The sequence below is a fragment of the Pipistrellus kuhlii genome, unplaced genomic scaffold, assembly GCF_014108245.1.
Source record: "Pipistrellus kuhlii isolate mPipKuh1 unplaced genomic scaffold, mPipKuh1.p scaffold_m20_p_1, whole genome shotgun sequence".
Lineage (NCBI taxonomy): Eukaryota > Metazoa > Chordata > Mammalia > Chiroptera > Vespertilionidae > Pipistrellus > Pipistrellus kuhlii.
The window spans coordinates 129,450,151-130,555,553 of NW_023425404.1; the positions used below are offsets into that span (position 1 = coordinate 129,450,151).

The window sequence follows — 1,105,403 nt, forward strand, 5'->3', positions numbered from 1 at the left end:
GGTGGGGCTAGGTCTCAGGGAATTAACCATGTGGAGCAAACAGCTAATGCTGATCCTTAGCCCTGCCTTAAGAGGCCCCCAGGTCTCAGTGTCCCTCAGTAATCACTGCAAGCACCTCTGAGAGAAAGCTGCCATCAAGTTCCACCCAATGCCAGATAGGCCAATTTCTCCCCATATGAGTCTGGGCCCCCAGAGTCTGGCCTGGAACTGGAGTTCAGAGCAACCGGGAGCTTGTGCTTCCTTCTTGACTGAAAAAGACAACCATGTCCCCAGTTGCCAGCCCTTTCCATGCTTGCGCCTCCGTACCTCTGCACTTTACTTCCTCACCTCCTCTGAGTCTCAGTGTGCTTTTCTCTTTCCTTCTAGTAGTAGAATTTTCACTCAGCCAGCCTTCCTGTGGTTCTGGATGATGTCTGTTTTGTCTTTTAGTTGTAGTTTTTAAGTGGTGTTTTAGTTGTAGTTTTTAAGAGGCAGCAATTTCAGATGTTTACCTATGTCGCCATCTTGGTTTCTTCTCCACATTTTAGTCATTTTCATTAATTAATCCTTATTGACATAAGTACAGGATATCCCCCCAAAATGTATACACATTTAACAGCTGATAGTTCAGTTTTGAAAATGAAATGTATTTTAATAAGCACTGACTTTATAATTATTCAAAGTGTGTGTATTCATTTTTGGGAGGACACCCTATATTATGCACTAATTTTTCCAACCTGGCTGCAATTTAGCATTTCAATTGAAAATTTCAGATTTGTATTTTTAATTTCAGAATTGTTATCTACTTTTGGACTATACTTGTCTCTAGAAATGGCCATAGTTTTAGAGACTGTCTTGCTAGTATATAAACTTGCTAGATGTAGAAAAAAACTCATCTGATCTTCTGAACTTGACTATTAGGATCAATCAGTTGGAGTTCTAGCTCTGAACCCTCCTTGTATCACCTCAGGATGTTAACTAGGAGTTGGTTCAATCAGTGATGGATGACAGTGTCATCTCAGGAAATTCTCCCAAAATTCTCTCTAACCTCAAATAGTTTTTCCAACAAATTTTTTTTGCCACCACCTTCTACTTGATATTATGTTCCCATCATTAGACACCACTCTTCTGGACCAGAAAAAAATGTAGAAGAAGCTTATGATGTGAACTAGAAGGATAGTGAGACTAATTTACCTTTTCTCATTAGCCAAGGATTTTCTTTCTTTTTATATTACTTGGTTTTCTTTTGACATGCACAATAAAACTGACACTAAGGAATCTCAGACAAGTAAATGTTAACGTTTGAGTATAGAAAATCAGCAGAGTAAGCATAGTGATGGGCCATAGTGAGCTGGCAGTGTGAGTAGCCTGAAAAGTTGGAGAAAAGAGGTCTGAGTAGGATTTTTCTCATGAATTATCCCATTTTCCTTATTTGATCCTCACCATCATTCAGTGAGTTAGCTAAGGAATAGAAGATATCTTTAACAAAAGGTTAAAGATTATAAAACAAACAGAATAAAACTAAGGTCCAGATAGAGTTAAGTAGCTTACCAAGACAAGATGGCTCATAAGCCAGGCCACAAACAGGAAACTGTAAATATTCCCTATAATTATTGTGTGGCTAAGGGTAGACCACTTTGCTATATGTGGTTCATTTCCTTTTCCTTCTCATCGAATAAAAGAGTGAGAAATACAAAGTGAAAGGTTCTAAAATTTCCTTAAAAAACAACTTTGTGCAAAATATTAGTAACCCAGCTCTCTAGTCCTTTGGTTTAAGTCAAGACTCAACTAAGACTTGTTTTCTTTCTCTGACTTACCCTAGGCAAAGGCAAGGAGAGTGGCAGGAGGAGAACTGGGAGCAGTGATATTGAGGAAAAGACTTGGAGGTCTGGAGAATGCTCACATACACTCAAGAACTTAGATTCTACTGATGGGATGATCAACCATTTCAGTTTGCCTGGGTCTGTAGGGCTTCCCAGAATGTGAAAATATTAGTGCTGAAACTAGGTTTGTCTTGAGCAAACCAGGATGATTTGCTCACCCCACTCCTGTTCTCCTTTTTAACACATTATTTTTCAGTTTTCCCTCCATCTTTAGAAAATATCCATTTTTTGTCAAGAACTACAGCCTTGCATTTAGGGGCTATTGCATGAAAAACATTTATCTTTAAGTAATAGTCTCATGCTCAAAAAGGTGATATGCTCATAGTATGAGAAAGTGTCAGGAACAGAATATGTCCTAAGAAATAGCAGATCCCACTCCAGCTTATGAATTCACTGAGAGAAATGACCATGGAACTGCAGGCATTGTTTAAATTGTTTTCTTTTTTAAGTTTTTTATTTATTTTTTATTATTGATTTCAGAGAGGAAGGGAGAGGGAGAGAGAGGTAGAAACATCAATGATGAAAGAGAATCATTGATTGGCTGCCTCTTGCACGCCCCCACTAGGGATCAAGCCTTGTGACCTTGATTAGAATTGAACCTGGGGCCCTTCAATCCGCAGGCCGACCCTCTATCCATTGAGCCAAACCAGCTAGGGCAAATAGTTATCTTTTCACTACTTCCATCTTTGCTCCACAGACATGTATATTTAAATTCACACCAATGAAATCCCTCCACTGGATGAGGCATCAAGAAGTAGAAGACTGATCGAGCACTTAAAGACCTCAGAGAATGTGGAGAGTGGCTTGGAGGTGAGCAGTTGTAGGAACAAGTGTGCCACAGTACAAGATAGGATACTTCCAATCACAGTTTGGGCTGAGGTTCCAAAGGCTGAGACTAAAACAGCACATGTCCAGTCACCACTTGTGCCTGGGGAGGAGCTGGGTCTTCCCGTCAGGACATGTTGCATGATGGAGGTCAAAGAGGCTAGGGGAGAAGATTCCTTTGGGGTGGTTTGGTATGTCCTTCCACAAGAGAAGGGAGAGAAGTGGGTAGAAGTAGGGTGGAGAACAGAAGCCGACCTCCACATTCCCTCCCACACTCTCCAACACGCAAAGCCATCCAGGTCTCCAGGGTTTCAAGCTGGGATAGAGAAAAAAAAATCTATGTTAAATAAAATGGGGAACTTTGATGATTTCTTGCTACTGGATTCTTAAATAACTAAAATGTAACATTTGAGGACAGAGAATAATTGAGTTGCCAAAAAAATTCTGGAAAAATTATAGGACCGGTTCATTATTTCATCCAAGGATTATTTAGAAACAATTCTTAGGCCCTGGCCAGTGTATCTCAGTTGGTTGAGTGTCATCCCAAGTGAAAGGTTGCTAGTCAGGGCACATGCCCAGGTTTCAGGTTTGATCCCCAGCCTGAGTGTGTGTAGGAGGCAACTAATTGATGCTTCTCACATTGATGTCTCCCTTTCTCTAAAAAAATTAATAAAAACATATGTTAACAAAACAGAAATGGCCGAAACCCGTTTGGCTCAGTGGTAGAGCATCGGTCTGCAGACTGAAGAGTCGCAGGTTCGATTCCGGTCAAGGGCATGTACATTGGTTGCGGGCACATCCCCGGTGGGGGATGTGCAAGAGGCAGCTTGTCGATGTTTCTCTCTCATCGACATTTCTAGCTCTCTACCTCTCTCCCTTCCTCTCTGTAAAAAATCAATAAAATATATTAAAAAAAAAGAGAGAAATGATTCTTATGTTGGGTTTAAGGGGGGAGTGTGCGTGTGTGTGTGTGTGTGTGCGTGTGTGTGAGTGCCTTTGTATGATATTGTGTGAGAGAGACCCTATTTAACCATAGCTGGCATTTACATAGTGCTAGTTCTGTTACTTGGTATAGGTAATCATGACTTATAAAATAGGTACTATTATTACACTCATTTTACAGATAGGGAAATTGAGACCCAGAGAAGTTGAGTGATTTGCTAAGGTCACACACCCAATAAGAGAGAAGCTGGGGTTTAAACCCAGGGTATAGCTCATGTGTTTATACTCCTAATCACACTGTGTTTTGCTTTTACCTGAGAAAATGGTAACAAAAGATGCTGTGAGACTGTTAGGAGAAGGATTTCTAAATGAGCTATGAGAGCAATGGCCTCAAAGGAGCAGATATGTAATAGAAATATGCCAAGTGCCAGCACTTTTGACCTCCAATTGGAACTGGATGCAGGGTTATTCTGGAACTGCTGTAGGCTTTCACCCCCAGAGGACTCTCAGGAGACCAGCGATGGTGGGCTGCCACTTCTGACCAACAGAAGAGACATTTATATTTTATTGACATTTATATTTTCAGATAATATTTTGGGATAAAGCAACAGCATTATGTTATTGTGATATCTGAATAATTCACTGAACAATGAATAGCATGATTTTGGTTCATTTCTTGCATTTATTTTATGAGCTTCTAGTTTTTCATTTTTTTCATATGTTTATCCTCAATTCTTTAACATGAAACATCAAATTTTTATATATAAATTTAACTTTTCAAATGTTCAACTATATCAGAATATTATCTTTTTATACTATAAAGTTTAAGCTTACCCTTGGAGAGGCAATTAATCAACACCAGCTGCTGTACTCAGTTTAGGAGTTTTATTCCATTAAATGATTAGAACAAGTCCATGCATAATGGATAGTTTTACTACCTTAGACTAATTACTTTATATTTCTAATTTTTGAAAATAGAATAAAAATTAAAATTTAGACTCAAAAGAGATTTTATTCATTCTCTTTTTTTGGTTTGTTTGTTAATCTTCACTAGAGAATATTTTTCCATTGATTTTTAGGGAGAGTGGAAGAGAGAGGGAAGGACAGAGAGAAACATCAATGTGAGAGAAACATTTTGATTGGCTGCCTACTAAACAAGCCCTGACCATGGTCTGAACCAGGGCTCAGCCTGCAACCAAGGTACATGCCCTTGTCAGGAATTAGACCTAGGACCCTTTGGTTTGCAGGCCAACGCTCTATCTAGATTTGAGCCAAAATGGCAAGGGCCATTCATTTTTTAAAACAGACGTTTTGGCCGATTTTTTCCAACCATTTTTAACTGTTTTTGATCCACCAAATGGCAATTTTATGTGATTCAAATGACTGCTGTATGCCTGGCACTCCACTAGGCCCTGCCATAATAGTCTTACCCACCCATCAGTTTGCAAATCAGAAATGGAAACAAAGCTGGCTTTTAAAGTCCATTGATAAAACTATTATAAGAACATAAAGAATAATACATTTCTAAGAGCTAAACAAAAATGTGATTGTTAGTATATGCATTGGAGGTGTAGTTTTATTTCCTGTGGATTTATGGTTCCTATGGCACAGTTTATTTTCCTGTTCCAAATTTAAACAAGTCTTATGTCATAGGCACTCAAAAAATGAAAAAAAACAAAACCCTCCTTAAAGTGTAAACAAATAAAAACATTATGAAGTGGGAGAGTCTGAAAACACGCCTATTTATTTTCATGTTAAGGTGGAAAAACCTTTAGCCTCCTCGGTAAATTTTTATCATATTAAATGACTTCTGGCTAGCCAAGTCTTCAGGAGGATAAAAAATAGTCTGTGGGTTAAATGTACTTGCTAGAAACTACAGGACTGGAATGAAAGCAACATCTGATTTGTACTCTCAAACAAGAAAATCCAAGAGGGCAGTAATGATGGAGTCATGAGGCTTTTTCCAGGAATGATCAATAAAAGAGGGGAAGTCAAGTCCTACTTTGAGCACTGGAGTTCAATAAAGAATAAAGTATAAGAGCTGAAAAAGAAATCAGAACTACATTAGTTGGAAGCACATACTGGTAAGAGAAAGTCCAAACAGAGGCATATGAAGAGGAATGGAAAGAAACAAAACTGTTCCATTAAAAAGGTGTTTAAGGGCTTATTCTCCCTCAGCATGCGTGCATAGAAATTCCATTAGTGTTAACAGGACCTAAATGCATGACTCAAGGGGAGAATAGAGTGACTACTTGTGTATAAGTAGTTAAATGAAGTCTAAGAAGAGTCAATTAAAAACCACAAATGATAGTTTAAGAGTCTAAAAGACATTGGTATCTGCAAGAGAGGCATTTAGTTTTAATTAGTGGAATAATCCGTTTTTCTTTTGCTAAAGACAAAAGTTATGAAAACGGCAGAGGGAAAATAAGCCCAAATGTAGTTATCAAAATCATTGCTTAAACTTAAGGGATATAGTCATGCACTCCAGATGGTAAAATTGACCCCTTGTGAAAGATTTATAATTTGCATTCAAATTGTAATGTTGAGTTATATAAGGAATTCAAATCCACTGCCCATTTTTCCTAGCCTTCATAGCCAGAAAGAAGAGAGGAGAGAGAGTCAGAGAGGGAGAGGGGGAAGGAGGGAGAGAGAGGGAGGCAGAGAAGGAGAGAGAGGGAGTGAGGGAGAGAGAGAGACAGAGTGAGAGAGAGTACGAGAATTTTGGTCTTTAGTTACTTACAAAAGGGAGAATAATCAAACCAGATTTTTAAAAGAGACTAATTGTACACAACCTGGTAGACAGAAATCTTTTTATCAAGGGAGAAATTGTTTCTGGAAGAATAATTTTGAGAGTACTTTGTTTTAGTTGAAGTGAATAATAAAGTTCTTTATCCAGAAGAGACAGAAAACTAAGGGTCTATAAAAAGAGTTGGGGGTTACACATAAAGGTTTTCTTTATGAGTATTTATTACTTATGTCTTGTAAGCCATAAGTTATTTCAAACTAGCCATGTTGTAATCCTCTACTTTACTCCTCATAATTCTATGTGTATTAAATACATGTTCAAACATTTAAGTAAAAAATAATACATGAACATGAAGGTGGATTTAAAAAAACACATAATGTCTTAACTAAAGTGTTTTCTCTGAAGTGTCTCATTTATCCTCTGCTTTTGGAAAATGTTGAATTTGCACTGATAAATGCTTTAGAAGGAAATTAAATACATAACAATTTATGTGATCTCTTTTCTAGTAAAAGGAACTACATTTAGGAAAAAGAATGTGAGTGAATTCTCCTTTGGCTGAGTTTAATAAGAAGCAGATCTTAGAGGGATCTTAGAAGGACTTGATATCATATACTTGCATTAAACTATAATCCTTCACTCTATGATAGCTCCAATATTATGGCACTGAAGTCATAGTTCTTGTTGTAAAGTATTAAGTCTCTAATATTGCTATCTCCGTCCCTTCAATTTATTTCTAATCGTTTAAAAGGGTTCTTTATATTTGAAGATCTAATACAGCAATATTTTTTAAGTAGAAGGGTTATGAAACTTGCACATTCACAGGACTAGCACCAGGTGTATATACACGTCTATGACTTCATATCAGCTTCCTCCAAGTTAGGAAAAGTTAAATATGGGAAGTCTGAGAAGACTGTATTATGTGCAATGTAATTTCTTTACTTATAGTGCATATAAGGTAGTACATGACCAGAAATATGAATTTAATTTTTATTTTTTAAAATATATTTTTTATTGATTTCAGAGAGGAATGGAATGGAAGAGAGAGATAGAAACATCAATGATGAGAGAGATTCATTGATTGGTTGGCTCCTGCACAGCCCCCTCTAGGGATCAAGTCCACAACCTGGGCATGTACCCTGATTGGGAATCAAACCGTGATCTCTTGGTTCCTGGGTTGATGCTCAACTGCTGAGCTACACCCGGCTGGGCAGAATGTAGTTTGAATGTAAATATGAATGAGTACAGTGGTGTTGCTGAGACGGGGTTGCCTGGGGTGCGGGGATTAGGGTTGGAATGGGAACCTGAAAAACTGTCTCAATATAGAGGGAGAGTTTGTGAAAAGAGAATTAAAAAGGGATCTGCAATACCAAGCGTTGGGAGAATATAGAACAACTGGCACTTTCAGATACAACTGGTGGGAGTGTAAAATGTCGTGACCATTTAGAAAACTCTGTGACAATATCTATTAAAGCTGAACATTTGCAAATCATATAAAGCAGCCATCTCCCAGGTTTATATGCAGAAGGGATGTTTAGACATCCACCAAAAGCCTTAAGCAAGTATGTGTTATGCCAACAGTATCTGTAATAGCCAAAAGTTGGATCCATCTCCCAGATCCATCAGTAAAATGGATACGTAAGTTGTGCTGTATTCAATCAAAGAAATACATACAGTAACAGGAATAAATATGCACACCATATGCAACAATATGAATGGCTCTCACAAACATAGTATTGAGCAAAGAAGTCAGGGGAAGACAAGTTTGTATTGCTTGATTCCATTTATAAAAGGATATAGTGAAGCAGGGGAGTCTGAGCGATGCCGAGATTGTAATGTTCTCATGGGAAATGTCCGAGGGACCTGTGACTCTTTCTTAACCTGGGCATGGGCCCTACAGGCATGTTCATTTTATAAAAACGTGTGGACCTGTACATATATACTTTGTTCAGTTTCTACTTTTGCACGTGTGTTAACCTTCCATGAAACGTTTTGCCCCCTCCTCAGACAAATAGAGGTCCTTCGAGAGCTTGGGGACTCGAGCCATTAGGGAAGAACTTCAGGCAGAAAGGGTGATGTGGAGTTGCAAACTGGGATAAAAGCTGGGAGGGTGGTGTGGTCACTGCATCAGTCTGCAATCACTGAGGGGAATAGAATTAGAATGTGGGTAAAAACCTTAGGTCATGATGATAATATAGACTAACCATTAATAATTCAGGATCTGAGGAGAACCAAGCTGGAGTCAGAAGAGACACAAATATGGGTTTCCACTGAAGAGGACCAGAGGCAGCGGCAGGCTGGAATGTCAGAGTTCAGCAAGCATGACCATTGAGGTCTAAGAATGCATCACACAATAGCTTGGAGTAGCCTGCCAAACCCTGCATGGGTTTCAAGTTCTCTTACCCAGGAATGAGGCATTGGCAACTTTGCATGCTTTATATAGAAGGCCAGAGAACAAAACAACATGGCTTGCCCTTTTATTTATAAGTCGGTTACTCATAGAGTCATACCCTGGAGGAGTAAATTTCCCCATTTTTCAAACTATGCTCTGGCTTCTACATGTAAAACATGATGTAACCAGTACACCTGGCTTTATCTCTATTCATTTAATTCCCAGTCTCTCATCACTGCCAAGGTAGAATTAAGATTAGCAAAAACCCAAAGTAAAATGCTCACTGGTTTATGGATCCTAGGTAAAGTGAATCAGTAACAAAAACCATTAGTGAGTAGTTGCTGAATACTAGGCACTATCCTTAGCACTTGACATGTATTGTCTTACTTAATCTTCACAACTACCTTGACACTTAGAGGAAAATGCACATGGTGACGAAGGGAAGAGTTGGGGTTTGAGGCCAGGTGAGTCTGACTTCATACTGTACGCTGTTGTATCATATCAGCTCTATTTAACCATCACACATAAAAATGAATGTACCTGCTAAAACCGGTTTGGCTCAGTGGATAGAGCGTCAGCCTGCGGACTGAAGGGTCCTGGGTTCGATTCTGAACAAGGGCATGTACCTTGGTTGCGGGCACATCCCCAGTAGGGGCTGTGCAAGAGGCAGCTAATCAATGATTCTCTCTCATCGATGTGTCTAACTCTCTATTCCTCTCTGTAAAAAGTCAATAAAATATATTTTTTAAAAAAATGAATGTACCTGTAAGTCTCCCTTAGCTCAGCTCTCACCCCAAAGGGGAGGCCACCCTCACACCTGGCTAGACCTCCTTTTTTTCAACTGTAAAAGCCAGAGCATAGCCACAGGAAGAACTCAGAAAGTAATGGAGGCAGTGGGAGAGTTTTCTCATAGAGAGATTTGATGATCAGTTGGCAAAGACATCAACACAATACAGCACCTTACACACTGGAGTGGTGATCTCTGTGCGCTGGGGGCCTTCACCTGTCTCAGTTTCCCATTTATCACTCCCCAAGGCAAGCTGCAATCTCTTCTTTCACGGATAGTCTATGAAAAGTAGAGCCCGATGTTTTCATTTTTTATTTTGGGGAGAACAAGGAGTGGTGAGACTTCAAATATATGTCTTCATCTCTTGGGGACAGGATAAACATACAGAGGTCATAAATCAAATACCCACAGAAGGATATTTAAGTGACTGAATGTGTTGGTGGTGAAGCCTTGTCAACTAGATTTTTCTTTTTTATATAGAAAAGTATATATATTGGCTCAGTGGATAGAGCATCAGCCTATGGACCAAAGGGTCCCGGGTTCGATTCTGGTCAAGGGCATGTACCTTGGTTGCAGGCCCCTTCCCAGCCGGGGCCCTGGTCAGGGTTCCTGCAGGAGGCAACCAATCAATGTGATTCTCTTACATTGATGTTTCTCTCTGTCTTTCCCTCTCTCTCTTCCATTCTCTCTAAAAATCAATGGGAAAATGTCCTTGAATGAGGATTAACAAAAACAAACAAACAAACAAACTAAATAAATAAAGGTAATTAAATATTAAAAAGAAAAAGAAAAGTAGGGTTAACATGTGTGTGTGTGTGTGTGTGTGTAGGGGGTGGCCTAAAATTTGCCAGCTGATACCAAGGAGAAGAGCTGGAAGCTGCATGTATGCAGCACTCCATTAGATTGGGAAAGGGAAGCATGTAGGGTGTAAAGGATGACAGTGGAGGACTGATGGGAATGTAGTGAGCTGAAGAAATTAAGCTCTCCCTAAGGAGACGGCTTCTGCTTAGCTCCAGCTGATGGCTGCCAGTTGGCAATGCAGACAGTTGCCAGATTTTCTGAGTTTTCAGAAGATGGAAGCCCAGATTATTTAAAATGGGATATCTCCAATTTTTAAAGCACTGTATGGGCCAAGCCAAACATGTTTGTGGGCTGAATTCAATGTGTGACCTACCATTGTGAGACCTTTGATTTATAGTCCTCACAAAACATGACATTTCAGTTCCAATTTGTAATCTCAGCTTGTTACTTCCAGATTCAGTTCATTTTTTGCACTTCATCTTCCTCCTTTACTCCTTTATTATGTACACACATGTCTGAGGAGCCCTCAAGATCATGCATTCTTTTGATGGTACAATTGCATCTTTTTCAACTCTATCTTCTCCGTGGTTTTCTCTAGTGACTTAAATAGTGCAACACTCAGTAAGTTCTGGTTAGCTAAGCCTTTGTTAAATAATGCCTTTTCAAAGCTAGCCACAGGAAACTTGAAGTAATAATGGGGGCCCATTCACTGAAACACAATTGGCCAAGAAATAAATATCTGAAAGCCATTTTGGAATTTCTTCATCCAATAATAGTTGACTATAATCCAGCCTAAAATAGAACTTTTCTCCATAAATAAGTTTTTCTGCCACATTTTCTCATTTCTGCCCAGTGATGCTATCACTCTTCCACAAACTAGAAACCTGGAGGTGCTCATCTTCTTTTCTTGGTAGTTTATCTCTGGACTCACCACTACTTTCAAAATGTTTTGCCTGGCCAATGTGGTTCAGTTGGTTAAACATTGTCCCAGGCCCAGAGAGGTGGCTGGTTTGATTCTTGGTCAGAGCACATGCCCTCGATGTTTCTCTCTCATCAATGTTTCTATCTTTCTCTCCTCCCTTCCTCTCTCTAAAATGAATAAAAATATATTTAAAAAATTTAAAATGATTTCAATGTCCATGTAGATGATCATTCCAATACCCTGGTGTCTCAGTTTTTGATTTAATCTAATGATTTTCTTGGTGGGGGTAAAATGTAACTTCATTAACATAACAAAAGACACTCTAACCACCTAGGACTGTGGTCAGCAAACTGAGGCTTGCAAGCCACTTGCGGCTCTTTGGCCCCTTGAGTGTGGCTCTTCCACAAAATACCATGGCCTGGGCAAGTCTATTTTGAAGAAGTGGCATTAGAAGAAGTTTAAGTTTAAAAAAATTGGCTCTTAAAAGAAAGTTCAATCGTACTGTTGATATTTGGCTCTGTTGACTAATGAGTTTGCTGACTACTGACCTAGGATATTCCAAGGGTTTGGGAAACTTAGCCAGTAAGTAAAAACTGTGGATTAAGACAAATATCTTATAAATCACAACATTGCATAGACCAACAAACTTTAAAGAAAATTATATTGGTGACTGATGTGAGGGGGTTCAAGATGGTGGTGGAATATGTGGAAGTTACACTTACCTCCTCCCAGGACCACATCAGAAGAGCGGCTAAAGTACAGAACAATCAACCTGAATAACCATTTGGAGACTAGCTGAACAGAAGTCTTATAACTAAGGATTTACAGAGGATCTCCCATTGAGACTGGTAGGAAGGCAGAGATGTAAATGGGGCTGGCCATGCTGCAGTGGGAAGAATCCAGAGTGATATCTTAGTGAAGGAGGTTCTTCCCCTCGCTGCTCCATCCCTCCCAAGGATCCAGTGGCTTTGGCCCCAAGCCAGGCTCCTTAGCCCGGAGCACTAGAGTTGGGAAAGGAGACCACACAGGATCTGGCTGGGAAAGTCAGCAGGGATTCCACTAGCCCAGGGGAGAAGAGGGGTGGCTGTCGTGAACAGAATCTCAGCCAAGGCATTCACATGAGTTTTTTATATTTTTATATTTTTTATTTTTAAAATTTCTTTATTGGTTAGGGTATTACATATGGTCACCCTGAGTTTTGGCAGCCCCGCCTTACAGGGAAAGCTCCTGGTGGAGAGGTTTCTGGTATACTCCAGCCTGGGCCCCTGCACAGTCTTTACTGAGGAGCTCTAGCAGGCTTGAACAGTGCCAGAATGTTCAATGCGATCCCTATCAAAATGCTAATGGCATATTTCACAGCACTTGAACAAATAATACAAAAATTTAGATGGAACTGAAAAGACCCTGAATAAAGTGGGAGGTGTCACATTACCTGATATCAAACTATACTGTGAGGCTAATAGTAATAAAAACAGTATGGTACTGGCATAAAACAGACACATGGGTTAATGGAACCAAATAGAGAGCCCAGGATTAAACCCCTGTCTACATGGTAAATTAATCTAGGACAAAGGAAGCAAGAACATATAATGAGGTACAATAAATGGTGTTGGGAAAATTGGAAAATGCAAAAAACTAAAACTAGACAACCTTCTAACACCATATATTTTTATGCTAATAAACTCAAAGTGGATTAAAGATGTAAACGCAAGACCTGAAACCATAAGAAGAAAACATAATCAGTAAAATCTCAGACATTTTTTCTTAGCAATATTTCTCCTGGTATATCTTCTCAGACAAGGGAAACGAAGGAAAATAAATAAATAAATGGGACTACATCAAATCAATAAGTTTTTGCACAGCAAAGGAAACCATCAACAAAATAAAAAGACAACCTATTAAATGGAAAAATATATTTGCCAATCAAACATCCAATAAGGAGTTAATATTCTAACTTTATAAAGAATTCAAAAAACTCAACACCAGAAACACAAATAACCCAATTAAAAAATGGTAGAATAACTGATTAGACACTTCTCCAAAGAAAACATACAGATGGCCGGTAGACATATAAAAAGTTCCTCAATATCATTAATCATCAGACAAATGCAAATTAAAACCTCAATGAGATATTACCTTATACCTGTCAGGATGACTATTCTCAATAAATCAACCAACAAGTATTGGCAAGAATGTTGAGGAAAGGGAACCATAATTCACTGTTGGTTGGAATGAAGATTGGTGCAACCACAATGGAAAACAGTACAGATGTTCCTAAAAAAATTAAAAATGGAATTGCATGATGACCCAATGATTCCATTCTGGGTATATATCCAAAGAAACCAAAAACACTAATGTGAAAGAATATATGCACCTACATGTTCATTGCAGAATTATTTACAATAGTCAAGATATGGAAGCAACTTAAGTGTTCATCAACTGATGAATGTATAAAGAAGAAGTGGCCTTGACCTGTTTGACTCAGTGGATAGAGTGTTGGCCTGCAGACTCAAGGGTCCCAAGTTCAATTCCGGTCAAGGGCATGTATCTTGATTGTGGGCACAAGGTGGGGGGTGTGCGGGAGGCAGCTGATTGATGTTTCTCTTTCATTGGTGTTTCTGACTATATCTCCCTCTTTCTTCCTCTCTGTAAAAAGTCAATTATATATATATATATATATATATGAATAAGTGATGCGTATATACAATGGAATATTTACATGACTATAAGAAAGAAGTCTTCCCTTTGTGATAGCATGAATGGACCTAAAGGGAATTATGCTAAGTGAAATAAGTCAGACAGAGAAATACAAATATCATATGATTTCACTTATATGTGGAATCTAAAGAACAAAACAAAACAAGCAAACAGATAAAAACAGACTCACAGATACAGAGAACAGACTGGTGGTGCCAGATGAGAGGGAGTTGGGGGACTGAGTGAAAAAAATGAATGGATTAAGAAATATAAATTGGTAGTTTCAGAATAGTCACAGGGAATGGAGTCAACAATATTGTGATAAGTATATATGGGACCATGTAGGTATTTGAAATATTGGGTGTAACACTTCATAAAGTATATGATTATCTAACCACTATGCTATACCCTGGAAACATATACAGAATAACATGGAATGTAAACTGTAATTAAAAAACAATAACAAAAAAAGAAAATTACGTTGGCAAAAACATCATCTTGAACTAAAAGAAGAGAGACAGCACGGAAGGAGATGAGGCCTCTGAGTCATATCCATACAGGCAGGAGGCAGCCTAAGAAATCTGTGGGGCTGTGAACATGGTATGTGAACATACCTTTATTTTTTGTAAATATATTTTATTGACTTTTCACAGAGAGGAAAGGAGAAGGATAGAGAGTTAGAAACATCAATGAGAGACATCGACCAGCTGCCTCCTGCACATCCCCTACTGGGGATGTGCCCGCAACCAAGGTACATGTCCTTGACCGGAATTGAACCCGGGACCCTTCAGTCCACAGGCCGACGCTCTATCCACTGAGCCAAACCGGTTTTGGCATTAACCATTCTTGAAGAGAAGAACTTGAGGTTCTAATAAAGGAACCACTCCTGAACGGCCTCGTTCACATCTGGAACTAGTTTAGAGGATGAGATTCTTGATTTAAAGCTGATGCTGTTAGACAACGAGAACTTGGAGGTTTGGGAGAGAATGGGTATATTTTTTCTCCTTTTTGAATTGGTCTCTTAGGAAAATAAGTCATCATGTCATGAAGACATTCAAACAACCTAAGAAGTAACCCATGTGCAGAGGAACTGTCAATAACCAGCACCAAGGTGACAAGCATGTCAATACAATGAATCCTCCTGTATTCCTTAAGCCTCCTGACTGGGAGGGGGTTATTGGAACTTTTTAAAAAAATATATATTTTATTAATTTTTTACAGAGATGAAGGGAGAGGGATAGAGAGCCAAAAAGATCGATGAGAGAGACATATCGACCAGCCGCCTCCTGCACATCCCCCACTGGGGATGTGTCTGCAACTAATGTACATGCCCTTGACCGCAATCGAACCCAGGACCTTTCAGTCCGCAGACCGACGTTCTACCCACTGAGCCAAACCGGTTTTGGCGGAACTTTTAATTTATAGCTAGTTGGTCAGAAGCACAGTTAGAGTTGAGTTGAATTCTTGGATACCCTGCTGGTGTCAGAATTGTTTGTTGGTATGGTGAATCCTCTCACGCCTCTGTGGAAATTGGGGTCCAGAAACCCTTTTGAAACTCTTATAAATATTACTGGGGTTCACTCCACTGAGATAAGCCACACTTTATTTTGTGTTTCTGCTGAGACTACTGAGGGACAGCATCCTTGAGCTTCTTATACGCTCTATTGTTTGATTAAGCAGTTGTGTGGAGTATCCCTTCAGAGATCTTAAAAAGATTTTATAGTCATAACCTTAGCTTTTCTCCCCTCTTTTTCTGAGAATCTCTGGATTGGATCTAGTCCCAAAAATATTTCTTTAAAAAATATTTTTATTTGTTTCAGAGAGAAAAGGAGAGAGAGAGAGAGAGAGAGAGAGAGAGAGAGAGAGAGAGAGAGAGAGAGAGAGAGAGAGAGAGAAAGAAACATCAATGATGAGAGAATCATTGATCAGCTGCCTCCTACACGCCCCACTACTGGGGATCGAGCCCGCAACCCAGGCATATGCCCTTGACTGGAATCAAACCCTGGACACTTCAGTCTGCAGGCCAACGCTCTATCCATTGAGCCAAGCCGGCTAGGGCCCAAAGCTATTTCTTAATATTCGCATCAATTGTCATCTGGAAAGGATGGGAATTTTCATTCTCAATGATTCCTCGCTCCTTTTTGTTTATGTCATTCCTTTAACTCATCTATCTCCTTTTACACTTTACTGCACAATAAGAAAGAACCTGTTGGCACCATCAGGGCTTTGAATAGAATCTTCTTGGCTAAGTCACACAGCTCATTAAATACATTTTTCTACTTTCCAGTGTCTGCCCCTACACAGTAAGAACCTATTTTCTTATAGTTTCCAGAGACGTTTTCCTCACTTTCCTTTAAGACCTCATCTGAAGTCTCCTATAAGGCCATTTGGCATCTAACAGAGCTTTCTAGGCTCTCAGACTTTCACTGTTATTCTCTTCAAACTCCTTCCACAAAGGGTTTGCATGTGTTCAGTTTTCCAGATAGTGCCAAACAGTTTTCCAAATGCTTGTGCAAATTTACATTCCAACCAGCCGTGTGTGAGTTCCAGTTACTCCATATTTAATACATTTGCTATTGTCCCTCTCTTCCATTTTGCTGCTCTTGTAGGTGAGTAATTCTGTAATGCACATTTTATTTATTAATGGGTTGAACTCCATTTTAAAATGTTTTTTTTTTGGCTACCTTTAGTTTTCCTTTTGTCAAAGGGCTTATTCAAGCATCTGTTCACTTTTCAATTGGGTTGTGAATTTTATCAATATATAGTCTAAATATCAAGCCTTTTTCAGTCCTATAGATTTCAGTTATCTTTTCCCGTACTGTGGCTTATCTTTTCACTCATTTTAAGATGTTTGTTCTTTTTTTCATAAATGAAAGTTCTTAATTTAATATATTCCTCTTACTAAATTATTTCCTCTATGGCTAGTGCTTTATATGTCTTATTTTAAAAGCCCTGCCTTTTTAGGTTTTGAAGATATTCTCTGATATTATCTTCTCAATTCTTTATAATATTACTTTTTATCTTTTTAAATTTTTGTTTATTCTATGAAGAAGGGTTTCAATTTTCTTTTTTTCTGTGTGGATACACAATTTTCCCAGCATGATCTATTGAAAGGCCATCTTTTCCTCATGGATATTCAGTGTCATTTCTTTCCCACTTGAATGCTTATGCGTGGGTTTGTTTCTAGTCTCTTTATTCAATGCTTTGGTGTAATTTCTGTTCCTGAAGCAATCCCAAACTGTGTTGATTACTACACCTTCATAATATATTTTGGTGTCTGATAGATCCAAGTCTTCTTTGTTTTTCTTCATAAAGAGTATGTTAGCCATCTCTAAAATGAAAATTTTTTTTCATGATTTTTAAAACATACAAAACAAAAACTTGTATATAAATATTCAAGGAAGCTTTATTCATATAGCAAAAACAAAACAAACAAACAAACAAACCACAAAAACCCAAAAACAAAGCCTGAAAACAATTCAAGTGTCCACCAATAAGTGAATACATAAAGAAATTGGTATACAATGGACTATTACTCTGCAATAAAAATAAACAAAATAGTGTTAATACAACAATATGGGCGAATCTCAAAAATATTATCGATATCTTTGAGCAAAGAAAGCCAGATACATAAAAATAATGCCATAGGCTTCTATCTATATGAAATTCTAAAACAAGAAAAAATAATTTAAAATGACATAAACCCCATCAATGTTTGCTGGAGGCAGGGAAATCCTCACATCACCTACTAGCTGGAAGGTGGCCCTGACACTATTCTCTTCTTAGAAATTGAGATAGGACTGCAATCATGATTAGGACATACAGGTGTCCCACCATGTAAGAATGCACATGGTCTTGACCTTCAGTGTCTGTGGATCAGCAGAAGGATCCTTGTAAAGTGATAATAATAATAGCATCGGTAAGAGCAAAAATTTATATTGCACTTAATATCTACCAGGCATTATAACGCTTCACACATCTCATTCTATGTATTTACCATGAAAGACTTTGTGGGAAAGTATTATTATTTTTGTTTTATAGATGAAAAAAACCGAGGTGCAGAAAAGTTATCTAAGTTACACAAAGCCACACAGCTGTTAGATGGCAGAGCTGAATTATTAATATTGGCAGTCTGGCCCGGGAGTCTGTTCTTGTAACCATGATCTGAATCAAAGCTCCAACCTGCTCTGTCTACATAGCATTACAACAAAAGGTTGATTTGATAAGTTCAATGAAAAGTGGCTGTTTGTGAGAATTAGCAATATAATTGGCACCTTTTTGGGGAAATCTAAGTGGGGTTATGATCTTGTTATTTAAGATTTGAGAACAATTCAACGTCTCCCTCCAAATAAAATAAAACAACAAACAAAAGTAAAACCGACTGCAGAGAGGAAGGGGAGTTGGAGGGCTTGTATTATCCAGGTTATTGGATTCATAGAATTGCAAGCCTCTTGCTTCACCAGGCTGCTTAAATGGGACCAGGTCCTTGATCTGTCTGAAAGAGAATTTTTCATTCTGTCACTAAGAGCCAAATCCTTCTCTTCTGCTCCTAAAGATATTTTTAATTTGTTTGTGTTATATTGAAATTGGTCTGGCTGTGGGAGAACTGCATCTTTAAAGTTCATTTCACTGCCTATTTCATTCTATTTGGGAAACTTTGTCTTCTTAAAAGGTGTTTCTCTGAGAACACATTTTCATCTGAAGTTTATGAATTAGCATGCCCAAGACAGCACACAATTTATTCTACTATTTTCTTTTTCTTTTTTTTTTTTTTTTTAAAAAAAAATAGATTTTATTGATTTTGTACAGAGAGGAAGGGAGAGAGATACAGAGTTAGAAACATCGATGAGAGAGAGTCATCGATCAGCTGCCTCTTGCACACCCCCTACTGGGGATATGCCCGCAACCAAGGTACATGCTCTTGACCAGACCTTTCAGTCCCCAAGCCGACGCTCTATCCATTGAGCCAAACCGGTTTCGGCTACTATTTTCTTAATTAAAGTATTATACTTAGTGGACACAGCAGCTGGTTGTGGATGTACAAAGACAGCTACAAAGCCCCTCAGACACTTGTTTTTATTTGACACATTTGTTGGTGAAAATTGGTTACAATTGTGTTCTTAGGGAACTAGCCTCAAAAATTGATAGTACTAAAAAATATTTTCTAACCAAACTGAAATACTTTTCAGTCATGTAATTAATATCTAAAAACAGGATAATGCAATTATTCCAGTTACTTATTTTGGCCAGAGAATCTTTCTAAATACACATATGACACTAATAAGTTAAATATGTGTTAGTTTACCTCTATGCTATATATCTTCTATCAATCATCCTCTTAGAGACATATAGGGGTGAATTGTGCCTTAAAAATATTAACATTTCTACCTACTTAGAAATTAAAAAAAATTATTTTTAGAGAGAGGAAGGAGGAATATCAATTGGCTGCCTCTGCCTCCTGCATGCCCCCTTCTGGGTACTGAGCCCAAAACCCAGGTATGTGCCCTGACTAGGAATCAAACTGGCAACCTTTCAGTGCACTGGATGACACCCAGCTGAGCCACACTGGCCAGGTCAACACTTCCACACTTAAAAAGTTTTTTTTTTTTTCCTATCTTCATTTTTTGCTTTATCTTGTTTTTCTCTCAGGCACCTTCTTTCCCAGTTTAACTTCTTGCCACATCTCTCTGTCACAAATCTTCCATTATTTCCCCTTTTTTGGGCCCTTGAGATTGGTAACAGCAGTGCTAGCAGTAGTGCTGAGTCCAGGCTCAGGATCCCAGCTGGGCTAGCATTGGTTGGGAGGAGAGATGAGAGTGGCTGTACAGCTTGACTAGTTTATTGTTTTTGAGTTGCACCAATGGGAGACGTCAAAGAAATAGAATATCTTTTAATCAGTTTAATGTGTCTCTGTAGAGGGCATCTTAATTTTACATGACATGGGAGAAGGCATATCTCTCCAATTCTTCCCCAATGGGCATGCCAGTAAAATAGGAATGCGTAAACATTTGAAAGCCAGGGATTGCTAGGACAGGACCTGCTGCAGTTATGGGGCCTTGTGGCCGTTACAGTGCAGCTTACGATGCTGTCGCAGATGAAAACTGATTTCTTGTGACTCTGATTTTATTAGTTTCCCAATGCTGTTGTAACAGATAACCAAAAACTCAGTGACTTAAATGACACAAACATTTATTTACTTTTAATTTTTTCCCATTTTTTTATTGATTATGGTATCACATAATTGTCCTCATCCCCCCAATCCCATCCCAAACCCCTCCCTACGTATACCCTCACCCCCCTCTCTACCCCCACCCCATTGTCCATGGCCACTGGCCAGGCCCATATGCATGCACACAAGTCCTTTGGTTGATCTCTTCCCCTTTATCCCCACCCTCCCCTACTTTCCCTCTGAGGTTTGAGAGTCTGTTCTGTGCTTCTCTTTCTCTGAGTCTGTTTTTGTTCATCAGTCTATGTTGTTCATCATTTTCTCTAGATGTGTGAGTTCAGACACAAACTTATTAATTATAGTTCTGATGGTCAGAAATCCTAAAATCAAAGGGTTGGTAAGGCTGCATTCCTCCTGGAGGCTCTACGAGAGAATTTGTTTCTTGAGGCTGCCCATATTCTTTGGCTTCCATCTTCAAAGCCAGTATTCACATCATTCTGACCTCTGCTTCTTCATCAAATCTCTCTGAGATCTTGAGACACTTGTAAGGACCCTGCGGTAACATTGGGCCCACCTACACAATTTAAGAAAATCTCCCCATCTCAAAATCCTTCACTTAATCCCACATGCAAATCCATTTTGTCAACCAAGGTAACACATTTATAGGTTTTGGGGATTAGAATGTGGGCATCTTTGGGGGTTCCATTATTCTTCCAAACGTATACTATTCTACAACCAATTGTTTGCCTTTACCACTATTGATATCAGTCTTAGGTAAACTGAAGTCAGCTGGACTGTACCATGTTCAGTGCTATTTTTACTTTTTTGAATCCTTCTCCATATATTTTTGAATGAATAACAACTTTGATCTGATGAATCTACAGAACAACATGGGTTCTAATCCCCTGAGCCTTCTTGATCCACGCATTCTCTGTACTTGATGCAGAGAACCTACTGGTTTTTGAAATCTCTGGGTATTGTGCCCACCAAACATACAAATCAGAGTTAATCCTCTGGATAAAGATCTTGAATCCACAGAATTCCAACTCTATCACTCCACTAAGCTCTCACAGTTCTGAGAGCTAGGAAGAGTTGTTAATGTACTTGCTCATGGCCAACTCCAATCAAGCATAATATAAAAACACCGCATTATCAAATTTAATGTGTGACTTTCAGTCAGCACAGAAAAAGTCCTTTTTATGGATATTTTTTAATTTTAAAATATATTTTTATTGATTTCAGAGAGGAAGAGAGAGATAGAAACATCTCTATAATTGGCTGCCTCCTGCACTCCCCCTACTGGGGATGGAGCCTGAAATTGGGCATGTGCCCTTGACTGGAATCAAGCCTAAGACCCTTCAGTGGCAGGCAGGCATTCTATCCACTGAGCCAAACTGGCTAGGGCTCTCTGGATATTTTTAAAGGGAATTGTCTTGCCCTCAAAGTTCTTCATTCTTTTTCTTTCCGCACTTTGATTAGAGAAAGTGGTATGGAGAGTGTGAGGGCAAAGATGAACAACAAAAAAGGAGGGATGACAGACATCAGGTGGTAACTGATATACAAAGATACACAATTCCACCCTAGGAACAATAAGACATTGAAAAATCTGGGAGATTTTTCGGGAGAAGCCTAGGGTTATTACTGGGTGTTTTGGCTTGGTACAGAGTGGTGGGAAGCAGAAGAGCAGAGTCTGGAGGTAAGATGCAGGCTGCATTGGCATTGCTTATGGGATGTCAAAATAGAAGAGCTAGACAGGCAAACTGGCTATGTGGATATTGGGCTCAGGAGAGATTTGGGCTTGCATTATGGCTGGTAAATGAGAGCACAACTGAAGATAATATAGCATACAGAGTTAAAAGAGACGATGGCATAAGATAGAGAGCTGAGGAGGACAGGCAGAAAAAAAACCTGCAGAGGAGGCTAAGGAATGGTTGGAGAGGTAATTGGTAAACCAGAAAGTGTTAACATATTAAAGAATTTGTACCCATTCCTTGGGTGCGATGTTTGAAAACATGTTTAACTCACAACTCAATGTGACTTGAAAATTGTTTTCTCATCTATAAAATGGTGCCAGTGATTCCTTACTTGCATCACAGGGTTATGAGGTCCAAGTGAAAAAATGTATTTGAAAATTGTTACACCAGTGGTACATCAATGTGCGTCAAAATCATTAAGAAGACGTTCAAAGACGCAGATTACTGTGTTTCCAATTTCATAATAGCAGTAGTTTTAGGTTCAGTAGATGTGGGGTGGGGTCTCAGAATCTGAATTTTCCATACTTTCTCAAATGATGCTGATAACGCTGGTCTTGGGACCACCCTTGAGAACTACAGTGTAAAACAAGTGTAAGGAATGATGCTTTTGTTTTTATAGCAAGATTCACTGAGTTGTCCTCCATTGTCCTCCAATGTTGTTTCTGTTTCATCTCCTAATCTTTTTTTATTCTTGCATCTTCCATCAACAGCTGCTATTGAAACATCTTTGCCCTACTCCATACCTACCGTGTTTCTCCAAAAATAAGACATCCTCCAAAAATAAGACCTACTTACAGGTTTCCTTCTGAGTGAAATATAAGCATCCCCCAAAAATAAGGCCCCCCTAGGCTAAACATGAGAGATTTGGTCCACTGATTCTGAAAGAAATGGAGTCTCAAGAAATTCACCAGGAAATTCAGGAATTGGATTGTTATGATGATGTTCCAGAAGATGATGACATGATTGTCATTGAATAAATGAGTAAATTCTTGATACTGTAGGATTCAAAGTTTGTCTGGTTTGTGTTGACAACTACTGTACTACCATACTGTATACAGGTAATAAATTTCCTTTATTTTCATTTAACAATAAATGTGTACCCTATTCTTCTTCATGGAAAAATAAGACATCCCCTGAAAATAAGACTTAGCACATCTTTGGGAGCAAAAATTCATATAAGACACTGTCTTATTTTCGGGGAAACAGGGTAGAACCCAGTAATATATGTTTATGTATAAGGTCAGCTTAGTGCAGTATTTTGTTGATTATTTACATAGCTTGACTAAGGATAGGAGAATTGTAAAAAAACATATTTTATTGATTTTTTACAGAGAGGAAGGGAGAGAGCTAGAAAGTTAGAAACATCAGTGAGAGAAAGTCATGGATCAGCTGCCTCTTGTACAACCCCTACTGGGGATATGTCCGCAACCAAGGTATTATACATGCCCTTGACCGGAATCGAACCCCGGTCTTTTCAGTCCCCAAGCCGACGCTCTATCCATTGAGCCAAACAGGTTTTGGTGATAGGAGAAATTTTTGGTATTTCTTGTGGGGAGCAGGAGATAAGCAGAAACTTGTTGGACTAAGAGGTGGGCTTTATCCCCCCTTCCCCCCATTTAATTAGATACACAATGCTACTTGTTACCTACTTTCAAAAATCCCATTAGAGAACTTGTAATTTGATCCAGAGGGGGAGCAGCAGGAGAGTCAGGTAAGAGGAAAAATTGACCTCATTCTCCAGTCTTTCCTAAATCCTGAGAAATGTGCACCTCCACGCTGCCTGTTTCAATCCCACAAAACACGGGAATCAGGAAAACGCATTAGCACCCTAGTACAGACTAGGAACACAGAGCAGGGAGGCGACTCGGCTCCGTCAAGACAGAAGGAAACTGGGGGAGGGGAGAAAAAACAAAACCAGAAAAACTTCCTTAGGTGGAAATCTGCAGCCCCGGTCGTGGGAAGAGAAGGGAAGTGGGGAAGTGTGTACATCGGGCGCCAGCCAGACACTTTGCGGCTGGGCATAGGTGGGAAACAGAGGAGAGGAGGGAGAAAGGCTGCCCAGAGCGAGATGCCAAGAGCTTCTGCCGGTGCTTTTGAGGGAAGATAACGGAGAGCGAGAGCTTTCTGCTCCGCTTCTGCCCGCCTGGAGGCCGCTTCTCCAGATGTAACTGCGGTCCAGAGGGAGCGCCGCTGGGCAGGGGCAGGCTGAGCCCCGCTCCCCGCTCCCCGCTCCGCCGGGCCCACCGCAGACCCCGCTCCGGCGCGCTCCCGGGCGGGGGAGCGGCCCTCGGGACGCTGAAGTTACTCCGCGGAGGAGGAGGGGTCGTCCAGCTCCCCTCCAATCACTGCAGCCGCTCCAAAATTTGCATATATATTATGCAAATGACCTCCGGTCCTGCTCCCCCGCCCCCTGGGGGCTCCGGGGAGCGCGCGGGCCGGACGGAGGTGAATGCGTTAGGATAAGGCGGCGGCCTCGCCCGGTGGAGGCGGCCGGGCGGCGGCGGGAGGCTGAGCGGGGAGGAGGCGGGCGCGGGGGCGGGCGCGGGCGCGGGGGCGGGCCGTCGGCGCCGGGCGCGCGCGCACTCACACTCACACACACACACACACACTCACGAGCATCCCGAAGGGTATTTAAAGGCTTGCACGCGAGGGGCTGTGGAGATCCTGGGGGCAGCCGCGACTGGGGCCTCGCCACTCGCTTTTGCTCCTGGGTTTATTCCGTTCCCTTTCCTCTCTCCCCTCTGCCCCGCGGTACCCGTGGAGCGCTGCGCTCCCGCCGCCGCCGCTCTCAGCCCCCCCTATTTTTTTTGCCTGGCACCGCGTCCAGGTGGGACCCGTTAGCGGAGAAACGCCGACTGGGTAGCCATAAGGCGGACCCACCGAGACGCAACAGGTCTGCGCGGCGGGGCGAGGGGAGCGGCGGCCCCCGCGGCCGTCTCCCACGGTCCCCGGCCCCCGGTGCGCCGCGCGCAGGGACCTCCGAGGGGTCCGTCCTCAGAGGCGCGGGGTGGTCAGCAGGACTCTACGAGGTGGGCTTCTTTCTGGTCTTTGCCTTGTGGCCACCGGTCCGTAGACGGAGGGTGCCCTTCACCCCCAGTTAGGAGAGGAGGAGAAGAAGGCGGAGGGACGGTCCAGGACCGAGGAGCGCGGGGAGGGGTCCATCTCCGCGCGCCCCTCTCCCACTCCGCCAACTAGTTCTGTGCAGCCCGCCGGACGGAACTTTGGAGGAATCGTCCTTTTTTCTTCTTTTTTTTCCCCCCTTTCCTTTTACGGTTATTGGAAGTGGTCGAGGGTGGGAGGCAGCGGACCCCGCCACGATGCTGCCGAAGAAGCCTGCAGGAAAAGGAGGGCCCGGGGAGCCGGGCTCCGAGGACCCGAGCCTCGCCCGGCGGCAGCGGTGTGCCCGGACCGTGCCCCCGAGCGCGGCCCTGGCAGCCCTCCTGTCAGCGGTGGCCGTGGCGTCCTGTCTGTACCTGGGGGTGAAAACCAACGACCTCCAGGCGAGGATCGCCGCTCTCGAATCCGCCAAAGGGGACCCTTCCATCCGCCCGCTTCCCGATTGCCTGGATCAGCTCAAAGCAGTGGTGCAGGAGAAAGTGGAGCGACTTCTGGCTCAGGTGTGAAAAGCTGGGGTATTTTTGCACGTGCAACACATCTTGCACAGGCGTGATTCCGTGTATACGCCCTGCCTACCCTGACTGCCCGCATACGTGGTGTGGCTGTGTGCACATATGCTAGGCGTCCATCCGTGGTGGCATATGTTTGTACTGTATCATATGCACATCCTTCGACACCACCCTCTCCATGTGTCTCATCTTCCCTCACTCTTCTGAATATTTGCATGTTAAATCTATATGGGGCTCTAAAAGCGGGAAGGGTGAGCAGAATGGCAGGGTGGCATTTTAGCTTCTTGTAGTTTTCCAAAGTCTCCTAGGAATCTTTTCCAAATTTGTGGAGACTATTCCTTGCAGAATAACATCTGCTATGTTCTTCAGGAGGGTTAGGACCATAGGTGCTATTCATATACAAATGGTAATCACTATTGAAAGTAAAATAACCCTAAATGTGATTTAGAACCAGTTATTTCCTACATTGAATGGTCTCATATTAAATGTTTAAAAAGAAAACAATAGTAGCTTAATCTTTTTTTGGGGTAAAAGATGCAGTGCCAAGGGGTGTTTATGAATGCAGAGCCATTGGACTTGAGACTTTAAAGTAATCTACAATATGCACCCAAATCAGGGCAGCATTAGACTGGAGTTAGGAGGTTTTCTGGAACTTGTTCTTCCAACAGCGAGGCTGTTTGGCAGTAGTTGCAGCGCTACATGCTAAGCAGTTGACCTTCATGCATAAAGTATTGGCTGTTTTAAAACACGTAACTTACCTAGAACTGCAACATGTTAATGCCAGATTTTTGCATTGGCTGCATATGTATGAGCTGAGGGAGTGGGTGGTGGTAGTTGAACAATGGAGAAAGATGTTATACAAGTCCAGCAGTCTTTTAAAAAATTATTTATTATTTTTTTCAGCAGTCTTGATGTCATGTCAATAATCATTTTCTTTCTTATAGGGCTTGGGTATTACTGTTCCCTTTTGACTGAAGTCCAAGTACATATGTAAACTTTAGTTATACAGGCTATCAGATGCTGGTGAATCAAGCATATGGACAGAGACTCCCTAAAGAACCCATTTCTCTACAGTGCTACTGATGACTCTCCATCCCTCTTCTTTCCACCCCCTGCAGAAATCCTATGAACACATGGCCAAAATAAGAATCGCAAGAGAAGCACCTTCAGAATGCAACTGCCCAGCAGGTAAAATGGAACTTATTTAACAAGGTTGGCTTCATGGCAGAGCATTTTAAAACAAGAGTCCTGTGTCTGTCAAGTCTACCTGTAATAATAGTAAAGAAAGAATGCAGACCCAACTCACGTTAATAAGATCAACATGTCTCAGTCAAAAGAATGGCAAACAAAGCCCCAAATATTATTTTAAGCAGCATACCAAGGTCTGTTATGGGAGAACAAAAGAGAGAGAGATAATCACCATGGAAAATATGGCAGATGATGTTCAAATGTGAAATTCTTAGATCCACAGATTGAAAAATATTGTTCAATTTTATTCACTTTTAATACCTACTGTGAAAATGACTGCAGAACATGTTAGATTCTGAATTCCCTGGTGGAGAATGTTGGATTAGCACAGGTTTCCATTTGCTCCTTTTAACACGAGTATGTTAGTAAATGACCATAACTTCCTCTCCTGCTTTTATTTTATTTTTTTCTATCAAAAAGGGTTCTGCATTCTTTAGCAAAAGGAAATTTGTTCTTTATCTCGAGCTTCCCATTGCAAACTATTGCATTCTCAATGAACTATCAGAAAAGGCTCATATATTTTTTACCATTTTTTTTCTCTGCAGCTTTAGAGGATTATATTAATGACAGCATATTAGTAGAAAGATAGAAAAAAATACTGATGAATGAAACCTCTAGGTAATCATTAAATCTTTCTCAGTAGACCTCTGAGGCTAGGGAGTCAGTTATCTGTAGACCTATCAATTTAGAAGCCCTTGGAATATGTCTATTGGAAAACACCTAGTGGATTCAACTGATGAAAGTCATGGAAAACTGCCATCAGTCGAGATATTTATTTCAGAAAAATGTTAATGCATTTGTGGACATTTACTTTCTTTTACCACCACTTATGGAAAAGTGAGTCTCTTACATTTTCTGTAATGTCCAGGTATATGATGCTTAGATACTTATATATGGAAAGCTTATTTTCTATATTTTTTCATATTCTGAGTTTACTTTCCCTCATGATAACTTGTTTTTCCTCACCATAACACAGCTAATTCAGGAACCATATTTAGAAATTTTAAATGTCAACTCCCAGTTGTATAGCACACAAGTTTTATTATTTATGTTCTGCTACTTTGTTGATCATAATGGAGCTGTAGTTTTGGTAAATGAAGCCCTTTCAATTGAGAAGACATATACATTAGGTAACAGGGAAACGTTAATGCTTGTTTTGACATTGTAAGTTTCATTCTTGCTTGTTTTAAATTGGAAAAGACCTCAGAAGTCAGAAATTCAAAGAAAGCACTTTAGTGGAGCAGGAATTAACTCACAAAACCTCATCAGCTTGGAGGGATTATTTAAATTCTCAAAACAGTTGGTATAGGACTTCACTGGTCATACACTTAGAGCCCAACATTTTTTTTTTTTTTCTATTCAGTATTCTTGTTAGCTGAGTGACAAACAGCCAGTGTTTAATTAATAGGATTCTTAGTGAACTGGGTGAAAAGTAGAGCAGTGACAACTACAGCACTGAGTTCCATTGTGAATTTAACTGCTTTATGATGTTTGGTATAAACTAGCTGTTGAGGTCTAGTATGTAATCTAGAAGAAATACATTATATTTCGAGTTTACCTTGCGTTATCTCGAATTATCATTTTGAACCATTTTTATTCTTAACATATTGATTGACTAACAAATAGTGATTGTGCCATAATAACAAATAAATAATAAATGGTGATTTACTTGGCTGTTTTGTTGGCCCTCAGTATTGGCTGCTCTACTTTCTTGCTACCACTAGAGCTCCACATTACATCAGTTTTGAAGGTGGACATTTCAATACACAGAATCAAAACAGATTTCTTGCCAACAAATCATTTTATAGAAACTCTTTAAGTTTGTGGAATAATTAGATATTATCAAAATAGAGACATTATGTTGAAAATAGTATTCTGGGGGTAAAACTTGTGATTTTAAGGTACGGTCAGTGATTATTGTTTTAGGGAATGAATGGGCTGGCCAAGAGGAAAAGAAAGGAGATATGGCACTTCCCACCTGGTTTGGCTCTAACCCTGGTTTGCAGTGACTAAGAGTTGTCACCCAGACATCTGTTTGTAGGGCAGAGTGAGACTTGTCTGTGACCTCAGCTCGCTCAGTTCCTGTGGACAGATGCCCACCCCTTGAAGTTGACACTCTTGTTGACAGTCTCCGTCATAGAGCCAAGGACTGATAGCAAAGGCTTAATGCTGTGTTGTTTGTGTCCACTTTAATTGCTTTTGATAGGACTCAGTTCCAGTGAGGTTTGTCCATGTAGGCTACAAGGAAATCATAGAATTTATAGATGTTTTTACAATAGATATTTTTAAGCACAGGAAGGAGCATGTATGGGAGAGGGATGAGATAAAATATTATCGAGTAATTTCTAATAATAGGGGAATCACTCTCATTTAATCTTCACAACAACCTTGAGAGTTAAATATTGGTGATTTCATTTTACAGATTAGGAAACTGGACTCAGAAGGTGACTAACTTAGCATAGTAAAGGGAATGTCAGGATTCATGACCACATCTGATAGAATCAAAAGCTCAAAGTCGAGTGAGGGATAGAGAATGAGTATAGGCTTTAGAGCCAAATAGTTCTGGATTAAAATCATAGGTCTGGTCTGCTATTAAATAATGTGTGACTTTGGTCAAACTAATGAACTTTATATTCCAGTGTCCTCATCTGTAAAAAAGTACCTAATAATAATACCTTCTTCCTTGTAGAATAATAATTTAAACAGTCTGGCATATTGGAGTTTGGCTGTTCATACATAATAGCAATCACTATTCTTTTTACTGTATTACATGCTATTTAACTTTCATCTGGTCCATAGGGACACATGATAGAGGTGGGAAAATCAAGGTCCGCAGATATGTAACTTGCTAAAAGGTTTTGGACTAGAACATTATGCTTAATTAAACAAATACACCTATAGATTATTTATGCAGGTAATCAGTCAAACAATTTAGTGTTTTAGTGCTACACCAAGGTATTTATATTAGTCTACTAAACTATTCCCCCCCCCCCCCCCGCCCAAAATTACAGGAAAAACTTTTGACCTTGTAGGCAAACCAGTATTGAAGTAGATAAAACCTGGCCTTAAAAAGTATGGGAATATTTTTAAAAATGTCTTTTACAGATTTGATACTGGATGTTTACAAAAACATGTTTAACTTTCTTACTCATTTCCACACTTTAATACTTTAAAAATATTAAAATATTTTCCAGTTACGGTATTATTAAAGTATAATTTATAATAATTACCCATTTTAAATGAATAATTTAAATATTTAAAAATAATTTTATGGAGTTATGTAATCATCACCACAATCCAATTTTAGATCACCTTTGTCACTTCTGAAAATCCAATTTATTTTTCTTTTACGGTATATATTTAATTTTTATTGTTGAGATTGTTACAGATGTTCCTTCCCCCCACCCCCCCATAGCTCTCCTCCACTTGGTTCCCACCCTACCCCAGGCCCTCGCCACCCTATTATTTGTGTCCATAGGCAATGCATACATGCATATAAGACCCCATTTACTTTTTTACATGTACTCAGAAGCTCTATTTTTAAAATATTTGCATTAAAGAAACCCCAGAATAAAATTTAAGAAACCATCTACATTGGAGCTCTGTTTAGCAGAATATTTGATCCAGCAGTGGCTGAACCATGGAAATTTAGCTGGTACCTGTGGCTTGGCCTTTGTAAAACTTGACCCTCATATTTGAGAATAAATTGGTTTTTTGCTCTGGCTGTAGAATTCCATTTTGGGTTTCTGTTCTTGCAGTCCTACATGAGGTATGTAGAAACCAGGCATATGTATGGGAGGGTTTCTGTGATAAGGAACACAGGCAGCCAACCAAATGGTGTTTAGATCACCAAGGTTTCTGTGTCTTACTCACCAGTAGTGTTGCCTGCGCAGGGTATTAGGGAGAAGAGCCTCTGTGGTGTAATGCACTGAGAAGGTGATGGGCAATCAAGAATACAGAATTCTAATCCTGGCTTTGTCGTTAACATGTTATTCAATCTGGAGCAAGTATTTTTGAGAATGGCTTTTACAGACTCAGTTTTTATATCCTCTCAATCAGAGTGTTGGACTGAAATGGTTTTGAAAGGCATTTGTCAATTCTCCAAGCATAAAGAGCCTCCTGTGTGCCAAACATCATGCCAAAGACTTGGAATATGCTGCGGAATGGGCAGACTTGGAATCTGCCCTCAGGGAGCTTACATTTCAATGAGGATGACAGACATTTATTTAAAATGGACATGAATTTGCAGGTGCAACAGGTGCAACCAAGAAAAAGAACAATGTGCTTTGGAGCATGTGACCAAAATTCCTCCCATGTTGTAAATACTAAGGATTTAAAAAAAAAAAATTTTTTTTCTCTTGGGAAAAACCGAGAAATTCACACAGTAGGAGAAAATCATAACATGAGAAATCTGACTTCTGATTAGAGATAAAGCTGCAGCAATGAATAAAAAGATGATTGGCATACCCTTTCCTGACTTTTGGCTTTCCTAGAATTTATGGTCAGATGAAGGTGCACAGACACTTGGTTTATCTACACTGATACCCAACTGAAACAAAAAAAGTGACTTTAGCCTATAAAGGGTAGTGGAGGATAAAGTGATGATTTATTCTTCTACATTTCTTCTGAAACCAGTGAGATTTGGGTTGAATAAGAGTCAAAACTTTCTGCTCAGTGGGTACTGCACAGGACCTGGCCCTTCGACATTCATTAAAAATGATGAAACATAACACAGCTGGCCATCTGCTCGGAGAGTTGAGCTAGAGATAGAAAAGATATACCACATAGCTTCTGAGGTTCCTATCCACCCTCCACGCCTATGAAAATGATTATATACAAAATAAAAATAGATGTAGGCAATTAAAGTCCCTCTGATTTATTAATGCGAGGGATACATTGGGTGGCTGGTTTTGTGGCATCTTCTCAACTTGGGAGGAAATAAATGTTAACTGTAGCTTTAAGATTGTGCGCCCTTTTCCATCGTGTTACCTTGCTAACATAAATTACTCCTATAAGATTTGTATTTCCTACTAACATGGTTTTTCATTATGCTGTACATTTTCTCCTAACCAGCTGCACACTGAGTGGGAAGAGTGTATCTAGTTAGGGCATAGTAATGTGTAGATTTTCAGTCATGTGAGGTAAAGAAGTCAGAACTAGTTTCCAGAAAGAAAGCAAATTAAAATATTAAAAAATGTAATTTAAATGAGAATAGTAGGCAATCCCCTCCTCTTGTAAACCCAGACAGTTCAGTGTGACATCAGAGTGCCTCAAAGCATTCATGTTATTTTCATCCTTATACTGGTAAGCACAACAGTTTGGGTGTAACACTTGGTTGGTCCAGTAGTGACAGCTGGCAAAATGCCCTGTCACCCACAGGACCAGGGACAAATTGCCTCTTGAAGCAGTGTTCTTGTTTCCTAGCTTCTCTTCTGTTTCTCTTGTCTAAAAATTATTAAGGAAGTAAATTCTTCAGGTGTTCTTTTTCTCTTTCTTACCTTAGTAATTTCTGTTTTTCCATGAGCTGGAATTCATTTAAGAGGAGGGCATAAGTTCTGCAAAGGGGTTAATTCTTTCTAGCTCATTGGAAGAATAGTATAGGCACAAGCAGACTCTCAGGCCCATTGTGCTTCTGATTGGCTTGGAACAGCCAAATCAACTGTTGTTATTTGAAAAAAAAAAAACAACAACAGTATTTGAATGTCTAGGAATGGAGGAGGAGGGCATCCTTTTTTTTTTAATTCTTAAAAAATATATTTTATTGATTTTTTACAGAAAGGAAGAGGGAGGGATAGAGAGTTAGAAACATTGATGAGAGAGAATCATCGATCAGCTGCCTCTTGCACATCCCCTTCTGGGGATGTGCCTGCAACCAAGCTACATGCCCTTGACCGGAATCGAACCTGGGACCCTTCAGTCCGCAGGCCGACGCTCTATCCACTGAGCCAAACCGGTTTCGGCAGGAGGGCATCCTTTTATCAACAAGATTAGGTAAGTGGAGGATAGAAGGGGAAAACATGCCAGAATCAGGACTGCTTCACTGTCCAGGGGGGCATTTCCTGTTGCAGGGGAACCGCACTAGACACTCATCAAAATAACATCAATCTGTGATATCTTGTGTGGAAACCATCCAAAGCCTATTAGGAAAAAGTGTTTTTATTCCATTCTTTCACTTGATAAACATTACTTGGTTTGTTGGAAGCTGAGAATTGAAAACCATGTATGAGTCAGCCTAGATTGCAGGCTGTAGCCACTGTGGGACGGCTAAACACGGAAGCTGCCTCACCCTCCCTGGTTTGCCAACAGGGAGTAGTTCCAAGCTGTGGTTTAATGCCCCATGATACCTTTTTTTCTCCTTTCCAATTTGTGGTAGAAATGACGATGGCATACCCACATACTGAATCCTTAGACTTGCACAGCTAACTGTTTCATTGGGATGTACTCAGCAATAGCGCAATATAAAAAATATTTTAAAATTGACTTTTAAAAAGGAGGAAATGCACAAGAGTGGGAAGCAGAAGTGGAAATCACTTGGCAAATTAAAACTGAGCACTTTTCATTGGCACTATATATTCCTTCAAATGACTATTCTGTAAGTCATTTAAATAATAGGATTCCCTGAAGATATGCCATTAGATGACAGGCACTTCCCTTTGTGACCACAAGGAGGAGGAACTGAGCTGCATAGTGGGACTTACTCTGTTCTTCCAGCTCCTTACCAATTGAAGTCCTAGCTAACTTCTGTCTCTTGACTTCTCTTTACAATGGAAACGATTTGTAGAGATAACAAGTAATTTCTTCCATCTAAACTTGAAGACTAGACTGTCCTATCTACCAGATTTAAGATATTTAAAACAATGTAGTAACTTTTACATTTGTATTAGTCAAAAAGTTTAGTTATTTAGTTCACAGAAATGAACTTGAAAAAAAAAGTAGTCCCACAGCTAAATTAATGAACTAAATGTAATTAAACTTACCAGTTGAGATTTTGTGCTTATGTTTTATAACTCAGAATCAAGAATCACTTGTAGTCACTGTCATGCTTTTGACGTGATTTCATCTGGCCCCCATTTCAACCTCAGTTACCACACAATATGATAGTTGAAATATGCTCTTTATTTTTCTCATTGTGTTCTTTAGTCTGATTGCTTAGTCTGGTTTTCCAGGAATAGCCTTATTAATTCGGATATTAATAATTTAGATTTTAGGGGCTCCAAGCTTCTGTACACAAAGTATTTATTCTTATGTTTGAAATGTGGTCAGCACATACTTAAATACAATTTTCACATTTAGGCTAAGTGACGGAGTAAATTATATGAATTGTAGCCCATTCTAGTTTATGCATTATGGGAATATTGAGAGTAAGACCATGTCTAACTAGAAGTAGCTGGTCCTGACAGGGTAGAGCCTATCTTTCCTTTCTTTACCAAAGAGTTCACACGCAGGAGAGTGAAAGTAGGAGGAAAAATCACCCATACCCCCTAATCTCTTGGAATCCAATATCTTTACCATCTTACTTGGCAAGCTTGGCATTTTAGAGTTCCTCTTTTAATGTAAACCTGGACAATGGTCTGAAAGCAGGAGGAATTCTCCATTACAGCTCTTTCTCCAGCAGTTTCTTTTGTTCTGATAGTAGCCAGTGGGAGAGAAAAATATTGAAGGAGTCTCTCCTTCAATTCTATTTACAGGGAAAAAATGGTATTCTTATTTTTGATCCTTAAGACACTAGAATTAAATATGCCTGGAAAGTTGACACAATTCTTCCCCCAATATTCCTATATCTTAGGTCAATTCTAGCAGTTATAAAAGGTAAGATATTTTTATTACCCTTTTAGGAATTATGAAACTCCAATTTGTGTCTCAGGGACTCCAGAATCCAGTCAGCATTTTAAATTTTTATTTATTTTTATTTATTTATTTACTTATTTTATTAAGGTATTATATGTGTACATATGTTACCATTGGCCCTTCCCCCCCACATACTCAGTCGGCATTTTTTAGATGTACATGATATGATCATAAGATAAAACATGTTCACAAAGCACATACAAAACCCAATCTTTTGACTGGAAAGTCGTGCTAGAAAAGATTGCCAAATTCTAGGGCTTTGCCAGCAGACTTTGGAATGCTACAAAATTCTTTTTCTTCCAAATTCTAGGGCTTTGCCAGCAAACTTTTGAATGCTACAAAATTCTCCTCCTCCTCCTCCTCCTCCTCCTCCTCCTCCTCCTCCTCTTCCTCCTCCTCCTCCTTACTGAAAGAATTAGCTCAAAGTCAGAGCTGACAAAGTTTGAATGGAAACAAGCTGCAGAAACAACTGCCTTTCTGAGGATGGTTATCCACCTGGTTGGGGTCAAGTGAGTTAAGTGGGTCAAAGATCAGGTGACTCTGGTGGGCAGATCCTGATGCTGACTGCTAAGTGTTCTCATGGCTTAATTGCCTTCTGTTTCCTGAGGGAGTGCATTGGGAGTCCAGTCTACCAATCTCGTTTATGTGCTCCATGACCTGGTTTCTGGTTTATATCTGTGCATCTCTGGGGTTTAGTACAGTTCTCTAGAAGGTTCTTTATAAAAGTTCATAATGATCATAATGGGGATCTGTCAACTTGACTTGGTTGAGGACTTTTATTGTGGTTTACCTCTTTACACACACCAATGAGCTTATCCTTGTGCCTTTTTTTTTTTTTTAACATTTTCTCTGAGCACTTTGTGAGCCAAAACATATGAAAATTAATATACATCTTAGAGATCAAGTAGTTCAGGCATTTTCCAACTTTTCTTAAAGAAGCCGAACCTTTTTTTTAATCCTATGAGAAAACCCATCATATGACATCCATGCAATGTTAGCTACACACTGATTGACCTTGGAAGTCAGAAGGGTCGGAGGCCAAAACCCTATATATTCTTTCTTTCTGCTGCCTACCCCCTTCTCCCAAGATGACCCCTGAGGGAGCTCCAGAGAATCACAGGACACTGTTGGAAAATTGCTGAAAGTTCAGTCCCCAGTGTGTACATTTCAGAGAGAAAGTGTAAATCTGGGTACAATCATACTGTAACAAGTACTGCAAACAGAAATTTGAAAGATAATCTCTACCTTCCATCGAAAGGCATGTCCACTGTCATTGGCAGTGCTATTTACTGTTCGAGTAGCTAGTTGTTGACAGTAGGTCTTGCCAAGTGCAACACCTTCTTCAGTTGTCTTGTTGGACAGATAATAGAATGACCCGGCATCTGTACAAGTCATTGAGCTTTGTTGTGCAATTTATTTTCTCCTTAATGCAATGTCTCAATCTATGGACTTCCAGGAAGTCTGGAAGAGGAAAATGACTTCTTAAAAAACTACTTTGGTTACTTTGCCTCTTGAGAGAAGAAAATTATCAGTAAAGTAGCAAAGATAGGAGGGCTGACCATGTACCGGAGACTGGAAAGGTCATATATCCCAGCCAAAGCCATTGTAAGCTATAAAACAGAGGTTTAACCAAGCAAACTGTATCCCCTAAATTTACTTCCAAAACCCTCCAGACACACTGACATCTTCCTAGGAGTTTAAGCAGCGAGCCTGACTGTATGGCTTAGTACTACGATACATGTTATGCATCTGGAAGTTTTTAATAAAAGTAAAGCTCTAACGTTGAGAAATTACATCCGTAGCGGGACCAGGGCTTTTATGTTCTAGTATATAGTTTCCTTCTGTGCAAAGTTATTTAATACTTTATATTTTAGCTACTTCTGAGGATACTTTCCTGAATATTGGTTTGGTTCTCCAAGTTTTATATAAAGAATGCTATGTGTTGATGATAAAATGTATGTTATGATTTTTGGAATATTAAAAAAATAATTTATTTTTATGGCAAAAACTATCCTTGAATTGAGAGGTCTGAGGTATGCTTTGTGTTCTCTCTCTCTGTGAGCCCAAGATACATTAGACTCAGAATGTGTTTTATTCTATTATACTTTTTAAAAAAATATATTTTTTATTGATTTTGTACAGAGAGGAAGGGAGAGAGATACAGTTAGAAACATCGATGAGAGAGAGTCATCCATCAGCTGCCTCTTGCACACCTCCTACTGGGGATATGTCCGCAACCAAGGTACATGCCCTTGACTGGAATCGAACCCGGGACCCTTCAGTCCCCAAGCCGACGCTCTATCCATTGAGCCAAACCAATTTCGGCTTATTATACTTTTATCTGCCTGAGCAGAAAACCTTAGATTCCAGCATCAAGAAGAAAATCTTCAAGAAGAAATTCTAGGTAGAAAAATTTTATGATCAGTCACATTTATCCCTGATGGATATATATCATACATCATTTCCCCCACATTTTCAGTCTTTCACAAGTCTTCACTTTTGTTTAATTATAGTCACATGCCACTAGCATTTTGCATATTCACATGGCATTCACGGTTATAGGATGTGATGAGGTTATATAAAAACAGAAGATCTATCTTACTTCAGTCTGTTGATCACTCTCTACCTGGCTTACAGTTTGCCTCTGATTTGATCAATCAGTGACTTTATTACCCTTAAGTCCCCAAAACTCTATGCTTATTCAAGGCAAAAGCTATACTTATGATTAGATCCAGTAGCACAACTAAAAACACATAATGGTCAATATCAATACTTTGCCCAAATTTCAAAAAGTAACTGGATGTTTTCTCAAAAATTACGGTTAAAAGACAATTTTCAAAAAAGGTAAAATGACGACTTTTTACAGACAATAGCCTTGGCCAGCTTAGCTCAGTGGTTAGAGTGTTGGCCCGCTGACTGAGGAGTCTTGGATTCGGTTGCAGGCTCCATCCTCGGCCCTGGTCAGGGAGCATGCAGGAGGCTACCAGTCAGTTTGTCTCTCTCACATTGATGTCTGTCTCTCTTTCTCCCCTTCCACTTCCTCTCTACTCTCCAAAAAAGAAATGGAAAAAATATATCCTTGGGCAAGGATAAAAAAAAGAAGAACATTTGTTAAAAATTTTACTAAATCATTAAAGAAGTAACTGGTAAGATGTTCTATTGCGAATTTAAAGACACACATTTATAGTTGTAGAATATTGTAATCAATGTAAAAATGGAGGCAAAACTGGACTTAGCCATGGTGAGGAAGGAAGTCAATTTCACTCAGAAAGAATTTGCATGTTAATAGATACCTACAGAGTTTTAAAACAGCTCTCAAAGAATCAGAATCATATATTCCCCTATATTCATTCCTAAAGCAACCGCACAGGAAAATATTTTTTTAGATAGCAAAAATTGTTTTTTACCCTTTAGTATAGTAATGGTAATTATTCTATCTCCTTCGTTGTTCCTTGAGGTTAGTTCTGATTGGCATGACTGTGTATTATTGGCATGATTTACATACGTGGCCTTTAAAATTATACTGATAATTTGTTTAGAGACCACTTTGAGAGAATCAGCTTCCTGTGTTTAGGTATCAATGAATAGTTTCACTAATGTTAAAGAAAGACTTCTGACCTTGCCCTTGTGTTTGTGGATACTATGCCCAGGCAATTACATTATTTAACAAGGCCATGTTTGCCTGGCGTGAGCGTGTGGTTGCTTCTGGGATTTTTATGATGCTATTTTGGCAATCCTGGCTTGGACTTCAGATATCTTATCTTCTAGTTGGCTTTTCCTTGGACATTTTAATTCACTTCCCATTATATTCAACCATGCTTCAGACAGCTTGGTTTTAGTCAGTGCTTCTGAGAATTATTTGTCTATTCTTGGCCAGTTATCTCTCCCGGTGACCCCTGCCTTGTTTGCTCTCTACCTCTGCTGTTACCTATGCTCAGTGTTCACTTTACTAGCACCCTCTGCCGCCCAGGTATATGGACGCTCTTCTCTGCTCTTACCTATTTTACCCTGTTTCCCCGAAAATAAGACAGTGTCTTATATTAATTTCTGCTCCCAAAGATGTGCTACGTCTTACTTTCAGGGGATGTCTTATTTTTCCATAAAGAAGAATACAGTACACATTTATTGTTAAATGAAAATAAAGGAAATGTATTACCTGGTTTGTAGTTGTCAACACAAACCAGACAAACTGTGAATCCTACAGTATCAAGAATTTACTCATTTATTCAGCTTAACAATAACCCACAACCTTCGGACCAACTTACTCATTTATTCAATGACAATCATGTCATCATCTTCTGGAACATCATCATAACAATCCATTCCTGAATTTCCTGGTGAATTTCTTGTGACTCCATTTCTTTCAGAATCAGTGGACCAAATCTTTCATGTTTAGCCTAGGGGGGCCTTATTTTCAGGGGATGCTTATATTTCACTCAGAAGGAAACCTGTAGGTAGGTCTTATTTTCGGAGGATGTCTTATTTTCGGGGAAACACGGTAGTTGCTGTCATTTTTTGTCTGAGTGCACTTGTGTTTTGGTAGATGAATGGCTGTAGCTAGGTAATGGCCCTCCCTACATATCCTAGGAAGAATACAAGACAGATTGGGGGCTGAGGGCCGGTGAGGATACATTGAGACTATATAGTGATTGGTGATTTTTGTAGGGAAATATTTAATTCAAAGCAGCTTATATTATTATTATTATTATTTTAAATTTAAAATTTTTATTGTTTAAAGTATTAGATAAGTCTCCAGTAACTTTTCTCCATTGACCACTCCCAGGTCACCCCCATGCCCAGCATATGCCCTCACCCCCCTCCCATCTGTGTCTGTTGGTTATGCTCATATGCATGCATACATGTCCTTATGTTGATCTCTTATACCCTCACCCCCTGCCTTCCCTCATAGGTTGGACAGTCTGTTCAATGCTTCTGACTCTTGTTCTATTTTTGTTAATTATATTTCACAAATGAATAAGATTATGTGATATTTATCTTTCTCTGACTGGATTATTTTGCTTAGCTTAATGCTCTCCAGTTCCATTCATGCTGTTGCAAATGGTAAGAATTCCTCCTTTTTTTTTTTTACTGCAGTGTAATATTCCATTGTGTAGATGCACCATTGTTTTCTAATCTACTCATCTGCTGAGGGGCACTTAGGCTGTTTCCAAATCTTAGCTATTGTAAATTGTGCTGCTATGAACATAGGGGTGCACATATCCTTTCTGAGTGGTGTTTCTAGTTTCTTGGGAAATATTCTTACAAGTGGAATTACTAGGTCCAATGGAAGTTCCATTATTGAGTTTTTGAGGAAATGCCATACTGTTTTCCAAAGTGGCTGCACCAGTCTGCATTCCCACCAGCAGTGCAAGAGGGTTCTTTTTTCTCCACATCATCTGCAGCAGTTGTCCTTTGTTGATTTGTTGATGATAGCTATTCTGACAGGTGTGAGATGGTACTTCATTGTTGTTTTGATTTGCATCTCTCAGATGATTAGTGACTATGAGTATGTTTTCATGTCTCTCAGCCTTCTGTATATCTTCTTTGAAAAAGTGTCTATTTATGTCATTTGCCCATTTTTTTGATTGGATTATTTATCTTCCTTTTGTTAAGTTGTAGGAGTTCCCTATAAATTTTGGAGATTAAACACTTATAGGATATAACATTGGCAAATATGTTCTTCCATACAGTGGGCTTTCTTGTTGTTTTGTTGATGGTTTCTTTCACTGTGCAGAAGTGCTTTATTTTGATATAGTCCCATTTGTTTATTTTCTCCTTAGCAGCTGCATTGGTAAAGATATTACATATGTCTGCTATTTTTCTGCTTATGGCTTCTTCTAGAATTTTTATGGTTTCCTGTCTTGCATTTAAGTCCTTTATCCATTTTGAGTTTATTTTTGTGCATGGTGTAAGTTGGTGATCTAGTTTCATTTTTTCTGCAAGTATATATCCAATATTCCCAACACCATTTATTGAAAAGACTATCTTGACTCCACTGTATGCTCTTGCCTTCTTTGTCAAATATGCAAATTGAGCATAGTGGCTTGGTTTGATCTCTGGGTTCTCTATTTTGTTCCATTGGTCTATATGTCTGTTCTTATGCCAGTACCAGGCAGTTTTGAGAACAGTGGCTTTGTAATATAGGTTGATATCTGGTATTGTGATCCCTCCAACTATGTTCTTCTTTCTCAAGATTGTTGCAGCTATTCTGAGTCTTTTTTTTATTCCAGTTGAAGTTTTAGAGAATTTGTTATTTGAAGTATGCTGTTGGTATTTTAATGGGGCTTGCATTGAATCTATAGATTGCTTTGGATAATATGGATATTTTAATGATGTTGATTCTTCTAGTCTATGAACACAGTATATTCTTCCATTTGTTTATATCTTTTTCTATCTCTTTTTTCAGAGTCCTGTGATTTTCTGAGTACAGGTCCTTTACCTCTTTGGTTAATTTATTTCTAGGTCTCTTAGTTGTTTTGTTACAATGGTAATGGGACTGTTTTTTAGTTCATCTTTCTGTGAGTTCATGACTGGTGTATAAAAAAGCTATAGATTTCTGGGTGTTAATTTTGTATCCTGTTACACTGCCAAATTCATTTATTAGTTCTAGTAGTTATTTGATAGAGTCTTTAGGGTTTCCTATGTACAATATCATGTCATCTGTGAATAATGACAATTTTACTTCTTCTTTTCCAATTTGAATGCCTTTTATTTCTTCCTCTTGTCTGATCACTATGGCTAGCACTTCCAGTACTATGCCAAACAGGAGTGGTGAAAATGGGCATCCCTGTCTTGTTCTTGTTCTTAGGGGAAATGGTTTTAGTTTTTGCCCATTGAGTATGATGTTGGCTGTATGTTTGTCATATAAGGCATTTTTGTGTTGAAGTATGATCCATCTATTCCCACTTTGCTGAGAGATTTTATCAGGAAAGGATGTTGGATTTTATCAAATGCCTTTTCTGCATTTGTTTATGTGATGTATCTCATTTATTGATTTACCGGACATCGTAAATCCACTTGGTCATGGTGTATGATCTTTCTTATGTAATAAAGCAGCTTATGTTCTGGTGGCCTCATATTACTAGGTAGAGGATAGAATTTATTATAAATATTAAAAATTTTGGATATCAGTATCTAAAAATTATATACTGTGGGTGGTAACTGACTTCTGGCATTACCTAATCAAATCTAGCAAAGATTAAAGAGTCATGTATCGAGTAGTCTTTTTTCTTTTTTATTTAATTTATTGGGGTAGTGCTGGTTAACAAAACTGTGCAGATTTCAGGTGCACAATTCTACAACACATCACTGTATTATGTGTTCACTTATCCCAAGTCAAGTCTCTATCCATCACCACTTATCCCCTTTATACCCTCAGTCATCTCCCTACCCTCCTCCCCCAGCAATACCACAGTGTTGTCCTTGTTCATGAGGTTTTTTTTTTTCTCTCTCCTTTTTTCTTTTTTGCTCTATCCCTCCACCCCCACCCCTATGCAATCCTATACCCCCAAAAGCTGTCAGCTTGCTCTCTATCGGTCTGTCTATATTTTGCTAGTTAGTTCATTTTATTCTTTAGATTCCACACATTAGTGAAATTCTATGGTACTTATCTTTCTCTGACTGGCTTATTTTACTTAGCATAACGTTATCCAGGTCTATTCATGCTGTTGCAAAGGGTAAGATTTCCTTTTTTATGGCCAAGTAGTATTCCACTTGTGTAATGTACCACAGCTTTTTTATCCACTCATGTACTAATGGACACTTGTGTTACTTTTGAATCTTGTTTATTGTAAATAATGTTGCAATGAACATAAAGGTACATATAGTCTTTTGAATTAATATTTAGGGTACCTTCAGATAAATTTCTAGAAGTGAAATTGCTGGGTCATAAAGCAGTTTCTGTACACCATTCCCCCGACATTATAAAAATTAAATTGAATGCCTCTCTACTATGATAACTCTTCAAATATTTGAAATCAACTATTATATTTTCTATTGATGTTTTTATACTTGGAATAAGTGTCCTTAGCTTATTCTGGTTTTTCATTTTGCTTACTTCTTTAAAAAAATATTTTTATTGATTTTTAGAGAGAGGAAGGAAGAGAGATAGAGAGATTGAAACACCAATGAGAGAGGAACATAATCATCGATTGGCTGACTCCTACTGGGGATGGAGCCTGCAGCCTGAGTATGTGTTCTGACTGGGAATCAAACCCATGGCCTCTTGATTCCTGGGTTGTTTGTTGCTAAACACTTAGCCACACCACCCAGGCTGTTTACGTCTTTCTTAAAGTGTTGCACATTGATTTGAAAACAGATAGGGCTTAATAGGATATACAAGAGGGAAAGAAAAGAAATGGGGCTTAATAGGATATACAAGAGGGAAAGAGAAGAAAACTTCCCTAGTTCCAGATACTATAAAGTTAATTAATGCATCCTAAAATTACAATAAATTTCTTGTTGGTCCCATAATTCTGAGTGACTGACTTGAGTTTAGCATTAATGAAAACTGCAAAGTATTTTTTGTATGTGCTACTATTAAGTCCTGTCTTCCTTATTCTTGATTATATAGTATTGTGGCAGCTCCTCCTCCTCCTCCTTTTTCATTGTCTTAATCTCCTTCCCTTCCTCCTCCCCCTCTTCCTTCTCTTCCTCCTCTTCTCTTCCTCCCCTTCTCCCTCCGCTCTCCTTCCCCCTCCTCATCCTCCTCCTTCATTCTTTCTCTTTTCTTCTTCTTACCTTTATATTTATTTGCACTAAGATTTCATCTGTTTATATAGATTCCCAACTCCATCCTCATCAAGATTTGTTGGGATCATGATTCTTTCAATAGATTTCCAACTCCTCTTGGTTTTATATGATTTAGAAATTTGATGAAACAACCAACAGTGTTTTCTTCTGATTCTGTGATGAAAAGTCTGAGCCCAAGAGTTCAGGACAGAGCATCATGGCTTTCTAGTAGTCTTTCCCGTTTGGTTGCCATTGATCTATTTATGAACACCTTTGGAATTGCCTTTCTACCAGTGGTCCATCCACTCAGTTGTCTTTTATGTATTACAATATGCATCCAACTGTGCTCCTGCGAACATCATTTATTTTTTATGTTAAATGTTCTGAGGAAGAAAATTTAGACATACTTGGTTAAACAGATTAGTTTACTGTAGGAATTATGTATTGTGATTCTCTAAAGTGGAGGATGTATATATAATGTTTTCTAAACTTCTTTTGTCATGGAGAATTTCCCCCCTTTAGATAAAAATATATGGCTAAGAGCAAATTGTGTTGTAGATTATAATTTTTTCCCCTACCAGGACAAAAATAGAGAAATAGTTTAGAAGTTTTCTGAATTTTAACTGAGATTGTCAAAAGTTAATTAGGAAAATGGTTCCCAACTTACAGAAGTAAAACTTCGTGAGTTTGAAAGAGGGAGATGGAGAAGAAAGGGAACAAAAACAAAATATAGGGCAAGTGGGGATTCTTTAGGTAGGACATAAGTCTAAAGCCAGAAGGCAAACTTAAATAGCAGGCAAGTAATGTATGACATTTGTTAGACGAGGGAGGGTATCCTGTCATTAGATGGGACTGTAAAGCCAACAGAAAAGCATTCAAATAATTTTTTAGAGCACTCTGCCAAGTAAAGCAAACCTTTGGGTGTTATTTAGTCTGGTCTAAAGGCTGAACTCCATAATAGCAGCTACCTACTTCAACTATATACAGAGTACTCCTTTAATTTTTGGAAAACAATTGAATAACATATTTTATATAAACTTCTTTCATTTTAGTGTCATAATCATCCCTAGTTAATGCTGTTTAGTTTTCTTTGTGAACATTTCAGGGTATGCAGACTGTTCTTATGTTGATTAAGAATATTGGACATATAATTGTAACTAGAAATAATTAAATACAATAAGCATTTAGGTTATGCCAAAGCCTATTATGTAGAGTCTGAATCATTTGAGCTAATAATATGTAGCTCAAATGAATGTTCTCAAGACTTCAAAGGTGTATCTAGAACACAGCAAACTTGAAAATTTTTTCTTGTAAAAGTAGAAAAGATAGTTTCTTACAATGATTGTATACACTCATTGTAAAAGCATGCTAAATCTCTGTATGATATTCATATGGATTGCCCATAATTTAACAATTTCTCTTTTTATACCTCTACATTATTTTCATGCTTTTATAAATACCTTTGCAATGAATAATGTGACATGTAAGTCTTTGTGTGCATCGCTCACTGATAATTACCTATAAGTGGAATTGGTGACTCAAACCTTATGAAATTTGTACAGTTCATAATGCGTACAGTTAAATTGTATATCAGAAAGTGAATGAAAGTGCTGTCTCCTGGCACCCTCACTGGCACTGTAGGGAACTTTCGAAGGGGAGTGATCAAACTACAATATAATATAATAAATTAAGCCCTAGCAGGTTTGGCTCAGTGGATAGGGCATTGGCCTGCAGACTGAAGGGTCCCAGGTTTGATTCTGGACAAGGGCATATGCCCAGGTTGTGGGCTTGGTCCCCAATAGGGGTATGCAGGAGCCCAATGATTCTCTCTCATCATTGATGTTTCTATTTCTCTCCCCCACTCCCTTCCTCTCTGAAATAAAAAAAAAATATTTTAAAAATAAAATAAAATAGATTCTTCCTTACAAAAATTAACATGCAGACAAGAGGGTGTGGAGGCCTGGGGCCGGGGGCTGGGGTGGGCTATAAGAGATCAATGGGAGGAAAAGGGACATATGTAATACTTTTAGTAATAAAGATTTTTAAAAAATAACAGATAATATTTAAGATAGTTAAGTGAAATTTTCTGAGAATTCTTTCAAAAGTCTATTGATTTTTTCACCCATTACCACAAATCAATAATTTTTTTTTGGTGAGTACAGTCTTTATAGTATATGTATACACACACACACACACACACACACACACACACACACACACACATTTCCCTCCTATTTAATGTAACAACTTTAGTTCTTTTCCACTTTGGCTTCTGGTTCAGTTTTTGTGCTATAAAGGGAAAAATATTATACTTTTCTAAGTACAAGAGAGTATTTTAATTATAATAATAATTCTTGAAGCACTTTTGCTATTCTTGAAGTTTTGTCCTGAAGGCTTTGCAAAAACTGGCTTCTGTTGCTCTTATTCCTTGGGGAGCTAGATTTAAAACTCAGCCAGAAATCCATCAACATTCTACTGTATATTTTGGAGTAGTTGAAGAATTGCTTAGTATGAACTTTAGTGTTCATATAAAAACACAATTTCATTGAGAGATGAGCTGGTTTTAAAAACATACTTGAAGCAAAAATGTAATTTAACTGTGTGTTACTCATCAGTTTCCTCATTAGGGGTGGTTTTTTGCTGTCTACAGGATGGCACATTGGCATGCCTCCTAAGTTCAGCTATCAGAATTTATGATTATATTAATGGCAGTGTGTTTGACTGTAGCTTGGAAAGAATAGTCACTGTTCTAGAGGTTTTCAAGGAAGTGAAGTGTTTTCAAGGAAGAAAGTTATAGTGGGGTAACTAGCAAAAATGCGTATGTTGCTGTAAAATAAAGCTATAGTCTTTGAAAGAAAACACCCTCTGTAGTTCTTTGCTTTATTGTTGCCCTTATTAAACTATCTGGATATAACATTTAAATCAGTGTTTTTGGGACATGATCATATAAGTGGCTATTCATATTTGTACTCTTAATTTTAGGACTTTTAAAATTAGCCTGTTCTGCATAAAATATGCTTTATAAAATATTAAGTTATTTGCTTTTATCTATCATCTATCTATCTATCTATCTATCTATCTATCATCTATCATCTATCTATTTCAGAGAGGAAGGGAAAAGGGGGGAGAGAGATAGAAACATTAATCATGAGAGAGAATCATTAATAGGCTGCCTCCTGCACACCCCCTACTGGGGATTGAGCCTGCAACCTGGTCATGTGCCCTGACTGGGAATCAAACCAGTAACCTCCTGGTTCCTAGGTTGACTCTCAATCACTGAGCCACACCAGCCAGTCTTTATTTTACTTTTTAAGAAGTCATAGTTTGCTTCTGATTATGGAGGAGGTATATTTAAAAAAAAAATTATGAATGTACCTTTTCAGTGGCTAAATACTAAGTCAGCTGCATTTCTTGATCCTTGACTGTGAAAATCTTATAGCTATAATTAAGGCAGAATTTGAAATTGAATATAAACCAGTTGTAACAAATTGGAGGATCAGTTTACTTACTTAAAAAAAATCATTTGTCAAGAGAGAATTCTTTAGAGGAAATGAACATCATGTCCAAGTCACCAGATTCTTCACGAGCAGAACTGAAGTGAGAAGGTGTTCCCTGGGGACACCGTTCTCGCTTTAACTTTTCCATTAACAGAAAGCAATTTCTCACAATTAGCCAAACCTAAATCCTCAGTGCAGCATATTGTAAATTTTTATGAGAAAAGCATTTCTCATATATTTGGCAGTATATTTAGTTCTCAGAATACTCTAAGAGCTGGTAAATGGTCATTTAGCTCCACAGATATAATTTTCTTAGGGAAAACATATAAAGTATTTCCCAAGGAATTATAGAATGAAATTTAATAAAAATTAATAGACTAAGGCATCCAGCCTTTTTCTTTGATGAAATTGTCAAGTATTTCTTATTTTAATATATACCATCTCAACATATGAGAAAATGAGTCCTGGGCAGAGGGTATAATAATTGTATATCTATAAAGCTACTTAGGTGCATGCTGTCTAACTAGTAGATTACACAAGGTTTGAAATTATTGATCAGGTTCTACTATTGTGCTGTAGAGAGGTAGCCTGAATTGATGTGCTAATTCAACTCAAGTTCATTAAAATAATAGTAGATATTGCAGTTCTAGAAATGAGAAAGAATATTTCTAGGCAAGTCATGATGTGATATAATATTAAAGTGTTTTAACTGGGCTAGAAAAATTGAAATATTGGACTGTGAAATAGAACCAGATATATAGAAATGATGAATAATCTAAGTTATTAGAAAGACTCCCAAGGTATTAATATTGAATGAAAATTTCTCTGAAGTTATGTGTTAATATTTTCAACAAAGACTCTTATTTGTTGTTTGAAGTAAATGAAAACACAAGTTTTCTTGGGATACTGTTCTTATATTTAAATGCAGAAAAAGTCTAAATTAGTTTTTAGGTACTTTGAGAGAAGAATTGTTTAAAATTCAATTTCAAACCTGAAGAAATTAGTGAGATTGTCTCCACTCCCCTTGCCTCATTCCTGCCTTTCAATCAGGCAAATTACTTAAAGCAACTGCTTATAGTCTTGGGCTTTACAGAAAAGCTTCATATTTGTATGAATGTGAGGATGATGATGGACAGGGGTTTCCTGTTTGTTTGATTAAGTATATTGGTAATGGAGAGAACAGAGGTCCTAACCTCATTGGAATTCTTTAAGAAAAAATTAAAAATATATTTTAAATTGATTTCAGAAAGGAAGGGGGAGGGGGGGGAAGGGAGAGAGAGAGAGAGAGAGAGAGAGAGAGAGAGAGAGAGAGAGAGAGAGAGAGAGAGAGAGAGAGAGAGAGAGAGAGAGAGAGAGAGAGAGAGATAAAGAAAGAAACATCAATGATGAGAGAGAACATCAATGATCAGCTGCCTCCTGCATGCCCCCTACTGGGGATCAAGCCCACAACAACCTGGGCATGTGCTCTGATCAGGAATCGAACCGTGACATCCTGATTCCTAGGTCGACACTCAGCCATGGAGCCACACAGGTGTGGCTCATTGAAATCCTTGATCATCTTTTTCAGAAGCATGGATGGAGGGACACCAAAAAGGCCAAGGGGACAAAGTTAGGCAGTAGTTCTGCTGTGTGATGCACAGTTTGAACTATGCATGTAGTGTTTTAAAGGGGATATAAACAAACTAAAGAAGGTCTAGAGGACAGAAATGAGGATGGAGAGCATCTAAAATTTATCTTGTAGGAGTAACAGCAGAAGAAAATGGGAACATTTAGGTTGAAGAAGACAAGAGCTAGAAATGTGGTGTTATTAAAAGGAAAAGTGGGTGGTTGGCTCCAGGTTTGTGGTAGACCATTTCTGCTCAGCACTACAAGGAAGAACTTGGATCTAAATGTGGAAATGAAAAGAGAGCAAGTTTCTTTCATCCGCCAACCCCCACTTTCCCAACAAGATTATTTAAAAATGTCTTCCTTTTCATGTGGTGGCTCTCCATCTTTGGAAGAGTTCAAGAATTATAGGACAAATAGTTAAGTGTCTACTATATGTCAAACACTGTGGTGCGTGTACAAATCTTTATCCTCGAGAGTTTATCATTCAGTGAGAGGAGACACACATATAAGAATAATTAAATGTTACCAGTCTATGAGAGCAGTGTATATGGAGAAGAGTTGAGCTAAGAAAGACTTAATAAAAGATATTTTCTTTAACATTGAACAATGCATAGGTGTTTGCCCAGTGGAGGGAGGTGGAGAGGAAGGAAAACATTTGCATGACTTCCTGTCAAAGGCTTTGTGGAAAGGCCTTCTCCACTTTGGCATTAGGGTGGTGGGTACGTAACCCTGAGGGGCCTGTTATAATTCTACAGCTTCACCAAGTGATTGCCTTCTGAAGAAACTTTACAGAGAGAAACCTAACCTTGTACTCTGTGTGTAGTTTTGCCGTAGAAATTGTTATTTCTATTACTATTTCTTGTATAAAGGGTCAAGGAGGCAGAATTGTTAAAACTCTTTAGGAAAATGCCTGTTGGCACGTGTTTCCACTTGAAGGCAGTTTCCCTCTCCAGCCCTCTCTCCCTCAGGCTCTTCTGCACAGTCTGACTATTGTACATTTACTGTGTGGCAAGATGCTACAAAGAGGGTCACTCACATCTCTGTTTGTTTTGTGCCTCAGACACACTAACCTTTTTGTGAGGCCATGGTGGGTCACCTCAGACTAACCCCTAAGAAATCTCTGGGGAAAACTGGCCTGAGATGAACTTTCTGTGACAGACAGCCATCAGTTCAAAGCCTAGGCAGTGTCAGGGTTGAAGAGAACTATAATGGGCCAGGAGAAGAGGCTCACGGGGGCCCTTTTTCAGGGCAAAAGGACAGATGGTTTTCCCCACTTGAGATCATACACAATACACAGTAGATCCAGGAGTTGCTACTCAGCCATGCTACACATACACCTTTTTCATATGGGCACATACACTTTTTATAGAGCAGTGTGTGTGTGTGTGAGGGGGCTGGGGAGGCACGTTTATTCGATGCTACTGTTCTTTTCAGCTGTTTTGTTGGTGATGTGGGAAAACTGGACTGGAACACACAGTGTTCCGCTGAGCAGGATGGCTCTGGGCTCTTGTCCAGTGGAGACCAAGAATGAAACCATGGACGAAATGGTGGCATAGTAAAAGGTGGAAATTTATTGAGAAACAAGCACAGACACTCACGTGGAGAGGGGAACAAGTCCCACTGAGTCCCTTTCCCACCATTAGTAAAGGCTGCAGTTCTTTGTGCCTTGATATCCCCTCTGATTGGTCACTATCCCCTTTGATTGGTCACCATAGCAACTCCTGAGCTCAAACCTCACGTGAAGTGAGGTTCCCTTCTCCTTCCTTATTGTTTCCCTCTTTCTTCTGGGCTTTCTTCTTCCTTCCCTGAATGAGGGGCTTCCTTCCTTTATTCCATAAATATACACCTTTCTGCAGCTCTCAGCTCCCTTATCTTATGGAAGTGCACCCTTTGCAGCTCTGTAGCCCTGTGCTTTTTCAATGGACCCCTTAATTCCTTAAATTTCCTAAACCTGCCTATTTCACCCCTAAAAACTCCTTTAAGTGGTAAGCTATGACTGCCCTTTTGTAAAGTGACAAAAAGGGACTTAGTAAACATTGGCTTTGTAAAGAGGGCCATTGTGTATACCCATACCTTCTGTGTAAAAACTAATTTTGTATTTTAAACACAATCAAAGAGAAGTTCAATGACTAATAACTCTGAGTCTCAATTATTTATGGTAACATATAATCAGTGATTTTTACTGTGCTAACATACTGAAAAATTTAATAGAGAAAATTAATCTGTGAATTATATAATGTTGCTAGACAATTTGCATTATAACCATAGGTTCTGCACCAAGCTACTTAAGTATCCATTATACCAGTTTTACTTGCTGAATTTAGTAATTATTTTCCAGTTATATATAGAATATGATTTTCCATCTATATTTTCAAGTTTTAAGTATATAAGCTTTTTAATTAAAAAAAAAACTTTAAAAAAGTTTTGTCTCTCTGAATTATTGAATTACTATTTGTTTTAATAAAAATTAAGTGGTGAAATAATTTTTAATAATTTAAGTGAGTGCCTCTTTCTCCTAGGCTATAAGCATATTTCCCACATATTCAACAATATTAATATAAAATATTGGATGAAAGAATCTTTTTTATGTATTTATTATACTGAAGACAATAACATGCTTTCTGTTGTTGTCAACTAATTTGTGCAAGTGATTTCTCTCTCTTTAAAAAAGTATAGAAGTAAAAAGAGTAGGTATTAAGTAGGTATTAATTTATTAGAATCCTATAAAACTTCTTTTGATCTCTTTTTGTTATATCCAAAATTGGAAATTTGAGTTGAAAGTAATTTGTACACAGCAAATTAGGATGTATTTAATAATGAATAAAAAAAATAAAGTTTGAATTGAGTTTTGATTATTAAAATTTTTGTAAAAAATAATTAAAACATTTGATAGGAAAATAAAAGATGCTTTGAAAAATTTGAGATCATACAATGTATATACAAAAAAAATAAGGTAATACATGATTGCTTTTTAAAATTAGTTGGACTGACCTTAGATGCTGTGAATTTAGAGGAAAGGGGATTCATGTCTGTGTGTTAAGTAATCTGCTTTGCCACATAACAAAAAAATGCCCTTTAAAAAATTCCTTCAGTTTATTTTTACAGTTTATAACCGATCTCACATTAATTATGTCATTTGGTCTCTGTAGCAACCTGAATAATGGATATGACAGGCATTACTATCACAATCTCTCTCTCTCTCTCTCTCTCTCTCTCTCTCTCTCTATATATATATATATATATATATATATATATATATATATATATGTGTGTGTGTGTGTGTGTGTGTGTGTGTGTGTGTATATATATATATATATATATATATATATATATGGCTAATATGCAAAGTGTCCTCTCAAGAGTTCGACCAGGAGACCAGGAGTTGGATTGTTCGCTATGACATGTGCTGACTACCAGGGGGCAGTGTGACTGAAGGAAGGCCCCAGCCTGCAGCCTGCAGGCTCCAATCAGCCCTGATTGCCAGCCAGGCCTAGGGCCCCTACCTGTGTTAGAATTTTGTGCACTGGGCCTCTGGTTTGCATATAAAAAAAAACTGAGACCCTGAGGCAATGCTCCTTACCCAAGATGGAGGTGTTAGCCTTTATTTTTTTTTTAACTAGCGGCCTGATACATCTGGGATTTGGGGCGCAGACTTTTCTTTCCCTGGTTTCTTGTCCTCACGAAGTTTAAAAAATAAACTTGCAGACAAAATAGCTTCTTTAAAAAAAAAAAAAAGTGGAGATTTATTGGAAGCAGATACAAACTACATTTGAGCAGGGGGGTCCCCAAAGGGGAGCCATGGGAGGACCCCGCCAATGGGAAAAGCCTGTTCTTGCTCCCTAATGGGAAAATAAAAAAACCCTGCCTCATCCCTTTGTCTCTGGTTTACAGGCAGTCCTTGGGTTATGTCGGACTCAATGTACGTACGTCGTTTCATGGTTACATTGCCATCTCCGATTTATTTATAAAAAAAAAAATGTTCCGTTATTTTGATGTATGTACATAGGTGCTTTATGTTTTTTAAAAAAATACATTTTATTGATTTTTTTTCAGAGAAGAAGGGAGAGGGATAGAGAGTTAGAAACATCGATTAGCTGCCTCTGACATGCCCCTACTGGAGATGTGCTCGCAACCAAGGTACATGCCCTTGACCAGAATTGAACCTGGGACCCTTCAGTCCCCAGACTGATGCTTTATCCACTGAGCCAAAACAGGGCATGCTTTATGTTTTTTTTTTTTTTTAATTATTATTATTATTTTTTACCACAAGTAAAGGTCAGGAATTGTTATCTTTCTTTTACAATTTTTATTTTTATTGTTTCACTTCATTACTGCTGTGTATGTGCTCCATGTGTGTGACGTAGGTGCTTATGTAGGTGGGATCTGACTTACAGCAAAAATCGGGTTACATTGAGATGTAGGAATGGATCTCCTACATACCCTGAGGACCTACTGTATATTTACTGCAGTTCTTTGTTTGAATCTGACCTTTTCTTATTGGCCCCCTTCCTTAATTTGGAACCCCGTGTTTCCCTCATTGGTCATTCTGCTACATAGAATTCGTTTCAAAGCTTAAAGCCCACGTGGTGCCCCCCACTTCTCCTCCTTATCATGCTGGTTGGAGTCACTTTTGATTTATCTTATGGTTTTTCTCCGAGTTGTGCTGGCAGAGAAAGCCTTATCTTATAGCTCTCCCAGCCACTCAGGTCAGGGCTACTTTTGGTCTAACTTACGGTCACTTTAATTGCTCAGGCCAAAGATACCCCGGTTTGTCCTTGGTTTATGGCTGTTTTAACTGCTTAGCCAGAAATATTTCCATCTGCCTGTGACACTTCTCTATCCCCTGTACAAGTAAGATAAACATTTTGGCGTCTTTAAGTCTCCATCCATGCATTCCTCTCCCATGGATCCTCCTTATCCTTCAACCTGCCTATTTTGTCCTTAAAACTCATTTCACATGCATGTGTTAAAACTAAGGTCAGTATTTATAGGTTTTTCCCCCTCTTTTGTTGTAGAATTTACATGCAATGACATGCACGAGTCTTAAATATGTTTACAGAGTTTTGACAAGTGCACAATCATCACAAGTCTGCCTCCCTCCATGGTCAGCAGACAATCTTGCCTTCTGCTTCACTGAGAAAATAGAAGCCATTAGACAGAGCCCCTCTCTTAGCTTATAAATGTACCTGCAGTCATATCTATCTTTTTTCTCCTTTACTTCAGTGGTCATGGACAACATATCTCTATTCACATCTGAGGTCAAGCTCTGCCCGTCCTCCCCCCCCCCAAACCCCCCAAAAGACAAAAAAAAACCCACACACATATTTTTCGATTACAGTTGATATGCAGCATTATATTAGTTTCATGTGTACAAGGTGGTGGTGAGACATTTATATAACTGCAAAGTGATCACCCCAATAAGTCTAGTGCCCACCTGACACCATACATAGTTATTATATTTTATTCACTATTCCCTATGCTGTACTTTATAAACCCAGGACTATTTTTATAACTGACAGTTTATACTTCCTTTCACCTTTTCGCCCATCCCCTCACCCCCTCCCATCTGGCAGCCATCAATTTGTTATTTATATCTATGAGTTTGTTTCAGTTTTGTGTGTTTGCGTATAAAATGCAATTTTTGCATCATGCTTAAATGCCGTGTCGTTCCCACTGCTTTGAGGACCGAGCCCATTTGACACAGTGCTTAGTGTCCAGCCACAGGAAGTCTTCATCCCCTTAGACATGCTGGGCTTCTACTCTGTGTCATTGCTTCCCCTGCCAGGTCTGCTCAGAGAGGGCTTACCCGTCCTTCGAGACTCATTTAAACAGTTAGATTCACTCAAGTAGAAGGTCTATGAGGACTTGATATGTCACTCTCATAGTAATACCTCTTTGCATCTCAATTATTTATTTCTGGACCTGCCTATCTTACACAGTGCCTCCTTTGTCGTACATATACTCAATAGGTTTTTGATAGAAAACCTCTGCTTTCAAAGGACTTTATGAAGATTTAGGAAACACATGTAAGTATCAATGAATTTGCATTTGCAAAGATTATTTGTTATTTCTAAGTAATGTTCTCTCAGTTACTTCTGTTTCTACATTCTTTTTTGTTTTGTTTTGTGAATGCTCACCTGAAGATATTCTTACATTGATTTGTAGAGAGAGTGGAAGGGAGAGGGAGAGACAGGAAAACATCGATGTGAGAAAGACACATCGATTGGTTCCCTCCTGCAGGCATCCGGACCAGGACCGGGGAACCTACAGCCAAGGTACATGCCCTTGACTGGAATCGAACCCAATACCCTTTAGCTCGTGGGCTGACAATCTATCCACTGAGCCAAACTGGTGAGGGCTCTACATTCTTTAAATAATGGAATTGGATTAAATAATTTCCAGAGTGTATTCTTGCTTCAAAATTTGGCTATATAAGGGCAGTAACAATTTGGTATATTTTAATAATGTCATAAAGAAAGTGGTATTTCATTTGCACACTGTTGTACATGTCAATGAAAACCTTCACCCCTTCCTTGATTTTATTGTGATGCAACTAGAAAGAGACTCTGTGAATCTTAACTTTTAAAAAATTCACAAAAATACACTGCATGCTAAGTTGAGAGTCCCTCCCCCCTTTCCTTTTTTTTTTTTTTTTTTTTTTAAACATTTACAATGAAAACATTGATAGAATTTTGAGAGGATTTGGGGTTTCCCCACCACCATCTCTGCTAATTCTTTAAAGAAGTTTAGCATGAATGCTGTAAAAGGTATATACTTTCTCCCTAGATTCTTAACTCCATCTTACAATTTCAAGTAAAAAGTAACTCATTAGTATGAAAAATAACTATAGTGTCCAAGGTTGAAGTTTTTTATATAAAGAACTCCCTTGAAAGGTGCTGGTCAAATTTCTCTTCTGCATAGTTCATAGCATGCAACTGGTACTCAATAATGTTTAATATAATGAATTACAGAAGCTTTGAAAATTTAGGCCTCTGAAGGCCAAGTCCAAGATGGTGGATGGGATTTTTACATTACTGTGAGGACAAGGTAGACGTTGACATAGTGGGTCTCCTGGGAGTGCTTCATCACAGAAATGAAAGAGCTATATTCACCTAATTTATTTTAGCAAGGGAAAGACTATTCTCTTTAATGCCATTTATTTAAGGCCAAAGAGAAAAGAAGGCCAGAGGAAATAATATTTTCAGCTAGATAAAATAGGATTTAGTACACTATTAAATTTGGCATTTTCTCTACCAAGTTGCTTTAAGTCAACATTATTTTATTTGCCTTCACTAAATTTACATTTTTATCTTTGCTTTTCTATATTATTAGGTATTCTACATTTAAGTGTTTTTGAGTAAAAATAACAAGAAGAGAAAAATAACGTTATATTTTAAATCAATACAAAAAACAATGTTGGTTATTCTTCACTGAGGCAGCAGTGGTCTAGCCAGCAGGGAACCAACTGTTTGGCCGTGGGTAAATTCTTTAAATCTTTCCAGCCTCAGTTTCCTCATTTATAAAGCAGAAATATTAATGTCCATTGAGAATTGGAAACAAGGTATGATAGGCACCTAACATAATGCTGGCACATAGGAGGGTATTCAATAAATGGATGGAATATAATGATTGTTCTCGCTAAGTGTTGGGTAATTATGGCTTTTTAAAAAATACTCACCAGAGGATATGTTTGTATTGATTTTTAGATAGAGAGGAAAGGGGGGAGGTGGAGCAAGAGAGAGAGAGAGAGAGAGAGAGAGAGAGAGAGAGAGAGAGAGAGAGAGAGAGAGAGAGGTGTTGATTGGCTGTCTCTTGTATGTACCCAACCATGGAACAAACCCACAACTTTTTTGATGTATGGACAACGCTCCAACTAACTGCACCACCTGGCCAGGGCTTAGATAATTATGGTTTTTATTGAAAGAATTACATGCTATAGATACTTTTAGTACTGAACACAGGGCCTGACATATGGCAGTCTTGATAAATATATACTCAGTAAATGAACTCGTGTAATTTTGTACAAAAAGGACTTGATTACATATGTCATTAGTGTCATGTAGCATAAATCTGAAATAGGGATAACTGAGGGAAAGCTCAGGAGTGGAGAAGTGGCCTAAAATTTCTGAGCTGTCATGGAGCAGTGCTGGCCTGCCTCTCTCAGGGGTGGCTCCAGGAGAGGACCTTTACTAAAGGCTTTTTAAAAATTAAAAAAAAAACACATTTTATTAATTATTTATGGATAGAAAGGAAGAGGGATAGAGAGTTAGAAACATCGATGAGAGAGAAACATCCATCAGCTGCCTCCTGCACACCCACTACTGGGCATGTGCCCGCAACCAAGGAACATGCCCTTGATGGGAATTGAACCTGGGACCCTTCAGTCCACAGGCCAACACTCTATCCACTGAGCCAGACCAGTCAGGGCAAGGCTTTTCTTATTTAGAGCAGTGTTTTCCAACCTTTCTTGGGCAAAGGCACACTTGTTTCATGAAAAAAATCACGAGGCACACCACCATTAGAAAATGTTAAAAAATTTAACTCTGTGCCTATATTGACTACATATAAAGTAATTCTCTTGAATAGGAATCAAATAAACACAAAGAAAGTATTTTATAATTACTTTATTATGAAATATTAAGTAAACAAAATAGTGAAAAATTATAAAATTCTTGTCTTGTCTGCACCTACGGCACACCAGGCAACATCTCATGGCACACTAGTGTGCCGCGGAACAGCGGTTGAAAAACGCTGATTTAGAGGATGTGTGGAGGGGCAGCAACAGTGAGGTAACATGAAGGAGGGAACCCAGGGAAGCCTCCTGGTTGAGGAGGTGGTCTCCTTACAAAGGGGAGCCTTCGGATCTCAGGCTGAGCAGCATTTCCTTCATTACGAGAGTGGAAGGGAGTGGGAAAGACAGAGAAAGAGAAACATCGATGTGAGAGAGACACATCGATTAGTTGCCTCCTGCACATGCCCTACCAGGTATGTGCCCTTGGCTGGAATTGATCCCAGGACCCTTCAGTCCATGGCTGATGCTCTCTATCCACTGAGCCAAACGGGCTAGGTTGGGGCCAGCTTTTTGTTGAGTCTCGGGCATCTGGATTTGTCTTCCTGAGAAGCGGAAATAGTCTTATTTAGCAAATATCCTTTGTGGTTCATACATAGTAGTTTATCATGGTTGTTCTGTAATCTTTTTGTTTCATAATCAACAGTATTAAATTTGTGCACGTCTTTGGCATTAAACCTTTCATTTTTAGAATATTTTGGTATTTTTAAATAGGTTGCACAGGTTCATTGTATAAGAATAAAAATGACAAGTCTTTTTCCCATCTCTTCCCCAAACTAAACTGCTCATCTATTCAGAAGAAATCACAATAATGTTATTTCTTGTGTATCTCCTCAAAGGTGGTCTCTGTATGCAAGTATGTATGTTCCATATGCTTTAGAAACTTGGACAATGGTCACCACTTTCTGATCTCACAACAGCAGTAATTGACAACATAAAATTTGCCTAAGTAATTTCATTAATTATAATAGTCTCTTGAAAACAAAAGAAGACAAAGAAAAAAGGAAAATGCTCAAATAATTGCGGACATCATTTGGTCACCCAAATCTCTTAATGCACCTGCTGTTACCTGTAGTGAATATAACCGTGCTTTGCTAAAACAATGTTCTCCTGGTAATACATTGCAGATATTCACACCTTTTAAAAAATGTTCAGAAATAAGTTTTAATCAATTTGATAATTTACTTCCATCCCAATTTTTATGGTAAATTAAGTTCTATATTTTAAAGTTTTAGGCCCTCCCCTCCCTTCATTAAGCTCTCCCACAATACACAGTCTTTTTCATACTAATGAAATAATCTTGATGAATTGATGTCATAAGTAAGAAAATACAATATGAACTAAATCTAAATTTCAGATGGATTTGATTTGATTAAAGGTCTTTTAGGCTATTTATACTGTGTTATCCATCAGAAGTACAAAGCTATATTGACTAAAGAAAAAAAAGGAAGAATTATAATTTCTTGTTTGATTATTGTGTTCAAAACTTATAATGGAATTTTGTTTAGTTTGATCACAGACATTAAACATTTTTAAAAATTGGTTTATTTTCTAGTTTCTTTGATTTTTTTTTCTTTCTTAGATCTCTGGAACTTTATACATACAGTTGAATAGGAAAGAACATTGAATGTTTTGAATGTGAAAAAAAAATTTTGTTTAACCCGAGTTTGGAAAACTTTTTTCCCCCTTTTTTCAAATAACAGGTAAATATGGGATTTCCTCTGGTTTGCTGCCTTATATTTTGCCAATTATAGGAATGAAAATTTGTTACCAGTTGTACTACATAGATAGGGGCTTCTGACAATATATTTAGAAAGGTGATAAAATTGACCATTTTTAACAAACCCACAAGAAAACATCTGTAGACTTCTCCCTTCTGGTTTGAGCTGTAGCTCAGCATTTGGGTTCATTAGCTTCTCCACCGTGTGATTTAGGATGATCTCAGATTCAAGTGATGCAGTTTAATCTCATTAAGTCATAGTTCGGAATAAGCTTGGAGTACTATAGTGAGGGCTCTCAGAATACTGTCAGAAGGCTGATGGTACAAAAGTCATGGAATGGCTTTATAACTATAATTGCTCGAAAGAAACATGTAATTCAGCTGTATAGAAAAAAGGATTTGTATCCTCATTTTTAATGTTGTTTTTATCTAAGGTTGGGAATAATTTTTATCCTCTTTTCTTACAATGAATACTTTTTTTAGAAGGCAGTAATGGGTGTGAACATTATATACAGTATTAAGGAGGTCATGCTGACTGCTCAGGAGGCAAACATTTATTTATGAAAGCCAGTCCTAGATTATTAGAGCATTTCCCCATGGCCTCCATATCTTGATAAGTTTAGTGCCAGCAACATAAACAATCTATAAGGTATATTTTGAGGTCAGTGAGGCCTTTTTAAGATACTGGAAGTTATATTGCTTAAGGCATAAGCTTGATGTTGGTGTTCTTTCTTCAAACCACTCCATTGCCATGTGAGGATTTCTGAAGGTCATTCACCTTCACCTCATTATTTTTGGAGAATAATTGAACCTGTTCACTTCCTCAGTTGCACATACAAAGCATTCCAAGCAAATAAAAAAAAACCCCAAAAACGTAATATTATAGTTGATTCTCACTATACTGAGTACCAAGCATTGTTTTAAGTCTTTTTCATGTGTTATCTCAGTTAATCCTTATAATATGCTACTCACCCAATATTATACGTGGCATCAGTGAGCCTGAAAAAGGTTTAACTTTCACAGATCATGTAACTTTAAAAGTAGAGGTTAGCTCTGTCTTATTCCAGTGTTCTAGCTATTAGATATTAATTATTATACCTGTTCTTCTGAAGAGAAAACCTTATTTTTTTTTTATTTTTTTAGCAAAGGAAACGTTTGGAGTTAGTATTAGTAGGAAGGAAGGGTAGCGGGTAGAAAACTACCTGGGAGAAGAGAAGGATGAGGAAAAGCATTCCATTATTTTGAGAGGAACCCGGAGAAAGGGTTTTATTCCCTGATATGTCTTGGTTGTAGTTTCTGTTGGGTTAAACAAATATGCCAGCAAAATTTGTTATGTTATTTCTTTTAAAAAATATATTTTATTTTTACAGAGAGGAAGGGAGAGGGATAGAGAGAAACATCAATGAGAAAGAAACATCAATCAGCTGCCTCCTGCACAGTCCCCACTGGGTATGTGCCCATAACCAAGGTACATACCCTTGACCAGAATTGAACCTGGGACCCTTGAATTTGTAGGCTGACACTCTATCCACTGAGCCAAACTGGTTAGGGCTTAATTATTTTTTTTAAGGTTGAGTTTCTGACTGCTTATCCTCTTGAGATTGTTTGCCTTTAATAGCCATTAAGCAGGTAGATAATCAGGTCAAATATTCTAAAAGTAAAATTTAGGAAGGTCTGGTGGTATGTAGGGTAGGGCCACAAGAGTGGCGATTCTGGGGAAGAAGCCTGACATTGGTATTCTGAAATTGTTGTATTTTTCATTCTTTTAATCTCCACCCGAGGATATGCTTTTGTTGTTGTTTGTTTGTTAATTGATTTTTGTGGGGGCCTGATGCAGCAGGGACCAGACATGGCGGGGATCTCCTTTTTCGGTGTTCCCCATGGAAGAGAGATGAACGAACCAGTTCTAAGTGGAGGTGGCCAGGGATTGAGAAATAATAGAAATAAAGAGAGAAGACACACAGATAGATTTAAAGCCGGGAGCTGGGTGGGCTGCCATCCTGTCTGCTGGAGAGGCAGGAAGATGACAACGACGGCCCCTCCCAGCGCATTTATTTTATACCCCCAATACCAGGAAGTAACACCAACTTATTTGCATCTTTAAGTAGGCCCTAGCATGCCTGGATTTACATATCTAGTCCCGCCCCTGCCGACACCAGGGCTGATATGAAGGCCAAGTTGATTACACTTTCCACCAGCTTGGGGAAATGTGTACCCTAGACCCTAGACGCGGCTCTGCCATTCGTCTCAAACTCAGCTGGCAACAATTAAAAGAAATGCCGTGTGCCTTTCCCAGCAGCCCTCTACAGATTTTAGACAGAGGAAGAGAGAAGCATATAAACACAAACATGTCTTGCTCCTCTTTAGTACTCTTATTATATCAAGAAAATATACACAAAAATAGGCATTTAAAATTCATTTTAACGAGAAGAGTATAAGGAAAATTTTATTATTAATTGAAAAGAAATTCTAAAGAGAAAGAATAGTTGGCTTGTTTAAAGAAAGCAGTGCTGTTGATTGAAACCAATTCCTCCCTTAAGTGTTCCAAGTTACCATCCTGTTCAGGAGGTCAAGTACTGTTACATCTTGACTTGATGATCAGAAGCCAGAACTTTCTATTCTAACCAGTTTCTTTATGAAAATCATGAAGTTGAGATATAAATTAAAGTTGTGACTTCTTTCTAAAAAGAAAGAAAGCAGTGCTGTTTAAATTGTCCCTTGGCACTCAGTTCAGAGTATTTATTACAGTTCTGATCATTAGTCCAAAGTTTTAGCCCATGCTGAATACTTTGCCATGTCTCAGTTCTCCAACTTTAATAGATAGATTAATAGATTAGAGTAGAAGAGTTGAACCAATATAGCTTATGGTTTGCCCTGAAAACTTGAGGATTTTCTAATTAAATATTGGATGATCAGTGAGCTTTGCTCAACTTAATAAATCATGAATTTTTTCCATCTTAGTGACATGGTTAAAATTGGAAATGTCAAAAATGTCTGAACAAGAGCATGATTCATGGACTCAAACTTGAACTTGCTTTAAGATTTCTTTATTAAAAAAAAGACATTATAAATAAATTGAAATTATGGTGTATTAACCTATCTTTTAGCAAGACTATGTTTCTAAGTTGGAAAATATTTAGTTCTTTCAACAAAGGTGATGCTGGTCTCTCTAAAATATAATAAAATCAATTACCCGATATACTCAGTATCAGAGGCAAAAGCTACATGGTCCAAAATAACGGAAGTCAGAACTCATTAGTGTGACTGAGTGGGCTTGCTGAAGATGTTTGTGAACCTGGTGTTGCCAATAATACCACATGTTGCTGGATTTCATTTGGAATCTCCTTAGAGGCATTTGACCAGCAGGCCTGATTTCCAGGAGGGCATCTCAGACTCAAAATGGCTCAGACTGAATGTATCATTCCCCTTTCTCTACTTAATTGGCTCCTCCCTCTGCACCTCTCTCCATGAATGGTGGTCATTGTCCAAACCAGACACGTGAGAACTATTCCTTGACTCTCCCTATACTCCCTATACTTTCTCATTCACCAAATCCCATCTGGTCTCTTAAATTTCTCAGGTTCATTTGCTTTCCTCTGATTCTCCTGCTACATCTCGGGTCCTGCCACCAGTATCTTTCCTTGGGGATGGTAATGGCCTATTGACTGGTTTCCCCGACCCCGATATTGCTCTCCTCTGTCTATTTTCCACCCGGTAGCCAGAGTGCTCCTTCTGAAATAAAATCTGGTAAATCCTGACGCAAACGTAAACCTGTGAGCACAGATAACAGGGCCTCTATCTGTCTCGCCAGCTGCCTTTCTTTCCTCCCGTTTGCCCTGTAGCCATATTGTACCATTTCCTCTTCTCTGCTGTTGTGTGCTCTTTCCAACCTCTGGATCTTCACCCATGTTGTCATGGCAGACTATTCACCCTCCTCAGCCTTAAGTTTCTCTTCCAACCTGAAGCTTAACTGTTCCTGCTTTTGTGCTTCTGTCTGGATTTCATAGAACTCAGTACTTAAAATGCCAAGAGTTTCTCATGGTGTTCTGCCCATAGAGGACGTTTAGCAATTTTTTATTTAATGTGTAAATGATTGAGGTGTACTTTTTATTTTATTGTATTTTTGGTGGACCACATTGTCTCTTATGATACTATGCAAATATATTCTCAGTGTAGCATGAAAGAAGAGGATTTAGAAAATGTAATACTAAAGTGCATAGGACTCAGTGGTGGGAAATGAGGCAGGAATGCAGTGTACAATTCCAGAGGCAAAGAGGGCTTTGTTTTAAACAATGTTCATATTATCTAGCCATCAATCTCAGACCAATTTACAGTGGAACGGTAACTCTAAAGGATGGAATATGTACTTTGAAAATTGGATGACACTCTTTTATTTAAATCAGCAACTTTTAAAATAATTTAATTATTTTTTTTCCATCACCGTTTATCCAGGCTATGCCCTCTTCCATCCCATCCTCCCTCCTCTCCACCCCCCACCATCTGCCATCTGGCAGTCACTACACTTTTGTCCATGTCCATGAGTTCTCTCTCTCCTTTTTATTTTTTGCTCAGTTTCTTCACCCTCTCAACACCCCCACCCCCTGGCAGAGCATCTATTGATATGATCATGTGATTTTTAAAAGAAATATATTTTTATTGACTTCAGAGAGGAAGGGAGAGGGAGAGAGATAGAAACATCAACGATGAGAGAGAATTGTTGATTGGTTGCCTCCTACATGCCCCTACTGGGGATCAAGCTCACAACCAGGCATGTGCCCTTGTCTGGAATAGAAACCAGGGCCTTTTAGTCCACAGGCCGACGCTCTATCCACTGAGCAGAATCAGACAGGGCATGATCATGTAATATTTACCCTTTCTTTTGTTCATGTGGTGTATGACATTTATTGATTTGCAGATATTGTATTAACCTTGCATCCCTAGAATAAATCTCATGTGATCATGGTGTATGATCTTTTTAATGTATTGCTGAATCCAGTTTGCTAATATTTTGCTGAGGATTTTGGCATCTATTTTATCAGGGATATTAGCCTATAATTTTATTTCTTTTTTTAAAAATATATTGTATTGATTTTTCACAGAGAGGAAGAGAGAGGATAGAGAGTCAGAAACATCGATGAGAGAGAACCGCAACCAAGGTACATGCCCTTGACCGGAATCGAACCCGGGACCTTTCAGTCCGCAGGCCGATGCTCTATCCACTGAGCCAAACCGGTCCCGGCTATATAATTTTATTTCTGTGTAGTAACTTTGATTTTGGAATTAGGATAATGCTTGCCTCGTAAAATGGATTTGGGATTCTTTCTTCCTCTTGAATGTTTTAGAATAGTTTGAGGATAGGTGATAGTTCTTTGAATGTGTGGTAAAATTCACCTGTGAAGCCTTCTGGTTTGCTGGGAGTTTTTTTTTTTTTAAGTTATTTGATTATTTTTATATATTTTATATATTTTACAGAGAGGAAGAGAGAGGGATAGAGAGTTAGAAACATCAATGAGAGAGAATCATTGATCAGCTGCCCCCTGCACATCCCCACTGGGGATGTGCCCACAACCAAGGTACATGCCCTTGACCGGAATTGAACCTGGGACCTTTCAGTCCACAGGCTGACACTCTATCCACTGAGCTAAACCGGTTTTGGCTGTTGGAAGTTTTTTTATTATTACTTCAATTTCATTAGTTATTATGGATCTATTCACATTTTTCCTTACTCAGTTTTGAAGATTGTATGATTCTAGGAATTTCTCCATTTTGTCCATATTATTCAATTTGTTGGCATATACTTGTTTGTAATATTTTCTTACAATCTTTTGTATTTCTTTGGTATCAGTTTTTACTTCTCTTTCACTTCTGAGTTTATTTGGGTTCTCTTTTTTTCTTGATGAGTCTGGTTAAAGATTTGTCAATCTGTTTTTATTTTCAAAGAATCAGCTCTTGGTTTCGTTGATCTTTTGCATTGTTTTTTGTTTTTGTTTTTCAGACTCTATTTTGTTTATTTCTGCTCTGATCTTTATTATTTCCTTCCTTTTACTCATGTTTGGGCTTTGTTGTTCTTTTTCTAGTCCATTTAAGTGTTAAGTTAGATAATTTGAGATTTTTTTTCTTGTTTCTTGAGATAGGCCTATAATGCTATGGATTTCCTTCTTAGGGCTGTTTTTGCTGTGTCTCATATATTTTGAATTGTTGTGTTCTTATTTTTATTTTTTTCAAGGTGTCTTTAGATTTCTTCTTCTATCTTATTTTTAACAGGAGGCAATGGATTGATGTTTCTCTATCTCATTGATGTTTCTCTCTCTTCTCTCCCCCCGCCCCCCCCCAAAAAAAACACAACAACACATATTCTTGTATGAAGATTAAAAAAAAAAAAATCTATCTGTTCTAGTGTGTTATTTAAAGCCACTGAAAATACTAGTACATTTTAAATGAGGATTATTACTTTTATTTATTTCAGAGAGAAGTAAAAGGGAGAGAGAGATAGAAATATCAATGATGAGAGAGAATTGTTGATTGGCTATTTCCTGTAGGTCCCTGCTGGGGATTGAGCCCACAACCCAGGCATGTGCCCTGACCAGGAATTGAACTGTGATCTTCTGGTTCATAGGTCGATTCTCAACCACTGAGCAACACTGACTGGGCAATTTTTTTTTTTTTAATTGGGAAGCTATTTCTTAAAGAAACAAAATTTATATCTAAATACTTTGATAAATTTTTTCATTGGGAAAATTAATTTGGCTACTTTTCAATCATTCTGTTGAAATTGCTTGCATATGGATAACCACTGAACTTCACACAGGAATCTTTGGGATCTTCTTTTTTTAAGGCCCTGTGCTAGGGTATGCTGGAGTGACTCAGAAGTACCTGGGGTAAGTTCCCAATTTTTTCCTCAAGAGTCTGAGCCATGGAAATAAAACATAAGTGACTTAAGTATTTTAAGTGATTTAAATATTTGAAGTAATATGATAGTATAATTCATTATATAATTATAACTTAAAATTTTAATAACAATGAATTAATGTGTCACAAAAAATAAAGATAAAAGTGCAAATGAATTCAAAATTGGTATGCCATAACCAATTTGACTGGAAAGCTCAGAGAAGATGTCTTGAAAGGATAGTAATTAGACTGGATTTTAAAAAAATTTAAATTCTTTATTGTTGGAAGTATTACATATGTCTCATTTTTCCCGCATTGACCTCACCCTGGCTGCTCCCACCCCTAGCACATGCCCTCACCCCGCTACTGTCTGTGTCCATTGGTTATATTTATATGCATGTATACAAGTCCTTTGGTTGATCTCTTACTCTCTACCCCTCCCATCCTTCTTTGTCTTCCCTCTGAGGTTTGAAGGTCTTTTCAGCGCTTCTCTGTTTCTGGATCTATTTTTGTTCATCAGTTTATGTTGTTCATTATATTCCACAAACGAGTGAGACCATGTGATACTTATCTTTCTCTGACTGGCTTATTTCACTTAGCATAATGCTCTCCAGGTCCATCCATGCTGTTTGCAAATGGTAAGAATTCCTTCCTTTTTACAGAAGCATAAATTCCGTTGTATAGATGTACCTAGACTGGATTTTTAATTATTATATTTAAGAAGTTGATAATTTGAGAATAGGAGTTTCCTTCAGATAGAAGAAATAGCAAGAACACACACTTGAAGTTATAGTTTAGAGGCAGTAATCCAATCAGTTTTTCTTGGCATTATAGCATAGTGGCTAAAGAATAACTCTAGAGCCAGATTACATACATTCAACTGTTGGTGTTACTACTGCTGTTATTATTATTTTTCCATTGATTTTTTTTTTTCTTCAGAGAGAGTGGAAAGGATGATGGAGGGAGGAGGAAGGGAGAGAGAAACATTGATGTGAGAGGGACACATTGATTGGTTGCTTCCTGTACATACCCTCACCAGGGCTGGGGTTCAAACCTCCAACCAAGCTACGTGCCCTTGACTGGGAATTGAACCTGAGACCCTTTGGTGCATGGGATGATGCTCTAACCACTGACCAACACTGGCCAGGGCTGCTATTATTTTTATTATTGTTAGTAACATTTATGTTGGAGTATTATAGAATATTTGTTTGAAAAGATAATAAAACCAAAATTTTATAAATTTATTATTAATAACAATAAACATGATAATAATGATTGCATTTATTGAGCACTTATTGAACAGTGCAGCCACTGTTGCAAAGTGTTTTACATCTATTAATTCATTTTATTCTCAAAATAATGATGTGAGGCAAGCACTATTATTTTTCCCATTTATCACATGATAAACTGAGGCACAGATAGTCTAACTTGCCCAAGGTTAAACAAACAACTAGTAAAATAGTCATAGAGCTCATAAGTTTAGCCAGGGCCATATTGGGGAGCAGTTTATTAATTTATTATATTTTTCAATTTAATTTTTCCAGTTTTATTGAGATATAATTGACATAAATTTCAGAGGTACAGCATAATGAGAAATAGTTAAATACAAGAATGTATATGGTAATAAAAAAGACTATAAAAAGGTTGCCTGCCTGGTGTTTTTCGGTGGTTAGAAGGTCATGGTTTGATTCCTGGTCAGGGCACATGTCCAGGTTGTGGGTTTCATCCTCAGTAGCTAGTAGCCGATGAATAAGTCTCTCTCATCATTGATGTGTCTGTCTCTCTCTCCTCTCCTTTCTCTCTCTGAAATCAGTAAAAGCATATAAATTTTTTTTTTTTTTTTTTTTTTTAGAAAACCATGACCTCACAGAGGCCAGCGCCCATAGACAGGGCATATTCTTTATTTAATAAGTAATGTCAACTGTGAACTCCCTATTGGAGCTCCTCACTAAAGATCAACCTGAAAAGCAAACCATGAACACGATATAAAAATATTTTTGAAGAATACTATGACTCTATCTCCACCATCTTGACTGCGGGCAAGCAGGACCCATCTGCCCACTTAGCCTGTCTGCCTGGTTTCAATCTTAATCTCTTAAGGGGCTGTTTCTGATGGGGCTATAGTTGGGGAAGTTTCTCTATCACTTTCTGGGACAGAACTTCATTCAAGTCCCTGAGGGCTCTCAGGGACTATTCAGATTTTTTTTTTTTTTTTTTTTTTTTTTTTTTTTTGGTATTCTTTGTACTACTCAGTGTGTAGTCTGGGTGTGGCTGTGTTGGTTGTCTGGAGACTACAGGGAGGGGCTATCCTTTCAGGAGAAAATGGCTGCAGCAAGAAAGCCCACTGCATGAGAGAACATATTTGCCAATGTTATCTCTGATAAGGGTTTAATCTCCAACATTTACAGGGAACTCATACAACTTAACAAAAAGAAGATAAACAACCCAATCAAAAAAATGGGCAATGGGCCTAAATAGACACTTTTCAAAAGAGGACCTACAGAATGCCTAGAAACATGAAAAATGCTCAGAGTCACTAATCATCTGAGAGATGCAAATCAAAAGAACAATGAGGTACCATATCTCAGAATGGCTATCATCAACAAATCAACAAGGGACAAGTGCTGGCAAGGATGTGGAGAAAAAGGAACCCTCATGCACTGCTGGTAGGAATGCAGACTGGTGCAACCACTATAAAAAACAGTATGGAATTTTCTCAAAAAATTAAAAATGGAACTCCCATTTAACCCAGTTACCCCACTTCTAGGGGTAATATATCCCAAGAAACTAGAAACACTAATCAGAAAGGATATATGCACCCCTTTGTTCATAGCAGCACAATTTACAATAGCTAAGACTTGGAAACAGCCTAAGTGCCCATCAGATGAGTGGATTAAAAAAACTATGGTTCATCTATACAATGGAATACTACACTGGGGTAAAAAGGAAGGAACTCCTACTATTTGCAACAGCATAGATGGACTTGGAGAACATTATGCTAAGTGAAATAAGTCAGTCAGAGAAAGATAAATAGCACATGATCTCACTCATTTGTGGAATATAATGAACAACATAAACTGACGAACAAAAACAGATCCAGAAACAGAGAAGCATCAATCAGACCATTAAACCTCAGAGGGAAGTTGGGGGAGGGTGGGGGTAAGGGGGAGAGATCAACCAAAGGACTTGTATGCATTCATATAAGCCTAACCAATGGACACAGACAACAGGGGGGTGAGGGCAAGAGTGGGAGTGTTAGGGGGTTTAGGGGGGTAAGGACACATGTAATACTTTAATCAGTAAAGAAAAAAAGAGAGAACACTAAGAGGAGGAATATCTTTTGGTTAGGGGAAAACCATTTTGATTTCTGCACAGAAAAGTAATATGGTCAGAGATAGAGTCTTAGGGAGATGAAGCTGGAAACTATGACAGACACAGACTGGAAGCTGTGAGACCAATGGACTGCAGTTTTCAACTGTGACATTATAAGGGTCTGAGGTTGGGTGGGGGCAGGAAGAGAGGAAAGAAATGGTTGGAAAAGAAGATTCAATTGGGCTCTGTTTCTAATGGGTGAGGGAGAAGAAGGCATCAGTGATAATTTAGGGTGTTTTACTAAGGTTGCTGGTGATATTAATAGGTAGTCAGTCTGTCCTCATATTTAACCAGGGAATACTTAACATTTCAACCAACTTTCTTTTGAAAGTCTCTTTCCTCCTTTCTTTTGGTGACTATTTTTAAATGCTGGTTTTCCTCTTACCTAATTCCTCATTCGGAGTTATTTCCTGTAGTGCACAGCCTTCAAAGTCGCAGTCTGAGGCTCACTTGTTTTTCTTTTCCATGCCCACTTGGCATTGTAGCAAGTGTGTGCTGTCCATTTACCTTTAATCTGGAGGCAGGTAACCTCATGGAGGGAGAGAGCCTGGCCCGAATCCCAACTACACATTTTTAGCTGTGGAGTAGCAATGTCTTTGATCTTAGTTTGCTCGTTTATAAATGGGAATGATACCTATCTTATGGAATTATTATGAGTGCTAAGGGAGTCTAGGGGAAAGGCTCAAAACACAGTAGTCCCTTACCAAGTGTTATTGGCTCCTTTTGTTACCTTTTCTCCTATTCAAATATTTCCCCTTGGTTCAAGTTGCTCCCCTGATGGAGGCTCTTCCTACATTCAGAGGAACAGTCATGATTTTCTGTTGCCTGCCAGATGTTAAACTGTACATTAATATTTCATGGATAAATAGCACAGTGATTGTCTTTCAGTTTTCAACACGGAATGACTTAATACTCTAAAAACATCAGATGAACTACAAAGAGACGTAATGATTCTTGTTTTTATGTGAACTTACATTTCAGAAAGGGCGTGAAAATTTATCTTCAAATTGGATTCTTAAGTGCGGTCTGAAGATAAGCTGTAGGAACACGATATATGAAATATTGTATGAAATATAAAAATTTCTAGAACCTGTACATATCCAGAAATTTTATTTGTGCAGATGTTATGGATGAAATAATGATTGACTTTTATGTAGCAATTAGACTAGGAATTTCATTAGATTCAACAGATGCTATTGTGAAGAGAATGTATCTCAGCAAAATACTCACATGGAATGACAGGAAGCACCTTTTTTGTAGATAGATAAGCCATGATATGGGTAACTAGTCAGAGTGGTCAAGTTTCTCGTTAGGGATTTGGAAATGACTCGCAGAAGAGGTTTCCTTTATTCAGTTAACTTTCATGGATTTCAAAATCTGAAAGGTAACAGTCCTTGCTGGTTTGGCTTAGTTTAGTGATAGAGCATCCACTCATGGACTGAAGGGTCCCGGGTTCGATTCAAGGGCACCTACCTAGGTTGTAGGTTTGATTTCTGCCCTGGTTGAGGCTCCTGCAGGAGCCCCAATCAATATGTCTCTTTCGCATCTATGTTTCTCTCTTTGTATCTCCCCCTCCCTTCCACTCTCTCTAAAAATCAATGGAAAGATATACTCCAGTGAGGATTAACAACAACAACAACAAAAAGATTAAAAAAATCTCAAGGGTAACATACTAGAATTATAAAATATTAAAAATCACTTCAGAACACATAAGAGATTTTAGATGTGACCTAGTACAACCACTTTGTTTTAGAGAGAAAGAAACTGAGGTTTAAAGATTAAAAGAGCCGAAACCGTTTTGGCTCAGTGGATAGAGTGTCCCTTTGCGGACTGGAAGGTCCCAGGTTCGATTCTGATTAAGGGCATGTACCTTGGTTGCGGCACTTCCCCAGTAGGGGGTGTGCAAGAGGCAGCTGATCGATGATTCTCTCTCATCAGTGTTTCTAACTCTCTATCTCTCTCTCTTTCTCTCTGTAAAAAATCAATAAAATATATTAGAAAAAAAAAGATTAAAAGAGACTTGCCCAAGACTCCCCATAATGATAGTGGCAAGTCAGAGATCAAACTTAGGTCTCTTAATTTCCTCTATTCTTGCCACAAAACACCATGAGCATTTATACATAATTTCAACCAAACCCTAGCCTAGAGATGAGATTTCTGTGAAATTGTAAAAATACACATATTAAGACCCGTGACTAAAATGTCTTTAATCATTATTTCTGATGCTTTTCATATTCCATGTTTCTTTAAAATTAAATTTAAAAAAGTTTTAAGGCCATAAAAGTTCAGTTGTCTTTCACAAATCCCCGTGAAATGGGTGCTTCAGGAGTATGTGTCATGTTGGTACCCCACGCATTGACATTCCACTGGGCGGTGTGACCTCCAGTTTGAGAAGGTGCCTGAAAGGTTGCTTATGGAAAGCTAGTTCAGATTCACCCAAGGTGATTTGAAGAAAGTTACCTGCCCATACCTTTTCTGAATGGAAAAAAAAAAAAAAAAAATCTGACCACTTAAGTGTTGATCAAATTTATTTTATTTGGAAAATTTTTGGAAATACAGCAGTAGAGAGCCACTTTAAAACAATATGGTAAACTCTTTTGCTTTCCTGCCTAGGTTAAATCCATACTAACACACACACACACACACACACACACACACACACACACACAACAATGTTTGACATGTTCATATCCACTTATAGTTTCTCTATGTGGCTTCCTTCCAGAAGTGAGAGGAGATGAGATTAGCATTGATGAACAGACAATGTGAGAACTAGTGTGCTTTATTCTAAAGCCCAGCTGTGACTTTTGTCACTTGGTATCTGTAAAGATACAAAGGCAAAATGGAATAGAAACTTTGATGTGTCCAAAACTCACAGCATGTTTTGTTAGAGTGTATAATAGATGCTATAGTCATTGTATGATAAATATATATGAAAAGTATCAATATTTGGAAGTTTGTGTTTTAAGGAGGGAAATTTATTTATTGTTGTAATTTTGATTTTTCACCAGCTTCTCATTTCTACTTCCCTGGTTTAGTGGAAAACCAACAAAAGTAAAAATGTTTTAAAAACAGTGTAGTACGTAATAATGAAGGTTATTTGAATGAATAAGTGAGCAGTGATTGTCCTTTAGGAAGGGGTATAGTTGAAGGGAGGGATGGGGCTGCACATAAGATTATCTAAGTAGCTTTCCTAACTACAGATGTTCACCCTCTTTCCCATTCGGAGATTCTCCATCCTGGGGAAGAACCATGGTTTTGGAGCAATGAGTTAAAATATATTTGGAAAGCACTCAAACCATGAGGTTTGTACCAAATTCTCAACTTCAGAGGTGTCTGGGTTTATTTTAGCAATGTGCTACATTTTTGGTTTGATGATTTAAGCTTTATTTTTAAATTAAATTGTAGCATAAAATGAAGTTTCTCTTAAAATATATGAGTTTAAATTTTCTAAGGATACTATTTATTTGACATGTTCATATCCATGAGCAAAATAATTTTTCATTATGGCTAAGCTCAGAATTCTTAAAAAATTATAAGTCATATTCTTATTGTTCCAAGTCACAGACCTCTCCCAGCAAGTAAAAATTTCATTGACAAGAAAGAGGTATCCTGGCCCAGTGACTCAGTTGGAACATTGTCCTATCCACCAAAAGGTTGCAGGTTCAATTCCTGGTCAGGGCACATACCTAAGTTGTGGGTTCAATCCCCTGTAGGGGTACATATATGAGGCAATGAATAAATATTTCTCACATCAGTGTTTTTTTTCTCTCTCCTACACCCTCTTCCTCTCTCTCTAAAATTAATGAAAACATATCCTTGTTGAAAAAATTTCCCAGCTGGTGTGGCTCAGTGGTCAAGCAGTGAACTATGAACCAAGAAGTCATGGTCCAGTTCCCAGTCAGGGCACATGTCTTGGTTACAGGCTTGATCCCCAGTGGGGGGCATGCAGGAGCCAGCCAATCAAGGATTCTCTCTCATCATTGAGGTTTTTATCCCTCTCTTCCTCTCTCTGAAATCAATAAAAACATATTTAAAGAAGAAAATAATGCAATATTTAATAAATAGTAATATAAGAATAAGCTGTGTTTTGCATACTCACAACTGTAAACCTACTTTTGCCACCTCCTGCATTTATTGGTTTGGAAATCTTGTAAAAAAATTGAAAAAAATCTCTCTTCTGAGCAATGTGTCTCATTTTAAAGCACATTGATAAAAGTGTAGCAACAGGTAAGCTTTTTAAAGGAGTTTCATTCAATTGAGCTCCACTTAACCACATTTTATTTATCCTCTACTACACACAAGGCACTTGTTTGGACGCTGGAGAAGATGAGTACATAGTTTCTGTGCTCAAGGAGTTTATAAAACAAGGTTGGTAAATATGGGGAGGAGCATATATTCAGTATAGTATACACACACATTCACATGTATACATATAAACACATACATAGCACCCTGCAGAATCCATGTCTCCAAACTTCTAACCCATAATTCTTTTAAAAAAAAATTTTTTTTAAATTGATTTCAGAGAGGAAGGGAGGAGAGAGATAGAAACATCAATGATGCGAATCATTGATTATCTGCCTCCTGTGTGCCCCAACTGGGGATTGAGTTCACAACCAGGGCATGTGCCCTCACCATGACCTCCTGGTTCATAGATTGATGCTCAACCACTGAGCCACACTCTCCAGGCTATTCTTTCCACTACCAGATGCATGCCCAGCTTCTTGAAAAAGAAAGTAGGTTTTAATTTCCATCTTTCATTTACTTAGGGTAGCCTATGCTTTAAAATATCACCAAAGGTTAGCTTTCTTTCACTAAAATAGAACTTTTAAAAGAAGCATGCATGAATTAGCAAATGATATGATTTATATATAGATTATTTATGAGTAATGTTTAAAAAAGCACTTAAAGTACATATAGTAACCCAATTTCTTTATTAACAAATGTTCATAGAGGAAATTAGAAGTCTTATGATTTAATGAACATGTTAGACTCAAGTATAATTATTGTTCTAAAATACTTAAAAACAGTTCACCTAGGAAATATAAGTAGGTCATGCATATTTACTTTAATAATCCTTTTCCTTTTAAATAAACCCTTTCTTTAATAGATAAAAAGGTGAAGTTAAATCTTATCTTGATTAAATATATCAATGATAGATTCAGTGTTATTGACAATGGAATTATGATTATTACTGTACTGCATTCAACTCTTTTATTTTGTCTCTCCATCTAGATTTTAAGATTTTTTTTTTTTTTTTTTTTTTTAGAGAATAAGAAAATGTTTTCTCTCTGAGGAAATCTTTATTCCCTGAGGAATCTGAAGATGAAGGAGATATTAAGATGACATAACTTTTGACTTTAAGTTACTTCTAGTCTATTAGGAGATGGCAAATATAAATAACTAGAGGCTTAGTGCATGAAATTCATGCACTGGACAGAGGTCCCCTCAGCCATGCCTGTGCTCTCTCGCAGTCTGCCCTCTGGAGATATCCAACTGCCGCTACTGCCACCTCACTTGCCAGCTGTGAGCCAGGCTTTTGGCTGAGCAGTGCTCCTCTTGTGAGAGCACACTGACCACCAGGGGGAAGCTCCTGCATTGAGCATCTGCTCCCTGGTGGTCAGTGTGCGTCATAGTGATCAGTCGTTCCGCTGTTTGGTTGATTTGCATATTAGTCTTTTATTATATAGGATTACAGTGGGGGATGCCATGTTCCATAAAAGAGGTCTAAATAGAGTGCAGAGAGAATTTAGAGAAAAGAGAATTTTGCCTGAGAAACCCAAGGAAACCTTCCTAAAATAGCTGGCAGTTGTGCTGTGCTCTTCAAGTCGAGGCTGAATTTATACAAAAGGAAGATACTTCTGAACAGTTTATATTATAGTATATGCATGAATTAGTGAAGGTAGTTAGAAGATCTAGTTCTTACTACAGTGTCTGGTACCCAGTAGGTGTTCAGTAATTGTACTGTATGCTGAATAAGTGCATAAATGTCACAGTAAATGGAATGCCACTAGCCAACTGATTTCCTCACATGAAGTGTGTGAGAAAAGTAATTGGAAAATTTTTGCCTTGAGCAGTGCCTCTGCATTTATCAAGGGATTTAACTGCTTAGTTTCCCTGCATTCATCTTCTCATGAACATTAACTATCATGTTTTGTCCCTGAAAAATGGTGCAGCTGCTGGGTGGCTATTTTACACCCCCTTACTAATCAGCTGTTCACCAGCGAGCTGGATTGACATCTGACAGATGATCTTCTGCAATGAATTAGAGGAGGAATAGCCAGCAGTGGGGAAGTGATTGGTGCTCTGGTTTGGCATTATTGAATTGCATGGGTAGAGTGATGGATGCTTATTTTCAAGCCAGTTATGAAGATGGAGAGATGTGGTTAATTTTTGTGTGGGACAATTCTGAAATGCCATGTTCATGAAGGCAAACAAAGTGCAGAGCCTATCAATGATGCTGGAACTGGTAGTTCTCAAGCTCTACCGAATGCTTCCTATTTGATTTATCATTTGCATTTAATATCTGCTTTATTTCATAATAATAGCTGAGTGTTTGCATGCACTATCTTAAGGAAAGTGTAAATATTATTATAATCATCACTGTTTTAAAATGTTGCTTCTGAGAAGACTTAGGGAATTTGAAATACTGATTTGTGATAGTGTCTATTTTCCTGCTTAAAAATGATTTCTTGCTACTTTGGATGTCCTTATTGCTGTTAGTATTTTCATTTTGCATTTATTTAGGCTTTTATAGCAAAATAATTTTTTTTGTTATTGACTAAAATACAACCAGAGGGTCATCAGTCTAAAAAAAAGTAGCTGTTGGGAATATGGGAAGGGAAAATAGGCATATTTCCCCTGCCCATAATCATAGTTCTTAACATTGGCTTCTTCATCTTGTTCAGATTTGATGCTTACTTCGTGCTTTAGTTTTGGTAAATTATCATCTGCTGTGTTTTTAACGAGATGCCCTGTAACTACCTCTGTGCTCTAGTTCATCAGTCCCTGTAGCCAGGGTTAACATAGTAGGTGTTCTTTTAATATTTGTACAGTGATGGCATACATGGATCCAGCTCTTGAATTCTGGTCAGATCTGCTCCTTGCTGATTGTGTTCCCTGCTTGTTTGACTTCTCCCTGTCTATCCTTTGCCCATCGTTATATGTCACACAGACAGTAGGGCACCTCTGTTATTCCAGGTTGGGCCTCCATCACTGCTGGAGTGGCCTTTGGATAGATGCTTTGACCTTCAAAATAAACGTTTCCCCCCACTCCTTCATACCAGTTAATTAGTTCTTGCATACCAGTCTCAGCCCAGAGGGCCAAGCCCCTGGAGACTTTGCAGGCTTCTGTGTTTGGCAATTACAGACGGGCTCCGGCTGCTCTGTGAGAGGGTGTCCGCATTTCCAGGTTTGCCTGGGACAGCTCTGATTTTCATCTGTTGGTCTGGTTTGTTTTCATTAATAGGACCCCTTCACTTTCAAAAGTACCTCAGTTGGGATAAATAAATTATATAATATGTTCACCTAATTATAAGATATGACAGTAACTGAACTTTAAATTTTGTCTTACCTTTGTCAATTTTAGTACCATATTGAGAAACTCTGAGGGTCAATCAGATCACATAAGGCACATGTGTCAAACACAAGGCCCGTGGGCCAAATCCGTCCCGCCAGGCCTTGCAATGTGGCCCGCACTGCACTGTCATCACTGCACTCCGCTGCGTTTCCATCACAATGACAGTTTATGACTGTTCAGTAAACCATTCGGCCCATGATTTAGGCTGGATTTTAGATTTTGGCCCCTTCTCTGATTGAGTTCGACACCCCTAACATAAGGTATCTATCTAGTTCAAGTGATTTTGAGTTTTTAGCTATTTGGATACAACAGAAAAGTATCAAATGGAAAAATCATGACACAAAATGTTTTTATCAAAGCTCACACCTTTATTATGCATTATATTAGCAGAGGCTTAAGAATTCCTGGGAAGTCAATTGTAAAAGATTTGTTTCATGCCCTTCATCAAATATTCTGTAAAGCAACACAATGCCTAAGACACTTAATTTTGAGTGCCTGCATTATATATGCTTAGTTATGTAAGCTCTTTTGGGGACCATATAGCAAGTGCTGTAGTTATTGAATCACTTAAATGAGGGATGATAACAATTCTAAAAATATAGCATCTCAGAGTATTAAAAAAAAAAAAAGATAGCAAGCTCTTCATGTGCAGTGGAGCAGAAAATGTCTAGGCCCTGGTAATTATTCTCAGAGCTGCCGCCTGTGAATTAAGATGAAGTGCCTTGAATTGCAGATGCTTCAACTATGCTTTTATTCACTTTGTGAAGTCCCCTAAAATTGCTGCAAATTACTGCCATCGAACGGGAACAGTGGGATCTCGTGAGCACATTTCAGTGAAGCATAATCATAGTAAGGCCTACAAAGTGACACAGCACTTTTCCTGATAAGTTCTGTGAACTTTACAGATATTATTTTGCTTTTCCTAATATGTTGATGGGTACTAAGATATTGGAAAGGGAAAAAAGAGAACCCACAGTAAAGACACTATGCCTCTCCATTGGCATGCCTCACTTATCTTGACATAAGGAGCTAAGTGTCTACGTTTGGACTATTGATCATGATGAATAGAGAAATCTGCTTCTGTGTCTTTTCTTTTTATATCCTTCTGCCTATTCCAGGATAGGTAAAGAGGAAAATGTCTTATATAAGATCAACAAAGCTGGACTTTCTGTAGTCCAGGGCTGCTTCTTGTAAGGTCTGAGAATCCTTTATATAAGAAAGAGCCTCTATTTCCCAGACCAATTTTGACTCTGACTTCTAACGTCACTGCTACCAGTACTTTTTTACATAAGTAGTTGTGTATTAAAATGGAAGTAAGATAACCTGACTGAAAATCATAGATTTCATAGGTGGGACATGAGAGGATTTATCCCTTTACCTTCTGTTAAGTACCACAACTCCCAACTCCAGGAAGATGTGTCAGATTTGAAGACTTTTAGTCAGGATAGTTTATTCCAATAACCCTACTCTCTGAGAAATCTTATTTTATATCTAACCCAAGTTCTTCATATTGGAATTTTAAGGCTATTTCCTTTGGTTTTGTCCTCATTGCAGCTAGAGAACAGCTGGTCACTGGAATAACTGATCAAATACCTTAAGAATGTTATTAAATCATCCATCAGTCTTCCCATCACCAGGCACAATAATCTCAGTTCCTTTAATCTTTCCCCATAGATATTACTTTCCAACCCTTTAATCATCTTTGTGGCTCTTCTCCACTTTAGTAGAGTTAAATTTGAACCCTACAAATTGGGTACAGGTTTTTAAAAACTGTTCCTTTTAGAGCAAAGAGCAACGATCTGGTCCTATGGAGACTTGGCAGAGAACAGCTGCACCCAGAGGCCCCTTTCATCCCAGAAGCAGACTTAGTTCCTAGACCTGTTCCTTCCATGTTCACAGAGCAATTTCTTCCACATGTGCTGATGGCCTCACAACTCATGTGGTCAAAAAGAGATGAAGACGTAACTTTAAGTTGATACTCCTTCTAAGCTCTATTTTCTCCCCTCCTACATTGAAAATTTTTTATTTAGTTTATGAATATAGTACTAGTTGAAGGGATATTTTAAGCAGGGTAGTTAATATTGAGAAATTGAAGAAAAAATGAATTATTTTGTGTGAAGAACTCAAACTTTGGAAGTAAAAGAATTGAAAAAGCTTTAGTGAGATTAAAAAGTCAATCACTTCCATTTGTTTTCATTAAAGTGTGAATTTTTAAATGCAAATCATGTCAATGTCAAGGGACTTTTACAAAGAATGCGAGTTTTAAGAAACAGGGAAGAATCATTCAAACATAGTGTTTCAGTTCTGGTCTACTGGGATTATACCATAAGTCTTGTCCAGTTCAAACTCCATCTTATGAATAATATTGGCTAGTCTCTCAGACCATAAAACTACCATTCTTAATTTGACCTTCAACCCCACTGCCTCACCTCTTGAAAAAACTTTGACAAATTGTGTGTTAGTGTGTGCGATTATTGCAAGGAGTGAAGTGGAATGCATGTGGGTAAAAGACATTCATTATTCCAAGGTTAGAGTTTGCCTTTAAAAAATGAGGCCAGAGACTTTCAAGTAGAACATAGATTATTAGACAAATTGTTGGTGGAATTGACTTCTTATTACACAAATGACACAAAGCTGCGGAAACGTGACTGTGAAACACAGCAGCAATTGGAGTGTTGGTGGGAAAAACTGGATGATAAGCGTGCAAGCATGTGCAAAGCAAACAGTACTCTACTTTATAAAGGCCCAGGGTGCTGATGTCACAGTTAGAGAATGTGGTTGATATGAACGGTGAAGCTCATCGGCCATTAATATTCCAGACCCAGGCCTCTTGGTCTTTATATTCAGCACCCATTGCAAACTTGACACAACTTGATGCAAAGTAGACAGCAAGATTTGATATGCTGTCTTTCTGTCAACTTTTTTTTAGTGTAAGTGCAATAGAACTGTATTATACTTATAATAAAAAAGAGTTATGAACACATCAGGAATCTGTACAGATGAATTAAAGTCATGGAGGTAGTTGTCTAGGGGTGAGATTGGGGTTACTAGGTTCCACTAACTCTACTTCAGCAACAAATTCTAAATGTTTCCTGTGTTGTAAATTAGAAACTACTTGTTTTAATTAAGACCATCTGTAAGCTCACAATGACTTGGGGACTAAAGGAGTGCCAAGGTGAAAACCAGTGGTGTTTATCTGAGTCATTTATTCCTCAGGCAAATATTTTTTTTTGGAGGCAAATATTTCATAGATTGAGTTAACATATGACCTGCTTCCTGTAAAGTGGCTATCAGGTGATTTAATAATGTTGTATTCAGAAAACATCTAGAAAACAAGGCCGCTCTCCCTGGTGTATATGTAACTTAATATCATTTTTAGAAATAGATCTTGTTGATTAAAACAACATATCTGTTATTTTAGGGATTGGACAAAGAAGGTGAAAGTGAAGAAACATGGCATTCCAGAAACAACAAACCATATAGATGACATTTGGGAAAGAAAGGGGGCATTTAAGTGAGAAGACAAGAAATGTTGGCAAAGCTAAAAAGAAGTAGCTTCAAGAGCAAGAATGACTTGCTCTCATGGTTATTACAGGTTTCTAGCATGTGAGAATTGAAAGATATCTTAGAGATTGTACAAGTCAATCCTTTAAATTTATAGATTAAAAAAAATAAAAAAAAGAAAAAAGACAACAAACAATAAGACGAACAGAAAGGGTAGGGAGGGAAGGGAAGGGACGTGGAAGAAGGGGAGCGGAAGGGAAGGGAAGTGAGTGGGAGGGGAGGGGAGGAGGGGAGAGGGGAGGGGGGGGGTCGGGGAGGGGAGGGGAGGGGCAGGGGTAGGGGAGGGTGGAGGGAGGGGAGTGGAGGTGAGGGGAGGGGAGGGGAGGTGGGAAAGGAGAGGCGAGGGTGGGTAGAGGAGAGGAGATGCGAGGCAGGGTGAGGGGGAGGGGGAGGGGGAGGGGGCGGGGGGGGGAGGGGGAGGGTGAGGGGGAGGGGGAGGGGGAGGGGGAGGGGCAGGGATCGGGGGGAGGGTGGGGGGAAGGGAGGGGGAAGGGGAGGGGGAAGGGGAGAGGTGGGGGCAGGTGAGGGTGAAGGTGGAGGGTGTAGGGGAGGGGACGTGGGGGGGGGAAGGGAAGGGAGGCAGGGAAGGGAAGGGGGAAGGGAAGGGAAGGGAAGGGAAGGAAGGGGAAGGAAGGGAAGGGGAAGGAAAATGAATGCATGACAAGTACAGGTGAACTGAAAAAAAAACAAAGGGTGCCAAGTGGAAAAAGGGCACCGGACAAAAGCCCACTTGGCCAAACGTCCCCAAGGACATAATAAAACAGAAAAAGTCCAAAAACCACTTAAACTCCCACTCCCCCGCAACCCTCCGTCCACTCCCACCCCCTCCCCACTCCAACCCCTCCCACATCCGCCAACCCACCTCCCCTCCCCCCTTCCCCACTCCCCCCTCCCCCCCCTCCCCCTCCCTTCCCTTCCTTTCCCTTCCCTTCCCTTCCTTTTCCTTCTCTTTTTTTGTCTTTATAATCTTCTACTGAAATACTGGTGTGGTGAATACTAAGATGGTGAGCAGTAATTCAACAAATAAATAAGGGAGGCATTGTGTAGTGTTCTGGAAGAATTAATCTTGATTCAAATGAACAAATAAGAAATTGATTTTAGGTAAAGTAAATAAGTACTCTCAAGGGATTATTTGTACTCTGTACTGTTTCAGAAAGGACTCATAATTTAGTATGTGATAAAAACATGTATAAGTGATCACAATCCAGAGCAGTGGTCGGACTTACAGGACTGCCAAACTACCAGGCAGACAAATGTATTCCCTCATTTAATTCTTGCAGTGACCTTATAAATACTATTATTGGTCTTTTCTTTATTTTATAGTTTAGGAAACTGAAGCACAGAAAAATTAAATCACTAGCTCAAGTGACAATGTAAAGTTTTTAAAAAATATATTTTTATTGATTTTTTTACAGAGAGGAAAAGAGAGAGATAGAAACGTCGATGAGAGAGAAACATCGACTAGCTGTTTCTTGCACACCCCCTACCGGGGATGTGCCCGCAACCAAGGTACATGCCCTTGACCAGAATCGAACCTGGGACCTTTCAGTCCACAAACCGACGCTCTACCGCTGAGCCAAACTGGTTTCGGCTCAATGTAAAGTTTTGAAGTCAGGTCTATCTGTCTTCAGAATCTGTTTATACCTGAGACATCACTGTGCCTCTGACTATAGAAGGCAAAATACTAATGTACTATAAGAAAGAGATATATGGACTTATATATGGATTTCAAGGATTGGAAAAAATCATCTGGACCAATGTGGATGGCAAGGTTGGAAGTAGGTCTGCTGGAGATGGTGGCCTTGGTAATCGCTATTGACAGATGGTGGATTTTAGACAGGTATTAATGAGAAATAAGTTCTTGAAAGTTTAAAGATGCCATATTTTTCTTTTAGTGATGTTGGGATGGATTCCAGAGTAGTTGATTCAAGGCTGGCCCCTTACCCATTCCATTACCACTGTACCTCCTGTGCATTAATAGGAATAAAAATTTGTCAATCTTGGCTTTAAAAAAATCCATAGGATAACTTTCTTGTTTATTTGTACTTTTTACTGCCCCAATGAAGGTTTATACTTATCAATTTTGTATTTGAAAGATTCCATCAGGGCAAACACTAATTTCCCCCCAAAATATGTTGAGTTCTGAAAGAGAATTTTTCATAATGCCTTAGGCTTGAGATGTTTTATTCATCTCCACTGATGGATGAATTTCCCTTGCTTTCTATTTCCCTAGAAGTTCCATTTATTTGAGCAGTTACGTCTCAGCACATATCCATTAGAATTAGTATTTTGGATTTCTTTGAATAAATACACAGAAGTGGAGTTGGTTGGTCATATGTAATTCTATCTTTTATTCTTTTATTTTTTCAAAAATTGTTGTTAATCTTCACCCAAAGATATTTCTTCCATTGACTTTTTTTTTTTTTTTTTTTTTTTAGAGAGGGTGGAAGTGAGGGAAGAGAGAGACAGAGACTGAAATAGAAGAGTGGGTAGGGAAAAAGAGAGAGAGAGAGAGAGAGAGAGAGAGAGAGAGAGAGAGAGAGAGAGAGAGAGACGAACGCACGCGCGCGAGAGAGAGCGAGCTTAAAACCTTGATACTGGAGGCCAGGGACCACCTTGCAACCCAAGCATGTGCCATTGACTGGGAATGAACCCTTGACACTGGTGTGTAGGCCAATGCTCTATCACTTAGCAACACCGGCCAGGACCCATTTTTAATTTTTTAAAGAACCTTCATACTGCTTTTCCATAGTGGCTTCGCCAATTTGAAGCCCACTAACAATGCAGGAGGGTTCCCTTTTCCTCCCCTTCATGGCTATCACTTTTTGTTGATTTTACTCACCAATGGATAGCATTGACCCTCAGGCTGACTGCTATGAAGACTGGCCATGACCACAGAGGGTGCTGACTCCATGTATCAGGATTTGCTCCAGTTGGGCTCTGGTGTCTCCCAGAATACCATTTTGGTGTGTCCTTTGTGAAGCTAACTGGGTGGTGCTCTCTAGTTGTCTCAGGCCGGCCACCAGGTGTATTGATACTGGGGCCTCTTGGGACGGGCTCTAGTGGAGGATGAGGTAAGCTGCTCCCCCTGCCTGGCCCCAGGGCCACCTGGTAGAAGATACAAAGCTATCCATGGTTGGTTGGTAGGCCCGGAGGCATGTGTGAGAGGCCATATTGTGTTAAAAAAAAATCTACAAATTTTAAAATTATATTGACCCTTGTTTATATTCTGTCTCTGTTATTTCTTTGTGTTTGAGCATATCACAAATTCTCTAAGCCTCAGTTTTCTTTAATATTGTAGAAGAAGTATAATACCTCTCTTGCTATTTGGTGCGCATGTTGCTTCTGTAATGGCTTGCTGCAAAAATCATAACAAATTTATTTTAAAGTATTATAGGACAATAGATAAGGCATTTCTAGAAATTAGTTATTTGGAGGAGAATCAGTGTTAAAATGCTTTTTTTTTTTTAATTAGGATAGCTTTTTAAATATAAACACAATTTAGTAATCAACTATATTTTTTGACAGGCTTGTAGGCTGAACAGGATTTATTCATTTCCTGAAATATTGAGTGGAGGAAGTGGCCATTTATGGTTGTACCCACAAGTTTTATGAGTGCTTTTAAGAATGAATTGGATAAGTTACAGGTGTTTGGGGAATGGCTTTGGGTTTCATCAGGTTCAGGAATAATATTATCTGCCAGATTCTATTGCTTCTGATGCCTAGAAAACCAAATAATGCAAAATAGTTTGTATTTAGAGAAAATATTTATTATTTTTTTATTAAGTGTATCATGCTTTATTCAACAGATGTATTCTTGAAAAATTTTGTGTAATCAAGTTTTATAAATTAAACATTTCAAATAACATACTAGAGGTCTGGTGCATGACATTTGCGCACTGGGGTGGGGGTGGGGTCCCTCAGCCCAGCCTGCACCCTCTCACAGTCCAGGACCCCTTGGCACTGCCTCCCAGGTGGGAGAGGCTCCCACCACTGTCTCTGCACTTGCCAGCCGTGAGCCGGGCTTCTGGCTGTGTGGTACTCCCCCTGTGGGAGCACACTACCATCAGGGGACAGCTCCTGCATTGAGTGTCTGCCCCTTGGTGGTCAGTGCATGTCATAGTGATCAGTTGTTCTGCCATTCAGTCAATTTTGCAAATTAGCCTTTTATTATATAGGATTGGAACTCCTAATTTAAATGATATTACAAAAATGAAGAAATATTTGGAAAAATGAACCATTTATCTAAAGTTTTATACATAAATATATATATTAAAAACTTCAAAATTTGTACCTTGGTGATTTTTTTGAAGTTATTTTAAAATAGGATATAACTTTTTTTTTTTAATCTTCAAGCAATTTTAAGGAGAATACAAATGGAATAACTACAAAATATAGGAAATAGCCAAAACCGGCTTGGTTCAGTGGATAGAGCATCTGCTTGTGGACTGAAAGGTCCCAGGTTCGATTCCAGTCAAGGGCATGTACCTTTGTTGCAGGCACATGCCTAGTAGGGGGTAGGCAGGAGGCAGCTGGTCGATGTTTCTCTCTCATAGATGTTCTAGCTCTCTATCCCTCTCCCTTTCTGTCTGTAAAAAAAAATCAATAAAATATATTAAAAATATAGGAAATATATAAGAAACCAGTGTTACATAAAAAATAAAACAATGTATTTAGCTCTGTTCCCAGTCACTGTTGGGTACACAGTTTATTCCACAGAGGTTATCCTAGAGCTAACGCCCAATCTGTACAAAGTATTCTATACTTATTATAGAAATACCTCTGCTATACATAAATAATAAATACATCTGCGTGGATTACACCAGAACCCAAGTGCAAAATCTCTGCCACGTAAGAAGTTACATTGAGAACTAATTGCATAATCTGTGCTACTGATTGTGTTTCACTTGTACCATTTTGTTTGTTTCGTGATCTTACTGAATAAATTCTGTAATGTTTGTACTCTTTGTCATATGTTGCCACCAAAGTCTCTGTTTAGGTTAGTGGTCAGCTAATGATTGAGCATAGATTTCCTTAAAAGCTTTGAACCAATTAGTCCCCCTTTATTTTGAGGCAAGTTCCTCTTGTCATTTAAAATGGCTCCTAGGATGCCAAAACCTGTTTGGCTCAGTGGATAGAGTGTCGGCTGGTGGGCTGAAAGGTCCCGAGTTTGATTTCGGTCAAGGGCATGTACCTTGGTTGCGGGCATATCCTCAGTGAGGGGTGTGCAGGAGGCAGCTGGTGGATGTTTCTCTCTCATTGATGTTTCTAACTCTCTATCCCTCTCTCTTCCTCTCTGTAAAAACTCAATAAAATATATTTAATAAAATAAAATAAAATGGCTCCTAAAAGAAACTGGGACAACATATTAGTACCAAATTTTCATGGAGGAAGGGAGTGATAGGTGGAGGAAAAGGGGGGTGGAGGGAGAAGCATTAGCTTCTCAGAGCAAGCCAAATTGACCTAGACCCTGAAACTAATGCTAATTGCCGGCAAGGGGGAGGAAATTATCACAGTTGACTTGCTTTAAACATTTGGATGTGAAATGGATGTTGGAGAGTCGACTACACTGCTAGTAGGGTTACTTCTGGAGAATAAGTGGAAGGCACAGTATTGAAAGAGAAAAAACATCTCAGAAAGGGAAGACTGGAGACAGTGATTGGGAATTCTTGCCCAAACCTTGTCTTTAGCTCTTGTTATTTATGCAGATACATTTTGATATGAGAACAGTATTTACTTTGACCATACTATGGAAAATTTAAAGTTGTGTCTAAATGGAACTTTTTCTGTTCTGGTATACAGTAAAATTTTAATGAGATGGTTTCAACAAATTGTATGGGACACTGGGCCATTGATAAAAGGGTTGTAAGGAGTAAGTAGGTAAGACATCCGAACATAGTTAAAGCTGAGAAGTATTTTATTGAATTTCTGTCACTCAAGTTAGAGATCTTGTTAAGAGTGCTTCTTATGTTTGAAAGTAGTAGCATGATCTACAGAGCATGAAATTATTTAGTAGCTGAGAAGGGTGACGAAGTCATAACTATCAATGGTATTAAGTATGGTACATTACATTCTTTGACCCCCTGGAAGCTTATAATTATCCACTGCAGAACATTGCGATGATGGAGCTTTTTGGTCTCTGTAGAAATATCAGATGTCTCACTTATGAATCACTCCTTACAATATCTGTGAAGTAGATCACTATTTTTAATTATTATTACCTACATGACAAATGGAATCTCAAAAATATGAATCACATTATAAAATATCAGACACATAGCTTAAATTATGAGTAAAGTTTTGAGTCAGTTCTTCCATTATTACTTCAAGGCCCATTCAATGAGCTTCCTTCAGCACAGAAAATAATTCACATGCTGTTTTTTCATATTCTCTGTTTCCTGATATTTATAGGTGAAATAGTTATGGACTAGTGGAACCAGAATGAATATGGCAGTGAAGGTACTATAGAAAGAAACCCACATCTAATTAACATGTAGGAATAATGAGCAAGAGCAAGAGAATAGGGATTTAGCAGTCTCAAATAAAATTGTTAGTATACTTAATACATTTGTTAAGCAATCAATTATGAGAGTGATTATATTTTGATTAGGCAGCACATTTCTCTGTCTTGCTAAGTAAATTGGAATATTTTATAGTAGATTAACCTTAAAAAGTTGTGTTTCCTTTAAAGAAATAAAACAATCCCAGGTCCTTCAACTCATAATATTAGTTAAAGCCATATTTGGTCTGAAGGAAGAAGTCTAAACTCATTAAGTACCCAAAAGATAGTTGTTGCTAACATTTGGTCTCATTCCAACATTTTGGACTTCCGCTTTCCACTGCAGATAGCAATTATCACTTTTCAATGCGGCTTTGAAATTTTAGAACAGAATCCTTGTGAAGTGCATCAAACATTCTTGAACTGTTTTCAGGACATTCTTTTCATGGAGCCATGGAACCAGCTGCTCTTCTGCTGTAGTCAGTTAGCATTTTGTCATTGATGCTTTTAAGAATGCGTGTATAATAAAACAGAATCTGAGACATTGATCCATTGCAGCTATTTTAAGGAGGCAATTAGAGCAAAATGAGACACTGATTTATAATGTATTGTTCCTCTGGTCTAGACCAAATTACATGATTTGTCACAGAGGTTACCTATGAATTTCTCTCAGAAAAACAATTTTACAGATAATTGAGTGGATTTTTTTTTTTTTTTTTTTTTTTTTTTGTGGTAAAGGAGAATGCAGTTTTATGTTAGGGAATGACTATGGGCCTAATGTCTTGATGTTTTTCTTCATAGTTAATACCAGTGCATTGAAATGATAATACAACTATTAGGAGAATTTAGTCTGAAAGCTTTTCCTTTGAAGACAAAGTTTTATTGATTCTATATGTTCAAAAAGTGAATCAGAATTTCAGTCAAAATTATAGGAGTGTTGCGTAGCATATACGCTTTTGGTTCATTATCTAAATTCAATTTGTCATTTTAATTGACTGAAACAGTAATACTTGACTAGCTCCCTTCGTTTTCTGGGTGCCAAATTAGAAAATCAATTGGTATTCTGACTTCTGAGTATAAGTGTCAAGGATTCAGAGGGAAAATTGACAGCATGAATTATGATATGCTCTCTTGCTCATGGTGTGGCTTATTGACATAGTATTGATGTTTGTACTTATGAGTCAAAGGCACATTTCTCTTTGTCCACTTACTCTACAAATTGATTAGATATAGAACTGGGTGGCTTCTGAAATCAACAGCAATCATATTTGGAATTTTGATAATATCTGAACCTATCTAAGAAATAGAGTGATATCTTCAGAATTACTTGATATTATCATGTATCCAAATAATTAATTTCTATCTTAGATACTGTTTATACTTTATCCTTAGCTTTCACAACACAACTATTTGGTGCAAGGATTTCATTTCCTGATTTTGCACATGAGGAAAAAATGCTCAGCAAGTTTTTGACTTGACTAAGATTTCACATTTAGTGGGAGAACTGAGGTTTAAACCAGGTCTGTCTGCATTGCAAGCCATGTTTTTCTCTTCTCTTATGTTACCTCTCAGCAATAAAGACACATGTCTCTGACTAAACACTAATAAACATTTTTAGAAAATCCAATTCAATTTGGTGTTCAGGATAGACTTCTTAGTAGGTTAGAAAAGTAAAGTTAGCAGAGCCCTAGCTGATTTGGCTCAGTGGATAGAACGTGGCCTGCGGACTGACGGGTCTTGGGTTCAATTCTGATCAAGGGCACAGGCCCAGGTTGCAGGCTCGATCCCCAGGGGCAATGTGCAGGAGACAGCCAATCAGTGATTCTCTTTCATCATTGATGTTTCTATCTATCTCTCCCTCTTCCTTCTTCTCTGAAATCAATAAAAATATATTTAAAAAAAAGTAGAGTTAGCAGAGCTACATCTAAATAGACTTTTATCACATCTGACCACACACCTCATGCCATGTAAAAAGAGGCACTGTCTCCCTGCAGTTGTCTTTCCTGGATTTCTCTGTGAATTTTTGCCCTCTTTGATATACAATATCACAGACCACAAACAAGAATGTGATGTAGCTTGAGATTGGCTTAAGCTAAGCTGGTCATTGCTAACACTTTATATGTAAAAAGAGGAAGTTGAACTAAATAATAACTAGATCTTGGAAATTCTACAATAAGTAAAATTCCAAGGTACATAGTTATTTTGTTATATTACATGATACTTGTCACAAGTATTCAGTGGTTTATGAATACTGAAAAGTAATTTGTATGTAATAATAGTAGTTATGTTAAAATCTCTTACTGGCCATACATAATTTTACTCATTAACTTTTAATGTTTTGACTTTCTTAGGTTTATTTTCCAAACAGTAATAGGAAATGACAGTATATTATCAACAAAAAGCATAACACCTATACTCTGTTGAGGAAACATTTTGATTTGCTGAACTAACCACTTTTAATTTTTAATCAGCATTTTTGAGTTTGTGTTTTGGTAATAGAAATATATTTTAATGTCACCTAATCACCATTCTCCTCTGTGTGACTGAAGTAGTCTGTTTGAATGCACTTTTTCCACCTTTTTAAATTTTATTAAGTGCTTTTGAAGTGGAGCCATTGGATTGGCTTATTGACATTGGCAAATATGCTCCCCCTTTTTACAATTTTAACAGCCTGTGTGTGGCTATTTACATATCATTGGTAAAATTTATAGCATATTTTGGGCATTTAGACACTTACAATGTTAAACACACATGTAATTAGACTACATTAGAAGTTTTTTTTTGTTTTTTAAAAAAATATATTTTATTGATTTTTTACAGAGAGGAAGGGAGAGAGATAGAGAGCTAGAAACGTCAATGAGAGAGAAACATCGACCAGCTGCCTCCTGCACAACCCCCAACGGGGATGTGCCTGCAACCAATGTACATGCCCTTGACCGGAATCAAACCCGGGATCTTTCAGTCCGCAGACCGATGCTCTACCACTGAGCCAAACCAGCTTCGGCCTACATTAGAAGTTTTTGATTGAAATGCGACAACTGTTGATGGTCCTGATGCAGGAAAGATAAATAATTAAAAATGTTAAAGTAATACTATTTATGGTACAACAGTATATTTCATTGCAGTATTTTTTCACTGAGAAAGAATCTTAGAAAATGAATGCTGCTGTGTGTGTATCAAACCTAAGGTAAGGACTTTCACCTTGACAGTGAAAGTACAGTAGACCCTTATTATTCATAGATTCCATATTTGCAATCCACTTACTTGCCAATATTTATTTGTAACTCCCAGGTTAACACCAATGGCACTTTCAATTATTTGTGAACATGCACAGAGAGATGAAAAATTTGAGCTGCCCAATGCTCACATTTTCAATTCAGGTCCAATAAGGTGATGTTCAGCCTTCTTGGTTTATGTTTCTTTTAATTTACTTTGTTCCTTTATTTTTATTCCTTTTGTTGGCTGTTTCACTGTTTCATATGCCCCCAGAAATAGTGCTGAAGGGCTATCTAGTTTTCCTAAGCAGGAGAGGCGATGATGTGCCTCATAGAGAAATTATGTGCTAGACAAGTTTTGTCCATGTATTCACTGTTAATGAATCAGAATATCTATGAAGTAGGGTATCTTTGAACAGAAGCACATAAAACAAGATTATGTATTGAACACTAGATAAAAACAATGTGATCAAAGCCTCACAGGAATCTAACACTTATTTAGTGTTTGTGGTGACTTGATAGACCCTAACCACTACAAATCACAAGAATGGGCCATAGTTAGAGACACAACAAAATGCCTCCAAAATAATTAGGAAGACTTTTCAAATGTAGCTATTTAGAAATAAAAGGTTTTTTGTTTTTTGTTTTTTTTTTGTTAGGGAAGTGGAAGGACAACCTTACAACTTAAAGCTATTTTATCTTTTTACTATATGCCTCTCCTGGGATTTTTCTTAAGATATTAGTATTACTCTTGTGCAATTTATTCCTTCTTTCTCACTTTCAGATTTTATTACTTCTTTAGAACTATACTGTAAATTACTCTTTATTTTTATAAAAGTAATATTTTAGTTATGTAGTTGGGCCTTTAAAAATATATTTTGTTCAAAAATGATGCAAATAACCCTAAGATAGGCTATTCATAACAAAGATTTTAAAAAAAATTCTCTCCTACATCTTACTCAGTCACTGAACTATCAGGAATGCCAACACCAATAATTTTAGTGGACCCTGTACGTGAAAAGGTGATAGTCCTACAATCGTTAGTCTCTGGTTATGAGACAGATCTTTAGGGTGTGGTAGCAAGTTTTCACATTATATCTAGTAAAAGCCTCAGTAGAATTCACATTTGTCTGTTCCAAGGATCTGAGAAAGAAAGGAAACTCTCAGATATTTGTTTGGGGTTGATAGGAGATAATACTTGATTAATATTAAATATATTAGCTTAATATGTTATGTTGGGATTGAATGGTGCTTTTCAAAACATTTTTCTGGGCAGGTTACTGTTAAATATTTATTTTGCCAAAGACAGTTCTATTCAATTAATTAAATAACGTGTTACTAAAGCCGAGGCAGGCTTTGTAAGCAAACCCAAATATAAGTCTGTAAGTGTCTCAAGGTTGTGAAATTGAAACCTAAAGACAACCCATCCCAAACAGCCCATCTATAGCCAATCACTAACTTCCTTGCTTTGCTTCTGCCTTTTCTTTATCCAAGTCTCTCTCTGAGCTCCTGCCGTGGAGCGCCGCTAACCACTTTCAGTTTGGCTTGATTAGATTTGATTTTTTTTGCTCAAATAAACTGTTAAATTTTTTTAATATGCCTCAGCTTATCTTTTAACAGTTTTTGTGTGGGATAAAGCCCTTGTCAGACACTTATGGATGTGGTTATCGAAGTGGAGAGTCTCAGCTTTATGAGAGCTGATTGCTGTGTTCCTCAGTGTGTGGTTTCAGGGCCACCTGTGCCATAATCCGGGGATTATGAAGTTTGCAGATTCCCTAATGCAGTGTTTCCCAAACGTTTGACATATGTGTACCCCTTCTATAATTTTCGTAACACTGAGTACCCCTTGTACGTAGAATTAAGCACAGCTAAGCACGGGGCAGTGCATACCCCACCAAACTCCAGTGCAACACGTACCCCCACCAACTCTTCCCGTACCCCTGCGGGTACGCGTACCACACTTTGGGAAACACTGCCGGAGTCCCTCCAGACGAATTAAAGCAGATTTTCTGGGAGTATGACCCAGGTATTTGTGTGTGTGTGTGTGTGTGTGTGTGTGTGTGTGTGTAAACAGACTTGTCCACCCCCTCTTTGATCTCAATAGGAAAATTAAATGGTATCTTTATCAGGGTTAGGATGTTGATTCCCTTCCTATAACACTGTTAGTTCCTTAGTAAACTCAAAACACTATGGAACACAGAAACTGTGTCATAGCTACCATATTTACCTAAGTCTTATTAGTCTATTACTTAACAAATTGTCCTATATCTCATGTCAGTAAAGGTATTAATGATGAAGTATCCCATGTATATTACAATAAATATGTATAAATTGCATATCTAGGAAACACCTGTATCTCCTCATTTTGTAATATAAATCTCAGAATTTATATCCTCCTCCTCTAAATAAACACCTTACAGTTATATATTGATATTTATTTCATGGTTCTAAACACATTCTTAACTCCCATTTTGGAATTTTAAATATTTTAATATCCTCAATTTTTTTTCTTCTTCTCTTAGAAGTCTTTCCTAACTTGGTTTTGGGTGCCACCCGCTGCTAGAAGTTCCCACGAACCTATTCCCCATACTCCTAAACTTTGGTGATTTAGGGTTTTAAAGTCACTATCTAAGTCACAGAATCATCATTAATGTAGTTTTCTTAGTGAACTTGGATTAATAATAATGTCTAATATTCTTGTGTAAAAATGTACCCCACATTTTTAAGGGAAAATTTAAGAATAAAATTAAGGCCTACCTGGTTACAATTTATATATTAGAATAGCAGTATTTTTTTTTTATATGGTTCACAATGGTGCCCTGATTAATAGGCTGGTATGGATTGGAAAGATGTAAATATCTTGAACAATGTGATATTTAAATTTTTATTTCTATAGGTGACAGAAAATTAAAAATAACAGCATGAGGACATTTGGGTTGGGACTAAAGAAGCATTTCCTGATAGTGTATGGACTTAAAGAATCTTAAGAAAAGAGTGAAATTAAGATTCTTTATCACCCATCAGAACTAATTCTAGGTCTGTTTGAATTGGTGTATGTGCAGTATCAACTAAAGACAAGAGGACCAGCTCCTATGGTCCCATTTAGCTCTCTGTACAATACAAATATAGTGAAAAGAACTTATTTTTAAATTTATTAGTTCCAATCATTTTTATTTAATTAATGATTATTATAGAAGTCATTGAAACACTAAAGTGGGTTTACAGAGACTCTGTTTAGACAGGGAGTTATTTCAAACAATGCAAAACAAAAATCCAAAACAATGAAGCTTTTCCATTCAGCAATATGGATTCACTTCATCTTGAGCCCAGGACTGACAGCCTCCTTATGGAATGTGTCTGGTTTATAGCTGCAAAGACAAAATGACCTTTTAAAACTCTCTGGGGTCACTGAGGAAATAACTGACTAGTTGTGTGAAGTAAGGATTCTAATTACATATTTAACATTAATGTAAAGACAGATGGGACTTATAAGTTAACATTAAAATGTTTATGTATTAACTATTAAATTTATTAAGTACCTTAATATTAATTATTGAAAACAAATTCTTTTTTTAATTAAATTATTATCTGTGTACATATTTTAACATTGCCCCCCCTCCCATACATACCCTCCCTCCCCAGAGTTTTATGTCCATTGGTTGTACTTATATGCATGTATACAGGTCCTTCAGGTGATCTATTATCTCCCCCAGATCTCCCTACCCTACCTGCTATAATTTGACAGTCTGCTTGTTGCTTTACTGTCTCTATATCTATCTTTTGGTTCATCAGTTTATAATGTTCTTTATTATCCATAAATGAGTGAGGTCATGTGGTGTTTCTCTTTCATTGATTGTCTTATTTCACTCAACATGATGTTCTCCAATTCCATCCAGGTTGCTGCAAATGATGAGAATTCCTTCTTTTTTATGGCGGCATAGTATTCCATTGTGTAGATGTACCATAGTTTTTTGATCCAGTCATCTGCTGACAGGCATCTAGGCTCTTTCCAGATTCTAGCTATTGTAGATTGTGCTGCTATGAACATAGGGGTGCATATATCCTTTCTGATTGGTGTGAAAACAAATTCTTATAAATACTTAGTAGAGGACAAAAGCTTATGAAGATGAGCTTTTAGTTTATAAAGTTTCCTTGAAAACCAGAGTTTAAAAATATTATTGTTAAGTCAAGAGGGCAGGGTAGGTAAATGCTGTGCTCACTTACCTGCCATGATCACATCAAAATTACAATTAACTGCAGAATAACCACAGCTCAGAACCACTTGAAGTCTAGCTGAACAGAAGTCCTGTACCAAAAAACATATAGAAAAGTCATGTGGAGACTGGTAGGAGGGGTGGAGTTGCAGAATAGGCTGGTCCCACACCCAACTATGGAAGTTAAAAATCTGGAGGGATATCTCAGCTGTGGAGGTTCCCATTGAGGATCCCAGTTCCACAGGTTTCCAGTGCTGGGAAGAGAGGTCTCTGTAACTTCTGGCTGTGAAAACCAGTGGAGATTGTGGCTGAGTGAGCTGGAGTGTCCTAGACATTCATTTTAAAGGGCCACACACAGACTCAATCATTGATGGACTCACTTGCTTTAAGCAGCAGTGCTGGGGCAGCAGATTGAAAGGTGCCAGGGACGTATGGGGAGGAACTGAATTGTCTGGCTTCAAGGTGAGGGCAGGAGAGGTAGTTTTCTCACAGCTTAAAGTGCTGGCAGAAGCCATTATTCCTTTGCTGAGGCCTCCCCCTGCAGGTATACATGAGCGCTATATCTGAGTTTTCATCAACTTAGCTAATATGGCTCATCCCACCCTGGTGGTTTCCTGAGACTCTGGCTCACCCAAACCACTTCCAGTGGCTTATCCATACAAACCATCTGCCTTGGCGTAGGCTGTAGACCAAGCATGTCAAACTCAATGGCTAACACAGACCAAATAAACGAGGCATATTGCCTGTGGGCCACAAGTTTGACATGCTGTGTATTTTCTTAAAATCTTTCAAAGATTCACAAACTCCAGACAATCAGCATCTAGTATTGGCATGCCCCAAGCCTCTTGCTAAGCAGCTCCACGTTTGACACCAGCAGCAAATGGCCTCAGTTTGTAACTTACCCTCTTCCAGTCACCTCCATGTCCAGCATAAGTAGCAACTATCTGCAGATCACTTTGTAGTTTATACCAAGTGCCCAGTCAGCAGTGGATCTTGGCCTGCATCATAATCACTCCCAAGAGGTCCCAGAATCAATACACTAGGTGGCCAGCTTCAGAGGATCACCCAAACACCTCAACAAATGGCACATCAAAAGGTCTGACTCAACGGGCACCAGAGCCTCACTAAAGTGAATCCATTCTCCATAGAGGCAGCCCTAGTGCAACAGCTCCTCCACTGTAGTTACTGCCAGTCCTCATAACCAATCAGCCTGAAGATCAATTCTTCCCGTTGATGTATCAACAGCAATCAAGGCTCAAATATGACTGGAGGGCACAGACAACCCATACAAGGGACACTCCTGGAGCACTCAGGTGATTAGGGAGACTGCACCACTGGGGCTCACAGAATACCTATTACATAAGGCCACTCTACCAAGACTGGAAGACATAGCAGCTTTACTTAATACATAGAAACAACCACAAGGAGGCATCCAAAATTAGGAGAAAAAGAAATGTCCCAAATGAAAGAATAAAATTCCAGAAAAGGTACTAAACCAAATAGAGATCAGTAATCTACCATATGCAGAGTTCAATACACTGGTAATAAAGATGCTCAATGATGTCAGTGAGGACTTCAACAAAGAGATAAGAAACATAAAAACAGATAGAAAACATAAAAAGAACCAGTCAGAAATGAAGAATACAAGTGAAATGAAGAATACATTACAGGGAATCAACAGTGGGGTAGATTTGGAAGATGATGTAGCTGAAAATACCCAATCAGAACAGCAAAAATAAAACAGAATCCAAAGAAATGAGAATAGTCTAAGGGGCTTCTGGGACAATATCAAGTATGCCAACATTTGCATCATGGGGGTTACAGAAGGAGAAGAGAGTGTAAGGAATTGAAAACCTGTTTGAAAAAATAATGACAGAAAAGTTCCCCAACCTGGCAAAGGAAATAGACAATGCCCAGGAAGCACAGAGAGTTCCAAACAAGATGAACCCAAGAGGCCCACACCAAGACACATCATAATTAAAATGCTAACGGTTGCAGAAAAAGAGAATCTTAAAAGCATCAAGAAAAAGGTAGATTCCTACAAGGGAGCTCTCACAAGACTATCAGCTGGTTTCTTAACAGAAACTTTGAAGGCCAGAAGGGCTTGCCATATAATATTTAAAGGGATGAAATGCAAGGATTTACAACAAGCATGTCAAACTCATGGCAGGCGGGCCACATGCATCGTTTATTTAAATGAGGTGTATGGCCCATTGGCCCCAAGTTTGATATGCTTGATTTACAATCAAGACTATTCTACCAGAAAAGCTATCATTTAGATTCAAAGGACTGATAAAGAGTTTCCCACAGAAGAAAAAATTATAGGAGTTCATCACCACAAAACCAATATTACAAAAAAATACTTAAGATTCTTCTTTAAGAAGAAGAAAAAGGAAGATCAAAAGTATGATTAATAAAATGGCAATAACTACTTATATATTAACAATGACTCCAATGTAAATGGATTAAATGCTTCAATCAAAAGGTGTGGGGTGGCTGAATGGATAAAGAAAACAATACTTTTACATATTCTGTGGAGAAGAGACTCACTACAGATTGAAAGACACAAACAGACTGAAACTAAAGGGATGGAAAAATATATTACATAAAAATAATTAAAAAGCTAGTATAGCAATACTTAATAATCAAACAATTAAAAAGCTAGTATAGCAATACTTATACCAGACAAAACAGACTTTAAAGCAAAGGTTATAACAAGAGACAAAGAAGGATTCAGCAACTCCACTTCTAGATATTTATCCAAAGAAATCTCAAACATGAATTAAAAAAAAACATATGCAACTACAAATTCATTATAGCATTATTTAAAATAGCCAAGATATGGGAGCAACCTAAGTATTTATCAATAGATAAATGGATAAAGAAGTGGTGCATATATATGGAATATGACTTAGCCATAAAAAAGAATGAAATCTTGCCACCTGCCAGCAACATGGATAGAGGATATGATGCTAAGTGAAATAAGTAGGACAAAAGAAGACAAATGCCAGATGTTTTCACTTATATGTGGGATCTACAATACAAAATAAACAAATAAGCAGAACAGAAACAGTTGCATAGATAGAGAATATTTTGATGGCTATCAGATGGGAGGGGGTTTGAAGTTATGGGCAAAAAAGGGGAAGGGATTAAGAAGTACTGTTGGTAGTTACAAAATAGTCATGGGCATATAAAGTATAGTATAGGGAATATAGTCAATAATATTGGAATAACTATGTATGGTGTCAAATGGGTACAGATTTGTTGGGGGATCATTTAATAAATTATATAAATTTTAATCATGTACATCTGAAATGAATATAATATGTCAACTATAATTTAAAAATAAATTATTAAAAAGTAAAAATAAATAAAGCAAAAGTATATTTGTTTTAAATGTTGAGAAGTATTAGAATTGAGTTGAAAGAATAAATAATTATTTGGAACATGTTGAATTATAAAGCATGATGATAAGTATAATCACAAAATCATTATTTAATGTTTTTATTTGAAAATTTTATTAGTTTTTCTTGAAGCACTTATGTCTATTATGCTGAGTTTTGCTGTGATTTTACTTTATCTTCCCTCCTTTTAAGGGGTTATAGTAACAGCAACATTGGCTGTTGATTATGTCCTTATGAGGATATTAAAAAAAATTGGCATACAAAATTCTTAAAATTTATACACTGAAGACTGACATAGTATTAAGATATAATCATATATATACATATACATATACATATACATACATATACACATATATACATACATACATACATATATACACACACACACACACACACACACACACACACACACATAAAGAGGTAATATGCAATTAGCTGGGATCCTGTAACAGTCACAACTGTGCAGGAGGAGGCTGCACGCCCAGCCCAGGTGGGCAGGAGAGGACTTCTGTACGATGAGGCAAGCCACAGGTGACATAGGCCTACAGAGAGCAGGGAATGCCTGCCAGTCACAGCGGTGGTGAGCAGGCAGGCCCACAGAGAGCAGAGAGCAGGGCCTGCCAGCCTGGGCACACCGGCAGTCTTGCTTCTGTGTGTGAGCTGCAGAGGAAACATCTTTTCTGACTACTCATTGGTTAAATTCCTGGTATGGCACTCGACTTGCAGTGTTCTTGCTAACTTGAGTAGTAAAAACCCAAGATCTAGGGTTTTTCCACCTCACTCATGGAGGAAAAAAATGAAGGTCCATCGCTGGATGGGCTAAGAAATGTCATATCCTGCCCTAGCTGGTTTGGCTCAGTGGATAGAGCCTTGGCCTGCTGACCGCAGGGTCCAGGTTTGATTCTGGTAAAGGGCATGTAACTAGGTTGCAGGCTCCTCCCTGGCCAGGGCTCATGCAGGAGGCAACCAATCAAAGTGTCCCTCTCATATTTATGTTTCTCTCTGTCTTTCCCTCTCTCTTCCATGCTCTCTAAAAATCAATGGAAAAATATCCTCAGGTGAGGATATTGAAAAAGAAAGAAAGAAATGTCATATCCTATGAAAGAGACATCTTGAAAATGCCTAAAGAAAGTTGTAATTTTGTTCATGGTGAAGGAACTGGAGTCCATGTTGATGAAAACACATTGGTGGCTGCAGTGGCCAGCAGTGGCAGCAACAGCGGGGTGATGGGAATGATGCCTTCTCCTCATCAGCCAGGTTGCCTCCTGCAGAGGGAAGCCATCAGTAATCAGTAGGACATCTCCTGAGGGCTCCTGGATTTGAGAGGGTGCAGGTTGGGCTGAAGGACCTGCCCTCTGCCCCATGCACAAATTTCATGCACTGGGCCTCTAGTTATTGAATAATAAAGTATTTACATTTTAGATATGATCACGAGTTCTTACATTTGGTAAGTTGACCAGTGAAAGGAAGGCTAAGGCAGTTCAGTTTTAAGTAACACTGGAGCCCTTTATATAGAAAGTTTGAATTGGGTCTCCTAATTGTTAGGGGCGCTGCAATCCCCTCAATCTGATATCAAAAAATAATATTGCTTAAAATAATAGAAATATTGTTTTTTTAAATTTTTTCCTTCTAACCCAATTTTCTTGTTATAATAACTATGAATCTGTTTTTAAGTATTAAAAATGAAGCACTTATATAATGTGTTTTAAGGACAACAGAAGCTTGCTGGGTTCTGATAATTTTCTCATACTCTTACAAATATTACCTGTGATTTCATTCATTATTATATCAAACAGATTTAATGATTTGATATAATCTCTACAGGTATAGATTTTAAAAGCTGGGCTGATCCTTTCAGAACTTGTCAGAGAAGTTTGTATGAATTTTCATTTTAATTTAATGGAGATTAGACAAACTTGAAAATTTTGAAACTGCCTCAGTTTTCAGTGAAAATTAATTTAAAGAAAAGGTAATATAGGTTTTTTCCCCTTACAGAGTTTTGTCAGTTATTCATCCCAAATTATCTAGTACTTGATATACATAAGACATTGTGCTAGATTGGAAACCTTTTTGTTTCCTAAAACTTTTTGGCTCTACCTATTTCATATTCAGTTTGCACATTATTCAATCTTCATTCTATATTTCAAACATAAAATTTTCTAGAAAAATATCTACAATACATATACCAGTAACGTATTTTTCTATTTTCTATTTATTTCAGAAGAATTATAAATGCAGAAACCTCATGAACAACTTAATACTGAAAACAGTGAAGTAGCAATAATACGGGAAATAAATCATATTATGTTTGGTTACTTAAAAGGAAGAAAATTGTTTCCATGTGCCTTAAAGGAATTTGAATTTAGTTTCCAGAATTTAGATTTCAATAAAGTACTTTTGAACTTTTTCTATTATTGTAATCTTAGTGACATTATTTTAGTGAGGTTTGATCAAAACATATTCGTGTATACTTATGAAAAGATTGTACTCAATATAGATAACACTATGTATACAATATTAAAAATATTATTACAATACTTGGTATATAGTGCAATGTATTTAGTCTTCAAAGCTTCATTAAAAAAATAACAGTAGAAACCTCTGCATTCCATTGGAGGAACCACAGGTTGCCTGATGTAAAACTTTTTAGATAGTATGTATGTCTAGTGTGAGTTGCCTTTGTTCATAAAAGTCTGCTGTGGAGGGTTACTTCTGAATATCTCATCAGCTGAGATAAACCTCAAGTACCTAAAGTGAACTAGATGTCTGCTTAATCTCAAGGAATGTTCAGGTTATAAATATGGGTTCACTGGAGAGCAAAACCAGTTAATCTTTAAAATAAAATGTAACGAACCAATAAAAGAACTATAGTTCATGTGGCTGACATCATACGAAATGTCTTCCAGAAAACAGAGATTTCCTCATAGAATGACTTTGATGAAATTTTCCTTTATAGAATATACAAAGATTCAATTGATTGAGAACTTCAAACAATTGATGACTATGATATGGGTCTTGCTTTTATTAGATTAGAAGTAAGGCTATAAATTACACATGGTGCCATCTAACCTATTTTCAAATTAGAAAACAAATAATAAAATAGATTTCCCATTTCTTTTATGAATATAGATGCAAATAAAAATGATTTGTTTTCAGGAGATTATAATAGTATAGAAACAACCCTATCTAACGAAAGAGCAATAGGCAAATTAACCACCACTCTGCCACACCCACAAGCAATGCTCACCAGCCAGAAAGGAGCAAGTATGCAAATTAACCCAACCAAGATAATGGCCAGCCATGGAGCAAGCAGGAGGCTTGAGTTTCCCTGGTGATGGAGGAAGCCAAACTTTCTGGCCTGCCCTGGCATCCACTCAAAGCTACAAAGTTTCAATTATAGAAGATAAATAAATCCCATGTGTGGCCTCCACTTGGATAGCTGGGTGGCGTGGCCAGCCTGCAAACACCACAGGCCCCTTGCCCAGGCCACTCCATGCTCCAAGGGAACCCTCACCCTGATCCAGGACAACCTTTAGGGCAAACCAGCTGGCCCCCAATCGTGCACCAGGCCTCTATCCTATCTAATAAAAGAGAATTATGCAAATTGACCATCACTCCAACACACAAGATGGCTTCCCCATGTGGTCAAAGATCCTGCCCCCATGTGGACACAAGATGGTCACCACAAGATGGCCAGCAGGGGAGGGTAGTTGGGAGGATCCAGGCCTGCAAAGGAGGGCAGTTGTGGATTATCAGGCCAGCAGGGGAGGGTAGTTGGGAGAGACCAGGCCTGCATGGGAGGTAAAATATAAGGCTGTTGATAGAAATCTCTATTTTTTGAAGATATTAGGAATCCAAAATAAAGCTTTTGTTAAGCAAATACTTGTAGTGAAAATTAGATTTTTTTTTTTGCTAAGAGAATAATTTAATAAACTAAGAAAAATAATTAATTTTAAAAAAGTACAATCTACCCTGTTACTCTTAGAATTTCCTTTTTAAAACTTCTAGTAAATATTTTATTAGTTCTTTTATAACCATCTTTGGTTAAATACAAAGGTGAGTGGTTTTGGTATGCAAAGTTTGTCTTTCATATTTTCTACTTCTTTTTTTTTTTTTTTTTGAGACCCATTTCTTCCCTTAATATACCCAGTTGTATTAGTTTCTTAGGGCTGTTTTAACAAAATACGCAAACTGTTTGATAATAGGAGAAATTTATTCTCTCCCTGTTCTTGAGTCTAGAAGTAGGAAATCAAGATGTTGGCAGTACCATTTGCCCTTCACATTTCCAAGAGAAGGTCCTCCCTTTCCTCTTCCAGCTTTTGCCCCCAGGTGTTCTTGGCTGGTGGCAGTGTAAGTCCAGTCTCTGCCTTTATCTTTACATGGCTGTTTTCCCTCTCTGTATGTCTGTGTCTCTTCTTTTTATCAAGACAACACTCATATTGGACTAGGGCTCACTGTAATACAGTATAACCCCATCTTAACTTGATTATATTTCAAGTACCTCATTTCCAAATAAGGTCACATTCACAGGTACTAGTGAATAGGACTCAAACATTTGTTTTTTGGAGAAACAATTTGACCCATAACACCTACGCCTTATTTCAGTTTCTTATTTCTGCTACCTTTGGATTTTGTTGTTCTATCCATTCATTTATCCACCCATGTATCCATGCACCCACCCATCCATTCATCAAAATCTACTGTGTGCCAAGTACTGTCATAGATCCTCGGAGTACAAGGTAGAATGAAATAAAATCCCTTCTCTCATGCCTTACACTCCATTATGAGTTGATAGGCAATCAATACATTAACTATATAAAATATCTTTGGTAACAGCTGTTACAAAGATACATGAAGTATAGAAAGAGGGTAAAGAGATCAGGGGTAGGTAGGCATGACATGTGTGGGAGCTACCTTTCAGCCAGGATGGTCCGTGCCCATTCTCAGTGCTGCTCAATACACACCTCCAAACCTGTTGCTGCTTCTCAGTGATCCAATGTGCTGACTCAGTCATGTAATATATTAAAGATACCTTTCTAGAAACAATTCCTAAGTCAGAGGAGTGGTACAAACATAGATTTGATTTTAGAAGGTAGAAAAGATGGCTTTGAGGGGGATCTCCTGATGTAGTCATTTAACTATAATATTATAATATGTGCTAAGTGTATTCTATGTGTCAAGAACTTTGCTAGGTACAGGAGATGCAAAATAGTAAGCAAGAAAAAGGCAGCTTTCCTGTTTTCATGGAACTATACATAATAGGGCTTTCTCTCAAAATTTTGATATAATGCAGAAACCATTCTTGCATACCCAGTAGCTGATTGCAGACGGGGAGGAGTCCATTTGAATTTCACTTTACTTTCCTGCTGATCTCTAAACAAATGAATTACATATTATTTATTTTAGTTATTTAAAAGACATTTTCTAAATACTCAGCTTATTGACTAAAGATCATATACAAGAATTATAGGGAGCTAAGAAAATTTTTTAGTATGAGTGTTGATGAAACAATACTGTTTTCATTGGTTTAATATGTTTTGGGATTATTTTTACAGGAATATTATGGTGGGAAATATTACTGTGAGCTAGACAGTCCAGACATGAATTATGAAAGCTGGTATAAACCGCATTTTATTTGATGATTTGTTTACTGACTTTTAGAATATAGAATAAGAAGAAATCATGTACTTTCATTTAAGAAAACAAATCTTTAATTTGTAGAGGACAAATCAAAGTTTGCTGAATAGCTTACCTAAAGAATGACCCAAGTTGTTACCCTAATTTCCTGTAGACTATGTATATCTGCCAGCTATTGTTTTTCTAAGATGAATGAATCTCTGCCAAAGGATTTAAAAGCTCTTTTAGAACTATAAAATTCCTAGTGTACAGAAATAAAATTTGCTGAGCTAAAATGTTCATCAAAAGGCATCAAGCTAAGGAAAAATATCTCCAGACACAAAGGCAGATTGTACATTTAGGCTTTCTTGTATATCATGTTAAAACAAAAATTACGAAATGCATCTGTTACTAGTTTGAAAACCAGATTAAACAAGATCTTTTTCACCAATGCTATGGCAGCCATGCTAAGAACGAAGGAAGGGTAGCGTTGGCATTCACTAAGCGCTCAGTAAGGTTTCTGTTTGGCACTTTTGATAGACAAACTCTGACCAGTTCTGATGCTGTCCAGGTTTACTGATGCCAAGGACAGATGTGTGTCCTTGCTTCCCTTTTGTGGTGTGTTTTATCTCATGTTGATACTTTTTTCCTCTAGTTGGCTCTTTTCCAACATGTAACCTGTTTTACAGACTTTTTTATATTCAAGCTGAGACTGTCAAAATCTTGTTGTTAGGAAATAAAATATATACATTTTAATAATTGTAAAACTACTGTTTATAAGTTTTTCTAGTGAAGTTGATAATATAGGACTTTTCTTAGTCTTACTGGTATTATTCACAAACAGTGTACATTGATTTCATGGTCACTCTGTGATTCCTATGGACTATGTATATGAAATGTTACTTATAAAGTCAGAGAATAATACTATCTATATTCCTTTTAGAATTTTTTTTGCTCACTACAATAGAGTCTAATTTTAATGCTATTGTATGACATAGCCCAATTGATATGATGAAAATTTCAATATATTTTGCTGTTACTGTATTTAACTTTTTTTTGGCTTGTGATTAGTTTAATTAAAATGGAACATTCATGAGTTCCACAGAACAGATTTGGTCCCTGTGAGCCTGAAGTTTTATTTTATTTCATAACTACATACTGTCCCTTTAATCATAGACCAGTAATCTCACCAGTGTGTCATTGATTACAAAGAAAAAATCCAGGCAAAAAGGTGAGGATAGCTTGAATCTAATCTATCATTACCATGGGAATCAGCTTTATTTTTTATTTATTTATTTTTATTTATTTATTATTATTTTTTAAATATATTTTATTGATTTTGTACAGAGAGGAAGGGAGAGAGACAGAGAGTTAGAAACATCGATGAGAGAGAGTCATCGATCAGCTGCCTCTTGCACACCCCCTACTGGGGATATGCCCGCAACCAAGGTACATGCCCTTGACTGGAATCGAACCCGGGACCTTTCAGTCCCCAAGCCGACGCTCCATCCATTGAGCCAAACCGGTTTCGGCCAGCTTTATTTTTTAAAAAAATATATTTTTATTGATTTCAGAGAGAAAGGAAGAGGAGATAGAAACATAAGTGATGAGAGAGAATCATTGATCAGCTGCCTCCTGCATGCCCCACACTGGAGATTGATCCTGCAACCTGGGCATGTGCCCTGACTGGGAATTGAACCATGACCTCCTGGTTCATAGGTCAACACTCAACCACTGATCCATGCTTGCTGGACAGGAACCAGCTTCTGATGTGTGTCAGAAGGTCATTGTAAAGAGGATACTATTTTTCTTATATATGTGATAGAATGTCCCAGCAGAATTCTGTTGCATTACTAGTCATAAAGATGGTGGTTTCTCATGTTAGATGAAACTCATTACCTTTAATTTATTGGGGAACAAAGGCAGTATTAAAGTAAGTTTACAATTTGAACAGTTAAGGTTAGGACATTCTGGAGATATGGTTTTGTATAACAAGCCACCCCTAAATTGTAACAATAATTCAATTTGCTCACAAATCTGCAGTTTGGACTGAGCTTGTTTTTGTTCCATGTGGAGTCAGCTGGGATAACTCAGCGAGGGCTTCATGATCTATTTCTAAGGTGATTTACTCACATGGTTGCCAAGTTGGTGCTCACTGTTGGTTGGCTGGGGATTAAACTGCGCTGTTGGTCAGGGTTCTCAGTTCCTTTCCACATCGGCCTCTCCTTGGGCTGTTTGGACTTACTCAGCAGCATGGCAGCCAGATGCCAAGAGCAAGTATTCCAGAAGATAAGAACTAGCAACTGGTTTAGCTCTGTGGATAGAGCATCAGCTTGCGGACTGAAGGGTCTGGAAATCGGCTCAATATCTCTTGTGCCATATTGTATTGGTCAGTTAGTCACAGAGCCCACTCAGATCTGAAGAAAGGGGACATAGGACTCACCTCTTATTGGGAGATATGTCAAAGAGTTTGCAGCTGTCAGTAATCTACCACAAACATTTCTTGTAGTGAGTAAAGAAGGCTATCATTGTCTCAGTGAAAATACAGGCCCTTGGGTGCTTAAGTAATCTTAGATTAGAAACTGTCAGTCACACCCCAAAACAATAGAATGAAGTGAACAGATACCATAATTTGATAGAGAGCAGGTTAGAAATCCAGTATTTTTTCTGTTTCTAGGTACATACCAGCACATATCTCTGTAGTAAGCTTGAAGTCATCATCAATTCTGGGCAGAAACATGCCACCCTTTGTCAGTGGTCCAAAAAAGTTTTTGATTATGCATTTATATTATTATTTGTAAAAAGAAAATATTTCTTTTATTTATATAGAAAAGAATGTAATTCTCATACTGTATCACTTCTGCAGCCAAGGAAAGATAATTCCTTGCCTGTATGTCGGTTAAAGAACTCTTTTGAGCATGCACCATTTATGCACCAGAGGGCAGATATTTTATTTACTTTATAAAAAAACTAGAGGCCTGGTGCATGAAATTCATACATGGGTAGGGTCCATAGGTGGCTGGCGATCAGAGATGATCCATGGGTGATTGGCGGAGTGATTGGGGTCCCTGTTTGCACCTGCTTGCTGGCTTCACTCCCGCCACCACTTTGGTTGGGGTCTGCAGGCTGTGGTCAGCTCCTGCATTGAGTGTCTGTCCTCTGGTGGTCAGTGCCTGTCATAATGGTCATTCCACCATTCAGTCTATTGTATATTAGGGCTTTCTATAGGGATAGAAATTTAAAAAATAAAAGAAAAAAAATTAAGGATATATATATATATTTAAATTAAAAAATTTTTTTGTTCAAAGTATTACATATGTCTCTTTTTCTCTCCATTGACCATTACCACCCTCCAGCACATGCCCTGGCCATTACCACCCTCCAGCACATGCCCTCACCCCCCTACTGTCTGTATCCATAGGTTATGCTTGCATGCATGCATACAAGTTCTTTGGTTGATTTCTTAACATCTGCCCTCCCTTGCATTCCCTCTGAGGTTGAACAGTCTGTTTGATGCTTTGCTGTCTCTTGATCTATTTTTGTTCATCAGTTTATGTTGGTCATATTCCACAAATGAGTGAGATCATGTGCTATTTATCTTTCTCTGACTGGCTTATTTTGCTTAGCATAATGCTCTCCAGTTCCATCCATGCTGCTGCAAATGGTAAGAATTCCTTCTTTTTTATAGTGGCATAGTATTCCATTGTGTAGATGCACCACAGTTTTTTTAATCCACTCATCTGCTAATGGGCACTTAGGCTGTTTACAAATCTTAGCTATTGTAAATTGTGCTGCTATGAACATAGGGGTGCATATGTCCTTTCTGATTGGTGTTTCTGATTTCTTGGGGAAATATTTCTAGAAGTAGGATTACTGGGTTAAATGGGAGTTCCATTTATAGGTTTTTGAGGAAACTCCATACTGTTCTCACAGTGGCTGCACCAGTCTGCATTTCCACCAGCAGTGCACAAGAGTTCCTTTTTCTCTGCATCCTCACCAGCACTTGTCATTTGTTGATTTGTTGATGATAGTCATTCTGACAGGTGTGAGATGGTACCTCATTGTTGTTTTGATTTACATCTTTCAGATGATTAGTGACTTTGAGTGTGATTTCATATGTCTCTCAGCCTTCTGTATGTCCTCTTTCGAAAAGTGTCTATTTAGGTTCTTTGTTCATTTTTTTGACTGGGTTGTTTATCTTTCTTTTGTTAAGTTGTATGAGTTCCCTATAAATTTTGGAGATTAAACCCTTATCAGATATTAGAGGCCCAGTGCACAAAATTCATGCATTGGGGTTGGGGGCTCCCTCAGCCTGGCCTGAACCCTCTCACAGTCTGGGAGCCTTTGGGGGATGTCCAACTGACAGCTTAGGCCTGCCCCATAGGGAGTGGACCTAACTTGTCAGTTGGACATCCTTAGAGCTGCCCTGAAAATGGGAGAAGTTCTTACCACTGCAGCTATGCTTGCCAGCTCTGAGCCAGATTTCTGGCTGAGTGGTGCTTCCCCTGCGGGCGTGCACTAACCTCCTGGTGGTCATTGCACATCATAGCAACTGGTTGTTCTGCCATTTGGTCAATTTGCATATTAGACTTTTATTATATTGGATGATCTCTCACACACCCACCCATAATTGGGGACAGGGAGAGACATGGGAAGTAGGCTAGCCAGGAAGGGACTGCGGGAGGGCTCCAGGGTGTGTCCAGCCCGTCTCGCTCAGTCTTGATTGGCTGGGCCCCTACCAGTCGGAGCATCTGCCCCTTGATGGTCAATGCCCATCATAATGACTGATTGATTGGTTGACTGTCTGCCATGACATAGTGAGTGGTTGAGCAGCCTTAGCATATTATTAGCATATTATGCTTTAACTGGTTGAATGGATGACTGGACACTTAGCATATTAGGCTTTTATTATATAGGATGAATTTTTGGAGAATTTGTTCTAGGTCTGTGAAGTATGCCATTGGTATTTTAATGGGGATTGCACTGAATCTGTTGATTGCTTTCGGTAGTATGGACATTTTAATGATGTTGAGTCTACCAATCGGTGAACATGGTATATTCTTCCAACGTTTATAGTTTTCCAAGTACAGGCCTTTTATTTTAAGGAGTTATATTTTATCCTCATGTGCCTGGGTCTGTGCACCTCATTGTAGGGAAGTGTAGAGTACTAATTTTTCCTCCTTTTTAAATTTCTCACTTTTCCTCTCTATTCAACGGGCAGATAGTTTACAAAAATTCCTTCTCCCCATTGTGAGCATTCTGCTCTTCATTTCAGGAAGTGGAGTCTAATCACCTCTCCCACCTTTAATCTGTGCTAGTCTTGATCAATAGAATATGGCAGAGTATTGTTGTGGGACTTCTGAGGCGAGATTCTATGAAGGCTGCAGCCATCCTGAGGCCGTTTAGAATGTTGGCTCTTGAAAAACTCCCTTCTGGGACTCAGCCTCCATGCTGTGGGAAAGCCACGCCAGGTAGAGAGTCTTTGTGTAGATGCTTCAGTTCCAGCCCACCTGAACACTCAACTGATAGACAGCACTAGATGCCAGACAGGTCAGTGAGCCATCTTTATGCCGAGTCCAGTTAAGCCTTCAAGTGACTGTAGTCCAAGCCATCATTTGTTACTGCATAAGGGACTCACCCAGCTTAGCCTCCAGACCATGATAGAAAATCATGCTATTATTTTAAGTTACTAAGTTTATAGGTGGGTTGTTATGCAGCAACAGATAACCAGAAAGCCATTCTTATTCTCTAAATAGGTCTCTCAATTATTAATGCCTTTCTGTGAGTCATAACTAGAGAATTCTCATTAAAAACATTAAAATTTATGTATTACTTTATAACAACAAAACAGCCCTAGACAGATTAATCTCTTTAAGGACAATCAGGATGTAAAGGGCCTGGAATTCGAAATGAAGGTCGTTGGGCTGTGAAAGCCCATATTCTTTTTACTGTAGCATTCCTCAGGTCAGATTGCATGCCATTATAAATAATATTGGGTATTATTCAACATGGTTGCCTGGGATGTTAAACAGACCATAGCAGGTAGATGCTCCAGTTGGATTCTTGGGTTCCTCAGGGCTTGGCAAGAGGTAAAAGAGTCAGATTAGAAATATATTTGGCAGAATTAGAGGAACCCCCTCACACCCCTCTCCCCTTGAAAAGGGAGTGTCTCCAAAAACACCCATAAGCAACCTGCAAAAGAAGGAGCTTTAAAACATCTTCCAGGTTTATAGATGAGCCATACAGCCACCTTATGACAATGCTAATTAATTTTCTGCTTACCCATACCTCTTTTCCCCCCACAGTTTTGGTCACCCATCTCCAACTCAAAACACTGTCCTCAAAGGGTCAGAATTAGCAGCTTAGAAAGTAGGATAGGAAGTGACCTGGAAAGAGAGAAGTCCCGTTCATCCCCTCCTCAGGTGGTAGGCTTGGTCTAGGATAGGTGAAATAGCTGGGATATGGAGTGATGTTGGCAGCCCTGCTTATAACATGGGGCTGACTCTCTAGGTGTCAGGTTGAGCTATTTTTCAACTTAAAGAAAACATAGGCATTTTATTACTTGAGTCATCAAAGAGGTCATGATTGTCTGTGTTTCCATGCAGGGCAGAGGAAGAACTTGTCCCATTGTATAAATTCTAAAGGGATAGTGGAAGACAAAACGAAGTCATATTGCGGTTTTCCCTGTTGAATTATACTGTTTCAACTTTCTTGTCCTCCAAAGTATCTTGTGGCTAGAGTACATTATACAGTGTTTTGTAGATTGAGCAGAAATCTAAAAGAGAGAGCTATTATTTTGAACATGGTTAGACTGTGATCTCTTTTGGAATAGAGTGAATTAAAAATTTTTAAGCAAATGAAAACACCTTAGTGGAAAGTATTGAGTCACTCAGACTGCATGCCTTTTTATTAAAATTGTGAAAATTTCAGTATAAAACATAGCTATTCAATATGAAATTGAGTTTTCTAACAACCACATTAGGTTACTTGCATTTTTAAAATGATTATACTATTAGAAGCCTTTTAGCTCTTAATGTGATGTTTTCGTAAAGAGTGGCAACATCATATAATCTTTCAGGAGATATAGGTATATTAAATTGAAATGCTCTTAGTTTGTATTGCAAAGATAATAATTGTGTTTTATTTAGCAAAGATTGTTGAAAGAAAGCAAAGGAAATGGATTTTTTTATTTTATGGATTTGTAAATGAAGTATTTTTTCCCCTAAGACATTGAAATTTACTGCCACATATCTGGAAAGAAGTAAAGCTTATCAGTTAATCTTTTCTGTTTTATTTTACATTTTAATTTTGCCTTTATTTTTGTTGAGTAGAATACTCTTATCGATTTGGATGAGCTTTCTATCCCTGCATGAGTTCACTGGGTTATCCAGTCAAATATGAACATATCAGGATCCTTTTTCCCCCCCCTGGCATAATCTCTATCAGCTGTTCGGTATAATAAAAATAAAGTCTTTACCATTCACTATTGTTAAGTGATTAGCTTCACCTGCTTTTGGAAACAGAAATAGATACTAGTTTATTCTGCATGTGCATGAAGCAGTACACACCCATTGTTTTCTAGCCAATTTTTTGTTGCATAGAACTCTCTGAGGCTGTTGAATTTACTTGAAAATATTAATAAAACCTCACTTGGCTTTCACAACAGATATCTAGTGGAAGAGAATCTGCAAAAATGATTCCTCTATTTGATGTTCTCTATCATAAAAATGGAAGGTATATTGACTGAATACAAGCAACAGTGCAATAATAAAATATGTCACTCAGTTAACTACTGTTTATTTTAATGCCACGTGTTTTCTCAGGACACTGCTAAGAAAGGAGGTAGCAAGTGTGAGAAATAATCTGGCTTGTGTTTACGTGCACAAATGAGAACAGAAAAGATGGAGAGGTGCGTAGGGCACCTTGTACCCCCTGTGGGATGGTCCTGTCATGTCTGTAGCTTCCAGTGCGATATGCTGAAGGAAAGCCATGCAGACTCATGTATATGTGTGCCTCCTTCTCTTCAAAATGGAAACAAAAACATTTGAGTTATTACTTTCCTTCCTGATATGATTCTTTATATTTGTCTTCAGTAAAATTACCCATTTCTTAGAAAACAGAGTATTTGAATTTCTTTTAGTTCCCCAAGTCACTGGGCTAATTACCTTCTGAGAAAAATCTTGTTTTTAAACATGAATGAGATCTAAAAATGTGATTTTTTATTGACTAATATTTTCTTTCTTAGAAAAAAATTTTTGTCTGCAGGGGTCTGTAAGTTCTGCTGGGTAGAGATAAAGTCTGCAACTCAAGGTGTGGGACAGTACCTGCTAAAAAGAAATGCCTTAGTATATGTTTGTTGAGCGAATGTATATAGACAAAAAGAACATACTATGGTAAATTATTTCATTATTTTTGGCATAGTGGGTTGCCTGAGTTCAGAAGCATAAGAGCTGGTGGAACTCATTTCTCCAGTCAAAGCAGTTTTGACCAGACCTATACATTGCAGAAAAAATTAAAAGTTCACTTCAGAGTTGTATTTTAGCTCTTCCAGCAGTATGATTTTCATATGATTTCGTGTTTTACTGTGATTTGCTGAGGGCACACAGAATGGATGTACATATGTATCTCTTTGTATATGGTTCTTTTAAGTGGCAAGACACCCAGATTATGATCACTGGGAAAAGTGGTGATTATAGTGGGCCTGCTTTAGAACTAGCAAGACTTTGAATGATTTTGAAAGGAGTTTAAGAATGTCTTAGCAACTGGTGTCACATTGAAAAGCAATTCGCTGGGAGGTGGGTGGGTGGATGGATTTGGAGAGATTAACCAAAGAAGCTCTATGCATATATGCATAACCCATGGACATAGACAATAGTGTTATAAAGGCCTGGTAGGGGGGAAGAATGGGTGCAGTGTGTTGGGGGTCAATGGGTAAAAAGGGGGGCATCTGTAATACTTTCAACAATAAAGATAAATTTAAAAGAAAAACAACTTTTTAATAGAGCATATTCTGCTGTTATTGGTACACTGTGTAGTTAGGACTGATCTATAAAAACTGAACATGTCGATTTGGGTAAATTGTAAATTAAATATCCACTTCTATTGCTTCTAACTTTGTAAATATCCTGAATATTCTTTAGTGAGCGACAGCAACTATTGCTAGCAATCACTAACTCATTGTGAATAAAATTAGGACAAATGTCGAATTAATGGGGCAATGTTTCATGCTAATTTCAAAACAATAGTTAGCCTATTATATTGAAGATCATATTATCTAGACAGATAAGTTGCTGTTTTCTTCACTAACATTTGTTTAAGGAAAAACAATGCAATAGAAAATTAGCATTTTGAGAAATTTCAGGGAAAAGTGACCTTCAACCCCTGAGCTTTGCCCTCAGTATTTTTTTTTTTTTTTTTTTTTTTGTCAGTGATAGAAGTCTAGGGACGACCCTTCAGGAGTACAAATAGAATTATGGTGAGGGCCTCAAATGATGCCCTCCCCATTCCTCAGACCCTGATATTCTCTTACATCACTGTAACTGCTTCAGGAAGGCTGCCAAGACGTCAGAGTTTCTCCCTCTACCCCCAGAGCTAATTGATGATCTGACGGGAGATGCCTGGACTCAGCTGTATCTCATATATGCACAGTGTGGTCAGGTCCAAAGGCAGCTGGCATACGCATTGCTGATTTCTTTGTTTGAAAAAGCATGGGGCACACACAGACACTTGGTCCTTCACTGAAAAGTGAAGAAGTCTGTTAACCCCAGCAGGAGGGTAAACAAGGTTAACTAGGGTCACTGATGTGTAGGCTATCAGGTTAAGGGATGTAAATTATGGGCTGATGGATGTAAATTATGGGCTGATGGATAAAATTCTGGCTTTTTTGTTTGCAATACATTTTATTTCTAAATTCTCTGCAGAAAATTAGGTGTCTAAACAGACTTCTGTACACAGTGAAGGGACATCAACGAAAAGAACCCCTTTTGGTCGTGTTTGAGGCCAAGTTCAGCTGATTGGATGGGTCCTTGGGGGTTGCTGATGTATTGCAGCAGACAGTAGACATGAGGGAGTTGTCAGACTGCCACTGGGCCTTTCCTTTCCCCCCTTATCCCTTCCCTGGTTCTTGCCAAATCTGCTTTGCATTTGAAGTTGATTGAAATGCGTCTCACTGTTAACCTGTCAACCGAAACCCCTGTGATTTAGAGGGCTTTTTGTTCATTTCATTGGTGCAAGAAATTGAAGTGAGAAATCTGGATCCTTTTAGAGCACTGGAGATGACCAAACGGAACGGCATCTGGACTTACCCCCAATTAATGGAAAAGTGTTGTCAGGTGCAAGGATGAATTTTTTTTTAGAAAGGTGGTTCCTGCAGTGCTAGAAGTTTGCTGTGGGTAACGACCTCTCTGGAGCTGTTCAGAGCGTCCCTGGAAAACATTATAAAGAATTATACCATCTTGGATTTAGGAGCATTTATTCTTCCTAAGAGCACAAAATGCTTTCTTATATAGGTTATCTCATTTATCTTCATACCATAAGCATGAAATAGTTTGTGGCAGGTATAATTATCCCCTTTTATATATATAGAGAGAGATGGAGAGCCAAGGGAAACTAGAGAGCCACAGAATGTTTACGTTCTGTAGTGTTTTTCTTTCCAAAGAGGTGAAACTCCTCTATAGATATCTGCACCTATTTTTATTACATGAGGAAGCATTTATTATGGGTGACTTGTGTACAACAGAAGGATGTAACCATTTCATAGCATGTGATAACTTGAGGGAAAAACCCAAGTTGCTATCTATTAAATCACTTTTACTACATATTCAGTGTTGTCTTTTTTTTTTTTTTTTTTAATGAATTGAAAGGCCTTATGAATGAAAACAAATTTGTCTGAAAAATGGGTTAAACTCATCTTGTTCTTGGTTCTTGAAACTGGAAATTTAGCTTGCCTCGCAGTAGTGAAGCAGAACCAGATGTTATTTTCCAGGGCAGAAAGCAGCTTGACGTGAGCAGCTTGGTCATGGGACCTGGGATCTGAGCCAAATGCAAAGCATTGTTACCATATTACATCAGAGATGATGATGAAAAATAGTGGAAAGTGAATTGAACTCTTCAGGAAAAGGGTGTTGGGTAAATTAAATATGTTGTCAAGAGTCCCTGAATTATATTTGAGAAAAGTGTTAGATGGAACTTTATTAGATGGGATACAGGTTTTTCTAAGGCAACAGAGAAGTTAAAAATGCACTGAGCATCAAAATAGAAGTATTTATCTTCTCTCGTAAGCCTGGGCAAGTGGTCAGGGTGGTCTGCAGCTTGACAGTATCAGGAACCTAGAACCCTCTGTCTTCTATATTCAATACAAGGCTTTCATTTTATGATCTAAGATGACTGTTCTTATTTTCCCCTATTATGTTTCTTAGTCCCTTCACCACTCTCACCCATCCCCCAACAAACTCTGTCCTCTGGCAATCACCAGTTCTCTCTATGAATCTGTTTCTATTTTGTTTGTTCATTAATTTTATTCTTTAGGTTCCACATATAAGTGAAATCATAAGATATTTGTCTTTCTCTGACTTTTTTTTTCATTTAGCATAATACCCTTTAAGTTCATCCAAATGATACGATTTTATTCTTTTGTATGACTGAATAATATTCTACTGTACATATGTACCACAGCTTTTTTTTTTATCCACTCATCCATTGATGAGTACTTGGGTTGCTTTCATAGATGCTTATTGTAAATAATGCAACAGGGGGTGCATATGTCCCTTGGAACTAGTGTTTTGGGTTTCTTGGGATAAATCCCTAGAAGTGGAATCACTTAGTCATAAGGCAGATCTATTTTTTCTTTATTTTATTTTACTTGTTTTTTTTCCATCACCATGTTCTTGTCCATGAGTTATTTCTCTCTTTTTTATGCTCAATCCTTCAAATCCCCAACACTCCCCACCAGAGTTGTCAAGGCAGATCTATTTTTTAATTTTTTGAGGAAATGCCATATTGCTTTTCATATATTCTGTGCCTATAACTGTTTCCCCCACAACATGCATGTATCTTTTCCCCACCCTTTCAGGATAGCTGTTTTAATATTTGTGACTCAATCATTATCAATGATTATTTTATTATGACTGTATAGAAATGTGTCACAGTCAAGCCATGTATCGATAGTATTCTATGATTACGTTTTTCCCCTTGGAATTAAACATTGCTTTATTTCTGTTCAGTTTTTAAATGTACTTCTCACTATTCACTTCAGCATTAGACCTGTTGCCAAAGCTATCATATTCATCTCACAGTGGTAAAAACAAAAACAAAAAAAACCTTATATAATCTTCCTTTAGGATTCCTTTTTGTTTGCTTTTTGGTGGCTTCCTTCTCAGGGCTTTCAACTTCCATTCTGAACTAGTGTTTAGGCCTGAAAGCTTGTCCTGAAGCTGCCCCTTAATCCTGTACATTGCCCATGTGTCCTCTCCCTCCTCCCTGAAGCTTACAGCCTCCTCCTGGGAGGGGAGTAGTGGACTATATCACTATTAATTTCTGAGACAGGGTATATGGAAAGTGAATTTTTAAAACCTTTCATGTCTGATGTTTTATCCAGTTGCCATATTTTGTTTTTGTTTTAGTTACTAAAGAATTCTAAGTGCCCTGAGTGGTGTGGCTCAGTAGGTCAAACATCATCCTGTGCCCTGAAAGGTTGCCGGTTCGATTCCCAGTCAGGGCATGTGCCCAGGTTGTGGGTTTGATCCCCTTCGAGGTGCATGTGGCAAGCACCAATTTATCTTTCCCCCTCTCCCTTCCCCTTTCTCTAAAATCAGTAAAAATATAGTTTTAAAAAAGAATTCTAAGTTAGAAATCATTTTAGCTCATAATTTTAATGACATGGCTGCATTTGCCTTCTAGTTTCCATTATTACAGCTGAGAATTTTAATGCCTTCCTCCTTCTCTAAAATTCTTATATGTCCTGTGTTTCTATTTGTAATTTTGTGAAACTTCTTTTCATCTACAATTTTCTGAGATTTTAGTATGATATTCTTTTGTGTGGGTCTTATTTAGTCATGAAGGTAGGTGCTTAGTGAATGTAGTTTTCAATCTGTAATTTCTTTTAGTTCTGTGATTTTTTTTTTTTTGGGTGGGAGAGTTTTATTTCTTTGGTTATTCCTGCCCTTCTACTGCCATTATTCATTCTAATTTTTTCTATCTCATCTCCCTTCATTTACTAGTATATCATAAATATATATTAAGTCTTTGTAAATGTAGATATATTCTATATATAATAGGATAGATATCTATATTTACATATACATATAGATATCTATATATCTGTTTCTTTATGTATGCACACTACTTGCTTGCATGTAAAGATGGGTAGATAGATACATTTTACAGATATTTTTCTCAGTCCATGGCTTATACTTTCATTCTCTTAACAGTGTCTTTTGAAGAGCTAAAGTTTTTAATTTTAACTAAGTCCAATTTATCAATATTTTCTTTCATGGTTTGTGAAAATGTTAAAAATATAATTTTTTGCTGTTCTAGTAGTATAGCCAGGAGAAGATATGTATAATGTAACAGAGTAAGCAGGAAACAAGTTGAAGATAGTTTTGAGAATCATCTATACCTTAATCACATTTGAAGCTGTACAAGTGGATGATATTGTAAAGGGAGAGATGGAAAAGAGGTGAAAGACTTATAAGTATTCCTTGGGATGATACAATATCACACAAGTATGAGGAAGAGTGTGAAGAATCAGGGATGGTAATCAGCAAGAGATATGAAAGAAAAATGGAAAAGATGGAATGAAGAAAAGAGCCATGTATTTGATAATTAGAAGTTTATTGTTAGAATTTTTTTTTCTTTAAAGTGTATGGAGTGAATGGAAGCCAGAATTCATAAGATAAATTAGGAAATGGAGGCAGTGATCATGGACTATGCTTTCAGAAGTGTTGATAGTGCTGATAAGAGAGTAGAGAAGTAACTCAAAGGCATAGGGAAGTTAAAGGAGGTCTCTCACCAGCAGTGAGCCATTGGCTTGTCTGATTGCTGTGTGAATGGGGCCATGAGAGAGAGACACTGAAAATGCAAAATGGAAAGGGACTATTTAGATAGAATGAGGTTACCATTTAATATATTGCTGCCTCAAAATAAACCAACATTTATGTGACTGGCTACTGAATGATTTAGATGTCTTTAGAAAACTTAATACTTGAACATATAAAGGTATATATTCATTTATAATCCACAATCCTCACATCTCAGTAGCTTAAAATAAACTAAGGTATGTTTCTTGCTGACATCCCACGCATATGTTATGTAGCAGGTCAGCTGGGGTTTTGCTGTAGCTCATTCTTATTATAGGATGATGCTAATAGAGCAGCCCTCTTCCTGAGCATTGCAGAGAAAAAGATATGTTAAATTATACACTAGCTTAAAAAATATGTCTTTATAGTTGAAATGATTACAGATGCCCCCATTTTTTCTCCCATTGCCCCCCTTTACCCCACACATACCCATCCCCGTGAACCCCAAGTCTTCACATACTGCTGTCTGTACATTGGCTTTTAAAGCTCCCAACTGCAAGTGACTTTCAGCCATTTTTACCCACGTCTCATTGGCCAAATCAAGTCACTGCCTTCCCAGGGGTAGGGAAGTACAATCATAACACAGTCAAGGAGAATAAACCAGAGAATATTTGCAAACATCCCAAATGGCCGCTAAAAAGAGTATACTTACTTTTATTACTATATTGAACTACAGTTAATAACAAATCTAACATTTATGTTCATTTCTATAAAGAGTTGGGAATTAGGTTTTTCTTCAGAAAAGTAATCTTATATGAGAACTTTGCTTCAAAGGGGAAAATATGATTGAACTATATATAGCTCATTTATATTTATAGTGTCATTTTTTGGAAATGTAATTCCAACTATATACCATGGTAGTATCGATAGAAACATGAATGGAATATGGATTTTTACCAGTTATCACTTTAAAATTAAGTCAGAAATAATGAAATTTGTTAAATGAAATAACAATTTTTTTTATTTATTTTTTTAGAACTAGTTGACTAAAGGCCCTTTTCATTCTTTAACAATTCTGGATAATTCTTTTATACAGTGTTAGGTGTAATAATGCAAGAACATGGAAGATGAAACAAGGATCTGAACCTGCCACACTGATCAAATTCTCAGGCTAGCAGTTCAGCTCTCCAACAGTCACAGTTTACAACATTCCTGCCTGTGCTCCCAACAGGATACATTTTCTTTCTTCGTTCAGTTGACCATGTAGATTTGATGCAGCATGGATTCAGTCCCCAATTGCAATTTATAAATGCTGTACAGGGAAGTGTTTAGTGTTCAAAGCAAGAGCTTTGCTTTATTAACCTGGTTTCAAGTACCAGCATAATCTCAAGTATCTGACAGATTCTTCACAAATGTCTGCATTAGAAGTCTTCAGGGAAGCATCCTAGACATTCGTGGCAATATTAAAGATTTACATTATAAAGCGTTTTAGGTGTGGGCATGGCAAGCATAGTGGTTTTATGGATTTTGAACCTTTTTTTTTCATCACGGCTCAAACAGATTCATCCATAACACTTCGCTGTGTCTGTTAAAAAGTGAGGCTTTAGTGCTAGCATGGACTGTAAGCAGGTTGCTGCTGGGTGACATCTATTTCCTTGATGTGCTCCATACTCTTTCAAGAGTCTCTAGAGGATGTGGCTATAATATTTAGTGAGTTTTACCTAGTTATCAGTGAACTTCAGAGGTCAAAGGTGTCTCTCTCTCTACAGTAATAATAAAGTTCCTTTGGAACATTTTAAAAAGAGTGAAGTCAGATGTCAACAAGCCTGCCAGAATGATAAAATGTAATGAGTCTTAAACATTGATTTTTTCTCCTAATTAAGAGCATAGTATTAATAGCTACACATCAGTTTTGTGTCTGTGTGAATAAGTAGAGTTTGATGTGGTTGATAAGGTTGACTTTACTGTTCAGGGAGCTGAGAAGAGATGAGTTATTTCTGAAGAGGGCCTCCCTGGTCATGTTGTATTGGGTCAAAGAGTCTACAAATGAAGTCAGCATTGGCCAGAACCCATCTCTGAAACAGCTGGGAGATGATAAACTAGAAAAGCTTCAAAGTAAAGGCAAACAGCTGATACAAAATTACAAGAAATAATTAAGTTTAAGATATATACAATCCAAGAAAAATAAAAAGCCTTGTTGTTATCAAGGATCAGAGCTTGTTTAGAGCTTGTTTAAAACAGGTTTTTATTAATGAGATTTCAAATATTCTGGATTAAGGTATTGGCCTGGATTTTATTATTAGTAATATGAAAATAGGATATAAGTTTTGAATTTAGATATTTTCCAATTAGAGCTTTCAAATTTTAATATGAAATTTAAAAATATTGTCATGTGGCTTTCAATATTTAATATTCAAGCACATAGTTTATCTATATGTGTTTGTGGGATACACACACACACACACACATAAATTGACCATGAATAACAAGAAATAGTACTACTATCTATCTAAAAGTCTTTGAATTTTAACATTACAAGATAATTATATCAAAGATTAACCTCTATAAAATAAATCTGCCACCTATTTGTATTTATACATTGATAATCAAAATGTTTCAAAAATTAACTGATTTTCTGTGTTGCTCAGGAGAACCGTAGCTTTCTTGTTCAATTTATTACAGAGGTAGTAGATTTGATGTGTTAAGATATGTAAGATGGAGTGCATATGTTTGTTCTTTCTTTTACATGCACAGAGGATGCTTTCAAATGACTTCACTGTACCCATGAGCAGCACTAAATTTTTATAAATGATAGTCTGTATTTCTGAGGACAATGAAAAAACAACAACAACAACCTTATTCCAAAAGATTTGAAGTGAAGAATACGGTCACATTCATTGTATAGAATCCTGGTAGAGATGCAATTGAGGATTCATGACTTGTGTTTGTGTGTATAGCCATATTAGGGTAAACACATTTAACACATGTAAAATATATATATATACATATACACACACACACACACACACACACATACAGAAACTCTTACACATACACATATATGCATATATTATAATACATGGGATGTTTTTATATTTTTACATATTCCAAACTGAGAGAAATTTATTTTTTTTGTTTTTATTTTTATTTATTTACTTTAAAAAATATTTTATTGATTTTGTACAGAGAGGAAGGGAGAGAGATACAGAGTTAGAAACATCGATGAGAGAGAAACATCGACCAGCTGCCTCCTGCACACCCCCTATTGGGGATATGCCCGCAACCAAGGTACATGCCCTTGACTGGAATCAAACCCGGGACCCCTCAGTCCCCAAGCCGATTCTCTATCCATTGAGCCAAACCGGTTTCGGCTCTTTTTTGTTTTTAGATAGCTAATTTTATTTTTATTTTTTAAAAATTTATATTTGCCGAAATCGGTTTGGCTCAGTGGTAGGGCATCGGTCTGCAGACTGAAAGGTCCCAGGTTCGATTCCATGTATGTTGGTTGCAGGCACATCCCCAGTAGGGGGTGTGCAAGAGGCAGCTGGTCGATGTTTCTCTCTCATCGACATTTCTAGCTCCCTATCTCTCTCCCTTCCTCTCTATAAAAAATCAATAAAATATATTTTAAAAATTATTTTTATTGTTGAAAGTCTTATAGATGTCTCCCTGCTTCCCCCCATTGACCCTCCCACTGGTGTGGGGTGGGTGTGAGATAGATAGCTAACTTTAACTAGGCATCCATACTGTGTACATATCTTTAAATGTTACTTTTAAACTAAAGAATAAAGAAGGCTGTCTGAATGAGTTTCCTTTCAGCATTGCAATAGTGGTTTGTCAGAGGTCTCATCTCCCTGTAATGGAGGTATATTATCGTCTCTCTGGCAGATCCCATTAACCTGTGTTCACAGAGAACATCTTTGTATTAGGAATGGAGCATGATCCAAACCCATTACACTAGGAAAGATACAACAGATTATTTCATTTACTTCTGTTGCTATTTCAGAGGCAGTACAGAGGGTAACACAAGCTCTCTGTAAATATGAAATTAAAAAGAATAGCTGGAAGTCTCTATGCTAGGAGCTAAGTATACTATGCCACATTCACTTCCTTTATAGAATACAAGAAAATGAAAAACATATGGGGTGACTTGTTGAGTTGATTTTTGTTCTGTACTCTATTCTTGCTATGATTTGTTTTCAGAATAAAACATTCTAAGTGCTTCTTGGTGAATGCATGTGGGTTTGAAAACACCACAGCATGTGGGACCCCATAAAACACGAATTTCATTTATTTTCCTTGGCTTCTGTTTGTCATGATCTGCTCAGTATGACAGTCTGGGAAATAGTAAAATTTAGCAAGGTCTTAGGACTGAGTCATGAACTTCACTTTGGTCAGGATAAGAAGTCTGGGAATGAGAACTGGACTGATATTCCACTTAGTTCTTTCATTTATGCAATTTATATTATTGGGTTTTAGATTTTACTGTTGAGATTGGAACAGATAATTTTATGTCTAGGCACATCCTATTATATTTATTTTACTCCATGTATCAGTCAGTTATTGCTACAATAATGTTGTGTAACAACCAGCCATACATCTCTATGACAACAAAAAGCATTTATTAAGCTCATATATTTGGGGGTCAAATGGAGGTCAGCAGATCTAGACTGGGCTCATCTAGGGAAACTGGCTGGGGCTACTCTGCTTCACATGTCCCTCTTTCTCCTCCTGTGGACTAGGCCTTGCATATTCCTATTATCAGTGGTAGAAGTGTAAGAGAGCAAGCTCAATCACCAATTTGCACATCAATGTTTTAAATGGGTTCGGGGGGATCAATGCATAAACTGTGGACACAGACAATAGGGCACTAAAGTTCTGGGGCATGAGGGCTGGGCACAGGTTGGAGGGAGTCAATGGGAAAAAAATGGGACATATGTAATACTTTCAACAATAAAGAATTATTAAAAAACTAGAGGCCCGGTGCATGAAATTCATGCATGGGGGTGTGTGTGTCCTTCAGCCCAGCCTGGTCACCCCTAAATTCCCTCCCCTGCAGGTCTGGTCCCCCCCAACTGCTCTTCTCTGCAGGCCTGGGTCCCCTCCAACTGTTCTTTCCTGCAGGTCTGGTCTCCCCCAACTTCCCTCATCTGCCGGCCTGGTACCCCCCAAATGCCCTCCCCTGCATGCTTGATTGCCCCCAACTGCCCTCCATAGCAGGCCTGGTCCCTCCCAACTGCCCTCCCCTACTGGCCATTTTGTGCTGGCCATCTTGTGTCCACATATTTTTTTATTTTTTGACCACCTGGGGGCAGCCATCTTGTTTATTGGAGTGATGGTCAATTTGCATATTACCCTTTAATTACCGTGTTTCCCTGAAAATAAGACATCCTCTGAAAATAAGACCTACTTACAGGTTTCCTTCTGAGTGAAATATAAGGCATCCCCCCGAAAATAAGGCCCTTCTAGGCTAACCATGAGAGATTTGGTCCACTGATTCTGAAAGAAATGGAGTCACAAGAAATTTACCAGGAAATTCAGGAATTGGATTGTTATGATGATGTTCTAGAAGATGATGACATGATTGTCATTGAATAAATGAGTAAATTCTTAATACTGTAGGATTCAGTTTGTCTGGTTTGTGTTGACAACTACTGTACTACCGTACCGTATACAGGTAATAAATTTCCTTTATTTTCATTTAACAATAAATGTGTACCGTATTCTTCTTCATGGAAAAATAAGTCATCCCCTGAAAACAAGACCTAGCACATCTTTGGGAGCAAAAATTAATATAAGACACTGTCTTATTTTTGGGGAAACAGGGTAGATAGGATAAGTTACATCCACTAGTCTTCTATTGATCAAAGCATATCACATGGATAAATTCAAAGTCAAGAAGAGAAATATTCTCTTCTTTACTGGAGGAATTGCAAAGTGCAAGAATTGAACCATTAACATAATCTATCATAATGGTTATTTCTTATTTTCATTCTCTTGATGATAACAGACCATGTAGGTGGAATGGACTGATATAACCAAAGGAAGCAGTTCATCTCAATCTGTTGCTTGGTTGGATATATAAATATATATTTTTCTGATTTTATATCTTTCTCCTCCTCTTGCTTTTCTTATTGGCATAAGGGTGACATTTTCTTTATTCATCATTTTATTCCCAGAATAGTTCTTATTAATAAAAGCTCAGTATATATTATTATAATAAATTAGTGAACTTTATTTAAAGCTAAGCTTTTCCTAAAATCAATTGAGGCAACAGATTAATCGATTTTGAGTTGAGATGTAATTAACATATGACATCGTATTAGTTTTAGGTGCATACTATTATATGCTTTGATATATGTATATTTTTCAAAATAATTACCATGTAAGTTTATTTAATACCCATTATCACACAAAAATCCAAGTATTGTTTTCTTGCAATGGGAACTTTTAAGATCTACTCTCTTAGCAACTTTCAAATATACAACACAGTGTTATTAACTATGCCATCATGCTATACCTTACATCCCAGGACTTCTTTATTTTATAATTGGGAGTTTGTACTTTTTGATGACCTTCACCCATTTCACCCACTCTCTGATTCTGATTCTGGCAACTACCAACCTATTCTCTGAGTTCCTTTTATTGCTGTTTTTTTTTTGTTTGTTTTGTTTTGTTTTTTCCCCCCCAGATTCCACATAAAAACGAGATCACACAATATTTATCTTTCTCTGTCTGACTTATTTCACTTAGCATAATGCCCTCAAGTCCAACCATGCTGTCTCGAATGGCAGGATATCCTTTTTTAAGGCTGAATGTTACTGAACATGTATGCCACATTTTCTTGATCTATTCATCCCTCGGTTGCCTGTTTCCATGTCTTGCCTGATGCAAATAAAGCCGCAGTGAACATGGGGTTGCAGATATCTTTTTGAGATAGCGATTTTTGTTTCCTTTGGGTAAATACCCACAAGTAGAATTGCTGGGTCATATGGTAGTTCAATTTTTAATTTCTTGAGGAACCTTCTTACTATTTTCCATAGTGGATGTACTCTTTACATTCCCACCAACAGTGCACAAGGGTTCCCTTCACATCTTCACCAACTCTTGTTATTTCTTGTCTTTCTTATAATAGCCAATTTAATATGTGTGAGGTGATAGCTCATGGTGGTTTTGATTACATTTTCCTGATGAATAGTGATGTTGAACATTTTTTAATATGTATGTTGGCCATCTGTATGTCTTCTATGGGAAAATGTTTACTCAGATCTTATGCCCATTTTTTAATTGTATTGTTTTTTGTTGTTGTTTCTTGTTTGTTTTTTGCTATTGAGTTATATCAATTCTTCCTATATCATGGATATATGATTTGCAGATATTTTTTTCCCCCATTTGGTGAGTTGCCTTTTCATTTGTTGATGGTGTCCTTTGCTGTTCAGAAGCTTTTTAATTTGATGTAGTCCCACTTGATTATTTTTGCCTTTGGTTGCCTTGCTTTTGGTGTCAAATCCAAAACATTATTGCCAAGACTGATGTCAAGGCAATAATGTTTTCTCTCAGGAGTTTATGATTTCAGTTTGAGTTGGGTTGTTTTTTGTGTATGGTGTAAGACAGTGACTTAGTTTCTATCTTTTGCATGTGACTGTCCAGTTTTTACTAAATACAAGTTATTTAAGAGAGTATTCTTCCCTCATTGTATATTCTTGGCTTTTTTTGCTGTAAATTAATTGGCCATATAGGTTTATTTCTGGGCTTTCTATTCTGTTCCATTGATCTATGGGTTTCTTTTTATGCAAGTATCATACTGTTTTGTATTAGCTTTGTAATATAAGTGAAAGCAGGGAGTGTGATGCCGTCAGCTTTGTTTTTTTTTCTCAAGATTGTTTTGGCTATTCAGGGACATTTGTGGTTCCATGTAAATTTAGCATTGTTTTTTCTACTTTTGTGAAAAATGCCATTGGAATTTTGATAGGGATTGCATTTGAGTCTGTAGATTGGTTTGGATAGTATGGTTATTTTAACAACATTAATTCTTCCAATCCATGGGCACAGAATATTTTTATACTTATTTGTTTATTTTCAATTTCTTTCATCAGTGTTTTATAGTTTCACTGTACAGGTTTTCCACCTCCTTGGTTAAATTTATTGTTAGATATTTAATTCTTCTTGATGCAATTTTAAATGGGATTGTTTTGTTTTACAAATAAATTGATTTATAACTTTTATTGAGTGCTTACTGGTACTTTTATTCAGCACTTACAATATGTAATACACTGTGGTAAGTATTCAATATTATAACTTCTGGCCTCAAAGGGAAGAGATAAGATACATGTTCAAATATTCACTTTTTACATTTATTTTTTTATTTTTTGCCACCACAATCCGCTCTTTACAGTTTATAAAAATGTCCAGCAGGATGAGGAGTAAAATCATCTCCTCTTGCCTCCAATTTTGAGATCTTATCATTAAGGAGTCTGTTAATTTAACTAACTAGATCTAGCTAAAATACTTTAAAAGTTAGTACTTAACACAACTTTCTTGTTTGACACACATGGTCTAGTTTTAAAGAAATAAAGTGCTACCAAAGTGATCTCATCAATTAATAATATCTTTCCTCAGATATTTCCCCTTCCCTTTTCAGTGCTTTCTTCCTTTAGATTTAACAAGGCTCAAATTGATTAGATTCCTAATCCTTTGATCTCTGACTTCCTAAGGCATCCTAACTCACTTCTTCCCATTGCCAGACTTCTTGAAGGCATGATTTATATTTACAGGCTGTTTCCAATTCCTTAGCTTCTACTTCCTCTCTTACCTCTGTCTTACAGATTCTGACCCCACTTCTGTCACTACTCACTGAGGATCAAGTTCCTAATCCAAAACCTTTTTTTAAAGGTGTGTCATCCCTTACCTCTTTGTAGTGGTGGCCAACATTTACATACTATCTCTTGATGTTATTTTTTCATTCTGCATATAAATTTACTAACTACTATATCCTCGACACTTTGCAAACTTCCTGGAATAAACAGATGCATAGAACACAGTGTTTGGCATACAGAGATTTGCATATACAGTTAGTTTAATGGGCATCACAACTTTGTGGGAGTACCAACATGAAACTTACATTTTCCATTAGCTACCTCCAGTCTTCTGTTGAATTCCCTTTTCTCTTTTTAAATGATAACTTGAAAAGATAGTGTAACTTTCTGGATACATTCATTTATTGAAAATCCAGTCCAGTTTAGAACTTAAATGTCAACGTTGATTTCAATCCCATCCTCTCTCCCCTGCCTGTGGCTGACTTGACAGATCACTCCCAGGGGAGGGGGCTGCCATCTACATTTTACTCCTCATCCTTCTTCTTCTTTTTGGGGTGGTAGTGGGAGGCTATGGCCTGGACCTCACCAGCTCCCCCCTCCCTCTTCTCAGGGGTATGCACAGCTCTCATCTTCACTTCGTTGGTGTCACTGTTTTCTGACTAGTACTGACATGTTTGATGCTACCCATGTGGCAAGGGTTCACATGTTGGTTATCTTCTGGGGACAGGTATGAGTTTATCTCACCTCTCACCTTGAGATAAGGGATCCCGATAATTCAACCTCTGGCATTCTTTGCAGTTCTCACCATCACAGCTTTTTGATGTTAGATCACATGTTTTATATCCGTACTCCCATAAGATTGTGACTCCCAAATTGTGTGTGTGTGTGTTTAATGCAAATCCTTATACAGCAAGCACTGTATTCTATATATCTGTTAGCTGTGTCCCCGAAAACTTGAATAGTGTCAAGGATATAATAAGTGGTTAATAAATTTATATGCAGAATAAAGAAAAGGTACAAGGAATGAGTTCCTTCCTCCAGTAGTCTTCTGGGGTGGGAACAGCAAGATGGCTCAACTAGACTATAGCAAACTCACATTTTTCAGTGTCCACTAGACTATAGCAAACTCATTTTCTTTCCATCCCAGATAGTGAGAGGTCCAGCTACCTCCCTCACTAGCTGCCCTTCTCTGCCCAGTCATCTCACTTTAGTTCTGTTCAATCCTGTTTGGACAGGCACAGGTGAGGAAGATGGTCAAGTCAACTGCCTAAGTGGATATCTAACTAGAGAACACACACCAGTCTCCTTGTCTTTATGGCACTCCCAACCTCATCTTATGACACATTGAATGGAGGTGGGTAGGGAAGTACCCTCTTTCCTTTCAACACAAACTCTGTACTCCCTACCAGGGTAGGTGACTCAGGTCTTTCAAACCTCCTTTCCCCTTCAATTTCAGTTTCTATAAATAGGATGTGTATGTGTTAGAGGGGCCTTTTAGGGGTAGAGCAGGGCTGGCTTTATAACTTCTCAATAAGACCCCAGAGGAGATGGCTAGCTCCAGTTGTGGTGAATGGATAATGTGGTATGCTTGGTGCCTCTTGGGCCTTAACAATGAGTCTGATCAGGAGCCACAGAGATTCCCACTCAGCATCCCATCTTCAGTAACAAACAGAGGCATGGAAATGTTGCAGGTCTCTAACAGAAGTTTACCACAAATACACAAAGCACGAAGTAGAAGTAGTGATTTAGTCACTTCTATATTTCGCTGCCATCAAACCAGACCAGTCTGTGACCACTCCTTTCTCTCAGACTCTATCTCTTCATTTTTCCTATAAGACTTAGGTTCTCTTTCAAGTTTGTGTCCTCAGTTTTCTGTATTCTTCATAATCTTTCCGAACAAGCCTTCTATTCTTATAGCTTCAGTGCTCATTTTCATCATTTTCAGTGCTCATTTTCAACATTTAGCTCTTTCCTGAGCTCCTTTGCTACATCTGTATTACTTTCTTTTTCTTTTTTTAAAGGATATGTTTTTTTATTGATTCCAGAGAGAGAGAGACAGGGGTATAAGAGAGAAACATTTATCGGCTACTTCCCACATGCTTCCTGACCGGGACCATGCCCCTATTGGGATCAAACCTGCAACCTGGGCATGTGCTCTGACTGGGAAATCAGTGCAGGACTTTGGTTCATGGGAAGATTCTCCACTTAATTGAGCCACATTGGCCTGGGATGCATTACTTAATTGCCTCTGTAAGGATATCTTGTCAGAATTCAAACTGAACATTTCCAAACTGAGTTATCATTTTCACTTAAGCCAGCTTCTTCCATTTTCCTAAATTTTTACTATTTTTTATTTTCTGGCTGCCTGAACTCACATCTTGTCACCTTTCACTCTTCACCCTTTCCTCCTTCTAGTTGTTTCCCATCTTTCTAAATTATTTTTACCCCCAATTAAAAAAAATATTTTATTGATTTTCCACAGAGAAGAATGGAGAGGGATAGAGAGCAAGAAATGTTGATGAGAGAGAAACATCGACTAGCCGCCCCCTGCACACCCCCCACCAGGAATGCACCCACAACCAATTACATGCCCTTGACCGGAATTGAACCCGCAGACCGACGCTCTATCCACTGAGCCAAACCGGTTTCGGCTACCACCATTTTTTAAAAATATCTGTCTATTCCTTCCTATATTAGGTTACTAAGACTGCATAATCAAGTACCACAGATTTGATGGCTTAAACAATAGAAATTATTTTCCCCCCACAATTGTGAAGGCTACAAGTCCAAGATCAGATATTGTGAGGATGGTTTCCCTTGAGGCCTCTCTTTTTGGCTTGTAGATGGCTGCTTCCTCCATGTGTCCTCATATGGGCTTCCCTCTGTGTGTGTCTGTTTCTAGATTTTTTCCTTTTATAAGGATGCCAGTCCTATTGGATTAGGGCTCAATCTAATGACTTCATTTTAACTTAATTACCTCTTTAAAGATTCTGTTTCCAAATATAGTAACATTCTGAGGTATTGGGGCTTAGGACTTCACCATATGAATGAATTTTGGACACATGCAACGCAACCCTTAACACTGCCTTTTCCTTGGTTAACTTTAGTCAACCTATTACTTCTTGCCTTGTTGTCTGCAGTTATTCCACCCTATCTCACTCCCAGATTTCCTGACTTTATTTTTTCACCACTTTACTGCACATGATTAATCTCTCTAAGGATTTTCTTTTTTAAATCAGCAACATCTTGATCACTCTTAGCTTGGCATTTTTGGGCATCAGCCATGGGGCCACATCTGCCTTTCCAGGCTTGGCTGTCACTGCTCCTCAACATACTCCCTGTTCTAGTCTAACTAACTAATTACTGCTGTGTCCCAAGCAAATTCTGCATTTCCCTTGGCTGTCTCTATTTCTAATCCTGTCCACTCTCTTCAAGACTCTGCTGAAATGGCTGCTTACCTTATGGAGCTCTCCCTGACAATCTTGCTTGGGCTGAATTTCTCTCTGACCACTACTCTTGTTATACTTAACCTTTTATTTTTTCTTAGAGAATTCCTACTATCTCTGATTATTGGTAGTATATATATGACTCTTCTGTGGTACCAGTGTATGATTTCCTTTAGCATAGAGGTTAAATCTTGTGTTTCCCATCATGCTTTCATATAGTTGGTAGAATATAAACTCAGATGTTTTTCCTGTAATGTCTTGTTTAGAGATTCAGTAATTTGTGGTATGATTTTTAAAAGGCGGGGTATTTTTGCACGTGTAAGAGCTTCTCACAGTTCTTATTGCTGTCAACAATTAATAAATGACATAAACTATAATATTCATGTTTGAACACTTCATATTGGATCTACTAACGCTAAATGTGCAGAGACTGTTCAGCCTACAAGCATTGCTATGGTAAACAGAGGCGTCATCCTCAAAGCTGAAGGTGGTTGGACCTAGTCAGAGGCTTTCAGGAACGTGGCTGAATGAAGTGGGCCACTAAGCCCTCAATCTTTTTGAGCAGCTGCTGAGCTTTCTGTGTTTTGGGTGTCCCTTTCTTATGGGTGACTAGTAACAAACCTGTGAGGCATGCAAGGGAGTGAAAATGAGAGTTTGGGGTTCATGGCCTCAGCTGTTTGAATTTGTCACCCTGGTCAGATAGCACAAATTCTCTCCTCCCTTTTGCCTTGTCCCGATTTTCCACAAGAGTGTGTTTTCCCCAACCGGATGGGAAAATGCATCATTTATTTCATCACTGAATTTACTGTGAAACCAACTGTTTTCCTAATGTGTGGAACCAATGTAAACAAAACCAAGAAGCATGGTTTGTGGTTTATTTAAAACACGGCTTTCTGTGTGCTATTCCAGTGAGCTGCATGATGTGGGATAGTGGTCTGTGTATTAGCATACCTGCAAGGAAATGTTGAAGCAATCTGCCGTCTTCCCTTAAGAGTAACACTACCATAGCCCAGGAGGATGATATGCTTTCTACAGCAGGTATAAAATATTTCAGGACTCCTAAATTAAGGCCATTCTCAAAGTCTTATTTTTGATGACCATTTTCTTCCTTGTCTGAAACAGCGGATGAAAGATACCTCTCTGCAGCTCTAAATGTCAGGTTTGAATTGTGTACCCAATTTTATTTCTTACACCTACATGCTAATAAACTTAAAAAGAAAGAAAGAAAAAGAGATATGGATTATAAAACAGCAATGAAATTGCGAGATTTAGAATACTTAGGCTTTCCTAAATAATTGATCAATTCCTATTGTGTTTATCTATTCCATATCTTCTTCAAGAAGAAATTGAATCAACTGACCAGGTAATTTCAAGCCTGTAAAACTTACTGAAAAATTTTTGTCGCCCTAGCCAGTTTTGCTCAGTGGTTAGAACATTGGCAGGTGACTGTAGGGTCCCGGGTTTGATTCTGGTCGAGGGCATGCATGTACTTTGGTTGCAGGCTCAATCCCTGGCACTATGGGAGGCAACCAATTGATGTATCTCTTTCACATCTATGTTCCCCCCCCCCCTCTTTCTCTCTGTGTCATCCCTCCCTTCCACTCTCTCTAAAAATCAATGGAGAAAATATCCTCAGGTGAGGATTAACAACAACAAAAATTTTTGTCATACCAACTTATATCATGAAGTTTGATATCAGACATGACTTTCTTGAGACAGTGACCAACCTACTGTCCTACTCACAACTGCAGACTCTCTCTTGCTCCTGCAAAAGTTGCATTGTTTATGTTTCAGAGAAAATCAATTGATCCCCACATTGGAATTGTTTTTAGTTTATTTTTAAAAAATTATTTTTATTGAACTTATTGGGGTAATATACGTTAATAAAATTATGTAGGTTTCAGGTGTACCATTCCAAAATATATTATCTGTATATTGTATTGTGTGTTTACCACCCCAAGTCAAGTCTTCTATCATCATTTATTCCCCATTTACTGTCTTCTACCTCCCCAACCCTTGTTTCCCTCTGGTAATCTCCATATTGTTGTCTATGTCTATAAGTCTCTTTCTATTTTGTTTGTAAGTTTGTTTTGTTCATTGGATTCCACATGTAAATGAAATTGTATGGTACTTGTGTTTCACTGACTGGCTTATTTCACTTAGCATAATACTCTTCAGGTTTGTCCATGCTGTTGCAAAAGAAAGATTTCCTTTTTATTTATCTAAATTTTTTTTTTTTATCCTCACCTGAGCATATTTTTCCCCCATTGATTTTTTTTCAGAGAGAGTGGAAAGAAGGGAGGGAGGGAGGAAGGGAGGAAAGGAGAGAAGGAAAGAGAAGAAATATCGATGTGACAGACACATTGACTGTTGCCTCCTGCTCAGACCCTGACTGGGGAGCAAACCTGCAACTCAGATATGCGCCCTTGACTGGGAATCAAACTCGTTACTCTTTGGTGAGAGGGTCGATGCCCTAACCATTGATAACACTGTCCAGGGCAGACTTCCTTTTTTAAGAAAGCCAAATAGTATTTCATTTATATATGTGCCACAGTTTTTTTATTCACTCACCTACTGATGGGCATGTGAGCTGCTTCCAAATCTTAGTTATTATTCGAATTAATGTTTCAGGTTTCTTGGGACATATTCCCAGAGGTGGAATTGCTGGATCATAAGGCAGTTCCAATTTTAATTTTTTGAGATAATTCCATACTGCTTCCCACAGTGGCTGCACCAATCTGCATTCCCATCAACAGTGCATTCCCATCAACAGTGAACAAGCGTTCCCTTTTCTCCATAACCTTGCCAACACTTGTTTGGTGATTTATTGATGATAGCCTGGTGTAAGGTGATATCTCATTGTGGGTTTAATTTGTATCTCTCTATTAATTAGTGATGTTGAGCATCTTTTCATATGTCTAACTAGCCATCTGTATGTCCTCTTTGGAGAATTGTTTATTCAGGTCCCTTTCCTTTTTATTTTATTTTATTTTTTGATTAATCCTCACCTGAGGATATTTTTTTCAAAGACAGAGTGAAAGGGAGGGAGGGAGGGAGGGAGAGAGAGAGAAAGAGAGAGAGAGAGAGAGAGAGAGAGAGAGAGAGAGAGAGAGAGAGAGAGAGAGAGAAAAAAGGAGAGAGAGAGAGAGAGAGATGGGTGCCTTCCACATGTGCTCCAATCTGCAACCCAGTTATGTGTCCTTGACCAGGAATCTAACCGCAACCCTTTGGTCCTCAGGCCAATGCTCCAACTACTGAGCCAAGCTGGCCAGGGGCTCCTTTGCTCATTTTTAAATTGGATTGTTTGCTTTTATTTTGGTGTTGAGGAGTTTTATAAGTTCTTTATAAATTTTGGATATTAAATCCTTATCAGATGTATCATTGGCAAGTATGTTCTCCCTTGCAGTGGAATTGTTTAGATAATAAAAGTGTGGGTATGTACACGGTGCCCCAAAAATTATACATACAGTTTAACAGTTGATAGCTCAGTTTTGAAAATGAAACGTATTTTTCCCCCCAGTTTTTTTATAGCTTAATTTATTGAAATTTGGCTAATGTTAAATTCATTTCCCCTAGACCTAATAGTATAACTCAGATTTTTTGGTGACAACCAAATTATGCTCTTGAATACTGTCATCCTTACAAAACTCGGTATACTTTCTGTCTCTCCTTCATTTATTCTTTTCTTGTGAGTTTTATTTTTTTCCTAAATATGGTTTTAGTTATTTTATTATTTAAAAAAATATATTTTATTGATTTTAAAAATTGATTATGGTCTCACATAATTGTCCTTATTCCTCCTTCCCATCCCAAACCCCTCCCTAGATATGCGCCCCTGGCCCCCCCCCCCCCCCGCCCCCCTGCCCCTGTTGTCCATGGCCACTGGCTAGGCCCATATGTATGCACACAAGTCCTTTGGTTGATATCTTCCCCTTACCCCCATCCCCCCTTACTTTCCCCCTGAGGTTTGAGAGTCTGATCGCTGCTTCTCTTTCTCTGGGTCTGTTTATGTTGTTCATTATTTCCTCTAGATGTGTGAGATCATGTGATCCAAGAAATACCCTTGTAAGAACCTAAACTGCAACAAGCCATAATGGTTATGCTGAGAGGCAAATGAATCAGTCTGTAGTGAGTTCCTTTCGAAACGTATTTTAATAAACACTGCCTTTATAATAACTTAAAATGTGTATAAACACTTTTTGGGAGACTCTGTATGTATATATACATATTCTTTTCTTCCCTTCCTTTCTTCCTGTTTATCTTCCTCCCTCCCTTCTCTCCTTTCTTCTCTATTTGAATGCTTAGTGAATATTTCTTTTTTTTCTTTTTTTAAAAATAAATCTTTATTGTTCAGATTATTACAAGTGTTTCTCCCCCCCCCCCCCCAGCTCCCCTCCACTTGGTCCCCATCCTACCCTCTGCCCTTACCTCTCCCCAATCCTGTCCTCATCCATAGGTGTATGATTTTTGTCTAGTCTCTTCCCGTACCCCCCATTTAGACATTCCTTTTCCCTTGAGAATTGTCAATCCCCTCCCATTTTTTGCCCCTGATTCTTTTATATTCACCAGTTATTCTGTTCCTCAGATTTTTAATTCACTTGACTTTTAGATTCACTTGTTGATAGATATATATTTGTTGTTCATAATTTTTATCTTTACTTTTTTCTTCTTTTTCCTCTTTTTAAAGAACATCTTTTAGCATTTCATATAATACTGGTTTGGTGGTGAGGAACTCCTTCAGCTTTTTCTTGTCTGTGAAGCTCTTTATCTGCCCTACAATTCTGAACAATAACTTTGCTGGGTAGAGTAATCTTGGTTGTAGGTTTTTGCTATTCATCACTTTTTTCTTGCCACTCCCCTCTGGCCTGCATAGTTTCTGTTGAGAAATCAGCTGACAATCATATGGGTTCTCCCTTGTAGGTAACTAACTGTTTTTCTCTTGCTGCTTGTAAATTTCTCTCTTTGTCTTTTGCTCTTGGCATTTTAATTATGTGTATCTTGGTTTGGTCCTCTGTGGATTCCTTTTGTTTGGGGTTCTGTGCGCTTCTTGGACTTGCTAGTTTATTTCTTTCACCAGGTGGAGGAAGTTTTCAGTCATTATTTCTTCAAATAGGTTTTCAATATCTTGCTCTCTCTCTTCTTCTGGCATCGCCATAATTCTGATGTTGGTATGCTTGAAATTGTCCCAGAGGCTTCTCACACTGTCTTCAACTTTCTGGATTCTCTTCTCTTCTTGTTTCTCTAGAGGAGTGTCCTTTGTCTCTTTGTATTCCATATCTTTGACTTGATTCTTGCACTCCTCTAGTCTGCTGTTGGGTCTCTGTATAATATTTTTTATTTCAGTCAGTGTATGTTTAATTTCTAGTTGGTCCTTTTTCATATCCTCAAGGGTCTCACTCAATTTATCAGCCTTTTCTAGGAAATTCTTGAAAAACCTTATAACCATGGTTTTTAACTCTATATTCAGTCTTTTGTTCTTCTCCATTTCTTCTTCTTCTTCTTCTTTTTTTTTTAAAATATATATTTTATTGAGTTTTTACAGAGAGGAAGAGAGAGATAGAAAGCTAGAAACATTGATGAGAGAGAAACATCAATTAGCTGCCTCTTGCACACCCCCTACTGGGGATGTGCCCGCAGCCAAAGTACATGCCCTTGACCGGAATTGAACCTGGACCTTTCAGTCCGCAGGCTGACACTCTATCCACTGAGCCAAACCGGTTTCGGCTCTCCTCCATTTCTTTTGTTTGAGATCTGTTTCCTTGACTCCTCATTTTTGCTGCTTCCCTGAGTTGGTAGGGTAGCTTTGTGGGCCTGGGTGTCCTATATAGTTCAATGGGTCAGCCTCCCAGTTGCCTGATATGGATACTCTTGTTGCACCCCTTTGTGGACTGTGTGTACATCCTTGTTGTAGTTAAGTCTTGATTGTTGTTGGTGTCACTGGGAGGAATTGACTTCCAGGCCTGTGAGGACCCACTGTGTCTATGTCAGAAGAATTACTGTGCTGGAGACACGTTTGTGGGGCAGGACTTGTTCCAGTAGGGCTTTGGTGTTCACTGAGTCTGCCTCTTGAATGTGTCCCTTATGAGAGTAGTTGAAATCTGGTGTCGTCTCAACCACTAGATACACTAGTTTCTGGATCTCCAATAGGGTACAGGTCAGTTACTGTCTGAGGCTGCCCTGCAAGAGCTACCACAAGAACTACAATTTTCTCCTTTTTGCTTGGGATTTGGCTGTTTTGGAGCTGGAACTGCAGTTTATTTCTGCCACAGTATAGGCCATTTGTATGCAAAAGCAGCTGTGTGGAGCCTGGGCGGGTTTGTAGAATGTGTGGGGGGAAGAGGGGGACCTCAGGGCGGGGTGGGGCCTCAGGGTGGGGTGGGTTCTCAGGATGTCACTAGGCTGGGGCGTGGCAAACAGCGATGGCTGCCATCAGTTGTCTCTGCCTTTTCATGCTTCTAAGTCCCCGAGCTTCATCACAGTAAACAATGATTGCTGCGCGCAGCTATGCAAAAAGTCACCCTCACTTTCGGACCCAATGGCTGCTAGACCAGTTCTCGGTGTCTGGGTCCCCTACATGACCCCAGAAACTGGATTTCAAAGTGATCGGGAGCTTGTTTCCCTTCAGGTTGAAAAAAAGCTGCACACCCAGTCGCGTGTCACCAGCCCAATTCGAGTGCCTCCGTACCTAAGCTTTTCAGCTTTTCAGCGCTTGTGTTCCTTTCTCTTTCAGCCAGGTTTCCCGTGGTTCTGGGTGATAGACGTTTTGCCTTTTAGTTGTAGTTTTGAAATTGTTGTGCGAGGCCGTAGATTAGTTTACCTTTGCCTCCATCTTGGTTTCTTCGAGAATTTATCTTAAAGAAATAATCAAAGATATTATGAAACGTATAAGTACAAAGATGCTTATTGTACTTTAAAATTGGAAAATATACAAAGAAATACCAGGAACAGTTTACATAATAGAACACATACATGATGTAATATGCATTTTTAAAAAATCTTGTTTTAAAAGATAATATAATGATGTGGAAAAAATATTCATTTTAATGTTAACTGAAAAAAATGAATACAAATTGTGTATAATCTTCATTAACTAAATAATCTCCTCTGTCTATACACATATATTTCATTTATTTATCAGTATTACTAGTTAGTTCATTCTATGATGTTTTACTCATAGCCTGCTCTCCTGAATTTCTCTTCTTTTGTGGAAGGCATGCTGTCTTGCATCCTATGGAAGATTTCTTTTGATAAATAATGTCTATGTTTTCTTATTCTTCAAATTGATGATTTCCTAACTTTGTTTTGCAGTACTTTTTCCTTAAGTCACACATTTGATTTTTCCTTACTAAGCTTGAGCTCAGCCTGTGATTGATGATTGCCAGTGAGTTGCCTTTGGCTCCATTTTTGCACCACTTGGGTGTGATTTCATTCTCAAATCTTCATCTCCCTGGAAATTTGATATATCTTCTTACCCATTTTTTTATATCTAATTGGCTTTCATCTAGCATAGCTCAGCTGGGCTGATGTTTTCTTTTCTTTTCTGTGTTTTCCCCCACCTACATTTCTCTGACACTGTGAGCAGATGGAATCATGAAAGATGACAATATTGAGCACCTAGCTTTCAGAGAGCTTTCTGTGTCCATCTCACTTACAGAACTCGGTGTAACACCACTTGTTCCTAATGTTGTTGCCCAATTATTTTTAGTTCTGTCTCTCTGAAAGGAGAATTATTGAGGAGAGAACACAATAGGGCAGTATTCTAGCTAGTTTGAGAAGCAACCAGGAGAAAGGGTAGCAGGCCACTTTTATGTTTGTTATAGCCCTTGTGTTTGTAAACCAAAGAAGAAATGGGAGGAGCGTGGGCTCTATGGTCTGACGTTATAAATGAGTCTGCAGCCGGGACCAGTTTGGCTCAGTGGATAGAGAGTCGGCCTGCGGACTGAAAGGTCCTGGGTTCGATTCCGGTCAAGGGCATGTACCTTGGTTGTGGGCACATCCCCAGTGGGGGTGTGCAAGAGGCAGCTGGTCGATATTTCTCTCTCATCGACGTTTTTAACTCTCTGTCCTTCTCAATTCCTCTCTGTGTGAAATCAATAAAATAAATTTAAAAATAAATAAATGAGTCTGCAGTTATGATCTATGGATTGTGACTCCTGATTCATTTCGTTGGCTTTGTAATTATCCAGATCCTTGTCATAGGTTTCTTGTTACTTTCATTTCTTATTATGTGACTTTTCTCCTTTGGGGACGGTGTGTCCTTGGTGCTTTATGAAGTTAGGAAAGGTTGCTTCCGGGGCTTCTTAACAAAATACAACTGTCAGTAGGAAGAAGTAAAAAATATTTTTAAATTCTTAAGCAACTTTTCTTCAGTTGATATACTTTACTTGCTATAGTATGAAAGAGAAGATATCACAAGGGTTTGGCTAATTTTAGCAAAATGACCACATATCTCCATTGCAGTTGGCTTTGCCACATTATATCACTACAGTCAAATGAAGCTGTAAGTATTACACAGTAGCTTAATTTTCAAGCTATGTCATGATTTATTAGTGTGCATCAATAATGCTAACATCGCTCTTATAGTGTGGCAGGTACTGTCTTAAACATTTTGTATATATTAACTCATTGAATTCTCCATCAATAGTTCTGAGATAATTATTTTTTTCAAAGTCTTACAGATGAGGAAACTAAGGCACAGAGAAGCCAAATAACTTGCTCTACGATCTGTAGCTAGTAAGTGTCAGAGGTAGAATTTGTAATTAGGCAGTGTGGCTCCAAAATCTATTATTTCAATTGTCATGTCAGATAACCAGAAGCCAAATAACTGAAATTTTTATCCTAAAAATCATGCAATTCAGGCATTTTTGAATGTCATTAATTTAAATACAAGTAAAAAAAAAAAACCCTGGAGAAACCTTTCATTGTGAAGAAAAGATGGAATAGATTGTTAAATATTGTTAAATCTGTCTATCTTTAGAGAGATTTTTAGCAAAATGACCACTGAGAGAATATAGACACACAGAAACACCCAACTCTATACCATATTAGTATTAAAAATGGTAGGATCTTGCTATGATTATTTCTAAAGTTTCTCTTTTTCTTTAGTATTTTCAAAGTAATACAACTTCTTTGGTAAAGAGAAATAACACCAATGATTTTCTAATATCATGCCATTAAGAGTTTTCCCCTATAGCAATGATAACATTGCATTGACCCATTCTTTATTTCTTCATACCACTTTCTCAAGGCCATTGATAGTTTGAATTTTGAGGTTCATTCAATTTTGGCAAGAGCAAATATTACACTGATGTTGCATTCCTGGCTCTGGATTTTCTGAGAAACATTCTCTAATCAAATCAGCCCTGGGAGCAGATTGTTTGCATCTGGAATGCAAACATTATGTAAATGTTTCTTCTTCCCACATTTCTCTGTAGGGACTCGGAATTATCCTCAGGTAGGTAGGTCTACATACTATTGTCTCCCTGGTATAGTAGCCATGTCTCACTTGTCAGACAAGGGGATGAGCTACCCTTCTGGAGGGGACAACTTGAATGGACTGTCACTGAAGGACTGGGTGAGCCTGTTAGCATTTTCAGGAATCCCTGAATCTGCTGGCACATTCTAGGGGTGCTCTTTTGAAAAAAATGTGTTGGGATTTTTTATAGGCATCATACAGTAAAATAAAAGATGTGGTCTAGGATGCGTCACAAACAAAATTAATTTTAAAACTAAAGATCCTTTTTTTCTCAAAATTTCTACCATTTATATCAAGTGTTTCTTCAAATATTTTACTTTGAAAATCCAGAGAAGTAACAGATATTTGAGAAAAATGGAAAATGGAAAAAATACGCAAAAATCACCAGGAAGTGAATATAGATTAGAAGTTTTGTTTTCATGCTGAGAGGACAGTCACAAAGAATTGAAGTGATGGGTCTAAGGTGCCTCAGTCAGCAAGTGGGCTAGGAGAGGTTACTCCAGTGTGGTTCTCTTTTGTTTCACCAGATCACAGTTACTTGAAGATAGGAAAGATAACACAAGGTCCTGGTGAGAGAGATGTCTTATTGTTATCCTTCTCTCATGTATTAGATAGATTGTGGCAAATGCCAGGATAACTTTGCATTAATCTGTTTGGGTTGCCTTAAAAAAATACCACAGACTGGGTGGCTTATATCATAGGGTTGTTTTCTGGTGAGCAGTCTCTTCTTTGCTTACAGATGACCATCTTGTGTTCTTTTGTCTCTTTTTTAAGGACACTAATCCTATTAGATTAGGGCCTCACCCTCATGACCTCATTTAACCTTAATTATGTCTTTAGGGACCTCATCTCTAATTACAGCCACCGCAGGGGTTAGGAGTTCAATATATGAATTTTTTAAAGGACACTGAATGTTTGTGTCCTCCAAAAAGCCTAATATGCTAAGTATCTGGTCATCTAGTTGGCTGTTCAATCAAAGCATAATAAGCTAATGATATGCTAAGGCCACTCAGCCACTTGCTAAGATGTGCACTGACCACCAGGGGGCAGATAGTCAACTAGTCAACCAGTTGCTATGATGTGCACTGACCACTAGGGGGCAGATGCTCTGACCAGTAGGTTAGCTTGCTGCTGGGGTCCTGCCAATCGGGACTAAGAGAGATGGGCCAGACATGCCCAGCTGGCCAACCTCCCACATCTCTCCCTGGCTCCAGTTGTGCACTGGTGTGGTCCCTTGGCCTGGTTTACAATCTGGGACCCCTCTGGGGATGTTGGAAAACCTATTTCAGCCTGACGGTGGAATGACCAGTTCCTATAATGCGTACTGACCATCAGGGAGCGGATGCTCAGTGCAGGAGCTGCAGCCTGATGATCAGTGCACTCCCACAGAGGGAGCAATGTTCAGCCAGAAGCTGTTTTCATGGCTGGCAAGTGCAGTGGTGGTGGTGGGAGCCTCTCAGACATTCCATCAGTAGGACATCCTCCCCCCCCCCCCCCCACCTCGAGAGCTCCTGAATTGCAAGAGGGCACAGGCTGGGCTGAGGGACACCCCACCCTCCTGGGCACACATTTCGTGTACTGGACCTCTAGTATTTCATAACCCTGTAGTAACTCCTAATTATAAAAAGAATAGGGAACACTTTAGAAGCTGTTTATCTGGAAAAAAAAAAAAAAGAAAAAGAAAAAAAAGGGCAAGAGGGGTTTGTGTAAACAGAAGAAACTTAGGTTTAGAATCAGACAAATTTGAATTTGAACCAGAACTTAGTACCTTTGTGACTACTGATAAGTTATTTAATCTTTCTGAGTCTTAGTTTTCTCATTGGTAAAATAGGGATGATAATGCTTTAGGACTATTGTAAAGCAGCTAGCTCAAAGTCTTTCATATGGCTAAGTGCTCAATTTATGAAAGTAGTTATTATTAGTAGTCCATAGATTCAGGATAGCCAAGGGCTCAATTTGCCTTGTCTAAGTAAAGCTGTCACAAGCAAATATTTCCTAGTCTTTGGTTCTTTTATGATAGGAATAATCTTAGATGCAAAGCTATTATTATGAAGTGTATGAGTAAGAAGAAACAAAACTATCTATACCTTTTTTTTTAAGGCTTTAAAAATGACATTCTTTAACCTTAACAAGATTCTTGACTACTAACACCACTTTCTCTACAAACTTTGAATTTCAAAACATCAAACCAGTTTACACCAGTGAAGATTTTCCACGGACTCATCACGTTCTGGGGGCCCCAGAGGGCAGAATCAGGACCGAGAGATGAGATTTCCCAGGAAAAAGGTTTAATCTCAACTAAGGGAAGAATGGTGAAAGAGTTTGAGCCGTCTGAATAAGAAATGTTTTCTCATGAGATGGTGAGTTCCTCATCTCTGCTCCAGGACCACTGGGCAGGTGTATTGTTGTAGGGTTTCAAGAAATAAACAGGAAGCAGCTATCTGTGATCTCGGAGATATCTTCCACCTTGAAGTCCTGTGATTACAGAATGTCACTTTCAGGAAGTCTCTCCTTTTAGAAAAGGATATACAAATGGAAATTACCTCAGTGTCTGGCTTATAACTTAGAAAATAGAACTGTGATTGGCCTGTGCAGGCAGCTCTGGAACTTGAAGTTCATTCAGATTGTGCCTTAAGTCGGAAGGCTACTCACCATGACTTTGGAGCTAAATATAGTCTAGAGAGTACCATTGTGTATCCGACTGTAGGAGCCAGTGCAGCAGACTTGCTTCTTACCTTGGTGTCTAACACTTCATTAGGCTCTGGACACGATCCTTTTGTTAGATGCCAGCACAAGCATTTCATTACGGATTCAGGAAATGATGAAGAGATAAATGTTAAAAAGAATGTTTTCCAAGGAAGATATTAATGGAGTGTTAATGCATCTCACTCTCTTCCTGGAGCAGAGTCCTCCAGAGACTTTTTGGATTTATGGAAGTGAGAGTTAATTCATGCTAATAGAATCCTTAGATTCATTAAGAACAAAGTGAATATGAATATTAATTAAAATACCCGGGTTAGCGCTTCCTTGTAAGCAAAATTCCTGGAAAACTTCTATCTGGAACAAGGCCATATGCTTGCTCAGTCATGGAAACTTAGAGCCAAGAAAACTAATATATGCTTTTCCTAGCTCTGAAGGGCAAGACAATAATAACATTGTATTCTCCAAGCTGAAGAATTGTAGACAGCAGCATTTTCTTCATGAAGCAGGCTTCAAAGGAGACTTGTGAAAGAACCTTTGAAAGAGTTTCCGGAGCTCACTCATTTTTTTAAAGCTGCTGTGTATTTCAAAGGTTTTAGTAATGTGGACTTCATAAATACTTTAAGTATAAAAATCAGTGTTTTCCTTACCATTTCAACTCAGACACTAAATCACAATGCCATGCTGAATATTCTAGCTGCCTAATTAAAATCCAGTAAGGGAAGTATACATGCAGACCTGTGTGTTGTACCCTCCTTGAAAATTTTGCTTTTAGGTTTTACATTTATTTCTTAAAAAATGCTTTAGAAATAGCCTTTTTATTTGCATTAAAGTTTCAAATGTTTTCAAGATGCTCTAGAGGATCTGAAATACCTCATTATAGTTTTTGATCAATATAAAGATTAAAAAAAAACTGCTTGCTATGTTTCCAGATCATCTTTAAAATGACCTTTTTATTTGAAATCACTTGAAGTTGGGGAAAATGAAAAAGCACGGAAAAGCGAGGCTTATAAAATGCAATAAAAGTTCTTGCATCTCTCTCACTAATTACAAAATAAATGCTTGTTCTTTGCTTCTGGGGCTTGAGACGTGGTTGATGAATGGAAACCTATGAACTTAATGTTTTGTTCACCATTTGGTAGGGGCACAAACATTTCATCATCATTTCTCTCCCTCACTCTTGCCTTCCATTCTCTCTTTGTTCTTTTAAGACTGGCAGGTGGATATGGAAGCAAATGATCAAAATCCTTGATATTGTATCATCAGGAAGCTGGTGGAAACCTAGAACAACCTGGTTATGTTAATTTCTCTCACGACCTCCTTCATTGTGTTTGCAGGCCTGGAGTGGCGAGGGGCTTCTCTCTTTTTTTTCACCATATAATTTAGGTTAATGGTCCTATAAGATTAACACACTATGAATTTAATAATTGCATGCATTGAACATAAGTAGGTCAATCTTGTTTTAAATATTCCCGACACCAAATAAAAAGGTTGCAGTATAATAAGCAGTGAAGTGGGGACAAAAAGATTTTGTTAAAGCTAAGCTGGTTTTATTATTATTATTATTTTTATGTGCTGTGACCTCTACTGTTCTCAGAAAAGCAGCCTGAAGCTTGAAGGGCTAATAGGAATCATTTTCTGTATTATAATAAAAAAAATATCCTCAGCTACAAGTTTGCCATTTATCTTAGCACCTGCTGGGGCAGGCCCCAATGCTCCGAGCCAGCCTCATTCTAATGGCTGGTGGTATGTGTGACCTATTTACCTGCTCTTACACTGAGCGGACTCTAAATGTCTCTAATTCCAGTTTTTTTTAATAGGATATCTATAACAATAAAAGTGTAATATGCTAATTAGACCAGATGTCCTTCCAGATGACCTTCTGGAAGAAGCTGGGGCTGTGAGGGAAGCCCGGATCCCAGAAGCTGGCAGTGGAAGGAAGGAAGGCCTACTCTTGCACAAATTTCGTGCATCAGGCCTCTAGTCTTAAAATAAATTTTATGTAGTGCTACCTAAATGACTTGTGTTTTCAGCTATTACGTGGGCATTTTAATGTTTGATTATTCCTTAGAATTGTTGGGAAATGCCAAAAGTCTGCTCACTACAAAAATTGCCCAAACCTTTACCATGTTTATCAAATATTTTACAGACTGATTTTTAAAATGAGGACTATATTATTCAAATTCTATTATATGTAATTGTTGGGATCAATATAATCACTCTACAGTTTACCATTTCAAGTTCCTTTTATTTAGTGTTGAACAAAACTTGCCCAGACTTCCTGCTCTGTACTTTATACAAATAATTTAAATAATAATAGCCTTGAAAGTAGTACATTATATTCTGTTTGGACATTTAGCAATTGGTCTCTACTTTCAAAAAATAGCAGTATCTTTAATACAGATAATAAAATCCAATATCTTAACATAGAAATGAAAACTATGTTAATTTCACCCATATTTCATATGGGTAAATTATATTTTATTAAATTATTAAATTAAATGTCAGGGTAAAATCAAATAGTCAGCATTTGGAGTAGGAAGTTCTATGAGGGAACTCTGGTCTGTGAAGCTCTTAAAATTGGATATACAATGATATGTGTATGCGAATTTTCTGGGGAGGAAGTCCATAACTTTTGTCTGGCTCTCAAAGAGGTTCTGTTCCCCATTCCACCCCCAAATGCATACAAAATTCAAGAATCAGAGAATTAATATAAAGTAGAAGGGACTGGCAAAAGCCCGGTGAGGTGGTGAAATGATTTGAGGATTTATGTCCTCATGGCTGTGATGGCATGACCTGTGCTCAGTGAGGAAGTGCTTCCTGGAGTCAGAGCTCACTTTGGCTCAGACCTTCTGAAGATCCTTCACAGAACTGAATTGCAGAGACGGTATCCGTGCTAGGATTTGTGACATATGTTTGACTCTCCTTCTGAAAAAGGTATTTCTAGAAATGTTACGAACAGGTGTATCAAAGTATTATTTTACCTCAGTGTTTTATAAATATTTAAAAATTAGACAATCAGTATTTTATTTTATTTTGAAATTTTAAGAAACTTGCAAAAACTTTTATTTTCTAAAATTGCAATCCCTTATGACATTATTTCAAATGAATCTTTATACTTCAGAAATAGAGTAGAAGCTTATGTTATAAACTTCTTAGTGGAAACTTTCTTAATGCAAGATTGTTTTGTGTGTGTGTGTTTAATCTTTGAACCTTGAAAGCTCTATACCTATATATAATTGCCATTTGTGGCAGGCAGGTTCTAAGTACTTTCCATGTATTAATTCATATAATTATTATAAAAATCATATGCAGTAGATAATACTATTAACCCATTTTACAGACCAGAAAACTGAAGCAGAGAGGTTAAATAACTTATCTGTATTCTCTGACTTGGGATGGCGAATACACAAAGCAATATACAGGTAATGTTTTGTAGACTCGTACTCCTAAAACTTACATAATTTAATTAACCAATGTCACCACCAAAATTCAATAAAAAGAAATATTCAAAAACATTTAAATGATTGAATAAATGAATGGTTAAATTTCACTATCTTGGTTTTTCTTTATATCTAGTCATCAGAGCTGGAGTACTAAAGGCTTGAATGCTTATGCATTTGACTCCTTATCTATCTTCTAAGTCAAAATTATTTTAGAAATCAGCTTTGTATTTTGAGATTATTTTGGCAATGCTGCCAAAGGTATTATGTTATGGTCATTTGTGTGTTTAACTTGAGATCTTCAAGCAATTTATCTACATTTTAATTTTTATAAATTTCCCATTCTTTAAATAACTTCTGAGAACGAATACTAAACACTCTCACTAAAATAAATGAAGGCCTTACTCTAACAAGGCATATTTCTATTTTAACACATTTACGCATCTAACATTTATATACTAAAAGTTAACAGTATACCAAAACCGCATGGTACTTAATGCATTGCGGCATCTATTTGACAAAAGCCTTCAACTAGGTTCTGTTGAGATGAACACATAATTAAAATATGCAAATCTCTTCATAATGGACTGATTTTATAGTCATTGCTCATGGAAAAATCCCTATTGATTTCAGATGTGAAGCATTTTATCATTAGGTTTTACTTGTTGATTAAATAACAAGAACCATACACAGACCTTTCAAAATCCCTATTTAAAAATAAAGCAACATTCTGATAAACTCTTCTAGTAATTTTCCAAGTGTCCAAACTCTACAGATGACTGCATTAATGAAAATACAACTTCAGGAACATCAGCTTTGGTTTTGCAGAAGGTCTGAAATACTTAGGTTTATAACACAGAAAGTAATCATCAACAAGCCAGTGTTTGTTAAGTGCTTTCGTGACTGGTGATTTTAAATAATGAGATTCGTAAGACAAATTGAGATAAATTATTGTACATTCACATTCTTTATTTTCTTATGCAAGGTTTCTAACAGGGAGTTTGGTTTCTGAAATTCAGAGGAATCGAAGTGAGGAGCAAATGTTTAGGATCACAGATGCATATCAGAAGTCTCAGATGACCGTGGTGTCATAGGGCGGGATGGACACGCTCAGTGGAGCAGTGCAGGGCTTTGAAATCAGCCCTTAGGGCAGGTGCCCAAACAGCTGTTGTGTCAGGTGCCGTTGGGGGAAGGTAAGGACAGTGAAGACTGGCTGATGGAAGGCTGTCTGTGACTCAGGAGAGGATGTGCTGCCTTTGCCAGCTTGTAGGAATCTCAGAGGTGTGGATATAATGGTGGGACACAGGTGACAACTGTCACCTTGAAGGTCCTCCTGTCATTAGTGGCTAATGATTTGCCATGCCTTCTAAATAGGAAGTGAATCTGTGGTCTCCCGAATTCTTGTCGTTGGTGGCAGATGAAACTTGGAAAACTATTTTAAGACAACTTATCCCCTCCCCCTGTTTTAAATGAAGGTCTAATATTGCTTAAATGAGAATTTTTCTTAATTTTTACCTGCTTGAATGCTTAATATCCTACTGATTTGCTAAGGCCTGTTGTCACAGAAAAATTCTATATTTTATTATTCTTCTTGAATAGGTCAATTAGATATTTTGAAATCTATGTTTCAGATGAAGAAACTGAGGTATGGAGAGATTTGTTTGTCCTTGGCCTTACCCTAACAAACAAACACAAGGTCAAATGTAAGTAAATCCGATCATTTGGCTCCACATTTAGTTCAGTGCTCCTGCTACGACTAGGCTCTGTTGAGATGATAAGCTCTGGTTGTTGTTATTTTCCCCTTAGCTCCTTACTATTCAAGTGAAAGGATCATGTTATAAAAAACAACTTCTGGTCTCACAGTTAAAAACCCTTAGCTAACACTGTTGAGCTTCCATCCCTTAGAAGACCGATGATTGACAGTTGCCTCTTGTAAGGCATGTCTCAGATATTTGGACTTGTTAAACTTTATTTAAATCGTTGGCATGGGGATCTATACAGGAGGGAACTTAAGTGGCCAGATGGTACAAAGAAACTTATTTAAATGGATATCTGAAATATGAGAAGAAATTAAAATTAATTCCCTAGAAATTAGAAGTATCAATCTGTACCAAAGCGTACTAGAATGGATGAGAACATTTTACTATTATATTACTTCCTCTATACATATTAAAGTATTACATCTGAAATACTACTCAATTCTTATAAAGCAGCAGCCCCTGAGAGTTTAGGCCAGCCTTACCTTCACTGTTTTCCTTTTACAGGATGACCCTGTCTCTGCTCTTCCACATTATTTAGATAGTTAATTCTGAGAACAGAGTTTGTAGTTGTTGGTGTGTGCTATCGAGGCACCCAAGGAAGAAGATTTAACTGGGGCCATAATTGCACAGTGAATCCCATTATATGGCAAATCATGGTCTAAAGTTTTAAATTATTCAACAATGTTTTTGTCATGAGCTCTGGTACATCCTCATTAGCATGGAGCTGGTCGGCTGGGCTGAATCAATCACACAGGGAGAATGAGTCCTGCCAGGCTTGTCACCTCCTGTTAACTCACAAGATAAACTTGGCCTGGAACTCCTCTTGGCTGGGAAGAGGGTTGTATGGTGCAGATGGTGCCCATTCCATTTGGCCTAAAGGCTCAGCATCAAAATGGAGGAATAGGGTCTGGAAACGGGGGGCGGGGGGGGGGAGGGGAAGGGGGGTAAGTTCTAGGAGGAAACTTGTGGGAATAAAAGTTTTCCCTGCTTTGAACCTGGGATACCTCAAAGTAATTACAAGATCCTCAAAGTAATAATGCTTTTGAGTGTAGATTTTCACCAACAATCCCCATGTGCAGTGATGGGTGAGTGGTTCTGTAGACAGCTGTTCAGATTTTGTTTACACTACATTTTGTTTTTTTACCCTTAAGGCTTTCTTCCTCAGTCTCACTCCCTTTACAGATGATGAAATTGAGGCTCTGAGAGGAATGTGTTAAGGGACACAACTAGACGGCGACAGATGGTACTTCTGATCTAGGCCAATATAGACTTTTCTGTCTTCCAACTCTTGCCATCACCAATGAGAATGTTATTTTCCAACTTAGAAACTTGATTTTGTTTGTCTCCATATTTGTTTCTGCCATTAGCCCTAAGACCAGGAAATCCATGTATTGACACCCTACCTGTATATTTCCTTTGTAACAAAATCAAGGTGCCATCAAGGACACGTTCCCTCTGAACTCTAGTGGAAAATCCTTCCTTGCCTCTTCCAGCTCTTGGTAGCTCCAGATGTTTTTGGCTTGTGAGAGCATAACACCTATCTATTCCTTCATCTTTATATGACCCTCCCCTGAGTTTCTCCTCTTCTGCTGTATCTTCTCCTCTTATTATAAGGACATTTGTTATTGGATTTAGGGCCCATTTTGTTAATCCAAGATGATCTCATCTTGAGACTCTTTGTTAATTTGTTAATTTGTTAATCTGCAAATATCCTTTTTTTTTTCTAAACAGTCTTAGTCACAGGTACTGGCTTTGGGACTTGGACATACCTTTTGGGGGGCTAAAGTTTAACCCACTGTACCATTCTTAGGCTATCTTAAGTTATATAGAACCTTACTCTTTTTATAGGAACTTTCTCATTTTCACTCCACCTCCCTGCTCTCACCAATTTCGATGTATTTTATTGTTCCTTTCTAGTCTCTGGAAGAAACATGAATTATCGGCACTTCTCCTGGAGCCTCTATTCTGATAAGTTCAAATCCCTTGTCTAGATTCTATGTGAATTCCTTGAAGATAGGGACTATATATATATTATCTTTGTAGCTTCTGTGGAAGGCTCTGGTATGTATCCAATAAATGTTTGTTGAACAGATGAACAATAAATAGACCCTTTCAAACATTTGTGATCTTATACTATCCTCTATTGATGCTACATCAAACATCATCTTCAATATAGGTAATAATTCTTACTGGGAAAGACATTTGGCAGGTTGTGAAATGTAAGCTAAACATAATTTAAAATGAATTATAAAATACTAACACCATGAGCCCAGTAGGTCTACATTAGACAGCATTTGACCTGTATTTTCAGTTCTACCATGACATTTAAAAAAAATTATTTTATTGACTATGGTCTCACATAATTGTCCTTATTCCCCCTTCCATCCCAAACCCCTCCCTAGGTATGCCGCCCTCCTCCCCTCCGCCCCCCGTTGTCCATGGCCACTGGGTAGGCCCATATGTATGCACACAAGTCCTTTGGTTGATCTCTTCCCCTTACCCCCATCCTCCCTTACTTTCCCTCTGAGGTTTGAGAGTCTGATCGCTGGTTCTCTTTCTCTGGGTCTGTTTATGTTGTTCATTATTTCCTCTAGATGTGTGAGATCATGTGATCCAAGAAATACCCTTCTAAGAACCTAAACTGCAACAAGCCATAATGGTTATGCTGAGAGGCAAATGAATCAGTCTGTAGTGAGGTCCTTTCTGGGCCAATAGTTCTTTCTACCATGACATTTTGTGTGTGTGCATGTGTGTGTGTGTGTGTGTGTGTGTGTGTGTGTGTGTGTTTGTTGAATAGCTAAAAGTTCAATAGATATTGATCTATTTTATTCTCAGAAAAATTGACGCTAATTATTTGAAAAGGTTAATATCTTGGGATCAATGAATAAATAAAACCTCCTGTTTCCTAAATATGTGGGTTGGTTGACTTTATGTACCAATAAGGAATTATTTAATCTTAAAAATTATGAAGAGAAAAAAAGTTACATGCTGTTAAGATATAATCTCAGTTGTGTATTTTGTATAAAGAACTCTTACTGAAATGCTGTGTAGTGTACCAATCTTCAGGTCCAGTTAGACAAGATTCTCCTGGACTTAAATTAATATAGTAAACTATTGTAGCTAAAGTTGGTGAATAACGATTACTTCATGACTATTCATTAAGTGGTAAATTTTCAAATTAAAATATATTAGCTTCATGAAAAGCCAGATTTGGATTTGGTACAAACTATTTGCTTTGTAATGCTAGACACTTGCTATCATTTTTCATGTCTTTAACCATGAATAGGAGCCCCTGGAGCTTCCATATTCTTTTCTGGCAATAGAGCTTAACACTAAAATGTTGGTGAGTATGAATGAGAGATAAGTCCTTGGTTTTTCATCAGAACAATAAAGTTGGTGTTTTAATTGCCTCCTTTTTACCTCACTGGTGAAGGAAGGATTTCTATCCTAGGGTGATAGGGATGGCTGAACACATAACACCTGACACTGGAGAGACGAGATCGACAGCAGTTTACTAGTCACATACTCTCATAGCTGGAGGAGGAGGACACCACATGCTATGTAGGGCCACTGGGAGGTTGTGTAACAAAAAGCTGTGAGAAGCAGGCATCACAGTATCAAGAGGATGGAGTGCCCCTGTTTCCCATGGGAGGATGAAATTCTGTGGAGTGACAGGATACTGAAACCCGCTGCTCAGGGATGAGCAGAAACTGCACCCGGTCCCCTGGATAAAAAGGCTGGTTTGGAAAGGCACTTTATCTGTGGGAGTAGAGTGGGGAGGGACACCTGTAATGAGGCTACTCCTAGCCCTCCTGGTTTCCCCAGATGTCAAGGCAATACTTATAATTGAGCTTTATTTTTGCCCTGTACCACACTTGTTACTTGTGATTCACAGCTTTTAAAAAAAATATATTTTTTTTATTGATTTCAGAGAGTAAGAGAGAGGGAGAGAGAAAGAGAGAAACATCAAATGTTGAGAGTGAATCATTGATCAGCTCCTCCTACATGCCCCCTAGCGGGGATCAAGCCTGCAATCTGGGCATGTTCCCTGATCCAGAATTGAATTGTGACCTCGTGACCCAGAATTGAATTGTGACCTCCTGGTACACAGGCTGGTGCTCGACCACTGAGAAACGCCAGCCCAGTGTGATTCACAGCTTTTAATGTAATTATTTTTCTTTTTAGGTATAGAGATGTATTCATTATGCATAAACTCCAGAAACTCAGAAGGAGATAAATTTTTACTTTTAGTCTATAGACAGAATTTAGAATTTAAAGGTTATATTTTGCATGTTCTATTACTTAGCTCAGCATTTAGCTTTTCATACTTATAAAATTAGAAAATGCAGCAATACTAAAGATATAAGAATTATATCTGTCAAGAATTATATTGTTGAGTTTATGGATGATATATTTTATTGCAATTATGACATATTTTGTAACCAAACTGAGTTCTTGCTCTGTGAGAATTTCTGTAATGGAATTGGTTTTATACTGGTATTTTTTTTTTTTTTTTTGGCCATGTTAGCAACATTTGTTGTTTAGTTTTAATTAGAAGCCACACCCAAGGCCACAGCCCACTTCAAAGTGAGGAATGTAAAGATGTAAAGATACTCACAAATGCAATCACCCAATTTTGGCTCATAGATTAGTTATTGTTATTATCATTTTTACCATCTATCCATTCCTCTTCCCATGATTATGCCTAATATTCCATTTCTTAAGAAGACCTCTTTTTGTTTATTTTGTTCACTTATTTGTTGCTCTCTGCTTTTTTTTCTCCATTTTTTTTATTGATTATGGTATCACATAATTGTCCTCATCCCCCAATCCCATCCCAAACCCCTCCCTACATAAGCCCCCCCCCCCTCCCCCCGTTGTCCATGGCCACTGGCCAGGCCCATATGCATGCACACGAGTCCTTTGGTTGATCTCTTCCCCTTTACCTCCACCCTCCCCTACTTTCCCTCTGAGGTTTGAAAGTCTGTTTGGTGCTTCTCTTTCTCTGAGTCTGTTTTTGTTCATCAGTCTACATTGTTCATCATTTCCTCTAGATGTGTGAGATCATGTGATCTAAGAAATACCCTAGTAAGAACCTAAACTGAGAAAAGCCATAATGGTTATGCTGAGAGGCAAATGAATCAGTCTGCAGTGAGTTCCTTTCTGGACTAACAGTTCTTTTGAGTCCCAACTTCAATGTCAAATAGTTCCGTATGTATACATGTCAGCCATGCTATTTCAGATCTGGTTGGTGGACAAACAGTGGTGATGCAGGTCTGCCTGTCTCTGGTTTGGTCCTGGGCATCCTTCAGCAACACGCAGCTGCTGTCTGCTGGTATGGTGAAGTGTCGTCAGCATCTTCCATCTCTGAATTGTTTCTCTTCTGTCTTCATGGTTGAAGCACTTTTGTCTATTCCTCTCTGTTACAGGATTCCAGATGGTCTCGGAGTTGTTTTCTAAAAATATACAAACATATTCTCGACTAAAAGTTAATAAAGGGATATTTTCTATAAATTTGACTTGGGATCCTTTTTCATTCTCTCCCCCCATCCCCTCCAAAATGATTTTCCTCTGGCTTGTTTTGACACCATGTGTGTATTTTCATGGGTATCTTTCTATTAGCGTTTCGAATGAAGTTTAATTTTTTAAAGTACAATTTTTTTAGATGTAAATTATTCACAGAATATTTTTCCTTACATGATATTCTTCCACTGTCACCCCCTTTTTTAATTTAAATAATAGGAGACTTTTGGAAATTTTATACTGTAGTTTTGATAGCTTTTACATTTTAATTATTTGTGCTACACTATGACTGCTTTAGGTTCATAACATGTTATGCAATTTTACCATGAGACGCTCTGCCAATAAGAATTTTTGTTAACACTTTAGGAACAGCTTTTTGTACAGTACAATCAATTTTTCTAGAATATTCATTTATTTACATTAGCCACATTAATTTCCTCTGAGAAATTGGCTACTATTCAACTGTCAAACTCAACACTCTAGCAACAATCTTATTTACCATGTGTGTATTAGTGGAATTGATTATTTGCCTTCTTTTTTTTAATATATTTTTATTGATTTTGTACAGAGAGGAAGGGAGAGAGATAGTTAGAAACATCGATTAGAAAGAGTCATCAATCAGCTGCCTCTTGCACACCCCCTACTGGGGATATGCCCGCAACCAAGGTACATGCCCTTGACCAGAATCGAACCCAGGTCCCTTCAGTCCCCAAGCCAATGCTCTATCCATTGAGCCAAACCAGTTTCAGCTATTTGCCTTCTTGAGAAGGGCCTGAGCATTCCTGGTACTAGGCTGGATTTAGATATTAAAAACCCTCTTTTCCACACCATGGGTACCAGACCTCTCAAACAAGTCTTGCTGCAGTGAGAGGGCCGCTGCTGTCAGCCAAGTCTCTGTCTGTTACCTGGGTCCCAGTTTGAGCTGTGCGTGGGAAGCTGAGCAGCCAAGGGGGCAGGAGACCTCCCTCAGAATGGGAGAAGGTTCAGGCGCCTGCCACGTTGCAGGGGGTTGGGTGGTGGTAAGGGTCTGTGCCCCACCTCTGTTGACCCCCAAGTTCTCTCCTGATGGCCCCTCTGTGACTGTGCCTGTCTTGGGTTGTTCCTTCCCTGAGGAATCTTACCCGTCTCTGGCTAAACAGCCATCCTCCGGGGCCAAGCAGGGTGATGTGAGTTTTTTTTTTTTTTTTTTTTCAATTCAGGTTTGCCACTCAGTGGCTCAGAGGGAAGAAATGCTTATAGAGAAGCTCATGGAGAAGCTATCCCTTTAAATTTCTTGTTAAGAAAATGTGTGACTACATGCTCTCATATGCAGTAAAATTATATACTTATTTAATGCAATTTATCAACACACTCAAAATAATACTTCCCATGATATATTAGTTAGATAGAATGCTAACTGAAGGGCATTTAATATATTTAAAAATATCTTATATCTCACTGCATGGTTTTTACCATGTTCAATTTTAAGAGCCCCGGCAACTTCTAACAGTACCTTCTTCTTTTTTTTCTTTTTAAAAAAAATATATTTTATTGATTTTTTTACAGAGAGGAAAGGAGAGAGATAGTTAGAAACATTGATGAGAGAGAAACATTGATCAGCTGCCTCCTGCACCCCCCCAACCCCCACACTGGGGATGTGCCCACAACCAAGGTACATGTCCTTGACTGGAATCGAACCTGGGACCTTTCAGTCCGCAGGCCGACGCTCTATCCACTGAGCCAAACTGGTTTTTGCTAGCAGTACCTTCTTAAAGATCAAGCTTTTCCATATTGAAAGCTATTAGATAGAATGTTCATCCACCCTAAGATGTCTTAAATGCTTAAGTGTAACATTTACTTAATATATTCTATTTGTAGATTGCAGGCCAGTCAATCATGTTTTCCGTTTACCCACCTGGTAGTGATCTTTCCATGATGCAGATTTGATTTATTTTCCTATTCAACTTAGATACAGTGAGGGCTTGACAGGAGGAGGTATGGCTGGTGTAAAAGCCCACACAACATTGAATTACTGTTCTCAGCCTCACAAGATCCTAGGATGCTGTTTACTCAACTGAATTGCATTAAAGAACTTTTTGAATTTTGGCTTCAGAGAGAGAGTCTGGATTTTAGTGTCCTACTAGAATAAAAAAAGAGTCCAGTCATTAGCTGAGTATTTTGTGGCAAAGTGGTATAATCAAGATGGATTATAATCAAGATGGATTATGGTCCTACAGGCAGGAGGCAAGAAGGATCAGATTGTGGTCAGGACGTGGATTTACAAAAAAGGTTTAAATCAATTAAATTTATCTTCAGGCCCAACATAGTCATCACCGCCTCACGGATGCCTGTCCTGCCTCCACTCCTACCCCTTTGGGTTGTGACCCTGCCAAGTGCCTTATTCTTCCTTTATTCTACCGCATTTTATTCTACCTGTTTGCTTAAATAGGTTTCCCCTGTTAGACTATGAACTTTATGAAGGTTAAGATCATAATTGTAGTATAGTTTACTGTTTTATACTTATTCCTTAGCACAGTGCCTCGCACATAAATATTTGCTGAACAGTGGGTGAAGGGGGAAAGCAAAGGGAGGCTTAAGTACCATAGAATGCTCTCAATGAGGTCAGTAAGCTATTGTAATTGCTTCTACATAGTCTCAGGCTTCCAGAGCTGGTGGTTCAGGTGAGGGCCTTATCAGGCCTTAAAATGTCTGGGGCTATTATGCCAGATCCTAATCCCTTGATGGGGAAAGTATTTGTATTTTCATTATCTCTGCATAATTATCATTTTGTTATCTATCCTCTTAGCAACTTACAAGTATATAACAGTATTGTTAACTATAATATCATCACCATGCTGTACATTAGATCCCCAGAAATTACTCATCTTGCATAACTGAAACTTTGTACACTTTGATCACCATCACCCTATTTTCCCTTCCCTCAGCCACTGGAAACAGCAAGAGTTCTCCCTGGATGTGAGTGAATTGCATAGCCTACATTGAACTGTAATACATTCAGCTCTGTACTTGAATGAAACTTAAGAACTTGTGTAAGCTGTTTATTCTAGAATGTTTTCAGCAGGACCTGGTATGGATTTCCTATTTTAAGAACTACTCTCTTTAGTATATAAACAACATTTTATCTGTAATTTTTATCTTTCCTAATAGGGAATTGTCTGTTGTCCCTAATAAATAAAATATCAGGAAAGATATTTGGATACTGTTTAATTATTTTCTTACTTGAATTTTTCTTATGGAAAATAAAATATTAATTAATAAAATTTATAGAGTAGACCCTCAGTTCAGATTAGTTCTATGCCATATTTTTTCCCTTTGAACTAATATTTATAGCTAGTAATTCCATGTCATTGATTTTAACATTTATTTATTTGTACAATTAATGTGGAGGTTAATTCATCTATTGTATTAATTAATTATATATTTTGAATATATGAAATAACTTATTTTCAAATAATAGAATTTTAAATTTTGAATTATGTAATTCTTGTGATGGATTAGACAATCCTAATAAAAGAGAGACATGTAAATTGTCTGTATCTTTGCTACACTCACAAGCCATGCCCAACAGCCAATCAGGAGCGAGTATGCAAATTAACCCAACAAATATGGCAGTGGTAATTGAGCTGGAGCAAGCAGGAGTCTTGAGTTGCCCCTAGCAATGGAGGAAGCCAAGCTTCCCACCCGCCCTAGCCTGGCCTGGCCTACACTTAAGGCTACAAATTTCAATTATAGGAGATAAATAAATCTCAGATACCAGGGCCTCCACTTGAGTTGCCATGGGGTGTGGCCAGCCTGCAAACCATGACAGGCTCCTTGCCCAGGCTGCCTCACACCCCAAGAGAACCTCCACCCTGGTCTGGGACACCTTTCAGGACAAACTAGCCAGTCTCCACCCATGCGCCAGGCCTCTATCCTATCTAATAAAAGAGTAATATGCAGATTGACCATCACTCCAACACACAAGATGGCTGCTCCCATGTGGACACAAGATAGCCACCACAAGATGGCCAGCAGGGAAGGGCATTTGGGAGGGACCAGGCCTGCAAGGGAGGGCAGTTGTGGGCGATCAGGCAAGTAGGGGAGGGCAGTTGGAAGGGGCCAGGCTGGCAGAGGAGGAAAATTGTGGGGGAACAGACCTGTAGGGGAGAGAAGTTGGGGGGGGGGGGGCAGGCCTGCAGGCGAGGGCAGTTAGGGATGACCAGGCCAGCAGGGAAGGGCTGTTAGGGGCAATCAGGCTGGGAGGGGACTGGTTAGGGGGTGATCAGGCTGGCAGGCAGAACCGGTTAGGGGCAGTCAGGAAGGAAGGCAGGCAAGCAGTTTGGAGCCAGCAGTCCTGGATTGTGAGAGGGATCCCAGATTGGAGAGGGTGCAGGCTGGGCTGAGGGACACACACCAATGTGCACAAGTGTTGTGCAAAGGGCCTCTAGTATCAACATAATGATACTTTCCTGTTTCCCCGAAAATAAGAGAGTGTCTTATATTAATTTTTTCTCCCAAAGTTGCACTAGGTCTTATTTTCAGGGGATTTCTTATCTTTCCGTGCGCTAGGTCTTATTTTCAGAGGATGTCTTATTTTCGGGGAAACACGGTAGAAGCCTGATGCACAAAAATTTGTGCAAGAGTAGGCCTTCCTTCTCCCCCAGCTGCCAGCACCTGGGACGTGGGCTGGCTTCTCTCCGGCCCCGGCTTTGTCAGGAAGGATATCTGGAATAATGTCCAGTCTAATTAGCATATTACCCTTTTATTATTATAGATGTTGCAAAGAGACATACTAAGTAATAATAAAATATAAAATATTGATTTGTCTCTTTTATTTCTTGTCCTTTTGGAAATAAAACAAATATTTTAATGACTTTAGGTAAAATTTTACCTTAAATAAATTACTTGCAGGTATACTTCATTATATAATGATAGAAATAAATGTTTATATAGATTAATTTAGACTAATTAGTCTTAATTAAAAAAACCTAGAACTGTAATGGGTGGAATCTGATCAATTTAAACAAAATGGTTCAACTCAGTCTAAATATGCATTTTGAAAATTCATTTATTCAGCTGTCATTGAGCATTTGTAATAAGCATCAGATAGGTGATAGATAACTGTAGACAGAGATCTAGATATATACATACACCCAGGAAGATAATCAAGACATAGTCTTTGCCCCCAAAGAGTATGAAGACTACAGCAAGTGAAGAAGGGAGCATAGACCAATGTAAGTATCTAACTAGAGGTGAATAAATTACTGTGACAAGGTTGGGAAACATTCCTGGCTAAATTTCTAGAAGGCTGGGTTAGAAAGATTCCTAAGCAGAAGTGGAAGGAAAGAAAATTGTAAGCAAAGTAAACAGTATGCATTGGACAGAACTCACTAAGGAGCACATAGCAGCAAATGTGAGGTATTGCCTGTGGCTGGACACACTGAGTGAATGGAGTGGAATAGCAGCTGAGGCTGCAGAGGTAGCTCGGGAGTAAATTTGTGTAGGGACACGTATGCCAGGTTAAAGAATTAAAATATAGGGAGTGGGAATATGTGGAGGCTTTTAAACAGGGACATGACATTATTGGACTTTTAACACAGTGATTTTTAGAACTGTGTGGAAGAGGGAGAAGATGGGGAGAGTAGACCAGAGACACATGCGATGGGGCAGGTGAGAGATACCAAGAGAGAGGCCAAGCAGTAGTAGATGTGGGGACGAGGAAGGGCAAATGTGGACATTCCAGTGATTTTTTTTGTCAAGAGATTATAAGGAGATTTCCAGAAATTTAGTTAAAAATATTTGATTCTCTCTAGGGTGGTTAACATTTTGTTGTTTTATAAGCTTTGATACTTTCTTTTTTATTTTATTCTTTTAATATATTTTATTGATTTTTTTACAGAGAGGAAGAGAGAGGGATAGAGAGTTAGAAACATCGATGAGAGAGAATCATTAATCAGCTGCCTCCTGCACACCCACCACCGGGGACGTGCCCTTGACCAGAATTGAACCTGGGACCCTTCAGTCTGCAGGCTGACGCTCTATTCACTGAGCCAAACAGATTCGGCAAGCTTTGATACATTCTACGTCAAATTTTGTAGTGGTTTGAGTCACAGCTTGGTTTAGTTTTGTCTGGTTCCAGATTAAGCTTTTGGCACAGCACTAAAAGCATCCCCGGCAAGGAGCCTTGAATATGATATATAACAGGTCCTGAAAGTCATATATGTCAACAGGAACTGGAACTTCATAGGTATATTCTGAATTTAGTAAAAAGGATATACTATAAATAATATAAATTTGTGAATTGTTTATGACTGAGCCTTGCTTATGGCTATGCTTGCGTGTAAAATGCATTGGCATGATATAATTCCCTTTTCCTCATTGTAAGTCAAAGAAAGAATCATAACTTATGGAGAAGCTGTAAGGTAAAAGAAATATGGTGCATTTCCAAAGTGAACTAGCAAAAACTCCCACTCTCTTGCTGGTCCTTGCTTTTGATCTCTTATATTTATCTGGTAGTATTTCTTCAGTCCGTGATAGGGAGGCTGCTGTAGTAAATTGACTTAAAATCTTCAGGATCTCAAAGCCAGTACAGAAAGCAGGAATGTAGAGGAAGGGTTCAAAAGGATACTGCTGAACTTTCACATGTCTTGAAAACCATCAAACCAAGGGACTGTTGTAATTCATTTAACTTTTTCATCAAGACTCAGACCCTTCTTCAGAGGAAACAACGAGCCATTATGGGTGAGTTGAATTCTCATTTCTAAGTGCATCCTTCTTTCTTAGGATCCTCAGAAATGGCACCCTAAAAGCTCAACTAGTTACTGTTATGCAATCGCTCTCTGCCCAAACTTACTGCTTTAATGAATTAAAGGTATGAATGAATGGAGGCCAAGATGGACAACTTTGTCTAAATGGCTTCTCTAGTTCCAGAAATCATTAATCAGTCAACCTTCTACGCTCATCTACCTTGATAAGTTGCTATGTCACTATAGATGATCTCCTTTTGTTGTTTCTTGATACCTGTAACTTTTTTCCCCCTTTACTTTCACCTGTTCAAAGATGGTCTCTTTTACTAAACTGTCAGAAACTATATCCATCTTGTTGTTGGGTATATTCAGAGTTTAACACGGTGCCCAGCCCCAAACTAAGGTACATGAAATATGCCTAAAAAAAAAAAATTTTTTTAAAGAAAGGGAAGGTTGGGAGAGAGAAAAGAAGGGAAGCTGGCCTTCGATCACACAGAACAGGGTAAAATCTCATCACTTCAATTACAGTAGCAACATAATGCTGACACTGTTCTTAAAAGGTGAGCAAAATTATGATACATTTTAAGAATAGTGGCTGGCACAATACTGATTTATTATCTTTATTGTTGAGTATATTACAGATGTCCCCTCCCCAGCCCCCACTCCCTGTTGGTCCTCCCATTGTCCCCCTCCACCTGTTTCCACTATGGCTCACCTGTTCACCACCCTTTTGTCTGTGGTCATGGGGATGTAAGTTCTTTGGTTAATCACCCCCCCCCCCCCCGCCCCAACCCCGACCAGATATTTATTTTTCTTACATGGTCTCAAATTTTTCTCATCCTTTCAGTAAGCCACAGGCAGAAAGACTTTATTTTATAGGTAAAATTAGTGATTGAAGATATAGAGGACTTACGGGGCATAATTCAGGAAGAACTTGGCTCCCTTCTTGAAGTGTCCCTTGCCTCACTTTGCAGCCGTAGATTGCCTAGGATTTGCACACATGTTATGCGGAATGGGACTCTTGAGAGAGAAAGATGAGTTTTATAAAATTTACTTCTGGTTCAATTTCAAGGATTATTTAAACCTACTTAAGATGTTATGCAAATTCCTATGGGGTTTTTCTCCCCCTTACAGACTTTTGCCTAACTGGGCAAAGTTCTCATTTTCCTTCCATTTTATAAAATTTAGGAAGAGCATATGTGTTATTAACAAATACCTCATTGAGCATATCCATTTTCTAGAAACTTAATTTTCTAATTTGAGAGGTCCATTATTTACAAGAGATTTTTCTACCACTTATAAATAAACTTTATTTTTGCAGGTTTTCCAGTCACTAAGTAGAATAAAAGAAAATTGTCAGATACAGCAGATCCAGTAGAAATTTCTCATATCACCCAGCAATAAAAAGAAAGGAATTCAGACTTCTAACAAAGCCATTAGTCACAAGCTCTAATTTGCATATTTGACTCACATCCAGGGAGTGCATTATTTGGCATTACTTTCCAGAGACAAAGCAATGGCAACGCGCAACATTTAGAATCTTACTAAGGCTCGTGTTCTCACAGCGCCAGAAAATCTTTTTGTTGTAAACATGTTCACTGTGAAACATGAATTGACATAGCTCAGCAGAGTGCAAAGCTCAATTCACAAATATTTTGATATTTAGGCCCTGGGATAAAATAGCACCTGTTCCAATTCTGAATGCAGAACCCAAATAAACAGCGGTCACCATTAGAAGGTAGCTTAAATGTTTTTATGTATTAGCCAAAAGTAATAGGGGAGCTTTAAATTCTACACACCAGGTTTGTTGGAAAGCTGATTCAGTTGAATTCTCAACCAAAAAGAAAGCAGGAAAATGACACTTACTAGGTCGAGGATTTAAAGGGGAAGAGGAAAAGTGACAGAATAATAGTTAGGTTGGCAGAGAGGAGCTAATGAGTTGCAGCTGTATTCAAAAGAACGCTTTAAGGTTTTTTAAGCATAAGCAGTGATAGAAAGAAGGAGATTGGAATAATTGATCTAACAGACATGTCAAGTGAAATACATTTGTTGTTCAGTGGGGAATCTGGAATATGCCACTGAATACCTTAAGCTCATTTTATGAATTGTAACTAGAAATACACACGCACATACTCACAGGTAACTGGTATTGCTATGGAATGCACTGATTTGAAATTCAGGTACTCCACGTAAGGTTCTTATTAGTACATAGAAAATTTTAACTGATTTTATTCTTTGTGTAAATTTAAAAAAAAAAAGTAAAAATGGAAATCCAACCTAAAAAAATGTCCACTCTGTAAAGCAGGGGCTCCATAAATCAGACATTTTAATGTGGGAATTCCAGGTGCTTTCTGATGCTGAAGATGCCTCAGCCCAGGAAATATTACATTGAACACCTGTTTATGTATGTACAAGCCCCCTTCTGAAAACAAACCCTATGTTAGCACAGCACTTACGTTATATTTAACTTATCTTAAAAGTTTCTAATGTCATGGAAATAGCATAAACTTAATGTGTATTACAATTAGTCACTAGTTTACACCATCATGACTACTAATCTTAGTGTTGTTTTTTTTTTTTTTTTTAACAATACAGAGGGCCCACAGTTCTTGTTAAAGATCCTTAAAGTTTACATGTGTACACTAGTTGTAAGTTTCTTCCACATTTTCTTGGTTTCCTTTTTTCATGTTGATGTTTGGAAATTATTAATATATTTTATTGTTTTTTCACAGAGAGGAAGAGAGAGGGATAGAGAGGTAGAAACATTGATGAGAGAGAAACATCGATCAGCTGCCTCCTGCACACTTCCTACTGGGGATGTGCCGGCAACCAAGGTACATGCCCTCGACCAGAATCAAACTCGGGACCCCTCAGTCCGCAGGCCGACGCTCTATCCACTGAGCCAAACCGGTTTTGGCCGATGTTTGAAAATTATTAGAGATGACCCCAATAACTGATTTGGGATCTTGACTGTTGTTAGAGTTGAGAAGTGTTTTCTTCCTCAGCCTAATGCATAGGAACTTTGGGACCGCTTTACATATTCTGTTTTAAAGTTATAAAACTTGCTGGGACCTGTTTGGCTCAATGGATAGAGCCTCGGCTTGGAGACTGAAGGGTCCTGGGTTCGATTCTGGTCAAGGGCATGTACCTTGGTTGCAGGCATATCCCCAGTAGGGGGTGTGCAAGAGGCAGCTGACCGATGACTCTCTCTCATCGATGTTTCTAACTCTCTATCTCTCTCCCTTCCTCTCTGTATAAAATCAATAAAATGTATTTAAAAAAAAATAAAGTTATAAAACTTTATTGCAAAATTTTAAAATTGCGTGGTCTTGTTTATTAACTATTGAAGGTATAGCCTAAACTTAGGTTGATGTATATACTTGAATTTGTTGTTGTTGTTGTTACTCAGGGAATACACAGCCTTGTTCTATGGCAGTAGTCGGCAAATTGCGGCTCTCGAGCCACATTCGGCTCTTTGGCCCTATGAGTGTGGCTCTTCCACAGAATACCATGTGCAGGTGTGCATGTACAATGCTATTGAAACTTCGTGGCCCACGCACAGAAGTCGGTTTTTGGCCTGGGCGGGTCTATTTTGAAGAAGTGGCGTTAGAAGAAGTGGGGTTATCAGTCGGTCCGGGGATGGGAGCCGCGGTTTGCCGACCACTGTTCTATGGTGTTACATGACTGTCTTCATATCAACATACCAACACATGTTGTTTTTCCGTTGGAGGTAATGCCTTGTAGCAAACATTGGAAAGATGACTTGCTGTGTTCAGGTATGGAATCTAAACCATAGAATGAAGTGGAGCTACCCAGCCAGGCTTATTAATAAGCAAATTATTAACAAGCAGGAAGATGCTGGCGTATCAGACTAGATGTAATTGTGACTATTCAGCTAGAGACTGGGATGAACATTTCATTTAGCTAGTTATTGTCATAAGTAAAATTGTTGTGGAATGTTTAAAATATTTAATGGAACACAAATTATTCTCATATAATTTAGACCCATTCAGAGAAACTGATTTGCATAATTTTATGTAGTTCTGGTCCATTCATTAAAAGACTATTCCTAAAGACCTGTTGAATGGTAAACCAAAGAGGTGAATAATCCTGTTAAATAAATGACGAAATGAATGTTGTTAACCTAGTTTGAATTATGGATCTGAAATTGTATTGCACTAGTCTGGGTAGGCTCACTGTTTTAACCAGCAATCCCCCCAAATCCAGTCTCCTAATATAAAAAATGTGTATTTCCTGTTGCGGTCACATCCAGTGTGAGTGTGGAGGTGTGGGTGAAGGGGTTGTCTCCGCTTAAGCAGTCATTGCGGGATGAAGGATCCTTTCATTGCGTTTCTGGGCTAACATCCCATCAGGGCCTTGTCTTCCTTTTTTATCAACAATGGATAAGAAAAGAGAAAAATCACAGAGGATTTGCATAGAGGACTCCAAGTTGTCCTTCTTACCTCTGCCCACATTCCTTTGTGTGCCCAAGAAAAAAGGAAACCGTTTGCTGAATACATAGCCTTCTCTTCTACAAACATTTCCTGAGAAAACATTCTGTGTTTCATAATTTTCACAATTAAAATTGAGCCATGCCACTTGTTAATCTATATTACTTAGGTTTTATACTTGGATTAGGTAATTACTTAGCAGAAGTGTTGAAGCAATTTGCAATTCTGTGATCATCAACATAGACCAGTTTCACATGGGCTCGAAACTGAAGGGTCAGGAAATCCCTATGAATTATTTATTTTACTTCTATAATTAGAAATGACTCTGGTGTATTGCAATAGATCAGAACCAGAAACTGGCAGGATTTGATGAGCAGAGACACAGGTGGCTTCTCATAATGAGCCCGATATGAGGAATTTGGAGTAGTTCAAGAGCTGAGCTGGCTTCCAGGTGTTCTTGTTCCCGAAGTCAGACTCTGTTACCTGCCAAAGAAGTAAAGCCTCATTCATCAGAAAACACCTTTAGCCATTTATGCATTTAAGCTTTCAAAGGCTCCCGTGCAACTCTTGTAGCAGAATTTCCTGCTGAGAGGAAATGGTAGATCTTCTGCAATTAGTCTGCTTCAATTTCCCCATGGCTTCTCTTCTGTATGTTGCTAGCCCACCTCTCTTTCACCCTCAGTTCCTTCATATCCAATCTTGCATATTGTCTAGTCATTCAAAGCAAAACTCTGGAGGATTGATTGCTACATGGCTGCAGCAGAGGCCAGAAAAAAGTTTGGTGGAAAAAAAATTTGGACTGATGAACTGGCAACTTAACATCCACGCCACCAACTTAATAACATCGTACACATCTCTAATAAACCTTGCTGGATTTGCTCACAAAGACAGATACAGCCAGTGCTTGGGTTGCATTTCATTTATTAGGTAAGACAGCCTTACCTTAGCGTGGGATGCCCAGGAAACAGAGTCTGAGTGAGAAACTTACTCTGAGAGAGCACTTTATTGGGGAGCACAAACCCAGGGAAGCAGAAGTGAGCGGGGAAGAGGAGCAAGGCAGGGAGAATGGAAGCTACCATATTTTTCGGACCATAAGACGCTCCGGACCATAAGACGCACCAGTTTTTAGAGAAGGGAAATGAAGAAAAAAAGATTCTGAAACAAATAGTGTCCTAAAATATTTTATGTGCATTAAAACCCAACATCACAGTCATAAACACATGTAATCAACCCTGTAAAGTAAACAGCAGCATTTAGAACCATTTTAGAGCTGGGCAAGCACACAGAGACCACACAGAGCCGGGCAAGTAAAAAAACTTTTTTTAAAAAGTATATGTGTAGGGTATATTTGGACCATAAGACGCAGGGACTTTTTCCCCCCACTTCTGGGGGGAAAAAAGTGCGTCTTATGGTCCGAAAAATACGGTAGGTGTGAAGAAATACAGGCAGTCCACTTCCAACCAGACTACAACTTTATTACAAGCTCCCCAAGTGTTACTCAGTCCCATAGAACATCACCAGAGATGACATGAACTACTGCATGTCAGAATCGTCTCTGAGGGAAAGGAAAAGAGAAGAGTTTATGTATTAGCTCTATCCTGTTAAAATTAGTCAAAATTCCTGTGTGTCAAAGTGCACCTTCTTCCCATCCCAGAGAGGAGGTTATTAACTCCTCGGCCCTTTCAGGCTGTGTCACTTGCATCTCCAAGCAGCTGCCAAAACTCCAGCGCCCCACAAGTCTAGTCCAGTCAGTGTCTCAGATAGCGTCTCCTGCGTCGGAATGGCTGCCATAGAAGTGGTCTGGCCCCAGCTCCTCAGGAATTGCTGCTGCTGAGGCTGCTCTGGCCAGAAAGCAATGTCCAAATGGGGGTGGGGGAAGGCCACCTAAACTGAGCCCAGTAAATGTTTATTTTTTCCATCTAATTATTTTTAGCCATACCCATTCTGATTTCTTTTTTTAAAAATAAATTTTTATTGAATTTTTTACAAAGAGGAAGGGAGAGGGATAGATAGTTGGAAACATCGATGAGAGAGAAATATCGATCAGCTGCCTCCTGAACACACCCTATTGGTGATGTGCCCACAACCAAGGTACATGCCCTTGACTGGAATCGAACCCGGGGCTTTTCAGTCTGGAGACTGACACTCTATCCACTGAGCCAAACTGGTTAGGTCTCTGTATATTCTTTATTTCAGTCAGTGTATGCTTAATTTCTGACTGGTTCTTTTCCTTTTTTTTTTTTTTTTTTTTTTTTTTTTTTTTTTTTTGCATTCTCACTAAGATCTTTGAAGGTATCACTAAGTTCCTCAGAGGTTTCTAGAAGATTCTTGAGTAACCTTGTAACTGTGGTTTTTGAACTCTATATCCAGTAGCTTGCTTTCTTCCATTTCTTTCATTTGTGACATGTTTCTTTATCTCCACATTTTGGCTGCTTCCTGTGTTTGTTTCTAAGTATTGTGTAGCTGCTAAGTGTCCTTGAGTTGATATAGTGGTCTTGTATAGTAGGTGTCCTATAGAGCCTAGTGGCTTAGTCTCCTCAGTCACCTGGGGTGGACACTCTTGGTGCACTTCTTTGTGGGCTGTGTGCACAGTCTTGTTGTAATTGAGCCTTGATTGCTGTTGGTATCACTGGGAGGAATTGACCTCAGGCCAACTGGCTGTGAGGACCAGCAGTGTCTACAATGGAAGAGCTATTATGCAACAGACACCCTTATGGGAAAGAACTTGCTTCAGTTGGGGCTTTAGTGCTGACCGAGTCTTCCCTTTGAGTGTGTCGCTTATGGATGTGAAGAGTTGTAATCTGGTATGGTCTCACACTTACCATTATGTATATTGGCTGTCAGATCTCCAAGGAGGTGCAGTCAGCTACTGCCTGGGGGAACCCAGCCGGAGCTACAGAGAGATATGCAGATTTCTCCACTTTGTATTGGGTTTGGAAGTGCCCAGACAAGGCCCAGCTACAATATGAAGCAAGGCAGGCTGGTGCTGGCATAGTCCTGGGTCTTCTTTTGATAGCTTTGGGGCTCCCTGACCCAGCTGCAGCTAGTTTGACAGGTTTTAGGCTGAGAAAGGACAAGCCATTCATATGCAAAAGCCACTGTGCACAGCTTGGGTGGGTTGCAAATTGGGTAGGGCAGGGTCTCAAGGAATCTCTAGGGTTGAGCAAACAGCAGTGGTTGCCAGTTAGCCCTGCACCTGGGAGGTCCCAGCCTGGGAACAATGACTGTTATGAGCTCCTCATTCTGGAAGAAAGCCTCCCCCACATTCCTGCCCCGATGCCAGACAGTCCAGTTTCTCCTGGTATGTGTCTGGGTCCCCCCTCAAGTCTCACCTGGCACTTGAGCTCAGGGCAAGTAGGAGCTTGTATCTCCCTCCTGATTAAAAAAGTGGCTCACCTGGGTGCCAACCTGTTCTGAACCTTTGCACCTTCTACCAGTCTCATTGTGCTTTCTTCTTTACTTCTAATTGTAGTACTTCCACAAAGCCTGCTTTCCCATGATTCTGCATGATAGCTATTATGTATTTTAGTTATAATTTTGATGTGGTTGTGGGAGGCAGCAAGTACAGGCATTTACCTATGCTGCCATCTTGGTTTCCCCAGTTCAACTCATTTTAAAGTGGTTGCCTTGACTCTAGACATTCCTCATTGCAATCCAAACTCTCAGTGCACTGAAATTACATTACATTTGGGGATACCAACAGAAGTTGAGTAAACAAATAAATATGATAATTTTAGGGGGCAATAAGTGCCATGTAGGAAACAAAACAGAGGGATGTATAGTAATTGCAGGTGTCCTGAGAATCCATACTTGGCACTTAGAGACTTTTTCTAATTCTTTCCCTTTCTCTGCATTTCTTGCTAATCTCAACAAATTTCTGATTACTCCCCAATATGGTCTCTGTGCTCCAGAAGCTTAAATTATTTGTAGTCTTTTGAATTTGACAAGCTCATTTCTATTTTTGGCTTTTGCCTGCATGTTCTTCAGTAACAATGCTCTCTTTCTCTCTTCCTAATTAATTTTTCCTCCTTTAAATTCTGATTAAAAACTCACCTTTTACAGGAAGCCTTTTCTGTCATACTTTCCCCCTGTCATATCTTCAGGTTTCTGTATTTATGTCAACTGCATTATATTACACTAATTTGAACTGAATTCTGCATTAACTTAAAAATGTTCTCAGGTCTCTCTCAAAGTTCTTTATTCAACATTGTTTTCCTGGCCCCATAATGCAGAATGCAGAGTCTTGAATGAAAGTGTTGGAATGACTGGCAAGGACTACTCGGGAAATTTCAGGGTCCCAGAGAGAAAAGATTCACTAATTGTTACCTGTTGTCTGAGATTTGGAGGAAATCACTTCTTCATATTTCACACTAGTTAACACAAGATCCCTGACTAGGTCACTAAATGGTCCTGTGAACTCAGGCACTTCTCATCTATAAGATGAGAGAGTTTTGCTCAGTTTCCTCCATCTGCTCTTAGGTATTTTGGTTAGGGAGGATTAGCTGGGATCCTCTATTGATCAGCTATTCCAACCGTTTGCTATTGCAGCAGTTTGGTTCAGCCATTTGTCTCAGTTTCCTCATTCCTCTTGCCAGGGAATTGGCTAGTTTCTTACTCACCTGCCTCACTTTCAAGATGAATGGGAATAGAGTGGATCCAAGATATGGGTGGAGTAGGTGGATGTTACACTCACCTCCTTCCAGGACCAAGCTGGGATTACAACTAAAATGTATAGCAAGCAACCTGAACAACCAACTGAACACTAGCCAAACCGAAGTCTTATAACCAAGGAAGAAGCCACAGCAAGACAGGTAGGGAGGATGGAGGTGCAAAATGGGCTGGCCCTTCTCCTATGGGTGGCATCTGAGATTTCAGAGTTATATCTCATTTGGGAGTCAAGGAGGGATTCCCCTGAGAAGCATAGGGTGAAGACTAAAAAAAAAAAAAAAAAAAAGACAAAAGACATAGGGTAGCAGAATGGATAAGAAAACAAGACCCATATATATGCTGTCTGCAAGAGACACACTTTAGAATCAAAGACATGCATTGACTGAAAGTAAAGAAATGGAAAGAGATATTTCATGCAAATGGAAAGGAAAAAAATCTTGGTTAGCAATACTTATAGCAAACAAAATAGACTTTAAAACAAAAGCCATAATAAGAGACCAAGAAGGACATTACATAATGCTAAAGGGATCAATCCAACAAGAGGATATCACCTTTGTAAACATTTATGCACCCAACATAGGAGCACCTAAATATGTAAATAAAATATTGAAAGACATAAAGGGAGAGATTGACATATGTTGTTAGGGGTGATCAGGCTGGCAGGTGGAAGTGGTTAGGGGCAAACAGGAAGGCAGGCAGGTGAGCAGTTGGGAGCCAGCAGTCCTGGATTATGAGAGCTATGTCCGACTGCCTGTTTAGGTCTGATCCCACTGGAACATCCCTTGAGAGGTCCCAGATTGGAGAGGGTGCAGGCTGGGCTGAGGGACATTCTCCCCTTCCCCCCACATGAATTTCGTGCACCTAGCCTCTAGTCTTCTATAATTGAAACTTTGTAGCCTTAAGTGGAGGCCTGGGCTGGCCAGGATGTGTGGAAAGCTTTGCTTCCTCCATGCCAGGGCAACCCTAGCCTCCCGCTCTTTCCAGCTTTGTGGCTGCTGCCATTTCTTTTTGGAATTCATGTATCTTCTATTATTGAAACTTTGTAGCCTTGAGTGGAGGCTTAGGCCGGCAAGAGCAGAAGGAAAGCTTGGCTTCCTCTATTACCTGGGAAACGCAAGCCTCCCTCCTTTCTCTGTGGCTGTAGCCATCTTGGTTGGGTTTATTTGCATACATTGCTCTGATTGGCTGTTGGGCGTGGCTATTGGGCATGGCTGGTGGGTGTAGCAGAGTGATAGTTAATTTGCATATTACTCTTTTATTAGGTAGGATTACATTTTTTTTTAACTTTACAATATTTATTTCTTCTGTTCATATTTTAATAATCAATTTTATTTCCTACCTTACTTTCAATCCTTTTGTTCCAATTACGTTGCTATTTTATGGAGATTATTCTGTTTGTTTCAGATGCCCATAAACCTATTGTACTTACTTGCATTTTCTTCCCCAATATTTTAATCCTTCTGATTGATTCCATACAGAATCAGGAATATATAATTTGCAAAGAGGAGTGGAAGGAAGTAATGTTTAATGAGTATCACCATGTGCCAGGCATGAGGGGTCTTATATATTTATTTTTATTATTTTATTTTGTATTAAAATATTTTAATGTTGACATTATTGCAGGTATTTTCTCTCTACCTCCCCTTTGCCCACCTCTACCCACACCTGCCTCCCTCTTCCTTGGCCTTCACTATTGTCCATGCCCATGCATTATGCATATATGTTCTTCACCTTCTTTATGCAGTCACCCCCACACCTCTCCCTGGGGCACTGGCTCTGTCCCATGAATCCATGCTTCAGGTTCCATTTAGTTTGTCACTTTATTTTGTTCATTAGATTCTACATATGAGTGAGACCATTTGGTATTTGTCTTTCTCTGACTGGGTTATTTATTGTAGTTCCCCATACTTGCATTTTTGATCCTCTTAGTTAGTTCATGAATATTTCTTCTGTGCATGAGGATTCTACTCCTCTACTTCCAAAGAAGTAGTAGCCATCTCCAATGTTGATGACACACCAAATCCCCTGTCATCCCCACCCCAAATTCAGAACCCTGTGATGTTAGAATATTTAAGATGGGGGCCGTTTGTTGATCATTTGCTTCACAATTAATGATTTCCATAGATCTTTCTCTTTTACTCATCTATTCTATACTATGTGTCATGCTTCATCCTATCCAACTACTTATCTGTTAGCCATTGTAGTTATTTGGGAGAAAGCCTGAGAGGAGGAGCCAGTGTAGTGGAGGCATAGACCTAGCAAAGGGCAGTAGGAAGCTGCTAAGAGTGAGAGTGGGAACAGAGGAGTCTGCCAAACTTCTGTCCTCTTACAGGTCTCTGTTGACTCCTTGTATAAATTATCTTTTTATTTTCTTAAAAAATTATCACCAGAATCACCCCTATTAGCACTGGAAACATTTGATTAGATTGCAGTAAGAGCCACTTGAGTGATACATTCAACTGAAACTGTGACAGTAACTTTAGATTCAATTAAAGCCTTATGTACTAAAGTGTACTTTTTAAATGATATTCTTGCCCTTTTCTTTATTACTCCAGAATATATCCTATATTTGCTTTTATTTCATTCCTATTCATGATCTTCTGTATTTTAGAGTACAAAGGGAAATTTTAGCAGGAACTAGTAGAGAGACTTTTTACTTGATATTTAGTAACATTGGAAATCTGTTTTTATGGATTGTTCCACTTACTACAGAGTTGGGTTTTTCTTCTTTCAGCTTTATTAAGGAATAATTGACAAATAAAATTGTGATATTTAAAGTGTACATCATGGTGGACTGATATATGTATACATTGTGAAAGGATGATTTCCCTCATCTAGTTAATTAATGCAACTAACTACAGAATTGCTTTTAATCACATAAAAAAGTGAATAATACATCGATACATAATAAAACACAGTAGACTCAGGCAAGTGGCATTGGTAGGCAAAGTTTTGTTATATAGTGAAGCCAAACTTGTGTATCATAAGAATCTCCTGTGTTAACATTGGATGTTTAGAGGGAAGCCACTAGGTTATTAGGGACAGGTATGGCAGGGAAAGTTTCACCATATAGCCATTGTTTCCTTTTGATTTTGAACCAGTTAACTATATTACCTACTAAGAAAAAGAGTTAGAACATCAGAATGTAGATTATTCTCTTTAGAATTCTTAAGCTTGCTCCCTGCAAAGCTTTCCCTGAATCATTGAAGCACACCATGCACACACATCTATTAATCCACTCATTACATCTAATTCCAGTAATTGCCTGTATTTCTGTCTCCTTTATAGATAGTTATGAGAGTAGGGTGTTGACTCATTCTCCCTTTTACCGCTGGGGCCCACATTTGCTCCTAGTATATTGTAAGTACTTAAGTGGGTATTTGTTTAATGAGTTTAATCATCTTGTTTGCTTGTCTTTTATATTTTACCTTGCCTTATTATCATTGTGTTGAATATTCAACATATTCTGAATAAAAGACTATGTTATATAACAGCATGTGAAATTTTAAAAAATATTTTTATAAATTTCCAAGAGGAAGGGAGAGGGAAAGAGAAATAGAAACTTCAATGATGAGAGAGGACCATTGATTGGCTGCCTCCTGTACTGGGGATCGAGCCCACAACCCATGCATGTGCACTTGACTGGAATCGAAGCTGGGACCCTTCATTTCATAGGCTGATGCTCTGTCTACTGAGCCAAACTAGGTAGGGCTGCGTGCAAACTTTTGTGATAGTATTTCCTAGAAACTTTCAGTGGGGAGAATTGTAGGGGCATCATCGAAAAAAGGCTTTAATTTTTTTTTTAAATTAACTTTAAAAAATTGCCATTTATAGGAAGACACACAGATTGGTGAATAACAAGGATAGTTCCTTTGCCCCTCTTTCCCGCCCCCCATCCAACTTTAAAGCATTTTGATAAGCTAAAGCATCAAACTATTTTTTTTCTTAAATTTTTTTTAAAGGTTATGGCTTTCTAAAGGCTGGATACTGCAAAAAACATTTAAAAGAGGCTATAATCATTGAACAAAATGAAAGAACTAATTTTATAGGAGCCAACAAGGGGAAAGGGGTGCACCATTTAATTTATTTTTCTCTTGAGTCCAACAGGTGGTTTGTCAACATCCATGTAATTTTATATAGAGGTATTCAGAGGCTTTAGCGCTGCAGATGAAGGCATGTCAGCTATGTGCATGCCTTTGATCCGTGTGTGCTTCTGTGTCGGGCATGGCTCCCCACGCAGTGCTCAGCAGCAGTGCTGCGGGCCGTGTGCTCAGTGCCAGCAGGCTGCTCCTCCCGGACGAGAACAGGGAGCTGTACTTGTAAAAGATGTAGTTTTTAATATTCTAGATGGTAGTCTTGCTACCAATAGCCTTCAGAAGTATCACAAGACAGAATCAGTGATTTTAAAATAATTACAAAATAAAATTGCAGCTGTGGTTAAATTTGGTTGGCTTCGGCTGATTATCACTAAGACTATATATCAAAAGTGGCAAGAGTATGAAAATGCTTTTGAATTTATGGCCATCTTTCTTTAGGGAAGTTCAAACACATTGTACGTATTGTCTTCAAGGTTCCCTTGAGGAGTTATGAAATAGTACAGGCAAACCTACCGGGGAACCCCCACAGGAAGCACCAGAACTTACTTTGCCGACTGAATTATAGAACAGCTTGATTCTGCACTGTTCTCTGGAGGTCGTCTGCCAAGGATGGTTTCCTAAGTTGCATTAATTGAAAATCGTTACGGTCTTACTGGACTACGCTCTTTGGGTTTTGGTGGTTTTAACCCGGGTTTTTGAATTGAGACTTGATCTTGAAGATACGAGATTTTTAAAGATCCCAGGCATTTCTGTTGGGTCAAAGTCATTTCGTGTACTTCTGTCTCAATTTCTTCACCAACTGAGCATATGCATAACTCACAGCTCCTCTGTTCAGGTCACTTGATCCTTCCTGGGAATGTCTTTTAAGTTCTTCGGATTCAGGAACTGTGTGCAAGGCACACGACTAGCAGCTAAAAACTAGGTGCAAGGCCTTGCACTAGGTCTTGTGCACTTGTTTGCTATGATGTTTGTATATATGTGTGTGTATATATATATATATATATATATATATATATATATATATATTTTCAACTTTAAGTAATATATATATATATATATATATATATATATATATATTACTTAAAGTTGAAAATGAATGTAATACCTTAATCAATAAAGAAATTAAAATTCAAAACAAGAAAGTATTAAAATTAAAAAAAATTTTTAAATGAAAGAGGTTTTCAGGTCTTATCACAGATAGTATCCGCATGCAAAGTCACGTAAAATTAGAACAGTGGCTCTTGACTTTTTGAGTCACAAAGTCTTTGAGAATCTAGTGAAAGCTATGGTATCTACACACAGAAAAATGTACATATATATGCACAACTTTTTGCATGGAATCTTAGGAGCTTAAAAGACACGCTGCAATGCAAGAAAGAACCTTTGATCTGTGGTTCACTGGCAACCCAAAACTGGATGCAATGAGTGAATATTTGTTTTGTTTCATTCTATTCTTGTTTCTCTGTGATTTACAGTTGAAATCCTACATTACCCCCCCCCCCCCCCCATACCCTTACTCTCCTAAATCCCAAACCAGGCTCTAGTTTTTGTATCTCAACAGATCACTCTGCTTTGTAGTTGATGTAATACCAACATAGTATAGATTTGGGGCAGTTCCAAAAGGAATTGTCAGTGATGACAAATTTAGATAGGAAGCCAGGTTTAAAATCACTTGCAGATGAATACTCTTCATTGCTTGCCGTTTGACCACTATGAATTAAACATTTTTAAACTAGCTAATTTTGCTAGACTATGACATACAGCTTTCTATGGCACACCTCAGCTTTCACAAAGCACAGCAGCAGGCATTGGGGAAAAAAAAAAAAAAAAGCAGCAAGCCAGCTTTTAATATTACAGTTGTCCTCATTCTAGTTCGGGGAGGCCTACTTCAAAAACTGGGTCTCAAAGGTCCTTAGCTTTTATCTAGAACAGACAACGTACTTGAGAAAGTTCCTTTAGTTTTTTGTTTCACTTGACATTGACACACTAGGTCAGACTTGTCCCAGAGCGCCATGTCTAACCAGCTTCCTTTATGTGTTTCTAATTGGGATTCTTTCTCAGGAGGGTCAAATGGGAGCTCCTGTGACTGGAGCTCCAGCACTGGCAGTTGACAGCATCAGCTCAGTTCTGCCTCTTGAGACATGTAAGACAGCCACTTAGAGTTTGTTCCTGCAGACTTTTGACAAATGGTTCTACTCTGACTGTGCACCTCATAGACATTTTTTGTGTTTCTTCTGGATCAGTGCCAAAAGCACGGTTCTCCTCCCCTCCCCCCCTTATTTCTGCTTTGTTCCTTTTGCTTGGCCTTTTGTTTGCCACGATCCTGCTTGTTCAAAAGCATTTGCTGATGTTCTTGTTTCTGTATCATCATATCTAGCGTACTTCTATAAAGGTGTCTGGCTTAACCAACTTTCCGAATTTTCTTAACCTCTTAGGAAAATTTCTTCTGCTTGAGTGAACAAAATTGAACGTTGGATGCTTGCATGGTTCTGATGCTAAAGATAATACATCATATTTAGTATTATCACAACCAAAATTAATTGATTGGCAAAGACAGGATACTATGGGAAACTCCTTTAAAAGATTCATCAATCCACTAATTATTTATCATGTACCAAGACTTTTGAAGACATGTTTAATGGATTAATTTTAACTTTATTTCTATAGCATTTTAGTACACAGATTTTTCTAAGATTCCCTTCTGGGATAACTTTGAAAGAGAAAGACTTTATAAAGATTTTAGATTGCCTCATACATCTGAGATCAGTTACTGGAACTTAAGTACCCTACAGTGTCCTTTTAGATCCAGTTGTTTTAAAGCCTGAAAAGTAATTTATGTCTGTGAAAATAAGAGTGATAAATTGGAGACCAAAGTATGTGTTTCTTTTTTTCCCAACAGCCTGAGGGATAACAGGGGAGGTCAGACAACTTAAGTCTGTTTCTCTTTCATGGGCTCTGTAGTGTACTTGCAGAAGAAGGAGCAGGATTGTTTCAGAACAGTGGAAGCTAAAGTGCCAAGTGACTCTTATCTTTAAGTATCGCTCAGTTTGATTAGCATTATTCTCCCTTGACCAGAATTGCTTAAAAGGGGAAAACGTAACATTATGAATATACTTAACACTGTAAACATCTTCTCTGGCATGCTTTGAAATACTTTCAGTGATATTAGAGCTTACTTTTTGATCAGAAAGATCTGAGTATATGGGGAGAAATAGAGGCTAAAAGAGAGTATAACAGGATTATCCTTTTCTCCTTCTAGCTAAAGATACATTTGCCAGGCCCTTCCCCCTTGTCCATTAAAGAAAGAAGACAGGCTATGTAATTGTTAGTAAGGATTTCTCCTGATTGAAATCTCAAGAGTAGGGCAGTTAAATTAAAAGAAGAGACATTCTATATACTTTGCTTCAGTAGAGACACCTTGGGTTTTTAATGCCTCAAGGAAGGTTTTTATTATCTGCTGATGACTTCCGTTTACCATTACTTATTTACATCTACGCATTGATGATGATCCTGAATGTTTTCTTTCCCACCGTCTGCTTGTGTTATTGCTGATGAGGGGACCTCTTCAGGTTTGGGGAAGAACAACTGTCCTGTCAACGTCTCCATTCAGCCCACATGTGCCCCATGATCTTGACCCCATATAGTCCTTTATCTTCTTCAGATTCATTGTCCTCACAGTACCTTCTCTTCCTGGGCTTTGGAAAGAACTAAAGAGTGTATTTGTGCATTTGTGTGTGTGAAATAGAGGGGGTTAAGTGGAAAGGAAGAGGAAGAGGGAGAGGGAGAGAGAGGGGGAAGGAAGGGAAAGGGAGAGGGAGAGAGAGGGGGAAGGGGGAAGAAGAGAGAATTGATCAAGATCTTGAGAAACTGGATAAACCACAGCGGTTAGGGCTGTAATTAAGGCACTGAAAGTATATATATGATTTATAAAAATCTAGAGAGAGCTCTTGAGTGGTGAACGAACTCAAGAAATCATCTTTGGTAACACTGTACATAAACTGTGTAAGACAGATGGCTGTTTCTGATTCTGCTGTATTCTTAAAGATTTCTATAGGTAGAAATTCCACCATCTCTCTGGGTAGCCTTTAATTGCCACCCACACATAAAATATATTTAACCTACACTTGATTAGCTGTTATGATGATTGCCAAAATCCCTGCATATTCCTAGTTGCAAATAGATTATTTAAAACATTTTCTTTTTAAAAATATATTTCTTTATTGATTTCAGAGAGGAAGGGACATCAATGATGGGAAAGAATCATTGGTCGGCTGCCTCCTGCATGACCCCTACTGGGGATTGATCCTGAAACACAGGCATGTGCCCTTGGCTAGAATCAACTTTGGGACTCTTCAGTCTGCAGGCCAATGCTCCATCCTCCGAGCCAAGCTGGCCAGGGCTAAAACATTTTCTTACTACTGCTGTAAATTTTTACTTGTTCAGGTCTATTGGTTTCTACTTACTTTTGCACAGAGCCATGGGTTGATAGTATAGATTCAGGCAACCTTTCTCAAACACTGTGTGTGCTTCTTCTCAGCAAGATGCTGACTCCGTGTGTTTCAATTTCATCATCTGAAAAGAGGCATACATTGATCCTCCAGGGTGGTAGTAAACACTAATGTATGGTGTTTGCTACACAATAAGGGCACTTACTAAAAAGTTAACTATTGCTTGGTCATTACTTTTTTATATGTTACATGGAGCCTACAACCTTGATGAGCATATAAAAGACAGTCAGTGGAAATATATTAATTGAATAATTACTGGTGCTAAACCTAATTACATATGCATAAATTATACTGAACTAATATGGAACTCATTTTTCTAGTATTTTCAAATATTATATGTCTTTATAAAAATCACCCAAGGAGTATGCTGCTTGTGAGTACTAAGTTTTGTTAAAATTAGTGGTAAAATATGTGCTTATTCTTCGTAGGCTTAAGCATTCTATAGTAAAAAGCAGGAGAGCTATTCTGTTTCCCCGAAAATAAGAGTGTCTTATATTAATTTTTGCTCCCAAAGATGCGCTAGATCTTATTTTCAGGGGATGTCTTATTTTTCCATGCGCTAGGTCTTATTTTCGGAGGATGTCTTATTTTCGGGGAAACACGGTAGCTATCCTGTGTGAAATGTTTCCCTTTGGCATATGTAGGTACACAAGAGCTATTACTCTTGTTTTTCTTTTATATCTTTTAAAAAACCATATATAAGTATTTTCATTGTGGTGAAACATATATAACATAAAATTTACCATTTGAACATTTTAAGTCTATAGTTTTGTACCATTTACCTAGTTGTGTAATCATCATCCTGCCATCCATCTCCAGAATTTTTTCATTTTCCATAACTGATACTCTGCATGCCTTCAACAAGAACTCCCCATAACCCACTTTCCTCCTGACACCAGCATTCTACTTTCTGTCTCTAAGAATGTTACTACTATAGGTATCTCATGTAAGTGGAATCATATATGGTTTGTCCTTTTGTGACTGGCTTATTACCCCTAGCATGTCTTTAGGGTTCATCTGTGTTGTAGTATGTGTTAAAATTCCTTTCCTTTTTAAGGCTGAATAATATTCCATTGAACAGGTATACCATACTTTGCTAATTCATTCATTCATTGGACACTTAGGTTGCTTTTGGCTATTTTAAATAATGCTAGTATTTGTTTTGTTTTTTAATTGCATAATTAGGCACCATTTATATGATATGACAGTAGTATGAAAATACTGGTACTTTTACATTAAATGTTATCAGGGGAGAAAAAACTTTAAGGGAAAATGCTGAGTAATCTCAAATACTTAAAAGTTCACGGTTCCTCATTTTTTCATAGTTGCTATGGCTGAATTTTCTCCTACCAGCCATAATTAAATATATGCCAATATGTTTATATAATATAAAACCATCAGAATTCAGGTATAGTTTTAAAATTTTACTAATTAAATTTTATTTGGATACATTTTTCTTCATTGGAGTTTTATTAAAATACATATTAAAGTTGTTAATCTTCTCTTGGGTTTATTGTTGAGATCTTTTATGTCAATACACTTGAAATTAAGAGTTGTTCCTCTTTTTTTTAGTGTGAGGCAACAAACAATTTCTTTTTGTTAAAAAAGTCATCCTTTCTCTTGAAAATTATCTGTTAATGTAGAGAAATGATAAACTTGAAATTGCAGCTCTTTTAACACATAGTATATATAATCTAGGAACATCATTAGGGAAACTGGACTAGATCTAGTCAAGCATGCAATTAAGTGGAAGTTTAGCGAGTAGCCTAGAATTGTTAGGATTTTCAACACAGACAATTTATTGTAATGAATGACCTTATATAAAGCTGGCTTAGCTAGCTTTATTCACTGGCTATTAACCATTTCTTTAGTCTTGGTTTATATTGCCTGATGTAATCAGATTAGATAAAAGCTTAGTCATATATCCAGAGCATCTTTAGAAACATAAAAGATCTTATGTTAAAGAATCAATGAGAGATTACTTAGCTTTGGGGTAACTAAAAGATAAGTCAGAAAATGGCAGTTCACGTAGCCCAGTAGTGAGATTTTATTTACAGTATTTCTAGTGTTCCTAGGGATAGCCTGGAAGGCTTTGTGGGGCCAGTGGATATTAACTAAAAAAATTTTGGTGGTGTTAATAGACCTTATCTTGTTTTTTTAGGAAAATTAAGAAAAATGTTTAAAAATCAGATTATTAGAAATAAATAAATAGATAATCTCATATAAATTATTTCTTCACCAAGAAATTTTAACAAAACCATAATGCTGAAACTCTAATGGACATAAAGTACTATGATTACTTAGTAGTTAATGAACATTATAGTATTATTAGAGACCTGGTACATGAAAATTTGTGCACTTGGGGAGAGGATTCCCTCAGTCTGGCCTGTGCTCTCCCTCAGTCCGAGAGTCCTTGGGGGACATCCTTAGTGCGGTTGCAGAGGCAGGAGAGGCTCCCACCACCACCGCTGCTGAACTCGCCAGCCTTGATCCTGGCTTCTGGCTGAGCGGTGCTCCCCTGTGGGAGCGCACTGACCACCAGGGGGCAGCTCCTGTGTTGAACATCTGCCCCTTGGTTTTTTCAGTGGGCATCATAGCAACTGATCATTCTGCTGTTTGGTCGATTTGCATGTTAGCCTTTTATTATATAGGATGGGAGAGTTAATGAAGAGAATGCCAGCTAAGTCTAGTATGTTTTAGAAGAGACACTAAATGGTCAGCAACTCTAGAAGGATTTTATAGTTAGGAAGACATTATTCATTAGAGCATTTGATAATTTGTAGGTAAATTTCAGCAGGACAGAAATGATCTCTAGTAACATCTATAAATTTTTAAATTGAGGTGAGATTTACATAAGATCAAATTAACCACTTTAAAGCATATAGTTTAGTGGGATTTTATACATTCACAATATTATGAAAACTGTACCTTATTTTTTACTAAATGCTAAATAATAGTATCTATGGCATTCATATAAATTACTTTTTTGAAAAACCTTTAAAAAAGATTTCAAATTTTTCTTTTTGTAGGTCAGATATAATTAATTTTCAGTCAACCAAAATAGAAGTCAGAAAAATAGGGGTTGATGCCGAGACCGGTTTGGCTCAATGGATAGCGCGTCGGCTTGGGGACTGAAGGGTCCTGGGTTCGATTCCGGTCAAGGGCATGTACCTTGGTTGCGGGCATATCCCTAGTAGGGGGTGTGCAAGAGGCAGCTGATCGATGACTCTCTCTCATCGATGTTTCTAACTCTCTATCTCTCTCCCTTCCTCTCTGTACAAAATCAATAAAATATATTTAAAAAAAAAGAAAAATAGGGGTTGGTATCTAATAATTATTTTCCTTTGCATTTGCAGAGCAAATGTAATTAGAAATATTAAATTAATAAATGAATAGAGAACATAAGTCACTTCTTCCAAGTTTTGGTCAAAGAATATCATTTCAATAATATTTTCTTTAAGAAATATATATATTTTATTGATTTTTACAGAGAGGAAGGGAGAGAGATAGAGTTAGAAACATCAATGAGAGTTATTGATCAGCTGCCTCTTGCACGCTCCCTACTGGGGATGTGCCAGCAAGTAAGGTACATGCCCTTGACCGGAATCAAACCCAGGACCCTTCATTCTGCAGGCTGATGCTCTATCCACTGAGCCAAGCCAGTTTTGGCAAGAATATTTTCTTCCACAAGAAATGTAATGACTATTTGGTGTTTAGATAATCTTCAGATCTAATATTGATCATTTAGATGGCAGAATGGTAAAGAATATAAATGCATATGTGATATAATGTATTCCAATATTCAAATTTGTCACTAGATATTAAGTCCCAATGTCAAGTTTAATTCTCACAAAAATAATTGTTTTTCCCACTTTAACTCAAGATGCAATTTTCCTCTGACATAACTGTTGATTACATTAATAATTATTTTTGAAACATGCTGTTAAAATAAATTAGCTGCAAGAAACATTTCACTACGTCTCTATATTTCTTCTTTTTCTCCCTAGACTGAAATAGAACTTCTTTCTATGTAACATCCCTGGGGTTTATCCAAAGTATAAATTCCATTTCTTGGCAGTATAGAAATTATGACCACAGTTTTTTCTCATCTTGTAAGTTCTATAGGAGGTATTATTTGATTAACTAGTCAGGAGAGAACTGCCAAAGATCTTAGAAACTTAAGAAGACTAATAGATTCTCTTTCCATGAATCACAATGGGGCTAGACTGCTTTTAGAAAAACCATAGGAAAATAGGTCAGAATGCAGTCATTCACAGTATTGCAATGGCCTATGTGTGGTTTTACTTTCCTTATCTCAAAGTAACGGCAACCAATTTGTTTGAAGCAGCTTATATAAGTTAAATACACTGTATTTAATCAGTTGCTGTATGATTACATTACATGTTCATACACATTCATATAAAATTACTAGTATTTTCAGCAACTATTAATCCAGAAACTTTCATTATGAAAATCAGAATTGGCCTCTTAATCATTTATATGTGTCCATCTAGTCCTGTAGAACAGGCAGCTATTACATGCTTTACATCATATATATTTCTATTTATATTCATTTAGAAAGCTCTGCTTATTTAAGGAAGAAGCTGTAAAAAAAATACAGTTAGCTCTGAATCAAATATTTCACAATGATCTCAATTAGTATTCATATTGTTGTCTGATATCTGTGTTTTGTAGATTCATTTATGTTTATCAACTCCTAACTTCAGTGAAACATATAATATCCTTATGACTTTGGATCACAACTGTGTTGTTGCCAAGGTCCTGGTTTTTAGATTATAAATTCTCATAGGCAGAGATTATATTTTATTAATGTTATATCAAAATCACCTCAATGAACAGCACTGTCATGTATTTTAGTGGGCTTAATCAATCAATATTCATTGATGAACATTTAAGAATAGTGTAATTTTCCATACATTTTAATATTTAATTGCTGACGTTTAATATACATTAAGTTGTATTTAATATTGTTCAACTTTTCTGTAATGATGGCAAATGACCCAGTAGATCATTTCTGAAATGGCTTTTGATCATTATCTTTTGGCAATTCATGGATTCATTGCTGGAGTGATTTTAGTCCACAAATATTTATAGCATGCTTCCTGTATATATGCTCTTTGCTATAAAGTAGGGCTACAAACATAAACAAGTAGCTTAAAATATAGGGGTTTATGTGGAAGTTGAGACTGATGATATTCCAGAGGCAGATATGGCAACACACACACACAAAAATGTGCTGTGATAAACTGTTGTGGGAGAGCAGTCAGTTAATTACAAAAAGAGTAAGAAGCATAAGTCAAGCATGTGGAGGCATACACATTCGCAAAATGGTGAGAAGGCTGGTGCAGCTACACCCCAAAGCTGTGGGTGGAGGAGGTGCAGCAGAGGGAACTAGTTAGAGGTTAAAGCTGGAGTGTGAAGAGCCACTGAATATGATGCTAAAGAGAAGGAGCCCCCAGAAACTTGGAAAGCAGGGGCGAGCCCAGAACTTCCTGTCAGGTCTCCTTAGGTTGGAAAAGATGACCGGATTTCACTGATTTGGTGTTAATCTGTGAACATGTTTGCAACTGAGAAGCCTGCATCTAAATTCTGTGTGTCATTGGGCACTTTAAACTGAAAACCGGACGGAGATGCAAGATTGAGGAAAACACATGTGAGAAACGCAAATGTTGTCAAGGGTTATTTGATCTCTTGCCATGGCTGGTGCTAATAAAAATACTGTGATCCTCTCTGGGTCCACACAGTTCGGGGTTTTACCCAGTGTTTGTGGTTCTTGTTTCAGAATTGGTATCAGGCCTCTGCGAGGTATTGATGTCCTTCCACTATGTATACAGGTTTGGTCCAAAGACACTGTTAGGTTCCAGAGACACATTGACCCAACATTCTTAAGCCCAGGAGTTACACAAGTATAAAATTTGGAGGTCATTAATTGAAGCGAAATAAAGGGAAATGAGAAGAGGAAACGCCGTAGTCTGCCAGAGTGGAAATCCACTTCTCTGTCTTTAAGGGAAATTGCTGCAGGGGACATGGACTGCATCACCGCTGCCTCTTGACAGGTTCACCTCGGAGAGACACAAATTAAATCCTTTCAGTTGCTGTTTTGAAGCTAAAAGTGTTTGACCGGTTCAGCCTCTGAATGGTGTTTAAGGAATAAAGAGAAAAGAGCAGGAAGTTCTAATTGGCAAATTACTCCTTGTTATTTAGTTTGGCTTCCAAGTTGGAAATTCCAATAATGAGGAGCTTTGTGGGACTTGCCCTTGAGCAGAACCAGGGGGCTTTTTGTTCAATTACTATTTAATGTGGAGCCATTCAAGAAACATATTGTAACATTTAAGCCATCACTTTCTATTATACAAATATTGTCAAATAATGATTTTTAAATCTCTCTCCATGGATGCTTTTATGATTCTGAACTGTCTAAGTGAAGTGTAAATTGCAAATAAGACGTAAATGGATTTTTCTTGTGAAGTGGTATTTGTAGGGGCATTATTAGTTAATGGTGGTTCTTAAAATTTTAGAAAACACATGTTTACTTAACAGTTGTCTTACCTTCTCATGGTTATCCTAATCCTGATGAGAAGAAAAAAATCCTCAAAATATTTTTCAAGTCATTCTAAACTGAATTTATAGCAAGATGAACATTTCCTTTTGATGCTAACATTTCAGAATGTTAATGAAGAATTTATTTGAGAGTTTAAACTTCGTATGCTGTAGAAGATGTTTTTGACATTAATTTTGACTTACACATTGAATTTGGAGGGAAATGGGTTTAAATGTGCAGAAATTACCTAACAGATTAATTAATATTATTGTAATATGGAGAGTTATTTTATATTTGGAGAGGTATCAAAGTGGTTAAAAAGAGAGTTTTTTTTTTTTTTTTTTGCTTTCTATCTTGATAGTACCACTGATTGTGTCAAAGTTATAAAAGAAATGAACAAGAGAATTATAATTTTTCTCAATGAAAGGCAGTGATAAATGATTATATGTACTTTCTAAATTAAACTTCACAGGATATAGCTACATCATTTAGATAAATATAAATTAAGATTTTAGTTGAAAACTTCTGCATAGATAAGATGTTGGATTTAGAGGGGAAGAGATCTTTCCTTTTGTGATTATTGGAATGTCACATACTCATTTAACAGTTTGTTACTTGGCTAAAGGGTTTTATAACATCTATATTACTTGAGACACTTGTACAGTTGCAATGACTGTGAATTAATTACAGGTTTCCTTTTCACAGTTAAATGTCTCACATAGGAATAATTCATATAATGCTTTTGGAAATGCTAATGGCTCCTGAGATACTAATCTTGTCCTGTTTCTAAATCCTTACAAAATTCTGTCTCCCAGAATGGGCCGTGGACTTAATCTATGTTGTGAAGTGCTACACAGAGGTGTCAAGCTGGTAAATGGAATAGTTTTCTGATGAGATGTAAGTCTGCAATTCCACCCCCCCAAACTGTGTTAGCCTAAGCGATCAAAAAGAATGAAATTGCTTCTTTTCCCCCTAGTATTTTAATTTCTCAAATTGGAGTGTATTTTTGAAAGCAGTGATAACAATAAAAAGTGCTTCAGTATTGTAGCTCCTTCATTGTGATGTACGTAGCACAACACATGTACTCATTGAATCATGGGTCCAAGTTTTGAATTTATTGAAAATTATATTAAGCACTCCCATTTTTTTTTTTGAGAGTCTTCTACATTTGGGCTGTTTGTACCAAGTTGGGATTTGGAGATGATGGAGAAAAGGCAGGAGTATAGTGTGACTTGCATAACAGTTTGAATCATTCCCTATAATTTGATGAGGCATAATGTGATTAACCTTCTCTTTTATGATCTGTTTAGCCTGCCCCCCCCCCCCCCCTGCTTTTATTGTTGGTAGTCTGGGAATGGATTGGAAGGGCACCAGACTCTAGGTGAGGAAATGATTAGGAGAATTGCCAATGGCTCAGCTTGGAAATGATTAAGGTCTAAATTAAGGCAGTAAGCTACTGAGTCTGAATAGGAAGGGGAGGATTCTATGGTTTTTAAGAAATTAATCAGGTTGATTGTTGACTGATTAAGTTGAGAAGTAAGGTGGACATTTTATACAGGATAGTGTAGCAGAATTTATTTGCTTCAATGTTTATTTTCATTGGTGGTTCCGGATTATTCTTTTAAGCTCACTTACTGTCACAGTTTTACTGAATGTCTAAAATTGCAAATAGGGACATAATTAATGTTCTTCCCTGCTTAAAAATCCTGTAATTAATTCTCATTCATTTGGGTTAAGGCTAACTCCAGTTCCTTAACATGCGATATTAGCTATTTCTTGCCGTGTTAGCAAATGGGCCCACAATTTAGTGGCTGGAAGCAATGCACCTTTTCATCTCAGCGATTCTGTGGGGCTTGTGTCCAGGAGTGGGTGATACTATAGCAAGTCTCTCCAAGAGCTGCAGTCAAGGTGTCAGCCAGGACTGCTGACATTCTGGGGAGAATTTGCTTCCACACTCATGCATATGAGCTTCAAAAGACACGTGGGCCTCCCCAAAGGACTGCCTCATGCCATGGCCCTCAGCTTCTCCCAGAGAGAAGTCGGTGAGTGATCCACAAGGAACAGGGGCACCCAAGACAGAAGCCATCGTTGTTCTACAGCTAATCTTGGCGGTTATAGCCCGTTCCTTTTGCTATTTACTATTAGAAGTGAGGCAATCCAGCCCACACTGAAAGGCTGAAGGCTACAAAACTTGGGGGTATTTGTGTTTTTCTGAGAGGCTGTCTGCCACACGTGGCTTACATCACCGGGACCCCAGCTCCGCAGCTCTCCAGGTTCATGCCTTGCTAGGTTTCCATTCACGCTAGATTCCAGACAAGTCAAACTTATTTCAGTTCCTGTACTCTCTTCCCTCCAGAATGTCTTCTCTGCACTTGGTTCACTCCCTTGTGCCCTGTAGATTTCAGCTTACTAGTAAGTATCATTTCCCCAGGAAGCATTTCTTGACTATTCTTTCTCAGTTATCCAATTAGAATAAGAACTCTTGAACCTTCTTCAGTTTTAGCATTCATCAAACTTGAAGATTATTTTTTTTTTATTGTCTTTTCTACCAACTGTAAACTGTATTTCCAACACTAGGACTTCGGGCTGGCATAGTATTACCTATTAATGTTTTTTGAATGAATGACTAAATGAGTACTAAGATGCATAAGATGTCAAAGTGATCAACAAGGTCATGTTCTCATATGTTCGATGGGTGTATCAGAGAGCACCACACGTAACATCCTCTGGATACATTTTATCGAACCAAGTCTGTTGCTTTGAAAAGAAAGCCAGGTTTCTGTTTTGTTACTTTATTTTATTTTCCCCTCTCATTTTTATGACTTAATATGTAGACCTATGTTGCAGACTGAATTTGGAATTTAGAGAATAAGATTTAAAAAAAGTACATAATTTAAAAGAAGCTTCATTTGTTTGGTAGAAACCAGTTCTTGTTTTAATTTAAACTGTTCTCGCTTGATTAGAAAGTTAGTAGTGGCTTACGTTAGAAATTTAAAAAAAAAAGAATTTAGTTTGAGGATGATATATTTGCCTTCAATCTAGATGAAATCTTCGGTAAGTTTTAAAACTTTTGCATTGAAAATATAGATAAAATTGTATGTACTGGCTTTATGTGGTTATGCATTTTTATTTTATTTTAAGAAATGAGAAGAATATATTTTCAGTGAAGTAGTATAGAAAGAAATAACATATATTTTTAATTTCTTCAAAGTGTAGACTTTTTCTTTTCTTTTCTTTTTTAAAATATATTTTATTGATTTTTTACAAAGAGGAAGAGAGAGGGATAGAGAGTTAGAAACATCGATGAGAGAGAACCATTGATCAGCTGCCTCCTGCACACCCCCTACTGGGGATGTGCCTGCAACCAAGGTACATGCCCTTGACCAGAATCGAACCTGGGACCCTTCACTCCGCAGGCCGATGCTCTATCCACTGAGCCAAACCAGTTTCGGCCAAAGTGTAGTCTTTTTCATCTTAGTCATTTTCTACTCACTTCTCTCTCAGTTTGGTATAACGTGTCTCCATGTCTTCATGGAATTTCTTCTGGCAAAGCTCACTTCTATCAGCTTACTGCCAAAAGCAAGGGCTCCAGGTACTTAGCCAACTGAGGTTTTATACTGCACTTCACTCTGAGGACCACCTCTTTTCTGAAACTCCAGTTGATGGTTTCAAGATACTACTTCCTTGGTGGTGGTTCCCATCCTCTTCCTCTTCTTTCATCTCCCCCATCCCCCCACTTCTTTTTTTTTTTTTCCATTTTCTTCTCAGCTCCTATTTGCCTGCTCCCTAAGGATGTCTACAGGTCCTATTTTGACCCTCCATTTTTTCATGGTCTATAAGGGATTCTGTTTCTTGCATATTTTCTGTCATTTACGTTCACTGACTTAAAATCTCCAGTTTAGCAGCTCCGAGACTCAGACTTTTATTTCCAACTAGAGCCCCAGTTCATGAAATTTGTTCATGAGTAGGGTCTCTAGGCCTGGCCGGCAATCAGAGCCGATCTATGGCACAACTAATAGGGCAATTGGGGGCCTCCTCTGGCACCCAATGTGGCAAACCTGGCACTGCCCGCTTGCTGGCCCCACCCCCCCCACTGCCACCATCAGTCACCAGTGCGGTGATTGAGGGCCCTCTCCACCCTACTCCTCCCCCTGAACCCCATACCCCTCTTACACCCACCTTGGCTGGCCTGGAGCCTGCAGGCTGGGGGAAGCTGCTCCTGCATTGAGTGTCCGCCCCCTGGTGGTCAGTGCACATCATAGCGGCCAGTTGTTCCACCAGTCATTCTGCTGTTCGATTGATTTGTATATTAGGCTTTTATTATATAAGATTCCTTTTAGCCTTTCCACCCACATGTTCTGCAGGCACCTCCAACGCTAAACTTTCTTCTTCTCTGTACCTTCTTCCCCCTCTCATCTGACAGTTCTACCATCCATCCAGTTCGCACATTGTTTCTAGAATCCTTCTTTCCCATCACCCACTCCTTTATGTGATTATTTAATTACCAAGATCAAGTGATTTTATCTTCTAACCATGTGGTTCTGAACCTTTTCCTCCCCAAAACACCCGAGAGCTTTAACACAGTTACAGCATCATTAATATTAGGTGACAATGTCAGTCCGTCTCACTGGAGGCTGAAGTGCAGTCCTTAGAGGAAATCTTTAGAGGAAGTGGGGATAGTTTGAACAGGCCCATACGTGGTTCTAATAGACTTTAGAGATCAAGAATTGCTGTCCGAAGCATTGTGGAGATCAGACACTCACCTCCTTGAACATTTACCGTGCTAGTGCAAGCCTTTATTAATCCCCTACTTTATGACTGTAGTATAATCTTTTATATAGTTGCCAGAGTAATTATCTACTAAAAAGCCTATCATCTCCCACTTAAGAATTTTCAAAAGCTTCCCTTTATGCATAAGAAAACATAAATTAGTTCTATGATCTGGCCTCTGTCTCCATTTCCAACCTTTCATTGAATCCACAGCCATGTGGAACTTGTAATTTTTTTAGCATCCCCTTCTTTTTCTCATAGCACTTTTCTGTCTGCAGTATTCTCTTTTTATTTCTTTTCAGTAATGAACATATTTATTTATTTATTTTAACTTAAATATTTATTGTTATAAATATTACATATGTTTTCCTTGTTCCCCTATTCATCTCTTCTACCCTGTGTTCTTTACCTTTTTTTTTGGGGGGGGGGGGGGTGGCAGTGACAGTTTTTTCTCATTTAATGCTCATTTCTTTCAAGAAATATTTCCTGATCCACATCTTTCTCTCCACCATCCTCCCAAAATATATTCAATGTGTACACATAATATTTTATGAAAAATCTAAATCATTGCACTTTCCATGGTTCACCATTATTATTTGTTTTTTATTTTCTTTTCATTGACCAAGAGTTTTTTGAGGTGAGGATCATCTCTTTATCTCTAGTGTCTATATATTATCTCTACATGTTTATAAATGTTTGTTGAAGGAAAAGGTGAATTAATAGATTTAAGCAGTTTATCCATCTCTTCACTTTAAAATATTTATTGTGTACCTACTTTATGCTAACTATCATTCTGCATACAGAATTCAATAGCAATTTTTTTTAAAAGGTAATGAATTCCTGCCTCTATAGGTCTTACATCATTTTGCCAATACATGCTTATATAATAACCATTGATACTTACATGAACATTTTAGTAAGGAGAAAAGACATTCCTGATAAACAATGAACCAGTTGAGCCCTTTCTTGGCAAATGATTCAATTTCTACTAATGATTTTTAAAAATTGTACTATGGATATTTCTTCTTCAACATTTTCTCATGGGCAAGCCCTTATTAGGTAGAGTTATAAAAAAAAATAAGTCACAATGTTAAATACTAGACAGTTGTTTAAATAATAATATTAAAATGGTATCTAGTGTTTCAGTCAAAGTTTTACTTCTATTACTTGGGTCTCAGTAGCAAAATTTCCTTTAATATGTAACTATAAAAATATATTATTTCTTTAATGCTTGTACAAATTAAAATTATAAAATTAGTTTCCTTACAGATATTTTACACTAAATATTATGTTAAGAAAGAGAGGATTTATATCTTAGTTTTGAAAGTGGGAATGTAGAATAGACCCATTGATAGGTCCATGGCTTTAGTCTGATGGCAGTAGATGCTGTTCTAATTAATGTTATAAATGGGCTCTATATTAAAAGTTGTGTTTCTAAATAATAATAAATATAGTCATTTTCAGAAGGAAAAAGTCAGGTCCACAAATCAAGTATTTCACTAGGAAAAATATACACTAATATGTAAAACTAATACTCCCATTTGTGTGCCATGGTAGATCACCATGAATTAATCCTCAGTTCAGAATTCCACTACTATTCATTATGTGCTAGTGGAAAAAAATCAAAACAACATATTTCTACAAAGTAAGTTATAACCCTGGAAGGTTTAAAGGATTATATTATTAGAAGTGGTTATTAAAGCTATCCTTTTTATTTCTGTATTTCCTAAAAATGAAAAAAAATCTGTACTTTTAATTCCTTATCTTCAGAAAATAATGCATAACATCATAAAGTGCATTTCAATAAATCAAAACCTCTCTCTTAGTTATTCCCATTAGATATCTGTAAAATATATGGTCTTAAAAAACCAAAACGTATACTCTGCCAAAGATTAATCTGATTAAGCCAGGCAGCAATACAGCAGTATGTTTAAATCTTTATTTAGACCTAGAGGCCCAGTGCCCAAAATTTGTGCACTTGGGGGGTCCTTCAGCCTGGCCTGCATCCTCTTGCAGTCCGGAACCCCTCGGGGGATATCCAACTGATAGTTTAGGCCCACTCCCCCTGTGGGAGTTCACTGACCACCAGGGGAAAGCTCCTGCATTGAGCATCTGCCCCCTGGTGGTCAGTGCGCATCATAGTAACCGGTTGTTCTGCTGTTTAGTCGGTTTGCATATTAGCCTTTTATTATATAGGACGAGCATCTTGATGCACAAAATTCATGCAAGAGTAGGCCTTTGCAGCCACAGCGGCTGCCTTGATCCCTCCCTCACAGCCACTGTGGCTGCAGAGCTGGCTTCACCTGGAAGGATGTCTAGTCATATTAGGATATTATGCTTTTATTATTATAGATTGTTATAGATGGTCCTTGGTTGGTTACCTCTCACCTACCCACCCACCATGGGATGCGGGAGGTTGGCCAGCTGAGGAGGGACCACGTGAGGGCTCCAAGGCATGTTTGGCTCATCTCTCTCAGTCCTGATCAGCTGGACCCCAGCAGCAAGCTAACCTACCAGTCAGAGAATCTGTCCCCCGGTGGTCAGTGCACATCATAGCAAGTGGTTGAGTGGCCTTAGCATATTATACTTTGATTAGTTGAACGATGACTGGATAACCAGATACTTAGCATATTAGGCTTTTACTATATAGAAATAGAGGCCCAGTGAATGAAAATTCATGCACTGGAGGGTGGGCTTCTGCATCCTGGCCTTCCACCTCTCACATTCTAGGAGCCCTAAGGGGCAGGAGGTGATCTGGCAATCAGGGGAAGGTGACGTCCCATCACACCTCTGCTGCTGCCACTACTCATAGCATAAGCCTCGGCCGGCCCTGGTTACCTGAGCCTTGGGCAGCCCTGGATGGCTGGGCAGCCACCATCCGAGGCTTGCCTGTGTCTCAGGCTGGTCCTGGGAAGGTGGGCAGCTGACATCTGAGGCTTGCTTGTGCCTTGGGCCAACCCTGGGCAGCTGAGGGGCTGAAAGGTTGGGGGACCCTGTAGGCAGGTGTGCGGAGAGGCCTGATCTGCCTGAGGGCGGGCCCAGCTTTGTCATGTGCCTGCTGCTCCAGAGTGGCTGAGGGGCCTGGGCGCCATCATCCTGTGGCTTTGGGCGCTGCCATCTTTGAGTGATGGCAATCAATTAGCATATTCCCTCCTTTTTTTTTTTATATCATTCTTTTTTATATCATTCTTTTAACATCTCCAGTTTTGTTTATGAATTATAAACTAATGAAATTCATGCACATTAAAAGGGAATAATTAGAGGAAATACTTTAATATTGCTGTTTGCCCTTTCTCTATAATAGAAATGTCAGAGGTGAAAGAAAATTAGTAAAATGTATATGAAAATCTTCCTCCTGTCAGAGTCTGGGGTGCACCATGGGACCCAGAGTCAAGTTCCCACCCACCCACGTGTGCCTAGAAATTGTGCCAGACCCAGCTGGCCCCACCCCCATTGGTTGAGATCCAAACCCAGCTGGCCTAACCCCTGTCAAACCCAGCCAGGCAGGGGGCACAGCCTCAGGTCTCCTGGCCTGACACCAGGCAGGGGCGCAGTCTCCGGGCCCCTGTCAAGCCCTGGCAGGTGGGAGGGGAGCGTAGCTTCAGTTTCCATGGTGGACGCCAGGGAGGGGCTTAGTCTCAGGTCCCTGCTGATTGCTTATTAAGGCTCATTATTAGCCTCCACTGTGGGTGCAGCCTTCTTGTGTAATGAAAATCCTGCCTCCGCTGTGGGAGCAGCCATCTTTGTGATGGTGTGATGGTCAATTTGTATATTCCCTCTTTATTAGATAGGATAGTTCAGTAATGTATAATTTATAGATAAACATATTATAAATATGGGTTCAAAATTGAAGGGGTACATGTTAAAAAACGTTTGGTGACCACTGGCTACCAGGATAAAGTCCAAATATTTTAGTTATTTTTTAAGGTGCTTCTTCCTTGCCCACCTTAACCCATTGTAGCTATCACTGCTTTGCCCCATGGTTCCTCTAAATCACATGTGTCAAACACAAGGCCCACGGGCCAAATCCGTCCCGCCAGGCCTTGCAATGTGGCCCGCACCGCGCTGTCATCACTGCACTCCGCTGCGTTTCCATCACAATGACAGTTTATGACTGTTCAGTAAACCATTTGGCCCACGATTTAGGCTGGATTTTAGATTTTGGCCCCTTCTCTGATTGAGTTTGACACCCCTACTCTAAATGAAGGCCAACAACAACAGCCAAATTCTCCTTCTTAACTTGTTTGTTTGAAGCCGGCATACTCACCACTCATATCTGTGATTTTGCTCAAGCTTTTTTGTTTGTTTGTTTGTTTGCTTCTATTCTTCATCTATAAAAATATTGTTGAGGATTCAGCATAATTTCCAACTCCTGGAAATCATCCTGAATAATCACGCCATCCTACATTTTTATCTTTCTAGCCTGAATTCTTACGTTATTTTTTCCAAGTCATTTATTTTGATATCTATGTATAGACTACCTTTTATTATGTGTCCTTTTTTTTAAGTGTACACTCTCCTTTCTCAACTATATTTTAAGTATTTCGAAAGCAAGGACTTTGCATATCTTTGCGTTACCTTTTAATACCTATAGCAGTGTCCAGATCTACTGAATATTATGTAAATAGCACTAGTTGAAACAGAAGTAAGATTTACATACTTATTTTTAAAAAATACATTTATCATTCTCATCAGTATGTCATAGTCTCTCTGGTCAGAGCATTTTTATTGACTTATGTGTGTATATTCTGTAGAAAGATGGGTTTAATAAATAATGAGTTGCCAAGAAACTTTCTGTTATCTCAGAACTCCACAATTCTTTTATTCTTAAACAACTTTATCTATGTAAGAGAGGGGACAACCTAGAGTATCATAAACTTATCCAAATCTATATAATCTCCCACAACTTGTTATTTTAATATGAAATATGGTATAGTTTATTAGCAGAAATGCTGTGACATTATGTAGGTGATAAGGTAATATTTGACATCTGTCAAGGGACTGGGACAAATTTCACAAATCCATATTAGCTTGGCCCAGGCTTCATTGTAATCTCATCATGTTTTAACTCATATTTTGCTTATGTTAATCATAAATTGTCCTCTCTGAACATTTTTGGGTTATCTTTCTATAACATTTAATTATGATTTAGTTTTGAGGAAAATGGGAATTTATTTTATATGTTAGATTTGAGAACAACAATTAAGATTTGACTCAAAAGTTATAGAGTTTAAAAAAATATTTTATTGATTTTTTACAGAAAGGAAGAGAGAGGGGATAGAGAGTTAGAAGCATCGATGAGAGAGAATCATCGATCAGCTGCCTCTTGCACACCCCTTACTGGGGATGTGCCCACAACCAAGGTACATGCTCTTGACCGGAATTGAACCCGGGACCCTTCAGTCCGCAGGCTGACACTCTATCCACTGAGCCAAACCGGTTTCGGCATAGAAATTATTTGACAAAATAAAATGCAAATAAATAAAAACCATGCTTTATTTCACTTATTCTCAAACTTGGTTTTACATAGAATCACTTGAAGAGCTTTTATAAAATGCACATTCCAGTTTCCCTTAGACCAGTGTTTTTCAACCTTTTTTGGGCAAAGGCACACTTGTTTCATGAAAAAAATCACGAGGCACACCACCATTAGAAAATGTTAAAAAATTTAACTCTGTGCCTATATTGACTATATATAAAGTAATTCTCTTGAATAGGAATCAAATAAACACAAAGAAAGTATTTTATAATTACTTTATTATGAAATATTAAGTAAACAAAATAGTGAAAAATTATAAAATTCTTGTCTTGTCTGCACCTACGGCACACCAGGCAACATCTCGTGGCACACTAGTGTGCCGCGGAACAGCGGTTGAAAAACGCTGCCTTAGACTATTGAATCAGACTCTCCAGACTTGGAATCGTATTTTACAGTTTGTCCAGTTTCATACACTGTTAGAGCACAACATGCTTCTTACCAAGGCTCTCATGTTCGAAAGGTAACACTGGTCTGGGGCAGAGCAGGCAAGCCAGAAGGGACCTTGGATAGGAGCTTCTCTGATTCTCTCTTCTCCAAAGGAAACTCAGGCAATTAGCTAGCAGAAATCCCCTGAAATCACCATTTAAGAAAGGTGTTTTTTCTTCTTCTTTTTTTTTCTTTTTTTGCCCAATTTTACCATGGGCCCTGGCTTTAGTCTTGCATTCATCTACTCCAGGATGCACAGCCAGGTAGCAGCCTCATCATGATCGGCTCCCAGGACTAGCATAGCTCGAGCTAGGATGTCCCTTGACCCAGGTTAAGCACTTAACCACGCTGGTCAAGCATATTTTGGGCACAGAGAAGGCAAACACCATTTAGGCAAAGTCCCTCCCATGACTTACGGCAGAGATGCTCCTTGGAGAGGTAGGGACTCAGGGGCTAAAATAATAAAATGTAGCCTAACTTTAGAGACCAGAGGAGGCATATCAGGGAATACTTTTGTCATTTCTCATCATTTTTGACTATGATATTTAAATCTTATTTGTTTCTTTTATGAAATATTTAAAATTATTTAAACTGAACACACATAAGATATGAGTGTTGCCATTAGCTACCCTTTTGTTTACACAGGTGTCTGGAAGTTGTGTTTAAGTTTGTGATGTGTACAGGATCAATATTCTACACTGTTCCCTTCTCCAGTTCTGTTTATGGCTATCACACCACCATCACATTCAATAGTATTTCTTTACTAGTTAGATCCACATTGTGCATCACAACATAGACCATAAAGGCACAATATCGCAAATATAAGGAGCTAACATTTACTGTTCACAGAGTACTAAGTGATTTTTAGCCCACTTAGTCTTCCTGCTAGCCTCCCTAAGGTTTTGTTTTTTATTGACCTATTCTTTTTCTTTTATGTATGAGGCATCTAAGCTCAGAGAGTAATTTATCTGAGGTTACCCAACTAATAAACCATGAAGCCGTGTTTATATGCCACACCACTGAATCCAAAATCAACGAGTTTTCTGGTTTAGCATACTGTTTCAGCTAGAATTTACTTATGCTTCAATCACTGATGCCTTCTTTCAATATTGGAAAGAATAATGGACCAAATTATGACTAAGAAATAGTTGAAGTTTCACTATGCCTTATGAATGTTTAATTTGAACAGCCCATACTAAGGATTGAAGACATGGTTCTAATACTCAAATGTATCAAAGCACTTTAGAATATTTATGGCATACAGTACCAGTGCAATATTCTGCCTGATCAGGAGTAATTCTTATTCAGTATTTTGAAGCACTTATCATTTTCTTCACTTCTGTTATTGCTTTTATCTAATTCTTTAAATGAGTAAAAACCAAATGCGTTGGTAAATAAGAATGTAAAATAACGCAAAGAGAGAAAGATGCTATGAGGCAATATCCCATAGCTTTTAAAATAAAAGTTAACATGTCATTTTTGATATTTTGAATAAATGCAGTAGACATTTTCTTAGGCTGTAGTTGATAATCTGGTATGAGAATTTCTTTTGTCCTTAAAACAGATATGCTGTCCTTTGGAATATTTTAAAATTGTGCACTGGTTTGAGTTTCTGTTGTTTTAACATCATTATTCTGTTTTGTTTTTATTTTTCTAATGAACATTTATTGTTGAAACTATTACATATGTCCTTCCTCCCCCCACCCCCCCATTGCTCTCTCCCCCATCTTCCTCTCCAAGCCTTTACCACACATTGTCTGGGTTATGCATACATGCATATGAGTTTATTAGTTGATCTCTTCCCCCCCTTCACCCTCCCCTGCCTTCCCTCTGAGGTTTGACTGTCTGTTCCATGCTTCTATGTCTCTGGGTCTATTTTTGTTCATCAGTTTAAGTTGGTCATTAGATTCCACATGTGAGCGAGATCCTGTGATACTTATCTTTCTCTGACTGGCTTATTTTGCTTAGCAAAATGCTCTCCAGGTCCATCCATGCTGGTAAGAGTTCTGTTCTTTTACAGCTGCATAGTATTCCATTGTGTAGATGTACCACAGTTTTTTAATCCACTTAATCTGCTGATGGGCACTTAAGCTGTTCCCAAATCTTAGCTATGGTAAATTGTGCTGCTATGAACATAGGGTGCATGTATTCTTTCTGATTGGCATTTCTATTTCTTGGGTTATATTCCTAGGAGTGAGATCGCTGGATCAAATGGGAGTTCCATTTTCAGTTTTTTGAGGAAACTCCATACTGTCTTCCACAGTGGCTGTACCAGTCTGCATTCCCACCAGCAGTGCACAGGGTTCCTTTTTCTCCGCATCCTTACCAGCACTTGTCATTTGTTGATTTGTTGATGATAGCCATTCCGACAGGTGTGAAATGGTACCTCATTGTCGTTTTTATTTAAATTTCTCAGATAAGTAGTGACTTTGATCACTTTTTCATATGCCTTTTGGCCTTCTATGTGTCTATTTTGTAGAAGTGTCTATTGAGGTCCTTTTCCCATTTTTTTAATTGGATTGTTTATTTTCCTTTTGTTAAGTGGTATAAATTCCCTGTAGATTTTGGAGGTTTGGTCTTTAACTGTTAGTACAGGACATGGTGATATGGTAATGAAATATTTTGAAATTCTTTTCTCAAATCAGAGCAGACCAGGTTAGGGAGCTTTGTTCTACCTTCTTGTTTCCAGAGATGAATTTAAAATGTGGATCTAATCATTTGCAAATATATTCTGATTCCTTGAAATTCTTGATTTATAAGAAGTGTATAAAAAATGAGTAAATTGGTCTCTAAAGACTCAATTTTTCTTGTTTTTAGAAAGAATGTCAAGATTTACTGAGAAAGTATGTTTTTCATTTGTGTGCTTTTCCTGTTTACCACAGATTTCTGGGGAAAAGAAAATTGGATTTTTAAAACCCCTTTTCAGTTCAATTAGCCAAATAATGAAAATTTCCTCACATGCATATTTTCTTCCTAAAAAAAAGATACTACAGCACAACAAAGCACACAGGAAATAATTAAAGAGCTTGGTGAATGAGAACAAAACTTTGTGTTGGAATATGAATTAGAGTTATTATGTCTACCCTTACTGTTGTCTTCAAAGCAGGTCCTGTTAATTGGTAGAATTTTAAAGTCACAGAATATTGCTTACTTACTCTTACCAGAAAAATAGCAACGTTTGTTTTCAATTTGTTGTTGAAATCATGCTCAGTTTCTCATTCTTCCTATGTTTGTATCTACTACCAATTGCAGTTTTCACCTTAGCAGCCTTTGGGGCTTCAGAAGTGGGACTGCTGTCACATATTTCCTACCAGAGCTCTGCTCGCTTCAGTTTACTCTCTAATGGAGACAGATGACTGATTCAAAATGCTGAAAATGGGTGATGATTACAGTAATAATGATGTTACACCACTCTCCCTAACAACTGCTAGCCTTCTTAGCCAATGATCCTGGGCACAAAAACCTTAAGGTTAATAATTTCATAGAGAAATGAAGTGCATTTCATAGAGTATATTGAGCTTTATATCCCAAAAGCACTGTGTTTAAGAGGCTATGTTGAAATTGCCTATTTTAGTCACAGTTTTTGAACATTCATTTCAGGGAGCTTTAGCCTGGGCATGAAAACACCCATTAAAAGAAATGGGGTGTTCAGCACCCTGCCAGCTGTACTTAGCACAAAGTTTCTGTAATTTAAAGCTATTTTCCCTTTCGCTGTGGATAAATCTGTGTATTGTATGGACCACCTAGATTAAAAACGTCTTTGTAGTCATTAGTGATGGGATACCATTAAGGTTTGTGCCCTAAAAGATAGCGAGGTTCTATTTGTCTTCTCTCCACACAATTGTAGGAATGAAGTTTAGATTTGCACATCCCTTTGATAGCACTTAGGAAAGCAGTTTCTCAACTGTGGACATAAATCCTATTGGAAAGTAGGATCTTGTTAGGTGGAGTTTCATCTCAGACTACTTCTGCTTAATTTGTGGTGGTTGTTATTCTAGGGGGAAAACTGAGATACTTTTTGCCTTTAAAAATTCTCCTAAGTATTAAGCAAACATGATAAATAGGCTACTTTAAACTTTCAGGGCACTTACCCAAGTATCAAGTGCAGTTAAATGTATTCATCGAGAAATTCCCAGTTATATAGTAAAAGGGGAAATAAAAATAATTTTTTTGCTATATTTTTCTATCCAAAGAAGATAACAAATGATTAGACCTGAATTATGTGGCTATATAAGTTTGTGTTTTGCTTCTTAAATTAGGGTAGAAATCTCTGCAGGAATAGAACAATTCAAATTGAGATGGACCAGTTTGCATTTATTGTTCAGCATTTGGAGAAGGGAAACTTCATTACTTTTCAACTGTTAACCCACTTTAAAAAAATAAGATATGGAAATTGTTCATCTTCCACTGGCAATAAAGGGCTAGACTCTGCAAGGAAAGTAACAAGAATAAATAAATAACATGTCAATTTTTTCATCTTTGTGAACGTATGTTCTCTAGTGATATTCTCTTTAAAAACATTTTTTTTTAGAACAGAAAAATAAAATAAAAAGTTTCTGTATCATTAAGGACAGATTGTAACCACAATGGAAAATTTCACAAAATCATATATTTTAGATTTTTTTATTTTAGAGGATAATTATATAGCTAATAATGTCTAGCTTCCATTGAGTGCTTTGCCCACATAATTGCATGGTGTAATTTAACTTTACAGTTTAGAACATTAATTAAAACCTTCAATGTAAGTCAGGGTAAAATGCTGAGAAATACATGGGGTGGGGAGGGGAAGCTGAATGACTATCTTGCTATATAAAATTAAACACTGATTAAATAGAAAGCAGAGATTATAAAAAAAAAAACCATCTTGCACAAAAATGCTGATTTGTTATATTTTAAAGTCCTTGTTAGTGCCTGGTAAAGCTTGATAAAAATGACCAGAGAAAGCAGAATTTTTACTCTTGTATTTCTAGTTTTGCATTTTGTGAATTTCTTTTTCTTTGTGAATTGATCCTACTCTGAACTTTCAATGTAAAGCTGTCAGTGTGCAACCTGGGCCTGGGGAGAATGGGTTGAAGTGGCATGTCAATATTTTACATTAATTTCAGTTTGTCCCCCAGTTAGTGCAAGCTCAAGCTGTTTGCATTTGTGTGTCAGGCAGTGAGCAAAGGTAAGGAGATGCTGGAGTTTCAAGAAGAAGGAGAAGTCGTAGGGAGACAGAAATAATTCATGGTGGCTTTAAGGCCCAGGCGCATGTCCAAGAACAGCTGGCCTCATCAAATAACTTACAATAATACAATATAATAAAGAGGTAATATGCAAATTGACTTTCACACCGTCATGCAAGATGGCCACCCCCATGTGGTCAAAAATGGCCGCTACAAGATGTCTGGCAGGGGAAAATAGTTGTGGGTGATCAGGCCAGCAGGGAAGGGCAGTTAGGGGGGACCAGGCCTGTAGAGGAGGGCAGTTGGGGGGGACTAGGCCTGCAGGGGAGTGCTATTAGGGGTGACCAGACCAGCAGGGGAGGACAGTTAAGGGCAATTGGGCTGGCAGGGGAGCAGTTAGGCATCATCAGGCTGGCAGGGGAATGGTTAGGGTGTGATCAGGCTTGTAGGCAGGCAAGCAGTTGGGAGCCAGCAGTCCCAGACTGTGAGAGGGATCCCAGATTAGAAAGTGTGCAGGCTGGGCTAAGGGACACCCCATCAGTGCACAAATTTCATGCACTGGGCCTCTAGTTATAAATATATACATATATCATGGTTCTTTACACAAATGTGGAAATAATTTCATTTTTCAACACCAATATCATCAATAGAATATTTTTTTTGTATTGTGAAATATCTTATTTCTTAATCCCAAATATAAGTATCTTACTGCATACATATTTTGTAAGGGAGAAGTTCCATATACATTATTGTTTGTGTTTCCATGTACTTATTGATTTACCTAAATCTTATTTTTGTCTTAATTTAATCATAGCATCTAAATCACTTATTTATCCATTCAACAAATATTGTTAATATGAGCTAGGAACTTATTTTTAAAATATGTCTTTATTGATTTCAGAGAGGAAGGGAGAGGGAGAGAGATAGAATCCAGTGATGAGAGAGAGAGAGAGAGAGAGAGAGAGAGAGAGAGAGAGAGAGAGACAGGCAGACAGACAGACAGACATCAATGTGAGAGATACATCAATTGATTTTATTCCGCACTGGCCCTGACTGTGGCAGGATCAAACTTTGCAACCAAGGTACATGCCCTTGTCCGAGAATCAAACCAAGACCCTTTGGTCTGTGGGCTGATGTTCTAACCACTGAGCAAACCAGTTGGGGCCGCATGTAATCCTTATCTTTACTTCTCTGTAGGTAAGGCACTTATCTCACTCTCACCCCTTGTCATTTTCAAGATCATTATATTTGATTTTTTGAAGTTTGAATAATATGATATACCTCTGTATAGTTTTGATGTTGATGGTGGTGGTTTTTAATTTTAATTTTTCCATTTGGTGGCCTTGAATATTCTGCTTTTAAAAAAATTATTTATTTATTTATTTATTTTTGCTTTGCTTTTCTGGTTTGGAAATTTCTATTGTCATATTATCAGGTCAGATCATTTTTTTTTTTTTTTTTCCTGAGCAATATCCAATTTAATAACGAGCCCATCAAAGGCATTCTTTATTTCAGGTTGAATGCTTTTTGTTGTTTTTCTTGTTTTATCCCTAGCATTTATTTTTATTCATTCTTAGAATTTCTATATATATATATATATATATATATATATATATATACACATATATATATTTTTTTTATTGACTTTTTACAGAGAGGAAGGTAGAGGGATAGAGAGTTAGAAACATCGATGAGAGGGAAACATTGATCAGCTGTTTCTTGCACACTTTCTACTGGGGATGTGCCCGCAACCAAGGTACATGCCCTTGACCGGAATCGAACCTGGGACCTTTCAGTCCGCAGGCCGATGCTCTATCCACTGAGCCAAACCGGTTTTGGCTATCCATCTGTTCTTGCATTGTTGTATATCGTTTCTATTAAAGTCCTTAGCATATAAAGCATAGTTTTTAAAAATATACCTGGCCTGATAATTCTAACATTTCTCCCATTTCTGACTCTGGCCCTGATGTGCTTGTTCATTCTCTTCAATCTGTGTATTTTCCCTTTTACTATGCCTTGCAATTTTTTGTTGAATGATGTACTGGGAAAAAGGAAGTGTGATAAAAATAGGCCTGGACTAATGTAGTGGTAATGTGTGGGGCAGGGGAAGCATCCCATAGTTCTCTATTAGGTCCCAGCCTTTAGGTGAGCAAATGCCCCTGGATTTTAGAAGCACTGAGAGTTAGAGGGGGCTGGAGCTGAGTACTTCCCTTCCCCCAGGCCATGCAGGCTCTGACATAATGCCAGCAGGTTTTGCTGTGGTAACATTGTTTCTCCTGATGGCAGGCCTTGTTATAAAGAACAGACCATTCTGTATATTTAGATATGGTTCCTTTTCCCTTCCCCTGCTGTGAGCATGAGGGGATTTCTCTCCAGTGTTCACTGTGACATCCTGGAGGCAAAGCTCACAGAAGTGTGGGGCCCTACTATGACTAAGATCCCCTGTAGTTTTTAAGTCTAAGTCTTGCCCACATCAAGCCTTCAGCAGTTCATCAATTATAGCTTAGACTTTCCTACCCCTGAACTAATTCTGGTGGAGGTTTCTGCTCCAATAAATTGGGAAAATTGTGATTCTCTGTAGCTGCCTATCCATTTCTTTAATATGGCGGGGGTGGGGGTGTTGGGGGGGGAGGGAAGAAGGGGCAGCAGTTTGCCCTGTGCCCTCATTTCTCTTGAAGATTTAAAAGCGTTGTTGATTTTTCAATTTGTTGAACTTCTTACCTGTTGTTAGGACGGAGTGGTGACTTCTAAACTTCTTATATGCTGGACTGGAAACTGGAAGTTACTTATGTTTCTTGAAAGCACAGATTATGTCAAATTCATCTTTTTAACCCCTTTACGTAACAATCACAATGCCTCCTATTTAGTTGATTCTCAATAAGTACTTTCAAATGAGGGATTCTATGCATATCTACACTTCCATACATTTTTCTGTGATCCCGTTTTACTGTTGAAATTTCCCCCTTCTCCCTTTTATTTGTCTTTAAGTATGATAACCCCCACTGATGCAGGCGTGGACACTGATCGACAATTGAATTATGTACCTGGAATTTGTCTCAACTTTAATCAGGGCAACTATCCCTTATCTGTTTTATGTGTAACCTAAAGATCACCTTCTCCCAAATACCCGGTAGATAGAGGGAGTAGTTCACCAGTACTGTTGAGATGTCATCTTTGTGTCTACATATCTCATGCTCCTTTTTGCAGATCTTAGTGCTTCCAGGGCTACTTCTCCTATCCTATATAATAAAAGCCTAATATGCTAAGTGTCCCATTGGGCATTTGACTGTCAACCAGATGCTATGATACGCACTGACCACCAGGGGGCAGATGCTCCGACCAGTAGGTTAGCTTGCTGCAGGGGTGCAGCCAATGGGAACTGGGCCAGATGGGCTAGACACACCCTGAAGCCCTCCTGTGGTCCCTTCCTGGCCCCGATCATGACCAGTGGGGTCCCTTGGCCTAGTCTGTGCTCTATCTTGCAATCTGGGACCCCTCGGGGGATGTCGGAGAGTCAGTTTGATATATAAGAAGCTAGAATTCACAAATTATTGACTTTTTGATGTAATTATTCTTACTCTGGCTTCGGGTGACAGATTATGTAACAAAAGCCACAATTTTAAAAAATTGCTGAATTACCTCTCCACACAACTTTTATAATTTTAATCAACTTTTGTAGTTTTAATCAACTTTTATAGTTTTAATCAACTTTGCCAAAGGAATGGGGGTGATTAATGGAAGTTAGAACATAAAAGAAAGACTATATAAAATTGATGTGTGACTGTCCCTTTAGGTCAAATGAAGGAGCTAAGAAGTTTAAGCCCTATCTATTTCATTTTCTAGCTTTGCCGGCTGCTCTGATTCTTCACAGAACTCTTCAAAAACCTACCTCCACCCAATCCCACTCATTAGGGTTTGGTTTCCTTAGAATTAATCTTCCTTTAACACAAGACCATCTTTCAAATGAATAAGAAAGTCTTTGAAATGCATGAATTACCAGGATAGCAGTTTCCATGGTCTGCAATAATTCAGTTAGCATGGAAGAGGGAATATGATGTGAAGTGGTGAATATCTAACAGAAGGGTCTATGTGGGCTTTTCTGCTTCAGTTCTTTTAGGCCACTGTGCTAGTGTGGAGTATTGCTCTATTCCTTTGATCTTCATGATAGTCAGGTGGACAAGTATTGAATCAAACACACAGATTCATACACATGAACCCTCTCCAAATATAAATGTGATTTTTGTTGAAGAGCAGTAGATATCCATCCTATCTAATAAAAGAGTAATGTGCAAATTAAACATCACTCCGCTACACCCACAAGCCATGCCCACAAACCACGCCCACAAAGCCAATCAGAGTGAGTATGCAAATTAACCCCAACCAAGATGGCTATGGCCACAGAGAGCAGGAAGGAAGCTTGGGTTTCCCTGGCAATGGAGGAAGCCAAGCTTTCCACATACCTTAGTGGGCCCAGGCCTCCACTCAAGGGTACAAAGTTTCAATTATAGAAGACGCATAAACTTTAACAGAAATGGCTGACACCACAGAGTGAGCAGGAGGCTTGGCTCCACTCCAGCCTACAAAGTTTCACTTGTAGAAGACAAATAAACCCCAGATACTAGGGCCTCCACTTGGGTCGCCAGGGGGCATGACCAACCTGAAAACGAGCATAGGCCCCTTGCCCAGGTTGCCCCATCCCCCAAAGGAACCCCCACCCTGATCTGGACACCCTTCAGGGCAAACCAGCTGCCCCCCACCCATGCACCAGGCCTCTATCCTATCTAAAAGAATAATATGCTGATTGACCATACTCCCACACACAAGATGGCTGCCCCCATATGGTCAAAGATCCTTCCCCCATGTGGACACAAAATAGCCACCACTATATGGCCAGCAGGGAAGGGCAGTTGGGAGGGACCAGGCCTGCAAGGGAGGGCAGTTGGGGGTAACAAGGCCAGCAGAGAAGGGAAGCTGAGGGCAAACAGGCTGGTAGGGGAGCAGTTAAACATCAATCAGGCTGGCAGGAGAGTGGTTATGGGGTGATCAGGCCGGCAGGCAGAAGCGGTTAGGGGCAATGAGGAAGGCAGGCAAGCAAGCAGTTGGGAGCCAGCAGCCCTTGATTGTGAGAGGGAGTCTGACTGCTTGTTTAGGCCCTAAATGGGCAGTCAGACATCCCTTGAGAGGTCCCAGATTTGAGATTGGGCTGAGGGACACTCCCAGCCCTCATGCATGAATTTCGTGCACCAGGCCTCTAGTATTAAATAAATGTCTTTCTCTAAATATAACTGAACCTGTAGCTTTCCATGCTCACAACTCCTTATGACCAGTTTATACTCAGATGTCAATATTGCATGAGGAATGGGTTCATTAGCATGATCTATTCAAAATAATCAGCTTATGAATTAACTGCTAATTGATGGCATGTTGTTGAAATTATACCAGGTGTACAGGTTAATAATGAGGGTTTTATAATTAAAAAAAACACGATAATTTCAAGAGAAACATTAAAGTAATGTCTATTGCTAGCTATACATTTTCCCCATCTTTCAGTTAATTTGTGGATACCATCCCAATAGAATTTTTCTTGTTTTGAGACAAAACCTTCAGAGACCCAATTTTTCACTTCTTTGTATGTTTTGAAGTGCTGCTCAGAAAGAAAGTGCATGTGCCATCCATCAGAACAAGTGGTAATCTGAAGGAGCAAGGTCTGGTGAATACAGCGGGTGGGTTAATACTTTCCAGGCAAGATCTTATAATGTTTTGAAGTGTGTGATGGTGCATTATCATGAAGCAAAATTGCTTTGCCATGTCTTCTGGCCCATTCTGGTCGTTTTACGATCAAAGCGTGGCTCAAATTGACCGGGCAGTGATCAGTAGTAATGGTTTCACCTGGTTTTAGAAGCTCATAATACACCACACCTTCCTGATCCCACCAAAGGCAGAGCATTGTCTTCTTACTGCAGTTGATGTTGATAATTGACCTGAATCAATCCATGATTTTGTGCATTTGGGATTCTCAAAATAAATCCACTTTTCATCGTCAGTCATAATTTGATGCAAAAAAGACTTTCATGCTCTTAAAGCAACATTTTACTGATGACTTTTCGGTTTTCCATTTGTCTTTTGTTCAGTTGATATGGCACCCATTTTCGTTTGGTAAAATCTTTCCCATTGTTTACAAATGATTGGAAATTGTTTGCTGAGCAACGTTTAATCTTTCTGCTAGTGGTTTTTTAGTTCAACATGCATCTCCATTCAATAATGCTTGTAGTTGTTGGTCTTCAAACTTTTTCAGTTTGCCTGGACGTTCTTTGTCTTTCACATGAAAATCATCACTTTTAAAGCATTTAAATCAGCCTTCACAAGTATCTTGAGATGGAATATGTTCACCATAATCTACCTGAAGTGTAAAATAACTTTCAGCAGCACTTTTCTTTAAAATAAACTAACGAATGAAAACTTCCTACAAATGCTCTTTTTCTCCCCCCACTAAATTCGACATCTTTAAGTATAAAAATATCTATGATGTTAACAATTTCAGAAAATTTGACATGAAGTTTTGAAGCTTGCTATCAATACAAAAAATAGCATACATTTCAAATAGCACATATATCAACATATGTGTAACTCCATCTATTGAAAAAAAAAATCCAAATTATTAACTGGCATACTAATACTTTTCTGTAGCTTATGCCATCTCACATTCTGAGTTAAGGCTTCACCTACAATAATCTCTGGAAAAGGAAAGAAGAAAAATAAGATCTGTTTTCTTTCTATTCAAGCAAATCCCCTAGAAGTGGATTTGCTGTTTAAAATCTGTTGGAAAAGATGATTTATAAGAAACCTTTCTAATGCCTATAATGTTATGATTCTAAGTGATTACAAGAATATTATAGCTTATTTAGACTCTTATTTAAACATGTGAATTTGATTTTGAACTAAAATCATTTCAATGCATTTTATTTCTATTTTACAAATATTTTATTGAATGCCTGTATTCATAAATTTTAATAATATCCTGCTTCCTACTGTTCTAGCAATTAATGGTCTAGCTGTCTAATTTGACTTTAGTTTGATTTTGCCTGAACAAATACTTTATTGAAACTATTATTTACTATGCTGGCAATTTTCTTATGCCTTAAAATATATAGCCACTCTTTCAGAAGACCAAACAATTGGGTGGTCCTAATAATGTAGTACCACCATAATTTAAATTCAGAAGTGATTTTAGCATCCAGATTGCCACTTTCATTTTTCACCAGTCCTGCACATGGCTTGCATAAAGAAAAGACCCCATTCTCTAGCATTGGCACCCTCACACTTTAGTGCCTGCCAAAAATGAAATTCCCTGTGTCATATTCTTGGTGAATGTGTTTGAGTCCTATGCTTTACTGAAGTATTTTGGATTCCCAGGACACAGACTGCTTTTTTATGTCTTCATGTCTTTCACACTCTGCACCCTTAGCCCAGATGTCACATTCCCCATCTCTACCACACTCACCATCCCCTTCTACACATGCAGAACTCCTTGCCTTTTAAAACTCAGCTTAGATGCCCTATCCTGTGGAACAGCGGCTGCCGACCTTTTGGATCTCATAGACCACTGGTTGTCCGCAGACCACCGGTTGGCGACGGCTACTTTGGAAAGCCTTTTTTGATTCTACCCTCTCCATCAAGTCTGGATTGACTGTCCATCCTGCATTCATACTTGTATATTATTGTTGTCCTTGCAGTTACACAGTTTTGCAAATCTTTGTCTTAAATTGAAAGGTTATTGTAGGAACATTTTTTCAACTGAAATGGTATTAAAGCTCAGTTACCAACTCTTCCTTATTGCTCAATTTACCATGAATAACTATTTAGCTTTAAATATTTTTGGCTTTAAACATGTACATTAAACAACAACAGAGGCGAGCTTTTTCAAAGACCATATGCTATACAAATAAAGTTTCTTGGATGCTTTGAGAATTACAGCAAATTTATAATACCACTTAAACTAAAAACAGAATTATATTTGATATCACACACACACACTAAATCCATACATCTAAACCATCAAGACACAGCTTTGTGTTAAAGAAAATCACCTCATGTTATTAAAGGATCCTTTTGGAATTCCCTAAAAATGTGATATTGAAGCTCTGCACAGTGTCCAGGATACAGGGTCTGGTTTGCACATTTGTGACAAATCTCTTCCCAGGGCTGCAAAACAATTTGTTTCTGTCATCAGGGGGTTAAAGAAGCAGTTTTCTTCCTGTGCTGTTGAGAGAGCCCCCCCCACCCCAAGAGATCAGGGAAATATATCAGAAAAGGAGATTATTCATATTTGCCCCAGTACTACTAAAACAGTTGTTTGTTTTCTCTCTCTCTAGTGTAGCAGTCTTAGATTCTCCACTTACCGAAGAAATGGAAGGCCTGCTAGGTCCTGCCACACTGCTGAATCAGTTCTTTGGTTTTCCCAAATCGATTAAATTTAAAGATATTTTTATATATTGACTTGAGAGAGAGATAGATAGATAGAGACATTGATTTGTTGTTCCTCTTCATTCATACACTCATTGGTTGCTTCTTGTATGTGCTCTGTCTGGAGATGGAATCCACAACCTTTGCCTAATGGGATGATGCTCTAACTAACCGAGCTGCCTTGCCAAGGCCCATATCAATCAGATTTTAACTCAGTGGTACTGGGGTCTTTAGTTCAAAGCTCAGATGGATTTGGTGGTCCTTCTTCAAGTCTTGTGGACATTTGCCAATTTTGTAAAACTGCTACAGAGTTCAACAGACTGTTCACATTCTTGGCAAAATTCCAGCTCTAAAAGATCCAGGGTAAGAATAGAAAGAACACTACATGGAGAATAGAAAAACCTTTGTGGAGATGTGATGGACTAGTCTGTATCATATATCTACTCATTTTTTTCTGCTTTGTAATGATATGAATTTTTCAAGTTATATTAAACATAAAATTGATTTTTCTTAGAATGATTCATTTTTCTTTCCTTTCTTGAGGATACATTTTTTTTAAATGTAGAAATACTTGTGTATTCATTTTACTTTCAACATTAATATGCACTGTGAGGAGACATTCAAGGAATAAAAAAATAAAAATCACTTTTTATAGACAGCATAGAAAAATGGAAATAATGGTTTTTATAAATTATTCATTAATTAGGTAACCTTTGAAGGCATCAGGGGAGAAAATAACTCTTAAAGTTTCATGATTAAGTTCATTAATAATTACTAACAAAAATAATGTTTTTTGAGCATTTATTTAATATTTGTAAATAGGAACTGTTCTCATTGCTGTACATATATCAGTTTAATATTCACAGGAATCTTATGAGAATTAATTAGTTTATTATTTACCTTTTACAAAAAAGGAAACAAAGCACAGGGAAGTTAAGAAACTTTCCTAAGATCACATAGCATCTCAGTTAGTATGCTTTTGATGACAAATAAAATAAAATGAAGTGAAATAAAACAAGGATGTTTACTGTTTCACCTAACTAGAAGCCCAGTGCTGGAGCTACTCGAGGTTGAATAATTTCATATAATCAAAGACCCACTTTGCCCCCATCTTTTTACTTTGCATATTGTCTTGTCCTTCCAGGCCAGCTACCCTAGAGACTGTTTCCATAGTTTCAGGCATCATAGGCAGAAAACTTTGTCACTAGGCAGAAAAAAAGGTGGGGGGAGCTCTTTTCTCAGATCTCTTTCTAAAAAAGACGAATACGCCAAAACCGGTTTGGCTCAGTGGATAGAGCATTGGCTTGCAGACTGAAGGGTCCCAGGTTCGACTCTGGTCAAGGGCATGCACCTTGGTTATGGGCACATCCCCAGTGAGGGTTATGGAAGAGGCAGCTGATAGATGATTCTCTCTCATCGATGTTTCTAACTCTCTATCCCTCTCTCTTCCTCTCTGTAAAAAAATCAATAAAATATATTAAAAAAAAAATAAAAAAGAGGAATCTGTTCCAGATACTCCCTGGGCAGTCTTCTACTGATGTCATTGACCAGAAAGAACTGCATCATATGCTCAGGCCTACCTAATCACCAAAAAGAAGAAAACCACCACCAGGTCGGCTTAATCCAATTTAGAGTCACGCCCAGGAGAAGGAGAAAGGCACAGCCTCTCCAAGAAGTAGACCTTTAGAGGAAAGTGACCAAAATAGGATTTTTTAAACAAATAAAATGGGGCAGGAGAGTATGGCCGCTGGGGAGGTGACCAGCTTTGTTTGCCACATGCAGCTAATGAGTTGTGGCCTGAAATTCAAACCCGGGAAATCTGTTTCTTCTTAGCCTATGCTCTTAACCGCCTGGCTATGAAAAGTTTGATGTTAGGTTCTAACACAGTCTTCTCTAATCTTTTGTAAAATCACATATAAGTACAGTTTTCAAATGAAGAGGAATTTGTGGTAAAGAAAATTTTCACTCCATAATTCATCATATTTATTGTAGACAGATAAGCTTTCACTTGGAAAGAACATGTGTGTCTTGATGTATATTAAGAAAAACAGGCTATACTCATCATCTTTAATCCCATTTACTTCTCTTGAGAAGGAGTAAATCACTACAGAATGGGGTGGGGAGATGGAGAAGGGCCTCAGGACTCATGTAAATATCCTGAGATCTTCCATAACACCAAGTTTGTGGTCTATGTTTATTCATAAGAGAATGGGAATATAGTGAGGTAATTAATTTGTGCTATTAGGTCAATTTAGTCATTCATTTACTATTTTTTAAATTAAGTCAATAAATATTTATTTAGTATGATTAAAAGCAAAAAGATAAAGCAAAAGGAACTAGGATAAAAACAGGTGAAAAGAAATTAGAAAGCAAGAGGAAAAACAGGTAAACAGAAACCAATAGTCTTAGTCTTAAAATTAGATTATGAGATTCTCCCAAAGTATTGTAACATGAATTTCTTTAGTATTAAGGGAATATCCACGATAGAAAAATGACACTGAACAAGATTTCCCCCCATTATTATATGATTAAGCATCTACTATATTCCTGACATTATTCAGTATTGGCTTTGTTGATATAAAACAAATAATACCTATTTCTCCAAAGAGCTTATTGCCTAATGGAGAAATAAATATGTAATTTCAACAACATAAAAACTGTATAATGGAATTTATTTGAAACCTAAGAATTAATGACACTAAGGTCAGAGAAGGCTTTACAAAGGAGTGTAATGTTTGAGTTGAGACTTAAAGGATAAGAATAATTTTCCAGCAGTTGTGGCCAGTACTCAACTGGCTGAGACCAAATCTAGACTGGAAGCACTAGGCTGTCCGATGGTGTCCAGGAGAGAAGTTCCAGAGGAATATTCCAAAGTCAAGACAGAGAGGTCATGTTACTGGTTTATTTGCATGGGGCCAAGAAATATCTAAACAAACTGTGACATTGGAGGTGAAATGGTGGGTGTGGGCTGAAGAATTTGTAAAGCAAGGAATCAACCAACAATAGATAGAGGACTAAATATAAGAGGGAAGCCAGAAGGATATATGGACACTTCAAATTCAGAGCAGCTAAGGACAACTGAAGAGTGATTGCTGGATAGTCAGTCCAAGAAACATTTTCCTGGACTGCATTCTGACTTTCACACTTGTCATAAAGCTGTCAATTCCTGTTAGATGCAGAGAAGTGGAAGGGAACACATTTCACACAGAATAGATGCAAACACATAGCACAGTACATTAAGGAAACACAATTTATGACTGAATAAAGACTCCACAGGTAGGTGTGTATGTACAAGGACAGGTTAGAAAAAAATGGAATAGTGGCCAGAGAAAGATTTAGGGTCTAGGTAGGGGTGTCGAACTCAATCAGAGAAGGGGCCAAAATCTAAAATCCAGCCTAAATCGCGGCCGAATGGTTTACTGAACAGTCATAAACTGTTATTGTGATGGAAACGCAGCGGAGTGCAGTGATGACAGCGCGGTGTGGGCCACGTTGCAAGGCCTGGCGGGACGGATTTGGCCCGAGGGCCTTGTGTTTGACACATGTGGTAGTGTGTCACATGGAATTTTTAACTGATTCTATAGATGAGGAATCCTTAGAGGATAAATGTTATCAGCTCTAAATTTTAGAAAGCTCACTCTGGAACTGGTTTAGAGGTAAATTTCAGGGAGAGGGTACTGGAGTCACAGAGACTAAGGTAGGATGTTACTGATTAGTATGGGTAAGAGAAGGTGAAAGACTAAGACAGTGGAAGTAACATGGAAAGGGGAAGAGAAATATATATATTGTCTAGATTCTATAGGTGTATGAGGTGATAGAGAAGTAAGGGTCCATGGTAAAACTCCAAGTTCTTGCTAGGCAATGGTTGAAAATTGAAATTTGAGGATGAAATTTGAGGATGAAAAGGAACAGGGTAAACTGGGAGTATGGGTTTGGAGCAAGTTAGGGAGAGGAGTGAACGAATGTGAAAAACTCAGCTTTGTGCAAATTACATTTGAATATTTGGAGAATTTGCCAACGTGAAATTTGTAACATTGACTTGGACATCTTGAACGGAATGTGAATTAAAGCTACGAATTTGGAAGGCATGAATATTTAGGTTGAGTCATAGAGGAAAGTAACATCTGCAAGAAAAACAGTTAACAAAGAAGTGTGCAAGAGATGTGAACTTTGAGAAATATTAACATTCCAGGGACAGTGAGAAAATAACAGAATGAGATTATGGGAACCGAGAGTGGAGGCGTGTCATTGAGACTGCAGAACATAAGCACTACAGAGAGTAAGTGAGGTTTGCTGATGGGTAACCAATGAATATCAATCTCCGGTTGATATTCATTGATTTGGTACCTTTTTGGGAGTATCTCATTACCTCCAGTCTTGTGATTCAAGAGTGCTAGAAGGCATGGGAACTAGTTAATATAAAAGGAAACAATAAGATAAAAATTATCTTAAAAACTATCTTAATGAATGGTGGTGGGAAGGAGAAATGTAACAGAAAGGTCCAACGTTGAATGGTGCTAACAGTTTTTGGTCAATAGAAAATAAGTAGCAAATGGCTACCATAGGTTGGCAAGAATAGAGAAGGGGAACAACTCCAATCTCTCTCTCTCTCTCTCTCTCTCTCTCTCTCTCTCTCTCTCTCTCTCTCTCTCTCTCAACTTTATTATTATTATTTAAAAATGTTTCAATTACAGTTTATATTCAGTATTGCTTTGTATTACTTTCAGGTGTACAGCATAGTAATTAGATAATCATTTAGTTTACAAAGTGTTATTGCCTATATTTTAAGTACCCACCTGGCACTGCACATAGTCATTACAGTGTTATTAACTATATTCCCTGAGCTGCACTTTATATCCCTGTGCCTGCAGTGCCCTATCCTTTGTGATGGCAGGTATTGAGCATGCTCAGTAGCACACGCTCGCCACTAAATGGTAGAGTAAGGGTTTTCCTCTAATGTGTAGCTTAAAGGAAGTCATGTAGTGTGGCTGGATGGACAAGAAATACAAAAGACATGGAGATAATGCTGATCTCTGACTCTTCTGGTGATCAATAGCTGCTACTGTCTTCCACCCTGAATGATCATAAATCCATGTAAAACTTTAAAAGAAAAGCTCTTCCCAGCAATTATTTGTCCTCTGGATCTACAACACACAGTCTCTCTGTATTTTCTCATGTTATTCAGGGTGTGTCTATATCAGAAATAGTTATTTGAAATACTTAATCCTTATATGTATATATGTAAGTGTTTCTATAATTTATGCATATGTGTTTTTTGGGGGTTAGCATGTGCATAGAAATAAATATGTCCTAAACACAGTATTTCATTTCTTTTTCCATAGACAGAATGTAAGATAAAGGTTTTTATAAAAACTGGCCAACTATTGTACATAAATAGGTTTTGTAGAAAACTTAGGCTCATATATTTCGGGTTTTATTTTAAAAACAAAAGAATGGGAATAGTTAATCACATGGGACTGAAAGTTGAATGGAATTTAAGAAAAAAATGTTATACATTGTTTCCATCCTCTGCTCAGTTAAGCTGTGTATTCGTGAAACACACACAGCCAGAAAAAGAGCAAAGAGCCTAGACTTACTTTTAAGCATGTCTCTTTTAAAGAAAAGTCATTAGTAGTCTTGTTGATGGTCCTCTTCCGTGTGAAATTTGTGAGTTTCTAATATTTGTTGATATGACTATAGAGTGTCATCATTATTTCCTAAATAAGGGCTGGTTTCTCTCTGTGTTCTCCGTTTGTTTTAGGTGAAGTCCTGTGATGAAAGGGGAGGGATACCTGGCTCTCAACACTTCTGTTTTCCTCTGATCTTTTCTTCTCCCCAAAAGCAGCATTTCCATTTTTCAATTGTCAATGGTGAAAAGATTTTATCATCTCTCTGAATGGCAAATGACTAATTCTTGTTTCTCATTAGAAATAGATGAAAATTTCATAGTAACTCAAGGGAACTAGAATACATGTTGCTTCTGAACTGTTATTTTGAGGTCTAAATTTTAAAATGTCTAGTCTTCTTTTAGAATAAAATAGGGGAAGAATCTGTAAATATAGACTTTATGGAAAATAACTCTTGAAGACCTTCTGAGGTACATTTAGAAAGTTAGGAAGGCATCTCTCCTTGGGAATTTCATGGAGGCAGGGGAGAAAAGTGTTTTGGCATCTGCCAAAAGAGATAATGTGTGTGTTTTAATATCATTTACTGTGTCGATACTTTGTAGTATTATCCTTGTTAGCACTTAAATGGCCCATCTTTTATCCAGGTTGGCTCTTGAGCCCTTTGTCAGAATTCTGTTAATCTTGATAGCATCCTTGCTACCTGGTATGACAAAATGCCTGAGATCTTGTTCATTTCCTACTTATGAATCTACACATTTTCCCAAGTAATTCTGGTCTCTTTCAGTGCAAAATGGTATTCCAATACCACAGTTCTGGTTTTTTGAAGAATAGTTACTTGGAAATTTGTTTTCTAATTTAAAAGAAAGTAGATATGTAGTTCTGTATGCAAATGAAATATTGGTACTTTCTAGGCACAATCAAACAACTGTGTGTATGTGTGTGTCATCCTGAAAGATAGGTGGGAGATTAATTTTTATTTTAATGATGGAGCAATTGACTAGATTAGACATTGAGTGCTAGTATAAGGTGTCCCGGCCCGCAGGGCAACAATGGGGGTACGCAGGAACCACCCAAGAGAATGAAACAAACAAGAAACGCAAAAGAATGGAGGCAAGACAAGGTTCTGATCAAGCCTCAACTTTATTCTTTGAAATGGCTGTATATATACAGCAGAAACAAAGGGGGGCAGGGTTGCCTATGCAGAGGGGTCTTTGGCAGTGTATAATTGGTTTAGGCACTGAGTGGCAAGGTGGTAAGGTATCTGGCAACACAGGATTGGCTAACTGCCAGGGCGGCGTAACATCCCAAGGTGTAACATTCCAAGGCTGGGCTATCTAGGGGGGGAGGATCAGGAAGGGGAAGTTGCAAGGATGCTAAGTGGCAGGTTAATCTTATCTTCTGGCCAAACCCTCAGAGCACCACATAACTTCTGCTAGAAGGAACTTAATTCTGTTTTCTTAAGACTGAGTTGCTTGTCTCAACTCTGATGGCTCCCAACAATAAGGTGAGACAGAAAACAAAAGTTTCTGATAATGCTGCCAAAGTCCCACTGAATTTGTTTAGGTTAACATTTTAGTATGAGGATTTGACTGTGAAGCCAGAGTTTAAAAAGTATAACTGGGTGCTAAGAAAAAGAACGAACTTGGTATGTAAACCAATATTTAGATCCTGGTCTCTTAATTACTGTGCATAGTAAAGTATGAATTCAGTTGAAGTTCATGGAATTAGATGTCTTTGCAGCACCCTCTGGGGACAAGGGTGAGTGTTTCAGAACAGCAGTATACTTAATGGCCCCTAATTAAAGTTCTGTGTTAAGGAATCTCGAATGGTAGTGCTGTTACCAAAGCAATGAGATTAGTTTAGTACTTGCATGACTTGTAAGAATTTACTTAAACATATAGCAAAAATAGTAAGTTTAAACCCAAACATAATTATAGTTATAGTAGATGTAAATAGTCTAAGCACCTTCATTTAAAAGGCAGATGTTATCATATTGGATAAACAGCAAGACTCAACTACATATATGTTGAGAAATTAAGAAGCTGGCGTGACTATAGTGATATCTAAAGTAGATATTTAAATAAGTAAGGTTACTAGGGATACACAGGGATATTTCATAATGATAAAGGGGTCAATACATCAAACGGACATAACTATCCTAAAAGTATATGCAACTAGTAACAGAACTTCTAAATATATAAAGCAAAAATTGATAGAACTATGGCGAAAATAGAAAAATTCTACAATTTAAAGAATTCAATACTCCTTTCTCAGAAGTTGATAGAATAAGTAAGGAAATAGAAAACCTGAAAAATATATTGATATGTCTAGAGCATTCCATTCCTACAGCTGAACTTTCTCCAATGTACATTCACCAGCTAGTTTATATCCTGAGACATAAAATAAGGTTTGATAAATTTAAGAGGATTAAAACCATACAGAATAGTGTCTTTGACCATAATGGAATTAAATAAGATATAAATTTAAGAAACACTATCTTAAAATTAGATAACACACTACTAAGTCAAACAAAGGTTGAGGGGGAAAAAATCACAGAATAATCAAATACATGTTTATCTACTGTGTAAATGATTACACATTTATAATTTTACATATCAAATTTTACAAATAAATTCACATGCACTTAGAGTTGAAAGTTTCATACATGTTTGAGTTTATTTAAATGAATGGAATCAGAGTAGTTGAATGTAACTGCTTGATTTCTAAAGGGCAAACAGGATAATCATGCTGGGGCTTGATATGATGGGAAGAGCTCCTCATAAGGAATTTAATTCCCAATGGGGACACAATATTACAAAAATATAAATGCAGTGCATTTCATGTTACTCTTTGAGTTTTTTACAAAGGTAATAGCCTGGATAATGGGTAATTTATTTGTAGAAAGAAAGTCACTGAACTCTTCTTGGTTGTGAGTTTTCTCAGGGGATCAGGAAGAACATTTCAGCAGTAGCTCAATCAGTTCAGGGTGTGTGAAGGGGAAACCTAAGAGAAGTATTGAAAGGGTCTCAGCTCTGTGAAAGAGACAGCCAGATGTCAGCCTGAAGGGTTTCCATGCTGGATAGAGAATGTCATGAAAGGGATAATACACATATGGAATGAATTACCGGGAAGGCAACAGAGGAGAGCACAGATGAGTTCAAGAGACACCTAGACTTGTTTCTGGAGAAAGGGAATTGATGACTATTATGGGAAAGCAGGAGGTTTGTGTTAGCTGGTATGGGTATTTTTTTTTGCACACTTTTTACAATTTTGATTTACCATTACATTTTACATATTTTTAAATCTTTATTTTAAGGAATCTTCTCCCCAAACCGCACTGCTCTTTTACAGTTTCTTTTTAACTTTATATTCCATGAGACCACATGAACGTAGGTTTAAAGCATTAAGAAGTATTTCCTGTAGTTTATTTAGCAAACTTTGCTGCTGCTGACTGCAACTTTTATTCACTAACCTAACCTTTCTCTTATCTGTAATTATCGAGAGTTCAGCTTTACCAGTTCATTCCTTCTACAATCACAGTCATCGTTAAATCATAGTGTTTGACAAATTATGTTGACTATTTATGGTTTTCTCCAACTCTCTCCCAATCCTACTTTCAAGTAGTTTCAAATTTTTAAATTGGGGACAATTCTGTGACATAAACAATATACTCTCATTGCATTTTAAATGGGAAGTTTTGAATTGTCTCCTAGGTGTCTTATAGTCCACTTCTATCTTCATTTAAGCCCCTCTGCCCTCCACCTTCTGCCCACTTCCCCCTCCCTCCATGCCCATCAGCTCTTCCCTCTTGATTTGGCAAGATAGGGAGGAGGGAGATCTGATAATTTGGGTTACTGTGTAGGTGGCCTCTTTCATCTATTCAAAACAAAGTTGAGCCACCTGCCCCTACCACCATGGCCACAACCATCGCCCCTTGGCTGGCCCAGGGTGCGCTAACTGTCCACTGAGAGAGCTACCACATGCATGCATCCATGCCCACAGGGCTGCTCCAACACTAGGGTTTTGTTTACCAGAGCCTGGGGCAGGGGTGGGGTAGAAGGAGACACCAGACACTAGATAACCCTCAGGCAGCAGAGGGTTGCCTCTGAGGCTGGGGGCTGGGCCACAGGAAGGCTGCAATGATGGTTGACAGGTATGGAACATGGTGGGGAGGCCTTGAGGAGGCATGCTGCCCAGAGGCCCGGATGGTCCAGAGGCTGTGCCACCACCATCTTTGTTGGGTTAATCTGCATACTCACTTCTGATTGGCTGTGGGCATTACAAAGTGATGGTCAATTTACATATTTCTCTTTTATTAGTAAGATTAGCAAGTTAAATAATTTTTAAAACATATCCATTGGCCTTTTTAAAAATATATATATTTTATTTATTTTTTTACAGAGCGGAAAAGTGAGAGATAGAGAGTTAGAAATGTCGATGAGAGAGAATCATCAATCAGCTGCCTCTAGCACACCCCCTACTGGGGATGTGCCCACAACCAAGGTACATGCCCTTGACCGGAATCGAACTTGGGACCTTTTAGTCCGCAGACCGATGCTCTACCACTGAGCCAAACTGGTTTCGGCTCCATTGGCCTTTTTATTTTATTTTTTGTAAATTAGCTTTTCATGTTTTTTTTTTAAATTAAATTAGCAGTAAGTACTATTTTTAGTATTATGTATATGACGGCGAACAAGATAGATGTTTCTATAAAGAGAAGTGTGTTCTTAGAATATTTAGCTATTGAATCATGTTCCTACTTAAAGAAAGAAGCTCCTACTGATGTCAGAATCAAGTGCCATGAAACATGAGGACAAATAAGACACAGAACAATGGACCTGTGGGCTCCAACCTTTTTTTAAATTTAATTTTATTGATTTTTTACACAGAGGAAGGGAGAGGGACAGAGAGCTAGAAACATCAATGAGAGAGAAACATCAACCAGCTGCCTCCTGCACACCCCCTTCCAGGGATGTGCCCGCAACCAATGACATGCCCTTGACTAGAATCGAACCTGAGACCGACGCTTTATCCCCTGAGCTAAACTGGTTTTAGCATGTGGGCTCCACTCTTAGCGCACAGGGTTTAGTGTCTCATTATTTTATTTCCCTTATGCCCCTAAAAATATTCCAGACATTTTTAAAACCCCCATAGGTTAGGGGTATATGGTATTATACAATATGTAATACCATATACACCCTTACCATATACATATGCCACCTTTCTCTCAATTCAAACACATTTCTTTAAAAGAATGTGAATTCTTTTTTTTTTTTTTTTTTTTTTTTTTTTTTTTTTTTTATAGAAATGTGTTTGAATTGAGAGAAGGGTGACATGTAAGAAATTATCTGAAATTCAGGCAGGCAGATCTTATGGATGAGATTGGGAGTTCACAATTGAAAGGTTTGAGTTAATGTGTAGTCATCATAGTCTAATGGATTATATTTAATAAAGAAATATGCATGGCCCTGCCAGCATGGCTCAGTGGTTAAGCATCGACCTATGAACCAGGAGATTATGGTTTGATTCCTGGTCAAGGCATATGCCTGGGTTTTGGGCTCGATCCCCAGTGGGAGGCTTGCAGGAGGCAGCCAATAAATGATTCTCTCTCATAATTGGTGTTTCTATCTCTTTCTCCCTCCCCCTTTCTCTCTGAAGTCAATATATATATATATATATATATATATATATATATATATATATATATATATATTTTTTTTTTTTTTTTTAAGAGAAATATGCATGAAAGACAAAATTTGAGTCTAAATAGTGGTAGGTGTTAAAAGTGCTGTGGTAGGCCGAAACCGGTTTGGCTCAGTGGTAGAGCGTCTGTCTGCGGACTGAAAGGTCCCAGGTTCGATTCCAGTCAAGGGCATGTACCTGGGTTGCAGGCACATCCCCAGTAGGGGGTGAGCAAGAGGCGGCTGGTTGATGTTTCTCTCTCATTGACGTTTCTGACTCTCTATCCCTCTCTCTTCCTCTCTGTGAAAAATCAATAAAATATATTTAAAAAATAATAAAAAAATAAAAGTGCTGTGGTAGGATTGGAAAGAAGAGGAGTTGTAATTGTGTGTATTACAGGATTTTGATAATGTGGATAATAAATTTAAAGTTGACTGAGGACATTTTAAAACAATATTGGAAAATGAGGAAAGCTGCATACAATTCACTCTAATTAAACTTAAAATTTGATGTGTGTAGTCTTTGCCTTCATTGATGTGATTTTACAAGCTGCATCCCCCCCCCCCAAAAAAAAAAAACTGTTTCTTTATTACCTTGCATTTTTTTAATACTGTCTTAACTTCTTGATTTTTTTTGTCACTACTACTTATGGTATTACATATACATATGCCATTGATAATATAGCTCAAGTATCACTTTCACTCTCTCCTTCTTCACTGCCACATCACTACCTCCTTTGAAGTAATTTATGTTATAACCATTTACAGATACCAAGGAGACTGAGTTTTCACAGGTTGAGTAACCTATCCAAGCTCACAAAACTGGTAAGTGCAGAAGTCAGAAATGAATCAAAACAGTCTGATTTCAAAAATCATACTTTGAATCACTACTCAATATGTCCTCTACATTATTTCATTTGACTTTCTAATGTCTCAAATTTTGCAGTTCCCAGTGATAATATAAATCTCCTGTACTTGAGTAAGTTGGCAGGTCAGGGTCATTTTGTTCTTTATCTTCTTGATGAATTATATTTCTTGCTATCAGGTGAAATTATCATCTGACACTAACAGTGACGTTTAATTAATAAATTAATCTAATAAAGAATACTGATGAAGACTTTAATGATGAAAGATCAAAGTTTTATTGTGTTTTCTGAGAATCAGAAAGTTTATCGCTTGGAATGACAATTATTCATAATACCGAAGATACATTTGAATTGTACTTAAAACAAATTGCATCTATCACTTGGGGCAGGTAGCTTTATCTTCTTATCAAAAGCCTTAGGTCTGCATGGATTATGGGGCTTTTTACTTAAAGCAATTGCTGGTATCATCTGTACAAACATCTGCTTGTCCAGAGGTGTGCATTCTGGGTCCCTGGCCTCCCTGGGGTTTGGAGCAGCCCTGCTCAACCAACACATTCCTACATCAGATTACCCAGGGTCTTCCTCTGGTTCATAGAAACTGGGTGTCAGCTTACCCAGCTTGGCACTTCTGTGTCTGCTTAAAGAAAAGTAGCACACTAAAAATCATGAAAATTTTTAGGAAGTATATTGATGAAAGATTACAAAAATGCTCTCTAGAGCAACAAGAGGCCTCATGTATGTGCATTTATATAATGATAGAAATAGTTTACTGAAGCAGAAGCTTTCACAAAGTTGATATATCATCTGTCCCCAGTCAGTGCTCCCATTGCTTCAAATGATTATTTACATCTTAAAAGTGGCATTTGTTGTTTTCCTAAGATAATTCAATTTCAATGACCATGGTTCACCTGTCTGCAACTCTCCCATAATAAGGTAGGAGAAATCGCTGTTTGTGAGGAGCTCTGCAACTGAGTGTCAAGAAGGTGAACTTTAAACAATTTTGATTAGGTTAACCAGTTGGCCAGTGGAATTTTAAATCTACAGAAGTTTAAATAATAACAGCAATATGATATATAATAATAAAGCATGTCTCTTAATAATGAACTGTAGAAGAAAAGTTTTATTCTTTGCTGAGAAAATGATGATAATAGGGCAGAGTTCATTGACAGGCAACAAACTATTTGCTATGCATGAGAAAAACAAGCATTAAATGTCACCAACCCAATTGTTTTCTATTGTTGTCTAATCATTCATTCCAATTCCAAACACTTTCACTCCATTTCATTTTCCTAAACCTCTACTCAGTTCATGAATCCATCTTCAAACTGCACAAATCTTAATCTTGGTATATCCCAAGACCAAATTTCTACTTTTGGTAAATAGTTTCTATTGCTACCTTTGTGTGATTCATTCTGTGGCTGTGGGCTGCCCATAAAGAGTTACAAGAGCATCCTAACCAGTTTGGCTCAGTGGATAGAGCATCGGCCTTTGGATTCAAGGGTCTCAGGTTTGATTCTGGTCAAGGCATGTACCTTGGTTGTGGGCACATCCCCAGTAGGGGGTATGCAGGAGGCAGCTGATTGACGTTTCTCTCTCATCAATGTTTCTAACTCTCTATCCCTCTCCCCTCCTCTCTGTAAAACAAAAAAAAAATATATATATATATATTTATTTTTTTAAAAAAGAGTTACAAGGGATTATGTGACAGCTTGATTTCTTTTTATTTTCTTGACAAAAACCTCTAATAAGTAAGGAGATCGCTTTATGAAGTTCAGATGGGCCTTGATTTTACAAATACCTTGGTCTTCCACCCCATCATGATTCATGTACTGTTGCCTTATCTAAAAAGAATACTTTCAAACACTTCTCAGAAGGGCAGCTGATTTTTAGTCTAGGATGCTTTGCGTTAGGATCTTCCAAGCTTTCCCAAGAAAAGCATGAGCTGCTCATGTATTGCCTCTGTGTTATCTCGTAGTAGGAACCCTCTGTGCCCAGACACATTGGCTGCATGTGTGCAGCACAGAGTGTGCACTGAAGGAGGTGAGTCCAGGAGAACCCTCAATCTCTAACCTTTCCTGGCATTTGATATGTATTGTTATGCTCTTGTCTAATGAAGAATAATGAGGTGACTTGACTTTGTTCTCCAAAGCATGTCTGAGCACCAAATTGTCACTATTCCTAGGTTAAAAAAAATCAACCATGAGCACATTATCAGAAAATAAACATATATTGTATATTATTTACTTTATTCTAAAGAAAGCTGAGTCCTTAGAAAGTTTCTTTGATGTTCTGGTACATGTAAAATGGAATATGGTCTCCATGAATACTAGAATTATAATCCTTTGTTAGTAGTTAATATCAATATAAAGATAGTATGTCTCTTCACTATCATAAAGAATTAAGATTTGAGAAATATTGGAAATTTTAATTTATCACTGAATATTTCAGTAACTTACTTTGTTATATGGACTTGAAATTTCTAACAATAATCAAGCTGAAAAGTTTTCTTTGGGATAATGTTTTGCCATATTAATAATAAATACTGGATGGTTATATGGGAGTAGAATAAAGTGAATGGTAGTCTTTTGAAAACCTGAAGAAAATATTTAAGAAAAAAATGTGGGCTGATGTCTCAAATGCATGATTAGTATATACTTAAATTGATTTATTCTTGTCTAATCTTTAGGAAGCTTGTTTTAGCTTCTGACATTTTTGAAAAACCAGTTTTCAAATGTAATCTTTGTAATTCATCAGATGACTTAAAGAAGGCTTATTTTGACTTTTAAGGAAAGATTTGGAAACTAATCAACAATCCACATTTCCTCTGATAAAAGTCTGAAATCCTAAAGTTTTTAGACATGTGGCATGAAATGTATTGCCAAAATGGAGTATCTGAATGCTGTAAGTGATTTGATGAAGGTGATAGTTAACTATCAAACATAAGAACCTCATGTCAGATACTAGGTATGAATCAAGCTAAGTCTAAAGGAAAGTTATGACAAGTAAAAGAGTAGAAGATTCCTAAGTTAATTAACATAAAGCCACATATTACTTTTGAGGAATAATTTTTAATTCTTTTAAAATTTTTAAATAAAAAAAAAAAAGTAATCGTGATACAAAGTGAACTTGAATGTTCAGGAGGATTATGGTGATGTATTTAATCATCCTCTTCTGATGGAGTGCGGTGTCTGTGCCAAGGAAATGTAATGGAAAGGAGGAAAATTAAATTCAGGAATTTGCCTTGGGAAACTTCAGTTCTTCTGGCAGGATCTGAATGAGGACTTGTTTGACTAGTCAGCCCTAAATATTATCTCTTATCCAACATGTGCCTGTGGTTTGGGTGGATTTCCTTTGTATTTTTATGCAACTGTCAATGGAGAATGGAAGAGCTCATTGTCCCCAACTGGAAAGATACTTTGCGTACATAGAAAAGTCTTCAGAAGACAAACTTCAGCCATTATTCATTCATTCATTTATTCATTCAATCTCTTATTTATAGTTTCATTTATTCTCAATAATCAACCAACATTTATTAAAACACTTTCAGACATTAAGCTGGATTTGACTAGATATATATACTATAAAAAATAGGGCCAACCCCTGCTGGCATAGCTCAGTTGTTGAGTATTGACCTATGAACCTGAAGGTCACAGTTTGATTTCCAGTCAGGTCATATGCCTGGGTTGTGGGCTAGGTTCCCAGTAGGGGCATTCAGGAGGCAGCAGATCAATGATTCCCATTATTGATATTTCTTTCTCTCTCCCTCTCTGAAATCAATTACAAAAAAATAGAGTCTTTAAAATGATGATTTCTTTGACTTGTTTTGGGTATTTTACAACTAAAATTTCTTAAGCAGTTAATAACAGCTTTTGTAGTGAGAAATACTGAAAGAAATCAATAAGAGTTGCTATGAGTTTAGAAAAGTCTTTTGATGAAAATTTTGAAGAATCATCTAGATCAGTGGTTGGCAAACTCATTAGCCACCAGAGCCAAATACCAACAGTACAATGATTGAAATTTCTTTTGAGAGCCAAAGTTTTTAAACTTAAACTTCTCCTAATGCTACTTCTTCAAAATAGATTCACCCAGGCCATGGTATTTTGTGGAAGAGCCACACTCAAGGGGCCAAAGTGCCGAATGAGGCTCACGAGCCTCAGTTTGCTTTGCCGACCACGATCTAGACGATATTAATAATACAAAAACACGCTATTGGAAACTTTGGTTCTAATATGCTTTTCCTCAGACTATTTTACAAGATTGTCATTACTTCTGGAAATTTTTTTTAGAACACAGTCCTTAAACACAGGATTTTATTTTCAACCCTACTTTTCAGCTCTGTGTATTTTTTAAGAAAAAGGATTAAGTTAGTTGAGATGTCAAAGGGTTTTTGCTTCTAATCCACAAAAGGGTTGGAACTCTATCTTAATAGTGGGCATGGGGATGTAATTTTTAGGTGTTTTTTTTTTTTTTTTAAAGTATTATTAAAGTCATGTCTCACAGTTTCCTTTTAATTTATCATTCAAACTCTCCATGTGCTTGGAAGATCACATAAGCCTAAGATTTCTTGTTTTGTTCAGGCCCAGAGTAGGAAATTTGGCCAGTGTAACTTTCCCCAGAGTGGATAAAAAAGTGACTAATTTTACATTAATTTGTAAAGTGGTTGTCAGCGTTAACATTTTTTTCCCTTACAACATTTTACTTAACCTTCAGCCCTCTGAACCTCCTGTGAACATAAGGTATTGTCATCTCCATTCGGTAGATGAGAATCTCGGGCTCACACAGCTGGGCTGGGACTCAAGCTGGAGCTTCTCAGGCCAAGTTATGAGATCTTTTTCATTACAATGTAGGTGCCTCAAGAAATTGTGGGAGTTAATAAGAGTGCTGTGCATATAGGAGGCGCCAGAATAGTCTTATGAACATTGTTGTTTACCTATACACTTATTTACACTTTTTTTAATTGACAGCAAGAGGAACACGTTTTCGCAGCTTTGCCTTATCCATCACTTAGTACAAGTACCCTGAAATTGAAGGCAGCTTCTGAAAGAAATATAGGGTATGGGAATGAATCTTGAGTGTTGCCCCAAAGGAAATCTGTTCTTTTCTGAAAGCAATATTTATTCCACTGTGTGTGTGTGGTGTATGATGTGCTATGTGTGTGTGTGCATGCATGAGTGTATGTTTGTGTTTTAACTTTTCACGTGTGTGCCTCTGTCTCAGGTCTCACTGCGGACCAGTGGTAGTGGGCCTTGTCTATGGTCACTTTCCCTGGGTCACAAATAGCTTTCTGTATTGCATTAGAAGGCTATAAATTTTTCGTGATCCCAAGCTGAGTTTAAGCCAGTCACCTCAAGGTGAAAAGCTCAGTATCACATTACCATTTCCCTGGGCTGCTATCCATTGCCCCTGACCAACATGTCATAAATGTTTTTAAGAGTCTGCTCTGGGCTTGGTTCTAGTCTGAGTTACACAGCACGGGCTCACAGCTCAATGAATCTTATAAAACTTGCTTCTGCTATTGTGTGTTCGGGCAGAGCAGCCAGACTCTTCAAAATAAGTGGTGATATGTCCTGGCCTATTTCAGATTAAAATGGATTCCCTCCGAGTCTGGTGTTAAGGACAACAGCATTGCACAGGACTGTTTTTCACCCAAAGAGTTATTAATCAAACATATGAGCCACTATGCAGGAAAGGGAAGGAGAAATGTCCTGGAAATGCCTTGGCTGACTTTTAAAAAAGCTCTCAGGAAGTGATATATGCTCTTGAGCACTCTATATGGATTCTGTGGTAAGTGTCACGGATATGTATAAAAGCACAGGACCGACACACATACACAGTACAAAGACAATTTGTAATAACATAACCTTTAAAAAAATTGATTTCAGAGAGAAAGGGAGAGGGAGAAAGAGATAGAAACATCAATGATGAGAATTATCAATTGGCTGCCTTCTGCATGCCCCCTACTGGGGATCAAGCCCCCAACCAGTGCAGGTGTTCTGACCCAGAATTGAACCATGATCTCCTGGTTCATGGGTTGAGGCTCAGCCACTGAACAATGTAATCCAGGCTAACGTAACTTTTTAAGCAACAATATGGGACATGTCAGAAAGAAATGAGAATTAATCTGCAGATAATCGCTGTAGGGTTTTGAGGGCAGAGGGAGTACTTTGCACTGAAGAAGGCTTCATAGTGAAATGAGCTTGAGATGCATCTTACAGAGCGATGGGATTTGGAGGAACAAAAAGAAGAGAGAGGGTATTCAAGAGCAAAACAAGAGAGGGGAGAAAGTGAAAGCCTTTTGAAGGAGAGTGAAATGTGGATCATTTTGATTACGGGATTACAGGAAGGAGAATTAAAACAAGCAAAGTATAAATTAAGGCTTCAGGCCAGTTTATAGAAGTCCTTCAATGCCTGCCTGAGGATTCAACTTTATCATGAAACATTCCAAAACTATTTCTACCAATTTCCTAGTCAACTATTTCTATGATTCTGTCTTCTAGTGGGTATTTCCAAGTTTGTATTTTGTCCTTCACAGTCTGTGGGGGAAGAACAGAACCCAGAAAATTTAGATTCCATTCTTGTACATACAATATATAAGCTTTGCTAAAGAGAGGACCTTCCTCTGACTATTTCATTAAAAAAAAAAAAAAAAAAAAAAAAAAAAAAAAAAAAAAAAAAGGGGTGCGTGTCTCTTTATTCAGTCCACAATGTAAATATTAGCAACCTTGAATTAACTTTGGTGATGTGCATTAATTCTGTAAAGATGTCAATCATTATTGTTGAATCAAAAGACAGTTTGCTTTATCGTTACATCACATCATGTGAACTCACTGTAATTCTCAATGATATTAAGTCAGAGAATAAACTTTCCAGTAGAATTTAAAACTGGTATGTTCTACTTAGTATTCTGACCAAGAGTAAGTATATGAAACCTAAGGAGTAAAAAAGGTTTGTTTTTGTTTTTTTAAAAATAGCACTTAGTTATACGTATATTATTTTTAATAAGACATTTAGACATAACATAACTTCATTTCAGCATGTGCAAGCAATTTGTTTAGTTATGCTTGCTATAAGATCTACAGCTGTATATTTTGAATTTAATTTCGGGAAAGACTTTTGGGGTTTTCTAGCAGCTCTTGAATTTTTGATAAATGCAATGAAGTGATTGATGACAGATATCTTCCTCCATATTTAATTGAGATGCAGAGTCACTTGCCAAATGGAAAAAAAATATTATGTGAAGATAGAATGTAGAAGAAAAATAAAGAAAGCTCATTAACAAGGAAATAATAGAAGATGAAGACTTAGGTTTAACTTTCGTGAATAAAGTTTATCAAAGGTTTGTTATAGAAGGAATTATGTAAAATTATCAGCTCCCTATGCTTTTTATAGTTCAGATGTACTAATTTGAACTTAAACTCTATTTAGAGAAAAAATAATTTGCTTTAAAAACAACAGCTTTATTCTGAAGTAGAAACATTTAAAATTTATATATACTTTATCTGAAATAGAAATGCTTTACATTTATATAATGAATTGTAATCTCAAACATTGTACAGAATATAATGTTTCAAATTATCACTTCCATTGAATCTTTGAAAAAATTTTACCTACTCAGCAATTTCAGTTCTAAAGTATATTCAAATAAGTCACCTAGTGGATGTAATTGTCCTACATGCCTTAAGTAGATCTTTTTTCATTATAAATGATCATTCCAATAACAGTTGACGTGCAATTTACTTTTACATTTTAAACAAAAGAACAAAGTAAGTAAAATCAGTAATTTATTTCCAAGCACTTTGAATTCCCCACTTTGTAGAAAGGAAGAGAAGCTAATGTTTATAAAAAAGTGTTATCATGTACCTTTTTCACATCCTGTGAGGTAGGCATGCTAGTAAAGAAATTGAAGATCATGCCCAGCAGGTATGGCTCAGTGGTTGAGCTTTAATTCTGGGTCATGGCACCTGCCCAGGACACGGGCTCAATTCCCAGTAGGGGCATGTAGGAGGCAGCCAATAATGATTATCTCTCATAATTGATGTTTCTATCGCTCTTTCTCCCTTTCTCTCTGAAATCAATATATATAATTTGAAGATCAGAAACAAAATCGACCTGCCCCAAATGGATTAAAGGCATTTCATTCCTTTTTTTTTTTTTTTTTTTTTAGCATGACTTAGTTAACTTCTGTTGAATTTTGCTATGGAGAAGGGTGAGATCAGTCTGAAATTTTTTTCTCTCACTGAAATGATCTGATATTTCTGCCTGGATGATTAAATGATTCTTTATCTGTAACTTTTTAAGATTAGGTCTCTTATTTGATTGTTCTGTGTCAGTTTTTCCTTCGATGTAATGAAATTTTTAATTCAGATGTTTTCTTTAAGATTTCCTTCAACTACTACTTCCACATTTCCCACTGTGTTTGTCTAACCCTCTTCTTCGGTTGCCAGCCATGTACAGGCACAGCTGTCTTTTCAGTCGTCTGTGAAATCTTTTATTAATAAAGAGTTGTTAAGTTTATCAAAACCAAGTTGAATGGGACAAGGCCCCTACTCTCCAACAAAAGTTTACAGATTTATGGAGAAGGCAGACAGATAAATAAACCATTTTCGATCAGTGTAGTTCCTGAAATGATAGAAGCACTCAGTGGGTTTACTGAAAGAACAAACATCTTAAATCTATTTCTTGAATATCCTAAGAGGGGTTTTTGTTTGCTTTTTAAAAAGACCTATTGATAATCACTATTGTTTTTACAGTAGACTTGATTTTCAAATTTTCATTGCAATTTAGATAAAAGAGACCTGTTGAATGTTTTATATATTCTGAGTATTAGTATACCTATTAATCTATTATTAAAATTTTATTATAAACCAGGCATATTATTAATCACTGGAAAACTAATTAAACAGTTAATTAAAGACAAATGTCATTACCCTGAGAAACTGACAACTACTGCAAAGATTATCCCTAATGGCCGATACTTTATACAATCTTTTATTGTGGGCAGGACTTGTAACTTTTTTCAAACTATTAGGATATGGCAAAGCTGATAGGCTATTGCTCCTGTGATTATATTACATTATATGACAAAAGCACAGAGATTTCCCAGACAGAATTAAGATCTCTAATCAGTTGACTCTAAGTATATGAAAAGGCAATTTTGCTGCTTCAATCTTATCTAATCTGTGATCCTTATAAAAGAGTATCTAGAGACCAGAGATGGAAGAATTAGAGATTTTTCTCTTTCCTGCTGGTCTTGAGGAAGCCAGTCATGATAAATTCTATAAATGGAAGGAAATAAATTCTGCCAGCATTCATGTGAGCTTTGAAGAGAACCTCAGATGGGATCACATTCCTAGTGGATACCTTGATGTTCTGATTCCTAGACCCTGAGCAGAGGACCCAGTTAAGCTGAACTCTCGACCATGAAATAATAAGTAATAAGTTTTAAACTGAGAGAGAGAGAGAGAGAGAGAGAGAGAGAGAGAGAGAGAGAGAGAGAGAGAGAGACTGAGTGAAATTCTAGTCCTGGATCTGCCCCCAAGTTCTGAAGTGATATGTAACAATTTATCTATCTGGAAGTATTTACTCTTCTTTGGCATGAGGATAAGATACTTGGTCTGTCTTAATTTGTGGTATTATGGCAAAGTTAAAATGAGGTCTTTTAAAAAGAAGTCCTACCCTTAAAATATACCTTAATGCTTTCTTATCATTAGATTTATTATTGATTTTTGTTTCTAGTGGGTAAGGGAGGCTGAGTTGGCACACATTTTGTGGCCTCTGTAGATAACGAATATGAAACAGCATGCTACCTGGAACATTATGAACAATAGATCTGAGCTATTACCAAATGTACTAAAAGTAGTAGTGTTTTCATGAAATGGCAAAAATACTTTCATCTTGATCCTCCCTTCCCACCCCACCACACACACATGCACACAGAATTAGACAATGTAAAGATTCCTCATTTATGCAGATTGAAGGCTATATTTTTGGATCAATAAAATTGGAAAAATAACATTTGGTCTTGTTTAACCAATTAAGCATATAAGGTATGAGGCTGTGAAGAATTATAACACCATATATTCATTGCGAACATATTCAGGGTGAAATCTTTATTAGCTGGCTGGGAATTGTCTTCTATGTGTGGATTGAAAACAATCCAGCCCTCTTTCTACTAGACAGTTGTGAGAATTTATGGTTTCATGTGGATTTTTAAATTTGAGCTTGTTCTTGCAACTTGTATGTGGTCAGAAGCTCAGAACCACTGATTGGGACCTCGGTTTGGTTTTGCCACAGTTGGCAACAAAACTTGAAATTGTTTCCCTATGGCTTACTCTCATTGTGAAGCTATAATTATTCCAAATTCTTAGCAAATTCAGACTGTTTTTGTCATCTAATGATAGCTGAAAGGTAGATTCATGAAGCTGAGAAAATAAAAGGTGTTTTAAGTTTACTCCTGTTTACATTTAACTCTCATTTGTGACCTTCAAATTAAATTTATACCTATGCAGATTAGGGAGAAAATGAACATTGCATATCTATTACCTATTTTTGAAATTTTGAGAATGATGAAGTTACAAAATCTATAAAACAAAGTCATAGATATTACTACCAACATTGATAAACATTGTAGATTACACAAAACATCTCTGACACTTTTGCTAAATTTTATGATATGTATGTTTTTTTGAGTTAGTATCTAAGATAAAAGGTTTTCTTTTAAAAGCATATTCTCTAGTTTATAAATACTCTGCTCTTTGTCTCTGCAAAATAGTATTTTGGTGAACACTATATATAGAGATGCTTTTTAGAAATCAAACTCAACTGAGACAGCCTCCCAACCTTGTTAACTAACGTTTTCAAGTATCAAATAAGATTAATAAGATGGAAACTTACAAAGCATCTAATTCTTAAGATGAGCAGCATAAACTTTGCTCTTCCTGTGTGTCAATTATTTTAAAAATATAATTCCAAGTTTAAAATAAGTTTTTTTTTTTGTAAAAATGCATTTTCAATTAAAAAAAAAAAAAAGAAAGAAACTTAGACTCTATTCATTACCTAGAAGCTTCGGAGTATTAAATAACTCCTGTACTAACTTTCTGGATTCTAGTCAAGTGGTGTGTTGTTTTAAAAATATAATGATATGAATAGTGTATAGAACAAGGCTTAAATATCGATAATAATCAGGGAACAGTATATAGCTCAGTCCATGCAGCTACTTGACCCAATATTTAACTATTTTGGGAATTCTAATTATTCAAGGAAAAGTACAGGTTAAGACATATGATGCAGAGAGCAATAAATTTTTAAGTAAAATATATTCTAATGTATACACTTGAATAACAGAGCTTATTAAAACAAAGAAGGCAAAATAAAAGTAATATGCCCCATAGGGGTGTAGCAAGTAGCTCAATCAGTAATTTGTAAAATGACCTTAATAAACCTGAAGTGGTCAAAAAGAGCAGATGGCCTCAGAATGTGAAACAAGGATCCTGTACATTGTAGATGAGTCTATTTCCTGGTGTGCACATAATTTAGATAAAGAGTCCACTTTTATCTTTCAGGCAACAATGGTACAGGAGTCACTTCAGAGAAAGCCAATGGACTTCAAGGCATGGGTTAGCTGGTAGTGCTTCTGTGCCAGGTGCTATTTCAGCATGTGGGTTGGGCAGTTGGGAGGGAGGGCTTGGGGATAGGTGTAGTTAAATTTATGTGTTACAGATGCAAAACACCTTTATTGCTCTTTTCAATCCAAGGGCTTAAGATAATCCCATGGATCCTAAGATATTTATTATCTACAAGATTTGTGACTTCTGATGTTGACCTTAGTTATTTTGCATATGCTGTTTCCCTCAGAGACAGTTATATTTATACTAAAATAAAAACAATGTCATAGCATGAAAATAACAGAAGCAATATTGAGGACTGGGATGCAGCCATGGCTCTTGAATTACTTGAATGTTGTGTCTCCACTAGATTCTTGGAATATTTTTCCCACACTGGTGATTGATAGGCAAGTCATATTCAGCCTTAATAATATACTCTGTATAGGATTCCACACAAACTAGGTGACTGCAGGTGCCCATTACTTGGTATTTGTTAGACCCTTTTCTTGTTCCTCCCCTTTGTTCTATTAAAACATATAATACAGCACCCTGTGTCACAGGTCCTCTCAATGAACTTATTTGTTACATTTTAATTTATTTAATACTAGAGGCTCAGTGCACGATATTCGTGCATGGCGGGTGTGTGTGTGTGTGGGGGGATCCCTCAGCTCAGCCTGCACTTTCTCCAATTGGAGTCCTCTTGGGGGATGTCCCACAGACTACCTACCAGCCAGATATTTTGTAAAATTGGGATTTATGACTATTGACGTTGACCTTAATCACCTGACGTTGACTTGGATGGAGCAATGTTTGTCTGGATTCTCTATATTTGTGTTTTGATAATGCTCTAGGCATTTTTAAGAGACAAACTAGCTCCTTTAATGGAGCCCAATGCACTAAAAAAAAAAAAAAAAAAAAAAAAAAAGCGGCTCTCATAGGCTCCTGTGAGTAAGGAGGGACTCTTCCAAGAAGAGTTAATAAGAATTTTATTTAAATAGCCAGTGACAGGTAGTATTTATAGAGTCAAGAAATAAGCCTGGCCAGTGTTGCTCAGTGGTTGAGTATTGACCTATGAACTAGGAGGTCATGGTTCAATTCTGTTCAGGGCACATGCCCAGGATGCAGCTTGATTCCTAGTGTGGGTCATGAAGGCGGCAGCTGATCAATGATTCACTCTCATCATTGATGTTTCTATCCCTCACTCCCTCTCCCTTTCTCTCTGAAATCAATAAAAATATGTTAAAAAGAAAAAGAAATAATTCCAATGGTCAAACATGAAAGTGTATAATATTGATTTCTAATTTAGAAGCCTTATAATGACAGAATCAAGAGTAGCAGTTAGGAAATAGCTAGCTTGTTTGTTACACTGTCTTGTTATTCACATTCCTGAAGTTTGGATGGAAATGATAGGGGAGGGGAAAAATGCTGTCTGCCTGCATGTATGTGAGAAAAATTAAGATCTGTTTATTTAAATGTCTCATGGTTCAAATCCTGTTATAAAGATGTCATCACAAAACATATCTCAAAGCAAAGATAAGAGAGAGATTATTGGTAATAGAGTCATTTTAGGGCTGATTTTTCCCACCCTTCTTCCCACTTTATCATTATTATTAGACAAATTGGCATCTGCTTCTTCAGTTTTATGGGTGTTGAAGTCAAACAGGCAACATATGTTTTGTTTTACCAAGTAAGATTCCTTTTTTCTTTTGGTACCAGAATGTTTTTGAGTTGAACATTTAGTATCCTTGGACTGGCGTGTTAATGAAGCATTATTCATAGTGAAAGGTTTAAATTGGTTATGCTGCAACTGTTCGGTCCTTGACAAATGACTCTGATAAGTCACACCCACTTTTAAGTAAATGAAGAACAGCAGGAACTGAGTTTCTTCTAAAAAGTGTGTAGTACTGGGAGCTTCTTTGGCAAGTTACCATTTGCCCTTTTACTTTTGCCTAGAAAACTCATGTGCTTTCCAGCAGAGCTGAGAATATTTTCAGGGAAGGGTTCTCCTCAGGCTCCCTGAGTAGCTTCCACTCCCATTACTCCTTTGGCTTACTCTGTGTTTAGTGGTTTACGGTGTCTTCTCCCTTATTCTTGCAAAATATTCAGGATATGTTTTCGGGGTAAAAGGCTCTTCTCTGCTGTCATTTATTCTCTTCACAAATATTTATTGGGCATTGCTATGTGGCAGGCAGTGTTCTTGATGCTGGCAGTGTGCAGTTGAACACACTCACTTGGAGCACTCACAGAGAAGATTTAGTAAGTTGAAATGCCGAATACTCAAAGGGAGATAAGTTTGGGAAAGTGGTAGATATCTCAGAGGACCCTGAATGCTAGATTGAAGTTTTTGCATTCTATGCCTTGATGGTTATTGGCACAGTGGAAACATGACATGTCCTTAAGGAAGGTTTTTTATGTTTCAATATGGTTCGGTAATTTTATTGTATTGGAGAGGGAAAAGATGGGAAGCTAGGCATTTGCTTAGAATTTTACAGTTGTCCAGGTGAATGGAATTGAAGACATAAATTGAGGTGGGATAAGTAGGATCAGAAGAGAGAATGGATACAAGATAGATCGCAAAATAGGCAATGGAGAAAAAAAATTAGTCAGTTTATAAGATTGGAGCCTAAAAGACAGTAGTATATAGTATGGCTATCAACAGAAATGAGGTCCAAGGCATCCATCTGAGGAGAAGATAAGTTTTGTTTAAAAAAATTTGTATTTGAGAAGTTTTATAGTAATCCAGGTGGACACGCAGGACAATTAGAAAGGCAGGTTTGCATCTCATACAGGGCCCAGGCCTGGCATGTCAATGTAGGACTAGGTCAGGTAGGTAAGAGACAGAGGAGACAATGGGACAAGGACAGAGGTGTGGACAAGGCACACGGATATCAAATAGAACTGAGAAGCAGTGGCCAGAGAGGAGTGGAATGAAAAACAGGATAATGGGGAGTCACAGAAGTGACAAGGTTTGGGGACTGAAAAATAGAAACATAGGGTTTGGAAAGTTATTGGTGAAATGTTAGAGACCTCTTTTAGAATTGTAGGGCTAAAAATAAAAAATGCAGGGAAGAATAAGGCACATGTGAAAATATTCTTGTGATAGGAGAAAAACAGAGGAGCACTAAACAACATGTCCCAGAAAACAAAGCAAAGTCAGACGAAATGAAACGATTTGAACACCAAGCAGGTAGCTCTCGGATGTGAAAGCTGTTGATTTATACCAAGTGAGAGGTTGGCATTGCATTATAAGTGAGTCCTGCTGGGCCCACAGAACATGATGGAATATGGGCTTGGATATGGGGCATGAAAACCTGGCATGTGGTTCTTGGTATAGCATTGCTTGTATAATAACATACCAGAATAAATTCTCAGGGAATTCAATTTAACATAAAGAGTGGTTAGGCCCCCCTGTAGTGTTAGAGAGATTAAGTGTGTGATGTGAAAATAAACATACTTCAACCATCTGGGTCACCAGGAATTACCATATCTTGAATATTTGCAGTGGACAATGTGCTTTTTCTTACTTTATATTGCTGACTTTCTTCTTTTGGGGAAAGCAGCTGCCTTCATTATGGTTTTGGTTTTTAAATTTCAAGTTTACAAAAAATAATGTTAATATTGTGGCCTTAATTAGGGAAAGGCATACTTATAATTTATTCATTTTTAAACTGCACTTACTATGGTTTACTTTCAGCAAACATCAGTTAATGCAGTCCCTTCCAAACTCTGTACCAGGGAGTCAAAGGTGAATAAGACATGTCATTTGGTCTTAAAGAACTTTTAGTCGCATAATGAAGACAGATAAAACAAATGAAGGCAATAATCTGTTGGAGCCGCTAACATATCTGTACATGATTTCAAGGGAACTCTGAGTTCTACCTGGGGGCAAGGTCAGCAGGAAAAGCTTTCGAAAGTTGGTGACACTTAAGCTGAGTTTTGAAATGTGAGTAGATGGGTATTCTCACCTTAAAAAATCACCTACATGTAGTTTCCCCTCCTTTAATTTAAATTGTTTCTCTATTGCTGAACTTAACAGACTAGACAGTGGAGAGAAGAGAGTATATATTATAGAAGGGAAATCTATATGGATAACTGGGGAGATGACAGCTAATATTTTTTGTCCCTTTATTTTATGTCTTTCTTTGTGGATGATTATTACAGAAACCTGTCTGCTCTGCATGAAAGTATGAAAATTACTGGTGTTGCTGTATTTTAGTTGTACTAAATATATAGTTAAAGAAGAAATGAAGAAGTCTGGATGTATGGAATAATACAAATTGTTATACTTCTTTTTGGAAGCTGTTTTCCAATCTCAGACTTTCTTCTTTAGTTTTTCACAATCACATTTATAATTTTAGAAGCCAAAACTAAACAAACTAATTCATATCAGGAAATCAAATATCTGACTATTATTGAGTTAACTATAAAAAATTCTTAGACTAGATTTCTTAGCAAAATACTTGAATATTTTTCTTCAAAAGGTCCTAAAATAGATGAATGCTTCTTTGTTTAGAAGCATTATTTCATTTTCATGACAATATCAGAGTTTTAAAAATGTTTGTTTCCTTAAGAAAGTTTTATTTCAAAAATGGCTGTATTAGACTTACTTGAAATATTGCAGTTTTAGTTTTCTTCTCTTAATATATTGCATTTCTCACCCAATAATGTCCCATAAGAAATACTTTTCTTTAGGACAAAAAGACATTATCAATCCTAAAACATGGTACAATTAGTTCAGTTTGGGTTCATTACTAATGCTTACTAAATATTGTAATAGGAAGAAATGAAAACAAGTGGAATCTATTTTCTCTCAGTCTTTTACACCTAAAGCCTTTTACTCAAATGTTTATATATTTCTCTCTTTTTAAAAAAAAAAAATCTGGATCATAATAGATGATCCAGAACATATTTGATATGATGCAATAACATTATGGTGGGCAATAGATTATTAAAAGTTAAGCCATAATGATTTAGACCTTGTGCATCTTTACTATGATATATCAAAAATTTATTAATCAATTCATATGTATGAGACAGAGGAAATGCACAGTAAATTAAGATGCTATCTTGGGAAAGATATGGAACATACATGAAAGAGCATTAAATTCTCCAGCAGTGTGACTTTGGCCAAGTTACTTAAACTCAGAAACCTTTCCTCACTTGTTAATATGGATACTGCAACCCTGTTTACAACTTTTATGAGAATCAAATGAGAGAAATATATCATGCTTCCAGTACAATGAATGACATAGAGTAGGAGCTCAGGAATTTAAGGGAGTTGATCACAATAATTCAAGTGAGATGAAAACTGAACATAAAATCTTATCATGAAGATGGGAAGGAAGGTATATAATTAGGAAATATCCATAAAATTTAAAAGATAAAATCTAATAGGAGCACAGTTGTGAAAGAATAGTAATGAATAGGAGGCAGTTTGTGAGATGCCTAAAGAACACAAAACATGCAGGAATCCCATGTGATACTCGTTGGAACCCTGGTTCAGCGTCTTTTGGTAATTACATAAAAAGTATAGCTGTTATTTACTGCCCTTAAGGTAAATTTAATGAATTACATATTCTAAAGTTGGCTTTATTTATATGACAAAAATGGAAGTTTTTTTTGTTGTTTGTTTGTTTGTTTTGTTTTTTTAGAAGAACTGGTCAAATTTTTTGTAGTGGACATATTTGTATGAGGGTATCATGGACTTATGGAGACATAGAGGTGGTTTATCCCTTGCTTCCTGAATATAAACATTGCTTTCTATTTGGATTAACTCTCTTAGGTATTATATTACTGTATTTATCTTTATTACAGTTTAAAAATCTGTAGAGAAACAGTGTGTAGAGCAGTTAAGACCTAAGACTCTGGAGTCAGACTGTCTGGGTTCATCCCCCAGCTTTACTTCTTATTAAGTAGTTAAGAAGTTACCTAGCCAAAGCTGGTTTGGCTCAGTGGATAGAGCATCAGCCTGTGGACTCAAGTGTCCCAGGTTCGATTCTGGTTAAGGACATGTACTTTGGTTGCAGGCACATACCCAGTAGGGGGTGTGCAGGAGGAAGCTGGTCGATGTTTCTCTCTCATCGATGTTTCTAATTTTCTATGGAAAATCAATAAAAAATATTTTTTTAAAAATAGAAGTAACCTAATGTCTCAGTTTTCTTATCAGGAAAATGGGAATAACTATTGTACCTAGCCCATAAAGTTAAGGTGAAGGTTAAATAAATTAATATTTGTAATAAAACAGTGCTTATCACATTGGCTTTGCTACACATGTGTTGTTTGTTGTAATGTGATGGTGGTGATGATAATGATGACACAGTTTAGTAGTGATGATGCGCAAACGAAAGCGGCACAGTCCAGTGTTTTTGAATAAAGCAAGCAGTCATCTGCTCTGAGTGTGAACAGCTCTATACTGACTGGAAAGAAAGCCATTCGATTCCCTTCCTATTTCCATCAGGGAATAATTGTAATATAAGTTTGAATTTCATATCATTGTTTCCTGTTCTACATTGCTTTTATTGCTTCTTGTCATTTCAGTAGATGTGATAAAATTTTCAAAACTACTAGCTTCGACTTCTTAAAGTATAAAATATCACATGCATGCATTGGAAGTATGTGTTATAAAAATTAGTATGTCAATTCCAAAATGTAGAAGAGTCTTCTCTAAATAAATAAGAACATTTTGTCTTTTTTTTTTTTTGCAGTGAAAAGACATACACTTTTTCAACCACTGTTACATAAAACAGAATTAATCTCCTTTTATTTGTTGCACCTTTTAGGTCTCTGACCTTGAATTTCTAATGGATGTTATCATTATCTTATGATCTTAGTTGTTGTTGTTTTTTATCTTAGTTTTTTTGTTGTTGTTACTTGTCTATTTGTTTTTTTGCCTCCATTGAGTACTGGATCCCTCCTATAGATAAGGGCAATGTGCTATTTTTCTGCTTCTCATCTCCAGTGCTTAGCAAAGTACCCAGCCTGGAAAATGTCAGCATTTATTGTTGAATGAGTGGATGTATGAATCAATTCAAAAGGATTGCCCAAATAATCATAAAGTTTTCAGTTGTACTAAACACTATCCTGCTCAGTTAAAGTGGATTACTACCGAATAATGGGGAATATTCTTCCTTGGAACAATAATGGCATTCAACTGACTAGCAGGGAAACTGGACACCAAGAACAAATGACTGTGAGGCTTTGCTTTAGTTCAATCTGCATTTTGGATTATTATAAAACTGCATTTCAGAATGGTCTGTCTTATTTAATGCCCTTCTTTCACTCACCTCTGGAAAACAACAACAAAAAACAGACAAAATAACCCACAGTAACCTAGCTCATCAGTCTGTTTCCTGGAATGTCAGCAGAAATGGCGAGAGCCCTCTGACCACGAGGCTCTGTAAGCTTGCCAGTGAAAACAGGCACGTTGTTCTTCTTGCCTTTTGTATCTGGTGTGCCATGTAGTCAGCGGAAGCAAGTCAGGTTCCAAAACCTCTGTCGGCAGCTCTTCCCCCAGAGCTCAGTCCCAGGGGCCACGTGCTGCAGCTGCTGACCACACCCGGGAAGCTGTGAGGCTTGATGACAATGGCAGACGGGAAGAATCCCCCCAGGATTTCAGCACGGGGTTCTGGCTCCCAGTGACCTGTGGGGCTGAGCTGCAGTGCTGTTGCCGACTCTCGACAGTATTACCGATTCCATCACAACACAGGCCACACTGTACTCCTGCCTTGTGCATCCTCTAGTGCTTGTCCCAACGGATTGGAACATGTCACCTGGAAATGACTCTCCTCCATGATGTTAGCCCTATTTACACATGAATGGGTTTATGGTAAACGGCCTCTTTTCCCACAATCCATTGGAATCTTCATCCACTGTTTCAACAAACGTGTATGTTCAATCTGTTGCTAGAAAGCTGTGAAGAGCAGCTTTACAATAAGTACTTTAAAAAAAAAAGTACTTTATTTTTTTGAGGAAAGCTTGCTTGTCAGTTCCGATAATGCAAAAAAGTGCTTCATGTCTTTTATTCAATTAAAAAAGACGGATTTTAGAGTGCGTGGCGATATACGATAATTAAATAAAGTATTGCTAAAATTCCCCCAAACCAGCTTGATTGATTTCATTGCACTGTGACAAATGCTCTAAAGGAGCACTATAAATATCAGAGGCTACTTTGAAATAGCGCCACAATCCGCAATTTTTGTTTGAAAGGTCAAGCAAAGCAAAAGCTTCCATATCATTGTAGGGAATGAGTTATGGGGGATCTTTTTCTGATGTTTCTTTGATTTGTGCAAGGCACAGAAAAATACGTAAAAAACTAGTTTAATAGAGAAACTCAAACATTGCAAAAATCTTCTTCAAAGACAGAGAAATCAAGAGGTTCTCTGGGTAGACTCTGTAATGGTAATCTTTCAGAATCAGCCACGAAGAAAAGAATAGAAAACATCCCACTGGCATTATGCTAAGAGGAGACCTGTCCATCCTCTCTGCCTCCCAGAATTATCCCCTGTGGGTTATGGCCACAGAGTTAAACGTATAGCTATTACACTACTGGACATGTGAAAATTTCAGTCACCTAAAATGCAAGGAGTGGGTAGACGACCTTGTCAGAGTTATAAATGACTTCCTCACATTGCAGATTTTGCTTTCTCCTTCACTCTTTTCTCCTTCCCCACTTGATCTTAGTACAGCTTTCAACACCGCTGATTATGATATAGTTTGAAAATGCTTAAGGGAGTTTGCCTTTTTGTCTGTTTCCGTTTTTAAATGGTTTCATTCTTGCCCTGCAGACAGTTGACATCATGTATCAATGGCCGCCCATTGTTCTGGGGCTGAAGGGCTTGAGGCTGGTGCTCAGTGGCCTAACATGGACGGAAGGCTGCTGAAACCCTCTGGCTGCCATTGGGCCTGGCCTGCTAGACACGGTAATAGCTGTCAGTGGTAGCTTTAACTTTCCAGATGCTGCTGCCACTTTTGTTCCTTGAAGAGAGATGGTGGAAGAGGCAAGAGGTTAGAAGCTAATTTTGTTTTTACTGGAATGATAGAAGTACAGGTCTGGAAAGGAATTCTACAAGCTGATAGTTTATCCCAGGTTCCCTGGAGCAGCAGCTTGGTCTAGTGCTTAAGTATCCTATATAATAAAAGGTTAATATGCAAATTGACTGAACTGCAGGACGATCGGTCACTATGATGTGCACTAACCACCAAGGGGCAGATGCTCAATGCAGGAGCTGCCCCTTTGTGGTCAGTGTGCTCCCGTAGAAGGAGTGCTGCTCAGCCAGAAGCCCGGCTGAGTGGCAGCACTAAGGATGTCTGACTGCCAGCTTAGGCCCACTCCCTGGAAAGCTGTCAGTTGGACATCCCCCGAGGGCTCCCAGACTGTGAGAGGGTACAGGTCAGGCTGAGGGACCCCCCCTTCTCTGAGTGCACAAATTTCATTCACTGGGCCTCTAGTTGTCATATATATCAATTCCACAATCTGTCATTCTCTTCTAGACTTCTATTCTAAAAACTTCTTGTTTAAAAAAAATTTCTTGGATATAATTTTAATGCTGCCTAATTTTGTTTTCCATTTTCACTTAGCCCCTGTGTAACTGGACAATCAATGGGTCCATGTTGCCTGTTACCATTTGAGCCAATTAATCAGAGACAGGGTTGAATCATCTGTGAGCATTTATTCCAATATTGCCAGCAGTATGGGAGAGCAGCAGGTCAGCCACAAAAATCTGCTATACACCCCACCGTAATCCAGCTGCTTATATTGAGTAGAAGGACAAAGATTACATGGGGAAGTAGGCAAAAGTGTATGCCAAAGGGGCAGTTTACAGGTAATGGGATCTAGATATTTGAAAGGCCTGCAGGTATGCAAAGGCTGGGGGTCTTCAAAGGACTAGTGAACATGCAAAGGGCCGGGGATCCTCAAAGGGCTGGTGGCTCTGGTTTCTGCAAGAAGTTGTTAATATTTCCATGATAACAGGCAGCTCCTGGATGGGGAGAACAGGCCACATTTACAGGTGAGCTCCCAGGGCCCACCTGCAACTCCCAGCCAGGTTAGAATGTCTCTTCTTTAATCAGAAAAAAAAACAAATCATGGTTAACAGAGCATGATTAATATTTTTTAGAGTTATAGCTGGTCCCCAATATTCTATCTCTGCCCCATCAGGTGTTTATTTAAACTGTTCACTTAGTGTGTGGTAGTGTAGCAATGACTTTACCTGATGATTTATTTTAAATCCAGTAATAGTGACCAATGCAGGACCCTCTGCTGTACTTAATAGCATAACAAGTGTTCTTATTAGGAATGATTTGCAAAATGTTGTCACTTTTCTCAATTAGGAGTCTATAGAACACCAAGGTGAGGCATCTAATAAGCAATCAGAAATGCTAAACTGATTAGTAAATTAATTGATTATTACCTGGGGTTAATAAGAGTTGATAGTGAGGCAAGGGAGCAAGTTTTACATAGTTATAATTTTACTGCCAATTACAAAGCAGGTATTGCTTACTGGGTTTTTAAAACACCTGAAAAAGTGTATTTCCCTTCCACTTAGGGAATTCTACTAAATGCTTAGAACATAGATATATTTATTGTGAGTTTAAGTATTTAAGTTTATTTTTTATTTATTTTATTTTATTCTCCTCCCCCCCCCCCCCCCCCACTGTGATCCTTGCCCAGGAGCTCTCTCTTTTTACATTTCCATTTCCATTGTCAGGCAGGTTCCCAGGAAGCAGGTGCTTTTCTGGCATTTGTATGGGCTTTCAAGGGAACACAAGGCTGGGGCAAAAGTAGGTTCACAGGTGTGAGTGCATGAAACACAAGAGTTTATTCTTGTATTATTATTTTTCTTTTTTAGCAATTATTGCATTATTTTTAATAGAAACCTACTTTTGCCTCACCTGGTATAATATTATGTAGATTGTTGACTTAATTGAATCTGAATGAATTTTGTGGAACAAAAAACATACAAGATAAAAAGTTAAATATACCTTAAAATTCCTAATGTGTTTGTTTTACACATTGTGTTAATTATTTTTTCTTTGGGGCTATATTTTTTAATGTTAAATGGGAGTTTGAGGGAAATATAATTTTTATATCAATATAAAAGTGTGTGTTCTATAATTTTATGAGAAGATCTAATACATGAAAAATGAGGTTTTTAATATGCTTTTATCTTTTGTCTATTTTCTCACTTTATCTTTTTCAGGTCCCAAAATACCAATTCTTGTTTCCCTCTTAAACATGATTTTGTCCTAATTCTTGACTTTAGTCTCAAATTTATGGAATAACTTAAACTTTCTTTTTTGTTAGTTTATACACCTAGTTCTTAAATGCTTCCTGTTTTGAAGTACACGAAGACAATCTAGCAATTGAATATTTTCTTACAATAAAATAGAAAGTACTTCTAAATCACTTGAAAATTAAACTTTGAAGAAATTTTGAATGTTGAAATTAATAATGATATTCTGTTCTGGATACTGAAACTGCTACCATTGATACTAGCACCTCACTAAATGTTGATGTTGTCTGGATTTTGACTTGATGTTTGACTATCATCCTAAATAATAAAGAGATAATATACAAAATATAAAAATTGTCACACCCTCGCACAAGATGGCTGCCCCCATGTTTTCACAAGATGGCTGCCACAAGATGGCTGGCAAGGGAGGGCAGTTGGGGGTTACCAGGCCAGCAGAGGAGGGCATTTGGGGGTGATTGGGCCAGCAGGGGAGCAGTTACGTGTTGATCAGGCTGATAGGGGAGTGGTTGAGGGTGATCAGGCTGGCAGGCAGAAGTGGTTAGGGGAAATCAGGAAGGCAGGCAAGTGAGCAGTTGGAAGCCAGCAGTCCTTGATTGTGAGAGGGCTGTCTGACTGCCAAGTTAGGCCCCATTCCACAGACATTGGGCTTAAACCAGCAGTCAGGCATTCCCCAGAGTGCAGGCTGGGCTGAGGAACCTCAGTGCACAGATTTCATGCACTGGGCTTCTAGTATTTTCATAATAAAACTGTGAGGTGATGTTGTCATCTAGGGAATCTTTCCAGCCCTTAGAGGACCTCATATCTGTTACTGAGAAACTCACTCACCTATTTTGGTGAAATCACATTAAAAAATATATTTTCGCTTTTTTTTTAACTGTTGATAAGAAAAAATTCTTTTTAGTATTTTGTTTTAGGAAAACTACTTTGAGTAGAATTGGATGGGTCTGGGGAGTCAGCAAATTTTTAAAGTCATGTGCATAGTCCTTTCAGCCTTATTCAGAAAGCAAGTGTGTATGTGCTTTATTTACGAGGGCCTGAATTAGTAGCAATGGCATGACACCGGCTCAGTTTTCTTAAATGAAATATCTATGATTTTCTTGAACTATAAGGTTCCATTGAATGCCAAAGTGATGGCACTATTGGAGTGTAAATCATTTAATCATATTCTCATAATTAAGGAGACTAATCCACCTAATCCACAGAATTCCCTTTGGGTCTAATGTTAATTTCATTACTTAAAATAAGTCACATCATCAGGAATCTGCCTATGAATTAGATTTGGGTACAATTTAAGTAGCTTGGGAGAACACTTCAGCTTTTACACATTAGTTAACCCTGCCACCTACTTTTGCCCAGGTCTTATGTTCCCTTGAAAGCCCATTTTGTATCATTTGGCACATTTATGCTGTACGCATTGTTTCCTATGATAGTAGTAGGGACTTTTATTTCATTTTCAAAGCAAAGAAAGCTAATCTGTGTGTGTACTGAGAGAGGCCATTATGATTCTTTTTGCAACTATGGTAGTTCAAACAGTGACATACTAGTATATATTGATGGTTGACCCTGCCTAGATAATCTAAATCTTACTTTTTTGGTGCACTGAATGATTAAGGTCTGGGCAAAAGGACAGTGGTTTGTTTTTTCTTTTGATATGCTAAACTGCCACTTTTAGTTGTGCCTATTGTGTCATGGAAATGACACCAAAAAATTAGAATCCTGGGGCGAATAGCAAAATGGTAGAGGCTTGATGATATAATCTATGAGAGGATATTAAAGAACTGAGTGTTGCCATCCTTGATGGGAATGCAACAGGGGAAGATATGAGACCATCTAAAACTCTAAGTTAATGCTAGGATGAGTAGGAAAACATTGATTATCAGTGGATCACAAAAAGAGATAAAGCTGTAATATTCCAAAGTATATATTGCATTGTGGTTCAGAGCTAACCCTTAGGTATCTAGCAGTCAACTTTGAAATGTTATATTATGAAGCCATAATTCCAGGCGACACTTATTAAAGCAGATCTACTACAACTGTGTTATTCTTTTTGAACAAATGCACACCAGCTGAGAGAGCCAGCTCAAAGGGTGAAGATGAGTTTGTCCACATGGCAGTTCTGCTCCAAAGCTTTCATTGTTCTCATGACGTTCATCATGGAGGTATTCTCTAGAGTCAGTTCCAAACCTTCGGGGGGTATTAATAGATTAGCAGCAGAAATAATGTTCAGGAGTTAAAAGATGTTTAACGTGCTTGTTTATTCTGAGATAATAGGCTCAGATCTTGGTTTCTCTTCTTCTAACAACACACACACACACACACACACACACACACACACACACACGCACCTCTTCTCTGAGAGAGCCCAGATTGTGTGTAGCTGTATAGTGAACCCATCTGGATATATAGAGAATAATGCTAATCTGTCTTCAGAGAAGAGCTTCAATCTGATTATCCTGGATTGCAGGTACCAGCCCAGGACACAGTGGAGGGATGGAATTAGCCATTAAATCCTACACTGTGCTACAGGGTCCGGGCAGCTCATGTTGGTGGTTGGAATGGGGTGGTGCTGAGCAGTATAAAATTTTATGTGGGCCCCCTTTAGAGTTATGTGACTGATTCAGCACATCTGGGCAAGGAATAGCTTGGCAGCTTTAGTACTGATTGCAACATTTGTTATTGAGAAATCAGGCATCTTGGTGAGGTTGGGGATCTGCAGTGGTCATGGTGCCTGTCATTTCAGAGTAATCAGAGGTTTCAGAAAGAAGACAGAAAACTTACGGAGGGTTTTGCATGCTGAGGACGTGGGCGAGTCTATATTATAGACTTCAGGAAAGACAGAAATGGCAAAATCACTGTCAACTCTCAGGACTTGAGAGATTCTTATTGATCCTTATTGCAGGAGGAACAAAGTTCCAAAATGTTTTAGACTGGTAATAAAACTTCAGTGATAGCAACCTTGAGTAACAATCTTCAAAATAACACAATGAACTCTCATTGTGTCACTCTCAAAACTCACCCTTGCAAAAAACATCAACTGAGTTTAAAAAAGAGGAAATAAAACTAGTAAATAAAAAATGTTCACCCTAATTAGTAAAGGAAGAAATGTGTGTTAAATTGCGGTAACATCCTTCATTTATTAACTTAGAAATTTCAAAGTAATGAGATTATCCAGTCCTGGCCTAGATATGGAGACTAGAACTATCATGTATTTCTGGCCAACTTCCACAAAGGATCTTTGACTTTCTTAGCTCAGGAGTCTTATTTCTGAAAGTCCATACAGGGAAATATTTCTTATTAAGGAACAAAACCAAAAATATCCCTTTTAGTCCATTCAGGTTGCTATAACAAAATACCACAGAACGGGTAGCTTAAAATCACCAGAAGTCTATTTTTCACACTTCTGGAGACTGGAAGTCCAAAGTCATGGCACTGACATGGTCTGGTTCTGATGAAGGCCCTCTTTCAGATCTCAGCCTGCTGACTTCTCACTCACTGGGTCCTCACATGGTGGAAGGGGCAAGGGATCTCAATGGAGCCTCTTTTTAAAGGCCGCAGTCTTATTCATGAAGACTCTTCCCTCATGCCCTAGCTAGTTTGGCTCAGTGAATAGAGCATTGGGCCTGTGGACTGAAGGGTCCCAGGTGCGATTCCGGTCAAGGGCACATGCCAGGGTTGCGGGTTTGATCTCCACCCAGTAGGAGACATGCAGAAGGCAGCCAATCAGTGATTCTCATCATTGATGTTTCTGTCTCTCTCTCTCTCTCCTTCCTCTCTGAAACCAATAAAATATGTATTTTTTTAAAAAGGACTCTTCCATCATGACCTAATCACCTTCCAAAGGCCCAACTTCCTAATATGATCACTTTGCTGGTTAGGATGTTATTATATGAATTTTGGGGAGACAACAAACATTCAGATTATGGCAAACCATATGCACAAAAATGTTCATCATGATATATGTACTTAATAGAAGTCAAAATGTGTGGGAAACCAAAATGTTCAACAGATCAAGGATTATGTCATTTACTCTAAAATTAAACACCTTCTTAACTAAATATGGTTAAAGATCATGATTATTAAGACTGCTGCATTATGGAAAATGCTTATTATGTAAGGTTAAGTAAAAAAAGAGAGATTTAAAAATGTTATGCACAACCAAAGAATTTGTATGCATGTATGCATAACCCATGGACACACTCAATAGGGTGGTGAAGGCCTGGGATGGGGGTTAGGAATGGACTAGAAGAGGTCACTGGGGGGAAAAACAGGGGACATGTGTAAAACTTTCAACAATAAATATTTAAAACAATAAAAATGTTATTTCATAAAACAAGCATATCAAATACACCGGTCAAACAATCGCAGTTTTAGAGAAATGAGTGTTCACTGGGGGGAAAAACAGGGGACATGTGTAAAACTTTCAACAATAAATATTTAAAACAATAAAAATGTTATTTCATAAAACAAGCATATCAAATACACCGGTCAAACAATCGCAGTTTTAGAGAAATGAGTGTTTTAAAAATTGCTTTTCTTAATTTTCTAAATTTTCTGTTAGTTATCTTGCTTTTATTTCTTAAAATTGCATCTTTTAAAATTCATCTAAGGTAATAATGCTCCTGCCTAGTTTACAATGCATAAATAAAATGAATTTTAAAATGTTTAAAAGCTAGCAGCTTCTCCACATTCTAGGGAATCCTGGTTCTCTCTCCCCCCCACCCCCAACCACCTCAAGAAAATAGAGCCATAGATAGACATGAATATTTTATTTCCACAGAGCCCAGAAAGTGAGCTTATTTTGGTTTGTACGAAGTGCCTTGGTCTATCTTCCCTGCCCCTCTCCCTTATTCCCTCTCTCTTCTCCTTCCCTTTTACTCTGTCAAAAATGATAAATCTGTTGCATGTGCACCAAGCCCTTAGACTAATAATCCTACTTACCCATTACTAGTGTTTCTTCATTGTCTTTATTTTTTTTTTCATTCACATATAATGATCTAAATGTCATGTTGAGTTTGGGGGGCCTATAATATGTCATTAGGAAGACCTTGATAAAAGAAAAGGGCAGGTGTCCCACCTGTGAAAAAGCAATAATAGAGGGGATTAGTTTTCCAAGTCCAGCATGGGGCTTAGCCCACTGGCCAGCTTCCAAGTTACTGAAGAGATATGCACAGCTGGCCTTGAGGAGCCCCTGAGAGCAGCGGCACGTGCCCCTGTAGACTTCTGGGTATTTCGTAGAATAAGACCTAAACTCAGAAGACAGGTTTCAGTTTTAGATTATTGTGGGACCCATTGACATTCTTTTGGTGCATCACGATAAAGAATATCCAGTGTCATTTATATAATGAAGATACTATCCCATGACTTTGGTTTTATTTGAGATCTGACTCTCCACTCTGTTTCCTAAGACATACTTTAACTGAGTTGAATTCTATTGGGAAAAGTTTCACCTCTCTAATATCTTTCCATCCAACTTTTCCTCCTATTCCGTTTTGCTTCTTTCCCTCTTTAAATCATTACCATAATCTTGGCCTCAAAAAATCAGCATAAGCCAAAGACAGTCTCATGAGGGAAATATTACTTTCATGTGTGGCCTAAACAGAGCACATAAACTACTCTCTGGAAAAGAAAACAAAAATTGTTCACCAGGAGATGGAGAATATATTCTTCTATAAAGAGATTTTTCCACTGTGCTTCCCGATACCCTAAATGGTCTACAATGTTATGAATCAAAATTTAGGTTCCTATTTGGCACCAAAGCATTAAAAAAACATTGTGACTCTAACTTTAAAATGCTATAAAGATAAAAACATTTTCAGTATTTTCCCCCTTGAAAATCAAAGAGTTACACTGTATTTAGATGATGAAGCTGGTCATTAAAACAGGGGCGGTGGGTTTGGGGGGCTCAGTGGAATCTCTCAGGAATCATACACATTCAGAATGTGTAGATAATTGAGGAACACAGGTTCAAAAGTGAATTTCTATAGTGTCAGATATAAGATAGGTTTAAATTTGTTAATACTTTTATACTCATAGGATGGTTTCCTATACCTTATTACACTTCCTGGGAAGTCATAGGAGTTAGATAAAAAGCACAACTAACTCAAAAGTGTTATCTCTTAGGATTTTTAGTTCATCATTACTACCTACGTGAAAGCCAAAGAAAATTTAGAGGTCACAGGTGTCTTCAAGAAAGTCCTTCAAAGGATCACAAATGCCATATGAGAATGAGAATAATTTTATCTGTAAATGTTATGCTCTCACAGTGACATGAGGAAGTCTGATTTTTATAGCTCATTCATTCATTCATTCATTCATAGATTCACCAAACATCTATTAATATTATATCATTCTCCAAGACACTAGGTCTCAAAGATGAATCAGACTGATCCTCTGTTCTCAGATGTTTGAGAATAGGAGATGGAAGCCAACTTGTACAGGAATAATTATAATACAGCACAATAAGTGCTTTAGTGATGATGGGGACGGGGAAGATGGTATTCAAAATATTGATCAAGCAGTATGGCACAGGCTCCAACAAATCAGAATAGACACCAGCCTCGATGCTGAATAAATAGGGTTTGAGAGATCTCCTGCTGGGCCAGGGCTTCCCTCCCTCAGTGTGGAGATACAGAAGGCTTCTCCGAAGGAGCCTGGATGGTGAAGGTATTAAGAGGAGCCATACTTGCCTGGGGGATGAGGGTGGGCGCTTCAAAACTGGCAAACAACCAGTGTGGCAGTGCTGATGTGTACCAGCTGCAGACCAGTGCTGCATTTGGAGTGTCATGATTTATTTAAAAGTGAACGTTCAGATATTTCTGTCACTATTATTCTAGATTGCTATTTTAAATTTATTGAGCACATTTCTGCAGCTGTCACTAAGCTTTGCTTCAAATGATATATGTATCACCCTCAGGCAGGTGGGACATGAGAAGACTTTGATGGGACTCTGCTCAGCTAGAGGTTCTGGATTTAAATGACTGATAGCATGTGTGGGTCCACCAAAGATATTACCATTACAAAAGGGTAGCTATGTACTACCTTTAATCTGGCCATATTGCATTTCATCATTGGTTGCTGCAGTGAAATGAAAAACTTTGCCATATAGTAAGCACTTTAATCTATCGTCATAAAGGAGGCCTTGTCAATCTTGGCTCAAAAATCTAGACTTAATGACCAAACTGGAGACAAATAAAAATAGAAGTCATTTACTACTTACCTTTATATGATTTCTTCTAAATCACTATTAGATATTTTAGGTTATTTCATCCAATAGAATAGAGGTTAAGAAATAACATTGAGAACAAACTTACTCTTTAAATACACAGATATATTCATAAGCACAAAAAAGTATTTGTAAACCTGGCATTATCAATATTTTATAGCACAAAATGTGTCTAGACACTTGGAGAAGTCAGTTCTTTGCATTCTTCTGGAATGTATAACTTTATCTGGTTAGATTATAATTGACAAAGGTAAACAAAGGCTGGCTGCTGATTTGTTACAGCTTGTGATGCAATCCAATGAAAGTGCTCCTGCTTCCGAACATTTCTTCACCAGCGAGGCAGGGAGTGTGGCAAGATCAAACAACTGTGCTTCAAGGTTGTGTGTACTCGGGCAGAACAGTTAGGACTCCAGAGGAATTTGTTTGCCTGCATCATGCCCTGGGCACTTCCCCTCCTCAATCCCTGTGGAATTTCTCAGCTGCAGCCATCAGTCCTAGGGGTTAGATATGACTGAAAGTAGCAGACCGCATTGCTTTCATTCATTACCACTGCCTGGTTCCTGCCAAGGTTCTGAAAAGTCAATGAATTGCGGGCTCTGGCTGATCTTCCTACCATTGCATGTGATACAGCATCCCTCTACCTCTGGTTTCTACTTCTTTAAGGCAGGACCTCCACGCTGGGTATGAAAATATCTGACAGTGGCTGCTATCATTATATCCACCTCATGATATCTCTGCCTGTTTGACCTGAAATCACTGAATTAAACTGGCATTCTTGCATTTACTTTGGGAGACCTAGAGGGTATTGTCCAGGGCATTACTTTTGTAGGGAGAGTAGGTGTGGCCATAGTTAGGAAATGAATTATATTCATAAAAGCATATTGTTGGGAGGAGCTCTAGTACAGTCTTTTCATATTACACATAGGAGGTCTAAAATTCTTCAAAATCAATTACAACAAGGCATAGGAGTTCTCTGGCTCTCCACCCATTAATCCTGCCATTACCTTTTTTAAGGGATTATTCAAATCAATATTCCACTGGTGGAAAGCTTAATAAACTCATTGTATGAGAGTGGAAATAATTTCACAGACTTTAAAAGGGAATCAGTAGGTTTGGCCTCCGTTTTGTGATTTGTTGTTACAGATTCTGAAATATGTTCATCAAGTTATTATTCATTTCACTTCAGTTGGACTTTGTAATTATGTCTGTGAAACGGACCCTGAATGCTATAGATGTTCAAATACAAGAGCAGTGTTTCCCAAGTTTTGGACTTGCACCTTCAATTGTAAAGGTCTGTGAATCATGTCTTAAAAGAAAAAAAAAATGGAATGCCGACTGCTGAGAATTTAATTCATAGTATACCAATATTCTGATGCTGTTTCCAAGGATGACATCTGACTATTGTGTTAAAGATAGGAGGACATTTTGTTTTATTTACCCAACATGTATAAATAGTACTATCAAGTTTTTATTCTATAAACTTTGGTCACTCCTGCTAGGTTAGCTCTCTCCAAATACCACCTTCTTCATGTCATTATATTACTACTCAATCTATAGTGGTTTCCGGTTTCCTATTCGGGGATTTCCCAACTTCTCCTATCATTTGAGGACTTCCTTAATCTAACCCCACCTTACTCACCCAACCTTTTTCCAAACAGAAATTCCAGTTAAAAAAAAAAAATCTAATGCTTAGCTGCAATGCACCTAGCTAGCTGTGTTGTTCACAACTTACTCTATATCCTGTCTCACCCTCTTTTTACCCACTTTTTAAAGTCAAGTTAAAGTTTTACCTCTCTGAGAATCTTTTCCCAGTTCTCTGAGCTTTTTTGGTATATCAAAAACCATATGCAGTATACTATAACACTGTATTGCATACTGGCTAACATTGCTCTTTACTTGTTTTTGTTTTAGGGCTTTTATCTCTAAAAAGATCATAGATCACGAGATCTTTCCAGGAAGAAACCATACAGCATAAGGCATCCTTGCCTATTCTTTATATTAAAATACTTTAAAATTCAACAGCTCTTTTAAATATCTCAGCATGAAATATTCAGAGAACAATGAAGATCAATCAGGTATCTAGGGCATTTATTTTATTTATAGGAATTCCTTTTTTTTTTCTTTCTTTTCTTTACTAACTTCAAAGCTACCAGTAGAATTTGAGAATTTCTTAATAATGATTGTGTAATGAGGGAGCTTGAATATGGAAGATAATGAATGCTGCATGACCTAATTAAGTCACACATTTAAAAAAATATGATGGAATATAGGTAGTGTCAAAATGGACTAATATCCTGATTTTTCCTTTTTGCTCACACTCAAATATAGATATTGAAAATCACAATAAATGAAAATGTATTCTATTGCACATTTGTGAGAAATTTATTTTAGTTATATTATACAATTGTCATATTCAAAACACCTCCTTTTGTGTTTCAATGAGGCCAACTATGGATACATTAAAAATATGAGTCATTTTACTAAGGAGCATAAGAGATTTCATAGAATCAATTCCATTTCTGAGCATTATGGTTCCTTCTATATTTACTACAGTTTATATTTTCCTTGAAGGTTTTCACTCTAGTGTTACCTGGTATCATCATAAAATGCTATATTTTAAACTATTTTATGAAAATCTCTTATGGGAACAAGTTAAAAAAGAAAAGAGCTGAAATCCTGCTTTGAAATTACCCTCTGTGTCATAACCTAAAGTTGTAACTCTTAAACTTTCACCCCTGGTCATTAGTTTCAGGGTTCCTGCTCTACTTTATTGGGGTTTTTCATAAGTCCTTTAAGGATGATTGGCATTTGTCATTAGGCTTTCGACATATTACTTATTGGCCTCTGACACCCATCCAAACCTTAGCATGCTTTGAGGTTCCCATCTTGGTTAGAACAATGGATGCCTGACAGAGAGCCAAGTTTTTGGTGTGTGCTTTCTTTATTATTTAAGGCTCTAAGAATGTATGTCTACTGAAATAAAAGCTTTTCTATTTTTTAAAACTTTTTATTAGTTTCTGTACAATATAGGAAAGAAACTCAACCCCAGAGTTAAAATCATATGTCTCGCAGTTTCATTGCATAATGCTTGCTGGCCATGTGATGGATAGAGCAGCAGTACAGTGCCAGAGTCATTATGGAATCATATGGGGAAGCATTTTATTCATAGAAATCTGCTCATAATGGTTTTGTATTTTAGGGAATTTGCCTGTCAGTATGAATCTGAGATTTAACTGTAAGGAAACAACTGCGTACATTTTGAAGGCGGCACTGAAACTCTGTGGGGTGGTTAGGAGATTTCGAGTATCTTTTTAATGGCCATATGGGACTTGATTTTCTGCGGAAGATCGTGCATGTTAGCATTTCTGTGGGAGGCCAATCATTATCCTAACCTTCACTGTGTTTTGTCTTAGTTTAATAAGATAATTTGGCATTTTGCAGAGCACTTTCCATATACATGGGCATTTTAAATACATCATAGCATTGAACAAATTAGCTCTATATAGGCAAACAGCAGCTCCTCCTTAAACGGTGGTTTGGAGTTTAAAATGTCATTCCTATTGCTATTTAGGAAGCTAAGAATAATGATGGAAATGTGTGTTTTTACTTAAAAACTCTATTAAAATGTTTATTAACTGGTAGTAATATTGCAATACGGCAAAATCTATATCATTCATGGCTATGTTGGAAAAAAGTTTGGAGGAGAAAAATGGGCCAAATACATGGCAAGGGAGAAAGGATTGTCACTTCTATATTATATCTTCTTGAAATTAAATTTAAGTAAGAAGAGGACAAGAAGGATGAAAACTGAGGAATTAGGCAAAAGAGACTTATGTAGCAGCATGGAGACATGGGGACTAGGTTTTCCTAGTGGGAAAATCTTGAAGTACTCCCTCCCATATTTAATGAAAGCTAATCAATCTTGGGACTTGCATGATTAAAACATATTAAAATGATTACCCTAGTAAGTGTTTGCAGACGAATTTGAGAAAGAGAGAGAGTAGTAAGAATGTAGAGCTGAAGAGAAAGACCTAAATGGTCTGGGGTAGGTATTATCTCCATTTTGTAGATGGAGAAGCAGATTCTACAAGGTTCATCTGCACAGTCACACCGCCAATGTAGAAGAATCAGGTTCAAACATATATCCATATGGCTGATTTCAAAAATAGCATTCTGCTGTTCTTTTATTTTCTTAATCAGAAGAAGTATTACAGAAGTGCCATTGTTTCAGTGGTTTAAAAATAGTTGTCCATTTAACTAACATTTAATTATGTGACAGGCACTGAGAACATAATATGAACAAGACAGACACTGTTCCTCCTTTCTAAAAGGACAATATTTTTTTTTATTCTAAACTTATATGCAACAGACTTATTAAAACTGGTGTGTATGCTATAGTTAACAATACTGTGTTGTTCACTTAAAATTTTGTTAAGAGAATAAACCTCATGTTAAGTGTCCTTACCAACAATACAATTAAAAAACTGGCATGCCTGGTATAAGAGGGTATTCACTGAGCATGCACATAAATATGTACTAACCACATTCCCCTGGATTAACTACAAGTGTTTTCAGTGTGAAAAGAGAGAATTATTCATTTTCAACTTCGTAAAAATAAAAGTTTATTAACTTTTGGCCAATAATTTCTCATGATTGTTTTACATTTAAAATGAAAAGCTAAAAATAAGCCTGTAAACTAGAATTGTAAACAGAGGCCCTTCAGAAATGCTCAGGAACCTATTCTTTCTAAGTTTATTTGAAGCTCCTGTTTTCCTCAACGACAGCACTCTGTGTATGTATCAGAAAACATGGAGAACCGTAGTGTGCTCAGCAAATACTGAGTCTTTAGTTGTAGAATTTGCAGTTCAGGAGTCAGACTGTCTGGGTATAAACCCCTAACCCATCACTTTTTGGATGTGTGATGCTGAGCAAGTCCCTTAACCTCTCTCTCTGTCATCACCTCCCAAAAGTGTATTGCAATCACACAGTTAGTATAAGTAGTGAAGTGATGCATAAACAGTGCTTACCAAGTGCCAGAAGGGTGAACACTCATAAATATTAGCTGTCATCATGATCTCTTTTATTCTGTCCAAGTGCTTTTGTCCTCATGACACTCCGTGGTCATCGGGTTTGCTGGCTTCCACAGACGGCCTTATTCTAACGTCCCCACTCTGACTGCTTTCGTGCACTCATGCCTTCATGCTTTTTCATCACGTCTGGCCGTCCCTGGAGCCCTTTCCTGCTGAAGCACTCCTGCTCCTATTCTGGTGTTCATCTCAGCTTTTGTTTACTCATTCTCCATCACTAATTTCAGATTATACCACTTCTATTATGATTATTTTTCCTACTGGAGGCTAATTTAGGCAATAGACATAGTCAATAATTCATTTAACACTAGCTTAAAGAAACGTGTAAATGGTGTCTGTGCTGCTACCGTGAACAATTCATCCATCAGCAATTTGGCAAAAGCTTGCGACATTGCAAAGCCATTAATGAAAACAAATCCTATTTTCCATGAGCCCACATTATTTTTTCCATTTCCCATAAGAAAGACTGTATCAATCTTGGATAAATTAAGAATTAGTGTTATTTAATTTATTGAGTGTGTGACAAACTATATTCAACCATTATCTTGGGTTCTTTTCCTGTTACTTTAGAAATTCTATTTATTTTTAAAACATCTTTTTACCATTCTCCTTTCTGTTAGAAACATGGAATGTAGAGAATTCATTAATTTTTTTCCACAAGCTTGGGACCTAAACTTTAAAAAAAAAATTAGTATATTGCATTGAATTTATAATAACCACTCTTGTTATAGGGCATATAATCTCACAAAGAGACATATCTTTCATATTTCTCAACCCCTACTCTCTGACATCTTGCAGCCCCTCCCCTGCAAATAAGAATAAAAAAAGTTGTCATGACAAATCTCTTGTAGGATCCCGGGGTAAAACATTTTAGAACCATAATAATGAAACACTTCATGTGTGGGAGAAGTATGATAGAAATAACAACTGTGCCACATCAGATCTAGTTAAAGTAAGTGCACTGCAACACTGAGCAATGTGCAGTCTGAACAATATTCTGCTATATGTATTATCTAAATATTGAAAACGGCAACACAGACAATTCCTCATTTGCTGGCATTATTTTTGAAAACAAACTGTCTACATAAAGCCCAGAAATATTTCTTTGCACTTGGTTTAGAAATTCCTTCCTTTACTTCCCAGGATGCTCTTGTGAAAGGCTCCAGTTGTCTCATAAATATGGCCATTTCCCCCTTGTTGTAAAATATCGATTAATACTTGGGCAAACTTGAAATGCTTCATTTAAATTTAGTACAGGCTGGAACTGAACTTACATCAAGATAACTAGGAAGAAGGGTTACAAGGTAATGTTGGCCTTTTCCCATAAGGAAGAGAAATTGAAGCAGTTAAAAATAACTCTAATGAGCCCTGACTGGTTTGGCTCAGAGGATAGAGCGCCAGCTGTGGACTGAAAGGTCCCAGGTTCAATTCCAGGTTGCAGGCTCGATGCCTAGGTTGCGGGTTTGATGCCCCATAGGGCCCAGCTTAATGCTCCATAGGGGCTGTGCAGGAGGCAACCAATCAATGATTCTCTTTGATCATTGATATTTCTATCTCTCCCTCTCTCTGAAATCAATAAAATTAGATATATTAAAAAATAACTTTAATGATCAAATATTGAGAATGAGATTAATCATAATTCTGAATTTGTTCATATAAATTGTTACAATTAGAAAAATATGTAACTAGATGAAACAATATTTTATGAGAAAGGTGTATTTTATGAGAAAGATGAAAACATGCTTTGCCAGAAGGTCATGCCTTTTCTCCAGATACTCTCCTAAGGAGAAGTATATTTTGAGTTAACTAGCCCAGTTTCTTTTAAACCAGTGGTTTTCAAGCCATTTTGACTACTATCTCAAAGAGGCATTGCATTTTACATTTAAACCTGTGCACACATATATATTCACCCAGTTGGCTTAGATGGCACAATTTTTTATACTGTTACTACACTCGTTTATTAGCCACTGAAGGAAGTTTTCTTTAAATATATCTTCCATGAGTCACATTGTTTTATCCCCATTCATTGAACACAATTTCTGTACGTACTTTATTTTCACATGTTTTATTCAAAATTGTCAAAAGTTCTGGTATAAAAGCTGGAAAATAAGCATATTTATGAAAAGAATATTCATAAAATTAACTTAAAGAGTTGGCATTTTTATTTTATTTTTTAAATCCCCTCTAGAACAAAACAACTGTAATTATTAATATTAGGGAGCCAGTACATTATGGATATTTATAACCTTATTAAAGTTATGATGTGGCCTCATTAGAGCATGAAAATAAAAATTTAGCAACTTCATTTTTGTTTTTATAACTAAGACAATAATGAGTTATTTTTATAACTGACTATTCATATTTTTATTACTTTAGTGACATGCAATAATAGAATCTCTGAAACATTAGTTGGCATGTCTCTTGTGTTTTTAATTACCTGGTAAAGAGAGAAACACTTTTACAACTTCTCAATTGAACTCACTGCTTTTAAAATAACAAGTTTATCTGCTAATATTCTCTTGTGAGCATTTTAGAGCATGGCTATTGTAAAATTATACCTATTGTTTATTAAGATTAACTTTCTTTTATAAACTGACATTCTGTGGGGATTAGAAACAAAGAAATGTAAAACAAAAGCACACACATAAAAGACATTTAAAACAAATGAACCTGTGTTATGTATAGTGGAGGACATGCTGATTTAAAATATCTTGGGGCCTGGCCAGTGTGGCTCAGTGGTTGAGCATCGACCCAGGAACCAAGAAGTTGCTGGTATGATTCTTAATCAGGGCACATGCCCAGGTTGCAAACTTGATTCCCAGTAGGGTGCAGGCAGGAGGCAGCCGATCAATGTTGTTTCTCTCTCATCCATGTTTCTATCTCTCTTTTCTTCTCTCTTCCTCTCTCTCTTAAAAAAATAAAATAAAACAAAAACTTATATTTAAAATATCTTGGGAAACAAATACCTTGAATTAAAAAAAGGTTATTTATTTTAAAAATTAATATGGTCTGAAATAATGTTGGCATGCTTTAAATAGCCCATAGGCAGTATTTCCTTTAAGGTTCATTAAGTGGTAAACTGTGCCAGTTGCTAGATATACAATAATGAACAAGATAATTCCTACCCTCTAAAGCTCACAGTTTAGTGGGAGATTATTACAGGTAGTGAAAACACATCTGCCTAAGTAGCCAAGCATGAGTCAGGCTGCAGATAAAATGAAGTTTGTGCTGCTTGCGTCCAGTCTATGGAGTGTGAGTTCAAAAAGTAGAGGCAGCATGTGAAGTTATAATAAAGAGCACTGAGCTTGGACTCAGGAAGCTCACTTCTGCTGTGTGGGACTTCAGCAGGTTGTTCTCACCTAAACTTTACATTTGCAGAAATGTGAATCGTTGATTTACAAACCTGTTTTCAGCCAATGAACTTTTACTGCAAATGGTTGCGATTCCGTATGACACATTGGAGCTGCTCTGATGGTCTTGTATGAAGCACGATGTGAAAACCTCCTGAGTACGTTGCAGTACAGATAAGTTTTAGCTAATATTCTGCTTCTACCAGTTATTGGCTATACTGTGTAAGCTTTTTGCTTCTAATTGTGGAATGAAAAGCTTTGGCCTATATTGAAAGAATTTCAGGCATTTGGCCAGCAAGCAGGTGCGGGGACTTGGGGAAGGCTCTGAAATGAATCTGTGCCTACTTGTAAGGTTAATCCATAGGATCTGAAGGTAAACCTGGTTTAGTCTGCTGGAGGATGGGGAGGATGGTTCAGAGGATGATCCATGTCTCCTCTGTGCCCAGACAGGTCCCCCCCACCCCAAAGCCATCTGCAGCTGTTGGAGACCTATTCTTGGGGCTATTGGGGTGGAGGTATTGTCCTGGGTTTGCTCACATCTCTCCTCTAGGCCTCCCCACCTCAGCATGCATCTGCCCACCGGGCTTTTCCACCTGTTCTCTGCTTCTGACTCACTCTTTACCTCCCTGACCACCGCTCAGCCTCCTGATCGTTCCTCTGCCTTCAGAATTCTGGAAAGAGTATTTGCTTTTTGGAGTATATACTATGTTTGAAGTATTTTATGGTATTTTCTCTGATGTCTTTAAAGAATCTTTGTGCCTCTGGAGATGAAACTTACAAGTTTCACCTTTTTATTAGGATGTTTAAAATTGTTTAGAAGTCTTACTATTGTTATTGACAAAGATGACAGTAATAGAGCATGAATAAGCTTGCAGTGAACAATAAAAATAAAGGAAACATTCCATTTATATTTAAAACCTCTTTACTGAAATATGACTGATTTGTAAAAAAAACTGTATATATTTAATGTTCATAGCTGGATAAGTTTAGGGTATCTTTGAAACCATCACCATCACCAAAGCCATGGACATATTCATCATCTTCCAAAGTTTCCTACTTCATTATTATTATTATTATTATTATTATTGATAATCCTTAACATAAGATATACCACTTAAATAATTTTAAGTATATAGCACAGTATCATTAGCTATAGTTACTATACTGTGTGGTAGATACCCAGAATTTATCTGTCTTGTATAACTAAAACTTTGTACCCTTAGATCATCACCTTTCTCTTTTCCCCGTGCTCCTAGCTTCTGGTGTGACCATTCTTCTCTTTGCTTCTATGAGTTTGACTATTTTTGATTCCACATATAAATAAGATCATTACAGTGTTTATCTTTCTGCATTTGGCTTGTTTCACTTAACATAAAGTCCTTCAGGTCCATCCAAGTTGTTGCAAATGACCCAGAAAGGTTATGTTTAAGTTTAGCTTGAAATTACTAGTAGGAGTGAACAGATCCAAGTAATAGGAGTAGAATTGACAAGTAATTTTTCTGATAAATCAGATAAGGTTATTCCAGATATTTTCAATAACCACTCCTCCCTATGTCACCCCAACCCCCCCCCCGTCAAGACCAGAGGAAAGCCCATATATAGGCATATGTTTACTTCTAGGCACCTGTCTAACCTAAGAAGAGCTGTATCACAGGCAGGTACATCATTAGGGAAGAGTAGAGTGCTCCAGCAATATTTGTTGTGGGCTAAACGTACCAACTTGGCTTATGACACCTTGCTATGATGTGATTTAATGATCTTGATCTTTCTGCATTGGTTTTGTTTGTTTGTTTGTTTTTATACATCTTTAAAGAATTGCCATTATGGCTAATTCTTACTAATTATCTCAGGCTGACAGTTTGCATTATCTTTCAAGCAAAATCTCTTTCTGAAGCACGAATGGTACTTTTTATCATGAAATTTCCTATTATGAAGAACACTCTGGTTTTATAGTGTTCCTCTATTTTCTATAATTCTTTCTTTATTTTGTGAAATCTCTGCTTGTAAGTCTTCACTTCCTTGTTGCTGATAGCTTCTGCTTTTACTCTTCCCATTCATGTTCTTGAACCAATTTCTTTTGCAGAGTCATGTCTTTGCACTGATAGAATTCCCTGACAATTTCTGCTGCAAGGATCTGGCCAAATTCAGTAAATGAAAGTCAGGTTCCAGCTTCTATATTTGTCCTTACTGCTCATGTTTGGCTGATACTTCATCACTCAGCTTGGAATGGAAATTGCTGCTTTCTTTTACAACTATTGTTAATATAAACTTTGTTTGGGAAACAGCAATCATTTGTCTTACCTGATTTTTTAACTTCTCACTCTGATGATCTTCCAGCTGTCCATTGTCAAATTGATCCTATCCATATCATTTGTATTATTTTTACCCTTAAATTCAGAAGCATTATCAGATTGTCTCATTTGCATAGCAGACTACTTCCAAACTTCTACTTATTCTATTTTTTTTTTTTACCTTTATTCTTGATAATATTCCCCCATTGTCCCCTCCATCCATTTTCTATCTCACCCCAGGCCTTCACCACTCTATTGTTTGTGTCCATGGGTAATGCATATATGCATATAAATTCTTCAATTAATCTCTTCAGTTAAACAAGCCAAATGCAGGAAGACAAACACTGCCTCCCTTCCCTTCCCTCTGAGATTCATCAGTCTATTCCATGTTTCCAGGCCTCTGGCTCTATTTTATTCATCAGTTTATTTTGTTCATTAGTTTCCTGTTCATATATTTTGATTTTTACATTCAATTATTGATGGATATGTATTTATTGCCATTTTATTGTTCAAATTTTTTTAATCTTTTTTCTTTTTCTTTTTAAAGAAGACCCTTCAATATTTTATGTATAATAATATTGATTTGGTGGTGATGAACTCTTTTAGCTTTTTTTTGTCTGGGAAGCTCTTTATCTGACCTTCAATTATAAATAATAACTTTGCTGGGTAGAGTAATCTTAGTTATAGGTCCTTGCTTTTCATCACTTGGAATATTTCTTGCCACTCTCTTCTGGCATGCAAAGTTTCTGTTGATAAATTAGCTGACAGTTGTATGGGTGTTCTCTTATAAGTAGTAACTAACTGCTTTTCTGATGCTGCTTTTAAGATTCTCTCTTTGTCTTTTGTCCTTGACATTTTAATTATGATGTGTCTTTGTGTGGGCCTCTTGGGTTCATCTTGTTTGGGACTCTGTGCCTCCTAAACTTGTAAGTCTATTCTTTCACCAGGTGGGGGAAGTTTTCTGTCATTATTTTTTCTATAATAGGTTTTTAATTTCTGCTGCTCTCTATTCTTCAAGCACCTCGTGATGTGAATGTTGGTACACTTGAAGTTGTCCCAGAGGCTCCTCACACTATCTTCATATTTGTGGATTCATTTTTCTTTTTGCTATTCTGATTGGGTGTTTTTTGCTTTTTTATATTCTAAATTCTTAATTTGATCCTTGGCATCCTCTATTCAATTGTGGAACCCCTGTATTCTTTATTTCAGTTAGTGTATGCTTCATGTTTTGAACTCTGTATCTGGTAGCTTTCTTGCTTCCATTTTATTTAGATCTTTTTCTGGAGATTTCTCCTATTCTTTCATTTGTGACATGTTTCTTTGTCTCCACATTTTGGCTGCTTCCCTGTGTTTGCTTCCATGAATTAGGTAGATTTTCTATGTCTCCCAGACTTGGTAGAGCCACCTTGTATAGTAGGTGTCCTAGAGGGCTTAGTGGCTCAGCCTGCCCAGTCACCTGAACTGTGCATTCCAAGTGCACCCCCTTGTAAGCTGTGTGCACAGTCCTATTATAATTGAGCCTTGATTTATGTTGGTATCACTGAGAGGGAATGATCCCCAGGCCAATCTGTTGTGAGGATCAGCTGTGTCTATATCTGAAGAGCGGAGGTACCAGAAACATTCCTATGTAGCAGGACTTGCTTCAGGCGACTTTGGTGCTCACCAAGTCCTCCCCTTGAATGTGTCACTCTCGGAAGTGGTGGGCTTGTAATTTGGTGTAGTTGAAGTTGACCACCAGGGGCACTGGTTCTGGGGCCTCCATGAAGGTGCAAAGTCAGTTTCTGCCTGTCCTCTGCCCAGGGCCACCCAGCATGACCTAAAAAGCAATAGTGGGTGCAGATGGCTGCTACTTGTGTTGAGCTTGGAGGTGCTCAGGAGAGGCCAAGCTGTGAACCATGATGAGGCTGGGGTCACTTATTGAGAGAGATGAGGCACACTGATGCCAACTACTGCTTGTTTGAGAGTTTTTAGGAAAGTCCAAAGCAAGAGAGGCCAGTTGTATGGCAAAGGCTTGGATGAGCCTGCAAATAAGAAAGAGTGGGGGTTTCAGGGAATCATAGGGTGGGGTAAAAAGTCTGAAGTAGGCTGATGGAAATTCAGATATGGCGCAGCCTGTCAGTTGTGGCAGGAAGATTAAGGAGCCATCATCGTTGCCTTTTGCTGAGTGTCCTTTTCCTGGCTCATAACTGGTACCTTCTTGCTGTGTCTTCACATAGTGAAAGGGACTAAGACTCTCAATGGGGAGGGGAGGTCTCTTAGAAGGCACTAATCCTATTATGAGAGCTCCAGCCTCACGACTTAAGTATTTCCTGAAAGTCCCACCTCCTAATACCATCATCTTTGGAGGATAGAATTTTAAAAAATATATATTTGTATTGATTTCAGAGAGAGGGGGGAGAAACAGGAATGATGAGAGAGACTCATTGATCAGCTGCCTCCTTCACACCCGCTACTGGAAGCCCATAACCCTGCATGTGTCCTGACCAGAAATCAAACCATGACCTCCTGGTTCATGGGTCTATGCTCAACCACTGACTCACACCAGCCACACTGGTGGGTAAAACTTCAACATGAGAATTTTGGAGGTGCACAGAATTCTGCATTTTTCACATCAGTTCTTTGTTCAACCATATCCAAGCTAGCACTTAATTTTTTGATCTTTTAAAAATATTTTGATGACTGTGTTTTTTACATTTTCAAGATTTCTAAAAGGTTCTTTTTCAAATATTCTTGTTCTCTGCCCCCCTTGTTTATATTTAAAATTCTGTCCTTTAATGGATGTTACCTTTCATTTAGCTCTTAAAACTCAACAGACCAACCTTTGTCTGACGTTTTCTTAAAATAATTAAGGAATTCATGATCTTATTATTGAGTGATATCTTTCTTAGCATTAGATTTCTTTATACATTTTTGGAATTTGGGTTTCTATATTCCTTATGAAAAGAAAAAGTATTTTATTATTATTATTTTTTGTGTGTGTGTGCGTGTGTGTATGTGTAGTTTTCTCTGTGTCTACCTTTCTTTTCCCTGTGTTTACTTTTTCTTAATCTAAAAATGTTATGTTTGTCTTTACTTGACTTTTCACCCTTCTAGATCAGACTTATCTTAAAATGTCATGTTAAGACTCCTGTCCCAGATTTATGTTGGGGATATCATAGAATTAGACATCAAATCAGCAGAGTGGCTCACTGATTGTGTGTAAATCTGTAAACCAGGAGGTCACGGTTCGATTCCCTGTCAGGTCACATGCCCTGGTTGCGAGCTTGATCCCCAGCATGGGGCATGTAGGAGGCAGCCGATCAAGGATTCTCTCTATCTCTCTTTCCCTCTTCCTTCCTCTCTGAAATCAATTTTTTTTAATCATCTTTCCTGATTGAGAGATTATGCTTATATTCCCAAACCTTTAAGTCGGACACCTAGGTTTTATTCAGCATCTCTTCAGCATGACTCTGGCTTTTAAGAAATGAACCTGGCTTGGGTTGGAGAACTTTGAGTCATGGCCCCAATCCTACTTGAAGAACTGGAACCCAGCCGGCTCATGGTTTTATCTCTATTCTCCACTTTGCATTTCTGGTCAATTTCTTGCCTGTAGGCATGTCCATTTCTTTATGAATATAAATACTTCTAAAATGTTTTTTCTTTCTATAATTGACCATGTATATGGAGTAGAAGAAACAAATCAGAGTATAAACTCATTGTGCCATCTTTATCACATGCTATTAATGACTTTTTCATGTTTATATTTTAATCTTTTCAACTTTAAATGCCTCTTCTAGGAAGATACACAACTTATTCATCAACAGTAAGCCCTACTATGCAAATCACAGACATCATAAGTATATCATAGTTTCTAAAAATTTATTATTTTAATTGATTTTGTAATAGAAAAAAATCTGAATTTTAATTGTAGGATATTTTACATATCAGAATATGTCAATACAGGAGTGAGCAAAAGTAGGTTTACAATTGTGAGTATGTGAAACACAGTTAATAAAGCTATCATAAAAATTATAGACTGCATGTCTTTTTCCATATAAACAACTGCTTATAAACCTACTTTTGCCCACCCCTGTATATTTCTTATATGTGCATTTGAATGTGTGTATAAATGTGTATTTTCCATACCTACTAGGGTCCCACTGGGTTTATTTATTTGTTTATAGTTACTCGTGCTCTCAATCTGGCCTGAAATACCCCAAATATGATTAAAACATCTTTTTATTTCAGAATATAGAAAGAAATCTGAAATTTCTAATGGAAATTTGGGGCTCTGCTATGAAGCTGTTTCTCCTAATAGTTTCAATTGATTTTATTGCTTGATTGTTTTTAACCTCTTACAAAACCCAGATGGCTGGACTTACTCTGTGTACAGGCTTGAGAGGAAACCAACTGGCCCACCAATGTTTTTATTTCTCATGATAGTGTTTCCATGTGGAAGTCGGTAGCTCAGGATCACAGTCGGAGTCAGCTGGATGCTGAGGCCTGTGCTGCTTGTCTCTTGAACTTTGTGGAATTTGGAAGTCATCAGTCCAACTTAGCAGCTCATTCTTTAAAACCAGGAAGTTCTGTATTTTCCTTGGCCTCTTTCTTCCAGCAAATATTACAAGACCTCAATTCTCATTGTGGGCTAATTATTCTCTTCTATTTGCTGGAACCATAATTTAATGGGAGCTATTCCTACACAAGGAAATGAGGGGAGAAATTATATAATTGAGAATAATGGTTTGAAAGCCATGGATGTCTAGAATCTTGTGCTAAGTCTGTTACATACTAGCTTGGTGGTCTTCATAGGCAACTCACTGAAAAAGAAAAGTTTTTTCTCCACTTTTAAAATGGTGATATCATAAAGACTAAGTACTTATTGGATGACAATAGGAGCTAGCCCTTAGTTAATTGAGACCTATAGTTACTAACCAAACACTTTGCAATTAAAAGGGTTGTGATTTTAACTCAGCAGGTTCTCAATCAGAGAAATTCCAATATATGAAAGTCCACATGTAATAAAATAGGAATATGTGTAAGGTTATTTTTATTATTAATATATACTTTTTATTACTAATTTATATTTAACTAACTGCCAACTTAATATTTTTAAGAGAATCATAATGGAACTTCCCGAAGAGAAACCAGTTATTTATTCATACTTAGTACTTTTTATTATTTATACCAACACACTCAGAAAATAAATTTTTCTAAGAAATATGAAACTCAATAACACCAAGTTGCTTAGAAAAGTCTTTCTTTATTGATGACATCTGGGCAGGATGAACAAAAACTCCATGTCTTTAGTGTTTCTAAGCAATACTGGATGGTGAAAGAAATAGTGCAACATTTATAGGTAAATGAAGCTGAAGATCTATGTTGAAATACCAATGACAGTGCTCTTCTCTATAAATATCTGGTCTATTTCTTGGCATTCTTAAAAACAGTGATAAAATATACAGAAATTATTTATTAGCCATTTCTGAACCAAAACTTAAAGATGTATGTAATTTTTGTATTTCAGGCCCTCCAGGGAAACGAGGTAAGAGGGGCCGAAGAGGAGAATCTGGTAAGTTGCTTTTTCAGCTGCTTAGGTTCCACTTAGGTTACTGACTCTGTTCCTCCTAATTAATTATTGTAACGTGTGTGTGTGTGTGTGTGTGTGTGTGTGTGTGTGTGTGTGTTTAAGTCTCTATCATATCTAGAATATATTTTATTTTCTTATTGCCATCAAAGGAAAAGTTTGCCAAATATTATTACTAACCACTGGCACTCAATTTTGTCTTCTTTATTGCGTCAAGTCCATCCTTTCAGTGTACCCTGAGGGTTTCTTAGCTGCACACAGTGTGGCAACATCACCATGCTTCCATTTTCATAGGTGGTTGTTCCACACATACAGGTTCTCTGTGAAAACATCTGCTTTGGGACACCAGGGCACATGTCTAGGAATGCTTTATTATTATTTTGTCCAACTGGTACAATTTTGTCATGCTTTTACTCTCATTCACTTCAAAATTTGGGAATTTTTATTTCTCTTGTATAACCATAGGATTTTAGTGGTGACAGGAGTCTTAGCAATCAATCCAGCATTTTCATTTTGTATTTGAGGAAATGGAGGTCCACAGAAGTCAGGTGATTTGGCCAAGGCCATGTAGTTTTTTAGCAGAACTTGAAACACAACCAGTTGTCCTGAAGCCACTTTAGTGAGTTTTTGCTTCCAGGCCAAATCCCTGTATGCAAAATGAAACAGAAGAGTGAAATAAAAACTATTTTTTTTTAAACCAAATATCCAAGTGAGTGAGTTTACTTACTGCTTTACTTGTATATAAAGTCTAAGACTCCAAAAATGTAAATGACCATGTGAGGCCACTGGTTCTTATTTGCAAGATAAGAGGAAGGCAATTTAAATTTTGATTCTGGTGTGTGATAAGAAATATTATTCTCAATAAGTAATTTTCAGTATTAAAAACAATCATTACTAAGGGCTCAAACAGTAGAAATACTAACCTATCAAAAAAAAGCAGAGTGCAGATTTATTTTATCTTGTCTCATTTCTTCTTCTTCTTGGAAAAATAAAAAAGATGTCAAAGTAGAAAGGGTTTATGAAAATTCAAGAATTTGGGTAGTGTGGCTGCTTAATTACTTTAAGAGTATTCTCAAAAGTTGCCTTTAAACCTCACTAAGTCTAAATGATTGGTAATTTGAATAGGTATTCCCTATGAAAAGTGCAGTTTCATAATAGAGGATGCTTTGAGAAAAAAGAAATGATAAAACATTGGTGGACTCAAATAGTCACTGAATTGATCTTTGTGTCAAGAGAAATAGGATTGAGGGGAGGAAAGTGAAAACTTTGTGTGTAAGCAGAGTTTTATAGAAAATGTAAAAGTTAATTCCCAACTCTCTGGTCACTTAGAGTTGGTGTTTTAATTGAACCTATGGTGTGTGAACTGTTGAAATTTTCTTAGAATTTGCTGGTGTTTTGATGAGAAAACATAGTTTTAAAGAAACACATAAATGTCAAAGCTTATTTTTTTATGTATTGACAATACTATTGAATGAAAAATATTCTTAGAACAAATAATAAATACATTAGTAATTTAGCCATTTTAAAAAGCTCAAGAAAGTTTACATATCAGTTCTCTATAATTGGCCTATTATAAATGACAAAAAATCCTCATGATTCATATTTTATCTAAATTTTTAGGTATATAAATTAGACATACTTTCCTTAAAATATATAAATGTCTCAGTAATTCATAAACAAGCCTCCGGGAATCTGAAAATTCCTTGAAATTTTATGGTAAGTTTTGTATGCACATAGACATAAATGTAGTTTGCTGATACAGTGTCAAAGGGTTATGTTCTAAAAAAAGATTAAGAATCCCCGACTTCTTTGCCCCTTGTATTGTGCTGATGATTATGATGATGCTTTAATCTTAATATTTTGCATATTCACTAATTTGTCTCTTCCTTTTTTTCTTTCTTACTCCCTCCTCCCACCATATAGGTCTTCCTGTAAGTATCTGCTGCATTTTGGCTCTTCTACATTAATCAGGATCACGTATGTTAAAACCTGGTTAAAAACCTCAAAATATCATCTATATTTCAATTAGGAAAATGTTACTGACTGGTTAAGACTACTTAACTTTGGGAAGTTACTTTTTGAAGTGCACTGTTTTGTGATCGTGTGATATGTTGGAGTGCCATATGTGTCAGCTAGAAAGACGTTTCATCTCAATGCCATCATAAACAATGGCTCTCTTGGGACTGTTGAAATAACTTATGAAGTTCCTGATAGCAAATGCTTTCCCTGGAATTTGGACTTTTTCTGCAAGCAAATCTCCGAGCTCTTTCACACTGCTTTTTTTTCATCTGTTGAAACTTGTGTCTTGAAGTATTTGCGTTTGCCAGTCCACCAAATGTAGATGGCAACCTGATCGTGGAAACGATACCCCCTGTGGGCTTGGTCCAGGGCTCCCCCCCAGGCGTCCCTCCTTTTGAAGTCCGCTGGACTTCTGCCTGCGCGGAAAGCATGATATGGAGCCCTTGGAGAGTTGCACTTTCTTTTTTCTTTCCTTGAGTAGGTCATCGCGCCAGCATTCCAGTCTGCTTTGCACCCACAGGAACAGATTATCTTGTCAGCTTTGAGCTGGATGTGTTTTTGAGTAATATCCTGGCTATCTGCTGTCTGACCTCAGTGTTTGTACTGCGCGCTGGTCGTTTACGGTAGCGATGATCGTTGGCCTCCAGCTATTTTCTCATCCTCGATCAGCCACTCTGCTCCAGGGTTCACGGACTCCACCTTGGCAACCTATCTAACAGGCCAGCATGGTCCGGGAGAGGGGCTTAGCATCTACTCGCTTACTTTATTCGGAGGAAGCATTGGCTTCCAAATATCTTTTGCAGTCTTCCTGCCACATTCAAGGATGGAACATAAATCATGTTGGAAATGACTGTGCTTCTGTAACTGACTTTGGTTCTTGCTTAATGCTAGGCAGATGGCATGCCCCGGGCATTGGAGCTTGATTCTTTGTCTTCTTACTTAAGCCTATGTCTTTAAAACTAGAAACAAACCACTACTGCCCAGAGGAAACTGGAGATTACAGCCAGAATAGAGTGTTCAAGGTTTCTTTTTGTGGATGTAAGTATTAGGCAGGCCAAGAGGTAGTTAAAGCTTGTTTTTGCCTTAATGATGATGTTCAGGATTCTACTATTTCCTCTTTGGCCCTTCACAATTTTGGCAGACACATATTTCTTGCTTTCTTGGGGCCATCAGTCCAGGTTCTTTACAGATTTCAATTTTTCTTCCTTTTATTATATAAAAAACTGATAAATAATACATTTTAACCCTCTAGTAGATGGCAGGCCATATTCTAGGCATTACATGATTTCATTTTGTCTCACAACCACCCTTGGATGTTGCCAATCCCATTGTTTAATGAGGAAATTGAGGGTCAAAACTACACAGTTACAGAGGGTTTGCAAAACTGCAATTCAACAAGATCAGTCTAATTTGAAATGCTTCTACCCTTGCCCCCCCACCCCTCATAGCAGGTGCCCAGCCCCGCCTGGCCACTCAGTGCCTGCATGTGTGCTGCCCAGAGGCCCAGAGCGGCTGGGGGGCGTGGATGCTGCCATATTTGTTGAGTTACTTTGCATACTCAGTCCTGATTGGCTGGTGGGCATAGCGAAGTGATGATCAATTTACATGCTTCTATTTTATTAGCGTAGATGTTACTATCAGGTACTTTTTCTTGTTTTCTTTCTCATAAAGATAATATGTATTGAAACATTTTTCTAAAGGGATTTATGCAAGTGCTTTGAGCACCTAGCTTGGATATCACAAATGTAGTTGCTGAAATGATTTGCCTAACCTTTGTGTTACCTGATTCCAAAGGACATGAAATGGTACCCCTCTATTTTGGATAAAATAGACTCATGTTTCAATAAGAAGCAAAGAATATGTTTAAATTTACAAAATAACTCCAGGGTTTTCAAATGTAGCAACATTTCACTAGTTTTGACCTTTTTTAGAGTCAATGGGTAGGAAGATTTTTTTTCCTTCGGTCCACAAAGGAGCCATTCTAATATTCGCAGGTAACAGAATCAAACAAGTCCTCTACCTGTAGCCAGAAGAGTCAGGAGACCTGTTTTAGGTGTTTTTATTTTTATTTTTATTTGTATCAGTTTATCAAGCCCTGTAATTGTGCTTTATTGACAGAGATATGATGTTATAGTTGGTAGCATAAACCTCTGAGGTGAATATGACACGGTTTGTGTAGCCTGTTCTGCTCCATCCAGCTTCAACAATCGCCAACTGGATTGGAAGCCCAGAATCTTATTGACAGATGAATGAAGCGTATTTAGCCAAGGTAAACTTAACAATGCTATTTCTGCCAATGTGGTAGATGCATTAGGAAAAGAGATCCCTGTGGAACTTTACAAGAGAAACTCTGCTATCTTTACTTCATATTGAAAAAACAATATCATTTTTAAGTCCATAGTAAACATTTTCCAGGTGTACTAATAACTACAATTTATAGAAATTATTTACCACATGTCACTTTACACCCCAATTTTCATACCAGCTCAGGGATTGCATCCATTCTGCACAGGAGAAAACTGAGGGTTGGGTAAGTCAAGCAATTTGCCTATGGGCTCACATTTAGCAGGAGGAAGAACCAGAATTTGAACCCAGGCCTATTTATCTTCAAAGCTTATCTCCACCTAGATTTCAACAAGATTTTTTTAGGCACGTAAGGTTTAAGTTCTATCACTTTCTTTACAGATATATTTTTGTACCTTTTCCTACCATCTATGGTTCATTTTAAGCTTTTCTTAGTTGTCAGTAGATCTTACATCTTGTATGTGCTCTTTCATTCTGCCAGTTACTCAAGACAACGTATCGGTCATCTAATTCTCATGTAATGAAGTAAATGGTATGGAAGTGTGAGCTTTGGCTCTTCAGTCAAGAAAACAGAATATAGCCCAGCTGGTGTAGCTCAGTGATTGAGCATTGACCTATGAACTGAGAGGTCACAATTTAATTCCTGGTCAGGGCACATGGCCTGGTTTTAGGCTTGATACCCAGTAGGGGGTGTGCAGGAGGCAGCAGATCAATGCTTCTCGCTCTTCTTGATCTTTCTGTCTCTCTCCCTCTTCTTTCCTCTTTAAAATAAATAGACATGTATTTTTCAAAAAAAGAAATTATCATACACACAAAAAAGAAAACAGAATTTAAAATTATCATGGAGTTTTTCCAGCCAATTTTCCTTTAGTTGCTTCACTTATTAAAACATTTTAATTTCTATTTTGGCTCAAAAAATGTGCTTTTGAATGTGTGGCAACTATTACTTTTTCTTAATAATGGGGTATTATTATTGATGGAGTGAACAATTTTGTAGTAAGCAATTTTGCTACCAAATACCAGGATGGCTAGGTAAAGTCAGATGTAGTTACCATAACAAACCAAAGAAACTAATGAGACAAACCTGGAGAATTAACTTGTGTTTTTTTTTTTTTTTTTTTTTTTTTTTTTTAAATATGTTTTATTGATTTTGTACAGAGAGGAAGGGAGAGAGATAGAGAGTTAGAAACATTGATGAGAGAGTCATCAATCAGCTGCCTCTTGCACACCCCCTACTGGGGATGTGCCGGCAACCAAGGTACATGCCCTTGACCGGAATCGAACCCGGGACCTTTCAGTCCGCAAGCTGACGCTCTATCCATTGAGCCAAACCAGTTTCGGCTAACTTGTGTTTAAAGGCTATTTGGGGGCAGAGTTATAGCAGAATGGCCTTAGGCTGTCACAGAGGAGTAGTTCATTTTGGGACCCTGCCCACCAGTTTGTCTCCTGGAACGAAAGGTAGAAAAAGAGGATATAGTTATTACTTCTTACATAGAATAGGTTCCCCAGTGCCTTTTCATGCCTTCTGTTTTGAGTGGTTCAAGCTACCACATTTGAAGAGGGAGCTGTGTTCAGGCAATTGGCTTTAATGTTTCCTCTGATGTTGCTTATATAGATTTTGTGCCAGATTAAGCAGAACTTTTGAATTTCTGATGGGGCAAAGATAATGGGTAAAGAACTACAAAATGAAATACGTAAGAATGCTACATTTAAAAAAAAGAAGAGGAGAAAATAGACACAAAATATTGACAATATTTTTCTTTGCAAAGTTATTTTGTCTTGTGGCCTATTTCTGGATCCCATCTGTTTTAGAATAATGTTTGCTGTTATAACAGACACCTCCTGACATGTTAGTGGCTTACCACAATAGAAATTTATTCCTTATACATGGCGAGGGGCAATACTTCTTGCAGGGACCCAGACTCCTGGAGTGTCTGCTGTCTTTCTCATGTGTGTGTTCTAAGGTTACCCGGGGCATAGACATACAGCCATCAGATAACATAAATAAGGAAGGAGAATGGAAGATCAGAGGAAGTTAAACATTTTGTGGTTTATATCACTTCTGACCACATCTCTTTGGCAAGAATCAAGTGGCATTTTCACACCTAAAAGCACGGGAAGGAGAGAAATGTAGCTGTGAGCTCAGAAGAAAAGTAAACACATTTGGTCACCAGCCAGTGTCTGCTGCCATGTCTGGAACTAATTCCTGAAGAAATAGACAGAACCAGAAATCCCCAGAGGGATGTCATAGGTATGTCACTTGGGTAATAATGTGACCTGTAACATTTCAGAGAAGAAACACTTCATCAACACTCTTATCATTAGAAACATTGAACAGAAAAAGACATTTTTAAAAAAGGGAAGAGATTTCTTTTTAAAAGAGCAGCATAGAAGTTTGGGGGTGGTTTGTAAGAAGAATAAGGTATTAATGCCAGGCCATGGCCCTTAGGCACCCCCTGTTACTTTTTAACCTCAATGATGATGAAGGCTTCCTTTCTTTAAGCACTTGCAGAATCTTTAAAGCACCCACAGACACTGCTATGGCCTTATCTTCCTTCTTCCCTTTTTTCATGCCACTGAATGACTTCATTACTTTGCATTGGGCCCAGGGTGACTTCCTCAACTAGAAATAATTCTGGTTATTTATCGTGCCTCATATGCCCAATGGTTTCAGGTGGAAGTTTAATTTTTAGTAATAAATCGCTTTGTGAAAAAAATGACAAAAACTTTTAGAGTCACTTTTATGAGGTTTGAAGAGCGAGCAGCTGCCATTCTCAATCATAGTGGAAAACATGATTAAATAAAAAAGGGAGAGCTGAAGGGTGAATCCTCTCTGTCCCATGGATACTTGGTAGAGGAAATAAAAGAGCTGGAAGAGTGTTTCTTTGTAGATTAAAAAATAAAAACAAATAAAAAACAATAGAGAGCACAGGCAGTTAGAATTATTCAAAAGGAACCTCTCAGATTTAAAATCTTTGTTGTTGGTTGCTGATTGGCCACCTGCTTGCTTGCTTGCTTGCTTGCTTTCTTTCTTTCTTTCTTTCTTTCTTTCTTTCTTTCTTTCTTTCTTAATATATTTTTATTGATTTTTTACAGAGAGGAAGAGAGGGATACAGAGTTAGAAACATCGATGAGAGAGAATCATTGATCAGTTGCCTCTTGCACACCCCCTACTGGGGATGTGCCGGCAACCAAGGTACATGCCCTTGTCCGGAACTGAACCTGGGACCTTTCAGTCTGCAGGCTGATGCTCTGTCCACTGATCCAAACCGGCTTAGGCCACCTGCATACTTTCTAATATCCAATCTATAGACCAGTGGGGTGTCATATCACTTTTTCCTGGTTGACTTTGCCGCATTCCTGGGGCTGCCTGGATATATTATTTCCTGGGATAAATTAGGGAAGTAAGTAGATTTGTGAGGCAAGTAGTTTGGATATATTTTTAAAATGTTAATATTTTGATCAAGGTCAAGTGAGTGTTTTTAAGGGTATAGCCTGGTGTCCTCAAAAATAGCTAAGCATTTAATAATTTTCCGTATTACTTGATTGTAGAGAAAACTCAGTTCCCCGTTCTTCCATACCAGCTACTTGAATGTTATGATTTCCTCTTACACAAGAGTGGCCCCTATTTAATTTCTGGTCATGTGAGCACCATGAAGTTGTCCTACATTTAGCCCAAGTTAACTAAATGACCTGCTTAGTCTGAATTGGGCCCTGGACAATAATATAGAAAGAATTTCCTCTAGTTATTAAATGAGCTTTAGTTCTTGCTTTTGTGGAATTAAAGAGACATCAAGCTGTGGAATCTGAAGTGTCTCAAGTTACCTACATGTTATTATGGGTGTTTTTTTTGTTTGTTTGTTTTGTGTTGTTTTTTTTTTTGTGTGTGTGTGTATGTGTGTGTGTGTATGTTGGGGGGGATTTTTTAAATTGCTATGAATGATTGTTTTGGCTTGTGAAAAGTTGGCTTTATTTATTAATTTTTCACCTTATCTCAGTGGAAGCTGGGGTCAGCCTAGCTACTGTGGACACGAACCACGGAGTATGGTCCTGAGCCTCCCAGGGCCCCACTGATGATTACAGGCTGCAGGCAGGGCTGTGGGGCTCCCACCACGAGGCCCAATACCCTCCAGGCCACAGCCTATGAGCCTGGGAACTGTTGCCCTGCCTGCCAGAGGCACAGCACTCTCATGGGTGGTGCTGAGCAGACCAAGCGCAGGGGAGGTGTTAGGTCTCAGCTCAGGACTGACAGGCCAGGCGTGATATTGTGATATGCAGTGGACTGGGTGGACAGACCAGCCAGGCCCATCCTGGTTCTGCGGCTGACTTGTGGGTGGTCGTAAGCCATATGCTTCTTGTCCCTTGGTCAGTCTGTTTTCTGGTTAGCACTGACAGTGAAGACTCTGAATGGTATTTTTAATGCACCTTTTATTTTCACAAGTCCTCATGTTTTCCTAAGATTTGTTTAGGGTTAAATGAAATACAACTTTTTTCTTACTTTCTGACTTGCTAATATTTTTAATCTAAAAGAAATGTATGTCCCTAGCTTTTATTTCTACAGAATATTTTATTATAAAGTATTTCTGTAGGTCAAAGAAGTGAATAAAGATTGGACTCATAGGATATAGTGGCCGATAAATGGGGGGTGGCGGGGAGGAGGAAGCAATAAATGGGAACCTAGTTAGAATGGTGGTGTGAGAATGACTCTCAGGAAGTCTGAAGAAAGTCTGGGCTGGGTTAAAGTCTTGCATCGATGGGCTTCATCTGACAAAGTTACCATGGAGGAGTTCTAGGATTTCTAGAATGGATGTAAGGAATGAGCCAGAGGAGAAGTGAGACAGCTTAGAACACTATAGGGTCAGCTATTCAAAAATCAAACAAAAAACAACCACAAAGAGCCTTTGTAGGGGACAAAGATTTTAGTGTTGAATATTTTAAGTTATTGGTAAGATAACTAAGTAGAGATATTTATTGACTTTGAAAGATACCAAATTCTTCTCACTGTGACTTAAAATGACCGCTTGGCTGTATTTTCTCTGCACTGTATTGCTGGCATGTTTGGAGTGTAGATGTTCCTGCAAAATGGCAAACAGATGAAGACTGAGAAGAAGGCTCTGGATTTTCCAATAAAAATGACCTTAGTGTTTGTATCAGTCAGGCTCTCAAAAAAAAAAAAAACACACACAAAAAAAACCCAGAACTAATACAATAGCCAGATATATATATATATATATATATATATATATATATATATAGAGAGAGAGAGAGAGAGAGAGAGAGAGAGAGAGAGAGAGAGAGAGAGAGAGAGAGAGAGAGAGAGAGAGAGAGAGAGAGAGAGAGAGAGAGAGAGATATTTATTCTAGGGAATTGGCTCACGTAATTTGGGGGGCTGGTAAGTCAATCTGTAGGGCAGGCCAGCAGACTGGAAACTGAGGCAGGGTTTTTTATGTTATGGTTTGAAGCCAAATTATTTCTTCTCTGGGAAACCTCAATTTTTGCTCTTAAGGCCTTCAACTGATTAGACAAAGCCCACTCACTTTATCCAGTATAATCAGTTTTACCTAAAGTGAACTGATTATAAATGTCCATCACATTTATAAAATATCTTCACAGCAACATCTAGACTAGTATTTGACCAAACAACCAGGCAACATAGATTAGCCTTGTTGGCACAAAACCGTCAAGATGATGTTTTCAAATAAGCACCTCTCTGAGCTGTACTTTTCAGATATACTCTCACGCATATCTTTTATTACTGCCTTCTCCCCTCTCTGGAAATACTCCCTCCTTCAACCCGTTTCTTGAATCAGCTTTCATATTCCATGTGCTTAGCCATATAAATTTGCCTGTGATGTATAAATATACATTTTCCACTTGAATTAATAGCATTCCTGCTATTAATTACATAGTACATTTAATTGGAAGTTAGAGATCAAAGCCATTTTATCATTTGATGCTATGGCCTGTGAAGTAGGTAGGGCTGATGGTATTGCTGTATTTCACTCACCAGCTGTAAGTACAGTAACATGCTTGGGGCATGTGGCTCTTAAGTGCATGTGGGCAGCACTAAACTCTAGAATGCTTCTACATTTGCTATCTTTCAATAGCAAATAAACACACACCTGCAAACTTTTGAGAGAAAGAAGTAGCAAGAGTGCCTCTCCTACCTGCCACAGTTGAGTTGCATCACACTGGAGGAAAAAGTTGGATCTATGTAAAAGAAAGCATTTAGCCTGGCCAGTATGGCTCAGTGGTTGAGCGTCAACCTATGAATCAGGAGATCATGGTTCAATTCCCCATTAGGGCACATGCCTAGGTTTGTGGGTTTGATTCCCAGCGTGGGGCCTGCAGAGGCAGCCGATCAATGATTCTCTCTCATCATTGGTCTTTCTATCTCTCTCTCTTTCCCTCTTCCTTCCTCTCTGAAATCAGTAAAGAAAAATGTTAAAAAAGGAAACAAAGCATTTAGTGATAGCTTTTCTACTGCCCAGAACAGGAAAAGGACAAAAATGGAGCAGCAAGAGCTGGACAGGGATTGAAGTGAGCATGAGTCTGGAGCTCCAAGGGCTGCAGACCAGAGAGGCAAGGGGCTTGCTCTTCCTAATAGCAGCCCCTCGTACTCTCCCTTCCTCCTAGTCTTTGACCTGTCACATCCTACAGTGTTCTGTGCAAGGAGAGTCGAGATAGGAAAACTAGGGCATCTATACAAAGTGGCTGAATCACCACTTCCTTCTATTAATAAACAAATGAAATCCATATTTGTGTAGCTAACCCACAGAAAAAGAAGGAGAATGTTTGGCAGGCACAGTAGAAACCCAATCTGGAAACTGCAAATTTAAAAACAATCATTTTAAATTTCATATCACTAACTTCCTTTCCAAGGCTTCCGTCAGCTACATCGATGTTAGGATATTCTTCTGGGAGATAAATATAAGCCCTCCAGGGCTGTGCAATGCCTGGAGCCACAGGCTTTACAGGATACATGAAAGCATACTTCAGTCCTGTTCTGCAGACATGGTCTTTTGTTCTGATATATAATTTCATTCAACAGTAGTAGGCACACATACTTTGTCTCTTGATTTGCAGTTTGGGGAACAATTTCAACTTGTTCCCTTCCAGAGCACATTCTTAACAACCCATTGGCATACAGTTTCAGGCTTTCTCACAGGTGAGAGTGAAAATTGAAAGAGTGGATTAGAGAGTTCTCTGCAGGCACCCTGGGTAATTTATCGCCCTTCTGTCATAATGGCTGAATGTATATAACTTTCACCATATGTAGCCTTCCATTTAGACTTCTAATCAATGGGTGAAGAATAAGAACTGGTTTTTAAAATCCATCCCTTGGAGTGGAACTAATCAGCCTGTGGTTTCCTTTCAGGTACTCTGACCATTATCCAATAGGCCTCAAACAGGAAATGACCTAACGTCTCACTTCCAGTTGTGGGGTTTATTCATACTCATGCCCCTCCCCTTGTCCATCCAACCCTCTACTTTGCATATTAAAGTTAAGCCTCTAATCATTGATTCTTCATGTCTGTCTGGAAAGTTGAGCTGACATTACGATTACATACAAACTTAAGTTGTACATTATATGGCATGAGTTGAAAAGAAACTGTTTTTGAAATCTTGCATTGTTTACCAGTTTGAAAGATGAGGATTTGTTCCTTTGCCTGAGTAGATCCCCTGGGTTTCATTTGTTAAGAAGTTATTTTCCCATAGGCATTAGCTGTCCGGTTTAGAGTGGGGGAAATCCCTATTTTATCTGTAGTTTGGTGATGTTAGTAGAGTTTAGGAAGAGAAACTTTGCAGAGCATAAACGAATTGATGGCAATTTCAGATCATTGGAACATTTTGAGCAGAATGAAAAAAAAAATTGCTTGACCTTGTATCAAATATCCTAATTTGTAAGAAACTCACTACAGAAATTGCATATTCCCTATAACATGAAGTTTCCTATGTGCATATAAATAATCAAAACCACAAGGCAAATGACTTTGGATTGGGAAACAGCCTCCTATTTATCATGGTGAGGAGGGGAAGCTTTTATTTTGTCATTGGAAGTATCATTAAAGAGTAGGCAGTTTCTTTTATTCCCATTCATGTTTAGAACTTCCCAGTAACTCTAACAACTAAATCACCTCAATCATTTTCCAGGCTTGTGTTCTGTTAAAAATAAGTAGAAAGCTTTCACTTCTGTAAATTATTACTGAAAATTGACCTGTCTTCTCTCTGTGTGGGAGAAGCAACTCAATCGATTAGCCTAAAGTAGAGTGATTAACACAGTGGGACCCACTCTAGTGCTTTTAGGGATTTATAATACTGTATCATATTGTCAGTGTTAGACTCCATGCACAATGTAAGCATTCTTTTTGGGAAGAGTTTTGATAATGAAGGGGATGCTTTGTATTAGAATACTTTTTGTTTGGGGCCTGGAAGTCAGCCTCACTTCAGGTGTGAAATGTTGCCTTTCTACATGCTTCTTTGGCTTCCTGACTGTAGCTACAGCAGGGGACTTACTATTAAAATCAATATGATAATTATCTTCCAGACAGACATCTCTTGTTACATATTTGTTCTCACCTTGTCTCTTTCTGTGTGGGCTAGTCTTTAAAACATTAGGATACCAAGAATGGTCTCAATAGTATCCTTAAACTATAGATCTCCAAAATTTTTACTTTTAAACTATAACCAAAATTAGGTAAATATTGTTTGGCCTTATCAATTAAAAGCATTATATGAAGCCCAGTAATAAAAATTAATGTAATTATATAAAACCCTTATCTAGCAACTTTTCTAATATCCCAATATATATGTTATGTGATACTAAGTTCTAATATTTGGCAATTAATGTGATTTAATTTCTTTCATACAAGATATTGACTCCCCAGTCAGGTTGTCTTGTAGCTCAGATTTTCCTGCTAAGTAGAAAACAAAGGTATTTTTAGAAGAAAGATATTTTCCTGGGAAGACATAAAATCATGAAAACTTCCCAGTAACTTAGAGATGTGAAATTCTAAAAGTATAGAATTTTAGTTGGTGGGAAAATCAGAGATTGAGTCCAAGTTTTCTCTTTGTTTTTTTTTTAAATTAATGAACCCAAAATGGAGCCCAAATAGGAACTTGAAGGAAGACATTGTCACACTGACATAGAACTATTCTACAGTGATGAAAATGGACACATGAATCATGGTATATGGTATGTTTTATGTAGATTAATTTATTTCTAAGGGAATATTTTTTAAATGCTTCATATTTTAAAATGTTCAATTCATCGAAGTCATCATGCCACATCTGTTACAAAGATTCCTCTCTTGCTGAACCATAGCCAATAAATTTTCCAGAAATGACATTTTCACAGTTTATTGTGTTCTACTCATCATGGTATAAACCACATCAAGTGTATTTCTTGAGTGATGTTTCAGATGAATTAGGCCTGTGCATTCTGTTTCTGCACAGAGAGTTTGTTTCTTAAGAGAAATAAGAACTTTTAGGTAAAGATTCCTTTTAGGTCTCAATCAACCATGAAGCCTTAAGTTTCTGTTTTTTATATACTTCTGTGAAATAGAATGCACCATGAAGGAAGTCTAATTTGTATTTTTAAATAATATTACCCTTTAATTACTTGAATTAAACTGCAGAAATTAACCTTTAACTGTTTTTGTTTTACCTCAATTTAAATGTACATAGAGTAAAGAAAAAGTTTTGTGATCTATTTCTTATTGGATTGAATTAAAATGTGTGACTAGTTTAGCATTATTTATAAACTTTTATTTTATTGCTCTTTTGGGTTAAAATCTTATTGGTACAAGTGAAAGAATAAAACTTTATTATGAGATGACATAAAATTGAATGATATATGTGTTTACTGAAAAGGACGCTACCATTAAAAATTATAAATGCTCGAAGAAACCTGATCCTGCAGCATTGTTAAATGAGTTTACTAGGAATAGTTCTCATTCTCTACTTACTATGGGCTCTTTATGAAAGGGAAATGTTAAAGAGAAGAACTAAGAAACCTGGAAAATTTTTACTGCAGAAAAAAAGAGGTTAAACTCTGTTCCCTAGGACCACAAAGCAAAGAGGTTTCAAATGTACTGTTTCCTTCAAAAATTTGAAAATCGGAATCAGGTTTGGTTGAGTTGACCTCTCTCTTCTGAATGGGACTAGCTTTTGCAGCTCCTGCCTACAATCACAACATGGCTGGACAAATAGGGGGGCAGTTTCCATTGTGCTACAGATTGTTCCTGTGGGAACATACACAGAGCCAAAGGAACGAAGAACTATACCACTCCTGCCCTCTGACATTGGTGGAAAAATCCTCCCTCTGCTTCATGGCAGAACCAGGTCCCTTCTTCCTTTGTGAATAAGGACAGTGCTACAGGACTCTTGTGTCCTAGTTCATGCTTCATACACCTGTCCACTCTGTGTGCGCGCATGTGTGTGTGTGTGTGTGTGTGTGTATGTACATGTGTGTGAACTGAACTGAAACATCTCCCTGAACTTCCCTTTCCATGAGAAAAGAAAATAAATGACTGAAGTTTGTACTTTGTCAAAAGCTTTGAAAAGATTGCTTTAGCAGACTTTATTCCTGGAGGTTTGTACTGCCTTTCCACCCCTTTTAGGAAGGGCCTGGTGGGCTAACCTAATTCATTTCATGCAACCCAATTATTAATACAATTGTGTGTACCTTGGCCTACTTCCTTTCATTTATGCAATTTCAGGGATGGTCAGTCAGCCATGCTACAGGCAGCACATAGGAGCAGTCATGCATGGGAGCATGTGCTTTATTCTATCCCCAGTAGGCTCCGAGCATGCTGTGGCCACAGCCCATGGAGCACTGTTTTTTATCCCTCGGCAATTATTTCTAATCATTCAGAAAGAACCTGCTGAGCCTCACCAATAGAGGTAATTTAGCCAGTGTCTCTAAATGCTAAGTTACATTTCCTGTCTCAAGTGAGAACACTTAGAGTACAGAAGAAATGAAAGGCACTCAGTACCCTTTTGAAGATTACATTACAGTATCTAATTTAGTCCCAGCATTATTAACTGTATTACACATTATCTGTTAAAATAAAGGGCTTCTTTGACATTTATTTGTATTTTAGTACAATTTTATTGCAGTGAGAAGAGAGAACTATAACTGGTTTTCACAAGGTGAGCCTTTGTCAGAGGTCTCTCCCAGTTGCTGGGGAAGAAAAAGCCCAGTGACGTATGGGAATCTGAGAAGGCATTAGCTTCTCGGTGTTGTTTGTGACTGCACGTTCCACTGTTGAGGGGTCTTTATTTTTCCTCCTTCCTCTAGCATCAACACAGTGCCTGAAATTTAGAGGGTTGATTGAATAAAAATTCATATGAGGATGATTTTTTTTAAAAAAATTAAATATGTTTTGTATGCCTTTTACTGTCCAAGGTGCAGTATAGTAAAATAGTTAAAAAGCGTAGGCTCTGGAATCTGACAGACCTGATTTTACTAGTATAGCTCCGCATTTCCACTTACTAGTTGTGTGATATTGGGCAAGTTAACCTCTCTCTGCCTGTTTCCATGACTGTAAAACAAGCTAATCATGGCACCTGTGTTGTCCACAAAACAAAAGCATGGTACCTGGCATACTGTAACAGCACCATTTAAGTGTTGGCTGTCCGAGGAGCATACCATTTAATAGGAGAGATACTGGTAAGATATCAGTAGCTAGAATTTTAGGCAGAATGCAATGTCATCAAAGAATTAAAACTACAATCTGTGGATATTAAGGGGAAATCAAGTTCCCACATGCTGTATGAAAGCAGGCAACTCTTTGTGGAAGAGTGAAAGCCCTGAAGCTTGCATGGGACTTTGACTGGTGAATGGGCGCCTTAGCAGAAACAAGGCTGGGCTGGGGGTCGGGAGCCTGAAGCAATTGGAGGGAGGTCACAAGGGCTCTTAGTTTTATTGATCTTTTCTAATCTTTTTCAATTTCTGTGTTGCTTATTTCTGCTCTGATTTTAACTATTTTCTTTCTGTTTACTTCATGTTTTATTTGTTCTTATTTTTCAAGTTCCTTTAGGCGTAGAGTTAAATTGTTTATTTGGGATTTTTATTGATTCTTGAGGTTGGCCTTTATAGCTATACTAGAGACCTGTTGCATAAAGATTCGTACAAGAATAGGCCCACCTTCCCCTGGCTGCCTGCACCACCTTTGCTCCGGCCCGGAGCTGCCTTTCTGCCTTCCCACGCTGCACAGAGGCCCGGAGTGCTGGGGTGGGCTGGGTGGTGTGGAATGCCTGTGTAGTTGCCATGGTGACTTATGCAAACCAACCCCCATATTTGTTGGATTAATTTGCATAATCAGTCCTGATTGGGTGGTAGGCATCATGAAGGTGTGATCAATTTGAATCTTTCTCTTTTATTAGTGTAGATATTTCCTTCTTAGGATTCTTTGTGGTCCTTTTAAATTTCTTTTCAAAATTCTCTTGAATCTTGAACTAACTCAAAGTTTTTGTTTTTAACTCTTTTCATCTTCATTTCTCTTTTTGGGACACTCTTTTTCTCTTGTTTATGTTTCTGTGAAATGAAAAGTCCTGGGTTCGATTCTGGTTAAGGGCCTGTACCTTGGTTGCGGGCACAACCCCAGTGGAGGGTGTGCAAGAGGCAACTGGTTGATGTTTCTCTCTCATCAACGTTTCTAACTTTCTATCCTTCTCAATTCCTCTCTGTGTAAAATAAATAAAATATATTAAAAACAAAAAACAAAAAAATAAGATGTGTGTGTGTGTGTGTGTGTGTGTGTTTGCGTGTGTGCACAGCTATCGATTTTATCTAATTTAAAAGAGTGTTAAGAATCACTCCTACTTAATCCCTCTGGTTAATCTATCCTAAGCCTATGATTTCAGTCACCAGCATGAAGCAAGTGAGAGCACAAAAGGGGTCAAGTCAAATCCATGTTCATATTCTAGCTTTCCCTTTTTGAAGCTGTGTGTTTCTGGGAACATTACCTTGCTTCTCTGAAACTTGGTTTATTCAACTACAAAATGGTGGAAATGCCGCCTAATTTACAGATGTATTATAATAGAGATGTCATTTGTAAAGGTCTTGGTGACTTGTGGTAGTCAGGAAGTGGCAGTTTTTATTTTCACTTATTTTTTCACTTATTTTTAAATTAAATCTATTGGGGGATGACATTGGTTAATAAGATTATATAGGTTTCAAGGGTACAATTCTATGATGCATCATCTGTATATTGTATTGTGTACCCACCTCCAATGCAGTCCTAGACATCTTAGTCACTAAAGAACATCAGCTTATTAGCTTGAAGAACCACTCCTTCCCCAATTTTAAAATAGGTTTTCATTTTTTGGAGTTCTCTGTCACTGCAGCAATAAGCAGTATGTGACTCGTTCATTGTGAATTTATTGACTCTGCTATTAGTAGCACACAGTTATTAATGCAAAATATCTAGGACAGACAAGGATAAAGAGAAGTCAGTCCATCTTCTTGCACAATATATAGAAAATTGAAATTGGGCACCTATATAAATTTAATGTTTCTATTAAATGTTTGCAAATTGGCTTCCAATATTTATCTGAAGCAATAAAACAGCACACTTTTAAAGATGTTAATAAACATGGCATAAACCAAATTATTTATTATATACTATGTGATAAAAATTGGCAGGACAGTAAAAATTCTTGTTTCCATTATAAACATCCTTTATAATAAAAGACTAATATGCTAAGTGTTCGGTCATCCACTTGTCCAGTCAACCAATCAAAGCGTAATAATGCTAATGATATTACGCTCAACTGCTTCCTATGATGTGCACTGACCACCAGGGGACAGACAGTCAACCGGTCAACCAGTCGCTATAACGTGCACTGACCACTCCAATTGATAGGTTAGCTTGCTGCTGCTGGGGTCTGGCTGATAAGGACTGAGAGGGACGAGCTGGATATCCCTGGAACCCTCCCGAGATCCCTCCCTGGCTGGCCAACCTTCCGTGTCCCTCCCAGGCCCCAATCATGCACTGGTGGGGATTCCTCAGCCTGGCCTGCACCCTCTTTCAATCCAGGACCCCTCAGGGAATGTTGGAGAGCCAATTTTGGCCCAATTCGGCAGGCCAGATTGAGGGACCCTACCAGTGCACAAATTTGGGCACCAGGCCTCTAGTTTAATTAAAAGAAAGAAAAGGATTTGTTTTTTTCTACAAACTCTCCAACACTTGTTTTTACTTGTCAGGTGTGAGGTGGTATCTCATTGTGGTTTTGATTAGCATTTTCCTAATAGCTAGTGAAGTTGATCATCTTTTTATATATTTGTTGACCATTTGTATGTTTTCTTGAGAGAAGTATCTTAGGTCTTCTGCCCATTTTTAAAACTAGATTTGATTTTGAGTTGTATGAATTCCTTATATATTTTGGATATTAACCCCTTGTTGGAGGTGTTGTTTGCAAATTTCTTCTCCCATTCAGTGGTTGACTTTGTTTTGTTGATGGTTTCTTTTGCTGTGCAGACACTTTTCAGTTTTATAGTCCCATTCATTTATTTTTGTTTTTATTTTCCTTGCATTTCAAATTCATGAAATCCTTTCTAAGACCAAGATACATAAGTTTAGTTCCTATGTTCTCTTCTATGTAATTTATTGTTAGGTCTTATAATTAGGTCTTTGACCCATTTTTAGTTAATTTTCATATATAAAGACAATCAGCAGTCTAGTACTTTAGTACTGGTGGGAATGTAAACTGGTATTGCCACAATGGAGAACAGTATGGAAAAAATTAAGAACAAAGTTACCATATTATCCAGCAACTCCTCTTTTGGTTATGTGACTGAAAATTTTGAAAACATTTATTTGCAAAGATACATTCACTCCTATGTTCATCACAACATTATTTGTGATGGCCAAGACATGTAAACGACTGAAATGTTCTTTGGTAGATGATTGTATAAAGAAGAGGAGATACTCATGTTCACCCTTACAATGCTGGTTTATTTGGCCAGTTCTGTGGCACTGGCCATAACAGCAAGTCAGAATGTGGTACCCATGACTATCCCTTTTAGTGTTTATGAAAATTTTTTTTTTCAGGATTCTTGGTCAGTCTCAGAACTGCTATGCATTGGCTTTCATGATTTCAGTACTTTAGTGTTCCTCAATATGGCTTTGCGGCTTTGCAGCATAATGAATTTTGGGACAAAACTTCTGTCTGGGATTTAATGTAATAACAAACAATACCTGTAACTTTGCAATATGTACTAGAGAACAATTCTTTTTTTTATATTTTTATTTTTATTGATTTCAGAGAGCAAAGGAGGAGAGAGAGATAGAAACATCAATGATGAGAGAGAATCATTGATTGGCTGCCTCCTGCATGCCCCATACTGGGGATAGAGCCCATAACCTAGACATGTGCCCTAACATGGAATCAAATTGTGACCTCCAGGTTTATATGTTGATGCTCAACCATTGAGCCATACCAGTCAAGCTGTTGTAAATGAAATGGCTTTATTTAAAATTTATCACAATCAGTTTATGTGAGTCTGTTATCCTAATCAATATTTCAAAATAGGATTGTACTGTAGCCCGGCGGGTATGGCTCAGTGGTTGAGCATAGATCTATGAACTAGGAGGTCATGGTTCAATTCCCAGTCAGGGTATATGCCTGGGTTGTAGGCTTAATCCACAGTAGGGGATGTACATGAGGCATCTGATCAATGATTCTTTCTCATTGATGTTTCTATCTCTCTCCCTCTCACTTCCTCTCTGAAATATATAAAAATATATTAAAAAGTTAAAAGTACAAATTTTGTGTGCCTATCTGTGCATGTGGGAATGGAAAAGCAGTATTTGTCCCATCTGAAAAGGAGTGCCACAGATTTACCACCCATGAAAGAAGTATCCTGTATTGAATCTAATTGTCTCAGTCAGAAATCTAAGACTTTGTAGATTTAGGAAGAGTGTTAGCACTTTCTGGCAACCATACTTGTGATAACAGCCCAACAGAGAATGGTGAATATTGCTCTTTAATGGGCTAATGTAACAGCACATCCTCCAGTGATATGTCATCTCATTATCAACTTCCATTGTGGTTTACTTGCCTCACAAAACTTTCAGCTTGTTTTGAACACTTTTCCGTCAAGCATCAGCTACTGGCTGATTGTTTTCCACCACACTGTTCTGATTACCACTTTTAAAGTCGGCTTCTCTTGGTTTTTCTTTTCCTTTACCCTGGTGCCTTCGCTGTCTTGAGGGCATTGCATTGAGCTGTTGACATTCAGTAAATCAGCCCCTGGGAACAGCAGGCATGCTCCATCTCTGCATGTATGTTTGTTCTAAAGGTCAGTGTTTTGTGATTTAACTTGGCATGGCTCTTGATTATACTCGATTCCAGTTTTTATTTGTGGTAACAGTTTGGTGATTTGTTTGCAAAAAAAGCTCCTTCCCAGGAATTTTCTTTTTAAAAATTCAATTAGGTTGTATTTTATGAGTTTTCATCATAATTTATAAACTATTCATTTTTTTAAAGTATTTTAGATGGAAAAAATTAACTTTCATAGTTAATTATTAGTAATATTCACTACCTATAAATTACAATAGACTAAAAAAAATATATCCACTAATGAATGAAAATACTTGTTTTTCTCAATGAATTACTCAGAAGTAACACAGAAAATCCTGAGATGTTTCTTCTTGTGATTTGTCATGAGGAAGACATTACCTACCACCTAATGTGTCCCTCACAGGGTGTTTCTGAGACCAGCTTCACTGTGGGCTCTTTACTTCTCTCCTATAGGCTGGGGCACCCTGCAGGAAACTCACTGCCACGCCCACAGTACCTCCCCGCTTTAGATGACTCTTGTAGGATGATTACAGGATTCTAGCTGGCACTGGCTGGCTATCCCAGTTGGTTCAAGCTTCGTCCCATAAGCCAAGGTTGCAGGTTTGATCTCCAGCTAGGGTATATACAAGAATCAATCAATGAATGCATAAGTAACTGAAAAAACTAATGTTTTTCTCTCTGTCTCTTTCTCTCTCCCCCCCCTTCTTTGCTCTTTAAAATCAATACATAAAATAAAAACAGAATATTCCACAGTGCACATTTTGTTACCTCACACTGAGTGCAGACAGTCCTAAAGTCTTGGGTAATATTTATGAGGATTGCATTGTGTAATCCATGTTTTAGGGAGTTACCAAATTTGTCTGCTTTATGCATCGTTTTTTTAGGAAGCCTCTCTACTAACCCACTTCCATCCCTTTTTTTAAAGTTCCCCACCCTACAGACAAACATAAAGACATATACATGCATGCATACCTGAAACTCATATCACATGTTAGAGCAATCTGAGTTTTCTGTTGCTCTATGCTTTCCAATGCTTGTTTAGAAAGTATACAGCAACATTTTCATTTCACCGACATTTACTATTTGTTCTCATGATCACTAATATAAAATGTATAACACAATGTATATAGTAACATAAATATATGCACACATTATGCTGAAATCATTTGTTCAGTGTAATGACACAAATGCCACATTTTTAAAATAGACAGGAAAATTCTCATTTGTAGGACAAGCAAAAAATTTCAGCAACAATGCTAACATGTATTCTTTTGAAGAAATTCTTCCTGATTTTGGAGAATCCTACATTTGTGTTTTTATAAGAACATACAAGAGATGTAATGTATTCCAAGGTTTTTAAAATGTTTACATTTCTGAGTTTGCACCAGTTTTAAATTTCAGAAAGATTAGAAGCTTAAAACATCTAGAGAGTGGGCAAGAGTGAGCATGTTTTGCAGATTCACCTATTACCTGGATCTTGCAAGATCCCTATTTGCATGTAAGTGGAGATCGCTGCCATGGAGGTCTTCCATGTTGAGAGCTGATGTTAGGGCTGTCTGTTCCCGACCAGAACCTGTGCTGACCTGGTTTCTGGACAGGCATCAGTTAGCAGTCAGGTCCTGCTGGTTGGAGGCCTGTATCTGGAAGCAGAGGTTCACCTTTGTAGCCAAGGAGTGGATAGAAGGTTTAGAAAGTCCACTCTCTTGAAGAGTGCTCTACTATCATTGCTGATCTAAGCAAGCCTACTTCTTTTTTTCTTAAACTTCCAGACTAAAAGGCAGAATGACCTGGTGGAAAAGCATGAACTTCAGAATCAGATTTGGTTAAAATTTTGCCTCCCCAACTCTCGACTGTGTGATTTTTTACTTATTTCTGTGAGCCTTAGCTTCTTCATTTGTAAAATGCAAGGAAGTTTATAGGTTGTAAATGGAAAAACAAATCCCAAGTGTCTGGTATTTGGTTAGGAATTAGTGGATATTATTCTCTTTTTCTCTCTCCATCACTAAAGAGTACAGGAGTGGAGTGAGTAACCTCCAAGCAGCCTGGTTTAGCTCCCCTTCATGGTTTGATTACACAAAACCTGGCCCAGCCACATTTTCAGACAATGCCTTTGAAAATCATCTGTTCTATCCCCCATAAGAGAACAAATCATCAAAGAAATTCTAAGCTTAGAGAGAGGCTGAGAGAGAGCAAGTTTTCTCTTGGAATTGTATTCGCGCCATGCTTTCCTGAATAATACTCACTGGTATATTGCTGATGCAATGAGATTGTACATTATTAATATATTTTTTTAAGATTCCTTTACTCTGTGAATTTTTTTCTTTCATCTTATCTTACACAAAACCCAACTGGAGATTTTAAGAAGGTGATGTGTAAGCAATACTTTTATTCACAGGTGGTTTTTCTCTTAGTGACAAGCATATACAAATATGCTGTTTTTGAAGTTTTTATCAGCTTAAACAAGAAAGTGACATTCCAAATAAATTAGATTGGCCAGAGGTTACATAATCTATTGACTGTTTGAGGAGTTATGATGCACTTAATTGAGCCAAACCCTCTCCTCCCGTCCTTTCAAAATGCCCATAGGTTGGATTATGCACAATAGGAGATAAATATTTATTTTTAAAATTGATTAAAATATTATTGAAACAATGAGAAATTCAAAGACTTGGAGAGTTCTAAAACTAAGATATCTGCCTCTTTTTTCCTTCACTCTGTGACATCTTGGAATATGTAGTTCATAGTAATAGTCTCTGTGAGTACACACTCTCTTTCACTAACCATTCATTATGACCATGTGAGGTAGATTTCCCTTTGCCTTCTCTTTCTGCAGTTTGATTCTAGAGCATACTATAACCCTTGAGTCATTTTGGAGTTACATGTATTAGACCATAATATCAAGATCTTAGATGATAGCATAGAATAAAAATGTAAACTATAATATGATTTTAAAACCACAAAGTAAAGTTTGCCAGTAGTTAGGTATTGACTGTTATCTTCAGAGATATTTTGAAAAGGTTTTCAGAACTAGTTTGAGTTTTAACTGAACAATTCACTGAAGAAAACACACTTGTAACTCTTTCTTTTTCTTTTTCAATTTCAGGGTCAGCCTGGTCCTCAGGTAAGTGAACTCTTTTCTAACAAATCAATTTCAATTTAGAAATATTCCAGTGTAGAGGTTTTTCTGCATTTTTTTTTCAAAGGATATAGAAAGCTGTGAGCCAGTAATGATGACACCACACAGTAGACCAAATATTTCCCAGGAGTAAAGCTTCGGCGAGGTTCTCTTCAGGCCTCCATGAGCCACGTCAGCTGTTGGGCCAGATGGCAAGTTAACAATGCACTATCATAAGCAAAACTCTTAACTGATCTGAAACATAGCCACAGGACTTTAATATAAGACAGAAAGACTTACTAGATGTCGGCTATGTACTGGTTCGCATTAGGTACTGATTAATCGTATATTAATAATGTTGTTGTAAATCCACAGACTCTGATCATGTAGACTCTGATCCTACCAGCTTTATTTGATTCATTATAGATAGATATTGAATTCATTCCCCACTTTCAATATAAACCAACTGTTGAAGACATGATTTACAATTAAATGTGAATACAGTCAATATAAAATCTTTTGAGCCCTAAATCATATTGAAGAAAAATGAGGAAATTTTAGAAGAGAGTAATGTGTATAAAGATGAAAGTACAAAAAGGGTGTGTTTTAGAAGTGAGTCAATACAAAACAACAAATTTAATATTACTACTTTATTGTAGTCTGTAGGAAGCTATAGAGAAGGAACTGACATTATTAATGTTTCACCCTTAATACTGTAATACTTGTCAATAACATAATTATTTCTTGAGTTTCTCTTTTGTCTCTTTCCCTTTGACATACCTAATGCTATTTCTGTCCTAGATTGTTGGATAAATAAATGACTTTCATGATATCTTTGTTAGTCAATATCATAAATTATCTATTTTGTGCTAATTTTCATATTAGACCAAGAGAATGTTATTTATAATTTTTATGAGCTCTGTCTTTTAAAGATGTGTGACAAACAAAATCCTCCATATGCTTCAATAGAGCAGTCATCTTCACATTACACTCATGAGAAAAAGTTTGACATGTAATTAATTTATATCCATTTAAAAAATACTCTCATTATTTGAGATTTTTCACTTACATTTTTAGTTGATTCAAGGAAATTATTGGAGGGGGAAAAAACTCACCAAAGCAAGTTGTAGCTTATTACCTAAGTTTGAAACTGTTACATTATATTGGGATGAAGACAAAATAAAAGGTGTTTTGCCTGTTCTATTTTATTGGATGCTTACCAGAGCCTTGGGAAGTATTATATATACAAAATAGAAGAGATACATGACTCACCTGGGATGATACCATAAAACAGGGAGCAGGAGTCAAGTTTGTCTCTAAAACCCTCATACCCCTGTATCTCTCTAGGGAAGAAGTGAGATAATAGATAATCAAAGAAATTGGAGTGTTAACCAAAGACATTTGAGAGAGGATGATAATGTTTAATATATTTTAAATTTTAATGGAACTACTGTCTTAGCCGCATCACCTCTCACTATCCCAGAGCAGTTCTTAAGGTAAGGATTTGAGCATAAATAACTCATCTGGGAGATGGTCCCAGGAAGCATTGTGAAGAAGTAGGAAAATAATGCATAAAAACCAGGAAACAGATGCATCAATGAACAGGTTACTGCTGTGGACTGGGGCTCAGTCCTACTGAAGAACTTAGGAGAGACTCTGTAGAGCTTGCCTCAAACTTGTCCCACCAAGGGGCATGGAAGTTGATGTATCTATCCACTAATTTACCTTTCTTCATTGTTGAGGGTTGTGCCTGGTGTTAAGTCTCTGGCACTTCTGACCTGCCCCCAGAAGGTTTAGCATAATCTAGCTGTGAATGCAGGAAGCAGTAGAGATGTATGGGACCTGTATTCCACCACTAACTTGAAGGGAGACAGTGATGTGGGTTGACACCAGCATCTCCTAGGCAAGTGTCCTATTGACAAAGCAAAGAGTAAGAAATTCAGATATAGATGTAATGATTTGGAAATTGGACAAAAAGACAGCATTAAAAGCATATTAGTTAATGAGATATTAAAAGGAATAATTGTAAAAAGAACAAGGTCATAATAAATCTTAAGTGCACTGCTATAGTTAATGAGCAGAAGAAAAATGATGAATTAACAGCACAGGAAGCCAAGGATGGACAGAACTAGGAACATTCTGGATCTCCGTAGCTGAGATTTAAAAGTATTGTATATTATGGGCCCTGCCTAAGTTGCTTTGGAGCATCAACTTATACACCAGAAGACAGGGTTCAATCCCTGGTTGGGGTACATATGGTGGGTAATGGATCAATGTCTCTCCCTTCCTCTCTCTCTAAAAATCAATAAAAACATATCCTCAGGTGAGGTTTTGTTTGTTTGTTTGTTTGTTTGTTTGTTTGTTTTTAGTTCTATTTCCTCCATGAAATTGAACATCAACAAAAAATTTTAAAAAGAATATATTATGGTATTTCAGAATACCTTAATATATACTTCAGAAAAGTAAATATACTTCAGAAAAATAAACTTTGTTAACTGCTCCACTTGAAAATTTTAGGAACTTGATGGAGATAGGACTGGCATTCTCAAATTGTAACTTGCTCTGGTTTTCCTTAATTTTGATTACCAGTTTATGTATTATTTTTCTAAACCCTAGTTTACTCTCAGAACTTTTTTTTAAAAAAGTGAATGTTAAATATAAAGTAGACTTTTAACTAATTTTATCTAACTAAAAATATAAAGACAGAAATGGGTTATATAGTAGATGCAATTATCAATATATATAGCAGTGTTAGTATTGATACAGTTATACAATACCACCTTAGCATGAATCCACTTTTTCTTTGAGTAATTGTATATAAACTATTCATTAAACTTGTTTCATCCAGATTTATAATGAAAAAGTAAACAAACTGAATTAGTAAATTATAATAGGCTCTTAAATAATGGAAAGGTTTCTTTTATTTGATCAAATTTTTCTTAAAATGTCCATGTTTTGTTATTTGGGACACTAAAAAGTATTTTAGTCATATACAGTGTACATAATAACAGGGTATGTCTTCCTATTTTTTTTTTTTCATCGTCTGTTCGGTAACTTAAAAAGATACCCACTTTTTTTCTTAAATTTTTATCTTATTCACTTTCCCTGATTTTATGAGATTTATCAGCTAAAACTCTTCATAACTTATTTTTTGTTATTTATAAATATAAGATTCAAAATAACGAATTTACCTGCATTTCTTCCCTGCTGATCCTGTTCCTCCCTCATCCCTGTGTCTTCCTAGGACATTTTTTTTTAACTGTGGGGAGAGGGAAGCGCACAGACATTGCAAAACTTTCTCTTTACCTTCTCATTGTATTTCCTTTTGTAACTAGTTAAGGGAGGAAAAGGAAGAAGAAAGTTTGCCATCTAAACAAGCTTTCTCCAAGAAAGTTCCCTCAACTACCGTGTTTCCCCGAAAATAAGACATCCTTCGAAAATAAGACCTAGCGCATGGAAAGATAAGACATCCCCTGAAAATAAGACCTAGCGCAACTTTGGGAGAAAAAATTAATATAAGACACTGTCTTATTTTGGGGGGAAACAGGGTGGTTCTCAAAATCCCCTTCCTGAGTCATAACCGTGTCACCCAAGGATGACCCTCCCTATGACTGGTTAGTATTGTGAGAGAAAGCTTCTAAACTCCCAAATTCCAACTCTCAATGGATTTTTTCATTAGGAGAATTACCAGTATTGTTTCTATTGTACAACAAGGTGTTTTTTTTTGTTTGTTTGTTTTGTTTTGTTTTGTACATTAGGAATAGGCTTTTGTGAATTGGGCTGGGAAAATAAGCTATATTTATATTATGATTCCTCTAGGAAGATAAAATCAGAGTTCTAAACAGCTAACTTCCAAAAAAAAAAAAAAAAGAGTTGTAAATGTTTGAGTTGGGAAATTGCACATCCTTTCAAGTTTATAAAAGATTTGGGCAGAATTATAATTGGCAACTTGTTGTTCATGTACAAACGTTTATGTCTGTTAGAGTTTTCTTGCCAAGGGTAAATATTCCCATGCCATCCTTTTCACAGTATTTATTATACAGTATAAAACTCAATTTTGCTTCTTTATTATCACACTTCTTTTAGTAGGAACTTCCAGGTTAATACGGTTTCATTTTGCAGACCAATAGCAAAAGGAATTCATCTGTTATATCAGCAGAAGGGCGTTCTTTCCATCCTCTTCCCAAAGTTAAAGATGGTTAGATGAATTTAAATTAGATTTTTAAACAACTGCAAAGACAGGAAAGCTAAATGGAAGTAACCCTGTTGCAGTGATAGCATGAAATTAAACAGAAAAATAGGCCTTGGGGAAGGGAGGTGAGTCTTTGCATTTACCAAAATGGGTGAGAAAATGGGTCTTGACAAGGGAAATAAGATGGTGAAAGGGTAATAGAAAGAAAAAGGGCAATTCTAGCAGCTGTGGTTAAGATAGAAAAGAGGCAAAGAAATGAATGAAGAGAATGTTGCTGTGAATCCACTAAAACAAAGAAAATCAAATTCTTAGAGACAAAAAGGAGTGGGGTGGAGTAAATAATGTCCCAAAGACTTGAAAAAATGGTTTGGGTAAAAAGAAAAAACAGTGACAACAGAGTGTGAGGGAAGAAAGAAGGAAACTAGAAAAAAGACATGAGCATTTATATTTCAAACTAATGGTACTAATTATTTGGGGGTGGGGTAAAATCAGTCTATTGAGATGAGTCACCCTAAGATTTCTGCATTGATTCATATTAACATAATTCAATTCAATTCACTTAAATATTTATTTATCTTGTTCTATGTTCAAAGCACAGTGATAATAAGGCTGTGAAACTGTGGTGCTCAAGACAGACTCAACCTCTGTTTTTTTTTTAGTTATTTTAATATTACTAGTCAAGTAGAATTTGGAGTCCTGTCAATACTCACAGACCCACCATCTGAGGATGGCTTTACCCACATCTCTACATCTGGGAAATCCCCAGTTTCAGCCAGGACCCTAAACACGAAGTCTTTAAAGAGGCATTTTTCCCAACATGCAGGTGACTGAGGATCAATGCCATTGCTCTAAGTGTGGTTCTGGTGCCATGTTTTATTTGTAATAATTGGCTTTCTGCCAAGATCGAGGCATTCTTGTTCTGGTAACTGAGTCCTTTTTTGGCTTCCCAGTCCTACATCCCCTTTCTGTGTTCCTCTCTTCATCCGGGTCCTCCTTTTCCTTGTCCCTCTACTACCAGGTGTTAAGAGTCATGGTGCTATCTTTCCATGTCTCTGAGTTTATTTTTATCTGTTAAACCTCAGAGAGAAGGCAGGGGAGCAGGGAAGAGACCAATCAATGAACTCATATGTGTATATGCATAACCCAAGGACACAGATAGTGGGTGGTGAAGGCTTGCAGGGAATCGGGAAGAGGGCAATGGGGAGTGGTATATGTAATACTTGCAATAATAAAGATTTTTTTTTAAAAAATAACTATATTTCAAACATTGTAAAAGAAGAAAAAAAAGGAAGAGTCATGATGCTAATGCTCTTTGCAACTTTGCTAATGACTAACAGAGAAACTATACAACTATATCCTCTAGCTCACTGCCCACTTGACAGGGTTTTACTCTTTCTTCCTCCTTCCCTCCCTCCCTCCCTCCCTTTTTTCCTTCCCTCCCTTCCTCCCTCCCTCCTTTCTTTCCTCCCTCCCTCCCTCCCTCCCTCCCTCCCTCCCTCCCTCCCTTCCTTCCTTTCTTTCTTCCTTCCTTCCTTCCTTCCTTCCTTCCTTCCTTCCTTCTTGCAACTCTGACTTCCCAGTTCTATGAAGACATGACTTTTGCCTAGCCAGTCATTGCTGAAGTGAGTCAGGAAAATGAGCATTTAATGTGTTCCCGTCTCTATGGCGAAGACACTGAGAATGGGGATTAAGTGTAGCATCAACCAATATCATCCTATACATGTCAGCTAGATAAAAGATTTCTGTCATGAAATCTTTTGATTATGACCTTCTTCTAACCCTATAACTTTGAATTTCAATGTAATTACCATTTAGAGTGTAATAAAATCTAGTTTCTTGCCTGACATTCACATATTTTGTATTGGCCTGTTTTTCAGCCTGATCTCCAGTTAATTTTTCATTAATGTTCTTTCTGGACACTGTGCTTCATACAAACCAAGTCAAACCATTTACTTTCCGCCCTTTAAATCTGTTTTACTCCATTTATCTTTTCTTAAAATATAGTCTTTTCTCCATAACTTCTTTCCTCTCAGTCCCTCGATACATTCAGTTTCCACATATCCAAATATGATCACCTTTCATATTTACCCACCACTTCTTCCATCAAGATGTCTTTATTCTCCCTTAACTGAATATTGTTTCTCCCTTTGCAAGCTCCGTGATCTTGGGCAAGTTACTCAATCACTGAGTCTCATTTTTCTCTCTGTAAAGCAGAGATAATAATGTCTTATCTCAACAGATGGTTTGAGGATTAAACTAAGAAAATATATGTATAACTTCTAACTTGGTGCCTAGTACACGAATGCACTCAATAAGTAATAATTCCCTACTTTCTATTGTATCACTATAATTTATAAAAGATATTTCTCTCTTTATAACTAGCTATGATCTTCAAGAGTGAGATCTATGTTTTCTTTCATCTTTAGAATCCTCTTCACCACTTGATATAGTTCCTTGTAGAAGGTAGAAGTTCAACAAATGCTATTGAGTTGTGAATGTTAAGGAAAATAAAGTCGAGGAATTAGAGGCATGGATCTGTGGAACAGACTGAAAATAGGAGGAGCGTGGGGAGGACTGTATAAAAGGAGGTGAAGAGAATAGCCAAAGAACATATATGCATAGCCCATGGACACAGATAACAGAGTGGTGAAGACCTAGGGAGAGGGGGAAAGGCCTTGGGGGGATATCTGTAATAGTGTCAGCAGTTTTTTGAAAAGGATATCTGTGAAAAAAATAAAAATAAAAAAGAAAGCAGAGGAAGAGAGAAAGCTGTTGGCTTCTCACAATTCTAAATGCCCCAGTCAGTAATACCATTTACCACAGGTCTCTAAGGTTTCTACGCTCTGAGATTTTACTGAGCTCTATTAATGTTATTATCTCACTTCCACAAGGTTTGGGGAGTTTGGATACCTTTGCTTCCTTTCATTTCATAGTATATTTATATTGGTATTTAGTTTGGGTGAATATAAACAGATAGTATTAACCCAGGGATATGCTTATAATGTATTTTATTTTGTAACAATTTATTTGTAAGATTCAAGGCTTGGTTTTGAATTTTAATAATTGAGACTATTATAGAAAGTAGTTCATAGTGGTTGTGTGTAATGCCACATTGCTAAAACAATAGCATTCTCTCACTAATAAATAATTTAATACAAATTGTAGAAACAAATTGTTTTTAAAAATCCTTCTCAGGATACCATCTCATATGCTTTAGAAAAATACTTCAACCCTTTCCCCACCGAAAATCACTCCATCAGTGGAATCATTTTGTTAAGTGAAAGTTACCTCTTCCATATCCAGGACATTTCTTTTGCATGAAATTTTTAGAATTTAAAAGCCTTACTCATAACTCCTCTTTGGAGTTGCATGTAAGCATAAAAGAGATATAATTCCCTTAGGAATTTGGAGTACTAAAGCAGCATGCATGTTGTAATTCTGTATTACTCAGTGAGAAAAAAATGTAAGAGAAAACCACAAGCAACCATCAGACAACTGCACACGGAGGCGAGTGGCTTCCATTTGTATTATCTTGAAAAGAAGTGGAAGATGTCACTTTGCCTTTCCCTCCCAAACCCCCTTCTGCTTTTTTTGTTTGTTCTGATATTGTCATTGCCATTGCACAACATTTTACAAAAATCAAGCTGTGTGTGCCTTGTAAAGAATTCTTTCTGATATTTTGGGGCAGTATTTAACTTTGTATTCATATGTTTTTAATTATATACTAAGCTCCTTCTAACCTAACACTTTAGCAATTCCCATATTTCATGTTTGTGTTTCAGTCCAACCTTTTTCCGATCCATATAGTCTGTCTTGGGGGCAGGGGGAGGACATCTACATTCTGCAAGAAATTTGGAAAGCAGTGCATGTGTGTGCGTGCACGTGTGTTTGTCTCTGTATGTGGAAAATCTTTATTTTGCTTACTACATAATAGAACTATCATATTAAACTAGTAATCATTAATAAGTCATGCTATATTTCATAATGCATTATCATTTCCCATTATCTATATTTTATGTTGTGGTTAGATGATAAAGAGAATGGTTATTAAAGTCTTAACATCTTAAATTTTTAAAGATATTTAATTAAGTTAATGGCTACTATGATATGAAAGACTCCATTGTGCTCTAGGTATCTTATATCTTTAAAGGAACACATAGCATAGCAGTTTATTTATTTTATTAGAATTTACATTTTTAACATGGTCATTTGTATAATGAAATAGTATAATATCATCCTCAAAGTTTAATTCTAACTTAGAATTCTTGTCTATTGAAATTAACTGAAGAACATTTATTGCCATCTTTATGCCTTGCTCTCTATCAAATATATTCCTTTTAATTCTGTCTAAATAAAGGTGAATAACATATAGCTTTCTATTAATAATTAAATTAATCCAACATTAATTTGTATATGTGGAAGTTATTATTTTCTGAAATTTTTACTCATTTTTGTATCTCAATCTCTTTATACAGTGTTGATATATAGAAAACACACAATACATTTTTGTTGAATAAATGTACACATTTAATAATGCAGACTTAAAGATAATTTATATTCATTTGATGATGAAATGACTGGATAAGTTGAAAATATTAGCTTTTGCCAGTCTATTTTTTTTTTTTAATCCTCACCCAAGGGTATTTTTTCATTGATTTTTAGGGAGAGTGAAAGAGAGAAGGAAAGACAGAGAAATATCGATGTGAGAGAAACATATTGATTGGTTGCCTCCTGCACAAGGCCCAACTAGGGCCCAGCCAGGGAGGAGCCTGTAACCAAGGTATGTGTCCTTGACCAGAATTGAACCCAGGACCCTTTGGTCCGCAGCCCGATGCTCTATCCACTGAGCCAAATTGGCTAGGGCTGGCAATCTATTTTTAAAACAGCATATGGACCACATTGAGTAAGGTTATGAGGTGGCTCCATGGGCAGAGAGGGGTTTAAATCCTCATTTTGCACTTACAAACTGTATAACTTTAGGCAAGTTACCTTTTTTCCTTCAGTTTTTCAATATAAAATTAAGATGGTTGTTTTAATTTAATACATGACTTACTGAAGCACTTAGAAAAGTGTATGTGGCATCCATAAGTGTTATTATTAAGGGCCTACTTATGCACACATCTCACATCAGCACTCATACAGGGACAGAGCCATATGGATGTTACCCTTACAGAGGTACTTCATCTGTTGAATAAGTCCAATAGAATAATGACTTCAAAGCATATAGAGATTTAGGATAAGTAGTTCAATCTTAAAATCAAGGAAATCATGAAAAGTGATTATAATTGTTAGATATGCTTTATATTGTAGTACAGGATTCTCTATTAAAATAGTCATTTCTATACACATTTCTAAGTGTGTCTAATTCTTTCTAAAAATATCAAGGAGTTATAGTTAAAAATATTTTTGTCAGTGAAGCAAAATTAATTCAGTTGTAAATGTTTTAAACTTTAAATTAGTATCTACAAATTTTCAAAGTATATTATGTATATACTAGTGGCCAGTGCACAAAAGGTGTGGGGTTCCCTCAGCCCAGCCTGTACCCTCTCCAATCAGGCGCCCTTTGGGGAATGTCCTGTGGGATCAGGCCTAAATGGCAGTTGGACATCCCACTCACAATCTGGGACTGCTGACTCCTAACTGCTCACCTGGCTGCCTGCCTGATCACCCCTAACTGCCTCTGCCTGCCTTCCTGAGCACTCCCAACTGCCTCTGCTGGCCTGATCTCACCCCCAATTACCCTTCCCTGCCAGCCTGATCTTGGCCCCAACTGCCCTCCTCTGCTGGTCAATTTGGTTCTGATTGGTCAGTTTCTATGCCAGTCAGTGTCAAAAGCTCCACCTCCTAGGCAGCTATTTGCTCCTCACACTTTACCCAGATTTGGTTCTGATTGGTCAGTTTCTATGCCAGTCAGTATCAAAAGCTCCGCCTCCTAGGCAGCCATTGGGGTACCACGCCTGCAGGAGAAGCAGTCAGTTCTGAGTTGCCATTGCAGGACTGACTTCTGGTTGGTCGAGCCTCAGTCACTACCAGATGTTATGACCCAGGGTTTTTATATATTAGGATATATTATTTCACATATATGTTTAATAGTTTTGATATCATAATCAAAATTCTTAACATACTAAAATCATTTTTCATTAAATATCTCTAATCATATTCCATTGACCTCACATTAAAATATTTATATTTTTTATTGATTTCAGAAAGGAAAGGAAAGGGAGAGGAAGAGAGAGATAAAAACATCAAGGATGACAAAGAATCATTGATTGGCTGCCCCCTGCACATCCTCTACTGGGGATCAAGCACGAAACCCCAGCACATGCCCAGAATGGGAATTGAATGTGACCTCCTGATTCATAGGTTGACACTTAACCACTGAGCCATGTCATCTGCGCAATCGATACCACATTTTTAATATAGAATATATTTCTTGTAAGATTAAAATGGAGGAATACTATAAGATAGTATAAGGTAAATGTTATAAAGTAAAATAATAGTTCCAGAAACATCTGGGAGAGGGAGTGGGTAGGAGGATCAATGGGGGATAAAGGGGTACAGCTGTATTATTTTCAACAATAAAGATAAATTTTAAAAAGTAAACATCTTATTCTGCCTTCTCTCTTTTGGATAGGCCATATTAAAACTTAAACATGACTGTAGGAGACTCTACTACCTCCCTAAGTTAATGAACTTGAAGTGAGACTTTATATTTCAGATTTTTTTAAATGATCAATATATTCAGTGTTAATTATTTTTAAGATGTTAGATCAGACAGAATCTGTCACAGTAATTCACATTCAGTAAATATTCTTTTAATAAAAAGTACATGGAGTTGATTTGCATCTCCCTAATGATTAGTTATGTTGAGCATCTTTTCATCGTCTGTTGGCCATCTGTGTGTCCTCTTTGGAGAAATGTCTATTCAGGTCCTCTGCCCATTTTTTTTTTAAACTGGATTGCTTGGCTTGTTTATGTGTTGTTTTTTTGGTGTTGAGTTGTATGAGCTCCTTATGAATTTTAATATTAACCCCCTATTGGATATATAATTTGAATATCCTTGCACCTGTCAAAGTGGCTATGATAAATAAAATCAGTAAATGACAAGTGTTGGTGAGGATGTGGAGAAAGAGAACTCTGGTACACTCTTAATGGGATTATAAGTGGGTGCAGCCACTATGGAAAACAGTATGGGGATTCCTCAAAAAATTAAAAATAGAGCTGCTGTACAACCCAGCAGTACCACATCTGGATATTTATTTACCTGAAGAAATCTGAAACACTAATTCAAAAAGATATATGCACCCCTCTGATCATTGCAACATTATTTTCAATAGCCAAGATATAAAAGCAACCTGGGTGGGTGTCCATCAACAGATGAATGAAGAAAGACGGTATGGTATATAGATATACATATATACAATGGAATATTACTCATCAATAAAAAAGAATGATATATTTTTGTTTTGTTTTGTTTTGTTAATCTTCACTAGGACATTTTTTCCATTGATTTCTAAAGAGAGTAGAAGGGAGGGGGGAGAGACACACAGAGAGAAACATCAATGTGAAAGAGACATCTATTGGTTGCCTACCACAGATGCCCTGAGCAGGACCAAGGATCAGGCTGCAATTGAGGCAAGGTCTTCTCGACTGAAATCAAACCCAGGACCCTTCAGTCTGAGGGCTGATGCTCCAACCACTGAGAAAAACTGGCTGGGGCAAAATCTTTCCATTTGTGACAAGATGGATTGACCTAGAGGGTATTGTGCTAAGAGATATAAATCAGAGAAACCTATGATATACCATATGATTGCACTTTGTGGAATAAACAAAACAAAACAAAATCAAGCAGAAACAGACCCATAAATACAGAGAACAAGCTGATGGCTGCCAAAGGGGAGGGTGAGACGGGATGGGTATGAAAAAGAAATCTATTCTTTATAAAATTCATGGAGTTGAAGATAAGTCAAAGATGATGCATCCTCAGTTGATATATTTGAATAAATATTATCAATTATTTTGCTTAGAATAGTTATGACACATCTTGCCTATAACCCCTTCTTACCTGGCAACCTGAACCAAGGAGCTATTTGGCAAAAAATAAGGTAGAATTTTTATTTTCTCAAGAAATGTTGATCCTTGCATTACTCAGGGTCTCCATTTACACTAGTGCATGTTGTGCACTGCACAAGGCTGCTCAGCCAAGTGGGAGGTGGAGTTTGAAACCTAGTTCCTGCTTCCCCCGCCAAGCTCTGTGCCCTGGCATGCGGCTACATCTGTGTGGAGGAAATCTAGTTAGCTAATGCATACAAAGTCTTGATTTGAGCCATCAAGACCCTGAATGAATCATGTGTAATTTACTACAAAGAAAATTAGCCAGAATCTAAATGGTGGGGATTGTGATCTGAGATAAGAACAAGGCATCCAGGAGGAAATGTAGAGAGGGCAGTAGTTGCCATCCCGGAGAGAAGCCACAGCTGGCTATGGAGTAGATGAGTAGCAGCTGAAACTATGGCAATGAGTGAGATGCTCAGAGAGTGTATAGAGAGAGTATGGAGTGTGTAGAGTGTACAGGGGGAAGAGAAGAAATCATGGGTTGGGGGAGGCTTAGTGATGAACTATGAATAAGAAAAGCCTGTCAGAACAGAAGACCTAGAAAAAGCCATTGCCAAAGAAGCTTAAGGACAAGTGACCAGACACATAAACTATGGTCAATATGCTTGCAATTAGGAGTTATTTAGTGACTTTAGTAGGAGGGAGACAGGAGTGAAAAATACCTGCCCATGTTTGAAATATGGGGGGAAAATTCTTTCATTAGGTAGAGCTCATTTTGTCTCCAAGAAACTGTGTAAAATTGTTTTATTCCTTTTGCTGTTAGTCTTAACTCTTGTGAACTAGAGTCATGAGTCAACAAATGAGAGATTGTAGTGACTTCTAAGGCACAGTTGCTAGCTGAAATAAAATATATCCTCATTAGCATTAATTGGAAGCAGGTTGGACATACAGCTAGATATCTGTGACCTTAATTGTCAACAGGCTATTCAGGGAGTACTAATTTTGGCTCTGATATCTTGTTAAAGACCTATGTTGCATAAGAGCTGCTAATATATTTATTGGAATACTAGTTTTAGCTCTGATATCTTGTTAGAGACCTCGGTTGCATAATTATCTCTAATATATTTATTGTATAATCTCTCTGTTTAAGGAATAAAGCTATACATTTGAATTAGAGAAGAGAGGAAGGGAAATAATATTTATAGAAGACCATATGTTCTTCTAATTCCTTTTTACAACTCCCATGTGAGATGAGTATTTGTATGTCCCATTTTACAGATGTGGAAACTGAGGCTCAAAGAGGTGAAGTGATCTGTCTAAGGTGATGTGCTAGTATATATTAAAACCCCCAAAGTCATAATTATTACATTTCCCCTTATACCTCTCTTCCTGCCCTTAAGAGACCTGATAGTTTAATATAAAGCATAAATCTTATACCTAGCAGGGTGAGCTAAGTTTTATAAAAGAGTCACAAGTGTGGAGGAGTTCAAATATGGGAGGGGGGGGAGAAACATATCAAAAGGGAGTGAGATAAGGTTAGAGAAGAGCTCAGCCAGCGTGGTTGAGTGTCAACCTATTAACCAGGAGGTCATGGTTCGATTCTTAGTGGGGCACATGCGGTGTTGTGGGTTCAATTCCCAGTGTGGTGTGTGCAGGAGGCAGCCAATCAATGATTCTCTCTCATGGTTGATGTTCCTATATCTTGCTCCCTCTCTCTTCCTCACTGAAATCAATATATATATATATATATATATATATATATATATATATATATATATATATATATATATATATTTTTTTTTTAAGTTAGAGAAGTTAAGTCACTGAGATGAGGTATCAGCTGGCTGGTTGAAATGATAGTGAGATTGTGGAGATGGGACTTTTAAATGCAAGGACTGATATTTCTTTCAGAAATTCAAATTTCTAATATGTTCATTCTCCCCTCCCTCTGTAACCTCCCAAGTAGCTCCATAGCTCAGGTTTCCAGGTAAGAGGTTTCAAGGAAGGTGTGCTTGTAGCCCTAGCCAGTTTGGCATTCTGAGAATACTTGGTATTCAAGGCTGTCTGGAAGAGAGAATCCCTATGGGGAATTGGGGCAGGGTTGGAGGAGGGATGAAGTAGAAAAGGAAATTTAGGAGCAGATTTAGAGGACTTTGGATATAAGCAGAAGTTAACCCTTTAATTGGTAGGAATCTAAATGGTCATGTAAAGTAAAATTTTAAATTATATAACTTTATTTTGGGAATTGTCTTAAAATTTCAAATTGTAGAAAAAAATATTATCATGAAGTGCTCCAGAGCTATCACCCAGCTTCAAGAATTATCAGTGGTTAATTTTGTTTTATGAATCCTTTCCTTCATTTATTTTTTTGTTTTGTTTTGCTGGTGTATTTGAAAGCAAAACCTACATATTGTGTCATTGCATCTGCAAGTACTAACGTATGAATCTCTAACTGATAGGGCCTTTCTAAAACATAACCATCATTTCATATCAACCCTAATAAAATTAACAATAACTCCTCAATATCATTATACCCAGTCATATTTAAATTTTCCCACTTGTCTCACAAATATCTCTAAAAATGGTTCATTTGAATTAAGACCCAAAGCTCATACTTGGCATTTCTTTTTTTTTAAATAATTTTTTAAATATATATTTTATTGATTTTTTACAGAGAGGAAGAGAGAGGGATAGAGAGTTAGAAACATCGATGAGAGAATCATTGATCAGCTGCCTCTTGTACAGCCCCTACCGGGGATGTGCCCACAACCAAGGTACATGCCCTTGACCGGAATCAAACCTGAGACCTTTCAGTCTACAGGCCGTTGCTCTATCCACTGAGCCAAACCGGTTTCAGCTACTTGGCATTTCTATGATTCTTCAATCTCTTTGACTCTGTAGTTGTCTTTCTTGTCTTTTTATTTTGTTATGTCATCAATTTTAAACTGGTCTAATGACTTTCTCAGGGTGCTTCTTAACTTATTTGCCTTTCTTCAGTATTTCTTATAAACTGTGAGTTCCTTTAACAGTTTGATTAGATTCTGGTTCAACTTTTTGGAAGACTCTTATAAAGATGTGTGACATTTTCTAGTTCACTATATCAAAAGGCATCAAGTGTTTTTGGCTGATCAAGTGCGATTGGCTGGATTCCTTACAACCTGGCACCTCACACTTTTGCCTCTATCGAGGATCGTTTCCTAGAACAACTTTTTCACTGTGGGTTGAAAATGGACCCTTCGCCTTTTCTGAGCTGAGAATATATACTCAGAAATGTGCCTTAGAAAACATAATGTGACAAAAGTGTGTAGGGTGAGTGGAGTAAGGGAAAACCAGGAGAGGCTTGTAGACTAGTCCTGTTTCCAGGAACAAGCGTGCCAAACATGGAAAGATAGATTCAAGGGATTTTGTGGAGAATTAAATCTATAGGACTTGACAATAGAGTCCATTTACTGACTCAAACATAACACCGAGTGCTTAGGCTTGGAGCAGTAGTGGTGTGTTTAACAAAAAATAAAAAAAATAAAAAAATCAGGACGTCAGGAGTCATGACTGGCTTAAAGCAGAAATCGAGAAGCTTGATTTGAGAATGTTGAATCGAGCTGATGATGGCATATCTCAGCTTAGACATCTGGTGAGCAGTTGGGAATGCCAGGATTGCGGCCTGGAAAAGAATTCAGGACATAAGTCAGGTAATAGTTAAAGCCTTGAGGGTGCATTTGATAGCTGCCGAGGAAAGCAAAGTGAAAAGACAAAAGGTTTAGACACAAATTTGGGCAATCCTGACATTTATGAACTTTGTCAACCCTTCCTCCCAAAGCTCCGGTTTGTTTAGTTTTAGTTTAGCGCAGGGTGACTCCTCTCCAGGATTGGCTCAGCAGTTTCCCTTCCCACAGCTCAGCTTTCTTCTTCCCAACGGGAAGAAATGCCCCCAACACCAATATGTATTTCAGCTCTTGTTACTTTATCTTTACCCAAGCCAGACTGTAAAAATATGACGTCTACTCTGCTACCTCCTCTCTCTTTCCTCAAATTCAATTTCCTTTCTTTCTATGGCCAATCTGTTATTTAGGGAAATTGGGTGGAAATAGTAAGAATAATGTTAGGGCTTTACAATGAAGGGATAGAGGGCAAAGGCAACGTTTCTTCTCCCTGGCATTAGCAGAGGGTGAATGAAGATGTGTGGAAACCAAGAGGAAGGACCTAAGGGAACCATAGTGGTGGAAGGGACCAGCGAGAGCAATGATAAAGAGCAGGGAAGGTTAAAGAGGAGCTGGAGAGGTATTAAGCAGGTAAGATCTTCACTCCACAGAGAGGAGGGTGAACATACAGAAAAATCTGAAGTCAGAGAGCCTGGTAATTGTTAAAGTTTACGTTAAAAGCTTTTGATCTTGACCTGGCCAGGGCCTCGGTTATTTGGGGCATCATCCCATGATAGACCAAAAGGTTGTGGGTTGGATTCCCCATCAAGATACATATCTTAGTTTCAGGTTTGATTCCCCAGTTGGGGCGTGTGTGGGAGGCAACCAATCAATATTTCTCTTTCATATTGATATTTCTCTATCTCCCCCTTCCCCTCTCTCTCTAAAATCAATGGGGGGGGGGGGGGAATTCTCCTTGAGGATTCTTTTATTTAAAAAAAAAAAAAGCTATTGATCTTTTTAGTCATCAGCTGAAAATGAGAGAGCTTGGGCTTCCAATTTACATTGGAAGCTTGAGAATCATGCTAGCCTCCTCTGGCAGCATTTTTTTCATTTCTTTTGCATATCTTCTTAGACCCAAAGGGACATCCTACCTCCTTATCCCTGTGCTGTGCTTGATTGTCCTTCACAAAACCAGTATTGCTCCATAAGTAACTACAAACGAAGCCAAGAATCAAGCTGACCTTCAAACCAGGCTTTCTTGGGTAGCCCAGGCAAAATTATGTGGGCATGTTATGTATATTTCAGCATATTTCCTATATATATGTGGCATGTTATATATATCTCAGCATATTTCCTATATATAATATATAGGAAATATGCTGAAATAGGTGATTATAAATTAAAACCAAGATTTAAAGATGCATGTATTAACCTCTGAATACATTTGAATTATATTGAGGACACTGAGAGTATTGTAGGATAGTTTACTTTACACCATTAGCTGTGAAATCACAGGGGCTACTGTGGGCATTTGTAGAGCAAGTTGATACTTTCTTTCGACAAAAGGAATGTTTAGGATTCCAAATCTTTCACCACGGAGTTCATTTTATTTGACCTCTTAAAAATAAGTTAAAAAATGCAAAGTTAAACAAAAAAAGTTTCAGCAATTCCTTCAAGCATTTTAGAGGCAAAGATTGATGCTGGAAAGAAGGCCCCCTTGGTTTGAGTGGCAGGAGTGGTAATTTGACTGTATTTAATTTGTATTGTGTTAGAAAAGAAAGCCAGAGTGAGCTTCCCTGATTCCTGCAGTTTTATAAGCCCTTAACTTCATTGAGCTACATTGGTCTTACTTTTGAGAGTCCTTTTTAATAGGTTGGTTTTTTTCTAAGTTTTCTTTTAGTGCTGGACCCCACTAATTGTTTCCTTATGGCAGCTGCTTATGATTTAAGACTGATCATGGGCACCTACAGGCCCTTGTTCAGGACTCAAACTGACACCACAAAGGAACTTACACTTAGGATCTCACCACAGAAAATACCCAGAAAATAATAGCTATAGGAATTAGTTTTGCAATAAGTGAGACTGTTTTGGGTAGCTTATATTTCTGTTTATATCGACCTCTTTTTGTGCTTGGTCTCCTTCAATCTTTAGTGCAGAATGAAAGGTGTAAAGTCTGCAACTATAAATCTGTTTATGGATATAGTTTCCTTCCCTGACTTAGCCAACTTGGAGACTTTAATAAACACAGTTCTTCTACAGCAACATTGAATCTGGTTCTTGAATAATTCTTTAGGTGTTGCTGTTTTGAACACTGGGAGTTTTATTGCATGCTTTTCTTTCTGGTGTTTTAATTCAGCACCAATTGATTAAGCATCTACTATATGCTAGGAATGACTAGGGCCTAAGGTTTAATCTTGTTTAGTCATTAAAGTAATATGGTTAAAACTATAATGAAGTATTTTTGTTTTGCTTTGTTTGGTAATAGTTCTTGGACATTGAAGTAAATTAAACCTGCATATTCTCTAGTGTTTTTAATCACACACATAACATATTTCTCACCACACTGCCTTTTGATTTTAAGAAATCAATATATTTACTCTCTTCATCTTCAGATCAAGTTACCTGAAAAATAAATTAAAAAATAAATAAAATTATTGAAAATATTGAGTGTGTAGATCAGGCATTCTACAAATTGCTTCATGGACAGTGTTTCATTTTAGTAAGCATTGTTTTCCATACATACTCACACACATACCCACAGTGACCTATCTATACTAATAAAAGGGTAATATGCTAATTAGTTGGAGAGACCATCCAGACATCCTTAGACAAAGCCATGGTGGCAGGGCTGAGGCAGAGGCAGTTAGGGGTGATCAGGCCTGGAGGGGAGGGCAGTTGAGGGTGAGCAGGCTGTCAGGGGGCGGGGGGGGCAGTTGTGGGCGATCAGGCCAGCAGAGGAAAGGCAGTTGGGGGCAAGCAGGCCAACAGGGGGGCAAGCAGGCCAGCAGGGGGGCGGGCAGTTGGGGGCAAGAAGGCCAGCAGGTAGAGTGATTAGGGACAATCAGGCAGGCATGTAGGTGAGCGGTTAGGAACCAGCAGTCCCGGATTGTGAGAGGGATGTCCTACTGCCACTTTAGGCCTGATCCCACAGTCAGACATCGCCCAAGAGTTCCCAGGTTGGAGAGGGTGCAGGCCGGGCTGAGGAACAACCCCCCTCCCTCCATACATGCATCTCATGCCCCTTGCCACTATTACTTATATATAGGAACAGCTACATTTTCACATCAGGTTTTTCATAATAAATTTAAATGTACATGTTACTCACTGAAATTGTTTGTAAAGTTGAAAGTCTATGAAACAAACAAAACAAAGGTGACTTGATAAAGAAATGATATGCTAATAAAGCAGAAAACTATATAAATACTTGGAAGAACACATGCGTACATTTAGAGGTAAACCTGGACTACCTGCATAAATCCTTTATTTAGAAGTGAAGCAGTTTAACCCACATGCAAATAGCGGGGGTCCCCATTTTTCCAATAAATACTAGATTTTTCTGTTGTTACTAACATTTGCAATATGATTTTGTGAAGTTTCAGTTACCTGCTAAAAACCATGGTACCAAATTCAGTTGTTTTCGTGAATGTATGGTTTAAGAGTATCTATGCCTTTGGCATACTGGCAAAGTTGAGGACAGTTGGGGAGCAAGCAGATATCTTACAACCAGTATAATTGAAGCTTCTATTCTTTTTGAACAAGGGAAGACTCTTGACTCCCTGTTTCCTTCCTCCCTAGGCGTCTGAACATTGGTAAAGTGATGTTTGCATGGGTGCCACAGGTTGTACTCCGCTCCTAGGAATGACCAGTGCAGCAGACTCTGTCTTCGTAATGCTTAAAAGACTAGGGAAATTACGGCTTTTAAAATATAGTGAGCCTGTTATCAGTTTGCAATCTAAAAAGTAGAGAAAGAGAATATAATAAAAGGTGCACTTTATTCCTAAGTTAACACAGAAGAAGGATGGCCACTGCCTGGTAGCTGCACAGTGTGATAGCCGACTATCATCCATGCTCCTTTTACTTTTAAAGGGATGATAGTATTCTCTCTCTCTCTCTCTCTCTCTCTCTCTCTCTCTCTCTCTCTCTCTCTCTCTCTCTCTCTCTCTCTCTCTCTCCTATTTCTGATTAAGTCAGCCAAAGCTGCCAACAATCTGTTTCAATTTGAAATACAACCCTGAAAGCTGATTTAAAACTCTATGTGGTTCACTTGGCTCTGGAGTTGCTGTGTTGATCAGGGTTGAACCAGCTTAGGCCAATGCTTTTCTGCAAATGCACCTAGTTGTGAAATTTCAAATAAGTAGGACTTCGGTCATAGCCCCCATGTTCAATCAGTTAACTCATCTTGTTGGTTCTACCTCAGACATATTTTCTGAATCTGGAACTTTCCCCAGTGTTCTCGCTGTCATGATCTTTAAAAAAACAAACAAAAACACAACTATATATATTAATATATATATATATATATATATATATATATATATATATATATATATATATATATATATAATTTCAGAAAGGAAGGGAGAGGAAGAGAGAGATAGAAACATCAATGATGAGAGAGAATCATTGATTAGCTGCCTGCTACATGCCCCACACTGGAGATTGAACCTGCAGCCAGAGCATGTGCCCTGACTGAGAATTGAACTGTGACCTCCTGGTCCATAGGTCGATGCTCAACCACTGAGCCACACCAGCTGGGTTCCCCAGTCATGATCTTAATTCAGATCTTTACCATCTCTTTCCTTGATCAAGGCAACAGCTTCCTAATAATTGCACATCCTGGTTCAGAGCTCCATAAATCACACTTGATCTTGCCACCCCCTTGTTAAATAGTTGACAGAATCCGGACCAGGGACCTGGGTATTGTTAGCCAGCCTTTCCAAGTCTCCTAGTATAATGTCCTCTTACACTTACGCATATTCTTTCCTTCTGCCTGAACTGCTTCACCCCTTCCCAGTCCCCCTTATCTCCGGCCAACTTTCAAGAGCCAATTCCAATATCATCTTTTCAACTCCAACTCTCCTACCTTCTTTCCTCTCTGTACTCCCATATCACAGTGTTTAGTCAACTATATGATTATATTTAGTTGTCTCTCCTCCAGGCTGGGACCACATTGCCTGGCTAGTAGTTGGCTATAAATGCTTAGAAAATGAAACTTGCTTGTTCTTATGATTCTATAGTAATAAAAAAGATAAATCAAAAAAAGGTTGTTACTGTTCAAAAGTAAAAATAACCTACAATTTTCTGGGATAGAAATCATAACCCCATTCTTATTCCAGCAGCTCTGGCTGCCAAGAATTTCTAGTGTGTTTGCTTCTTTTCCATGATTTCTACTCCAGTAGAATTTAATTTTGTTTTTATTATTGCCATCTTTTAAAAATCATTCCCTCTTCAGCTTTTGCCAGTTCAAAGTAGGCAAAATTTACAGTGGTGGCGAATGAAAGGCTTTTATTAGGACATCCAACCCTTATGAATATATCTGTATTTTCCAGCTAGGTTTCAATTACTTTTATATACATTGAAATCCTATGTATTCCTGAATCTCATTTGTTGTGCCTCTTACTTACTATGCTTTTAGTTTGGTTTTTATCATTTCATTGAAATAGATAATGGGGCATGGAAAACTTATTTATTTTGAATAGAAATAAATTTTGGGAGACTCAAATTAAGGACATGGTAAAAATAAAAAGATAGTTACATAAAGTCATTTGAATAGGGGCTAATTTGAAGTTTGCCACTGAAAATTTTAAATTCTTTGGTAGTAAATTAATAATACCCTAGCAGCACTCTGAAACAACAGCACTAATAATAAAAACTGTGTTAGGACCTTCAAATTTCATGTAAATAGAGCTAGTTACATAAAGCTAATTAAAATAATTATTTCAAATAGTTTTACTTATTGAAGTAGACACTATAAAAGATCTGACTCCAACATCCTAGACTAGTCAAGAAGGACAGAAATCCAATAAGAAGCCTTATATAAAACTGTGATTCAATATTTACTTTTTTTATGGTTACTAATTTTACTGTGTACTTTCCATTGGCCTCAATCATGTTTTAGTGACAAAGTTTTATCTTCAAATATTTACCAACCAATCTCTGATTATGATACCTAAACAACAAATATTCTGCTTTAGTTGGAAGCCACAAAATGCCATTGAAAGATACTCTGTAGTTCAAATAATGCATTTATTTGTGTTGCTGGCAGTCATTTTTTTTCTTTAGTGATTTTTTTCTTTTACTCTAAAGACATAAAATAACTTAATGACCCAGCTTTAATTTTAAAAGTTAATGATCAAAGACACCTTTATTTTGTTTGTAATGTTTTGACTTAGAAAAGACCCATGGCTCCCAAATTTTGAAATTCAATCTGTGTTTATTAAGGTGGCCCACATGTTTTTTTTTTCTTTCTTAAAACTCAATCCATATTCGCAGTGAAGAGGGTCCCATTCAGAAAGAAGAGTGGGATTTCTGTCAAAGCAGAAGAAAAACACCTGCCATTAATCCCAAGCACACAAGTGGGGTCTGGAGTGTCCGAAGCAGCCACCACAGCTGTGAATGGAGGTTGACCTCTGCTTCGGTTCTGTCTTGAGCTGGCAGGTGCCAGGACGCCATTCTGTCTGCTCAGAAACACCCCCTTTGCAGCATGTGAATGCAGATTTTTAGTGCCAGTTTCCAAGCTGTTTAAAGAGCTCCAGTTGATACATATTCCTTCGGAAATTGCAACTAGTAATTGGATTTTGGGGGAAAGACTCATCTCCATTCTGTAAAACTTTTTTCAGAAAAGCTTTGCTCTCCAACATGCCACATAACCTAACAGAGTGGATTTTGGGGACTAGAACAGTGAGAAGCTTGGCCTCTGAAGTTTCCCCAGTAAAAGCAAAGAAGAGAACTTTAAAGAAGAGAAGCTTTGGGGGAAGGAAAGGGTGAAAACTGGGGAGAGGTCCACAGTAACTGTAATTTTAGTAGCTGGATTTTCTACGGGGTAGTTTTTCTTCATGCTGATATCTAATGTTAGCACTAGACTAATTAGATTTTCCAGAGAAGACTAGCTTTTCTAATCAGTTTCTCCCACCAGATTCTTTGTCAGTACTAAGAACAGTGCCAAACTATCTATAGATATTTAACAAATGTATATGAAAATCAAAATAGAGTGAATAACATTCTGCTTAAATCAAGAGTGGAGTCTCCATTATATTTCTTTCTTTTAAAAAAATATATTTTATTGATTTTTTACAGAGGGGAAGGGAGAGGGATAGAGAGTTAAAAACATCAATGGGAGAGAAACATTGACCAGCTGCCTCCTGCACATCCCCTACTGGGGATCTACCTGCAACCAAGGCACATGCCCTTGGACTACAGGTTGATGCTCTATCCACAGAGCCAAACTAGTTAGGGCTCCATTATATTTCTTAAACTTGATGGTAGGTATCCTTTCATTTTTTGGTCCCACCAAAAATAAAATTCTATTCGTGGAGTATTAGTGAACATTTTGTGTGTGTTTAATATGACCAAGTAAATTCCTTAAATTTAACTGCACAGAGGTAGGCACACAGACTGTACTTATTACTTACTACTTGATTCACTGAAAACATTAGTAAAAACATTTAAAAATTTACTGAAAATATTAAAATTAAGTTTCCTTTTTAATAGCAAAATTATTTCTAGATAAGAAATAAAAGGAGTTTGCCTAGTTGATTCCATTACCTTAGCTCCCTTTTCCTTTCCCTGATACTGTATAATTCCTCTTTCTCTCATTTGAACTTGAGATCTTGAGGTCAATGTCCCTGACCCCATGGGAAATGCAGTTGGGAGACATTTTAGAAAACACCTGTTGAAGGCAGGCACATGGTCAAAATTCTTTTTGAGAATCTAGTGCTAGAGCTGTGTTCCAACCCTTAGCTTACCAAATCACTGCATTCAAAATCCCACAGACTACACTAAACTCACAAAAGACCTGCCCTTAATAATGTTTTATAATTTTTTTATTGCAGGCATATATAAAAGTATTAGTATAATACTTTCCTCTTTGGGTTGGGAAAAGGTTAAATGTTGTAATAGATTCTTTGTTGATAGTAAAATACACAAACCATAAAACATGATGCTATTGATATTATTAATTTCATGATAACCTCACAACTATTAGTAGAAGTGGCACAACTGAGAAGGGGAATTGGATACAGTTCCTCTGTTGCTAACAGAAGACATATTTTAGTAGGTGGAAAATTCCTACTTCCCCATCTGAAATGACAGCAAATCTCCCCTGGGAACTAAGGAGGGTACTTTGCTGGAACCTTGGCTTTACTTGCCATCTAGTCTTCTTATCTCCCAGCCCTACTGAAGGTGAAGGAAGAGATTGCAGGTAACTCTGAAATGTACCAAATCCTCAGGTAGGCTGAATCCTGAAACGTGGCTTTATTTTTAAGAGCGGGGGGGGGGGGGGGGGGGGGTAGGGGGGTAGGTATTGATGCTTCTAGAATATTTCCTGCTAGTATTTTTGTTTAAAGGTAAAGAAAATCTCAGTGTCTCAAGAATAGAGAGCTGCCCAACAAAACAAATTTCTAAAAAGGTCCACATATATGGTCATTAATTTAAGCCAAAGATAATACTATCCTACAATGGGGAAAAGATGTATTTCAATAAATGGTGCTAGGTTAATTTGATATCTATGTGTGTGGGTGGATTATCTTGACTTTAACCTCAAATCATGCACTAAATCAATTCTCTATGAATTCGGATTTAAAGATAAAAGATAAAGATTTTAGTTTTTATAATAAACATAAAAGAACCTCTTCATGATCTTAGAGTAGGCAAAGATTTTTTAAGTGGAACACAAAAAGAGATAACTGTAAATAGAAAAAGTGTTAAGTTGAGTTTTATTAAAAACTAGAGGCTCAGTGTACGAATTCATGCACAGGTGGAGTCTGGCCAGCCTGGCTCCAATTGGGGCAGATTGGGGCTGGCTAGGGGCAGAGGCCACAAGTGATTGGTTGGTGGGCCCTGCCCCTTATTGATGTGTGTGGGGGGGAGTGATTGGGAGCGGGTCTGGCCATGGGGAGGGGCTGTGGGTGGTGGGCTGGCTGGTCCTACCCCCAAATGGGGTGGGGAGGTAATTGGGGGTCAGGGGCTGTGGGAGATTAGCTAGTGAGCCCCACCACCCATTGGGGTAGAGTGGGACGATCAGGATAGGGGCTGGCTAGGGTCACAGGCTATGGGCTGATCAGGGTGGTGGGGACCTATTGAGGACAGGGCCTGCTGGTGGGGCTGCAAGAGATTGGCCAACTATTGGGGTGGGAGAGGCCAATCAGAGGTGGGGCTGGCTGGGGGGAGGGGCCATGGGAGGTTGGCTGGCTGGCCCCATCCCAATCAGCTGGTTTGCTGGCTGCAGTGGGCATCTTAACAACTGGTCATTCCAGTCGTTATGGTATTCTGGTCACTTGCTTTTTATATATATAGATAAGAACTTCTATTCATCAAAATCACCTTTAAGAGAATAAAAACACAATGTACAGAGTGGGAAAATATATTTGCACATGCTCTCTCTTTCTCTGCATGTGTGTGTGTGTTTGTGTGTGTGTGTATAATATACAGTATTGCAGTACCTATACTAATAAAATGGTAATATGCAAATTGGTAGGGGAGGCCATCACACTAATGACCTATCAGCAGGCTGTGTGTGCAGCAGGTGTGTGTGTGTGGGACTTGCAGCATTAGGGAAGTGATGGCGGTGGGGACATGGGGGGGAGGCGGGCCCAGCAGAGGGTGGCTTGTACTCCCCACACTGTGGTGGCGGTGGCTGTGAGAGCTCCTGATGGCTGCTGTCACTTGCCGCAGGCTGGCCCAGGAAAGTGGCAGAGGGGACAGAGGCAGGGGAGGCAGGCCTGGGGGAGGGCAGCCTGTACTCCTCACATGGTGGTAGCAGCTTTGAGTGCTCCCGATGGCCACTGCCACTTGCCCAGAAGGACCACAGGTTCCTTCTGCCAAGTGGCAGCAGAGCCGCTCTGCCAGGAAATATCTGCACCAGCAGCGAAGGCAGGTGAGTGAGGAACAGCCCAGCAGCAAGGCAGGTGAGTGAGGAACAGCCCAGCAGGGAAGGCAGGTATGGAAAAGTCTGAGCTCCAGGGCTGAGAGCTCCCACTGGCCACACCCTGCCTTGGCCTCCAGCCAAGGTTCTGAGAAAGGCAGCTCGTTCCTGCGGCCCCTCAAACTTCCAGGCCATTTCCATCTCCCCTCAATGCCCCTCAGGTCAGGGTCGGAAATTGGTGGAGGCCTCCAGGTGTCTGGGCAGCCAATGTAGGGAATTTCCTCTAGCAGCCGGACCCAGTGACCCAGGGCCGGAGGGAGACCTGCACCCTCCCCTGCAGCCAGGAGAACCCTGGAAGACGCAGTCTGCACATCACCGGGTGAGCACACCCGATTGGTTAGGCATGAGGAAACTCGCAGCCAATGGCTGCTGCCGCTTGCCATCTGGGGGCTCCAGCAAGGGGCCGATGGCCGCTGCGAGGGCCCAGATCAGGCAATGAGAGCCAGGCGAGGCCTAGGCAAGCTGCAGTAGTTGCAATGGCCAAGGCTCAGGCAGCCTCGCAGCCATCAGTGGCAACAGCAGAGGCTTGATGGGAGCGTCACTTCCCCCTGATTGCAGGGTTGCCTACTGTAGAGGGAGGTCAGAGGCAGCAGCAGCGAGGGGATGATGGGGGCGGTGCCTTCCCCTGATTGGCTGGGGAAGGCCAGACTGTGTGAAGTGGGCCTAAGCCATCAATAGGACATCCCCTGAGGGCTCACAGACTGTGAGAAGGTGCAGGCTAGGATGAAGGACCCCCCCCCCCCCCACCTCAGTGCACAAATTTCATGCACCGGGCTTCTAATAATATATAAAGAACTCTAACAAATCAATAGGATAACTCAATAGAAAAAGGACAAAAGATGTGAACACTTTCTAGAAGAGGATGCAAAATGGCTAATGCCTACATTAAGATAAATTCAACGTAATTAACCACTGAAGAAGTACAAATTAAAGTGCAATGTGAAATCACTACACCTCCCACTGGAATGTCTAACATGAAAAAATTGGAAAAGTACCAAGGATTGGTGAGGATAATAGGGGAACTGAAGTTCTCATACATTGCTGATGGGAGTTTAAATTGTTAGAACCACATTGGAAAACTATTTGGCAGTGCCTGCTAAAACTGAACATATGTATTTTCTGTAACTTAATAATTCCACTCCTGGATATATATATATATATATATATATATATATATATATATGTATGTATGTATATATATCCAAAATAACTGCATATGAATATCACTTGCTAAAATGTCACCCCACACAAAGGAAAGAAGTGCATACACTTTTAACCAAGAGGCATAAACCAGGATGTTTATGGAAGCACTATTTGTAATCATGAGGACCAGGAAACAAATGATTACAAATGGTGGGATGAGTAAATAAATTGTGGTTTATTCACACAATGAAATATGATAAAGCAGAAAGAAAAATGCTCTACAAGTACACACAGAATTGTGCAGGAATTTCACATATATTGAGCAAAAGACTCCAGACAATACTATACTATTCCATTTATATAAAGTACATAAACTATATCTGTCAGAAGTCAGAAATAGTGGTCACTGTGGGTGGAGACTGGTGATAAGGAAATGTCACAACAGGTGCTGCTAGGTTTCTTTAGTTGTTCAACTTGCACAGGTGTGTTCAGTTTGTGAAAATGTATTCACCATATAATGTACCTATGAAATGTACTTTTTTCTCTGTGTGGTGTGTGTATGTATGTGTGTGTGTGTATCTACAGAATGGTTCCAAAAATGTTTACACTAACAACTGATATCTCAATTTTGAAAATGAGAAGTATTTTAATAAACACTGCCTTCATAATTATTCAAAGTGTATGTGCATATTTTGGGGGGCCACCCTCTAAATACACCATTATACCATATATATAATTTTCATATTCTAGCCATATTATAATTATAGTTTAGATCCCCAAATTCCTTTAAAAAAAAAAACAAAAAACCTCGGTGACAGCTATATCTCTGTGCCCTTTGCATGAATCTTGCACCTAACCCTAGCTCATCTTGCAAACTACAATTTTTAAAATTTATTTTGAAACTATGTTTCTTTTTTCTCTTTTTTTCTTCAGGGTCCTCCTGGTCCCAAAGGTGATAAGGTAAGAAAATGAATAACAGAAACAAATTGTTAGTGGGAATTCATATTGACATGATCTATACTCTATTTATCTTTTTTAATGAACATCAGATATAGACTCAGTGCTAAAACTATCCTCTCATTTTCCTCCTCTGCAGGGAGAACAAGGTGATCAGGGACCCCGGGTAAGTTGTACCCTTCCAATCCTGAGCAGAAACTATTGTAGCTTTCAGCTCCAAACTTGTCTTGGTTTCATAACTGTCTATGTGTCACATAGTTTGATATCACCTGTACTTACAATAATTGATTAACCATAATAATTATTATAATGTGCATACACTGTTGTAGTATCTTAACTTGATAACTCTAATGGGAACACTCCACAGTAATTAGCCCTATGGATTAAGGGCCTGAATTGCTATCAACAGTCAACAATAGCATCTTTCCACTAGCTCACTGGGTTCTTTATAATTGCATGCGGTGTTTTGCAACATAAAGGCCTTGTGGGTTTCTATGAAATTGGGCCTTTTTTTTTCCCCTCTGCAGTTAAGTTTTATGTGCTATTGAATAAATATGATATATTATAGATGAAAATATTAATGCATTTTATATTTTTAGTCCTCATCATGTTTGAATAAATACTTATTTGAATTTCTTATTTGTTAGAGATGTTTGAGCAAATGAAAGGTGTAATGTCATTTAGCATTCCAGGGAGGAGAGAGGCATCCTTTTCTTTTTCTCAAGTGTGGCTCTTTTACCCACTGCAACACCATGGTGAATGCTTTGTTGTTACCTTGGTAGTGCCAAGTCCCTCTGCTCCACATCTGTGCCTTATTACCCCAATGTTCAGACATACTGTTCCAATGATGTAGTGGCTCCGTTCAGACATACCTCTCGATTTTCTCATGTCACTACACACAAAAGCAAGCATTCAGTTGAAGAGAGCCTTTTTATTTCACAGTGGAAAGGCACATTTAAAACTTCCAGGTTGCAAACGCAATTGTGTAGGATGTGCTTGTCACCGTGCATAATTATTGAATTTGTGTACACTGCAGTCAAGGTTTTGTTGCAAATGATGTAGTTAGTGCAAGTCTGAAGAGTCTGTATCGTAGCTCCTCATGTTTATTAAGCGAGGTGGAAGTTATGCTATGATTTACGTGCCTTGCTATTCTTCAGCCATTCTTCATACAGAAATGATTATGCCTCAGAACGTTTCGTTTCTCATAGCAGTTATTCTAGCTGATGACTAGCTTCAAGGTAAAAGCTTATTTTATGGTCAAGGAGATTAAACGTTATGATATATGTCATGGATATGAATGGGATAAAATTCTCAAAACCTTAAATGATTAGAGTTTAGCCACTTGCTCGGTACGTGGTGATTATTTCACATGGCACGTCTCCATGTATTGCGTATCATTTCTTTCTACACGCAATACCCAAATCATTCAGCCTGCCCTTTGTATTCGAAGGAACCGCTGAGATAAGCCAGCCCTCAGCCTGCCCTTTGCAGGTAAGGGGGAGACTGTTTCCATTCTGAGAAATCTTCTTTTGGCAAAGGAAGCGAAGGGGTGGTTCACAGCTTAGCTGTCATCAGTACGCATGCAGCCCTCCTTTTAAAAAAGGTGTGTTGGCTTTCATCGTTTTAAAAAGTGATGATTGATTATAAAGTGAAGCCAAATTTTTTAGGATGAAACCTGAAACCATGTGAAATTCACCTGGTTTCATGTTGCAGTGCAAACTAAGACTTGGACCAGGTTTCTTGGAAGTTTGGCCAAAGTTCATGAACTGCTTTGACGAACCCAGACTGCCTTTCGTACAGATTTCAGCCAGTTTTCACACTGACTGGGGCCAAGTTTCACACGATTCGGGAGCCATTCGGCATTTCAGGTGGAAAGTGGCAAAAAATGATCCCATTTTCTCCTCAATTTTGCTTTGTGTTGAAGGAATTTAGGTGGAACTAATAATGCAGGACAAATCTTCATGGGTAAAAAGCTAAATGTTCTGGGAAGTATATGAAAAAGAGAACAAGGATCTACCAGATTGCTTAACTTTTCTCAGATCATTAACTTAGAGACATGGCAGGTCATTTTCAATGCTTTTAGAATTCTATAAATATTTCTTTCAAGTAAGCTAGTAGTAGCTACTTATTAGGAAATTTATTTTATAAAGGTAATAAAATAAATGTTTTATATTGCCAGGTAAATCAAAGTAAATTAGAACTGGAAAAGTCTTCAATTTAATGATATTAACTTTACCCACAATTTCTAAAAGCACAGAATTCAGGCTGATGCTGATAGAGACTCACTTTTAAAAAAATATATAAATCTTTGTATTTGACTATGCTAACTATTTTTATCCTATCAAAGATTTGAATTCTACTTTTTACCATTTGTTTCAAGTAATATATTTCTTTCCATAATTAACAATAAGATCCTCCATCATTTCAGTTCTTTGTTAGCTGATGTTCCATTATAGGATCTATACTGTTTCCCTGAATATGATGTTCTTTTATTTTCTCTTTCCCAAGTGTGGAACAGGAATATATTAGGGTATAACATATGAATCAAAGCAAGAAAAAGATAATATAGAATTAAGGAGGTGAAAGTATCTGGACTCATGTTTAATAAGATGTATTGAGTATCTACCATGTTCAAGATACCATGCTTAATACTACAGAGACTATCAATGTGTCAACTTTTCTCTCTGTCAGTCTACTGTGTCAGTCTTCTAATTAATCTTGCTTCCACTTTTAAGCCAGTGTAATCCATTTTCTACACAGCAGCCAGAGAGATCGTTTTATCTGTAATTTAGACCATGTTGCTCCCTGTTTTAAACCTTAGAATTAAATCCATACCACTTTGGTTGGCCTTCACAGGACTTCAAGATTAGGCCAGTGGCTACCTCTATAACCTCACCCATGCTAGTCCTCCCTCCACACACTGTGCTCCAGCCCCACTGTCTTCCGTGTGACCTTCAAACACACCACACTCACTCCTAATTCCAGGATGATTTTCCACTTGCTCTCGTCTGGTCTTTTTGTGATTGGATTCTTCGTATCATTGAAACTTCATTTCAAATACTTTCACTGGAAGAACTTGTCATTATTCAATCTAAATTTGATGTTATCCTATTAGCTTATTTATTTATTTTCTTGTTATCTGTAAAACATGCCCCTTCTTGAAACATAAACTCCAAGTAGCTGGTCCATCTTGTTCATGCCACCTACCATCACCTAGTGAGGACATGATAAATATTATGTTAGAATAAAATATTATTACATTATTACTTCTCTTACAGATATGATAATCTCATGGGTGCCTGAATAAGAAAACTATGTGGTTGTATGTTGTATATCTTAAATAGCTATGCCACAGGATGATAGAAAAGGAACCTTCTTCTATTTTAAATATTAATGGGAGATTGTGGGAGAGTTGTCACTGGAGTTGAGAATTCATAGATGGATAATCTTTAGAAGATAAGATTAAGAGCAAGACATTACAAATCCCAGGAAGAAGAAATAGTACAAACAATGCTATACAAGTAGAAAATAACAAAATTCATTAAAAGAACAATAATATTCCATTTACCAAGGAAATAGGTTAAATATAGAAAAATTGTATCATATAAGGCTGACATTATCATAGAAGTTATACTATGGAGTCTTTTGAATAGCTAATGTGGTAAGCAATAGGGGACCACTGACGATTTTGTATTACATCATTTGATGCATATTACCACCAGACTCTTTAGTGTTATTACCATATGTTCTTTATGAAAATCTTTTTGTTTGTTGATGTAAAAAATGTCCAAACCTGTAGAGTTTATTTGAGCCAAACTGACAATATAGCCAGAAGCAAGTTCTCAAATACTTCACAGAATGACAGCTTTGCAGTTCTCTTTACACATTTGGAACTAAGGAGGGGACATTCGGAAGATTGGATGAAGGTAGGAAAAACAAGGACAGAGAAAGGAATCTCTATGATTGAATTATAGGACAGTTAATAACATTATGTGTTTCCTGGAATGCAACTAGGCCTCTTAATGGTCTTTTTAATATGTTTTATTGATTTCAGAGAGAGGAAGGGAGATAGAAACACCAATGATGAAAGAATCATTGATCAGCTGCCTCCTACATGCCCTCCACTGGGGATCTAGCCTGCAACCTGGGCATGTTCCCTGACTGGGAATTGAACCATGATCTCCTGATGCTCAACCACTGAGCCACACCAGCTGAGCTCTTTTTTTTTTTTTTTTTTTATGTATCCTTATTGTGGAAAGTCTTACAAATGTCCTCCCCCCTTCTTCCTCACTGACACCCTCTACCCCTATCCTGTCCGCTCTACCCTCCCCGCAGGCCTTCACCACACTATTGTCTGTGTCCATGGGTTACGCATATATTCATGTAAGTTATTTGGTTAATCTCTTCACACACACCCTTCCTCTGAGAAGCATGGAATAGACTGATGAATATCTGGGGGTCTTTAAAAGACATTTCACAGATGTGTTAACCTAGATGCATAAGAACAATGTACAGGGCTTGCTTAAAGCAAAGATAAACCTTTTATATGCCTGGGGTGTCCATGTCCACCATGATCTGCCCAGTGAGGAATTTATGATCATATCACACTGTGTGATTACTTTTGGTCACTGGACTTGGCATGCTTATCACAGAAACCCCCCCTCCCTTTTTTATTTTTATTTTTTTTTTTGTTGTCTATATGGGTGATAGTGTCCAGTACAGAAATGACTGGAGGAGACTGAAAGCAGGAAGACCGAGTAGACCAGGACACTATGTCAGTCATCAGGACAAGGTCGTAGAAATCTGGGCTGTAAAGATAATGTCCAGTCCTCAGGGGAAGAGGAGCAGAGGGGATGGGCTGGCTCAGTCTGGAACATCAGGTGTCATTGGAAGTAAGGGGCTGTACTGAGCAGAAAGTAGTGTCTGAATGAGAAGCTGAGCAGTGGGAAAGACTAAATGGGCGCACCAAAAAGAAATTCTAAAGGAGTCACCAAAATGTTGGAGAAAGCGCCATGTTTTCTATTCGAATTAGGACATAAGTTTATTTTTCTCACATAATTAAAGGTTCAGAGAAGGCAGTTGGTGTTATTTATATAATTCAATGATGTTAGTATGGAAGTCTCTGGGAATCCCTTGGTCTTTCAGTCATAATTGCAAGAAGGCCGCTTTAAATCCAACCATCACATGTATATCTATTCTCAGTAGGGGAAAACAAAAATTTTCTCGTGAATTTTATAGTACCTGTTTTTCTGCTCATGTCACTTGGGCCTGATCCTGTCACATAGTTAGGTCAAAGCTGCAAGTGAGCTGAGGAGAATGGAGTTGAAAAGGAAAGTTGTGTCATCTTGCCAATAGGGTTTAACCATAAGTGCCAACTAAAAACCTGGGCAGATGAAGAGGGAAAATCAGAGATGATATAATGAGTGGAGAAATTGGTAAGAGAGAAGTATTGAAGCAGAAGGTAAAAGATAAATTTGATCTATATCCAAAGTCTATGGCCCTGGGTGAATTGTGGCCAGGTTAAGGTTTAAAAAAAAAAAGTGTTACTAGCAAGAGAAGGAGACCTCAGATCATGTCTTCTTAAAGGAAAGATTTCAGTCACAAGACAAAATGTAGTAAAGCAAGCAAGAGTTTATTAACCACAGCAAAACAAACAAACAAACAAAACCCCCAAAACAAAAACCCTACTTAGGACAGTGAAACAAAAAATGGCATAGAAGAAGCTACAGGAGCGCCTAGGCTGGGCTGCTTTGGCTCACTGGGAAAGCAGAGGAAAGGGGGCCTTGGAGACAAATTCGGAGGTTAGGTGGGATGAGCTGCCGCTGCTCATTGCTCCCTTGGTTACAAGGGTCCCTTTAGCGTTCAGGAGATACATACCGGTGGGGGAAGGAGACAGGGAAGGAAATGGCACAGGTGTGCTCCCTGGAGGGAGAGTGCACTAGCACCTTCATTTTCAGGGGAGATGTGTTTAGGGGAGATCTTAGGAGAGAATCAATAGAATATTCATCAGCTTTATGCTGATGTGCCAAAATGAGATTTATTCTCAATTTGTCTGTCCTTAGATGTGGTTGGCAAATGGAACTAATTGGATTTCTGTTATCTGTCTCCTTGAGTAGGGTGATTTAAGCTATTTACCCTCTGGTTGGGGAGATGTGCAAACCATTTACTCCTCAGTATCTTTGGTTTGGGAAAGATAGAATTTACCAGGTGGCTGCACACTGCTGTTTATCTGCCTCATCGTCCCTATTCCGCTTGTCTGGGAATTTTCCTAGCTTCTTCCTATTCTGTAATAGAAGCAGCAGCCAGGGAGTAAAATCTCAGGATGCCGAGGTGAAAATTCTGTACAAGTCTTGGAGCTAATTGGATTTAAGGACTGAAGTTGAAAAACAAGATAAATGTAGGTCTGAAGTTTCTGGCTCTGCTTGATAAATTTGACCAGAAGGAAGTCAAGAGAATAAACAAGTTGAATTTTAGTTTTGTTGGATTTATAATCTTTCTAGATGATTTTACTTGAATAATGTAGCAAACAGTTGGGGGAAAAAATAACATTAGAGATCTAAGGTGGGGTCATAACTGGACATAAAGGTTGCATGGGTGAACTGTGACACAGTGAGCATTGAAACTGTAGGGTGAAAGAGTGAAGCAAGGACTACTTTAGGAATATCCACCTTTAAGGGGTGGGACAAGTTAGGGCATCAGAGAAAGAGAGTAAGCGCTGAACAAGAAACCAGAACCCTGTCACATTGGAGCACTAAAAGAAGAACTGCTTAAAGGGGGGGAGGGGGAGAAGACACAAAATCTTCTTAATAAAAAGAAAACCACAGGAATGAGATCTATAAAACGCTTTTGGATTTGGTATTCTGGAATCATGGGAACATTAATGAAGTACAATACATTTTGTTAAGCAGTGAAAGTGAAAGATTGTAAGAAGTTACAAGGCAAATGGTAGGAAAGTTGACTGTCTGAATACTGTTGTTGGCATATGATTTAGTGCAGAAATGTGTGGGCAGACTTTTTTGGCATGAGCTTTCTGTCAGGACTCATTGAACCAATTTTGAGCTTACAATTTTAGGTATAATGTAACAACCATAGATAGCATTTGGTTTTATTCTACAAGACACTGAATGGTTAGATTTCCACATATGAATGCATCCTGACATTCGAATTGCACTTCCCTCCTTGCTTCTTGGTGAGATGTCATTATGGATTTGCCATTGATCTTCAGTTCATTTTGCAGTGAAACACTGTGCTTCAGCAGTTATGCCTTTAGACCAGTGTTTTTCAACCTTTTTTGGGCAAAGGCACACTTGTTTCATGAAAAAAATCACGAGGCACACCACCATTAGAAAATGTTAAAAAATTTAACTCTGTGCCTATATTGACTATATATAAAGTAATTCTCTTGAATAGGAATCAAATAAACACAAAGAAAGTATTTTATAATTACTTTATTATGAAATATTAAGTAAACAAAATAGTGAAAAATTATAAAATTCTTGTCTGCACCTACGGCACACCAGGCAACATGTGCCGCGGAACAGCGGTTGAAAAACGCTGCTTTACATCAGGATGGTGCTTTTTCTGTGCTGTCAATCACCATGCCCATACTCATTTTTTATTTATTTCATCTTCATAGGTTTGTATGACCATTTTGAGGCTATGGTTTTGCCCTGTATTAAAGCAGAGATTGGAAAAAAGTTAGTTGTAGGAACATTCTTAGACTGAATGCACGTTGGACTAGGAAATAATATTGTACCTCACATAATAATTATAACTGCTGATTACTCAGAGTATTACAATTTGCTGAACACCTTTCTATGTAAGTTTCCCACATCATCTCTCAGCCGTATTCAGTTCAGCAAGATAGATTATCAGGGAAGAATAGCAGGAAAAGTGATTATGGTACAGTGAAATTATTATATCTTTATGGACTGGGTTCAGGCTGGACAGGGATAAAATTCTAACTCTATCACTATCTGTTCTCTATGGTTATGATAAGAATGAAATAAAATAACATGAAAAATTTTATAGTAAGTTCTCATCAGGTCATAGCTGATTATTCTCTCCATATTTCACACGAGGAATCTGGAGTAAAGTAACTTGACCAAGTTCACATAACTTGTAAGTGGTAGAAGTGGGATTCAAACTCAGCTCTCTCAGCCTCAGTTTGTGCTGTTCCCAGTGGATTAGTGTTGTCCATATTCTTTCACACACATCTATCTACCAAAAGACAATGCTGGAACTCAAACCCAGATTTCAATATCTGCTCTCTTCCCACAATGCCAAGCTGCTGCCATAGGCGACTAGAATCTTTTCAACTTTAAGATTCCGTGCCTCTGAATCAGAGGGCAAAGCTCGGGAACACAAATGCAAACAGGTACATCTTTTTCCTTTACAACCATGATAATTCCAGCCTTTAAAACCCACACACTGTCAACCCTCCTAAAAATGGATGAATGAATGCTCCAGAGTAATACTTGGTTCTGGGGAGGAAGGGCAATGCTGACCCTTAGCTGAGGGGCATAAGAAAGCCCAGTTACCTAATTATAATACAATTGTGCTGCTTCTCAGCATGATGGCACCAGTTTGAAAATTGTATAAATCAAGATCCTGGCATATTTGCTATTAGTGATTTTTTCTTACGATAACCAGATGAAGGCAGTCTATTTTCTGCTTTTCATAATGCTGCCTTTACATGTTTTGCAAGATATTTTGTTGGTTTTGCTTTTAGTTGAGCCTCTCTTCAAAGGGTTGAGTTACTTTTATTGATCAATAACAAAACCTGAATGTCAAGTATAAAAGGCTTTTAAGGATTTTTCCATTGTTGTCGGCACCCACTGCTGTTACTAGTATTTTTCTTCATTACTAAAGAGGGTTTGTTGCTTGCCCAGTTCATACAGATCTGTGCCCTCATCATGAGCTACAGCATTGGAATCATACTTGTACCCAGGGCTTTGTGTTAATGGCTCATTTTCTTTTTCTGTATCTTAGTGATGTAAAAATGTAGCCTCAAAAATAAGCAAAACTTTTAATGTATGATACTGTGGGTTTGTTTTGTTTTTTTAATTGGGGTATTATGTTGTTCTGAAGTGGTGGTAAATTTACTAATCGAGCCCTAGCTGATTTGGCTCAGTGATAGAATATTAGCCCTTGGACTGAAGGGTCTCAGTTTCAATTCCAGTCAAGGGCATATATCTTAGTTGCAGGCTCCATCCCTGGCCCTGATCAATGCCTGCAGGAGGCAACCAACTGATGTGACTCTGTCACATTGATATTTCTCTCTTTGTCTCTCCTCCTCACTTCCACTCTCTCTAAAAAACAGTGGGAAAATATCCTCAGGTGAGGATTAGCAACAACAAAGAAAAATTACTCATCAAACTTGGGCAATAAAATGAACAGACATCATGAAGTTATCTTTTGACTATATATTAATTTAATCAGTTGGTTTCCATCACCTTGCCAACTAACACAGAGCCCTGATAAAGAAGAGATTTAGTAGTTATTAGTCTCAACATCATCAGCCAACAGCTGGTTTTAAATGAGTCCTAAGCTCTCACAGTTTCAATAAGCCACCCAGGAGCTCCGCTTAACTATTTTTATAAAATTCTTTTCTCTTCCCAGTGTATTCAAGTAAATTTTCATAACAGCTGGGACTACACAAAACTGATAGCATCTTAAAAAACATCTTCAGCAAGACGGATTAAGTTCCAGAAAGGAAAGCATTTAGAAGTTTATTTTATTATCTTAACCTTTGTTGACTTGAATGATTAAACAGATTCTTTGGCTCTGCTAAAGCATTTGGGCTTGGATATTAATTTGAGGTTCTTATTTACTTAACCCTTGCCTTCCTCTAGCCCTAATGAATACCCTACTCATTTGGTACTGAATGTATTGCCTGTGAAAAGGGAATTGATAAAATACAATGGAAAGAAATAAGTTGTGAGAAAATTATTTTAATGCTTTCCAGATTCAGAAGAAGTTGGCATGGAAACAGCAAGCCTGTTAAAAATTGCAAACGTTCTTGTTATATTTTATAATTAGAGTTCTCCATGGAGTGTTCTCTTATCACACTTCAAAGCATGAAGAGCTGGCATATTTAATTGAGCCCAGGAACATTTGTAAATTTTTCCTAATGTGGGTCAATTTAAAAAAAAAATGATCTTTGAAAACAATTGTTGATGTGTAGACAATTTTTCCCTTGAAATTCAGTGTTGTAAATTACATCTCAGTTATCGGTCGTATAACTGAGCTCATCAAGAATAAAAGGGAAAAGAGGATTTTGGAAAGGTTGAGAAATAAATTCTATCTATTTTACATGATTTTAAACCTTGTGCATTTTTGTCTAATGCAAAAGATTAAGTAAACCTGTAAGTATACTAACCCAGTGTGGTAAACTTTCATACAAAATATTTGGAAGTAAAAGTGAAGGTTTTGCTCCACCCAGCAACTTGTAAGCACTTTCCATAACAAAAGAATAGAAAGCCTGAGATTTTAGCCCTTAACTGAAAATTCTTTTACTGACTGAGAATGTATCAGACTAAAACCCAAATCCAGTCATAAGCAAGTCTGACAAGGCATTCTGGAGAATGATGCCAACCAGTTTAAATAACTATTAGATTTCCTTTCAGTGTTTTTAATGCAGTAAACTTCTTAACAAAATAACTATTAATTCTATTTTATAAAGTAAAAGAAAGATTTCATTTGCCCACACTTTTGCTTATATCAACTGCAATATTCTCCTTTTTAACTTTTTTACATGATTTATATATCTGGACATATACTTTACCATCTTTTCAGGATAATGTGCATCATTTCACATATTTGTTTTTGAAATGAGTGGAATAAAAGGCTTCAGGTAAAATGTTATTTAATATCACTATATTTCTTTTGTTTGAATTTTTACAAGTGCTGCTCTCTGTAAAATATTTTCTAAATATTTTAAAGAATACCTTGATACATTAATGATCTCTTAAACACAAAACCATACAAATGATTTTGCTCTTTTTATCACAGAGTTAAGCATGTTATTTTCTCTTGAATTAAAACACAAGTCTTACATTTATTAACCCATATAATGTGGAGCTATGATTTTCATTAATTCTTACAAATGAAGCATATTATAAAATGTGGAGGGAAAGATAGATCTGGAATTGATGACTTTCAATATTATATTAGGAAGAGAAATTAAGCCTTTAGATAAATATGTTAAAAGCTGTATGTGAAGTGGACCAAGAAAATCGAACATACTATATTGTTGGTAATATCTATGAATAATGAGCATATTGGAAATAGGAAGTACAGCAATGTATAAGTAATTTGCACGAGCAAAATCCAACATAATTACCACCATTCTTTTTCCATCATTCCCAAAAGCAGAATTATAGTTGCTACAAAAATGTTAATGAAGTGGATTAACCAAATAGAAACCAAATAAGTATGAGACGGCAGATTTTTAATGGTGCATCAAGGTTTGCAGAAGGGACTAGACTGCAAGACCATATATTTGATCCTTCCCTTCAGAATGGGTGAAATAATGGCTTCTACACTGACAGATCGTGTTTAGGGAGAACAGTTCCTGCGGCTCTGAATGAGATGGGTCTCTGGAAAGTCATTTATGCCAGACAGCAGCGTCCTTTCATAAGCATAGCCACACTAATGTGTCCAGCAGCTCCTCAGAGCAGACACAGGCTGTAAATCACAAGTGGCAAACAGGACTGGCTTTGTAGGGAAAGTATGTCGGTGGTGAGATCTTACTTCCAATGCAGTTCCATAGCAACTTTGAAGGGAGCAGGAAGCTTTGTTCCTCATCTCTCAGAATTCAGTTAATTTTTTGTTTGATAAATGTTGATGTTAAGAGAAATTCTTTCCAGCACAAATAAACTTTTGAATGATTTAACCCCCACAAAAATAATAGTTACAATAATAACGATGATGATAATGGTAATAGTGTGACACGATTGTTTTCATAGTTTCACATGCCAAGAAAACTTGTGGGCGTTCTTATCATGCTATTAGCTTGTGAGTTTAGCATGAATCTGTTGATAAAGAAGCCTTAGTGATGGAAAAGTTGATACCAAGCCCTCCAATGTAGCATTCGAAACATCAAGGAACTAGTGACATAGGACAGGAACTTTAGTTAGCGACAGGCCTAAAGGAATTCACTAGAGTTAAGATGGTGAAATGATGGTGAGTAAGCAAGAGGAGAGAGAAACTGGCGTGGCCTGGTGGCAGTGTTGTTCTGGCTCGAGGCCTGTGTGATGTGATGGGAAATAGCAGGATCTAACTATAACCGTAGGAAGTTCAAGGGAACAACAGGTGGTAGTTGCTGCCCCATTCACCATGTCTTCAGTAGAACATGCCAGCTGGACATTCTGAGTTTACTGGCAGGTGAAGAAAAAGATAAAGGAGACGCCATCAAACTTTTAATTAAGAAAACTTTTATCAAGCTTATTTTTAGATGTTGAGTTAATCTATTTACCTAAACTATTAAAATTTTGGCCCAACCTTGAAATATCTCACCCAAGTCTTGACCCCATTAAGTCTCAGAGGAGGTCATCACTGTGTGAGGTTTCCGGGATCGGAGAAGGGACATTCTTCCACTGGTGAAGTAGGGAGTGTGGAATGAAGCATGTGACTGAGGGAGTCAGGCCCAAACCCAGAACACAGCAGAGAATCTGCTAAAACATGCCGTGCCAGGTTGCATATGCTGTCATACTTTGTCACTTGGACTTGTTCAAGGTTTACAAGTTGTTCCTCATATTAAAAATTATCAAATGCTTACCTTTTCTTACAACCTACCATTTAAATTATTGTACTTTATCTTATTCTGTGTATATATGTATACACAGAATATAGGGAGATATTATATATATATATATATATATATATATATATATATATGAAATTTATTAACAGAAGTTATTCTATCTCTAGAGATATTTTGTATATAAATATATATGTATATATTTATACAAAATTTCATTTGCCTATATTATTTGTATGAAACAGAGTTCGCCATGAGTATAGATTATTATTATTGATAACATATATAAGTTAATAACACATACAAATGCTAACCTACTTTTATTTATACTCCAATTCCTATTAAGAAAAGATAGACAAATATTCAAAGCAACATGGGAAGTTTAGTTGGATTAGACTGATATATCCTTCTTAACTGTTATCAAAAAAGCATTTTTCTACTTAGTATGACTTTTCAGAAATGCTTAGAGATTATAAATTAACTTTTATTAATTTAATGACTAATTTTTATTCTTTCTTTTTAAAAATATTTTTTCCTGTCTTTTTAAAAAAATTAACTTTATTATTGAAAGTATTACAGATGTCCTCTTCCCCCCCCCCCCCCCCCCCCCCCGCACCTGCCTTCCTTCTGAGATTTGTCAGTCTGATCCATGCTTCTGAGTCTCTGGATCTATTTTCTTCATCAGTTTATTTTGTTCACTTAGCCTGCAAGGAACACTCTTTCAATGTTCTTTTGAAAAGGAAATGCTGGTTGTGGCAGTTCTTGATTCTCATAAAAGCACTGGCTCTGACTTCCAGAAGAGTCTGTTGACTGAGCTTTTTTGCAGTAATCTTTAAGGGACAAATACTTGCCTAGTTGCTACTTCTTAGCCATCTATTTTCTTTACTAGTAGCCCTGCACATGAATCCATGCACCAGTAGATCTCTGCAGGGCCTGGCCACTCCATGCCTGTTGCCCAGAGACCCTCCATGGCCAGGGTGGAAGCTTGTCTCGTCGCTGTGACAATGAAGCAAGCATTCCGCCTGGCTGCTCATGTTGCATGATCTCAGTGGCTGCCCCCACCCCCTCCAGGCCTGGGAGACTCCAGCAGGGCTGAGGGGACTGGATGCTGACATCTTGTGACTATGGGTGCCACCATATTTGTGACAGAGTGATGGTTAATTTGCATATTACCGTTCTATTAGATAGGATATTTCTTAGTGTTCAAGGAAGTCAGAAGTTCCTAGAATGTCAGCACTAGAATTTTTTTTTTTAATTTTCTTTTAGATATGAAAGGGGCACAAACATATTTCTTGCATTGCTTGCATTATAGCAGCACCTTTTAATTTTTCAGTCTTGATTCTTCTTTACTCTCAATGTATTTTTATCCTACTGAACAGTTATTTGAAAAGTTTAACATTGGAAAGATTGTGAATCATTAGCATAGTTTTATCAGATGTATTGGAAATTGGAAATTATCTTGTCTTCATTAAAATGGCTGATATCCATCATATGGTAAAAGCTGCTAGTTACAATTCAACCATTCCTATTGACATTTTAAAATTTCTTCAAAATTATGTCTCTGTTGTTAAAAGAATTTATAAGCCATATTATAATCAATATAATTTTGATGATGAAAACAATAGTAATGAATATTTTACTTTTTACTAAAATGTTAGTCTTTCTCTGCCTAGTAGGTAAATACTATGCTTAAACTCATTCCTTATACACCACTTTCATTTTCTGTCATAGACAAATATATATTATTTCTGCATGGACAAATTATAGTTTCCAGGGAATCTTCCAGTATTAGAATACAGCATAATACAGCCATTCTATTTTTTGTTATCTTTTTTGCTCAATTATTTTTCAGTCTTACAACTGTTTGTTTAATAGTCATTCACAATTATTCAGTAATATTGGAAAAGGAAATGAACTTTGAGGAGATACAGGAAGAAGGTAACTGTTCATTTGGGTCTGTCCATAAAATTAATGCAGAGATTTACAACTTCACTCTTCATTTCATACTTTTCGGCAGAAAAGTCAAACAAAATCAGAATGGAGAAAGGTTGCCATGTCACCAGTATAATGCTGAACGTTATGCTGTAACTCTATACTGGTCTGTGGTATTACTTCCACTTTGGAGCCATGTAGTTGTAATAAAATGTGTCATAGAAGAATGCAAAGTTTGAGTCATGATATCTGCCCCCGATTTTATATAGTAACTATTATAACAACTTGAGACTTTTAGAATGTGTCCAACAAAATAGCGCATGCCAACAGGGTTGTAGTTTGAGAAACTGTCACAACTTATATGGGATTTCTTTTTAGGGTGGAGGGTGATACCCTTGGTTGAAGCAGGGGAAGGAGATTCATTATCTTTATTTTTCCTTTCTTTTGAAATTGGTACATTATTTTATGCAATCTTCCCCTGTGCTTTGAATTAATATTTCTCAAGAGGCAGAGTAGAGGCTAAAAAGTGGTATCCTGGACCAGAGTCTGATAGTAGCTAAATTTTATTTGGCTTTCACAAATTGGCTGCTAACATTTTAATACTGGCCATTTCATATAAAAGTGTTATTTTTTTAATGTATCTTGCTCCCTTATTATTTTTTAAAGTATAGTTGACATACAATGTTATATTACTTTCAGTGTACAATGTAGTGATTCTGCAGTTACATACCTTACAATGTCATCACCATAATAAGTCTATTTACCATCTGTCACTATACAAAGTTTATTACAGTATTATTGACTATATCCCCTGTGTTGTACATTCTATCCCCCTGACTTATTTATTTTATAGCTAGACGTTTATATCTCCTATTTCCCTTCATCTTTCTCACCCATCCCTCTACCCTTCCAGCTTCTGGCAACTTTCAGTTTGTTTTTTCTATGAATTTATTTCTGTTTTATTTTGTTTGTTCATTTGTGGGTTTTCTTATTTTTTATTTTTTAGATTCCACATGTAAGTAGTCATACAGCATTTGTCTTTTTCTGCATTTTTATTTCATTTAGTATAATACCTCTAAGTTCATCTATATTGTCACAAAAGGAAAGATTTCATTCTTTCATATTGCTGAGTAATATTCCACTGTGTGTGTGTGTGTGTGTGTGTGTGTGTGTGTGTGTGTTACATCTTTATCCATTTCTCTATTAATGGACACCTAGGTTACTTCCATATCTTGATCACCTATCTGGTCCCCCATATAAACAAGTGACGTTTTATATAATAAAGAGGTAATATGCAAATTGACCATCACTTCAACACAAAAGATGGCCACCACAAGATGGTCGACAGGGAAGGGCAGTTGGGAGGGACCAGGCATGCAGGGGTGGGCAGTTGGGGGTGACCAGGAGTGCAGGGAGGACAGTTAAAGGTGACTAGTTGGCAGGAGAGGGGAGTTAGGGGAGACGAGGCCAATAGGGCAATTATGGGTGACTAGGCTGGTAACGGAGGGAAGTTAGAGGTGAGTGGGCCAGTATGGGAGGGCAGTTGGGGTGACCAGGCCTGCAAGGGAGGACAGTTAGGGGTGACCAGGCTGGCAGGGGAGGAGTTAGGCATCAATCAGGTTGGCAGGCAGGGAGGCAGGGAAGTGGTTGGGAACCACAGTCCTGGATTGTGAGAGGGATCCCAGATTAGAGAGAGTGAAGGCTGGGCTGATGGACACCCCCACCCCTGGGGAAAATTTCGTACACTGGGCTTCTAGTCAAATATAAAGGTAATTACAGAGCATTCAAGCATGTTCTAAATTGCCATCAAAATTTAGTCCCATATGGAAGCATGCAGATTTCAGGGATGTTTTCAAGTCACAGGCTATGTTAGATTTGTGTAATAGAATTGACTCTGAGAAAACACTAAAACTTTAGGGTAAAAATCAAAGGGGAATACAGCGTTGGAGAATAGGACCAGTGGAGTAGTGGAGGAAGGTTCTTAGAGTAGTACTACCAAGTAACATCAGTCTCTAGTGAACTCTTCCAAGCACTCCATTTCTGGGTGTTGCTGAGGTCATTTTTGAAGAGTTCCACTGTTGCAGAGGGCTATCAGGCATTTGCTGTGGGGTCACATTTATTTATGGAGGAGGGTGAACTTCGGGTGTGACATAGGAAATACACGGGTAACTGTACACCCGTTATAGCTGAGCCCCATGGGCCGCTTGCCAGCTCTTTTACATGCTGGCTTCCAGCCATCTGCCCCTTCTGTTGGAAGAAGAAAAGAGGCTGCCATCCAGGGAGCATGCCCAAGGAATTGTAGAGTCAACTCAATCTAATACCATACAAAGGAAGTGCAGCAAATACCCAGGAAGCCAGAACTAAATAGTTTCTTGGGAACAACAGGACACTTTTGCTTTCTCTCCCAGAATGAAGAATGCAAAAAACAAGTTGCATTTTTCTCACAGGCTGCTGGACAAATGCCTATTTTTCCTTCAATATAAAGTGCCCTGTCAGCTAACAAATCCCCTGTTTTCTTGGCACTGTTCTTTCCTAATCCTGCTGTGCCTATTCTCTCAGAGGTAGACTGTTTCCTTTTAGAAAATGGATAGGATACATTCAGGTTGAGGTGAGCCTTGACCTGGCAAACTCGGCTAAAAAGCAGCCTCGGTTTCATGGAATAGTAGATACAGAATATTATTGTACACTGTCGTGATACTGTGCCACCTCAGAGGGAAGAGTACTTAAAAATTAAAAAGGCTAGTAATTTGTGGCCCATAATTTATAATTTGTATTTTAAATGCAAATTGCATAAGATTCAGATGGGATGGAATTAAAGTTTCCTTTTGCATTATTTAAATTTGTAAAGGGGGGGCCTCTTAACCAAATTATTATGCAGCGATTGGTAATCAAAGTGATCTTCTAAACAAGATTTCTGGAGGAGGGCTTTTTAAAAATTTTCTAAAAGAACAAAAGTTTTTACAGTTCTGTTTTTACATTTACTTGCAGAACATATGCTAATTACACTGTACTTTTTAATTCATTAAAGCAGTTAATTAAAAGACGTATACTTGGTAACAGTTGATCAGGATAATTCTGATTAAAACATAAATCAGAATTATAAAAGCAAATTTATTTTTAATTACTGTAAACTTATATAAAATTATAATATATATAATTCAGATTGCCATGTATGTAGACAACGCATTTGCTAGACTAGCCTATATTAACAAGTTTCATTGTTCAAAACTAAGTTAAATGCTTTAACTGCAAATCTTATTATTCTTTCTATATTCTCTCATTCTGTTAAAAGGATCTTTATTGTCAACTTTGAAACAAGCTAACAACCCTTTCTTGAAGGCCTTGCAGTCAAATGTGTTTCAGAATCAAGAGTTTTAGGCATTAGAAAGTTAATACTGTTTGGATACTGCTTATTGTCTGACACACTCAGAGGCCTAAAGCTCAAGCTATCAATTTCTGCAGTGAAACACATGTGTGTTCACACTAGGAAGGAGTATTAGTGACCATAAATGGCCTCACATTTGTTCAACTCCATCTTTGCCATCAAGTGACTTTGTTGCAAACTTAAAAAAACCTTTTGTTCAGACTTATGAAAACATTTTATTTAGTACACTTTAGAATTACAGAAAAGGAATCAAGGACTATATTGGCATTTTTAATCTATTCTTCATAATTTTGCCTGGGTTGCCTTCCTGATACCCATTTATGCCGCGGCACCTTCATTGTGTATCTTTTTGGCTTCCCACTACTTTTCTTTAAGCTACTTGAAAGACCTTCCAAAAGTTATATCCTATAACTTTTCCATGTGCTTTCCTAAAAAGTAACTACTTCACTCCAATCAAACTCAGCATACTGGCAATCACAGAGTGTACATTCCACATCTCACTGCACTTCAAACTGGAGTACCTTGCCTCAAGTCCCCAATCCACGTCAGACACTATGATCCTTCCTCTCCTGTCTGGAATCCTACCTTTATAGGAGCCTTGCCCCTTCCCTAGTCAAAATATGCTTAAATACACCAGTGAGAGAAAGACAAGTGCCATATATGGAATCTAATGAACAAAATGAACTAACAAGCAAAATAGTGACAGACTCATAGGTAGGGAGCAGGCTTACAGCTTGGGGAAAGAAGGGGCTGGGTGGAGGGATTGAGCAAAAAGGAAAAAAAGAGAAAACTCATGAGTACAACAGTATGGTGATTGCTGGGGAGGGTTGGGGCGGGGAAGGTGGAAGAGGGTACATGGGGGACATATGGTGATGGACAGAGACTTGACTTGGGGTGGTGAACACACAGTACGGTGTACAGATGTTGTGTTGTGGAATTGTGCACCTGAAACCTGTACAATTTTGTTTACCAGTGTCACCCCAATAAGTTCAATAAAAATAGAAAGGAAAGAATGTGCTTAAATGGAATACCGCCTGCCCTTTAATTACAGCACTAATTTAGTATATTATCCATTTGCATGGATAGTCATGTGCTAACTTCCCCACCCAACTAGGTTTAAACCATTCAGCTTTTTTTCAGTGTACTTGGTGTGAGCATACAATTACACAACATTGATTACACGAATAAATGAATGTGTTAGTTAAGATCTCTCTTGATCTCATCAATCTGACCACCCACAAGGAACCTTACACCCTGTGGTCATTGCCATTGCCCAGATCCTAAACGTCCCCAAGTGGAGAACAGGATAAAGATCTCAAGGGAGTACCAAGAAGACAGACTCTGTGTTCCAAGTGCAGATTTAGTATTACTTTGGAAAAGGAAACTATTTTCTCTTTGATTTCAGTATTCATCCTGACAGTACTATCAAGAAGGCAAGGTGTCCCGCCCCTTCGAGTGTGCCCAGGCAGTAAGGGTCTACAGGGCTACTCCGTTCTGTGGGTCTCCACCTGAATAACACGTCCTGGGAGAAGACCCTCCTGACTGGTTGGGTTAACTTTCCTTTCTGTGCACTCTCATAGCTTTTGTTCTGTTAATAGTCACCATATTTACTTTTGGGGTATGAGTCTCAATCCAAAAACTCAGGTCAGTAATAAATAGGACCTAATTTTCTGTAAAAATTTGATTTCTGAATCTGAGCCTCTATTCTTCTGAGCTGATAAAAATAAACAAATAAAAAACATCATCTCTGCAATGTCCTCCACCTTTAGGTCCGCTTCACACTTCTGGGGGTCTTACAGTATCGAACGATCTGAGGTTGGCAGACCACACAGTGTGCTGCTCAGAGGCTGCATGCCTTGACTGACTGGCATGGCCCTTCAGATACAGGGTGTCATTCCTACATCTTGGGGCACAGGAAACTTTCTGCAATGTCTGAGCCACCCTTCAGACCGGGGAATCTTTTGCAAGGCTTCCTCTGTTCCCAGACATCTAAATATGTCATGTACCACTTTAAAAAAAAAAAAAAAAAAAAAAAAATATATATATATATATATATATATATATATATATATATATATATATATATTGATTTCAGAGAGGAAGGAAGAGAGAGGGAAGGAGACAGGGAGGGAGACAGGAAGGGAAGGAGACAGGGAGGGAGACAGGGAGACAGGGAGGGAAGGAGAGAAGAGAGAGAGAGAGAAAGAGAGAGAGAGAGAAAGAGAGAGAGAGAGAGAGAGGGAGAGAGAGAGAGAGAGAGAGAGAGAGAGAGAGAGAGGAGAGAATATCATTGATGGGCTGTCTCCTGCCTTCCCCACACTGGGGATTGAGCCCCACAACCCAGGCATATGCCCTATCTAGGAAATGAATTATGACCTCCTGGTTCATAAGTCAGTGTTCAGCCACTGCACCACACCGGCCGGGTCCATTTTCTTTTTAAAGGTATTATTGACTTCCTGGAAGTGCTGCTGGAAAGCTCAGCTAAGACCCCACTGCTCTTGGGAACCACAGATTTCCTTCCTCTCTTCCAGTTTGTGGGAGTTTCTTCCTAGATATTCTTGATTTCTAGAAATGTAGGTGGGCAAGATTGCTTCCTATCTTACATCCTCAGACATCTTCTGAGGTAATATCAGATGGCCAGAGCTTGGTGAAATGGCAAAAGGAAGTGGAAAAATAAGAGAGAAAAAACCTAGATAAATATATCAAGAGAGATCTCTGTGTAGTAATTGCTTGTTTAATGTCTGCCTTTCTTGGTTAGACTTTGAACTTCATCAAGCCTAAAATAAGGCTTTCTAATCTCAATGTTCAAGTATTGTTTTATTTGTGTTAGGATCCTATTAAAGTCTTCTTGAATAAATGGGGATGAAATTCGGAGACGAGATACATGAAAAATATAATGGCTAAGAGGGCAGACTCAGAGAAGATGGCCCAGGTGTGAATCTTGGCTTTCCTACTTACAGTTAGATGGGAAAAACCCTTAACTTCTTTATGACTCAGATTCTTCATTCATCAGGTGGTGATTTTGAGAATTTATAAAAGTAATGTTTAGCCTGGCAGTGTGAGTCAGTAGTTGAACATCAGCCTGTGACCGAGGAAGTCATGGTTGATTCCAGTCAGGGCACATGCCCGGGTTGCGGGCTCAATCCTGGGGGGCGGGGAGGGAGGAAACTGTGGCATGCAGGAGGCAGCCAATCAATGATTCTCTCTTGATATTTCTGTCTCTCTCTCCCTCTTCCTTCCTCTCTAAAATCAATTAAAAAAATATATATATATTTTTTAAAGTTAACATTTAGCCCTAACTAGTTTGGCTCAGTGGATAAAGCATTGGCCTGCAGACTGAAGGGTCTCAGGTTCAATTTCAGTCAATGGCATGTACCTTGGTTGCGAGCAGCTGATCAGTGTTTCTCTCTCATCGATCTTTCTCTCTATCCCTCTCCCTTTCTCTCTGTAAAAAATTAATATATTTTTTTAAAAGACTGAAAATAAAAGTTAACACTTCTAAAATTCTTAGACTAATACCTGGCACATCATCTGAATAATATGAATGTTATCAGTGGAAGTGGAATTCTTGAGGTACTGTGAGGAAAATAATTTCCTGAGGCATCCATGGGAAGATGAGGTGTCATGGAAAGCTTTACTGATGATGTAAAATTTGGGGGGGTTCTCTTCCAAGGTCCTGTCTCTGTCTGGCCATGGAAGAAGTCCGTTCTTGTCTTCAGCGGGGCCAGAATTAAGGCCACTGCCCAGCATTTCTGCTCCATGTTAAAGTCCAGCCCAGTCCAGCACCTGGCTAGCTTAGCTTGTGTTCTCAGCTGCAGTCCATTTCATGTGGGGTCTGCATAGTCATGTGCCATGCAGCTGCTGAAGGCCGAAAAGCAATGAGACAGAACAGGCAAGTGCCTGGGCTAATGCAGTTCCTAAGCAAGAGAGAACAAGAGTGAGCAAGAGAGAGGATATCCTTTGTCTGGGGATTTTAACTTTTCAAGATTCTGATGGGGTCCACCCCCTAGCCAATCCATTCTTTCCCGGGCTAGACTGACAAACAAGCACCTTCCCTAGGTCACCCCAACTGCACCGTGCATTAGCCTATCTCCTTCTTTGTTGATCTGCAGGGAATGGACCAGTGGTTTCCTGGGGCACATACAGTGTAGCTTCCTGGTGAAGTTGCTAGGTGACCATGCCTATTTCTGGACTTCCCTACGCTCTCTTCCCATTAGTAAAATTAATAAACTAATTACAATGATAACATTAAAGTTAATCACTGTTATTACCATTGTTTTCATTATTTATCTTTATTACTAAGAAATTTTCAGACAGGAGTGTTCTCTTGATGTTCTAAGAGGGAGAACAGCTCTGGCCCAATGCTAGCAAAGTTTATATAAATGAAGTTGATACAATTTTATTTTTGCACTAGAGGCCCATTGAGGAAGATTCCTGCAAGAATAGGGCTTCCTATGGCTCGCTCTCTTCTCTGCTGCTTTGCTCCTTCTTCAGTACTTGGCTTTCTTCTACACTGTTCTCAGTCTTTGCTCCTCGCCTGCATATGGAAATCAACCACCATCTTTGTTGGATTAATTTGCATACTCGCTCCTGATTGGCTGGTGGGTGTGGCAGAGGGATGGTCAATTTGCATGTTTCTCTTTTATTAGTGTAGATGAGCTCTCAGACTGCTAAACTATTTTATATTTCTTTCCTGTATTCTGTGTCTACTCTGGTTCCCTCAGGATCATGCTTCTTCAGGAATCTGACTTCTTTTCATCTTCTGTTGGCCTTTCTTAGCCGTATGTGCTTAGGAAACATTGCAGTGACCCCAGGGATCCCTTATTAGGTTGTATATGACAGCTAGAGCCTTTCTCAGTACCTGTCATTCAGGCAATTTTTCTTATATTTCACACTTGCCAGTGTTGAAGTTTATCTGCCATCTTTCTGCTTATTCGCAGATCATTTGTGGTTTGCCTTTACTTAGCATTCAAGTAGCTACAGTATTTAATGAGATTTGTCAATGCAGAGATTGCATTATTCTCTTTCTCTTCTAGATAATTTGAAAATTCATACTTGTCATTTACATGTAAAAAAATAATTTCTGGAGTGACTAGGGTTAACATTTGTAATAGAACACAATAGAATAGAACTTGGAGTATCTATAAAAAAAGAAAGACTAACTTTCTGAGCCAATATTGCATTCAACTACAGGAAGCTAGGTTCTTTTTATAAATAGTACTTCCACAAAGTGATCTTTTTCAGGCAATTATAAATTCTGATTTTCATATTCGTTTTCATATTCAAATGCTCATATTATGATTTTTCGTAGGATTTCTTTAGCTATTTAGAACTATTTATAGTTGCTTTTTCTCTTCAGACAGATTGTACCATCTACTACAATGTGGAATGATTTAGTGGTAAATTCTCTTTCTCTTAATTCGTTTCCTGCTGTTAAACTAAAGTTATTCTTTTACCTAAATATTTTTGCATTCTATTATACTATTTCCCCATCTGGTCTCTCTTAACAAGAAATCATCTTATCAACTTCTCAGAATATTTATCTTTATTTATGCTGCACACATAACCACTGTGATGGTTGTGTTGTAATGCATGATATATTTTGGGCAAACAGAATCATGATGTTGTTTACATTCTGGAGAAGCTTAGGGATTCTCATTTCTCAGCATAACACAAATTTTTTTCTTGTATTGGGGCCCTTGGAGACCTTTACAATTAGAATAATTGCTTGTTTTTCCTACTTACCTCTACCACTCCCTGTGCTTCTCCGTGAGCACTGTCAGTGACATTGCCATTGTTAGCTTATTCTTACTATGGGTCATTTCTGTACATTCGTACATCGCAATTAATGATGCAGTAAACAGTGAGGTCAAGTGTGTGTGTCTATCATTTTGAGTCATTTGCCTCTATAGAAGAGAGCTGGCATTCTCCTGCTTCTACAGCCACTTTTATTAATCCTCTTTGTAGTTGCCTCTTTCTCTGCCCATTCCTTAAATGGGAGGCTGCTCTGCCTACAGCCTCCCTTCATGATTTCACAGGGCCCTGTGACTCATGATTCCCATTTGACTCCTGACTATTTTATGTGTATATCTAACCTCCGTTCCTTGGCTGTCCATAGACACCTCAAATTCAGTAAGTCCCTAACTAAATTCATCATCTGTAACCAGCTACCTGCCCAGAAAATCCAGTCTCATCTAGTGTTCCTTCTAACACCCTCTGTTCCTTAGTCTATAGACCAAGGACCATTCTCTGCTCTTTCTCCCTTATTTCAGCCAAGCAATAAATCCTGCAAATTCTACCTCCTTGATATCACTCAAAACTCTCATTATGTCTTTTCCCTAGTTCTAGGGCACAGCCCCTCAACTAGACCATTATAGCATTTTTCTAGACAGTTTCTCTCTGTTAGCTTTTCCTCTTTCTGTGCCCACTGCCACCCTCTCATTCACTTTGCTGAGAGTCTGCCAAGGCTCCTCAAACAAGGCATTAGGTGCATGTACTATTTCCTTCGGAGCCCCTCTACTTCTCCAACAAAATGGCTGTTATCCCATATGATTATCGACTGCTTATTTTTCCCATTGCTCTACCAAACCTGGGGTCTTGGCTCACCATTCAATTCCCAGGGTCTAACACAGTGAATGCTGCACAGAAGGCACTCGATAAATACTTCTGAAATATTGTGGAATATTAGTCAAGCTTTCTTGTATTTAAACTATAAATAAAGTAAAAAGAAATTATAAACACATAAATAGCATAATGACAAAGTCTAGAGTTAGACGTCCTGGATTGAATTTCTGGCTCTATCATTGCCTTATTGAATACTTTTGACAAAACACAAAATTTCTCACTGTAGTGTAATCACATAACACTCATCATTAGTGAGCACACAATAAAAATGACTATAGCATCTTGAATTTATGATTTCCTAGTAGGTTAGAAGCATTACTTATGAATTATTTATTTGTTCAACATCCCTTTGGAGGAGGCTTGCATTTTTCCTTCTAGAAGGTAGTAAAGGGAGAGAGAACCCCTCTTGCAATGGTGTCAAAATACTTGTTCTGAGATGGTTACCTACTTCACAGCATGACAGGAAGGTCCATGAAAGGCTCTCAGTGTTTATGCTCTCAGGAGGAAAACAGGTTGCATACAGTAGTTTTATACTCTTGTATATCAAATTTCGTAAGCATTCAATATATTTGGGGGTGATATTTGTGCAAATAATTTCAGTATTTTAGTTTATTCCTGGATTCATTCTCCATATTTTTCTGGAGACACATTTTCCCCCCCACACCCATTCACACCATCTGTGTACCAGGCAAGTTTTCTGAGATTTAAATCAAGTAAAATATGTCCATTCCACTTACTTAGAAAGATGTATGATTAATGATACCGTGGGAAAATAGCATAGTAATGAACAAGTACTCCCTCTGTATGAACAGTTAGAAAAGCCTAGCAGCTTCAGCACACAAAGCAGTGACCTACAGATAAGCATTCAGCACAGGTACTTTTCAGCCTTAGCCCCCAAGACGACCTGTAGAAAGCAGAGTCAGGCCAAAACAAGATTGGCTCAGTTGATAGAGCATCAGTCTGTGGACTGATGGATCCCAGGTTTGATTCCGGTCAAGGGCATGTACAATGGTTGTGGGCACATCCCCAGTAGGGGGTGTGCAGGAGGCAGCTGATCGATGATTCTCTTTTATCAACGCTTCTAGCTCTCTATCCCTTACCCTTCCTCTCTGTAAAAAAATCAATAAAATATATTTTAAGAAAAGAAAAAGAAAAAGAAAGCAGGGTCAGTTTATCTGTGTGTGAATCTGCAAGTAACCCCAGTGAGAAGATATTCTCTATCATCTTCAAATAGTAACATTTTTAAAATGTGTGCAAATCTTACATTCTACCCCAAATTATGTTAATATTTGCTTTACAAAAACAAAAAAAATTAAATTATACATATGATAAGGGGTCAGTATCTAAAATTTATAAAGAATTTATACAACTCAACATAAAAAAATACCCCACACAATCCCATTTAAAAGTGGGCAAAGGATGCCTAACCCATGTTCACAGACAATAGGGTGGTGAAGGCCTGGAGTGGGGGTGGGGTGGCTAGATGGGGTCCATGGGGAAAAAGGGGAACATTTCTATTGTAAACTCTATTGCAATGCTTTCAACAATAGAGATTTTATATATATATATATATATATATATATATACAAATAATCTGAATAGATGCTTCTCCAGTGAGGACATACAAATGGCCAATAGATATATGAAAAAATGCTCAAAGTCGCTAATCATCAGAGAGATGCAAATTAAAACTACAATGAGATATCTCTTCACACCTATCAGAATGGCTATCATCAATAAGTCAAGAAATAATAAGTGTTGGTGAGGATGTGGAGAAAAGGGAAACCTGGTGCACTGTTGGTGGGAACATAGATTGGCATTAGGCCTGAAGAGAGTCTTATACTACAAACATAATTTTATTGGTTTTGTTAAGCCACAGTGGAAAGCAGTATGGAGCTCCCTCAAAAAAATTAAAAATGGAAATGCCTCAGAACCCAGTGATTCTACTTCTAGGAATATATTTAAAGAAACCCAAAACACTGATTAAAAAGAATATAATCACCCCTATGCTCATTGCAGTGTTACTTACAATAGCCAAGATTTGGAAGCAGCCTAAGTTCCCATCACTAGATGAGTGGATGAAAAAGCTGTGGTACATTTACACAGTGGAATACTACTTGGCTATAAAAAGAAAGAAAAATGGAGAAAATCTTAACTTTTGTGACAGCATGGAGGGACCTGCAGAATATTATGCTAAGTGAAATAAACCAGTCAGAGAAAGGCAAATACCATATGATCTCACTTATATGTAGAATCTAATGAACAGAATAAAGTAACCAACAAAATACAAACATAAATACAGAGGACACACTAATGCTGTCAGAGGGGATGGCTAGTGGGGGCTGGCTGAAAAGGGTGAAGGGATTAAACGAAAAACAAACAAATAAAAACTCAACCTCATAGACACAGAAAACATTATTGTGATTACTAGAGGGAAGGACAGTGGGGAGAGTAGAAGAGGGTTAAAGGGGCATAAGTAGTGCTAGAAGGAGACTTGTCTTGGGTAGTGAACACACAATCCTATAAAATAAAACCCTATTATGCTATAACACGCACTGACCACCAGAGGACAGATACTCATTGCAGAAGCTGTCCCCTGGTGGTCAGTGTGCTCCCAGGGGCCCAGGGGAGTGCCACTCAGCCAGAAGCTGAGCTCATGGCTGGCAGAGTAGCAGCAATGGCAGGAGCCATTCCCACCTCCGAGGCAGCACTAAGGACCCCTTGGGGAATGTCCGACTGCCAACTTAGGCCTGGCAGTGGGACATCCCCGGAAGGGTCCCTGACTGCAAGAGAGCACAGGCCGGGCTGAGGGACCCTCCCTCCACCCCCAGTGCACGAATGTTATGCATCTTCCCTCTAGTACAATATACAGATGATGTAGTATTGCATTGTACACCGGAAACCTGCGTAATTTTATTAACCAATGTCACCCCAAGAAATTTAAAAATAAATAAAAATAAAAATATTTGCTGTTAATTAAAATGAACTCTTAAGGAAGATGCATCATGTTTATTATTGCCTTTGAACACTCCTGGGATATTGACAAGTACCCGTCAAGCATTACCACAACTTTAAAAACACAGGGTCCTAGATCATTGCAGCCCAGGCCATGGGATATTTTGTTAGCATTTAGAATTTCTCCACATGTCCCCTTTCCACTTTGCTACATGTAAACTCTTGAAGTCCTTTTGCTTAGTTCACTAGTGAGATTGTTAAAATGTAGTTCTAAGCACCTAATCAGCAGCATGTCCGAAGTTCAGATGACAAAGAGACATACACTCAGCTTCCTCAAACAGAAAATCTCAGTCTGAGGTGAGAATTACCTCTCCACTTTTGGTTAACACTGGAGACCAAGCTGAGAAGTTCTAAAACTTAATGCTTTATTTGGAGCATTTAGAGAGTCTGATCAAACAGCAAGCTGATCACACTCAGATAGGAGTACAAGAAATGACTTATTTATACATTCAAATTTCAAAACATTTCTGAGGCCTGCCATGTGTGCTGTTAAAAGGTTTTTAATTTTAAATGATTTTTGTTAGATAATCTGTTTAAAGTGACATTATGATTTATCGCCACTAATCAAGATTCTGATCCCTCGTAGACTTCTTGTTTGTATCTGTTTTTGTTCTTTGTTACATAAATATGAGGTTTATACATAAAATTCTGACTGTGTAATATAGGGCTAATGAGTCACAGATGGAAATATGCTGGCACATTACCATCTAATAACATTTTAAACTCATATTCCCTAGTAAAACAAAAGCAAATTGTACACATCTGTTTTCCAACTTGTAGCATTTCTGAATTTGTGTAGAGTCTAGGCTTAAAGGACTTTTACTCAGGGAGGAGAAAAAAGAGGATACAGGTCACCTTGAAACTACCCAGCCACTTAATTGCCTTATCGGAAAGGATTTGGGGAGAGGGATCCGACTTCCTCTGCTCTGCTTCCTGAGGAGCCTCAGCTTTAAAGAATGAGAATCTGGGGCATTAGGGCTGAAAAAAAGTCTCATGGTATAAGCATAGTTTTATTGATTTTGTTAAAAAGAAAAATATATCCCTAGTAAGGGGGAAATAAAGGAGAAAATGTACCCAAACTAATAAAATTGAAAAACGAGAAATTTTCTGGCCTTTCCTAAAAAATATTCTCAAAACAGATTTGGGTGGGAAGAGGAGAAAGACAGTGAGGAGGAGAGGATGTAGGAAGGCAACATGGATTGCCTTGGTGGTGGATCATTTCGTTTGTGTGGTGAACATGTTCTGCATGAGGCAAATGGAGTAAAAAGCTCCCATATCACATGTTGTTGCAAAAGACATAGAACGAAAGCAGAATTTCTCTCTCAGACCTACCCAATCGATACCACCTGGAGGGCTGCCCGAGTACAGTTAGGGAAGTACAGGACTCCGGCTCAGTCTCCCCCGCGCTCCTGGGCTAAGGAATTCCAGCCCACTTTTCTGCTTCAAGGGGTTGTGTCAACTGTCAAGATCTTTTGAAAACAGGTTCGTGACAGAAGTAATTACTATGGAGTGTGACCATAACCCCCCCCCCCCTGACATGAAATGCCCATGTTATAAGAGACAGATTTCCATCTACCACCTCTGCAGGAATTCCTGGAACAGGAAAGGCCTGAGAACCATCAGATGATGCGGGAGGGAAATTCTGATATGTGGGTGGTATGTTGTGAGGCGTGCTGCATTTATTCTGAGGAATACTTCTGATCTGACTGCAAAATTCTACTCATGGTTGTCCAAAAGAAATTAATGCACATATTGTATGTCCTGTGTTGCAGATTCAACAGAATGTCAATAGAGAGAATAATATTAAAGTGTTGTTTTCATAACAATGTCTGTGGTTATCTCCAGTTTGTACTAACATTTTGTACATGAGATTCCAGACATGGTGGGAGTACTAGTATGCCCTGCGATGTATTGTACATGCCACAGGGAGCAGTTACAAGGGTTCTCAATCTGGCATCCCCTTTAAGGGAGGTTCACACGGGAGCCTCATGTGTCTGAGATTGCTTATGGCATGTCAAGCAAGGCAAGACTTAGAGCTGGGACGGGGTGATGTTAGGTACATGCTTGTTTTGTTTGTCCACCAGTGAGATGTCTGTGTGACGTTTTGTGTCGTGTTTTGGTGCTGTGCCCTGTCCATAGGGTCTGCCAGGCTTCCCCACAGTTGCTGCCCTGCACAGTAATCAGATCCTCACCGTCAAGGTTTGTGGTTGGCACCCATGCCCTCCGTCAGAGCCCGCAAATCAGCATAAGGGTGAGCAAGAACAGCTAAACTGGCCTGCCGAGTCCTGCCGCTCCCTTTCACCAAATGTACCAGCTTCTCCAGTCCTTGGACCTCGTGTCCATCAATGAGGTCAAATATATATATATATGAAGGAGGATCTTGAGCCTAGGAGAGAGTTAAGATATTGAAGTCGAGCAAGGACAGTGGACAGAGGCAGGCACAACTCTTCAGGGCAGTGCCGGGCCTGGAGGGTTGAATGAGAATGCTTTGCAAAGCTCTAAATATTTTTCAATCAATTAAATCACCCTAAGTACTCTGGACTTCGGCATCAACAAAATAGCAGTTGCGTTCCTGCCACATTATGCTGGTTGGCAAGTCTGACGGAAATTGAACTGGCACTTTGTCTGAGGACTTTCTGCTCAGAGTACGGAATGCAGGTGGCTCAAGCTTACACTTCCTTAGAAAGGCCCAAACCCATGGCAAAACGATGGGATCCAAAAAAAGGTCCATCTCTCACTAAAAAATCTGGTCTCACCATCCTGGATCAAGGTTACATTTCTTTCAAGAAGAGCCTGAAGGTCTGATGTCAGACACAAGTGCCAGTTCTGTTTTATTTAATGGTCATTATAACTCTAATGCGTATATCTTTATTTCTTTCTTGGGGCCTTCTGATGTCTATTCTTCAACTCTCTCACCTCTGAACTTCAACCTTTGACCTCACCTGACTGATCAGATGGTGTTTCCTAAAATCAATCATGGGTTTCTCTCTGCTGATCAGCAGCTCATTAAACGCCGCTTGATTAAGGTAGTGCTTATTCTTGCTCAAGTCTGATTTCTTCTTTGCATTCAGTTATTACTCTGTATACTGTTGCTTTACCATTTATCTCCATTGGGTGGGGGTGGGGATGGAAGGGTATTTATTTGGCAATATCTTAGAATAAAATTATGTTTAGTGAGCTGCACTTGTTTGAAATATAGATCAAAGTACCAAAATAAAAGGTACAGAGAGCCTGTCTAAATTTTAATTAAGAAAAAGGTCCCTTTTTTTTTTTTTTTTTTTTTTTTTACAAATTAAGCTATATCCAGTAATAGACCCAATTTCTAAGATCTCTAGCTTTGATAATGTATAAGTTATTATAAAGCATGACAAGAGGCTTATACACTTAATTTTATAAGTTTTGAAAAAGTAAACATTGTCTAATTTCAAATGCAGCATTTTATTAAGATGGATATAGCATTGCCATGAATAAAGTTATGCAACGGCTTTATACCACCTCTGAATTGAGGGATAACAGACACAGGATTTCCAAGAGCTGAGAGTGCTGGTTCCTGAGCTGCTTGGTTTTAATAGCTCCGCTCAGCTCCTCAGCATGAATATTTATTTGATCCCTGCTGGCAGGCAAATCGCCTACAGGCTTCATGCTTCTGCTTGCTCTGATTCTTTCATGGTGTAAATGTGAATTAGATAATGCAAATTTAGAGTGTTGAAAAGAAGACCTGGGTCTTTATCATCCATGGTCATGGTTGGTCTGTCCCCCTCTCCATTGTAGGGCGACCAAGGACAAGCTGGGCCCCCAGGCCCGCCTGGCCCTCCAGGCCCACGAGGGCCTCCTGGAGACACAGGGAAAGATGGCCCCCGCGGAATGCCAGGAGAGCCGGTGAGTTGCTTTTTGGATCACTTGTTCTCACAGGTTTGATTTTGCATTAAGGGCTGAGAGTTGGGGAATTAGAAGGTCGGGTGAGTGGAGTGGGTTGAAGGATGGGGGGAAGCTAGGAAAGCCCCCAAGCAGGGCACTGCCAGCCAGGCTTCTGCTTTACTACTCCATCCTGGGGAACTATTCAACCACAAGGACCTGGGGAGACACCTAAGCCGGTGTTCCGGTAAGCCTCCAGAGTCTGATCGGAGAACCTGATGTCACTTGTGTCCTGACTACACAGAGTTCATCGTTGCCTTTGGTTCAACAAAGGAGACTAGCTTGAAACACTAGGTGGGGCATTAATAACATTTTCCAAAAATCGATAGCAGAGGCAATCAAGTCCCATATGATTTATGGAGAGTAAAGAATTTAAATGTTTCTAATATTTAATCTCTTATAAATAACTTGACCAAAATAATTAGTAAAACAGTAAAATTAATGATTATAACATAAGTGGGTCTGGTTTGGATATTATTTGCCCTTTGTATGTGAAGGTTATTAATAAGAATGATTTAAAGTGAGCTGTTACTCTAATAAATTTAATTAAAAAATAAAAGTGATCTCCATACTTAGATCTAAGTACTAAGTACTTAGTGTCAAGTGTCAATATATAGCAGCACAGGACACTAGATAAGTGATTTGCTTTGGTAGAGACAACCCAGCAATTTAAATAAATATGTAGAAAAGGGCAAACAAATTTTACACTTATATTATGAGGTCAGAATTTGAAATTCAGGTTTATTGATGAATTAAATTATTTATTTTATGTATTGATTCCAGAGAGGAAGGGAGTGGGAGAGAGAGAAACATCAATGATGAGAATGAATCATTGTTTGGCTACCTCTTGCTGGGGATGGAGCCCACAGCTGGGCATGTGCCCTGACCAGGAATCAAACCATGATCTCTTGGTTCATAGGCCGATGCTCAACCACTGAGCCATACCAATTGGGCAAGTGTATTAGTTAACTTTAATAATTATATTCATTAGTGTTTTTCATAGTACAAAAGTAATACAGAAACTATCCATAACATAGAAATTTTTTAAAATAAAGACAACCAAAAAGAAAAAAAATCATCCATGCTCATTGTTTTGGTATATTTTATTTTTGTATTCATATATTATGGCCTTTTTTTTTTTGTCCTTCAAAAAATGATTCTGTTTGTAAGAATATAGAATACTTTAAAACTCTTCTGAGACAACCTTCTATAAGCCCACTTCCCTTTCTGAAAGCTGTTGTTAATTTGTAATATGAAATGAGGAATTAATTTGTAACATATGATTTAGGACTGCTTTAACTGAATCATCAGAGATAGTAGCTTCATCCTAAACTGTCTAATATTTCCTCTTTTCTTTAGATGATATCTCAAAAGATAGAAAAAGCTATAGCTTTAGGGATATTTAGAGCTCTCCAATTGATTGCTGGTTTCCAACAAGATACAGTGTACCTACTCAAGTAAGAAGTATAGTTAAGACCCTTTTGGTGGGATAGAATTAGATCATTGGATAATATATACTGTACAGAAAATTTAAAGCATAAATTACTTTCAAGAACCAAGGAAATTAAGGTATGACATTTTGTAAACCATTCAAATATTATGTCAGCCTTTAAGTGAATGTAGTTTATTCATCTAAGTAAGAAACAGAGCTCTTACTTTTAATACAAAGGTATGATTTATTTAATTACACAAATATAATTTGAACTGGATTTATAATCTCAGAGTTGATTTTTATATACTCTCTTAACCAGTGGAAAAGATATTATAAAAATAAACTGAGAGGTACTTATTTTTAAAGTCCAACAACATCTATATATACTGGCATTACAATCATGTTTTAGAAAAAAAAATACCTGTAGCCAATGACTGTCATTATAATAATATAATAAAACATGATATAATATAATAAAATATGTATGAATCTGAGTATTAGAAAGTTATGATAGTGGTGTAATATGGCAGATAATTTTATATTTATATGTGCTGTCAATTTTAATAAAGAATGTTATCATTAATCCAGGATAATTAAAATTTAAAATCAATCTCTGCTCCTTTTCTTATTTAATTCCTGCACTAAGAGCAGTTGTCTCTATGTGAAATATGTGGGAGTTCTGAATTCTCACAAAAAAGACCATGTTATCATTTTATGTCATTATAAACAGGACATAATAGTAAATAATAGATTACTGTACTTGCAATAAATGAGATATGACTGTGATTATAATTAAATATTTTTTTCTAGGACTACATAATGACTTATACAATTACTCCTACTAATTTTATTTAGAATATATTCTTGGCATAATCTTAAATCTCCACCATAATCTAGACTCACTTTATTAAATCCTAAAATGTTTATAGAATGCATTTAAAGAAAGAATGTTGGCTTTTTTTTTTCATTACATTGTGTTTGCATTTCCTTATTTAGCTTGAAAAGTATATTTGACATTCATGCACCCCAGTGGGTACTATAAAAAGGGAAAATATATATTGAAATTGTTTTTTAATATTTAAATCACTAATAAAATTATCACTGTTTTTGTGTTTTTTTAAGGGTGAACCAGGGAACCCAGGAAAACAAGGCTCAATGGCAAGTATTTCAATTTATCTTTTACTTTAAATTCTATAAATTTTCATAAAATTTCTATTAAAAGTAATGGAAGTCTATTCAAAACTCTTGTCAATATTGTGTGTAACCTGTCATGTAATCTATAACAAAAAGAGTGAAAATTAGTACAAGTTAAAAACTAATATGGTCTCTTGCACAGTAAGCATCACAAGACAACATATGTACAGAACTAACCAGAGAGGAAGAGGAAGGTTCTAGGCGGGAGGAGTGAGAGAGATAATTAGGAAAAGCAAAGGGAGAATTTGTTTTAAGCAGCTCTGCTATAAGAGAGATTAAATGTAGGGATATACCTATTAGCTTAAATAAAGTGAGTTTTGAAAGGGATCAGGTGAGACTAAGTGTGAAGTAGTGTAGTCAGCCTTTCATAGTGACTCAAGGAGTTCTTTGTTGAAGGGCTTCACCCAGGGAAAAGCAGTTGTGTCTCTTGATCTAGGTCATTAAAAAAGATCATGAAATGAGTCCACATGGACTCGCCCGTAGACACGCAGGGTCAATTCCTCGGGATTGTTTATCCTTTGTCATTGGGAGAAGTTTGGTCAGCTTGCTGAGCCCTGAAGAGTAGAAGCCCTTCAGCTCGCCTCTCCCTGTCTCTCTCCCCTGTCCCTGGAGCCATCTTTCTGACCAACTTTACGACATGAACCGTATTGGGGAACACAGGTTGACAACGTAACAACCCACGTTTCACAGGACAGCTGTGTCTCACTGCATTGTCCCGGACACAGTGATCACAGTGAGCTCCATCCTGTTCATTCTGTGGAATGTGTGACATGCAGCACGCAGGTGTTCGGGGTACAAAATTTACTTGTAAAAACACGTCAGCTAAGTGCTAGTGAAACTGATGCACAGGCACAGGACAGTCGGTCAGGAATTAAAACAAATGTGTGAAGGGGTCAAAGGTCAAAGTCTTATCCCTGCACAGGATGCTTTCAACAGCCCTCATGGGAAGAAACTCACCAAAGTGTGGTCATTCATAGCAGTAGTGTAGCTGCCTTTGAAACACCACTGGTGAAATGAAAGCCCCTTGGGGCTGAAACTGACCCTTCACCTGGAAATTCTCTGTTCCTGACCTATGACATTAAGATGGGTATTTGATACAGATAATGGGTGTGTGGGTGTGTGTGTGTGTGTGTGTGTGTGTGTGTGTGTGTGTGGAGGGGGGTGGATGCTATATTGGATTCTTTTTAAAGAGAATAAGATGAACAACAGAAGGCCGTATATAAAAATTAAACAAAACATTTGTCATCTGTGGCAACATTGCATACAAGAGCAGCATTAGCTGTCAGGGTTATAGAGCCACAGGAGGTGAAGGATTCTTGGAAAACTACAATATAAATTTTGAAATTGCTTTAGGCAATTGAATGCACCTGTGATTTCTGTCCTGGATAATGGTCAAAACATATTCCTCCCAGATCTTCTTCCATCGAAGGCTCCTTGGGACTCTTGGGAGCCTTGTTTGTTCCCAGGTGTGCACATCTTACTCAGATTTTTATCGTTACCCTTGGCTTTCTACCCCAATGTCCAGTGCAGTATCCTGGTATACAAAGTTCTAAAAGGAAAAAAAATGGGTATTTAGAAAAAACCTCCTTAAACTCATATATGCTCTCTAGAATATACTGTGTGAATAACAATGGAATCTCATTCCCCTACAATTCCTAGCTTAATGTTATTAAATATACATGTTACACCTGAAATTATCTTAGTGTGCTGCAATTTCCCATTTCTTATAGCAACTTTTGAGATGAAGATAATCCTGGGTTTTTAAACATATATTTTTATTGATTTCAGAGAGGAAGGAAGAGGGAGAGAGAGATAGAAACATCAATGATCAGAGAATCATTGATCAGCTGCCTCCCGCATGTCCTACACTGGGCATCTAGCCTGCAATGCAGGCATGTGCCCTGACTGGGAATCAAACCATGACGTCCTGGTTCATAGGTTGATGCTCAATCACTGAGCCATACTGGATGGGCATGGGTTGTTTTATTCTATAAGCTATTTTTCTGTTTTTAAACTCTTCATATTTAGTTCATATTCTCATTTTTTAAATGCAGCTAAGAAACTTCATTAAATCACAAATGTTTAAAGGGTGTGTGATGTAATGATCTTCTAAAGTGCATTGTACTGTTTTTCAAGACCTAAAATTCTTCTTTAACAGAAGACTTATATACCAAGCATGTCAAACTGTCAAACTCACAGGCTAACATGGGCCAAATAAACAAGGTTTAAGTTTATGTGGGCCACAAAAAAAAAAAAAAAAAAAAAAAAAAGCTTCAGTTTTCATAGAAACATAGTTTCATTTTGATAGAAACATGCTGAATACAAAGGGCTGAAATAAGTGAGTAATCATTAACATAAAATAATAGAACATTTTAATAAAAACTAATATTTTTGTTGAACATTAATAACAAATTAATAACCATAACACAAATAAACCTATTTTTCTTGTTCTCTGAAAACAAACTATTTCCTGTTGCGCACACCAAACAAGTCAGTCCAAGATTAATGACGTGGCAATCGGCTGCTAAAATATTCACTGCTAGTATTAGTGAGGAGAAATGGAGTGCCTGTGGATGAGGTGCATAAGGGAAATGAATGCAACACGATGATAGTAATCAGTCATTAGCGAACGTTGTAGTTCGTTATTAATAATTATGTATAACAAGATATTGTAAAAATTAAATTAGGAAATTTTTATTAAGACATTTCTTACATACCATTATATTGGCTGGGCAGCAAAAATATTCATTGAGGGTCACATGTTTGACATGCTTGTTCTACACTATACTTAAAGAAAAATAGACAAATCTTAAAGTCTAGATCTCAGTGAATTTTCACAGTGAACATAACTGTACAACCAAAGATCAGGTCAAGAAATAGAATGTTTTCATATCAAGAAGCCCCTCTTACACTCCAGTTGCCACCCCTTCTTCCCTAATTTTGCCATTATTCTGCCTTCTGCCACCATATTCTGCCTTTTGCCTGCATTTATTTAAATTTTATATTACTAGAAGCATCCAATATGTACACTTCTGTGTCTGGCTTCTTTCGTTCAACAATATATTGTGAGATCATCCACCTCTGTTTTAATAGCCTTCACATCTGGTTAAAAAAAAAATAGGAGGAAGAACCTTACTTCCTTGAATACCCCTTAAAAGTACATCACTCAAATAGCAGTAAATGAATGAATAGTCTGTCTGACCTTGGGCAAATCACTTAACCTCTCAATTTCTCATCTGTAAAGAAAGGATAATAATACCCTGTCTGCCTTCCTTTTAAGGTTGCCAAAGACAAATGCAATAAATTAGAGGAAAGTACTTTAAACTGCATAATGAAGAATATATGAGTATGTTATTATTATTATCACTCAGTTGTTCCCTCTAGAGTAAATTACAGGTGAGCGTGGATTTATATAACAGATGCATTCCTGTAAAGTTCTGTATGAATCAGATTTTCATAAATCAACATATCTTATATGTGCTGAGGAATTTTGCTATATAAAGCAATCCTATTCAGAATTTCCTTGTAAAGTAATATAATCTCTTAATTCTTCTTCCTAGAAAACTGAATTTTTATATCTTTTATTTCCTTAACTTGAACTATTTATGATTTTAAAAGCTATCATTTTTAAAAACCACTATTTATGTTTAAGTTAAATAGCACATGTGTATATTAAACAACCTCAAAAAGAGGAGGACTAAAAATATAATAGCAGTTTTCATGAGGAGAAACATTTCCTAAGAAAGTTCCTCTTTTCTTTTAAATAATGGTGTGTGTGTGTGTGTGTGTGTGTGTGTGTGTGTGTGTGTTTTGACTCAAAGTCCGGTAAGCAAAAGGATGCATTGCACCCAGCCCACCCCACCCCCCCAACCCCCCAGTTCTGGCTTCAAAACCACTTAGGAGTGCATGACTGTAGTCTGTGATCCTTCTTACGGACCTAAAACATGTGGATAAATTTCCATTTTACTTATCTCACTGGGTTATGATGAGAAGCAAGTAAAATAATAATATGAAAAGGATTTATGAGCTACAAAGATGCCATAAATGAGAAGTTAAAAGTCTAATGATACAACTTGACACACAGGAAGACCACTCTGAAATGTAAGGGCTAAGGACACTGTGGTTAAAGTCATCAGCAAAACCACAGTGTGTCAGATACTTGGATGATGATGCCACTTACTCCTTTTGTCCTGTTTGTTGTTGTCATTGTTTTTGGCTTTCTCCCATGTATTGCATCATCTTACACTACCAACTTCCACCACACTGCCCTGCTCATCCTCCAGCTTAGGGGTGTCGAACTCAATCAGAGAAGGGGCCAAAATCTAAAATCCAGCCTAAATCGCGGGCCGAATGGTTTACTGAACAGTCATAAACTGTCATTGTGATGGAAACGCAGCGGAGTGCAGTGATGACAGCGCGGTGCGGGCCACATTGCAAGGCCTGGCAGGACGGATTTGGCCCGCGGGCCTTGTGTTTGACACATGTGCTCCAGCTGAAGGAAGGAAAGACAACAAATACAACTGTTCTCGGCTTTTCACAAAACCCACTACGTTCCTTGGTTTGTGTTGTGCAGGGCAGTGTGTGTGTTTGCTTAAATGAGAGTTTTGAGAAGCACTGGAGCATTATTAAAATTTTTTAATGTCCCTGATGATGCAATGAAAAAAGCTAGGAACAAATCTAAAATTAGCTCTTACAAAACTGTTTATGAGCGCGTCAGGTGGGGAATTTGTTTTCCTGATACAAGACATATATTTTATATTACAAAAATAATCATCCGAAGATTAACAGCTTCTCTGGCAGAATGAAGAAGACCTGCTGCTTAGGCGGCTCCACATTTATTTAATCCCGCTGTGCATCTATTCTGTAAACATGACCTTCGGGTTTTCCGAGAAGTTCAGGATGAGGTTTTAAAAGACAGAATCTTGAGCTAAAATAAATTGGACTGCATCTGAATAAAGAGAAAACGGTTCTCACTCATAAGACTACACCTGAGCATCAAAGCAAGGACTGACCACAATTACAAGTGCTAAAGTTCTGAACCCTCATGGGAGTGACCTTGATTTTTCAGTTCTTCAGAAGTTTCAATGGTTGTTAAAATAATACTTTTTAAGGTATCTTCCTTTTGGTAGTCTCACTGTTTCTTTTTACATATGTAGTAGAAGTTTTCAAAAGCATAAAAGGTGGATGGTACACACACACACACACACACACACACACACACACACACACCAACTAGTCTCAGTTTCCTGGGAATTATTATTTTTATCTAAAGTGTCTATAGCCAAGGTTTTATAGACCAAATTATTTTCCCTACCCTGAAACTCTTTCTTCATTTCTCTCCCTCACCCCAAATATATGCAAACTCCATAGCATATCTATTCATTTTTTTCCTCATGGACCAATTAAGATTTCTAGACCTAAGACTCCTCATCAATAGAAGTGTCGAGACTGAATGATATCTGGACTCACTTCCTGCTCTAAAGTCTTGTCCTCCTGTTTTCATTATTAATGCACAGACACATGTTACATAGTCATTTAATCTTGTTATATAGGCACACATATGGAGTCCTGTAAATAGATAAAGTAAACAACAGTCATATGGTATGTTTTAATAGAAGAAAACTTTAAAAATTGTATCTTTTGTTATCATTTATTTTACCTTTAGAATCCAACCTACTGTAACTAAACTGGTATAAAATATGTCCATCTTGTATGAAGATATTAATGAAATTAACCACTTTTTACTAAGTTCTCATATCTTATCATTAGATTAAGATGGAACTTTTAAAATAAAGTTGTGCCTTACATCTGTAGATTAAACACAAATGTACAAATTTTAGGGCAAACATATAAATGGTAACCTTTATACAATATGTCTAAATATTAGAAAGGTATAATCCAAACTAATAAACTGGTAAATAAGTGTGCTCTATCCTCTAACCTTCATGATATATCCTTACAAGGACTTGGAAAGTTCAAATGCATAATTGTTGCCCTTCTTGGAGATCCAAATCAGAATGTGGCAGCATTCTGGATGAGGAGAGCTGGTGCCCAGCCCCAGCTGGCACACTGGCCTGCTCCCTTCTCTCCCACACCTCCCCCGATCCCTTAACGTGATAAGACTCAAGCTCTCACAGGTAGGCATTCTGGGATGCACACAAGATCCAACTCCAGCCACACACCTCAAAATACCCGCCTCTTTGCTCCTTTCTCCAGCTCATTATTGTGCCACCCGTGGTGTGGTTCACCACCGAAAGAACAGACGGGAGAAAGAGGCAACTCTGTTCGGGAACTCAGTCATTGGGGCAGAGAACTCCAAGGTTCTTAGTACTTGAAGTAAAATCTAAGGTCAGGGTGTCAGCTACCACATGAGGAGGAGTGAGCCAGAAAAGAGCTCTCTAAAGCATGGGTCCCAAAGAAAGAGCCCTCCTGCCCAGGGCTAAAGGCAATACAGAGTCTCTGTCTGAATGGAGAAAAAAAAAAAAAAAGGCTTATGCCTTAGTCACTTCCTTTGAGAAAACTTTACACACACTCACTCACTCATACACATTCACACTCCCCCAAGCAAAGTTGGAAACTGTCTTCTCCACAGCATTTATCATGTCATATAATAATTGTGCTTGGGACTTAGTGTATTCAATAAACTGAATGACTGAATGATAGGAATCAATGAATTAATAAATCAGGTACTGATGCAAAAGAAGCAGGTTAATATTTTTCTTTCAACTAATGTCATAGCACTAAGATTAAACAGGATAAATCCAACAGAATTACCATGAAACTGCTATTTCTCCTGCATCTTCATATAATCAATCATGTATTATAGATTTCTTGGGAGTACATGTGTGTTTGTGAATATGGATGGTGTAACTACAATAAAAGACTGATTTTCATGAGGACAGTGATATTTGTATCAACTTCTCATCAAACTACGTGGCTATTTTTAAAGTAGAGTGTAGAAAACAGAAGAAATCTTAGGAATTATCTAGTTTATCACTTCATTGATTAAAAATAAAACAGCATCAGAGTGAATAAATAACTTGATCAAGGTCACAAAATAGTCAGTGGCAGAAGTAGGCTGGAATCCAGTTCACATGATTAATCTTATGTTTTATACTCTGGGTCTTCTAGATCTGCACTTTCTAATACACTACCCACTTGCTACATGTGGCTGTTTATATTTAAACTAGAAGACTGGTGCATGAAATCTGTGCACTCAGTGAAGAGGGTTCCCTCAGCCTACACCCTCTTGCAGTCTGGAAGCCCTCAGGGGATGTCCAACTGAGGGCTTAGTCCTATGGGGAGCAGGCCTAAGCTGACAGTCAGATATCCTTAGCACTGCCATGAAGGCGGGAGATGTTCCTGCCACTGCTGCTGCACTCGCCAGCCAGGACCCTGGCTTCTGGCACACTGACCATCAAGGGCAGCTCCTGCGTTGAGCGCCTGTCCCATGGTGGTCAGTGTGCATCATAGCGACTGGTCATTCTGTCATTCAGTCTATTTGTATATTAGCCTTTTATTATGTAGGATTAACTCAAATTAAATACAGTTTAAAATCCAGTTCCTAACAATTGCACTAGCCACAATTCAAGTGCTCAATAGTCACATGTGATTAGTGGCTACCATTCTGAATAGAGCAATAAAGACCATTCCCATCCTTCCAGAAAGTTCTTTACACAGTGCTGGTCTAGATAGAAAACAGACCAGAATCTGTTTTGTACTCCTAAATTTAAGTCCTTCCTCTGCTGATCATGGGATATTTAAATTTTAGAAGCTGGCGTTTCTCAGCATTGTTGACTTAAAATAGGAAAAGCGCTTATACATAACTGAATAGGAACATTTTTTACTGAGTGTAGTGTAGGGTGATAGGCCTTTGTGAATCATAAATGTGTTTCCTTTATGGTTCGCTAGGGAAGAATGCTTAATCACAGAGGGCAAAGGAAGCCTGCTAATTTTTCTTTCTTTCCGGGTCATTTCCACTTTGGGTTTAGCAACGAGACAATTTATTGAATATTTAGAAAGGATGGAGTAAGCTATTTTCAGCCCAGAATATCTGGTGAGAGGCGATAGAGTCTCTGTTTGGGAACAAAATCAGAACGTAGGTTTTCAAATACCTTGATCTTTCTCTAATCTGCTGGTGGTGGATAATGCTCAATATTTAGTCTTGGTTGAGAAAAAATGTATTACTTCTTTAATTTCCTGAGCTTTAAGAAACCTCCCTTACAAAGGTTGCCACAATAAATGAGTAATCCTGTTTTAATATTTCCCCTCAAAAGTCAACATGTGAAATAGTTACATCAGAAATAATTTACTTAAAAAATAGTCACGGCACTTAAAATTTCTTCATCAAATATTTATGAGTTAATATAATGACACCCCATCTTATTGATGTGATCTAAATTATATCTGTATTAAAGAAACTTCTCCAAATAATAGAAATTATGGAGTTATATTATTGAAACAAAAAATCTTAGATACTTAAACAGAAACAACTGCCTCCAAGTTGGATCTCTTTCCAGGGGCATAGGCATGATAGCTTGTGTAGTAAATGAAATTTAATGTTTTTTATATTCATTGATTCACAATGGAGAAAATGTGGTAAATGAAATTTAATGTTTTTTATATTCATTGATTCACAATGGAGAAAATGTGGTAAATGAAATTTAATGTTTTTTATATTCATTGATTCACTGTTTCAGTTTAGTCAGTCATTTTATTTATTTGTTAGGCACTGATCTAGGTGTCAAGGATATAAAATAGGTGGCCTGAAGAACTTGCTGCCTAGCCACGCACATTTTATAAATATGTACATTTATTAAAATACAGCCAGTTAACATGCTCGAGAAACTCAGATGAAAACAAGCCCCATCTGGTTGCATTGGAGAAGGCTCACCGAGGAAGTGAGTTATGACTGCAGAGCCTACAAGAATGATTAAGAATGTCTCATGAAGACTAAGAGGAGAGTTCTTGGGAAAATACAGCTATTTCGTGTGTCAGAAGGCAGTCCATGAAAGACTTGAAACAAGAAATGAGGCTCTCCCATCTTAGCACCATCCTGTCCTTTGATTGTTTATCCTGAGTTTCTTCATCCCCAGTTCAACTAAATCATTGGCCCTTTACACTGAAAACATTTCAGCACACTCTCTCATATTCTAAACATTTCCCAGTAGTTGCTAGTTTGGCACTTCCACACACTTAAGCCATGAAATCTGAATCTTGTAAAACATGGCTAGAATTATACTCCAGACATACATAGCATAGTGGCTAGAGTTTATGTTTCATGACCTTCCCTCATCAATCATCCAAGTAGAACGTGCAATTTTATATAAGTACATCTGAAGTGAATCTTCCTTAAGAAAAATTTCCTTTATTTAAGTTTAATTCCCTCTGATTCTTTATAAACCACTTTTATAGATCTTCTCATGTATTTGACCAGGTTAATATCTTTCAGAAATTGTCACTAAAGTCTGTTGCACCAAACCCTTGAGAAAGTCCAATACTAACATTTTATGATTCCGCAAGTTAGATTACTTGTGTTATCATTCTTTCCTATGGAATCAGACTTTAAAAATAATTTTCTTCACTTTATTAAATCATGAAAAAACTCTTACCTCAAAAAAAAAGAAGAAATAATTTTAAATAGCTTCATAGTTTGGGGCTTTTATCTCCCCTTCACAGAGGGACCACCTCTTTTTTGTTCACTGTGTTTTTTTATGACAGGAGCTGGTTGTATATTCTTGTATCTAGAAATGACCAGCAGCTTTCAGAGCTTCACATTTTACTGCTAGCCATCAGGGACAGAACAGGAACTTTGTCCGCCCCTGCTCACACAGAACATCATTTCCTAATAGCAGGCAGCCCGACCTGCCTTCAAACACCTCCCCAGAGGCATCCTAAAGCACATCATTTAGAAAATCTGCATCCTGTTTAAGTAATTAATACCTCAATCAAATTTGTGCTAGCATCGGTTTTGTCAGAAAAATCCATTAATTTTTCCCATTCCGTGATCTACCCGACAAAAAGCTCTTTTAAATTAATTTCTTTTTTTTTTAATTTTTATGATCTGGAAAGTGTAGCGAATGCGTAATGGTTATAGAAACATTCATTTCTGCTCTGAAGATGAACTTGAGTTGATACTACTACCTACTGTTTGCGTGATGGCTTTCTGATGTGCGTTAGAAACCCTATATCTACATCCACATGTATGGCACCCTGAGTGTTAATGAGATCGTGTAGCTAGGATGATTTTTGCTTTGCTGTTTTAACATAGAGGCCATGAACTGAATTCTTCCACCCACTTTTGCACTTGGAGGGGGTCTATCTAGAGTAGGGGTGTCGAACTCAATCAGAGAAGGGGCCAAAATCTAAAATCCAGCCTAAATCACGGGCTGAATGGTTTACTGAACAGTCATAAACTGTCATTGTGATGGAAACGCAGCGGAGTGCAGTGATGACAGCGTGGTGCGGGCCACATTGTAAGGCCTGGCGGGACGGATTTGGCCCGCGGGCCTTGTGTTTGACACATGTGATCTAGAGGTTATTAGAATAGGCCCAGAGGGTTAGAAGGCTCCAGTTAAGAAGGTGAGAAGAAAAAAAACAAAAACAAAAACAAAAACAAAACAAAAAAAACTTGATTTACTTTATGCATTCACTTACTCATTTTTATAATTTTACTAGAGGCCCAGTGCATGAAATTCATGCACAGAAGGAGGGGTGTCCTTCAGCTCAGCCCAGCCTGCACCCTCTCCAATCTGGGACACACACACCCCCACCCCCTCCGGGGATGTCCAACTGCCAATTTAGGGCCTAACCTGATAGTCAGCCATCCCTCTCACAATCCGGGACTGGTGGCTCCCAACCACTTGCCTGCCTGCCTGATTGCCCCTAACTGCTTCTGCCTGCCAGCCTGATCACCACCTAACCACCCCCCTCCCAGCCTGATTAACACCTAACAGCGCCCCTGCCAGTCCGATTGCCCCCAACTGCCCTCCCCTACTGGCAGTTGAGGTATTAATTATTTAAGCAGGATGCAGATTTTCTAACTGATGTGCTTTAGGAGCCTCTGGGGAGGTGTTGAAGGCAAGTTCTGGCTGCCCCTAACTGCCCACCCCTGCAGGCCTGGTTGCCCTCAACTGCCCTCCCCTGCTGGCCCAGTCACCCCTAACTGCCCTCACCTGCCAGCCTGGTCCCCCTTAACTGCCCTCTCTGCAGGCTTGGTCACCCCCAACTGCCCTTCCCTGCTGGCCTGATTGCCCACAACTGCCCTCCCCTGCCAGCCATCTTGTGACCACATGGGGGTGGCCAACTTGTGTGAGGGTGTGAGGGTCAATTTGCATATTACCTTTTTATTATGTAGGATGACACTCAACGGAAACACCATTGTGCTTAGAAACACCTACAAGGCCATGCAAATAGGATCTCTCTTCCCTATCCATAGCCCTGTCTCCTACTCCCATCTGTAGCCTAGGTGTTAGCAGGTGCCCACCTCTTGGTCTTTGTTCTTACTGTTTCCTTGCCTGGGACATTCTTCACCTTCTACATGCTTATTTCCTGCCTAAGCTCACACAGAACATCATTTCCTAATAGCAGGCAGTCCAAGCTTGCCTTCAAACACCATCCAGGAGTCACTTTATTGCTAAGACCTTCACTGACTCCCCAGTTTAAATACTACCACATCTACATCTCCCACCCCAACCTCCTTATTGGCTTTAGCACTTACCACCCCACACAACTTCAATTTTTATTTGTTTACTGTCATTCTCTACTTACTACAGTAGATATGAAGTCCTGGGGCTGTGCATTTTTTGTTTAATTTGTTCACTGTTAGAACATTGCCTGACCCTCAGTTGGCATTCAAACACTGTTAAAGAGATGAATTAATGAAGGAACTCAAAAGGATTCACTGAGAAATTACTATACACCAGCTACTGAGCATGATAAACACATTGAAAGTCAGGAAAGAAGTAACCTCTCAGTTACAATCCTTTTGGTAAATTCTATAAATGAAGTCCTACCTTGGGTGCCTTGAAGAACAAAAGAAGGAAACCTAACCCCAAGGGTGGGGGCAGGGAGGGACACTGAGCTCTGCATATGGGAAGGCTGGAAAAGAGGACCAAATATATAAAAAGCCCATCATAGAAACCAACGGCCAGAGATGTGGAGATGTGAAAGTATGACTTACGTGTTGAACTACAGCTATTACGAAAGCTTGGACTTTTCTCAAAAGCTTTGGAAAGACCCTGAAGGGTTTTTCAGCAGAGGAAAGACAGGAATGCATCAGCCTTTAAGAAAGCTTGCTCAAAGGTTGCTAGTTTGATTCGCAGTCAGGGCACATGCCCAAGTTGTGAGCTTGACACCTTGTAAGAGGCATGCAGAAGGCAGCCAATCGATGTCTCTCATATCGATGTTTCTCTCTCTCCCTCTCCCTTCCTCTCTAAAATCAATTTTTAAAAATGTAAAAAAATACTGGGCAAAGGACTTGAAGATACATTTCTCTAAAGAAGATATACATACGACTAGTAAGCATATGAGAAGGTGCTCAACATTACCAGTCATTAGGTAAATTCAAATCAAAACCACAATAAGATACTACTTCATTCCCATTAGGATGCTTGATTCAGTAAGACAGAAAATAAAAAATGGTAGCCAAGATGTGAAAAAATTAGAATCCTCATACATTGCTGGTGGGGAAGGAAAATGGTGCAGCTGCTTTGAAAAACAGTTTGGCAATTTCTCAAAAGGCTAAACATAGAGTTACCATATGATCCAGCAATTCTACTCCTAGGTATATACCAAAGAGAGATGAAAATATATATCCACATAAAAACTTATCCATAAATATTCATAGCACCATTATTCATAACAGGCAAAAGTGAAAACAACCTAGTGTCCATCAACTAATGGATGGAGAAGCAATATGTGGTACACCTATACAATGGAATATTACAACAGGGATGAACCTTTGAAACATTATGTTCGGTGAAAGTAGCCAGACACAAAAGGCCACATATTATAAGATTTTATATAGCTGCAACTAATTTGGTTCAGTGGATGGAGCATCGGTCCTGCAGACTGAAAGGTCCCAGGTTCGATTCCGGTCAAGGGCATGTACCTTGGTTGCGGGCACATCCCCAGTAGGGAGTGTGCAGGAGGCAGCTGATCGATGTTTCTCTCTCATCGATGTTTCTGACGCTCTATTCCTCTCTCTTCCTCTCTGTAAAAAATCAATAAAATATATATTTAAAAAAAAAAGCTTGCTCATGCAGCGCTGTGCAGAAAGGATGGAAGGAGACTAAAAGCAGAGAGGCCCTGGGTGGGTGTCCCATTAGCCATGTGACAGAGAAAATGGTTTGAACAAGAGCTTAGCAATGCTGCTGAAGAAGAAGGATGGCCCAAAAACATATTCCTGAGTAAGTATCTGTTGGACTTGGAGCACAAGGAGTGAAGGATTACTCAGGCCTGAGCAGCACACTTTCAATAAAAACCGTCACTAAATGGGGACTATCATATTTCTTTAACTTATGTGCTGACCATATTCTACCGAATACTTCATATAATCTTTAGAAAGGGGTGGGGTAAACAGAAAGGAAAATCAAGTGCACTGTGTAAATTTATTAGTTTTTTATAAGTTTTAACTTGGCATAGCTCCCCCAAGGTCTTTTCTGAAAGACTATGAAAACTTTGGTGTAAAAGTTCACCTGCAGACAAGTGAAACTTGCAATGGCTCATTTGTTTTTATCATCTGAGTAAAAAGCATGGCCATTATGTAGAATCTTTCAATGAAAAAGCTTGATATATTTCACAACACCCAGAATCTATATTGAAATGAGCATATTTTAAGGTTCAAATTATATTTTAACACTTCCGGAGTTAACTTAAAAATGGATTTGTTAACCTAAAGCTATTCAAAGCACATACATAAAAGCAAAGTCTAATCAGTAAAATAACTATTGTGTGTGTGTGTGTGTGTGTGTGTGTGTGTTTTGTGTTTATGCTTACTCAAATGTATGTCTGTGTCAAATATTCAACTCTGCTTTATTCCTGGTCCCCTCCTAGTAATGGATGACACTATCCTTGGCTTGCTACCATTTTCCCTGCTAATGATATCAAATGAGAAATTCAGATTTTTGGTAGCTGAGAATCTTATCCTTGGCAACATAGTTATGAATAATTCACAAGACATGTAGTCACAATTCAAAATTAATGTTATATTTTAAAAACTGCTTTTACTTTTAAATTTTAGCAAAAATGGCAGTAGTTTCCTAACAGTGAAGAACTTTACGTTTATAGTAATCCTTTGACTTTCGTTAAATACTGTGCTAAAATATACAATTAATATAATTCTATGGATTTCAGATTTAAAGTAATCTTTCCAAATCTCTGATATGATGTGATCATCCATTAGAGATCAGATTAGAAAATACCAGATATTAATGTGTTGGTGTCTAGTTTAAAAATTTGATTTGAAATTTGCTCTTAATTTTATATGACATATTTTTCCCAGGGTTATACATCAATATAATAAAATATTCAATTTTAGTGAACAATATTTTTTCAAGTGGCAAAGTTCAGTTTGTAATGGGAAACAAACCCATTTGAATTGAACATATACAGTCTCAGTCTAAACATTGAATTAATGTACTTTTTGTTATATGATTTTCTCTTTAACATCAACATTTTAAAAAGTGAAATACTCTGGAGACCCTTGGAAAAATGGAATCATAGACAGTGATAAAACCCAAGTCTTTTCTTCACTCTCAGATCTATAACTACAGCTTTCAAATTCTGACTTTATTCAGCATTAACATTCATTTCCCAAACAATTTACCCGAGTGAGGAAATGATTAAACATGTTTATGTGCTAAGGGGAAGGAACTAGTGGGAAGCAGGAGGCTCTGATATGGATGCAGGGATAATTGATTTTCTCAAAGCCCCAAGGCAGAAGCAAGGATGGATTCCAGTGTCTCTAAGATGCTTTTGCCTTGTAGAGGAGGATGGCCTCTTCTTCTGACAATGGAAGGAGGTACACTAGGTTTGAAATGTTGAGATATATGATGTTGAGGGAATTTACACTTGATAGCCTTATTTCTCTGTAAAATCTAAAACAGGGAGAATTTTACCTGTTCAGGTGGCTTGGTTGGTTAGAGCACCATTAGGTACACCAAATGGTTGCAGGTTCAATTTCTGGTCAGGGTACATACCTGGATTATGGCTTCCAGCCATCCTCAGTGGGAGCACATAAGGGAGGCTACTAATCAATGTTTCTCCCTCACATTGATGTTTCTCTCTCACTCTCACCCAATAAATTCATGTCCTTGGGTTAGGATTTTTAAAAATTAAATAAAACTTAGAGAATTTTAAATATAAGGAATGAGATGGGTAGGAAAGATTCTGACCACACAGATATGTCAGGTAACAAGCTTATTAAGAAGTTGGTTGGTTGAATAAATCTGAAAGGAATATATAAAGGTGATACTGTACATGTGCTTTCAATAATCTGAAGCTGATTATATGAGGAAATTGTCTCTCTTCCTGTGAGGATTACAAAATAATTTATGAGGAACAGGTTCTTCAAATGTTCCTAAACATTGCGTACTTTTTACTAAAACTTATGTATGACCAGTTCTTCCTCTGATGACCACTCTAGTGCTTCAGTGTTTCAGGTATAAATGTAAGATGCTAATGAACTGAAATGTAACACATTGAAAACAAACTAGCCATTAGTTAAATGTAATGGTATAAAGAACTCTTTAAAGGAAATGATAGATTATCTATAACTTTGTTAAAATATACTAAAATTAAAAGTATTTTTGAAAAAAATGAAAAAAATTGCTTAATATTTTAATATTGAAATAGACGTGAATGGTCAGAATTAGAGGTGCATCTCTTTGTGCTCTTTCCCATCACCCCAAAGCCATGCCTTGTTCCAAAGAAAGCCAACGAAACCCCAACACAGACTTTGTAGTTGGAAAACTGCTAAATCTCAGAACTGCCACATTTCCATTTTGTATGTAAATATTTCCATTCATCTTCCTAAATATTATATTTCTTCTTCCCCCATCTCACTCCCTAGCACCATAGTTTATGCAACAGCTGACAGCATCATTTGTTCCTTTTCTGGCACACATTGGGTGCCACAAGTGACCTTGTCATCCCCTCATTTGTAAACAAGTGTTTGTGCAGGTCAATTAGCCACATTTCATAAGAAGAAGAATAGCATAAAATATTTTTATTTGTAATACTGTTGAACTATGTTCTTTGCAAATCTGCTGGCTGAGGTTTTGAAGATGCAGAAGTCAGAGAATGTGTCCATTTACTGGGGAACTGCCTTGCATTTTAACTGCTTCTCGTAGCAACAGCTGAGCTTTCTATGAGACTGATGTGAAGGATTTGCAGGCATTTGAAAAAACAGAGGTTTTTCAATGGGATAGCAATGATTCTTTCTTAAGGAAAAAAAGTCAGAATCTTACTGCATGTGCTTAATGTTCTTCAAAAGAGAATAAGAGACAAGAAAAGATCTCTTATGTATTATACTTCCAACTGAAATTTTCATTTTCCTTGATGTACATAAAAATGTGAGCATATCAACACAGCTAAGAGAACCTTATAGAATAGCATAGTTTTAATTGGTCATTTAAGTTTAAATGGTTATAATATGTTAATTGAATTGATTTTTTTAGGGTCCTATGGGGCCTCCAGGACAAAAGGTAAAGTATAAACAATACTGTCAAAGTAAGTATGCTCCCATTGCCTAATGGCTAAGCATGTGATTGGATGAGATTAGCTACTGTAAGTGGCCTGGTTTATGTAGCCTAAAAATACATAGAATGTGAGCCATTAGATTTCTAATCAATCTCATTATAGACAATCTAGAGCAGACTCTTTTTATGCTAACTGCCAAACTTGTAGGTTATTAAATTTTTAACTTAAATACTGATTGCAGCATCTTAGAATGTGAAGGATCATATGACGCTGCAAATGAAATGCATGGCCTTGCTCAAACATCTGATTGCCAAATGCCCACAGAACTGATCAGATCAAAGGAGGTACTTGTTGCTTGGTGACTGTACTCAAGTGGCCCATGAGTGCCTTCCTTTGCTGAGATAATCTGAAAAGTGACTTCCTGATGGTCATTTCAACATTGTGCGTGGTCATCAGAATTGACCATTATATTCTAATGGGGAGGGTCTAGAATTTCTGAAATTACACCAATAGTGCAGTATAAACGTATCAGTAGCAGGTAGATGGCTCTCTATCAGCAAAGTATCTCTAAGTCCCAGTTGCCCATTACAACCTCCCGCCCCAAATGGGGAGGAAAGGGACATTTAACCTGTAGAAAACTAAAGAAAACAATTGTATCACAACAGGTGGAAAAGTGATTATCTTTGTCTTTGGAATCCATCAAAGATAGAGACTTTTTACCCCCACGCATTGGGCATGTGGCATCTGTTGAAACATAATCCTGCAAACCAAGTAAAAGCCAATGAGTTGTGAGACAACTTGAGTATAGGAACACTCTGTCCTTCGCAATAATGTCTCTATTAAGCATGGTGTGAAATTGTAAAGCTAGCCTAATCCACATGCAACCAGGATAAAATTACTGCCTCAGGCTCTGGAAGTACTTTAATGACCCACTCAATCGAGTCGTGGAAGCACTAAGAAACTTGCCATCTCAACTTGTTTTGTTTATAATGACTGTATTTTTAATCGACTTATGTATAGAGTAATTTTAGGTTTATAATTACTGTTTTTTTAAACTTTGCCCACTATTATTAAGAAACTTAATAGCATACATAGACTATGAAAAAGCTGCTTTCTAGTACTAGGCAAAGAATAAGTACATTTTTTTCAAAAATGGTTTCTCCAGAGCCTAAAACGAAGGTGTATGGAGGGAAATGACATCACTATTTGAAAACATTTGTTAATGTTACTGTATCCAGTTCAATGTCATAGATTTTCCTCAGGTAACAGCTTGCTTATTCTCAGCTCACCCTACCTATGTCCAGCCATTGGTGTTGACCCCATAGCTCATGCACACATGTCCGAGTGCCTGCACGCATGCGCACTCACTTAATATTTTATGTACAGAAGTCATGGTATTCCTACTCAGGGTTTAACATTTGTAACATTTTTTCCAGTCTGCTTTGCAAGACACAGTCACACTCATGCGGCTCAGTGTGCTCCCTTAAAGTCTGGGGAGAGATGTTGTAAATACAATAAATTTGAGTTTTACAACACGGGCCCCTTATTTGACTAATTGTGCAATAGGTGATTGTTATTTTAATTACCTTTTGTTTTGTGGTATTTAAATTCATAAAAATTCAAGAATTGCTGCTACTGCTAGGCATTTCCCAGATGGAACTAAGCCTGTTTATTTCCTAAAAGCACCCAAATTTAGAGCCATGTGGCCTTGTGACAGCTGTGGATCTCAATTTATGATGTGACTTTCTTTAAAATCTTACTGCAGTTTGGTAGATATGGAGAAACAGCTAAATTTAACTCTGTAGTTTCTGAAAAAGCTTGATGAACCTGCTTACCTTGTTGATTGTTTAAACATGGAGGTTAAGAACCGAAAAACGTAGCCTCCGAGATATGTTTTGGTAAGGTAAAGGTATGGCTGACACAACTAACACTATAAATTTAGCGTTGACATATAAGTACAACCAATGGACATAAAACTCTGGGGAGGGAGGGTATGTGTAGGAGGGAGGGAGGGGGGCAAAAAAAATCAATAAAATATATTTTTTTAAAAATAAAATAAAATAAAAATAAATAAAATAAAATAAAAAACTTTTTTCCTATACAACAGAAAGATTATTTCTGGATTTATTAAAGTAGCCATGTATTTATGGCATCTTTTGGTGCTTCTACAAACATATAGTAGACCTAGGATGTGTGTCATATATAACTAAAAGTCAGATTGCTTTGCTGGTCTAGATTTTTTGGCATTTTAGAAATATTGCAGAGCCTATTACTGTAAATTGTGTTTTAATTTTTCCCACTATAAGAATAAAATATTTTTTCAATTGAAAAAAAAAATTAGCATTGAAATATTTTGTGATTGTGATTATCAATTTAATTTAATCACGTGTCTCCTTAGGGTTCTGTTGGAGCACATGGAATTCCAGGGTTGAATGGGCAGAAGGTGAGTGCTATATTTTTGGTTGTTAGGAGATGACTAAAATCGCAAAATTATTCTAATCAGTAATGTTGGTAATAAGTTTATGTGCTTATAAAAACTCTACAAATACTTTTGAAATATAATGAAATTAATGGTCAAATTAGTTTAATTTTTGAAGATGCATTAAATAGAGAAATTTTTCCATTTTATTTTGATAATTTGTGTAAGAGCTGTACCTTTCTCATAAATATATATGGAATAGGGAAACTGCTGTTTAACACAAATTGTGATCAATATATGCACTCCCATTATTCTTGTCAGGGCCAAAGCAATATGTATTGTTTTTCATGAACAGAATTTATTCTTGCAGTGGGAATCTATTGAAATCTGAATCCAGAAGCAAGCTCTTTTTACTGATAAACAAAATTAGGAGTTAAACAGACTTGCCAAGCTCTGGTAATACACTTCTGTTGATCTGCTAATAATGAGGGGGGGCAGAAATAAAGTTTAAAAAGTACTCACAACTCTACAGAGACATATCTATGTGCATGTATACGTTTATCCCTGCAACATAAGTACTAGTGGGGGAAAAACATGTAGCTGTATCCCACAGCTAGGTCTGGATTCTGTTCTCCCCAGAAGTCCTGACTGGCCTGTCAATCTGGAACCTCTACAGAGACCAGGAAAACCCCAGTGGCAGGGAATAAAGCCACTAACTGGGCCAAGGCTTTGGAGCCAGCGAGCTGAGCTGGGGCCTTGCCTGTTCCCCTCAAAGGTTTTGGACTGGCTCTGTGAAAGCCTGTGATCTGTCGGTTTCTCTTCCCAGAGGATTTTAAATCTATGCACTCTGGATTGATTTCTGAAATCACAAGGAACCCAATTCTTACACACAAAATAAACCACCCTGTGACCTTCTCCAATTCATCTTTTCTTCTCTAATAAGATTTTTTTTTTAATTTTTTTTAAAAATCACAGCTTAAAATCTACTGAGTGGCTGCGAGCATGGGTCTGCCACTTAGAGACAGTGTGAATTTTGGCCCAAACTTTGAATTCTCTGGCCTCAGTTCCCTCACCTGCAAAAAGGAGACGTAGCATTACCTACCTAACAAGGTCAGTGTGGGGATTGAATGAGTAAATAGGCAGAAAGCCCTGATGTCGGTGATGTAACTATTCATCTTTTCCTTTATTTCATGTTAGTGAAATTCTGGCAATTTGATGGATCTATGTTTGAAAGGAGGCCCTTAGTTTCCAAATGAAATCAATGTTCTCAGCCAAGGCTCATAGTGTCTTGAAATCCCCCAACTAAACACTGCATGCTTATCAATAATGGACTGCCCATGGCATTCAGTCCCATGCGTATCCATTTGTTTTACAAACCCTGGTAAAGAGAGAAGATTAACTTTCTGTCTGCAACGTGGCAGATCAAGGAGAGAAACAAATAAAAGTTCAAAAGTGTATTCATTGGAAGATGGATTTTAAAATTACATAACTTGGGCTGTATAGAAAGTACAACATGTGGGTGTAGCACAAATGTTGTTTTTAACATTGGTGAGAAAACAAACTTATACCTGAGGTTAGTGTCTCCCCGTTTCTTCTTGGTTTCTGTTCTTTTTTCAACAGGGAGACAATCATGAAAATTTATAGGAACCTTTAACCTCAAACAAGACAACTTTAAAACTGTCACATATATGCTTATGAAGACTGCATATATTTTATTTTTGCAAAGGAAATTTGCAATTTCCTTAGCAAGAGAAAGGAATGTGACATTTTCCTGTCCTAGTCACCACATTTAAATTATATTTCAAGGAAATAGACAGTTAATATTTGCAGTTTTATGTCTTGTTATACATCTTTGTGGCATTTTAAAGTGTTTTCTGTAAAGCCCAGGAAAGCAAAATTATTTCACACTTTTATGAAGGTAGCAGCAGCAAAATGTAATTTAAAATTGTTTTTCCTACTTCGTAGAACTTAAGACCAGAGGTGTAGGATTTCTGTTAATCCTAGTCATTATCTAACATTTGCAATATTTGGCATATCATCTTTAGGAAAACAAAGTGCAAAAAAAATGAGTCCACTTCGCTGAAACAGCAGGTCATTTAGAAGGAAAACAGAGTTGGAAACAGAGTTCTATCCTTAGAGCACAGGAAGTATGTCTTGAATCTCTAGAATTTGCTTCTCTAAGAAGATAGCTTAAAATGACTTTTTTTTTTTTATAAAAAAAAAAAACAAAAAACACTTCAATGTCTTTAAATTGTCTTGAGAAAACATTTTTTCCACATTACAAGTTTACTTTTTCCACCGATATACTTTTAATGCATAGGAAATAGTTTTCAGACAATGGTTAAGGAAGGAAATGATTTCTGAGCCATAAGAAATATGCCAAATGAAAACCAGGAAATATAGAGGGGATACATAGTAATGGAAAAAAGTAAAACAAACAAACAAACAAAAACAAAATAAAACTAGGAAATAAAATGATTTTTTCCTATAAAAAAAGAAAGAAAAGTAAACTGCATTAAGAAAATGTTTTGTTTGTTTTCTACTGGAACATTTTCCATCCACTTAAATTCACGAACTTGGTAATTGGCTTTGATGAATCAATTTGGTGGAGATATTTTTTTTTTTACTACTTTTCTTTAGATTTTGGTTACCTTAATTGCTAATCTGAGTGTTTCCTGTTTTTGTAATGGTCTTCCTGTTCTTCAGATCCCAGTAGGAACAAAGACTTACATAAGCGGTAACATGGTGTGAACTCCAATCTAGCTCTTTCAGGCATCACAAATGGCTCCTGAGCACTCTTCTGTGGTGCGGGGAGGGCGTTCGCGGGGGTGGGGGGAGGCTAGAGAGGCAAAGGGAGGAGCATGGACTCTTCGGGCAGAGAGAGGGAATGCTTCAAGGCCCATCCTCCTTTGGATAGCTCTCCGGATGTTTCTAAGGCTCAAGTATAAAATACAAGTGCAGAGTTGGCAGCGGTAACTAGATGATATCTCTAAAGTCAACATAATATTACTAGATGCCAGATGCATGAAAATTGGTGCAAGAGTAGGCCTTCCTTCCCCCATCTGCCAGCACCGGCTTCCCTCCTGCACCCAGGACCAGGGCTTCCCTCTGGCCCTGGCTTCGTCAGGAAGGACCTCCAGAATGATTTCAGAAGGAGGTTTGGTCTAAGTAGCGAATGATCCTTTTATTATTATAAATAGGTGCTCAATAATGTTATCATTATTATCTATAATAGTAGTATATTAGAGAGTTTAAGCATACCCTGGCTGGTTTTGTTCAGTGGTTAGAGTGTTGACCTGTGGACCAAAGGTTTGATTCCTGGTCAAGGACATTTACCTTAGTTGCACGTTCCCCGGCTCTGGTCATGGTGTATGCAGAGGCAACTGATCCATGAGTCTCTCTCACATTGATGTTTCTCCCCCCCCCCCCCCTCTCCTACTACCTTCCTCTTTCCCTTCCACTCTCTAGAAATCAATGGGGGGAAAATATCCTCGGGTGAGGAAAAAAAGCATTTCAGCAAAGGAGCCCTAGGCTTAGTCTCAAGTAATAGCAGAAGCCAGTTGACTTCATGAGAGGGAGATAATATGCAAAATTACAATTAATATAATGTGCAAATATATATATATATATATATATATATATATATATATACACACACATACACACACACACACACACACACACACACACACACACACACACATATATATATATATATATATATATATGAAATGTTTCTCTGTCCCCTGGCACCTACCACATGCCCCATACTAGGTACCTGGGATGTAAGTACTGCAGACATGGGAAAGAGAAAGACGCATCTCATTGTCTGAAGGCTCAGCCACTGGCAAGGGCTAACAACGTAGGAGCGCTGTCCTGGAGTGGGGACGCTCTGTGTCCTCTGCCTCGTTTGCAGCCTTTGAAAGGCTCTTTTCCTCTCTGGGAGAAGCAGCTTCATTTGTAAAATGAGAGTGGGGCTGTGCTAATGTATCTCTCGGTCCCTAAGTGATGCTGTGTATCTGCGAAAAGTCACTCCTGTCTCATTCCCAATTCAACCAGCTGTGAGCATCTGAAGTTGTTTCCACAATTGGGATTTGTTTCTAACAAATAGCTGAAGCGGTTAGAGCAGATTTAACACCATCCTACCTAAAAATAGGAAATGTTGTCCCCTTTTAGGATAATTGTCTTGGGCACAAACTTTTTTGTAATTCTTATGAGTAAATCTTTTGGCAGAGTATAATTACTATTTTATTTGTACTTCATGGTTCCCTTCTCTCCTCCCCCTGCCCCCCGCCCCTGCCACCAAGAGAGAGACCACATATACACATGCAAATATACATATGAATATTTGTAAATTAAACCTTACTTCTAAGATATACTGGAGAAGTCTTTTAAAAATGATTTTTGGTAGATCTCTTTTAAACTGAATCATCCTTTGACAAAATAAATTGCTGTCTACAATATATATGTATCAGAGCTTTTAAAATTTCATCTCTTAATTGGTGTTTTTAGAACCCTATACTTTTTACTTTCCACATTTCCACATTAATTGGCATCCATCAGTAAGTCATGATGATACATTATTTAAACAGCAATCAAATAATTGATTGGACTGTGCAAATGTCATAGAAAAGCAACTTGTGGGGAAGAGATAGAGTGCAGTCAAAGTCTAATTTTTGCATCATGAAAGTCACATCCTTGTCTCTTGGTTACTGTAAAAATAATATTAAATATTTTCAAGATTAAAAACAAGTTATTTTTGTCTAAGAAAGCTGGAATTTTTCTGAGGTCCCAGAGTCACAGGGATTGCTTCCAAAGCAAAAGAGAAATATCAGGTGATCTTGTTTTGTGTATTTTTCAAGGGTTATTTTAAGACTTCAAAATAAAATATAAATTAAAAATTGCGATTAGTGTGTCATCTATGAATCTGCCCCAGATAGCAATGTGATTTTTAAGTCACATTAAATTTTAATTAGTTTACAGTTATGGTATTTAGACTTCCTTTTCATCTCTTATCCATGGGTCTCACAGTTCTTTACTGACATTCATGACATTTTTATTGTAAGCATATTCAGAGAGCAGATAAATTGAAGCTCTCAGACTTCCAAAGGTCAAGCTGTTTATTAAAGTCTATGCAGGGGGTTATGCAAGGAACTCAATATTTTTTATTCTTGATTTTTAATGTAACTTCAAAATCACTGACTACCCTCTTTTCTTTGGCTACCTTGACTGTATCATTAAACAGACTCAATTAAATCTCTAAAGGATTTAACTATGTTATACCCTGTTTCTCCGAAAATAAGACAGTGTCTTATATTAATTTTTTCTCCCAAAGTTACGCTAGGTCTTATTTTCAGGGGATGTCTTATCTTTCCATGCGCTAGGTCTTATTTTCGGAGGATGTCTTATTTTCGGGGAAACACGGTAGTTCGGCTTGTTTTCTGGTTAGTTTAAAATTTTCCTGTAACAGAATTTACCCAATCTATTTATGACTTTTCAATTTTAGACTTTAAGTAAAGATATTTAAAGTTAAATGAAGTGATTAATTTCTGATTCCAGATTAATTAATAATTCAAGAAAAGTATCTTACAGCACTTTAGTTCTTTTGTAGGTTAAAGTTGAAAATTACATTATTTTTACTAATTTTTTTATCTTTTAAAGTTAGCAGTTGTATGCAGCAAAAATCTAAAAATACGTTTTGTGTTGTGTTTTTTTTTTCCGTCTAGTAACTAGGTATAACAATAGAATGCATTCTTCTTAAAGAAACATCATTATCATCTATTACACGATATTTCATATCCTCAAATCACATCACCCCTGAGTGTGATTCACACATTCTGAGGCATTTTTACAATATAAAATTACTCTTAAAATAATTTTTACTCAATTTTACTTAAGTGAGACAAACAGTATTTCTATTCTTTATGTAATTAACTTTAAGTTCCTTTAGAGAGGAATATAGTTGAAAGGGGTAATTTTATGCTGGCTCGAAATAAAAAATTGATAGTAACATACTTTTAAAACCACTTTCCCCTCACTCTGACTAGGCATGTTACTATCAAACTAAGTGTTGGGAGAGGTGAAAACAGAAAATGGAGGGGACGGGATAGGTGGGGTGAGGGATGTGAAAGGAAGGGAAGCTGCTCACAGGCTGTTGCAAAACAAAGACATAACCAAGCACATGTGCCTGAAGGTATTGTGACATCATCAACACCACTTGTTTTCCATTGTAAAATACACTCTATATTATAGAAAGGATCACAAAAATACCAATTTACTAGATCTCATTAAATTGCATACATAATTTAACAACTTTAAAAAAAAAAAAAACTTCCCTGACATGTGATGTGTCCATTGATTCACTTATTGCCTTCTTCAACCATCTGTTCGGCCCTAACTCTTAAATACAAGCACCATCGGAGCACAGACGTTAAAGCTCTCTCTGCCCTCGTGGAATTTCCAGCCAGGTCAGGACAATGGAAATTAAAGGAACATTCTTACTAAAATCTATTAAATTGTAGTGCTCTTAAGTACCACAGTGGAGAAGCAGAGGCAGCCTGGCCTGGAGCAAAGGGTCAAGAAAGGACCTGAAGAGGTGATTTTAGGGAAAACTTAAAAGATGTACAGCACTTGGCATTGGGAAGAGAACCTATCAGTAGGCTTCAGTACTTAGACATGACAGCTAGGTTTTTAGTACAAATTTCACAAACCAAGTGCATCACTTAGAGGTCAGATCTAATGACACAAGAACAGCCCTGGCCGGTTTATCTCAGTGGTTAGAGAGTCAGCTGTCATGCAATAACGTATTATGACAATCATAACACATTAACATCTACCCAGTTCCCTCCATTTGATACCATGTTCCCCAAGGGACAGTAACCATTCCCCAATTCGAAACGGCATCAGTGGGGCTAATGTATGAGGAATTGCATCCCTTTCGGGATTCTCTTCTCTGTCTTCTCTGCCCAGGGCCAAGAAGGAAGAATGCTGTATATAACCATTACTAACATTTATTCAGCACTTACTAACATCAGGCATTGTCCTAAATGTACTATGTATGTTTGCTCATTTATGCCTCACAGCTGTTCTAGGAGGTGGGTATAGTATAATGTCTATTTTTTTAAATGAGAAAACTGAGGGGAGCACAGGAAGAACCAGTGCTTTGCCCAAGATCATTGGATATTTGTGGTAAGCTCAGCTTCAGAGTCAGGAGGTCTGCCCCAGATGTAAGTGTGAGGATTTTATGCATGCATATTAGCATAACCAATGGACATAGACACTGGGGCAGTGGGGCTTGCCCGCGGTGCGAATGGCTGAAGGGGTAAGCGGTTGACAGGGATTAAACAGGGAAAAAGGAGACATATGGAAAACTTTAGAAAATAAATAAATAAGTAAATAAATAAATAAATAAATAATAAATAAATAAATATTTTAAATTCTGCCCCAGCTCACTCGTCACTATTTGTATGACCTTGGTCAAGTCACTTACCTTCTCTGAGCCTTAGTTTCTCTGTTTGTCAAATGAGGATTATAATTTTTACCTCAAAGTGTAATCAGAAAAAATATTGAAATTAATAAATATAACTGTTTATCCAAATATAACATAAGTCCAGACTATTTTTCTCGGTGAACTGGAGACAGTGGTTAGCTGCTTCCACTGAGTTTCTTCCAGTCCCATGGAGAGTTGAAAGAAACATGCATTGTCTAATTTAGAAGAGATCCGTGCAGCCAGGGAGCTGACGGCTGTGTTGAACGTTGTTTAACCCGATCCTAGCAAACGCTCCCACTTCACATGTGCCCCGTCATCCATTCTGACATTTTGTCTTTTGAAAACATCTCTTTGTTCTTCACCCTTTTTTTCCATGAGAATACATGCAGAGAACAATTTTTTCCTTGTATGCAGAAAAGACCGTCCTCTATGGCATTATGCCCTGGCGGGTGTGTGCCCACTTTTGCACCTTTCTTAAGCAGGAAGTCCTGGATAGTGTTTCTCTTAGACCCCAGCACATGGTGCTCCACGTCTGGCCCCCCTTGTCCCTCTGATACATGGGTCTTGTCCCCATGGAGTGTGGGGTCTGTAAGGCCACGGGGCCATGCCTGCTCACAGCCCAATCTCCCCACTTCTAGATTATACCGGGCGCAGGAATCCCTCCATCATGGTCCTGATTCTGCTTCCAGTACCTGTAGTGGCCTTGTCCCCAAGTCCGTATTCCCAAGGGTGGGCTGCTCAGCCAGGTATGTGCTCCTAAGCCTGTGGGTGGCTTCGGAGCAGCTACCAGTGGGATCTGTGGGCAGAACTCCCAGGCTGTGCTCACACACAACCCCAAGGCTCTTCCTGCGGAACTGGAGAGCTGGGGCTGGGAAGAGAGAGGACACTGGCATTGTGGGGTGGTTGGGGGCAGCCATGGACTCCTACCCAGACCTTTAAATTTTAGGGATGTGCTCAAGGTAGATAATCTCATCTGCGTTAAATTTCATCCAAATAAGCTCAACCTAACTACTTTCTGTGACCCCTAAATTCTTACTACGTCTGCATTTAAATTTCTTTGTTCAAATTATATTTGGTATATTTCCATCTCAGGAACAGTACAGAAAACTAAGAGAAAAAGAGCTAACCAGCAGACTTACTCCTGAAATAGTCCATACTGTAATATCATTGTTATAACTATCATGTTTTCTTATTTTACAATTTTAGACAGTAGTACTTTAAAAAGAAAAAAAAAACATAATGAAGGCTTGATTATCAGCTTTAGTTTAGTTATTACTTTAATCAGTTTAAGACCCATTTCAGTACATTATCTGAAATAGAATATTTTTATTAAGTTCCTGGCTGCTAGACCTACTTTCCTACTCATTAGTATCCATAGTTCCAATGCGGACGGAGAGAAGCTAATTTTAGGGCTGGAGTTGGCTGATTAGAGGAACAAAACAAAGTCCTCTGAAGGGGGCCAGAGCTCTGACGCATGACCAACCCTAACCACCCAGGCCAGGGCCCTTGTGATTTTCCTTTCGCCATATTACAAAGCCCCCTCCACCTCCAGGAAAGAAACAGAAAAAGAAGTGGGGATTGGGTATGCAAGTAGAAGCTTTTGCAAAATTGCTGAACAGGAGGGAGAGAGTGAAGCTGAATTCCCAGAACTGCCCAGGGAGGGAGGAAGAGAAAGAAGGAGGGAGGGAGGGGTTGAGATGGGAGGGGGTAAAAGGAAAAGGCAGGAAGATGAAGAAGGACTGCATGCTCTGTGACGTGACAGCTTCCTGAGAACACCAGGTATTTGGTCCTGAGCTCCCAGAAGGTCTGGGGAGAGTGGGGTTCTCCAGGCCACTGGCTGACTGACATGTCGGAATTGGTCTGGGGCAAAACAGAGGGGACACCTGCAGATGCGGGACCGGAGAGCAGGTCTTGGACTTCCACAACCTGTGAAACCGGGACTTGAGCCAAGTTTAATCAGATGTCTGAGAAGTAAGAAGCCACCAGTGACATCTTTAGTCCAACAACAACAAATAATAATAATAGTGAAACCAAGTCTTAATTCTTTAGAGCCGGGAGAGAGGAAGCATTTAATTCACCCCTGCACTCTGCATAGAAGAAAAACCAGACTCCACAAAAACTCAAGCTGTTAGCTCCATGTCCCAGGACCAGAAGTGGCAAACATAGGACTGGACTGGAGGCTTCCTGAAGCCTCTCTCCTAGTTTATGCTAAAATTAAGGAGAAAAGAAGCATCAAAATGAATGGGATTTTTGAACACAAGTTGCTCAAATAGAAAGAACACAAGATGAGAAACCAAAGACCAGCTTCTAACCTCACATTTTCCTCTTTGCAGCCAGTTCCTCTGGGGAAGTCATTGCCCCTCTCTGAATGTGTTTCTTCATCTGTTAAGAATGAGGTTTGGTTCACCTAAAACATTTCACTCTTTTGTGTATGTTTCTGCTTAGGGAAAAGCAGATGTTAGCGTGAGTTCATGAGGTAAATGATGATACTTGGGTGAGTTCTGAAAGCATGTGTTGGAAACTTTAGATGACCTGTTAATGTATATAACCAATACTGCCCTGGCTACTGCTCACCCTTCCCCTGAGGCATATGGCTGAGGGACGGAGCAGAGGAGAGAGGGGAGATAACTGAGTATATGAATTTGTTTATGGCGGCCCAGGCTCTGTACCCCCAGGCAGAATTGTTGGATCCTTTAGTCCTGGGCAGCCACGCTTCCCCTGCAGAGTCCTGGAGGGGCTCAGAGGCTTTCTTGAGCTCATTCTTGGCATCCAGTTCTTAATGGGACTCCTCTCCACACTCACTCCACCCTTCCCTCTTCCAGATGGACCCGCATGATTGGAGGTGTCCCTGCTGGGTTAAGGTCTCTCCCTTCTTTTTCCTGGGTCCTGCTATAGCTGAGACAACCCTCTGTTGTCACCATGGTTATAGGGCTTTTCCACTTTTCCATTTTTGGAAGGGTTATAAGCGCTTCACATCTTTATGTAGTTTTAATGTATTTGCATCTCCTGTATTTACTCTTTCCTCCAATATGTATGTTCTGAACAATTATTACATGTCAGGAACAGTTTCTAGTAAACAAAATAGACAAAATTTCTATTCTAGTAGTGGCGAGGGGATGGGGATGGCAGTTGCCAAATAAAATATCCAGTTAAATTTAAACTTCAGGTAAATAACCCATAGTTTTTTAACATGACTGTATCCCTTTTATTGCTTGGGATATATTGAACTTAAAAAAGTATTTGTCGTTTATCTAAAATTCAAACTTTACTGGGTGTTTTGTATTTGTATTTTCCAAATTGGCATTCATAGTAAGGGAGACAAAACACCTTTTAAAATGATACACGCGATTGCAGTGGTACACGCAATTTTCATATTTCTCTTTTATAGTGTAGATTGTTGTGTCGTGCTACATTTCTATAAATGCTAAGGTAAAATACCTTGGTATTTTATACCTTCTATCTTCACTCAAATTCACGTTCATAGGTGGTAATTGGTGCAATAGAGAAAGTGAGGCAATGGGCAGAGGGAGTGCTGGCAGTGATGAGATTCTGGAGCCACCCCTGTAAGAAGGGGGCATATGTATGTCTCCAATATACACGTGGGCTGTGTTTTAGATGTAAAATGGGTGTAGGTAACATACATAGAAGAACTGTTTCCAAGGATGAATAGTTCATCAGACCACCACTCACAAACTTACTAAAAGATAGCGGAGCAAAGCTATATGTTATCAGTGTCAACTGGGTCTCCCCTAAGTCAAACTTCTTAAGCTGTGGGGTGGGTACCCATGGGAGTTCACACAAGTGTGCACAGGTACAACCAAGAATTCTCCTACAACGTGGTTGGCAAACTCATTAGTCAACAGAGCCAAATATCAACAGTACAACGATTGAAATTTCTTTTGAGAGCCCAAATTTTTAAACTTAAACTTCTTCTAATGCCACTTCTTCAAAATAGACTTACCCAGGCTGTGGTATTTTGTGGAAGAGCCACACTCAAGGGACCAAAGAGCCACATGTGGCTCGTAAGCCACAGTTTGCCGACCACAGTCCTAGAGCACTGATAACACTTGAAGGTTAGAGCTAAGATTCTTATTTTGTACTAGAGGCCCGTTGGATGAAGATTTGTGCAATAGGCCTTCCTTCCCCTGGCTGCCAGCACCAGTTTTCCTCTGACATCCGGGACCCAGGCCTTCACTCCAGCCGGAGCCTTCAGTCTTTGCTCTGGCCAGAGCCTTCAATCTTCTCTTCTCTGGCTGGAGCACTGCTCCTGTAGCTCCCTACACCCCCCACTCCACACCCCGCCTTCCTCCTCATAGCAGGAGTCCTGCCCCACCGCTCCTTGCCTATGTATGCAAATAAACATGCAATCTTTGTTGGGTTGATTTGCATACTCACACCTGATTGGCTGTTGGGTGTTGCAGTGGTACACGCAATTTTCATATTTCTCTTTTATTAGTGTAGATTGTTGTGTCGTGCTACATTTCTATAAATGCTAAGGTAAAATACCTTGGTATTTTATACCTTCTGTCTTCACTCAAATTCATGTTCATACTGATTTGCCATTAGGAGACTAGAATGAAAAACTAAATCAGAGAGAGAGAGAACACATATAAATGGAGATTAGGAACCCCATTTTCTTACCTCTTCCCCAAACACTTATATTTGAAGTCTAGGGTGGGTGTCTCACCTTTAAAGAATCCTCCTCTATCAAATATTGTTTATCTAATTGCTGCCAAAGTCTCTGAGGCCCTGAAGTCTAAAAAAGGGACAGCTACTCCTCACCATGGCTGCCCATAGGGGAAGAATGACTCAGGGCCAGTCCTGCTCCCTAGGCAAGCTACTGAGATCCTTCAGCATTCTGTCACTGCCAGGAACAAAGGTCCCACACAGCAAGTGTTTTAGAGAGGAATCTGTGGCCTCCTGCCCACTTTTAGTCTTTATTTTATTGCACATATGCACCAACACCACCAATTCCAGCAGTCTTAAGTCTGATGCCACATTCTGCTCAGTATCACACTCCATCCACTGCTGGTCCATGTTCCTTGTAGTTATTTTTCTCTTCTGTTTAGATGTTCTTGAAGAAAATGCAGTACGTAACAGAAGCAAATCTGTTTTTGACACGTGAATGTAAAATTATATTATGCTAAAAATGTGAAGCTATGACTCACTCTCATTGCCAGAATGAAAAACAATTATGATTGAGTAATGGCTAGTGATATTTCTGCTAAATAACCTATCTCCCTTTAGCACTCAATTACATGAGAAAACTGCATTCTTTTCTATCTTTAAGTATTCTTTCAAGTTGTATCTGAAATAATAGTAAAAGCCCTGAATTATGTTTTACATTAGAGTTCTAAAGAGTGCTTGGTGTAAAAAGAATAAAAGAAAAAAAGCCATCCTTCTCAAAAGTCAGGCCAACTTATTTTTAGCTTGAATATGCAAATTGTCCTTTGGGAATAGCCTTAGAATTTAAAGTATATTAGAGAAAACCCCATCAGTCTACCTATAATTAAGATGTTAGCTGATGTTTCTCTTTATTCTGTTTTTAGATTGTCCTTCAGAATGTGTGAATGTGAAATGCATTCAGAAAAAAAATGGATGGATTACCCAACAAATGATACTCTCTCTATACACATACAAAACCTAATTCCCTTTTCTTTTGTCTGTATTTTTTTTATATATTTCTCTGCATATGTACATTTTTACTACATTATGTAGCAATATAATGTTATAACTTTTTTGAAGAAACTTTATGATAATTATATTTTGTACTCATATATCAGAAAATATGAACACCATATATAACATATGCTTCATTCTTCATTAAGACTTACCTTTGATTTATATTGTGCCTCATACTTCATAAAGTATAAGAAAAGTTTGCCTAAAAATATAGTCTATGGCCCAACAAGTATAGCTCAGCGGTTGAGCATCAACCTAGGAACCGAGAGGCCACCAGTTCGATTCCTGATCAGGGCACATGCCAGGATTGCAGGTTCGATCCCTAGTGGGGGTTGTGCAGGAGGTAGCTGATCGATCAATGTTTCTATCTCTCTATTCCTCTTCCTTCCTCTCTCTCTAAAAAAATCAATAAAAATATATTTTTTAAATAGTCTATGACTTCAATTAGGGGTCCCAAGCTATTTTTATATATTATTTTTTTCTTACTCAAAAGTAATCTCTTTAGACACAGATATCTGCCACATCTATTTCATCTTTATATCCCATGAAAAAGCCCAAAATAGGACATATAATAAATTTTCACTAAATTCAGTGTTTCTTTCTCACAACCCAAGAAACTAAGTTTGTATAACAACAAAATGTTCCAAAACCTCCTAATCTAAGTTAATATTTTTTATTATAATTTATTAAAAAGGTGAAGTTGTATAAGTCATTCTTTCCGTCCTCATTTTATTCTCTTTTGATTCACTTAGGAAAAGCCTATTCAATTTTTAGCTTTAAAACGTTATGAAATATGTATTTAAATTGTAAACACATAAAAATATTTAACCTTACAAGTGATAAATGCAAAACTGAACAACAGTAACTCTTTTGTGCTAATTAAAATAGCCAAAAATTATTAAAATTGTGATTTCCAGTGCTGATGAAATTGTGGAAAAGTAACATAAAACTCAGAACCTTTTTGGAAAGCAATTAAGAAATATTTGCAGAGGTGGTTATTCTTAATAGCAAAAATTTGGAAATTGCCTAAGTATTTAACAATTCGTGACAGATTAAACAGGTTCAAACCTAACTTTGGTAGATGATAATTCAACTATTCACAAGACAATCATGAATAGTGTGTGAAAACTAATGTGTAATGTAAAATAATAATTAAAAAAAAATAGATCAGACTATGTAATCAGCTGACAATTGCTTAAAATTTATAAGCATACATTAAAAGAGACTAAAAGGAAACAGGACAAAATGAAAATTTTTATAGGGTGAGGGAATTATGGGTACATTTTTATTTGTTTTCTTTTATGTTAAAATATTATTTTTAAAATGTATAAAATTAAGGAAAAAAGGGATCAAGTTTTAGTCCTTCAATGTCCATATATTAAGGTAGATGTTACGAAGATACCTAAGCAATGCTTCTCTTCCTTGCTTTAAAATCTCAGCATGTATTTTGTCTAGAATACCAGGACCAAAGGTTAGTACAAGTAAAACAAGTATAATAATTTGATACATGCGTTTTCTTGAAATTATAAACTATTATAATTTTTTTAATATCCCACTGGTTTTGACCGAAAATAATTTTTTTTGTCCATAGTATAATATGCTACAATATATCTTTATAACTAATGAATAAATTATGTTTGTGATTCTTGTTAGCATTACAAATTCAGGATATGATTGTCTAAAACCTATATTCTGGTACATTTAAATAACAAGAGGATGTCCAAGTTTCAAATGTGACTGGTCATTTGACACAACATGAGCATATTAAAACATAGGCTATGTCCATACTGCCTAAATTTTACATACTATTTACACAACCTACTAAAAATGCTGGGCTTTCCCATTTATTATTATTATTATTATTATTATTATTATTATTATTATATCATTGCTACTATGGTTATTCTTTCAAAGTCTAAATAAAGTTTGTATTGTTTCCTGGTAATATCTCCTTTACATTCAACCATGAGTTTGGACATTAGCGCATCCTGTTGTAGTCTTTGAAGAAAACAGACTGGGTAGCTCTTTTTCTGGTTGCACAGTAAAATGATAGTCCTCTTTCAGGGTGGATTCTATTTCTAAGCTCTTGCCCTTTTGATTTACAAAGGGTCTATCTAAAATTTCCCTATAATGGCCAATGTTATTCCAAGTCAGCAGTTTGCCATTTTAGCAAGGAAAGTGCAAGAGTTATGATTATAGTGTAACTTGATATAGGAAGCAGACTTTCTTCCAGGAAGTTAAGACTTTCACAATTATAATAATCCAGTATAATAGTAAAACATTTTTTTTTCTAGAAAAATACCATAACTTCACATTACTTAGTTTATCTGATAGATGTACATAAATCATCTTTGTAAGTAATATTTAATTCAGGTTTCTATACATCCTGAAAAAGCATTTATAAATGAGAAGTATAAACTGACTGATAATGGAGATAGAATATTCATCTACTCTCTCCCGACCTGCGGATGCACTCCCTCACTCAGCGATACATCATATGGTTAAGAGCAAGGTCTCTTATGCCAGATCATGAGAGTTCCAACTGTGGTTGTGGTTGTGTAAATCTGAAAAAATTATTTAACCTTTCTGTGCTTTACTTTGTTCATCTGATAGGTAGAGATAAAGACAGCACTTACAACATAGAAATTTGTGATAATTGAGTTAGTAAATGTAAAGTTTCTGGCACTTAAATGTTATTATTATGATGATCATTAATGTACATATCTTCATACATGTACATGTTCATGTGTATATTTGCTGAGAGCACCAATATTAAAATGACACAATCCTGACTTTAAAAACATGCTTAAAAATCAACTAAATTTGCTGTGAAACTACAACTAATCTAAGGATGAAATCTGTGTGTGTTTTTTAAATTAACTAAGAAGCAATCTTACACCCCTCAGTGGAAGAAGAAAGTGGTCCAATCATTGGAGCACATAATCAAGGGCTTTGAAAATGTTTTTAAAAGAAAATGAAGTTCTAGTTGCTCTACGTTGGAGCCACATGGAAGCACTGAAAGCCAGGGTATCTCTCCTTTGCTCCAGGGCCTTTCCAAGGCACTGCTCCTCCTTGGTAAACATTTGCTGGCTCAGCATCTGAAAGGACTGGTGTGCATCATCATCTTTCTGAAATGGAATGCTTTCTAGCATAATAGCCATCATCTTTCCCCCAAATTCCTATCATTCACTGTGACGAGAGCCATAAGTCTGAATGCTTCATTCTAATTATTTTTACAGTGAAATTGGAAAGAGAAAACAAAGCCATTTTTACTTTTTACTTTTGTATCAAATGTGTCTAAATGAATTAAGTAGACGTGTTTGTTCTTCACAATTTAGATTTGGAAATGCTCATTTGATTAAGTCTAATTATATAATGATTTAGTCTATATTTTCCTGAACTGACTAAAGACTTAAAAGTCTTATGTTTTCAGATGTCTTTTACACATGCAACAAATACTTATTTGTTGCCTGCAATGTACCCAGTACCATGGGAGATGCTCATTTCACATTGATAAGTTGCTTTTGCTTTCTTAAAGGAGAAAAGATTGAACAAAGGAAATTAGCCCATTTTATCCTTGGTGCTTAGCACATGGAATTTTGAACCAAATAAGCTAACTTGTTTTTACACTGGTGGACACTTACTTTCTATCTACACTTAGAGCATGTTGAATCACCATATCTTCCAATGTTCTATATAATGTGCTGGTTTTGTCTATGGTATTTAGTAGTACCTATTTTTTATTTTGAGGGTGAGCCCGGGTTGCCTGGAGCAGTGGGACAGAACGGAATACCAGGGCCAAAGGTCAGTACAAATAAAACTTAAGTAAGATTATTTGAGACATGAGTTTTCATGAAATCATAAATTATTACAATTTTTAAAAATATCTCCTTGGTTTTACCTATTTATTATTGTTGTTTTTTGTTTTTTGTTTTGTCAATAGTATAATATGCTACAGTACAGAACTTTGCGACTAATGAATAAATTATGCTTGTGATTCTTGTTAGCATTACACATACAGGATAAAATCATCTAAAACCTATATTCTGGTGAAAACCGGTTTGGCTCAGTGGATAGAGAGAATCCCGGGTTTGATTCTGGTCAAGGGCATGTACCTTGGTTGCGGACACATCCCCAGTGGGGGGTGTGCAGGAGGCAGCTGATCGATGTTTCCCTCTTATCGATGTTTCTGACTATCTCTTTTCCTCTCTGTAAAAAATCAATAAAATATATATATTTTTAAAACCTATATTTTGTGACACTTAACATGAGAAAGTCCATATTTCAGATAGTCATATCTGAAACAATAATCACCTTGTCATTTGCTACTTAATATGAGCATATTAAAACATAAGCCAGTGGTAAGATGTGTGCACATATAATACCTTAATAAAAAATGAAAAAATAAAATAAAATAAAACATAGGCCATGTCCATACTTCCTAAAATTTGTATACTATTTACATAACTTACTAACGAAGCTCTTCTCAGTGCCGCTGCTGCTTTTCCTCAAGATTTGGTGACCTCTAGCACTTACAGAGCACAACCAGTTAATCAAATGAAGAGCAGAATAAAGACGTGGCATGTTTAAAATTTAAAAATGGATGTAGTCAATTACTAAACAGGGAAAAAATGTAATGAAGATTATTTTTTTGGATTGCAAGTTTTCTTTGTTTCTTGAAGAACAAATGAATCTGTTAAATATAAAAAGATTGGTGACAGTTTAGTTTAAACCAAACAGGCAGACAAATCCCAAATCCTTTGATGATTGTACATCCCTTGAAGTACAAAACTAACGTCTAATCCTGTCAGCTGTGCTGGTATTTATCCATACTCACAGATGCCTGTCAGCTGATTGTACAGATCACGTTGCTATTGACGGGCGCTTAGGATGGACCTGAAACCTGTAGACCTGTCCTTTGTCCTGTAAGAGAGGAAAGAAAATATTCCTTCTGGTTCTACAGCCATTCTCCTGTCTTTTCCCTCTCTTGTTCTGTGCTAAAGAGGCAAGTGATAGGAGTGAATGCTCAAGGCCTGCTCTCAGTGCTATTCGTCTGTTGCCTAGCAACCCTCGGATGGATGTTGAGCGCTGAAAGGTAGTCAGAAATTCAGAAAGCCAAAGGGTCAGGCTGGCTTCCAAGGAGTGAAAATAATCTTGACTCCAAACTGACTTCTAGAGTGGGTTATAATTTTTAAAAACACAATAATCGCCTTAACCCATTTTTGAAGCCGTTGATCTCATATGGCAGCACTCACACTTTTTGTAAAGGGAATATTCACCTAAAGTGTATAATTTACTTTGGAACTCTTCCACACCATCCCTTGTCCCTTCCCGGGGGGAGGGAAAGTGAGATACTCCGCAGAGCACGGTTTTTCACTTTAGTCCTCACAGTGGCGGGGTCATCATTCTGAGGACTAGTAGAGACATTCTCCTAAACTCACTTTGATCCTGCCATTCTCGTGTTTTTTTCTGAAGGTACCGGTGCCTCCTAAAGTACACCTGATTTAGAACATGCTGGTTACCAGTAGGGTAAAGAGAGTTCATGACATTGTGAGGGGGTCCAAGTTCAGGACTGTAATTATGGTCATGATGGGAGAAGATGGAACTACACAGGGACTCAGAAACCCTGAAATAGTCCATGTGCCAGGGGCTGCTTTGAATAAAGACTTGGTGCAAGCATGTGCTCACCCACCTTACTGACTCTGAGTTTGGGCAGAATACAAAGTCCTAGGCTAAAAAACTGCCAAAGACATTAAATTGCCACCACACTGTTCTCCTTAGAGTCCCATTTTAAGAATGATAATCTTAAATATCTTCCTTCAGTCCTCTGAAAGCAAAGAGTTAAGATTTTATTTTATATTGATATCCATACCAAATTCTCCAGGAAACTCATATTATTGTTTGTTTTCATATAGCAACTATATATTGCCCCCCAAAAGGGTCACATAATTTATCGACTATGTTCAATATCTAATTTTGTTTGGTATTTTTAATTAGGTGTTAATAATATTGTTTAATTTTTAAAAATTACAATTTAATATGTCACTCAATCTTTGTTCTTTTGTTCTCCTCCAGGGAGAACCTGGAGAGCGAGGAGAAAAGGTGAGGTTTATTCTACCCACATTTATCTTCCTCCCCCTCCCAAAGAGGTACCACACTGACTGTATGAAGAATGGACAGATGAATAGATTTAGATATAGATATATAGATGTATAGCTATAGATATAATGGCCACTGTTTTATTTATTTTTTTCATAATTAATTAGTGCAAGGAGAAAATTGTGTAATTCTCATGTATAGAGAGAAATGTTTAAAGGACTTAAAGAAATGGAGGGAAAGGGAGCAAATTTAAACATTCTATATCTGGATTTTAAATGACTTTCAGAAATCCCTGGGCCTACAGAATTTCTTTTCTCCCTGCTCGCTAATGCCACTCCGGTGTTTTTCTGACCATCCACATCTCTCTACTGCTTCTTAGGTCACAGAGTTAAAGGGATACAGATGTTTACCACGGCGAATATACTGAGAGTTGCCCCACAAAGAATTCCCATAAAAACCAAAAAGAGAAACAAAAGAAGAAGAGTGCCATATGTTAAATTTCTCTTTGCTGTCCTTCCTTACTACCTTTGGGCATGTCCTGACCATTTTTAGACTCCCAGCGCATATTTGAAAGCTAACTTTCCTGGTTCTTGTGCTACCTAATAGTGTTTGAGAAGTGAGCTGTCTGCACAGGAAACCTCCAGATACTCCAAAACGCTCTTCATACGTGATCTGATCTTTCTGACAAATCAGTGTCATCACCTCTGCTCCTCAAAGAAGTACCTCTAAAGATCCAGCGAACTTTTAAATGTAACTGTAATTTGGGTTTTGAGAAACAAAAAGAACAAAAGCCACTTATTTAAATGGAAGGAGAACAAACCAGAGGGGACACTCAGACCCTCTGTCCCACATCCACTCTGGGCCTGTTTTCCTAATAAGAAAGTTAGTTTATTTGGTTTTGTTTTTTAATAAAGGGATCTCCAAGCAATTTTTTAAAGTATGCTGCCTATTAAGGTTCCTCATAACAGATTATCAGTGTATCTATGTGGCATCCAGCCAGTTCGTGGTAATTAGCTTGAAGTTAATTAGTCACCCGGTGACTCTTTTGTGTGGACACTAAGGCGAAAAAAGGGGCAGAGCCAGCACCATCCGGGCTCCTCAGACAAAGCAGCTCAGGCTCCCAGGCTGCCGTGTGGTATCTGTCACCAAAGACAAAGGCCTGAGCAGGTTTCATGCTCCTGAAACAGGAAAATAAGCTAGAGAAAAAGAAAATGTCTTTTCCCTCGCCACCCCTCCTTCTCTCAGGGAAACAGTCATCAATAGTTTCTCTCTTATTTTAAGGCCATTTTTAAGTGAGAGAAAAGTGACCTCTTCTGAAGCTAGACAGAGGGCTTATGGAGTGTGAGAACAATAATGCATTGTTGTTGCCTAGCGGCTATCATTAACAGCTTGTGCCAGAGACTGTCCTAGTTGCTTTACACACAGTACATTGTTTATTTCTTACCACCCCATAAAGTATGCTTGCCCTTATGTCACACATGAAAAATACGAGGCATAGAAAATTTCATTTTCCCAGTCAGTTTTGGAGTCGGGCTTCGTCTCTCGACTCCAAATCGACGATATTTTCACCATAACATGCTACGAGACAGAAAGAATTGAGAGTTTAAGGAAGCAAAGCATGGGTAATAAACAACTGACTTTTTTTTCCCAATACATTGCTTTGTGGATAGAAAGGAGATGTTGATGAAGGAATAGGCATAGGAAATCTCAAAAATAACCAAGAAAACATAAATTCCCCAAGTTTTGATTTTAAAAAGCAGTTTTGTAATAAAATAAAAAACATTTACTTCCCAAATGCAACACATGTAAGTACAGATAAGTCAGATATTCAGGGCACAAGTCATGAGGGCTGTCTCGTGCACTTTGGGGTCCTGAAGATTTGAGAAGGGCTTCAAGACAAGAGCAGATTTATACAGATTAAAGGGAAAGCAGGAGCCAGGGGTTCAGGTGGCAGGAGGAGGCATAGAGTGGAGAGGCAGGTGGCATATTGAGGGAATTGTCTGGAGAAAGTCTGTGTTACGGTGGAGTTTTTGGGCAGAGGAGAAAGAGGTGGAATGAAGGAAACTCTAAGTGCCAGAACAAGCTACTAGAAATCAGAGAAATTGCTGCTTTTCATTAATATCATGGAGTAATTTAAAACTGTTCAGCCATGTTCATTGTAAAAAAAAAAAAAAAAAGTGTATTTAGACCAGTGATATCGGCCAACTGCTCAAGTAGAACATTTGCAACAGATTTTAATATATGGTGCTTTTTAAAGAAAACTTAAAATAATGGAAAATGCTCTTGTATAATGTCACCAATATATTTTACATGTATCGCTTTTTCCCTCCTCTTAGGGAGATGCTGGCGAGAGTGGTCCCAAAGGTGATGCAGGAGAAAAGGTACAATGTTGACAAATACAAAAGTGTATGTGTATGAGCAAGAAATAGCATTCTGAATGTATGGAAATGGGAAGTTTTGAAAAATATATGTGAATGGTAGTATCTTTGTTTCATAAGAAAATAGAAAATTCTACAAATGTAGAAAATCTTTAAGTATGTAATATATAAAAGGTGATTATTCCTCAAGTTCCTAGCTATACATTTAAATATTTTAGACATAAAAGGGTAGGTCACAGATTTCTAAAAATCTGTAGTGAGGTTTCTAGGCTTTCAAGGAATAAAAGCACTCATTCGTGTATAAATGGCACACTCCCTTTATATGCAGATATAAAAATAGAATTTCTAAAGTGATTCTGTTTGTCCCAGTGTTAGGAGAGAACAGGTCAGAGGATTAGAGTGAGATTTTAAAAGTTTGAGAGTAAATGTCACTGATTAGATTCTCTAATGGAGTTGAAGATTTGCCTCAACTTGAAATGTACTCAATCCAGATATTTTGTCATTTCTTTTGGTTCTTTAAACCACTCTTCACAGCACAGTGGTCTTGTGGTTTATCTTCCTACTCCCTCTCTTTTTCCCTCCAACAATCTGCCTCAGTTCAGACTGGCAGACATCTCTGACATAAGGAGGATATTTTATTTTCCTTGTACTATCTGTTAAGAATGAAAGAAAAGATCTTTTTAAGAAACTGAAAATAGAATATCAGCCATATTTTAATTTAAATCAGCCTAAGTAGTTGAGTATTGAGAAGAAAAAAAAAAGAACTGAATTATTTATTTAGGCTTATAGTTCAGAATAAGAACATTCCACTTTGAAATTTATTACAATACAGATGGGTAATGGTTACTCATAAAAACATACCCATAAAAGTAAAGAGAAATTTATCTTTCTCGTTCTTATAAATATTAATATAAATATGGCATGAAGGTAGGAATGGAGTAATGTCACCCAGTAGCAGTCATGTTTGTATTCAAGAACAGACTAGCCTTTAGGGTAGGCTCTCAGTTGCTTGGAGGTTGGGGTTTCCCAGCCTCAGCACAATTGACAAGACCAGATTGTTGTCGTGGGGACTGCTGGATGTTTAGCATCCTTCCTGGCTCTGCCCACTGCATGCCAGGAGAATCCTTGAGTTGTGACCACCAAGACCATCTCAAGACGTTGCCAAATGTTCCCTAAAGACAAAATGACCCCTAATTGAGAATCACTGATGTAGGCCCATTCTCTTTACCTGTCAAATTTAAGTATCATGCTGAAATCAGATATGACATGAATATATTTAATAGTAATGAGAACTATGATATACCTCAATTATTCTCAAAGTTTCAAACCCTAGACATATAAACCTGTGTGTTATATTTAACTTTTCTTATTTTGCTTAGAAGCAGATGTTAACAAACTTTTCTTATAAAAGGCCAGAAAGTAAATATTTAGGTTTTGTGGGCCAGATGACCTCTGTCACAACTACTCAACTCTGTCATTGTAGTGTGCCAGCACCCGTAGACAGTATATACACAAATAAGTATGGCGGTGCCCTATAATTTTTTATCTTTGGATGCTGAAATCTTAATTTGTGAAATTTTCATGTGCTGAGAAGTGTTATTGTTGATTTTTTAAATCTATATAAAATATAAAATCCCTTCTTAGCTCATGGGCTATACAGGAACAGGTGGGTAGCTGATCTGGCCCTGGGGCCATAGTTGCCACCTCAGTTTAAAGACAGGAAATCTAAACAGAGAGCAGTTTTTTCAAGTAAAGGAAAAAAAAGTATGCCAAGTGAACTTACGTTCAGAATTTTATGCTTCAGAAGATATATACTTTTAAAGCTTCATTTTTTTAATATAGGCCAATAATTGTTTCTTTAATCACACATTTTTTAAAATGTAATTTTCCAATAGCAAAGTAACTTTTTTCTTTTACAAGACCATGTTCATCTCAAAGGAATACTGTTCTTACTCTTTATATTAATGCAAATCGTTTACCATACTGACTCACACATAGTAAACTCTCAATAAATGTTAGCTTTCTTACCACATGGAAATTGAAATCAACTAGATTGGTTGTTTTTCTTTTTTATCAAGAAGTTTTATTAGTCAACTGAAATTAAGTGCAAGAAATGCTTCAGTTAAAACGGAAATCATTTCTATAAACTTGCAATGGGTCTAAACAGGGAATTGTAAATAGGAATCTGCAGCATATAATATGTAATCTGACCTGCAGCATTCATCCCCGAGAATGCTGTAATTGGAATATAATTTTTGATGTGTTTTTTAAACATTTCCTGCTTCTGTCACATAATTTGTTTCCAGCATGTTGGAAACACTCTTCTCATGGCTTTTGGGTTTAGTATGTGAAACTAATTCATCATCTACAAAGTTGGAGATGTAAAATCAAAAAATGCTTCGTTTCTGCCATTGATGTAGTAAAAATTACGTCATGGACGGATTCACTTTAATAGGATTTTTTTTTCCCTTTTGATCCAACTCGGTGCCTTTGGATGGTAAAGCAATCTAAGCCTTTCCAGACTGGTCATCTGGAAACGCTGTGCAACTATAAAACCACTGGGCTGGGCGTCCTGTGGCCAGCGAGCGTGGTGCACTCCAGGTTTAAGAGTGACCTGCCAGAGACCGGCTTCAGTCATGGGTGGGGTTAGTCTGGAAGGGCTGCGTTCTGCTCTTTGGAATGCTGATTCCACCAACAAAAGTAGAAGTGGGTTTCTTCTCTGTTTCCCTCCACCTGATAGTAGCTGTTTGCAGTGCGGCGTGCTGGATGGTTTTGGCGGTGCCACTCCTTTGTTCATAATAGTGTCTGTGGGTGCAGAAGCTCCGCCTTCGTTTTCTTGGTATTACTTCCTGTGCCTTCGTTCTCTTTGCTCCCCCATGTCCATTCCCGTAAATACTCTGCCTTCTCGGTGTATGACTGCATAACGTCTGTGATTTCCATCCCTTGAGCTTCTGCAGAAGCCACGCTCCTATTGAGAACCACCAAGCACATTGTCTTCTTTTCTTAAAACCACAGGTAAAGGGCTCTCTCGGTGCGTGCTCCCACCCCAACCGATGCAGAGTCTTCTCTAACCTGGCACCTCTGATTCCTATAGTGTAGGACAGCCAGGCGTCTTCAAACTATGGCCTGTGGGCCACATGCGGCCCGCAGAGGAGTCTGATCCGGCCCGCCAGGTTTTTTGGGCAGTGAGCGCAGCCGAGGTGTTACAGTAGGAATTAGTAGTTCATATAGTCTGGCCCTCCAGCTCTCTGAGGGACCGTGATCTGGCCCCCACTTTAAAAAGTTTGAGGACCCCTGCATCCTATTCTTCAGGCCACTGAAACGTGAATTTATGTCATTTCCCTGGGTCAGCCTTCCAGTCTCCTCTGAATTGGTTATGTTACCTACTGCATGCTCCCACAGCCCTCCTTATGATCCCTTTCAGAACCTGTATCAGAATTTATTTAATTCTTTGTTTAGTTGGACATCCAGCTCCCTGAAAAATAAAACACAAACCATGAAAAAACTATATGATACCAAATTGTTCTAGCCCCAGTCCAAGTTCCTGGAAGAGAACAAATAGTTATTGAATGAATAATCTTTAGAAAAAAAATGTGTTACTTTAAGCTGTTTCTTACTTCCACTGAATGGGAGAACTTCTGCCTGTGCTGTGCATTTGTGTGTCGTGTCTTCTGTGTATTTACAGTGACACAGACTTTTCCAAACCTGAGAATCTCTTCCTATGCCAGATTTATTTAAGTGAAAAGAAAGTATCTTTGATGCTTTCAATCAGCGATGTCTTCGTGCACATGTGTAAGTGAATAAGGGGATTGCAACTACTTGGTTCACCGTTGTCACCCAGCTCCTAGCATCCCTGCATCCAGAACATGGCGGGCACATAATTGGTGCTCAATAGATAATTAGTAAATGAAGGACAGAAATATGGCCACATTCACTTTATATACCCACATAGACTTTGTTAGCACATACACAAAATTATACACTGAGTTTTGTGTTTGAAAATAATCATAACTAAAAATAACTCTATGTGCTTGAATGAAAAATTCTGAAGTCAAATTCATTTACCTCGAGTATGTTCTGAAAGTATTTTCCCCATTTATGACTTATCCCATGCAAACTTCTGTTTTTAAACCAACCAGTTTATAAAGCTAAGAGTATACTTAAGGCACAGGTTCTTTTTCCCTACTTTAATCCTGTATTCATTTTCACTGTTTGTGGAATGAGGATTATAAACACTGACTTTTCTTCCCACTACTTGTGGCATTATCCTTTAAAATGTTTAACTTATGAGTGTCTTCCAGCAGTTACCTTGCCACTTAAAAGATATAAAAATTCCTTGAGATTTCACAGTTCTAAATTTTTAAGAGAGTTAAAATATCACTCATAGTTGTCCAACAAACGAAACTGCTCCAATTCCCACAAATAAATCAGTCTTTTGGAGAACTGTCATTTTTGTTTTTCCGTCTACTTTCTGAGAACTAAATCTAGTCTTTATCTCATTAGCCGGTTATCTAGCCACTCTCTGTTAAAATACTGAAAAAATGTATTTAACCTACAGTTAATATAAACAACTGTGCTTATAGTTTACTATAACCTTTATGTCCTGTTGTCAAAAAGAAATAAACCAATAATTCTCTTATGACAATAGAATTTAGGAACTCAAAAATTCACAGTATCTAGTTGCTTCAATTTCCTCATCTATTAAATGGATATAGTAATATCTGCCCTAAATCATGGGAGTTTTTTGAGGTATAAATGAGATGAAAGAGGAGACTTAGCCAAGTCAAAACTGCTTTTATGAATACAAAGGTCTTGTGCAAAATCTTGCAAAATTGATTCCTTTGTGTTGATAGCTTTTAGACTTGATTTAGTAGAAATATATAAGTATTAGTAGCCATATTTATTTCACTTCCCATTAGAACTCAACTAATTGTTAATGATTGGGAAGAAAAATCATTGTCATTCTATAATATTTGGAGGCTTCTTAATGTTTCATTATGGTTTAATCTTTTTCCTTGGCAATACTAAGTATAGATGTCAAAGAAATTCACATATATATCTCATTTTCTTCAATAAGCTAATTTATTATTTCCATCTCCTTCCTAAGTTTTATTTTTCCTTCCTAAAGTTTTTTCATTTTGGTTCTTAACTTGTGATTTGCTTAAAATATTCTGTTTTGAGATTTGTTCATTCACCATATGTGTAACAAACATATACTATGGGCCAGCCACTGAATAAAAATAGACACTGATTATCTCATGGAGAGACACAAAAACAAACAAACAAACAAAAAACCCAGCAGAAAACATAAATACCTAATTATGAAGTGTGTTATGCTGCATGGTCTGATTATATGTGAGGGACATGTGTCTAAGTTGGTTGGTTGGTTGGTGAATGAAGGATTATTTGTGGCAAAGCCACTTCAGCCAAGATCCAAAGGAAGAGAAGGTGCCAGCCACAGGAAGAGGTGAGAGGGGGTAAGAATAAGAGGGGGGGACAAGTGCCCCGTCTGCACATGCAGAGGCCTGGGGCCTTCTCTCCCTGAATGAGACTGGTGAGCAGCTTCCTAAATCGAGAACAAGGAAATAGACCCCCAGAGCTCCTTGCGCACTTGCACAGATAGAACAGCTGAGGAAATCCCAATATGTGCCTTTCTCCTTGTGGCTATTTCTATTTTCTTAACAGTCTCAAAAAAACTAAGTTTTCTCCCTTTATGTTCATGGAACAGAGGGCTAGAAGGAGCTTGAAAATGCCGGCCGTTTGCTGTCCTCATTTCAGAAAAAGCAGCATTCTCAGCTCTCCTCCACAGTCATTTCCACTCATCCCTATCTGCTCATTTATAACATATTTGCCCTCGAAATGTAGACGCCCTCTGTGAAATCCGGGTGGAATACAGTGCCTTTTAGAAAACCTGATTCTATCTCAACATTTTTCTCTCAGATCTTCCATGTGTCCCTGCCACCCACAAGCCATTCATCATCCTGTAACTTTCCGGTGACTGGGTTACAATGAAATAAGTGTAAAGCTGGGAAAAACGTGTAAATAAAGCTGGGACAGTGCTTCAAGGGGAGACAAGCTGACCTGCTGCGTGGCTTTTTCCAACACAGCATCATTAACCCTTGACTTCATCTGTTGAACCCTGACTTTCTGAAGACTGGAAGGGTCAGGGGACTCCCACTAGATGATAGCCACTGACATTAATAAATTCCAGAAACAGAGGAAACCACAATTCCAGATCCCCAAAATTACAATGTATTGCTTTAGAATACAATTTCAGCAGTAGATCAGGGAAAAAGGCCCTTATTTATATATTTATAATTTCAAAAAATATAATGGTCCTTACATATTTTGCATTCAAAGTAAATCCATGTTTTCAGAAAGTACATTGTTTATCTAGGAAATTGCTGACATTTTAACAGCTGAAAGATTGATACAAAGTCTTAGGGAGCCTAGTTAAGCACATTAGTCATGGGGTTCCCTTGAGTGCCCCTGTCGATAATGGCTCTCTGTGTGTTTGTGTGTTTCCTGTTCCCATAATTTGTGGAATAATCTCTCGTGGGTTTCATTTTAGGGTGACCCTGGATCATCTGCTGCAGGAATTAAGGTAACGCTAACCATACAAGAGTGTGTACCCCAGGAGTTATAGTTTTGATTTTTATAAGCCTCTGCTTTCTCTTCTCTTTTACCACCATTGATGGTTATAACTCTGTTCCGATTCTCCTGCAATGAACAGCCCCCAAATACAACAGGAAGTATCTGCTGGAAATCTGATAAAAGCTTAATAAGAGGTCTGGCCTTCTCTTCCCTTTCTGATTGGTTTTAATGGAAATGTGGATTTGTATGTGAGTTTTAGGTATAGTCACAGAAAGAAAAAAAAGTGTTTCCTGTGTTTAGTGAGATGTAGAGTAACAGAATAAAAAAAAATGAAATATATGTGATCAAGGAGGCTGGGCCATCTCTGTGAGAGTGTTCAGAGGCTTAAAGGTTTTGGAAAATTCTTATAAGACTGTTCTTTTCATCTTTGGCTTTCTTTGGCCAGGGAGAACCTGGAGAATCTGGTCGTCCAGGGCAAAAGGTAATTAATATCATCTTTATTTTAGTGTGATCTTTGCACTATTTCACCATTTTATATCGACTGTCCGCTGTGTGGTATGAGGATGACTATTACAAAATGGGGTGGTTTCTGTGTTTTGCATGCTGAGTGTTGTTGATTGTTTTGTATTTTAAAAGGGATAATGCTGTCACAAAAGTGAAAACACACTGTGTACATGTAAAAGGATGCCTAATGAGCTAAAGTCTACATGTGCTGAGCTGTTTGAAACTGACAAAGACCAGTTGGGTTGGAATGCAACAATTTACCTTGCATGTTTAAAGACACTCTGCATGCTTCTATCTTTCATGAGAAGAAATGAATATTTACTAAATGGTTTCAATAGGGAAGGATGGACAATTTCTTTTTAAATTATATTCCTTTTTCTCTCATTTCAAATACTACCCTACTGACAATTTTATGAGAATAATATCTATCTGTGCATTGACTGTTATATTATGCAAAGAGGTTTGTTCATAAGCTGAAATTTAATTACAGACACTAGCCAAACCACTTTAACCATTCTCTAGATATAGACATAATTTTATGTTTATCATGTGTGCTTCACTTCAGTGATGAATGAGAGAACATGCAGTGAATGTGTTGAGACCCATATTCTCGTTTGAGTCTGAGGCAGGAAACAACTGTTAGCAGTTTATTGTCACAGCATCTGGCCATCAGTGCCCAGTGCAGTCAGATTTGCGATAACAGATGTATTACAGCTAACAAGTAAATGTGAGTTCCCCATTAGGTTAAATCTCTGAAGAGCATGACTCTGTCTTTGTCTAGCAGTAGCTGATGTGGGGGGCGGGAGGGGGGGAATAAGAGGGACATGAATAAAAATATAGAATTTATTTCATTAGTGTAAAGGGAAAGAGAGAATCAATGCCCTTGTAGTAGTTTGGAACCCTAAAACATGATAAAATAATGTTCCCACATTCTTGAAGCCACTGAGAGGATCATTGCTTTGTTTTAAACAGGTGGGTTAAAGTAATTTTTGAGGTCTTTCAAATTCTTTAGATGTTTCTCTACTTTAAAAATAGATTTTCCCCTAGAAACTAAGAATCTAAGAGTAATGATTCATCAGGCCCAGTTTCAGGCAAAGTTGAAACTTTTCCAAAGAGCCCAGCAGAACTCTGAAAATTTTGCTATTCAGTTCCTGAGATTTCCTCCTGATTCTTTACTTGAGAAATTTGAAATTAGTAATGCCACCCGCCCTAATAGAGATCCATGGTCTGCTTTGATTTGAGAGAAAAAAAAAAAAAAAGCAAAAACTAATCTTCTCCGATGATCTAATTTTAGGGCCCTTAGTAAAAATTAAAGGCTAATTTTAAGCTGCTTTTCAATTCTGTGATGTCTCTAAAAAGAAATCTCTACAACCATTAATATCTTTTTTTCACTTTTTAATTTTAATTTTTTTCCATTTTTATAGAATTTATTGGGAAGACACTAGTAAATGAAATTATACAGGTTTCAGGTGCACAATTCCATAACACCTTATCTGTACACTATATGGTGTGTTCACCACCCCAAGTCAGGTCTCCTCCAATCACCGTTATCCTCCCTATACCCTTCTCCACCTCCCTCAACCCCCCTCGATCCCCCTGCAATTACCATACTATTGTTCATGTTCATGAGTTTTTTCTCTTTTGCTCAATCCCTCCACACTCCCACCAAACTCCCTCCACCCAGCTAATGAAAGTCAAAATTGATTTTTAGTTACTTGATAAAACATTGCCTTATCATAAATATTTAGAAATATACTTTAGATTCATTTCTGGAAGTTTGTAGATTTGCATATGGAAACATTGAATTTCTTTTGTATTTCATCAAGCACCTGTTTTAAATTATAATGAGGAAAGTTTTCAACTAGCCTGAATGAACATGTGCCCTGAAATGAGCAGCATCTTTTCCATTAATATGTAGGCCAGATTCTACCCTTCGATGTAATCTCACTTTCCCACAATATTTATGATTTCCTTTGTCTAATGTCTGGCTTTAGCAATACTTACCCCAACATTAATTTAAAAGTAGAGTATTTCTATGCTGGCTTGCTTACTTAGATTAGAAAATGGCAAACAGAAATGACTACAAAATCAATTCAAGAGATCTCTCATGGCCCTTTTCTCACCACTGCAAAACTGTGCTGTGGGTTCAGTGGCACTGAAGCTCTTGCATGAGGGAGATTCCCAGAAAAATAGAAGATGAAAAGCCCCTTGGTTAGTTTCCACTGTCTGGTATTTTGTTCTTTAGAGTGTGTGATTGATAGATGAGTTAGAATGTGTATATATGTTTATGAAGTGTGTAGATATTGTGTTTCACCACATAATTCTTTCCTTACCAACTTCTCCATGTAAATAAAGATACTTGATCTCCCATTGGAAGGGACTCTCACAGTTAAATTCTATCAGGAAGGACAGTGGACCATCACAGGGACATGGGGTAAAGGCAGTGTTCTTTGACAGTAGACAGAGACCACCTAAGGTGTAGGGAAAAGAGGGAAAGGGAAAGGAAAGCATGAGTATTATATAATGTATCTGTGTGAATTTCAGTCTACTTAGACAAGTATTCTTTAAATGGAATAACAAACTAATTCTTAATTATGATTTAGATCTCACCTTGAGCAATGATTGCCCAAGATCTCAACTCAGAGAAGCTTCTGAACCAAAGAGTAGGCAAGAATAGAGGAATTAACTAAATTACTCTCTTAATTTGAAGATAAGCCTTAATGGTATAAAGATAGAAATTTCATATAGGAAGAAATACCTTCCTAAGACTGTTAAGAGATGTTCCACAAATGATAACATTAAATATTTTATAATCTTTACTTTAATTAAGCATAAATTTGGAAATGTTAAATTTATGAAAATACAACTATGAAATATTAATTTCTGAAACATTTGTTTATTAATATATACATTTATAACCTCTATATATGCATACATACACATATAATGTAGGGAACAACTATGTGCTCAAAGTCTCTAAGTATTCAATCTATATTACAAAATATTCCATAATGTCTTATAAGTCATTCTCATTGTTAGAAAACATGGGTGTGTGTCTATATATGCATGTGTATATAAATATCTTTCTTCAAATTAGTCATACAATCCTTTTAATTTGGCCAGAGGGAAGGGTGTGGTGAGAACTGTTGGGAAACAGTATTAAAACCTATACATTTTCACATGTATTTCAAATGTCCTGAGATTTAGGAAACTTTTCTAAAAAAATTTATAAAAAAGAATTCTAAATTTGTCACCAATAGATTTAATTTTTTTGGTTGTAAACTCTACTGCAATGTAGTATTTTTCAGGGCTTTTTTTTTTTTTTTTTTTTTTTTTTTTAGTAAAAGAGTATTGCCCAGCCAGTGTGGCCCAGTAATTGAGAGTTGGCCTATGAACCAGAGATCACAGTTTGATTCCCAATCAGGGCACTTGCTCAATCCCCAGTGTGGGGCATGCAGGAAGCAACCAATCAGTGATTCTCATCATTAATATTTCTCTCTCTCTCTCTCCCTCTCCCTTCCTCTCTGAAATCAATATTTTTTAAAATAAAGTAAATGAGAATCTTCAGTAAGATATGGGTACAACCCCCTTTTACTAGATCTTCCTAGATTTATTGATTGGGGGGAAAAATAAAATCAAATGTATAATGTGGTATCTGTATGAACTATAATTTACTTGAATGAAATAGAAAATTCATAGTAATCATCCTTTCTTCTCTTGCTTAATCTCATCTTAGTGTTCTTGTTCACAATGCAAACTTCCATTTGTAGTTTCATACATAATAGCTTTTCTTTTGCATTCCTGAAGCACCTTTGACCTAAACCATCAGGAACGTCATTGTCCTTCCTATGTCTAACCATACAGCTTAATCAACAGAAGATGAAATAATTTATGATGATAATAGAGCAAATTATGACTCTTCATAATTTTAAAGTAATAATATTAAAAAATGAAATGTCTGATTGTTCTTAATATATTTTCTTTGAAATAAAAGTTGTTAAAACATTTAGATGAAAAGAAATACCTCCCTCTACCAATTTATTAGTTTGATACTCCTGTCTCTTAGTGTAGCTATCTTCCCACTGACTGACTATCATGAAAATGTGTAACCCCTTTACTTTCCACAAATAGTCACCTCAATCCAGCACAAGATGGACTTTCATTTTCTCCAGCAATTCCATTATGCTCCTTTAGTGGAATTCAGGAGATTTTCTAAGCAATGTAACCTCTTGTCACTATACTTTGTACTTAAAATAATGTAGACCATTCTGTGAAAATGAGAAGGTTAATCATGACTCCAGTGTGCTCACCCCAAATCTGCCACTTAATCTCAGACCTGTACTCAGGAACAGCTGCATGGTACCATTAGCCCTAAATTGTTAGGCAGGGTTACCCAGACTCAACAATTGTCAGAAATATGGGCTGGAGTTAAGTATAATATTAACCATGCATTTATCTTCTCATCATTCAGGAATGGAAAAGAAACCTTACTATACTTTTAAGTGAGCACGACTTTTAATGTATATTGTGTTGATGTAACCATCTGTTCACACAGCCAACTCTTGATTATTTGAGGCAAGAGAGCACTGGACTCGGAGGCGTTATTCAGATGCATGCATAATCCTCACTTCGGCAGAGCTTCCGCCTCCCTAGCAAACCATTTACCAGAAATTAGTAAAATGTGGGAGCTCGTTCTCCTTGTACTTCTCTTTATTCCTTCTGGTAGAGATGCCTTATGAGCAGAGAACTAAAGCCACTCACAGCAGGGAAATCTGCAAAAGGGTCAACCAATTTTGAATCAAGAGTTGACTGAACTATGTACTCTCACCAAGTTCTTGAAACGAGACAGTGTCTATGTAGATGGCAAGTATTCAGCGAGGAACATTTGCCATGCTTTTCTCCAGAGACTGTGGCTGAGTGGATATTGTTCTATAATGTTGTGTGATTTTCCTATGTAGGGTGAACCAGGGCTTCCTGGGCTTCCTGGACTTCCGGGGATAAAGGTAAATACTGCACTGACAGTCTTGGCTTCATAGAACTGCAACTGAGTCACAGAAATTGCAGGAAGATAGGGAGGGGGTGAAAACTAAAAACATAGTGCTGTTCTTTAAATACCTCTCAACCACTTAAATTTTTTAATTAAAAATTAAGCATAGGTATTTTTAAAATTTCCTATCACTCTCTGGACTATTTATGTAACCTGATATGCCCCTAACTTAAATAAATGTAAAAGCCACTTTGTTTGAAATCATAGGAATTCTTTAAAGTCTAGAATGTCTACATTCACATTTAGCTTTATTCTTAAGATCTTAACATATTTTTTTTTTACCAGAATTATAGTGTTCACATCCCCATAAATCTAACACTTAGGCAGCTGTTTTATGATATGCTCAATATAACAATCCCTCTAAAATGGTTTGTGCTTCCACTTCCTGTCAATAATTCTCACTAAAAAACACAAGTCATTTTATTAAACTACTTTGACTCATACAGTATACTGTTCCCATAAATTTTTAATGTATCTTTTGAAATAATTGCTTAAAGCTGAGTTTAAAATGTTTACATATTTTTAAACCATCTAAAAATGTTAAGAAATATTTTTAATTGTTCAAAAATTTTCACATGGCAACAGAGAAGGCTTAAAAGTTCTGCTTTAGCTAAAGTTTCTCCTTTAAAATCAGCTTCTTATTTTAAAGTTTTTGTGTGTTTTTTTTTTTTAATTCCAGAACTGTTTGATAGGAAAATACAATGCAAGTGGATTTTTCCTTACATTTTTCTCACTTTATAGAGTTTTCTTCTTTTTAAATATATATATATATATATTTTGCTATCACATTATAGAGTTTTAAATTAATCTCCAGTATGTGTTAGACCATTCTAAAATTAATATTTCTAGTTTCACTGTGCAGATTGTGTATACTGTTTTATAAATGTTGTATCTGAAGTGTGTTAGATGAAATGATATGATTTTAGAATAAATATGTTAAATTATGGAGTTCCCAGACATGATCTGGTATCATACACAATATTTTATGGGTATATTTGGAGTAGTTAACAGATGTGAAAGCTATCTTTCCAGTTTAGCACTCAGACTTTGGTTTTTGTTTGATGGTTTCAGATTAGTTTATTGAAGTTCAGATGTGTATTTTTAATGTATTATTAATCTTGGTTTCTTCCTTGGAAATATATGCTCTATGACAATAGTTTACTAAAAAGCCAAATTATTTCCTTAACATTTGATATTTAGCAAAAATAACTTAATAAATGAATATGTGATTTCATACTATAGAGTTAATTTATGGCAGTTCCTTAGTAGTTCTTCACACATTTTTTAAAAAGGTGCTTTTTAAAAATGATTGAAAGGTCATAGATTTTTTTTTTAAATAAACTTAAGAAAGTTAGAGTCAGTATTAATTATAAAAACCTTGTAGCAATATAAGTAAAAGAAAGGCATTTAAAAGGAGTGTTATGAGAGAAACCAAGATGGCGGCATAGGTAGACAACTAAACTGCTGCCTCACACAACAATTTCAAAACTACAACTAAAAGACAAAACGAACATCATCCAGAATCACAGGAAGGCTGGCTGAATAGATATTCTATAATTAGAAGGAAAGAGAAAAGCACACTGAGACTCAGAGGAGCTTCAGGAGGCAGAGGTACTGAGATGCACATGAGGAGAGGACTGGCACCTGAGTGCGCAGCTGGCTTTCTCAAGTGGGGGAGAGACAAAAGCTCCTGACTGCGCTGAACTCCAGTTCCAGGCGAGACTCTGGGGACCCAGACTCATACAGGGAGAAATTGGACTGTCAGGAAAGAGAAAAGCACACTGAGACTCAGAGGGACTGTGGAAGGCAGAGGTACTGAGGCATGCATGCAAAGAGGGTGGACAACTGAGTATACGGCTGGCTTTCTCAAGCAGGAGGAAGACAAAAGTTTCTGACTACACTGAACTCCAGTTCCAGGTGAGACTCTGGGCACCCAGACTCATTCGGGGAGAAACTGGACTATCTGGCAGTGGGTCGAACTCAAGAGCGGCTTTCTCTTAGAGATGCTTGCAGCTATTATCACAGTACACAGAAACACAGAGGTCTATTAGGGCAAAGCTGACGGGAAACCAATGCTGTTTGCTCCACTCTGAGACTCTGTCCCATCCAAGGTGAGCACAGAGGCTTCTGCAAGTCTTGTCTCATAAGGGTGTCTCCAGCACAGAAGTTCACCTATCATAGACACAGGTCAATTTCTGACCTGGAGGTCAATTTCTTCCAGTGATACCAACAATAATCAAAGCTTAACTACAAGGCTGTGCACACAGCCCACAAAGGGGTGCACCAAGAGTTTCCACCACAGGTAACTGGGGAGGCTGAGCCACTGGGCCCTAAAGACATCTAGCACACAAAGACACTCTATTAACTCAGGGAAACAGCCAAAATGTGGAGACAAAGAAACAGATCACAAATGAAAGAAATGGAGGAAAGGAAATGACTGGACATAGAGTTAAAAATCATGGTTATAAGGTTTTTCAAGAATTTTCTAGAAAGGCCAATAAATTTAGCGAGACCCTCGAGGATATGAAAAAGGACCAACTAGAAATTAAGCATACACTGACTGAAATAGAAAATATTATACAGAGATCTAACAGCAGACTAGAGAATTGCGAGAATCAAGTCAAAGATTTAAAATGCAAAGGAGCAAAAAAAAAAAAACAAAAACAACAAAAAAAAACACTCAACTGGAAAAGTAAAAAGAATCCAAAAATATGAAAATAGTGTAAGGAGCCCCTGGGACAACTTCAAGCTTACCAACATCAGAATTATGGGGGTGCCAGAAGAAAAGAGAGAGCAAGATACAGAAAACCTATTTGAAGAAATCATGACTGAAAACTTCGCCCATCTGGTGAATGAAATAGTGTTATAAGTCCTAGAAGTGCAGAGAACCCCAAACAAAAGGAATCCAAAGAGGACCACACCAAAACAAATCATAATTAAAATGCCAAGAGCAAAAGACAAAGAGAGAATATTAAAAGCAGCATGAGAAAAACAGTTAGTTACCTACAAGGGAGCACTCATAACACTGTCAGCTGATTTCTCAACAGAAACTATGCAGGCCAGACGAGAGTGGCAAGTAATATTCAAAGTGACGAACAGCAAGAACCTACAACCAAGATTACTCTGCCCAACAAAGCTATCATTCAGAATTGAAGGGCAGAAAAAGAGCTTCACAGATAAGAAAAAGCTAAAGGAGTTCATCACCACCAAACTAGCATTATATGAAATGCTGAAAGGTATTTTTTAAGAAGAAGAAGAAGAAAAAGGTAAAGATAAAAATTATGAACAAGTACATATCTATCAACAAATGAATCAAAAAATCAAGTGAATAAAAAAATCTGATGAACAGAATAAACTGGTGAATATAATAGAATCAGGGGCATAGAAAGGGAGTGGACTGACAATTCTCTGGGGGAAAGGAGTGTGGGGTATGCAGGAAGAGACTGGACAAAAATCATACACTATGGATGAGGACAGTGGGGGGAGGGTAAGGGAGTGGGGTGGGGAGGGAGCCAGTTGGAGTGGAGCTATGGGGGGGAAAAGAGGAACAATTGTAATAATCTGAACAATAAAGATTTATTAAATTTAAATAAATAAAAGGAGCGTTTTGGAAGGACCTGGGCAGGTCTTCATGCAGCACTCGTTTGTAAGTTAGAAGGGCTGTGGTGTCAACACCATGGCCACAGCAGGGACTTCCATGTTGTTACTTCTCCTGAGCATGAGGCATTTCCTTGTTCAGAGAGTATATAGGGTGATGATTTTGAGTCATTTTTCTTTAAAACAAACAATTTTAATTACTACTTTTTATTATCATTCCCTTTTAGTTCTTTTATGTCCTAAAATATCCTAGGTCATTTTTCTAGTCATCTGTGGACTAATCTGAATGTTTCAAATTCTTTCAAATTAGGAAAGATGTTGGTGATTTGCCACCCCCAGTAAATACTTTTATTCCTACGGTCATACACAACTGCCAGACAAATTCTATCAAGATCATATAGTTGACATTTGTCTTTCCTTTTCCAATGCTGACTAGTGATCATAGTGACAAAAACCTTTGCTGTATATTACCATGGACTGTTAGGTAACTATCTAAAAGTTTATATAAATTGCAGATTCTATTTTTGAATGAATAAGCCTTGTCTTCTCACTCTAGTTCAGGATGTGAGTGATATGATTTCCTTATAATGTAGCAGGTTCTCGGTATAAATAAGTAATTTTGTAAAGGAGACAATTGAAGTACATATCATAGTCATTAGTACTCATTGAATAGTCACAAATTTAGAGTTATAAGTTTGTAATTTTATGATATAGCTTCATTAAATTGTGATGTTATTATTTCTTGAATATACCTGCTTTTATTAGGTAGCTAACCATAGGAAAGTACATCATGATTTCATAGTTTGAAAGATAACAATATTTAAAAGATGAAACCACTTTCATGTATTTAGAAAGTATGGTAGCAAGAACATTAGTCATAACCTCCCCAAACTTGTGTGTTTGTTTATGCTTTGGAAATACTTCCTGTTGCTATTCATCGCCTCCTTATCAGCTGGTACTACGGAGAGCATGCAATGCCATCCATTTATTTCCAAGACATTGAGGAAACCAACATGACATACCAGGGAAGCTTTGATTTGCCACCTGTTGCACTCGGGGAATGGTTGGAAATTTAATGAGCATTCAAATGCCTTCCACACAGCTCTCAGGAAATGAGCAAAGTACCTAAATACAGACAGCAGACTCATCTATCTATCACCTCAGGGTCCCACTCAGAGAAAAGTGCTACTACCTTAGGCATACATAATAAAAGTCACTAAAGAACAGGCATAACTTAATTTCAAATTACTCTTCAGCTTCCTGCACAAGTATTGGAAAGTCCTCTCACCATGTGGAAGACATTTGGAATTCCTATTTCATGCATTCATGGTTCATATAGTGTCAAGATGTTCAACTGGGAAAATTAAATTATGCACAATGTACCATGCAGACATTGATCTTCTGGAATAAGATTTGAACTCAGAAAATTATTTTTATAAATAAGCTTGCAAATATATTTTTCATGGGCAAAACTTATAAATAGCTTTTCTGATATCCCATGAAAGTGTAAGATTCAAAGTTCCAATTTTTAAAACCCTTTTCTCCCCATAGTTATTTTGGAAAAAAATGTAAATACATTTCTTAGCCCTTTTATGATTATGTGACCCTAATAATTAAGGAGTATAGAGCAGGAGTCAAGACCCATAACTGCAGAGCCAGATCACCACTGTGCAGATCTGGTCGTGCCCCTCACCAGTTCATGAATCTATGTCATTACATTTCCTTATAAAATGAGGATCATCGCCCAGCTGGTGTGGCTCAGCAGTTGAATGTAGACTCAGGAACCAAGAGGTCACAGGTTGGATTCCCAGTCAGGGCACATGCTGGGGTTGTGGGCTGGATCTCCAGTAGAGGACATACAAGAGGCAGCTGATCGATGGTTTTCATCATTAATGTTTCTATCTGTCTATCCATGTCCCTTCCTCTCTCTCTAAAAATCAGTAACCTAAGGAACATAAAGACATTTATTCTCTACATGTTAATAGGTATAAATTCTGAAAATTCATTTGCAGTGATAGGTAAATGTTACATTTAAGAATAGTCAGATAACCTACTTTTTTTTTGAAACATGGCTACATAATATTCCTCTTTTCCTATCATCTGAGTATATTCCAGGGACAAAGGATGATGGGATACAGTGTTTTGGGTGTGAGACATGGTGCTGTCAAAATTCTCCTTCCTGATGCTGTTCACACAGAAGCAGAAGGAAACTTGACAAATTAAGAAATTCTCTAGACCTCAGTCATGGTGTTGCCTATCCCAAGACATTTTTTAAATAAAACATCACCCTAAGATTTTATGTCTCAATGGAGGTGACATTAAAAATGAGAAACAGTTTATTTATTTATTTATTATTTATTTAGAGAACATTTTTTCGTTGATTTTTAGAGAGAATGGAAGGGTGGAGAGACGAAGAGAAAATTAATGTGAGAGAGACACATCCATTGGTTGCCTCCCACACCTACCTCAACCGCAACTACGTATGTACCCTTGACAGAAATCGGGAGCCTTCACTCTGAGGGCTGACGCTTTATCTACTGAGCCAAACTGGGTAGGGTCCCAGACGTTTTTTTACATATATTGATTTTTTCAATGCTATTGCTTTTCTCCTTTCAGCATGGACCACCAGATTATCTCATATTCAGAAAAGAAATTGAAAAAAAAATGTACATAGTATAGTGAAATTAATACAGTAGGGAGACATAAAACAGTAAAAATCACATCAAATCAGTTAGATGGCAAAGAAATTTTTGTATTTTCCCTCATAGCTTGATATTTTTGCTCTGGCTTCCCCATTAGTGAAAATTTGACATTTAGAACAAGAACTTGAGGATCGGGAGGCTATGAGACAGTAACTCTTTGTACCTCATTATATGAAATCATCTTTGACACTAACTCATATAAAGACTAACTTTTAAAGGTGATGGGAAGGTTTATTTTGGCATTCTGAGGATTAAGTAATCTAATAGAAACCTAAGTTTAAATCCACTAGAGAGGAGGTTTCTTCCTCAGAAACATCAAATCACATTTTAAAAATAGCAGAGGAAACTTTTTGGAAGTAACTTAGGATATGAAATGAATTCCTAAAAGAAAAAAATGCCGGTTAAAAGGATAACATTGTTATTGTTACTTATAATTATTTCCTGCTTGCACCAAGTGTGTCTGAGCAGTTGAATAATTTAAGAGTCCAATTAGGACACTCAGACAACCAGAAATCAGAGATTTTTAGCAGCCAGAATAAAACCTCCAATAAATACAGCAAATGTGCTTTCATGATGTAATTCTGTTAAGAAAAATAAAATCAGAAAGATATGTTTTCTGGGGTTTAAATAAACCTGCTATGGTAGTTCATTTTCATCGTAACCACCAAGATGGTTTAATTTATACTCAGATTTGATCCTAAAGGGAAATAAATGTTTTTGGGACAAGCTCTACTTTCTCCTTTTTTCCCCCTCAATAATTTTACAAATCAATCATTACCAAAACTGGCTGCCTGGAGGTTCTTATTACAACAAATGTCCTTGCTGTAATCCTCAAAAGCAGGTATCATGCTGACTTGAATTCTAATTAGCCTTTAAGCAAGAAGAATATTGTATGGCTAATGCGTTCAGTGTCAAGACACATTAATCAAAATTATTGGTGAGGCTTTTAGCACCCACGCAAATCAGCACATATTTTTGAGCCCTGTGGTACTGTTTTGGGGGCAATGAAGATTGGATCTGCTTGGGGTAACAAATATCATGGGAAACATGGCTTGGTTTAAGCAGGTAATAGAGTCTTTTTAGACAGGTTAAAAAATGATATCTTGTACTCCTTTAATTGATAATGACTTGTAAAAATAAAACAAATGGTAATAAATGAAAAACCAGAGATTTTTCTGTGGGCAAGAGCTAATCAGTTAGGACTTTCTGTCCACCCTTCTATGTAACAGATGTTGAGTTCTGGAAGTTTATAGGGAAACACCTGGTGAGCAATTTCTGTATGAATGAAGCTGTCTGTCTCTTCCTTTTCACCTTGACTAATAACCCCATTCCCATATTTGCTGACTCTTCTCATCTATATGAAGGACATCCTTTATGTAAATTTGACAAACTAGTGTTAGGTAAATTGTCCCAATAGTCATTTAAAAGTTAAAGTAAGGTTATCTGAAATACTTCCTTGATATGTATCAAATGTGAGTTTGAAGAAAAATTGGTCCAGATTTTCTATGGTCTTTATTAGAGTTCAGAAAGGTCAAGTTCTTAGTGCATTTCCTAGACTTCACTGGCCTTTTTGTACTATAGAAGGCCAGGTTCTCTTGCCTTCTTGGTTTGTAAAGATGGTTATTGTTTGCATTATTTGGGGGGTTAAATTTTGTTTTGGGATTGTTTATTTACTTGTCAGAATACACAGAATTTAAGTTATCTCAGTAGGCTGTGTACATTTTAAAAAATAATAGCAAATGAATAGAGCAAAAGTGACTTCAGTCAAAATCTTATCTTTGTGGTATCTTCGCTTTACCTTATAGAGTAATAGATCCAGCCTTCTTATAGCTAAATCTCCTGATAGTTCGATTCATTTGTCTGTACATATTGCCAATTCATGAAAGAAAGTAGAGAGAGTGTGTGCATACTCTCTAATACTGACACTCCAATAAAGGAATTATTTCTTTCAATAGGATAAATAGGATAACTTTCAAACATAATACATATTAGTTACTGTGACATATTCATTGAGCTTCGCATTATAAGATCAAAGTTATGGCTGCCGAAACAGTTAGTTGTAGTTGGAAAGATCAATGCAAAACTATCAGGCCCTTCAAAATTGGTCATGTGAATCATCCCAGCTGTAGCTGAAATCCATAGACTTGGTTTTTCATCTTTATGTGCCCTCGCTGTTTAAATGAGTAACATGCGTGAGAGTTTTCAGCTGCTGCCATTTCCAGCAGTTTACTAGGAGGCCTCTATTGGGCTTCATCATGAATTCATAACATTTCTGCTGCCAACCTGGGTCTCCGTGTAGTTGCCAAAACCACAGCTTTCCCACCAGCTCAATACAAGGAAATGTGTTCAGTCTTGGTATTGAAACCTGGGTTATTTAATTCATTGGTGATGAGCTGATTAATTATGTTAAGAATAAGTAAAAGACAGAACTCATGAAACAACTCAGGGAGAAATCAGATGCAATGTCCAGGACAAGGCCAAATAATTAAACCAAAGTTTTCTTCATTTTGGAATTCAATGCTGTATTAATGCCATATTATAATACCACTAACAGAGCTGAGATTTTTATTTCTCTGACAACCATTTAATCACTGGTTAGCATGTGGCTTGGGTAGCAAAATATGATGCCAACTATTAATTGTGTTTTAGTGATTAACATTTTGGATTGTATTAAGGTTCTGATAGTATTGTATACATTTTATCTCCAGACTGCGGTTAAGTCATAACTCTGTATTTATTTTAAGACTTAAATATGATATTGTGGGGTTTTTTTGTTTGGCCCAAGGATCTAGTTGGACATTTCTAGAACCAGTGAAAACAAACTAAAAAAAAATGCAACAGATTAAACCTGGATTCAATTGTTATGGCCATGATAGAGGAATATAACATTTTGAGATGCTTTTTCCTCTCCATTCTTGCTCGCCCTTCTTGTCTTCTTCCATCTTACTCCTGCCTCCTCCCTCCATTCCTTCTTTATTCCCCTTCCCTTTCTCTCCCTTCTTTTTACTTTTCTCTTCCCTGATTAGGTACTTTGCAAGCAATTACATTTTAAGATCTTTCAGTTGGCTGCCTTCACTCTTTTAATTCCCTTCCTCACACTGTCAGTGGCACCAATATGAATAGAATCCCAATTGACATTGTTCTCAACAATAACAAAAGTAAAAACCTAAAATATTACCTCCTTTGAGATGGTGAGTGAATAGAGAGAGAAAGAAAAATTTTGAATAGCTGAAAGGAGGGGGAAAATGTATGTGATACTTGAGAGAAAAACAGATTTAAAGTGCTCAGAGGTAATTAGTTCTCTACTTAAGTTATTCCTCTGCTTTTCATTGGTTTGAAGACTTTGCCTTTTCCCCATTTTCTTTAGATATTTTTGTTGTCATAAAAAAAGCACTAACACATAATAAACTGAGAAGGTTAATATTGTCTAAGAAAATATTTTATTGTTTTCACTTTAATTGTAAAGCTAGTTTACTTTCTGTTGACCTGCTTAAGTCTATGTTTTCCTGATTAGGGGGTCAGCATCTGCCCTTTGCAAAGGCCCTCAGCCTTAGGTTTCCCATGTTATTCCTAAAATGACTCATTGAAATTATAATTGGGATTTTCTAATTCAGGTAATTGACTTGTAAAAAAAAGAAAAAGAAAAAAAAAAAAGCCCTGTAGATTTAGTTGTTTCTTCATTAAAGTAATCTAAGGGCTTAATTTTATTATAGTGCCAGTTTCCTCTATTGCATCTCACTCCCACCTGTCTACTTGGACAAATATGTGTGAATAATTTCCAATTTAGCAGTCTCCTATTCCCACTGTCTAAATGAGATTAGATATGCAAACAAGTCTGAGAATCACTTTATAGTCCAATATAATTAGTTACTCCCCCTGTTTATTGCCCTGAATGCTTACATAACCTAACCTCATTTTTGTGCAGTCTGCTTTACTCCAGAGTGATTTCCTCAAACTGTTTTGAGTTTGAATCACATTTCAGCTGCTTTCCCTGCCTTCCCCTGATGCAGGTTCGTTCCTCTATACTGGTTAACTGGCATGTGACTACAGTAGAGTAGTCATTTGCTTATCTAGCACATTAAAGTAGGTTGGTATAGCCTCTCTACTAGGCTTTTTAGAAGATTCTAGAGCCTTTAATCAAAGGCTCTAATCATCAGTCAAAGAGGCAAGACTTTTTTTTAAAGGATTACATTTGTTTAGGGAAATTCAATAGGTATGACCATTTTCTTCTTTCTTTTTCTTACAAGATGAAAACTCACTCATAGTAAATCTGTCACATTTCTACCTTACCCACTTTGGGTTTTGCAATCCTAAATGCTCTAAAAGATGGATAAAATGATATGATCACATGAGAAAATTTAGAGTTACTTCTTGAAAGAAGTTGGAGAGGTATTGAGTACAGCCGCATCCAGGTTATAAAAAAACAAAAACAAAAAACAAAAAAAAAACACCGCTCACCTTGTCTATCACCAATTAGTCTGGGAGCTATAAGACTTCTGTTACAATTACTACTAATAATGATGATAGCCAGAATTGTTGAGCCAATAATAAGGGCAACAATAATGATAAACATTTATTGTCCACTTACCTCATTATAGAGACAGCACTAAGGGCTTTTATTACATTATCTTTATAATAAGTCTTAACTAAACCACCAGTAATGATGCCAGGATCTTCCATTATATGGCAGGTCAAGATTCCAGTTTATAAAATCAGGCTTTAATCCAGTCTTTGACTTTGTACCACTAGTCCTCAAACACTTTGGACTCAAAACCCCTTTACACACCTACAAAGTAGGATTAAAAGAGTTTTTGTTTATGTAGGTTCTATCCATTGATATTTCTGTACTAGAAATTAAAATCCCCAAATTAAAAAAAAAAAACTGATTATGTGTTAATTAAAACTGGGTATGTGTTTAATGAAAGATAACTGAATCTTAAAAAAAAAAAAGGGGGGGGGGAGTAACTTTTTTATTTTTTTTGCAAATCTCCTTAATGTCTGGCTTAATAGAAAATAGCTGGATTCTCATATGTGCTTCTGCATTCTATCTGTTGCAATTTGTTGTTTTGGTTGAAGTATTTAAAGGAGAACAGCCATGTGCAGATAGGTAAATGGACAAGGAAAGATTATTTTAATAAAGCCTTTTCATAAAATTACCAGTATTCTTCTTTGATACTAACCCAAACTCTACAAGTGGTAGTTTCTTAAAGTTTAGGTGACATGTGGAGTCTGAAATGTATCAATGATATTTTTTCCTACTCTGTACACTAATAAGAGTAAGTTAAGAGGTTCTGCTATAAGCTTTGAAAGGCAAAAAAATAGTCCAACCAGCTGAATCATGAGTAGACATATGTGTGCCTTATTTACTTCAATAATTACCCTTCAAACCTGAGACAAAGAAGCAGCCAATGATTATTTCCTTCCCATAGAGAGGATGGAGCTGTCTCTGAAGTCACTGAAGCTCTGAGATCGAATAAAAATATGCCTGTGGTCCTAAAGTTAAATATACTATCTTCGCCTTGAGTACATTGAAATAAATAAGAATATGGATATGGTGGGTGCCTTCTTAAATTTTTCCTTTGACCATTCTGTTTGAAGGAACTTTTTATATATTTACTTGGGATAAAATATATTCTATTTTCTAAAAACAAAGAAAGGGCCACTTCAATCTGGTCACTGAGATCACAAAGCCTTATTTGTTTATTTGTGAACTATGAAACTGCATGTTTCATCTTTTTATAAACTAAGCACTAACTTGAATCAGAAATACATTTTTGCAACATTTGCCTTTTTCTTCTTCTCTTTTATTAGTATGCTTTAATGGTGCTTCTATTGCTTTGCTAAACAGTGAGATCATTTTATTTCTATTTGAAGATATTACAAGAGTCTTGCCTACATGTAAACTTTCAACCTATTAACTTGCATTATGTTTCCATGCCAGTAAGTCATTCCTAATGATTCACATTGACTTTAATACAACTTTATTTCTTGAGGGTGGAGAGGGAATGTTTATATGTATATCATTTTATTGGGAGAAATATTTTACTTGTAAATAAATGTATTCCATATGATTTTTTGTTTTGTTTAAAGTAACAAGTTAAACTCTTTTACAAGAAGTAGAATAGTCATCATGATTTCTCTGAATATAGTTGATTTTCATTTTAGTCAATTAAGAGATCTACCCAAAATTTTTTGTTCAGATTCTCCTTTCCAATGTGTGTAAGGGTATGGGGACAGGTAGAATAGAGTTATAGAAATTTCACCAAAAAAAATGAACTTAAATCATTCGTTCTCCTCCACCTTGTTTTGTTCTTAAACCAGTACCAGGCACATCAGAGCCAGAGATAAGTCAATTTGAGTTATATGCCAGTCTGATACATTTGTGGTGGTTATATCAGTTTGTTGCTTGCCCAAGACCCAAGATTTTATATAGTGTATTTTTAAAATGCAACTCCAAGTAACAAAAAACAAATGTTGAAATACCATTACCTTAGAAAAAAAGGCATCAACATTAGCAACTGCTCCAGAAATAATTCATTGTGGGGTTGGGGGAAAGGGGGAGGAGAAAGGAATATGGGAACAGAGCCATTACATTTTTTACTTTAAAACTTTATTATTAATTTTAGGAAGTTAGACTATCTTACATTTGAACTCACATTTTTAAAAAGAAAATAAAATTTATGGCTAGTCAAGAAAATATGACACCAAATACGTAGTGTCTTTTCCAACATCAATTATCCAACTCTGGTTCTCTGACACCAACTGTCTTACAACTCAATCCTATTGTGACACTAACTATTGTACTTAGAGTTATCATCAAATTCTTCAGGTTGAAGGGCTCAGTCCCACAAGACTTCCCTCACTTCAGATGTGAATCACAGGAATGGGGGCCCCTGGTTACCTGACTTCCGTCTGACTTAACTACAGATTTGAGGGTACTCACAACCTATTCTGACTCTAGTTTGATGATTTGCTAGAACAACTCAGAGAACTCAGTAAAATGCCATTCTTAATATTACAGTTTACTGTAAAAGATAAAAATGAATAGCCAAACAAAGAGATACATGGGGTAAGGTCAGAAGGCTTTAGAGCATAGGAGTCTCTTATCCCCATGGAGTTGGGTGCATCATCCGGCCAGCATGGGATGTGATCACTAGCTTGGCAGTTCTCCAGTCCCCTTTGCTTAGAGGTTTTTATGGAGGTTCCATTGTAGGCATAATGGCTTAAATTATTGGCCAGTGGTGATTGAACTCAGTCTCCAGCCTTCCTCCCCTCTTTGGAGACTATTAAGGTATGTTTGAAAGGGGCTTGTCAAGGATAACAAAAGATGCTCCTATTACTCTTATCACTCAGGAAATTCAAAGGGTTGTAGGAGCTCTGTGCCAGGGACCAGGAACAAAACCAAATATAGCTTGTAGTATATCACAACTGGGATTCCTCTAAGTGGAGAAGAGGTTTTGGAGGTAGGGAAAGGATAGAAGTTTTCTCTGTCATGCTGAACATTCCTGAATCTCCTCCCTAGCCACATCTAACATTCAGGTATCTATTGCTGCATATCATTATTACCCTTTTCCCCAAAAAAACTGGCTTTAAACAGCAAACAATTATCTCACAATTTTGGAGAAACAGGAACCTGTGCACAGCTCAGCAGGGTGCCTCTGGACCAGTGTCTCTCATGAGGGTGCAGTCAAGCTGTTAGGAAGGGCTCTGCTCTCACCTGCGTGGAGCATCCCCTCCCAAGCTCATACATGAGGTTATTGGCTGACCTCTGACCTCATCACTCGGACTTGTCCATAGTGCTATTCACAGTATGGCAGCTTGCTTTCCCCCCAAAAAAGTGATCCAAGTGAGAGAGAACAAGAAAGACCCCCTGGAGGTGGAAGCCGTAGTCTTTTTATGACTTAGCCTCAGAAGTGATATCCCATACTTCTGCCAAGTTCTGTTAATCAGACATGTCATTAACTCCAGGCTGCACTCAAACAGAGGCCATTACACTAAGGCATGAATACCAAGTGGTGGGATTGCTTACACCTATCTTAAAAGCTACCTCCCACCCTCACCCAAACATGATTAACTGGATCTGGTAAATGGTAAGAACCACAAGACAGCAGGTGAGAAAGGAAATTATAGAGACACTAGAGGCCCGGTGCATAAAATCCATGCAAGGGTGGAGTCCCTAGGGCTAGCCAGCAATTAGGGCTGATTGGGGCCTTCCTTCCCCTGGCTGCTGGCTGAGGCTTTTTGTTTCCTGCTGCCCCCTGATGGTCAGTATATGTCATAGTGAGCAGTCAAACCCCCAGTCAGTCGAATCCCGAGGGGACCATTTTCATTTTAGCTTTTTATTATATAGGATGGCCAGTGTGCTTCATGTCAGCTCCTGCATTGAGTATCTACCTCCTAGTGGTCAGTGCCCATTATAGCTACCAGTCAGAGGGACACTTAGCCATATATATATATATATATATATATATATATATAGATTGATCTGGGTGGTTTGCCACATTTACTTTCTAAACCTTTGCTCAAAACCTATTTAATTTTATATTCAGTAGCTGAATCTCATCAAGAAAGCTGTATGCTATCAAAGGAGTAGAATTCCAATAGAAGGAAATCAGTCTAACTTTACTCACTTACTGTCCAGTGATAACAATCTCACATGCCCATCTCTTTAAAGGGTGAACCAGGTTTCATTGGTCCTCAAGGAGAGCCAGGCTTACCAGGCTTACCAGGAACAAAGGTGAGTGGCATTTTCACCTTCCTTTCTGAAATTTTCTGTCATAAAAATCTTAGTCCATTTGTTGAAAGAAATGTGGGATAACTTTGCTATTTGGGTGACCTTACCTTTTTGCCTCATAAAGAACAAAAGCAGCCTATCACCCATTCTAACACTTCTAATGGGGGTCCCCGTATTTAATAGAGTAACAGGAAGTTAATGTTAGAAAGCCTTGGGCAAGACAACAGGAAAGTGGGATATCTTAGTGGTTCCAGTCGTCCCCCAAATTGCTCCTAAATTGATGTGGTGCTATAAGCTTCCTGGCCATATGGAAAAGTGGGGGAATTCTGAGGAGGGGAGATAGAACTCATTAACCCCTCCTCCTTATCGCTGATTTTAGGACAAACTTGTAAATCAAACATTATTATTATTCCCACATCACTCCCTGGATTTCAAGGAGTACTGATGTCATAGAGATTCCTAAGTGCCTCATCCTGAAAGGATCCATCCTGAATAACGTTTGCAGAAAGATCCTGTAATGAAAACCATCTCGTGATCTTCCACTTGGCAACCCTAGAGAGGGCTCTAAAAGCACAGCCTATATGCCGCCAAATAAAAAGTTATGTTGCTGCGGATACAGTCAGGCCTATCGTTCTCTTTTTATCTGCCCAGCAAGACATTAAAAAGTACAGCTCCGAGGAACTTTACTCATGACAGAGTCATGAATCAAAGGAGCGGCAAAATGAAATCAAACTACATTTTTTTTTTTTTTAACCCATAGCCGCCTTTGCCTCCACGTGTATTGCATTCGCCAGAAATAAAGCAGGCTGATTTCCGGGAGCCGGAGAAATGCGTTCGGGGTTTGTTCTGACAGAGGCGTCCTCATTCCCGCTGCTCAAGAGAAAATAACTCTAATCCCAGTAAACGGAAACTGTGCGTGGCCCAAGGGGCACTGGGTCGAACGTATGCAAAATTGCTGTTTTTCCAAGCGATTTCATTTTCACATAATGAGCTGTCAGACTTATTAACAAAATATGAGGAATGAGGAATGCCTGTTTTAGCCTGAACAAACACACAGAAACACACTTTCGGGAGGGGGTATTTTTTTTTTTTTTTGGGGGGGGGAGAACAAGAACTGAAGAGAGAGAGATACACAGACAGAACGAGAACTGAGCATTCTGTGTTCATATAAGAGCCGGTGTATGTATTCAGGCTTGAGCTTCAGAGAAGGAAGGCAGTCTGGTTATAGGCTCAAACTTCTGCCTGGTTGGTGCTTCAGAGAACCAGACTGGAGCTAACTCATCTCTAAATGTCGGTGGCATTTGGTTTGCTAAGCAAGGAAATATAGGAGAAACATGGGCTGTAGAGAGGGGAGTTCAGCCCTAAATATCTCTTCTTTAGTTCACTAACCTTAAGCTATTCCACAGTTTCAAAAAGATCCAGATGTGGGGGCCATAAAATCCCATTAATTACTACTTGTGAGGAGCCCAGGCTGATTTTATAGACTAGATAATCTTATCACAGATACTACTCTGAACTCCCAATAAAAATGAAGAATTTCTGTACCTGTTTTGTATTTCTACAAGAAAGGATGTAGATAGGATATTCATTTTATTAGAAATATCGTGAAGTTTATTTTTCAGTTAAATTGCCTATCATACATGAATTTGGTATCGTGACGGAGAAGCCATGATTATTAAAAAATTTCCTCCAGCCAAACAGTAGTCCCCCCCCCCCCCCCCAGTTGTTTGGGTAATCTGGTTTTGTTCCACTCGATTCAGATTAAAAATATAAATTAATCTGTGTTTTACCCCCAACACCGTGAAGAGAAATCATAATGAGAGAAGCTGTGTGATGGCACTTAAAAATCTGTTTATGCATTGCTGTGTCCCCAGCATCTGCGTCAGTCCTGGGAGAGGCCTACACCAGTCTAAAGAAATGGAGTGCTATTCTCAATAATTTAGAATACTTTGAGTGATACTGTTTATTCATTAATTCAACAACATTTTGCCAGACTTTATTTTTTAATGTCTGAGAATGAAAACTAAATGCAGCAAAAATGGTCTCTACTCTCCTGAAGCTTACCTTCCAGGATGTGTGAGGAAGGGTGGGAGGAGAGAAAGAAGTGAACACATAAATAATATAATCCCAGAAAGTGACAAGTAACAATTAAGGGCATTGTCATCTTTTAAAGTGATTCTAGGTAAAGATACAGCCACTCCACTCTTAGGGTATGTAACAGATACACGATTTTCTAAGGTTTCTGTTTTGCCCTAAAACAAGCTTACAGTTACTATTTTGACATTCTTCTGTAAAATATTAAGAGGAATGCCAAATATGGTGCTTTTTTAAAAATAAAAATTCCATATGTTACCTGAAGCACTTCAGTCTCTGACCCTGGGAGAGCTCTCGGAGCATCTTTTCCGTCTGCTGCATCCCTCACGTCCCTGCTTTCTCCCGCCTTGTCCCCTGGCCCACTCTCATTGGGTCATGCTGAGCAACTTCCTGAACTTCATTCATCCTTGCACTACTCCATCCCTCCTCACCTGCAAAACCATAACAGCTTCCCACAGAGGGACTGACACAGATAAAGGTCTTGGAATGGAAAGCCCTGTATCGCCCAGCTAACACAAAACTGAATTCAAAGCCTGTTGGAGTACTGAATGCTGCCCATCATGGGGAAAGCCAGACAGTCTACTGCACTCAGGGAGTATAAAACAGTGGCGTCTCCCTGGAGGGTGACTGGGCAAACTTCTCCTATGTTCATACTTTTTGACACAGCAATTCCCCAGCTACAATTTTTTCCTTAGAAAAGGACTAGAGACATTCAAAGGATCACATACAAAAATATTTCTACAGAAGCTGAAGGTTGAGCACAGTTTTAAATTACAGCTCTTCCTTTTGAAAGCTTTGTGACTTTGAGAAAGTTACTTACCCTCTCTGAGCTTCAGTTGCCCCGTCTGTAAGACTGTGAATGTGAACACCTTTCTCATCTGCCCTGTGGATTGCATAGGATAATGTACGTAAAGTGTTTTGTGCAATTCCTGCACTCATTCAGGGCATAGTCATAACAGCGATACTTATAAAATAACAGCCTACTCATCCTTCAGGACATGACTGGAGTCCCACCCCCAGGGGGCCAGTCTGGACCATTAAAAACTTCTTCTCTCATGTATGCCTTATGCTACCCTTGAATTCTTGACTGTTTTGTTATGTGGACCTTGTCTAGGCAGATCACTGGCTCCTTGGGGGCAATGGCCATATTTATACCTCACAGAGCTGTGGAGAAAGTGAAGCGGTTATGCCTATGTGTCGTGTACTACATTTATAAGTTATGAGATCAGTACTATAATTTTCCATATTTTACAGAGGAAACTGAGGCTTTGGGGACTTAACTAACTTGCCCTAAAATGCAGAACTGATAGATAACAGGCCCAGAATGTGGGATTACAAGAAGCCTGGCCACAATGAAGTGGTGAGTTATGGCCATTACAAAGCCTTAACCACTTTGCCATGCTGCATCCCCGTAGTAGTGAGAAAGTGGCCACAGAATGAAAACTGTGTGTCTGTTCCTGACTTGAGGTATCATCGTGGTCCTTATCAGGTCCCTTTTGAGGTCTTCCATTTACCAATGTAGGCGTCTGACAGGCATGTACCAATTCATGTCCTTATCTACCAAATGGAAGTGATAATACAGTGGGTTGAACAATCAATCGTTTGATTAAATTAGGTAATTCATGCTGCGATTAATACAGTGCTGGGTACATGATAAATAAATGGCAATTAAATGCTTTCTTTAATTTTATTCAACTTACTTACTAATCTACAGGTACCAGCTGGGGGTAGGGGGAGAGAGAGGAGAGTTGCCATTTATGGTTTTGCATTTTGTGACAGGGTGAGCGAGGGGAGGCAGGGCCTCCCGGAAGAGGTGAGCGAGGGGAGCCTGGAACTCCTGGAGCAAAGGTCAGTCATTCTTATGTTGGAAAATAACATTCTTTGGTTTGGAAATGTGTGCCTCTTGATTTAGATCATAAACTAAAATTTAAAATTCCTCAACAAGTATTATTTTATTGAAATGCACAAATAACTTATTGAAATACACACCAATTGGTTCTTTTAAAAAAAGGAATTTTACAATTTAACTTTCCTAATTTTCTCTTTTCAATGAACAAAAGTAGTAACACATCCAAATGTGAAGGGGAATTACTGTCGTTAACACATTCCCACTCAATGGGTATTGAAACATATGAGAACATGTTGACATGTGTTGTATTTAGCTTTGATGGTAACTTGATGATAACACCTTGAAATTTATTTGACTGTTCAGTCTTTATTCCTCTAAACTTCCTGCAAACTAATATGGTAACACTTTATTTTAATAACCCAGCCTAGATACATAGGAAATGATTTATTCTTTGATGAAAAGGAAATTTATGCTAACACTATTGAGACTAATGAGAATCATTCACAGAGCTCTTCCCTGCCGCTGGTGGGAGGGCAAGTTATGTTGGAATGAAGGTTGCCGGGGAGACCAGGGGATGAACCAGTGATACTGTGATAATTCTTACCTTTAGTGTTTTAATAGCCAACATTACACAGAGCCATAGTGTATGGCAGTTAAAATAAAGTGTTTCCATTTTTATGTCACTGATCATTTCTCTTCTCTGTTCTTACTACTCTGTCTCTTTTCTCTTTTTCATCTTCATATTCTCCTATAATAGGGGAAACAAGGTGAATCAGGAGCTAGAGGCCCAAAGGGGTCAAAGGTCAGTAACCAGACAATCATTTTAATGTGACATGCGGCCTTCAAGAGCTGTGCTTTTGGCCTCTTCCACATAAAATCATGTTTTAAATTAAACTCCTCCAGTAATTTCATCCCTATGATGATATTTCAGAATAATTGGTTTGTTTTTGTGTGTTTATGACTAAACACTAAAGGAGACTTCTTTAAGGGAAGTTTTATTTCCTGTCTCATAGAATAGTTTCTTTGGAAAAAATTAAGTACTGTACTTAATTTATCTTATGTATGATATAAATCTTATTTTTCATTTACTGGTTATCTTTATAATAAATATTCTAATTGTACTTTGCTTTTTTTAAAAAAAAATCCTCACCCTAGGGTATGTTTAGAGAGAGGAGGGAGAAAGAGAGAGAAAGAGAGAGGGAAAGAGAGAAAGAGAGAGAGAGAAAGAGAGAGAAAGAGAGAGAGAGAGAGAGAGAAAGAGAGAGACATCGATGTGAGAGAAACATAGATCATTTGCCTCCTATATGTCCCCAAACCAGGGATTGAACCTGCAGCCTAGTTGTGTACCCTGATGGGGAATCGAACCCACAGCTTTTTTATGTATAGGATGACATCACAAACAATTTAGCCACCCATCCAGGGCTACTCTGCTTTTAACTTAGTTGACTCCTTTCATTGCCTTAAAATTTCACCACTAATTGAAATTCTTTTCTGAACCATGTTCTTTATAATATTTTCAGTTATCTAGACATTGTTAGCAGAATCGTGTTATTTAAAATGCTATTAGCTAATAATATGGGAAATTGGTGCAGAAATAAAGAAAACAGAGCAGAAATTATTCTCTGTTCTCCCAATTTAATTATTATGAGTCAATGTGGATGGATAAAAATTATAATCCCTTTTCTTGTTTCTCTTCATTGGTCCTTACCCAGTTTATAGGTACACATAAAAAGATATATCAAAATGCTTTGAATTCCATTTAGACAAAGGTCTCAATAAATTTAAGATTGTTTTAAAGAACCTTCAAATGTACACAGGTCCAGATCTCTTCTCCAGTGTTTCTGTTTAGACTTCTGAGAATTATGAGTGTGGATATAGTTTGAGATTTGGATTATTCCTTGTGTCTCTGCAGGTGGGGTAATAACACCATAAGTGGAACTTCAGTGATTCTTCATTTAGCATTAAAAAAAAAAAAAAAAAAAAAAAAAAATGAGAGAGCTGAGTTTGCCCTGCCCCTGACCTTCAGCCCTGCCCACCAGTCCCAGCTAGCTGCTGTCCACTTCAGCACCTTCTGTGTTAAAATGCCTGTGCCCACAGGAAAACGCTGCCTCAAATCTCCAATCTCCATCATCAGAGGAAGGCCTAGCTGGTGACCTTTCCCTTCTGATTCTCCCAGAATGAGCTCTCCATCCCTTCCCTGTCTCAATTATTTACACATTACCTCTCAGAGGAAAGAAAACCAAAGTGGTTGGCTCTTTTTACCTTTGCCCCAGGTTTCATATAAAGGCAAAAACATAGCTCAGTCTGAGGGGTAACATGGCACATTGGCTGTCATGGAAACCAATGCTTTGCTTTTGAAGATCCCTAGTGAAAGAGCTAACATATACATTGTTGTTCCAAGATACACTCTTAACTGAAAGGGGAATTTTAATTCCCTACAAGACGTATCTTAACGAAGCATTTGCCATGTGGGTGGTTATTGTTCTTCTAGTTGTGATTTTGTACTTCAGAAGTTTGTAATAAGGGTGCTGCTGTATGGTATTAAATACATCCTTAGATCTGAGATATTTCTAGACTGTTGGCCCTCCTATTAATTAGGTTTTTTCTCTTCACTGGTGAAAGGGTGACCGTGGAGACAAAGGAGACTCTGGAACCCTGGGACCAAGAGTGAGTGTGTCTCTCATCCCAGCTTTTGCCCCATATCCCCCCACAAACCTAGAATTAAAGTGTGTATCTATGTGGCTTTTCACAGGGAACCTCGACTAATAATACCCAATAATAGCACCAGAGGGAGACTAGTGTAATTATTATTGATACCCCCTTTCATATTATTTTCAATTTCACTCACAAGTAACAGTGAGTGGATAGATTCTAACATGTAATGAGCTCAAAAGAAGAAGGTCTAAAGAGCTCTCTTGATCTTATCTCCCTCTGCTAAACAAGCAATAGCAAATCCATAGTCATTCAGCTAGTAGAATTTTCCATTTTTCTCAACATAAAGCAACCACCCCTATTTTCAGAGCCTTTTGTTAAAACAAAGGCAAGGAATTAGGACAAAACTAGTGTAATTTCAGTGGCAGAGCTAATGAGTAGGGTAGAAATTTTAAAGATACGTCTTCTTTGCATTCCCTCTTTGGTTTTATTTTAATAGAACTCTATTCCAGTTGGGAAAACCAGGATTTCCCTAAGAACAGAGCTTTGTCTTCTTAAAGAATGAGGAAGCAATCTTTGAGTTGTAAATGACCAGAAAAGGTTAGGGTTGCTTTAATAAATATGGATAAAGCCAATGAATGTTTACAAGTTGAATCAGATTGGCCTACATTTTATAATTTTCAGAAAACAGTTTCAGAGATTGACTCATACCTATTTTTTATTCATATTTCGTATCTTTCACATGCACCAACAAGGAAGTTAGAGATGGCTCCCCTCCTATGAAATAAGGACAAACTTCAAACATGACTATGTATTCTAAAGTGTGGTCGTGCCTTAGCCAGGAATTGATGGTCAAAGAGCTGCAAGTTACTAATTCTGTTTTTGCCAAAGTCCCTTCTATATCCTAGCCTAACCCACATGATTTCCTATTGGTTGTTTTTTGTTTTTTTCCATAGGGCCCACCTGGTCAAAAGGGGGATCAAGGAGCCACAGAGATCATAGACTACAATGGCAACCTCCAGGAAGCCTTGCAGGCAAGTGACTGCTCCCCGCCACAGACAGTGACTGATGAGCATAAACATCAGCTTCCCTACCCCCAGGGATTCCGGGGAGCTCCACTGCTCAAACCACACCCTCTTCCTATTCTGAACCCATCCCTTTCTGCTTGCCCCAGTTTATCCCCTTTATTTCCTAGCATTTTTAAGCTTCTCTTTTCTTTGTACCTTCAGGTATGTGTAAGTCTTACCTGGTTTAAAACCTGTGTTTATTTCACCAATCTTTGCCTCCTTGCTTGGAAAGCAAGCCAAGCAAAGCAATGAAAAGCCCTGTGGTTCTGGAGTTGAAGATGCCTGTGTTCAAATCTCAGCCCTTTTGCTTACTAAATGCATGACCTAGGCCTCAGTTTTCTCTAAAATGAGGACAGTTGTAGTATCTGCCTGAAAGGGCTATTGTGAGCTGTAAATGGCTAAATGCCTGGCATTGAGTAAGTCCTCCATGGGTGTTTCTTATTACTGCTACCATTCGATTCTTTTTCTTCCATTAAGTGAAAACCATACAGGTGTCTTCAAACTACCGCCCGCGGGCCACATGCGGCCCGCAGAGGAGTCTGATCCGGCCCGCCAGGTTTTTTGGGCAGTGAGTGCAGCCGAGGTGTTACAGTAGGAATTAGTAGTTCATATAGTCCGGCCCTCCAGCTCTCTGAGGGACCGTGATCTGGCCCCCACTTTAAAAAGTTTGAGGACCCCTGCTAGACTATGTGGCATGCCTCCATCACTTTGCATCCTATTCATCCTTTTTATGCTCAGACTCCTGCATTCTAGCTTCTGTCACCAGTCTGTTGTAACCTCTCCTATAAAGCACAAGACAGATTTCCCGTCACCAAGTAACTTCCAGTCTGGTAAGCAGCAAGATTAAATAGTTTATGTGACTTAAAGCACATGGTACTTATCACCCTTGACTTTTCTGTGACATTTATCCTAAACCACCTTCCTTTTCTGAAACTTTTTCTTCCTGGTTTCTCTGATCCTCTACTCTCATTTCTTCCAGTTTCTGTCTATGACGGATCCATTCTATTTTTGTATTTCCAGTTTCTCTATCCATTCCCTAATTTTTGGTATCTTCGATTCTCTAATCTTTTCTTGGCATATCACTCCATGTCCTTCTGTGTGATGGCTGCTTCTAAATCTTTCACACTGTATCTGATCTGCCTATACTTCCAGCTGCCTAGGAATATTTCCTCAATGGATGCACAATTGATTGTCAACTTCCACCAAGACATGAAGTTAAACTTGTTATCTTTCCCACCTACCAAGTGATTCCCTTTCTTAACTTACCGGTTTCTGTTAATGATACCACAAGCTTTTGAATTTCTTGAGATATAAACTTTAGAGTTATTTTTAACTATTCTTAGCCCTTCATCCATTACATCCCACCATATACTACTGTTTCTTTCTTTCAAGCTATCTGTTGAGATTGATCTATTATATCCTATTCATTCCCAACTAAGTCCACATCCTATTTATTTCAGTTCTGACACTGCAACTAGCCTTCAGCCAACTCCTCTTCCCTAGTACCTTCTTACTCTTTTAATCCATCTTATACATCACTTCAAGGTTAATTTTTATAGTTTTTACTATTTTGATGGTTTCAATCTTCTCAGAAACTGAAATGGACCCCCTTGCCTACTCTATCAAGCTCAAACTTCTCTACCTCTGTACCTGATTTTTAAGGCTCTATATTCCTCTGTTTCCTCTACAGAATTTTCTATTTTTCCAGAACACATTTCCCCCTGAAGTGGTCTTATTGATCCTATCCATAAAAATCCTCCTCTTTTTGCCTGGTTCATCCCATCCTTCTTTCCTTTCTTTTATCCATTTCAGTCTTTTCCAGCAATGTACTGCTGCCACCCAGATGAGAGCCTCCTCTTTTAAACATTAGTGGTCAGGGTCCAGTAGCTTACATTTAATTATTCTTTAAGTCACATAAACTATTTAATCTTGCTGCTTACCAGACTGGAAGTTACTTGGTGACGGGAAATCTGTCTTGTGCTTACTCTGCATCCCCCAACATGCCTGAAACAGGTCTGGGCATAAATATTAAATAAAGTCATTGATTGAATAAGTGAGTATATTTATCTCATATGTACAATCCATTTATTTGCTTGAAAGATTCAACAGTTGTTTTAAATATTTGCTATTTGCTATTTGTTTCTTGTTTTTTTCTATCCTCATGACTTCACTAATATTCTCTAATTATTGTAGGCCTTCATTTCTATGAGTCTTTTCCTACAACTACCACTTTTATAAAATCTATCTTCAGATCAGTCTACTTTTTCTGTTCTTCTCATTGGTATGTGTAAGAAAAAGAGTAACAGAACAAGAAGGTTAGTTAGGTGCACCTACTATGTTTTCAAAGTTCTTACTTATAAAATATAGAGACACTTTTTAAACTTAATTTATTAACAATGTTATAAATTTCCCTTATACCGCTTCCCATCATTCTTACTATAATATTTAAGAGATATCCATTGTCTTACCTTCCAAGAACTGCTCCAATATTATTGGCCATTTAAAAAAAAATTATAAAAGAGGACTTTTAAAGCACCTTGTGCATAAACAGGGACTGGCATGGAGCAATTCCTATCTCAAGAAATTTAAAGTCTTACTGGTATCATTAATAGAAACTGGTAAAGAACGGGAATTACTTAATCTAAAACTGTAATCTCTGTTTTGATCTCCCCTCAATTACTAATTAGCTAAGTCATTTTAGAGAAATCAATGTATCTATACTCCATTGATTGCATCTGGAAAATGAGGATTTGATTAAACAGATTTTTTTCTAAGAGTCTTTCGATTCTAACATTATACTTAGGATTATTTTCTGAGTTCCTGAACCCTTTCTGGTGGTGTGCCTGAACACACTGTATTTCATTAAAATTGTGACACCTGCATCTTGAAAAGAATCTGTGCTCACCATGAGTTCTGTATGACTGTAAACAAGTCAATATGGATCATAATCAACTGGTTCATATTTATATCTCAACCTCTAAAGACCTATTATTCTTATAGGTTAGTTAGGGCAACTATATGTTGTGCTTATAAATAATTTATAATGTCATTGTTTTTCACTTCAAAGCTATTTGTTTTTCTAATTAGTGGATAAGAGCCCCTTAAAAAAAAAAAAAAAAGAACTAAACTAAATAGCCATTAGACTGAAAGGAAATAGCAGACATTTATTTTTCTAATTCTCTACCCAGTGATGGATTTTCACAGTTTTGTTTCATTTTACTACTGCCTTCTCTAAAAATTCTGCAAAAAAGTCTAGGATAATTGGATAAATATGAGTATTTTACAGTTATAAAAATATCACATTACAAATATTTTACTGTTGCCTCAATTGAAATTTGTTATTTATGTGAACATTTGCCATAAGCAATTTATTTTTATTTAAGGTGGTTGCATTTCCACAATTTGCAGTAAAACTTCCCCATTTCCTACTCAAGCTTTTAAAAGTCCTCAGTAGCATTCAAACTAAACCTGTTCTCTGGTGTAAATCATGGGTGATTTTAAGTGTGCATCTTTGTCAAAAAGGAAAGGAAATAACCTCTAATTCTAAAGTGATTTACATAAGTATCTTAGGGAATGAATCACTAAGCAACCTCGAACTTCAACCAATGTAATCACTCTAGCTCATGCTTCCCATTTCCCATCATGCCTCATGAGAGAAGAGCATGTCTTTCTTCTTCTCTACCAACAACATTCTTGCTTTCAAGTCATAACTGAACTTCAAGTGAGAATCCTGCTGAGCATATATACCTTTAACCTAGAGGAACCAGATACAAGAAGTCCAACATGAGCAAACATCTTTAGGACGTTTTTGTGTCTGCACATTAGTGCTTCAGGATGGCAGTAAAAACTCTGGTTTTGAAGACTTAGCTTAGTGTTTTGTCATTTGTTTTTTTTCTATTAACTGGATGGAACCTGCCCTGCCCTGTATAACTTCTGGGTCTCACAAATAGTTGTTTAACAAGATCATTTAAATCCCATCTGTTAGTTAGTTCAGTTACCTTAATAATATTCTTTTATTATGCACCTCATTATAAAACACGCTATTATATTTAAATTTATAAAAGAACTAGTTTTGTGTTTAGATAAAAAAATGAATTATATGTGGCACTGTTAGAAAACCTCCAAGGGTTTAATTTTTAAGCTCATTTCTTTTTCTAAGGCCTTATGAGTGTTTTCTAGTTAAAATTGCAACGTGTAATTGGAAGGCAATGATAAAGTGTTTTTACTCTCATTTTCTAGAAGATTTTTTTAATGACTAATTTATCTATAGAAATGAAGAAGTAGCTTTCTCATAATCCTAAATTTGACTGTTGTTTAGGTGAATCCCATATGAATAAAGTAAGTGGTATCTGTATTTGGATTCCTGTCTAGGGCACATACTTTGGTTGCAGGCTCCTCCCAAGTCCAGGCCTGGTTGAGACACGTGCAGGAGGCAACCAGTCAATGTGTTTCTCTCACATCAATATTTCTCTTTGCCTTTCCCTCTTTCTTCCACTCTCTCTAAAGATCAATGGAAAAACATACTCGGGTGAGGATTTTAAAAAAAAAAATACTGGTTGATTTTTCTCCTATTATATTTTTCTCTGAAGCTATAATGACCATAACAGATTTTATCAGAGTACAAAAGTGAGTATTTATACACGCATAATACATTGTTTTCTAAGGAATAACGACATCATGCCACTAGAGACACAATTGTTTGAGGAATGATAGATAATGTTAAGATTATGTTTTCACAACAACAATAATAAAAAACAGCAACAACAAACTACTAGTAAATCAGAAATTGGAATGGAGTATTAGTGGAAAACAAAGGGATGGTGCTAAACTGGTATTCACAAGTTTATGTGTAATTGCATAATGTTTCTCTGTTGGGACTGGAATATCCCATGGAGAATGTTTGTCCTGTATGGTTGCACAAATTGGTTATAGGTCCTATAGAACATTTAGCTCAAAAAGAAATTAGAAAATATTAACACAAAAATGATCCTAAATTAGGGATCAAGTGTTTTAGAGATTCATACTTTCCAAGAATATATTTTGTTACAGAACTCTAGCCCTTCACATTAAGAAACTAGATGAATCCCATGTCGGCTCCTATCTTTAGACATGGCACAAACTAAAAGAGAAAAAAATACTACTTACACAATTAGATTGTTCAAGTTTTCTCTAATTAAAGTAATCTAGAAGATCTAGAAATTGTATGAATGATGAAGTTTCTTAGGTCACAGTTAACTGACAAACCTCTACATAATTTTTAAAAATCAGGTGAATTAGCCCTGGCAGGGTAGCTCAGTGGGTTAGGTTATGGGTTCAATCTCCATTCAGGGCACATGTAGGAGGCAACCAATAAGTACATAAATAAGTGAAATAACAAATGGATGTTTCTCTCTCTCTCTCTCTCTCTCTCTCTCTCTCTCTCTCTCTCTCTCTCATCAATAAATTTAAAAAAATAAGTAAATAAAATGATAAAATAAAGCGAATTAAAATTTTTATATTTTTTTCTTTATCCACAGATTTTTAAATAAAATTCTAAAAATAGTGTTTAAAGAAATCTTTATAATATACCAGTATTCTATTCATTTGAAGAAGTCTTTCCAAAACATATTCAAACATTGATTATTTCAGAAATGTATTACTGTACTTCAGCACACAAAATAGGTAACTCTATCTTTATCAATACATTTTCTCAACAGAGGATTACCACCTTAACTGTCACGGTAACTCCTATTGCATGATTTCTGTGGTCTGTGGCTTTGTATTTGATGTTGATGCATGCTGCTCATAATGGTACTAATGTAGCAATTGTTTTTATATGAGATTTATTTTTTCTTATATAAATAACCTTTTTCAAATTTTCCCAAGTTTAACCACTTTGTCTGTTTAGTGAAAAAGTCAAGAAAAAAAGTTATTTTTTTTTTTTCAAAAGTCTTGGGCCTTATCTTAATTATATAGTTTTGTTTTTTAGTGTTTGGGAAAGCAAAGCCTTTTGGAGGGAAGGGGAAGAATGTGTCTAGAGGCACAGATAATATTAATAAGCTAATTCAACCCAAGAAGATGAATGTGAGAGAGTAGCAATTTTACATTGTCTTACAATTCAACTCAAAAGCATCTTCAGTATTATTTTGGCCTATGTGTTGATGTTTTTGCATATAAGTAGGTCTGCAACTGATGAAATTTTCCTCCTTGCAAATCAATATTAGGAAATATTTTATTATTATAGAAATTAAGAAAGTGTGTAGTATACTTATTAAAGTATGAAATTTAATACATAGACTTGGTTCCCTTTCATAATTTTGTCTTTTCTGGATTTAGGGTCCCCCTGGACCACCTGGACCTCAAGGACTACAAGGGCCAAAGGTTATTCTTTATTTTACTTATTCCCGTTTACCACATATGGTGCAGAGAATCCTATATTAAATATTTGTATCTTTGCATATCAATCTTACAAAATACTGGAGAGCTGAGATCAGCAATATTGCTTAAAGGAGGTAAGAAGAGAAATTGAGGTTTAGGTTGAAGGACAAAGGATTTTTTTAAAAAGGAAAATTAGGAAAGAGGGAAAATATATAGAAATGACATTCAATTTAGGAGGACATTGAGGAAAAGAGAAAATATTAAATAAAGGAAAAACAAGTTTTAAATAAATTATAAATGTAAAAAAAAAAAACACTAAATGTGGTGTATGAAGAAAGGAAAGTATTTAGATAGAGGAGAATTGAAGGAAAATATACTCAGACACTAAAAAGGATCCTTCCCTCTAATTATTTTATAATAGAAAGAATAAGGGATGCATTCATGACAATTTTATAAATCATTTGAGTCATTTTTATAGCATTTCATCATTGTATATATTCAGATATTCTGCCATTTAAATCTTATCTAATGAAACATATGTGGTTATATCTAAATTTGTTGCTTGCATTAGCTTTCTCCCTCCAAAGTAAAGTTTCGTTATTTGATCAGTTAATACATGGCCAGTTACTTTGGCTTTTCAGAACTAAGCTATGTGTGTTGAAATATGATTTTCATCATTGGATTTTTGTGGGCAATTTAGGTAATTTAGCAATCCATCTTTTGTTTATGCCTCTTAAGGCAGTTTATTTGCTAAGTCTATCATACATACACAGACATGTACACGTACACACACACACACACATCAGCTTTTGTACTTTTCTCTTTCAAGGTACTTGAGAACAGAACACTAGCATATTTTTCAATTATAAAAAGAAATATAAAGTAAAATATTACTGAGGTTCTTGGCTATGGGAAATATATTTGAATATAGATCTTAATTTCAAACAGATTTCCTGTATAACAGTGTACAGTTTAGGATTTTTAACTTTCTATTTCTCCACCACATTCTGGCACCTAAGAGATGTAAGACAGCCTTTGTTCCTAGTGAATAAGTCAGCCTGGATTTGTATTCTTTAATATGTTTGTGAGCTGGACTCCACAACCTAAAAAGAAATATGCAGATCTGTTTCCCTCTATGTAGAGTTCTATGTCTGAGTTCCTTGTTTCATCTCCTCACTTGACTGAGTCTCCAGAAACAAAATTGTCCCTAGTGCTAACTATGCATGTCATTCCCTACAATTCTCCACAGCTTCTAGGACTTCATTTTTCTTTACAGCCAAAATGCCTGCAAAAGCTCAAAGGGTGCCCATCCCTTGGCCCACAGGGGCAAAAAGGACCACCTAGCTGAGAGGGTGATATCATTAAAACCTGAATACCCAGTTTTATAATCCAATTGCTATTCATTTATTAATTTAACTAGAGGCCCAGTGCATAGATTTGTGCACAAGTGGAGTCCCTTGGCCTGGCCTGTGCCCTCCTGCAATCTGAGACCCATTCAGGGGATGTTGAACTGCTGTTTTCGAACCAATCTCCACAGGCCAGGCCGAGAGACCCCATCTGTGCGTGAATCCATGCACCGGGCCTCTAGTATGCATACAAGATCTTTGGTTAATCTCTTCCTGCCCTCTCCCCAACTTTCCTGTGAGATTCATTAGTCTGTTCCATGTTTCCATGCCTGTGCATTGAGTGTCTGCCCCCTGGTGCTGATTGTGGTTGAATAGTCAGACTGCCACTTAGGTTTTTATATATATAGATTATTAAATAATTAATTTTTGAGCCTCTACTCTGTACCAAGTACTAATATCTAATAAAAATACTAAGGTATAGTAAGGGGTTCCAACCAGGGGATTATATCCTGAGGAGGAGATAGGCAGGTAATGGCACAATAATACATATATATATGACTAAGTGACTGTCCAACCAGTTACCCAGGTGGTAGGTATGACATGCACTGACCACTAGGAAGTAGATGCTCAATGCAGAAGCTGCTGAGCTATGGTGACTTAGAAGCATCAGTTCTTGGGTGACACACCCTGGAACCAGAAAGGAGAGAGCCTGATTCCTCACAGGGCTGCACGATTCCACCTTCGGCTGTGAGTTATGTGTTGCCACATAATTAATATTAATATCCTTTCAATGTGCATGAATCCATGCACCAGGCCACTAGTTTATAAATAAGAGTGAGTGCTTTGATCAAGACGCAAAATAGGAAGGCTGTCTCAGCCTTGGGAGTCAAGATTAGGAATCAAAACTGAGAAACAGGAAAATTGACCAAATGAATGTCTAGACAGGGGGGTAAGGAGGAGGCAGTTAGTCATACTCCCTCTTACCCTACCATTCTTCCCACTGTGTTGTCACTCTGCCCCATTCCTCACACCTCACAGGGTTCTTGTCATTGAGGTCTTGGGTTAGTTGATATAGTCCTTTGTGTGTTCCATGATCTCTCCTTGAGAAGGTTGAGATCATTGGGGTGAGATGGGCCCATGACCAAGACTCAGCAAATACAGCCTGAGTCAAACACAAATCCCATTCTCACTCAGGACTCACAGCCTCAGACTGAATGGGAACTTTTTCAATTAGCATCACTCCTTCCTTTATGAAACACGGATTGTTTGACTTCTTACACATCAAGAAACTCTTTACAAACCACTTTTGATTGGTGAAGGATAAATGAATAACCCATGAATTATGTTTTTCTTTTAAACACTCATGGGTCACATTTTGAAGGTAGAAGTTTAGCAAAGCAATCGTTATTGGGCCCAGAGTGCTGACAAGTGTTCAGATGAATGAAATGAGGGCTTAGCCAGTTGCATCCAACCTCAGCAGGCTTTGTGGCAAAATAAACTTAGCTGCTACCACAAAGAGCAGGAAATCTGGAAAGAAAAGCCCTTTTTCACTTTTTTTTAATTTGTTTGCTGCGCCTTCTAAAACATTGGAAAGCTCAAATTTCATGCTGTGGCCAATAGCTGTTAAAGTTTTTACCGGGGAAAAGAGCCCTAGCCATTTGGTACTGTGGTTTATAACATCACCAATCAAGTCTTTCTAGAAAAATATAGTCTCAAGTCAGCTCCCTTGGAATCCTGTCTGAGAGGCAGGCCATTCAAACTCTCAAAAGAGCTGTTTTTACAAAGTTTCCACAATTTGGAAACAAGACATATTTATAATGGGATTCAAATACATGATTCCTTGAAATAAAATAATATCTTTCAAGGAATTTGTTCAGTACCTTCCCAACTGAAAGGTGATTGGACATTTGTTGTTTGAATAAATCTCTAGCACATTGTTTAAATTTGTTTTTAATAGAACATCTTTAGGAAAAAATAAATCTATATATTTTGGGTTTGTCAAGGGTTCTAATAAATCATAATATAAATAGTAAATGTAGTGCATTCCTAGCATAGTATGGGAAATCGAATTGATCCAAAAGTAATTTAATGTGGATTAAGTTATTATCTGATTTATTACATCTTTCAGGGAGACTTATCTGGAAGTAGCACATTCACAATCATTACGAATTTTTGTTTATGGTTCAACCAGTGTCAGTTAAACTATTGTGAACTTATGTGGCTTTGCATTTTATTCTCTCTTAAGATAATTGTCATGTTTTTACTTATTTCTCAAATTGGAAAATAAGAGAAATCATACAGATTTTTTAGGAGGAAAAAAGTTAACTGAGACATATAGGCTATTGCTATAAATTCATAGTATAGAATATGGTCAGCCATCAAATGATTTTTATCAGTTTCCTTTCATCAATTTTTGTTTAGCCTGCAACTCACATGAGAATCACACTGGATCTTAGCTACATATGAGGATTGTCATATATAATATTCAAGAAAATGCTATTTTACTTAGTTTAGATATGTGGTATGATGTAATGGAGTATTCTTGGGTTATGATACATTTGCTGATAGTAAAATTGTTCCGTTATCAACTAGCAACATTTTTATATAGCTTAGTATGCTACTAATGATAAGTGGAAGGAAGCCATCAGTTTTTATCTTAACAGGGAGAGCCAGGATCGCCAGGAATCCCAGGAGTTGACGGAGAGCAGGTAATTTTCAAAGATACCTACTGTCATTTAAAGCATTGTTATTGATCATTACTTTTATTGCAGGTTTGAAGCCAAGAAAAACATGTATGTTGATATGTGATATCCTCTCTCTCTCTCTCTCTCTCTCTCTCTCTCTCTCTCTCTCTCTCTCTCTCTTCACCATCTGTTCTGGAGACTATGTTAACTCTAAAAGCAATTGCTTTTATTTATTTATTTTTATTTTCTCTTTCCATCACCATTTATCCCCTCTATGTCCTCTTATCCTCCACCCATCTCCCTCCCCTACCCAGTCACGGCTCTATTGTCCATGTCCATGAGTTCTCTTCCCCCCCCCTTTTTTTGCTCAATCTCTCTAGCCCCCCGACTGTCTGCTTGCTTTCTCTAATGAGTCTATTGCTATTTTAAAAGCAATTGGTTTTAAGACAGTTTTCTTTGCAGAAACATACGAGCTGTATGATGCTTTAGTTTTATCTTAATCCTCTTTATCAATCTACCAGTGAGTCCTTTGTGAATTTTTAATAGACTTGTAAAATTATTACCTATGTAGCAAAAATATCCTGCTTTTGTCAGTGAATGTATGTAAATGATTCAAGACTAAAATCAGTGAAAAAATTAAATATTGCTTATATATGTTTTCTTTTTGCAAATATAGATTTCACCTAATTGTTGAGATTATTAGAAAAGACAGAAACAGTCAGGGCTGTTGTAGCTTCGCAGAATATGGCTGTTTCTCCAAGGTTTCCCCTTAAACAGAGATTGGCAAACTTTATCTATAAAGGACCAGATAGTAAGTGTTTTAGGCTTTACAGGCCACATACAGTTTCTGTTGCATATCCTTTTCTTTTTAACACCCCTTAAAAATGTTGTATAACATTCAGCCTTTACAAAACAAGTCCTGGGCTGGATTTGGTCCATAAGCAAAAAAGAACCTGCCAGTATTCCAATTCCATAATCAAATCATGGGTTAGTTTCAAGCTATTTGATGTTTTTTGGGTTTTCATTATTTACTCAAGAAATGGCTAAAATCAAGTAGATCATAAGAAATAAAGGGAATTCTTTATACAGTTAGTGAAATATATTTCTCAGGTGATAGTGTTAGGGAAATTAAGTTTGGATATTTTAATATCAGAGTTTTATGTTGAACTTACATGATGTCACATTAAACAAATGTGTTAATTAAAAAAGAGAGACTTTAAATGATTCACTATATTAGTCAGAGATCACATTAGAATTTTTAAATCTGGTTATATTTTTCCTTTCACACTATTAATCATCTATATATATAAAAAGCCAGGGGCCATCACAACCAAAACAACCAGATTGACAACCAAACAGGCTGTGTGAGGCAACAAGGCCAGCAGGGGGGTTAGTGAAGAGATGTCCAAACAACTGAACAGCAGTCTGCATGAGGCGACCAGGCCAGCATGGGGGGGGGGGGGGGGGGGGGGGACACGGACTGAGGGGTGACCAGGCCAGGAGGGGGGGGAAGTAAGGGGTGACCAGGCTGGTGGGGGTTCAGTTGGGAGTGACCAGGCCAGCAACGGGTAGTAGTTAGGGACAACCAGGTCAGCAGTGGGGGCAGTTAGGGGTGACCAGGCCGGGGGGGGGGGGGGGCAATTAGGGGTTACCAGGCCAGCACGGGGGGCAGTGAGAGGTCACCAAACAATCAAACAGCAGACTGTGTGGGGCAACCAGGCCTGCAGGGGGGGCAGTTAGGGATGATCAGGCCAGCAGTCAGAGGTGGTTAGGGGTTATCAGGCTGGCGGGGGGTGGGAGGGGGTGTTATTAGGGGTGACCAGGCAGGCAGACAGGCAGGCAGGTGAGTGGTTAGGAGCAAGCAGTCCAGGATTGTGAGAGGGATGTCCAAGGGTTCCCTATTGGAGAGAGTGAAGGCTGGGCTGAGGGGACCCTTCCCCCTCTCTGTGCATGAATTTTGTGCACCAGGCCTTTAGTTATAAATAAGTTGACAAGCATAGTGGTATGCTTCATGGTCCATACACATAGCTGAGGTTTTTCTATAGACTTTACAAGGTTTTCTGCTACTATGTCCAGCAGGTCGACTATTCCGCTGCAATCACTAGAGCCCTAAAACCAACCAGGGTCTGATTAACCAGTAAGATTTATTTCGTCATTCAGGCACCCATCCACGCACCCACCTAAAGAGTGATTCTAAAGTAGGTGCTATAAAATAAGTATAAATTACAAGAAAAGACACATTTCTATCTACAAGTAGTTTTCAGTATAGAAAAGATGAACAGGTTATGCAGCCTCAGCATCCCTTATTGTAATAACTATGATTATCTCTGCTGAAGATGGGCCATCTGGTCATATTGCAGTGAGGAATGCAGTGATGAGGAATGAGGAAATTATGCATTTCCTTCAATGAAAATGCTTAACCACATAATTTCAGTATTAGTATCATCAATTCAGAGTTGTTGGCTTTCAGAATACACATTTATGTATTCCCTCATAGTAAAAGGAGAATAAAAATAAGATCCTGGATTACCTCACAGAGATGTGCCCAGACCAAAATAAGAACACTGTGGAAAAGTTTAAGTATTTCTAAGCATTGATTGGACATTAGTGTGCAGTGAATTATTTTCCTGTCTAGATTAGACCATTGAAAACTGGTGGTGATTGAAACTTCTGCCTGCATTTCAAGGGGATAGGAGGGATATAGGGGGAGAGGGCAGAAATTTATTTGGGCCTTTGTTATTGTAACACTAGGTACTGGTTCAGGTGGGTACTTTGCTGTTGAGAATTAAAGCCATTAAGTTGTTTTCAGGACCGATGATATAGAATTAGCCACCAGGTTAAAAAATATATATATATATTTTATATATATATAAAATCAGGAGACGTGATGTTAATACCTAACTTCATATTTTTCATACTTGCGTGGTCTGAATGATGGAATTTAATGCCTTCTATTATGCAGGGAAATAATTTTGATTGAATGTAGAAGGTTGCTACTAGAAATAACTCTACCTAAAAATGAAAATCAGAATCATCTTTACATAGGACCCACCTACTGACAGAATTGATCTGGAATTCTGTGTTCCCCAGGATATCACTGTCACGGGATAGTTTGGTTCTTACACGCAAACCATCTCATTTGCAGGGACTCAAAGGCTCAAAGGGAGACGTGGGGGAGCCAGGTGTGCCAGGTGAAAAAGGAGGAATCGGACTTCCTGGATTACCGGTATGTTTCTGTGTTCCTGTTAAGATGAATAATCAAAAAGTAATTATATTATTAGCTGCAGTCTCATCTAATCATTCATATCACCTTCTAATTTTTAAAATATTTGAGATACCCTTGGTTAACTACTGTAAGTGGGGCTCTACATCAAATTTTAAAGCATCCAAACATATGAATTATGAAATACACCTTTATGTTCCCCTGAATTTGTTTTACTAGAAAATACTAAAATAAATAAATAAAGTCACTTTAATTTAGTATGCATAAGATAGTGATAACTGATCATTTTTAAAATCATAATTTAAAAATAAACCAAAAAATGTAAAACAAAAATAAATTACTCTGGAAAGTCTTCTCTTTACATGTATAATACTATGGAATGGTGTTTTTATGTTTTTTTCCTCCATAATTTTTATTAGAAGTGGAAGAGAAATTGTAGACAAATGTAGAGGGAAAAATGTAGAAAACCTCATTGCCCTCATTTTTTTTTTAAATAAGGAAGTATATAAATGAATGTTAATGACATAGTTAAAAGACTGAACTTTGCTTTTAAAGTGAACACTGCCATAAAAAAACATATGTAACACCTATAATATATGTTCAGCAATGTATAAGTTGAACCAATCAAGCCTAATGTGGTTTATATTTATGTTGTATTTTATTTCACATATCACCCACAGTCTAGGCATTTGGAGAAGCTAGACTGTAGGAGGATAAATCGTTCTTTTACATATCATGTGTATAATATACAAATTTCAAAAGGATGATGGGTTTGGGGAGAGAATTCAGTTGTTCCTTACTCTTTGCAAATAACATGACCAGCTCCACTCTCTCACTGTCATTTGTAGGGTGCCAATGGGATGAAAGGAGAAAAAGGAGACTCTGGATTGCCTGGTCCTCAGGGCCCTTCTGTAAGTCCATGGTGGCCGAACGTCCATGGTTCCTGAAAAACTCCAAAACGGGCCTATTATTCATCTAGTTCAACCTCTGCCAGATGTCTTATCAACAGTGGAAAAACCATGAACCTCTCGGTTTGTCAAGCGGTAGAATAAATATCTGTTGGCCTTGAACAATGAGAGACGAAATGCCTCAGAGGTTTCCGTTAGAAGCAATTTTTCAGAGGACTGTCTAATCCTGGGGGTGGGGGGAAGGGGAATCAATGGTTTTCCCACGACTCTTGTGGGCAGGGCTTTGTGGATATAGAACATATGCTCTTTTTTTTTTCCCTCCAGAGCCCTATTGTTGCCTAGTGAAATATTGGAGAGTTTTAACAGTGGTTGTGGCATTATAGCATTTCTTGGAAATCAGTTGCTTCCTTTTTGTTTAATGTACATTTGATTTATTCTGGCTTTTGTAAAAGAACTGTATTTTTTAAAGAATTTTTTTTTGGTTCTCATAAAGGGGTTTCTAAACCTAGAGAATCAAACACATCATTTCTTCCAGTATCCTTCTTTCCCTCCAGCTATTAATGGCCTTAGCAGAATCCCAGCAAAAGATTCAAGCCAAACCGCCTTATCTAAATGAAGTAACCAAATCCATGTTTATTTTTTTGACATACAGATCATAGGCCCACCAGGCCCACCAGGTCCCCATGGCCCACCAGGCCCCATGGTAAGTCTCTCTTCTCTCCAGAATGTAGTCATTTATTTATGAGCATGCTACTAGAGAAAACATGAGTGCATTCCTCAAAGCAGCCAGCTTGTATTTCCTGCTACTCTCTGTGGAATGGACAGAAAATACGAGGTGCTTTGAGATGTACTGACTTTACAGTGTTGTCTTTCAGTCCCCCAAACACGTCTGTTGGAAAGAGATAGAGTAGTTTTGTGATAGGAAAGTTGAAGACAGACAGATTTGGCAAGCTTTACTTCCAGCCTTACAACATGAACATCAAAAAATCATTTTAAGCACTGTTCTGGGCCATTGGTAGCAAAATAAGATTATTAATTGTAGCCATTAATGAAAGTTTTTACCTAACTTTGAAGATTAAGATCCTTTAATGAAATGTTCAATGAGAACATTTACAAAATAATGTGGTAACAATTGAAGCTCCCTTCCACAGGTGACAAGCATTGTTAAGTCCTTTCCTTTGCACTTTGTGGTACTTCGATAGGAAGAGTCCTTCCTGCAGGGATCCCTCAGGGATCAGCATGGGGGCCGGGTCCTCCTGGAACTTAGGTCCCGTGAAGAAGACAGCCATTAAGCCAGTGTAATTCTCCCAATGTCTGTCTAATGACGGTGTGTTAAGGGTAGAACATGGAAGTCAGATGCTTTCAGTGCTTTCGAGCAGGGCAGGATGGGGACAAGTCCAGCAGCCTCTAAAATCACATTCACCTCTGAGGGGGTCTCAATAACCACATGTCTTCAATCATACGGATTAAATACAAATCTAAGAAAGAGCTTCATTGGAATGATACAAGCCACAGAGCATAGTCCAGACCCACTCATCTATTTCTTACTGCCTTTCCTATTTCACCCACAAAACAATTATAAATAACCTTTCCTTAAAAACTAAACAGTTTTTTAAGAATTGAGCAAATGGCATATTTTGGTTGCTTATACGCCCTCCACTTTAAATGAGAAGATTAAACAACACTGCATTCTGTGCATTTCCTAAAATTAATTAGTTTAAAAGAATTTCAAATCAATACTAAAGTAAGATGAGAATACTTGATAAAATATCAGACACTTCCTGAAAATGTTTATTCACAACTTATCTAAGGAGAAAATGTACATGAATGTACATGAATGTAACAAACTTCAATGTATTGCTTGTTAAAAAAATTTTCCTACTGTCATATGATTTTACTGATGGGTACTTAAATACTCCTCTTTCCAATAGTTTATGTAAATTATTTGAAAACTTTAAAGCAATTTTACAGTAACCTTTAGTTAATTTAAGTTGGCTAATTAGTCCCTCTATTTAGATTTCCCACAAAATACAGGGGAAAGCCTTGATGACTTCTTTACATTGCTAAACATTTGTTGCAAGAACCTTGAAGAATTCATCTTTGTTAAAATAAGTACATTCTAAATAATACTTCCCACTACTGCATTAGATCCTTTCCTTATTCTTAAATTAAATAAATTATGGAACAGAGTTGCAGAATTGACTATCACCTTTGCATTTTTTTCTACCTTAGAGTCCCCAATACCTGGGACTAGAGCAGTTAGCAATGGAAAAGGTTCCCTCTTCGCTGATATTTAAAGTCTGGGACTTCCCTTTGCTACATGTTTGTCTTTTAAGATTATCTCTATTCCATATACATTCATACTGTATCTCACATTTGCCACCTATATGTCTAATGGGGATTTGAGAGATAGGAGCAGTGTGGATTCACAATACTTTCTTTCCCTATTTTTTTTTCTTTCCTATCATTCTCTCAGATTCCACCCTCCCCCTCTCAGGTAGTTACATAAAGAATTGCTGTTGTCATGCTTAAACACTATGTTCCTTGTACTTTTCTTGCCATGGCTCTGGCAAGAGTTTCTTTAGAAAGAATATTACGAAATGACAGGGATTTTCATTATTGTATCTCCCATTGAATGGAAATTACTATTGATATTTTTTTCCTCTGTATTAGCTTTTGTAATGGCCATGAAACAATGGAATGATTGAGTAAACCATTATCTTTGTTGTTGTTTAAAATAAAATAAAAAAAGAATTGCTATTAATAAATTTCCTATGACAAAGCAAACCAGAAGCTGGAAGGAAGTTCTGCTAGGTATTAACATCCACTTGCCTGCTGGAGCTACAGCTCAAACAAAGAGATTCTTGTTTTACATCTCTTTTGTTACGTTATGTAATCACTTCTGCTGGGAAACAGTGACTAGGTTCTTAATTAAAAGCTGTGTTTTTCATTTTCAGGGACCCCATGGACTTCCTGGACCAAAGGTAATCTAACAAATCCCTTGATTATTTGATTTCTGTTTCCTTGTTAATCATGGAGAAGCATGACGGAAGCATGTCTGTCCTGTCTTATTTACTTGTCAAGAATGTTGATAATCTTTAAGCCTTTAAGTATCCAGATGTTTAACTCTCACAACACAGAATGACTTAGAACAAATTTAAGTGGTATCACCTGGAGATGAATTATTCCTCATGTTCCTTTTTTCCCCCTTGTTATTATGTAAGTTTCTGAAGTCACTAATCATAATATACTCAAAATCAACCATTTAGAAGTAAATCTGATGAGCTTCTCAGACTAGCCCTAGCATGGAGTGGGGTGTATCAGGTGTGCTATACTGAGAAGATCACATCCCATACGTGGACACACACACACACACACACACACACACACTGGACTAACAAGAGAACAGTGGAGAATGGCCCTCCTTTTTAGCATGGGTGCAGCATGTATTGTGAAGATGGTCTCTCCACCTGTTCTCTGCTTTCCAGTAAACCAAGAGGACACCTTTGAGGATGAGAATGAGCTCTGAAAGACAAACTTCTTCTTTCCGGGGACACATATAATGAGGAACTATGTTCTAATCTCAGCTCTGCCCCGACATGTTGTTACCTTGGGCCGATCATTTGCCCTCTCTGTTCCTTCATGTACTCAGCGAGGTAACTTGCCACAGGGGGCTGTGATGATTTAATAGCAGAACATCTGGTGCCGTTGTTGATAAGCACCCATAAGTGCCAGTTGTTTTTGTTATCTTCTGACTTGACGCTTTGTTCTGAACAGAAAATTTAGCTAGTCCTCGAGGCTGTTTGAGAGAAGGTGCGCGTACCCTTGAAAGCTCCTCAGGAAGGAGTTGGTGCATTTTAACAGTGAGAGTGAGAGAACACATAATGCGACTTTGGCATAGGAGTCAGAAAGGCAGCCCAGCCTTTCCCCTGACTCACCAGCTATAGCAGTGGCGGAGATACTGGTTTGACTCCTGCAACCTGAGTTTCCTTTTCGAGGTCAGGCAGGTGGCTCAGCCAAGCTCAGGACAAGAGCATGCCTCTTTATTCCTTGTAGACTACCTTGCCTTCTTGTAAGTGGTAGTGTCTTAGAATCATGGATTATCATTTGGGGTCAAAGCATTGTTCTGGAGGGTCAGAAGAGAGAGCCCATCTACTGGCTTTGTAATCTTAGCAGTTATCTAACTTCTCTGGGCCTCTTTTCTTCCCCTTGGCTTCTCCTTGGATGTTAAAGCACCCCTAAAGACCAGCCCAATCATAATAACTCAGGCTAAAGCCAGTAAGACTGTATTTTTATTTTTATTTTTTATTTTTTTAAAATATATTTTATTAATTTTTTTTACAGAGAGGAAGAGAGAGGGATAGAGAGTTAGAAACATCGACGAGAGAGAATCATCAATCAGCTGCCTCTTGCACACCCCCTACTGGGGATGTGCCCGCAACCAAGGTGCATGCCCTTGCCCGGAACCGAAACCAAGACCCTTCAGTCCACAGGCTGACGCTCTATTCACTGAGCCAAACCGGTTTCAGCAAGACTGTGTTTTTAATTCCTTGCATGATTCATATATCCCGCCATTAGATTAATAGATGCCCAAGATTCTTTTGATATCTCAAATGCAATGATTTTTTTTTTGCCTATGCTTAACTTTAATTATACTTAAATCATAGACTTCAGAGAATTTTTATAGTTTTAAAGACCTCATAGAATACCTATCCTAACTACATGATTTTATAGATGATAAACTATAGGCCCAGGGAATTTAGGTAATTTACCCCAAATTACCCCAATTAAATGACAGATCTGAGACTAGAATTTAGGTCCAGCATTGAAATTTGGTCTTTTTGCCACTGAATTAGACTGTTTATAAACTCGCCTTTTAAGCTAATGACCAGTCCTATCAATACATGATTCCTCACCAAAAAAATTTCACAGCCTTCAAAGGCTTTCCTGCCTATCCATCATCTCAAGACCACTCGCTGGAAGACCACACACATGCAAAGCCGGCTATCTCAAGCTCAGACCAGTTAGCTGAAGTAGACTATTGCGCCTTGGCCTTGACCTCACATTCACTCTAGCTCTATGACATTCCCAGTTTCATTCTTTACCAAATATTTAGGTTTCCTGTAGTGACTGCACTGTGATCACCCTCTCTTTAGAATCCCAAAATGTCATTAGGACTTTGCCCAAATGTGTCCACTCCTTTGTGACCCCTTTGAAAGTTTAAATATGTAACATGGTACTAAGGATGATCTGTTTTCCAGCATTTCCCGATGAGAGGAATCACCTGGCAGGCTTATTAAAAATACACGTTTCCTGCAGCTACTGAGGTCTGCCTGGGGCCCCAGGCTCTTTATGTTTAACAAGCACCACACTGATTTCATCATCAGACCAATGGGGACAACCCCACCCTCCTGCCATGTAGACATGGTCTCTCCTCCCTCCTGCCCCACCCAGAAAGACTCGATGGGGCTTGGAGACTGAAATAATCTTCAAGGCTTTCAAATTTTCTTGATGAAGTTAATGTCTGTGCTTAAAAGTTAAAGAGTGAACCAGTTAAACTCTGTTTCTAACATCCTGCTGCTGATAGAACATAGGTGTACTGTATTCTTAGATTTAAAAAAAAAAAAAAAAAGAGTCAACAAAATTTATCACTTCTCATTGCTTTTGTAATGTAACCCTAAACTAAATTCAAACCTTCTCCATTTAAACATTGGGCAGACGAACTTACAACATGTAAGTTCTGTGATCTTCATGTTTTCTTCTGGGATCGGATATTTGCTCTCAACTCTATTGATTAATCCATGTAGGGGCCTGACTTGGCAATGTCCGTAAATGAGGACTCACTAAATGGCATTACTTCAAACATCAGCGGCTATATTTTTAGCTCATTCCCCTGGGCAAAATGCTTAAAGGCTTAAAATGTCTGTGTATAACACTGTCCTGCATATTCCAGTTTTCCATTGCAGCAGAGTAGGTTTTTTATTACTGAATCTCCTTCAGCATCCTCCACTGACTGTCTGATTTGCTTGGTCAGAACAATGTGGCACCACACCAGTTTCCTTGATATACAAGTGAAAATTTCAGGAACTCAGTTATATATATATTTTGATTCTAAAGAGCATACTTTCTAGGGTGTTTTGTTTCCTAGAATATTATTTGTCCATTTCAGTTTATTAATTTTGTAATGTTTTAGAAATTAACTTTGAACTGTTGCAAGACAAATCTAGCCTGACTCAGCTGTTACCTAAAACTGGAATCTGCAACCATTTCCGAGAGCCTGGCTCTCTTCTCTCGTGGCTGAAGCGCCCGTGATAGCAACCAAAACTGGCGTTTGCTTTTGCATTTAGGGTGAACCAGGGTTAAATGGTGTTAAAGGATTGAAGGGTGAACCAGGTCAAAAGGGTGACAGAGGACCCCTTGGTCTTCCAGTAAGTAAAGAAAACTTTCCATTTCAGTGCACATCTCAGACTTTTCTTTCTCCCTTCAGCAGCACCTCTGGTGTGCTTGGCAACTGCTACTAGTTGAGACTTCTGTGACTAGAGAACACACTGTGTTTGTTAGGGCAGAGCCCAGCCCCAGTTCCTTTCCCTGATGCCCGCTCTCCTGTAAGAGCAAGACCCCTTACACACCATGCCAACGCTGTTTTGTCCTTCAGTTACATACATGCCAGCCTTCCTCTGTTAAAGCTGACAGTTCTCCTCCCATCACCCTCCTCTTTGCAAATGTGCTGTGCTCATAATTTCTCCCAGACTTTTTTTTTTTTTTTTAATAATTTAGTACAGTTTAAATTCTCCTTCAAATTTTTTTTTTCTCCTTTGATACGCAAACTGTAGCCCTCTGTTGGTGGCAGGTGTGCAATTGGCCTTTGTTGATGGCATGAAGTCAGTGCTGTGGCTCCTGACATTAATCAGTCACATCGAGGACTAAATGTTGTGTGTTGTTTGTTTTGGAAATGCTCTCTTAAGAGATTATTGTGGCAATAGTGGACAGGATGGGAGAAGCATTTTGCAATTGTTTAGAGATTTTTATTTTTAAGGGGAAAAATGGATTTTGACCTTACCTGCACCTCATGCTAGTCTTCTTTCCACAAATAAAAAAATTTTTTTTAAATGGTTATTGACTATAAGGTTGTAGTTTCAAGCTTTTACTATGCTGTCTATTCAGTGAATGCCAACAAAAGTCAATAAAGAACATTATAAATTACATAATTAAAATGACATAAAATTGGTAATAGGAAACAATTTATACATATATTTTACACATAAAAATTGATTACCAGTTATTTTATTTTCCCTGTGGGTACTATATCTTAAGTAGTAAGTATTCTACTTGATAACCAGTGCCTTACATAAATCAGGCATATAGTAGATGTTAATAGATATTCATTTACTGAATGAATGGTAGAGCATAGGTTAAATCATACCAATTAAATTAATGGATGACCTCAGAATAAAACCTCTATAATATACGTGAGTCATTAATTCACATCCCAGATGAATATATTATCAATGCAAAAATGTTACCATCTCCTTATTTTATTTAATTGTTATAATAATAGTACTGAGCAAAGTACCAAAAAGCAAAAAAAAAAAAAAAAAAAAAAAATTTGGATTTCGGTATCATTTAAATTTAGGACTAGTGATCATCTTTATACACTTAGCAGAAAGCTCTGCATATGCTATCATTAAACAAACAACACACTTTTTAAAGTTTTCAATCATTGCTAGTTAAAGATGTTTTTGCAGTGATAATCCTCATAATAAAATTATACAGAATGAATTATAAAATAAAATCTAAAATTACCCAAAATATATATGGTATAGCATCATTGGTAGAGTTTGCAGCTGGAATATACTTTTTTCTTTTGTTTTGTATTATTAATTACATCTGAAGGATAAAATGGGAAAATAGTTTTGCAACCTTGCCAATAGAATTTATAGGGCTGGTGCCTTGTCTTTCCTTAATACTCCTTCATCTAATCAATTTTTTAAAAGACTATAAATAAATGTCAAAGAAGCAATTGTGCTTATTCTTGAAATAAGCATTGAAAATGTCATCTTTTAATCATCCACTGGAGTCCAAGGTGAAGGAGAGCATGCGTTGCACTGGATTTTTGAAACATTTCCCATCCAGACTTTGCTGCAATGATTATTTGATTACTTCAAGTGAGTCGAGGAACAGTTTTGTTTGGGACAGTTATTTTTTGTTTGGGCTCATGAACTATTTCTGGCTTTTTCCTGTTCCTAGAAGTCCCTCTAGTGGTAACTAATGTGAACACAATAAGAACAACCCAGAAATCAATGACTTCATGTACAATAAAAGCCACAGTCATCCGGGCATGTTCAAGTTCTGCATTTGTTATTCGTAAAGGCTATTTTAACAAGCAAGACTAGAGTTTTTTTCTTCTCCTCGAAATGCTATCCTTGATTGATTATTATAATGAGCCCTTTCTTAGGAGATCGGCCATTATTTTTCCTTCAGAATTTAAGAAAAACATTGTGAATTAGTACAGTCTTTAGAAAACAAATTTCATATGGATATTAGCAGCCTGTGGCTGTTACTGTAACTACTTTAAAGCCCACTCTATGAATCTCATTACCTTGATTTCTAAATAAGAATTTGTCAAATGGAAATGTCATAAAAATGCCATCGTCTATGGGGGTGTTTTTTGTCCTGTGTTTTGTTTTTTTGTTTTTTTGTTATTTTTTTAACTAACAATTTGTAGCAATGTGATATTCATCCCAGAACCCTGTGACTGGGGATTATGTTGTTTGAAGTGTTACACTTGTTCATTGGTACCTCATACTAATCTCTGTTCTTGTCATTCGTGTTACACCCACCAACCCTGCTACCAACCAAATCACACAGGGAGCATCTGGCTTAGACGGAAAGCCAGGAGCCCGGGTGAGTCAGTGCCTTGTCTTGCTCCAGCGCGTTTGTGGCTGTGAATTCTGTGCTTCCGGACAGACCCCTTTGGCTCATGTGTTCCCACTAAAAGATGAGGGTACCTAGGATTGGGGTAAAATGAGGAGGTGGGCAAAGACAGTGGCAGAGAAGGGGAAGGTGGACAGAGCATGGGCTGAGGCTCTATGGGAAGTACAGCCTTAACTACAGAACATGTTTCTGAAATGGGAGCGCAGGTCTGGATTACCTGCTGGGTGACAAGAATAGCAGTCCAATTGGCATCACTGTCTTAGAATCCTGGCAGATTTCTCCATAACCAATGACATCTCCTGGAATTCCAGGAGAAAGACCTTCTGACGGGATTAAAATAATGTGGATTTATTTTTAAGTTGTTTCTCCTTTCATGTTTATGTTCATATTAGAAATGTAACTTCTTCATTGGACTAACTTTCAAAATCTTTGTTCATCAAGATGAATTGTCTGTCTTCTGTTGTTGTCTCTTTTCTCTGGCTCTTAACAGCTCCACCTCTTACATTTCAGCTGCAGGGACTCAGTATTTACAAGTTTTCTGAAGATGAACATTGAGTTCAGGCAGTAAAAGATTAGTTTAAGATGGTGAGAATTCACCAACGTTAGAATGAACTTAAAACCCTCAGTTACTTCACATCACAAGGCTGTAAGAGAATAAGCAAGCGCAGTAGGAGAGAAATAAAAACACTATAAACGTGTGTGCTGAATAGTCCCATTTGCAGATTTTATGACAAATTCTTTGCAAACCTAAGCGTAGTCTCCCTGAAAATGAGCCAACATACTTAAAGTCCTTGCTACAATTTTAAGAATCAAAAAGAAATTTTTAGCTCTTCGATTCTAAAAACCTTCCTCAGGCAGCCATTATTTCCCTTGAGCCTCAGGGATCCTATATCCATTCAAATGCTATCTCGTGGGCCACAGAAATCCTGATCCTAAACCAAGAGGCCTGAAGGCAATGATGCCGCTCAGTCATCAGCTGCCTGGTTTGTGCCTTGTAAGCCTAGTGTAAGGTGACCAGACGTCCCGCTTTGGGCGGGACCGTCCCAATTTTTAACAATTTGTTAAAAGGCCGCAGGACGCGGGACAAATTGTTAAAAATCGGGACTGTCCCGCCAGAAGAGGGACGTCTGGTCACCTTACTAGTGACTTCAGCCACTGCAGCAGGACCTGCAACAATCATTCCTTCGCTTGAAGCCCCCTGCTGCTCCACATGGAGCTCAGGAAAGCTTGGTTTGAACACCGTTGTCATTTAACTTTGTTCATTTGTGTAACTGTTCAAGCCTTTGAAGCAACTGAAAACAAGGCCTTGGAGCATCGGTGGCCAAGGAAAGTAGGGCTGGCATTAGGGGCGGAGAATGAATGTGAACAAGAGGTGATGTGAAGAAAAAAAAAAAAAAACAACTGCAGGTTTTTTTAAGCTTGGGGGAGGCAGAGTGAAGATGCTCCATGTAGTCAGGAAGGAGATGTGTAATTAAAGATGATCTACGGCTTTTTGTGTGGGCCCTTCATTGAAACAGGCAGTTAAATAATTCATCCCGCTTGCATGAGATTCTTGAAAACCACTGGCCTGAAAGAATCAAGCATAAAGCACTCTGAAAGGAGATGAGTTGTCTTGCTGACAGTCTTGGGCGTCACTCACCCAGGAAAGCTCGGGGTACATTATGACTGCTTTTCTTACAGCCCTGGGATATGTCTCATATGATCTTATCTTTTATCTCTTTGTAGGGGACAGATGGCCCCATGGGACCCCATGGCCCTGCAGGTCCCAAAGGAGAAAGAGTAAGTTGCTCCTGAGGTTACTAAGCTGTGACCTAAGTAAGAAACTAAAGTGTGAACTTCCCAGAAGAAACAAAGGGCCATCTACTATTAAAGGAAAATAGATATGATCATATGTTCTATTCAGAGTCTTCACTCTGAGAGAGAGAACAGCAGAGCATAACATGGAATACAGCTGCCTTAATAGAAAACAGTGCATACATTCACATAGCTGACATGAATAGCTCAGAACCCATCAGAAGGCATTTTTTCTTAGCCTTCACCCGGTGAAGAGAAGTCAGTAGGGCTAGCATTTCAATGACTCCATGTTCTGGCTGATCATTTCACAGAAAGCAGTTTTATTTCATTGAGAGTAAGCTATAACTTTGTAAAGAAGATGACAAAAATCTACATATTCTTTTCCATGCAGTTATACATGCTGCTGTTTAAAAAAAAGAAAGAATAGACTGTCTTCCTTTAACCATACGGAAATAATTTCAGTGCATTATAAAACAAAAACCTTTCACTAACCTCACTATTGCTAGGCCATGTTTCCATATCCTTGGGAAGGAAAAAAAAAAAAAAAAGTCAGAGTGGAAGATAAATATCTGACACACAAAAATGTGCTGCCGCATCAGCAGCTGGTCATCTGTCTGGAACTCCTCTCCCTCTTTCTCTGTTTTTCTCCCACTTTCCCTTTTCCTCACCTTGGAACACTTAGAAGTGCTTGTGTGTCTGAGTGGAATTGTGTCATCGGTTTCCCCACCATCCAGGATGGGATGGGGGGGGAAAGGATCCTAAGAGCAAGGGCTTCAGAATGTTGGAAATAATTCACTTGTGGTCTTTTAAAACTAGATAGAGTTTCACCAATCTGGGATAATTTGTCCACATAGTGATTTCTTTGGCGTACATCCCAATACCATGTTCCATAAATTGAATTCATTCATTCCATAAATATTTATCACATGTTACGGTGTATGAAGCACAGTGCGCTTTCAGTATGAAATGGAAGCACACACCTCCTTTTTATGTAGAGTCTATTTTGCTCCAGTGAATGGAATGCCGTTATAATTAATTCCTCATCCCATAATCGTTTACTAATACACGACATATATTTATTCAGGACTGTAAAGGAAGCAGCTATTTTCCCTGATCTAGAAGAGCTTACAACCTAATTGCAGAGGGGGGGAAAAAAAGATCCCTGAGAGAAAAATAACCAGATAATGAGGCCACAGTGAATACAGAGAGGCCCAGACTGCCATACAGTGCTGAGGGAAGCTGACTTCGTCCAAGAATGCTTCTAGAAGGAGGCGACTCCTAGAGGCATACATAGTCTGAATCTGCAACTACCTTTATCTGATCTTATTTCTGAGATCAAGCCAATGACTTAGGAAGCTCTTCTTCATTAAAAAATATTTAAAAGCGAAGAGCTTCCACTGCTGACCCACTCGAGCACTGTATCAAGAAATGCAGTGCATGTACTAAAAATGGAGCAGCAAATCTCAAGTAGTCTTTTGGCAGGAGGCCCTGGGGCTCAAGAGGGTTTACCATTTGGTAAATCAGCTGCTACTTCCGACCGCTCCACACCGTCACAAGAGTATCAGGTCTCGGCCCTGGGGCAGGATTAACCGGGAGAGCAAATGAAATCTCTAAGAATTTCTGAAGGCATAGTTGAAGTCAAATGGTGGGCAGTGTAAAGTGTTACACTTGTATTTATTTACTCAGCACGTTAACTATCTTAACTGGGTCGGATATCCGTACTCCCTAAGTGCCCCTCACCCAGAGTGCTAAACTGGAGTGTGATTCTCGGTGTTAATTGATGGAGGGGCCATCTGGACTTGTCTTGAAGAAGGTTCAAGTTTTAAAGCGGGAGGAATTGGGAAAGGGGGCCATTCTAGAATAATTTCTTTAGTGTAGACATGCAAATGAGAGAGCCTGAATAAAATTAGACCAGCCTAAAGGAAGCCAGACATTTGACAGTGTTGTTCAGAAACTGTCAAAAGCGTGACTGGCACCATTAGTATTCAGCTCTTCAAGCTCAAGGAGGTTCCTGTCTTCAGCTGATTTCTTCGTCTGGCCTTGTAACTTCTTAGGAGCGCTGCAGAAGTTGTTAAATTGGAGAGCTGCAAGACTTTCTATTTTTTATTTTTTTTTTGAATTATTTAATCCAGGAGAAGAAGCTGCACATTTCCAATCCCTATGTGTTAATATTTCACTCCTGGAAGTTTTCAAATGGAGACCATTAGGATGCTTTTGACTCTAAATGACAGACCCCCCCAACTCAAAATATTGTCCAATGAAGACCTTTATTGTTTTATATAATAAAACGTTTAAGCCGAAGCCGGTTTGGCTCGGTGGTAGAGTGTCAGTCTACGGACTGAAAGGTCCCAGGTTCGATTCCAGTCAAGGGCAGCTGGTCAATGTTTCTCTCTCATTGATGTTTCTAGCTCTCTATCTCTCTCCCTTTCTCTATGTTAAAAATCAATAAAATATATTTTTAAAAAAACACAAAAAAATGTTCAAGGAGGGATTCTCGGCTTTGCTTCTGTGCCCTTCCCACCTGCTGGCCTTGTCTTCTGACCACTGGCAACCAGGTTCCCGTGATACTGACCTCCCCCGCCCCCCTCCAGGAGCCATGGGCAGAATACACAGACCTTCCCCTCTCGTGCCTCTTTCCGTCCCAGCTGACTTCCCCCACACCTCCTGTCCACTCCTGAACCAGTCACTGCTGAGAGAAGGGGATTGCTATTAGCTTAAAGTAATTATTTGGGGAAGCCAATTCTATGTGAGAAGTTCCACACACAAATGTTTGAGTGACAGCTTAATTCAAATAAGCCATGGTATATTCATTTCAAAAACAAAATAAAGCCGAAGTGCTCAATCAGAGGAGGAAGAAGGGGGTAGGTATATCAAAATAATCTGAGGAGCCTTTTCAAATGAAATCTACTCTAATCTGTTGAGTTTTTTAAAACTAGATCTACCCAGGCTATGTGAGCTCTCCTTTTAAACCCCTACCTCCCACTACACATACCCACACCACCACCACTATCACCACTACCACCACCACCAACACCATTTTAAAAATCATAAATAACATGCCAGCTCAAAATGAAATAAATTTATTTTGAATTAATTTGAGTTGCTCTTTGAGTTGCTGAGCCTTTTTTTTATTAAAAAAATAAGAACTTTTATTGTATAATGACAGCTACTATTTCTGGGACATATTATTCAATATTTGACAACAGTGACTTACATAATTTATAATCAGAAAAATTGTCTTCAGAAAAATTCTTGTAGAATATGTATTATTATTCTTATTTAACAGCCAATGAAACACAGGCACAGAAAGGTTAAGAAAGTTACCTAAGCCCTGATTGTGGGGGTTGGGGGGGGCGGGGAGAGACTGGAGGGGAGGCAGTGGCTCAGTTGGTTGGAGCATAGTCTACACAAAGGGTTTTGAGTTCAAAACCTGGTCAGGGCACAGACCTAAGTTGTTGGTTCAATCCCTGTTTGGGGTGCCTAGGAAGAGAAAACCAATCGATGTTTCTCTTTCTCTTCCTCTCTCTCTAAAATCAAGAAAAACATAAGCTTGGGTGAGGATTTAAAAAAGAAAGTTGCCTAAGGCCATACAGATAGTTAGGAATTCAAATTTAAGTGTGTTTTATTTCAGCCGAGACTGGTTTGGCTCAGTGGATAGAGCAGCCTCGGCCTGCGGACTGAAGGGTTCCGGGTTCGATTCCGGTCAAGGGCATGTACCTTGGTTGCAGGCGTGTCCCTGGTGGGGGGTGTGCAGGAGGCGGCTGATCGATGATTCTCTCTCATCTATGTTTCTGACTCTCTATCCCTCTCTCTTCCTCCCTGTAAAAATCAATAAAATATTTTTTAAATAAATAAATATAATAAAAATAAATGTGTTTTATTTCAAAGCTTGCCACTTTCCTGAAAGCAAATGCTGCTATTTCAGGAATGCTGAGTAAAAGTTCAAAAGTATTTATCATATTTATTTTCAGTGGCCTTCTGTTCTTTATGTGCTTCTGGGTGACAGTGCTAATTAGCTTCACCAATCCCCACATTCAGATTAAAGAAGATTGTTAACCGGGACTTTAAATGTTCTCCAATGGGCATCTGGAGTATAGACAAACACAGCAAAATACATGGATCTGCATTCACAGTTAGCAGCTGAACTTGGCACTTTACTCATGAGAAAGATTTACTAGCCTTTGAACTTCTTCAGAAGTGTGATAAAAGGAGGTAACATTTTCTGTCTGACCACTCACGTAAACATCATCGTGACTCCTGACGTTTTCACACTAAGTCCTGACAGACACATTAATTTTGGAGATGGGGGCAGAGGGGGTTTTCTACTTGAAACGCAGAATATCTTTTTCTCTGTCGTTGCAATTATTTCATATTCATGGGACCACCTCCAATTACTCTTATTCTTTATAAACATTCAAAATTATCATTTAAGCCTTGGCTGGTTTTTCTTAGTGGTTAGAACATCAGCCCATACACCAAAGGGTCGAGGGTTTTAGTCCCGGTCAAGGGTATGTAACTGGGTTGCAGTTTCCATCCCCAGCCCTAGTGGGAAGCAACCAATCAATCTATCTCTCTTTTCTTTCTCTCTCCCTCTCTCTCTGTCCCCCCCCTTTCTCTTTCTCTTTCCCTCCCTCCTTTCTTCCCTCCCTCCTTCTTCCCGCCCTCCCCAGTACTCTCTCTACGAATCAATGGAAAAAATATCCTTGGGTGAGAAGTAACAATAATAAATAAATACATAAATAAATAATAACTTAAAATAATTTGTAACAAATAAACGTTTCACATTAATGCCCAAGAAACCCTAATACAGCATCCTAGACATGCTGGTCCTTTGGCACAACCAGGCAATGGAAGTCTTATGCTCTTTCTATAATAAAGTGAGTTAATAAAATCGTCTCACGTAGATTTCTTTTACTGTATCATTAATGGCAATTCTGGCAGAGGCTGAACCTTCGGTATTTTGATGGAGTGATAATTCAAACAGGAGCTTTACACACGGGCCATTAGGGCACAGGTGTGAATATTGGTGTTTGTGTCTGGTTTGAACTTTCTGCTTTTCGTTTTAGGGCGAAAAAGGCGCTGTGGGAGAGCCCGGACCCAGAGGGCCCCATGGCCTGCCCGTGAGTTCTCTGTCTCGTGTGCAGTCTTCACCTTCAGCTTGCACACATCACCTGTCACTGACACACGTAACCGCTCCCTTGTGGGACCAACTAATCACATTACAGGAGCAAGAACAGTCCACTCATTCTCTCCAACCCCAGTATCACCATGTCCTCCAGAGACAGGTCACATTCGTGTCATCCTCCCACTCATGTACAGACTCATGCCCTCACACGTCACAAGACGGACAGGATCAGAGCTTGTCCATGGATGGACAGCAGCAGCCTAAAGGTGGGACTTCCCCTGTCCAGTGACACCTTGCCCATACCATCTGACTGGACAGACGCCCATGACTGGCACTTCTTTGGAAAGCCACTGTACCAGAAGTGGGAGTAGGAGCTTTATTTAAAACAGCTTCCTGCAGCTTTTATCTGTTTTCATAGGTTACTTACTAAAACCACTCTTGCTAATTATTTCTCAAATTGATGTTTCCGATGACTCGATGCCTCTGATCCCTCTGTTACTGTCATCACAGGGGATCTTGAACATAGGATGTGGATAAAAATTCTCAATGACACAGACTTCAAATTGAGGCCTTGGGTTTGCTTTAGGACAATATTTTTGGGATCACCATAAATGACCCTATTGGGTAGGGAAGGACTGCAATAGAAGTGTATGCTTGTATTGAGGTTTGTAACCTCCATGCACTTCCACATACCCTGGATTTCAGTTTTTATGAACTGAAATAATAAACCAAAACCATCATTACTTCAATGCTAAAAGAGAGGCTGGTTTTAAAATAGATTTACAGTGAAGGCTGGTTTTTAAAATAGATTTCAGTTGATGGAATCAAAGCAGCCTCCCAGGGACTCTGGGTGGATCCATTGTGAGGCACAATAGGCCACTGCCCTGACCGTCTGCGCCATGGAGTGCATTTATCATCCTTGCTCAATGGCCTCTGGCTCCTTTTATATTTGGGGATCATCCGTTTACAAAGTTTACTTAAAAACAGTGTTTTAAGTTGTGACCTCCACACTCTCAATATTTATGGACAAGGTGCACTCTAGCCAAATCCAAACTATATTTAACAATAAAGTTTCCACATTTTTTTACTCATGTCTGAGCTCACTGCTCAGAGAATTAAAGCAGCATTGATTTGCATACTGTATTAGTGCTGGTGTCGTTTTGAAATCAGCTAAATGATTTTTGCTTTCAATTTACTTTCTGACTTGATAACTTGGACACCAACCATTCAACTTCAGCAAAAAAGCAAACTATTTAACCTGATATATAAGATAACATTTTCATGACTCGTAACAGCAACACTAACAGTCATTTCACTTGATTTGGTGGGGGGGAAATGTGTAATACTAATCAGTTCTTTTTCACATTGGTGAAGTAGTTCTAATACTAGTGTTGCATGTCCAGGCAGCCTTAATGAAAACAATAACCTATTCATGAAACCTAAGGACACTAATACAGCTACTGTGGTTCTTTGGCAGGGGAAAGATGGAGAGCCTGGTCTTGATGTAAGTAATGCATGCAATGAGCATTTTCCTATTATAATAGATGCTGATGGTCTCCATCATCAATAACAGCAAGGATATGTCTTATTGTTTCTGTACACGTAGATATGTATACAACAAAAATTGCTACGCATAAAATACACTAAGAGTGTTTGTGTAAAATAAACATAAAGGGGAAAAGTAATTATCTGGTATAAAATTAATAATTGATAATTGATAGTGCCACTTTAAAATACTTTCCCAAATTAAGAGCACTCTCAACATTTGTATGTGAACCACTTATTTTAAAATATGCATAAAATTAAAGTATCTTTCACCTGCTACCCTTAAGTAATGGTGTATTATATCTATCCTCAAAGCTCTTATACCATATTTTTTAACTGAAAGTCCCTATTTATCTTACAATTCTATAAATATAGAGAATCTCAAACGTAAATGCCTCTTGAAATGCACACTGCTTATCCTGTATTAGGTGAATAATAACAATAGCAAAAGTAATAGTAGTTACTGTTCATTGAGCAACTTGTAAGTGCAGACATAATTCTGGTACTTTATTCCATCGCATTCAATGCTCCCACCAACAGTTGTGTAGTAAAGACCATTAACCCCATTTTAGTCAGAGGACTAAAATGCTGAGGTAAGAGGTGTGCACTCGGCCACACAGAGCAGTGATCTTCCCAGGGTTCAAACTAGGATCCTGATATTCTCTCCACTGTCCATTTCTTAGGAGTAAAATCAAGAAACCTCTAGTATGTAGATAGTTGTCATGTTAGCAAACTATTATTCCTAAGTGCCACTTTCTGTAAGTTTTGAGATTGTTGACATGCCTTTTTCCTTTCTGTCTCTGTTTCAGAAACATGCCATTTTAAATTTATGTTTTCCACTTGATTGTGCCACCGTTACATCAGTCGATCTCTTTGGTTTGCTTTTTGTCCCCTAGGGCTTCCCTGGTCCACGAGGCGAGAAGGGCGATCTAGGAGAAAAGGGAGAAAAGGTGACCTCTGCCTCCCAGCATGTGCCTGCTTGACCTTTGTCGTGCTGTCTGCTTTGCTTCAGCGGGGCGGGTCTTTCCTGCGTCTGCCCCCTCTCCGTCCTGTGCTCCAAAAACACGCTGATGCCTGATCTGAGGACTCGGCCCTTCACAGGGGAAGGAAGAAGGCTTTGCCACTAGCAATAAGAGCACTGTCTAATATGGAGGAAAACATTATAATCCCCAGATAGCCTGGCTACTATTTTTCAGCTACCTGACACCAGTGTATTGAAAGATGTAATGTTCAGGGATTCTTGAAAGTGGGGGGAAAAAATTACACATTAACGTAAATGGAAATAGCACAAATCCGTAATGGTTTTCTGGCCAAGTTCGCCCAACCCAGTAAAGCTTTAGTTATCTTCCCAGCATTCCTAGGGAAGGGATGGGAGATATGTTCTGTGTCTTGATGTTTTTTTTAACTGGAAAAATAGAAGACAAGCAGTGTGATTGATAAACCCCAGTGAGTCCATTAGGCAGCTTTTAGGGGCTGTAGGTATTTTTAAGTGAAGATGTTGGTGTATTTTCTGAGGTCATGTTTAGGTTCCATCTCAGGTCCATCAGCTCCAGGGTACACCGGGTCCAAAATCAGGCAAAAGAGTTATCTGTCTGAAAGTAAAGTTTAGATTATGGGTTTTTTAAATCATTTTTTTTTCCTTTTCTCTCCCCTTTGCTTAGATCTTTGAAGAATAATTTTGTACAGTTCAAATGTAAATTGCACTTTCACAGTTCAGTTATATTTCTCAGAGTAAATCATGTCCTGATCTATTTAACAACACACTGTTTCAAAACCCTAGGGGAAAAAAATTTTTTTAATATATTGTATTGATTTTTTTACAGAGAGGAAGAGAGAGGGCTAGAGAGTTAGAAACATTGATGAGAGAGAAATATTAATCAGCTGCTTCCTGCACACCTCCTACTGGGGATGTGCCTGCAACCAAGGTATATGTTCTTGACCAGAATTGAACCTGGGACCTTTCAGTCTTTAGGCTCTATCCACTGAGCCAAACCAGTTTCAGCAGGAAAACAATTTTTTTAACAGGGAAGTTCATAGCTTTTGAAAAGCAAGGCCAAGTGAGAATTTTCAAAGAAAGAAAGGTGTGAAGACTGCTCTGTATTTTACAGGCCTTAAGTATGACTTAGCTTCCCATTGGTAAGAGAGCTCATGTGAGTGGTTATGTAAAAAGCACCACCACCACCACCGCCGCCGCCACCACCATGAATCTGATTACATTTATTGAGCACTTAAGTGTTTTCCCAAAAGTGATAGTCTTTTCAACCTCATAACAACCCCCTGAAGTTGGTGCTATTTTGTTCCCATTTCACAGGCAAAGCCGCTGAGGCAAAAAAAATATATATAATAATAATAATAATAATAATAATAATAATAATAATAATAATAATAATTCTTTTAGTCTGAATTACAAATTCTAACCATAAAATATAAATGTACTGCTACTTTAGCTCAAGGCAGGCATACTTTAAAGATTATAGATTTTCTAGATATTTACCTGGTGGGTAGTGTGAGTGCAAAATCTTACTCCAAAGTATGTCCCATTATGAGGATACTTACTTTAATGCTCTTTTAAACAAAGAAGAAAATACCAGCATTTTAACTTATGAAAATACTAACCTATAAATGTAATCCTCAGAGTAATGTTAATCACCCATACAAAATGTTTTCATATTTCAGATTCCTATTGTATAGAAGTTTTATCTATAGGAAAATTAGATTCGAAGTGTGAACACTTTATGTATAGCATTCTTTGACATGAGCGATTAATATTAGCAGGAACCCTTAATGTGCTCATACCCAGATGGACAGATGGTTTTGTGTTATAAAACTAGGTTGATTAATAATATCACTGATATATTGTTCTTTATACAATCATGTCTGTGTCCTAGCTGGTTTGGCTCAGCGAATAGAGCGTTGCCCTGCAGAGTGAAGGGTCCCAGGTTCAATTCCGGTCAAGGACACGCACCTCGGTTGCAGGCTCCTCTGCAGCCTGGCCACATGCAAGAGGCAACCAATTGTTGTGTTTCTCTCTCATAGATATTTCTATCTTTCCCTCTCTTCCCCTCTCTCTAAAAATCAATGGAAAAATTCCCTCAGGTGAGGATTTAAAAATAAATTTGTGTCTGTTTTTCATAACGCTTGAAGTTTACAAAAATATTACTGAGAAATTATTCCCAAAATCTCAGTCAGCATCAGTATGACAACACAGTTTGGCTAAGTTATTAATATGAGTTGATTTACCAAACAATGAAGTGAATGCTAAATGAATAAGACCTAGCACACCTGGTGTCGGTCACACCTACTCACCTAAACAAGTTTACATCCACTTCATGTCGTGGCACTGGAGTTATTTGCTGATGAAGTATGTTGATTCATTCCGCGTGAGTGAGCAATTTACTCCTCAACGCTCCTCCCAGCTTACCTCCTGTCACTCCTGCTCCCATCTCACCCTGGCTTCTCTAGGCTTTGTCTTTAATCACCATCAACTAAACCACACAGACTTTCTCTCTTTCCCTAGTATTATAATACAACAGCCCGAGTGTTCTTTTTTTTTTTTTAATAATAAATCTTTATTGTTCATATTATTACAAAAGTTCCTCATTTTCCCCCCTCCACCAGGTTCCCACCCCACCCTCTGCCCTTTCCCCACCCCCCATTGTCCTCATCCATAGGTGCACAGTTTATGTTCAGTCTCTTCCTATACTCCTCTCTCCCCCTTTCCCCAAGAATCGTCAGTCCACTCCCCTTCCATACCTCTGATTCTATTATATTCACCAGTTAATATTGTTCATAAGATTTTTTTTTAATTCCCTTGGTTTTTAGATTCACGTGTTGATAGTTACATATTTGTTGTTCATAGTGTTTATCTTTATTTACTTTCTCTTCTAAAAGAACCCCCTTCAGCAATTCATATAATTCTGGTTTGGCGGTGATGAACTCCTTTAGCTTTTTTTTATTAGTGAAGCTCTTTATCTGGCCTTCGATTCTGAGTGATAGCTCTGCTGGGTAGATTATTTTTCAGCCCGAGTGTGCTTGATTCTGAGCCTTCTGCTGCAACCTTTTTGGCGCACAGGACAGAACTGAGAAGCTTTCACGCACGCAGTCAGCATAAATATGTTTGTTCGAATGCATATCTCACATTTCTGTTGTGTGTGTGTCTTTTTACCTTTGAATATTCACGTTGTTTGGCTTCTGAAATTATTCCATTTTATCGTAACTGCCATCCTGATTGCAGAATGAATACCCTAATCTGCGTATGTGTTGTATGTTGTACTCGCCAGCTTCTTGTCTGTAAATATGCAGGTGTTTATGTTAATGTAAAACGGCTGAGGCGCCTGCCTTCCTTCTCCTCCTTTTGCCTCCTTTCCTATGTTCCAGCATCCCTCTGACCCACGGCGGGTTTCCACAGCCTTCACCTTGATTCCTAAACACTAATTTCCACGGCTACCTCCCCACTATGTTATTACCCTGCCTACCTCATTTTTAGTGTTAGCGCAGCTGAGTCCAAACTGCTTTTCCTCTCCTCAACAGAATTTATTCTTAATTGTAAGTAAGCTGGAAACCCATTTACCATTGTGAGCACCTGGCATGAGATCAATAAGAGTGAATTGAGGAAGATCCCTGCGTTTATAAAAAAGTCCGTTTCTCCCATTGGTGTTGCTAAGAAGTATTAGCACTTTTTAACTTCACTTATCTGACTTGATAAGGAAATTATTTGCTCTTAGTATCCTGAAAACAAATGTTAAAATAAATAGAAGCATATTTTTAATACATTGAATATTTTTTTTAATGAGAACTACAAAAAATAATGTCATAAAATTGTTTATATTTCAAAAAGGTAGACGCTGTTAATATTATTTTCTCTGGCTCAATGTAGCTTTCGCCTATTACAGGATTAGGGGGGAAAACAAGTTGACAAGTATTGAAAATTGTGAGAAGTATCCATTATTCCTCTGAACCACACCTGCACTGGCTGGCTTCAGTACAGTTGGTATCACACACACACACACACACACACACACACACACACGCCAGATCCACTGCACCGGGCTCTCTGTCAGCACTGATCTTCCTTCGTGATGGGTTGGCCTTTGGTCTCCTTCTATCAAATTTTTGAGTAACGTAAGTAAAATGCCACATATCGTTACCCAGAATCCATGGTCACTCTGTTATTTTTATAGTATCATGCCTTACCTAAACCAGAAAACAATGGTAAATGCCCTTCCAGACTTCTAATGGCTAAGTCATCTTTTGCATCACCATTATTTCCCCCCTCCAATAAAACCTGTCTTTTATTTAAACCCTTGTGTCCACAGGGGGAAAAGGGAAAGAAAGGCAAAAAGGGGCCCAAGGGGGAGAAAGGAGAACAGGGTGCCCCTGGATTAGATGCACCTTGCCCGTTGGTATGTCTGACTCATGGAACTCTGACTCAAGATGTCATGTGTGAGGGGGGTACGCTGGGAGAAGAGCAACCTGAAGGGGCCCATAAAAGTGGGATTCTGATGGGATCATTTAACACGGACTACTAGGTACTAGGACGATCCCTCTGGGTAATCCCGTTACGCTCCACATCTTGGGTCTGGCCACCAGCTCTGCCTGGTTTCTTAACACTCAAGTGTTGATCCAACGTGAACGGAGGCTCCAAAGAGGAACCGAATGGTTCTGTTCTTCTCAACAGAGGCTCAATCCCTCATGATATGGGGAGTTTTGTCCAATCGTATGTTACATTGCACTTAAGAGTTGCTCTTCTCCCAGCATCTTCTTATTGTGGTTGTTTCTGTAGCAGAATTTGTGCCTAAGTGATTTCTTGTTAGTAACGTTATGAGTTAATCTTTACAAACAGGGATTCCGTGGCATTAAGGGGGAAAAAGGGGAGCCAGGCCAGCCTGGCCTGGATGGGCTGGATGCCCCTTGCCAATTGGTACAGTATCTCTCTTTCCTACCATCCTGCATGCAGTTCCTTTGTTTATTACATATTCATCTCTATGGGTGTAAAGTGGTGCTTCTGGACCAAGCTTTACACGATAAACACACTACATGCATGTGCATGAATGGCTCCTTCCTCGACTCTGCAGAGTGAAGGGAGTGAGCAGGCATGTCTACCAGTGACTGGACACTAATCTCCTAACGTTCTCACAACTGACATGAACCGGGACTGCCTTCTGGGGTTTTGTCAATAAATAAAGATTACATTGACATTACATGAAAGGCTTCTATGGAAAGGCACAGCTAGCCTATAACTTTGGGTTTTACCTCTAAATTGAACTTTTTTTTTCCCCCTAAAGGAAATAAAGACATTTTTGCCTCTTCCACTAAATTTCTGTCTGGCTGTAAGGCCAAACCTACACAGTGAAGCCTCTGCAGTCAGGAGCAGCCATTTCTAGGGATTGCTGTGAAGAGACTGTAGGGAAGTAAACCAAGCTTCATTGAGCTTCTGAAGATAACAGTCTACAGCCCACGCTCTCCTCTTTGTCACATAACCTTTGGATTTAATGGTCTTTCCTTTTGAAACTCACTTTCCTAAAGTAGACAGAACTCCCTTATCTCCATTGGCATGAACCCAAAATCCTCCTTCTACTAAAATCTAAAATTCTACTGGGTGATCCTTCTCCTTGTACCAATCTGGCAGTACCGAATTTTCCCCAAATATCTTATAAAGCTATTTCAAAGAGGGGTTGTTGTTGTTTTTTTACATTGTTTTAAAAAGTATATTTATATTTTCTGAGGTGTAAAGGAAAACATTTTATGATAGTGTTGATGGTAATATTTGTCTGCATGTTCTTATATTGTTTTTTAATGATAAGCATGTTTCTATAAAGATAACTTTGTTTCTCAAGCCCTTTAAGAGATTGCATTTATGGGAAAAAAATTGTGTTCAGTTCATTATTACAATTAGAAAATATCAATGTGAAGTGCCCAGTCTTTTATTTTGGTAATGATAATAAATAATACTTTACAATCATTTTGTTGGGTGGAAACATAAGCATGCCTCATCACATCCCAACTCTCCCTGCTTTATTTATATCATTTGTATCTGAAGAGTGGTCACACTTTAAGTAAAAGTAAATTCTGCAGCATTTAGGAATCCCAGATTTATTCAGAATTTGTTAACCGGCTTCTAAAGAATTTTAGTAGAAAAGTTGATTAATTCTATAAGTAACATTCTACTGTAAAGATATAAATAGGCTGCCTATGTTTTAATTTGGTTGATGAAATATATTCCAATATATCTGCTTTCAATATAGAAAAGTGAAAAATAGCCTCTGAATAGCTATAAACTTCAGATAGAAATGATTCATCATTGATTATTCATCATTATCATGCATTCAACCATAGACAATAGTGACTAGGAAGTGAGGTTATTTCAGTTTACTTAATAAAGATAATTGTGAAATATATGTAAATGAAATTAGAAGGAATAGTACAGATTTGTTATCCCAAGGTAGAACTGAGTAGACCACTATGCTTTGTAAATTGCTTTTTCAAAATTAGGCGTATTTTCTTATACTTTATGTATTTTCAAAATGTCTACTCTCCCTAAAAAAATAAATAAATAAAATAAAATAAATTTAATTTTCTTCATTTTAATTAACATTAGGTATTATATTGGGAGTTAATGGTTAATAATTAGAAAAATATGCCTATGAATAAAAGAGTAGAAATCCATCTTTTAAGCCACTGAGCATGTGAATCATAAAGTGTGATCACTTTTGTGGGACCTTAGGAATTCTTATTCTTCTCATTAAAACAGGGTCCAGATGGATTACCCATGCCTGGCTGTTGGCAAAAGGTAGGGCTTATGGAATTATTTCTAAAAGAAGCACTCCCCCTTTCTCTTCACCTGGCCTAGCCTTTTCCATTTAGAGCAGACCTTTTGAATTTGGCATTGCTAAAAGTTGTTGGCTATTCAAAAAAAAAAAAAAAAAAAAAGATACCTTTCCATTGTTATTTTTACTGCTGATTTCTTCCTGAACTGAGGAGTGAAAACAGTTCCCAACAAACATTGTGATTGGGCCTTCCCCATCTAGTCCTTGCTTTGGATGGAAAGGGGCAGGCAGTGCATCTCCATCATGGTTTGCTTGTCTCTCAATGACCTCCTTGTATTCCCAGTTTCAAACTACTCTTGACTGTGATTGTTTTTCTGTTTATACTCAGTTACTTAAGTAAACATGCAAATACATGGTAGAACCCTTCAATATTAGTCACAATGCTGAGAAAGCAGAAAATTAGGCATGACTTTTTTTCTTCAGTGATGTCTTGAGTTACTTAGGAGATTCTGGTTATATTTAAGTTGCTGTCCTTTGTACTAGTTTATTCTATCCTCCTCATATAGCTACCTATAGCCATTGTGTAGGAAAAGGAACTTATCCTAACAGAGAGCCTTCTATGTGACAAGCCCTTTTATATGAGGGGTATCATTTTATTTAATTGTCACAATAACCCTCTAGGGCAGTGGTCGGCAAATTGCGTCTCACGAGCCACATATGGCTCTTTGGCCCCTTGAGTGTGGCTCTTCCACAAAATACCATGGCCTGGGTGAGTCTATTTTGAAGAAGTGGCTTTAGAATAAGGTTAAATTTTAAAAATTTGGCTCTCAAAAGAAATTTCAATTGTTGTACTGTTGATATTTGGCTCCGTTGACTAATGAGTTTGCCAACCACTGCCTAAGGTGTTATCCTCAATGATTCCGATTGGAAAGCTGAATTCACAGAGGATAAGTAACTTCCAAAGCACAGAGCTAGTAAGTAACAGACCTAGAAGCAGAAGATGGGAAGTAATGGCCAGACCTTAAGCAGGGAAAAGCTGTGTCCCTGCTGTGCTGAGGGAGTACCAAGCCTATACACAATAATATGGGAACCTGTGCATGCATGCTGCTGAAGGATGAAGGAGCTCCACTGATGTAAAATAAGCCAGAAGGAAGCATCCATGCTGCTTTGGTCATTTTTTTTTTCTTCTAAAACCTCGTGGTTTATTCAGTTATTTTTGACAGGCATGTTTCACTGGCAAAGTCATGTAAAACTATGTAGGATTGCAGAAAGATGAAGAGAAACTTAACTCTCCTGGTTCCGTCTTAGCTCATCACCTGCGTTGGTGAGATCCTGTGTAACTTACTCTCTTGCTTGACCACTCTCACCCCACTTGACCAGGGAAAGAAACACCTTCCTTCTTTCTCGGCAGCGTCATTTATTTAGTAGCTTCCCAAACTCCACTTTCAGCTGCCAGATAATTATCTCAATCACACCTGAGGTCACGTGGTTCTCAGGAAGATGGGCCTATCGTCATGTTCTTCTTCACCTGAGAAAAGGATCCTTTCACCCTCATTACCCCTGCTCTCGGAATGTTTAATATATCCTGAGCTGACATGACCATGTGCTCTTTGACCTGTAATCCAATATTATAATGGTTTTTTAATACATTGGCACAACTGATATCGAGGTGGATGTGAAAGGCTTATTTTACCAGCCTTCTAACACTACTCAGAACTTGGTTCGTATAATTTTCAGCTGCTTTTAAATCACTTCCTTCCTGTGAGGTCATAATAATGGCAACAAAGCACTCATCATCTTTTAATTCATAAAAAGGCCAATCCTAATAGTAATATGTCTGGCATCAGAAAATCAGATATTTCCCTTTTAAGTACTAATTTTCCACAAAATAGATACCATGGTCTACATAAGATCAAGGATTTCTTAAATCTTGCATCTTTTTATATAAAAGATAATAATAATTCAATGATAAAACTCAGTATTGCTTATCACACTCTCAAAACACACAAAAACAAATCATTGGAATCAACCTCTCTCAACACCCTCCTCCCCAAAAAGTAGAAACAATTAGAAAAAATTGAATATTCTAAAATCTCTTATGTGGTCAGTTTAGCTATCTAGCTATCTGAAATACACTTTGTCAAATCAAATTATTTTTTAAATATTTTTAAAAGAAGTCCAGTAGATTTCTTATTTAGTCCTGTTCTATGTGGATCCTCCTTTTAAACATTATTGTTTATTAGCCTCTGGAGCATAGTGGTAAATGTTTGAAAATTCAGATTGAGACAGCCATGTAAATCACTTTGATTAATGAGCAAGTCCCTTTGGTTATGCTGCTCTCTAATAATTTTTTAATGAAAAATTATTTGATCTTTGTTTAAATGACTTTTCCTTTTATATACAGTTCAGTTTTTGAATTTTGAAGAGTAATGATGTACCAGTTCACGGTGTAATTAATACAGTGAGTAAATGGCAGCATTTATGGTTAAGAAAATACTTACAGACTATTAAAGTTGTATCCATCCCCATCTGGAGATTAAAACTCTTTAATTAGCCCTAACCAGTTTTGCTCAGTGGATAGAGCATCAGCCTGCAGACTGAAGGGTCCCAGGTTCGATTCCGGTCAAAGGCATGTACCTTGGTTGCGGGGGTGTGCAGGAGGAGGCTGATCCATGTTGATCTCTCATGGATGTTTCTAACTCTCTATCCCTCTCCCTTCCTCTCTGTAAAAAAATCAATAAAATATATTTTTTAAACTATTTAATCAGAAAAATACTTATAGCTTTCATATTTTTAATGTCTTACTAAAGCTTTTTTTTCCATGTTTAACAAAACAAAACAAAACACACCTTATTTTTTTATGTTTTTTTTTTATTGATTTCAGAGAGGAAGGGAGAGGGAGAGAGAAATAGAAACATCAGTGATGAGAATCATTGATGCCTCCTGCATACCCCTACTGGGGATGGAGCATGCAACCTGGGCATGTGCCTTGACTGGGAATCGAACCCTGACCTGGTTCATGGGTTGATGCTCAACCACTGACCCACACTGGCCATATTCTTTGGCATGGACACAACATGCATAAATATGGAGTGAACTCCATCTCTAAAGATCACAAAGTTCCCAGCCTCTTGTAAGCATATCTAATGTAGCATCTATTTTTTCTTGGAGAGAGAAAAACAAAAGTTTTTCATTAATGAACTGGAAATTTTACTTTTCTCATTGACTTTTATTTTTGAGTAAAAGTCACCATCTCCAAGATCTCTGCTGTATAAGTTTATACTTCAGAGATGATTGGCCCTCAGTTCTCTCAGACTTAACTTTAGTTCTAGGAAAACCTTAATAACTATGGCTGTTCAGAATGAGGAACCAGAGATTTACGGTGCCTTAGATCGCAGTGGAACCTGTAATACAGTTTAAAGACCTGCTAGCAGGCTGTGTACCCTGCCCACCATCCGCAGCGGGGCAGGACTAACAAAAGGAAAGAGGAAACAGGAAGGGTCTGGTGTTGACGTAAGTAGTGCCACTGAGATCAGAATCCTCAGCCTTTCCCACAGTGTGTTTTAGTGTGTGGAGAGGTTAGGTACGTTGTAAACAGGACATGTATTTTAACTATGGCACCTGTATGCTAAAAATCCTAACTTTCTGCTTTCCCAGAATAGTTACTGAAATAAACACTTCCAGAAACTTCTCTGCAGCAAAAGGAAAAATGTGGGTGGAATCTAGGGTGGAAATTTTGATGACACTGGAGTTTTAGAAAAGTCATGTTGTAAGAACCGTATTGATTGGCTCGTTGATTGACGAACAACAACTCTATTCAGGGTTCTACCAGTTTTCTTAAGATGAATGTCAATTTGGAATTTTTATCCCAGACCACTAATTTTATATATTTGTCTTTTTTGTTGTTTGTTTTTCTGCAGTGATGAAACTAACCTTCCGAGCATGAAGTTGTGTATATAGTGGTCCACTCTTTATATTTATAGTTGAAAATTGAATTGCAGATTTTACAAGTCTGAGATATGTTTACATATAGCTGCTTCTTCCTGTTTGCAGTAGTACACGTGTCCATCTTTTCTTCGCTTACATCCAAAATTGGGCAACATGTGAAACTAGTGAGAAGCCTGCAGAAAACTATAGATCAGTATCTCTTTATCTTATGTAAAGATGCCTATTTATATGGACATATCAGTGATAGAGAATGATTGTTCTTGCTATTTTCTTACTTTGGGCTTACTACTTGCATGGACAAAAGGGGCCATGAAATAGTTTACATAAAATTGTGACCAAATATGGACTCAAAACTATGAAAATGTACCATACTGACCAATGTTAGCGTTTATCGTCACATTCCTACTCACCTTCGCTATTAGCACGGAGTTCACACCACCCGTTGAAACTGACTAAAAAAGCATGTCCCTGCCAGACCTGCCTGCTGTTGTGCACCTTCAGATGCTAGCATGCCTCCTGATGAGTCCTTCCGTCACATCTGAGCTTCTCTTTCTTTTGTCATCTCAAGGGGGTTACACCGTGGCTTATTGCCAAAAAGAGATAAAGTGGTGGAGAGCACACACACAAGTGGTCTTGTATTTTGAGGGCGTTGCAGTCCCAGCTGCTGATCTACAGCGTCCAGCATTGTGGGCTCCCGTGGCCACCTTGGTTGAAATAGCAAGGGGCTGAGCTGGTTGTGCCGCTCATTTTCCTTGGGCTGCCCTTGGCAGTGAAGACAGGAAAGAGGACCAGTTCAGTACCCTGCGCTGCCTCTCCTGTGACCAAGCAGGAAAGAGGTGTAGGAGTGCAGGCGCCCAGAACAGCAAACTTTTTCTTCTGATAAACTGACTTCCAGCAGGTGTTGGTATGGGTACTTTTGGAAAAATGACAGAGACATACAGCTCTTCTTTGGCGTAGAAGATCCTTGGAATGGCAGCCTCTGATTCTTAGGAAAGGGTGTGTCCCTCCCGACAAAGCTCAGGTTGCTGAAGAGATCACACTTCCTGAAGGGGGCTCACTCCACAGTCTCTGCTGAAGCTGATGCGAGAGCCTCCGTTCTCTCCCAAATCAAACTCATTTCAAACATTTTCTACAAAGTTCTAGAAACAGAACATGTTTCCAGCTCTTATAAATACTTTTTCTTGTCTTTCTTTTTTTATTCCAAGGAATACTAAGCTGAGACTCTTTTGTCATATTTGTTTGAACTTTTTTTCAAAAAAGAAAAGTCTTCAAACTCTAATAACGGAACCAATAATCAAGATAACGTTTTACTAACTTTCTTTCTCATTATGAATAATTGAAGAGAATGGAAAAGAAGCTCCACTTTCAGTTCAGTCATTGTAAAGTATCAAAGTTAAGAAATTTTTTTCAGTACTTTTTGACATTTTTTTTTTCATATGATAAATATAACATACATAGTGATTATCACTTAAGATAAAGTCAAGATTTGGTCACATTTGATAGTATTAACTCATTTCTATATTTTTATAGTTCTACTTAGATATAAGTTTTGTTCATATTTAGATTTCTCTTTTTTTTTCTTTACATTTCTTATGCACAGACCAAATCTGAGATCTCAGAAAGCTGTGAAATATAGTTGCCGTCTAGTTTCCATTAAGAGTATTTTTTCATCTTCTTGCTCAAAAGTTACCTAGCTGTATTAGACTGAGCATTTCTTTGCACAGTAAAGTGTTGGTAGCATGTTTTGAAATGGCTTGCTCTACGTGGAAGAGTTCCATTAGGAGAAACATCATCAATGAGGAATAATCACTTTTAGCTTATGGGGCAATATAATTTTTCTCTGGACTCAACACCATTTTGTGGGAAATTTTCAAGTTTCATGCATAGGTTGTTACCACCAGAGGGGAACCTAATTCATCATTGACTTGGGCTGACAGAAATTAAGATATGATTTTAAGACAAGGACCCTAGGTCCTTATGATCTCTTTCATATTATGTAACCAAATGCTCAATTATCACATTGCCTTTTTTTAATTTCCATTAAGTTTTCAAGATTGGAAAGATGTTCAAACTATTACACCCACCTAACTGGTCACATTTCTAGTAACATTCCACACTCTGAAGCCAATTTGGCATTTTTTAAAACAATAGAGGGCATTTTTCTAATGATCTCTTCTATGACATGGTTAGGATGAGGTATTATCGTTCAATGTCTAAAACGACTTGTCTTAAATAGATTGGGAAAATGAACTAAAGCGGGTAGAACTACAGTATTTTCAGGAAACCAAACAGTAGTGTCTTGAGAAAAATCTGGTGGCTATATTTCATTCTATGTATCTTTCTTACTCCTTTAGTAAAAACAGGTATCAAGATGGATCACTATTTAAAACTTGCACAGCTTCTAAAGAGAATACCTCAAAAGATAATCATTTTATGTACAAAATTTTTTTAAATACAGCCCTTAAGAATATTGTTCTGTTCTATGTGTATATTGGGATTTTGCTCTGTTTTTACAACATTGACTTTTATTCTATGATTAAGGAATAAAATTAACTTCCATTACATTTATTTCCTTTGGACAAACAAAGGGATGATAGCACTCCTCTTTGTTCAGTGGAATTACTAGGTCTTAACCACTATGGATAATCTTAAATTTTTGGTTCCTAAAATATTTCCAACCATCCATTTCATCATCAAATAATTGCCAAATGAACTAATAAATTATGTTTGCTGATATATGTGTTGGCAGATACATATTTTTCTTAAAGATTTCTTTCTTTTAATTTATATTATTGAATAGAGGATTGAGATAAACCCCTGAAGGACACAATGGAAATAAGTCAAAATCAGGTTCTATTTCCGATAAGCACCTTCTAAGGATACCAAATTGGTATGTGTTTTAGCTTTAAAATTGTTTTTCATTCATGATGGTGCTGATGTATTTCTTTTTCTTTATGGACGGTGAAACTCTACTATAGATTTCATTTCCCAGTTTAATAGCATTCCTAAACAGTTAGTGTGTGGTTTTATTTTTTCATGTTCATGAATTTGTTGTAATAATGGTACAAGGACTAGTCTTTTTAAATGTAAAAGAATACAAAACAGTATAAGCTCCAGATGATATGTCCTTACTTGGATCATGGATCCTCTTATTACATGTTCTTGTCATATGCTGTATGCCTTTTATCAACTTTCATTTTCATCTTTTAACTGACTTAATTTGATTAAGTGTGGCAAAACCAGAATTATTGTAGATGTCTGCATACATTCATAGCATACCTGATGCAGAAATATGCCTAAATTTTTCTTCTAGTTTTTATTTTCATTATGAAAAGCAGTCTTGGAGAGTTTTTCTTTTTTATTTGATTTTATATAAAACTTGAGAATATCTTGAATTTCCATCTCCCAAAAAAATGTTCGTTCTTCAATTTACTTCCTGTGCATGATGTTCTAAAGGGACAGCAAGAACTTACCAGTATGCATCTAGTAGTTCATCCTACATGTCCTTTCCTGGTTTGTAAAGTGATCAGATCAGCATGTCAGTAGCTATGGAAAAATTGTCTTTGGTAGCTTATATTTTTATCACTTGGAAAATGTGCTTAATTTTCCAAGGTTTAAATTTTTTTAATATTACTATTGTAGCATAAAATGTTAATACTATTTTTCATCTTTTCTTGGCCCTCTGTATGATTTTCTCAGAAGTCAGTTATGTTTGCATGGTGAATGATGTAATTGTAGAAATATGCCAATATTGGCATCTTTCCTATTTCTTGATAATCAAGTAATATCAATAATTACAGTTCCAAAAGTAAACTTTTTCAAGTTATATCAAAACAAAACACAAAATCCCTGCTATCTCTAGAAAGTCAAGACCATAACAACGTATTCATATATTCTTATAAATAACAATTACCTGTGTTTGATTCTGGCTGTTAAAATTATTCATTCCTAATGGAATTAACATAATTGACCAATGATGATTTTGTCAGCCTTCTGTGTGTACCTCTACTTTTGTTGAATAACTTCACATTGACTAGATATACTATATGCCATAAACTTAAATTTTTAGTGGGTTTAATTTTCATTAATACAATACTGAAACATTTTAATGGCATGTCTGATTTTTTCATGTATTTAAATGCATAAGATTTCCTGTGCAGCTTCTTGACAGAATTGTCCTTTTGGGAATAGGAAGACTTTTCAACCTGACCAGTTATGATTTATTGATAACTTAATAAATTACCATCATTTCTCAAAATGCGGTTGATAAATTGGATTCACAAAAGAATGTCTTATTATTGACATTTATGTGGACGTTCTTTATGCTGTTGTAAATGTTTCATGCAACTTAATAACATTTTTAAAAGATGTATGTATCTGATTTTCCTTTAGAAAATATTATATTTTTATTTGTATTTTTTACATGTTAAAGTTCATCTCTATGTGCAGCTATTTTTATATTGCCAAAAAAAAATCACATGAATACAAAATAAAAGGAAAATGCAGAAAACATATTTTGGCAAGCATTACACTGCATATTTTTCTTAATGTTTTGTGGGCCAGTCCCATGTAATTGATTATTCTAAGAATGTGTTATGTGTTATCACTGTAAATATGGAACAAACCTGTTTTTCTCAGCAGTGTAAATAATTGAAAGATTGAATTCTCTCTGTTTGATTTCTTATTTCAGTTTCATTTTAATTTCTCCTGCTGACATTGCTGAATCAAAAGAAGTGTGTGGTTTTCAATTTGCAGTTTGAAGATAATTGCATTATGCTCAGTTTCTCATTTGTCTTTATTTGCTTTTGTAACTTGTTTACAGGGTTCCTAGTTTGTGAGAAGTTGATCTTCAAAATTATTTTTACACTATTTATGACTTATTTTCATAATGTACAAAGTGTGTAATTACTACAATATTAATCCAAACAATGGAAATGAATTGAACTGTTATAAAGCTTTATTGATGTTCATGAATACCTTGGCCTGTTTTATCTGATTTAAACATAGTTCATAAGTCATTTTATTCTACTTTTTTACAATATTTTGATACCATCATTCAACTTAGTGCACATACCTAGCTATGATGATTTTCTTTAAAACATTGTACTCTGTTTCTGAGGTAGTAATGCCTCTAGGCTGAGCTTCCCCTCCAAACTCATCATTCTCCCACAATTATTCATCCTGATGGATTAAATTTCCTTGCACCCCATTAGCTTATTTCCACCACATCAGATCAGTCATTACTACTCAACTAGAATGTAGTTCACAGTATTCACTGACATGTATTGGGGAATGAATGACTGAACATCTCCACTCAAGTCACCAACTATTTACAAGTCACGACTAAAAGTACACGCTATTCAATACTCATCTTTCTCGCTCTTAATTAGTAGCATTAGATGCATTTGACCCCAGCCACCATCTTACACACTCTTTCCTTTAGTTCCCATTTCCCTATATTCTTGTTTTCTCTTGCTTTCCTTTGCCAACTCGTCCTCCTCTACCTGATCATTAGATGATGATCCTCAGGACTCTGACCTACATGCTGCTTTTGCTTTTGCTCTTCTCTGCCTCACTCACTCTCTCCAGGAAAGCACGTTCAGTCCCACGAAGACCAAGTTTCTATCTGCACTGCAGATTTTCTTCTCACTTCCAGACCAACTGTTATACGCATGTCCGCCTGGTTGTCTCACACCATCTTCACCTTCGTACCTGGTTTTCTTCCATATTATAGTGAACATGCCATCCAAACCAAGACAAAAACTTCAGAATTGTTTTTGGACACTGCCTCTCCTCACCCACCCATTCCCTCACTCATGCACCATCTAGTTCATTACCAATTTCCTTCCATTCTTCATCCTAAACTTCTCTCAGATCCACCCCTTTCTCCTCATCTCCATTACTATTGCCTTAGTTTAGCCTCCCTCCTTTCTCTCTTGGACTTTTAGAAGAGCCTTCTAACTGACCTCCCTGCCTCTACTATCCACCTCCCCCCACCTCCACCTCATGCTGTGTATACCATCCTGAGGCGGAGGAATCTAAGAGAGCAAATACGGTCGTGTGTTATTTATTATGAATTTATCCTCACATTTCATTTCACATAGAATTTGAGGAAAATTAAAACATCTATAAAGAAGATAAAGCCCTAGCCGGTTTTGCTCAGTGGATAGAGCATTGGCCTGCAGACTGAAGGGTCCCAGGTTCGATTCCAGTAAAGAGCATGTAGCTTGGTTGTGGGCACACCCCCAGTGGCGATGGGGGGAGGGAGGAGGATGCAGGAGGCAGCTGATGGATGTTTCTCTCTCATCAATGTTTCTAACTTTCTATCCCTTTCCCTTCCTCTCTATAAAAAATCAATAAAATATATTTTTTAAAATAAATTAAAATATATAAATTTAAATATAAGCAAGAAAACCATACATAAACAAAGTTGAAGACCACAAAGAAAGTTATAATGAAAATATATGACATAAAATTGTATGGCTCTGAGCTTCTTGGTGTCCTTAACAAAAAGAGAAATAAATCAACAATATGTTTTCATCACCATAATGTGAAAACATACTACTTCCTCAAAAGAAAACTGACAGGTAAGAAATTTCTTATGAGATACTCTTATAGAGGGCATTGTCTTTTAGGGCAACCCCTACAATGAATATAACAGCATGTTTTTAGGATATTCCTCAACATAAGCCAAGTGCATGAGCCAAAACCTACTTCACCGAAAGCAGTTCTTCAGGGAAATTTCATCATGCTTTTCCCTTGCTTAAAATTCTCCAGTAGTCCCCCATTTTCATTGATATACTTGGGTATAAAGTACTGTGATCTCATTCTGCTTAAGGCTAACATCTGCCCCACAACCCTCCATTTCATGGATCTTGCTCTGTTCCATCAACTTTTCTTCAGACTCTGTCCTGAACACATTTAAATACATTCAAGCATGTTCCATTTTCTCAATACCATGTGCCCCTTTAGTTGCCACCCTCTCTCTTTTCTGCCTCCCCTTCTAAGACAAGCTTCTAGGAAGTTGATTATATATTCACATTTCTTCACCTCCCATTCACTCCTCAATCCACCATCAAGCTCTGCCCCTACACTCCACCAAGCTACTCTCGCAAAGTGAACTTCCAAAGTCTTATAAATTAAGGTACGCTCAGTATGCCCGTCTCCCCCAGACTCCATTTTTATTGCAATGATTGGATGTGCAACAGGATTCTCAAACTCAGTATCTATAGCACTGAACCTGTCCTCTGCCCTCTGACCATGTGCTCCCTTTGTCAGGAAATGGTCTCACTGCGAGTGTCCCCACCATGACCAGTGTGGTTCAGAGTTCAGGTTCAGGGTTTGGGTTCTGGAGGAGGCCTCACACAAATGAAAGAGACTGCCAGGACCGGTTTGGCTCGATGGATAGAGCGTCGGCTTGGGGACTGAAGAGCCCCGGGTTCGATTCCGGTCAAGGGCATGTACCTTGGTTGCGGGCACATCACCAGTAGGGGGTGTGCAAGAGGCAGCTGATCGATGACTCTCTCTCAGTGATGTTTCGAACTCTCTATCTCTCTCCCTTCCACTCTGTACAAAAATCAATAAAATATATTTTTTTTAAAAATGAAAGAGACTAGAAAATGTTAATTTGGCAATATTGGGGGCCAGGCAGAAGCCCAACTCAAGGGGGAGGACTTCACCCTGCTCTGGCCTTGCTATCCCTTTTATTAAGACTTTGGGATCCACCCGTAGCTCTAGGCAGGCAATTCCAGTAATAGCCAATCAGCAAGGACTTACATAAGATTAAAAGGTGGAGGTTGCTTTAGCTACCATTGTCTCAACTAGACAGAGAGTGGTTGGCTCTGACCTTTCAGAGCTTCAAGGTTGACCAGCCTTCCAGGTTCCTTGTCCATACCTCTCTGCTAGTGAAAGCAATGGGCAGCTCCCAACATCTCACCATTCATATAGTTGACAAAACCAAAACTTTCCCGTGATATCTGACTCAACCCTCCCCCTCATCATCCCACTCACTCTCCAACCACCAGCTGCTTCTCCTGGCTCAATATATTTCAGGCCTATCATCTTCATATCATTTCCATGGTGACAACCTTAACTTGTTTCTCTTCTCTGAATTACTCTAAGTGCAAGTCTCACAATAGTTGGTCCTGTCTTACACTGTAGCCAGAATAATATTTCCTTGCTTCAAACTCTTTAAATTTAAGTTTTTCATTTTTCTCAGGGTAAATTTCAAATCCTTTCTTTTGGTTTACAAGATCCTTCTCTACTCAGTCCATACTACTAGTACTTCTCTATCCTTACATCCCAGCACTCTCTCCCTTGCACTTTATCTAGACAACCAGAACTTATTTCAGTTCTTCAACCAGGCTCTTTTCTAGCACTTCCAGATGTTCTCTCTATGACTTTTTTTATTTTTTATTTACCTAAAACCCAGTTTACTTCCACAATTCCTATCTGTTTTTCAGATCTCAGTTTAAACATTGCTACCTCTGAGGAACCTTCTCTAAACCCTCAACTCTTAGTTAGATGCTACCTTTGCACCTTGCATCTCATTTATCATAGAACTTTTTACATGACATTTCAAGAGAGAGATCCAATGTCCTTAATGTCCAGCACAGTGAAGCCTGGAATATAGTTAGCACTCAATAAATATTTGTTCAATAAACAAATGAATGAAAGCAATTACCCAAAGGGAATGGGGGGGGGGGGGGGGACCCATCCAAGGATAATACAAGCAACTGAGTGTAAGAATATACAATGCAACAGTAAGCATATAATTCAAGTGAAAGTTTGCATGATTATTCTATTGACTCAGAACAAGTAATTCCTCAATATATGGGACATCATTCTATCAGCATTTTCCTTTTTATTTTCTTACAAATTATATATAGTATCAACACCAAATAGTTACAGCAACCAAGACTTAGGGGATTATTCCTTATTCCTTTTGGACCAGCTTGTGTTTTCCAGAAAACAAATGTCCTATAAAATAAGTATTTCACAAATTAAGGTAATCGATTATAAGAATATGGACTGAAATAAAATATATTAAAAAAAATAAATAAAATTTAAAAAAAAAGATCACATGAAGAAAAAAAAAAAAAAAAGAATATGAACTTATGGACTGAGCCCTGGCCAGTGTGGCTCAGTTGGTTGAGCATCATTCCATGCACTGATAGGTCAAAGGTTAGATTCAGGTCAGGACACATGCCCAAGTTTCAGGCTTGATCCCCAGTAGGAGGCATACAGGAGGCAGCTGATCGATGTTTCTCTCTTCCTCTCCCTTCTGCCCTTCCCCCCCCCCAAAAAAAAAAAAAAAAACACAATAAAAAATATTTAAAAGAGTATGAACTGAAATGTCTATGATTCAGATAAAAGATACACAATTTGGAAGATGCTACTCCATGGTATTATTTGATCCAACTCTTTCCAAATCTGCCAAAGCTCAGGCATGCAGCAGTCAGTGTGTTTGATGCTCAGTTGGCATTTCTATCACAGGAGTTGTGCCAAGGAGTGACTCTATTCAAAGCTGTCTCCACTGGTAACACTTCACTCTTTGGCACTCTTTAACCCCCCACCCCTTTTCTTCTCCATTACTATCCTCAATCCCCTCTCATATCTCCACCTTAAATGTACTAGGGTTCACGGCCTAGCTTGAATTGGAGCCTGATTTTAGTATTGACCCAAATCTATCATTCAGAGGCAATGACAAGATCCAAGACTAATAAAGCCCCATTTGGGAAATGTTTTTCAGCAGAGTGCATAATAGGCAGTCAACTAAAAACAAGTCTTTCTTACAAAATTAAGAGTTGACTTGCAATTAAAGGGGAGGTTGGAATATGAGAACAAGGAAATAGATGAGCCACATGTCTGTTGAGTCAATATATCGAACCATTGACTGAGAAGCTAGGAATTCTGAAATGGTAAGATTGTAAAAAAATAGTTGCTGACTTCACCTATGGCTAAAATGTTTAGTAGATGATTCAAAAAATATCAAATATCCTTGCCATTCAGATATTGAACAACTGTGGAGTTTCCTAGACTATTCTATCTCCAGAAACTAAAAAACAAACTTAAACAAAAGCAAGTGACAATGCAAATTTAGGTAAAGGTGTTTGACAAGATTTACCCTGAAATTAGTCACATATTTTACACTATACTTGCCATTTTTTTCTCTACTACTCACCATTTTGAACTTACTGTCCATAACTTACTGCCATGATTGGCTCTCACTTCTATTCTTAGTTCATCTAACAATTTCGATGCTGCTCTGAAAATGCCACAGCACTACAGATATCTTGTCTTCTAGAGCTAAAGGATTCATTAATTTTGAAGGTGTATTTTTCTCACCCAGCTGGCATGGCTCAGTGATTGAACCCAGGAGGTCACGGTTCCATTCACAGTCAGGGTATATGCCCAGGTCAGGCTCCATGCCCAGTGTGGGGTGTGCAGGAGGCAGCTAATCAATGATTCTCTCTCATCATTGGTGTTTCTATCTTTTTTTCCTCTCCTTTCCTTTCTGAAATCATAAAAGTATTCTTTTAAAAAGAAAGACTATATATATATATATTTGGTTTTGAGTTATTTTATTTTGCTCTTTCCAGTCTGAAGCTACTATCATGGGCATTTAGTTATACAAATGACACTTACAAAAAATAAAAGAATAAGACTCCCAGAGTGAGATGCATGGCGGACAAGGGGGTTGGGGGCTGGCAGGAGTGTGGCTGGGAGCCAAAGGTCAGGGCTGGGTGTCTCCTCACAGGAGGGTGACACCCAGCTTTGTCCCACCCGAGACCCAGAAAAAGAAAGAGTATTTTTTCTCCCTGACTCATCACCTTTTCAAAAATATAAGGGAGGGGGAAGCCCAATTATGTCATGTTTTTAATTTTAAAAAAGTAGTGAATATATAGCATAAGAGGGAAACTTAAGATACAGCATTTAATAAAATTCAATAGCTATTCTCGGCAAAAATTGAAATGGAATAGTGTTTCCTTAATATGATAAAGGTGCAAATATGTTAAAAACCTACAGCAGCCCTGGCTTGCATTACTCATTGGTTAGACCACATGTGTCAAACACAAGGCCCGCGGGCCAAATCCGTCCCGCCAGGCCTTGCAATGTGGCCCGCACCGCGCTGTCATCACTGCACTCCGCTGCGTTTCCATCACAATGACAGTTTATGACTGTTCAGTAAACCATTCGGCCCGTGATTTAGGCTGGATTTTAGATTTTGGCCCCTTCTCTGATTGAGTTCGACACCCCTAGGTTAGACCATCGGCCTTCGCACCAGAGACACAGGTTTGATTCCCAGTAAAGGGCACATACCCAGGTTGTATTATAGATTGGATCCCTGTCCCCAATTGACTGGGGTGCATGGGGAAGACAACCTATTGATTGTCTCTCTCACTCTTTCTCTCTCTCTCTTCACCTCCCTTCCACTCTCTCTAAAAATCAATGGAAAAATATCCTCACTCCTCAGTTGAGGGTTTAAAATAAAATAAAAAAAAGACTACAGCAAACATCTTTCTTTTGTTTTGGTATCTCACTTTATTGAGATATAATTGACTTACAGAAAGCTGTATGACCCAGTCCATGTGGTTCAGTGGTTCCAGGAGGTCAGAGTTTGATTCCCAGTGAGGATCTATGCCTCAGTTCTGGGCTCAATTCGTAGTAGGGGGTGTGCAGGAGGCAGTCAATCAATGATTCTCTTCAATCATTTTTTAAAATTTCCTTATTGATTAAGGTGTTACTTATGTGCTCTTATTTATTCATTACTCTCCCATACCCACAACTCATGCCCTCACTCCCTGGTGTCTGTGTCATTTATTAGGCTTATATGCATGCATAGAAGTCCTTTGGTTGATCTCTCCCTTTACCTGTCATTGATGTTTCTCTTTCTTCTCTCCCTTTCTGAAATCAATATATGAATATATCTAAAGCTGTATGTATTCAATGTATGAAACGAGTTTGGATATAAGTATATACCCACAAAACCATCACCACAGTCTACAAACATCTTCTTTCAACAGCAAAAAGTTATAAACAGTTCCTTTAAAGTCAAGAACAAGCCCAGCAGAAGTGGTTCAGTTGGTTGAGCACCATCCTTTTCACCAAAAGGTTGTTTGTTCAATTCCTGGTCAGGGCACATATTTGGTTGGAGGGTTCAATCCCTGATTGGGGAGGTACAGAAGACAACTGATTGATGTTTCTCACATCAATGTGTGTGTGTGCACGCATGCGCATCTCTCTAAGCATGTTCACAGGTAAGGATTAATAAAATAAATAAAGTCAAGAACAAAAAAGGAAAAAGAATATTTAATATATATGTTCCTAATAAATACAGGGTTGGGCAAAAGTAGGTTTACAGCCGTGAGTACATGAAACACTAAATTTATTCTTGTATTTTTATTTATTATTATATTATTTTCTATATGAACAACTGTAAACCTACTTTTGCCCAACCCTGTATTGTATTGAAAGTCTCAGAAAATTAATTAGAAAGGGAGGAAAATAAAGTAAAAGGGCTGAAAAGAAACAAAATTGCCTGTATTCGTTGTCTATGGTGCTGTAACAAATGACTAAATGTAGTGTCATGAAACAACACAAATATATTATCCTATAGTTCCACGGTTCAAAAGATCTCACTGGGCTCAAATAGGGCGCTCGCAAGGCAGCATTCCTCTCTGGAGTCCCTGGGGGAGAGTCTGTGTCCTAGCCTTTCCCAGCTTCTCCTGGCTGCCAACAGCCCTGGCTCCATCCTCCATCATCAAAGCCAGCAAATCAGGTCAAGTCCTTCTGATGCCACTGTCTTTCTGGCTCTTCGTCTTCTGCTTCTCTCTTCCTCTTGTAAGGATCCTGTGATTACATTGGGCCCACTCGAATAATCTAGGATGGTCTCCCTATTTTAAGGTCAGCTAATTAGCAAACTTAATTTTTCTTCAATCTTCACTGGCATGCAGCAGAACATGTTCCCAGGTTCCTGGGGTTGGAGGTGGACATCTTTGGGGGTCATTGTTTTGCCTCCCACACTGATGCTGTTCACATATAATGTGATGGTGTATATAGATAAGCATAAAGAAACTACCAGTGATCACACTTTGTAGTACTGGCATCTTCTAAATTTATAAAGACTTCATGTAAATTATATCTTTTATAGAATAAAGATACTATACACATCACTTACTTTTCACATGCTAGACTAGTAAGAATACGTTAAAATCTTGTAATGTTAATACTTAATTTTTTTTACTTCTGTTTATCTTCAAAATATTATGGTGTGTGTTTTTTGTTGCTTTTATTGATTTCAACTGGAAGCCTGTTCTTTTGTTTTAAGCTATTTAGAACTTCACGAGAGAGCATGTGACAGGATGCTATTATTATGCAATACCAGATTGAATCCTCATAACTCTGAAAAGTAAATGTTATTCTCCCTCTTTTACAAATAAAACAGCCGGGACACAGAAAAGTTGGATCACAGTTCATCCAGAAAATAAATGACAGAGCGAGGATTTTGCTGCAGGACAATCATTACAGCTCTAGAAATTTCGACCCCTTTATACTTCCACTACTCTGCCCTCTGGGAGGCACTTGATATCTCTATTATTTCTCTTCAAATCTGAGCTGACATGATTCCATATGGGACTAGTAGCAAGAAACAACAATAATTCCATGTTTCTGATAGAAAAGCTAATATTGCCATGGCATTTGTATTTGTAAGCCATTTCCATATCAATTCTATCTCATTTTTCCAAGGACTATATAAGATGAATAACATTTTCATCTGGGGAAAAGGTTCAGAGAGGAAGATTTACCTAGCCAAGATGACACAGCTGGTAAAAGCAGAGTTAGAACCAGAATTTCCTCACCCTTACGACAGTGTCCTATCACCAAGAAATAGAGCATGAAAAACCCATAACACAGGTTGCAAAAGTCCGTTTGACATACATTCCCCATGAGGTGTTTTTGGGTAGGGAAAAATCTATTCTACTGGTAAAAATCTCATCTTTTTTTTTTCCTGAGTTAAGCTCTTCTTTTTTTTTTTTTTCCTTTGGTCATATTTCAGAATAAATTATTTCTAAATATTCTCAGTTGATGTTTGTAAAGTCTTTCTTGTCACTTAAAAAACAAGAAATTTAGAGTTTGTGAACTCAGCTCCTAGAGCTAAATGGCCAGTATTTGAATCTCTGTTTGACCACTTACAAAGGCGCGTTATCTAACCTCAGTGGACCTCCCATTCCTAAGTTGAGAAATGGGAATGATAAAAGTACCTGCCTCAAGATGGTGAGCGCACAGATTTAGTGAGTTGGCTGTATGTATAGTCTTGGGTGGAAGCCTGGCCCAGAGTCAGTACTCAACAAACCTCTAGCTATTATTCTCTTCAGATCAAAAGACTTGCATACCCATCACCGTAGTGGCAAATTTGCAGTGAGTAGGTTCCGTTCCATATTAAGAAAGAAAGACATTGATCCTAAAAGCTACATGCTCTTTGTTGCGTTTCAGTGATGACTTGAGTGTCACAAAGCCATGTGTGTGCACCATGTATACACACATGAGCACCAATTCTGACGGAAAAGACAGTAAAAAAGATAACTTGTTTTCTTCTTGTCCCCCACCCCAACTTTACTGAAGTAAAACTGACAAATAAAAATGTACATCTTTAAAGTATACATTGATATATATACATTTATATATACATTTAAAATAATTACCACAGTCAAGCTATTATCCTACTCATCACCTTACATAGTTACCATTCCTGTGTGTACAGGGGGAATACTTGAGATCTGCTCTCCTAGCACATGTCATGCATACAATGTAGTATTAACTATAGTCACCAAGCTGTGCATGAGACCTCCAGGTCTTCTTACATAACTAAAACTGCACACCCTTGGACCAACACTTGCCCATTTACCTACTCCCTGGCCCCTCGAAACCACATTTTGCTCTCTGCTTTCATGAGTTCAACCTTTGTAGTGTTCGTATGTAAGTGGGATCATGCAGTATTTGTCTTTCTGTGCCTGGCTTACAATCAGCTTAATGTCCTCCAGGTTCACCCACATTGTCATAAATGGCAAGATTTCCTTGTTTGTTGTGGCTGCATAATATTCCAGTGTGTGTGTGTGTGTGTGTGTGTGTTTCTGTCACATTTCCTTTATCCATTGACAGATGCTTAGGGTGTTTTCGTATGTTGGCTACTATAAATAATTCTGCAGATAGCTTTCTTCTAATAACTTAAGTTAAAAAATACAGAACGCCACCACCTTCAAAGACATTTAGCAATTGTCCTTGTATAAAGATAGTTAACTGGACTCTCAGGAATGAACAATTAGAGAAAAGGCCATCTAAAAGACAGTTGAATTGCCTGGCCTGTGTGGCTCAGTGTCGACCCAGGAACCAAGAGGTCACAGTTCAATTTCTGGTCAGGTCACACACCCAGGTGTGGGCTCAGTTCTCTGCATAGGCATGCTCGAGGCAGCCAATCAATATTTTCCTCTCTGAAATCAATAAAAAAAAATTTTAAAAACTTAAAAAAAAAAAACAGCTGAATTGAGAAGCATTTGGCTACATTTTCACTGGTGTTGTTTGCACAATCTAGTCAAACTGCTGGACATGAGAGAGCTCAAAGTGTCTTTCTCAAGCTGTTCATGTGCCAGAACATTTTATAACCCTGGACTTTCTTGTTCCAAACCTGGCACTACATGACGTACTATAATGTTAACAAAGACAAAAAAAAATATTATTTTTTTATTATATTTTTTAATATATTTTATTGATTTTTTTGTTTTGTTTTTGTTTTTGTTTGTTTGTTTTTTGTTTGTTTGTTTTTTGCCCCCCTCTCTCCCTCCCAAAAAAAATTATTAACACCAAGATTAGGGCAATAGGCTTTTCAGAAACTAGTCTCTTTCTGCTTAAGTTCAATAGTACAGAATTTTATGGACACAGTGTCTCCGAAGAATAATTATATTTTTAATTCATATTGAACTTTTCTTTTAAAGTGTTGAGGGCACCTTCACGTATAAAATTTAAGCAAGCAAAACCCTCCTGGGGGAAAGCAACATAGAGTCAATGAAATATAAAAGGGAATCATTTGCAATGTGTTCCAAGACTTTCTGAAACCCAAAATCGAACTCATAGGGAAGTGGGGAAAAGGGAGGTAAAGACATGAATGTATGTTGGGTGCACGCAGGGAACCACAGAGGAAACATACAAACAGAAAACCAGCATCCTGGCAGTTTCAACGGGTTCCTGGTTTCTGGCAGCGTCAGGGGTTCCTTGGCTGATAGATGCCACTCTCGTTGTGTCTTCATATGGTCTTCCCTCTTTGTCTGTCTTTGTGATGAAACTTTCCCCTTGGTATAAGGACTGTCACATTAGATCAGGGTTCACCCTAATGACCCCATCAACTTGATTAAATGTAAAGACCCTATTTTCAAATAAAATCGCATTCACAGGTACAAGGGATTAATACCTCTTTGGGGGCAGATAATGTAATTCACAACTGTGGTATGGCAGGTGCCAATCACTCTGGGAGCTTTGCTTTCCTATCCAAATATCATTGTACCCAGAAAATTGCTGTGATGCTTGAGTAACCTTCTGGGAGTGATGCTGATGCTCTAGAAATACAAGTTTTGGCATCTGGCACATTGTTTCTGCTGAATGCTTTTTTTTAAATTTCTTTATTGATTAAGATATTACAAATGTGTTCTTATTCCCCCATTGCCTCTCAGCTCTATTCATGACCCCACCCCGCTGTTGTCTGTGTTCACTGAATGCTTTTTAAAGCATTGAGAGCGCCTTTGTGCCCAGCTGTGCTGGCTCAGTTGTTGAGCATCAACCTATGAACCAGGAGATAACGTTTCGATTCTTGTTCAGGGCACATGCCCTGGTTGGGGCCTTAATCCCCAGTGAGGGGGCATGCAGGAGACAGCCGATCAAAGATCCTCTCTCCTTATCGATGTTTCCGTCTCTCTCTCTCTCCCTCTCCCTTCCTCTCTGAAATCAAATTAAAAATATTAAAACAAAAAAAACAGAGTCTCTGTAATAAAGAAACATTGGTTTGGGTATTCTTTGAGGCTGCTTATTAAGAACAGGTTTTTATGTAGCTAACATAGGAATTTACTTATACTTCAAATTGCACTTAAGTCTACGAGCCAAACAACTGGGACAAAGAGATGGACAACTGTGGGATCCCTTAACAGGACCCGCGTGGTTCAGGGCCCACTCAGGGTCTGGTTTCTGGAGAAGGCCACACACTAAAATGAAGAGAGAGACTGGAAAAGAGTTAATTTGGGAAAATGGGGGGCCAGGTGGGAGTCCACCTCTAGTGGGAAGACTACCACTAGGCTCTTGTCTTGCTATCCCTTTTATTGAGACTATGGGATACACCCATTACCCTTAAGCAGGTTTAGGAGACACCCATAGCCCTTAGGCAGGTAATAAGCAGATTATCATTTCAGTAAGGATTTACATGATTACAAGAGGGGAAGTTGCCTCAGTTACCATTGTCTCAATTAGATAGGGAGTGGTTGGCTCTGACCTTTCAGAGCTTCAAGGTTGACCAACCTTTTACATCTTTCTACTGTATTAGTGAGACAATGATTGGTTTCCAGCAGACAACTAGCAACTTTGAATAGTATTCACCAAAAACAGCTTTGAAGTTATGAAAATGTCAATGGGCAAACCCCATTAAGTTCCAGAGTCCACTCATGTAGCATTTACTCCATAGAAGTAATATACTAAAATGAAATACTGCCATTTGGGACAACATGGATGGGCCTTGAGAATATTATGCTAAGTGAAAAAATTTGTTTTAATCACTCATATGTGGGATATAAAACTGAAACTCATAGACACAGAAAACAGTATGGTGATTACCAAAGGGGCCAAATATTTGGTGGTGGAAGATGATTTAATATTGGATGGTGGACACACAATGCAATATACAAGATCACATATCATAGAAATGTACATTTGAACTTTATTTGACTCTGTTAACCAGTCACCCCAATAAATTTAATTTTTAAAATGTGTTTTTCTTCCACAAGACTTCTCACATATATTAATTTTAATGAAAAAGAAAAGATAACATAAGCAAATTAAAAGAATGCAAAACAGTATTTTGCTCTATTAATTTTATTTAATGATCCCATTAAGCTTTAATATTTAAACTATGTTATATTATAATTTAATTGTTTAATGAAGTTATAATTTATTTTAAATTAGAAACCCTTAAATTAGTGGTATTCTGTAATGAACTAAAATGTTTGTGTCTCCAAGTATTTAGAATCTCATTAGTAACTAACAAGAGCACTGGATTCGCTATCAGAGAGAATCTGATAACAAAGAGTATCAAGATGTATTTGTGTGCCCTAGCCAGTTAGGCTCAGCGGATAGAGCAAGGGTCCTGGACTCTATTCCTGTCAAGGGCACATGCCCAGGCTGTGGGCTCAATCCCCAGTAGGAGGTGTGCAAGAGGCAGCCTATCAATGATCCTCTCTCGTCATTGATGTTTCAATCTCTCTCTCCCTCTTCCTTCCTCTCTGAAATCAGTAAATATATTTTTTTTCAGTAAATATATATATATGTTATATATATAATTATATATATTTATATATATAAAAATATATATATGACATGTTCATATATATGACAAATATATATATGACAAATAGTGTACTAGGTACATGGAGGAAAAATAGAGTGGATTTTATTGCTCCTTCAGTAAAGGTGTCCAATCCCTCATTTGATTAAAGATTTCAAAGTAAATATTCTTCTAAATGTGAAACTTAAATGGCCCCTAATCTGTCTATTTTTCTTTAGCCTTCCCTCAATTTGTCTTCCTGCATAATATAAGTCCCAATCAAAGAAAAAATTATAACTCAATTTTAAGTTTGTAAAACAGGGTCTTCTATCTTGTTCATGCCAAACTTCCAATAAATGCCTAATCAATAGAATTTATTTCAACCTAGCGCAGTTTTCTGAGGGATAAATGCATTTTTTATAGCACATCTCGCCAACAGAGGGCAGACCCTGAATGCCCAGAAAAGTTAAGTGTCCTTAAATGCCCTTGGGCCTAGTTCCTCATAAGCGCACATAGGATAAAGAATTAGGGCTGCAAGCCCTTCAGGTTATTTCAGTGAGCCCAAGTCTAATTAACTTGCATGAAATATATTTTCTTTGCATACACATCTTATCTCTCAAATAATGTCCTCTTGTTTTAAGAAAACAGTATAGAAAAGCTAACAAATAAGCTAACCAAATATTTTTACAAGTCCAAATCCATATAACATAAAGATAAAAACAAATCTTGATTTATACTACTAACAGGTTTTTCCAGTAAATCCAAGGAAAGATGTTTATTTGATAATATCCAAAAATATATATATATAAATGTTCTGATGAACATAAAGATTTATATTTCAATTAAGATAAATAAACTACAGATAAAATAATGCCTCAGGAAGGCCCATTTATTTGAAAACTGGCAGAAAGAATTTGCCTGAATGCTCATGAATTCCCAATTTTTAAAAATTAAGTAAATTGGGTAAGTGCTTTTGAAAACAGTAATATTACATTTAGAAAATCACCTTTATTGAATAGATAGCAAGTTCTAAAAATTCAATTAATACAAAATTATTTGATTATGTTCAAAAAGTGAAATTTGCTACTATTTTTTCAATTTTTCTCAATCTATTTTCCCACCCCCACATTTTATTCAAGTCAAAACCAGAAGAGCACACAACTTATACAAGCCCAGATAACTAAGATAACAAAAAGAGGCTCCTGCCCTAAAGGTATTTGGAATCTATGGAAACAAAATCAACTCATTGAAAAGCTTGGGGAGCATAAAATTCCATAATGGTGGCACAAAGGAAGTGGTGTAGGAAAGCAAGAAGAAATCTGCTATAAATTGCTTTGTCAGTTTCTTAGTTATTTATCAGTTCTTGAGGTCATGGATGGTAAACAGAAGAACCGTGCTTTTGTGTTACTGTCATGTTTGTCAGCCCTGAATCAAGCTTTTCTCAGCAAGTGAGGACATTCTGACTGGAGTTTAGCAGAAGTTTTGGGACACTTGCAAATGAGTTTGTTTCTGCATATGAGCCTTTTACATAAAGATGTTTTAGATGACAAAGGGCTAGAAATACATTATTGATGATGTTCCTCGCAAGACGAGAACTCAGTTCTTGTCTTCTTAAAGGAAAGATTTCAATCAAGAGACAAAATGCAGCAAAGCAAGCAAGAATTATTTTTTAATATGTTTTTATTGATTTCGGAGAGAGAGGAAAAGGAAGAGATAGAAACATCAATGAGAGAGAAATATCAACAGCAATTGGCTGCCTCCTGCAACCCTCTTCTACTCCCCAGTTGAGTCATAATCAAACTGGTGACCTCTTGGTGCATGGGTCAACACTCAAGCACTGAGCAACACTGGCTGGGTGCAAGCAAGAATTTATTATCAAGATCAACTGAAGGACTTGTATACATGCATATAAGTACAACCAATGGACATAAAGCTCTGGGGAGGGAGGGGATGTGTGGGAGGGAGGGAGGGGGAAAAAATCAATAAAATATGTAAAAATAAATAAATAAATAAATAAATAAATAAAAAGGGAAAAAAATAATTTGCAACAACAACAACAACAAAAAAAAAATTTATTATCAGCAACAAAAACACACTCAGTTCAATGAAACAAGGAAGGGCATAGAAGAAGACACAGGAGAGCCCAGTCGGGGCTGCTCTGGCTCACTGGGAAGTCAGAGAATAGGGGCCCTGGGGACAGGTTCAGGGAATCAGCCTGGGACACACTGCTGCTGCCCATTGCTCCCCTGGTTGCAAGTCTCATGGGGATATTTAGAGCTTAGTAGACTCATGCCTGTGGAGGTAGAAGCGGAAGAAGAGAGAAGGGGGAAGAATGGCACAGGCTGCTCCCCTGAGGGAGAGTGGGCACTGGGTCCTTTGTCTTGAGGCTTTTATCTCTCAAGTGGGTGGGAATCTTAGGGGAAATCTCAGGGGAGGGCTTCAACCGAATATTCACCAGTTTCCTAGATGTGCTCCTTCAGGATGGTGGTCTTCATTGATTGGTCAGTGCCAGGGCAGGGGGCGATTAGCCATTGCAACTGGTCCTGGAGTCATCCACCAGGCTTTGCTGCTTTTCTGGGTCTGGAGCTAAAATGCAACTGAAGTCTAGATGTTATGTCTAGGGAGGTGAGCTTCAGTATCTACTGTAAATCGCTTTGTCAGTTTTTTAGCTATTTATCTCAGTTTCCCTATTTCACTTGTCCTGGCTTATTGGCCTATCTCATTATCACATTAAAAATCTGAATTTGGCCGAAGCCAGTTTGGCTCAGCGGTAGAGCATCGGTCTACGGACTGAAAGGTCCCAGGTTCAATTCTGGTCAAGGGCATGTACATTGGCAGCTGGTCGATGTTTCTCTCTCATCGACGTTTCTAGCTCTCTGTCTCTCTCCCTTCCTCTCTGTAAAAAAATCAATAAAATATATATTTAAAAAATTTTTTTTTTTTTTAATCTGAATTTGGCCCAGCTGGTGTGGCTCAGTGGTTGAGTGAAGATCCATGAACCAAGAGATCATTGGTTCGGTTCCTGGTCAGGGCACATACACTTCCTACTGGCTCCATCCCCAGTAGGAAGTGTACAGGAGCTGGCCTATCATTTCTATCTCTCTATCCCCCTCCCTCATCACATTAAAAATAATAATAATAATATATATATATATATATATATATATATATGAACAACAATAATGACTAACAGGAATTAAACCTTGATGTAATGATGCCAGGCACTGTTCTAAGTGCTTTGCCATATCATATCACTTGACGCTCCCAACAACCTAATATCTACTCTATTTTCCATAAGAGGAGATTGAATAACTCCCAAAATTATACAGCCAGCAAACAGACAGGCCAGGACTTGAACCAAGCAGTCTGACACCAGCACCTGAATTTTAACCCATGTATAACATGTCCTTTAACTTAAACCTCCCCATAAACCTGTGTCCTGTGAGTTCCTTTGTATGGCTCAGAAAACTGTGTCCAAATGAGTTAAGCAGTTGAAACACAGCTCAGTTTCAATTTCAGGTCAATTTGCTTATAGAACCCTATTCCTTCCACCACAGCCTCCCTAAAAGGAAAGAGATGCCATAGAGAATATAGCCAATAATATAATAATATAAGTGTCCTTCCCATCTTCTAACTGATTGCTATGATGCGCACTGACCACCAGGGGGCAGACGCTCAATGCAGGAGCTGCAGTGACCATTTCAAAAGAAACAGCACTGTGGATCTGGCACTGACAAACCAACACTCAACTTCCCCCACATGGGACACAGGCTCCGCCACCACCCTGGAGCAACACCTCACCAAATCATAGCTGAAGCTGCCAAGACCCCATGGCGCAAAATGCGGCCCACAGCCCATCCCAATCTGGAAATGGTAGCTGTTGGCAACGGGTAATTATGTCACATAGCAACAACCAGCTTCCTCTCCCTAGGGTCTAGCCTCCTTGCAGTTTCTTCAGCCTAGGAACACGACTTGCTTTATAGCCAAGTGCAAACATTTTATAGTTTATCCAAATGTTTGTGAAGCATTTTCCTGTGCCTCATCTCATTTGATCCTCACAGAAGTCCTCAAGCACGTAGATAGGAGACTCAGTAGAATCCTATTTTCTTTTCATTAGCTGGAAAACAGTTTAGAAATTGTCAAAATTTGACCTGAATAAAAGAAGTAAGAAATGGTGGAACTTAAAAATGACTTCTCACTTTGCAGAATATAGTCAAACACTACTGCAGTTAAATATTTCACCCTTTGTTCTCCCTGCATGATCTACAATAATAATCTGCTTTGTGTTGATATTTACTGCTGTGTTGCTGACAATTACCTAAAAGAGAAGTTGGGGTGCTTCACTGGGCTGGAAAAAAACTAGCTAAATCAGAAAGCAAGTCTAATTAAGCAAGTTTATTCTTTTTTTTAATATTTTTTATTGATTTTTTACAGAGGAAGAAAGAGGGATAGAGAGTCAGAAACATTGATGAGAGAGAATCATCAATCAGTTGCCTCTTGCACACCCCCTACTGGGGATGTGCCCACAACCAAGGTACATTACCCTTGACCGGAATCAAACCCAGGACCTTTCAGTCCGCAGGCTGATGCTCTATCCATTGAGCCAAACCGGTTTCGGCAAGCAAGTTTATTCTATATCTATTAAAGGCTAAGTTGACTCATGCATGTGCAACACACATAAAGTTCTCACTGGTGCCAGTCTCATGTGTGTGTTTTGATCTATCATCAATCGTGAATTTGGTTGACACCTCTATGATAGAGATAGGGCAAATAGCAATATTAAAATATTTCTTCTAATTAATTTTTTTTTCAATGTGCATGAATCCATGCACCGGGCGTCTAGTATTATAACTGTGTATGGTGTGAAATGAATCCTAGACTTATCAGGGTGATCACCTTGTAAGTTCTATGAATGTCTAATTGCTATGTTGAGCATCTGAAACTATAATATTGTATGTCAGTTGTAATTGAAACATAAAGTTTAAAAAATAATAATAATAATAATAATAATAAGTGAATAAAAAAGATAAAGAGATGCCAAAGATGAAGACCAGAGGCAGGGAGGCAAACTCTACAGATGCTCCCCACATGTCAGCTGGGGCTTCCCTGCCCCTCAGCACCTAGGAAGTGGTGTCTACAAATAAACCCCTGTGTAGATTGTGGAAGAAGTCCCCGGGGTGTTTACGGGCTATTTCCTTTGGGCCATCTCTGCTTCGAGCTCCTCCCTCTGCTGAATCTTAGTCCTCGCTTTGCACTGTGGACTCAGTTTTGCAATCCCGTCCTATTCCCCTATTGCCACAGCAGTCTCAGGATAAACATGGTATGTATGGACCAGACATCCCTGTTCTGCTTGACCTTTCCTTCCTCATAAGCCCCAGTTGCCCCTTATAATGCTCATCTCCCTCTTCCTGCTCTCTTCCTCCTGACCTCTCCTTGAGCCCTTTGTCTCCAGAACAAGAATTCCTTCCCCTCTCCCAGGCAGAGCACTTCAGGCTCATGAGCCCTCTCATGCCAGATTCTGCTCTGATGCCTAGAGTTGCAGACTCAGAAAACTTCTCAAGCTATTTTGCATTTTCCGGGTAGCTCTCCTTCCCAGAGAAGGCTGGACTGGCTGTTACAGTAGCAGCAGCCCAGGCCATAAACCCTGCCACAGAGCTGCAGAATGAGAAAACAGTGGGCTGGGAGGCATTTCAAGGCTGCATTCACAGATTGGCATGAAAAGCTCAGTATACCTATTTTCATAAATGTGTATAATATCAAACACAATATCAAATTAATAATTGCCTTACTTCCATTTTTTAAAAAATTGATCATACATATTATATAACTTTGGTTGCTACAGGCCTGCCTCTGTATCTCCAGTCTCAGGGGCAAGCCAGGAAGTAAAGGGATCTTACTAGCCAAGCACCGGGCGGCCACGTGGCTCCTGAGGCCTGCCAGTTCCCAGGGAGGCTGCTTCCTGGCAGCCTGCCCGGAGGCATTGGCACTGCCGTGTTCCATGTTTATTCCTGCAGAGCCACCCATTGGTCCTGTACTTAGTCCCCTAAAGAGACTAACTGCATTTCTGGACTTTTTCACGTAAAAGGGAGTTAACATATCAGCTGAATGCTGCTGCATTGATGGCTTTAATTTGGGGGCGAGAGTGGGGAGGAGGACGGGTGAGGAGCGGGAGGTGGTTTGACTGTGAAACCTCAAACTTTCCTCAGGAAAAGCAGCTGAGGCTCAGTCTCAGCCAAACCTGCAAGGAGCTGCCTTAACCCTGTGTGAGCAGACACTGTCTTGGCAGTGTGAAGAACAGAATAAACACAGAATTCCTAAGGAAGGAGATTTGAGAAGAGGGTAAGTGACTGTGGCAGGTAGCCCAGGTGTTGGGCAGAATAGAAGGTTCATGAACTTTAGATCTTGTCCTGACTCTACCCCAATGCAGCTCTGTGCCCTTGAGCAAATCATTTGACCTTCTGAGTCTCAATTTCCTAATCTGCAAGTGGAGATAACAATGTCTGCCTTGCTGGTGTAGAGACTGAAGAGATGTTAAGTGAAAGCACCCAGCGTACTTGGGGAAGGGCAGTGCTTTGTAGCTGTGATTGCTATGCTGCTTACTAAATCTGAGATTTATTTATTTTTTAAATATTTTTTATTGATTTTAGAGAGGAAGTGGGAGAGAGAGAGAGAGAAACATCAATGATGAAAGAGAATAATTGACTGGCTGCTTCCTGCACTCCCACACTGGGGATCAAACCCACAACCTGGGCATGTGCCCAAACTGTGGCCTCTTGGTTCTTAGGTCAATGCACAATCACTGAGCCATGCTGCCCAGGAAATTTGATATTTATTTTTAAAATATGTATTGAGTAGCTACCATATGCCAGGCTCTGGACTAGTCACTAGGGACTGAGTGGGGGAAAGGGCAGACCCAGTTTTCTGGCCCATTTTTCCTCTAGGGAGGAAAAATAAGCCTTAAACACACAATGACAAAGTACATTAATTCATTAATTACAATTGTGACAAGTGCCACAAAGGGAAAGTAGGGAATGTTGTGAAAATCCTAAACAGAGAGGCTGGCTAGAACAGCTTTCCTAAGGCAGGTGGGGAGCCGCCATGAGAGCCATGAGATAGCATCGTTGAAGCTTTCTGAAACTGGAGAGGTGAGAGGAGGTATTTTAGAAGGACAGCCTCAGGCTACAGGCCTGGGCGAGGCAGCTTTGAGGGTCTGAAATAAGCAAGCAAGATGGATAGAAGGCCGGAGGACACCAAGCTTGCAGGCTGTGCTGAAGATCCTGAGAAGACTGGGAAACCATTAAGAAGTGTTCACAGGCAGGCCCGTAGTGCTATAAACTTCCCTCTCAGAACTGCTTTCACTGTATCCCATAGCTATTGGATTATTGTGTTTTCATTGTCATTTATTTCCAAGATGTTTTTTTATTTCTTCTTTGATTTCTTTTGTAACCCAGGCATTGTTTAACAGCATGCTATTTAGCCTCCAACTGTTTAATAGTCAATAATATTATAACAACTATGTATGGTGCTAGAAGGTATGAGATTTCTTGGGATGGTCACTCTGTAAGTTATATAAATGTCCAATCACTGGGTTATGCATCTGAAACTATACTGTCCCTCAACTTTAATTAAAATTTTTTTTAATGTTTTTTTTTTTTTAAAGAAGTACTCACAGGAGAGTGGGTAATCCATCTTTGTAATAAATGTGTCGCTGGCTGCTCTGAGGACGACACAGGAGGGGACCTGAGAGAAAGTCTTGAGACCTGGAGCCATAATTAAGAGGCTGTTGGTATCATTCAGTCAAGAGAAGGTGGTAATTTAGAAGAGGAGTAGCAGAGATATGTTGAAAGGGTGCTGTGTGCTGTGGCTCTAGCCTATCTCCTATTACTGTACAATGCTTTTCAAACTCGCCTGATGATAGAAATCTATGAAGTTTGTTAAAAATACAGGTTCCCAGGCTTCTCCTATGGAGATTCCATTTCGGTGGGTCTGGGGCAGGGCCTGGGAATCTGTACTTTAAACAAGGGATTCTTCTCGTTGGGTAGGTCTGTCCAGTGCCGCCCTGCAGAGTGCACTGGGAAGCACACCTTCGTTCCTCTTGTAACATAAATTGGTCCTCAGAGATGGTGCCTCTCGTGATCCCAACCAGACAAGGATCCAGGTGTAAATGCTTAGTTCACCGAATGCTTTTCCTACTTAGAACTAAAAGCACTTCAGCTGTAACATTTCCAACATTCAAATTATTTAAATTGGTGTGTTTTTTTTAAAGTGTGTTCCTTGAAGACTGGGTTTTTTTGGAACATTAATAGGTGTCTAGCTGTGCATAGCTGTCAGGGAGACAAGAAGCAGGCCCTCCGTGGCTGAGGACACTGCCAGGAGCAGCTGGAACGGAGAGCAATGGGATGGAGCGTAAGCCTACTTCTGCGTTTTAGAAAATCCCTGCACAGCTCAGGGACACCTCTCCAGCCCATCAATTGTGCAACTGGAGACTTTGTCACTGGGCCCCAACTTCTGCCATGTCTCCAGAGGAAAATAGCAAGACCTTACACAGATTCCGTCCTTGGCCTGGTTGCATATTATCCAGTTGGAGTAGGAAGGAAGCTTCTTGCAGTCTATCTAGTTGTCCTCTCCATCAGCTCGTCCACAGAGAGGCAGCAGAGCATGGTGGGGAACAGAACAAATCTGAGAATCAAACTCCACTGCTCAACTGCTGGCTCTTTTACTTATTAGCTGGAGACGCTACTTCATCTTCTGGTTCTTCAGTTTTCACATCTGATAAAGGAAATAATAATGGTGCATTAGTGTGCTGGGGCTTTCATAACAAAGTATCACAGATTGGATGGCTTGGACAGCAGGAATTTATGTTCTCACAATTCTGGAAGCTCAAAGTCTGAGATCAAGGTGTTGGTGATAGTTGGTTTCTTCAGCTGGCTGCCTTCTCACTGTGTCCTCACTTGGTCTTTCCTCTGTGCATATCCCTGTCCTAATCTCCCCTTTCATAAGGACATCAGTCATATTGCATCAGGGCACACTCTAATGATCTTACTTTAACTTTTTTAAGACCCTATCTCCACCACCTTGCTGGTGCTGAACCAGTCATCCCGCAGCCAGACCAGCTGCTGGGGTCATGAAGATTGCCCGTTCGGTCATTGCACCGCTGGCCGAGCACCACGTGTCTGCGCTGATGCTGTCTGTCCACTTATCAGACGGACTTCATCCCAGTGCGGAGCAGGACCTGTCCGGGGTGATCCGCACCCTGGCCCAGGAATTCGACATTTATCATGCCTGTTGCCGGCGATGATTTCAGCAATGGCTTCCCCCGCGCTCAGCATGGGCCCAGCCCCACGGTGCATCCTCTCCAGAGTCCTTATGCTGGACCATGAGACACTGCCAGCCATCGCCACTACCCTGTGCGACGTCCTCCTCTACTCCCACGTGTCCCCAAAGAGGCTTCCCCTGGCCATCCTGGGCCCAGCTCCATCACGTTCTTTGCCTTCTCCCTCATCGAGGGCTACGTCTCCATCGTCATGGATGCGGAGACCAGAAGTTCCCCAGGCGCCTCCTGCCAGCTGCTCCAGAGAGCTGGGGGATTTGGGGGGGGGTGCGCACATCGGAGGACAGCTCCTGGGTTTTGATAAATGCGGGATCATGGCCAGATCGTGGATCCCCTGGCTGCAGCCCATGTTTCTCCCTCCTACATCAGCACCTTCAACTCTGACCACGCCCTGGTGCCTGAGGCATTAGCAGCTCCATCCAAGTCTTCCAGCCACCGCAGAAGGAACTGGGCTCCTGAGGCCAGAGGGTAGCAGCAGCCTCTGTACTCACCCCTCACCCCCAGGCTTCCAGAGACTTCTCTAAGCTATTTCCTTAACTCAGAATGAGCACACTTCCCTCTCCTTCCTCCCCCATTCGTACAGGGGGACATCCCTCTCCCCTCTCTATATAAGCTGACTGCAGGAACCGGCTCTGACATGGACGCACCCTGTCTGCCAACACAGGGGAACAGGGTGCACTCGGCTTCCACAAGGAAACCCTCAATCCATGCCCTGCCTGAGGCCGAGCCATCCCTGTCTCTGCACCCAGGGCCAGCTGCTCCCTGGACAGGCCCTAAGTTCCGATCTGCCTCTGGTTGGGTTGCCTTCCCTGGTCAGGTGAATTCTGACGGTGCTCACCCCACATGGGGCCTTCAAGAAAAGTACTTTACATCTCTCTGGTGTTTTTTGTTGTTGTTGTTGTTGTTGTTTTTTGTTTGTGTTTTTTTTTTATCAACTTGTTAACAAAGGGCTTGTAGTGATAAAAGCGAAATAAAGAAGAAGGAAGATCATCCACCCACAGGCAGAGAACAGCTCCATTCAACATGGCAACTAATTTCACCTAAAGGCAATAACCCTAGCCTCATTAAATACTCATTGAAATACATTAGCATACTAAACAACACACCGGAGCTGCCAGGGAAGCATATAAAAGTTCACAGAATGGTAACTGGGTCTCTGCTGAGAAATCTCCACTCCTTTCTCTGGAAAATTCCTCCCCCTTATTAAATGCCCCACCCCTCAAATGAGCCTGAATAAAAGAAATAAATCCCATAGGATTTATTAATATACAGTAGCTCATTCTCTGTTTCACTGCTTCACTAATACTAGTAAACTCACTTTCACTTCAAACTCTAATCTGGCTGGCATTTGAATTCTTTCCTGGGCAACGCCAAGAATCTTCAGTGGGTCATGGACCCTTGGGTCCCTGGATACCACCAGCCCATGCATCACCTGGAGTTAGCATCAGAACCCACAGGTTAAGGGCTCAGTCCCACAACACTGCTCCTCAGGTTCAATAATTTGACTATGTTGGAATCATGAGTGAAGACACAGTGAAAAGTGATAAGGATCCAGAGTGTGGTGACTAGAGGTAGTGGCAAAACAGCCAGTCTCCTTAGAACACTTTCTGTGGGATAACCTGGACTGTGCTTTGTATTTCTTGGTTCTTGACTATTTTTTTTGAGCCTGATTTAGCTTTCCTGCATTTTCTGTAAGGTATCTTATATCCTTCCAATAAATTGCTTTCCTACTTTAAAAAAAAAAAAAATACAATCACATTCTGAGGTATTGAAGGTTGGAACTTCAACATATAAATCTAGGGGGACAAATTTATTTGTCCAACAAATGATATTCATACATCACGGTTATCATTGGGATTAAAAGACCTAATATATGTACCTGTCATATAATAAGTGCTCAATAAATGTCTGTTACTATCCACTCCTTCAGAGTGTTACCAGTGAGACGATGAGACCTCAGTTCATATCTTCTTGAAGGAAAGTACTTAAGCAAGAGAGAAAGTGTAGAAAAGTAGGCAAGAATTTGACTACAGCAATAAATTTATCTGACCCTTTTCACTTACTATGTCTTAGCATTCCTCAATGTCTTCATTTTTGTTTACATATCTTGTCTGACCCTGCAGCAATGCAAGTTTCCCAAGAGCAGAGATCTTAAATATTTTTTCTTCTTCTTTCTACAATTTTGTTTTTTACTGCATGCCCGGCACTTTGGCCATAGTAGCTGACAGGTAATGGTTGTGCACTATTGTTACAGAAGAGCAAGAAACTAGGGAAATCCCAGCACAAGCAGAATAGGGAAACTAAGACAGATAGTTAAGCAGTAGTTTGCAGCCACCTAATAAATCCTATCTTTCCTATCTTTCCTAAACCAGGGACACTTAAGAGTAAATGGTTTGCAGTTCTTCTCTCCAACCAGAGGGTAAATACCTTAAATCACCCTACTCAGGGAGACTGATAATAGAAATGCAATTAGGGCCGTTTGCTAACCACTCAAGAACAGAAGACAAATTAAGAGAATAAATATCATTTTGGCACAAAAGCATAAAGCTTATGAATATTTTCCCCTAATACCTCCCCTAAACACTCAGCCTTTAAAAGCCCTGAAAACCAAGATCCCAGAGCACTCTCCCTTTGGGGAGCACACCATGCCATTTCCTCCCTCCACAGGCATGCATCTCCTAAACTCCAAGGGACCCCATGAGACTTGTAACCAGGGGAGCAGTTAGCAGTGGCAGTTCATCCCAGGCTAATCCCCTGAATCTAACTCCAAGGCCCCTCTTGCTCTGACTTTCCAGTGAGCCAGAGCAGCCCAGCCTAGGCTCTCCCGTTGCTTCTTCTGTGACTTTCCTTGTTTCACTGTCCTGACTGTGTTTTGTCTGAGGTCAATAAGTTCTTGCTTGCATTACAGTGGTACTTTGCCTCTTGGTTGAAATCTTTCCCTCAAAAAGACAAGAACCAACTTTGGTTCTCCTTGCCTTGCAGGTAACAGTTCCAGTCAGAACTGAGTATTTAAAATATTTAAAATATAGGGTATTTAAAATATAACCTATTCCACCACCACAACCCCCTCCCCCAAGAAGCCCCCCATCCCTATACCCACCACACACAAACACAAATCTGGAAGACTCTTGTGGACATAGTTTTGGAGGGAAATTCAGGATGGAAGGAGGAGAGGAGTAGGTACATACAATCCTAATGTCCATTGGTATACAGCAGGGATACATACTCGCATATTATCTATAGTCGAATGGCTCCTTTAAAATGGTTTTGAACTCTTAGGGATGGGAAGGCCTGTCAGGCTCCTACCAGTGTGAATGAGGAGCTGTGTGGATAGTTATATGCACAAGCTGACATCAGTGAGTGTGGACTCCTGGGGGAAGTTAAGATGTGTGATCTGCACTGCACTCTCATGTAAGGTCTGTCAGGGACAAAGGAGACACTCTCTGGATATCATGTGTCATGTCAGCAAAGCATCACACCCAGCATTTTTCCCAGATGGTGTGTGGTTTTCAGAACAGGCAAGTCCCCAGGAGAGGTAGGGTAGGTCAGGGCAGGATAAGGTAACAGGAAATAGTGAGGAACTCATCAAATCCCCCCCTTCTGTCTTGAGTATTGTATAATGTCGGGGAGGAACATACTTCCCTCTACCCTCAAAATTGTTTTGGCTGGTCTAATAATCAAATAGGCATGAGACAAGATTAGCAAGAGAACAGAACCAAGTTTAATACATACATATGTATGGGAACCCCGCAAATATATGAGAGAGTCAGAGACTCACATGCAGGAAAGGTTTGAGATGAAAAGTAACATGGGTATACAGGGTGGGCAAAGGTAGGTTACAGCTGTTCATATGGGAAATAATACAATAAAGAAATAATAATATAAGATTAAACTCTGTTCCACATACTCACAACTGTAAACCTATTTTTGCCCGCCCTGTATATGACCTCTTGAGGTAGGGAAGAGGTAAGATGTGTTGGGGACTTCAAAGGTCATTGCAGGATGGAAAGAAGAGCATACCTTTAGGAAACAGAAGTTTGTCCTGTCATATAGATAGATGGGTGAAGAAGGTCATCGCTGATAATCTCTTATGAGAAAGGCCTCTAATTCAAATTCTTCCAATCAATTAAAGGTGGGGGACGGAAGTTTCTCCTGAGCCTGTGGCTAAAGTTGCCTTTAGTTCAAAACAATCTGCATACCACAGAGGCACACCTAGGTGACTCCTTCTAGACACACACACACACACACACACACACACACCCGCAATGATAAGCTACAGCATCTGCATTGTTGGAACGTACAGTTCACTCACCTTTGCTTGGTTTTAACTGACAAGAAAACTAAACCTGCCATTCAGACTCTTCTCGTGGGACTTATTGTCCCAAGCTAGTGTGGGCCATGCCGTTTCATTTTAGTCACACTCTAGTATGGTCCGTCTGGCCAAGCCCAGATACAATAGTTGAGAAATCTGTGACCTTCAGGTCAGAACAGACTCAATAGGGTGAGCCAATCAATAGGGTCAGGAGCAAAACTGAGTGAACATCAGTTTCTGGAGAGAAAGGCCCTCCAGTGCCCACTCCTACCAAGCAGTCATACAATGGAGAGGTTCGTGAGAAAATGTACCAAAAATACTTTAGTTTTTGTATTTTACAAAGGATTGTATACGATGGATGACCTGTCAATTTTTATACAGCTTTATTTCATGCTATTGTGTCTGTTCTTTGCTTAAAGACTGTCCTTGATACTTAGATAAAATTGTATGTTCCACGTTGTGAAATAAGTTAAACCGTGGGAAAATGAGCTTTTATGCAACAGTAACTTGCTTCCTCATAAAAGATAATGAATCAAGCATTTCTCTCTAAAAAAAAAAAAAATGGTTAAAAGGTAAGTTGGTAGTCATCACACAAATAGAGGAAACAATTTCAAAGGCTATATGATTCATAAGAACTTTCATCTTCAAAACAAGATAGTAAATCTTGGAGTCTGTTTCCCCTTTCAGTCAGTTAGTCAACAACTATTTATCAGTCTACCGTAGGCCAAGAGCTGTTCTGGGTACACTGATGAACAAGACAGATAAAGAGAGGATTAAGACAGAGGAACAGGGTAGGACTAGTTTGATTTTTTTTTTTAAATTACTTGAGAACTATTTGAGACAGACTAGTCAAGAATGACCTTTCAGAGGTTGTCTAGAACAATTCTTCTGAAAATGAAGGAAAAACAGGGAGAGGACAAGGGAGAGCAGTGTGGTTATGTGTGTGTGGTCTGGGTTGTGTGTGGAGGGGCCCAGAATGAGCTAGAGAAGGAAGCTGGAGCTCACTGCTGGGTTTAAAGGATGGAGAGGACTTGATTGGGCTCCATAGGATGGGAGGGGGAAGCAAGGAAACAAGTTACGGAGTGTTTTGCATAAGTCTTGGGTGAGAGGGAGAAGGCTTACATAGTGGTAGCAGATAGGGTTTTAAGCAGAGAGATTTAAGATGTGTCTTAAAGTGGGGTACACTGGGCTTAAAAATAATTTGACACAGGGATGGAATTGAGAAAAAGGTAGGAATTCTCAGGACTCTTAGGTTTCTGAATTAGGATCATTTCCCTCAGTTTATTTCCTTCCAGGCTCCTACCACAATTAAAGCAACTTAAGCCATTATCTTGTTTATTTATTTGTTTACTTGTTTTTCTGTCCATCTACAATAATGCTGTCCAATAAGAAAGCAATGCAGACCACATATGTAATTTTAAATTTGCTAGTAGCCACATTAAAAGGGCAGTAAAATCAATTTTAATGATATATTTTACATAATCGAATATTTTCAAAATATTGTTTGGACAAATTATATAAAAATGAATAAAATATTTTAACTTTTTTTTGCATGAAGTCTTCAAAATATTATGTGTATTTTACACTGACAGCACATCTCCACTTTTTAAGTCCTTAATAATCGCCTGTGACGGTGGCTATATACCGGGCAGTGCAGGTCTATTTTGTCTAGTTCACTGTTTTTCTCCAGCAATTGGAACATTCAGTGACATACAGTGAGCATTTAGTATGTTTTAAATGAGTGAATAATGCCCAGTGACGGGAAGCTTATTGGAGGCAACAGTTTTGGGGGTGGGATCAAAGCTTCCGTTTTAGACTCAGTCAGTCTGAGGTGTTTATGAAACTTCTAAGTGGAGATGTCAAGAAAGGAAGTGGCTGAAACCAGTTTGACTCAGTGAGTCTGCGGACTGAAAGGTCCCAGGTTCGATTCCGGTTAAGGGCATGTACATTGGTTGTGGGCACATCCCCAGTAGTTGGGTGTGCAGGAGACAGCTGGTCTATGTTTCTCTCTCATCGATGTTTCTAACTCTTTATCCCTCTCTCTTCCTCTCTGTAAAAAATAAATAAAATATATTTTTTAAAATTTTATAAAAAAAAAAAAAACAAGAGAGAGAAAAAAAGAAAAGAAAAGAAAAGAAAAGAAAAGAAAAGAAAAGAAAAGAAAAGAAAAGAAAAGAAAAGAAGAGAAGAGAAGAGAAGAGAAGAGAAGAGAAGAGAAGTGGATGGGGAGTCTGGAATTGAGAATAAAGATGTAGGGGAAAATGTGAATTTGGCATTCTATTTCTCCTGCAGTGTGTTAGTAAACAAACACTTCCATTCAAGAGAAAGGTCATTGAGTGGATAAAAATGTTGTGGTAGATATATACAATGAAACATTACCCGTCCATAAACAAGAATGCAATCTTATCATTTGTGACTGCGGGGATAAACCTGGAGGGTGTTATGCTAAGTGAGATAAGTCACTCAGAGAAATGCAGATACCCTATGATTTCATTTACATGTGGAATCTAAAGAACAAAATAAAGGAACAAAGTTGGAACAGACTCACACACAGAGAACACACTGGTGGTTGCCAGAAAGAAATGGGTTAAGGAGAATGGATGAAAGACATGAAGGGATTACAAAATAGTCACCTGTATTCTCTAGGCTGGAATGCAAAGTACAGCCTAGAGAATACAGTCATTAATATTGTGATAACTAAGTAGGGTGTCAGGTGGGTACTGGTACTATCTGAGGGAACACTTTGTAAAGTAATATGATTGTCTAACAAGTATACTGTCCACATGAAACTAATCAAAGTACCAATGAATGTAAGCTATAAAAATAAATAGAGGAAGGTCATTTTCCAAACATTTATCCAGTGTGCTGTTATAGAAAAATTAGGCTTTTCAAAACACAGGAAGAATGAAGTGACTTAAATCCTATGGCTAAGTAGTTGTGTGATCTTGAATAAGACTTTACCTTTGCCTCGCTGTTCTTTATAGAACAAAGTGGTGAAACCAAATTATCTCTAGTTTTCAAAATAATTTATGATTTAATGTTATAGTTGATTAGGGTTACTTCTGTCCACACATTTAACCTCAAACTTGATCAGTGGGCAAAGATCGATGTAAAGGGAGTCAAGAAACCTAGGAATAAATTCTAACTTCATGGCCAGATTGACCAATAATCGATAATCGTAGAACAGGGAACAACCTCACTTTCCCCATAGGCTAAGTGGGATGAAACCTCTCAGCACTGTTTCTCAGATTGAACCAGGTAAATCAGGTGAATATCTTGCAATCCATAAAGTACTAGAAAAGGGAGAAGTATCATTGTTGTTGTCAAAGCAGATGTTTGAAATGCTGTATTTTTCTCAGCAAATACCAGGCTGAGGCTGTCATTTATCCTTAGGGCATACGACTTGTAGCTTTTTCCCTGCTATAAAGCATTGTCACTTTATTCAGGATATTAAAAAGGGTGCTTTGTCATGTGAGGAACAGTGTGATAATATCTTTGCTCTTCAACCGTGGTATTAATGCCTGAAGGAAGAAACTATGTTTGCCCTGGCCCAGTGGCTCAGTTGGTTTCAGCGTACACCATAAGGTTGCCAATTCAATTCCCAGTCAGGGCATATATCTAGGTTGCGGGTTCAATTCCCAATTGGGGCAACTGATCCTTTGTTCTCTCTCAGATTTCTATTTCTCTCTTTTTCATTGATAAAAACATATCCTCAGGTGAGGATTAAAAAAAGAAGAAGCTGTGACTATGAAGCTCTACAAGAATCATTAATCTCTTCATATCATGAATCTTCCAGTCTGTTGTAGTTAAGGGGGACTGGTGTTCCCATACCTGGGACTTGTTACTTTCCTGAGTTCCAGTAGGTTATGGTAATGAAATAATCTCAAAGGGAGAATGGAGACAACTGTTCAGTCTTTATATCTCCAAAAAGTGCCTGTCTTTGAATATTCACAAGAAAATAATGAGAGCTTGGCCTAGTAGCTCAGTTGGTTAGAGCGATCTCCTGGTAAGCCAAGTTCAAGGTTCAATCCCTTGTCAGGATCAACTAATTAATGTTTCTCTCCCTCTCCACCCCCTTCTCCCCCCCCCCCCAAAAAAAAAAAAGAAAGGAAAAAAAGACACAAACACGAAAGCAGGAAGGAGGGGAATTCACAGGCAGAGGAGGAAGAGAGGCGAAGGCAAGGTTAGAAAACTAAAAGGAGAGTCCGAAGAAGAAGCGGGGATGGGGAGGGGAGGTGAGAATCAACAGGGCAGAAACTGGAGCCAGTTAGGCTGCGGGAGGAGATGGGTGGCGAATGGGTGGATAGTCCAGGGACTTGCCAAGCAGGCACCAGGCGGGTGCAGGGGGGTGGGGCTTGGGGAAGGGTAAATGCAGGGCAAGACTTAAAAGGCGATGACCCTAGCTCGTTGATGCCACCATTGACCTCCGAAGCCCGGGCAAGGGGACCCAAGGCGGGGGGACTGGCTGCGAGGAGGCGCGCAGACCGGAGAGGGGACCTGGGAGCGCCCGGCCACCATGTGCGAGCTGTACAGCAAGCAGGACACGCTAGCGCTGCGGAGGAGGCACATCGGGTAAGGCTCCCCGGCCCAGGACGGCGCAGAGAGGGGGGAATCCTGAGTGCGGGGGCTGACAGCGGAGCCTGGCAGGGAGCGGGCGAGCTGGGAGCGCACCCCAAGCTCCGCTCCAGCGGCTGCTAGACCGGTGCGAGCCCGCCGCCCGCGCACCTGCGCCGGGAGCCCCCTCCCGCCCGGGCGCCCTCCGCCCCCTTCCTCCCCGCACAGCCGGGCTCTGCAGTCCCGGGAGCCCGAGCCGCGGGCGGGGTGACGGGCCTACAACACCATGCCAGGGACGGGCGCTGGGAGGAAGGAGCGCACCTCTCCGCCACTCCCACCTGCTCAACTCGGTTGAGTCCTTTCCAAAACTGTCAACTCAGAAATATTTATTTTGATGACGTTTGTGAAAACAAGCACATCCTGACATCTTGTTTAAAGTGAACTTTTTCTTATTGCACGCTCGGTGCAGAGGGGAGAGGGTTAGCCCAGGAGAAGACTTGGGACCGGCCGTCCTAAGGCTAAGGGGCTACTTACAGTTCCCTTCAAAGCCCCGTTCTCTCCAGAGGGCGCCTGCCTTGCCCGCGCTGCACACCGCTCGGTTATGTGCGGGTGACCGTGGCCGGGCCTGGGCTCTGATCCTAGAGGGTGTCCTGTTACCTGTGTGACCTCTGCCAAGTCATTTCCTCTCCTGTGCAGAGGAGGCATGACATCCTGCTGCACAGGAGCGCGAGCAAATGATATTAAATCAGTGTGACCTGTTTTTGTTGTTATTTTTTGGTTTTGTGACTTTTTAAAATATTTTATTGATTTTTTTTAGAGAGAGGAAGGGAGAGGGATAGAGAGCTAGAAACATCTAGAGAGAAACATAGATCAGCTGCCTCCTGCACACCCCCTACTGGGGAAATGCCCACAACCAAGGTACATGCCCTTGACCGGAATGGAACCTGGGACCTTTCAGACAGCAGGCCTACGCTCTATCCACTGAACCAAACCGGTCTGGCTTGTGACTGCTTTTTAAGACGCATGCAAAGACGAACGATGATTGCAGCTCTTCGAAGCCCTAGATCCTGTAACATTAAGGGTCTGCAATAATTACAAGTAATTAGCAAGTGCTGCAGCGGGCTGGCTGGAGAGAGGCAGGGGGGGGGGGGGGGGGACCCAAGAAAGAATCAGGGCCCTCTTCTTGGAAGAAGTGCTAGGCAGCGTGTCATACTGAAACCCCTGATACCAACCCAGGGAGTTTCTGAATGATTTTGGAGGCCGGTTAGCCCCACGGTTCAATCAAAATAGATTCCTCCTTACCTGATCACCCCTTTCGCTTTTTCTAGTCTCCACTCCACTCTTAGTTTTCAGTCCTATATAGTTAGGTTCCAATGAAGACCTAATGACTTCTGACATGAGCAGAACAAATCCTGTGAAAGAAGGAGGTTAGCCATGAGCTGACTGGAGAATTTTAGCCGAAGTCTGAGGGGCAAGGTGGAAAATACATTATAACACGGGAAGGTGAAGTCTGCCGTATCTAGCTCTCATTCAGAGCAAAGGTTTTCTTTGGATTTTAACTCTTAGTATAAACTAACAGCAGAGCATGAACCAATAAGAAATTCATAGTACATATTAGTTTTACTTAGCTTAGGCAGTGTTAAAATTTCAGATGACCTGTTGGAAATAATGAAAATACTTTCTAAAGAATGCATATCAAGTTAATAGATAGGTATTTAAATAGCCTGTAGACTACCTTTAATGTGTGTGTGTGGGGGGGGGGGGAGCTTTGTATGCAAAATCACCAAAATAAAAATAACATATTCAGTTTGCATTTCTAAGTGTCCATAGAGCCAAGGTCAGAAACCTGGTCTTGATGCTTTGTTGCTAAAATTTATACTCCAGACATTCCCAGACAACAAAAAATGTTGATGACTTTTTTTTTTATGCTTAAAAGAGTGGATTAAAGGATTAGAATGATCATTGGATTTTATTATTTAAGAATGGAAAATCCATTGGGTACAGAACAAGCACTACTCAAAGTAATCTCCATATAGTATTTAACACTAAGTTACTTGTATTTAGCCTTTAGCGCTATTTATTGTTCATATAAATTAGATTAGAAGGAGAGAGAAAGCAAGCAAGCACTAACTTGGGCTATGGCATAAGACAGTCTACATACTTTCAAATTCTGATTTTCTCACTTACTAGCTGTGTAACCTTGGTCAAATGTCTTCATTTTTCTGTGTCCCAGTTTCCTCACCTCTAAAAATGAGGACAATAATAACCCCTATTTCATACAATTGTTGGGATGGTTAAATGAGATAATATTTGTAATATCTGTCAGTTCCTGACTCATAATAAGCCTAAAATAAAAAATAAAAAAGTTTGGTGGGTTGTTTTTTTCCCCTGGTAGAACAAAATTTCCCAAAGGAAAAATTAGTTATTGGTTCATGTAACTAGGGCTACGGAAATTGATCTATGTGCCTTTAAACAGCATTGTCAATCCGTGGTAAATTTAATATAATAAGAAATGTGAGCAGTGTCACGAACGCAGGATTAAGATAAAAGGTTCCAGGCGGATATGAATTTTTTTTAAGGTTGTGTTTTCAGTTGCTTGATGTAGTTGTAATTTTCCACTTATCATGACCTTCATTAAGAAGGAAAAACACTGAGCAGTCTGAGCAGACCAGGATGTTCCCTCTCTTTATTTCTAGGCCCTCCTGCAAAATGTTCTTCGCCGCGGACCCCATCAAAATAGTGCGAGCCCAGCGGCAGTACATGTTTGACGAGAAAGGGGAACGGTACCTGGACTGCATCAACAACGTCGCCCACGGTAACGGTCCCGCCTGGCAGTGTCTGGAGGGTACCTTGATGGAGTCAGGCAGACGTGGCACCATAAATATTGGCCCCAGGAATTCCAGAGGCTGCAGTTCCTTTGCTGACGGGGCCGGTAGTCCCAGCAGAGAAAAGTTGCAGCAAAATATGCAACAAGAAAGGAGCTCAACTTGTGCTCTGTTTTCTTGCTTCAGAATCCCCCTCACTGGCCAGGCATTTAGTCTTGTAACTTATTTTTCTGGCTTTTGTCTCCTGAACTTTAGTGGGACACTGTCACCCAGAAGTGGTCAAAGCTGCCGCGAAGCAGATGGAACTGCTCAATACCAACTCCCGGTTCCTCCACGACAACATTGTGGAGTATGCCAAGCGCATTTGCGCGACTCTGCCCGAGAAGCTCTCCGTGTGCTATTTTACAAACTCAGGGTAGGTGTCCAGGCTTCCCGCCTGTCCCATCACCAGCAGCCTCTTGGTTTCCTCTCTCGCACATACCTTTCGTGGTGGAGCACTGATATTTCAAGGTTTGCTGACATTCCTGCCATTTAATAAATGACCAGACACTGGGGACCTGGCCAGTCTGCTTCCTGTACTCCCCCAGCCTGTTGCAGGTAGACACTGGCCAGCATGTTCCAAGACTTCTGAGCACAGCCTGTAACAACAGTCTGATGATGAAGGTGCCACTCAATTGTTTATTACCATGGTTTTCTTGGTGTAAGATGGGAAGGCATCCGTTTAAGGATCCCAAAAAGGTTGCTACTTAGGCCACTTATTTTTTTTTTTAATATATTTTTATTGATTTTGTAAAGAGAGGAAGAGAGAGAGATAGAGAGTTAGAAACATCGATGCGAGAGAGTCATCGATCAGCCGCCTCTTGCACACCCCCTACTGGGGATATGCCCGCAACCAAGGTACATGCCCTTGACCAGAATCGAACCCGGGACCCTTCAGTCCCCAAGCCGACGCTCTATCCATTGAGCCAAACCGGTCTCGGCTACTTAGGCCACTTATTGCAAAAATAAAAATAAAATAAAAAATATTCAAGTCTGGTGCTCATGTGAGAAAACCTAACTAGTCAAATGACACTCATCTCTTCCAGCAGTAGAATAAGTAGCTGAAGAATCCAGGAGCTTAGTCCTATCAAAGCATGAATGAGAAAATTTATCAAAGGAAGAACTCTATTGAACAAGCTATTACTTTTGTAAGATTTTTTAAAAATTCTCACCCAATGATATGTTTATTTTTTATATATATATTTTATTGATTTTTTATATAGAGAGGAAGGGAGAGAGATAGAGAGCTAGGAACGTCTATGAGAGAGGAACATTGACCAGTTGCCAACCAACGTACATGCCCCTGACTGGAATCGAACCTGGAACCTTTCAGTCCGCAGACCGACGCTCTACCACTGAGCCAAACCGGTTTCGGCCAATGATATGTTTATTGATTTTGGAGAAAGAGGAAGGGAGAGAGGGGGAGAGAAAAAAATCAATGTGAGAGAGAAACATCGATCAATTGCTTTCCCTACACAACCCACCCAGGGACCAAACGTACAACCTATTCGGTGTACAGGTCTGTGCTCCCAGCATCTGAGCTATCTAGCCAGGGCTTTAGGAAGTTTTGTGATTGATTTGTTTTCTTAGACAAATGGACATATTTACACAAAGGAAAGGAAGAAAAAAATCAGGTGAATAGATACATTCCAACTTTTAAATTCTATAAATTCAAATTATTACATATCTATTCTGGAATATTGTGCAGGCATTAAAAGTATGTTTTGAACTAACCAGTGTGTTCAGTGGTTAGAGCATCAGCCTGCAGACTGAAGGATCTTGGGTTAAATTTTGGTCAATGGCTTGTACGTGGGTTGCAGGCTGGATTCCTGGCCCCAGGCAAGGCAAATATGCAAGGCAATCAATTGATGGCGTCTCTCTCACATCAATGTTTCTGTCTGTGTCTCTCCCCTCCCTTCCACTCTCTCTAAAACATGCAATGGGAAAAATATATATTCTTGGGTGAGGATTAACACACACACACACACACACACACACACACAAAAAGTATGTTTTGAAATTATATGCCTAATGACATGTGAAAAACTCACAATGCAATGTTATATTGGGAGGAAACCTGTATATTCAGCATAAACTTATATTTTTAAATGATTGTATGTCTTAAAATTGGCTATTAGAAATTCTGTACATGTATCTTCTCAATGAGATATTTTAGCAGCAAATTTTAAACCAGCAGATCATTCTTTTTTCTATGTAAAGAGATAAGATATTTTTCCCTGAGCGGTATGTCTGTTAGTTGAGCATCATCCTGTGGCCCAAAAAGATACCAGTTCGGTTCCTGGTCAGGGAGCATGCCCGGGTTTCAGGCTCAATCACCAGTTGGGTGTATGCAGGAGACAACCAATCAATGTTTCTTTATCACATCAATGTCTCTCTCTCTCTCTCTCTCTCTCTCTCTCTATCTCTATCTCTCTCTCTCTCATCAATAAAACATTTTTTTTAAAAGCACTGGATAAAAATGAATTAAGATAGGTTGTTTTAAAGCATTCTTGCTTTTAATAAACTAAATATCATAATTGACTTTTACTGCCAAAGAATCCTATACCGTCAGAGAGGGATTAGCCCCAGAGAACACTGTCATCAAATAAGGTTGTTTCCACCCTAGCCAGTTTGACTCAATGGATAGAGTGTCGGCTTGTGGACAAAAAGGTCCCAGGTTTGATTCCGATCAAAGGGCACATAGCCTGGTTTGTGAGCTTGATCCCCAGTAGGGGGAGTGCAGGAGGCAGCCAATCAATGATTCTGTGTCATCACTGATGTTGCTATCTCTCTCTCTTTCTCTCTCTCTCCCTCTCCGTTCCTCTCTGAAATCAATAAAAATATATTTTTTTAAAAAAAGAAGAAGAAGGCTGTCTCAAAAGACTGGAAGTGACAAAGCCTCGGAGTACACAGAATAATCTTGAAGTTAAACAGGCTTCAGTCTGAAACCTGACTCTACTTCTTATTAGCTGTGAGAACTCATTCTGGTCACTTATGCTCTCTGAGGTTGTTTCCTCATTTATAGAAAGGAGATGACAGTACTAGCCTGTTAGAATAGTTATGAGAATAAATACAAGCAACACAACACCATGATGTCTGTCACAGAAAGCATTGCACAATGGATTATATTCTTCCCCTGTGTCTGTCTGAGTAGTATAGTTAGACTCCCTAAACCAGGTTGAAAAATTATGATCTTCATCTTATAGATAAGAAATTAAATAGTGGGCCAGTATGAAAGATTTTAGTAGTCAAGTTAATGGGCCCCCACACTCTCATTCCTCCCAGGGAGAATGGCCTCTAAATGTCCTCAAAATTAATCACCCACTGATGTGGCTGAACTCCTCTAGCATGTGAAATGGGCAGCATACTCCTCATTTGCACTGTTTCTTCTGTGTCTCATTCTTTATTGAAGACATCTGGGAACTTGTGTTAGAAGGATGAGGTGATATTGCTGGATGGGCAAGATTAAAAGTGAAGGAAAGGAGTTCAACTTATTAATGCATTTCTGAATACAATGTTCCCCACCCCTTATTTGAGATTTCTCCTTTTGTGGTTTTAGTTATCCATGGCCAATGGTGGTCTGAAAATATGGGCCATTCTGAGTAGCATGATGAAATCCTGTGCCATCTGGCTCTGTCCTGCCTGGGACGTGAATTATTCATTTTTCCAGTGTAACCGCAGTGTACGCATCCCCCGCCCACTAGTCACTTAGTGCCCCTCAGTGATCAAATTGACTGTCCGATCCCCTACGGTGTCACAGTGCTTATGTTCAAGGGGCACTGATACTACTGAATAATGGCCCCAAAGCACAAGAGTGGTGCTGACAGTTTAGATATGCAAAGAGAAGCTGAAAGGGGCTTCTTTTGAGTTAAAAGGTGAGTTCCAGTAGAGAGAGAGAGAGAGATCACATTCACAGAACATTCATTACAGTATATTGTTATAATTGTTCTTTTTTATTATTAGTTACTAGAGGCTCAGTGCGTGATTGAAATTACGTGAGGAGGCACCCGACGGGGAGCCGAGACCCACGCCTGACTAGCAGTGTCCCCCTTTCCCCCTGCTCGTGGCCACTCCAGGGCAGCCCAAGCCATGCCGCTGCACCAGCTCAGGCAGGCCCCTGTCTCTGTCTCTGTCTCTGCTCTAGGCCTCACCTGCACGCTCAGCCTCCTCCTGTCCTGTAGTGACCTGTTATGGCATCCCAGCCTAATTTGCATATTATATATATATATATATTGTGTATATATATATATATATATATTGTGTATATATATATATATATATATATATGTAATATGCAAATATTACTGTGCCTAATTTCTAAATTAAACTCTCATAGGATGTGTGTATAAGAGGAAATGGTATATATGGGATTTGGTACTATCCACAGTTTCGTACATCTTCTGTGGGGTCTTGGAACACATGCCCCCACGGATAAGGAAAACTACTTTCATTAGAATCTTACAACTTTTTGATGAATATTTTGAAATATGTTTCAAAAAGTTTCTATACCATTGTTCCCTCTATGTTGTCTTACAGATCTGAAGCCAATGACTTAGCCTTACGCCTGGCTCGGCAGTTCAGGGGCCACCAAGATGTGATCACTCTTGACCAGTAAGTCTTGGACGCAAGATTTCTAAGCAAGAAGCTCCTTCAGAGACAAAATCGTATTGACCCTATCCATGCTAGTACCAACACATGTAGAGGACGGTGGGTGTGTGGCACAGTGATTCTTACTTGTATTAGGGTGTCAAGGCCAGTCCAGGCCTGCAGGAGACTTACTTCCTTCTAAGTACCTACAAACTGGAGGCTCTACTGGGTGCTGTGCTTATGGTCTCATGGGCTTGCATGAATCTCGGCTTACTTTTCACACATTAACTATTTATTGGGCCACTTCGTGTATACATCTTTTTAAAAATAAAAATACAATTAGTTTCTTAAAAGTCCCAGCATTCACTTCACTACTGTGATTATGCACTGTAATTAATTTAAAAGATAATTATTTAGAGCAAATTTTAAAGAAAACAAGGAGCCAAGTAAAAGTTAGTTTATGACTATTAATAATCACCATTTAATTTTACCTCTCAAATGTACATGTATTACATTTTAAATAAGCAATCCAACAGCTTCAATCTTTACTAAGGAGATTTCTCTCTTTTAAATTGTTTCCTACCTCTCCACCCTGAATTGCGCATGCACCTTATTTCTTGCCCGCTGTGGGCTTCTCCATTTTACGTGGCATGTGTTGGTTGGTGTGTGGGTTTTCTATTGTTGCTGGAACAAATTACCACTAACTTGGTGGCAAAGTAACCCAAATATATGCTCTTACAGTTTTGTACGACAGAAGTCCACATGGTTCTCACAAGGTGAAAATCAAGGTGTCAACAGGGCTGATTTCTCTGGAGGCTTTAGAGGAGAATCTGTTCCTTGCTTTGTGCAGCTCCTAGGGGCTGCCTGCACTCCTTGGCTCATGGTCCCTTCCTTCATCTTCAGAGCCAGCCTTTGTATTACAGCAGCCTCTGCTTGCATCCTCACGATCACCATGCCCTGGCTCCTTTCACTTACAAAGACTTGTGATTACATTGGACCTGCCAGGATTATCTCTCCCTCATGATCCTTAACTCAACCACATCTGCAAAGTGCCCTTTGCCATATAACATATTCTTAGGATCTGAAGCTTAGGGCATGAGCACCTTGGGGGCAGGGTGGCCACCACAGCTGATTTTTCGGTTTTATTTTTTTCCCGTTCTTCCCCACTTATAGACAACTATTCTAATACATCTATGTATATCTTTTATTTTTGTAAAATGTATATTATTTTATGTGCATCTGTTTTAATTTTGCAAACATTGTTGTAGATCTCTGTCTGTTTCTGACTTTTTTCGTCAGCACTGTTTCTAGATTCCATGTTGATGGCTGTCCATCTATTCTAATTCAGCGCTGTCCGATAGAAATGTATTTGAGCCACGTACGGAATTTACAATTTTCTATTAGCCATTACACCCGACATATCATTTCAACATGTAACTGTTACGGAAAACATCGAGCATTCTCTCTCGCGCTCTCTCTTGGTGTTGTCTTTAAAATCCAACGTGTGTTTTACACTTACAGTACATGCCAGTTCAGACTAGAGCACTCCAAGTGCTCAATAGCTGCCTGTGAGTGTGGCTGTCACAGGGGACAGCGCAGCTAGAACTGTTGCATATCATTCTGCCCAGAGATGGACTCTGTGAATGCCCTTTAGCCCCAACTACCACAAACAGCGCTGCAGTGGGAATCCTTGTACATGTGCCCTACGGACCTTTCCAAGAATTTCTTAGGGATAAATACGCAGAAATAGGATTGCTAGATCATAGGGGTACTATAAACATTGCTGATTTACTAAATACTGCCAGATCTATCTCCCAAAATGGTTGCAACACTCCAAGGGCATGAAATTTTCCATTTTTCCATATCTCCAACAAAACTTATTCTGCTTTCTAATTTTTTTCTGATGTTTGCTCATTTAATAGGTATAAAAAATGACTCCAAAGTTGTTTTAATTTGCAATTTTCTAACTATGAGTTTGAGTGTCTTTTTATATACATATGCATTGGTGAATTCTCTTCTGAAAATTACTGTTCGTATGTTCGTATTCTTTGCCCATTTTTTTTTAAATTGGGATTCCACCCTTTTCTTGTTGGTATGCAGTTGCTTATATGTCTAGATCAGAGGACCTAAATCTTGACTGTGTTTTAAAATTACCTGGGGGCCGGGACCGGTTTGGCTCAGTGGATAGACTGTCAGCCTGCGAACTGAAAGGTCCCGGGTTCGATTCTGGGCAAGGGCATGTACCTTGGTTGCGGGCACATCCCCAGTGGGGGGTGTGCAAGAGGCAGCTGATCAATGATTCTCTCTCATTGATGTTTCTAGCTCTCTGTCCCTCTCTCTTCCTCTCTGTGAAAAATCAATAAAATATATATTTTTTAAAAAAATTACCTGGGGATTCTTTTTTTTTTTTTTTTTTTTTTTTTTTAATACCAATGTCAGGCTCCATGCCAGACCACTGAAAGGGAATCTCTAGAGGCAGATTCTAGAAAACAGACTTGTTTTAAAATTCCCCAACTGATCCCAATATATGGGCAGAATTAATTTTGGGAATTCTGAGACATTAGTTTGAGACATTTCAGATGTTTTTTCCTTATCTATCATATGTCTTTTAACTTTGTCATTGGAATTCTTCCATAGAAATCTTTAATTTTGATCAAAGAGATAAAATTTTCATCTTATGCTTTTATGTTTTCTTCGTTTTATTAATATCTCTTTCTCAGTCCTCAGGTCACAAAGATAGTCTTTTTTATTTTAATAATTACTCCTCATATTGAATCCCCCTGGAATCCCAGTATGACCATTTATGTGTAAATGTATCTCGGAGGTCACCTTCCGTCCTAGTCGTCTCTCTGGCCTTTCTCCAAGGCAATGCTAATTGTATTACTATAGCTCTGTAGCAGGGTTTAAACTATGGTAAAGAAAGTGCTCCCTCTTTGCTTTGCCTATTCATGGGCCTCATAACTTCTTTTGCAGATCTTTCAATTATATCTCTGGGCAAGAAACAGAAAAGAGAATATCAGAGTCACCTGTATTTTAAGTGAAAGAAAGGAATTTCATAGCCACTTGATCACCTCTCAATTTTAGTTCTTCTGTTCCTTAGCAACTTGTATTTGCCTGATAAACACAACTGGACATCCTTTGAGAATCATCCCAAACAGAAACACAGCCCATTACATGATACAGTTATTTTTTAAATTTACTGAAATGTAACTATCAAATACATGTAAGAAGTTGTTCATGAAGCTATAGAAAATGGTATTTTTATATGTAGACTAAGCTAACAGATATAATTTTATAATTTTAAAATATTAAGTTATTTTCTGGCTAAAAAGAAATTTTTATGAGGATACATATTTGCCTTTTTTGTATTTTATTACATGAATAAAAGAACTGGGCAAATTAAATGGCCAGTCTTCCCATGAAAAATTAGATCCCATACTGTTAAATCTGGCATCCATATTGAGATTCTCCCTGGATGAGATGTAATATTATTCTTCATATGCTAGATAAACAATCTTCTTTGAGCAATTTAGTTTACTGTTTGTTTTTTTCTTTTCAGTGCTTACCATGGTCACTTAACATCTTTAATTGAGATCAGTCCGTATAAATTTAGAAAGGGCAAAGATGTCAAGAAAGAATTTGTGCATGTGGTAAGTATTTTAGAATCCAAGAATGAGAATATTATCGATAGTAACTGGATGAATGCCTAGTGATAATCCAGTCCAACCCTTTCACTGAAATGAGAAGGAAACTAAGATCTAGAGCAGTTAATGAGAGGATGTGGCTTAAAATCCATCAATGAATACCACAATGGGCAAATTAGTATAGTGGCAGTGATAATTGTTATTGACAGCTACCGGTTTATTCTTCTTGAATTTTGGTCTTAAATTACCTTTTCTATCACTGATGTCACCTTGAAATTCAAAGTTCAATTAAGTGTTTATGACGATCTTAAAACTAAATTGCTCTATGCTAAATTATTACCTAGATTTATTAAGTAAAATAAGCCAATTAAATTGTTGAAACAGTAAATTTCATTTGGATTAATTAAGGACTTTCTCAAGAGAATCATCAATACCATCTTTCAAAATTTTAAGATCTGGAAGCAGTGCTAAGACACTCGAGTTTTCTGAATAATTACAGTTTGCTATATAATTGGTAAAAGTTAGTTTATTTTCTAACTAAAATACTTAATACAGTTTCCATTCATTGAAATTTTCCAATAATATAATCACACTGTTGATTTGACTTTTGTCCCTATACGAGTAGATATGCAGTCATGATTTATAAAGCTCTAGGAACTAATCCAAGCTCCCAATCACAATGAAAAGATTTCAGTACTCACTGAATTCAGAAATGTGGTGGGAAAAGAACAAAAGAACCTACAGTCACTTAAATCCACATGGTCACCTTCCCAATATGCTTTTGTGGGGAAATGCCTAATTTTAAAGGCTCATTTTGTGCAGAGGCAAATTATTAGAAACTCTATTATTTGATGTTTTCAGGCACCAATTCCAGATACTTACCGAGGAAAATATAGAGAAGACCATGCAGACCCAGCCAGTGCTTATGCAGATGAAGTGCAGAAAATCATTGAAGAAGCTCATAAGAATGGAAGGAAGGTGTGTGTTTACAGCTTTGGAAACATTTTAACATCTTTTATAAAAATGAATTTAAGTCATTGTGATACATTGGAGAGATGGAAAAGAATTAGATCTCAATTCCCTTTCTGTTCTTCTCTGGTTACATATTTCAAAAAGTGCATTGTTATAGTCATGCCTCTCAAACTATTTTTATTTATCCTGGAAATGCAATCACTATGCCTGTCCCAAAGCTGATGGCCTAGCTCTGACCTTCTTAGTGGGAGGCAGGCTGTGGTCCAAAGGGGCTGGGAAGAGAGGATGAAGGTTCTTACAAGGGTATTTCTTAGGTCACATGATCTCACATATCTAGAGGAAATAATGAACAACATAAACTGATGAACAAAAACAGACGCAGAGAAAGAGAAGCAGTGATCAGACTCTCAAACCTCAGAGGGAAAGTAGGGGAGGGTGGGGGTAAGGGGAAGAGATCAACCAAAAGACTTGTGTGCATGCATATGGGCCTAGCCAGTGGCTATGACAACAGAGGGGTGAGGGCATATGTAGGGAGGGAATTGAGGTGGGAATGGGGGATGAGGACAATTATGTGATACTATAATCAATTAAAAATAAATAAATACATAAATAAATGTTTAAAATTAAAAAAAAAAGGATGAAGGAAGGTTATAGGTCAGGGACAGATTTCCTCAGTGCAGAGCAGCAGGAGGGGCCAACACACGGTGACAGGAGGGAACAGGCAGAGCGTCCCTGGAGCATCAGGCCCAGTGCAGACTTGAGACCCACAAGGAAGCCTGGGTGCTTCCCCTGAACTATTTCAACTTCCCTGCAGGCACGGAGCTTGGGCAAGTCGCGGCAGAAATAGTTTCTTCTGATCTGTGCCTGGGCTTCTAAGACAGAACCAGAATCCTTCAGAGTAGGAAACAGACTTCCTGTTTTCTGAGTCTTCACCCTACCTTGATTCTCTCGACTTCATATCTCAACAGTTCTATGCTTTCTCTTCTTCGCTCAGTGTTACCTACTTTTCTGCTCCTTTCTTAGCCTCTAGAACACTTTCTCTGTAGTTCCTACTGTGAGTTGCCTAAGTCTGTTGAGTTAAGCCTGTTCAAGACAAGGACTAGGAATATAACACAGTAATGTGTGTATGGCCTCAAGTCATCCTCCCATTTCATTGGTGCAAATTCCAGCCTCAGGCAGTCCCATTTCACCATCCTGAGGAATAGGCACCACAGTAATGTAGTTAGAACCTGGGTAATTTTTAAGAGATTTGTATCAAGACTGAGCAAAACATCAGTCTTATTCAATAGATCCTAGTAAAAGCGGTGTTGAAATTACTTATTAAATTTCCTGGTAGTTTCATTGATACCCTAAGATTTAAAAAAAACAAAAGCTTCACATCACTTGCTTTTTCATCATAGACATCTGTCCTTTTTAATTAAATGGCCTATTTGCCACTTGCCACAGATCCACTCCCAGCCATCTTTTATAAACCTGCTCTATAAGAATTGCTCTTTCCCAGATGGTATGAGGGGGACCTCATGAACTTTGACTCCATCTTCTCTTTTGTAGATTGCTGCCTTTATTGCTGAATCCATGCAGAGTTGTGGCGGACAAGTAATCCCTCCAGCAGGTTACTTCCAGAAAGTAGCCGAGTATGTACTTGACACGGGCATTCTGGGTCACACTGAGGGCACCAGGACAATTCTACAGGGCCACACTGGTTGTTAAAACACTGAAGTACTTCCCAACCAACTAGACAATAACCACTTCAGAGTGCCTGCCATCCCAGGACTCCTGGATTCCTTCAAATTCTCCAGATCCAGCAAATGAAGACCTTACGTGTGGTCCAGGCAGGGGGCCTCCAGGGGTCTGCCTCAGCATCCTACCTGACGTTCTCTCTGATTATAGTGCCTAAGCCTTAACAGCAAAAATTTGAAGATTAATCCTGCTAAACATGACTCCTTGTTCACTTCTTAATTTTCCCACTTAACATACTGCCGTAGCCTAGCCCGTCTGGCTCAGTTGATAGATCACCAGCCTGCGACCAAAGGGTCCCAGGTTGATTGCGGTAAAGGGCACAAGGGCACGTTACCTCCTCCGCTGCAGGCTCCTCCCCCGCCCAGGCCCTGGTAGGGCGTTTGCAGGAGGCAACCAATTCATGTGCTTCTCTCACATCATCTCTGTTTCTCTGTCCTCCCCTCTCTCTCCCACTCTCTCTGAAAAACAATGGAGAAACATCCTCAGTGAGGATAAAAAGAAACAAAACAAAGAAACAAAAACAAAACTGCCCTAGAGCTTCCTTGATCACAAACACAAATCTAAATATGGAAGAGATATAATGTGGAGATGATGTGGTTATATTTCAAAGTCAGTGACCACAGAGGTGTCTTTGGGGGTGGGTGGGTGGGGAGGGGTGGTTCTGATCACTGGAAGATTTTTAACAACGATTCCAGGCTTCCGATTAGCAACATTATTTTTTAAGTGCCTAGTGATGTGCATCTCTGTGGGTGGGGATGGGGACTCGCTGCGACCCGAAGGCCTGAGCCTGTCCTCTTGCTTTTCAGATACGTCCGCGCCGCGGGAGGCGTGTTCATAGCGGATGAGGTCCAGGTGGGCTTTGGGCGCGTCGGGACGCATTTCTGGAGCTTCCAGATGCACGGCGAGGCCTTCGTCCCCGACATCGTCACAATGGGGAAGCCCATGGGCAACGGCCACCCCGTGGCCTGCGTGGTCACCACCAAGGACATCGCCGAGGCCTTCAGCAGCTCCGGGATGGAGTACTTCAACACGGTACATCCCGGTCCCTGGCTTTCGTGCTAAGAGGTTAACATAATGCCTGCTCTTACACTTCTTGCCTAGACAGGGGAAATGGTGAACATAGACTGATGAATAAGAACAGACCCAAAGATAAGGAACCATGGGTCAGACTGTTGGACCTCAAAGGGAGGTTGGGGATAAAAGGGAGATATCAACCAAAGGACTTATGTGCATACATAGGAGCCTAACCAGTGGTCAAGGACAATAGGGGGTGGGGGCATGAGGGGGGGTGGAGGATTGGAATGGGGGGGGTGAGAACAAATATGTGATACCTTAATTAATAAAGAAATTAATTATAAAAATAAATAATAATAATTAAAATAATGATTGCTTTTAAAAAAAGAAATTTAAAAAAATAATAAAATAACCCTTAGTACTGCCCACTAACCAACCCAGGACCCTCGTTAAACTTTGATCTAACTGGGTTCCATCCTATCTGACAAAATGCTTGTGTGTTTTTCCTTCTGAATCTTTCCTCCAGTGTTATTATTAGTTATTCCATGAATAGATGACTGCCCTGTGAAACTCAAGAGGTTGTGATAGTTCACTGGCAGATGATATTATTTCTTTGTTTGGTATTATATTTTTAAGTTCCAGAACATCTCCGTTTAGATGATTTAGTACTATAAATGTTGTATGGCTCTTGCAGGAAATACTAAAATTTTATTCGGGAAATCTTGTTTCCTTAGTTTTACCCCCAAAAGGAATAAGCTTAAGCTTGGAAAAATTATTATAGTTTATACAGTATGGGTAAATAAGATTTGGCATAGCTAAGGGTAAGATTCAAATCTAACGACAGAAGTTATTTGGAGAAAATGTCATTGCTTAGCTGCTGTCACACAACTATTCAAGGGCAGAAATCCATATCCCCCTCCCTGAACCACACTCTGAAATCCTTAATTCCCAACACATTGTCTATTTTTTTGTTTTTGTTTGTTTGGGTGAATCAATACATTCCCTGGTCGTCCTTATGCAGCATGGAGAAATATAATTTGGAATGAATTTCCCTTTAATCCTGAATGAATAGAATCATGCTATGTTCTAAATTTATGAAATGAAATCACAAGAGAATTTTATTGTAATTATATCTTTACTTGCTTATGTATGAGACAAATTTCTCATAGATGAAGTAATGCTACTAATTTAACTATGATGCTTTCTCATTTATCTTTCTTTTTTTTCTTTTCTTTTTTTAATGAAGTATGGAGGAAATCCAGTATCTTCTGCTGTTGCTTTGGCTGTCCTGGATGTGATTGAAAACGAAGACCTTCAAGGAAATGCCACAAGAGTAGGGAGTTACCTTACTGAGTTACTGAATAAACAGAAGGCAAAGCACCCTTTGATAGGAGATGTCAGGTGTGTTTATCATGGTGCTGTGATGTACTTATCCATTTTTCCAAATGAAATAGCCTATGTTTATCTTATAAATTTTAAAAGAAATTGCATAAAATTAAATCTAGAAAACCCTGAAAACATAAAACACAAAGCTCATTCTTTTTTTTTCTTTTTTATATATATATTTTATTGATTTTGTACAGAGAGGAAGGGACAGAGATAGAGAGTCAGAAACATCGACGAGAGAGAGTCATCGATCAGCTGCCTCTTGCACACCCCCCACTGGGGATATGCCCACAACCAAGGTACATGCCCTTGACTAGAATCGAACCCGGGACCTTTCAGTCCCCAAGCCGACACTCTATCCACTGAACCAAACCGGTCCCGACACAAAGCTCATTCTTAATCTAGAACCCAGATACCATCATTCCTACTAACTTATGGGTGTACTACTATATCTTTTATATATTTTAAAGATAAAGTTGAGGTCATTTCAAAGATGAAAAGAAGGAACGTAAATTAACTTTAAATGATCTATTCAAAACTATTTTAAATGATATCCGGGAAAACTTGGTATTTTGCATGTATAGACATAAACATTTATCATCATTACTGCTCCGAGAAACTAAATGACCTGAAGAGGTTCTTTTTAAGCCTTTTACAAACAAGTAAGGGAGTGGTGGCATTGGATTACAAAAACTTAACTTGTTTCAGAAACTAGAAGGAGGCGTGGACGCTGGATTGGTGTCTTGGATTAGTCAGAATCAATTACAATGACCCGTAGCGGGAGTCACAGTCACCTGAAGCGTGGGGACCGTGTTAAGTTGTTGCAACAACGTAGGGTTTGGGAGAGCGTGTGTCGAGTTTTCTTTCTTCGCCTCCCTCAGGGGTGTTGGCCTTTTTATCGGCATTGACTTGGTGAAGGACCATCAGAGAAGGACCCCCGCCACCGCCGAAGCGCAGCACATCATCTACAAGTCAGTGCACCCCGCCTGCTTGGTGTCTGGGTTCTGGGATTCCCACCCTTTTGAAAGCTTCTTTTTCCTCCTCCCACCCCTCCAAATAAGGAAAGCCTAAGACATGCAATTTATAAGTGTGGGCTTCTTGCGTGCAGAAAATTTTTCTTAAAGAACCTTGCCATCCTTTATATTATGCACTCACACGTGCTTCCTGCCTCCTGAGTAGGATGAAAGAGAAGCGAGTGCTGCTCAGCGCCGATGGGCCTCATAGGAACGTGCTTAAAATAAAGCCACCCATGTGCTTCACGGAAGAAGATGCACAGTTTTTGGTGGACCAACTGGATGAGATTCTAACAGGTGTGTTCACGGATATTTAAGATTCCTCCTCTGCGCGCCCCCCCCCCCCCCCGCCCCCGCCCCACGCCATGCTCTCCACACCTAACCCCAGCCTGGCCTTAGATGACTGCATATTGTTATTCACGTAGGAAGTGAAGGAGACAGAAATGAATGTTAACTTAGTACTTATAGAACTAGGAAAAGATAAGCTGAAGAATAACTTCATCATGGACCCTGAGTTAAATCCAAACTTTCTGTTTGCACTCGCACAACTCCAAACCTAAGCGTTTACTGCAATAGCGCAATTTAACTTTTATCATTTACTAGTGACCCGGTGCACAAAATTCATGCACATAAAAAGGGAATTAATTAGAGGAAATATTTTAATATTGCTATTTGCCCTTTTTTCTACAATAGAAGTGTCAGAGATAAAAGAAAATTAGTGAAATATATATGAAAACCTTCCTCCTATCAGAGTCGGGGGGGCACCATGGGAACCAGAATCAAGTCCCCGTCCACCCATATATGCCTGAAAATTGCAAGAGACTCAGACCCAGCCATCCCCAACCCCATTGGGCTAGATCCAGACCTGGCTGGCCCCACCCCTGTCAAGCCTCACTGATTGGGGTTGCGGCCTCAGGTCGCCTGACCCAGCACCAGTGTGGTGGGCACGGCCTGAGTTCCCCCGTCAAGCCCCACCAAGCAGGGAACACAGCCTCAGGTCCCCAAGTCTGGCACTGGGACAGGTGAGCAGACTGAGGTCCCTGCTGATTGCTCGTTAAGACTCATTACGGGAACTCGGCCTCCTCTGAGGGTGCAGCCATTTTTGTTAAGACACGATGGTCAATTTGCATATTCCCTCTTTATTAGATAGGATTTTCCCTTTTAAAGAAAAAAATGCATTCAACATTGTGCCATGTACTGCAAATGCTGCAGTGTATAGTATTTCAACATTGTATGGTGAAAATATGTAAAACAGTATTAACACAAATTATAGACTACAGGTTAACAATTATTTGTTATATGCTGAATCGTTTGATTTTGTGTATTTCACTTATTGCAATATAATTTTTGAGGACTTTTGCTTGTCATTTATAATGATGGCATTGGAAAATAAACCAGCAATATAAAGTCATGTTGAAAAACATAAAGCACTGTCAAAAGTTAGTGTTTTTGTTGTTGCTTTAGTTGTATTTTTAAGATTCAATTTCTCTGCTCCCTTCTCAGTCTTTCAGGGGTAAGACAAGGCTGAGAAGTTAGGAGTCAATGTAGCATTCAACTTGCGGGTCAGCCCAAGTTCTTTGTAATAAGTCACTGCCTTTGGACCGAGAGTGTGCTGACACCGAAACCTGGCAAGGTTTTCTCACACAACTGCCTGTCCTCTGACCCCGTGAAGGACCAGGCAATCGAAAGAGTAGAGGCTGGGACAAGCCCATCACTGTTACTTAAAATTCATCTCGGAGCTTGAGCACTATCAATGATGAGCTGAAGCATTTCTTTTGAATAAAGTGACCGAGGCATAGCTAACACCGGCTCAAGTGCCACTTGCAAATGATACTAATGAAACACCATAAGAAAAGCTTAAAAGCAGCCATTTGATTAGTGACACATTTTTTTTTTGTTGTTAGCACACTGACCTCTCTATTCTTAAGAGTAATCCTATAGATACCAAAAAGGTGTTTTGTTTTGTTTTGTTTTGTTTTGTTTTGAGATTTTTATGTTCTGTCTCCTCCATTGTGTCCTCCATGATGTAGTTTTAGAAGAAGCCATTGGAGCCAACTCTGAGGGTGTGGCGACCTCTGAGAATACATCACGCAGAACAAAGGTAAGAATTGGCTACTTTGTTTTTTAGGGGAAAGTGGAAAACTTTAGGAATTTATAAAAAAGGGTTGCAATTTTTTAAAAAGTTTATATATTGACCTTTAGAATAAAACCTGCCTTTGCTAGGTTGGGCTTAAATACAGTTTTGAGAGCACGACTGAATTTCAAGTGTGTGTCAGGTCGCTTGAAAGGAATAAACCACAGAACCATTCCACTAGGATCATTCCCATAACAACCACCAAAACCTCTCAGGTGCATAAAGAGGGCCTTCAAGATTTATAGAGATGATTAGTCATCTTAATGGCCTTCTTGTTTGCTCTGAGACCTCCTGATGCTGCCTCAGATCCCTACACACCACTCTGTAAAACCAGAAGCATTCGCAGCGTGGCTCCACCATGCCAGAGTTTGGTCCAGAAGTGAACTAACATGGAAACTGCATGGGAACCGCCTGGCAGCCAGTAGCCTGCTATCTGCATTGGAGGAGCTTCCCCCAGAGGGCCTCTCCACTCTCTCCCTGAGCTTCGCCAGTGTGTGTGTGTGTGTGGGGGGGGGGGGGGGGGGGTGGAGAGACAGTAAGGCCAAGAACTTGAGAGGCTTTGTTGCATAATTTGTTATGGTTTTGACGAATAAAGGAACACTCAGTGCCTTGAGCCCGCCTGCACATCCAGTGGTCAGCAAAATCCTTTTCCTCCATGAAAAGCATTAGGCCGTTTGAATGGGAGCAAATGATTTGCTAATAAGATCTGCTTCTGCCTCCCGGGACAGCACAAACCAACTCCAGAAATCAATGATAACCTGCGGTTCGGTTCAGGAGTAGCTAATCTGGCTAGGACGGAAGCGCGGGTGTAAGTGCTCAGCAAGCACTGAAAGGGAGCTTCCATACAGCATTCACCATGGGAAATCCTACTTTGGAGTCAGCAAAGTCAACACACATTTCTGAAATGCTGACTTGGAATCCCAGGTTTTATGTTGACATCCCATTTCAGATGTCTACGGAAGACACGTGCCAGGGCTGGGGAGGAACAACCCGGGTTGTGCTGTGTTACATTGTGTTCTGTGTGCTGTGTTTGTCTGCCGGCCTTTGGGTCAGCCTTTGGGGGCCAGGGCTGGTCAGAAGGGGAATACCACTGGACTTTGCACACCTGTCTTGCAGAAGCCTAAGGAAGCACACTTGGAACTGAGCGGTGAAGGGGCCCCAGACCAGAAAGAAAACCCCAGCCAGAAGAGAAATGGATTATGCACAGATAAACATTCACAGCTCAGCAAGAGGCTCAAGACATGAAAGATTCGTGTTTCAAAGAAGAAATGTCCTGAGTTACAGAGAAGGAATGGAAGTGTCTTCTTATCAGCTCTCTGTACTCTCTAAAGGTAGCATTTGCAGTCCATATAGATTGGTCAATGAGTAGAAAGAATAAACCAAGTCATTTTCAAACCATGTCAAGATTATTAGTTCAGCTTCTAGCCTGTTAATTCCTTACTCGAACCTCCAGAATATACTTAATTTATTCCGATAAATTTATTGTTTAAGTTGAAGATTATGTTGACAGTTTTACTTCTCATGTTTTAATGTTTGAAATGAGAGAGCAATGTACAGTAGGTTCCTTAACTTTGGAGACTTCATGCCTTAAAATATGAAATATATAATGATTCCTTTGATATATATTTATGGACTATAATAAAATAAAAGATGATGTAAACCAAATATTTTTTACTAGCAAAGTGTTTGTTCTGCTTTTTCAAAGAATAGTAGGAGTTGGGGTGGTAAAATCAAAGTCATTTGGGGGGAAAAATAAGAAGACAGTAAATGTTAAAAAGTGAATGAATAATCCAGACCTCCGGGGGGACGAGGACTCAGTTAATCATGCTCCTGAGGACATGGGGTCAGGGAGCAAGGAGCACAGCAAAAACCCTTTCCAGAGGCACCGGGACAGCAGCAGGAGCCAAAGCCCTGTGCACCATCAGGAGACTTTGTCTATCCGGGTTGCGTCACCCTGGCAAGTGCCTTACCTGGCAGGTAAGAAATTAACTTTGAACCAAACACCCTTTTCTCACCATCAAGTTTGTCACACACACACACACACACACACACACACACACACACACACGCTTCTAACCAGACATGAGGAAACCTGGCGCCTGGTTCCGTGAGACATTCAATGGACTGACCTGGGAGAAATTTGAATTGCAGTATAGACTTCCCATTGTCTCGCTATTGCCTTCCTAATAGTTATTAAGCTTTCTTTCCTTTGTTGCATAAAAAGGAGGTAATTTTGTTATGGCAATTTTATGAAAACTGAGAAGGATGTTGGGAGGGAAATGAATTGTAAAATGCTTCCTTTCTGAGTTTGTTATAAATAAAAATGTTACAAAAATGCTATAAGGCCCTAACTGGTTTGGCTCAGTGGATAGAGCATCGTTGACCTGCGGACTGAAGGGTCCCAGGTTCAATTCCGGTCAAGGGCATGTATCTTGGTTGCGGGCACATCCCCAGTCCAGGGGGAGGGTGCAGGAGGCAGCTGATCTATATTTCTCTCTTATCATTGTTTCTAACTCTCTCCCTTCCTCTCTGAAAACACACACACACACACACACACACACACACTAAATATATATATATATATATATATATATATATATATATATATATATATATATATATATATTTAAATGCTATAAGATCTCATTACTATCAATACTTTTTACTCCTAAAATTATAACTGACTCTGGACTCTGGATGGATAATGCTAAGACTGATTTCCAAAGCTGGCCAAGGGAAAGGCTGTGCAGTTTGCTTCCAGGGAACAAGATAACTCTGTGAGCACCCTGTGGCCTCTTACTGGAGCTGATACAGGCGCTCAGAGAAGGAAGCAGAAAACCCATGCCTGTGTATGTTTTCCAAGCATAAAATAAAAGAAAATTAAGAACTTATTCTTCAATACACTCAACTCTTCATTACCTAAACATTTGGTTTTTATAATAAGGGAGAGAGTTACAGAAGTAGAGTCCCAAGGTAGATCTAACAGCGAGACAGAAGTGCGAGAGATCGATAGGGGGATTCCTGTAAAAGATGAAGCAGCGAGGAAACAGTAGTCAACTAATGAAGAGGAGAGATGATGAGAACAGCCACCCCTGCACCCTTTAGATTTTTAGGAGTGGACTGATGTCCACTGTCAATGGCCAGACGGCGATATCGTCTTTGCTGCATCATCTTGGGTGCAGAGGGTGAGAGCACGTGTGCGGAAGGGCAGTGTCGGGCTTCCATCTGGCCTACTCCACGTGATAGCCCTTACTCCACAGGCAAGAATCCCACAAGGGGCTTACTCCAACTGCCAAGTATGTCCATCCCAATAGCACATTTGGAACTGGAACGGCAACCACAGGTGAACTTCACAAGTGAAGTCTTGAAGAGAAGTGAGCTTTCCTACCTGCATCCTTCTAACAAAGCTTGGCACTCACCTGATACCTGGGAAAACCGCTTTGAGGGCAATATAGGCTAGCAAATATAGAAACTTTATTCTGAGCTCTCTGTGAATAGGAGGTAGAGGAGTATTCCTCAAGGAGAGCAAAAAGAAAGGGGCTCTTTCTATGATAAGATGTCAAGCTGAAACAGATGGGAGGAAAATTCAAGACCTCCTGGTGGTTCTTCAATAAAGAATGTATGCCTTGGGGAGAACCTAAGATGGCGACATAGGTAAACACCTAAACTGCTGCCTTGCACAACAATTTCAAAACTACAACTAAAAGACAAAATGTCTATAACCCAGAGCCATGGGAGGGCTGGCTGAGTGGAAGTTCTACAACCAGAAGGAAAGAGAAAAAAGCATTCAGTGCACAAATGCTGAGAAGCTGAGGTACGGGGCAGGGGCACACAACCCAGGTTGGCAGTGGGCATTGCTTTCTTCAACCTGAAGGGAGACAAGCTCCTGATTTATCTGAAATTCAGTTTCCGGACAGATGCATGGGACCCAAACTCCTATGGGGAGAAGCTGGACTGTCTGCCATTGGGCTGGAAAGTGAGGCTGGCTTGCTTGCAGAGCTGTGCCCAGGAATAATTGCTAGCGGCCCTGGGGTGTGAGATAAGGGGACGTGGTCAGAGGTGCAGGGATGGCTGGCTGCCAGCCATCGCTGTTTGCCATGCCCTAGCTTACTGATGCCCTGAGACCCCCCACCCCACATAATCTACAAACACACCCAAGCTCCACACAGTGGCTTTTGCATATGAATGGCCTTCCTGATCGCAGCTTAACCTAGCAAACTTGCAACACGGTTCAGACAGCTCCAAAACCTCCAAATCCCAAGCAAAGAGGAGAAAACTGTAGTTCTCACTGTAGCTTCTGATGGGTGGCCTCAGACAGTAGCTGACCTACACCCCATTAGAGATCCAGAAGCCAGTGTACCTAGTGGTCTGTGTGAGACACCAGATTTCAACTCCTCACATCCATAAGTGTCACATTCAAGAGGCAGACTCAGTGAGCACCAAAGCCCCACTGAAACAAGTCCTACCCCATAAGTGTGTCTCCAGGGCAGCAGTTCTTCCATTATAAACACAGCAGGTCCCCGCAACCAATTGGACTAGAGGACAATTCCTCCCAGTGTACCAACTACACCAAGACTTTGCACTCAGCCCACATAGGGGTGTACCAAGAGTGTCCACCTCAGGTGATTGGGGAGGCTGAGCTACTGGCCCCTATAGGTCGCCTACCACACAAAGCCACTCCATCAACACAGGAAAGCAGCCAAAATGCAAAGACAAAGAAACATGTCACCACTGAAAACAATGAAGGAAAGCAAACTATGGAATGACATAGAGTTCAAAATCACATAAGGTTACTCAAGAATCTTCTAAAAACCACTGAGAAACTTGACAAGACCTTCAAGGACCTTAATGAGAATGCAAAAAATAAATAAATAAATAAAAATAAAAAAAGAACCAGTCAGAAATTAAGCATACAGTGTCTGAAATAAAGAATATACAGAAACTCAACTGTAGATCAACATACCCCAAGAATCAAACCAAAGATCTGAAATATAAGGAAACAAAAAACACCAACCATTAAAACAAAAAGAAAAAAGGATCCAAAAATCTGAAGATAGTGTAAGGAACCTCTGGGACAACTTTAAGCATACCAACATCCGAATTTTTGGAGTGCCAGAAGAAGAGAGAGAGCAAAATATTGAAAACCTATTAGAAGAAATAATGACAGAAAACTTTCCCTACCTGGTGAAAGAAATAGACTTACAAGTCCAGGAAGCACACACAACCCCAAACAAGAGGAATCCAAAGAGGACCACACTAAGACACATCATAATTAAAATGCCAAGAGCAAAAGACAAAGAGAGAATCTTGAAAGCAGCAAGAGAAAAAGTTAGTTACCTAAAGGGAGTACCCATAAAACTGTCAGCTGATTTCTCAACAGAAACTATGCAGGCCAGAAGGGAGTGGCAAGAAATATTTAAAGTAATGAATAGCAAGAACCTACAACCAAGATTACTCTACCCAACAAAGCTATCATTCAGAATTGAAGGTCAAATAAAGAGCTTCACAGACAAGAAAAAGCTAAAGGAGTTCACCACCACCAAACCAGGATTACATGAAATGCTGAAGGATATTCTTTAAGAAATGGAAGAAGAAAAAGATAAAGATAAAAATTATGAACAACAAAAAGACATCAAATACATACCTACCACAAGTGAATCTAAACATCAAGTGAAAATTAAGTCTAAAGAGCAGAATGGACTGGTGAATATAATGGAATCAGGGACATAGAAAGGGAGTGGACTGACAATTCTCAAGGGAAAGAGGGTTTTAGGGGTATGGGAAGAGATTGTACAAAAGTCTTATACCTATGGATGAAGACAGTGGTGGGTGGTAAGGGCATGGGTTAGGGAATCAGGTGGAGGGGAGGTATGGGGGGGCGGGGGTGAGAGGAACACCTGTAATAATCTGAACAATAAAGATTTATTAAAAAAAAAGAATGTATGCCTTGATGGGACTGAGGTTCACTGTTTCTAGGAGTTTCTAGCAAACTTCCAGGTTATTTTGATGCTACTGGAACCAGACCACTTTTGGAGTAATAAGACTAGAGCATGAGGAACTTTTTATAAAAATTGATCCCCGAAAGCCCTAGCTGGTTTGACTGTGGAGAGAGCAATGGCCCTTAGCCTGCAGCCCTTGGCTCTCAGACCAGAAGTGTCCCAGGTTTTAGCTAGGTCAAGGGGACATACCTTGATTGCAGGCTCCTCGGGACATGTGCGGGAGGCAACTAATGGATGTGTTTCTCTCACATTAATGTTTCTCTCTGTGTGTGTGTCTTTCCCTCTCTTCCACTCTCTCTCTAAATATATACTGTATATATATATGTGTGTGTGTGTGTGTGTGTGTATATATATATATATATATATATATATATATATATTCCTATATTATATATGATTATGTAAAATTGCACTACATATAATCCTGAATCCTGAAACTTCTTTTTCTATTTGTCTAAAATAGGTATTTTAGGTCTGTATTTTCTCAAAGTTTTCTTTGTTCTGTGTCCATAGTAGGAACATTATTCAAGACAGATAATGTTAACTTGGCACTTTGAGCACATTTGAGATAAGTAAATGGAATATTTATTAGAAAAAATATAATAGCAATGAGGGATCTGGAGAGTTTTGTTCTAAGCTACATAAGCCAGTCAGAGAAAGACAAGTATCACATGATCTCACTTATATGTTGAATCTAATGAACAAACTAAACTGATGGACAAAATAGATCCAGAGACATAGAAGCATAGGATAGACTGTGGGATCACAGAGGGAAGGCAGGGGAAGGTAGGTGAATGGGAACAGATCAACCAAAGACCTTGTATGCATATGCATAACCCATGGATACAGACAGTAGGGTGGTGAAGGCCAGGGAAATGGGAGCTGAGGGAGTAGAAGATGGAGACAGGCTAGAAGAGATCCGTGGGGGGGGACGACACATAAATACTTTCAACAATAAATATTAAATAAATAATAAATAACAAAAGTGTTGGAGACATAAAAAAAAAAGTAATCAATTAACATAGATGGTAGACTCTACTAGGGAAATGTTAGAAAACCAGTTATTTTGATGAATGGGCTTTGGCCTACAGCAAGTGTAAGGGTTCAGAACAAGTCACCCCTAGAAGTGCTTCTGTAGTATACAGATTTTGAACTAAAGTCAACTAAGACCCTAGGGCAATTGTCAACAAACTCATTAGTCAACAGAGCCAAATATCAACAGTACAACGATTGAAATTTCTTTTGAGAGCCAAAAACCGACTTCTGCACATGGGCCACAAAGTTTCAATCGCGCTGTATGTGTGCTCAGCACATGGTATTTTGTGGAAGAGCCACACTCAAGGGGACAAAGAGCTGCATGTGGCTTGCAAGCCACAGTTTGCCAACCACAGTCCTAGTGTATCAAGAGAAACTACCTCCTCCCCTTTAACTACCTAGAAGAATTTTTGATTTAGGGGCCTTGCCCATAATAAGAGATTATCAGAGATACCATTTTTCAATCTCTGTATATGGCAGGGCAAACTACTAATTCCTGAACATCTGCTCTTCTTATTATCCTGCAATGACCTTCCTCCCCTCTGAAGCCCCAAGACAACTTACTTTATCCTTTGCTCAGAATGCCATACCTATCTCACCTTGACTTTCTATCTCTAAGCTTCTCGTGTATGTGGGGCTCCCATGTGTCTGTGTATAATTAAATGTGGTTATCTTCTCTTGTCTGTTTCACATAGGTTTAATTATTAGACCAGTCCAGTGAAAGAACCTAGGAAAGTAGAGGAAAGTTTCTTCCTATCCCACACAAGCAAAAGCAAAAGCAAAAGCAAAACAGTTTATCAGTCACTGACAGATACAAAAATATGAACAAGGAAAACTCACTGAAGTGACAATTATACAATAATTTTACTAAGTAATATGACCTGATAGTGAAACATTGGCTACCAAATGCTGACTTATGCATCCTTGATCTTTTTATAACAATAAAAATATCACCTGTAAATTGAAATAAATAGCTATGCTAAGGAAAGTTCAAAGGATATTCTTTTCATATGGAAAGAAAATTGCAGCAGTAACCCAGTATTTGAAGTGAAAATGGAATTGTGGGAACAGAAAGTGCAGATTTAGGAAGCAACATTGGTCCCTCAGAACATCTTGAGTCTGCTCCTATTCCTGTACCTGAGGTATGGGTTGAGTTCCATGACAAAGGGCCCGGCAGTGCAGGACACCCACACCACTGGGGCCGGAGGCAACAAAGCTGACATAGGTCAGCCTATTCTCATGGGCTTCTGCTTTGGATTCCAGCTTCTTGCTCTGCCCCCCTTAGGTTAATCGCCCCTTTCCAGAAGCTTGTCCTGCCTTACAGAGATCTATAATGGGTCTGGGAGAGAAGGGGTAGAAAAATCTCTTACTTCTACAGAGATGTTCAGAGATTCTCTGCCTATAATCAACCTATATTGGGTAACTGTGAGGCTCAATTCTTTGTGTGGGCAACAAAAGAGCTGGGTGTTTTTTTACTGCTATTCAAGTCAAAAGGTGTCAGGTTGAGACTCCACATTACCTATGAATCAAGAGTCAAAATTCTATTCTTCAGAAAATCAGGGCCTTCCTATTTCTTGTGAGATGTATGACAATTGGAAGTTAATTTAATCTGCATTAAATTGATGCAAGTTCTGATGCACCTGCTTTAAAAGAAGGGTGCAAGATAATAAATGTTCACTGATAGTCAAAGTCATAAAAATAAATAAATAAATAAATAAATAAATAAATAAATAAGTCAGGATGGTGCTGATACCTCAGAATAGTGATTTTCAACCAGTGTGCTGCAAGGATTTTTAAAAAATATATATTTTATTGATATTTAACAGAGAGAAAGGGAGAGAGATAGAGAGCTAGAAACGTCGATGAGAGAGAAACATTGACCAGCTGCCTTTTGCACACCCCTACCAGGGATGTGCCCGCAACCAAGGTACATGCCCTTGATCGAAATCGAACCTGGGACCTATCAGTCCGCAGACTGACTCTCTACCACTGAGCCAAACCGGCTTCGGCTGCTGCAAGGATTTTTAAAACATGAAATACTTGACATGTTTAGTCAGGGGCACTGACTTTTTCCCTTAGATTGTCAAATTAAAAAGTGACAACAGCCAATATCATAGCTGTCTAGAGTGAACACATAAAAATTATACCTATTTTTTGTCAAATCGGCAAAAAGTATTTTTTGGTAAGCCGCGGAATTTTAGTAAGTAGTTTATGGGAGCCATGAGATGAAAAAAGTTGAAAATCGCTGCCTTAGACTAAAGAACAAAGCCTCTGCGGTCCTTTAGATGTAGTTTGCCTTTCCATGAAATGTGAAAAGTTAAGTTGTTGCTTTGGAATCCTCAAGAGATCCAATCTGCATATCCAACAGGAAAAACTTCCAGTAAAGAATACAAAATTCTGCACCAAATAACATTATTAATAATTAGATAAGAAGACTACCACTTTGAAAAGCACACCTAAGAATTTCTCAAAAATCCTCTAACATAATGGGCTCCAACTATTAAGATAATTTGAATAAATAAGCTTCGCTCCAAAAATGCATGAAATCTTTTCATTGTGATTGTTTCCATGTGTCTATTTGAAAGTTTCACAGGTCAAGTCCAAGACTGATAGAAAACAGCCTTTGCTTCAATGGCATGTTTGCATTAGATAGTCCTACATTAGCGTTCTATCTGATCTGGCTTCATGCTGGGTGTTATAATTTGGGAGTGCAGACTGACATTGTCCTTGGAGGGGGAGCCGCTGCCAGTCCAGGGGAAGGGAAGCAGAGTATCCTCTGTCCTCTCCGTTACCAGATGCAGAGGACAGCCAGGGAAAGTTCACAATGAAAGGGCAGAAAAATGCTCTTATCTCCGTCCTCATAATGAAGTCATAAAAGCCATGACTTTCCCTAAGGAGTCGCCATGTGGTTTCGAACAATGCCTTAGTTCGAGTTTTCCTAAAAGCAAACCCTGAGACCAGGGGCTGGGGCAGATGTTTGCTTTGGAGATAATCCCAGGAAGCAGAAGCGAGGAAGTGGGAAATGGAGACTGGAAAGGGAGGAAAGCAATAGTGAGTGAATATCCACTGGGGGCTGGGGGAGAAGAGAATGTTTCAATGTACTTGGAAATCGTTAGTTAAATAGTAAATACAGGGTGGGGCAAAAGTAAGTTTACAGTTGTTTGTATGGAAAGTAATAATAATTAAAAAAATAACAAACGAGTACACTCTGTTTCACGTACTCACAACTGTAAACCTACTTTTGTCCCAGCCTGTATTAATGTCAACTTGACTTTCCATGGTTTCAAACTCTTGTCTATCTTTCCTACTGACAATAGTCCCCTGCTGTATTGTGTTCCTATGTACGAGGGTTTCTTACACTCAAATCCAGAGCATCCATTGGCCATGCCTGTCTTAGAGCATTTTCTCTGGCTGGAAAGCCTAGGGCTGAGATGTAAGTCTGTTTGGTAAATGCCAACCCAGAGAATCACCCTAAAGCCCATGTGCACTGTGCTAGAGGAGGAATGGCGAAGGAGTATGACCCGCTGGGGACCTGGAGGCAGGATGAAATCATCCCGCCTTGGGCAAATATGTTTTGGACTCTTTCAGTGTCCCTGCCTAGGATCAGCCCCTGCTAAGAATATAAACACAGCAATGTCAACAGAAGATGGCATGTGATGCGTATCACCAAGACAGACAAGAACTTTGGAAAGGGAACAATCAACTTCATCCAGAAAAGTTCTGAACTTTTCTGAAGAGTTCCCAGTTCAGAAGATGTTGAAAGAAAATAATTTAACCAGACAGGGAAGGGTAGACACCCCCTTGCAGACAGAGGAATAGCATGTGCAAAATCCCAGAATCTAGAGTGAAAACAACACACACAAAAGGGGAAGGTGAAGATAGGAGGGAGAGAGCTAATGGTTGTGAAAGGAGGAAAAAATAAAAATTGTAAAAGAATTTGAACATAGGCCACTAGACACTCAGGGGTCTGTGAAGAGCTTTAAGCAAACAGATTTGCGTTACACAGACATCTCTCTGAGGTAGCTGCAAGTTGAGAGCCCAGAGGTGAGTCTGGAAGCGGGGGAAGAGGTGGTGTGACAGTGTTATTTTTCTTTGCTGCTGTAACAGATTACCACAAATTGAGTGGCTTAAAACAATACAAGTTCATTTTCTTAGCGTTCTGAACATCAGAAGCTCAAAACGAATCCCAGGGAGTTATTGGCAGGACTGGGTCCTTCTGGGGGCTCCAAGGGAGATTCCGATTCCTTGTCTTTTCCAGTGTTTAGAGACCACCTGTGTTGCTTGGCTTTTGGTCCACCTCCTCCACTTTCAAAGTGTATCACTTCAACTTCTGTATCTGTGGTCCCGTCTCCTCCTTTTTTGATTGTCTTCCCTCCCTTTTATAAGGACCCTTATGATTGCATGAGACCCAGTAGGATAATCCAGGATAATCACCCCGTCTCAGATTCCTTGATATAGTCACATTTGCAGAGTCCCTTTTGATATAAGTAACATTCATATAGTTCCAGGGATATGTACAGGGTATCTCTGGGGACCGTTATTCATTCTACCACAATGAGAGTTTCCAAGTGAGAGACAAGTTAAATGAACTTCTAAAATACATGAGGATATCTTAAAATAAGGGAACTCTAGGAAGGAAGGATATGTCTCATTTTCTTTCCCCAGTGCAGAATGAGGAACGTATTACAAGTGAACAGACAAGTAACAGATATACCGGTACTCACACAAAAGAAATTAATATCTTGGCTGCTCTAGCCCTTTTTCTCTTCTTATCCAATGCTTCGTTTACTTTTTTGTGTGCATGTCAATTTGTCTTCATTGTGTAAGAGCTGTGATTCCAGGGCGACAGAACCCCCAGAATCATACTAAACGTAACTGTTCTCTCCCACGAGATTTTGATCACACCATCCGTTAGGTAATATGGCAATAAAAGTACATCAGTGTGTAGGTATTTGGGGACTCTACCTATTTCAACTATTCCCTTTGAGATCGATGAGAGCATTAGTTGCGGTCATTCATCTTTTTATTTTCCACAAAGTGGAGCCCAGGTTCTCCACTATACATTTGTTCTCTGTGGACCCAGCATTCCTTCCTCCCTCCCTCATCTTAACAGTGCTGGATTTTCAAATAGATATACAACACGCATGTGCACATGCATACACACACACTGGTGAAGTCCATCACATTGCCATGCCTTGGGTCACAGTGCATGGACCATTGGCCTAAGCTGCTCCCAGCAGAGTGAATGCTGGAACAGAAGAGCTCTTCTGGTATGAGGATGCAAATCTGGAACTTCTACAGACACTGAGCCAGCATGAGGATAAAGTACTAGCTCTGCGAAGTGAAGCATACTGTTGAACCCATAAAAAAAATAAAAAAAAAATAAGAACAAACAAAAAAGCATAAAGCTAAAACCCCTTTTGTTCATATTTTTGCAAGCTAATATTTCCTAACAGGTAAATGTTTATTTCTGAGTGAATGTGAATAAATAAGTGAGTAACAACAAAACCCTTTCATTACAAGATTCTTTTTAATGTTTTTCAGGACATATTTAGTATTGATCTCATTAAAATAGCTACTTTTCCCAAGGCCTTTGGAAAACAATGGTTACATAATTTTTGAATTATATATATATATTAAAATAAAGATATTTAGAAGTAGTTTTCTCGATGAGGGTTTGAGAGGCAGCAATCTCAGAAAGACGGCTGGAAATTAGGATATGTCCTGATCTTGGAGAAGCTTTGGTAAGGTAGGCACCTAGTTTAACTCAGCCTATGTAACTTTGGGGGTTGGCCTTGGGGAACTGATAGAGATTATGAGGGTGTGAATGTCACTCATTGCTGGCTTTACTGGCTTAAAGGTAAAAGCTCCTTACTCCCTTTCCAGAAATCATTTCCTGTAAAATAGAAAATAAGGAAATGGTAAAATCAATTGGAGAACTAAAAAGCAATCGAGTTCCCATATTATTTATATTTATGATTAAAAGGAGAGAGAGAGAGAGAGAGAGAGAGAGAGAGAGAGAGAGAGAGAGAGAGGGAGAGAGAGGAACAAGGGAGCTAAGGGGAGAGAACCAAGATGGCTGGCAGTGTAGGTAAACACCAGTACTTGCCACCTCACACAACCACATCAAAATTACAATTAAAACACAAAATAATAATCATTCAGAATCACCTGTGCCGTGTTTTTAAAGGTCTGATGCTCTACCAACTGAGCTATCCGGGCTCTCACTTGTGCCGTGTTTTTAATCATCAGAGAAATAACTTCTATAGAGGCCTCCCATAAAGATCAAGGGGTCCGGTGCCACGAAACCCCCAGCCAGAGCTGGGAAGAGAAGCCCCCACAACTAAAGGATATAAAAACCAGTGGGGATTGTGGCTAGTGACACTGAGGCTGCTAGAGCCCCAAGTGTTCCAGTGCATGAACTTACTTGGACTTTTAGCACTGGGCAGCTTTGGGAGACCCAGACACATATGGGAGGAAACTGGATTGTCTGGCATAGGGGCAGGAACTTGGGGTCAGCTTTCTCCTAAATAAGGGTGCTCACAGAGATCATTGTGCCTGTGCTGGGACCTCCCCTGTCACAAGGCTGACTAGCAACCATATATGGGTCTCCATCAGCCTGGAGCACACTGCTCCACCCTCATGATTTCATGAGACCCTGCCCCAAACAATTTGCAGCCTCACTCAAGTTGTTGGCAACTGCTTTTCCATATGAATGGCCAGTCCTGGCTCAGGCTTCATACTTTGCTAAAATCTCTTAAACAAGCAGCAGCTGGAGTCAGCATATCCCAAACCTATCAATAAAAGGCCCAAGACCCAGCAGTAGCACCAGCCTGCCTTGCCTCACAGCTGGGTATCACCTGGACACTTCCTACCCCAATATAAATAATAACCATCTGCAGATTTCTCTGTAGCTCCTGCCCGGTGGCCCCAGGCAGTGGCTCAATTTGTACCTCCCAGCAGGCCTCAGAGCCAGTGACTTGGTGGACAGCTTCAGGCCACACCAGATTATAACTCTATACATTCACAAGCAACACACTAAAGGGGTAGACTCAGGAGCACCAAAGCCCCACTAAAGCAAACCCAGATCCTTAGGGATGTCTACTCATAGCAGCTCTTCCATTGGTGATGCAGCTGGTCATCACAGCCAATTAGCCTGGAGGCCAATTCCTCCCAGGAACACAAATTCCTCCCAGTGATGCCAATCAAGACTTAACTACAATAACACTGTGCACACAGCCCACACAGGTGCAACCTAGAGTGCCCAGCTCAGATGACTGGACAGGTTGAGCCACTGAGAATATAACAGCTCTACCTAATACATAGAAACAGACACAGGGAAGCAGCCAATATGTGGAGACAAAGAAACATGTTACAAGTGAAAGAAATGGAAGCAAGCAGGCTGCTGGATACAGAATTCAAAACAATGGTTATAAAAATACCCAGGGATCTTAATGAGAGATTCAAGGAACTTAGTGAGACTTTCAAGGATCTTAGTGAGAATGTCAAAGACAAAAAAAAAAAAGTCAGAAATTAAGCATACACTAACTGAAATAAAGAATAATTTACAGGGTTTCAACAATGGAGTAGAAGATGCCAGGAAATCAAATCAATGATTTGGCATATGAGAAATCAAAAAACACCCAATCAGAAGAACAAAAAGAAAAAGAATTCAAAATATGTATAGGAGCCTCTGGGAAAACTTTAAGCAAACCAACATTCCCTTCATGGGGGTGCCAGAAGGAGAGGAGAGAGAGCAAGATATTGAAAACCTATTTGAAGAAATAATGACAGCCAAAACCGGTTTGGCTCAGTGGATAGAGCATTGGCCTGTCCACAGGTTCCAGGTTCAATTCCGGTCAAGGGCATGTACCTTGGTTCCGGGCACATCCCCAGTGGGGGGTAGGGAGTGCAGGAGGCAGCTGGTTGATGTTTCTCTCCCATAGATGTTTCTAGCTCTCTATCCCTCTCCCTTCATCTCTGTAAGAAAATCAATAAAATATATATATTTTTTAAAAGAAATAATGACAGTAAACTTCCCCTATCTGGTGAAAGATATAGACTTACAAGTCCAGGAAGTACAGAGTCCCAAATGACAGGAACCCAAAGAGGACTACACCAAGATACATCATAATTAAAACATCAAGGGTTAAAGACAAAGAGAGACTCTTAAAAGCAGAAGAGGAAAACAGTTTGTTAGTTACCTGTAAGGGAGTGTTCATATGACTATCAGCTGATTTCTCAACAGAAATGATGCAGGCCAGAAAGGAGTGACAAGAAATATTCAAAGTGATGAATAGCAAGGACCTACAACCAAGATTACTCTACCCATGAAAGTTATCATTTCTTTTCTTTTTTTAAGCTATCATTTAGAATTGAAGGTCAAATAAAGAGCTTCATAGACAAGAAAGATCTAAATGAGTTAATCACCACCAAATCAGTATTACATGAAATGTTGAAGGGAATTCTTTAAGAAGAGGAAGAAGAAGGAAAAATAAAATAAAAAATATGAACAATAAAATGGCAATGAATATATACCTATCAACAATTGAATCTAAAAATCAAAATAAACAAACAATAAATCTAATGAACAAATAAAGCTAATTAATAAAGTAGAATCAGAAGCATGGAAACGGAATAGACTAACAAATCTCAGAGGAGGGGTGGTGGTGGGAAGAGATTAACCAAAGATCTTATATGCACATATGCATTACCTGTGGACACAGACAATAGGGTGGTGAAGTCATAGGGTGGGGCAGGAACTGGGTGGAGGAGGGAAATGGAGGGAGAAAAGAAAGACATCTGTAATATTATCAACAATATTATCGAGGCCCAGTGCATGAAATTTATGTATGGGGGAGGGGGTGTCCCTCAGCCCAGCCTGCACCCTCTCCAATCTGGGGACCCCTTGAGGAATGTTCAACTGCCCCTTTAGACCCACTAGGATCGGGTCTAAACGGGCAGTTGGACATCCCTCTCACAATCCAGGACTTCTGGCTCCCAACTGCTCACCTGCCTGCCTTTCTGATTGCCCCTAACCACTTCTGCCTGCCAGCCTGCCAGCCTGATCACCTCCTAACCACTCCCATGCCAGCCTTATTGATGTCTAACTGCTCCCCTGCCAGCCTGTTTGCCCCCAACTTCCCTTCTCTGCCAGCCTGGTCACCCCTAACTGCCCGTCTTTGCAGGGTTGATTGCCTCCAACTGCCCTCCCTTGCAGGTCTGGTCCCTCTCAACTGCCCTCCCTTGCAGGCCTGGTCCCTTTCAACTGCCTTCCCCTGCTGGCCATCTTGTGGTGGCCATCTGTGTCCACATAGGGGCAGGAACTTTGTCCACAGTGGGGCAATCCTTTTGTGTGTTGGAGTGATGGTCAATCTGCATATTACTCTTTTATTAGATAGGATAGAGGCCTGGTGCAAGGGTGGGGCAGGCTGGTTTGCCCTAAAGGGTGTCCCAGATCAGGGTGGGGGTTCCCTTGGGTGTGGGGCAGTCTGGGCGAGAAGCCTATGGTGGATTGCAGGCCATTCAAGTGGAGGCCCTGGTATCTGGAATTTACTTACCTTCTACAATTGAAACTTTGTAGCCTGGAGCGGAGCCAAGCCTCCTGTTCGCTCTGTGGCTGCCGCCATTTCTGTTTGGATTTGTTTACCTTCTATAATTGAAACTTTGTTGCCTTGAGTGGAGGCTTGAGTCCGCCAGGGTGTGTGGAAAAGTTGGCTTCCTCCATTGCCAGGGAAACCAAAGCCTCCCTCCTGGTAGCCATCTTGATTGGGTTTATTTGCATACTCACTCTGATTGGCTGGTGGGCATAGCTTGTGGGAGTAGCAGGGTGATGATTATTTTGCATATTACTCTTTTATTAGGTAGGAAAGTAAGATAAATATTCAAAATAAAATTAAAATTTTAGGATTATTTCCTTGAAAAACTAAAAAAAAAAAAAAAAGAAAAAGAAAAAGAAAGAAAGAAAGAAAGAAAAGAAAAGGCAGCTAAGAGAAAATAAAAGAAAGGAGACTGTAAAGCAGGGGTTGGGAGCCTTTTTCTGCCAACGGTCATTTGGATATTTTTAACATCATTTGCATAATATAATTCATTTAATATAAATTTATGTTGTTATGAAAAAAGCTCTTAGATTTATTGAATTTCAATCTCACCTATGATTGCCTTAGCAGGGCCAAAACAAATGATTTTGCAAACCAAATGTTCCCCACCCCTGTTGTAAAGGGTAGAGTTTTCCACCCTCTTACCTCAACTCCTTCTCACATCACCAGTTCAGTTTAATTCCTTCATTTTCTAGAATACCCATGTGAGGCTGAGAACAGCATTTTAGTCCCTTCAGAAAAAAAAAAAAAAAACAAAAAAAAAAAAAAAAAAAAAAAAAAAAACCACAAAAACAAATTAGCCTAAGCAACCAAAGAAGCCCTTACAAAATCACCTCCCTCCAGTATTTGTCCTGATTCTGCCTGATCCCTCTTACTCTACTGACTCTCAGAAGGAAGTGGAAAGCATAGCACTTTAGAAGTTTAAAATTCCTGCTGACTTTTCATATATGCTAGCCACTGCCTCTGCTGCCTTAAATGTGTTAATTAAATATTACTATTCCATCCTGGTATCTTCATTGCATTTTCTTGCCAAGGGCACAATACTATAACTATATAGGTATCTAAGCACATTGAACACATTTTTTACGTGGATAGTTCATGTAATATATATATAAACTTGGTTTTTACTCTCCCATAGCAAAAATATAAAATACCACTGGCAAAACACTGCAAAAATTCACAAACTATGGACACCACACATCTGGCCTTTAAACTGTTCATAATTGGTTGGAGATATATATATATATATATATATATATATATATATATATATATATATATTTTTAAATTTTGTTTCTACTGATTTGAGAGAGAGAGAGGGATTGATTACCTCCTGCATGCACCTGATTGAGGCAGGGATTGAACCTGCTACCCAAGTAGGTGCCCTTGGCTAAGAATCAAACCTGTGACCCTTCGATGTGTGGGCCAACACTGTAACCACTGAACAATATTAGCAGGGCAGTGGATTATTTCCTGATGGTGTTGGGGAAACTAGGCAGCCTCCTGGAGATAAAAAGAAGATAGGAGCATAAAGTCCCTTAGGTAAGAGATTTGTGTTAAAAATAAACAAACTAGAAAAATCCATGGGAGAAATTTCAAAAATAAAATCATGAAGTACAGAAAGCCTTTCTAAGTGTGTTACACAATACAGAAACCAAAAAAGAAAATAATGAGAATTTTTTTCTACCATGTCAAAACCCATTTGTAAAATCTCTTCTTTTAATTTTCAGCTTTATATATGTCTCCTTTTTCCCCAGTTGACCCCCTCCCCCACCATTCCCACTGCAGGCAAGCCCCTACTGCCTCAGGGTCTGTGTCCTCAGGTATTTTTGTAGACATTACAGAATCAGCTTGTCAAAGCAGTTGCTGAAATTTTAATTGAGATTGCTTAATCTATCAATCAATTTAAGGAGAATTGGCATACATATAGTATGCTTCATTTATATAAAATTAAAAACTAAAAAAAGTGAATCTGTAGTGTTTAGAGATTAATAAATCTTCAATATAGAAAGGAATTCATCACCACAAAAGTCAGTGAAATGGTTACCTCTAAGAGGGAAGTTAGGGGCCATGATGTGAAAATACCTAAGGACACTTTGTTTTATTTTTTTATCTGATTGTGGTTATTTAATAAAAACTATATTTATGATTTACTTAATTTTATATATATATATTTTTTTATAATAAAATATTTTTTAGGAATCCTAACCCAGCCCCCTGCTAATTGTTGCATTTGTCTTTATTACATTAGTCTCTCTCTTACTCAGCCCCAGTTTCTATTGTAAAATGGAGCTAGTACCTGCATCACAGATTTGTCTCTTTTTACCACATTGCAAACAACACATAGTACAGTGCTTAGCTCATTATTAGCACATAATAATAAAAATGCCGATCTCATTCCTCACCGCCCCCAGAAAGCTCTAGTAGAATCAGTCAGGGAGAGATGAAAGGACAACCTCTATGAGAACACAGGATTACGTACTTAGGAGTTCGCTGCCTTGGACTTACACTCTGTCCTGCACAAAAGGAATGTTGACTGGGCAGTGAGGTTATCTCCTGTTCTTTCTAACTCATGACATCTGTTAGTTTCATCACCTCAGGTGTAGGGCAAAGTGAAGCTTGTTGAAAAATGCTTATCTGTAAACAAGCCTTCTGCCAGGGTCATCAAATTGGCCATGGACATCTCCTCACCTCTTTCACTCTGTCCTTGGCTCTAGAGAAAGTGAACCTGTAGCCTTTGACCCTTCCTGGTAAACACTACCTGGTTGTAACAAATGGTGGTCGTGTTTAAGTTAACTCTTACATTGTCACCTTATCACATGTCAATATAAGAGGGCCCTTTAAAATATTGCCATGGAGTGCCTGTGATATACACTGAGTAGCCAGATTATTATGATCTCTGAATGCATAATAATCTGGCCACTCAGTGTGTGTGTGTGTGTGTGTGTGTGTGTGTGTGTGTGTGTGTATTTTAGAGGCCCAATGCATGAATTCATGCATAGGTGAGGTCTGGCCAGCCTGGCCAGGAGGTGGGGATATGGGCGGTTAGCTGAGGGGACAATTTGCATATTAGCCTTTTATTATATAGGATATACACTAAATGATCAGATTATTATGCCTTCAGAGATCATAATAGTCTGGCCACTCAGTGTATATCCTTCAGAGAGAGATACCAAGGTTAGTCCCTTAATAATAAAAATTAAAACAAAAAGGATTAAGATTTTTAAGTGGTTGCTAAATATGCCAAGCATTTTGCTTAGCATATGCATTTCAAATGTATTGTTTTATTTAATCCTTACTTGATAATGTGTTCTTTTTATCCCTTATTTAACAATAAGTAAACTAGGTCTCAGAGAAGCTGTGACGTGGCCAGTGCTCCACTAGCAATAAATTGGGGAGGTTTTGCTGTATATCTAAGCTTGTGAAATGACAAGTTACAGACTGAAGTGGTGGATACCCACATACACTCATGCATACAAACAGGCTCAGATGCCATGCCTTCTATTTCTGCAAAGAATGACACAATAATGATGCTCTCCAAACTGTGTGCCATGTTTCTATGACTGGTGGCCGCATATCAGCACACTAACCAATAATTGTGAGGGCCCTTCCGCTCAGGCTGCACAATGCGTATAATTGATTGTGGTAACTATTAGCTATTCACATGTAAACTCGCTTTCTACTTCCTGGTGGTTATTTGCCTCTGGGTGGGAAATTTCAAGAGTTTTGGGAAGCCTGCCTATATCAGCCATCTTTAAGGCAGGGCGAAGAAGAGGTCTTTTAAAATGGCTTTCTTGGGAAGTGGCATCCATATTGGATCACCACATGTCTCCCTTCTCCCACCTCCTTGTTTCTTTGGGGGAAGATTCAGTGATGGTCTGGCTTCTAATATTTTTATTTTATTTATTTTTTCAATTTTTATTTTTTCAATATATTTTATTAATTTATTTTTTACAGAGAGGAAAAAAGAGGGATAGAGAGTTAGAAACATCGATCAGAGAGATACATCGATCAGCTCCTCTTGCACACCTCCTACTAAGGATGTGCCTGCAACCAAGGTACATGCCCTTGACCGGAATCGAACCCTGGACCTTTCAGTCCGCAGGCCAACACTCTATCCACTAAGCCAAACCGGTTTCGGCTTATTTTTATTTTTTAAGGAAAGAAAAAGATTTTTTTTTAAGATAAAGAATTATTGACAGTTGCTGAGAAATTCCTCTAATTCTTTTCTACTTGGTTAAAAGTCTGTAGTAAACTCTGCTGTGCTGAATCAAGAATTAAAGTAGGGCCGAAACCAGTTTGGCTCAGTGGTAGAGCGTCAGTCTATGGACTGAAAGGTCCCAGGTTTGATTCCGGTTAGGGGCATGTACATTGGTTGCAGGCACATCCCCGGTGGGGGGTGTGCAGGAGGCAGCTGGTCGATGTTTCTCTCTCATCGACGTTTCTAGCTCTCTATCCCTCTCTCCTCCTCTCTGTAAAAAATCAATAAAATATATTTTTTTAAAAAGAATTAAAGTAGGAATAGAAATTTTCTCTGGACCTTCTGTTGAGTATTGGTCACGAAAGTGCTTTCTGACCTTTTTCCACATTTCATCAACAAAACTTAAGAAAGAAATCAAGAATCTGTTTATGCTCAAAAGAGCATCTTAGAACTTTGAGCATAGTTTAAAGCATTTTTAAGGATTACCCATGTTTTACACCCAGCTAATTCAACTTCACAATACACTCCCCCTACCTTACAGTTCCTTAAATCTATGGCACGCACAATTCTTGGGAGTGATCCCTTGCCTCTTACTTCTTGTTGCCTTTTTTTACCCCACGTTAGGCGCCAGAATGCGGGGACCTGATGTGGCAGGGACCAAACATGGCGGAGATCTTCCTTTTCCATGTCTCACACAGAAAGAGAGATGAATGAACCGGTTCTAAGTGGAGGTGGCCAGGGATTGAGAAATAATAGAAATAAAGAGAGAAGACACAGAGGTAGATTTTAAGCTGGGAGCTGGATGGGCCCCCATTCTGTCTGCTGGAGAGGCAGGAAGACAACAATGATGATGACAGCTCCCCGTGCATTTATTTTATACCCCCAATACCAGGAAGTAATACCAATTTATTTGTATTCTTAACTAGGCCCTAGCATGCCCGGATTTACATATCTAGTCCCGCCCCTGCAGACACCTGAGCTTGATATACAAGAAATGCCCATGTGCCTTCCCAGGTAGCCGTCTACAATAAAGAGAACACACACTTTATAACTTCAGTGGTCACAAGTACATTTGATGGCCAAATTGTCCCACATGTGCAGGAAATACAATTGCACACAAAATTAGCTGCTGGTTGGGTCTTAGAGAAAGTCATTGTCTGTGGTCGCAAGAAATACCTGACCCCAAGACCAATAAGACCCTCTACCAAAAAACTTGTTATTGGAACAAAGAACCATTAGTCTCTTTGTTTAGCCAAAAATGTAACACACCAAGTCAGGAGCTGTGAGGGAGTAAAGTGCCCAATGCCCAGAGGCGCAGAGAAACAGTGGTGCAAAAAGAAGTAGGAAAAGAGGTTAAGACTCCTGAGGCATGGTGGCTCCCATTCCAGCCTCTCCTGGGCTCGCTGCACACTAGCCCTGGAGTCCCTGAAATGGCCCGTTACCCCTTTAATTCAGACCTATGTGGGTTAGTCAGTTGGTTGGTTTCTGTAGTAAAGTAGTTTGAGTGTGAAAGAGGAATTAAAAGGGAATGCCCCCCGTTGCCTCCAGGGCAGCTTAGAGAGTTTTGTTTTGCTGATCCCTCCAGCAGAGCCTCTGAGCTTCCCTGGCCGTCTGTCCCAGTCACACCTTTTTGTGCTCTTATCCAACCCTTCCTTTCAAGCCCCGCCCGGTGTTTTTGAATGATGCTTAATGAAAGTTTCCACAGGCACTGCCATGTGGCCCTAATTGCAGATGTGCTACCTGATGTCCGTTTGCACAATAAATAAGATAGACCTTCACCTGTTAAAAACAGCCACAGAAGTACAACCATCTAAATTGCTAGAGGTAGCAAGTCACAGCACTGGCTATTTTCCAAAACGGAACTAGGGGGCTCACGTGTGTTCTTGGAGACAAAGAACGGGTAGAGAATGAAGGGAGTGTAGACCAGATGTACACTGGAATCACCTGGGGGATTTTTAAGCCATGATGCCAGGCTTCCATCCCCAGAGACTGCGATGGAATGGGCCTGGCCCATGGCACCAGGATATTAGCAACACTTTGGTGCCCAGCTGGTGTGTGTGGCTCAGTGATTCAGCATTGTCTTATAAACCAGTAGGTTATGTTGCCATTTCTGGTCAGGTCACTTGCCCGGGTAGGGGGTGTGCAGGAGGCAGTGATCAAGGATTCTCTCTCTCTCATTGTTGCTGTTTCTATCTCTCTATCCCTCTCCCTTCCTTTCTGAAATCAATAAAAATATATTATAAATAAATAAACAATAAATGAATAAAACACTTGGGCATCCCAGGGGATTCCAACTCTGAGAACCACTAAAATGGAGGAGAAACATTGTTATCAGGAAGTTGGGCAGGTTTAGGAAAAGATAATTATGTTGACTAAACTTTTTGTTCTTCGAGGCATCTAGTTTTAAGTAATGACTATCTATTAAACACCCGCTGTGTGCCAGAAACCGTGCTGCATGTTAATTACCTCCATTCATCAGAGCGACCCACGGGTGTCTCTAGCTGAGGAAGCTGAAACTCAGGAGGTCAGGTATCTCCACTAAGGACAAACTCTCAATCTCAGCGTTGTGCCTTTCCCAAAACACCCCTCAGTCTGACCTTACTGAGCAGCAGGGTCAAGGGGGAGCAGGGTCTTGCTAACAATGCATTCCTTGGTCCTATCTCACAGGTATCAAGTCTTTCTCCCAAGCTCCCCAGGTTAGTTTTATGCACATGTGCATGGTTCATGGACAACTTTGGAGAGTTTCCTCATTATACTGTTTCCTCAATGCCCCCAACATAGTAGATGCTCAAGAAAACATTACAGGAGGGAAGGAAAGAAGGAGGGGAGGAGAGAGTTAAGGAAGGAAGGAAGAAGGGATAGACTTGGGACTTTGGTAATAATTGAGTGATGTACTTTAGTAATAATTATCCTATCTAATATAAGAGTAATATGCAAATTAACCATCACTCCATCACAAAGATGGCAACACCCATAGCCATAAGATGGCTGCTCCCAGACCCCTCCACCCTGCCGCTGGAGTGTCCAGGCCTGTCGCCTGAGTGGTGGGGGTAGATCCGCCGCCAAAGGGGGAAGATCCAGCCTCACCACTCCACTGCTGCTGGAGTGTCTGGGCCCATTGGCCCAGCGAGGGGGGGGGGGGGGTTTGGGGGCCGAGAGGTGAGGCTGTATCTGCCCTCAGGCCTGGTAGATAGAACCCAGACAGCAGGACATGGGGGCTTCCTTAGTGTTTCTGCCCCCAGGCCTTGCAGACAGAGCACACTGCAGGGCATGGGGACTTCATCTCCATGGCTATGGCGAAGCCCCCAGGCCCCACAGAGAGCAGAGAACTATGGGGAATGGGCCTAAGCCATCAGTAGGACATCCCCTGAGAGCTCCTGGATTGGAGAGGGTACACATTGAGCTGAGGGACCTCTGTGCATGAGTTTTGTGCACTGGGCCTCTAGTTGTGTAACAATTGAGATGACTGTGCACACAAATATCAAGGGATACACTTCACATATCTGTAGGGCTTATTTTCCAGTCTTTCTTTCTATCTGATGTCAAAAAAGTAAAATGAGCCCTAACTGGCTCAGTGGATAGAGCATTGGTCTGTGGACTGAAAAGTCTCAGGTTCAATTCCAGTCAAGGGCACATGCCCAGGTGGCAGGCTCAATCCCCAGTGGGGGTCACACAGGAGGCAGCCGATCAATTATTCTCTCTCATCATTGATGTTTCTATCTCTCTCCCTCTCCCTTCCTCTTTAAAATCAATAAACACAAATATTTTTTAAAAAGATAAAATGAGAAACCCTGAAAGTCAGGGGTTTAGAGGCAGGGAAGGGCCCAGGCTGCAGTGGGAAGTAGATGGGGTAGGCATGGCCTTCTGCAGAGCTACCAAAGTGGCCCAGATACCAGCAACAGAGACATCCAGTTCCAAAGACAGGTCTCTGAGCACAGAGGTGTTTCCACCTACTCCACTGAACTTGGTTTTTACACCCACGAATAAAACATCCATTAACACATAAAATCACAGAGAGTTGAGCTGCAATTTCAGCTGGCATTTCAGGTCTGCTTAAAAATACAATGCCATTCGACAAGGATTACATGCTTAAAGAAAAGGTCGTAAGCAGAGAGGCAAGAACAAAATAGATTTGGAGATTATATGACTCTTCCTACACAAACAGGACAAAAATCACTCTAAGTTTTAACCATCACCCCCAAATTTTCTGTACAGTATTGAAAAAATAATAATTACCAAGCCCCAGTAGCACATGATATTTTATCTAACCATATCGTGGCCAATAAAGGAATCTGGACAGTCCCTCAGAGTCTGTCCACTGCCAGTGGCAGAGCTATATTGTAATATTGACAAAAAGCCAACCCACATCTCTGCTTGCCTCTCCTTCCTCCTCAGTTCTCTACCACCACCATAAATTGCCTGTCAACCCCAGTGAAAACAGCTGGACAGGAACCTGGAGATATAACTTCGGTGAACATTTCCTCTTCCCACCAAATATTTGGACACAACTGGCATATGAAGAACTTTCAATAAGTGTTTGTTGAATGAGTGAACACGTGAAAGGATTAATTAACCTGCAAACAGCTTGAGGATCGATGTAAACAGTGTTACATAACAGGAAACAGTCGAATGCTTGGCATTGACTCAGAAATTTTGTAGTAGTTGCTAAATAAATGAGTGTTAAATGACAGGGAAGAAAGTGTTCTGTGAGACACTGACCCAGGTGAAGTATATTTATTCCAAACCCCAGGGCCATGTTTCAAAACTTCACCCAATACTGAGAAGCATCTGGTGTTTTTATTAAGAATACAAATTCCCCAGTCTCCTGCCATGTAGATTCTATTTCTACAGATCTCCAGCTAGGTCTGGAAATCTGTATTTGCAAAATTCCCAAATACCCTGGGGCCAAGGTATTAAGGCAATTTGCTATTTTTCCTCAATTTAGTGGAGTCTAGTATATTCACTCATTCAGCTAACATGTATGGAGTTTCTACTGTGTAGCAGGCACAAAGTTAGGCACTGGGCATAGAGCAAGACCAGGTCCCTGTCCATAAGGGGTTACTCTGAGGGAGATTTGAGGCTCATTAGATGGAATGAGATAACACCTCAAGAGCACCTGAGACCAGCACAAACAAAAACCACTTTGTCAAGTCCCTGGTCAGCAGATAAGAAAGGGGAGAGGGTAAACAGAAAGAAATCTCTCTAAAAAGGATTGAAATGCAAATTTCAGGAAGTTGCTGGAATTTGCTTGATTCCTATTTTCTTTTCTTTTTTTATAAACAACAGAAATTTATTTCTCACAGTTTTGCATACTGAACCGGCGTGATCAGTTCTGGTGCAAACTCTCTTCCAGGCTGCAGAGTGCTGACTCCTCACTGCGTCCCCAGTTGCAGGGATAAAAACCAATTCATGGGCGAGGGTTGATGCCTATTTTCTTACCATCCCTGCACCAGGGTGGCGTGGCCTGAGAGGGGACATGTCCCGGTGGTTTGCTCGGGGTCACTGCAGTGACAAGAAGGAACAATGGGACTGAGGCTAATGCTGCTGCCTGACCTCCCGAACAGGAATGTGTCTCTTGCTGGGGCCTGTGGGACTTGACTTAGAAGAGTTTCCAGAAAATAAATGTTGCAATTACTGCAACAGATGAGTGAAGCTTTCATGGCTGTCTGAAGAGCATTTGCTGTGAAGGTCTCCTCAGGGAGGTGATGGAGAGCCTGGGGCCAGGAGTGTTTCTATCTTTCTCACAAGGAGAAGGTGCATGGGTTACCCGGCTGAAGTTCAAAACAGCACCAGTTTGGGACTTTGGGAGAACAAATTGAAATGCTGGTTTCTCAAGGTTAATCAAGGTAAGTCCTTGAGGATGTCTTGGCCCCTTGGGGTCTTTGTGAGCATTATATGACAGAATACATATGAATGCTTAGCAGAATTCCTGGGACCTAGTAGGCAATCATCAAGTCGTTGCTATTATTTTTTTTCATAGATGTGCAAAAAATGATAGCAAAGAGCTATCTATACTAATAATAGAGGGATATGCAAATTGTCCAGGATGCTGTGACAGTAATAGTGACTAACAATAGGCTGCATGGGGCAATGAGGCCGACAGGGGGACAGTGGGGGGCGACCAGGCTGACAGGGGGCAGTTAGTGGCAACCAGGCCAGCAAAGGGGGGCAGTTGGGGACAATCAGGCTTGCAGGGAGGGGCAGTTGGGGGCAACTAGGCTGGCAGGGAGGGGCAGTTGGGGGCAACCAGGCCAGCAGGCAGAGATGGTTAGGAGTGATCAGGCAGCAAGCAGGTGAGCAGTTAGGAGCTAGTGGTCCCGGATTGTGAAACGGACATCCAACTGCCTGGGATCGGGCCTAAATTGACAATCGGACATTCCCCCGAGGGGTTCCAGATTGGAGAGGGTGCAGGCTGCTCTGAGGCCCCCCTACCCCCACCCCGGTGCATGAATTTCAAACTTGTATCATAGTGCATCTATAAATGTCATTGTTTGTGGTTGCCATCTTGATATGTTCTCTACCTTGGAACGCATGGAGTTTCCACACTTAAATACCAGGTTTTCCATATACAAGATATTCATTAAGCTTTTCTCATTCAAAGGGTATGTAAGCATGCTGACCTTGAGTTTAATACCCTCAGAGGAGGGTCCCAGGAAAGACCTAGCTGAAGACATGTTCCCACGGATTAAATCATGAACAATATTGATTTTTAACTAAGGACAGAATATTGAAAGTGGTGGTGGAACAGAGAACTTGAACTTGGAGAAAAAGATTGCTTCAATGGGTAAGAAAAATACCTGAAGAGCTTGGGACGGGATGGAAACAATGGGGAGCAAAGGTAAGGAGAGTACCAAGGAGGAAAAGATGATCGAAGAGTGGTCAGAACACCTCAACTGGGACCTTGGATACTTTGTACATTGCCTGAGTTTCACCTGGCATTCAGCTCTACAAGGTCCGATGTTCACTAGTTCATTCATTCATTCATTCATTCATTCATTCAACAAGGTATTTATTATGGATGTAAAATAACAGATACTTAATAAATTTGTGAACTGAATTAGCAGGCTGCTTCATGAATGACTGCTTTGGGGCAGGTTACTTTACCTCCATGCTTAATTTGGTAAAATAAGTATAATAGTAGTACTATTATATGTGATAAAGATTAAATTAAGCTGAAACAGGTTTGGCTCAGTGGATAGAGTGTCTGCCTGCGGACTGAGAGGTCCAGGGTTTGATTCCCGTTAAGGACATGTACCTTGGTTGCGGGCACAACCCCAGTAGGGGGTGTGCAAGAGGCAGCTGATCGATGTTTCTCTTTCATTGATGTTTCTAACTATCTATTCTCTCTCTCCCTTCCTCTCTGAAAAAAAATCAATAAAATATGTTTTTAAAAAAGATTAAATTAATACATGTAAAGTGCTAAGAAGACTTCCTTGAAAACGGTAAATTCAATAAATATTAGCTGCTGCTTATTATTTTAATGTGTGCTTTTTAATTGATTTTAGAGAGAGAGGAAGGATAGAGAGATAGAAACATAGATGAAAGAGAAACATCATTGATCAGCTGCCTCTTGCATGCCCTTTACTGGAGATAAAGCCCACAACCAGACATGTGTCCTGACTGAGAATCGAACTGTAACCTCCTTGTTCATGGGTCCATGCTCAACCACTGAGCCACACTGGCCTGCACCTGCTGCTTATTATTAACAGAAGGCCATTTGAGTGTCAAATGAAGAATGCTGTTTTGGAAGACTATTGATTCTTTCACCACATTCCCCACCACACACACACACACTCTTCAGTTCAAGATGGATGACTTTCCCTGACTTCAAAATTCCAGAGCTTTTTCCTTTCCTTCCATTATATGCTTCATATGAGATTCTTCTGTTTCACTTCATTCCCTTTCCTGTCTCTCATTTTAGCAACTTTAGAATTCCTGTTTTTGTTCAGAGTATTCATTTTATTCTCATACTTCTTGTTCTCTCTAATGAGTCCTTGCTTCTCTTACATCTATAACTGGATACAGGTTAAAAGACCCAAATAGAAAGTGCTCAAAATATTTCCTTTCATTTTTCTTTGTTCTCATGATTTCTTCTGACATGACTTTCTATTCTTGAGATCTATGATACATGTTTTAAATGACTGGTGATTAATAGACTTTAATTCATTCATATGCCCCTAAACTGATGACTCTCTCAGGACTCAATACAGGGTTTACTTATATTTGAGCTCTGTCTACAGTTTTTTCCCTCAAATCTCCCTGTCCCCATTAGTTCACCATAGAGAATGGAAATCTCATCAAATTCCTGCCGACCCCACAAGGGTATTATAAAGGTTAATGAGGCAACTTCCCAGCAGTTCTTTGAGTGCTGAGAGTGTACGAATATTATTATTGCAAGATTATTGAGGACTTTCAGTGCTTATAAAATAGCAGACATTTCCCTCAGGCTACTAGATAAGAATTCTTTATTTTAAATTTCTGATTTTAGTGCATTCAGTTTTCATCTTTAGAGCTTGTTAAGCATTTTATTGACATTTGATGAGATGGAATTCTGAAAGTCTTACGTAAATTAGAATGTATCTGTGCATATACAAATACTTATATGTACTTATATATGTGTGTAAATGTTTATATTTCTATACCACATCAATGATCTTATATATAATACTAACAAAAAAAACTTTCAGACACAAGTTTCTGAAAGAATAAATATTAAAGACTGGAAAAAGGCTTATTTAACTATCACTACATCCCCAGTCTAATACTTACATTCCCCCTGAGACATCACTGACAAATGGCATCCTATCTATGCTTAAGTCTCCCCATTGACAACTAGTTCCATTTACTATAAACTTGCTAATATGTAGAGAATTGTTCCTTTTGCCAGGAGAGGGCTGTTTCATATTGTCTCCCCTCCCCTGAAATCTCCAGCTCTTCTTCCATCCTCAACCAACAAACCATCTTACCACCAGCCTTGCTGAGGAAATTGGAGCAATCAGAGAGAACTTCCACAATCTCCCATCCCCACACATTCTGCCTTCTCTCTGCTTTCTGTGGACAGAGGAACTGTCTGCATTCATGACTAAGACTGTCCTCCATTGCCTACTCTGGAGCATCCCACCACCATTTTCTTTTCTGTCATTTACATCATCCATTTTTCTCTCCTTACTGAATTATTCCCCACATCAGCCTCCAAGGAGATTGCTAATTTTCCCATATTAAAATAACTTGTCCCTTTGACTGACACTCATTTTGTTTCTCCATCCCTTTTTGGCAAAAATCCTTGAAAGTCTTGCATGTACCCACGGGTCCAATCTCTGTTCTCCCATCCCATCACCAACACCCTCACCACCTCTCTGAAACTGCTCTTTTCAAAGCCACCAGTGAGCTCCACATTGCTAGGAAACCTACTGATTATTTCTCAGCCCTCATCCCACTTGACCTAGCAGGATAGATGACACAGTCAATCACTCTCTCTTCCCTGAAAAGCTTTCTACACTTCGTTTTCAGGACATCCCCCCTTGCCTGGTTTTTCTCCTTCTTTTTGAGTTGCTCATTCTCAGTCTCCTCTGTCGGTTCTGCTTTTGACATGTATTACTTCTAGTCCCATCCTGGCTGTCCCAAGCCTTGTCCATGCTACAATCATCTTTCACCTACATTATTGCAATTCTCCTCATAACTGGTTTTCCTGCAACTGCTCTTACAAGGTAATTCTCAACACCGGAGCCAAAGTGATCCTGTTAAATACGTCAAGTTGAGTCATTCTTGCATTCCATTGGCCTCTCACTCCATCTGAACTAAAAGCAAAGTTTCTACTATGTCCTACCAGGCCCAGCGTGACTCTATGTTGTCTTTCTAACCTTTCACTGCCACTACTCTGCTCACGCATCTCCAGTCACAGGGCCCCCTTACAAACTCTTTGAACTTGACCTCATGGTCTTTTTATTTGCACTTCCTGCTATTCCCCAACTCATTTGAGAGCTCACTTCCTTCATTTCCTTACTCAAGAGTTACTTTCTCAGAAAGCCCTTCCTTGACTATCCTAAGCAATCCTAAAAATATATATCCCCTCTTTTGCTTTTTTTTTTTTCTTCTTCTTAGCATTTCTTATTTCACTCACTTGTTTATTATCTGTCTTCCACACTAGAATGTAAGCTCCATGAGGATTAAGATTTTTTGGTCTGTTTTGTTTTCTGTTTTATCAATGCCTAGACCAATGTCTATAAAATAATAAGAATTCAATATAAATATTTGCTAAATAAATTATAAATGAAACAGATAAGTCAGTTTGTTATAATTGGCAAGTTGTCAGAAAAATAAAATTCAGCCCTAACTGGCTTGGCTCAGTGGATAGAGTGTGAGCCTGTGGACTAAAGGGTCCCAGATTTTATTCCAGTCAAGGGCACATCCCCAGTAGGGGGTATGCAGGAGGCAGCCAATCAATGATTTTCTCTCATCATTAATGTTTCTATATCTCTCTCCCTCTTCCTTTCTCTTTAAAATCAATAAAAATTTATTTTTAAAAAATTCAAATATTGGCATGAATGCATCTTTGCTGTGGATTAGGTCATGCATGTGCCCTGTCTGTCCCTGCTGTTGATGGCGCACCCTGGATGACCCTTGCCTCAGCCCCTCAGCAGCATGGGCTGCCAGCAGTCTTCCTGCAGGAGCTGGTACATGCTCAGGGAGGACTGGCTGTCCACCTGAAGGAGTTTGCCAGGTTTATCACTATTAACTAATCAACAGAGGCCAATAGGATTTTGTGCTTTTTCAATATTCTACTAGGTTATCAGGTCTCAATCTTCTTGGCTTTTGCCTCTTAGTTTTGTTCCCAAATCCAATTGGGGAAGATTTTTATTCAGACTTAATTAAACTCTTAAGGAACTGGCTGTATTATGATTTCTTGCTCCTATAGTTTGTCTCTCCATGTCAGCAGAGCATAAACATTTAAGTAAGATATCATTCATCATTCAACAACATTGATAGAGCTATATGGTTCCAAGTACAATAATGGATGCAAAAATAAATAAGGCTCAAACCTTGCTTTTGAGGAAATCAAAGTCTAGAGGGGGAGAGAGACTTATAGACTAATTCAATACACTGTTATAAGCCCAGTAATCGTCAAAGGGTTATGGGAGCTCTGAGCAGAGAGCAATGAAGTCTGCATGAAGTTGTGAGTTTTGAAGGAAGAGAAGGTGCCTGCTGAAAGAGGAAACTGCAGGAGATTCTGTTACCCACGATAATCCCTTGCTTCATTCAATATGACACAAAATAAGAGTCACCTTCAGCTAGGCTTGAGGCTGAACAGTGACACTCTTAAAATTAACTTGCTTTTTTTTTTTAATTGTATGTTTTATATTCATGTTATTTGACCCATTTCCAGGAATAAAATACCATAGGATAAAGTCACCCAAGGTGCCTATTGGATAGGTTTCTACCTTAGACTCATAGACTCTTAGAGAAGAGAAGAAACTAACTTTGCCCAAACTTGGTTCCCTCCACCACTGAGGAAGCCAAGGCCCTGAAAGAATTACTGTCCTCCCCAAGTGAGCATGGTGAGTTAGGCTTCCCTGTCTCTCAATAGAACTTGATATGAATACATATCAAGGGAATGAGTCAATTCTTGCAACTTATTTTCTGCATTTTCCAAGCCATTCTTACTGCTCCCCAGACGTGAAATAGGTAACACTGCCCTGACCCACTCTCCCTCCCCATTCATCGTTTTGGTTGCAAAGGGCCTATGTAGCCAAGAGAAGCCAGTACCAGGAGGTCTGACCTGACCACTTTCCCGAATCTGAAACAGTCCATAAGCTTTGCCTTTAAAGAGATTCTGGAGTGGCTTTTATGGGTTGGGACTCAAATTCCAAACCTAAGTCTTTGCAGGGGTGTTAAAACCTATCACATATTGCCCTGGCTGGCATGACTCAGTAGTTGAATTCCAGCCTGCACAGTGAAGGGTATGGATTTGATTCCTAGTCAAGGGCATGTGCCTGGGTTTCGCGTTCCATCCCCAGCCTTGGTCAGAGCATATGTGGGAGGCAACCGATCAATGTGTCTCTCTCACATTGATGTTTCTCTCTCTCTCCTCTCCTCTCCTTTCCTTCCTTCTTCCTTCCTTCCTTCCTTCCTTCCTTCCTTCCTTCCTTCCTTCCTTCCTTCCTTCCTTCCTTCCTTCCACTCTCTAATAATCAGTGGGGAAAATATCCATAGGTGAGAATTAACAAAAACAAAACAACAAAAGTCCTACCACATTTTGGCATTGAAAAATTTTTTTTAGATTCTGCAGGGCTTTCGTCATTACACCAGATTCCCTAGGCTTTGTCCTGATCAGGAATGACAAAGGGAGGAAGAAAGATTTCCCCTGCTCAGAACCTGGGCTTCCCTATCTGGTCACAGCTCTATAGAGCAAAGGTTGGCAGCTGTGTGTAGACCAGTATCATCTAGTGGGCATTTGGCTCTTGTAGCTTTAGTTAATAGGAGTTATTTTAAATTACCAAAGGGGAACAAAGCCAGGAAGCCTCGTAGCAGTTCGATGGTCAGTCCTTGCAGTCACTCAGAATACATGGTAGACTGGCCACAGTTCTCAAGTCCTGGTAATCCAGTCATTTTGACTCTGCTACCTCTACTACGGTATTCCCTCCTTCCGCCTGCTTATGTAGCTTTTATTAAGATTCTATTGACTCTCTTGCTGCTACCAACTACCATTAAAAATATCTGATTACAGACAGTCCTCGGGTTACTTTGGACTTGATGTACATTGTTTTGTGGTTATGTCACCATCTGCCATTTCTTTATTTAAAAAAAAAAAAAGAGAGAGAGAGAGAGAAAGTTCTGCCCTAACTGGTTTGGCTCAGCCTGCAGACTCAAGGGTCCCAAGTTCAATTCCGGTCAAGGGCATGTAACTTGGTTGCGGGCACATCCCCAGTAGGGGGTGTGCAGGAGGCAGCTGGTCAATGTTTCTCTCTCATCAATGTTTCTAACTCTCTATCCCTCTCCCTTCCTCTCTGTAAAAAAAAAAAAAAAAAAATCAATAAAATATATATTTCTTTTAAAGTTCCGTCATTTTGACGTATATACATATGTTCTTTAAGTTTATTATTTATTTACCACAAGTAAAGGTCAGAAATTATCTTCCTTTTAATTTTTTTAAATGTTTCACTTCATTACTGCTGGGTATGTGCTCCATGTGAGTGACGTAGGTAGGTTCCAAGGACCTACTGTACTAAGTTTTCATGTATGTAGTCACGATTTGACTTGAATGATCATTCTCATCCTCTGAAGCACACATACACTCAGGCATGGAGAGTCTTTAAATAAGCTTGATTCCTCTTCAACTAAGCCACAGGTTGCTCCTTTGGACCTAAATTACAGGAAGTAATAATAATACCTACTGTTTGTTCAGAGCTTTATCTGCATTGACTCCTTTAATCTCCATAAATTTACCCTGATTCATAATATTTGTCTACCTGACATTCTATAGTTGTCTACTTGACATTCTATGTTTATTTGTTTGGATATGTCTCCTCCTCTAGAATATAATCTCCATGAGGGCAAGATCGTTATGTTTTGCTTTGTTTTGTTTTGTTTTGTTTTGTTTTTATTCATCCTCACCTGAGGATATTTTTCTATTGATTTTTTTAAAAGAGAGAATGGAAGGGATGGGGAGAGACAGAGAAATAGAAACATCAATGTGAGAGAGTCACATCCATTGGTTGCCTGCACCCCCACCAGGGATTGAGCCTGCAACCAAGATATGTGCCATTGACCAGAACTGGACTAGGGACCCTTCAGTCCACGGAACAACACTCTATCCACTGAGCCAAACCAGCTAGGGCTATCTTCATGTTTTTTTAATGTCATATCACCGGTATCTAGAATAATTCTTGACAATTAAGAATCTTCTTTAAATATCTATTGAACAAATAAATTTAATACCCTGACAGCCTATGATATAGGTGCTATAACAACTTCTTGCTTCAGGTAACAAGAGGTCATCATAGCACTCTTTACTGTGTGACCATGGCACTGAGAAGTCAAGTAGAATGTCAGGGTCACACAGTAAGTAGGTGTAGAGGCCAGATTAAAACCCAATTGACCCCAGCACCTTGTGCTCTGCCACTGTGCTGTGCTGTCCCTCGGCATGCTGCCCGGTGCCCTGGGAAGAAAACCTTCCTTTCAGCCCCTGCTTATTTGAATCAGACCCAGACTGAGTTTAAAATAAATGAAATAATTGTTCCCTTTGGAACTGATGCTATTTGTCATCACCAGCAGTACAACCACTTTCACCCTCACTAGAGGGGGGAATAATAAGGTAAACCACTGCATCCTGAATGGTGAGGGGCCATTGCCAGGTCCAGAGAACCAAACTGCCAATACAGCCCTGGGACTGTGGCCGAACGGGTGAAATGCCAGCATCTCAGAAAGTTAAAGCAGGTGAGTCCGCACGGAGTTTGCCCAATGGGGCTGTAATCTGAACAGTTATACAGTTGTCAGTTTATTCATGTTTTTCCAAAAGATGAACCATCAACTCTTCATAAACAATAAGGAAAACTATGCCCCACATTGATATTCATCGGGTTTGCTTCACTTGAAGCCTACTGGGACCATCACACCAAGATTGTCTCAGAGGACAAACCTTCAGGCAACAGAAGCCCTACAAAGAACCCAAGAGGCTGAGGGCAAAAAAAGTTATAGCTGGGCAGAAATACTTTCATCACAGGTAAGCATGTCAAGAGAAGAATAGTGATGGAATTTAAATAGGATCTGGATTACAGTATGTGAGCTATATTTACTTAGTAGGACTTGCCTTTCATAACAATTTGGGAAATGTGACTGATATTTATGAAACCTCAAATGAATATTGTAGTTCTGGTCTGACGGCTCTATTCTAATACATTTATATTTAAAAAGATTTATTTACAGATAAATATATATCTCATGGGGATTCACTTTGAATTAATTCAGAATGGGAGTGGGGCAGCAGCAGGGGGCACTGATGGAACCAGTGTGGCCATGAGTTCATAATAGGTGAAGCTAAACAATGGGTGAAGACAGGTTTATTACTTCCCTCACTTTTCTTTTGTCTGTGTTTAAAAGTTCCATAATAAAAGTGAAAAGCCCTGCCTGATGTTGCTCAGTGCTTAGAGCATCAGCCAGAGTATCAAAGGGTCTCAGGGTTGATTCCCGGTCAAGGGCTTGTACCTGGGTTGCAGGTTCGATCACTGACCCGCAGTAGAGGCACGTGAAGGAGGCAGACATCTTATATCGATGTTTGTCTATCTCTATCTCCCTCCTTTCCTTTCATTCTTTCTAAAAATCAATGGAGAAAGTATCTTCCAGTGAGGATTAGAAAGAAAAGAAAAATGTGAAAAGATAAGCAAATAATAAAAATAACCTTTACCCTCCGGTGTGCACAGCGCTATGCCATGTACAGTAGAGATCATGACAAGATCTTACTCAAGGATCTTAAAGTGCTAGCAGGGAAAACATGCATACACATATTCTAAATTCCACCAAATTAAAAGAATTTATTAAGTATCTGTAATTAATTTAAAAAGTGGAGTAATTTGCATGTATTTTGTAAAGTTTAAAGCATCCCCCCAAAGTTATTTCTACTTAAGTCCCCAAACATAAATCAAGTTCCTATTATATGCTAAATACTGTGCCTGATCCTCAGATGCAAATGGATGAGATCAAATGCAGTGTGTGACTAGAGCTATGGTGCAGAGAATTTTGTAAAGAAATAAATAAGAAACAGAATCGGACCCTGAACTAAAAACAATTTCCAATTTAGTTGATTCTTTTTTGTAAATGATAAAAGACTGTTATTTCATTGAGGTGACATAAAGATGTGTTCTGGAATGCTCCATCGTGGTTAAGAGCAGAGGCTCTGGATGCAGACCACAGGTCAATCTCCTTGTATCTGTGCAAACTTTGGCAAGTGACCACCTCTCTGAGCGTCATTTTCCTTATCTACAAACGTCATGGCATTGTTTGGAGAATGCAGAGAGGTGATAGATGAAGTGTTCTGGGAACGATGCAAAGGCACACAGTACGCTGTCAATAAACATTAGCTGTTTTGTTTGTTTGTTTGTTTGCTTATTTAATATGTATTTATTGATTTCAGAGAGAAGAAGGGAGAGGGGTAGAGAGATAAGGTAGAAACATTGATGAGGAACATTGGTTGGCTACCTCCTGCACGCCCACAACCCAGGATGTGCCCTGACAGGGAAATGCAACCATGACCTCCTGGTTCATGGGTCAATGACCAACCACTGCGCCACACTAACCAGGCCATTAGCCCGGGTTGTGGGCTCTGTCCACTGTGGGGGGCACGCAGGAAAAAGTCGATCAATGATTCTCTATCATCATTGATGTTTCTATCTCTCTCTCCCTCTCCCTTCCTCTCTCTAAAATCAATTTTTTTAAAAAAAATTTTAAATAAAGAAAATCTGGAGGACACTAATCAGGAACCAATGGGTTAAACGTCTAGAGAACCGAGTGCTGTGCTAGGCTAGTGAATCAGCACTTGTCCTTATTTGTTCCCTGTCCATTCAGAAATACTGATTAACATGCTCAGAGGAAGAGGCTCAAGATGAATTTGAATGACAGGGAAAAAACAACAAGCTTTCTTCATGTAGAGGCAATTTCCTCATTAAAGCTTTACAAACAGGTTATGTGACACATGGGGGGGGGTTGCGAGGGAAGAGGGAGGGAAAGACAGGGCAGATCTTCCTGTGCCAGACCCAAAAGACCCAGAGATAGTCAGTCTTCAGCTTTTTCTGGTACATCTGCCTGCTCTTCTCAAAGTGCTGACCAGGCATGGCCCAGGGCAGAGGCCACCAACCGCATGGTCCAGACATGTGACGAGCTTGTTGTGAAGACCTGCACAGGTTACTCGACCTTCAGTACCTCTGAGAAGGGGCTTATCCCGAGGAGGACGCGACCTTTCAGGAGGATGCATGTCCAAGCTTAGGAAAGAAAGAACTGGTAGCTTGTGCCGGTCTGCCTGGTCTGCCTTGGAGAGGTGCTCGAAAGGCTTGGCCCATCTTTGTTTTGATTGTGGAAGCAGAGGGGAGTGGCATCATCTGCTCTCCTGTCTCTGACATCTCTTACTTAGCAATGTGGAAGTACAACATATCCACCAGCCTACAATGGAACAGGGATGTTTACAAAACAATAATAAATGATCCTTGGAAAATCCTAAGAAAACATTGAGAAAAACAAAGAGAAAAATGAAGTTTCAGGAACACCTGGATTTTTCTGCCTCCTGCTTTGAAGCACTATTTAGTTGGTATCTAGGAGAACACATTGATGGCATTAGTATTAGTATCCATTTAGATAAAATATTAAGTGTTTTTCCTTTTTATTGAATTTATTGGGATGGCACTGATTAAGAAAACTATATGGGTTTCAGGTGCACAATTCGACAACACATCATCTGTACACTCTATTGTGTGTTCACCACCCCAAGTTAAGTCTTCATCTATCACCATTTATTCCCCCTATACTCTTCTAAGATATTAAATATTAACATTTATTTGTATACTAGCAGCCCTCTCCATGAATTCCTGTGCCAGTAGGTCACTGCCACCCTCCTGTAGCTCTCTGTCCACTGCCCTGCCCTTCTGTAGTTCCCCCTACCCCTTTCCTTACCCCACCCCCTTTCATAGCTTGCTGCCCTGCCCCCTCCTGTAGGTCTCCTGTAGTTTGGTGCCCCACTCTCCTGCAGATCTCTGATCCGGTTATTATGTGGTTAATCGTTATGCCCCAGGGCATAAAGGATAATTAGTATATTCTTCTCTTATATAGGATTGAACATTTTCTTGAACTCCCCATGGTTTGTCCTGTTGATGATCACAATAGCCTTAATAAGATGCATTTCTTCTGAGTTCATGGAAGGTATTCGCAGGCCACAGAAGATCAGGCCTGTCGGTTCCTTCACAAAGGAGTTGGGTATACTAAGGTTACTTAACTCTTGAGTTTCATATGGTGGCACTTCAGCTCCAGAAGATGGCTCAGTAATCACTGCATCCAGTTTTAGACATGGAGAGGTTTCTTCTTGGTAAAATAAGTTTTCCTTTGAGACCTTCACCATATGAAAGAACAATAATCTGAGATAGGCCTAAGAAAAGAATTACATAGATTTGAAGCAGCAACAACAGGATTGTACCTGGGCACAAGGTAGGCACTCAATAAATACCTCTTCCTATTCAATTGTCAAGAGCTCCATCTGCTGGTCAAATGGAATTCTGTTGTAGCCCTGTAGTTACTAATTAGAAAAACTATGTATCAGAAAATTAGCAAAGATAAAAGGAATATCAGAGGTAAAAGATTAGATCATCTGATCCACTTGTTTTATAAATGAAGAAGCTTATTATACTACTAGAAGCCCAGTGCATGGATTTGTGCACATCAAAAGGAAATTAATTAAAAGGTGACCAGTCGGAGAAGACTGGGTGAGACGAGCTGGACAGGCCCTGGAGCCAACCTCCCTTGGTCCCTCCCCAGCCAGTGCACCTGAGGAGGTGCTGGGGCTTGAAGGGCATCTGCAAAGTGAGTAGGGTCCCTCCAGCAGGTGGGGTCCTCTGGCCTGGTCTTCAAGGACCAGGTCAAAAACAGCACTCCATGGGCTGGCTTTAGCTCAGCAGTTCCTTCGACGACAAAAACAGCAGTCCAACACTCCCCAAGGGGTCCTTCAGTGTGAGAAGGCACTCTGCCAAGTTGCTGTCACTTGGCAGCTCCTACATTGGTCATCTGCCCCCTGGTGGTCATTATGCATCATACCTATGGGCCAGTCAGTCAGTCCCTTAGGCTTTTATATAGAGAGATGGCATATTCCTAACTAGAAAAAAATGGAGAAAGTAAAACAATTTGTCAAAATTATAGTTCACTTATAGTGAGTCTGAAAAAATTGACTGTGACAGACAAGCATGAAATTTTGTAAGATAAAAATAATCTACATACTGAAGATGCTTTCTGATTTAAAATTGCTTCCTGCTCTTCTCAGGGAAAAATTGTAAATTGGGAGTTTGGATTTGAAGTCAAACTAATGTTTGACTAGAGATTCCCCCCCTGCTAGCTGCTTCATGGTTGAGATAGTTACATCTCTGGCTTAACATCCTTCATCCTAATAAATTGTGAGTCATAAAACCCTGCTATTAGGATGAATGATCATATATCTAAGCCATAACAGGAGTCACATGGTAGGAACCCCAAAACTGGAGGAGAAGAAAGGATGATGACTGTGGTTGTTGCTATTAATAATATTGTGGACCAACAATAGCCTACAGTGGGATTATCAGAATTGAGGTGATGTATACACAAGTTCTTTGTAAAATGAAAGCGTGCAATACATCTAAAAGTTAGAATTGTGAGTTAAGTCACAGATTACAACAAAATCTTTTCAAAAGAATAAATTAGGAACATTTCTTGGATAAACTGTGTGTCACATATACCAGCCTTCATTTACTACCTGAAAGATTTCTCAGCCCTATTTCTCTAAACTTAGTGGAGCAATTCCTTCTTTGGTTCATCTCATTTCATTATCTGTGGCTAGATGAACTGGTTCCTACTTCTGCCTGGAAACCTCCCTAGTCCAATCCATGCATCCTTAGGTGCCGTCCTATTTCACACGTTACTGCAGACAGCAAGGCTAGCAAACTTGTGGCCTTTACATAACAAGGGTCCCTTCAGCCTCCAAGTTCATTTCCTCACCGTCTCCAAGCTCACCAGCATGTCCCTGAGGACCTGTGGGCTGTCACTGTGGTCTTGACGCCCTTCTAGCTTGCGTTCTTCAGCTCCTCCAGACCCTGTTAATTTCCATGTACCCTTCAGTCCCAAATCCAGCATCCCATTTCCATCCCAGTTACCTACTGGTGCATAAAAAGCCTAGCACCTACAAACAAGTTTATAAACATTTCCCTTCTCTCTATAGTAGGTAGTAATTTAAATGCATATGTTAAAAAATATTGTTGACCTGGCTTGTTTGGCTCAGTGGATAAAGCGACTAAAGGGTCACAGGTTTGGTTCCCAGCAAAGGGCACATGCCCGGGTTGCAGGCTCAATCTCTAGTAGAGGGCATGCAGAAGGCAGCCAATCAATGGTTCTATCTCATCATTGATGTTTCTATCTTCCTCTCCCTGTCTCTTCCTCTCTAAAATCAATTTTTTTTAAATTTAAGTATTGTTACAAAAAAAAAAAAAAAGTTTTGCTTATATCCCTTTTGTGCAATAAATCAGACTTTACCTGATAAAAATAAAATGTCCAAACCTTTCTGGGCTTAGTGGGCAGTTGTCCTCTGGGGCATCTCACCCAGGGATGTCAGAGGGCAGCTGGGGCTGGATGTCCACCAGACCTCACTCACAGGACTAGCGGCTGATGGTGGCGCCAGCTCAGAGCTCAGCTGGTGCTGGAAGGAGCAGTCACCCCCCACTCGTGGTTTCTCTAGGTGGCTTGGGTTTCTCACAACCTGGCAGCTGTTCTAAGAGCCAGCATAATAAGAGGCAGGAGACCAAAGCTGAAAAACTATGCCCAGCACTGGTACAGGGTGGCCTCTGCCATCTTCTCTCAATCAAAGCAGTCACAGGGCCTGCCAAGCTACAAGGGCTAGAGAATTAGTCTCCACTTCTGGATGGGGAGTGGCAAGGTCACTCTACATAAAACAAGTGAGACAAGAGATATTGTTGCAGCCACCTTTGGAAACTACAACATGTCACTTAAGGATTTTTAAAAATCCTATCAAGCCAAAAAAAAAAAAAAAAGGGGAGAGAGAAGGCCTGCACCCTCTCCAATCTGGAACCCCTCGAAGGATGTCCTACTGCTGATTTACAGAGATTGGGCCTAAACCAGATGGACATTCCTCTCGCCATCTGGGACTGCTGGCTCCTAACCTGCCTGCCTGCCTGATTACCCCTAACCACTCTACCTGTTGGCCTGCTCATCCCAACTGCCCCCCACCGCCAGCCTTCTCTCCCCCAAATGACACCCTGCTAGTGATCACCCCCCAAACTACCCCCTGTGCCAATGTGATCATAAAAAACCAGACTACATGCTTGAGCCTGAAAAGCTAGAAATGGTAAGCCTGGCAAAATGGGGGTTCCTTGAGGATTTTAATACTTGCAATGCTGGGATTACATTGTAATGACCTGAAGCAAAACAGGAATATAGCTTTTCAAAAGATATAGAGATCTGCAGATGGAATTCATTCCATCTAGAGGTAAAAAGATTCCCACCACTGGTAGGTTCAATAGAAGTTAGAGGACACCTCATCATGAATAATAAAATTAAGATGTAAATAGTCTCACATCTAAATTTTAATCTTGCAAAGACATAGCTAGACAGCTAAAAGCAGCAGGGCTGAGGAGGGGATTAGGGAAGGCTAGCCGAAGATGAGGTAAAGGGTAGGAGTTTCCATTCAAGGAGATACCATTACAAAATGATTGAACAAGGTAATTTCCTCTAGAGTGGCTGAAGCTGTCAAATGTCATGATCAAGACAGGCTGGCAGCCCAACCTGTGTGGCTCAGTGGTTTAGCATTGGCCTATGAATCAGGTGGTCATGGTTCAATTCCTGGTCAGGGCACAGGCTGGGATTGTGGGCTCAGTCCTGGTATGGGGAAGCAGCCAATCAATGATTCTTATCTGTCTCTCTCCCTCTTTCCTCCTCTCTGAAATCAATAATATATATATATATATATATATATATATATATATATATATATATATATAGAGAGAGAGAGAGAGAGAGAGAGAGAGAGAGAGAGAGAGAGAGAGGCTGATAAAATATTATACACACACACACACACACACACACACACAGACTGACAGCCATAATTCCTACTACTCTGACCTAGAGTAACAAAGCAACCAGTTTTACAAATAGAAAAGCATGAAGTAGACACATTGAATATGTCAGAAAAAAGAATAGAATTCTTATCATGCCATGTTCTTTAATTCTGGTACTCCTAATGCCCAGCAGCATCCGTCTTCAGTACCATAATACCCCAATCTATAATAATAAAAGCATAATATGCTAATTAGACCGGACAAGCAAATGACCTTCCAGAGGACCTTCCGGATGAAGCCGGTGCTGCAAGGGCAGAACCCCTTGCACAAATTTCGTGCATCGGGCCTCTAATATCCTAATAATCTTTGTTGCTTAAGATAGCTTGAGTGAGTTTCTCTCATTTACAATTAAGAGAGTTAGTACATAACACAAGGAAAGGACATTTGGGGGGAAAATGTACTTACACTCAAAAACGTTTGGGTAGATGAGTAGCCCAGTGTTCCCAAGCCTAATTAAAGCCTTCTCTCTTCCCAAATCTGGGTTTCAGTGCTCCTGCCATGAGCTCCAAAAGCAGAGAACTGGCCTGGTTGTGTAGGTTCACTAAATTATAAATTACCCACGGACAGAGGTTGTGCTTTCCTTGCTCACTGATATCACCCAGCACTTGGCATTGTCTTTTACACGTTAATGTACGTTTCTTATTACTACATTCAGAGTGATCTTCTAGCCCAAGAAATAGCAGTACATGATGGAAACAATTGGTCTGCTCTGCAGAAGACCTGGATTCTACAAGCCCTACAGCAAACACATCTCAATTCACTTACCAGGAAAACAGGAAGATAACCTTTATTCCATTTACTTCCATGTACCATTCACTTCCCAACTCAAACATTAACCACAATCATACAGTAGTCCAATCTTTCTTTTATAAGCAAGGTATACAGGATTTCCTCACTTTAATCCTGTAAAGAGGATGTTTTCTTCACAAATCCGTGACACAGATGAATGGCTCAGGTCTCCTATCTGGCTATGAGTGGGGCCAGCTGACAGCCTCATTGCTAGCTTTGTCAGGATTCACCTGTTTTGCAGCAAAAGTCATGCTAACCTCAGGGTGGCCAAAGCCCTGACAAGGCAATGGTGTGAGGGTCTAGCCACTTCCATCCAACATACTGCTCCTCTGGTTTTGCTGCTCTAGAGCTCCCCACTGTGCTAACACAGTGATTTTCAATTGGTATGCAGCAAAAATTTTTTAAACGTGCAGTATCTATTTACTAGCAGTCAGGGGCACTGACCTTGTTACCATTCGATTGTCAAAAAAAGTGACAACAGCCAACACAACAGCCATCTGGTGTGAATCAAAATTACACCTATTTTTTTGTCAGAATGGCAAAATTTTTTTTCATGTGCCATAGAATTTTATTTAATTTTAAAAATTATTATTTTTAAGTGTTTTTATTGATTTTAGAGAGAAAGGAAGAGGGGTGGATAGAAACATCTAAGAGACAGACTATGATACTATGGACCGAGCCCACAACCATGAAATGTGCCCTGACTGGAACTAGAACCAAGGACTTCTTGGTTCATGGATGGAGGCTCAACCACTGAGTCACACTGGCCGGGCGACAGAATTTTAGCAATTACTTTATGTGTGTCATGAGACCAAAAAGATTAAAAATCACTGGGCTAACAGCAATTCTATCAGCTTGGCATCACAGAATAACAGCTTCCTCCCGCTTATGTTGCACTCTTCCTTTACTTCTTTCTGCCATTTCTCTCACATTGTACTTTGGACTCCATTGTAGCACCTATTTCCTGGAGAATCCTGTAATAAAATCAAAGACTTTTTTTTGCTTCTGATCTAGTCTATTTTTTTAAAAACTTATTTTCTAGTCTATTTTTTTTTTAACAGCTTCTTAAAAATATGTTTTTACTAAAGGCCCAGTGCATGAAAATTCATGCACTGGAGGGAGGTCCCTCAGCCCGGCCTGCCCCCTCTCACAGTCCGGGAGCCCTCAGGGGTGGGAGGTGACCAGGCAATCAGGGGAAGGCAATGCCCTCATCACACTTCTGCTGCTGCCACTGCTGGCAGCACAAGCCTTGCCTGGCCCTAGTTATCTGAACCTCGGGTAGTCGAGTGGCTAGGCGGCTGGGCAGCCACCATCTGAGGCTTGCCTGCACCTTGGGCCAGCCCTGGGCAGCTGGGGACTGAGGACACTGGGTGCCACCATCTTTGAGGGCATGGCGGTCAATTAGCATATTCACTCCTTATTGACCTTCACACAGTTGCCATAGTTGCAACTGTGTGAAGGTCAATTAGCATATTCCCTCTTTATTAGATAGGATTAGTTTCAGAAAGAGAGGGAATCTTCATCAGCTGCCTCTTGCACACCCCCTACTTAGAATTAGGCCTAAAACCAGAGCATGCCGTGACCTCCCCATTGATGAGTTGAGGCTCAACCACCCAGCCCCACTGGCTGGGCCCAATCTAATCTATTAATTTACTCTCTCTCATTCACTACACCTGTTGGAGGCTTTCTGTCAGGCAGTGCCATTTTAGTTTAATATCCCCAAAAACATTTTAACTCCAGTACAAGGTACAATTACTTCCCTCACAAAAAATATTGCAATTTTACCAGAAGAAAAAATTTAAATATATTTCATTGTATTTAGTAAATTTTCTATTTTGTTAAAAAAATCAAAACCAAAACTTTTAAGAGTTAATTGACACAGAAAAATACACCAAAGCTTAATAGCACCACCTGGTGGTGCTTAACAGGACTGTTCACGACTCAACCATTTAGAAGACAACACTTTTAGATTATCTTCTGTCCATCTAGCTTAGTTTTAAAATATGGCCAAACATGCCCTGGTTGGTGTGGGTCAGTTGGTTGGAGTGTGGTTCCTTGGAGTGTGGTTCCGTACACTGAAAGTTGTGGGTTTGGTTCCCTACTTAGATCACAGATTCAATACCTGGTTAGAGCACATACTGGAGGCAAATGATTGATGATGTTTTTCTCGCACATCAATGTTTCTCTCTCGCATATTCACACAAAAACACACTTCCCTTCTCTCTAAAATCAATAACCAAGTCCTTGGGTGAGAATTACAAAAATAATAAAAATTTTAAAATTTTGGAAATTGGTCAGAAAGTGTAATTAAAGTTAAATCAAGTCTTTAAAGTGGGGGAGTACATCCAAGTCTTGTTTTCCATTTCAGAGCTTTGGAGCATAGCAACTCTTCCCACATCTCTCATCACTATAGTACAAACTACTAACTCACCTTGCTAGATTTTTGTAGTATCTGACATTTTACAAACATTTTTATCTTTTGATTATCTGGCTTCCTTATAAGACTTTATCTTCTCTTCCCTCTATCAGGAGAGAGCCTTTGTATTATTGAGTCCAATAATCCTCAGTGTTGGCTGGCATATAATAGATATTCAAGACATTTTTTGAATAAATGAATCCTTCTTAACTTAATGAACAGCTACTTTTAGAACAGTCTTGGAATTAGGAGGAAAAAAAAAAAATTTACCTGAAAGAAAACTTTCCTGTAATCTTAAAGATTTTAGGATAAGAAATGAGCCACTAGAGAAGTTCATGGCCAGTCGGGAGAACTAAGGCCTGGCTAGCAGAAGGACCACGTTTGTCTAGAGATGATTTTCAGATGTGCTCAAATGTGTGTTCGTAAAAATGAAAGGCTGAAGGGAATGTTCACCTCACGCATCACATTTCCAACAATTCTGATGCAGGCATGCAGTGTATAGGAATGTGAAGCTGCTATCTCATAGGGCATCCTGCCAACTATATTTTGAGACTTTAAACCACCATCAGTAGCTAAAATCACACAAGGGGACTGAATAATTATAGTCCAAAAGGTTAATATCATCAATTAAAAAACAAATATAAAAGGCGTTAATTAGAAAAATTCTTTATTTCTGCTTTCATACACCTTATTGTTCAGGAAACAGTCCTACATACACATCTGAAATAATGTGCTGCTATCACATACTGTTTAAAGGCAAAGCACCACAGGTAAAACTGGTCAGCTGTCCCAGTTCCCAGCTTATGGGATCTCGCTTCCTGAATATACATTCATTTCTGAAAGTCAGAAATGTCATCTCCAAAATAATGTCAAGATGGTTGTAAAAAATAATTCTCTATTCAATATTATAGGTGTAGAAATGAAGTATATTTTCTTTAAATTAAAAGCTGAGAAGAAAATGCCACTTAACCTTGGTATGTCAGTGTAGGTCAGCAGGAAAAAACACTGTATAAGCCTGTCTCTTTGATACCAAGAAGATATTCTAGTCCGAGCTTTACTGTTTCCATGTTTCCTACTAGATGCTTCTTTTCTGCTGCTTTTTTATTCTTTTCCATATTTCATAGCAGAGTTTTGGAACCACCTTTAAAACTTCATTATCAGGAACAAATCCAGAATCCACAGATTTCTTCTCAAAAGGCACACTAACCCATCAGATAGCCCCTACAGAAACAAAATGTATAAACACAAAAAAGTGAAAAGGGAGCAACATTTCAAAATGCCCCAAGCATGTTTATGATGAATCAAATGAATTAACTGAAAATACTAGAATCTGGTGCATGAAATTTGGGCACAGGTAGGGTCCCTAGGCCTGGCCAGCAATCAGGGCCGAATTGGCCCTTCTGGCTGTCAGCCAGGGCCTCCCCTTGTTCCACACCATCTCCTGGTAGTCAGTGCACATCACAGCGAGTGACTGAACTCCAGAGGGAACAATTTGCATTTTAGGCTTTTTTATATATATATATATATATATATATATATATATATATATATATATATATATATATATATAATCGTGTGATTCCTTTTTATTGTTTTTAGTTCATTATCTGCCCCTGCACCCTAATATTTTACTAGGCCTCAGTTCCATTACTGTTCTTCCTCAAAGGATAAAGTTGCAAACCAATATGCTAAACAACACAAAATGAGGGGGGGAGAGTAAATAAAAGAAAATGTTATGTAAAAATTAAAGAATCAGGATCAATTTTCTTTGGACTTTCTCAAGTGTAACAAAAATCATAAACCTTTTCATGGAAAGAAGCTGGTTTTGATTTTCTAAAAACCCTAATATTACCAAAGGAGAAGGCAGGAGGATCCGGAGCTGCTCACACCTGTTAAGTGAGCCCTGAACCCTGGAGAAACAGTGCGGAAGTGTGGGCCTGCACCTCTGCTCTACAGGAAATGTCTGCACAGCAGGGAAGGGTCTAAGCTGCAGCTGTTAAGCAGGTTGAACTTCATGTGGGTCAAACAGAAGATATTTTTACTAAATGTACAACTTAGGCCCTGGAATCCCTTTTAAATTTAAGCATTAAGTTTTATTTTCTAAAGTTCCGAACTTTTCCCTTTGTAATTAATCTTTACAACCTATTATAAGGACCTGCAAGATTGAGGAGGGGGCAAATGGGGGTGGGGGAGACTAGATAAAGCTAGCCACATTAGGAAAGGATTTAATAGACCCTATCTTCATGGTGCCTTCAAAACTTCTCTCCTTTGGACCCTATAACACTCCTAAAGTAACTACTCCTCACGTAATTAAGTTCTTGATGATGTTAGCTATTATTAGTTCAGAATTAAGTTTCTTTATCTATAAGGTAAGGAATCAAAACCCTTCATAGGACTGAGATCCACTACAATGCCTGGCACAGAGAAGATACTGAGAATGTGGTTTTCCTCTATTCCAGCTTCTGGACTCTCTTGAGCCTAGATCTATGTGCAGCCAATGTGATCTCCCTAGAACTCATTCTTACTTCCTTTCCTGCTGTACCAGCCTGGCCAATCCAAACTCAGAGTACAGAGAGAACTTATATCACACACATACAACCACCTTTGCAACAACTCCAATACAACCCAATACTACTCACCCACACCCCCCACCAAGAAAAAAAACTAAAATGAAAAATAAAAACTTTTAGGATATACATATATAATATTGAGGACTCAACACTGCTACTATGATGCCTGATACTTCACAGTAAGTGTACTTTAAGACCTAAACTTCACAAGAAAGAAGTGTTCAAGATTAAGGAAGTATGCACTAATATCTGCACTAGCAAAGGTAACTCAACAGCTAGCCTACACCTGGCAGTCCTGATATACTGAGGACTCTTTAGGGATAGCTGCCTGTCACCTGCACATGCTGACAGGTGAGCACACACTTTTGGACACTGATCTCTTGATACAGTTTTATGTTGTGTCATTCTTCCTTGTAACTAGTGTGTGGCCTATGCTTATGCATTGTATTATAAATCCATGGATTATTTGCAACCCAAATTCAGATGGAAAAGAGTACTTAGCCCAACTGGCATGGCTCAGTGGATCCTATGAACCAGGTCAGGGTTCAATTCCCAGTCAGGGCACATGCCTAGGTTATGGGCTTGATCCCCAGTGTGGATTGTGCAGAAGGCAGCAGATCAATGATTCTCTCTCATCATTGATGTTTCTATCTCTCTCTCCCTCTCCCTTCCTCTCTGAAATAAAAATGTATTTTCAAAAAAAAAAAAAAAAAAAAAAAAAAAAAAAAAAAAAAAAAAAAAAAAAGAGTACTTAAAATGGACAAATCCTTGTTCAAGCTGCCAAAAATACATAGTCCAACCCAAGGATATGTTTGTATATATTTTTTTGGTTTTTTTTATTACTGATTTTATAGAGGGAGGGAGGGCAGGAAAGGGAGAGACATACAGGATTAAATGTCAGTAATATGGAAGAATCACATATATATATATATGCATCATCCTAGTCCTTAAATGATGTTAATTTAAGTAAAAATATTATTACACTAGAGGCCAGGTGCATGAAATTCATGCACGGGGACGAGGGGGTGGGGAGGAGGTGGTTCCTCAGCCAGACCTGCACTCTTTTGCAATCCGGGACCCTTCAGGGGATGTCTGACTGCCAGACATAATCCCTCTCAAAATTTGGGACCAGTGGCTCATAACCACTCGCCTGCCTGATCATCCCTAACCACTCACCTGCTTACCTCACCTGCCTAACTACTAGCCTGCCTGCCTGATCTAACCACTCTGTCTGATCGCCCCTAACTGCTTGCCTGCCTGCCTCATTGCCCCTAACTGTCTCTGCCTGCCTGATCACCCCTAACCACCTCTGCCGCAGCTTCATCCAGAAGGACGTCCAGAAGGCCATTCAGCTGTCCAGTCTAATTAGCATATTCCACTTTGTTATAGATTGTTATTCTTCAAGTTCCCTCCTCCCCCATTTTCTGCCTTTAAAAAATATATTTTATTGATTTTTGTACAGAGAGGAAGGGAGAGAAATAGAGAGTCAGAAACATTGATGGGAGAGTCATCAATCAGCTGCCTCCTGCACACCCCCTATTGGGGATATGCCCGCAACCAAGGTACATGCCCTTGACCGGAATCGAACCCGGGACCCTTCAGTCCCCAAGCCGACGCTCTATCCACTGATCCAAACTGGTCCCGGCCCATTTTCTGCCTTTAGAAAAATTTCTTTTCTGAACTGATCTCATGATCTTAAGATTTACTCAGAGGCCCCTTAGCTTTTCTCCATCAGGCTTAATAACGCTAGTTCAAATTATTAAAATGGCAATTTTGATCAGTCTGAGCAAAGCAGGCCTTTTGTCTTCAATCATAAAGTAGTATCTATTTAGTCTATTTTATACAGCTTTATAATACTTATAAAAGCATTTTAGTAAGCAGTCAATAGCTCTATTATTCTAAAAGTCAAAGGCCTGGGCTAAAAGAAAAACATGCTCATCCTAAGGAGAGGACCTGAAACCATCAGGAAGAATGGGAAGCACAGGTAGGATGAAAAGGAGTCTGGTGCTGTGGGCAGCAGCCCGCTTTTGTTCTGCTGTGTCTCCAAAGGCTGCTTCTGATAATAGTTCCTTATCCTCTTTGTTAATTTTTAATAGTTCCTTATCCTCTCTGGGAGCCTCCTTTTTTCTTGTTTTGCTATGGAAAACTCTAGCCTCTTCCATATACTCTTCCCATATACCTTTTCCAAAAGGGACAGAAAAAAGAGCAACAAAAACAAGAGGCTTAAGCACCTACTAGTAAGTCTTCATACAATTTAGCCAATGGCCAAATTGCTTCCCTTGGATAGAAACAGGAGCCACTGGCAGAGGAGTCTGAGGGAGTTTTATGGCCACACCGATATTTGGCTGTCAAAGAACACTATTCTCTTTTCCCATCCTAAAAGGCTAAAATGGGAACACCAATGCAGGATAAGTACCTCTAACTTTCTCAGGCAAAGTTTGTCCATTCTCTCCCAGATGTGCTAGTTAATGCATAGGGTAAGCCAGAGAATAAGTAAACTTGTGAAATTCAAACACATTTCTATCCTTTTATTATCTCTTATAATAAAAATAAGGGGAGCCCTGGCCGGGTGGCTAAGTTTGTTGGAACATCATCCTACGCACCAAAAGGTTACAAGTTCAATTCCTAGTCAGGGAACATACCGAGGTTGCAGGTTGGGTGCATATGGGAGGTACTCGATGTTTCTCTTACATCGATGTTTCTCTCCCTCTCCCTTCCTCTCTCTAAAAAAATCAGTAAAATATTCTTTAGGAAAAATAAGTAAATAAGGGGATATAAGTTCTAAGAAATCAGTATAGTTGAAACTTGAAAAGTACCATAGGTGAAATCAAATATAGGGAAATATGATTATACTTGTCCACATCTCAAATCAGTAACCTCAAATGGAATTATCAAAGTTGCCATAAAATAAATTTATCTTTATTCTAAGTTTTCTGAATGAAATCGATATGTACTACCATAGTATATGAGTAAACCCTCTTCCCATCTTTTTAGAGGCAACTCCCCTTTCCTAGCTAAGGCTTAATGAGTTTTCCTCATACTAATACTGAAAAGCAACAGCAATTAATGTCTTGAAAATATTCCCTACTATCACCATATTACTAAAATCCCATATGTTATAAACTAACCCAAAAGCACTTTAGAGAAACAGTGGTCAGTGACGCTACAGCAAAATAACTAAAATTTCTCATGAACATACATGAAGATAGCAATCAGGAAGACCTATTCGTCTCAATTTTGCTATGAACTATAGCTATAACCTTGAGAAAGTTACATTGGTTTTTTTTTTATTCTCAGAATTTTCATCTGTTAAAATGGGTTAAATTAAATCTATATTTTTATGTGATCTAGGTCAGCGTTTTTCAACCGCTGTTCCACGGCACATGTTGCCTGGTGTGCCGTAGGTGCAGACAAGACAAGAATTTTATAATTTTTCACTATTTTGTTTACTTAATATTTCATAATAAAGTAATTATAAAATACTTTCTTTGTGTTTATTTGATTCCTATTCAAGAGAATTACTTTATATATAGTCAATATAGGCACAGAGTTAAATTTTTTAACATTTTCTAATGGTGGTGTGCCTCGTGATTTTTTTCATGAAACAAGTGTGCCTTTGCCCAAAAAAGGTTGAAAAACACTGATCTAGGTAATTCTTTTACCAATTTGCAATATGTTAGGTTGCTGATTACACAAAGTACTTAATAACTTACGGGAGTTTCATTCTCATGAATACTCTAGCCATGAAAAAACTCAATAGGACACAGACGAATCCAATGAATAGAAGAAGAAATCTATTGAGTTTTGGAATGTTTGGAGCATTGGATCGGTCTAGGATTATGAAACCTAAACCTCCCATTGTAAACAGGAAACTGGATGCGAGTCCTTCCATAATATATTGTCCATTTACTCTGAAAAAGAAAGACCACAGCAAAATTTGAATATTCCCCAAAAAACAAATTTTTTCCCTTAAATTGAAATTCTCGTTTCTGCTAAAACATTTTTGTGCTAATTTTTTATTCTTACCCTTACAACGATTTTATTACATTTCTGGATATGCATTTCAACAAACACTTATTGAGAGCCTATTATATATCAAGTACTATTCTAGATTCTTGGGCTATAACAATGAATAAAAAACAAAATGCTGTTTCATGGAACATACATCCAAAGAGTTTTAGAACCTAAACTAACACAACTGTCTAGGAAGATCAGTACTCACATTTTAATTATTAGCTTAAAAAGCCAATTATATGTATATGAATCCTTTACCCAGAACTTTAGCTTTTAAAAGTTATACTATTTAAATTTCTACTGATTTCAAATTAATTTTGAACTGGTTAGAAATGTGTCTTAAAAACTTTTATAATAATATACCTTTAGTTTCAAAGGGAAAAATTTAAAAGCAGGTGTTCTGAACTAAGACTCCATGAACCCCACATGTATTCCCAGTAATCTATAAATCCCAATAATCATATGCAAATTTTTGTATATTATCCTGTTTCCCTGAAAATAAGACAGTGACTTATATTAATTTTTTCTCCCAAAGTTGCGCTAGGTCTTATTTTCGGAGAATGTCTTATTTTCGGGGAAACACGGTATCTATATCTGCTTTTTTGGGGTTCATGGACCCCCAAAAGCAAATTTCTCTGTTAAAGGGATGATTTCTTCGTGGAATATGCAAGGAAGGTACATATTCTTTGCTAACTAATTGCTTTAATTAAAAACGCAATACATGCACCAGGTTCAAAATTCAAATAGCACAAATGAAGACACTGAGAAACGTTTCCCTACCAAAATCGCCTGTCATCTGGATCCCCTCCCCAGAGAACCACAATCATCTTTCCAAGAATATCCTATGCAAAGAATACCATTTGTAAGGTATAAATACAAATATATAGCTATGTTTAAGTAGATAATTAACAAGAAGATTATAAAAAGCAATGCAATAAGCATTGCTCAAGTGAACCAAACCACACTAGAATGGTGTTTCATTGCTGAAAAGGAACTCCCAGGTATCAAAAACTGTGTTTCTTATTTAGTAATATATATTTAAGTGGCCAGATAGTACAGTACAGGACATATGGTTTGTGCCACACTTAGCACTGTAGTTTGAAAGGAGCCACAGATGGTATGCAAACAAATAGGCACACCTAGTTCCAATAAAGCTTCTTACCTTACTTATAAACGGGTTTGCTGATTCCCAGAACAGTCTACAAATGTATTTTAAACTGATATCCTCCTTTAAACAAGTGATCATATCATTGGTATGTCATTTCCTAATAAATAAATAGGTATTATACTTCTCTTACTCCTGCTCACTTCCTGCCATTTCTAAATTTAGCATTTTAAAACAGTTAATATACAAAAACAAATGGATTTCATAGGTTTCACTATTATTTTTAAATAAGCAGGCATGGCCCAGCAACCAAATCATTCAAAAAAGATATCTCTTACCTGTATGCCAAGAAAGCTACTGGTCTTTGATGCCCATGTTCATCCGTCATAGAGCCAACACTCGGAGGTTCAACAATAACATCATAAATTATTCCTATACGAAAGGCAATAGTATAAATTAGAGAATTCCTCATTTTTAAAATGGGATTAGTTCTCGTCTGTCTCTAAAGGTTAACTTAGATGTACATAGGACTGTCTTGATATATGTTATAATCAAATGAGGCCCAGCTAATCTCCTAAACTTCAGATAAAACCATTCAGAAATTCAACTCAATACTTTAGAATGACTTGTAAAACAATATTATCTTTAAGAGTTATTTCATAAAAGAAATTCATTCAGTAACTGTTTCTAATACTCAAGTATGACTCCATATTAAAAGAGATTTAACATTACAGATATTTTAGTTCAAGAAAATGTTCCACATAAACTTGGACTTGTTTCTATAAATTGAGAGCTACTAGAGAAATTTTCTTGCTTAAATATAAAACAAGGACACATTTTTAATCACACCATTAGCATTAAAGACTCATGATCATTAATTTTAATACCTATCAACATTTTAAGTTTTCCGAATCTCTCATTGTCAACATCTGTTTTTCTCCATCATTCTCCAGCATCCTCACTCCCAGCTTTCCTTAAGCACAGACTGTCTCCCTCCCCACAAACAAAACCATCATAGCGGAATTCCCTAATCCCTCCTCCCCCAACTACAAACAGGTACCCTCATCTATCCTCACCTTTTTCCCTCTAGCTCAGAGCAAGGAAGAATCTCTTCTCTAATTAGCAGAAGTCCATCCTTGCCTTCTCAGACTTGGTTCCTTTGGATATTTCTTTTCTCTCCTGAATTTTCAACCTGTCTTTCCCTACATCAACCTTCCCCTGACTCTAGACCATCCTAGCTAACTCCTCATTTATGTGTTTCCTTTTTCAAAGGGAGTCAGGCTTTCTTCTGAAAAAGAAAAAAAGGGGGGAGGGGGCAATTTTGCTGTCTCCCTTCCTCACTTACTCTTCATTTTTTAAAAAAATATACTTCTATTGATTTCAGAAAGGAAGGGAGGAGAGAGAGAAACATCAATGATGAGAGAGAACCATTGATCGGTGCCTCCTGCACGCCCCCACTGGGGATCGGTCCCACAACCCAGTCATGTATGTGCCCTTGACCGGAATCAAACTCAGGATCTTTCAGTCCGCAGGCCGATGCCTCTATCCACTGAGCCAAATCAGCTAGGGCTACCCTTCATGCTTCAGTTCACTCCAATCCAGCTCCTGTCACCACTGCTATCACTCTTGCAAAGGTTGCTATGACCTCCATGTTGCTTAATTCAAAAGCCACTTTTCAGTTCTCATCTTAGGAGGTTCCCAGCAGCACTCGATCCCGTTTTCTAAATCCATTTTCTTGGAAGGAAAAATGTCACAAAAGTTACATTGACTTTTTTAACCCTCTTGTCCATAATTTTTTGCTACCTCACTATCTAAGCCTCCTCTTCTATAAAACCAGTAAGTGTTGGAAGTTCCTTAGGGCTTGATCCACTGTCCTCTTTTTCCACATTCTCTCCAGAATGGAACTCATCCCTTGCCAGGACTTCCAATTCCATCTGCTAATGACTCTCAATGTGCCAACACATACCAAATGATGTTAGCAGCGTTGGAATTAGATGTAAGTTCTCTAAGAACAGGGACTTGGGAGGAGTTCAGAAAACATTTCTTATTGCCAAACTTCAGCACAGACCTCTTTTCTCAGTGCTACTCATACCTGAAATGCACACATCCAACTATTTATAGTTGGTGATGCCCAACTAGTATGTATCCCAAAGTGAGCTCCAGTTCATCATTCTCCACAAAAAAAGACTTCATTTGTTCATTTCAAAAAAATGATACTTTCATCTACTCAAGATACTCAAAAACCAGACACGAATAAGATTCCTTCACACTTCATTCTCCCCCTACATCCCATTACTCCATCAAGATCTATTGAGTCTACTTCCAAAATATCTTTCATATTTTCCTCCATCTCCACTGCCCACCAACCTAGTCTGGTCTAAGACAACTACAACACCCATCTAATTGGTCTCTTGGCCCGATATCTGTCCATAGTCTTCCCTCTGCTCAGCATACATACCCTTTCCTCCAATTCATCAGATTTTGACTAACATGCCATTTACTCAGGAACCACACTCCAAAGTAAATATTTCCAACTTCCATTATTTTTTCATAATCTCTTGATCTTTTCCTTCAATGCATTTGTGACATTTTTGTCATGGAAAAAATAATGTAAAAAAAAAAAATGTACATGATCTGTAACATATCTCAACCGTAACATTATAACCTTCAGGAGGGCAGGGTCCTTGTTTTACATTCACTGTTGTCCCCAGTTCCTGGTGCCTGGAATTTAACTGGGACTCGATACATTACTTGCTGAATGTTTCTTTGCAATAAATAGTTTCTTTACAAAAGTACACTCAGTTGTTTGAAGAGACTCCTGTCCAGTGGCAACACCGACTCCTTATATGAGACATCTCCTGGCCTTTCCCCTCAGGGGTGGGGGGCAGAGAATCTCCCCATTACAACAATCAATGTGGAAAAGGTAGCCAGAATGAAAACTGTGAGGAGTCAAGCACAGGCTCTGGCTCCAAGGAAGGTAGGGTTACAGGTAAAAGAGTGGCAAATAAAAGCCCAGGAAGACACTATTATCTTTTTTTGTTTTTTTTTAAAGTTCACATGCATACTGTTTCATTTCAATACACAATACCTATTAAAGTGCTGAGAAATGTTAATGCTAATACAATGCTAGGATAAGTAAACTGTCAGTACTCTGGGGGAAGGGAGATTGTAATCCCCAAATCTAACAGCAGCACAAGCCGAGTAAAGCACGGAACGGTGGTTGGAAGGGTGGGTGGTGGCTCCGGAGAGGCTGCAGCGGGACTGCCAGCTCACCACTCCACAAAGCAACGCCCCTTTTGCAACTTTCTGTATTTGAAAAGAACCCGGTATAGCAATTCACAAGTTTTTAATAGTATTACTACCTTCCTTATTCTTTACATCCTCAACTTCTGCTCTATGGAATACAAATCTATCTCCAATCTCAAATATTTACAAACGCGTGGCTTTAAGAAAGAAAAAAATTGCACTCATTTTTTGAACTGGACAAAAAAAAAAAAAAAAAAAGCAACGCTTAACTCTCAGGTCTGAGCTAACAAACTTGAGAATTCTCAAGTCTCTTCCAAGGTTCCAGGGACCGAAGACAAAGAATAAAAGTCCCCCCTCTCTCTCTCTTGACCAACCATGGAAGTAAAATGGGCCAGACTAGACTTTCCTAGTCCAGACTTGGTCAAACAATCTAGGGCCATCAGTCAAGGGAAGCAACAACCAGGCCGTGGAAAAATATACCCGATTTGGATGGAGCTCTTGGCTGAGAGGCTGGAAGAAAATCAATGGGAGAGAGAACACCAGTGCGTCCAGTTAAAAGGACCGGACCTGAGGGCAAGCAAACCTTTGGGCTGTTAATGCCTGGAACCCCAGAACTGCCCTCCACCCTCCGAAAAGGTCCAGAGCGAAGCGAAGCCGCTCGGAGCTGAGAGCCCGCGGATGAGCCGCCTCGGGGGCGGGGAGGGGCTCCACGCCCCGGCGCCTCCGGCCCCGGCCGGCACGCGTTACCTCCGGTGATGAGGAAGTAAGACACCACCACCAGAGCGTACACCGTCATGGCCGAGGGCATGTGCACCCAGGGCGGCTTCTTCAGCTTCAGGTTGGGGCATTCCAGCACTAAGAAGGGGACTCGGTACAAACTCTCCATGCTGGTGGCGGCGGTGAGAGCGGCTCCCGTCTCCAGCCCCCGACACGCCACCCGGAAGCGGACCCGTCCTTCCTTTCCCCCGGCGCGTGCGCGGAGGAGGACACGGCAGGTCCGAAATGCTCGCAGTTTATAGGTTCACAGAAGAAAATAAGAAACTTCGAGAAGAACAAGAAATCAAGGTATATAAACTTACGTTTAATTCAATATTTTTAAACAGAAATGTGAGTCATATTCTCAATTCACTGGAAATAATGAGTTAACGTGGAACTTATGTACCTTCAAGGACCTGCACGGCTTCTGACGTGGCCCAGCCAGAGAAGCAGAGGAACCCGCTCCATCAGACCCGCCCACTCGTTGACGCTCAGGATTCGGGAGCTGATTGGGCGGGGCGTTCCAGGTTCCCAGAGCTGGAGGATGAATGGAAATGCTTGGAAAGCTCTGCCATTTTTATGAGGTTTTTTTTTTTCCTCAAGAGCTTGAGAAAGCTCTAAGTCAGTGGTCGGCAAACTCTTTAGTCAACAGAGCCAAATAGCAGTACAACGATTGAACTTTATTTTGAGAGCCAAGTTTTTAAAACTTAAACTTCTAATGTAAGGTGATCAGATTTTAACATTGGTAAAAGTGGGACACCACTGACCGAGGGGGGCGGGGGGTTCTTGATTAAAAATTTGGTCTATATGGAGCAACAAAAATTTTAATAGAACACAAAAATAGTATTGTAATATATATTTTTAAATTTCAACATAAGGCCGAAACCGGTTTGGCTCAATGGATAGAGCGTTGGCTCAGGGACTGAAAGGTCCCGGGTTCGATTCCGGTCAAGGGCATGTACCTTGGTTGCGGGCATATCCCCAGTAGGAGGTGTGCAAGAGGCAGCTGATAGATGACTCTCTCGCATTGATGTGTCTAACTCTATCCCTCTCTCTTCCTCTCTGTACAAAATCAATAAAATATATTTTTTTAAAAATAAATAAATTTCAACATAAGTACAATTTATAAATATAATAAATTAAAAAATTAGGTATAGTATTATTTTATTCTTTGGCATATTTCTCATTTGAGTGAATTTTTTTTTAGTAGATTTCTGTCACTGTTTAAAAAGTTATGAAATTTTTCACAAGAATTTGTTAAATTATATTTCACACATAAAATGGCTTTCACAGTCTCAATACTTAATTGTGATTTTTCTGATGTGCACACTTTATTTACCGTAGGAAAAACGCGTTCAGTCGCAGCATTAGTTCCTGGTAAGGACAGCACGTATTCCACAATTCTAACAACTGATCAACAATGCGAACTTTGATAAGCAATTCTCAATAATCAGTTCTCAACAATTATTTGTTATTACTAAGGTTTAACATAAAATTAACAAAAATAATATAAAACTCATATCCTGGCTAACTAGCCACATGGCCCCAAAAACCATCTATTCCCTTCCTGTTCTCCCGCCTTTCCCTAGCTTGTCGTGCATTCTTTCCAAAAATTAGGACTTTTTTAAAACGCCAGGGGATGCGGGACAAATTGTTAATAATCGGGACTGTCCTGCCAAAAGTAGGATGTCTGGTCACCTTATTTTAATGCCACTTCTTCAAAAACAGGCTCGCTCAGGCTGTGGTATTTTGTGGAAGAGCCACACTCAAGGGGCCAAAGAGCCGCATGTGGCTCACAAGCCGCAGTTTGCCAACCACGACTCTAGGTGGCTGAGCTTTTACTTCCCAGTATATTAGTGGTGATAGTAATAATAATAATTGTTATTAATAATTGCTAGAATAGTATCGTTTCAAAAATTTTAAAGCATCCAATCCAAATCTATCACACATATCAAGAGGACATTTCTACAGGGATGCCTAAGATTGATACCTTGGCGCGACCAAAATACCATTTTAAATAACCCATGTCATCCCCCCTACTTTGCCATTGCTATCTCGTAAATGCTAAAATCTTTCAAACAGAAAATCTTGAAATCAGCCTAGTTGCTCTCCACACCCAAAATATCAGCTGGGATTTTTGTCTTTACTACCAAAATTACTTTTAATTCATCCACTTCTCTATTCCCTTGCTACCACAGCTAGTGGCAGCTATTTTGCCTGTGCTGGGTTCGAAATCCAAGAGATGAAAATATGTGATGAACACTTAGTCTTTGAGGATGGACTAGATGGCCTAAAAGTTTTTTGTTTTCTTTTCTTTTTTATAGACCCTCTTAAGATTCTACACATGTCAATTTTTTAAAAAATAAATCTTTATTGTTCAGATTATTACAAATGTGATCCTCTTCCCCCCCCCCTCAATTGCTCCCCTTCACCAGGTTCCCACCCCACCCTCTGTCCTTTCCCCATCCCCCATTGTCCTCATACATAGGTGCACAGTTTTTGTTCAGTCTCTTCCCACACCCCCATTCCCCTTTTCCCCCGAGAATCGTCAGTTCACTCCCCTTCCATACCTCTGATTCTATTATATTCACCAGTTAATATTGTTCATCAGATTTTTTAATTCCCTTGGTTTTTAGATTCACTTGTTGATAGCTACGTATTTGTTGATCATAATTTTTATCTTTATCTTCTTCCTCTTCCTAAATAACCCCCTTCAGCAATTCATATAATTCTGGTTTGGTGGTGATGAAATCTTTTAGCTTTTTTTTATTTGTGAAGCTCTTTATCTGTCCTTTGATTCTGAGTGATAGCTTTGCTGGGTAGATTATTTTTGGCTGTAGGTTCTTGCTATTCATCACCTTGAATATTTCTTGCCATTCCCGTCTGGCCTGCATGGTTTCTGTTGAGAAATCAGCTGACAATCTTATGGGTGCTCCTTTATAGGTCACTACCTGCTTTTCTCTTGCTGCTTTTAATATTCTCTCTTTGTCTTTTGCTCTTGGAATTATAATTATGATGTGTCTTGGTGTGGTCCTTCTTGGATTCCTTTTGTTTGGGGTTCTGCAGGCTTCCTGGACTTGTAAGTCTATTTCTTTCCCCAGGTGGGGGAAGTTTTCTGTCACTATTTCTTCTAGTACTCTTTCGGTATCTTGCTCTCTCTCTTCTTCTAGAATCCCCATAATTCTGATGTTGGTTCGCTTGAAATTGTCCCAGAGGTTTCTTACACTATCTTCAACTTTCTGGATTCTCTTATCTTCTCCCTTCTGCAGAGGAGTGTCCTCTGGCTCTTTGTGTTCTAAATGTTTGTCTTGATTCTTGTGATCTTCTAGTCTGTTTTTAGGACTTTGTATAATATTTTTTATTTCAGACAATGTTTTCTTCATTTCTAATTGCTCCCTTTTCATATCCTCATAGGTGTCATTTATTTTATCGGCCTTTTTTAGGATATTGTTGAATAACCTTATAACTGTAGTTTTGAACTCAATGTCCAATCTTTTCTTTTCCTCCCTCTCCTTCCTTTGTGTCCTTCTTCTTGTCTGCATTTTAGTTGTTTCCTGATTTGATGGAATAGCTTTGTGTGCTAGGTGTTCTGGTAGAGCCCAGTAGCACAGCCTTCCCAGTTACCTGTGGTGGACAGTCTTGGTATAGCCCTTTGTGGGCTGTGTGTGCAGTCTTGTTGTTAAGCCTTGCTTACTGTTGGTATCACTGGGAAGTGTTGATCTCCAAGCCAATTGGCTGTGAGGATCAGCAGTGTCTCAGCTAGGAGGGCTTCTGTACTCCGCTTGGATAGGGCAGGGTCTCAGGGTGGCGCAGACAATCTTTGGTTCCCTGTCAGTTTCGCCTTAGAAAAGTCCTGTTCCTGGAGAGTTTCGGTAGATTGGTTGCAGGCGCGCGCACCTCTTTGGTAAAGGTGCAGACAAACTTTGGATTCTGGCCAGTCCCTCCTTAGAGAAAGCCAGCCTCTGGGAGAGCTTCTGTGCTCAGCCAGAGATGGGGCAGAGTCTCAGGTTGGTGCAGACAAACTTTGTTTTCCCTTCAGCTCCTCCCCAAGTCCCGCAGTAATGGCCTCTGGCTTCACATACTTCCAAGAGATCTCTGCCCTCTGCCTGACAGTCTGTCCTCTCCCTTTCTGGGGCCATCTATCAGAGCAATAGGGTGATTCTGTTTTCCTCTCGAACAAGAAAGCCAGCTGCGTGTTAGCTGTTCGCCCTCTCCGCGCTCCAGGAGTAAGCCAGTAGTGAACTCAGCCAGGCCCGCCCTCTCTGCATGCCGGGAGTAAGCCACCGCCTTTTCGCGCACACAGTTCTCCGTACCTTCACAGTTCCTGAGGTTCAGCGTGCCTTCTCTCTCCTTCCCAGATGGCAGAGCCTCCTCTCAGCTAGCCTTCCAGCACTTCAGGGCAATGCCTCCCCTGTTTTTCAGTTCTAAATTCAAATTTGTTGTGGTAGGCTGCATTCGGGTGTCTACCCTATGCCACCATCTTGGTTTCTCCCATGTCAATTTTTTTTTTAAGTAAGAGTTAAAAGTGACTGATTATATAAATCCAGAACAAGTTGATAATTTTATCGAGCCAATGTTCTCGTGTTTTGTTTGCTGGTTTGTTACTGAGCCCCTGGTTTTTCACAGGATGACATGAATTGGATCCGAGTGTTTAATTAATGGCTCAATTATTGAGAAGTTGCTTAAATACCATAATAGTGAAAATATTTACAAAACTTTGCAATACAGCCTGGCCTGCTATAGCTCCGTGGCTGAAGGTCACCCTATGAACCAGGAGGTCAAGGATTGATTCCAGGTCAGGGCACATCCCCAGTAGGAGGCATCCAGGAGGCAGCCCTAATGATGATTCTCATCAAGTTAGAGACCGAAGAGTTAGCAGTCTCTGGGTGATAGTGGGAGTCGTGTCGGTGGATAAACATGCCAGAACACAAGAGGGAGCAGGCAAAGGTTTTGTTTGAAGAGGTCATGGATCTCCTGTGGAGCTGAGTAAAACTAGGAGCTTGCTTCCCAGGAAAATGTTCACACATACTCACCAAATGTAGCTGGAGGTTCACAGACTAACATTAAAAGAGTGAGAGGGAAGCCTGAGCCGGCGTGGCTGAGTTGGTTGGAGCATCATCCGGTGCATCAAAAGGTGTAGGGTTCAATTCCAGGTCAGAGCACATACTCAGGTTGTGGGTTCCCCGGTTGGGACACATAGGGAGCAACCAATCCATGTTTCTCTCTCTCTCTCTCTCTCTCTCTCTCTCTCTCTCTCTCTCTCTCTCTCTCTCTCTCTCTCTCTCTCTCTCTCTCTCTTTTCTCTCTCTCTGTCTTTCTCCCTTCCTCTCTCTAAAAATCAATAAACATATGAAAAATGAAACAGCAAGACCAAAGAGAGCTGTCACCTAGAAAATTGCCTACATGATTAAGAGGACACTCCAAAGTGGCTACAGCAAGATCAAAGGTGCAGAAGAGCTGTGGGAGAGCAGCAGCTGAGAAGGCTCCAAAGGGGTGGTTTCCAGCAAGTCAGGTGGAGTGAAACAGAACAGAAGCCACTGGGCACAGCCCAAGAACATGGCATTGTGGTCAATGCTCATAATGTTTGGTAAATTAATTCATTAATTTCAAAAGCATGGTGTCAGGAGCAGCCAGATTACAGAGGGGATGAAGTTGATGGGAATTTTAAAAATAATACTAGTCTCCCTCCCAACTGGGTGTGAAAGGAATCTTTGGCAATATATATATTCATGTATTTTCATGTATATATAAAATTAATTTCAGAGAGGAAGGGAGAGGGAGAGAGCAATAGAAACATCAATGATGAGAGAGGGTCATTGATTGGCTGCCTCTTGCACACCCCCTGCTGGGGATTAAGCGGGCAACCCAGGTCTGTGTCCTGACCAGGAATCAAACCGTGACCTCCTGGTTCATAGATTGGTGCTCAACCACTAAGCCACACCGGCTGGGCTTATGTATTTTCTTTAGTTTTGTTTTTTTCTTTTAACAGACTCATGTATTTTCCATTAAAATTTTTAAAGGAAAATAACTAACCTGCATATTTTTTTATCTTTTCTGAAAAGCTGATTCAATTCAACTGTTTTTTTCTAACCACCCACATGTAATTCCTTTCTGTGGCCACAGTGGGGCAGGAGTTCTCTTTCATAGGAATTAGTCCTGTACAATTTTAACTTGACCAAAATGTATTTTTGATACCTTGAGATTTATAAATTATATTAGCAAGCCCAATTTCAAAGAAGCTCATCTCAATGCTGTGATGAAATAACTGCAATGAAACATTACACAAATGCAAAAGCCTGCTTCTCCTGCAGTCAAGCCTATCTTTAAAATGCGAATGATTTACTCTTAATGAAAGAAAAATCTGTGAAAGCAACATTTTCAGATAATAAAATATCAATGAATAAAATAGTTTATTTTACATCTAGATGCCTTACAAATTATATAGACATATAAAAGCAAAAAGAAAGAAAGAGAATAAAAGAAAGGAAAGAAGGAAGGAAGGAAGGAAGGAAGGAAGGAAGGAAGGAAGGAAGGAAGGAAGGAAGGAAGGAAGGAAGGAAGGAAGGAAGGAAGATGAAAGAAAAGAAAGAAAGAAAGAAAGAAAGAAAGAAAGAAAGAAAGAAAGAGAAAGAAAGAAAAAAGAAGGAAAAAGGAAAGAAAGGAGGAAGGAAGATTAATTGTCTGGCACGTTTTGGTTATTAAAACTTAAAAAAGCGGGGGTAGCCGAAACCAATTTGGCTCAGTGATAGAGCGTTGGTCTGCAGACTGAAAGGTCCCGGGTTCGATTCCGGTCAGGGGCATGTACATTGGTTGCAGGCACATCCCCGGTAGGGGGTGTGCGGGAGGCGGCTGGTCGGTGTTTCTCTCTCATCGACATTTCTAGCTCTCTATCTCTCTCCGTAAAAATCAATAAAATATATATATATTTAAAAATCAATAAAATACATTTTTAAAAAGGGGGGGTTCAGGGGGCAATGGTGGGATAAGGTATTACACATATGTAATATCTTAAAGAAAAAAAACTTTAAAAAAGGAAAATTTTCTAGTGAAGCTTTTTTGTGAATGCAATAAATTTTATTACTATTTTTGATAATGTAACAAAAGTTTTATACTTTATTCAAAAGAATAAACTGGCAATATAATTTAAGAGATACTGTGATGTAGTTAAATTCCTCTCTAGAGAAGCTTTTTAAAGCAAACTTATTAAATTTCATTTTTCAATACAGAAATTTACAGAGTCAATGAAAGTGACCTAGAACACCATCATACCGATTATTCCTGTTCTTTTTAAAAAATAAGATGACATGTTCAGTTATAAGTGATAAAAATATACAAATCAAATGCCACTTCCCCTTATCATCATTTCCCTTCCCGTCCCTTCTCCCTTAAAAGTAGCCACTATTAATAGATTCTTGTGATGAAGAATATTTTCCATGGAATGTTTCCCCCCAAGATTGGGAACGGCATTGAAAACAACAGGCTTTAATCTTTTTAAAGGAATTTGAACCAGAACCCAGATTGCAATTTGGTTGCACATGTGAAATGTGGCAATGGCCTCAGAACCAAAGCCTGTGTGAATGGCCAACCATCCCACCAGCAGCCCCCACTGACACCTTTCAGAGGGAAAGAGAAATCAAAGAGCCTTCTCACCTCCAGAAATGATCTTTCCAGAGGTAAGGTATTTGGGGTGCGTTTGAACGGCAGCTGCTCCTGCTGGCTGCCAGAAGCGCAGAGAAAAGACCACTGTCTCCCGGCTGTCAATCCTGCCCTTTCATACACACTTATGTCGACTTCACAAAACAAAACAAAAAACAATTCTAGCTTAGAAATGACAAGAGACCCCTGAAGACATCGAATTCTCCATATTGCACACATTGAAGTGAAAAGTATGCTTTTTATACATACTGAATAAAAATATCTAACTTTTTAAGAATGTTGTAAAATATTTCCATATGTACACTATATCAAAGTACTTTTCCCCAAAGTTCGGTTGAAAGGAAATACCCAGAGCATTAGGCCCATCAGAATAGATGTCTCCAGTTGTGGTTTTCAGATGCCCTAATGTGCTTCTGCCCAGAACTAATCAAATACAGCTTGGCACTTCCAATGGTGTGTGTGTGTGTGTGTGTGTGTGTGTGTGTGTGTGTGTGTGTGTTTCTTTACAAAGAGAAAAAATCATTTGGGGTAAAACATGATCTAGGGGGATAGGGTATCAGTTGATATTTTGGTTTATTTCCAACATTATCACTTGTCTTTAATCATCCAAAATGAGGAGATTCCATTGTGACCATCTTGCTGCACTTTGTTTCCCCATAAGTATACAATAGGGCAGGTCTCATACTGGAAGCAGGAGAGGGTCCTCCATTCTGTGGTGGCAGATAACACAGGATATTTCTGAACTCCTAGAACCTCTGATGTTGTATTATCTTCATTTTATAGGTGAGGTGACTAAGAGTTACAGAGGGTAAGAAAAGTGCTCAAAGTCTCCCAATCATTTTTTTCCCCCTATAGAAAGCAAGCTGTTCACTTTATTACAGTTTAGTGCTTTTGTAAAATAAATATAGAATATCAAACAGACAGTGAGGGACAGCACGCTGTGCAGAGCGTGTCCCAGAGTTCACGGGGCCTCCCACCGCACTCGGGCGGAGCCGCACACACGCGGCGAGCGGCCCCTGGGAGCTGGGGAGACTGGAGGGAGGTGAGGGGAGGACCGGGGGTCCCTACATCGCTTTAGGGTTCCTACCGTTGCCCTGCCCCGGACTCCACCTACAACTACGAGACAGTCACATCTGACGTCGTCTCTACTGACCTTCTCCGTGTTCTGCAGCTGGAGACAGATTCAAGTAACACTCCCAGAAAACATGTGCAAAACCAACACGCACGACTGTGTCTTCGCGCAGAGCAGCGGGGTCACGCAGGGGCCAGGAGCGTCTGCGCTCGGAGCTCAGCGGACACGGCCCATGACCGTGCAAAGTCTCTAAGTCGGCGGCCAAACCGCGTGGCCAGCGTGGGCGAGGACGCACGCTCCAGGGTCACGTCGCAGGCAAATGCTGAGTGGCAAGGTGCTTTCCCAAACCTGCTTTATTCCCGCGGCCAGGCCACCCGCCCTGCCCACGAAGGGAGCGCTCCCAAACATTCAATGCCCAACCAAAGATTTAAACCCATAGTTATCTAACACTAAATCACATATCCCTTCAACCATATCTTTTTTATTGAATGTATTGGGGTTACATTGGTTAATAAAATTAGATAGGTTTGAAGGGGACAATTCTAGAATTCATCATCTTTCTATTGTTTACCGGGCAGTCCAGGGTCCATTTCAGCTAGGAGATCTTGTTAAAATGCAAGGTTGTTTTTTTTTTTGCCCAACTTCCAAGAAATTCTAATTGAGAAAGTCTCAGATGGGGCTCAGGAATCGCTTTGTAACCATCTCCCTAGCAGATGATTAAGTGGCTCGAAAGCATGAGAACCATTCTCTGTATCGCAATGCTCAGATTTTAAAAGCAGACAGGGAAATTCCATCTGATAAACCTTAGTTGAGCCCCTGATGATTATTTGTAAAGAGGTGGTAATCCAAGTGTGCTCTACACCAGTAGCCGGCAAACTCATTAGTCAACAGAGCCAAATATCAGCAGTACAACGATTGAAATTTCTTTTGAGAGCCAAATTTTTTAAACTTAAACTTCTTCTAACGCCAATTCTTCAAAAACAGACTCGCCCAGGCCGTGGTATTTTGTGAAAGAGCCACACTCAAGGGGCCAAAGAGCCACATGTGGCTCTAGAGCCATGGTTTGCCTACCACTGCTCTATACCCAGCCACATACTTGTGTGTGTGGAAAGAGAGGGCAAGGAAGAAAGACTGGGGAGATGGGAGAGGGGTAAACTTCAGGAATTCTCTCCAGGGTTAGTGCCAGCCTGGTATACACCCAACACACCGTTAATGCTTGTTGAATTAGTTGCTGTGAATTCTTCATACCGGTTAAGTGATGTCTCTAAATGCTAATGTGCTTAATATTCCTGGGGGTCTCTCAATTGCCCATAGTAATGGTTCTTTAACTTGTGCAGAAAGCAAAACATTTAGAAATCGTGTTGCTCTTTTCAGAACACAATAGATTTATATATCATGTCACAATTTAATGTATTGCTCATTGGTTTTTAGTGCAAACAATGTTCAGCACCAAAGATTTAAGAAAAAAAAAAAAAAAGTAAATCAACACATTCACTCACACATCTAGACTTTTTTCTAAAAATTGGGACTTAGATTACCTTGCAGAAGTTCAAAGATTTATGGTTTGCTATTTCTTTTTTCCAAATTGTTGAATTTCTCCAGATAATGTTCAGAAGAAAAATATAATCTCTTGGTTTTAGACAGTACATTCCTGGAAAATTCAGTATTTATTAAAACCACACAAAAATGCTTTTTGTTTATAGTTAAATGGAGTTTACCAAGGTTTAGATAATAAAAAACAGGTTTCCCACCTACATAAAAATCTGATTGGATATTGGAAAGTAATGTAGGACTTGGACAATGTAACACATTACAGAATATTTTGCATCGTGCCCCAACAAATTTCCAAGATGCCACATTGGTGCCATCCATTGGCTTGGACCACTGATGTAAACTAATCTATCAAAAGGCATGCATGGCTGAATGAAACAGCTAGATGGTGAGCTCCTGAAAGGACCTGGTGGTATTGTATTCACCTTCAGAGCCACATCCTGAAGCACAGCAGATGCTTAGTTTGTTACCAAGATAAATATAATGAATCAATAAATCCAATAATCTAATCTTCTAGAGCAGGCAAAAGAGTTAACCAAGATAACAGAAGTAGTTAGTGGAAGAACCAAAACTATACAAATACTGGAGGCCCAGTGCACAAAATTCAAGCACTGAGGGGGGAGTACCTCAGCCCGGCCTGTGCCCTCTCACTGTCTGTGACCTCTCAGGGGATGGAGCTGTGTGCTAAGTGGTACCCTGTTTACTCCCTGACCGCATCTCCCCCTCCAGTCCAGCCACCTGGCACCCTCCTGCCTTCAGACTAATCTTTACACCGAATGCTCTTTCCCTGTTGCATTCATGGTCTCTCATGGCCTTTAGGTCTCTGTTTAAATGTCCCTTTTTCAGGGCCACTTTCCCTCACACCACTATTTAAATTGCAACGCCCTGCTCTCTCCTGCATTCTATCCCCTTCCCCTGCTTTATTTCTCTCAATAGCATAAATCAATGATACCATATTATTTCACATATTCACTTATTCATTCATTCGTTTATGTTTTTATTCATCATCTGTCTCCCCTAATTGGAATGAAATCCCCAATAAGGCAGGGATTTTTGTCTATTTTGTTTATCCCAGTGTCTAGAACAGTTCTTTATAAATAGTAAATAAATTATAAATAAAGAAATAAAGTGTCTTTGGGCTTTGTGTCTTTCCCCATTTTACACATAAGGGAGATATTAGACACTGGAGTAGGATATCTTGGCCCACATTTAAATGACCTAAATTCAGATATAATGTAGAATGAGGTGGGAGGGAATGATGACAATTTTCATTTAACATCCTCACCTCTTTCATCTTGCCCAAATTGTCAAAGAATGGCTTACTCTGGAGAGAGAGCTCCTTCAGAGTGAAGCAAAAAGAACACAGATGAAAAGGCAGTTATACCTTATTTTGTCTGGAGGACAAGTGGGTGGCAAGACTCCATGCCTTCCTTTATTGCTTTTTCTTTCTTAGAAATAGAATTGTGGGAATTACCAATCAGAAAAATACTTTTAATATAGAACTACCAACTGTTACAAGAGCAGATTCCTGTCTTCTTTCTTCTTTTTTTAATAGTTGCTATGTAGCCTCTATTTGATGTATTTTTAAAGCGATAGAGCAGTTTTTGAAAAATTATTCATATCTTCATGGTGCTGGAAATTACATCTTTTGCAACAATTTAAATTTATAAGGAAAAGTTTTAGGTGACAATCTAAAATTGTGCAAGGGTCTACACAACTTTTCAAGCTCTTTAAAGGATATGCAATAAAAAAATATTTAAAGAGCCTAAACCGGTTTGGCTCAGTGGATAGAGCATCCGCCTGTGGACTGAAGGGTCCCGGGTTCAATTCCGGTCAAGGGCATGTACCTTGGTTGCGGGCACATCCCCAGTAGAGGGTGTGCAAGAGGCAGCTGATTGATGCTTCTCTCTCATCGATGTTTCTAGCTTTCTATCCCTCTCTTCCTCTCTGTAAAAACTCAATAAAACATATTTTAATATATATATATATATATATATATATATATATATATATATTTATAGACCATTATACTGTACCACTGTTTTAGTAATATATCACTATGTAACAAGCCATCTCAAAACTTAGTGCAGCAAAACAACCATTTTATTTTTTTCTCGCCATCCTCTGGGTTGACTGACTCAACACGGCAGTTTTCTGCTGGTCTTGCTTGATGTTTCTCACTCAGTTGCAGCTGGATGGCAGCTGGAATTGGAAGCAGGGTCATCCAGAACAGGGAAGGTCCACAAACTACAATCTGCAGGCCAAATCTGAGCCCACATCAGTTTTTGTAAGTAAAACCTTATTGGTATACAGCCCTGACCATTTATTTATCAATAGATAGTAGAGGCCCAGTGCACAAAACTCGTGCACTGGTAGGGTCCCTAGTGGCTGCCGGCTCCCTTTCCCTGGGTAGCCCCACCCCCTGGTTTAACTCCAGGAAGAACTCCTGATAAGGGGACAATTTGCATACTACACTTTTATTATATAGGATTGTCTGTGGCTGTTTCCCCACTATATCTCTAGAGTGAGTAATTGCAACAGACCATCAATCTTATAAAACCCTAAGCAACTGGTCAACCATTCGACAGGTGGACCATTTGACCAGTCACTACGGCCTATACAGGAGCTGCCCCCTGATGGCCAGGGAGCTCCCACAGCAGGAGCGCTGCTCAGTGAGTTTGTAGAGTGGTGGCAGTGGCAGCAGGCACAGTGGGGCCAGGAAGAGAGGAGCAGTACAGGCTCCTCCCCCCACTGCCTGCAGCTTTGCACACTGCTACATCCCTGGGGCATGTTAGGCCGCCAGTTCTGAGGGGTCCCAGATGCGAGAGGGTGCAGGCCAGGCTAGAGGTTCCCATGGGTGCCCGAATCCATGCACTGGGCCTCTAGTACAGCTTATAGTCTTTGTGCAATTTACACTGATGCAGTACACATCTGCATTTTCTTCAGAACTACTTGTTCTTTAGTCAAGCTATAAGCTTATTTCTAACAAGAGAGGTGGAGGAGAGGGGGGAGGGCATAGCCCTCAGGCTATTTGCACAGGCAAAGGAATATAGAAGCTGAATGAATATCTGGGGGATTCAGTCAATAATTTTGATCTTTTTCTCCTCAATAGTAGGTTGATGCCTAAAATATCTAGGGGGTTGCATAATTAAAATATCCCCTAACGCAGAATACTGTGTCTTTGTTCCAAAATAAGCTTTTCCTTCACTGGTCTTCCTTAGAAGAAGGTGGCACAGATCTTTTTGAGCTTTGTAGGTGACTAAAATGTGTTTGCTAATAGGAATGTTCCTTCTTAGTAACAATGTGTTTACATATATCAGACTTACTGGCTCTACATATTAAGAGTGAATTGGGCTGCATGAGTTACCTGTTTAAAAATATTAGCTATTTCTTGATTTAAGACATTTGCACTTGGTTCTTATGTCTGGAATGTTCTCCCTCCTTTGCACCCAGCTAACACCTTCTTGTTCTTGCATTGAGCTTAAATATCCCTTTCTCAGAAAAGCCTACCTCCCCTTCCCAGGAGATTCCATTCTTACACTGTTCAGCAGCACTGAATTCTTCCCCTTTATGACTCTTATCCCAATGTGTGCAATTAAAAATGTATTTGTAGCCTCAGTTATGTACCAGGAGAGCAGGGAAGAGTCTGCTCTGTTGACAGTTGTATTAATACATACCCAGAAACAGTTTCTGGAACACAGTAGTTTCTAATACATATTTGTTGAGTTAATGAATGAAAGCTAAAGCAAATCAGAATGTAAATGTATGGCAAGAGCATTGATGTAATCATTCAAATTATCCAGAAACATTTAAGATTTACTCAGAAATACTGAGTAGCTGATATATTAGAAATCAGAAAGAAATGTTGTGAATCTTACCCTCTAGAGTCTAGAAAGAAAACTCTTGAAGATAGTCTGCTGATTTCCTGTGTAAATATTTCCAATATCAAGGTACCAACCTGGCATCACTGAACACTGAGCTAGAGACACAACTGGCTCTGACAGCCAGGTTAAGCTGGCTCCACATACCACTGGGTTTATTGGTAATAGCCAATAGTTATAGACCTTTAACCCAGCAGTAAGTAATCTGATTCAGAAAAAAATAATCATATTCAGTCCTGCTTCACAATCTTACTTCAGACTGGTAGAGGTGTATGTCGTTTTATTGCAACTCACTTTGTTGCTTTCCATAAATAACTGTTTTTTTGTTTTTTTTAAACAAATTGAAGACGACACCAGCAAAAGGATTAGGACTTGCTGAAATCTCAGATGATGGTTACCAATTTCTAGCAATACAGTATTTTTAAGGTATTTTTTTAGACAATGCTATTGTACACTTAACAGAGTATAGAACATAAGTTTATATACACTGGGAAATCAGAAGGTTCATGTGACTCACTTTATTGTGCTGTTTGCTTTGTTGTGGTGGTTGGGAACCAAACCCCCAATGTCTCCAGGATATGTCTGTATGTGATTTCAATTGGTAAGATAAAATAGCTTGTAGTTAGAGCTGGATACAGCCCTATCAAAATTCTGGGAACCCAAGCCCTAAATCATTAGGGTAAAAAGTGTATGCACTGCTGAAAATAAATTAGATTTATTTACTTAAATATATGGAAGTTTTCTGCTTTTAAGAATGAAAGAATACCCGTGGCATGTCTACATAACCCCCTCCCCCCCCCCCCCCCCCGGTCCTTCTAATGAAATTATAAACAATTCAGTGGAAGGAGAAACCACTAACTACATTCACTTATCTTCTTAGGAACCTGTCAGAGATACTTTGTCATACACAGAACTGGACTCAGTAAAAACTGTTTCTTTAAATCAAAACCCAGCGCAGTGCAGAATCCATTTTGGCCACTTGGACAGAGTTGGCACTATGTTCACATAGTCTGTGGTCCTCTATATCTACCCACCACAACACGAGTGAGGTGGAGGAATTAGCAGAGGGAGGAATGGAGAAGGGCGGCCCATGGTCAATAACTAAGTGGCTAAACTAACACAGGTGAAGAAATGGCCACCGATCCGGCATATTTCACATCCTCAGTGTTCTGGACATGAAATGTGGCAGTGTTATGTTTGTGTTTCTCCAAAATTCATATATTGGAACCTTAATCCCGTGTTTTAGGAAGTGGCGGCCTTTGGGAGGTAAGTCATGAGGTTGGAACCCTCATTATGGTTTTAGGGTCCTTGGAAGAGCGGAGACAAGAGAGCTTGCTTTTAGCCTGGCTCGTCTGCTCAGGGGAGGGTCAGCCTATGGACTGAAGTGTCTTGGGTTTGATTCTGGTCAAGGGCACATGCCTGGGTTGTGGACTCAATCCCCAGTAGGGGGTGTGCAGGAGGCAACTGATTAATGATCCTCTCATCATTGATGTTTCCATCTCTTTTCTCCCTCTCCAAAATCAATAAAAATATATTAAAAGAATGCTCACAAGTGTTCAAATGGAGAAAAATTAAGAAATAATCCAGCCTAGCTGGCGTGCCTCAGTGGTTGAGCGTTGACCTATGAACCAGGTCATAGTTTGTGGTCTTGATCCCCTGTGGGGCATGCAGGAGGCAGTCAGTCAATGGTTCTCATCATTGATGTTCTAGCTTTCTCCCCCCCTCTGAAGTAAAAAACAAACAAAAAACTCAATTATCCAAAAGGGAATATTTAGTTTATATATAAAGTATGCTTCTAATTTTGACTTAAAAATAATTATCTGCATACTGAAATTAAAGGATTTTTTTCATTCTAATTTTCCTATTTTCCAAATTGTCTACAAACATGCTTTATAAGTGAAAACATTTCAAATTTGGAAAAGGTTAAACCATTTAATACATGAAGAATTCTTTGAAAAGTATGTGACTTCAATGCTTTAGTTTTCTCAAGTTTCTAAGTTAACCCACTTATTCTGTTGAAACTTGATAGTCCTCACATTACAGCCTGGGTTGTCAAGTTGCTCTACAGAACTTTGTGTCATAAGAGCCCTGACATGCAAATGGAGTCTTTTTCTCCACAGCTATTACTTAAAGATGACATCTCAAACCAAGGAAAAATTAGTTTACAAAGCAATTAACTGAATTAAAATTTTAAAGGCATTGAGTGTTAAAGAATCCATTTTTAGATTCTTATCACACACTAGAATTTAGGGGTGTCGAACTCAATCAGAGAAGGGGCCAAAATCTAAAATCCAGTCTAAATCGTGGGCCGAATGGTTTACTGAACAGTCATAAACTGTCATTGTGATGGAAACGCAGCGGAGTGCAGTGATGACAGCGCGGTGCGGGCCACATTGCAAGGTCTGCCGGGACGGATTTGGCCCGCGGGCCTTGTGTTTGACACATGTGCACTAGATGACCAAACAGGTCTATGCAATATTTGTCAGCATCAGTCCATGAAGAAATGTTACTCTACTTCAGAATCCAATGCTTTTCAATTATACCCGTTAAAAATATTTATGATTAAACATTACCCAAAATAATTGTATTGTTCTGGCTGCTTAACAATTCAAATGGAAGACAAATGGAAGACTTGATGGATCTCAAATGATCTGAGAAACCTAAGCTATCACCTTTTGCTGAAGTATTTACTTGGAGTATATTCAATCTCAACTCCCTAAAAACATATGCCAATTCTAATGGATAAGTATTACACAACTTGTGTGCCAGTGCTCATTTATAAAATGGGGATGATAAAGGTGTCGCAGGGTTGTTGGAAAGACTAAATGAAGTGCTTTGAAGTGTCAGGCATAGGGCAAATAGGCGTTAGGTATCACTATGGAGATGCTATCAAATTCAAATGACAGCCTAAGCAACTTAATTCTGTTCTGCAAAATGCCGATTTAAAATCACGTCTACCAAATTAGCGGGCAGTGGGGTTCAAGGCCAGATTCCTGCCCTTTTCCTTCTTTAGGAAAGGGCACTGACCAACTGATGTGGCTCAGTGGTTGACCTTTGACCTGGTCCTGACTTGTCAGGGCACATGCCAGGGTTGTGGGCTCAATCCCCAGCAGGGGGCATGAAGGAGGCAGTTGAATGAGTCTCAATGTTTATGTTTCCATCTCTCCCTCCCACTTTGCAATCAGTAAAAATCGCTGTCATCACTGCACTCCGCTGCGTTTCCATCACAATGACAGTTTATGATTGTTTAGTAAACCATTCGGCCCGCGATTTAGGCTGGATTTTAGATTTTGGCCCCTTCTCTGATTGAGTTCTACACCCCTAGTCTAGAGGAAAAGGGTCAAAATGCACCGAATTCTCTAGCTACCAAGTTTCTAGGCTTCTTGGCTTATGGAAGTAGCCTAGGATTGGAAGCTTGACATGACCTGAAAAAATGGTCTTGGAGGACAATTCAGTTTATACTTTAATGGACGTCTTTTAGCCTCAGCACTGTAAGAATGAACTAATAAAATCTAGTTTTGCATTATTGAGTTGTTTTAAACAGTATCACAAAGTTAAGAAAATAGTTATGAGCACATGGGTTTTCTTGTATTACTTTCCATTGGACAAATCTGTATACGAGGGTCTATTATTTTAATGTTCTGATTTGGATAATAAATCCAACATAAATCTGAATTTGAATTTCACTTGACCCATGACATTAAGTTTTGTACACAGGAGTTCATCTTTTGCTGACAGTTTTATTCTCCAAAATAGACCAGTTTGAAACTAAGCAAATAAGAGGGCTTAATGATGTTAGAATGGTTCCATTCCATAACTTTAAACACTGGTTTCTGCTCTATGACTTCTGATAAAGAAGCTACTATGAAAATGATCCAAGAGGTCTTCAAAGAAATGTTCAGATGTAAGGGCCACTCTTCTCAAAAGGCCTTGTCTCAAGATACCATAAAAAAATTCTAGGGACCATTAACCTTCACTCTCATTTAGAAAAACAGAAATCTAGACATCACAGGGTCCCCAGATAACACACAGGAACAAAACCTGTATATTAACAAATTACAAGATAATTAACAGAATGAGACTTTTATTATTCAAAAAAGCTTCATTTTAAAATTTATTTAGCTTTCTGACTCTGTGCTTGTGCCTTCAACACTTTCACAACGATTTTCTGCTCCTCAATAAGGAAAGCACGCTTGATCCTACAAAAGAAAATGTTAAATGAATATTTATACCCAAATAGCATTGATTTAACAAAGGCAAGAAAAGCACCTGAAAATATTTAAAGCTATGAGGGAAGATACTCAAGAAAATAAAACCCGCAAGTACAGATTAAAAACTGGTATTACATGGACAGACCCTTTCAGCCTACCCACAGCAGTACCACCCTCCCCTTTGGAGCCATGGTAAACTGTAAAAGCACCCACAAGAACCGGCTCTCTGCCACTTCGCTAGCTTTCATTTAATGGCATCTCATTAGGATCCAGGATTAAGGACATTACTTGATTTGTAAAATGTCTTAGAATGTTTTAACCACAGTATTGAAAATTTCCAGTAAAAACACAGAAAAGGAGTAACGTGCTAGGAATCAAAATGAAAGGGTAAAAGATATTAGTGAGAGGTCCTTTATCAAGAGCAAAGATTTTAGACTAGAGCCTGACTGAAGCCAACTCCACTATTTACTAGCCGTGTGATCTTGGGCAAGTTACCTTCCGTTGTGAGGTTCAGGAGTAATTTCATATCTATTTCACAGGGTTTTTATAAAGGTTAAATTTGGAAGGACTTGAAATTTCTATACTTAGGACCTCCATTTAGTGTCAAAATAAATATATAGATTTCAGAGAGAAAGGGAGAGTAGAGAGAGAAATAATGATGAGAATCATTGATTGGCTGCCTCCTGCACCATTGATTGGCTGCATTCCTTGCCTGCAATGCCCTTTCAACCCCTTGTCCAACTTACACATCAATCAGGTTCCGCCTTAAATTCTATTCTCAGATTGCCAGCCACCTGAAAGTAGTTTCTCCTCTAAATTTCAATTAAGTTCTCTTGCATGTCATGGAAGTTATATTTATCATGTGTTTGTATTCCTCTACCGTGCCTTACCATCCCCTTACAAATTTAACTCCTAAAAGGCAAAATGAACTTGCAAGGTTTGGTGTCAAGACTTGGCTTAGAAATTTGGCCACACTGCTTTACAGAACTATCTGAAGTAAACTGGAGGCAAACTATTCTTCTGATAGTTACTCCCAACTTCTTCACTCGGGAAAGCCCATCTTAAGTCTTTGGAGACAATCTAATATTACCGTGTTTCCCCGAAAATAAGACCTAGCGCATGGAAAGATAAGACATCCCCTGAAAATAAGACCTAGTGCAACTTTGGGAGAAAAAATTAATATAAGACACTGTCTTATTTTTGGGGAAACAGGGTAATACAGTCAGTGGGGTTGAGAGGAAGGGTCTCAATAAAGCCTGGAAGAAATGCTGGTGTTGCCTCTTATCAGCTATGTGAATTTAAGCAGTAAGTCTTGGTTTCTTCACAAAAAGATGGTAACAGAAACACTTCCCTGATGAACTAGCAAGTCTTTATCATAAAAATGCTGCATAAAAGTTACCATCATAAACTCCACTGCATCCACTCCTGTCTACGCCACTTTCACACATCCAAAAGACCTAGCCTTCTACCTAAACCTTCTCCTACCCTGAAAGAGTTGTCATTTCATTAGCCTTCACACAGTACAGAAATTGCGAGTTCCGAGTTCTCTCTACTCTCCCTTTCTCTCTGAAATCTATCTATATTTTTATTTGCTTTGACTCTAGTACAGAAATTGCAAGTTCCAAGTCCACTTCTTGCTGATTGATTTCGTTATCCACTGTGCTGCAGCATTAGTGTCTAGCACACCAAAGGTTTCCCTGCCCTCCTCAAACCCCACCAATCCCCACATTTTTAAGGATCAAGCTAGAAACCATCCTTCCTGATCTGTGACTTCTTGTCCACCACTTCCCACTATTCTCTACTCCAGCCACATCAGAAGTATATACAATTTTTTAAAAAATACTCATCCAAGGATATACCATATTTACTGATTTGAGAGAAACAACACTTTCTATGCTCTATCTTAGTGTCAAAAACAGTTTACCTTCCTCCCCTACAAAACCAAAATCATTTTAATTTCTACATCTAGTATAAAGATGGCCCCAAATCCTAAATTATTTTGAATTAACATTTTGTACTTCCCCAATTATCCTTAGTCTAGGAAGGATCCTAAAGTAGGCAACTTTTGTTTAAGTTATTTTTTTCACCAGTCTCCTAGTAATGATCAGCATGCAGTGTAATGGACAGACCCATACACTTAAGCAAGCCCATTTGATTTAAGAGTTGTATTTACCTGTCACGGACACATTTAGCACACATGGATCCACCATAGGCCCTGCTGACGTGTTTTTTCGTTTTAGACAACCTCATTAGAACTTTAGGCCTCACAGCACGAACCTGCATAAAGAAAATGTTGATGTTATTTCACGATGCTTTTACAGTAACAGAAATTGTGCTAGATTTTTCTTAATAGGTTCTAAGTGCAAACATTGAACTAGGTTACACAGGGAAATGGTGTACTTATTTATATAAGTGAATAGCATTTCAGTGTGTCTGTCATTGGGTTTAAAACATTCTTGACAGGTACGAATTATGGACATTTGTACATTCTCACCACCCTTAGCGGTGTCCTCTCCTTCACCGTTCCCATAGTGAGAAATTAATGCTCAAAACTTCAACCTGCAACTTATTCATAACAAAAGGCTCACTTACTCCTCGAAGTCGACCTGGGCACACACCACATGCAGATTTGGGTGCTTTCCCAACCTTCTTGGTGTAGAGGTAAACAATTCTATTACCAGGGGTTCGGGACCTAGGAAGTGAGAGAATGAATACACCACAGCTCAGCTTTCAGCAGAGTAAATGACAACGTGTATTTTATTTTATTAAATATATTTTTATTGAGTTTTTACCAGAGAGGAAGAGAGGGGATAGAGTTAGAAACATCGATCAGCTGCCTCATGCACACCCCCCCACTGGGGATGTGCCCACAACCAAGGTACATGCCCTCCACCCAAATCGAACCCGGGACCCTTCAGTCCGCAGGTCGACGCTCTATCCACTGAGCCAAACCCGTTTTGGCACGTGTTTTTTAAATTTTAGAAATACTTACAGTCTAGTTTTGTTAGAGGCTGTATTGTAGGACAGCCTCCGGCGATATGTCAAACGCTGGACCATGGTGAATGCCTAAACCAAGAAAAGTAGAATAAAATTGCATTGCAGAGATAATTCACACCTTAAAAAACCAAAACGGCATCGCATAATTTACACACTATCCGTATTTCTTCATATACATAGCATCCTTAAGTAAGGTACCTTATGAAAGGGGCCCACTTTTCAAAAAGCTACTGCTATTATTGCCTGGCACACAGATGCTCAGAGTTCAGTGTCTTGCCTGAAAGCTAAGTGCTATTTAACACCAATTTTAAGGAAATTATAAGGAAATCGCTTACACAGTTAATGTACATGAATGACTTAATTTTTAAGAGAATCTCATTTTTTTTTATCCCAAACTTGGTAGCCACCTCTCCGCAGTCATGTTGTCACCAGAAAACTGGCTGCAGTCATTACTGCGCGCTCCTTCTGACATCACCCTAAGCCAGAACTGTCAGACCCCGAAGCCACACGGAAGGCCAACGCGAGTGTCCCATCCCATCAGCCACTACTCGCGTCTGCACCTCCGAAACCACCACAGAAAACGTCCCCATTAACACGCTTCTCTCTTCCTTGCTGTGGGCCGTGGGGAAGAAAATATTCTGAAACGACATGCCGGCCATCCGCCCTCCCAAAGCCTGCGATTACAGCAGGAGCGGTGTTAACACTGTCGGGGGAAGGCACAAAGATGCTCCGCTGTTTCCCAGAGTCTCAACCAGCGGGAACACGCCTCGTCTATCTCCATACGCCGGCCTTCAAAGGCGGCAAGTACCCGGCGGTGAACTGCAACCGCTCCCGGCTCCGGCCGAGAGGTCCGGATCAAGAGGTGCCTGGAGCTAAACAAACGCCTGGGACTTGCTCGCCACCAACCAGCCTTCCTCTGGGACCCTTACCCCCACGACAGCTCAAAACACTGCGGCCGACCGACCCCGGACCCCGCAACTCCCTGGATGGCGGCCGATTGTAAAGGGATTAAGTACTGGGAGAACGAAAAGGCACCCATACCTGAAGTCACCGTCCCCGGAAGAGGAAAAGGAAAGCGCTTGCCAGTTCAAAGGTCAAGCAGACTGCGCAGGACAGGAAGTTACGTCAATCCAGGGCCGCGCAGTTGTACGGACAGTAGGCAACTTCCCTACGTAGGCGGAGACGCAGAGCGCCGCCATGTTGTACGGCAACCGACTTGCCTCGCCGCCGCGGGCGGGGCTTGCGCTTCAGCTGTCCCCAGATCTTTTGGGAATTGCTGTAGAAAGGAATGCGAAGGACAGAAGAGCTGCGAATGGCAAAGTGGCGCAAAATTAACATTTTTCGTTCCTACGGGCGCTGCCACGCATTTAATCTAAAGAGGGCCAGCTTTGGACATAGACCTGGGTTTGAATTCCAATTCTGACACCATTAATTAGGTGACTTTTGAGGAGTTATTCTCTATTTTAAGTTTAATTAATTAATTAATTAATTTAAAATTTTACTTTATTGGTATTCTACAGAGAGGAAGGGAGAGAGAGAGTTAGAAACATCGATGAGAGAGAAACAGAGTTAGAAACATCGATCAGCTGCCTCCTGCACACGCCCCACTGGGGATGTGCCCCCAACCAAGGTATGTGCCCTTGACTGGAATCGAACCCGGACCTTTCAGTCCGCAGGCTGACGCTCTATCCATGGAGCCAAACCGGCGAGGGCAAGTTTAATTTATTTTTAATCTCAACTGAGGATATGTTTTTTATTTATTCTAGAAAGAGAGAGGGAGAGAGAGAAACATGTGCGAGGGAAACACCACCTGTTGCCTCATGCAGGCATCTCAACAGGGATCCAAGCCGCAACCTGGATGTCCACCCCGGACCCTTCCCTGCAGGGTGGTGGCCCAACCACTGAGCTAACGGCCAGGGCAAGGTGTTATTATCTTTAACTTTCCCTTCTCTTCCCTTGCCGTTCAAAGCACAAGCTTCACAAATTGTAATGTTATCCCAGTATCTGCTAATTATTAGCTGTGTTACTTTGGGCAAGTTCTTAAGTCTCTAAAAGATATTAGTAATTACCTTCTGTCATGATCAAAGGCATCATGAAGTCAAAATAATATCTTCACCAAAACACACGCCTTACAATGTTCATGGCAGCATTGTGAGCCAAAACTTGGAAACTACCCAGTGTCCCTCAAAAGAATAGTATTATGCTTGCTCATTGAAAATTTACATAGCAGTAAGAATAAAAAATAATATAGGTGAATCTTACAAACATAAGGTTGAGCAAATAAAACCACGTGCAAATATTTTTCATTTATATAAAGAAGGAAATTTGACAAAGTTTAGCTATGGGTAGTAGTCAGAATAGTGGCTAACTTTGGGAAAAGGGAATGGGACCAAAGGAGGCATAAAGAGGACATATTTGGAGGGCTGATAAAATTGTCCTGATGAAGGTGTATATGTATTCCACATTGAAATTTTATATCACTGCTTCAAGCAAATATTAGAAAATACAAGAGAATCTTCACACAAATTACTAAAAATAATAGAAAAAGTTATCAAGACTGCTAAAAATAAAGTTAATATACAATTGCATTTCTATATATAATACCAGCAACAAAATACTAGATTATATAATTTTTAAGTATAAATAAAAATAAAAATACATACCGTAGTTTAAATACCATTCACAATAGAATCAGGAAATGTGAGGTACCTAGATATTAATCTAACAAAATGCATGCAAATCTCAAAGAAAAATTATAAAACTTTATTAAGTATTAAAGAAGTCTTATATTCATATTTATAAAAAATTCATATAGTAAAAATGTCAATTCTCCTCTAAATGATCCATACATCCAAAGCAAATGCAAACAAAACTCAGAATAGCTGACTCTAAAATGAATCTGGAAGAGAAAAAGGTCAAGAATTTCCCTTCTGAAAAAGAAGGAAAGGATGCATATTTGTCCTTCCAGCATTTAAGATTTGCTAAAGAATTGCGATTGTAGAACTGATAAAGAAAGACCCATACATGGGTCTGGAATGGAACAGAGAACCACAAACAGACCCATACATGTATGGGATTGAGCACCTATCAGATTGGCAGGGAAGGAGAGATTATATAGTGAGTGAAGTTGGAAAAAAATATGAGTATGCAAATGGAAAGACAAATTTATTCCTAACTCACTCTATACATAAAAATCAACCTTAATTAGTTAATAAAAAGACTTTAAATCATTAGAAAATATAGGTGAATATCTTATAGACCTTAGAGCAGGAATATCTTAAAGACCAAATGAGATGCAAGAAGCACAACTTAAAGAAGATAAATTTGACATTAAAATTAATAACTTTTATGAAAATTCCTTAAATAAATGAATTTTAAACCTCAAAGCTTCCCAGTTCAAGCCGGAAAAAAATTGTGAGGTAGGTTTATCTTATTTCAATTTCACAAAAGTTTATAAAATATTTAGTAAGTGTACACAGAAATTAATGAACAGAGAACCAAAAGTGAGAAAGATTAATAAAAACAAGTGAGGTTTTTTGAAATGTTTAATGAGATAACCACATCTCTAGCAAGACAGATCAAGAAAAAAAAAATGCAAATACAGATAGAAAGAGAAGAAAAGTCACATTTCAGAACCGGGTTAAGTATAATAATCGAAAACTGTGGTAGTGAAACCAGTGTTCCTATCTCCTGGAGCAGAGGGGGACACAGAAAAATAGGTAAACTAAGTCATAGAGTATCAAGGGCTCCTGTCTCCTATTGTATTCATCTACCCAGCGAAGTGTCTCTAGAAATAGAGACTATATTGCAAGTAAATGCATTATTTTGTTCATTCATTCAAAAACTACATTTGGCTCTGACCAGTGTGGCTCAGTTCGTTGTGTGGCTCAGTTGGTTGGCATTGTCCCATGCACTAAGTTGCTGGCTTTATTCTGATCACGGTACATGCCCAGGTTGCAGGCTCAATCACAGCTTCTACTGTGCTACATATAAAATTCAAGGTTGGTGGTTATTTTTTTCTTTCAGTACTTTGAGAAAATACCACTCCGTTGTATTTTGGCTTCTGTTGAGAAGTTAAATTATTTTCATTTTTACTCCTTTAAAGGGAACTCATATATATATATACAATATATATATATAGGAGAGATTATATATATATATATATATATATATATATATATATATATATATATATTTTTTTTTTTTTTTTCTGGCTGTCTTTTGCCACATTTTCTCTTTAGGTTTGGTTTCCAGTAATTTAACAATGATGTATTTAGGAATTTTTGTCTTTTTATTTATTATATGGAGTTAATAGCGTTTTTCATATCTGCTTGTTCACAAGTTTTAGAAAATTGCCAGCCATTACCTGTTTAAATATTACTTCTGTCTGATTCTCTTCTCTTCTTCTGGGACTCCAGTTACATGCTATGTTATCACGATATCTCTACGTCTCTTCTGGTTATCAGTTGTTATATAACAAATCATCTCAAACTTAGTGGCATAAAATAACCATTTTATTATGCTTGTGGATTCCATGGGTAAAAATTTTTTACAGAGCATAGTGGGAGTATGTGGTTGCCACTTGATGACTGGTGCCTCAACTGGGACGTGACTTGAACAACTGGAGACTGGAATCATCTGAAAGCTTTTTTATTCTTAGTGTCTGGGCCATAATACCTTGAAGGCTAGGCTCAGTCTGAAACTGTTAAACAGAGCACCCATATGTGGCATCTCCATGGGGCTTGGACTTCTCACACATGGCAGCTGGGTTCTGAGAGGGAGTTACTCAAAAGGAAGCATCTAGAAAACAAGTATTGTAAGAGAACCAGCAAAAGTGGCATGGCCTTTTGTGATCTAGCTTTGGAATCATTTTTACTATATTCTGTTAGTCAGAGCTGTCACAAGCCCACCTAAATTCAAAGGCAGTGGACATATGGTCTCATCTCTTGTTAGACAGAGTGTCAGTGATTTTAGGATTATATTTTAAAGCTACCACACTTCCTGCTGTTTCTTTAATATTTTCTGTCCTTTTGTTTTTCCATGCTTTATTTTTTCTGACCTGTCTTCCAGTTCATTAATTCTCTCTTCAGCAAATTTAATGTGCTATTATAAACATCTAATGAGTTAACATCAATTATTCTAAAATTGCATTTTTTTTACCTTTTCCCATTCTATGCTGAAATTTTCAGTCTTGACTTTTATTTACTTGAGTGCTTGAGTATATTTAGTATAAATACTTTAAAGATTTTGTGACTAATAACTCCATTCTCTAAATCCCCCAAGTAAGTCTTCCTGTTGTCCTATATATCTCTTGGTTTTTATTGTCTCCTTACATGCTTGCTTTTTGTAGATTTTAGTTTATTTTGTATGAAAAGTTAACAGATCATTTTAGAACTTCTGTATCTACTCTTATACAAATTTTAGATTCAGCTTGTTTATTTCCAGACAAAACATTGTTGGCATTTTTATTGAGTTAAATTTATATATTAACTTGAGGACAGTTGACTTCTTCAAGATGTTGAGTCATCCTACTTAAGAACATGTGATGTCTTTCTACTTATTCATCTCCATTTAAAAAGTCTTGTTTAGGGGTAGGCAACTAGCCGCAGCCGCACACAACAATTTCAACAAAATACAACTAAAATATAAAATGGACATTACCCAGAACTACAGGAAAGTCGACTGACTGGAAATTCTACAACAAGAAGCAAGGAGAAAACTAGAAGGAAGCGCGGAGGAGCTGTAAAAGCCCAAGGTACAGAGACACGCGGCGCGCGCAGAGAGGACAGAGCTGGAGAGGAGGGAGGCCAAGTGCCTGGCTGGCGGTCCCAAGTGGGAAGGAGAGAAAAGCTCCGACTGTGCTGGGCCCAGCTCCAACTACTCTGAACCCCAATTCTAGGCCAGACCCCAGGGGCCCAGCCTCATCCATAGGGAGCCGGGCTGTAAGGCGGGACTCCGGGGAAGCTGCGAAAGGAGGTCCCGGAGGCGCGCACACTGCGCGCAGAGAAGGGCCGGCCGGCTGTGCCACGGGATTGCCCTGACGGGAAGGAGACAGGGGCTCCAGACTGCTCTGAACGCCACCTCCAATCCCACTACCAACTGAACTGAACCCCAATACCGGACTCATTGGGGGAGAGCATAGACAGTTTGGCAGCAGGCGAAAATCGAGGGCACCTTTCTTTCAGAGGCGCTTGCAACAAGTACTGAAGGACCCTGAGTCTCAGGAGTCGCATAGGGCGGGGCTGACGGAAGCCAAGGCTGTAGGCTCCACCCTGAAACCCCGCCCCATCAGGAAAGCTGCCTGCGAAAATGCCTAAACCAAATAGATCACAAATGAAACAAATGGAGGACAAAAAGCGACTGGATATAGAGTTCAAAACCACACTTATAAGGTTGTTCAAGAATCTCCTAGAAAAGGCCAATAAAATAAACAAGACCTATGAGGATATGAAAAGGGATCAACTAGAAATAATAAGGGATCAACAAGAAATAAAGAATACATTGTCTGAAATAAAAAATATGGAGTCCTAAAAACAGAATGGAAAATTGCAAGAATCAAGTCAAAGATTTGGAACATAAAGAGCCAGAAGACACTCCTCCGCAGACGCAAGAAGGCCAGAGAATCCAGAAAGTTGAAGATAATGTAAGAAACCTCTGGGACAGCTTCAAGCGAACCAACATCAGAATTATGGGGGTCCCAGAAGATGAGAGAGAGCAAGATATCGAAAACATACTGAAAGAAATAGTGACAGAAAACTTTCCCCACCTGGTGAAAGAATTAGACTTACAAGTCCAGGAAGCACACAGAACTCCAAACAAAAGGAATCCAAAGAGGACCACACCAAGACAAATCATAATTAAGATTCCAAGAGCAAAAGACAAAGAGAGAATATTAAAAGAAGCAAGAGCAAAGAAGGTAGTGACCTATAAAGGAGCACCTATACGATTGTCAGCTGATTTCTCAACAGAAACCATGCAGGCCAGACGGGAATGGCAAGAAATATTCAAGGTGATGAATAGCAAGAACCTACAGCCAAAGATAATCTATCCAGCAAAGCTATCACTCAGATTCGAAGGTCAGATAAAGAGCTTCACTAATAAAAAAAAAGCTAAAGGAGTTCATCACCACCAAACCAGAATTATATGAATTGCTGAAGGGGGTTCTTTCAGAAGAGAAAGTAAATAAAGATAAAAATTATGAACAACAAATACGTAACTATCAACAAGTGAATCTAAAAACCAAGGAAACTAAAAAAAAAAAAATCTAAGGAACAATATTAACTGTTGAATATAATAGAATCAGAGATATGGAAGGGGAGTGAACTGTTTATTCTTGGGGAAAAGGGGAGAGGGGGATGTGGGAAGAGACTGAACATAAACTGTGCACCTATGGATGAGGACAATGGGGGGTGGGGAAAAGGCAGAGGATGGGGTGAGAAGGGGGGGGGGAAGGAACATTTGTAATAATATGAACAATAAAAATTTATTTAAAAAAAAAAATAAAAATAAAAAAAAAGTCTTGTTTATTTAAGTTTTATACATTCTTATTAACTTTAGTTCTATCTATGTATCTTATCCATCTGGTTTCTAATATAAATAAATTCTTTTTCATTACTCCATTTAATTGTGCTCTTTTTACTGAAAGCTATGAATTTTTGTTTATTAATTTATATAATGGTACCTTACTGAATTTTCTTATTAGTGATATTTAATTTTTTATTTATTTGGGAGGGAGTTTCCAGATATATTAACCAGGTATATTACCTCTTCCTTTGTATTTCCTATGCCTTTAGTCAAATTCCATTTGGTTGATACTTCAATCACAATCTATACTAATAACAGGATAACATGCTAATTAGACCTGCTAGACTGAATGTCTTTTGGATATCCTTCCAGACAAATCCAGGGTGGTGGAGGCTGAAGCAGAGTTGTTAGGGGTGACCAGGCTGGCAGGGAAGCAGTTAGGGGCATCACGCAGGCAGGCAGAGGCAGTTAGGGGCAATCAGGCAGGCAGGCAGAAGCAGTTAGAGGCGATCAGGTAAGCAGGTAGAGGTGTTTAGGGGTGATCAGGCAGGCAGGCAGAGGGGTTAGGGATGATCAGGCAGGCAGGCAGGTAAACTGTTAGAAGCCAGCAGTCCGTGATTGTGAGAGGGATGCCTGACTGCCAGCAGTCGGACATCCCCCAAGGGGTTCTGGATTGGAGAGGGTGCAGGCTGGGCTAAGGGACCCCCCACATGCACGAATTTCATACACTGTGCCTCTAGTATTAAATAATATTGTAGACTCGGGGCCCAATGTATGAATTTGTGCACCTTGAAAGGAACTGTGGGGCTGCAAGGTTGCAGTTAGCACAGGGGTGGGTTTTGGCCCATCCTCTGTGCCCCCACCAGGTCCCTCCCCCAAAAGCAAGATAAACAAGTGGAACTATATCATACTAAAGCTTCTGCACAGCAAAGGAGACCATCAATAAAAGATAAGGCCAGTTACTGAATGGAAGAAAATACTTGTAAATCATATATCTGATAAAAGGTTAACATCCAAAATAAATAAAAGAACTCATACAACTCAATAGCAAACAAACAAATAAAAAGCAACAGACCAATCAGAAAATAGGCAGGAGATCTGAACAGACATTTTTCTAAAGACATATAGCTCAGCAGGAGTGGCTCAGTAATTGAGGGCTTGATTCCCAGTCAGGGCAAATCATCTCCCCCCCACCCCCCTTCTTTTTCTCCCTCCCTTCCTCTCTGAAATCAATAACAAATATTTTTTTAAACGCTGAATTTTTCCAAAGAAGACATACAGATGGCATACAGGTTTATGAAAAGATAATCAAGGGTATGCAAATCAAAACAACAGTGAGATATCACCTTGTATCTGTTAGAATGGCTATTATAAAAAAGATTAGAGGCCTGGTACTTGAAAATTCATTCACTGGAGGGGAGTCCCTCAGCCTGGGCTGCCCCCTCTCACAGTGTGGGCGCCTTTAGGGGCAGGAGGTGACCTGGCAATCAGGGGAAAGCAACGCCCCCATCACACCTCTGCTGCTGCCACTGCCGGCAGCGCAAGCCTCAGCTGGCCTTGGTTACCTACGCCTCAGGCTGGCCCTGGGTGGCTGGGGGATGAAGGGACTTGGGGACTCTGGAGGTAGTTGTGGGCAGGTATTGGAGGCAGGTCCAACCATGCTGCATGCCTGCCACTCCAGTGGGGCTAAGGGGACTGGGCACTGCTATCTTGTGACTGTGGGTGCCGCCATCTTTTGAGGGTGTGGCAGTCAATTAGCATATCCCCTCTTTATTAGATAGGACAAGGAACAACAAATGCTGGTGAGGATGTGGAAAATGCAGCCTTTGTGTACTTTTGGTGGGAAAGTAAATTAGTTGACCCACTAAAAAAAAAGGTATGGAGGTTTCTCAAAACTTAAAAACAGAACTACCATTGATCCAGTAATTCCACTTCTGTCATCACTTAATGCCATCAATAGGTTCTTGGAACTGCAGCTTCTCATCAATGTTATAACAAAACAATGTTGTATGAAATGACCTACTATGTTTATTAAAAGAAAATGAAAAAAAAATGTGAAAAGATATATGCACCCCCATATTCATACAGCATTGTGAACATGGGGTTACATATATCCCTTTTGAACATACTGTATATGTATTATGTCCATTATATGTTGTCTGTCTTCATTAGAAGTATTCTTCATATAGGGGGTTCCGTCCTTCTAAAAAGTTATTTTGACTGCTATATTTTCAATGTCTATAGCAGTGCCTAGCACATAGAAACACTACAAAACATCTTTTCTAAGCGAATGAATGAGATTGGAGCCTATCAAGGAATGGTGAGAGGGAACATTTGCACTGGAGCCATCTCTCCAGGAGGATCTTGAAGTTCAGGATTTTAACATTACTTCTAGATGAGGTTGTATTTGCAGCCATTGAGACACAGGGCAATGACTGAGAGACTTTCATTGCAGAACCTGTGCCCTCTGTTCCAGCAGTGGGTGTCACAGCCTGTGGTGCTCCATGAAGCATTTTGTTAATCCGGTGATTATTTGTGAATAGCTCCATGATAGTGCACTGCCTTTTGTGTGTTAAAAGCATTACTTGGTTCAGTATAAACATTTAAAATATGTCTCAATTTTTAAGTTTTTACAGAAACCTCCAAACAAGTAGCAGAAGTGGCCCAACTTTTTTGCAGCCTCTGAGAGGCCTGATGGAGACTGACTGCTCACCTTCCACTGCAGCTCCATGTCTTCTCCTGAACCACCACTGAGCCCTTTTCTCAGCTTGTCACCTGCACCTTTAACAGATTTGCTAGTTTGAGCTGAAATTTGGAGATAGTTTTTGCTACAGAGAGTTAAAAATGCCAGAGCACTTTAACCATTTTAAAATGTAGAAATAGGAATTTGAGACAAATTAGATTTCTCTAATAGAAATGATCTGAGCCTAAAGCCCTGAAGCGGAGTATGGAAACAAATTAAGTTGAATTTAAATAATCATGTCTCAAATAGCAAATGAACCAAGTTCCATTGTTACAGAACAACTGTATTAAATCCCTGAAAGGTTAGCTTGCAGTGGTTTCATGTCTTACTAAATAACGGAATAAGTTTCTCTTGGTCACTATGACCTCTGTTTGTTGTCTTACTGGGCATTGTTGTTGAGAATGGAGGAGGGGAAGTTTGAGAGATCAAAGATGGAATAATTGTGTGAAATTCCCATTGATGTTTCTATTGTTAGTAACTTAAAAAAAAAACCCACCAACAAATAAAAAAGTTAATAATTTTATTCCCAGGAAAAAATAGTACAAGAAAATGTGAGAAAAGTTTATTTTCTTATTCTAAAACTTTTGTGCAGTATGTAATGTGATTTTCTGTTTGCACTTGCTATTTAAAAATAATGTATTGATGATGACTGAGATTACTATTTATAACTACAATGACTACATTTCAGCCCATGTCTATAAATATTAAGGCAACCATCAACAATGTATTGATAAGGTATAAATTGTGCTAAAATTAGGCACCGGGTTAAAGCCTGGAGACATATTTTGGTTGAGTTTAGGTAATAGAGTAGAAGGAACATAAGTTTGGCAGACAGTTTAAAGTCAGATCGTGGGAGGCTTCAAATGCTATACTCAGCCCTGGCTGGTTTCTCAGTGGCTAGAGCATTGGCTCTCTGACTGAAGGGTTGTGGGTTCCACTCCTAGTCAAGGGCCCATATCTTGGTTGCATGTTCAATTCCCAGCCATGGAAGGGGCACGTGTGGGAGGCACCCTATCAATGTGTCTCTCTCACGTCAATGTTTCTCTCTCTTCCACTCTATCTGAAAAGCAATGAAAAAAATATCCTCAGGGGAGTGTTGATAAGTACATAAAATAAATAAATAAAAAATAAAATAAGTGCTATACTCAAAGGTTTAAACTCTTCTACTTATGCCTTTTCTATGTCTTTGTCCTCATGTGGCACCTTAGTGACCTTAGGAAAGCAAGTTAACTTTGCCGAGACTGTCTCCTTGTCTGTAATATGGAGAAAATACAGATATGCTGGGAGAAATAACAGAGGCGAAGCTTGTGACTGAGGCTGGCACTCAGTGGCAGCTTAGTAACTATTGGCCTTAGTATTGTTTTCTAGAAATGGAACGCTGCTTTCTGCTCTGCCTTCTTAACCAGTTTTGTACATCATTGTCACATCTTATGCTTATTAATGGATATTTGCTGTTGTTTGAGGGAGAACCTTTATTTTTATTTTTATTTCCTTGTGATATATTTTGGAAGAAGTCTAATACAACTATAGAAATCACCAAAATGGAAAATAGCATGGGTTGACGGAACAGGGTAGAAAGAGTTAAAAGGGTTAATACATCAAAACCTCGACTTTCTCGACTTTTTTCTTCAAAACATAGCTACTGCCTTCGCCATGTGACCCGTGCCTTGTTCCAATTATTTATACAAATCAAGACAGCTCCCCCCCCCCCCCCCCCGCCCCGCCCCAAAGGACTGGGTGAAATGATGCTGTAGAAAAACCCACTGCATTTCCATATTGCTTGATCAATAGCTCTACTATTTTGCAGCAAGAGGAAGAGAATTTTGCCCCTCCACTCCCACAGAGAAAGGGCACACTATCAGGTTTGCATGGAAACTTTTCCCTTCACCATATCATAACCCCAAACGGAAGAGAATTAAAATCCCGTTATTTTAATTTCCATCTAGCCACAAGATAAGTAAAGTTATCGTTGCCATTCTAATTAAGTGGGATGATTGACTAAGGTAGCACATCAAAGAAGAGGAGTGAATATGGTAAGTCAAAGACTTATTAATTAGTCTGCGCGGAAGAAATTCCAGGGATGTCAAGCTGAGCCTGCTGCAAGGAGCAAAAAAGCAGACAAGAAAACGTTTGCTTCTTTGAAGTTAGGAACTGAGATAGCGGTGGAGGTAATTGTGTCTGACTGGATCCAGTAATGAAGAGCTGTAAATCAGACCTCAGCATTGAAGGAAAGATTCAAGTAATGAATGTGGCTACCCCCTCCCTCCCCCCACTGTGAAGAGGCAGAATGCAGAGCGCGCTAATTGACCCAGCCTATTTCCCAGTAGCTCCCTGTTATTATTTATTAATTTTTAATTTCTGAATTATTTACGTCCTGGGAAATTATTCCTGACAGCCTGTTAGGCGTGCCCGAGTTAATGGGGGATGAAAGGATGGGTCCCAGGATTCGCAGGGATGTAGTCACAGGCCGCTGGATTTAATGATTTTGGAGAGAAAAATTGATTTCACACAGCGTGTCACTTTATGCTACTTTAGAGATACACCAGCTATTTGATTAATTGAGGACTCACCAATGCAGAGTATATTTGAAGTGGAAATGAGTCGCACGGCTCAGCTGTTTATTTTCCCCCCTTCCTGAGAGATCTGGATTTTCTGGGAGCTGGTGTTTAAACAGCCGATGGAGACACACGTGCAGGCTCTGAGTGCACACCTGTTTGATTTGTATTAGACTCAGAAGGGAGGAAAGGTCTGAATTACCAGAGAAGATACTTCCACTTTCCTCCTTTATAATCTCGTTATGCGATTTCTCTGCTGGGTCATGTGGCCCAGCAGTAGTGACGATCTGCAACCCTGAAGGACAGTGCTTGAGGAGAATTTCCATTTGTTTGTGGCCTGTGAGCACAAGCAGAAAGAAGCAGCGCTTGCTAATGAATAGAAATGTGGGGGGCGGGGAGAAAAAAACATGTAAAAAGAAAACCAATGACTTTAATCAGGGCAGAGGATTAATCTGCTGGGAGAGTGAGTGAGGCAGGACTATGCCGTGGCCACCGGCCTGAAGGCTCTGTGTCGCTGGGACCACTCCCTTTCTGACCACCCCCGTTAGCCTTGCTGTCTCTACTGCTACCATTGCACATTTCGCGTCGCTGTGCCCTCTTCCTCCAACTGGTCTCAAGACCAGAGTCCCTCTCCCATCTAGTCTGCACTGGGCTTCTCTGGGGGTGATGGCAAACAGACCCCCTGGGGCTCTTGCTGCTCTGAGGGTTTAGGTTCAGAGAGTCAGAGAGGGGAGAGGGGCTTCTAACAGGCTCCCAGTCAAGTTCATGCTGTCGGGCCTCAGCCGGTCTTTGAGCAGCAAATCTCTGACAAACACATCTTTAAAACACTGCGTTGAACATGAAACGCTCTCGTTCAGAAACACTAAGATTTCCAGTACCTACAATTAAACACAGATTCCTTAGCCTGGCATTCAAGGCCTTCCTACAAAGGTCACACCCTGCCCTCTGGGCACGTGACACATTTCCCAGCTCTGCACAGCTGCCCATGCTTTTGTTCTTCCTGAAATGCTTCTGTCTTTGGAAATCCCACCAGTGCCTTAAGCTGTGTTTTAATTTTTAATTTTTTTTAAGTCTGTCAGTTTTTTTTTTATAATATATTTTATTGATTTTTTTACAGAGAGGAAGGGAGAGAGAAATAGAGTTAGAAACATCGATCAGCCGCCTCCTGCACGACCCCCACAGGGGATGTGCCCCCAACCATAGCATATGCCCTTGACCGGAATCGAACCTGGGACCCTTCAGTCCACAGGCCAACGCTCTATCCACTAAGCCAAACCGGTTTTGGCTAAGCCGTGTTTTAAATACCACATCCCTAACATTGGCTCTTCTGCCCTTCTCCCACTCCAGAAGACACCAGTTCTCCTTCTAATTCTTTTAGTCTTATTTATTTAAAAAAATATATATTTTATTATTTTTTCCAGAGAGGAAGGGAGAGGGATAGAGACTTAGAAACATCGATGAGAGAGAAACATTGATCAGTTGCCTCCTGTACACCCTCTACTGGGGATGTGCCTGCAACCAAGGTACATGCCTTTGACTGGAATCGAGCGTGGGCCCCTTCAGTCCACAGGCTGACACTCTACCCACTGAGCCAAACCAGTCAGGGTCATGCTTTAGTTTTAGCTCTTTCTTGCCATGTGATATCTTCCATCCTGTATTATGGCCATAATGTATTTTTTTCTCCCTATGCACCAACAGGATTGTGAGTTACATAAGGGTGGGGACTGTGCCTTATCTTTGTCTCCTCCCCACGTACAGGTGTGGCACCAAGTGTGTGTCTGACAAATACTGAGTTAAACTGAACTATGTCAGAGCATTCTCTCCATGGTTGTTCCTAAATAAAATTCACTGTATTTATCTTTGAAAGTCCAATGTCCTAGGTTGGTAACATCCCTAGAGTTCTTTAGAATAGCCCACAAATTCTGATATTTGCTACTTCATTTACTCATTCACCCACTCACCTGTTTTCTCTTTGTGCCAGGTGCAGTGCCAGGGACTGCAAATAAAACAATGGGGGAAGGAGGGAGGGAGATATTGGTAATACTATCAACAATAAAAAAATTAAACAGCCTTCGCCCACTAAGATTCCCTATACACACTGTATATTCTGCTTCACCACTTTTATACTTCCTTACTCCAACCCCAAATATAACTTATCTAAACAATATTTACTCACCTTAATATAAAAAAGCAAAACTCTCCTTTAAAAAAATATTTTATTGATTTTTTTTACAGAGAGAAAGGGAGAGGGATAGAGAGCTAGAAACATCAATGATGAGAGAAACACCGACTAGCTGCCTCCTGCATAACCCCCCTAGGGATGTGCCCGCAACCAATGTACATGCCCTTGATGGGAATTGAACCTGGGACCTATCAGTTCACAGACCGAAGCTCTATCCATTGAACCAAACCGGTTTTGGCAAAATTCTTTTTGATAATTCTTGTAGCTGTTATAGGCTCAAGCATCATGATCTCAGAACAGGGACTGTCAGGAACTCTGAGGAACTCTCTGCTTTGTCTCAACTTTGTATCCATTCATTCATTCTCATCTTAAAAGGACTTACCGGTACAAATTCTTAAAGCCTCATTCAACCGTAATATCCATCCTATTCTCCATCCCCCATACCCACTTTTCAGCATTGCACCAGTTCTCAAACCATTGCTTCTACCTGCCCTAGACTCCTAAGGGTAAGGTTCTACAACGTATTTAACAAGCTTACTCCAGAGCCAAAATGGTTTCCAGTTTTTTCCTCTTCTCTCCCTTTGTGCATCTCATGCCCTTACCCTGCCATAATTTTCATCCTTGACCACTAAACCCTACCAAATGCAGAGAAAAAAAACATTAAAAAAAAAATCTCCTAACTTCATAGCTACCTTAAGAATTCAGACAAAAATAAGCCACAGAAAGCAATTTATTTTTCAATCCCCAGATCAAATGTGATACTTTCATTTCTTCCCTTCATGTATTAATTGTTCCTTACTTCATTAGATATTTTTACTTTGTATGATGGTACTAGTTTTGACATACGTTTTCCTTCCAAGATGATGAAATCTTCGAGGGGAAGCTTACTTTATCTTCAGATCTCGCTGCAGAAAGAAGCATGGTATAGATGTATAAATAAAATGCATTGTGTTTATCTTAGAAATGCCAGGGTCCAATATAAAAGATTCTCTATAAGGAATTACTGAGCCCTGGCTGCCCCACCCCTCAGCCCGGTCTAGCAGGGAATGAAATAATGTTGAATTTGCTCATTTGTCATGGGCTGTTTTCACTGACCTTTGCAGCCACCGTTTCAAACAGCTGGGAGTCACACCATTTGGAGCAGTGGAGCCTGGAGGCTGTCCCTGAATACCCACAGCCATTCTTTATCAGTCAGCCCCAATACAAGCCTATATTGAGAGGGCTATTTAACTGGACTCCTGGTTATGTGGTTTATACATTGTATTACCCAGTCTATTCAGCTCATGAGACCAGATAGATCTGTCTAAAATTAACAGCCAGATTTTCACTTTAAAACAGTTCTAAAAGACTCACCAATGTTAATATGTTTGCATCTTTCCTCTCAGGTTGGTTACATTTAGCAGAAAAGAATCTTCCAGTCTTTTGCCTAGAGGGAAATGGTGAGGGTGCTTGTATTTCAGAAGCCACATCAGAAAAAGGAGACATCTTACCATTGTCTCCCCCACCCCCCCGCTCCATGTATACACATATAATACCTAAATTTAAAAAATGGGAGAAAAAAGAAAATAAAAAAGGAGATAACCTTTTTAGCACTCAGCAGCATTCAATGTGCATTTAGGCACTCAATCTCTCTGTGTTTGGTATGATAACAATACACACACCTTCAGTTATACCTGATGTCCCACAATTCAGAGGCCTTCTGCCATACCTGCTCCTGAGAACGGACTATTATATTCAGGTGAGGAGAGGACAGTTTCACTGTGCAGTGGGAGTGGGGATATAGAGATCTAAGACAGTGAAATACCTTTTCCCCCGTCCCGCTTGTAGCCACCTTGATATTTCAGCCCCTTCTTTGTACCAATCACAGGTAGATATATGGTGCTGCCAGTTATCAATCTGCTTTCCAAATTGTAAAATGTTCTTGCTCTTGTGTTCTCTTTCATGTGGGTTTATGCCTTTTAGACAAGATCTGTTTTCTCAAGTTTTAGTGGAATTTTGCAGAGGAGCAAAATTAGATTTGTGGTTCAGTCTACCATCTTAACTCAAACAACCATTTAGACTTACAATTTCTTCTTTAAAAAATATGCAAAGAGGCAGACATTTCAGGATATTGAGATAAAATGTCAACGGCAGGCTGAGATGAGCTATGCTCCTCAGGTTATACCTGTGGACAGTTTAGCACAATCTCCTGCATTCTCTATTCATGGCAATGTGAAACCCTATTTAGATTGCACAAGTGTTCATCGACGTCCTCTGCTTTTTGAGAAGAATAATTTCAAAAGTTTGAATAGTCTCAGCAACCACATTTTGGTTCTGAAAGCCGACACAGAGGGTTTTTTCCACAATTCACGTCCTGGCTTCATGCACAGAGGGGCCGGTCACTTAGAGGACACATGAGAGCTTCTTGCCTCTCCTGGAATAGATGTGAAAGCTTCCACTCAATCTATTCTTTCTCATTCAAGGGAAGTTCAACGTCCAAGTTACCCCCAATAAACATGTTAAACAGCAAGCAAGCTTAATTTCTGAACAAGAATTTTTCCTTCTTTTACTTAATACACAATTACATGTGTTAATTATTATTATTATTTTTTAATATATATATTTTATTGATTTTACACAGAGAGGAATTGAGAGGGATAGAGAGTTAGAAACATCGATGAGAGAGAAACATCGACCAGCCGCCTTTTGCACCCCCCCCCCCTCACCGGGGATGTGCCCGCAACCAAGGTACATGCCCCTGACCGGAATCGAACCCGGGACCTTTCAGTCCGCAGGCCGACGCTCTATCCACTGAGCCAAACCGGTCTCGGCTACATGTGTTAATTATTGAAATATGGATAAGTTGTCTCTTGGGGAGGTGCACTTGTGACTTTAGTATGAAAACAATAAATAAAAAAATCAGAAGATATTAATTCCATTTGTTTCCTATAAAATTGAGACAATGAAATTATTAATTGTATAGTAACTATAATGGATACTTCAAGAATATAAAATGGGAGTTTTACCAAAGGTTTCTCAGACTGACCTTAACATACATTCTTATTTCCTTTCTTCCTTCCTTCCTTCAAACATGTTTTTTGCTTGGCTGGTGTTGCTCAGAGGTTGAGTGTTAACCCATGATCCAGAAGGTCATAGTTCAATTCCCATCAGGGCACATGCTTGGGTTGCAGTCTTGATTCCCTGTAAGAGGTGTGCAGGAGGCAGCTGATTAATGATTCTATCTCTTTGTTGATGTTTCTATCTCCTCCTTTCCTCTCTCTAATATCAATAAAAACATATTTAAACAAACAAATAAACAAACAAACAAACAAATGTTTTTTATTCTCACTAGGTGCAAGGCTCTGAACTTACTGGAGCTGTAGCTGTGAACAAAGCAGACATAGTCCCTGCCTTCTAGTAACTATATCCTGGCAGGGAGGACAAGCATGAAACAAGTAATTACAACATGATCAACTGGGATAAGAATATAAAAGAGGAAGACTTGCCCCAAACTCAGGAGAGCAGGTGAGGTGAGCTGAGATCTGAAAAGAGTAGAAGGTGGTGATTAGGCAAAGGGCAGATCTAGGGGGTTTGGGAAAACATACCAGACCTACGAAACAGTGAGTGTCAATGCTCACAAATGCATTTAAACCTAGGCCCAGAGGCAGAGGCAGGTTGGAGACTAGCGGCCACTTCATGTTCAGTCATAACATTCTCTCCTCAAAGGAAGAAAAGAACTCCTCCCAGTAGTAACACCAGGCAGCAAATTTATTTGCTCAACAGCTTAAATGGTCATTGTGCTTCAATATGACAATACATTTCTTTCTCCCCCCCTCTTTTATTAGGATTTATTTCATGCTGAATTTATTTCTGGCCACAAGTTTTTGTTTCTTTCGTTTCTCCTAGGATATCTTTTCCTTCTATGCAATCTCTTCTTCCGATTTAGGAACAATCTGCTCTTTTTGGTAAAACTCATCTCAGGGAGCTCATGTGGGTGAGTCTGCCGTGAGCTCTGTAAGTGCTGCACCTCTTCTCCAGAGCTCTGTTCACTTGGATGTGCTCAACGACCAGAGAATCTTCATCTAAACCCTTACATGCAACATGACTCTCTGCCTTTGTAAGCACATGCAACAAAATTCAGCTCTCTTTTTGGGCCACAGACCCTGCATCCAGCCCCACTGTTTGGACTGGTCACACCTACCAAATCCACCATTGCAATGGCGTGATGATGGAATGGCACACATTGCTTCTTTATTAGCACCACGCTCTAACCAACTGAGCTAACCGGCCAACTGACCACATGGCTTCTTTAAAGTGACATCCTTCAGATACTTGGTGGCTTTTCTAATGTGCATTCCCTTGATGGCCTGGGCAATTTCATGAGTGTTCTTAAAGTGAACACGAAGATTGGAACTTCTTGATTTGCATAATTTTGTGAGGTTTTCTGGGTCAAGTGAATAGCAAACTATTTCCAGAGATCACCTCTGGAAGCTTTCCAATTATAACAATTATAAATAAATGTTAATTATTTATAATTATATACTATTATAATTAATTTGATGTAATTAATTATATTATCAATATTAATATATGATAATATATAAATGGTTTAGCTTTTATTATAATACAAAATGATCTACTAACCAGTGTATAAGAACAGGATATATTAAGGGTACTCAATACCACCTATTGTATTATTTGCTAACATATCTACCTTCCAATGTTTTTGTTTTGTTCTATTTTAATTACAATTCAGTGTTTAAAAGATAAAGCTTTTTAACATTCAATATTGCTCGATAGCTAAATGCATGAGCTGTCCTAGATCATGAGGTTAGTGATGCTTATTTTAATATTAAATAAAAGAATTCATTTTTCATTGAAGCAAACAGGGAATTAAGCTTACAACTTCAATTACCAATAATTAATTCCCCACACTGCAAGCCATGCCATTTGCATTTAAACTCTCAATGCCCAACGGATAACAAAAATCTATTTTGATCACTTTTTATTTTCATCATTTAAGGAGTACATCTTATTTCAATTAGGCACATGTATTTCTAGATTATAAGAGAGAACAAATACCCCTTCTAAAGAGCTAGGCAATTGGAGTGGGGGAGGCTTTGAAGCATGACAAAGACATTCTGGGGTCTTTTCATTTCTCTCGCTTTAATTGAAGGAGGGCCTAATATTGTGCAGCATTAGCTACCTCATATACACTAACCTATTATTTGTAAGCAGATGGATAATTCCTCTGAATTTGTTTTTCCTTATGCATTAAGCTATTCTTTGGTGGCTTTTCATTATCTGAGAGAGAGAAAGTAATTGAGCACATGATTTAAAATGAGGCAAAATTAAGTCCTGCTCCAAACCCAACCTCAGACGGGAGGCCTGAGGATCAGAAGAACTCTTCAGAGAGAGGCTTGACCTAGAGAGGCATCTCAGAGGCTGAGCTCATTGGGATGGTCCACTTTTTTTTTCTTTTTCTTTTACAAGTTCTGAACAGAAAAAAGCCACCAGGGTATCAACAAAGCAAAGACACAATCTGAGCCAAGTTCTTAGACATAAAAAGAGATGCTTGGAATTAGGTTTGACTGAAAACAGGCAGACTTGGGTGGCATGCAGAAACCAAGTTCTAAGCAATCTTAGTTTTCAACTTTTAAAGACATTTGCCTTCTTCCCTCTTATGCTGATTTTGCCCCACATAAATTTCATAATTCCTAAGAGAAATGACCATGTTATACTAAAATCTCATGTAAGTGGAATTCAACGAGATGAAACCATAAATTACTTGCATGAGCTTTTACATTTGGCTTTCAGGAAAAACAATGCAATATCAATCATTTAATAAAAAGTAATAGGTACAGTGGCAAGGTCTAAGGTTAGTACATATTCACTTCAATCTTCTATCTATGACTGTTGAATGTCTAATCATGTCCAGAGACTTGACTTGCAAACCCTACGACAGTGGTCGGCAAACTCGTTAAGTCAACAGAGCCAAATATCAACAGTTCAACGATTGATATTTCCTTTGAGAGCCAAATTTTTAAAACTTAAACTTCATCTAACGCCACTTCTTCAAAACAGACTCGCCCAGGCCATGGTATTTTGTGGAAGAGCCACACTCAAGGGGCCAAAGAACCTCATGTGGCTTGTGAGCCATGGTTTGCCGACCACTGCCCTACAAGATACTTCACACTGTAGTAACACATGAAAAAAACCCCACATTTAATTCAGTGTGTTATACTTCCCATTTTAAGAAAACAAATCAGAATATTTAATAGATTTAAATATATTTTTATTGATTTCAAGAGAGAGGGAGAGAGAGATAGAAACATCAATGATAAGAGAAAATCATTGATTGGCTGCCTCCTGCATGCCTCCTACTGGGGATTGAGCCTGTAACCCAGTCATGTGCTCTTGACTGGAATCGAACCAGGGATCTTTCAGTTCACAGGCCGATTCTCTGTCTACTGAGCCAAACAAGCTAGGACATCAACCATTATATTTTTAAATGATTCTATTAACAAAAGTTGAGGCTAAGAGGATTTTCTGGCTAAGTGAACCTTAGTGATTAAAAATGGCAATAGCTAATCAACCTAGTAATCAAGGATTCTGATTAATCAATCAACTTTTCCATCATTAATAAAAATATATACATTAACAGAGATCCAGCTGTCATATAAAATTCAACCAAAAATTTCCAAATGAAAGGATAATAGTATGCAAAACAAATAAATAAAAACAGATTTCTTGCTCCTGCAGACCAAGGGCCAAATCTAATAAAACCATTTAAAACAGATTCACAACCGGCCCTGCTGTATATATGCTTGATGTGTTGTTGTTAGCACAGCCAAATATTTACACCCTAGGAAATTAAATCTAAAATATAATATGTGATTTCTTTCCAAATGACAGACTTAGACAAAGCATCGAAAAAGTTTTGTGGGTTTTTTTTTCATTGCATTATTTTTGTTAATGAGCCACTCTGATAAAGAAAAGATAGAGGAGTTTTGGTCAGGGTTGCTCAGTTGATTGGGCGTTGCCCTGTGCATTGAAAGTTTGCCAGTTCCATTCTTAGTCACAGCATATGCCCAGGCTGTAGGCTCCATTCCTGCTAGGGGGCATGCAGGAGGCAGCTGATGGATGTTTTGCTTTCACATTGATGTTTTTCTCTCTTTCCCACTCCCTCTTCTCCTCTCTCTAAAAATCAATTTATAAATCTCTCACTGTATGGGAGAACATATTTGACAATGATATATCAGATAAAGGGTTAATATATATATATTAATATATATATGTCCCAAATATATATAAGGGACTCATACAACTTAACAAAAGGAAGATAAACAATTCAATTAAACGGGCAAAGGACTTAAATAGACACTTTTCCAGAGAGGACATACAGATGGCCAAGAGACATATGAAAAAATGCTCAAAGTCATTCATCAACTCGAGAGATGCAAATCAAAACAATAGTGAGGTGCCATCTCACACCTGTCACAATGGCTGCCATCAACAAATCAACAAATGACAAGTGCTGGTGAGGATGTGGAGAAAAGGGAACCCTAGTGTAATGCTGGTAGGAATGCAGACTGGTGCAGCCATTATGGAAAACAGTATGGAATTTCTCAAAGAAAATTAAATATGGAACTGCTATTTGACCCAGTGATCCCACTTGTAGGAATATATCCTAAGAAAACCAAAAGCACCAATCAGAAAGAATGTACACACCCCTATGTTCATAGCAGCACAATTCACAATAGCTAAGACATGGAAACAGCCCAACTGCCCATCAGTAAATGAGTGGATAAAAAAGCTGTGGTATATTTACACAATGGTATACTATGCAGCAGTAAAAATAGAAGAATCTCTTACCCTTTGAGACAGCATGGAGGGACCTGGAGAATATCATGCCAAGTGAAATAACTCAGAGAAAGACAAGTATCTCATAATCACACTCATAAGTGGAATCTAAGTAACAAAATAAACTGATGAATGGAGTGGATCCAGAGACATGAAAGCATGGAACAGAGTTCGGAATCTCAGAGGGAAGGTTGGGGAGGGTGGGTGGAATACCATGCACACAGACAAAAGGGTGCTGAAGGCCTGGGGCTGGGGAGGGGGGTGTTTAGGAGGGGAGACTGTAGGGGATCACTAGAGGGAAAAAAAGGTACATATGTAATATTTTCAACAATAAAGAATTATTTTTTAAAAAAGAAAAGGAATAGCCGAAACCGGTTTGGCTCAGTGGATAGAGCGTCGGCCTGCGGACTGAAGGGTCCCGGGTTTGATTCCGGTCAAGGGCATGTACCTGGGTTGCGGGCACATCCCCAGTGGGGGGTTTGCAGGAGGCAGCTGATCGATGATTCTCTCTCATCTATGTTTCTGACTCTCTATCCCTCTCTCTTGCTCTTTGTGAAAAATCAAAAAATACATATTTTTTTTTAAAAAAAGAAAGAAAAGGAATAGAGGAAAAGATTTCTTTTGCTTAGGAACGAGGAACAACTATCAGTATGTGACATCCTTTGTTGGTGTCTGACTTCAGGATATTTTCAAGGTCATTCCTTCAACAATAAAGGTAAGTCCCTCAGACGCTTTGTTACCTTCCTGCTCAATACTATGTGTTAGGCACAACCTCTCTCACTTCAGTAGGGCTTTGGCTCCTTCCTAATGTTCCACTGCTGTTTTTAGCAGAGATGAGCAAATTCAACCCAGGAGCTTTATTTTGGTTCCCTATGAATGTAAGTTTCTAAGCACAATGGATTTTATTAGTCCAAAATATCCCTAACAGACCACACAGCTCTGAGACACACCCCTTATTCAGAGATAGCCTTGGGGAACAAAGAGAAGAGAGAAGCCTTAAATTTGTTTGGAAACATCAGCCAACCCTGGAGGTCTGGGGTGAGGAGCAGCTGCACGTTGAACAGATTTGCTGTGACACAGCGTTTCTCCCCAGGAAGAGAAGCACGGGACACGTGTTCCACTCTCTGAGCTTCTGTAAATGGCAAACAAACTTCTGAAGGCAGCAGCACAGCACTGGCTAAACACATCTGGGTAGCTCTCTACAAGAACTCAAAACAGAATAGATCAGAAAGGGCAGCAAGATCTTTGTTGTTTCCCAGTTGGAACCGAGGCTGTCTCAAAGTCAGCCAGCAGCCCCAGCATGGAGGTGTGCTGCTTTCACAAGTCAGACAGTGTTCATGCCATTGTCTGTTGCTCAAGCATTTTGAGTTTTTTGTTTTGTTTTTTCCCCCACTAGTGATGATGATCTCATGCTCCTCTGCTCTATGTTCCCTGTTACTAAATTATTCTTTTTGAGGTGAATACCAAGACAGGGGTGCAGACTGTGCACTGCAATAACTCTCATTGCTCAGAAGTCCAGAGAGTCCTAGTGGCGGAAAACTTATCAAGGTCATAAAACTAATAACTCAATGCAGTCTTTAAAGTTTTTTTTTTATTGATTGATTTTAAAGAATGAGAGAGGGAGCGAGAGAAGGAAAAAGAGAGAGGAAGAGAGAAAGAGAGAGAGAGAGAGAAAGAGAGAGTGAGAGAGAGAGAGAGAGAGAGAGAGAGAGAGAGAGAGAGAGAAACATCAATTTGTTGTTCCACTTGTTTATGCATTCATTGGTTGATTCTTGTATGTTTCCTGGCTGGGGATGGAACCTGAAACCTTGTTGAATCAGGACAAAGCTCTAACCAACTGATCTATCTAGCCAGTGCCCCAGCCAAACCCAAATCTCTTGTCTGCTGATTCCAGAACTCTTCTGAATCATTCTAGTGTTAAAGATAGATTCTCTCCCCTCCCCCCCCCCCCACTGTGGTGAGTGGAGCAATGTCTTCCTCTTCCCAACAAAAGGTTTACATCCTAAACCCTGGAACCAGTGACTATGTTTTGTTCCGTGGCAAAGAGGCATCATAGTGCAGGTGGGATTAAGGTTGCTAGTTCAGAGTAGTGTGATATGTGATACTTGTTTTTCTCCGACTATGGTTTAGGATCAATGGAGCCTCAAATAGGGAGGTTTCCTGGATTATCAGGGTGTATTCCAATGTCAGTATTCACATTGTGATGTGGAAGGAGGCAGAAGAGTCAGTGTCAGAGCAATGTCATGTGGAAAGGGCAGGATTGGATATTTATGGACGAAAGACTGTTCCACAATGTGACTCTGCAAGCTGGAGCTGGGTCAGAATGCAGGTTGCTTACCACAAAGCCCCCTACGGACCGATAATAATTGGTGTTCATTCTGACATAAGTCAGCACCCCTCCTCTGCCTCCCACTATGTTCTGGTTCCTGAAACAGCCCATTGTCCTGACCTGGTCAAGCATGTAAAGTAATTTTCCCTACCTGGTATTCACAACTAGTACCCACAACAATCTCCTTACCCTAAAATTCATTGCCACCCCAATCAGCATGAGGGTCCCATTTGGTCTTGTGGCTGCCCAAGATGGACCTGCCTCATATGTAAGTTTCCCTTAATAAACTCTTAATTACCAGACTGGAATGGCCAGCCTGTTTTTCCCATCTTTCCCTGCCCTCTGCTTGCGAAGGTAGATGTTCAGTTCTGGGGCCTTTCCCTGGGCCTGCGTGCACTAACATTGCTGGCTTTGACAATGGAAGGGAGTTACCAGCTAAGACAGTGGTTGGCAAACTGTGGCTCGAGAGCCGCAGTTTGCCACTCTGTTGACTAATGAGTTTGCCAACCACTGCTTAGGGAAAAATACTTAAAAAACAACAACATTTTAATAATGTACTAATGTCTTTAACCTGAAGTCAAAACTTCTGGGTAAGGGTAATGCCTTACGCAATAGTCGGCAAACTCATTAGTCAACACAGCGGCAAACTGCAGCTTGTGTACCGCATGTGGCTCTCGAGCCGCAGTTTGCAGACCACTGAGCTAAGGCCTATGAGCAGCTGCTAGAAATGAAAAAGGCAAGAGAGCAGTGTTGGCCAAGAGAGCAGAAAAAGGCAAGAGAGCAGTGTTGGCTAAGAGAGCAGAAAAAAGCAAGAGAGCAGTGTTGACTTTAGCCCACTGATACTCATTTTGGACTTTTGACCTCCCATACTGTAAAATAATAAATCTGTTAAGTCACTAAATTTGTTACAGCAACAATAGAAAACTAGTATACTCTCCGAAGCATCTAAAACACACGATAACAAAACTCAATAATACATCCTACTAGTTTGAAAAAGTACCTATCATTCCTTTGAGATTTGATCTTAGCTAATTGTAGCAATTAAGAATAACAGCAAATATGCAAGTAGAATACCCATTGTGTGTCAAGAACCGTTCTTGATGTTAGATGCGTTAACTCATTTAAACCTTTTCAGAACATGATGAGGCAGATTCTAGTATCAGTTACACTTTGTAGAGAAGAGAATGAGGCACAGAGAAGTTGTGTAACTTGTCCAAGGTCACCAAGCCAGAAAGCTGCAGAACGGGGCTTGAACCCAGAGAGGCTGGCTTTAGAGTCTGTCCACTACTATGGTCTTCTGCTTCTCTCAGTGGTTGTGGCCCAGGAGCATCCTTATTCAGAGTCTTTTATCCAAGGGTGGAACAAAATTGCCACAGAGATACATTTTTTCTAGTGCATAGATTTTTTTTTCCCCTTTGAAATATTTTTAGCTTTCTCCTGTAGGCTTTCCTTGTGGCTAGTCAACCCTTCTTTCTCCTTCGCACTGATACACAATAACTATCTTAACTTAAATCCTGAAATTTCGTAGTCTTGCCAATATGGATTATTCAAGAACCAATCAACATGTCTGTAATTCCCCAGCTTGGTCCCTCTGTTCCTTCTTGCTTCTTGTCCTCTTCAGATACATTACCGCACCCACTAGTCTGTGAAGGGAGGAAGTGAAAAGAAAATCAGCAGACACAGTGACTTGCTAAAAAGCTCTGACAAAAGAGGTTTGCCCATAATTACCTACCATGGATTCTTTTTTCTATTTGTTTTCAAATGAAACTTAAGCTTCTTGTGTTCTTGAGATGTTTTTAATTTAGACATCATTTTCTTTCAAGTCTTTATTCCTAATAGAAGCTTTTGAGATTTGCTAATTCGATTCATTCCCACTATGCCATCCCCTCCATTATCACAGATGGTCAGGAATTGGCTTTAATCATAGTTTGTCTCCCCGACCCTCTCCCACCCCTTTCTCTGTCTTTAGACACAGAAAACCAAAACAGGAAGTCAACATAGGTTTTTTTTTTCTCCTTCAAGTCTTCTTTCCCAGTTTAAATATGCTTTACTCTATTCGATAACCCAGTAATGGAAATAGATGAGTGGTGGCCAACAGGTCAGTGAGGATTGTCCAAAGTATTCTTGGAAAGGATTTGTAGAAAAGTCTGGGCTCTGTGGAAGAGTTTGGTGATCTATTCACAGATGGAGAAATTCATTGTAAGTGTAGCTGTGCGTTTTGGAGGTGAGAGCCGCCATGCACTCACTGTGCCTGCTGTATGTAGTGAGTCAAGAACTGCTTCATGATAGATGTCTACTGAGCTTCTGTGGGGAGGAGCTTGGGCTCTGGCAGCACCATCTGTTTCAATATTATCATTTTCTCAGCCCTCAGAATTTTCAAGAACAAATCATTAAAACTACATGAAAGCACATCGAAGATACTGCAAATGCATCTCAGTCCAGAGATGAAGCAGAGCAATTTCATATGATCCCCATTTGAAAAAGTAGGAGTTACCATAGTAGAAATGTTGAGCAAATATGTGTGAAATCCTTGAGGGATTCGGTCCCTCACAACTATCTACCTATCAAAACTGTGTGACGATGGAGCACCCACCCAGTCTGTCCCTTTCTCTTTCTTTCTAGGCCTGTCCCTGCAGGGTTAGTCTCATCAATGTCTCTTTTCTACATCATATGAGCTTCTTGCTCTGGGGTTGTGATAGTCAAAAGAGCATAGAGATCAAACTGTGGAGTTTTGTCTAATTTCCTGGCCTTTTGTCTCAATTTTCTGCTTATTTATTTATTATTTTATTATTTTTAATATATATTTTATTGAATTTTTTACAGAGAGAAAGAAAGAGGGATAGAGAGTTAGAAACATCAATGAGAGAGAATCATTGATCAGCTGCCTCTTGCACACCCCCTACTGGGGATGTGCCTACTGGGTACATGCCCTTGACTGGAAACGAACTTGGGACCTTTCAGTCCGCAAGCTGACACTCTATCCATTGAGCCAAATGATCTCGGCTATTTATTTATTTTTATTTTTTTAAATTTTTTAAAACATTTATTTATTTATTTATTTATTTTTACATATTTTATTGATTTTTCCCCCCTCCCTCCCTTCCCACACATTCCTTCCCTCCCCAGAGTTTTATGTCCATTGGTTGTACTTATATGCATGGATACAAGTCCTTCAGTTGATATATTATCTCCCCCAGATCCTCCTCCCCTCCCCGCTGAAATTTGACAATCTGCTTGTTGCTTTACTGTCTCTGTATCTATCTTTTGGTTCATCAGTTTATAATGATTTTTATTATCCACAAATGAGTGAGGTCATGTGGTGTTTCTCTTTCATTGATTGGCTTATTTCACTCAGCATGATGTTCTCCAATTCCATCCAGGTTGCTGCAAATGATGAGAATTCCTTCTTTTTTATGGCAGCATAGTATTCCATTGTGTAGATGTACCATAGTTTTTGGATCCAATCATCTGCTGACGGGCACCTAGGCTGTTTCCAAATTCTGGCTATTGTAGATTGTGCTGCTATGAACATAGGGGTGCATATATCCTTTCTGATTGGTGTTTCTAGTTTCTCGAGATATATTCCTAGGAGTGGGATTACTGGATCAAATGGGAGATCCATTTTCAGTTTTTTGAGGAAACTCCACACTGTTCTCCACCAGTCTGCATTCCCACTAGCAGTGCACGAAGGTTCCTTTTTCTCCACAACCTCGCCAACACTTGTCGTTTGTTGATTTGTTGATGTTGGCCATTCTGACAGGTGTGAGATGGTACCGCATTGTTGTTTTGATTTGCATCTCTCAGATAATTAGTGACTTTGAGCATGTTTTCATGTGCCTTTTGGCCTTCCTTCTGTCTTCTTTTGAAAATATTCTATTTAGGTCCATTGCCCATTTCTTAATTGGATCATTCACCTTCCTTTTATTTAGTTGTATCAGCTGTCTATAGATGTTGGAGATTAAACCTTTATCAGTGGTGTTATTTGCAAATATGTTCTCCCACACCGTGGGCTTTCTTGTTGTTTTGTTGATGGTTTCTTTTGCTGTAAAAAAGCTTTTTATTTTGATGTAGTCCCATGTGTTTATTTTCTCTTTAGCTTCCATTGCCCTAGGGGCAGTATCAGTGAAGAAGTTCTTTTGGCATACGTCTGAGATTTTGCAGCTTGTGGATGCTTCTAGTATTTTTGTGGTTTCCCATCTGATGTTTAAGTCCTGCATCCATTTTGAGTTTATTTTTGTGTATGGTGTAAGTTGGTGATCTAGTTTCATTCTTTTCCATGTGTCTGCCCAATTTTCCCAACACCATTTATTGAAGAAACTGTCTTGACTCCATTGTATATTTGTGCCTCCTTTGTCAAATATTAATTGAGCATAGTGATTTGGGTTGATATCTGGGTTCTCAATTCTATTCCATTGATCTATATGTCTGTTCTTGTGCCAGTACCAGGCTGTTTTGAGAACAGTGGCTTTGTAATACAGTTTGAAGTCTGGTATTGAGATCCCTCCTACTTTACCCTTCTTTCTCAGGATTGCTGTGGCTATTCGGGGTCTTTTATTGTTCCAAATGAACTTTTGGAGAGTTCTTTCTAGGTCAGTGAAATATGCTGTTGGTATTTTTATGGGGAGTGCATTTAACCTATAGATTGCTTTAGGAAGTATGGACATTTTGATTATTTTGATTCTACCAATCCATGAACATGGTACGTTCTTCCATCTCCTTACATCTTCCTCTATCTCTTTTTTCAGTGTCGTATAGTTTTCTGCATATAGGTCCTTTACTTTCTTAGTTAAATTTATTCCTAGGTATCTTAATTTTTTTGGTGCGATGGTAAATGGAATTGCTTTTTTAGTCTCTGTTTCTGTAGTTTCACTGTTGGTGTTTAGAAATGCCATGGATTTCTTGGCATTAATTTTGTATCCTGCTACATTGCCAAATTCATTTATTAAGTCAATTAGTTTTTTAATGGAGTCTTTTGGGTTTTTTTATGTACAATATCATGTCATCTGCAAATAAGGATAACTTTACTTCTTCTTTTCCAATTTGGATGCCTTTTATTTCCTCCTCTTGTCTAATTGCAATGGCTAGAACTTCCAGTACTATGTCAAACAGGAGTGGCGAGAGTGGGCATCCCTGTCTTGTTCCTGTTCTTAGAGGGAATGGTTTTAGTTTTTGCCCATTGAGTATAATGTTGGCTGTGGGTTTATCATATATGGCTTTTATTATGTTGAGGTATGATTCTTGTACTCCCACCTTGTTAAGAGTTTTTATCAGGAAAGGGTGTTGGATTTTATCGAATGCTTTTTCTGCATCAATTGATATGACTATATGATTTTTATCTTTCAATTTGTTTATGTGTTGTATCACATTTATTGATTTTCGGATATCGTACCATCCTTGCATTCCTGGAATAAATCCTACTTGGTCATGGTGTATGATCTTTGTGATGTTCTTCTGGAGTCGATTTGCTAGAATTTTGTTGAGGATTTTGGCATCTATGTTCATGAGGGATATTGGCCTGTAATTCTCTTTCATTGAGTTGTCTTTATCTGGTTTTGGTATTAGGGTGATTCTGGCTCCATAGAAGGAGTTTGGAAGTGTTCCTTCCTCTTGGATTTTTTGGAATCGTCTGAGGAGGATAGGTTTTAGTTCTTCCTTGAATGTTTGATAAAACTCTCCTGTGAATCTATCTGGCCCTGGGCTTTTGTTTGCTGGAAGCTTTTTGATGACTGTTTCAATTTCTTCCCAAGACACTGGTCTATTGAGATTTTTAGATTCTTCCTGATTGAGTTTTGGACGTTTGTATTTCTCTAGGAATATGTCCATTTCCTCCAGGTTGTTCAGTTTGTTGGCATAGAGTTTGTTCGTAGTATTTTGTAACAATCTGTTGTATTTTGGTGGGGTCTGTTGTTATTATGTCCCATGTACACTTGAGAAGAATGTATATTCTGTGGCTTTGGGGTGCAGTGTTCTGAAGATGTCAATTACCGTATTTTTTGGACCATAATACACACTTTTTCCCCCCCCAGAAGTGGGGGGAAAACGTCCCTGTGTCTTATGGTCCAAATATAGCCTACACATATATTTAAAAAAAAAAAGTTTTTTTACTTGCCCGGCTCTGTGTGGTCTCTGTGTGCTTGCCCGGCTCTAAAATGGTTCTAAATGCTGCTGTTTACTTTATAGGGTTGATTACATGTGTTTATGACTGTGATGTTGGGTTTTAATGCACATAAAATATTTTAGGACACTATTTGTTTCAGAATCTTTTTTTCTTCATTTCCCTTCTCTAAAAACTGGTGCGTCTTATGGTCCGAAAAATACGGTAATTCCATCTGGTCTAGTGAGTCATTTAGGATTGATATTTCTTTGCTGATTTTTTGTTTAGATGATTTGTCGAAGGGTGACAGTGGGGTATTAAAATCTCCTACTATGATTGTATTGCTATTAATCTCTCTCTTAATATCCTCCAGCAGTTTTTTAATGTATTTGGTTGCTCCTGTATTGGGTGTATATATATTTACCAGGGTTATTTCTTCTTGTTGGATTGTTCCCTTTAGTATTATGAAGTGGCCTTCATTATCTCTTATTATGTCCTTCACTCTGAGATCTAATTTGTCAGATATAAGTATTGCTACCCCAGCTTTTTTTTCATTTCCATTTGCCTGGAAAACTTTTTTCCATCCCTTCACTCTCAGTCTGTGAGCATCTCTTTTTCTGAGGTGGGTTTCTTGTAGACAACAGATGAATGGGTCTTGTTTTCTTATCCAATCTGTTACCCTATGTCTTTTGATTGGAGCATTTAATCCATTTACATTTAAGGTTATTATTGATAGGTACTCATTTGACGCCATTTTTATTCTATACCCGTGTTCCTTCTTCACTTCCTATTTCTTTATTTTTACAGTAGACCCTTTAGCATTTCTTGCATTGCTGGTTTGGTGGAAATAAATTCCTTCAGTCTTTTTTTGTCTGTGAAGCTCCTGATTTCCCCTTCAGTTTTGATTGATAGCCTTGCTGGGTACAGTATTCTTGTATTCAGACCCTTCCTTTGCATGACTTTGTATATTTCATCCCATTACCTTCTGGCCTGATAAGTTTCTGTTGAGAAATCAGTTGCTAGTCTGATGGGGGTTCCTTTGTATGTAACTTTCTGTCTCTCTCTGGCTGCTTTTAAGATTCTTACTTTGTCGATGTTGTTTGCCAATTTAATTATAATGTGCCTTGGAGTCTGTCTTCTGGGATTCATTTTGCTTGGGACTCTGCGAGCATCTTGAATTTGTGTGGTTTTTTTCTTCTCTATTTCAGGAAAGTTTTCTGTCATTATTTCTTGAAATACTTTTTCCACGTCTACCTCAGTTTCCTTTCCTTCTGGAACCCCTATTATTCGAATATTATTTTGTTTTGTATTGTCCCAAAGCTCCTGTAGGCTCTCCTCCTTCTTTTTAATCTTTTTTTTCTAGAAGTTGCTCTACTTGGGTATTTTTTTCCATCTTATCTTCTAGCTCACCGATGCGGTCCTCTGCTTCATCTAGTCTACTCTTGATGCTTTCTATTGAGTTCTTCATGGTAGCGATGTCATTTTTCATTTCTTCTTGGTTCTTCTTCAGTTCCTCATGGCTTTTCTTCAGTTCCTCATGGTTCTTCCTCATTTCTTCTTGACTATTGTCAAATTTCTCTTCCATTCTTTTTAGCCATCCTATGATCATTACTCTGAATTCTTGCTCTGGTAGGCTGCTTGCCTCTGACTCGTTTACTTCCTTTTCTGGTGATGCCTGCTTTTCTTTCACGTGCGGACTATGTTTTTGTCTCCTCATTGCCTCTCTTTTCAGGATGTCTGGTTATGTGGTGTTCCTTCTCCTTTCCATGGGTGACCGAAGAACTCCCTTGAATCCACGTGTTTGCGCCAATTCGGGCTTCTCAGCTGCTCAATGGACCTCTCCACTGGGGTTTTCCAGGCCTCAGAGAAGCTACTCCTTTCCTGGTAAGATGGCGCAGCCTTCTCTCCGAGCCGCAGCCCGCAGCTCGCCGCTGCTGCCGCCGCCGCCACCACCACCGCCGGTGCGGCAGTGCTGGCCACCCGGCCAGGAAATCCTGTCCAGCGGACAGCTCCCTACCTTCCTTGAGAACTCCGCTGCCCCTCAGCTGCCAATCAACATTCCCTGAGCAACTCAGACTCTACTTTTATCTGTTCTGGGACCAGAGTCAGAACAAGTCTGACTGTTCGGTCGCCATCTTCAAGCTCCGCCCCCCTATTTATTTATTTTTAAATACTCACCTGAGGAATGAGGATATTTTTTCCCATTAATTTTAGAGAGAGTAGAGGGAGAGGAGAGGAAGAAAGAGAAAAATCAATGTGAGACACATCAACTGGTTGCCTCCCACACATGCCCTGCAACCCAGATATGTGTCCTGGACCAGAATCAAATCTGTGACCCCCTGGTGCTCCGGCCAAGGCTCTAACTACTCTGCTTAATTTTTACTTTGGAGACTAGTTATAAAATGGGTGAATTTCCTTTAAACCAGAGGTCACTGCACACAGTTTGAAAAGCCTGGTAATTAACAAGGACTCATGAAATCAGACCTCTGATGAAACCGAATGAAGTATCATTTGAATGACTATTGGGATGTACTATTGAGGTTTCGTCTAGGTTCAAGCTTTAAAAAAATACAGTTTAAAACACACACACACACACACACACACACACACACACACAGCATCAGCTTCGAATTGAGGTGTATGTTCCAAAACACTGGCTGAGGGCACACAGTTCCGGGGTCAGGTGATATTTAATTTGATTCACTCCTGCTTTCAGGATTTAAAGATGAGGTAAAGTTACTGTGTCTGCCATTTAAAAAAAAAATAGATTTTTAAAAATTGATTTCAGAGAGAAAATGAAAGGGAGGGAGAGTAGAAACATCAATGATGAGAGAGAATCATTGATCAGCTGCCTTCTGCTCGCCCCCTATTGGGAATTGAGCCTATAACCTGTGCATATGCCCTAACCAGGAATCTAACTGTGACCTCCTTGTTCACAGGTCACCATTCAACCACTGAGCCATATTGGCTGGGCTGTGTCTGCCATTTTTTGACAGCCAGGTGAGCGGAAAAGAAAAGTACTTTCAGAACTAAGAGATTCAGAAAATGTCATTACCCCCCCCCCCCCCAAAACAAAAAAAAAAAAAAAAAAAAAAAAAACAAGAACCAGAATCCATGTGCCTTGAAGAGGCACCCGAAACAAAGACAATTAAATATCATATTTGTTTTTGGTTACACAATACCTTTTAGTTGGACTAGTCCGTTAAGTGTTACTAAATAGTGTTGTTTTTTTTAAATTTCTTTATTGATTAAGGTATTACACATAGCATTTATATTTATTATACAATTTAAAGGAAAAAAAAAATGATCTCTCAAGCTCCTGCTAAGGCTATAGAGACTTATGGCAAAATTACTATGTGACCACCAACATCCATTTATTACCTCCTGGGCAGATGACTAGCCTACGTTCCCCAGCCTCTTCTCTACTTTGTTGTGACCATGTAACCGAGTTCTGACCAGTGCAATGCGGGTGCATGTGAGGCACATTACTTCCAGGCCCAGACTCCCTTCCCCTTAAGCTCCTGAAATACTCTTCATATTCTCTCTGATGTCTTTCCTCAGATAACATGATCCAAAAGGACTTTGAGATCCCAGTTATTCTGAAGTCACAAGATGGAATGACCACATTAGACATTGTGTTAGAGAGAAATTTTTATTGTCTGGAGCCACTGAAATCTTGGGGTCCGTTCTACTAGCTGGTATTACTTATTCTAATACAGAAATGGCCTTTGCAACCAAGATAAAAGACAGTATAATTAATAGCAAGCCTGCATATATAAAACTGCATTATTTTCACAAGTTAACTTGGATTTGAATTGAAATCTCAAAATCTATACTTTCTATTGCCATAGCACACAACAAAAGAGCTAGTTGAAAAATTTAGCCAGTTGATTATTGTGTTATTTGTTGTATCCAGTAACAGGTTTGTCTAATATGTAAAAGAAACTAATAGATATTTAAATTCAAGAGGCTAATTGTTTTATTGATAGAAAAACGTTAGTCTTACTTTTCATTTATGTTAAGAACTTGAAATTTTTATTTTTTAATCTGTTTTTAATCACAGTTAAATGAACAGAACTTCTTTTCTTTTTTTTAAACTTTTTTTAAAAAAATATATTTTTTTGATTTTTTAGAGAGGAAAGGAGAGAGATAGAGAGTTAGAAACATCAATGAGAGAGAGTCATCGATCAGCTCCCTCCTGCATGCCCCCTACCGGGGACGTGCCCGCAACCAAGGTACATGCCCCTGACCGGAATCGAACCTGGGACCTTTCAGTCCGCAGGCCGCCGCTCTATCCACTGAGCCAAACCGGTTTCAGCTACTTCTTTTCTTTAAAAAAAAAAAAAAAAAAAAAAAATATATATATATATATATATATATATATATATATATATTTTTTTTTTTTTTTTTTTAATTGATTTTTTTTTTATAGAGAGGAAGTGAGAGGGACAGAGAGCTAGAAACATCGATGAGAGAGAAACATCAACTAGCTGCCTCCTGCATACTCCCTGCCAGGGATGTGCCCACAACCAAGGTACATGCCCCTGACGAGAATCGAACCTGGGACTCTTCAGTCCGCGAACCGACGCTCTATCCACTGAGCCAAACTGGTTTCAGCAGAACTTTTTTTTTTTTTTTTTTTAATCTTTTTCTTTTTAAACCTGAAGGCATTTGAATATTCAACTTAAAATAACAACATTTAATTTATTTTAAGAGTTTCTCAATGATACTTTCACCACTTTAGTTTCTGCACTTAATCTTTTGTTTTTTAGAGAAATGTCCAAGTGAGTATATTTTGGGGAGAATCGATAGGGAGTATGATATAAAACAGTTTTTTTTAATTATAACATTCATTATAAGATTATCCTATGAAAAACAAAGAAGTAACAGAACAATAAAAACGGTATAAACAATGTGCTTTCAAATAATCATAAGATATAAGAGGAAAAAATGGACTTAAAACTTAATCTCAGTGGTAGAACTTGGATGCCTTTGGGAACACAAATTGGAAGCTACTTATTAAACAAGAGTAATTTGTTCTGGGTCCACACCACAAAATGGCTTCAAAGGTTTTTAAAGTAGGTCGTTTGGATACTCTAAAGTGTTTAGCGGGTTGTAGCTTTCCTTACTGTGTTCATGTGAGAAGTAGGGTGCATCTCAATAGTATCCTTGGGATTTCTGACCATATCAAAGCAAACTGAGCTACATCATCAAGGAACTCTAATGAGCAGGTTTGTTTAATTGAAATGCTTTAAATTACCATGTAGTACAGCATGAAAAAATCATTATTTTCATTAGCTGAACTATTTCTGTTAATCCCAAACTAAAAGTTCTCATATTGAAGCATGATGTAATAAATGCACTACAAAACATGTTAGACAGCAGGCTGCAAAGAGGAATTTAAAAGAAAGCATTCATTTAAAAGTGCCAAGAAAGATTTTGCCTTACACATTACTCTTAGGCATCTGTATCCTACTGCCAACTTTGCCAAACTACTCATTGTGGCATCACCATTTAGTTATCCTCTTTGTCTTTGTAGACAGTACTGCTCTCATATCAACACGCAGGCAAAGTGGGTTGCTTTATATGCCATCTGTTTAAGAGATGTTCTTCATTTTTTATCCCTGAAGATGAACTTATTTTGACTGAAGAAGAACCCATGTATAGGTAAGTGGGGGAAATTCATATAGCATTTGTTATGATTATCTTTCCATTGAAAGACCTGACTGTCTAATAGTGGAAAGCAGAATAAAATTCCCTATTTGTTTGAAATATGATCTATTTCAACATGAGCACTGACAAGTAGCCTAAGAATTGTGCCCCTCATTCAACTGATCTGTATCAGGAGCTAGATCAAGAGGGTCCCTTGGGAATAGATGGAGTGTGAGAGATTAGTAACAGCAGGGGGAGGAGTCTTCTCTGTAGGCTACCTAACATCACCTAAGGGTATAGTTTGCTTTAATATATTAGTTATAACTTAAGAGAAGAAAAGAACAAGTCTCAACTCTGAGTTGTGACTTCAGATGGAATTTAAAAATGAGATGCAGGATATTACCAATAGAAAAGACATTCTTTACTTTTTGAATAATAATGAAGGTTTGAATTACTTGCTATTGATTTGTGTAAATGAATCATTATAATGGGAAAAATTTCTTTTTCATAGCTTAAATGCATAGAGGTAATTTGAAGAATTAAAAAATGTTTTCTCTAATTTTGTGGGATGTTAATTTGGGTCTGTTGTGTTTTCTGATTAAATGTTTTAGATGCTATTTTGCTCATAATCATCATCCCAATAATCAAATTAAAAAAATGTCTCCAGTTTCATACGAGTTTCTGTGGACAAAGAGAACTGGACCCAGGAATCTTTGTTTCCTTAATTTTCTTAAGCTCCTGACATTTAGTGTACAATACATATATAATTTTAAGGATTCTCTTTTAGGGACCCTGGAGTAACTCCTCCCACAGAAAAAGTATTAGTATATTAATAAGCTATGTCAGTTATTTTTTTAATGCCGTGTTGTGAACTAAAAAGTTGAATTTTCCAGCTTTTAAAAAAAGTTGACTGTTTTAGTCCCTTGAGCCCTGTACTCAGCTGAAGTTTTATTTTCCCATCCCTGGTGCCGCCTGAAGCTCTTTGTCTGCGATTCAATCTCTATGGCTTTAATCATTTTGGATTGTACCAGTGACTTCTCAGTAACAGAAGAAATGGGGAGCCAGACTTGGCATGGGACAAGCCCTTTTAGCTAGAGAACATTATATAATGCTGTACACACAAAAAGGGCCCACAGTCAGATTAAATTAATGAGCGGCATGTTTTTAATCATTAAGGTAACAGCTACATGTGGATTCTTTGCCTCTGTTTTAATCGCTTTTATGTTTTTACCAGCTAGATCATGAAATGATTTTTGAGAAGTTTTCCCATTTCATTGCAGAGAATAGCATCTATGTGGGGCAGAAATAAATACTTCAGAGTCCTAAGAAACACTAATCAGGGTCCAGTGAAATGTAGAGCTGCCTCTTTGTCCTTCAGTGACAGAATGTGGAGGGACAGGGCTGTGGCCACCATTAGCAAATGGAACCAGCATGTGTTCTAAATTGCAAAGAGGTGAATTGTAAGTCTCAGCAACTGAGGCTGAAACGGATTATTTTCTGGACCATGCTCAGCATTTAGACCAGGTGAGTTGGAAGAAATACTGCTGACTAGGCCAGCGGGGGCTCTGAATGCTTTGCCTCAGCTGAAAATTGCTTTATGCAAACTTTCAATTCACTGGCTGGTACCTGCTTGACAAATGTTGGCAAGAGGACTTGCTATTCTCAGGACGGTCTTGGTGAGCAGATTAGGACACACGGCTCCTAGACCTGATAGACTAGATAAAGCATGTTTCAGAAAAAGATGTATATCTACACTAATAAAAGAGTAACATGCAAATTGACTGTACCTTCGAGACACCAACCAGCCAATAATGAGTGTTTATGCAAATTAACCCAACAAAGATGGTGGGTTAATTTGCATACACAGGCTCCAAGCAGCCAGGGGAGGGGCAGGACACTTGTGTTGTCACCATGGCAACGATGCAGGCATTCTGCACTGCTTCAGCCACTCTGGGCCTCTGGGCAGCATGAGAAGGTGGAAAGGTGGCTTTGGGCTGTAGTGAAAAGGCAGCTCTGGCTGGAATGAAGGTGGTGCCAGCAACCAGGTGTAGGAAGGCCCATTCTTGCATGAATCTTCATGTATCAGGCCTCTAATATATCCTAGCCTACTTTTTTTATGGCCACATGAAACCTTAGTACACAGGTTCAAAATGAGGAAAAAAAAATCCCAATACACTAGTTATTTTGTATGTAGGTGCCAAACACATGGTTACAGTAATTTTTCATAAATTGACAAACTAAAACAATAATTCTGTGAACTCAATAAAACTATTGCACAGTGGTTATTTACAGCACAAGCATAGCTTGCTCTCGATATGTTATAGTGAATTACATCATTTAACTGTAAGCTGGCCAGTCCCATAGTTGTCTTTGTGTCTTCAGGTCTTTGCAGAGTTGATGCTTCATTTGCAATTGTAGGACAGCACTGATGGTGTAGGGATACACAGAGCTCCTGCTTTCCTTCCTGGAAGTCTGGGGAAACTAAGGACTGTGGGAGGAGAGTTTAAAAATATAAAATTATAGATTAGAAGGGATCTCAAAGATCATGTAGTTCAATACTAAATTACAGGTGAGGAAAGTGAAGTCCAGAGAGGTCAAAGATGTGATCAAGGTCACTTAGTTGGTGGCAGAACTAGGATAGAGATGATACTAGAGTTGGAATTTTTCAGAAACTGCTATAGGCCGGGAATGTATTAGATTTGTGCTGCCCAATATGTTGGTATATTAGAGTTCTCCAGAGAAATAATATATTTGAGGATTTATTATGAGGGAATTGGCTTACATGTTTTAGAGACTGAGAACTCCCAAGATCTGCCATGTAGCTCACTCCGAGTCAAAAGGCCTGAGGACCAGTGAAGCCGATAAGGTAAATCCCAGTCTAAGGACCGAGACGATAAGATGACATGTTCCTTTAAGAAGTGAGGCAGGAAAATGGTGTGGATTTCTCTTCCTGCTTTTTGTTTGGTTCCAGCCCTCAACATGTTGGATGATATCCATCGGCATTGTAGAGGGCCACCTACTTTTTGAGGACACCAGTTCAGATGCTCACCTTTTCCAGAAGCATCCTAACAGACACACTCAGAAATAGTGTTCAATTTGGACACCCAGTGGCAGTCAAGTTGACACATAAATTAACTATCACACTTAGCTACTTATTAGCCTTGCAGAGAGAGTGAACACTTAAACTGTGACCAGATAGATTGTGATACTGACTCTTAAATTTTACTTTACTTTGAAAACTTAAGCAGTGTCGCCTGACCAGCATGGCTCAGTGGTTGAACCCTGACCTATGAACCAGGAGGTCACGGTTCGATTCCAGGTCAGGGTGCATGCCCAGCTGGGGGACTTGATCACACACGGTGGGGTGTGCAGGAGGCAGCCAATCAATGATTCTCTCTCATCATTGATGTTGCTATCTCTCCCTCTCCCTTCCTTTCTGAAATCAATAAAAATATATTAAAAAAAAAAAAACCCAAAGGAGTGTAAAATAATTTTTCATTAAAGACAAGTTTATTGCTTTGTAGACCCACATTTCACATTAACCATTAACAATTTAGTGTCTGAACTGAAATGTGTGGTTGGTATAAAATACACACTAAATTTCTATGATTTTGTATGGGAAAAAAAAGAGGGTAAAATACCTTACTAAAATTTTTATAATGATTACTTGTTGCAATGATAATATTTGACATATATCGAATTAGATAAAATTTAATATTAAAATGACACTCACTTGTTTCTTCTTACTGTTTTTGCATGGCTGCTAGACAGTTTAAAGTGACACATGGCTTGCGTTATAATTCCACGTGACATTATAATTCAACGTATGACACGTGACCTACATTGTTGCATTTAATCCTCACTACAGCTATCAGCATGTTACTCTATCTCTCTCCAATGCACAGATCAGGAAGCTGAGAAGGAGAAGAGTCAAAGAATTTTCAAAAAGTCAAGCCACAAAGAAATGACCGACTCAGGATGATACTAGATTTGGCTGACTTGGCAGCCAGTGCTTTCTCTAAAGATTCTTGTCTTCCAGATACTGCCTCGGCATCCAACTGTACTTCTGATATGCAGAACTGAGCTGTAGATTCTAATCTAGTGATTCATCATCCTTTTGTTTATCTCCACTGGCTACTTCACAGGAAAAAAATGGGAGAGTTCTCTTGACTCACCACTGAAGAATTTAAAGTGGCCAACTTTAAGGTTCTTAGGTTCTGTTCTACATGTGCCTCCTAAAAATTCTGAAAAACAAACACATACAATTTATTTTAGGGAATTTTGTCATATTTTTGTTTGTTTTAATTTTCAATACTTTAAAAAATATTTATAACCCAATAATTGTGCTTCTGATTAAAATCATATACAAAATTGAGGTATCCTTTTACACTGATTTATCCATTTTACATGAAAAGTGGGCCATATGTTTGGAAAAAAACTAACATTATTTTTGAGCTACAATAGTTTCAAAAGTGGAAATATTTAAATAAGTGTTATATTTTATTTTTAAGTATTGTATTTTAATATTGGTTTTGTCCTTATTTCCAGTATAAGTCTGTTTTTTGCTTAGGCAAGAAAAGAAAAAAGATAATCTGGCTGCTCTGCGCAGAGTGTATTTTCTGCAGGAACAAAGATGATTCTTTCTTACTACTATTTAAAAGACTTGGAAATTCTATCACAATTTTATTCAGAGTTCTAACATTGGCCTACTGCAGAAGCCTGAGATGTGACAAAAATGTTTGTGTAGCCTAAATCCATAAATGCAGCTTTTCATTAAAGAGTTGTCAGATTTTCCCAAAGACTGTAAATTCACCTAGAATCTATATGGTAACAATACTTGAAAATATCTTCCTCTTAGCTAGTAAACTTGGTATAATTTTACTGCAATTGAGTTTACTGTCAAAAGAGGGCGCCAAAGGACGAAAAAGTAATTGTGGATTTTTTGTTGTTTATTTCCCCAGCTAAAAACACAATGAAAAAAATCAATTAATTGAAACCTTTGAAAAAAAATCATCTTTTCACCTTCAAAGGGGGGAAATTTGGTATTGCTATCCATATGTGTAATGTCATCTCTGCTTATCCAAGCATGCATGGTCTAGCTCAGTTGGTTCTCAACCTTTCTAATGCCCACAGATTGAGCCATAGGAAAACACAGATATTAGCAGCGTTGCCTAGGACCATCAGAAAACACAGATATTTACATTACGATTCATAACAGTAGCAACATTACAGTTATGAAATAGCAACGAAAATAATTTTATGGTTGGGGGTCACCACAGCCTGAGGAACTGTATTAAAAGGTGGCAGCATTAGAAAGGTTGAACATAGCAAAACCTGGAGCTGAACATAGCACAATCTGGAGCTGGGGTGGGTTGGTGCATGGGTGGTCCCTGAAGGACAGAGAAAACTCCTACTTTTGGCTCTTTTACCAGAAAACAAGGTCCAGGACCACCAGAAATAGTCCTTTAATTGTGAGCAAATTAAGATCCTTTAATGGGAAGTAAATTGACTCAGCAAATATTTCAGTTCCAGCGACGTGGCAGGCACTTTGTTAGTTTCTGGGGAAACCAGGTACTAAGACTGCCCTGGCTGCATGTGGTATACAGTCTCCTGGGCAACAGAGACATTAACCAAGCAATCACACAGACGTACAGTAAAAACTTATCCTGACAAAGTGGTGTCTGAGCTGGTTAGTGAAGACTGAATGACCAGATGCAGTAGGGAGGTGGAGGAAGAAGATCCCAGGCAGAGAGAATAGCAGGGCCCCCCTCTCTGAGCCAGGAGGGAACATGGGCACTTCAGAATTGGAAGCCAACATGTTTTGAGCCTGAGAAATGAGAGTGGCTGAGGCCAGACAGGGAGGCAGAGGAGTTTCGTGTAAGAACCGAATGCAACATCGTGTGAGGATTTTGTTGTACATCCAATGCCAAGCCTTTGATAAGTGGATGACAGGATTATGTGACCACTCTAGCTGTTTTGTGGAGACTAGATGAAAAGAGGGCAGGCTCATAAGGAGCCTGCTGTACCGAAGTTCAGATGGGAGGTTTCAATGACCTGGACAAGGGTACTGTTGATGAAGATAGACATGATCAAGGAAGGATATCAAATTGGTTGGACGTTGTTGTGGATAATCAAACTCCGTAGTGAGGGACAGGATATTGTTAAGGATAACTTCTAGGTTTCTGGCTTAAAAAACCCTTACAGGCTAGTTTTTTGTTTGTTTTTTTTTCACACTCAGAAAACACAGCTGGCAGAGTTTAGGAAGTGTTATCATTATTGATGTGAGATGGAGATTAGGAATTTCAACATTAGACAGTCACTTGTTGGTCAACCTTAGTCCAGGCTGTTGGTCTTTCCATCACGTTTCCAAACCTCTGTCATTAAATGAACATTTCAAGAAGAACTTGGAATGACCAACAAAATTTCAAATGTGATATTTAAAAATATAGCCAATACCAATAAACACTTATGTATGGCATCGGAAAACATCTGGAAGAATATAAACTATTACTGTTGTTATTTTGGAGGGGAACTATTACTGTTGTTATTTTTGGAGGGGGCAGATGACAGGAAGCATCCATTTCAAGCCTAGATGCTACAGTGTTGTCTGGAAAAAAAAATTAAAATAAACCTTAATTGGCCTTCTAATTAGCAAACCCATAAAATCACCGTCATTACCAATAAAAAGCTCTTCAGTTGGAAATTTAAAGCCCTTCATGGAACCCTGATAACCTTCCCTCTCCATTCAATCTCTCTCCTGGAATCTAGAGGCTCTTACCTTGTAGCCCCAGAGAGCATAGATTTGTCTCCCTCCAGCTCTTTAGAGATACTCGAAATGAACGAGAGGACTAGTAGCTGCAGAAGCCATGCCAGCAGCCTTTGATCTTTTCAGCAGCAAATGTGTCAGTGGTAGCACAACAGTCCCATTCTTACGTGAGGCTAAGTCAGACCCACTCAAAGATGCTTCTGAGAGTCCCTGAACTCCAACTAACTACCAAGCTCTCTCCCAATTCATGTGTAAGTTCTGCCACTTCCCTGGGGAAGTCATTTCCACTTGCTTGGTAAATAATTAGCCTGGCTGCCTTTGGCTATAGAAAGGATTATAAATATTTTAAGCATCGCAAGTGATTGAAAACCATCTCTATTTGATTTCATCTACGCCTGCAAATGCTTTGGGTGAAAAGGCATCTCTGAGCACAAAACATCCCCGGGCAGATACATGTTCTAGGTATGCGAGGAACGGGCATTGTTTAGGCGGCTCTGGTCAGTGGGTATTCAGAAACAGGCTACCTAGAAAGCCAGTCGTTTAAACCTTCCTGATTTTAGCTCACCCCAGTTAATTTTTCTCCCAATGAGAGAAATAAAAGACATTTCCCAAGAAGAACATTTCTTATGCTTAGAGAATTTAAAAAAAAAAAAAAGGCTTTATCTTTTAGAGCAGTTTAAGGTTCACAGCACAATTGAGTAAAATGACAGAGTTCTGCCAAAACTGGTTTGGCTCAGTGGGTAGAGCATAGGCCTGCGAACTCTATCTGACTAGTGGTTCAGGGGCAACTGGGTGAGAACCACAGCCTCACCTGCGGTAGGTGAGAGTTGGGGTGGGCTGGTATGTTGGGGTGGGGGGCCCATCCAACACCAAATGCAGGGTGTTTGTTCTCAGCTCTTTCAGCGTGGCTTCTGATGAAAACAGTAACATGTACCCACTGATTCACAAAAGTAAACACTACAATTGTGCAGAGAATAGATGTTGCCCACACGTTTATCCCCCTGAGATAACCACTATAAATGGGCTCAGACTGACCATAGTTAGTATTTGATAACATGATGACTTTTATTGAACAGTATATCATGGTGAGTGTTCTATGTCAATTCATAAAGATCTCCTCTTTTTAAAGATACACAAAAATTTATTTAACCAATTCTCTTTGGATGGCTACCTGAATTATTCGCAGATATTTTCTGTGGAACTCCAGGAATGACGATTGATATGTCTCTTTGTACATCTGTTTATTTCCTTAGGATAAATCCCTAGAAGTTGTAGCACTGGATCATCAGGTAAGCATATTTAAAATTTTGATACATATTGCCAAATTACACTCTCACCAAAAGTATATGAGAGTATACTTTCTACATCCAAGTTAAGAAAAAGAATAGTAATCATTCATCTTTGCCTATTCGTCAGGTTAAAAAAAAGTTTTAATTTTTATTTCTTTATTGAACTATTAATGACGTTGAATTTTACTTCAATGCTGGTTACACAAGTATTTTTAGTTTGTGAAAATTCAATGAGCTGTATATGTGATATAAGTACTTTTGGAGGAGTTCTATTCTGGGCCTTTATTTGGGGATGGGATGTCTTAGGGCTGCAGTAACAGAAAACTCTGAGTGCTCTAGCTAGGGGGGTGCAGGGTTGACTAGTTCAGCAGATCAGTGCATCCTCAGCCATCCTCAGAGCTTTGGCTTAGGCCCCTGTGGATGCAAGACTGCTGCAGCAACTCCAGGCTTCTCATGCAAATGCCACTTATCTATGGGAGGAGACAGACTCTTTGTTCCTATCTGTCTGTCTTTACCATTGAGGGAAATCTTTCTCAGATACTTCTCCCCTCTTCCAAGGCTTACTCTCTCATGTAACTGGTCAAAATTCCATTGTAGGTGCATACCTCCACAGCCATAGGCAAGAGGAATGAGATCACCTTGACTTACCTAAAGGAATATGGATTCCCCCCTACAGCCAGGGTTGAGGGCCCCCCTCCCTGCAGTGCATGGCTGGTGGAGGACATCAGCAATATTTGCTGGACATTATGTTTTGGGGAGCAATGGGAGATTACATGCAACAGGATTGGGGAGACCTGGGTTGCTGGTTCGGATGGACTTGCGGGGAGCTATCACAGAGTAAAAGAGTGGTTAGAAAGCCACTACATAAACGATGGTTAAAGTCAGCATTTTCCGGGGCCCCACTCTGTGCCAGATAATATGCTAAGTGGTTGGGGATACAGAGAGCAGACTTTATAGACATTACAGTCCAGCAACTTGACTTCAGGAAGTTATGATTCCATTGCATTAATAGACATAAAAAAATAATAATAATAATGGCTAATAGTTACTGAGAGTTTACTACAGCTGGGCAATGTTTTACATATATTAACTTATTTTATCCCCAAAATAATTTTAGGAATTAGCTAATGTTTTGAAGGTGAGGAAACTGAAGCAGAGGTGAGTAACCCGTGCCAAGTCACAAGGCCAGTAACAGGGGAGACTGGAGTTAAGCCCAGGCAGCAGGACCTCAGAGCCCATGCTCTTAGCCTCAGAGTCCATGCTGTTAGCCATTCACCATGAACCCACCTGGAGTTAGATTGTTAGTGATATGAACAGTGAGCTGGAGTGGAAGCGATGAGAATCAAAGAGGGAATAGTTATGATTGTATTCATAACTGCCAATCACTGTTTCCCATCGAACAGGAACTATGTTAAATGTTAGTTATACATGATCTCACAGAATTCTCACAACTCTGTGAAATAGCTATGACCATTCCATTAGTGTGGAAACTTTGGCTTTGAGATGTTGAGTCATTTGTGAAAGGTCAGTATTGTATTTGAACTTGGGTCTTTAAGACTCCAAAGCCTGTGGATTAGTTAATTCCACTATATGAACATAAAAAATATTTTTCAACTAGAAAACAGTAAATTATATGTATCTATATAAAAAAGCACTAAAACATGTAAAGGTGTGCACCCTTTAATTGAAGAACCTTAAAAATTATATTAAAGCCTATTATTAGAACTTGGCCTTCTCATAGGCCATGGTCCTGATCAGACATGCTCTTTTGGGATGCCTCAAATTATTGTTTTTCTTGAAGGAATCTAAATCCAGAATACAGACTTTCCCTAAACATTTTTTCATGAAAAAAGTTCTGTATATAAAAATTTTATTATGCATTCATAGTCCTTCACTAATACTTTTATGTATAGAGGCCTGGTGCATGAAATTCATGCAATGGGGGCAGGGGGTCTCTCAGCCCAGCCTGCACCCTCTTCAATCTGGGATCAGGCCCTGTGGGGATTAGGCCTAAACTGGCAATCAGACATTCTCTCACAATCTGGGACTGCTGGCTCCCAATCACTCATCTGCCTGCCAGCCTGATCACTTCCTAACAACTCCCCTGCCAGCCTAATCGACACCTAACTGCTCCTCTGCCAGCTCAATTGCCCCCAACTGCCCTCCCCTGCTAGCCTGGTCACCACTAACTTCCCTCCCCTGCTGGCCTGGTCACCCCCAACTGACCTCCCGTGAAGGTTTTCTCGCCCCCAACTACCCTCCCCTGCCAGCCTGGTCACCCCTAACTGCCCTCTCCTGCTAGCCATCTTGTGGCGGCCACCTTTGACCACATGAGGGTGGCCATCTTGTGTGAGGGCATGAGGGTCAATTTGCATATTACCTCTTTATTACATAGGATAGGTATCTTTTATTTTTTTTAGATGACTGTAAATTAATCTAAAATAAAAATGTCTAGGTGAATGCAAATTAGTTTTAATTTTTTTACTGAACCAGCCAGATTGCAGCTGGCTATGCTCACAAACCAAGAGCTGCCCCCTCCCTCACACACAACCATGCTGGGCTCTGCAGTGAGGCAGTGACTATTACCTAGAGGGGTTTTCTTTTTCTTTTCTGTTTCCAGGGAGATTCTCTCAAGGCCTTGTCCAGATGTGAAAGTGGCACATGTGGTGCAGAAGTCTTCTCAAATCTTTTCTTTACTAGAATGATTGGGAGGAGCAAAGGAAATCATTAAGGGGCATTATGGTTTCTTTCTCTTCTCAGCTGCGTTGAATCCTGCCAACATCACCAGTGACCAAAGACACTGCCATCTGTCAGTTGTGGGTGGCCCAAACCAGGGGTCTCCTGCTGCTCCCAATGGACAGGTAACTCGGGTCCAGAAAACCAACGCATCACATCTGGAACTTCTTGGCAGACTCCAAAGGAAAATCCCTGAATGAAATCAGTCACAGAGATAGAACACCCTGCTTTTTCTTGGAGCTGGTGCCTGCTGGGTTCAGGCTTGTGGCATATGGGAAGAACAACTCCAGAAAGTTTTCCAAAGGTATAGGCCAACTGAACATACTTTTCTGAAGCACCACCTTCTACCAAAATTGAAAAGGGAGAAAAAAAAAAGCCCAAACCAAACACACCCAAACCAACTCACTCCTTTGGTGTGCCACATAAAATAAAACCGCCTGTCATGAAGACATTTGAATTTAAATTGTTGCCAGTTCTAAGGAAGAGGTAGGGTAGCTGTTTGGGGGGGGGGGGGGTAATCAGCATTCTAACCAAGTACCCAGGCCTAGCACTATAATTAGTAAGCACAGGTGGTACCACTTCTTGCTTCCTCTTCCTTGGCTATGTTAGAGATTACTGGGGGAAAGAATGACAGGATGAGGGGGGGAAAAATAGAAAAATGTTAGGAAGTAACTATATAAATAGAACATAGTATAGTTTTGCCTCAGAATGATAAAAATAGACAAAAAAATCTCTTCAAAAATTATTTTGTTTTGCAATATTTTGTATACATGTTTATCTCATTTTATTCATCACAATGTTAGGATTTATATAGCATTGTCCCCAACAAACACTTCAGATAGCAAAGTATACTCACTTTCAAATATAAACCATGGATGATGTTATAAAAACACTATAAAGAATTTGGGTGAGAGGAAGAAAGGGGGAAACTTATTTGAAGAGTACTCTGACGGATTCCTAAAGGGTCTGTCCAGGCAGGAGCTGTTAAAGGAGTATTTGTCCTGCAGCTGGTTGGGGGCGTACGTACCTATACTTTCCTCTGGCACTTTGAGCCTAGAGTGGAGAGTGTGTGGCCTAGGGGAAAATCCATGAGCGCTGACCTCAGGTACACCTGGATTTAAGTCCTGGCTCTGCTGCCCACTGGCTGTATGACTTACAGCAAGAGCCTTATATTCACTGAGCTTTAGATCCTCAGATATAAGTGGTACCACCTGTGCTTACTAATTATAGTGCTCCACTCTAGGCTCAAAGTGCCAGAGAGGGATGTCCAATTGCCACTGTACGCCCAATCCCCACAGGGCCCGATCCCAGATTGGAGAGGGTGCAGGCTGGGCTGAGGGACTGCCCCATCCCCCCATTGCACGAATTTCATGCACCAGGCATCTAGTTATATACATAAAAGTATTAGTGAAAGACTATGAATGCAAAATATTAAATAGCTTACCAGGAAGGCACTGTTAGCGCCTTCCTGGTAAGCTATTTGTGGGGACTAAAGGAGGTCATGTATGAAGCACATAGAGCATGGTGATGCTCTGTCTTGGTTGTCCTTTCCTCTCCTGTCCCTCAGGGTTGTGGTCACTGTTCTCCATGTTGACCTCTGGCTTCTCAGACATGAGGGTGGCTTGGGTGGAGTGGCATCTGGTCTCTTCTGCCTTGCTCTCCTTTTCTCTTCCTTTCTCCTTATAGTGATAGTACGATTACCAAGTCCTCATGGAAGAGCTGATTCATTTTCTTTTCTTTTTAAAAAAAATATATTTTATTGAGTTTTTACAGAGAGGAAGAGAGGGGGAAACATCGATGAAAGAGAAACATCGACCAGCTGCCTCTTGCACACTCCCTACTGGGGATGTGCCCACAACCAAGGTACATGCCCTTGACGGGAATCGAGCCTGAGGCCTTTCAGTCCCCAGGCCGACGCTCTATCCAATGAGCCAAACAAGTTTCGGCTGATTCATTTTCGATGCTATTTTCCCTCAGCCTAAGTGTAAAGCCTGAAGAATTCCCCTCTGATGAAGAAACCTTTCCTAATTGCTAGGAGAAATTCACAAGCCACAGAGTTTGATTTGTCCCCCTCCGTCAGAGTGTGGAGGGGAAAAGAAGAGAAAGGGAGCTTGCCTTGAAGTGATTGGAGCTAAGTTAGGAATTATGCTTGTCTGTCTGAAAGCTTTGGTCCTTGTCTATCCCAAGGTGATTCAGAGCATCCCAACTGCCTCCAAATTACCAAGTGTGTTCGTCAGGATTAGGACAATGGCATTTCCTTCCAGTGTAAACATTGTGCCATCATGGAATCCTGTGCAGGAGTTTTATAGGGATGGCTGAGTCTACTTGTTTTACACCTTTCACAGTGCCAGCTACACATTTGGGCCTCCAGGAAGCAGTTGATAAATTCTGAATGAGCAAGCCAATGAATTAATGAATCAATGCCTTTAGGAAAACATTTTCTCACTTTTTGAAACCTATGCCATCTTTTGATTAATATCTCCCAGCCCCCAAATGTGATCCTCTTCAAAAGGGTCCGCCTCAAAGACAATGAACTATGTTTTCTACATATCCCACCAGTTAAATAATAATAAAAAATGTTTTTATTGATTTCAGAGAGGAAAGGAGAGGGAGGTAGAGATAGAAATATCAATGATGAGAGAGAATCATTGATCAGATGCCTCCTGTACACCCTCTACTGGGGATTAAGCCTGCAACCCGGGCATGTGCCCTGACTGGGAATTGAACTGTGACCTCCTGGTTCATGGGTCAATGCTCAACCACTGAGCCACCCAGGTCGGGCTCACAAGTTAAATTTTGTGGTGCTCCACTTTGTCTATTTTCTTCTTCCTCCAAATTATACATTGTTTTAAGAGAGTGCTATTGGATCTGCCTTCTCTTGCCCAAAGGTTCTGATTTATAACCCATTTCCCCAAGGATAGCTGTACCATTTTTTATCAGAGACTTCAGAAAGACAAGAATATGCCTACTCCAACATCTGCCGTGCATAAGATATGGTGGGTACTAAATAAGTGCTTTTGATAATGACACAAATGACAGCTCTGGGGAAGCTTCAGTGCTTCATCACCACCGATTACATGGAACAGTTCAAAACTGGATTTAAATGCAGACCTCCCAAGAAGGATCCCAGTAGTCTTGTCTGAGATGGAATGCAGGATTTCTTCAACCACTCTTTCTTAAAATCTGTCCAGCTTATGGCTTTTCATGTGTTTTAGAAGTAGAAAAGAATTATGTCTTCTACCAAAATTTTTCCTGACTTAGGCATTTTAATATTATGAATGAAGACCGAATGACTACAGTTTAAAAAAAAAAAATTTTTTTTTTTAATGCTTTCCACGTGACCTACAGGATTATAGGACCTGACTCTTGGACCTATAGAAGCTAGAGGCCTGCCTGTATTTTTGGTGAGCATGAGTATAAAATGAAAAACTAGCATGTAATTGTACAGCAACCAAACACATGGTTTTCCCTTCTCCTTTGGGATGAAAATTCCTTCCTGTAGAAACCGAGGTTATGCCCCTACTTGCGAAGCCCAAGGAGGAACACTTTGATGTGAAAGAGGATCCCTGATGGCGTAACGGATGCAGAAACCAGTGTGGGAATAGGAGGAGCCTCCAGACACAGGAAAAGGCATTGTCCTGAGGAGGGGTTATTTCACCCTCTCTGTCGTCATTCGGGCTGTCTGGCTCATTTCCTCCCCCAGGTTGGTATGACTTGGAGGCAGGGCCCTTTGTCAAAAAGGTCAAGAACAAGACTGCCCATTTTGCACTGTGGTTAGGGCTGAACTTTCAGATTTCAGATTTTATGAAAGGTGACCAAGAACAAAATTAATTTGGGCTTCATCTACGCGAGTGGGTAGGAAGTGAAACTCCAGTTAACTGGTGTGGCTAAGCAACATCAAACATCTTGGCTGGATCCATCTTCCAAGGAAATGCTTCAGTTGGCCAACAGTTTAGGCATTGTGTAGGTATGTGCTAGTATAAGACTGAAAATTTGCCCAAAGCTAGGTTCCCTGACACCAAAAAATTGTTAAAATAAAAGGAGTTTTATTTTAAGAGTTTCATATCACAAGTGATTAGCTGCTGGTCGAAAGCACAGAGCAATGCCAGAGTTGGGAACATTCGTGAACTGGTTCTCTGAGATGGCATTGGCAATGCCCTGTGTGGGTCCCGGCTCCCTCAGGGGCTTTCTGAGCACAAGCCCACCAGGGTGGACCCGAGGCTCCCTCTGGAAACGCTGATGTGTGGGTCCTGGCAGAACCTCAGCCAAACCGGCGTCACCTGGGAGCAGCATGGGAGAGTGGCCAGGGCCGGTTCCAGCTGGCACAGGTCCGAGGCCTCTGGCCACATTCTTTTCACTGTACTTAGCACTGAGCCCTCTCAGAGTGCTTGAGAATGCTTTGTATTTATTAGTTTTCACACCAGTACATGGTGTAGAGCAACTTTAGCATTAGACTTCTTATTTTAGAGACCAATGAGCTGATGATCAAGAGGCTTAAGGGATCTGCACTTCATCACCCAGAAGATGAGTGTCAGAGCCAGGATTTGGCTGCACAGAGAATGCACGAGGCCCCAGTGGCTGTGTGGTCCACAGAGAGCGCTGGCCCTGCTCTCAGAACCACAGGGAATCGGTTTGCACCTCAAGGACCCGGCAGGAACCTCTCTCCTCCCAGGGCCCAGCGAAGCCCCAGACAACCGTTCTTTAGGACATGAACTTGGTATGAACTGCTGGAGGCACTCTCTGAGCTAGAGTTGGGCTCAAACCAGCTCTTTGTTCCCGGCCACACCCGAAGACCCATGAGAGTTTGAGATGAGCAGGATTTTTGTCTAATCTGGAATATTAGTACATAAAAACAAAACCTAAGTGCCTCAGGGAGCATGTGCTGAATAATAGGCCAAGGATGATCTTTCTAAAAAAATACATTTTTTAATTGATTTCAGAGAGGAAGGGAAAGGGAGAGAGAGAGAGACAGAAAGACCAATAATAAGAAAGAATCATTGATCAGCTGCATTCTGCATGCCCTACACTGGGGATCAAGCCCACAACCCAGCATATGCCCTGACGGGGAATCAAACTGTGACCTCCTAGACCAGTGGTTGGCAAACTCATTAGTCAACAGAACCAAATATCAACAGTACAATGATTGAAATTTCTTTTGAGAGCCACATTTTTTAAACTTAAACTTCTAACGCCACTTCTTCAAAATAGACTCGCCCAGGCCATGGTATTTTGTGGAAGAGTCACACTCAAGGGGCCGAAGAGCCGCATGTGGCTCACGAGCTGCAGTTTGCTGACCACGGGCCTAGATCATAGGTTGACACACAACCACTGAGCCAGCTGTCCAGGTAAGGCTGATCTTCTAAGGCCCTTCATTCTGATACGGCAAGGGCACGAGATACCTTCCATGCGCAAGACTCAAAGACAAATAAAAATAGTCCTGACGTCCAGGACAAAGCCTTCTGAGGCAGACAAACAGATACACACCCATCCACACCACAAGACAGGCTGTATAATGGCTACCGTGGGAAAAGAAACAAAAGTTAGGGGTGTCCAGAAGAGGAAGGAGACATCTCTGGAGCTGCTAACCAGAGATGTCAAAATGTGGGAGAAATATATACCTCAGCGTTCTCAAGGAAAAAGAGGACTGTGATAGACTATCACTGGGAATCTTTTCATAAGGATGGGCTCTGATGAGATACCTTTTAGCTTAGACCTGAGGAATAAAGAGAAATTGTTCCTACTAGTCCAACCCAAGAAAGCATAGTCCAGGCAGCAGGCACAGCCTCCGGCCACGGAGGCAGGAAAGCACAAGGCAGGTGTGAGGTGCCTGAATTCTACATCATAGGTTTGGTAGCAAATGTCTTGGGGTTTCCCCACTGAAGGGTGCTAAAGAATTCTAAACCGTGGAGGCATCTCCCTTACCACACAGCCTTCAGCGGTTATAGTTTTCCTGCTGTTGTTAAGTGTTCCACTTCCACAGCTGCTCGCCATCCGTCTCCTCCCACTGCTACTGGCTGCGTGGGGATGTCTCCCTGCTCTCTCCCCAATCCCACCAGCCCATGGCTTGCTCCCCCCCTGGAGGAGCCAGCCTCTCAATCAAAGTGAATGCCACTCTTTGGAGATCTGGGGTGGTCTCTGACCTGATATTTTAATTTAGTGGCCACAGATATTTTAGGCCCTCAAGAGGTAGCCTTGCTCTTTCAAATTTACTGGCCCCACTGTTTAAGGAACTTGGACCAGTTTCCCGTGGGACTGGTCTGGAGGTGCCGTTGAATAACACCACAGTGTTTTCCTTCCTCCCCACAAAGGCCCAGCTGGTGCCTCAGACCAGCAGCAACCTTTTGGCGCTCTCCTAACCCTGAGTAAGAACACCGCTTTCCTCCAGCGTCCCTACCCTTCCAGGTCAGGCCAATCCCTTTCTTCCTTTGTTGCTTAGGACTTAGAATCTTGATGCTGCCTCTGAGTTTCTTTCTTTTTCTTTCCCAGGAGAATTCAATGCCCTGGGGCCTTGGAGTTATAAGACCCATAGTCTGGATTTTCAGACTAAGTCTCATTTCCCTGTGCTTCCCTCCACAGAAAGAGAGGCAGAGAAAGGATCTAAGGCTTAACAATGGCATTGTATCTGGCTTAGCTGTCCACAACCTGTGCAACAGCATGTTGGGGCAGTTTTCATAAGCTCTTGGCACAGCTTTTTCGAGGCGCTTCCCTGAGGAAGTACCTGTCAATCCCTTTAGTTATACAGGGAGGAAACATAAGTCACCTGCAAGATATTTTTATGATACATTTGAGACAAATATACTCAGGAAAGGATTTTTTAAAGCAATATTAAATGTCCATGCACTGGTGAATGGATTAAAGCTGTGGTATAAAGATGCTATGTTAAGTGAAAGAAGCCAGGTATAAAAGACTATGTGTTTTTATCATTCTATTTAAATAAAATGTCCCCCACCCCCCAAAAGCCAAAGCTATAGAAATAGAAAGTAGATTAGTAATTGTCTTGGGATGTAATAAATATGATTGCAAACGAGTCTGGGGGATTTTTACAGGGTGGTGGAAATGTTCTAGTACTATATGTGGTTATAGTTATACAACTCTGCATACTTACTAAAAGATCATTGAATTATAAATTTAAATGGGTGAGTCTTGTGGTATGTAAATTATACCTCAAAACAGATGTTAGAAAAAAAAAAGGGTAATATATGACACCCATTGTGACATCAACCAGTCAGTTCTAATTCCATTAGTGATCAAGGCCTGTGTACCACAATGCCTTTCACCAACTTAACTAGATTCCAGATATCAAAATTTAATAAGTCCTGAATATGTGCCAGTTATCATGTTCAAATATACCCCTTTATATAATTACTAGAGGCCCAGTGCATGAAATTCATGCACTCAGGGTGATGGTGGAGGGGGTCCCTCAGCCAAGCCTGTGCTCTCTTGCAATCTGGGAGCCCTCAGGGGATGTCTGACTTGCAATCTGGGAGCCCTCAGGGGACGGCTTAGGCCTGCTCCCCTCGAAGCCATGACTTTGTCTGGACAGTCTTTCTGCTGTTTGGTCTAATTATCATATTAGCTCTTTATTACATAGGATTGCAAAAATAAATTTGACTAGAAATGGAGTAGGAACAGAGTCTCATTTTAGATGACACTATTTGTCCTTTTGCGTGTGTGTTTATTTGAACCAAACTGAGGACAATGTTGGGAAGGAAGATCTTCAATGCTTTGAAATGATACTTCTAGAATATGTCTTTAAAATTGAAAATCAATCATGGTAAAAGAAAAAAATTAGATGTAAAGGAAAATGAGAAAGTGTACCAAGCCACAATAAACTGAGTATGACTGCCTTATCCTTTTTGCACCATTTATATTCAAACTAGAGGAACTGTGTACGGATTCATGCACTGGTGGTCCCTCGGCCTGGCCTGCGGGGATCGGGCCGAAACCAGCTCTCTGACATCCTCCGAGGAGTCCTGGATTTCATGAGGGCACAGGGCAGGCTGAGGGACCCCACCTGGGCATGAATCTGTGCACTGGGCCTCTAGTATGTATATAAGATCTTTAGTTAATCTCTTTCTGTCCCCACCCGCTTCCCTCTGAAATTCATCAGTCTGTTCCATGTTTCCATGCCTATAGTTTCTGCTCCTGCATTGAGTATGTGCTTCCTGGTGGTCAGGGCAGGTCCTAGCTATCAGCCGGTCACTTAGGCTTTTATATATATAGATAAAGCATCAGTAATACAAAGTCTGGAAGGAAAACACACATCCCTCCACAGCCCCAGCCTCTGCTTCTTTGTCCATCAGGTACCCTTGGGTTTATTATAAAAACTTTAGGAGTAGGTCCAGTTTGTTCTATGTGTGCTGACTATAGTGAAGGACTGTTGTACTGGGGGACTGCCTCTGAGAGCAGAAACTGGGCTAAGTGCTTTCTTTCCAGTAATCTGACTTTTGAAGAAGAGGCTGATTTATTTCCTACTGCCAAGCTCAATGAAAAGAGGTCTCAGAACCAAGTGGCTAAGGGTAGAACTCTTTCCCAGGCTGCTTAGCTTTAGCTATCTGCAGGTGAAGCTAAGGGTTTAATTGTGTTAATTACCAGTGGGCTGGTGGTAGAAGAGACCTGCTGCCATGGAATTGCTGATTGGGTTCCTCTATTCCTGAAGGTTAAGTAAGGATAGGACAGGTAAAACTGTCTTGGCTGTGACTAGGACTAAGGAAGTAGAGATAAGCCTTTCTCATGCACTAACATTTTTCAAAGGAAATTTATTTATTTATTTATTTATTTATTTATTTATTTATTTATTTATTTTTTGGTTATGTCCAGTCACAAAAGAATTTCCAGCCAGAATCTGGCCAATCCCTTAATGTTCCAGTTCTCAGCAACCAGGTCTTTTTGCTTCATGCCTGTATCATCTATGTGGGTGTGGGGTAAATCCAGATTGGATATATTCAGCTTTCTTTTATTCATACCCAGAAGTATCATAACTTACGTTCTGTCTCAGTGCCAGGGCTAGACACTGGTCTATCTCACTCCTCCTACAATAGCGTTTGGATCTAGTCACCATAAATCCCCTGGATGTATTTTCCTAATTCTATACCTTTTGGAAAAAGAGCAAGAATTATTTTTTAAAATATTTTTTATTGATTTTTCTTTTACAGAGAGGAAGGGAGAGGGTAGAGAGTTAGAAACATCGATGAGAGAGGAACATTGATCAGGTGCCTCATGCACACTCCCCACTGGAAATGTGTCCTCAACCAAGGTACCTGCCCTTGACCAGAATTGAACCTGGGTCTCTTGAGTCCTCAGGCCGATGCTCTATCCACTGAGCCAAACCGGTTAGGGCAAGCAAGAGTTATTGATTCTTTTTTGCCTGAGAAGACCTTGGCTCCTTATCTTATCTCCACCCACTTCTTAAAATCATATTTTCTACCCCCTCACATTCTTATTCCTCCTTAATTCACTCTACCATAGCTTCCATTCTCACCAAAATTTATAGTGATACCAGCTAGCCAAATTCAATGGCCAAACATTTTTTATGGCATCATCTTACTGACCAAGCAGCACATAGTTAGCTTCTCATTCATTTTTTGTTTATTTAGAGAATACTTTATTAGTTTTTGAAATCAAACCAATGTAGATTAAGACCTTACATATGTAATACAGTGCATTACCCCTGAACCAATGGAAAAAATTATGCCAAATATTTCTAGACCAAGATGGCTGTTAATTTCTGTACAATGCCAACCCAACACAGTATACTGGGATAGTTTTTCCAAAGTTTGCAGCACAGCTAAGGTTCCCCAAATTTTATATATATATCTGTATATATTTATTTATATAAAAAGACCAATAGCAGTATGGTATGCATCAATAGGAACAACAGCCTTTTCGGGTTCTGCAGTCACCTGAACAAAATTAGAGACATCCAGTATACTCCATTAAAAAAAAAAAAATTAAAAAACAAATCCCCAGCAGATAGCAAAGTTCTGTTACTGTTGTGGTACCTGGCATCACTTTTTTATTGGCTTCTCCATCGTCATCATCTGGGAAGAAAATATTCATTAAAACATTTATGAAAAAGCATGTTCACTTATTATGGATCATAAGGCAGGTAGGAGATATTTTACATTCACAGAGGTATGACACAGCACTGCCCTATATGTGTAATACTAGAGATATGACTAAAAAGGCCTTGTTTGAGACTGGATTCTGTTTTCCCAGCAGAGGGCCCCAGGGGTAGAGCGACAGCTCTGGGAAGAAATGCACCTTCTCAGACGGCTTTCCTTTCGTTAATGGCACATTTCTAGGTACTGACTGCTCTTTATGAATATCACCTGCAGACCGTTTAAGAAATACTGAAACTAACAAACAACAACAGAATAACGCCCCCCTTCCCCCCCCATTGGATTCATACAAAGATGACCAAGTAAGGCAGGTAAGACTCACCCCATTCAGGATTCAACAAACCTGCTGTGTGTGAGTGGTCAGGGCTCCACAGAAGACAGAAGCCCAGCAATGCTTCAAAGCTTTGGGCCACAACCTAAACCCAGGATCCTTTCAAATAGAGGCAGTGCCAGACACTGCCCGCTGGGGCACCATTTCATCACCTCCCACGCATCCAGGAAGAACGGAGATCAGTTATCATCCTTGGTGTTCAACTCAGTTACCGTGTTCTAAAAACAGCAGGCTGCCAGGCAGGCATAAGCTCCTCTGTGTAGCCCCAGGTCTGTCAGGTCCTCACCCCCGCCCCCAAACACTCTTGGCTTCCTGGACACTATGTTCTGGTTCTTCTCCTATACAATGGGCAGCTTTTGTTTTCTTCCTTTAAGAAGTTCTTTCTTTGCTCAACTCCTAAATTCCAAAGGCCTGGTCTTAGTTTCTCTATTTTTTTTCTGTCTCTTTCTATAGGCAATCTCATCTATTCCCCTGGTTTAACAAACCACCCAAATGATGACATTTTTTTTTTAAACCGATTAAATTAGATATACTGAACTTCCAATTTATATATACAACCTCCTCAACACTATGAAACTTGATAACTAATAATCTTCTTAAAGCAGAATTTAAAAAATATTTTTATTGATTTCAGAGAAGAAGGAAGAGAGGGAGAGAGATAGAAACATCAGTGATGAAAGGGAATCATTGATTGGCTGCCTCCTGCATGCCCCACACTGGGGATTGAACCAGCAACCTGGTCATGTGCCCTAACTGGGAATGGAACCATGACCTCCTAGTTCATAGGTCAACACTCAGCCATTGAGCCATGCCAGCTGGTCATAAACCAGAATTTTTGATTCCCTTTACTAATCTTTTCCTTCCTTTACCAGTTCAGTGAATGACACCAATATCTATATAGTTGTTCAAGCTAAAAAACCTAAACATCATCCTCAATTCCATTTCTCTTATTCTTATATCCTGTCCATTAGCAAATTATTCAGCTCATACTCTGACGATGTACAAAATGTGCAAACCTGTCACAAATTTTAATAACAGTTTATTTGAGCCAACCCAATGACATTGACAGGAAGCAAGATCTTAAATGCTGCAGAAAATCACAGTTTTGCAATTTACTTTATACTTGTGGATTTAAGGAGGGAACATAAAGATTACATGAATATGGAAGAAATAGAGGCAGGGAAATGTCTATGATTGGATTGCAGGGTAGTTAATGAGATTATGTGTTCTTTTGAGGGTGGTTATGTTTCCCAGGGATCTGAAAAGGAGGCATTTCAAAGGCATGTTAACCTAGTTGCACAAAATCAAGGCATAGGGCATGATTAAGGCAAAGATAAACCTTTTACTAAAGAAGTTATATGCCAGTGGTATGACTACCCACCATGACCTTCCCAGTTTAAAATTTATGATCAAATCACCCTGTGAGGTTACTTTCAGTCACTGGACTTGCCAGATTTATTATAGAGCCTCTTTTTCATTTATATCTCCAAAATCTATCTCAAATCTGTTCATTGATCTTATTCCCTAACCTTTATTCTCTTAGTCCAATAACCATCTAACTGATCTCCCTGCTTCCATGCTTTCCCCTCACAAGTCATTTTGTACACAGCAGTCAGGAATTTTTAAAAATGCATTTCAGAATATGTTTCTTCTCTGTCATTTCTATTTAACAAAACTCAACCCCCCCCCCCCCCTCAGCCCCCTGGTGTCTGTGCCCATTGGTTTGGCTTATATGCCTGAGGGCATGAGTGGGGGGTAGGGAGCCAATGGGGGAATAAGGACACATATGTAATACCTTAATCAATAAAGAATAAAACCAAAACCCCAAACAAACAAACAAACAAACAAAAAAACCCTCAAATTCCCTTAGCTGCTGTGATTTTTAAAAATTGATTTTTAGAGAGAAGAAGGGAGAGGGAGAGAGAAACCTTGATGTGAGAGCAGAACATCGATTGGCTGCCTCCTGCACATCCCCCACCAGAGACAGCCCCCAAACCGGGCATGTGCATGCACAATGCCCAACCAGCTGAGCCAGGATATATATATATATATATATATATATATATATATATATATATATATATATATATATAATATCAGGTGTAGAGGTATAGATCTTTTTATTGTTTTATGTAGATCCTTTTACTCTTCAACTCACTCCCAGTCTGGCAATAGAATACGTCTTTTGACCTGGTTTAGTGTGTTGAAAGAGGGTATATTTTTCTTTCTTTGATTCTGGACTGGCCTATGACTTCTTTGGTTAATAGAGGATGACAGTTCTAGTCCTGGCCTTCGAGAGGAATGGCAACTTTTGTCTTGGAGCCACATAAGAAATCCAACTAATTTGAAGTTGTCCTGCTATGAGGAAGCCCAAGCTAAAAAAGTTGAAAGACTATGTAGGCAGAGAGAAAAGTGCCTGGTCAGATGATCCCATCTGAGATCCCTGACATTGAGGAGCAGAGACAATCTGCCCCCTCTGTGTCTGTCCAAATTCTTGAAAACATGAGATATAGTTATTTTAAGCCACTAAGTGTTGAGGTTGTTTGTCATATAGAAATATGAACCTGGAACACACTGAAAGCAATATGAGACCTTGAATGTGTTGGAAATGTCTCTATTCTTTTTATTAGTTATTTAATAGTTTGTCTGGGTATAGAATTCTTGGTTGGGAGAATTTAATTCAGAACTTTAAAGGTATTGCTGTATTGTCTTTCAGCTTCAAGTGCTGCTGTTGAGAAGTTTGATGCCATTCTAATTCACATATCCTTGAATGTGATGTGTTTTGTTTTTTTTCCTTCTGTGTAAGTTTTAGATTTTCTTCTCTGACCCCAGTGTTGTTAAACAAATTGATGATATGTTTTGTTGTGGGTTTTAGATTTCAGCTTCCTCTAAGTTCACTAAGTTCATGTCATCTATCTAGTTTTCATGTTATACTTCTCTACCACCACCAGGTTTTGTGGGTTTATGCCTTTCTAAGTCATGCACTGTAATATTGACAGAATTTGAGGAAACGGTGGCTATCATAGTGTGTGCAGGCTCTCGGAATTTCTGTTTTGTGACTATTATATATATAATAGAAATATATATTTATTATATATATAAATATAAATATATATATTTATTATATATATAAATATATATAAATATATATAAATATAAATATACATATATTTCACATCCTTTCCCCTACACAATTGTATACTCCCAAACAGTTGGGGCCACTCTCTTTTTATCCTCATCTTCTAGTCCAGTGCCTGATACATAGTTGTTATTTAATAATCATCTTTTGAATGGATAAATAAAGAAATGCCTGAGGCAGGGGCAGGGAAGGTGGCAGGAACAGACACACTAAAAGCAAACAGCATAACTTGTATCATCATTTTGTCCAGAAGAATGATTTAAAAAAAATAAATTTTATTGATTTTTTACAGAGAGGAAGGGAGAGGGATAGAGAGTTAGAAACATCAATTCAACTGCCTTCTGCACACTCCCTACTGGGGATGTGCCTGCAACCAAGTTACATGCCCTTGACTGGAATCGAACCTGGGACCCTTCAGTTTGCAGGCCGATGTTCTATCCACTGAGCCAAACCGGTTTTGGCCAGAAGATTTTTAAACAAGGGTGATTTTGTCCTCTACAGAATATTTGGCAATACCTGGAGTCATTTTTTGATGATCACAACTGGGAGAGGAGTTATTCACTATTGGCATCTAGTGAGTAGAGACCAGGAATGCTGCTGAACATCCTACAATGCACAACACATCTGCCTACAACCAGAAATTATCCAGTTCAAAATGTCAATAAGGCTGAGGTCAAGAAATATTCCTATAGATCACAGTCATATACAGCTAATATATATATATATATATATGGCTTGATCTCTCTTACATACATAGCCCATGCTTAAAATACCACACACAGGTGTCAAAACTTCCAACTGTATGCCCTCTTCAGTGTATAGGCACAGTGAAATACTAAGTTTAGATGTCCTATGGCTCACCCTATATAGCAGTCTTTTTAAAAAATTATTATTACCCAAGGATATTTTTGCCATTGATTTTTTTAGGGAGAGTGAAGGGCAGGGAGGAGGGGATAGAGAGAGAGAGAGCAAAACATTGATGTGAGAGAGACACACTGACTGGTTGTCTCCCATAAGCACCCCACCTGGGACCGTGGACTGAGGAGATGACTTTGATGGGGAATCAAACCCAAGACCTTTTGGTCCATGGGCCAATGCTCCAAACACCGAGAAAAATCAGCCAGGGCAAGCAGCTTTTACTTTGTACTTAATATATATATTTGATTTTTTTGAAAGCTGGGATTATTGGATAAAGAATGGAAAATAAATTCACAGAATTCACAGAATCCCCACTAATGTGTTATTTTTTCCCAACATGCAACAGTAAGTGGATCTAATGTTGTGTTACTTTTTTTTTCTTTTTTTTTTTTTTTTTTCTCAGCTGCTCTCCCACTTTTCTCAGAGGAGTTCCACCTGGCTCTTTGAAAGAATCTAATAGTGTAATAATAGCTCTTTAAGGATAGAAGGGGCCTCATTTTAAGGAAAAGTAATTGTGCCTGAATATAGCTAGCTCAATACAGAACTAAAATAGGAATCGAGGTTTGTTCTAAAATGTAGCTGTATTCTGTTGTAGCATGTTCATCGACTTTAGAAAAAAAAAGAAAGAAAAAAACTCCACCTTGACTACACAGATTCACTTTCAACACCACAATAAATAAAATGCTTACCCTCATCTACTTTCATCAAAACTGAAATCATCTGAGGTAATCATTCCATGTCATCCAACCATACCAACTGCTACACTACAGACACAGTTGATTATGACCTTGCAGACAAAGCATGGATTTGTAGTTATATGTTGTGACATGCAGCCTATTCAGGAGCCTTGCATAAGCTACATTTTGATGTCAGCTATGTTTGCAGAGTGAATTCATTCAGGCGAGACTCAGCCATTAGTCATGGTTGGTTATTTAATGCTCTATCATCCCTGAGCTCCACCTCTTTCTTCCAACCCCACCATTTAAGCCCAAACTAAGGTTGGCACAAAATTGACTCTGTGCTTTTTCCTCTGCAATCCTGGTGTGTGATATATTTATTTATTTTTATTTTTTATTTTTTATTATTGTGTCAGTTTATTAGAACTTACATTAATTTTCAAGAAATGGTTTAGAATGGCTTATGTCAAAGTCATGTGTGTGCATTTGTATATTCTTTAAGCAATATCATTATTAAAATATAAATAGAAAACAAAGTCAGAAAGAATTAGGACAGATCTGGTGTGTGATATATTTAAAGAAGTTAACCATTTTGCTTTTGTCACTCTCTGTAGAAACCAGATAGTGGCTCTCTTCTTCATTTTCTTCTCAAATTTCTGAAACTCAACACAACAAAGGTTCTTCAGATAAATGAAAGCCTTCAACCAAATTCATGGAGCCTGCCTGCTTGTCCCTTCACAGTTCTGTGGGATGGAGATCCCTTCCCTTCCCTCCCCTCCTCCCCTCCCCTCCCCTCCCCTCCCTCCCTCCCTCCTCTTCCCCTTCCCCTTCCCTCCTCCTCCCCTCCCCCTCCTCTCCCCTCCCTCCCCTCCCTCCCCTCCCCCCTCCCTTCCCCTCCCTCCCCCTCCCCTCCCCTCCCACCCTTCCTTCCTTCCTTCTTTCTTTCCTTCCTTCACCTGAAAATATTTTCCCATTGATTTTTAGAGAGAGTGGAAGAGAGAAAGACAGAGAGATATATCGATATGAGAGAAAAACATCTTGCAGAACTGACACCTTATGCCCATTGACCAGTCACCGCTGTTTGGTAGTAGGTCTAGAACATTTGGCCATTAGCAATTTCATATCTTTTATCCTAATACAACAGACAGAACCACACTATGACTTTTGAGAGCATAAGGCACGTCCTACTTTAAAGAAATTAAAAATTATATTATGTGGCCCAACCAGCATAGCTCAGTGGTTGAGTGTCACCCTGTTCGATACCTGGTCAGGGCACTTGCTCAGGTTGCCGGCTCGATCCAGGAGGCATCCAATCAATAATTCCCTCTCATCACTGATGTTTCTCTCTCTCTCTCCCCCTTCCTCTCTGAAATCAATAAGAATATATTTTAAATAATTGCATTGTATGACTCTGTTGGAATAAAGACAGATATATTAATTCTAGGAGCCCAGTGTGCGATTCAAAATCACACGATACCACCCACCCTGGACTCGCTGGTCCTGCCCTGCTTCACTCCCCGGGGCCCCACAGCAGCGTGGCCACTGCCAGTCCAGCCCTGCCTCCCCCTCCAGCCCTGGAAGCAGCCAGGGCCCCTGCTGATCCGGCCCTCCCCCCGTGCAGGTGCGGGAGGCCCTTGCCGCCCCGCTCCCGATGCTGCGCACACAACCTCCTCCTGTCCAGTGGACCCGGTACAGTGTCCCAGTTAATTAGCATATTTCTCTATTTTATTTACATATATATTACATATTAAATTGTGTCCTTTAACCTAAAAGTTTATTTTATTCTTCTGATTTTTAAAGAAATAAAAACATACTTGTGGGCCCTAACAGTGTTGTATTCCCAAGGCTCGGTGCTCACTGTGCCTGCGGGGATGTTGGTCCTGAGGATGGGGCAGAAAGAGGCGGGGCGTGGGGCTCCCCCTGCCTCCCAGAGGGATCTGGCCCTCTCTCTTCTCCCTGGATTTTGTAGATTGCTTTCTTCTCAGGAAGGCGTGGCTTCTCTTGCCTTGGCCTTGTACAGGTGAATAAATCCCTCTAATCTCCATCCCCTGTCAAAAAGTCCCGCTCAGGTAATTAGTAAGGATATTTCCTTTTCTGCTGGGAACTCCTAGCAAATGCAGGATTTTGTTTTATGTAAATTAGCCTGGTTATCAGATGGAGAGCTGCACACTATAATCCTAAAGACAAACAAACAAACAAACGCCTGAAGCATGGCCCCCACAGTATAGACACTAAGCGCCTGACCACCATCCACATTGTCCTTGGTGACCAGGACGTGAGCTAACAACCGATCTTTGTGGCGGGTACAATTACACACTGGCAAGGTTTCAGACTTTTCCGCCCCTCTGCCCCTGCCACTAATTGCCCTTCTAAGATTGTGGCAGAAAATACAACAGCTCCTGCTTTGGAGACCACGGGGGGGCTTGTGTGAGTGAATGGCATTTTATTACTCTGCCCTTTAGAAATTAGCCTCAGTATTGTCAGGCCCGCCATGGAACTTTCCCTGCACTTCTTCAGATGTCAACCACCCAGATTTCAAACAACAGTAGAGAATGATGCCACCAGGATGGCTGAGGGCATGAACATCAGAGCTGCTTGTGGGAACGGGGGCCCAAGGCTCTGTGGCTGGAAGGAAGTGAGGGTTCACAGAGAACTTGGAACAACACTTCTGCTCAAAGATGCATCAATTAATTAGTAACACACACACACACACACACACACACACACACACACACCTAATTTTATAAGATGTGGATACAGGTTTGACCCAACTGAGTAAGTCTTAGCTTTGGAGTTCAACACCCAGTTTCCTCATTCCTACCCTACATTGCTGCCCATATTTTTAAATCAGAGGGAATTAAACTTTATTCTGTTTCAATTGTTATTTTGACCATTTTAAGATACCTTTTTGTAACTATTTGCAGCATTCCAGACTTTTTCAAAACGAAGACTGGAACTAATTTTCCTAGCTACCTGTCCCATCTCTGAGTTAAGAACGCATGTCTTTGGATTTCAACTTAACAGTTGATTTCAAAACCATATGGACACTTCAAGTTAATTAAACATGTCTGGAATTATTATAGAATATTTTTGACAGGAAAACTCTGCTGAACTCAGTATTTCCTTGATGATTAGGAAGATGTTTTCTGATGGCAAAAAATATGAAAATCAATTTCCATTGTGACATTAATCTGAGTATTTCTAAGTCAATGGAGAAGTCTGGAGACAGAATTATAGATAAAGTAAACCTATGTTTTACTTGGGAATCTGACTAAAACACCTTAATATTATACCCATATATATCATTGTCAACGTAAGGAATGTCCAAACCTTTAGAGAATTTTTATGAGTTTATTTGAGCTAAACTGACGACAATTGCTGGGGAGAAAAAAAAAAATCTCAATGGATTGAGAAAATGCTCCAGAAAATGGCAGTTTTACCACCTATTTTATACATCAGAGTCAAAGAGGAAGATGTAAGGGGGTTACATGGAATTCATTGGTGATAGAGTAGGGAGGAGGAGAAAGCAAAGTGGGGAAATCTCTGGGATTGGATATAAAGTAAAAAGAATAGACACATATTTCTCTTACATTGGTGGGTACAGGATAGTTAATACTTAACAATTAACATGATAATAATGGCAATGATGGAATTGGTGGTCTCTGCTTTGGTGGGTGGTTGTGCTTCGAGGGGGTCTGGATAAAGGAAATTAATATTCCAAAAGTATGTATGAAATAAAAGACAACAAATAGGTTCAGTTAAGTTAAAGATTGACATTTGTTAGGGAAAATTACTGGCCTAAGACATGCCTGCTTTTAGTTAGAAAGTTTTAATTTGAGACCATCCTATGTGGTTACTTTAGGTCCCTGAGTTCATAAGGCCCACCATGTAGACCTCCTCTCAGCTTGTCAGGGTTAGTATGTGCCCCCTTTTTGGTCCACACTGTTAAATGAGATTATGTGTGTCAATGAACCAAGCAACAGGTTGGCACATAGTATATTTTCATAGAGTAGAATTTGAAATTATTTTTACCTTAGGTAATAACTTCATAGGACAATTTTTCTATATGTTATTTCTCTCTGTGTCTCATTCATTCAACAATACTTATTAAGCACATACTATCACATTTGCATCAGTTTTCAGCCATACATTTATTCACATTTTGTCGAAACTGGTAAGTTTTAACATTGATGGTGGCTTGCATTACTGTCAGCTGGAGCAATCATGGTATATACTACCTGGCTATCGTTCCTGGTGGTGGTCAGGTAACTGAGCTCCTTCACGTTTCTGCCAACTGACTTCATTTAAATTTTTCAAAGTTGACTATACACACACACACACACACACACACACACACACACACATATATATATATATATATATATATATATATATATATATGTAGAGAAAGAGAGAGAGAGAGAGAGAGAGAGAGAGAGAGAGAGAGAGACATTGAGAGAACATTGATACATTGTTTCAAACCAGGGATCAAACCTGCAACCTGAGTATGTGCCCTGAGTGGGATTCAAACATTTTCAGTGCACAGGACACAGCTTCTATCAACTGAGCCACATCAATCAGAGCTATCAACTGACTTCTTACTTATGTATTTATTTAAATATATTTTAATTGATTTCAGAGAGGAAAGGAGAGAGAAACATCAATGATGAGAGGGAATCATTGATTGGGTGCCTCCTGCACGCCCCCTACTGGGGACTGAGCCTGCAACCCGAGCATGTGCCCTTGGCTTGAATCGAACTGGGGACTCCTCAGAGGGGCAGGCCGACACTCTACCCACTGAGCCAAACCAAATAGGGCTCAGTTGACTTTTTAAAGACCATATGAAAAAGACATATGAATTGCAGTCTTTTGAAATCAAACACTTGGTAAGATCAACAACACATTAGTCCCCAAACTTGCAAATTGGTGGGTGTCAGTGGCTTGGAAGAAAATCCCAGTGATAATATGGAGCACTCTGAAGGAACGGTGCCTCACCAACACAGACTACGGGATAGATGACACGGAAGGAAAAGTCATGGACACTGACCACTGCACTTAAAAGGTAATTCAGGCTCTAGCTGGTTTGGCTCAGTGGATAGAGCCTCAGTCCGTGATCTGAAGGGATCCAGGTTCTATTCTGGTCAAGGGCATGCACTTCAGTTGCAGGCTCGATCCTGGCCCTGGTTGGAGAATGTGCAAGAGACAATCAATCGATGTCTCTCTCTCACATTGATGTTTTTCTCTCTCTCTGTCTCTTCGCCTCCCTTCCTCTCTCTCTCTGAAAAAAATTTTTTTTTTAAATCAATGAATAGATATCCTTGGTGAGAATTAACAAAAAACAAATAAAATAAAAATAAAAGGCAATTTGTCCACACTGTTAAATGAGATAATGTGTATCATTGAACCAAGTTCCCTGTTGGCACATAGTATATTTTCATAGAGTAGAATTTGAAATTATTTTTTATTGCTTATATTTCCTTTTTATGTATGTATAAGAAGGATATGATGCATTTTGATTAAATAATTCTCTTACACTATAAAAAACATCTAATAAGAAAGCAAAATGTCGTGGTTTCGATTAGCATTATGCCACAATTTGGGAGAGGTATTTTCCTTTCGTTTTTTAATGGCATATAAAATAGTGATATATCTCACCATCAGTGGGGCCTTAGATTTAATGAATTTTAAGTATCTCCCAGACATTGTACTAGGCTTTACAGATACAATGAATTACGTAAGTATTTACTGAATGACTATTACGTGCCCCAAACTTGCTGTGAACTATGCATGGGCCAGAAAAACTCTCATGGAAGCTTCCTTGGCTGGGAAGTGAGACATTATACAATGTTTCCTGAGATGGATAAATACTCCAGAGGGGGGAGAATGTGTAATTTGCTATGAAGTATATTGTAATCAACTTAAACACCAGTGTCTAAAACACAGTCCCTGTTCCCAAGGAATTCACAATCTAGTGTCAAAGTTGGAAGGAAATTTCAAAATGGTGAGTAAATGCCATGAACTCCTGAAAATTCTGGAACAAGTAATAAACTGCCCTGAAGAGCAGGGGCAGAGCATGCCAAACAGAAGATCTGTCATATTTAAAAGCCAAGTCAGAGGGAGGCTGGGGAATTCCTTCAGCTGGAAGGAGTCCAGGAGGCAGCGTACAGTGCAGGGACGAGAGAGGAGCCGGGAAAGCAGGCAGGGTTTGGGAGATCTTGCAGGCCAGGGTAAGTCTGTTGGTTGCTATACCAAAAGCTGTGGGGTTTTGTGTAGGGTTATAGGCATGACAGAATTCGTGTTTTAGAAAGAAATCGCTTTTGTGTGTGGAAAGTAGGTTCATTTTCTATCTTCCCCTTCCCCCAAAGTAAAGAAGCCAACTGCTGCAGAAATATAGGAAGCGGACACTGGTGGCCATGTTAAGTTTCTCCATTTCCCCCGCTTCCCTGCATCTTTGCCTCACTTGTGTGTGGGCTTTGTAGTAAGATGTTGACTTCAGTAACCTATGAACACCGCCCAAGGGGAGCTCCATTGCACGCACTACAATGATTTTTAAATGAAACCCTGTCAAATTATTTGACTAGATAAGCAGATTGATAAACCCACTGATCTAGGGAGCAACTGATCAATAAAAATGCCACCTCAATTACATGAAATAGTAAAATATCAAAGTGCATGGTTGCTCTCCTGAGCTTCTGAGGACTGAAGAAAGCCCTCTGAGACTTATCAAAGGCTCTTGAAAAATCAAAGAATGGTTTCGAAGAAACTCAATTGATTTTGTGTTTCAGCCAGAACTCATAGCTTTCCACAGGTCACAGCCTGTCAGGTGTTTTTTTAAAAAAACAACAACAACAAAAAACCCAGAATTTTACCAGAGCTTCCTTTCATGGTTTAGAAGAGAGAAGGCCCCACACATGCAGGGCTGATAAATATGCTTACTGGTGATGTGTCTACCAGTAAGCATATGTAAATGAAAATGCTAAAAAGCTCACGCTCAAAGGGAGGACTCTGAACCTGAGAAATGTTGTTTTATGGAATCCCCACTTCTTTGGAGAAGCAAGCACTTGGCTAAAAGGTGTCTTTAGCACGTCTGGGAAGACAGTGTCAGTCCTTTTGTGTCTCTCCCAGGCAACATGACCACTGACCACGGAGTCTTCTCTGAAGCCCCTGAGAGGCCGGGGCACTCAGACAGATGGGCTGCTACCGAGCCTTCCGGAGGCTTCAGATCAAGGAGCGTGCCCATGGCTGTTCCTTCATTGGGAATGTTTTTTTTTTTTTTTTTTTTTTTTTTTTTTTTTTTTTTGGTGTGTGTGTGTGTGTGTGTGTGTGTGTGTGTGTGTGTGTGTCTTTTTTATTTTTTTATTTTGTGCATGACTTTTTGAAAGTAGTTGCATTTTCTAAGCAGCCTCTTGCAAGGAAATAAAAATGGGCCAAGCAAATCATCGCTAGACATTTTATGCTCATGTGCTTTTGTGTTTTTAGGTGTGCACAGATTTATCCCTGCAGGAAACCATTTAAAGAATGTAGATAATACCTACCAGTGTTGTGAGCCATCCTGTCAAGAGAGTAATGTACAATCCGCATCCTTGTAAGTTATTTATTACGCCCTGAGGCTTGATGGAATACAGTTTCCTTGATGAAGAGATAAAAAGGAGCAACATAAAAGTGAGGTAAAAGAAGGACACTTCATTAAAACTGAATCTACCTTCTGGTCTTAGCTTTTTTAAAAAATATTTTTTATTAGTATTACTGAAATTTATCATCCCCAAATTTACTTTGTAGAAACTCTTTCCAGAAAATAAAGAGAACAGTGAGAGAGGGAATAAGTTTGGAAAGGAACAGAAATACAGAGAGACAGAGAAATCTTGAGAGACAAAGAACAGCAAGGAGAGGAGAAAGTGAAAGTGAAAGCACGAGAGAGAGAGAGAGAGAGAGAGAGAGAGAGAGAGAGAGAGAGAGAGAGAGAGAGAGAGAGAGAGAGAGAGAGAGAGAATAAAGAGACTAACTTCTGTAGAAGTGGAATACTGAAAATACCATGAAAGAGAACACTCTCCCAGAAGGAAAAGGACAGCTCTGAAAAGGCAATAGCTCTTTGCTGTTGAAATAAGTGAGAGGAGTTTGCAGAGAAGAGCACCTCTATCCCCACCTCACACCCCAGGGGGGCTGTAAGGTTGCAGGGAACAGGATTGGTCATCGGGAGCAATGGATTCTAACTTGAGCAAACCAGTACTTCCACCTTAAACCGTGGGGGGAAGAAGCAAAGGTTTCTGAGGGCCTTACAGCTCCTGATTCTATATCTCTCAGGGCGTGTGGAGTAGCCGCTGAGAGGTAGTGGGCTTGGGTCCAAGAAAGGGCGGAGAAAGAAGATAATTGATGTTTTATTCTGTGTTGAAATTTAGTTCCATTCTAGTTTGTTTACCCTCCCTTTCGCATTGCTTTACTATTATAGAACAGAACCACAGGAGTAAATAAGTCTCAGAAAGAACAGCTGATTTTCAGGACCATGGTAAGGCTTAGCTTAAAGACAGCAATGCAAGGAATAAATGCTTTCATCTCATAATACTGTTTCTGTTTAAATGACTTACATTTGAACTACATCAATACTATATGGGTACATTTTTTTTTTTTTGGTAAAAGATAAAAATATTACATATGAGCCTACATTCCCCTTTCACCATTATTCTTAATCTCAAACTTCCCCAGCATCTCCGGAGGGAATCTTTTATCAGTTTATCATGCTTCCTTTATAAATCTTCTAGGTAAAAACTATACAGCACAAGTTTTTGGGGTGTAAGTGTGTTTTTAATATAAATAGTCTGGGTTTGTAATAATTTTATGGAATAAATTTGACATGTAAAAATCTGTATAAATTTAAGGCATTTAGCATGTCACTTTGGTAGATTTATATAATGTTTTGATTGGCAACACAGTGATATTTATCACATCACATAATGAAAGTACAGTATTTTTGTCTATATTCATTTTAATGTGCATTAGATCTCTATGGTTTATTTATTACTTGTTTCAAGTTTGTACCCTTAAACATCATCAGTCTTATTCCCTCCTCACCACCTCCCCTCCCCTCGAAACCACCATTTTATTTTGTGGGCATTTGATGGGAAAATGATGTGCATTTGTGTTGTTTCCACATCTTGGCTATTGTGAATAATGCTACAATAAACATGGGAGTGCATATATCTCATTTAAATCCTATTTTCATTTCCTTTGGATATGTTGCTAGATCCTAGGGTAGATCTATTTTTAAGTTTTTGAGGAAACGCCATATATTTTTCCATAGTGTGTGGACCAAAATACATTTTCACCCATAATGTATAAAGGTTCAATATGAGATTTGTATACTTCTATGTCTCAGAGAGGTGTCCTTATTAGTAGGTAAGTTCCACCTCATTCTTTTAAAGTGGTTTTGCAGTGTTCTGTGGCACAGATAAGTTATAGTTTATTTAACCAGTCCCCTATTATTTACAAGGATGTGTTTTCCAGGTTGTTGATTGTTTCTTTATAATTCCTAAGATCCAATGCTGCACAGAGCATCCTTATACATGCCCCCCTGTGCATGTATGTGATGGTTTGTTTCTGTAAGGTAGAAAAAATTTAGTTTCTAGCTCTGGATCTCCAGGTCTCACAAGGGCAGGTGGAAAGCAGCTACATGCCACAGAGGTTCTGAAAAATTGCCTCAAAATTGGAGGAAAGGGAAACATTACTCTTTAATCTTATCAAAATACCAGCCCATTTCCCAGCTGCATAAAACAAGTGTAAGTTTTCCAGTCTTGATGATTAACTATTGATTAAAAATGCTCTCTTGCCAAAACCGGTTTGGCTCAGTGGATAGAGCATCAGCCTGCAGACTGAAAGGTCCCAGGGTCGATTCTGATCAAGGGCATGTACCTTGGTTGCGGGCACATCCCCAGTAGGGGGTGTGCAAGAGGCAGCTGGTTGATGATTCTCTCTCATTGATGTTTCTAACTCTCTATCTCTCTCTGTAAAAAAATCAATAGAATATATTAAAAAAATAAAAATAAATAAAAATGCTGTCTGGCATCAACCCCCATCCCCAAACACTTTAATATCTTTTCTTTCTTTTGTATCTTGCATGCCAAATATATATATATATATTTCAGGAATAAAAAATAGTAGCCACTTTGTATTTACATGAAAACATGCATAAAATAATATCTTCATCATTAACAAAGAGCCATCCTGTAAGAATATCATCTTTAAAAAAAAACAAAACTAAAACAAAAAACCCAAAATGGATGTAATAAGTACATGAGATGGGGAAGAAAGAAAAAGGAGTGGTGTCAAGATTGGAAAGCATAATCATTACAGAGTCTATACTGGCACTATTCTTTGAGCAGCTGTTTGTATGCCATGGACTAATGAAGCTCTTTGAGTGCTCTGTTATCGATATGATGGGGGTTGGGGGGGAGATGAAGAAAGAGAGTGGGCTAAAGGAGACACATCCTAAAGAAAGACTCCCTTTCCCCAGCCACTTGTGGAAATCCATTTAGGTCGACTGGGACCAATTGTGAGTTCTGGCCTTGGGCAAAATTCCTATTTGCAGTCAATAAATTAGTGGGTGACACCTTGAAATGGGCTGCACTTTAACTGAATCAATGTCTAATGTGGCAATCTATCCTCAGGCCAAATTCCCACTGAAGTTCCCAGGTTGGGGGTTGACTGAAGATATGGACAGATTCATAGAACTTCCTCCTCCTCCTCCTCCTCCTCCTCCTCCTCCTCCTCCTCCTCCTCCTCCTCCTCCTCCTCCTCCTTCTTCTTCTTCTTCTTCTTCTTCTTCTTCTTCTTCTTCTTCTTCTTCTTCTTCCCCCTCTTCTTCTTTTTATTTTAAATCACAACTTTTGAAAGCAGAGTGTAGTATTCAGGCACTAGCACTCTTACATTCTATTCTTGCCCATCCTCTCTGTAATTGGCTTGGAAGAATGATCTTACAGATTTCATTTATACAGGGCTCTTTATCTGGCTGATTCTAGATCATTCTGTTTCCACTAAGAAAGCTGCCCACGAAGCCAAAGAGGGAGCTGTTTCTTCACAGTAGCTCCTTTCGAAACCGTCAGGCGGCAGGAGGGAGAAGGCTGCTGTGTTGGCTCAGCGGCGTTTACAACTGAAGGTAACAGGGACCTCAAATCTGTTGATGTTGGTGTTTTCTTGGAGGGGCGGGGGGGGGGGGGAGAATTCAGGGAGTAAATAAAGAGAAGTTAAAGTTTAATATTTCATAACTGGGTGCTGTTTTCCAGGTTTTATTCCTGTAATATCCTCTGTGTGTGGCCAGGTCCTTCATAACACAGCCCTTTTGAAAAAGGAGAGGGGAGAGGAAAAGGAGGAAGGGTGGAGGTGGGGATTAACAACTAGCCTTTGGGGGAACAAAGACCATTGCTTTTCAGTACTGACTGTGACCTTAACTGGATAGTCAGAGCCAAACAGAACTGGGTTGGTCATTCAATTCTGAAAATAGAATAGAGGGCATTTGTTGTGAGGCCAGAAGAGAGAGGTGACCAGTTTAGAATATTCTCGGAGAAGAGTGGATTCCTGAGGCATCAGAAAGTTGAGGTACTAGGAGCTTTCCTTTCCCTGAGAATGTACTGGGCAATGTCTGCTGAGAAATAAAATAAAAATCAGAGGAACAGCAATGGTTGAAACATTGGAGCAAATTCTTTTGCATTTTGGAATCATTTTGTGGAACTAAAACATAGGAGAAACAACTTTAAATCTCTGGAGAAGGAACAAGCATTGGCGTGTCCACATTATGCGTGCAGTGCTGTTTCTGCCACCAGACTGGGAGCTTCACAGGCTTAGCTGCTGAGGAGACGCATATTTTATTTTCAGGGTGGCCACGCTATTTCCTGCCTTAGGAGCGAAATCCAGTGCAGCTACTGTGCCCTGACGATATTTTTTTTCTCTTTGAATATCATAACCTTTTAAATAACAAGCATGCTGCTTTTTTCAAGGGCTCCGAAAACATGGATGGAGAAATACAATAGCATCATTTCATTCCTTCCCTCCAGAAGAACAGCCCTTTCTCGCCGGGAGTTCTGCATGCAAATGGAGGTGGCAGTCGTTTTGATCTCTAGAGAGTAAGAAAACAACCCAAATACGCACTGGTGATCAGGTCACACAGCCTTGAAAAGAGGCAATGAAAAGGGGGGACCAGTGACACTGTCAGGGCGGGGTGGGGCCCTGTGAAAAACTGGCTGTGCGAGGCAGGGCCCAGAAAGAGTAGGAGGCAGTGGTGCCACCCAGGGAAGAGGCATGAGTGGTGAACAGTGACAAATGGCAGTCCATGCTCATTGACAAACGTTCCTTCAGTGCCCAATCCTAGAGCTAAAAAGACCTTAGATTCCGTGTAACACAGGGCCCTCATTTTACCAAATGACTGTCTAGAGCCACTGGCCCAGTCCAGTCAAGATGCAGGGCTCTTGCCTGCCAGGTTGGTGTTTTTCGTTGCTTTAAGTTGGGTATTTTACCATTCAGGTTGAGACACACAGTCTCTGTCTTCTAGTAGCTTACAATTTAAAATGACCGTTTCCCAGAAAAGGGAGCTGTTTGGGGAATGAATCAGTGCTGAGAGGACCAAAGAAGAGACTTGTTTCTCAGCCCGAGTCACTGGGTGACCCTAGAAACCACTGAGCATGGCTGCGCTTGTGAGAGAACCCGACGGGGAGGGGGGCCTGGGGCGGCTTCCTTAGCATGTGACAAGTCAGTGGTTCTGTGTTAAACCGATGAGGACTCTTGTTGGTGCCATGAGGGGCCGGGGCGTGGTCAGATGTAAGATTAGATTTCTCATTAGAAAGTAGGGCATCGGCACCATAGTCCTGCCCATCCTGCTTCTATATCAAAGGTCAACGTGGGCTCTCAGAGTGACATAAAGTGCTCTGAATCTGTATGCATTTTTTTTACTTTTAAAAATATATATTTACTGATTTTTTTACAGAGAGGAAGGGAGAGGGATAGAAAGCTAGAAACATCGATGGGAGAGAAATATCTATCAGTTGCCTCCTGCTCACCCCCCTACTGAGGATGTGCCCGCAACTAAGGTACATGCCCTTGACCGGAATCGAACCTGGGACCTTTCAGTCTGAAGGCCGGCGCTCTATCCACTGAGCCAAACCGGTTTCAGCTGAACTCATTTCTTTACAAATAGGCACCACTTCTGGGAAATCATCCTCCCGTGATTCCTGGCATTCACCGCCGAGAGGGGCAAACTTCCTTTCCTAGACCGAGGGCTGCACACAGAGGAGAGAAACTACAAAGGGGGCTGTTGTTACTTACTTTATACCAGCTGGGAGGAGAGTGCCAAAGGGAGAAAAACACTGCCGTGTGATTTTGGAAATCTGGCTTCCTTAGAAACTTTACTAGGGCTTTTACTCCATTTTTTCCTCTCTCCTCTCAACCCACCCAAGCCGTCTTTTACAATGTCCTTGTTCAGATAAGAAAGCCTATTCATTATGCCGCCGCAGTCCATGTTGAAACCTGGGAGCAAAAGGTCGGAGCCGAGGAGGCACTGATGGTGGCTGGTGATGTAGACCCATGGGACTCCCAGCCTCGGACCCAGCAGGGATGGGGAACAGAAAGGTTCCCTGTCCAGCTGCCTTCAACCCACACATTAGCAGGCCTGGAAGAAGAATATGATGGAGGTAAAAAAGGAGCTTTCATTCCTTTGCCCCAGCTACCTAGTTCTGAGAACTAAGACGAAGACAACAGTCACATCCATCAATGACTCTGAGAATTCCTGGAAAATGGCAGCAGGGTATAGTAAGCCCACATTGTGGGAGGCCAGGAAGAACCTAGGGACCACAGGCTGGGTTAGCTAATATCTATGTGGAAAACTGCAGTATCTTCTTTAACAAAGATTTGGGTCTTAACCCTGCCAGAACACTGTCCTGGACAGTATGACGCCTTGCAGCCTTTTCCTGATGTCATTTTTCAGAGGTGGAATCCATGTAATGAATTAATGTCTAGGGAAAAAATAGTATGAGCTGCTGGAAACTTTCATGCATCAGGATAGACAGACGAGCTGATAGAGTGCATGTTTAAGCAGTCCAGAATGAGGCCATACTAACAATATTTATTTTGTTACCCAAAGTAGGTGTTGACATTTATATGAAGGGTATGCGGACCCACCCGTCCTCCTGTACATTGCCATGCTGTTTAAAGGGACAACCGCCTCTTGAGAGTTAACCTGTTTTATTTACTAAAAGTAAAACTTTCTTGTGTTCTATTTGCAGGGGGGCAGGGGAGAAGGGGGGCAGGACAGGGAGTGTAAACATAATTTGTTAGCTGTCAAGATAGCCAAACCAAAGGAAAAATGGCTTTTCCTCTCCTTTATAATCTGCTTTGATGGCTTGGTAACTAAAATAAGCAAGCTGTGCATATGTACTCAAAATACATTGATCCAGAGGCTCTAGGGCAGGGCCAGGCCTTCAGCACTTTCTAAAGCTCCTCAGATGATTCTATTGTGCAGGCAGGGCCAAGAAACCGCTGTCTGAAGTCTCCCCAGTTGGTACTGGTATTATTTAGGAGGAAACTTAGAAAAGGAACATAAGAAAGGCAAACATGTAAATGAGCTATGAAATATAAATGTGCTGCTTGATGAATTGCTTCATCAAACTAAGGACGTGAAATGAACTTTGAGAGTTCTTCTATTTCATTCATGGGCATCCAGATAGGAACATTCTCCAAGAATTGATATAAATAATAATTCACACACATATGCATATACATATACATGTATATATACATATACACATACATATTTAATCCTCACCTGAGGATATGTTTTGCTGTTTGTTTTTTTTTAAATGTTTTATAGAGAGAGGAAGGGAGAGGGAGAGAAACATACCTATGGCAGGAATATCGATGGGTTGCCTCCTGTATATACCTCAATCCAATTGGGGATCAAACCTGAAATCTAGGTATGTCCCCTCACCTGGAATTGAACCCACAACCCTTCAGTATATAGGATGATACTCTAACCAACTGAGCAACCAAGCCAAGGCCACTAACTAATTTTTTTAGTGTCTTTCAGTGGTGAGTATTCATGCATCTTTCTGTAATTTATTTCAAAACACTGGAAAGAATGCAAAAGCAAGTAAATAGACCAGTAGTAAAAAGTTATCTAGAAAGAGCATAGTTTTATAGAAAATAAAATGGAAGTAAAAGCTCAAGTTAGGATTGCTTTGCAACTAAAGCACCATGGGTAAAATTTCATATATGCATATTACATATAAAACTGATTTCCCCAAAGCGAATTTATCATCCACTTACAGCGCCCTACCAAATTTTTCTTCTTCTTAACTAACTTCAGGGAGGGTGTTTCAGCCATTTCTCTGATCTCTTGTAAAGGTTCTGGCCTGGATAAATTTATAGGTAATTCCAGTTTGTAACAGCAATAACGGATAACTTACCCTATTTAAAAGTTGTAATTATTGGAGGAGAAAATTAAAATTAAACCTTTCACCTTCATTGAGATGCAAGAGGACAGAAAAAAGTTTATAAAAGGAAAGACTAAAACCAGTCATGTTAATGTTGAGTTTGAAAATATAAAGTCTGTTTTCTTAATTAAAGGAATTTGAGCCAACATAATAGTAAGGACTATTTTCTTTTAATAGCTGAAGAGTCAGTCAACTAGGCTGAGTTCCAAGTCTGATGGTCTTCCCTCTTTTGTTCTTATAACATAATTTCCTTTTGCCTTTTTCTCACTCTAATTAAAGAAGGTACAGGGGGCTCTGTCTCAAGTTCTGAAGGAGGAATTACATCCAGTTGATAACAGGTCGTCCTTGGGTAAGTGGGATTCTAAACTCATTTGGAAAAGTGCTAAACCCAAGGAAGGAAAACCATCATTGAACAATGACAAAAGGGATCTAATAGGAGATACAAATCAAAAAGGAGGGAACAATTCCTTAGCTGAACCCCTTTATGAAATAATGAGACTTTTCCAGCTCTGCCTGGATTCTGCTTAGACTTTTCCCAGGATCACATTAGGATTCTCATGGGCCTTAAGAACTTTTGCCTTTGTGGGTTCCTTTATTTATTTATCTATTTATTAATTTTCTCTTAAATAGACTTTAAATTTTATTGATTTTTAGAGAGAGGAAGGGAGAGAGAGAAGCATCAATGTGAGAGAGAAACATCAATTGGTTGCTTCCCACATGCACCCCTACGAGGGATGCATGTGAAACCTGGGTATGTGCCCTGACCAGGAATCAAACCTGCCTCCTTTTGGTGTACAGAATGATACGTCAACCACTGAGTCACACCAGCCATAGTGGTTACTTCTTTTATTAAAAAAAAAACAAACCTAAAAATTGTATTTTATGGCTGTGTTGGTACAAAGACAAGAAGACAGTGCAAGATAAAAGTAGGTTTACAGTTTGCATGGAAAATACTACAATAATTAACAAAATTAATAAATAATAATACAAGAACAAATTCTGTGTTTTGCATACTCACAACTGTAAACCTACTTTTTGCCCCTATCCTGTATTAATCATATATGTTAAAATACTGTCTTTAACTTAAACATATTTTTTCCCTATTTATAAAAGAAATTAAACATTTTGTTTTAAAAGTTTTGTGATGCTGTGTCTACTGCCTAATGGATAAGTCACCTCCCACTGGAGTTGGGTAAATGGTGAGGAGACTGGCATAATAAGAATGGTATCAGGGGAACAAAGTTTAGAGGGCTTCCTAGGTTATATTCAATGGTAAGAATGTTGGATTTTATTTTCATGAGTGAGATGGGATGTTCTTGAGGGTTATAGACAGAGAGGTGATATGATCTGGCTTACATTTTAAAAGGATAGTTCCTTTTGTGGAGAATATACTAGAGAAGGTAAAAAAAAACAAAAAAAACCAAAAAAACAAAAACACCATAGATCCAAAACCGGTTTGGCTCAATGGAAAGAGTGTCGGTCAGCGGACTGAAGGGTCCTAGGTTTGATTCGGGTCAGGGGCATGTACATTGGTTTCGGGCACATCCCCTGTGGAGATGTGCAGGAGGCAGCTGGTCAATGTTTCTCTCTCATGGATGTTTCTAGCTCTATATCCCTCTCCCTTCCTCTCTGTAAAAAAAAAAATAAATAAAAATAAATAAATAAATAAAAAGAATACCAGAGAGACAAGTTAGAGGGCCATTCTGAAATTCTAGGAAAGAGATGATGTGGCTTACCCTAAGGTGGTGGTGGAGATGGTAAAAAGTTGTTAGTGCCCTGGCCAGTGGGATTTGGTTGGGTGTCATCCTGTGCACAAAGAGATTGCTGGTTCAATTCTTGGTAAGGGGGGGAGGGCTGCAGGAGGCAGCCAATTGATGCTATATTCTCACATAGAAGTTTTCCTCTTCTCCTTTCCTGTCTGTCTAAAAATAAATGAAATATTCTTTAAAAAAGGGAAGTGGTTAGATTATAAATAGATATTAAAAGTAGAAGCACACAGGACTTGCTGATGGACTAGATGTTGAATGTGACAAAGAACATTCAAGATGACTCCAAGCTTTTTCTTGAACTAGAAAATTGAATTTTTCATTCATTGAGATGGGAAATTACAGGGAAAGCACATTTATGGAGGGAAATCAAGAGTTTGGTTTTGGACATGTTACATTTTGGATGTGTATTGGACATCTAAGAGGAGATGTCTGGAGTTTAGAAGGTGGTTTGGGATAGAAACAAATTTGGGAACATCTGCTTTCAGATAGTATTTAAAGTCAGAGGAGTACTTGAGATCAGAGAGGAAATGTTGTTCAGATACAGTATAGAAAATACCCCAGGGCTAAAATCTCAGGTCCTTGGATATTAGAGGCTGGAAACATGAAGAGGAACCAGCAAAGGAGACTTTTTAGGCGTGGCTGGTAGAGTAGGAGGAGATCCAAAGAGTGTCCTGGAGAAGAAGTGGAGACTCAGCCAGGTCTGTATGAGCAGGTGCTTTAAAACTCTGACCATCTCTGACACCACATGAAATGATGGTAGACCCACAAGCTTCCTCTCTGATGGGGAAGGAAGCTAAGTTCCCACAGCCAAAAATGTGATGGAAAACCCACCTAACGACCATTCCCTTACTCCCTTGTGTGACCTGCCACAAATAAAGTAATTTAAATAATCTCTCTGGTTCCGTTAAGACACAAATACCCCTAAGAAGAAAGAATAAGCCCAGGATATAATCTTTCCTCGCGGTGGAAAGTGCTTTCAGCAGGCAGGTGGCCTCTCTGGTCACACGTGAGGAGGCTTTTCCTCCCCCAGAGCTCCAGCGGGATTCTGGACGTTAGAGAAGGAAATGGCGAGAATTATGCAAAGATGGCAGTGCTGAGGAATCCACTAATGGAGCCTGTCCCAGAGAGCATGGTGGACACACAGCCTTTGGGGAGAAGCTCAGAAAAAGGAAAGACGGGATCAGTCTTAGAAAAAAGAAAGAAAAGAAAAGAAAAGAAAGAAAACCAAATGCAATCAGGAAAAAGACAATGAAAGGAGATAAACCATTTTCTTTGCTTCAAACAAAATCTTATACAGCCCATAAAAGTTACATTGAAATATGACGGTCACAGATTTAGTCAGACATTGACTCTAAGTCAGCACCAGCCCTCAAGGGATAGGGGTTTCAAAAGATTTTTAAAGGATAGTAGAAAAAGAGTCTTAGGTCACATTTTATACTGGGATATAACCTCAATTTTTGAAAGAAGTGTAGGAGAAGGAAACAAATGGTCATTATTAAGAAATGGGTGAGAGGTGATGCTTGAAATTTCTGAGAAATCCTATGTAATAAAAGCCTAATATGCTAAGTCTCCTACTATGCTACTGATTCGTTTGACCATTTGAGCAGTCCCTATGATGCGCACTGACTACCAGAGGTTAGCTTGCTGCTGGGGGCTGGCCAATTGGGACTGGGTGAGATGGGCCCAACACACCCTGGAGCCCTCCCACAGTCCCTCCCCAGCCCCATTCATGCACTGATGGGGTCCCTCAGCTTGGCCTGTGCCCTCTTACAATCTGGGACCCCTCAGGGGATGTCAGAGAGCCGTTTTGGCCCGATCCCTGCAGGCCAGGCCGAGGGACCCCATGCACCGGGCCTCTGGTTTAGAAATAAAATCTTTTTTAAAAAACTGTCTGCTTCTGAGAGTACATTCAGAATATAAAAATTGTATTCTGTTTATTGGGGTTAAATTATACAGACACAAAGAGATAAATGATCAGATTATGCTATTATATAAATCGCATAATCTTATTTCTCTCCTTGCCTACTTATAATATATACTAGAGGCCCAGTACACAAAATTCATGCATAAGGGCAAGGAGGGTTGTCCCTCAGCCCAGCCTGCATCCTCTACAATCTGGGATCCCTCTCACAATCCAGGACTACTGGCTCCCAACTGCTCACCTGCCTGCTTTCCCGATTGCCCCTAACTGCTTCTGCCTGCCAGCCTGATTACCCCCTAACTACTTCCCTGCCAGCCTGATTGATGTCTAACTGCTCTCCTGCCATCCCGTTTGCCCTCAACTTCTTTCCTCTGCTGGCCTGGTCACCCCTAACTGCCCTCCCCTGCAGGGTTGATCACCTCCAACTGCCCTCTCTTGCAGGCCTGGTCCCTCAACTGCCCTCTCTTGCAGGCCTGATGCCTCCCAACTGCCCTCCCCTACTTTCCTGATCATCCACAACTGCCCTACCTTGCAGGCTTGGTCCCTCCCAACTGCCCTCCCCTGTTGGTCATCTTGTGTACACATGGGGGCAGGATCTTTGACCACATGGGGGCAGCCATATTGTATGTTGGAGTGATGGTCAATCTGTATATTACTCTTTTATTAGATAAGGTAGTGGCCTGGTGCATGGGTGGGGGCCAGCTGGTTTGCCCTGAAGGGTGTCCTGGATCAGGGTGGGGGTTCCCTTGAAGTGTGGGGTGGCCTAAGAGAGGGGCCTGTGGTGGTTTGCAGACTGGCCATGCCCCCCAGCAACCCAAGTGGAGGCCCTGGTATCTGGGCTATATTTATTTTCTACAATTGAAACTTTGTATCCTGGAGTGGAGCCAAGCCTCCTGCTCACTCCATGGCAGCAGCCATTTCTGTTTGGATTTGTTTACCTTCTATAATTGAAAGTTTGTAGCCTTGAGTGAAGGGTTAGGCGGGCAAGGGAGATGGAAAGCTTGGCTCCCTCCTGCTGTCTGTGGCTGTAGCCATCTTGGTTGGTTTATTTGCATACTTGCTCTGATTGGCTGGTGGGTGTAGCTTGTGGGCATGGCTTGTGGAGTAGAGTGATGGTTAATTTGCATATTACTCTTTTATTAGGTAGGACTAGAGGCCAGATGCATGAAAATTCATTCACTGGAGGGAAGGTCCCTCAGCCTGGCCTTTCCCCTCTCACAGTCTGGGAGCCCTCAGTGACAGGAGGCGACCTTGAGATCAGGGGAAGGCAATGCCCCATCACACCTCTGCTGCTGCCACTGCCAGTAGGGCAAGCCTCCGCCGGCCCCAGTTACATGAGCCTCGGGCGCCCTGGGTGGCTGGGCACCTGCCATCTGAGGCTTGCCTGCACCTTGGGCCAGCCCTGGGTGGCTGGGGGGCTGAGGCGACTGGGGGACATGGAGGCAGGTGCATGGAGTGGTTGGGCCTGCCTGGGGTGGGCCCAGCCTTGCTGTGTGCCTGCCACACAGGCAGGGCTGAGGGGACTGGGTGCCACCATCTTATGGCTGTGGGTGCCTCCATCTTTGAGGGTGTGACAGTCAATTAGCATGTCCCCTCCGTATTGACTGTGGGCACCACCATCTTTGTGATGGTGTGGGGTCAATTAGCATTTTCTCTCTTTATCAGATAGATATCAGAATAAAGTAGTATAATCAAATTATAAAACTTTGAAAAAATATTTTTAAAAAAATCATTCTACCTCAAACCACCCAACACAACCATCATTTTGGAATATTCCTTTTAAATCTTCTTTCTAGGCATCCATTGTTCCAGACTGAAGGAATTAATCTGGCCACTCACATTGCTTTAGCAAGCTAAAGCTGCTATGGAGCTCATTGCCTCTATTTTATTGTGTGCCCCCACTGATTCAAGAGCCTTGGCTGGTTTACTCTCATCTCACTTTCTGCTCAGGTGGTCTGCATAGGGCTCTGTACCCAACCACAGAAGTGGACCATATGACTGCCCTGAGCCATTCACCACATTTCATTTCTTTGATCATAGATTGATTCAAGGATGATCATGTGACCCAAGTAGATTCAATCAGAATCAACCACAGAAAATATGCTAAGAATGCTGGAAGAAAAATATTGCTATTTTCTTCTGAATTGGAAGTTGACAGCCCCAGAAGTGGTTGGAAACCTTATTCTTATTACTTGGACTCTTCAGAAAGGAGTAAGCAACAGAAATATGAAGCTTGGTTAAAGTAATTTCAGTTATGTGAGCAAATAAATTTTTATTTGTTCAAACCAGTTTGATTTGTATCTCTGTTGTTTGCAACCAACAGAATCCTAACAGATATAGGAAAAAAACACACCACAAACATTTTTTCCTAAATGATGATACATCACAGGTCAAATTGCATGAAGAACTTGGTGATTTGAAGAATCCTGTTTTTTTTAAGCTTCTATGTATCTTGCCCCAAAATAATTTGTTTTGGGGCAAGGTACATCTATACTAATAAATGGGTAATATGCTAATTAGACCAGATAGACCAAATGTCTTCTGAACGTTCTTCCAGAAAAAACCATGGTGGCAGGGGCTGAGGCAGATGTGGTTAGGGGTAATCAGGCTGGCAGGGGAGAGCAGTTAGGGGCAATCAGGCTGGCAGGGGAGAGCAGTTAGGGGCAATCAGGCTGGCAGGGGAGAGCAGTTAGGGACATTAAGCAGGCAGGTAGGTGAACAGTTAGGAGCCAGCCAGCAGTCCTGGATGGTGAGAGGGATGTCCCAGATTGGAGATGGTACACTCTGGGCTGAGGCCCCCCTGCCATCTCCTATGTACGAATTTTGTGCATCAGGCCTCTAGTAGTAATAATAAGCAAAAAGAAAAGGGTTACCTTCTTAAAAATTAGCTATTTAAGTGAATACAATTATCAAAGGCTATGCTGGGGAGCTCTTTCTTTTTTAAGATATATTTTTTTTATTGCTTTCATAGAGGAAGGGAGAGGGAGAGATAGAAACATTAATTATAAAAAGAAATCATTGATTGGCTGCCTCCTGCATGCCCCCTACTAGGGACTGAGCTCAAAACCTGGGCATGTGCCCTGACAGGGGGTCAACTTGTGACCTCCTAGTCCATAGATCAACACTCAATCACTGAGCCACACTGGTTGGGCTGGGGATCTCTTTTACACACACACACACACACACACACACACACACACACACACCTTTAGTTGCATGGAAAATTTTTGCATAACAGTGATTTGTTGGAAAGCAAATGAGAAACAAAATCATATACAAGGCAATACATTTCTGGCAAATCCACTGAAAACCAACTTGCTTTAAAAATCTACTTTCAATACATCACAATAGCAACTGAATATCGGAAATAAAGAATAAAATTCCAGCCCTGGCCAGTGTTTCTCAGTGGATAAAACATTGGCCCATGCATGGAAAGGTCATGGGTTCAATTCCTGGTCAAGGGCACCTACCAGGATTACAGGCTTGATGCTGGCCATGCGTAGAGCATGTTCAGGAGGTAACCAATCAACATGTCTCTCTCACATCAATGTTTCTTTCTTCTCTCCCTCTCCTTCCCACCCTTCCACTCTCTCTAAAAATCAATGAAAAAGATATCATTAGGTAAGGATTAATAACACAAAAATTTCTACATTAAGTAATATTCTCTAGGCTGTAAAACTGCTCTGATCCAGACTGAATCTGGCCTAGGGATTGAAGGAATTAATCTGGCACTCTGCTTTAGTAAGCTAAAGTTGCTGTAGAGCTAATTACCTTTTTCTTTCTTTCTTTCTTTCTTTCTTTCTTTCTTTCTTTCTTTCTTTCTTTCTTTCATAAATATATTTTATTGATTTTTTATAGAGAGGAAGAGAGAGGGATAGAGAGTTAGAAACATCAGCTGCCTCTTGCACACCCCCTACTTGGGATATGCCCGCAACCAGCGTACATGCCCTTGTCTGGAATCGAACTTGGGACTTTTTAGTCCGCAGGCTGACTCTCTATCCACTGAGCCAAACTGGTTTCGGGCAATTGCCTCTATTTCATTGTGTGCCCTGCTGATTCAGCCTAATCCTGGCTTATCTGTTGCATCATTTTTCACCCCATATGGAAACCTATTGACCCCATAAACAATGATCAAATCTTTGGTCCAGACATTTCAAGTCGGACATGTATTTTCATCCCTGACTGAGCTAACACATCAGATTTCAGTTTACTGTTATAAGATCAAACCAAAAAGCTCCGAAAACTTCTAGCCTCATGGTGGAGGATTCTAAATATAGGGTGTAGTGTGGCCAACAGTAACCAACCCACAAAGAAACAGGCCTCATTTTTAGGATTCTGTGAAACAGTTGGGTGAAATTTCTTCCAATAAATGCTCTAAGAACAGACACAGTCCTGTAGAGCATTAAAATGTGTTTTTGGATGATAACTTTCATAGCTGTGTAGCAGATGGGCTAAGTGGGGAGAACTGTTGGATGGATAAGACTTGTAGAGAGCTGAGGTAATGGGCATGGAAACCTGAGGATTATGGAAGCGCCTTAACTCTAATGCCCACTGTATACTCCATGAAGGCAAGATTTGTCCATCTTGCTGGTTATTTGTTGAATAAATGCATTAACAAATGGGTGACTTACACTTTGTAACCAATTCTTACCCTGTTTGCCAATCCTTTTCCCCTAATAACCTTTAACTCATGCAAATCCAAATGCCACTTCCTCAGACTAGACTATATTAACCTGCTGTTCACTCCCATTGTCCCTGCCTTTATAACATTTATTACACTACTCAAAGTTTGTTATTAGACTGTAAGCTCCACAGAGGCTAGAATAATGCTTATTTTATTCATTGCTTTGCCTAATAAACATATTGAATGAACATCACTCAAAAAATCTTATTTCATACTAGTAAATCTTTTTATCACAATTTCACATAGAGGAGCTCACTAAGAAGCTAAGTGATTTATCCAAGTTAATAAGATGCATGTTGAAGTATGTTACATACATGGACACTTTCAAAGTAGACTATTTCTAAGAAATGCTCCAAAAGTTAATTTTTTAATTTCTAGGCTATTTTCATTATTCTTCTGGCCACTTACAGATAGGTACAATTTTAAAGATATATTGAATATAAGAAATCACATCCGTGCTCACACATACACATTTGCCTGTGCACCACTTTTTGTTAAATAATCTGTACATCAAAACCTCTCTCAGGGTGTTAAGCAATAAATGGGAAAGCTCAACAAGATATTATCTTTTAAAAAATATATTTTATTGATTTTTTACAGAGAGGAAGGGAGAGGGATAGAGTTAGGAACATCAATGAGAGAGAAACATAGATCAGCTGCCTCTTAAACACCCTATACTGGGGATGTGCCTACAATCAAGGTACATGCCCTTGACAGGAATCGAACCTGGGACTCTTCAGTCCACAGGCTGATGCTCTATCCACTGAGTCAAACCTGTTAGGGCTCAACAAGATAATATCTTGACCCAACATTAGCTCTTTAGGGAAATAAAACTATCATAAAAAATAAAGCCAATATAAAAACTTCATACTCCCAACCAAAAAAGAATAATAAAAGTGATAACGATAATGATTGCTAACTCGTATCAAGCGCCAGAATGTGTCAACTGTGCAAAGGCATGCCATTTACTCTCATTCAAGCCTCATTGCAAAAGTATGTGGTAGACCCAATTAATGTTTCCATTTCATAGACAAGTAAACTACCTGGAGAGGTTAATGATTTTCCTAAAGTCACATGGAGAGTGAGTGATAAAACTCAGACCCAAATATGATGTGTCTACCACCCAAGCCTGCCCTAGAGAGAGAACAAAGCACAAATCCCTGGGCACTGCCTCACACTCAAAGCTCCTCAAAGGAACAACTTCCAGTGGAAACTCTATCCTCAGAGCACTAGAAATTTAGCGATTTCCAGGTATGTTGACTTGACTTTAACATTGTTGATCTAAAGCATCTTTTTAAACCTTTTTTTGAGATTCCGAAGCATGACTAAACAAGTCTTTAAATCCATCATTTTTGTGGCAGTGAAGCTGCTTTAAAATAAAGGCATTTCTTCTTCACCAATAACGAATTGTTTCACTTTTTCTCTCTCACCTTACCTCTAAGGCATCTGCCATCCAAGTGACTAACTATTGGTACAAGTGTGGTCTGGTAGTGTCCAGTCTTGACTGTGGGTCAGCATTACTCGGGAGTTCTTTTTTTTTCTGTACTATTAATATTTCAGGCAAAACAATTCAGAAGCAAAGCAAAACAATAACAAAGCATGCACCACATTCAGTATGTGACATTAGCTTTCTTCTTTAATCCTACCAACCACTTCATGAGTTAGATATTAGTAAACTGCAGTGCAGAGAGAAGGTTACTTGCCAAAGTCACACTGCCGTAAGCGGCCCATACTGCTACTAGTAAACATGGAGCTACAGTGCCTCCTTTTATTGAAGACAACAAAACCATTTCCAGAATAACTCCAACTGGGTCATCCCGTGTTAACTGATATTCTCTTGGTTGACTCCTTCAGATGGGCCCTTCCACACCAGATGTTCACACTTTGATCACTGCCTGACCTAGGGACCTCACCTGTGCATGACTTCCATGCACTGGGCCTCTAGTGGATAATAAACTATCTTCTTAGCTTGTGTCAATGGCCATACTGTCTTATCAAAAGGAGTCTGAGACTGAGTAGAAAGTTAAAAAAATGTCCAGTTACCTCTGTTTTATTCCTGCTTGGTTTAAAAAAAAAAAAGTTTAAAAATTAGTCATGAAATGAAACTGACATGACTCAGGACTATTGGGAGCATCTAATAGGGTGTTTCCTTAGATTGTTGTACCAGTTGAATTGGGCCTTCATGTTTTCTATATAAACATATACTTTGGTAAATATCCCTTAAACAATAGAATACCAAAGTACATTGCACTTAACTTATATGAATATAATTTATCCAGTCACCTCAGTTTTTGGGAAGGCACTTGGTAGCTCAAGATAAAGTAGAAAAAGACAGTCAAAAGTGTTATCCCAAATCCCATTAGTTAAAAAAGGTGTATTTTAGCCATAGATGAGTTATAGAGAATCTCACTCTTGGCTTAGACATGATTCTACTAAATTTAGTTATATAATTGCCTACCATTAGGTTTGAAATAAGTAAACAATTTAAAAAGCGTGGCTACAGGAATGCTGGGCCACCGTGGACATAAGTAAGAAGGAAGAAAAGCTGTGGGAAAGGACACAAGAACACTAACAGGAATGGGGCCATTTCATGTGGGGGCAGACAGGCCCACCTGTCACCATCGTCCCTGAGGACTTTGTATAGCACATGATGTTCATAATAAACAACTCTGATCTTAGTTTTCTTTTGAATTTCTCTAAAAAGGACATTAAAGCTTACCATGCTTAAATTATCAATTGCTTAGAATCTTTCTATACCAGTGCACTTCACCGTAATTGTGACTTTAAAGATAATAAAACTATAATAAAGAGCCCCAATAGAACAGTGTTCCATGGAATGTTCTCTGATTTCTCCCAGACACGGCTTACTTTGATTATATCATTTGCATTCCCTGCCCCTACATCAAAAGAGACCTAAGGAGTTCATCTCAAGTTAGAGATAATGTGAGACAAAGTATTTGTTGTGTGTGACTCAAAATGTGCATCCTCCACACCAGGTGAACGGTGAGTGGCTGGCTGCTGTCATGTGCGAGGATGACACAGACACTCTTCTTCCTCGCCTGTGGGACCACACTGAGCTTCCTCAGGCCTCATGTCGTCGCAATGGAATCCCCCACTAGATGGTGCTGAACAAGCAGGGAGGACCGTCTGGAAAGCCTTGCTCGCTGGGCCCCTTCCCCCATCCTGACCCTCACCTCTCCTTCCCTGTGATTGATGTTCCGAGAAAGCACGATTGTTCAGGAATGTCTAAGGATAACAAAACCCCTTTCAAACATTAGACAAACACAAGCTGAGGTGGGTAAACATCATTAGTAGACTCCTCCTTTGTCTGTTACTAACAGGAGGGAAGCCTGGTAGCCCCACATGCAAGCTGGTGAGCTCCCAGTTATCCTCTCAATAGCAAGGTCCCCTTTGAAATACATGGCTTTTCTGCTTGGGGTAGAAGACAGTCAGGGGGAGGCGCGGTGGTGGAAAATATGTAAGAGGTGAGTGTGGTGCAGGGAGAGAAATTCGCCTTTGACAGCAAAGGGAGAGCGTTGGACACAAGGAGCCTCCAGTCAGACACCCTTTGTTGGAAACTGCACATTTTACAGTAAAAATAAATAAATAAATAAATAAATAAATAAATAAATCCCTGAGAAGTTATTTATACAAGCTGAAAGTATCATGGATAGATCCTTGTAACAAAACGTGACACAAGTGTCAAGACAAGAAATCAACTTTTTTCCTTTTTCTTCTTTTCTGATTCAGACCTTTCAACTTAGTGGAGAGAGAATGCTCCCGGCTGCCTTAAATACATCCTGCTAACACACAAGTCTGCACTTAATCGCTTTTTGTTAGAACACGAGTCTGATTTCAGACCAGGCAAGAGCATGGGGCTGGGGAGTGGAGAACCTCTGGGAATAAAGTAACCTTTGTTTCCACTCTTGCACTGGAAAAAAAAGGATGAGGCGTTTGATTAATGTTGATACTTAGGTGTTCGTTTTAGAGCAACTTGGGGGATCTAGTGAGTTGAAACTAACTTCTTACCTTATAAATCTTAAAGAACTTCAAGTTGAAGGAATTTAACTGAAAATAATGGTGTCAAAAAGGAAGTGAAGCATTATTACCTTACTGTTATTCTTGCCGAACCAACTAGAGCAGAATTTCTTGGCCAAGGCCATGAATCTATAGTAGTTCTTTCTAAAGTTGACCAGGAATGCCCTAACACTTTCCCTAGTGCTTCTTGAGGGTGAGGGCGCGGTGGGAGCTGCATAAAAGTGCATTGAAATATTCCGTCCAGAGCGCTGTCTATGTGACAAGAAATGTAGGGGGCTGGATGGTGAGACTTTATTTGGGAAGGCCAAGAGCAAAGAGATGTATAGATCATAGTAGAGGTGGGGTGAGATCATAATCAGAGGCAAGTGTAGCTGTGGGTCTGGGGAGTGAGAAATGTTCTGGGGGAGAAGGAGAACTGAGTTAGGAGTGGAAATTGGCATGGATGTATGTGTGTTTCTAAGCAGCCCTGTTTTTGAAGGTGAACTTTGTTTTAGGATGGAGGCTGAGGAGAGTAAAAACGGGTTCAGGAGGAGGGTAGGCACAAGCCAAATGTCACACTAAGGTCAAAGAACACAGAAAATTGTCCTGGTGCATTTTTACCAAGTGCCTTGATGTGTAACCACCAGCAAGGCATCAATATTGTCAGTGGTACATGGCTCCCAGGCAGTTGGCTGTGGGATATCTTGTGTGATCACTGAGATACTCCTCTGGGTGCCTGCCTAGTGTGAGGACCATCATAACAGCATGTTATCTGTGGTCACTGTGACCTGACCTTGAAAAGGAGAGCCTTGCAGCACTCATAAATGCTTGAAGCTGCTGGGAAAGTTCACCACTGACAGGTGGTTTTGGTGAAGTGATGGTGAGGAGTAGGGTGGCCCAGTGTTATGTATTATTTTGCTGGGTTAAAATTACCTCAAAATTTAGCAACTAAAAACAAGAAACACTTATTATATCATTCAGTCTCTCTGGGTCAAAATTTGGGAGTGGCTTAGCAGATTGGTTCTGGTCAGAGTTTTCATGAGGTTGCAGTGAAGACGTTGGCCAAGGCTGCTGTCATCATCTCAAGGTTTGACTGGGTTGATCTTTTCCCAAGGTGATTCACTAACATATCTGGCAATTTTCTATTGGCTGTTGGCATTCAAAGGCCTGCATTCTTCATCCTGTAAACCTCTCCACAGGGCTGCTGGAGTGCCCTTACAACATGGTGGCTGGCTTCTCCAATGATAGGGAATTCAGGGAATTAAGCTCCACCTCTTCAAGAGGAGTATCAATTCTCAGACATATTTTAAAACCACCTCTAACACGGAAGACGGTTAGGTGGCTGTCGACCAGATGGCTAGGGAAGAGCCTTAGTGGACTCTGTGTCTCTTATGGAACAGCTACACATTGTCTCACTTGGGAGTTTGTTTTTTGTAATCCTCACCCAAGGATATGTTTTCATTGATTTTTAGAGAGAGGGAAAAGAAGAGAGAGAGAAAGAGAGAGAGAGAGAGAGAGAGAGAGAGAGAGAGAGAGAGAGAGAAACATCAGTGTGAAAGAAAAACATCCGTTGCCTCCTGCATGCACCCTGACTGGGGTGGGAATCAAATATGCAATCTAAATATGTGCCCTGACAAGGATTCAAACCCATGATCTTTCAGTGCATAGGACAATGCTCCAACCAACTTAGCCACACTGGCCAGGGCTATATTATTATTATTATTATTATTATTATTATTATTATTTTTAATTTGACTACATTTTATGACTATATTCTCATGGCTGTTTTTGGTTGGGTGTGTAAAAATTCATGAAAGTGTGTAGTCTTACTGATGATCATTTATCATTAAAAATGTTACATTAAACACACATGGACAATAAAAGAAGTTGGGGGGAAGGGTAAGCCTTGCTTCAATAGCTAATACCTCTGAGTATGTTAAGAGTGAAGGAGAGCTTGAGAGCAAAATTCATGGATTTTAATATTCTATGGATGAGGATATTTAATACGACTCAAAGCATTATCCATTTCTAGACTTCCAAAAGTATTTCTAGGAGCCAGGAATTCCATGGGTGGGCAGTTAGAATACTCTGCCAAGAGCTGAAATAACAAAGGCATTCAAAGTTCTGGGTCAAAGTCATCAGCAAAGAATTAGATTAATTCCAAACAGAGTAGCAATCAAGAATGCATCCAGCAAATATCATAGCTGGCTTGTTCTCCCAGCTGTGGCTATCTGGACCCAGAGTTCAGATGACACCATTTGGGGGTATTGATGACACTAATATATGATGGAATGGCAGGTGGGGGAGTCCACACAACTTCCACTTCCCTCAGAAAGAAAGAAAACTCTAGGTGTTAGGAGTAGAATAAAGACAGCAGTTCTATGCTGGCAGCTCTTAGGAAGTAGTTCATATCCTCAATTTTGAAGATTTTAAGTTACAAAGCCCTCAAAGCAAATATTTCCTAGTGGCACGATGCTGGGCAAGTCACTTAAACTCTCACACTTAGTTCTCTCATTTGAAAAATAAAGAGTATAGCATTTGGTTACTAGAGCTTTAGAAAGAATAAAACAAGATAATCCATGCAAAGAGCTTAGGACAGGACCTGGCACATAGAAAACACTCAATCCCTAGCAATTGCTGAAAGGAAGCTAGGAAGGAAGAAGAACTTATCACATCTAAATAGTGTTTCACACAAGACAAATATATTCACTGGTATATCAAAGTCAAAGATTGTACTGTAGGAGGACAAATTGGCCCATGATTTAGTGGGAACAGATTCCCACCAAATCCTGATTAAAACAATGTTCAGCTTCAAAAACACAGTACAAAACCAAAGCAGACATCAGATAGGGCGTTGAAAGTTGTTGCTCAGAGACAATAGTTTACCTCCCACGTGGATTCCATTCAGCTTGTTAAGTGCTAAAAGTCAGATCTCAGTCAGGTACTGTACCTTATTTTCCGTCCCTGAGGGCATGGTAACCAACCAGGGCACCTGGCCACGAGTCAATGATCCATGTTTAACGGCAGCTCTGACAATGCACACCCATGGCATCTCTCCAGGGATGAACCATGCTTTTTCATTTCCTGTTTAGTTTCACACGGGTGGTGATTATTTATGGAGTAGCAGGAGGTAACGTTTTTTCTTTTTTTCAGTTGAGCCACCCATTATGGGTTTTGAGGTTCATTTTCTAAATAACAACAAAACTAATCATTTGATTAGGTTACTCCCTCCACATTTTCTGGGTGGCCACTGAGGTCAGTGCCATTACACTTGGCATCGGGGCATGTCTCAAACATAGCTCCCAGTGTATCCTGGGACTCGTCATAGCATTCCATGTGATGGTTCCTATTTCACTGGTATTTTCCCCCCAGACATTTCCTGCAGTGTCTCTATCTTTTCTGCCTGGTCATTGGCTTGTTTAGGGTCTGCCACCACTCTCCAGACCCATCACCTTTCTGAATTTTTCTAGTTCACATTTTCCTAGCTCCCAACCACCTCTAAACTCCAGATCAGGCTTTTCTCTGCAGGGCTACTGACTTAAGGCTGGACAAAACAGAGAATTCGCAGTGGGTCCTGGTCCAATGTGGCATGAGGGCCAATGCCCAATTCCTATCTTTTTTTTTTTTTTTTTTTAAGTGTTATAGAGATTCCAATGGAATCTCCTCTGTAGTTTCTAGAGTCAGTACCCAGTCAAGTGTTCCTTACTTACTGTAAGAAATATATATATATATATCACATACATATGAGAAATGTGGATAAAGAAAATATCAGCAGAGTAGCTATAAAGCTTGGGGATCTAACTATCAATAGATATTCCTATGGAATTTCAATTTGGTTAAGGGAATTTCAGTGCGATGTCGGTATATGGAACAGGGTGGGGCAGAAACAGACAAGGAATAGGTGTGAACATAACTCTGTCACCTACGGTCTCTAAGTTGTCACACATGGTCAGTGGTCTATCCTGGGGCTGAATATGCATTCCACAGTCTTCACCCAGGAGGCTTCCCACTTGAGTGGGGCTGAGTGAATGATACTCCACAGCATACAAGGACTCTGGGTTCACACAGAGGGAATTGACCTAAGAGGTCTTTATTTTTTGCCTGGAACCAGTTTGTTAAGGTTACACATTGGGAAGCTGACACATATTTGCACAAGTATATTATAATTTGCATCTTGGTTCACTGACTAACTTGGTGAGAACAACAAATTGTAAAATCAATGTAAATAGAGGAGTGAAATAAATCTAAGAGGGAATGAGTGGAGGGTAAATTTTATATCTTATCAAGATGCTAACCTTGCAAAATTTTTACAAAAAGATATATATTCCAAAAGCAGTAGAGATAGACTAATTAGTTGGGTTCGCCTAGGTCAGTGGACGGCAAACTCATTAGTCAACAGAACCAAATATCAACAGTACAACGACTGAAATTTCTTTTAAGAGCCAATTTTTAAAAACTTAAACTTCTTTTAACACCACTTCTTCAAAATAGACTCATCAAAGCCATGGTATTTTGTAGAACAGCCATACTCAAGGTGCCAAAGAGCTATATGTGGCTCTCGAGCTGCAATTTGCCGACCACGGGCCTAGATGATGCTGTGGCAACAAATGAACCCACAAATTTCAGGGGCTCAGCCCAGTGCAAGCTTGTTTCTCTCTCACACCAAGTCCAATGCCAATTGGCAGTGACTCATCTCCTGTCAGAGACTCAAGAACCCAGTTTCTTGCCACCTCATGATTCTGTTCTCTCCACACTCAGTTTCCAAGGTTGCTGGGTAAGAGGGATGGAGAAGACACTCTAGTTTTTCAGTGCCCTGGACATGACACATGCTATTTCTGTTCACAGACATATTGTAAAAACACAATTCTGGAGATAATCTGGGAAATAGAGAAGAGCACATGAATATTTAGCAAATATAAACTGAATTCACCACAGACATTAAAACAAATGACAGAAAATGGGTAAGTAAAGGAAAGGACAAATAAATGCATGAGACTGTTGAGAAATGTAAAGAGATAACAGAGCAGACAGGCACACCTTAGCCCCTCCCTCATGGCATTAATGGGTGATTTAGGGTTGACTTTTACTTTATAAACAATTTTTTTTCTTAATTAAAGTAACACATGTGGACAGGTAGAAAAAAAATTTAGAAGATTATGTGTATAATTCACTCCCGGCCCTCCAATTATAAGATGTTTTTGTATTTTCTTTTTCTCGCTTTATTTATTTTTTTTTAAAGACTCCATTAAATGGTCCTTCCTACATGAAATTCCTTATTCTTCCCACTGGGAACAAATTGGCCCTTTTTCTATAGAGCGCTTACCTCATGGTTGACCCCAATGCCTGTCTGTCTCCTCTGTTGGACCTTTGCTTCCCAGAGTCTGGCATGGGTCTGGGATAGAGTTGAATAAATGAATGATGCTTTTAGGTATAAGTGAAGGAGTGAATAAATGAATGGATGGCTCTTGCTCTTTAAATGTTGTGTTAGAATTAGATATTTTCATGCCCCCTCCTCTGTATTCTGTAGTAAAACTTAACTCTTACTTCAGAAGACTTCAGGGACCCAGACTGGCAGGAAACTGGGATATGTGTAGGTCTAGGTTTATAAAGGCTGTGAGATCCACCACATTTCCAGGGCATCCTATGCAGGATGGGGTCCTTGGATGCATATACCTGGAAATAATTCATACCCATGGAAATAGGGGCCAGCTGCTAATGCAAGGGGCAAAGGTGAAAATGGAGCTTTTCAAAGGACCATGAGATAAGAAAAAGGGTAAACAGAGTGACGGGGAAGACCTACTGTGACAAGACTGAGATGGAGCTCATCAGTGATAACTAGGCTATTCTGAACCAAACAAATGAGAGACTGGAGGGCAAATTTCAGAAGGAAGAGTCAGGGTCCAAGAGGTTTTCCAGAAGAAGGGCTTGCTCTGAAGCTACGTGGCCTGACATAATATGCCCCTGTGTTTCCAGGAAACCAAAACACAGCCTTGGATGAAACACTAAAATCCTTAGCAAGAATAAAGACTGGATAGCGAATACAAAAGACGAGGGTTTGAGATGGGAGGGAGGGACAATTGGGGGAAGGAAACAGAGAGCAAGGGCTGTTTATTTGTTGAGTGAAACCAAAAGCTTTCAACGTGTGCCAAACTAATTGAGTAACATGGGGCTTTGTGCTCATACCTCACCTAGTCTCTGAGTCACCTGTACTTTGAGATTCTCTTGCCTGACGGATGGTGTGCTCTAGGTCAGAGAGGCTTCAGGATGACAGACACATGACTGAAAGAGAACTGAACTGGAGAGGCCAGAACTTCAGGAGCACCCTGCTTAGAGAAAGCAGCACTGGTCATCCAGGGTAGTATCAAGAGAAATATTTAGAGAAAACAATAGAGCTCAGAAGGCCATGCTCCCTGCCCAAGAGTTGTTTCAGAAGTATTCATAGCACCTGCTCCTCTTGTTGGGGCACTCCCTGCTCAGAGAAAACGGCTTGCTTCTGCTTTGGCTACACAGACTCAGCTTTTGGCTTTTCCAAGCTGCTGGGATGAGTCACTGGCAGTACCTACATTATTCTAAAGCGGCAGGGAGAAAGACTGTGCAACCACCATGAAACTTTGGATGGTCTCCAAACAGAATATCCTTGAAGCTATCAAGGGAAAGCGCCAACTGAAATGTATTCTCCCAAAGGAATTTTAATCCTCATCAAGAATCTGGGCAAGAGGAGAGATTCAGCAAAAGTATTGTCAGTTCACATTTGATAAGGTGGGTTCAAGACCCCATGGAAGTGGGTAGGGTAATTTTGGCCTGTGAGAAAAAGTTCACCAACAAGTAACTGAAAACAAAAAGTTCATGACCAGAAACTCTAATATCTGGAAATCAAATACTCTAAACCCACATTGTACAGTGTAGAGAAACATTCCCTATGAACTTGAGACAATTATAATAATACTATTAATAATGAGCTGGCATTCAATTTACAGCATATCTAACCCAATAATGGAGAAAAGTAAGGACTAAGGAAGTGGTGATTTGCTCAACGTCACACCATTATTTAACAGGTGACACAGCATGTTAAGATATGCAAATGAACCATTGATATACTGCCAAGGGACCCCTACCCTTCAACTCCAAACATCTCTCTCCTGAAAACAAGTTATTCTTCTCCTCACTAACAAACACAAATAGGACCCATCACGTACAAGTAGCAACCACCAAAAACATCACCAAACAAAACTCCTCTAGCCCTAAGCTGAATTTTAGAAAAGGAGGTTTTATGGCATAGATAATGGCCAAAACTTATGGGAGGGGGAGAATTTGCCTTTCTGATTTTGAGCCATGCAAATCTTAGAACTTGACCACTGCCACATATGAACAGTGATTTGTTGTTTAGTGTCTACTCATCCCTACTCATCCAGGGATACAGTCTTAGATAGAACCTAGAATGGAGCAAAAAAAAAAAAAAAAAAAAAAAGTGAGGGACTTCCTGATCCCTCCCCTTCCCTTATTGTGTCCTCACTATGTGCTGGGTCCTTGGCATTCATTATCCCACTTACTTTTCACAATAGCCTTGTTAGACACCTCATCCACTTTACAGCTGAAATTACCAAGACTCAGAAACATTAAGCAATGGTTCATTCACTTAGCCAGTAAATGCTCAAGCTGAGACTTGAACCCAGATCATTTTCCTTCCACTAAAGTCTTGACTTTGCTCACAGCTACAGAATCTAGGACACAGCTGAGTTTCAACTCAGCTGTTTAAGTCCTAAGGTCACCCATAGGGAATCATTCTCTACATCGTGGTGGCTTCTTTCTCTGGATAAAAGCAAGGGAGGATGCCACTCACTATGGATCTCCCAGTTTAGTGATAGATCTGCCCAGAGAAATGACCCTGTTTACTTCAAATGGCATATGGCCTCATGATGCAGCTGGTTCAGACCCTTCAGCTGCCAGCTCAATGGCCCCAGTTCTCATCACATCAGACTGACCAGCCATCCAGCGGCTCTCCTGTGAGCTTCTTTGCCTCTTAGGAAATGATTCTGTTCCTAAGCAGCAGGGTAAGGGTGAAGGAGAGAGCGTGCCTGGGAAAGAAAGGTGGTTCTTGCTACCAGAGAGCCTCCTTATTAAGTAGGCCCTCCTTCTTACTGGCCAACTTCAGAGACAGTACACTCAATGGTTAAGTAGAGATTCCAGTCACTTGTCTGTTCTGACCATTTCCTATTCACATTGTTGGTGAAAGTGAGATCTTCAGCTTTAATAGTACAAGGTGACTGAATACATGACACCCAACACTGGACAGGTGAGATGGACAGCAGTTATTGGGAGCAGAATGAACTGGAAGGGGCTATAGATGGCAGGCTTCATAAAAAAAAAAAAAAAAGAGTGCGGTGACTCCTGACTCCTGTAGGAGGATGTGATTGGCTTGTTTGAATAATTTCACAAGCAGGAAGGGTGGTAAAACCCATTAGGTTCTCGACCTACAGGTTGAAAACCACTAGCAGGGTTGCCTAAGACCATTGGAAAGCACAGATATTTACATTACCATTCATAACAGTAGCAAAGTTACGGTTATGAAGTAGCAACGAAAATAATTTTATGATTGGGGGTCACCACAACATGAGGAACTGTATTAAAGGGTCGAGGCATTAGAAAGGTTGAGAACCACTGCATTAGGTTGAGGACCAGGTGAGTGCCGCAGGTGAGAAGCCTTACTTACTGGGTCCCGGGTGGGACATATCTGATAAGAGAAGGGATAGCATGGTTAGGCCTCTAGGGGTAGAGGCTCAGAGATGCTAATGCAGCTCTTGAAATTTGAGGCCCACAATGCATCCTCCAAGATCTGAAGTCTCTGCTCCACCTTGTCTTGGCTGTATGACCTTAGGCTAATTATCACCAAGATTGTTCTTCTTGAAAAAATACTGTATAGTACTTAACCCCATAAGGCTGCTATGAGAATAAGTGTAAAGTGCTGAGCACATTGCCTGGCACATATGAGTACTGAGTAAGTGTTAGTTACTGTCATCCCCATCATTGGAAATAGTAACAGTAGTTACTATTTTGTTCTTAGTTGAGCAGGTCTTGGAGCAAGATTTTGCTTCCAGGTTACTTGGGTCATTTAGTGACGTCAGCACTCACATGGATAATGCAGACATTACTGTGCTCCCATCACTGCCTTGATTTGCCTTTCGGAGCAATGCTCCCCCAGGAATAAGACAGATGTGGACGGGATGAGAAACAGTTCTAGCCAAGGCCTTTCTATTAAGCTGAAGATTTAGACTGTTTATAAGTTCTTTCCTTTTACTGTCTAAAAAAAAAATTTATTTTAGTCAGAAATGGAAACAAAGGGATTAAAGGAATCAGAAGGGTGATTTGTAATTGGTCTCCAGACTGCACTCCTGTTTCCATTTGTCAAGAGCAAGCTAGTGAATACGACTGCATAAGAGGACTTTATTAGCAGTAGCTTTCCTCCTGCAGCCTGGGATTAGAGGAATACTTTAACCTTGACACACTCATTTTATGATCACAAAGCCCTTTGCCTATCCATCTATTTTCTGCTTTTCATATTGCCCTGATCCTGGCAGAAGCTTTTAAAATTACCAGAGAATGGTTTTGCATTTCTTTCCCTCTGTCCTCCCTGCCTCCTCCCCTCCTCGTCTTTCTCTAAATGTACACACCTATCGTTACAAAGACAAAGAAAAACAAACCCTCAAGGATATAAATGTGACAGATTTTTTACACCTCATCTAGAAGGCTGCCAAAGAGCACAAATGTGGCTCTATTGGTGTCTCGAAGAACAGCCAATACATATAGTATTGATTTCCAAAAAGAAATTTATTAAAATTAACAGAGTTCCAGGGAAAGCATAAGAAAGAATGTAGGAAAAATATGAAATAAATTTAGCCATCAACTCATCTGCAAGGAACAAAGGGAACCAGGAAGCTGTATGTCAGAAAAGGATATATGATTATGAAAAGGATACATAATCTTGTTTTAAGAATCCATTTGAAATCATGATGGGGTGGGTGCCACTGATGTGCATACATCTCCGAGGTTTAAGGGCACAATTGCTTGTCTGTTTGCTAATGGGAGGTCTTTATTCTGAGTTAAAGGTTAATTGTAAAACACTTGACTGGCATCTCCAAGACACAACTATCCTTGTTTGTTTGATAGTTGGAGAAATCTACCCACCATCCACCAATTTATTATAATTACGGAGTTTTACTTTACTTTTTTCTTTATCCAGCAAGAATTTTTGACTTGTTTTAGATTAAAGCGTAAGTCTTGTTAATTATGGCATTTACTCCTCGGCTTGTAATTGGTATCTGGTGCTTCTGCCTCTGAGAGCTCTGTCGTTTCGGGGGCCTAATGAATTTGCCTGAGGTGAACGAAAATGGAAAGTACTGACTTTCTTCAATATTTTCATTTATTTCTTGTTGCTTCCGCAGTTGAAGATAGTTCAGCATTGGGGGTAGGAGTGGTGCAAGGTAGGCAGTCTATCTGATTATCTCCCAGCCACAGGGATGGAGATAGGGGCTCCGTATTACTGGCAGGGGCCGTGTGCCAAAATGTAATCAAATAGGAAACTGGGTGCCAATGGTAATTTTTTGAAATGTGCTTTTATGACATCCTCCTCAAAGATGAAAGCAGTTTCTCTAAAACAAACAAACAGCACCGGACTCGGGCTCGGGTTCTGATAGGAAATTTATTTATGTTTCACCAAACCCGACTTGAAAGGCAGTGTACATGATTTGGAACTTTTAATTGTTCTTGTTTCTCCCTGCAAATAAGGAAATCCTGGCTTTCTGTGAAAAACTCTAGATCCTGACTCTTGGTTTCTTTTCAAGGTTCTGCCACACTAATTTCTTTCTGTTTGATTCTGTGCCCTTCTGAAATTGAAGGCTGCCTTCGGGCAGGAGGAAAGCCGTGGCGGTGACTTGTGGGTTTGGGGACGGGGTAACCCGCAGCTGTGGCTGCAAGCCAGTCTCATTATCACTCGGCTCAATGGGGCAGGCCAGGGGGCCCGTTTTACTGCTTCAGATCAGAGCCTGCGACTGGGAAGGGTAGAATCTCGAAGCTTTCTCTGCATTATTTATCATTTCTGACTGATAACAACACCAATTTCTTCTACGAACCAAACACTGGTCATTATGGTTTGGTTTTAATGTGGCATTTGGTGTTGTATTTCACTGTTCTTCCACCGCAGATTTGTAAACGGGGATTATAGTCAGGGGTATGTGTTTCACAGGAAATAGACATTTCACTTCTTTTCAGCAATAATGTGACTTTATTGCTTCTGCACCAAAATATCTCTGATATTGTTATATGATTGCTTCCCCTTTAAATCTGTCCAAACTGCAGTGGTGAAAGTTGGAATAACTCTATTGGTGTCTGAGAACATGTATGTGCTCGATAAAGTCAGAAATAATTTCATCAGTTGTGTGACCTGATGGCTCTATAAACTCAAAGTATCTATATCTATAAAAAGCCAGCGACCAGAATGCCGTAAGGACCAGAACGACCCGTTGCTATGATGCCTACTGTGGCCAGCAAACTGGCCCAATCCAGCCTGCCCCTGATCAGCCTCTCCAACCCCACAAGGGCGGGGTGGCTGGCCAACCCCTCCCTGCTGTGGCTTACCCCCAATCAGTCTGCAGCCCTCCCCCTGATTGGCCCTGCTTCTGATCGCCCCCTCCTACCCCAATAGAGGGCGGGGCGGCCAGCCAATCTCCTGCAGCCTCTCCCCCCACCTAGCCCCACCCCAGATCGCCCCCCACCCCCCACCCCTTTCAGGGGCAGGCCCAGCTAGCCAACTGCCTGCAGCCCCTCCTTTTTTGCCAGCCCAGCCCCTAATCACCACACCAATCCAGGGTGGGGCGGCCGGCTCCTATGACTCCTTCCCCAGCTGCTAACCCCCAATTGGGCCCCCACTCCATTCGGGGGCAGGGTTGGCCAGCCTACCGCCCACAGTTTTTCCCCATGGCTGGCCCCACCCCCAATCAGTGCCCCCACCTCAATGGGGGTGGGGCCCACCAGCTAATCACTCATGGCCCCTCCCTCTAGCCAGCCTGGCCCTGATCATGGCAGGCCAGCCATCCAACCTCCTGCCCTCTCCTCCTCCCAGTAGGCCTGGCCCTGATCAGCCCCAATGGGGGCTGGGAAGGCAGGACTCTACCCATGCAAGAATTTGTGCACTGGGCCTCTAGTAAGTAAATAAATGGCATAGTAAGCCAGAAAGGTTGACTCTGTGGGGGATATAGGCATCCTTGCTGAACAAAAAGTTTACAGTCCTGGCCAGTGGCTCAGTGGGTTGGGGCATCCTCCCCAGTACCGAAAGGTTTCAGGTTTGATTCCACACATAGGTTGTGAGTTTGATTTTTTTTCAATTGGGGAGCAACCAACTGATGTTTCTCTCTCTTTCTTTCCCTTTCTCTCTCTAAAACCAAGGAACTTATCCTCAGGTGAGGATGAGAAATAAACAACAACAACAAAAAAACACTTTACAAAAAGTGACAATTAGCAGGGAAACCTGCAGGCCAGACTCTTTAGGTTCAAATCCCAACTCTGTCACTCACCAGCAAGGAAGCTCCATTCTCAGAGCTTTAGTTTCTCACAGGTCACCTGAGGGTTTACTGGTACCTAGGACTTAGGATTGTTAACACATTTTAGGGTGTTTAGATCAGCACTGGGCACTTTGTGGGAGCTCAATAAATGGCAACTACTGTTATTTTCCTAAAATGTGCTAGTACTTTAAAAAATTTGCCCATTAAATATAATTTGGCCTTTTCCTGCCAGAATGCATAGTCATCGTTGAGGACTTCAGTGATACCAAAGGGACACCCTCCTGGGCTCCTAGGCCATCTAACTTCTGGCCCTTTTGGTGGCGCTACTGTAGCCTCGAGCCATTTAGCCTCTCCCTACTTGCTCCTCCCCACTGCCTGCCCATCACTTTGTGATCCAGTGAGGGTTTTTATTTTATTTTATTTTATTTATTTATTTTTATTATTTTTAAAAAAATATATTTTATTGATTTTTTACAGAGAGGAAGAGAGAGGGATAGAAAGTTAGAAACATCGATGAGAGAGATACATCGATTAGCTGCCTCTTGCACATCCTCCACTGGGGATGTGCCCGCAACCAAGGTACATGCCCTTGACTGGAATCGAACCTGGGACCCTTCAGTCTGCAGGTGGACGCTCTACACACCGAGCCAAACCGGTTTCGGCCAGTGAGGGCTTTTATTTGTCTTCACAATCACACTGAAGCACATGGCCCCCATGCTTCCCTTTCATTTTCCTTACAACAATCTGAGTGAGTCCTTTCCCTCCTTCAGTCCAGAGGCCTCAGCTTGTACTGTCCATGCTCTTCCCTGAGGCTCCTGCACAGGGTTCCTGAGAGCTGCAGGCTTGGTGCCTACTCCACTTACAAGCACGTGCTCCAGAGGCCAAATCCCTGGGTTCAAATTCTGGTTTTACAGTTTGCTGGCCTCAGTGAAGGTGCGAAGGTTATTTAAACTCTTAAGTTTAAGGCTTTAGAGACCTCATTAATAAAAAGATGACAATAATACTCACTTCCCAGGATTGTTGTGGAGATTAGATGAAGTGAACAAAATGAAAAGAGTAGCATATAATAAGTACTCAATAAAAGTGAGCAGTAATTATAATTGCGACTAAGCTAAGAAAATAATCGATATCCCTCATCGATGCACATGCAACATCCTTTGTTGTAGAGGTGGTGAGAAATGTTATGTGAAACTCAACATGATCCAGAGAAAGGAATTTTAAAGAGAATAGGAGTTTTCAGTATAAAGTTGTCCTATTATTACAAATAGGACAAAACAGGGAAATGAGATAACTTTTATTTATTCAAATTAAAGCTAAATATAATTCTTTCGCTCTTGAAACAGCATGTTTCACTCTCTAAAGGGCATCAGCTATCTCATTTTATTATTATTTTAAACCTCTTCAGTGAGTTTACTGAACTATGTGTCTACATGGTCCAAATTTGATAGAAAATTGCTAGTATAGACCCAGTGGTTCCAAGCACCATTCTGGCTATAAATTTAAATAAAACTATTCCCTCTGTTTTTTTTTTTTGTTTGTTTGTTTGTTTTTGCATACTGATATGATTTAAGCCAGTGGTTGGCAAACTGCAGCTCTTGGGCCGCATTCAGCTCTTTGGCCCCTTGAGTGTGGCTCTTCCACAAAATACCACGGCCTGGGCAATTCTGTTTTGAAAAAGTGGCATTAGAAGAAGTTTAAGTTTTAAAAATTTGTCTCTCAAAAGAAGTTTTAATTGTTGTACTGTTGATATTTGGCTTTATTGACTAATGCGTTTGCCGACCACTGATGTAAGCAAACAGAGGCCACCCTGCTCATGGCCATCATACACTGGGTCATAGTCTGACAGGCCCCAGATCTGGAAGGAGCCTTAGAAACCACCTACCCCAACCCATCCATGTACACAGATGAGGATGAGGAGGCCTAAGGAAGTTAAGTCACTATGTTAAGGCCATAGAACTAATTACCGATGTGATGCTAGAGGACTCCTGTCACCTGTTGGTTGCTGTGCTAACATTGGTGAGAGCACAGGTCCTTTGGCCCATGAGCATGCTTTCCACTAAGCTTTCCAGTTTGATTAAAAAAAAATTTATCAAAAGGGCACTAGGCCAGCTGAAACCGGTTTGGCTCAATGGATAGAGCGTCAGTTTGGGGACTGAGGGGACCCAGGTCCGATTCTGGTCAAGGGCATGTACCTTGGTTGCGGGCATATCCCCAGTGGGGGGTGTTCAAGAGGCAGCTGATTGATGACTCTCTCTCATCGATGTTTCTAGCTCTCTATCTCTCTCCCTTCTTCTCTGTACAAAATCAATAAAATATATTAAAAAAAAAAAAAGGGCACTAGGCCAGAGATCAGGAAGCCTAGCTTCTTTGACTCTACCACTTATAAACTTGGGCAAGTACACTTATTCCTTAGTTTTCATTTACATCAAGCAGAGTGGCTTGCCTGCCCTGTGGGGTTGCTGTAGAATCAAATGATTCAATAAAGGAGAAAGGGCTTTGAAAGAAGACCATGTGGACAACCATAAAACCAGGGTTTTGGGGTAAAAACATACTGGTCACAAACCCTCTCTCTGCCGTATATCACTCACGTCCCCTTGGTCAATGCAGTTCATAAATGGGAATGAAGCTTATCATCTTATTAAATCTGCTTGAAGAGTCAATGAAATGGTATATAAAGTACCTGACACAAGGTAGACTCTCAAGAAATGGTAACTATTATCAAATCATTAAAATACTTTCCCTAAACAACTTTGTGTTGTAGGAATGTGTAAGGTCACCCCTTCCAATGCTACCTCATCTTAGTAGATTTTACTCTTTGTGATCTTTGTAAATCTTCCACCCCTAGAACTGAATCACTGCTAGACATGCACGATGCATTCTTGTTGAATTGAGCAAACCCAAAGAATGTTTATACTGATAAAATGGCTTGCTAGAAACTTCCACTGTAGAACTTATGAAGAAAAAATAAAAATAAAAATGGCTGCTTTGAAAATCAGTTCTGAACTTATTATTTTCAAAAAATGATCTCTTCCATTTATCCAAATACAAAACCTAATAAGCACTACACAGTGGACTTCTATGTGAAATTCATTACATGTTCTTGCATTTCAATGTAAAGCATGTATCTTCTTTTTCTTCTTCTTTTTTTTCTCTCCAAAGAACCAAACTGCTTTTGTAAGACTTACTGTGAAGGGAAGAAAAGAATTTAGGAGGCAGAAATCTTCAAATCTCAGCACAAAGCACTCCTTAGCGAGATAAGGTCCACATCACAGACCAGCAGGGCCTCTGCATCTCCGCCTGGCCTTGGGCCAGACTGTCCTCTTCAGACACAGCGTGTGCGTGTATGTACAACCTCAGAGAACACTGTGAGGCTACCAAAAAGGCCTCCGCAGCAGGAGGGCACAGGAGCCCAGGCTGACCGGGAGAGTGGAAACTGCGTGTGCAAACACTTCCTCACACAGGAAGCCTGAGGGCACCCCAGGTTCTGTGCCTCACTTCAGTTTTACTTCTCCATTTATGGAGAAGAAGAAGAATTGGGAAATCAAGCGGATGCATAGTGTACGCATAAATTCATGAAGTCCTCATTAGAAAGCAAATCCACAGGGTGCAAGTGATCAAAATAAATTGTATTGTCATAAAGCAATTAAGAGAAAATCAGGCAATCATAAGGTGATAAAAGCCTATTAGTTAAAGGGCCTGAACAACATAGCAGGTAGTACAAGATTAAATTCTCACACACACAGAAAAAAATGCCAATACATGCAATTTGTCTCACTATGGCAAAGAGTCCGATTATTGGTGTGTGTGAAGAGTTCAAATAGAAGCCTTGAAAAATGAGAGGTGCAATTTTATTTCTCACTTGTGCTGATATTTGAAGATTTCTATTTTCTAAATTATTTTCTTTTCTTCACAATAAATCTTAAAAAACAGTTTTGTTCTTCAAAAATAAGATAAAGCCTTTAAAATGAAATGCAAGAGCGAGTAATGAGTTTCACATAAGATTTCCACTTTTCAACTCATTGGGACCATTCTGGAATTATAGCATTTAGATGTAAAGAAAAAAAATTATATCCCAATGCCATTATTAGAAATGAAGAATCTGGGGCCTGAGGAAGTTAAAGTCAAGTTTCCATATGGCTCGTGGGTTAGTTAATGGGAGCAGATCTGGTTCTGGAGACCAGGTTGGTTCCCTGTTTGCCAGCTCAGAGCTTTTTCCACAAGGCTACCTTGCTTTTCTGCTATGATGTTAGTTCTTGCAAACTTTTCATATAACGAGACAGAAAGTAAATATCTTGAGCTTTGCAGGCAATGCTCTTTCCTGCTTGTTGAAGTGTGAAAGCAGCCGTGGACAGTACTTAAACAAGCAAGTGCATCTGCATCTCAGTGAACTCATTTACAAAAACAGCCCTATTTGACCAGCCCTATTTGACCAGCATGGGGTAGTTTGGTGACCCCTGGTTTATATCATCTTATCTAATAAAGAGGGGATATGCTAATTGACCATCATGCCCTCACAAAGATGGTAGCACCCACAGCCAATAAGGAAGGGATATCCTAATTGACTGCCATAACCTCAAAGATGGCAGCGCCCACAGTCACAAGATGGCAGGGCTCAGTTCTCTCTGCCCCACTGAGGCACCTGCCTCCAGAGTCCCCCAGTCCCTTAGCCCCCTAGCCACCCAGGGCCAGCCTGAGGCATAGGCAAACCTCAGATGGCAGCTGCCCAGCCACCCCGGGCTGCCTGAGGCTCAGGTAACCAGGGCCGGCTGAGGCTTGCGCTGCTGGCAGTGGCAGCAGCAGAGGTGTGAAGGCATCACCTTCCCCTAATCGCCAGGTCACCTCCCACCCCTGTGGGCTCCCAGACTGTGAGAGGGGCAGGCCAGGCTGAGGGACCTCCCCATCTCCAGTGCATGAATTTTTATGCACTGGGCCTCTAGTTTCTTCAATAATCATTAAGGAGGCCTTACAATAACCAGAACCAAGATTTCTAGATATTTTAAATATGTTTCTAATGGGAAGATTGATCAATTCCCTTGGTTAGGTGAGTATTTTTTTCTGAGCATTATTCTAAGTTCTCTGAGGCCTTCCTCAATGAGTCCAGTCCTTGGTACTAGAAGTGGCAGAGGCCCCAATCTTGGATTAGTCTTACCTGTTTCAGTAGCAGGTGCTCCATAGTGCAGATGGGTGCCGGTACACAATGACCTCGCAGTTGTCCCAGACAGGCCTCTCTGACCACCATGGCCCATCTGAGCTTAAGGCAGGGATCTAACTACTTTTCTGCAACTGGATAAGCAATTGTCTTAACACTTCAAGTAACCTGTCTTTTTGGCACTGATTAGAAATGCCACATTTATTATTCATGAACTTTCCATATGCACATGAGTCTGTTTCTGGATTTTCACTTGTTTCATTAATCTATTCATCTATTTCTCCATGGATTTTTGAAATATTATTGTAGCTTCTCCACCAGGAAAGTCTTTATCCAGATTTTCTCCTGTGTCTTTTAATACAAATTTATAGTTATCTTACATTTTCATCATGGTTTTTACATAAGCTGCAGTTCACTGATTTTTAAAGCAGCAAACGGGAACATAAGTGGATGAAGCCAATGTAGTGAAAGCAAACACAATTACGAATGGATCCTGGGAGTCCTCTGTGATTTCTGTATCCTCTTTGGTACTGGAAGGGACTGGCCAGTTTGCACCAAAACAAGAAGACAGAGTGGACTAAGAACCTGGCAACCTTACAAAGGCCCTGGACCCGGCCAGGAGCACGGCGGCCTTAGCTGCTGTTGGTGAAATGTCTCGTCAGCATGCTCAGGAAGAAGGACCCGAAGCTGTCCCTGGGGGCAAGGACTGCAGGGACCCTCCTGTCAGGCTGCACAAGTCTTTGGGTTTAGTTGGATAAAATTAAACATTTCCCTTTGTCCACAGAGAGCTTCTTCCTTCCAGTTCACCCCAGCCCCCACTCTGGCTTACTTGCCCCAATTCTTGCTTTGTACCTACAAAAGTTCAGCTCAGCCTGCCTTAGTTTAGTTACTCCCTTTTGTGCCTGTGTTTATTGAACTGATTTATTGGGCACTTTGTGCATTTACTACCTGATATTAGTCTCTTGACTTCTATTACTTTCTTATGAGAATGGTCTTCTTTTGGCCATTTTGTTTTCTGGTTTTCCATTTTTGGGTAATCCCCCTGCTGCTCTGGCAACCACTCATTTCCCCGGAAACATCTGTTTCTCAGAGCCTATTGGCCTCCTGGGCAAGACTCCAAGCTCACCCAATACCTCTATCTTCCGCACAACTAGTTAATACTGGTAGCGAATTTAAATTAGTCTTCTGTGTGGGCTTTTACGTTAACTATTGTACATACCAAGAGATATCAAATGCATTCCACAGAGTTGGGTCATTTCTAACTAAACCTCCTGTCTATTTTATAAAGTCCTGTGTTTAATGAAGTACCACAGGTATTATGAAGAGGCTTATCTAAACCAGGTGGATCTATTCAACATGAGTCACCCTCTTGGGGTGCATACTGGGTAAATCAGGTGATTAGTGCCGCTTAGACTCAGGTGGACACCACCTGAATGTTGTTGGTTTTGCCACTCCCAGTGGCAGTTAAAACAGCATTTGATGTACCTTTTCATGTATAAACATTTTTAGTGATACGCATCTATACTAGGATGTGATGAGTACTCATAGTAATATCATTAAAGACGTCCAGCTTGTACGTATGACTTGAATTCCCAATATTGTGGAGGTTCTCAACCATGGTCTTAGATTAGTTTGGCAAACTTTAAAAAGAAACAGATGCCCAGGTCCCAACCCAGACCAACTGAAACAAAATTCCTAAGCGTGGGGCCCAAACATTGGTATTTTAAAATTTTTCTAGATGATTCTAATGTGCAAGCAAGGTTAAAAACCACTGTTTTAGCACAACTTTTAAAATATATTTTATTGATTTTTTTTACAGAGAGGAAGAGAGAGGGTTAGAGAGCTAGAAACATCAATTAGAGAGAGTCATCAACCAGTTGCCTCTTGCACCACCCCCACTGGGGATGTGCCTGCAACCAAGATACATGCCCTTGACGGGAATCGAACCTGGGACCTTTCAGTTCCCAGGCAGACGCTCTATCCACTGAGCCAAACCGGTCTCAGCTGTTTTAGCACAACTTTTGGAGGAACCAAATACCCTGTTGTTATCAATCCTCACTCTCTTAAATTTGCAGAAAACTTAGGGGAACTGAGATTGTGATTTAAGTCATGCTACCTAACTTAGTATTCAGCTAACTTCCACCTAACTTCTATTTGGCCTTTCTCTCTTTTGTTAATCTTCCAAATCCAGGAAGAGATGTGCCAGAGAGAAGTTTGTATAATTTTTAAAAGGGCCACATCCGTGCCCAGAGCCATGGGTTTGTCTCCACAGGGAACTGGTTGTGATATCTTTGAACAGTCTGGAAGAAATTCCAATAGGATGAGAAGTTCCATGAGTATTAGTGGAACCAAAGCAAGTCCACAGTGGAATACTATTGCTGAAACAACACGGTGTCAGCCAACCTTTCCAAATGTAAAAAGAACACCCTGTAATCTACGCAGAAAAAAATCACTTACCAAGGCATATGGTGAAGATGGAGGAGTACCACATCCTGTCATGCCGCTGCCATTGGAGGACCAGATAGGCCAGTTCACACTAGGACCTGTGGAAGGTCTGTTAGCACCTGTGCCCACCCCACAAAGATGGCTTCACCACCAACTTTGTTAAATGATGTCCTCTCTCTAGGTGCTCTTTTCTGGGTGGAAATCTGGACTCTGTGCCAGATTATGCCCAGCTGCAGGCATTGCTTGAAAACTGAGTGATAATACTCGAGAAGAAAGACAGATATTATAGGAAATCCCTAACCAATAGGAAGGGATGAGATACAGAGTAGGCTTAAAGAATGCCAAAATGTTAGGTTAGTGGAGGGGGCGGGGGGGGGGGGACGAGAACAGATAAACCAAAGAACTTATATACTTACATGCATAGCCGATGGACATGGGCAATAGGGTAGTGAAGACCTGTGGGGAGGGGGGTATTGGGGGGGGGGTAGGGCACGGGAGGAGAAGGAATGGGAGAGGAAATGGGAGGTATCTGTAATACTATAAACAATTAAAATTTGAAAAAAAGAAAAGAATGACAAACACCCTTTCTATGCTTTTTCCTTTTTCTTATCATAGGTACCCTTGTATGCTGTCACTCCTAATAGAGACTACCTGGAAAAGACCTTACTGTCCATGGGAATTCAAAATTCTGGCGTTATCTCCCCCTGGAGCACTTGTATTTTATCTCATCTCTAATAATGGAGTGAAAGAAAAGCTTTATTCTCTGCTAAAGACATTCTTGTTTTCAGGAGTGTTGGAGGGGAAAGAGTAAAACAACCTCCCTCTTCACTCTATCCAAAAAAATCAACCCTGGAGGAGTTTCTCATTACCCCATATACTTTCATTTATACCCAGGGTGCCCCAAAAGTCCAGAGTTGGACTTTACGCTTAAGAAGGTTTACTGAATACCTGAAACAAATTTTGAAAGAGCTACATTAAAATACTAATAAAAAATTAGAGGTAGGAGGAAATGTTGGTAAAAGAATGCTGAGAACATATGAAGGAAAAAAATTAAAAATACCAATCAGGTGGAGGGGAGCTATGTGGGGTGGGGGTGGGGGGTGAGGAGGGAGATGAAGAGGAATACCTGTAATAATCTGAACAATAAAGATTTATTATATATTTTTTTAAAAAAACCCTCAAAAAATACCATAGATTTTATGGAGAATGTGGTACTCTTTCTATTGGGGAAAAGGAAAAAATTTTATTATAGAATAACAGGAGGGGTTTTATTTAGACCAAAGGAACAATTTCCCCGCAAAGTTGCCCTCGGGACACTCAGTGATTCCCTTGGCCCTTCGGCACAGGCTCTTCTCATCTAACAGGACTTGCCTAGAGGCAATATAATGACCCAAATAATCTCCTCAGGTCTTTTGCAGGTTTTGATGCTGTGAAAAAGCTTTTTTCCAGTCCTCCAGTGGAAACCAAATTAGTGTCTTCAAGCATGCTGGTGAGGTTTACACAGGCAATGAAGCCTCTAGGTAGTTGGTGGGATAAGTAGGCACAGCTGAGACCCTGCATGCCCGACTGCCGATCCAGCCTCACCCTCTTCTCATAGAATGAGCAGTCTGCATTCATCCGGTCCCCTGTCTTCTTACCCAGGGTGGACTTTTGCTTCTTGGAAAGAAGCAAAAGTCTGAAACACAAACTTCAAAGACAGAGGGAATTGTATCTTAACATTTTTATTTCATTCACCTGGGACCAATGATGAAAGGTCAACAGTAAAGAACAAATAAGATAACCCTTGGTCTGGGCATGTTCCAGAAAGAGTGAGGAAGGGGTGGCTTCAGAGCAAAGCACAACATAATTAGATGTGTGCTGGCTGCTGGTGGCGCATATCCTGGTCTGTTTTCACACAGGAGGGAGCAGTTTTCTATTGCAAGCATTTAGTTGGTGTCGGTCCAGTTTTACTGAGAGAGAGAAGTTGCATGTGGGAATATTTACTGTTTTTTCAAACTATACAAAGATGTTACCATTTCTTTCCCTTGCTTTTGGGAGCCTGTGTTAGATGCCAGAAAATGGTCAAAGTGCAAAAAACAGGAGACCCAAGCAACATTTTTATGGATGTGCTTATTTCCACTCAAAGTATTGGAAAATGAATGAATGGAAACAAGAATTTCTTGATAATAACTTCTAGCATTTATTTACCAGGCACTGTAAACACATTACCTCAATTTAATCTTCATAAAATGCTTATGATGTATCTATTACAGAGGAAAATGAGGTGCAGAGATGTTAAGGAATTTGTTCATAGTAAAAATCTGATTTACCCATATGTAATCTTTCCACTTAGCTACACACAATCTGTGGCAAACTTCGCTGTCATTGTTGGGTGTTATAGTGGACTCTGTCATTGCTCTGCCATACCCTCTCACCCTTACTATTTGAGTTCATATACTAGTAGCTCAACTTCTAAATTCTTTATCTGGAGACATTTTTTGGCTGACCTTGGAGCCAATTCGGCTCCCGCAGCAGGTCCAAAATACCCATGCATGTGGGATCCCACTTTCCCCGCTAAGCAGTTGTCAACCAGTGACTAGAGGAGCGGGGGTGACAAAGGAAGTCTTTTTATCACTTCCCCACTTTCCTACAGTGTTTCCCAGCATCGCTATCCAAACAAACCACTTGCATATCCTTGCCTCAGGGTCAGTTTCCAGAGGAACTCAAACTAAGGCAGTTGTATGTGCTGTTTGCCACTCATAAATGGAGTTTGATGGTTTGATGTCAAAGATAGCCCCAATTCTCCCCTTGCCTCTGATGTTTGCTACCTTTATATGAACAAGTCTAGGCTGGTATGTGCTGGAGAGTAAGAAAACACACGAAGCAGAACTCCTCAGAGGCTAAAGCTATTGGAGAGCACTAGCCCTTAGCTGACTCATCATCTGACCACAGATAACACATGAGTGAATCCAGCCACCCTTAGCCAAGTCTAGCCCACATCAGTAAAACTGCTGAGCAGAGGCGTTGGGGCAAAAATTAATATTTATTGTTGTAAGCCACTGCTCATTGCTATGCAGCACTTTTGTGGCAATAGATAACTTATATGGCTACTGCAAGCTCTTATAATTTCTGCTCTTTTGACTTCCTTTTTTTCACTATGCTTTTTAAAAATATTTTTATTGATTTCAGAGAGGAAGGGAGAGGGAGAGAGAGATAGAAATATCAATGATGAGAGAGAATCATTGACTGATGGGTGTGTCTGGGCCTTTTACTATACTTATATTGTATACATTCACTTTCTCTATTTCTCTCTCCTAGTGTTTATAAATATTATATATTAATATTTCCTCTGAGCATTATCAAGCTGGAATTGCTTTGCAACGTGTAGTGGACTGTGCCATTGATTTTAACTGTAATCTAACATTACCAAAAATCTTTTTAGACCTGTCCTTCGGTTACTCTGCTTTTTATAGGTTGAGTAGTTATGATATTTTTTATTTCCCATGATCATAATCTAAAGGAATTATCTAAAGAAGGGGAGAAGAGCTAAGAGAACATAGAGGCCCTTGAAGGACACGAAGGAAAAGGAAAATTCTCTCCCAGAACATTTAAAAAAATCTTTTTAAAAGATAAAAGATGGGAAACAAGATAATATCATCATTTCTTTATCCTGTAAATAATTGAGCTCCAACTATATGCCAGCTACTGCTAGGTTCTAAGAATGCAAGAACCTTGAAGAAATAAGGTTCTGATGGAGGATTATACTAAAAAACAAAACAAACGTTAAGTAGTTCTCCATATTCTTGAGGCTTGAGGGAGGATTGGTAAACATGTATTTCTTAGGTGGGGGTGAGGGTTAGACAAGCAAGAGGATTACTATGAGGCTGGGGGCTTCCCAGAGGCAGTTTGAAGGAGATCAAAAGCTGAAGGACCCAGGGGGTGGGAATGGTACTAGTGGAGAGGAGGGAAGGTTTGACAGAGAACAAGTGAAAGGACTTCACCACCACTACCAGGCTTTATGATGTGCAGTGAAGTCTGAGAACCTGGGAGGCTGACGAGGGGGAAGTGCATCCCAAGGGCTCTCTTGCCCGCTCAGAACAAGATAAAGCTCCTAGGATTGCTCAGAGGAATGGGTTTTAAATCATTTGGTAGTTCACAGATTTACATGTACTCTACTTACTTAATAGCAGTCAATGTCATTTGGTATTTGTGCTAATTAAACTTTTTAATAAAACTTTGGGTTAAGAGTGCTTATCTCATATTTCAGACATTCCCATGAGTGTTTAGAAAGGGGCTCTGAATAGGGAAAATATGCCATTTGGCACTATTCCATGAAATTAATTACCATAAAGAAGTTGTAAAAATTTGCACAGAAGGGCTTGGTACAAATATCTGAGTCAATTCAGAAGATCAGTTACCTCAGTTTTGCCAATCCTTATGTCCCATATGGAAGCTTGCAAGTGATTCAATCTCATTGCCTTCCCAAGATTCCAATAGTATGAACTCAATCTTTAAAATCTGACTTCCCTTTTAGACCCCATGAAAGTCTAGATGCTACCACCATGAATTAAGAAAATATTTTTTTCTTTGCTCTTTAGAACAGAGTTACCAACATAAAATATTCCATTGACATTTAGAATCTCACCTCTCATTCCATTGAAGCTCACAATGCAAGCACAAGCTCTGTGTCATCTTTTGAGACACAGAAAATAATGCCATTATGCTGGTCACTTGAGTGTAAGCTCCTTAAGGACAAGGATTTTACCAGATTAGCTAGACTTATTATATTTTGAGTACCCAGTATATTTATTCCATAAAGAGTGTAAGGAATATACACAGTATTATGCCAAAGAATAACAAAGCCAATTAAAAATAAAAATGAACACTGAAATAAAAAAGCATCTTTTTAAAAAAATATATATTTTATTGATTTTACACAGAGAGGAATTGAGAGGGACAGAGAGTTAGAAACATCGATGAGAGAGAAACATCGACCAGCTGCCTCCTGCACACCTCCCACTGCGGATGTGCCCGCAACCAAGGTACATGCCCTTGACCGGAATTGAACCCGGGACCCTTCAGTCCGCAGGCCGACGCTCTATCCACTGAGCCAAACCAGTCCCCACAAAAGCACCTTTTCTTTAGAAAACTGAATAAGTAATGCATTTCTCAATATGTGAATTATAGGTACCTATACAGAAAGTATAGCCATGTGGTCCAGGGGATAAAAAGGCCTTAGAACAGGTCAGGATAAATGTCCCAGGTCTCATAATTTGAAAGTCTCTGGGCAGCTACCTGTACCTCTTGTCTGAACCACATTCTGCCTATCAGTTCATATTCAGAAGAAACACATATGACCTGTGATGGTAATAAGAGGGGTAGTCCACTCTCTCTGATAGGCCTGAGTCCCAGGGATTTTTGAGTAACAAAGGATTTGTAGGTGGTGCATTGAGAAAGAAAACACTGGTCATAATTAAAAAAAAAAAAAAAAAAAAAAGATGGGTCATAGCTTTCTTTTGCTTGTGGTCTTCAGTCTTGGTTCCTTGATTCCACAAACAACTGATCATAAAATATTAACATTATTTTTTTTGTTCTTCAGATTTAGTTTGGCTCTAGGTGTCTGTCTATGAAAGATTTGGGACTTGCTGCTTTGCAAGTGATGCCTTGTGAAGTATTCAGTGAAGCCCATCGAAGTACCAAGTTTGTGACTCCACCTACTTATAATGTCCCAATTGTCTCCCACGCATTGACACAAGGATAAAAGTCATTTTTGATTTCTGTTACTATCGGTATAATTTTATAAGTTTCTTCTATAGAAGACAATGATCCATTTCTGGAATTCGATAAATACCAAAAACATTTGGCTTAATTTTAACTTTGTTCTCATAGGCTTCCTTTGAGATCAATAAAGCATGCTTGAATTGAATTGAATTGTATACTCAGTACTGTGGGAATATTGCTTGTGCTTTGCTGGAAGAAAGAACAGAACCAGGGGTCATCAGCAAATGTGATCCCAAGTCTCCTGGTTGAGAGTCTCAGAGTTGGAAAGCACCCTGACTGCTTCAGAATCCCATGACTCATTCTAGGCTTGCATTTCCATGGTGACATGTTGCTCATCTTCACCTCCCCTAAGATGTCCATCCCACAGAACAGAGATGGAAAATTGGCAGCCCACAGGAGTATTTTCTTTGGCAGCCCACTTAGTATTTAAGTGTTGTTGTTTATTAATTTAATATGTACTACTTAAAAATTGGAGAAAAGCAGTGTTCCTACCATTGGTGCTGTGTTTCTACCAGCATCCATAGCCTAGAGTGTGGTAGCCAATCCCCCATTTAGACAAAGCCCATGTTTCTCAGCTCACCCCCATTTCTATCTAGACCCTTCACTATGCTACCCTTGTATGCCTTGAAGTTTCTAACTTCTCTCCAAATTCCTATCTGCTGACTTGACATCATGAGGAACCAACTCTAATCAAATAAACCTCCATGTTTTTAAAAAAGGAGAACTCACCTGACCGGCATAGCACAGTGGTTGAGTGTTGACCTATGAACCAAGAGGTCATGGTTCAATTCCTAATCAGGGCACTCAATCCCCAGTGTGAGGCCTGCAGGAGGCAACCAATCAATGATTCTCTCTCATCATGGATGTTTATATCTCTCTCTCCCTCTCTCTTTCTTTCTGACATCAATTAAAAATATATTTTTTAAAAAGGAGAACTCACCTCACTTCTTCATTTGTGGTCTTCTGCTAAGGTTCATATTTTCTTCACTCTTCTAATTTTTGTCTCCACAATCTATTGATGTTTTCATTCATTTGAGTCAAGTATTGTTGGCATTCTCACATGGCCTACATTTTTTAAAGAAATAGGTGTGGGGAAGCACGGGACTTGGTTGGAATGTCTGTAAGGAGGATTTTCCAAAAGATCGGGGGCCTCTGGACGGACTTTGCCAAAGGCAGCAGCCCCTACCTTGACTTTTCCAAACAAGTCCAATCCCCCTGGGTGTTTTGCTAGAATCTCTATGTTCAGTCTTTAAAGACCTGACCTTGTAGAAGCATATACTTTCTGAAGGATATTTCTAAAGGTTAATTTGAGTTCAAGCTCTTGGTCAATGAGGCAGGTGAACATGACTGCTTTTATTACTAAAGTAAAAACAGTCCCTTAGCCCTCTCTTTCACAGAGCAATCTTTTCATCTGTCGCTCAGAGTCTGCTGGTCAGCCCCAGCAAATAGGCTCTATGTAGTTGGGGCAGGTATAGGAAAGAATATGGTCTCTACACAGAAGTTAATAGCTCATTTGGGCAACGTGAGAAAGTAAATAGTTGAGGCAGATTAGTGCACATGAGGTGTTAAATACATCAGGATGAACACTCTCACCCACTGTGGGAAATCCATCTTATTTACCATTGATCAGCTGGTTCTGCCCATGTTGAGAGGACAACCAAGGGCCTTTCTAACTTTCTGTGCGGTTAGGCCTGACTTGGGAGAAGAATATGTAATTGTTCATATGAGAACAAAGTCTGATATCTTTGATAGTTAATATAAAAGTAAATTTCTTAAACCTCCTATGATTTTGCTGGACTCACTTGTTGTTTATTGTGCTTAGCTCAAATCATGGGAAAGCTAACATTTACTTTACATTCATATTCAAAATATATTGGCATTATGGTTGCTTTTGGGTGGTCTACATGCTTCCTCAAACTTGGACAGGGCTACTAAACTGTTAGAAGAGAGATTACCTTACTTCTAAATGATCAGATTTCCACTTACAGATTAACATAGAACTTCCTTCAACATTACCTCTAAGGAAATTTAAATTTCATTAAATTATATATATATATATATATATATATATATATATATATATATATATATATATACACACACACACACACACACACACACACACACACACATGTAAATACACAAAGAGAAACAAATGGAGATATATAAATGTAGAAAAGATTACATTAAACTATTTTTTGTTGCTTTTTGCTTTGCCTTGTGTTTTCTTTCTTTCTTTCTTTCTTTCTTTCTTTCTTTCTTTCTTTCTTTCTTTTTTTCTTTCTTTCTTTCTTTCTTCTTCTTTCGTTTTATTTTTTTTTAACATTAAACTATTTGAAATGGGCATTTGTCTATTCCTGTCACAGCAGACAGTAGTGAGTATGCTCTTGGCCAACTTCCTGAGCATTTCCATGAAGTAGAAGAAGAAGGTCTTTCTCACTGGGCCGCACAGGCTCCCCAGCTGTTTCAGATTAACAGACAATGGCATGAAGCACCTAGAGTTACTAAGAAAATCCATTATTAGTCGCAGGAAGGAAAATCATTTCAAGCAAAATAAAGGACAACACAAATCTTAAACACAATTCAAACTCTACTCCAATTTCTGGAGTCTAATCTATTTAATTAACATTTCAAACTGTGGCTTTATAAAACCAAATCATATTAAAGAGTGACTTAGGACTGGCAACAAAACTATCATATCACATAAAATGATTTTTTTTCCAGTGCTATTTCTAGCCTGTTTGGAAACTGGGAGCTTTAAAAATCTACCAAGACTATCTAATTTTGCTACTTTTTTTTTTTTTTTTTGCCCAGTATTGAGGCCTGTGGGTTTGGATATACCGTAAGTTAGAGAAGTTTGTGGTAACATCTCAAAACATACATTTTCATGTAAAAATAATATGAGGAAAAGAGAGAATGGGGGTGCAAATGTATTAAAGCAAAAAAAAAAAAAAAAAAAAAAAAAGGTGATTTCAGTCCTTTATGAATTCAAATGGTTTTAGTTCTTGTCCAAGGTAACATTGCAATCAAAAGTTAAACAATTCGGTTTGCCTTCGGCATGATAGGTAGCAAGTCCCTCAAATACAATCTGTGTAGCCAAGGGATAGACACTCATTGTGGTCATTCAGAGGAGTCTTAAGAATGGCAAGATTATGGAGAACACCCAGGACAGTGGATCTTGGAAGAGAGGCTTGGAAAATTTACCAAAAAAAAAAATCAAAAAAAAAAAAAAAATCACTGAATCATTCCTTGAATTGGTACAGGCTTTCACAGGAAGCAGAGAAGTGAAACCAAAATGAGAAAGACCAAGCCCTAGAGACAAGACTTGAAACTGGAATTCAGATAGAGCCTCCACTGGTAGAGGCTCCACTGGTGCTGAGTGAGCATTGGTGCCCTTCACCTCACAGAAAGAGCTTACTCTAAGAATTGATATGTAACTGAAATTTGGGGAAAGGGATTCCTATTGGTAGAAAAATGAAAAGAATCTTTTATGGTTATTTTGCAAAGATACCTTTGTGAAACAAGTGTTCATTTATTAATTTGGTTATTTTGTAAGCTTGAATTTTCTTATGATAAAATTTCAAAAAGAGGGCATCACAGTTGTTTATGTATATTAACTAGAGGCTCGGTGCATGAAATTCATGCACTGGAGGGGAGGTCCCTCAGTCCGGCCTGCCCTCTATCACAGTCCCAGAGCCCTCAGGGGCAAGAGGTGACCCAGCGAACAGGGGAAGGTGATGCCCCATCACACCTCTGCTGCTGCACTGCCAGCAGTGCAAGCCTCAGCTGGTCCTGGTTACCTGAGCCTCAGGTGGCCCTGGGCAGCTGGGGAGCTGCCAGCTGAGGCTTGCCTGTGCCTCGGGCTGGCCCTGGGCAACTAGGGGGTTGAAGGGACTGGGGGATTCCAGAGGTAGGCGCTTGGAGCAGCCAGCCCACCTGGGTCCAGCCTGGCAGGACTGAGGGACTGGGTGTTGCCATCTTGTGGCTGTAGGTCCTGCCATCTTTGAGGGCATGGCAGTCAATTAGCGTATTTCCTCCTTATTGGCTGTGAGCGTCTCCATATTTGTGATAGTGTGAGTGTTAATTAGCATATTCCCTCTTTATTAGATAGGATGAGGCACTTGAAGAGCAAAGTTTATGTCTTGGTTCGTTTATTATTGTTTATCTGCTTTGTGAAGATGTTCTTTCCACTCTGTTTATAAAACCCAGTGAAGAGCTGCTTGATATTCATTTGGAATCATAGCTATTGTGCAAATAAGTTTTTATTTTATTTTAAGCATTTTCTTTGTGAAGTACGGCCTGGAGATAAGAGAACAAACACTAAATTAGCCTTCCCTCCCTTCCCTGAGTTACTGGGGAGAAGTGTGTGGGAAAGTGTTCTCTGATCTGAATAGAAAGCATGGGGTGGGGGCGGGGAGGAGCTGGTAAATCATGGGCATGAATAACAAACAGGCTGTAATAATTTGTGACAGACAAATTCTGCCTTTTTTGGGAAGACATGTGAAACCCACTCCTCTAAGCATTGCCTTTGGAATCATATCATAGGGCTCTCTTTTCATCTGCTCTTCACTCAAGGAGATGGTGTCAGCTGTTGTGTTTCCTACTGCAAAGCTCATTTGGCTACAGGGTCATCTTTCAGGACTGGGCACTGGAAGATGGATGTAGAAGAGAGGAATCTGGGGAGTTCAGACAGACAGGCAGACATTGAAAAGGCAGCCTCCCCAAGGCCAGGTGCTTTAGGATTGAGGAGCAGGCCCCAGTCCGTTTGCCCCAGGGCTGTGCTATGGCTCAGTCATGTAAGGCTGCCACCTCATCCATCCCAAATGAGACCTAGGAGGTGCCTTCAGGTGAGTGCCTGGAACAGCTCATTTGTTTAGTTCAGCTCACCCTCTCTGAACTGACAGAATGAGTATGAGCAAGAAATACACTGGATGTGGAGGCAGGGAGTCAATGCTCTACTTAGAAGTATTTCTTTCTCTCCGTCAATGGTCTCATTTGCAAGGTGCTGACAATATTATTCATCATAAATGATACCAGAAGAGTAAGTGAAAATAAGGTGTACATAAAAGCCAACTGAAGCTCTGGCACAGAAGATACTCAACCTACTGGTGTGAGTCTGAACTTCATTCCTGATGGGAGTGCTAAGCCCAGGCTGTGGTGGGAGGGGATCTCCAGAGCATGAGAAGTCCATTGTCACTTCCAATAGCCGCAAGTATGATCCTGTGCCCAAATTGGCCGTTCTATTGACTCTAGTGTACTAGTTACTAAGCTATTGACTCTCAGCTTAAAAACCATCCTTTCTATAATCCACTCTGCGGCTTTGAAAATTACATTTTCCCTTTGTCAGCTAATTCCCTGTGCAATCAGCCAGTAGGGAAGACTAGAGAAGACTGGAAGGCAGGAAGAGGGGAGTTGGCAGCACAAATTGGTTCCTATGTCCAGTGAGTACCTGCCTTGGTGTCCCCAGCGCATCTCTCCCAGAAACAGTAGCATAAGTCAAGTCAAGCCCTTCTCAGATGTCAAGTCCTAGGTCCACAAAAGCCTCCTAAGGTTTCCAGGTTCTGATAAGCCCACTGTCCCCCTGTGTTTTCCTAATCTTAGAAGTAACAAGCACTTGCCCGGCTGTGATGGCTCAGTGGATTGAGTGTCATTCCATGGACTGAGAGGTCCCAGGTCCAATTCCCAGTCAGGGCACATGTACGGATTGTGGGCTCAGTTCTCAGTAGGGGACATGCAAGAGTCAGCCAGTCAATGTATCTCTCTCATCACTGATGTTTCTATCTCCCTCCCCACTCCCTTCCTCTCTGAAATCAATAAAAATATTTCTTAAAAAAAAAAGTGGCAGGTGCTTTTTGCAGCCCATATTCCTGCATTGTCTTGGTGTGCCCTTTTGACTTTTTTGTTCTTGAATACCTTTTCTCTTATTCCTATATTTTAACATAAAACTTAGAGTACTATACACACCCTGATGTACCTTGCCTTTTTCCATGTCACAATATATCTTGTAGATATTTGTGTATTGAGATCTTTCCCATTTTTTTTTAATGGTAGCTGCATAGTATTCCATAAGGTTGATGTAATATAATTTATCTTCTCTCTTATTGTTAGACATTGGGCTGATTTCAATATTTTGGCAACTTAAACAATATTTCAGTGAATGACATGGGAAAATTACAATCACCATACATCATTTTGCATATGTGCATGCATATCTGTGGACCAAATTTTCTGAAGTCACATGGCCTGGATTCTACTCATCTAGATATTGCCAAATTGCCCTCCATAGGGAATTTGCATTGCTAACAATGTATAAGAAGTCTGCTTCCCCTCAGTTTTACCAGCAGAGTGTTATAGCCCTCTTCTAAAGCTGATAAAATCATTCTTTCATTGAACTTACAAAGTCATAGCTGTGATAGTTCAAAAACTCTTTTATAGGCCTTAAAAAATCCAGAACACTACCTTGCTGATCTGTGAATCGCCTCTTTCTCTGGGCAGAGGTTCCACAGGGAGCGTTCTGCTTTTTGTTGGGCCCATCTTTTTGCTCTATGAGCACAGGGCGATGCCTGGAGTGAGGCAGCTTAGGGGTCAGACACTAGCTTTAAAATAGAAAAAAATCTAAGGATGTCAATTTGACCTCCACACCCTCACCTCCAATTTCTTTTCAGTGTTATTCTCCCATATTTTTATTTCTTGGAATTTGATCTTATTTTGCAGGCATGGGATCTGTAGAAAAGTTTCATCAGGGAAACGAGTGGGGAGAATGGACTGATTGGGCAGGACCTCGAGCCCAGGTGATTAATGACTGAGGCCTGCGGAGGGCTTTGCAGCAGCAATGAGTGGGGAAGGGGGTGGGTTGGTCTCCAAAGATGGAGAAATGAAGACCAGCTGATAGGATGGAGGGAGACAGGAACTCTGAGGAAGAAGGAAGAAATTACCCAAGAGCTTTTCAGCTCTTTCATTCTGAAAATAATCCACTTTATTAATGATATTGCCTTTTATTATTTACTAGAGGTCCGTTCAGGAAGATTCCTACAAGAATAGGGCTTCCTATGGTGGTCTCCAATGCCCCGCCTGCTTCCCTCCCTTCTCCGCTGCCCTACTTGCTTGCTTCTCTGCAGCTTTGCTCCCTTCTGCAGCATTTGGATTCCTTCTCCTCTGTCTTCAGTCTTTGCTCTGCACCTGGATATGCAAATTAACCACCATCTTGGTTGTGTTAATTTGCATAATTGTTCCTGATTGGCTGGTGGTTGTGGCTTGTGTGCCTAGTGGAGGTACAGTCAATTTGCATGTTTCTCTTTTATTATATAGGATTGTCTTTCCAAAGAGACCAGGCCAGTTGTTTTATAGAGGTCTCACACTCTGGATTTGCCTGATTGTTACTTTGTGGTGTCATTTAACTTATTCCTCCTTCCCCAGTGTTTTATGTAACAGGAAGCTGTGTCTAAAGACTTGATTACATTCAGGTTAAACATTTTTGACAAGAATAATTTACAGATAATGCCTCATACTTTGTATTTTACCCCATCAACAAGTATATAATATCAGGATGTTACACAATTAGTAATAGCACAGTTGGTGGCCATTGTATTTCTTCACTGTAAAGAATCATTTTCTCATTTGCAATTAGAAAGTGGTTTGGAGTGATGTTTTGGTGTCTTTTCAAAGGATAGAATGATAGAAGAACTCTGCCCTGCATTGTAACTTTAATTTGAAAACTGACCTGTGGAGTTGTCCAATGGAAAACTGGTGGAGGTTAGGGAGTTAAGGTTCAGAGATAGGACTGGGAACCACTGGTGTCTGGATGATGGCTGAGATCACCCAGAATGAGTACTCAGAGAAGCAGACTGGGCATGCACAGTGGAAGCAGAAGAGATCAGAGAAAAAAAATCTTGAACAAGAATATGAACACAGAGACACACAGGCTCTGGCTGTGTAGCTGAATTGGTTAGATATCATCCCCATACACTAAGATTGCAGGTTCAATCCTCTGTCAAGGTACATGCAAGAAGCAACCAATGAATGTATAAATAGGTGGAACAACAAATCGATGTTCCTCTCGAAAGAAAGGGGGTGGGAGGAAAGGAAGGAAGGAAGGAAGGAAAAAAGGAAGGAAGGAAGGAAGGAAAAGAAGGAAGGAAGGAAGGAAGGAAGGAAGGAAGGAAGGAAGGAAGGAAGGAAGGAAGGAAACACAAGCCTGGGAAATGAAGGTTTCAAGTGGTGGGTTGAGGGGCAACAAAATCCAACCCTGCAGAGAGTCTCATAAGATGAGGCCTGGAAGGAGGTAATGGGATGTGAAAAACCACCAGAAGGGTCTTAGTAGATTGTTGAGGACAGAATCAGCTTGATAGTGAGGGGCAAGGTCTGAGTCAGACAAAGGCCACCTTTTTTCAAAAAGCTGGATGTGGGACACAGAGAGTAAAAAATACATCTTCAGAAATAAGGGAGAGTAGTCAGGGAGAAGATTTTATTTTGGTTGCTTGTTCATTTGTAGGATGCAGTACTTTTTATCCTATTTTAGGAACAAAAGTAGAGAACCAGTGGAGAGGGAGAGAACTAAAGAGGTAAAGGGATCATTTACAGGTCACGATGCTAGAGGAGAGGGGAAGGGACCTGATCAAAGACACAGGTGCTGGTCTTTGGAAAGAACTGTCCCCTTCAAGATAAAAGTAGTCAGTATGGCCCTGACCGATTTGGCTCAGTGGATAAAGTGTCGGCCTGCAGACTGAAGGGTCCCCGGTTCGGTCTGGTCAGGGGCACATGCCTGGGTTGGGTGCTCAATCCCCAGTAGGAGGCAGCCGATCTATAATTCTCTCTCATTGCTGCTGTTTCTCTCCTCTCTCTTTGAAATCAATAAAAATATTGAAAGAAAAGTAGTCAGTATGGATGGAGGGGAAATGTTTGAATATGTTGGGGAGAGAAGATGGAGGAGCTCTTGCCTGATGATTTCAATTTCCTCAAAGAGGGAGTAGGTTCTCTCACCTTCCAAGATAGCAGATGTGGGGGTTCAGGGCCTGGAAAAAGAGTGGAGAGTTCTGAATAGCTGCTGTTGAGAATGGGGAAAGGAGCCTCCCTCCCATGCCCATGTGATAGCAGGGAAGGTGATTGTGAAAAGGCGACCAAAAATGCACATGAAAGATCTGGTCTCTACACAGCTGTAGCTCATTCAGAAGATCACAGCTTCCTAAAAGGTCCTCATGTGATGGTATCTGCCTCTGCTAGAGGTCAAAGAGTGCTGTCAGTGTGCCTGGAAGTCAGCATTCCCACCCTGTCTGACAAGCGCTGCTAAGACGGACAGCCACTGCCCCGCACTCAGGGCCAGGAGACGCTTCAGAAGTCAGACTCACAGAGACCCATTGTGGTATGTCAGAACCCACAGAAAATGTTCCTCCTGTGCATTATTTATGACTTTCCTGCATTTATATAATATCCAGCTTCCTGAAAGTAATTTGTTTTGGATTGTGTAGAGCTGGGCAGCACATCAAAGGTATGCTAAGCAGTGGTAATAAAACATTGAGGTTTATGGTCACTGAGGTATTAAATATCACTCATAAATTACAGGGTATTTTAAATGAGCTATGGCTCAGAGGACAGTAGGCGCCCATCTCTGCACATATTAATTGCTACTGCCTGCCTTATTAATTATCAATAGTTCCAAAGGCTTTGTTGCTGTTGTTTTCCTAAGAAACCACTCTCTGTCCTTTCTAGGGTTCTGTGAGTGTGTGTGAGATTGGATGTGCTGTGTGCCTAAGCTGGCATTAAGCATAACAAAAACGTGAGGATACTTTAGAATATTGCAGAGTCTGATAGCCTTTCATTAAAAATCAAACATCTCTCCACGTTAGCCACTGGCACTCCGGGTGCTGTCTCCTGAGAGGGGTTTCAGTTTGCTGCTTTGGATTCTAAGCAGCAAGGTCAGAAGGACAGTGTAAGTCTGTTTCACTTCAGGTTCTAACAGTGTGATTTCCTTTTTTTTTTTTTCTTTTTAAATTATATTTTATTGATTTTTCACAGAGAGGAAGGGAGGAGGATAGAGAGCTAGAAACATCGATGAGAGAGAAACATGAACCAGCTGCCTCCTGCATGCCCCCTACCGGGGACATGCCCGCAACCAGTGTACATGCCCTTGACCGGAATCGAACCTGGGACCTTCCAGTCCTCAGACCGACGCTCTATCCACAGAACCAAACTGGTTTCGACAACAGTGTGATTTTCTAATGCTCCATCCAGTGATTCCCACCCTTTTTGGCCAAATTCCACCCCAGTGGCATCTAGTTGAACTGTACAGGCCCCTTTCAGGGTTCATTTCCCAATGTCCTGTCTGCACCCGCCTCCTGCATTGCTTCATCATCCTAGTCTCCGAGTTGCTCCTTCTCTTCTCTGCAAGCCTCTGTGTGTTCCTTTAGACTTCGTGTTTAATTATTCAATTTAGAAATCATCAAGGAATCCCAGGGACACCCAAGCCCCAGTCTTGGAAAGGGGCAGGTGTTTTGGTAGAACTGAGTTGTTCACACTTTGGGAACTTTATCATTTACAATAGAACAGACACAGACTGACCCCAAGTGTACGAAACCTTGGGGGACTCTCCCCGCTTTGCATGTGGGAGCTGTTGAGAGGTTTAGGAAGGAGGTGGCTGAGCATATAAATCAGGCTATACTCATGTCAGTCAGTGGTCAGCACACCTTTTTCTGCAGGTGACTCTGTGTGGCTACCTTTGTCCAGGAAGGCCAATCTAGACTTGCTTAGTCTTATTTCTATCATATAAAAAGAGAAATCCCAGAGAGGAAAGTTAGGTGAAAATAGTTTCTTAGTACACAGTACGACTATGTGCAACATGGAAGCCAAGAGCCATAATGTGGCTAGGAAGTTCTTGAAGTGAGGTGAGACTAAAGAATGGAATTTGACATTGTATTTCATTTCAATGAACTAAAACATAAATTAAAAACCAATACTTGATTTAGTTAGAAAACTTTTATGTCTGATTGGAACCATTTGGGCATGTGACTCTAGCTTTGCAACTCTAAACTTTATAAAATCTAAATGCAGAGCAAGAATTTCTAAATTTTGCATCCAAATAGATACACTCTTAAGTGTAAAATGCACACCACATTTTAAAGAGTTATTGTAAAAACATTAAAAATATCTTTTTAAAATTTTTGACTTTATATTCAATATTTTGAATATGTTTAGTTAAATAAAATTTATTACCAAAATTAATTTCACTTGTTCATTTTCATTTGTTTTAATATGGCTACCAGATTACATATGTGGCTCACATGTTTCTATTGGACAGCTCTAGGTCAGAACAAATATTTCTTAAAGGAGCATGGAAACACTTGGAGCCCATTCCCAGGCATTCTAAAGAAATTTTGATTGTATCAATTACTTGGCACTAATGGGGCAACATTTTCAAGAAAATGCTGAAATACTTACCTAAAAAAAGTGCTAAGACTGGAAAATCAGACTCTACATGCAGATTACGTATTTTAATTTCTCTATGATAATAACCATGAGTCATCTTTTGAATATTTTTAAATTTTATGTAAATTATATTTTTTCCTGTATGTTTCCATGAACTTTATTTTTGTCCTGAACGTTGGATTTTTTTTTTTAGACTTATCAATGGGGATACAGGGAGATAACTTGTAGCTCTAGTTAATTCAATTTTACTGCTGTCTACTGCACAGTATTCCATTATATGACTACACCACAGTTATTTAATGACCTCTTTTTGATGGACACTTAGATTGCTCTTATCACGTAGGTTGTTTCTCACCATTACAAACAAATGGTGCTACAAGTTGTCTTGTTTACATTGCCATGTTCATATGTATAAGAGTTTCTCTGGAGTGTAAGTCTGGAACTGAAATATTGACCCTTGGTATGTAAACATCTTCAACTTTACCAGATAGAATTAAACTATTCTCCAGGGGTCATATCGACTTATATTTCCAATAGCAGTATAACTTTACTCTCTTCTCCACATGTGGTATTCTTTAACTAAAAAGGTTTTGCAACCTAAAGTGTGAAGCAGTATCTCTTTACTGCTCAATTTGCATTTCTCTGAGCATTTTTCACATTTATATATCGTCAGTCTTCTTTTTTACATTTTTCACATTTATATATCAGTCAGTCAAGCTTAATAAAGTATAACTCCATTTCTCCAAGTGTTGTTTAGTTTTTCTCTGGTCTTCTGCAACAGTTCCACTGAGACTATAACTAGATAAGAAAAATAAAATTTACATATCTTTTCATAACTATTGCTCATTTTTCTATTGGGCAATTTGCTTTTTTATAGGAAGCACTCTTCCACCTTGAAGCAGACACCTGAGCTGTTCAGTAGCTCATCAGTGCTCCTTTTTCTAAAGTTGTTTTTCCTCTTTATATGGTTATTGTTTAAGTTTGTCCTATGAGATCAAAGGAGGACTTCCCCCTTTCCACTCCCCACCCACTTCCGCTGTTTTGAGTAAGCACAAGGAGCAGCGTGAGATGCGGGATGCTGCAGCAGTGAGCCCTGGACACTAGAGGACAAAGCAAGGTGATTTCTATGTCTTCACTGTGGTTGACAGCACTCGTAAGTATTCTTCCTGTATTAAAGACAGAAGCTGCTGTTTGCAAGAGAAAAAAAGACAAACATTACCTTATTTAGTGTAAGTATTCAGAAGGTTCTGATAGGGAAAAAGAGACATTTTTTGGAGGGGGGTAGCAATCTGAATCTAGGCACTGCCCCTTTAATTGTCTGGTCCTGTAAGACTTGTTTACTCCCATTTTAGAGAGGCCATAAACCTTCCCCAGATGAAGTTATCAGTGCTGGAGCCAAGCCAGGCCTTTGGTTGAGGTCTCAAAGCCCCAGCAATAGGGCTCTTTAAGAGCTTGCAAAGGGGATTAGAGAACCCCATATTTGGGAGACAAAGGAATGAAAGAGATATAAAAAGGGACAACTTCCTCCCTGTTGCTGCTCAGAATTTGAAAAAATATTTTTCATTCTGGGCCCACGCTTAATAAAGTGTAACTCCATTTCTCTAAGCGTTGCTTGCTTTTTCTCCGGACTTCTGACAGTTCCACTGAGACTATAATTAGATAAGAAAAATAAAATATTTTGAGAATTCCAAAACTACCACTAGTTTAAGGTAGTGAGGAAAACTATTTTGAAGATAGCTAAGTGCTTTAGAAAGCATCTCTTAAAAAAAAAATATATATATATATATCAATATATATATATATCAATATATATATATATCAATATATATATATATATATATATATCAATATATATATATATATATATATATATATATATATATATATATATATTGGTTTTTACAGAGAGGAAGGGAGAGGGATAAAGAGTCAGAAACATCGATGAAAGAAAAACATCAATCAGCTGCCTCCTGCACACCTCCTACTGGGGATGTGCCCGCAACCAAGGTACATGTCCTTGACTGGAATTGAACCTAGGACCCTTTAGTCCACAGGTTGATGCTCTATCCACTGAGTAAACTGGTTAGGGCTAGAAAGCATCTCTTGAATCTATAGCTAAATATCAGGTTGAATCCATGGGGCTACAATGTTTAAGCTGACTATAAGACATAAAGCTCTCTTAATAATTCTAACTTAGGTCTTCATAGACACTTGTGAATCAGTCTTTGGAAGCTTTTCTGTGGCCTGCAATGGCTTTTGTTTCTTCGGACACTTGGTATCATAAGTATAGATATGGCTATTAAATGTTAATAATGATACCTGGTATTTATACAACATCTTTCATCCAAGGGCCTCAAAGAACTGAGCAAACATTAACTCACTAATTCCCAGAAGAGCCATGAGGCAAGAGTTATTATTTTCATTTTACTGCTGAAGGAGCTGAGGGGCAGAGCACTTAGTAACTTAACTTACTGAAGCTCACATAGGACATTAAAACTTTAGCTGAGAATGGGTCTAGACCTCATGATCTCTATTCATGTTTATCTAAAAATTTATTGTTTTCAAAGACATGTCTCTCCCCCTCCCCCCTCTATTTCCTCCTAGTGAGTTGTGTTAAGTAAACAATTATGAAAAGGGAATTTTTTAATTTTTTAAAGCAAAATTCCAGAGAGCAGCACAATGTCATATAATTTTGGAAACACGTTTATTGAACAAAAGAAAAAAGGTGAGCGGCAGAAGAGGACCAAAGGATCATGCAAGATGAACTATTGGTTTCTGATTAAAAACACCCTCAAATCATTCTCTAAAAAGAAGTTGAGAGCATTTTTTTAAAATTGATTAAGAAAATTCTACCACCAAAACCGGTTTGGCTCAATGGATAGAGCGTTGGTCTGCAAACTGAAAGGTCCCAGGTTTGATTCCAGCCAAGGGCTGTACATTGGTTGAGGGCACATCCCCAGTAGGGGGTGCGAAGGAGGTAGCTGGTCGATGTTTCTCTCTCATCGATGTTTCTAGCTCTCTATCCCTCTCCCTTTCTCTCTGTAAAAAATCAATAAAATATATTTGAAAAAGAAAGGAAATTCTACCATCTGAACTGGTAGTTGCAAACATTCTTTCTGCTTGATGAATCCTAGGGATTCTTATTTGTTCCCTGAAGCTCATTTTAGTAGATTCTGAATGACTTTTTATACCTAACTGACACTGGCTTCATTGGTCTCAGCCTGCCCTCCGGCAGGACACAGAACAAGCCTGACTCCTCTTCAACATGACAGCCCTTCATAGCTCATCGATCTTTTGTGTCCTTCAAGCCTTTGTCCGCAACAACCAGAGTTTGTCAACTGTAACTCCCATGATGCTGTGTGTAGGTATATAACATCATGTTCACCCCTTCCTGACACACTCCAGTTGATCAAGGTCTCTAAAATGTGGTACCCAGAATTAAATGTCATATTCCAGATGTGGCTTGAGATTGGACAAAAGCTGCTCCTGTTAACCACACCATAGTTCTTGCTTTCCCTCCCAAAATTGTGATTTAATTTCCTTGTAGTCTTTCTTCTTCAAGTAAAAAACAAAACAAACAAAAAAGCAGAAGCAACCCAATTTACTTTAAGATTTATTTCTCATTATTTGAATAATTTCTATGCCTATTTCCTAATACTGTTTTTCTAATGTATTTCTAAATTTTATAGAAGTGGGCACCATAATCAAATAACACTTTAAAGCTGATTAAAAACGGTGAGCCTCAATTTAAGTAAATCTTCAATTTTTTTCTTAATCAACTGTTAGACTGTAACTTTAGTAGATGTGTCTGGAAATTTGGGTGTAGATTTAATATTTGTCATGCAGGTTGTATGCTAAATTACAACAGTGGGATTTATTTTTTACAATAAAAATTGTGTGTGTATGTATGTTTTTCTGACTACAAAAGAAATGAAGTTTAACACAGTAACTAATAACCCAAATTCTGGAATCAGATATACAGGAGTTGAGTAGTTGGGAAAATTTATTTAAACTCTTTAAACTTTATTTTCTTCATGAATAAAGTAAGGATATTAACCGAATCTCTCATATAGGATTATTGAAAACATGTTATGTAATAATAAGCATAAAAGACTTCCCACAGAACCCGACATACAGAAAGCACTCAATAAATATGAACTATTTTTATTGTGGATATATTTAGAACAAACAGAAAGGATGACAAAATAAAAGTCACCTGTAATATCCAGCTTCTTCCAGAAATATTTAGAACAGATTCCTCAAGATTTTTCTGTACTTTTGTTACTCCTGAGAAAAAGGAGTTCTCGCAGAATAAATAAGGTTGTGAGAATTAGCAGTGACATTTCTTATGCATTATGACAATCACCAAAAGAGCGAGAACATCAATACTATGACAGACTTCCCTTAAAACTATAAGAAATACACTTACAAATTGTCATGCCATTGTTATTAGAAGTTGCTTAAAATCATACAGAATGGATAAGCTCTTCTGTTTTTTATAAAAGTAAATCAGAATTATTGGTACAATGGATGTGGTTAAGGAAAGGCTCTCACAGCATTCACACATTTACACCAGTCTCTGACCAGGTAAACGCAAATGTCAAGACCAAAGAGCCTCAGGTAAATTGTGGTTCTCAGAACATTCTGTGATCTTTCATAACCAAAGTATAGATCTACCAAGTTTTAGTGAAGTACAATAGTACTTTGAAACCAGTAATCTCACCAAAAGATTTAAATTCCAACAGTCGTTGATTCAAATTTACTTCCCAAATATACTAATGGAGTGTATCTTATTGTTAAATAGATTTAAACTTGCATTAACTTGGCTCCCCCCCCCCCCCTCTTTGTCCTAACATTTCGTTTTCACAATGTGGCCTCTACTTTGGGGGGGAAAGGGTCTATGGTGTCCAAAGCAATACTATTTTTGGCTCCTCTGCTGCACCAGAGTGAGAGAGGGTCATCAGATGTGGGACCACACTTACTCCCCGGGCCTGAGCCTCCACTTTCATTTCACACCCCCTTCTCACAGCCTCCTCAACTGCTAATTATATCTGGCCATTACCCTGCAGGGTTGGATTCCTGCCAGAGTGGGCAACTCCCAGTACCAGGAGCCCCAGGCAGCCTTCATCAGCCCTTCCTCACCCCCCTGGGCCACACCATTCCCAGGTAATAAAACCTGTGCTGAAGCCAAGTCAGGCTCCTGCCCTATTCCACTCCTCAGACAGAAGCTGGGCCCACATCTCAAAGGCAGAACACCCGTCAGACAGTCCTGGGAGCGGCCTCCTAAGGCTTGACTGGGTGCCAGGCCAGAAGAAAGTAGGGCCGGTGGAGCACGGGAAGGGGAGGGGAGCAGAGCTTGAGACACCCGCCGTGTTTTATGGCGCAAGGATATCAGCACAGAGGCAGATTGCGTGGAGGCTGTTTGAAGAGCAGCCTGGGACAGACCTGGAGCGTGTACTCTGTGAGTCACACCGACAGGTGCCTTATTATCGGAGTGATGTCAGGGGTAGGGGTGGGGGTCTGGAATGTAACTTAAAAGGCAGTAATGAGACATTATTCATAAACATTAACCGCTTCAAGTGACATGGCACTAAAAAGAGAGGGCCAAAAGTGATTCCTTATGGAATCTCCGCTCTCGGCTTTCTGGCCACCAATGAGCAAATATAAGTGATGTGTAAGCAGAATGAGTAAGTAAAAGTACAAGGTGCCAGTTCTTTCTGGACAAGGCACACATTTCTGAATCTATATTTCTCCCCTGACACTTTCCCCCAACATAACTCCCCTGAGTATATAAACAGACCTTCCATATTGGTATCCTGTTAGTTCTTAAGGATATCTTACCCTTTGCTGTTATCCTGACCTAGGACAGAAAATCCAGCTTGCTTGCTTGCTTGCTTCCTTCCTTCCTTCCTTCCTTCCTTCTTTCCTTCCTTCCTTTTTAAAATGATGTCTCAGGATGTATTTTTCTTTCTTTTTAAAAAGTATTTTTATTGATTTCAGAGAGGAAAGGAGAGGGAGAGAGAGAGAGAAACATCAATGATGAGAGAGGATCATTGATGAGCTGCCTTCTGTATGCTCCCTACTGGGGATCAAGCCACAATCCAGGAGCCCCTGACTGAAATTGAACTTGAGACCCTTAAGTCCACAGGGTGGACACTCTATCCACTGAGCTAAACCAACTAGGGCCCTAACTTTTTCTTGAAGTACCAGAGGCCCGGTGCACAAAATTCATACATGGGTAGGGTCCCTAGGCCTGGCAGGCGATTAGGGTCAATCTGTTGGGTGACGAGCAGGGCAATTGGGGCCCCACTCACTCCTGGCTTGGCTTGGCACTGCCTGCTTGCTGGTCCTGTCCCCTACCACCACTGCTGGTCTCCATCTTTGGGACAACCTGTGGGGCAATGGGGGGGGGGGGGCGCTCGCAACTGCCTTGGCCTGGTACTGCCCACTCACCGATCACCCACCCAGTCACCCCACAGAAGGCGACCAGCAGGAGAATTGACCCCCGCCTCCTACCCACCTTGGCCTGGCACTGCCTGCTCACCTACTCTACCATCCTGCTCTACCAGTGCCTCCACTATTGCCCTCTGCCAGCACCGCATCTCTGAAGCCCACCATGTTCTGTACTGTTCCCTGGTGGTCAGCACATGTCATAGGGAACAGTCAAACTCCAAGTCGACCACCTGCCCAGGGGATAATTTGCATATTAGGCTTTTATTATATAGGATAAAGGGTAACTAAGAAGCACATTTAACTTACTAGGATTAGGTCAGTGTTAACAAAGGATTTTTTATGGCTACATAACATATCCTAAATAATTCACCTATACTTCTTATCTGTTGTTAAACTAAAGATTCTGAGATCATTTCTGCTGCAAGGTAATAGCCATTTCTGAACAGGTGATGTGAATGTGGACAGATGTTATGCAAATGCTAACTACCACATTGTCTATACTTCTGCCACAGTGCAAATTGGCAAAAACTCAAATCTACCGAGTATGCATTTTAGATTTATAAAGTTAGCTGAAAATTAAGTTCAAGCTGCCGAGGATCACTGCCAGCAACTCTTATGAATTGGGCATCTGTTGTTTGTGGCCTTGATCAGATTATTAGACCTCTCTGCACACTTGGAGGATGGAACCAGATACTTACTACTGATCCTTGCATTTCAAACCTCCATGATTCTATGGTTCACAGCAAGGTCATAGACTAAGTTCCCACTCTTGCTTTTCTGTGTTACTGTTGTTTTAGGGTTCCCAGAACCACTTTCTCCTTTGAGTGACAGCTCCTGCCCCCACTCTTTCTTTGGTGAACTGCCTCTCTCTCCCCATCATTCCCACAGCTGCTTGTCCTGTAATTCTGGTGAAGCAGCCACTTGGCACACGCCATCCACCTGATCACAGGGATGAGCCAGTGGTAGAGATGTGACCCCAATAAGGCCAACCCAAATCTTTCCTTGTGGTTTTTAATATAGCATCGGGCAGGGATATTTATCTTTTTCCTTTGGAATTCTAACCATAAGGATGTAGCCCCAGAGCTGCCTGTCCTTGTATCCCCTAACATATGAAAGAGCTGATGAGTGAAAGGCCAGGCCTGAGGCAGAAGCCAAGATGAGAGAAGCAGGAAGGAAAACAGATTCCTGATGGTTTCCAAGTCCCTGGGTCTGGATGACACTGAGGTCAGCTCTATGGTTACCTGCCTGTGATTTGGTTATGGGAATCTATAATGACCACTTCTTGGCTCAAGTGGCCATTATAAATTTGGAATTTCTGTCACTTACAATCAAAAGAACCCTTAACAATACAACTTTCCCCCTTTCTCCAAATGCTAACATTCTATATTCCAAGTTAATTAAATTTAGTGAGAATAGTGTTTACAACTCTGACAGCCCACTAGTCACCATTCACTTACATAGATTCTGTAAAGCACCATGATTTCAACAGATGAGCACTGAGATTTAAGAGATCTATACATTTAATCATGAACCAAAGAAGTCTCTTCCTCCATAAGAATGTCTGAGATCTTTTCAGCCTCCTGATTGTTTAAAAAAGAGGAAATCACACAAGAAAATGTCAACATATTAAGTCACTGGATAGAACTTCTAGAATGAAATTCAGGGGTGGGAAAGGTGTTTTTTTTTTTTAAATTAAATATTTTATTGATATTTTATAGAGAGGAAGGGAAAGGGATATTGAGTTAGAAATATCAATGAGAGAGAAACATCGACCAGCTGCCTCCTGCACACCCCCTACTTGGGGATGTGCCCGCAACAAAGGTACATGCCCTTGACTGGAATCGAACCGGGGACCCTTCAGTCCACAGGCCAACGCTCTATCCACTGAGCCAAACCACTTAGGGCAGGAAAGGTCTTCTGATGTGTAGGATTTCACTCTCAATCAAGTGATAATAGGACTTTCTCCTGGTAGTAAATGCAATAGAGCAGGGAGAGGAGGGAGAAGCAGCGATGTCAGACACTGCTGATCAACCCTGGAGAGATCCCTGGGCAGGGCATTCTATGTGAACACCCAGATCCAGTCCAGCACAGCCTCATCTCCCTGAAACTGGGGGTGCATGTTTGGGGGGAGCAGTTCAGCACCTCCAGCAAGTACAGTCATGCACTGCATAAGTTGTTTTGGTCAACAACCAAACCACATATACAACAACAGTCCTCTAAGATTATCATGGAACCGAACATTTCCTACTGCCTAGTGATGTCATAGCCATCCTAACATCATAGTGCAGCAATGCTATGTTCATGGTGATGCTGGTGAAGACAAATCTACTGTCTGCCAGTCATATGAAAGTATAGCCCTTACAATCATGTGCAGTACATAATTGATGATGGTAATAAACAGCTATGTGGCTGGGTTTTATATTTATTATATCATGTTCTGCTTTTTATCATTATTTTAGAGTGCATTTCTTCTACTTATTAAAAAATGCTGTAAAACAGCATGCTATGTTATGCTGGCAAAAAGTCTCATACTCTTGTGCTTTACTGCATTTGTTGATTGCATCATTTCCTCTTGTGCTTGATTTAATCTCGAGTTGTTTGAGTTGTTTTGTTCATCATGGGTCCTAAGCCTACAAAATCCACTGCTAATGTTGCCAGTAAGAGGACACATCAAGTGACTGACCTGGAAACAAAATTAAAGACTACGAAGGGGGAAAATCAGTGATGGCTATTTCTTGCCAGTCAGGCATGTCTCATTCCACCACAGCTAAGATCCTGAAGAACTAGAACAAAGTGATGGAAGCTGTTAAAGAATCTGCTTCATTGAAGGCAATAGACTAACAAAAATTTGAGCAGGGCCTTTATCAGACAGAGAGAAAGGTCTAATGGCCTAGACTGAATACTAGACACAGGAGCATATCCTTTTGAGAACCACATAAATCACAGCCAAAGCAAAAAGTCCACGATGTTGAAATAAAAGATTGGATCCAAATATGATATTGCATTTACTGCTAGCTCTGGATGGTTTAAATGACCCAAGAATTGTTATTCATGACATGATGTAATGTGAGTAGTAAGTCTGGGAGTGCTGATGAGAAGGCAGTTGAAGAATTTTTAGAAACTCTGTTTGATTGTGGAGGAATATTACTTACCAGAGCAAAATGTTTTCATTATGCTCATGGTGCATTATCTGCTTACAAGAAAATTTATGATGAAAAAGAGAAACAAACCAAGCAAACAAAATGAACATATTTCTGAAAAGAGTAACACCTCCTCAAGAAGAGCCTCAGGTAGGTGCTCCAGGAGGTATTCCAGAAGAAGTTATCAAGAAGACAGGACAGTTCCATGTGTGTTACTAAGACCTTCTAGTGGGACAAGACGTCAAGGTGGATAGTAACAGCAATGATCCTGACCTTGTGTAGGCCTAAGTGAATGTGCTTGTGTCTCATTTTGTTGTTGTTGTTTAATATGCTTTTAATTTATTTTATTGAATTCAAAGAGATGGAGAGGGAGAGAGAGATAGAAACATCAGTGATGAGAGATAATCATTGATCAGTTGCCTCCTGCAAGCCCCTTACTGGGAATCCACCCTGAAACCAGGGCATGTGCCCTGATTGGGGATCAAATTGTGACCTCCTGGTTCATGGCTCAACCATTGAGCCACACCTACAGGGCAATGTATCTCAGTTTTTAACAAAAGAGGTTTAAGAGTAAAAAAAAAAAAAATTAATTTTAAAAATAGAAAAAAGCTTATAGAATAAGGACACAAAGAAAGAAAATATTTTTTATAATTGTACAATGTGTTTGTCTTTTATGCTGCTTTTATTACAAAAAAGTCAAAAAGTTTTTAGAAATTAAAAAGTTTATAAAATCAGAAAGTTAGAGTAAGCTAAAGTTAACTTATTATTGAATAAAGAAAAAGAAAAAAATTTTAAATAAATTTTGTGTAGCCCAAGTGAATGGTGCTTATAAAGTCCACAGCAGTAGACAGTGATGGGCTAGACCTTCACAGTCACTCACCACTCAATCACTGACTCACCTAGAGCAACCTGCAGTCCAACAAGCTCCATTCATGATAAGTGTCCTATACAGGTGAACCATTCTTTATCTTTTATACTGTATTTTTTTGTACCTTTTCTCTGTTTTGTTATGTTTAGAAACACAGATATCATTGTGTTACAATTGCCTGTAGTACTCAGTATAGTAACATGTTGTACATGTTTGTAGCCTGGGAACAATAGACTGTACCATGGAGCCTGGGTGTGTAGCAGGCTACACCATCTAGGTTTTGTAAGTGTATGCTATGATATGTTCACAATGATAAAATCGCCTAACAATGCATTTCTTAGTCATTACACAATGCAAGACTGTATAGAGCATATATGGGAGCACTTAGTCTAATGGCAAGAGGAGAAAACCACATGCAAAACTCCAATCTATGGCTCAAATGTAGGCTGGAAAAAGAGGCCTTTCTGCCTCACTAGTAAGAACAACTCTAGAAAACCCAAAGGAAACCGCCAGGCTTGTGTGTGGTGCATGGCAGAACTTGTGAAAGACACAAAAGCCCCTGAGTGGCTGAGAGCACAGACCGACTCTACAGATTGGGGGGGAGATAGCTCCTAAGAGAGAAAACCAACGAGAGCTACTCTGCACCACAGATATTCAAAGATAAACAAGGTTGTTTTCCATTTTAAGTACAACTTATTTGCTTTATACACTGCAAAATGACACACATAAATCCCACGGCTTCAGATGCCTGTTTCCTTCTCATACCATTTCCAAAGCAAGAACCTTGTGTAGTCTCATAGTTAGGAATTGAATCATACAAGTATAATTTTCACTGCCACATACTAATAATCTTTTAGGAATTAAAGCTTTAGCACAGCCACAAAAGATTGTATGGTAAGTTACTCTAAGCACCACAGTTTGAGTTATTGTAAATTCAACTCTGACTGATTTATAAGATTGAGCACTCCATATATATTATTTGTGTCTTATTCTTTTCTCCATTGCCTTAAGTATTTGCAAAGTTAAATATTGGTGTAATAGGGTACCATTGAAATGATATGGCTTAATCTCCTTGTTTTTTTTAAAAATTTTTATGGAATTTATTGGAGTGGCATTGGGTTATAAAATTATATACGGCTCAGGTGTACAATTCTATCACACATTATCTGTATATTGTATTGCGTGTTCATCACCCAAAGTCAAGTCTCCTAACCTTCTTGTCTTTTGAAGGCCAGGACACTAAGGCTCCAATATTATGACATAACTTGCTCAGGGTCACCCAGATTGCTAAAGGCAGGGCCTGAGTTAGAAGCCAAGTCTCTGGAATAACAGGTTCTGACTCAAGACATGGCTCCATGAGCTGCTCTATGGAAGACAGGCATCATGACAGGAGAGTTTACAAGAGGAAGTAAAGGGCACAAGCACACCAGCTCAAACTGACCATAATGGATTTGGGTGAGCAGGTCAAAACTATGATAAGATGAAAACAAACGATGTTCACTCAAGTGAACATGACTAGGGACGTTGATAGTAGTTAAACCTTTCATAATATCTATTATCTGTAAGGTCTGAAAAGACTGGAAAACTAGTATAATTAACTCAAATGTACAGATGAGGAAACTGAGGCACCTCGTGGAATTACAAACTTTCCCAAAGTTATACAGAGGAACAAGAGTCAAACTTAACCCATCTATGACTTTGCTGTGAGCAATGGGGTCATGGAGATTTAAAACATGAGTCCATAGTAATTGTTTGGTTCTACCCTCTGTGTGGAAACCAAGGTGCAGAAAGATTTAATGATCTGCCCAAGGTCACAAAGCTAGTTATTAAGTGACCTGAAATAAAACCAAGGCCCCCGGAATCCCAGTGCTGGGCTCTTTGTCTTTGTTTACTAGCACATGGCCTGGATACATCCTACTCAGGCAGATGTGAAGAGCCCCCGAAGGGACTTCCTACTAAAGCCTTCTAGCTTTCTGCCTGCAAGGTCATGCTTCTTCCCTCATTCTCCCCCAAAAGATGATCAGCTCAAGGAAATGACCTGTCCTTCCTGGCTCTGAAAATCCAACATGAGACCCAGAGTGAGAATAACACAAGGAAGCTGCCCAACAGTTCTTGTTTCAACTGATGAGTGGTATCTCCCAGACCCCTCAGCTGTATGCACTGTCTCAGAGGTTGCTAGTCACCAAACTGGAGGTCTAGCAATAGCCAAAATGCCTGGTAGCAGGCTATGGATTGGACTTAATAGTTCTATGAGATGCTTAATGGTATCTTCTTCTTCAACTTGAAAACATGTAGGATTGTACCCCTTGCAGAACATCTCTAAGCAAAGAACACCATCTTATTTATTTTTTAAAAAAATTATTATTTTAAGCAACCAGAAGAGATCGCAACTCTGCTTTAATTGAAAAGTCTGCTCCACATCAAAGCCACCCTTTCTTTTCACCAGACTCACAGAACTCTTAATTCCCAAACCTCCTCAGTTCTCCAAACGCCACGAGTGTTTACATTTTTGTCCAGCCTACACGTCTTTTCCTGCTTAAGAACCATATGCCCTATCACTTTAGTCATGTGGCTAACACACCCTGCTTCCTTCCTTTCCTCTGGCTCTTCTGGCCTCTGACTCAGTTACACCCATCCTGGCTGGTGCTACAGTAGGGAACATTTTAAAAATGTCAGTTCTTGCCAATGCCCTCTGACATGGTTCCCTTGTTCTGGACTAAAAATACTCCAGCCACTCAGTCACCCAAGAGCCACCAGGGTTCCTCACTGCCCATGCCTTTGTGCCAAGTACTTCAATAAATGTTCTCTGATGGTGGCCAAGGTAGACTTTGTCTCAGCTGAAGTCTACGTTTACTGCTCTTGTCCCCAGTGAACAAGAGTCAGGAGGTCAGGTGGTGATGATTGGGTTTGACAAGAAGGCAAAAACCAAAGAGGTTGTTATTCATGTCTTGCTTCAAAGTAAAGGTAGAAACCCTGGTCTACCTAATGACACCGGGTGGGAAAAATTCAATAGCCTTCATTGGGGTAGAAAAGCCATTAATAGTCTCCTTCTCAGATCCTATTAAAATATGAGGGGGTGGATTTTCCAGAGAATTCTTCATTCTTTCATAGGGAAAAACAAAACAGACAAAAAAAAAAAAAAAAATCAAGTCATGCCATCTTAGTTGTGGCTGATCTCAATTCAGTCATTCAACAAATACTTATTGACTATGAACCATGACTGGGGACTGTACTAAGTTCAGGAGATAGTAAGTAGAACACATATGGTGCTTACCCCCAGGGACATACAGCCCAGTAGGAGACTGTGAATTGGATGCCCTCCTCACCCAACTAGATCTACTTGGTCAGCTGGCACTTTGGTAAATTAAATATCTATGAAGTACAGAGTATTACGTAGTATATAGACTGTTTTGTTGTTGAGACATTTACTAAGAAACCCTGTTAAATCTGAAAACTGCAAAACGTTCTACCATTGGATAGGCTGCCTCGCCAGCAGAGGGCACCATTATGCACTTGACCAGAGGTAGAATCCACAGCCTTGTGGGTGCTCTCTAGGAATGGGGTGGGCTAAAGGAGACTTCTCCCCTGCTTTTTAGTAAGGAGCACTTCAAGTGGGCCCAGTACTCTATGTTATGTACATAACTATCCTGTCAAGTAGGTTTTGTTGTTTCAGGTTTATGGAGAAACTGAAATTCAGGGACTAAAATTATTTGTTCAAGGTCAAGATTGGGCCTGAGTTTAGATCTGTTGATTCAAAAGTTCTTGCTTTTCTCACTCAGGACACACTCTCTCTCAAAGCATAAAAATTAAGGTCTACAATGCAGTAAGTTAAGACTTAAAATTTGCCAAGTTATCATTTGTGTAATAGAGGAGTTGTCTTTTTATAAACAAGCTGTTTGACTGTTAGATCCATAAGGTTGGGGGTTCCTTCACATCTCCTTTACTTATCTGGGGGTCTCTACAGAAAATCTCAGGCCCTTGGCATATATATATATCCATATATATATATATATATATATATATATAGAGAGAGAGAGAGAGAGAGAGAGAGAGAGAGAGAGAGATGAGACAAAATGAAATGTGACAAAAAATGAAATAGTAGATCCACATGTAAAATATCTTTCAAGAAATATATGTCTTGAAAGATATATTTTACATGTGGATTTACTATTTCATTTTTTGTCTCATTCTAGACCACAATAAAAACACCAACACAAAAACATGAATAAAAGGGAAATGTAGGATTATTCACAGGGGAAATGTTATTTAGAAATCATGTCCCTGAGCTCCACTTGCTCTGTCTTGCTAATCCAGTTTATCCCCAGTTCTCAAGACAATGTAATAGTTTGTCATACCCTGAAGGGGAACCAAAAAAACCCAAAAACTGTACTTCAAAGCACTGCACAGAAAGGCCTTACTAACTTGAAAGAAATGATCAAGCAATTTAATATGAAAATGAGTCAAACTTATTAAAAAACAAACATAATTGGAGGCCTATTGAATGAAGCAAAAGAAATAATTAAGTTTTTTTTAAGAAGATTGTTTTGGAAGAAAATTAGGCTTTTCTAAGAAACCTTATGCTTGTTGAATGTGGTTGCAACATGGGCGTGGAAATGTAGAATTGACGGCCTCCTTCTCCAAATTGTGAATGTCTAATGGACTCTAAGTCTCTAGAAAATTTGTTTATTAACTCTGTGCTGTTGTTTGGCTGTCTACAGCATCAGCATGACTATGATAATATTATTTTTGAAGTATAGATCCTCATAAAATTGTATGAATTTATATAAGTCCAAATGAAATCATCCCTCCATGATATGGGCTGGCTGGTGGAAGGGCACTTGCTATATGACAAAAATAGTGACCAGGAGTCACCAGTGAAAAGAATGTGTGTTTATGTCAGTGTCCATGGGAACTCACATAAAATGCATCACTAATGGGTACATAACCCAGAAAACCACCATGGCATAGGTCTATTTTGGAAGGAGCTAAGCAGAGAGGCATGGGAAAGAGCTATGAATTATATTGAGTTTGAGCCATGAGCTGAGCTGCAGGAGGCATACAAAACCTGTGTTGGAAAGATGGGCTTCTATTAAAGAGGAGCAACGAGGAGAGGATATAGACCAACATGAAAAGTAGGAGTGAGAGGGTTTGGGAAAACCCTCCATACTAATAAGGGTAATGTTGCATTGTTATTGACTTATGAGCATAAATTTTACATGCTCATGTTTGAGCTAAGGGCCTTCCTTCAATTCATGGCTTGTTAAACTGATATCAGTGTTAGAGTCTAAGTTGCCCACATGGGAAGGAGTAGAACTGCAGCTGGCATCAGGCGCATTCCACAGAAATACTGAGAGCCTAATGAAGTGCAGACAGACAGACCCACCAGGAGCTGGGGAAAAACACCCTAGCTAGAGCGGTAGTGTGTCCCAATTAAGCAGAGTTACTAGTCCAATTAAGCAACTGTCATGGCCATTAGGAAACTCAACTGAGTTTGCTTGGTGATGGCCTAATGAAGTGCATTTGCTGATTTAGTGCACCATAGTGGTCATTAATAATCCTCAACTCTGGGAATTACCATTTGCATGGATCCTTGAATGAATGGTGATGATACTGGAAGTGAAAAAAGATATCACCCGCAAGGGGAAACACTTGGCTGGCCAAAATAGGTCTCGTTGAAACTGCTAATACAGCTGCCTAAGCTTTTCTTGGAATTCTGGACCATTCCTTCTCTCTGGCCGGCTTGTCCTGTGATCTAACCAGCTCTCAGGGGCTCTTTGGTCAAGCACTTTGGCCCCGTTTCCTCCTTTTGCTTGGCTGGCAACTCTCACATGGACTTCAATGGCAAAAAGCTGTCAACAGTTCATAAAAGGATCAAACACCTTAAGACATTGTATACAAGTCCCAGGGATGTTTTTAAATACACTTCCTCTCCTAGTTCCTCGTAGATAACCTTTGGCAGGCAGTGAAGCCATTTGGAGGGTGGATAGCCAGCCGTGATCTGGGGGGAATTTTTCCCCACTACTTGTCATCATACAGGGTTCCGATGGGGAGATATTTCATCAATGGAACCTCATGATATTCCTGGTAGCAACCTTCCTCTTGCTAGGGAACAGAGGTCAGGAAAGGTTTTTCAAAGGAGGCTGATTGTAACAGCCTGGGCTCACTTTCATGTCTGCCATCACAGCTCTTTACTGTTCCTTCCAAAGAGAAGCAAAAGAAAACAGCTTTCCACGAAGACTGCTTCTTTTACGCCAGCCTCGTTCCCAGCAAATGGAGCTTCCAAATGAAGTAGAGAGTGTGTGGTTGTTTTTTTTTTAAATCTCCAACTCTGAGGCTACATGCTGTTGGAGTGTTTAAAGGGGACTCAGAAGAGAAAGGACCAGGGTATTTTGCTGGTCTTATATCCACGTCTAGGGGGCACTTTCTTGCTTTCTGGAGCAGAAAGCAGTGGATGGATGATTTGGCGAGGGTAAGGCCAGACTGACCCAACCATTATTCGGAGAAGCACAATCTCTGGTCAGGCCTCGGAGAAACTTTTCCTAAGGCCCTTTTTTTTTTTTTTTTTTTTTTTTTTTTTAACCCTGCAGCTTTTCTGCATGAGGGTTTTTCCTGTGAACCACACAACAGACACTGATTTGAGTGATTATTTTCTCAGTTCTCCCAAGGATGGCAAAGAGCTAGTGCCATTCTGGAAGATGCACAGAAGAGAAGTTGACTCGGTCTATATAGTGGGTCACTTACAACAGTGGTAGCTTAACTCCATCTTTAAATGGGTTGATGAAGGCTGTTAGAGAAACACCACACCGGAAGGCCGAGCCTGCAGCCAAAAGGCATCGATAGACATAACGTGCCCCTCCAGGCAGCACGGATGAGTCCGTGGTGTAAAAATAAATGCATGGACTTGATATTTAACTTTCACATAGTCACAAAGCTTTCAGATGGATCTAAGAAAAGTCCCAAAAGTCTTTTAAAAAGTTTAGAAGGGAGGCTCACAAAAAAAAGAAACGGAATCTCTCCACTTTCGATTCAAATGACCAAGACAGGCACATTTCCCACAATATTACTTCTGTAGCAATTCATTCATTTCTCCTTCTTCCCAACAACAAACAAACAAATATTTTGTTGGGCACTATCTGGGTGATGAGCATTAGAGGCCGACTAAGTGTTTCAGTTATAAATTAGACACTGTCTGCTGTCCAGGAGGCACAGTCAGAGCAGGGAGGGGGACAGGCCTGTAAGATAGCCCTGGGATGCCAGCGACATTAAAGAAATCAAATCTTCATGAGTTGGTAATCAGCTGTATTTGTAGGTTGAAGGAAGGGGCTAATTTCGTTGTTTGGCTTTTCTAGGCCTTAAATGGAAACTACATGAGGTAGGATTGAGTTGCTGCGGTTGTGGCTGTTATTGTTATGTGGACGGTGGGGGAGACAGAGACAAAGCACTTAGTGTTGGAAGAATCTGGGACTGGGCACAGGTCTGGATTTCAGGAGAAAGAACTCACCTGGAGATGCAGATCTGAGAATCATTAAAGGTTTTAGAACATGTTTTTCTCATTCATGGAAGATGTGTTTACTGAGGAGGGGAAAGTCCTTTATTTTTGATAACTTGAGGAATAAAAGCTATATTTTTGGTAGCACAGCCTCTGTCCTGAATATTCAAAAGGTGATATAAATGTGGCCATTGGCAAAACTCCTGGCCTTGATATGAACCCACAGAAATCTTTGCAAGCTTGCTGCTTTCGGCACCAAATTCAACTGCTTTAACATTGTTCTCTTGGATGCAATTCCTTTTCCCCCTTTCAAATACTATAATTCTTTAGTTTTCCCTAAGCACTTGACTTCCCTGAGAGAGATAAAAAACCCATCTGTGCTTCAATATGTCTTCTTTGGAAATCCATTTGATTATGCTGCTCATTGTAGAAGGGGATTAAGTAGGAATATTAACTAACAGATTTTATATAATTAGTATCCAAGCTATGCCATATTTCTAATAGCTTAATATATATATATATATATATATATATATATATATATATATATATATCTCCTATATAATAAAAGGCTAATATGCAAATTGTCCCTTTGGGAGTTCTACCAATCCGTAGTTTAACTGCTCACTATGACATTTGCTGATCACCAGGGGGTGGTGTGGAATGAAAGAAGTCCCAGTCAGCAGCCAGCAGCTGGGAGAAGGAAGGCCCTGATTGGTCCTGATAGCCTGATATATATAGAGGCCAAGTGCACAAATTTTGTGTACTTGGCCTCGATATATATATTCTTATGGCAAAAGAGACATCTATGATAATATGATATCCTAAACACTGACCTGACTAGAAACCATCCTATATAATAAAGAGATAATTTTCAAATTGACCCTCATGCCATCACAAGATGGCTGCACCCACAGTGGAGATGGGGTTCCCATAATGAGCAATCAGGAGGGAACTGAGTCTGCATGGCACTGGACTAGGGCAGGGGACCTGAGGCTGTGCCCCCACTCAACAGGGCTTAACTGTGGACCTCAGGGTGTGCCCCCCAGCCCCAGCACCAGGACAGGGGACCTCAGGTTGAGACCCCTGCCCAGCGGGGCTTAATGGGGGACCTGAAGCTGTGCCCCCCTCTCAGTGCCAAGCCAGGGGACTAGAGATTGCACCCTCTGCCGGCAGGGCTTGACAGGGGTCGGGCTGGCCAAGTCTGGATCTCACCTAATGGGGTTGGGGCCAGCTGGGTTTGGGTCTCGGGTGATTTCAAGGTGTGCATGGGTGGGCAGGGACTTGACTCTGACAGAGGGAAGGTTTTCATATACATTTTACTAATTTTCTTTCATATCTGACACTTCTATTATAGAGAAAATGCAAATAACACTATTAAAATATTTCCTCTAATTAATTTCCTTTAATGTGCATGAATTTCATGCACCAGGCCACTAGTTAAGGATAAAAAAGTACATATGATAATATTGAAATATTGCATTTACTAAAAACAATCAAGAAAGTTACATAATTTAAAAATAGAATTTAGCACAAAGTGTAAATGAGAAATCATAATATTGTTACTTTCACTCAAGTAAATAAAAAAATTATTAGTAATAATATTCAAAATTATATGTAATTTTATCTCTATTTTCCCATCTGCAAAGTGGGAATGACATTGATGTGCACTGACCACCATGTGGCAGCGGCTCTGACCAGTAGGTTAGTACTTTTGGTTGGACCAGTATAAAGAGCAAATGAGACAACATAGAGCCCAGTATGTAGTAAATATCCAATAAATATCACAAGGCTGTAATGATGATAATGACTGAGTAAGGTTTTGAATTGAAGATGTGAATCAAAATCATGCCTTATTAAAACAGGACCTTAAGCAACACCGTAAGATACAATGCTTTTGCAGTAAGACACAGATGGAGAGTCAGGGCTAGTGTATATGACTGCACAGTCTGTGCGCTAAGCAATTCCAGGGGCTCTGCTCACACAGAAGGTAACATGCACAGAGCCTGCTGGATTGATGCTGGTACTAGAATGTCTCTTTTCTTCCCTCCTTGAATAAAAAAAAAAAAAAAAAAAAAAAAAAAAAAGAAGAAGAAAAAAGTTGCTTTTTACTCATTTAATCTCAGAACTCCTAACCCATATGAAATTCTTTATTTTTACTTCTTTACCTAAATCAGGGATCCAAATGAATGCCTCCAGGACTAGGCGGTTAAAGAAACATGTGAACTGAGGTTACTGTAGACAAAACAGAGAAGACGCCTAGTCTAAAGGTATTCATACTCACATGGCTTTGAAACACTGCATAGCACAAATAAAACACATCTGGAGGCTAAGCAAGCTAACCAACTGTGCTTGAGTCACCTCATCTGCTTTCTTAATGCAGACAAGTGAAAGATGGGACCTTTCTCTCACTGTGACTCAGGAATGATGGCCTCGGAGACTCAGGCTCTCAGTCTGCCCAGACAATATTATCTCCTGAGTCAGACTAAAGATGCCGGTCTGAAAAAAAACAGCCTGACCCCCAGGAGTGGCCCATCTCCCTGCTCCCACTGTTCTCTTTCATGGTCTCCTATTTATTTGACTATAGCTTTTTAAGCTACTTAATATCCTTTTGTTGTAAAGTACAGCATTTGAAAAATACAGAAAAGCAGAAAGGAGAAATGTCACTTATAGTCATATCTCTGAGTAGACACGCACAATTTTGGTTTTCCTCTGATATGCACTCACATCCTATATAATAAAAGCCCAATATGCTAAGTGTCCAGTCATCCGGTGACCAGTCGATTGTTCAACCAATCAAAGCATAATATACTAATGACATGCGAAGGCTGCTCAACTGCTTACCTACTATGATGTGCACTGACCACCATGTGGCAGCGGCTCTGACCAGTAGGTTAGATTGCTGCTGGGGTCCGGCGGATCAGGACATTGCTACTGTGGTGCCATTGCTTCTAATCCCCTTTAGTAGATAAAGCAAGGAAATATATGATTTTATACTAAGCAATGTGTGCACACAGATCTATACTATTTCTGTACATGTTCAATGGCTCCTATATTGAACTAAACATGAGTTCATGTCAATGTTTCTAATCCTAAAATATTACTATATGGTTCATTCTGTTCTTCCCTTTTACTTACCCGTTTACTCTTTCTCTAACCATAAGGAATCTGTGATCTACTATCTGTTACCCACTTATTTATTCATTCGATTCCAGTAAACATGTACAGCAATTTTAGAATTATTATACCGAGCCCCATGATAAACAATTTTGCCAACTAGAATATAGTGCTTATGTTCAGCTCCTTTTGTCCTTTGACTTGCTGTTTCCAGTTGAGACACCTTTTCCCAAAGTTTTTTAGGCGAACACCTTTCTCTCTCCTCTCCCCCACCTGCTTCAATGAGGTTAGTGCTATATTTGTAATACAGTTATATTCTTTTGTCCTGAGATCTCCTAACCTCTCAATGTTTCCAATTTGCATATAATAAGGTTCATTATGTGCTGCAAAGCTGTCTCGGTTTTGACAAATGCGTCGAGCTAGGTATATATCACCACAGCACCACACAGATTCATTCCATCACCCTAAAAAAGTTCCCAGTCCTTCCCCTAGTCAAACACTTCCTCTTCCTTATATTCTTAACAGCCACTGTTTTGTACTTGATCCCTATAATTTTGGTCTTTTCCAGAATATTATATGAATTGAATTATATGTTATGTAGCCTTTATGGTCTGACTTTATTCACTTGTAAAATGCATTTATGATTCATTCATGTTGGTGTGTGAAATAATAGCTCATTCCTTTTTATTGCTAAATGGTATCCCATTGTATGGACATACCACAGTTCATTTGTCCATTCACTTATTGAAAGACACCTTAGTTACTTCCAGTTTTGACAATTATGAATAAAGTTGGTATAAACATTTACATGGAAGTTTTGTAAGGACATAAGTTTCAAATCAGTTAGGTAAATGACTAGGAGAGTGATTGCTGAGTCATATGGTAAGTCTATCTTTAATTTTTATAAGAAACTGCAAACTGTCTTCTTAAGTTAGGGGTGTCGAACTCAATCAGAGAAGGGGCCAAAATCTAAAATCCAGCCTAAATCGCGGGCTGAATGGTTTACTGAACAGTCATAAACTGTCATTGTGATGGAAACGCAGCGGAGTGCAGTGATGACAGCGCGGTGCGGGCCACATTGCAAGGCCTGGCGGGACGGATTTGGCCCGTGGGCCTTGTGTTTGACACATGTGTTATAGATTATTATATACTAGAGGCCCAGTGCACGAAATTTGTGCATGAGGAGAAGGGGGAGAGTCCCTCAGCCTGGGTTGTACTCTCTCCAATCTGGGACATCCCTCTTACAATCCAAGACCGCTGGCTCCAAAATGCTCACCTGCCTGCCTGATCACCCCTACCTGTCTCTGCCTGCCTATCTGATGCCCCTAACTGCTCCCCTGCTGGCCTGATCGCCCCTAACCACTCCCTCCTGCCTGCCTATGCACCCCTAACTGCTTTTGCCTCGGCCCCCACCACCGTGGCTTTGTCCAGGAAGATGTCCGGAAGAGGTCTGGTCTATCCAGTCTAATTAGCATATTATCCTTTTATTAGTAGATATAGCTACAAGAACTTGACAGAAAGGCTACTTACAAATATTTTCTCCTGTCTTTTTATTTTGTTAAAAGTGTTTTTCTAGAGCAAAAGTTTTAAATTTTGATTAAGTCCAATTTACCAATTTTTTTTGTGTGACTTGTGCTTTTGATGTCATAGTTAAAAACAATCTTTGCTCAGCCCAAAGTCACACATATGTTCTCATATTTTTCTAGAAGTTTTATATTTTTATATTTAGATATATGATACATTTTTGCATTAATTTTTGTATAATGTGTAAAGAATAGGTGAAGGTTCATTTTGTTGCATATGAATGCCTAATTATTCTACCACCATTTTTTGAAATGACTATTCTTTCTCCATTGAATTTTTAAAAAATATATTTTATTGATTTTATTCAGAGAGGAAGGGAGAAAGATAGTTAGAAACATCAATGAGAGAGAGTCATCGATCAGTTGCCTCTTGCACACCCCCTACTGGGGATATGCCCGCAACCAAGGTACATGCCCTTGACTGGAATTGAACCCTGGACCTTTCAGTCCTCAAGCCGACGCTCTATCCATTGAGCCAAACCGGTCTCCGCATCTTTCTCCATTGAATTGTTTTTTGCACCTTTGTAAAATAAGTCAATTATGCTAGGTCGCAGGCAGGGGGGAAGCCCAGAGCAGATACAAACATTTGCAAGATGAATGTTGACAAAGATAGCTGGCTAGCTGGCACCTTCCTAAGGCCTTCCTAGACCCCTGGCCTGAGGCAGGAATTCCACACCTCTTATGCCCTCCACCCCCCCCTCCCTAAACAGCTGTATAAAAGAAGTACCTATGCCGCCTTTTGGCCCACCCTCGGACCAGCGAGCTTCCCCCCGGAGCGCAGATTAAAACCTCCCCCATTTCAATGGCCTGGATTCTGTGTCTTGCTTCTGCATCGCAAACCGCTTAGCTGGGACCTTACAGATTATATTTATAATAGTGGATCAACTATTTCTAGGTTCTCTTTTCTGTTCAGTTGTTCTACATGTCTATCTTTTCCCTAATTCCATATTGTCTTAATTACTGTGGCTTTATAGATCATCTTGAGATTGGGTAATGGGAGTCCTCCAGCTTTGTTCATCTTTTTAAAAAATTGTTTTCTAAGTCCTTTGCCTTTGTGTGTGTGTGTGTGTGTGTGTGTGTGGGTGTGTATCAGCTTTTTGATATTAAAAAAACAAAAAACCTCTTCTGGGATTTTGAATCTGTAGATTAAATTGGGGAGAACTGACAACTTCACAATATGTTTTACAATCTTGCAGTAGTATATCACTCCATTTATGTACATCTTCATAGATTTTTTTCATAATGGTTTTGACATTTTCAACATACAGATCCTGCATATATTTTGATAGATTTATAACTACTTTCTGCTTATATATATATATATATATATATATATATTTAAATATTTAAGTTTAATTCTTCTTTGCTAGTATATTGAAATACAATTTATTTTTTATATTGATCTTGTATTCTACAACCTTTGTTGAACTCAACAACAACAAACCCTCACTAATTCTAGGAGCCATTTTGTAGATTATTTGTGTTTTTGTTTGTTTGTTTTTTACATAAATATCTGAAAATAGAGATAATGTTATTTCTTCCTTTCCTAATGGTATGCATTTTATTTCTTTATCTTACTTTATTGTGCTGGCTGGAATGCCACATCTGATATTGAAGAGGAGTGGTGGGAGAGGACAGCCTTGCCTCTCTGACATTGGAGATCCTCCCTAGTGCTCCTGGTCCTCTCTCAGCTGTCACTCTGGGCCCAGAGCTGGGACATGGTTCAGACCTCCATAAAACCATGACGAGGAAGGTTGCTAGAATCTCAGTGTTTTCAAGATGAAAGGGGCTTTAACGATCTTTAATACTCTGATTTTGAGAAAGAGGAAACTAAGATCCAGTGCCCAGTGTCACTCAAACATGCACAAATAATTTTAGCTATTGGTGAACATTTGCATATTTTTAGGAAGTTTTATAAGCATGAAACCAAAGTATAAAAATCAAAGGCACCAATCATAATGGAAAAAAAATTTATGAATATGACTATATGAAATTTAACATTTATCTTCTTAAGTAAAAATAAAATGTAACACCATAGACAAAGTTATAAATTAAAAGAACAAATTGGGAAAATATTTGGAAAATACATACCTGACAAAGGTGTAATGTCTTCAGTTTCTAAAAATATCTAACAAATTTATGATAACAATAAAATGACCTCATTTGAAAAAAAAAATGGGCTTAGGATAGGAACAGGAAATTCAAATCAGAAAAAAAAATATATATAGCCAATAAGCTATACGTCCCACTCCTTTATTTCTTGCAGAGCAAGAAGCAGAACTGAGGTTTGTTTACCTTTTTTCCAGTGCAGCTTCTACAGTTCTATGGATGCTATTTGATGAGACAGAACAGACAGACCTCAGCAGAGAGTGAGATTCACTTTCTGATGATTTCTGTTTAAAATGTACTTGCTTATACTGTAAAGGTTAACTTCAAGCACATCTTCCTCCTGGTATGGAACCCCAAAAGACTTCCTGGAAGCCAGTTTCAGTGAGGTCATAAGACCAGTCCTACCTTCCACCTAACCTCTTCCCTGAGATCTCTACACCATGGCCTCATCCCCTTCCAGGCCTCTGAGCAGGTCCTCTGAGTTCAAGGAAAAGAGAAAGGTAGTAGGGACAAAGGGAAGTAGGTAAATAATAAAGTACACATCACTCCAGGGGAGAATGTCTATGACTACCTCAAAGACACAGGAAGTTAAAAAAACATGTTCTGAGCAAAGATAGCAAGGTAGATGTTAATTTGAGACTTCTTATAAAGCCTACTGAAAGGATTGCACATATTTGGGTGTTTATAGTCTAGCATCCTGCATTAAAAAATGATTCTTATTACTTTATAGTCACACATTATATTCAATCCTTTATAGGGACAAATAAAAGGGAAATAGTAACACCTGTGTTTGTATATTACTTTACAGCTTACTAAGCACTATTACAATCATGATCTTATTTGATCCTTACAGTAATGCTGTGAAGTAGCTATGGAGGGCTATTATTAATCCCATTATACAGATGAGAAAACTGAGGTTTAGAGAAATTAAATGACTTGCTCTAGATCACAGAGCTGGGAAATAGGATCCAAGACAGGAATCCAGCGTTGGGGACAGAGTAGTGCTCTGTGAAGGACTGATGAAGCACTAAGCATGGCAAAAGGTAGGGGAATTTTCTATTTCATGGATTTAAGATGAAAAGTAAGGCTCAAGTTTCAGTACTGAAAGATTCCTTGAAGGCATATTGAAGTGGAACAACATATGGAGGAATCAGGAGGTGAAAATCCTCTGCAAATAGGAAACAGGTTGTGTGGCTTTAAAATAGGTATAATTTTTATAACAGCATTGCTATAAAAAGGAAGGAGTGAGTACTAATGACATGGAAGCCCAAGAAAGTCTTAGAAGGGTCACAGATAGCCAAATAACTTGAACTCCTTTTTTGCTTACTCAGGAAAAACAAATTCAGAAAGAAAAATAAGAATGAGGGAAAAATAGTAACACAAACAGATATTCCTGTGCCTCTGTCTACCCAAATTAACCAGAACTTCTCATCTCCCCACAAGACATGCACAAATAATTTTAGCTATTGGTGAATATTTGCATAATTTTAGGAAGTTTTATATGCATGAAACCAAAGCATGAAAATCAAAGGCAAAAATCATAATGCAAAAGACTTATGAATATGACTATACAAAATTTAAACATTTCTCTTTGTAAGTAAAAATAAAATGAAATTAAAAGAACAAATTGGAAAGATATTTGCATAATATATACCTGACAAAGGGTTAATGTCTTCAGTTTCTAAAAATCTCTAACAAATTTATGACAATAATAAAATGAACTGCCCATTTGAAAAAAATGGGTATAGAAACAGGAAATTAAAATCAGAATATATATATATATATATATATATATATATATATATAGCTAGTAAGCTATATGTCCCACCCTGATTAGTAAACATATCAATCCACACTAAAATACATTTATTTTATTAATGTGGGAAAATGTTATAAGTATATAAAAGAGGTTACAAAACCTCATGTTAAGTATTGTTTTATTTTTATATACATCTAAGTTTTGAAAGAACAGAGGGACTGAGACATAAATAATGGTTACTTATAGATAGCAGCATTGTGGATACGTTGTCAAGTATCTTTGCTTCTTATTTAATTTTAAAAACAATGAACATGAATTACTTTTGTAAAAAAAAAAAATTGGCCATTATATCTGTAAGCTGGTACATAACTTCCCACTACACAATGGTTTCTATTTAAAAATCACACTTGACTGTTAGCATTATGTTTTTCACCCCAATTTCAAGATCATAATCTCCCATGAAATCTGCCATATACTATGTATACGACTTGAGTTGTATTTATGCAAATGATTAGGTTGGCATGTTCCCCACTTGCTGTTCCTGCCCTTCAGGGTGATTCGTTTAGTCACCTCCTGGCTTTCTACCTATAATTATTCTACTAGGAAAAGAGGTACCTAAACTATTATATAAACAAACAGCATAATCATAAATGGTATCTTCTGGAATTTGGGATGTTGCCTACTTTTCTTTCATAGCAAAATTACACTTATATATCTTTTGTACATGCTACCCTAGAAGACATCCTCTAGAGTGGTCAGATATAGACTTTGATGCAACAGATTATTCCTCCAATTCAGACCCTTCTCTCTTTGGTAATCTTGCTCCAGGCACGCCCCACCCCCCTACTCAGCCCCATTAACAAGCACAACCTGCTGCACACATCACCTTTTAACCAGATACAGATCAGGAGAACGAGAACACATCCTCACAAGCAGCCGAGGGACAAAAACCAGAATCCAAATAAAAGGCGATTTGAGAAAACTTTATCTTCTGCCTCTAAATATTCCAAAAGTCAGATCACACTCACTGGAAGAGAGGGAGAAGCTCGGGTGTTTTTGGGAGACTTTGGGACCCTCAGAGGGTTCTTGTTCTCCACGGCCCCTCACGGAAGGCCGTGTGGCAGGGCTGTCATGTTTCTCGTGCCACAGGGATGAAGACAAAAGCTCTCCTTCCTTAAGAAGGCATCCTCAGCCTCTGTGCTGTGCATCGTGAGCACATGGCGGAGGGGAACTCTCTGGCTCCGCTCCGGCTTAACCATATGCATAATAGACCACACTGTCTACTGGTCACTGCCCCTCCTCGCCGCCAAATCCCCTGACTACCGTTGCCCCCAAAATAGGAAGAACCCTTTCCAAGATGAAAATAGTTTCTTTTGTCCTGCATCTCCCGATAGTCCACTGTGTGTGTGTACGCGCGCGCGCGGGTGATCACCAGCGCATGAGGGTCTGTGCAGGGTGGGGGGCGGGTTCTGAGGGTCTCACTTGGAAGCCGTGCTGAGATGCTCTCTCGAATCTGGCACAACCTGGCCAGTAGCAGGGGAAGGTATTTCATAATAATGATGATGCCACTCACACTTTTCATCTTCAAAGCACTTTCCAAACAGTAATTAATTCCCATAATACTCCATGAGGTAAGTAAGTAAACACCATTATCCCCACTTTATAGATAGAGAAACTGAGGTGAAGCAGCCAACCCGATGGCCAGAGGCCAGAAGGAGACTGTGTCAGAGCAGGGATCAAAGGGAAGAAGCTCCCATCCAGCTTGCACCACCTCAGGCCGCCTGGCCTGGCCTGGAAGAAGTCTCAGCAGAGCTGCAGGTAGCCAGAGGCTGAGGGAGGGCAGGATCTCCCAGCAGGCCCGGCTCTGGCCTCCCTGCCCTGGCCGATGAATGCTGCTATTCATCCTGTGGGCAGTTTGTGGGCATTCACTTCAAGATCCTTGCAAAATAACAACAAAAACCCTATTGAGGCTCCTTTCTCCTCGGACCACGTATTTCCTGAGTTTTTCCTTGAAATCAGGGGATGCCTGGTACATACACGCCCTCAGGAAGCAAGATTATTCAGCCCACCCTACAATTCTTGGGCGGCTACATTCAGAAATGTGGCCACAGACCAGGCTGCATGGTGGGAGCCTTCTCCTCTGGGTTTCTGGCCAAGCTCCCTCACAAGACATTTAAGAGCATCTGCCTGGCTTCACGCTGGAACACTCCTCTGGCCACGACCTCCCCACGGCCCCCCAACGCCCTGCATTCGAGACGGACACATCCCAAGGAGCTGGCAATTGCACTGAAACCTTATATGAACGCTACAGAGGCAGGCCAGGGGAAACCATGGACTGAAATGAAGCGAATATGGCTTCCCAAGGAGGGACCCTGTCTCAGGGAAGTGAAAACCTGAGACCAGACCCCACCCAACCCCCACCTTGCTGGATGGCAATCGCATCAGCCCCTCACTGCCCCCGAGGACAGATCAAACACTGCTCTCCGAGGCGTCTCACCTGTCAAAAACACTGCTGCTCCCCATCCCCCTCCCCCAAACCTCTCCTCTCACCACCTCAGCTTTCCTTCAACAGCCTCAAGGCTGCCATGACCACCCACCCACCTCACCTGCGTGGCAAATTTAGAAGCTGCTGCTTTCGGCATTATCTAGATTGCAGCGGTGTCATGCCTTGGCCCCCAGTGAAAGCTCGGAGCCTTTGAAGTGCAGAGCCTAACGGGGCCAACAGTTACACCTTGCAGCTGGGTGCTGCCCTCGGCTCCACATGTGGCCTCGCATTTGGCAGCGTGCACCCCACCGAGCCGCCTCCCTGCCGCTGCAGGGGAACCGGACTGGGAAGCTCGGGAGGCCTCTCAGAGAAGTTCTTTTTTTTTTTTTAATTTTAATTTTATTGATTTTTCACAGAGAGGAAGAGAGAGGGATAGAGAGCTAGAAACATCGATGAGAGAGAATCATCCATCAGCTGCCTCCTGCACACCCCCCACTGGGGATGTGCCCACAACCAAGGTACATGCCCTTGACCGGAATCGAACCTGGGACCTTTCAGTCTGAAGGCCCACACTCTATCCACTGAGCCAAACCGGTTTTGGCTCTCGGAGAAGTTCTGGCTCAGCGAGCACAGTGAGGGCACCGGGAGAACAGTGACCCGGTGCCCTGTGTACGTGGGGCACTCCTGGCACAGGCCTATGTGTGGGGGGGACTCCTGTGGCGTCTCACTGCTGGCCGCAGGTGACAGTGTGTGTCCTGCCCCTCAGTCGCTTCCGGCCTGCAGTCCAGGCAGGTGGGTTTCTAGAGCACAGCCTTACACAGGGCCTTGCAAGGAGGCGGCGGACCTGCTGGGGAGGAAGTCCCCAAGGCTGAATAAGGACCATCTCGTGAGTATGTAGATGATATTATCCATCAGTCAAGACACCTCCGTGACCAGGGGCAGCCTTCCTGGCCCAAATACCTGCCAGAGTGAAACAATCCTAACACTGACCCATAAAGCCTGAGCAGTGGTTCCAATAAGGCCTTGTCTTTGGCTTCCTGGACAGACAACCCCCTCCCTTGCATCGGACCAGACAGTAAGCTATGTCTCCGGGAAGAATTCTTCTCTATGGGCCCTGAATGGACTCCAGGCCCCCCCCTCCTGTCCTGACTCCCCACAGGCCTGTGGCTGAGCGAGCCGGGACTCCGGCATTGCACAGGCGCCTGTTCCCTCCGCAGGGACACCCTCCAGGTGAGCTGCACGCCGGAGGGAGGCGGAGCAGGCGCATAGCTGCCCACCACATGAAAGGCAGGCCCGGCTCCCGGCCAGGCGCCGGCTGCACCGGGACAAAGGGTGTCAGGCCTCGGATTTTGAAGTTCATAAATAGATCCACGATGTTGATACTTCAGGGGGATGATGGGTGAGGGTTGGATTTCTGTGTCTCCAACTCTGTAATTAATTTATCCGGCAACAAGGCTATGATGATGCCAGGAAGAGAAAAAGAACCCCGGGGGGCTGTCTGTGGCCGTTCCTCAGGGTGACTGGGTGCTGCTGGGCTGGGGCTGCAGCCTGGGAATGTGCGAGCTCAAATCTGTGTGTGTGTGTGTGTGTGTGTGTGTGTGTGTGTATGCGCGCGCGCGTGTGTGTCATGTGTGTGCGAGAGTGTATTTGTAGGTCTGTGTATGGTACATATGTTCTGTACTGAAGGGGCATGTGTATGATTTGTGTGCTGTGTATTTGAATAGGTGTGATGTGTGTATGTGGTGCTCTGTCTATGTGATTTGGTTGATGTGTGTATCTATGGTATGAGTGTGTGCTTAGGCATGTACTAGGTGCTTATGTGCAATACGAGAGTGTGAGGTCTGCTGTTGTGCTATCGAGTGTGCAGCATGTGCATGTTTATGTCTGATGTGTATAATGTGTGTGTAGTACGTATATATGTGTGAAGCATATGTGTGAGCATGTGTGATATACGAGTATGAGTGTGCTGTAGTGCGTGTTGCACGTATTATTATGTGTAATATGTACAGGTGTGTGTGGCATGTGTGATGTGTGGGGAGTATGAGTGTGTGTGGAGTGTAGCTGTGTGTGGACATGTGTGCAGTTCGGCGGCCAGCACTTGTGCAGACAGGCCTGGCCCTCCCCTCTTTGATGTAAACGGGAAACATCCTGGAGCAGCTGGCTCCACGTCCTGAGGCTCCTGCTGGGAGAGCCAGGCCCCCGGAGGGGAAGGAAAGTGTTGCCCCAGCACCATGCCCAGGGGAGGGCTGGAAGGTGAGGCCCCAGCCAGAGGAGCTGGGGCCTTGCTGGTGAGCTCAGAGAGTGCAGGGGGGAGGCGACCCTGGTGCCATCTGCAGGGTGCTCTGCTGGACACCAGCCCCGGCTCAAGCCTCAGCCTCAACCCTTCCCAGGGATGTGATGTGGCCCAGTGAGTCCAGCCTCAGTTCTGACAGCGATAAAACACACATAGCATTGTGTTCCTCCTGGTGGTGAGTTTCCTAACCTAACGCTGCACACAATGGCATTCCCCCTGGTCTTCCGTGGCTGGGAGCTGGCTCAGGACATGGGATTCCCTGGCTTTCTTTTGGCTTCAGAAGTGTGAGTCCTCCTCTCATACCCTGAGAACACTGAAGCTGAGAACTCATTGGCAAATAGTGTGGCTGATGGCTTTTCTCGTCCTCATTCTCTATTTCTAGTGCCCTGGGGACAGTAGCTCAGCTCCTTGCTCTGAGAGTGGGAAGGAAGGGGACATAAGTTCACTGAGGCTCTAATTCAAACCCGGCCTTAGGAGCCATGGGCTTGGCAGAGGGAGGGTATTCAAGTACTTTAATGGTAAGGGGCATGGGCTTTAACATTTCTGCATGTCAAACCCTGTGTGGCCTTGAAAAAATTATGTAATACCTCTGAGCCTCCGTGTTTTTCAATCTCTAAATCAGAGTTCAAAATAGTGCCTCATGCATAGGATTATTTGAGGATTAAGTGAAACAATGATTCATAAACTCTAGCATAGTGCCTCGCACATAGGAAGTGGTAAAAAATATGCCTTCCAAGGAGATTCTCCTACTTCCCTATGTAGCTATTGAACCCATACAGGAGGCTCAGACAGGTAAAGCAATTTGCCCCAAATCACACAGTGTTGCTAGCACACTGCTTGGCCACTCTTTGCCTTCTATTTCCACCACCGCATGCTGCCTGCCCTTGCAGCCTTCGGGACACAGGGCCTGGAGCCTAGAAAGCGCCTCCTGCAGGGTCAGCACCCCCAGTAGGGAGCGGCACCTGGGCAGGACGGGGTGGATCTGAAGGCAAACAAGCCCAGAATCGGTCCATGCACACTTTCTAGCACTGATATCGTTGGGTAATGAATGGGATTAGGTGTAACTTTTATTTTGCTTTATTATATTTTCTAATGACACTGCACCTTGTGGGAGGAGGGCTACTGCAGAGAGCATCCGAGGCCGGGCCCAAAAAGGGCTGAAGGGAGCAAGTCAAAGTCACATAAGTTCCCTGGTTTCAGCACAGGTCCGTGGATTGGTTATCTGTTGCTTCATAATGAATAACCACAAATTTAGTGATTTAAAGCAATACACATTTCACTTTTGTTCTGTTTTGTTTTTTCAGAGACGAAGGAAGAGGGAGAGAGAGAGAGAAACATCATTGACCAGAGAGCATCATTGTTCTGCTGCCTCCTGCACTCCTCCTATTGGGGCGCAAGCCCAAAACCCGGACATGTGCCCTGACCAGGAATTGAACCAGCCATGACCTCCTGGCTCATAGGTCGATACTCAACCACTGAGCCACATGGGCTGGACATAAACAGGTTTTCTGTCTCCAGTTCCTGGGCCAGGAGTCAGGGCCTGAGTTCTCCATCAGGGTCTCATGAAGCTTCAGTCAGAGCATCCGTCTAGCTACATTTTCATCTAGACCAGTGGATCTCAACCTTTCTAATGCCGCGACCCTTTAATACAGTGCCTCATGTTGTGGTGACCTCCCAACCATAAAATTATTTTTGTTGCTACTTCATAACTGCAATTTTGCTACTGTTATGAATCGTAACGTAAGTATCTGTGTTTTCCGATGGTCTTAGGCTCCACAGCAGCATCTCTCAACCTGGGTCGCGAGACTCAACTTGAAGAAAACCGGCCTGAAACTTCATTCAGGCTGTAGGCAGAACCCACTTCCTTGTGGCTGTAGGACTGAAGGCCCTGCTGCTGGCTGGCAGTCAGCTGCAGGCCATGCTCAGGCCCTAGAGCTTCTTCCCACAGTTCCTAGCTACACAGGCTTCCCCAGCCTGGCCACCGATTCCATTAAGCCCGCAGGGAGTGTCCTTTAACACATTCTTCAATCATGTGCACCATGTTCCATCACCTTTGCCATACTCTATTTTTAGGAGAGGCTTCCAAGGCCAGGCCTGCACTCAAGGGGAGGGGCTCCCACAAAGGTGTGAACACTAGAGGCCGGGATGGGGGCACCTGGGGTCTGTCAGCGACAGTACCCCTCACTGTGCAGCTTTGTGGACCTTCGTTCTGACTTCCTTCTCCTGCGGATTTGAATGTTTACTCACTAAAGAGTAAAACGATAGGAACAGTCTTGTGAATGTTTTATCATTTGGCTCAGAAAATTAGCATTGAAATCCACAAACATCACAATTAGTGAAGCTCCGATATACCATAAAAATTTGCTGAATCAAATTGCATGCCAAATTAATCTTAGCTTTTAATTTGGACTATCCAAATTAATCTTTAAAGCTTTAATATTTTGCACATCTTTTCATCAAGAAATTCCAGTTCTAGAAATTTATTCAGAGAAAACTGTCATGAAGATGTGCAAATATTTAGCTACAAAGATGTTAACCACAGCACTGCTTAGAACTGGGAAGAAAAACAAAAACACACACACACCACACAAACAAACCCAAAGAAACAAACTCTATACTGAAAACAACTTTTTTTTTTTTTTCTACAACAGGGTATTGTCCAGATAAAGCTACAATGCATTCAAGCAATAGAATAAGATTATCTTTTTAAAAATAATGCAGAAGATAATTGAAGTACATGGGAAAATGTTTGCTATATAATGCTAAAAATGGGAGTAAATCTTAAAACAGCACATAGACCATGATCCCATTTTGTCTTTGCTTTGTTTTACCATATGTAGACTGAATAAGTGACAGCACAGATTTACACAAAATTGTAACAGTTGATATCTTTGGGTAATGAGATTAGAGGTATTTTTATTACATTTTCTACCATAAATATACACCGAGTGGCCAGATTATTATGATCTCTGAACACATAATAATCTGGCCACTTTTTATATTATATATTATTATGTAATAAAAGACTAATATGCAAATTGTCCCCTTGACCAGGAGTTCAACCAGCAGGCAGGCTGGCCAACCGCCCATGTCGCCTCCCCCTGGCCAGGTTGGCTGGACCCCACCCAGGCACAAATTCATGCCCTGGGCCTCTAAAATATATATACTGAGAGGCCAGATTAATAAGCATTCAGAGATCATAATAATCTGGCCACTCAGTGTATAATACTTTTATAATAAGAAAAATGTTAATTTTAAAAATCTAAGTTTTCATAATCAAATATTAGAAACCAAGAGGATATTAAAAACAGTCTCAAAAATTGCTACTAACTTTGGGTTGTGTTTCTCCAATTTGGTAATTCTGTTACCATAAGCAAATGACTTAATCTCATTAACTATGGTTGAGTCATGTCTAAAACAAAATACAATTTCCTTTAGCTAATAGCAGTGTCTACTGTAACAATTAAGATGATATGTAAGAAACTGTTTGCTAATTGCAAAGCATGAATAACTAGGTATTTTTTCCTTTCACATTCAAATTAAATAGGATACATCATACAGAGAGGGGTATAAGGAAGGATCTAGCAGTTAAAGTTGTCATTCTGTGAAGGAATTTCTCTGCAACATTATACTCAATTATAGCCTCATTTGGTGTTTGGGCTTACTGTGTCTGCGTATAAGTCTTATGTCTTGTCTATTATTCACTAGCTGCCTCACACTGAGGAATTATTTACCTCTCTCACTTGAGTTTCCTACCAAAACCTTGGAAAGTAAGCATTGTATTAGATTTCAAGTTTCCTTCCAGGCCTGTTTCTACCAATGACTTTTAGAGCTCTAATATTCTATGATTATAGGAGAGTATATTTTTTCATGGATAGAGCATAGTCAAAGGCGGTGCATCAAAATGGAGAAAAATAAGAGTCAGGATTTTTCACTTTGAGGAGATTGCAACCCAAGCTAGTGACATTCCTAGGTAAGAAAAGCCTGAAGAACATCAGTGACATATCAGTGATATAATAGAAAGCCTCTCAAAGCCCTGCTCATCGGTGTGAGCGGTGGCACTGGTGTGAGTGGTGGCATTGGTGTGAGTGGTGGCATTGGTGTGAGCAGTGGCATTGGTGTGAGTAGTGGCATTGGAGAATACAAATAACATGGCATAAGATTGCTTCAAATCCTGCTTTGTTCCAACTCCCTGTGTCATCTTGGCATGTCATTTCATCTTTCTGAGCCTTGGTTTCTAACTCTCATATGACTCTTACCTTATGTGGTTTTGGCAGAGTTAGAAACTAGTACAGTGCCTACTATTGTACATAGACATTCAGTTAACCAGAAACTATTATTTGGAGTTCGTTGGAATAAAGCAATCAGAAAAATTCTTGACTAAATCGAGTTCTTTATTTCTCCTGGTCAAAATGATGGCACAGCCATCTAAGATGTGCCCATGTCATGGTTCAGTATCCTTTGGCAATGCCCAAGTTTCCCAAGGTCAGCTTTTTAGTCACTGGCTGCACTCAAGTATTCCACCATTAAATTCCAAATTGTGGATAAGAGTCATGTTAAATATCATGAGGCTTTAAGCAGATCCAATAGGTGAGAGTTTGATCCTGTTCACTTAAAGGCATTTTTTTTGAGCTTCCCCACAATAGTCCCATTTCAGCTTTCTTATAAATATTCAGAGGTAGAATTCTCAAATTGCTGCCATGAACATTAAACAATGTGTCAAACTCTGCCCTCATTCCTTGGCCTAACTCTGTAAGTCCAGTGCAGACGCTGGACAGACAGTTGTACTTAATGGCCTAATGTGTAAAGATAGAATCTGATGTGATTTCTATTGGGAAATGAAGTTGTTGTAAGGTTTACCATGTCACCTACAACCAAAAAGGGGGTGGCCTGCCAGGGGGCAGGGCCAGTTCTCTTAATAGGAAAACAGTCTGTGTCCTCTGGTCACCTGGGACCAGGAGGACTGCCTGTTTCCTTTCCTGTCTCTCAGCCAGGCGGTTCTCAATGGGTAGGGTTTTTTCAGGGACAGCTGGGCACCCAGTCCTTTGGCACTTCAATCTGTGGGAATCTGAGTGTGCTGATTGTCCATTCCAACCGTCATTCATGAACATGGGAGGAAGGACCCTGACAGATAATAAATCACCTTTGACAATTTCTGTCAGATTGTGTTGCAATATCTGAGAAACACTTGCAGGATAAAATTATATTCCATACATAGGTGGACTTTGTGAGCCGAAGACTTGGAGTGAGCTTCTCTTTAGAGGGTGTAAATTAAAGATTTTTTTCCTTCTATAAAAGGCTGAACTTAATATATTTCTTAAAATTTTCTGCCAAGAAATTTTTTATAATAAAACTTGCAGAAAATATCTTTTTAAATTAATAATAAGTGAATGTGGCTTATTCTTTTAATTTATTAACTTGTTTCCTTTTATTATAAAAATAACATATCTTAACATGCACATATTAAGAAATTTATTTTACATGATTCATAAGGGAATACAATGGAAAGAACCTCTCAACATAATTCCCTGGAAATTCATTTAGATCAGTGATTTTTTAACCTGGGTGCAATGGCACACTGGTGTACCACAAGAAAATTTAAAATGTGCAATATCTGACTATTTGGTCAGGGGCACTGAGATCTTTTCCCTTAAATTGTAAAATAAAGAATGACAGCAACGAACTCAACAATATCTGTCCAGTGTGAATCAATCAAAATTTTACTAATTTTTTTTGTCAGATTGGCAAAATATTTTTGGTGTGTTGCAGAACTTTAGTAATTAGTTTATGTTTGCCAAGAGATGAAAAATGTTGAAAATCGCTGGTCTAGGTTGTTGTGCAAATCAATAGTTTGTTCCTTTTCTGTTTCTGAGTGGTACTTCATGGTATGATTATACCACAGTTGGTTAAACTGCTTACCTGTTGAAGGACATTTGAGTTACTCATACCGTAGTTTGGGGCTTTTACAAATCAAGTTGATATCAACATCCATGTACAGGTTTTTATGTGAATACAAGTTTTCTTTAGGATAAATGCCTAGAAATGCAATTTCTGGGCCATATGCTAGTTACATGTTGAGATGTGTGTTTTTTTTACATTGCCAAATTATTTGCAGAGTGGCTGTACCATTTTACATTCCCATCAGCCGTATACGAGTGATCTAGTTTCTCTGCCTCCTCATTGGCATCTGGTGTTGTCACTATTTTTTAGTTTCTTCATTCTGATAGGTGTGTAGTAATATCTCATTATGGTCTTAATTTGCATTTCCCTAGCGGCAAATGAGGTCTAACACCTTTTTCTGTGCTTGTTTACCATCTGTATATCCTCTTCAGGAAAGTGTTTCTTCACATCTGTTGTTCATTTTCTAATTGTTTATTTTTGACTGTTGAGTTTTGAAAGTTCATGATATAATAACCTAGATGCTGTTTATTATTGTTATTGTTGTTGTTAAATGTACATTTTGCAGATATTTTTCTCCCAGTCTTTAGTTTGTGTTCTTTTTTTTTTTAATTTTATTTTATTGATTTTTTACAGAGAGGAAGGGAGAGAAATAGAGAGCTAGAATCGTCGATGAAAGAGAAACAGCAACCAGCTGCCTCTTGCACACCCCTCCTGGGGATGTGCCCACAACCAACGTACATGTCCCTGACCGGAATCAAACTCGGGACCTTTCAGTCCGTAGACTGATGTTTTACCACTAAGCCAAACCGTTTTCGGCTAGTTTGTGTTCTTAACAGGCTTTTTAAAGAGCAAAATTTTTAATGAAATCCAATAAACAATTTTTTTTCTGTACTAACTCTAAAGATTTTCTCTTACTCTAAAAGTTTTATAATTTTTTGTGTGATAGTAAACTAATTTTAGCACATTCTTTGACATTCATTATTATTATTATTTTTGTTGTTAATTTTTACCAGTGGATATTTTCCCACTGATTTTTAGAGAGAGTGTAAAGGAGGAGATAGAGAAACATCGATGTGAGAGATACACATTGATTGGTTCTCAAATTCTCCCCGACCAGGGCTGGGGAGGGATCAGGCCTGCAACTGAGGTACATGCCTTTGACCAGAATCTAACCTGGGGTTCTTCAGTCTGTGGGCTGATGCTATGTCCACTAAGCTAAACCAACTAGGGAGACATTCAATATTATTTTATTAGAGGTCCAGTGCAAGAAATTAGTGCACTCAGAGGGTCCTTCAGCCCAGCCTGTGCATTCTCAGAGCCCTCAGGGGATGTCCAACTGATGGCTTAGGCCTGCTCCCTGCACAGGCAGTTAGATATCTTTAGTGCTGCCCTGGAGGCAGAAGAGTCTCCCACCACTGCCACTGCACTCACCAGCCATGAGCCCAGCTTCTGGCTGAGTGGTGCTCCCCACTGGGAACACACTGACCACTGGGGGGAAGCTCCTGCATTGAGTGTCTTCCCCCTGGTGGTCAGTACACATCATAGTGACCAGTCATTCTGCAGTTCCGTCTATTTGCATTTTAGCCTTTTATTATATAGGATTAGTTTCCACTATACAACATAGTGATTAGACAATCATATACTTTACAACATATTCCCCTTGACATTTCTAGTACCCACCTGGAACCATAGAGATTTACAATATTCCTATGCTGTACTTTAAATTCCCTATGACTATTTTGTGACTACCAATTTTTATTATTTACTAGGGGGCCCAGTGCATGAAATTCATGCACTGGAGGGTGGTCCCTCAGCCCAGCCTGCCCCCTCTCATAGACTGGGAGCTCTCAGGGGATGTGCAACTAATGGCTTAGGCCCACTCCCTCCCCGTGAGGAGTGGGCCTAAGCCACAGTCTGGCCTCCCTCTGTGGGAGGCGACTGGGCTGATCAGAGGACCATGCCAACACCATCATCCCACTGCTGAAGCTATTGCCAGCCACTGCAGCCACCAGGGTGTTTTGATCAACATGGACAAAATGTTATAGCCTCAGGTCCCTGCTGATTGCTCATTAAGGCTCCTTATGGGAACTTGGCCTCAGCTGTGGGTGCAGCCATCTTTGTATCAGAGTGATCGTCAATTAGCATATTCCCTCTTTATTAGATAGGATGCTGCAACAAACATAGAGGTGCATATATCTTTTCGAATTAATGTTTTGGATTTCTTCAGATAAATATCCCAAAGTAAAATTTCTGGGTCATGAGGTAGTTATATTTTTAATCTTTTGAGGAACTGCACATTGTTTTCCATAGGGGTTGCACCAATTTGCAATTCCACCAACACTACCTTTTCTCCATCTCTATTTTTAGTCTGTGTGTCTTTCTATTTTCACTTAGTCTCTTTGTAGGTAGCATTTGTATTGGTCTTGTTTTCTTATCCACCCAGTTATCTTATGTCTTTGCTTGGAGCATTTAATCCATTTACATTTAAAGTGATTTTTAATAGGTATGTAGTTATTACTTTTGTATTCTTCTTCTTCTTAATGAAGTGCCTTTAACATTCCTTATATTACTGGTTTGGTGGTGATGAACAATTTATTTTTTTTCTTATCTGGGAAGCTCTTTATCTTTCCTTCAATTTTAAATGCTATCCTCACTAAGTGGAGTGGTCTTGGTTATAGGTTCTTACTTTTCATCACTTTGAATATTTTGTGCCAATTCTTTCTGGCCCGCAAAGTTTCTTTTAAGAAATCAGCTGACAGTTTTATGGAAGCTCCCCAAAGCTTACTGCTTTTAAGATTCCCTCTTTGTTTTTAACCTTTGGCATTTTAATAATGTATCTACCTTCATGTGGGCCTCTTTGGGCTCATCTTGTTTGGGACTCTGTGCTTCCTGGTCTTGTATGTCTATTTCCTTCACCAGGTTAAGGAATTTTTCATCATTATTTTTTTCAAATTTTTAAATTTCTTTCTCTCTCTCTTTTCCTTCTGGCACCCTCATGATCCAAATGTTAGTACACTTGAAGTTGTCCCAGAGGCTCCTTGCACTATTCTTTTTGTACTTTTTTCTTTTTTGCTCTTTTTAATGGGTATTTTCTGCTTCCTTATGTTAAAAATTACTGATTTAATCCTCTGTGTCATCTAATTTGCTATTGATTCCTTCTAGAATATTCTTCATTTCAATATTTGTATTCTTCATTTCTAACTGGTCCTTTTGTATGCTTACTCTCCTTTTGAAGTTCTTCTAAGTTTCCTGAGCATCCTTGTAACCAGTATTTTGAATGCTGTACCTGATAGATTGCTTGTCTCAATTTTGTTTAGACCTTTTTATGGAGTTTTGTCCTGTTCTTACATTTAGAACATGTTTCTTTGTCTTTTCATTTTGGCTGCTTCTCTGTGCTTGTTTCTATGTATTAGATAGATCTGCAATGTTTCTCAGTCTTGGCAGGTAGCTTTATGTTGTAGATGTCCTGCGGGGCCCAGTTGTGCAGTCTTCCTGATCACCTAAGATGGGTGCTTCAGTAGTGTTCCTTTTGTGGGTTGTGTGTGCCCTCTGTTGTAGCTGAGTCTTGATTGCTATTGGCCCATCAGTTGGTGGATTTGCTCCTCATGCTGAATGGCTGTGAATATTGGTTATAACCATAGTGTATGAGCTGCTATGCAGGGCTAACCCCATGAAATGGGATTTGCCCCAGCAGGCTCTGGTGCCTGCCAAGACCACCCTTTGAGTGTGCCACTTTGTAGAGCTAATTGGGTGGTGCTCTGCTGTCATCTGAAGCTGGCCACCAGATGTGTCAGTTCTGAGGCCTCTTGGGAGAATCTCCGGAACAGGCCAAGATCAGTCACTGCCTGTGACCAGCCTGAAGCTGTCTTGTAGGAGCTACAAAGCAATCCATGGTTGACAGCTGCCTGTGCTGTACCTGGATGCATATGGGAGAGGCCATACTGTGAATGAGGCTGGCCGCTAACAGTATGAGGCCTGGGCAGCTCAGCAAAATGCAAAGGTCACCCTGAAGCCTGCTACTGCTTGCAAGTTTCCCATAATGCTCAGCATGAAAGAACTTCTGGCTGGGTGAAAGTTGGATGGGTCAGGGCCTCAGGGAGTCATCAGGGTGGAGGGGCCCGCCTGTTGGTGGTGTGTAAGGAGGTCTTTCCCTGAAGCCCACAACTCCATTTCTTTCTAAGTTTATCTGAACCCTCCTTAGCCTCTGTCCCTCTGCCAGAGCCCAGGGTGAGTACCTGCAAGTGAGCAATTCTGTGCATAGGCCTTTAAGAGGATGTTTGGGTTTCCAGCAGCCTTCTGACTCACCCAGGCAGACAAATGGAAGTCCTGGTGATTTTCACAATTAGTTTTGTGGTCTCCTCTTCCCTGCACTAGTACTTTGAGCTGGGAAGCCTGGTGTGGGCACCAGCTGATTCTCAACCTCCAGATGTGCATATGGGGCCAGCCTGCTTTGCATTTTCTCCCCTCCTGCCTGTTTTGATATGGCCAGACTTCTATTCAGCTATTCCTCAAATGGGTCTCCAGATTTATCATTCTATAATTTAGTTGTAATTGTGAATTGATTACGGGAGGAGATGCACACAGCATGTACCAACTCCACTATTTTAACCAGAACTCCTTTTAATATATTTTTACATGTATGACTGTGGCTTCATGTTGAGTAATTAATTTTTGTAAGCAGTTTGAAACTTAAATTAAGGCTCATTTCCCGCCCCACCCCCATTCATTGGGTTTGGCTGTTGTTTCTGTTAGTTCTTGTATTTTTAATTTCTAAATTTCCATTTGTTTCTTTAAAAATTTTTCTTTCTTTCTATTTTTCAAAGCATGTTCATATTTTCTCATTGAAGCATTTTTATGATTACTCCTTAATAATCTTACCATGTAAGTCTAACATGCCTGCCATCTCAGTGTTGGCATATGTTGTCTTTTATCATTCGGTTTCAAATCTTCCTGCCTTTTGATACGAGTATATTTTTTTTAATCCTCACCCAAGGATGTGATTTTTATTGATTCTTGGAAGAGAGGAAGAGAGAAGGAGAGAGAGAGAGAGAAAAAGAAAGTCAATGTGAGAGAGAAACATTAATCAGTTGTCTTCTGTATGTGCCCTGACCAGGGATCGAACCCACAACCCTTCAGTTGTGATATGATGCATTATCTAACCAACTGAGCCACACCAGCCAGGGATACAATGAGTACTTCTTTTAAATTAAAACTGAGATTTTCAGGGGTAAGTATGCTATGAGACTCTGGATCTTATTTAATCCTCTATTTTATCTACCTATGACACCACCGTAGCAGTTGAAGAGAAAACATTGCCTTATTAGCTGGTGGTGTAGATAACCAGCTTCCCCTCCTGACCTCTCTTGACACCCAAGATTGGGGTGCTCCTCATTACTGCTGGGCAGAGGTGGGAATTCTGCTCCCCACCAGGCTCCTGCTGCTTCCTGGCTGGGAAGAGGAATGCCTCCTTACTGCCTTTCATGCAGTCTTCACTGACACCACTCGAGATAGTGGCCTTGTTACCTCCGGGCTGTGGTGAAAATCCTGACTCCCGGTTTTACCTTCTCTGCCTCCAATTCTGCACAGGGGGTGCGACCCCTCATTATAGGCTAGAGAGAGTGGACATCTAGGCCTCCACTCAACCTTGACTTCTGTGGGTGGGAGTAGGGCCACAACTTGTTTTCCTGTGGTTTTTGGCCACAGTAGAGAAGTTATTGTCTAAAAGCTTTCTGTTTTGCTACATTGCCCCATTCTTGGTTCACTGGTTAGATCGCTAACTTTTGTTGGGACATTTTTGTTTGTTTGTCTGTGCCATTGATGTTTCCAGTTGCCAACTTCTTCGGCTGTAGGACATACGAGCCAAAAAAGACAACCCAGGGAATGCACCACTGTATTGTTTCTCAGGTGTCTGATTCCTAAGCTGGCCTGTCCTCTGTCTTCACCTTTCAAAGTCTTCTTACATTTGCTTTGTATGTAATGTCCAGGGTTTTTAGCTGCTTTAGTGGGGGGACCGGGGAGAAGTGTGTGTGCTCTGTTTTCCTGGAAGAGGAAGCCATGTTTACTTTTAAAAGGGACTCAAACAGTACAAGTTTTCCCTTGAGCTCCAAAGCACGCAGTTCTAGCAACTACAAAGAACTAATGGAAGGCTACCATTAAGGAAATCTGTAATATTTAAATTACCTAAATAAAATCATTTCACGTATAACAGGAGAAACTGAATAATGCCGGTGTATTAATAGAGTTGTGGAGTCAGAGGACTTAATTAATACTTTAAACCAAGTGTGCATATAGAAATGTCTGATGAGCTACCAGGATCATCAAAATAAAATTAAGGACCCAGAGTGCTCACAATGTATATTTTATTGTGTAGGATCACCATTCTTACCTCTACTCTTTTCTCTTCCTCTCTCTACCTCCCCCTCCCTTCCTTTCTTTATCTCTCCTTTCTTCCTTTCTCTCTCCTTTCTTCCTTCCTTTCTCCCTTCTTTCCTTTCCTTTGTTCCTTTTTTGTTTCTGTTCTTTCACTTTTCTGTTTTCATTTTAAGACTTTGATTTTGGGGGGCCTTTTAGTTAGTCCTGTACTGTTGCTTCCTACATTTATTTTTGATTATGCCATTAGACCCAACTTACTGGAAAAAATGTCATAAACCTATTGTGGGCTAATCAGGAAATTTTAACTCAGGACAACCCTATAGACTTTCTCTGAATGGTGACTTGGAATAGCATTCCACAGCATTTTGCTTTCAGACTTCTCTATAAACCCTGTTTAGAACAGTATTTTCCAAACTTTATTTACATTCCATCCTCACAAATTGGGTCAAATTTTATTCTATGTGTTCTAAGTTGCTCTTTAAATTTTTCTTAAATAAGTTTTTTAAGATCTTGATTGGAGGGAAAATTGGAGAGAGAGAGAGAGAGAGAGAGAGAGAGAGAGAGAGAGAGAGAGAGAGAGAGAGAATTGTATTGGAGAATCCTATCTTTAAAAAAAGAAAAAGGCACTACAGTCTCCTACACTAAGCAAGTTTGCAGCTTGAAATTTTAGAGCAGGAAGTTCTCCATGCTGTACAGTCTGCCTCCCCATCTCTGACTGCACTTTAAATCCAGTTTTTGGTTGCATGAACATAAATCTCACAATGCACTGAATACATGACCCATGGTAGAAGAACAAAGCTTAACTGTATTTATTGTCTCTCCTTTAAAACGTCTATCTCCTTTAATCTGGTCTCCTTTAAAACGTATTTTCTCTGCCACTTGATGAAAATATGCAGGCCTCATGGCTTCTCTGCTAATTCTTGGGTAACAAACCATCCTAAAGAAAGCCTCAAGTCAGTAAAGGTCTATTAGTCAAAACTGAAAATCAATTCTTTAGTTTTAAATTAAAAACCAACCGCTGCCCCCTATTTTTCCTTGAGACCTATGGTTGGAGGCTGCTTGCTGGGGGCGGGGGAGACGGGGAATGTGGGTGGCTCCTACTCACTTCCCTGGCCACAGTCTCCCCTACTCCTAGCTATTTATGCCAACCCTGACGATGTGACAGAGCAGCAAGATGAGCCAGGAAAGTGGTGTAACTGTCCTTCTTTGGTCACTGGCTTCGTGCTCTCTGGCACGAGCAGATGACTGAGACTCCCCCTTCCCAAAAGTCCCATCCCTGGGGACCTCCCTCTTGCAGCTCCTCTGGCAGCCTTCCCCCGTGGGCCTGCAGTGCAGCCCTCCTGCTCTCCCGCCCTTTTGTGCAGGATTTGAGAATGCTACAGCACACTCCTCCCCTCAAATCTGGCCACACATAGCCCCTGGGAAACACTCACGTATCACAGGAGAAATCAGGTGTTATGGACATCTGTGGGGACTGCAGTGGGGGAGGGAGTGGGAGAAGGTGGAAGAGGGCATAGAGGGGATAAATGGTGATGGGGGGAAAAACTACATGGTACAGTAAAATTGTATTAATCCGAAAGAAGAAAGAAGAAAGAAAGAAAGAAGAAGAAAGAAAGAAAGAAAGAAAGAAGGAAGGAAGGAAGGGAAGAAGGAAGGAAGGAAGGAAAGGAAAGAAAAGAAAGAAAGAAAGAAAGAAAGAAAGAAAGAAAGAAAGAAAGAAAGAAAGAAAGAAATCAGATGTGAAGGCCTTTCCCAACTCAGGACCACACTACCAAGTCAAAACCATTTACAGCCTTTTCCTGTCCTCATATCTCCCCAAGGGCCAGACCCAAGCTCACCATCTCAGTCTACACATGCTCTGATCAGTCCCCTGGGAGCCCCTCCTGTCACTCAGTGAAGGAAGGAGCACCCTGCCCTGGAGTGAGTGGGCTCGCAGGGCACCAACAGCGCTCGCTCTCTCTCTCTCTCTCTCTCTCTCTCTCTCTCTCAATATATTTCATTGATTTATTCAGAGAGGAAGGGAGAGGGATAGAGAGCTAGAAACATCGATGAGAGAAAAATATTGACCAGCTGTCTCATCATGCACACCCCCCAACGGGGATGTGCCCACAACCAAGATACATACAATTGACCGGAATCGAACCTGGGACCTTTCAGTCCGCAGGCCAACGCTCTATCCACTGAGCCAAACCAGTTCAGCTTAACAGCACTCTAAAGTGCTAAAGGGTCAAATGCTTCAATCTGGCTGAAGGGGTCCAAGATCCTACAGCCTATTCTATTTTGTGCTTTTATTTGGAAACTCTGCAAGTGATAATCTGGTAACTCGCTATGTGTTTCTCATTTAAAACTGTAATGTTAACACCCAGCACAGGAGAACAACAACATTTTATGCCCCCAACTTGCTTACTTATTACTATATTCAGCTGGAGCATAATAATCTGTATTTCAGGGCTGTTACTAATCTTCCTCTAGCTTAGGGGTGTCGAACTCAATCAGAGAAGGGGCCAAAATCTAAAATCCAGCCTAAATCGCGGGCCGAATGGTTTACTGAACAGTCATAAACTGTCATTGTGATGGAAACACAGCGGAGTGCAGTGATGACAGCACGGTGCGGGCCACATTGCAAGGCCTGGCGGGACGGATTTGGCCTGCGGGCTTTGTGTTTGACACATGTGCTCTAGCTTATTCTTCCAGAAACGTAATGATCCAATTCTTAGAGCTGTGTCCCTCAAGTCCTTTAATATTTTTGATTTTTTGCCTCTAAGTTCTCTAGTTTTACCACATTTCAAATAATTTCTACATCAGAAATAAACACACAGATATTCATATGTATGGTTTTTGTTTTATTTTTATTTCACATACTATTTTGGGGAGGTAATATTTTTATATATTTAGAACTTACAAGTTCTAAAAGGGTATACAAGGATAGTTTCTTTTTATTCTTGTCCCAAAACTGCCCCAGTACCACCCCCCACCCTCAGGAATGAGTATAAACAATTCCTTCGGAATCTTTCCAGCGATACTCTGTGTATGCACAAGCAATTGTATATTTATATTCTGCTCCCACTCACTCTCACACTTCCCTCTTTTTCACATTCTTTTCCCCTTGCTTTTTTCCCTTCTAAGAATAACTTTGAGATCCTCCATATCAGAAAAGAACTTCATCCTCTTATGTAGCTGGAACTACTTGATAGTCTGTTGGCAGAATGCCCCACAGTTAATTTAACCAGGTCCTTGTTCTTGAATATTCCAACCTCTGTCATAAATAATGCTGCATTGAGCAATCTAAATACATCATTTAACTCAGATGAGAATGTACCCACAGGATAAAGCCCTAGAAATGGAACCAGTTGTCAAAGCATGTGTGCCTTTATACTTCTAATGATGTTGCCAAATTGCTTTCCCTGGGGGTTGTACTAATTCATTCTTTGGGCAGTATAGCAGTACCTGTTTCCTCACACCCTGTCCGTGCAGCGCTAACAAACTTTGAATTGTTGACAATCAGCCTGGTGATATTTTATTTCAGTTAAGTGAGGCTGAGCAAATAATGTTCATACATTTCAGCCACTTGTATTTTTCTCATTTTGTGAATTGATTCACACATTATATTTCAATGTTTCCTTGGGTAGGTCTGAAAATAGTGGGAGGGTTACTTCAATGGCCACACAGGTGAACGGTAGGAGATCCTGTCACAGAGAAGAGGCCAGGGTTTAACACGTGAAGCGTCAGGAGTCCCCATGGCAGCAAGCATGGACTATTCGCTAGAGCACAATGCAAACTTGGATAGTGGTGAACTTGAGCCAGGTGCAGAGACGGTTCTTGGGTTATGTCCCACATGCAGGGAAATTCCTAGCTCGGTAATAGTTTCAAAGAGAGACTTACTAGCAGATATTATGCCCCAGCTGAGCACAGTAATCAGGAAATTGCAAAACAAGCAAAAAAAAAAAAAAATCTTGAAAATATTTGGTGCCTCCTCTCCCTCCATGGATTACAACTTATAATCTATTGGCAATGAATAAATTTGGTCTTGCAGTAATGGAATCTAGGAAAGGAAATATATGTAGGCAGTTAGGTAAATAAATATAGGAAAAGCTATGTGACATATATAGTACATACTATATTTAACATATAATAAGATATACTACAATATGTAAGCATTCAAGTATCGATATTTTGCATCTTTTTAACAGTAAAATAGTTTTTCCTAAGAGCTCAACATTGATTGTTTAGTGGTAGTATTTTTATCAACCATTTTAAAAATTATACACAACAAACAGCTAGGAAAAGGAAACAAACAAGCAAAAATATTTCTGCCAGGTTGTGTGTGTGTGTGTGTGTGTGTGTGTGTGTGTGTGTTAAGGGTGGGGTGCTCTTTTACTATCAATATAAGAAGCATTTGCTTGTACATGTAGAAAAGTCACCGGTTGGAGTTCTTAAGCAGTGAGCAAATTTATTTAAACTTTTTATGAAAATAAAAAGGAAGGCTTTCACCTTTTCATTTACTCAGAGAGGCAGGCCCTACATGCAGGGCTTTGAAATTCGACATGCAGAGAGATTCCTTTCCAAGTCCTGTTAGCTCCTTTCCCTCATCTTCGGGCAAGCCGACTCTTGAATAACCTCAAGTCCCTTCAGCTGCGATTGCCCCCCACACATGGGCAGTGATAACCTCAGAGCTGTTCCTATTGGCAGATGTGGGGCCTCGGAGGCCTGAAGGCCCGAGGGCCGGAGGAAGCCGCAGGGCACTTTTAAGCGCTTTGGCATGTGGTGTGAGGCTACGAGAGGGCAGCACCTGAAAATGTGGGCGCTGGGGCCCAGAGGAGAGAGGGGGTCTGGGAGCCATGTGCATCCGGTTAGGAATAGAAATAAGCACAAAACAATATTAACTTTAGAAATGAGATGAAAGCCCATGTGTGCTAGCTTTCACACAGAAGAGGAGACCCCGTGACCCTCCCACCCCCTTCAGCAGTGCTTTTAGATGGAAATGATCTCCTCGAACACTGTCACAAAGGGAAGATGCAAACACAGTGGAGAGCCTTAGCAAAGAACAATTACATGCAAGTAGGTTACATGAACATAGAGTCTCAAGTGGGTGATATCTGGTGAATATTAATTAAGGAAATTATTCTCAGAGCAGCCAGTGTTTAAAACAAGATCTAATCTCTGCTGAGTGGGCCCGCCATCCTCTCTCTCAATGTTGAACTTCAAAGGGCTTTGGAGCTGGAGCAAATGAGATGATTATTACTTCAATCTAGAGAGGAAACCTTTTCTAACCAATGTGAGAGTAAATTCTAGAATTACACACAGCAGTTAATACAAAGAAGGGAGAAAAAAATATTCCACGCCCGCAAATGTCTATGTGCTAAAATGTTTCTTGACCTTTTCTCATCTGATCTACTCTGTCCCTGCACAGATTGCACATTTCAGAGAGAGAGAGAGCTGGGGGAGGGGCATGGACCGGCTGAAGATATAATTTTTTTAAACCGTTCCTTTACTTGACTTGGGACCATTATGAATCATAACACTACTATGATCAATAGCTAACACATACCCACATCTGTGTGTCTGGTGCTGTTTTCCTTACCCCCGCTCACTTGCTCTTTATAAAAGCCCTGCGCGGTTTGCGCGCTAAACAGATATGGAGAGGTGTGTGTATTCATTTGCCACAACAAGGTGCCACCGGCTGGGGGGAGGCTTAAACAACAGACAGTTATTTTCTCACGGTTCTGGAGGCTCAAAGAGCAAGATCAAGAACGAGATCACGGTGAGAGCAGGGTTCGCTTCTCCTAACACCTTTCCCCGCCTTGCAGATGGCCGCCATCGCTCCGGGTCCTCACGGGATCCTTCCCCCATGTGGGCTCATTCCTGGTACCCCTGTGTGCACCCAAATGTCCTCCCTTACAAGGACACCAGTCAGGTTGGATTAGGTCTCATTTGAACAGAATCACCTCTTTAGAGGCCCTGTCTCCAAATACAGTCACATTTGTCGGGACTGAGCAGTAGAGAGTCAGCACATGGACCTGCATGGGAGGAAGAGGGAATGCAACTCAACCCCTAGCAGTGAAGTACCCCACCTGTGCCCTCCCAACAGGCCAGATGCGGAGCTGGGATCCCAGCCCTAGTGCAGAGGCAGGTACTCAGCCATTGTGAAAACATGGCCATCGTGCCATGCTGCCCTGTAGTGACAGCCGGCGTGAGATCAGGCATTACCTGTCTGTTTCAACCAGGACAGTGATCTGATGCCCCCATACAGCTGAGGGCAGGAGGACAAAGGAAGGCACTGAGAAACAAAGCATAAGAAGGCAAACATCCAATTAGGTAGGTTGGGGCATTGAGGGTGTCCATGTGTATTTGGCAGATGGATATTTAAGAAATGGTGTGTTTGTGGGGTGGGGCTGGGGGGTAGAGAGATAAGCCATTACCTCCTGTTAGGATTCCAGCTGCTGGTGGAATCAGTGCTGCTGGCATTCAGCTCTCTCACACAGCTGTCAGCAGACTCTGGGCTCGGTTGGGTATTGAAGTGCCCCGATGCTGAATGGATATGGTTACACTGGGACGAGAAATGCAGGTGGTGAATAGAGACAGAATGGCTGCAGGTGGGCTGGACTTGGACCCAGGTAGGCATGTCCACGTCGGTTCTCCACAGACTCGGCGGCCACGGTGAGTGCTGGAGGCAAGCGGAAGTGAGCTCTGCCATTTGGGGACCAACCTGAGATGCAGCAAAGTCAGGCTGCACAGTCAGAGTGGCCTCGTCCCCCTGGCTAGTGCACCCCTGGCTTACCACATGTGCTGTGTGGGTCCCTCTCCTCCGAATGCCTTCCTTAAAGCTGTCACTAATGCCTTCCCCCCAACCTTCTTCCCCCCTCCCTGCTTCCTTGCTCCAGCAGGTAAGACCCTCCTCATGATTCTGACTACCCCTACCTGAATATTGAGAACATCTCTTCTTTTACTAGCCTACTGGTTTTTATCATTTTGCTCTGCTCCAGTACTTTTTGTTTTTATACCAGTTTCTATCTCTCTCCTTCACCTAACAAAATATTTAAAAACATGAGCCATGTTTTCTGCATTTTTATATCTATCTGCTGGCTCCTGACACTGAGCCAGGCATATTTTACGTACTTGCCATATAACTGTGGAATAAATGTTCATCTCGGAGAAATCTGAAGTCCTGGAGATGTGTTTTCTTTGGTCTGCACCCCACTTAAAAAAATAATAATACGTATGCTCATGTTCATGATTTCAGAGATCTCACCAAGTAAACAATGAATTATCGGCTTCTCTTTAGAAATCAAAAGATCCGGCCGCACGAGGTTTGAGTTCCCACAGGACAGCGAGTCGCAGCCGGGCAGTGGGTGTCCCCTGTGGGCAAGATGCTCCCTTTGCAGTTGCCCCCCGTCGCTGCCCTTCCCTGGTTATGTTTGCCTCACACCCTGCACGCTTCACTCATTGACGAGACCCACGTCACCGTTTGTTGGCATTTTGCACACCTTTCGTCCATGAACCCAAGATCCTCATCTACTCTGGGTTGCCATTCCCAGCTCGCATACGGTTTTCCATCATCTAGCTTTTGCCATAGCCACGTCTCACTACTCCCTCTCCCCCCCCCCCCCCCCCCCATCTATTCCAAATGCTTGAAGGAGGTGGGAGAAGGAGGCTTCTTTTGGCCCCTGGAAAAGGAGCCAAAGGAAGGATCTGTCTTCCTCTGGCATATCAGGTGTTGGCTCCGGGGAGCAGCAGGATGCTCGCCAGGGTGGGCAAACAAGGCAGCTGGGAATGGCAGCTCCTATAACTCAGCCAGCAAAAGCCTTTTCAAAGCCTACTTTGCATAAGACGGTTTCGCCGACCACATTAGAGTCACAGGGAATAGTTACCTCTGGAACTTCCTCTCTGCAACAGTAGCACCCTGTGTAAGGGAGCCCGGGGTGGAATATGATCGGCTCATATATATGCTGCCATGAGGTTTCAGGCGACCGTACTGGCATGAGCTTTCAACATTGAAAAAATAAATGAAAGCTCTCTGGAAATAATAGGAGCACTGTGTCCTGGAACCCGAAGAATAATAATCCCAGGCCATCAGTCATCCCCGCTGAAAACAGTTTCTTCCTCTCTCTCCCCGCTGTGCCTGGGATGACACGGCACAGACCCTCCGAGCAGGCGTGATCTGAACCCTGGCCGGGGACACCGAGCTGCCTGCTCCCGCCGCCGCTGGTGAAATGCCGGGAGAGAGGGGGGACTTTCCTTCACAAGGGGTGAGGGACACTGTGTGTGAATATGAAACACAGTTTAGGAGACAGATTGTAATTCAGGAGCCCCAACTATCTGGAGGATTCGCAAGAATATGATCCCGAAGAGAGAATTTACATACTCGGAGCTCACTGGCTTTTCTCCCTGGGTGGCCTCCCAGCAGTCTGAAGCAGCAGACGCGATCCTTGCACCCATTTCACAGATGGCAATGCTGCAGCTCAGCGGGACAAGCAAGGCCACCAAGCTCACGAGCAGCAGGTTGCAATTTGAACCCAGGTCTGTCTGTCTGTCTGACCCCAAAGCCCTGGCTCCTAGCTTCCACTCTCCTACGTCCCCATCCATTTGCTTCATAAACACTCATTTATTGAGCCTATACTATGAGCGAGGCACTGTTCTAGGTGCTTGGGATACAATAATGGACCCATCAGGGCAGAGGCCCTCCCAGAAGCCACGTCCCCCCCGGGGTACCCTCAGTGCAGTCCAGTCTACTCTCCCCTGGTGTGAAGACAGTTCCCAAGGAGGCCTCACTTCTAAGAGTCCCCAGGAACTGTGTGAACTTGTGGAGAGATATGAGTTGAATTGCTGTATATGCATTTTCGAAGTAAATTCAAGAGGCTAAAACACCATTCCCGCTGAACTTGACAGTGTGGTTGGTTGGGTATGTTCTATCACTTTTTCCTGGAGGGGGGAAAAAATTCCCCCAATTTTAATTCCCTTCTGAACTCAGCCACATGTTGAGATAAGGAGGGTGGGGTTATAAATCAACTCAGCTCCCTTGGGAGAAAAATTACAGTAATAAGTTTTTTTTAAAAAGATGATAATAATAAGCTATATGATTTCAAAGCGACTCACCCCCACTCCCTCCCCCTCCTTTTTTATTTTATTTTTTTTTTGACAACTGAAATTGATTTTGAAAGGCTAGGCTGTGGAGATTTTTTTGTAGAATACAATCCAGACGTTCTAAATCTAAACCCTCTCGCTAAAAAGACTGCAGATCTGGGGGCCTGGGCCCTGTTGATAATGCCCTACTCTGCGCCGACATCCTATACCCACCGCCACATGTCAGTCAGCGTGCCGGGGAGCTCCTCGATGAAGGAAATAAAGATGGAATGATATTAAGACTGAAATCAATACAGCTTTCTTTTACATTTCCCAATAGCCTCGGTAACTTCAAAGCAGCAGATATGAATATAATTAATGAGTAGAACAAACACCAAGTGAAAAATAAATCTGGCCCTTGTTTTAGGAGCCCCACTAGAATGATGGATTTGGAATCGCAGACATGTTTGTCGGCAAATCCGACTGCTCGCTCACTTCCAAATGGTACAGCATTTGAGAGCAATTGAACCTGCACCAGCCTGGGTGCCCCTCAGGAAAAACGTAGTGCTGGAACTAATTGGTACCCAAGGAAACAGAGCCCCTGTGACTGCCTCTGCGAGCTACCCCTGCTTCAAAATATGCATGTTCTTAGGAAACGGACCACAGTGCTCAGAGGAAATTCACACTTCTATTTGGAAAAGAAATAAGAGCTCTCGATAGGGAAGGGGCTCGAAGGCTACGAGAGAGCATGACTTCGGCTGTGGTTCTGTCACTTATTGTGTGGCCTCCTTATGGAAATTCCTCAAAAGTTCTGAGCCTCGGTGTCCTCATCAATGTAATAGTAGTGATAATAGGAATAGAAGCATATTTATTGGGTGTTCGTGATGGATGAACCTGACCCTGCTCACCACAGCCCTATGAGGTAGTTTTGTTACGCCCCTTTTAACAGATGAGGAAACTGAGACTGGGAGAGGTGCAGCGATTAGCTCACACTGTTATGTACACAAAAGCCAGCATTTTAAGGGACGCAGCCTGCTCTGGGCCTCCCTTCTCAAGCACTGTTTTCTTAGGGCTGGCAGTCAGGGAGTCTCAGATGTGGATTCATTTGTCCATCCTGGCTAAGTTGATTTACTCCGGGTTCCAGCTTCCAGGTCTCGAGACCGATAGTAATAATACTTGCCCACTTCATGTCCTGGACTTCGTATATTTGCCATGTAAGAGTCAAAAGCAGAGGAAGAAATGAAGGACAAATTGCAATGGTCTCTTTAAAGGTGCTAGAACCAGAAGCAACTGGTAAAAACCAACATTGTCCTACTTGCTGATAGCCTACTTACAGCCCTGTGGGATACCAACGCCTGGTCCCTTTGCTCCAAAATCTTCTTAAGCCCTTTGAGGCCGATTTAACAGGCGTAGTGTGTAACAGGGCCATACAGCAAGAGTGGAAGAGTTCAGGAATATAAACCAGGCATTCAGGCCTTGGATTGACTGTTAAAAAGCTAACTTATCAAAAGACTTTATATTCGGGGTCAAATGCACCAGCTTGAGCTCTAAAGTACTGGGCTGTTATTTGGCCCCAGAAACAACCCTATTTCTAAGACATTATCCACAAAGGACCACAGACACATGACTCTAGACCAGTGGTTCTCAACCTTTCTAATGCCGCGACCCTTTAATACAGTTCCTCATGTTGTGGTGACCCCAACCATAAAATTATTTTTGTTGCTACTTCATAACTGTAATTTTGCTACTGTTATGAATCGTAATGTAAATATCTGTGTTTTTCGATGGTCTTAGGCGACACACAGGTTGAGAACCGTTGCTGTAGAGACTAAGACCATCAGAAAACACAGATATTTACCACTACTTTAGAAAGACGATGCCCGGCAAGTGACACATGCTCACTGCAAAACGAAAGAGAAGTAACAGTTTGTCCTAGTGATTGTCATGAAAGATACACAAATGTCTGGGCATCTTTTCTTTCTTTTTAAAAAAATATATTTTATTGATTTTTCACAGAGAGGAAGGAAGAGGGATAGATAGCTAGAAACATCGATGAGAGAGAATCATCGTCCAGCTGCCTCCTACACACCCTCTACCGGGGATGTGCCCACAACCAATATACATGCCCTTGAGCGGAATCGAACCTGGGACCTTCAGTCCGAGACTGACGCTCTATCCATTGAGCCAAACCGGTTTCAGCTGGACATCTCTTCTTTTAAACAAGTTGTAGAAAGGGAGACTGTACCCTTACATTAGAGTCAGATAAAGAGGTATGTCATCTTGACCCAGCTGGCTGCTCGGTCTTCATGGGGCAGGAGATGAGAGTGAACGCTGAAGAGGTGACGGCCACGCCTGAGAGGGACAAGGGACCACGGACCGGTCCCAGGCAGAAGTTGCATCCTGGGTGCCCAGCGTCTGCTCCAGCAACGGAACCGCAGAGGCACTTGGTTACGAGCCCAGCAAAATTAAAAACATTGGGCCAAGCCAAATGGGCTGGGGCTGGGGGGCGGTGGAGGGCAGGGGGAAGGACAGCTCCCGTGAGCCAACCCTTACTGGGTTTTATGTGGTAAGCAGATCTAAGATCTATCTAATCAGTAGCCTTAATTGAAAGGTTCAGTGAGGGGGATCCTGCAGCTCCTCTTCCTGCCATTAATTTTAATGTTAGCCCTCTCAGGCATATTGAGGGGCATGAAGGTGATGTGTGGGGACCAGCCGTTCTGGATTCTGTGGCTGTGGAAAGAGAAGGAAGCTGCGTTGAAATCTGCAAAGCCCTGAGGAGCAGGTACGCTGGGGGTGTGGCAGGAATACAGAGCCCATCCCCCCAAAACTGTCCTTCTCAGGAGCCATCGTTTTCTACTTCTGCACACTACACACAGCCCCAGAAGGGAGACCCGGCCCATCGCACTGTTCCTCAGCCATCTTTCACGAAGGCCACATGCATAAAGCATGGGGAGGTGCCAGGAGTGGCCAGGGGGACCTGGATGGGGAATAGGGGTCCAGGAGAGTGGGAGGAAGGGAGAAAGTGAACCAATAAAGCAGCAGCAGAGTGCTGTCTAGGAGCTTTAAAGGGACTCTACCTGCTCTTCCTCCTCCTTTCTGTTTGCAGTGCTGTGGAGCGCTCCTATCAAATGCTAAGTTAAAATCTGCGGCTGTGCTAACTGAGCCCCCACTTTGGGGCACGCTGCTCGCTGCTGCTCTACTGGATGAGCTCCCCTTTGCGGGAATTAAGACTTTAATAGTGTCTCCTTTGTGCTTTCACCAGTTTGAAGCCAGCACAAAGCATAATTACGGCACAGGCTGTTAATGGATCAGATGGTGGCTTTTGCGGCCTTACTGTGTGCCAGGCTTTTCCTCCGTTTGGCTGTGCTGGCTCCTCTCATCTTCTAATTACCTGTTCCTCTTTTTTTGCCTGACAGCTTTAGAAGTTACAAGGACATTATCAGAATCTAAATTCAATTTGTTTTATAGCAATGAAAAAAGGAAAAGGGGAAAAAAAAAAAAAAGAAGTAGGTGCTTCTTAGGAGTGGTACACGTCACTCCAGACAAACCAAATGGGGAAGACACGTCAAAGCAACTATGGTTTTCAAAACCTATGTCAGCCGAATCGACCCCTGACCCACTGGAGCCCTGCTGCCCTGGGGGCGGTGGGCACAGCCAGTCTCTTCTCCAGCTGAGGGTTTCCACCTGAGAAACACACAATAATCGCACTCACGCATCTCCGAGTGGCAATTGCTGGGCTTAGCAGCGCCCCGAAAATGAGACTCCTGGGTCTGATGGAGCATTTCACTCAAAGGCTCCTCTGGCTCATAAAACCCCGGTGTTTCACTTGTGTTGGAAGAGCCCGTCTATTATCCTCTCGCGTGTGGCTGGGACCAGCTCCCTGTGAGCCGTGGGGGCGCGGTGGAAGGATGTGAATAGCACTTCTAGGAAGGGAAGAGCTCATGAATTCAGACCGTCCTCCGTGCTGAAATGAGCTGTAATGAAGGCCTGAGATCAAAGTGCTCGGGAGCCACACGGATGAGCGGAGGAGCTGCCCACCCTGCCCCGCGCGGGCTGCAGAGGGGGATGAGGATACCTGGCTTCAGCAGGCGCGAAGGGGGCCGCAGGCCAGCGGCTCTGCATCGAGTTCGGAGGAAAGACACTATCACCAGATAGACAAATCGTCTTTCCCCCCCCCACCCCCCTCCGGGGGAGAGGCAGGCTTTGAAGGAGTAGCAAGAACAGAAGCAAGGCTGTTCTTAACGCCTAGGGAGGGGGTGCGGCACGGGAGGAGCAGGGTGAGAAAGAGGGGAGACTGAGGGGGGGGGGGGTGGAGGAAGGAGGAGCATCCCTGGACACCTCACGCCACCTGCCCTTAGCCCTCTGAATAAGCATAGACCCTCCTCCCAGGGAGATGCACACCCCTCTTTTCCTAAATACGAAAGGAACACGAAGCAACACAGAGAACAGAGAGCCTGCGCTGCAGCCGGGTCCCTCCCAGCTGTGAGTTTGGGCAGCTAGAGGCGGGGCAGGAGCGGGTGGGGGGCGGGGAGATGCGAAGCAGATGTGGTGGGCTCAGCCCTGCATTTCCCTCTCCTCCTGGAAAAGATGCCAAGGGTTATCTGGGTCACCTCTCTGGAAAAGACGGAGACATTCTCTTAGAACGAAAGAGGAGTACAAAGAGTTCGTTGGAAACCCCTCCAGCGCCACGTGTGTGTGTGTGTGTGTGTGTGTGTGTGTGTGTGTGTGTGTACGCGCGCGCGTGAGCGCGCTGCAGAAACCCTGCTACTTTGAGGACGAGTTGACTTTCAAAGCGGTGCCAATGCTGTCTAGGCGAATTCCACCCTCCCAGCTGCCCGCGTGCCCCGCAGTGCTGAGCCCCCTCTCCCACCTGCTCCTATGAAGCGGCCTGGGCTTCCCAGGGCCCAGGCGCCCGGGAGCCATCCTCAGCCCATGGCCGCCTAAGTGTCAGCGAAGGCACCGCAAACCCCTCCAAAGCCCGCAGGGCAGCTTGTGGGGCCTCGCAGGCGCGCGGCAAAGCCACAGGCTCCCTTTCGCTTTGCAGAGGACCGACCCTCTTGCATTTTCTATGGTCGATCTGTTAACCCAACTTGGCTTCTTCAATTGCCCTGTTCAAAAGCGATGGCCTTGGAAACATCATTGGCCAAAGAACTTAAAAACATCACACCTGGAAAACACTACACAAAATTCCCATTTCGTACTCCAAGTACAACCCCCAGAGAGACCAGAGGATTCTCTCTACTTTAACTGGAATGGCACTGAAGTGTTTGTTTTGAAATTGCACCTAGCCATGGCTCTAAAAGTTCCACTTAATAACTTTTGGTTCCGTTTTCAAAAAAAAAAAAAAAATCCTTTATTCAAATACGTCTCAATGTCATGTTCTGGAACTTAAATGTGGTTGCTGTGCATTTGGTTATCAACCAAGAATTTCTGAATTAGTGCAGAGACGCACTGGTAGGGTGGAGTGCTGTCCCTCATTCCTTTCAGGGCATCCACAGTGCTTTTAACTAGGAGGACCTGGAGATCTGACCCATGGCGGCAAAATGCTCCCTGTTCCCCTCTGTAAAAAGAACCTTCCTGCTCCTGGGGTTATCTGAGTGTTACGGCAAACAGAGTAAACTGGAAACTGTGTATCAAATTACCTTTTTATAATTATGATTCACTGGGAAAATGCAGTTTATTATTATTATTATTTTAATATATTTCTTTATTGATGTCAGAGAGGAAGGGAGAAGGAGAGAGAGATAAAAAACATCAATGATGAGAGAGAACCATTGATTGGCTGCCTCCTGCACGTCCCCCTATTGGGGATTGAGCCCAAAACCCAGACAGGTACCCTTGGCTGGAATCGAACCTGGGACCCTTCAGTCCTCAGGCTGATCTCTATCCACTGAGCCAAGCTGGTGAGGGCTGCACAATTTATTCTAAATTAAGTTTAATGACATGTAAATGGCATAACCTTTATTCTTTTCTTCCAACCTTAAACCTACTTTTTAAAATATATTTTTATTGGTTTCAGAGAGGGAGAGAAAGACAGAAACATCAATGATGAAAGAGAATCATTGATTGGCTGCCTCCTGAAGGCCCCCTCACTAAAAACCAAGCCTGCAGCCAAGTTATTAAATGGCATGTGGTCTGACCTGGAATCAAACTGTGATCTCCTGGTTCATTGGTTGATGCTCAACCACTAAGTAACACTGGCTGGGCAGTTAGACATAACTTTATCCACCTTTATAGTTTTCTCAAAGTTGACAAAGAATATCAAAATGGACAAATTGTCTGTGCACGATGGCAGTGATAGTAATAAATATGGACTAAAGGCAGGGAACTAAATTTTATTGAACTCCATTGAATAAGTTTTGATGTTATTACCCTAGAATAGCGAGCTTCATGTGCTTTTTTTTTTCTATCACTTCTTGCTGTGAATAAGACAAAGACCACTGTTTATGCTATAGCATCATATAATTTAGAAACCTGTAAAATGCAGTTTGCTAGTGTTACTCAGACAGCAATTTAAAGATTTTTGGAATGCAGCATGCTTCAGTGAAGTATACAATTTATTCCTATCGCATAGATAGAACTTACATACCTCCCAAGTACTTGCAAGGAACAGAATTTTCAGGATGCCTTTTTTAGCTTTCATCCTGACCTCCAGCATTAAAGTCACAGAGGCATTACTAGTGACTATTCTGTCACATGTGCAGGCTGCCAGGCCAACAGACTGTGCAGACACACCTGTTACAGAGGAATTTTCCAGGCAGTTGGGGAAATGAACTTCTGTTCTCCCCACACTCTCCTCTGCCTAGACTTGGGTCTAGCATACATTGCAATCACCTGGATCAATTCTTTAGTTCAATTTACCTAAATATTTAAATATATCCGTTGCATCACGGAGCTTAATTGCTTTCAACTGAAACTCTAAAACAGAATCAAATAGGAAGCTTATAAATCCTCACAGTGAACCTATTAGTTGTGCTTCCTCTAATTATGGGTCTGGGACCAAAATCTACAAGCCTTCTGACTCCTGATGCAATTCATCTACTGTGTGCCATAGGCTAGGACATGATTCTAGAAATTTTAGAGCAACAGTTTGGAGTTTATCCCCACTTCATATTTTAGAATCTCAAAGTTGCCCTGTCCTGCTTTGTTCAATGATTAGAGAGTTGGTCCTCAGACCAAAGGGTCCCCGGTTCATGCCTCAGTTGCAGGTTCGATCCCTGGCCCCAGGTGGGGTGTGTGAGGAGGCAACCAATGTATGTTTCTCTCTCACACTGATGTTTCTCTCTCCCCCTTCCTCCCTTCTGCTCTAAAAATTAATTTATAAAAAAAAAGAATTTCAAAGTTGAGATATGATTGTTTTAAAGATCTTTTTATAGGTATTTGGCTAGACTGGATGGTTCCCAGTGGCATCCTCACAGTGTATGGCACGGGGTGGGTTGAAGCATGATTGCTTCAGCATCCATTCCACCTCTCCTCCATCAGGTAGCAGGTGTGTAGTTCATATGGTATTATCTACTCTTTCTCCAATCCAGGTGTGGGCCCTACATAAGGTAGACTAATCAGTAGAATCCCAATTTTCTATCCACAGTGATTGGTTTAGAGAAGGCACACGACTCAATTTAGTCCAATAGGAATGAAGCCCAGAACATTACTGATTTGTGAAGAAATCCTTTCTCACTCTGGACAGAGTAGTGTGCAGATAGGAGCCATAAAATAAAACAGCTATTTTTCACCTAGGAGGAAAAAAGTCTGAGAATGAAGGTAGTTCCCAGAGGAGAACCAAGAATGAAAGGAGAGTAAAAAAACAGAGAATGGTCTGAACAGACCATTCCTGAAGCTTGAAATCCCCTGGACTTTTTCAGTATGTAATCCAAAAAAATCTTCATTGCTTAAGCTACCTCAAGTTTCCATTATTTGCAATCAAAAGCTTCCAAATTGGGAGTGGAGGAAGGTAATGCAGACATCTGTAATAGTGTCAACAATAAAAATAAAAACAAACAAACAAGCTTCCCAATTAACACAAAATGGTCCAATAAATATTTATTGAACAATTGCATAATTATATATATTTTAATTTAGTCCATGTAATAACATAGCATTGTTAATCAACACATCTCTGTTACTAAATTCCCCATCATCAGCAAGCTCTAAGAAAAGATTTTATGATTGCAAAGTACTGTATTTTTTATCCATGGTAAAAGATTATTGCCTGAGAATGAATGGACAGAAAAAGATGCTATCAGTTCCTGAAAGATTTTTATGCTTTTATAGAAATAAATGATGTTACATATTCTTACTACACAAATTGAAATGGGTCACAAAGTTTTAAATTGTTAAAGTAAAAAGTGTTAAACAAACACCCTAATGTTTCACCATGAGAAAAACAAAGATCATCTCAAAATGGTGATTTGTTCTAAGCCATCTATTTTCTCACCTGGTCTTCCAATGCCCAATGGCCCACAGATGTGATCAGGGCACAGGCGTGCTCTAGGCCCTGCAAAGACCATCTCTCTGCTATGTCAATTGGTCCTTCCACAGACCCTAAAATATGACCTATAAGGGCAGGAACTGGACTGATTCTCCACTGTTTCCCCATACCTCGTAAGTGACATATGGCATGTGCCTGCAGGTGTACAGTTTGTGACACACAGTAGGCTCTCAATTGTTGTGTGTTGGATAGAAGAAGAATGATGACCATTTATGACTTGTGTCTCATTTGTACGATTCTTACTCTGAGCTTCATATAAGAATTAACAGGAAGTAAAAGACATAATTTAGTTAATTTGCCCCCACCCCTATCTCCTAAACTGCTCTTGACACTCATCAGGTTCTTTTTTTTCTTCTTTTTTTTTTTTTTAAAAAAAAAAATATATAATATATATATATATATATATATATATATATATTTTTTTTTTTTTTTTTTATTGATTTTTTTACGGAGAGGAAGAGAGAGGGATAGAGAGTTAGAAACATTGGTGAGAGAGAATCATCGATCAGCTGTCTCTTGCACACCCCATACTGAGGATGTGCCTGCAACCAAGATACATGCCCTTGACCGGAATCGAACCTGGGACCTTTCAGTCCACAAGCCTATGCTCTATCCACTGAGCCAAATAGGTTTCGGCAACTTGTCAAGTTCTTGCATCCTTCCAAACTCTCTTTAGGATGCCCTCACACACAATTAAGGCATTTTCCTCAACAGAAAATATGCAAAGTCAGTCTAGAGAGAGAGCCAAATCAAGTGAATTCTTAACCTAAAGAGGAAGGTATGTGACCTTTTTTTTGGTAATTGTGAGATCTTAGGAAAGTCATTCACCCTCTCTGGGGTTGGATTCCTCATCCCTAAACTAGAAGGAGAGTTGAACTAAATGAGTAGCTCTTTGAGCTATGTTTTATAGAGCTCAGCGTATTTTGCAAAGCAGACAGGGGGTGGGGGTGGAGGGTGGGATAAGGCCAGGACCTAGGGTCCTGTACTTTCACGTAAGCACAGAAACATTCTGAAGTTGACCCCTTGGGTTCAAGTCACAGCCTATTCTTTACCAGCTGTATGATCTTGGGCAAGTGACTTGACTTTTCTGCATCTTAATTTTCTCATCTGTAAATAGAGATGACAATAATTTTCTCACCTGTAAATAGAGATGACAATAATATAGAGTGGTATGAGGATAAAATAAATCAATATATAAAACCTGGTACCTACTAGTAAAAAATGCTATATAAATTGTAGATATTATCTGTTTTATTTATTAGACTTCCCCATAATGTTTAAAAGGTCTTCTGTTGCCAACAAAACAAAAATACTTACATTTATAAAAGTGCTCAGAGTCTTTAATTAGGACGTAATAGGAAATACTAATTACAAAGGATCTGGTGGGCTGACATTACTTCTCCAGCCACTGTCATTAATACCCAACATTGTCATTAATACCACACCTCCCTGCCACCAGCCAGATTCCTGCCAGTGTTTAACTCTACCCATTGGGTTCCTGCCACCTGAGAGCCGGCTGCTGCTTCTAAAGATTATTCTGCAGTTCAATTTCAATGGCCTCTGCAGAGCTGGACAAGTGGTGCCTGGCGCTAGACAGAGAAGACTCCGTGGCTAATTGCCTACGTTCCTGTGAAGACAGAAGGAAAAGATCAATTTCCTTAACAGTCAGCACTTCCGGGAAGGCATTTTCTTAACAGAAAATGGTGACTATCTGTACAGGTAGAAACAGCAGGCAGTTTAAAACTTGCAAGGAAGGACCGTCTGGCAGTTCAACCGCTTTAACCTTCCTTTTCTGAAGATCCCATGTGAATCTACATAACACTTGAATGATTATGGTCATTACCTCCACTGATAATCTTGCTCAGAAACCTCTTTACCTATGGTTTCACTTCCAGAACATCCTAAGGACTTCGAGGAAGAGAGGTGAACTATCACAGTAGCTCTTTGAGCTGTGTTTTGGAGAGCCCAGTGTATTTTGCAGAGCAGAGAGAGGGGGGAGAAATAAGGCCAGGACCCTGGGTCCTCTACTTCCATGTAAACATAGGAAGGTCCTGAAGCTGACTTCAGAACCTTCTTACGTGGGAAAGGAGGTGAAGGGTCATTGATATCATTGTCTAATCTATTTTCGGACTCGCCCAATCTCTTCTGTCCCAACCTGAGTGCGGCTACCAAGCCCCATTTCCCTAGTTTGCTCCCCCGATGTTGAGCAATATTTGGCCTGCATAGAAATTGTTATATTTGTTTCCCCTCTTTCTCTCCCTTCTTTCAGTTCTCCCTCCCTTCTCTCTCTTTCTCTCCTTGAGCCCACTCAGCATAAAGTTTTAAACATGCTTCTTCCTATAATATTTCTCAGGACTAAGGTTGGACAAGGGCGTCTCTGTCCCAGATATAGGCCAGGATTGATCCAATTTGCAAAGGCATGTAGGAGCTGTAAATGTTTATGGGCCTCGGAGAAGAGACCGAGCCAGGCACACAGAGTTAAGGAGCTGGGCAGAGGAATGGCCAAACAGCAGTGACCCCAGATGTCACTGCCTGGGCTCCAGGTGCAATCAGCCACAGTGCCTCCCTTTTGGGGTGAGAAGCCACAGGAGATAGGAGCAGTAGAAGCATTCTACTCCCTTTTCTCACCCCGGGCCCATTCTAATGACTAGCCTGCTGGAGGTTTTAGGGACCAATTTAGTAATTGAGAAAACAGAGTCTCAGTGTCTGCTCCTCCACCCTCTATCCTCTAAATATTAGAAAGTGTCAAGGGACCATAGATTTCCCACACACACACACTTGTACCCAAGCACATGTGAATTGTTTCGAGGTTTGGGTTTAAAGGTGGATTTGTCAAAATCCACAGAGAGTTTCTAGATGATTCTCCTTGTAGGTTCCAATGTGGACAGAATTATTTAAAACTAAATACATTGGTTTTTTACTAGATGCTTTATTGCTAGGCATGTATTATTATAGAGGAAACCTCCACCACATGGTCACCAGCCCCTTCTTGCATCCTGCCAGAAATGGGGAACTCAGTATCATTGAAGGCAATTCAATCATGTTTACCCAGTTTTGTTCATTAGAAACATTTTAAGTAAATTAATATCTGCTTCCCAACTAAACATACCTTTTGCCCCTTTTCCTCCCACTCAGGGTTTTACACAAGTCATCATGTGAGAGACAGTTTGATAGACATGAGCAGAGCAAGGATGATGGGCCAGATGCCTGGCAATGGGCAAAACCAGGAAAACAAGGGCCTCGCCCCCAGGGTAACCTTTCCTCCCCTAACATATCACCGGTCACGGGGTTTGGACCTTCTGGCCTTTTCCTCTCTAAAGATAACATCTAGGCCTCAGTTGTAGTTCAGCTCCAGGCCAGAAAAGCAACAAAACCAGACAAGTCTTGCCATGGCTGCCTCAGGACCAGCTGCAGTGACTAATGACCCCTTTCCCTGGTGCCAACCAATCATTGGAGACCATGACCTTGAAAGGACACATCTGGAAAGCTTCTCTACCTACAAGAGAGATAAATACCCTCAACACAAAAGGAGCCACCCTCACCTTTTCTTTCCCCCAAAGGCACGCAAAGGATCTCAAGAGATTTGCAAACCAGGGGAGCAATGGTCAACAGCAGCTTGTCCCGAGCTAACCCCCTGAACCTGTCTCCAAGGCTCTCTTTTTTCTGACTTCCCAGTGAGCCACAGCAGCCCAGCCAGGGCTCTCCTGTTGCTTCTTCTATGCTAAGTCCTTCCTTGTGCCACTGTTCTGAGTGGGCATTTGCTGTGGCCAATCAATTCTTACGTGCTTTGCTGCACTTTGTCCCTTGACTAAAATCTTTCCTTCAAGAAGACAAGCTTCAGGGTCTCCTCATCTCTTCAGTAACACACACTGCTTCTTTATAGTGTACATTTGCTGTGTTTGCTTTTTTATTTATTCACTAGAAGCCTCATACATAAATTCGTGCACGGGGGAGGGGGTGCCCTCAACCCAGCCTGCACTCTCTCCAATCCGGGACCCCTTGGGGGATGTCTGACTGCCAGTTTCGGCTTGATCCTAAACTGGCAGCTGGACATCCCTCTCACAATCAGGGACCGCTGGCTCCTAACTGCTCACCTGTCTGCCTGCCTGTCTGATCACCCCTAACTGCCCCCCCCCCACCAGCCTGATCACTCCTAACTGTGCCCCCCCCACCCCCACTGGCCTGGTCACCTCCAACTGCGCCCCCTGCCAGCCTAGTCACCCCACACAGCCTGCTGGTCAGTTATTTGGTGGTCCCTTGCTATTCCCCTTGCTGGCCTGGTTGCCCCATGCAGCCTGCTGGTCAATCATGTGGTCATCCATCCCTAACCCCTCTGCTGGCCTGGTTGCTCCACACAGCCTGCTGGTCATCCCTCGCTAACCCCCATGCCAGCCTTTTCATCTCACATAGCTTGCTGTTTGGTTGTTACTGTGAGGCCACCTTAACCTATTTGCATATCATCCTTTTATTAGTATAGATATCTGTCTAGGACACCTAAGTCTTCTTCTTTTGCAGTTATTCTCAATGGTGTGTGTCTTAGGGAAAGTCAGAGCCCTGCCTCTCACCATGGAAACTGCAGGGGCCCGGGCATTCCTTCTAGGCTTTCCCAGGTAATGTAGCCAGTTGGAAGCTCTGAGCAGGATTTTTTTTTTTTTTTTTTTTTAATTCTCACCCAAGGGTATTTTTCCATTGATTTTTAGAGAATTGGAAGAGACATAAATGTGAGAGAAACACTCGGTTGGTTCCCTCTTACACACAGCCTGAGCAGGGTCTGGAATGGGGAGGAGCCTGCAACCATGATACATGCCCTTGACCAGAATCAAAAGTGGGACCCTTCCGTCCTCAGGCCAACACTCTATCCACTGAGCCAAATCGACTAGGACAGGATTATTATGTTTTTAATCCTCACCTGAGGGTATGTTTCCATCAATTTTAGAGAGAGAAGAAGGGAGGGAAAGAAAGAGAAACAATCTATGTGAGAAGAACATTTGTTGCCTCCCATGGGCACTCTGACTGAGGACCAAACCTGAATCTAGGTATGTGCCCTGACCAGGAATTGAACCCACAACCTTTTGTCATACATGACGATGCTTCAATCAACTGAGCCATCCAGCCAGGGCCTGAGCAGGATTTTTAATATGCGAGAGGAGAGAAGGAGCAGGCGCAGTCCATGGCTATCCAAGGAAGCGGAGAAGGGGCCAGCAGCAGTGGCCACAGTGTGCAGTGGAGGTGATGCAACCTAGCTAGGTGGTTCTGGAGGCATAGCTACGGTCTGTCCTCTGCTGCCAGCCTCTCTTGGCTCTTGAGTGTTTCCCCATCGGGCTCTCCAGTCTTCTGATGACCCTGCAAGTCACGCTTCCTCCAACACTTTTCCAGACGGTTCAGCTTGCTGTCCTCTCCCGCCCTCACTGCTCACCTGTAGACATGCCCAGCCCTCTCTGCACACCCTGATGAAGCAGAACCAGCAGGGCTCTACTCTATCCTTCTAGATCTAGATAGGTACTTCTGGTAATACTAATGTTACGTAGGATTTGTAACCACATCATCTGTCTGGACTTAAGGAGCCACTCCCGATGATACCATTGTAATAATCTGGTTATTACTTAACAGGAAAGAAGAAAAGAAAGACTAGGTAATACAGGCAAGTCAATTATACAGCTTTGCTAATTTAACACTCTCCTGGTCTGTTCTCTGCAGATTGATGGGGGAAGGGATGGAACAAAGGCAGTTTGAGCACATGCCCAGCGAGGTCTAAGTGACATGGGAAGGGGCTTACCTGTCTGTCAGTCACACCTGGGAACAGATAATTGGCCAGCATAGGCGCGTCCGCTGCAAGAGCTCAAAACCTGATTACAGTATTTAAACTTCTGAACACAGGAAGTTCCCTCTCTTGGCTCTTGGCTCTTGCTTCTCCTGATTGCCTGTGCTCCCCTTCACTCATCCATGTGGCCCACAGCCATGTGGGATGCACACAAAGGACTGATGGGCTTTCATTAGCCTGAATGCCGAACTGACCCCGGGCTTTACTATGGAATGGGAGCTCAGGACCCTGGCCCTCCTTTTGGCTCTACTGAAACCCTGGCTGTACATTTTACAGAACTGGTTTGAGGCCCATTGGACTTTACAACCCGAGGAATGTAACTACACCAATAAAAACCATTCTTCTGTGCAAATCTTGGAAAATTCTTTTTCCGAAGAGATTGCAAGAGCCACTCATGCCCACTAATGTAGGGAAAATTAGACCCCTAATCTCTCCACTATCACCAGCATGATGAACACACCAGCACTCCCACAGGCAGCTCTTGTTGTCGAAGTCACTCACCTTGTCTCTTTCTCGGATGCTACCTGTCCTCTTACTCCCATTTGTATGTCTTATCTCCCTGACTAAATATTTAAACTCTTGAGGTCAGAATCTGTCTCACATGTGTTTTTTCCTATAATATTTATTAAGCCTCATACTTATAGTACTTCCAAAAGTTTTGTTGGATGAAATCCTCCCTAACCCCTTAATTTACTTTTTTTATCCTATATTCATACCTTATAATTTTCCCTTTAAAAAGAGCAATTTACTTTTTGTTTTTCTGATTAGTAGAAATGGGGAAATAAAATATCTATATATGAAGGGAAGCAATTAAAAAATTAGCTACAAACTTATGCCCAAGTAATATCCAGTTATTATTCAGTATATTTTCTAGCAATGCTTTTTTTAAAAAAAATTGAGGGGGGTCTCGTTTATTGCTTGTAAACGTACTGCATTTACAGTTTTCCATGTCACTTTTTTCACTTAACAGTTACAAGTTATGTCCTAAGATATATTTTATTCTATTATATTCCATCATATGAATGCAACATACTTTATTAGTTAAGCTCCCTTTCAAGTTGCAGGGCCAACTCAAGTAAATTGAAGTAAAACAAGAAGGGGGATATTTGTGACAAAAACATGACATACATGAGTACAATTCAAGGTATACAGTGGTAAGTGCCAAAGGCAGGTTGAATATGGCACTGGAAGAGATGACTCTCTCTGGATGGGACAACTGGGTAAGGCCTCATAAGGAAGATGGTATTTGATCTGGGGAAATGGGAGAGGTAAAAGTTCTAATGACTTAAATGTCTTATACGCTGACCATGTGAAACACTACACTAATCATTTTACATGGATTGGCTCATTTATTCCTCAAAGCCTTTGCTTTCTTCACTTAACAATCACAGTGTAATAGTTTTTCTGTATCTTAAGACATTTTTGGTTATCTTACTAGAGGCCCGATGCATGAAATTCATGCAAGAGTAGGCCTTCCTTCCCCCGGCTACTGGCACCAGCTTCCCTCTGGCACCCAGGACCCAGGCTTCCCTCACAGCCCCAGCTTTGAACGGGAGGTCATCAGGTCTAATTAGCATATTACCCTTTTATTATTATAGATTTCTTCATTTGAATTTTATCATCTGAATACCTCATAATTTATTTATTAGTTAGGCTTCTTTTAAGTTGCTGAACCGACTCAACCTAAGGGGAGCCAAACAAACTTGTTACAGTTATGAAAAGATACTTTCATTCCCATTTCACAGACAAGAAAACCAAGGCTTAGAGGTTATGTAAACTTGCCCATGCTCCATTAGGATTTTCACACTCGGTAAGGAGGAATGGGGCCACATTGTGTGGTGGGGCAGAGGAGGGCAATTTACCAAAACGAAGAGCCTCACTCAGAGCATCAGTAGCCACTTATATATCTACACAGTGCCACAGCCAGTCTGCAACTTGGGTTGCATTTCTTTAGGACCTGCCAGATGGAGAAGACAGAAAATAACCACCTTTCACGGGGACTCTTTAATGCGGTTCCTTAAGCAGCCATCTGTGCTACCCATTGCAAGGAACCGAGGACTTCAAGTCAGCTCTTGAATCTTCTGTGTGACAGTTCCCCCCATAACGGCTCCTTCGGCGGAGATCAAAGGCCACCAGACATTTTAACACAGAGCCAACTTTTAATAAATGACTTCCGCAAAGATGGGTAATTTAGGTGACATCAGGAAAACACACACACACACAAAGTTTTCAGCTCATTTCCATCTTTTTAAAATGTGATTCATAATCTGTGACAGAAAAAATGAGTTGATCAAACTGGCACGTTATGATGAGCTGGTTCTCCTCATATCTACTTAAGACACAAACACTTGTCTGGGACAAATGTGCTTAGGACTTTGCAAGAAAGCCCCAAACACTTCCCTTGGCTCATTCTTGCGTTCTTGCATCAGAGCTCGCAGCGCGGATGGGAAAGGTCTAATTTCTCAGCTTCTCTTGACTCCCTTGCTGCGTGCAGGGAGCCACCAACTGGAGGCGGCAGCCCCGGGCTGTTGGAATGACTGCAGAGGGTCTGTCTTTGAAGTCCTACCCTGCAGTTATCTCTCACTGCACCAGGCGGCCTGTAAGTAAGCAAGCCCTGTTGCATGCAGCTGTCACCATTTAAGCCAGAAGGCGTTTGAAGATGTGCCGCCCCCCACCCCTTGTGAGGGGAGCCAGAATAGAACAAAGTGTGGTGTTCCCATGAAATCGTTTGAATGTTTGAATGCTCGATAAGAGTGTGAGTCTGCACCTTTTCCCCTTGACAGAGGAGGTGGGGGAGGCACTCAGGGGGTGGGAGGGAGGGAAGGGAAGGTAGCATTACTTCCTCTTGGCAAATGTCAAACACAGGTAGCTGGAAGGGCCACATGTGTTTATTTTGGTTCTGGAGGACAAAGTAGTCTGCATGTGGTAGAGACGGTGTGATGGCACTGGGAGGAAGAAGGGAGGGGAAGCGGGCCTCAGGATTTCTGGAGGATTTGTCACATGGCTTTTCCCACGCCGTATTTCTCACCTCTTCCCCTTCGTGTTCAGAGCACAGCGGAGACCCAAATCCTCACACTTCTGCTGTTGAACATATGTTTCTAAACGAGTGGTGAGATAGCGCCGCAGCCGTTGAGGCAAGGAGCATCGGCTGTGGTTTTGTATTTCCTCACCATGTCTTTATCACTTGACAAGTGCGTTGGTTTGTTCCACCCCTGGAGTGTGAGCTAGGACAGATTTTTGTCACCTCCTTTCCCCATTCCCAGGCCTTTTCTCTCAAATGAAGAAGACGGTCTTTCCAAGGAAGGTGGCTGCCCAAAGGGCACTATGTTTGCCCAGATCTCCCAAACCTCTCCTCCCCAGCGCTTCCTTCTGGGTAGATTTCTCCGTCGCTGCAGATGCCACACACAGAGAATTGGCGCTTGGCTTCTGCAGGCAGCTCTGTGTGACAAAACTGCACAGGAGCCCCATGGCTTCTGCTTTCACTGACCAGCTGTCCCCCTGGGTCAGCTGCCCTCGCGGCTGGCTTCACAGAGGAGCCAGGCGACCCAGAGCAGATTGCGCATTTTACAGACAGAAATGCAGACAGCAGGGGGGTCTGCGTCAGCTGAGTCACAAACTGCTGTCAGGCCCGCGAAACAAGTTGGCAGTCAGTAGCGGAGCCTGGAGCCTTGGATCCTCTGGGCTGGAAGGAAGCGAAGCGACCTGGAGGGAGGAGACCTGTTATCCACGCTGGAAGGACAGCGGAGGAATGCCTAGTGTGAGACTTGTCAGCCTCTCTGGGCATCTGCAGACACCATGTGGCTGGCCCCTCGGTGGCCTGGGAGATGACAGAAAGGATGGGAATGGGAAGCTCGCAGTCTTTGTGAAGGATAAACATCTTCCTTCTGCCATCAAAGTGGTAGCAATTGTGGTTTTGGGATGGGAAGTTTCAAAACAAAAGTAGGCCGACGCTGTTGGCATCACATTTATTACCTCCAAGGAGATACCAGCAGCCCTCATTAGACACCAATTTTCTAGTTTGTGGATTACCCAGACCTTTATTCTTCCCTTCCTATTGGGCAGAATCAATAAAACAAAATTTGAACCGGACATTCTTTCTATTTATAAGCACTTTATAGAAAAGCTTTGGTTGCAGACATGATTCAAGCTATTGACCATAATCAAGTTTCAGACGGCGTGTGCCTGTAAGTGGCTGTGTTCTCTTGGAGAGAAGTCTGAGAGGCATCAAAGAGGATTGGCCAAGCGGGTCCCAGGAATCCCCTCTTCTTTCAGCACAGGCCACTGTGAGGCCAAGAAGAAGGTTAAGCCTGTTCCTATTTTAGCATTTTTCGTCCTCAGGATGGGGTCATGTATTCTCTGTCAGAGCTCTGGGCAGCGTGAGGAACGGGGGTCCTCTTGTCCAAAGCCCATCACCGTCTTGGTGAAGTAAGCTTCATTGTTAAGACATATTTTAGGGATGAAGACCACCCAGGATAAACACCTGTCTGACCACGTTGACCCCATTTTTTCCTATAAGGGTTGAGCTGGCAGCGAGGTTATTTCTTGGAAATGACAGGAAGACTGTGGGTCACACTCTTTATTGACGGGTAAAGTGAACTCAGGAGACTGTGTCAGGCTTCAAAGCAGGCTGTATGCTCCAATCTCTCATTCACATACTTCAGTTTCATTAGCTATTTCAGAATAGTTATGTCAGAATCAGGCCAGGAGAGTCCAGAGAAGATCTGAGTCCAAATTCTAGATTTGCCACTTGATGGATATTGTCTATCCTTTCTGAGTCAAAGTTGCCTGATCTCTCAAAGTGGGACAATCATATTTGCAACAGAGATCTGGTGACTAAGAGAAATTAAATAAAAATCAGGCAGGCAGGCAGGCAGGCAGGTGAGCAGTAAATTAGGTGTAAGGTGTAAGCCTGTAGGGGTGTCGAACTCAATCAGAGAAGGGGCCAAAATCTAAAATCCAGCCTAAATCGCGGGCCGAATGGTTTACTGAACAGTCATAAACTGTCATTGTGATGGAAACGCAGCGGAGTGCAGTGATGATAGCGCAGTGCGGGCCACATTGCAAGGCCTGGCGGGACGGATTTGGCCCGCGGGCCTTGTGTTTGACACATGTGGTAAGGTGTCTTAGCACCATTGGTGGTATATAATAAGCACCCGACAATTGTAATCTCATCCTTTTAATCCCCATTTCCTCATGTCTAAGATCGATTCAGAAAAGGCACTAAAATACAGGGTTTAGTTATCTGAGATATAAACCTGGAGGTCAAGAGGAATTAGAAGTCAGTCTGTGAGGATTAGAATGGGCTTTATGCCTACGGCCACCCAACAGCCTCCTGGGCCTGGCATCCAGCATGTGTGTTGAAGCAGGCAGGCCTGAACAAGGGACTCAGTGGTAGCTGTGCCAGCAGGGCCTTCCATGAGGATGGTCAGCTATACGATTTGGACTCAGTGCTAGGGAGTATGAGGTTCACCACAGGCTGTCCATTCCCCCTGGGGAGGGACCAGAGCAGGTAAAAACAAAACAAAAGAAAAACCTGACCCCTTGGAAAATGGGGTGTGTAGAAGAACTCATTCATAGAAGAAAAAGGACATGAATCTAACTGTTGGGGAGTTGGTATTCCTCCAAGACAGAGAATTTCTGACCCTGTTAATGACTTGGGACTTCGAATTAAAACACACACACACACACACACACACACACACACACACCCTAGAAAGAGGGAGATACGGCTTAGCGATAGCATATAGAGAAAAGAATTGGGGATTTAACTTAACTCCGTGCAAGTCAACAGTGGGCTCCATGGGCATCCCTAATGATTAAAGAAGTCAGGGATGGAATGGTTAAATTAAGTCCATAGACCAAAGATGTTTATTTAAATCATTGATTTCAAACGTCTTCCCACTAATTTTTTCCAGAGGGCTAGCAAGTAGCAAAATAGCATGATTGATTGTGAATCCCACCAACTTTTGGTTGACCTACAGCGAAAGGCCAAAAAGGCAAGTAGCACGAGAAAAGGAAGCAGACCTAAATATCCTCCACCATGTTTCCCCCCTCACAAGCCATTCAGAGTTATAAAATTTGATTTTTATAATGCTAAAACATTTGCAATTCTGGATACATTTTATGAAAATTATCTTTTCCTCTAATATTTCTGAAGAGAACATTTGTCTGATTTTTCTCAAGGCAAGTAGAAGTAATTTGATCCTCTACTTTGTTTTAGCCAAAAATTTCTACAGCCTCGGCAAAGCATCTTAGTGGAATTTAACATCAAGATATCCAAATTTATCTCTTATCTACAGGTGAAAAGGCAACAATTTTACTTTGATGAAAATCATATTCACGTCCAAAGTTTCTAGATTCTCCATTCTACTAACGAATAGAAAGGTTGATTATCTCAAACCATGGCAAGACCAAATAGCTAGATATTCCTTTGCATCCCATGTAGGAAGGGCGATAAGACAGAGGAGAGGTGCCATTATGGTCCCTTTAAAAGAAGCCATCATATCAGGTATCAGTGCTGTAAGAGGTGGTCCCAGGGAGGCAGGACAAATACGCAGGTTGGTCAGAATCCTGACCTAGCATAACCAGCTCCACCAAGTTCATCTTAAGTGACATTTAGGACAGAACTTCACGTTCAAGAAAAGCAAGAGGCTTCTTTGGGCAAGGCCAGAACTTTTTGATACTTCCCACTAAACTCTCAACACAGACATTTGGGCTTTCTGATGCTTTCAGAGGCTCTCCACATCAAAACGTTCACTAAGGAAATACACATTTCTGGGTTCTGGAGAAAACCCAGTGCCAATGCCTAAATGGAGATGTTGATGTCACCGTAAGCAACAGCTTTTATCAGGATCTCAGATGCAGTATCTGAAGGTGGGCACACTTGAGGAATTCTCTTCTTTACGGATAGTCAGGGGTCAACAATGACATTCTGATGCTTCATTCATTCCAGCCTTCAGGGCCAAATGGCCTCTGAACAGAAGCAGTCAGTGGTGGCCAGTGCCCGTAGCAGCTGAATCCTGGCTACAGTCCAGAACTCAGTCCAGCCCTCCCTCCTTCTCTGGAGTTTCCCCAAAAATTTCTGTCTCAAAGACAAGGCCAGAGGCTGCCTCGCACTCGGCCAGAAGTTTGGTCAGATGCTGGAGGTGTCTCAGCACAAGAGAGTGTGGATTTGCAGAGCTTAATCTTATCACCTCTCAGTTTACAGAACTAAAACCAGATCCTCCAAGGCAGTTTTCTGAAAACATTTTTTTTCAAGTCATTAAAAATATGCATAATATTATCAGTTACCATTTATAGCTTCTGTATTTCTAGTAACTGGCATTGTTGTTACTTCGGGCAAGCCAGAAAAGAAGCATGCCAGGAACTGACATGGTGTGTTATGTCACCAAAACAAAAGTGCTCACACTGATAAATGTCAGGTTGGCTTCTTTGTGGGTTTCCTCCTTCCTCCTGCAAGTGAGAGCTTTTGTCTCCTTTTCCATTCTCCGTATTGGGGGACGGGCGGCGAGCAATACAAGAAGCTGGAGTCTCTTCCAAAGGTGTCTGCGTTCTGAAAGCAGGAGGCTTATGAAATGGCCAGGGCTTCAGCAGATTCAAGAACTGGAACTATTTCCTTTGCCTTAGATCTAGTAATCTAATCATGTTTTTAAATGATTGATATTCCTGGGAATCACGCTCATCTGGCATATTCATGATGTAGGGAGGAAAAGGCATGGTCTTTTCTTGCCATGAAAGTCTGGGTGGTCAGGGCTGCTTGAAGGAAGGGAAGACAGGAGGGCTTTCTCAAGTGGCCACAGACAAACAGAAGTAGGTGTGAGGAGGAAACGGGAGAGAGCCGAGGGAGGGTGGTGATAGAACTCTGAAAGATAAGGTTGCAAAAAGCCTCCTTCATTGGTTTCCCACCTACCAAGCTCTCACTCTTGGCATCTGTTCCTTTTACTGGCCAATTTAGTGCCGTCACAAACAAAATAGGAGGAGGGCATCTCTGCTGGGGCCATTTTCATTGGTTTTTGTCTTCCCTAAACCTAATGTGCATCACTGCTTCTGTAGAAGAGAACCTAGTGGTATTCTTGGGTTTACGTGTGTGTGTGTGTGTGTGTGTGTGTGTGTGTGTGTGTGTACTTATTTCTGCTCGGGGTAGACGTCCACATGCTGCCTGAAGTGTAAACAAAGTATGCACACATATTAGACATGAACAACTACTTGTGGTAGTAAAGGCTGCGAGACCTAATTTTCCCCAATTTCTTTCCTTTTTCCCCCCGGACACACAGCTAGAAACACTTTGAAGAAAAGCCACTCTGACCAGGAGCACCCACCGTGGACTCTTTCATGAGCAAGAAATTAACTACTATTGTGTTTAAACCATAATACATTTTTTGTTTCTACTTGTGATATCAATTTACCCTACCTTAACAAATACACTCACAGTCAATCTTATATAAACACACACACACACACACACACACACACACACACACCCATCACATAAGCACAGTTCACTTCAAAGATCTTTTGAAAGTTAGAAAAACATTTAGCGTTCTAAGAATATATTACATCTGAAGACTATTTTCCAGTTGTCAAAGCACTTTCATGTATATTCTCTCATATAATCTTTCTAGCAATTTTGCAAGGCAGATAATTACAGTTTGCAGGTGAGAAGTCTTGGCTAAAATAGTGCAGTGGCTCTGAGAGCGTCACCCAGGCAGTAAGAAAAAGAGTTTTTGGTTGGGCCTCGATCCAGAGCGCTCTCCCTGGAAAGCCCTTTCCCCTGTTCTACACGTCCACCCGTTAGAACTGCTGTTCTTGTATGCACACCCCCTACGGTACTTCCCACGTTGTACTATACTTATTCATTTCCATTGACTCTAAGGGTGCCGAGGGAAGAAAGCAGATCTCATTACTTCTCAGCCCTACCACCGAATCGGACACCAAAATGGCAACTTACACGGCTCCAAAAGTATGAGAACAATTTGAAAGGATCCTTGTAATTGTGCAAAGCAATGTTTCCTTTGATAGAATTTAAACATGATTAACAAGGCCCACACATTTTTCAGAAGTTACCTATGAATCAACGAGGCCTTCCTCATTTTGAAAGCTAGCTGGAACACAGATGACTCTGGTTTAGGCAAGAAGTGCTTTGGTTTGTGTCTTGACAATGGGAATGATATGAAATAGGCTGAAAATTTTTCAAAATGCTACTCTGTAGATGAGCGCTAACGCTAACGCTCATCTACACACACACACACACACACACACACATCTAGCCACATATTAATGAGAGGGGAAAAGACAATACTGTGTCCATTAAAAAAACAAAACCAAAAAAAACACACCTCACTTTTTTAATATGTTTATTTCTGGAAAAGGAATGCCTCAGATGGCCCCACACCTGCGACAATCTGGAGCAATGATGTGAGCCTCGTGTCCACTTGATTCTAAGTAAGGCCCTTGGCGGTAGAGACTCGTTACATCTCCTTGAGCCATGCACACAGCCATTCTTGTAGGCTTCAATCCTGGCAGCGAAGTTCTCAAGAAGGACTCTCACCTCCTTCTACTAGACATCTAAGACTGCAGAAATGCTCCAGCTTTATGAATGCAGATAAAGACCGGGGAAGGACGACGTGGGAAATTCTAAAAGGCTCACCAGTTGTCATCCCCAGAAATAAAACTGGGAAGGATGAGCACAGATCTCTCGAATGTTAGTTTTCTAGAACATGCCTTGGGCATAGTTAGTGAGGAAGAAAAGGGGGGCGGGGGAAGGGGAATCAAGTGGTGAGCATTCCTGGCTGAAAGACAAGATTCCAATAAGCTGTTTAGCCTTTGGTTTCAGCGTTCCCAAACATCATAAAGATTTCAGCTCTTGTAAAAGAGGAGCCAGTTGTTTATAATAGACTCTTCTGGAGGGAGTGGGGTGTGTCTCATGAGGCAAATATTTGCCCATTGGAGGTAATAAAATCGAATTAAGCTCTTACCCCACCGCTGTACATAGTCATCAATGTGACTAACTCACTCAGGTCTATTTTCGGATCCCATCAGGCACAAACATCGACAAGAACCTGGCATTTCTCCTTAAAAAAAAAAAAAAAAAAAAAAAGAATATATAATTGACCTTTCAAGTCTGTAATCTCGTTTATCAGAGCGGATGGCAGGGGTTTATGCGGAATAGTTTGCATACCTCTTTGATTTCAGCCCCCTGAGAACCCAAACACGCATCCCACCCAATCCTGTTTTATTTTCGCCATATCCTGTGTTGTTGAATGGGCCTCTTGTAAAAAATTCAATGTAACCCTCCCCACCTCCAGCTTTTTTTCTCATGTTCTAAACAAATCTTACATCAGTTTTGTAAAATGTGCAGTTCTCTTACATTCCTGAGTCAAACTTAAAAGGTCACCGTCCAAAGAGTTGGGGAAATCGGTTTGTGTGGACTAGGAACCATACGGGTGAAAGCGAGAAAGCCCTCCAACAGACAGATAAGCAAGCGTTACAGGCAAACTTGCACTCCAGAAAATATTGGATAAAGGTGGGTGGGAGTGTACAGATCTGCAGTTTTCTTAGTCCTTCACCCTCTACTTAAGTTATATCTTGATTAAACTTTTTTTGGGGGAAAAAATGTACTGACCAACAGCACTCTTTTTCCTTATAGCCACTGTGAAATGGAAGCAGAGAACTGTCCAGGAGGAGCAGAAGGACAGTGGAAGAGCTAGAAAACGAAAAGGATCGGGGTCTGCTTGCCTCATCAGAGCTAAATCTGGCCATTAAACTTCCCTTAGCATTTAAAAAAATATATATATTTTATTGATTTTTTTACAGAGAGGAAGAGAGAGGGAGAGAGAGTTAGAAACATCGATGAGAGAGAATCATCGATCAGCTGCCTCTTGAACACCTCCTACTGGGGATGTGCCCGCAACCCAGGAACATGCTCTTGACCGGAATCGAACCCTGGACTCTTCAGTCTGCAGGCCGATGCTCTATCCACTGAGCCAAACCAGTTTCAGCCCTTTAGCATTTTCAATTGAGTGCTTCAACTGTTGAGCTCAACTCAGTACCTCCAAGCATCATAGTGTGAAATCATTTTCTCCTTTCATAAACATTTATAAAACCGTGTTTCTCATGCCCATCCATGCTTTACCTCTAAATTATCTTTCGTGTCAGTTCAGGTGTGAACAAGAATCCAAACCCCTCTTTGTATGGGTCTGAGGGATGCACACAATCCAAAGACAGACGCCAAAGGAGCCCTCAGCTCTGTTGCTATAAAACTAATAAGCAGTGCAGAAAACCCTGCAGAGGCAGCCTGTGCTCCCGGGTGCAGATGCATGACTCAAAGCAGCAGCTCCCAATATCAAGAGGAGTCGGAAGATCGGAGCGTGAGGCTAGGAAAGGGATTACATGTCATAAGAAAAGGGAAATTATGTTGATAATGATTCCTGGAATCACTGCCAGCAACATCAGCCAATTCGCCTGCAGCTTCATCGAAATGTGCCAAGTGTAGGTCCAGTGCTGTCAGGATTAAGGATACTCTCCACACAGATCAAAAGAAGACCCTCAGAATCACTTTTTTCATTCAATACAAATATTGTCTCCCAAGTCAGAGATCTCCCAGACTCCCAGACATAACGTGTATGAGAACAATTTCCCAGGTGACTGTTTTCATAGGAACCTAGGGCTAATCCTTACCACTGGAGACTCATTTGTTCATTCATCTATTGTATTGGTTGGGCACTAACAGTACACAATGTATTTTGCTATTTCTGTGCAGGATCCAAAGTTGGCAAAGGTGAGAGGCAGGGTGGCAGCACAATTAAAAATGTAGGCTCTGGTGGAGTTCAAACCTCTGGCTGGCCCCTTAGCAGATATGTTATTTAAGCCATACCCACCTCAGAGGGTCACGGTAAAGATGAAATGGTCATACATGTAAAACACTTAGCTGAGCCCCTGATATACACCCAGAAATACCCAGTCCATGTTTGTCATTATTTTATGCCAAAATTTCTGGAGCATAGGCAACGTTTCTGAAGAAGAAAAAAATATAGGATGGGGTTATACTGATCTTAATAATATATTCCCTCTTTTCTCTCTCTCTCTCTCTCTCTCTCTCTCTCTCTCTCTCTCTCTCACACACACACACACACACACACACACACACTACTCATAGACACTCGAACTTTCTCTAAGTAAATATTTGCAATTAAGTTTATTTACTCATTTGTGCTCTGTTTTTTGTTTTGCTTTGTTGTTGTTTTTCATTAACCTTCTGTGAAAAGGGCGAGCAGGGCAGGAGGTTGTGTGGGGGGCCCACTGTGGACTGGCAGTTGAGCCCCAACAAATACCATATCCTCTGTGCCAAAAAGAAACTATTTCCAGTATCTTCAAAGAGTATTTACTCGCCTCTAAATTATGCCATTGTCCGTCTGAGGAGAAAGTCCATCAGCTTCCAAGGGGAGAGGGGAGGGGGACAGAGGACAAAAAGAAATAGTCGTGTGTTACAGCGGAGAAGGTCTCTACACGCTTCTGGTGTCCTGAGACAAACAGGAGCCGTGGGTCTCTCCAGTAATGAGTTTGCTCAGCAAAGCTTTGGACTCTAAGCGATGTCTCCGTAGAGCTACCTGCAAAGCCTTTTCCTGGAGTGATGGACTTGTCTTTTGCAACCAGTTAGCACCTGCTCTCAAAACCTGATCCCTCCCTGATTTGTTTCAAGTAGAGCCAGGGGATCAGGACTTAATTAGCAGTGATATATCTCCTACCCATCAGTTCCATCCCGCTTCCCCCAGGGCCCCAGATTTGTCTCTATTTGGAATTCCCGTGCTCCCTGGGCGGCTGGCATTTGCAGCTCTCCGGCAGACCAGACGGTGGGCGCCCTCCTGGTGGCCCAGCACAGGGCCCAGGGCCTCCCCAGAGCTGCCACCCACACAGGGAAGGGCCACTGATGCCTCCTGGAATGGGAAGGTGACCCACCAGAAGGGCAGGCACTGGAGCAAGCGCGGTGGAGGCCTGAACCCCTTGTGTTTGCAAATAGCCCTGGGGCTGCTGAAGGAGGATTTTCTTTTCTTTCTTTCTTTCTTTCTTTTTTTTTTTTTTTTTTTTTTTTTTTTTTTTTTTTTTTTTTTTTCACGGAGGGAAAACGCCTCCTGCTCTGTACCAGCTTGAAGCCAAAATAACATGTTTTGGCAACCGTTATTTGGCAATTAGGGCCTCAGCTCACTGAAAGCATTCTTCCATGCAAAATATGCCTTGGAAAGAAAACCCTAAACCACATCTGAGTGGAAATATAGGAAGTGAACAAAGGGGTGACAGAGCAGTGAGAGTCAGAGAGGGAGGAGGGGGGTGGGGCGGGCACCTTAAGAAGAGGCTCTGCAAGGACTCCGGGCTGGATGTTTCCACAGCCCTGGTTCCCACTCTGGCCCCGCCCAGGGAGAGGCCAGAGGCCCCGCACCGAGTCCTGTGTGTCTCCTTTCACTGTCCCTCCGAGGGGTCATGAGCACAATTTAAGCGAAGGCCCACAGAGCGGTGGGCCGTTGCCTGGGATGGTGCTGTCCCCCGCGGTGCACACCCCGCATACCTCCCACAGGGAGTGCACCCGCACCAGCAGGGCGGGCTGGGCTGGGGCGCTCCCAGAGTGACGCAGACTCCGGTGCTTTAGCTTCTTTCTCCTTTAGGCCAGTTGTCACCCGTTTTGAGGAGAGGATATGGCAGAAAAAGGGAGACTCCTCTTCCCACCAGCCCAGGGCACCCACTTTCTTCGTTGAAGAGCGGGCTTACAATCAAGCGGGGTATACTCCTTCATGGTGCAATTTGTTGTTGTTGTTTGGGGTGTGTGTGTGTGTGTGTGTGTGTGTGTGTGTGTGTGTGTGTGTGTTAAATATATTTTGTTAACTTTTTACAGAGAGGAATGGAAAGGGATAGAAAGCTAGAAGCATCGATGAGAGAGAAACATCGACTAGCTGCCTCCTGCACACCACCCTATTGGGGATGTGCCTGCAACCAAGGTACTTGCCCCTGATCGGAATCGAACCTGGGACCCTTCAGTCCACAGCCCGATGCTCTATTCAATGAGCCAAACCAGTTATGATTCATGGTGCAGTTTGATGAAAATAAAGGGAGGCTGTGACATGTGGCTCAGTGTCCCCGATCCACCTGCAGTTGTTTCCTGCGTGGTAATTGAAACCTCGCTTGCTACAGTCTTCTCTCTTAGAGGAAGCATCTTCTTTCTTCCCTCACCCTGCCCAATTCCCCAGTTGGTTGGTTGGTTGGTTGGTTTGGTGAAAAACCTAGGGAAAGATTTAAAGGCAGGAAATCATACCCAGCCAATGCACAGTAACATGACTGACAGTGCACTAAACAAATGCCTATCCTCAAGTGCCGCGGCAGGAGAGGGAGAGGGAGAGGAGAGAGGGCCAGATGCTGGTCTCTCCTCTTTTATAACCCAAAGTGCCATCTGAAATCACACCAAAAGGAGAGTAAGTAGATTTCATTGGTGATCTGGTGTCACCAAAGAGGTTATTTATTACCCCTACCAATGTGCTCATTTCCCATGAACACTGTTTGGTTTCATTTTACAACTGTAAACTACTTTTTCCTCACGATTAGGTTAATTTTCTGGGACTTTTTCTAATAATACTGAATGTTAGCATAGAAACTTGCTGGTCTTGGGTTGCTTATGCACAGCCCTAGGAGGAACCATTTTTAGCTTAATCAGAGATTTGCCCATTTCTATGATCTACTTCTAAATAACCACCCATTCTATAAACATGATTTAGTCATTTTGATGGCATTTCTGAATTCAGCTTTCATAATATAGATATAATGTTGGCGTTTTAAAATCAAATTATTTTGGTTAGCATAACAAATGTAAAGTTTCTAGTGGTCATGAACTAAGATATTTAAATTTAGGTGTGAATAATATCTGGCATACCATTTTATAAATCTAATGTGCATTAGATACTTTTGCATAGATAATATCCTCACCTATATTTAAATGAATAAAATTAGAATATTACCAACATTTCTCCATTTGCGTGTTATCCTCCTAACTTACTTATACATAGGGTGGCAAGGTAAACCAGACCATGAAGACTTGGAAGAAAAGTTTAGTTAGCTTGGCATTGGTCTTGCCAACTCTCTGTCGCTCCTTTTCTGTGTCTTAATGCCCACAATCTGGAAAAGTTAGAGAGGCTTGGTGGTATGCCTGCACATTTTGGCTTGCCTTTCTTTTGAAACTCTTAGAAAGAATTCTGCCTGCAACTGAGTTTGGACCCTGAAAAAAGTAACGTACATAACATTTCCCTCTGGGCACTTTTTCGAAAAATATTAATCTCTTCTATGGAGGCTTCAAGGTTCTAAAAGGGTTAGTATCTTTCGAAGGAGGTTATGAGGTCTCCATCCCTGACTAAGCCAGTGGCCTGCACGCATGTGGGTGTATTCTGCTCACAGAGGTGCAGCTGACTCTTGGAGAGCAACGTGTATCTACAGCCAGGAGTGATAGGTACAGCACATGATAAGAGCCCTAGGAATTTACATACATATTTTCATATAAATTTCTGTTACCTTTAGAGATGGCAGCTAGAATATTATGGTCGAATTCTACCCTTGGGATTGAAGGTATTCCTACCCCAGAAAAAAAAAAAAAGTAAGCTTGTTTGGCAATATTTGAAAGGCTCATAGGAATAGAAGGCATAGATTTATTTCAGAATAATTTTTTTTAAATCAGTTACTCTTTGGAACATCAAAAGCCTTGTAAGTTCATACTGCATATTGTAGGAACTAAAGAAACAATTGTTAAATGAATGGTTGAATATTAGAATCTGACAGACCTCACATACGTGCCTTCCAAACCAACTTTGGAGGTTCTAGATTTTTTGCAGGTATATGAATCTCACTGTATCACTGAATGACATTTTAGTGCATCCACCCTCAAGTAACTCAATACGTGGGTTAGAAGAAAAATGCCCCTAAGCTGATTCTCCTTATTAATTGGCTTATATGCAGTCAGGTTTGTACTTCCCTAAGTGCAAACTGCCTTTTCCTTAACACACTCGTTGGTGGGTCACCTGAGAGGGTTTTCCTCTTTGTCCACACCACACCATTAAGAACATTATTATAATCACACAGAGCACAGATGTCACTAGTCGTTAGCACTCATCCCGCCATCTCTTTCTTCCTTGCCTGAAGTCACTTACTTCCAGATGACAATGTCTATCGCTTTGCTACTAAATTACTATAGTTTATACTAGCTTAGTGAAAAGCTGCAACAGTTTTAAAAATTAAGCTAAAGCAAGAAATGAAGGAAGTATGTCAGCTCTAGAGTCATGGCGGGGAAGTGGGCATGAGGGGGAAACGGGCAGGCATTGTCATCTTGGAAAACTGTCTGAAATGCAATCAAGCAGCTCAGCAGAAAGAAGCTGCTGACTGGGGAGAGTGCCTCATCAGAGCAGCGATGGAATTTAACTCCCAAGATTGGGAACTGAATTCCCCATAGGAAGGGCTCCCAGAACAACATAAGCACTGGTGTGGATCTCTTGAAAAACTGTAACCATTGTCCTTTGCCCTGGGAGACGCAGATTCTGCTGAACTTGGGTAAATCACTTAACCTCTGTGGTTGGGTGTCTGAACTATAAAGAATAACAATTTTGTAATGCTCCCCAGAGACATGAGAGTGATAAGTGCATTGTCCTTAAAAGGCCTGCAGTGCCGCGGAGAGAGCTTCCACACGAAGTTATTTGTTTGATTGGAAGGAGAGAGTATTATTTCTTTGATTGGAATTCCTATATGAGAAAGAACAAAACTACACACCGATGTTGTTCTTAATTCAAAAAAGTTGGTGCTGGAGGGTGCTGGAGGACTATTTTATGTTCTTTATCCACTGAAAGTAACTCCTTTCATAGTGACCCCATAGTGTCTTTGTGCACTACCCAAGCTGGTCAGAAGCTAGGCGGCCTCCAGCTCCTAAAAACAAGAGTTTGTCTCTGTCTGCATGTGGGAACAGAAGCATTTAATTCTCTGCACAGAGCTTGAGAGTTGTCTCCTTTATTTCCTGTTGACTCAGCTATCTTCTTCCCACATTTTGGGGTTTGTGGTAAATGAAGAATTTGTATTTGGCCACTGGAAACAAGGCTTTTGAATAAGCAGAGAATCATGTGGGCCCTGTGATTTTTTTCTTCTTCTAAATGATTTGAAATTCTCCTTTTCTCATAGATTCATCAACAGTAATAAGAATTAGGTGTGCATTTGCTAGAAGTGGGACCACAGTGATAGGGGAAGGCTTATACGAAATACTATATAAAACACAGCTTTAAGATTCCTCACTTCCTTGGAATTCTTTCAAAAACAAATCAGCCCTTGTGAATGATGCACAAAGCCTTGTTTTGTTTCTCCGACTTCCCTCCCTCTCGACAGGCAACAGGCCTCCACCAAAGGAAGAAATACTTATATTCATAACGATAAAAATAGAAGCTGTCTATGCAAATGCAAGTGTACACTGCTAAAGAAGCTGATGTACATTTGACCAACTTTGTTTAATTATTTTGAAATACTTTACAAATCTTCTCTATTTCTCACTCTGATTTTTATTTCTGTTTCCTTATGCCTTATACAGTGACCAAAAATAAAACAAATCTTTAAAGTTATGCTCATGTTTGCTATTTTCATTTTAAAATTTTCCATTGAAAGAGTGAGCTCATTTTAATCATTTGCCATTTTTTTATGTTTTAAAACATTTTAACAGATTTTTAAGTGTCTAGTTCAGGGTTGTGCAATGGTCACCACCATCCATCTCCAGAATACCATTTTCTTTTAAATATCAAATTTTAAAACTCTCATCCCAAAAAATTGTTCCCACTCCCAGGATAAGATTTGGAATGGCTGGATCCCAGAACGAGATTAGGAGGATTGTTGGGGACTGGGACTGGTTTAGGGTGATTGGAGTTTGGGCTCCACTGACAGAGGCCTGTCTCAGGCAGAAGAAAGAGGCAGACATGTGGGCAGACACAGCCACGTCTCCACATAGCAGATGAAGAAAATGTTTTAAGTCTGAGGACACAGGGAACTCTAACGGGAGAACAAATGGTGATGCCTGTGGCAAAAACCTCTAGAGAGACAGCGAACAAGGTAGGAGGTGACAGAACAAGGTAGAAGGTGCAGGAGTATCAGGAAGTTTGGAAAGTAGATCTTAAGTGACCAAGTGTCTGTGAGTCCCTCTGATGCTCATAGGGCGATGTTTCCTAGTTTATTTTTCTTTTTCACCCTTTTGACCCCATATTTTCTAGGGAATACATTACCTCCTTTCCCACCAGTCATGATTCTATTCAAAGTATTTTGGAACAGAGCATGTGGAGTTGGAAGGACTGGAATCTCAATTCTGCTCATGAAGGCAGTACTCTTCATTCTTCCTTCTCTTCCTCACCCCATTAAACTGATCTTTTTGTTCCTGATATTATACACTGGAGTTTCAGGGTTGCTGCTGTTATTTGATAACTATAATGTAGATGGGAATTTTGGTGAAGGCTTAGTAGAAGGGTGTGAAGGAGATGGTGGAGTGCTTGTTTCTAAACCTTTCCATGAAAAGGACAGTCAGAAGCTTGTAAAACGGCGAGGCCATAGGCTTAGGAGCTCAGTGATCAAACATGGCCCAGAATTATGGAGAAAGCTATTCTCTCTAGCTTTGCACAGGAGCTGGTATTACATTGATATCCCAAAGGTGGTGATTTCCATGGCTTCGTCCTGGGCATTGCTTTTCTCATCCTGGGTGGTGGCAGAAACACTCTTCAAGGCGGCTTCCTGCCCAACAGATGCAGACACTTTGGGACCAAAGGCAGAGAAGAGTGGGTTGGGTCCCATGTGGTGACAATTTCTGATAGCCCTATTTGTGTGCACCGGAAAGACACTCCCTAGGGATTCCCACAAGTAACCTACGGACACTTGGAGGAAGGTCTAGAGACCTACTATCACTGGGGTGGAAGCTTTGAGCTAACTGATGCATTATATGACTCAACAGTCTTCACAGTATTCGTAAATTTCCTCTGCCAAGTGACAGATACACTAATTATTGCCTAAAATGAAAATGTAATGTTCTATGGCACAATCATATCTCAATAAAGGTACTGAGATACTTCCAGATACTTGGAAAGTTTGCAAGCCAAAGATATCCTATATAATAAAAGGCTAATATGCAAGTTGACTGAAGAGTAGAATGACCAGTTGCTATGATACACTCTGACCACCAGGGGGCAGATGCTCAATGCAGGAGCTGCCCCCTGGTGGTCAGTGTTCTCCACAAGGGGAGTGCCACCCAGTCAGAAGTTCTAATCTGGATTCATTGATGCCTGGTGGGAGCCTCTCCCACCGCTACGGCAGTGCTACCAATGTCCCACTGATGGCTTAACCGGCCCAAGCCGCCAGTTAGATATCCCCCAAGGGCTTCTGGACTGTGAGAGGGTGCAGGCCAGGGTGAGTGACACCTCCCTTCCCCCCTCTGAGTGCACGAATTCCTTGCACCAGGCCTCTAGTGACACTATATTATTTTAAAGTAGCAAAAATGCTACAAAATTTCAATTCAGTGCAGGGCCCACAAAAGTTAATTCATTGGATTGAGAAACATATTCTGAGGTCCAATTATGAGCCAGGCTCTAGGGGTAAGACTATGAAGGAGTTTCCAACTCAAGAGACACAAATTTGAGAATTACCTGTGTAAGAGAGGAGACCTGGAGAAAACATCGCATTCAAAGACTGGGCAGAGGAAGAGTCCCCACAGGGATGCAAGAGTGTCCTTCCCATCCTGGCTCCAGGTCCCCTCTGCACTTCATCTTCCCAGTGATGGCATCTGGGGCATTGGAATAGCTTCCATGCATGGGAAGGACCCAGCCTACATCAGGGTTTCCTTCTATTTAAGTATGGAATTTTTTCTTGACTGCCACCCATACAACCAGGACCACTGTACCAGATAACAGCCTTCTTTCAGAATCCCAACTGAGAAGAGTTACACAAATTCTTTCAGCTCCAGGATTCCCAAATCTCCCTGGGAGATCTCCATTCTTTCTCTCTCACCCTGTATCCCTACTTTACAAGTTTCATGGGCATTGAATTCTCTGGTGTTCCTTTGCCTTTCTCATCAGGTTGTACCCCCAGACCAGGACAGGTTTCTGTCCTGCTTAGCCTTGTTCCCCTGGTATGACAGGAAATGGCCCCACATAATGGTGTATCATTCATCTTCCCTACTCGGTGGTTATCTATCCACTCTGCTCTAGTCCTCTATTTTGTTTCCTTGGAATCCACACATCCTCTCTCCTCTCAACAAAGCCTGGCTCTTGCAAATGGAAATCTTGGCTTTCACATCTATTTTTCCTAAAATGAGCTTCAACAGCCTATTTTGGAGAAGTTCAACACTGACTCCTTTGTTTTTGGTGAGTTTCTATTGCCTTCCCTCTCAAGCAAAGGATGCTTTTGCATTCAGTGGATGACAGCGGGAATTACCGGAGAGGGAAAATACATCCAATAAGATTTTCAAATATTGCCCTGTTATAGAAGAACATCAGGTGACAGCACTAAATTTGTAGAAGCACTAATCTCACTATTGCATGATTTTCTCTGGCAGCACTCAGTAGACTGAGTTTAAGCAGAGACTTAGGCAGATCCAGGCTGGGTGTTAAGGGGAAATTTCTTTGAAAAGACCAGGGACAAATAAGTTGATGCTATTGACAAGACAACAATTCCTAGATAATGAAAAAAAAAAGCAGTGAGAGAGGGGCTGGAGAAAACATAAAGATCAAGAAACCAGACGTTTCTGAATATTTGAATTTGATTGGGAAGTGACTAAACAGGAGTGAGTGATTTTCTTAAATTTATGAAGTTAGTGATCAAATAGTTTACAGAAGTGCAACTCAGAGGGGGTCATGCCCAAGTGTGTGGAAACTCTACAAATTAGGTTGTTGATACTAGGGTCTCCTAAAACCTGGTGAATTATTCCTGTCACATTCCCATCAGAATTCCTCTGTAAACCACCCTGGGTGGTTCCCACCAACAGGAAAGGCTGTACCACAGGCTTCCCAGTTTCCGGCCTTCTCAGCACTCCCCACGGGAACACCTTGTCCTCACTGTGAGGAGGGCTCTTTAAAACAAAGCCAGGGGAAGAGTGAAATGTTGGCAACAATGATGTCAGCCCTTGTGGGTCTTACACACACTTCTTCACTGAAAACAATTCAAAGATACAAATAATAATGAGTATTTACAGATCTTTTATAACTTACAAAATTGTTTTATTTATCTAGTTTATTAACCCCCATGTCATTATTATGCCTACTAGAAGCCCGGTGCACAAATTCGTGCACGGATGGGGTCCCTTGGCCTGGCTGGCGATTGGGGCCCATTGGGGCCATCAGGGCTGGCTGGCCAGGGGGAGAGTTTGTGGGAGGTTGGATGGCCAGTGGGGGTGGGAAGGGAGGGCCACGGGAGGTTGGCCAGCCAGGGGGAGATACTGCCAGAGGTTGGCTGTGGGAATGCACTGATCACCAGGGAGCAGCTCCTGCATTGAGCATTACTTAGGCAAATATATATATATATATATATATATATATATATATATATATATATATATATATATGTGTGTGTGTGTGTGTGTGTGTGTGTGTGTGTGTATGTATATGTATATGTATATGTATATGTATATGTATATGTATACACACACACACACACACACACACACACACACACACACACATATATTTTACAGATGAGGGAAATGGAGGTTCTGTGAAGTCAGTCCAAAGCTTGTTTGTCCACTTTGCCCCTCATTCCTGGCCCAGGGACCGTGTGTCCTACTTGGACTCACCTCCCCATCCTCTCAATTCATCTTGTTCCTGAGCTACCTCTTGACCTGTACATACTCTCTACACGCCTCTTTCTTTTTGACTTACGAAAGGCACTCTAATGTGTTGTCATCACAGGGCTCCTTACAAGTCCTCATGAGTGGTTCTTCAGTGAACAAGTGGACGTTGGAAGGACTATATCTCCAATGGGAAAACACTATGGAAGGGCTGAATTGCCGGCAAACTAGAAAAACACCACCACCCTGTGCATTTCCAGACTCTTCTACTAAAGCCCCAGCAGCCTCCATCAGGCCCGTTAGCCACTCACTAAAGAGACATTTACCAAAACTGCTTTGCCGAGCACCACGCCAGGAGCCAGGAAATGCAGCCCCTGACCTAGAGGACTTCATACAGCACCTGGTCACCAGTGAAGTTTGCAAATAATCTAAACAGGCAAACAAATACCTGCACCACGCTGTGCTGAGTACAGGGTAGGAGTGTGAACAAAGAGCAAAGGGATCACAGAGGGGCGACCGCCTACTTTTGCCTGGGAAGATTAAAAAAGACTTTAACTGAAACTGTTACTTCATCACACGACTTAGAGGGCTGGCATTAGCGAAGTTCTGGATTAATGCTCTGAATGAAACTGTTAAGTGAGGACCACAGTGCTGTGCTTTCATAATCGTACAGGATTATCATACAGAATTAGTTACCCACACCCCCACTCCACCAGCAACGGAAAGGAACTATGCAGAGAGTTGCCATAATCCCTAATATTTACTTGGTACTCACCATTTTTTTTTTTTAGCAAGCATTGTTACATAAATTATTCATTTAATTCTCACATCTATCAGTAAAAAATATGTTTATCCCCATTTTACAGATGAAGGAGTTCACAGGGATTAAATAAATAGCTTGTCCAATGGTTCACACTAAGACAAATTACTGTTACTTGGAGAACAGACCCAAAGTTGAATTAATGAGTGCGATTAGTTGTTTTGTTCACACGTATACTGAGTTACACAAGTTTGCATTCATTTCAGCGGTGGAAAAAAAATGACAGCATTCATTTAATCAAATACAATTAACATTGACCTTTCATGTAAAATCTTTCCTTATCTCTTGACAATACCTCCCCACCAAAACCCTCTGCATATAAATGGAGGCAAAATAACTAATTGCCTTGTAGTTATTATTGTCATATTCTGGGCTATGTCACTGACACATGGACAACGGTCCCACAAGTTCAGAACACCTTTCATATAAGCATTAATGGTGAGTTATACTTAAAGAGGCAGCAATTTTTTTAAAGCTTCAGCTCAAAATCTCCTTGACTGGGTGTGTTAAACCAAAGCACCTAATTAGAGATGACTTAGAGTAATACCTTTCTTTGTCATTTAATCCTCTAACCACGAAAATCAAGAGGTTTTTACCTGTACCACAGAAACCTCACTTCCAAGGGCAGATCGCTCTCCAGGCTTTCAGAGGCTTGAACTCAGACAATGGGAGCTTCAGGACTCACTTCCCCTCTTCCCGCTGTGGAAAATCCCTGGTTACCACCTCCCTCTTCCAGCAGAGTTATGTAGAATCCCACAACACATATCCACTTAAAAAAAAGTGATTGCTGACCAATTACTTATTCATGTAGCTGTCCATATAGAGTGAGTATTGGTGGTACTTAAATGCTCAACTTTTAGCCTCAAAATGCCTGGTTTGAATCCCATTGCCTCTACTGAATAATTATACAATATGGAGAGAGCTATGGAAACTTGCTAAATCTAACTTGCCATGTTAGTAAAATGCAGATGATAACTGGTAGAGACTGCAAGTTGCCGAAGTCCTGATGGGTTTAGTTCAGTTAAGATTTCAAAGAAGCCCAAACATCGATAAATGAAATGCCAGTGCTAGGCTGGGTTGGAGGCCCTTTCTCTTCCTTTCCCACAGTCCTGGAATAATAGCTGAGTACATAACTGCTCAGCTAGACTACATCTCCTTGTTCTCCCTCAGAAGGAGGTGTAGCCATGACTAAATTATCCCTAATGGAATATAATTCAACATTAGTCACTTCTAGGTTAGAGCATAGGGGTACATGGAGCACTCCTCCATGCACTCTTCCCCCTTCCTCCTGCCAGAAATGGTGACAACTGCAGCAATCATGAGACACCTCCCACCATCCTGGGTCCCTGGATGACTGTATGGAACAGAGGCAGCGATTATTAGATTTATGGGGAAAATAGGCTTCTATCCTGTTTAAGTCATTACATTTTGAGAGTTTATACAATAGCAATATCTAACTCATAAAATGTTAAAAGGATTGAAAAGGATAATGCATGTGCTCTTGCCTATAACATTACTAAGTAGCAGCTTGTCATGTAAGAGGTTAGTGCAGTGGCTGTGTTTCCCAAGAACCTGTTTAAACTGAGAGATGTTTTGTCATGGGGAGAGGGGGGAAATGAGAAGTCTCCTTTCTATTCAGGATCCATCTGAGAAAGCCTAAGGGCAAAGCTAGGAATTTTTTGCAATATCACCACAATGCCAGTTCCTTTTTGCAGGGAAAGCTAGAGGTTGCTGAACTCTAAGTCCAATGACTCAGGAGCCCTCATTTGACCCAGAAAACCTGCAGCCAGAGTATAGAAGGCACAAGGTCAAATAGATAAGAATCTAAAAGCCAAACAGAAGTCTCTAATTAATGCCAACAGTCTGCCCTTTACAGCTTCAATTTGGTCACTAGTTGATAGTCAAATTAACTATAGTTCATTTCCTAGTACAGTCAACTTACAATTAGGCATAATAATGAGGGGAAGTAATGGCACTTGTGATTGAAAACAGCCAAGTACTACAAAATCATTGTCCTTGGCCTTGGAATTGTGTGTATGTGGAATGTACATGTTTATTCACCACTGTATCATGTACATATGGGTCCGCCCCTTCCCAAAAGAATTGGGAACAATTGGTCTGTATCTCTTGTTTATTGATTTTCTATTCCCAAGGTTAACTTTACATGGGACTAAAATGAAATCATTTGCTTCTTGACTAGTATAATTATGCAAAATCATTTCTGGACTAAATATTTTATTTATAGCTCACCCATATTTTAAACCTTAACTAATGTATCAGGTTTCTGGAAAACATTAAATGCACCCCCTTCAGCATCATAATAAGCTCTGCAGTTACTGTGGCTGAAGAAAAGAGCCCAGGATGCTGTGTTGTCCATTTATTCCTCTCTGTTCCATGTCCCCTCTGTACACGTGCCCTGTTGTAAAAAAGGAACATCCATCTAGAGACCTGAAATTCTTTGATGAACCATTTTCAGTTGATTGTTTTATTTGTAGGAGCTTTGCTTTAGTGGGATTCTTCAGGAAAAAGAGTATTTAAGAACTACAAGAGACTACTTGTTTCTAACCTTTGACCCATGTTGAGTGTCTGGTTTTCTCCAGGCACATTCTATTATCAACAGTGGTCTATGCCAGGACCACAGTATCAAAGGGTTAATTAGACCTGGGGGGGGGGGGGGAGACAAAAAACAAACAAAACAAAAGCAAAAACAAAAAACCCTCTCATTCCATAGCCACTGATAAGAAAGCAACAGCATCCCCTCCTAAATCAGTTTCTGGAAACTCAAAGAAAGTTGGGTTAGTAAATATTTATTTAATATATTTATTTCCTTCCATTTAAATGCCTCACCAAACCCTCATAGTCTGTTAAAAGCAATTTGGCAATATCCAATAAAGATAAAAATGTACGTCCCTCAGAACCTAAGAATTCTACTCTTAGATATACACCCAGACAAACATGCACATATACGCATAAGAACCTGTACAGATATATGTTCACTGCAGAATTGTTCAAGAAGGGAAAACTGGAAATAGCCTAAATGTCTACCAACAAGAGAATGAAAAATAAATTCATGGCAATGAGTGTGCACTGCAGTGAAAATCTATCCATTTTGATTTACAAAGAGGTATGTATATGAATAAATATAAAAACATAATACTGAAGAAAATCAGTGGCAGACATATAAAAACACAACATGTACAAATAATTAAGTATTATGTATGGATATATGTGGAGTGTTTGCTATAGCTATATATAAATTTTAAAATATCTTGGAATAAATTAAACTCCAAGTCAGGATAGTGGTTCTCTCAGAGCAGAGATGGGGTGGTCGGAAGACCAGTGGGCTCAGGGAAGGCACCAACAAACTCAGCCAAACACCTAATCTTTTATTTCTTACAGAGAGATCTGAGCAACTCTGGCATTATATTAAACCGTGCCAAAGCTCTGTGGAGCATCCATGAGGGTAGATATTATTTTCTAGATTTTTCTTACCACTGAAATACAGGACTTTCTCAAGAGGTCTCTTGATGGATGTGATGGGATGGCATCACGTCATTTATGTTCACAACAGGAAATGTTGGTCATGGCTTTTCCAGTCAGCAACAGCTCAAACTAAGCCAGCATGTGGTGCAGGCAAGGTCCCCTTCACTGCCACAGAACTGAAGGCAGTAACTAACATTATATATCAAGCATTTATTATGCTTCACAGGCACTATCTCCTGTACTCCTTGCAACAATTCCAGGGAGAAGACACTATTATTTTACCCATTTTATAGATGAAGAAACTGAGTTGTATAGTGCAGTGATGCCCAACCTTTTTCCTATCATGGCTCACATTAACGAATGACTAGACCTCTGTAGCTGACCAAAACATAGTATTTTGCTGATCTAACAACAAAAAGGTATAATTTAGATTCATTCACACAAGGTGGCTATTGTTGTGGTGGCTGTTGTCATTTTAAAAAAATATATTTTATTGATTTTTCACAGAGAGGAAGAGAGAGGGATAGAGAGCCAGAAACATCGATGAGAAAGAATCATTGATCAGCTGCCTCCTGCACAACCCCTACTGGGGATGCGCCCGCAGCCAAGGTACATGCCCTTGATTGGAATCGAACCCGGGACCTTTCAGTCCGTAGGCGGATGCTCTATCCACTGAGCTAAACCGGTCCCGGCTGTTGTCATTTTTTTTCATTTGACAATCTAAGTGGAAAAGGTTGGCTGCAGAGGTCTAAATAGTCAGGTATTGCATGTGTTAAACACTTGTGCAGCACATTGGTTGAAAATTGCTGCTTTAGTCATCTGGCCCTGGCTCCCTGGGGAGTGGAAAAGACAAGTATCATTCCAGGCCCCCTGGGACTCTTACCACCACTCTCTACTTCTTCCTCAGGACTGGTGTCCGTTGTCTTTACAAAAACACTTGTTTTCCGGAATGTCCAGGTTTAAGAGTTCACTGATGTTCCCAGGAGAGGAGGCGTGGGAATCGCTGTCGCCATCCTCTGACACGGGCCCTGTCCTTGCTGCACACCTGCCTAGCCCAGCTCCCGCTGCATGCTGGGAACAGTATCTCAGTGAGCCTGAAAGCTGTCCTGTCCACAAGACCTTGACTTGGGAGCCAGGTCTCTGGGGCCCCTCACAACAGCCCTGGAGGCAGCGATGTTCGTTCACAGTTTGGATCTGCTCAGCAGCAGGCCCGAAACAGAGACGTCATAAATTCCATCAAAATCTCCTCCATGATGTGACACGCACTTTGTTAGAACAGAATAAGGGGTTTGGCTCTTTTGGACCAAATCAAGTGGGTCTACATGGAATATCACATTTTAGATTCAAATCCTCCTTAAACCCTCTGCTTAGGTTCGTGGTTAATATTTTCTCTATCTGTCTGTGGAGATGACAGGCAGCCCGGCGCTGGAGCAGGCCCAGCAGCCTCTGGGGCTGCTCTGCCAGGCAGGCTGAGAGATGAAAGGCAGAAATCCCACCAGCCCAGTGTCTCCTGATTAGCCTGGAGAAAAGCTGAATGACAAACATGTTTCCAGTCTGCCTGGCCCACGCAGGGAAATGGGGCAATCTGGCCTGAAAAGGGATTTAGACTTTTGTTGTGTGCAAGGAGGGGGGGATGGAGAAAAAAGGCTGATTTAAATCCATCCACAATGCTTCCCCTCTTGGTGATCTCTCAGATAAGAAGCCGCCTGGCTGCGGTTCAGACCCCTACCATGCCCGCGCGCCTTCCCTCTGCCCTCCTCACCGCTAAGTAAGCAGGGCCCTCTCCGTGCAGATTAGGGAACCGGTTGTTTCAGAACACTCGCTCTTTTGGCCAGAATCTTACAATACGCTTCTTGATTAATAAAATTAGTTTACAGTAAAATTCCTTATAGAACTTGTAGCTTAAAATAAGCCTCAGTGCAGTGTATACATTACCGAGTTAGCTACTCCGTTAGTTATACTGATCATTTTACCCTAATTTCAAGTCATATAAAATGCTTCGTAAAATGATCACAAGGCTCCTGTCGCACATGCTGAGTGTGAAATATGTGATTTATTTATTGGAGACGCTGCGCTAAGACAAAATATTTCCCCTTCTCTCTTGCCAATAGAGAGAAGAGCCCCACAGATATTGAAAGTATACATAGTTATATAAGTCAATACATCCCCTCACTCTTTATTACATAATTGTGTGTTAAGGTAGGCAGGGCTTCGTGCTAAATATCTCTGAAAAATCCACAGGCCACAGAGATGCAAAGTCTGTCCTCTATGTCCTCTGGGAGGACACGCTCTGGTTCAATGCATGCACGTGGGCATCGTCATTACGCTGAGGGAATGGAGGGCAGGTTCAGGGAAACCCATCCCTTTGCTCGGATGTGGATGTGAGAAGAGCAGCTACAAGATGGCTGGCTGCGGGCTGCAGGCCCTGGCCGCGGCCAGCCCAGGGCGGCTTGCACCACGGGCCTCAGTACAGCGCTTCTTCAAGCACCATTATCAAGACAGTCTTCGGTGACCTCTCATTGCTGCCGTATTTGAGGAAACGCATTCAGATGCAGATTGCCCTAAATCCTATCAACCCATTCAACCATGTGTGTGAGTGTGCATGCCTGTGTGTGCGCACCCGCACGCCTGTGAGCACACAACACACATGTATTTGCACTTACACAAATTCTCCCTTAGGGCATTTAAACCCCCAACGTAAAATTTCCAAAATGAGGAGAAATGCTTATGTTCCCAGGCAACTTGATCAATTGCTCTTGTGCTCTTCTTATAAATATTTCATAGAAAATATTTAACACGATTCCCTCCAATCGGATCGGCTTTGAAATGCTCCTCAAAGTGAATTCTCCCCTAACAATAGCTTGATGCAAAAGCTTTTTTTTTTTTTTCTCCCCTTAAGCACATGGTCTGCTGCCATAGCAGCAGGAACAGTTCTTATTTAATGGAAGAGAAAAGATACTTTACATTGATTCAGTAGTGGCCGAAGGCGGGGGGCGGTGGAAGGCGCAGCACATGCCCACCTAGCGCCTCCAGCCCACCTTGGCTTCCCCTCCCCCCAGCACGCCTGAGATTATTACCCAGTCTGCACTGGAACCGTAATAGGAAGTGACAAGTTTATGTAAATGATCCACATACGGATTTTGCTCTTGTAAAACAGAGCAGTTACTTTTGGGCTTTCTAATTATTTCATGCCTTGTGGTTCTCTGATGGGGCAGAGATGACTATAGTTGGAAGGTACCCTGTGATTGACAGACTTCTGTCCCCCCGGAGCTCATTAGGGCTCAGGCTTTGGAAGATGGGAAATAACCCAACTAGGCACCAAAAAAGAAATTCACTTCAGCACCAGTGATTCGTGGATTCATTTGTTTAGATTTGTGTTTGATCGGGAAAACTGTGTTATCAGGAAAGTGCACTATTGCCCTCCTGATGCAAACAGACTCTCTGCTTCGGTGCTTTTGATTTTTTTAAAACCTGAATTTAATGTCACAGCGACTGTCTGATATAGAACTTGCAGGGTATGAAAACCCAATAGGATTTTTCACAAGGAAGTGAGGAAGAGAGTCAGATGAAAGGAGCAATATGCCTTATGGAGCAACTCCAGACTCTAACCAGACACTAGCCACTGTTGTCAATTTGCAGACTCAACCAGACCTCTTCCTATGTCAAATGGTCAGAGAAATCAATAAAAGGAGACAATAAAATGGAATCATTGGTTAGGAAAGTCTCCCTGTCCCCTCAGTTTAAATACATCCTGGTGAGAAAGCGAAGTGCTGACATAGGGCAAGAGTGTGAGGGGAAAATCCATCAAGCTGGAAAGACTGTAAGGTTCACTTATTTCAGTCTTCCCATTTTGTGGATTAGAAAACTAAGAGACAGAACTGTCACATAGCCAGCTGGCGGTGCAGTCAGAACTAGAACTGAGCCTGCAGCTTCCTATCCAATACCCACTTCTCTAGGGTTAGAACCAGAAAAGTAGAATTGGGGAAAACCATGTGATATGATGTCTGCCAGAGGGTGAGGTTTCACAAGGAGGAAGTTCAAATACAGTGGGTTCAGATTTTCATCCACTTCACTGAAATGTGTACAAACTGGAGCATTCTTTGTATTTTCGCAACAGATCGTTTAAACTATCTAATTAAGTTCAGCATTTCTGCGTTTAAAAGTTTCTTTCAGCTTAATTTATTTTCTTTTGGATAAATGTTCAGTCAAGTTCAATGTCCAAGCTTCCTACCAGGGCCGTTGGTCTTCTTTCAAAAGTTCCCCAATCCATGCCTGCTTCCCCAAGAAGGCTTCCGGGTATGTTGTGTGTCTTTCTTATGACAAGAGAAACTTGCTGGTTTATGTTCAGGTGTGTGGGCTGTGCTTGAGTTCTTTGATGTCTCTTCAACCATGTCCACTGTCAAGTAGATGCACGTGCAGACAAGCCTGCTTTCTTTCCCCTCACTATCATGACTACAAGTAAGTTTCCCTTGGAACCTAAGAAGAAGAGGGGAAGAAATTTCTTCAAAATGAGATTTATTAAATTATGAATACTTAGATACTTTTTTTTTTTCAATATTAGGTAAATTTAAACACAACATCATGATCTTATTATGCCCTCCCCCACATTGACAATAGAGGAGGGCTGAGTCAGTAATAAAAAATAAAAGTTACCATTAATTGTACATCTGAGCCAAACAGTGCAAATTTGATCCCCTGCTATATATTAACCAGAAACAAAGGCACAAACCATGGACTAGAGATGAGGTGGTAACTTAAGTGCCAGAGAAGCAAGTAAACCAAACCAGTAGAAGTAGATGAATAAGAATGGAAAGGAAAATAAGGTTAGCCTGCAACAGAGGCATACTGCAAAACCTCCAAGTTTAAGAAAATACAAGAAATTCCTACTCATTTTAGGAGGCTAATAAAACATTTTTCTAAAATCAGTATGGACAGCATAAGGAAAAAAGTGCAAGACAACTTAACCTATGAATACAGATGGGAAACTTCTATATGAATTATTATCTAAGTGAATCAATGTGCTAAAAAACAATCACAGCCCTATCTGTATGGCTCAGTGGTTGAGCATCGACCTATGAACCAGAAGGTCACCGTTCGATGCCTGGTCAGGGCATATGCCTAGGTTGCAGGCTCAATAACCAGTAGAGGGCATTCAGAAGGCAGCTAATAAATGATTTTCTTTCATTATTGTTTTTTCTATCTCTCACTCCCTCTCCCTTCCTCTCTGAAATCAATAAAAAATTAAAAATAAAACAAAACTCAGAAGTGAAATTTACTTCAGGGATACAACAATGGATCAATACCAGAAAACCCATCTTAAAATAGAAAACATAAGAAGAGAAAAATCTATAAATGCAAATGGGTTTCATGAAGTTTAATGTTTAATTATCCTACATAATATGCAAATGGACCCTCACACCCTTGTGTCACAAGATGGCCACCCCTACATTGTCACAAGATGGCCGGCAGGGGAGGGCAGTTGGGGGCATTCAGCCTACAGGGAAGGGCAGTTGGGGGTGATCAGGCCAGCAGGGGAGCAGTTAGGTATCAATCAGGCCAACAGGAGAGCAATTAGGTGTCAATCAGCCTGGCAATGGAGTGATTAAGGGGCTATCAGGCTGGCAGGCAGAAGTGGTTAGGAGCAGTCAGGCAGCCAGGCAGGTGAGTGGTTAGAAGCCAGCAGTCCAGAATTGTGAGAGGGATGTCTGACTGCCAGTTTAGGGATTGGGCCTAAACCTGCAGTCGGACATCCCCTAAAGGGGTCCCAGATTGGAGAGGGTACAGGCTGGGCTGAGGGAGACCCCCCCCCCCCCCCCAGTGCACAAATTTTGTACAACAGGTCTCTAGTGATAAAAATAATATTTTTAGTGGCTAGGAAGAGAAGGGAACTGCTTTAATTGGACATAGACTTTATACCGAAAATCTAAAGTCAACATGATAGATGATGAAGAAAACACAAAACTTTTAACTTCACAGTCCCTGCCACTATTTGACCTATTACTGAAATTTTTCATCAATTAAATTTAAGACAAGAAGAAAAAATATTATAAGATGTGGTAGCTTAAAATATGTTCATAAATCCCTAATCAGGTTACTTAGTTGCTTAGAGTGCCATCCCCATACGCAAAGATTGCAGGTTTAATTTCCCATCAGGACATACATAAGAATCAATCAATGAATGTATCAATGAGTGGAACAACACATTGATCTCTCTCTCTCTCTCTCTCTCTCTCTCTCTCTCTCTCTCTCTCCCTCCCTCCCTCCCTCCCTCCCTTTTTTCTTTCTTCCCTTCCTTTCTCTTTCTAAAAATTGATAATAAAATAAAATATGTTCACCAATTCTCTGACTGTCTTTTCAAAAAGTGGAGCCTAATTTTTCTTTCCTTGAGTTTGAGCTAGACTTAGTGAATAGCTTTTAACAACAGAATAAGGTGTAGTAATGCTGTGTAATTTCTGACACCAGGTTAGATTCCTGAATTTAAGATCTCAGAGATTGTGTGGTAATAATTACCTATTGTTTAAACTGCTAAATTTTGGGATAATTTGTTCCAATAGATAGCTGATACACAAACATTGGAATAAAGGATATTGAATTGTCATTAATTGCTGGCAATATGATCACCTACATAGAAAATCCAACAGCATCAATAAACTATCAAAACTATGAGAGTTCAGCATGTTTGCCTTAATGCAAGATCATTACAAAAATGATTAGTCTTTCTCTATCCCAGCAATAACCAACTAGAAAATAAAGTATCATTTTCAATAATACAAGAACTATAATGTATATGGGAGTCCATCTTACAATGACTGTACAATACATTTTTATGGTAAAATATATTAAAACTGCACTGAAAATTTTAAAAAAGACTGAATGAATGGAAACATGCCAAATTCATGATTTCTGACTTAGTATTATGTTTCAAAACTAATTCTTTATCTATAATATATATATATATATATATATATATATATATATATATAGAGAGAGAGAGAGAGAGAGAGAGAGAGAGAGAGAGAGAGAGGGCCAGGGTTGTAATATCCAAAATTACCGAAGGCTCAGCCGAATGCCAGGCTGTGTGTGTAGCAGGTGAGCAGGCTGAACTGCTGACCTCTCAGAGAGAGAGAGAGAGAGAGAAGGGAATGATCAGCAGTGGCAGTGGCTGCTAAGGAGACCCGGAGAGAGAAACATGGTGATCAGACACTGTTTCTCTCTCCAGCCTTCGCCAGCAGCCAAGCCCCCGCCTCTCTCTCTCTCTCTCTCTCTCTCTCTCTCTCTCTCTCTCTCTCTCTCCCAGAGGTCAGCAATTCAGCCCACTTGCCAGCAGCCTGGGATGGCTGCTGATCAGCCCCATTTCTATGATCAGGCCCAGAGATAGGCCCAGAGATGCTGACCAGCATAGAAACAAACCAAACAGAACCAAATGTTGGTGAAATGTGAGAAGCCAATGGCTGCCTAGGAGGCAGAGCTTTTGATGCTGATGGCATAGAAACCAACCAATCAGAACCTATCCTGGTTTAACTGTGAAGGCAGAACCTAAAGTGAGGGCTGAGGGAAGATTTTAAGGGCAACAGCTATTTGGTGTAAGGTGTAAGGAAGTGATTCATTTTTTTAATGACTGGTTTGGCAGTAGAGTGCATATGGCTGGCTATTAGAGCAGATATATGGATTTTGTGTTTTTGTCTGCCAAGAGCATCTCCTCCTGCTGAAAAAGGCTCACCACCTCCTGCCCATTTAAGCACTCCTATTCTATATAATCTATCTATACTAATAAAAGGGCAATATGCTAATTAGACCAGGTAGACTGGCCATCTTTCAGATGTCCAACTTCCTTCTGGACAAAGCCATAGTGATGGGGTCCATGACAGAAGCAGTTAGGGGTGATCAGGCCAGCAGCGGAGAGCAGTTGGAGGTGACCAGGCCAGCAGGGTAGGGCAGCTAGGGATGATCAGGCAGGCAGGCAGAGAGGTTCGGGGCAAGAAGGCAGGGGGGCAAAGTAGGGGTAATCAGGCCAGCAGGGGAGCAAGGCAGGGGCAATCAGGCTGGCAGGCAGAGGGGCTAGGGGTGATCAAACAGGCAGGTAGAGGAGTTAGGAGAGTTCAGGCAAGCAGGCAGGTGAGTGGTTAGGAGCCAGCCATCCCAGATTGTGAGAGGAATGTCTGACTGCCAGTTTAGGCCCGATCCCACAGGGATCTTCCAAGAAGTCCCAAATTAGAGAGGGTGCAGGCCACGCTGAGGAACCCCTTTCCTCTCCATGCACAAATTTCGTGCAGCAGGCCTCTAGTGTATAATAAAGACAATAAAAATTCCAGCTAGATTTCTCACCTGCCTGGGTGGCTTATCATCATCCATCACTGCGCCTTCTAAATACTAAACTCTACCTTTACCTCTGGAGTTCCTCAGGTTGCCTTCAGCTGGGTCTATATCAAGGGCTTGTCTCAACCCTGCAGCCGTGTCTCTTTTCCAAGTTTCAGCTTCCATCATGTGCTCTGGCTCACCTTGGTATTTACTGAGCTCCATGCCTCTGTTGTGGCTCGGGCTATGATAAGAGAGGAAAGATTGGGGGAAAGAGGAAGGAGGAGGAGGAGGTTAAGGAGGAAGAGGGAAGAGGGAAGAATGACATTAATAATAACATTTGGATTCTGTGAAGATAGAACCCCTTTGAAGGCAGCTTCATTAGGAAACCAAAGACCAAATGATGTGGGAGGCTGATTATCAATTCATTTGAATGAACCCATGGGGCATATTTATTTGCATTAATAAAACCTGCTAAAGTGAAGACTTTTATGCAAAGTTTAGAAAACATTAGAAGAGATGATGCCAGAACTGTGTGGTTATTCTAGTCAACAGACCAATGAAAACAACATTTTTGTTGTCTTTGTGAATGAAGAAATAGGTTAAAAAATTAAACTAGTTTAGATTTGGTGTGGAAGAGAGGAAAGATAAATAAAAAACAGAATCTATCAAAAAATACATAGGAACACCTAACCTGATGAAGTTCTTTTCATTTATTAGCCAAGAAAGGGTATAGTTGAGATGAGAAGTGCAATAAAAAATTACATTATGTAGCAATGCTTTAAGGCACATGTGTCAAACACAAGGCCCGCGGGCCAAATCCGTCCCGCCAGGCCTTGCAATGTGGCCCGCACCTCGCTGTCATCACTGCACTCCACCGCGTTTCCATCACAATGACAGTTTATGACTGTTCAGTAAACCATTCGGCCTGCGATTTAGGCTGGATTTTAGATTTTGGCCCCTTCTCTGATTGACACCCCTACTTTAAGGAATCACCTGGGTGTACTGAAATTATCAGCTATGAAGGTTTTGACTCAATGCTAACACAAATATTGGGTTCTCCCCTATAATCTGTTCTCCTTCTAACATAATCACACCCCACTTCTCCTGACTTATTCCTAATTATGCTTCAAAACTCAACTCTGATGTTAATAGTTGTGCAATGCTTTTCTTTATACCTTTTCATTGCACCTCAGTTTCTACTAATTGCCCTTCTTAAATTCACCTGATATTGTCCCTTTATAGACTTGTTACTCAAAGGGAATTTGTTTATTCATCTTTTCCCCTACTAGACTTTGAGCTTGTAAAGGGCAGAAACTATGTCTTTAATTTCTGTTTCTAAAGACCCAATTCAGCACCTCCAAGATAATAGAGTCTCAATAATATTCGCTCAATGAATGAATGAGTAAATTATGGTCATTGGTCTCTACAGAAAGAGAATTAGATGTAATCTCTACAAAGCTAAAGCCAGATGTGAAGGACCAGTAAAAAGAATGAAATAATGGAGGGAAGTCTTCAGAACCTGGAAGAGATGGTGAAGAGGAATTTAAAAATAATCAACAGATTCTTTGCTGCATCTACTAGTAGAATGAAGACCATTCTCAGCAATCAGACTGTCAGCATCCCAGAAAACATGGACATCACTCTGAAGGGACACACAGTTAACTATGAAGGGCCCAGAGGCACCCTGCAGAGAGACCTCAACCACATCAATGCAGAGCTCAATATCCTTGGAAAGAAAAAGAAGAGGCTCTGAGTTGACAAATGGTGGAGAAACAGAAAGGAACTGGCCACGGCTCGCACTATCTGCATTATACACAGAACATGATCAAGGGTGTCACACCGGGCTTTTCACAAGGTGAGGTCTGTGTATGCTCACTTCCCCATCAGCATTGTTATTCAGGAGAAGGATTCTCTTGTTGAAATCAGAAATTTCTTGAGCAAAAAATGCATCTGCAGAGTTTGAATGAGGTCATGCATTGCTTGTTTAGTATCTCAACCCCGGAAATATGAATTGCTTCTTGAAAGAAATGACATTAAACTTTTATCAAATTCAGTGGCTTTGATTCAGCAAGCCACAACAGTTACAAACAAGTATATCAGGAAAATTTTGGATGGTATCTATGTTTCTGAAAAAGGACAAGTTCTGCAGGCTGATGAATAAGATCTAAGTTGTCCAGTTATAGAAACAGCAAGATGCCAAATGACTTGTCACACTTATTTGTGATATTTTAAAGATGCAATAAAAACCATGTATTGATTTGGGGGTGGGGAATAAACAGAGACAAATAAAGAACATATATTTCAGTCTGAAATAGAGGAAAAGGCCAAGAAAAGAATTGCACAGGACACATAGTGAGAGAATGTTAAAGTATCTCTGAATACTGAGGAAAGAACTTGAGGGGAGAAAGCCCAATAATGAATGTCATTTTCTGCACTGGAGTCTGATAATCTCTCCATAAGAAAACACAAACTTATTGAGATTTAAAGAAGGCAGTACAAGCTAAAAGCAAACTCCTGTGTCTCTACATGGGGCTCCCGTTCCATAAGGAAGTGGGTGTTATGATAAAGTGGGGGGGAAGAATTTAAGTTTTTTGGGGGGAAATTTATGTTTTTGGGGAGGGGGAGAAAATGAATAGTCAAAGATATAACTCTATGAAAAGAGGACTAGAGGAAAAATAGTTCACCAGGCAAGAGAGGAGCATGAATGAAATGGTGAATTGAAATGTCTAATAGGGTTTATGAAGTGTTGCTGTGGGCTTCAGTTAGAATTAGGGCTAGAGACTACACTACTTCCAGAAAAAACAATGAAAAATAAATTTCAACATTCTGAAATGGTTGGAGTTCTTCTATGAAATGTTGAAGGATGCCAGGTCAGAATATGATATTATATGGAGTCAAACAATCTGTTAGACAAGAGAATAGCTAAATCTGAATTGCATATATAAAATACTTTTAAAACAAATCCAAAGGCATCACATATATTAAAAAAACAAAAACAAAAACAAAAAAACCCTGGAAAACTAAAGGTCAGAAAATTGCACTACTGTGTGTCAGCAAATTGTACTACTTGGAATGTATCTTATAGAAGTAATATATATGAACATTTACCTGTCATTATTTCATTGGAGAAAAGATATAAGGAAAATGAACTGCCCAGCAATGTGACTGGTTAAATAAATGATGATACATACTTACTATTGAATACTACCCACCCACAAAAATTACTTTGTAGAATCATTCATTCATTCGACAAATATTTGTTGCTGTGGCCTTCAATGTGGCCAGTGCTTCCGTAGGCACTGATGACTCAGCTGAGAACAAGTACATTTTTCTGCCCTCCTGGAATTTACATTCTAGCAGAAGAGAAAAACAATGTGCAAGTAAATAAATAAATAAGTAATATGACTTAGATGGTGATAAGTGTCGTGCAAAAGAAAGAAGAAAGAAGGATAAAGATTGACTCGTGTATAGAAGTTATGGCTATTTTATAATGATGTTCAGTGAGCATAGAATCAGTTACCCAACAGAACAAATGTGTCCTCTGGCCAGAAGTATTCTTCTTTTGGGAATCAGGATCTTTATACCTGAGTAGCTTGGAGTTGGAAGGACATGAAGCACAAAATCCCCAGTGTGTAACTGTGAGTGATGGTGAGCAGGACTACTCCTATTTCCACCCGTTGGGTCCAAATTCATGTATTCTACCTATTGATACACTCATCATGCAAATATGTTGATTTAAAGGGAGCACTACATTTTCAAGGATGGTCCACATCCTCAAAAGCACCCCCAAGGAGACACTTCAACTGTAACTTCAACTTGTTCCATTATTCTTTCAGGCTGGCAACTTCTGGACGGTGCAATATGTAATATGACTATGGATTCCATGGGTCTGTAGAGTGGACTCCTTGGTCTGATATGATGTTATTGGGGGGTGCTGTAGAGTCAGATCAAACACATGATAAGCTTTCACATTATAAGCTTCTGGCTGAGATCCTAAAGGCAAACCTCTATTTCAACCAGTTGTCTCTCTCAGTCAAAATCAGTGCTACTCTTTCTAGTGTAGAAGGTGCAAGGGGTCAACTTGCCATGAGTGGATGTTACAGACAGCTTGGGCATTCAGCAACAGAAGCTATATTGTCTTTGGTTGGTGAGATCATGTGGGGATCCCTAACCCTCACACAGGTCCACAGAAAAACACAACAAATTTCCATTTCTTTCAATTCAGTTCACTAGACTTTTAAGTTTTAACATCTCTCTAGGGCTGCTTTCTTAGCTGGGGAAACTTCTTCCCCAGCCCTCTCTCTGTGGAGCCATATTCTTGCTTGCTCATTCCTCCTTTGCACTCTTAGCTTCCATCCCTGTCTCCATGGCTACTATGTGTATGCATTCATTGTGCCAGCATCAGGGTGATGACAGGAGCTGATTGGTATCAATTGGTCAAGTCATTCTGCCTATTTTCCATGGTGGGTGCTCTCTGGTGAGCATTCATTAACATGTGATCCCAAGGTATTTTCACTGTATGTTCATCCCCATGCTGACCCACATGTCTTTACTACTTATCTCCTATCTCCCAATCTTTCTTTCTTTAGAATCCTGACCAGCCGGCTAAGGCATTTGCCACTGGCTGTGAGTCTGTGTGTATTTTAATCTCAGGCCACTCTCTTTACACACAAAGTAGATGACCAGATACTCCACCCTAATCTCTTGTCATTGGAAGAATTTTCGGCCACCCCTGAGTGCATGGTAGTTCAGCTACCATCCCTTTTCAGTTGGCACACACATACCATGCTGACTGACACATTCATGACCCAAAGAGGGCTTTTTTCTCTCCTGTCGGTTGGTCATAAGGAGCCATATATGAACTGAGGGAGAAAGATATGGAAGAGAACACGAGTGGGTGGCATGGATATGAGCCACATTGCACAGCTTGCTTATGCTCTCTGGCCCTTCTCATGCCTGATCCTGAATGTGCTACTTGCATCATGCAGTGGTTTGTGCTGGGCCCACATCATCTATGACTTATTGGCCTGACAGGGCCCAGTTCAATATAAGCTGTTCTGGTGGCTTGGTCACTTGGTGTCTTACGGCCAAGCACTCTCAGAGCACAAGGTTGGAGCCATTTTTTTTAAGAGGTATATAATTCTCCACAATGAATGGCATACTATTAAGAAACCTAGGGCCTTGTGTTGTGACTATTCCACTGGGGCCTGTCATAAACTCCAAATGGTGTCCTTTCCCACCGTGACATCTCCAAAACCATAGGGTCTGCTAGATTGTAAAACCTAAGAGGCAGGGCTGGACCATAGCCTTGGTCTTCCTGCTACAGAACTTGTTCTTGATTTTACTCTAAGTGTAGCCTTTGTGTCATCTGATATGTGGATCAGAGCCATATGCACAGGTATGGCTACCTCCAGAACCCTGAGGCCTGTAGGATATTATGCTTTCTCCTTTGTGGTAGGAGATGCAAAATATAATAATTTGTTTTTAATTTTGAAGAGAACTATACTCTCAAACACTTCACTACATGTTCTGAAACTTTATGAGGTTTATCGCTCACTCTCTGGAGCCACTTCTTGCTCCTTGAACAGATAAGCATCATGTCATCACTCTCAGTGTGATGCTTGGCAGAAAGTCCATTCATTCAAGATTTTTCAAACTATCTTGTGATAGAGGATATGAGCATTAATGGACCCTAGGTCAATATTATAAATGTGATCTGTTGTCCATTTTAAATGTTGTGTTTGATCCCCTTTCCTTATAGAGATGGAAAAGAACATATGTGCCATATCAATGGCCACATGTCATGTACTCCAGGCCTTGTTAATCTGCTGTAGTAAAAATACCACATCTGGCATAGCAGCTGCAATTGTGGCTACTACACAGTTGAGTTTGTAGTCCTCTGCGATTCTAGCATCCATCTGATTTTTTTCCTCCCAGGGCAGATATGATGGGGCCCACCACTTCAGCACCATATAGTCTATAAAACTGCCTGAGATGTAATTTTGTCCTTGATTTATTATTTTGGCTGGGAGTGGATTAAATGGTTCATAGCTTCTGCTTGGCCTTCCCACTATGACAGATCTTATTCCAAAGGCAAAGGAGCCAATATGGGGACTTTGCCAAATACAAAGTATATCTTTTCCCATTGTACACTTAGGGATAAGAAAATGACCATGAATGGGGGGGGGGGGGGGTCCAGTGGATCCATAATGAGCCAGAGTTGGGCCAGGATTCTGTTTCTTACTTGGCCTCCTTATGCCCTCATACGATACTTCATGTCTCTGAGGATCAATGTTGAGTTAGGACCCTATACTTAGGTATTCCCCTTTTCTAGTATATGCTCACCAAAGTGGCCGTAAGTCTCTTTGGAGAAGGACTGGGGAACAACTACCATGCATTTGTCATGACAATGCAAAATCCTTCATCCTGAGAATGGTATCTCCTTCAGTTGGAGATTTCTCTGGGCCAGAAAAGCAGGCAAGAGATGGTAACTATTTATTAAGTTGACTGCCCTCAGCATCCTGATCATCCATCCTTGATTTCTTTTGATCGAACACCTTGAGTAGTACCCTGTTGGCTGCTGGTCTATTTTGACCCCAGGAATACTATGTTCTATTGCTCAACTATATAACTTTCTGAGAGGAAGGTTCCCCTGACTGCACTCTGACCTTGGCCTCTGATGGTTAAGCACTTAACCGCATCCTCATTGCTAACAGCGAGTCCAGTTTGAAAAGCATCTCTTGCCATGAGCCCTCAGCTGGATGAACTTCTTAGGGGTGATGGTGGCCTCTCACTAGCATGACCATTGCTTTAGTAAATGGTGAAGCCTCCGAACTCTCTCATGAAACATAGTCATCTTACATAGACATGCTGTAGCATGCCCAACTCTTTGAGCCTTTTCATTTCTCCTTCTACCAAATCTGCCATTTCTGTCTCACTTAGTATAGACCATTTCTTTTCCATGTTTCTAGGTGCCTTCCTGACAGCACATTTGGACCATAACTTAGTGTCCTTGCCAGAGCATCAAATCCTGTATCCTAGGAAAGTACTCTCAAATCAATTAACATGCCTTAATCCAACTTTGTTTCATGACTCCACCTTGTGCCTTGACCCCACTCCGATCCAACATGCCTGGAAACCAGTTTCCTGCATACTTTTCCGGTTTCTGATGGTACATGTTAGTTCCTTTGGGATACAATCTCTTTCATCCCTTACTAGACACAGAATGTTCCCATTCAGATTATGCTGTGACTTACCCCTTGTTGTCTTGATCACCAGGAATTGGGGACAGACTTTAAGGAAGGAGCATGTTCTCTTGCAGGAGGAAAGTCTCTGAAGCATTTTAAAAATATATATTTTTGTTGATCTCAGAGAGGGAGAGGAAGACTGAAACATCAGTGATGAGAGAGAATCATGGATCAGTTGCTTCCTGCATGCTCCCTATTAGAGATTCACCCCAAAACTCAGGCATGTGCCCTGAATCAAACATGAGTTCCTGACTTATGGATCAATGCTTGGCCATTGGCTGAGCTTTGTAGCTTCTTCAAGCAAGGAGGCAGTGCTCACCTGGAGGAGGGAAGAGTAAACCACTTCTGCTAATTAGGAGTTCAGAGGAATCTGATATACAATATTGTAGGGGGGTTGTGCGCTGGGTGGAGGGGCGGGCAGTGGTTATCAATCTAGATGTTTGCATCCCACATGTCAAGGACTCATTCTTTCTTGACTTACCTGCCTCAATTGAGAATTAAACTTTCTTTAGAGCTCTGTGAATTTTATGACTAAGTCCCAGTCTCGTCCTTAGCTTTCTATAGCCTCTAGCTACAGAAGATCATGTTATGGACTACCAAGGAAGCCCTGTGACTATCACTCTTATCATTTAACTGTCAGATAATCACTTCAGTCTTTATTAACTTCTCCTGAAGTGTTAGTTGAGTTTAGCAATGGCCACTCAATCCCACTAGTCTTTATGTTATTTCTCCCATATTTGTTGATACCTGAGATGTCTCACTAGCTGGTGTATTTTCTTCTACCATTATCCCATCCCAGTTCACTATCCATGAAAACCTTAACATTGCTCACTTCCTATCCTCTACCACCACTGCTTTCTCAGGCCACTCCCAATACGAACTGTTATAGGTAGGGTTCTCCAGAAAAAAACTCTGAGGCAGAGCATTTTTAAGGCTGATATGGAAGTATTCTTGGGATCATGTCTCTGGAAGGGAAGCAATGGGTTGAGTAAAATTGTAGGGAGAAGTGAGGTTGTAATGCAGGCTCAACTGAAGGTCTCAACCTACTACCCCACAGGGAATTCTGAAGCTGGAATAACCCTTCAGGCATGTCTAGACTCAAGGCTTGGGAGGCTGGCCTTTATTTCCCAGCATCTTTCAGTATTTGAAAGTCAAACTAATGGAAAGAAGTGTGCCCTTGGGCAAGGCAAATACCTTCATCTAAAGAGAGCTGAGGGCTAAGGGCTGTCTGCCAGTAGCTGATATTTAGGTAAATATGGCTTTTAGTCCTGAAGGGAAATCTGGGTGGTACATCACAGCATCGGCTACAATTACTTTGTATGAACTATTAATAGAAAGATATTCAAAATAGATTAATACACGAAAAGAAACATCAGGTTGTAAAAGAATAGTCTCAATGATCCTATCTGGAAGGACATTAGTCCTAGTTGATGGTGACAGAATTCTGAATTGTTTTTCCTCTTATTTATCTACATTTTCTAATATTCCTTTAATTTTTAATTAATTACTTATAAAACAAGATATATATATATAATTGATTTTTTACAGAGGAAGGGAGAGGGATAGAGAGTTAAAAACATCTAGCAGAAACCAGTTTGGCTCAGTGGATAGAGCATTGGCCTGCAGACTGAAAGGTTCCAGGTTCAATTCTGGTCAAGGATATGTACCTTGGTTGCAGGCACATCCCCAGTGGGAGGTGTGCAAGAGTCAGCTGATCGATGTTTCTCTCTCATTGATATTTCTAACTTTCTATCCCTCTCTCTTCCTCTCTGTAAAAAAACAAAAAAAAAAAAAAAAAAAATATATATATATATAAATATATATAAAAAAAAATATAAATATATTTTTTTTTTTTTTTTTTTTTAAGAAATATCAATGAGAGAGAAACATCGATTCAGCTGCCTCCTGCACACCCTATACTGGGGATGTGCCCACAACCAAAATACATGCCCTTGACCAGAATTGAACCTGGGACCCTTGAGTCCGCAGGCCGATGCTCTATCTACTGAGCCAAACTGGCTAGGGCAAGAGGTTACTTTTAACTTGAAACTTTTGTGAGGATAAAATTGGACACAATATAATAAATTAGAAATAAATATTTTAAATTTCCCTTATTATTTTAAGCTATTTCATTAAAAAGATTTAAGTTGTTGCCTTTGTTTATCTAAGTAAGTGAAAGTATAAAAGTGAGCTAAGTAAAATATATTGGATTTCATAATTAGAAAAGACACCCTTGGTTTATGATTTGGAATCCCATTTTGTCATTATTCAGCTGTCCTTTCTCCAATACCCAACTCACTTGTTCCAAAATGGCCCTTTAATGACCAGTACTCATTAACTTTGTGTCATTATTAGAGAAAGGAGGTGGGAAGGGAAGTGGGAGATATAAAGGAAACAGGAAGTAATAAATTAATTTCTAACTAAGGTCATCTGTTCCCCATAACACAAAGCAAAGGATGGTGGATTACTCTAGGGATTTATATTGGGGGAAAAAGTTATTTTAACAAAGTTCTTAGGATGAGGACAGAAAATTCTGTCAAACATAAAAAATATTCATCAGCTAAAAGCTATGGTGGAAAAAGGGATTTGAGTTTAAATGCTTTTCTACAAGTTCTTTCTTCTACAAGTCTATTCTTTACAGAAAGTTCCTTTAGGTTGAAACTAAAGGAACTTATAGGTAAATAGAATGAGATGGTTTTAATAAAAGGAATCAGAAGGAGAGAGAGATGAGAGAGAAAAAGAATGAGTGGGAATCTCCAAGCATTCTTTCAGTTTGCCAGGCAGTTTAGACAAGCCAAATTTCCCAGCACCATTTATTGAAGAGATTGTCTTGACTATTATTTAATGAACATGTGTCCATGGCTTATATTGAATTAATAATGACAGCACTAATCCTGAATTTAAAAATTGACAGAAGACAATGTGCTCTGAAAACTGTACTTGAGGAACTGAAAGATGGCTTCATGGGCAAAGAACCAAGATGGCGGCCTAGGTAAGCACCTAACCTGCCGCCTCGCAGAACAATTTCAAAACAACAACTCAAATCAGAATGGACATCATCTAAAAACACAGGAAAGCTGGCAAAGTGGGAAGTCTACAACCAGAAAGAAGGAGAGAGGCTCATGGATCGGATTGGGAGCCGCAAAGCGCTGAGGTAGGGTGATGCACATGCAGAGAGGAAGTGCGGCCAAATGCTTGGCTGCCGGGAGGGGAAAAGAAGTGCCTGATTGCACTGAACACTTTCCCTACTGCACTGAACCCCAACCCCAGCCAAAACCCTGTGGACCCAGGGTCTTATGGGTGGAGTCTGGACTGTAGAGAAAGGCACCTGGAGACTCAGAGACTGGGATACTGGGGGAGCCAGGAGCCACAGCAGACAGGGTATACAATCATGCACGAGTGAGTGCGAGCAGAGAGGTCTCACCACGGAGGATACCGCAGCCTCTCCATAGTGGAAGGAGTCAGAAGCTCCAGACTACAGAGACCCAACCCAATTTTGGGTGAGCCCCTGGGGCACCCACACTCTTGCACAGGGAATCAGGACAGTCAGGTGGAAACTCAGGCGAGCACACAAAGGCAGAGCTGACGGAAAGCCAAGACTGTCAGCTCAGCCCTGAGACTCTGCCCCATCTAAGCTGAGCACAGAGGCTTTTGCAATTTTGTAAGTCCAATCCTATAAGACTGTCTCCAATACAGAAGGTATCCCAGAATAGATACAGCTGATACCCACATCCAATTGGCCTGAAGGTCAGTTCCTCCCAGAGATACCAACAACAATCAAGACTTAACTATAACAAGCTGTACATGCAGTCCACAAAGGGGAGCACTAAGAATGTCTACCTCAGGTAACTGGGAAGGCTGACCCACTGAGCCATATAGGACACCAAACACACAAACCATCCTACCAACTCTGGGAAGCAGTGAGAATGCTGAGACAAGGAAATAGATCTCAAACAAAAGAGATGGAGAACAAAAGACTGGATATAGAGTTCAAAACCACGGTTATAAGGTTTTTCAAGAATTTCCTAGAAAAGGCCAATAACATAAACAAGACCTTTGAGGATATAAAAAGGGGTCAACTAGAAATAAAGAATACATTGTCTGAAATAAAAAGTATTATACAGAGTCCTAAAAACAGAATGGAAGATCTCAAGAATCAAGTCAAAGATTTGGAACACAAAGAGCCAGAGGACACTCCTCCGCAGAAGCAAGAAGAGAAGAGAATCCAGAAAGTTGAAGATAGTGTAAGAAATCTCTGGGACAACTTTAAGCGAACCAACATCAGAATTATGGGGGTACCAGAAGAAGAGAGAGAGAGCAAGATACTGAAAGCCTATTGGGAGAAATAGTGACAGAAAACTTCCCCACCTGGTAAAAGAAATAGACTTACAAGTCCAGGAAGAGCACAGAATCTCAAACAAAAGGAATCCGAAAAGGACCACACCAAGACACATCATAATTAAAATTCCAAGAGCAAAAGACAAAGAGAAAATATTAAAAACAGCAAGAGAAAAGCAGGTAGTCACTTATAAAGGAGCACTCATACAATTGTTAGCTGATTTCTCAACAGAAACTATGCAGGTCAGACAGGAATGGTAAGAAATATTCAAGGTGATGAATAGCAAGAACCTACAGCCAAAATTATTATACTCTACTCAGCAAAGCTATCACTCAGAATCGAAGCCCAGATAAAGAGCTTCACAAGTAAAAAAAAAAAAAAAAAAAAGCTAAAGGAGTTCATCACCACCAAACCAGAATTATATGAATTGCTAAAGGGGGTTCTTTAGGAAGAGTCAGAAAATAAAGATAAAAATTATGAACAACAAATACGTAACTATCAACAAGTGAATCTAAAAACCAAGGGAATTAAAAAATCTGATGAACAATATTAACTGGTGAATATAATAGAATCAGAGGTATGGAAGGGGAGTGAACTGATAATGCTCAGGTAAAGGGGAGTGGGGTGTGCGGGAAGATACTGAACATAAACTGTGCACCTATGGGTGAGGACAATGGGCGATGGGGAAAGGACAGAGGGTGGGGTGGGAACCTGGTGGAGGGGAGCAATGGAGGGGAAAAAAAGCAGAACATTTGTAATAATATGAACAATAAAGATTTATTTTAAAAATATAGAAATAAATTAATTAATTAAAAAAAGATGGCTCCATGAAGAAAATGACCTTAATGCCAGTTGCTCATGAAGAATCTGAATAAAACTATTTCATGAAATGTGTGAGTGGAAAAAAGCAATCTTTCTAAATGAATATTTATGCATGTAATTTTAAATATGCATGTTATCTAAATTATAAGTAGGCAATTGCCTGCTTTTATTATATCTCAAAAGTGTATATATTCAAATTGGCCAAAAATTTGGCTTATAAGTTTATATGTTCAAGGCAGCTAAAAATGTCAGATACATTTGTATTGGTGGCCACCTTCTACTCAAGTGTGTATAGGATATGATGTTTAACAGTTCTCAAAGCACCATGACTGTCTCTCACTTTACTGAAAGAAACAGCCTGTACACAACTAGTACAGATCAGACAAGATGTTGAATTTGAAAATAATTAAATTTTTAAGGGAAAACTACATTAAAAGGTCATATGCCAGGCCTTAGGAGCTTGACTATAACAGTATCACAAGATAATTCTTCTGTGGGCACAGAACATCATTATCCTAACCATGCCGTTATGCAATGAGTAGAGTGGTTGTCCTGGACAGCAATAGGGCCAGTGTGTGGGAGGCCACATCACCAGCCTCCCGGCACCACTGGGCTGGTCGGGGAACAAGGAAAGATCAGTCACAGCCACGTCCCTTCATTCTTCACGAGCTGATTAACCTCTGAAACAGGTGCAGACAGAGGCTGCAGAGTGTGCTGCAGACCAAAACAAAATTAAAAAAACCACACATACAACAATATGTTTGGTTCAATAAACAAGTTTTGAGTGCCAGCTGTGTAGCAGGGCTTTTGTTAGAGGCAAGGCATTTAAGGATAACATGTTGCGGTCAGTCACAGAGAGAGATGATGATGATGATGATGATGATGATGATGATGACGACGACGACGACGACGAGGAGGAGGAGGAGGAGGACGACGACGACGACGACGACGACGATGACGACGATGACAGCAATTTCACGGAGCACTGACCCTGTGCCAGGCACATTCCTAAGCAGTTTATGTGAATCAAGTCAAGTAATTCTCACAGCAATCCTCACCATGGCCTGGGAGCCCTATGTGATCTGGTCTGAGGCTCTCTCTGACTTCATTTCCTAGCACTCTGATATCCGCATTGGCTAGGCCTCTTTAGCCATACTGCTTTTGGATTCCCTGACCACATCAAGGGCATTCCATCTTCAGAGCCTTAGCACTTCTTGGTCCCTCTATCTAGTATTCTCTTTCCCAAGACATCTGCAAGGCTCAATTACCAGTTCCTCAGGCCTCTCTTCAAGTGTGACTGTATCAGAGAAAGCTTCCCTCATCACTGTGTATAGAACAGCACATTCCTTCTTCCCTGCAGTGGCACAGTGATACTCTGTGCTCATCCCCTTCAGGACCAAAGCACCGACACCCCCCCCCCCCCCCCCGCCAGGTGCTGGAAGTGATGGCAACTGACTTACCTGTTCACAGTTCTCTCTAGGAATCACCTCAGCTGAGGAGAACCACCTTCCTAAAGGCATGTCCCCTGGCCAGTGAAAGCAGGATATAAATGTCCAATACCCTTGCCCCAACTAGGGTCAATCCTTAAAGGTCCTCTCAGCTTCAGAGCTTCTCATGTGTCAGCTGAGGCCTCGCCCCTCCTGTGCCTTCCTGATCCCCTAGGTGTTCATTGTGAGAGCACTCTCTAAGGAGTCTCTATCCCAGAATCTGCTCCCTGAGAAACCAATCTACCACTCCATCATTCTCCTTCTCCCCTACTCTACTTTATTCTTCTATAGTAACTGAGCACATCTGAACATATTGAACACTGATTTACATATGTTTCTCTAGCCCTCTGTATGTTAACTCCATGAAGGCTGGGGTGTATGTTGTTCACTGCTGTATGCTTCAGGTACATGGAGTAGCACTTAGCACATAGTAGGGACTCAAGAAATATTTGTTGGACTAATGAATGGATGGATAAATTAACAAACAACACGAAGGTGTAGGTATTGTTGCTGTTGGCATTCTACAGAGGAGGAAGCCAAGGATCAGAAAGGTTAAGGAACTCGTCCAAGGCTAATGATTGGTAAAGTCAGTAGAAAGACTTGTAAATGAATGTAGACATTAAGACATTGCAAGTTTCCTTAGCACGAAACTAGAGGCGAGCCAAATAAAGAGACACATTGTAGGACATAGTTAAGGGAGAAATAGGAAGATTATTTTTTTCTGCATCAAAATTTGGAAAGATGTGAAACTTACTTTTAAAAAGTTGAGAAAGAAAAAAAAAAAGAAAAGAAAAAGAGAAAGAATTTCACACCCTAAAAAATGGCTAAATTTTCTGGATTCTGAATAAGAACAATCAATGCCTAACCTAACCCTTTACTCAGACCCAAAACCCATTTGACATTACATGTTTCCACTAAATTTTCTTCTTTTCCTAAACCATTAGTTACTTACCATTTAGCTAACAATTGGATTGAAATAGATTAATAATCAAATGTGTGTGATTGCCTATATTCCTGGCTATTCCAAGGTAGCAGGGACACAGTGGAGATAGGCAAAGAGAACAATCTCTTGTCATACTCACTGAGAATTTAATGATATCAACAGCTAGTAGCTGACAAGGCTGTGAAAAGCAGATAATTTTGATGATAAAATTATATCTTTAGACAACTGAATAGTTGATTAGAAAAATACCATTTCTTTGTCTTTTTTTTTTTTCTTGTAAGAAGAAAGGATTTATAAAAAGAAACCAAAAACATGCCCTAAGTCTCTGTCACAATAGAAGTAGTAGAAAGTCACTCTAGTTTTTGGAAGCAAAACAAGGAACAATAACTACCTGAGTGAATAAAATGTTGGGGATGGAGGTAGGATTGGGGGATTAAAGAAAGTTGTGTGTCCTACAGACAAGATAAAATCTTGACTTTCTTCTTCTCAACAAAGAAACAAGTAGCTGTCACTTTGACTTGGTAGGAATATTTCAAAGATCATAATTTAAAAAATTACTATAAAGGAATGTGAAACCATAGAAGAAAATCAAAGAAGAGCACATGACTTTTGGTGGCTTGCAAAAGAAAAGATAAAGGAAGCAAGGAGACAAAAATGAGCTACACCAGAGAGTTAGAAAAAAATATAATGCTTTTACAAGTCTATCAAAAGGAATAAAGCCATGAAAGGGAAGTGTACTACTAAATAAGAGAAAGAGATGAGATGACAGCCCAATTAAAACATGTAACAGACCACGCTGCAAACTGAAAACTCTTGTGCTCATTAGAAATGTCTACCACAGTATACGTTTCTGTAATTATTGAGATCTCAGGATTGGTCATCAGAGCACTGAATTCAATGTAATTAAACTTTGCTCCTTCACTGTGTCTCTTCACCAAAGGCTAGTTTGGAGCTGAGCTAGATTCTGATTAGAGACATTTGGCATGTGAGTCTGGAAAACACACCAAAGCTGGAAACCCTCCAGGAACCACCTCCCACCTCCACGGAGCCCCCACCTCCCTACACACACATTCCCAGGCAGGATGACCCTGGGCCTCTTCCTTATTCTTCCATTTCACGACTACTTACTGAGTGCCTTCCTGCCAAGTGCCCTGCACGGTGCTAGTCCTTGAACCTGCAAAAGTGAACTAAACAAACAACGTTGCTGCCTAATCTGGAATCACATGGAGAGAGACATTAATTAGATAATCATACAAAGATTATATTAGAAATCATCATGAATACTAAAGGAGAACTGTGAGAATGTGCCATGTGGGCTCAATCCAGCCTGGCAGCTCAGGGGAATTAAGGTCTGTGCTTAGAACTGAAGGACAAGCAGTAAGAGCCGGAGTTGAGGGTGTGTGGCTCGGAGAAGAATATTCCAGGCAGAAGAAACAGCTATGGTGAAGGCCCTGAGGCAGATGGGATGTAGTACAATTGGGACTACAAGAAGGCCAGAGTGCAATAGCTAGAAGAAAAGTGTCACCATAGAGGGACAGAGAGGTAAGTGGGGGGTGCAGGGTTTGGTGGCTATTTTAAGAAATTGTGTCTACTCCAAGAATTTTAAAGGGGTTGGAGAGTTTGACATGCCATATATTTTTATCTGTTCTGTTAAGTAGAGCCAGGAACAAACTGGGACTCCATGCAAAATAAAAACGAGGATCCCCTTGTTAAAAAAAAATTGTTAAGAACTCCAAGGCTGTGATAGAGAAGCATTAAATCAAGCATGGGGCCCTGCTAAGGTGGCCCAAGCTGGAACAGCCCCTGTGTCCCTGGGATCATTTTGGTCTTGGATGAGTCAGGATAGCTCTGTGATGGGCTCTCAGCCTTTGGTTAGGTCAACTCTGAACTCTATGAGAAAGCTAGGTGGTCCTTTCACATGCATTTTAAAATACCACTCTATTCAGTAAAAAGAAAGAAAAGTTTAGCTGAGTAAACACATGAGAAGCCCAATCAAGCTGTAGAAACCTGGCTATGTGGTTTCTAAGGCTAATAAAATTCATTCATCTGCCTCTAGAGCATAGGACAGGGGGAGGTAAGTGAGGCTCCCTCCGGAGGTGCAAAATTTAAGGAAGCACTTATCCTCCAGGTCGTGTAAGTGCAGGGCAAGCACCTGAGATTGGATGCCTCCTTAAAGCTTGTGCCCTCAGTCTGGCTTGCCTCACCCTACTCCAAGGGCCATTCAGCAGAATGTGTGTGAATCTGCAGAAGCTTTCTAGGCAGTAAGACACCCTATTCCAGGAATGAGTGAAGGCTGGAAGGTTAGGTAGGAGAGGAGGCCATCTTTAGGCTGTAACACTTTCTCAGATTCAGTGGCATGGAGCTCTTCTCCTGCCAAATATGCACAAGTAAGCTTGAGCCAGTGAACGATCTGGGACCCCACAGGAACCTGTGTCACGTGGCACTTTGCACCCTGCAGTGGCCTGTGTGGGCTCTGGTCAGTCAGAAGCAGTTCGGCTGACATACTTGTCTAGGAATTCAGACAGGCAATTGCTGATATGAAAACAGCCCCACCTGTGTTAACTCAGCCTTGTCTCAACAACGCTACATTCATTTTCAACCAAATCTCAACAGCACACAGGCTCCCGCTGTTTTATGTGAAGAGAAATGAAGTGGTGATTCTGTTCAACCCCTATTTCTTCCTTTTTTTTTTTTTTTTTTTTTTCATGGCCTGCCATCTCACACTCATCTTATCCGACCTTCCTCTTTCAGTCCCTTAACACGTTCACGCCACAGCAGTGACTGTTGCAAAGCATTGACGGTGGTTTTGTTTGTGGCCAGGTCAAAGCCCTGAAGGTCCCATCAGGGGCTGACTGGGCACAATGATCACAGTTCTGCAAAGGATAGGTTATCTTCATAGAGCAGTGTGACCCTGGAGCCCTGTCTGATTTTGTATTTCTTCAATCTATTGCTTTGTCTAAATTTCTGTTCCCCTTCCGCCTTGAAAAGTGCAATTATCCCACAGTGCCTGATTTCCCTGGTAGAGAATGGAGCGGCCGTTATTAATTTGTCCTCACGTTAATATACTTCATTTCCTTTCATCTTTATTACCCATCTAGATCTTCCTCAGAGGTCTTGTTTACATAAAACAGGACTCTTGGATGCAGAAAGTGCTTAATGAGTCTCAGCCTAACCACTACAGAGCAAACACCGTGCACTCCCCCTTTATAATTATGAATCATTTGACAGTATTAAAAAAACGTCTTCAGCAAATGGTGCCAGGTAGCTTTTTTCTAGATTTTTTTTATTACTATAAAGATCAGCCATAAACTAAATTATGAGCTTGGTCCATGACATTTTGGCATTAAGCTCTAACAGTAATATGAACTGTGCTCATATTACAGGCTTGAACAATTTGGCTGTTCTTACTCTCTCAAGTCCCTTCCTCCCTCCCTTCCTTTCTTACTTTCCTTCTGTCCTCCCTCCCTTCCTCTTTCCCTTCTTCCCTTCCTTCCTCCTTCCCTCCCTCCCTCTCTCCTCCCTTCTTTTCCTCCCCTTCTTCCCTCCTTCCTTCTTGTTTTAACCATTTCCACACACTCAGAGCACTACACAGAGAAACAAGGCTTCAGAGGCATCAGCCTGCTCAATCCTGCTCGGCCTATTTCCTCACCAAAGGATCTCTGCTTCAGTAAAGTAATGGCAGAGCCCTCTAACTGAGACTACTGTATCCTGAACAAAGCGCTTGGAGCAAGTAGCTCAGTTTGAATAATTAGTCATTGAGCACCTGTCATTGTTTTAAGTGTTGATGAAAACTAGACAGTGGGAGTCATTAATTTTTTTTATTTTTTTTTTGTGGATTAAGAAAGTTTATGGCATTCAGCGATATTTAATCTGGACTTTGAAGGATGTCTAGGAGTTTGCTAGCTGGATAAGGAGAAAGGACATGTCAGAAAGGAAGTCCAGGATAATAAAGACATGGAAGTGTGAAAACACACCAGGGTTTGGGGAAGGCTGCCACAGCCTGCTGTGATTGGTTTCCAGGGATTCTAGGAAGGCGTGACTGAATTGGAAGCTGAAACTGAGAGGGATCTGGATGGCTTGTGAAGGGCCTTACGTATACATAGGAACACGTTGCTGAGTCACATGGAAGTGATCTCCCTTAGACTTTGTGAATCATAAGCACAATCCACTGCAAAATTCAAAGGTGAATAAGGTTGGACAATTCATTCTATCTCACACACATTTTCTTTTTCTTCTTTTCTTTTATTTTTTTCTATCACTACTTATCCTCCCATACTCTCTCCCACCTCCAACCACTCCCTATAATCACCATACTGCTGTCCATGTCCATTAGTTTTTCCTCTCCCCCCCCCTATTTTTGCTCAATTCCTCCTCCACCTCTCCCACTCCCCCCAACACCCCCCCCCCACACACACACACACCCCAGAGCTGCCTGCCTGGTATCTATGAGTCTGTCTCTATTTTGCTTGGTAGTTCAGTTTGTTCATTAAATTCCACATATGAGTGAAATCATATGGCACACAGACATATTTTAAATGCCTTCTACATGCATGGCACTAACTAGGCATTAGAGTAGAATTGAAAAATGTGGTTCTTGCTCTGCAGGGGCCCACAATCTACCTGGGAATAAAAAGGTACATAAATAACTACCGCTCAAGGGAAAATGAGACAAGGCAGTGATAGGAAACGAATACAGAAAGCATATGGGTGGAGCAATGAGTGCCATCTGGGAAGGCTTCAGGAAGAGTTGACCAGGGTTACAAGAAATGACATAAAACAAGGGCAAGAGCACTCCAGGCAAAGGGAATGACCTAAGCAAAATGAAAAGTATGTGAGAAATGAGTCTGTGTTTAGAAAAAGGCAGAGAACAGAGGCTAGCTTTGAGGAAGAATATGGTCATAGAAAGATGGACGGGGATGAGTTTAGGAAAAGCCTTGAGTGCCATAACAAGAAGTCATGGCTTTATTCAGAGAAAATGGAGATCAATAAAAGGTTACTGAACAGTGATATCACATCAAAGTCATAGTCTAGGCCCGTGGTCTGCAAACGGCGGCTCTTGAGCCACATGTAGTTCTTTGGCCCATTGAGTGTGGCTCTTCCACAAAATACCATGGCCTTGGCAAGTCTATGTTGAAGAAGTGGCATTAGAAGAAGTTTAAGTTTTAAAAATTTGGCTCTCAAAAGAAATTTCAATCATTGTATTGTTGATATTTGGCTCTATTGACTAATGAGTTTGCCGACCACTGGTCTAGGCTAATGTTTCATCTTGAGAATTTCCTTTTTTTATTTAGTAATGACTGCTGGGAATATTGTCTTGAGAAGGATTCTGAGCTCAGTGAGAAGAAAAAAAAATGCATTCATTTATCCATTTCATTGATAAAAAGCATTTCTATTTGAATTGTAAAGAACACCTAGGAAAACAATGGTTTGATTGTCCTTGGGCATATCTCCCTTTTATTTACCTCAATAAGGTCTCCAGAATAGTGGAGCAGCACTCATCAGAGACTTTTATAAGAGAGCAGACCTACCATAATCAACTCAACTGCAGAAATGAGACATCATTAGTTAATAATACTGGCCAAGTCCTTTGAAGTTCAAACGTACCATAAACACACTACAAATTGTTATTAGTAACCAAAGAAGGGGAGACATCTTCCAGCACCCAACATAAAAGACTCTACAGGTGGCACTCCCTCCTTCTCCCCACCCACTACAACTTCTCATGACATTGGTTTTGCTGATCTTAAGGGCAGCTTTGCTTTTTATTAATATCAGGAAGTCTGAGGAATAAGCAGGGATAGGTGGCTATGGAAAACACTGGTCTTACTGGACAAAAACAAAGAGAAAAACAAGGTAGATCAGTTGGAAAACTTGGGAGAAGACAGTAACGGGGCAGAGCAACAGCATCTTCGAGCTGGGAACTGGACTAATTCTATTCTAGGGTGTAGGTGAGGGGTCCTTCATCAAGATCCATAGAATTCCCCTTTCTGCAAAGGCTTCCATGGATGAAATGTGAGGGGATAAAAATAATTCACACCTTTATTTTCAATGGCCTGTCATTGAAATTTAGCACTTCCTTTTATTACAAATGTAATAAACCATGGCAGTATTAGCATTACCTGTGATTTATTTATTTTTTTAAAGAAATAGTAGATGTTTTTTATTTTATTTTATTTTTATTTTATTGATTTTGTACAGAGAGGAAGGGAGAGAGATAGAGAGCTAGAAACATCAATGAGAGAGAGTCATCGATCATCTACCTCTTGCACACCCCCTACTGGGGATATGCCCGCAACCCAGGTACATGCCCTTGACCTGAATTGAACCAGGGTCCCTACAGTCCCCAAGCCGATGCTCTATCCATTGAGCCAAACCGGTCTCGGCTGATTTATTTTTTTCACTTGTAGAAATCAGAGTGGTTTTTGCATCGCATTACAGTAGTTGAAGATATCTTGAAATATTATTTACTAGTGGTCCAGTGCATGGATTCATGCACCGGTGGGGTCCCTCAGCCTGGCCTGCACCCTCTCACAATCCAGGACCCCTCAGGGGATGTCAGATAGCTGGTTTTGGTCCAATTCCCACAGGCCTGATCCAGACAGGAAGGACCCCAATCCTGTGCATTAAGAGTCTGTCGCCTGGTGGTCAGTGCATGTCATAGTGACTGGTCGACCAGTTGTTCGGTCATTCGGTTTCTTAGGCTTTTATATATATAGATAGTCATCACTACCTTGAATTGTAGTAGGTATTAGACTCAGTGATAGATCTAGATTCTGTTAAGTATTAATAAAGAAGTGCCTATATTATTATATGACAAATGTAGTTTTTTTAAAATATATGGGCTATTTTTTAGATTCACAGAGAAATTGAACAGAAAGTACAAAGTTCCCATATACCTCTGCTCCTCCTTGCACACATACAGCCTCTCTAATACCAACATCCCCAACTAGAGTGGTACATTTTTCACACTTGAACCAACATAATTCACATCATTATCACCTAAAGTTCATAGTTCACACTCTGAGTTTTGATAAATGTATACTGACATGTATCCACCATTACAATATCATACAAAGCAGTTCTACTGCCCTAAAAATCCCCCGAGCTCCTCCATTTCAATCCTCTCCCTCCAAAATATATTTGTAGTTGTAAAAAAATATTTTTATAACTATTTTACTATCAGTATTTTCTTTTTTTTAATCCTATGGATGGCATGTCTTTAAAAATTCTAAGAAAGGAGTCATTGACTTTCCTAGACTCCCTAAGAGTCTAAGGCAGAAATAATCTTCCTTCTCCCTTTTTTCATAACATCTGGATGGGGGTTTCCTCTCTTTCTCCTCCAGCAATCAGGCTTTCTCCTTCCTTCTTCCCTTTGGAAGACCTCCCATAGCTCCTTTATTATGTAGAGCAATTTGACTTTGTCTCAGTCTCTCAAGCTAAACTTTCATATTTAATATTTTATACTAAGAATGTGGAACTCCTTTGTGATTAGCAAACCATAGAGGCTCTAGTTACCAACACCCTCCCTTTCTTAACAGCAATGGGGATTTTAAGTAACAATTTTTTTTCTTGTTATATGTTCAAATTAAAGACTAGAGATTTATGATATGTCCAGTACAGGGATCAGACCATTTTACATTTCACCAATTCCATAATGAGTAATGTGGGGAAACAGCAATCAAATGGCACCAACTTTCTAATGTTCTTCCAGAAGTATTTTTGTACCCTCTGTAGGAAGGCACCTGGGAACTGGTGGCTTGTCCATCCCTTAATGTAGTTCTGCCACCAACTGAAGCACTGCTTTCCCATTCCCTGGCCTCATCCATTCATCTCTTAAGTGACATCTCTTCTAAGAGGTGTTTGTTGCCTAGCCCTCCAAGCACCATCTCCTCCCTATGGACCTAACAAATTATACTGTGCTTAAATTGTTTGTTTAGTAATAACAGCTAAGTCTTACTATCTACAAGGAACATTTTTTTCACCATCTTGCAATAGTTTATTAACTGTTTAACATGTGCTGCATTGTAAGAGGACTTTGTAAATCTGAAATTCAAAACCTAATGATATTACAATCACCCTTATTTCACAGATAAGGAATTTATGACCCAAAAAAGTCACACCATATTTCAAAGGTCTGCAAAGTTGATCAGCTTGACTTTAAACTCTGCCTCCAAATCTAAAATTTGAACATTCTGAGTATTTTAGGTATGATAATGGTATTATTATTATTATATTTTAAAAGTCACTTTCGTTTAGAGATGCATTCAGAAATATTTACTAATAAAAATCAAATAAAACCCAAGTCAGTAAATGATGCCAAGCTAAAGTATTCCATCAGCGCACATCCTGGGATCACCGTACTTTAAGGTGACCAGACATCCTGCTTTTGGCAGGACAGTCCCAGTTCTTAACAGTTTGTCCCGCGTCCCAAAAGCGGGATGTCTGGTCAACCTTACTGTAGTTTAGAAGGACCCAGTCCCAGTGGCAAGAGCAGGATCTTTCCTCAATAAGTTTTGTGATTTTGTGTGAGTCACTCTATCCTTTTCTTTAAGTTATAGAGATGATCCTCAAACAAGATGATAGTTATTTACTTCTGTCTTGCAGGACAGTTTCATAATTAATAGTGGTTCTTTATTAGAGTGCAGTCTATAGCCAGATTTAATCCACTCTGCCTGGGTTTAAACATAATCTTAAGAAAATATTCTCTTATTCTATGCCATAAGCCTCAATAGTCAAACTTCTTACTTCATTTGTGTTTATTTATATAATCAGTAGAACCTTCCTTCAAATTAAACATTACATAGATGCCTAATTTATAAACCCTTTAAAGAGAGTTGCTCTGGTTTAAAAGAGGGCTGAGAATAGCACCCTATAAAACCTCAGTTGTCACCCTGGCCAGTTTGTCTCAGTGGATAGAGCATCAGTTTGTTGACTAGAGGGTCCTAGGTTCCATTCTGATCAAGGGCACATGTCCAGGTTGCAGGCTCAATCCCCAGAAGGGGGTGTGCAAGTGCCAGCCAATCAATGATTCTCTCTTATCATTGATTTTCTCTCTCTCCCTCTCCCTTTTCTCTGAAATCAATAAAAATATATTTTTAAAAAACCTCAGTTTTCCATATCACTCAGAAACTGTTTTAATGATTGTATTTATTAATTTTTAAAATTCTCATATTACCCAAATAAGATGGATACCATTTGAAGATAGGGAAACTGAGACACAGAGAGGTTAAGAAAGATGTCCAGTGTCATAAATATAGGAAGTACCTGCACTGGGCTACCTGGTCCTAGAACCTGTACTCTTAGCTGCTCTACTATGTCCCTTTCTGTGGCTCCATGTTTATCTTCCATTAAACTGTAAGGTCCTTGGGAAAGAGCAGGGTAATGTGACTTTGTATTCCTAGTGTCCAGCCTAGTGTCTAGTCAAGCACAGAAGGTGTTCAGTAAACATGTGTAGAATGAATGAACTTTATTGGACACTTTAAACTTCGTGCATAGGAATAGGTGTAGAGATCAAGCTGAGCCCCTCATTTCAAAGATGAGAAAACTGAGGCCCTGAATCATAACGTTATTTACCTAAGACTAGCCAGTTAGGAGAACCAAACGAAAGCCTTGGTCTCTTCTCTGGTAAATCACTGAAAGAAGCAAAGTCATAAATGGACTTGATTAACAAATGCTTACACTTCTATCTGGAAGCTATTCTTTTTCTAGTCATGGGATGATTAGGGGAGTGATGAAGCTTTGTCCTGGTCACAGTAGAGCTGGAGGGGACCCTAGAGGGGGCATTAGAAGAGGTTCTTTTGTGTCCAAATGCCCTTAAGTGTCACCAGTTGGCAAACCACAAAGTACCCACTAGCCAACATTGTCACTAATAATACTGCCTGATTCCGTCAAGTTATCGCTTTCCCTCTTAGAGTGTGAATGAGGTGGCTACAAACTACAGCCTCAGCCCCATTCCAGGCCCAAGAATAAATGGGAAATAATTAAAGAGTCCAAATTCCATGTTCAGATGGCTTATGTCACCATGTATGTCTTGTCCTTTCTAGCCTGTTTATAGAAACTGGTTCTTTTTTGTTTTTGAGACCAAATCCTCTCATATAACCCAATTCTGATCGGACTCTCTGTCACTTGCTCATCCTGGGTTTTCTCTCCTGAAGGAACTAGTATTCTATCCGTTCACAAGTCTTGCTGCCTGTCAGACGGTCTTTCTGATGCTGAGCACTGCCTGCATACAGAAGACACAGACTGTCCTCCCTTCCCTGAGGGAGGGGCTTGGTAGAGGTCATTAGGGGTCAAAACCAGAGAATGTGTGTCTTGCTCAGAATTCAAAGAAAGTTAGAGTTGTATATGTACTATAAAGAGAAGAAAAGAAAAAAGTATGATGTTTATAAAGGCAGAAAAGGGAATTTGAGTAAAACAATAAGCAGAAATTGGGGGTCAGCATGCAGAGAAAGGGAATTGGAAAGCAGAGGAGACAAGACTATGATGTAACACAGCAATTTTCAACCAGTGTGCTGCAAGAATTTTTAAAGCATGCAATACCTATTTAGTCAGGGGCACTGATCTCTTCCCATTAAATTGTCAAATAAAAAAAATGACAATAGCCAACACAGTAATAGCCATCTGGTATGAATGAATCAAAATCATTATTTTTTGTCCAATTAGTAAAAAATATATTTTTGATGAATTGCAGAATTTTAGTAATTACATTATGTGTGCTATGAGATGAAAAAGGTGAAAAATGCTGATGTAACTGATCAAGTGAGTAGATAATGGGTGATAAGTCAGAGAGAATTATATAATTCATCACATTTTTCTCATTGTGAGGAAGCTCAGCATCAAATTTACTATCTGATAACAGAAACTATATTAGCTCTCACCCTCACCATCCTTAGCAATGATTCTCAACCTTTCTAATGTAGCGACCCACAGGCTGAGAACCACTAGCAGGGTCACCTAAGACCATCAGAAAACATAGATATTTACATTATGATTCATAACAGTAGCAAAATTACAGTTATGAAGTAGCAACAAAAATAATTTTATGGTTGGGGGTCACCACAACATGAGGAACTGTATTAAAGGGTCATGGCATTAGAAAGAATGAGAACCACTGCTTTAGAGGCTTAATTTTTTTGTTTGAAAAAATATGAGGTATGTCTAAATATATGTACATTACATATATATTAAGTTTTGCTACTTCCATGTACAATAAGAATGAATCAGTCCAAATTTCAAAACCCTGGCTGAAAGAAAGACCATGGGACATTAGACATCCATCTGGAAGAAGTTTAGAAAGTAGCAAAAAATGAGAAATCTGTTGATCTTCCTTTCTCAATATAGCTCAACATGTCTTTGTTGGGTATTGAATACACATTGTGCTCTGAATCAGACGCTGTGGAAGATATAAAATTAAAGAGGTGACCCATGGCCTGTAGGAGATTGTCATCTTCTTGGGGAGACTGTTTGTACAGTCAGCTCAAGTGAGGATGGCCTACTCATCCTGAAAGAGGTGAATTCTAAGAACAAAAATGACCACAATTATTAATCATTTCCTGTATGTTAGTTGATTCGCTATCCCGCAATCTCTCCACCATTCAAACAAAAACCAAAAACCTACAAAGGAGACAAAATTATCATTCCCAATTTACAGAGGAAACCATGGAAGCTGAGAGCAGCCAAGTACCTTTCCTAAGTCCCCACAGTTTGCAAAGATAGTCAAATTTGAACCCAAATCTGTCTGATCGCAGAGCCTGTGCCCTTCACCAATCACTTCATTAAAGGCGTGAGCTGTCTTGTGAGTGCTTGAGAACACAGAGGCCTGAGTAGTAACAAAACCCCCTCATCATATCACCCATCCTACTGCCCACTTGTAGGGCGTCACTTCATCATTATGTCTTCAGCATTTTGGGTGGTGTTTTTGTTTTTTTGCATGATAAATGAGAGGTTCTGCAACTTGCCGCCCAGTTACCTGTGAGCTGGAATGAACTGAGGTATGTAAGACTTTAGAGAACTAAGGATGAAAAGTGTTATAAATAGTATTATTACAAGTAGCAATAAATCAGGTGGAGAATGCAATGTGCAAGTTGGAACATAAACTGGAATTAAGCCTCATAAATATAAAAGAACCCAAGGCATGTGGTTCTTCAAATCTAACAGTAGAATGCTTAACTTAAATTTTAGATTAACCCGGCACCCAAACAGCCACCTCTGGAAAGCATGATTTGAGAAGGTCGGGGCAGGGTAATCACCAGGAACATTTTAAAAAGGTGGATAATCTGATATATATCACTAATGTTTTTTTTTAGGAAAAATGATAGCAGTAAAATTGGTCGCTCTACTTATGTGCCAGAGACAGTCTCTATGCTCTTTCCATTATTAACTTAGTTACTCTTCACAGCAATCCTGTGAGGCAAGTCATATCATTATCCTCTGTTTGGCAGGTGGATTTTTTTAAACTGAGGGACAGGGTTCATATGTGTTTTTAACTGAGGAATAGGATTCCCAGGGCCTTTTAAGCTGAAGAGCAGATGTCGCCTAACTGGCAAGTGGCAAAGCCAGAATAAAAATTTAAGCAGTTTGGCTGCAGAGTGTACAGTCTAACTGCAGTGTTTGGACTAGTACTTACATGTTGATAAATTTCTATTTTTTAAACTCTCTCCCTATTCTCTCATTAGAATGTTCTGCTTAGCCTTCTTCTCTGTCTTTTTAACCATCATTATCTCTGGCTGGGCGCCACACTCCAGCAATAGGTCAATGAAGGTTGCAATGAAATAAAACAAAACACCACCCAATGACCATGACCGTTTTTATGCTTTCCCAGTGACACTGTCTAGACAAGAATGTTAGTAAGCAAGTTTATGTCAAGGAACATCAAAACAACAAGTGAGTATTTGGCCCTGACACATAGTGTAACAAAAGGAACAGAGTATACACACCTGTAAATTCTTCATACTCAGCCATAACCCTTGCTCTTTGCAGTCTCACATGCTTCCTTCCTCAGGCAATACTCACTTGATTTTTCTTACCTAAAAACTCTGCACCAAATTGATGCCTTCCAGATAAGTTTCTCAACATAATTCAATTTCAAAGTATTTTACAGTTGGTCAAATTCTTAGAAATCAAGTAAGTTCATCCCATGAAGCCCCTAGAAGTAAGCAACTTGCTCAGAGTAACTCCATGGGTTACTGCATAACAGGTTCTGAACCACGACCTGCTGGGCCTGGTTTCCCTGAGTCTGAACATGAAGTTGAAACCTGGGCTCTGCTCTCAAGCAATCCTTACTGCCAGTCCCAATTCCACCACTTACCAGAAGTATGAGATTAAGAATTATTTAATCAGACACTACTATTAGAAAGAGATCAGAATACAGTGCAAAGAGTATATGAGTGTATACTAAGAAAAGCCAAAGAAGTTTGTTAAAAACTTATTTATGTTCCTACATAATCTTTTTCCTCTCCTGATACATGAGAAATATACAATAATTAATAATATTTCTGTATACCAATAATAATGCATTATAATGTGTAATTCATTTTTTCTCAGATAGCTACCAAAAAATACAAGTGATGTATTTTTGAGAGCTAATTTATTTGGTTTTGCAGGAGAAACATTTCTTCTTCCAAATGAAAAAATTACATATATAAAGGATGCCTGATTCTTCATAGTCTTTACATTTGTTAATGCAAATTCAATAAAAATTTTACTAATATTCTGCAAAATTAAAATAAAATTCATTTGAAGTAAACAAGTTTATTTTGAAAGAAGTAAACAAGGATAAATGACTATTTTAATCAGATATTAAAAGATAGTATTAAGAAATCAGAAAAGTTGTGTTAGTTTTAATGCAAAACTAGACATACACACTAATGGATCTATATAGGAAGTGTGTTATGTATAAGAATGTAATATATGATATGAAAATTTAAGATGTTTTTATAAATGATGTTATACTCTCTCATTAAAAATTGGAAAAGAGAAGTATACTAAGTCTATACATACCTTTCACAGTACCCAAATGAAAATCAAAGAAAAAAAACACACACAAAAATTATCACAAATGATAATCTGACATTAATAAAAAATCAAAAGGAATAATAACAATAAGTTTGAGAAGGAAATTTAAACTATAAACATTAAAACAAAAAGGCAAATAGACTAAGAAAAACAATTTTAGTAAAAATGAAAGTTGTCATTTTTATATAATCTTTGTAATATAAAAAACCTATTCAACTTTTGAGTAATGTTAAAATAATACTAAAATAAATTATATAAACAGCCCCCACACATGAATAAAACAATAAGACCCTAATAAACAATTAGGCAAAGGAAAAATCACAAACAATTCATACTAAGAAAAATAAAATTAATAAACAAGTTTATGGAAAAAATATTTATACTACTAATCAAAGAAATGCAAACTAAAGCAAAAATGGGGCATCATTTCCTACCTGTGCAATTTACAACATTGTTTTTCTTTGTTGGTGATGGACAGTACACTCATATATTTCTGGTATAAGAGCACAATTACTTAAGCCATAAAAATGGACTTCAACTGTGTAAAAAATGTTTTTAATGAAAAAAACACAGGTATTTATAGCAGTGTTATACTTTTTGATAAAAATTTTGAGGATTATCTAAATGTCTCAGCATAGAAATACTCTAGAAATGTCTCTAGCAAGCTTTGCCTTACTTTCTGGCCTGCTGTTTCCTCACCTTCAGGAACCTCAGTGTTTCTTTCAATGAATGTCCCTACCCTTTGGTACAGGGCCTGGCACATAGTAGGGGTTTAGTCATCATTGAGTGAATGAATGAATGAGTTAATGAATGAGTGAATGAAATGAATGGAATGCATGTTAAACAGTAGCAGATTACATTAGTATGGCTCTTGATGAAATGTGAAACTATTAATCTGCTAAAATTATGTTGCAACTCGGAAAATGCTTCAGGATAGCAGTACAAAATGGGGAGAAAGCAGAATACATACTGGCACATATACTATGATGGTAACCAGACAATAGTTGTTAGCACATGGACAAACCCTGCAAGACAATATGTAAATTTAATTATTTTTGTTGGAGTCATGGGATTGTAAATGTTTCAGTCTTTTAAAAAAAAGCATATTAATTTTTCTCTTTTTAGAATTATAAAGAGGTAAGGGGAAACATTCACAAGCCTTATGTCAGATTACTTGGGCACCAGTCTTGACTCTACTACTATTTAATAGCTTTCTGACCTTGGACAAGTTACTGGAACTCTTTGAGCCTCAGTTTCCTCTTCTATTAAATGGGGACTATAATAGCTACCTCTCAGAGCTATTGTGAGATATAAATGGCCCAATGCATGTGAAAGAATTTTATAAACTATAAAGTGCCCTATGAATGTGATGTCACTATTATTAAAGTAGCCTTTGTTTCCTAAGAGATATAAGCTTCTTATTTCTTCCAAATGCTTACATGTAGTCATTTACATACAATGCAAAAACCCTTCCAAAGTCCTTGAAATGCACACCAACTATGTTTCATGAGCTGACACTACAAGTAAACCAGCCCCAAGCCCAGCTCATCAGGCAGGAATGGGTTTCCAGCTGGGTAAGAAAAAGGCCCTACTGAGAGGCTAAGAATGCATGGGAAAGGAGTCCAAAGTGAAGCAGTTTCCCAAGGTACTCAAATAAGAAAAGTCAGAAAATCTACCACCAATTTCTAAATGTTAATCATTTAATTTTTAAAACCATAAGAGAGAGATCCCCTTCCATTCCTGTTCCTGGTCAACCTGCCATTCCTCTTCCTCCCAAATGGTGACGATTATTGCTTTATTATGTTCCTTTAGGATATTTCATGCATATGTAAGCAAACGTGTTATTTTTTTCCCTTTTCAAATAATTGAACTATGCACTTGGTGCTATTTACCTATGAATACATAAAAGGTTTCCTTATGCCTTTTTTTTTTTTTTTTTTTTTTTTTTTTTTGCGGTGATATTCCATTTCATTGAATGGATGTGCTTTTATTTATTTTATTTTTCAGGCCCCTTTGAAAGAACACCCAGGTCATTTCCAATCATTTGCTCTGACTCCTGAGGAAGGAAGGTCTCATCCTGCCTTTATCAGTGACAAGGAGGCACACAGGGGATGGGGCCAGAGTGGTCATGTTGAGAGCCCATTGCTTGCTTCTCTGCCAAATAATCAATTAGGCCTTTAGAATCTACTCGCTATTTTTCTTGCCCTGAATCAAGACCACATGGTTGGGAGAATCTATTTGAGGTAGCCTTTTGCTTAAAGGTCAATATAATGCTATAGTTAAAGAGTCTGAAGCCAGGCTACCTGGTTCATGTGCTGGTACTTCCCACTTTCTCAAATTATCTCTTCCTCAAAATGGGTATCATAGCAGTATACACCTCCCAGGATTTTATAAGGCTTAAGTGAGTTGATATACGCATTAGTGACACTTCTTCTGTCCAACATCTTTCAGAGGGTAATTGAGAAGAAGCAATCAAAACAATAAAAGGTGTTTTTATCTTTAAAAAATTATCCCCTAAATCAGTGGTTCTCAAAATATGGCCTAGGAAACAACAGTATCACCAGGAAACTTGTGAGATGCAAACCTACTGAATCAGAAACTCTGAGGGTGGGACCCAGCAATTTGGGTTTTAACAATCCCTCTAGGTTATTCTGAAGCATGCTACTGTTTAAGAACACTTGTTCTAAAGTGTAGGGTTTGGCAGAGAGGGTGATATTAAAACATATTCAGATCATGGAACCTCTGAAAATCGTGTTCTTTGTGGGACATCATGAATTGGTAATACAGAATTTTACTAGTGGAAAAATATGCCCGTATTATTTTGTATGCTATTTTCTGCACCTTCAAATATAAAAAGGGTTGTTTTGTTTTTTTTAAATCACATTTCCAGTTGTCTCTTAACATTTGTTTGCTAATAGATGAAATAGTAGCAGTTGTCAATATTTTAATTAAAAGTATAGAGGAGAAAAAGTCAAAATTGAATAATTCTAACTTATAAACTCAATTTGAAACTTCAGAATGGAATTTAACCATTATGATTTAACTTTAGTCACTTATTTCATTTGTTTACACAGCAGATGTTCTCTGAGCATTGACTACATTGTCAAAACTATGCTGAACACTTGGGATTCTAGGGAATGAAACAGGCAGAAGATGAGTTGTCCACTGATTAATCATAGGAGCTACCCACAGAAAATCACAGTCCAACGTATAGTTCAATACCCAGGTCTCCATGCCATTGGGCAGAGTTTGCAGATGGGAAAAGCCATTACTCCTATTCTCCCTGGACCCAGCACAATGGTTACCCCAATGAAAACAATGAGCCTGCTCTGTAGCATAAACAAAGTCAATTTCAGCCAGTTGGTGGGGCCTGCCTGGAGCATAATTTTGAGAGAGATGCAGAGACAATATTCTGGCTGGGCGGGAAAGAGAGCCATGCACAAGAAAGAAGGGAGTCCCAGCAGAAAGGGTTCGTTTTTATTTGCATCTCTTGGAGAGTGTAGCTTTCCTTTCCCCTTGGAATTCTCAGAATTTCTTGGATTATAAAAATCATACCTTTTGCCTTGTCTCCTCCTGAGGCCACTAATATTGTTGGCCTTCTCCTTTCCCCTGGAACTTCCTTTCTCCAGAATCACTGGGAATGGCCCGGCCAAATTCAGAGTCAGTGAAGAGTGGTTTCCTGATGTCAAATAAATTAGCATGAAATGATTTTCTCTGTGGTGTTTGGGCGGAAGCCCAAGTGCCCAACCCTGTTGCTTTCTTCCATTGGCTTCAAGGAACCTGGCTCGCTCCTAAGCGTGAAGCAGCTGGATTTGTTTTCCCCGAGTGAGAGAGCCCACACTGGCCTCCTTGCTTCGCCGTGGATATTATACAGATGTGAACAAATGGCCCTTCACCTCCCACTTCCATGCCAACCAGCCTCTTGGAGTAAACGGAAAGATTCCCACTGTAAGTTTGTGCAAGAGAACACAGGAGGAGACGCATTGGGCATTACAGTAAAAAATCTACTGGTTGGGCTGGTTTTCCATTTGCTCTACAATTAAAAATGTGTGCATGGCATTTCAAGGTTGCTCTTTATTTGCTTCTATGCCTCCCTTACAAGGTAATCATGAGTCCCTATTTAGGATCCATTAGGCTTGTAGCTCTAGGGAAGTTTGAACCAGATCAATCTGGTTCATATGGTCAGCTAACACTTAAGTAATTTAGAATGTTTGGTGCAGAAAAGCCATGCTTTAAGAAATAAAAAAGACCTTTAACTCCAAAGAATTCTTTCCAACCAATTTTGTTCAAGAAAAGTCAATATGGAAACATTCCCAAGAGATTTTTAAATTAGCTCTATTGAGAATACATAGAGGTTATATTTATCCTGATTTGCTAAAGACATTAGAAATCATTTTTCTCTCCCCACAAGAATGCTACTTTTTCCTTCCTATTTTCTCCTATTTGCCTCTTTATTCAAATCCAAACAAGTTTTCAATATTTGCTTATCACTTAGTTGTTTTCAGATATTATGTGGACCTCCTTTTATTGACCTCCTTTCTAAATATTTGTTTTCTTCAGCTGTCTCAAACATACTGTTTTAAGCTCTTTTTGTTTTTTTCCACCCATGAAAATGTGCATTACATGATATGGGATTAGCTAAGTCTAAATTTCACCACAAAATGCTGCTTTACAACTTTTGTAAGTTGTAAACTTGGAATCAAGTCAGTGTTTCCCACAAAATAATAACTTGTAAAACAATTAAGTCTTCACCAGATTGATTCTAATTTTATGCCACTGTGTCATTTGATTAAAAGATGGCCAATTCTCAATTAATCCTAATAAGAATGGATAGAAAGAATACTGTATGTTAAATTAAGTCATAGATAACTATTTTTACAATATCAATCCCACTTCCACCATCAGAAGTGACACTGAAGGGTAAAATTATCTGGCTTACTCTTTTGTTGTTTTTCTTCCTGTTTCTTTTTGGAAAACAATAAGCAATGATTATTTGGGGGTGGGAGGGGGATAGAAGATGATTATCTAGAGATAATCCCTAGAGAGTAAAAAAGTTGGCTTTTGTTGGGACTTTCAAGATTGTGGACATAATACGCCATGTCCATTCACTGGCTGTAAGTACAGTTTTTACAGCTAGTCATAAAATGGAAAGTAAAGGTTCATTGTGAAATAGTTGGCACATATTTAACAAAGGTAAGACAAGCTGGCACCACTATAATTTATACCCATTAGCATGGGGTTCAGTGGTGATCCTATGGTAGAGGGCACAGCTAATAAAGAACTTCAAAAGAAGAGAGAACAAATTATGAAATGTAGATTAGTGTAAGCAGTTTACATTTTCAACTCTGGTGAAACTAAATTTAACTTGCAAAGATTAGCAAATATTACCATTAGTTCATATAAATAACTCAGCAATTCTATAAATGGATACAGATTTTATACAAGTTTTTCCATAAAAAAAGACCCAGTTAGCCTATCTAAAATCTATACTACTTAACTTTTTAAAGAAATAAAATGATAGCTCTTGAAAGCACTTAAGAGAGGTTATCTGTCAAATCTACACTTGTAAAGATTTTCCTTGTGAAGACAGAGAATAACTGGATCCCTTTGTCTTGTAATAATCCTCCATATTTCTAAAAATGGGAACTGAATCCTTATTCGTTGGTTTTACAGGAAAAACAGTTCCATCCCCATCAGCTTTCCTTGGTTATTTGGCTACTTTCCTCTGGATCTTTCCCCCACTCTCACTTTTAAAATAAAAAGTCAGATCTCAGAAAAGGTTCTTCCAAACCTCGCCCAGAAGCATTTCTACTTTTTCTAACCCTGTGTTCTTTTCTTTAGTTTGTGCCGTTCCATCAAAAACATAACCAGACACTTTTGAATTGCTAAAAAAGGAGATTTGAACACAAATCAAAGATGACAACAAAAATCTCTAAAATCATAATAGCGCTGATCCCTCTATTAGTGGTTGGAGGGTCTGCAAACCACATGCACTCACGCTGGAGACCAGGGCCTTCACCTGGGAACCAGCTTTACAACCAGAAGGCTCTCTGCCTGACTCAGGTCTTGCAGAATTGCCCAGTTTTTCATTCAGGGTCTCTTTCTTCTGCTGTTTGTTGTTTCTGATTGGCATGCTGTTATTATTATTTTTCTTTTGAGTATGCTGATGGCAACTTTGGAATACTAGACTGTTCAGAATATGCCTTTCTGTCCTGTCCTATTAAGCTTCTTTCTTTTCTCATAATATAGACTTTAGAATTAGCAGTTTGACCCTGATAGGAGCTGTTTTGGAAAGTCTTAATACATTTGAAACACATAAAATAGTTCCTTTTAAATTTGACCCTAACCCAGTATTTTAAAGACCAAAATTAGAAGTAAGAGGTCTAGTATATAATTTTTTTTCTTTTTATCCCCATATCCATTTCCATTTTCATGATCATATTGATAATATATTTTTGTACTAATTTTAAAACTTATTTCAGTTGGATTTTAACTTATATGTAATTTGAAACCTATTATGTGTCCATTATTTGCAAAGAATAAAGCAGACAAGGAGGGACCACATTTGGGGATTAAACAACAAGTTAGCTCTGTGGCAGCCACTGTAATATCTGGGAAAGCAGAGAAAGCAGGAAGATGAGAGAATGACCCCTGAAGAAGAAACTGAATATCATCTTCCTATCACTTTCTATGGAGAGTAGTCCTAAAGAAACTTGTAAGATATGCCCATCCTACTTGGCTGAATATAACTCAGTTGCCACCAGTGATTATGGGAACAGATTCAGGAAAGTGTCATTAGATTTCTGACACAAGGCCTGGTTATATTCAACATTACAGACCTGTGTTCATATATACTAGAAAACTTACCAATTATTGCAACATACAGAAAATCAACTTAGTATAAATAAGACAGCACTACCAGTCATTGAGCTCCACATCCTGCATCTAAGTCCTAGAATTGTTGTCATTCCTCTTGGTTCTCTGGATACATCTAAGAATGGTGCTGGCTATCCCAGGAGGCTGGGTGTCTCAGAAGCACATCCACTGAGGCTAGGCAGCAAGAAACCATCTCATCACTCACCAATCACCTCTGGAGTTCTCAGGTCTATCCTCTCAACTCTTTGCACTTTAGTTTTTAAAGCGCAATCATCTTTTTTGTTTTTCGTTATTCACGAGCAAAGTTTCTTCTTCTCTAATAGTTCTAATTCCTGATTCCAAAGAGATGGCTTCCATTCTCCTAACTTGTGCTTACATTAGGGTGGCATCCTCCTCCTACAAAAGCTTACCACTTTAGAAAGCTACCGCTATTAAAATATGATTTTTTTCATCGGGGAAAAATAGTTTATGAACAGAGAGCAACATGCCTGTGTTCTTTTCACTATACCCTTCCAGCTGCCCTACTTCTCACAATAGGAACTGCCTTATCCAATTTCAAGTTTTGTTTGAATATGTTAAGTCACTGGAATGTAGAAAGTAGACTTCTGGTCACATATCCCTGTTTCTTCAACATATGTGTATTTATATTTCTAAAGTATCCCATACAGGATAAATTCATGCAGAAGAATTGGGCATTAACTAAAAACTTTCCCACATTCATCTCTTTGGTTTAAATTTCCAATGTAGAAGTGGGGTGGGGGGCAGTGAGCAGAATGCTGTGATGAGAATACATACTTCAGTGGTTTTTAGTACATTATTTTTTGAGAAATCTGGACAAGCTAGGCTCTTTCTGAGACCCCAGAGATCAAAGAGAACTCAGTGAAAGTTCAATCGTTTGAAGAGCAACAACTATAGTATTCTTTACCAGAAGTTCTGTGAAAGGCACACATTTCTGTAATTCTTCTGCACACATCAATGACAAGAAAAACCTGTTAAAAATGTATATTTGGCCATTTAAAACTTGTAGGGCCTGTCATTTTGTTTCACGACAGCAGGCTGCACCGTGGTGCAAATTAAAGGTATATTTTGATGTCATTTACTAATATTACAATGGTCACATCAGGCATGTCTCTCAAAAGTTATGGGATAAAGACGCACAACTATGAAATGCTTGGTAGTAAGAGTCTTTATTTTGTTTAACTAGAGAGACTATATTATGGAACTGAAAGGAATGCTATAAATCCAAAAATCTTAAACCCCTACTTACTTACCACAAGTCCGATACCTTACTACACGAAGTGTGGGTCCCATCCTAGCAGCATTGGCAATGCTTGGGACCTTGTTAGACATGCAGAATCTCTGGCTCAACCTCACATGATTAAATCTGCGCAAGCTTTCCAAGAGATCTCTATGCACACTAAAGTTTAAGGAGCACTGTTTAATAGAAAACTTTTTTTTAAAAAAATGTTGGCTGTAAAATAATTTTATCTAGTGTCTTCACAGTGAAGTTAAAAATACTAATAGAGCCCTAACCAGTCTGGCTCAGTGGATAGAGCGTTGGCCTGAGGACTAAAGGGTCCCAGGTTTGATTCCGGTCAAGGGCATGACCTTGGTTGTGGGCACATCCCCAGTGGGGTGTGTGCAGGAGGCAGCTAATCAATGTCTCTCTCATCGATGTTTCTAACTCTCTATCCCTCTCCCTTCCTCTCTGTAAAAATCAATAAAATATATTTTAAAAACACGAATTGAACAAAATATAGCAATTACAATTCTCTTGTAAAGCCATCAGCAAATGTCCTCCGTTTTTAGACTCAGATGATGGCCTATTTCATCTAAGCACTAAGGCCAGGAGGAAAAAAAAAAAAAGTTAAAAGATAGCTCTTGGCAAAACATCAGATATATTCCCTTCAGTGTCTTACCTTGTCTAGTGAGGAATCTCCCTAGAATTAGCTTCTTTATTTCATACAATTTTCTATCCCATTTAGAGTCTAGAAAAACTTCAAAGGAGGGCCAGGTGCTCTGAGATTAACAGCTGTTTATTATTTTCATTAATTAACTGAAAGAGTTTAGTTCCATAGAAGTCCTGAGGAGATTTTCAGCACAACAGGAAGAGCAAGCAGCCTATATGCCTGCTCACCACAAATCAACTCAATCTGACAACTCACAGCAAGTACACCTTAAAAGGGTTGGGGGAGAGGAGGAGATTCTATTCACAAAAGTTCTGGGCAGGTGTCTCACCTGTCCCAATTAGCACAAGGAAAGAACCAAACCATGGGGATCTAACTTAGGGTGGATTGCCTTTCTTTGAAATGCTTCATTTTCAAACAAGCGTTGGTTCAATTTTCCATGATCAAGCACTGGGCAGAACCTCCGTGGATAGAGCATTTGGGGAGTATAGTCGTGAGTTCTGATGGAAAAGGGCAGATATCTAAAGTCTAGCTTTCAGAGGAGATGGGAAATAATTGCTCACAATTCTGACTGATTTTCACTGGGGACACAACAGCAATTAGTGGCCATTCTTGCTAATTCCCCAACCTGTCCCTTTCCAGAGAGTATTTAAGAGATTGCAGGCATGTTGAGAAATCATTTGTGAATGGGCTTTTACACTTCTCCTTCATTGTTTTTCTGCCTAGCCTATACCAACATTGTGCAGCAGTATCTGCAGAGAATAGTCTCATGACAAGTACATGATTCCTTAAAGTAGTTCTTCCTGAAAAGTGGACTAGGGCTCACCAGTATGGGATATTCTGGAGTGCTTGTTAAGGTGATACCATGAGTCTCCAGATTTACTGAATCAGAACCTGTGGGACTGAGATCTTAGAATGTACATTTAAAATAAGCTCTTGGCTGGTTTTTATGCATGTAAACTACTGCTTACAGTTTAATTTCAGTTGAATTTTGGACTATGAGTGCAATCCAGCCTGCCTCATATTTCATAAATACCTCCAACATTTAGGTAGGACTGTGAATGAGCTTGAGGTATCTTATCATCTTGGGCAACCTAAATTCAGCCTAGGTGTTCTTATCTTTATAGAAGTGTTAGGGAAAGCAAAGTATTATCAGTGGGTACCCTGATCCACTGAAATGCTTCCCTAGTGATTTACATTGTAGCTTCATGGATCTCCAGCCCAGATTCTCTCATCCCAACTATAAGATGTTTCCACAGCCAAGGAGTTCCCAGCAGGTTCTTTCAAACTGTAGGACTGGAATACTCAATGCAGGTAAGAAGTGGTACGTCAGCTAGATTCACCTAGACTTGTGACTGGCAAACTATGGCTCTCAGGCCACATGAGGCTCTTTGGTCTCTTGATTGTGGCTCTTCCACAAAATACCATGGCCTGGGCGAGTCTATTTTGAAGAAGTGGTATTAGAAGAAGTTTAAGTTTTAAAAATTTGGCTCTCAAAAGAAATTTCATTCGCTGTACTGTTGATATTTGGCTCTGTTGATTACTGAGTTTGCCGACCACTGACCTTGACTATCTAGGAAGTCACAGCATTCCAATTAGGTGTCTGATTGGTCCATGCCTAAACTCACCTTGCAACAGATTGTTCATATCTTAGGTTGTTTTAGAATTTGCAATGCCACCAGAATTATGCCCACATTTCTTAACTTCTATATTAGAAAATTGATTAGTTAGGTGTAAATTTTCCATTAGGATGAGTAGCAGACATGGTCTGATTGACCATGTCTATTCACCAATATCTAAATTCACTGTGTTCTTATCACATTATTGTGTTTCTTTTGTCTATCCATGGTAGAAAAGGAACATTTATAGGAATCTCTAAATATAAAAGCCTAATATGCAAATTGTCCCCTCAGGAGTTCACCTGAGGTGGTGTGGAACATGATGGGTGTTGGCTACTCAGAGCTGGCAGCGGGCAGCAGTGGAGGCGCTGCCAGCTCCAATGGGCTCCGACAAAAGCAGGACCATGGCAGGATGGTGGAGCAGGTGAGTGGGTGGTGCCAGGCCAAGGTGGGGTGCCAGGCTGGGCTGTGGGGCTATAAGGCTGGGGGCATGAGCTGGGGCTGCCAGGGTGAGATGGGGCTGGACACTCCCTGATGTTCTCCTGCAGTCCCTTCCAGGAAGGGCAGCCCCAATTGTACCTCTGTAGCCAAAAGAAGCCAATATCGTCAACAGAATATGTCTGGACACCAACTATTGGCACAGGTACCTCTGCTGCCAAAAGAAAGCAGCATTGTTGACAGAATATGTCTGAAAAGCTGTCATCAACAAGAACTAGCAATACTGGTCGAAACTGCCTTCACAGCAAAAATGACGTAAATGAGGATGCAATTATTGAACACAGTTGTGGTGGAATGATTGTTACATGTCAATTTTGCCATCACTAAATTTCTCCAATGAAAACCATTTGATGGAAAATTTACTCAATGTTGCAGCAAAGGTAAAGTTTATCCAAATGATATAAATTTTCCAGAATACCTGGCATATTTTTAAAAATTAATGATAAATGAAGATTCTGACAGTAAAAGTTTCATAGAAAATATTCATTGTTGTATCATGTTATTATTATTTATTTATTAATCAATTTATATATTATTTTCATGTACATTTTATTAATTTTCTTTCATCTCTGACACTTCTATTATAGAGAAAGGGGGAATAGCGATAATAAAATATTTCTTCTAATTAAATTCCTTTCAGTGTGCACAAATTCGTGCACCAGGCCACTAGTAGTAGAATAAAAAGGTGGTCCAGAAAGAGAATCATTACACACTTGATGTTTATAAGTGAGTATTAATACACATTTTAATTTAAGTTTCAAAGACAACAAGTCAACTAGTATACATTTTTAAACCACTTATATAGTAAAAGAGTCCTCTTTAAATTCTGTTTTTTATCAACATAAGTTTAGTCTTCCATTGAAATCAGTAATAATATAACAGATTTCTGGCAAGGTTTTCCCACCAATACACCCAGCCCAGATTCTCAAGCCATCATCTGGATACCTATATCACCTACATATTATGATCATCAATAGTTAACCTGTCTCATGTTTCACTTAATGTGAGACTTTCACTTTGAGGTCCCACATTTTTAAAACATACACAAAGAATTAAGTTTCACTTCAAAGGAATAATAAAAGGAATGTTATGCTTGGCCCAAGAACTAAATGATTTCCATCCTCATGAAAAGCAGTCAACCACAGGTATCTGACCAGGCACAGAATAGGTAACCATCAATTCTTTTTCCCTAAAATGACTGCTTTTTGCCCCCAAAACTACTCAGAACTAACTATGCTCTGAATGAGGTAAGCGGTGCATTTTCATGACAGGAAGTGAACATATGAACTCTCACATTTTAACCCTTATTCTTTGTGCTCTCAGCATCATTAATATGTAAACAAAGATTTATTCTGGATGCCTCAAGAAAAACTTTAGTCACCCCAATGGTCTAACTATTCAGTGTCTACTGGGTGTTTCTGAATCTGAAATGTCCAGATAATTGGTCAATTCATTTAGAATGTTTTAACACAACTTTGCATTCAAGTGATGAAAGGCTAAATGATGTGTGATAGTTATTTAGAGGTAGGGAAGAAATGCCTCTTTTCAATGTAGGCTTTGTGAGGCACACATTCACGGTCAGATGGGAGTGAAGGCGTTGCTGCCTGAGCATTCATGAAACTACATGGGGTCAAGGTGAGTGCTTACTCCAGGTTCACGTTGCTCCCAGCAGACTGTGCAGTTCTCAGTGATCACCAGTTTACAAGACGGCGCAGGGCTTGTTGGCCCTGAATTTCCTAGAGAATTGTAGGAAGTAAAATAAAAGGTTACCACTATTTAATAGATCAAAAATAAAAACCTTTTCAAATGAGTTGCCTCAGGTTATGTAATAATTCCACACTGAGCCTAGACTAACACTTGGAATACAGAGAAGAGGGCATAGAGAGTGTCCTCTGGGCTCATACTTTATTATCAACAGAACTTCATGTCATTCTTATGAAAATCCTATTAGATCAGTTTTCAACTACACCTTTTACAGATAGGAAATAGGAACTTAGCTACTTTCACACACCATTGAAAAATATCAGAGTACCCAGCCAGCGTAGCTCGGCAGTTGAGCATCAACCTATGAACCAGGAGGTCATGGTCAATTCCCAGTCAGAGCACATGCCTGGGTTGTGAGCTCAATACCCAATGTGAGGCATGCAAGAGGCAGCTGATCAATGATCCTCTCTGATCACTGATGTTTCTCTTTCCCTCATCTTCTCCTTCTCCCTTTCCCTTTCTCTCTGAAATCAATAAAAATATATTTTAAAAAAAGAAAGAAAAATATCAGAGCAAAGACCCAATACAAGCCTTCTTTCTTCAAAGCCTGTGCACATTAAGTTCTAAATCTAATGTTTCCTCAAGTGTGATGTGCACTCCACTCCTTTAGGTGGTACATGGTGCAGTGTTCTCAAACGTGACTCATTAACCTGCAGAACCCCACGCCCTCCCAGGACCTCTGAGTCAGCACCACCCAGGGGGTGCCCTAAAGGTCTCACCGTGAGAAAAGCACTGGAGATGAAAATGTAATTACCACTGTGAACCCACTTCACAGGCATTTCCATTTTTAAATAAACTTAAAAGTAAAAGCGTAGGGGTGCAGGTTGTAAATCCACACACATCACTTTTTAAATTTCACTTTATAGAAGAAGAAAACATTCAGGAAATGATAGTAGAAGTGGTAACAGGCCTGTGAAAGACTGTGGAGGGTCCTCTTAAGACTGATGTCTGGAAACCCAGGGACTCACTTTTCTAAGATGGAAAGAGAGGGACAGGCCTCTGTTTGCCCAGAGCAGTGATCGGAAAGCTTATTAGTCAACAGAGTCAAACATCAACAGTACAACGATTGAAATTTCTTTTGAGAGCCAAATTTTTTAAGCTTAAATCTCTTCTAATGCCACTTCTTCAAAATAGACTCACCCAGGCCATCGTATTTTGTGGAAGAGCCACACTCAAGGGGCCAAAGACTCACATGTGGTTTGCAAGCTGCAGTTTGCCCACCACTAGCCCAGATAACAGGCACGGCCTTTCTGGAGCTCAAAGACCCTCTGCTCCTTCCATGGCCCAATCCTACTACTGGGGACAGCGTGGGGGTGAGGACACAGATCGGTCACTGGAGTCCAAAAAGCGGGACCTTCTCCTCAGGTGGCTGAAGGCACTAGGAAGCATCCTCTACCATGGCAGTGGACCAGCAGCAGAGGGGACATAACAGCTTCTCAGGGTGCTCTGGACAAGGATAATTGATAAAAGCATTTCATCCTTTCCCCAGAAAAATTCTCATATAGGCACACAAAAATGTTTAAGTTTAAAAAATTTGGCTCTCAAAAGAAATTTCAGGGGGCTTCTCAGGCTCCTTGCAGCTCATTCACAGACTCCAAAAGTAAGAACTCCCTCCTTATGTGAAAACAAAGAGAGCATTTCAGCTCACAATAATTTTGTTGGAATTCAACTTATACTTCCTCTGAGAAAAACATATTTTAAACAGGAATTCTTCATCTGGATTTCATGGTTCCCCGTGGGGTGGGAGAGGGTGCCAGATCTGTACGTAGTGCCCTGACTCTACAAAAAGTATTTAGATGTTGGTACATTTTTCTGGGGAGTACTTTTGCCAGAATGCTCAAGGACCTCAAAATCAGGTGTTCTTTATAAACACCTTTTAAAAGACTTAATGTAAAAACATACCTTTATAAATGTAAGATAAAACACGAATAACAGAAAACCCCCACAAAACAAAAGGAAGGTGAAGTGGGTTATTATCAGGCGGAGAGCCTGTGACCACCACTAAGGTCAAGAAATAGAACTTTGCTAGCACCCAGCAGGCCCCGCGGAGGCCTCAGCCCATCACAGCCCCTCCTTCCCTCCAGAAATAACCACTATCCTGAGATTAAGGGCAATTATTTCTTTGTGATTCTTTCTGATTTTATGAAAGACATTGTCATTTAATTTTGCTCATCTGTAAAAGCCGATATATATTTTTCAATATCTTTTAATCTACCAATTATCCTCTAAGCCTTAATTTTTTTTATATATTTTATCTTTAAAAAACCATATTACCCTGGTATTCATATAGATTATTTTTGATGCCTGTTCCCTGATTTCTGAATTTTTCACATTGTTATTTTTGTTGTTTCTTCATGTTTTGAATAATTATTTTTAAGATCTTTTGCTTTTCTAAAAAAAAAAAAAAAAAAAAAAAAAAAAAAGTACATTATTTAACCATAGTTTCTTACAGGCTGGATTTTGCTGACTGCATACCCTTGGTGCCTGCAGCTCATTATGTTCCTCCATCCCTGGTATTTCCTGCAAATGGGCCATCAGGTCCAGAACCTGGATCAAACTCTGTTTGGCAAAGTTTTGGATGGTGTTGTGTTTTTCCATCAAGAAGCATAGAACATCTGGTTTTTCACTCTTTTTTGAGGTAAGCAGCCACTGGTTTAATGTCCAGATCTATTCATTCATTAGAAGTTGCAAAACTGTGACATTTGAACTGAATCATCTTCTAGGGTTTTTGTTGTCGTTGTTAGCTATGATATTATGAGGAGATACCTAGTGGTGTGGTTCACAAAGGCAGGGTTCATAAATGCTCAATTCTTCCCCTTTAATTGCTCACTTTTTTAAAGCAATGAATTGGTACCTCTTATCTTCAAAAGGTGATCAACTTGTGTAATATTTAAGTACATATATATAATTATGAATTCACAAAATTAAATGCATTTGATGGATGTCAAACCTTTGCAATTCTTATGCATTTTGAAGCACAAATTGGTCAGTGAAAATGTTGTCTTCAAGAGTCCAGTTTTTGGGGAGAATCCAAGATGGCAGCATAGGTAACATCTAATTGCAGCCTCACACAACAATTTCAATAAAATACAGCTGAAATATAAAATGGACATTACCCAGAACTATAGGAAAGTCGACTGACTGGAAATTCTACAACAAGAAGGAAAGAGAAAACCAGAAGGAAAATCAGAGGAGCTGTAAAAGCCTAAGGTATGGAGACACACTGTGTGCACTGAGAAGACGGAGCCAGAAAGGAGGAGGCAGCTGAGTGCCTGTCTGGCATTCCCTAGTGGGAAGGAGATAAAAGCTCCAGACTGTGCTGAACCCCAGATCTGACAGCACTGAACCCCAGTTCTAGGCCAGACCCTGGGACCCAGGCTCATACAGAGGGAGCCTGGGCTGTTAGGTGGAATCTTAGGGGAGCGGTGAAAGGCAGTGCCCCCGGAGGCACACACATTACACACAGAGGACGAACCGTTGACTCTGCTGCTGGATTGCTTTAGTGGGAAGGAGACAAAGGCTCCAGACTGTGCTGAGCACCAGTTCCAACTGCACTGAACCCAAGTTCTAGGCCAGACCCTGGGGACCCAGGCTCATACAGAGGGAGCCTTGAAAGGCGGAAACCCAGGGAAGCGGAGAAAGGAAGTCCCGGAGGCGCGCACATTGCACGCAGAGAACAGGTGGTTGACTGTGCCACTGGATTGCCCTGGTGGGAGGGAGACAGGGGTTCCAGACTGCTCTGAACTCCACTTCCAACTCCACTGCCAACTGAACTGGACCCCAGTTCCGGGCTCATTGGGGGAGAGCCTAGACTGTTTGGTAGCAGGCAAAACTCGAGGGCACCTTTCTTTCAGAGATGCTTGCAACGAGTACTGAAGGACCCTGAGGAATACTGAGACTCAGGAGCCTCAGAGGGCGTGGCTGACGGAAGCCAAGGCTGTAGGCTCCACCCTGAAACTCCACCCCATCCAAGCTGAACACAGAGACTTTTAAGGCTACCAACCCAAGGAAGCTGCAAAAATGCTGAGACAAGGAAACAGATCACAAACAAAAGAAATGGAGGACAAAAAGCAACTGAATATGGAGTTCAAAACCATACTTATAAGGTTTTTCAAGAATTTCCTAGAAAAGGTCGATAAGACCTATGAGGATATGAAAAGGGATCAACTAGAAATAATAAGGGATCAACAAGAAATAATAAGGGATCATGAAATAATAAGGGATCAACAAGAAATAAAGAATACATTCTCTGAAATAAAAATATTATACAGAGTTCTAAAAACAGAATGGAAGATCGTAAGTCAAAGATTTGGAACATAAAGAGCCAGAAGATACTCCTCCACAGAAGCAAGAAGACAAGAGAATCCAGAAAGTTGAAGATAATGTAAGAAACCTCTGGGACAACTTCAAGCAAACCAACATCAGAATTATGGGGGTCCCAGAAGATGAGAGAGAGCAAGATATCGAAAACATACTGAAAGAAATAGTGACAGAAAACTTCCCCACCTGGTGAAAGAATTAGACCTACAAGTCCAGGAAGTGCACAGAACCCCAAACAAAAGGAATCCAAAGAGGACCACACCAAGACACATCATGATTAAAATTCCAAGAGCAAAAGACAAAGAGAGAATATTAAAAGCAGCAAAAGAGAAACAGGTAGTTACCTATAAAGGAGCACCCATACTACTGTCAGCTGATTTCTCAACAGAAACCATGCAGGCCAGACGGGAATGGCAAGAAATAGTCAAGGTGATGAATAGCAAGAACCTACAGCCAAAAATACTCTACCCATCAAAGCTATCACTCAGAATCGAAGGCCAGATAAAGAGCTTCACTAATAAAAAAAAAGCTAAATGAGTTCATCACCGCCAAACCAGAATTATATGAATTGCTGAAGGGGGTTCTTCCGGAAGAGAAAGAAAATAAAGATAAAAATTATGAACAACAAATATTTACATAATTATCAACAAGTGAATCTAAAAACTAAGGGAATTATAAAACCTAATGAACAATATTAACTGTTGAATATAATAGAATCAGAGGTATGGAAGGGGAGTGGACTGATGATTCTCAGGGAAGAGAGGAGTGGGGGTTGCGGGAAGAGACTGAACATAAACTGTGCACCTATGGATGAGGACAATGGGGGGTGGGGAAAGGGAAGAGGGTGGGGTAGGAACCTGGTGGAGGGGGGGAAATGAGGAACTTTTGTAATAATATGAACAATAAAGGTTTGTAAAAAAAATAATTAATTAGTTAATTAATTAAATAAATAAAAAAAGAGACCAATTTTCATGGCTCTATTGGTCTTAGATAACTTCTTTGCTATCTGATATTATAAGACACCCCAGGCTCATCTTGTATGTCTCTTGCCCCAGACTTGTGATCAGCCCTTTTCCAATAAATCCTGATTTTTTTGAAAGGAGCATGATATTTCAAGACCACATCTGGGTCCTAAGAATCCATTATTTCTGAATTGGTTATTATTTCTAGGCCTTTTTAGTGAACAGAGCTAGGGAATTCCACCAAAGATGCATATATATATATATATATGGGGTTTTTTTGTTTTTTTTTAAATACCACACCTCATAAGTTCCTACTGGTATTTCAATACAAATCTAGGACAATGAGATTTCTACAGGGCTCATGGGTCACTATTTAAAGTCATTCCATGTTGATTCCAAGGTTTTGTGCCTTTTTATTTGAAAGTCAGCTTTGCTAGATACAAAATCTTGGCACACATTTTCTTTCTTTGAGTGTCTAAAGTATTTTATACCATATTCTTTTTTAGGAACTCATCTTATTTGCATATTTTCTTTTCTTTGACTATTTTTAAATATCTCTCTCATTGTCTTGAATCTTTTTTCTTTCTTTCATTATTTCTTTTTTAACTCTATTTTTTTTTCTCTTTTTCACCTCCTATTTATCTTAAGAAATTATATGTTAATTCACTCTTTCATTTTTTCTAATTTAACCTTTGTTTTTCTTTTATTTTAATCTAGAGGCCCAGTGCATGAAATGTGTGCATGGCAGGAGTGAGGGGGGTCCCCCCAGCCTGGCTTGCACCCTCTCACAATCCAGGACCGCTGGGTCCTAACCACTCACCTGCCTGCCTGCCTGATTGCCCCTAACCACCTCTGTCTCAGCCCCAGTACCCAGGACTCAGGCTTCCCTCCCTCAGGTGGCACTACCTGGGCCAGCTGCAGGCACCCAGGACCTGGGCAGCACCACCTGGGCCCCGACTTTGTCAGGAAGAAAATCCAGAATGATGTCCAGAATATGTTCCGTCTATCCGGTCTAATTAGCATATTACCCTGGTATTACGTAGTATAGATTATTTTTTATGCCTGTTCCCTGATTTCTGAGTTTTTCAAATTGTTGTTTTTGTTGTTTCTTCATGTTTAGAATAATTATTTTAAAATATTTTGTTTTGTTTTTTTAAAAAAATAGTACATTATAGTTTTATCATTTTTGCACATGTCTTTCTGATATATTGATATTAGGTCTAGTAATAACTAATGTCGTTTTCTAATATTGATACTTTTTTAAATCGAATTTATTTAAACAATACAACAAAATTTAATCAACAATATAGTTGCCGATGTTTTCTACTACTTGTGCCCAATGCTCAGGAAGCATTTTAATCCCTCTGTTGTAAAATTCTTGTGATTTTGATGCAAAAGTTTAGTCAATGCATTTTTGAGGCATTCTTCATTATTAAATTTTTTTCCAAGAAGAAAGTTTTGCAAAGAACGAAACAAATGGTAATCGGAAAGGGCAATATCAGGAGAATATGCAGGTTGAGGGAGAACTTCCCATTCCAACTGGTGCAGTTTTTCAGCAGTGAATCTTGCAGTATGCGGTCGTGCGTTATCGTGGTGAAGAATTACGCCCTTCCGATTAATCAGCGCGGGTTCTTTTTCTCTTAAAGCTTGGGCTAACCTTTCCAATTGGGCACTATACACTGCACTTGTAATGGTTTGCTTATGGTAAAAGTTCATAATGAAGAATTCCTTTAAAATTCCACCAAACACATAACATCACTTTTTTCGCATGCAAGTCAGGTTTTGGCGTGAGCTGCGGAGCCTCATTTTTGTCCAACCATTGAAGCCACCTTTTCAAATTAACATACAGCACCCATTGTTCATCTCCGGTAACAATTTGCTCTAGAAACGGCAAACGGTTTTGACGAGAGAGGAGCGAACTGCAAATTGTGACTCTTTGATTACGGTTGTTGTCGGTCAACTCATGAGGAACCCATTTTCCAAACTTTTGGACTTTGCCAAGTGCACGCAATTGATTGGAAATTTTTTTTGTGAACAATTTAAAGTTGTTGCAAGCTCTTGTTGGGTAATTTGAGGATTTTGCACCAAAAGAGCTTGAAGAGCTTCTTGATCAAAATCGGACACACGGCCTCAACCACTCTTGTCATCTAACGAAAAATTTCCCTCGCGAAATTTCTCAAACCAACGCTGGCATTTTCTGGCGCTAACTGCATCTTGACCAAGAGATGTTTTTTGCAGCCTCACTTGCTTTTCTTCCTAATTGGAACTCGTAAAGCATGCAGTGCTGAATATGCTCTTCATCCACCATCTTCTTAGCCCTAATTTTTCAACAAAAACCAAACCAAACACAAACTTTTTCAAGCAAAACTTGTTAATTGCACTTCACACATTCTGTAGATACCACGTGTTTGAAGGTTATGTCAATACAAGTCAACGCCAAGCAAGATTTTAAACGAATGTTAAAAAACGACATTAATTATTACTAGACCCGATATTTTATTGCCTAAATCTGTTCCCAATCCTCTTTTTTCTTAAAGTAACTTTATATAGAATTGGACCTCAAAAATTTTCTGTTGCCAATTTTTTTATGTAAAATTAGTTTTCCTGAGCTTTTAGGAAGAGTCTTGGTTCACAAGGCTTTTCTAATTTCACAGAGTCCCCCCCCCCTCTGTTGTTTTTGTAGATTGTTTAAAGAGATATATGGCAGCTACATAAAATGACAAACACTCCTCAACACTGCAAAGGTCATCAAAAAACAAGGAAAGTCTGAGACCCTGTTTCAGCCAAGAGGAGCCCATGGAGACATGCATCGGTGTTCTTCTCTGGGGACTCCTCTTCTCTGCATATTTTCTTTCCTTTGCCTGTTTTCAAATATCTCTCTCATTGTCTTGAATCTTTTTTATTTATTTCATTGTTTCTTTTGGAACTTTAATTTTTTCCTTTTTTTCACCTCCTATTTCTCTTAAGGAATTAAATGTAATGTGGTGTCCTGGAACACAAAAAGAAATTAGGTAAAAACTGAGGAAATCTGACTAAAGTATGGATGTAAGTCACTAATAACATATTAATATTGATTCATTAATTATAACTACTGTATTTTACTATTACAGATTTAAAGAAATTAATAATAGGGGAAACTGTGGGGAATATATGGGAACTCTGTACTGTCTTCTTAATTTTTCTGTAAAAGTAAAACTGTTCTGGCGGGGGTGGGGGGCAATGGAGGGCTAAGGAGACATATGTAATACCTTAATCAATAAAGAAACAAAAAGAATAAAAGTGTTCTAAAAACAAAATCTGCTACACACACCACACCAGCAGCTTTCTCTTTAATATTTCCTGGCTCTGTTTTTCCCACCCATCCCTTTTTCTCTTTATCTCCTCAGTATGACATTCTACGCTGGAAGAGAGCTCTGATGGGTCAGTTTCAAGAGCTCCCAGAGGTTATACTGATCCAGGCACTTAAACCTCAACACAGGAAACTTGTTTCACCAGCAACTGAGGTAGGCAAACACCTGGCCATTTCAGTTGTCCTAATCAAATTGACCTGCTTTAGTTCCCAGTTGCATCTACAATGGGTTCTTCCATTCTCATATTTATCAAATCCAGCCCCGTTTCATCCTTCTGTTTTCTCTTGCACAGGTGCCAGAAAAGTATTGGTCTTCTGGCTCATATTTAGGGTTCACTGGTTTACCTTGTCCCTTGTTTTTTTAATACATGTTAGCCATGGATATCTGGCTTATGATCTAGTTGCTCTGGGTTTTTTTCCCTATAATCCTGAGCTTTCTGATATATATTTTTTTCTGACACATATATTTTTTACAGATTTATTGAAATATAATTTATATACAATTCACCCCCATGTTTTTTTTTTGCAGGGAAGTTAGGAAAACCCCAACATCATACTGCCACCATTTCCCAGCATCAACATTACAGACTATTGAGAGTATATTAGGGTAGAAGGTGTGTCGTCTCATAGAATAGAATAGAATGGGATGTGGGTGGCAGAGGTATGGTGCTGTACTTTTCCACTGGTTTGAAAGCAGAAATTCAAGGGCTTCCTGTCAGGTGTGGTCTATAACCAGTTCACAGTTATTAACGGTGCTACAAAGGCAGCATTGGCAAGGATATTTGAAATCCAGCAATCATCCCAAAAATCTCATTAATTTTACTTTCTTTCTGGCCTGATTTTCTCTGAGTTGCTCAGTCAGTCTTTATGGAGTAAAAAGAAAATCCCAAACATACCAAGTGCCATTCCACTACCTTCTGCCAGGGCATGCGTACTTGCATGGAAACAGTGGTCTTCGCTGGAGGAGGTCTCAGTAGCACAAACCCAGGAGGCATCAGAACAATAGACACTGTGGAACAACTCATCTTATTTCCATTTTTTTTTAAATCTGAAGAGAAAAAAACTCAAACTCTCAAGGCCTCCGCTGAAGTTCTTTCTAGCTTTCGTGACTGGGGGACACAGAGATTGTAGCATCACTTTGAAAAGTGTTTTCCAGGCCTAGCTAATAAGAAGGCTGTGTATTTGGCCAAGGCCTTATGAACCTTATTCTACTACTAACGCTGACAGTAACTTTCAGCATGGCCAGCTCATACAACAACCTGTAAAGTGCCAACTACACAAAATGAAATTTGTTAAAAAGATTCAACTCAGCCCCAATAATTTCTTCCCCAAGGTATTAATAACTCTAATATGAACATACACAAATTTCATATCTCCTGCTTGTCCTTGACCATTCTTTAGGCAACGTGCTAACAGGCAGCCAAGGAAAGGAAGTAACAGGGACCCTCACATAATCCATAGCCTGAATAATCAAGCCCTAAATAAAGGCTAATGGGTTTCATAATGTCTTGTGTTAAAGCTACAAACAGACCTTGTTGGATTCAGACAACGGCTCTTTCTCCCCAGAACATTCTAAGGATGAGAGGCCACCCTCAGAATGCCACCCCAACACAAACTAATCCCCATACACACCACTAGTCATGGTTTGTTTTCTTAAATGGCAAAAGTTTATTTTATTTCACTGCTCCATCAAAATTATTTATCTCATTTATCATACAGTTCCTGCCTCGTGTGTTTTGCCAGAACTAACATGCATGAAAATTATGTTAATGGGCCTTGGACTGGTTTTAATGTACTTCATATAATCAAGAAACTAAACAAACAGAAAGGGCTCTGAAAGGTGCTCATTCTACTCTTGCCCTTGTAAGACACGTTTTTTTGAGGAGAGTAACTGCCAAGGATCAAACCACCGGCAGCGCCCTTAGCAAAGACCTGTTTATTCAAAAGAGAAAATAGACAGAGGGTGTTATCATTGTATCTCACTCCATCAAGTACCCTAGGTTTCCATGAACCAGTGGCAGTTTCAAGGAGAGAAACTGGGAAATGATTTGGAAAGGATTCTTAACACATAAACTGAGAGGAAAAATAAATTTTGATTTTTGAGAAGCCAGTTTGGTGAAAATAATCCATAGCCTGAGGAAATCAATGTGTGTGTGTACACAGGGATGCCACTATGATGCTGACCTGGTGGTCTCCTTCCACGGCACACTGACGCAGGGAAAGCCATATTATAAAGAAGTCTTTCTGCTTCCACTAAGAATGACTATCCTCGGATTTTGTACAAGATGGGCCCGCATTATCATAAATTTCCCTTCATAAATAGGCCTCATGGAAAAACCCCATTAAACTTGCTAAAGGTCTAAAATTTTGAGCAGCAGTTTTATATAGCTTTGTGATATCGCTCTGAATATTTTTATTTATGTGCTAATTTTTTATAAACAACAGCAAAATTTTTCTGGAGAACCAGAAATTGGGCTAGTCTCTGGGATATAACAACCACAAAAAACAAACAGACCTAAAACCTTTATTAGCAATATCAAAAGAATGCTAAAACCATAGAGAATCTATGTGTCTGACATGAAAATAAAGGCACTAATGTACTATTTTCCATCATTTAAATGATAGTATCAGATGGATTGATTGACTGATCAAACCTATGAAGTTGAACTTAGTGCTTAAAATGACCCAAATATGTGATCTCCAAGGGATTGCAATATGTAAAATATGTAAACTTCATTCTTATCTCAGATAATATTTGAGACATTGGCATCATCTCTGGCCCAGCGACAGGAGGACCTTGTGCATGTCACAGGAGAAATGAAGCCAGCTTTCAAGTTTTTGTTTTTTCTAATCTGTCCTCCATTGAGAACAAGAAGTATTTCTGCTTCTTTAAGAAAAAGAAGGCAAAACACAACTGGATGCCACCAGCTCAGAAAGCAGGCAGTGAGTGTGAGAATAGGTGTGGGCAGGCTGCTGGAGGCTGCAGGGTGGCAAATAGTCTACGAACAAAGTAGGGGCCTGAAATATCATTTCAAGAAAGCACCTTCCCAATATGGTTCAGCAACAGCTAAAGCTCCACAATTGGAACTTTTGTTCTTGACTCAAAGTAAACAAGGCTTTATCTATGGATATGAAAATATATTCTCCTGAAGAGAGGTGGCACATTAAACTTATACAGGATATCTTTCCCCAAAAAAATGTATACACCCTTCAACAGCTGATAGCTCAATTTTTAAAATAAAATGTATTTTAATAAACACTGCCTTTATAATTATTCAAAGTGTGCATGTTCACATATTTGGAACACCCCATAGAAGAGTCAACTTTTTTTTCTTACTGTTTGTTGTAATAAGGAGCAGCTTATTACAACAAACAGTAAGATGGGATCGGAGCGGCCTGAAGGTGCATGGAGGCAGCAGTGGTTAGGTAGAGAGAGAAGGGGGCAAAGGGTCAGAGGACCCCTGGGGTGGAAAAATAACCAGGAAGGGGTGGAATAGTGAAAATAGAAGTATAAATAAAAATAGAAATGAGGCCAAATCTTTTTTTAAATATATATATTTTTTTTAATGAGAGAGATGAAGGGAGAGGGAGAAAGAGAGAGAAACATCAATGTGAGAACATAACATTGATCTGCTGCCTCCTGCATGCCCCCTACTGGGGATCAAGCCTGAAACCTGAGCATGTGCCCTGACTGTAATCCAATGGGCACTCTTTTGGTACATGGGACAACACCCAACCAACTGAGCCACACTGGCCAGGGTGAAAGCCGTATCTTCACCATATATATCCCCCTTCAGCATTTCACTTATAGTCAGTCTTGCAAGTAGAACAGGATAATAATCCCTCTCTACTCTGTTCAATCTTGTGAAAAATATTAGGTTAATGGGATGCTACTTTTTTTTTTAAAGATGTTGACTAAGCCGAGACCGGTTTGGCTCAATGGATAGAGCTTGGGGACTGAAGGGTCCCGGGTTCAATTCCGGTCAAGGGCATGTACCTTGGTTGTGGGCATATCACCAGTAGGGGGTGTGCAAGAGGCAGCTGATCGATGACTCTCATCGATGTTTCTAACTCTCTATCTCTCTCCCTTCCTCTCTGTACAAAATCAATAAAATATATATTAAAGATGTTGACTAAGTGTTGTATTCCAGAAGATTATGTCTAGAAAGATGAAAATCATGCAGGATCTTTCAGGAGACTAAGTATCGATATGTTTAGCTAGAGAAGTTTGTGAAGGGCAAGAAGGCAGATAAAGATGTTGTACACTTACAAGTGTTGCCCTTGATAACACATTGAGGACCAATGAGAGGAGATAAATTTGGGGTCAGTGTAAAACTTTCTAACATTCAGAATCATCAAAAAAGAAATGAATTGCATCACAATATAGTGAGGGCCCTATTGAGATGCATTCAAAAGTTGGCTGCTGAGTTTCATCAGAGTTATTATAGAAGGAAATATTGTGAGAGCTCTCAATTGCAAGTGACAGAAACTAATTTAAATGACTTAACCAAAAAGGAAATAAAATGTCTCAGTGTGATTATAGATTCAGCATAGATGGATCCAGAAACACAAATGATATCATTAGAAATCTCTATTACCCAGTTCTGCCTGCCTTTGTGTTGGCTTCATTCTCAGGCAGGTTATCCTGAGATGGTAGCAAAGATGGCAACATAGAGCTTTAGTCCTACACTACACCAACTAAGCAACAGAAGTGGAAAGTTTCCTTCTTCTTGCTAGACTTCACTGTACCTTGGGTCAAATGCCTCCCTGAACTAATTGGCATGTTCATGGGAATGCCACAATCCCATTAGCCAGAACTAAGTCACATGCTCACCTCTACACAAACTGTGGTGGTCATAGGCACTCTCTCGGGTCAAGTCTGGATCACACACACATCCTGAGAGCAGGAGAGGGGAGTGGACGTGGAGTCAACAATCCCTCCCTGGTAAGCCATGTGGACTAAGAGTTGCCAAGGGAAAAATCAAGATGCTATTATCAGAAAAATAGGGAAGAGTTTCAGGGTAGACAAAAATAATAGCTATCCTCTAGTAGGGGTTCCTCATAGGGTAGGAGACAGGCTTATAAAATTTTTATTGCCTTTTCCAGTTAAAACTTTATTGCTAAGTTACACTTGCCAAGTCAAGAACTAAGTACTAATTCCATAATTAAAGACAAACTGTTGACTTTAGTTACTTAAGCCTTTAGATATTTAGTAATATTGACACAGAAAGTGAATTATTCAAGTAGTAGCCTGTTATTCACCTCCCTTTGTAAGATGTATGTAGCGGGAAATCAGTGGTGTGCTGGTAAAATGGCTCTCTGGAAAATAAAGCCCTGACTGGTGTATAGTATTTGCCAATTTCCATTCTGTAAATACTCCCCTAATTTCAAGCTATCAGCATGTGGTCACTAAACACACAGTTGGGAAGAGACGCACACATTCGTGACTCCTGAGTTAGTGTCATCCAGTTCCAGCACACATTATTGACAAGACTTAATAAATGTCCAAGTCTGTGACCAATGATTTTGGATGATGGAGCCCAGTTCTTTTTTTTTGTTGTTGTTCTTTTTTTTTTAAGATATAGTAAGAGGCTATGAATTTAAAATATAGCCTAAAATATTTAAATTAAGTATATCAATTTCCCTACAGTGAATGCTATCAATTATTACAGTGGGTATTTTTTTCAACATAATATGGAATTTCTGAGTGAGGTCTTCATAAAATAGTTCTCATTTCTTAATGGCCAGATTTGAATGATCTTCCAAGAAAATAGAGGCACTGATAAGTTAGTAGCTTATGATACCTCCAGACTCTAAGACCTCTCTCTACCTTACAAAAATTGGTCTAGATTTGGCATAAAGAACCAAACCTAATGGGAGATTTAAAAAAAATATGTCTATAATAGTTCATCAATGACTTGACTTGTTTTGTGATAAATAAATAAAAAATCCCACAAAAACAAATACAACTGTCTCTGAATGTCATTTAATGAGAAGCGAAGAGACTGTGATGAAATGCGCAGAAATGCAATAGGAGACAGTGTGCAAACACCTGCTAGCTACTTCTTGCAAAGCTTCTTATTATGGTTCCTGGCAAAAGGTCGCAGTTCAAACTGCAAGCATCTTATATCCCAGACAGCAATGACAACTTTTGAAAAGGAATTGCTTATAATTGAATCTTTTCAAATATTGTAAACTAGAGTATAGCTAAATATATACTCGTCAGTTTGTTTATAGTAAATTGTTAGAATTTTAAAAATTAATTTTGTCCTTACTGTCAGCAGCCTCAACTACTTAACCATCCTTGAACTATGAGAAAAGGCTATTTCAACTCAACACTTAGAATTATCAATAGTTAACAGTTATTTTGCCCCAGGTTCTGTTCTTTTTAATATAGGCCGTATGGTGCATTCATTCCACAAACAGCATTGCACCCGACTGAGGCCTGCAGGCCCAATAAGCAGGTTATAAGAGGCCATCCAAACAAGGAAGGCCCAAGCAGGGATCAGGAGCTGAAGCCAAAGCCAAGGGCTGTACAGAATAACAAGGCCAAGGGAGTGGGAGGCTACCCAGGGAGGCCAGACACAGGGTCTTTCCTTGCTTGTTCCACTTACCATGTCACAGATAGAACACCTTTTTTGAAAATTAGAAATCAAAATTTTAAAATGGGCATACATTTTAAACATTTCTGAAGGAAGGTCTTTTTAAGGAAACTATAAAACACAGAAACAAAAAAAGTGACCTGTTAAATTTCTCTCAAAATTTAAAACTTTGGTAGGAAACAATATAAAAAATAAAGTAAAAAGGCACTTGAATAACATTTGTAATACAAACTGCTTAGATGCAATACATCAGTAGAAGGAAAGAGGGGGGGGGAAAGGGAGGGAAAGATGGAGGGAGGGAGGGAGGAAGTAAAAAAGATAAAAAAAGAACAAACAGGAAAATCTTCTCATAATTTTATAAACATCACTCACAACTTAAAAATGCAGATTAACACAAGACTGAAGTATCCTTTCTTTAAAATATTTTTTATTGATTTCAGAGAGGAAGGGATAGGGAGAGAGAGATAGAAACATCAATGATAAGAGAGAATCACTGATCAGCTGCCTCATGAACTTGCCACACTGGGGATCCAGTCTGAAACTTGGGTATATGCCCTGACCTGGAATCCAACCATGACCTCTTGGTTCAGAGTCGATGATTAATCACTGAACCACACCAGCCCGGGCTAAGTATCCTTTTTTAACCTACACATAAAAAATTACAGCAAGCAAGTCATCAAGTGTATGGGCGGGAGATATTATGCAACTTTTCTCAAGGACAACTTGGCAAAATATCAAAATTTAAAATGCACGTAGCCTTTGACTTTGTAATTTTATCTAAATCCAGAATCAAGAATAATAAATGAAATTAAAATTTTGACTAATGAAGAAGCAAGCCACCTAAAAATGAACACTATTGTTCCCAAGATGACTGATGATATAATTTATAATATCAGAGAATGTGAGCTTTCTTAGATTGGACTGATGGATAGCAGGAAGAATATTTATGAGCAGAACTAATAACAAATTCTGAGCCTTCTTTGATCTGTGACTTGCTTGAATTGGTTTTGCCTTTCCCCTCCCCCAGGCTGATCATCCCATAGAAAGCCAGGCCCTTCCACACCCAGCGTATCACATAGATTGGTTCTGAGCAGCGCTGTGCCAGAGGCCGGGAAGGAGAGAGTGTCTGAGACAGGGTAACAGAGAAACCAAATGCTCTGTGACTGCGTGGGTGAAAATGGCTTTATAGAAGATCTCACCTGAAATGGTGACAGGAGTAAATTAATAAGCTGCAAAGGGCTGGAAAGGGCATTCCAAGGGTAGGAAAGAACAATCCCAGGACTTAAGAACGGTCAGGAACATTTGAGACTTCAAGACAAACCTAGAAGATATCGAAATAGGAGCAATAAGAGTCTTGGCACTTATCTATTGTACAACCATCTATAGACCAAGGAAAACAGAGTCCCTGGGTACCAAAAATGTATTATATTGGTGCATCCCAAGCTTCATACGTTTATGACTCTCCCTCAAAAGTCTTGCCATATTGAACTAGAGAACTATTTACTCTCATGTTTTTCTTCAAGTCTACTTTTGTCTTTAGCCTCAACTTAAGGAATAATACTCATGAAATAACAGGTTTGGTAGGCAGGAATAAGTTCCTGTACTACACATGAAGTAAATATACAGCTAATGGAATGTTTTTTAAAGCCCATTGTATACCCCCTAACAACGTACATATGTGAACCAACCGAAGGACACATGCCCTACCTTAAGAGACGTCAGTCTGCAGAAATAGTCACTTCAAACTCAGCATCACGAAAGGCATCATTTGTTTATGTTTATAGCTCATATGACAGCCTAGGCCAAACATAAAGCATGAATTTGAGGATGCCAGATGGCATTTTAAAAAGTGCAGAAGCACAAATTAGCATACAACAGAGCAAGAAACTAACATTTGGGAGACAACTATCATGGGCAGTCTGTGTGCTGATTATTTAATTTTTCTTATGAATGGACGTGGAATTCGCACAAAATCAAATAATGTAACTAGCAAGTAACCTCCTAAATGCAGGTTACTCCTTCATATTCCAAAACCCCGACAACCTGATATTAAATATCATTTCAAAGTAGTTTTGGCTCAGTTTTAAATTCCAACCTTTGAGGAAGGTTGTTGGATCCCACTTAAAAGGATGACTATCCTCTAAGGAGGAAGACCACAATACCACAAGAAATAAGAAAAAGAAAAACACAACCATCAATTATCTTACAACATTTACTAAAGGCAGGAGAGGTTTCAAAATAGTGCAGCAGCCAGTTGCAGTCATGGAATGGTTTCTCCTTTATCTGTTCATTTGCTTATGGTACATGCATTCACGTCTCCTACAAGCATACTTTCCCAGGTGACCAAGGGTGATTTTTAACTAAGATTAAAATTGTGTTCGTGTGGATCACCCCTTCTGTAAAAACAAGTGACTTACCTTGCATTGGTCTCAGAAAGGCATCAGGGAATCATGGTTGCCTTGCTCTCCAGGTTAAATGGGATAGGGCTGTGGGGATTCCAGCAGAATCTGTTTCTAGTTCCCTGATTATCCCTAAACCATAGCAAGAACCCCCTTCTTCATTAGCCAGTGAGGCTGAAGTGGGATAGGGCTGAAGGTACCAGCTGAAGCATTTTCTGGGGCACTTGGAAAGAACAACCAAAATGGTAAAATGTGTGGCAAACAGTCCTCACAACGAAAGACAAAAGAATTTAGATATATTGTGTCTCAAGAGAAGAAAGCTGAGGACAGAGATGTGACTCTGTTCTTAAAAGCTAGGGAGGGCTATAGACAGGCAGGGGACAAGGACCTGTCAACCATGTGCATGCGAGTGGAAAAACACTGGACTTGACGGGAGCTGTTTCTCGTGAGCTACAGTTCTGAGTGCCTTCTAGAATAGTGGCACACTGTGCAAGCACACAGGCTCGGGAGCCAGAATCTGAGCCTCGGTTTCCTTGCCTGTAAATAACAGTGCTAACAGTGCCTACCTCATTACGTTTCTGTGAGGATTATACTTGTTCACATCATAAGTTCTGTCTGTTTGCTATCGCTGTGATTGTTTTGTTAGAATTACATTAACTGGAACCACTTGCTGCATTAAGCATGTAATCCATCAAGACTAAGAAGTGTTGTGATTCCAGTGCATACAAATGAGGTGATATATTGAGTAGAATGAAATGTGCTACTCAGGGGGAGTGGATATTTTATCCTTTGGGGTTGGCCTAGTTTTATATGTTGAGGCAGCATTTCTGAGTTGGTGTGAACGTTGTCCTTTCTAGAGGATATGAGATGACCTGTTAGTTCTTTGAGGCCAACGGATCAATGATGTAAATCGCACCAGCTCTGGATAGAGAAAATTTTCCCAAACATATCTCACAAGAAGCATCTTCAGTCAAGGACTGTGTTGTTTTACTTGCATGCATATGGCCGACAGATCTTTGGATCTACCAGTCGATAAACATGTGTGATGGCGTCTCTTCCTATGGCGGGAGGGGGAGTAAAGAAGTGTCTCTGAATCTCAACTTTACAAAGGATGTGAGCAGGCTCTGTGTGTCTCTGCCATCCATGTCAGTCAATAAAATTAGATCCTTACATCTCCTTTTTCTTGAAGGCATTTAATGAGTTACATATTCTTTGCTTTAAGAAGCACACTCTAGTAACAATACAGCTTGTGAGCAGGAAAAAAAAAAGAGAAAAAAGCTACTCAGGCTGGGTTCTGATGCCATAAAAATGTGGTGATAGGAAGTAACCCCAAACACTGGTGAAATCCTCTGAACGAAGTGGGAGTCTGCCCGCTGAAGGACTGCAGGACCCCATCCGAGGGGGAGCTGCTTCATGGTAGGCAGATGTGGCTCAGCGGGTGTTTAAGTCCTGGAAATCCTTGACATTTGCAGATCATCTATTCATAGCAGACCATCAGGGAACCACCTCAGTGGTCTCTGCCATATGGTTTGTAATTCTGCAGCCAGGTTGGAGTTCTTAACAGGCCACATAGGCTGGTGATGGGACATGGTGGCCTACCCTAAGACAATCCACCATAGTGTCAGAATTGGGACAACTAATTTATTTTACATAGTGCAACAACTTTTGAGAGTAAAAGGGGATGCTATTAATAATTACAACAGGACAGCAGGCATACACTGAGTCTGTCCTGGGCAAATAGAAGCATATGGTCACCTCACTCAATGTCCGGCTTTAGAATCCTCTATTAGTGTAAGCCTCATTTCTGTTGAATTACTTTTTAAAAAATTATTTATTTATTTAAAATGGCCATAAAGTGCCTGGCCGGCATGGCTCAGTGGTTGAGCATCGACCTATGAACCAGGAAATCATGGTTCAATTCCCAATTAGGCACATACCTTGGTTGCTGACTGGATCCCCAGTGTGGGGCATGAAGGAGGCAGCCAATCAATGATTCCCTTTCCATCATTGATAGTTCTGTCTCTCTCTCCCTCTCCCTTCCTCTCTGAAATCAATAAAAATATATAAAAAATAAATTAGATTCACTTGTTGATAGATATTGTATTTGTTGTCACTTTGTTGTTCATAATGTTTTATGTTTACCTTTTTTCTTCTTCCTCAAATACATTAAAAAAAAAAATTGGTGAACAAAATAAACTGATGAACAGAATAGAATCGGGGCATGGAAATGGGATTCTCTGAGGGAAGGGGGTGTGGGAGAGTGCAGGAAGAGAATAGACAAAGATCTTATATGCATTACCTATGGACACAGACAACAGGGTGGCGAGGGCTTGGGGTGGGATGGGAACTGGGTGGAGGGGAGCTATGGGAGGAAAAGAGGAACAACTGTAATCATCTCAATAATAAAGATTGGAAAATAAATAAATTAAACTAAATGACCATAAAGGGGGAATACATTTTTTTAAAAATATATTTTATTGATTTTTTTACAGAGAGGGAGAGGGATAGAGAGAGTCAGAAACATCGATAAGAGAGAGTCATCGATCAGCTGCCTCTTGCACACCCCCTACCGGGGATGTGCCCGCAAGCAAGGTACATGCCCTTGACCGGGATTGAACCCGGGACCTCTCAGTCCGCAGACCGACGCTCTACCACTGAGCCAAACCTGTTTCAGTAGGAATACATTTTTAATTCAGGTTGGTTAACGTGTATGAAGGTTTGCAGAGAAAGCTGGGGAGCCATGTGTCCGTTTGGGAGGTTCATCAGTCTTGCCTTAGAATACTTGTGAGTCTCCCCAAACTTTACCAAATTGTCAAACAGAGCATTACTCTAAAGACTGTAGGTTCTAACTGTGTTTCTATCACATTGGGTCAGGATGCTTATGTAAGGAGATTACCCCCTCCCCCCCCACCACCCCAACCGAAGCAAAATTCCAGCTCCCACAACCAGGCCTTGTTATTCACATCACTGCAGTAAATGATCACATGGGTCACTGGTGATACTGATGTCTCTTGTAAGGCACTTACTGATAGCTTAAATTGATTACTTGGAAAATTCTTGAATTAGGACCATATATAAAAACAGTCCTGCTGAGGTTTCTGGATGAGAGAAAATACACAAATAACATGCTCTGTACACTCAGAATATGCCAGGTTCCTTGCTAGATTCTCCATGTACGTGCTCTGATTTCATCTTCACAACTACTTAGCAGCTCAAGAAATCAGAAAGCCTGTGTCTTTCTCAAGGAAAGTCACTTAGTAAATGTTTTACACAATCAGGGTCTTTTTGTTGGCAGCAAAAAAGTCAGCTTTCATCTCTGTCCACCTGGGAAGGGAAAGAGAAATTAATTCTTTGCTGCCTCCAAGAAACTATGACTGAATCTATCATGCAGGACAAACTCTAGAGACTAAGTAGACTCGGCAGACAGGCTAACCTGTCTGAGTGCTGGCTGTGATCTTGTGGCTCCATGCAATTCCCAGGACATCTGGAGGAATTCTGGGGCAGCCCAAGTAACCAAAACAGGGCAGTGACTTACAAATATTTTATTATCAAGAGTAAGAAAGCCCCATTGAGGGTGACCTCTTTCCATCTTTAATCCAACATCTGTGTTGAGTCATTAAAACAAAGAGGGAGAAATTGGCATTAAAGGGTATGCTTGGAAAAGACAGCCACTACAAACTATGTCTGAGAAGTGGCCGAAAGGCATTTTGTTATAAATGCAATGATAAAAAGAAAAAAGTGAGGGGAGCACCAGTCTGTTTAAAAACAAGGCACCAAATGAACTCGCTGTAGGTGAGAGGGTGAACAGACTGAGGCTTTACACTGGAGTAATTACCTGTAATTATCATTTTGGATTTTTTTACATAAAAGAAAACAGGTTATAGTTTGCTATAATCATTCACTTGGGCACAGTTGTTGTCACTTCTCTCTATGATGGGAGATGGGAGGGTATGGGGAAGAACACGCTCCAGTCAAAGCTTAAGATGAAAATGTGTTTCGTGTCACCACAAGTCAGGTAAATGCAATGATCTGGGATTTCTAATGCATAAATGAAACACTGGGAGCCTTGCAGATGTCACAGGTGAAAGAACAATTCCATTAACCCGGCAAAGATCTCCTGGACCCATGTGTTCAACAGGGCAGTGTGTTCGCCGATGAACAACGGTTTGGCTGCCTTTCTCCAGAACATACCTTCCCTCTGGAAAACTTCTTTGATGGAAACAGTCATCCAACTCCTCCCATGCCCCCTGGCAAACTCCCGCTCCTCCTTCAAGATGCATCCCAAAAGTGACCTCTGGTGAAGCCTCCCCCTGACTCCTCTGTGATTCCTTAGAGACGCCTGTGGTCTCCTGTACATATCTTTCCCACGTCCCTTGCACACCACGTTAGCCCCCAAGAGTGATCCATCTCCAGCACATCATCCCTCCAAACCCAGGACTGACTGAATGAACTGAAGGATCACACACAGGATCTCCTCCACGGTCAGTATCCAAGAAGATGATGTGCAAGGCTTCTTTATAGTTCAGGACGAAGTAGCTTGCAAGTGTTGATTCACATGTGTTGGTGTGTGTCTGTGTGTGTTGTGTGTTGTCCACGAAGCTGTAAGTTCCTTAGGCCCAGGTATTAGGTTTTACTAGTCTTTTATAATATGTACTGATATAGTACTGATTTTATGTGCCCCTTACATTAATGCATGTCCATGTAAAAACTGCAATCAAAATAATGGAACCACTTGCCTCTTCTAAAAAATGCCATTTCCCAAGCTTCTATTTTCTAGGATCCATTTTACTGTAACCGAGGCAGCCTCAGATTTGTAAAGGAATCCACATCTGTGTTTCCAGCCCTGAGCTCCAGACACATATAAGTGACTCCCGAATTGCCTCGCCATTTGTATATCTAAGAGGCAGCTCAAGTCTTTTGTGGCCAAAACAGAACTGTGGATTTTACCCTCACCCCATCCTTGAAAGTAACACTCCTCACTCGGCCCATCTCATCATCACCAATAAGTATCTTGTCTCTTCAATCTCAAATCTAACCACTGCTATCACCCTCGTCTGAGCCATTGTCATCTCACCTGAATGACTTCCATCTAGTTACCTGTTCCCATTCTTGACACTCTACAGTGTAGGCAAACTGCGGCTCGTGAGCCACATGTGGCTCTTCCACAAAATACCACAGCCTGGGCGAGTCTGTTTTGAAGAAGTGGCATTAAAAGAAGTTTAAGTTAAAAAATGTGGCTCTCAAAAGAAATTTCAATCCTTGTACTGCTGATATTTGGCTCTGTTGACTAATGAGTTTGCCGACCACTGCCCTACACCCAGCTACAGCTATAATGCTCCCCTTAAAGTATTCATGACACCATGTTATTCCTGCACTCGAAAGTCTCCAATGGTTTCTCAGGATGTTTAGCACAAAATCCAAACTCTTTCTTGGGGGCCTCCAATATTCCACACTATCTGGTCTCATTTCCTCCCTCTCTCCACCATGTTCATGGACCCACACTCCATTCTGCTGCAGGTGCCCACCAGCTTGTCTTAAGACTCATGTGTTCTCTTTGCACACAATGCACTGCCAGGTCTTCTCCTGGCCATTCCGTCTGGCTGCTCCTGTCTCAGCCTGAGCACTGGCTCCTCAAGAGGAGCCTTCCCCCACCAACCCTCTCCAGCAGACCTTTGAGCACCTGCTAGAACATCCTATTATTTTGTTTGCTTTGAAAACTATCTCCCCACCAGATTGCAAACTCCTTGAGAGCAGAGAGCTTGCCTGTCTCAGTCACTGCTGTATCCCCAGCTCCTAGAACAGGACAGGTGCTCACTTGTAGGGAAAAGAAGAGGAATTCTGATAAACAAAAACACAAAACATGATGTCAATGAGAAATTTGAATTTTCATGCTGTCACCAGGAAGTGGTTGCTCTGTAGGCACCTAACGCTTTCTTTGTTGTCATCCATAGGAAGAAGTGAGGACTACACACAAAGAACAATCTAGTGACAAATGTGCAGCCGTCTGTTCTGTGACGACATCCCCCACATGGGGGTTTGTCAGTGTGCTGGAAGAACAGATGTTATTCAAATTGCCTGAAGGGCCAGCACAGCTGTGTTGGACTCGTGGCCTGCTCAAAAGAGAGTGGGCAGGATTCTCAGTGCATAGAAAGCACTGTCACAGATCCAAATCACACTGTAGCAAACAAACAGCCCAACCTTTCAGTACAGTAGAAGGAGGCTGAAGACCAGATCTATTTTATAAATTACAAATCTTGATTCTACCCTGACCCAAAGCCGGGTCACTGTGACAAATTAGCTCCTATTTTGGAACATGTATTGCCTCTGGTCTCTCTAATTATGACCTCCTAAAACCGGTCTCACACCCTGAACCCCCTTGTCACACAGCTAAAATGGTGAACTTTATTACTTTGGGCCATTTTAATGGCCAATATGACATATAGCATAACCTGTATGATAACTGCTCATCCCTGTCGAGTTATCAGAGCCACCAGCATGGTACATGGACATTAATGTGGTCGGGACTCTACAGATTCCTCCAGCCTCCTCTGTACTCCTCCCCTAGAATCTAGAAAACTCATCATTCTCCCTCCATCACCACCCACCACCTCACCTAAAGATACCTCAGTTTTGCTTTCTAGTCAGTTTTAGGGAAACCAAGAGTCCTTATCTCCTTCTAGTTGAGTCCTTACTTTCATGCAGTGTGGATAATATGGGTTTTGACCTTAGGCATGTCGTTGTGCATCCTGGGCAAGTCAGTGAACTTCTTGCATCAGGAGTTCCTCCAATGTTTAATGTCCCCCTGTTAGGCTCTTTCATAATCAGCAAGTCACAGTTTGGCCATCACCTATCACAAGCAGGAAATGCTGCCCGTCTCAAGAAATACTTCTCTGTGAAGTTTCTAGTGTCACATGGCTTATCTGCTGACAGCTGCTACGGTGGAGAGGATCCACCTCAGAATTCAGGTTATTGAACAAGGGGTCGGGGATCTGGCCCAATTCTTTAGTGGCTGAGAGCACAGAGGACAACCTCCAACAGAGCTGAGTTTTGAGATGAGATAGTTAGGAATTTAAGCTCTGGAATAAAAAATATCAGATTCTTCCACTTACTGGCTTGGCTCTGTGATATCAGATGGCTAACAACCACTTTAGCCTCAATTTCTGAAAATGAAGGGAAAAAATGCAGCAACTACGTTGCAGGCTGCTGGAAGGATTTAAGTCAGTTGCATCTTCAGTTATACTTATTGTTTGATGACTTTGTTGGGAGGGTGCAGGAAGCCCTGTATTTCCCATATTCCTGGGAGGGCTGGCAGAGGGTGGGAGTGTGCCAGCACAGGCATTATTCCACAAAACCCACTACCTGGGGTCTAATGCACAGGTGCCCTGTACGAAAAACAGTGAGAGAAATACCCACCTCATAGGACAGTGGTGAGAATTAAGTGAGATAAATTATGTGACACTACCTGGAGTCTAAGAAGTCATTTTCTTTTCCTCTTCCCTATGCATGGTTTAAAAAATATTTAAAGTCTTTATTTAGTAACTTAGAAAAAAATTAAGCTAAAATATACAGAAACTCTCTTTCCATAATAAATTATGTGTTTATTATACTTTTTAATCTAAAAATTTTCCTTCTTTCTACTGTTTGAGCCCTTTTTCCCTTGTTGTGCCTCCATTTCCACATCCTTTAATTTACATTCTGTTGCAGAATCCTCGTACAAGAGCTTTACCATGGCACCAATCACATACTGACTTTTTTCAATGGTCAGTTCTACAGAAAAGAGTAGAATCCTAGCAGGATGCATCCTGCCACACTCTGATAGATTTTTTTTTTCTGAATTTAAAAAAAATGGCTCTTTTTCTATTTTATGCAAATGGGCTTTGACTGTAAGTTGGAAACGCATCAGCTGCCTCCTTGAGCAAAGACATCTTTTCAATGTCAGAATTCTGGAATGTGCTTGAATGAAAATTCACTTCCCTCTAGAGTTGTAATGATGTATTTTTTAATATTGCTATTTTTCTTATATTGTTGCATAGAAATGCATTCTAATTGTATTTGTAGTTTATAATAAAAAAGAACAGAGGGGGAAAAACTAGTAAGAGTCTATTGAAAGAGTTAAATCATTTCCCTACAGCTTTTCTAAGCGGAACTGATGGTCTTAGTCTGACTTAGAGAGCTGGAAGAGAAAGGCTGCCAACATCTGTTTTGGTCAGAGACAGATAAAAGAGACCAACTCATAGTGGGAATAACCCATGTATTGCATTCTGTATTTCATTACTCTTTTCACACACAAAAAAATCCATGATATAGATAGACAGATATATTTCTACCTGACCTTTTCTACAGTAGAAATAAAAGTAAAAGGCTCCAAAGAGTTATTGTTGATTTATTTACCTGGAATGAAGCCAGAAGGCATAGCACATCAACATCACCACGTTGCAAGGGTGGGTCTCAGCAACTTGACAGAACTGGTCTTAAACTTAAAAGTACAGAAGTAAAAATAACATTTCACCTACCCATAGAAACATGGGTTAGGGCTCATACAACCAACTTAAATGCAAGCAAACAGTAAAATCCTCATTTTATCCATTAGTTTCAACCTTCTCTCCATTAATACTAATTCAAAAGCTGCTAATGTGTAACCAAATGAACTAGCTTGAGACCCTCTTTTCTCACCATTGGCAAAGATGCTAACAGATAGGCAAGAGAGGTAGTAAGCTGTCTGGATAATTGATCAAATGAATAAGCCACACAGAAATATCAGGACATAGCTACATCTAGAATCAACACACACACACTCACACACACACACACACACACACACACACACACACACACACACGTTCTGCATTTGTCAGGGGGCAGCTGTGAAGGAGGGAGGGAGGTTTGTCAGCTGGTTGGCTGGCTGGGAATGAAGGCTGTCAGTTGCATTTCTTACCTAAAAACACACAAAAGGCCTCCCACACCCAGGGTCACCAAGAAACTCCTTTAACTCAGAATTACGTCAGACGGGTAGCTCAGGCTTAAAACCTTTTAAACACCCTTCTTTGCATAATTAAATCAGTGCTGTGATAGGAAGAGGGTTTTGTGATATACTTTTGACAATGGCCAAGAAACCTTTGAGTCAAAGAAGCCAGTGAATGAACTACACGCCACGGTTTTGACACCCAGAACGTATGATTTCCACAGGAAGAAAAGCTCTAGCTTCCATACCCATAAATCTTATTGTCCTTGATATTTGAATTCTTATCTCCTTACTTAAAAATTAAGCACAAGTTATTCATAGTTAATCCTACTGTTTTGCTCTTCTAGTTCATTCCTTCTTTTCTTCTTGGTCATCTCTCTCACCCTCTTTTTCTCTTCCGTTGCCTTAGAGGTTGGCCCCATGTTATCTACCTGAATACTGGGAGCTCACTTGGGGCTGAGACTTTACAATGAGGACCAAGAGAAGGTGCCAAAATACACACTTTTAATTAATAATTGAATAAAACCAGGACACCCCAAGGTCCCACACTGAGGAAGGAGTGCCTGCACAGGGAGGGTTGAGCTGATGTGGCATGCTGTTCCTTACATCTCAGAATCTGAAAACATTTGCTTATGAGCAACTGTCTTATAAATAACAACTGTAGCCTTTGATACTCAGAACACAGTACAAATGTTTTATGTTGCTGGATTCTTTAAACATCTTAGAGCCTTCATTAATCATAACTCAATGAAATGGAGCTCTACCACCATCTCCCCATTCGAAGATATTAAGTCCAATTTTTTTGTCATTCCACTTTTATGAGAAAGATTGAAACCTTAGGTAACTCACTGAGACCACAGGTATAATGGATAAAGATGTCTCCACGTACACCCAGGTGAGTGTATATTCAGGTCAATCTCCTAAATATTCTACATTATGCTCTGCATACTATTCTGAATGCATAATGGTCACTCACATTCAGAATCTTAATATTGAACCACAGCAGAGACATAATGGAAGAAATATTGTTATGTTCCCTCTTCTTACTAAGGCAAGAGAAACTGCTACCGCCCTTCAGAAAGATTTTCAACAAGAGAGAATATTCTTTTTTCTTTGCATTCCAGATAATTGAATTTCTTTTTTCATCTGCCAAAGAATGTCAGTGCTCTGATCCTTGTAAGAAATCTGGGAGTTGTAGCCTAGAATTATTTATGATTTATGCCTACTGCCATAATGGATTTGAGGTCTGGGATTCAAAAGAATTGATATGACCAATATGCTATATGCTGTTCTTAACATTCTGACCAACAATGTGTGCTTCCTCTGCTCTAACCATAACACAAAGAACTGCAAGCCATAGGATGACAGAGTGAGGTGGGACTTGCACTAGATCATTATATAGAAATCCAAGTCCCAGAGAAGCAAAATAACCTGCCCAAAGTCAAAGGACTCCAGTAGCAGAACTGGGAGTAAAACAGATACCCTGACTCCAAATCATTTCCCACTGGCCCAGAAAGTCTCCCCTCTGGCAGGAGTTGTTAGTGGGACACTATTACTGGGATAAGACCATTCTGTAAAGTGTGTGAATTTTGGAATATGCCCTGGAAGAACAAGATATTAAATCCAGTTTTCCTCAAAACACCAAGTTCCCCACTGGTACTTAGACTAACCCAAGGATCACAAACTAGCTCCTCAGCTTACACACCGCCGCCACCATGTTCCTCCTTTCCCTGACACTACTCCGGGGGTACTGCCCTTGGCAAAGCCACTGATCAAATGGAGTCCAAGGAGCTCCTGTGAAATCCCCAATGCCTACCACTAGGCTTCCAGACTGTCTTCCAGGATGAGGGAAGTGAGGAGTGATGGGCTAGAGCTGTGGCTGTAGCAGTTACCGGTCCATTAGGCTGGGCAGTGGGACACATAAAGAAAATCTGAAGCACATATTGGGAAATGAAGCAGTTCGAGTGAATAATAATCTTTGGTCTTTTTGTTTGTTTGTTTGTTTGTTTGTGGGGCGGTACATATTCTTTTTTATGAATCAGATTCACATTTAGGGCCTGAAGAGGGATGACTAGAAAGACTAGCTATTTATTCTCTTTTGGCAAAGCTGTAGTTGGTTTTGTGGGGGTCCCAACAGCTATCTCCAGCAGGCCAAGTACTTTAGTCCCTCAGCTGGGCCATAGCTCCTTCTCCAGTTTCTAACACAGAGGAGCCTTTGATTCTGAAAAAACAGGTCAAGTTCAAGCAGAAGTAGGAAACTCAACTTTGTTAATGGGTACTGGTGCTCAAGTAGAAGTTTAACAATCAGCTCTACAGGTGGAAAATGTATGCATAAGTTTAACATATTTTTTACCCACATAAAGAAGGCATGGCTATAACTGATAAATATAATGAAGTATACAAACCTCTGTATTATAATAAATTCTATATAGTCAACTGATTTCCTCACAGAGTGTTTTTTTATCTAGTTCTTTTATCCTTAGCCAATCTATGGCTGCAGTTATCAAACAATTATAATTCTCATATTTACATTGGTTAATATTTTAATTTTTGTTAAAGAGTGATAAAATCACATATGTCAGAAAACCACTTGTTCATTGATGATGGAAGCAGCTTCTTGGTGAATCAGATCATAGCTTTCAAAGATAGAATATTTCCTCAATTTTGAGGGCTATTCACAATGTGATGACTATAAATAATACACATTTAAATTTAATATGCATCATCAACATTTCTCCATCACTTTCTTAAGTCTGGATATTCAACAACATGCTAAATCAAGCCCTGATATGAGGCTGATTTCTGTGGTGTAAATATTCCCATCATGCTGATTTCAAGCTACCAATATGATGTCACCAGGGATAGGGTTGTGAAGAGACTCGCCACTATACAATCTGTCCATTGAACTGGCACAATAGATGTAAATCATCTCAAGAGCATAGATCACATGAAAATGTAACAAAATAATTAGAGAGTGGTTCATTTGCGATAGTTTTTAACCTTTGTTTTTAATATAAAATGTAATTGTAGGTTTATAGAATTTAATTTTTAATCATGGTTGCATTTAACAACTGGCTCACAAAATTCCTAAGAGTTTACCAATCAGCACTTCTAAGCTGGTGTAAGCTAGCTCCAGCACTCCAGGAGGGGAGAAAGGGTATTCTTTTAAAAGTAAAGCATCAGGGAAAATTCATAATTTTTTAAGATATGTGTTCACCTTAAGTTATAAAGCCATTTGTTAAGAAATGGAATTTTCAAAATCCTTGTCCAGTCAGTAAAGTCGGCATTTCTGTCCAAGTGTGTGGGGGGGTTAGATTCCCTCACTTCCCCCACATTAACCACCCCTACCGCCTCATCCACAGACACCCACTGCACAGAAGGGATTCATTTCACACACCTCATGAGAGCTTCACCTTGTCCCATCCAAAATAACTCTTTCTGGAGCCAATTTTTTAGTGTAATTTATTCCAAAGCTTTCATGGGGAAACTTGTACTCTTGAAGCTGTTCAGATGTGCAGCCAGCGGGGAGCTCCTGGACCACATTGGGTTCTACAGCTACAGATGCTGCGGCCAACCCCGACACCCAGGGACACCACGGGGATTTATAACATTCCTGGGGGGATAGTGGACCCACAGCCTATAAATGAATGCATTATGCTTATCCACATACATGTTTTTCATCTGTGACAGGTATTTTATGGATTGGAGCCTTCATTTAAATGTTACATAATCTTCCCTTAATAAATAATGTGAATATTCAATGTCATTGAAACAAGAAAGACTGCCTTTGTTTCACCATAACTGGTTCAAAAAATAACAAGACTCGCCACAGACTAGAGACTGATCATCAAAAAGATCCGTTACATTAGAAGGTATGGCCCCATGTCAGAATGAAGTGTAAATGATATAAAGATTTTTGTCTTTTTATATGGTCATCTTGAATTCATACATAAAAAACTAGAAAAATGCATCATTTGGTCAAATTAAGTAATTTGACTTAACTAAAAGTAAACCCAGGATGACTCAATTAAAAATGCTAAGTTAGAAATATTTTTTACAAAATACTTTGTAGAGGCTTGGACTGCATTATTCTGTGGTATAAGACATAACTGAAATGCCTATCCATATTATCAGGGAGCGCTCTTACTTCGACAGCTTTAATGTGTTGGTGTCAACTTGGTAATCTGTAACCTCATCTTGAAGAGTTTGTACCTGTAGCATTTAGCACAATGCTTGGCTATCCACAAAAAATTTCTAAAATGAATGAATGAATGAATGAATGTCTTAATGATTGAAGACAGTTTATTACATTTATTTTTAAAAGTTTCTTTGGTTATATAGACTAAAAATATATTTGTAATTTTACTTATGACACTAATTTTTTAAATCAACATTTTCTCTATTAATATTATTATAATTTAGGTTTTTCCTAAATGATCGTGTTTTAGATTATGGGTGTCGATAACTAAGAAGTTGTATAGATTCTCTGTTGTTTTGTCCTGTTCAGGACCCATTTCCCTTTCTGCCATTAATAGCACCCCAATTTTCTCCCAGGAAATCATCACTATCCTTCAAAGTCCATCAGGATATACTTAAATTGACCCCAACCCCAGTCCACAGATGGGCATATGATCCAACCTGGCTAGTCAGAGCTCTATCCCACTCTCCACAGCAACTTGTCTGTGGCTGGGCATGTGACCCACTCTGGCCCAATAAAAACCACTCCCAAAAGTTCTGCTAGAACGCTTATGAGGGAGATGCTCCTTTCTGCTGGTATGCCCTTCTGCTGGGAGTGAGCCTGGTGTTGGTGTAATTATGTTGAGCTTGAGGAGAGAGCCAGACTAGGAATGATGCCAGGGCAGGAGAATGCAGAGCTGAGAGTTAAGGAATGGTCTGTCCTGATGGATGACATTATCTGCATGTCTGTGCAGTGATTAAAGGCTGCTTTAGTCTTGGATTTTTCAGTTTCATTAGCCTGTAATTGAGTTGGGTTTCTGTCATTAACAACTAGATGAGTCTATTCCACAAGTTGCTTCTATTGTCCAAGCATGCTCTCCTTGGTTATACATAAATATATATTTTAATCATTACCCAAGGACATTTTCACCTATTTTTAGAGAGAGGGGAAGGGAAAGAGAGAGAGAGAAACATCGATTGGAGAGGAATATATCAATGGGTTGCTTCCTGCAAGTGCCCTGAATAGGAATCTAACCGGAGACCTTTTGGTGTACAGGACAACACTACAACCAACTGAGCCATACCAGCCAGGCCTATTTGGTTATATTTTAAATCTCAGTGGAAGTGTTTACATTTCTTCAGCTGGCCATATGCATAATTTAAAATCTTGCTAAATTTTCCAAACATTATAATCAAGGACTTCAGTAATTCAGAAAGCCAAGAGTTGTTTTCACAGAATCTATGAAGAAAAAGTTATTCTGTGCACCAAGCACAGCATGAGAGCTGGAAAAGATGGGCAGGCAAAGGGCTATCTCAGGGCTAAGCAAGCAGTGATTAAACCCAATGAACCGTAAAAAATGAGCATTTCCTCCCAATTTCAAATTGGCTTGCGTTTTAACAGATGCTATGAAAGAGTCCTTACAAGAAAAATAAAAGTATGTAGAAAAGCACTGAGTAGTGAAAATGCATACGGGATTCATAAAGTTGGGGAATAAACTATGAACACAGGTTCATCAGATTGGGGAGGGCTGGGACCACCTAGCAAAGGTGAGTTTTATTCTGCAAGCGTCAATGAATTATTGCAAATTTTTAATGAATGAACTACAAAACCGAGCTAAAACTTAGGAAGAAAACTCAAGCATCAGTGTGAAGGATTTATTGAACAGGAGAAAGTATATTGGCAGGTAAAAAAGCAGGGAGTACTGAAATGTACCCAGGTAGGAGATGCTAGAACCTGAATTGTGCAAGTGCTGGTGGGCATGAAAATGAAGGAAGATATTTTAGACTTCTGCATATAGACTAAACAGTGCTTGATAAAAAATTGGATATGGGGAATCAAGAAAAGTGCCAGTACTTATTGATAAAATGACTGGGAAGTTGATGATAATACTAATCAAGTGGGAAATTCAAGTAGAGGAACATGGTTGGAAATGAAGGTATATTATATACTTTTGGAGTTTGAGGTGGTGGTAACACATTTTGAGAGATAATGAAAGCCAACTGGAAATGAAGATATCTAGTCAGGATGAAGGTAAGAGCTAGATCTAGAGATTTAGACATCATGAAACCTCTCCAGAAGAGAGACTGTTGAATAGGTAAGAGGGTTATGTGTGAAAAGAAGAGCCAGGAGTGACTCAGCCCTCAGAAGTGAAGGGATGGGGAGTTTTGAGAAGGGCATGGTCCTCTCATAATATGCTGCACAAAGAAGGAAGGTGAAGAACAGCATTTGCCCATTCCAAATTCAATTTAACTTTCACTGAAAGCTTGCAATTAAAAAAAATTCTATCTTATATATACAAATATTGTAAAGGCTTTTTTCCCACCTCCCAGGACCAGGGCCAATTAACGCACTAGCTGTAAAACTAGATATTATAGCAAGGTGGTTTAAACAAGAATAATCATTTACATTTCTTAAATCCCAAGTACTCTCTCAAATGTTATTTTCCTGATTTTTCTTTCCCCAAATTACTCGGGTTTTTTGTTTTGTTTTTTCCCAAAACAAAGGAAAAAGTAACATTAGAGATTTGAGTGACTTTTTTTTTTTTTTTAGTTATGCACTTTTAAATGTTTTTCTACTTTAAAAAATATTTTAGTCAACTTTATTTACAAAATACTAACCTAGGGATTATAATTCTACAAAGTATTCATTTGAAAAAATATATATACAATCAGATAATGATAGATCATTCAAATTTAGAAGGGGCACAAGAGCCTTTGGTTTCTGTTTCTAGATGCGCAGCAATGAGAGGGAATCCAACCTAAGAGGAAAATGGGAACTCCCTGGTGGAGAGATACGCATTTTGATAGAAGGGTGTTGCAGAGTGGAAAAATTGCTAGGCAAACTTTTGGTGGTGGTACATACCAGCTTTCTGGGGAGGCAAGAGGATGATGTCCGCGTGGATCATCACAGAAACTTAATTGGAGTTAGAGGTGAAGGAGCAAAACCAAGGTGAGAATCTCAGAGGAGGGAAAGGAAAAGGAGTTCTCTCTGGTCAGGGCCCACCCGTGGGGAGGACACGCCAGATGATGCTCAACCTGGGGCTCTACTGGGAGAAGCCACAGGTAACTTCATAGACTTCATTTTTGTCCTAGTGACTCTAAATTTCCAGAAATAACAGTCTTCAATGTATCTAGATCTGTGTGCATTTCTTTGCTTAGTTATTTTTCTACAAAAATCTGTTTCATGCTAAAGGGCAAGAATTGGTTAAATGGAAAAGTTCAATGGAATTAGCTTTCACCTCCTTTTTAGATGTTCCTGATCACTCATAGGTAAGGCTGACATCTTTTTAGGATAACTCGAAGCTACTAAATGTTCATGTAAGTTTAAACATCTCAAACATTTTGCATTTTCTTTCAAGTGCTTTGGATAGCAAAATGTTTCTCTCTTTCTCTATGCTGTTGCAAAACAAAATGTTTCTATGCACTTGATTTTTAGCTGAGTGGAAAGGAAACTTTTTGCTCTAAAAAATAAAAGAAAATTATCAAAATTCAAGGATTGCTGCCCATGCCATCATTTCCCATCTGCTGTAATGAAGACCTGGACTCAAGTTTTCACTGCCACAGTCTAGAAGCTCAAGGCACAAATCCAAGGCAGTTCCAGTCTCTGTGCGGTTCTGATGGCCAACATAGAGTTGCTGCCAGTTGCCAGTGTCCCAGGAGCCATTACAAACCAAGCAGAACACCCACAGATCCAACCCTGCCCCGGGTAAATGGGAAAGCCCCATTAATTAAGTCAATAACAATGCTTCCTCTTCTTTTTTCTTCCTCTTCTTCTTTTTCTTCTCCTCCTTCTTCTTCCTCCCCTCCTCCTCCTTTTCCTTCTCCCTCTCCCTTCCTTCCTTTTCTTCCTCCTTGTCTTCCTTCTTCCACCCTTCTCTTTTATCAACTTTATTGAAGAATAATTGACATACAATAATCTGCCCATAGCCCTGGCTGGTGTGACTCAATTGATTGGAGCATCATTACACACCAAAGGTGGAGGGTTCAATTCCCAGTCATGGCACATGCAAAGATATTGAATTAGTAGTTAAAAATATTTTCCCACAAAGAAAATTCCAGGTTTATTTGTAAATCCTATCAAACTTTTAAGGAAGAGATAATACTAATTCTACACAAATAATTTGGCAACTTATTGAAAAGTTAAACATATGCCTACCATATGGTCAGTCATTTTACTCCTGGGTATTTACCACCTTTGGTGTGTGTGAGGATGCTCTAACCAACTGAGTCACACCAGCCAGGCCTATGGGCAGATTATTAAAAAATCAAGCCTAGGTTATGGATTTGACTCCTGTCAGGGCTAGTGTGGGAGGCAACCGACTGATGTTTCTCTCTGTCTTTCTCTCTCCCTTCCTTTTTCTCTCTAAAATCAATAAAAATAATAATAAAATAAAATAATCAGCCTATATTTAAAGTATACAATTTGATGAGCTTTGTCAGGTATATATCTATTATAAAACCATCACTACAATCAAGATAACAGACATTTCCATCACCCCAAAAAGTTTCCTTGTGGTCCTTTGTAATCCATTCTTCCCTCACCCCTAACCCCAGAAAACCACTGACCTACTTTCCGCCACTATAGATTTGTTTGTACTTTCTAGAATTTTATGTAAATGGAATGCAATATATATTCCTTTTTATCTCTCTTAAAGCATGATTTTGAGATTCATGTTTTTCTGTGCATCAGTATTTTGCTCCTTTTATTACAGTATTCTATTACCTAGATATCCCATAATTCATTTAACGCTTCATCTATTGATGAGCTCATGGGTTGTTTCCAGTTTTATGAGTAGAGTTGCTATAGTCATTTGTATATGAGTATTTATGTAGAAATATGCTTTCCCTTCTCTTGGGTAAATACCCAGGAGTAAAATGACTGGTCATATGGTAGGCATATGTTTAACTTTTCAATAAATTGCCAAATTGTTTGTGTAGAATTAGTATTATCTCTTCCTTAAAAGTTTGATAGGATTTACAAATAAACCTGGAATTTTCTTTGTGAAAAACATTTCTTAACTACTAATTCAATATCTTTAATAAGTATAGAATTACTTAATGTTTTCCCAAAGCTTACTAATGCTCTCTTTTGCTCTTTTTTCTTTTCTGTTTGTTTTTTGCAGCCTTTTCTGCTTCTGTTTCATTTTGGATAGTTTATATTGGTATGCCTTCAAATACACCAATCTTTTCTTCTGTAGTGTTTAATCTACTATTAATTCCATCTGTTGTATATTTTATCTTACATGTTGACTTTTCATCTCTAGAAGTTTGATTTAGGTCTTTTTTACCTTTTCCGTTTCCCTCCTCATGCTTATGTTTTCCTCTATTTTTTTTAATCTATAAAGTATATTTTAAATAGCTATTTTAATGTTCTTACTATACATCTTATGATTCATGTCATATTTGGGTCTAATTGTATTGATTGACTTTGTTCCTCAAAATATGATATATTTTCCCATTTTTTTGAATGCCCAGTCATTATTTTATTACAATAGATGTAGTCTTGGATTCTTGTTCTTGTGTTCTCTATACATTCTTGAACATTATTCTGAGAAAGTTAATTTGCTTATAAACAGGCTGATCCTTTCAAGGCTTGCTTTTAATCTTTGTCAGGCAGGTCCACAATAACATTTGGTGTAGGGCTTGACCCCACCACTAAGGAAACACCTTTCTGAGCCCTCTCTGAATGTCCTGTGTGTCAAGAGGTCTTTTCACTTTGAATGGCGGGAAGGTGAACTATTCTTGGCTCTGTTAGAGGTCCGGGGATTGTTCTATCTACTTCTTCCCATTGCCCAAGAATTTTCCTCACATAACTTGCACTGATCAGTATTCATTAAAGACTTGAAGGTGCCCTCTGCAGATCTCCAGATCTCTTTCTTTCTGTCTTTCTCTCTCCCTATAGCTCTCTGCTCTCTGGTACTTTGCCCTGTGAATCCTATCCACCTTTGCCTTCTCAAGCTACAAACTCTTGCTCCTCAACTCAGGGAGGATTGCACTGCAGCCTGTAAATATTCATGAGGAAGTGAGCTGGGCCAATCATGGGGCTCACTTCATTTGTTTTTCTTTTTTCGGAGTTCATTGTCCAGTACTGTCTCTTTTAAGCCCAGCCGACATGGCTCAATGGTTGAGCATCAACCTATGAATCAGGACTTCACCATTCAATTCCCAGTCAGGGCACATTGATGTTTCTATCTCTTCCTCCTCCCTTCCTCTCTGAAATAAATAAAAATACTTCTTAAATAAATAAAAATGGAATAAATAAACACTATTGTTTTACATACTTTTGCCCATTTTCCTTTAGTTGTTTAAGGCAGAAGGATAAACACAGTGCCTGTTACTCATCATAGCACAATGTGTAACTCTGATTCAGCGGATTTAATGGCAGGTTTAGAGCTCTGAACTATAAATCCCAAGGGTTACTGTCAAACAATTTTTACAAATTTTTCAGTTTGACCCACTGCCATCTAACACATATGAAAGAGATTCAGTGTTCCTGATAAGAATCCTATCTTCATTTTCATAAATTAAGATTCCAAGTTTTAGTTTGTGTTTCTCTACATTTTCAAATCCTAGCCCAATTATTTTCTCTAGCTCTGTGCATGTATGTTGGGGTGGGAAAATAATAGGTGTTCCTGCAAGCACACATGCATATATATTTTGTTTCCAGTGAACTCTACTTTGCTATTTGTGGATTCATTCATTAGAATCCTGTTTATAAAATTATTGTGAAGGATAATCCTTTGTTCACATGAGATCTTGCTGTCAGTATGAAAAATATGGAGTGAGATCCTGTTAAGGAACCACCTTGGAAGTTCATTGTATAGTCAGCCAGTTTCACTCAAGAGCCCTCTGTACTTCCCATGTCCTAAGTTTGGGTCTTACTCTCAAAGGAGTAAGCTCTTGACTGGACTAGGGCATAAGAATTAGTTGCAAATTCACCTGCCCCGTATCCCTTCCTCTGAATCTATTCCTAGAGCCGCTTTGGCTGTCTGCCCAGGCACTTAACTTCTTCTCAAATTTGGATCCATTTTGTTTTCCATGCCTGGCTGAACTCAAGGCCATCTACCTTTCCTTGACCTCTGCTATAAACTTTCTAGGCTCCTGTCTGCCTGTCCACCTGGCCATTGCTTGGCCCAATGCCCAGTATGTGTTAGAAGCAAAAGGCAGGATATAGGAATCTGCTTGTTTCCTCTGAACTATGGAAAGGCAGCCAACGGTCAAGAGAGATGGATATGGTATGCATTTGTAAGGTTAAATGAACCAAGGTTGTGCCTACGGTATTAATACAATTCAACAAAACGTATCTTAAGCCATGCACTGTGCAAACATCTGGAATACAAGCTGAATAAAACATTGGTCCTGATGATGGGGGCTAACCTTCCAGTTTGGTACAGCTTCTCCTTGACTGTCTAGTTTCAAACTCTCTCCTAGTACTTACATGTATATTCAGACACCACACTGTACATATTACTGCTAGATGACTGACAGCATGTCCAGACTGATTTCCGAAAACAGTTTATATGTATGTTTTTGTGACTAAATTACAAATTCCCGAGGGATAGGGGCCATGTCTTATTCTTCTCTTGTCACAGTTGCTAACATAAGTTGTCCTTAAATTAAAATACATGCAATTCATAGACATATAAGGGTCAATTATATAATAATAAATTACTTATACAAGCGATATGTAATAAACTAAAGCATACCTTATGATAAGTAGTAACCATTCTAATTAAGACAATAGAGAAGGTTACAATTCACAATGGGAAGTTAATCAGTTAATTAAATGGCTCAAAGATTAATATAAGTGTATTATGGTTGTTCGTTGTCCGCTTACCTTACCCCAAGTGATATCTTTAACATATGTGTGTCGTAAGGTTATATCCACAAATAAGCCACAATGGTACTGTCAGCACTAAGCATTTGGTGATTGACGAGATGGCAACTAGAATGCATACTTTCGAACAAGAAAAGAAATGTAGATCCTGCGATTGTTATCCTTTTTTATTATCTTTTAGCCATTACTTCATCTACCATTCTTCCACTCCATATAAAGTTACCTAGAAGAAAGAAGATAACACCAGGTAGTTTAGTGCCTCAGAAGAGGGAGGTAGTGAGGATTTAGCAATAGCAGCCAAGGAGGGGCAAGAAGTGGGGAGGTGTTCACACTGACTTTATTGGTTAGGAATCTCCTAAGCAGCAAAAGGCCAAACTCAAGCTGCTATAACAGTAAATACATAATAAAGGAAACGTGTTTATGCTTCAGGTATAGCTAGGTGCAGGGCTCACACCATATCACCACAACCCACATCTCCACCCCACAGTCTGCTCTTTGTGTCAGCATCCTTCTCAGCCCTCAGTCTGCTCACTGAGCAATTCTGCTTTTGATGAAAGCTGACTGCAGTGACATGTTTTCTAGAAACTTAACATTGAGCCTGATCATGAACAAAGGATGAATGAAATTGTTTAACCACTCTCTGCTTTGATACACTGCAATGTCAAGCTCGCTGACAAAAGTACTGAAATATGATCTAACCAGGAGACGGGGTAGCACCTTCCACCATGGCAGTTCCTAAACTTGCAGGTATATTCAGTCCCCCACACACATACTGTGTTTCACAAAATGAAAGATACACAATTCTGTTGGTCTGGTTGAAAGAAACAAACCTTAAAAAGCAGTACTCATTCAGTTTATCTCTCAAAGACCATGGTGTGGTTTATAATCCAGTTTTTAATTGCCTTTTATGATCTCAGTTACCCTTATTGTGGTAAAATAATCATTTCATTCTATCCTTTGTCTCTGCATTTGGACTAATTTAGCACATATAATTTTGCAAAAGCAGATTGTGTTTTATTCAAGTATTTATCCTCAGCAGAGTACTTGATCCAAGGTAGGTAGGTAAGGAGTGCATTTTAAATGAATGGCCTTCATCTTCAACAGTCTCAGTCTTATGTTTTGCTGCCTCTGTCAGCACCTGTGTGCCAGCTTGTTAACGCATCCAACTAGTGCACTGTAGCGATCATATGCTCTGTGTGTGTATGTGTGTGTGTGTGTGTGTGTGTGTGTGTGTGTGTGTGTGTTCTAACTCACATATAGTACAATGCAGTGATCTCAGGTGCTCAAGTACACAACTTGATGAATTTTCACCAAGTGAACAAACGTGTGTGACCGTCAGCCAGCTCAATAAAGAAAGCATTTCCGGAAGGCTCCGTATGCCCCTTCCAGTCAGTATTCACCAAAGATAACTACTATTCTGACCTCCGTCTTCATAGATAGCCTTTTTTTGAACTTCATATAAATAAAATCATACACTGTATCAGTTACATTCACTATAACATTCTTTTTAAAATATTTTCATTGATTTCAGAGAGATAGAAACATCAATGATGGGAGAGAATCATTGATTAGCTGCTTTCTGCATGCCACCTGCTGGGGATTGAGCTCACAACCCCAGCATGTGCCCCTGACTGGAATCAAACCCAGGACCTTTCAGTATGCAGGTCGACGCTCTATCTGCTGACCCAAAATATCTAGGGCGTCAGTTAACTTCACTTTATAACAAAGCAACCCAAAATGTAGTTGTCCCTGATTACAGGGTGGAGGTGGAAGAGGGCATAGAGGGGATAAATGGTGATGGAAAATTTTAATAATAAAGCTTAAATAAATAAATAAAAATAAACCAACAACCACTTTATTTGCTTATAATTTGGCCCGAGCTCAGTTCTTCCATTCATCTCATCTTGGGTCATACATGCAGATTCAGTCACCTGGCAACTTGATTTGGTTCTTCATGACCTAAAACTGTCCAAATAAATCTCTGGTAGTTTTTGCCATTAGGCTATATGTGTCCAGCAGGGTGGTCCAGACTTTATCACATGACATTCGTGTCCCAAAAGAATGAGCCACAAGCCTCTGAGACTCAGTCTGAAAAGTCACACTATTTTATTTCATCTACATTCTGTTGGTCAAAGCAAGTCATCACAGTATCTGATATTCACAGAAGTAATACATAGACTGTCTTGTATTGGGAGTACTTACAAAAATATGTGGCCCTTATTAATTCATCACACACAAGTACCATTTTTGGCTCTCTGATTTCTTTCATTCATAAGATTCATGCATGAGGTTGTGTGTATTATAAGTTTGTTCCAATAAACATTTTTCCAAGTAGTAATTGCAAAGCATTGTGATCTAGAAGTTTCACAGTGGCTTGGAAGACTATTTCAACACCACTATCCACGTGTCTTCTTGGGTTCTCAAATAAAACTTTAGATTTTTTTTTTCTCTGTCATGTACTCTAGTTATTCCTTTAATGCTAAAAAAATTTACACAGCCATTTATGAATTAATTTGATCTAAACAAATTAATCAAAATTCCAATCAAAATATCAATATTTTTTTCTGAATAGTCTAGAGATATATGGCAAATCAAGTATGTCTAATGAAGGGTCAAACAAACATAATCAGAATCACACGAACACCAAGGTGGGAGAGAAGGGGTAGGGGAAGGTATGTAATGTTCATTGGACACCTACTGTGCTGTGCACTCTATCTAAGGAACTTCAGTTAATCTTCACAATTTTGTGAAGTAGGCTTGATTATTCCCATTTTACAGATGAGTGTGTAAGACTCATCTACCTACCCAAGTCATTTGCCTGCTAAGTGGCAGAGTCTAGATATAGATTTTCTTGTGTGCTACCTAGCGTTGAATCAAATAATTGTGAAATAAATGTCTTCAAGGTGAGCAAGATTCACAAATTATAGCAGATCAGATGGAAACTAATTTCTTGCACTTACGTATATTGAAGCTCAGAGAAACCCACAATGACAGGTCTTGCAAACTCCTCGGCATGTCCCCAAAACACAAACTAAAATGTCTCAGAGTTTTTTGTGAATCATTTTTTAAATCAGATCCCCGACCTGCTTCAAGTACCAGAGGGTTAAACAGCACTCTCCCCGTGCCCAGGAATGAGGAAGCCCACTGTGTGGCTGAAATAAGCCAGGTATAAGAAAAGCATTCCCAAGCCCACGATCACGTATTCCACTTCCTGATAGTATTCTCACATTCTAAATCCTCTGTGCCCCTGGATAACAGCCTTCCGAGCTCCCTGATAAAGCACTCAGTGCCCTACCTGAGTCTCTGTTCTCTGTTCTCCCCTTCCCTGTGCACCCCTGACTCACTCTGCCCAGATGACACCGGCCAAATCTATGTCTTGTGCACACCAGATACCAATTCCATCGGCCCTTCTGTCTTTGCTCAACCCTCTCACTGGGCACTGAACAATCCATTCACACCTGGGGCATGACTTACAATTTAAGAGTGCAGTGGCTCCTCGGTATCCATGGGGCATTGGTTCCAGGACCCTTCTTGGATACCAAACTCCACAGATGCTAAAGTAACTTAGTTGGCCCTCCATATCCACAGGGTCTGCAACCATGGATACAGAGGGCTGACTGTACATAGTCGGTGCTTCCTACAGTTCTGGTGCAGAGGAAAACACTTGGCTCTATGCCCCATGATATCAAAACAGCATACCTCCGCAAAACTGTTATTTCTCCCATTCTTCAACACACATGTGTGCATGCACACAAATGCACACACACGCCCCATAACACAAGCTCTTCATGGAAGTTACTCAATGCCCCTGTTTTTGTTTGTTTGTTTGTTTGTTTGTTTTCAGTCTGTTACTGAACAAGGCATTTTTCTCTTCTGTCAAAGCTAAATATTTTCCATAGTTATCTAGGCCTTTTTAAAAATGTCCATAATTACCTAGGCCTTTTTATTTTTAAGAAATAAAATAAAATACAATCAATAATCTATACAGGCTGCAACTGTCAGCCTTTGAGGTGCTTTCCAGAGCTGGGATTCACTGGAGTTTTTAAGATCGCCTGCTTGAGTCTAAACAAAATGAATGTCCTGCTTTCTGATGACAGCCTGAAAGAACACAGGCCTAAACTCCCCTGCATTCTCAGAACTTCACCCCAGGTGACACGTGGGACATGGCTGTGAAAAGGCAACACTAGTTGTTGGCACTGGCGGGGCAGGCGGAGGTGAGCAATTCTGGCATATGGATAACCAGGAGGTGAACAATTCTGAATTATGGCTAACTGGATCTAAAGTGGGGGTGGTTTCTGGGCAGGACAAGTAGAAAGGTGGAGGTGAGCAGGTCCTGACGGAGACAGGACTTAGAAGAGTTGACATATTGGATGCAGAGGTGCTACTGAGCTTCCACAGCACCGGTACTTTCCTCCTCGGTAGCTCTTGGAACATGGATTCAGGGAACAGACTGACAGATCTCAGAGGGAAGTGGGGATGAGGTGTGGGGAGCAGGAAGAGATTAACTAAAGAACTTACATGGATACATGCATAAAGACAGTAGTGTAGGGAAGGCCTGGGGTGGGGCAGGAACTGGGTGAAGGGAGGTAAAGGGAGGGAGAGAGGGAAATCTGTATTACTGACAACAATAAAAAATAAATTTAAAAACACTATTAAATCTCTACAAATTAGCAATCTGCTGGGAATTCAGACATACACTAACAGGAGGATGGAGCAATGAGTGCTACCGAGGAGGTAAGCACCGGTGCTGTGGAAGCTCAAACCCAGTAGCACCTCCGTGTCCATTATGTCAACTCTTCTAAGTCCTGTCTCCGTCAGGACCTGCTCACCTCCACCTTTCTACTTGTCCTGCCCAGAAACCACCCCCACTTTAGATCCAGTTATTCATAATTCAGAATTGTTCAACTCCTGGTTATCCATATATCAGAATTGCTCACCTCCAAGATCTTCATTTCCTTCCAATTCCTACTAACCTTGCTCTCTGCTTCATTTTTCTTCAGTTCTTAAAATTTCCTGTCCTCGCCTCTCTTTGATCCCTTTTAGACTTTTTTACAATCTCCACCTAATACCACTAATTCTATCAATCCATGCGGCCAGTCTTACCTTACTTTATGAATCCCTAACCTGGGTCTTCAAACCATCCACATCACATTTTCTCCTCCCAAGGTATTAACTATTCCCAGAAACATTAAACATAAAAATAATTTAAAACTGTCCTTCTTTCATTCAGTGAAATCCAATCACATTCCCTGCAAAGCCAATTCCACATCATTCCCGTTCTCAAATCCTCCTGCCATGTTGCCTCAGCTGAGGCCATGGGCCCATTAGTCCTCAAAAAAATATTTACATTTTTTGTGCAGTTTTTTTTTATTTTCCCTTCCAGCAAAGAACAAAATTCCCTGCTCTCCAAGGCTAACCTCTATACCTGTGACCTTGATCTTACCCATGTCACCCTCCTTGAGCAGCCATCTGTGTGGTCCTTCCTCCTCAGTCTATAAGCAAGCTAAAATATCTCTTCCTATCCTAAAGGAGTACTCCCTTGATATACTACCCCATAGACTCTCATCCATTCTCTTCTTCTCCTTCAGCCAAGCTCTTGAAAGAAACCTATACTCACCAATTTCCACTCCCTGGCCACTCACTCAATCTTATGCCTGTGAAATCTGGCTCCCAGCTATGCAGCTCTTTAATAATATTGCTTTAGCACAGATCGCCAAGGGAAATGCAGGATTCTACAGAGGTGACTTGAAACTAAGGTTAAAATAGAATAGAGTTTGGGCTTTTTCAGTGAAATTCTCACAAGAATTCAACACCACCCAATTGGTTGATTTAAAAGAGGGGGGAAAAAAAAGGCCCTGATTGTTTTTCTGAAAGAGGAAGAAACTTCAGGATGTAAATTATAAGTCATGCAAGCTCTTTTTCCTCTTTCCTAAAATACTCTAATTTTTAGAGCATAATGACAATATATGCTGTTTCAGATAACCATCTTGATTTATAATGTATAATTTTTGCACTAAATGAATTCTATCAGGTATTATGGCTTATACAGTACTCTTTATTTATAAAGGTAATTTCTGGGATTTAGCAATGAACTAATTTAACTAAACCTTCCATTATTCTGGAGACAAGAAAGAAAAGGAATAAAAGTTTGAGGAAAACATATATAGAATAAATATATAATATTGATATGTCTATAATCTCTTGTCCATGCAATCAAAGACCATAACACAGACACTTCTAAATATGGGAGACTAAAATTCAATATGAACATGGTTTCATGAGTTTCAGGAGGTTTCTTCAAGTTGCCAGTTCTGTCCACGCCTTTACTGTGACTCACTTTCACCGGGATTCTGCTAAGATGTATGATGTATTAATGCCTCGCAAAGTGTATCATTACTTCTGCCTTGAAAAATATATAGTGAGCCCCATGCTTGCCAGTCTCACAATATAAATCCTTTACAATTAGTATAATAACATTCGATCACACTATAAGAATCAGCTGAGCCGTCAGATAACTGAGGGTGTGGCTTCTCTCACTGGGCTCCCCAGGTTCCAGACCACTAAGGATGCTTCTGTTCTGCCTTTGGCTTTGCGTCTCAGGCTATGGCGGGTGATTTTTGAGGTTATCTACAGTGTGCAAGTCATTTTATTGTTTTAATCAAGTAAAAAACTGTTTGGGTTTAATTCTTTCAGAAGAAAAGTGGGAAGAAAGTATGATTAACAAAGTGTTAAACTTGTTGGTTCCTAGATTTTATTTCTCAGTGTGCCCCTTAATGGGTGTATTCTTAAGAAGAAAGGCCTCCCTGCCATGACTATTCACCATCACAGAGCTGAACAGGAAAGAGCTGAATGCTGTTTGCAAGTAATCAGAAAATGCCAGAAGCAGGTATCTAAGTTGCACGGAGGTTATCCTCTCTACTGCAAAATCGCAAAGGCTAGCCAAGTACGGATGGCCAAGGCTATCTTTTAGTTTTAATGATCTAAAATTACAGAGTTGAGAAATTGCCTTTCACTTACATTTCACCAAGAGTATATTCAGTTAAGAACATTAACTCTGTTAACTGTAAAACAATAATGCGCCTTGTAACGATTTCCTGACAAGTGAAGTAAGAAGCCTAGAGTAAAACTCCTCTATACCATAATTAAGGCTGGAATACATTTTGTCCTTTATCCATCGCGGCTTACTTATCCAGCATTATTCACACACCAAAGGGAACTCTAGTTACCAGGAAAACAAGCCACGGGGACACTATAGACATTTCCCACAATTATTTGTTCCAAAGTAAATACGTTTCCTTTGATTTGGACAAAACCATAAAACACAGAAGTGTATTGTGAGGCTGTGTTTAGCTGTGTGTTTACCAATACCCTGGAGGCTTTAGTCTTTGAAACGCAAGATTACATCATGCTGTTTCATCTGTCACTGCTTGGCATGCCTGTATGTTGTACCTCACAATCAGATGTCAGCAGGGAAAAACAATGCACTAATTCATGAATCAGGGTTGAGTTTTATATTCCATTTGTGAAGGATTATTGTGATTTAGCTTAAATAAGAAGCTATGCTGGGATTACAAGCTTCAAAACATGAAAGTGTTGACTGAGCCCAGGCCCTTATGAACACATAAGATACAAAATACTCATACTTTCTTTGTGTTAATTCATGTACCATATAGGAAAAAACAACAGAGTACGCAGATTGTCATTTCTCAATTTGATTGCTGTACTTCTCCAGCATAATAATGTTTTTTTCATTGAACTTTCTTCTTGCTCCAATCAAAAAGGCCTTCAAATGTTTGTGCCTCCACAACTCTACTCTACAAAAATCAGATCATCACTTCCAGGGGGCACTTCGTTTTCATTTCAGATAGTACACTTCTTTTGCTCTATTTCATTAGCTTATGGGTAAAGCAGGATTCCAAAAGAGTGATAAATGCTCTCATGCCACACAAGTAAAGAAGCCCCATTACTGTATAGTTTCTCTTTGTGGCTATCCTTTCATTCATCCTTAATTAAAGAAATATTGACCATCTAAAATATGCCAGCCATTCACTTTCCAAGAAACACTACACATGATCTTAAAGCTCTGTGACCTCCTTTATTCTAGTTTGTTCACATCCATTCCCATGCCACACCTAAGCTTTATCACCACCTGGAATTGGGTCACTCTGAATCATAAACCACGCCTTCCTATCTATGCCCTTCTCCAGCTTCTTTACTCTTTTAAAAATTATTATTTGATATTACTAACACCTTTAGTTTATCTTCACTTGGAGTTCTCCAAACATACCTGAAATCGTATACTTGCTTACTTAGAGCTCACAGTTAGTCTTTCTAATAACACTCTAGCCAGAACCCTTCCTTCTAGCCTCCTTTATACTCTCACTGCCTTCACCATGACCACCTCCAGCTCAGTTCAATCCAACTAAACCACAAAAGGCTGGGATGGCATGGCCGCAGACAAAGCCCTGGCCTTTGGAGCCAGTCTGTGGTTTCCATATGCTTCTGCTTATTGCCAGCTTAGCCTTCGTATGCCTCAGTATCTCCATCTTATGTTGGAAATAATGACATCTACACCATAGGCTTTGTTGTGAGGAATAGAGTGGGCACCCTGACCATACAGCATTGATCCTGGCAGGATCAATAGTAGGTATGAATAAATAACAACTAGCATTATTTTGTCTGTTTTTAGTGTATGTCCTTCTGGGGGAAATTGCATATTCTTGCTGCTGGGCTCCAATATAAATGTATGAGCTCCAATCTTATTGGGGGCCTCGAGGATTTCTCAATTGCTCTCCCAAACAGTTATTCTGAACCTTACCATTTTCCTCGAGGGTTCTACCAGCTCTCTGCCTCCATTGCTCTAAGCAGGTGGCCAAACCTCCTCCCTCAGTGAGAAAACAGGTGCTTGTAAGCAACTTCCGCTTCTGTCCTGACCTCCAGTCAGCTTTCCATCACGCCTCCTCTTTTTTCACTGCTATCTCAGGGAAAGAGGAATCCTTGCTCATGCAATCATTACCTCAACGACACAAGAAGTATTTATTGAATGCCAACCAACTGTGTGTCAGACCCTGTTCTGGCTGTCAACTTGCCCTCATACATACAGTTCTAGCTTCTTGGAGGAGTCAGTCCTATAAACCAGTGTTTCCCAAACTTTTGACATATGTGTAACCCTTCTATAATCTTCATAACGCTGAGTAACCCTCATAGAATTAGGCACAGAACGTATTATTAGGTGCAGCTAAGCACAGTGCAGTGCATAACCCCACCAAACTCTTCCCGTAACCCTGGGGGTATGCGCACCACACTTTGGGAAACACTGCTATAAACAAACAAGACCCAAACAATGGGATTTGTGCCACAACAGATGCAAAGACAGGTTTTGGCCAACACTTGCAAGCAGCTAGATCAGCTTTCCATCAGAGGTTACATCTGAGCTGAAAATTGAAGAAGAAATTGAAATAGCCACGTTGGGGGCAGGGAAGAGGGCTTTCAGGCAAAGAAAGCAGGATGTGAGAGGAAACCAAGATGGTGGCATAGGTAAGCACCTGAACTTGCTGCCTTGCACAACCACTTCAAAACTAAAACTAAAGGAAAAACAGATATCATCCAGAACCACGGGAAGGCTGGCTAAATGGAAATTATACAACTAGAAGAAAAGAGAAAAGCACACTGAGACTCAGAGGAGGTGCTGAGGTGTGGAAGTGAAGTGCAGAGGTATGGAGGCTCTTGCGGAAAGGGGCTGGCAACTGAATACGCTGTTGTCTTTTTTAATCAGGAGACACAGCTCCTGACTGCTCTGAACTCCAGTTCCGAGCAAGATTCTAGGAACCCAGACTCATACAGGGAGAAACTGGACTGTCTGGCATCGAACCAAAACCTGAGGGTGGCTTTCTCTCAGAGATGCTTACAGCAATCATTGTTCCTGTACAGTGCCAGGAGACACAGACCAGGGGACCTCTTTGGAGCAGGGCTAACAGTTAGCTATTGCTGTTTGCTCTGTCCTGGTGATTCCCTGAGACCACACCCCACCCAATTTACAACCCCACCTAATTTGTGTGCAAAGCTTTTGCATATAAATGGCCTAGCCCTTGGCAATCTGAAACCTAATGTACTGCAGCTGGGTCAGAAAGCCCCAGAGCCTCCAAAAGAAGGCCCAAGTCTCAACAGCAGCTTGCATTGCTAAACAGCTGGGCCTCATCTGGGCATCTCCAAACCCCAAACAAAGAAAAGAACTCTACAGATCTCTCTGTAGCTCCTGCTGGGTGGCCTCAGGTAGTGGCTGACTTTGCTCCTCCTTGGAGATCCAAGAGCCAGTGTACCCAGGGTTCAGAGTGGGATCATCCAGATTACAACTCTTCACATCCATAAGAGACACACTCAGGGGTCAGACTCAGTGAGCACCAAAGCCCCACTGAAGCAAGTCTTGCCCCATAAGGGTGTCTCTAGAACAGAAGTTCTCCCATAGTAGACACAACTGATCCTCATAGCCAATTGGCCTGGAGGTCAATTCCTCCCAGTGATACCAACAACAATAAAGGCTTAACTACAACAAAATTGTGCACACAACCCACAAAGGGTGCACCAAGAATATCCACCTCAGGTAATTAGGGAGGCTGAGTCACTGGGCCCTATAAGACGTCTAGCACACAAAGCCACTCTATCAACACAGGGAAGCAGCCAAAATGCAGACAAAGAAACACTCACAAATGTCAGAAACGGAGGAAAGCAAACTACTGGATATAAAATTCAAAACCACAGTTATAAGGTTACTCAGAAATCTTCTAGAAACCTCTGATGAACTTAAAAAAAAAAAAAAAAAAAGGAAAAGGAAAAGAACCAGTCAGAAATGAAGCATACGCTGACTGAAATAAAGAATAATATACAGAGATCCAACAACAGACTAGACTCACTCCCAAGAATCAAATCAAAGATTTGAAATATGAAGAAGCAAAAAACACCCAACAGAAAAAGCAAAAAGTAAAAAGAATCCAAAAATATGAAGATAGTATAAGGAGCCTCTGGGACAACTTCAAGCATACCAACATCAGAATTATGGGGGTGCCAAAAGAAGAGAGAGAGCAAGATATTGAAAACCTATTTGAAGGCATAATGACAGAAAATTTCCCCTACCTGGTGAAAGAAATAGACTTACAAGTCCAGGAAGCACCAAGAGCCACAAACAAAAGGAATCAAAAAGGGCCACACCAAGACACATCATAATTAAAATGCCAAGGGCAAAAGACAAAGAGAAAATCTTACAAGCAACAAGAGAAAAACAGTTACCTACAAGGGAGTACCCATATGACTGTCAGCAGATTTCTCAACAGAAACTATGCAGGCCAGAAGGAAGTGGCAAAGTGATGAATAGCAAGAACCTACAACCAAGATTACTCTACCCAACAAAGCTATCATTTAGAATTGAAGGTCAGAAAAAGAGCTTCACAGATAAGAAGAAGCTAAAGGAGTTCATCACCACCAAACCAGAATTATATAAAATGCTGAAGGGTAGTCTTTAAGAAGAGGAAGAAGAAGAAAAAGGTAAAGATAAAAATTATGAACAACAAAGTGACAACAAATACATATCTATTAACAACTGAATCTAAAAACCAAGTGAATAAACAGTCTGATGAACAGAATAAACTGGTGAATATAATAGAATCAGGGGCATAGAAAAGGAGTGGACTGACACTTCTCTGGGGGAAGTAGGTATGGGGTGTGTGGGAAGAGACTGGACAAAAATTGTGCACCTATGGATTAGGACAGTGCGTGCGGGGGGGGGGGGGGGGACAGGTGGTTGTAAGGGCAGAGAGTGGGGTGGGAACCAGATTTGAGGTGGGGGAGGAACAACTGTAATAATCTGAACAATAAAAATGTATTTAAAAAGAAGAAAGAAAGAAAGAAAGAAAGAAGGAAAGAAGGAAGGAAGGAAGGAAGGAAGGAAGGAAGGAAGGAAGGAAGGAAGGAAGAAAGAAAGAAAGAAAGAAAGAAAGAAAGAAAGAAAGAAAGAAAGAAAGAAAGAAAGAAAGAAAGAAGAAGAAGAAGGAGGAGGGAGGGAGGGAGGGAGGGAGGGAGGGAGGGAGGGAGGAGAAAGAGAGAGAGAGAGGGAGGGCAGGTGGGCGGGCCAGGTGCTGGGCCTAGATTTCATTACAGATGTAAAAATCCAGGAGCAGCACAGATGCTGAATCCAGCAGCTGGGCTAGAGTCTCGGTTTGTGGCACTAAGTGGGTAGGAATAGAGAAGCCAGGCAGACCCCCCTGCCTTGATCAAAGTCAAAGTGTCTGTCCTATGTTATAGAGAATGATCAGGAAAACTGCAAACTGGGGGGATGACACTGTTGGAATGGCTTTCTCTACATATGACTCAGATGAGATCGAAAGGCTATGACCACAGTCCTTAAAAAAGATGGACTTGTATGCATGCATGTAAGCATAACTAATGGACACAGACAGTAGGGGGGCCGGTGAGGACCTGTGCTGGGGGGCTGGAGAGGGCAGGGAGAGATCAATGGGGGGGAAAGGAGATAAAGGTAATACTTATAACAATAAAGAATTTTTTTTTTAAAGGAAGAAAGATGGACTGGACCAAAGTTACTGCTCCGTTTTCTGTGTGCAGGGCACTGTAGTTAGAACTGTATTTGTTTACAAACCCTGTTTGCTTCCTTTTTTATTTTTTCATAAACAGGTTAGAGAGAAACTTGGCCTTTTGTATCCCCAATAAGGGAAAAGGACATTTTAGGTACCATTCAAAATGTGGGCCCGGGTTTCTCCTCTAGAAAGTATAATAAAGAGAGGAGACCTTTGCAGTTTACTAGAAAGATATCCTGGACAAGCTTCAGTGGCCTTGCCAGGGCCATGCCACCCTCTGCCATCTCCCCACACTCAGATCTGATACCTCACAGACAGCTGAAGATTCTCATCTTCAGGCATGAAGCGTAAAGCCCTCCTGGGTCATATCCAAGTGTTGTTTAGAAGCTACTTTTGAAAGGACATGAAATTATTTGATTTGTTCCTGTCCTTGATGCATGGAATTTTGTCTCTACACTTAAAAGAAGTGAAGTCATTCATCTCCTTGGTTATTGTCTTATGGCTTTAATAGTAACTATATTCCAATAGCTCATATGATACTGTGACTTATAATAAGAAATATATATTATTATAATAAGAAATATTTATTAGTTTTTAGTCACAGAGCTCCTAAAACCCTTGGAAGTTTTTAAATGATGAGAGAAAGAGATAGAGGAATCTTTATTGATGTCTTTCTAATTAATTTATAAGGATTTTGTAAGTTTTGTTCTGCCATATGGGTTGCAGAGTCTTTAATCAAGGAAGCATTTTTCAGTGCGTAAAGATTATATGTTCTTGATGGATTTTATCTTTTATTAATATCACAATAGACTCCTCTCTGTGTTCAATGTATTTTATCTTAATTTCTTCTTTTGTCTTATAAATGTTTCTCTTCCTAATTTCTTTTTGCATTTACATTTACCTTATGTGTCTTTTCATGTCTCACTTTAAAAACAATTCTTTGTAACTTACTTTTAAGTATGTCTTTCTCTGATGAATAAAACATAAGCGATCTTGCTTTTTCACCCAATTGGAAAGCTTTTGCTTGTTGTTGAGTAGTATAGGGAAGAGAACTAACCCATTCAGATTTCTTCTAGCTACTGACTTAGTCTTATTCCTGATATCTTAATTTGTATTTTGATTTGTTATACAGTACTTGGAATTTTCTCTTTGCTTCCTTTCTTCTTTATTATATTTGGCCCATTTTACTCTAACAAATATACTGAACTTATAGATCACTATAAAGACAAGAATTATTTAGAATCTATAATCTATCTTCACACAATTCTCAAGATCAGACCTTCAGCAGAATTTTAATTCCTGTCCCCATTCTTAGGTTTCATTGAAGTAAAATGAAATTTTAGCTACAGATTGTTTTATTGTTATCATTTTTTTCTGATATAAAAATCCTTAAAACTTGCATTAAACTTTACAACTACATCATTGGTTAATTATTATAAAGCTTACATTCACTGTTACATCTTGTCTATCTCAGCTTTTCTTTATTCTGATTTCTTTATTCTCAGCTGACTTCTTTATTCTGACTTATTTTTTCATTTGGCTGGAGCACTTCCCTGAGTAACTATTTTTATAAAAGGTATAGGTAGTATAAAACATAGTTTCTGTGTTTTTTTTGTTTTTGTTTTTGTTTTTCATATCTTCATAATTGAATGATAGCTAAACTGTGTGTGGAATTCTGAGGCCATGATTTTTTTTTTATTTTTTTTTATTTTTTTTTATTATTTTTTTTTAGAATCCATTCTCTGTTAGCATATAGTGTTTTGCTATGGAAAGTCAGAGTCCTATCTGATTATCTTTCTTGTTCCCCTCTCCGGGTATTTTTTTTTTTTTTCTGCCTAGAAGCATCAGATTAAGAAGTTTCAAAGAAGATGTAGTAAAAAGTTACTCAAAAAGAAAACACTAATGTCTGTCCTGAAGATTTAATGATTTCATAAAAGTGATTTAAAAAATAATTTATATTCTACTAGAAGAATAATGACTAATTTTTTACCAAAGGCACAATAATTAGTTTTTAAAATGAGTAGCAAAAGAGCAAATGTAATTTATCTCTATGATTAAAAAAAATAGGTTATGCAGAATGAATTCTTTTTGGAAAGATTTATAAAGTTAAGTATAGCCAAATTCCCTCTGGGAGGGAATTCCAGGTTCAATCACATAGCATTCAGCAATGAGAGAGGATGTGTCAGGCACTTTACCTACACTATTCTCAGAACTAGTTCTTAAAGGACTTAAATACTTACTCAAACCTCTGACACTAGTACATAAGTGGCAGAACTAGAATTTGAGCCCAGGATTCTAAGCCTCCTCTAACACACCACGTTTTCTGGAGTGTCCATGCATTCAGCGGACTGGCTAGGCTCTGTGAGTGAACGCAAAAATGAATGCCAAGCTCCCCACCTTCAAGTTGTTATCTGAAAAGACCCTATTCCATGTACTTAGCACTTTTCTTCTTGTTATTAAAAATTAGGCCATGGATCTGTGATTCAGAAGAAAAATGTCCTTCTCCAGGTGCATTTTTATACATTAGCATTTAGGGCAAATTGCCCAGAACTCCAATACTAATTTACCTCCAGGATCTCAACCCATAGTTACTGTTGGAATTTTTGGCAAGTAGATTTCCCTGAGGGTAACAGTCAAATTAAGAAGTCTTCTTAAAGAAAAGGTGTTAGTCTTAGGCAATAATTCAAAGCCTGGTGTTCAGAGGTGGGAGGCACTTAGTGCCTTGGTGGTAAGGGAGGTGAGAGATTGCCTGTTTCCCTCCGCTATGCCCTGCTTGCTGGCTCCGTGGTGGAGTTTGATGTGCAGCGGCGACAACCTTTACTTTGCACTCAGAATTACAGTGGGCCATATTTTAACTTCTCACTCAAAGCTATCACAGCCGCTTTGGGAGGAGAACAATTCCAAGATCACACTGGCACTCTCCGCAGGTTCGAAAAGGCAATGTGAGTTAGGCAGTTCTGATAGGTCCTTCCCACGCCTCTGCCTCTCTTACAGCAGAACCCTCATTGGTAAGTTTGTTCCCATTGAACTGAGAATTCCATTAGATCAATCAGGAAAATAAAAACAATAACAACAATCGCTAACTTTATTGACCATTTGCTATGTGATATGTACTATTCTAAGAACTTTACCATTCATTTAGTCCTCACAACAGCTCTGTACACTGGTATACTTATTCTATTAGATGAGAAAACTGAGGCCCAGTGAGATTAAGTGATTTGCTAAAGATTGTAAAACTAGAAAATGGCAGATTCAGATCTTGAACCCACATAGACTGGTTCCTGAGCATATATAACTAACCATTGACATTTACAAGGTTTTGTGTGGTCACATCTGACCTTTAGAGAAATTTTTTTTGTCACTTGGACCAACCTGTCTAGGGCTGAGAGCAAGTTTGATTGCGAAAATTTATTTGCTATAGGACTAACTCCTACAAAGTTAAGCAGTATCCTTTGCAGACTCCAAAGTGATCTAGAATAAATAATGTTAAAGAAATATAAACATCAATATGGGATGGGTAGTAATCAGTGCTAATGCAATATTAGGGCAGGTCAATATTCATCCCCAAACACAGTCTGTGACAACAAGATTAAGACATGCCCTACTACCTAATAAGCCAAAAGTATTAAACTTGCTCACTGTCCTGATCAGAAGTGATATAAGAATTGGGTTTGATTTATCTGAAGAAATATAAAACACTAATTCGAAAAGATATATGCATCCCTATGTTCACTGCAGCATTATTTACACTAGCCAAAATATGGAAGCAACCTAAATTTCCATCAATAAGTGACTGGATAAGGAAGATGTGGTACATATATACAATGAAATATTACTTAGTCATAAAAAAGAATGAAATTTTACCATTTATCACAACACACAGATAGACCTAGAAGACATTATACTAAGTGAAATAAGTCAGATAGAGAATGACAAACACCATAGAATTTCACTTATATGTGGAATCTAAAGAACAAAAATAGTGAAACAGAAACAGACTCAGAGATACAGAGAACAAACTGATTGTTGCCAGATGCAAGTGTGATTAGGGTTACATGCCCAGTTGCAGGCTCTGTCCTCAGTGTGAGGTGTACAGCTGATTAATGATTCTCTCTACAACATTGATGTTTTTCATCTCCCTCCTCACTTCCTCTCTGAAATCAATAAAAATATATATTTTTAAAAATAAGTAAAAATTGGTAGTTACAAAATAGTCATGGGGTATAAAGTAGAGCATAGGAAATAATATTGTAAAAACTATGTATGGTGCCAAGTGGATACTATATAGACTTATTGGAGGGATCACTTGGTAGATTATATAAATGTCTAATCACTATGCTGTACACCTGAAAATAATACAAAATAATGTCAACTGCAATTTTTAAAATAAAATTTGGTGTATGGCTGAGCAAAATGGAAGGCATTATTGGAGAGGGGCTGAGAAGGCAGAGGGTGGAAACTAGAATAGTCATAAAAGGAACAATTTTCAGGTCCATGTCCAAATTCCAGCTTGGAAAAACATTTATCTATAATTTCCCAGGTTGAATTAAATTTCTACTATGTAATATATCTGACCTACCTTAATGTACATTTTTCATATGCATTGCATAAAAGGAATGTTCGATGCAAGTTTGTTGACTGATGTCAAGTGTGAGATAGAAGGAAGGATTGCCCTTCACATTCTCCCTCCTAGTGATCCTCTTGGAGAATCACCTGCTTCATTTTGCTAGTAAGCACCTCCCCAATATAGGACACCTACTTTTGAAAACCTGTAGCTGTACCACAGCTGGGAGCTGGCTAATTAAGTCCCAGCTGGCCCAGATGAGCTTGATCCGTAAGAAGACAGTGGGTGTGGCAAACCAAGGAACCAACAGTCCTGCACAAGACAACCCATGGAGTTTTTTTGAAAGACCCACAAAAGAGTGTCTCAAATGAACTGAAATTCCTTTTCAGTGAAGTAGGAACCTAGAGATAAGAACCTTAGATATGGGCTTTCCTGGCTGGCTTTTTCATTTTATATTGCTGTGAAAGACCCGAGTTTTTTAGTTACTCGCGTCTTGTCACATTCAAGGTTTTCAGTGAAGGATGACTCTGGCTATCAGGGGAAACTATTGGCAGCTGGAAAGAGAAACTAGCTACCCTTTACTTTCATCAACCTCAGAGGCACTGCTTTTTGCCAATTGCCCACCCCATGTGAAAGGATTCTCTTCCTTCTGGTTTTGATCTCGTTTTCTGGCAAGACAAATGTGCTTTTTCTTAGCACTTCCAGGCCTCTGGCCAAGGCACAGACTCTTAGTACACAAGGTCCCATTTCTATAGACTTTTAACCTAGAGGAATCGTGCACCAGGGTTGATAGTGGGTCTGTTGGTGTCCATTCAGAATAGATAAGAAAGCAGGGGTCCTTTCTCATGGGATAAATGTCTAGGAACAGATATAAGCTCCATGAGATGGAAGTCTGTGTCAATCTTAGCCTGCCCATGTTCCCAACACTGATCATAAAGTCTGGCACATAATGGGCAATCAATCAATATGGTGGGGTACAATTACATTTGCTATGGAAGTTTCTGAGTAAACTTACTTTTGCATAGAATCCAGTGGTGCTAAATGGTAGTATATGGGATAAACTCAAATGCATTTTAATGCATCTGTATTCTGAGTGGCCAACACTTTAGATTATAACATCACTTCCATGTGTTTCATAGGACATTAGACTCAAAAGGTGCTCATTAAAAAATTGATTTTGTGATCAAGAAAGCCACTTGGGATCCCAATTCATATTCATCTACCAAAGAGACCTTTCTGTTTTTCTGTAAAGAAGCATGTTTAATTTTAACCCAGAATTTTTTTTTCTTTTTTTTTTTTTTACTATGGAATCTTCACCTTGCACCCATTACTTACTATCCCATAGATTTAGTGCTCCTTGGAACTCACCTTGAAATTATATTTGAAAGCACTGTTATATCACGATTAGCTCTCTATTGCTCCCAGTCACCTTCCAAATGGATATTCTAAACTTTCCTCTGATCTCATTTATTATGTGAGACTGACGAACTGTAATTTCTGAATCATCCTGTATGAAAATAGGAATACAAGATCCCGTTTTTCTCCCTATGCAGAGAGGTTAACACTCTCTGAGAAGTTAGCTAAGGGCAGCTCTGAATCAGAAATCTTGTGCATTGCCTGGTATGGAGCTTCAGGTATGGAGCTTCAGGCCCCTGGTTGTGACTGCCTGTGATGTGTCAGCTTGGCTAAGCTATTGCACCTAGTTATAAGATGACACGCCAATCTGGGTGCTGTTGGAGGGTATTTTGTAGATGTGGCTCACATCTACAATCAGTTGACTTTGAGTAAAGGAGATTATCCTCAATAATCAGTGTGGGCCTCTTCCAATCAGTTGAAAGGTCTTAAAGAGATAAACAGGTTTTTCTTGAGGAAGAAGAAACCCCCCCTGAGCATCCCCAGTGTCCTGCTGGTTCTGGTTCTCAGGTAGAACCCTGGTTTGTGCTAACACACTTCTCAAGCAGAGTAAGGAAGGAGGAACATAGCATCTTCCCCTCAGGCTGCCTCCAGGCCATGGGAATATTAGAACCCAGTGACAAGAAGGCTGGAAAGAAAGGAAAAGGGGCCTTTGCCCTCTCCCCTGAGGGTGCACGTCCTCCCATCCGCGTGCGTCTCTTTCACAGCTGCTGCCCAGCAGCGGGGCGGCGAGGAATTGCTCAACAACCAGGTGCATTAATTAGTGCAAAAAAAAAAAAAAATTTGCCTGCCTTCAATGTAATTAATTTTGCACAGTTTAACAGTATCTCAGGGCATTTGTTCTTCATCTTAAAGATGAAGAGCATAGATTTGTATATATTATGGAAATAGACTTGTCGTTATCATTTTGATAAGGAATGTGAAAGCCCAGCCTATTCACCAGCATGACTTGAGGGAGAGATGGGACACGTCTGTGCACTTACATGGGTGTTCTTTTCGCGGTGTAGAAGGAGGACTTTAATTTTCATAATGTATGCTTAAAACATTAACATGTGCATGCTCAGCAATTCTGGGTCTAAGAATTTATCCTGAGGATATGGGTAAAGTTATAACATAAAACATTTCATCTCAATTGTAAAAAAAAATTAGAATTCACTTAAATATCCAACATAAGAGGTTAGTAAACTATGGCATGTCAATTAACAATAGAATAAATTAAAAGTAGCTACCATTCATTGAATAGTGTGCCAAGCACTGTTCTATATGGATTTCATATGCATTAACTCAGTTCTCACAACAAAACTACAAGGCAGGTCCTATCATCTTCTTTTACAGATGAGCAAACTAAGGCACCAAGTGAGTGACAGGGTCAACTGCTCACGGTCACATGGCTGGTGGATGGAGCCAGGGCCCAGCCTGATCGTCACAGTCTGTGTCTATGCTGTGCCTCCCTCTCCAGAAGGAGGATGTCATTTCAAACATCCATGTGCTCACATATGTATACACAAAGCACAGTAACCGCAAAAATGGAAAGTTCTACACTTGAAAATCAGTGAGTGTCCTTTTCATTACTCATCTGTATTTACTAATTATTCTACAATAAATACCTAATAATTTATTAAAAATAAAAACAAAAAATGTATGTTATTATTTCGGTTGGGAACCAAAGTCTGAATGTTTCTGGCCAGAGACAGAGTCAGCTGGATGCAGACTGATGTTCAGGGTAGCTATTCAAGCTAATATGTTCCAGAAGAGCACGGACCAGGCAGCATGGGGAAGGCTCCCTATTCACACACACACACCATCAATGAGTTCTGCTAGCAATAGAGCTAATCAAAGGACATCTCCTTGGCCTTCCTTTACTTAGTTTCCAAACCTCAGATTTCTCAACCCAGCCAAGTGTTATGGTTACCAAGAGTGACCATGAGTTTCAAGTCCATAATCTTTTGAAAAGTCGGGAAATAAAAGAAGCAATGCATGTTGTGAGTTGGACTTCACAGAACTTCATCGGTGTGCTCTGATCTGATACAGGAAAGAATCTGAAATGTAAAATTTAACACCCAATGGACTCTTGGAGATATAGCCCAAGTATCTTCATTTGACAAAGATTCCACAGCTCGCCAAAACTGGTTTGGCTCAGTGGATAAAGAGCATCGGGCTGTGGACTGAAAGGTCCCAGGTCAAGGGCATGTACCTTGGTTGTGGGCACATCCTCAGTAGGGGAGGCAGCTGATTGATATTTCTCTCTCATCGATGTTTCTAACTCTCAACCCTCTCCCTTCCTCTCTGTAAAAAATCAATAAAATATTTAAAAAAAAAAAAAAAAAAAAAAAAGATCTCACAGCTCAGAAGAAATAACTTGTGCTGTAACCTGGATGCCAGAGGACAAACCAGAATTAAAAACCAAGTTTTTAGTGTCTAGTCGCATAATCTTTCATTGGACCATGCTGAATGGGTCTTCGAGTCAGGTGAAAGAAGGGAAGGAAATATTGGTACGGAAACAATAAATATTTTATGAAAACCATTTTCTATTCACTCCCATTACATTAGCAATGTATATAAAAGAGAAGGGCATAAAGCAAATCATGGTCCCCATCCACACACCACAGTTCCCTAAGAATTCATTACTGCAGTCCATAATTTGGGGTGTGGCCTTCCAAATCCCTTCCCACAATGTCATACATGCGTATAGCAGTGTGCTGATACAGCTCATTCTGGTTCTTGAGAGCCATAGGAGAGTGTGAGCTGCTTGTTAAACACAGTCTTTACTAAAGATTATAATAAGTACCTCAAACTCATCACTTCCTTTTTTTTTTTTTTTTTACTACATTTTACTATTGTCTACATTCTTGGGGTTATTTATGTTTATTGTATGTGTGTGGTAGAAAGACAACTGGTGTTTTATTGTGCACCTCTTCCTAATTTCACAGTCAGTGTCATCACATTGGTAGAATTTGCCCTAATGGGAGTACTTACACCAAGGAAATTGACACACACTACAAATCAGGGCCTCCCCTCTCTTCTCCTCCCCAAAACTGCCAATTTTTAAGCATGTATTAGCATACCATAAGAGACAATTTTTCAAGTATTTTTTTTTTCTTTATATAAAGAAAGAGACTGTTGAAAACTTTTAGAAGTCTCTCAAATTAATTTCTTTTCCTTGGTGGAAATAGAGAAGAAGCACTCACTGAAACATGTAAAATATCTTTACTATCAAGCTATCTTTTAAACTATTTATCCACCTTTTCTTCCTCAATAAACTGCTTCCTTCATACTCTAGCTTTTTATTTTAACTAAATCCCAGTTCCTTTTAACTTTCCTCTTCAAATTTAACTGTCTCGCCCCCCTTACCCCCTCAAGTTACCCCCACACCTTTCAAGCCTTCTGAAAGAGAGAAGAAGCATTTTTAATGGTAAAGGTGAACTTTTTCAAAGGTAATTACTTAATAAGCAGCCAAACAAGAATGGCTGGGTTTGCTTTGCCTGGTGAGCACTAGATCCTGTTAGCTGCTCCTTGGACACTCCTAGGCTGCTGAGTGTCAGAGGGAAAGCAATATACTAAATCCCTTTTGTTTACACACCAAAAGATTAGGTTTCCTTAAATTCCGAAGGAATTTCAGAAGATTAACTTTCAGATAGGAAACTTCACAGGCAGAGCAGGCTGAGAAAAGAAAAAAAGAAAAAAATCTTGTCACCCTCAAGCAGTTCCATCAAGGGATGAAATTTTAAATCACATCATGTCTCACACCCATTTCTCAGTGCAAAATAAATCACTCGAACAGAGTGCAAGCCAATTTTTTACTTTAAAAATGTTGTGTCCTAAGGCTGTCTTCTTGAACTTCAAAAGCACACTTTGTAATTACTCTACCTATCAAAGGAAACTCAACATTTCACCCCCAATCTTCTTCAGCGTGTGTTATCACTTTTAATTGTTAATAAACCACATTCATTCTAAACTGATTATTCTGTTTGGAAATTCTACACTGAATTACATATAAATTGAATTTATTTATATCATATATAAGGTAAAGTCAAGTGGATGTTTTTCTCTGCCATCCATTGGTTTTGTTTGTAGCAATTTCTGCCATTCTGGAGGCACAGCCATTCATGCCCCTTGTTTCTTAAAAGAATAGTGTGTGGGAATGACAGGATAAAAAGAAGTCTGGGATTTCCTCAGGGTTTGTGCCTCGCATTGACATCATTTGATGTGGGTTGTGAGCTTGATTACAACTTGTTTAGTTTGGTTGGTTGGTTGTTTGTTTTAAGGAAAGTGAAGGGCTACAGAATAATTTGCTAAACGCAGGTCACACTATTAACCTGTATAACTCATTCAGGTTTGTTTAAACCCTTCATTTTCTTAACAATCTGGAATTAACTAGCCAAGTGCTTCTTATCATCAAACCTCCTTGCCACTGTAGTCGCTGATCATGTCTACTTGAGGAAAGCTTTTTTTCACAAACCAGCCTGGCCGATTTCCTCTCCTGAGTACAAACAAAATGTGCTTGCAATGGAAATATGCCCTATTTGTTTCCACTTTGACACTAAGCTCAGGTTTCAGGAGTGAGGAGCAGGTCCTGCACTCTCTCACTGTACCCATAGGGCTGACCCCCCTGGAGGGAGTGCCCTCTCCTCTGCCAAGTAAGACCAAGTCTGCAGCATCCCCCGCAACCTCCTGGATGAAACTGGCAGGCCTTTCTCTTGCTCCCACCAGGGAGCACCTATCACCACCCCTCCCCCACCTCCTCCACCACCACCACCACCACCACCATCATCATCATCATCATCATCCTCTATCAAGGGTTTTCTGTGGTGCCAATAATTGTTCTACATGTGTTATTTAAGCATGTTTTACATGTGTTACTCACCACTACCCTACTGTAAGTGCCATTATTGTTCCCACGTTATACACTGGGACACTGAGGCACTGAGCGGTTGGTGCCTGAAGCCACTCAGCTGGTAGATGACAGGGCAGGACAGCCCCGGGGACTGCACTCAGCACTCTTCCATACCTCCCCACTGCATCCAGCTAGTCAGTTACACAGCTGTTTCTCCCCTGGCCCACGCGTCTCAGAGGCCAGGGACCATCTCTTATCCATTCCAGCCTCACCCAGAGCGCCTGCTATAGTGCTTGGTGAGGGGGTAGGGGCTCTTTAAGTGTAAATGGGATGAATGAATGCATTTTTTTTTCTACCGTTTCCAGGTAAGTGAATTGGGAGATGTCTCCACAAAAAGCTGGCCTGGGGTGGCATCAAGCTGGGTGGCTCTGGACTTACATGGCCTGAAGCCAAAATCTGCCTTCTCCTGGTTTATATAAAGTTAGCAACGTAACTGACTTTGCCCATCAGGTAAACACTAAAAAGTGTGGCTCGGTTGGAGCGTAGTCCCATACACTGAAAGATCTCAGATTTGATTCCCACTCAAAGCACATATCAAGGTTGTGGGTTTGATCCCTGTCAGGGTGCATATGGGAGGCAACCAATTCGATATTTCTCTCTCATGGTGATGTTTCTCTCTCTTGCCCTATCTTTTCCTCTCTGTCTAAAATCAAGAAAAACATATCTGTGGGTGAAGATTTTAAAAAAAAAAAAAAAAAAGAAAAAAAACACCTATATAATAAAAGCCTAATATGTATACAATGGGAGTTTGACCACTTGCTCTGATGTGTGCTGACCACCAGGGGGTGGCATGGAACATGGTGAATGTTGGCCATATGGTGCTGGCAGTGGGCAGCAGTGGAGGTGCTACCAGCCCTGATGGACCCTGATGAGAGCAGGACCAGACGGGATGGTGGAGCAGGTGAGCAGGATGGTAGAGCAAGTGAGCAAGTGGGGCCAGGCCAAGGCGGGTACAAGTGGGGGCCTGATTACCCCACCCATCGCCCTGCCCATTGACCAGTGGCTGCAGCAGTGGGGGTGGGGGGTGGGGGGTGGGGTTGCTGCCTGGCTTCTAGGCACCCGTAGACACAGTAAAGAAACGTCATCCTACACACTTAGCTGTGGGAGCAGTGGCAGCCAGTCGCACGGAGGAACAAGCATTCCTTCGCCTCCTGCTGACTCGCGGTGTGAGGGACAGGTCCAGCTGGTGTGCTAGCAATCTTCCCCAAACAATAAGACAATGGAACCTTTTCTGTTCGGAGATCCAGTCACCACTAATGGGGTCTTCCAATGACACAAACCCCCTGCCGTCCCACCTTTCCTGACTTTTCTAACATGGCCCCTGTCTGGCTGTGATAATGTACCAGCATGCATAAATGTAGATACTTCTCTTCAGAAAACTTATCACAGCTCAGAGTAGGGGGAACCCAAAGTCATCTGGAGACAGCCTGGCCTGCTGTGACTTCATTTAGCTATAAAGCCGTCTATCACACTGGATTAAAAAAAAAAAAATGCTTGTGGGGGAACATGAAATAAAATCCAAAGATGCCTCAAAAAAAGAAAAGGGATTTTAGGAAATAGCTTAATCACCTTTCTAGTTAAAATACTCTGGCAAGACACACACGAATTAGCAGATGACTCATGTACTGGAACAAACTTTGAAGATAATGTAGCACACCTTAACTTTACAGTTGGGGAAACTGGGGCCTAAAGAAGTTAAATGCATCTTCCAAGGTCATAGAGCATGTCAGTGGTGAGACAGGAAACTGAATGAACGAGACGCAGCAGGAGAAGTAAAGTAGTAAAAGAAAGCATCTTTGAGAATCTAAGACTGCTGGGATGATAAAGGCTCCTTTATGAGTCAGAGGCACCCACAGCCTGCTGTCTCCTGCTGGTCTCAGTGGGAATCAAGATTCCTTCCCCATTGACATTCCCTCTGCTCACACCCTGGAGTGGGTGCCATTTCACGTTTACATCTGGGGACCATGTCACAGACTATAAGACACAGAATAGATGACAGAAGTCAATTGAACCCCTACCTACACTCAGTGGGACCACTTTCCCCCCAGGCATGGGCAAGGGAGGAGAATAGTACAGGAACAGCAGCAGTTGCTGTATTTATTATCGCTATTTATATGTGACCCCCATCCCAAACAACTTGTTGCAAAAACATTTTAAGACAAATTTTGTTAAAGGCCTAAGCATCAGAAACACAGGACCTTTTGTGTTTTTTAAACATGCCACAATGAAAAATGAGCTCAGAATGCCATCATTCTATTGCAAGTGGGTAGTTGAAATACCCTCTTCAACTTGGTTACAAAAAGAAGTTAAAGAGCCCTGACTGGTTTGGCTCAGTGGATAGAGCGTTAACCTGTGGACTCAAGGGTCCCAGGTTGATTCCGGTCAAGGGCATGTACCTTGGTTGCATGTACCAGTGGGGAATGTGTAGGAGGCAGCTGATCGATGTTTCTCTCTCATCGATGTTTCTCTCTATCCGTCTCCCTTCCTCTCTGTAAGAAATAAATAAAATAAGTTAAAGAGAAACTGGAAAGGAGACTACAGAAAATGTTACTGAGTTTTAGGGTTTTAAAAAATCAATGCTATCGCCGAAACCGGTTTGGCTCAGTGGTAGAGCGTCGGTCTGCAGACTGAAAGGTCCCAGGTTAGATTCCGGTCAAGGGCATGTACATTGGTTGTGGGCACATCCCCGGTAGGGGGTGTGCAAGAGGCAGCTGGTCAATGTTTCTCTCTCATCGATGTTTCTGGCTCTCTATCTCTCTCCCTTCCTCTCTGTAAAAAATCAATAAAATATATATTTTAAAAAAAAATCAATGCTATCACTTAAGAACTAGCTCCTTTTTCCCCCTCACAGTCTAGGGCTGCAGCTCAGAGTAGCATTCGGCCCTTGATGACTGTACTCTATGGAAGCCACGTCCTCTTGGAGGCTGGAGGCCTCAAGGGAGTCCTGAAAACTGGATTCTAAAGTATTCACTGTTGACTTATTTACACAATGTTCTTTCTAAACTCCTCCTTTGTGATGTTTAATAATACATAAAGTTAAGGTTTACCATATACACAAAAACAATCACCACTGGCAGCTGTGGCAAAGATAACCGCTCAGTTTTAGATCTGCAAAGAGGGGGAGTGTTCAGAGCCTGGATATGCAAACCAGCATCTCACAAGGCATGTAACTGAACACATCTGGGAAAAAGAAACCCACCGCCGCTTAAAATACCTACTCCATTCTCCAGCACATCTGTGATGCAATTAAAGAGCCCAGTGCACAATTAAAATTCAGGTCAGCACACAGCAACAATGGGGCTCTTTGATGTGAGGTCAGCTTTGGTCATTCTCACAGACTCATTAAACAGGTTAATCAACTTAGTGCAGGATATAGGACAGGAGTAACCCCAAATCTAATTACCATTACTGTGAAAGCATCGGCAGAAAGATCTGTTCTATTTGTGTGACATAGCGACTGCTGCTTCGCTGTCAGTGCATGCCGGAGCCAAAGGCGTCCTTTTGGGAGCTGTGCGCTCCCCCCGCCACCCCCCCCCCCCCGCCAGCTTATGAAATGTAGATATTATGCAAATGTTTTTGTATTTATTATTAATTAATATATGATAGTACAGAAACAGATGGTCTGGTGTGTGCCTTTCTTTTTCTCTCCTGCACACTTCTTTTTTCCTGTTTAAAGTAACAAACCAGGGGTCAAATTTGTGGCATCTTTCTCATGCTCTTTATATTTGTTTGTCTTCCCTTGAGTCAAGTTAAGTGTGAACGTAACACATTCAGTTCAGGTGAGTGAACCTGGTTTGAATTCTCGTAATGTGCTTTACACAGTGCCCACAGGGAAGAGCAGTTAATGCAGGCAAGTCATGTTCATTACAAATGCCTTACTAGAAAGACCTGGATGTTAGGCCAAATAGACTTGGATTTGAATTCAGCTCCCAGATCTGCAGATGCTCATTTGTGAATTGAAGATAATAACCTTTTTTAAATTTTATTGATTTTTTTACAGAGAGGAAGAGAGAGGGATAGAGAGTTAGAAACATCGATGAGTGAGAAACATCGATCAACTGCCTCCTGCACACCCCCACTGGGGATGTGCCTGCAACCAAGGTACATGCCCTTGACCGGAATCGATCCTGGGACCTTTCAGTCCACAGGCCAACGCTCTATCCACTGAGCCAAACCGGTTTCAGCATTCACTAGACTTTTAAATAACAATGCTAAGTGACCTCAAAATGAAGGCACTTTGACTGGGTGTCACATGCATCCAAAAGCTTCCTGTGCCCAAATAAGATTCAGGGAGTCTCATCTATGGGGGAGCAGAAGGTGACATGGGAATATTCGAGGATAAAAATCACAAGTAGCCCCAATAACCCTGGAATATCCCTTAAAAAAAGAACACTTAAACTTGGTTCTCATTATTCATAGTAGTTAATGTCTTATAAAGTCACTACAAACACAGAATAGTGACCCATTATTCCTAGAGGAAATAGAAGATTAGGTTCCTGTGAACCTCTTGACACAACATTTTTGTCAAATGATTGGCACATAACCTTGTTTTCCGTTTATATCTGTTCAAAAACATTGTGTTTAATATACATTGTTGAGTCATTAACATTGAACTCGTGGCCAATAGCACTTCAGCTCGGGCCTGAAGGTAGCTCATCTAATACACATATTTTCTCCAACAGGCACGTCACAGCCCTCTTGCACACAGAAACACCAGACCACACTGTGCTTGGGGCCATTTTGAACAGTAAAATCACCAATAAAAGGCACACAATAACACACACACACACACACACACACACACAAACACACACAAAAACAATCATGGCACTAAACTGACCACACAAAGACACCTGTTTACAGTATGAGAGCAAGAACACAAAGTGCTTCATAGTTTGACTTCAGCTGGGAAACTATCATTAGGCAACTCAGAGTTCTCGCCATTCTGTGCGTGTCTGTGAATGAGTGGGGAAGCACTGATATTAATTTGGGGGTGCATATAAATGTGAACTCGTAGGTGAATTCACAGATGCAGAATCCATGAATAATGAGGATCAAGTAGGTCAGCTTAAAGATTGACATGCCCCTTCTTAGTAAGTCCAACATAGCCAGTCTTTCCTTCAGTGTCTGAAGGAACGCTGCTTCTGTGGGTAAGCACCAGATGAGGTTGCTGACTGGCATGTAGGGGTCACATTGCATGAAAAGCACTAGGACCACATTTTAAATGTTACAACAAAACTCTAGAGAGTCTCAGAGTGAGGAGATTCTAACTCTGAGAAGCAAGAGTAGACTTGCTTCTCAGAGACCAAATAAAGGACCAGTAAACTCAGGTCTCCCATCACCCACTTATCATGGAATAGTAAATAAAAGAATAACAAAACAACAACAAAGCGATAGCTAATAATTATGCAGTGTTTATTATGTACCAGGCTTGGGTCTACGTTTAATGTATCATTTAAATATATAACACAAAGCAATTTGTAAATACTGTTACTGCTATTATTTAAGGTTTGCTGTTTTCCTCTCTTTTCTTCTTTAAAAAAATGTTGCTTTGGGTGCCCCAGGAAGGAAGCCCCTGGTGGTTGAAAGCAGCAAGGTATTCTGGTAGAAAAACTAGAAGCCTTGGCTTTCTGACATGTTCCTTCACCCTCACCCCTTTTGTAGGAGCATCTATTGATCTGTGCAGAAAGCAACCAGAACTAGTTTCAACGAGCCAGCCAAATGGGATCTTCTTCAGAGAGCTAGGTAATTCTTAGGATGATAAAATCTTAGGCCTGGTGATAAAATGAGAGCCTTACAATCACCTAATTGAACCCCTTCTTTTTCAGAGGAGAAAAATGAAGCTTGCAGATGTTAAGTGACAGCTAATTAATAATATAGATATGATTTGATCAGTTAGAAAAACTATATGATCATAATAATAACTGTTGACAGTAAATTGATGAAATCCACAACTTAATTTAAGGAAATTGAAAATAAGTAAGTAAATAGATAGATTGATAGATATGAGATAGGTGATTGCCCTATTGCAATTAAAATATGTTATAAAAGCACATCATTTTAAAATATGTGGCACTAAAGAAGAATTAGAGAGACCAGTGTTATGGAATATATACACCACCAACAAATCATAGTGTGTTAATATGGATGTAAAGGTAGGTAATCATCTATAACATCACTTGGAATTATTCACCAAATAAGATATGGGTAGATTAAAAGAGCTAAATATTTTTATGAACTAGAAAATACAGATAAAATATAGGTTGATATTTACCAGATCTACATTTAAGAAGGGCATTTTTAATTTTACAATAGTAGAAGAAATAACAAACAAAAAATCTACTATTTAAATTTGGTAATCTTCCATTTAAGAAAAATAACCGAATGTTACAGTAAACAAGATGACAAATGTATTTTAGCAGCCTGATGGCTGTCTACCCAATATCCATTCTCTCCTTTTGACTTACTAACAGAGCTCCAATTTTGTCATAGTACCAATGTATCCCACTTAAAATTCTGTGTTAGACATCTTTGCAGCAAGGGGTGGCTATGTGATAAATCGAGATTGAAGGAACACACTGGAGCTTGCTAAAGGGGGACCCAGAGAAGCTTCAGAACAGAGACAAACTGCGGCAAACACGGGGTGCTCTGCCCAGACCCCCTCAGAAACCATGTATCAGCTCTGGTCGTCCTTATTCCCGTGGTCCAATCCTCAGGGCTGACCCCTGTGCCTTCTTTAGGCCACTTCGCATGGCTGCTGGAGCCCCCTGCATGCTGTCAGAGGTCTGGGTGCTCACACTCCTATCCCTCCTCCACTGACGGGGCAGGACTCTGAACACCGAGCTACTTTGCTTCAAAACGACACAGACCTGTGTGATGCGTGCTCATAGTTCCCCTTGAGATTAAGGTGAAGCATTTCCTTGGTGGGCTTCTTCTTTTCCTCTCTGCTGCTTCCTTCTCTCCATTTACTATATCAGTAACACATGAGCAGGGCCTGCTCCTGGGGAATCGGACCTAAGATATATTCTCAGCTGGCGTGCCCTTCTGCCTTTTGCTCCTTTGCCTGTCACCCTGCTTCTCCCAACTTCACTCAGGCCAGAATTCAAGCCTCATAAAAACACTTCTGATTGGTAGACCCTCGTTCATGTCCATGGCTCCGGCAGTAAGGGCATCTGGGAACAACAGGCTCCGCACTACAGGAAGAAGCACGAGAGTAATGTTACCATAGTCTAGTTCAGTGGTCGGCAAACTCATTAGTCAACAGAGCCAAATATCAACAGGACAACGATTGAAATTTCTATTGAGAGACAAATTTTTTTAAACTTAAACTTCTTCTAATGCCACTTCTTCAAAATAAACTCACCCAGGTCGTGGTATTTTGTAGAAGAGCCACACTCAAGGGGCCAAAGAGCCCCATGTGGCTTGCGAGCCAGTTTGCAGACCACGGGTCTAGTCCATGCTCTCACCACATCCTCCTGCCTCTGTGTGTCTTTCCTGACTGCCTTGCACTGTCCTAGCCTGTACCTGTCATTACCCAGGCTCCACTGCTCTATTCTCTGGCTTGCAGAGTCCTGGCTGGTATCCCACCTTCCCCCCCTCCCCCCCCCCCCGGGCCCTTCCCTGCCCACACTGGCCCATGTTGGTCTCTGCACAGTGCATTTTAGCAATCTCCTCCCAAACCCCACAGCTGGCGTCAGATGAAAGGGAATCTCCAGTCTCTCTCACTATGCACCTGCCCCCCTTCCTGCCCACTGCACTCTGGTCTTTATTCAGCTGCCCATCCTATCTTCCCCTGGTCCTGGAAACTGACCACATAGCATCATCTTTTTGGCTAACTTTGAATCCTTAAGATCCTACGTGCAGATCAAAACAATCCCGTCCTCTTCTGATTTTTTCCTCGCTGCGTCACTTATTTGGAAATAGGACTGACTTATCCATTGGGCACCACATAATACCTAGGGGCCCACAAAAATGCTTTCATGTTCATTTATTTTCAAATAAAAATAAAATAATAGTAATGAAGCGAGTCTGGTTTATATTCGTCTTTGTATCTTCATCACCTAACACAGTCCCTGGCTCATATGATCTCTCAATACTTACTAGTATTTGTTGACTGGAAGAATGAATGAATAACTGAAAGAATAAGGACCTCAGCTCAAAACCAAAAATAAATCTCAATGCTAAGAATGGGTCTGCATCCACTGAAACATCGCGTGGCTGGGGCCAGAGAAGAGGAGCAGCCCTTGGGTAACCCTCTGTGCCTCAGTGTCCTCACCTGTAAATTGGAGATACCTGAAAGCCTGCCATCCAGGGCTGCTGTGCAGTTGGAGTTAATAGAAATAAAATTAGACCCTAATCAGTTTGGCTCAATGGATAGACCGTCGGCCTGGGGACTGAAAGATCCCAGGTTTGATTCCGGTCAAGGGTATGTACCTTGGTTGTGGGCACATCCTCAGTAGGAGGTGTGCAGGAGGCAGCTGATTGATGTTTCTTTCTCATTGACGTTTCTGACTATCCTCCTCCCTTCCTTTCTGCAAAAAATCAATAAAATATTTTTTTTAAGAAATAAAACACTTAAGACAGGATGTGACATATGCTGGCCTTGTATGTGGTTATTTACAGACAGTGTCTTTTATTCACATGGTCCTTTTTCCTGGGCAATGCCCCTCTTTCCGCAGTGAACACTGAGCAATGTACAGGGGCAAGTATGTGCCGGAGGAGACGTTTATGGATGGGTGACGTCCTGTGCCCATCCTAGAGGGACAGAAGGCAGAAATGGGTGAGGCTGCTACTCCTTGGAGAATCCTGTTATCTACAACATGGAGCAGATTAGAAAGTGATGAGCCTGCTCTGTGAAAATACACATAATACACGGCTGCATTTTTCAGCCCATCCGGAGAGCTGGGCCCAATGAGTATTCCATCTTTATCCTCCCAAGTTCCCAAAAATAACACATCAAAGAGCATGTTTGCATCCCTACAACAGATAACAGCACTGCCATAAGCTTCAGGGGCCGCACATGCTACAGATAGAATAAATTAATAATGTCACATATTTATAAAATATAAATTAACCCGAGAAATAGATCACTCCAAGTGAAATTCCTGCTTTTTTAAAACTGAGCAGAGAAAGACACTTTGATAAATGGACGGCTGGTCAATTTTTATTATATGGCACCACCCAACTGGCATTTATCACATCGAATAAGTCAGTTCCCTCTGATAACATAGATGTTGACACAACAGAAGCATCAGGCTATTTGGGTGCCGGGACAGGGGGTGGGATCCAGACAACTGACTTTTTAAAATTATGTTTGATTATTGGGATTTTTTTTAACAATAGAAAAGCAAGTAATATGATCAGTAAGAATTCTAGAGGCTCTAGTGCATTTATATAAGCACAGCAAATTACTCGTAAAAACTATGAAGCATTTACCTCTGCCTTTGTGTATAATATACCATGTCTGTGTGGAACCCAGTTCGCTTTGATGGTAAACAGCTATTCTTCCTGAAATCCTGTCTTCTCTTACTCTACTCTGTGCTGAGAGGTCACCTTAATAGCTGCACTGGTTTTCCTGGAAGAAAAAAAAAAAAAAAGAAAGCAGTGTGAGTAATGTTTCAGACTTTTTTTCTTCTCTATAGCACTGTAGGGATAATTTACATTCACATGCAAAGATGGAACGATCCATATTCCAGCTTTGTTGAGAAGCAGTAAAAATGTAAAGCAATATCCTATATTAAATATACCCAGTCAGAGAAAAAAAAATGTCTCAGTCTATTCTGCAAAGACATAATATACTGAAAATCAACCTTTCCTCTTCTCACGTCTCTGACCCTGAAACAGAACAAAATGTGTATCTGCAAGAATGCCATAGGCATGTAGATTATTTATCACTGTGTTTAGGGATTATTTTGTTGCTAAAAAGTCTTGAGGGAGGCTATGTATTATTATCTATGAGATATTTCCAAACATTAAGGACACATCATTAGAAAAGAGAGCAACTTTATAACTTAAGGTTCTATTTTCCTAGTAAAGAAAATTTCCACTCAGAACCTGAAATTGTGTGTGTGTGTGTGTGTGTGTGTGTGTGTGTGTGTGTGACATATTTATGTCAGGATTTTGTAACCACAATAGAAAAAATAAGATTAAAAAATATATGTAAAGAAAGATGTGAGCTGGAATGGAGATCTTTATATGTAAAGCCAAGAATATTTATTTCCATATTGCAAAATGTGTCAAGTTTTGCAGAGATAATAGCATTGACTGAAATATGTTAATAATATCCCAGAAAGACCCTGGGCTGGAATCTCTCCCTGTGGCTCAGGTATTCTGTGGAGCAGACCAAGGAGCTTGCCCCTGCCCTCCTCCTGTTCTCAAGCCTTTTCTGAATGCCTCAGTGAACAAGAACATTTCTCTTTGGCAGCAGAGCCTGGAAGTGGTATCCAGGGGACCCAAAGTGACCCTGAGCGGAAGCACTCAAAGGGGCCCCTGAGCCACAGCCAGCCCGAGATTCACCCAGCGTCAATCCCGGGAATTCCACCCAGCCCGGGCCACCCGGCTTCTTGGCAATGCCTATCCGAGCAGACACTCCAGCGCTGCAGCCACATACACAGAACCACCTGAGAGGAAGAAAGAGATTCTCCCTGCTCCACACTCCCTTGCTCTCCATGTGTATCTGAGCCACTTCCCTCCTTCCCACTAGCAGCCCACGCTGAGTACAGGCTAAAGCAGCAATGCAGAGAAAGGGGAGAGACTGGAATCTGTACTTGGCATAACCCTGAGCACTGAACCTTCTTCCCACACATGTTCCTTTGGAGCATAACAATGATGTTGCTAAATTCCAAGCTGTGGTCCCGAGGGATGTGTTGGATATAAAGTTTATTTGAGAACAAGGAAGGTGGGAGATGGTCAGTGTATGAAAACTACATTTTATTAGATGTTGTATTGTACTAAGGTCTCTGAATGCATTATCTCTAGAAGTTTCTATGATCAGACGATTCATTTTACAGAAGATGAAACTGAAGCTCAGGGACATGAAGTAACCTACCCAAGAAGATAGAGTATCTTGAGTAAGTGTCTGAGGTTTGAACCCAGATGTGTAAGAGCCCATGTTTTTAACCACTATGGCAAACCATACTGCTTATCTTTGTAGATTAGGCAGATGTGGACAATATGAAAACAAACCCATTTATTGATTCAACTAACAATGGTTTCATAAAAATACGTATGTCAACCTTATCAGCAGCATTTGAAAGACCGACATTGCAGAGGCATAAAGAAATGTTGAGCAGAAACTGGTTTGGCTTAGTGGATAGAGCGTCGGCCTGCAGACTGAAAGGTCCCAGGTTCGATTCCAGTCTAGGGTATATACCTTGGTTGCAGGCACATTCCCTGTAGGGGGTGTGCAGGAAGCAGCTGATCGATGTTTCTCTCGCATCAATGTTTCCAGCTCTCTATCCCTCTCTCTTCCTCTCTGTGAAAAATCAATAAAATATATTTTTTTAAAAAGAAGAAATGTTGATTTGCCTTTATATTACACACAGGCACGCACACACTCATTAGGTTAAGTTAATGGAATGCTGCCAATACAGAAAGGAACATGTAAGGTAGGAGGGCTGCATCATGGGATTGAATGATCAGATTCTGTGGTCATAATGGTTTCCCTCCAGCCATAGGACAAGAGTCTACGTGGTTAACCCCAGACGCTGGGAAGAGCAAGGCTGCTGCCTCCTCTGCGGGTTAATCAAAGAGCAATACTGTCAAGAGCCAGGTGGTTTCCTGACTGGATCCTGGAACAGAAAAATGGCATGAATGAAAAAGCTAGTGAGACCTGAATAAAGTCTGGAGTTGAGTTAAAAGTAATGTACCAATGTTAATTTCTCAGTTTTGACAAATGCCTACAGTTATTTAGAATATTAACATTAGGGCAAATGGGGTGAAGGGAGAATAGGAACATTTTCTGTAATTCTGAGTTTGGAAACTTTCTGTAAATTTAAAATTATTCCAAAAGAAGACATTTGGTTTAAAAAGTTAAGTAAAATCCTGAGAGGATCCAAGATGGCTGCTCGGGTAGATACCTAACCGCAGCAGCACACAACAATTTCAATGGAATACAACTAAAATGTAGAGTGGACATCGTCCAGAGCTACAGGTAGTCGACTGACTGAAAATTCTACAATAAGAAGGAAAGAGAAAACCAGAAGGAAAATCAGAGGAGCTGAAAAAAAGCCTAAGGTACGGAGACATGCTGCGCGCTCGCACGCACGCGCGCGGAGAGGTCGCAGCCAGAGAGGAGGAGAGGGCTGGGTGCTGCCTGGCGTTCCCTAGCAGGAAGGAAATAGAACCCCCAGCCTGGGCTGAACCCCCGAACCGGCAGCGCTGAGCCCCAGTTATGGGCCAGACCCTGGGGACCCAGGCTCCGGCAGGGGGAATCCCAAGCGAGCAGCGAAGAGCAGGGCCCCCAGAGTCGCGGGCACTGCGCGCAGAGGACAGTCTGTTGACTCTGATCCTGGACTCCCCTAGCGGGAAGGAGAAAAAAAAAAAAAGCTCCAGACTGGAGGAATGCGACAGGGAGCAGGAGCCCCTGCCGGACACCAGCCAGCCGGGCGCCGGCAGGGAGTCGGGCGACGGGGCCCCCCGGGGGGGGGGGGTGCCCCTGAGCCATCGACCTCTGAGCGTGGGCAACGGAGCCAAGGCAGGCCGGGGGCTGCTTCCTGGGCGGCACCGACCCCGGCAACAGGCTGGAGCAGCGCGGGAGCCCGCGGAGAACAAAGGGGTGCCACAGGCCAACCTGCTGAGCTCCCAGGACAGGAGGAAGAAACCAAAGTTCTCAATGTGAAGACATCAAGTGAGAGCAAAAGATAGTAAAATTACTTAAGAAAGAATACAAAGAAGATCTTGAAAATTCAAAGACTAAGTCAGAACTCAACTCACCAGCCAACATTGCAACATAAATGCGTTTAAAAATAAAAAAAAAAAGGACAGAATGTTGGAACAGTGGCGGCCAGGCCTAGAGTGCCCAGGCACAAAGCAATGGCAACCGGGCCCGGAGCAGCAACGGCCAGGCCCCAGAGCAGCAGCAGCCAGAACCAGAGCAACAACAGCCAGCACTGGAGCAGCCAGACCTGGGCAGTGGCAGCCAGGCCTGAGGCAGAGGCAGCCAAGCCCAGGGAGGCCAGTCCAGGAACACCCAGACCCGGAGTGGCCGGGCCCGAAGAAGCCGGGCCCAGAGCAGCCGGGTTGGGAGCAGCCAGGTCCAGAACAGCAGTAGCCAAGCCCGGAGCATCCAGGCTGGGAGCGGCCAGGCTCGGAGCGGCCGGGCCCAGGGCAGCCGGGCCCGGAGCAGCCGGGTCTTGTGCAGCCAGGCCCGGAGCAGCGGCTGCCAGGCTGGGAGCGGCCAGGCCAGGAGCAGCCGGGTCTGGTGCGGCCAGGCCCAGAGCAGCAGCAGCCAGGTCCAGAGCAACTAGGTCGGGAGCGGCGGTGACCAGACCCGGAGCAGCTGGTTGTGGAACGAACCAGAGCAACAGAGGCCAGGCCCGGAACAGCTCGCTCTTCGCCTGCCCCTGCCCCACGGCTGCCTCTCAGACATGGCTGGAAACTTTTGTGGGAACTTGAGTGTCTGCTGAATCAAGTGATGAAGGCTTAGATCTGGATGTGTTGAGTTAGTATAGGGCTGGGGTGTTGATCTGTGAGTGCCTTGGGTGGGGCCTGGATGAGGCTGGTTGACCTATTTGGAAATGTCTTTTTTGTGAAATGTATCATTGGGCATGTGGTGGTATTATTGATATGAGAAAATGCTAAGTAACTGATTTACTATCTGAAAAGGGATTTACTATCGGGGAAAGGGAGGGAGGAAGAGACTGAACATAAACTGCACCTATGGATGAGGACAATGGGGGATGGGGAGGGGGCGGAGGGTGGGATGGGAACCTGGTGGAGGGGGGAAGAAATGAGGAACCTTTGTAACAATTTGAACAATAAAGATTGATTTTTAAAAAAATAAAAAATAAAAAAAATAAAAAGTTAAGTAAAATCCTATATAATAAAAGCCCATCCAATGAACAGTAGAACAACCTGAACAACGCGTCAACCAGTCGCTATGATGTGCACTCACCACTGGGGGGCAGACGCTCAATGCAGGAGCAGCTGCTCAGAGGGCAGACGATCCCTGCAGGCCATGCCCTCCACCAGTGCTTGAATCCTGTGCACCAGGTCTCTAGTTTATATATAAAAATGAGAGAGAGAGGGATGCAAAACCATTGACTGTGTATGTTTAAATAAAGAAAAAGATGATTCTCAAAGATTAGAATTTACGTTTGTTAAGCTAGAATCTAGCTTTGTCTAGCTAGCTCTTGGGGGAGCTTATCCTCCTGCCAGCACCTCATTAGAGGGATTCTCCTTCCTGGAGCAAGCTTTAAAAGAATCTGCTACCAGGCGCAAAAGCAGACTTGAAAAGAAAAGCAAAAAAACACCACGCTCTTGGATAAAGACTTAACATCTTAAAATTCAATTTTTTCCTATATCATTCTATAAACTTCTCATGTCTCCAACAAAAAGGCTATTTCTGTGGGGGTACTATACAAGCTGACTTCAATATCCATAAGCAAGCAAGAATAGCCATGAAAACTTGGGAGGTGGGGAGAGTAATAGGAGAGAACAACAAGGTCTTCCAGATTTTATGATGCAGAAGTAAAACTAGTTTTACAACAGCATGGTACCAGTGCATGACTTGACAAAATGGTGTGTGGAATGGAATAATGTCCAAAATAGACCTAAATTCATGAGGTAATTTAATACATAGTAGTAATTTTTCAAAGCATTAATGAAAAGATGTATTCTTCAACAAAAATGGTGTTGAGCCCTATCTGATTTGGCTCAGTGGATAGAGCATTGACCCATCGATTGAAGGGTCATGGGTTTGATTCCTATCAAGGGCACAGACTCAATTCCCAGCCCTTGTGGGGGCACCTGTGGGAAGCAACCAATCGATGTGTCTCTCTGTCTCTCCCCCTCCCTTCCACTCTCTCTAAAATCAATGGAAAAAATCCTCAGGTGAGGATTAACAAACATAAAGAAAAAAAAATGAAAGAAAAATGATGTTGAGGCAAGCAGATGGCAATTTGAAAAATACCAGTAAACCTGGTTTTTTACCTTATACCTTCCACCGAAATAAATTCCAGATATATCAATTATAAAGTCATAGGCAAATAGATAAAAACATGGAAGAATTTTAAAAATACCTATTTTGGGCAGAGCCTCTTTAAGTTTAATATAGAACCCTCAAGTCAGAAAAGACAAAAATTTGGATATTTGATTACATAAAAATAAAAATATGGTGGTGGAGGGTGACTAAGTAAAAAAACAAAACAAAAAAACAAACAAAAAAAAACCCAACAACAAAAAGCAAACTAGTAAATATGTTTGTGATTCATATTTCAGGGGAAAAAAAGACTAGCATCATTAGTATGTAAAGAGTTATAACAAATCAATAAGAAAAAATAATAGAAAAATTGGCAAAAGATACAAACATACAGTTCACAGAATAAGAAATACAAAGAATTCTTTCAAGTTAGGCGAAGATGTTCATTCTTACTTATAAAAGAATTACACATCATTAAACTATACTGAGGCACTGTTTTCACCTTCCAGATGGCAAAGATCAAGAAGGCTGCTATCACACAGTGCTATCAAGGATATGAGGGAACAGGTACACTCTCATGGGGCTGGTGGGGGAATGAATTGGTATAATCCTTATGGAAAGCAAGGCAATACAATTTCTATGAAAAACACCAATGCCCGTACCTCCCAAGCCAGCAATTCCAATTCTAAGTTATTTATTCTCCAGGCACACTCTCACAGTTGCAAAATCCCACAACTACAGATATATAGTGTGGTATGAATTGCCACACTGTTGGTAATAGCAAGAGATTAGAAACTCCCTAAATATCTATCAACAGGAGACAGGTTAAATACACTAGGGAACGTCCATCTATCTAATGGAACATTATGCTACAGATAAAAAGAATGAAACCGTTCTATAGGGACTAAGAGTGAAAGGCTGCCAGAATATACTAAGTAAAAATAATAATAATAATAAATTAAAAAAGGAAACAATGTACAACATGCTGTTGTTTTGGGGGTTGTGGAGTTTATGAAAGGATGTAAAAATCTATGTAGGGGCGTAGTTGGCTGGGGGGGGACAGATTTAAGGAGAGACCTGGTGACAGAACTTGGTAGTAATTATTCCATAATGAACATTCATTCCATTTTAAGCAAGGAAAATCAACAGTTACTTTTACCAGAAACTCAATCAAATGGTCCGTAACTCCTCCACCGCCACATTTCTGAGAAGAAAGTGAAAACAAACAGAGCCACCTGGTTGGGCAGGCCCCTCTGGGTCCGGAGCAGCCCCCACCTCCCCTAGGAAAACAATGTCCTGCTAAGCCCTCAAAGCCGCCCAGCTCAGTTGTTAAGGTAATGGTGTTTACCCGCTCCAAACAAAGTCATTTGAATCAGAAAAGTAAATGTGCCCGGTCTTCAGGTTCTTTGATGTCATCTCCCTCCTTGCCCTGCAGCTTGAGATGCGCCCAGGGCACTGCTCCTGGGAGCCTGACACACGGATTCTGCACGCATCGCCATAGCTACAGCATTCTGCGTGTGATCGTGACATGAAACAAATAAGAAAAAAAACTGACTCCGAAATAAAACAAGAGGCCCTGAAAAACACAATCAGTTGGTGGGGTTTTTTTGTTTGTTTGTTTTGTTTTGTTTTGTTTTCTGCCTTTTGTACCCTTGTGGAAGATTATGACACTTAGGAGTATTTTAAAAGTTGGGAACAGTTTTTAGTGTGGCAAAGTCCCAGAAACAAGACTTCTCTCTTTCCTGAAAATAACAAGTGATCACGGCAAATGGCGTGTTTGAAAGAGTACCTCCCCCGCCTATCAGACGCGTCCCCTCTACGTGACCCTGTTAAACAGCCAGCAGCTCTCAATGTGATGTTTAGGGTCTCGGGTTCCCAAGACTCCCGGAGCTGGTGGCCATCGAGTCACGCAAACTGGATCTCCGCGGGCAGAGGACTGTGCGGCATTAGATGGAGCCTCTAGCCTGTGGGACACCTACCGTCTCCTCGGCCCTAACCCACCCGCGGCCCGTTAGTCCTTCCTTCTCACTCTGTGGGGTCCTGGGTCCACTCGCACAACGCTCGGGCTCTTTTTGCTGTTTCCCTTCTCTGACAATTTCCCTTTTTTCCGTGTAAGAACACGTTTGAAGTTGGAAGGTTTTTAAGAAGGAAAAAATAGAAAAAAAGATTTTTAAAAATATGCTAGAATTTCCTTTGCTCTTTTAACACCCTGGGGTTAAGCGTCTTTAATGGCATTTAAATCCTTGGTTGTTGTTTCTTCCATTACTTTATGTATTGCAATAAAAACATTCCTTTAGACTTTAGAAATTCTAAATAAAACAAGAACAAAAGAGTGTCCCTTTTTTTTTTTTCAACTTTCCACCCAAATGTTACCGTTGTAAATCAAGGTAAGAAAGTAAATTAATGACTGGCATTTAAATGTTTGCTGTCCCAAATATTTATTCCTTCCCTTTCCCCCAAATTTGTTTTATGCAAAACAGTGCTCATTAAAAAAAAAACAATAAATATTCATTTGTTAACTACTAAAAAGTTTAGATCAAAGTGCTCTGGAGCCCAAACACCAAGTAACACCAAGTGACGCTGTCTGCTCAGCCTAAGCGCTCCGCCTCCCAGCAGCGACCTGGCCACGTTCGCTTTCCCTTTTCTCCAAGTGTGGGCAGGGTTACCCTGTAACGGAATGATCGCCCCGCGTTCGCACACCGCACTTTGCAAATCATTTCACTTACCCCTTTGGCCCATAGTGCACCGGAGTGGAGCACACTCTGGCCTCTGACCCGGTTTGAACCCAGGTGCAGTCACTTATCTAGCAGCACGGCCAGCAGCTGGGGTCAGTTGGTTTGGGTAAGACCAGAGGGTGTGTCCACTTCGCTGGATGCCGTGATTACGGAATGAGGTAACTGCCCTCGGCTGCCGTGGACATATTGTGCAAACCACGTTTGTCTGTGTTGTATGTTTGCCTCCTACTACTAAAATGTGAACTCCTCTAAGGAGGAATTAGGTCTCCTCTACCTTTGAAACTGACTTAAGCGTACAATATTGAGCTTTATTGTATTCTTTCCTTGGCCTCACAAAACTGCTATTGTATCTCCCACCTATACCCCCTACAAGATGAAGCTAGAGGCTCTATTTTCCCTGCCACGTTCCTACTTCACCTCCAGTAAGTTTGAATGTTTGCAGGAGCAGTGAGAGCCCCCTGAGAACAGGTTCTGCCGCACACCCAGCTTCGAACCAGGTTAAGTGGGCATCCCCATCCTTGCCAGTCCGACTTGCTCAGAGCCTCACTACCTTCCTCCCGCTGTGCTTCACCTTGTGCCCACACCCAGGCACACATGTGTGCACACACCCAGGCACACATGTGTGCACACACAGAGGCACACATGTGTGCACACACAGAGGCACGAGTGCACATGTGCACGACTCCCAGACCAGCGTGCTGGGCAGCCCATGGCTTCCATCCAGAGCTGTGGGATTGCCAGAGCATTCAAACCTTTCTGTGGGCCCCTTTCTTTAGCCCAGCGGGAGGGACAGCTCTGTGTTTCCCTGAGATGGAGTCTCCACCCCCAGGCCTTTGTCCATGTGTGTGCATTGTCTCATGATAAAGTGGTAATGAACTTGACAAACAACTTTAAAATGACTACCAATACTCCACTCCAGGGCAGATTCCCCAAGGACTGATACTCACTGCCTGCCCCCTGCAAACTGCTTTGGACACTCTTTTAGAGAGCACATGGAGAAAGGATGAGGCTAATTCATAAACCTGGTAAATACTCGTTGGTGAAATGAACTACTATCCTCCTAAATTATTCAGTGACATTTATTTGTTTATTCATTTATTTATTTATCCTAATATATAAAAACCCTGGGTCCATTACAACCGGAAAGCTTGACCAACTGGAAGTCAGTTCTGCAATGGTGACCCAGCCCTGACTGCTGAGAGGGCTGCAAATCAGGCCCAGAGAGAGGCCTGAAGCAGGGTCTGATCTGTAGCCTCCGTGGCAGCTGTTGATCAGCACTTGCCTCTCTCTTTCTCTCCAGCAGCTAGGCCTCTATGGGGGCTGCTGATCAGCCCCACCTTTCTGATCAGGCCCCATTGATAGTCCCAGAGACACTGATTGGCATAGAAACCAACCAATCAGAACTAAATCTGGGTGAAGTGTAAGGAGCCAATGGCTGCCTAGGAGGTGGAGCTTTTGATGCTAACTGACCGATCAGAACCAAGTCTGGCTGGAGTGTGAGGAGCCAATGCCTGCCTAGGAGGTGGAGCTTTCGATGTTGACTGGCATAGAAATCGACCAATCAAAACCAAATTAGCCAGCAGAGGAGGGCAGTTGGGAACAAGATCAGCTGACAGGGGAGAGCAGTTGGGGGTGAGATCAAGCCAGCAGAGAAGAGCATTTGGGGATAATCAGGCCAGCCAGGGACGTCAGTTGTGGGGGAACAGGCCTGCAGGGGAGGGCAGTTGGGGGTTACCATGCTGGCAGGGGAGGGCAGTTGAGGGGGACCAGGGTGGCAGGGGTACAGTTAGGTGTTAATCAGGCCGGCAGGGGAGCGGTTAGGGGGTGATTAGGCTGACAGGCAGAAGCAGTTAGGAGCAATCAGGCAGGCGGGCAGGTGAGCAGTTAGGAGCCAGCAGTCCTGGATTGTGACAGGGATGTCTGACTGCCAGTTTAGGCCTGATCCCACAGGAGTCCAAGATTGAAGAGGATGCAGGCTGGGTGAGGGGCAATCCCCTCCCCAGTGCACAAATTTCATGCACTGGGCTTCTAGTTTCTAGTTTTAATATATTTTTATTTATTTCAGAGAAAAGGGAGAGGGGAGAGAAACAAAGATCAATGATGAGAGAGATTTATTGATCGGTTGCCTCCTGCACACCCCTCACTGGGGATTGAGCCCAAAACGTGGGCATGTGCCCTTTACTGGAATCAAACCTGAGTCACTTCAGTCCTCAGGCCAGTGCTCTATCCACTGAGCCAAACCAGGTAGGGCAGTGACACATATATATTGATGGACTATTGAGCCATCATTGTGCCCATTGTCGTGAGTGAGATACTACAAGACATGGTCCCTACACTAAGTGCCCTCCAGTAGAATGGCTGTGCCATCAATCTCCCGGGTGACCCTTATCCTAGCTCTGAGCCTCAGCGTTCCTTCTGTGAAATCAAGATACTCTGCTTTGCCAAAACCGGTTTGGCTCAGTGGATAGAGCGTCAGCCTGCGGACTGAAAGGTCCCAGGTTCGATTCCGGTCAAGGGCATGTACTTCGGTTGCCAGCACATCCCCAGTAGGGGGTGTATAGGAGGCAGCTGGTTGATGTTTCTCTCTCATCGATGTTTCTAGCTCTCTATTCCTCTTCCTTCCTCTCTTTGGAAAATCAATAAAATATATATATTTTTTAAAAAAAAGATACCCTGCTTTGCAGGCTGTTTACTGAAGGAGAGTGGGGCACACAGAACCAGGGTAGAGGTTCAGTGATGACAGGTCTTGGCTGGTTGTTTTGGAGGGCTTGCTGAGAGGCACAGGCCATCCTGTCAAGAGAAGTGTGGTCATAGGAGAGGCAAATAAGTGAGCAAACCCCCCGGGCACTGGAGTGGACTTCTCCATAGGCTCCAGGGTAGTGAACAAAGCATGTGTGACCATCCTGGGGTGGGAAAGTCCTTCATAGAAGAGGTGACCAGACGTGTGCCGTGGGGGATGTTTAAGTATAGGACAAGTGGTGAAGGTCAGAATGGCATTGTAGATGGAGGGAGCAGCACGAGCAAAGGCCTGAAAACCTGCACATCGTTCAGAATTCCTGGAGCCTGGACCACGTGGCATATGACTGCAGTGCAGAAGGAAGCCCGAGGGAGAATCAGCGGTAGAATACAAGGAGTTTCTAGCCTCCTGCTTGTAGACACAGGGGGTGTTCATTGAATTGTATTCCTCTTGAAAATCTTTATCTCTATTCATTTTAATTGGAAAATTAATTTATGCTCATTGTTTAAAAAAAAAAGTAATAGAAAAGTTTTAGCATAAAAAGCAAATGGTTCTGCCTCATTCCCTAGAGGAAATAATTTAGTGCTTATCCTTCTGGACTTTGAAGAGTGTTTGAAGCAAGAAAGTGTCATGAACAGATTTTGTATTTTTAAAAAATCACTTTGGGAATAAGGTCAAGGGATGGAGGGGAGAGACTGAAGGCAGGTGATGGATGCAGTTCATTCAGAGAAAACCTCTTGGAGGCAATGCAGTGGGGAGGGGCAGTGTAGTGGGGGCAGTGGGGTGGGGGGGCAGTGGGATGGGAGGGCAGTGCAATGGTGGGGGCAGGAGGATCAAAGAAAGTATGAATCAAGGATGACTCCTTGATTTGGGCTAAAATTAGTAAGATTGGAATTCAGAAGAAACACAGGTTTATGGGGAAATATTGTCAGTAAAATATTGAACATGATGAACTGGATGTGGCAGGACACATGCAGAAAATATTGTCCTAGGTGTCTGGGGCTGAAGAGTGAAATCCAGCTTAAAGAAGTAGACGTGGCCATGGCTGGGTGGCTCAGTTGGTTGGAGCATCGTCCTGCACATCAAAAGGTTGTGGATTTGATTCCCAGCCAGGGCACATACCTAGGTTGCAGGATTTATCCCCAGTTGGGGCACAACTAATTTGTCTCTCTCCCTCTCCCTTTTTCTCTCCCTCTCCCTCTCCTTCTCCCTCTTCAATAAAAACATATCCTCAGGTGAAGATTTTTTTTTAAATGTAGACATGGAGTAGATTTCATGTCATGGTAAGATCGCTCAGGGAGATCCAGAGGAAGGCCTAGACTTAAGAAAGGAGCAGAGTCAGGAGATATTCATAAGGAGATGGCAAAGGAGCAGCCCAGGAGGGGGAGTCCAGTGTGGCAATCAGTAGGCAGGAATGAACTTCAAGAAGGATCAGCAGCATTGAATACTAGAGGGAACAAGTAAGTTGATGCAAGTGAAAATAAGCATTGCTCATCAAGGAACTTTACTGGAATGCGTTTGGCACATCATTGATGTAGATCATTAGAAAAAATATGAAGGAAGTATAACATAATGTTAATAGTAATTATTTCTGTTGAGATTATGGGCGATTGATATTTTATTGCCTTCTCTTCTGAGAAAAGAGATGAGAGGTAAGGGAGGAAAAAGAAGGTACAATATTCCAAAAGGAAACATTTAAAAATTATACAGATGAAGCAAATTTATTCAACAAGCTCAAGCATTTACATTCATAAGGGAAGATACCAACTTTTTGGGGAACATGGCATAAAATAATATTGCTGTTACTCCTCACTTGCCGTTTTGAAAGGTGCCACACAGAGCATGATGGGAAACCCTTTGGTTCCCCCAGAGACCTGGCCAAGCCAGCTGAGGAACCATAGCTGGATATTCCACAAACTTCAGGCATTTAAGTCCATGATTTTTGTCAAATCCCTTTACCACCAGTCCTATCCTACTTATCCTATATAACAAAAGGCTAATATGCAAATTGTCCCCACAGGTGGGAGTTCGACTGACTGGGAGTTAGATGTGCATTGACCACCACCGGTTGGCGCAGAGCATGGGGGGAATTGGCAATGGGGCACTGGCAGCAGGCGGCAGTGGAGGTGCTGCCAGCCCTGATGGGCCCCAATGAGAGCAGGACCGACAGAGGTGGGAGGTGGGGCTGATGAGGGGCGACACCAAGGTGGGTGCAAGCAAGGGCCCTGCCCCATAGATCATCCCTGATCGCACACCAGGCCTAGGGACCCTGCCCATGCATGAATTTTATGCACTGGGCCTCTAGTTATTTAATAAAAGTCTTATTTACACCAACTCACTTTTAAACATAAATGGATCCGTTTATATCACAATAGTAAATAGGAAATCATTATCAAAATAAATAGAAGGTCACTGAAAAGTAAGTATAATAAAAACAAAACTACTTAGTAGTTCTAGCAAGAAGCTCTTAACAACCCAGGCTGAGTCCTGAGCTCTCCAGTAAAACAGACACTCAGTCAGCACTACAAGTGGCAAAAAGCCTTCCTGGTTCTGCTTTAGCTTGATTTCTTCAGAAACAAACCCTTTGACAAGAATTCAGTTGCATGTGCTTTACTTGAAAGGTGAAGGAAATGTGAAACACAAATAAGGGAGTCGGGAGGTGAGATAGAAAAGGGAAGGAAGTCAAGAAATGATGTTATCAGGCCATCTTAGTCCCCCTGGGGAAACCGTGGGAGCCCGTGCAGAACACACCTAGGAATCCACCCCCACCCAGGTTGAGAGAGCTGGTATTTATACTCCAACTGCAGTCCAACGCTGATTCATTCTGGGGAACATCAATTGCCCAGCATTCCTGGGGTGCCTCGTGGGCAGCAAAGCAGGCCCCAGAGGCAAGAGAAGACCTCAGGCAAAAAGGTCTGTAGTTGGAAGTCTAGCTGAGTCTACTGACTTGATAAAGGTGAGCGATATGGACTGGGGCCAGCAGAGGCTGCCAGATACTAAACCGAGATTGAAAGATAATACAAAAGGAAATAGCTTTCCCATTCTTTACGTCAAAGGAACTTATGCTGGACCCATTACTCACTCAGAATCCTCTCTCATACCACCAGGCTGAGGCTTCCCCTGAGGCCTGAAGCAGCTCTGGGGGAACCGAGCCCAGCCCAGCCACTGTCCTGAAGGGCCTGGCCGAATCTTATCCAGACCGGGCCACTGAGAAACAGGCCCTTTACAATACGTTTACATTTCAATTTAACTGTCCTCCCTACCAATTAGAAACAGCCTCATCAGAGCTATCTGCCCAACAGAGTTGTCAAAGAGATTCTTCTGGATGAAAGCAACTCATTAGAATGAAAATCTATATTGACAACATAGACAAATGAGAATGAGTGTTCATTTTAAAAAGGAATTTTATCCTTATAAAAGGACCATCAAATTCCTTCAGGTATTAGCATCCCTGACCCATTTCAAATCATTTGTTTACCAATATCAAGCTCACAACTGTAACAAGGGATAAAGGCACCAAAAAAAAAAAAAAAAAAAAAGGATAAATATACTACCAAACTGTATGTACATATTTTTTAATATATTATTTCATTTAGCAAACATGTGTTGAACTCTTTCTACATACCAAGAACTGTTCTAAGTACCTGGAGACAGCAATGAAGGAAACACACAAAAAAACTCTTCCCTCCAATGAACTACATTCTAGTGGGGAAGATGGTCAATGAAAAAATAAATCATATATCGAGGATGGCAGGTGCCATCAAGGGCTACAAATAAGGCAGGAAAGGGGGATGGGGAGTCCCAGTGGCTGGAAAGGGGTTATAACTTTAGGGTAATCAGAGAAGATTTTACTGACAAGGTACATTTGGAAAGACCCAAAAGAGGCGAGGGAGAACACTAGGTGAAGATTTGGAGAAAGATTACTACTACAAAGAAAGGAAATAGCCTGTGCAAAGATCCTGGGGCAAGGACATGCCTGTGATTTGAGAAACAGTGAGAATCCTGCTGAGGCTGGCACAGAGTAAACAAGGGGAAGGAAAAGCAGGAGGAGATGAGACCAGTAGGAGAAAAGTCAGGGGAGAGAGTAGATAACGCAGGGTCCTACAAACTATTGAAATGGTGAACGTCTGGAGAGTTCTGAGCAGAGAAAAGACCTGGACTGACTGCGATGTACAGGATTGCTCTGGTGGCCGTGCAGGCAACAGACAGGTGTGGCAAGGGCAGAAACAGATCCGTTAGGAGGCTGCTGTCGAAATCCAGATGAAAGATGACAGCAGATAGCAGATTGGTCTGGGGCTGTGAGGTATCATTAGCAGGCAAAAGACTTGTAGCCTGATAAGATATGGGGAGTAAGAAAAAGAGAAGAGTATGGGGATTAAGAGAAAGAGAAGAGTAAAGGCTCCAAGGTGTTTGCCTGAGCAGCAGAATAGACCTGTCACTTCCTGAAAGAAAGGAGACTGTGGAAGATAAGATCTGGGGAAAGATCGGTTAGATGTTGAACATGTCAAACTTCAGATACTTACTAAACATTCAAATGGAGATGTCTGCAGGCAGTTGGACATGGAGGTCTGTAAGTCAGTGGCTAAGTCTAGACCAAAGATGTAACTCTAAAAGTTGCTAGCATCTACATTGCATCTAAAAGCATGAGGCCGGATGAGGTCATCAGGGGAGTGAATAGGTAGAAGGTTGGCTTAGAAACTGGGCAACAGGAGCACTCTGCCAACTACAGGTGAGGGAGAAGATAGATAACAAGCCAAGGAGACTGAGAATGGCCCAAGAGAACAGCAAAGAACCAGTAGTTGAGGGCATCCCAGAAGCTAGTGAGACAGTGAAGAAAGAGTGATCAAGTGTGATCTAGCCCAGTGAGGCTCAGTGGTTGACCTTTGACCTATGAACCAGGGGGTCACAGTTCAATTCCTGGTCAGGGAACATAACTGGGTTGCAGGCTAGATTCCCAGTGTGGGGTGTGCAGGAGGTAATCCTATATAATAAAAGGCTAATATGCAAATCGACTGAACTGTGGAACTACAGGTTGCTGTGAAATGCACTGTACTGACAATCAGGGGGCAGACACTCAATGCAGAAGCTGTCCCCTAGTGGTCAGTGTGCTCCCATAGGGGAAGTGCCACTCAGCCAAAATCCCTGAGCCGGGCTCACAGCTGGCAAGCACAGCAGTGGTGGCATAAGCCTCTCCTGCCTCCACAGCAGCACTAAAGGATGTCTGACTGATGTTAGTCTCATGGGGAGCGGGCCTAAGCAGTCAGTTGGACATCCCATGAGGGCTCTTGGATTGTGAGGACGCAGGCCTGGCTGAGAGGATCTCCCTCCTCCCCCAAAGTGCACAAATTTCATGCACCGGGCCTCTAGTTAATTAATAATTCTCTATCATCACTGAAATTTCTATCTCTCTCTCCCTCCCCTTTGTCTCTGAAATAAAAATACATTTAAGGGGGGAAAAGTGATCAACTATGTCAAATGCTAATGATGAGGAAAAGAAGAATTGATCATCAGGTTTAGCAGTGGAGAGCTGGGACCAAAACCATGTCTGGAGTATGTTCAAGAGAGAATGGGTGAACAAGTGTATACTTACACCTGCTGCCCTCTTTGTGCCAGTGGTTTTAGCACTGTTTGGAATCTTAAAAAAGTCCATTTTCACCCCTAACAAAATGAAGTATAATTGAACATTAGATTAAATAGACTAATTCAGGTTAACACAACTGCCTTTTCTTCCACAGTAGGGTGTTTTGTCTAAAATAATTGGTTTCATTTCCAGATTTACTTTTTTCATGAACAAAAATATTGGCTACAGACTATCGTGCCTGTAGCATATATGATGGATATTCTGCATATGTAGTCACTGTGGTAAGTGACTTGTAGTATCTAAGTCAATAATTAAGTTTCTCTCTTCCTCTCCTTCTTCCTTCTGGTGAAGCACCCATGATCTGGAAGATGAGAAAAAGAGGAGCCAGCAATGCTTCTAAATTATCTCCAACCTGAGGATGGAGTTAGGTCCCTTTATCCAGTAGCAACACAATGGGTGAACGCAAAGTCACATTCATCGGTCATCACAGGGGGGCTGGTAGCACACGCACAATGGAAACCAGGTTCCCGAAATAAAGAGGAAAATTGCCCCTGCTTTCCTTTTAAATTAAATCTTGTGTCATGTTGATCAGAACACAATCCTGAGTTTTTGACGGTATAAATTAGTTGTAATGTCTGCAGTATCATCTTTATTTGAGTGTGAATTCCTCTTTCATCTCCCACAAGAAGAAAGTGGGAGGAAATAGGAGATCACTCACCCACTGATTAACGAGAAGCGAGGGCGGTTTCATTCAAAGGATCATAGTCTTAGGCTGGAAATATAATTATTATTTTATTTATTTTTCTTTTTTCGTCTTCTTCTTGTTTTTTTCTTTCAACAACAAAGGAGCAGAAAGAGACGGTGCAGCTGTAATAGAGTTACTTCCATGAAATGTTTCTTCCAAGGTGCTGGGAACGCTGAGATAACAGTGCCGTATTCAAACCTGAGAAGCAGAAAATGTCATTTACTGGAAGCATTACATGAAACAGAATAGTTTTTTTTTTTGTTGTTGTTTTTTTAAATCAACCACAGTAAAGTGAAATACAGTAACTGATGGACAATGTCCATTTGATTTTCAATCTTTTTTTTTCTTCACTTTTAGGAATCAAAAAATAGAGATAATGATTGTCACTTAATCATCAGTTTTGCTGTTGCTATTGCTGTTCTAGTGACTATAATTAATCAGAGAGCATTAGCTCCTGCATGGGAAGCAAGCAAACAAGTAAATACCCACGTTGGCTTACAAGCCAATGAGACAAAAGGAAATATCTAGCTATTACGTAAACTCCCTCCCTTGCTCCTTTTGCACAGATTGTAACTTAACTTTTATTACTGCTCTTTGTTGAACTGCCTTTCTCACAGAAATGGATCTTTGTTATTATCTTAATTTTCAGCTCACTTATCCTTTCTTACCTACGAAGCAATTGCACAAAGGTGTTTCCTACGCAGGTGATTCTTTCTGGAGACCGATTCTCCACCTTGCACACCAAGTCATCCATCGCTCTTAATTCTCTTCATTTCCAGGGGTCAAACTATGAAATTCTCATCACTCACCAGTGGGAACCGTTTACCAGGTGATTTCACACCCTGCACGCTGCAGGGCCCATGAAGAAAGGAGACAGATGAAAGGCATTGAGGAGCAAGACTGGCTCTGCAGTGTGCTGCAGTCCGTGCTGGGAGCGAATCCTGAATGCTGTTTCCACATTACTGTTTTTATTCCCCTCGCAGCATACCATGTCCTTTTGGACTACCAGGATGGTCGTCCAAGAGGTTCTGACACTTGGCTAGGAAATCATATGACCTGAACCACACTGCAGTCCATTCCACAGGCAGTTAGACAATTCGGACTGCTTACTGGTCAGATTGTTCTGGCATGGATGGGCATTTGAACCCATAGGTAAGCTGATTAAATTTTCTTCCTCTTCCTGGAAGCCCAGGTTTATTTTCACATGGGGGCGGGGGGGAAGGCTGACTGAGAGAGAAGACAAGAATGCCAACTATTTCACAAGAAGGGGGAAAAGCATCAGACTACATCCTGTCTGTATTTTTTACCACTTCCCATAAGAGAAATCCAGGAAATACACCCCTCCTTTTTCTTTTTTCTTTTTTCTTTTTTTTTTTTTTTTTAACAATGAGTACAATTTCGTGCCACAGCCCAAAGACCCTCCTGTGAGTTGTGCTCAACTGCATGTACACAGTGGACAGGATCAGACAGAGGCCAGAGGAGCACTAAGCTCAGGAGGCCTGTGCTGGGGACATGCATAAACCCTCCATGCTGCTCTCCTGTGTCCGTACTCCCACCAAAGATCCCCATGTTCCCAGGTCTCTGGGATGCAGGTGCCTCTGGAAATCATCCCATCACTTCCTTCTCAACTGACCTGCCCGTCTTCTCCCCAAGCACCCGCGTCAGGAGCACCCAAACCTCCTCTGACTGTGTATCTGTTGGGACCACAAGCATCGTTTCATCTATTACATTGGGAAACAATGTGTGATACAACAATTTCGCTGAATTTTCTTAGTGGGTGTTTCCCTTCAGCATTTCAACAGTCAATCCCATACCATGAGTTCCAGTTCCACCCTTTCTATATAAAATACATGATTAGCACATTTTTGGGGAAAGCCTATTTTCACCTGACAAGTTTTTAGAGGGAGACAATAAATCACAGAGAGTGTAAGGGATATTTCCAAAGCAGTGAGCAAGAAAAGAGCAATCTAACAACGTGACAGTTAACCAAAGATGCTGCTTTAAAAATTTGCTCCAAGGTAAGTTCATCCCACATGGGAATCTCTGGGGTGATTGAAATGTTCTGTATCATGAGTGAAGAGGTGGTTTCACGGGTGTACGTATTTATGAAAACTCATTGAATTGTACACTAAAGACCTGTATACTTCACTGTGTTTACATTTTACCCCTTGCCACAGACTGGTCAGAGCACCTTTGCGTTACCTTCTACACACCCTGGAACTGGCCTTGACACTTGTGTCTGCTATAACGCAATGGCCCCAGCATTGCCAGTGCTGCCTCATCCTCTTCTTGTCTTTGTTGACTTAATCTTTTCTTCCTCTTTTTTTCCTTATTGTTGTCAAAATAACCTAGGATTGGCTCTTTTATTTTTTAAATCCTTTTTTATATTACATTTTAACATTTTAAAATCTTCTTTAATAATGTTGTTTTATTACATATACATGTTTTTAAAAGCACAGAGAAGTGAAAATGGCCCACTATTCAGACACCCTGTTATTCAGAGAAAATGACCATCAGTATTTTAGTCGCTCCTTCTAGAAACATCCAGTGGATGCTGACTGAGTGTCCACTCTGTAGCAGGAACTGATCTAGGCACCAGATACACTGTGATCCACAGGTAACGCCTTTGTATCTGCAGAGCTTACAGGTTAAAAATTAACACGTAGAAAGGGATTTGGGTACTTGTTCCTTTACAGTCTTTTAGCATTTGACAATATATCACTATCTTTTCAAGTGAATAAAAATAATGGTATGCCATCATTTTCATAAGCTGTTTAATGTTTTTATTTAATAAATCCCCTAGTTCAAACAGCTAAACATTTCTAAGTTATAAACCACACTTCCATAAATATCTCCTTGAGAGTCTTTTGCATATGTTCTTAGTGATCTTCTTGCTGGTAAAATAATTTCAGGAATCATTGTTAACATACATGTTTTCTTTAAAACACCTTTCACTTTACTGGTTGCATAAACTTACTCCTTAACTCTCTGTACTTTTGATGAAAGAATCTATAGGTCATGTTCAAAGTCAGGGCAAGCAATGACATGTACATGCACTTCTGTCCAATGTCAATATCAAGGTCTTGAGGGTAGACCCTCAGCAGGAGACTCTTTACCCATTTCTTCCAGGGAATTACCTGACTTTTGATTGCATCAGGGTTTAAATCTCTGAAATGGGCAGAATGACTTTTTGCAATTATATAGCATTTGCCTACATCTAAGGCTAATACCTTGTGTGAAAACTCCAGGCACAGCACAGAGATTTACTATCTGGCCCATGTATAGCCCGGGAGCTGTGGAGGGAGGATAGCTGAGAATGAATCTGGTGGGAGTGGGAGCTCTCAGGCTATATATTTCTTGAGAAACCTTTGATCCTAGATGACTTGTAGAGAAGTTAGCGGTTTTGCAGGGGAGGAGCAAGTCATTTTAGAAAATAGGATACAGGAAATCTTCACGTTGCATATTTCCTGAAGTTCAATGGTAAATCTATTATTAAGAATGTAATGAAACATTCAAAGAAACAATTGAACAACATACTTGAACCACAACTATTCAGGGTTCAAGAGTGTGCAAAAGCACTATCATAACGTATATAAGATGATTCTTATAATCTCAAGCTAGTACATAAACTTATTTCACCCTGCAATGAATTTGAAAGTAAATTTATATTTGCCATGAAATATAGTATATAAAAACATGTTATAATGCTCTTTGACATTTTTTGGTGAGCTACTGTTTTAAGAGCATTGTTCAAAGCACTATGGTCACAAGGGGCCTGCAAAGATGAATCAGACAAAAACTTGTCATTGAAGAGTGGACCCACTACAGCTATACTGTCTAATACAGTAGCCTCCAGCCACATGTGCTGCTGAATGGCAGAAATTTGGCTAGTGTGAACTGAGAGTGTTATCAATAAACCATACACCAACTTCAAAAACTGAGTATGAAAAAAAGAATGTAAAATATTTCATTAGTACGTTTTTATAGTGATTATGTGGTGTTGAAATGGTAATATTTGGGATACTGGGGTAATAGAATTATATTATTAAAATTAATTTAACCTTTTTATTTATAGCTTTTTAATTTTAAAAGTACATGTGTGACTTATGTCCTATTTCTATTGCAGTGTTATCTACACCATTATAGTTACTACCTATATTCAGTATTTATACTATGTGCCAGGTAATTTTTAAAAAATATATTTTATTGAACTTTTTACAGAGAGGACGGGAGAGGGATAGAGAGTTAGAAACATCAATCAGCAGCCTCCTGCACACTCCCCACTGAGGATGTGCCCACAACCAAGGTACATGCCCTTGATCGGAATCGAAACTGGGACCCTTCAGTCCGCAGGCCAATGCTCTATCCACTAAGCTAAACCAGTTAGGGTTGTGCCAGGTAATTTTATATCAGATATATGTAATCTTCCACAAGGGAGGTTTTGCAGATGAGGAAACTGAGGGGGCAAAGGCTATGTTAATCCATTATTCAACACATATCTCATTTATTTTCTGTGCACCAAGGGCCGTTGTAGGCAGTAGAGAGTTCCCTACTCTTGTAGAACTTACGTTATAGTGGGAGAGAAAGGTAATAAATAAAAAAACAAGTATAAAAAAATATGTCAGGCTCGGCCGGTGTGGCTCAGTGGTTGAGCATCAACCTATAAACTAGGAGGTCATGATTCAGTTCCTGGTCAGGGCATGTGCTCTGGTTGCGGGCTCAGCCCCCATTGTGGGGCATGAAGGAGGCAGCTGATCAATGATCCTCTCTCATCACTGATCTCTCTCTCTCTCTCTCTCTCTCTCTCTCTCTCTCTCTCTCTCTCTCTCTCTCTCTGTTTAACCTGTTTCTTTATAGCTTTTTAATTTTAAAAGTACATGTGTGACTTATGTCCTATTTCTCTCTCTCTCTCTCTCTTTCCGTCTCTCTCTCTCTTTCTCTTTTTTTTTTTCTCTCTCTCTCCCTTCCTCTCTGAAATCAATAAAAATGTATTTTAAAAAATACATCAGGCAGTGACAGTGAAGAAAGATGAAGCCTATACATGAAGGCAAAGTGCCCAGAATTGGGAGAGATGGGGGTAGGCTATCTTTTAGATAACAAGATCTGAGAAGGAACTGTCATCTGAGCAGACTATCTCCCTGGCTGGGTTCTTCTGGGCAGAGGCAGCAACAAGTAAAGGGCTAAGGAGTTAAGGAGTGTGTGTGTGTGTGTGTGTGTGTGTGTGTGTGTGTGCGCGCGCGCGTGCTTTACACACTAGAGGGACAGCAAGAGAACCCCTAGTGCTGGAGAGCACTAGACAAGGAGTAGAAGGAGAGGAAGCCAGAAGCATATTCCCATAGCAACTTGGAAGCCACCCCGACTAGGAAATGTTTAAGGATGACTTTGGCTGCTCTATGACACATGGCCTGTTGTGGGCATGTGTGGAACCCAGCAAAGAGCGGAAGCCGGAGACCAGTCAGGAGCTGCTGCAGAAATGCAAGAGAGATTTTACAAGGTCTGTCTGACTCAGCCGCTGGAGATTTGCTGTTCCTACAACACAAAGGAAAATAATCTAAAAATTATCCAGAGAATTGGAACAGCAAAGGTCAAATAACTGGATAATTTAAGCTTCAAAATGTATTTGGGAGTTCATAAAGTTATTCAAGCTGGCAGTTAAAAAAAAAAAAATCACTGTCTAACATCATAGGATAGCAATTTGTCTCTGTCCCTTGCTTTCTGCCAATTTAACCTAAGGGAAGTGGACTTGAGATCTGTAATTGGCAGAGTAGGATTTCAGGACATTTAAGTCAAATTCAGATCAGGTAAATTAGCTTTATTTTTGCCAAAGAACATTACTTAGTTGAAGCAGATAACAGTTCTATAGCCTAAACTATTTGCATTGGTTGTCTACCTTCTGAATTGTTCTCATAATTGCTAATTCTGAGATTGAGCTTAGTTGTACATGCAAGATAGTTAAAGAAAGAACTAGAATCTGTGTCTTGGATAAATGTATAGATTAGTAGATAACTCCATTCAATAAGTCTGTTTTAATGGACAGAAGTACTTTTAAAAAGAAAGTATCCTCAAGGTCAAAAGTTATGTAGGCCAAGTCCCTCCCCTAAGAGATAAATTAAGGTTTAAAGTAGGTACATGGTTTCAAATGGAAACAAATACAAAGCAATCACAAGGACCCCTAAAAGTCTTGTCATGATTGGAAAAAAAAAAAAGAGGAGGCTCAATCTGGACCCTCCAGGTGGTTTATTTACTTTGATGGAATTCACTGGAAAATTGTTCAGCTCCATATTTCACTGTGACTGGGCATTGGATGTAGTTCCTATCATTCAGGCAGTTTCTCCCAGTGCTAAAATGTACAGATTACACACATCAAAAGCCTGCTGCAACCATTGCAGCTGAAATTTCCACAAATCTGTGCTGTGAGTAACTGGATAAATAATAAGACTAATGACCTTGTTCTGCACTAATCTCCATATGGCTCTGTGGGTACTGCTCTTGCCTTCAGGCAATAAGGTTGTTGCTTTGGCTTCTCACCTCAAACCAGGAATGAGGGGATGGCCCATAGCTGACAGAGTTGAGGGCCCTGCTCTTATGGCCCAGGCAGCCTGAGAGGACTGCAGAGGATGCCCATCTCAGGAGGTGCATTTGCCGCCATTCAAGAAACACCTCCATTATCATAGCCTCTGAGGAAACAGACTTATAAAAAGTAAGAAAACCCTTGCCTGGCCAGTGTGGTTCAGTGGTTGAGCACCCATCCACCCATGCACCAAGAGGTCACTGGTTTGATTCCCCAAAGGAGCACATTCCCAGGCTGTGGGTTCGTGCAGGAGGCAGCCAATCCCTCTCTCACATTGATGTTTCTCTCTCTCTCTCTCTCCCTCTCTTTTCCTCTCTCTCTCTCTGAAATCAATAAAAACATATTTTAAAAAATTAAGAAAGCTCTTTAGCCATGCGTCCCCCTTCTGGGTGCTTATTTTCTTCAAGAGAGGGCCCAAGCTTTCCTTGGGTATTTTCAGGGCCTCCACACAGCTGCCTCCACTCCCTCAAAAAAGACAGAACTCTGAGTGCCTTGGTCCATGTTCCTCTTTCCACCAAGAATAAATTTTAAAACAGCTGCATCCGTAAAGAGTGAAAGGGAGGACTGAAGTGGACCAGTGCACTTGATCAGCATTTACCTCTAATCTGGGATATCTGGGGGGAGAGGGGGGGAGAGATGCATTTAACAAGGTGTCTCTTAGGTGTCCCCCACCCCCAAATAGCTATAGAGTCCCTTCAGCACGAATTGGAAAATCTGAGTGTTGCTGCCCAAAGAGATGGAGCACCTCTGATGCTTCTGTACTGGAGCAGCTTTGGCCTTGGTGGAAGGAGAATGAAACACTGGAACCAGCCCCTACTCCAGCTTCAGCATCTGGTACACAGGTCACACAGCAAAGTTCATCCTGGGAGGTGGAGCCAAGGCAATGGCAAGGTGGGGTTACCTCAGGTCAGAAAGGATCACACACAAAACAAAACATACTGAGCTAAATGCCCTAAGTGCTACACATGTGATACCCCTGCCACTTCACATCCAGCCCTAGCCATAATCTTTACTGCCTTGTAAACCTGAAATGCCTCAGTCTGTGACATGGAATCACATTCTGTTCTGAAACCTACGTTCTGGTGGGATTTACAATACCAAGAAACACCTCATATACACCTTTCTGCTCACCCCCCCGGCCCCATCCTCCCTCCCCGCATCTGCCTGATTTTTGTTGTTTCAAATACTTGATCCATGTAGACATTACCCCTTTCATAGGCCATCACACCACTAAGGCTGCTCTCAGTTATGGTGAGCTGGGTCAAATGCCTCCCCAAAAATATATTCTATGTTCAGTGCCATTTTTCTTCATCTATTTGTCAATTCATTAAAAGCCCACCATAAACATGAGACAGAGGCAAGGCACATTCCCTCTCTTCATGGAATATTCTTCCTCTCATCACTCTCTCTGGGTAACAAACGCTACGGTGACTTTGGTGCCTTTGTCATAGGATTGTCACAGCAGCCAATGTGTGAGCTTGACACCATCCCCACTTGCTCCTGTGGTAAAAGGTTCCTAGTATTTTAGAAGTTTTGTTTTACAACTGACAGGCCTTCTCAATAATCCTCTTTGCTTCACACACTAATAATACCTTATATTTGTACATACTTTCACATGCATTATCTCACTGAATCCTTAAAACAGATAGTGTAGGCAATTGTACCCCTTCTGCAGAAAGGAACCTGAACCCAGGAGACGTTAAAAGCCTCGCCTAAGGTCACCACAGCATAAGAGGGACAGGCAAAACCCATCTCCAAACCAGAATTTCCAAGTCTTTTCATTACATTATTTGGAAGCTGTCTCTTTGTATTGTTTACTTCCAAGACAAGAGAATGCTGCTCAAGAAGCATTTCAAGAGGGGCCTTACAGTGTAACCATCTAACTTTCGGTTTAATCACTTTCTGGCTGTAGGAGAAGATTTCTGAAATCTACCAATACAAGGATTTCAAATCAGAGACCTTTAAGACAGTGAGTGGGTTAAAGAAAATAATATCAACCTTGGTTCTCCAGAATCGAACTTGTGCGGAAGGAAACTGTACTGTGCAGAGTACTGTGTCAGAAAAAGCAGAGTTATGCACAATGAATACATGCGCCCGGGGTTGTGTCAACATTCTCTTCCCAAATGTGGCTGCATAAGAGAGTGTGAAGCATACCAAAACGAGACAATATTTATGGCTGAAGAAATCCGGCTTCACATAACGGTAATTATGAACAAGATATTTTTCCTTAATAAAATTACTGCAAAACAAAACCTGGAGGAATTAAGTGTTTCCCCATGTCCTCCTCCCTGTTTTATTTCCATGTGCTCCAGAATGATTGCGGGAGGGAGAGAAAGGGAGCAGCAAGCGAGCACCACCGGGAGCAGAGGGAGAAAGAGAGGCATCATAGCCAGACGGCCTCTGCTAGAGGGTTGGTTTTGCTTTAGAAACTGGAATGTGTCCAGGCTTGATTTTTATTTTCAATTCACATTTCAGATCCAGCTCCCCAAACTCTTTGATCTCTCTCCCTGTCTCCTTACCCGGAAGAGAACCCTTGGCCTTCTCAGCTGGGAGCTGGGAGCACACGTGGAAAGCCTGGCTCGGATCCATATTCCTGCCAAATTTAGTCACACAAAGGGGCCTGCGAGGGAGGAAAAAAAAGGATGAAAGCGGCCGCCGCCGGGACTTCAAAGGCCGCGCCGCCGCGCCGGGCCCTGCGCAGGCGCCGCCCTCCGCGGATATAAGGCGCAACTGGCGCGCGGCCGCCCGCGCGTCCCCGGCCCCGGGGTGGCGGAGGGGTCCCCGTGGCGCAAAGGGGGGCTTGAGGGGGGACTGGGACGGGGGTGGGGGGTGATGCCGCGCCTGCCCGAAGCCGGTCCGAAGCCGGGGGACGGCGCCTGAGAAAAGTTTTCAGCAAGGAGGAGGAGAAAGCATGTCAAGCCTGGCGCACCGGGCGAGTGGCACTGAGGCCCGCCAATGTATTCCAGCTCCCACAGCACCCCCTTTGGGGACCCCCCTTACTCCCAGACAGAACGCCCGCTGCTCTGTGCGGGAGTTCGGGCCCCGCGGGGGCTCCCCGTCGCGGAGCCGAGCAGGGAGGGCGCGTGGCGGGACTCTAACGGGCCCAGACCGCTCCATGGAGCCCGTGCGCCCCCATCGCCCCCACTGCTCCCCGCATTCTGGACGGCGATCCCCCAGCCTGACTTTTCTCTCTCAGCCGCCTGGGGACTTGGGCCCTGGCCCCCGGTGAGCAGAAGGTCTGTCGGCTGGCCGAGCCCACACACGGTGGAGGGGGACGTGGCCCCCGGTGAGAGGACCCGGGCCCTGGACGGGCCCCACCCCAGCGGGACGCCGACGCCCCGCTCGGCCCGCGCCCGCACCCGCACCCGCACCCGCGCGGGGGTAGAGGCCCCCGGGGCTGCGGCGGCGGCGGACCCGGGCTCCGTGGGCCGACCCGCCGGGTGTCCGCCGGCGGCCGGATTTGGGGAGGGCGTTTGTATGGTCCCATGAGTCCTCCGTTCCCCCGGCGGGCGGGCGGGCGGGGCGCTGGATCTGTTTGTCTTAGGAGGGGGCGAGGGGAGGCGGAAGAGCCCCTGGGACACAAACCGCCGCTTCCCTCGCCCTCCCTCCTCCTGACTTTCCCCTCCGTCCGTCCGTTAAGCCGGAGGCGCACGGCTTCGGGGCTCTACTGAGGCTGGAGTGGAAAGTCTGAGGTGCCGCAGTTCCGTCTCTGTCATCACCTTCTCCGTCTTTTTCTTGTCCTTCCCTCTCGCTTCTCTGGAGCATCCTCTTCCGTGGGTCCCCGCCACCCCCTTCCTTTTGGGATCCCACCAAAGTCGTCGCTGGGAGCGAGTCCAGGCCACACAAAGGGGAAGACCCGGGGCTTGGGGAGGATGGGGGGTAGGGGGGGCCACAGAGGGGGCGGAGAGGGCTCTGAGGGCACCGCGCTTTCTCTCTCCTCCCTGTAATTAGGGACGGCTTGAGTGTCTGAAGCTGACTCCTCTTGGCAGCAAAATCGCCGGGGGTTGGGGGGGGGGGGTGAGGAGGGGGAGAAGTCTGGGGGCGAGGTGTGTGTGTGTGTGGGGTCATTCTCCCAGTCCTTCTTCAGGCACCCAGCGGGGTCTGTGCCCGGTTTGCCCCGCAGACTTGGGGGCGCATCTCCAGTCCCCGCTCCCCTCTGTTCGCGCCGGGTGGGCGGGCGCCTCGCCCCCCACGTGCAGCCGGGCCGGCGGCGCCCAGCGCAGAAGGAAGTGTTGATATAAAACAAGTCACTGTTCGTTCGCTCCCAAACCAAACCCCAACCGGCCAAAGCCACCAAGAAGGGGGGAAAAAAAACCAACAGCACATCCAGCCAGCCAGCCCCTAGCAATTGTTTCACGGTCGGAATTCAATCACATCAAAAAAACGCCCCCTGAAACCCACATCCTGAAGGAGTGAACCTGCAGCCTCCAGTCCTCCGCTCGAGTTCACACGGACAACCCGCCTCTGCATCCGAGCGCAGGGGACAGCGGGCGGCGGCGGGTCTCCCGCGTCGCACCCACTCCATCCCGGACCCGTGCACCCCAAGAGGGGGGCTGCATATGTTCACAGCAGCCCCCCCCCCCCCACACACACACACGAATGAGACCTCCGGGCGACAGAAATGCCTGCGCCCGGATCCACAGGGAACCTGCAGGGAGGAAGGATGCTCTTCCCAGAGTAATTTCGCCCCTCTGTGTTTCGCCCTTATCCGGACAGACGGACTTCATGTGGAAATGCCAATCTCCTTCCCAGACAAAGCTTTAAAACAACAACAACAACAACAACGCTTCTTGTAATGCTTCTTTAAAGAATATTTGCAACAAAGATAAGGACAATTGGCCGACACCACCCCCACCCCCCCCCCCCCCCGCACGCCACGGGGAGGGAACACAGTCACGCACACAGAGTCTGCCTGTTGGGTGGTTTTGTTGGAAACAATGTTTCCAAAGGAGAGGGTGATGGCCAAGTAGGAAAGGCAGACACTAACCCTGGGCCCTTCTAGCGAACAGATCCCACTAGTGATTGTCCCCCAAAACCCCATCTTCTGGGGCGCCTAGTCTCCAGGACACCCGGAGTTGAACTTCAAATGACTCAAGGAGTTCAGGTAATTAACATGAAGGGGGAAATGGAATTCGATTGAGTTGCAACACTTAAAATGGGGATGTAGGAGTCCTCCTTTTAATCTTTCTCTGGCTTCTAGAAACAACCGTCTGGCCATGCTGCGTGCCCCCACCCCCTCCTTGAGCTTGATGAAAGGAACTTATACTCTGGCTGCTTTGGTGAAACTGCATCTTCCAGTTCTTTTCCTGTCGCCAATTGGCTCATCTGTGGGAGGGCTTTTGACTTTGTTTCCCCCGTATTTCTTTTAGAACAGAGGCTATAAGTGTGTAACATAGCTCCAAGTCTACATTTCTAGGACACTACACTCGCACCAGGTGTGTAACTTCAAGGGGAGTTGTGTATATGGCCACCAACCAAAAAAATTGTTTTCTCTCCAACCTTTTCAGTATTGCTGTATATACATATTGCAGCAGAATATTCTTTCTGTATTTTTCTTCTCTAAGGCATAGCATGATTAGATATGTAAAATGGATTTAATGTTTTACGCTTCCTGGCTCCCTTCACCAGCCCCGGATAGAATTTACCGTGACCACTGGCCATGCTCTGTGACTTACTAAATCCTTTAAATGATAGTTTTTAAAACTGCTTCCTAGAAAATTCTCACCTCTGGGACGTAGTTATCAGTAGGCGAGGTTTTAGGTGCTCATTTAAATCATTGTTGAGGTCTTTACTTATCAGTGTCCAGCAGCATGCAATTCCCCCTAAGGAAAAGAAGGATCTTTGCCTGATGGTTGCTGTACCATAGAGCTAAAGGCTGATTCTGTAGAGCTTTCCTTATTTTCAATTTAAGGGTGATGGAGACACATTTCTTCCTGCTCCCTGTTTACTGTTCTGAGGTTTTACAGATGGTTACTGTATTGGGTATAATAATTTTGCCTGGATTTTTAACTGAAGGGGTTTGACAGCCAAGGAACAACATGTAATGTGTTTTTCAACTTCAACTTAGCTTATACTATAACGTTCACAAAACATCTTAAGTCCTGTCGTTGTATAAAACTCATCAAAGAGACGGGTGGAGGCTGCAGAATTTTTGAGGTTGGATTCAGATTTGCGTCTTCAAGGGTCCCTTTGAGCCGGCGGTCCGAGGTGCCAAAGACTGCCAGCTCCTCTCTCCCTCCACTGGCCTCCCTCTCTTGGGTCCCTTTGCCTTCTCTTCCTCCTCCTCCTCCTCCTCCTCCTCCTCCTCCTCCTCCTCCTCCTCCTCGGGTTGTTTTTGCGTCCTCCTCAAGAGGTTCCCGCACATTGTGGCGTGTATCTCCGAAAATCCACGGAAGATCTGGCGTAACGCTCTAGGTGAGGCTGTCATGGAAGGGAGCGTGTTTAAAAAGCGATAATGCGGGTCCTCTTCTTTTTTTTCTTCTTTTTCTTTTTTTCTTCCTGGTCCTATTATTCTAGGTAAGTATGTGCTTCCTAAGCCCTTGGACATTATATTTAGGAGAGCCACAACTCTCTTCCTTGTCCTTCTTGTTTCCATTCTCTCTTATTACGGTTGAGCAATGTCTGTTATATTTCCCTTCTCCTCTGTCTCCGATTCCCGCCTCATCCGCTCGGCCAGAGCATCTATCAATGTGGTGTCGATCACAGCGGCGGCGGCTTCTCTTTCATCTTCCTCCCCTTGCAGGGCGGCGGGCGGGAGGGTTTGGGGGGGGGGGGGAGAAAGCGGGTAGGCGGAAAGGAGGTGGGGGTGAGGCTGGCAGAGGAGGGGGGGGTAGACGAGAGAAGAGATACTTAAGATGATGAAGTTAAACCACTCGGGCAGTTTCTTGTCAATTTCACGCGGGCAGAGCGTGCCTCTCAGTGGGTTATAAGAAGCACCGGGTCCCTCCTTCCCTCGCCAAATTGCCTGATCCTTCCCTCCAGGAGCGCGCGCGCGCGCGCGCGCACACACACACACACACACACACACACACACACACACACTCACACACATACACCCCCAAACTAGGACTGGTCCTACAGGCTCTGGGAAAAGGAAAGGGAAAAAAAAAAAAAAAGTCCTCAATCACCACCTCCAACTCGCGGTCCCCCTCCTCCCGCCCGCCCAGCGGGCAGCCAAGGAGAGCTGGAGGCGGGGGAAGAGGGGGAGGAGAAGCGACGCAAATGGGTAGCTTTTCAGCGCCGGCGAGGCGCGGGAGGAGGAGAGGCAGCGGGAGGCGCGGCCGCTCACCTGCGGGGCCGGGCGCGGGGGAGGGACCCGGGCCGCACGCACGCACTCGGGCCGGAGGGCCGGGACGCGCCGCAGCCTCGCACGCGGTCCAGCTCGGGGGGCTCCCCTCCCCTTGGCCGGGAGAGCCCGAGGGGCGCAGCTCCTTCCTTTGACAGAGCTGCCCCGAGGAGGCGTGGAGAGCGGCGAGCGAGACCGCCGGCGAGCCAGGCTGAGAAATTCGAGCCGGGAACAAAGAGGGGTCGGGCTCTGCGTGTGCGTGTGTGTGAGTGTCGGCTCCGGCTTCGGGCAGAAGTTTTTGGGTTCGAGAGGACCCCCCTGGGACTTCCCGGGACCCCGCCGTGCCCTCCGCCGCCGCCGACTCGCGGCACTCGGCGCACAAACTTTATTCTTGGCAAACTTCTTTCTTTCCCTCTTATCCTCCCCCTCCTCCTCCCCCTTCTCCTTCCTCCCTCCCTCCTCCTCCTCCTCCAGCAGATTAAACGCGCCTGGAGAAGGAACATTCAAGCCAAAGAGAAGGAAATTAGAAGCTCCAAAGCGGACATATCCAACCCGGCTGGCTCTTTATTATTTTTACTTTTTTTGAAACCCTCCAGGAAGTGGACATTTCGTTATTTTCTGATTCTTCTGGCACCTTCTCCGCTTAGGCAAACGGAGGAGCCTTTTTGTGCCCGGCTCTCCTCTTTTCTCGGAGGAAAACCAGCTCCCCATTCGGCGTCCGGGGAGCCAGAGTGGAGAGGTCTGCGCGGAGGCGCGCCCGTCGGACCCCGCTCCGCGCTTTGGAGAGCCGTGCCCGCTCCGGAGCCCGCGTCCTGGGCGCGCGTCCGCCGGGGGCGTGGGGCGGCCGCCCGGGCAGCCCAGCCTAGAGCGCCCGCCGCCCCCGGAGGCGCCAGCGGCGGCGGCCTCGCTGCCCGGGGCCCGTTCGACTCGGCGGAGCGGGAAGGCGCGGGCGGCCGCGGGACTGCGGGCCTCCGGCCCAGCGTTTGCCGGCCCCGCTTCCGCCCCACTCCCTTACCTCTAGCATCCTTCCAACCCCTCCTCCCCCCTGTCGTTGACCCACTCTCTTCCTGCTGTCGCCGCGGGTGCTCCCCCGGCAGAGCGGAGATTACCGAGCGGTCGGGATGCCCCAACTCTCCGGGGCCGGCGGCGGCGGGGGGGACCCGGAACTCTGCGCCACGGACGAGATGATCCCCTTCAAGGACGAGGGCGACCCCCAGAAGGAGAAGATCTTCGCCGAGATCAGTCACCCCGAGGAGGAAGGCGATTTAGCCGACATCAAGTCCTCCTTGGTCAACGAGTCCGAAATCATCCCGGCCGGCAACGGGCACGAGGTCAGTGGGCCGCCGCCCGCCCGGGCGTCCAGAGGTGTGGCGGGTCCCGGGGCGGCGCGGGGCGCCGGGGAGGCAGGTAGGGCGGGCGCCGGGAGACGGTCCCTCATGTCCCTCGTGCTCGCTGGGGCCTGGGTGAGCCCCCGGCCAGCCTTCCTCCTTTGTGTGTGTGTGTGTGTGTGTGTGTGTGTGTGTGTGTGTGAGTGCGCGCGCGTGTCGGGCGGGAGGCGGCGGTCCGTGCGGGGACACTTACTCCGGGTGGATGATCCGCTGGGGTTCGGTGGCCGAACCGCTGGTTTGCGGGAGGAGGAGCTGGCTTTGGGCAAGTTGGTTCGGCCTTCGGGCTCTTGGTTGGCGCGGAGAGGAGGGTGCGATGCTGCAAAGCGAGGATGTCTGAGCTCAGAGTTCTCAGTAGGACGGAAAGCTGAGCGCGCCCGCTATCTCGGTGCATCTCTCAGCACAAGTGCGTTAAACCGCCGAAGGCTCTGGCGGAGAGGAGCAGAGCCGCAGGCGGAGAGGAAGGGGAGGCGGGCGTGGGCCGGGGGCCTGGGACCGGGGGCCAGGGACTGGGGACCGGTGCTGGGGGGTGTGAGGGGGGTGGTGGCGGCCCAACTGCCGCGGAGTTGGGCTCGCGGAGCCTCCGGGGCGGGTGGCGGGGGCGGTGCGGGGCTGGGTCCTGTTGCCCCGAGCCCTGGGCGCGCGGAACCGAGCCGCACCCCTTGCAGTACCTCCCGAGACACCGGTTTTCTCCAACCCCCATCATCACTTAAAAAAACAAAAACCCAAGACGCTTCTCTTTGGGGTTCGTTTGGGCCCCCGATCAGGCCTTCAATCTACAACCGAAGACGGGCGAGTGAGAGTGGAGGTGCGGTGGAAGCCAGGGCGCCCGCCCGGGGACGGCAGTGGAGAGTGCTTTATCTATCAGAGATCTCTGGGCCTTCGCCGCCAGTAACCCGAGCAGAGTAAATAGAGCCACGTGGGTGCCTGCGGGAGAAAGCCCTGAGCTGGGACCCCGCGGAAGGGCTATTTCAGGCCAGCGCGAAAAGCTTCAGCTTTCAGGGGGGTGGGGTGGGCGGATGGACCCTGACACCCGACACCCCGCTGGCCACCCTGGTTCAACAGCTGGGAAACGCTTTGGAGGAAATCCGGTAGAAAAGTTCTGACACTCAGATGATTTCACCAACGATTTTTTCCCCTCCACAGAAACTTGGAGGTTATACCCTTTTCCCTTAAATGGCATCCTTCTGCCCCCAAAGAGAAAGCGTGTGGTTTTGGGGGCGGGGGCATGTTGGGGTTTTAAACACACGGGTTTAAGAACACCTCAGAGTTATTACCTTCTTTATCCCAATGGCAGGGGTGAGTACTCATGTTGAAGGCTGGGGGCTGAGGTCTGAGGAGAATATATAAGATATTCTTATTCTCTGAATCTTTCATCCCATTATGCCAATTTGAATGGGACCTCGTGGTGGAGGGGAGGGAGTTGGGGTGCTCCCACCCCCATTTAAGTGGTTTGTGACTGTGTATATATGGAGAGGGAAGAAGTCATTGGTGGGGGACACACATCCAAAGAACCAAATAACACCTAAAAACACTCAGGCTAAACTCTTATTGTAGGAGAGCCTCTGTTTCTTCCTACCCATTTTGCTGTCCGTCCTTTTTCCATAAATAAATTTGCCACCATTTCCCTTTTTTTTTTTCCTGCTGCATTTGAAGCCCAGAACCCAGGTTTTAGGGCTCTGTCAGTGTTTGTCTGGTGGTAAATGGGCATGGGGCAGTCCCAAGGAAGATGGTGAAGGGGGTGATACCACTGATTTGCACGTGGTTGAGCCGGGGTGGATGGTGGTTACCAGAACTGATATTAGCGGGGCTCCCTTTTAGATGTTTATAACCCGACTCTCAAGTCTTCCTTTCTTTAACCACAGAGCAGTTCACTTTTCTCTGGTAAGCTCGCACTCAGCCGCCATGGTAGGGGATATGGAGTGGAGCTCCTGCTGGCGCCAGCTTGGGACCACGGCCTTAAGCCCCCATCTGCGAGAGGTTGGCTTGCCTTTATTTAAAATGTCATTTTCAGCTGTGAAGTGACATTTCAGCGAGCTTTTAATCAGCTCTGATGGAAATCAACGGTGGTTGAAGAAGCTATCAAAACGATCAACCCCCATTAACTCACTTCTATCATATTAGGCATCCCAGCAGCCTTGATGCATTTTAGCAAACATCAGTCAGAACAGCGTTTGGATCTTTCCCACATTTACTACGTTGGTATTGTTTTTCCTCTGATTACTTACACTCTTTGTAGTCCTCCTCGGTAGATAATAATGATTCCGAAATATGTGTTGAAAAGAAAAAGATTTCCCAAAACTCAATCCTAGCCTCCACCTCTTAGATGGATAAAACAGGTGATTGAGTTGCGCCAGTGGAGATACACTTATGTCAGTGTTGTCACAAACTCTAAGGTGACTTTTCTTTCTTTTGGGGATGGGGATTCATGCTGTTAGGTGGCCAGACAAGCACAAACCTCGCAGGAACCCTACCATGACAAGGCCAGAGAACACCCAGATGACGGTAAGACCTAACTCTGCTTCTTTCAACTTTATCCTTTAGCAAGTGCAGTTTGTGAATGTGGGTATGTTTTGCTATTTTGAGTTGAAAAACAACAACAAAAAACAACAACCCGGGATCAGATGCGATAAGACTTTGCCCACTATTTTAACAAAATGGGAAAGAAAACCCAGGAAACTTAATGCTTACCTTTAAGGTATATTTATGGAATTTTAAAACTGCCTTTGAATGAGTTAGGGCACTTTGGATTTCATTTGGCTTCTAAATTCATTGTGGAAGAGGAAATAATGAGTTTGCCTCTTTTCTTCATTTTACCTAAAGTGGTAATTGGCTTAGACCTTTAGCAATTCCACCCCCCCCCCTGAATTTTTATAATGACAGTCTACACCAATTTATTTACCAACATGAATAGTTTCAAAAGGATTTTCATTTGTTAAATTGCTGTTTCTATTTACAGTGAGAAGGTAGGCAGAGAATGCATGGACTAAAAATATGGCTCAGTGAAGCAGAATCTAACTTGCAAAAATATAAAACTTTCATTTGTAAAATTAGGAACTATGCATATGAAACATGACAGTCAGGCTTCCTCCCTATATCTGATTCTTGCTCAAAATTTAAAAATTGTATATATTTTTTAGATTTGAGGAGAACTCCATGTGACTTTAAAAGAATTAAGGCATCTATAGTGTTTCCTTGTTGGACAGTCGGCTTTTCTGTTCTCCTTTAATTATTTACAATTGGCCTGACCAGAATGAAGTGTTTGTATGTATAATATGTCAACCCAGAGGAGAAGGGAAGAGAACTATAATATCAGGCTTCCTTCTGAGCTACAAAGTAGTTACGCAGATTAAAGGGAAGAAATGTATATACTGAACACATGCAAATTACTTTGGCAAAATGATGGAAGTGTAGCACATAAAATTAAGTCTCCTGGAGTTAATCCTTCATAAATTGGGTTGTTGTCCATATACTAGTTACAACTCCCTCCTTCCGTAAAACCTAGAAATTTTCTAGAAATCTGGAAGCACAGGTAGGATCTACAAGTTTGCCTATAAGATGGACTGTAACTTTAAGTGTATAAATGTATATGCGTGTGAATGGCTAAATGGCCTAATATATTTATATTGTAGCTTTAGATTTGTGTGTGTTCTTTCATGTGTTTCTATTTCTTAGTCCGGTTTGTTAGTATTAGAACAAATTAAGTTAGATGGATAACACTTATTTTTGTAAAAACACCCGTCAGTAATGGAAGTAAATTGAACCACATGTTTTTTAAAACATCTGGTTCACTGCTAATTTCATTTAAGAGAATAAATACTGTCAATCTAAAATAGAGCATAATAATTCAGTTACAATATTTTGTAAACAACTCTTATGTAAGGTCCCATTTGTCATAGAACTAGTTGATTTCTCAGATAAAAGACAGTGATATATAAAAAAGGAAGTCAGTGCATCATCAATTGTTCTTTGGATTCTCTCAGGAAAGCATCCAGACGGAGGCCTCTACAACAAGGGACCCTCCTACTCGAGTTATTCCGGGTACATAATGATGCCAAATATGAATAATGACCCATACATGTCCAATGGATCTCTCTCTCCACCCATTCCGAGAACAGTGAGTAACATGCTGATGTTACAAATTATTTTCAGAAGAGCACATGAATTTGTATTTTGGGGGGGAAAAAATGTTTTTGTGTGTGTGTGTTTTTTAAACACGTTAGAGATGCTTTCATTATATGTGACCAGTCATTGCTAAGACCTGTTATGAGGAATGGCTGCCTTAAAATTGTGCTAATTTTGATGTCTTGCATTTGGAATTTTAGCTTTTTATTGGTTAAGATTAATAAATAACATATTGCCAATTGTCATGAAATCAAGTGAAGTCAACAAACTTATAATTTTATGAGTAGTATTGTGTTTTCTGTGCTGATGAGAAGAAAAAAATTGATTTACTCTTTCAGTTAGCCACATGCTGTATCTATCCTGCCCTTAAGCTATGTAGAATCAGAACACTTTGGCTCATTGAAGCTGAATATTCGAAATCCTTAGCTTCTAAAACAGAGTCCTCTTTTTATTGTATTGCTAATGTTTCTTTTAAAATCAGCTGCACAAGCTATTTTTACTCCACTGTCCATTGTTGCAAATGTATAGCGCCATGAAGTAGTCCAGATCTGTACTTGACAGTGTTTCTCTGTGGCTGAGTAGGGGAAAGCTCCCTCATCTCTGTATTAAGAGAGCATGAAAAGGGTAACTTGTGTGAGGTGTGAACGTGAGATGTGCTGCTGATTGTGCTCCCCCTGTGGCCTGGGGATTGGTGTTTAGTGCTCCCTCACTGTATTTACCTTCATTCCCTCTCCTTCTCCCTCTCCCACCTAAAAGGGTATGAAAAGCATGTATGCCTGCGCCTTGGAGATTAGAGTTTCAGTCTACCTGTTTCTCCTCGGAGTGAGATCTTGATCATGAAAAGGCATCCTATGGTTTTTGCCTTATTAGCCCAGTTCTTCCACTAAGTGAAAAAAGTCAGTCACAGACATTTGGGGAAAGTACTGTCATTAATCCCTCAGTGAGCAGAATCTGGGGTCGAAAAGATTCACCAAAATTGCAGAGAGGAATGACTCAGGGTGAGGAGTATGAGTGTTTACTTTAGTTATCCTTGGCACCCAATTGTTGACATGATAGGTATGTGAAACAGAACTATTTTATGTGGGCACTGTGATTTAGAAGTTAGTGTCCTTCTTCTTCCATAGATTTCAAAAACACACTTGACCTTTCCAGTAGGGATTAAGATTTTTCTAATTTTTATATCTCGGCTAAAATTGTGACCTTGGGGATCTTGTGATGGTTGAAATAGCAATTTCACATTTTATTTTAAAAGGCTTTTTAAATATTTAATGATAGAGATTCCTGTGTGGTAAATAAGAATCTCCTACTACCTAAAAAGTGAATGAACATGTAAAAAACAAATACAGTTTAATATTTAGAGACCACTGCCAAATAAATGCCTCTCTAAGTTTTAAAATTTATAGGAGACTTTATATTTGTTGAACTGAACATGCAAACATATCAGCTATTCCTTTTATAGTTGGGATATTTTGTCTTGTTTGGTTTTTATGAAGGGGTGGGGAATATGATTTAGATAAGGAATAATTGAAGATTTCTGTTGAAATGCTTTTTGGAACAGCAAATAATTTTTCTCACAAATCTAGATTACAGTCTCCAACTTGTTAAACAATAGAAAATAGCCAACAAAACGATCATACTTTTCAGCCACACACAGTTAATGCTTAATAAGTATCAGTGGGATTTGTTCCATAGGTTAGCTACCTCTCCTTTCAAAATAATCTTTAAAGCCAATAAATATAAGGAAAAAAAATCTAATGGTATTTATAAATGATCCCTATTAATATTGAAAAGTAAGCTTCTCTTCCCCTTTCAATCAGAATTTTCTGCCTTCGCCATTTCTCTCCAGCTTTTGCTCTCCCCCTCCATATTAATCATTTTGAAATATTGAACAGAAAATGGACGGTATTTATTGTTAGTGTACACATTCAAATTTTGAGGTCAGTACCTCGAAGAGCCCTTCGTCGTTTAGGAAAGATTTGTGGCCAGAATAAGGGTTGGTTGGTGTGGTGTGGAAGAGAGGGGTATGGTCAGGAAGCAGTTACTTCACCCTGTTATCTGCTGCTTTGCTTTATTCTGTTATGTTTTAGGACACATCATTTTAGGCTCACTCTCTTGCAGATATTCCTGCAGTTTGCACAGTTCCAGAAGCTTTTCAGTTTTAACCACAAGGCTATGTCCATTTTTTGTTGTTGTTGTTGTTTAAGGTTCAACCGAAGTGAGTTGCAATCTTGGGTTTTTAATACCTACCAGCTGTTTTTAAGGTGTCTGAGACCCAGAACACTTCAACCGGAAGGCAGCCTCTCTCTTCACCCTTAACCACACTTCTGCCTCCTCGCTAACTCAGTCCTTAGCAGGGCGAGCTAGCCAGCGTTTGTGTAACTGACACCCACAGCCATAGGTTTTTACCTGGGGTGTCCAGGAGCAGGGTGACCATTTGGGTTTGGGCTTAAGGTGAGAGCAGCCCTTAGGCATCCCAGTGACTTGAATTTGCATTATAAACAGCTGCTTGTTTACTGCACTTTAAGCCTGCAGGTGTTAGAACTAGAAACACATCTGGGGGTGGGGGAAGGCCCAGAGGCCCCTTTTCCCACACAGAATCTTTCATTTGTAGTAACTGCAGGTAATCCAGAGAATAGCAGTTTAGGGCCACTGGCACGCAGAGATGTTTCTGCTGGTAGCTCATTCTAACAATTCTGCATGCTTTTCCTCTTTTTTTTCCCCGACAAACACTGACACCGTGTACGATTGCCGAGCTTTTACGTCTGACCTGAGTGTGGTATTATCTGCTCAGGAGAAGCACCTTCTCCAATCCAGCTTTTTTTTCCCCTTTTTTTTTCCTTCAAGAAGGAAAATGTTAATGGCTTAATTATATCCACCCAAAACTGGAATTCTTAGAGGTGTGTCTATACCACAAAGCTTACAAATGGGTGTCTCGCAACATTTCCAATAAGAATTCCTACTTCAGACAAAACGGACCTAAGGAGAAAGTACCTGCGCTGACAACGCATTTGGTGTCGGTGTGAGAGAAGCCTGTTAAATGTGTCCTAGCAAAGAGCCTGGCGAGTGTATTAAAAGCATCCCCCTTCTGCCCCCCAACCATTCTTTCTCTGAGCCTTCTTAATGAAAGTCCCTGTCGGCAAACGGTAAAGGTTAATATTAAAGGAAAAGCAGAATAGTTTGTTTCCTCCTCGGTGGGGACCCTGTGCTCCTGTGCCTGAGCACCGTGGGAGCCGCGCCCGGCTGGCCCTGCACACAGCGAAAGTTCCCATTGGCCCAGAGGGCTGCGGTTATTCGGCTGAGGTGTCAGGCTTCCATTTGTCCCTCTCACAGCCCAAATGTTTAACACCTTTGAAGAGAAACATCTCATTTCTCCTCAGCTGCCAGGGGAGGGAGAAGCAGCCTGCTTAGTGCAGGAAACGACAAATGCTGCAGCTGGGTTCTACCAACCACAGCACCTGGCCAGCCGGGCTGCTGGCTGCTGGCTGCATGCGTGCTTCTTTGTGATCTTCCTGAGGATAGGCTGTCAGGTGGGAAACGAAGACGTTTGCACTTCATCTTTCTTATTTCTATTATTAGACGACATTGCTATTAAAATGTTTCAGGGGTTTTCTTTTTCTTTTTTTTTTTTTCTTCCTTACTTAAAGCAGCTCATTAGGCTTTGAGTTCTAGTGTGTGGTTTTCACTTTCAGGGAATCAACATTTGGACTTCTGATGGGCAGAATTATACCTTTTGTATCTTTGTTGTAATCTCCTCCCATGTTTGTATTTGCTTACCAACAGCTACAATTTGATTCTTTTTTTTTTTTTTTTAATATATTTTATTGATTTTTCACAGAGAGGAAGAGAGAGATAGTTAGAAACATTGATGAGAGAGAATCATCTATCAGCTGCCTCTTGCACACCCCCTACTGGGGATGTGCCCGCAACCAGGGTACATGCCGTTGCCCGGAATTGAACCTGGGACCTTTCAGTCCACAGGCCGACGCTCTATCCACTGAGCCAAACCAGTCCTGGCTGATTCTTTTTTTTTTTTTTTTAATCTATCATTGCTGACATCTGAAATTAAGGAACCCAGATGGATATGTCTAATCAGTAAGCTTATACTTAAATCGCTGTACATCACATTCCTGTGCAGCTTTGAAAACAATCACAGAAATAATAATTAATTCAAGGGTAGAAGAGACCATGGCTTGTGTTCTGAGCAAGATTTTTAAGGCAGTGTGTCTTTTAATTCAGTGCAAGGAGCTACTTTGTGTGATTTACTGACAAATTACTTCAAATTTTCTAATCTAAGTTGTACCCTTTTTGAAGCTAAGTGTAGTAAATTTCCCTCTACCTCAAACGCAGGAGACGTCAGCTTTTAGGAAGCACATTCTATCCCAGATCTGCATGTGGATGTCAGAAGAAAGCATGGGAAAATTCCATAGAGCCCTCAGACTCTTCTGTTGGGTTCATTCTCAATTGTTCTGCTACAAAGTTGGGAAAGGATCACAATGAGAATAACTGGGCACTGTTGTTGTCCCCTGTTCAGATAGCTTAGGTCTCTTATGACAGGCAGTTTACGTATTCCAGTGCCCAGGCAGCCATACCACAAGGTCCTTCAGGAGCTGGTGTTCTTGCATGACTGGTACCACAGGTGCATGGCCATTATGCAGATGTGGTGTTTTTTTTTTAATGATCCTAGATATTTCTTGTTCGTGAAAACTTGAGAACAACCCAGTTTCACTAAGACAAGGCCACTGAGCCAACCTACAGAAAATCTTGCTCTTTGAAGTAACCCTCTCCCATCTCCCAAGCCGGCTCTGGACTTGCTCTCATCGACCCCATTGTTTTCACCCAGTTGCTCTCTCTTGTGGACAAAGACTCCTGTGTGACTTAACAGCACAGAGATAGGGCCTCCCAAGTGGGTCTGTCTGGACTTGAACTTGTAGCCTCACAAGTGTTCTTCTATAATATCAACTGAGAAAAATTTGCAGCTTTTTAAATCTCTCTCCCCTCTTTAAAACTAATCCTATTAGTTCTTTAGACAGAAATGTTTTTGGTTTATGTGATGGGGATTTTATAAAAGCAATTGTATCATTCCATTCTTCTCTGACTCCTTTTGTTTTTCATGTGAGTATTCTAGTTATATGATGAGAACTTTATTAAAAAAAAACTGGTTTGATTTTGAGGTAAATGTGGAATTTAAGGGCATAATATGCCAGCAGTGTCTGTGGGCCAGCAGAAAAGCACGTCTGTTTTATTTCTGGGCAGAGCAGAGCTCAGCGTTACATAGGTGCTGCCGTCGTGGGAATAAGGCTTGGAAAAAGAGGATATTCATGTAACACTTGCATCTTTAAAGTTATTACCTACGTGGTTAGGCCAAAAATACTATGGCATCTAGAGACTTAGTATGGCTTTGTACTGTCCCCACAGGTCTCACTCATTGGATCTTAGTTAAATAATTAAAAAATATGTCTTAGATTCATGATCACCTTTTACATATTAATTGTGACCTTATGAAGTCACAATCTAGGAACTGTAGGCTCTGCTATAAGCCCTTAAGTCATTTTAGGCAAATAAATGATTCAGTCTCTAAGATTTAGAGGCATAAAGTCAGGAAGTGACCAAAAGACCAACAACAAAGACCTGGGGGTAAAGTTTGAAATGCACCAAAGGGGGGAGATTGGGAGTTGAACACTAACAGTGAACAGGGATTGCTAACTCCAGAGATTTTGATAGTGTAGCTAATCTAGCCTGGGCTATTTATAGACTAATAACAGAGGAATATAGTCTCTGTAAAGCCATATATTTGCACACAATACCCCTTGTATCTAAATTTATAAACCTGCTGTAGTTATCTACCTGCTACATATAGACTACTTGCAAAGCTCACTGAGGCATGGTACTCACCTGCCTCCCCTGTGCAGTGGGAAATTTGCAAGGGCATTGCAGAGCCAACAAGAGTTTTGGTTATCTGTCTCCTGTCTCCCATCTGAGAAATATAACTGTCAGAGATGCAGCATCACAGAAGGTCTAGAAATGTATCTTATTTTTTGCAGCTAATGTGGGGCAAGTCAACTCTGAAAAACATTTGATTATTAACAGTTGTTTCTAGCTATGCCCACAAATAATGTATTGTTAATGTTATGTTCACTTTAAAAAAAAAGGGGCCTATTGCTATTTTACTCAGCATAGAGAAAGGTCGAATGAGGGCTGGGTGGAGGGAAGGCTCTATTAAAAAAAAAAGGAGTGGCTTTATTATAGCTTTAATGTTCTTTATTGTCAGCTTCTCAGTGAAACAATTACCGAAACAAAAAAATTTAAGGCTGACATACTAAAATATTTTTGCAAGTCCTTATATTCTTATTTTGTAATGAAACTATCAACTGTTGATGATAGTTGATTATCTGATCAATTGATCTGAGACGACTGATGAATTATGAGAATAGGCACTTCAGTAGGTTTGCTGAATAAAGAAATTTTCATGTAGGTTTTTGGGATATTTCCAAAAGATTTCTCTGTATCTAACCAAATGCTGTGTGAAAAGCAAAGTCTAAACGTGCCTGCTACATAATCCTTAGCATTTTATTATTTTCCTTTTTCTCTGATTTTGTTGCATCAATGAAAAGAGCATTAAATAGGTGTCTTCCAGCTCCTCACAGAATGTTAAGTTTCCAAGTAAGAATTGAAAGCTCTCAGCCTCTGAGCTTGCTGCTCGTGTAAGAACGGGAGTGGGCCCTCCTAGGAGAACTGATCATAACAAGTGCTTATCTCTTATGTAGGTCCAGATAATAGGGAGATGATAGAAATGCTTTTTTGCAGGAAGGTGCTTGAAATGGAAATAGAAAACAACCTTCAATTATGTTTTAGTATCATATGGTTAATGCTTTTCACTTCATTTTTATTCTTCCCCAGATAGAAAAGACTTGCTTTTTTCAGTAACACTTGAGATGTTCTCTGATGTTAAAGATTCTTTGTGCTCCACCGGTCTGGCTCAGTGGTTGAGCATAGACCTGTGAACCAGGAGGTCACTGTTTGATTCCCCCTCAGGGTACATGTCCAGGTTGCAGGCTTGATCCCCAGTAGGGGGCGTGCAGGAGGCAGCCAATCAGTGATTCTCTCTCATCACTGATGTTTTTCTCTCTTCCTATTTGAAACCAATAAAATATATATGTAAGAAAAAAGGTATTTGTGTTCTTTCTAAATGCATGTGGCAGCATCCGTGCTGACTTCCCTAGGCCAGTGTGTGCTGTAAATTGATTATATCCTTCTGCCATGGGGAAGCAAAAATTTTGAGTCTTTATTAGGTGAAAGCTGAGCCTGGTCCCAAGTTTATTACTCTTCCCCAAGAGCCTGGAGAAGTTATTTAACCTCTGTCCATCTTTGTTTCCTTATTCACAAAATGGCATATTAATATCTGGCTTGTCCACCTTGTATGGTTGATGTGAAAACCATATAAAGCCTACAAAAGCACTCCTTTTTCCAGTTAAGGGAGCAAAGCTGGAGTCTCAGGTGGTGTTATCCAGTGCCCTGGTTCCCACCTGCTGGGAATTCTGCAGCCACGAGAGGTTTTGGCTGTCCCCAGGAGGCCACTGAGAAAGGGAGGAAACTTCTGGTTCTTGCTATGCCATCTTGCTGACCTGGAATTGAACACTGAGTGAAGGCCCTACATTAACCTTTAAGAAGTATTTACATAAACAAAAGTTTGGGGACTTGTCTTCACGTCCCTTACAGAGGTGGCTTTCTTCTCTAGGGTTCTGTTTTCCCCTCCTGATTGTTAGGGGAGCACCTGATTTTCCTTTTCAGCATCATAGTCTTCTAGTAAGAGAACGAGGAGCATGAGGGATCAAGTTCCTAAATTTTATATTTGTTATTAATCTCATATCCTTCTAATATTTGAAAATTGCCAGGTAACTCCTAACTCCTAGGATGGGAATAAGAATGTGTTTTTGGTTATGCTACCTCCCGTCCTTAATCCTTTAGGAGCTGGGTTCTTCTCCCCACTGCAAAAATTAGAGAGAGAGGAGAGCTATATAACTGTGAATGTAGAGGACAACAAGCAAGTTATTTTTTTTCCCCTCTGAATTTTCTTTTAACTGGAATCTTTCTAGCTTTCCTGGCACCTAAAAGGACCAGGTCCAAGGGAATATGTTGGCTAGGCAGCAAAGAGAAATCAATGCTCTTCTAGCCTCATGGAAAATTCCTTTCCTTTCAAGATTTTTTTCTCTCTCAGTGAAACCCAATTAATGTTAAAAGTCTTTAAACCTGATGCCAGCTTTCTTGGTACAGAATTCTTCCATCTTAAACACTATATGTTATCTCCCTATATAAAACCCTAATATGCAAATAGACCGAATGGTGGAACAATCGAACAACTGGTTACTATGATGTGCACTGACCAGCAGGGGGTTTGCATGGAACATGGCTGGTGTCGGCCTTAGTGGGATGATGGAGCAGGCGAGTGGTGGTGTCAGACCAAGGTGAGGCACTGTTATTGGGGTGAGCCTCTGATGGTTACTGAAAATTTCTTGCTCCCATGTGCCGCAGTCCCACCCACTGCTCGCACCTGCTGCTGGCGCTGGCCCCGCTCGCACCTGGTGCTGGGACCTAGCGCCTGCCCCAGTCACTTGGCGCCCTCAGCAGGTGCGAGCAGTGGCTTCCACTTCCATCACCCTGCAGGGCTTCTCCACCTCCCCCTGCTCCTGAGGGGAGCTTGGGACCAGAAGCTGCCTCTTGCATTCGCTGCTGGCGATGGCTCCACTTGCACCTGCAGCCGGCACTGGCCCCAATGGCTCTGCATCATCAGTGGGTCTGAGTGGGGCCATCAGCACATGGGAGCGGAGGTGGGAGCGGGGCTGCTGGCAGACGGGACCTGAGAGCCACTGCAGGAAGGGGCCAGGCAGGTGTGCAGAAGATGGGCTGAGACCCACCCCTGAGCCCACTGCAGTATCACAGACCACGGTTCCTTTCAAGGTGCATGAATTTGTGCACTGGGCCCCCCATTACCTTATAATAACGGTGATCGCACATATCCTCTTAGTGCACTAGTTAAAATGACTTGGGTAAAGAGAAAAGGTATTGTAACCTTATCTCAGGTGTGTTAGACTTTGTCTTGTCTCCTAACACATTTTTTTTTTAAAGTCAGAAACAATTCCCAAAAGGATTAAAGTAAAAATATGTTTACTGTAGTTGGGTTTACCAGTTAACTAGCTAGCAAGGTTAGGAAAACAATTAAGTCTCCCAAATGTTGCTTGAATTGTCTTTTTGTTCATTTTTTATGTGTGTATTAAAATCTTAAATTGAAACTCAAGTTTGTTTTTGTTTTTGAGAGGGAAAACAATTACCTTTTAACTTTTTTTAAAACTACTACCTTGTGCCAGATACTGTGCTAGGCAGTTTACGTGGTTATTTTGTTTACTTTCATCTTAACTGAAAGCCGTGGGCGGATGTTATCATCTCCACATTAAGATAAGGGCCCATCCTCAGAGAGAGCAGCAACCTGCCACAATTTAGGAGTTGTAGAGTCCCTGCTTTTCCTTAAGGTCTAAAAACTTATTTATTTTCATTAAAAATAACCACAGTTGCCTTCCAGAACATAAAACACTTACTGATGAATCATAATTAAAATGTAAAACAGGAAAGCAATGATTATGTTGATGACTTTGTTGGAAATTTCTTTTCATTAATGCTTAACTATTTTTAATGAAAATAAAAAGAAATAATTTGTTAAAAATTGATAGATGCCACTAGAAAAAAAAAATAGAAAACTCAGATGAGCATCAGGAATAACGAATATTAAATCCCCAGGATCCCACTGTCAGAGATGAACACTCTTAAAATTCGCTCGTGGCCTTTAGCGTTATTCCTATACATATGTAGAAATATACATAAACATACACAATACATGTTAGACACTCATGCAATGAGAGCATTATATGCCATTTTGTAACTTGCTTTCCCCCCATGGATAGCAGCAGTTACCAAACGAGGGTCCGAGGACCTCTGGTGCTCTGTGAGGTCCGAAAGGTTGGCGACCGCTGATACAGTGGATATTGTTTTTACTCTTCTGTAATGTCATTTTTAATGATTGCCTAATCAGTCTTTGGGTACCTATTCAGATGACATTACCTTTTCCCTCTCTCTTGGCCAACATTGTACTGGAGTACATTTATTTAACTAAGTCTTTGCACTCATTTTATTTCTTTGTAATAAATTGCTAGAAGTAGAATTATAGAGTCAAAGGCAATGCACCTTTTTTAAGTTGTGTGAACCCAGCATTGCAAGTTAACCTTAAACACATTTACTTATAGTCAGTATTTAAAAGTATGTACTTGATTATGTTTAAGTTTGGAGGCTGATAATTGTTATGCCCTATTCCGATCAAGACTAAGTCCAGTAGCAGGCAAGATGCTGGACAGATGGAGAGCAGAATGTCAGCTTACTTAAGGAAAGGCTGGATGGGAGTCTGTGGTTTGAACCATGGCATGAATTTGGATTTCCTTTGACTTCCCTTAATTGAGCACACCCCCTTCAGCAGAAGCATTACCTGCCAGAGAACTGGAACTGAGGGCAAACCTGTGCCTTGGGCAAGCTAGTCCCAAAAGCGAAAACTAGGAGTACGTCTGTCCCTGCCCAGGTTCTTCTCTCAGTCACCACAGATGGGTAGGTCTCCCGAGTGAAAAGTGAATGAGAAACATCAATGAGAGAGAAACATCGACCAGCTGCCTCCTGCACACTCCCCACTGGGGATGTGCCCGTAATCAAGGTTCATGCCCTTGACCGGAATCGAACCCGGGACCCTTCAGTCCGCATTCCGACACTCTATCCACTGAGCCAAACCGGTTTCGGCAATAAATATATTGAAAACAAAAGAAAGCAGTGGGACTTGGACTCAAAGTCCAGCAATTTGGCCCCACCCCGAGCAAACTTTCTCTCCACTCAGCTCTGTCCAGCCCCGTCCTTCAGCGAGGCTCCAGCCCTCTGGTCACTTCCAGTCAGACCTCAGGAGGTTTCCTCCCCACAGGTTCTCCTCCACGGACCACAAAATAAAACCCACGTCCTTTAGCACTCTTTTCAACACTTCCCACAATCTGATCCATAGACCTTTTAAGACCTGCCTCCTCACTGCCCTACCCTGCAGCTTAGTACAATGCAGCTACATTTCCAGATCTGCACCCTGAACTTTCCCCCCAATCTCTGGCTCCCTGAGATGCCTCGCCAGCACCCCACAATCTCGATCGTCCTTAAAGGCCCAGGCTAAATGGCATGTCCTCCGGGAAGCTGCTCCTGGTGGCATCACCAGTCCTGTGGGTTCCCATAGGACCTTCTTCAGGACTCTGTTCCCAGGTCTGAGGTAATGGGTGGTTGTCTCTGAGTCTGTGTTTCTCGCTAGCTGCCGGTTCCTCTAGGATAGGGAGCATGTCTTGCTCTTCTCTATGGCCCAGGACCCGTTATCCCATTATACTACCCTGCATAGAACAGGTGACTCCCCAGGGGTTTGGGGAATAAAGACAGCAGAAATGTTAAAACTTTACTGCTGCAGGGCAACAACACCAGATGTCAGTCCATGTTTAAAGTCTTAAAAATACATCAACTCGCCGAAACCCGTCTGGCTCAGTGGATAGAGCATTGGCCTGCGGACTGAAAGGTCCCAGGTTCGATTCCAGTCAAAGGCATGTACCTTGGTTGCAGGCACATCCCCAGTAGGGGGTATACAAGAGGCAGCTGATTAATGTTTCTAACTATCCCTCTCTCTTCCTCTCTGTAAGAAATCAATAAAAATATATTTAAAAATATACATCAACTCAAACAAAACCCCAAAGCTGACATTGAGCTTAGAAATTACCTGAGCATTAAATACAGAGCCCATGGACTAGACATTGGCTATTAGTTTTCAGTAGTTAGTCCCTGCCAGGATCTGTTCTGAGCCCTTTAATACTAGTATGCATTAGCTAATCTAGTCCTCACAGTAACCTGACGATATCCCTATGATCCCTGTTTTACAGATGAGGAGACTGAGGCATAAAGAGGGTTGAGAAGCTGAGCCACAGGGGGTATAGGAAGGGGACAGACCGTGAGATGGAAGGTCACATGGAGTAGGCCATTTGCTCAGGTCACACCCCCGGTGAGGAGTGGCACCGTAACTGGAGCCCAGACCTTGGCTCCTCCTGTAGGTGCTTTCTGCAACCTCGGTTTGTGTTGCCATCACTGCCGCTGGCACACAGAAGGTGCTAGATGGTTGCTGAATCAAAGACTCTCTCATCAGTGAGGATTGATTGCTCACTTACAGGGCTTTGTGAGTATAAAGCGGGGTATTAGATAAAATTATACATTTCTTTAATTTTTGGTAGTAGTCACTGTTGTGCTGGTGGAGAACACTGAGTCAAAAGTGCCCAGTGAGATGTGGGGGGTGGGCTGGGGTGGGGTGGGGGGGTGTATAGAAGATGGCTTAGTTTCCAGCCTGATTATGAGGGGGCAGTATTAATGGAAGTTATACATCTAGAAAGAGGGGCCCGTTTTAGGACAGCCATTTATTTGTGAGTTTGGCTTAAGGATTATCCTAAATTTTCTCTTTCATGGTAAGAAAACAAACAAACAAACAAACAAAAAAACCAACCAATACCTGGAACCAAGCATTTTATATTACGGACATCATTTTGGTCCCTGGTTCATTTAAGTGCCTCACAAGATCACCTAACTTCCCAAACCAGCAGCCTCTGTATGATTTTGGGAAATAGAACTGGGCATTGCCCAGAGGCAAGGAGAGTAGTAGTATTAATAATATAGTAGAATAGTATCTAATGGATGAACTTCAATGTATTCTTTTTTTATTAAATACTCACTATAGCATGGTGAAGTGAATACTACTTGTATTTCCGTGTCTCCAGTAAAGACACCGAGGCACAGAAAGGGTGTTTGATTGCTCTGGTCCCAGAGTTCAATAAGTGGTAGAATTTGGATTCAAAGCCAGAGATCCCTGATCTGGGAGTTGGGGTCCAATTCATGAGCTAGTTTCTCCTCAAAAGGGGGTTGAGAAGAATTCTTTAGTCAAGGTCGATATCACTCCTTTGAGGATTACACCAGTATCTGGATGTTTCTGTTTTATTCAACAATATGGATGGTTTAGCTTTAGTGGTGGCTTAATAACAGGGTCTAAGAATACTTAAATATTGTCTCCTGGTTCACTCAACACACAGCCATGTGATTGCTCAATGTGTTCATGAAAATTCCCCAGAAATATTTGTTCCTTGGGCCTATCAGACACATATTGGTAAATGTCTGCTTTTTATGGGCATTCCATTGCTTACTTCTACAGGCCCAGTGTCCCCCAGTGTAACCAAATAGAGGATAACCAAGTAGCTGTGTGGTCAAAGGTTTTATGATTCTTGAATTCTCTTTGGTAAAATGATGTTGAATCCTTATTCCATGACTTGAGGCCTAGTGCACGAAATTCGTGCATGCATGAGGTCCCTCAGGGTGGCCTGCAGAGATCGGGCCCGAGCTTGTGCCCCCAGCCTCGCAGCCTCAGCTTGCACCCCCAGCCTCGAAACCTCTCAGCCCTGCCTGGCTCCTGCCTGGGCTTGGTGCCATCCGCTCACTGGCCCCACCCTCCCGCAGCCACTGCTGGTCACTGCCTGCAGGGTGATCTGTTAGGGCAATTGGGGCCTCCTGCTAGCACCTGCCTTGGCCTGGTACTGCCCCCACTCACCTGCTCCATGAACCCACTCTCGTAGGGGCCCATTTGGGCCAGCAGTGTCTCCACTGCCTCCTGCTGCCAGCACCACATCAGCAATGCCCACCATGTTCCACACTGCCCCTGCTCCCAGTTGGTCTAACTCCTGCCAGAGGGGATAATTTGCATATTAGGCTTTTGTTATATAGGACTAGATCCCCAGTGCATGAATTCATGCACCTTGAAAGGAACTGTGGGCCGGGAGGCTGCTGTGGGCACAGGGGTGCGTCTTGGCTCATCCTCTAGGCCCCGCCTGGCCCCTCCCACTGTGGCCCCTGGCCTTCTGTCTACTGGTGGCTCTGATCCGACAGCCATGGCTCCCACCTGCTGACAGCGCAGAGTGATTGGGGCCAGCACCAGCAGTGGGTGCAAGAGGCAGCTGCTGGCCCCAATCACCCCTCAGGAGCAGGGGGAGGTAGAGAAGCTGAGAGACAATTGGGGCTGGCAGATGCCTCTCACACCTGTTGATGGCACTGAGTAATTGGGACTGGCACTAGGTGCTGGCAGCAGGTGTGAATACCAGGTGGGACTACAGCATGTGGGAGATAAGAATTTTCAGTAATCACCAGAGGCTCGCCCTGATGACAGCAACTGGCACCCCGCCTCGGTCTAGCACCCCTGCTCACCTGCTCCACCATCCTGCCGTGGCCGATGCCCGCCATGTTCTGCACATGCCCCCTGGTGGCCAGCCCAAGTCATTGTAACTGCTTGTTAGGTTGTTCTGCCTTTCAGTCTATTTGTATACTAGGGTTTTATATATATATATAGATAGATAGATAATTGAGCATTGACAGGCATAAATATGCTGCAGAGGGTGTCCTTTGCACAATTAGCAATGAAAATGTAGTATGTACTTTGTTTTTTAGAGCTATTAGCAGTGATGTTTGTGTATCATGATGTTACTTTAAGTAAGAGAAACTAGTTTAGAATTACCTGGAATTGTGATCATTCCTGAGAAGTTACAACAGTAGGCTTCATTCAAAAAGTGAAAAAACTTCTTGTTAAAGAGATCTTATTAGGAATACAGTAGGTTCTTGGGTTACATTGGAGATCTGTTCCTATGGCGCGACGTAACATGATTTTCGCTGTAAGTTGGAACCCACCTACGTAAGCACTGACATCACTCACATGTACGTCGAAATGATGAAAAAAAAAATTTTTAATAAATAAATGGGAGATGGTGATATAATCATGAAACGGCATATGTGGACTGCCTGTAATCTTTTTTTCCTTCTCTAAGAAATGTCTTTTTTTTTTTTGTTTTTTTGTTTTTTTGGTTGGTTCATTTTTAAAAATTAAAATTTTTTAAAAGCCAGGGGGAAAACTCATTAAAGAACAGGAAAAAAATACCTGTATGTATTTCTATTATTCAGATATAAGTGTTTCATTTATACACACACACACACACTTTCAGATGTTCTTTTTGCATCTGTACTTACAACACAAGCATTTTTATAAATGGATTTATTAGGATAGTGGTTTACTGTCAATTTTTTTTCATTTTAAACTAAATGTGTGCTCATATTTTCATGTGAATAAATATAGGTCTATATCATGTAACAGCTGGCTACTATCCAGTCATAAGAATATTTAAATTTATTGATTTTTATCCTCCATTATGGATGTTAAAGTTTTGTTGTTTGTTTTAAGCAATGCTAAAACGAAACCCTGTTAAAATACATATCTATAGTCTTTTTTTTAGGCTATATAGATTTTCACAGAAGTCTTCTAATTTCTAATAGAAATTGATTGAATACTGAGTGGCCAGATTATTATGATCTCTGAATGCATAATAATCTGGCCACTCAGTGTATATCCTATATAATAAAAGGCTAATATGCAAATTGTCCCCTCGACCAGGAGTTTGACCAGCAGGTAGGCCAGCCAACCTCCCACATCCTTTCCCCCTGGCCAGCCTGGCTGGACCCCACCCATGCACAAATTCATGCACTGGGCCTCTAATATATATATATATATATATATATATATATATATATATATATATACACATACATATATATATATGTATATATGTGTGTATGTATGTGTGTGTATATATATATATATATATATATATATATATATATATATATGATACATATACACTGAGTGGCCAGATTATTTTGTACTCAGAGACCATAATAATCTGGCCACTCAGTGTAGATACGTATTTTTACATTTTTTGTTTGTTTTACATATTTATATTTATCTGAATTGCTTGTTCATATCTTTCTTGATTTATGAAAACATTTTATAAAGCATATTAACCATTTTGATCAACTACTCTTGAAATAAAATAATGGTTCGAAACTATTCTACACCTATATTGTGATTATTTTTCTCTGTTTCTTTATGACACAGTTCAGACCTGCTGGTTATTGTGTAAACAACTAACTGCTTGTTACAAGAAAATGCTTTTCAGCATTAGCTTGGCTCATTACTCAGATTTTATTTCAGGAGGGGAGATGCTAGTACAGCTTTTTGGACCCTTGTTGGCTGGTACAGGAACCAGAAAGGGCATTTTATTTCATCTCACTAATCAGAAGTTTTCTTTTGTGTCCCTCTCTGAGCTAACCCTAAAGTTTAAGGTTAAACAACTTTCCTGGTAGAATGAAGACTAACACCAGAGAATGTTTATTTCAGGAACGATTTAATGATTCATCCCATAAGTTTTTGAAGGTTCTTATTTTCAAAGTCATTGTGCTGAGCCCCGGTGTGGGTGTAGGACAATGAAGGCAGAGTCAGCGCTCTCAGGAGCTTACAGCTTAGGAAGGGAGAGGCACTGCTCAGCACGGAGTGAGCAGGAGCCCTCTCACCAGAACCGACCCGGGTCCAGGGGGCAGCGACCAGCCAGGTCTTCCTGGAGCCGCAGCCGTTACCACAGTCCCCGGGCTGTCGAGGTATAATGTGGCCTCCTCCTGTGCCTGCTTTCAGTTCCATGTGGCCCAGTAGAAGTGTGGTAGAGAGTATTAGGGTTACTACAACATGGTTGTGTAGAAAAGCTCTGTTTGATTGGGCCAAGAAAATTGCCTAATAAATACTTTTTAAATTAAAAGGTCATGCATATTAAGCAACCTAAGACTATTAAAGAAAAGAACTCAGAACTATTTATAGAGCAATTTATTTATTTTAAAAATAGAGTTAGTTAATACATTCATCATAAAACATTTTTTTTCTGGTTTTCTTTTTAAAAAAAAAAAATCTTTATTGTTGACAGTATTACATATATCCCCTTTTTTCTCCCATTGACCCCTTTATAGCTTGCCCTGCGCCCTGCCCCAGGCCTCAACCACCCACCCCACTCTCTCTGAGTTCATGAGTTGTGCATATACGCATACAGATTCTTTAGTTGACCCTTCTCCCCAACTCCCCTCTTCCCTCTGAGATTTGACAGTCTGCTCCATGCTTCTACCTCATAAAAATATTTCAAGTGAACAGATTTATAAACATTGGTGCCAAGTGAACTGGTGGTTGGTAAGAAGGAAGACTGGGAGTTACTATCCTGTGTTTTATGTTGTTGTTACTTTGTCATTATTTCCTGAACACAACCGCCAGAAACGCTGACTTGCAGTAGACGTTTGCTCTGTGCACTCAGTGACGCGTTTCGGAGAGAGACAGACCTGACTGCCATTAGAATTGGGCAGACAGAACCTCACGCGGGTAGATAGTTTCCACTTGTTTGGTATGGCTGAGAACGCATACCCGGAGCGTGACTGCCAGAGCCGGGGTCCAGGATCAGCCACTCGCTAGGTGTTTTCATGGGAAAATTACTGTTACCTTTCTGTTTCTGTTTCTTTGCTCACAAGCAGTTGGAACATTTTCGTGAGAGTTGGAAACACAGCAGGTAACGACTGCTTTGAAAATCACATGGCTTAGTTACCATCCCTAGGAAATGCGTGGTCATATCCGTGGCAGGGGATCTCTGGCTGTGAGGAATGAAGTGCCAGGGTGGATGTGTGAGTTGCAGGCCTGAGGATGTTTATCTTACATACCATCTATCAAAGAATTCTAAGCGAAAAGCAAAGTTAAATAAAGCAAGGTTAAATTAACTAGATTTTATGAGGGTTTCTTATATAGCTAATTAGTCAGAGATTGCATTTTTTTCAAAAAGAAATGTTTCCTCCCAAGATGCCTGGTTATCAGGAAAGACAGAAGTCTCTGTGTGGCTGCAAGAGAAACATGGCTTAAAACTTGCAAATGAGAAAACAGTTCATAATTCAGGGACATCTCAGATGTTCCTTTTTCTTTTTTAAATATGTTTTATTGATTTTTTACAGAGAAGAAGGGTGAGGGATAGAGAGTTAGAAACATCGATGAGAGAGAAACATCGATCAGCTGCCTCTTGCACACCCCCTACTGGGAATGTGCCCACAACCAAGGTACATGCCTTTGACCTGAATCGAACCCAGGACCTTTCAGTCCGCAAGCTGACGCTCTGTCCACTGAGCCAAACCGGTTAGGGCTCAGATGTTTATTTTTCATTATTTTAATAATTTTTGTGTGAATTCAATAATGTGTGTATGTAATGTGAAGTTTGAAAATACTTGACTACCTGAAGAAAACCATTCTATGTTTTAAGTACTATTGTTGCTAATTTAATGGTGGGGAAAACACCGTCATGGAGTTAGGCAAGTCGTTCATTAGCCCTGTGTCTCTGAACTTCTGCAGCCTCCATTTTCTTATCTAGAACCTGGTAAAAACCAATGGTTGTTTTGTGAACTGCGGGGAGCCCTGGCGTGGCCGTGTGCTTGTCTAAAGGCCCTGAGCGTCGTGGTGCCAGCCCTCAGAGCTGCATCAGGGAGGGAAAAGGACCCATGCCTCCCAGTGCTGCGAGCATTGGAATTGACCTCAGTGCTTTGGCAAAGGAGGTTTTTCTCTCCTACCAGCAAACAAGGCAGAAAATTGTCACAATACTGCTCTACCCTGCTCTGAGAGGGCATCTTGTGCATTAGTGACTTTCTGGGGGCACTAGAAATGTAGACTTGCATCAGGGAAGGTCTGGCCATCTGACTATAGCTTCCATCACCGTAAAAGTGTGCCTTCCGAGGACCGGCCCATCCCTCGTCTCTGTTCTTCTCTACTCCCAACCAGTCTGGTCCTAGGATTCCTTGTCCACAATTCTCATCCAGTGTCTTCGTGAGTAAACATTCTGTTGTTTTAAAGTGATGAGGTAGTTCCCTGGACAAAGAGTAAGCCACACAGTAGGTGTTCTCAGGGAAATCACATCCAGGAGGGTCACCTCTGGCTTTTTTTAATTGGGTGGGAGGAGGAATTCATTCACATATTTACTCAACATTTATTCATTAGTTAACTTGTTTCTTTAAATAACTTAACTGAGACATAATTCACATACCATACAGTTCATAAAGTATACAGACTAATGGGTTTTTATGTTTTCACAGATGTGTGCGACCATCATCACAGTCAGTTTTAGGACATTTTCGTCCTCTCAGAGTTACCTCGTACCCTTTAGCGATCATCCCTTGTCTCCCAGTGCCCTCATCTCTCATCCCAGAAACCCGAGAAACCACTAATCTATTTTTGTCTCATATAGTTCTCTGTTTGAGACATTTTATGAAAATGGAATTATGACTTGTGGTCAATTGTGACTGCTTCTTTCACCTAGCATGATATTTTTAAGTTTCATTCATTTTGTAGCATGTATAAGTACTTCATTCCTTTTTCCCTCTAACTCTTCATAGCTGTTTCTTGCCTCCAAAGCTTATATCATGTTCCAGACACATACATAAGCATTAATACAGAAAAAAAAAAGGAGTTGCTTTAGTCTATTTTGGGAGGAAGTAAAATGAAAATCAATTGATCTCTTCAGATATATAAATCAGTGGTGAGAATTTTTTTTATTTTTTATTTCAGGTTCCTATCAGTTAGAAATTTTGACCATTGTATAATTATTTAAGAATTATATACCCAAATTATATAATTATCTAATAACACAGATCACAGTATACACTTGCAGTGTTTCCCAAAGTGTGATACGCCTACCCCCAGGGGTACGGGAAGAGTTTGGTGGGGGTATGTGTTGCACCGGAGTTTGGTGGGGATATGCACTGCCCCGTGCTTAGCTGTGCCTAATTCTACCTTCTCATGAGTATGAGGGGTACTCAGCATTACGAAAATTATAGAAGGGGTACACATATGTCAAAAGTTTGGGAAACACTGACTTAGGGCAATGTTTTACAGTCATTGATGGAAGCTGCACATTCCTATTTCAAATGAAATTGGTAATTTCTCATTATTTTGTTAGATTTCATTTAGAATTTAGCTCTAATGGAAGCTCTTCAAGAGTTGGTATTAGAAGTAGGATAATTGTGAGCTTTGTCATTTTCCTGATGTTTGCTTGTGATTGCATTGTTAGCATTTTATTCGATCCGCTTGGCATTCTTGCCCCCCTGACATCCAGAGCAAGTGGGGGCCCCAGGTGAGGATGTATATTAAATATCCTTATGAAGCTTAAAATTCTTAATGTAAAGATGCATGTTGACACTGTAGTGTTTTCTTGCTGCACCCCAGTGGGTGGTGCTGGATACTTTTTGTGTGGTTTATTATAACCCACTACTGCAGATGGATGGGGAGAGTGGAGGAGAGCTATATCCCTGTCTGTTCCAGGGTCATGCTTCTGACAGTCTGGCTGCTGCGTGTTTCCTGAGAAGGGTTTTTAGGAGACCAGCAGACTGTGCAGCACTCCTGGAAATACTTCTCTTTGGGGCTGGTTGTGCCGGTGCTGCTGTATAGATGGCTCAGAATCACCTGGGTTTGCTGCACCTCAGTTCTTAATGATGGCAGCTTTTGCCTATGTGATCGTGGAGTGGCTCAGCTAAATCACATCATTGAGGCTGTGCTTCACGCTGACCTGGAGGTTTCTCCCGCCCACTCCCCTGTGGCCCTGCCCTCCGCAGCTGTGTGGGCATCCTGCTGCCTCCCTCCCCAGATTAGAATGTCTGTGCCAGGGTGTTGGCTATTTTAAACCAAAAAGGTCACACTGGGTGTGCAAGTGATAGAATCGCTTGAGGAGAAAGCCCTGTGCTATCTGAGACAGCTCTCTGTCTTTCCTGAGCGTGTTGAAAACTGGGCACTGTCCAAATCTTGATGTAGTTTGTGGCACTTGATGGGAGAACTCTTTGCTGGTCTTCAGCGGGACCTGCCCGATAGAAGCTGTCATTTGATTTGGAGGCTCTTTTGAAACCATCTCTACGTGTAAGGTGGTTTCTTTCCTGCCAGTTTGAGGCCAGCTTTGTTCTTCCCTGAAGACGAATCCAAAGGAAATGGGTTTAAATTGTTGAAAGGATTTAGGTTGGGAGAATTACTTCCAAGGGATGGATTAATAAACACTGGAATGGTTTATCAGAGGAAAGCGTGGAATCTGGTTATTTGTAGGTTTTGAGAATGAGCGTTTGTTTGTGTGAAGCGATTAAATGCCTCACCTGGAGGGATCCCTGGACAGCCCCGTTCCTCACCCAGTCTGCCTCTCTCACTCCTCACCTCTGAGCCAGATTGACTTTCTTTTCAGTAAATAGCGTAAGGCCCTCCAGGCCCTCCAAGAGATTATAGTCCACCCTGAAGGGAAAAGTAAATAGGCCAGCATACAGATTATGCTGCATAACGAGTCTCCCGGGTATACCTCAGTGTTGTCACCTCAGTTCTCCATGATGCCAGCTTTTGCTGAGGGGCAGTCCTAGGAGTGTGTGGAGCCCAAGGCGGCGGAAGCTGCTGAGGTTCCCTGAGTACGTCTCTGCTCAGCCGCCTGGTGTCTCTCTCAAGGTTGGTGGCTGAGCACACGGCGTGTGCTATTCAGGCGACTAAAACTCTAAACACCAGCTTCTCCGAGGAGAGCCTTCAAGGCGTTGGATGCATTGGGGAGAGTCTAGGAAGGGTCTGACATGTTGGTGAGAGCCTGTGTCCACATTACTTCAGGTGTGAATGAAAGGCCTGGCATGTTTCCAGTAGCTATTTTGCTTGTTACTTTAATGGAGAAGGCCAGTGATAGAATCATAAAAGGAATGTATTTTTGCTTGATAATCTGAATAAATTGGGGCCTTGGGATGGAGAAAACTGTGATAAGCTTACTAGGAATGGAACCTAGAGAAAAATAAGCTGATCACTGGAACTTATTTCTGGCATTTTCTGAAAATGGTAAAATTAAGGAAAGAGCATTTAAATATATATATATATTGATTTCAGAGAGGAAGGGAGAGGGAGAGAGAGATAGAAACATCAATGATGAGAGAGAATTATTGATTGGCTGCTTCCTGCACGTTCCCTACTGGGGATCGATCCACAACCCAGGCATGCGCCCTAACTGGGAACCGAACCATGACCTCCTGTTTCATAGATGGATGCTCAACCACTGAGGCATATTGGCTGGGAAGAAAAGAGCATTTTACAAGAGAAAAAGATCTAGCCTTTGACATGTTGTAATTTATATTTTCCTGCATAAATTTGCTATTGCAATTCTGAATTAATGTAGTTTGTACACCTTCACCCAGAACAAACAAAAAACCAAACTCGGAATAAGACAAACATCAAAACTGGAACCCAGTAAACTGAGGTAGACACACTGCAGAAAGAAAGGGTTTTCTAGATCAGCACCATTTCAGACAAACTTTTCCAAGGAAATTTATAGTTGGGGCCTTACAACCAGGCCTTTTAATTCAAAATCCTATCAAACAGACAAAGGCAGCTTTTGTTCACTAGTCACTTGGTGTTTCAGAACCGAGAGATTTTGTACAGAATGAAAAGAGGCAAGTTATTTTATAGTCATTTCTTCTATGTCAATAAGTTCCAGAACCTCTTAGACTTGGAAAAGTAAAAGGATAGTTCATTGACTAATACCTACATAAACAATATTAAATCTTTGCCAAGAAAGGGCTTTAATAAATGGGATGCATTCAATTTTGTAAATTTTAAAAAACTCTTCTGCTGTCCCACTCTCTCCTAAGTCTTTGTCATTCATTACACTTGGAATTTCTATATAAAAACTATATAATAATTGGGCCAGACATTTTCAAAAACAGCAATTTAAGTATCAGAATTGGAATATCAAAGGGTTTTGTAATAGCCAGGGAGTGGAGATTACTGGACATACATAGTACCACGTGTAACCTTAAATACGTGGCAAGGTGATTTATGGTTGACCTGCTTGCTTTCTGTGTTGATTTTAAATGCAGTAATGGGTTACCAAGATGCCTTGATTTTTTTTCAAAAAATCAGAAATATCTTCGCTCTTACTAGCTATTTTAGGAAGGAGCAGGATGCCAGTGTTGATTTGGTTGCTGTGCCGGTAAGAATTGCTCTGCCTTGTTCAGTGGCTTCAGGTTTTGAGCCAGGTGCCGAGGTGTAACCATAGCCCGCATACGTGTGCCTGTGTGTCTGGAGCCAGAATCGAAAGCCTCCTCTGACTTTTCTGTTCTTTTCCCCCTGTTAACAAGGAATTGTGCATTTACAGTTTTCTGAAGAACCTGTGATTTATTACAAATTCAAATTTTACCTTCATTTAATTGATTAGAAAGGGAGCAGGTGAGGGGTGGGGCTGTTCGTGAGCAGCTGTGCTGGGTCGCCTTGCGGCAGGTGTCCTAGGCAGAGCCCTCAGAGCAGCGAAGGCCTGTTAGGGTCCTTTCCCAAGTGGAGTCAGTGACTCCATCGTTTTTCACTTTGCCCTCCAGGCTTGAAAAAGTGTGTATTTAGCCATCAGTTCGTTTGTGTGGTCTGAGTTATAAAAATGCCCCTGCTGGTTTTTCCATAAGAAAAACATGTTTTTCATTTGTGGAAACTTATATAATTTTTTTTTTTTTTTTTTTTTTTTTTGCTGGCTTTCTTTTGTGCTGCTTTAAATTAAAAGCAAATGTACTCCCCTCCTCTTCATTGTTGCTTCCCCACCCCCATCTTTGCATGTTCCAATTACAGAGTTGTGAAAATAAGTCATCTTTCGGCTTTTGTTACTTTAAAACAGCTATCGGTGATGTCAGAGTCAATACTAAAAGCATTAAGAATGCTGGCAGAATGTAATGCAGCTGCAATCCAACATGATGCTGGAAATGGGGTTGAGAGCATAAAGGCTTTCCATATTCCCAGGGCGCACAACTGCTTGCGGCCTTGGCTTTGATCTCTTCAAAGGCTGCTGCCTCCTCCTAGATGGAGAGACTTGGCTGCCACTCGCTTGCATTGAAAAAAGGCAGAGGTCTCTATTCAGGCAGAAATCAATCACTGTGCAGAAACAATTATGTGTAATTCAACCATCATGAAAACAGGACAAGATTACGGGTTTGTTACCTGAGTGACTGTGTGGAGACAGGGAGCAGAGAACACTGGAGTCCTGCTGACATGCCACATCTCGGTGACAATTATAGACGTATGAATGATGTGGCAGGCGGGGGAGTCCCGATGACAAATGCTGGTCATGCTGTCCAGCAGAGCAGAAAATGAGGTTACAATTGGAAGATAATGTTTGCGTATGTAGCCATATTTCAGCAAGCTGAGCAACTTCAGGGAACAGACCCTCAGAACCTCTTGTGGGCATTTGGGTTGTATGTATGCACACTAGCATGTGATTGCCATGTTAGCTGAATTGAGGCACAAGTAGTCCTAATAACTTGATAATTACCCTGGAAGAAAGACAGTGAAGTTCTGGTGATCACACTTGCTTATTTGGAATGCATCCTCCTGACATCAAACTCTGAAAACACACAACCAAGTTCCTAACAGATATAAGTGTGTCTGTCTTGGAACAGCTTCTGTTTCAAGAGGAACATTTTTATCTTGAATTTGTTAGTCAGCCTTTAAAAAGTGTGTGTTTTTGTTTGTTTGTTTTTTTTGGGTTTTTTTGCTTGTTTGTTTTTTTCATCTTTACTGAAGCCCTTTGGGGAAATGGTTTTGTAGTCGTACCATCTTCCCTTGTTTTCAAATGTTGTTTTTCTAACGCGACCTTCTGAAATGTGTTGAAGTTTCCTTTCATTGTGGCTACAAGCAGGGCCTTTTTCTAGGTAGGAAATAACTTTCTGCTCTAAGTAGAAGTATATTTAATCTCAGAGCCCTGGCACGCAAAGCTGTCGAGGCATTTATTTTTATTTTAACTTGCTCTTGTCACCTAACAAAGGCGTAGGAAGGAGTAACCTCACCCTCTGCCAGCCAGCCCCGGTAAGGGCTGGGGGGTTGGGGGGGGCAAAATAAGATGAAAACCTAGATGGCTGATTATGAAAATGGTATTGCTGCCGCTCAGCTTGCTACCCAGGCCCGGGTTTACCTTTTATGCTGCTCCAGCTTAGACATCAGAGGCGTGAGAGCTGCTTTGAGTTACAGATCTTCAAACAATAAGTCAAAACAAAAAATCAATCGCCTCCAGTCCCTGGGTGCAGTTATCGAAAGATAAAAGAGAAAAATAAAGTTATGCTAAAGCAGATCGAGGAAGGGAGCCGATATGCCAAGGAAACTCGGAGGACAAGTGCAGAGTTGAAGTGGGCCTCGTGTGAGCCGACATCAATGGATTTTTATCTTATCAAAAAGTTTTAGGGTTGCCAGTTCTTTTCAAACTGGATCCAGTCTGCTCCGGGGCTGCCTGGAGCATTGGCTTAATAAAGCTTCCCCCCCTCCCACCCCCAACCCCCTAAACATAACCACATAGGAATTAGATTGCATTTCACTCAAGGTATAAAACTTGCCACAGACTTCAACGCAAATTAGGGGTTTCAATAATCCCTTGATATTTTGAATATAAATTGAGGAGAGTTTTTATTTTTTATTTTTATGTTTATTGAAAGCTGTAGATTTACATGAAAAGCAAGGCAAAGCTCTATAGTGTGTGTGCTCTCTTGAAGCCAGATTTCTAAGGAGAGCTGGAAAGCCCCATGAATTCTTTTTGAGGTAAGAGATCTGTGCTTTTCCTCTGTTGCATGTGGGTAATGTCAGATATTTTTGGAGATTAACTCTTAAGTATCTATCTGAAGCATTTTGGCCAACATTTGGATATATGAGCCAGTATGTATTTTTGTGAGTCCCAAGTTACAGTAAAAAAAAAAAAAAAAATAAAAAATAGGCTTATATTTTTAGTTATCCTTACAGATAGTGAACCTGTTGCTCATTAATTTTTTAAAATATATTTTTATTGCTTTTCCACAGAGAGGAAGGGAGAGGGATAGAGAGATAGAAATGTCGATGAGAGAGAAACATTGACCAGCTGCCTCCTGCACACCCCCTACTGGGGATGTGCCCGCAACCAATGTACATGCCCTTGACCGGAATTGAACCTGGGACCTTTCAGTCCACAGATCGACTCTCTATCCACTGAGCCAAACCGGTTTCAGCACTCACTAATTTTATAGTCCTAAACATTTCTGAGATTATCCAATGTAGAGTTCCTTCCCTAGCTTTCCTGATTGTCTTCCAACGGATGGCAGCACACATTTCACTCTCCACCCCACCCCCCACCCCACCCCCACCCTTGGTCTCTCTTCAGTTTCCTCACCTGTCAGAGGAGTGTACCTGAGCCCGCTCCGCATCTTCTCCCCACCACTGGGAGCTCCGGCTGCCCCTTGCCAGGTCATCAGTTCCCAGATTTTAAGGGAGAAGAGGATAGTTTGCTCAGATAGTTTAGAGAACTAGATGTTCTTCTATTTAAAGAAACATGTTCTATATATAAACTATATTTAGTCATTTGGGTAGAACCATCATCGCTTTCATTTGCATAGTTCAGATGACTCACTGTTTTGAAAATTAAATAAACTCAAATGGAAAACAACCACATACTTTGGGCTGCAACTTCCATTTCCTAGTCTAGAGTTAATGAGCAGAAAAATGTCTGAGCCCTTTCCAAACACCGAAGGCGTAAATGTTTTTTTCGGGACCATTAATGAATGTGCTCTATCATAAACACCGAAGCTTAGAGTGCGCGCTGCAGGCCCGGGAGAAGCAGCGGAGCGCGGGTTCTTCCTCGTGTCTTATCACTAGGCGATGGCAGGGAGTCGCGGTCTGTATTTTTAGGCCTTTGTCCTCTGACTCTCCTTCAGGCCGGGTTCAGCTAACATTCTCAGTCCAGCCTCTCTCTCACCATTTCCTATCCTTAATCCCATCTTGTCATCCTTCCAGGCTACTTAGAGGATGTTGTTACAAGTGGCTTCAAGTTCACATGTAAGGAAGGGAAGAAGGCAGAAGAGGAAAACGGGGCCAGGGAGGAGAATGCCACCCGTGGGTACCACGCCCCAGCGCGCTCCGTTCTGGTCCAGGTGGAAGACGTGTGAATTCCTGACGTCCCAGCCCTAAATTCTGAACTCTTACTCTCCTGCAGGCAGCGTAGACTCCAGAGGGTTGGTTGGGAAGGGGTGGGGTGTCTGGGTGCTAGCCTCCATAATCTCTGGCAGTATCCTCACCCCCAAGTAAACTTCTGTGCGAAGTGAAAGCATTCTTCAAGATAGACTCTCTAATCCCTTTTCCCAACCAGATTGCTTTTTCTTACCGCCTGTTATATAGAAATGTCTATGCTAGGTTAACTGTCAGCATAGTCACGTGTGTGTGTGCGTGCGTGTGTGCGTGTGCACGCACACGCGTGTATGTGTGTACACGTGTGTATGTACATGTAATACAGTGTTTAAAGCTCATGAATCAGATTGGCTGTGCGTGAATCCAAGCTCCACCACTTAATGGCTGTGTGAGATCTTAAACAAGTTACTTAAGTATTTTAATCCTTATTTCTTCATCTGTATAATGGGAATAATAGTAGTAGCCACCCAAAGCTTTGTGTAAAGGCGGTACAAATGTGAAGCATACTTGACATTTGGGTGCTAATAAATATTCGCTGTTATTGTCGTTGTAAGGAAAGAACACCTCTTCTGCCTTCACTTAAAACGTGATTAGCATTTTGTTACTGTTTGAGATGTGCATTCTTCTCTGCTTGTGCATTGTTGATATTTGAGATTCCTCATGACTTGTTCCCAGAGGAGAGCCCAGGCTATGGAGGAAAGGGGAGGGAAGTGCAGAGTCCAGCCTGTTTTAGCTAAGCCTGAATTTTGATAGAAGGTGCAAAATTAGGAGGTTTTGTTGTGGTCCTAAAGGTGGTATACTCATGGGAAAAAATATATGGATAAAAATTCCTTAAACTCTTAGGTTGCAGTAACTTTGAATTTAGGGAAAAAACCATAGTTCATATTTTTTCCTAGCCTTTTTAATATTCTACAGGGAATAGCTTATCTCTTTCACAGAAAAAATAAACTTTAATTACATGAATGTTACCTAGTATATTTAGGCATTTTATATGTAGTTGGGTGTGTTCCAAAGGACAATCTTAAGTCCTAATTACAGAGTACATACATGTGTAACTCACTAATATTCAAAATGGTAAAAAAGAAAGCCTTATTTCAAATAGTCAAATAAAATATGGGTTATGGATCTAATATTTATATTCAGGGCTATGGTGAGTGAGACCAGCAAGGTTCGGGTTACAGGACGATTATGGTCCTTCAGCGTCAAGGCAGGCCCTGGGCAGCCCCGTCTCTGGTGTCTGTCCTTTCTGCCCTCAGACCGGTCCCCTGGCCTGCAGCATGCACGGTCTCTGACCCTACCCTCCTCGGTCTCTGAGGGCAGCGTTTGTTCTCTCATACAAACTCCAAATGGAAATCTTAAGTTGCAATGCGAAGGCAACTTTATGATATTCAAAATATTACTTGGACCTTCTTTTTAAAAGGAAATCTCTTACTTTGATGATTCTGTTACTGTAAAAAAAAATTTTTTTTTGAAAGGAACTTATTTAACAGTTTTGCTCCTTTTAGCTTCAAAATTCTGTAATTGGGAGAATATTTCTTTGGGGAGGGCCTCTAAAATGTGTTTTAATTAGTGTTAATTAACATCAATTTTAAAGTATTTAAAATAAAAACACTGGTTTTATAACAAGCCAAAAGATAACTTATTCTGAGTTAAATAGCTTTATCCTTTGCAGAAATGTCCAGAGTACCTCTTAAATCCCCCTCCCCCAGCTTTATTGAGGTCTAATTAACAAATAAGTGATGCTTTGGTCAACCTCAGAATTTTAAAGTAACACTCAGAGCTCTTATTTATAGCTGTAATTTTCAGTTTCTCCATACCTATATAATAGCTTCATAAAAAGTTTAGGACAGTATCTCCCATTCTACTCTTGGCTATTTGGAGTTAGAACATTACTTCAGAATATAACAATTATAGCAGGGTAAATAATCACAAACATTTACTATGCTTTTGAAAGAAAATACAAATCTTATCGGAGGGCACATGACCCTTAATTTGACCCTTCAGGTACTCTAAGAATTTACCATCACGCTGTATAAGACATGTAAATCATGACTAGTTCTGCAGCTGTAAGAATCCTAACTGACAACTTTTGAGCATTTGATCCTAAGTATTGTTAGCTTTCCAGATTTGAATGGGATATCCAAATGTAGAATGTTAGTATGTGGCATAACTAGTTAAATTTTTTTTTAAAGGAAATTTAAGGAGATGTGCATTATTTCATTAGAAGTATTCAAACTGGCAATTTAACACACTCATGCTTCTATAAACATTAACCCTTTGATTTTAGAATATTTGGTTGAGTAGATAGTGCAACTCAAGTATTGAGGGTGTGGGAGAATTTTTGTAGTAGAAGGACAAAGCAGAAATGGTAGAGATGTATAATTTATAAAGTGCTAAACCAGTGGTCAGCAAACTCATTAGTCAACAGAGCCAAATATCAACAGTACAATGACTGAAATTTCTTTTGAGAGCCCAATTTTTTACACTTAAACTATATAGGTAGTACATTGTTATTAACTTAAGTAGGATACGTGGTATTTTGTGAAAGAGCCACACTCAAGGGGCCAAAGAGCCATCTCTGGCTCGTGAGCCGAGGTTTGCTGACCACTGTGCTGAACCAACACCACATGGAATTTGAAAGGGAAGAGTTCTTTGGAGAACTTGTAGTGTGCTTGTGCATCTCGGGGGGAAAAATGAACATGTGTTTCATAATTTTTAAGTTTTAAATATGATAATCTTCTGGGAATCTTCCTTCTCTTGTCTACCATGTTTTGTTTTGTTTTCTACCTGAATTGTAACTCCACATCATCTTCCTATAAGAAGTTACACTGCTTCCAGGTGAAATGAGATCAGTTGTTGTTCAGTTGGTCTGTTTGTCCACTGATTTTGTGACCTCTTCTATATGGATGGGTAAGAAAGAAGTCAAACTAAGGAATTTTAAAGGGATGTATTTAGTCACACAGACTGTTTGATGTACAGTTGGGCAGGGTGGGGAAGAAGGATACAGGTATGATGAAGCCAAAAAGAAGAGATTCCTCGGTCCATGTGTATTTGAGTGGGAGGAGGGCAAAAGGAATTGCAGGCTCCAGTGGGTTCGCCTCTGGAGGATTCAGAGTGGATAATTACCTACCCGGGAGGGCCTGAGGAGAGCTACATGTCTCCGCTTGCCTGGAAATCTCTCCCCTGCTGCCAGGCTATTGAAATGTCACTCAGCCAGTCTACTTGCTCCCAATTCCCACTGTTAGAGGTCCTGCAGGCTGTGCAATGCCCCAGAACTGAACCTAAAGTACGGGAGGGGCTTTAAACGTGGCCTGGCCAAACACCCCATCCAGCTGATGGACACAGCGCTACCTCTCCCCGGTGAGGCCAAACCTCTTCAGGAGTAAGTCCCTCACCACTCACTCGCCCCCACCCCCTACCCCACCCCAAGAGGGACCCTGCATTTCAGGGTCATCACTGACAAGTCATGGAATCATGTATTTGAGGCTGTCATTTGCTTTCCTTCTACACTTTTTTACTCTTCAGATGAAGCAGACATTCGTAGTTCTTCCAAGCCTCCAGTTCTGGAACTTTTGCTGTACTGTTCACCTCCTCCTCTGTGCTTGGTTCAATAAAAGCTTGAGGTTTGAACTACCCATTACTTCAGATTGTGTCTGACCACTACAGCATAGGGCTGATCTTGAGGCCTCCCTCCTTTTGAGCATCAGAGGTCTACTAGAATTAATGTAGCTGGAGGATCTGGTTTCAATCACCTCTTGATACCTAGGCTCAAAGTTAATTTTAAGCAACTGAAATTTCTGTTTTCCTTCAATGTGTTGGTGTATGGAATAAACTATCAACTTGTAAAGTTTTACATTCATCCATATCAAATGGCCCCTTCTCAATCACTTGGTCATTTTTAGCCATTTTGGTTTATTTGGATCCAGTGATACAAAATTTTTTTATTCTTCCCATTTTCTTGTCCTCTTGGATTTTGAAAAGCGGGCATCTCTTTTAAAGGCATTGATTAAGATGTGTGCAGAGGCTGGCCAAGAAGGATTCACTGAGCTATTCATCAATAACCGATGGGTATATTGGAAAGATCTCTCAGAGACTTTGGGATAAGATAAGAATCCTGGTTTTGCCTTTGGCTTGCTGTGTGACTTTTTCTCATGTAGGAAAGGATGACACCTCCTGCTGCACAGGGTAGTTGTAAGGATTGGAGGTCATGTATGTAAATCATCAAACACAGTATGTGGCACATAGTAGTGGTCAACAAGGATTAGTTCTCTTTTTACTCTGTTTTGGAATCATAGAAAGTGTCATTCTTCACCCATGCCTTGGATTAATTAAACCACTGTCTCCCCCATCAGCTTCACAGGCCTCCTTTCTAAGATTGAGTGCTACTTCCTTTGATGGCTCCTCCCGTGTTCTTACATTTCTGCACTTTTGAATAATGAAATAAGGTTGCTCTGGATGAGTAGTTGACCTTTTTTCCTAGTCCTCTTTCATTACACTGGATTACTTTATCAGTTGATAATTTAGAAGAATGGTGAAATATAAGAAGAGGCATAATGGTGAGGAAGAGGGGTGTGATGGAGTTGAAGGACTGCCAGTGTGGAATCACAGAGGGCAAAATCATACAGGCCCACAATCCTTTACTCGTAAATTTGGAATTGAAAAATATCTGTAAATTTGGTGTCAGAATCTGACCCTAAGTAATGTGAAGTTGTTTATGGTCTTTATTTCACTACGCATGAATATTTATATGCCTCAGTGCAAAACTGAAAATGTGTTTGATTATAGACTACTGCCTTTGGACCCGACTGAGGGCAATGCATAATATACAGTATGTGTGCCAAAATATTACTTTCCTTTTTTCCCCAAAAAATATTACTTTTCTAAAACCTAAAAAATTAATTTATAAAACATGTCCCAAGGGTTTCAGTTAAGAGGTTATGGGGCCTATATCAGTGGGTAAGTAGAAGTCTTGGAAAGAAAATACCAGCCTAGTTTAAGGAAGACTTTCCATACTTCACAGTAAATAAGATCATTTGGATTATTTTCCAACATGATGACATCTCAAATACCGAAATCCCTCTTGGTCAGGGGAAGGGAGGGGGGGAGGCGCTCTGCATCACCTCATAAGGATATTGTCAAAAGAGTTTATTGAGTAGGAGACGATCTCCAGACTCTCTTCCCACCCCAGAGTTATTTACGTCAAAGAGTTTTCCAGCCTTAGATGGATGAGCTCCAGCGGAGGTTTCTCTGGGAGCATGAGTCCTGGCCCACTCCAAGAATTAATTAGGACACAAAATAAACAGGAGGTGCCATGCCATGCCAGCCAGTGCAGGACCTAATGATAGGGGAGTCTGTAATTGCTTTGCATTGATTACTTATGTCTCAAGAATTACATAGAATGCTAGCATCACTGTAAAGTTTAAATTGTAGATAAAGGTTGTATGATAAACTTCTGTTTCGTGGGGTCGATCTCACCCTCAGTTCTCAGAGTGTGGTCTCCGGATAGCATCACCTGGGAACTTCTTAGAAATTCTCATTTCTACTCCCATCCCAAGTCTACTGGGAACTCTGTGGGTGAGGTCCAGAAACCTGGTTTTGATTAAGCCCTCCAGGAGATTCTGATGCATGCTGATTCATTAACCAATATAGAGTACTCTTCGTAACACCACACACACACACACACACACACACACACACACACACAGCATGGCCCATGATGCCTGCCCTCTAGGCCTCAAAGCAGAGTTTGAGATAGGCCCGGATTATTCTATGCCAAGATATTGTTTTGAAAAGGCCATAAATGAAACTCAAAATGCAGGAGAATTGGGAGGAGTAAGAAGATTCTAACTGGGACCGTGAGAAAGGCTCATTGGGAAGTGTGTGCTTTAAGACACCAGTAAGACTTTGGGGTACATTCTGGGCTCAGTGGAAGACAGTTAACTTCTCCATTGGGGACTTAGTTGTCTCTAGAATGTCAATGTCATATAGCACTAATAACGGAGAACTAAGACAGTACTAATAGCCAGAGTATTGCAGTACATATTTCACATACTTTGGATATGAAATCAATTCTTTGGGGGCCCCATTGCCTTACCTTATTTCACCTTGCTTGAGTAGCACATCAGTCTAATCCTGTAATGTTTTGGATTCCTGAATCTCTTACCCCATTGCCTAATTAGATCCTCATTCAAGTCATCGAAACACTGAACTTGGCATTTGAAATTTCCCCCCTGTTTGACCTAAATCCAAACCTCAGTTCAGTGTACTTGCTGAACTAGAAAGAAATAATCCTGAATATTTTGTGTGTGGTTTGTAAAAACAATCTCATTGTTCTGTCATTATACCCTGTATTACACACCCCTCACTTTTTTTTTTTTTTACTGGGAACGTTTTACATTTTAAGCCTTTTATTCAAGATATTGTTTATACTACATGGCAAGCTGCACAAGAGCAGGGTTTTGCCTGATTTTCAGAAGTCTGCCAGAAATTTAAAAAATGTATTTATGTTCCTAAAGGGGCTTTGCCTCACAGAAGCATAGCTGTCACTAGTCCCATAGAGTGGCTTGTGTGAGGACACCACACAAAACAAAGGCTCCTGGGTTGGTCCCTGTGACCTCTTTGGATGACTTAGGTAATTATGGAGATTGACTTGGATGCTGTTGCTGGAGAGTACAGTGTTTCCAAATGTCTTTCTTTGGACTAAAATTGTTCTAATGATACATGGAAGTGTGTGTTTTTGTTTGTTTGATTGTTGTTAATCCTTACCTAAGGATATATTTTCCATTGAATTTTAGAGAGAGTGGAAGTGGAACAGGGCAAGGGAGGTGGGGGGGAGAGGGAGAGAGAAAGACACACACACACACACACACACAGAGAAAGAGAGAGAAAGAGAGAGAGAGAGAGAGAGAGAGAGAGAGAGAGAGAGAGAGAGAGAGATTGATTTGAGAGAGACATATCCATTGGTTGTTTCCTGTACGTGCCCTGACCAGGGCCGGGGATTGAAATGGATGGCTAGGCTTCTGCCACCAAGGCATGTGCCCTTGACTGAGAATTGAACCCAGGACCCTTGGGTGAGATGACTGATGCTAAGTATTAGACACACATGCCAGGGGAAAGTGTTTTTGTAATGGCCTCTTGCATAATTGTGTTGGCATTGCTTTAAGTACTTCTGCATTGTTTAAATTAGAGAAAACTAAATTTATGTAGCACCATTACCATGTAACAATTTAATATTGTTTAAGTTAAAAAAAAAAAAAAAGAGTATACCTTACCAATTTTCCTTCTTTGTGGTTAGGGACAAGCCTGAGTTCTAGGAAGCAATTTGGGGAGGGTGAGGAACGAAACATGTTATTTTTGCTTCATAGCAAATTAACTGGAGAGCCTTTAAATAAACTGTAAACGGTTAAAATCATAGGCTGATAACAGAGCATCAGAGGACTGTGCATTCTGGTGCCATTAAGGATCTCATCTGCCAAGCTCTTATTCTCTTCATTTAAAGAGAATCATATAAGCGGTCTTAGTAATCGGTTTGGGTCACCTGTAAACAGGCTAGTCCTCTTTTTTTTTTTTTTTTTTTTTAAACCTAAATTCCAGCTGCTGTTCTAAAATCCTTGTATAAAGGGAGAAATTTGAAAGACTATTTCAACTCATCCTTAAACTCAAAGGGAAGTATATGAAATACCATTTTTTGTAAGTGACCATTGGGGCCAATAATGTTAATGGAAGAAAAGAAATGAAAAATGGATCACAGTTGAATTACCGTGGTGAGTGTTCACACTGTAAATAGCATTGCTGCCCAGATGAGGACCATGTTTCTTTCCTAAATAGATGCTGTTTATTGCTGGTACCTCAGACAGGCCAAGAAAATTGTTCAGAGAATGAATACACATGTGATTCGTAGGCTTATACCCTAGATAAGTACCCACCCAAGATCGATACCATATTTTTTTTGTGCCTACGCAAAAGATAAAATAAACTAAGTATATTGCTGACTTTATTAAACAATTAGAATGCTGAGATGTGAGCTGCATTAATTGGGAATACTTTGTTGTTGGATAGATTTATGGAGTACTACTGTGAACAGTTTTTGTTGTTGTTGTTGTTGTTTGTTTTTTAAGTAGAATGCCCAGAGCTTTTTGGCCTGTATCTGGAATTTTCTCAGAATCCAGAAAAGTGTTCTTTTACTTGGTTCTCTTTCCTTCTGCTTCTCCCATTATTCATGAAGTGCCATGTTTTTTGAGAGCAAAGCATTCAAAATTCATGCAATCCATACATGGTTGGAGCTCCTAACTATCCCTTACCAAAAAAAATTATGACTCTGAGGTTTTGAGAAACTATGATTCAGAGATATTTTTTTCTCCTAAAATTATAATTTTCTTCGGAATTTGAGTGCTCTTAGGATGTTCGAGACAGAGAGTATTCACATTGACCACTGGTTTGGGGGGAAAGTTTTGTATTTTTCTAGCTCTTTCTAGTGAGTTGGTTGACCAGTGGTCGCCAACCTTTCAGACCTCATGGACCACTGGTTGGCAACTGCTGGACTAAACATTTTAGAACTGGGAAGATTTCTGTATAATCAAGAAGGACTTTGAAATGGATGGCGAGGCTTCTGCAAAGAAGTTCACGGAAACTTGATTTTCTGTCTTTCTTTCTTCTTCCCTTGGGGGCAGCGGGTTTGGTAACGCTGGGAGTTGGAGGGAGAATGGAAGCCAAAGCAATGCATTGGCTCAGCCTAGAGGGGGTGGGAGAGGTTCCACCTGGCCTTATTTCCCCAAAGGGAAAACGTTGCCTATGATTTAATAGTTTGGGAAGTGCTTATTGTTTTTATCTGTGATAGTATTTATTTGATTACTCCAAATAACCATTTCTGATAGGCATTTTTATGGGTTATTTTCCTCTTTTTTATTTGAATATGTATTAAAGCCAACAACAAAGGAAATGAGCTAATTCATACATAGCCTCACCACACGAATAACTATTATTCACAACCTTTTCTAATCCTTGACCATGTACATGTACATTTTGTATTTTTATAATCCTAGTGTGTGTGTGTGTGTGTGTGTGTGTGTGCGCGCTAGTATTTATCCTTTCAATAAATATGGGTGCCATATTTTAAGTATATATTTATTTTCTATTAAAATGAACATATTTCACAATTTAGAAAAGGAGATCTTTAGAGCAGGAGTAGGGAATGTCTGCCCAGCGGGCCATATAAGGCACGTGAAATTATGTGGCCTGGCTCTGCCAAGGCCTTAGGGGTAGGTTAATTAAATATTTGACCAAATATAGCAGGCTACTTTAAATATATATATATTCACCTAAGGATATATAATATTTTCCATTGATTTTCAGATAGAGAGAATGGAAGGGAGGAAGGAAGGGGAGGGGAGAAAGAGAGAGAGAAACATTGCCGTGAGAGAAACACATTGATTGCTTGCCTCCCACATGGGTCCCTACTGGGGCTGGGGAACCTGCAACTGTGGTACATGCCCTTGACCTGGAATCAAACCTGCAACTCTTTGATCTGAGGGCCAACACTAATGACTGAGCCAAACCGGTCAGGGCTAGCAGGCTAATTTTTTAAGAATGATGCTATAAATGGCCCCTGGCAGAAAAAAGGTTCCACACTCCTGCTTTAAAGTCAGGATGGGGAGCTCCAGAAAAAGGGACACAAGGAAAGACACCCAGTCCTGGACCTTATTCTCTGTCTGGACCCCAACACTTGAAACCTTAAATTCCTATTTCCCACAGACCAGCCTTCACTATTGCACAAGTTATAGTCTCTACATCCACAAGTTCGCTGTGACTTCCGTGTCCCACTATTAATATTCCTAAAACCTTTGGCTCCTCGCAGTGGCATGAGGGCTACAGTACGTTTTCTGCTTAACGAGGTGAGAGGAGGCCACAGTACATACTTGGCCCAAGGAAGTGAGACGCTATCAAACCAGAGAGGACCTGTAACTCATCGGGGTAGTTTGACAGGTGGTTTTCAAAGACACGGAGAGAAGGAGAGAGAACATAACATTTATGACCACACAACAGTAATTTTAATAACTTTTTATCTTCACCGAACTGCAGGGCTTGTTTCTCTCTAGCCATCACACTCTCCAGCCTCTCTTTGGAGGTTCACGTGAGTGTCAGCCTCATTTTTATTTATTTTATTTTTTATTTATTTTTTAAAAATATATATTTTATTAATTTTTTACAGAGAGGGAGGGAGAGAGATAGAGAGCTAGAAACATTGATGAGAGAGAAACATCCCCCAGCTGCGGGGATGTGCCCGCAACTAATGTACTTGCCCCTGACGGGAATCGAACCTGGGACCTTTCAGTCTGCAGACCTACGCTCTGCCACTGAGCCAAACCGGTTTTGGCATCAGCCTCATTTTTATAGCAGTCTTCAAACTCAGTGTTCCCTCGGGTTCACAACTTTATAAATGAAATCGGTCATTTTCAGATTTCTTTAATAGTACCCCCAACTTAGAGAGCTTTGAAGTAACATACGGAGTCCTCCTGAAGGATAGCCCAGGAATTGACTAGTCAGACAAGAAGCGCCCAGTGCCGCCTCCCGCCTCCCCCTGGTGTCAGGGCGCTGTCCCAGCCTCTGGGCCTTTCCCTCTGCTATTCTCTCTGCCAAAATACGTGTGTGTGTGTGTGTGTGTGTGTGTGTGTGTGTGTGTGCGCGCGCGCGCGCACGCACTTCCAGCAGGCAAACTTGTACTCAGCCACTGACACACTCCTAGTCCCTCTCCTCTAAGTCCTATGTGGCCTTCATTATTCCTGTAGTGTTTGATTCATGCCTCACTTGGAGCATTTTTCACATTGTATTGAAAGTGATTACTTCACACCTCATTCCTCCCCCTCATTAGACAGGGTACAGATTCTTCAGGACAGGCACCTCCTTTATATGATTAGCCCCTAAAATAGGGCCACATCTACACACATTCCCAAATAATGGAGTACATGAGCAGCACTTTCACCTCATTTTTTTTTTAAAGGATAAACAACCAGGAGGTGAGAATGTTGAGAAACTATTAAATTACAGTCCTGATTAATTATTCCAATTGTGATTTATTTTAACTCTGATCCTTTTAACCACTTTTCCGTCTCCTCAATACCTCTGTGTATATACCTAAGACACAGGAAGATCAAAGTCAAACTAATCCGTTTAAGTCCTGCTAAGGGACTTAGATGAAAAATTTTGATTGGGGAAATTGACATAATTAACTAAAATAACTTTCGAACACTTACAAAAAATATCCATGATATCTTTCATTATTGTAAAAAAAATCTAGAATTGGCATTTTATATGTATGTATATATAAACTTTATTTCTAAATTAAAGAAACTTATAAATGACATGTTAAGTCCTCAGTGGAAAACAAGAGTTTCAAAACATAATTAAAACCTTTGGGCTTAGTGGTTGAGCGTCAACCTAGGAACCAAGAGGTCACAGTTCAATTCCCAGTCAGGGCACATACAGGATTTTAGCCTTATCCTAGTAGGGACTGTGCAGGAGGCAGCCGATCAATGATGTTTCTCTCTCGTTGATGTTTCTCTCTCTCTCTCTCCCTCCCACCCCTGTCCTTTCCTCTCTCTCTAAAAATCAATAAACATATTTAAAACAACAATCACTGAACTGTAACAGGACTATTTCCTGAAATAAACAAAAAGATACTCCAACCTAGTAAAAGTGGTCTCAAGTCCATCTAAGTACTTAAACCTTTAAAAGTGGCAGATTATTGGGAAGTTTTGGTGGGTTTTGGTAGTAAATATGAGCAATGTTCACACTGTTATGAGTAGTAACTTTTTAAATGTAGAGCTATAAATAATACAACACAATACATTTGGGATTACCTCATGGGTAAGTCACAGTGGCTTTAATCATCTTTGTGGATTACATGAAATTGAAGTCCCAGGCGAGTCCTGGCTTCTGTTCTCTGATGGTAAAACTGTATACCCAGACTGCTGCATTAAGCCATCTGCTGTGGGCCAGTTTCCAAAATTGGACTATTAAACTATTGTGCAAACTCATGTGCTTAAAAAAAAAAAAAAGATTCTAAGGTACTGTGGTATTACGCAGCAAACGATTTTTCTGGAAGGCCCATAAGCTGCAAAATTCTACTAATACTAGAGGCCCGCTGCATGAAATTCATGCAAGAGTAGGCCTGCCTTCCCCCGGCCGCCGGCACCGGCTACTCTCTAGCAACTGGGACCTGGGCTTGCCTCACAGCCCCAGCTTTGTCTGAAAAAAGCCGGAGGTCCTCTGGTCTAATTAGCATATCATGCTTTTATTATTATAGATAAACTATCAATAATATGTACATATCTGCTGAACTTCCATTCTAAAACACGGAACATTTCACTTGTAACAGTGGGAAATTTAAAAATGATAATGTGTGGCCCTGGCTGGGTGGCTCAGTTGGTTGGAGTATTGTCCTGTCCACCAGAAAGTTGCAGGTTCGATTCCTGGAGAGGACACATACAGTGCATACCGGTAAGCTCAGGGCATTAGCCCAGAGAAAAGTAACTGCTAGTTTATGATGGGAAAACACCCCGGTGTGTGAGAATCCTAAGTTGAAAAGTGCTACATGCTACATGATTAGAGAATTAATTTCAGATTGAACAAGTCAAAAGTAAAGTTTCCCATAGCGTGGCACCATTGGCACTACATTAAAGTATATAGGACAGATCTTGTGGTGATGCCTAGAAAGGAGTGTTGTAGAAAACCAGTTTTAGTCCTAGGTCCAAATTGGACTCTGGACAGACTGCTTGGGGATAAAAGAATGTGGAAATCCAAAAAAAGCTCTGAAATCCGAAACTGTTTTCAGAGCTTATTTTTGGTGGCCAGTAATTGATGTGAGACTTTGCACAGCCTTCACTCACCACAGCGATGTGCCTGCTGTAGAGTTTTGCTGAAATAACGCTCATGTATCTGATGAAGGGGTGCTGGCCTAGACTCTGAGGATTACATATTACATAGATATATCCTATACTACTGCCCGTACATGTGGAACATTCTGTAAACTGCGAAACATTTGGCCCCGCTGGTTTCATTCATATAACATGTATGTTGTGGACTAAAACCTCATGTAAATTAGAGTAATGATACTATGCTATTTTACTAAGTGCCAGGCAAATCTGTGTTTGAATCTTCCTTTGCCTGTTACTCTGAAAGAATAAATCGGAGTGTGTAGGCTTCTTTGTTTTCATAGTTTCTAAAATACAGTGTCTTATAAGTGTTAAGTCAATGTACTTCCTAAATTGTAGATTTGATTATTAATTTTAGATTTAAAACTGACATTAGGCACCTGACAGTTGATGTGGTCTTCAAATTCTGGCATCATGTTTGATGAAATACTCTAACCAGCCCTTCGGCTGAAATAAGCTAAAATTACAGATGTATGCTTTACCTATACAAACACTCATATATACTCAAATATGTATACATTCATAATACAGGGTGGGCCAAAAGTAGGTTAACAGTTGTTTGTATGGAAAATAAATACAAAATTAAGAAAGAAATTATAATACAAGAATAAACTCTTATTTCATGTACTCAAAACTGTAAACCTACTTTTGAACCACCCTGTAAGGATACATAAACATACACATACAAATCTAACCTGTAAAAAACCTTGTTTTTTCTTTCAAAATAAGTATTTTTGAATGCATCATGAGCTGACTAGAAGCGTGGGCTAGTCAGAGCCAGTCAGCAAGTAAAAGTGGGAGCCCCGTGATGAAAATAGCCCTCGGAAGCTGGCTTTTGTTGAATGCAGTGAATCAAGCTCCAGTTTACATCTTGCAGGGTGTGCGGGACAAAGAGTAGAATCTAATAGGAGAAAAACCCAACCCCAGCAGGAGGCTGGGTCGCAGAGGCTGAAGACTCTTCAGTGTAAAGGTGAACTAGAAATACGTAAGCTCGCTGGGAAAATTGGCACTGACTAGAGGAGGAAAAACACCCTCCTGGGAACGGAGACGGCAGCTTGCTTTCCCTCCGGTTTGCATCCCCCTCCCACACCATCCAGGTGGGCGCGAAGACTCAGGCCGAGGGCTTTCTTTAGGAGAGTTTGGCAGTGCTTCTCAGCATATGGCAGAAGCGAAGCAGATCCCCTCTGGAAGCACTTAATTCCAATATAGACCTCAAAGAATTTCCATTTATAAACTTAACAAGGGATGAGCAGTCATAACAAAGCAAAAGAAAAAGAAAATCACACACACAGGAAACAAGATCCCATGAGCCACTGTCAGCAGATACAATAGAGTCAGACCCCTGAGCCTTTACATCACTGTTGCCATTTGTGTTACCCAGTGTACTACCTGTGTGTGCTTCTTGAGCACTTCCCTGGTGCACCTGACTGAATTTTTAATTTTATTTAAGTTCAAGTACCTTATAGTTGGTGACTACTATATTAGTCTGCACAGTTGTAGGAAATAGAATTATTATACACTTAATTTAATGTTTAAGAAATAGAAAAGGGAATTAAAAAATATGAGTAAGCATAAAGAACCTAGTATTTGAAGATGATGACGCACATCAAGGAATTCTGTGGTACTGAATATTGTGTGGTATTTAAATAAGTGGGTCCTCGGCTGGGGTGCAAAAATATTATTAAAGCTTTTCACTGGAATAGTAAAAAAAAAAAAAAAAATGACACACTTTTGAAAAAGAAAAGGAAAACACTTCAGCAGATTGGAGTTAGCTAAAGGGGGTATTAATGAAAGTGAGGAAAGATCTGAAGAAACTTTTCTGAAAACATACGGAGAGACCAAAATAAAGGAAAATTGTGAAAGCTAAAGTATGAAAGAGATATTATATGCACAGATAAACTCAGAATAAGCTGATGGAACTATGATAATATCAAAGGAAAATACCATTCTAAACTGTTATCCTTATATAATAGTAATATAGCTTCAAAATCTATAAGGGAAAAATAGATAGAACCACAGCAAATATAGACAAATCTTCTATCTAGTAAGAGTTCAACAAATCTTACTAATTGATAAATCACTGGATACTTCCCCTCTCACTCTAAAATAACTATGCTATAGAATATTTGAACAACACAAATTAACAAGGTTGATCAAATGGATTATGTGGGTTGCTGTTTCCAACAGCTCTACGATGGAAAATATTGGGCCGGAAGTCAAGCATTACAAACTCCAGTGCATTTAGTTATTATAGGACTACTAAAAGCCCTTTGCACAAAGATTTGTGCACTAGGCCTTCCTTCCCCAGGCTGCCAGCATCGGTTTTCCTCTGGCATCCGGGCAGCAGCAGAGCCAAGCCTTCAGCCTTCAGCCTTTGTTCCCTGCCTGTGTATGCAAATCAACCCACCATTTTGTTGGGTTAATTTTCATACTCACTCCTGATTGGCTGATGGGCATAGCAAAGGTATGATTAATTTGCATCTTTCTCTTATTAGTATAGATTCTCTGATGACAAAGCCATTGATTTAGAAGAAGACAGCTCTATCTAACTAATAAAGAACATTCTTCTAAATGTCTCAAAGGTTGAAGAAAATATTTGGAACTAAATGGTAATAAAACATTTACATGTCAAAACCAATCATTTGAAGCCAAAAGGATACTTAGAAATTTATAGCCTTAAATGCTAATAATAGCAAACAAGGAAGATTAAAGGTGCAGTAAACATGTGGTGGATGGAGGAGAATGATGGAGGCATGAGAAATGATTGTAGCACAGTGCAGGCAGGGGGCTATCCTCTTTTGCTGCCAGCAGTCATCAGCTCCTATATTTTTAGAGGAGCATTTTTAATTTTATTAGAAGTCAGTCTTTCAGGATGTTGGCCAGAAAATGTTATCCAGGTTATTGGGAACAGGTGGTTCAGAGGGTGAGAAAAGGGAAATGGTTACCTTGTAATGCCCAGACTACTAGGGCAGTGGTCGGCAAACTGTGGCTCGAGAGCCACATGCGGGTCTTTGGTCCCTCGAGTGTGGCTCTTCCACAAAATACCACGTGCAGGCGTGCATGTACAGTGTGTTTGAAACTTCGTGGCCCATGTGCAGAAGTTTGTTTTCAGTTCTCAAAAGCAATTGCAATCATTGTAGTGTTGATATTTGGCTCTGTTGACTAATGAATTTGCTGACCACTGTACTAGGGCGTGTGTGGTTGCGCTTTCATATCTCTGTTCTGCACCCAGAGCAAAAACAGACCAGCTCCTTTAGTTGAGTGGGTCAGTATCAGCAGGTTTGGTTTAGTAGCTAGGTTCCCAAAGTATTCTTTTGGAACCCCCAGATCCCTGCGACCCTTTAGGGAGGGTCCATGAGATCAAAACTTCATGATAGTTTTAGAGGCCAAATATATTGACTTTCAATTACAATCCTTACGACTTTTGAAGGAAACCTATCTTTATTCCCTTCCATGATAATTTTTAGGCTACAGAGAGTTTCATTGAAAAATCTTTGTCAAATGAGCCCTGGCTGGTGTGGCTCAGTGGATAGAGTGTCAGCCTGTGGACAGAAGGGTCCCGGGTTCGATTCCGGTCAAGGACATGTACCTTGGTTGCGGGCACATCCACAGTAGGGAGTGTGCAGGAGGCAGCTGATCGATGTTTCTCTCTCATCGATGTTTCTAGCTCTATCCCTCTCCCTTCCTCTCTGTAAAAAATCAATAAAATATATTTTTTAAAAATAAAATAAAATAAAAATCTTTGTCAGATGAAACAATTTCTCTTAAGGGTATGATGACCACTTGTATAGATTAGATTTAATGTATATTTTTCTTATACAATTTTTATTTATTTATTTATTTATTTTTATATTTATTTATTTATTTTAATATTAAGTCTTTTTTTTTTTTGCCATTTTCACTGTGTTGGCATTTGTATTGGTGATATGAAAGCAATGGTGAATAACAGCAGAAAACAAGGTAGTGTCACCAACTGTACTAGTAGTCATTTTTATTGGTGCTGGGTTGAAACATGCTAGTTACTTGAAAGAGGTGTTTATAACCTGGTAAAAGTTATTAATTTTGTTAAAAGTGGGCTTGGTGGTGAAATGAGAAGTACTCTACTGTGTAGTTAATTGCCATGGCTGTCTCAAGGAAAACACTTGTATGATCAAGTTTTTACTTTACAGAATGAGTGACAGATCAAACATGGCTATTCAGAGTTGTTATTTGGTAGACTTTTTATCAAAAGTGAGCCTGTGCCTTGCAGGAAAAGAATTATATTTGTTACCAATGGTAAAATTCAGACTTGCAAGCAAAAATTAGATTTTAGGAAATCTTACTTCCTTTACCATAAGCTTGAGCTTAAATCCTTAAAGACTCTTCTGATGAGAGCTTTGGTGATGCTAACAAATGCGATTTTGATTTTGTTAGTATGTTATAATGAAATATGTTAATATTTAAGAGATATGCATAACTCAATAAGCCAACATTCTCCAGATGATAGTTACAAAATCATACATAGGTGAAAAGATTACCGTATTTTTCAGACCATAAGACGCACCAGTTTTTAGAGAAGGGAAATGAAGAAAAAAAGATTCTGAAACAAATAGTGTCCTAAAATATTTTATGTGCATTAAAACTCAACATCACAGTCATAAACACATGTAATCAACCCTGTAAAGTAAACAGCAGCATTTAGAACCATTTTAGAGCTGGGCAATTACACAGAGACCACACAGAGCCGGGCAAGTAAAAAAACTTTTTTTTTAAAGTATATGTGTAGGCTATATTTGGACCATAAGACGCAGGGACTTTTTCCCCCCACTTCTGGGGGGGGGGAAAGTGCGTCTTATGGTCCGAAAAATACGGTATTCAGGATGCAAGGCAGACTAATGGATTTTAATGTAACAGAATAGGAAAAGTTCACTGATAACGGTTTCAAATTCCATACTACAGCTAACCTTTAAGAAACCATCATTTGTCCAGTGTTGTATTAAAGGAGAATATTCACAATGATCTAAAAGGCTATTAAAATAATTCTTTTCCAACTACCTATCTGTATGAGGCTAGATTTTCTACATAAACTTGAACCAAAACAAATCACCACAGATGTTATACAGAAGCAGATGTGAGAATGAAGCTGTTATCTATTAAGCCAGATGTTAAAGGGATTTTCAAAAATGTTAAACAGTGCCACTTATTTTCCATAAAAATATGTTATTTATGTTCACATGTGATGTATTTACTATTGCTTTTATAGGCAAATTGATATTTTTAAATGTTCTCAGTTTTAATTTCTAATACAGTAAATACCTATAGACAAAATCTTCATAAATAAAAGCTCTTTGGGGTCCTCAATAATTTTTAAGAGTAAAGGTATCTTGAAACCAAAACTGTCTGAGAACTATTAGATTAGTAAGTCAAACTTTTAGGCTCTTTTATAGGAAAGATTTAAAGCTGCCAAGAGCACAAATACATAGTTTTTTATTTGTAATGAAGGCTACTATCGAATGAACCAACATCATTCAACATAAACCCAAATAGGCCACGATGGAAGGACTAAGACCTTTTATTGGGCATTTGAACTTTTTTTTTTTTTTTCTGTATCACAGAGGGATTTTTTTTTTCTTAAATGTGGGTAATTCTCGCTGTCATTTTGAACATGACTGTAATATTCTTAAATGACATTTGAGCAATATAATTCTGAACCCTATCATATATTTAAAGGAGACACAAATTTCCTGAGTGAAAAATAGATAAGAATCGGTCGTGTCCTCAGCTCTTAATTAAAACAAAACTTCAGTCTGTGCACTCAGAGGAGATCAAGAATAGAAATAAAATCTATTCTAAACGAAAGGGAAGAAAAGTTCTCCCGTTTTAACAGAAACACAGACAAATGATTGAGAAACCCAGAGACCTGCTTTTCTCCGCAGTATGTGATTTTCGGTAACCTGGCGCTACGGTTTTCGTCTGAATGTGGGAGTCTGCCTTCACCTCCACACACAGGGCTGTGATCACAGCCTTTCTTTCCCCTTGGCCTTTAGACCTCAGAATTCCACAGGCACAGCTAAGAGAGGCGAGAGCAGGAAAGAGAAGAATCATCTTACCATGTATCCGTACAGCATTCCAGAAGGTGAGAGCTATAAACCAGCGAGTCTGGGGAGCCCACCTCTGTGCATCGTCGTTTGCTTCTGTACTCTACATAGTTGACCTACTGAGAAGGCAGAGACCCTGAGTAATGAAATCCTCTTTTTTCAATTTTATTTTTTGTTTCCTTTGGTTACTTGAATGCATTTGATTCAAACCACATGACATGAAGTGCGGCTTTTCTCACGTGCTTGAAAAACAAAAACAACAGTTTTTGCTTCAATCACAAAGAAGCTCAAGAACAGATTAGACTGAAACAGCAAGTGTATGTAAAATCAAAAAACCAGAAAACAGGTCAGTGGGTGTTGTCATACCGTCTCATTAAAGAAAATGAGTCAAGATTGATCTAATTAACTCACACGGATTCAGCACATTTACCCACTGAGGCGGGCGGCAGTGGCCACCTCCTGCCACAGCTGTTTAGATTGCTCACATGAGTCATTCCGAGAAGAGACTCTGCCTTGAAGAAAATAAGTAAACAATTTGAAAAAATCGTCTTCTACCTGATAATCATCTAAGAGAAGCATTGTAATTATGTACTTGGGAGAGTCCTTGGCCTGAGGCCTTTCCAAACCTGACGTGGGCTCCCAGAGAAACTTAGAAGAAACATCATTTGTCATTCCAGTCATTGGAGCCACAGTGTCTTATCAAGTGTCACCTTCTTGCTAGTTCGGCTACAGGGTAGCATTGTGGGAACAGTGCACTCAGGCCGTATCAAAACCATTCTCACATAAAATATGTGGAGGTTGACTACCAGTAAATCGGTCTGCTGAGCATTTTTATGTCATTGTTTAGCAAACGCAGAAATGTAGTTTTGTAAAAAAAAAAAAAAAGTAACTAGAGAAATAAAAGTATGAATTCTTTGCCACCTTCTAAATTATAAGTGAGTACCAGCAAGCCCTGTCTTTCTAGCTATGGGATCTTGGGCAGCTCGTTTAGGCTTTCTCAGCCTCATCACAAAATGGGGATAATTACAGCAATCTCTCAAGGTTGTTGCTGGGATCAAACATTTGTTTAGCATAGTACTTGGTGCTCAGTAAATGTCCCAACTGGTAGTGATGGTAATTGTGGCTGTTATCATTGCTAATATGAAGTTGTATTTCACATGTGCTAATTAAGTCCTGTTATCTTCCTGAGTCGTAACTCGCCTCTAAAATGGGGAGTTGGTAGGTGAGTCTAAGACTCTCTCAGCTGGGCCTTCGGAGTGGAGCAGGAGGGTTGGCGCACTGCCCAGTGGAGGGTCCTTCACGCTGGCTCCCCTCTCCTTCCCCTCCCCCACCCCCTGCAGCGCCCAGGCCAGTTAGCGCCAGGCAGGAGAGGCTGCCAGATCAAAGCCCTGAGGAAGGTCAGGCCTTCCTGGAGCTGTGGCTGCCTTTCCCTAATCTACCCAGCCCCCATGGAGAGGCTTTTCTAGAACCTCTTTCTGAGCACTGGGCTCTGCTGAACTAGGGAGCAATTTAAGGGAGAAAACCTATTTGGGGGCGCGTTGCCATCAAAACCTTTAATTGTAATGCTTTTGTTTGGGGGGAAAGGGGTATGTAAAAGGTAAGAATAGGATGGCAGAGGTCAAGTCTTGTCAAAATGTGCTAACAAGTGGTAAATGAAGTTATACCAAACAGTGCAACCATTAAAAATGGTGTCATAAAGCATAATCAATAAGAGAAAATATTTAGTGTAATGAGTGAAAACTAGATTTGTGGGGGTTTTTTATTTAAAAAAATAAATGAATTGGGAAGAAAACGATCTCTGTTAAAGTTTTCTGGGTGGCAAAATCAGGTAATTTTTATGTAACATTTTTATATTTAATATTATTTTTAATATTTTATATTTAGTTATATTTTTATTTTCTAAATGTTTGACATGAGTTCAGATTTCTAAAGAGGAAAAACAAACCTTTTTTTTTTTTTTTTTTTTTTAAGAAGAAACCGAATTGTCTTTTGGGTGGAAAGCTTAACCTTTTCAGAGAAGAGAGGATGTGTGTGTGAGTGGCGTGCAGTGGTGCCTTGCAGTGACTACACCGGGTGCTCACGTGTAGCCACCTCCCAGGCTGTACACTTGAAGCTGTGGAGATGACACTGCCTTCGTTTGTGAAACACAGTGCTTACTTCGTGCCCTGCTCTGCTCTGCTCTGCTATTAGCATTCTAGATGGACTCACTCTGTGAAGACCACATTTGTGGGAAACTGAGGCACAGGGGAAGTTAGCACCGTCCGTGAGGAGGCAAGCTAAGATGCAGACCCAGAGCCCAGGCTCCACCCACACCCTGTCCTGGGCTGCCCTTCCCCAGGTGGAGTCTACACCTGCTTCCCGGCGAGGGGGACGGGGTGCTGTGGCGCCCTCAGTTCTGGGCTCTTTGGACCCTTCTCTCTCCCTTCGTGATTCTGTTCTCGCCCTCAGGTGGACATGCATGTTACGTGGTGCCTGTCGCTCTGATTGGTCAGGACAGGTCGTGCTCAGTGGATAAAGTCTGGTGTCTGCACGGCCAGTAGAGATTTTCTGTCTCCAGCAGAGGAACGTACCAGTTACACCATTGTGTGCGTATGTGTCTCCATGGGTCTGAATAAGGGGGACCTTTAGTTAGTTGATGCTTATTATCTAAAAAGGATAACAAACAAAGTGCTTTAAACTTAGCCTCTTGGACTTAGAGTGCTCACATAGTCCAGGGTCATTCTCTCCTCCCCTTTCTTCCAGGCAGGCAACGCCCACCCTCTCCAGCCAGGACTGCTGCCTGGGGTGATGCCATCATGGGCACCCCAGCCGCAGGGAGTTCCCAAGGTTCTGTTCACAGGGAAGGTGACAGTTCTGTTGAGACTGCGGACAGCAGTTCTCTCTGACATTGCAGATCTGCTTCCATCTGTTGCACCTCGATAGTGACAAGCTGCGGTCACATGTGGCATGTGCCTCTGAGAATGGTCCTCACTGCCCAGGGTGGAAGCTGTTGTCCTTGTCCCGTGGTCGCTGCTCATTCCTAGTCAGTGCTCTCTCCCTAAGCATCAAACCCGTTTCTTCAGCTCATGGAGGCTCCAACATTATCTCTGCATGTCCCGGAGAATGCTTGTTTTCATGTCACGTTGGGCTGTTTGCCCACACTGCGTAACTTTTCGCTTTTGTGCCTTTGCTGTCATCTTCAACTTGTCCTTTCCCCTTCATTACGGGGCCTGTGGGGTGGTGGTGGTGATGAAGGCCTCTTTCTAGAAGGGCCCCATTGGTATGTCTTAACCATCCTGCCATATTGTTTGACAGCAGCGGTGGTGGTGGTGGTGGTGGTGGTGGTGGTGGTGGTGGTGGTGGTGATGGTGGTGATGATGATGATGATGATGATGGTTACCACCCGTGTGGCTCTTTGCATACAAAGTGCTTTTTTGTCTCTATCATTTAGGCAGCTTGGTAGTTCTCCCTGGCTTTTTCTTACACATCCCTTTATGTGACTCTGACAACAGTTTAATCTGCTTACCAAATAGGTTAACTGTAAAGGAGGGAGAAAATCTCCAAAGGACAGTTTTTTGTTTGTTTCTTGTTTTCCTTCCATACTAAATAACTCTGGACTATACAGAAGCACAGGCTTTGGATGCTTGCAACTACTGAGCTGACTAGGCCTACAATGGGAAAATGGACTTTTAGTAACTTAGTAAAACAGGTAAAAAAAAAAATATTGGAGTAATTTTCAACTTCTTGAAATTTTCCTGACATTCTTGCCTTTTAAAACAAACAACAAGAAAAGAGATCCAGTTTCCTTTAGACTTATTTGTTGCCTTTTTTTATTCTTTGCCTTCACATAGTGGTTTTTAATGAGTTTAGTGTCCAGAGCTGAACCTTCTACAGCTGAAAGTAGAACAAACCGACTTTTAACTTGAATCTGTCTCGTCTTTTATTCAGAGTGCTGGTTGTAAGCAGTGGTGACAGTGGGTACCCACTGGTAGAATTAGCCACATTCTGCTTCGTCCTGCCTGCCCTCACTTGTCTCTCAACATAGAGTCCTACAACTTGCTCATGGCCCAACCTCCCCGCACCACTATTGCTGTTTTGCAGTTGTCCTCTCTGCCATTCTGAGTGCCAGGGAAATCCTGTTGAATTCTTTGAAGAGCAGATTTATAGGTGTCTGTGTTTTGATATTTTGACAGCGCTAGGTGCAGACTTGGGTTCAAGGTGCTTGTGATCTTTGGCAAAAACAGGATGTTTTAGGTGAGCCTGACTGTACAGGTGGTAGGCTTGTGGCAGGGTGGGTACTCCCTGCGCTGGTCCCTATTTCCCCTGCACACCCACAACAACCCGATGCCTTCGTGTGTGGGCTAGTATCGGGACTTGGCAGGGGACGGTCAGTCCTGTTCAGTAGGTGCGCCCTTCCCCCTTTCACACAGCTCCCCGATCTCCCACCCAAACCCAAGCAGCTCCCTGTACCTCCCTCTCCCCTGCACTCGGCCTCAGCAGCACCCAGCCCTGTGGCCCGGCTCCAACTGTGTCCTCTCGCCTTCACCTAAATGTCTTCCAACCCATGTGCTTTCGCTCTGATTTCCACATGGAAAAGTCTGGCTAGTGTACTCGCTGGCTGTGTAGTTCTTCTCCTTTGGTGAGGGACATCACATAGAGAGGAGCGTCTCCATCGGTATCAGTCCTGTATAACGCATGGTGTGTTTTTCATAGGAGTGACATCTCAATTTTGGAGACGCGTGGCAGCTCCTTGGCTCTCATTCCCAGCTCCTGCCTCTCCTAGTGTTTGTTCCCTTTTCCAAATGGGTGGCTTCTGACTTGGCCTAACAGAGTGTGTTTTATGGGTCTCCATGTGTCTTAAGGCAGAACATTTTATTTTGTGGCGTTAGACCCTGGATTGCTTCTGCCTTTTCTGACAGGGCTGCTTCTATAGAAGGGTTTAGGCTCAGAGTGAGGAGCACAAACTAAGGTGCTCATGCTAAGCCAATCCTACTGGGTACAAAGGACATTTGGTCACTGTGCAGCAGGTGTTGATTTGTTTTCATATTTTACCTACTTAACAAACATTATCATGAGCCAGGGACTGATTCGGACACTTAATAATAGTAGTAGCCCACTTAATCCTTAACAGCCTTGTGAACGAGGTATTGTTACTGCGACCCTTGTTTTCAGATGAGGCACAGAAGGGACAGGTAGGTTGCCCAAGGCCATACAGTGAGGGGCAGGCAGTCGGACTCTAGCCATCTGCTTTACCAGCGCCCCGTGGCTGTGTCCTACATGTGGTGGGGCAGCCACACAGAGTCCTAGGTACCATTTCAAGAGACCATTCTCCTTGCCTATGGGAAAGCAGCATGAGAATTCTCTATTCAGGGGACTGGGACACACAGTGAAAACCTGACCCTCTGGCCTAAAAACTGTGTCCCGGCGGCTTTTCCTGGCCTTTCCTAATGGAGGAGGCTCCTCAGCTCCTCCTCTGGTGATACCAAAACCATCCTAGGTTCTAGCTGCCGTACGGCATGCATCCGTTCCTGACATGGCAGTGTGGCCTGGGTTGGCTACGTGTCCAACATTCTAGCACCATTGAACCTTACTAGGTTATTCATGTATCACTGTTTCTTATTGGTCTCCAAACACCCCAGATCTATGCCTACTCTGACCACTGGCTGCTGACTCAAGTGGGCAGAGAGGGCAGGGCTTGATCTCATATCAGATGTGGGCCAGTTGTCCACCTCAATCCATCGGCCACTGCTTTGTACTCCAACACCTTTCTCTCTTACCTTGTCTTCCTCTACCTCATCCTTCCTTCACCCTGCCTCTCATTGAACAAGGTGATGGGGATCAACGACAGCCAGGGCTGGGAATGGCTGTGGGGGCTGCAGAAGGGAAAGGGTCTCTTTTTGGAGCTATGTTGTTTTTCTCTTTTCTCTTCCCTTCCAGCAGGAGTGTGGGCTCTGCAGCACGGCCTGGTCTCCGAAGGGTGACTTGGCTGATGGTGCCGACCATTCGGTGCGTCCCCGAGGTACCCTGAGCAGACAGTGCTTTCAGCATTAGCTATAGGCCAGTGTGCTGGGAATCAAGATAAAAATACAACTTTTGTGAAGTCATCAAAGCTTTAGCTATAGTTAGTGGGGGAAAAAGGAATGGAAGGAAAGTAGTCAAGTCCGCATGGTTGCACCTCACCGGTAGGTGGTTGTTCTTCATTGACCGTCACAGGGTTCTATACAAATCATCATGATGAATCATCTCTTCTTCCTTTTTCGTTACATGTGTTCCTTTGGTGTGTTTTATTGAAATAGTGGGGTAGGGGAAGACAAGGTGTCCATTAGCTCTATATCCTGCTTAGGAAGAAATTAGAGGAAATAATTTGTTCCAATTGCTAGGAACTTCAGCATATAGAAATATGACCCATCCTCCCCCCCCCCCCAATTTTAGTAGATGCTTAGTCTGAACAGATTTCAGAGACCTTAACCTCCTTTGTGGGTTTATTATTATGAAATGTCAGTAGCAGAAGTTCAGTCTCAAAGACAATTATATTCATCCTATTAGCAACCTTCTAGGCAACCGACAAATGGTTGTATCACCAGGGACAGATTGGAGCTATTACTTGTGGAGATCGGAAACGTCCATACTGTATGATGTGCGTGAGAAATTCTGACTTCAGAGGAATGAGAATAAAATAATGAAAAGTGTTAATTTTAGAAAGTGAAAACATACCCCAAAAGGAAATGATGATAATACTCAGTGACCCCCGTTGCTGTACTCAACATAGCAGACAGAAAAATGTGACACTTAAGCATTGTTTGTAGGATGCTAATTTCCCGCCTGGAAACATGTTTAGCCAACATTGCCACCTGTGTTTCTCCCCCCCTCCCCTCCCCACTGGAGGTGCCTCACCTTGGCTGCACATACTAGGTGTACCGGTTAATAATGCGGATTTTGTAATCAAAGAAAACAATAATTTTGAGAGAAACATCAAAAGTGCTTTATTCAAAGTAATGTCCCATTGCTAGCTACACATTTCCCCCATCTTTCAGGTAATTTGTGGATACCGTTCCAATAGAACTTTTCTTGTTTTGAGGCAAACCATTCAGAGACCCAATTTTTCACTTCGTACATTTTGAAGTGCTGCTCAGACAGTGTGTGTGTGCCATCGATCAGAACAAGTGGTAATCTGAAGGAGGTGATATGGCAGGTGGGTTAATACTTCCCAGGCATGATCTTTTAACGTATCTTTAACTGGTTTTGAAGTGTGTGATGGTGCGTCATCATGAAGCAAAATTATTGGGTCGGCAACTAGTAATTGCGGATTTTTTAAAGAAAATCAAAGACAATTTTTTCATGGTACTAAATAACTTTATTCTGTAATGTATTGCCCATTTTGATCAATGACCTTTTGTCATCTTTCAGGTAGCATCATAATCCCACGTTCAAAAAACTTCTGGTTTTTATTAGCAAAAAACTGAATCAGGTACGATTTGACATCATCATCATTATTGAAATTTTTACCATTCAAGGAGTTTTGTAAAGATCGAAACAAAAAGTAATCAGATGGTGCAAGGTCAGGACTATATGGTGGATGTGGCAAAACATCCCAACCAAGCTCCATTAATTTTTCCCGAGTGACCAAAGATGTGTGTGGCCTTACATTGTCATGATGGAATACAACACCTTTTCGATTTGTCAATTCGGGCCGCTTTTCTTCAACTGCATTGTTTAATTTCGTTAGTTGTTCAATGTAGACATCAGAATTGATCGTTTGGTTGGGTGGTAAGAGTTCAAAGTAGACAATTCCCACCAAACTGATAACAAAACCTTCTTTTGATGAATATCAGCTTTTGATGTTGTTTGAGTTGGTTCACCTGGCCTGCTCCACGATCTTTTCCACTTGATATTGTTGTAAACAACCCATTTTTCATCGCCAGTTATCAGTCGTTTTAAAAATGGATCATTTTCATTACGTTTCTTTAGCAAATCGCAGCTGCTAATGCGTTGCGTTAACTGTGATTCTTTCAGTTCGTGAGGAACCCATGTATCGAGTTTTTTAACATAGCCAAGTTGTTTTAAGTGATTTTCAATGCATGTATGTGATACATGAAGCTTCTCTGCAATCTCACGTGTTGTACTGTGACAGTCCGAATTGATTATTGCTTTGATTAGGGCGTCATCAACTTCAACTGGACGACCAGAGCGTTTTTCATCTTTGAGTGAAAAATCACCAGAATGAAATTTGGCAAACCAATTTTGACACTGCCGTTCTTTTAAGGCTTCGTCACCATAAACAGCACATAATTTTTATGAGCTTGGGATGCGTTTTTCCCTTTGCGGAAATAAAAAAGCAAAATATGACAAAAATGTTCCTTTTGATTTTTCATTTTTCAACGAACGCCAAACGAAAACTACAAAACAGATCAAAAAACTTTTTTTACTGATTAACAGCTGAATAGCCAACTATCAAATAACAAAATGTGTTTTACATTTGTACTACGTCTGCAAACCTAAAAATTCAACTGAAGCCATATATGTGTGAAATCCGCAATTACTTAGTTGCCGACCCAATACTTTGCCATGTCTTCTGGCCCATTTGGTTGTTTCACCATCAAATCGTGGTTCAAACTGATTATTTGTTGTTGGTAGCTATCAACATTAACAATTACACCTGGTTTTAGAAGCTCATAGTACACCACACCTTCCTGATCCCACCAAACGCAGAGCATTGTGTTCTTCCCAAAGTGATTTGGCCTTGCAGTCGATGTTGATGGTTGACCTGATCAACCCACGATTTTGTGCATTTGGGATTTTCAGAATAAATCTACTTTTCATCATGTCACAATTCAATGCAAAAAAGACTTTTGTGCTGTTGAAGCAACATTTTACTGATGACTTTTCGGTTATCCATTTGTCTTTTGTTCAGGTGATGTGACACCCATTTTCCTTCCTTAAAAATCTTTCCCATTGCTTATAAACAATCGGAAATTGTTTGCTGAGCAACATTTAATCTTTCTGCAAATTGTTTTTGAGTTTGACATGCATCTTCACCCAAAAATACTTGTAATTGTTGGTCTTCAAACTTTTTCAGTTGACCTGAACGTTCTTTGTCTTTCACATCGAAATCTTTACTTTTAAAGTGTTTAAACCAGCATTCACAAGTATCTTGAGATAGAGAATGTTCACCATAAGCTTCCCAAAGTATATGATAACTTTTTCTTCAAAATAAAGTAATTAATTAAAAGTTCCTGCAAATGCTTTTTTTTTTTTTTGCATAATATTGGGCATTTTTAAGTATAAAATTACCTATGATGTTAGCACCTTCAGCAAATTTGACATTGGAAGTTTTGAAGGTTGCTGTCAATACAGCAAAATAGTGGACATATCAAATCGCATATATATATATATATATATATATATATATATATATATATATATATATATATATATCAACCTATGTGTAACTCCATTTATTGAAAAAAATCCAAATTATTGACTGGTACAACCAGTACACAGTGGGAAAAAAAGGCAGTTCTAATTCATACCCTCATTACTTCCCTTTCACACCCCTCCCCCAGCAGACTTTAAAAGTGATAATTGCTTGGAATGCTGGGAGAAAGTAATTTGTATTGGTAAAGCTCTGGTGAACTTCAAACAAATCTGCGTGCGGTAAGGGTGACTTCTTTTAATCAAGGGGCTGGGCCGATGGGTGTTTCTGTGGACCTGCTGCGGCTGACCGCCCCCCAACCCCGACCTCCACTCCAGAGCTTGGGACTCGATGATGGAAAATCACCTGTCTGAATTTTTTAAAATTTATGTACAGCAGGAGGTCATTATTTAGAGCCTCAGGGAATGCCTTAGTATTCGGGACCCTGAATGTTTTGGCCTCTGTTTTCTAGATTAAATTTTACATTAGACAGCAATCATACCTAATGGCCACAGGTCTAAGCACTGCACCAACTTTTATTTTTGTTTAACACTCACCCAGCACTTACCACGTGCCAGGCAGTTCTGAGTGGGTGACAAATAGGAATGCACGTACTACTCGTGCTGTGCTGCTGTGCTTGTCCCTGTTTTCCAAAGGAGGAGCACATGGAGATGGAGTGACTCGCCAGAGGCACTCAGCTGATAGGGGGCAGAAGTGACATTCAAACCCAGGCAACCCAGGCAGTCTGGCCCCGGAGGTCAGGCCTAATCGCCTTCCTGCCCTGGAAGACACTGTCTCCTCTTCGTTTCCAGGGGCGGTTCACAGCCCTCAGCAAGGGAAAGGCATTTAGCTTCGTCTGCTAATCATTGAAACAAACTGAGCGCCCAGGAAGCGCTCAGGCTCACACGCTAAGGAGCAACCGCCTTACAAAGGAGCGGGGAATCTCTTCTCTCCCCCGATTTAATTAGTCCTTCCACACAGGTGCTAACTCAGCTCGGCCTACAGACCACATGCCTCCAGCAGATAAGCAGCTTCTAGCAGATTCAACAAATTATCCTTTGTCTGCCAAGCCCCTTTGTTATCAGAAAGACATCCCTGGGTAGAAATGTAAGTTCTTAACACATCAAAGTTTGCCTGCTAAGCTGGGCCTCCCACAGGAGGGACCTATTGAATGTGGTACTTGGTCTGGGTCCAGCCCTGTATTTCTGGTTGCAGATAGAAAATGAAAAACACACGTAAGTCAACTCTAATTATTAGTAAGATCTTCACTCCAGATCCTTTTAATGTAATTAAGAGGGTTAATAGGGGCAGGAGTGGGAGGGAGGAGAGAAACTTGTAGCTCAACCGGAAGGGCTTGTTGGTTGTTTTCTGTGTGTTTTCAAAGCTAATATTTGACTGTAAACCCTAACCCCTGTTGAGTGCGCCTTATAAATAGGGAAACTGAGAAGGTGTGATTTGTGGGTGTTTCCTGGGCGAGCTGTCTGCCTCTCGGGGAAGACCGGGCCAGATGAAGTGGGACACTCAGGCTTTTCTTGGCCTCGTGGCTGTTCCCACGTGGGTGGGAGTGTCTCCAGTGTGAAGGCCATGAGGCCTCTCTCATGTTTTCATATGAGTTCGTATACACATGCAGAAGGGAAAACCCAGTGTTCACGGGTGCCACCGCTTTCATTTGGACAGGAAAAACCGAGGCCAGCCAAGCATGAGCGCTGCACCTCTGAGCCAGGGCAGGCTGCAAGGAGAAAGGGTGAGTGAGTCAAACCCAGACGAAGCTGAAAGTAAGAACGGTGCTGTGACAAACTGATCGCAGATAAGATGGTGATAAGCTGAGACCTTTTCCTTACCAGCACAGCGCACGGCTGGTTACATAACTGTCATCTCTGGCACAGCACCCGAGGCTGCTGTGGAAAATCTGAGCCACTGGGGAGAGGAAGCCTCATGGCGTGAGGCACTCTGTGACGAAGCCGCGTGTCGGGGCCCAGGTCCCTCGCAGCTACACACTTGGCAGAATGAGTGAATCTGGATGGTCAGGTCTTATTGGCGATCCACCTCTCCCTCCATGGTTTCACGGGTCCCTGTGCAGGTGACCTGTCCCTTCACAGCCAGCTCAGCGCTGTGGGTATCTGGCTTTGAATCGTCAGAGCTGTGCTCCCTGAGGATATCCCGGCTCCCACTGAAGGCCTTCATGTGGTCACTGCCCCCACGAGTTGTGTGCTTAATCTCAGGAGGCGTGGCAGCGAGGGGCAGGGAATGGGAGAGGGAGAGGAGGGCAAGTGGACTCCAGGAGAGTCAGAGGACACAGTCCCCAGTTTGTTTTCCTTCGATGGATCTAACACACATGTGTCAAACACAAGGCCCGTGGGCCAAATCCGTCCCGCCAGGCCTTGCAATGTGGCCCGCACCGCGCTGTCATCACTGCACTCCGCTGCATTTCCATCACAATGACAGTTTATGACTGTTCAGTAAACCATTCGGCCCACGATTTAGGCTGGATTTTAGATTTTGGCCCCTTCTCTGATTGAGTTCGACACCCCTAATCTAACGTGTGTGTGTTCATGCGTGTGTGCGCGTATAACAGAGACAGGGACAGAGAGGGGAAGTAATCAGTTATTTGACTGAAACATAGAGGGACATTTTGGGAGAAACCTAAATATTTACCTGGGAGGCTGACTTCAGTGGCTACCCAAAATAAAATTCATAGGATGATTTCTTTCACACAGAAAAGCTCAAGTAGCACAAAAATGCCCCCCCCCTTTTTTTTTTGTAAAATAACTTTTTCTTTTATTATAATTCAAATGCATAATATTCTTGGTAACACAAGAGACAAAAATCACCTCTAGACTCACAAGTTAACATTTCATTGCATATATTTCTAGCCCTTTTGCTGTTTGTATATATTATACAAAATTTCATTTTTTCTAGAACTAAGGCTGTTAAGTGGTATATGTGCTCTATCTTTTAAAGAAAAAAACTCTTTTCCCTCTCTCTGCCCATAAATTCCATCATGTTTGCCCGCATTGATCACTGAACTCTGCCCTTTTCCCAGGATAGCCTGTATGTTTGTGCAGGATAAAAATGATGGGGGCAGACAGACTTCTTAAAGGCCCAGCCAGCCTTTCCACAATGACCATGTGGGGTGTGGGGTTGGGTGTTTTGTTTTAAATATATTTTATTGATTTTTTTTAGAGAGGAAAAGAGAGTTAGAAACGTCGATGAGAGAGAAACATCAATCAGTTGCCTCTTGCACACCCACCACCGGGGATGTGCCCACAACCAATGTATTATACATGCCCTTGACCTGAATCAAACCTGGGACCCTTCAGTCCGCAGGCCGGCGCTCTATCCACTGAACCAAACTGGCTAGGGCTTGTTTGTTTTTACAATAATATATTTTCATTGATTTCAGAGAGGAAGGGAGAGGGAGAGAGAGGTAGAAACATCAATGATGAGAGAGAATCATTGATCAGCTGCCTTTTGCATGCCCCCTACTGGGGACGAGCCCGCAACCTGGGCATGTGCCCTTGACTGGAATCAGATCTGAGACCCTTTAGTCTGCACACCGGCACTCTATACACTGAGCCAAACCAGCGAGGGCGGAGGTTGGGTTTTTTAAATGTTTTCTAGTCAGGCTCAAGTTACCAGCTCTCTGTTGGATTCTGGCCTAGTGTTGCTTTGAATGCTCCATGGTATAATTAGTTCCTTGCATACATGTCGTACCTCCTTGAGCAGATACTAAGTTTCTGGTGAGATGAGATGTTTTTTTTAATCTTTGTTCCCATTGTCTTGCTTCCTTGTCTGGCCCTGCTCCTTACATGGTAGACTCTCAATTTCAAATCGATTGATTGGATTGTTTGCCCTCTCTGAGCCAGGTCTGGGCTGACCTCTGAGCATCTGGGCTGGCCTGGTAGAGGCGTGGTGTCCCAGGGGAAGTGCGGGACTTGAGGTGGGAGGTCGGGAGCCTGAGGGCAGACCCCCGCCCCTGGTGTCCCTGGAGGGCACCCTCCTCAGGCCGCGAGGGCAGTCACACTCCTGAGCCCGCAGGCCCCGTTCAGCTCTGGAATTTCACTTCAATAAACTGCTTTGCATTTGATCACTTTGAAGTGGCGGTTTTTCTCCTCTCAATGAGAGAAAATGAGTATTTCGTCTCAGGCCCAGGAGCCATTTTGCAGGGACCTCTGAGAGGAGGCTAATGAAAGCCCTGACACAGGCCTGACACAGTTAGAGGTGGGATGGTTCCGTCACTCTATCCTGAGATTTGACCAGATTCTCTATAGAGAAATGCCATCGAAGCCTTACAAATTTCATTCATAACAGTAAAAACCATGACTTGGAACACTATGGAAGTTAATTTTAAAACCGTTTAGGAAAATGGAGATACTTGATGTGAAAACATTTTTTTTTTTTTTTTTTTTAATTCTAAGCGAGTGGCCATGAAGGTTTTTGGGGTGGCTATGACATTGAAGTGGATTCTTCGCATGCTTCTAAGTTAAAAAAAAACAACAACATTTGCTGTATTTTTAAATAAAGGAAAAATAAATAGTCCTTAGCACCCCAGGTAGAAATGTGTAGCTTGTGGGGTATTGAGGGCTGGAAGCCTGGCTTGGTGGCTGGGCCCTCGGAACCCTTCAGCGCCTGCCTGGCTCAGAGCCTGCAGGGCGTGCCCCCTCAGCTCCCACTTGAGAGCAGGCTGGGGGGACAGTGCCAGTTCCCAGGAGGCCTGCACACCCCCTGCTCATCCTCCGGCGGGTTGGAGAATACCTGCAAAGGTACGCCTGTTCCCAACTGTCAGTTCCTCGGAAGTGCCCCCAGCGAGTCAGACTGATGCCATCTATGGACCAGCTCCAGAGAGAGGTCCTGGAAGAGGAGGGGCCAAGGGCTAAAGGCAGCCCTAGTACCATCCCTGTGAGCTGGGCCCGGGAATTGTGTCTGGGGAAAAGAGAGAACGCTAGCTCCCAGACATGCCTTTCATATGATAATGTGGTATCATCTGTGTCCCTAACCGTGCATAGTTCGTCAGACTTTTGCTGTGGATGGCACTTTGATTATATATAATTCCAAGTTTAGCCTTCTGAGATTCCCCTGTCATCACTGAGGTAAAATTACATGGTTCAGAGATACCATAGACACCAATAAAATTTTACTTCAATTTGCCTTACATATAAAGTAAAATTAGCCTTCATTCAGTTCAAATCTGTTCTTGTGCCCTTTGTTTATTTTTAAAAAATTGAGATGTAATTCCCTAACTGGTTTGGCTCGGTGGATGGATAGAGCGTCGGCCTGTGGACTGAAAGGCCCCAGGTTCAATTACAGTCAAGGGCATGTACCTTGGTTGAGGGCACATCCCCAGTAGGAGGTGTGCAGAAAGCAGCTGATTGATGTTTCTCTCTTATTGATGTTTTTAACTCTCTCTCTCTTCCTCTCTCTAAAAAAATCAATAAAAATATTTAAACAAAAATTGAGAGGTAATTCACATAATATGAAATTCACCATTTAAACTGTACACCTCGGTGGTTTTTAATATTCACTAAGTGGTGGGACTATGAGCACTGTCTAATTCCAGTCATCACTAAAAAAAAAAAAAGAAACCATTTACTTATTAACAGTCTGTCCCAATTTTCCCCTCCCCTTAGCCCCTGGCAACCACTCAGCGACTTTGTCTCTAGAATTTGCCTATTCTGGACATAGCATGTAAGTGGAATCATATGTGATCTTTTGTTTATTCCCAGTTTATTTCGCTTAGCATAGATTTAAAGGTTCATTCGTGTCCTATCATATATCAGAACTTTATTTTCCTTATGGTTGAATATTATTTCGTTGTATGGATGGATATAAAGGCATACCTCGGAGATATTATGGTTTGGTAACGGCATGGCAATAAAGCGAGTGTTGCAATAAAGTGAGTCAGCTTTTGCTGATGGAGGGTCTTGCCTTCAATTTGTAAAAAGATGTAACATCTGTGAAGTGCAGAAAAGCTAGGTGCAATAAAGCAAGGTTTGCCTTGCCACAATTTATCCATTCGTCAGTTGATCGACATTTGGGTTGCTTCCACTTTTTGGCTATTATGGACAAATGCTGCCATGAACATTTGTGTATAAGTGTTTATGTGATCATATGCTTTCAGTTCTCTTGGGTATATACCTAAAAGTGGAATTTCTAGATCATATGATAATTCTATGTTTAACTTTTTGAGGAACTGAAAAGTTATTTTTCTATTTCTTTTAAATATTTTTAAATCCCTAATTATCACCTAATTTAAAAACTTTTAAAGGGAGGTAGGGGTTCAAACAAGGCGACATACTTTGTTAGAGAAAACACAGCTAACTTAATAAGTTGATGAAAATTCCAGGTTATGGTAAACAAAAGAAAATGTTTTATAACGATTTATCTTATCTCCACATTTACACATTGAAATGGGCTTACGTAGGGTTGGTGAAGAGGATGAATTTCCCACAGATTTTTTAAAAGACAATTAAAGTCTGGTAAAGTAAAGTTTATTTTTAAGAATTAGCGGCAGCGGCCAAGGTTGAAAAGATATCCAGAGCATTGCTGATTAGCTGGAAGAGTGGAGACCCTGAAGAAATGACCGTTATTAATGAAAACGGGGGAATTAAAGGAAAAGTGAAAAACAAGATGATCATTCTTTGTTTTATGGACAGCAATTTTCTAAATAGAATGTAGCTTATGTTCCTCTTAGACCTTGAATTCTTCAGCTCAGCTTGGGAATTGCAGACTTGTGAATAATTTATTGAGTGATTATACTGTCCTCTAGCATGCTATTAAGATGTTATTGCATAACCATTTCTAAAACATACACAAGGTGATGATAGCAGCGATCTGTGTGAAGAGGAAGGGAAGGTCCTGTGGTGGTTTCTTGTCTGGTTACACATTTACAGCTTGACGTTACTCACGCCTGCCTCCGAGGCCTCGGTGGCTGTCCCAGGTCAATTTTTGAGACCACTCTAGAGAACGGAGGGGCTGCTGGCTGCTGGGCAAGCAGAAAATAGGCAGAAAATGGGCAACATCATGGTTTGGTGAAAGAAAACAGGATTGAGTAGAGCTTCTTTTACTACTGTGTGATGTTGTTTTTTTCCTGAGCATTTTTCCCCCTTATTTAATACGTGGGGATATTAGTGATAGACACCCTGGACTGAAGGGTGCCAGGTTTGATTTCGATCAAGGGCATGTATCTTGGTTGCGGGTACATCTCCAGTAGGAGGTGTGCAGGAGGCAGCTGATCGATGTTTCTCTCATCAATGTTTCTAACTCTGTATCCCTCTCCCTTCCTCTCTGTGAAAAATCAATAAAATACATTAAAAAATAATAATTACATTATTTTATATATTTTAATCCTCACCCAAGGATGTTCTTCCATTGACATTTAGAGAGAGTGGAAAAGAGGGAGGAAGGGAAAGAGAGAGAGAGGGAGAGGGAGAGAGGGAGAGAGGGAGAGAGGGAGAGAGAGAGAGAGAGAGAGAGAAAGGAACATTGATATGAGACACACAGTTTGGTTGCACACGAACCCCCATTGGTGCTACGGATCAAACCTGCAACCCAGGTACATGCCCTTGACCAGGAATTGAACCAACCCTTTGGTCTGCAGGCTGATGCTCATTGAGCGCACCAGCCAGATCAAGCATTTTACACTTTTTGTTGTTGTTGTTTAAAAAAAGCTACATTTGCCCTAGCTAGTTTGGCTCAGTGGATAGAGCATTGGCCTATGGACTGAAGGATCCCAGGTTTGATTCCAGTCACAGGTACATGCCCAGGTTGCGGGCTCATCCCCAGTAAGGGGCATGCAGGAGGCAGCCAATCAATGATTCTCTCTCATCATTGATGTTTCTATCTCTCTCTCCCTCTCCCTTCCTCTCTGGAATCAAATACACACACACACACACATACATACACACACACACACACACACATATACACACACACACACACACACATACACACACACAAATCACTAATAAAAGAGAAGCATGCAAATTAACCATCACTCCACTATTCCCACCAGCCAATCAGGAGGAATATGCAAATTGGAAGGGGGCAGGCTAAGGGACCTACTGGGATCTAGGGGGATCTATGAAGACTCTAGCCTGAGTCTGCAGTGAACTCACAGTAGGCAGACTCTGGCTGGAATGAAGGCCTGGGTCCTGGGTGCCAGAGGAAAACCGGTGCTGGAAGCCAAGGGAAGGAAAGCCTATTGCACTAATCTCTTTGTGCAACAAAACTCCAGTATATATATGTGCGTGCATGTGCGTGCGTGTGTGTGTGTGTGTGTGTGTGTGTATGTATGTATGTTAAAAACAAAACCTACATTAACTATTACTTTGAAATGGGGAAAGAGTATGCTCATGGATCTTCTACACATCTCTTCTCATTGCTGTGCAGTGGAACTCCTCCTATCCAGCGACTCAACCCAGGGTGTTCAGGCCTAGAGACAAGGAACCAGGCAGAGTAATTAGTGACTGATGGCTGCACATGCCTCCAGTGTCAGCAGGACCCTGGGCATAGATCAGGTCATCCTAGATCATGTGAAATTTCGTACTCTGGAATGGTTTCAGACAAAGTTCAAGTTTCATTCCTGATGCTTGTCAAAGAGAAGTAAGGAAAGAACGTTTGTTTCTTTTAGTGATTTAGCAGGGGATTTGGTATTTGCTAGTGGTGTGCTGGTGTGTGTTCAATAACCAGTTTGGGGGAAAGTAGCACTGGCTTTTCATATTTGCCCATTTCCATGGTGCAAATCATCCCACCATGGCCTGTTTCGAGCTACCAACATAATATTAACAGGCTCTCAGCATTCCTGGACAGTTTGTAATCAATCAGCTTTGAGAGCCAGTACAAGCCAGCTCCACTCAATTCTGGAAATTAAGGGCAACCTAGATTGTTTTGGGGAAAGACTTATAGATCAGGAATTCAGTATCTACTTTGATTTCATGGGCATATTGTCACTAAAAAGATGCAAAATGAAATTGTGGAAAATAATTTTCTATTCACAATAAATGATACAAAATGGAATTTATCTTTGATTTTAGGTTCACTGAAGTATCCTTTTTTACTAGCAGAGAATAGCTGTTGTCATCTGTGCTATTATAATTTTTATAACTGGCTGTATAACTATTTTATATTGAGTCTTTTGAAAGGTCTTTACATTTTGCCTCCTCTTTTTATACCATTAAAACAAATGTTTTAAAGGAATATTTTCAATTCTAGTTTGACTTATTTGGGGACTTTAAAAAGGTGAATCAAAATGTGCAAAATTACATCCTTGCCAGTGTTTCTAAGTGGTTAGAGCATCAGTCTACAGACAAAGGGTTGAGGGTTCGATTCCTGGTCAAAGGTACGTACCTGGGTTGCAGGTTTGATCCCCATCCTGGTTTAGGCATGTGTGAGAGACAACCAATCAATGTGTCTCTCTCACATGGATGTTTATCTCTCCCTCCTCTCTCTCTTTTTCCCCTTAGCCCCTCCCCTCCACTCTCTCTAAAAATCAATGGAAAAATATCCTCTCTGGGCGAGGATTAAAAAAAATAAAAAGTGCAAAATTACATAAAACAATTTTTTTGTAATCTTTTTTGTCATTTAAATTTTCTGCTTTAATTTTCAACTCATTTCAGGATTTTGCTTTTAAATCTAGGACAAAAGGTTCTTTTTCTTTGACTCATCTAAGTATATCCTATGAATAGTGATGTCTGCAGCATCATTTTCACTCAAGATAAGCTCTAGTTATTTTTCAGGTAATAAGCTCTGATGTGAGATGGAAATTATGGTTACCCATCAAGGAATGAGTTAATCATTACTTCTTTGGGGTTTTTTTATTTTAAAAGTTCATTCTTATTTTTTAAAATATATTTTTATTGATTTCAGAGAGGAAAGGAGTGGGAGAGAGAGAGAGATAGAAACATCAGTGATGAGAGATAATTATTGATCGGCTACCTCCTGCACACCCCTTACTGGGGATTGAGCCTGCAACCAGGCATGTGCCCTGACCAGGAATTGAACCAGTGACCTCTTCATGCCTAGGTCGACACTCAACCGCTGAGCCACACAGGCCAGGCAACAGGAGCAATCTTACCTATAGATTTTCCATTGTAAAGCCAAGCTGCCTGACAAATTAATACAAGTCACAAGTGCAAGTAATATGTTAATTTTAAATTTTTAGTAGCCACATCAAAAAATAAATAAATAAAAACAGGTAAAATTTACTTTAATAATAACTCCATTTAATGCAGTATAGCCAAGATGTTATTTCTTTTTTAAAAATATGTTTTTTATTGCTTTTTAGAGAGAAAGGAAGGAAGAGGGAAGCGGGAGAAAGAGAGAGAAACATCAGTGAGAGTGAAACTTTGATCGGGCTGCCTCCTGCATGTCCCCCACTGGGGATTCTCCCCACAATCCGGGCATGTGCTCTTATCAGGAATCAAACTGGTGACCTTTGGGTCCATGGTTCAACTCTCAAACACACCTGCCAGGGTGCCAAGATGTTATTTCAACACGTGATCAATATTAAATATCATTGAAATATCTGATGTTCTTTTTCTTACATTAAATGTTTGAAATCGGTGTACATTTTACACTTAAAGCACGTCTCCATTTGGACGAGCCACGTTTCAAACCTGAAAGTGAGTGGCTACCATATTGGACAGTGCAGCTCCATAGAAGGTTTTATGCTCATCTTACATGTAAATGTCGTATTTATTTATACCTTCATAGACATTATTTGAATTTCTTAATAAACTTTAGCTCTCAACTAAAGTTTTAGTCTTAGTAGTTGAATCCAAAATAATTTGTTGCTTCTTTGCTTTTGATTTCTGACTCTTCAGGAAGTCTTATAGAAAAATAAGGACCCCACAGACTTAACTATTGCTCTTTTCACTTTTTAAAAACAGAGTCTTAAGCAAATAATATTTTACACATATGGCACTTATTAAAATCTTAGATGTCTTGGTGGGACGAAATTGGTAATACATAATCCTTCTTATTCAACTGTTATGTAAATGCTTCACACCCAATCTTAAAAATCAATTTTGTTTAAACTGAGGCAGATGCACTTCATGGTTCCTTTAAGTGTGACCAGTCCCCTTTCAATAGGAAGTTGTTGGGTTTAAGTCTCTTGTCTTTGTCCCTATGGAATTTTGCCCCATGAATTTAAAGCCGGAACATATAAATGACTCCTCCACACTCGCCACTTGGGAAGCTGTTGTATTTCCCTGGCCTTGACCCCCATGAAGGCTCCAGCCACCACGCTTCACCGCCCTGGAGAGGTAGAGTCCTCTAGCTTCCCAGTCTTCCTTTCCCACTGGGCATTCTGAGTGCCGTGGGGAGGAGATCTTCCCGCTCTCTGAGACGATCTGGGTAACAGAGGGGGGCTGCTGTGGTGGGAGACTTCCCTTCCCTTCAAAATCGCGCCACTGGGCAGAGGTGGGCAGTGGTAGAGAAAGCCTCTTTAACCAACGTGTGCCCACATCACCAGTCTGCTCAGGCCTGCTGGCTGACAAGGTTCAGGGAGAGGTGGAATTCACTCACCCCACAGCAGCTCCCTCTCTCGGGTTCTGGAGATCCAGGGTGGCCTCCTCCTGTCCGTCCTGTTACATGTTGTCACCCTACAGCCCGGCCCGGGCCTGCTGCCTCTGCGCCGAGCTCTCTGGCTCCTGTGTGCCATTCACCTTCACTGCCTTGTTTACCTTCTCTCCCAGGGACCTACACAAGTAGTGCTTTGGAGAAGCGGACTAAACGCCCGCCCGGGCCTCAATAATAATGAAACATTATGCAGTGATGGCCAAGCTTCTCTCTTGGAACAGGGCAGCAGTTTTTAATCTAATGTTCCTCTTCTGTCCTTTGAAAACCACAACCGCCACCCCACCCACCGATGTGTGGTGGTGTTTGTGTATAAAAACACTTGTTCACAACTTTGATCAGATCACAGTGCCTGTAATCTGGGAAAGGTGAGGGACCACTGGGATCTTGTTCTCCCCCATGTCCTTCCCACTACAGGTTTACAAACACATGCTCCCCCTGGAACCCGTGCTTCTGCAGCCAGGAGTCCAGCAGGCTCCTAGGCCTTCCTGCCTCCTTAGAGTCTGGCCACCAACCCACCTTCGGCTTTTCACCTACGGCCCATCCATTACTGGACTTTCTGGACCTGTAATATTTTCCCGCTAGCACTTGTTTTGTGCTTTGGTTTGTTTATCTTGAATGACTCCAGTTCTTTCTTTTAATTTTCAAAAAACGGTCTTAACACGGACAAAAGTATCTCTAACATGAAAAGAAATTGCAGCACCCGAAGGACTAGGGGTGGTCGGTAAAAGTGTTGTGAGATCAATGAGATAATAGGATGGAGTATTGTTATGAAATTATAAGTCATTCTCCCTTTTACTCTGATCTTCTCTCAGCTTCCACCTTAACCCCACTTCCTCTATTTATAGACTCCAGTTACTGGAAAGTGGGGGAGGGGGGGGGGGGGGTAAGGAGAGTGAGAGAGGGGGGTTCCTTTTGGCTCCCGGATTGAGTTATTCCCCTTTGTAGCCATTCTTTGCAGCAGTTCACAGTGAAAAGTTCATCTCTTTGGGATAAAACAGATCTGTATTTGACCCAAGTTCAACCATTTATAGGCTAGCCTGTATGGCCTGGGACAACACTTAACCTTTCTAAGTCTTAATTTGTTTTCTTATTTGAAAACGGGGGAATAAATTTGATCACAAATATGAAAGCATCATTTGTTCTTAGAATATAGTAAGTATTCAGGGAATTATCTCATCTTTCTCACTCAAGTATCCAGGTTCCAGGTTTTTTGTTTTTGAATATATTTTTATTGATTTTTTTTTTTTTTTAAGAAAGAAAGGGAGAGGGAGAGAAAAATAGAAACATCACAGTGATGAGAGAGAATCCTTGATCAGCTGCCTCCTGCACACCCCCACTAGGGATGGAGCCCACAACTTGGGCATGTGCCCCGACCAGGAATCAAACCATGACCTCTTGGTTTACAGGTCCACACTCAACCACTGAGCCGCACTGGCCGGGCCAGGTTCCAGATTTTAACTATTGTGACCTGTACTTCCACTCTTTTCAATTAATTCCCTTTCTTTGATTTATTTCCCTTTTACCATATTTACTTCCTACAGCATTTAGTGCATTAATAAAGATGAATGAATATTAAGACAATTATGTGACTCTTTAGTTACCTTCATGGATCAGATAATTAAGTTAAAACTTAAAGTTAGGCATAACCTTGTAATAGATGAGTTGCACTTAAATATAAAATAATGATTTTTCTAAAAATTTTCTTAAAAGGCAAATGATTGGCCATAATCTAACATGTTGAAATTTTTCCTCAAAATAAATGGGCCTGGATCCTTTAACTCTGTTTGCAGACTGCCCTTTCAATTTCTTCAGCCCTGACCTGCAGTTAACTCGGAACTTTCCCTGCATGCCTGCATACTTAGTCCTTGAAGTGGGGGAGGGGAATGTGCTAATCCTGACTCTTCCCTTCCCCTCCAAACTGCAAGTAACTCCTGTCAGCTCTGATATGTGAGAAGCACACTCTTGACTTGGTAGCCCCTGGATAAAAGGGAGAAAGAAAGCACAAAACTTCACTTCAGAACTTCATGGTATAATCAGAATAACTATAACACCAAATACTAATGTCCGCAGTGCCACTTCATTTTTATCTGCCAGAGATAAGTTGGTTTATCTTTTGTAAGGGAGAGGGGGGGAAAATACAGGAAAGGTAAGTGGGTTATCTTTGTCCTAACCGCCGGTGGAAGGCCTTGCAGGAGCTGTTCGTAGCTGCCCTCTCCCCGAGTCACTGTTGACTTTTGCAAAGGGAGATTATGGGGTGAGCCCTTAAACAGCAGAGAGGCTTCTCCTGGCCATAGAAGAGGAAGTCAGAGATTCTGAACAGGAAGGATTCAAAACCAGCACCATCGCTGCTGTGAGATGGAGGTGGCTTCTTGTCAGGGAGTATGAGTGGCCCCACCTCATAACCAGCAAGGAAATGGGCACAAATCAACAGGGGCTACAGAATCAAGAGTGTGTTCCTCACATATTCTGCTAACAACCAGAGTGAGCCCGCAGAGCCTCCGGCAGGAACCCAGCTTGCCTGGGTACCTTGCGATAGATACCTTGAAACAGAGGACCCGGTCACACCAACTGGTGCTGGAATCCTGCTCAGGGGATCTGTGAGATAGTAAACTGTGATGTATTTATGCAGCAATAGAAAATATAAGAACCGCCGAAACCAGTTTGGCTCAGTGGATAGAGCGTTGGTCTGCGGACTGAAAGGTCCCAGGTTCGATTCCGGTCAAGGGCATGTACATTGGTTGCGGGCACATCCCCAGTAGGGGGTGTGCAGGAGGTGGCTGGTGGATGATTCTCTCTCATTGAAGTTTCTGACTCTCTAGCCCTCTCCCTTCCTCTCTATAAAAAATCAATAAAATATATATTTTTAAAAAAGAAAATACAAGAACCAATCCCAGTTTTTCTGTTAAGGGTATGAATTCTTTCTTAAAAAAAAGTTGACTTCCTAGTTTTGAAAGTCTCGTTTGGGCAACTAGTCCTAAGCAATAGATATTAAATATCTCATTTTGCTCTGCCCTGCCCTAGATGCTTGGGGGTAGTTACCAAGGCATGGCCCCTGTCTGATGGGAGAAAACAGAGGCACAAGCAGATAGTGACAGCTCAGTGTGCTCAGTGCATAGAGTTGTGTCCAAGGGGCTGTGGTACAGGGCAGATGGTGAGTGGACAGGAGGAGTGAGCACTGAAGGTTGCAGATCCATATTCCTGGCTACTGTATGCAAGAATCAAACTCTAATTAAAGAACCCAAGTCCAGGGTTCACAGTGAGTTAAATTAAAGGAGTTTCAGAAATTTTAAATATCATTTAAAAGTATGTGGTACGTATTTTTCTTTGCTTTTCCGATTTCTCTTGACTTGTACATTTAGAATACCAGGAAATAAGGTGTATGGGGGAGATACTAGCTTAGTACATCACAAAACATTTCATTTTTGTAACCCACAAATCAATTTCTCTCTAAATTCAACATAACTGAAATGTTACTTTTCACTTTATTAGATTGAATCATCTGCAATCAACAACAGTTTACGACCTATTACTTTATTATGGGCATCAGTTAAGAGTATGGTCTGTGGACCCCTGAAGTAGGGGGTCCACAAGGTCAGAACTAGTCTAATGGTAACAGTAACCGTTACTTGCTCTTTCACTGTATTGACATTTGCAGTGATGGTGCAAAGCAATGATGGGTAAACGTGCTGGTGCCTTGGCCCCAAATGGTACTGGTAGTCACTGAATTCTGCACCACAACACCCTCCAGGAAAAAGAATGTGCCATTGTCACTTCAGAATACCCTTGATGAAGCAGTAAAAATTATTAGTATTATTGAATCTTGACCTTTGGATTCATAACTGACAAACTATGGTTTCATAGTTTGTTACTTGGCAGATATTTTCTCACAAATGAGCAGAGACTCTCTTTTCAATGAAAACAGCAATTGGCAGCATTTGATGCTAGTGCTAAAATTTGAGCTTTCAAGAAAAAATTACAATTTTAGAAATTTGTGTCCACTGCTTGATAGCTTCTTAAATCTTTTCTGATTAGATCAGCGATGATATAAATTTAGACGCAATTTCTATAATGTATAATGAAATATGTCAATTCACTGAGCCAATATTTACAGATAACTAATGCATAATGTTACAAATGATACATGGGTAAATTCATAGTGCAAGACAGATCAATGAGTGGTAATGTAAGAGTAGGAAAAATATATTGATATGGTTTTTACTCTACACAGCACTGAAAAAACTATTAAAATAATTCTTTCCTTTCCAACAACATATCTGTGTGAGGTCAGACTTTTTTTCATATTCTTCAACCAAAATAACATCAAAGCAGAGACTTGAATTCACATGAAAGCAGACACAAGAACCCTGTTGTCTCCATTAAACCAGATGCTAAAAAGATTTGTGAAAACTGTAAATCTAAATGCCACTCTTCTTCTTTAATGCTTTTGTTTCAAAATGGTCATTTTTCATATAAATATTTTAATGTTAACGTAACGGGCTTATACTTTTTAAATAATTTAATAAATACCTTTAAATTTTTTATTTTTATGTTGTGAAGGGAGCAGTGCGGGGCAGGATGAGTGGGGACTTGGTATTTATCATTTGAATGTGATAAGTATTTATAAATAAACCAACACAAACAAAAGCTCATTGGGATCCTCTAAGATTTTTAAGAGTATTAAGGTGTTCTGAGAACAAAAAAACATTTGAGAATTGTTGCTGAAAGAGGTATTTTTTAAACGAATAAACATAGATTGTATTATCGATTAAATTATGATCTAACAGAAGAAGTAAAGCAAGTACATAGAAAACATATGTACATATGAGTCCATAGCAAGTTCTAACCCGGAAAGATGTGTGTGTTTTAAGATTTCAAGTGTGCCACTTGTGATAAATCTCGAAGGGTGGGAGGGATTGCTTCAAGCATTGATGAGAGGAAAGTTTTGAGATCACAGACACTGTAGACTAAACATACGTTGGCAGAATAAGGAAGGAGGAGTTTGGTGGGGAATTCACCTGAAAGAAAGCATATTTCTAATTCTAAAATTTACTTTGTTTTAGAGATGAATGATCTGAATTTTGGGGAACAGAGCAATTTATTTAGGGGCTCTATTTTTCTTTTCTCTTTCCTTTATTCATTCCACAAGAACTTATTGAGCAATATTATGTGCTGGGACCTGAGTAAGAGGTTTTATTTGCATTGCTCATTAATCTTCAGTTTAATCCTGTGAAGTATTAGGCCACCCATTTTACGCAGGAGGAAACTGAAATTCTGAAAATTCAGTGAATTACCTAAAAACGAGGCATTTAAATGTTTGGGATTTGAACTGTACCTCCAGTGTCCATGTACTTAAATATTAAATGATTTTATTACTCTCTCTCCCACTTGGATGTTGGACTACCTGATGGAGTACAAGCTATGGATTTCAGCATCACTGACTTGAGGAGTCAAATCCTGTCTATGCTACTTAATATCCTGGGTGATCTTGTATAAATTATCTATGTCTCAGAACCTTGGTTTTCTTCTCTATAAAACAGAAATCTTAACACCTAGCTGATGGGGGATTTCGGGATTAAATGAGATACTATATGGAGATCATCGCTTGTAGAGAACTGGGAAAACTGTGGGTGGGCCACACCCATTCTTAGCAGCTCTCCCAGCAGTCTGTCTGTAGTTAGTCCTGCTAGTGACCTCAGTCTTCCCCAAGTGGTCAGTTGTTCTGTCCAGACGCTTTCTGGCAGCGGAGCCCAAGGCAGGCCACACTGGCTGGCAGGGTGTTTGGAACGGAGGGGAAGAGGGGAGCTGTGTAGGGAGCAGTGTGGGGCAGGACGAGCAGGGCCTCGGTACCAAACCATGCCAGCACAAGTCCTCTGTCAACTAGTTATTTCTGAGCTGTGTGTCCAAAAGGACTCGGCCTTCTCACCTATAAATACAGCGACACTGCCCACTTAGGTAGACAAACGCCAGAGGGTGCAACGTCACGGCCATTAGGACGGGCACTTATTGTGTATCCACCCACATTCCTCCCTTTCCCTGCGACATGTTCCTCCCCTCTTAGGAGAGCATCCCGGGTGTCCGGTGATGGGACACCTTTGCCTCCAGGAATATTTGTCCCTTGTGAACCTTGCAACTTCACCAGTTCCTGCTCCGGAAGTCTTCTGAGCCCAGTGCCCCACCGCTATCTGAAAAGAGCTATTGCATCTCAAACAGCACTGATCTTCGATTCAGAAGCCGCCTCAGCTCCCAATCAGGTGTCTAGCTTTGGTAGGTCTTAGGAAAGGCTGCCAGCACTAAACGTTACTTTTGAGGTCTAGTTGGTGCAAGGATCATCACATCCTTTCGCGGTAAATCAGATCTGCTCCTCTTTGGGGGAAGGCTTAGGAAGCCCGGATTCTCATAGGAGGAGGGAAGGCATGAGGTGAAATTTCAGGGCTTCTACTGTACCAGTACCAGACTTTCTAGGAATGTAATAAAGCCTTGAATACCACCATAACAACCAGATGAAATTCCTCATTTCAGCAGGTTGGTGGAGTGTTAAAATGCCCCTGGATTCAGTGATTGCCGGGAGGACTCTGGGTGAAATGCACAGCCAGTTGAAATGGTACTCGGGGCCTTATGCACAGTTAGATCCTCTTTGTGCTGTGGGTTTGGTTGAAACCTGGAGACGTGCAAAATGGGTTCTATCCAGCAGACCCGCAGGTTTCTCCCCAATTACTCCACTTACCAGCAGGCCCACGCCTTGGCCAGGAGGGAGCTGAACCACCTTTTAGTCCTTTCCAGAAAGAACCACATACCCAGAGGCTGAGAGCTTTCATGCCAGCGGGGGAGTGGTCGCTTCTGGGAATGCTGCTGAGGGTGACTCTCCGGATCCCCAAATGGCATGTGCTTCGTGTGGGTGTTTTGGCCGTGATGCCAAAGAGGCCGATGCCTGCCGGGAGCAGCCTGGGTGGCCACCACACAGCTTCCGGGAAGGCTTCCCAGCCGTGGAGAGAGGGTGGCGGTGGCGTCTCTGCAGGCCTCACCGCTTCCGCTGAGGCGCCTCTTAGCCCGAGGCGATTCCTGCGCCTGGGACAGAGACCATGGGGTCGTCATGGACATGCGTCCTGTTAGGTATGGCCCAGATGGTCGGTGCAGAGCCCGAGGTTTTATGACCTTGGCTCTCCCGGGAGGGTGCGTGCCGGACTGGCAGTGAATGTGGCCCTTGGGAAAGTTGCTGACCTTCTTTCTATGCCTCAGTGTACCTATCTCCAAGGTATGGTGTTAGTTGCTATGATAATGATGTGCTTTGTGGGTAGGATAGCCTGGTGGTGGTTTTTTGAGTTTGGGAAGGGATTGTGAGCTTCCTGCTGAATGAGTGGGAGAGCTATCTTCTGGAGTCCGCCTTTGGTGTTCTGTGCCCCCTTCCTCTCAGGACCCACCCACTCTCTCCATCTTTTTCTTTTCCTTTGCATACCCAACCCATCCCCTGCTTGAGATAAAAGAATGTGAAGTCTAGATGGAATCAAAATAGCAGGGGGTGTGGCCTGACGGAGCCGCTTACTGCCATGTGAGCTTAGGCCTGAGTGCTTCCGCCTCTGAGCGGCCTCGGCATTCGGGGGATGACCCAGGCTCCTGGCGATCTCATGAAGGTGGGGCAACTGCCTGCTGTCACCTGGGAAAGGAAACAGGACAAACGTTGGGAGCTCCTGGTGCTTCTCCACAGGAAGCTAAGACTCACCTGATTGTACCTGTGAGTGGAAAAGAAAGCCGTGTGTCCTCCCGCCCTTCCCCGTGGGGAGATGTGTGGGAGCCGGGGGCCAGGGGTGTCTATGGAATGAGATTCGAGGTGCGCAGAGTAGGAGCTAAAAGGATGGCCCCCACTGCCTCGAGGTCCTAGGGTTTCCAGACTCATGGTATCCCCAGTGACCCTGAGCTCCTGGAGTGGTGCAGTGAGCAGCCCTGGGTTGTCCTAAGTGCTGAAAGCAGTCCTGGCTTGCTCACCCATTCCCTGGTGACCTCCATTTCCTGTTTTAGAAAATAGAATCTTAGACTATTTGGTTTAAAACTGTTGGTTTCTTACAGTGTTAACATAATACAAAGGCATACAATTACTATACTCTCTTATCCCCAGCATTCTTTTCATCTTAGTATTCGATGTCACCCTCTGAGATTTTACTCGTCTTGTTTACGTATTTGTCCGTTGTCTCCAGGCTCCTAGAAAGGAGGCTGCTCAAGAACAGCAGCCTCATCTGTGCTGGCCATCAGCGCCCTCATTGCTCCTGGCACATTGCAGGTGCTTAAATACACACATAGGCCCACATGCACTGCGCAACCGCACATTATAATGCAATTACATCAAGCTGTCTGTAAAGACCAGGCAGTCACTTGGTTATTCCTCCTCCTTTCCCTTTGCCCCACCCAAGATGCACCACATGGTGATTTGGAGATCTGAGGCTAGAATTAAGAACGGTTATATTGTCTTTAAAACTTACTCAGAGCAGCTGTGCCTGGGTTCTTGCCTTGTGCGTGCACATAGTGTCAAAGGACAGTCCCTCGTGCTCTCAGGGGAAGCTCACTGTTTAGGGCCGAGGACACTCGATCATGCTGGTGATGTGTAGTGTCCTTTGATCCTGCTCAGGTGCCCGGTGGAGGTGGTTGGCAGGAGCCAAATATAAAACTTGAGAATTGTGCTCACTCTTACTATGATGATTTCATATTGCTTTCATATTGATTTGGCCACCAAAATGGACATAAGCCTTGTTGGTTATAACACACTCCTAGTACGCTATCCATCGTGCAAAATATAAGACAAGGCCAAAGCTTAAATTAAAATCCCTGGCTTCTTATCTCTTTCCCACAGGAAAGCAAATCTGTGTTGAAAACCGTAAAATTAAGAGGAGAGCAAGGATAGCATAATTTAGCAAAAATTCATGGCACTGAATTCTGAGCTATATGACTGGAGGGATAGGTCAGACGTTAAGGAGAGGCTGCCTGCTAATGCGAGTTCCTGAAGATGGTGCTATGGAAATAAGAAAGGCATGCAAAATGCATAAGTGTTTTCAGGAGATTTCTGCAATGCTTATTTCTTTTCAACTACCTTAAGAAAATATCTTCCTGGATTGTTTGGCAACTATACTTATGAGACTTTCGAAATGAAAATCAAAGCTCTTATCCTAAAGTATCGTTGAAACATATTCGTTTTAGCATTTGGGTGTTGAGATTTTTGTTTCCATTTGAAAAGGGGTTTATAACAATATCCCCCCATCTCCGCACCCACCCTCCCATCACCCCCTTCCTCCTCTAGATTCTGAACTCCTTGTATGTAAGAAGCTCATCGTTGTATTTGGCAGACTGCATCATTAACACTTGAAAAGCACTGGAACATTTTTTTTAACCTTTTACACATTTATATGCATAGATGTCTGTGCTGAGGTATGTAGAGAAAAGGCATGTGGCTTTGATAATGGCGTTCTATTTAATAAATGCCAAGGGCTATACTGGCGATGCAAGTGCTGCCATTAGAGAGGAGCTGATAATTATAAAACAGGGAAAATCATATCATGGTCTGAAAAAGGGTGATCCCCCCCCCCCCGCCTTGCGTTTTTTCCCTTCATCAGTTTCTTTTGGGTGGAGGTTATAATGACAGGGTATAGAAAATTACTATTACTGGCTGTAAAGAGAATTTAGTGTTACTAGGATAATTGCTCCTAATTTTCCTGAGGGTAGACCTTCTTGCTGGAGCCACTTACTTTTTATACCTAATTTGTAAAAAACATCAAATGCGAAATGATGCATATCCTAGTGCTACCAGCACACACACGGGTGTTTCAGGGCCCGAAACCAGCCGGATATAGACCGCATTCTAGGCAGTTTATACTGTGCAGGGCAGTTTTCAAGCACTTCCCCCAATTTTTAAATACAGACATTTGCTTTTGGAGAAATGGATTTCAGGTGCATTTTAGACTAGTACAGTAAAAATCTCATGATTTCAAACTATTGATGGTGAAGGCATGTCTGAAGTAGTGAATTAATAGTTAATATTCATTGTATCTTATCCCTCCTAAATCACAAGTTTAATGTTTGCAAATAGAGATCTTTGTGAGACTGGTTTAATTAGTCTATGTGTTTAAAATCAGAAACATTTTGTATGTATATAGTTATGTCAAGTTTATTGTCTTTTGGGGGGAGGAGGTATAAAGTTTCTGAAAAATCTATCTTAATTAGGTTAAACTGCCTGGGTCTTGCTTATATTACTGATTTACTTAGTGTACTTTCTTGAGGGGGCAAGGAGTTTATTCAACTATAAGCAAACAAAAAGATCCCAGATTTCAAACTGATGAAGTCCAAATAAATAACCTGTACCTTAAAAAAAATGTTATGTAGCTTTGGGCTTCCAATTTAAATAAATTTATTTTTAAACAAATACAAGATAGAATATATAAGTTGTTAACAATTTAAAGTGATTTTTACAAGCTATATTTCACATTATGCATTTAAACACAAGAATGGAAATTCATTTTATTAATTAAGACTTCTTAGAAACTAGAGATCATGAAGATGAACTGAGTAGGCCTAAAACACAATGGGTGGTCAAGTTTCATTGACAAAGCTATAACACATTAAAGTGGTATAACATGATTCTTAGAGATGTACACTTATAGAATCATAAATTATATAAATCAATGGAATATCATTACAGCAAATTTATATTTATTAATTAGGTTGTTTGAAATGTTGCCCTTCAAATTGGCAGTATTTATTTGTTCATTGAATAATTTTTTATTGAGTGCTTTTTTATTGCTAGACATATGTAATGAATAAAGAGCTTATAAAGCATTCATATCCTTTGCTCCAATAACTCTTTGTTGAAATCACTCTGAAGAGATCATGGAAACAAATATGTATAGGATTCATGTCATATGGAATAATAGCACTCAACCTACATCTCCATAGGGGAGTTGGTTAAATAACTGATAACCTCCTAGTGGTCAGCAAACTCATTAGTCAACAGAACCAAATATCAATAGTACAACGACTGAAATTTCTTTGGAGAGCCAAATTTTTTAAACTTCTAACGCCACTTCTTCAAAATAGACTCGCCCAGGCCGTGGTATTTTGTGGAGGAGCCACACTCAAGGTGCCAAAGAGCTGCATGTGGCTCAAGAGCCAGTTTGCCGACCACTGGGCTAGTAAGACATAAGTAGTATTTAGCACGGACAGATTCTGGAGGTCTAAATGGGTACAGCAGCTGATTTCCGCTCTCCAGGTCTGGCGAGGACTCTCCGGCTATGCTGGTGCCCAGTTACTGCTATTGTGTGGCTTTTTCTCTGGGAGAGGAGACAGGAGCCAGGCATCCATGGTTAACTGTTGACCTTGTGGTTACTTTGCAGTCGAATAAAGTGCCCGTGGTGCAGCCATCCCATGCGGTTCATCCTCTCACCCCCCTCATCACTTACAGCGACGAGCACTTTTCTCCAGGATCACACCCGTCACACATCCCGTCAGATGTCAACTCCAAACAAGGTGAGAGCCCTGCCCGTCCAGGGCTGCTGCAGTCAGGGAGGAGCCGTGCCACGCCAGCCTGGGGACCTCACCGGGGCCTTTGCTCCCTGTCACCGGGTGGATCAAAATGGATTGTTAGAGATGGAGAGCATTATGTTGAGTGAAATAAGCAGGCAGAGAAAGATAAATATTACATGATCTCACTCATTTGTGGAATATAATGAACAACATAAACTGGTGAACAAAATTAGATCCAGAGACAGAGAAATGTCAATCAGAACATCAAACCTCAGGGAAGGTAGGGGAGGGTGGGGGTAAGGGGGAGAGATCAACCAAAGGACTTGTATGCATGCATATAAGCCTAACCAGTGGACAACAGACAACAGGGGTGTAGGGGCATGAATGGGAGGTGGGGGCGGGTAATGGGAGAATAAGGACACATATGTAATACTTTAATCAATAAAGAAATAAAAAAAATTTAAATGGATTGTTAGGAGACAAGAATAATTTTTTATAGCCGTTTTAAAAAACCCAAAAGAATTTGTTGTTGCTGCTTTTATTTTTCAGGACAAAAACATGAAGAACCTAGAAGGGTTATTTTCAAAGTGACAGCTCTGAAAGTCTAGACTCCACAATATAGACCAATATGTTATACAAATTTACTAAAAATCCAGTCTTTAAGTCCTCCTACAGTTACTCATTATTTCAGCAGTACCACCCTGTTTCCCCCAAAATAAGACAGTGTCTTATATTAATTTTTTCTCCCAAAGTTGCGCTAGGTCTTATTTTCAGGGGATGTCTTATCTTTCCACGCGCTAGGTCTTATTTTTGGAGGATGTCTTATTTTCGGGGAAACACGGTAGGAGTTGATGGTAGTGTTAAAAGAAAAGTTAGAGCCCTAACCAGTTTGGCTCAGTGGACAGAGCTTAGGCCTGCGGACCGAAGGGTCCTGAGTTTGATTCTGGTCAAGGGCACATGCCCTGGTTGTGGGCTCGATCCCACGTAGAGGACGTTCAGAAGGCAGCCTATCAATGACTTTCTCTCATCACTGATCTCTCTCTCTCTCTCTCTCTCTCTCTCTTCTCTGAAATCAATAAAATACATTTTTTAAAGAAAAGTTAGAAAAGGGACAAAGTAGGAAATTTTTACTTTCAAATATTACCTTTTTGAGCCGTTAGTGGTTTCTTTTAGTTTCAGTCATATACCTGTTAGGTTTTATCCTCTTTTTTATTATTTACAGCACCAACTTAGACACGGATAATAAAAGTACAAAACCATAACATGAATCTTACTTGCTTCTCTACATTATTGCCAAGTTCCCCTTCTGTATCGCTTACAGAAAAGCACACAGCACAGAGGTCTGAGAAATGGGAATTCCAGTGGGGTGGGGTGCTTGGCTGTGGACACAGAGCTCTGGGTCTCCCCACCTGCGGGTCTCTCGGACTGAGAGCCAACTCTGAGGTTAAATTTGTTCCTGGGCGGCCTGTGCTCTTTCCATGTACGTCCACACTTGCACTTCAACAGAATCTTTAGGGGTTCCAAATACATCCCACATACCTGAAAGTAATATAATATTGAACATCAACTGTAACTGAAGAAAGAGAAATAAATATTCTGTAAAACCAAGTGAAGGCAGAGAATAGACAGGTGACATTTTTACCATCTTCAGCACCTCACCCCTTTGTCCAGCCCTCTCTTTGTCCTGTAGTGGAAACGACGTTAAGTTTGTGAAAAAGAGTGGAGTTCAGGGGCTGGGAGTTGTGTTGTCGTTTTTCACCACTGTGAGTACTTCCAGGTTACACACGCAGCACCTTCACTTCCTTCCCTGGTTAAAATAGGCAGCTTATTTGAGGACTTAGTTACTACTGGACTTTGACTTGAGTGGAGCCCATACCTCTACTTAAAGAAGGTAAGAATCACCCATGCAGAGGTGACCAGGTATGCCTCAGTTTTGATCATTTTCGGTCCTTTCTCTATTTCCTGGTACCAGGGACCTCCAAAAATTAAGAAACATCAAGGACAGGTCTATGGATTTATGGAAGAAGGCATTTTAGGAAGAAGGCCAAGTTTCAGAGGGAAGATGAGAAGTATGACCTGGGATTGGAATAATCTAAAGGGCGACATGAGGTAGGCAGTTTAGATATCCTGGTCCCAAGGCAGGGCCTGAGCCAGAGACACACGCCCGAGAACCACAAAGGTGTAGGTGACAGGTAAAGGCAGTTGTAAGAACTCAAACAAGCTGTTAACAGAAAGAACCCAACAGTGGGTTTTTATTAAGTGTTTAACTATTTATTTAGTTAACAGTTACATGGTGCTTCCTATGTCCTGGCCTCTGTTCTAAGCACTTCAAAATGAGCTTATTTAAAGGAATAATATATATATCAGTTTTGTAGATTTTCTCTTTAAGAATTCTAGACAGTTCAGTTTTTAAAAAAAATATATTTTATTGAGTTTTTACAGAGAGCAAGGGAGAAGGATAAAGAGCTAAAAACATCGATGAGAGAGAACCATCGACCAGCTGCCTCCAGCACACCCCCTACTGGGGTTGTGCCCGCAACCAATATATATGCTATTGACCGGAATCAAACCTGTGACCTTTCAGTCCACAGGCTGACACTCTATCCACTGAGCCAAACTGGTTTCGGCGACAGTTCCATTTTTAAAAAAGACAAGTTTATAAACGGGTATCAATTACATTTCTATTATATTTTATCTTCTGTTCCCATCACTTACTGCTACCCTATCTTGTTTTGCCTTACTAATTATAATTATACCTTTGCTTCACAAACTTTTCTCTTTTTAACAAACTCCAGAACTAGAGAAGGCCCAGAAGTTGTCTGCTTGCAGTTTCTTTGAAAAGTTGCATTATTTTCACATTCTACTCTTTGTTTTGCTTTTAACGTAAAGACCCTCTTTTTTTTTATTTTTATTACTTTTTGTCCTGGACTTCATGTATCTCAGGGGATATGTAAACTTTGGTTTGAAAAGAATGGATTTACATGATTTCAAATTATATTATTCATTTGAGAGTACATTCTCACTAGGTTTCTTGCTTTTCCTTCTTTTCTCTCCTTCAGTCTGCCTTTTGGCTTTATCATGTAGCTCAATTAGTTAGAACATTAGTTAGGCCAGAGTCACTGGTTTCAAAGTCCCCGGGAAGCTGGTTAGCTTTATTAAATAAAAATAAAAGTGCAACAACAACTGAAAACCAAAAGGATGTCATGTGCATATTCTGACACTAGATATAATCATCCAATAAATTAACCTGTTCGTCAGCAGAACCCATCTCATTCATAAGAAAATAACTTAGGTTGGTTTCCCACTAGGAAGCACGTTAGTTTTTACCTTCCTGTCAGTGTGTTGGTGTGTGGAGTTGTGTGCAGGTGTAGAAACAGGAAAGGAAGATAATAACAATCATTTTGTTCTACTCATTTCTGGTAAAAATATTAAAAAGAAAGAGCGTTTAGGAAATGCTGGGTTTATTTATACCTACTTATATCTTTCTATTCATGGATTTCCTATTAAATAACAACAAAAACATATCACTTATACTGTGTGCCAGGTGTTTTCTGTATTACACCTATTAATGTATTTATTCTTCACAACAACCCCTGTTCTATTTTTATTCTGATTTTACAGAATAATGAATCACTTCCTCAAAGATATGTAGTTGAGTGGCAAAATTAATATGTCCATATAGTCTAACTCCAAGTTACTTGTAAAAGCTTGCAAATGTTTAAGGCCATGCTGTGTATAGCCTGCAGCACACAGTAGGTGTCCAGTAAATAGCAGTTAAATCAAGATATGAAGTCAGCAGTTGGTAGAGGGTCACACACTTCTAGGAATCTTTGGGAGCAGGTTCTTAAGACAACAATAACCTGCTTAGAAAACAGAGATCCATCTTCTGCTCATGTAGTGACCTAAGGCCCACCATGTACTTCTGTACCTGCAAAATGGTTGATAATCTTGACCCAGCATGGGGAATCGGTCTGTTTAAACACTTTTTTTCACTTGTTCATTTGTTCAGTCACTCAAAAGTATTTATTGAGAGCCTCCTGTGGAGACAAACCCTGGTTTGATACATTGATTGGCAAAACATGGTTTCTCTTTTCCCAAGCTCTGTTTAAACCCAGGCAGGAAATCATTTGCACAAACTAACTATAAAAGAAAATGAAGAACATCTTGAGTACCACGTTAAAAGTACAAATAAAACCTTGTGAATTCAAAGAAGAAAGAGATTTTTCAGAGCTGTAAAAGTTAGAGAATATTCCATGGGAGAGGGGTATTTGAAATCTGAGTAGAATTTTAATAGAAACAGTCAAAAGACTAGCTTAGGAAGTGGCATATAGCAGGTGCTAAGTAAATGTTAGTATTCTCCTTCCTCCTTCAGAGCAGTAAAACGAAGTCCAGCTAGTTTGTATATTGCTCTGCTGAACCGCACCTACGCAGAATCGCTGATGTGTTCTCCACACACTCAGAACATGGACTAGCGTGGCAGCAGAGTTTTCAAACTTGTCTGCTGAGAGGCATGTGATTGCAAGCCAGTTACTTCTCTGTGTCCCGGTCAGAGGAGCCCAGGACAAGCCATTATTTTGTGTGTGCCCAAACAGTCAGTTCAACTCTCTAACCAAGGATTTTAACTATTAATTAAAGTAGATAATTCGGTAGTCTCTCTAACCCTGAATTTCAAGTGCATATTTTCACAGAGTTCCCAAAGTCCTTGATTGGTCTGGTTTTTCTTTTCAAAACTGAGCAGTCCCCCTGCAGACCCTGAGGAATGGGGAGATCTGTGAATCTCAGGGGAGGGTGGAGGCCAGTGGAGAGGTTCCCATGATTCTGATACGCCTTAGGATCACCCCAGCTGCTCAAACTCACCAAACCAAAGAAGAAAATCCAGATTATAAAATTGGAGGAGGGGGGTTTCTACTGCGACCAGAAGAGGCAGTACCTCTAGCCAAAAGAGAGAGAGAGAGAGAGAGAGAGAGAGAGAGAGAGAGAGAGAGAGAGAGAGAGAGAGATTTGAAGAACATTCTCTCAAAAGCAGCTACACATGAGATGATCATGTAAAAGCATGTAAGCTCTATTGAGGGGGAGATTAAGGACCTTTCTACATCCCACCCACTTTCTGTAAGAATTGAGAAATAGTTTGTCCTAACTTCAAAGTCAAATTAATATCAACTATGAAAGCAACACTTCTTAAGTTATTCCTATATGTTTAAGGCCTTCAGCATCTTTTAAAATTCAAATGAAATTCATAATCAATTTAAACAGTAAAAATGTAGAACATGTTAACGGCATCTCCATATGCTCACCTAGCTCCACATACTGGCCAATCAATATATTTACACCCACTGAGTGCATCCTCTAAGTCTTCAACCTGGGAATGTGGGTTTTATATGGAAATGACTTTATACAGTCAGACTAGCTGTATAAGAAAGAAGTTGTGGTCTTTTTCTATTCAGAATCACTCATTTCCCCCCAAATACATTGAATCTAAGTTTAAAATATTTTGCATTTTTGTGAATGCATCTTACCCCTTCTTTTCTGTACCCAAGGTAAGATATAAACAAAGAGATGTCATTTGGGACTAGGATTAGGTATAATCTGTAGGCGCTTTTTACAGTGATAGGCCAATATGAGCTCTAGGGAGTCCGAGCTCAAGAAACAATTTGGTGGCACTCTCATTTTCTATGGGACACAACTAATCCCGAGCAGGTTGACCTTGGAGCCCAGAGGACTCAACTTGATGAAGAGCTTAGTTGGAGCTGAAGTGGCAGAGACCAAGTGAATCATATCAAGTGTGACCATTATGGGGCTGCAGATGATTCCTAATTAATGTTTGATTCTCTGAGGTATCCCATTTCCCAAATCTGTCTGTCCATAAGGGAGCCAATAAAAATATGAAATTGGCAATTTACCTAATCCTTGAGCACCAGGCAGGCCGTCTACTTAGGAAGGCCTGTCATTTTCCATTCTACACAAAAATAATTGTCTACCATTTTCTTAACCACAGTAAAATAATGTGGGCCAACTAAATAATTTAAAAGTCTTATTTTGATGGCTTTTATTAGCAGTATATTTACTATTTCAGTAATCCCTCAAGATGAACTTAGTTTTTAAAAAATATATTTTTATTGATTTCAGAGAGGAAAAGAGAGGGATAGAGAGAGATAGAAACATCTTCTATTAATATATAAATAAAAGACTAATATGCAAAGTGTCCCCTTGGGAGTTCAACCGGGAGACCAGGAGTTCACTCACTATGACGTGCGCTGACCACCTGGGGGTGGCGCTGAACATAGAAAGGCCCCAGCCAGGAGCTGGCAGCCAGGGAAGGAAGGCCCCAGTCAGCAGCCAGAAGGCTCAGATCGGCCCTGATGGCTGACCTGGCCTCGGGATTTTACCCGTGCATGAATTTCATGCATCGGGCCTCTAGTCAATGATGATAGAGAATCATCACAAGCTGCTTCTTGTATGTCCCCCATTGGGGATGGAGCCCACAACCTAGGCATGTGCCCCTGACCAGGAATCTACGATCTGGTTCATAGGTCGACGTTCAACCCCTGAGCCAAGCCAGCCAGACAAGATGTACTATTTTAAAACCTGTTGACTTCTGCTAAGAAGTAATGGCAAAAAGCATTCTGTTGCCTTTCCATTGCCGTAAGAGTCAAATGTCCTACAAATCTGAACACTCTACCTCTCCATTCTCTTTAATAGGCATGTCCAGACACCCTCCTGCTCCTGAGATCCCTACCTTTTACCCGCTGTCTCCGGGTGGAGTTGGACAGATCACCCCACCGCTCGGCTGGTAAGAGCCTCCCTGCAAACTGCAGCCAGGCATTTGAACATGTTCTCCTACTTCCCTCTCCCGGCAGCCAGCTCGGGGAATGATAATACCTGTGGAGTTGAGGAAATTTTAGAACAACAAGCAAGGTGCTAGTTTTGTGTCATTTCATTTTAAAAGATTGAAAAAACATGCAGGCGTTGAAATCAATTGAACCCATTTGCTTATATGTATAGAAAATGACTGTAGCATTTGCTTTGAAGCCTATAGTTTTATGGATTCTATTTGTGGTTTGGGGCATGTGTTATGCCTCTACAAAGTGCTCAGTGTGGTTTTCTCTTCTGTTTTTTTATGAAAACATATATTTGAAGGAAACAAACACATTGACTATCTATGTACTATCTTCGCTTATAAATGGCAAGGGAGGTAAATGACAAATAGGGAGAAATTTAAAAATACAAAAACATCTTTTGAATTTTAATGTAAGTTTCAGCTTGAGTTCAGAAAAGCAAACAAAAAACAACAAACAAACAAAACTAATGTTTGGGCTTTTTATTTCCTAGAATTCAGTTGGTCTTTGTTATTTATTTTTTTTTTTAAATCCTTAACTGCTTTCTTGAAAGTTTTCTAAACTGTAAAGGTAAAGGAGAGAAAACATATCTTAGGAGGAAGGAATTTTTTTCTATAGTGTAGCTTATATTTATCATTCCATCGTGAGTACACAACTTTCCCTGCTCCCACTCATCCCTCTCCATTCCTGTCCTCCCCACCGCACTCCATGGGAACAGTGCTCCAACTTGGGCGAAAGTTTTCTCTCCTAGGTCATTGCCCACCTCCCTACCTTGGCACCTTACATGATCTCTTCTTCAGCAAGAAGGGGTTATCCTGCCATGGAAATTTCCACTGACTCTGCAGTATTAGCCCTCTTGCCAATACCTGTTTGCAGGTACTAGTAATTGATTATGGGTACATGTTCAGTCCTACACGGTCATTCTGTCTGAACTTAGCTAATTAGGGGCAATAGTCCTATGCTGCCTTGTGTCGGTGGCAGCTGAAAATAAGGACTGTGTATGTGAAAAACGGGAGATGTGGGGAAACTGGGGGAGATGGACTTGTCAGAGAGTGGGAAGATAATCCCCGTGAATGTGAATTGCTCTCCTGCGGCGGGGAGTGCAGTGTCTTTAAATACTTACTCATTTTTATATAAATATGAAACTGTATTTCTTCTTTTTCCTAAAGTTGTCAAGGATTCTGATAGAGAATCCACTAGTCTCGTCTGAAAGCATTATTTCACCGTTCCCAGGGACCTGTGATAGTTAGTAAACATTTGTCAGATGCCTACTCTGTCCAAAGCATTTAATGGGGTTGGGAGAGGGGAAGGGATAAAAGACGGGTAATTCATGGACTAGTTTGTTTTTCATGTTGAAGGTGGGAGCTTTTTTCAAGGGTGGAGGGTTAGGAAGGGAAGCAGCTGGATAACTGAAGAAATGCGCTGGTCCGTAATAAAAATCCTGTTTGAATACCTCCCCCTCCTCCCCTCATCAAACTCTGACTGCTGGTTGGTTACTCATGTTTTGTCATTGATGGGTTCCTTTCTTCTGTGACCTCAGGCAAGGTCAGCCTGTATATCCCATCACGGGAGGATTCAGGCAACCCTACCCATCCTCACTGTCAGTCGACACTTCCATGTCCAGGTAGGTGGAGGTGGAAACGGGCGCCCAGGGCGAGCTGCTCCTCCTGCGCTTGCATCTTGTGCGCCGCTGCTTGCCTCCGGGTCTGTCGGCTTGGAGTGTGCGCAGCTCAGCCCCGCGTCTGTCTGTGCAGCGTGCCTGGCTCCCACACTAGGTGTCCTAGAGATTCCTGGGTAGGAAGGAGCCTTCCTCTGCGCCCCCACAGCAAGCACCAGCCACACCGCCCGGGGGACGCGCTCGGCCACGCGGGAGACTGTGCCTCCAGAAGACCCCATGCCACCCGATGGCAGCAGGATGTGAAATGTCCCAAAAGTGGACAACCTAAGAGCTTGTTTTACTCAAAATACGCTGGGGGTATGGAAACGGGGGGAGATAAGACTGGTTTGGTTTGAGTTCTATCCTTGCCGTTCTCCGGGGAAAGTTGTATCATTTAATGGGACTGTGTTTGCAAATGCCCAGACGGTCCAGAGCCTTCCTGGACCAAGGCTGTCAGAAGAGCCCTGGGTTTTGGGGGGTGGAGGGGGGTCCTAGTGTGTGAATCAGGCCCTGTGGGGACGCAGTGCCAGCACAGCTCTGGGCGTCTGCACCCCCTGCTCTGCGGGACGCTTGCTTCTGGACAGGATGGCTTCTGTGCCTGTGCTTGATGTGCACACGCGTGTGGTGTGGCATCTGTGTTCCGTGCCGCTTTCCCCGGGAGCATTGTTGTGCCGGAAGTCAAGCTTTTGGGCCTGTCGCTGGTCGCGGATCTTTACTTTTTATGTAGGTATGAAATTCGCAGTTTGTGTGGTGAATTTCAGCTTTTTGAGAAAAACAAAACAAAAACAAAATAAACACATTAGTTTTACAAATTGTACATTCAGCTCATTGGAAGGGGATAAATTAATATCCTTCCCCCCCAAATATATTTTTACACTTTTTTTTTCTTTTTAACACTGTAAGAACTATCTGATAACAGGAATTTTTCCTGGGCATCATGTATTCTTGCAAATGGCGCATTTAGCAAAGCATTATCATTCGGTCAACTATTTGTGTTTTTACCATGCTGCCTTAATTTCAAAAAAAAAAAAAAAAATTTGTTTCTGAAATATTACATATCCAAGCAGAGTTCCTTCTTTCCTTCCCAGATGAAGGAGTGCATTGTACCGGCTGTGATGAAAGACCTGGAATGTTGTTCTTGCCAAATTGTTTACTTTAAAACAGTTTAAAAAGCAAAGATTTCGAAAGCACACGCACATTTACCCAACGTGCTTGTTGAAAGTAGCCTTTATTTGTTTTATTTGTCTTGCATGGCAGTTTCCCTCCTTTGTGTTGGACGGTGGTGGATATTTTAAGATGTTTTTACGCTCCGCAAGCACACTCGGGGGGAAGCCTTTGTTCAGCGTGTGTAGTTTTTGCCTTGATGTAGAAACTCCATGTATCCCTCCCTCTGATTAAACGCTTCCCTCCATTATGTTACCAGTTTTCCATCAGGCAAGATCTCTTAAGCATTCTTTCTGTGTAGAAAGTTACTCTGGGTGGTAAGGGCAACCTTATTGAATTGGGGACTGAAACATACCTTCCTGTCCCTTATTTCCTCAGTTGTTCTCTCCTAGTGTGAGTACTAGAAACCAACCACTCGGGAAGACTCTTACTGTGACGGTTTGATTGGGAACATCGGCAGAGTTTTTTTAAATATATTTTATTGATTTTGTACAGAGTGGAAGTGAGAGAGATAGAGAGTTAGAAACATCGATGAGAGAGAGTCATTGATCAGCTGCCTCTTGCACACCCCCTACTGGGGATATGCCTGCAACCAAGGTACATGCCCTTGACCGGAATCGAACCCGGGTCCCTTCAGTCCCCAAGCCGACGCTCTATCCACTGAGCCAAACCGGTCTCAGCGGCAGAGTTTTTTTTAAACGTGATTTCCTTAGCTTTTATTTAAAAATCTTTGAAAAGCTAAATCTTACTTGTTTTATTTCCAACATAATTGTTCTTAATGAAATTATTTGAGAACTGCTTTGCATGTAAAATGACTCAGTTTCTTTTAATCCTGTGGCCTAGAGCCGTCCCAGGAAAAATGCCAGCAGGTTCTACTCTTAGTTTTGTTTTTTGTTTTTTGGGAAGGGGGGGAGTTGCAATATAGGGAATAATTATAAATATTTTCCACCTGAACACAGAAAGGAAAGGAATTCTCAGCCCATGCTAATGTGCAGTTAATTCTCCCGTGTGTAACTGCCAGTGGCAGTGAGTGGATTGTTGCAGACGCCATCTCGCTTTGGCTGCAGCGGCCGCTCGTGAGTATTGTTTCTTCTCTTTCCTTCCTTCAGGTTTTCCCATCACATGATTCCTGGTCCTCCGGGTCCCCACACAACTGGCATCCCTCACCCAGCCATTGTCACGCCTCAGGTCAAGCAGGAGCACCCCCACACTGACGGGGACCTGATGCACGTGTAAGTGGGCGCCCGAAGGTGCTGCCACGTAAGCCCGTTCCTCCTCCCTGTTGAGCCCAGTGAGCTCAGCTTCCTGTGGACTTCTAGCAGGCTTGATTCTCACTGCCACCTGTGATTCTGGGATTGGAAAGGAGCATGGACCTCAGTAGATCCAGGGAACCTCGCCAAAATGGAGTAGTCTTCCGAGCACAGGCACTGGATAAGCTTGAGCTACGCAGCCCCTTCCTGCCTGGTTTCAATTGGTTCTGATTGTTGGGGAGCCCACCCCCCAATGGTACCTGAAAAGGACTGGGAGTCCAGTGCCCGTCCAGGATACAGGCTGTTAACAGCATAGAAAGTCCAGGGAAAGGAGACAACCATACCCAGGATTGTATCAGGCTGTTACAGCAATTTCCTTGAAGAGACTAGGAGTTGAGTTTCTTAATGCAGAGGGTTTGCAGACTGGGAGGATGGGATGGTAGGAAGCACAAGAGAGTCCATAAATGCCCTGCAAATGTGGGCAAAGCCAACAAGCACTTGTTTGGGGGAGAGGGCGTGAATGAAACTTCAGCCTCTCTTCCCCCAAGTTAGGAACCTGACTTCTGAAAGAGGAATGACTACTTATACTGTAGGTTGAGTTTTTCCTGAGGTGACCAAGGAGCTGGGCCTCGGGGCCCTAACTGGAGCAGCCGAACACACCCATTTCCTGGGTGTTGACACTTCGATTGCTCCCAGAGAAAGTTCTCAAACCAGAGGGTACTCAGTCACCAAGGGTTGCTCTTCTAAGCTGATGGTGTTCAGGCTTGTGAGAATCAGAGGCTGTGTCATCAGACGCTCTGCTCCTGTCCGCCCATCTCTTCCTTCTTCTGCCCACCACCCCCCTCAACACCACATCCCCCTTTCAGGAAGCCTCAGCACGAACAGAGAAAGGAGCAGGAGCCCAAGAGACCTCACATTAAGAAACCTCTGAATGCTTTTATGTTATACATGAAAGAAATGAGAGCAAACGTGGTGGCCGAGTGTACTCTGAAAGAAAGTGCAGCTATCAACCAGATCCTAGGCAGAAGGGTAAGTAGTGGGATGGTAAACCCGTGCTTGTGGAATGCGTGGGGCTGCCTCATTAGAGCCTGCCCACAGGCACTTGCCTGTGAGGTGGTCATCAGATGCATACGGGTCATCACCAGCCTCTCTGGGAAGGAATCAAGAGAACAAGCTATGGCAATAGCTTTCCCGAGGATTAAATGCTCTAATGTAGGGGTGTCGAACTCAATCAGAGAAGGGGCCAAAATCTAAAATCCAGCCTAAATCGCGGGCCGAATGGTTTACTGAACAGTCATAAACTGTCATTGTGATGGAAACGCAGCGGAGTGCAGTGATGACAGCGCGGTGCGGGCCACATTGCAAGGCCTGGCAGGACGGATTTGGCCCGCGGGCCTTGTGTTTGACACATGTGCTCTAATGCAATGTTTCCCAAAGTGTGGTACCGTACCCCCAGGGGTACAGGAAGAGTTTGGTGGGGGTATGCACTGCACTGTGCTTAGCTGTGCCTAACTCTACATTCTCATGAGTACGAGGGGTACTCAGCGTTACGAAAATCATAGAAGGGGTACACATATGTCAAACGTTTGAGAAACACTGCAGTGCATTGTCAACCACCTATGCTGCTGTTCCTGCTGTCACTCGTAAAAACAAGTACTTGCTGCCTTGTGTGTGCCAGACACTGTAGTGAGGCAATGAGATAATAATGGCTGAATAAAATAGATATGGTTCTTGTCTTCTTGGAGTTTAAAGTTTTGTGACAGGATACAGATATTAGGCAGTTAATTACCTGATAAATGTATAATTAAAATTGTGACAAATACTGTGACTATAAAGAATAAGCTTCTATGAGGAAGAACGATGGGGCTAGGAGAAGGGCCCTCTGAGAAAGTATCTAAGCTGAGACCTGAGGGATGCGTAGGGGTTAACCACGTGTGTGTGTGAAGTCCTGTCTGAAACAGGAGAGCATTGAGCCCAATGGGGAGCCACGGGAAGGCCTGTACACCCCGCAGATACTGGCCACTTCTTCCAAGGTGGAAGCAGATCTGTGCTACTCAGAAGCTTTGAGTGGAAGAACTTCAATGGGCCAGAGGAATCTTCACTCTAGAACAGTGTTTCCCAAAGTGTGGTACGCGTGCCCACAGGGGTACGGGAAGAGTTTGGTGGGGATATAAGTTTGGGAAACACTGCTCTAGAAAAATCACTTTCTGTTTCTCAAAATGTACATGAGCAAAGTTTCTGGATTGCTCCCCTTTTTCATCATTTTGTCACCTATGCTAAGATATTTTTCTAAAAACATACTGTGTACCAGGCACTAGGCTGTGACTAGAACAGATACTGAGATTTTTATATCCAACCACCAGCTGAAAGGCTAGTTCGTTTTTCCAGGGGTTTTTCTCTGGATTGAAATGCTTTTAGTTAGGGATCTGATGAGTAGTGGGGGAAAAATTGAATTTTTAAATTCAAATCACATTTTTTTCTGTCATTGCATTATAATTTTAGAAGATGCTTCATCATAGTTATTGCTCTTCATAGATGTGCGGTGGCTTCTTAACTATGCAGGTGTATACTTGTTTTTGAAACCTCAAGAAATTGGTGATTTGCAAATGAGCATTCAACAATGGGGGTCTAGCAACCTTTGGGAAACTTAGAGGACCACATTTTATCTGTTATTGATGATCATTTTTACCATGTTTGCTACAAACCTAAAACATTTTAGCATTCATAAGAGAAAGCATTCAGATTTTAGGCAGAGGGAAGCAGGCCTTCTTGCATTATTGATTCCTGTTGGATGGCAAAAATAAATGCAGCTATTTCCAATCTGCAAGACACCAGGGTTTCAGGGTCAGGGTGCAGGGACAGATTATAGCTTTTCGGTGCCCTGCGCACAATACTGTATGTCCTGTGGATTCTTAAACACTTAATAACAGTAATTACAATGATTTCCCAAGCCGATGAGTGATTTCCATCGTCTTTGAAGAACTCCACCTTAAAAGCTTAAAGACTGATGACCGTTTCCCCTGACCCTTTAAGAGAAGAAATCAGAGGAAAAGAAGAGTTGTTCTTTCGGCTTCTGTAAAACTCTGTGGCTGTGTGTTTTTGTTTTGCTGTTTTCCTTTTGTGTGTTGAAGGTCCCCACCTTCCGGCAGGGATCCTTTTCCCGCTCAGGAGACGAGGGAAGGCCATGCCATGGCGGCGTGCTTCCTATTTTTCATGCACGTTTCCCACAATTGCTGCTTTCTCGGCTCCCTTAACCATCCCCAGATCAGAGCATGTGTCCTGAGGGATGGTTCTCATTTGGGGTCTCTCTCTGTGTTTGATTTGGACACCTGTTTCTGTTTATAGTTTCTGAGTTCTCTGAGTAAGATCAGGTTTTCTCTCCTTTCATGGCTCCCCCTGCCAGCGCAGTCCCTGCTCCTCCTGAAAGTCCCTGGCTTTGCCATCATGACGTTTTACTCTGGGATGATTGTAATTCTTAAAGGGGAGCTTAAATTCATCCCTGAACAGTTTATCTTTGGGTTTTTATGCATCTTTATTGTCTCTCTAAAGTAGAAATGTTCATGCGTAGGAATTAATCAGTTTTCTTATTATTATTATAAATAATAACACAAATCTTAGCTTTAAAATAAGCTTTAAAAAAAAAAGACATTCTAGGCTATTGAAGGAAGTTCATTTATTGCAAATGTATTGTCAGGATTTTAAAATCTTGGAATTGTATAAATTTCCTTAAGTGGGTATTTTCTCAACAACTTGGTGAAATCTTGATAATGAAATTTAATTTTTTTAAAAATTAGCTCAGTTTTTCAGCAAGCAAAAGCAATAGAAAAGCATTTTTCGCAAGGTGTGTTTCAGAAATTCCTGTAAAGAAAGATCATCTTTCTAGTTTGTATTAGACTTTATTTTTGTTTTAGTGCAGAACTTTTCTCTGCTTTTCTCTGGTGAACGATCTTTCATTGTGAGTAGATTTTGAGCATTAGAAACATCAGCAAACTAAAAGGAACTGAAAAAAAGCAAGTAAATGGTTTAATCTGTGACCTGCTTTTTCTCCTTGCAGCTTGCTCAGTTTTGTGAGCTCGGATTTTTTGTCAACCCTAAGTTTTCAGCTTGAACTGAAAAATACCCGTTGCTTGGGTAGAAGACCCAACTTCCCAAACGTGGGAAATAGTTTTATAAAACTTATTTCAGGTTTTCTCAGCAAGTGATAAAGCTGCCATATGTTACATAAAATTATATTGATATGCTATGGTAGCATTAGAGAGATATTATTTGTCAAACGAATATACAAATTTACAAGATAAGACTTCTTTCCTAACTTTAGTCCCTTTTTGCCTCCTTTTGTGTTCTTCTTCAGTAACACTTTGCCTCCTGCGAGTCACATTTACTTCATACCAGAAGTGTAAATATTTTTTAAAATATATTTTATTGACTTTTTTACAGAGAGGAAGGAAGAGGGATAGAGAGCTAGAAACATCGATGAGAGAGAAACATCGACCAGCTGCTTCCTGCACACCCCCTACTGGGGATGTGCCTGCAGCCAACGTACTTGCCCTTGACCAGAATTGAACCTGGGACCCTTGAGTCCGCAGACCGTCGCTCTATCCACTGAGCCAAACTGGTTTCAGCTAGAAGTGTAAATATTAATGATCAGTCTTTCCTCAAAAAACAAACAACCACACTACAGAAAAAAGCAATCCAGGCTTCCCTCTTCCCTTGTGTTCATTTTGTTTGCCTCTCCCTGTAGAGGGCTCTCACCAGGCCAGCCTAGTGTCTCAGGTTTGGGAACACTGCCCCTCGGCAGATGTCACGTGACTTCTCTTGCCTGGTTTAAGCTGCCAGGACGACCCAGACAGGCCTCTTCCTAGGCGCCACTTGACTTGGCGGGTTTACTCTGCTGGTGCAGTGCACTGGGCCTCAGGTAGCTTTCAGGTGTTTGTTTGTTTGTTTGTTTTCTTCTGTCCCCTCCCCCAATTCTTTTTAAGAAAAGCACATTACCTGATTTAGGTTCAGGCCAAGGCCTGCTGTGTGTCTTGCTTCTTAACTTTACACTCTACACTTCTACAGCAATTAAAAAATAAATCATCTACCCTGTCCAGCACAGCAGCCCTGGCTTTTAAGGGGCTTTCAAAGGACATGGACTTAGCTGGCCTGCTGGAGGCTGGCGCGGTGGGTGGGATGTGGCAGAAGGGGTGTCAGTGCTCCTCCTGAGATGGGCTTCTCTTGGCAGACTAGAGCAGCGGCTGTTTGTTTTCCCCAGGAAATCTCCCTAGCCGGCCTTCAGGGGCCGGTCCATACGGTCCATACTGAGACATCGCTTCTTCCTGAGAACTTTCTCATCCACCCTTCTTCCTCCTTTCTCTCCCTAATCCAGCCACACCTGTCATTTCTTTTTCCTTGTTTTGTCATTCATAAAGAACAGGGGAATTAAAATCAATATTCAGGGTGGACATGAATGAGAAAGACTGGAAGGAGTGAGCTGGGAGAGCAGGAGCAGAGGCTGGGCCAGTGCGAGGTGTGCACGTGGACTGCCGCCTCTGTGCCATCACCTCCTGCCAATGGGGTCCCCCAAAACTCAGCCAGTCTCCTGGAAGGTTCTGCTGACAGATCCGGGCGCTGAGGAAGTAGGGAATATATTTGAAACTGCCTACTGGGGGCCTGGGGCACGTTGTGGGCAAATATGTGCAGAGTAGTGTGCAAATATAAGCTATTAAAATGCCTTGCCCTACATAAGCTATTTTGCCATATACGTGTATATCAGTGATGTGAAAGGCAAATGGGAAGTTTGCAGGGTATCGCAGCTGCATTCTCCAAAGTAGGTGCTGTTGCCTCAAACTCCCTAGATGGCAACATAAACTTCGATAATGCTCCTTGCCTGCCATCAGGAGGCAGCGAAGTGAGCGTGTACAGTGTTATCAGTGTTCCCCCTGGAGACCATGAGCGTTCCTGTGCGTGTGAGGAGAGGCTGAAGAGGCTGGGGCAGACCGGCTTTGATGTCTTGCTTCACGGACAGGATCCTATGGTGATGAAGGTTTCAGGCTCTCCGTGTGACAGTGGGAGAGTGTCCATGCGAAGCGAGGGTGTATCTGTGGGAAAGACATCTGGAAGTTATCACGTTTTGCATAAATAAGTGGTACTCGGGCTCAGATATCAGAATATGCTACCAACGATGAAAAGGGCTAAATTGGGCGTTGAGGTTCAGCCGTGAACGTTCTTTTTAATTTGTATTGGAAAGGAGAAAGGGCGGGTGACAGATCCTGTTACGCTGGGTCCTTGGGTCGGCTTTGATGTGTTTCCTGTGATATCAGAGAACGGGACGGAGAGACCACGGCGGGAGTTCCGGCTCCCGCCACCAGACTCCAGCGGGATGTCTGCGGCTCCCGGTCTCCTGCCATTTACAAATAAATCGATGTTTTAGTGCTTAATGTTCTTCGGTGTTGAAAACATGAACTCGAAACTACTGTGTCTGTTTTGCTCACTTGTGTTTGTCTCCCCCTGTCCCCCTCTGTTTCAGTGGCACGCCCTCTCCCGCGAAGAGCAGGCTAAGTATTATGAACTGGCGCGGAAGGAAAGGCAGCTTCACATGCAGCTCTATCCAGGCTGGTCTGCGAGAGACAATTACGTAAGGCCGCCCCGCGCCCACGGCGCTGCTGTCCCTCACCCTCTCTTCCCACGGCTTTCAGGGAGGACGTGTGTCTGCCTGAGTGTCCGATGCTGATGTTGTGTCCTATGTTTGGAAATGAAGAGACTTCATAACATAATCACAATTTGAAAGCTTTGAGCTATCACAATTTTTTTTTCTCTATAAGTGCTAATACATTTTTTAAATGAAACTTTTTAAATAAGTAAGAAAACACCTTATGTTTTCTTTCATACAAAGATAATTAAAAGACCTTATTGAAATGTTGGCAAAAGCAGTTTTCTAAGCCCACAAGCTCACCAGGCCCAGTCTCCCAGCACCTCCCGAAGGAGACTGCTGGAGTTGAGTTTTCTCTCCTGCCCTGGGCTTCTGGTCCCGGGGCAGTGATTAGAATTAGCGTCTTCTGGGCAGAGCCTCTGCCATGCCCTTTCAGTGGGAATCTGTTTCCCGCCCAAAGGGTTTCAGCAGCGTCCTTTTCGCACCCGGGCTGCCTCTGTCCGGGAGGCGGTCTGCCCAGGAGGAGCAGCTGGCTGACCCTCTCCAGCCCAGGGGATGGCTGTGCTGTGCTATGAACCTGTATAGAATGGATGAGCATTGCATCTTGAATGTCTTTGAAGTTTCTGGTTCTGACCCTGAAGTAGAGAAGTGAGTTTTTACTTTTCGGAAGAGATAAAAGAAACATTCTCTCCCTCTCGCTCTCTCTTCTGTCCATATGGAGAGATGGGAAGAAAGTTTTAAAGGCAGCCAGTGTCATGTGAATTTACCTTGGAAGATTTTCCTCAGCACAGTTTTTAAAGGAAATTGTTTTTGCAAAACTTGATTTTAGGATTGTCCTGAATGAAGGGGAAACCCATTCATTATGTGTTACGTACAATTTAAAGTAAGTCTATTAATTACTAAGGCAAACAGAAGTCAATCAAGTGATAGCACTTTAGCTAAAGGTATTCTTAAAATAACAGTGTAAGAGTAGTCTAAACAGGACTATCTTTATTTAGCTTAGCTTTTAGTGTCAGAATGCTAGTCTGATCCTCACTGAGATCATAGTAAATATAGCTCAATGACTTACTATTAAAATGCCCTATTATTCTATGGCATTTTAGATTTTATAACTTCAATTTGTGTGCATAGCTTTTATAACTGAGGCTTTCATAAATCAACAACAGTGCACACATTTTCTTAGGTGAGATCAGCCAAGTATTTATTGGAGCTTTTCAATTTAGTGCTTAATAACCTCAGTATTAGATATAATTTTATGAAAAATATTTTTATGCTTGCCATCCATGACTTTTGTTTTTTTGCCTAGGTTGACATTAAGGCATCCAAACGATGTAGCTCTTTTTGCTTGCTATAACTGTGGGTTCTCTTGAAACACCTGCTTGTCCTTGAAATGTGGCCTAGGTCAGTGGTTGCCAACCAGTGGTCCTCGGACCACTGAGGTCCATGAGGTCTGAAAGGTTGGCGACCGCTGGTCTCGGTTATTTCACAAAGGCTGCAGCCACATGTTCTAGGTGTGTGCTGGGTGGCTGTGCGGGGAGGGACCGGGGGAACACAGCCCAGCACAGCATCTACCTGTGGTGAGTTAGGCATGGCGGTGAGCTCCGGCTGAGGGAGGGGTGGGGTGAGGGAGAAGTAGTTCCTGGAAGAGATGGCAGGAGAGGTGAGTGTTAAAGGACAAATGGGAGGGAGGAGGAGAGAGTGAGGAAGTCAGTTCCCGACATGAAACAACCTCACCACGCCTTGTGAAAACAATTTGAAAGGGTGATGGTGCCAGTGAGCAGCACACTCTCCCGCTGCCCGCTCCCCTCCCAGAGCACTCAGTAGCCTCAGAAGCCACTCTGCTCTTCCTCACACGCCAGTTCCCGCCGGCGGCCTCGGTGTTTGCGAGGATAGTTCAGTCAACTTTCCAAAGTCTTATGGCCTCAGCAGTCAGGCCCTGTGATGTGAAGAAAAACTACCTTTATGAGTATAAACACATGCTTTCATGTATTCACACAATACATTCAAGTTGGTCTTATAGTCTTATTTTTTACTGTTAATGTGATTTCATACATATTTTCTCTTCACCCAGGGATGTGTTTATTGATTTGAGAGAGGGCCGGGGGGAAAGGGGGGTAGAGAAAATGAGAATGAATATGAGGCATCTGTATCTCTTCGTTGACTGCCCATCTGTGTTGTTGTGTCTCATTCACCCATGTGTTCTCAGTACAGTCTATAGCATGACATCGTGCCTGTCTTCTTCCAGGGTAAGAAAAAGAAGAGGAAGAGAGAGAAACTACAGGAATCCACATCAGGTAGGCACCCTGTGACTTTTCCGTAAATCCTCACGCTTCTGACAAACACCTTTAAAGTAGTTTGCATCTTTCTACACACACACACACACACACTGCTTTATTCGGCAACTCTATCTTGTGATACTTCCACTTTGCTTTTCCTCCTGAGATTCTTTAAAGATGTTTTAGGAGACCTTTCTTTTCAATGTGACTTTGTGTGCGGGTACATCTAAAAACTCCTTTCTCCAACCCTGTCACCTGGAATCCTGGGTAACTGTGGTCGTTTGTTTTGCTTTGTTTTTGTTTCTGTTGTCTGTGTTCTCTTTGCCTTATTACTACTTCTGTTCTTCTATTTGCAGAACTCTTTACAGTAAAAATTTTTTATGATGATTCTATACTATGCTACCTTATACCCCCTGAGAATCTTTTTTTGTGTGTGTGGTTTAGGTTATTTAAAAATATAAAACATGGTGTGAGGGTTTATCTTTCCTACACATTAATTCAAGGCATCAATCGTGAGGTCTTATTTATTTCCCCTTTTCTTTCATTAAAAGTAAGGTCACTTGTCCTGCACAAATAAAAACGGCTGGTATAAGAACCATAAAAAAGTAAAGCAAACAGGTCCGCATGATGTTGTAGCTACTACATATTTGGAATGTTCAAAAACCTCTTCAATAAAAATTTGTTAAAGACACAATTTTCTGCAGGTACAGGTCCCAGAATGACAGCTGCCTACATCTGAAACATGGTAAGAATGACTCTCTGGCCCCGCTGCTGACGTTCCTTATACACAGAGGCACTTGCTTGCGAACCTCCTTGCTCACTCAGCATTGCTCCCTTAAAGAGGAAACGCCACCAAAATCAAATTAGCGCTTTAAAAAAAAAAATTTGATGGTTTTTATACCGGCTATGTATTTGCAATATATTGTACATTCATCTCATCTCTCCCCTTCTTCCTGCTTTGCTCCTTTAATCTTTCTCCATTCCCTTTTCCCTTACTCTCTTCTGAGACATTCCTTACTCCGAGTGGCAAATCTGCCTCCTTAAAAAACAAACAAACAACACAAACCAGCAAGCAAAGTGCGGTCTTCCTCCACGTAGGCCTGGGTGAGGAGGCCCGGCCAGTCTGTCTCAGCTCGGCACCATCTGCTCTCTAGGGACTTCCTTTCAATAGAGATGACACACAGCTGACTTAAAAGTAATTGCCTTGTTTCTAGTGAGAAAGATGTACTTTGTTTGTTTATCTGTTTATTAAACCTGGCATGGGGACTACTTACTTGATTAATTGTATTCTGCTACCAAGATTGTTCTTTATTGGTAACCATTGCTAGCTCTCCCTCTACTGTTTGCAATTATAACATTTATTTCACTTCTTTTTGCTCCAATATTATTTTTGACCTCATAACCACCAGCCTGGGAAACCTGCCTTGTACATTGATTCAGTCTTGGCTAAGTTTTGAGTCTTTAAAACGTAGTGTGTCTGCATTTTCTCCCAGTGATGCTTCTTCCTAAGGAGCCACCTGGGTTCTGCTGTCTGTCTAGCAGCCACATCCAGGTGCTGTCCGTTCTGTCTCTTGGGTCTGTCTGGCTTTCCTCTCTCACTCGCCGCTGCCACAGCCCAGCTCAGGAGCGCAAACTTTCCATCGGATTACTGCAGCAGCCTCTGGGTCCTTTTCCTGCCGGTTCCCAGAGGGATTGGCTCAAACACAGACTGATTATGTCACTTCCCGACTGAAACAGTCCATGCTTTTCACCCCCCATAGGATCAAGAGCAAACCACTTAGTGCTGCCCCACCCCTCCCCTCTCCTCAGAGTTCAGCCTTCAGTCTCTCTCTCTCTGCCCTCCTGCCCCCTGCCGGTCCTTATAAGTCCTGTGGCCAGTCCGGGCAGAATTCCTAGCAGTTCCTAGTGGGTGGAGGCTGCTGCACGCACTGCCTTGTGCCTGGAGAGCCAGGCCGACCGTTTGGCTCTTGACTGGAACCAGGTGATTCTACTTAGTCTTTAGAACTACATTTTGGTGCTGAAATGTCAATGGAGTTTCCCCAAGGAGCCAGCAGAGGTTTGGGTACCAAAGAGATTTGAATTTTTTTTTTAAATATATTTTATTGATTTTTTACAGAGAGGAAGGGAGAGAGATAGAGAGCTAGAAACGTCAATGAGAGAAACATCAACCAGCTGCCTCCTGCACAACCCCCACCGGGGATGTGTCCGCAACCAACATACATGCCCCTGACCGGAATCGAAGCTGGGACCCTTCAGCCCGCAGACCGACGCTCTACCACTGAGCCAAACCAGTTTCGGCGAGATCTGAATTTTAAATCCACTGTTTGCCTGGGCAATCTATTTCAGCTTTTTTTTTTTTTCTTCCTTTCTTGATCCTCACCAAAGGACATGTTTTTATTGATTTTAGAGAGAGAGGAAAGGAGAGAGAGACACACACATCAATATCAGAGAGAAATATTGGTTGGCTGCCTCCCGAATGTGGCCTGACTGGGGACTGAACCTTGAAACCTATGTGTGTGCCCTGACCAGGAAGTGACCCTGCAGTCTTTGGTGCCTGGGATGATGCTCCAACCAACTGAGCCACCCGCCAGGGCTCTCCTTCAGCTCTCTCATCTCCATTCCTCTCCTCTATGGAATGGGGATGATGGCACCCCCTGCAGTTGTTTCTGTGCCACATGTGCCCGCCTTCCTCCTCCTTCGTGGAGGAGACCGACTCAGGTGCCCTCTCCTCCGTGCAGCTCCCTGACCTTACTCAGACGCCCAGGTTCTTCAGAATCCCATCGCCGGAGTTCTGTGATATCAAAACTCTTCCAGCCCTGGCCAGGCAGCCCAGCTGGTTAGAGCACTGTCCCCATATGACAAGGTGGTGGGTTCAATCCCCAGTCAGGGCACATGTGAGAATCAACCAATGAATGCATAAATGAATAGAACAACAAATCACTTTCCACCTCTCTCTCTCAAAACCATTTAAAACACAACTCTTCTAAACTAATGCGGAGAGGCAGGCTTTTCTCTGTGTGGAAAGAGGGTCATTCCTTCATTGAGGTGTCCAAGCAAAGAATCCAAAAAAATGTCACAGGTGCTCATCTTTGATTCAGCCAAGCAGCTGTGGTCCCAGGACCTATTCGGAGGCCTCCCCGCTTGGTGATTAGGAGCAAGGAGCAGAAAGATGACTCAGTCACCTGCCCCCGGGGGCTCGTGACATCACAATAGAAGTAATTCCAGCAGCCATCACACACACACACACACACACACACACACACACACACACACACGAGCTTGTGTGGGAATTTTTGCACTTTTTTTTTTTTTGGAAAGAATGTTGTCCTTGTAAGTGCTGATGCAGGTCTGGACAGCAGTCCGCCCTTCTGTGCTCTTCCCCAAAGGGAAGATCCTCCAAGTGCAAGGCGCTGAGGACTGGTGTTCACAGACTCACTCCACCGTCTGTGTGCATCAAAACCTCTAATGCTGTTTCTTTTAAAAACCATGAAAATGTAATGCTATATTTCAGAGTGTGTATTTGGATTTGTGTCCTTATTGATTAACATCACCTAGTATTTTCCATTAGAAGATTAAGCAGAGTATATTTTTTGTTCTAGGGTGAGTGTATCCCAAACAACATTTAAAAAAAAAAAAAAAGAAAGAAAAGTCATAACTATCGTTGTGCTTCCTTGTCGTTTACTTCTTCCTAAAGTTAAGGTGTCCTCTCTAAGCTGTCCCAGGAGGAAACAAAATAAAACGCCCCCACCTTCCTCCAGCAAAAATTCCCTCAGCCCCCTGGGGGCTCCAGACGGGGGAGCTCCCCTGGCGGCTGGGTCATCCTTCAGCCTCTGAAGTCACTGTCCCCTCACTGTCAAGCTTCGGAGAGCTGCCCTGGTGGTCCCTTGATAAGAATTACTGAGCAGCCCTGGCTGGTTTGGCTCAGTGGATAGAGCATCGGCTAGTGAACTGAAGGGTCCCTGGTTTGATTCCAGTCAAGGGCACATGCCTGGGTTGTGGGCTCGATCCTGAATAGGGGGCATGCAGGAGGCAGCCAATCAATGATATTCTCTCTCTCTCTCTCTCTCTCTCTCTCTCTCTCTCTCTCTCTCTCTCTCTCTCTCCTTTTCTCTTCCTCTCTGAAATCAATTGTATATGAATTACTGAGCAGAGAGGAGCTGACTTGCATTCATAAAGATCTCAGTAAATTACAAATGATGACACTCTACTCTTCCCCGCACCTTCTCTTGTGTTAGGAGTTCAGAGACTGACATGTATAGTAGTTGACTTGTCCCGGCTTCATTCATCATGTGTTGGGCGCACAGGGGAAGCCAGGCTGTGAGCCTGAGTCAGAGTGGGGAGGAGGCACAGGAGCTCCCCGCTCTCCTGGTGCTGTACCTCGGTGTGGCGGTGGTTGATGAAGAACGAGTGGAAAAGTATGTGCTGACATCAAAATGAAACAGGGTGTGGGCTTGGCGTCTGCTTTAGGCGGGCTGGTCAGAAAGGGCCTTTCTGAGGATGTAACTCTTGGGGACACCCTGGTGTTACCCCTGAGAAATGGAGGGTGTTGTGTGTATGGTTCTGAAACAGCAGTGGCAAGGAGGGAAAGTCAAAGGAAAGAGAGTCTGGTGTTGTAGAGGAGCTTGGACTGGGAGTGAGGCCCCGGCCCCTCCCGTTACCCCTGAGTGAGCTGTGGGGCCTGGGGCAGGTCATTGCCAATCAGTGTGCGTCTGGTTCCTCGCGTGGCAGGACTGGGAGCCTCCGACCAGCTTCCTAGTCTGCTTTGCTCCCCGTGGTCTGCACTGCCTCCCAGTGTTAGCAGAGAGACTCTGGTCTCTAAAATTCACTCGTCCTCAGTCTCCATCTGTGCCTGGGTGGTTTGTAACTATTACACACCTGTGTGATCTCGGGTGACTTGTTCCCTCGGAGGCTGTGTTCTGCTCCTGCATAGGTCGCCCTGCCCGCCCCCTTCTCCCCAGGCCAGGGCCTGGGTGCGCTGCCTCTAGGGGTTTGATTCTCCGCTGACCTGATCAAGTGGCTCCATTTGACAGACTGAGTCATACTAGTGCTGGCTTCACCTTAGATACAAAAGGAAGACAGATAAAATACGTGATTAGATTCAGTCATGCAGGTGGTGTGATGTGAAAGCTCCCTCGGCTGGTTTTCAGTTCTGAAGGGGCGTAACGGAGTACTAGTAAGTCCCGCTGCTCCTCTCTGCGGTCAGGCAAAGCTGATGGGGTCCAGGGCCCAGGCAGGGGAGGTGTGTGACTCCCAACAGGAAGAGTTGAGGGTTTTTTTGTTTGTTTGTTTGTTTGTTTTTAATTGATTTCAAAGGAAGCAAGAGGGAGAGAAAGATAGAAACATCAATAAGAGAGAATCACTGATTGGCTGCCTCTTACACACCTGCTACTGGGGTTCGAGCCTGCAACCCCAGCACGCGCCCAACCTGGAATTGAACCCTCCCCTCCTCGCTCATAGGTCAGTGCTCAACCATTGATCCACACCGGCTGGGCTGGAAGGTATTTTTTTGAGATGGTTTATTTGTCTTATGTACACAGTGAAAGATAGCACTGTGGTGGTGTCCTTAAAGAAAATCTTTCATCCATGTCTGTTGCTCAAACGCTAGAGACTCACATTACTCTAAACTAGTATGGAACTATCAACTCAAAGGAAAATGCCCTGCTAACAAGGAAAAGACTCTCCTCAGTGAACCAAAAGCCCTCTGAAAGCTTGGGTTTCTACTCTTTTAAAAGATATATTTCACTTAAAGCTTTTCCTTTTGTTGATGGGAAATGCCACTGCAGTTGCCTCATGCAGACCAAGATAAAATTGGCCGATGCAGCAGTTCCTCGTACACCCAGCTGTGTCCCTGTTCCCTGTGTTTCCACTTCTGGGTCTGATGAGAAGAGTATTTACTCTGGTGAAATCATGCTGAAACAAAGACTTGGCACTCACCCAGTCCCTATACCTGGCAACCACTTCCAGGTCAATCAGAAATGGATCTGTAAAAGACGTTCTTCTGGGTTGGAGGTGATTCCCAAGCTCTGGATCTTTCTCCAAAGCCAAGTTCATCCTTAGCTTTTGGGCTGTGGGGGTGCTGGGAGCGCAGGGCCACCAGGGTGAGACTGCACACGTTCTCCTCAGGTCCAACAGGAAGGCAAGTGTGAATGCCAATTGTTTGTGTGGTTTTTGTTGTTTCCTTTTTAATTTTTTTTTTATTTTATTGATTTCGGAGAGGATGGGAGAGAGAGAAAGATAGAAACATCAACAATGAGAAAGAATTGTTGATTGGCTGCCTCCTGCACGCCCCACACTGGGGATCTAGTCTGACCCGGAATCGAACCGTGACCTCCTAGTTCATAGGTTGACACTCAACCATTGAGCTACACCAGCCAGGCTAATCGTTTGTTTATTCTCTGCATGAATACAGTGAGGACGACCCCTGCGAGTAAAGAACTGCAGTAGGCAGTGGGGGTGCTTGCTCACTGGGCCCTGTCCCTTCCTGGTGTGCTCCCAGCTTAAGAAGATACAGATGTGCAAATGGGTAATTAGGATAATGTGCTTTGTGCTAGGAAGGAGGCGCATGCAGTGCATGATGTAAGAATAAAGAGGACAGGAAGAACGTAAATCAGAGTGAGATAGGGGAGGGCCTCCTAAAGTAGGCAGCACTTGAGCTGCTCTGTCACAGGGGAATGCTTGGGTTTGATAGAACAGGGATTGAGTTGCTGTGAGCATCCAGCGTTTTGGTACATGTTTGATTTGGAACACACAACATCTCAAGAGTTTGTCAGAAGTCAGAGAGTATCATCAAAGACTGAATTTCCTTTCCTGAGCTAATCAAGATTCATAAGGAATTAAAGAAGCAAAGAATTAGAATTTCTTTTAGAGAGGATTATTATAATGAGTTTACTGATTTAAAAGATGTAACTTTACAACTTGGTTAGTAACTTTAGCAGAACCAATGCAAACAAACAAACAAACAAAAAAGCCCACCATCTTCAAATTATATAGATTGAGAAGATATTATAGTGATACTTTAATGTATTTTCCTTGATTATATAACCTCAAAGAACTAGTTTAAAAGTAGAAACATGCTATCTCTAAAAAAAGCAAAAACCTCCGGTTCAGTGCAGACACAGATGCACACAGGCGCTCGGTACAGATAGACCTGCTTTTGGCTTTATTGTGTGTACTTGCTAACCTGAGAAATTAAGTGTTTTTACTTTGACCTTTATTTTTCTGGAGCCAAGAGGTATGTAGGCGAGGTAATTTCTAGCCCAGTATAGAATGCAGTAGCTATTTGTGCAGTGCTTGGACTAATATGTTAAAAAAAAAAAAAAAAAACTATTCTAGCTTTCTGTTTGATGGTGGTATTTGTGAGCCTGGCGAGGTGGTTAGGGATGGTCCCTGGGTCCTGTGAGGCCTCCCCATGGAATGGACGGAGACATCTTCAGGGCGGGTGATGGGACTGCGAGCCTGGGTCCCTCAGGGTCCTGCCCTGAAACTGGAAGTACCCTGCCCAGGAGTCAGGGAGTGGACTAAATATTCAGTGGTCTTGCTGAGAAAAACGTTTATTTCAGACTAGTGACCCGATGCATGGATTGGTATACATTGAGGGAAATTAATTAGAAAAAATACTTTAATATACGCTTAGGCCTGAGTGTGTCAGGCGCTGAGCAGGGGACACGGGTGCTGCGGGCTTTTGGAAGGGGAAACCCAGGGGTGGACACAGCAGCCCTGGCAGTGGTGCTTTGCGGCTCCCGTGGGCCCGAGCCAGCGTGTCCTGGGAAAACGTGTGCACCTGCTCCACCTGCCTGGTCCTTCGAATGGAGGCCTTGCCCAGGGCCCCTCTGCCATTTCCACAGCGGGTGGAGCCTGGTAGCGTGTCATCGCCTTGTAAAGGACGGACGGTTTGCTCTGCACCGGGAGTGGGGGTCTTGGTGGCAGGAGAGACTCACGCTCAGCCCCTGCCCTGGGCATGCTCCTGTCTGAGATGGCGGCCTGCCTGTGTATTCCCTCCTCTTACGTTTGCCCACAAATCCCTGCTCACCTCGTCACAGCTGACACCTGACTACCATGTTCTTTACTAGGGGCTCCGTGGAGAGAACTTTCAATAAGGAAATGTGACATCGGCACGTAAGGGCAGGCCTGGTCGCTCCGTCTTGAGTGGAGATGGCGGCCTGGGGACAGTGTGTGGCTGGACCACGCTGTATGTGGGCTGCGGGTGTTCAGGTCCTGCCCATTCTGCAGGATGCCTTCTGCACACGGCTGATGGGGCCTCAAGATCACAAGGAAGCCAGGCTGTTGGGCTAAGGAGAGTACTGGAGGGTGGGGGGCCTGGGAAAGCTGTCCAAATGTTCTTCCTGCCTCCTGCGTCCCTCCCTGACAATTGCTTCATTCTCCCTCCTGCAGATTGACTTCCTGAGTTCTTTGATCCTCAGTCCAGAACTCCCAAGCTTAGGTGTTGTTACAGTCTCAGTCTCCCAAAGAGATGGCGAGTCTTTCCAATCCCAGAAAAGGGGCTCTGGGCGGCCTAGCTCAGCCGTGCCAGATCCATCGTCAGCTGTGGCCGGAGGAGGCTGTCGGGGTGAGGAGTGGGGAGGAGAGGAGCGCTACGCAGCAACCCACAGGTGTGCATGCAGCTCTGCGGTCAGCTGTGGCCGGCCTGTTAGCTTAGCAGACACGGCGGTTCTATCTAGACAGCTCTGCGTTCATGAAGACATGGGGAGGGGGTTGCCCACGTGGGAAAAGCTTTTGAAATCTCTGCCATGCTGCAGTGTCCTTGTCATCAATTCCTCTTCCTTCCTGGTCAGAAGAGCTAGAATTGTGTGCAAGTTTCCTTGGGGAACAGAAACGGGGAACCAGACCCGTGGCTCTCAATGTTAATCACATGCCATTAAAATACAGGAGGGAGAGAAGTGTGAGGCCCGTTCATCCCTTTTAAGACATGTAATACTTGGTCTTGTTCATGAAATTGAATAAAGATCAATGCACAGAAGAGTTGACAGAAAAAAGTGTTTTGGACACTTTTTAAAAAATCAGAACATTCTGATTCTCACTGAGCCGTCTGGATTTATAGAGGAAATCAGCCGTCCTGAGTAAGAGGGTTTCTCCGAGAACTCTAGGTTTGCCTTTTACTTAAGTTAACAAAGCATGTAATGTTTAACTCTTTTGGGTGTAGCTCATCTTCTTCAACAGAATACGTGGAAATTAAATATTTCTTAATACCTCCTGTCATTATTCCACAGTGCACATGTGTGGCATGCATAGTTCATGCTAATGAGGAATTGGTGCTGTTGGCCAATATTCTTAATGACCCCTGTCAGGTTGGATTTTTAAAAACTCTGCCCTTGCCCTGCCCAGGTGGCTCCGTTGGCTTCTGGTACACCAGAAGGCCGTGGGTTTGATTCTCTGTCAGGGCTCATACCTAGGTTGCAGGTTCGATCCCCAGTCAGGGTGCACGCAGGAGGCAACCGATCCAGGTTTCTCTTTCACATCCATGTCTCTCTCTATCACCCTCTTCCTCTCTCTCTCAAAATCAATTTCAAAACAAACAGATCCTTGGGTGAGGGTTAAGAAAAAATTGTTTTAAAATCTGATCTTGACAATATTTTGTGCGTTCCTTTTCTGTCTGAGACCCTACCCCTCTTGGACGGTAATGTGCTCCTTCTGACATGATGTGGATCTGGAAGAAGGCGAGGCTTATTTAAATAATAGATAAATGGAAGGTACTTGTCCTCCTCCTCCTCCCCCCCGCCCCAAGTTGGCCTATGGAGGTTGCTCTGAGGAGGAAGGGGAGTGTGTGCTGTTTGTGTGAGGGAACTTGCTGGCACTGGGGTAGCTGGAGGCCCGGCCGCTTTCTCGCCCTCAGCCGTGCTCTTTAGAACTGAGGCTGCCGGGCTCACTAACAGCCAGGTGAGCGGGCGGTCTGCCGAAGCCGTCCGTGCCCCGCAGTGAGCCGCAGTGAGCCGCTTTGTTCTTTTTGGCGGAATGAGAGGAAGGTGTGGTGGAGAGAGCATGTGCTCAGGGCTCCAACCCTGTTCCTGCCACCTGTCGGGGGGTGACCTCAGGCGTGTTGTTTAACCTCCCTCAGCCCCCATTTCCCTATCTGTGAGCGATGATTACCTGACGCCGTTCATGGCAAGTACTTGCCGGTGCCTGGCACACCCGTGCTTGGCGGGCACTGCTTTTCCTCCCCCCTCACCAGCTCCTTGCAGACCAGGCCGCCTTGGAATCCACAAGGCTGTGCCCCACAGAGAGCCAGGAGGCCCGGGTACTCTCGGGGGTCACCTGGGACCCGCCCCTTGATGGCCGTATGCCTCAGTCTCCTCTTAAACCACAGCCGGACCGGCTCCGTCATGCTTGCTTCCTGCTCTGAAAGGAGGCACTTCTCGCCTGACATACATGACATTGCGCAAGGCGGGAGTTCACGCCCTGAGATCACAGGAGTTTGTCGGTTTGCCTTGCGGCAGGCTGAACGCTCTGACAGTTGGCATGAGGTGTGCGGTGCGCTGCTGTGAGGCAAACTTTGCAATTAAAACCTGTTCCCTTCACAGGTACCTGGCCCTCTTCACCTCACAGGTACCTCTCCTCAGATTTCATGCTGTAACTTTAGAACATTTGCAGGCCCTGTTCCTTGCTAGCCACATTTGGGTGGAGGATGAAGGAAGGATTTTTTATTCTGATCTTTGAACCTTCTTCATGGTTTCTGAGCAAGGACATGATCCTACCTGACACCAAGGGGCGGGGGGAGGTCTTCCCTTATTCCCTACAGCCCCGCTCGGCTGCCCCACGGAGGAGAGCGGCCCCCCACATGCTGCCTCCCCCTGGGGAACAGGCCGGGCTGCGGAGCCGCAGCTGTGAGCTGGCAAAGCGCCAGCTTCATGAATCTCCTGTTAGAGCTGAGGGAGCAGGAATGACCCCCTTTCTCTTCCTCACTTTGGAGTCAAACCTAGAAAGTTCCAACGCCTCAGAGCCAGTGCTGGTTCTCGCTCCAGACAGGCCCATCCTGAAACCTTTGGGCTCTGGTTCCATCTGGCCAGGGGGCTGTTTTTGCCAGACTGGGGTTTGGTCCCGGAGAGAGAGAGCACCGGGGATGCAGCTGGGGGAGGCGTTAGCCTCGGGCCTCCTGGGAGCCCACTGTCCAGAGGCCGGGCCTCGGGAGTGGCTCCCGGCGGAGGGAGGAGCCTGAGCGCTGACACCAGGGCCGCTCCCTTTGAAGTGGGCGCCTAATTGCGGCTTTGATGGCACTGGCTTCGGGGTGGGTTGGGCTGCGCCGCCGGCTCGCCTGGCTCGCCCCTCCTGGCGCAGCCCCAGTGGAGCCTCAGATGTGGGGAGTCTCTCGTCTCCCAGCGTCGTGCCTGTGGTTTCTTGAAAAGACTTGATTTGACGAGTTTTATATCTGTGAGCAACCCCCTGGTCCCACTTGGAGGGGAGACTCTGTCTGCCCAGACAACCCTGTGTGTGTGGAAGCAGCCGGATTCGGACCGCCACACCCGGCAGCGAGGCAGTGTCTCTGCCCACGTGTTCGAATATTTGGCCACTGTCAGGAACGGGTCCCAGTGGGGGCGGGCTGCTCTCTGTCCCTTGTAGGGAGGATTCCGAAGCCAGCTTTTCCGGAGGAATTGAGAGGGGGCACATAAGGAAATGGTGGCAGGGGGTGTGTGGCTACCTGGGAGAGATAAATGGCTTCACTGGATGCTGAGATTCCCATGGGAAGCGCAGCATGTTATCTCTGGGGAACGGCCCCGGGCAGACAGCTTGTTCTGACTCTTGTCCCTACTGCGCTCCCTCCACTCAGAGGGAGGTGGCCCACGGGGGTGAGGTCGGAGGGGAAAGGGCGCCTCGGAGAGTGGAAGTGGGGGTGCTACAGGCTGTCGGGTGTCCAGCCCTGCTCAAGGACTAGGACCACAGCAGGGCCGTGCAGGTCTTGACATCATGACCTCACAGTCAGACGGTGGCTGAGATGAGGGATGGACCGTGTGTTTCCTGCAGCCAGTCTGAGGCCCAGTCCTCTCCCGCTGTGTGGGCCTGGCCCAGGGCCGCCGGCGTCCGCATCCCTTAGAAAACCAGAGGCTGCATGTTCTCCTGTCACACGGAGAGGGGCATCGTGCAGGAGGACAGGCGCTGACCGTGTCCTCGGCAGACAGCAGTCTGCGGGGCTAACTGCCCTCTGCTTGGTGGTTGCTCTGTCTTCTCAGTAACTACCCAGGTACACAGACATTTCCGCACGGTTTCGATGAGTCCTTTTGAGGCCAATCGTGCCAGCAGCAGCCAGTGTGTCCGAGTCACCGTGCCCCCGGCTCTGAGCCGGCGCCCTCCCTGCCCCTCAGGCGCCCCCTCTCCTGCCCTCGCGCCCCCCCCCCCCAGCCTCTCCTCCGTGGGCAGCACGTGGCCTGCAGCCTTCCCCTCCCCCGCAGGCCAGTGTGCATCCTGACACCATTTCAAAGCTTCCTTCCGTTTCTCCTCTGAGCCTCTCTCCACTCAAACAGCATGAAGAAATTCACTGTTAGAATTAATTTTTTTTTTTTTTTTTTAAAGAAAACTTGTGCTGGCAACAAGGACAGCACAAACACGAATACTGAGATTGACCGGAGATGGCCGGGGACCCAGGTCGTCGGACCCAGAGGGGGGAGGGGGCGCAAGGCCTCCCCAGGTTCCTTCCCAGGTGAACGAACCAAGCTTCGGAGTGCTTGCACTTTCCCTTCATCCAGGTCTCATCCTGGTACAGTGTTTATTTTATCTTTAGTTGCTTTAGAAAAATCTTAGCTCATTTTAGGGTTTTGGGGATCCTTTGTGAAAGTCATCATCAGCATATCAAACAACAGTTTCTCAAATACTTGTTAAGGGTACATACCAAGGCTGACAGTTATGGGAGATCTCAGTTATTGGGAAGGAAAAAAAGCCAGAGGACTGTAAAGACTTGGGTAAGACTGAGAGGCCTATGCGCCAGTGGACTGAGGGATGCACGGAGCACATGCTGGTCGGTCGGTCGCAGCGGCCGGTGGTGGGCATGTGCCGGGGCGGGCGGATGGGAGCCGGGGTCAGTCCTGTGCAGGAGAATCACACGGCGGACCCCCACAACACACAGAACACCCAACACTTAGAGAACAGCTCTTCCCCTGGTGTGGCCATCGCCCGCCGTTACAGTCCACGTTTGTCCGTGACCCAAAGTATGAAATGGATGTTTTTTTAAAGTGTATTTCCCATCATAACCTATAACATGTATATACGTACGTGGAACCAAAATAGACATTTCAGTGAAGTACGCTTGCCTCTCACGTAGTCTGGGGATACGGGGCGATCATGGGGCAGTCCGTGTCGCCATCACCGAGTCAGCAACGTGGACTCGTTCCGCGCAGAGATCCCAGGTCACGCGCCGTGTTCGGTAGGCGGTGAAAACCTTGCCGAGGCCTCAGGCAGAGTCCCATTAACAGCCTCTCCTGTGTTCCTTCCTGAGGTGGAAAACGAAGCTCATTCCCCACGTGCAAAGCCAAGGCGGCAGCCCCGGGACCCCTCCTGGAGATGGAAGCTTGTTGAAACCCAGACCGTCTCCACGGCCTGCCCCGCCGACCCCAGAGAACTGGCACCACCTTCACCCTGAGGTCACTGCTAGAGACACTGATCCAGAGACAATCACTGCCGAACCCCCTTTCATCTACTGCAAGAGCCACGGTCCGCAATGAAGCGCTAAAGGTTTTTTTTAAAAAAGAAGATTCAGCAGCACAGAGAACGCCAGCGGGCCCTGGGTCAGCTGAGCCGCGTTGCTCCCCGCGTGTCCGCCGTGCACTTCCTGGAGCATCTGCGTCCACACCGGTGACCGCTCGGCCAGGACGGCGGCCTGGCTGCCCCCGCGGGCCTCCCCCTGGGCTCGGCAGCCGGCGTGGCCATCGGCGTCCCCGTGGGAACGTGAGGCCGAGTTCTTCCCTCTACACGCCCGTCTTCGCTTTTCCCTCTCTGCCTTTCTCCTGGAGCTTTTATTTAACAGTGCAAAAGGATCAAGTTTGCTTCCTTTTTTTTTTTTTTTAAACTTGAATATTTTTTTAATTTACACTTTTTAGTTTTAATTTTTCCTGTATATTTTGCTAGCTATGAGCTTTTAAGTAAAATTCAAAGATCTGGAAACGTTTGAAATAAAAAGGAACTGAAAAGAAGCCACTGGTTTTTTTTTTTTTTGAGCAACATCTTGTCCGGTAAGTGGCCACGTCCACTCTGCTGGTCGCAGTCGGCAGTACTATTCCATTTTATTTTTCTTCGGATCTCCTTTTTGTTTTTGTTTTTGTTTGTTTCTTAATGGTAAACCTTAACAGATACTTTCGGTAGTCCAGTTTGCAGTGAATTTTCATTGCTTTCCTTCTCACCCCTTCTTGTAAAAAGCCCAGCACTTGAATTGTTATTACTTTTAAATGTTCTGTATTTGTATTTGTTTTTATTAGCCAATTAGTGGGATTTTATGCCAGTTGTTAAAACGATCATTGATGTACCCTTTTTTCTTTTTTTTCTGTTTTGTTCAAATAGCAAGGCACAGCCTTTGCCCCAAACTGTCATCTAACGTTTGTCATTCCAGTTTGCGTTAACGTGCTGAGCATTTTTTAAAAGGAGCTTTGTAATAAAAATTTTTTAAAGTCTAATTTTTTTTAAAGCACGAAGTACCTGATCATCTGGAGTTGGTGATGGTGAACTAACTCCATGGGCTAGGCCACAGCTGCTCTGACCCCGACTGCGGGGTGCTGCTGCTGCAGCTTTAACAGTGCGCCTCCAAGGACTTGTCTGGAGCGGAAAGGCCCCTCCGCCTCCTTCCCCGGAGGAGATGGAGTCAGGGCCAAAGGGGAGAAGCGCGTCCCAGGATGCGGACGGTTCTGAGTCCCTGCCCGAGCCCCTCAGACGTCACCGTGGGTCCCCCCTCAGCTTGTCTGCAGGTGTGCCGCGCTTTCCACTTCACAGCTCCCTGCTTCTCAGACGGGGTCCCCAGGCCAAGGAGTCCCAGTGCTGAAGGAACGTTTTAACTCCCTCTCATCTCCTGAAGTCCACGTGTCCCCAGTACTGAGTTTGTAGTCCAGAATTCTCCCTTAAGCTTTTGGTACACTGCTAGCCTATAGGTTGGTATATGACTTAGCCAAAAACACACATTTGCGCTTCAAACATCGGTATTTCATGATTTTCCACGATGGGTCTCCCATCCTTTGAGATAGCATTTATACCATTGGTCTAACTTAAGTCTCTAGCTGAAATCCTATCTCTTTTTTTTCAACTTTCAATACAGCTGGGGAACAGCTGGCTACCATACTTGTAATAACCCTCTGCATACTGTACTTGAAGATTGCCATTAAATCACCCCTCAAATTTCTCTTCTCCAGGCTAAGTAATCCCAACTCCTTGAACCTTTCATCATCAGTCCTTTAATCATTTTTATTACTATCCTCTGGAACCTCTCCAATTTCTCTTCATTTAGTCCTAACTTGAACCAGGGAAAAATGTCTATTTTATGTTCAGGGGACCTACTTTTTATAAAGGTTTCATATTTATTTGAAAATTATCTGAGCTTTTTTAATATACACCAACCAAGTAGTTATACCTGAAACCCCACCATGCTTTTTTTCAGGAGTTGACTAGAAAATCCAACAAAATGATGTAAAAGATGACATTAAGTGTTACTTTTATTGGGGGGGAAGGGTTGTAGCAACATCATTAATCGGCTTTTCTGGATCTTAGGAATAAATCCACGAATAATAAAAGCCTGTCTATTAAGTAGACAACGAGGAATCAGAGCTGAGAATCAAGCCTTGCCCAAGCCTACTACAGCCCTCTCTATGGGTACCCCTCCACAATTTTCACACACACAAAATAACAATGTCGAAAGAAATGGGTTGTTTGCATCCTCTCTAAGCCAGTGGTTCCTTCCCCAAACCCAGGCCCCTCTTCTTGTTTTTCCATTGAGGATATTTTTCCATCACTTTTTTAGAGAGAATGGAAGGGAGAGGGAGACACAGAGAAACATCAATATGAGAGACACATCGATTGGTTACCTCCCCCCATCCCCCGAGTCTGCAACCAAACCACATGCCCTTGACTGGAATAGAACCTGCGATCTTTCAGTCTCCAGTTAGGGGTGTCGAACTCAATCAGAGAAGGGGCCAAAATCTAAAATCCAGCCTAAATCGCGGGCCGAATGGTTTACTGAACAGTCATAAACTGTCATTGTGATGGAAACGCAGCGGAGTGCAGTGATGATAGTGCGGTGCGGGCCACATTGCAAGGCCTGGCGGGACGGATTTGGCCCGCGGGCCTTGTGTTTGACACATGTGCTCCAGGTCAACCCTCTATCCACTGAGCCAAACAGACTAGGGCCCCTCTTCTTTATTTTGCTTTCAGGATAACTTTTCCCAGAGAACTTTGATGTGGATGCACAGTGCTCAAGTCTTGCCCATTCTGCCCAAATCCTGCTTTCTGCCACAGAGGGTTCCGGGGGAGACCAAGAGCCCCTGGAGGCACAGACCAAGGGAAGCTGTCCTGGGCGCCGGGCAGAGGGGCTCCTCCAGCCTCTGCTCCTGGGCTTGGGTGACTCGGCTTTCTTCCCCGCAGCAGGCTCAGAGCTGACCGCCTGCCTCCAGGAGGACGATGGCCCCCTTTTTTCCAGCCTTTCTCTGAGGCCACAGTTGGTGCACTGGCCTTTCCAAGGGGTGTTTGCTCCTGGTTTAATTTGTTTGCTAGGGTTGCTGGCAATGAGCTGGAAGGAGCCTTTGAACAGGTATCCCAAGTACAATATTTTCCTTTTTTATATTTTATTGATTTTTCACAGAGAGGAAGGGAGAGGGACAGAGAGCCAGAAACATCGATGAGAGAGATACATCGACAAGCTGCCTCCTGCACACTCCCCAATGGGGATGTGCCCACAACCAATGTGCATGCCCTTGACCGGAATCGAACTTGGGACCCTTGAGTCCGCAGACTGACGCTCTATCCACTGAGCCAAACCGGTTTCGGCCCAAGTACAATATTTTCTTTTCTCTATAGTTTGGTCTAAGGCTGCAACAATATGAAAACCTCTACTCAGGGCCCGGGAGAAATAACAACATGTCTGTGTGGCTTTCCTTTTAAAGGAGAAAAATCACGAGGGAGCAACGCATGTTCTGACAAAAAAAGGGAAGCATATTCCACATGACAGTAGTTGTACAAATACATTTACCATATTTCCCATGGAATGTTATCTTTCATACAGAGAATCTTAGGAGCTGCCTGAACTTCCGGGGATATAAACAGACATACACGCAAAATTTTGAGCTGCTTTTCACTAAGGTAGTTTGCAATTAAGCGTCTTAAAATGAATAGAATGATGTGATTCTAAATGCTTAAGTGTATTGGGAGGAAAATAAGATAATTGATTTTGTTGTCTCTCACTTAGTGGACACCCTTTTGGAAATAGCTCAACTTCCACACCTCTCTAATGGGAACACCTATATTCTCCTCCTCTGCTGCCAGGAATGGTGGTGAGGGAGGCTAGGAGAAGGGTGTACAAGAGCTTCCTTTGAAAATAAACATTACTCACACTAGACAACCCAAGTTAGAACTTTATACATATTAGGTAATACAGAATTAATAACTTAGAGTAAAACTTGAAGAACTCCAGTGAACACGGGCTACTCACTTCATTGCCCCGTCTGAGAAACAATCTAATGTCTTTCATAGGCTGCGCTGGGGGCCACAGCAACTGGTGTCAGAGAAATGCCCGGCACCCTCATCCAGTACATATCACTGAGCACCTGCCAATGGGCTGTGCTGAAGTGGTGGTGCGCCAGAAAAATGTTTGCACGCTTACTGGCCATCTCATGTGTTAGAATGTACAAGCATTCTGTTGCTGATAGTAATTGGGACTTTAAAAACCAGCTCTATGTTAGGAAGGAGGTGGTGCAGCAGGGAAGGCCTGGTTTGGAGTCACAGAGCCTATTCCCACCACTGCTGTGTGCCAAGCACCCACCCCTCTGGGCATACCTCCCTGTGGGCTAAGTGAACAGACCAGTGACCTCTACAAAGGAGAGACTCCTGCCAGATAGGAAATAACTAGTAAACGAATTTCCCCTTCAATTGCTTTGTAATTTGTTATTAAACACACTTTCTTTGCTTAGTGTAAAAAAAAAAAAATTGTGTTTGTACTGCCTATAGCCATAAAACATGTGAACATGTTTCTTCTGTCCATGGAAGCAATTGGTAACCAAGCCTAACCAATCCATCTGGACCAAAGATCAAGGAAATATGGAAAATGGGTAGGGTTTGGATTGTACTGGTCATAGACACTAATGTGTTTACTAAGTACTTTTCTTAATCTGTAATAGCTTTAGATGCTACCAGCTAAATTACAATACTTAAAAATGTTTATTTCCCTTAAATAATAGGAGAACTTGGTAGGCAATGTATGATTTGCCAGATAGAATAACACTGCTTAATTGAATAGGCAATCATACTACTTAACTGTTTGACTTTGCAGTCCAGTGGAATTAGCAGATTAGTCACTTCCTCTTCTCCATCTCTAACTTATGAGCCCGCCAAAGTAGAATGGAGCCCTACCAATCAGCCTGTTTGTTGTTACAGATGCTACCAAAGTTAGGTCAGACACCTGCTGCTCGATTGCAGAAAGGTGTTCAAGTCCAGCTTGCCCTCCACACCAGCTCAGGTCACCCTTAGCACTCCCAGAGCAAGGCCTGCCGTGCTCCTGGGCTGCCTGCTGCAGTCTCCTCTGTCACAGGCTGTGCCTACCCTGGTTCTAAGGTTCCAGTCAGCTGGGCTGTTCTTTGCTGGGTGTCCGGTCCCAGAGAACTGGAACCCATCCAGCAGCCCTCACAAAACCTGGCCTGTTTTCATGAGCTTTCTTTTTTCCTTAAAAAAAAATTATAAATTATAAATATATATATTGATTTCAGAGAGGGAGAGATAGAAACATCAATGATGAGAGAGAGAATCATTGATCACCTACTTCCTGCATGCTCCCTCCTGAGGATGGAGCCCGCAATCCAGGCATATGCCCTGACCAGGAATCGAACCGTGACCTCCTGGTTTATAGGTGGATGCTCAACCACTGAGTCATGCTGACTGGGCTCATGAGCTTTCAATGCTAATGCAACCCTCTTCATATGTGACCACTCCAACTTTTACTGACACTTTTGGATGACTGTCTCTATTCTACTCTTCAGTCTTTCCCCCCTTGTACCATATGGAAGGGGAATTTCAAGTGGTGATCAGAGACCCTGGAGTGCAGAGTCCCAACAAGGCGGTGGTCCTGGGGAGGGATGGGCTGCCAGCTGCAGGTCAGGGAGTGCGATGTGCTGTCCCTCCCTGACAGCCCAGCACTGGACAGAGCTGTCATTTTAGTAAAAAGATGCTATAAACTAGTTCTCTCCTAGCAAGAGAACCCCCAAGACACAGGAGACTGAATAGGAAAGGCAGGCCAGCAGAGAAAAATTAAAACACAAGCATTAATAACCACCATAGGCCGAGGACTGAAGAACGTCATGTCAGCTATTGGCAGAGTCCACAGGAGATGGAGTGCTGAAGGGGCAGTTGGTCCCAGAACAGGATGCACTTGGGTAACTCAGCTCCTGACCACGTCCCTCCCCTGTGCCACCTTTCACCTGACACTAGTTAACAAGAGCTGCTCAGCTGTCTCTCCACGGGACTCGAACCAGGTTGCTGACACAGCAAAGACAACCGTGGTCCCATCCCCCTCCCTCCACCGGACAGTTGAGGCTCAAACGCTCTAGTAACCCACCTTCCCAGATGTGCCTCCAAACCTGCACAGGGCCCCAGGATGAGGCATTTAGGGGTCAGTCCTTCAAACTCCCCCAAACAGAAACCTTAGTTCAAGCATGTCTTCCTCCTCACGCTGGTTCTGGCTCCTCAGTTCCCCGCCTTCTGAACCTGCTGCTATTCCAGAGGCTTTCCCTCTGGTCCGTCGCCTAAACACTTCCTGGTGGGGTACCCCAGGTGGGGCTGAGGCATCTTGCTGAAGCTTGGAGACCCCCATCCAGACACCCAGCGGCTCCATCAAGGAGGCCTGCTTTGCATTGACCAAGTACACGATGATGGGATGAAAGTCTAATTTTTGTTCTGTTCATGTCCCATCACTTCCCCAACTACCACGTTGGGGAAATCTTGGGGCCTTTTCTCCTCCACACTTGCGCTTCTCCCGGGGTCTTAAATCACCCACAGTGTGCCAGCCATTCACACGTGCGGCTTACCCAAGTGGCAGCCACCCCGCAGCTCAGTGGGAGCTTTCCCATGTGCGCTTCCCTCCTGGTAGCCAACCAGCCGACCAGCTGCCCAGGGGGCTCGGGAAGACCTTCCCGGGAGGCTGTGGGGGTGGCACTCCATCACTTATCTTCTTACCAGGCGGCCTTACAGCTTCACTTCTAAGACTCTCTTTTATAAGACCCGCGGGCCCTTCGCAATAGTCAGCACCACCCCCCCCCCCCCCCCCGCCCCACTCCCTCCCCGTGTGAAACGTCCAGGGCTTTGTAAGCCTGCGGGCAGTGAAGAACTCTGGCTTCCTTCCAAATTGGGCAGAGGGAGGTGATCACAACCAGCCTGCCCCGCAGCACCAGCTCAGCCTGTGACAGCCCTCGTTTTGTTTGGTCTTCAACAGCCTGTGGACAAGGGGCCGTCGTCTTGCCCACTGTGCCAGGTGCACCTGGAAGACAATCCCTGGGGTTGCTCAGGTTGCGTGGGCTGAGCATTAAAATCCAAGTCTAATTAATTCCGAAGTCCATGGTACTAATCATGTATTCCAGTTAATTCTGCAGCAGCTGCAGATGGTGATTTTAAATAAAACATTGAATTCATGTCAATAATGGGATTTTTCTGTCTTTCAGGAGTTAACAATTCCCGCTGTAGAAATAAAAACTGTGATAAAAAATATTAAGACTGGCCGAAACCGGTTTGGCTCAGCAGTAGAGCGTCAGTCTGCGGACTGAAAGATGCCGGGTTCGATTCCAGTCAAGGGCATATACGTTGGTTGCGGGCACATCCCCAGTCGGGGATGTGCAAGAGGCAGTTGGTTGATGTTTCTCTCTCATCGACGTTTCTAGCTCTCTCTCTCTCTCCCTTCCTCTCTGTAAAAAAATCAATAAAATATATTAAAAAATATATTAAGACTGATTTTTAAAATACAATTTACATGAATAAATGGGTTAAAAACAGCAATGCTCCCATTGCTCAAAG

General features: G+C 40.2%; 5 protein-coding genes, 5 long non-coding RNA genes and 3 pseudogenes across 19 annotated transcripts in view; 6 read left to right on the forward strand and 7 right to left on the reverse strand.

Moving 5' to 3' along the window:
- LOC123652064 overlaps positions 1-2,523 on the reverse strand; it is a 22,109-nt gene extending 19,586 nt beyond the window's left edge. The window contains exon 1 of the long non-coding RNA XR_006741148.1: positions 2,462-2,523. This is a non-coding gene — a long non-coding RNA (uncharacterized LOC123652064). The remainder of the gene's footprint in view (positions 1-2,461) is intronic.
- A 21,925-nt stretch (positions 2,524-24,448) lies between these two features.
- Positions 24,449-476,541, forward strand: COL25A1 (collagen type XXV alpha 1 chain). Of its 3 annotated transcripts, XM_036409348.2 has the most exons (39): positions 24,449-25,508; positions 26,636-26,705; positions 266,132-266,176; positions 268,115-268,122; positions 289,929-289,946; positions 318,046-318,072; positions 318,209-318,235; positions 348,743-348,814; positions 349,560-349,667; positions 352,258-352,293; positions 369,009-369,035; positions 371,429-371,473; positions 388,371-388,424; positions 390,696-390,722; positions 393,056-393,100; positions 399,669-399,701; positions 400,137-400,172; positions 405,154-405,198; positions 420,216-420,278; positions 424,149-424,217; positions 424,976-425,020; positions 426,841-426,885; positions 427,827-427,904; positions 433,634-433,657; positions 434,253-434,297; positions 438,304-438,348; positions 441,470-441,550; positions 442,396-442,458; positions 443,108-443,158; positions 445,413-445,439; positions 448,803-448,883; positions 451,324-451,359; positions 453,115-453,168; positions 458,250-458,303; positions 459,786-459,812; positions 460,750-460,803; positions 465,696-465,773; positions 467,604-467,642; positions 471,540-476,541. In XM_036409348.2, exons 1-39 carry the CDS (start codon positions 25,209-25,211, stop codon positions 471,540-471,542), a joined length of 2,085 nt encoding a protein of 694 aa, XP_036265241.1. In that variant the 5' UTR covers positions 24,449-25,208; the 3' UTR covers positions 471,543-476,541. The 3 variants fall into 3 exon arrangements, with proteins under 3 accessions (XP_036265241.1, XP_045445045.1, XP_036265250.1); XM_045589089.1 differs by lacking the exon at positions 448,803-448,883; XM_036409357.2 differs by lacking the exons at positions 448,803-448,883; positions 451,324-451,359.
- A 17,443-nt stretch (positions 476,542-493,984) lies between these two features.
- On the forward strand, positions 493,985-500,178 carry LOC118720996 (annotated as a pseudogene).
- Positions 500,179-508,211: 8,033 nt separating this feature from the next.
- On the forward strand, positions 508,212-529,058 carry ETNPPL (ethanolamine-phosphate phospho-lyase). The gene is made up of 13 exons (XM_036409370.2): positions 508,212-508,359; positions 511,038-511,156; positions 511,422-511,581; positions 515,742-515,816; positions 519,352-519,442; positions 520,298-520,414; positions 521,960-522,042; positions 522,955-523,180; positions 524,409-524,563; positions 525,430-525,519; positions 525,728-525,858; positions 527,592-527,662; positions 528,812-529,058. The coding sequence occupies exons 1-13, from the start codon at positions 508,304-508,306 to the stop codon at positions 528,938-528,940; spliced, it is 1,503 nt and encodes a 500-aa protein (XP_036265263.1). The 5' UTR covers positions 508,212-508,303; the 3' UTR covers positions 528,941-529,058.
- Positions 517,859-519,345, reverse strand: LOC123653308. The gene is made up of 2 exons (XR_006743039.1): positions 518,181-519,345; positions 517,859-517,946 (listed from the first exon to the last, which is right to left on the reverse strand). It is a non-coding gene; the product is annotated as an uncharacterized LOC123653308 (long non-coding RNA).
- LOC123653310 lies at positions 520,421-521,876 on the forward strand. The gene is made up of 2 exons (XR_006743042.1): positions 520,421-520,699; positions 521,052-521,876. It is a non-coding gene; the product is annotated as an uncharacterized LOC123653310 (long non-coding RNA).
- Positions 529,059-529,576: 518 nt separating the features above from the next.
- Positions 529,577-556,328, reverse strand: LOC123653309. The gene is made up of 3 exons (XR_006743040.1): positions 556,309-556,328; positions 530,245-530,259; positions 529,577-529,767 (listed from the first exon to the last, which is right to left on the reverse strand). It is a non-coding gene; the product is annotated as an uncharacterized LOC123653309 (long non-coding RNA).
- A 17,901-nt stretch (positions 556,329-574,229) lies between these two features.
- On the reverse strand, positions 574,230-585,475 carry OSTC (oligosaccharyltransferase complex non-catalytic subunit). Of its 2 annotated transcripts, XM_036409415.2 has the most exons (4): positions 585,262-585,471; positions 581,607-581,700; positions 579,863-580,060; positions 574,230-574,800 (listed from the first exon to the last, which is right to left on the reverse strand). In XM_036409415.2, exons 1-4 carry the CDS (start codon positions 585,398-585,400, stop codon positions 574,782-574,784), a joined length of 450 nt encoding a protein of 149 aa, XP_036265308.1. In that variant the 5' UTR covers positions 585,401-585,471; the 3' UTR covers positions 574,230-574,781. The 2 variants fall into 2 exon arrangements, with proteins under 2 accessions (XP_036265308.1, XP_036265316.1); XM_036409423.2 differs by lacking the exon at positions 579,863-580,060 and having other exon boundaries at positions 585,262-585,475.
- A 15,873-nt stretch (positions 585,476-601,348) lies between these two features.
- On the reverse strand, positions 601,349-602,546 carry LOC123653313. Its single transcript, XR_006743045.1, has 2 exons — positions 601,882-602,546; positions 601,349-601,669 (listed from the first exon to the last, which is right to left on the reverse strand). It is a non-coding gene; the product is annotated as an uncharacterized LOC123653313 (long non-coding RNA).
- Positions 602,547-603,517: 971 nt separating this feature from the next.
- Positions 603,518-607,722, reverse strand: RPL34 (ribosomal protein L34). 2 transcript variants are annotated; one of them, XM_036409436.2, is made up of 5 exons: positions 607,680-607,722; positions 606,634-606,707; positions 606,234-606,333; positions 605,815-605,918; positions 603,518-603,629 (listed from the first exon to the last, which is right to left on the reverse strand). In XM_036409436.2, the coding sequence occupies exons 2-5, from the start codon at positions 606,696-606,698 to the stop codon at positions 603,545-603,547; spliced, it is 354 nt and encodes a 117-aa protein (XP_036265329.1). In that variant the 5' UTR covers positions 606,699-606,707; positions 607,680-607,722; the 3' UTR covers positions 603,518-603,544. The 2 variants fall into 2 exon arrangements, with proteins under 2 accessions (XP_036265329.1, XP_045445097.1); XM_045589141.1 differs by lacking the exon at positions 607,680-607,722 and adding an exon at positions 607,568-607,592.
- A 17,819-nt stretch (positions 607,723-625,541) lies between these two features.
- Positions 625,542-626,099, reverse strand: LOC118721099 (annotated as a pseudogene).
- Positions 626,100-837,634: 211,535 nt separating this feature from the next.
- Positions 837,635-838,327, forward strand: LOC118707854 (annotated as a pseudogene).
- Positions 838,328-981,556: 143,229 nt separating this feature from the next.
- On the forward strand, positions 981,557-1,098,822 carry LEF1 (lymphoid enhancer binding factor 1). 6 transcript variants are annotated; one of them, XM_036409459.2, is made up of 12 exons: positions 981,557-981,771; positions 984,264-984,330; positions 985,809-985,942; positions 1,064,274-1,064,406; positions 1,071,103-1,071,193; positions 1,072,780-1,072,863; positions 1,075,170-1,075,292; positions 1,076,177-1,076,339; positions 1,081,819-1,081,926; positions 1,084,187-1,084,235; positions 1,084,922-1,084,962; positions 1,097,656-1,098,822. In XM_036409459.2, the coding sequence occupies exons 1-11, from the start codon at positions 981,562-981,564 to the stop codon at positions 1,084,954-1,084,956; spliced, it is 1,197 nt and encodes a 398-aa protein (XP_036265352.1). In that variant the 5' UTR covers positions 981,557-981,561; the 3' UTR covers positions 1,084,957-1,084,962; positions 1,097,656-1,098,822. The 6 variants fall into 6 exon arrangements, with proteins under 6 accessions (XP_036265352.1, XP_036265342.1, XP_036265367.1 ...); XM_036409493.2 differs by lacking the exon at positions 981,557-981,771 and adding an exon at positions 982,733-983,124; XM_036409449.2 differs by lacking the exon at positions 1,084,922-1,084,962.
- Positions 1,098,823-1,105,403: the final 6,581 nt, after the last annotated feature.

What these genes read in the sequence shown, in the direction of transcription:
- RPL34 (XM_036409436.2), bottom strand. Translation starts at nt 606,698, where the DNA reads ATGGTCCAGCGTTTGACATATCGCCGGAGGCTGTCCTACAATACAGCC. An exon ending in GCCTCTAACAAAACTAGACT is followed by an intron (nt 606,334 to 606,633) that starts GTAAGTATTTCT and finishes CTCACTTCCTAG; the next exon opens with GTCCCGAACCCCTGGTAATA. An exon ending in GCCCAGGTCGACTTCGAGGA is followed by an intron (nt 605,919 to 606,233) that starts GTAAGTGAGCCT and finishes TTCTTTATGCAG; the next exon opens with GTTCGTGCTGTGAGGCCTAA.
- OSTC (XM_036409415.2), bottom strand. Translation starts at nt 585,400, where the DNA reads ATGGAGAGTTTGTACCGAGTCCCCTTCTTAGTGCTGGAATGCCCCAAC. An exon ending in TTACTTCCTCATCACCGGAG is followed by an intron (nt 581,701 to 585,261) that starts GTAACGCGTGCC and finishes CCTTTCGTATAG; the next exon opens with GAATAATTTATGATGTTATT. An exon ending in GTAGCTTTCTTGGCATACAG is followed by an intron (nt 580,061 to 581,606) that starts GTAAGAGATATC and finishes TTTCTTTTTCAG; the next exon opens with AGTAAATGGACAATATATTA.
- COL25A1 (XM_036409348.2), top strand. Translation starts at nt 25,209, where the DNA reads ATGCTGCCGAAGAAGCCTGCAGGAAAAGGAGGGCCCGGGGAGCCGGGC. An exon ending in TGGAGCGACTTCTGGCTCAG is followed by an intron (nt 25,509 to 26,635) that starts GTGTGAAAAGCT and finishes CACCCCCTGCAG; the next exon opens with AAATCCTATGAACACATGGC. An exon ending in AAGGTGATCAGGGACCCCGG is followed by an intron (nt 318,236 to 348,742) that starts GTAAGTTGTACC and finishes CTGACTGATCAG; the next exon opens with ATGGTGTTTCCTAAAATCAA.
- ETNPPL (XM_036409370.2), top strand. Translation starts at nt 508,304, where the DNA reads ATGTGCGAGCTGTACAGCAAGCAGGACACGCTAGCGCTGCGGAGGAGG. An exon ending in TGCTATTTTACAAACTCAGG is followed by an intron (nt 511,582 to 515,741) that starts GTAGGTGTCCAG and finishes GTTGTCTTACAG; the next exon opens with ATCTGAAGCCAATGACTTAG. An exon ending in GGATGGAGTACTTCAACACG is followed by an intron (nt 523,181 to 524,408) that starts GTACATCCCGGT and finishes TTTTTAATGAAG; the next exon opens with TATGGAGGAAATCCAGTATC.
- LEF1 (XM_036409449.2), top strand. Translation starts at nt 981,562, where the DNA reads ATGCCCCAACTCTCCGGGGCCGGCGGCGGCGGGGGGGACCCGGAACTC. An exon ending in CGGCCGGCAACGGGCACGAG is followed by an intron (nt 981,772 to 984,263) that starts GTCAGTGGGCCG and finishes TCATGCTGTTAG; the next exon opens with GTGGCCAGACAAGCACAAAC. An exon ending in GACGGGGACCTGATGCACGT is followed by an intron (nt 1,075,293 to 1,076,176) that starts GTAAGTGGGCGC and finishes TCCCCCTTTCAG; the next exon opens with GAAGCCTCAGCACGAACAGA.